We start from the raw sequence: 1,153,433 nt of genomic DNA, 5'->3' as shown, positions 1-1,153,433 counted from the left end.
AAGTGGCTGATGCACTCTCCCATGAAAGTTTCTCAGAATCAACTGGTTAAAATCGTCCTTGAGATGTGGAAAATATTGTTAATCTTTATATACTTGGTAGTATATTTAGAGGTGCATGTGTCTTATTGACTCTGTTTTCCCCTAGAGCTCCAGGAAGAAATCACAGTCAGCGTTTCACCCTATCTGAGATTTCGGGGGGGTGTCATAAATATAAAGGGAAGGGTAAACACCTTTAAATCCCTCCTGGCCAGAGGAAAAAAACCTTTAATCTGTAAAGGGTTAAGAAGAAAGGATAACCTCGCTGGCACCTGACCAAAATGACCAATGAGGAGACAAGATACTTTCAAAGCTGGAGCGGGGGGGAGAAACAAAGGGTCTGTCTGTCTGTGTGATGCTTTTGCCGGGAACAGAAAAGGAATGGAGTCTTAGAACTTATTAAGTAATCTAGCTGGATATGTGTTAGATTCTGTTTTGTTTAAATGGCTGATAAAATAAGCTGTGCTGAATGGAATGTAGATTCCTGTTTTTGTGTCTTTTTGTAACTTAAGGTTTTGCCTAGAGGGATTCTCTATGTTTTGAATCTGATTACCCTGTAAGGTATTTACCATCCTGATTTTACAGAGGTGATTCTTTTACTTTTCCTTCAATTAAAATTCTTCTTTTAAGAACCTGATTGCTCTTTCATTGTTCTTAAGATCCAAGGGTTTGGGTCTGTGTTCACCTATGCAAATTGGTGAAGATTTTTATAAAGCCTTCCCCAGGAAAGTGGGTGTAGGGTTTGGGAGGATTTTGGGGGGAAAGACATTTCCAAGCGGGCTCTTTCCCTGTTATATATTTGTTAGACGCTTGGTGGTGGCAGCAATAAAGTCCAAGGGCAAAAGGTAAAATAGTTTGTACCTTGGGGAAGTTTTAACCTAAGCTGGTAAAAATAAGCTTTGGGGGTTTCATGCAGGTCCCCACATCTGTACCCTCAAGTTCAGAGCGGGGAAGGAACCTTGACAAGCCTATTACTACCACTGCCATTTAAAAGAGCTGTCCTGGTAGATGTCTATACTTTTGGAGCTGAAAGTCCCAGGTTCAATCCTCACTCAATATCCATGCTGCGGACCGTTACATGAGTAATTAGGAAAGAAGTGTTGGAGAAGCATAGGAAGATGAGAGGGAACAGGAGAAGAGAAAAGGATAGATTTAGCTAGGACAAAACCGAGAAGAGCTTTGAAGGTTAAGAGAGTTGCCTAAATTTAACATATAAATATACAGGAAGCAACTGAAGATATTTGAAAAAGAAGGAAAACCTCATCAAAAATAAAATTTTAGCAACAAGATTTGGTACAGACAGGTGTGGGGAAAGGTCAGACACAGAAAAACCAGAAAAGTTGAGGTTGATGGTAATGATGATAAAGATAACTAGAGTATGGACTAGTGTTTTATGCTTAGGAATAAGGAGGAAATGATTAGCCTTGTACATATAATTTTAAAAAGTGGTAATGCTGAAAATACAGCATGTGGTTTATACTAAACTATTTGTTGGTTATTGGAAGAACTTTAGAACATATTCCCACATTTTTCCAGTCTATCAAAGCTGAACCCAAGACAAGAGCTGAGCACATAATTAATTTTTTTACTTTAGTGGCTCACCCAATAAACCAAAAATGGATTGTTTCCAACTGACACAGTCCCCCCCCCCCCCCCGCAGTTTCTCACTCAAATGGATAACCTAAAAAAATTAGTTCTGGATGATGTAATATATCCTTTTGAGAACAAACTGTGTCAATTAAAAAACGGTTCATTTACAAAATGTTGAAACCAGTCTGACTTTTTTGAGAAAAAAAAAGTTTCCTCAATTTTAGTAAGCCCAAAACTATTTGCCAAATTCAAACTGAATATTCAGTATCACACTTTCACAACTATGGGGATCAGGCTTTATCACTGAGTACCCGAAGTGTGCCGGGCACTTTGCAGATACACAAAGAAAAGATGCAGGGCCTCATTCTCCACCCCGCAGATCAGAGGAGTTACATTGACATAAAATCAGTGGAGAAGAGTGCAGAAAAGGAGAGGGGTCTCTGCCTTGAAAACCTTTCAATCTAAGACTATGTCTACACTGCAATGAAAAACCCCATGGCTGACTCATGACAGCTGATTCAGGCATATGGGCTTGGATTAAAGGGCTGTTTAATTTCAGTGTAGCTGTTCGGACTTGGGCTGGAACCGGGGTTCAAGGACCCTGTGAGGTTGGAGGGTCATAAAGCTTGGGCTGCAGCCCTAGCCTGAATGTCTATGCTGCAATTAAACAGCCACGGGTGTCTAACTGTGATGTAGACATACCCTAAGAGACTGATCTAAAGCCCATTGAAGTCAATGATTATTAGATCATGATGTCAGTGACAAATGATTCAACGAATAAGTGATAAAACAAGTGGGTGGTGGTGAGGGAAGAGAAACAGCAAACACAGCAAGAAAATTTTAGCTCAGATCTATGGCAGAGGGCTGGCAGAGAATCACCTGGGACCTAGCAGCTGCTTCCTCATCCCAAAACTCATTTTATGTCAGCTCCCACAGGGTTTAGTGCAACATGGGGGCCAGGATCTGGTCCTACATGGTTATTCAACAAACACGTTTGCCCAGCAGTCCAGCACGATTGATGAACTAATGCTAGCAACAGAGTTATGACAAGTTATGATTAATTTTTGCAACTGGGGAAGAAGTGTTTCCATTCCAAATATTTTCAGGGGGAACAATTTGCAGTTGTTACCCATTTGTGTAACGGAAGAAATGAAGGTACATTCAGAACATACACAGTCATAGTATGCATAGTCTTGCTATGAAATGTAGTACAAAGTTGCAGAAGGGAACTCTGCCATACACATTTAGTAAACTGAAATGCCAAAAGTGAGGCAGAGCTAGGGCCATAGATCATATTCTTTCAAGTTTCCCTCTTGAACTTCAGACATAATGAAAAAACAAATCTTTTAAAGCTTTGCTTGTGTTCCTAACCTAGGATATCTCCACTATGATACTCAGGATGCTGGCTGACTTTAAGGGGCTTTGGGTGAGGCGGGGAATGTTTTTTTTTTTGTTTGCTTGTTTTTTTTTTTTTTTTTGCTTGTGTTGTTGTTGCTTTGTATTTACCACTGTTCTTAAGAAGAAACATTTTTCTGCCTCTCGGAAGTCTGAGAATTGTTAAGACTTGCAGTATAATGTTTGGGTCCCTGACATAAATGTATATGTCTAAGATAATATTTGTGTGCATTTTAACTTCATTCCAAAGTGACTATGTAAAGACACACTCATAAAAGGTACATTTAATTCTTTCTCTCATCACCAAATTTAGAAAATCAATAATTTCTCTTTATTCGTACTTTGTTGGCTGGCTGTCCAACATACTAATGAGAGATGTTTTGTATAAGCTGAAAAGTTTTCTACCTGTACATCCACTCCCATCCCACTTATCACCTCTTTGTTGATTCAGAGCTCCATTCCACACTGCTGTCAGCACATTTGCTCAGCTCTTGATAGAATTTAGCTTGAGTTATAGAGGCTGGATATGTACCCCTTAGATTTATTTTTAAGAAGTCTCATGAAAAGAAAAAGTAGAGGTTGTGTCAAAAGATCCTTCAAGAGCATATTCAGTTGCCCTGACACTTATCACAAATGAGGATATTTGCAATGATGCCACCCCTATAGAGTAAAATTTTTTCTAAACTGTGGAAATGACAGCAATGTGTAATCCTTAAACAGCTGATGTTATGTCACAACTGAAAAAATCATCCAAAACACAGGACTTGGTGGTGATATGGGCCTTCAACTACCCAGACATATGGTGGGAAAATAATACAGCAGGGCACAGATTATCCAACAAATTCTTGGAATACATTGGAAACACTGCATTTTTATTACAGAAAGTGGAGAAAATAACTAGGGAAGATGCTATCCTAGATTTGATTCCGACAAACAGGGAGGGACTAGTTGAAAATTTGAAGGTGGAAGGCAGTTTGGTTGATTATGAAATGATAGAGTTCATCATTCTAAGGATTAGTAGGAGGGAAAACAGCAGAGTAAGGACAAAGGTCTTCAAGAAGACAGACTTTAGAAAACTCAGAAAATTGGTAGGAAAGAGCCTGGGGGAAGCAAATCTAAGGGGGAAGGGGAGAAGTGTTCAGAAAAGTTGGCAGTTTTTTAAAAAGACATTATTAAGGGCACAAGAGCAAACAATCCCAAGGTGTAGGAAAGATAGGAAGCATGGTAAGAGACCAGGCTGGCTTACCCAGAAGATCTTCAACAACCTGAAACTAAAAAGAGAGTAATACAAAAAGTGGAAACTAGGTCAAATTACAAAGGATGAATATAATCAAATAACACAAATATGTAGGGAAAAATTAGAAAGACTGAGGCACAGAACAAGATTAAAATAGCTAGGGACATAAAAAGAAAAAAAAATTACAAATACATGAAGATCCATCATTGTTGACTATCCCTCTATATGAGGATGATGTCTGTCAGGGGGGAAAGTCATTGATGAGACTTAAGATGGCTGAGGAGTCCAATTTGTCCCCTACAGTTTTTTCCACATATGTGACAGGTGGTTGACTGGAGAGAGCACAACTGCTGGCCGGGATGCTGTACCCTTTCCGTCCTCTTCTACAATTTCTCAGCCTCTTGAGCAAGCCAATTCTCTTCAAAATGGGCTGAGGCTTGATGTATGATGTGACACCATTGCACTCTATTGCCAGCCAGCTTTTCCCAATTTGTGGGGTCAATGCCTCACTTCTTAAGATATACTTTCAGAGTGTTCTGGTAGCATTTCCTCTGTCCCTCGCAGGTCCTCTTACCATAACTAAACTGAGAAAAGGAGGACTTACTTCAGAAGATGAGTATCAACCATCCATACACAATGGTCAGTCCAACAAAGTTGATGTTTCAAACTCTCCTCCTCAACACTGGTGATGTTAGCTGCACAGACAACACTGGCATTGGTACGACAATCTTCCCATCTGATACAGTAATCTTCCAAAGGCAGCGCTGTTGGTACCACTCCAGATGTTTCAGATGGTTTTTGGTATGTCAGCCATGTCTCACACCCATAAAGAAGAGAGGGAATAGCTACTCCATTGTAGACCAGCATCTTAGTTTCCATCCTCAGATCTCTGTCAATAAACACAGGACAAAGCAACTTTCTGAAGAATGTGCTGGCACAATGGATCCTATGTTTGATCTCCACATCAAGATTGGCTCTCTGGGAGAGGTGGCTACCATGGTAAAGAAAATGCTGAACATTTTTTCAGGGGTTCATGAAGAACAAGAGGAAGACTGAGGACATGGTAGGCCCATTACCCAATGAGGAGAGAAAGGTGGTAACAGAAAATGCAGCAATGGTTGAAGTGTTAAATGCCTTTTTTGTTTCAGTTTTTACCTTAAAGTTAGCAATGATTAGATGACAACATAGTGAACATCAGCATAAATGGCTTAGGATCACTGCTGCGTTTTCTGTTCTTGTCTTTCTCTCCTCATTCTGGGATGTATCAGCAGTAGTGTTGTAAACAAGACATGAGAAATAATCCTTTCACTTTACTTCATACTGATAAGGCCTCAACTGGAGTATTGTGTCCAGTTCTGTGAGCCGCATTTCAGGAAAGATGTGGACAAATTGGAGAAAGTCCAGAGGAGAGCAACAAAAAATTATTAAAGGTCTAAAAAACATGACTATGAAGAAAGATTGAAAAAAATGGGTTTGTTTAATCTGGGGAAGAGAAGACTAAGGGGGAACAAGATAACAGTTTTCAATTATACAAAAGGTTGTTACAAGGAGAAGGGTGAAAATTTTCTCTCCTTAATTTCTCAGTATAGGACAAGAAGCAATGGGATTAAATTGTAGCAAGGGAAGTTTAGGCTGGACATTACAAAAATCTTCCTAACTGTCAGGGTGGTTAAGCACTGGAACAAATTGCCTATAGAGGTTGTGGAATCTCTGTCACTTGTCTAATTATTATTTAGTCCTACCATGAATGCCATGGACTGGACTCAATGACCTATAGAGTTCCTTCCTGTTCTACACTTCTATGATTCTATGATTTGAGGTTAAAATAGGAAAAGAACAATTAAGAATTACTTAGAAAAGTTAGATGTCTTCAAGTCAGCAGGGCCTGATGAAATACATCCTAGAATAATTAAGTGGCTTAAGATGTCTTTGATCCATTATCAATTATCTTTGAGAAATAATGGAGGATGGGAGAGATTCCAGAGGACTGGAAAAGGACAAATATAGTACTGTGATGGACTACAAATTTTTTATAAATATTTTGTATGAATCCTACATGGGCCTCAGCTTCCCCAATATGCTGCATTGTCCACTGGGGGAACGGGGACAAAGGGCTGTTTACTCTCAGGCAGGCTACCACAGAGGTATGACTGATACCTAGCTGTCTGGGGCCTGGCCCACTGTCACTGGAGAGTCCCTGAAGACAATGTCAAAGCCAAACAGGACATTTTCTACCTAGCAACTAATTACCCTGGGTGGCTCACCGCGCTCCCCAAGTGGGACTGAGCCAGGAACTTGAACAAAGAGGACATAGAGGGACAGAGCAGGAGTCAAGGGGAAACACCACTTGGCTGGTGCTCTGGGTAACCAGAATGACCCATGCTGTAACTTTCTTTTCTCTATGCTAGCCAAGGACTTTCTATGCTGTGTTCCAGTTGACTAATAAACCCTTTTGTTTGGATGACACTCTGAATGTCCCTGAAGATGCTTTTGGAGGTACATTGATCCTTAAGATTGTACAAGTCTCCTTCAGGGGTCTGCCTCAGTGGGACATGCTGAACAAAGTTCACGGTATGAAGCAGAAGTGCTGAAGGATCAGTGGTCCAGCCTAAGAAGGCAATGAAGCCATGGGACTTATCCTGAAGGAAGAGTGAGATCCCTTGGGGGTCTGGTTCACGGAAGGGGTCCACCCAGAGACGGTTCCAAAGCTGGGGTCATAGCATTGATCCTGTGGATCCATGACAAGTACCTATCCATAAGAGGGGAATAAGGATGCCCTTAACATTATAGACCAGTAAGCTTAATTTTGGAACCCAGAAAAATAATGGAGCACATAATCAATGAAATTGTAAGCACCTAGAAGATAAGGGAATAAATAACAATCAACATGGATTTGTCAAGAACAGATCATATTGACTCAACCTAATATCCTTCTTTGACAGGGTAACAAGTCTTGTGGAAGGGCAAAAAGCAGTAGATGTCATATATCTCAACTTTAGTAATATATGTCATAATAGATGTCATATATATCAATTTTTGGTACAGTCTCATATGAACTTCTCATAAACAAACTAGATAAATATAGCCTAGATGAACCTACTATAAGGTGGGTGCAAAACTGGTTGGAAAAGCATACTCAGAGTAGTTATCGATGGTTCATAATCAATCTGGAAAGGTATATCAAGTAGGGTCCTGCAGGGATCTGTCCTGGGTCTGGCTCTATTAATATTGTTATAAATTATTTGGATAATGGCAAGGAGTATACACTTATAAAGTTTGCAGATTATACCGAAGTAGGGAGGGGTTGCAAGTGCTTTGGAGAATTAGATAGGATTCAAAATGATCTTAACAAACTGGAGAAATGGTCTGAAATAAATAGGATGAAATTCAATACAGATAAATGCAAAGTACTCCACTTAGGAAAGAATAATCCATTGGACAAATACAAAATAGGGAATGACTGCATAGGAAGGAGTACTTCAGAAAAAGATCTGGGGGTTATAGTGGATCACAAACTAAGTATGAGTCAATCATGTAATATTGCAAAAAATGCAAACAAGTGTACATCAGTATGGGAAGTATTAGCAGGAGTTTTGTTAGCAAGACAAGAAGTAATTCTTCCTCTCTACTCAGCACTGATAAGGCCTCAGCTGGAGTATTATATCCAGTTCTGGGCACCACATTTTGGGAAAGATGTGGATAAATTGGAGAAAATACACAGAAGAGCATCAAAATGATTAAAAGTCTAAAACCACGACCTATGAGGAAAGACTGAAACAATTGAGTTTGTTTATTCTGGAGAAGAGAAAGAGAAGAGAGGACATAACAGTCTTTGAGTACATAAAAAGTTGTTATAAAGAGGAGGGTGATAAATTGCTCTCCTTAACAACTGAGGAGAGGACAGGAACCAATGAGCTTAAATTGCAGCAAGGGAAATTTAGGTTTGACATTAGGAAAAACTACCTATCAGGGTAGCAAAGCACTGAAAAATTACCTAAAGAGATTGTAGAATCTCTGTCACTGGAGGTTTTTAAGAACAGGTTAGACAAACAACTCCCTGGGATGGTCTGAATAGTATTAAGTCCTGGCTCAGAGCAAGGGACTGGACTTAATACTGGCTCAGAGCAAGGGACTGTCAATTCAGAGCAAGGGACTGGACTAAATCAGTGGTTCAGGGAAAACCCCTGGAGTGCTGGACTGGTTTGTTCACCTGCCACATTTGCATGTTCGGCCGATCATGGCTCCCACTGGCCGCAGTTTGCTGCTCCAGGCCAATGGGGGCTGTGGGAAGGGCGGCCAGCACGTCCCTTGGTGGAGGTCCATCCTGTCCACAGACACTGGCTTATATCCCACTGGCTGCGGTTTGCCGCTCCAGGCCAATAGGGGCGGTGGGAAGTGGTATGGGCCAAGGGAGGTACTGGCTGCCCTTCCTGCAGCCCCCATTGGCCTGGAGCTGCAAACCACGGCCAGTGGGAGTCGCGATCGGCTGAAACTGCGGACATGGCAGGTAAACAAACCAGTCTGGCCCGCCAGGGGCTTTCCCTGAACAAGCGACAGACCAGCTTTGAGAACCCTGGACTAGATGACCTACTGAGGTCCCTTCAAGTCCTACATTTATCTGAGTCTATGATTCAAGTAAATTTGGGCCCTCAGACTTCCTTCCTGGATTGTTCAAATTGGATTTTTCAATAATGTAGTTTTCTTATGAGGTATAAAGTAGATGTGAATCGACAAGACAAGGACATAAAGGATTTCCCCATGCATTTAGTTGTCAATAACTCACTATATTTAAGTAGTCTATCATATCAGTTGCATAGCTAGAATCATTTCTTTGAAAAACTTGGCACAAAAATGTACATAGATAAAGAACTAGTAGTGTTAAAAAGACTTCATATTTTTCTGAATATTAAGAAGCAGCAAAAATTAGTAATATTGTTAGAATGCAAATGGAAGGATATCAATTCCTCATAACTCAAATAAAGGATTTGGTAAAATAATTTTTTTCAGTAGGCTGCAGATGACAGTTTTGGTTCTAAAGACATCTGCTCACATAACAGCACACACAGTGGACTGCATCAAGCTCCACTGCAAGTGTTGGATGGAGTTGGTTTTAATTAAAATTAAATTAAGAAAAAAACCCTAAAAACATGGGGTGATATCCTGACTTCATTGAAATCAGTGGCAAGCTCTTATTGACTTCTGTGGAGCCAGGATTTCATTTCTGGGGTCTGATAATATGTTTGGTCAATCTCCCTTTCAGGTTTCAGAGGGGTAGCCGTGTTAGTCTGTATCAGCAAAAACAACAAGGAGTACTTGTGGCACCTTAGAGACTAACAAATTTATTTGGGCATAAGTTTTTATGGGTTAAAACCCACTTCATCAGATGCATGGAGTAGAAAACACAGAAGGAAGATATATATGTCTCTCAGGTGCCACAAGTACTCCTCATTTTTCCATTTCAGGTGTCTTTCTGGTATTTTTAGAAGTCTTTCATTTCAATAGCAAAAACAAAAATTCCTGAAACCTGATGATGCCAAAGAGCTCACAACAGCACTTTAAAATACCAGAGAGAGAGAGAGAGGAAACCCTTTGAATATTTAAAATTTGTGACAAGACACCACCTTGTCCTCTTTCAAATCCTTCTAAAGACATTCTCATGTGCCTAGAGAATGCTAGCAAGTGCTCAGCAATAGCAAGGCAAGTGGTGAGCTGAGACTACTGTTTATAGGCCTTAATACAGCAGGCCATCTCTATATAGCAAAACGCTTAAGCACATACTTGACTATGTTTCACTGACTTCATTAGTATGTCAGTAGTTAAAGTCAAGCTTGTCCTTAAGTCCATCCTTATTTAGCAAATCAATTAAGCATGTACTTAAATGCCTTGATGGATTGGGTACTTAAGTTTAAGTGTGTGCTTAAGTCTGTCTGTGTTCAGAAAAATAATTGGACATGTATTTAAAGTCAAACGGACTTAAGCTCATGCTTTGCTGAATTGGGGTCATAATGCAGAAAGTGCTCTCATACCACCCCATTTGACTATTTTATCCACCTGTTGAGTTTTATCATAATTCTCAGCTGTGAGCTCTCTGGAGTAGGGAATCTCTCTTTTTATTTTTTAAAAGAAAGCATATGACTATTGGGCCCTGATCCTCATTGGCACCACCAGTAGCTACTATGATGCAAATCCATAATAAAAAATAAGACAACGACTAACAAGGTATTCATTGTTTACAATGTCCCAAATGTGTAAAATTTTGCTGCCTAAATTGAAAGCGTCAATTCAGTTTAGTTTTCTGTTCTCTTAAACTGCTGCTCTATCATCCTGATGTACCTTTTAAGCTTCTGGAGAGTTGAGATTTGTTCTGCAAACTTTCCCTCTGCTGTGATATAAGTGATTGCTGATGCCCAGATTGTAGCCATTACACAAATAAATCACTGTGTATGAGAAACTACATCTGCAACTGGGAAATTGTTTATTGTTTTCCATCTAAAAATGTAGAGAAAGGAAAAAATAAGCAATTTTACTTGTTCACCATTAACTAAAGTCAATTCTTAATTGTCTTCACACCAAAGGTTTTGTTCTCCGCAAAATACAAACTGAATTCAAAACCGGGAACAAGAAAAATCCTCCTGGAAATATTTCTCTGTTTTCTGAATAGGTTACAGAACTTGTGCTTCCAGAATGTCTTGAATTTAGAATCTGTCCTAGAAGTCCAACAAAACCAACTACAGTCTCCCAGTCAAAAATATGCAGATATTGGTTAACAACTTGCTGCCAGCTATCCACTCAGGTAAAGGATGCTCTGAATGAATTATTGATACGTTGCAGATTCAGTTCTATGATTGCAGTCATTTTCAGGATTAAATATTCTCATAATCTAAAAATGAAAGACAAGTGGCAGCTCATAATCTCTCTTCCCACAATCAGAAATTCCACATGGTGGTATTCACTGCTGGAATAGAGCCGAAAGAGACTCCACATGGCCCCTCCGCTGGGCTAAATTCTGGGAGCTGGGGAATGCGGGCAATCAGTATCCCTCAACCCCAGCTGGCCAATGGGTGCTCGATATTCCCATGGGAGGAGCAACCTATTGTTCCTTGACAAGTTCCTATTATTGGAACTGTCTTCCTTTCTCCTCATCAATTTCCCACACTATTGATTCGGGTGAGGGAGGGTACATTTCTCCCTTTTATAAATTAAATGTATTTCCTCTATTATGTTTGTTTCCAGTGCCCTTCTATCTGACAGTTCCCTTCCATTTTAACTGTATCTTTAAAGTATTGAGAGCATTAAAATAGAAGGAATCCCTGGAGCATATGGGCTTGTCTTCACTTTAAATGCTATAGTGGCACACCTGCACTGCCGTAACGCTTCAGCGTAGACACTATCTATGCCAACAGGAGGGATTCTCCTGTCAACATACGTAAACCACCTCCCTGAGAGAATTTTTCCATCTACCAAGCACTTCCTGCAGAGGGACATAGGTCAGCTTAACTACACCAGTCAGGATGGTGGATTTCTCACATAATATGCAAACCTAATTTTCTAGTGTAGACGAGGCCTTGGAGTCACACCTAAAACAGTTTGTGTTAGCTCAAGGCTATTTGCCTGCCTTCTTCAGAGAAAACTATGCCATGCCTATGAAAAAAATACATTTCTTGGTGCTTGTAGCAGCTTGAGCACTCACTGCCATGGTGCCTCCTGCTGATTGTCTGGGTATTAGCTCTTTACCAGCCTCAGAGCACCTCCTGCTGGCCGGTGTCTCTCCTGCCTCAGGCCCCGTGTCTTTCCTGGGCCCCAGTGCCCTTTTCCCTTAGGGTTCTCCTCCACCGCAGTACCCCCACACTCAGTCTCCCCTCCCAGGGGAACCCCAACCCTCTAAGTCCACCTTGCCTTAGTGGCTACTGCCAGTCACCATCTAGCCCCCTTTCTCTGGGGCAGACTGCAGTCTGTAATTGCAACTCATCACTGGCAAGGGGGTTGGACCAGCTGCCTCTGCCTATCCCCAGGCTGCACCTCTGTAGCCCCAGTACTTCCTTGGGCCTTTAACAAGACCTCAGCCTGAGGAGTTGCCAGGCTGGAGCTTCCCCAGCTCCTCTTGCCCTTCCCCAGCACAGTTCCGCTCCCTGGCAGCTAAACCTTTCTCACTGCTCTGCTCCCAGGCAGTTAAGCCCTTCTCAGGGCTGAAGTGAGTCTGTCCTTTGTCTTTTCGCCCTGCAGCTCTTTTATCGGGCCCAGCTGGCCCTGATTGGCTGCCTCCCAGCCTTTTCCTATTGGCTCTCGGCCTCAGCCTTCTTCCAGGGCTGGCTTTTAACCCTTGCTCTCCGGGAGTGGGGCAGCTGCCCCACAACAGTGCTATTTACGAGGGGGAAAACACCACCACAACAACATGGTTAAGGGATAATTTTTCATTAGGTAGTTTAATAATGCCCATCGACTTTAATTGGGATTTGCATGTCTTAACACCTTTCCCTGTGCTCTGAACAACTCCTCCAAGCCTTTTTCTGTGGTAATTCATATTAAAGGCTCTCAGCACAAAGACCTTTATGAAAGTAGGGCTTCATAAAATTAGTTTTGGATTGATCGGTTCATTTCAGCAGGCATAATCCCTGTCTTCTTTTACTCCTTGTCCCATCAATTGGGGCGGGGGATCAATGGCTCTTGTTCTTAGTCTCCGAACGGACTTGTCAAGTGTATCTTTCAAGCTGATTCCAACCCTCTTCATGTCCTTCTTCAGCATCTCAAACCATCTTTTTCTAGGCCTTCTTCCTAGCTCTTTACTCTCTAGCCAGTGTATCCCATATCTCATTGTCTCTCATGACCCAGTCATCCCAGTCGCTACTCCCTCCATTTGTCCATGATGATAATCTCTTCTTGTCTAAAGATAGTATATAGAATGAATATTTGGGGTGGCTTATATCTTAATATTTAGCAACAGAGTGGGAGGAATCTTGAAATCCATTCCTAGTAATGCACTAATAATGGGAAGGATTAGTTGAGGCTGCACCAACATAAAGAATTGAGGATTCTATTTCCAAATCATGTCAGCTAGAAGCGGAATTGTAACACTCACTTCAGCAGTAGTCTTTTAAAAATGTATTAAACACCCAAAAAAGGTTGACAGAAAAGGTCATGAACCAAGCTGTAATTAATCAGAGCCAGGAGCAGCAAAGTATATTGGGTAATAGAAAATATTTCCATAAATCAGGAAAGTGTTCTGTGCAACAAATACAAATATTTAAGCTTTGTCTATATTGTACATTAGTGAGGACTATGGGGTGAGAACGGCAGCATGCTGCATGGCAACTCTCCCATGTGGATACTGCTGGTGCAAACAAAAATGTACTTATTTCTCAAATATATAGTTCTCTTCAAACAGGACTATGCTAATAAAACCAGGTACCTTTTACTTTGTGTTAACAGTGACTACTTGGGGCGCTTACAGTGCAACACTCTGGGGCATGCTGCAATTCACGTTCTGTAGTCCCAGCTGTGAGACAATATGGAGAAGCCCAAAGTCAGAAAGGAGGAAATAGAGAAACAGGCAAGGAAAGACTGTTCATTATTGTCCATGGTCTTCTCTAAAACTAATCTTTGAAAAATGGGATGGCAGCAGGGAGATGTAAGCCAGTGTCTGTGGATTGCCTTGTGGAGATGTAAGCCACTGTCTGTGGACACGATGGACCTCCTCCAAAGTTTGTCAGTGGGCACGCTCTCCTTAACTGACTCAATCAGGTTCATTGGCTCCAATCATACCAGGTGTGATAGCTTGATACACTGTCTTTGGGCCTACCAGCAGCCTCAAAACAGTAAGCAAAAGAAATGGCAGGAAAAATAGTGAATCAAAGGACTTTCAAGCAGTCACTAGTCCCAAGAAGCCCAATAAGGAGATTTTGAAGAGGAACGGGAAAGCCACGGATTAATGCACAGAAGTAAAGGTAGGATTGTTAAGAGCAGGGTTAATTGAGAAAAAATAAATAAAAATCAAGCTCCGTGTGGACCTGTGATAGAAAAGTAAAGGCAAGTTCCTTCTATCTTCATAGTTACTTCTGGGCCTACCTGGCCTCCGCCACTCTGGTGTCTGAATGCCTCACACACACACACACACTAATCAATATATCTTCAGACTCGTCCTCTCTCTCCCCCTCAAAGGTCTCCACATTTTATAGATGAGAATCTGAGACAGATGGCACAAGGGAAGTCTGTGGCAAAGTCAGACTAGAACCCTCTTCTCCAGAATCCCAGTCCAGTGCTTTAATCACAAAACCAGCCTCCCCACCCATTCCCTGCTCCCCGCTGTTTGTAGAAAGATGGAGTTATTGTTTACACAAACAATTGTCCACCTTCAAATCTATATGGCATAAACACTTACCAGAAAGTTATATGTCCCAGCATTATTCCCAAACCCCTCAGTTCAGCTGAAATTAATAATTACAAATATCAAAACACCTTCAATTAACTCTGGCACTTGTCCACCTGTTTTCTCCCAAACATTTTAGCCAGCTGTAAAACTGACTCATTTTATGATCCTAGGACAAATCACTTAATTTTTGTCTACTTCTTTCTTTATTCACCTTAAAAGATATAATATTTACATGAGTGAGGAGAAGTTTCATTTATATTGGGGAAGCATTGTTAGACCCTCAGGTGAAAATGCAAAATGCAGAGGTATAAAAGTCACTTTTTTAAAATAAAAAAATGATTTTATTGAAATCATTTTTTTCATTTAAATTAAGTACAAGTTTATTTTTTAAGAAAATAAGCCTAATTAACCTAAAATTTAAAAATGACAAACTATGTTGAGACCTAAACTTACTATAATCTTCTATAATTATGTAAATTAAACACAAAAATATTAAACATTATATGCCTGCTGCCAACTTTAAAGACAATCAAACCACTAATGTAATGGAATTCACTGGCTAAACACCTGGAACCAGAGTTTATTGAAAACAAGTGCTCAATAAGCTTTTGACAGCAGTAGCCTCTTCCACAGGTGCAGAGAGAATATTTTCTTCATTTCATTCTATTCACCTAGTTCAGTTCAGTGTTTAGTTCATTCAAAGTTGAGTTTAAAAAAAGAACTGATTGGTTGTTCAAAAAAACACAAACAAACAGGAAATCTTGTTTTTTCTCATGTAGTCTAAGAATGAAAAATGGGTGAGATACACTAGTTTTAAAATCTCAAAAGACAGGATGCTCAGAAGTAAATAAATTCAGTTCATTAACTACACATAACACTTCCTTTGTTTAATAAATCAATTAGTTTGATCAGAACATGATTTCCATTTGAAAGTATCTTAAAAGTAGTTTAATTTTTTAAATGCTGTTTTTGTGCATTTTAATTGAATTTAAATTTCTATCCAAATAGCGTTTGACAAAATTCACATGTAGAAATTAATCATCTAGTACATAAGAAATGCATCATTCACTATTTAATATGTAAAATTAATAATCTGAATAAACGTAAGAAGTTATTTTAGTAAATCTTGAATCCTAAATAAATGTATAAAGTGCATCCTCCTGATTAGTTAAAAGAAGAACTAAATTTAGTGTAAAGGCTATATTTAGCAGCAAACCAACATGTTTTAATGGTTACCAACTAATGATAATCCACCTTTTTTTAGAAAAATAACTAAAAATTACAAAAACAAAACATTCTGAAAATCAGTTGTGTAAATCAAGGTTTCCTGCTTGTTGATTTAAATTATGATTAAAATAAATGTTTTCAATCACTTTGATTTAAATTAATCCACCCTAGTGACATGACTGCAAATTATTTGTTTCTTGGTTTGGGGAAAAATGCTTTGAGGTCTGGAGGCATTTAGCTTTGCTCTCTACTTAGAATCATCTGTTCCTTATATTGCATACATATTCTCCTGCACAGAACCAGTTCCACTAAACAGGGATTGGAAGGGCTGTGATGTTTGAGGAAACAGAGGAAAACAAATCTTCATGAATATCCACTTCACTGGCAGATTCATTACTAGATAAATTAACATCCAGCAGTCTTGCTGTGTGGAATAATCAATTTCTTCCTCATTAAATTGTTCAGCATCCACAAACTTAGAGCTTTATAGCTGCTGGAGCTGGATCAGTTAGTCAATGGTGTGCAAGTCGCAAAATGCTTGCTCATTCTTCTATCTACTGTCATGCCCCAATTTATTCTAACACCTAAAGTGTTAAACAGTAAGGAGACAAGGTGCCCCTGCTATCTCCAGCAGAGATAGACTACAGTGGATCTGATACTTAACACTTGCCTGAGCTGACTGTTTTCTGAATCTAACATCAAGCACCTAGTTATCTCAATTAGAATAAAAAAGTGTGCCACAGGAAAATTCATGCACACAATTAATTGTGTGATTACCTTCACCCAGGGAAGAGTTGGCACACAGCCTGCCATTGAAGGAGCATTGTGTTGAACAAGCTATGGCAAAACTGGGAAGCAAGGGGGGGAAAACCCACAGAGTCTCTGATTCAGGAAAGCACTTAAGCACATGCTAAATATCCAGTGTGGATTTAGGCCTGTGCTTAAGTGATGTCCTGAGTAAGGAGGCTTTCCAGAATTGAGGCTAAACAGAGCAAGAAGACCTAATTGACAGCCACCACAGTGTCATCTTTGGCAGAGAGCAAGTACCATGAAGCAACTGGTAAGGAGATGTGCTGCTCATGCATAACTAGATATGGTTAACCTGCAGTCCCAAAAATAATCTTGGTGAGGAACTGTGTATTGACTACTAGGAAAAGAGCCACTTCTTATGACAGGAAATGACACACATGGAACAGACAGTGCAAAACGTCTTTGCTAAGGAAGTAGCTGGTACACGTAGACAGATAACTTTAGAAAGAACAATGGAAGAAGCCTCACACAGGACAGAGGCATGAACCACCACAGGCATGCATATGTGACTGAAGCAGTGCTCCGTGGAGAGTCACAAAGCAAAATGGAAGTGCACAAAGGAAAGAATACACATACAAGGCCACATCATATTTTCTCTGGATGTCTCCTAGGCAGTAGTGGCACATGGCCAGTTGCTAACAAGTGGTGCTATCTGTTTATCAATTTTACTTTCATTATAGTTCTCAGTGTATTATGCCACTCACAAACAGAGAAAGCACAAATCCAGAACACCCCTGAATTTTTGGTGGAGGTTGAATTCAAATTCCTGGTTCCAAATCCATCCCTATGCTTTTGCTGTGGGTCAGCTCCAAAAGCACACAGAGCCTAAACTTAATATGGATGAAAATGTCAGCTCCTCAGTTCACCTCTGCTTTGAAGACAATGACCAAAGGTCTTGTGTCACTGCAAATCTTTTCTATTATATTACACATATATTTGAGTGCCAGGGGGTAGGACTGTAGGAGAACAGCTGGGTGCAGAGAAGGGATTTGAGTGCAGCGAGCCTGAGGGTTGGGCTGGCCTTTGGAAAGGGACAATCTGTGCAGCCTCACAAGCAGGTACAGGTTCAGATGAGGTGGAGGGGCCAGTCATTGCCTGTGCAGGGGCCCAGCTCTCACTGAAGTTTACAAGGTCCAGGAGAAGTCTATGGCACTGGGTGTAAGCAGCAGCAGGGCTGGCCAGGCTGATCATCTCCACTTCACTATCTGCTGGCCATGGCATTCCACAGACAGGCCAAGAGCCATCTGCTCTTTAGCCAGGAGTTCCCGATGCACAACCACACAGCCATCGGTTTCTGCGTTCATATAGGCTCAGTTTGGGTGGGCCTGCATGCTAATTGGATAGCCTGTGGCCCACCCATGGCTATGTCCTTCTTTAAAGATATATGTGCTTGAGTTTAGGCTTTTTGATGGCTTTTTAAAGAGAGACAAGAAATTTTAGATATATTGAGCATCCAAATACCTTTTATATGACATATGTCTCTATATACAATATTAGAACTGTGGATGCGAAAAGGATTACATAAAAAGATAAGCAAAATCTATTTCAACAGCCAAAAGATGGAACTTCCGGTTCAGTGGTCACTGGATTCTACCTCTTGCTCCATAACATTCAAACATTGAAAAGGGAATAATAGGAGACAGACGATTTACAACAAGTAGCGTACCTGCTTGTCACTGTGTTTCAAGACATAGTATGAAAGACATAAAAGAATTCAGATATAAATAGGCAGCAAGATTATTACGCTTGGAAACTGAATGATCTCCTTTCTGCTCTACACATCATTAAGCTCTAACCAATACATACAGATTTTCAATGACTGATGTCTAAATCATCAGCATCCTCTTGGGTTATTAGGTGCATAAATGCTTTGTGTGGTAGATTCAGCTTGCACATCTTACTCCTCTCAAGAGTTCACTCAATGTTTTCAACTTCGTGAGTGGTACCTGTACCTAGGGCAGTAGAAGCACCACAAACACTGATTAGGGGCAGTATGTCTTGGAAGGCAGCATTGATTATAAAGTTTTGAGTTTATATGATTGTTTATATTTATAATGTTAATATTGATTTAACATTTGTGAAATATGTTTTTATTCCAGTCTGACCAATTGATCATGTGTAATATTTTCAAAAGTACCTATGTCCTAGGGAAATTTTTACTCCACATCTTGTTCTTTGTTTGTTCGTATTGTGGTATTAGGAGTATAAAAGTGAATGAGGCAAATTCATGTCTTAAAATCCAAGGATTATTCAACAAAGCACTCACTCCCCAGCCAACTCTGTCACACAAAACACCCCTGTCATAAATATAAAGGGAAGGCTAACCACCTTTAAATCCGTCCTGGCCAGACGAAAAAACCCTTTCACCTGTAAAGGGTTAAGAAGCTAAAGATAACCTCACTGGCACCTGACCAAAATGACCGAGGAGGAGAAAAGATACTTTCAAAGCTGGAGGGGGTAAAAACAAAGGGTTCTCTCTGTCTGTGTGGCTTTTGCCGGGACCAGAGCAGGAATGCAGGTCAGAACTCCTGTAAAAAAATCAGTGAGCAATCTAGTTAGATATGCATTAGATTTTGTTTTGTTTAAATGGCTGATAAAATAAGTTGTGCTGAATGGACTGTATATTCCTGTTTTTGTGTCTTTTTGTAACTTAAGGTTTTGTCTAGAGGGATTTTCTATGTTTTGAATCTGATTACCCTGTAAGGTATTTACCATCCTGATTTTACAGAGGTGATTCTTTTACTTTTCCTTCAATTAAAATTCTTCTTTTAAGAACCTGATTGCTTTTTCATTGTTCTTAAGATCCAAGGGTTTGGGTCTGTGTTCACCTATGCAAATTAGTGAGGATTTTTATCAAGCCTTCCCCAGGAAAGGGGGTGTAGGGTTTGGGAAGATTTTTGGGGGAAAGACGTTTCCAAGCGGGCTCTTTCCTGGTTATATTTTGTTAGATGCTTGGTGGTCGCAGCAATAAAGTCCAAGGGCAAAAGGTAAAATAGTTTGTACCTTGGGGAAGTTTTAACCTAAGATGGTAAAAATAAGCTTAGGGGTTTTTTCATGCAGGTCCCCTCATCTGTACCCTAGAGTTCAGAGTGGGGAAGGAACCTTGACAACCCCTTTTATTTTCCTCTTTCCATTCCACACAGCCTCTCTTACATCTCACACACATATATATTTAAAAGGGTGACTAAGTTTAGAACCGAAATATCTGAGCAGAATTTCTCATTCTGATCATCTGGCAAGACCTGCTGAGGATTCTTTGTTTTCTTTGCAACAACCAATGCCATTATTAACCCAGAAAATGTAGAAAAGCTCAATTTATGCAACAAGGTCATGGTAATACTTTAATTTAGTTGTAAAAGCAGCAGATTAGGACAATTAATTTAAAGTGGGTTTTATGCAAGACAAGGGGGAATGTTGCTAATAGAGTTTGCTGAAGAGACTTTGACAGAACCATATTCTTTTAGAACATAGGGTTCCATCAAACTCATGTTGACTTTGCCAGAATTTTATTTTTGGAAGAAAACTAAGGGAGGAGAAAGTTCCAATATGGCTGAAACATCCAGTTTTACCAGTTTCTAAATGAAATGTTTCAATTTTTCATTTTGAAACAGCTCTTCAGAATATATTTTTTAAATGTGTTCTGTGGTACAACATAGAGTTGAAATCAAAATATTTTGACTTTTTCAAAATAAAATCTTCTGATTGACATGAAATGAAAAATGTTTTAAAATTTTCCTTCATGATCAACTTTAAAATGTTTGGATTTTGTTCTGAGGTGGAACAAAAACAAATTTGGAAATTTTGAAATGCTTCACGAAATGGAATGTCTGTCCTCTAGGCAGCTCTAGTTTCCAATACATTGTAATGGGGAAGGAGAGGATGGGATAAGGGAAACAAAATGATCCAAAAAAGCAAATTGTTGAATACAGATTATCTGAATTAAAATATGAAAATGTCAGAAAATTATGAGAATGTGAGTTACTCTTCTAACATATTTCACAAATGTTAAATCAATATTAACATTATAAATGTTATAATATATCATATTAATATATCATATATAATAGATATATCTCCTGCTGTAGATGTGGTATTTTAGTTCATATTCCAAAACCACTAAGTTAAATAGGTCTTTCCATTGACTTCAGTGTGCTTTAGATTGGGCCAAATATATCAACTTTAAAGCTTTTTCAGTTGATCACTAAGCAAAATTGTTTTATAAAGGTACTAACAGGTGAGTCAAGATGACCTAGCTACCACAGAAGTAGTAGAAGCCAGATACATAGAAGTTCTTAAAAAGATAGATCAGTATTTATTTTGCATGCTTGTACCTTCACTTGCTTTCAGTGCCTTTCCCAAAGATTTCCCCATCTTCAGTCTGCCCCATGTGTGATTGAAGCTTTTTTTCTTTCTTTCTGCAAAATCCAAGGTCTCCATAAGGAAACAGGCCCTCACCTGTGTGCCCCAGTTCCCAGATGCAATACTTCCTGCAGTACATAGTCTTTCAAGCAGGAGAACCTCTTCAGGCTTTTACTTGCATGGCCAACTGGTTTAATCTTCCCAGGCTCATTCAGAAAGTATTTTCTACCCTGGTGCTAGTCTCAGCATTCCCTTAGCAGCACACACTTCTGTATTAAAGCCTCTTCTCCTGCCATCCCTTAAGTGAGCCAGCCAGATCTTTATTATGTAGGGCCCCAGTCCAGCAAGCTTTGCTAAGGATAAGTAGTTAACTGGAGCCAACTAGACCACACCCTATTTCTATTTCCTGAGGTAGTCAATCTTCCTATATCTGCTCTTATTAAGTCTAGGTTCTTTGAGGGCTTGATTTTTTTTTTCCACTGACAGTTCTCTAGGTCAAATCCATTCCTGGGGTAACTTCACGAATTGAATATGGTTACAGGATAAAGCTGCTCTACTGCTGCAGCACTTAGGGCTTCTGAACTATCAATAGCTGGTGCCAGTGATTTAAACTACCAATGAACGTTCCTGGATAGGTCACACATATAATTGAGTTTCCTGTTCCAGCTCTAATTGTTAAAGTGACACATCACACCACGTAAAGAATGATCAGAATTAAAAACAAGCACTATACTTTAAAGGAGTTTTATTGTTTCAGAAAGCCAGTGTGGCATGAACAGCACTAGGTTCTGGAAATAATTGCACTGGTCTGAGTTAATTCTTTTGTGAGCTGCTGCTTCTCAGTCTAACTTGTATTTTTTTAATTTTTTTTTTTTGCCTTGGCTACATTGACCAAGATATTCCAAATTTTGAGCCTGAAGAGACAATCCTAAATTTATAATAAGTATGTAAATATGTGCCCTTATGTTCAAAATAATTGAGTACCCTTCAGCTCCCACTGCAGTCAATGGGAACTCTTGGGTTGTTGCATATTTGAAAATTTCAGTGTGAGCTGTTGGGTGCTCAGCACTTGAAAAATCGTGCCTAAATATCTTTTTAAGAGCCTAACTTTAAACTCCTAGTTTTGAAAATAATCATTTTATTTTAGGATTCCAGTAAAGTACTTTTTGTGTAATTATTTGCTCTGATCAAGATAAAAGTCTCTTCTAAAGGAAAAAGTATCTCTTAGAATATATAAAAGCATCTGTGTGGATAGAGTGATGGGGAAGTCTGTCAGAGTGGAATTGGAGAGCAGGACATTCGCTTTCAGGGAAGAGTTTTGCTCTTCCTGCTGAAAGTTCGTACAGGTATAGCAGCTCTCCAGAGATGGCAGGGACAGGATGAACTGTACCTGTTTGCACTGCCTTAACCGGTCTCTGTTATCTTTTTAGGAAGTGTGATGTTTTACTTAAACAGGTCTAAAATGCACAGATTTTACACAAATTAATATCATGTCTTTAGTGCTAATAGAGTGATTGGGTATTTTCGTTGTGCTTTTAGACATATTTTCCTCAGGAACCCTCAAATTCTAATTCTGAAAACGGATATGGATCTCTGAAAAGAATTCTTTCCTTAGCTAGACTTTAAATTTTGTTTTCATTCTCTGCTTAAAAAAACAATAGTTATACCTTGAGAGAATGGCATTATAAAGCAGCTAATCATGTCTGTGGCAAAAGGAATGCAAATCCTTTATAATTATCTGAAGACTGTCATCTAATTGAACATAAAGATTAAAAAGATTGAGCTACATAAAATATGCCATATACTTTTTATTACTACAGTCATTAGTGTTCCAAGCTTAATGTATGCTCTGTTACCTAGAAATTCATTTCATTTGCATGGTAACTGGGTTTTGGGCAGCAGATCCTCTCCCTTCTCTTCCTACGATACTGTGTGGAGGCACAATAGCAAAATGCCAAATGAAGAGACTTAACTCAAAGTCACCCACTTAAAGAAGAGTTAAAATTCATCACTTCCTGCTACATAAAAATATATATGCAGACAAATCAAGATCACCAAATGGCATGATCCTGACACAATTAATTGCTTTATCTACTCTAAAGTGAGTCCTAATAGGTGACAGGCAATTTTGTTCAGTTATTGTATTGACTTAAATTTGGTCTCCAAAGGTATCCACCAAAGAAAAGCAACATCTCATTTTCACTTGTATTCTAGTGCAGAGAGGATACAGTGATCATAAGTAGTCCACATTTTTTTTCAATAAAAAAACTCTTAAGGAAGTCATCAAATGCGCTCATTAATACATGCTTTGTAAAATACGGACATAAATTAATCTTATATTTTCCCAGAGTCAGCATGCACTTTGTTTCTGCTACAGGGGAAATCAGCTGAAAAAAATGAAAATTTCAAAAGCCTTTTATCTCCTGTACTCTGACTCATTACACAATCTCTTCTGTAGCTTTTAAATCCAATCAATACTTATTCCTATATAAAAAGAAAAGGAGTACTTGTGGCACCTTAAAAACTAACAAATTTATCTGAGCATAAGCTTTTGTGAGCTACAGCTCACTTCATCTCCTATATAGTGTCTCAATTTATGATAGGCACTCCTGATAACATTATTAATGTGAGATACACAAGTAATCTGTGAATTAGCATTTCATAGCTCTGAATATAAATCAATATGAAATCAATCATATAAATGTTATGAAAGGCAGCTTGCCCTGTATATAATTATTTCTATCTTTAATGAATTTGAAGAGAATGTACACTATTAAATAAAACAACACATTTGCTTATGAAAAGGAGTTTATATAACCCTAAAATTATCTCCTCAATTCCAAACAGGCAACTTGTCTAATATTATAAACCAGTCTTCATGATTGCATTGCTTTGCAATAGTACATATAATTGCACTGGTTAGATAGTTTATCAGTATTGGAATTTCCATACTAACCGTTTAAATGTAATGTTTGCTTTCTTATGTCTAAATCTTTTTTCATGATAGAGAGGCATTAAGGACTGCATTTTAGGTCAATTATTGAACTTCTTCGTTGGTTGAAATTACTGGGACTTCAACTCTGTGCCATATATAGTCATCCAAGATACTGCCCTATAGTTCTCTGCCTGTTACATCTTATTACTTAATATTTACCAAAACAGCTACTCATCCAACAGCATGCAACATGAAGAAATGTACAAAGCATGGTTTCACTTTTTTCTCCTTCCGCCCACATTGAACAAACACCAAAACAGTGTACTTATTTTTTCAAGTTTCCTTTTATCAAAGTTTTGATGGCTTTTTTCACTTTTCTTTTGTACTTTGTTGTCTTTCTGCACATTAACACACTAACTGGAAAGGTATCAAATGAAAATGTGTGTTTGGAGGAATAACTTGAAAGTGTCAGATATATCAGTCTCTCCCCTCCTCACAACAGTGGTATCATGCTGTGTGTTAATTCTGGCTGTAATTTTCCTTCTAGTTAATCTAGGTTACAGTAACACGTTTATTTTTTTTTATACATAACAGCAAATGGAAACAAGATTTTGTCTGTTCCCCCAGCCACACTGAAGATCATTTCATATATATTAATCATAAACACATTTTCAAAGCTTAAGATTTTAAAAAATCCTGAATTTCAGGGGATGAGAATAGGAGGGGGATCATGTCTGACTTTTTTATTTTCTTATATATTTTGTAGACTGCTTTGTTCTATATGAAACCAGATCTTAAAAACAGTTTCTTTCTACCACAAGATAAAGACAGTTAAAACTACATCTTTTGCAAACACAACACACACACATCATGACTGGTTTGCCAGTTCACTGAGCATAGTTGTTACCATCTCCATAATTGGCTTGGGAGGGTGTCATACATAGCCTGTATTCTCTTATTTTAAGGGGAAAGAAAAGCTGAGCATGGACAGTCCCACTTTAAAACGGTACATGTGTAGTTCTGATGCCTCTGAAAAGTACTGAGAGGAAGGATAGTGTAGGGGTTAGGGAACTAATTGAGCTCTTGGAAGAACCACATTCAATTCCCCACTCTACCACAGATTTCCTGTGTGAACTTGGGCAAGTCACTTAATCTCTCTAGGACTCAGTGCCTCATCTGTAAAGTGTGGATAATAGAGTGAGGGGTGTTATGAGGCTAAATACATAAAAGACTGTGAGGCACTCAGATTTTATAAGGATTATCTGAAGAGGGAGTAACATCTTTCTCATCCCTGTCTTATTATTTGAAGTGAGGTGCCACCTAGAGTCTTCAGCCCCATCATGCTTATGTATAACCCAATGGATAATCCATTGCTCAAACTACTTACAGTCTCAGCAGAAGACAAGGTTGATTCCAGAGAGCGGCAGGAGACAGGAACAGCAAGATGATTCCAGTGAGAGTGACAACTCAACCAGCAGTCAGAGCATAGCAGATGCCCAACTGCCGTTGAGTGTTTTCTAGATGCGTTTTAAGGATAGATTTAAAGAAAGATAATGTGGTGGCATTGTAGTCTTTATAGAGATCCCTTTCCACCCATAAAGATGGGAGAAAGCATGAAGGAGCTGGCTGGAAAATTTTAAATCTTTAGTGAAGGTTGGTGTCATTAGTGTAGAAGAGATAGGGTTGGATGTCTTGATACTATACAAGAATTTATATGAAACAGGGAGACAGTGCTGGGATGAAAAGAGAGCGTGACACAGTCCAAGCAATGAACCATACTGAACTGCAGCCAGGACAGATACAATATTTGAAGTAAGTTACTCGTCAAAAGTTTTAATTATTTTAAACAATTCTTATTACAAAAAATCAAATCAAGTTAATCCAAAAACAACAAGAAAACAAATGAAAAACACCTCAAACAATATCTTGACTAAATTAGACTCTTGACATTCTTACAACTGTGTGTTTTTTACTTTTTCTCCCCCTTCAGCAGATGGGGTTAAAGAACCTAGCCCGAGTTGTGATATAAAATGCCATTGGTCATTTCAGTTTTCAAACTCCTGGCTAGCTTCTACATCGATTTTTTAATTGGAAAAACAATTTAATTTTCGCAGCCCTGATGGGAAATTCCATCGATGAATTGCCCAGTTCCTAAGTGGTTTGAGTCAGTGTAGTGCCAGTGACATCAAAAGTTGAGACTGGGCTGGATCTTGAGCTGCCAATATTTGTCATCCTAAAACGAAAGACATGATGCACTGTAGTCAGGCTGTAGCCAGCGTCTTCACAGGTGATCTTCCCCTTCCTTGCTCTACCCCCATTCAAGAACTGAACACAGTTCAAGAGGCTTTCACATTCAGCATTACTTTATGTCTGCATAGACCGAGAACTCAAATGGCAATATGAACTATTAACTGTAGTAGACACATGTATAGTGTTTCACTATCTTAATTAACATTACAGTAGTAACTTGTTCAGGGTCAAATCTACTTCATGAGAAATTGATTGGAACTGGGTACAAAACAAAAATCTCTTCACATTCTTTGATACTCTTTAAACTTCTTTTAACAGTCCACAACACAGTAACACAAAGTCACTTAAACTACTGTTCTCCAGGAGGCCAGTATAAACTGTATATACTGTTCTCCAGGAGGCCAGTAGCTGTATAAATCTTACATTCCTAGTCTCCTTATTTTAACAGTAGCGGCAAGGCCTCTGTACGTATGGATGAGCTGTGTTTGTGTTTTCTTGATCAAACCGTTGTTTATTTGACTGCTATCAAGTGTTCTCATAAGACTCTATTGGGTTTCAACTCCTTTTATTTACTGCCATTTCCAGTATAGGTGTATTTCATTGAATTGTAGTAATATAAGCATGGTTGATTGCAAATATCATCCTTCCTTTATAACTTTACCATTAATGTAAAATAAATCAATATGAATGCAACCCTTTTCACCCCTAACAGGATTGCCCTTAAAGTAAGCCCTGTCCTTAAAGTTTACAATATCCTGTCCAAAGCTGTATCAACTTTTTTCATCTTCCCTTTTAAACATAACTATTTCATCAAAATAGTTTCAGTCTAGTTCCCTATTTTTACCCCTAACTACTATATCTGGCAACATCATACAGTATCTTAATATTAGGTATCTATATTTCAATTAATTGTTTCAAAGTAGGGTAGAGAAAATGGAAAAGGGAAGTTTCCTTTCCGCTACGGCACCTAGGTGGTTAACAGGTTTCCTGACTTGCCTGTTCTGCGTTACATTACATACTCTTCTGAAAGGGAAAAGAAACTGAGTTTCTTCAGTGTTTGGAAAAGAATGAAGAAACTGGGCTGTTGGATTTTGAGACTCTACCCTTGCAGGTCTTTCTCTTTTCTGAAAAGTCTTGATACCTGGGCAATTCTTAATAATAATTCATAATTCAGGGCCTTTAGTCACTAGAACTGACAGCCACATGAAACTGAGGTGATCAGGCTGTACTTTCATTGCTATAGTTGGCAGCAGTGTGCATGATTACAGCAACATGCAGCCTATCACCACTGAGTTTCAGAAAACAGGTTCTCCTGAAAGCTCATACCATAAGCATCCATAGTTTGAGAAAACATGCTGAATATGGCTTAATGTTTCAAAAGCTATGTTCAGAAGCCTGTACTTCTTAACAAGACTTAAAAGTGAACAATATAGCGAGTTAAATGAATACAGCTTTCTGAAATCCAGAGAAAAAAGAACTCTGAAAAAAATCCTAAACATTTGTATCTTAAAAAAATAATCTGAATTTAAGTACTATACATCTCTAATTAGAACATTTGCTTCTGGAACAGAATTAAATAGGTCACAATATCCAGATAGCTTACTTTTAGCCTTATTATTGAAGAGATAATATGTGCAAATTGCTCATCACTATCAACTTTAAAATACAAACATGTTCCTCATATATTATGTCATTTTGCTAATTTATATTTAATATATGAAATATAGAATCCTCTGCATATATAGCTGTGGTTAATAATAATTCTGCTGACAATTGCTTATGGCCACATAATACTGTTTGAAACTTTACTAATAACTTTGCTTCTTATTGGAAATTCACTTTTTATATGTGTTTTTATTTATAGTATATCATTTTAAAGCATTAAATTCAAGTAATAAACAAACATTGACAGTAGAATAAGCTATATCTAAAGTCACTGTAAAGAACGATTTCCTAGTTTTAGATTAAATAATGGATGTGTCAGAAAACAGACACCATATTGTGAACCAATAGACAATTTCAATCATTTTAACAATGCAAGCTATAGGACAGGGGATTTAATACAATGGACTGGGACAGTCTACATTGCAACTGAAAGCAAGCCAAAGACCATGTTTACTCGCTAACATAATAAAATATATTAAGAAAAAAAGGCATCCCTATTCTGGAATGAAATACCAGAACAGAATAGTTTTAAAATTATTACTATTGTTTGCTTTCCTGTTCTGAGGCCTCATTAAGTTTTATGGTTCCCTGGCTGCTCTTAGTTTCCTTCAACATGCCGACATTCAAAGTTCTACTCAATATATCAAGGAAATAATTCTGATGCGTGTGTACACATATGTACATGTGCAAAGGAGCTAATCTGTGCATTTTGCACATAGTGACCCCTTACTGGGCCCTATGCACCATTTCAGCTCTGCATTAGTCCTCTTTAGGGGGTTGAGAGCATAATGGCTTCTGCAAACAATGCATGTTGTAGCCGGAACTCCATACCATTCCCAAACAGGCTGGTGTGGAAAGCACTGTAGGATCTATTTCTCTATTCTGGTTCTTATAATGGCATTATAGTATATGAGGCCCTGCCAAGAGATGATTATTGGAATTACAGTAGGCCAGCAGGCTAATTCTCCCACCTTATTTTCTCTGAGAAAATCAGAATTATATTTTAAAAGTAATGAAAGAGAGAGAGAGAGAGAAACTATTTCCTACTACTTACCCGTTTTTCCTCCTTCACCTCTTTAGTCTCTTTTTCCTTCTTTTGTCCTCTTATTTATCTTTTATTGCTTAAGTTGTTCATGCATGAGAGTGCCAAGTCAGAGAAACAGTTTCATGCTTTGCTCTGCAGAGAATGAGATCTATGTTCATTATTATTTTCTCTGGTAATGAATACCACAGATCTAGACTTTGTGCTGCAAAAGCACCGTCTCCCACACTTATGAGCATGACTCTTAATACTGACATGTTCATCATTCCTGAAGAAACTAAAGAACTTCAATTTTAGCTAGTACTTCATGGGAAGCTAATGTAGTGACCAGAAAAATGGGGCAATGCACTCTCAATAACTAGTGTTCCTGAGGATGCTGGCTGCTTCATTTGACAACTTTAGCTTTTTTAATGTAGGAGTGCTCATCCTCATCTGTAATGAAGGGCGGAGGAAAGACCACCATATTCACGATGATAATCGATTTTTTCAGGTTGTGTCTCCTGTGGTGGGTTCCTCCTGGGGTGCCACCTGGAACTGAGGTACAGCTGAGTCCTTTGTCTCACCAATATGGGTTCCCTCTTGCACTGTGTCATTGTGACAAGCTCATAGGTGCTGACTCCATGGGAGCTCCGGGGCTGGAGCACCCACGGGGGGAAATTAGCAGGTGCTTTGCACCCACGAGCAGCCAAGCTGCCCCCTCCTCACCTCCTTCTCCCCCCCCCCCCGAGGAGCGTGCCACGTCCCTGCTCCTCCCCCTCCCTCCCAGTGCTTCCTGCCCCCCCACTGCCTAACAGCTGTTTGGTGGCACTTAGGACTTTCGGGGAGGGAGGAGGAGGAGTGGGGACATGGCGTGCTCAGAAGAAGAGACAGAGAAGAGGCAGGACAGAGGCAGGGACTGGGGGAAGGGGGTGGAATGGGGGCTGGGGTGGGAAAAGACAGCGTGGGGCAGGGACTTTGGGGAAGGGGGTGGAATGGGGGTGGGGCGAGGGAGGTGCAGGGGTGGTAAGAGGTGGGGCGGGGGCAGGACAGGACAGGGCCAGAGGCAGGAGGGCGTTGAGCACCCACCGGGCAGAGGGGAAGTCCGCGCCTATGGACAAGCTGCAAAGCTCTCCAAACTTGCATTCACATGAACCTCCACAGGCAGGGACCACACCCAGCTGTGTTCATGAACCCACAACAGAGAATCTACAGGTAAAATACTCCCAGCTCCCCAGTCTAAGACCCCAGGCCTGTCCCATCCTGCCCTGGTCAAAATCCAAGCAGGATGAATTTATTATCCAATCCACCACTTCTACAAAGGAAAGAGGATGTGCACCAACTCTTGTTCATGAGCTGAGATTTATCCCCTTTGCACTTCAAACAACACACAGTGTTTTAGGTAAAATACAAAATAGATTATTAACGACAGAAAGATAGTTTATGGGTGATTATAAGTGATGGCAAACAGATCAAAATAGATTACCTAGTAAATAAAACTAAGCCAAAGATACTAGAAAGATTGGATATGAATTAGCAGTTCCTCACCCTGGCTGATGATACAAGCAGTCCACCAGGTTTCCATACACAGGCTAGAAATCCCGTTAGCCTGGGAGCAGGACTTCCCCCCCTCCCCAGTTCAGTCTTTTTTCCTCTGGTACTTTCAGGTATGTTGTTGTAGGGAGAGTGAGGTCCAGTCATGATGTCATTCCCCCCTTTTATATCTTCTTCCAAGTTTCTGGAAAGATCTTTTGCTGTGAGCTGGGTCAAACAGTTCCCATTGTGTAGTGCTATCTCTGAGAGGTTTCTATTGTACACAGTTCCTGGGGTACTCCTTGTGCTTGTGTGTATTTCCTCAATAAGCCATTAACATGGTTTGGCCTTTTTATTGTTGTACCTGAAAGGCTGCTTGTGGGTGTTCTCAACCTCACAACACATTTCAGTAGCACATACATAGCCAAACTTCATAACTTCACATACAATGATGGCACATACAATCCAATAAGATATTAATGTCTAGCAGATCAAGACTTTTAGAATGATACCTCACAAGGCATACCTTGTCCAAAATGTATCATAATTATATGACAATGGTGAATGGGGGCGGGGGTGTGCCAGGGTGTCACATATCCCTCCTGTGGCTGACCTAAGTATCTATAAGAGCTTATAATTTACTCATAGCTAAAGGATCCCTCTTTGGCAGGGACTCATGTTTAAATAACTAAGTTTGGTTGCTACTGAAGACCTTGATGCCTGTACACATGCAGCCATGATTCATAGACAACTGCATGGAAGTCCTACCGCCTGCCCTAGAATTCTTCCTCCCAAAGTGCTTAGGCTTAGATATCTTAGGTAGAGTTTAGTTTCTAATCGTATAATACAATTTCAGAATCATTAACATTGTCCATTAACCAAACTTCCTTCAGTTCCATCATGCTGATCTCAGATGCTTGAGAGACTCTTTCCACTCTTGCAAAAATTCAATCATTTTTTCTTACAGAAAATTTGTCTGTTAAGCATCAGTAATCTGTTGGGTTTAATGATCTCCAGGACATGGTGACAAATTGTATTTATATGATTTAATTTTGGTTTTGTTTGTTTATTTAAAAAAAGTTTTAAAGCACTTTCATCATGAATGTATTTCTGGCAGCAATGGTGGCAGTAGCTTATAAATTTCTCATTTGGTATCTTTGCACAATTTAAATGTTTTGGAACAACATCTAGCTGCTACAGTAATAGGTTCTGAATAAATAAATGCAAAAAATACATTAAATTAAACTACTGACAGACTGAAATCCTAAACACATTGATAATGTGCTTTAGCTAGTCTCCTTATAAGAGCTACTATTAAATATATTTATATCCTTTCATTTTCTGTAGGGGTAAAAATGTAAGTGCTAAGCCACACGTGTACATTTTAATAATAGATATAGATGATTCCATAAAAATCATAGTAAAAAATCACTTATTGTAGTGTCAGTCTTTGGGGGGGAAATTCATTGGACAGATCCAAGAAATAAATCCCTTGCATATTTAATTCCATGATTTTTAAATAGATTTATGACTTGTGAGAGCAACTCAATAACTGGAAATTTTGCTGAATGCAGGGATGCCCTGATATAAGACAGGTAAGATGCTGCTAAAGAGGAAGCTTTGATTTTGCATTTAGATTACTTGGTTGTCTCATCAATCTTCCGCCACCATACTGGGAAATCTATAAATGTGGAGAAGAGTCTCAAGCCTTGGCCTTGAGGACCCTTGAAGGATCAGAAGTATGACTCTCCATATTTTTGCTTTCAAGACTTCAATATTATAGAGATAAGTAACCATAAATCAAATTGTACCACTCAAGCACCATAGCTTACACTCCTGAAAATGTTGCCAAGACCACCTCTTTCAGATGGCATCCTATAAAGTGCTTAAGTTTTTCAGTGAGATACCTTGTGCATTGTAGATCTGTCCATACTCTTTGGTCAAAATTAAGCCATTCAGATATCTCAGTCTGCACCTTTTGAAGACACCCCAACAGTGATGGATCATATTTTCATAGATACACATGCTGCACAGAGAGTAGGAAGTGGCCCTCAATACTTTCACAGAGTAGTATGGAATGACCAGATGTCTGTATGAGTTCATCAGCATATAAACACCCAGTATAAAATGGCACATAAAACAAATATCAGTGTCTGAGAAGGTAATTAGGAAAAATAAAAATTTTAAGATGATTAAAAAGTTATTTAATAGCCTTCAATATCGAAAGTGTCAGTTATCTATTTTGTGCTAAGATTCACAAATGCAGTATCTAAGTATTCAGTTTGTCTTAGGGCAAGTTTGACCCTACAAGCATGTAAGCAGGTATGTGAGCTCTACTTACACGAATAGTTCCATTGACTTAAATGGTACTCTTTGCATTCTTAAAGCTAAGCATGTGCATAAGTATTTGCAGAATGAGGGGTTAAATTGTATTTTACAAAATATCTTTGTCACTTCAAAGAAAATTGCGTGTGTGTACCGAATATGGTATCTTGAAAGAAAAAAACAAAACACCTAAGTCACTTAAGAGCACAAGTCCCATTGATTTCAAATTGCAAGCTTTCATGGAGTACAGTATAGCCAAGTTGAAACCTTTCTGCTTTCTTGACATGTGGAAGTTCAATATAATAGAAGGTAATGTTGGGTGCAAATACAACACAGGCAACTTTCTTATCAGTTTTGTGTCTGGGTTTGTGTTGCTGTCATAGTAGGCATTAATGAAGCCCTAGACTTGTGTTTTTCAGCATAGATGAGCATTTTAAGTGTGAAAATGCTTAGTAGAAAAAAATCTTTACGCAGAAATCTCAAATTCTACATTTAGGAAGCTAAAGATATGAGTACAAAAATCCACTTCAGCAATACAAAACAAGACAAGGGAAAGAAAGAACTAGCACTGTGTACATACAATTCTGATTACATTATAAAGAACTGACTTTTCTTTTAAAACCATGTTTTAAATATAAAAACCTGGTGCACTTTATTTTAAATAATAATTTCTATTGACCCTGCTTTTTCCAGCTTATTTTGTCCTTTCTAGTATTTGTAGTAGATGGTAGAAAACTTAATCTGAAACTTCAAACTTTCAGAGACTTGGGAGCAGATGCAAACTTCATGGCTGTGGCCTCTCTCTAATAAATATATGTGTTAGCATTGACTATAAAATACCAAGGAGTTTAAATGACATTTTTGTAGACTTTCCCTCTGCTCCATCAATGATTATTTTCCCTTATTTCCCATTAACCAAAATTTCTCACAAACATCTTCACACTCTCCTCTCTGTTGCTATTCTTTATACGCAAGGTATAATGCCTACAAAAATATAATGCCTACAAAACACTAGACAATTGCTAAGCATTTGTGTCCTGATTTAAAGTTCATTCCGTCAATTGATAGACTTCATTGGGCTCCAGGTCAGACCCTGAGATGTGAACACTGCTTGCTAACACTTATCTCACTACTACTATGTGCTTTCCCCATCTTTATGTGGCACTTACCTATAATTTCATCTCATACTTTGTAAGTTCCTTGAGGCAGAGGCTGTTCTTTTGTTATATATGCATACAGTGCCTATCATAATGTTGCCCTGGTCCCTGACTGGGGGCTTTAAATGCTACCACAATACTAAGGAAAATAATGTATTACTTCTGGACCACAGTTGTGATAAGCTATTTATACCAGCTGTACAATAATAACCCAGGTGGTGAAAAAACAGGGGATACTTACAGTTTATTTTCCAACCAGGTCTCCTTTCATGTATCAAAGTATAGGCTACCAAGTTAAACAACATTATATATAGATATAAATATAGAAATATATAGACTAAGAGGTCAAAATGGTCAAGTGAATCTATTAGTAAGGTTCCGGTAACTGATATTTTCAGGGTTAAAGATGCCACCACCTATGATGCAAAAAGAAAAGGAGTACTTGTGGCACCTTAGAGACTAACCAATTTATTTGAGCATAAGCTTTCGTGAGCTACAGCTCACTTCATCGGATGCATACCGTGGAAACTGCACGAAAGCTCATGCTCAAATAAATTGGTTAGTCTCTAAGGTGCCACAAGTACTCCTTTTCTTTTTGCGAATACAGACTAACATGGCTGTTACTCTGAAACCTGTCATTATGCAAGGCACTGCATTTTGCTGTATGGAGTGGAAATCTATCAACTGCATGAAAAAGCTTGCTTCTGCAGTTTCCACGGTATGCATCCGATGAAGTGAGCTGTAGCTCACGAAAGCTCATGCTGAAATAAATTGGTTAGTCTCTAAGGTGCCACAAGTCCTCCTTTTCTTTTTGCGAATACAGACTAACACGGCTGTTACTCTGAAACCATCTATGATGACGCAACTCAAAGAAAAACTACAAGAAAAATTGTGCTTTTCACAATATTTATTATTTAATATTGTGAAAAGCACAATTTTTCTTGTAGTTTTTCTTTGAGTTGTGTCATTATAGATGGTGGCATCTTTAACCCTGAAAATATCAGTTACAGGAACCTTACTAATAGATTCACTTGACCATTTTGACCTCTCTGTCAATGCCCAAACTCCTCCTGAGGAAATACAAAGTACGTGATTCCAAAGATCAGTTTACACATTTATACCGATGTTCATTTCCAGCTGGACTGATAATGGACTTAACATTTAATTGCAGTTCCTTCCTTTGGATATATTAAAGTCATTGCCTTCAGATTATATCACAGAGAGAATATGTACGAGAGAGTACATGAATAAAATTTGAAAGCAGTACGAACTGTGGATATACTAGCACTAAGACAAAAAAAAATGTAACAAACAGAGAAAAGTAATTGAGGTGGCCATTTCCGCTCTTAATCCCAGACACTTCTATTGATACACAAGGATTTGACAGAGTTGCACTTATTTAATGAGAAGAGTTATCATACTTGATGAGAATTCTGGTTTGTCTGGTTTGTTATCCTTCCTATGGCAATGGCTAGTACTTGTGCTTTAGAGGAAAGCAAACCCTCCCCAATATAGTGTATTTAGCCAATCATATTGCAAAACTTTCTGTGGGCTCTGTGTGTGTATATTCATAAGGGAAAGTCTGGGTAAAAGTCCTTTCCTAATCCCTGAAGGCAATTTGGCTATGCTTTGAGGTATGACATTTGATTTTTCTTGATCTGACAAATCTTGAATCTTTTTTCTGACTGAGACACAGAAAGAAAATTTCAGTCTCACATGTGAGCTACCTGCAATGTTGTAGCCATGTTGGTCCGAGTATATTAGAGAGATCGGGAACAGTGGTTGGGGGTGAGGTAATATCTTTTGTTGGACCAAGAGACACAAGCTTTCAAACTTACACAGACCTCAAGAAGAGCTGTGTGTAAGCTCGAGAGCTTGTCTCTCTCTCACCAACAGAAGTGGTCCAATAAAAGATATTACCTCACGCACCCTGTATCTCTGGTTAGCTACAGTCATTCTCTGACACACTGAGATATAAAACTTCACTTACATTTATTTTGGACATGGGCCTGAACCAAAATAGTGGATCTAAACATTCCACAAAAGCTGGAATCTGGATCCAGCTCTCAATTTTTAAATTAATTTTTATTTCTGAAATAAGTGGAATTAAAAACCTTGATTTAATAAAAACATCAGATTTTGAGAAGTTTGGCTCCTAAACCCATTCTGACTTTGTGGCCCATCTTTAATTTATTTGTTGGCTACACAAAGATATTCCTTGCTGGCTATTTCATTTATTATGGGCTCAATTGTTAAGGGACTAAAGTAGTTATGTAGAGGAGGGAGCCCCTGTTGTGGCCAGTAAAGCCTGGTCTAGTCATGACTTTGAGCCTATTGCAGAAAGAGGCTAGTGGAGAGCAGGGACACTGTGCCCCATGTTAGCTACAGGAATAAGTGGACAGAATTATGGCTGACAAGGAACTAGCTGGGCAAGAGGAAGAAATACACTGTGCATATAAAGGTACTCCTCCTTTCCCCTGTGTGGCAGGGCAGCCTGCCTTCCAGCTTCATTGTTCTGACTCAGACTGCTGAGAGACCTTCCTTTTGCAGATACCACACAGTAGTTTATCTACAGTACTTCACCTCACCCCCTTTTACATACTCATGCAGCCATACTATTTACAGAGTCATTCAGCATAAATAACCCTTCTCTCAAGGGGTGGGGTTGGATGAGGCCTCTCCACAGAGACAGATACCAAGTGCCAATTTGATCTGGTAATCAGAAACTCCTCTCCTTAATTAGGTCTTCCTGGGAGGCCTGACTGGTTAAACAGTGATCAGTGTGGGTTTGGTTGCTGAATCCCAGCACTCTGACACACTGTGGAACAAGAAAAGAGCAGGGTGGGAAGTGTGTGTTTTTAAACTACAATTTATTCCTGATGTGCTTCCAGGGGCAATGTAGATACCAGATGCCCCCTGCACAGGGGTGAGCCTAGCACTGAATACAGAGAATCATAGAACTGGAAAGGATCTCGAGAGATCATCTAGTCCAGCCCCCTGCACTTAAGGCAGGACTAAGTATTATCTAGACCATCCATGACAGCTATTTGTCCAACCTGCTCTTAAAAATCCCCAGTGATGGAGATTCCACAACCTCCCTAGGCAATTTATTCCAGTGCTTAACCACTCTGACAGTTAGGAAGTTTTTCCTAATGCCCAAACTAAACTGCCCTTGCTGCAGCTTAAGTCCATTTTTTCTTGTCCTAGCCTCACAGGTTAAGAGCAACATTTTTTCTCCCTCCTCCTTATAACAACCTTTTATGAATTTGAAAACTGTTACCATGCTCCCTCTCAGTCTTCTCTTCTCCAGACTAAACAAACCCAGTATTTTCAATCTTCCCTCATAGGTCATGTTTTCTAGACCTTTAATCATTTTTTTGCTCTTCTCTGGACTTTCTCCAGTTTGTCCACATCTTTCCTGAAATGTAGCACTCAGAACTGGACACAATACTCCAGTTCAGGCCTAATCAGCGCAGAATAAAGTGGAAGAATTACTTGTTGTGTCTTGCTTACAATATTCCTGCTAATATATTCCAGAATGATGTTTGCTTTTTTTGCAACAGTGTTACACTGTTGATTCATATTTAGCTGGTGATCAACTATAACCCCCAAGATCCCTTTCCGCAGTACTCCTTCCTAGGCAGTCATTTCCCATTTTGTATGTGTGCAACTGATTGTTGCTTCCTAAGTGGAGTACTTTGCATTTGTCCTTATTGAATTTCATCCTATTTACTTCAGACTATTTCTCCAGTTTGTCCAGATCATTTTGAATTTTAATCCTATTCTCCAAATCGCTTGAACCCCTCCCAGTTTGGTATCATCTGCAAACTGTAAGTGTACTCTCTATGCCATTATCTAAATCATTGATGAAGATATTGAACAAAACCAGGCCCAGACCGATCCCTGCAGAACCCCACTCATTATGCGCTTCCAGCATGACTGTGAATCACTGATAGCTGCTCCCCGAGAACGATTTTAAAAATCAGTTATGTGCCCACTGTTTAGTACCTCTATCTAGGTTGTATTTCCCTAATTTGTTTATGAGAAGGTCCTACAAGACAGTATCAAAAGCCTTACTAAAGTCAAGATATACCACATCTACTGCTTTCCCCCATCCACAAGGCTTGTTACCCTGTCAAAGAAAGCTATCAGGTTGGTTGGACACAATCTTCTCTTGACAAATCCATCCTGACTGTTATTTATCACCTTATTATCTTCAAGGTGTTTACAAATTGATTGCTTAATAATTTGCTCCATTATCTTTCTGGGTACAGAACTTAAGCTGACTGATCTGTAATTCCCGAGTTGTCCTTATTTCCCTTTTTATAGATGGGCACTATATTTTCCCTTTTCCAGTCTTCTGGAATGTCTCCCATCTTCCATGACTTTTCAAAGATAATTGCTAATGGCTCAGATATCTCCTCAGTCAGCTCCTTGAACATTCTAGGATGCAGTTAATCAGGCCCTGGTGATTTGAAGACATCTAAACATGTCTGGAAAGGAACTGTGGAATACAGTAGTTGTCCTGACCAACACTTCTGTACTTGGGGCCATAAGATCACCATCACTTAAGTAGAATACCCCAGTGTTGTATACTAAAAACGGATGGCATGATTTGAGCCAGACTAGTGGTAGCAAAAGTGACCTATTGAGTTTTACTATCATAAACAGGAAGAAAAGGTACATGTAAATACTGCAAAGTTTGAGTATTTTAAATAGAAAACATTATCTTTAAAAAAAAAAGCTTTCCTTTGTTAGATAAGTTGATTTACACCTGCATTTTTACTTTGAGTCACTTCAGCTGTCCATTTTCAGGGTTCTGCAGTGAGCTCTGGAAGAATTATACAGAGACAGAAGTAACCAGCTGCATTCCCAGGGGAAAAAAAATCATTTCAAGCAAATTAAAAGGAAGTCCTCTGACAGGTTCATTATAAACCTCTTTGTACTTTGGATTTATTAAACTGTCCTAATTTATACTGTGACAACCATGGAAAAAAGGAGGAAGAAAGACTAGAAGAGTTTTATCGCTGATCTAGAACAAGTGACTGATATTTTTGTAAATGGATATTGATATACATAGTTTGGCCTCTAGCAGTGGAGGTTACATTGGTATCTTGATAAGAATTATTACTAAATTATTTACAATAAAGAAATAAATAAAAAGGACATGTTGCCATTTCCTTACAGTACAGTGACATGTGATCAAAAAACCAATGGGGAAAAGTCAGGGGAAAGAGGGGATGCATATTAGGGACTGAGACCAGATGTAGCATAGTTGCAAAGCAAATATTTCATATGAATATTAAGGGCTAGGATTTGACTACATGCCCATACAAGGAAGTAAGAACTCCCTTGCTCTCCTTACAAATTTACCTGGGCTACCGAACCAAGATATTGCATTCACATGCATAGGGCTAGAACTGGTCAAAATGCAAAATTTCTGTTTTACAGGTAATTCCAATATATTTTTTAAAAATACATTAGTTACAAATTGGAACAAAGTCAACATTTTAAAGTTTCACGTGAAACAAAATTTCCCCCTGAAATGTGTTCCAGGTCAAATGTTTCATTTCAATTTTGACCTTTTCAAAAATATTTCTTTAATTTTATACTATTTTAATTTTAGTATATAAAATATATTAATATAATCACATGATATAATATATAATATACAATACTATAATATAATATAAAATATTAAATGTATACAATAACACACAAAATTAAAATACATTATAAAATAAAATATTTTAAAAAATTACCCGCAAACTTTCAAAAGAAAATCTTTCCAAAGCAAAACAAAAATTAAAAATGTTTTCTTCTGATTAGGTTTTCTTCGTTATGGCCTCATTTAAAAGCTTCATATTGATTTTTTGACATTTCCCTTGAATGTTTTGATATTGATGAACTAGCATTTTCCAGTGGAAATATGTTCCATCAGAAAAATTTTGACCAGCTTTACATAGGTATAATTTGGGGATAATTGACAGCTTAATTCTCCCCTGATGTTAGTGGTTAGGGAAGAGAGTCTTGGCTCCAGTTATCCCCTTTACATACTAGGCAGGATGGATAGACCAGGGAAAAGAAGGAAGCAGGGGGGCAGTACGGTCTCAGAGAGATGCTTCTGAATCATGTCTTCCAGTGTTAATACTGAGATGGTGCACCACAGTTAGACGGTGCCTAGAATCATAATCCAGCCCTAAATATTTATTGGGGGGGGAGGTGACTGAATTCTAAAACTTTACAATGGTTCTTTCCTTTTTTTAAATGCAGAGGGTATAGATTAGTAGATTCACTAAGATCTACTAAGATTCACACATATTTGAGCCTCTCCTTCTCTCTGTCTGTTACTAGGGATGGAGATTATTAAGAAGAAAAATCCTTTAGATTGATAGTTCCTGCCAATAAATATTATAACATGGTGATATCCGTGAGCTAGATGAGGACTGTATGATAAATTGCATTTCGGATGCAAGTCACCTTCACTTTGCCCACTATCCCATCTCCAGCAGGACTTACTCTAGCATTCCAAACCCCTCAAGGAGTTTCACACACCTAACACTCTTTCTGAATATCTTTCCACAAACATATTTCTCTCCTTCATTTCAATTAGATTCATAGAGTTTAAGGTCAAATTAGTCTGTCCTCCTGTATATCGCAGACCATTAAATTTCACCCAGTTATCCCTATATTGAGACTAAAAACTCATATTTGACTAAAACATAACTTGTGTTTGGGCTAAAGCATACATGGATATATTACAAAATCATAAATATGAAACTTGCCATCGCTCTGCACTGGTCTGAGGTGCTGAACCAGTGACAGATTTATGATTTAATATCTTCTGAACAAAAGTAGTTAAAATGAGTGTTTTACTATCACCTTCTTGTGGGGGCCTCTGAATTGGTATGTTACATCAACCTTTATCCTGAAAAAGTCTTTGCTGAGCACGTCAGCTGCATCATAATTCAGGCAACTGCTGTAGCTGTTGGTCGCTAAAGCCCTTGCACTTTGTGGGTCCCAACGTACATGCTACCAGCTGCTTCCAACTGCAACACTCTTACCATGGCCTCCAGACATCCTGCCTCCTTGAGCAAGTACTCAACTAACTCACTAACGGGTCATGGTATTGGGCCAGAACTTTCCCTTTCTCCTATCACCCTTCAATCAGGTGTGAGAAGGGTGACAGATTTACCCTTAGACTTACAATGCTGCCCTCTGCTGTCCTGTGTCTGCTCAACCAATTAATCACAGCATCACTAGAGAGTTGGGAATCTCCCATTTTCAAAAAACAAGGGTCAGGTTTTGCTCTGATGACACAAGAATACAAACAAAGACACAGTTGCTAGGTAGCTTCGGACTCTATCCTGGGAAAGAGACTGTTTTCTCTTTCTAATTCACTCTTGAAATGATGGCAGGAGGAAACATCCACCCCCCAGATGGAAGAAAAGTTATGGGTTAAAAAGAGTGGGCAAGAGAGTTATGAATTAAAGAGAGAGACTGGGCAGAACCAATGAGAGAGAGTTAGGTGTAGATGCCAGAGTTACTCCTGCTGGGCCTGACCTAAACATGGTCCTTCCCCACCAAGTTCTCCCTCACGGTACTTAAACATTTCCCTTCCCTCCCTCCTGCAAGTAAAATTCAAAATGGCTTAAAGGTTTATAAGTTTGGGCTTGTAAGCACCAAACTATTTAAAACATAAGAAATCTTTTAGTAGTATATAGAAGACATGGTTTCTAGTGCTGAGCCTTTTCTTCCACCTCACTGTTAACAAGGGACTTTCCACAGACATCAGCAACGATTCCAGGTCGCATGCCAATGCCATATCCCCATAGTCTGGGTATGTGCTGAAATTTCCAGCTGTTAAATTTCTTGGACAGGGTTATTATCTTTTTGTCACCAAAAAGATGAGCCAAATTTAACTCAGAGCACTAACAAAAGACCCTGGGTCTGTAGAACTCTATTGGAATCTATTGCTGGATATTGGTCCAGAAGAACTCCATCGACTGCAGTGGAATTCTACCTGCCTAATGTCTATTGTTAGTGCTAGACCAGGTCTAAGTAATGTACACAGGCTGCAATATGTGCTTGATAATATCCTCCAGTAAATACAATTTATGAGACTCTGCCATGTATGAGTCTGTAGGAGTCATGAAACATGTTGCTTGCCGGATTCTCGAAAACCAGGTTTTCGAGAATCCGGCAAGCATATAATTATATGCTTATATAATTATATATCTCTCCAGCATATAATTATAACACATCTGCCCTGAAGGAGTGAAATATTTCTAAAAGATACTTTCTGGCTGGCTTATTCATCTCTTTACCATAGCATCCAAGGGTTGTCAACCACTGATGCAAAACAACAAATCTGTCTGGACATTAATGTCTGAGCCTCTGGCAAGGTTATATCCTTTCTTTGCAGGGGCCTCAACAGATCACTCAGTTCAGACACAGCAACAAACATTATTCCTAAATTGTGAACAAACTCTGCTGAGGTCAAAGTGTGAACCCTAACACAGTCAGCTTTGAGAAAATGCGAGCATGGGATTATAGAGACTTTTCTCCAGCACACTTTTTGTGGATCTTTTATAAGAAGAAATCCAGATGAATACTCAGAATCTTGTGAATGATTGTTTCTAAGGCACTTTCAGTATTTCAGTTCTTGCAGAGCTAAGATGGCCAGGTAGCTAATAAAAGTGCTGGGATCTGTATCCGTAGGACATTCTCTTAGTGTTTAGTCCTGTAATATTTGAACTGGAGTATAAGCCTCTGGGCTTGTAATTTAATCTAAATGGGAGAGTAAATGATCCCTTTTAAGAATTTATTATGAACAGATCTATTTTCTGTGGGAAACATAACTTGTCAAGGGGTAATATGGCTCACTCCACTACCACATCCACGTGCTATGTCTCTGAACCACGAGCTCTTATCTTTGACTGCAAAAATATCTGATAAAATGACCTGGATTCAGTACCGTAACCAAGCAGGTGGCTTGCCCCCTCTGAAATAAAATAAATCCAATTGCTCTGTAGCAACTCCTATAATTGTATCACATCTCAGACAATTCAAAAAACCTGCTGGCCTCCCTGCATCTGTGCTGTTATCCAGTTCAATGAAACAGCTCATCAGGAGACACCCTTGCCACAGCCTAATTGTACATTATTTGGAGTGGCTATTGCTTCATTCTACCATTACTGATGGTGTTGCTTTCATCTCATGACTATTTACTAAAACTGAATGGTTAAAAAAAAACTCATACTGATTCCTGGCTGTTGTGTATAAGTACAGTAGTGGGATTGAAAAGTTTGTCAGTTGCACTGTAAGAATATGTCTACAGTGCAGTCACAGGGTGCAATTGCAGTTTGTCTAGTTTTTATCTAGCTAGCTCCAGCATCAATAGCCAGTGAAACCACAGCAGCTGGTGCTTTAGCACAGCCTGGCTGTGAAAAATATTACCCAGGGTTCCAGTCGGACTTGTACAGCCAGCACAGAGGCCCGTGGTGCTGCGGCTTCACTGCTCTGGTACCTCAAGCTAGCTAGAATAAAACTAGCTCAGGGTATCTATATGTGCTGAAGTCCCAACTGTGACTGCAGTGACTAAGATAAATAGATCAGGGTACTTCAATAGCTGCATTATTCCTATGTATTTTCCTATGCTGTTGCTTACAGTAGGAACAGCTAAACTTACTATTTGCAGTATTCAATTTTTCAAATTAATTGCAAACCTGATTTAGTTATCTAAGGCATATGGAAAATTTTCAAGGGGCACCAGTGCGCATGTTATTTGGAAAACCCATGCTCCATTAAGTCGTTTCAGGTCCCCACGCATCACTCAGACACTGCAATTCTGTTAGAGGTCAGTGTTTTTGTTTTGTTCCTGCTGTTCTGCATTGCCCCAGAGTACAGTTAGTTATTTCATGTTCTATTTTAACCTGTTTTGAAAATTCAACGGATGTTTTTTTTCAGCTGCAAGATGGGATGTGGATGGTTTGCTGTCATGCATGTCCCCCTCCACATCCCATGACAGCTGCTCCACATTTTTATTATCTCCAAATGATAAATAGCTCCGTTCACCCACACAGGAGAAATGTCCATAATTTTTCAGGTCGTAAATTTGTCACCCTTCAACATGCGCAACAGGCAGCCAGATTGTTTACTACAATTAGCTAAGGGAACTCTGCAGGTTTTTGGAGGCGCTGGATGATGGTCCAGCAATCTGGGCCAATGCAGCAGGTTTCTGCATCCACATAAAAAGGAACATATATCTTTGACGTATCTTCCAGTAGATGGAAGAATCCATTTTTTCCCCATGGTACCATCTGGCTGTTCATATTTCCAGCCAGTAAAAGTGTTCATGGGTTCAGATTGATGGAACTGCATAACCAAAACAACAAAACTGTTACACTTTGTTCTCTTTAGTCACAGCTAAGTGAACCAATTCACCGAACAGGACTGCCACAACAATCTACAGATAGTAAAAAACATGCATTCTACTTTGCTGGATGTAGCATTTTACTATCTTTTCCTGGACATTTGATGAACAACTTGATTCAGTGATTCTGTCCGAATTCTAGATTTGGATTATTAATTATCCTTAACAAGTATTATTGCGTCACCTAGGAGCCTCAGTCCTGGACCAGGACCCCTTGCGCTAGGTACTGTACCAACAAAAGAAAGAGAGAGTTCCTGCTCCAAAAGGCTTACAATCTAAATATAAGACAAGAGATAAACAGATGGCTATAGACAGGCAGGTAGGGGAGTAGAAGGAGTCAACATAACAAGCCATGGTCTCAGAACACCATCAGCCTAACCATTGTCAAAGTTTTTTTTGTAGGGATCACAGCAAAGGAGACTTAGTTTTGAGGCAGGATTTGAGGGTAGATATTGTGATAGCTTTGCACTTGTTTAAGGGAAGCACCTCCCAAGCAGGAGGGGCAGCATGGGAGAAGTTAGGGCTATTACATTTCTTTCTGAACAGTGGATTACAGGTCATTTATATCGCGCTTGCCACTAAGTTCCTGCAGTTCCTACTGAGATCACTAGGAAAGAAGGTGATCTGTATATTGAAGGATGGGACCGTGAGACAAACACACATGGGTTAAAAGTACATGCAGCTTGTTTGTGCCAGTTCCTTGTCTATTAGGGGCCAAATCCTCAGACACGATTAAATTTAGCCTAGTGCAGAGGGCCTATCCATGCAAACATAGAAGTTGCATACAAACCCTCCTCAGAACCTGAGGAAGGGGATTTGGGATCCAGGACGAGCACCTTCCCCACCCCCTACCTCACACATACACTTCTCTGCTTCTCTTTAGCCCCCCCCCCCCGCTTCCCCCCGCCCAATTCTGTCTCATCCCCAGTTGCCTCCTCCCTCTTCCAGAACCTTTCACCTATTCTATTCCCCATGCTGCCATCCAACATGTCCCCAGATTATTTGTTTCTGCTTCTACCTATGCCTGTCCTCCAGCCTCTGCTCCTCTTACACATGAATGGATGGTAGCGCTGGGAGGAATATTTTGGGAAGTTTCCTCCATGTGGACAAGGGTTGAAATCCTGGCTTCACTGAAGTCAGTGGCAAAGCTTCCATTCATTTCAATAAAGCCAGGATTTTACCCCAAGTTTGCAAGTGCCTTCAGCACATATTGTTTTGATGAAAACTTTCTGAATATGGATTGATGCATTGCTGCCTTCCTGAGGCTGTAGATCCTGTATACTTAACTCTGAAAGGTGTTAATTACACCCATTCGTTTGCTGTTATTATTAGTTACTTTACTGTTGACCATCTTAGGAAACAGGCCCAGCTGACATATTCATATGAGATGTTTAAATATCACAGGAATTAGGGGGATATTTGTGCCTGTAGGTTTGAAGCAGAATTCCCACAATGAGATAAAAGAAAACCTCTTTAAAAAAAAATCATGGTGCAATGTGATTCTAGAGATGAGAATGATTTATCAGGAACATGATGTACAACCTGTGGACACCAGGCTGCTTATCATTTAAACTTTCAGAGGAGCTGGATACTGCCAAGTATAGCCATTAAAAATTGTTTGGGTATGTTTAGGGCCCTACCAAATCCATGGCCATGAAAAACGTGTCACAGACTGCGAAATCTGGTCTTCCTTGTGAAATCTGGTCTTTTGTGTGCTTTTACCCTCTACTAAACCGATTTCACAGGGGAGACCAGCATTTCTCAAACTGGGGGTCTTGACCCAAAAGAGGGTTGCCGGAGGGTTGCAAGGTTATTTTAGGGGGTCACGGTATTGCCAGCCTTACTTCTGTCCTGCCTTCAGAGCTGGAAGGCTGGAGGGAGGTGCCTGTTGGCTGGGCACCCAGCTCTAAAAGCAGCACCCTGACAGCAGCAGCACAGAAGTAAGGGTGGCATGGTATTTTATTGCCACGCTTCCTTCTGCACTGCTGTCTTCAGATCTGGACGGCTGGAGAATGGCAGCTGTTGACTGAGGGTCCACTCTGCAGGCAGCAGCAAAGAAGTAAGGGTGGCAACACCATACTATTCCATGCCATCCTTTCTTCTGTGCTGCTGCTGGCGGTGGCTCTGCCTTCAGAGCTGGGCTCCCAGCCAGCAGCTGCCACTCTCTGGCCGCCCAGCTTTGAAGGTAGCATCGCCATTACCAGCAGTGCAGAAATAAGGGTAGCAGTACCACAATCCCCCTATAATAACCTTTTGATCCCCCCACAATTCCTTTCTGGGTCAGTGCCCCTACAATTACAACACCCTTACATTTCAGATTTAAATAGCTGAAATCATGAACTTTACGATTTAAAAAATCCTATGACCGTGAAATTGATTAAAATGGACCTTGAATTTGGTAGGGCCCTAGGTATGTGTGTGATTTGGTGAGAAAAAAAAAGTGGTAAGAGAGAGACAAGGGCAACAGATAGCATGAAGAGAAGGAAGTGAGGGCCCTTGTCATTTTTATTGCAGTAGTGCCTGCGGACCAGAAATGCAGATTAGGGCCACATTGTACCAGGTGCTGTACAAATACCACTGATGTCTCCCTGCCTCAGTCTAGAATTTAGAGACTATACAATGGATGAATAAACAGATAATCAGGAAGAGAGAGGGGTGAGAGGCAAAGTAACAGACATCTATACAAGTTAGGAGTTACAGTGGTCTCAGTAGGTGCACGGTGGTTGTGGTACTGTAGGCAGAAAAAGTGAGCATGGTTAATGGAATGGGCATGCTAGGAAAACAATCAACATCAGTATTGCCACAACTATGCCCTTCCCCTCCCCAGGCATATTTGGGCAAAAGAGATGGTTGAAGAAGAGCTTGAGAAGGGCCCTGAAAGGAGCTGTGTGAAGAAAAGAAAATATCCAAAAGAGGTACTGAGCTCTGGAAAAGAGCAAGTTGGTAATTTTTGGAAAAGTTTCTTCTTCTTCTTCTTTTTTGGGGGGAGGAGGGGAGGGGCAAAGAGCAAACATGGTAGGATTTTCTGGAACTAAAAATAGATATCAGAAAAGGAGGATCTAAAGTGTGACAAGGGGTGGAAGGAAACACATTGGATGGTCAAAAATACTCTAAAAATTAAAAAGACGGTGTGCATTAAGATTTCCAATTAAAAGTCTTTGAATCTATGCAATTATTTATGTAAGGTTAGGCACGGGTTCCTGGCAAGTTGCCAACACAGACTTCGGTGCTGCAAATTTCTGCGTCATTGCTTTGAATGGGTAGTTTAATTGTGTTGATATCTGCTCACTTCTCTTGATGAATCCAGAAGTAAAAAGCTTAGCACTTCAAGTTATTATTTACAACTATTACTTCTAATTAGCTCATAGAAATGCATGGTCTCTTTCTGTAAAGCATTTTCCTTAGCCGGTTCAGTAACAAGATAATCATTTCGTTTATAAGATTCAGGGTGTAGCCACATATTCACAACAAACTTTAAGCTATAAATTGTGTTAAAAGCTGTAAAGGCTTTGATTTATCAGTTCCTCCTTAGTACCATCATTGATCACTTGGACTATTAAATCACTGAAGTCTCAAGAGGAAATCTCAAGAAAAGATATGCAGCCTCTAGCCTTACCTTTCACCTTTATGAAATGGCTTTTCTTTGAATATTCATACAACTGTTAAATTTGGTGTTTCTTGGTGACAACAAGGTGACATCTGATTTATAATAGATTGTATTTCAGTGAGGTAAACAAAAGTAAATCCTATCGTATCGTTTTGTCTTCATCTATCTCTTCTCTTCTTTAGCAATTCATATGCATGCCATAAAGGGTATGTATTTGCCATTACATGGAATAACCCCAAACAACTATCTGTATTTAATTAAAGTGCTGCATTTCTTTGGACTAATCCTGAATCACAGACGTTTTCCTTAAAGAAGTTTCTGCTGGACGTCTCAGAACAATCCATTGCAATTGATTCACCTTGTTAAAAAAGTAAATGGTCACTAGAATGGGGACAAATAATGGGAAATATTTGTCAGATGCTTTATTTGAAAAAAAAATTGTGACATTTTCTAAATGAAAAATATTCAAATTAATGAACCAGCTTTATTGGAGATCCCTTACCTCATAAAAGTTATAGGTTGTGCTCATAGAGCTGCCTGTTGTTAAGGTTGCCCATCATAAGACTCTTTTTTCAGTTGCTTATAATTGTGTCAAACGTTAGGTGTCTGGGCTGAAGTTCTCCATGCCACATATCTGCCCCAGACCATTTTTAACTTTAGCCAAACCAATTTGGCTATTTCAGAAAACAAAATGAGGGGGAAATATATTTTTCCATGTTAAAAATGTATGGTGACCTTTTCTTTGAAAACATTTGGACAGAGCTCTTAACTCTAGCATTTCCCAACTTTTGACCACTTGACTTTGCAATCTTAATTATGTATTTTTCCCCCACATAATACTTGGTGAGTAATATATGTTTACGTTAAATGCAATTTCTGTAAGATGTTTCAGTTATTAATAAAGGGTAGGTTTTACTATCTGAGTGGCAGGTTGAATTATGGACTGATTTCATAGACAGTTCTTGTTACTCATTCCAAAAGAAGCCTTAAAAAGATTAAAAGGCAAACACTGAGTTGCATTCTCCCTAACCGGAAACCTCTCAGTTAAGAGAGTGTAAATGCCATGAGTTTAAATTTTATTGTTTTTCCTGCAAATGAATTTATCTGGATGGGAAGTCTGTCCAGAGGGACCATTCAGAAACCTACATATATTTGGAGATCTTCCAGAGACATGGAACCATCTTGCAGAGCCCATAAGCTTCCACACTGCTGACCAGGTCTCCCCATGCTTCCAGTCATCCCCGCACAAATTGGTTCCAGCAGGAGCCAAGATTTCAAGCACTCTCCCAAATTTTGTCCACCCCAAGGTCAACCAGCTTTAGCAGGGCAATTCACTTCACAGTAGTTTATGTTGGCTTCCTTCTATCTTCACGGCCTGGCTTGGTGATGGGTGGAGAATTTGTCAGGAGTTGATGGCAGCTCAGTAAAGCTATCACAGGTATGCTTACATCTATCTAGCACACTAGCACCACAGGTTGCAAGAGCCCACCCAGGAACCCCAAGTATGTACTCATGTTGCTAGCTCATGCTGAAGCCTGTGCCACCACACATAAACCAGCAGACCCATTTTCTAGAGAAGGTCAGGGCTCAGAAGCAGTACTCTCACCGTCTGTGCAGCCCCAGACCACAACTGGGAGTGTAAGCTCCTGTCCAGATACAGAAGAAGAGGTAGGTTTAGTGGAGGGGCATCTTTCATCTAACAGAGCCAATAGTATTGATTGTGACAGGTTTCAGAGAAACAGCCATGTTAGTCTGTATTCGCAAAAAGAAAAGGAGTACTTGTGGCACCTTAGAGACTAACCAATTTATTAGAGCATAAGCTTTCGTGAGCATAAGCTTTCGTGAGCCTGGTCCAGTCCACACTAGAGATCCACTTCCTGGACACTACAGTGCTAATAAACAATGGTCACATAAACACCACCCTATACTGGAAACCTACTGACCGCTATTCCTACCTGCATGCCTCCAGCTTTCACCCTGACCACACCACACGATCCATCGTCTACAGCCAAGCTCTGCGATACAACCGCATTTGCTCCAACCCCTCAGACAGAGACAAACACCTACAAGATCTCTGTCAAGCTTTCTTACAACTACAGTACCCACCTGCAGAAGTAAAGAAACAGATTGATAGAGCCAGAAGAGTTCCCAGAAGTTACCTACTACAGGACAGGCCTAACAAAGAAAATAACAGAACGCCACTAGCCGTCACCTTCAGCCCCCAACTAAAACCCCTCCAACACATTATTAAGGATCTACAACCTATCCTAAAGGATGACCCAACACTCTCACAAATCTTGGGAGACAGGCCAGTCCTTGCCTACAGACAGCCCCGCAACCTGAAGCAAATACTCACCAACAACCACATACCACACAACAGAACCACTAACCCAGGAACTTATCCTTGCAACAAAGCCCGTTGCCAATTGTGCCCACATATCTACTCAGGGGACACCATCACAGGGCCTAATAACATCAGCCACACTATCAGAGGCTCGTTCACCTGCACATCCACCAATGTGATATATGCCATCATGTGCCAGCAATGCCCCTCTGCCATATACATTGGTCAAACTGGACAGTCTCTACGTAAAAGAATAAATGGACACAAATCAGATGTCAAGAATTATAACATTCATAAACCAGTCGGAGAACACTTCAATCTCTCTGGTCACGCAATCACAGACATGAAGGTCGCTATCTTAAAACAAAAAAACTTCAAATCCAGACTCCAGCGAGAAACTGCTGAATTGGAATTCATTTGCAAATTGGATACTATTAATTTAGGCTTAAATAGAGACTGGGAGTGGCTAAGTCATTATGCAAGGTAGCCTGTTTCCTCTTGTTTTTTCCTACCCCCTCCCCCAGATGTTCTGGTTTAACTTGGATTTAAACTTGAAGAGTGGTCAGTTTGGATGAGCTATTACCAGCAGGAGAGTGAGTTTGTGTGTGTATGGGGATGGGGGGGATGTGAGAAAACCTGGATTTGTGCAGGAAATAGCCCAACTTGATTGTCATGCACATTGTGTAAAGAGTTGTCACTTTGGATGGGCTATCACCAGCAGGAGAGTGAATTTGTGTGGGGGGGTGGAGGGTGAGAAAACCTGGATTTGTGCTGGAAATGGCCCACCTGATGATCACTTTAGATAAGCTATTACCAGCAGGACAGTGGGGTGGGAGGAGGTATTGTTTCATATTCTCTGTGTATATATAAAGCCTGCTTCAGTTTCCACGATATGCATCTGAGGAAGTGAGCTGTAGCTCACGAAAGCTTATGCTCTAATAAATTGGTTAGTCTCTAAGGTGCCACAAGTACTCCTTTTCTTTTTAGTAATAATTGTGTGTGTGGAGGTGCGGAAGGTACAATTCTATGGCTGAGCCCAAAACCTCCCCTTGCCCTGCTAACAGGAAGGCAGGAAAGGAGACAATTTAAAAGACAGGTCTTACAGGCATGAATATGCACTCTAACCAATGAATCAATGTGATTAAATATGGATGAGGATGAAAATAGATCAGAAATCTGAGGTTTCTATTAACTTCTGTTTATGGACCTGAGCCTGCCAAGTGCAATCCTTTAGCAGGAGTTGAGGACCCTTGGCAGCTCTCAACTAGGCCGGAATTAATTTAAATAAAATGTTTAGCATTATCATTTATGAGCTTGTGTACTAGATAATAAAGGGTCTGAGGGTGACTTTATTTATCCATCTGCCACCTCTCCAAATATATTAAAAATCACAGGAGGAACATATCTATTCTCTGACAAACTGATCTGAGTATTGGTTAAAAGTCTATTTCCTGCCACGGGACAGCAGAGTAACAAATTCAGCCAGCACCTTAGATTAAGTTATAATTTGCAAATGATTAGGAGGAGAAAAATCCTTAGAAAAAGACAATAAATAAAGCTGGGAACTATGCTCACAGTAAAACCCCAAACCATCCAGACTCTGTTTGGAATTCTCCCATAGATTTGATAGTCCAACCATAGGTGATAACGTTCACAAACCTTTCAAGTAAAATGGGGTACAGCAATTCTGGGTCCAGGTGAAACACAGGAACTTAGACTCTCTCCATAATTACTGGTATTTACTGGGCTGAATTCAAAGTGGAACCTGAGATTATGTGACCTGCTGTGCAGAGATGCCACTTCCTCAGGTGTAAGAGCTTGGGAAAACCAGGCAAAAAACATAGCAATAGCTAAAAATATTTACCAGAGAGATGGAAGAATGAATGGCATAGCCTTCTAGCACTCAGATGTAACATGGCCACTGTGGGTGGCAGCTGATTCTCCCCCCAGATTTAAAGGAGCAACTACCAGATTTTCATGGGAGGAAGAACCTAGAGCAGAGAGTTCAGTTGTAACTGAAACAGGAAAAAGTTCTTAGGGAAGTGGTTGCATTCCTGTCTTTCTGAGCACTAGGATTCAGGGTGAAAAACATCAAGCTTCATGAGATTGTCATTGCTGGAATATGTTTGAGAGTTATGATGTGTTTTTTTCTTTGATTAGTTTACTTTTAGACTATTTTATATTCACTTCTTTTCTCACACTCTCTGCCTGATACTTCTGCTCTGAATTCGGACCACTGAGTCTCAGAGCAGCTAATTTGCTATAACTCATGTCAAGCAGCCAGAAAAAAAGGAGTGTAGCAAGAAAAGTAACTCACAAAACTGTACCAGGGAATGCGTAAATGAAAATAAGTCATCCTACTTTTAATTGACATCTAGTTCTGATTCCTTGTTTTGAAAAGTGGGCCCTAAGCCTGCAGTGAGCACTATATGGCAAATACCTGCAGCTGTGCAGATCTCCACTGACTTCAAATAAATACATCTGTGTGCAGTTCACTGCAGTACTGGGAGTTTAGACAGCACTCTCAGTACTAACTTGCGTGTGTAAGTCTAAATACCCACTGATTCATGTGGCTAATACCGTTGCTCAGATCCACAATGGGATTTAGGTACCTAACCCCCCTATTTACATGTTACTGTGATCCACAAACACCATGTTCCGCTGCTGCCAAACCCTACAGGTGCCTAGATTTAGGTGGCATTTAATTTTTGCTGTAAAGGTTCCTTAGGCACCTAAGTTTCCACCTCTGGGAATGTGCCATTGTGCCTCAGCTAGGCACTTATATCACACCTATAACCTAACACAGTCCTCAAACCAGGTGACAATAGGTGTTGGGAAGGAGAAGTTAGCAGCTACCTTTTTAACTTTTAGTCCAGCAGTTAAGAAATTCACAATGCTCTCCTGAGAGGAAGGGATTTGAAGAGGGTTTTCCCACCTTTCAAGCAAGTGCTCTAACCACTGGACTATGAAACAATCTGATGTGGGTTTCTCTCATTTTGTCTTGTTGAAGCCATTCCACTTTGTATAAAATATTAATTGGGCCACAGAAAGAGTGAGAATGACTCTTTACATCAGAGATTGGACCACTCACCTGAGGAGACCCTTGCCCAAGTCTCTTTACCTCAACAGGCCTAAAAAGAAATTAAAGTGGATCTTTCTCATCCCCGATGAGTACCTTAATCACCGGGCTGCAGGTTGTAAAGGAGTGGGTACCTCCACCTTTCTTTCCCTTCCTCTCCCAGCTCCTGGCTGTTTTGTGCAGAATTAGGAAGGTGTCTTAACTACTCTTGCAAGAACAGTTTAGGTGCCTAACTCCAGGAGAGGGTTCTCAGGTATGGATCACAAGCAGCAGTGGATGACTCCCCCTAGCTCTGACTTAGGTGCCTGACCTCAGGAGAAGGGGGCAGCTTAGGATACACCCCTCTCATTGGCATCTTCAACTGGCTATCTTAGATAACTCCCCACCTCGCATGCTGGCTTTTTTGGATACCATTTTCAGGTGCCTGTCCTTTCCCATGCATTGTACAGGGAACCTAGGCACCTAATGCAAGATTTGTGGATTCCAGTGATTTTCAACATACCTAAAATTTAGGCATTGCAAGGCCAATATCCCTTTGTGGATCTGGGTCCACATTAGTGAAATGACCAGGAGTCTAATTCACTCAAGTTTATACCTCACCTCTGAATTTTGTCCATGGTATTAGCGACTGCAATTTCACTTTGATATTTGAGGTTGCTTTGTGCCTGAAGCTCAGCATGAAATTCATGGTGAAGGAGAAACCATGCAGACTGAACCCAAAGAAAATGTTGGCCTGAACACTGATTTCAACCAGCTATATAAAAGATTTACTGAGAGTAAAAGGAAACCTGGGCAAATAAAAGTGACACCAATGAAAACAACATGCCACATAATCCAATAAATACGTGACAGAACATCAGAAAAAAGGCTTACTGTGTGAAATTGAGAACAAACACATGAGCAGAAGGTCAACAAGGAAAGCTACAGTGAAGTGAAAAGCAAAATAAAAAAGAATCACCTGTAAGAAAAATAAGTTTACAAGACTGGCCATTAAATTGTAACAAAGATCAAGTGGAAGGAAAAAAAATCAAAACACAATAAATAAAATGGTACAGGATGCAGCTTTTTTTTTTTTTTACAGCTGACAGTGTAATATATAGATATGTTGTCACCCAGCATTCACCGCAACTGATGCTGTTCTGTGATGTCTATCCATTACTTTGTGCTGTAAGAACCAGTTTCTACTTCCAGTGCACATCTTGAGCAATTGAGTTATGTACCGGGGGAACCCACAGGATCCAGTTGGGGAAGAGATCACAGACCTTCAAGACTGCAGTGACTTCACTGCACCTCCAGGAAGAATGCTCATGGTATCTGAATAGATATGGATCCACTGGCCCCACTCTTTTACTGGCCTTCCCACGATACCCCATGCACTCCAGGAAGTTGAATTGCAGGGATCCTCTAGATCACGCAGGTTCATAGACTCATAGAATATTAGGGTTGGAAGAGACCTCAAGAGGTCATCTAGTCCAACCCCCTGCTCAGAGCAGGACAAACCCCAAGTAAATCATCTCAGCCAGGGCTTTGTCAAGCTGGGCCCTAAAAACCTCTAAGGATAGAGATTCCACCACCTCCCTAGGTAACCCATTGCAGTGCTTCACCATCCTCCTAGTGAAATAGTGTTTCTTAATATCCAACTTAGACCTCCCCCACTGCATCTTGAGACCACTGCTTCTTGTTATGTCATCTGCCGCCACTGAGAACAGCCTAGATCCATCCTCTTTGGAACCCCCTTTCAAGTAGTTGATGAGTGCTATCAAATTCCCCCTCACTCTTCTCTTCTGCAGACTAAACAAGCCCAGTTCCCTCAGCCTCTCCTCATGTGCCCCAGCCTCCTAATAATTGTTGTCCTCTACTGGACTTTGTTCAATTTGTCCACATCCTTTATGTAGTGGGGGGCCCAACACTGGACACAATCCTCCAGATGTAACCTCAGCAGTGCTGAGTAGAGGGGATGATCATTTCCCTCGATCTCCTGGCAATGCTCATATTAATGCAGCCCAAAATGCCATTAGCCTTCTTGGCATCAAGGGCACATTGCTGACTCACTGTTGACCCATGTGGTTGGTGCCACGTAAGGGCTGCAAACCCCTCCATGGAATCATAGTATGTTCACCTCACCTGTCATGCTGTGGTCAAGGAGCACTCTTTTTCCCATTTTAGACAATAATTACTCTTTTCCCTACAATGTAATGATAAAGTGATTCATCTTCTTTCCTTCATTTATATTGCTTTGCCATAAAACTAATCCCCAAGTCTGTCTTTTCCATTTGTTACACACCAAACTCTTTAAGTCTCTCCTTATATATCTTATCCTCCCATCGCTGTGTCATTAATGTTGCCCTTCTTAGTATTCTCCTTCATTTTGGCAATATCCTTCTTGGACTATTGGGATTAAAATAGTGTATAACATTACGGATATGCTCATATCAGGGCTATGGAGAGTGACATTATCACCTCCCTTATTCTAAATGAGATGCCTTTGTACATCCATCCAGGAATAGCTCTGGGTTTGTTTGTTTTTCCTCAACAGACTCATTGAGCAAGCTCATATTTAGCCTCTGATCTATTGTCACTTCAGATCTCCCTTTCACTCACTGCTTTCTAGACCATTTCCCCGCCAGTTTGTATTTACATTGTTTATTTCCTCTTTCCACACTTATGGCTTTACATTTTTTTAGTGTCTACTCACCTCTTATAACATTCTTCCCAATCTAATTCCTTTTCTAGATCACTTTGCATTCTGGACCTGTCCTCCAGTATGTATGCTTCTCTCTAATTCTGTCAATATCAGAAAATTTGATCAATGTAGCACTTAAGCCTTTTCTTGTAGCTTATTAATTCATAAGAACATAAGAAGGGCTGTACAGGGTCAGATCAAAGGCCCATCCAGCCCAATATCCTGTCTACCAACAGTGGCCAATGCCAGGTGCCCCAGAGGGAGTAAACCTAACAGGTAATGATCTAGTGATCTATCTCCTGCCATCCATCTCCACCCTCTGACAAACAGAGGCTAGGGACACCATTCCTTACCCAATTTAATAGTGCAGTTACGTGTATATACCTTTCATCCAGAAGAATGTAAAAAAATGCCTCACTAGCTGTCTGTACAAGGATTATTCCACTGCCACAGAAAGGCAACCCCCGCAGTTGTTGAATGTGAATGTGATGCATCATCTTTCTTGTGCAAGATGGCTAACAGTTTCATGAAAGTGAGTGGAGAATAACTTCTCCATTTGACACTGCAGAGGGAATTTTAGGAAGACAGAAGTAGCTGGCTAAGGGTCAAATACTGTCTGCTTTATGTTGAATAGTACCTTACTCAACCAACTGTTCACTGTGTGTGCTTCTCACCCCTATCAAGCCCCTTTTTGCTATATAAAATGGCCAGTGCTGCATAAAGGGGCTCTAAAAACTCCCAGATCCTGCTGAGGGAGAATTCTCCAAGTGTAGGAACTGAAGAACACAGATACTGGTTGCTTCCAATGGCCATCTCACAATTCCTGGCATAGGGGGAATACTAGGGGTGAAACTGAAAGTGAGAGGGGCATGTCATAGGCTGTGCCATAGTTTGTAGGACTACAGAGATTCTGGGAAGAGCTGCTACCCATAGACAAGGAATGAAGGATGTTGTAACTTATGCATTATGTACATTAGCATTATCTAAACTTTTAGTCCCCGCACCAAGCAGCTCAGAATCCGGTGGTGACAAGTGTATCTGCTTAATGCCACTTTATCTTCCCTCCACTGGGGCTGAGAGTTGTGTTGTCGGTGGGGCTTCTCGCTAATAATGTTCTATTCAACACGAATAAGAGTGGCAGAATCTGGCTCTAAGTTAGCCGCAGGCCAGCACACCAGCACTAAGACATCTATTAGTCTTTGAGTCGAGATGAGGATGGATGTGCATGACTAATAGTCATAAGCCGTTTGCAGCTTTCCATTGTTTGTTAATGTCTTAATATTAACGTATATTTGTACTGCCCAAGGATACTATTCTGTATCTGAAGTAAGTCAGATCTGGCATTCTGGTATTTCAGTATTTGGATGGTGAAAATACAAGGAGACAGTTTCACATTGTTTTGGGCCCCCAAAATTGGTCTCTGTGGCATTACAAAATATGAGCACACATGCACAGACCATATATGGCTTTAGTTGAATTTTCCTGAAAATTGCCACAAATGCAGATGTCTGACTTCAATCCACAGCTATTGCTAGTGCACTTTTCAGTAATATGATTTCTGTATTAATGCCAACATCAAGATCACTATACCGAGCACTGAAGGCAAATACAAAGTTTTAACCTTTTAAGAGCACTTTAAATTCCATATAACAAAGACTTTAGTTGACATGTTAATTACCAAGCTGTATGAAAACTGGGTTATCTTCTGGCCTCTGGCATTTTTTAAGTTCATTAATCTTTTTACCTTATCTTCCTCTTTTGCCTTCCTTTTGCTGAGAATCTCTAAGTATAGTGAGATTATAAAAACTCAGCCAGACAGTGAGATTGTTGTGGTGGTAAATAAGGAGAAGCATTTGTTGAAATGGAACAAGCATTTTGTGTTTCTTGCGTATAATACTAAAAGTAACAGCATCAATGGAAAATTCAGATAACTGACCTTTGTGCAGGTTATTGATAGCTGCCTGTACTGTGAATGAGAGATGACAGAAGCTAATATTCCTTGATACCAATGTCATTTGCAACTACTAGAGTGTTTGGATTATTAAATTTCTTTTTAAATAAAAAAAGTATTTAATTTTCATAGAAAATAGAAAACCTTTATTTAATTTTGACAGATAGGTAAATTAGATAATTTAATGAAATTATTTTCCATGTATTTTTTTCAAGCAATAAAATTCTGTAATAATGATTCACTATAACGCTGCCCTTTGTGCTGTCATTTACACGTGTGCAAAGTGGGTGTAAATTATAATCAGTCAGGCTTAGTAGCATTTTACACCTCCTTTACACTGGTCTGAATGATAAATTAAGGTGAGGGGCAGCATCCAGTCCAAACTGTTCTGTAATACTCTAGAATCCTTTGAATCAGGCTACTCTGGTAAACACCTTTTGTTTACCCCGCTAACAAGAATTGCCCTTTCCCAGAAGAATTGCCAGCAGAATATTAGCAGCAATACTGATCTCTAGAGAGCTGCAGAGATTCCAGCATACTACTGAACAGACCTACAGAGCTCAGAGGAGGCACTGATATGCCTGGCATAGAGATGGAGCCTGCTGTCTGTGCCTTGAAATTAAGAGGGGCAGATGCAAGATAAATGTTTTATGACACGGGATACGTGTGGTAGTTGGCATGGAAGGAGCAAACCAAAGCCTTGTCTACAGTAGGAAAATACTTGCTATTGATAAGGGATGTCAGCAGCAGGTGCAGTAAATGACTGTTCTACAAGGTTTGACCATAAGAGTAGACGCCTGGTCAACGCTATTTCAGAAGCAGTGTTTTACTTTTCATAAAATTTGTATTGATTTTGGCTTTTCAATACAAACATCACAATAGAAAAAGAAAACAAAAGTGGACATTATGAATTTATAATCACCATCAGTAACAAACCTACTTATGCAAAAACCACTCTAACAACTTTAATATTAAACTACAAAATCAAATAAATCAGTACTTTACAATTCATAGGGGCCCAGCACCCGAATGGCAGAGAGGGGAAATATGAAAGCCAAGGGGGCGGGGAAGATGGGCAGGGGGACAGAGGTGGACAAGTAAATCAATACATAGAATAGAATTGTGACCTCTCTGACTCAAAGTTACCCAAGGAAAATGTCACTTTCCACCACAGGGATCAATTTGAATTTCAAGGGAACTGGTCTTCACTGGTAGAAACATTTGACTGAAAGAGCTGTGTTTAAAACAATGGTTAAAAATAGAGCTGCTTGAAAAACCCAACAGGTTTTCTTCAGAAAATGTTGTTTCATCAAAAGCTAAATGTTTTGTGGGAAGCAGGGGCGCTGGAACAATGTGTACAGTGGGGGGGGGGGGGGCTGAGAGCCATTGAACCAAACTGCAAACCTTGTATATGATGGTAACCACTTCAAGCTGGGGAATGCTGCAGCACCCCTAGTAACCCTAGTTCAAGCATTTATGGTGGGAACATATTAATGTTGAAGTAATTTGACAGAACAATTCAAAATGATTAATTTAGACTTTCTCGTTTCATGTTGTTAAGGTAAAAATATTTGTTTTGGTAATGTCAAAACACTATAAAATACTGATGATAGTATAAAATATTAAATATACGTTTTAATGTTTGATATGTATACATTATTGGTAGTATTTTCTATGGTATAATCATGTTTTGATATATAAAAAAAAGAAACTTCTCCAAACAAAAATATTTCAGAATTTCTGTTCCATGAAATATTTTGAAATTTCACTTTTTGTCCCCATTCAGAATGAAAAGACATTTCAAAATGTAAGAGATCACTGTGGAATTGTTTGTTTTGGTTTTTTTGACCCACTCTAGTTAAAACCTGCTAGGTTTAACCACAGGTTTTGAAACAATGCTCAATGTGCTTTACACTTATGGTTTGACTGTGTTCAACAGTGGTTGATCTGCACTTATTGTCAGCAGTGGTAATTTTCCTAAAATAGACAAGATTTGTTATTCAGGAGCTGGCACTGGGAGTCCATGCACTTTTTGTGAGCATTCCAGGTAAGGTATTAGTGATTCAAAGTTATTAGAGGGACAAACAACTGAGAACCATCATTAGACAAAGATGCACAAAAAGCCTAAACAGCACCCAGTGCCATTAAATCACTGAGCAGAATTGCATCCCCATTAAACTGATATGATTAATATTTATTATCACTTAATTCTGGTCTCTGGGAGATTTATCTGTTAAATGGATTCATCCCTTATATGTGTCCTGATTAAATGGAGTGCATCTGTCTGTTTCTCAAGATACTGTTAAGGATCCCATCACCATAATAGATAAGTACCTCCAAAGTATTTAAAAATAGGGCAAACAATAGGAACCTGTCTCTTTCTTCCTTCCAAAGGAATAAGAGAACAAATCTGGCTAGTTTGCAGGGTTTTATTATTTGTTAATTTTTGTTTATGCATGTGATTGGGTGTATGAAGAACTTATTGAGGAAACAGAAATTGATCTAGCAGTTAAAAGTATAAAGTAATGTGTGATAAAATCATATCAGCGAAATCTACAGTCAAACCCAAGCTTCTTTGTTACAAATGTTCATGTCATTTGGAATATTAACAGAAAAGTAATAGTAACTGCAAAGCACTGAGGCATGAAGATAAAGAATTAGCTTAATGAAACAGTTACAATAGGAGGTCAAACATTTCCTTAATTGTGCCCTGCAATCCTAGAGCTGGATTTGACCCATGATCTTTACTTCAAACATTTTTCTTTCTTCTTCATTCATTAGTTAAAGGAAATTAGCCATATAAAGGTTTCTTTGCTCAGTCCCAACATTAGTTATTAGTAGAGTTGTGAGAAATGTTTGCAGTAAACTTAACCTAGGGTACAAGATTCGCTACCTACTGTTCCTAGGCAGAATTACATTTCTAAAGCCATTAACAGTGGTCATCAATAAAGAGACACGTTGGTAAAACTGGCTATTATGATTATCATTTACTGTTTGTGTGGTTCCAAACATGTGCTAAATTGATTTACAGGCAAGTATACAGAACCCAACTCGTAAGTTTCTGTACCTTCTCTAGTCATTTATACCAGTATAAACTGAGCATAAAATGCTTCCATTAGCACAAATGGCTGCACAAGGTGAAGGACAATGGTGAACCAGGTCATCAGTTCCTTCCCCGGGAAATTTAAACTCTAAAGAGACAACATAAAAGTTCAGTCTATACTATGTAATTGTTCTATATATTTTCCACCCGTGCTAATACTGGTTCAGTTCCACCACCATTAGCAACATCAGAAGGCCTTGTGTACACTAGCAGCAACCACCGTTTTAAATACTAATGGTGAAATTCTGGCACCATTGAATTCAATGGCAAAAAACTTCCATTGACTTCTGTGAGGCCAGCATTTCACCCTAAGTGTACTTCAGTTGCTCAAAGCAGGTTTAATCTAATCAACAAAGATTCTCAGTGTTGGTAATACAATACTGGCTGAGCCAGTAGCTGGCAACAACGCATATCTAGCTAGATTACTTACTAAATTCTAAGACTCCTTCCTGTTCTATCCCTGGCAAAAGCATCACACAGACAGACACAGACCCTTTGTTTTTCTCTCTCCTCCCAGCTTTTGAAAGTATCTTGTCTCCTCATTGGTCATTTTGGTCAGGTGCCAGCGAGGTTATCCTAGCTTCTTAACCCTTTACAGGTGAAAGGATTTTTCCTCTGGCCAGGAGGGATTTTAAAGGTGTTTACCCTTCCCTTTATATTTATGAGACAGGCAGAAAGGCTTGCCATGTAAGAGGCTACTCTCCCATTGGAGGTGGTGAGCCTTGGAACAAAGTTTTTTGTATTTTGAAATTTAAAGGCTCCTTCTTAACACATGACCAGGATTCTGGTGCTTCAAGGAAGCTGCCTTAACTGCATGTAGATGCAGACTCTTATAGGAAAGGCTTTTTCAGTTCAGTCAACTCAGTCCAGCTTTAAACACACATTGCTGTGGGGAATGGGGCCCATGAAGAATCAAGCTTAATCACAGAATCATAGAATCTCAGGGTTGGAAGGGACCTCAGGAGGTCATCTAGTCCAACCCCCTGCTCAAAGCAGGACCAATCCCCAATTTTTGCCCCAGATCCCTCAATGGCCCCCTCAAGGATTGAACTCACAACCCTGAGTTTAGCAGGCCAATGCTCAAACCACTGAGCTATCCCTCCCCCCATGAGGAAGAGTCTAAATAACTAAAAATCTTACTGGCTGTGCCAGCTGAAAATGAAATCATAGTCAGCCTCAAAGGATGCTTCCAAATGAGGCTGACAGAATCAGGAGTTACTTTATCAAATTCTCCTGGGCGTGATTATATTGAGCATTAGGAACAAAGGAAACTTGACAGCACCAGAGCCTTGGGATGTTAAGGAAGGTGCTTTTAAAATGAGATTATATTTATATTGTATAAGAAATGCTTGAGGGAAAGTATAGGAGGAACAAAGTAAATGAAAATAGGGGAACAGGAGAAAGCTATGGAAAAACCTGCTCTGATATGAAAGAAATATGCCAACTAGAAATGCCCATATATTAACATGACTTAAAAAGAAAAAAACACTACCTTGTTGAGAACTATTGGTACCTGATATTTATACATTGTAGGACAGAAAGAGAATGAAATGGAGAAAAGGCATATTACTTCACTAGCATAAATCTGATAGTATGAAGAACTAGCGAAACTAGGAGACTCATTAGGAGAAGCCATAAGAGAACAATGAGTTGTACAGTGTGCGGCTTATCAATCAGAATGAAGTATTTAGCTAAAATGAAACAGTGCAAGCAATTCCCATTTTCTAGCAATGATAAAGTATTTTTCTGTTTTCCCTAGGGATGTTGAGCCAATTTACCCCACTGTAGATTGAAACACACACCTTATGGACTCTCAGACCTTTAAGGGCAAAATCATTTTGGCTTTTTTTTTCAATATGTTTTTTCACCTCTTTTTTATAGTTCATATTATTTATACCTATCACATAGCAAATAGAGAATACTGGCTGTTTTATTAGGGAAATAAATCATGGCAGAAAAGTAGTGGCTGCACAGAATAATCAGCTGACTTTATAGCAGTAGTCTAGTTTTATATTGTTAGCTTGAACCAAGTGAAGACAGATTAGTTGAAGTTTCTCTCTATTGTAACCTCTATAGCACAAGAAATAACACTGAATGCTAATATTTAAGACACAGTAGGCTTCCACTTCAGGATACAAAATAAAGATCATTTACTTCTCAGGTTTTCTTTCACCACTTGGACTTCCACATCCTTAGGTTTTAGAAAACCCTGCTTTAATCCTGCAATACATTTGTCTTGGAGTCATAAGCCTGTGGGGAAAAAATATTTTAGTTTCTCTTATTTGAGGTTCAGTATTCTAAATGTTAGTTTTCTTCTCAATGGTAGTAATGAAACTAATATACTTATTGCAGATTGTAAATGAAAAAAAAGCCTTCAGTGCTGAATCCTTTGAATAAGAATGCAGTAATATGCTGTGATTTGCTATATGTTATCAATCTAGCATTAGTCTGTAGACTAGGCCTGGGTGAACCTCTAAGGGCTTGGAGTTTAGGTTCAGTTTAGATAAGCATCCACAGAATTATCCAATGCTCACAATTTCTAGAAGCTGCAAAACAGGACTGGAAATTTCACAGTCAATAGATGCTCTCACATATCTGTCTTGCTTTTTATTCTCAGCCCAAGCCAGAACTTGGAAATGAAAAGGCATGCAAAATGAATTAAAAAATAATATAAACATTTCAGAACCTCAGCAATGGTTCAATATACATTCATTGCTAAAAGTGGGAAAAGGTTTGGATCCGTTAATATTTTATATGGACCAGTTTACTCATCCCTAGAGTGAACCCTTTACATAGTGTGCATATATGTTTGTAGTAACTGAACCCAGGCTAGACTTTGGTGATGGTGGTCAGAGGGGAAAACATTTTGAAGATCTGGTCAGGATTCTGTCCTCCATTGAGGCAGTTGCTCCGCCACTTGCTTCATCAAAATGGTGCAAAGCTAAAAGGACCTTTTCAGTTCTCCCCTAACCTTTAAATTAATTAATCAGGTAGAGTCAGTGGCTAAAAAGACTTCTTTCACATCTAGCTTTTTAGGAAATTGTTTCCCACCGGAAGACAATTTGGCCACAGCAATCTGTGCACTTGTCACCTCCAGTGTTGCCAACTGAATAATGTGCTTTTTGGCCTCTGATCTGGGCAGGCTCATGATGACATACATTTCCAATGTTTATATAATTTTGGGAAAGCAAACTAGATATGGGTGTGTCTTGGTCACCACTCTCCACCCCTTCTGCTCAATACCCTGTCACCTAGTGAAAGTTCCACTAAATTATAAGCCCAAAGACCAAGATTTCTGGCCCACATGGAGTGTAACAACAAACTTTCTCCTATCACTTACACTATAATTGATGTGGACAAGACTGTCCTATTGATTTAAAGGCTCTGGGTTCAAACCCTGCTCAAGTCTCATGTATAAGAGTTAGTATAAGGACACTGAAGTAATTATTAGAATGAATTCATATTGCACCTAACAAAATGGGTGCCCGATCCTGATTGGACCCTCTAGTGAGAGCTATTGCCTTGTAACCAAAATTTCTTTATTCACTACAGATTTGTGAGAGCTAGTGACATTGTAATTGTCACAGGCACATTGTGCTGTGTGTAGAGGGAGTTTAAAAATCAAAAGACAATTACAAAGGTATGATTTAATCTTTTTTTAAAAAAATAAACCTCATGATTTTGGGACCAGCCTCATAATTGTTGGGGATTTGACTCATGATTCTGAACCTGGGGTTGGCAGTACTGTTTACCATATTTGGCACTGAGTATGTATGCAATCCAGAGGCTCCAGAATGTGACTTTCTGACACCTGAATGGCCCACGCTGCCCATGCTGTGCTTCCCAACCACTTCACTGACATTTCAAAGCCTTGAGTCTGATCTCCAAAGCAATCGATGGGTCAAAACAAAGCTCCATCAGCAAATGCTTTCCCTGCCATAACCTGCATAAGAACATAAGAACGACCATACTGGGTCAGACCAAAGGTCTATCTACCCCCGTATCCTGTCTTCCAACAGTGGCCAATGCCATGTGCCAGAGGGAATGAACAGAACAGGTAATCATCAAGTGAACCTTTCCCTGTAGCTCATTCCCAGCTTCTGTCACACAGAGGCTAGGGACACCATCCCTGCCCATCTTGGCTAATAGTCATTCATGGACCTGTCCTCCATTAATTTATCTAATTTTTTAATCCTGTTATAGTTTTGACCTTCACAACCTCCTCTGGCAAAGAGTTCCACACGTTGATTGTGCGTTGTGTAAAAAAAATACTTCCTTTTGTTTGTTTTAAACCTGCTGCCTATTAATTTCATTTGGTGACCCCTAGTTCTTGTGTTATGAGAAGAAGTAAATAACACTTCTTTATTTACCTTCTCCACACCAGTCATGATTTTATAGACCTCTATCATATCCCCCTTAGTCATCTCTTTTACAAGCTAAAAGGTCCCAGTCTTATTAATCTCTCCTCATACAGAAGCCATTCCATACCCCTAATCATTTTTGTTGTCCTTTTCTAAACCTTTTCCAATTCTAATATGTCTGTTTTGAGATGGGGTGACCACATCTGCACACAGTATTCAAGATGTGGACATACCGTGGATTTATATAGAGGTAATATGGTATGTTCTGTCTTTTTACCTTTCTTAATGATGTCCAACATTTTGTTTCCTTTTTTTGACTGCCGCTGCAAATTGAGTGGATATTTTCAGAGAACTATACACAATGACTCCAAGAGCTCTTTTTCACTAAAAACAGCTAATTTAGACCCCATCATTTTATATGTATAGCTGGGATTATGTTTTCCAATATGCATTACTTTGCATTTATCAACATTGAATTTCATCTGCCATTTTGTTTCCCAGTCACCCAGTTTTGAGAGATCCTTTTGTAGCTTTTTGCAATCTGCCTTAAGTATCTGAGTTGTTTTGTATCATCTGCAAATTTTGCCACCTCACTGTTTACCCCTTTTTCCAGATCATTTAAGAACATGTTGAATAGGCCTAGGCCCAGTACAGAACCCTGAGAGACACCACTATTCACCTCTCTCCATTCTGAAAACTGACGATTTTTCCTACCCTTTGTTTGCTATCTTTTAACCAGTTACCAATCCACGAGAGGACCTTCCCTCTTATCCCATGATAGCTTACTTTGCTTAAGAGCCTTTGGTGAGGGACTCTTTCACAGGCTTTCTGAAAATATAAATACACTATATCCACTGGATCCCCCTTGTCCACATATTGACCCCCTCAAAGAGTTCCAGTTGATCGGTGAGGCATGATTTCCCTTTACAAAAACCATGTTGACTCTTCCCCAACAAATTATGTTCATCTGTGTGTCTGACAACTCTGTTCTTTACTATAGTTTCAACCAGTTTGCCTGGTACTATAATGGACTCTGTAATGGACAATTGTGCTTCTCTGGGACTATATGAGAGCCAGGGATAAAGTGCTCTCAGTTGAGGGGATTCAGATGTGGAAGGAGCTTCCTGAGGAGTGGAATAATCCAGTCTGAACGCATTCAGCATATGCTACAAAAAACTCTTCTTTGTATCATGGAAGAACTGCATTGAGCAGGAATTAGTATGATCATGATAAAAAAAAACATGTATAGCACTTAAAAAACTACATTAAAAGTTATTAAAGTTGCATACTCAAGCTTTTCAAATGGAAATGAGAACTGAAAGTAGCCAGAGGGTCACAGAATGGACTGAAAGGACAGGAGTCTAGAGGCATTGACTTTATGCAGGAGTTTAAAAGTGCTTCTTTTCTCCATCATAAGAGAGGTGTGGAATCACCTAGCCACCTTCATCTTTGGAGAATCTATTAGAGCAGCTAATTTATTCTTAGTCTCAAATGAGATGATGTGGGGATCAAGATGTTACAGATGAGCTAAACATGGCCATGTTTTCATGAAAAAGCATGGACTGGCCAATTACAATTCATCTTAGAACCATTAAGGGACAAAACCATAGTATAATGACTGGCAAACAATAAATCGCATAGCATGAATAAATCTTCTGAATGCTTTAAGGAGTTAGATAGATAGATAGATTAGATTAGATTAGATTAGATTAGATTAGATGTTTATTCCAGGGGAATTAATTCAAACGATTTATGAAGTCTCTTTGTACATTGAGGTAATCAGCCTCTCCCACAATCTGTGTAGTTGTCTTGGATCAATACAACTCTCTGGAGAATAGGGTGACTCAATTGCTTTTGAACTCTATTAAGACCACCTTAAATTGGTGTAACGTTATTAATATGAACTGGGACCGTATAGATCATTGTTGCCACCATTGTTATATATTTAGAGCAAATATTATGCAAAGGTTGTCGTGTGAGATGTCTATGAAGAGATTATGATTTGCTGGTTATAATTATGCTAGCTGTATGTGTATAACATTTTTGTATTTGAAGTTATGAATATGGGCTATGTACTTGTATCTCAAATGTATTTGATTCCAAGTAGCCTCAGTGAAGCATTTGGTCAGCTTCTTGAGAAAGGACTATTCTCAGTAAGTGCTCAATCAAGAAACACTTTAACTGACAACAGACTTTGGGAGACACCAATCCACATCTGAGCTTTCCTGGGAACATTCAAACTAACATGTAAACAATGGTGTCAACCTGCAAACTGAGTCATGCATAGACATTTGACTTGCCCATGTGACTCCAGACTCCATTTTGCTGCTGTGATTTTCCATAGTAAGAACAAAGGGGGGTCCTTCCATGGGCAGAGAGGATATAAAAGGCCTTGGAAACCCCTCTATTTTGTCTTCAATCCTGCTTCTGATCACTGGAGGAACCTTGCTACAAACTGAAGCTCTGAACGAAGGGCTGAGTGACCCATCCCAGCTGTGGATTGTGATGGGGAAAGGCCAGATGGCCATAGGAAAGTAATGAGAAACAGGTATGTTAGCCCCAGGCTAAACAAATCCCTGTTACCGTGGTAACCAAATGGCAGTTGATCCAGGTTAATCAAGACACCTGGGGCCAATTAAAATCCTTCCAGAAAGCAGTGGAGACAGCTAGATTGATTGGGACATCTGAAGCCAATCAGGGGCTGGCTGAAACTAGTTAAAAGCCTCCCAGTTAGTCAGGTGCAGGGCGTGTGTCAGGAGCTGTAGGAGGAAGTCACGCTGCTGGAGAAACAGCACAGTACAAACCCTATCAGGTACAAGAAAGGAGGCCCTGAGGTGAGGGTGACATAGATATTGAGGAAGTGGGGGCTGCTGTGGGGAAGTGGCCCAGGGAATCGTACTTGTCTTGTTTCCAAAAAGTCAGCTACCAAGAGCTGCTACTATCAGGGTCCCTGGGCTGAAGCCTAGAGTAGAGGGCGGCCCAGGCTCCCCCCTCCTCTCCCCAACTAATCACTGAGACTGGGAGACAACAGAGACTGTGCGAGGGAGGACAGCTTCTCCTCACCTCCCTTGCTGGCTTATGATGAAAATGGCTCAGTAGGCTGTGACCCTTGCCTCTAGAGAGAGAAGGGCTACATTGAGGGTCAGAGTGAGCCTCTGGGGCCAGTGTAATCCATGAGGAAGTGTGGGACCCACTGAGACAAGGTCAGAGCTTTGTCACAAGATGTACTCCAGAGACTTGATTTGAACCTGCAGTTGATTCCACCACTACTACAAGCCTGAACCAAGAACTTTGCCATTACTGTATGTAATTGATTCCATTTAATCAATTCTAGCTCTCATCTATATATTTTTCCTTTTATGAATAAACCTTTATATTTTAGATTCTAAAGGATTGGCAACAGTGTGATTTGTGGGTAAGACCTGATTTGTATATTGACCTCGGTCTGGGTCTTGTTCCTTTGGGATCGGGAGAACATTTTTTCTTTTACTGGGGTATTCATAACCATTCATCCCCATAACGAGTGTCACTGGTGGTGATACTGGGAAACTGGAGTATCTAAGGGAATTGCTTGTAAGACTTATGGTTAGCCAGTGGGGTAAAACCAAAGTCTTCTCTGTCTGGCTGGTTTAGTGTGCCTTAGAAGTGGAGAAATCCCAGCCTTGGGCTGTAACTCCCTTACTCTCAGCAATTTGTCCTGAATTGATATTCTCAGAAGTGTCCCGCCAAAGGCAGCATTCTTAAAATTGGTCAGAGGACTGTGCTCTGACCCCTCACTGGTATGTGAAACATATAGCTTTTTCAATAGTTCAGGTCTGTACCATTTCAATTTTCTTGTGATACACTTGAGTAATATCACTGAAGTAGACAACACAAGAAATGTCATTCTACTATTTTTCTGTAAATGTAACATGGGTTAAATGCTTTCATATAATCAGACAAATATGATACATCTTATTTCATAATCACCAGGTATCATCCATATAGTGGAAATATCCTGTAATATTGTCCCCAGCAAACCATGGCAATTGTCTCCAACAATGTCCACAAAACATCTTCCACTAAATGGTGAGGCAGGAAACTATACTAGTCCCTTAATTAAAAATACATTCATACTCAACATACATGAACAAGCATATCAGCCTCATCTTTAGTCCTCATATCCACATCACACTGTGTAAATAATAATACTAGTAATCTAATGATTCATTTAATTACTAAGGTGCCTTATCTTAAAGCTCCTTAATGACTAAAAAATATAATTAACAACAATTGTCATCATGGTTAAATAAAAAATATTAGGAGTGTACTGAAACACTCCTCTAGAATAATAACATGGTCTGAAGAGGAAACATGAAAGTAAGGAGAAACATGATCTTACTACTAATCAGAGTTTTAGCATCCTTCACTTTCTTTAGTTTAAGCCCATGTTAAGAAAACAGATTAGGGGAGGAAAGAGTGTTGGCCACATACCCTTTGTGTATAGCCCTATTTACCTACTTATGACAGGTTTCAGAGTAACAGCCGTGTTAGTCTGTATTCACAAAAAGAAAAGGAGTACTTGTGGCACCTTAGAGACTAACCAATTTATTTGAGCATGAGCTTTCGTGAGCTACAGCTCACTTCATCAGATGCATGCCGTGGAAACTGTAGCAGACTTTATATATACACAGAGAATATGAAAAAATACCTCCTCCCACCCCACTGTCCAGCTGGTAATAGCTTATCTAAAGTGATAATCAGGTGGGCCGTTTCCAGCACAAATCCAGGTTTTATCAGGTGGGGGGTGGAGGGTGAGAAAACCTGGATTTGTGCTGGAAATGGCCCACCTGATGATCACTTTAGATAAGCTATTGCCAGCTGGACAGTGGGGTGGGAGGAGGTATTTTTTCATATTCTCTGTGTATATATAAAGTCTGCTACAGTTTCCACGGCATGCATCCGATGAAGTGAGCTGTAGCTCACGAAAGCTCATGCTCAAATAAATTGGTTAGTCTCTAAGGTGCCACAAGTACTCCTTTTCTTTTTACATACTTATGGTATTTAAAGGGGTCTCATCTCCTCCAACCACCTTTAATATATCTATCTTCATCATTCTCTTGTGAGTGAGGATAGGATTATTATCACCCCTTTACAGAGACACTGAGGGTATGGCGAAATTGGAGCTTGGAGGTGTGATTCCCTGTGCAGACAGATGGACTTGTACTAGTTCAGCTGAAGCTATCATGCTAAAAACAGACATTGCAGCACAGCCTAGCCACCTGAATCCCAACCTACCTAATCTCCTGGGTCCATGCTCAGGTAGTTAGCCTGAGTCACTGCCAGTGCCACAACATCCACACTTCTATTTTTAACATGCTAGCTTCACCTGAACTAGTGTGTCTCTCAGCCCATTCTGGGAATTACACCACCCAGCTAAAGTGTTGACATACCACATGTAACTTGTTCAAGAGAACAAAGAAAGTCTGTGGCAGAGCAGGGAATTAAAGCTCCCAAGTTAAGAGCCTAAACACTAGACAATCCTTCATGGTTTTTTTGCACTGGGGATGTTATTCAAAACGACTCTGTGAGATAACAGAAGATGCTGATGGACATGATGTATTTCTTGAGTCAGATTGCCTAGGTTACATCAAAGTTTTTGGCAGCATGCTGAATCTAGATTCAAATACAGACAATCCTTGGAACTCATGGTATCATGGAAGCACTGAGTGCAGCCGAATCAAATCCCCCACGTTGTATGACTCAACTCCTCTGATGTACTGAGCACAGATCCCAATACTTATACAATTCCATTGACACATCCTATGCAAGTCCCCCCAGCAAAACCTGTGGTTAGGCAAGATCTAGTAGTTTCATTACTCATTCTTATAACAGTGTAACACATTTATGCCTGAGTGAGGTGAAAGAGAAAGTTGGAGTCAGATAATAAGGAGCAGTACTTTGACACAAAAGGTCTCTTTTGATGTAAAATATTTTTTCAACAGGGGAAGAGAATAAACATAATGACCCTTAGCATCATCATGTTATCCCAACTGTGCAAAAGACGGTGGGTAGAAAGAACCAGCTATTCCTCCCATCCATTCTACTTAAGCATGTCTACAGAGATTGCTATAGTATCCAGACTCATGGCACTTCTTGACTGAGATTCAAGATGCTGGGATGTAGTCAGAAGAAAGATTGCTTACAAGCCCGCAGAGCACTGTTCTTCTTGGGCAAATACCAGTTCAAGTTGTGGAAGAAGCATATTTATATGTTGATTCTCTCCCCACAGAGGAGCAAGATGAATTCAAAAAGCTGATCTACTCGGGCATGGAAACAACCCCACACAGAGGATTGTGGGAACTGATGTAAATAATCTCCTAGAGAAAGTAGCTGCTTCTGTTGTGACTAGAGAGAGAAAAGTCATCCTTCATTTCCCTATTTTCATCCAAACTACTATTCATCTTCTCCTACTACTAACGGCCATAAAAAGAATAGTCACCAAAAAAAGAAGCCTATTTATACTCTAGGTATAGATTTAGGTTAGTTCAGGGTGAAGTGATGGTTGATCTATTAATAGTCTGGATTAATATCTATGTAAAACAAATTCTTTCAAATCTCAGAAATGTTTGGAGAAGACTGCTGTAGATGGCTCAGGGTATTAATTAATGGGCTGTGAAATTTTATTCTTTCTAGTTCACAGTCCAGTGCAGCCCAGGTCAGAAGTGACTATAAGTCATTCAGTAGCTTATTTTAAATGGATTTTTCAGGCTAGCTCCTAATAGACAATTGGCACCTTTGTGGGACAGTAATGCATGCAAGAGAGCGAGATGTCAGGAACTTAATGAGCATACACTCTTTTTCTTTGCCCCTTAGAAGCAGCCTCTCCAGATCAGGACTGAGGTAAACCAGTGTGCTGGGTGGTGTGGGGTAGCTTACATTGACACTGCTCATTTCTACTTGTCTGCAACGCAGCAGACTACTTCTCTGGCGCTGTCAATTCAGCATATTTCACATGCGAAAACAAAACCAAAAAACCCATTATCACTTAATGAAAAAAGTTGTGTTTTGCAGTGTGGGTGACTGTTTCAGTAGAACTGCTTAATTATACAAATGTTTATGTCCACCACTGGCAAAGAAACCTGCAGTATTTAGAACTCTTTGGGGCCCCAAGATCGGTGAAAAATCAACAACAAATACAGCTACTTAAGAGAATTATACTTTCACCATATCATGCCCTTATGACCTGCTCACCAAACATCTCACATTGGATTTCCAGTAGCTGAAAAATCACCCATTAAAGATAAATTAGAATTTAAATCTACAAACTGTCTAGCATTTATTTTAAATTATTATAAATGTATTTACATAGCTACTGGGAATGACTAAGCAGTGTAAGGAATTGGGAATGTTAAGTAATGTAACAAGCAATCTTCACTGGCTTAATTTAGCTGTGTTAGTAGATATAAATCCTTAATGATTCTTTTTGTGTATTAAGCTTTTTGTATATTAATTTTGTATATTATTTGGCCAAAAATCCCAAGATCCTTGCTGTATTGGCCAACATGTCTAAACTCCAGTGCCTTAACAATACTATATTTTAGACTGAGTTAGTGTGTGACTAATGTCTATAACTTATAGTAGGGCTGTTCTTAATTATCCACTCTGGTAACCTATATTCAGACAGGGACCCCAGTCGACTAACAAAGGATGCCTGTTACTACAGAAGTGTGTTGTAATGAATAAGGCAGTGTGATTGATAAGGGGTACTTATGATCCAGATCAGTGGACCACTGAACAGTTCTGTGACTGATATTTCTTATTGTAGCTGTTTTTGGTGACTTATGAAATAATGGCCTTTTGAAAGATGTTTTTAACTCATTCGGAAGTATGTGTTTCCACAGTGGTTTTCAGTAATAATGGGGTTGAAATTCCTTTAGCTTTCAATCATGTAAACAGAGATACCATGCAAGAACTTCCATAATTAATTAAGTAAATTTTAATAGAACAATTTCTGCTATCACTTGAATTTGACTTAAGAATCTAGCCTTTCCTATCAAATATTTTCCTCCTATCAATCTTATCTTACACATTCTCTCATTCTTTAGGGTTTCAATCTTCCATATTCTAAATTCAGGGAAAATTCTCATTGATTTCAATAAGAGTTTTACTAGCAGATGTCAAAAAATTAAAACATTTGAAAAAAGGTAATTTAAAGATTACAGATTTGTTACAATAGTTGTTTCCAGATTTATTTACTGTATTAAAAGAGATAATTGAAAAAGAAATACATGCAAGCTGCTTTCGTTTCTAAGAAATAAAATAATTTTAATTTTGTTTTTTTCTCTTACAAATGTGTGCAAATTTTCCTTGATCCTTAAAATACCCCTTTTAAGTCTACAAGGCCTCAACACAGTAAAACATTTAAGCACATGCTTAACCTCAAGTATATGAGTAATGCGCCAAGTCTAGCTGACCTTAGTCATTCAAGTAGTCTTACTTTTTGTTCTGCCTGGGTAATTTCTGTTGAACTCAATAGCTCGTGGATGCCAATGTGAGTAGTGTGCACGACTAGAAGTACCAGTTTCCAAATGAAACAGGCTGCTATGAAAAGAAATGGGATTTGTGTTTGTTAGATATCTTTGTTGCAAAATAGCATTATTCTGACAAGCCCACCTGCCCATGTTTTGCTAGAAATTTGAAATGTTTCAATGAAGGGTTGCAGGATCTCCCTTAAAAGCACAGACCTGGATTTTACTGCATCAAAAAATCAAGACAAAACTCCACTTCTGACAGTCCTTTTGTTATAGATAATATGACCTCTGAATTTTTTAAAAAAATTTATTGGTAAAAGAGCTGGCAGGTGTGAGTTTCATGCTGAGCTGCCTTGTAGTCAATGTAGAGCTATGGTTGTAAAACATTATAATTTAGATATGCTCCTCATTATGGACAGTATTATGAATATAGGTATTTGGAGATGTGCCCTGGAGGCAGGGGTATGGAACATTGCATGGCCGGGTACAGTAGTTCACCAGACACACCCTCAAGCTGGTCTTATTGAAGTTTTATTCCTTTCTCATTCACTGGTTTGTTATTTAATGAAGCCCAGAATTATTGCATGATATCAGAAGTGCTGAATGAGAAGGAAAGTGCAGTCATTTTGAAGTTAACTCCTATGTTTTCAACAGAAAGCAGAGACAAAGGGAGGCACCAGAGAGTCAGGTGGAGCACAAGGCACAGAGGGTTTTGCATGTATTTGGTGAGCACAATAGAAGCTTGACTAGCTTAAGAAAGGAGGGAAAGCCTCAAATGGATGTTTTGCAACCTCCATCCAGTCTGCAATTGTCAGGCAATGTTGCAGAGAACTGGGAAAAATGCAGACAGAGATTTGAATTGTATTTAGCAGCCATAGGAGCAGAGGAGAAAAATGATAAAGTGAAAGCCATCAGTCTTTTTGCATGTTGTTGGGGCTGAAGCACTGAGTACTTATAACAATTCAAAGTTTGAAGAAGGTGAAATCATGAAGTTAAGTAAAATACTGACTATTTTATTCATTTGAGGAACACTGCATTCCGAAAAAGAATGACACCTTTGAGAGAGAGAGAGAGAGAGAGAGAGAGAGAGAGAGTTTTTCACATGTATGCAAAAAACTGATGACACCATAGAGCAGTATGTCACAGAATTCATAGAATCATAGAATATCAGGGTTGGAAGGGACCTCAGGAGGTCATTTAGTCCAACCCCTTGCTTAAAGCAGGACCAATCCCCAACTAAATCATCCCAGCCAGGGCTTTGTCAAGCCTGACCTTAAAAACTTCAAAGGAAGGAGATTCCACCACATCCATAGGTAATGCATTCCAGTGCTTCACCACCCTCCTAGTGAAAAAGTTTTTCCTAATATCCAACCTAAACCTCCCCCACTGCAACTTGAGACCATTACTCCTTGTCCTGTCATCTGCTACCACTGAGAATAGTCTAGATCCATCCTCTTTGGAACCCCCTTTCAGGTAGTTGAAAGCAGCTATCAAATCCCCCCTCCTTCTTCTCTTCCGTAGACTAAACATCCCCAGTTCCCTGAGCCTCTCCTCATAAGTCATGTGTTCCAGTCCTCTAATCATTTTGTTGCCCTCCGCTGGATGTTTTCCAATTTTTTCACACCCTTCTTGTAGTGTGGGGCCCAAAACTGGACAGAGTACTCCAGATGAGGCCTCACCAGTGTCGAATAGAGGGGAACGATCACGTCCCTCAATCTGCTGGCAATGCCCCTACTTATACACCCCAAAATGCCATTGGTCTTCTTGGCAACAAGGGCACACTGTTGACTCATATCCAGCTTCTCGTCCACTGTAACCCACAGGTCCTTTTCTGAAGAACTGCTGCCTAGCCATTCGGTCCCTAGTCTGTAGCAGTGCATGGGATTCTTCCGAACTAAGTGCAGGACTCTGCACTTGTCCTTGTTGAACCTCATCAGATTTCTTTTGGCCCACTCTTCTAATTTATCTAGGTCCCTCAGTATCCTATTCCTACCCTCCAGCATATCTACCTCCCCTTCCAGTTTAGTGTCATCTGAAAACTTGCTGAGGGTGCAATCCACACCATCTTCCAGATCATTAATGAAGATACTGAACAAAAACAGCCCCAGGACCGACCCTTGGGGCACTCCACTTGATATCGGCTGCCAACTAGACATGGAGTCATTGATCACTACCTGTTGAGCCCGACAATCTAGCCAACTTTCTATCCACCTTATAGTCCATTCAGCCAGCCCATACTTCTTTAACTTGCTGGCAAGAATACTGTGGGAGACAGTGTCAAAAGCTTTGCTAAAGTCAAGGAACAACACCTCCCTTTCCCCTCATCCACAGAGCCAGTTATCTCGTCACAGAAGGCAATTAGATTAGTCAGGCATGACTTGCCCTTGGTGAATCCATGCTGACTCTTCCTGATCACTTTCCTCTCCTCTAAGTGCTTCAGAATTGATTCCTTGAGGATCTGCTCCATGATTTTTCCAGGGACTGAGGTGAGGCTGACTGGCCTGTAGTTCCCAGGATCCTCCTTCTTCCCTTTTTTAATGATGGGCACTACATTAGCCTTTTTCCAGTCATCCGGGACTTCCCCCGATTGCCATGAGTTTTCAAAGATAATGGCCAATGGCTCTGCAATCACATCCGCCAACTCCTTTAGCACTTTCGGATGCAGCGCATCCGGCCCTATGGATTTGTGCTCATCCAGCTTTTCTAAATAGTCCCGAACCACTTCTTTCTCCACAGAGGGCTGGTCACCTCCTCCCCATGCTGTGCTGCCCAGTGGAGTAGTCTGGGAGCTGACCTTATTCATGAAGACAGAGGCAAAAAAAGTATTGAGTACATTAGCTTTTTCCACATTCTCTGTCACTAGGTTGCCTCCCTCATTCAGTAAGGGGCCCACGCTTTTCTTGACTTTCTTCTTGTTCCCAACATACCTGAAGAAACCCTTCTTGTTACTCTTAACAACCCTCACTAGCTGCAACTCCAGGTGTGATTTAGCCTTCCTGATTTCATTCCTACATGCCCGAACAATATTTATATACTCATCCCTAGTCATTTGTCCAATCTTCCACTTCTTATAAGCTTCTTTTTTGTGTTTAAGATCAGCAAGGATTTCACTGTTAAGCCAAGCTGGTTGCCTACCATATTTACTATTCTTTCTACACATCGGGATGGTTTGTCCCTGTAACCTCAATAAGGATTCTTTAAAATACAGCTCTCCTAGACTCCTTTCCCCCTCATGTTATTCTCCCAGGGGATCCTGCCCATCAGTTCCCTGAGGGAGTCAAAGTCTGCTTTTCTGAAGTCCAGGGTCCGTATTCTGCTGCTCTCCTTTCTTCCTTCTGTCAGGATCCTGAACTCGACCATCTCATGGTCACTGCCTCCCAGATTCCCATCCACTTTTGCTGAAACTCAGTAAAACGTGATTTTGGTGAGCTGACAGAGTCTCTGGTCAGAGATAGTATCATTTGTGGCATTAAAGACAATGTGTTAAGAGAAAGACTTCTCCTTGAAGGAGACTTACCTTTGGAAAAAGCTCTCCAAATATGCAAGGCAGTAGAAACTGTAAAAGCACAAGCCAACGAGCTTAATTCACCAGAAGGAGTTAAGTATGTAAGTAAGTATAAAAGCATGCAGTAAGTATAAAAGAATATAACCAGAACAGGTCAAATCAAAGAGTGGAACCACTTGCTATGAAAATCGCTGCTAGGATGAAGACTGGGTACAGATGGTCATGTGGAAAGGTGTGGATCATAGCATTGCCCCAAACAGTGTGTTGCCTTTGGGAAACTCTGTCATAAATTGGGACAAAATACATCATTTTGCTGATTCAGAAAAGTCAAGTGCATTCAGTTAAAGACAATCTGGTTGAGGATTTTTCCTTAGATATACTGGGATCTAGCAAGCCTGATGAGAGGGAATGGATACAGCCTATGACAGTGAATGGAACAGTTATTCCACTGAAACTTGACACAGGAGCTCAGGTTAATATTCTGTGTGAACAAGATTATGAGAAATAAGACCAAAACTGAGACCAAGGAACAAATATACCAGTGAAGAGGAGATACATTGCTAGCATCAACCATAAAAACACCATGTACAGGGGTGGGCAAACTTTTTGGCCTGAGGGCCACATCTGGGTGGGGAAATTTTATGCAGGGCCATGAATGTAGGGCTGGGGCAAAGGGTTGGGGTGCGGGAGGGAGTGTGGGATGTGGGAGTGAGTGCGGTGTGCAGGAAGGGGTTCAGGGTAGGTGGTTGGAGCAGAGGAGGGATGCGGAGTGTACGAGGGGGATCAGGGAAGGGGTTTGGAGTGCAGGGGGGGTGCACAGTGGTGCAGGGAGGAGTGCAGGTTGCGGGACAGGGTTGAGGGCAGGAGGTTGGGGTGCAAAGTGCGGGAGGGGGCTTAGGGCAGTGGTGCAGGGAGGAGTGCGGGAGAGGGCTCAGGGCAGGGGTTTGGGGTGCAGGAGGGGTGCAAAGTGTGAGAGGGGACTCAGGGCAGTGGTGCAGGGAGGGGTGTAGAGTGTGGGAGGGTCTCAGGGCAGGGGGTTGTGTGCAGGAGAGGTGTGGGGTGAAGCAGGGGGCTCAGGACAGGGGTTTGGGGTGCAGAATGAGTGCAGGGTGTGGCAGGGGGTTGGGGTGCAGGCAGAAGACTCAGGGCACGAAGTTGGGGTGCAGGGTGCAGGAGGGGTTTGGGGTGTGGGCTCCGGCCCAGCGCTGCTTACCTGGAGAGGCTCCAGGGTGGCAGCAGGGCACACCAGTGTCAGGGCCGGCTCCCTGCCTGCCCTGGCCCTGGCCCCACGCCGCTCCAGGAAGCGGCTGACACCATGTCCCTGCGGCCCCGTGGGGCGGGGGGAAGGGGAGAGGCTCCGTGCACTGCTCTTGCCTGTGGGTACCTTCCCAGAAGCTCCTGTTGGCCGTGGTTCCCTGTTCCTGTCCAATGGGAGCTTCAGGGGAGGTACCCACAGGCAAGAGCAGTGCACGGAGCCTCTCCCCTTCCCCCCATCCCCTGGGGCCGCAGGGACATGGTGCCGGCTGCTTCTGGGAGTGGTGCCCGCGGTGCCACGGGGGTGGCAATCCCGCAGGCTAGATCCAAAGCCCTGAAGAGCTGGATCCGGAACACGGGCCGTAATTTGCCCACCCCTGTTGTACAGGCTCCCGTTCATTGAAGTGCCAAAAGAGGTGACACCAACTTTAGGCCTGGGTGCATGTGAAAAATTCAGTCTGGTAAAATGGGTGCTCTCACTACAAGATCATACTGAACCTGGCTAGGAGGCACTCTTTGGGGAATATCATGACCTTTTGCAAAGGTCTATGAACATACTGATGGTGTTGACACCTCAGTGGATAAGATCATCATCTGGGGCTCAATGAAAGAGGAGCATGATCATAGACTTTGGTAAGTTCTGGATGCAACTATAGCTGCAAACCTCAAACTAAATAAGGAGAAATGTCTTTATGGGTTACATAACTGACTTTTCTTGAGGTCATTATTTCAAACAAAGCTGTAAAACCTGATAAGAGGAAGATTTCAGCCAATGAAATGATGTCACATGCCCAGTCAAACAAAGATATCCAGCAGTTCCTGGGAATGGTTAATTATCTTGGAAAATTCATACCTAATCTATCTACCAAAGCAGTAGCTTTGAGAAAACTCCTAGAGAATAAAAATGAATGGTATTGGGGTACAGAATAGGAGGAATCATGGCAAGGTTTTAAACAACTGATACAAGAAACCAGCATTAAATTTCTATGCACTAAGAATGCCTATTAAACTCCCAGCAGATGCTTCACAGTCTGGGTTAGGTGCAGTGATTTTACAGAAGAATGAGGATTGTTGGCAACCAGTGGCATATGTATCCAAATAACTGACTGCGGCAGAAACCAGATACACATAGATCAAGAAGGAGCTTTTAGGAATAGTGTTTTCCTGTGAGAGATTCATCAGTATATTAATGGACAGATTGTGGAGCTTGAAATGTATGACAAGCCCCTGATAGCATTATTTAACAAACAACTAAATGACTGTACCTTAAGGATTCAAAGAATGATGATAAAGCTGCAAAAGTCTGATTTGGTTATGACCTATGCTCCCAGTAAATTCATGTTCACCGCAGATGCACTTTCTAGAGCAGTGGCTCCCACAAAACCAGAGAAGACTTTTGAGACAGAGAAGCAAGTAGATTTCATTGTAAAGTCAATTCCCATAGCTAACAGGAAACTGCAACAAATAAGAGAGGAAACAGAGGATGAATTGTTGGGAATCCTTAAAGAAGTGGTAATTAAAGGGTGGCCTGAAGAAATAAGCAGTTGCTGTCCTAATATAAGCGACTATTGGAACTGCAGACATGAACTTACTGTGATAGACTGAGTGATTTTAAAGGGCAGTAAGGTTGTATTTCCAACGACCCCCCAAAAAGCAATGCTACAGAAGATCCACAAGGATCATTTAGGAATTGAGAAGTGCAAACAAGGAGCAGAAAAGGTGCTGCATTGGCTGTGGATCAATCACAACATTGCTGATGGGGTAGGAACCTGCATTTCATGTGAAATAGAATCCATGACAATAGGCAAAACCACTGAGACCTCATCCAGCTCTACAAAGGCCTTATGAGGAGGTTGACACCGATTTATTTATCTGGCAACCAAAGGATTATTTAATAGTCACAGATTATTATACTCTGTATCCTGAAATTTGCACACACACTGCACAGTACTAGTAGTAAGTCAGTAATAGCTGGCATGAAGGAAATCTTCTCCAGATATGGAATTCCAAATGAAGTCTTTAGAGGCCATTGGCCACAATTTTCCAGTGCAGATTTTAGGCAATAAACCAGAGATTGGGATTTGCATCAGAAAACATCAAATCCAAATTACCGTCAATCAAATGGACTTGTGGAAATGTCTGTATGAAAAAGACTTTTGACAGTGGGAGCGATTTCTACAAAGCTGTACTGGTTTACCAAAGTACACCTTTGGAGAATGGCTTTTCTTCAGCTCAGCTGTTAATGGGAAGAAGGATCAGATCTAATTTACCAAATACTGATAATATGCTGAAATCTCATAACAATGAAACCATATGGAAGATGAAAGAAAACCAGAAGTCTACACAGAAATATTATTTTGACAAAAGGGTCCATGATCTCCCATCTCTTAACTCAGGTGGATAGAGTGTGCCTGAGGAATCATACATCTAATACTTGGGGACAAGGGGGTACCATTAAGAGCTGCATTCAAGGTCTTATGTAGTCCAGACAGACCCGGGGGATGCATTTCAACATAATCAAAGGGATCCATGAGTAATCCCAGAAAGTTCCGAAACACTGACAGTAGATGTGGACTCTGGCATTTCCCATATGACTGATCCTTTATCATCAATGCACAAAGGAGAAACTGTCAAGGAACAAGAGAACAACTCAGACTCTAATGAAGGATTGATGCTGAGAAGATCAGAACAGGAGATTAAATGTCCTGAAAGACGCATAGGGACTTGCTAACCTTCCTGGAGATGGGGTATTAGAGGAAAGTGACTGGTAAATAGAGTGATGTGCTGGTAACCTCTCCTCTCTAGGTAGCTGATATACTGGGTTTATGGAAATGTATTACATGGGTTGAAAATGTAATGCATGTGTTATTAGATAGTTTTTAGCTGTCTATATATATGTATATGAGTTAAGTTGTTTTTCTTTAAAAGGGAAGATATAAAGATATGGTTGCAGAAGAATATAATTTAGAGATGTTCCCTCATTATGGACAGTATTAAGAACATAGGACTTCAGAGATGTGTCCTGGAGGCAGGGGTTGGGAACACTGCATGGCCATGTGCAGCAATTCGCCAGAAACACTCCAGTTTGCTTTATTAAAGTTTTATTCTTTTTTCATTCATTGGATTGTTATTTGATGAACCCCAAAATCATTACAGTTAATATAATGGGAACTACAAAGAGGTCCCTCTTAGACCTGCACAGCTAGACTGATAAGGTGACCAAAGTAAAAACCTATAGCTGTACTTTTAGGGCAGACTCTGCAGTTACTCTAACAAGTTGTTCCAATAGTTAGCCCACAGAATGACGACAGGAATGGGTTCTTCCTGCAGCTCTGACACACTGTTACAGCTCAAATATGCATACAATTGGTAAGACACAATTGCATCTGAACACCAAAAGAAGTGAAGAGAATTAAGTGTCCTAAGAGGGACACCATCAGGATATCAGACTGGTTGGGAATTGGGTGCAACCTGTGCACCTTGTCAGCAGGGCAAAGGAGAGTGTGCACTTGTGGAAGTCACATCACAAACAAGGGGCTGTCTCCTAAACCTTAGGAGACATGTCATTCTGTAGGCATAAATACTGTAGCTCTTACACCTTTTTTACTGATTATGGAATAATGGCCCAGCCAGCGCAGAATTTAATTCATTGAGTCAGCAGAGCTGAGTGGGTTCAGGGAGTGGCATTAAGAAACTTTTCCCAGGGAATGCATCTAAATACCCTGTGCAGGAATGGAAGGAAAATTTGGACAAAAAGAACAGAGTGCGCCTGTAATGGGGCATGCTCTGTCCTCAGATGACCCTCAGTATCTGTCTGTTGAGTGGCAACTGTGTGTGTTTTATTTACACACTCCCCTCACCAACATCATACTCCTGGGGGAATTCTGCACCACTGGACACATGCAACATTCATGCCCCCAGCAGATTTCTTTGCTTCCCCACAGAAATATGATTTCTGACAGGGAAGCAAAGGGAAGCTGGAAGAGCTGTTGTACACAGCTCCCCAGCAGCCTGGGTGCATTTTTTTGGGTGCCTGGAGTAGCCAGCAGAGTGTTAAATTACTGGGGAGGGAGGCTTGGGACACTCCAGCCAGTGGCTCCTAGCATGTGCCAGGCTCAGCTACGAGTCCTGGCTGGGAAGGATGGGACTTCCTCTTCCCCTGCAAGGAGCGTCCAGGGCTGTGTCAGACTCACCCCCAGAAGCCTCTTCACCTGCAGGAAGCACCACACCCCCACCTTACTTCCTCCCCCCCCCCATCGCATCTCAGCCATGAGGGGAAGGGGTCACTGAATGGGAGACTGTTCCCCCATCTGCCCAACCCCTGTGCATCTGGACCCACCTCATACCCAGATTTTCCCAGCAAGTCTCACCCCCTGCACTCAGAATCCCCCTCCCACACTGACTCGTCTGAATCTGAACCCGAACCCACACCACTACCCCTAAAAGCCTGGTCCTTGCACTGTGTCAGGGTCAGGTGTAACTTTACTGCAAAGTCCATGTCCCAGCACAGGGGGAGCAGTGCAGGGTGATCTCCTACTTCTTTGCAGTTAGTGGTCTGTGCTTCCCACTGCCATGATAGAGCCTTCATATTTATTTATTGACAAAAAATTTGAAGAATTTTGCAGAATTTTAAAATATTGTGTGCAGAATTTTAAATTGTTTGGCACAGAATACCCTAAGGAGTAATACCAGCACAACGTCATGCAACAATTGTATATACAGTACTTCTCTACCTTTAACCCTTTCCTGCAGGACCGGAGGGCTCCCTTCCTTGAGATCTCTACACACACTGGGCCCTGTTACTCCATCTTTTCCCTGTTACGCCTTCCTGTGTCATCCTTATAACCCTCAGCAGCTGGACCAATTGGCTCATCCTCCCAGGCTGATCAGCCAATTATGTTCCACATCCTCATTCAGTTTTCTCCAGGGAAGCTGACTGATGCCTAATTGATGAGAATGCTGGTTCACCTGCTAACTTCCAGCACTCTGTCACAGAGACCTATTGAAAGAAAGAGCTGGTTGAGTGCAGAAAGCAGGGCTGGGACTTAGATTGTGAGATCGGTCAAAATATAGCAACCTGATTGGCCATCAACAGTTAAGTGAGGCTGGAGTCATCAATGGAGTGTCACAATGCTGAAGACCTCACGTCCCCAGTATGTTCTGTCAGAATCCATCTATGCCTCATAGTGTCACAGGGAGGCAGGGAGAGGGGCAGCCTCACCAGCGCTGCCAGGGCCTGGATCTGCCTTCTCCCAAAGATCAGGGATGCTAACATCTGGGGTTTTGGTTCACACCCATTTCTGATAGATAATATGGTGATAATGTTACAGCACATGAAAGGAGACCTTCACCCACCTACCAGATCTCCATACCCAGAGGTGTGTCCAATAAGTACTACATACATATTCAGAAACGGATAGTGCATATGGTTGTCCACTCTCTAGCTGTCCTGAACTAAAAGATCCCTATGGTGTTTTAACCTACACCAGTTTCAAAGGAAGGTTGAGCAAAGTGCAGAGGGGAACTTTCAGTGCATGGCAGCAGGCATGGCAGCAGTGCCAACACAGACACAGTGAGCAGCAGGTTAGCATAGGGTAGATTCACATCCTAGCATGCTGCAAAATAAGAGCTCATTTGGCCAAACATCCTGTGTCCGTGTGTGTGTGTAAGTGAGCGAGTGAGTGTGTGTATGTGAGAGAGAAAGAGGGAGAGGAAAAAATGTTTCAAGGTCTTCCTCAGTTCACACAGAACAATGTGTTATTGTCACAGACTGGGGACAAGGTGCCATTTTAAGATCCAAATTTCAAACACCCCAGAGTCTGAGGGCTAGTCTACACTTGAAATGCTACAGTGTAGACACTACATACACTGACGGGAAGGGTTGTTCCATCAGCATAGGTAAATGACCTCCCCAAGAGGCAGTAGTTAGGCTGATGGAAGAATTCTTCTGTCAACCTAGCGCTATCTACACTGTGGGATAGGTCAGCTTAACTACGTCGCTCAGGGTGTGGATTTTTCACTCCCCTCAGAGATGTATCTAAGCCAATTTAATATTCTAGTATAGACCAGGCCTAAGTGTGACTAGATCCAAGGTTTGGGTGTGACTGAGATTTGTATCTCCTTGTCACAATGTTTCTTTCCAATCTGTTTCTTTCCTTTTTTCTTCTCTCTTGTGCAATTTTCCTTCTCTAACCTTTTCACGATGATTCTTTTGTGTCCTTTTCAGAGTTGCCACGTGGCTCAGATAAGGATATTTGAAAATTATTTTATAAATAAAGAAATAATCGTCTAAGTAGTCTTTTCTCACCCTGCTGAGTAAATTTCTGTGTAATTAATTCACCGTCAACTGAAGTCCCTAGAAATAAAATAACTCAACTGATACTCAGCATTGAGCACTGGACTGTCAATCAGGAGACTTAAGCAGTATTCCAGCCTCTGCCACTGATCTGTTGTACCACCTTGGACAATTGACACTTTGCCTCTGTTTCTTCTCCTTTCTTTTTTATGTCCATCTTGACTCTTTAGATTCCAAGCTCTTTGGCACAAGGACACGTATGTGTTTTTACCTTGCCTAACAGAATGGGATCTCAGATGGGATTGGGCTCTCTACACAATCCCTTAATACCAATAATAAATAAAACTAATACTGAGGATGATGTTTGTGGTGGAGAATAGCACCAAATAAAATATTGGACAGACAGAGGTCCAAGAAAATACATCAGATGAATGTCTCAGCTGCAGTTCAGTGGGAAGGTATCAGCTGGGTGTCTCGCTGCGGATGATGGCATCTTTTTATTAATGGTGTTTCATACCACTGAGCCTGGTGATCAAGCTGGGAGAGGGAGAGGCTCTGGCACAATCAGCACAAAGGTACGGTAGAATGTATTAGTTCTAATAATAACATTTCTTTCCACTGGTTCCACAGCCCATAATCCACAATCCATACACAGAGTGAAACAGAGAGATAGAGTGAAATAAAGAAAGAGAAAGAAAAAAGAATGACAGTCAAACACTGCTGACTATCAGAGAAGCCCAATAGAACCCATCAGGCAGTTCAGAGTCTGCCTCTCATCCACAACTCTTTAGAAGAGTCTTTTCTGATTTAGGTCTTATTTGTGAACTTCTTACTCCCCTGCTGAGCATTTATTCACCCAAGGAGAACCACTGACTCCAGCAGTAGTATGAGAAAGAGCTCTCCATGCAAATAACTTCTCCATGGTCTGATCTTTTGTCCATTTGGTGAGGGCCATGTATTGTGCATGTGTTTGCACACATTTGCTGTGCTTTATAAAGACCAGTGTGTACCATCTTAACTCAGGCTGAGTAGTGCCTTGCTCCTCCAAGTGCTATTGAAATAAACGTTGCTACTTGTGGAGTAAAATGCTGCTCAAGGTGAGTAAAAGTGGCACAATCTGGCCCTAAAATACTTTATTTACTGCCCCAAGTACCTTCGGTCTCTAATATTCTCATGAAAATCAACAGATCATTTGTGGACTAAAGTATGAGACATAATGGCCAAACCTAACCCCTATCCTTCGTAATATGCTCCTCCTGCCCATATCTTCCACAGTACAGAAAAAAAAGAAATGAACCTCTGCTTTTCTCCCACAACGTGAATACTTATCTTTCTTTTGGTAAAATAAGAACAATCTATCTCAGGCTTCAGCTCTTCAGCTGGTCACCTGCACAGGGGCCAGGACGGTTGTTATTCTCCCCTAGTTCAGAACTGGCCAAATGATTTAGGGGTTGTTGTTGTTGTTTTTAAGTCTTCCACTGAAACATCAGATAGCCACTACTGGACACAAGGCTAAATGCAACCAATGGTTTGATGCAGTTTGGCAAATTCTATGCCCCTAGATGTTTGTGCCACTCTTGATTTCATGCTCATGGTTAAACTAATCATCCAGTTAGGGGTCACTAAAGACCTTGCAGATTTTTCACCTTCATTGACAGCATCAACCAGGGCTGTCTTCTAGAATCATCTTGACCCATCAACATAACTCTAATTTCCTTTTCCTATTTAATAAATCTTTATATAGTTTATTATAGAATTGGCTACAAGTGTTGTCTTTGGTGTGAGATCTAAGGGGCACCTAACTCAAAGTGAGTGACTGCTCCATTCAGATTGGTAGCAACCTGAATATTGCTGTGATACTTGGTCTAAGGGATCATCTATCACAGAGTTATGCTCATCTGGGTGAAGAGAGAGATTTGAGTACCTAATGGGGCTTCCTTTAACAATTCAGGCTGTTATAGTGCCTGAGGAGTTTACACTTGATGATTAGTTGGTGAAATCTGAGTATAGAATTCACAGCCAATTCGAGGGTTGTGTCCTGCTTCCGAACAATCTGCCCTGAGGTTGGGACTCATGCTCTTGAGACCCTGCAGGAAGCATAACAGCAGGAAATTCAGAGAACTGGGAATTCAATACCAAGACTCTGATAAAGTATGTGGAGATACCCATAACTGGCTCTAAAATTAATGGTGCCCGGAGCTCAAAGATCATTGATCAGGAAATGAGGGTAAAAGGAAAAAGATGTGGGTTTATTGGGAGACCAGCTGATATCTGCTGTGCATGGCAACCTGCTCTGAGTGAGGTGCCTGCCTAAAGTCAATTCAGTTAGTGAGCAGTCATGTTTCATCCCAAATGGAGAGAAGAAACTACATTGTCCTAAGATTGGTAGTCCCAAATCCACTGACATCCATCTCTCATGAATTGGAGTTGAGTGGTATTCCTTTACATAGTTTGTGAGTCCTCTAGCGATGATAGTACCTGTGTTCTATAGTTAGAAACCTGCCAGAGCAGCAGTTTGTATATTACTCCTGGGAGTATTCTGTGGCAAAAAAAAAAATCTGCACACAATAATTTAAAATTCTGCAAATTTTATTTGTCAATAAATAAATGTGGAGGCTCCAGCCTGGCAGGGGGAGCACAGGCCACTGCCTGCACAGAGGGAGATCACCCTGCACCCTCCTCCCACAGACATGAATTCGGAGGTAAAGATGCACCCGACCCTGACACCACGCAAGGACCAGGGCTGTCCCAGAAACACCTTGGGGCCCTGCCTCTCTGTGCCAAGCAAACTAGGTGTAGGCAGGCAGGCTCAGCCCAGCAGGATCCAAGTATGGAGGGGCTTAGTATAGGTAGATCCAAGTGTGGGGTGATAGGGTTCTGTGTGGGGCAATCTGGATGCGGGTGGCTTGGTGGGAGTCTGGGTGAGAGGGAGATCTGGATGAAGAGGAGCTCTTGGGGGCGGGGGTGGGTTCTGGGTACAGACACAATAGGACTCTGCAAGAGGGTCCAGGTGAAGGTGATTAAGACTCAGCGGAGGCGGAGGGGTCCGTGTGTGGAGGGATCAGCAGGGAGGGTCCAGGTGCTGGCCTGATAGGGTGAGGGTGCAGGGGTGGCTTGGTGGGGTTCAGTGGGGTGGGTGTCTGGGTGCAGGGGGCTAGTCAGGGTGGTCAAGATGCAGATGAGCTGGGGCTTGTTGGGGTGGGGATTCAAGTGCGGGGAGTGGTCTAAGTTCAGAGGTGGGATCCAGATGCAAGGAGATGGGGCTCAGCAAGGGGGTCTGGATGAAGGGGGGCTCTGGATGCAGAGGGTGAGGCTTGTCGAGGTGTGGGTTCAGGTTTGGGGGGGGTCAGTGGGGTTGTTCTGGGTGCAGGGGGTGAGGCTTGGTGGGGAAATTTGGGTATAAGGTGGGTCTGGATGTATGGGGGTTGGGTGGATGGGGGAGCGGCTCCTTGTATAGTGACCCCTCTCCCTCGCAGCTGAGGAGCAAAGGGGACAGGAAGCTGGGGGATGGGGTGGGGGGTGCTTCCTGCAGCCAGAGAGGTTTCTGGGGGTGAGTCTGACCCAGCCCTGGCTGCTTCTTCCTCTTCCCCTGCAAGTCCCATCCTTCCCAGACCAGCCAGGACTAGTAGCTGAGCCTGGCACAGGGTAGGAGCCACTGGTCCAGTCGTCCCCAGCCACACCCCCTGCCCTCAGTGATTTACCACTCTGCTGGCTGCTGCAGGTGCCCAAAACAACACACCTGTGCTACTGGGGAGTGGCACGTGACTGCTCTTGCGGATTCCCTTTGCTTCCCTATCAAAAAGTCATTTTTCTGCAGGGAAGCAAAGAAATCTGCAGGGAACATGACTATTGCACCCAAACAGTGGGTGCAGAATTCTCCCAGAAATAGTATATGCAGCCAGGCCTTGCATGTTTATTGTTAGTAACCACAATCATTTGGACTCCACAGTGTCCCTATGGTGCCATCATAGTTTGTTGAGTAAAGATTAAAAAAAACATAAAAGTGTCCAAATATATGAGGACTGTAAGTTCACAATAGTAGATCTAATTTTGCCCAGTGGGGAAGGCTTATTTTCCAATGCAGCACAATTTTAGGAAACTGGCTTTGTCCAACACTTCCCAGCTAAAGCCAGAGGTTGCCCTATTCTCTCTCTCTCTCAGCTGTGTCTGCTTTAATTCACTTTGTGAGAGCCTAAGTCTTGCCATGACTTGATCCTGTACATAAAGGATATGGGGTCTGTATGTTATGATAAAGAACATGCCACCAGTGGCGTTACATCTCTGTAACTGGCTGCCTCAAGAATAGCAGGGCAGTCGCATAGGTAGTGCTGTTGGAGAAGAAAAACCATCCCTCCTTGTAACAGTTCTTATTCAAAGCGTCTGTACTAAAAACTGCAAACACAATGGGTATCCCAGCCTCGGTTATCTATCTAGTCAGTGATACAGACCAACCCCTGGGGCAATACAAAAACATAAAGGGAGACTAAGAAAGCCCCAGCTATTCATTCTTTGTCTGTTAGAATGTTATTTATTTTGTGTGAAAGGACTGCAACCCCCAAATATAGGGAATATAAAAGAGACATACTTTACACAAGGTGTTTGCCAAGCCCAAATGGCCACTTACAGTAAGCAGCCCCCAAAACCAGGATCATGAAATCCCCCTGAAGTTCAAATATGAATGAAAAACTGATAGAGGATAAAACTTTCTCCCAGGGTGGAGTGATTGTATTGGCTTTGGCATCTACTATTCAATGTATTATACTTTCAGGATGTCACACAGTGATGGAGGTATAGCACTGAAAATTACTTTGAGTGACAGAACCTGAGGTAGAGCAGAGGTTAAAAATTCCACTCAGAAAAGATCAGGCTGATGCAAATAGCATAGCAAAGGACCAGTCTGTAGTGACATTAGGTTTCCTACGCCATGGGCTCAGGTAAATGCTGCCACCAGCAAGCTTTGAACTTGACAATTTTACCATGACTCCCCTCATTTTGCTCCCTTATTCTGAGGACCTTGTCCCCAGGAGAATGGTGATCCCTGATAAATATGTTAGGGGCTCTTCAAAGACCACTGGAGGAAAAACTAGTCACCACAGCTCCACTGCAGACATATCTAACAAACGCTTTACTTCATTACTTACAAGTAAATACATGAATGAACTACTTTACTGTTCATCAAGTGATGACCTCTCTCAAGAACAGGAAAGTCTTATTACACTTCCCAGTTTAGTCTTCCTTCACAGAAGCTGCTGGGTCCTACATCCTCTGAACATCACCTTTCCACTACCCTGGACTCCTAAGTCACCGAAGAACTAGTCTCTAGTGTCTTGAGAGTCCAATCCTCACACTTTCAGCTAGGTCCTGCAAAAACTTACTCTAGCCAGCAAGCCTCACCTCTCCCTTCCCCACATCCTTGCCTACCACTTGCATTTGAGTGAACTTTCATGGTGGATCTTAGCAACCAAATGGGCCTTTACCGAGTCCTTAGATGTCCAATTACACTCTTATGTCCAACCATGTGTTTAATTTCCACAACCCCATACATAGAATAACTCACCACATTGCCTAACTTTCTCCACACACACCCAGGCCATGGAACTGGCCTCCCTTATGGTGGGGAGAAAGCTGGGGAGATGTATGTGAGGGGAAAGGATTTTCTAGTATATGCTCCCCAAAACATTGTTTTGTCCCTAATGCTTATAGTGCGTCCAGGGATTGAGATGTGGGTTAGGAGGGAGGCAGATCTGGTTCTCTTTGTGGGCCCTAAAATAAGGGATAAAAGAGGAGAGGGGGAGAGAGAGGTAGAACTCCAAGTATTGTGTAATGAGTTCAGGGGGTACTCGTAATATTCTGTATAACTAATACACTCCCTTCTGTCCTGCACCTCAGCCCACCTCTCTGCTGAAGCTCAGGTCAGAGCTTAGTCTGCTCATGACTTAAAAGGGGGAAAAAAGAAAAATATTACACAAGTGCCACTGCCAAGAGAGATTGGCATACCACTTCTTTAAGAATAATATCATTCTGCAACCTGCATTTGGAATACTTGTGAAAAAAAATTTAAACAATTCTCATGCAGTGTTTTCCCCACATAGTTTTCCCCACTCTCCTGCTGTTGCCTAAATTGGAAGGCACTCATCAGAACTCCCACACATACACCCAGACAGATGACTTCACAATATCTGCAGCATGGCATCAAAAGTGCCTGTGTGTCAGCTGGACTCCTCAGAGCCAGAGAGGAATGGCAGCCCCACAATTCTCCAAGCTCCTCAGAGTCCCCTCACCAAATCAGTGCAAAGCTCTTTCATGGTCAGCAGTAATTCCAGTCCCAAAGTCAATAGTTGACTGTCTCCACAGCTTCCAGGAAGATAGGAATTCTGCAGTGTCACAGATTGTAGGACACAGCTCACATAACATATGCATCTTAGTCCTGCTTTGATCAATTGCCAGGTCCACAAAGCCTTCTCCAACTCCCCCTATTTATAACCTGTACCCCACTGAGCTCCAATAGGCTCAGCTCGCAGATAACAGATGTGCTGAACCAGCTAGACAGCTTGCCCTTAATCAAAACCCTTGACATAACATCAGACAGCTACTGAGCATATCCACAAATTACCACCACCACCACCTCCACTCCCTCCTTTAGATGCCTCTGAGCCCTTCTCATTGAGCATCCTGCCCTGCTCTCTACATGTGTGCGGAGACAGAGAGATATAAACAAAAATCCATGTCTCTTCCCCATTGCTTCTTTCTCATCTTTAGACTAAAGAACTTCAATTGCTGCAGTACAACCATGTGAGTTACAATTGCCTTCAAGAAACAGCCATGACACTCTCACAGAGATGCTAAGCTTCTGAGAAACATCTTCATGTGCCAACCCCACTACCATACAATTGTTAGGCAGACACCAATAACAATAAGCATTTTACATTAGTTATTACAAGGGGAGAGCCACAAATGGAGTTTTCTCCTGATTGTTTGGTTCTGTGGCTGAGCTGCAACATAGTTATTATAATGGATACTTCAGAGGGGTCCTTAATAGATCTGGACAGCTAAATTGGCAAGATGGGTAAGTGACAGGGGGAAAATCCAAACCTATGCATTTAGGGCAGATCCTGCAATCTCTACTTTTGTGAGAAGTCCCAGTGATATCTCACAGAAGAGGTTCAGGAACTCATCCTTCATCCAGTTTTGACATATTGTCATATCTCGAATACAGTTAGGCCTGGTGTACACTACACAGTTAGGCTGATGTAAGGTAGCTTATGTTGACCTAAATATGTCAGTGTACACACTACAGCCTTGTTCCACCAATGTAAATGCCCTACTACACCGACATAGTAACTCCACCTCCACAAGAGATGTAGGATTTATGTTGGTGTAGTTAGGGCAGTGCAGTGTCTGTGTATACACTTCATTACTTACATTGGCTGTTAGCTGTCTTGTCAATTTCATGGCTCCATGCTGGAGAAGCCAGGCCAGCTGGCCCCACCTCCTGGTGGGGCTCCCCACAGAGAGCTGCGTGGAGCTGAGAGCCCTGGCTCTCAGTCCCTTACACTGCCCCTCTTCAGTCAGTGGAAGCACTCCTAGTGAGGATGCACTCCACTGACAGAAGGAGGGTAGTGTGGAAATCAGTAATTGCTGTGGTGGCTGTAAGTCAACCTAACAAAGGTCAGCTTATGTCTGTAGTATAGACATGCCCTTAGATACATGCCTTAACCCCAAAAGTAAGAGGGAAATAAGAATTTATACTGCAGCATTTGATATTCTTAATTGGACTCTGCCAGGGCAGCGGACTCGTCTGTGATTAACATCATAAACACCTTATGAGTAGAGTAGAGAAGACAGTGTGCTCTTGGGAGTTTCATATCATAGACAAAGGACTGTCTCCTCAACATGAGGGGAAAATATCATTGTACAGTGACAGATCCTTTAAATCAAGCAGTATCAATTATCGAACAACAGTCCAGCCAACTATGAGTTAATTTTTTTCTCAGATAGTGGCTCTGGGAAGGATCAGGGAGGGGAAGGAAAAATTCTTTAATCCAAGTAAAGCATCTGAATTCCTGTAAAAAACAGAAGAACTGGGACAAAAGCAGCAGAAAAAGCACAACTGAGAAATGAGCTGATTGGGTGCAGGGAGCAGGGCTGGGACTTGGATTATGAGATCATTCAAAATATGGCAACCTGATTGGCCAGCAGCAGCCCAGAGAAGGTGGAGTCATCAATGGGGTGTCATACAACTGATTTAGCTAAAGATGTTTGTAGATTATTTTATAAATAATGTAATAATGCCCCAAATCGTCATTTCTCAATCTGCTGAGTACAATTCTGTGTAATGAATTTTTTTAACTGAAAACAGCTGTTCCTAGGTGTGTATGGAGTCAGCTGAGGAACAGCAGTGGCCAGTGAATTGGACACTGAACTGTCAATCAGGAGAACAGGGTAATATTCCTGTCTCTGCCACTGATTGGCTATTCCATCTTGGGCAACTGATATTTTGCCTCTGTTTCTTCCCCCTCTTGACTTCCAGTTCTTCAAGGTGGGGACAGTCTATTACTATGTGGTTTTACCATGCTTAGCTCAATGGGATCCCAGGTGAGACTGGATTTCTAGGTGCTCCTTTAATACCAACAATAAATACAACTAATTATTCGGATAGTGACTGGGTGAGGAATAGCTACAAATAGTGCATATGAGAGAGAGAGTTCAAAGAAAATACATCAACTTAACCACTCATCTGCAGCTAAAGACAAGGGAATAGTGCCATCTTTTCTGTAATTGTGTTTCAGTACCCCTGTCCCTGGGTTGAGCTGAAAGAGGATCTGGCACAATCAGCACCAAGAGACAGTTGAATGCTTTAGCTCTGAACTGACATTTCTTTCCACAGATCCCACAGGGCATAAACCATCCACAATCTATACACAGAGTAAAATGGAAAGAGAGAGAGAGAGAGAGGGAGAGAGAGAGAGATTAATAAAGAGGATGAGAAAGAGTGAGTGTGAATGACAGTCAGACACTGCAGACCCTTGGGGGAGCATAGGAGACATTAGGATATAACCCGATATTGACCATAGATGGAAGAAAGACACCAGGCCAGGTAAGACCAGCAGTTCAGCAAATCCTCCTATGGCCCGAGCTGCTTAGCTGTGCCACTCTTGCTCTCATGCTCATAGTTAAATTTTGCACTAGATTTGGGGTCAGGAAGTAATTTTCCTTCAGGTCAGATTGGCCAAGACCTTGGAGGTTTTTTGCCTTCCTCTGCATCACTGAGCAGGGGCTGTCTGCTTGGGTCATCTGGACCTATCTCAGGGGCTTCAGACATTAGGCTCACTTCCTGTTTTCACTGTACTTCCTATTTTCCATCTGTGGCTGACAACACTTCAGTCTCCTGAAGACTACAAATTTTAATATGTAATTCTCTCCTAACTGACTTGCCAGTGTGGAGTTGGTTCAATACAATTTATTTGGAAAGATTATAAAGTGAGTTATGCTTTGTCTACAGTTGGGCTCTGCTTGTGATAAAAACATTTTCAGATCTACAGCCTCTGACTTTACAGTGAGAGCTGAGATCCCATTTATCCTTTCTAGGGCTGTCTGCAAGTGGAGCGGGTAGTGATCATGAGTCCTTCAAAGGGTTTAGACTAGAAACCATTAATGCAATGGACATCAGAGTCTCAGATTTCTATATACTCCCTGGGTAACACACACATAAAGGGAGATTTTAAAATAATGCACACTGAAAAACATAATCCCTGTGTGATGGGACATCTGCCCCCAGTAGCCCATAAAGGGTTAAGAAAACCCTAGGGAGGCTGCGCAACAGGAAGCCAGTTCAGGAGATAGCCAATTGGAGAGTGCTACGAGGAGCAGCCAATCAGGGCTGCACAGGCCTTTTTCAGAAGAGCGGCAGGGCAGAGCAAGTCAGTTACTCCCTGGAGCTTGAGGAGGGAGAAGAACTGCTCACATCTTGGAAAGAGCAGTGCTGGGCAGGTTCAGGGGAGTGAGAGTGAGCTCCCAACTGGGATGCTGGGGCCCTGAGACAAGGGCAGAGAAGGTGCTGGGGGCTGCGGGGAAGTGGCCCAAGGATGTAGACTGCAGGATTGGAAGGGTCAGAGCACATGGCTGCCATCTACAGGGTCCCTGGACTGGGACCTGGAGTAGTGGGTGGGCCTGGGTTTCCCCCCCACCCCCCCCCCCTTGCCACTGAGGAAGTCACTGGACAGTAGACTATGGTTCCCAGGGAAGTGGGGAGGACAAACTGTGACACAGCCAGAGGGCTGAATCCTGAAGAGGATGGTGCGGTCCTTGGGGTGACATGCTTCCTGGAGCAGAACTGACAGTGGTGAGATATCACCAGATGAGGACACACTAGCGAACTAAGCTAATTCCCTGGACACACAGCAGGAGGTGCCACAGTGGTGAGTCGCACCACGTCACACCCAACTATACATATAAAATGATGGGGTCTAAATTAGCTGTTACAACTCAAGAGAGAAATCTTGGAGTCATTGTGGACTCTGAAAACATCCACTCAATATGCAGCAGCAGTCAAAAAATCAAACAGAATGTTGGGCATCCTTAAAAAAGGGATAGATAATAAGACATAAAATATTATATTGCCTCTATATAAATCCATGGTATGCCCACATCTTGAATACTGTGTGTAGATGTGGTCACCCCATCTCAAAAAAGATATATTGCAATTGGAAAAGGTTCAGAAAAGGGCAACACAAATTATTAGGGGTATGGAATGCTCTCTGTATGAGGAGAGACTAATAAGATTGGGATTTTTCACCTTGGAAAAGAGAGAACCAAGGAGGGATATGACTGAGGTCTATAAAATCATGATTGGTTTGGAAAAAGTAAATAAAGAAGTGTTAATTACTCCTTTTCTTAACTAAGGCTACATTTTAGTCACGGGTATTTTTAGTAAAAGTCATGGACAGGTCATGGGCAATACACAAAAAGTCATAGCCTATGACCTGTCCATGACTTTCACTAAAAATGCCTGTGACTAAATCTTACCTTCTGGGAGGGGGGCACTCCTGAAGACTGCTGCTGGGGGGTGGGCAGTGTGGGGTGACACTTCTGCTGGGGAGGGGCAGTGAGGGGCGATGCTTTTGCTGCGGGGGGGGGGGCAGCGCGGGGCCCCATTGCTGCTGGGGGGAGAGAGCCTGTGGTCCTGATGCTGCTGGTTTGGGTGCAGGGTGGCCTGGGGACCCGCCACCACTGCTAGTCCGGGTGGGAGATGGCCTGTGGCCTTGCCGCTGCTAATCTGGGCGGGGATGGCCCAGGGCCACGAGGCCACTGCTGCTGGTCCCACATCGCTGCTCCAGCGCAACTCTGGGACCAGCTGCCTGAGGCTGCCAGAGTAGCGTCTGGTGCGTCTGACCCTAGGGCTTCCCCAACTGCTGGGGTGGTTCTGGGGTCAGACGCACCAGCTCTGCAAAATTCATGGAGTTCACAGAAAGTCACAAAAGCCATGATTTCCATGAATGATTTGCAGCCTTATTCATAAAACAAGAACTAGGGGTCACCAAATGAAATTAATAGGCAGCAGGTTTAAAACAAACATGTAGGTTACAATTGCCTTCAAGAAACAACCAGCAAGAGGCCTGATGCTTTCCTCTCCACGATACCCACTTATGGATGCTAAGTTTCCCAATCATATGCTCCAGAGACAACCCCTTCACTGTACCTGTTTTAGCAGCCACCAATAAAAATCACTGGTTCATATTAGTCATAACATGAGGCTAGTTAGAGTTTTCCCTTCTGCTTTTTTGTTTCTGGTGCAGCACTGCAATGCAGTTGATATAATGAGAACAGCAGAGTGATCTCTGCAAAACCTGCAAAGTTAAATTGGCCAGATGGGTGGGTAGGAGTGGAAGTAGGATGGATGGGTGGGAGTATCCTAGATCCTACAACTCTTACTTTCGCAAGTAGTCCCAGTGGCTAGCTCACAGAAGGAACGTAGGAAAGTGCCCTTTACACAGATCTGACATGCTGTCACAAGCTCAGCAGGAATTGAGTACAGCATAAGCACCTTGTCAGCAGGGCAGAGAAGAGTGTGCACTCATGGGAGTGACTAATAAAAGATGAAAGGCTGTCTCCTACACATGAAGGGAAATGTCATTGTGCAGTCAAAAACCCTTTAACGCTAGCACCTTCCTTATTGATTATTGAATAATGGCCCAGACAGCACTGAATTTAATATATTCTGAGTCAATGGAGCTGGGAGTGTGCAAGGAGTGACATTAAATGGCTGCTATTGCAGGTAAAGGATCTAAATACCCTGTAAAAATACAGAAGAACTGGGACAAAAAGGACAGAGAAAGCCCTATAGAGATGAGAGCTGGATGGGTGCAGGAAGCATGGCTTGGATTTGATTTGTGAGGTCAGACAAAATACAGCAACCTCACTGGCCAGCAACAGTTCAGAAAGAGTGGAGTCATCAATGGGGTGCAACAATGCTGATGACCTCATCTCGCTAGTATGTTTTGTCAGGACCCTTCTCTGCATCAGAGTGACAGAGGGAGGCAGTAAGAGGGGCACCTAACAGCCTGCTTCCCCGGTTCTGCCAGGGCTTTACCAGTCAGGGTCTATCATTATTAGAGATGGTCCCAAAACATTTGGATCTGGATCTCACCCTTCTCCCATACATTAGGGATGCTGGGTTCCAAGGTTTTGGTTCACAATTACTTTTAATAGGTAATAGATTGATAATGTTGTAGCAGATGAAAGGAGACCCTCACCAAACTACATGATCAAGAGGTAAATCCAGCAAATTTCAAATCCAAATTTCAAACATCCCACAATCTGAATGTGACTGCACCCAGGGTTTGTGTGTGCCTGAGATCTGTATCTCCATTTCAATCAGTTTCTTTCCAATCTCTTTGCTCATGTCTTGTGGAGTTTTCCTTCTCTGATTGTTTCATGAAGGACATGAAACAATGTCCCCTTTTTTGTGCTCCTTTTAATCTTGCAAAGTGACTTGGATACAGATTTTTTAAAATTCTTTTGTAAGTAATGTAATAATGGCCCAAACTGTCTTATCTCACTCTGCTGAGGACAATTCTATATAATGAATTCCTTTAATAGAAAGCAGAAGCCCCTACGTGAGAAAAGACTCAACTGAGGGACAGCATTGGCAATCCAGTTCCTAATCCTGCCCAGTCAGAAGACATAGACCATATTCCTGCATCTGCCACTTACCTGCTACTAGACAATACGCACTTTACCTCTGTTTTCTCACCATCCTTTTTCATGTCCTTATTGATCCTTTAGATTCTGAGGTCTTTGAGGCAGTGACTGTCTATTATTATGTGCTTTTTCCATTCCTAGCAAAGTGGGATCCCACTTTGGGGTGTCAGGTGCTGACTCCTAGTACCCAGGCCTACTGGTTGGAGTGGCTGTCAAAGTCAGATGTCAGGTCAGGACTGGGCCAAGGGTGGCACTGGAATCAAGATCTGGGGACAGGGCAGGGTCAGAACTAAGATCCATAGACAAGCCAGAATCAGTACCATAGCTGGAGTCCAGGTGCAAACCAGGGTTCAAAGCTGGGGTCCAGATACAGACCAAAGGTCAAAGCTGGATACTCAGAGTAGGAGCATCCAGGGAGGATCAAGAAGTGGAGACCAGGCTGGAGCGAGTCAGTAACAGGGCTAGAGCAAGGTCAAAGTAGGGCAAGGACAAAGCTGGAACAGGGCTCAGGCAGGACTGGAACACGATCAAGAGCAGACTGGGAGTCTTGAGAGTCTGAGACAGTGCTGTTCCTTTTCATATAGCCCTCCTGGCCCCTGCTTGGCTGCTTCTGAAGCCCCTCTGATTGGTTAATTCCCCTGCAGTCAGTCTAGGCCACTTGGATGTTTTCTCTTCTGCTCCTCTCTGCAACGGGATGTGGCAGGACCTTGAGGTCTCCAAAAGGGGGGCCTCTGGGCCTAGTTTCCCCTGTCACAGAATCCTAGAGACCTAGAGGTAGAAACAATGACTATACTCAGCCCAGACTCAGTTGGCTTAGAAGCACATGGGTCCACTTACAACAGACTGGTAACTGAGCCCCAGGTTGTAACAAGTTGCTCAACAAAAACAGGCCATTTATTTAGATTACTAAATATGGGTTTAGGAGCCTAACTTTCAGCTCCTGTTTCTTAAAATCTTGGCTGAAATGTTTAGTAGCATTTTTAATGTTATTGATTAAAAGTTGTTGGGTGGGGAAAAGGAGACACATGGTCTTCCCTCTGACCCTTCACCCCCACCCCACCCAACCCCACCCCTCCAGAGCATCTTTGGCACTCAGGAGGATTCAGCCTCCAGACCAAGCATAGGTGTAGTAGAGGACACACCCCCTTTGCCCACCAGGGAATTAAGGGATGTGTTCTGTCTTCATGTGATAAATGCTTTTCAGTGGTACCCTTTCAGCAGTTCACGTTCTCACCACTGGGATGTTTATACTTTGGAAATAAGCAGGCAGATAAAATGCAAGCAGTTGGAATGTTAGGTATAGCTAGCTATACTGATCAAAACTCAATGTAATGAAAAGTATGGATATTGAACAGTAAATCCCACTGTAACCAGTATAAATAATAGTCTTCGATTAGGGGATAAATTTTCAAAGCATTTTATAGGATTTGACACATACAATTCTCATTACGGTTAAGAATACTAGATTCCAAAATGCTGTGCAACCCTACACAAATTGATCTGTGTGTTTTGTGATTATATTTGACTCCTTATGTGCAAGGGAATTTTCCCTGTTCACTCAAGAATACTCTAGATAGATCACTTATTTTCCAAGGAGATAGAGAACATTTATGATTTTATTTTATTTGGTAATGTGCTTTTCTGGAACTTTTCTTTTAGTAGACACTAACAGAACTGCACAAGGTATCCAAAAGGTAATTTTTTTTACTGGGGAAAGTGCATTTTTTGTCCTTATTTCTCATTATGGTGGCGAGCACCCTTTTTCAAAATCAGATCAGTAGTTCATTTTCCATGTCTCTCTCCTAGTCTCCCTTGGAGTAGATATTCTTCATCAGTAAGAGGAATCAAAAATATGCATACACAAAGGAGCCCAAATGACATGCACATTTAAAGAAACCTATAAACTGCTGGCATTTCTGAGAGGTTGGTAGGATTCCTCCTTGGCGATTATCCACCTGTCTCATACAGCTCATATTTTTTCTAAATTGTTATGTGTTAGCTCATCTAAGAGTGCCAAGAGACTGTAACAATTAGCCTATTTGCATTAAAAAAAACAGATGCTCTAAGAATTCAGCATTGTCCTGTAGGGGTTGGATTTGGGAAAGTGCATCTGTTACAGTGCAACAGTATTTAGATAACAAAGATTCATTATAACATTGGTGGAAAATATCTATAAAAAGTTTGACAGCAGCTATGCTACTTTCAGTGGGATGAATACAAATTCTCTTAGCAAGACTTGTTTGGATGCTGCACAGAGCAAATACTCTATATGGCAAGGTGTTATCCACAATGACATTACTGACAGTGCTGATCAGCTGGGGTATTTCTAAGAATAAGTCCATTTTAGTTTCCAAGAAAATATCCTCATGTTCAAAATTAACAAAATTTACTGGTTCTGTGGATGAAGGGAAAGCAGTGGATGTATTGTTTCTTGACTTTAGCAAAGCTTTTGACACGGTCTCCCATAGTATTCTTGTCAGCAAGTTAAGGAAGTATGGGCTGGATGAATGCACTATAAGGTGGGTAGAAAGCTGGCTAGATTGTCGGGCTCAACGGGTAGTGATCAATGGCTCCATGTCTAGTTGGCAGCCGGTATCAAGTGGAGTGCCCCAAGGGTCGGTCCTGGGGCCGGTTTTATTCAATATCTTCATAAATGATCTGGAGGATGGTGTGGATTGCACTCTCAGCAAATTTGCGGATGATACTAAACTGGGAGGAGTGGTAGATACGCTGGAGGGGAGGGATAGGATACAGAAGGACCTAGACCAATTGGAAGATTGGGCCAAAAGGAATCTGATGAGGTTCAATAAGGATAAGTGCAGGGTCCTGCACTTAGGACGGAAGAACCCAATGCACAGCTACAGACTAGGGACCGAATGGCTAGGCAGCAGTTCTGCGGAAAAGGACCTAGGGGTGACAGTGGACGAGAAGCTGGATATGAGTCAGCAGTGTGCCCTTGTTGCCAAGAAGGCCAATGGCATTTTGGGATGTATAAGTAGGGGCATAGCGAGCAGATCGAGGGACGTGATCGTTCCCCTCTATTCGACATTGGTGAGGCCTCATCTGGAGTACTGTGTCCAGTTTTGGGCCCCACACTTCAAGAAGGATGTGGATAAATTGGAGAGAGTCCAGCGAAGGGCAACAAAAATGATTAGGGGACTGGAACACATGAGTTATGAGGAGAGGCTGAGGGAGCTGGGATTGTTTAGCCTGCAGAAGAGAAGAATGAGGGGGGATTTGATAGCTGCTTTCAACTACCTGAAAGGGGGTTCCAAAGAGGATGGCTCTAGACTGTTCTCAATGGTAGCAGATGACAGAACAAGGAGTAATGGTCTCAAGTTGCAGTGGGGGAGGTTTAGATTGGATATTAGGAAATACTTTTTCACTAAGAGGGTGGTGAAACACTGGAATGCGTTACCTAGGGAGGTGGTAGAATCTCCTTCCTTAGAGGTTTTTAAGGTCAGGCTTGACAAAGCCCTGGCTGGGATGATTTAACTGGGAATTGGTCCTGCTTTGAGCAGGGGGTTGGACTAGATGACCTTCTGGGGTCCCTTCCAACCCTGATATTCTATGATTCTATGATTCTAAAATGATCAGACTGAATTCCATTAAGGTTCCCACGCAACAGTTCATTTAAGCAACTGCTGGGGCTGAAAATTGTGCTGACATGCCTCTGAACATGTAAGAGATTCATTAAACTGTGTAGGTTCAGCCCTGAGTTGGAAGCTAAGCAGTCAAGAAGGCATTCTGCCCCTGACACACAATCTGCTTCCTGGTGGGCACAAGCATACAGAGATAGCAGATTGCAACATTGCCACAGTCAGACAACTGTGCTGGCTGGCCCATGGAATCGGGGATGGAGGGAAGGCCCCCCTTTCTGCTCACCTGTCACTGTCCCTATTGTGGAGTAGGGAGAGAGTATTCCTTGTGCTCCCTTAGCACAGAGACTGCAATTCTAGATGGCCATTACATAGGCCATGCATTGCCCTATAAAATGCACATATATGGAAAGGGAACAAAATCTTACACAAAAGAAACATGTCAGTACCCGGTTCAGCAGAAGGGGCTTTCAGTGGATGATTAATATTCTCAATGTTAATTTTGTTGAAAAGGATAGAATCAGTGCATCCCCAATTCTCATTTTTAAACTGAAATTTAAGTCCAGTTTTAGCGCCAGATTCAGACAAAGAATTCCTGGTTTGGAAACTCCTATTCATCAGTATGAGGTCTGCTTTGATACATAACAGTAACAATTAAAAGATACCTTCAGCTCACAAGCAACTTTAGCAGGGGTTCATGGGTTTAATTTCACCCCCAGAAATCATGAGACCATCCCTCATTCACCCCCAGATGTGGCTCTTGTCCCACAGAGCTGGGTCTTGCTCTCCACTCCACATATTGTGACTTGGTACATGGGGTCAAAGGGCCACTCATGTTCGGCTCAACCACTCCTCTGTCATGGCAGAGACTCCTTCAGCCTCTTCTCCTCTCCCACCAGGGCCTCCCCTGAGAATTAAAATCTGAGAATTTTAAGACTCTGGAGTGCCTGTCTACCTTCGTAACCATTTAATACTGACCCATGAAAAGTTTCCTGCAAGTCAGCCAATAAGTCACAGGTGTCTAACTGTTCATGAATAAGGGAAAACTCCTATTGTGGACTTTGCTGGTGGGCATAACAATTGTAATGCAGACCCTGCTCCTTGTCTTTTACTACTAGTATATTATTGATGGGCTCAATTGATTTTAAATACAGTCATCTTTCAAGGTAAACAGTAACCAGGCTTATCCACAGACATATGTTGCAGTGCCTGGCTGCCTGGAGTGAATTTCTCTTGCTGTACTTTGTATTCTGTTACATGTTCCCTCAAGTGCATTATTCTTAAAGAAAAAAGGATCAGAGTTGTATTTCAGTACAAAGTATTAGCATATGTAATTTGCTTACTCAGTTTAAAAAAAAGGACTAGTCTTTGGTACAATTCTTCTTTTTGTGATATATTAACGATGCAAAATAAGCCTTAACTGATCATATCATCCACCCCTCTATTTTTAATGTAGAGTGGCACTAGTCATTCCATAGTCAATACTGAAAGTAGCTCTGTTATAAACCTGATTTTTCAACATCCCCATAACTTCACCAGAAAGAAACTGAAATGTATTAAATATTGCAAATCCTAGGGTACCTTTTTCCTGGAATGTGTAATAAAAAAACATTTTATAGGGATCTGAAACTTTGGATATTTATTTCAGGGGAGGGGAGAATCTTCTGCCCCTCATGCTAGCTCTTGCTCAAGAGACAACATGTTTGTTGGGTTCTCTCAGCGTGTTTGGAGAGACGCTCCTTTTAGTACTTTGATAGCTAGAGAGTGCAGAGAGTAATTCAGAACTCAGATACACAAATGTAGCCCTTGTTTATATTACAAAAGCTCTGCCAGTAAAACTCTATCAGTAGAGCCCTCTAATGTAGACATAACTTATGCTGACAGAAGTATTCTTCTGTCAGCATAGCTGCATCTACACAGAAGCTTTTGCCAGCATAGCTGTCAGGTGTGGGGGTGCGTGTGTTTTTTTCCCACCCCCATGATGGACGTAGCTATGTCAGCAAAACTTTGTAGTGTAGACTTGGCCTTTTTAAAAAAATAGTTACTTAAAAGAAAAGCAAGGCAAACTTGTGAAGAGAGACTTGAAAGTTTCCCTCACTACTTACCCGCTCTGTGTTTATTTGCAGAAGGCAAACAACATAGAGTTATTAAAAATAAATTGTTGCATAGGGCAGGGAAAGTGAAAAGAAAAGGAGTACTTGTGGCACCTTAGAGACTAACCAATTTATTTGAGCATGAGCTTTCGTGAGCTACAGCTCACTTCATCGGATGCATACCGTGGAAACTGCAGCAGACATTATATACACACAGAGATCATGAAGTGTTACTCTCTGATGCACCCCAGCACAGCAATCTGCAAAACACACACAAAAGAAACAAGACATGCAGGTAGGTGTCAATCAAAACACAAACTAACCATGAAGCAGTTAGGGCAGCAACAGAGTGAACAAAACGATCACAGAAGGCTTCCAGGAAAACACTACAACGAAACTTTGGCATTTCAACAATTACAGGTGACGATCTTCAAATGATCTGAGGCCATGTCTACACACACGAGCTTACAGTGGCACAGCTGTACAAATGCAGATGCACTGTTGTAAGAATGCTCATGTAGCCGCTCTATGCCTATGGGAGAGACCTCTCCTGTCGACATAGCACTGTGCACCCCTGTGTACTAACACTTATGCTGGCAAAACTCAGGGGGCTGTTTTTTTCACATCCGTGAGCTACAAAAGTCTTGCCAACATAAGTGTTAATGTAGACATGGCCTGAGATTTTTATTTAAGAAAAAAATAAAAAGGTCAGGTACACTTTAAATCTAACAGCATTGATACAAGTAAACCTATTTATTCAAGAATTATTTTTGAAAGACCCTGGTGAAGATGCTCTTCCAAACTCTTAAGTTAATTGCTTTTTGCCTGCTAGGATTCCTCTGCACAGCTGGCCTGGAACTTCCATAGGACTGGGGATGAGGAGAAGACCTGGAATGAAGCCAGGGGCTGTGCCATTGAAGTTCACAGGAGGCGACATTCAGAACTAGATTGCTACAGACATACGCTCTTCTAAAAGGAGAATTCTCCCCACCCCTTTTTTGTTATTTTAGGAACTGGGGCTGGATGTCAGGGACAAGCAGACAGACCTACAGGGACACACAAACACTTTACAGTGGATCCATTTTAATTTTTGATGGTGACTTGATTTTTCTTCACTCTTGGACCAAAAATTTTAAGAGCCATTTACTGTGATATTAATCAGCATTCTCATGTAGCAGGACCACTGTCTGGTCCAGTTTATGTTTTAAAATTTGGAACAATCAATTATAATATCACACTACTTGCTGTTTTATGATGTAATAGGAAGAGAGCCTGAGACATAAGCCCTTGTATCAGAGGCCTGGTACGAGGCAGGACCTGCTATACCCTGTTTGTATCAGGGTATAAAGATGCATCTCAGAGGGAGTACCTTTGTCTAGCCTAGGGAAGAACAGAAAGTCTCTCCATTCACTGAGCTGGTCCATTGTTACGGGCATACATGTATTAGTGGTCCGATAGAGTCTGCGGGATACTAGTACCGTGCTTAGTCGACAATAAACCTGGTTGGGTGCCTTCATCCCTTAACAGAACTTGTGGTCATTGGGCAGTTCACTCAAGGTCTGTCATGCCAGCTGTCTGCACAGGGTTGGGGCAGCACACAGAGGAAACACACACACACAGCCAAACATCTATCAACATCTAACCGTGTATGATATATGAAATCAGTCAGTGGAAAGACAAAAAATATTTTCTCATCCCAGAAAGAAAAGCATCCACTGTCATGTGTTCATGATAGAGTTTGGGATGCTATTTTTCATGGGGTGAGGAAGTCTTTTGTATGTTTCATCTTCATAGTTATCCTTAATTACTAAAAAACTTCAGAGTATAAGTACCTACAAATTAAAATTAGTATACAAAATAACCTTATTAATTCAACTGGAATAGAATTATATAATTATTCAGATAATACTTAGATTTTAAAGATTTCTGTATTGCTTTACATAGAAAAGCTATTAATTTATTCCCTTTATCTCCATTTTACAGGTGGGGAAACTGAGGCATGCGATAGCGAGCCAAAGTGACTTACTCAAGATCACTCTGCAGGTCAGTGGTAGCAGCAGGACTAGCACTAAGTGATCAGATGATATGATTATGAGTGTAGTGCAGGAACCTGAACTGCATAGAACAGAGCCAAGGTCTCTAGTAATGGGAAAAAAACAGGATGGTCTTGGTCAATGGTAAAATTAAAGAACGGGCACAAACAAAATACAATACAAAGTAAAATATTCCCTTACCATTACCCCCTCCTCCACAGAAAACACAAGAGAATGAATCTGAAGCATTTGAAAAGCCAAGGGCCGAGGAAGTCTAATAGAGGGGCAGGTGGTGGTGGTAGCTCGGTAGTTCTCAGTCTGACAGCTCTGTCCAAAATAGGTGGTGATACTGCCTGAGAAAGAGTGTGGCTAGGGCATCTGGGGATTCACTGTTCAATATACCTCTCTCTGCAGTCTTTGGTGGATCCTCAGTCACTTAGAATCATAGAATATCAGGGTTAGAAGGGACCCCACTGCAACTTGAGACCATTACTCCTTGTTCTGTCATCTGCTACCACTGAGAACAGTCTAGAGCCATCCTCTTTGGAACCCCCTTTCAGGTAGTTGAAAGCAGCTATCAAATCCCCCCTCATTCTTCTCTTCCATAGACTAAACATCCCCAGTTCCCTGAGCCTCTCCTCATAAGTCATGTGTTCCAGTCCCCTAATCATTTTTATTGCCCTCTGCTGGACTCTTTCCAATTTTTCCACATCCTTCTTGTACTGGGGCCCAAAACTGGACAGAGTACTCCAGATGAGGCCTCACCAGTGTCGAATAGAGGGGAACGATCATGTCCCTCGATCTGCTGGTAATTCCCCTACTCATACATCCCAAAATGCCATTGGCCTTCTTGGCAACAAGGGCACACTGTTGACTCATATCCAGCTTCTCGTCCACTGTAACCCCTAGGTCCTTTTCTGCAGATCTGCTGCTGAGCCATTCGGTCCCTAGTCTGTAGCGGTGGATTGGATTCTTCCGTCCTAAGTGCAGGACTCTGCACTTGTCCTTGTTGAACCTCATCAGATTTCTTTTGGCCCAATCCTCCAATTTGTCTAGGTCCCTCTGTATCCTATCCCTACCCTCCAGTGTATCTACCTCTCCTTCCACTTTAGTGTCATCTGCAAACTTGCTGAGGGTGCAATCCACACCATCCTCCAGATCATTAATGAAGATATTGAACAAAAACAGCCCCAGGACCGACCCTTGGGGCACTCCACTTGATACCGGCTGCCAACTAGACTTGGAGCCATTGATCACTACCCGTTGAGCCCGACAATCTAGCCAACTTTCTATCCACCTTATAGTCAATTCATCCAGCCCATACTTCTTTAACTTGCTGGCAAGAATACTGTGGGAGACAGTGTCAACAGCTTTGCTAAAGTCAAGGAACAACACGTCCATTGCTTTCCCTTCATCCACAGAGCCAGTTATCTCGTCACAGAAGGCAATTAGATTAGTCAGGCATGACTTGCCCTTGGTGAATCCATGCTGACTGTTCCTGATCACTTTCCTCTCCTCTAAGTGCTTCAGAATTGATTCCTTGAGGATCTGCTCCATGATTTTTTCCAGGGACTGAGGTGAGGCTGACTGGCCTGTAGTTCCCAGGATCCCCCTTCTTCCCTTTTTTAAAGATGGGCACTACATTAGCCTTTTTCCAGTCGTCCGGGACTTCCCCCGATTGCCATGAGTTTTCAAAGATAATGGCCAATGGCTCTGCAATCACATCCGCCAACTCCTTTAGCACTCTCGGATGCAGCGCATCCGGCCCCATGGATTTGTGCTCATCCAGCTTTTCTAAATAGTCCCGAACCACTTCTTTCTCCACAGAGGGCTGGTCACCTCCTCCCCATGCTGTGCTGCCCAGTGGAGTAGTCTGGGAGCTGACCTTGTTCATGAAGACAGAGGCAAAAAAAGCATTGAGTACATTAGCTTTTTCCACATTCTCTGTCACTAGGTTGCCTCCCTCATTCAGTAAGGGGCCCACGCTTTTCTTGACTTTCTTCTTGTTCCCAACATACTTGAAGAAACCCTTCTTGTTACTCTTAACATCCCTCACTAGCTGCAACTCCAGGTGTGATTTAGCCTTCCTGATTTCATTCCTACATGCCCGAGCAATATTTATATACTCATCCCTGGTCATTTGTCGAATCTTCCACTTCTTGTAAGCTTCTTTTTTTTTATTTAAAATTAGCAAGGATTTCACTGTTAAGCCAAGCTAGTCGCCTGCCATATTTACTATTCTTTCTACATATTGGGATGGTTTGTCTCTGTAACCTCAATAAAGATTCTTTGAAATACAGCCAGCTCTCCTGGACTCCTTTCCCCCTCATGTTATTCTCCGAGGGGATATTGCCCATCAGTTCCCTGAAGGAGTCAAAGTCTGCTTTTCTGAAGTCCAGGGTCCGTATTCTGCTGCTTTCCTTTCTTCCTTGTGTCAGGATCCTGAACTCAACCATCTCATGGGCACTGCCTCCCAGGTTCCCATCCACTTTTGCTTCCCCTAATAATTTTTCCCAGTTTGTGAGCAGCAGGTCAAGAAGAGCTCTGCCCCTAGTTGGCTCCTCCAGCACTTGCACCAGGAAATTGTCCCCTACATTTTCCAAAAACTTCCTGGATTGCCTGTGCACCACTGTATTGCTCTCCCAGCAGATATCAGGGTGATTGAAGTCTCCCATGAGAACCAGGGCCTGCGATCTAGTAACTTCTGCGAGTTGCTGGAAGAAAGCCTCGTCCACCTCATCCCCCTGGTCCGGTGGTCTATAGTAGACTCCCACCACGATATCACCCTTGTTGCTCACACTTCTAAACTTAATCCAGAGACTCTCAGGTTTTTCTGCAGTTTCATACTTGAGCTCTGAGCAGTCATACTGCTCTCTTAATACAGTGCAACTCCCCCACCTTTTCTGCCCTGCCTGTCCTTCCTGAACAGCTTATATCCATCCATGACAGTACTCCAGTCATGTGAGTTATCCCACCAAGTCTCTGTTATTCCAGTCACATCATAATTCCTTGACTTTGCCAGGACTTTCAGTTCTCCCTGCTTGTTTCCCAGGCTTCGTGCATTTGTGTATAGGCACTTGAGATAACCCGCTGATCACCCCACTTTCTCAGTATGAGGCAGGAGCCCTCCCCTCTCACGCACTTCTGCTCGTGCTTCCTCCCGGTATCCCACTTCCCCACTTACCTCAGGGCTTTGGTCTCCTTCCCCCAGTGAACCTAGTTTAAAGCCCTCCTCACTAGGTTAGCCAGCCTGCTTGTGAAGATGCTCTTCCCTCTCTTCGTTAGGTGGAGCCCGTCTCTGCCTAGCACTCCTCCTTCGTGGAACACCATCCCATGGTCAAAGAATCCAAAGCCTTCCCTCCGACACCACCTGTGTAGCCATTCGTTGACTTCCACGATTCAACGGTCTCTACCCAGGCTTTTTCCTTCCACGGGGAGGATGGACGAGAACACCACTTGCGCCTCAAACTCCTTTATCCTTCGTCCCAGAGCCACGTAGTCTGCAGTGATCCGCTCAAGGTCATTCTTGGCAGTATCATTGGTGCCCATGTGGAGAAGCAGGAAGGGGTAGCGATCCGAGGGCTTGATGAGTCTTGGCAGTCTCTCCGTCACATCGTGAATCTTAGCTCACGGCAAGCAGCAGACTTCTCAGTTTTCCCGGTCGGGGCGGCAGATAGATGACTCAGTCCCCCTGAGGAGAGAGTCCCCGACCACCACCACCCGCCTCCTTCTCTGGGGAGCGGTGGTCGTGGAGCTCCCAAGCATAGGACAGTGCATCTCATGCCTTCCAATCGGTCAACCAATCTCCGGCAGAAAACCCTTGAGTTCAGAAAATCAACTGGTGCACAAGTTCAGTATGTTTTACACTCTGAAATATTAATATACTATATATATGATTTCTTCTCTTCTTGGAATTTGAAGGGCAATTATACTTTGTGAAAAAGTGGGGAAGAGCCTCTCAGTTTGGTTCTTGTGATTTCACATTGAAAAGAGATTGTGTTGTAGCAAAGTGATAGAGACAGACAAGTTCTGAAACCATATGGACTGTATCACTTTCCCAGCATATATCTATAATAATTAGTAGATTCATCCTTGGCATTTATACTTTCATTTTACATCTTTCAAACCCCTTTACCAACATTGTCTACCTGATTTAGCTGACTGAAGGCCTTGATTGATGTCAGAAAACCTCAAGAGTATCTTTTGCCTCTTCCAGATACTGCAACTTCAGTATCCCCAGTTCCTGCCAGTTTAACTGGTGTTCACCAGGGGAGTTGCACAACGGACTGTAGTTTGCATGCCATCTTCAGTGGGACATTGCAGGGTTCAAGCTACATTTACAGCCCAGTTTTGGCAAATACCTACACTTGCATTACATTCCTAATGAAACACGTTTACTTATTCAACAAAGTAAACTCTGTAGCCCTCAAAATACGAATAGCAGATGTTTCTAAAGGCCCTGGGGGACTGTAAGATGAGTAAGGCAGAGTTAGCACACTCTGGAGAAAGAAGCAGGGCAGGCAGATTCCCTGCCTTAAAACATTATTTTCTAAAAAATATATGGGCCAGTTTCTAATTAAACTGTAATGTTTGTTTCAAGCCAAAGGCACTAAATACCAGACTAGTGAAAGAGGGCAGTTTGCTCATCACTCCTTGTGATAACTGAAACATCTACAGTGACGCTATAGACAAAGTGGATGACTTCTGATCCAGACACCTTACCTTAAATTACTCAGTTACCTTGTTCCCAGAAGTTTTCTTTTACTGCTTTGAATTAGTTTTCTCACAACTCCTGTCTGAACCACCTAGTAAGGAAGACAGCATCATCTAATGGGCCTGATCTTGGGCCCATGGAACTTAAATGCAAAGCTCCTATTCACTTCAATAGTGAAAGATCAAGTAGACTGAAAAATCTAAATTATTGCAAACTTATTGTTCAGAAGAAGTTTACCTGTACAGGACGACTTTGAAAATGTATCTGTTTGGTTGTTACTGCTTTATTTGCAGACCTTCTTTAAAGGACCTTATCACTAATAATTCCTGTACTGAACTCAGATTATCTGCATTAGGATACTTACACTGGTACAAATTATTTCACTTTGTTACCCAATTAAGCTTCAATGGTGTAAGTCCTGCTTTAAGTGGGTGCTGCGTATCTTCGTTAGGAGTTTGAATTTGTATAACTACATTAAGTTTTTAGATGGGTGTGAATTTCCTTAAACGTGGACAGGGCCTAAGAAATAGCAGCAAATCTAAAGGTTATGCTGTGGGAACTTAAACAAGCAGAATGATCGAATGGACGTTTAACTGAATGAGATGCCATCACTACTTGTGTTTCTTGAGGATCAATATTCGTTTCTTCACATTTGTTAAGAGGTGTATTAGGGGACTTAGAACTCCTACTCCAAATGTCAATGCAGCCAGCCAGAGTTCTGGATTAGGAGATATTAATATTGGTATATTAACATAAGACTAAGAATATATCTTTACAAAAAAACCTGCCTGATGGGGGAGGGGGGAGAGAGTCATGGTGCTCCCCCAAGTTCAAATCACAGACCATGCTCTCCATGCAGAGATGACACAAAAATTATACATCACTTACAGTGGATTGTGTAGATTTGTTGACACAATTGTGTCTCTTCTTTCTTGTGTGCTTTGATCAGCAGTGAACTTGTTTACAAATGTTGACATTTAAATTATCAAAATTACTCTTCAGAATAAAACTGGACAAATATTTTTTCACTGAAACTTTTTTCAGCAAAAAATGTAGACTGGGTGACCCCAAAATATTTCATGAATTCATGTGGAATTCATCAAACGTTTCAGTTACTTTACCCCAAAAAACTTTTTTTTAATTATTTTTCCTGAATTGCCAGTGAACTGGAAAAAATACATTTTCCAAGCTCTATTTCAGAGTTAACACTTCACTAAAATGAATGAAAATAGTTTATTCCTCTCCAAGCTATTGTTTCAGGTTACCTCCAGACTATGGTAGATATCAGAGCATCCGTTTACACTGTATTTACATTTTATAAATTGTCTTCACAACAATATAGAGCAAGAAATTTAAGCTAAGTGGAAAAAAAAGTGTTTTTACTTTAAGGTAGTTAACTCAAGATCTCTTGCTGTAAAATCCTCAATGTGGCTACTTGAGCTCAACCGTAGATCCCCCACTTCAGGTTTACTGTAACTAGATACATCGAGGAGGTGAACGCTACCTGTGCCTTATCTCCACTACTAATTTACTTCAAGATAGCTATCTCAATGTCAAAGCACATATTTACACCTTTGTTTACACTGGAGACCAATACTTCTTTATTATTATTATTTTATTATTAGATGAAAGCATGGATTCTACGGAACAGGTTGCCCAACTGCTGTAAGCCAGCACAGTTCAACACCTACCAACAATCTCATGAGTTAGAGAACCTTTAGAGAATGCCAGACTTGCAAGTCTTTGTGACAGATGAGATACATGATCTATCGGTAGCTTTAATGACTCTCATGAGAGCTGAAGGCTTCCCCTAAACCTCACTGTAAATATAACTGAATTAGTTGAGCGAAAAATGTACAGTTTCACCTTGCAGGTCTATGAATGAATAAAGGGAAGATTAATTAATATCGACAACAGCACTGGAAAAGGGAAAACAAATGGCTCTGGCCGAAGTTCATGACTTTTTTCCCCATTAAATTCCCAGTTATAATTGTCCTTGAATACAATTACATTACATTCATAAACTTCTATGTTTCAGTGAGATTCCCTAGCAAAACGTAACAGAGGGAGCCTTTCCTCTGCTAAGTATTGTAATGACTGCACTAAAAGGACAGCACAATGACAGCACTGAAAGAACAGTATCACTTTCAAGGCCCCAGTGTCAACAGGCTCTCATGGAAATATCTCCTCCTTCTAACTGCAAGCCTTAGGAGTGAATAACAAACTATCTTTACTGGAGAGATCTGCCAGGGATAAGAACCTCTGAGCAGGCCTGGAAGGAGAGCATATCACTTATCTGATTTCAGCTCAAGACAATATTAACATTGATTAAAAAAATACATTAAAGTATTGTAAATGGACCTTCCTTTGTTGCCACTTGCTCCTAGAGCTAGTTTAATTCTAATCCTTAAGAATTTGAATGACTTTGTGAGGCTTTTGCCCTGCTGCCTTCTTGTGGTGAAGTCACTCCCTAATCACCACTCTCCTTCAGGGCATGAAGTAATAGGATATCCTCCTCAGGTGCCTTTCCCCTGCTGACAGCTGTTCCAGTCCTGCAGTGGTCTAATTCTTCTTATGACTCAGTGCTCCAGTTGGGTCACATATGCCCTGCTAGGGTAAATTGAGCCATTTATGTCTATAGTCCAGCAACTTCTCGGTGCGTCTTCAGCCCAACTTCAACCTTAATAATCCTTTCCAGCCTTTGTCTCTGAAGCGTCCACGCTACCTTTACCTTCTACCTTTAGAGGAATCCAGGCCCTCCCTCTATGCAGAGTTCCAGCCCAGAGACCCTTTAATAAACAGCTAAAATCTTCCTACCTGGACCACCTCTTTACCTTACCTTGCTCTCCATCTTTCCACCAGCCCCCTCCCAGGCTCATTCCTCCACAGACCCCTGCAAAAAAAAAACCAAAAAAACAAAACACCATAGTCCCAGGGAACAAAGTGCGTGGAAGAGTCCTGCGATGAGCCTACCTGCCCCTAGGAACACCCTGGAATCTAGCAGCCTCTGGTTATCTTCCAGCCACATCCTGGCCTCCCTTCAGGCAGCCCGAGGACAGGCCCTGGCCCCAGACAAGCCTTTTCAAGGGGCTAGCATGAAATGTCCTTTGTTCCTCCCAGCCAGCCACTGCATCCAGCCTGTTTCCCTTTTTAACCCCTCCCTCCAGGTTTAAAATCTCTCTCAAGTGAAGTAGGACAGGGCTGAGTGAGCCCACAGGGTCATTAGCCCTTTCCTGCCTAATGAGGGGTGTGCACACCACATCACACTTCTCCCTTTTTTCTTAGCTTTCTGTTGACATGACACTAGCTAGGAGGCAGCATCAGGATTTCCTCCATGAAACATGTACAGCAGTCTTTCCTTTCCTTCCCCTTTTCTTGTCTGACTCCTCTGAGCTTGAGGACCACGCTGCACTCATTTCTTTGGATGTAAGACTTTTGTGACTGGTCACTTTAAAAAAAAAATCTATGCAGAAGATGTATTTGTCCCCTTGCTGAAAACGTAATCCCTTGACAAAAATTGTTGTTGATTAATTGTCATGATGCTAAAGGCAAAAAACATGCAGGATGTTTGGAAACAACATACTTTTCATTTTTCTCCTCAGACAAGAGAAGGGACAACATCAGTTATTACTTTTGCAGCCTACTCCTCAACACATACTTGACCCTGAAAGGAATAAAATCTTATGACAAAATTACTAATCAGGGACTCCTTAGAGGAAACAGGTGGGGCGAGTCTCTCCTCACTTACACTGGCATAAGTCAGGGATAATGTGATTGAAATTACACTGATGTAACTGAGAGGAGAATTATGCTCACTATCTGTGGCTGGGAGGGGTTATGACTACTCCCTATAAAAACATCAGGAGAGAGAAGAGCTATTTAAACTAAAGATCAATATCAGCACAGGAAGAAATGAGTATAAACTGGGCATGAAAAAAGTAATGCTGAAAATTAAAAGATTTCTAACCAGAAAAGTGAGGTTCTGGAACAGCGTCCTAATAGGAGAACATAGGAACAGCCATACTGTGTCAGACCAATGGTCCATCTAACCCAGTATCCTGTCTTCCAACAGTGGCCATGCCAGGTGCTTCAGAGGGAAAGAACAGAACAGGTAATCAAGTGATCCATCATTTGTCACTCATTCCCAGCTTCTGGGAAACTGAGATACTTCAGAGCATGGTTTTGCATCCCTGCCCATCTTGGCTAATAGCCATTGATGGACCTATCCTCCATGAACTTATCTACTTCTTGTTTGAACCCTATTTTAGTCTTGGCCTTCACAGCATCCTCTGGCAAAGGGTTCCACAGGTTGACTGTGCACTGGGTGAAGAAATACTTCCTTTTGTTTGTTGTGTGGAGCAGGAAACATACATATTTAACATATTTAAGATGCATTTTAATACACTTATGAACACGATGATATGATGGGCTTGCCTGCGATAGCAAGGAACTGGACTCAGTGACCCATGAGGTCCCTTCCAGTCCCGTCCTATGTTCATAAGCTAGAGACTGTAAGTTTAAAAAATGTTGGGCTCACAATTTACAACCAAAAATGGGAAGGTGTCTGACTGGAAGTTATAGAAGGTGATTCTAGTAATGCAGTGCTGGCTGTAAAAGGCTAATTAATTAAGATGAGCTATTATCAGTAGGGTTATTATAATTATTATTTGGTAGGGTTACTACCAAAGCCTTTCCACTGGGATATGGGAAATATAGTGGCACCTCTGCATGGCTGCCAATACAGCCAATGGAATCCCAGCCCTGCCCCTATTCAGGGTTCAAGTGGTACACAGAGCCTTAGACCAGCCATCTGCACTGTGCTGAACTTTACTCCTTATGCAAACTCCCCATTTGCTTCAACAGCAGGCTCTGATTGGGTCCATACTATTAGGCCTAGTGTAATAGTGCCTGATGAGAAGATGTGCTGAACACTCCAAGTTCCCACAGGAGGTAATATCAGTGAATGAACAACCATGGTTCATACACAGATGTAATCACCATACTTCAGAGTACCTCCACACAATATTGTAAACCAAAATATATTTTTGCCTCCCTACCCTTATAGCAGTGAGAAGTGAACTTCTGAAGAATTGGAAAGTTAACTCAGTTCAAATACTGCATTTTCTTCTGCACAACTGAAGAAAGGCTGTTAGAACCACATTGTTTAACAGATCCATCTATAAATCTCACAAGAACAGCATCTCATATAGTTTACAATAACTTCCAAGTTTTCTGTCCTGCCTGTTATGCAGCTAGAAGAGTTCATGACATTCTGGTATTTTTGCTTCTGGTCGTGAAAGAAGCTAAAAGAATATTGGCTTTTTTAAAAATAAAAATGGTTTATTTTTGGTTTAACTTCATAGATTCATAGATATTTAGGTCAGAAGGGACCATTATGATCATCTAGTCTGACCTCCTGCACAATGCAGGCCACAGAATTTCACCCACCACTCCTACAAAAAAACTCACACCTATATCTGTGCTATTGAAGTCCTCAAATCGTAGTTTAAAGACTTCAAGGAGCAGAGAATGTTAGGATATAGATATTCAGGCCTGTCTGCAAAGGCCTGTACTCTAAGAATTTAGGTGTATTCTTATCACTTGGCTAGTGATAGAGGTATAAAAGAGAGAATCAAAATCACTGTCTGCTGGTGTAAGGGCCTTCTCTTACTGTGACAGTCTGAGGCCCTGTTCTTAGGCTAAGGCCTTTGGCTAAGCAGCAGAGGCAGCCATAAGCTGGGAAGCGAACGGTCACATCCTCACATTCCAAACTAGTCACATTGAAATTAGGCTATTGGGCTGTTAGGCACTATCAGGACAGGATTGTATTCCTATCACCTCCAGAGAAAGGGAAGTGCCTAGAAAATGTAAAAGGAAACTTAGTTTGATAGCATCCTGTCTGGCAAGAACTCACTTATCAATAGCTGGGATGTGAAATCCTCACTTCTGTATTGTTTTGTCATTATAGTTCCCACTTTGCTGTTGTTTGTCTGTATAATCTCTGTCTGGTTCTGTGATTGTTCCTGTCTGCTGTATAATTAATTTTGCTGGGTGTAAACTAATTGAGGTGGTGGGATATAATTGGTTACATAATCATGTTACAATATGTTAGGATTGGTTAGTTAAATTTCAGGGAAATGATTGGTTAAGGTATAGCTAAGCAGAACTCAAGTTTTACTATATAATCTGTAGTCAATGAGGAAGTGGGTGGGGGTGGGCATGTGGGTGTGTGAGATGGGAACAGGGAATGGGGGTAAGAAAATTGGAATCATGTTTTGCTAAAGGGGGAAATGGGAACAGGGAATGGGAGTAAGGAAGTTGGAATCATGCTTGGCTAAGGGCAGGAATCGGAACAGGGACATAGGTGTAAGGCTCTGTGGTGTCAGAGCTGGGAAGGAGGATACTAAGGAAGGAAACTGGAATCATGCTTGCTGGAAGTTCACCCCAATAAACATCGAATTGTTTGCACCTTTGGACTTCGGGTATTGTTGCTCTCTGTTCATGTGAGAAGGACCAGGGAAGTAAGTGGGTGAAGGAATAAGCCCCCTAACAGAGAATCCTCCAGCAAGTGGCCTGTGCCCCATGCTACAGAGGAAGGCAAAAAACCTCCAGGGCCTCTTCCAATCTGCCCTGGAGGAAAATTCCTTCCCGACCCCAAACATGGCGATCAGCTCAACCCTGAGCACATGGGCAAGATTCACCAGCCAGATACTACAGAAAATTCTTTCCTGGGTAACTCGGATCTCACCCCATCTAATAGCCCATCACAGGCCATTGGGCCTATTTACCATGAATATTTAATTACCAAAACCATGTTATCCCATCACACCATCTCCTCCATAAACTTATTGAGTTTAATCTTAAAGCCAGATAGATCTTTTGCCCCCACTGCTTCCCTTGGAAGGCTATTCCAAAACTTCACTCCTCTGATGGTTAAAAACCTTTGTCTAATTTCTAGTCTAAATTTCCTAGTGGCCAGTTTATATCCATTTGTTCTTGTGTCCACATTGGTACTGAGCTTAAATAATTCCTCTCTCTCTCCGGTATTTATCCCTCTGATATATTTATAGAGAGCAATCATATCTCCCCTCAACCTTCTTTTAGTTAGGCTAAACAAGACAAGCTCCTTGAGTCTCCTTTCATAAGACAAGTTTTCCATTCCTCGGATCATCCTAGTAGCCCTTCTCTGTACCTGTTCCAGTTTGAATTCATCCTTCTTAAACATGGGAGACCAGAACTGTACACAGTATTCCAGGTGAGGTCTCACAGTGCCTTGTATAATGGTACTAAAACCTCCTTATCCCTACTGGAAATACCTCTCCTGATGCATCCCAAGATCGCATTAGCTTTTTTCACAGCCATATCACATTGGCAGCTCATAGTCATCCTATGATCAACCAATACTCCAAGGTCCTTTTCCTCCTTCATTACTTCTAATTGATGCGTCCCTAGCTTATAATTAAATTCTTGTTATTAATCCCTAAATGCATGACCTCACACTTCTCACTATTAAATTTCATCCTATTACTATTACTCCAGTTTACAAGGTCATCCAGATCCTCCTATATGATATCCCGGTCCTTCTCTAAATTGGCAATACCTCCCAGCTTTGTATCATCCGCAAACTTTATTAGCACACTCCCACTTTTTGTGCCAAGGTCAGTAATAAAAAGATTAAATAAGATTGGTCCCAAAACCGATCCTTGAGGAACTCCACTGGTAACCTCCCTCCAGCCTGACAGTTCACCTTTCAGTAGGACCTGTTGTAGTCTCCCCTTTAACCAATTCCTTATCCACCTTTCAATTTTCCTATTGATCCCCACCTTATCCAATTTAATTAATAATTCCCCATGTGGCACAGTATTAAATGCCTTACTAAAATTTAGGTAAATTAGATCCACTGCGTTTCCTTTTTCTAAAAAATCTGTTACTTTCTCAAAGAAGGAGATCAGGTTGGTTTGGCATGATCTACCTTTTGTAAAACCATGTTGTATTTTGTCCCATTTACCATTGACTTCAATGTCCTTAACTACCTTCTCCTTTAACATTTTTTCCCAGACCTTGCATACTACAGATGTCAAACTAACAGGCCTATAATAACCCGGATCACTTTTTTTCCCTCTCTTAAAAATAGGAACTATGTTAGCAATTCTCCAATCATATGGTACAACCCCTGAGTTTACAGATTCATTAAAAATTCTTGCTAATGGGCTTGCAATTTCTTGTGCCAATTCCTTTAATATTCTTGGATGAAGATTATCTGGGCCCCCCGATTTAGTCCCATTAAGCTGTTTGAGTTTCGCTTCTACCTCAAATATGGTAATGTCTACCTCCATATCCTCATTCCCATTTGTCATGCTACCATTATCCCTAAGATCCTCTTTAGTCTTATTAAAGACAGAGGCAAAGTATTTGTTTAGATATTGGGCCATGCCTAGATTATCCTTGACCTCCACTCTATCCTCAGTGTTTAGCGGTCCCACTTCTTCTTTCTTTGTTTTCTTCTTATTTATATGACTATAGAACCTTTTACTATTGGTTTTAATTCCCTTTGCAAGGTCCAACTCGACATGACTTTTGGCCTTTCTCACTTTATCCCTACATGTTCTGACCTCAATAAGGTAGCTTTCCTTGCTGACCCCTCCCTTCTTCCACTCCCTATATGCTTTCTGCTTTTTCTTAATCACCTCTCTGAGATGCTTGCTCATCCAGCTTGGTCTACAACTACTGCCTATGAATTTTTTCCCCTTTCTTGGGATGCAGGCTTCCGATAGCTTCTGCAGCTTTGATTTAAAATAATCCCAGGCCTCCTCTATCTTTAGATCCATAAATTCTTCAGTCCAATCCACTTCCCTAACTAATTTCCTTAATTTTTGAAAGTCAGCCCTTTTGAAATCAAACCCCTAGCTGCAGATTTATTTTTATTAATCCTTCTGTTCAGTTTGAACTGAATTAGCTCATGATCACTTGAACCAAGATTATCCCCTGCAACCATTTCTTCTCCTCACTACTCACCAAAACAAAATCTAAAATGGCATCCCCTCTAGTCGGTTCAGCAACTACTTGATGAAGGAATCCATCAGCTACTGCATCTAGGAAAATCTGAGCCCTATTATTATTACTAGAACTCGTCATCCAGTCTATATCTGGGAAGTTAAAGTCTCCCATGATCACACAGTTTCCATTAGTATTTACTTTATTAAAAACATTAAAAAGGGCTCTATCCATATCCAAATTAGATCCCGGTGGTCTATAGCACACCCCAAGCACTATCCCAGGGGAGGCTCTAATAGTTTTCTTCCCCAATTTAATTTTTGCCCAGACGGACTCAGTCATATCCATTTTCATCGCTTCTTATTTCTTTACATTCTGTCTCATCATAGATATACAGTGCTACTCCACCACCTTTACCTTTATTTCGGTCTTTCCTAAACAGCACATACCCTTCAATACCTGTAGTCCAGTCATGACTACTATTCCACCATGTTTCTGTTATCCCTATAATATCTGGTTTCACCTCCTGCACCAGTATCTCTAGTTCCTCCATTTTGTTACCTAGGCTCCTCGCATTAGTGTACAAACATCTTAATTTTTGCTGTTTGGCCTCACTCACATTCTGTACCCTATTAGGCAAGGTCATTTTACTAAAAGTATTAGACTTGTATCTACACTGCCCTTCCTCCTAGAGCTGTATCCACTCTTACTTCATTTTCTTTCCTCTCAATGCTAAATTCTGGCGTGGAGATTACCTGGACATCTCCCAACCATCTCCCCCAAATTCCTAGTTTAAAGCTCTCTTAATCAGTTGTGCCAGCCTCCATCCTAGAAGTCTATTTCCTTCCCTGCTCAGATGAAGTCCATCCCGAGAGAACTGTCCTCTGTCCATGAATGCCTCCCAGTGGCCATACATCCCAAAGCCCTCCTTATAGCACCACTGCCTAAGCCATCTGTTGAGAGTCATAATCTTGTCACACCTTTTGTTGCCCTTCTCTAGGAATAGGCAGAATCCCACTAAAGATCACCTGAGCCTCAATTTCCTTAAGCGTCTTCCCCAGCCTAGCATAGTCTCCTTTAATACTTTCCAGCGAGAATCTAGCAGTATCATTTGTTCCCACACGAAGGATAATTAGGGGATTCTTTCCGGCTCCCTTTAGAATCCTTTTCAACCTCAGGTCTACATCCCGTATCTTAGCACCTGGAAGACAGCACACCCTCCTATTCTCTGGATCAGCTCTAGTTACAGACCTACCTATTCTTCTCAGTAAAGAGTCCCCAATCACATAGACCTGCCTTTTCCTAGTGATGGTGCTATTCTCCAGTCTATCCCCTGTTCCTTCTGGCTGCAAGTTCTTTCCATTCCTATTCTCCCTTGTAATCCTCTTTAACCCATCCTGTATCCTCCTGGGGCTCATATTTGGTGTAATCTCAATTAACTCTTCCCCTTTTCCTATAGGACTAGCCGCTCTTCTATTCTTCCTTGCCCTTCCACCTTCAGTGACCACCTACTGAGCCCCTTCTTCATTTTCCAACTCTGCAAACCTATTCTTAAGCTCTATTTCTCCTTCACTGGCCCGTCTTTTCCTCTGCCTGGTTCTTTTAGTCACATGCTTCCACTGACCACTTTCCTCACCCAGTCTCCCCTCAGAATTCCCCAGTCCCGCTTCCATCTGCAAGTCTGAGCTTTTCCCTTCAGAGACCTCATGCCTTTGCCCCATAATCTGCTCAAACCCCTTCCTAAACTCTACCAGACTTTCCACCTGCATCTCCAAACCTCGGATCTTTTCCTCCACCAGCTCTATCAGATGGCATTTCATACAGACAAAACTCTTACCAGGTGCCCCCTCCAGGATCATGTACATACCACAACCAGTCATCTTCATTGTGTCTTCCGCTACATGGGCCACTCCCACTGCTGCCTCTGTATCTGTCATAGCCTTGCCACCTAAATCCTGTTAATCTGGGAAACACAAAGCACACCAAAACACCACCACCCACAGCAAAAAACAAGCACCACAAGACAATCTCCCCTTTCGAACTCCCACTCAAACTCCCCTGTTTACAGCTCTGTTTGCTAGCTCCTGTGCCGCTGCAGCTGTCTGTTGTTCTTGAAGGTTTGGGTCACTTCTTATTTTATCTAGGCTGCTGTGCATATCCCTTTGCTGTAGAAGTTAAAAGTTATGTTAGTTTGATCATAGTTGTGTGTCTGTTTGTTCTAAAGGATGAAGTCAATTTGAATTAATCTTCTCTATTGATGCACTGCATTGCACAGATATTAAAGGACTTATGAAATTTTACTTGACATCTGGCAAAACGTAAATACTATGAAACCTCCCAATATCTATTAAGGAGAGGTGTTACAAGATCTTAAATGGTAAATGAAAGATAAGGAACTTGAATGACTATGGTCAAAAACATTCTATTGAAGTACTTTAAAACATGATATCTTACACTAACTTTCATCTGAAAGTCTCCAAGGCAGAGATTCTCAAAGTTATTTAGGCTCCTAACTTCTATTGATATTAAATGGAGTTAGGGCTCAAATCCTAAAAGGGGCAGAACTCAGGAGTTTTGAGGATCTGGGCCCAAGTTCCTACCTTGTTACAACCTTACATCAAGTTATTCCTACTATTTTTTCAATTCTGGTCCATGACAGTCCAAGAGCATTCAACATGATATTAAAGGGTTTACTTGTTTGGCAGTTGAAGTTGGGCCTGTTGATGGAATATGGGGTGGGAGAGGTGGGAATGGGCAGTAAACATTTGCAACCTTTGTGTAAGCAAATTCTTGAAAATGCATAAGGAACCAATGATCCCAAAGGCTGTGCCCTACTCATGCCAACGTTGATAAGAGGTCTCAGTGGTACTGTCACCACCTCAGAACTCCCAGAAAGGGAATACTGGAGGAGTGAGTTTATTTCTTCCAAAGACATCCCTGACAGTGAATAAGGTAAATTTAATTGAAGATGCTAATATAGTCTCGAATTTAAATCTGGGAAACAGAGTGACTGACAAAGATCACCCTTTAATTAAAGTTTAACATCTGACTGACACATTTGATGGGAATCAATACTGCAACAGAACTGTCTTCCTTGAAGTAATTATCCTACTTTACAGCAATTACGTGGCATTCATAATTATGTCAGTGTCCTGGTATAACTATATGAATTGGTTTCATCTGAATTTCAATGAAGAAGAGGAGGTTTCAAGATTTGACTTTTGTAAGTCATCTGCACAAAATGCAACTAGGTTATCTTAAAAATAATAAACTCACTTTTTCCCTCCCTAAATGTCTGATTATACGTCTATTAGTGACTAACCTGTAGCTAAAGCTTTAAAAGCATCGTGTTACTCAGTAGTAACGGCTCAGTGTTTCATATAAAATACTAATTACAGCATGAAAACTTTTTTTTAAATTTTCACTAATAAATTTACAGTGCACTTGGTATTTGATTCGTACAAGGGTTTAGGATTATAGAAAGACGCCCCTGCCTCCCCTCCTCCCCCAAAAGCAAGAAATTTTAGTTCTACTTTGAAGGACTGGACAGTTGTGGAGCAAATCATTCCATGCTCCCTGTTCATCATGGTTTAGTTGTTAGTTCGTTTTAACCCCCTCTCTGCCCTGATGTTTTCCCATACTGCTCTGAACATTTATTAACACTTGATGCTGAGAAGATATTCTATACGCTATTATTGGAATCATACAGGAAAAATGGACCCAAGCACTAGTGCAAAATAGGGAATTATACAGTAGATTCTACGATCCCTATCAAATTGTTCAAGAACAATTTGTGATTTCCAGAGCAGAATTACACGCTTATACACCTGTACCCATCTTTGGAACATTCCTAGAGAAACTCACAGACAGAAAAAATCATTAAAAGAAAGCAATCAGGTGTACTGCCTGTGACAAACTTCCTCCTCTACCTTTGTGGGTCTTGCGCTTATTGGCTGATTTGCTCGCCTTGGAGATTCACAGCTGCCCTCAGTTTGGCCGTTTTTGTGAACCCACAGTCCAGGTCAACCCCTCCTGTGTCTGACCAGGAGTTGGAAGGTTTGGGGAGAACCCGGGACTGCCCTTTACTCCGGGTTCCAGCCCAGGGCCCTGTGGAATGCAGCTGTCTAGAGTGCCTCCTGGAATAGCTGTGCGACAGCTACAACTCCCTGGGCTACTTCCCCATGGCCTCCTCCCAACACCTTCTGTGTCCTCACCATAGGACCTTCCTCCTGGTGTCTGATAATGCTTGTACTCCTCATTCCTCCAACAGTACGCGTTCTCACTCTCAGCTCCTAGTGCCTCTTGCTCCCAGCTCCTCATACGAATGCCACAAACTGAAGTGAGGTCCTTTTTAAACTCAGGTGCCCTGATTAGCCAGCCTTAATTGATTCTAGCAGCTTCTTGATTGGCTGCAGGTGTTCTAATCAGTCTTTTGTCTTAATTGTTTCCAGAAAGTTCCTGATTGTTCTGGAACCTTCCCTGTTAGCCTGCGATTGCGAGGCCGTTTTCCGGCTCTCAGTACATTCACGTATCCGGGCGGAGTTCCTCTGGGCAACGTCCACCGACTCCCTTGACACCTTCGAGGAGCGGTGGGCGCTGTCCGGGGTTCTCTGCTCGGTGACCCCGTCCGGTTCTCTCCGTCTGACCCTCTGATTGAGGGAAAGAGCGAGAGCCGCCAGTCACAGCCGTTAGTTGCTGTGAATACCATCATTATTGTTTTCTAGGAGGGGTCCTATAATACATGGGTGTACCCCCCCTCCCTCCCAACCACCCACCCCGCAGCCGTGCCCATTTTGTTGGGCACTCTCAGGAGAGGGAGGGTCGGTGACCCTGGGCGCGGCACTAGGTAACTCGAGAGGGTGGAAGACCACGAGTGTCGAGGAAGCCCCCACGCTCTAGGCCACCAGGTAACTCAGGAGGGTGGAAGACCACGAGTGCCGAGGAAGCCCCCCCGCTCTGGGCCCGGGCTAACCTGAACACCTCTCCCTCCTGAAAGCTGTTGTGTTATACCTCTTGATTGCGTTGTTTTGTTACTAAGTTTTTCTTTCTCCTTTTGTATTCTCTGTAATTGTTACAAATAAATTTCCTTTCTGTTTTAAAAAAAAAAAAAAAAAAAAAAAAAAAACCTTCCCTGTTAGGAAACGGAACGTCTTTTGCTTGCTCCTCAGCTATCTGCTTTCTATTCTTTCCTAAAGCCCCCTGGCCCGGATTTTTCTTACTTTTTGCACCTGCCTTAGTCCCCCACCAACCGGGCCAGACGCTTTTTTGATTTTTCTTTTTATTTTTTGTGGTTTTTTTCCATCTACGTCCTTCGCCGGCCATCCCCCCCCCACGCCTGCTTTCGGGCGCAGCTATTTGCCTCAGCTGAGCCCCCGGAGGAGGGGGGGGGAATATTGCCGATTTTGCTGTCCGGAGGGGGGAGTGGAAACCCCCAGACCCAGCCGTTTTGCCAGCAGCTCGGACCTTACAACATTCTTAACATACCGGAGGACTTGGAACACAGCCAACACAGCCGGAGACGGAGATTTCATCAGACAGAAGAAATAATATAAATCATTGTGACGAAGGCCGTAAGATTGAGTAACTTTCTGAATTATACTCTCGTGGGGGGGAGTTTGACTGTGATTACTTGCGTTTGTGGCGGCACAGGGGGTGTGGCGTGGAGACCCCCACCCCCAATCCATCGGTGCCCCTACCCCCCCCATCGTTATTACAACTGTCACGGCCCCCCCGCAGTCTGTCCCTGCTGGCAATCTGCCATCTCCCTTCGGATCCAGCTGTTTGCTTTGAACTTTGCCTTCCGGACCGGACCTAACAACCGACCAACCGAGACTCTTTGGACAAACGTGTGTGGGTCTGCACCCCCCCCCGGATTGCTTATCCCACAACTTGCCCCTTTTACTGGACCCCGATTTTGTTCCCCCCCCTCCTCCCAGCCCCACTCCCTCGGCATTTTTTCCCTTCCCGTCCGCAGCCAGCGGAAGGAGGGGCTATTCCGCCTTCTCCCCTCCCCCCTCCTCCTTCCGGTGTCTCCCTGTCTCTCCCTGCTCACAATGGCGGGGAACGAGAGGGGCGAGACTGCTTTAATAAAATTAGTTGTCCCTTCCCCACCACCACCCCTGCCCAACCCCCAAGGTCCCCCCGCCCCACTACTATTGTTAAGGTACTTACCACCCCCCCTGCTGGGGCACCGGTAGCAGGAGGCACCAGGGTGATTGCTGCTGCTGCCGCACCCACCACCCCCCCAGATTCTAGGAACCCCCCCCCCCGGTTTGCCAGAAGGGCCAGGGCGGGTGGAAAGGAAAGGGCCCCGCTAAAACCACTGAGCCCTCCATGGCAGGGGCTGCCCCCACCGCTGCGGCCTCGTCATCAACCGTGGTGCCCCTCCCAGCGTTTCCCTCCACCAGCTCTGCGATTGTCCCTCCCCCGGCCCCCAGGACATATGCCCGGGCGGCAGCGGGCTCCCCGCTGCCTGCCGCCTCGTCATCTCGCCCCCCCCCCCCCGCCTCCGCCACCATCACCAGCGGCCGAGGCCCTTTCCCCGCCTTGACCAGGAAGCACGGCGTCCGTTGCCTCCTGGTGCCCGCCTCGCCCCACGTGGAGACATACGTGCAGGCGTTGGCGAAGGTGGTAGGACCCACGGCTATTGTGGCGGCCTCCAAGATGTATGGGAAGGTCGTTTTCTTCTTAGCCTCGGAGGATGCCGCCCAGGAGGCGGTGGAGAGGGGCCTGACGGTAGGGGGGGTGTTTGTCCCCCTAGAACCGTTAGAAGACCTGGGCGTTCGCCTCGTCCTTACCTCCGTTCCTCCCTTCTTACCCAATGCTGCCCTGTTACCCGCTCTTTCCACCCTGGGGAAACTTGTTTCTGTCATCAGCCCTCTCCCGTTGGGCTGCAAGGACCCCACCCTCCGTCACATTTTTTCGTTCTGCCGGCAAGTGCAGCTTCTACCACCGGCAGGGGCGCGTGACGGAGAGGCGCTTGAGGGGTCCTTTCTAGTCCCCTACGAGGGAGCCCGCTATCGGGTCTTTTATTCTACCGGAGAGGCCCGGTGCTACCTCTGCCGCTCAGCGGGGCATGTCCGCAGAGACTGCCCTTTGGCTCGGGGGGGAGGGGCACCGGAAACCCCCGAGACCCGGCAGGACATCGGCCCCGTCGCTGCCGACGCCCCTGGCTGCCCAGTACCTGAAACCAACCCTCCTCCTACTCGACCCATCGCTGCTCCCGTCCGGGCCCAAGAGATACCTTCCCTACAATGCCCGGGCGAGCAAGGGGTTTCCACCCTTGCTAGTACCAACCCAATAGAGCCCATGGAGGAGGGTGTGGCAAGGATATTATCGGGTATAAGAGAGGGCCCTCCCCAAGGAGAAGCCCCCGCCCCTCATGTTGCCCCACCGCTACCTCCCCGAACCCCTAAACCATCGCCTCCGCCCCCCGACACGACCCCTGCTAGCCAACCCCCAGATGATGCTATGGAGGGCTGGACCCTAGTCCAGGGGAAGCGAGGCAAGCGGAAGGCTCGAGCTCCGCTGCATCCACCCGACGCGGAAGCCCCCCGGAAGACCAGGAAAGGAGGCACTGCTATCGAGCCTCCCGCCAAGGCCGCGAGCGAGATCCATCCGCCGGTGTCGGGAGGGGAAGACGGACTGGCATTGGAGGGCAGAATCCCCCCTCCATGGGAAACCCTCCCCTCCGAGACTTCTGAGGACACCCCTTCTGCCTGGACGCTACCCGAACCCCCCGCGGACCCCGAGGCGGCCGTTGAGGCGGGCCCTAGAGGAGAGGCCCCCGGGGTGGCAGGAGTTGGCCTCTCCTCCGTGTATGCGGAGATTGAGGCCCTAGATTTGACCCCGGTCACCCAGGGAGGGGATGATTTGCTGCCGGCTGGCCTCGAGCTGGGCAGCCTTACCCCAGCCTCCCTTTCCCCATGCTCCCTCCCCCTTTTTGCCTTCCCGGGTGAGCACCCTGCAGAAGGCGGTCCACCACCTGATGCCGTGACCGCTAAAACCACCATGGAGCCAGCACCTAGCATTATTGGGAGCCCCTCCCCTTCCCCCTTAACCCTTGACTCTGCTCAGGAGGCACTTTCCTTTAGCTGCTCGCCTCCTGCACCCCAGAGCCTTACCCCTGCCCCTGCCCCCACTCCTGCCCCTGCCCAAGGTCCCTCCTCCTGCAATGTTAATGCCGCCCCGGGGTTATTTCCTTTCCGCCTTTTGCAGACTCCCCCAGGGAGCAGTCTTTGCACTTTCTAGTCGCGACCCGTTAGGAGTGGCAATTTTTCCCCTGCCATCCCCCTCCACCCCAAGGCGTGAAATGAATTTAATAACCCCAGCCTGTCAGACGCCCCGTCGGTGGTCCGCACCCTGTCTACCTGCCTTAGCGGACCACGAGGCTGTATTAAGAGGCCCATCAGGGAATACCTCGGGAATTGTAACCCCACCCCCCCATGAGCTGCGGCATGCGCTACGGAAGTTCCTAGAGCACTCCCGTGGTGCCCGCGATAGGGCACAGCTGGCTCTTCGGCTATGGGGGGACTTTGATCAACTCCTCCAGGCCACAAAGGCCCTTATAAAGGAGGGCAGGGGGCAAGGAAACCGCGGTGCTGCGGCCTACAAGCGAGCCCGCAGCTTCCGAAGCGATCTACTCACCCACGGGATGGGTCATGGGTTGCTGTGCAACCCGCCGGGGGCCCTGAACCCCCCCGCCAATACGAGACCCCCACCCCCCCAGCCCTCCGTATGACGCCTCTTATTATTGCGACCCTGAATACCAGGGGCTGTAGGATGGCTCTCCGCAGGTCCCAGGTGCTCTCTTACCTTCGGGAGGGGAGGTACTCTGTAGTTTTCCTGCAGGAGACCCATACAGACCCGGCCGCCGAGGACAGGTGGCGGCTGGAGTGGGGGGACGGGGTATACTTTAGCCACTTTGCGACCTGGCAGGCTGGAGTGGCAACCCTATTCTCCCCCAACCTACGGCCTGAGGTGCTAGGGGTCAATGAGGCCGTGCCGGGCCACGTGCTGCACCTTCGAGTCCGTATGGAGGGGCTCGTGGTTAATCTTGTTAACATCTATGCCCCGCAAATGAGCTCCAGGCGGCCACAATTTTATCAGCAGGTGTCCGACTTTCTCGGCACCCTGGATTCGCATGAGTGCCTGGTCCTGGGAGGGGACTTTAACACCACCCTCGAGGAACGGGACCGCTCAGGGGCCGAACCGAGTCCGGCCGCTGCGAATATTCTCCAAGGGATAGTCGACCATCACTCCCTAGTGGACGTCTGGCGCGACCATCACCCAGATGACACCTCCACGTTCACCTTTGTCCGGGTGGAGGCCCATCGGTTACACCACTCTCGGTTGGACCGTATTTACTTATCCCGTTTCCATCTTTCACAGGCCCACTCCTCCGCCATTCGGCCGGCCCCATTCTCCGATCATCATTTAGTCGCTGTAACGGTTTCCCTCCGTGCAGAGAGACCGGGGCCGGCCTATTGGCACTTTAATAACAGCCTGTTGGAGGACGAGAGCTTCGTGATGTCCTTCCGGGAGTTTTGGCTGGCCTGGCGAGAGCAGTGGCGTGCCTTTCCCTCGGTGCGGCGATGGTGGGATCTCGGGAAGGTGCGCGCCAAGCTCTTCTGCCGTGACTACACTCGGGGCACCAGCCGACGGCGAAATGCGGCGGTAGAGCAGCTGGAACGGGAGGTCTTAGAGATGGAGAGGCGCCTGGCCGCCGATCCCGAGGACCCGTCCCTCTGCGGAGCGTGCCGGGAGAAGCGGGAGGCGCTCCGGGCCCTTGAGGACCACCGGGCCCGAGGTGCCTTCGTTCGATCCCGCATCCGCCTCCTTCGGGAGATGGACCGCGGCTCCCGCTTCTTCTATGCCCTGGAGAAAACGAGGGGGGCCAAGAAACACGTCACCTGCCTTCTTGCGGAAGACGGCACCCCCCTCACGGGTCCGGAGGAGATGTGTGGGAGGGCCCGTGACTTCTACACAAGCCTTTTCTCCCCGGACCCGACCGATCCTGACGCTTGCGAGGTGCTCTGGGAGGAACTCCCCACGGTCAGCGTGGGTGACCGAGACTGACTAGAGCTGCCTCTCACCCTGGCCGAGTTCTCGGAAGCCCTCCGTCGCATGCCCACCAATAAATCTCCGGGCATGGACGGGCTGTCCGTGGAGTTTTACCGCGCGTTCTGGGACATTCTCGGCCCAGACCTAGTTACTGTCTGGGCTGAGTCCTTGCAGGGCGGGGTCCTCCCTCTCTCGTGCAGACGAGCGGTGCTCGCCTTGCTGCCGAAGAGGGGGGACCTCCGCGACTTACGAAACTGGCGTCCCCTCTCACTCCTCAGCACGGATTACAAAATCGTAGCGAAAGCAATTTCGCTGCGGCTAGGGTCCGTGATGGCGGACGTGATTCACCCAGACCAGACCTATACTGTCCCGGGTCGCAGCATTTTTGACAACCTCTTTTTAGTCCGAGACCTTTTGGAACTCGGGCGGAGAGACGGTCTGTCGTTCGCCCTCCTGTCTCTCGATCAGGAGAAGGCGTTCGATAGGGTAGATCATGGGTACCTCCTGAGCACCCTGCGAGCGTTTGGATTCAGACCTCAGTTTGTGAGTTTTCTCCGGGTGCTGTACGCCTCCGCGGAGTGTCTGGTTAGGCTCAACTGGACCCTGACCGAACCGGTCAGCTTCGGGCGAGGGGTGCGGCAGGGCTGTCCCCTCTCAGGCCAGCTGTACGCTCTGGCGATCGAGCCTTTCCTCTGTCTCCTCCGCAGGAGGTTGACGGGGTTGGTGCTGCGGGAGCCGGAGCTGCGGCTGGTCCTGTCGGCGTACGCCGATGACGTCCTCCTCGTGGTCCAGGACCCGGGCGACTTGGCGCGAGTGGAGGCATGCCAAGCCATCTTTTCGGCAGCCTCCTCCGCCCGAGTCAACTGGGTCAAGAGCTCTGGCTTGGCGGTGGGGGGCTGGCGGCAGGTAAGCTCCCTCCCACCCGCGCTTCAGACCATCCGGTGGAGTGCTGGCCCTCTGCTCTATCTCGGCGTTTATCTTTCTGCCACGCACCCTTCTCCGCCGGAGAACTGGCAAAATTTGGAAGGCGGCGTGATTGAGCGGATCAGGAAATGGACGAGGCTACTCCGATGTCTCTCCCTTCGGGGGAGAGCACTGGTGCTTAACCAACTGGTCCTGTCCACGCTCTGGTACCGGCTCAACACCCTAGCCCCGGCCCCGGGTTTCCTGTCCCACCTCCGGAGATTGATTCTGGAGTTCTTTTGGTCAGGATTGCACTGGGCCCCTGTTGGAGTTCTCCACTTGCCCCTGAAGGAAGGAGGGCAGGACCTGAAGTGTCTGTACACTCAGGTCCGCGTTTTCCGCCTCCAGGCCCTGCAGAGGCTCCTTTATAGTGCAGGTAGTTCGACGTGGAGCATATTGGCGCATGCCTTTTTACGCCGCTTCCATGGGCTCCGATATGACCGACAGCTCTTTTATCTTTGTCCGAGAGGTTTTCCGCGAGACCTCTCCGGGCTGCCGGATTTCTACCAGGACCTCCTCCGGGCCTGGAAACTGTTTTCAACGACCAGGTCCGTGGCGGCCATCGTGGGGGCAGATCTCCTCACGGAGCCCCTGCTACACAACCCCCAACTTTGTGTGCAGGCGGCGGAGTCCCGCACGGTGCGCCAGAGGTTGGTCCTGGCGGGAGTTACGAGGGTCGGGGACCTCCTGGACTACGACCGGGGGGACTGGCTGGATCCCCTGACGCTCGCTCGACGCATGGGGCTCTCCAGCCTTCGCACCCCCCGGCGCGTGCTTCAGGAGGTGGAGGCCGCTCTGACCCCCGCCGCTCGGGCTTATGTTAGCCGAGCCTTGTGCGAGGGCGCACCCCGCCCATCCCTTACCCCAGGCCCGCCGGACCTTTCCATCGGGCCCCTACCCTGCCGATCCCAACACACCCCTCATCCTTTCACTGCGAGCCGGCTGCATGAACTGCAACCGGTCGGTTTTCAAGTTGCATCACGGAAATATTTATATACACTCACGCTCCATACCCTTCATGCCCGCACCCTGGTGTCCCGCCCCGATACAAAGTGGCGAGATCTCTTACCACCTTTGGAGGGCGAGCAACCTCGGTGGGCCAGCCTGTACTCCACCTTGGTCCCGAGGCCCGTCGGGGACATCAGTTGGCGGCTCCTTCACGGGGCTGTGAGCACGGGCGTGTTTTTGACACGTTTTACCTCCCTTCCGGAGACTTGCCCTTTTTGCAACGTGAGGGAAACCCTGGCGCACGTCTATTTAGAGTGTGCCAGATTGCAGCCTCTTTTTCGGCTCCTCACAAATATTCTTTTGCGCTTTTGGCTTCATTTCTCCCCCCACCTCTTTATCTATACACTCCCCATCCGTGGCCCCACCAAGTCGCGGGATCTCCTGGTTAGCCTCCTCCTAGCCTTGGCTAAAACAGCCATTTATAAGACCAGAGAGCGGAGGTTGGCTCATGAGGCGTCCTGCGATTGTGAGGCCGTTTTCCGACTCTCAGTACATTCACGTATCCGGGCGGAGTTCCTCTGGGCAGCGTCCACCGACTCCCTTGACACCTTCGAGGAGCGGTGGGCGCTGTCCGGGGTTCTCTGCTCGGTGACCCCGTCCGGTTCCCTCCGTCTGACCCTCTGATTGAGGGAAAGAGCGAGAGCCGCCAGTCACAGCCGTTAGTTGCTGTGAATACCATCATTACTGTCTTCTAGGAGGGGTCCTATAATACATGGGTGTACCCCCCTCCCTCCCAACCACCCACCCCGCAGCCGTGCCCATCTTGTCGGGCACTCTCAGGAGAGGGAGGGTCGGTGACCCTGGGCGCGGCACTAGGTAACTCGAGAGGGTGGAAGACCACGAGTGTCGAGGAAGCCCCCCCGCTCTAGGCCACCAGGTAACTCAGGAGGGTGGAAGACCACGAGTGTCGAGGAAGCCCCCCCGCTCTGGGCCCGGGCTAACCTGAACACCTCTCCCTCCTGAAAGCTGTTGTGTTATACCTTTTGATTGCGTTGTTTTGTTGCTAAGTTTTTCTTTATTCTTTTGTATTCTCTGTAATTGTTACAAATAAATTTCCTTTTCGTTTCAAAAAAAACCTTCCCTGTTAGGAAACGGAACGTCTTTTGCTTGCTCCTCAGCTATCTGCTTTCTATTCTTTCCTAAAGCCCCCTGGCCCGGATTTTTCTTACTTTTTGCACCTGCCTTAGTCCCCCACCGACCGGGCCAGACGCTTTTTTGATTTTTCTTTTTATTTTTTGTGGTTTTTTTCCATCTACGTCCTTCGCCGGCCATCCCCCCCCCACGCCTGCTTTCGGGCGCAGCTATTTGCCTCAGCTGAGCCCCCGGAGGAGGGGGGGGGAATATTGCCGATTTTGCTGTCCGGAGGGGGGAGTGGAAACCCCCAGACCCAGCCGTTTTGCCAGCAGCTCGGACCTTACAACATTCTTAACATACCGGAGGACTTGGAACACAGCCAACACAGCCGGAGACGGAGATTTCATCAGACAGAAGAAATAATATAAATCATTGTGACGAAGGCCGTAAGATTGAGTAACTTTCTGAATTATACTCTCGTGGGGGGGAGTTTGACTGTGATTACTTGCGTTTGTGGCGGCACAGGGGGTGTGGCGTGGAGACCCCCACCCCCGATCCATCGGTGCCCCTACCCCCCCCATCGTTATTACAACTGTCACGGCCCCCCCGCAGTCTGTCCCTGCTGGCAATCTGCCATCTCCCTTCGGATCCAGCTGTTTGCTTTGAACTTTGCCTTCCGGACCGGACCTAACAACCGACCAACCGAGACTCTTTGGACAAACGTGTGTGGGTCTGCACCCCCCCCCGGATTGCTTATCCCACAACTTGCCCCTTTTACTGGACCCCGATTTTGTTCCCCCCCCTCCTCCCAGCCCCACTCCCTCGGCATTTTTTCCCTTCCCGTCCGCAGCCAGCGGAAGGAGGGGCTATTCCGCCTTCTCCCCTCCCCCCTCCTCCTTCCGGTGTCTCCCTGTCTCTCCCTGCTCACAATGGCGGGGAACGAGAGGGGCGAGACTGCTTTAATAAAATTAGTTGTCCCTTCCCCACCACCACCCCTGCCCAACCCCCAAGGTCCCCCCGCCCCACTACTATTGTTAAGGTACTTACCACCCCCCCTGCTGGGGCACCGGTAGCAGGAGGCACCAGGGTGATTGCTGCTGCTGCCGCACCCACCACCCCCCCAGATTCTAGGAACCCCCCCCCCGGTTTGCCAGAAGGGCCAGGGCGGGTGGAAAGGAAAGGGCCCCGCTAAAACCACTGAGCCCTCCATGGCAGGGGCTGCCCCCACCGCTGCGGCCTCGTCATTAACCGTGGTGCCCCTCCCAGCGTTTCCCTCCACCAGCTCTGCGATTGTCCCTCCCCCGGCCCCCAGGACATATGCCCGGGCGGCAGCGGGCTCCCCGCTGCCTGCCGCCTCGTCATCTCGCCCCCCCCCCGCCTCCGCCACCATCACCAGCGGCCGAGGCCCTTTCCCCGCCTTGACCAGGAAGCACGGCGTCCGTTGCCTCCTGGTGCCCGCCTCGCCCCACGTGGAGACATACGTGCAGGCGTTGGCGAAGGTGGTAGGACCCACGGCTATTGTGGCGGCCTCCAAGATGTATGGGAAGGTCGTTTTCTTCTTAGCCTCGGAGGATGCCGCCCAGGAGGCGGTGGAGAGGGGCCTGACGGTAGGGGGGGTGTTTGTCCCCCTAGAACCGTTAGAAGACCTGGGCGTTCGCCTCGTCCTTACCTCCGTTCCTCCCTTCTTACCCAATGCTGCCCTGTTACCCGCTCTTTCCACCCTGGGGAAACTTGTTTCTGTCATCAGCCCTCTCCCGTTGGGCTGCAAGGACCCCACCCTCCGTCACATTTTTTCGTTCTGCCGGCAAGTGCAGCTTCTACCACCGGCAGGGGCGCGTGACGGAGAGGCGCTTGAGGGGTCCTTTCTAGTCCCCTACGAGGGAGCCCGCTATCGGGTCTTTTATTCTACCGGAGAGGCCCGGTGCTACCTCTGCCGCTCAGCGGGGCATGTCCGCAGAGACTGCCCTTTGGCTCGGGGGGGAGGGGCACCGGAAACCCCCGAGACCCGGCAGGACATCGGCCCCGTCGCTGCCGACGCCCCTGGCTGCCCAGTACCTGAAACCAACCCTCCTCCTACTCGACCCATCGCTGCTCCCGTCCGGGCCCAAGAGATACCTTCCCTACAATGCCCGGGCGAGCAAGGGGTTTCCACCCTTGCTAGTACCAACCCAATAGAGCCCATGGAGGAGGGTGTGGCAAGGATATTATCGGGTATAAGAGAGGGCCCTCCCCAAGGAGAAGCCCCCGCCCCTCATGTTGCCCCACCGCTACCTCCCCGAACCCCTAAACCATCGCCTCCGCCCCCCGACACGACCCCTGCTAGCCAACCCCCAGATGATGCTATGGAGGGCTGGACCCTAGTCCAGGGGAAGCGAGGCAAGCGGAAGGCTCGAGCTCCGCTGCATCCACCCGACGCGGAAGCCCCCCGGAAGACCAGGAAAGGAGGCACTGCTATCGAGCCTCCCGCCAAGGCCGCGAGCGAGATCCATCCGCCGGTGTCGGGAGGGGAAGACGGACTGGCATTGGAGGGCAGAATCCCCCCTCCATGGGAAACCCTCCCCTCCGAGACTTCTGAGGACACCCCTTCTGCCTGGACGCTACCCGAACCCCCCGCGGACCCCGAGGCGGCCGTTGAGGCGGGCCCTAGAGGAGAGGCCCCCGGGGTGGCAGGAGTTGGCCTCTCCTCCGTGTATGCGGAGATTGAGGCCCTAGATTTGACCCCGGTCACCCAGGGAGGGGATGATTTGCTGCCGGCTGGCCTCGAGCTGGGCAGCCTTACCCCAGCCTCCCTTTCCCCATGCTCCCTCCCCCTTTTTGCCTTCCCGGGTGAGCACCCTGCAGAAGGCGGTCCACCACCTGATGCCGTGACCGCTAAAACCACCATGGAGCCAGCACCTAGCATTATTGGGAGCCCCTCCCCTTCCCCCTTAACCCTTGACTCTGCTCAGGAGGCACTTTCCTTTAGCTGCTCGCCTCCTGCACCCCAGAGCCTTACCCCTGCCCCTGCCCCCACTCCTGCCCCTGCCCAAGGTCCCTCCTCCTGCAATGTTAATGCCGCCCCGGGGTTATTTCCTTTCCGCCTTTTGCAGACTCCCCCAGGGAGCAGTCTTTGCACTTTCTAGTCGCGACCCGTTAGGAGTGGCAATTTTTCCCCTGCCATCCCCCTCCACCCCAAGGCGTGAAATGAATTTAATAACCCCAGCCTGTCAGACGCCCCGTCGGTGGTCCGCACCCTGTCTACCTGCCTTAGCGGACCACGAGGCTGTATTAAGAGGCCCATCAGGGAATACCTCGGGAATTGTAACCCCACCCCCCCATGAGCTGCGGCATGCGCTACGGAAGTTCCTAGAGCACTCCCGTGGTGCCCGCGATAGGGCACAGCTGGCTCTTCGGCTATGGGGGGACTTTGATCAACTCCTCCAGGCCACAAAGGCCCTTATAAAGGAGGGCAGGGGGCAAGGAAACCGCGGTGCTGCAGCCTACAAGCGAGCCCGCAGCTTCCGAAGCGATCTACTCACCCACGGGATGGGTCATGGGTTGCTGTGCAACCCGCCGGGGGCCCTGAACCCCCCCGCCAATACGAGACCCCCACCCCCCCAGCCCTCCGTATGACGCCTCTTATTATTGCGACCCTGAATACCAGGGGCTGTAGGATGGCTCTCCGCAGGTCCCAGGTGCTCTCTTACCTTCGGGAGGGGAGGTACTCTGTAGTTTTCCTGCAGGAGACCCATACAGACCCGGCCGCCGAGGACAGGTGGCGGCTGGAGTGGGGGGACGGGGTATACTTTAGCCACTTTGCGACCTGGCAGGCTGGAGTGGCAACCCTATTCTCCCCCAACCTACGGCCTGAGGTGCTAGGGGTCAATGAGGCCGTGCCGGGCCACGTGCTGCACCTTCGAGTCCGTATGGAGGGGCTCGTGGTTAATCTTGTTAACATCTATGCCCCGCAAATGAGCTCCAGGCGGCCACAATTTTATCAGCAGGTGTCCGACTTTCTCGGCACCCTGGATTCGCATGAGTGCCTGGTCCTGGGAGGGGACTTTAACACCACCCTCGAGGAACGGGACCGCTCAGGGGCCGAACCGAGTCCGGCCGCTGCGAATATTCTCCAAGGGATAGTCGACCATCACTCCCTAGTGGACGTCTGGCGCGACCATCACCCAGATGACACCTCCACGTTCACCTTTGTCCGGGTGGAGGCCCATCGGTTACACCACTCTCGGTTGGACCGTATTTACTTATCCCGTTTCCATCTTTCACAGGCCCACTCCTCCGCCATTCGGCCGGCCCCATTCTCCGATCATCATTTAGTCGCTGTAACGGTTTCCCTCCGTGCAGAGAGACCGGGGCCGGCCTATTGGCACTTTAATAACAGCCTGTTGGAGGACGAGAGCTTCGTGATGTCCTTCCGGGAGTTTTGGCTGGCCTGGCGAGAGCAGTGGCGTGCCTTTCCCTCGGTGCGGCGATGGTGGGATCTCGGGAAGGTGCGCGCCAAGCTCTTCTGCCGTGACTACACTCGGGGCACCAGCCGACGGCGAAATGCGGCGGTAGAGCAGCTGGAATGGGAGGTCTTAGAGATGGAGAGGCGCCTGGCCGCCGATCCCGAGGACCCGTCCCTCTGCGGAGCGTGCCGGGAGAAGCGGGAGGAGCTCCGGGCCCTTGAGGACCACCGGGCCCGAGGTGCCTTCGTTCGATCCCGCATCCGCCTCCTTCGGGAGATGGACCGCGGCTCCCGCTTCTTCTATGCCCTGGAGAAAACGAGGGGGGCCAAGAAACACGTCACCTGCCTTCTTGCGGAAGACGGCACCCCCCTCACGGGTCCGGAGGAGATGTGTGGGAGGGCCCGTGACTTCTACACAAGCCTTTTCTCCCCGGACCCGACCGATCCTGACGCTTGCGAGGTGCTCTGGGAGGAACTCCCCACGGTCAGCGTGGGTGACCGAGACTGACTAGAGCTGCCTCTCACCCTGGCCGAGTTCTCGGAAGCCCTCCGTCGCATGCCCACCAATAAATCTCCGGGCATGGACGGGCTGACCGTGGAGTTTTACCGCGCGTTCTGGGACATTCTCGGCCCAGACCTAGTCACCGTCTGGGCTGAGTCCTTGCAGAGCGGGGTCCTCCCTCTGTCATGCAGGCGAGCGGTGCTCGCTTTGCTGCCGAAGAAGGGGGACCTCCGCGATCTACGAAACTGGCGTCCCGTCTCACTCCTTAGCACAGATTACAAAATCGTAGCGAAAGCAATCTCGCTGCGGCTAGGGTCCGTGATGGCGGACGTGGTCCACCCAGACCAGACCTATACTGTCCCGGGTCGCAGCATTTTCGACAACCTCTTTCTAGTCCGAGACCTTTTGGAACTCGGGCGGAGAGATGGTCTATCGTTCGCCCTCCTGTCTCTTGATCAGGAGAAGGCGTTCGATAGAGTAGATCATGGGTACCTCCTGAGCACTCTGCAGGCGTTTGGATTTGGACCTCAGTTTGTGAGTTTTCTCCGGGTGCTGTATGCCTCCGCGGAGTGTTTGGTTAGGCTCAACTGGACCCTGACTGAACCAGTCAGCTTCGGGCGAGGAGTGCGGCAGGGGTGCCCCCTCTCGGGCCAGTTGTATGCTCTGGCGATCGAGCCTTTCCTTTGTCTCCTCCGCAGGAGGATGACAGGGTTGGTGCTGCGGGAGCCGGAGCTGCGGCTGGTCCTGTCGACGTACACCGATGACGTACTCCTCGTGGTCCAGGACCCGGGCGACTTGGCGCGAGTGGAGGCATGCCAAGCCATCTATTCGGCAGCCTCCTCCGCCCGAGTCAACTGGGTCAAGAGCTCTGGCTTGGCGGTGGGGGACTGGCGGCAGGTAAGCTCCCTCCCACCCGCACTTCAGACCATCCGGTGGAGTGCGGGTCCACTGCTCTATCTCGGCGTTTATCTTTCTGCCACGCATCCTTCCCCGCCGGAGAACTGGCAAAATTTAGAGGGCGGGGTGATAGAGCGGATCCGGAGATGGACGAGGCTACTCCGATGTCTCTCCCTCCGAGGGAGAGCACTGGTGCTTAACCAACTAGTCCTGTCCACGCTCTGGTACCGGCTCAACACCCTGGCCCCAGCCCCGGGTTTCCTGACCCACCTCCGGAGATTGATTCTAGAGTTCTTCTGGTCAGGAATGCACTGGGCCCCTGTTGGAGTTCTTCATCTACCCCTGAAGGAAGGAGGGCAGGGCCTGAAGTGTCTGTACACTCAGGTCCGCGTTTTCCGCCTCCAGGCCCTGCAGAGGCTCTTTTATAGTGCAAGTAGTTCGGCGTGGAGCATACTGGCGCACGCCTTCCTCCGCCGTTTCCAAGGGCTTCAATATGACCGGCAGCTCTTTTATCTTTCTCCGAGTGGTTTTCCGCGAGACCTCTCCGGGCTGCCGGTCTTCTACCAGGACCTCCTCCGGACCTGGAAATTGTTTCTAACAACCAGGTCTGTGGTGGCCACCGTGGGGGCAGATCTCCTCACGGAGCCCCTGCTACACAACCCCCAGCTCCGTGTGCAGGTGGCGGAGTCCCGCTCGGTGCGCCAGAGGTTGGTCCTGGCGGAAGTTACAAGGGTCGGAGACCTCCTGGACTACGACCAGAGAGACTGGCTGGATCCCCTGACGCTCGCTCGGCGCATGGGGCTCTCTAGCCTCCGTACCCCCCGGCGCGTGCTTCAGGAGGTGAAGGCCGCCTTGACCCCCCGCTGCTCGGGCTTATGTTAGCCGAGCCTTGTGCGAGGGCCACCCCGCCCATCCCTTACCCCAGGCCCGCCGGACCTTTCCATCGGGCCCCCACCCCGTAGATCCCAACAAACCCCTCACCCTTTTACTGCAAGCCGGCTGCACAAATTGCAGCCGGTTAGCTTTCAAATTGCTTCACGGAAATATTTATATACACTTACGCTTCACACCCTTCACGCCCACACCCTGGTGTCCCGCCCCGATACAAAGTGGCGGGATCTCCTGCCACCTCTGGAGGGTGAGCAACCTCGGTGGGCCAGCCCGTATTCCACCCTGGTCCCAAGGCCCGTCGGGGACATCAGTTGGCGGCTCCTTCACGGAGCTGTGAGCACAGGCGTCTTTTTGACACGGTTTACCCCCATTCCGGACACTTGTCCTTTCTGTAATGTGAGGGAAACCCTGGCGCACGTGTATTTAGAGTGTGCCAGATTGCAGCCCCTTTTCCGGCTCCTCACAAATATTCTATTACGCTTCTGGCTTCATTTTTCCCCCCACCTCTTTATCTATACACTTCCCATCCATGGCCCCACAAAGTCGCGGGATCTTCTGGTCAACCTCCTCCTAGCTTTGGCTAAAACAGCCATTTATAAAACCAGAGAGAGGAGGTTGGCCCATGAAACGTCCTGCGATTGTGGTGCCGTTTTCCGATCCTCAGTACACTCACGTATCCGAGCGGAGTTCCTCTGGGCGGCGTCCACCGACTCCCTTGAAGCCTTCGAGGAGCGGTGGGCGCTGTCTGGGGTTCTCTGCTCGGTGACCCCGTCCGGTTCCCTCCGTCTGACCCTTTGATTGAGGGGAAGAGCGAGAGACGCCAGCCCCAGCCATTGCCGCTGTGGATACCATCATTCCTGTCATCTAGGAGGGGTCCTATAATACATGGGTGTCTACCCCCCCCTCCCTAAACCGCCCACCCCGCAGCCGTGCCCATCTTACCGGGCACTCTCAGGAGAGGGAGGATCGGTGACACTGGGCGCGGCACTGGGTAACTCGAGGGGGTGGAAGACCACGAGTGTCGAGGAAGCCCCCCCGCTCTAGGCCACCAGGTAACTCAGGAGGGTGGAAGACCACGAGTGTTGAGGAAGCCCCCCCGCTCTGGGCCCAGGCTAGCCTGAACACTTCTCCCTCCTGAAAGCTGCTGTGTTATACCTTCTGATTGCGTTGTTTTGTTGCATAGTTGTTTTGTTTCCTTTGGTAATTCTGTAAGCGTTACCAATAAATTTTCTTTCTGTTTCAAAAAACAAAAAAAAAAAAAAAAAACCTTCCCTGTTACCTTACTCAGGGGAAAGGGACCTACTTAGCCTGGGGCTAATATATCTGCCTTCTAGCAGCTCTACTGGAGCCATCTGGCCCGACTCTGTCACATGCCCTATAAATATTGGTAATGGTTGGCATAATAGGCACATTTTAAAGTTAAAAATATAAACTGCTTAGTAAAGGTAATAAAAAGTACTAATCATGAAACGATGCTAATTATTTAAAAAACTGAAGGGAAAATTTTTCACTGTAAATTTTGGAAGGTGTGTCAACTATGTGAGGCAAATGTAAAGGAAAAGACTTATTTACAACTTTATTTTAAGTGATAGTACTTACAACAGAATCAAGACATGCTCCCTGTGGGCTGCCTTCTAATCTCATTTATGTTTGTAGAAAAGAAAAGTACCTACATTGAAGCCACTGGACTTACAGAGTTGTAAGCGAGAGCAAAATGAGACCATCTATATTTGCTGCTATATTAAACATGACCAAAAAGATTGTGGTTTGAAACATCAACATTTCAGCAGTTATACAGAATGCTGCCAAGTTGTTTGGCTTCCCTGTGCATTAGTATGGGGGGTTGGGGAAACCATGATTTTTTCATCATGAGTCTAAAATGATTAAGTGCCTGATCCTGCAAGGTAGTAAGTACCCTAAACTTCCATTGAGTTAAGGTTTGAGCTTATAGCAGGTTGAGAACTTTTCATGGAAACACATAGGTTTGGACAAAAAAATCAGCAGGAAGATTTTTCAGATTCAGGACAGAATTTATGGTCAAAATCAGAGAAAGGACCCAGCCCAGAATAGCAAATAGCCTAAACTGAGATTTGAACCTGGGTTTCCCACATCTCAAGTGAGTGCTATGACCACCAAGGTATAGAGTCAGTCCCTCCTGAAAACATCAAAGGAATATTTATTTATTTTTTACAAAGTGAAACAGTACTCACAGGAGCACTTGAGAGGCTGATTTTTTAGCCTGGTGGTAAATCACTAGCTAGGACATAGGAAAGCTAGGTTCAAATACCTACTCTGCCTGATTTACAGCAGGGCTTGAACCTGTGTCTGCAACATCCCCTTGGAGTGCCCTAATGACTAACATATTGGCTAATCTGGGGTCTCTCTTGTTCTTTTTTTTTTTTTTTTTTGTGGGGAAAAAATTGTGTAATGAGAAATGAAAACAAGTATTGAAACTTCATTTTTTTTAAAGCAGAACCCTTGTTTTCTGACCTACCCTATTTGAGCTCCAATATTGTTGGTAAAATGATGAATATGCTTGGGATGCTCTACAAAAAAAGACTTGGTTCTTTAGTAATACAAGTATTCCTCTTCTTTTTGCGGATACAGACTAACATGGCTGCTACTCTGAAACCTATTTAAAGTCTGAGTCCCCTGAATTCACAGTTGTTTCTCACTCTTCAGGAGCTGTATTCAGGATCTCCAACCAATCATATTGAGCTTTTTCGCATTAACCTCCAAAGTTCCAGGCCACAGTGACTCACACAATGAATTCAGTATGGTTCGCATTAGTTCCTGTTAACTTTCTTTCATTGTCAGCTTAAGGGAGCTCCCTTGAACAAAATGAGAGGTCAGCTCCCAGCATGCCTAGTGCAATACCACTCTAGCACATCCAGGTCAGGGATGAGCTGGGGATCAGAACTCTAACACACCTCTCCCCACCCAGTCAAAGGAAAAATGAAATACCACTAGACAACCTGGCCAGATCATTAAAATTTGTTGCTAATATTGCTTTCAGCTTAGGGGCCCAGATTCATTTATTGCTTTCTCTACTGAGGAAATTGAATACAATCTTACTTGCTCCATAAATTTAGATGACTTTGTGAAACCAACTATGAAGAACAATTTTGGGACAGATGAGGACTTAGATAGAGTGGTGAAAAGAATCTGAGTAGGATAATTTAGGTGAATACACCTTTTTGCCCCCCAAACAACTCTGTTAAGTTCAGTCTCAAGACAAAAACAAAACTAATGTTTAAAAAACCATCCTTCCAAAGGTTCTAAAACATTCAGTGAATTTTTTTAGAGCAGTACAGATAGTTTCACAGAAAAGAAATATTCAATCAACAAAAACAAGATCCAGACAGATTTCAACAGCACAAGAATTAAAGATAAGACCTTCCAGAATTGTATCAGTTATCTTTCCCCTTATGATTTGGGGAGCTGGCTTCAGGATATCAAATTCTGGATACAGTTTTCAGTCTTAATTTTAAAAGTGTGAATTTCCTGGGTTCTGATCAACTTCTTTGTCCTTTAAAACCCTTTTCACCTGGAAACTTACAAATATTGGGATAAAGAAATCTCAGTGATGTTAAAATCAAATTTTATTGACATAACTTCATACTTTTCTACCAAACAATCCAATGCTAAATGTTCACACGAGTAACACTAGTCCCATAAATTGTTGCCTTGATTAATATCCTCAGTAACATTATTCTCACATATAGGATTTAATGGGATCAGGCCCAATTGTGGGATCTCAGTTCCTAAGAAATATATAATAAGCAATGGCTCTAAATCTCAAAAAGCTCAGAACAGCTCCTGACTCTTCTTAGCTAATTTAGCTTCAAAAATGCAAATTATTCTGTGCCTATAGTCCCAAAGCCCATTACCACAGAAACATTTATTAACACTCTCCCTAACCTCAATAAATTTACTAGGAGCTAGTCTGTTTTTGTATGCTTGAAGTTAATAATGATTTTAAATTGTCAAATAACAGGCTCAAATGGAATTATTTAATCAAAGATTAATGAACAGAGATTAGTGCAGTACTATACAGATTACAGAAAGAAGATATAATTTATCATTCCCCGTAGACGGTGAAAAGAAGGCAGTTTGGTCCCTTCCTCTGTACCTGGTAGAATGCTGACAGCATTTATTCCTAATCTAAGTTTCCAACCCTATTTCAGTTGTAGGGTGTGAGACAAAAACTCCTTTTTGGAGGGAAAATCCTTTCCCATGATTACATTAACTCCTGTGTTTTTTTTTTTTTTTTTTTTACCTTTTCATTTTACCTAATTACTGATGGAATTTCTTTTATGTTATAGTTAGGTTACATGAACGATAAGCTAAAGGGAATGCTAATCCAGTCATTATTACTAATGGCTGTGACGGCAGTTCTTATGGGGTTAAAAACATTTCAATGGATCTTTAATTCATCCATTAAAGAAAACATCTGCAACAACAAGTATGCCTTATCAATCACTGAAGATAAATTAAATCATAGGCACCCCATATCAATCACCCAGTCTCAGTCTAGCATACGTCTCTAGACAATTTTCATTCGCTTGAGGGGTCTTTTCCCTAGACATCTATATCCTCAGCAACTCCAGGTCTGTGGGAATAATTAGATGCAGCCCAAATCTCAATTACATTAAAAAAAATCCTGAGTACAGGTCACTCACAGATTAAGAGTCATCATTCTGGGCCTTAGAATTAAAAAAAACAAACAAACACTTTTTGCTAATATCAGAGATTCTGGGGCAATAGTTAATATGTAAATAAATTTAATTTACAAGGGAAAAAAAGAGGATTAAAAAGGTTAATATTTACTAACATTATAGATTTCTTAACGAGCCCCAAATAAGGGACAGTACCGAATTGTGACAATTCTGTCCCTGGTTCTCTATTTTCTCCAGGAGGAAAGTAATACTGTGCCAGTCCATTACTGAATCCAGATCATTTCCCTTGCTCTGCTTACTCAGCTGTGCTGGCTAATACATTAGGGCATGGTGGTGGTGATGGAAAAGAGGCTTTGCCTACTCCTCGTTCTGCCTGTGTAGCTGCATGAGAGGGAGAATAACTGCAAGTTCATGATGCTCTTCTTGCTGTTTTGTGATCTCCAAGGCAAGTACCCTGTACAGGGGAGAATAAAGATCATTATGCATATGACAATTTTGCCCTAAATTGTTGAAAGCACCTGTAAGTTTTTGAGCTGTGTGTGTTGCGCTAAGGCGATGCACATAGATTCGCTCCAAAATCAACTATCTTCACATTATTTTCCCAGCACAGAAGAAACATTCAGGTCACTAGGACTCTTATAGAAAAGTATGGGTTTGTTATTCACCCTGATTAAGTCCAGCAAGTTTACTGCCTCTAATATAATTTTTCTGAGTTTTACCGAGTTTGTAGAAATGTCTGTCAGTCAGGAAACAATTGATAAAGTCCTCCCTCTGTTCTTTGATTTGCACTCTTTATCTTACACTTCAATAAAAGCCTCTTATTGCTTCCCCCCGTTCCTCCTGGTATTGAACACAGCGATGTACAGATTTCTATTGACACAAAGGCCTCTTTACAGTGCAAGAGTGCAGTGAAAATCTGCCCCTCACTATGTAATCATGAAAAGAACAGGAGTACTTGTGGCACCTTAGAGACTAACCAATTTATTTGAGCATAAGCTTTCGTGAGCTACAGCTCACTTCATCGGATGCATACTGTGGAAAGTGTAGAAGATCTTTTTATACACACAAAGCATGAAAAAATACCTCCCCCCACCCCACTCTCCTGCTGGTAATAGCTTATCTAAAGTGATCACTCTCCTTACAATGTGTATGATAATCAAGGTGGGCCATTTCCAGCACAAATCCAGGGTTTAACAAGAACGTCTGAGGAAGGGAAGGGAGGTAGGAAAAAACAAGGGGAAATGGGTTACCTTGGGGGAAAGAGGTAGAACATATAGATATAATGTATCTAAAATAACATTCAGGACTTCACATTTAGTTTAAATACTTTAAAATATGTCCCACCTTCTTTTACCATCTTCTTTTAGGGCCTGACCCAAAGCTGATTAGAATCAATGGGAGAGGGGTAAGGAATCTTCCAAAACTCTTAACCAGTTTAAGGATTCTTCGCTCCATTAAACTGATCAAATGATATACTGTCATTTTGGGGAAAGAACAGAGTTCAATTTCCCCTGCATTTTTGGTTGGGTAGCCCAGGGTTAACCTCCTACTTTGACTTACAGAATGGTCTGCCAGTAATGTACATTGCCTCTAGAACAGAGAGGACTGTGTTTTGTTTATCTGACTTAGAAATAAGCCATCCTCTGGCACATACGCGCCTCACTGCATGTGAAGCTGCAGATGTTTTTTTCTAGAGTCAAGGACATAAGGAGCTAAAGAGCTGTCTTATTATTTGGGCCTGAAGATCTAAAAAAGACAAGCTTTACATTAAGAAAGACATTGCAGTTTCATGCTGGATATTGGGCTGGATCTTCAACAGCAACTATCTCAGGTTCATTAAATTATTTGACAAGAGTTAGTTCAACCTGCTCGGCACAATTCCTATTTGAAAACATGCCAGCCTTTCCTTTGCGTATCAGCCAGAACTATTCAAGAAATGTATCATTATTGCTATTTTTGCCTATATACACTAGTACAGTTCCTGAAACACTTGGCTATTTGGGCAATGAACATTCCTGGCAGCACTCTTTCCTAGATGGCTTCTGGGTCTGATCAAAGCCTTGTTTCCCACTCCATCTGATAATCAGAGGTAGATCTGGGGAAAAGAATGCAGCACATTCTAGAGATGCACATGCCATTTCTGAGCACGCTTGCCTCTGATCCACTGACGCAACCTATGTGCATCAGCTGTTGTATGTAGAATGTCTTGGAGTCAGTACTTAGGTGCTACATCTTTGCTGCTCCCCCCGCTTCCCCCAAACGCATCTCTGGTAGTAAAAGATGGAATTTGGACTAGTGTTTTGCTGTAGAATATTTTTATATAGTTGTCATGTAAATATATTTAGAAGTGTTGAATCCTAGTAACAATTTTCTTCTGAAGTTAAGATAGTAATTTTAAAGGTAACTGGTTTTGTTTCTGCTCTATAGGATCAGCCAGCCATCTGAGAATCGCTGAAGAGTATTTATTTCTGCTACTTTCTCTTAAAAGCCACCAGTCATTATCTGCTAGATTAGTAAACACCTATACATTTTCTACATGAATAATGTCTGCCATTTTCCCATCTGGGCAGATTCTATCTCAATTACATAGGAGTAGTTGATATCTAGATCTGCCTCTGCCTTTTCAATACTTGTCAAGAATTCTCTCCCTTAAAAGCAATTGTAAATAATTAATTATTAGTTACATACCATTTGCTAGAGGCACCTGAAGTCTTGTGTCATAAGCCATTTGATTATTGATATACCTGTTTTAATCTGTGTTGCCTCAGAACAGCACTTACAGGACTTTCTGAATCAGCGGTGGGATTGTTTTATTTCATGTAATGACTGCAAACTGTTGACTAAGGATATTACTCTCTCTCTATTGCATCCTTCACCAAACTATCAGAAATAGACTAGGGGTGGACAAACTGTGGCTTGCGAGCAACATGCAGCTCTTTTACCAAGCCCACCATGCCCCCCTTTCTCTGTATACCAGACTGGCGGAGGAGCTCAGGGCTTCTGCCCTTCAGCACGATGGTAGTGCTTGGGGCTTCACCCTCATAGGGCAGCCCTGCACCCTGGCAGGCAGCTCCGCAGGGCTAAAGCCCCAAGCCCCAGCAGGCTTGCCCAGCTCTCGAGGTTACAGACATTATCGTATGTGGCTCAGAGGGTCAGCAAGTCTGGCCACTCCTGCAATAGACTCTTGCCAAATTTGATAATAATCCAATTCTATTCTATTCGAGGCTTCGTAAATTTTCTTTTTTAATGGATCTTTCTGATTTGTGGAAGTGTCTCATTAGTTACATCTGGAATAACTTATCTGCTTGCATAATTGCCAATTTCTGCTGTCAGTGACACAAATGTATGTTGTGCGAGTGTACTGCTAGATAACAAGGAAAATTTACCGATATCTCAAAGGACTTTTTAAAACTTTATACTTAACTGGGTATATTATGGAAAATCTTTGTTCACACCCATGAAGTATAATACCCAAATACAAACAATATTTAGGGAATGCCCAAATGAGTGGCTCCTTGATCCTGGGTCCAGGTCTATACCAGACTTTCCACAGTTTAAGGCAACCTCAGCGCTTTCCACACAACACAGCCCCTGTGCTGGGCTAGCTAACCTCTCATTAATTATTATTATTAAATATTTGCGCTGCATTAGTATGACCCGGTGTGCCTAGGGCAGCCATAACTGGAAATGCCAATGTCAGGGCAGGCTTCAAACAGGAGAGCAGATAATCTGAAGACTGGTGGGTCACACTTAGTTTAAACTCCCAACCAGTCACAAACTGTGCTTTCAATCCCCCACACTGGTTATCAAGAAGCAAAAAAGAAATCACAGAGCCCCCTTTATTGCATTCCAGTTCTCTGGCTCCCAATCAGCACCTAGGTCCAGTACAGTGAGAAGTTATTTAAAAACTCTGTTCACATATACAAAATGTTCTTCTGACCCCAAAGGGTCAGCCATGTTACTAGGTTAGTATAGTTTGGATCTTACCAAAATACCACGTTGCCAACCAATCCTTTAGTGTCTAAAACTAAAGGTGTATTATATAAAAAAGAAAGACCAAGAAGAGAGATTTAAATGGCAAAACATACAAAGACTTCAAAGTCCATCAGGTTCCTAGCAGTACTGGTGAGTTTGCTGGCTTCAACATCCCTCTGGAATACATCCACAGCTTGGATGGGTCATTCAGACCTTTTTTCAGGCCTTCGTTTGTAGAAAGGTTACTCCAGAGGTAAGAAGCACGTGTGAAGACAAGAAGCCAGACTGAAGACAAAATGGAGAAAATGCAGCTGCCTTTTATAGTCTTTTGCCATGCAGCTTGATTTCCTTTGTTTCAAACACAAGCTGCCCAGCACATGGCCTGGTAGCTTTAGAGTTCTGTCCATAGGTATGCCCCTGCATGCCTTGCTGAGTCATAAGGTGTATCCCTTGCCTTCTCTCAATTGTATAGATGATGTCCCTTGATGGGCTATCAATCAGGCTAGGCAGTGCTGATGCCAATCTGTCTGGGAGTGTCACCCAGATGCTCAGCACAAGTTTGGAACTACAGACATACCATGCCTATAACCTACAATACAAAGGTGATACAAACACAAATAAGATCATCATACCTGGCAAATTATAACATTTTTGCAGATACCTTACATGGTATATCTGGCATAACTCATTGCAATTTTACAATATTGGTATTCATAATATCCTAACGTGCCCCCCACCCCCAATTCCATACAGCATCACAATTTGCATCTACAGTTCCCAGTGAGGGAATGCGGATAAGAACTGTACACACACAAAAATAAAAGATAGTTTTGGCCCCTAAGAGCATACAGGGAGGTGAAGGAGAACTGGTAGATACAACAAATTAACAAAATAACAGTGAGAAAATTGTGATGAGCATAGAGTGTTATTAGAAGCAGCAGTCACAACTGCCTATCCATTGTTGAGCGTTTTGCAGGAATCACAACAAACAGGAGTTTTAATGGAGAGATGTCAAGGAGGATAATGTAGTGGACTTGCAGATTTTTGACAAAGCTTGCCTACCCAGTGGCATCGAGATAATGCAAAGGTGCTTATGGGAAAATGTGACTAAAGGACAATAAAGGCTGGCATTGCTGGTAGATCACAGCTGTATATGGGCAGCTTGACAGCATTTGAGAATATACCAATGGAAGAGATAGACTGAAAAAGTGAAGACGTGTAGTTTGCATTTGATGCAGTGGAAAAAGGAGATCCCATGGGGGAATGCTTGCTGGGTACTCCCTCATGCTGGAAAGACCAAACATACCCCTCCCCCTTCATGATGGTATAGATTAAATAAAAAATGTCAGTTAGCAAGCAAAGGATTAGTAAATGCAACATATCATGTTAGCATACGAACAGAAAACTTAACTTTTGGAGTTTCCTGACTTTTTTCAAGCTTCTCATTGCATTCATATTAACTTGTGACTTTAAATTTCCCTGCCATTTCCTAAAAGATTGAAGAGAGAAAACAATGGGGAAAGATTAAATTAAAAAAATAAATAAAAGCAAATCCAGTCCCCAAAGGCCAGCTTATTCCCCTGAATCATGGGAAAATATGTTAATAAAAGAACACTGGTACACACATCTGCACTGTACATGAAGCGTAGACAGACATGTATACTTTGCTATTTTTCTACTCTGCACGATCCAAATGGTATTCGCAACTAGCCATAACTTCATTAATTCAAAGCCAACATTTTTCAAAGCTTGCAAATAAACATAGCTTATACATATGGAAAATATGAGATTGTAAGATCTTTGGGGAAGGGGTTGTATCTGTTCATGTGTCAGCATTTAAGGTCAGAAGGGACCACCATACCATTTTAGTTTGACCTTCTGTACAGGACAACTAACACCTCCCAGCCACTCCACACCAAGCAAACAGCTATAATCAGGCCACAGTATTACAGACCTTGGGAGACTAAAGTATTGTGTGCCACAGGCAGAGAACAGGAGGAACTGAGGTATAACAGTAATTGAGGCTCCAGCAATGGTAGGGAACTGATTAAGTGACATCTAGCCAGGTAATCTCAGCAAGTGACCCAGGCCCCATGCTGCAGAGGAAGGCAAAAAACTCCCCAAGGCCCCTGCCAATCTGTCCTGCAGGAAAATTCCTTCCCAACCCCAAATACAGCACAACCCTTGGCCCATGCCACTTCCTGCAGCCCCCATTGGCCTGGAACGGCATACCGCGGCCAGTGGGATCTCCGTTTGGCCGAACCTGTGGACGCTGCAGGTAAACAAACTGTCCCAGCCTGTCAGCAGATTTCCCTGACGGGCCGCGTGCCAAAGATTGCTGATCCTTGAGCTAGACCCTGAGAATGTGAGCAAGAGTCAGCCAGTGAAACATGTAAGAGAGAAAATTGTTTGTGCCACCTCAGAGTCCTGGCCCACCCCACCAGTGTCCCATCTCCAGCTATGGAAATCCCTGATGCCTCAGAGGATGGGGGGCAGGGGAGGGAGAGATAGTCACAGAAAACACTGGGGAGTGGGGGGAATTCCCTTCCTAGGCCTTGAATACTTTTGTATAGAGCCCAGGATAATCCTTGTAGTGCTTTTGAGTGCTACCCTAATCAAATGAATACGTTAATAATCACTAAAATGTCAGCTAAGTACTAATACTATTATTAACCAGGTTGATTTTTCTCAGGATTACTACTCTGGTATTCAGAAAAGGCTGAATTGTTACATATGCATATTCCAACAGCTTCTCAGCACAGCACAGCTGCTGCGATATCCGGTGACAAAACCAACCTTTAAGGGACATGGAAGACATCAGAAGGTCAATGTTACATGCAGTAAAAAAGCAAAAATAAGACTGTAAAATACAATACAAATAATAAAAAGACGCCATTGCCAAGTGAGAAGAACAGCTATTTCAAAGGACAAAAGTTGCCAGAGGCTTGTTCATACTAGACCAAAAAAAAAAAAATGATAAAAATGGAGAGAATCTGCCCATACATATTGAGGACCAAAGTGTTGACAAATGGAGTCTTATCAACAAAGACTTCAACTTTATAGGACTCTACTTGTGGTAACACTGTAACATAAGTCTCCTTTTGCTGGACAGACTGAGTAGTAAGAGGGACAGTGGCACCACTGACTGGGCAGTGGCATTATGTGGGAGAAATTGATAAATGGGTCATAAAAAATAAGGAAAAGAAAGAATGTGCATTTATTCCTGGAAAGTTACAATGAAATACTTACTGACACACGGGAATGGTTATAATGGATCAAACCAGCAGGATTCTAGCTCCAAAAGCTACTGGATACTTCAGAAGAAGAAGTTGCAGGCAGCTGTCGGATAACTTGCCCACAGGGAGAGGTTCCTCCTAGCCCCTAATACTTAGAAGTAGGCTTATGCGCTGAAAATGCTTGTTGGGTTTTTTGGTTAATATTTACTGTGTTAACTCTAGATAAGTTATTTGTGTAAACAAAAAATCCTTTTCTGAATGCTGTTACACGCTTGGTCTCAGTTATATCTGTGGCCATGAGTTCCACAGGCTGATTGTGCAGCTATATGAAAAAAATACTTGTATGCATTTTTTAATTTGCCACCATTCAATTTCAGTGAATGTCTCTGTGTTCTTGTATTATGAGACAGGGTGACTAAAAGTTCCCAATCTACTTTAAAGCACGTATGGTGCTGAAATCCATGTTATCATACTGTTCTACAGTATCCCGTGCCTTCGTCTGCCTCACCTGCTGTCTGAACACAGATCTATAACTGCCAAAACTACTTCTAACATTTCAAATCCCTAAGAAATTTTCCTAGAGCTTCTATTTTAAAAAAGAGAAAAATCTGCCAAAATGTTACACTCCTTCCCCTCAAATATGAAATGATTTTCCCTAAAATGCACTATGCAGGGTAGGCAATATCCAATCCTAAATCAATTTCACTTTTAGGCATTAGTCCTGTATGAGGAACTGCTAGCACTGACATCTATATCATTGTGGCGTCCTATTGAAGTCAATTAATTCTTCAAGGGCACGGTGGGGCACACTTGAAGATCCTGGTGCAGATTTGGGATCCTAACCTTCAGGGATATAAATTGGCTCCGTCTACCACTTAAGAGCTGGAAATCCTCTCTCTCCAATAGCATTCTGGACTTATTTCTAGCACTGGTCAGTTGAAGGATACAGGATTTTACATTTTGGACTACGATTGACTAAACTGTTGTATTAAAAAGATTGCTTATATTTATTATACTTTTTAGGCAGCCCGTCAATACAAGCAGGGGGATATGACAAATAGCAGCACTATGTCTTTTTAAAATTCTGTAAAATATGTTTGGTTTTTTTTGTAACATATGCAGCATGGACAATAGATATATGGTACAGTTTGAAGTTTGTATGGGCACTCATCTGGAATTAATTGGTCTGTTTATAATCGGTATCATGTTCTTGACTGTTACATAAATGCTAGACACCCTGAACTAGAAAAATCGGATCTAATAATTATTCTGTTCTGATCCAGAACTCAACTTCACAATTTGGGGCTATGATTAAAATTATAATGCTTTTGTTCATCAGGCCTCCTTGTTTTATTCCATCTTAAAGGGACACTAACATGTTTCTATGAGCATTTGGATCATTCGTTTTGAAAAAACTAGCTATAACTGTCACTCAGCAAGAGCTGATCATGACTTATATGAGTACAGATAGGGCAATTCTCCTCCAGAGCCCACTGTATTCATGACTGTGTCACTTATGTATCCCTGAAAAAGAGCTTAATTTCATTTTTCTGTTTTGTTTTTGAAAATCTGTCAAAGGCTTGGCTACATCCCATCTGTCAGAATACATCAAACCTGACACCACAAATAACTTGTGAAGAGTTTCAATTGTAAGAGCTCACTTGGTCCTTAAAGATGTAACATGTGACAAGTAAAGATTAAGCTGCCTCTCAGAATTCGGATGTATAACTTGCACTTAGAATGACATAATCCAACCCTCAGTCAGTGGTTTAAGATAATGCATCAAGACAAGTGATGCTTATTCACATGTTCTGTTTTGAACTGTTAACTCAAATTTGTGTTATTCTTAGATGGCTTTCTATAGGAAAAGAACAGCCCTTGAGTAAGATACTGTACTGTGTTCAACTCACTGGTTTATTCTTCCGTTACACAAACGGTATACAGAACTAATTAACCCATTTTGGCAAAGCTTCCCTGCTTTTCGTCTATTTGAAAGTTTTTATGAAGCTTTTCCCCAAAAATAGCCTTTTCTAACTCTTTTCTTCATGCCTATCAGGTCCAGGGTTAACTGTAATTCTACGCTCTCCATGGTCCCGTCAAGAACACCCTTTTAGGTCTCAGCCCTAAAGACGTGACCTCTCTGTGGGCCAGCACTGGTTTTACTTTCCCTCCAGAACACAGTTTAGGGTCACAATGCTCTTTCAATTCACTGTGAATATTTCAGCGTGTCTAGCTTTAGCCCAGCATCTGTTATTCTATTATCTCCCAGAGGCTATGTCAGCACTTACCAGAGAGCAGCCAGCTCTCACAAAGCACGGTACAGTTATTTTAGAACAAAAGCATTACAGAGAAAGCATATCAACAATAAACAGTCTACAAACATACTAAGCTTACCATGTATCACCCATCTTCCACATGGAGACCTGGGTTTGTTTCCAGTCCTTCATCTCCTTCCAGCAGTATTTTGCTCTCTTGGCTAAGGTGTCACATCAGTTTGTTACACGTGAGTTTGTGGGTCAACCTGGAGTCACTTCGAGCTGACACTGTCTACAGTTTGGAACCTTTGTTGCCCAGATCTCCTGAAACAGATGAAACCACTCAATTCCCCTTTCCTCAAGGGGGTAAAGTTTCAAAGGCTGGATAGCTGAATAACTGGCATTGGGACTTTGTATTAATCACCCCCATTGTTCCAGATTCCATAGGAAACCCACCCAGTGAGCCAGGAACACAAAGATACATATAACTATTATTTGTACAAAGATTTATGAATATTCTGTGGGACCACAGAGTCTGGCACATCTCAGTATAATAGTCTTTGAAGTTTTCCACGCTTTCAAGAGCCCACATCTGTCACACCTGCCCATTAGAAAAGAAAGAATTTAATCCCTTTGCCCCAATGGGTAACAATGGTATATGAGTTGGAAAATTGATTCATTCTTTCATAAAATATATATATAAGAAGTTTCACAGTTTTCCACAATGCCCACTTCTATACTAGCCATGCCCCAGAATTCCCTCTTTATCCATCCCGGCACCTTTTCCTCACACAATTCCCTCAAAACTCAGGTCTTCCACATAACCCACCAGTGATATTGCATAGCATTAAAAGTGCTCACATGCAGCCATTAATGGAAAAATAAATCTCATTCTAGAGGCTTTGTCCTGACTCACCGAAATCAACTGGAGTTTTTATTTTGATTTTAATGGGAGAAAGATCAGAGTTTAGTATAGCCAAAAACTCTAAGTTTCCCAGTGATATTTGTTTTTGTGTGTGTGTGTTGGAGGGGGAGAGCTCTTCTTGGATTATAAGTGTAACTCCCCACCACCCCTTTCCTCCCTGGGTTACTCAGGAGCAGGCAACACTCACCTGTGTGCCTGGGCGCCTGATGTTGTTGACATTAAAGGAGATCCTGAGTATCCCAGTGGTGATGTTGGATAGGTGGGAATCCTCTATCCACACCTCTGCTGCAGTCCTTTGCCCCGAAAGGAATTTGAAATTGGCAGTGCCTCCACGTGGCTGGGCTCTGTACACACTCAATGGTGTACCTTGGGAACCTCCAGGAATAAAGCTATTCTCATAACAAATAATAATAATATAATCTGTGGCATGGGTGTAACTCAAAAATACCAATTATAAATAATATACATCCAATATACTTAAATTAGAGCTAACACACCTTTACTTAACAACTTAAAGAACAGGGTATAACAGACTAAAATATTTCACGATTAATTCAAATCCCCGGGGGGGGGGGAGTTGAATAAAATCAATTAACAAGTATAGGATACAGTGATAAATTAAACTTCTCTAACTGGCATTGACACTGCCACCACTCACCCCACCCCGCAGTGTACACTCCTCTGGATTTCAGAGTCCGAGACACCGGCTTGTGTGGGCGCTCTGGAAGATCTGCAGCTGGAGACAGCACTCTGTTGTTTCTGTGTATCAGGCCCACCAAGGCAACAATCTGCACAACCCCTCGGACGATTGGAGCTGGCCCCACCAGACGTCAGCTACTCTGGGTCCTGGTTTGATGGGAAGATCACTCTGCTCGACTCAGACTCAGTCTCTCTGTGGTGTCCCTTCCCGAGCAAGTACTTTCCCAAACAACAGTGGGGGTTACTCACAGTCCTTCACTGCAGGCCCACCCCAGTCAGCTCTAAGCACAGCAACAGTCTCTGCCCTGGCTCCAGTGAAGCCACCAACAGCCGCTGAGGCTTCCTGCTGGATCAAAGCCCCTGCAGGCTCTCAGCAGCAGCAGCAGCAGCTCCTGGTATGGACAGAGCTCCACAGCAGCACTCTCATTCCTCTTCCCAAAATGGAGTTCACTGCCTGCTCCCCCTGCAGCAGGAAGTCTCTGCCTCTTTCCTCAAGGCCTCGTGGGAGTTGCAGTCTCTAAGGCTAGATTGCGGCACACAGGCTTTTCCCCGGAACACTCCCAATAAAGTTCAGAGGCCCCTCTAGTAAAAGGTGCCTACATAAGGTTTACAAGGCAGGTACCACGCTTTCTTGGTATCTTGTGTCACCTGAGGCATACCATCAGTGCTTAATAGAGTGAGAGTTTAAAGTCAGAAAGGAGCACCAGATCATCTAGGCTGACCTCCTGTATATCACAGGCCACCCAGCACCCATACACTAAACCCAACACCTGGAATCAAAACAAAGTGTTATGGCCCTCAAGAGACTAGCACTAGCTAAAAACAGGTAAATATATCTCATGAAAATTTCCAAGAGAAATTAAACCTTTTCCAACTCATTTGAAGTTATCAGTTAAATGTTTTATTCTTTTTACTTTTAATCACTGTCACTACTACTGCCCCCTATACATTTCCGCAGAGTCCCAATCACTGTAGGATCTAGGAATCAAACAATTAATAGTAGTCATTTTCTTCCTAATCACAAAATTGTAGCCAAACATATCAAAGTTACCTACTACTAGTTCACAGCGTCTTGAAACATAATCTGCACAGTGTGATAATGTACTCTTCGGGCTTGTTGATTTACATCCTGACCTGACTTTTTATGAGAAATAAATATTGCTGTGCAAGACATATAAATGGATTGTGTCACGGTGTTCTCCCAGATGCTGATTGTAGTTGTTTCAAATTAGTGTGAAGAAAGGGAGATGAGTGAGTCCAAATGTTCAGAAAGATTTGGAAAATTATCAGTTCTCATCCTGCACATGCATTGTAACATCATCTACACATAGTACTTTCGCCATACCTATACCATTTTATCTACTGCACTATATTTTACATAATTAAGGGCATATTAATTCTTATATACTGAACTGTTTGTTTTTCTATTCCATGGTTGGTCTGAGATGGAATTAAAATTGTCTGCAAACATTTAGGTGATTTCACTCAGGGAAGTTGGACAATATTTCAATAGTTTTGTTAATTCCTTTTTATGCCAAAAAGAATCATTTTATTTACTTGATAAGCAAGTAGCAAAAGAAGATTACGGGTAATAAAAATGGATATAGGAGCATGTATATTCTATCATTTAAAAAAACATGAATTGTGTAAGGGGACAGTTGCCCCCTTACTAACAGTCAGTGAGGGTGTTTTAGTTGCTAGCTCCCAGTATTAAAAAGGAGGAAGGGTCAATGGGGAATCAGGACCCCGAGACTGACAGCTCCCAGGAACAATGGGGAGAGGCCAATGCTCCAGGTCAGCCTGAATGACAGGGTGAGTAGGCTAATCAGGGAGTCAGGAGGGCAGGGACGTCCCGTCCTCCATGTGAGCTGGATATGCCTGGGTCAGACAGACAGAGTGGGGCCGAGCTAAGGAGAAAGCAGGGGCCCAAGCTGAGCTGGGGAGCAGAGCTGTGCCAGATCCAGAGGGACCAGAAAAGCAGCCCAGAGAGAGCAGACCCTGTGCTGGGAGCAGAGCTGCTGCCCCAAAGCCAGAGGCACAGCCCAGAGAGAGCAGACCTGTCCTGGGAGCAGAGCTGCAGCAACCAGAGCCAGAGGGGCCAGAGAAGCAGCCCAGGGAGCTGGAGGCAGAGCAGCAGCAGCAGTGCAGAGACCGAGTGGTGGAGCTGGGGCTGGAGCACTCTGGAGCTGGGTGCGGTGAGCAGCTGGGGAGAGCGAGAGGGACCCTGGGCAGCAGGCCCAGCACAGAGAGACGCCTCAGCCAAGAGGCTCTGCAGGCCAGGCTTGGATCGTAACCCCGACAGGGCAGGGGTGACACTGGGAAGAAGGGTCCTACCACTTAGAGCCTGAGAGCGTGTGGCCACCACCAGAGCAAGTGTCCAACTCACAGCATCCCTGCAGCACAGCCAGGGCCTGAGAAGAAGGCCTGGGACTTACAAGGAACAGACTGTGAACTGCCCGGACATTCCAGAGACACTGTTTGTGATGTTCCCCGCCACAGAGCGGGTTGATGTGTTTCCTTTAACCTTTCCCATTTTCCTTATTCTTTTTAAAATTAATTGTTGATTAAATAACTTGCATTTGCTTTAACTTGTATGTAATGGTCAGTGGGTCAGAGAAATGCCCAGTGCAGAGAGAGTACCCCGGAGTGGGGACACCCTAGCCCCCGTCCTAGGTGACCACAGCAGGTTTGGGGGTCAAGCCCCCCAGGAATTCTGGGCCCAGCCTTGTTGGGGTTACGAGGACTCTGCCAGACAGGAGAGTGGAAGGGGAGTCCTCAAGGGCAGGGAGGCCACTGGGTAAAGGAAGCGGGAGCGAGGACTCAGATCCTTTCGCTAGCCCACTTCACCGGGGTAGTGCAGAAGCCAGGAAAGTTCCCTACAATAGCGGGACTATTGCCCCACTTACAATTGCATCACAACCCACATCGCCCAGTCACTCACCTCTTAAAATTGACTGAGAGATACGGGATTTAGCAATGGCAGAATACAGATTATCTCTTGAGAGAATTTCATCTTTTTCCAGTTAAATTAAAAAGTCAAACTACAAGGGTCATGAGTGAAAAGAGACTAGCCACATTAGTGCCTAGTAATTACCAGGATGCATTTATTAGACTACTAGCGCTATTCATATTAATTAGGTAATTGGATGAATGTTGCATATACAGCAAGCCCTACAGTTCAAAGGTACTTAATAGAAGCACAAAGGTATGGCATTACTTAATTCTCTACAGCTTCACAATATATCCATTCTAGCTATACTACCCTTTTAGAATACTAAATTTAAAAAATACTAGCAGCGTTGAGGTACAAATGTTATTTCCTGCAGATTGAAAGGGCACAGTTCTTAGTTAATTGGGGGAGATGAACATGGCTCTAAGTAATCTTTTTGCTTCCTCTGATCCTGGAGCCAAATCAGTCACTGATGTAAGTTAGTGCAGAAACAAGTCTGCTATAATTTTTGCCAGGGGTTGGTAGACCACACTGAACTATAGGCCTGCCCCTCCAGCTCCAGAACTATAGGCCTACCCCTCCAGCTCCAGAATTGTATGTTTTGAATGTTTGTCATGGGACAACAGTTTTCGCTGGTGAAAATAGATCTCTTTTCCAAACTCAGGGAAAGTGATAAAGCCATAAAAAACTTATTCTACATTTGGTAAGAACATATTTATTTATTTATGTATTTATTTTACACTGGGGCAACTCTCACTGGCATAAAACCAAAGTAACAGAGTAGAGTCTCAGGCCTACGGTTTCCATTTTAAAAGATTAATTGAGCTATTTGACTTTTCTCCCTTACACCTTTTCTGGGGAAATATTTGTGACACTCTGTACCTCGGGGGGAACACCCAGCACCCCCATGTTGATCCTTGTAAAATGATTGTGTGGTATCCAATCCAATATTTTATAGGCAAGATCAATTTACAAAACCTGGCTAAAACAAGGGTTCAGTTAGGGATGAGGATGAGGTTTGTCGGATAATGTAACAGCCACTACTGATTAACTCAAATTTTCAGAAGTAACCATCTAGTAGGAGGAAGCACATTCTAACCAAACATCCGTCTCTCTCTCTCTCTCTCCCAATAGCACCCTGCATTGTGGCACTTGTAGATATATCCATCTAGCAACAGTTGCTAATTAGGAAAGGGTCTCATCCTCTCATGGCTATTTCTATACACCAGAGCCTTCTGGGAGAGCATATGTTGTTAATAGCTTCCAGTGTGGTATGAGAAGCCTGTAATAGGATACTGTCAGGATGGTTCAAGTAGGAAATTAAGATTTACATCCAAAGCAGCAATCTGACACAGCATGTTGGACAAAATGGCCCGGAAAAGTGTGGTGTGTGTACTTCATCACACTGACAGCAAACAGGTTATTGTCCATCTTACCAGCGGAAAAGTTCAATTGCATCAGCCTAGAAGAAACAGAATTGGACGCTGATCAGTCACTCATTAACTGCCAATGCTGCAATGCCCATTGGGCATTGAGTGAAAGTACAACAGCCACCCCTTGCTGGAGCAACCCCTGGAGTAGCAATTTGAGAACAAAAACATATGGCCTTCAACTTTCTTTACACCACTTCCTGGCCAGAACATTTCATAGAATCATAGTATCATAGAATATCAGGGTTGGAAGGGACCTCAGGAGGTCATCTAGTCCAACTCCCTGCTCAAAAGCAGGACCCATCCCCAATTAAATCATCCCAGCCAGGGCTTTGTCAAGCCTGACCTTAAAAACTCCTAAGGAAGGAGATTCCACCACCTCCCTAGGCAACGCATTCCAGTGTTTCACCACCCTCCTAGTGAAAAAGTTGTTCCTAATTTCCAACCTAAACCTCCCCCACAGCAACTTGAGACCATTACTCCTTGTCCTGTCCTCTTCCACCACTGAGAATAGTCTAGAACCATCTCTCTGGAACCACCTCTCAGGTAGTTGAAAGCAGCTATCAAATCCCCCCTCATTCTTCTCTTCCGCAGACTAAACAATCCCAGTTCCCTCAGCCTCTTCTCATAAGTCATGTGTGCCAGACCCCTAATCATTTTTGTTGCCCTTCGCTGGACTCTTTCCAATTTATCCACATCCTTCTTGTAGTGTGGGGCCCAAAACTGGACACAGTACTCCAGATGAGGCCTCACCTCTCGAATAGAGGGGAACGATCACGTCCCTCGATCTGCTCGCTATGCCCCTACTTGTACATCCCAAAATGCCATTGGCCTTCTTGGCAACAAGGGCACACTGCTGACTCATACCCAGCTTCTCGTCCACTGTCACCCCTAGGTCCTTTTCCGCAGAACTGCTGCCTAGCCATTCGGTCCCTACTCTGTAGCTGTGCATTGGGTTCTTCCGTCCTAAGTGCAGGACCCTGCACTTATCCTCGTTGAACCTCATCAGATTTCTTTTGGCCCAATCCTCCAATTTGTCTAGGTCCCTCTGTATCCTATCCCTGCCCTCCAGCATATCTACCACTCCTCCCAGTTTAGTATCATCCGCAAATTTGCTGAGAGTGCAATCCAAACCATCCTCCAGATCATTTATGAAGATATTGAAGAAAACCGGCCCAGGACCGACCCCTGGGGCACTCCACTTGACACCGGCTGCCAACTAGACATGGAGCCATTGATCACTACCCATTGAGCCCGACAATCTAGCCAACTTTCTACCCACCTTATAGTGCATTCATCCAGCCCATACTTCTTTAACTTGCTGACAAGAATACTGTGGGAGACCGTATAAAAGCTTTGCTAAAGTCAAGATACAATACATCCACTGCTTTCCCTTCATCCACAGAACCATTAATCTCATCATAGAAGGTGATTAGATTAGTCAGGCATGACCTTCCCTTGGTGAATCCATGCTGACTGTTCCTGATCACTTTCCTCTCATGTAAGTGCTTCAGGATTGATTCTTTGAGGACCTGCTCCATGATTTTTCCGGGGACTGAAGTGAGGCTGACTGTCCTGTCGTTCCCAGGATCCTCCTTCTTCCCTTTTTTAAAGATGGGCACTACATTAGCCTTTTTCCAGTCATCCGGGACTTCCCTCGTTCGCCACGAGTCTGCAATCACAGCCGCCAGTTCCTTTAGCACTCTCGGATGCAACTCGTCTGGCCCCATGGACTTGTGCATGTCCAGCTTTTCTAAATAGTCCCTAACCACCTCTTTCTCCACAGGGGGCTGGCCATCTATTCCCCATGTTGTGATGCCCAGCGCAGCAGTCTGGGAGCTGACCTTGTTCGTGAAGACAGAGACAAAAAAAGCATTGAGTACATTAGCTTTTTCCACATCCTCTGTCACTAGGTTGCCTCCCTCATTCATTAAGGGACCCACACTTTCCTTGGCATTCCTTTCACTTTCAGAGAAGGCTCAGATATCAATATTCAGATTTTGCAGCTTCTCAAAGAGGAGGACAGCTTTAGCTATTTCTAACATTCCAGGCACCAATTTTATATCGACTGCCAACACACAGGGTACCAGAATGGCCCTTTAACAAGGTTTCAATAGTAATTTTTGCCTCAGAGGCAAATAAACTCTTGGGTATTTCAGCTAAAAGGTCAGTTGACCAGATTGTTGCACACATCTTGTCTCTCTAATATCCTGAGACCAACATAACTTCAACAACATTGAATATAACAAAAGAGAGAAGCAGGTTTTTTTCTTTTTTAAAATATCTTTGTTTGTTCCTGCTACCAAATGTTAATTAATTATTATAATTAGGTTTGATGCATGCTCTGTATTAAGCAGTAGTACACCACGCTCAACACAGTCTATGCACTATATATAAAGTAGTTTTAAAATGTACACTGTAATAATTGACAAAAGTATATAAGGCCATCTTTGAAGACACACAAACAGAGATAAGGTTTGCCTCAACCTTCACTCTGTTTCCTGACTTTTTGTTGTGTGATTTCTTGGGGTAGAGATCATCTTTTTGATCTAGTGTGCACAGCGCCTAGGACAATGGGATCCTGGTCTATGTCTGAGGTTCCTAGGCACTACAGTAATACAAATAATAATCATATGAATATGTAATATTGCTTCAATGGTAGATTGCTGCACAAAATCCATAATAGCATATGGAAGTGTTCACTATCTGTTAAACTGATGATCCATTTGAGAAGTGGAATTCAACATGCACTTTTAAACATCTCACCTGCACTCAGCTTTTCAGTGCAGCACTACCGGAACTATTTGAAAATGCCCTAGCAGCTTCAGACAACTGCCCTTTCATTATTTAGCTATTGTTTTTGAAAGGAGCCTGACAGCGAAATATTTCCTTCTACTGTGATCCAGTACAGTCATGTTGTGGCTAAATACAGAAAAGAAGAGCGCCCGTATAGGGTTTTACTAAATCAGGGAAAGTTTGTTTATAGCCAAGGCCTTGGACATCTCTTTTGTCCATCTTTTTACTGTACCTTGTCTTTTCTATTTCATTTCATGAGCTGCACTTAGCATTAAGGTATCCTAAACTGCTAGAAGTTTTCTTCCTACTGTTTTCAAAATAATCAAATAGTATCAGCAAACCATTCAGGGATACATGGCTGGGGAGCTGGAGGAAATGACTCATTTTAATTCTTCAGCCCCTGTAAAGCTTTGGCTCTTCAACTCACATTTCATTCGACAAAGACAAATATGTTTCATTCCCAGGAACCTTACAAGTCTCCCCACACATACTGAAGTTTCTGTCAATCACTCTTCATTGTTTGGCCCCTATGAAGCAGTGTGTAAACAATATTTTCATAAATTAAGATTCACTTCAGCTTAATTGCTTCTTGTTCATCTACAGAGAGAATGAAAAAGTGTTATTCCTTTTCTGTTTACTGACTGTGGGCCTGTTTGCTTGAATCCTTTTCACAGCTGTATTTTCCAACATATCCTAAGACATTACCATACGTGTTTATTTGGCATATTTTGAGTGAAAGCAGAAACTTTAAAGCAGTGGCACTTTGAAAAACAAAGATTTAATATGGTTCTTTGTGCAAAATGCAACTTTAAATTAAAAAAAAAATGTTGGCATGAAAGATGTAGGCTTTCAAGAATTATATTCCCCTATCACAAAAAAAGCTATGCTCTCTTTATCACCTAAGCAGGTACAGCATTTCAAGGCACATAGTAAACTTCTAAAGTCCTTGTTTAGGGAAGGGAAGATGGTAATTTCATTAATGCACAGGACTGCTTATAGGGCTGTTAAATAGGGGGGGGGGGTTTAAAGGTGACTTACAGTTATTTTGTGAAAAACAGCATATTCAGGTCACTTTCACATGTGGGTGGGTATTATGTAAAGGTCATAATTGTTCAAAGGGGTGCAAGCTATTCACAAAGACCTTCAAGAATCCCCAAAGTTTGACAAATTTCAACATAAATCAGAACATTCTTACCAAAATATATAATAGATTGTTTGTTACTATCATCCTGTTTTAAAAGAATAGAACATCCAGTCAGGGAGTGGAAAAATGCCATGCAGCTTAGCTGACCATCATCATTATGAATAGCAAATAGAAACTAGTCAAAGCAATCAGTTAGCAATAAACTTCCTGGCTGAAATTGTATTAATTTTGCCAAGTTATTTAGGCCTAATTTTTTGAAAATTCTTACTCAGTTTTAGAGTGGCCAGTTTGAGACATGCAAGGTAAAATCATAGCTCCATTAAAATCGAAGGCAACCTGTGGACTTCAATGTGTCCAGGATTTCTCTTGCATAGTGTGTTATTCAGAGATGTTGAGCACCTAAAGCTCTCACTGAAGTAAATTGTAATTGTGGCTCTCCAGCATTCCTGAAGATTGGGGTTTAGAGAACTCAAATGGGGAAGTTGAGTATCACGGTGTCCTGAAATAGGTCACAGATGTGAGTGCCAATCACAGTTTGGACTGTGAGAAAACTGGGCAGACACACCCAAACTGGAAGTATACGTTATAATTAGATTTCACCAAACCAGTAACAAATGGGTACTCCTGGATCACTACATTAGTTTTTCCCTGGAGCCATAGACAGTTACCCTTGGGCTCGCTAGCCCCTACTTTGCCACCCAGACAGACTGGACTTTATGATGAGAGGTTATTAAAAGCAAAACCACTACATACTAGGTTCTTCCAGCCCCCAATGGCCAGTCACTTTTCCTAGGTCAAGGTATACTTCAGATCTCACCAAAGACAATGCCGAAGCCAATTCCTTTCTTAAATTAAAAAGATTTATTAGCTAAGAAAAAGAAATGAGTTTTGTTGAGAGGTTAAAGCAAGCAAATCCATTATAGGTGAATTAAAGGTTGTAAGTTCATTATGATAGCACAGGTGCAGTAATTTGCTGGTTTCCTATAGTCTCTTAAGGTTGCCCAAATATGAGTTTGGGGACCTCTGGCTTGCATCTGGTGTCCCCCCGACAGCATCCAAATGGATCAGAGATGTAGGATCGTTCCCAGGGCACACTTTTATAGATGAAAACAGACAGGCAAACATTTCTAGCACAGCATGGATCCATAGACTTCCCACTGTTGAACACAATGATCCACTCTTCATTTACAGTTCTAAGGCTGGTCCATCAGCAGGCGATTAGTGTCTTGCTGCAGCCGCACTGCCTCCTGTTGGGCGGCTGCCTGGACACGAGTAGCCTCCTGCTGGGCAGCCGTGGCTTGTATCAGTGCCCGCACTACCTCCTCCATTGTGGTGAAAAACAATAAAAATAGACCCACTTCCCTTTTTTTTTTCCCTTCCTTCCAAACACTCTCCCTCTTCCGCTGTGCTGTGGACACCAGATCCCACTTTCGACACCAGTTGTGACAAAGTTCCTGCTCTACCTTGGTGGGTCTTGCGCTTATTGGCGGATTTGCTCGACTTGGAGCTTCACGGCCGCCCTCAACGTGACCGTTTTTCTGAACCCACAGTCCAGGTCGACTCCTCCTGTGTCTGACCAGGAGTTGGGAGGATTTGGGGGGAACCCGGGACCGCCCTCTACTCCGGGTTCCAGCCCAGGGCCCTGTGGAATGCAGCTGTCTAGAGAGCCTCCTGGAACAGCTGTGTGACAGCTACAACTCCCTGGGCTACTTCCCCATGGCCTCCTCCGAACACCTTCTGTGTCCTCACCACAGGACCTTCCTCCTGGTGTCTGTTAACGCTTGTACACCTCAGTCCTCCAACAGTCCGCGCTCTCACTCTCAGCTTCTAGGGCCTCTTGCTCCCAGTTCCTCACACGCACACCACAAACTGCAGTGAGCTCCTTTTTAAACCCAGGTGCCCTGATTAGCCTGCCTTAATTGATTCTAGCAGCTTCTTGATTGGCTTCAGGTTTTCTAATCACCCTGTCTTAATTAGCTCCAGAAGGTTCCTGTTTGTTCTGGAACGCACCCGCCCGAGCTGAAGAAATTCATGGACAAGAAGCTGTCACTGAAGTTAAATGGTGGCCGACATGTCCAAGGGATATTGCGAGGGTTTGACCCCTTCATGAATCTAGTGATAGACGAGTGTGTGGAGATGGCACAAGGTGGACAACAGAACACTATAGGGATGGTGGTAATACGAGGAAACAGCATCATTATGTTAGAAGCCTTGGAACGAGTATAGATTAACCAGTGAACTCCTGCCTAGCGCTGTGATAAACCTCCCCTTAACTCCAGCTGTCTTGTTAATGAATGAGGAGTCTTCAGGAACTGTACATTCCTCATGTAAACTTATTTTTGTTAAATACATTTTGTAATGGTTAACAAAAAAAAAAAAAAAAAAAAACCTCTCCTGTTGGGAAACGGAACGTCCTTTGCTTGCTCCTCAGCTATCTGCTTTCTATTCTTTCCTAAAGCCCTCTGGCCTCGATTTTTCTTACTTTTTGAACCTGCCTTAGTCCCCCCTCAACCAGGCCAGATGCTTTTTTTGCTTTGTTTTGATTCTTTGTTTTTTTTTCCCGTCTACGTGCTGGTCAGCCCTCAGCTTGCCGCCAGCACCTGGCGCCCCGACGCCTGCTTTCGGGCGCAGCTATTTGTCTCAGCTGAGCCCCCCGGAGGAGAGGGGGGGAGATTGCCAATTTTGCTGTCCGGAGGGGGGAGTGGAAACCCCCAGACCCAGCTGTTTTGCTGGCAGCTCGGACTTTACAACATTCTCAGCATGCCAGAAGCCTTGGAACACAGCCCACACAGCTGGAGAAGAAGATTTCAGAAGACAGGAGAAATAATCCAGGAGAGCTATAAATCATTGTGAAGGGGGCCGTAAAACTGAGTAATTTTCTGAATTATACTCTCGTGGGGGGAGTTTGACTGTGGTTTACTTGCGTTTGTGGCGGCACAGGGGGTGTGGCGTGGAGACCCCCACCCCCGATCCATCGGTGCCCCTAACTCCCCCACCCTTACTACAACTGTTACGGCCCCCCCGCCGTCCGTCCCTGCTGGCAACCTGCCATCTCCCTTCAGATCCATCTGTTCGCTTTGAACTTTGCCTTTCGGGCCGGATATAACAGCCGACCAAACGAGACTCTTTGGACAAACGTGCGTGGGTCTGCACCCCCCCCACCAGATTGCTTATCCCACAGTTTGCCCCTATTACCGGACCCCGATTTTGTTCCCCCCCCCTCCCAGTCCAACCCCTTCGGCTTTCCCCCACCCCCCTGCCTGCAGCACATAGGGAGGAGCGGCTACTCCGCTTCTCCCTTCCTCCTCCTCCTTCCGGTGTCTCCCCGTCTCTCCCTGCTCACAATGGCGGCGAATGAGAGGGGCGAGGCTCCTTTAACAAAATCAGTTGTCCCTCCCCCACCACCACCCCTGCCCGACCCCCAAGGTCCTCCCCCCACCACTATTGTTAAGATACTTGCCACCCCGCCCCGCTGGGCACCGGCAGCAGGAGGCACCAGGGTGATTGCTGCTGCTGCTGCACCCACCGCCCCCCCAGATTCTAGGAAACCCTCCCCGGTTGGCCAGAAGGGCCAGGGCGGGTGGAAAGGAAAGGGCCCCGCTAAAACCACTAAGCCCTCCATGGCAGGGGCTGCCCCCACCGCTGCGGCCTCGTCATCAACCGTGGCGCCCCTCCCAGCGTTTCCCTCCACCAGCTCTGCGATTGTCCCTCCCCTGGCCCCCAGGACGTATGCCCGGGCGGCAGCGGGCTCCCCGCTGCCTGCCGCCTCGTCATCTCGCCCCCCCCGCCTCTGCCACCATCACCAGCGGCCGGGGCCCTTTCCCCGCCTTGACCAGGAAGCACGGTGTCCGTTGCCTCCTGGTGCCCGCCTCGCCCCACGTGGAGACATACATGCAGGCGTTGGCGAAAGTGGTAGGACCCACGGCTATTGTGGCGGCCTCCAAGATGTATGGGAAGGTCGTTTTTTTCTTTGCCTCTGAGGATGCCGCCCAGGAGGCGGTAGAGAGGGGCCTGACGGTGGGGGCGGTGTTTGTCCCCCTAGAACCGTTAGAAGACCTGGGCGTTCGCCTCGTCCTTACCTCCGTTCCTCTCTTCTTACCCAATGCTGCCCTGTTACCTGCTCTTTCCACCCTGTCATCAGCCCTCTCCCGTTGGGCTGCAAGGACCCCACCCTCCGTCACATTTTTTCGTTCCGCCGGCAAGTGCAGCTTCTACCACCGGCAGGGGCGCGTGACGAAGAGGCGCTTGAGGGGTCCTTTCTAGTCCCCTACCAGGGAGCCCGCTATCGTGTCTTTTATTCTACCGGAGAGGCCCGGTGCTACCTCTGCCATTCAGCGGGGTATGTCCGCAGAGACTGCCCTTTGGCCCGGGGGGGAGGGGCACCCGAAACCCCCGAGACCCGGCAGGACATCGGCCCCGTCGCTGCCGACGCCCCTGGCTGCCCAGCACCTGAAACCAGCCCTCCTCCTACTCGACCGATCGCTGCTCCCGTCCGGGCCCAAGAGATACCTTCCCTACAACGCCCGGGCGAGCAAGGGAGTTTCATGGAGGAGGATGTGGCAAGGATATTACCGGGTATAGGAAAGGGCCCGCCCCAAGGAGAAACCCCCACCCCTCATGCTGCCTCACCGCTACCTCCCCGAACCCCTGAACCATCGCCTCCGCCCCCTGACACGATCCCTGTTAGCCAGCCCCCAGATGATGATATGGAGGGCTGGACCCGAGTCCAGGGGAAGCGAGGCAAGCGGAAGGCTCAAGCTCCGCTGCATCCATCCGACGCGGAAGCCCCCCGGAAGACCAGGAAAGGGGGCACTGCTATTGAGCCTCCCACCATGGCCACGAGCGAGATCCATCCGCTGGTGTCGGGAGGGGAAGACGGACTGGCATTGGAGGGCAGAATCCCCCCTCCACGGGAGACCCTCCCCTCCGAGACTTATGAGGACGCCCCTTCTGCCTGGATACCACCCGAACCCCCCGCGGACCCCGAGGCGACCGTTGAGGCGAGCCCTAGAGGAGAGGCCCCCGGGGTGGCAGGACCTGGCCTCTCCCCCGTGTACGCGGAGATTGAGGCCCTAGATTTGACCCCGGTCACTCAGGGAGGGGATGATCTGCTGCCGGCTGGCCTCGAGCTGGTCAATCTTACCTCAGCCTCCCTTTCCCCATGCTCCCTCCCGCTAATTGCCTTCCCGGGTGAGCGCCCTGCAGAAGGTGGTCCACCACCTGATGCCATGGCTGCTAAGACCACCATGGAGCCAGTGCCTAGCATTATTGGGAGCCCCCTCCCTTACCCCTTAACCCTTGACTCTGCTCAGGAGGCACTTTCTTTTAGCTGCTTGCCTCCTGAACCCCAGAGCCTTACCCCTGCCCCTGCCCCCACCCCTGTCCCTGCCCAAGTCCCCTCCTCCTGCAATGCTAATGCTGCCCCTGGGGTAATTTCCTTTCCGCCTTTCGCAGATTCCCCTCAGGGAGCAGTCTTTGCTCTTTCTAGCCACGACACATTAGGAGTGGCAATTTTTCCCCTGCCATCCCCCTCCACCCCAAGGCGTGAAATGAATTTAATAACCCCAGCCTGTCAGACGCCCCGTCGGTGGTCCGCACCCTGTCTACCCGCCTTAGCGGACCACGAGGCTGTATTAAGAGTCCCACCAGGGAACACCTCGGAAATTGTAACCCCACCCCACCCATGAGCTGCGGCATGCACTACGGAAGTTCCTAGAACACACCCGTGGTGCCCACAATAGGGTACAGCTGGCTCTTCAGCTATGGGGGGACTTTGACCAAATCCTCCAGGCCACAAGGGCCCTTATAAAGGAGGGCAGGGGGCAAGGAAAGCGCGGTGCTGCGGCCTACGAGCGAGCCCGCAGCTTCCGACACGATCTACTGATCCACGGGATGGGTCACGGGTTGCTGCGCAACCCACCAGGGGCCATGAACACCCCCGCCAACAAGAAACCCCCACCCCCCCAGCCCTCTGCATGACACCTCTTGTTATTGCGACCCTGAATACCAGGGGCTGTAGGATGGCTCTCCGCAGGTCCCAGGTGCTCTCTTACCTTCGGGAAGGGGGGTACTCTGTAGTTTTCCTGCAGGAGATCCATGCGGACCTGGCCGCCGAGGACAGGTGGCGGCTGGAGTGGGGGGACGGGGTATACTTTAGCCACTTCGCTACTTGGCAAGCTGGAGTGGCGACCCTGTTCTCCCACAACCTACGGTCCGAGGTGCTGGGGTCACTGAGGCCGTGCCGGGCCACCTGCTGCACCTTCAAGTCCGTATGGAGGGGCTCTTGGTCAATCTTGTTAACATCTATGCCCCGCAAATGAGCTCCAGGCGGCCACAATTTTATCAGCGGGTGTCCAACTTTCTCGGCACCCTGGATACGCACGAGTGCCTGGTCCTGGGAGGGGACTTTAACACCACCCTCGAGGAACGGGACCGCTCCGGGGCCGAGCCAAGCCCAGCCGCCGCGAATATTCTCCAAGGGATAGTTGAACATCACTCCCTAGTGGACGTCTGGTGTGACCATCACCCAGATGACACTTCCACGTTCACCTTTGTCCGGGTGGAGGCCCATCGGTCACACCACTCTCAGTTGGACCGTATTTACTTATCCCGTTTCCATCTTTCACAGGCCTACTCCTCCGCCATTCGGCCGGCCCCATTCTCCGATCATCATTCAGTCACCGTAACGGTCTCCCTCCGTGCAGAGAGACCAGGGCCGGCCTATTGGCACTTTAATAACAGCCTGTTGGAGGACGAGAGCTTCGTGATGTCCTTCCGGGAGTTTTGGCTGGCCTGGTGAGAGCAGTGGCGTGCCTTTCCCTCGGTGCAGCTATGGTGGGATCTCGGGAAGGTACGTGCCAAGCTCTTCTGCCGTGACTACACTCGGGGCACCAGCCGACGGCGAAATGCGGCGATAGAGCAGTTGGAACGGGAGGTCTTAGAGATGGAGAGGCGCCTGGCCGCCAACCCCGAGGACCCGTCCCTCTGCGGAGCGTGCCGGGAGAAGTGGGAGGAGCTCCGGGCCCTCGAGGACCATCGGGCCCGAGGTGCCTTCGTTCGGTCCCGCATCCGCCTCCTTCGGGAGATGGACCGCGGCTCCCGCTTCTTCTATGCCCTGGAGAAAACGAGGGGGGCCAAGAAACACGTCACCTGCCTTCTTGTGGAAGACAGCACCCCCCACACGGATCCGGAGGAGATGTGTGGGAGGGCCCGTGACTTCTACACAAGCCTTTTCTCCCCGGATCCAACCAATCCAGGCGCTTGCGGGGTGTTCTGGGAGGAACTCCCCACGGTCAGCGTGGGCGACCGAGACCGACTAGAGCTGTGTCTCACCCTGGCCGAGTGCTCGGAAGCCCTCTGTTGCATGCCCACCAATAAATCTCCAGGCATGGACGGGCTGACCGTGGAGTTTTACCGCGTGTTCTGGGACATTCTCGGCCCAGACCTAGTCACCGTCTGGGCTGAGTCCTTGCAAAGCGGGGTCCTCCCTCTGTCATGCAGGCGAGCGGTGCTCGCTTTGCTGCCGAAGAAGGGGGACCTCCGCGATCTACGAAACTGGCGTCCCGTCTCACTCCTTAGCACGGATTACAAAATCGTAGCGAAAGCAATCTCGCTGCGGCTAGGGTCCGTGATGGCGGACGTGGTCAACCGGCAGCTCTTTTATCTCTGTCAGAGAGGTTTTCCACGAGACCTCTCCGGGCTGCCGATCTTCTACCAGGACCTCCTGAAACTGTTTTCAGCAACCAGGTCCGTGGCGGCCACCGTGGGAGCAGATCTCCTCACGGAGCCCCTGCTACACAACCCCCAGTTCCGTGTGCAGGTGGCGGAGTCCTGCTCAGTGCGCCAGAAGTTGGTCCTGTCAGAAGTCAGTTACCTTCTGTTTGCATTGTTTTGTTGCATAGCTGTTCTGTTTCCTTTGGTAATTTTTGTAAGTGTTACCAATAAACTTCTTTTCTGTTTAAAAAAAAAAACAGAACAAAAAAACAAAAAACAAACCTTCCCTGCTCCCTTACCCAGGGAAAAGGGACCTTCTTCGCTTGCTGCTCAGCTATCTGCTTTCTATTCTCTCCTAAAGCCCCTGGCCTGGATTTTTCTTACTTTTTGACCCTGCTTCAGTTCCCCCGCCCCTGACCGGGCCAGATGCTTTTTCTTCTTTTTTTTTTGCTGTTTTTCTGCTGCCGTTCGAGTGCTGGTCGGCTGCCAGCTTGCTGCCAGCCCCCCCCCCCCCCATGGTTGCCCTCGGATACTGCTACTGCTTTAGCTGAAACCCCGGGGTGGGGGAATGCCGACCCACTCCCCGGAGGAAGGGAGTGGAAGCCCTCAGACCCAGCCATTTGCTGTTTTTGTGGACCCGTAATTAATCAACAGTTTATTTTTTTCTTCTTATCTGCTTGGCATTTCTGGAATGATCCACAAATCCCAGAAGAGAAGACAGCCGACAGAGACATTGCCCAGGGAAGCTACAAATCATCATGGAGGGGGCCGTAAGACTGAGTAACTTTTGAACTGTACTCTCGTGTGGGGGGAGTTTGACTGTGTCTTAACTGCATTTGTAGGGGCACAGGGGTGTGGCACGGAGCTGTCCCCCCCGGTCCATCGGTGCCCCCCCCAACACTACTACAACCATCACAGCCCCCCCGCCGTCCATCCCTGCTGGCAACTTGCCATCTGCCTCTGGATTTAGCTGCTTGCTCTGAATTTCGTCATCCGGACCAGATACAACAGCCGGCCAAATGAGACTCTTTGGACAAACGTGCGTGGGTCCACGTTCCACCCCCCCCCCCCCCCCCGCCCCTGGACTGCCCACCCCACAGTTTGCCCCCACTACCTGACCCGAAGTCCTGTTTCCTCCCCCTGTCCGACCCATTTGGCCCACCCCCCGCCGCCCTCAGCCCAGCAGGAGAAGTGGTTAATCTGCTTCCCCCTCCCCACTCCTCCTTCTGGTGCCTCCCCGTCTCTCCCTGCTCACAATGGTGGGGAATGAGAGGGGTGAGGTTCCTCTAACAACCTCAGCTGCCCCTCTCCCACCTACCCCCCTGCCCAACCTCCAAGCCTCCCCCCGCCTACTGCTGCCAAAACACCTGCCACCGCCCCCGCTGGGTCATCGGCAGCAGGAGGCACTGGGGCGACTACTGCCGCCACTACGCCCACTGCCCCCCCAGATTCTAGGAGAGCCCCCCCAGTTGGCCGGAAAGGCCAGGGTGTGAAGAAGGGAAAGGGGCCCCACTACAATCACCAGGCCCCCCATGGCAGGGGCTGCCCTCACCGCTGTGGCCTCGTCATAGACCATGGCATCTCTCCCTGCTGTTCCCTCCACCAGCTCTCCGAGCGTCCCTCCCCCAACCCCCAGGGCATATGCCCGAGCGGTAGCAGCCCCCCCACCACCTGTCGCCTCGTCATCTCGCCCACGCACTGCCTCTGCTACCATCAGTAGCGGCCGGGGCCCCTTCCCCACCATGACCAGGAAGCACGGCATCCGTTGCCTCCTGGTGCCCGCCTCGCCCCACGTGGAGACATATGTGCAGGCATTGGCGAGGGTGGTAGGACCCATGGCTATTGTCGCGGCCTCCAAAATGTACGGGAAGGTGGTCTTTTTCTTAGCATCGGAGGCTGCCGCCCAGGAGGCGGTGCAGAAGGGCCTGGTGGTGGTGGGGGGTGTTCGTTCCCCTGGAACCGCTAGAGGACCTGGGCATCTGCCTAGTCGTGACCTCCGTCCCTCCTTTTCTACCCAATGCCCCCTGTTACGCGCTCTCCCCACCCTGGGGAAACCTGTTTCTGTCATCAGCCCTCTCCCGTTGGGCTGCAAGGACCCCACTCTCCGTCACGTCCTTTTGTTCTGCCGGCAAGTGCAGCTTCTACCGCCGCCGGCGGCGCGTGACGGAGAGGCGCTCGAGGGGTCCTTCCTAGTCCCCTGCCAGGGAGCCCTCTATCGGGTCTTTTACTCTACAGGAGAGGCCCGGTGCTACCTTTGCCGATCAGCGGGGCATGTCCGAAGAGACTGCCCCTTGGCCAGGTGGGGAGGGGCACCCGAGACCCTGCAGGACATCGGCTCCATCGTTGCCGATGCCCCTGGCTGCCCGGTACCTGAAACCACCTCTCCTCCTGCTCGATCCACCGCTGCTCCTGCCCGGGCCCAAGAGACACCTCCCCTACAACGCCCGGACGAGCAAGGGAGCCCCACCCTTGCTGTTAACAATCTGGCAGAGCCTATGGAGGAGGATGCAGCAAAGATATGACCGGGCATAGGAGAGGGCCTGCCCCACGGAGAACCACCCCCCCGATGCTGCCTCACCGTTACCCCCCCGAGTCCCTGAACCATCGCCTCTGCCCCCCGACACGACCCCTGCTAACCAGCCCCCAGACGATGCTATGGAAGTCTGGACTCTAGTCCAGGGAAAGTGAGGCAAGAGGAAGGCTCGAGCTCCGCTGCACCCATCTGATGCGGAGGCCCCCCGAAGACCAGGAAGGGAGGCACTGACACTGAGCCTTCCACTATGCTCACGAGTGAGATTCTTCTGCCGGTGTTGGGAGGGGAAGATAAAATAGTACTCCCCCTCCATGGGAGACCCTCCCCTCTGAGACCCCAGAGGAAGCCCCTTCTGCCCGAATATCACCCAAACCTCCCGCGAATCCCGAAGCGACCGTCGTAGCGGGCACCAGAGGGGAGACCTCCGGGGTGGCAGAAGATGACCTCTTCTCCATGTATGAGGAGATCGAGGCCCTAGGTTTGACCCCGGTCACCCAGGGAGAGAATGACCTACTGCCGGCTGGCCTCGATCTGGGCAACCTTACCCCAGTCCCCATTTCCCCATGCTCCCTCCCCTTAACCGCCCTCCCGGGCGGGCACCCTACAGAAGGTGGTCCACCACCTGATGCCATGGCTGCCAAATCCACCACAGAGCCTGCGCCTAGCATCACTGGGAGCCCCATCCCCACTCCCTTAACCCTCGAATCTGCTTGGGAGGCACCACCTCTCAGCTGCTTGCCTCCCGAAGCCCAGAGCCTCGCCTCTGACCCCGCCCCCACCCCGTCCCTGCCCAATCCACCTCTTCCTGCAATGCTATTGCCGCCCCTGGGGTTATTGCTTTCACGTTTGTGGGATTCCCCCCAAGGAGCAGCCTTTGCATTTTCCTGCCGCGACCCATTAGGAGCTGCAATTTTCCCTCCGCCATCCCCTTCTACCCTAAGGCTTGAGATGGACCTAATAACTTTAGCCTGTCAGATGCCCCGATGGTGGTCCGCACCCTGCCTGCCCGCCTCAGCAGACCACGAGGCTGCACCAAGAGCCCCACGAGGGAATAACCGGGAAATCGCAACCCCACCCCACCATGAGCTGCGAAAAGCATTGCGGGAGTTTTTAGAAGACAGCCGTGGCTCCCGCAACAGGGTATAGCTGGCTCTACAGGTATGGGGGACTTTGATCAACCTCTCCAGGCCACAAGGGCCCTTTTAAAGGAGGGTGGAGGGAAAGGAAGGCACGGTGCCGCGGCCTACGGGCTTGTCCGCGGCTTCCATGATGATTTACTCACTTACGGGTTGGGTCATGGATTGTTGCGCGACCCGCTGGGGGCCATGAACACTCCCGCCAACACAGAATCCCCACCCCCCCAGCCCTCCACATGATGCCTCTGATTATTGCAACTTTGAGCACCAGAGGATGCAGGATGGCTCTCCGCAGGTCCCAGGTGCTCTCTTACCTTCGGGAAGGGGGTACTCATGTGGTTTTCCTGCAGGAGACCCATATGGATCAGATCGCTGAGGACAGCTGGCGGCTGGAGTGGGGGGATGGGGTCTACTTTAGCCACTTTACGATTCGACAAGCTGGAGTGGCGACCCTGTTCTCCCCCAACCTACGGCCCGAGGTGCTAGGGGTCACTGAGGCCATGCCGAGCCACCTGCAGCATCTCCGAGTCCGTATGGAGGGGCTCGTTGTCAACCTCGTTAACATCTATGCCCTGACAATGAGCCCGAAGCGGCCACAATTCTATCAGCAGGTGTCCAACTTCCTCGGCACCCTAGATTCTCACGAGTGTCTAGTCTTGGGAGGGGACTTTAACTCCACCCTCGAGGAACAGGACCGCTCAGGGGCCGAGCTGAGCCCGGCCACCACGCACATTCTCCGAGGAATAGTCGAACATCACTCCCTAGTGGACGTCTGCTGTGACCATCACCCAGATGACACTTCCACGTTCACCTTTGTCCGGGTGGAGGCCCGTCGGTCACACCACTCTCGGTTGGACCGTATTTATTTATCCTGTTTCCATCTTTCAGAAGCCCACTCCTCCAACATTCGGCCGGCCCCATTTTCTGACCATCATCTAGCCACCATAACAGCCTCCCTCCACGCAGAGAGGCTGGGACCGGCCTATTGGCATTTTAACAACAGCCTGTTGGAGAATGAGGGCTTCGTGATGTCCTTCTGGGAGTTTTGGCTGGCCTGGCCAGAGCAGCGGCGTGCCTTTCCCTCGGCGCAGCGATGGTGGGATCTAGGGAAGGTCCGCGCCAAGCTCTTCTGCCGTGACTACACTCGGGGCACCAGCCGACGGAGAAATGCAGCGATAGAGCAGTTGGAACGGGAGGTCTTAGAGATGGAGAGGCATCTGGCTGCCAGCCCCAAGGACCCGTCCCTCTGCGGAGCGTGCCGGGAGAAGCGGGAGGAGCTCTGGGCCCTTGAGGATCATCAGGCCCGAGGTGCCTTTGTTCGATCCCGCATCCGCCTCCTTCGGGAGATGGATCACGGCTCCTGTTTCTTCTACGCCCCGGAGAAAATGAGGGGGGCCAAGAAACACGTCACCTGCCTTCTAGCAGAAGACGGCGCCCCCCTCACGGATCCGGTAGAAATGTGTGAGAGGGCCCGTGACTTCTACACAAGCCTTTTCTCCCCAGATCCGACCGATTCTGGCGCTTGCAAGGTGCTCTGGGAGGAACTCCCCACGGTCAGCGTGGGCGACCGAGACCGACTAGAGCTGCCTCTCACCCTGGCCGAGTTCTCGGAAGCCTACCGTCGCATGCCCACCAATAAATCTCCGGGCATGGACGGGCTGACCGTGGAGTTTTACCGTGTGTTCTGGGATATCCTTGGCCCAGACCTAGCCACTGTGTGGGCTGAGTCTTTGTAGGGCAGGGTCCTCCCTCTTTCGTGCAGGCGAGCGGTGCTCATCTTGTGCGAAGAAGGGGGACCTCCGCGATTTACGAAACTGGCGTCCTGTCTCACTCTTTAGAACGGGCTACAAAATCGTAGCAAAAGCAATCTCGCTGCGGCTAGGGTCCATGATCCACCCAGACCAGACCTATACTGTCCCGGGTCGCAACATTTTTGACAACCTATTTCTAGTCCGAGATCTTTCGGAACTCAGGCGTAGAGACGGTCTGTCATTCGCCCTCCTGTCTCTTGATCAGGAGAAGGCATTCGATAGAGTGGACCATAGGTACCTCCTGGGCACTCTGCAGGCATTTGGATTCAGACCTCAGTTTGTGAGTTTTCTCCAGGTGCTGTACGCTTCCGCGGAGTGTCTGGTTAGGCTCAACTGGACGCTGACCGAACCGGTCAGCTTCGGGCGAGGAGTACAGCAGGGGTGCCCCCTCTTGGGCCAGCTGTACACTCTGGCAATCGAGCCCTTCCTCTGTCTCCGCCACAGGAGGTTGACAGGGTTGGTGCTGCGGGAGCCAGAGCTGTGGCTGGTCCTGTCGGTGTACGCCGATGACGTGCTCCTAGTGGTCCAGGACCTGGGAGATTTGGCGCGGGTGGAGGCTTGCCAGGCCATCTATTCGGCAGCCTCCTCCGCCCGAGTCAACTGGGTCAAGAGCTCTGGCTTGGCGGTGGGGGACTGGTGGCAGGTGAGCTCCCTCCCACCCGCGCTTCAGACCATCCAGTGGAGCGCGGGTCCACTGCTCTACCTAGGCGTTTACCTTTCTGTCATGCACCCTTCTCCGCCAGAGAACTGGCAAAATTTAGAAGGCGGGGTGATAGAGCGGCTCCGGAAATGGACGAGGCCACTCCGATGTCTCTCCCTCCGAGGGAGAGCACTGGTGCTTAACCAACTAGTCCTGTCCACACTCTGGTACCGACGCAACACCCTGGTCCCGGCCCCGGGTTTCCTGACCAACCTCCGGACATCGATTCTAGAGTTCTTTTGGTCAGGAATGCACGGGGCCCCTGTTGGGATTCTTCATCTACCCCTGAAGGAAGGAGGGCAGGGCCTGAAGTGTCTACACACTCAGGTCCGTGTCTTCCGCCTCCAGGCCCTGCAGAGGCTCCTTTATAGTGCAGGTAGGTTGACTGGCTGGATCCCCTGACGCTCGCTCGGCGCATGGTGCTCTCCAGACCTCATACCCCCCGGTGCATACTTCAGGAGGTGAAGGCCACCTTGACGCCTGCTGCTTGGGCTTATCTCAACCGAGCCCTGCGCGAGGGCGCACCCCGCCCACCCTCTACCCCAGGCCCGCCGGAGTTTCAATTGGGCCCCTACCCCGTAGATCCCAACAAACCCCTCACCCTTTCACTGTGAGCCGGCTGCATGAACTGCAGCCGGTCAGCTTCCAAATCGTGCCATGGAAATATCTATACACACTCACGCTTCACACCCTTCACGCCCACACCCTGGTGTCCTGCCCCAATACAAAGTGGTGGGCCCTCCTTCCACCTTTGGAGGGTGAGCAACCCCGGTGGGCCAGCCTGTATTCTACCTTGGTCCCGAGGCCCGTCGGGGACATTAGTTGGAGGCTCCTTCACAGAGCTGTGAGCACGGGCGTGTTTTTGACATGGTTCACCCCCATCCCGGATACTTGCCCTTTTTGCAACGTGAGGGAAACCCTGGTGCACGTATATTTAGAGTGTGCCAGGCTGCAGCCCCTTTTCCGGCTCCTCACGAATATTTTATTACGCTTTTGGCTACACTTTTCCCCTCACCTTTTTATCTACACACTCCCCATCCGTGGCCCCACAAAATCGCGAGATCTCCTGGTTCACCTCCTCCTAGCCCTAGCTAAAACAGCCATTTATAAAACTAGAGATGGGAGGTTGGCTAATGAAGCCTCCTGCAATTGTAGGGCCATTTTCCGATCCTCAGTACAGTCACGTATCTGGGCGGAGTGCTTCTGGGCGCTGTCCACCGACTCCCTTGATGCCTTTGAGGAGCGGTGGGCGCTGTCCGAGGTTCTCTGCTCGGTGACCCCGTCCGGTTCCCTCCATCTGACCCTTTGATTGAGGGGAAGAGCGAGAGACCCAAGCCCCAGCCATTGCCACTGTGGATACCATCATCACTGTCACCTAGGAGGGGTCCTATCACACGCGGGTGTACGTCTCCCCCACCCCCAAACCGCCCACCCCGCAGCCATGCCCATCTTGTCGGGCACTCTCAGGAGAGGAATAATCGGTGACACTGGGCGTGACACTAGGTAACTCGAGGGGGGTGGAAGACGATGAGTCTCGAGGAAGCCCCCCGCTCTAAGCCACCAGGTAACTCAGGAGGGTGGAAGACCACGAGTGTCGAGGAAGCCCCCCCACTCTGGGCCCAGGCTAGCCTGAACACTTCTCCCTCCTGAAGGCTGCTGTGTTATACCTTGTGTTTGCTTTTGTTTTGTTGCATAGTTTTGCTTTATCCTTTTTGGTGATTTTTTGTAAGTGTTACACAAATAAAATTCTTTTCTGCTTCAAAAAAAAAAAATTACTCTCCTAGAGCCATCTGGCCCGGCCCTGTCACAGAACCTAAGCTCTATTTTCAAACTTGACTTGGGCACTTAGGGCCAGATTGTTAAAGGTATTTAGGTACATAAGGATGGAGGTAGATGTGGCTAATATGCTTTAAAAATCTAAACCTTAGACTCCTAAATGCCTACGTCACATTTGAAAATCGAAGTTAAGATCTTAGGTCAGTTAGTTGCTTTTGAATATTTTACCTACAATCCTAAACATTTGTAAAGTCCTTTGAGATCCAAGCATGGAAGGAGCTATGGAGTGCAATATTATACGTAATTTAATTATTTTACTTCCTATCAATAAGGTAATATTTTAATTTATTTAGGGAGACATTAAGAGGATAGCAACTTATTTTTAAACTTAAATATTTAATAGGAACACTATGTATTTATGATTCTAGTTGAGGATGTTATTAAGTTGTTCCAGTGATAATTGCTGAAATTTTATATAGTTTAAAGGTGATGTTGAACTGAAATAAGTTTCTATAAATAAATACATCTGTTTTCACTACATCCGTTAATTATGATTTATCACTAGATAAAAATGAATGCCATTTACTGATTAAAAATTAGATAAAAAGATAAACATATCTCCTTATAATCCCCATCACTATTTCCTAATCACTTGCTGAGATTGTGGACTTCCTTAGTGAAAGAAAGAGCAGTGGTCATGAAACAGAATGAACATTATTTTAGGAAGACTGATTTTGCTGTTCAGTTGGACAGATTTCCCTCACTTTGAATTGAGCAATTGTGTATACAGCCAGGACACAGGTTAACTTCATATTCACCCTGGGATATCTTTGGGTTTCCCATAGGAACATTTCAATGGAAACTGCATGTGTTTATCTAATAGAAATAATTTCACCTATATGTATTATCACAAGAGCTTATGTACAATATTTTACTGCTGATTTTGAAATTAAATGTGTTTACTGACTAAAAGAACTGTCAGAGTCTGTAATTAGTGAGGCTTTTTTAAAAAAATATTTTATTTTCTGGAGTGAGATCAACATTTCCAACTCTATTGCATAACAATCTATATTTATTTATCAATATCCCTGAATGCCACATCATTGATAGCAGGGTTTGGTAAACGATAAAATTATTAAGCTGACACAAACTAGTAATGATGGAGCCAATTATGGCTTTTATATAGACACCAGTTAAAATGAACGTGAATGTGACCCAGTAGTAACTGGAAAAGTTCTAAGTCTTAATCTCTAGCATAAGGGGAAAAAAATCCACAAACTATTGAAAGTATAGACAATCAGACTGATATCAGGAAAATGCTTTTAGTGTTACCTGGTATTGTGCTGAAACCAAAAGCTCTTGGTAACTTTACTCTTTGCGAAGAAGTGGCAGGAAATAAATCAATGGGGACATGGCTAGTTTGGCCTATAGATAGTTTTTGAACCCAGATAAACAAATGTGCTTTCACTCAAAGCTTCTACTTTAATTTAGTCTCCAGCACTTACACAAGCCCACAACAGGTGAGTACCCCAAATTAATCTCAGATTAATATTTACCCAGGGTTTAGAGGAGGTCTCAAGTGGATTTCTGAAGACGTCCTATGGCCAGCTTTCCATCTGCTGGGGAACATGGCAGGTGTCCAAGTGTTCAAGTGTCCAAGAAACTCAGATTTCTTCCTCTTTTTATATCCAATTTGTTAGTATGACATAGCTTATTCATCAAAATAGATAAACAAACAAACTGCTGAGCAGAAGCTAAGTGAGAAATATTCCAGCCTATAGTGTGTAGTTTTCCATCAGTTAACCAGCTGTATTTCACATAGAAGTAGTTAACTATTGGCAGACTTTGCATCTTGCAAAACCACATGCTATGGCAAAAAGCTCAAGTCAGGGAGGCACAGGGTCATGTTTACGCTTCGCGGTCACTCATATCCCCCGTCACCAGCTAGTCTGTTAGTTGCATTAGGCAGTTTCTGAAGCCTTTTCTCGTTGCTTTCAGCAATGAACATAACAATTGGCATTCCAGCTATGCGCAGTGGTGTACGCATGTTAATGGGCTCTGTGCTATCAAAATTTTCCCCCTCCTACAGTGCCCTCCTTTTAAAAGGGGGCTTCCACATAGCCACAGTCAACTCCACCAAGAGTTATGGTTGCACCAGAGCTGTGATACAATGAAAACTCAAGACTCTCAGCCGAGATTGATCAAATTTTCTTCTTGTTGGCATCCCAAACTCAGCACACCAGATTAACTGTGTGATGACTACAGGGTGGCAAGTTACACATACTCCCCTTCTAAGGATGAGGGCAATGGTGGCAGAAGCCACTGGCTCATCTGTCGGGGGACTTGGAGTTGCCAAATTTTCATGAGGTCCAACATATCATCAGGCTGAAAAAGAAGATCATTATTACTTGGAACACTAAAAATACTACCGTGAGATTCAGGGCCAAATTTAAGATCCCTGTGCCAGTGGGGAACCATCCCAATAATACCTTCCACAACTGGAGTTTTATATCCTGGCAAATTCTTGTAAATACACGTTTACTTTCAGTGGTGTTATGATGTATGGTAACCATGACCTTACGCACCTCTTTTTTGGCAGTGTGCATCTGGCTCTGTAAGTCAGAGTGTACAAGCAACATTTATAAAACAGTTAAATTCATTCCAAGGGATACAGCTTTCACAGCAGAGTACAAAGTATATGTCTCTTTTAACTGATTATAATTTAAGTTCAGGCACTTGAAATTCAAAATTACATCCCCAAATCACTATAACATGACAAAAACATTTATTTTCATGAGGATCATGATCTACTTTATGCATGTAATTAACAAGAAGCACAGGATATCAGCTTCTAAGACAAACACAGTGATCACCTATATATACACAAGCATAGAGTTATTATTTGTTAATGGATTAATAGCAGAGTGGCATTTCCCTTCAGTTGTTTCCCAAACACACATTCTCTACTTGCAGTGCATTTTTGTTGCATTCATGTCCAATTCCAGATTCCTTTAAACAGACGTCACTATCTGTAGCCTTGCCTCCCCCAGATCTTCTTGTCCAGTGTTTGGGGGTGAAAGGGATTGTTTCTACTTAAAAAAAAAATGGCTATTCCCCAGTAAACACAATTGGGCTTTCTACAATTAAATAACAGCCTCTCAGTTCCCACCCAGTGACAATTGTAACCAACTGGGTAGCTTTTAGTTCCCCCCACTAACTAATCCGCTTCTTTATTAGCCCCTTGCGTTTACATGAGGATGGTGTGGTTACGACCAAAGTGGTAGGGATTCCATAGTCACCAGCATAGACCATTTGCAACCCAAATCATGATACATTACCAGTTCTCACTCATTACCAATGTTAATATTTACTTTCGATTTTATTGAAGTGGGGCCATATCTGTCCCCGGGGCCTAAAGAAGTGATTTGTTCTCCTAGGATGTTGGGATCAGTAGTGATGTCAAGGGTATTGTTCACTTTACATTTCACAGTCATTCATGGATAGTCTCCCCATGCAGAAAACACAACAGGTTCCTAATTCACATGACCAAAGGAACAGATCTATAATCCAAAGGCCAGCAAAAGCAGCACATAGGAGTGCATTGCCTCCAAGATCTTCCAGCATCTACATAGTTAATAATCTAAAACACAAAGCAAAACAAACATTTCCTCTCCCTATATAGCAGGAGGTATCACTGAACATTTAAGCTAAATTTATTAACTTTTACTCAGACCCATCCAGGCCTGAGTCCCTCTTCCCCTTTCCTTCTTTCCTGGGAGGGGACTCTTGAGCTTTCAACTGTCCTTTGAGCACCCACTTGGGGTTTGCTCAGCAAATTCATCAGAGCTGATTTGCTTAGGGCCTGCTGGGGCTGAACATGTTCCTATTATTTTTGCTAGCGAGTAAATGTTTTATGGTCTGTTTTCAGGACAAAGGACAATCTCACCAGATATTCCCAATGCTGCAAAGCCCATGTTCTTTTTTTCACAGTGAGTAAATCCCCTCTCCACCTCACTGGAAGGTAAAGAAATATGACACAGGATGGAGCTCTGTTCCATGGTTCTGATTCAGAATAGCTCCCATCCCATTCTCAGTAGTCATCAGTTGCAGAAAAAATGGTTCTTCCACCTGGGATATGCTAAACCGGAACCCTGGAATTTAAGAATCAGCTCTACTCTCTGTTGATCAGGGGAGTGCCGCTCCTGTTCCAGGATTAATCCGAGGTAGTTTTTTTTCTGGGAGCAGAGCAGGACTTTCTTTGGGCTTATCTTAAACGCAGTTTCCTGAATCATTTGTAACAGCCTCTCCAATACCTCCAGATTCTTTTCCCTGTCTGAGTGCAAACCAGGATATCATGCATATAAAAAAAATTACATTGTCTCTTTTGGGCATTCCTGCCCACATCTTGACTCGGGCATTGATCCAGCCTATGGGGACCCTATGAAAACACAACTGCTTCCCTTAAAAGGTAAAAAGCAGATTTGTAATAGCTGTCCCAAATGTAAAGGGATAACAAAGAAAGCATTGGCCAAATCTAAAACTGAAAACCACTGGGCCCCTCCTACAATGGAGGCCATCCCCTCCTAATACCTAGACATCAGCCAGCTCACCCAGTTCAGAGGGGGGAAATACACTACCAACCTCCAAGTTTTGTTATCACCTTTAAGGAATGGCCAGAGAACACCATTATTGGGGCTTATCTGTTCCACCAAAATTCCTTGGCCCAAAAGCCCATCACGTGTTTGTTTCAGACTGGCTTTTGCCTCTTTTATTGCTTCTGGTGTGGGGGATCAGGGTGTAGGACTCAGATTTCTACACCATTTTTAATACGTTCTTATTTTTGGCCCAAACATCACAGTGTTTCTCTGCAATTGCTAGGATTTCTGGGGGCCACATGGGACAATTCAGTTCTTCAGATATCTTAAGAGATGCTCTCCAGTAGCTTGCTGAAATCTCCACTGGCTCCCAGGGCGTGTCAGGGGCCGTTTCCCATAGGATCTGTTAGCAAAATCAACAAACATTCTTAATTCTCTCAAGACATCAATTCCCAGGATCACTTCTCCTCCCAAATCCATTGAACCATACTGCCCTTTTATTTCTCCTCTTCCCTACCCAATACAAAATGTTTCGGCAAAAAGGAACAACTCTCTGTGCCTCATTAAACTCCTGCAAGGTTTTAACTCCAGCCGGAGATTCAAACAGGTTCTTATTCTGGGTACTAATCAAGGAATAGGTGGCACCTGTATATAACAAATTCTATCCAAACACCCCTCCTTCAAACGCCACATAAACTGTGAACCTCCCCCAACCCATCAGTGTCCAAATCAGGAGAACTGGGGGCGACTGGCCTCCTCACGGGGAGGCAACGGGAGGTGCACTTGGGATCTTCCCTTCATGCTCAGCCAGCCTTAATAAAATTTCTGGGATGGAAAAGCCATCTATTTTGTCCTTCAGTTCATACCTTAGGCACGGTCTCCAAATTTCCACCCCACCAGGGATCAGGGGCTCTGCTCGACTTTTGTACCGCCTGTCTCCCTTCTCTTTCCTTTCTCCCCTTTAGCTCTCAAATAAACTACAATCTTTGGGCCCAATCCTTCTTTTGTTAATCTACTGCTTTTTCAAAACTGCTTTCCAGGCAGTAGTTAGGATCAGTAGCAAAGTAAATTTTCCTGTTGCTAGGCAACGATATTTTCAAGGACAGTACAATACTTTTAGTAAAGTAAAGCCAGCTGAAGCTTTAACTCTTAACTTTCAAAACAAAGACGCACAAAGGCAAAAAACAGCAGATGGGGGAAGAGAGGGGAGGAAAAAGAAGAAATGGAAAGGGCAGGCAAAGAAAGTGTGTGTGAAGATTGACTTAAGAGGGAAGGGGAACTTAAGCCAAGAAAAACTATAGACAGCAACAACAAATATAGAAGTAGGGCTCTGTGAGCTAAAGCATCTAGGAACCCGAACCTTTAACCCCTATCTTGGCTCCGAGAGGAGAGTGGGAATTGCCACCACATCCACCGGAGTGAAACCGGGGGTGCCATCTATGCTTGCTAGCCACCACAAGGCTGTGCTCCAGCTTAACATGCCAACCAATTTCCCTGGGGCTCTAACCTTTTCAGAGGAGAAGGGCCTGAACTCTACCCATTCTTCCCCTCGTCGGTTACCCCCTTGGAGACCAATCTTCCCTCACCGTGGCACCTATCGGTGTGGATGTCTGCAGCTCTTCCAGTGTTTCAAGCAAGGGACCATACAGAGATTGCCCAGAAGAGCTCAAAGGAAATGGAAGTTCATAGGGATCATCCTTCTCATCATCATAATAAGAAGCATACAAATGAGGGTCCTCCTCTGACCCATCCCCCCTTCCCAGACTACAACTTCCTCTAATTACAGCCACTATTCCCTTCTGCTCTCCAAACCCTGCCTCTTACATTCCCCATGGTCTGCCTAGGTCTTATCCTTGAGAACCCTTCAGTAAGATTCTAAAAGTTCTTTCACTCTCCACTGTCTGCTATTTCAATCCAGATACTTCCTGCTGCACCCTATTATTCTGTCACTTACAGTCACACCCCTGCTTATGCAGTTCCACTATCTGAGCCCGGAGCATGTCTGACTCAGCCTTCAGGCTGGATATCTTTTTGTTTTTTTCAACATTATCTTTAATTCCTCTATTTCTGTCTTTAACTGATCTTTCTCTTTATCTACTGCCATCGTGACCATCTTCTTACAGAGCTGCAGGAATTTTCCGGGGCCAGTCCAGACTCCTGGTTTCCAGGATCTGTTACTATGTTCCTGTATAAAATCAGTCAAGCTGTTTCCCAACATCATTTTCAACTGTTCTTCCTTACCAAATGTTTCCTTTCCTTTGGACAAAATTTCTCACTTGACCAGGCTGCCAGTCTGAGCTCTAAGTACCAGTAACAGAATGTTATCAATTAATTGACTTGCGAGCTACAACACAAAAGCCATAGGTTGTGACCCTACTTCACTGTCCTCTACTTCCTATTGCAATAGACAACTAGCAGATTGCACCAAGAGACCCCTTCCTCTCCACCATCTCACGGGGGCCTCCAGTACTGTTACTTGGAGTTTTGCTGAAGCCAAAACTCTTGGTAACTTTACTTTTTGCAAGGCACTGGCAGGAAATACGTCAATGGGGACAGAGGCCATCTGACCAATAGCTAGTTGATGCAAGCAGGCAAACAAAAGTGCTTTCACTCAAAGCTTCTACTTTATTTAGTCTCCAGCACTTACACAGGTCTGCAACAGGTTAGTAGAGCACCCAAAATTAATCTCAGATTAATATTTACCCAGAGTCTTGATGAGGTCTCGATTGGATTTCTGTAGATGTCCAGAGGCCAGCTTTCCACCTGCTGGGGAACTTGAGAGGTATCCAAGGTCTTCAAGAGTCCACCAAGCTCAGATTTCTTCCTCTTTTTATACCCAATTTGTTAGTATTACATAGCTTGTTGATCAAAAAACAAAAACAAAAACCAACCCCTCACCCCAAACTGCTGAGCAGAAGCTAAGTTAAGTGTGGAGTTCTCCATCAGTTAACCAGCTGTATTTCACATAGCAATAGTTAACTATTGCCAGACTTTCCATCTTGTAAAACCACGTTTTGTCAAAAAGCTCAAGTCAGGAGGGAACAGGGTTATGTTTATGTTTCATGATCACTCATGTCCCACCTCTCCTCCTGGTCTGTTAGCTGTGCTAAAGCTTCAGAATGGCCTTTCTAGCTACTTTCTGCAATGAGCATAACAACAATTGGCATTCCAGCTATGAGCAGTGGTGTAGGGATGTTACTGAGCTCTGGGCTATCAAAAATTTCCCCCTCCTACATAGAATAGTTTATATAACTTGTTAATTTTTTTAAGGTGTCTGTGACAGGGTGCTGGGCTGGGACTCCTAAACCAGCCCTCTGTCATGCTAACTATAATTAAGGGAACTAAACTGGAGCTGTCTAGAGAAACCTGCACCTGATTGACAAAGGGGAAACAGCAGGGCTAGCCTTACCATGAGGTGAACTGAGGCAGCTGCCTCAGGTGCCAGACTGTGGCAGGGTGCCACTAGGACCCAGAGTGTAGAAAATTGTGTTGGCTGCTGGTACATATGTATTCTCTCTGCTCTAGATGCACAGAGATGGTGGAGTGCTGTGCTGGAGGAAGGAGGGCACAAGAGACATAACAGGCATGCAGGAGAAAAGGTGAGACGGAATAACAGAAAGCAGCAGGAGCTGCAGGGAGAGAGAGGAGGAAGAGCCTCTTATGTACCTCTCTAGCACCCCCAGGAGCCTGGATGATTAACACCAGCTTCTCAGGGAGCTTCCTGTTTCCTGCTGCTTCCCTGAACCCACTTGAGGAGAACAGGCAGTCAACTGTAGTAGTAGGAGCCAGTTAGGCCCTTAAGAAGCTGATATCTTCCCTCACTCTGGCCTTGCTACCAGCCTGCTTATTTGTCCCCTTCAATTGAGTGTTGAGAGCCACTATAGCGGGCACAGAACAGCAGTCATGAGTGAAAGAAGAAAACGCCCCTCTGGGGCAGAATTCAGAAAAAGAAAGAAAGCAAAAGGAAGCTTTTCTATCTAAGCAGGAAGGAGCTCTCCTGAGATACATAGACACAAATGTTCACGGTGAGCCTTCCGGCCCCAGTGAGGACGTGAGTGGTGAGGAGATGCCTGATCTTCCAATTAGTCAGAGTGTAGCTGACCTGGCAACTACTGCAGCATCCATATCTCCATCTCAGATAGATGTAACCATGAACATTCCTGAAGAAAAGTGTTGATCAGAGAAGAGTGTCGTGGAGGCACAAGAAACAGCTGCTGCTGAGTTTAGTTCCTTAAGTCAAGATGATCCAGGACTGTGGACCTACTTGAGCAGTAGCCTGAGGGACTTCTTGTACTGCATGGGCCACAGCAAGTGAAAGACTTCATGTTCCCCAAAGACAATGAAGATAGAAGTTTCCATCCAACACATGACTGGCCTGAAATCCCCAATGGTGACAAAGTGGAGAGGCCATGTACTCAAAAACCCAGAATGCTGCATACTGTTTTTGTTGCAAAAACTCTTTGAGTCTAATGTTCCAGCCACATTGGGTTCTACAGGAACAAAGGACTGGAAAAATCTGGCTAGAAATCTGGCATGCCATGAGAAGGCAGCAGATCACCAGAGAGCATTCCATAGGTGGAAAGAGCTTGAGATGAGACTAAAGTTAAAGGCCACCATAGATGATCAGCATCAAGAGAAGATTGCATCAGAGTCTCTTTACTGGCAAAATGTTCTGAAAAGGCTCATTGCCATTGTGAGAATGCTTGCTACCCAAAACCTAGCACTGCGTGGCACTTCAGATCAGCTGTATGTGCCAAACAATGGAAAGTTCCTTAAAATTGTGGTGTTGATGGCTGAGTTACATGCTCCTGGGGTACAGTATCAAAGAAGAGTCACCACCCAAGAAATGTACACACACCACTCCCTTGTAAAAACAACTCAAAATGAGATCATACAGTTACTGGCAACAAAAGTCAAACAGAAGATTGTGGCAGATCTGAAGTCAGCAAGTTTACTCTGTTATTCTGGACTGCACACCTGACATCAGCCATACAGAGCAAATGACTTCAATGGTGCATTTTGTAACAACAACAGAACCTTGTGAAAATGTCCCTGCAATTGTAACTGTCAGAGAATTTTCTAGAATTTATTGACATTGATGATACTACAGGAGCTGGTATGACAAACGTGCTTCTTAAAAAGCTGGAAGATACGGGAATTGTGATAGCTGACATGAGAGGTCAGTGCTACGATAATGGTGTCAACATGAGAGGAAAGAACAGAGGAGTGCAGACACAGATCCAAGAGTTAAACCCTCAAGCTTTTTTCGTCCCATGCAGTTCTCATTCATTGATCTTGGTGGTCAGTGATGCAGCATCAGCTTGTGGTGAGGATGCTGAATTTTTTAGTGTAATTCAAAGCATCTATGTATTTTTCTCTGCATCAACTCATCGATGGCAAATTTTGAAGCAAAATCTGCGAACATCCTCTCTGACACTGAAACCACTGAGTGCCACATGATGGGAAAGTTGAGTGGAGGCGATAAAGCCCATCAAACACCAAATTGGGAAGATAGATGATGCCATAGTTGCCATGATGGAGGTTAATGCTATGACAGGAACTGTTCATGGGAGAACAGTGGCAGAGGGAAATGGAATCATGAGAAACATACAGAACTTCAAATTTCTGTGTGGCTTAGTGTTGTGGCATGATGTCTTACTGGTCAGATGAGGGATTTCAAAACATTCTGAAGAGTGCACAGAAGTTGACGAAGAAACTTCACACTGATGCTATTTTTCCACCCATTCAAGAATACAGGAGTCACCAAAAAAGAAGACATTTTGATTATGAGGCATGGGATAATCCCATAAGAGACACCGAACAACAATTCAAAATTGAATTCCTTAACCAGGTGCTAGATTGTGCAATAGTCAGTTGAAGAACGTTTCATGCAGCTCAAGGAACACAGCTGTATATTTGGGATGTTTATGATATTCCAAAACTCCTCACTATACCTGAAGAAGACCTACACCAGCAATGCAGGGCAGTAGAGACAGTGTTGACACATGATGACATGTGCAATATTGATGCGAGTGATTTAGGTGATGAACTGAAAGCCTGTTCAAGATACATTTCAGCAGGATCAACTCCAAAGGCTGTTCTGGACTATATGTGCACAAATAAGATGACCACCCTCTTTCCAAATGCTTTTGTTGCTCTGTGCATACTTCTAACACTTTCTGTAACAGTTGTCAGTGGAGAATGCAGCTTCTCCAAGCTGAAGTTCATAAAAACACATCTACGCTCCACAATGACACAGGAGAGGCTGGTTGGCCTTGCAACCATCTCAGTAGAGCATGAGCTGGCCCAGATTGTGGACCTTCAGGAAGCAGTTCAAATCTTTGCAACCAAGAAGGCACAGAAGGCACTTTGATTATTCAAACATATACAAATGCCAGTGTTTACTATGCAGACAAGAAAAGTTAACTTTCAAACACCTGAACAGCAAATGTTAGTGTTACTTAACATTTTTGAACAAGGCATTTTAAGTTGTCAGTTCTCCTTTATTGGGGTAGGTAGCAGAGCAGTACCATAAGAAGAGTAGAACAGGAAGAAGGCAGAATTGAGACCTTTCAAATTTTTGGCCCAAGCAAGGGGACATGGGGGCATCATTTGAGCTCCCCGCCTCAGGTGCCAAAATGTTGTGGGCTGGCCCTGGGAAACAGCTGCCAGCCTAATTAGCCTGGGGCTGCATAGAAGCCTCAGAGGAAGGAAGCCAAAGGGGGCAGACAGAAACGGGGGAAACCAGAGAGTGGAAGGAAAGTGGGAGTGCTTCTCTCCTGGCTGCAGGGGCTGGGAAGTCCTTTAGAGTGAAACCCCCATGCTGTATGTGGTGAGAAGGTGATGGGATTGCACTTATAAATAAACTGCATGGGTGATTGCTGAACCGGAGGGTCTCTGAGTGGTTTTTGCAGCAGAGCAGAGGCAGGACCCTGGGGGGACCCAGCTATGCCCTGTTAGTGTCCTTAAATTGTTCAAATGAATGATTTTTTGTTAAGTACTTAAGACTTGAATATATTTACACTGTGTAAATAATAATGTAACAGCTTTCATTATGTTTATAAATAGCAAAAGGGTAAGCGTTTAGATTTGGTCTGAAGTGCTTTCAGATGTTTGTTACCCAAATTTGAACTATTATCGCACTTTAAGGAATCATCCTCAATTGGTAAATTATGAACTAGAAGGGGTCACCAGCAGGTCATTATGAGCTCATGAGACTGTGTTGATTCCCACCTGACCTGTTAAACTATCATTATATCCAGATAATTGGAACACTGCTTCATATTTTGCACAAGTGGAAAGCCAGTCCCAGGAGAAAATTGTGTGATACATTTGCGTTGTGCAGAATAGAATGTGAAACACCCAAGATGCACTATAGACTATAACTCGCCTTTAGTATCAACTAAAAGAGAAAAGGAGGCAAGGCACAGAGAGAGAAAAAACAAGAAATCTCTGCTTCAGGAGACAACACAAAGAGAGAAAAGAGCAACATTTCTCTTTCTTCATAAAAGGTCTAATTTATTGGAGGAACCAATTAACTACAATGTTCTTTGGATTAGTCTCTAACTTGACAATAAGAAGGAAATGGAAAAAAATGAGTTCCTCCACTTCTCGAAATCCTTTGAAGATCCATGGTCAATGGCACAAATGTTTCTGAGATGTGGGGAAGTGGGCCACAAGATTAAAAATAAAAAAAGTGTCTGAAATGTGGGTCCTAGGAAAAAGTTGTTTAGAACTCCTGTTCTGGACTAATATACTCTAACAAGAGGTTTATATTAAAAATATTTACCTTTCAAGAGTTTTTAAAATTTACTGTCAAGCAAATTGAAACACAATATCCCTACATTTTGTACTGAATTTCATATAATGTGACTGCTTAGAAATTTAATTTCCCAAATCGGGTGCAGTGATAAATACAACTCTCTTTATAATGAAAATATTTAATTTTTATACCACACATATAATAAAACCAAAACCCAATTGAACTTCCACTTCATGCTTTTCTCCCTACATGTTTTTTTTTCATTCTTTGATCATTGTAATGAAGAGAGCTTGTCTCTCTCTGGGGTGGCAGGGACCCCCACCGTCTCATTAAGTTCGGGAGGAGGCCTAGCAGGGAATTAATCCAGCCACAGAAGTCTTCCTCCGCGGCCTTTGTGAGGGCAGAAACAACATACTTAGTCCTCAGCCCAGGCCCTAGGTCAGGGCAGGGCAAGGGTGAGTCAGGTGCTCAGGCCCTCAGGCAGGGGCTGAGCAACAACAGTTTATCAACAGTGAGCCCAGGCCATGGGTGTGAAGGCCTGGGAGAGGGGGAGACTGCTACTCACAAGTTGGGTAGCAGGGATGATGCAGGCTGATGACGAAGACCCGCTGCTATGCCAGTGGGGTTCCTGGCCACAACACACTGACATGGGTTCTGGCAGTGTCGCAGCCAGACTAGGGTCTGCTGCCTGGGGCTACTTCTGGACTCCCCATCTTGAAGTACCTGGGTCAGAGTGGTGTCCTCAGGGGGGGTCCAACACCATGGGTTCCTTGAGATCACTGTTGCAAGGCAGGCTGGGCCACTCTTCCGGGTAGTTGGCCTGGGGCAGGCCTGGCAACTCCTCCAGGTAGCTGGCCTGGGGCAGGCTCAGCAACTCCTCTGGGTAGCTGACCTGGGGCAGGCCTGGCCAGCCCTTGGGTCTGGTCTGCTGCAGGGGCTTCCCAACCAGGAAGTAAGCTGGAGGTGTCTGCTCTCCAAGTAAGCTCTGGGGTCAGGCCTTTATACTTCCTGTGCCATGCCTGACCCTCTGGGGGGTGGGCTCAGAGCTCCCCGGCTCCACCCACTCTGGTGTACAGAGGGGTTCATCTCTCTGGGGTGGCAGGGACCCACACCGCCTCACTACAATCATTTTTGTAAAATCTACTTGCTATGCTGCTATTATTGTATTAACTTATAGGTAATACAAATGTTCATCACTTGGTACAGAATATATCTGATAACTAGTCCATAATACAAACTGACTTCTGGGGGAATTCTGCACCACTGCGCATGCGCAGAATTTATGTCCCCTGCCAATTTCTTTGCTTCTCCACAGAAAATGACTTTCTGATGTGGAAAAAAAGGGAAGCGACAAGAGCAGTCATGTGACCTTCCCCAGCAGTACGTTTTGGGTGTCCACGGCAGCTGGCAGAGAAGTAAATTACTGTAGGATGGGGGAAGGACTGGGGAAGACCCATCTGGTGGCTTCTACTGTGTGCTGGGCTCAATGGCTAGTTCTGGTTGGGCTAGGGAGGATGTGACTTCCTCTTCCCCTGCATGGCATCTGGGGCTGGGTCAGACCCACACCCAGATTTGTCCCCCAGATCCAGGAAGCTCTGCAAACTCTTCCCCCCACCCCCCACTTCCTGCATCCATTGCTCTTCAGCTGCAGGGGGAGGGATCACTGTACTGGGAGCTGCTCCACCAACCATCATACATCCAGGATCCCTCATACCCAGACCCTCCTGCTGAGCCTCACACCCATCACACACAGAGGAGCCCCACTTCCCCTGTACCTGGACCATGCCAGTGAGCCACTCACACCTGGATCTCCACCTCACCAAGCCCCAACCAGCTGCACCTGGATCACTACCCCACTGAGCCCCACTCCCCCAGCATCTGGACTCTGCACTGAGATCCCCACACTCAGACCCCACCCGCTGCCAAGCCCTATCCCCCCACACCTAGACCTCCCTGCTGAGCCCCAACCACCTTCACCTGGATCCCCCTGCAGCATCCCATTACCTTTGCATCCAGAACCCCCTAACAAGTCCCTGTGCATCCAGATACCTCCCACACTCGGATACCCCACTGACCCACCCACACCTAGATAGCTCCACACAGAACCCTCTCAATCCACACCTGGATCCTTCCACACTAAGCCCCTCCACACGTGGATCCTGCTGGTCTGAGTCTGCCTGCCCACACCTGGTGCACCTGACATAGAGGGGCAGGATACTGGGGTGTTTCTGGGGCAGGTCCGGTCCTTGTGCTGTCAGGGTTGGGTGCAGCCTCACCGCTGAGTCTGTGTCCCAGGGGGAGCTGCAGGATGATCTCCCACCTCCGTTCAGCCAGTGGCCTGTGCTCCCCAATGTCATGCTGAAGCCTGCACATTAATCTGACAAATAAAATTTGCAGAATTTTAAAATATTGTGCACAGAATTTTTATTTTTTTGGCACAGAATGCCCTCAGGAGCACAACTATGAATACATGCATTTGACTGTCATTAAAGTCAATGAGTACTTGTGGCACCTTAAAGACTAACCAATTTATCTGAGCATAAGCTTTTGTGAGCTACAGCTCACTTCATCGGATGCATACTGTGGAAAATACATAAGATGTTTTTATACACACAGACCATGAAAAAATGGGTGTTTAATCACTACAGAAGGTTTTCTCTCCCCCCACCCCACTCTCCTGCTGGTAATAGCTTATCTAAAGTGATCACTCTCCTTACAATGTGTATGATAATAAAGGTGGGCCATTTCCAGCACAAATCCAGGTTTTCTCCCACCACCCCACCCTAGTAACTATTTCCCCTTGTTTATTCCTTCCTCCCCCCCCCCACTGTTCCTCAGACGTTCTTGTTAAATCCTGGAGAGTGGAGTGGAGGGAGAGAAAACCATTTGTAGTGATAAACACCCATGTTTTCATGGTCTGCGTGTATAAAAACATCTTCTGTATTTTCCACAGTATACATCCGATGAAGTGAGCTGTAGCTCACGAAAGCTTATGCTCAAATAAATTGGTTAGTCTCTAAGGTGCCACAAGTACTCCTTTTCTTTTTGTGAATACAGACTAACACGGCTGTTACTCTGAAACCTGTCATTAAAGTCAATGGGAGTTGTGCACCTGTGTCCGAGAGGAGAGTTTAGCTCTTTATTTGAGATTGGAATCTGTTCAGTTGTAAGAAGTACTCATCAGAGTCAAGTGAATATGAACAGGCTATACAATGCCCTATATTCATATCTTAAATTACATTGCTATAAAGCAAGGACCTTATCAAATAGGTCCATTCTATGGGCACCTGAAAAGACTAACTCTTTTCTCCTTTGTACTAAAGCTTATGAGAGCTAGCTGACTGGGTAATAGGACAGACCTGTAGTGGTCTGACTAGCTGGGCATGATATTAATCATTTGATTTTTCAAAAAATGTAATCAAAGGCTTAATATCTTGCCAGTCACAAAACATCTGTTTCACTGACTCCTTCTGTAATATGTATTAAATGTCTGGCCTGGCAAAAAGTCAGCCCTAGATAAGAAAGCAAAAAGGTAGACTAAAACCATCTTTGCACCAATACACTGCCAAGTAGTGCACACATGAACATTTCTGATTACCATGCACATTGTAGGGAGAGTGGTCACTTTGGATGAGCTATTACCAGGAGAGTGAGTTTGTGTGTGTATGGGGGTCGGGGGGGTGAGAAAACCTGGATTTGTGCTAGAAATGGCCCACCTTGATTATCATGCACATTGTAGGGAGAGTGGTCACTTTGGATAAGCTATTACCAGCAGGAGAGTGAGTTTGTGTGTGTGGTTTTTGGAGGGGGTGAGGGGGTGAGAGAACCTGGATTTGTGCAGGAAATGGCCCACCTTGATTACCATACACATTGTGAAGAGAGTTGTCACTTTGGATGGGCTATTACCAGCAGGAGAGTGAGTTTGTGGGGGGGCGGGTGGAGGGTGAGAAAACCTGGATTTGTGCTGGAAATGGCCCAACTTGATGATCACTTTAGATAAGCTATTACCAGCAGGACAGTGGGGTGGGAGGAGGTATTGTTTCATGATCTCTGTTTGTATATAATGTCTGCTGCAGTTTCCACGGTATGCATCCGATGAAGTGAGCTGTAGCTCACGAAAGCTCATGCTCAAATAAATTGGTTAGTCTCTAAGGTGCCATAAGTACTCCTTTTCTTTTTGCGATTTCTGTTCATGTGCTTGGTCTTGATTGTGACAATTGTTGCACACTGTTTCAGTGAGGGACATTATATTACGGTTTATATGTTCTGCATTCTATCAGTTTTATCAGCTTATTGTTATGATTCTCAACCATTAGGTGATATGCTCAATTTTAAAATTTAAGTTAGAATAACTTGCTTTGCTTTCTCCATTTGGATGAATCACTGTAGATGTCAGGCCAATAAAACTGTGTTGAAGGAAAGAGGCTAAATTCTGATCTGCATCAGTATACACCAGTGGAAAATTTGGCTGCAAGTCTTTTGGTTATGGATACACCTTATTGATTCGTTATCAGTTTGGATGCCATCTCTCTAGAAACGTAGGAAAGACACTAGGCCATAAGTAATATCTATATTTATGCAAATAGAGTTAGGAATCATCCACTTCACAAGTACATTAAAATAACCTATCATAGAAGTCCAAACCTTAGGGTTACATTTTCTACTATTCTAGACATTGTATATTGATTTTATGTGCATAATGTTAAATAATATATCTCAGCTACAGTCACATTCCATCATGTACTCTGATGGCATATCCTAACTGGACATAATCAGAAGAATTTAATATAAACAATTTCTAAAATTACCACCTTTGCTCTGATCATTTCTCACTTTCATGTAGCTAAAAAACATAGGGCCTGAAGAAACTGCCTGACAAGTGATGCTGAGACCCATCTAATCTCCATCTCAAAAAGTGCTTAGCACCTTGCAGAATCAGTCTCTTTAGATCCTTTTATTCTAAATGGAAACAAGTATCTAAACATAAGTCAGACTTTTTACTGTCTAGATAAAGGACAGACAGGGAAGAGGAGAGTTCAAGTATAAAGGAATAACATATTAAGTCCAGGTGTGTCAGGATCACAAATCCCATTGACTTTCAACAGAACCTGTGCTACTAAATCATATAGGACTTTTGAAAATTCCACCTGTAAGGAATGGTGTCATGTGTGAGGAAATCACTAGGGCATTGTGATCAGAAAAAAGAATGGAGATTACACAGCAAGTGGTCTATATGATGGATTTTGGTGGTGACTTCAAAGGCCAGGATTTTAAAAAGTCTTTGTGCAAAACCAAAAACCTATATACATATATATACAAACACAAACACACAAGAGCATCTATAGGGGAAAAGAACAGGTTATAAGTGCAAAAATAATACAATATGTAGGGAAAACAGAAACACAAGCTAAGAGGAACACACAATTAAATATGAAACAGTCAAGTTAAAGCAATGGGAGAGGGGGTGTCATTCAAGGTAATATAAATCCCAGGTATTTTGTTTGTACAAGTGAAAGTCTAGTAAGATAAAAAAAAATAGACATTTTAAACCAAAGGACTAAAACAGAAGGCAAGAGAAAGAAAGGGTGAGAAAATGCAACCAACATGTACCCTCATGCACTGTTTAGATACATTTAGAAACCAAGACAAGTGTTGGAACTGATAATTTTAGATAAAAGGAAAATTGAAATGAAAACTGTAGCTTTGAGGAAGCAATAGCCCAAAACAGACTTTCTGCACAGAAAGACTAGGAAGACAACATCCCCAACTACTGTAGGTTTCTTAATGCAGGAAACTGCTCCAGCACAGGTATATGAAGATGTGCAAAATGTTAATATTGGATCTGTCTCAGCTTTTTGAAAATATGAATGGTCAGATAGTGGTATTAAGGTATTGGCTTGCCCTGGAAAAGCAAAGGGCCAGATGTTGGTGTGCTATCCCTTTCGGTGGTGGGCTTGCTTAATGTGCTCCTAGGCAGCTCTGCTAGTTACTGTAGAAGGGAAAGTCTCACCTCCACACTCATCTTTTGGGGTAATTTGCATCCCCAAAAGCACTAGCAGGGAGTAGTGCCTACACTTTCTGGAATGCAAGAGTCTTACCTGGAAGAAGAAAGACTTCTCTGTGCATTCAGACTTCTCTGTGCATTCATATTAGGTTCAAGATCACCCTGAGCCAAAATATAAGAGGAAAGATCCTCAGCTGGTACATATTGGTATATATTCATTCAGTGTAGCTACACAAATTTCACCAATGAGAAATTTGGCTTTAGATCTTTTTAGAGCTTTGTGGAACTTGACACTGAATGTGTAAAGGTTCATTAGAACATTTTCAGTTTCAGTTCATGTGGGCTTGCATTTTCTGAGTTTTGCTTTGCGTTTTGTTTTCAGAGTTAAAATCAGCTGATTGATATCATACCCACCCACAAGAATTTGCATATAGTCTTTGCATATAGACACTAATCTGAACTAGGACTGCTTGCAATTTGGTCCAGGCTCACCAAATTATTTCTGAATTTTTTTTGAACAAAAGTTGTGTGTCCCTTCCTGATTTGGGATTTCCATATGAAAGCGTTGCACATCTATAACCTATTCAAATACAAACCTGGAGATGGAAACCCCTTATCTTGAAAACCAAGGTAGACAGTATGATATTTTGCCAAGTGCACCTTTTCTAAATAGGACCTCTAAAAATGTTGTCATCTATCACAAACAACATCTCTTATCCATTGAATATGGCCACTGAGCTTGTCAGTACTGAGGGGTACCATGAAGTGCCATACTTGTCATTTCTATATTGATAATCCTGGTTTCTCCCTTCCAAAACCAAATTCAGAAATTTAATAAATATACAATGTGTTTTATGCAGACAGGAAAATAGTAATAGTTAAATGCCAAATGCTCAGTTGTTTCTCTCTTTTGTACAGAAATATGTCTGGAAAATTTTCTGACACTCTACATAGCACACATCAGCATGGTGTCTGAGGGTATCATAAAATTAGATGTGTTTCCAGGACAGGACAACACTGAGGGGACTTCAAAACATCTTTCCAATACTCCAGCCTTAGCTGCATAAACACAGATCTGGTGTGGCCCAAGATTCAGATAGTTTAAGACGGGAAGGGACCATTAGATCATCTACTCTGACCGGTATATCACAGACCCTCAAATGTCACCCAATTACTCCTGTACTGAGACCATTAACTTGTGCTTACTAAAGCATATCTTCCAGAAAGGCATCCAGTCATGAGCTGAAGATATCAGAAGATGGAGACTCTGCCATTTCCTCTTGTAATTTATTTCAGTATTTAATCACCCTCACTTAAAATGTGCATCTTACTTCCAGTTTGAATTTGTCTGGCTTCAGCTTTCAGTCACTGGTTCTTATTATGCCTTTCTCTGTTTGATAAGAGAGTCATTTAGTACCCTGCATTTTCTCTCTATGAAGGTACATATACAGTTTAACCAAGTCACCTCTGAATATGCCTATGAACCAAATGCACAATTCCCTTGTTACCTATCAGCTCTGTGTTCGTCGGGAACCAGGGCACAGTATCCAGCCTGTCTGACTCACAAAGGACCCCCCCCACACACACACACAGCCTCTGCTTGAACCAAAACCGATCAGAAGAAAGACTTACAAAAAGCAATGAAAAGGCAGTGGGAGACACACCTAAACCCCTGGGACAAGGGTGACAGGATTAAGGAAATTCACCTAGCCTCATTTTCATTGAAGATGGGACAGGGAGGCATCTCCATTAGCATACAGAATCGAGAACAGAGATTCCAAGGCAAGAACGGCACTGACCTCTGGGACCAGAAAAGCAGGGAAGCACTGCATGATGGGGGATCTCTGCTCCAGATGTTAATGAACCCATGCCTGCACACACCGAGCTCAGTAGTTATCAGACCAATTCTAGTAATAAATCCTTTATTGGTACCCAAAATACTAAAGCTTCCTAATTCCATTGTGAGCTCCCTCCAAGGATCACTGCCCACAGCCAGGAATGATCAGTTCCTTTTGTCCAGCCTGAACAAAACAACTTTGGTATACTCCCTTGAGCCATCAGTTTACCCGTAAGCAAATCTAGTGTTCTCCCTTGAACCATTGTTGTTTCCCTACAAAAAACAAACAAACAAACAAAGAAAACCCCTACCCACTCTCAAGTAAGTGTTCTGATGCCTGGATTAAAAATCTGCATCAGTTCCATTGGGACTTCATCTTCTCCTGACTGATTGTGCTGGGGGCTCTGCCTGTCTCCAGCACTCCGAACCCTCAGCTACCACCATCACCTAGGAACCCCGACCGGTTCAAGCTTCACGGAGTGGTGAGAACCCAACTCTCTCTTTTTTTCACCCCCTACTCTAGGTACAGCTTTCTAACCCTGACTTGTGTGATCAGGTATAGTTTTCTAAACCTGACTTTTGTAGTCAAATTAAGCTAGATTTAATATTGTAACTGTTTTGTTTGGCTCTCCTTGTATGGTTATTACCTGGCAATAAATAACTTTTATGGTTAAGTTGGTTGATTCCCTCCCTCCTTCTCTCTCTTTTGCATTTTTGGCTTCCCTATTTGCTCTGCAGCAATGTTCCTCTTACCTAAGCTAAAGATCCCTGCAGCACCCAAAACTCCTGTAGGGTTTGCTCATCAAGTGAGTTACCACCAGAACAGTTGTAACGTGAAAGTGGGGATAGGTACGTGCTGAACCTGTGGCAGAGGAGGGTGGCAGCTTTTAAGTGCTGCTTGACCCAGCCTGCTGAGTCCAGGGACATCTAAGGGGTCAGCTTGGGTGTGCTGATTGACCCAGTCTTCTCAGACATGCTCTGTTAATGTGTGTGTTTGTGTTTTCATCTGATTCTGGGACTGGAGGAACCCAGCCCTGGGGAACCTAGGTCCTGCAGGATAGCTCCATTAGGAAGGCACTTGCAGAAGGGAGAAGTAGAGCTCTGTATGAGAACACAAGTGACACAAGCAGTACATTGATAGAATTACAGAACTCCCCACCCCAGAAGAATAACCCAAATAAATGAGCATACCCCAGGATAATGGGGAAACCTGGTTACACCCTGCATGTTATAAATGGCAATTAAAATGGCATGCAAGAATTATTCTGAGCATAGTAAGCTTTCACTGTAATGTCTTTGAACCACCAATGTTTGGGTTTTTTCCCAAGGCTGATGGGTATTGCAGTTCTTTTGATGTGAAAATTTGAAATCTAACTGAAAGATCCAAATTGAAAGAACCTGGTAGTCACAGCAATTTCTACAGAAGAAATAAATAGGTTTTTTTGGAGCTGATTTCTAAACAGAGGGAAAAGAAAGTTTACCCAGCATGCCCTTTTCATTATTGTCATAAAAAAATGTTTCAGTGTTAACAAACATTCCAGCAGCCTATTACCCCATGAGTTTATTGCAATTTATGTGAAATTTAGCAGTGGCCAAAACAATAAAATTCTTCCATTTAGGGAGACTTAGCCATAAGCTTAACCAACTCAGAAATGACCACAGCTCCAGTTGAACCTAGATGCCCAATTTTACAATTACTTAAGATATTATCAAATGATTAATATGACACTTGTTAAAACATTTAACACATCCTTCAAGCCAATTGTATTGTATCCTTCTGAGATCATATAAAGCGAGAGAGAATGATTATACTTCTTAGTCCCCCTCTACACACACACACACACAATTTTTTTTCCCCAAAGATTTGAAGATTTGGCTCTTTAAATGTGTTCTTTCTTTGTTTTCCCTGATGTGAAAAAAGCAGCAGCCAGTCTGAAGGTCTAGGTTTTGCTCTTTGTAGCCAGAAGATACAATAAGATTCAGGGAAGTTTCAAGTTGTTTTTTATTGCATTAGAACCAATATCCTTACATTAAAATGCAACCATTTCAGTAAGACAAAATGAGACAAAGGAAAATTCAAAAAGCTAAAGTTACTACCTAACAATGTTGAGGTTATAGGCCAAGCAAGGCTGATAATAGCAATACATATGACACAGTTTACCTGCTTTTTCTGAAAGGACTTTTGTGAAATACAAAATGACAGGCTGCTGATTAGGCATGAAGCACCAGGGATCCAGGCAGCACACAAAAGAAAATACGCTGAATTCAGTGTCTTTGTAAAGGACAGTGTTTACTTGAGTCTCTCAGAGGTCAATTGTTAGAGTCAGACCCTATTTATATAAAGGTCTTACAAGAATAGAAAAAAAAGCATGAGAATAAGTGAGAAGTTCAAAAGGGTGTAACTGCTGCCCCATCAGCATCACAGTTCCCTACTGAAGAATCATTCAGGGCTTGCTTGATTACCCTTTACAAAATGCTTACCTTATTTTAGGCACAGAAATGAGATAAAAATTAGCTCCTTTCTCTTTATTAGCTCTCAAACTGCCCTCCGGTCCCGACTAAATCATTAACATAGGTGCAATCTAGCAGATTAGTTTCAGCCCTATGATTACAACTACTATGATTTGGAAAAGCATTTAAGCACATGCTTTATTTTAAGCATGAGAACAACTCTTTGGAAGTAAATAGGACTGCTGATGTACTAATGTTAAGTATGTGCTTAAGGCAGGGGTTGGCAACCTTTCAGAAGTGGTATGCCAAGTCTTCATTTATTCACTTTAGTTTAAGGTTTCACGTGACAGTAATATGTTTTAATGTTTTTTTAGAAGGTCTCTCTCACTGTAAGTCTATATTATATAACTAAGCTATTGTTGTAAAATGAACAAGGTTTTCAAAATGTTTAAGAAGCTTCATTTAAAATTAAATTAAAATGTTGATCGTACGTTGCCGGCCTGCTCGGCCCGCTGCTGGTCTGGGGTTCCATTCACCTAGGCCGGCAGCGGGCTGAGCGGAGCCGGCAGCCAGAACCCCAGACCGGCAGTGGGCTGAGCGGGGCCGGCAGCCAGAACCCCAGACCGGCAGCGGGCTGAGCGGAGCCGGCAGCCAGAACCCCAGACTGGCAGCGGGCTGAGCAGCTCAGCCCGCTGCTACTCAGGGGTTCCATCTGCTGGCTCCTGCCAGCCGGGATCCCAGCTGCCAAACCCGCTCAGCCCGCTGCTGGTCTGGGGTCCCGGCCCTGTCCACATACAGTGGGTACCTACCTTCTCCCTGGTTCTGGTCATTCTCTTCCTCTGTCTCTGCACTGAGCTGAGGGTGGGAGTGCACTGAGCACAGGGCAGCAGGTGAAGGGAGCAGGCTGGGGGTTGGGGTGTAGGGTCTGGCCAGGAGTTGGAATGAGGGAGGGGGCTCAGGGTTGGGGAAGGAGGTTTAGGTGTGGAGTGCTTACCTGGGCAGCTCCCATTTGGTGGGAGGGGTGCAGGTGCTCCCGTTTGGTGCTCAGGGTGGGGCTGGGTATGTGGGGGGTGCCAGAGTCAGGGCTGGGGTCGTGGAGGGTGAAGGAGTCAAGCAGAGGTCTGGGTGTGTGTGAAGGGGGTACAGGGCTCAGGGCAGGGGCCTTGGGGTATGCGGGGCTGCAGAGCTCAGGGCAGAGGGCTGGGTGCGTTTGGGGGGGTCAGGGCAGAGGGCTGGGGGTGTGGGCTGGGGTTGTGGGGTGCTCACGGCAGGGGGCTGGAGGGAAAGGGGATATGCCCCGCTTCCCCAAGGCCCTGCCCACGCTTCTTCTCTGCTTCCGCCGGGAGCAGCGAGCACGCTGACTCCGCTCCTCCCCCACCCCCTCCGTCGGGCCGGCAAGGAGGGGGGGATGAAGAGGAGGAGGAGGGGCAGGAACCCAGCACACTGCGGGAACAGGCAGGGGAGCCGGCAGGACCAAGCTGCCGGGACCCCGGCAGTAAGCAGCGTGCCATTAAAAATGGGCTCGCGTGCCGTCTTTGGTACACATGCCATAGGTTGCCGACCCCTGGCTTAAGGGCTAAGCTGCATAGGGGCCTAGATCACAATATTTCTGATCCCAGGCATTTCTTGCCAATAGAAAGATTGCTGCCCCAGTTATCATTTGATAACTCAGTTAAGAACTTTGCAAAGCATTTACATATCACCGACCAGAACTGTCAGTATCCTATTCCTTAAAAATACACACATAGATATGTGCCCATAAACACCCCTCTACAGCCACTCATTTGCAACTTGTTCAGTATAGCTATCCATTTAAACAGGTCCACTGTTATGCTTAAGAGAAGCAACATATTTCAAACATGATTTGGGCATCCCTTAGGTAGCTGTTTTAAGAATTTCCAATAAAATTGCATTCCTCTTTCAGTTCTGCAACCACTGCTAGGACACAGAAACCCTACAAAAACTATTTGCCAACATCCATGTATCTGTGTAAATAAATAGATCTATAAAACATCAGACACATTTTGTATTACCCACCTCCCTTGTCCTATTGGCCTTGTTTCATGAAAGCATCCCTATTCAGAAAAGAAAGTAAGCACATGAATATAGCCCATTGACTTGGGACTTAAATACATGCTCTTAGAGTGTTCCATCAAACATTCAGGACAACTAATACACAGCAAATTCGCCTGCAAGGTAGTGAGAGTCAAAAATAAGAAATAAAAAGCTGCTGTGGATATCTTGATCATGTCAAGACCAACATGAAATCCCTTTTAAAAAATCAGTCCAATTTACTATTATATTGCTAGCTTTTTAATACTGAGAAAGGGTATCTTTCATCAACTTTATTGTAGTTCAAAGTTACAAAAAAAAAGCAATACATCAGCTGAACATGCAGTTTGTCACAGAGAATATACATAAGATCATACAAGCAAATGACGTAGACTGGAAGTAACTAGGACTATTAGCAGCCTGTTACTATACCATAATTACAGCAGGAAGTCAAGTTAGTATGTGGTGCAATAAATCAATTTGCAAATAACTGGCAGGCCTAAAGGACAGGTGAAGCAATCACTACATAGGGCGTGGCCAGGCATTGTTTTCCTGGAGTAGGGACTGGAGATGTTTGGTGTGTCTTTCCATGGAGAGCCTGACTTTGCTTGTGTAGGTGTTTTAGTCTGGGGCCAGGTTTATGGGCATTAGTCAAAGTAAATTAATAGAATGAGACTAGTTATTAGTTTTTTACTATAGGACTTTGTTCAATACAAATACATAAAAATATCTAAAGGCTGGAGAGGAAGGATGGTTAAGGATCAGCACACAAAGTACAACACTTCAGTTTTTAGCTCTGCTACAGACTTCCTGTCTGACCACAGGCAAATTATTTAGGGCTAGATTGTGGTGCCCCGTATGTGGCTGCTCAGTGGCAGTAAGGGGGGATGGCTCAGTCCTGTTTGTATAGCTTATGTAAAGAAGCAAAGTTTCAGCTGCTGTAGACATAGAAGTGAAGGGGCTGCAACAAAGTTGTTTCCTTCATGAAGAAACTTGCTGATAAGAAGGCAGGGAGTCAGTAAAGCTGTGGTTCTCACACACACAGCTAGCAGAGCTGGCGTGCTGCATTGGGGAAGTATGTTGCCCCCCTTTCCCTCCCTGCGAAAGGGTTGTCATGGATTTCTCCCTCCCAGCACAATCACAAAGTGTGGAAGGCATTGTACTTTTAAGACAGAATGTTTCCCAATGCTACCTCGGATGCAGTGCATCTCCTGTTACAGGGCTATGGCTAAATACCACACTCTAGCCCTTAATCTCTCTGTGCCTCAGTTCTCTATCTATAAAACAGGGAATAATTCCCTGGCTCTCAGGGGTTTGTGAGGATAGATTCATTAATGTGTGTGAGGAGCTCACTATGGACACTATGTCAGTATCTTGATAAAATTCAAAATATTACAAGTTCAGTCATAACCGTGGAAGCTGCATTATACCTTGAAGCTCATTGGACTAAACAGGAAAGCACAACTGAGCAATTCAGCATGAGTCAGGAATGAAATTTACAAGCAGAAGAAAACACTTAGGAGCTATTGGAGCAGCCAGTTAATAGGACAGTCAAATTCCTAACAGGTACCAGAGGGCAGCAAACCAATCAGTGAGTCAGCAACAGGCAGCAGTAGCTATGGCGACAGAAACAGACTAGTTCACCAGGAGGAAAAGAACAAGTATCTTGTCAGTGAGTAGGGCCCAAGGCTGTGAAAATGAGAGGGCCGCAAAAGTGCCACCTTGCTGCCTGCCTGAGTGCGGCTGCCTGGGGTGGGGGGGCAGGGAAGATGGACAGTGGAGTATGGTTCAGGATGGGAAGCAGGGGCTGCATGTGCCTTCCCAAGTGAAGCAATGCCCTCACCTTTCTGTGGAGCTCCTGATTGCTGTCTTCTTCCTGCTAGAGTCTGCACGATCCTTAGGGGAACAAAGAGTTATTGTACTAGCCACACTGCAGTCATTTATTTTGTCTTTTTAAAAGTGCTTCTTTGTTGACTAAATGTGATACATAATCACCATCCACATTACAAAGGAGGTTTATAAAAATCATTTCCCTTTGCTTCTTTCATATCAGTCTTGTGCTGTTGTTCAAGTCTTTGTTTGAGCCTATAGAAAGGCAGAAGTTAAAATGATCCATCGTTCAAGCCGTGTTTTTGTTCTGCTCTGGCCATCTTAATGTTAAACTGTGATAGCAGAATGAATGCTCCATAATAACTGCTCTGAAATAGTCCAGAAACAGTAAGGCAGAGTTTTTAGATAAAATAAATAACATAATACCTGGTGATTTAGAAACTTGAGTTTGCCAAAGTTTTAGCTACATGGAGCAGCATGAGTCCATCCTTGCTAGTTACACAGGGAATCAGCTGCCCTCTTGGTGAACCTGTATTTGATTTAGACTTAAAATGTATGGCGCTTCTGAAAAGAAAAAAAATTAAAAGTGCTGCAGATGTTGCTGAGCTCTCTTGAGAGTAACAGGTCAATGAACTCAGATAGAGTCATGCTGGAGACAATGAAGAAAGTGACAAACATAATCTGAAGAGTGGCATATTCTCTGTCTGGTAATGCTGTCTGCAGTTCACTCAGGATTAAGTAATGTATGATCTGAATGGTGAAAAAAAATCTTCAGCTGAATATTACACCCTTTTCAACTGGATTTGATGAAGGGTTTTGCCAGAAACCCATATCTTAGTTTTTTGATTGATTTAGATTAGTACAGGAATATTTTTATTTTAAAGGCCATGGGTGACCAGTAGAATTGCCAGCATTGCACATATGTTCTTCAATCTACACTGCTTTCTAATTTATTTCTAGTTCTAGAATAAGAAGTTCATTTTAATCTACAAAGCCCTACATGGGTTTTGTTACCAAAGAGATCTTGTTACCAAAAGACTCTCATTGGGTAAGATCAGCTGAGGTGTCTATGAGAGAATCATAGAATCATAGAATATCAGGGTTGGAAGGGACCTCAGGAGGTCATCTAGTCCAACCCCTGCTCAAAGCAGGACCAATCCCCAATTAAATCATCCCAGCCAGGACTTTGTCAAGCCTGACCTTAAAAACTTCTAAGGAAGGAGATTCTATCACCTCCCTAGGTGAAGCATTCCAGTGTTTCACCATCCTCCTAGTGAAAAAGTTTTTCCTAATATCCAACCTAAACCTCCCCCACTGCAACTTGAGACCATTACTCCTTGTCCTGTCATCTTCTACCACTGGGAATAGTTTAGAACCATCCTCTTTGGAACCACCTCTCAGGTAGTTGAAAGCAGCTATCAAATCCCCCCTCATTCTTCTCTTCTGCAGATTAAACAATCCCAGTTCCCTCAGCCTCTCCTCATAAGTCATGTGTTCCAGACCCCTAATAATTTTTGTTGCCCTTCGCTGGACTTGCTCCAATTTTTCCACATCCTTCTTGTAGTGTGGGGCCCAAAACTGGACACAGTACTCCAGATGAGGCCTCACCAATGTTGAATAGAGGGAAACAATCACGTCCCTCGATCTGCTGGCTATGCCCCTACTTATACATCCCAAAATGCCATTGGCCTTCTTGGCAACAAGGGCACACTGTTGACTCATATCCAGCTTCTCGTCCACTGTCACCCCTAGGTCCTTTTCCGCAGAACTGCTGCCTAGCCATTCGGTCCCTACTCTGTAGCAGTGCATTGGATTCTTCCGTCCTAAGTGCAGGACTCTGCACTTATCCTTGTTGAACCTCATCAGATTTCTTTTGGCCCAATCCTCCAATTTGTCTAGGTCCCTCTGTATCCTATCCCTACCTGCCACCGTATCTACCACTCCTCATAGTTTAGTGTCATCCACAAATTTGCTGAGGGTACAATCCACACCATCCTCCAGATCATTTATGAAGATATTGAACAAAACCGGCCCCAGGACTGACCCTTGGGGCACTCCACTTGATACCAGCTGCCATCTAGACATGGAGCCATCGATCACTACCCGTTGAGCCCGACAATCTAGCCAACTTTCTACCCACCTTATAGTGCATTCATCCAGCCCATACTTCTTTAACTTGCTGACAAGAATACTGTGGGAGACCGTGTCAAAAGCTTTGCTAAAGTCAAGAAACAATACATCCACTGCTTTCCCTTCATCCACAGAACCAGTAATCATAGAAGGCGATTAGATTAGTCAGGCATGACCTTCCCTTGGTGAATCCATGCTGACTGTTCCTGATCACTTTCCTCTCGTGTAAGTGCTTCAGGATTGATTCCTTGAGGACCTGCTCCATGATTTTTCCAGGGACTGAGGTGAGGCTGACTGGCCTGTAGTTCCCAGGATCCTCCTTCTTCCCTTTTTTAAAGATGGGCACTACATTAGCCTTTTTCCAGTTGTCCGGGACTTCCCCCGATCGCCATGAGTTTTCAAAGATAATGGCCAATGGCTCTGCAATCACAGCCGCCAACACCTTTAGCACTCTCGAATGCAACGCATCCGGCCCCATGGACTTGTGCACGTCCAGCTTTTCTGTCTTTCCCCTACTTTAACTAGATGTGACTGGAAGTATTTTCAGAGAAGGGTCCACAAAAGTGGAATCTGCTTCCACCATCAGTTTGCCAGAGCTTGATGATTAATGGGTTAGCAAAGGTGGGAGATATCTCACAAAGATCTAGCCTTCCTTCAATCATTCATTATATTCAAAAGCAGTGTTGCATGCTCTTTGTTCATGTTGCCTGGATGGACACAAAACACCCCAGCACACTGTACTCTCAATCTCTCCCTAGGACTTCAAAGGGATGCACGCCCTGACCATAACTGGTAATGGCTGCAGGGCTTCCCCAGTGATTCATGGATTCAGTGGATTGAGTCAGATCTGGGAACTTCATTACACTATGTCTGGTACAACGTCATCAACCATGGTCACTCTGGCTGGTGCAACAGTCCTCAGTAGAATATCCATGTCTGATGATGGAGGTGAGAGGAAAGCTTTAAATAGGGGTTTAGAAGAGTGTTTGGTTTTGGGCATTAGTTCTATTTGTAGTATGTATAAAGTTTGAACAATGGTAACTTTTATCAGTTAAAATAAATAATTAAATTAATTTGACTGTTGATGTTCTAAAGTTTACTTGAGTGTCAGATCCAGTGAAACTATTTTAAAATCAGTGGAGTCAATGGAGTTGCACCTGATTAAACTAGCTTTGGCCCTTAAGAGTGTTTCCAACCAATTCATTATCTAATATAATACTAATTTGCAATTCTGTAGTGTGTATCATTTGAGGAGCTCAAAGCGCTTTATAAATATTAACTAATGAATGATCACAATACCATTCTGAAGTAGATAAAAATATTTTCCAGATGGGAAAGTAGAGCTGGTCAGAACCCAGATTTATTGCTCTACTTTTCTCATTTTTTTTTTCATTCAAATCAGAACAAATGTTTTGAAATTTTCCATGCAGTGAAATTCCGAGGTCTAATTTCAAAAAAATCAAAACTTTTTTTTGGTCTGATAAGTTGAAATGTTCTGTTTTGACTTTATTGACTCAACTTTTATGTTTATAATATAAAATGTTTTGAGTGTTATAAGTTTATATTTTACATTTTTATTATTTAAATCAGTAATTGGTTTTGAAATTGGTATTCTGACTGGTACTTGGTATTTGGATGAGTACATGATATTCTAGAATCTAACTGACAATTGGTGATTTGGTAATTGGTATTTAAATTAGTTTGGTACATGGTTTGCTCAAATGGTATTATAACTTGTGATCTGTAACTGTTATTCCACTTTATAATAAGTACTTGATTTAGTAATTGGTTTGGTAACATAATATAATATAATAAAAAACTGGGCAGCTTGTCAAGTGGCAGTTCAAGAAGTTGTCCATTCAGGGAGCTGTGGAGAGTAGGAGCTGGACTGCCCAGGGAACCTTGCTTCTTTGCCAGCCAGTCCGCCCATTGAGATTCCTTCTAAGCTTTCACTGAAATTGACACATTCCCTCAGAACATTTCGATTTCATAAACTCAGCATTTTTTGATGGAAATCTGGTCAATTGGGAAAAAAAATTGCCTACCTCTTTGGGAAAGTCGGAAACACAGGAATTGCTATAATGGATCCCTCCAATGGTCCATCTGGTTCAGTGTCCTGTTAAGTATCACTTGGGATGATCTGTCTCAGAGAAATTCCCCCATAGTGTTCCAGAACTGGCTTATGCCTTGAAAAATGAGGGGTTAGAGAACCATAGAATTGTACGGATGGAAGGGACGTTGAGACATCAATAAGCTTAGCCCCATGTACTGAGGCTTGATCAAGTAAACCTTGAGCATTCCTGTTCTACCTCTCCTTAAAAACCTGCAATGATAGGGATTCCACAACCGCCTTTGGAAGCCTATTCCAGAGCTCAGCTTCACTTATAGTTAGCAAGTTTTTCCTAATATCTAACCTAAATCTCCCTCACTGCAGATTAAGCCCATTACTTCTTGTCCTACCATTAATGGACATGGAGAACAATTGATCAGTATAAATCACAATTGATTTATAACAGTCTTTATAACATTTTAAGAGTGTTATCAAGTCCCCTCTCCAGGTTTTCTTTTCTCAAGACTAAAACATGCCCAGTTTTTTCAACTTTTCCTCACAGGTTAGGTTTTGTAAACCTTTTATTATTTTTGTTGCTCTCTTCTAGACTCTCTCCAATTTAGGCATATCTTTAGTTAAGTGTGGCACATACTTCCCCTAAGGCCTCACCAGTACCAAGTAAAGTAGAAGAATAACCTCCCATTTGTCATAATCCAGAGGTTTCAGACCTGGATGTTCATGGTTCCTTAGGATTATCATGCTCCAACCCTTCACCCATCAGTTTACTGGCATCAGTAAACCTGGTAAAGCCTTACCAAAATCAAGCTATATCACATCTACTGCTCTCTCCACTACCCACCAACCATTAGGCCAGTAACCCAAGTAAAGAAGAAATTTAAGTTGGTTTGGCTTAATTTATTTTTGACAAATCCATGCTGGCTAGTTCTTATAACTCTATCATCCTCTCGGTGCTTACAAACTGATTGTTTGATAATTTGTTCCAGTATCTTTCCAGGTACTGAAATTAAGATGACTGGCCTTTAATTCCCCAGGCCTTCTTTGTTCCCCTTTTTAAAGATAGGTATTATATTTGCCATTTTCCAGTCCTCTGGGACCTCAACTGTCCTTCATGAGTTCTCAAAGATAATTGCTATAGGCTCTGAGATTGCTTCAGCAAGGTCCTTAGGTATCCTAGGATGAATGTCCTCAGGCCCTGCTGATTTGAATATGTCAAACTTATCTAAATATTCTTTAACCTGTTCTTTCCCTATATTGGCTTCCATTCCTCCCTCCTTGTTGTTAATATTAATTATACTGAATATCTGGTCGCCATTAAAACTTTTTAGTGAAGACCGAACCAAAACAGGCATTAAACACTTCGGCCATCTTGACGTCATCGGTTATTAGCTCTTCTTCCTCGCTAAGAAGTGAATTTACACTTTCCTTCTTTCTCTTGCTTCCAGGGTATGTAAATAACATGTTCTTATTGCTTTTTACGTCCCTGGCAATTTTGTGTCTTAGCCTTTCTGATTTTGTCTCTACATGCTTATACTATTCTTTTATACTCCTCCTTAGCAATTCACCCATCTTTCCATTTTTTGTAGGACTCCTTTTTAATTTTCAGGTCATTAAAGAGCTTCTAATGCAGACATATTGGCCACTTCCTGATGCAAAGGAAAGATAGGAAGAATAGGATCATTTGCAGTTGTGCCCTTAATATTGTGTCCTTGAGAAACTGATAGCTCTCCTGAACTCCTTTTTCCCTGATATTTTCTTCCCATGGGACTTTCTCTACAAGTTTTATTAGTTTGTTAAAGTCCGATTTTTTTAAGTCAATTGTCCTTATTCTGCTGCTCTCACTCCTTCCTTTCCTTAAAATAATGAAATCTATCATTCATTATATTCAAAAGCAGGGTTGCGTGCTCTTTGTTCATGTTATCATTCCATAACAACTTTCAGCCAAATTGCCTTCCACCTTCAGTATCACTACCAATTCCTCCCTGTTGGTCAGAATCAAGTCTCAAATTTCTGTCCCTCCCCCCACCCGGTTACTTCCTCCACTTTCTGAAACAAAAAGTTGACCCCAATACAATCAAATATCTTATTGGTAATTTTGTGTTTTGCTGTGTTATTTTTCCAATAGATGTATGCACAATTAAAGTTCCCGATTACCACCAGGTCTGATGTTTTAGATATTTCTGTTATTTGTTCTAGATATGCCTGATCCCCTCCTTGTCATGATTTGGTGGACTATAGCAGACCCCTTCCATCATGTCTCCTCAATTTTTCCCCCTTTTGTCTTTAGCCAGATAAAGGGTGCAAAGGACACGTCCCTTCTAAAAATCTTTACAAATATTTAGAATTCCAGATATTTTTATTATCCTAGGTCTGATCTTTTTTTTGACTCCTGTTAAATTCTTGGCCTCAATGCCGAGGTTAAATTATTTTCTGTAGGTCAAACAGTAAGTCAGTGGCAGAGCCAAGAAAAAAATGTTAAACTCTTGGCTCTCGGTTCCATCTAGACCACATATCCTCCAAACAGTTGCTGAAATTCTCCTGGATACACATAAAACATCCCCATTTTAAGACCAATCTAATCACATTTGTAGAACTGTAGGGATAATAGTATTCATTGTGGCATTACTTGAGAGTTTAGTCAACTTCAGTGTTTCTGCAAATGAAAGTTAGATAAGGTATAAATTCAACATAAGTTCAAGCCTCTACTATTTCACATATAGCACCTCCCCCTCCAGAATCAATGGTTCAATTACTTCCTTTTTATTTGAACAACTATCCTATGTTAAGACAATTTAACACATGCAGCATGTTATGTCTGATCCCAAATCAAGAATCATAGTTACAGTTCCTCTCTTACTTTTTAGCAATTCCCCTAAAGGTTATCCAAAAAAGAGAGCCTGAATCTCACAAACTATTTTAAATAATCTTTAATAAATAAGAACGTTTCAGGGTTGTTTAAAAAGTGTACCTTTCCATGAATATATTATATCACTCACTTTACTCTCACCTCTTCCTTCTCAAGCACATTTGCTTCAACTACTCATCTGGGTCTAGATTTTAATTACATCAGTGGAGTGTGTTGTCTTATTTCAATGGAGTATCTCCTGAATTACATTGGTGCAAATGAGATCTAAATCTGGGTATATATGGGTACATGCATCTTAATAGCAATGCCTCTAGCAAAAAACATTTTTGAACCCCAGGCTTTTGCGTGCGTTTGTTAGAGCTTTCCCAACTCCTATATAAAACCTACTTTATACCCATTTAAAATAAAGTAACTATGAATAAGAAATAAAAGGAGAAAAGAAGGGACCCTTGTCTGTCTGGGGGCAGATTTTCAAAGGTACAGTGAGGCACATGTCTCCCCTTGAATTTCAATGGCAATTAGGTGCTTAATGGCTCTTTCGACTTTAGAAAAATTCCTACTTGCTAAGTATTGAGGATTTTTTCATATGGTATGTAGAAGCATTTTTGTAAAACCTGTATTTAATTGATCTGTCAAGTTCACTCAAGTCAAAGATGTTGGGCTACTGCTGTGGTGCTGCTCAAGTTTTGTCACGAATATAAAAGTCCCAATTGTGACTGCCGTAAGTGGGTATACTATAGTGGAGAAAAGATAGAGAAACCATGTTTTTCTATCCATCTGCAGGCATAATGCTTTTGTCTGTCCCCTCTGGAACAGGGCTTCTCCTCCTTCTATTTACACTGCTAATGCAGCTCTGGCCACAAAACAGCTCTAACTGTGTGCAAATGCATAAAGAGATATTTTAAAGGGGACACGGATGAGTTATCCTCATTGATCAGCAAGCAGTGGATCTAGACTGCCTAAGCAATATTATACTCATTACTCTGGGGCGCGGCGGGGAGAACAGAACTTGACCTGGGCTTACATTGCTGCTGTGAAAAATTAAGTTAAATCATAGAAAAAATCTTTAACAGGAGTAATGAAACAACAAAATGCATCAAGGGAGGTTGTGGCATGGAATCACTGTCAGTGAAGATCTTCACTATTAAACCAAACCCTCCTTTTATCAAGTATCAGTTGAGGAAAAGTTAAATTAATCTATTCCTGCCATGATGCTGTACCACAAACTTGATGCACTACAGCCCTCTTTTAAGTCAAATGATTATGTGATTCCATTCAGTATGGAAGTGGAAATGTTGATATTCCAGGTTGCCAGAAGCAGACAGTACAACAAACACAAAGGGACAGATTTTCCCCTCTGATATGCATGTACAACTCACATCAAAGAAAATGAAAACTGGACACACATATCTGAGAAGGGAATTTGGAACAAAAGAGAAAGGAGATTCACTAACTCACTGATTTGTTAAAATGGGAGCTGAGCGGAGTGCCCTTCGCTAACTCTGAATCATTTTCTTAGTTCCCCACCACCATGCTCTGTCAGATGCTGAATTACTGATCATCAGGGCATATTATAAAGTCTACACACTTGGCCAGGGCTCTCTGTTAGGTGATGGGTTGTAGGGACTGATGAATTCCAAACAGAAGTGAATGGGAAGTTTGAATAGCATTGGTGCAATATAGTTGCATCAGCCAGTTTTGCTAATAAAGTAAGTTGCAGTATTCCAGGATATCGGGCGACAAAAGCATGGATCTCAGTAGGTAGGCCCTTGTCTGACAGGACAGGCTACAATCACCTGACCAACTGAGTGGGAAAGAAAGCATTCCTCTCCATATTAGCCAATCTGTGTGTCCAGAGATAGTGAGGACTACAGCACAACTTCAAGGCTTTACACCACTTCCTTGCTCTGTGGTGTGATTCTCGGGATTGATGATGGAATTAGAATTGTTCTGTAAGTGCTCACAGCTACAAAAGTCTGTGTTACAACACCCATATTGTCTGAGATGCTAATTCTTTACGGTTAAAAGAAATGTCCAAAATTGCTGTTCTATTAATAAATGAGAGAACATTAGCCCAAATGTTTGTCTTGAGCTTCAGCACAGCTAGCTTCAAATTAGTACAATTAAGGATCATTTTAATACGTTTACATTGAAACATGATGTTTTAGGGTTTAAAAAGGTTCTACAATCTTTAACAAGCCAAAGGGAACTGAAGCAATATTTCAGTCCGGCGCCTGTGGCTCCCAGATCATTGGGAACACCGCTCTTCTACCTTGGTTAATTTAGGGTAGCTGAGTTGCCACCCATTTAGTTCTAAAAAATAGTAACACATCCCAAAGCATCATGCCCCTTTACTCAGGAACAGGGAGTAGGTTAGAGTTAGGTAGAATGGCTAATTTAAGAATTTCTTCTCCATTCCAATCTGTCCTGAAGCAGTTCCTCTGCAGCTAATCAAAGCCTTTTTTAGGAAATCTAGTTTTGGCTCTCCCAACCCTTCTCTTACTTAAAAATCAGGCATCTATCTCCAAATCCAATTATAAGGACCTGATCGTGTCAACGCACATTTTAAATAAGAGTGCTCGCATGTGAAAAGGTAATCTTGTGTGTAAGTGTTTGCAACATGGGGGTAACAAACAACTAAACAGCCTTATTTGTAGAGGGGCTGAGCTGCCTTTAATTCCAATGACTTCAATAGAAGCTGCAAGAGATCGGCACCTACATATGTCTAGGCTGAAGGTCCAGAAATCTGCAGATTTTATGAAAAGGATGCAATATAGAACCTGTCATGTGTTGTGAATATGCATTACATCGTTTGCATAAACACCATGCTACACAGTTGGGGGTGGGGGAGGGAGAGAAGAGAGCACCACGCTGAATATCTGCCACATTACCTCATCCCAGAGGTCATCAGCATTCAGCCTTCCTACACTGGCTCACAGCACCATGACAAGCCATTAGCCACCTAGACCCTTTTCCACTTATAAAACTCAATGGGGTCAAATAGGAAAAAAAGCTACTGAAGCTACAGATTAACTTTGGAGTGGAAGACAGATTCAGGTTTACTGCAGAAGAATGAACATTTGCATGTCCTCCCATCAACTGGCTAAATAACATGAATAAATGGTTAAATAACCCAGTCACCATGGTTTGTATAACACTCCTGCAGGGTGGATATATCCATGGGCAGGTACCTCAGCTCCAAGCACCAGGTTAAACTCCCAGGACCCAAAAACCTCATTCACTCCTAGAAGCTTTCACATTGATACACACATAGAAGTCACCACTCTCCACATTTTTTCAGTCCCACATGTGTGGGCTACCTCCCTTCCTCATTGGCCAATCTCCCTTCCTCCTCCACCTGATCTGTTCCATGAACACATGTGTGAGGGCATCATCTTTTTCTCTCTAGTGTTTCTCTATGTTATCTCTATACAGCTTTCATGGCATCTGTGATATGAGAGAGTCAGGTGGACAGTTGGGAGTCCAGCAGAAGGTGCATGAAATTGGCAGTCTCCTGAGCAAAACTGGTTTGCACCTGTGAAAATCAGGTAACTTATTTAGGTGCGTAAAGGTAGGCATCTAAATCCACTTTTAGGTAACCACGATTGAACATTTTGTCCATATATCTATTTGATGACTTTTAGTTATTTTGGATCACCAGTATTTCAAGGAAAAGATTAAAAAAGAAACAGAGCTCTTGCCCATGTGTGTCTTCAATCTATACAGCTGCTTTCCACTTCTGTGTGTAAGACACAAACGAAATGCAATCATTGTGTAACCCCTTGGCCGGGTGGTGTTGGCAGAAACCAGAGCCAGATTCAATATCTAGGGGGTTCCTCTTACAAATACAAAACAGAACTAGCTCAGTCTCCCACCCTGTAATCTGGGAAAATCAAACACCATCCCACAGGCATCTCTAAGAGGCAATACTTCCCCACTTGCAAGCACTGAGTCTGTGCTTAACAAAAGAAAAACTTTTATTAAAAGGAAAAGGGATCCCAGCATTAATGTGGGAAAACACCACAACCATTATTCAAAAGCATGTAACCATAAGCAAACACCTACTCCACAGTACATTGGGTAGCGTCCTTTGCCATAATTTCCCACCGTGTAGTGTGGAAGTCCAAGGAACGAATGTCCCTTCAACACACCATTCCTTTTTTTCCCCTGCTGCACCCCATTCACAGTTGGTGGTCCTTGGTCAACCGGACCCAGAGTTCAGAGGTGTGTTCATGAGGATTCACTCCCACCCTCTGCTGCTGCCATCTCTGCCGTCGCTTGCTGCTGCCTCTGCTACTTACCGCTGGACTCTGCTGCCATTGGCCACAGCTACTATGGTTTCCTCTGCCATCCCCTGCAGCTCACTGCCACTTCTGTGATGCTGTGTTCTGAGATTCCTCCACTTAACTATGTTCTCAGTGATTTCAGCTCTTAGTGAATTCACCGGGTAGTGGGGAACCTCACTGCTAGTACACTGCACTGTCTTTCACTGCAAGAGTGCCCCAAGTATATTACTTCAGCCACTATTACCTTTATCTACCAAAATTTTAATTTCATCCAAAAAAGAAACCACATTAGTTTGACAGGATCTATTTTCCATAATGCCATGTTGCTTTCCACTAATTAAATTACCATCCTTTATTCATAGAATCCCTTATCAACCTCTCCATTATCTTGCTTGGGATTAATGTCAGGCTGATTGGCCTATAATTACCTGGGTCATCCCATTTAAATTTATTAAAAATTGGCACAACATTAGCTTGCTTCCATTCTTCTGGAACTTCCTCAATAGTGCCAAGACTTATTGGAAAAACAGCATTAATGGTCCAGCAAGCTCCTTATCCAAGCCTTGTAAAACTCTTGGATGCAAGCTATTTGGACCTGTACATTAAAAATGTTTAACTTTGTAGCTTCTGTTTAACTACCTTGTGGTGGGGCAGGACTCATCCCTGTGGCACCTCCTGCTGGTCATCCAGGGAATTAGCATTTCTAGCCTCCAGAGAGCCCTCTGCAGGCCAGTATCCTGCTTGCCGCTGGACCCGAGTCCCTCCCGGACCCCAGTGTCCCTTTCACGCTGGGGTGCTGCCCCCTGCCAGTACCCCCACAGATCTGGGTCTTCTCCCCCCGCCCCAAGGAATCCCCACCTCACCTCAGTCTTTGGTTATTGCCAGTCACCATCTAGTCCCTGCTCCCTGGGGCAGACTGCAGTATAATTGCCACTCATCATCGGCAAGGAGGGTCTGGATCTGCTGCTTCTGCCTACCCTTGGGCTGCCCTCTGCAACCCCAGTACCCTTCTCCTAGGCCTTCCTCAAGGCCTGCAGCCTGGGGGTTTCCCAGGCTGGAGCACCACAGGTCCTCTGGCCTTTCCCCAGCCCACCTTAGGTACCTGGCTCAGCTCCCAGCAGTCAGGCCCCTCCCTTTCAACATCTAGAGAGACTCTGTGTCCTCCTGGCCCACTGCCCTCTTATAAAGGCCAGTTGGGCCCTGACTGGGGCATGGCTGCAGCTGTGGCTGTTTCCCCATTCAGCCGAGGCTTGCTGCTTTCCCTAGCAGCAGCCCTCTCGCAGCCTCAGCCCTCTCCCAGGGCTGATTTCAAGCCCTTCAGGGCAGGAGCACGTGACCACCCTGATACATAACTCCTGAGAGACTAGTGAAAAGGCAAGAGTGTTCTCATCAGCATATGATGAGACTATATCATCTATTTCCCTAGTCCTTCCGAACACAGAACAAAAATATTTATCGGTCACTTCTGCTTTTTCTGCATTATTATTAATAACTCTCCTATTTCCATCTAGTAATGGACCAATACCATTGAGAAGATATTTTTGTTCCTAATATTTTTTTTTAAAAAAACCCTCCTTCTTGTTGTTCTAACTCAGCTGACTATAGAGCACTCCTGGTGTCCCTTTGCTTCCCTTATCAATTTGCTGTGGCCTTCTTCCTTGATTGTGGAATTATGGATTTTTGGGCATCTGGTAAGATGTTCTTAAAAGATTCCCAATTATCACTCACATTTTTCTGATTAAATTCTTCCTCCTCACTCATAATTATTTTCAGCTTTGTGAAACAGGCCCTATTAAAGTACCAAATGTGTGTGTATATGTATATATATATTATTGATCTGGACTTTATTCGGCTTGTCATGATCACTTGCACCTAAGCTACTGTTAATTTTCTGTTCTGTGATCAGTCCTGCTATCTAATACACACTTCCTCTGTGTTGGCTGCAACACTTCTTGAGTCAGGACATTGTCATCTATAATATTGAGAAATTTCAGGATATTTTAGTACAGGGAGCATAACACCTCCAGCATATGTCACTCAAATTGAAGTCCCTCATGATCATATGGCTTATACTCCTGTGCATTATAGATAAATTCATAAGGAGGCAGTCATCCTGTTCCCTAGTGTTATGTGGTAGACTGTGGCAGACATCAGTTAGTAACCCATTTTGTGCTTTATCTGTTAGGACATTGATCCATAAGCATTCAAGTTAATTTTCTTCCAAGTTAGCAGTGACTTGAAAACAGGTAATGCCATTTTTTACATAGAGTGCCATTCCCCCTCCCCTTTGGCCACTAGGTCCTTCCTAAAATAGGTTACAACCATTAGTTTTAACATTGAAATAGTATGAAACATTCTACCAAGTTTTAGTAATTCCAACTAGATCAAATTTATGCTCATAAATTAGCAATTCCAATTCCATGTGTTTGTTACCCAGGCTCCTAGCATTGGTATATAGAATTTCTTTTTCTTAGAGGCCTTTGTTTTTTATTCATTTTGTTCACTACATCTCACTTTTGTTCTGAGTGCTTATATCTTCCCCCCTTTTCACCTTCCCCTTTTGCTAGTATTTTAACCTCCTCCTGTGTAATCTACCCTGCCTTTCCCTGAGGAAATTGGTTCTCCTTCTACTGAGGTGGAGACCATCGAAATTTGATAGCCCCCTCCCTCGCAGAAAGTGAACCAAAGTTCCACAAAATCAAAACCTTCCACCACCTACCTATCCACTGGTGCACTTCCAGCATCTTCTGCCTTCCTTTAGTTGTGGGACAGGAAGAGATTAATTTACTTGCCCAAGGTCACTTTGGAAGCCTGTGGAGGAGCAGGGAATAGGATCTGGGTCTCTGGAATCTAACTACTGGACCATCCTTCTCCTGTAGCCTTGCATTGGCTACACTAATTTTACCTCAGTCAGAGCTAGCATGGATCTATTTCCTCAAGCTGTAAATTACACCCTCAGCTCTAAGTGTACAAATATCCTCAGTCTCATTTATGCTAATGTTTTAGTTATGAAAAACAACCTTAAAATATGTGTGAACATAATTTTACTTCCACTTCAAGGAAGGCCTCTTTATACTGCAAAACCACATAGAACAGCCAATGCATAAAAGAGAGTCAGCCCAATCAAGTTTAATACTACCCTCATTTTAGAAGGCCCAGAGACTATCTGCCATGTGAGATAATCCCCTTATTTAAAACACCTCCAGAATATGAAGCAACCTCATACTTAAGATTAAATATCACAATTTTGAGTTGGCACAGAATCTCAGGTGGGGTCCCACATTACTCATTACAGGTAAAGCTGTTGGTAAATTATGCAAAACATCCCTTATTACACTGTAAGTTCCTGAAGTGATCAAGAACTATGTCCTCCTATATTTGTATTATGCTAAAAGGATTTTGCGTGTCACTCTAATATACATTATAAATAATAGTCAAACACCATCAAGTATTTTTGTTGCTTATGCGACAGTTTAAAGACAGGGCATTTGAGAATATTTTGAAAAATTTAAACTTTTGTTTTAAATAAGCAGTACTAATTTCTGGAATCCTCCACCTATAAGGACAGGTTGCCTCATTTGCACAGATGGTGGCATGAATGAACGCATTAAGTTGGGGAAAGAGAAAAAGATCCTGATCCTGCAAAGAGAATCTCTGGGGCACAAGAGGAGGAGGAGGAGGGGGAGAAAATGAAGACAAGTCAATAGAGAGAGTGTGAAAAGTTATTTGAAGAAGATAAATGTATATATAAAAGAATATGGGAAATCAATGTAGAGACTCGAGAAGTGGAAAAACATGGTCAAAAGAGCAAGAGAGGAAAATTATCTCAAAGTCTACCATTATCTCTTCACTATCTAGGACAAAAATACTGTCTCTGTCGCCTTCTAAGAGCAGAATCTACTAATCCCACACATAACTCCAGACTAACTCAAACCTATTTTTATTTTCTTCATTTATAAACAACCAACTTTACAATATCAAAAAGTTGCTTGGCTCTCAGCACACTATTAGCCTTAGTTTTGTATTGTTCCTGGATTTTAATCGTTCAAGAAATTGGCTAATTGCCAACACTGTACAGAGAAAAATTGTTAGGTGACCCCCCAATAATCTCTAAATCCAGAAATCAATGCCAGATAAAGGGCAACTGTCTAATCAAGCTAACTAGAGGATTTTAAAGCTTTCAGCTACTTTCAAAGGGGCGAGAGGCCAGTAAGTGCACCAAAACACAGAATTACAAGTCTACTGGCATAATGAGATAAAACACTGCCTCCGTCATAAGTAGAAGGAAGTTGTGTTTTGTTTCAGCACACAAATACAATTTAAACAAGTATTACTTTTGTCTGTAGTTGTTGAATGTTTCAGGTATCCTGCAAAATATAGTACAGTAATGAGTGTCACAGTGTCAAAGATAAATATATCAGAACAATTAGTTTTTGTAGGTTGTGTTAGGCAAAGCTGTGCTATTAATTACTTTGTCTGTGGTAGAAATTGACTGATTTTACTTTTTCAGTTAGTGGCATTATGGAAATGGTTATACTTTCCACTATCTATAAGATGAGATGTGATTACTGTCAAAAGTATTGTCCAAGTGGTCAAAAGGGGGATTGGACTTCTGGAGTGTGTTAATTCATTACCGAAACAGAAGTAGAGAGTCAGAATATTCCTTCCTAATCTACTGTTATCTACAATTATGTATATAGCTTCTATTAATATTTCGCTACGGGATGTATGAGCAACCGAAAAGCTTACACAAAAGCAATGCTAGTTTCAGAGCTCCAGCAAAACAGCAGCGCTGTCTTCAAGTTCCTGCAAAACAGGTCCTCCCACCAGCTGTACAAACCCTCCAATATATTAAAGTTCTTTTATAGAAAACTGTTTGATCGGCCAAGCAAAGATTTTTTCAACTAGACACACTTAGTTGCCCTAAAATATTACTATTGACCAAGGTCAGACAATTACTTTGTTCCATAGGCTGGGTATACGAGGATTGGACACAGTTCATCTGAGTGAAGTGAGTATGAAGTACACATTTCAAGATACCAGGCTAGTGTTTTTCTGAACTCTTACCATGGCCTCTGTGTTTGGAGAAAGAAAAGGAGTACTTGTGGCACCTTAGAGACTAACAAATTTAAGGTGCCACAAGTATTCCTTTTCTTTTTGTGGATACAGACTAACACAGCTGCTACTCTGAAACCTGTGTTTGGAGGGAGCTAGCAGCCCTACTGTGGTTGACCAGCCGAGGAAGGATATATCATCTAGGAGCTGAGGGGTTTCCGGCATTCCTTTGGGGGTGGTTAAAATAGGCGTGATTGCATCATATAGAAAAATCCAACCTATTCCATCCTAATCAGAAGCGACATTAGGGAGGGGCAGGCATGGTCACATGACCCTCCCCAGATGCGGGGGAAGGGGGTGGGGAGTTACAGCTGTGCTCAGGTACCTGCCTCGGGCCAGAAGGAGAGCACTCGCCTGCGCTCTGCGGCTGCTTGCCCTGCGCTGGTGAGCTTCTTTCTTGCAGTAACGGGGCAAAATAGGAGGAGGGGAGCAGGGAGGAAGGGGGGGCTGCCGGGGACACTGGGGATGATCGTGCTGCCTCTAGGCAACTCTGAGAGCCATAAACCCCTCTCATCTTTTTGCTGGGAGTATGAATTTTATCTAATGCTGGAAGAGCTGCACAGCATGTTTAGCTGATGGCCTCCTTTCAGGCTATGCCCTTAGCAGCACATTCCAAGGTGGCGCCTCATTTCGTATGTAAAGTCTTTTGATTGAAGAAGTTTGGACGGGTCAGGTGGTGTGTTTGCATTAGCACGCTGGGTTTCTATAGGTCTACAGCGTATGTGCCCTATTCCCAGAGTAGCATGCTGGTGGTCTTGCCACGTAACAAGAGAGCCCCTTCCAGCTCACAATGGAAATACAGAAAACATCATTGGTGGCAATGTTTTCACTGCAAAGAGTTTGCCAACAAAGGATAAGGAAAAAGTGTTGTTAGCTGCTCTCTCTCACCAGGCGCAAAGTACACAAGTGGGGTGCAGCTATCCTGAGTGTCACCTTACTGCACCATCCCTGCAGTGGCCGAGTGCTACATGGATACAAACTTCAATATTATTTCTAGTACAATACAATAATAGGGGCTTATAAGTTACAAGCTCTGAAAATACTGTATACAGAGTGGGTATTAGAAGGTATGCTGTATTGTATACAGCGGTGGGTTGGAAGGTGTGGCATATTGTGCCCAGGGTATTGGAAGGTATGGCATGTTGTTGCATTTTGAAAGCTAGGGGTATAATTAATCTGTTGTAATTCCACTGATTCCAGTGAAATTACACCAGAGGTAAAACTGGCCTAGTTGATTCAATTCTTTTTCTGTACTTTTTCTGTACTGCTGCCAATATCTTATGGCTTACATTGTTCCAGAAATCCTCAGCAAACAAACAGTTAGTTACTGATTGTTCCCTACACTTTAGCATAACTAAAAACAAAAACCTAAAATGAAAAGAGAAATTTAAGGCTTAAGCCATAAAGCAAGCAGGTCAAATGTATAATTGAAGTGACTGAGCAACGCAATAGGTGTCCAAAAGCTGGGTTGCTAACAGGGGCGGCTCTACCAATTTTGCCGCCCCCAATCAGTTGCCACCGAATTGCTGCCGTGCCTGGAAGAGCGGCGGAGCTGCCGCTGAATTGCTGCTGCGGGCCACAGACTGCTGCCCCATTCTGAAGGCTGCCCCAAGCACCTGCTTGGAAAGCTGGTGCCCGGAGCGGTCCTGGTTGGTCAGGAGAACCTGGTGTCTGGTGAAGAGATGCAATAGATCTGCTCTGCTCCCAAAGCCAAACAGAAAGTAGCAGGTCAGTGGTGACAGAGGAGGTAAACCAGGTCTAAGATGACCACACCATTAGCCGTCCCTGGTATTACAGACCTAAGGGACAGGTCTCTGTTAATGCAGCACAGAATGAACTTGAAACAGCCAAAGGAATTTCCCCAGTGGTAGTGATGGTTCTGCTGCCTTCTGCATCTGCCATCTACTGCGCTGGAACCCACTGTGTGGCATAAGGGAAAGCAAAGGCTTCTCGGAGGCAAAGAGGGGACAGAGCCATGTGAGGGAAGGGGAGAAGGAAGAGCTAGGCTCTGGTATACCCAGTTCTCCGCTGGTTTAAGGGCCTTGGGGGATCTTTCCACTTGGGCAGTGGAGAATTAAGCCCAAATCTCTGAACTAGACCAGAGTAATGGATCACTGAAATAAGAGTCTTGGCCTGGTATCCCCCTTGATATAGCTGTTGTTACAGGAAAACAGTCTCTTACATTTTTAGCCCATGGCTGGTCTTTTCAAATAACTAATACAGAAGTAAAGGTGGATCAGCTGTCTCACTGATTTGATGGGGACATAGCAGCTGAAGGGCATAAAATTCTCATTCACTTTAGCGGGGTTCAAAGCCAGCTAGATAACAAATCAGTGACACATTTTTGTGCACTGTCTGAGCAAGACCTTGCTAATTTGCTTCTAAGTCCCCATTCTATTGTCCAATTAGCTGGGCGCTCTCCCCAGACAAACTCTGTCTAGCATTGTACTTCTCTGCCTGCTTGCACGCTATGGGACAGCGTATGTCTCTTGGCAGCCATCTTCCACTGAATTTCTCTAATCCACAAAGTGCAGATAAAACGATTGTATCTCTGGGCAGCTGCAGGAATTTTTCTGGGAAATGTAAACTCATTGGAGGGCTAAGCTGCTGCTATTATTCAGAGCTTTCACCGCAGTGGCAATGCTTTCGTCCATGCTGTTTAATGATCTGCTTACATCTTTGCCACTAGCATCAGGAAAGTTCCTCGACACTGCCTATGAAATTAATATGCATCTAGTGTGCTAATAAAAATCATTTGTTATCTTAGTGCTTGGGAATGTGAATGAGGGATAGGACTTCATTCCTATTATTAAAATAAAGATAGATTATTTTTCTATCAAAACTTCACATGGTTTCGCTGTAATTATAAAGCTGTATGCAGTTGTGTTGGGGTTATATTTATTCACAAGACTGATTCTGGCCCTTTATTCTAAGGTAGCAGTGGGCACACCAAAAAAGCAAATGACAGAATGCATAAGAATTTCTGTGAGCACTCTTTTTTTAAGAATCTCAAATGTCAGGGCCAGCAACATACAAATCTGCCTAAATGCTAGTCACATATTAGGACAACTTTCTTAAGATGTTTAGTGCACCTATGAAACATACAATCACAGTTTTCTCATGTGTAGCTCTCTTTTAGAACAGTCTCCATTTACTGTTACATAGTATCGTAAAACATGACATCAAAAGTAGTAAACCAAAACTCCTTTATCTCATGACTACTGCCTTGAACCCCGTTGCATATCACCATAACCTTTAAGTTGTCCCTGCCTTACTATCCACAGTTACTAGTCGCCTGTGATCCTAATGACATTTATATCACTGACATCAGCATTGATCTCTGTAACACTGACAAACTGACATGAGTTGGGGTCTGGCTGGCATCTGAGGGAATAAAGTCTGCCCGTAAAACTCAAGGAAAGCTGTAATTGTGCCAGTATAACCTGGCAGCAGGGATTAGAGGAGCTTCCCCAATTTGGGGTTCAAAAGTATTGTGTGGGGATCCAAAAGGTTCTGCTGATTTTTTTGTGCTTAAACAAACTGATCTTCGGTATCTTTTGAGGTTCACCCATCATCATTGTGATCAATGAAGGACCAGATCCTGCTGCATTAACTTCACTGAGAACAGGAAAAAATTATATAGATATATATTATAAATGAATATGATACAGTGATTCTAAATGATAGGCCTTACTCTGATGTCTCTCTTCATATGACCATTCTCACATGAATCCAGTGGGACTACACCCATGAGTAAGGGGGGTAGGTCCAAAAGCACAATCTAATATATATATTTCCATAGAGCCTACATCCATTTTCCACTGAAATGCAGGAAATAGAATATATTCTGACTGAAAATCTTATGAAACCTAGTAAACTGGTTGATTTTTAAAGTAGAAGTTAGAGAATATAAATGTAGCTTAAATATCAGAATTAATAGCAGTGCATGTCACCAATACTGCAGCCAGTGTACTGTGCATCATCGAATCTTGACAGCTTTACATATAAAGCCTTTTCCCGCAGTGCCCCATCTGATTTTTTTTCCCCAAGGTGGTATTATTTATTTATGAATCTTATTGGGGGATAGCGACACAGGGTAAGGACTTTTAATTCAAACTTCAAATATGCTGCATGACTACTTAGCTAACACAACACATGGGACTAGTAATCTCCATCAATTAAAGTAAAAATAACTGAAGTTGTGTCTGGAAAGTGTTATAAAAGCTTTTAGAGAAGGCTGATCATTGTTGCGGAAAGTGAGAGGTGCAGGAGGCAATGTTTAAAATAAAGTTTGGACAGAATTTCTGTTGAGCTCTTGAAACTCTTTGATATTTCCTAATTAAACCTTGCCCTCCCTTGAGTTTTTATCTGACATTCTACATGGTTAGGTTCCAAGTAACCTGGAGATAATGTCTATTGACTAAGCCATATCTGAAATAGTAAGTACAGTATTATGTAGCAAACACCAAAATGAATAGCAACATCCAGTGCCCACTTGTCAAGATGTCAATCAGGAAGTAATTCAAGTGCTATGTGTGGAGGGTATATTATGCACTGCTCAGCATTTCTTTTCCAAGGTTACATTTTTTTGCCCTCTCTGCGGTCAATATTTTGTTTTGTACGGTCATTTCTTCTGTTAAATGACTCATTCAAAACGGAGCTATTTGTTCAAGTTCACTGGAATTCCAGAAACTCTTACCCCCTTAAAACCCAAGTAGGCTTTGATGATGGACAGACTAGATCAGATGCATCTTCATGTTTGGTCAACCGTGCTTGTGAGACCAAGCAAGGACCAAGTTTCTTGATACCTCCAACAATACTGACCGACGCTTGAGGTACATGTTCACAATACAGTAGCATCTTTTTGTGCGTGTGATGTCTTCTGTAATGTTCTGTATAATTATATTCTCTATAAGTCAGATTCCACCATCATTGCTCACATTGAGAAATCAAGAATAGTCCCACTGAAAACAATAGGACTACTTGAGGAGCAGGATGATCCTTAGTGTTGAGTAGAGGTGGCAAAATCTGGTCAGATGTAATATATGCAAGACACCGACCTGTTATGTAAATATTGGGTTTGGTAACCAGCTGAATCATTGCCAACTCAGCGCATATGCAAACTATCTAGGAAGAAATTAACAATTACAATTAATAAAATATAACATTATAAATTAATTGAACCAGATTTTCCACAGTTGTTTCACCACTTTTAAACATATATATTATACCATTCAAATCAGTGAAGTTACACTGGTGTTAAAACTATGGCATAGGATTGGACAATCTGATTTACTAACTTTCAAGTGTGAGCTCCAAATATTCCCTTCCATCTTCCAAAGATCCAGCTCAGAAACAACCCATACCTCAGCATTTTACCTATATCCAGAATGAAAAGATCAACAAAGGTTTGATGAAAATCTGAAATGGTTGGGAAATAATGGTTGTTGCAGACTGATAAATTCACTCTCACTCATTTCGGGGAAAATTTTCAGAGTCACAAAGGCCAGTGAGGTGCTCAGCTCCCATTGACAAATCAATGGAAATTGATGTCTAAGTTATATTTTTACCTTTGAAAATCTCCCACTTTCTTCTGTAGAGTATTGTGAGAATCCAAAGGTTATTTGGGGGGAGGGGAACAGCTGCTTCGTTGTCAGGCTTTAAGTCATCTGCATAAAACAGGAGACGTGGCATATTCCCTAAGCAAGAGATACTATATCAGACCAGCTGCCAGTGTGCCAAACAAAGATAATAAGTATGTTAAGAAACAAGCATTACATCCTCAGAGAGAACTCAAAATGGCTGACCACTGAACATAAGTGATCTGATATTATCTAATTTACAGTAATCCAATGTAATGTGCCCAATCACTTCCTTGTCACCAAAGGCACAATCCAACTATCACTGAAGTTCAAAAAAAGTCCTCCCGTTGCCTTCAATGGGAATTGGATTGAGCCCCAAATGAGTGCTGGGTTTTAAAATTACCCCTTCTTTAGGTATCACATACACCACATGGAACCAAAGATACATTTTCTACGAGACCTTCCTGTGGTGCATGTTAGAATTGCAATGTCACATGTACTTAGATACTGATCTGTAGTGCTGCACACATTGACATTTTCAGCAGGTGGTGCTGAATGGAAAAGAAACTACTGCTGACAAAGAGGCAAAAGCTACTGGGCAGACACAGATGTGTGGCAGTCTAATTAAATTTGCAATTGTACTTTTACTATAATTTGTCGTCTAATTGTGTACCCAGACTAAACTGATGCATTTATGAGTGTAATTAATGATGAGTTATTTAAAGGCACTGATTGAAGTGATTGGTTTTTCATTGACTACAAAGCAAATGAAGGAAGAGTAGATTTGATTTTGAATTTTTTTAAAATGTTTCCTTTCTTTTGTATTATTTCCATTTTAATTATTTTTCTGCCATATTAGAAAGTTAAACATTAGTGAATGCAGCTAAAAGGAACAAGATTACAGCAACAAACCAACAAAACAAATTGTAAGAAACAACAGCTGACAAGGAGGAGACGTGTGATATGGGTTGGCTCTTTATCATGCCGACCCCAGTCATGTGACCAAGGCCAGGAAATAAGTTTCATACTAGATTGACCTCTAAGAGCCAAATAAATTCGGTCCCTCATGAAACAAGGGGGGAGGCATTCTTGTGCCTCTCTTATAATAGTAATCCCTGTGTTCTAGAGAACAGATTGCTGAAAAGGGAACAAAGGATTGGTAGCTCCTGATTCCCCTACCTCTTTGCTTCTGCCCAGGGGACAGGGCCGGTGCACTGGAAGGAGCAATTTTTGCCATCCAAAGAAATGTGACAGGTTGCTCATATCCCCTGCCCATTCACGCTTTTCTATCACCCCCAAGACACTATCTCCTTGGTGCTACTTCTGGTACAGGATAGCTCAGCATTGCTCCTTCTTCAGGGCAGTGGGACAAAAGTCATCATTATCCCTTATTGTAGTGTATGCTCGATTTATAGACAGTCACATGAGTTTTAATTTATAGATAGGCTTGGAAGGATTAGATTTTTTTTTTTATCAGCAAACGTTGATTTCACCATACACACACAAACATAGAAACAAATATTTCCATCAATGATAATCTAAATTTACAGATACACAGAGTAAGAAAAATGTTGCTTGAGAACTTATTCAAGTTTTATTTAAGGATATTAACTTTATATATTTTGACACGTGATAATTGTGACAATTTGTGTTATAGTGCTTATTAAGCTTTAACCTTTTGAATCTGAACATCTGTTGTCATTAAATAATTATTGTCTGACACACCCCCCGCCCCGGGGGTGACTCCCTCAGTACTTTCCTGCAACCGTGAACATTTAAATCAATAAAAATTGGGGGGGGAAATGCTTAAACCCCATAATTTTGCCCAACTGTGGTAAATTAAATTGATATAAATAGAAACCAGTGCTTAAAAATAAAAACCAATATCCATTGAAATTATTTTAAAAAATTGAATTCTGTCAAGTCTATTTAAATGGCGTGTTTAGAATAGGAATGTTTAAATGGAGGAGAGGTAGATGTTTCACTCCAGTAGTATTTTTCAATGAAAAATATTCTACATATTTGATGTGGTTTTTGGTGATGACAGGTTTTTAGTGACACCAAATAGATGGTCCATAGGGTATACTATAGATTAGAGCTATGTCTGCTCCCATTAATGCTTGAATCAGGCCACTTCGGAACAGAAAAAAAATCAGTGATTTTTGCTCATGCCATTCACCCTTATCTTTCTCTCACTATCCCATCAGAATGTTGGGATGCATGGCAATTTTCCCATAGGGAGAATGTCACATAGAGGCCCAGTGGTGGTTCATCACTCTGGGTCAGCAACTCTAGTCAGGCCTGACATACTTACTACACCTAGCACAGTGTTGTCATAATCTATATCTAACAGGTGTCATGTAAGGTACCATATACAACATGGTAACACACTGATCCCCAAAACCTTTCTGTGGTTTATATACAGGATGTGTACAAATAGTTATAAATAGGTGTTAGAATTATGTTCTTAAAATGTGTTTGGCAGGAAATGCACAAGCCCAGGCTGCTTTAGACAAAGGAATGTGTATTTGCTTGTCAGACCAGCCTGGTTATCAGGCAAAGACAACGAAGGTACATGTACACATAGGTGCAGGAATTAATGGTGCAGGGCGTGCTGCAGTACCCCCAGGTTTTGCATGGGGTCCTGGCTTCTGGCCCTGGTACCATCTGCCAACCCTGCGCCTGGGTCCCTGCTGCCGGCCCCAAGCTGGGGCTCTTCACCCATCCCCAGCTGTGGCCCCAGCCTTGCCCCCCTAACCCCTGTATGCATCCCCCCCTTCTGGAACCATGGCCCTGCTCCTGGCCCCAGCTTTAGGGGTGTCGAGGGATGCAGATGGGGGAAGAGAGGGGAGCAGCTCCCCCACTCTAAAAAGTGTTCCAGCACTATTGCATGTACATGCAAGGTAAAGAAAGCCATCAGGAGAGCAAGTGGGGAAAGACGTTGATTTAGCAGTCTCCATAGGAGATGGACACAGCACCCCCAGGAAACCTTCCAGCCTCTTGAACCTGGGCATTAAACTTTGGAAGATATAAGCAAGGACAGAAATCAATTTTGGCATCCTTCACCTAAAGAGAAAGGAACCAGGCACTTTGAGATCTGCAAAGGGTCCTGGCCAGGGTCTGGTCAGCCATGCTGGAAAAGAAATAGGTGAGGAAGACTTCTTTGAGCAAGAGAGTCTAATTTATTAAATCAGATGTTTGTCTTAAAAGCATATTTTTACTTTTGTTTGCCTGTAACCCTTTCTATCTTTAGTCCTTAATCACATAATTCTATATCCTTTTGTTAAATAAACTTGTTTTATTTTAGCATAACCCAATTCAGTGCACTGATTGATGGGAAAGGTGTGTTGACCTGAGTTAAGATAACAGTCTGTAGCGTATTGTTTCTTTAAAGGAGCAATGAACTTAACTTCTGTAAGTGTTCAGTAAGGGGGCTCGACACTGGAGGGAGACGTCTCTGGGGAACTTTGGAATTGGGGTTCACCGAGTGTTACCTGCAAGGCACAGTTTGGACTAGCAGTATCCTGAAGAGTTTGTTGGCCAGACAGTCATCTGTTGTGTCAGGGAGTTGTCACACAGTTTAGGAGTAGCAAAACTCACTTGATGAGGCTGAAAGGGGTAATACACAATTCTGGAAACCCCAGCAGATTGTCACAGAGAATATCCCTGTAGCATCAATGAAATGAGAGAGAATCTTAGAGAGTTCTCAAAATCAGCAGCAGAGCAAGCAAACCAACCGAGAAAGTAGACTTCCCTTCAATTTTGTAGTGGTTGCAGCACAGGTGAAAAACAAACAGACAGAGACATAAATATAAATATTTCATACAGAAGTAATCTAACTTCAAAGGCCTCAGTAACTGAATAGGAATGAATATCCCAGTCAGTAAATGCAGTTTCCAAGATTCTTTTTTTTAACCTCTAAATCATTTTTCTGCCTTAACATTTCCTGTGCAGTAGACTATATTTTTTGAAAAGAAAGCCAGTTCCTCTTTTCAGTGCCAGATAATAAACATCCTTGGCTGTATCAAATAAACACAATAGTAAAGAAGATGGGTTGCAGCATTTCAGAACAAGGAGAAAAGCTATAGTGTGTTGGAGTAAGTACTATGGAATTTGTTGTTCAGTGGGGGTTGTTCTTTTCTCCCTTTTAAACTATTGTTATTCAATATTTCCACCACTTGGTTTAAAGTGGTTAATTTTAGCTCACACTAAAACTAGTTTTGGGAGGAGATAAATTGGGGAACTCTTTATAAACCTCCCATTGGGCCAACCTATAGGGTCTGATCGTGCTCCCACTGAAGTCAATAGTAAAATTCCAGCTGATTCTATCAGGGCCTATAAGGACCAAAATAGAACACAGAAGGATCTCTTTATTTTAACCTTATGGGGGAATATTCAATGCAATGGATACAGCTACCAATTTTGCCTGAGCAGGAAAGTACTCTTGCATATTGTCCAGAAACAGATTAGATGCTGATAGTTAAAGTTTTGGCTCAAAACACTAGAGTAGGTATAAAATAACTGAATGGAGTACAGCTGGTTAATTTAATTGTAGCCATATTTGAAAAATGTCACCTTTTTATATGTTTGAAAAGGAAACCAATGTGACTATTCACCTGCTTAAACTTAAGCATGTGCTTAAATACATTGTTGAATTGGAGCCATAATAAACACATATTGTTTCTATAAAATATAAAGAAATACAACACCCTCAACACAACTTTGATCCCCCCAAAATCCAATTCTTTGAATAGTAATCTCAACACAAACACAACAAAGACCCTTGCAAAAGGAGTATATCTATATCTATATATATAGTGACAAAGTTCCTGCTCTACCTTGGTGGGTCTTGCGCTTATTGGCAGATTTGCTCGCCTTGGAGCTTCACAGCAGCCCTCAGCTTGGCCGTTTTTCTGAACCCACAGTCCAGGTCGACTCCTCCTGTATCTGACCAGGAGTTGGGAGGATTTGGGGGGAACTCAGGCCCGCCCGCTACTCCGGGTTCCAGCCCAGGGCCCTGTGGAATGCAGCTGTCTAGAGTGCCTCCTGGAACAGCTGTGCGACAGCTACAACTCCCTGGGCTACTTCCCCATGGCCTCCTCCCACCACCTTCTTTATCCTCACCATAGGACCTTCCTCCTGGTGTCTAATAATGCTTGTACACCTCAGTCCTCCAACAGGCCGCATTCTCACTCTCAGATCCTAGTGCCTCTCGCTCCCAGCTCTTCACACGCACACCACAAACTGAGTGAGCTCCTTTTTAAAACCCAGGTGCCCTGATTAGCCTGCCTTAATTGATTCTAGCAGCTTCTTGATTGGCTGCAGGTGTTCTAATCAGCCTGTCTTAATTGTCTCCAGAAGGTTCCTGATTGTTCCTGGGTGTTTGCCTCGTCCTCACCTCCATTCCTCCCTTTTTACCCAATGCCGCCCTGTTACCTGCTCTCTCCACCCTGGGGAAACTTGTCTCTGTCATCAGCCCTCTCCCGTTGGGCTGCAAGGACCCCACCCTCCGTCACGTCCTTTTGTTCCGCCGGCAAGTGCAGCTTCTACCGCCGGCGGCAGTGCGTGACGGAGAGGTGCTCGAGGGGTCTTTTCTACTCCCCTACCAAGGAGCCCACTATCGGGTCTTTTACTCCACCAGAGAGGCCCGATGCTACCTCTGCCGCTCAGCGGGGCATGTCCACAGACACTGCCCTTTGGTACAGGGTGGAGGGGCACCCAAGACCCCCGAGACCCGGCAGGACATCGGCCCCATCGTTGCCGACACCCCTGGCCGCCCGGAAACTGAAACCAACTCTCCTCCTACTCGATCCACCGCTGCTCCCATCCGGGTCCAAGAAACACCTTCCCTACAACGCCCAGGCGAGCAAGGGAGTCCCACTCTTGCTATTACCAATCCAGTAGAGCCTATGGAGGAGGGTGTGGCAAAGATATTACCGGGTATAGGAGAGGGCCCGCCCCAAGGAGAACCCCCCGCCCCTCATGCTGCCTTACCGTTACCCCCCCCGAACCCCTGAACCATCGCCTCCGCCCCCCGACACGACCCCTGCTAACCAACACCCAGACGACGCTATGGAGGGCTGGACCGTAGTCCAGGGGAAGCGAGGCAAGCGGAAGGCTCGAGTCCCGCTGCACCCATTCTATGCGGAAGCCCCCCCAGAAGACCAGGAAGGGAGGCACTGATATCGAGCCTTCCGCTACGGCCACGAGTGAGATCCATCCGCTGGTGTCGGGAGGGGAAGACAGACTGGCATTGGAGGGCAGAATCCCCCCTCCACGAGATACCCTCCCCTCCGAGACCCCTGAGGAAGCTCCTTCTGCCTGCATACCACCCGAACCCCCCGCGAACCCCGAGGCGACCGTTGAGGCGGGCCCTAGAGGAGAGGCCCCTGGGGTAGCAGGAGTTGGCCTCTCCTCCGTGTATGCGGAGATTGAGGCCCTAGATTTGACCCTGGTCACCCAGGGAGAAGATGATCTACTGCCGGCTGGCCTCGATCTCGGTAGCCTCACCCCAGCCCCCCTTTCCCCATGCTCCCTCCCGCTAATTGCCTTCCCGGGCGAGCGCACCGCAGAAGGTGGTCCACCACCTGATGCCATAGCTGCCAAGACCACCACGGAGCCAGCGCCTAGCATCACTGGGAGCCCCCTCCCTTATCCCTTAACCCTTGACTCTGCTCAGGAGGCACCTTCTTTTAGCTGCTCGCCTCATGAAGGCTCGTCCAGAGCCTTACCTCTACCCCCGCCCCCACCCCTGTCCCTGCCCAATTCCCCTCCTCCTGCAATGCTAATGCCACCCCTGGGGTTATTTCTTTCCCGCCTTTTGCAAATTCCCCCCAGGGAGCAGTCTTTGCACTTTCTAGTCGCGACCCATTAGGAGTTGCAATTTTTTCCCTGCCATCCCCTTCCACCCCAAGGCGTGAAATGGATTTAATAACCCCAGCCTGTCAGACGCCCCGTCGGTGGTCCGCACCCTGTCTACCCGCCTTAGCGGACCACAAGGCTGCATTAAAAGCCCCACCAGGGAATACCCCGGAAATCGTAACCCCACCCCTCCATGAGCTGCGGCATGCACTACGGAAGTTCCTAGAGCACACCCGTGGCGCCCGCAATAGGGTACAGCTGGCTCTTCAGCTCTGGGGGGACTTTGACCAAATCCTCCAGGCCACAAGGGCCCTTATACAGGAGGCCAGGGGGCAAGGAAAGCGTGGTGCTGCGGCCTACGAGCGAGTCCGCGGCTTCCGACACGATCTACTGATCCACGGGATGGGTCACGGGTTGCTGCGCAACCCGCTGGAGGCCACGAACACCCCCACCAACAAGAAACCCCCACCCCCCCAGGCCTCCGCATGACGCCTCTTATTATTACAACCCTGAATACCAGGGGCTGTAGGATGGCTCTCCGCAGGTCCCAGGTGCTCTCTTACCTTCGGGAAGGGGGGTACTCTGTAGTTTTCCTGCAGGAGACCCATACGGACCCAGCTGCCGAGGACAGGTGGCTGCTGGAGTGGGGGGACGGGGTATACTTTAGCCACTTCACGACTTGGCAAGCTGGAGTGGCGACCCTGTTCTCCCCCAACCTACGGCCCGAGGTGCTAGGGGTCACTGAGGCCGTGCCGGGCCACCTGCTGCACCTTCGAGTTCATATGGAGGGGCTCGTGGTCAACCTTGTTAACATCTATGCCTTGCAAACGAGCTCAAAGCGGCCACAATTCTATCAGCGGGTGTCCGACTTTCTCGGCACCCTAGATTTGCACGAGTGCTTGGTCCTGGGAGGGGACTTTAACACCACCCTCGAGGAACAGGACTGCTCAGGGGCCGAGCCGAGCCCGGCCGCCGCGAACATTCTCCGAGGGATAGTTGAACATCACTCCCTAGTGGACGTCTGGCGTGACCATCACCCAGATGACACTTCCACGTTCACTTTTGTCCGGGTGGAGGCCCATCGGTCACACCACTCTCGGTTGGACCGTATTTACTGATCCCGTTTCCATCTTTCACAGGCCCACTCCTCCGCCATTCGGCCGGCCCCATTCTCCGACCATCATTTAGTCACCATAACGGTCTCCCTCCGTGCAGAGAGACCGGGGCCGACCTATTGGCACTTTAACAACAACCTGTTGGAGGACGAGAGCTTTGTGACGTCCTTCCGGGAGTTTTGGCTGGCCTGGCGAGAGCAGTGGTGTGCCTTTCCCTCGGTGCGGTGATGGTGGGATCTCGGGAAGGTGCGCGCCAAGCTCTTCTGCCGTGACTACACTCAGGGCACCAGCCGACGGCGAAATACGACGATAGAGCAGTTGGAACGGGAGGTCTTAGAGATGGAGAGGCGCCTGGCCGCCAGTCCCGAGGACCCGTCCCTCTGCGGAGCGTGCCGGGAGAAGTGGGAGGAGCTCCGGGCCCTCGAGGACCACCAGGCCCGAGGTGCCTTCGTTCGGTCCCGCATCCGCCTCCTTCGGTAGATGGACCGCGGCTCCCACTTCTTCTATGCCCTGGAGAAAACGAGGGGGGCCAAGAAACACATCACCTGTCTTCTTGCGGAAGACGGCACCCCGCTCACGGATCCGGGAGAGATGTGTGGGAGGGCCCGTAACTTCTACACAAGCCTTTTCTCCCCGGATCCGACCGATCCTGGCGCTTGCAGGGTGCTCTGGGAGGAACTCCCCATGGTCAGCGTGAGTCTAGACCGAGACCGACTAGAGCTGCCTCTCACCCTAGCTGAGTTCTCGGAAGCCCTCCATCGCATGCCCACCAATAAATCTCCGGGCATGGACGGGCTGACCGTGGAGTTTTACCGCCCATTCCGGGACATCTTCGGCCCAGATCTCATCACTGTCTGGGCTGAGTCCTTGCAGAGCGAGGTCCTCCCTCTGTCGTGCAGCCGAGCGGTGCTCACCTTGCTGCCGAAGAAGGGGGAGCTCCGCGATTTACGAAACTGGCGTCCCGTCTCACTCCTTAGCACGGATTACAAAATCGTAGCAAAAGCAATCTCGCTGCGGCTAGGGTCCGTGATGGCGGACGTGATCCACCCAGACCAGACCTATACTGTCCCGGGTCGCAGCATTTTTGACAACCTCTTTCTAGTCCGAGACCTTTTGGAACTCGGGCAGAGAGATGGTCGGTCGTTCGCCCTCCTGTCTCTTGATCAGGAGAAGGCGTTCGATAGAGTAGACCATGGGTACCTCCTGAACACTCTGCAGGCATTTGGATTCGGACCTCAGTTTGTGAGTTTTCTCCGGGTACTGTATGCCTCCGCGGGGTGTTTGGTTAGGCTCAACTGGACCCTGACTGAACGGTCAGCTTCGGGCGAGGAGTGCGGCAGGGGTGCCCCCTCTCGGGCCAGTTGTACGCTCTGGCGATCGAGCCTTTCCTCCGTCTCCTCTGCAGGAGGATGACAGGGTTGGTGCTATGGGAGCCAGAGCTGCGCCTGGTCCTGTCGGCGTACGCCGATGACGTACTCCTCGTGGTCCAGGACCCGGGCGACTTGGCGCGAGTGAAGGCATGCCAGGCCATCTATTCGGCAGCCTCCTCCGCCCGAGTCAACTGGGTCAAGAGCTCTGGCTTGGCGGTGGGGGACTGGCGGCAGGTGAGCTCCCTCCCACCTGTGCTTCAGACCATCTGGTGGAGTGCGGGTCCACTGCTCTATCTCGGCGTTTACCTTTCCGCCACGCACCCTTCCCCGCCGGAGAACTGGCAAAATTTAGAGGGTGGGGTGATAGAGAGGATCCGGAAATGGACACGGCTACTCCGATGTCTCTCCCTCCGAGGGAGAGCACTGGTGCTTAACCAACTAGTCCTGTCCACGCTCTGGTACCGGCTCAACACCCTGGCCCCGGCCCCGGGTTTCCTGACCCAGCTCCGGAGATTGATTCTAGAGTTCTTCTGGTCAGGAATGCACTGGGCCCCTGTTGGAGTTCTTCATCTACCCCCTGAAGGAAGGAGGGCAGGGCCTGAAGTGTCTGTACACTCAGGTCCGCGTTTTCCGCCTCCAGGCCCTGCAGAGGCTCTTTTATAGTGCACGTAGTTCGGCGTGGAGCATACTGGCGCACGCCTTCCTGCACCGTTTCCAAGGGCTTCGATACGACCAGCAGCTCTTTTATCTTTCTCCGAGGGGTTTTCCGCGAGACCTCTCCGGGCTGCCGGTCTTCTACCAGGACCTCCTCCGGACCTGGAAACTGTTTCGAACAACCAGGTCCGTGGCGGCCACCGTGGGAGCAGATCTCCTCACGGAGCCCCTGCTACACAACCCCCAGCTCCGTGTGCAGGCGGCGGAGTCCCGCCCGGTGCACCAGAGGTTGGTCCTGGCGGAAGTCACGAGGGTTGGAGACCTCCTGGACTACTACTGGAGAGACTGGCTGGATCCCCTGACGCTCGCTCGGTGCATGGGGCTCTCCAGCCTCCGTACCCCCCGGTGCGTACTTCAGGAGGTGAAGGCCGCCTTGACCCCCGCTGCTCGAGCTTACGTTAGCCGAGCCTTGTGCGAGGGCGCACCCCGCCCATCCCTTGCCCCAGGCCCGCCAGACCTTTCCATCGGGCCCCTACCCCATAGATCCCAACAAACCCCTCACCCTTTCACTGCAAGCCGGCTGCATGAACTGCAGCCGGTCAGTTTTCAAATCGCACCACGGAATTATTTATACACACTTACACTTCACACCCTTCACGCCCACACCCTGGTGTCCCGCCCCGATACAAAGTGGCAGGACCTTCTGCCACCCTTGGAGGGTGAGCAACCTCGGTGGGCCAGCCTGTATTCCACCTTGGTCCCGAGGCCCGTTGGGGTCATCAGTTGGCGGCTCCTTCATGGAGCTGTGAGCACGGGCGTGTTTCTGACACGGTTTACCCCCATCCCGGATACTTGCCCTTTTTGTAATGTGAGGGAAACCCTGGCGCACGTATATTTGGAGTGTGCCAGATTGCAGCCCCTTTTCCGGCTCCTCACAAATATTCTATTGCGCTTTTGGCTTCATTTCTCCCCTCACCTTTTTATCTTTACACTTCCCATCCGTGGCCCCACAAAATCGCGAGACCTCCTGGTTAACCTCCTCCTAGCCTTGGCTAAAACAGCCATTTATAAAACCAGAGAGGGGAGGATGGCCCATGAAGCGTCCTGCGATTGTAGGGCCTTTTACCGATCCTCAGTACATTCACGTATCCGGGCGGAGTTCCTCTGGGCGGCGTCCACCGACTCCCTTGAAGCCTTCGAGGAGCGGTGGGCGCTATCTGGGGTTCTCTGCTCGGTGACCCCGTCCGGTTCCCTCCGTCTGACCCTTTGATTGAGGGGAAGAGCGAGAGACGCCAGCCCCAGCCGTTGCCGCTGTGGATACCATCATTACTGTCATCTAGGAGGGGTCCTATAATACATGGGTGTCTACCTCCCCCCACCCCTAAACCGCCCACCCTGCAGCCATGCCCATCTTGCCGGGTACTCTCAGGAGAGGGAGGATTGGTGACACTGGGCGTGGCACTAGGTAACTCGAGGGGGTGGAAGACCACGAGTGTCGAGGAAGCCCCCCGCTCTAGGCCACCAGGTAACTCAGGAGGGTGGAAGACCACGAGTGTCGAGGAAGCCCCCCCGCTCTGGGCCCAGGCTAACCTGAACACTTCTCCCTCCTGAAAGCTGCTGTGTTATACCTTCTGTTTGCATTGTTTTGTTGCATAGTTTGTTTTGTTTTCATTGGTAATTCTTTGTAAGTTTTACAAATAAACTTCTTTTCTGTTTCAAAAAAAAACAAAAACAAACACTTTCCGTGTTACCTTACCCAGGGAAAAGGGACCTACTTAGCCTGCTCTCCTACTGCTGCCCTCTGGCCTGGGCTTTTCTTTCTTTTTTCCCATGCTTCGGCTTCCCCCTGACCGGGCCAGACGCTCCCCCCACCTTTCTTTTTTGTTGTTGTTGATTTTTTCTTTCTCTGCTGTTGCTAGAGTGCTGGCCGGCTGCTGGCCGGCTGTTTGCCCCCCTGCCCGCCCTTGGACGCTGCTGCTGCTCCAGCTGAAACCGCCCCCCTGAGAGAGGGGGGGCCTGCTGACCCGCTCCCCGGAGGGGGGGAGTGGAAGGACCCAGACGCTTGCTGTTTGTTTGTGGACCCGTCTCAGGCTGAGAAAATTTCTTATCACCTGCTCCGGCATCCCTGGAATGTTGGAGCTGTGAAAAAGAAAGCCCGGACAAGGAAGGGAAACAGCCGTCTAATGGAGGAACACCTCCCGGGGAATCTACAAATCACCATGGAGGGGGCCCAAGACTGAGTAACTTTCGAACTGTGCTCTCGTGTGGAGGGAGGCCTTGACTGTGTCGTGACTGTATTTGCAGGGTCACAGGGGGTGTGGCACGGAGCTGCCCCCTGATCCATCTGTGCCCCCCCACACACACACACTACTATCCTCATCACTGCCCCCTCCATCATCATTGCTGGCTGTTTAACATCTGCCTCTGGACTTAGCTGCTCGCCCTAATTCCACCATGTGGGCTAGAAGCACCAGCCAACCAAACAGGACTCTCTGGACAAGCGTACGGTGGTTCATGTGCCCCCCCCCGAACTGCCCATCCCAAGGTCTGTCCCTTTTTACCTGACCCCAACTCCAGTTAACCAGCTGCCACTGCCTCCGCTGGGTCAATGGAGGAGCACTGGGGTGACCTCTGCCGCTGCTATGCCCACTGCCTCCCCAGACTCCGCCACCAACCATGGTGTCCCTCCCCGCTGCCCCTTCCACCGACTCTGTGGGTGTCCCTCCCTCACCCCCCAGGACGTATGCCCAGGTGGCAGCCTGCCACCTCATCATCTCTCCCACCCACCGCCTCCGCCACCATCAACAGCAGCCGGGGGCCCTTCCCCACCATGACAAGGAAGCATGGTGTCCGATGCCTCCTGGTGCCCGCCTCGCCCCACGTGAAGACCTATGTGCGGGCTTTGGCGAGGGTGGTGGGGCCCTCAGCCATTGTGGTGGCCTCCAAAATGTATGGGAAGGTCGTCTTCTTCTTAGCATTGGAGGCTGCCTCCCAGGAGGCGGTGGAGAGTGGCCTGGGAGTGGGGGGGATGTTTGTGCCCCTAGAGCTGCTGGAGGACCTGGGCGTCCACCTGGTCCTGACCTCTGTCCCTCCTTTTCTCCCCAGTTCTGCCCTGTTACCTGCCCTGTCCACCCTGGGGAAACCTGTTTCTGTCATCAGCCCTCTCCCGTTGGGCTGCAAGGATCCCACCCTCCGTCACATCTTTTCCTTCCACTGGCAAGTGCAGCTTCTACTGCTGTCAGCAGCGCATGATGGAGAGGCGCTGGAGGGGTCCTTCCTAGTCCCCCACCAGGGGGCCCATTACTGGGTGTATTTCTCCACGGGGGAAGCCCGATGCTACCTCTGCCGGGCGTCAGGGCATGTCCGAGGGACTGCCCCTTAGCCCGGCAAGGAGGGGCACCTGGGATCCCCGAGACCCAGCAGGACATCGGCCCCATCATTGCCAATGCCCCTAGCTGCCCGATACCCGAACCCGCCCCCCATCGTCTTCGGACCACCACTTCTCCCACTCAGGCCCAAGGGGCACTTCCCCTACAACACCCGGACGAGAGGGAGAGCCCCGCTCTCGCTGCTGACAATCTGGCAGGGCCTATGAAGGAGGGTGTGGCAGAGATACCACCAGGCATGGGAGAGAGCCTGCCCCAGGGAGAATCCTCCCTCCCTTATGCCGCCCCACCGTCCCCACCAAGCCCCTGAACCATTGCCTTTATCCCCTGATACGACCCCTGCTAACCAGCCCCCAGATGATGCCATGGAGGGCTGGGCCCTAGTCCAGGGGAAGCGAGGCAAGCAGGAGGCTCGAGCTCCATCTCATCTACTCAAGGCAGAGGCCCCCTGGAAGACCAGGAAGGGAGGCACCGATGCCAAACCTTCCGCTTTGCCCACGAGTGCATCCCATCCACCGGTGTCAGCCGGGAAAGACGTGGTAGCACCATAAGGTAGTGTCTCCCCTCCACAGGAGACCCTCCCCTCCGAGACCCTCGAGGAAACCCCTTCTGTCCTGACACTACCCAAAGCCCCCGTGAACCTCGAGGCAACCATCGTGGTGGGTGCCAGCAGGGAGAACCCCGGGGCAACGGAAAGTGTCCTCTCCTCCATGTTTGAGGAGATCGAGGCCCTAGATCTGACCCCGGTCGCCCAGGGGGAGGATGACCTTTTGCCAGCAAACCTCGATTTGGGCGACCTCACTCCACCCGTCTTTTCCCCATGCTCCCTCCCTGTAACTGCTGCTTCTGCTCCCACCTCCGAGGAGCCCCTGGACTCCTCCATTGACCCGGCCGCTGATGGCACCCCGCTGACGACCACCGAGCCTGCTCAGGTGACAGCCGGTGCCACTTGGCCGGAAACGAGCCGCCAGGGGCACCCCCCATTGGTGCGGAGCAGTTGATTTCCTTCCCGGGTGGAGGCCCAACAGAAGATAATCCACCTCCTGATGCTGTGGCCGCTAAATTCACCACAGAGCGCGTGCCCAGTGTCACTGAGAGCTCCCTCCCCACCCCCTTAACCCTTGAGCCTGACTGGGAGGCACCACCATCCAGCTGCTTGCCTCCTGAAACCCAGAACCTCGCCTCTGCCCCTGCCCCTACCCCTATCCAGTCTACCTCCTGCGATGTTATTGCCACCCCCGGGGCTGTCTCCTTCCCTTTTCCAACCGATGACCCGCAGGGAGTGGCCTTTGCGTTCTTCTGCCCTGACCCATTAGCGGCTGCTATTTTCCCTCTGTCGCCCCAGAGCTTGAGGCGGGCCTAGAAGCTCCAGCCCATCAGGCACCCTGTCGGGGGTCTACACCCTGCTTTGTCCATTTTAGTGGACACGGGGCTGCACCAAGGGCCCCGCCAGGGAACAACCGGGAAACCATAACCCCACCCCCCCATAAGCTGCAAAGAGAGCTGCAGAAGTTTTTAGAGGATGTCTGTGGCTCCCACAACAAGGTACAGCTTGCTCTCCGGCAATGGGGGGATTTTTTTCAAATGCTCTGGGCCACAAGGGCCCTCATGGGGGAAGGTAAAGGGATCGGGAAGCAGGATGCCGTGGCCTACTGGCAGGTCCGTGTCTTCTGTGACCAATTACTCACCTACGGGATGGGTCAAGGACTGTTGCGCGGCCCGCTGGGGGATGCGAGCGTCCCTGCCAGTGAGAACCCCCACAACCCTCCCCATGACACCTCTCACCATCGCAACGTTGAACACCCGGGGTTGTAGGATGGCTCTCTGCAGGTCCCAGGTGCTCTCCTTCCTTCGGGAGGGAGGGTACTCTGTGATTTTCCTGCAGGAGACACATACGGATCCGATCGCCGAAGATAGTTGACGGCTGGAGAGGGGGGGCAGGGTCTACTTTAGCCATTCCACGATTCAGCAGGCTGGAGTGGTGACCCTGTTCTCCCCGACCTATGGCCCAAGGTGCTAGGGGTCGCCGAGGCCAAGCAGGGTCACCTGTTGCATCTCTGTGTCCGTATAGAGGGTCTCGTGATTAACCTCGTTAATGTCTATGCCCCGACATCGGGCCCGGAGCGGCTGCAATTCTATCAGCAGGCGTCTGCCTTTCTCGGCACCTTAGATTCTCACGAGTGCCTGGTCCTGGGAGGGGATTTTAACACCACCCTCGAGGAGCGAGACTGCTCGGGGACCGAGCAGTGCCCGGCCGCTGCGGACACCCTCCGGGAGATAGTTGAACATCACTCCCTAGTGGACATTTGGCTTGACCACCACCAGGATGATACTTCCACGTTCACCTTTGTCTGGGTGGAAGCCCATCGGTCGAGCCACTCCCGGTTGGACCGCATTTATCTATCATGCTTCCATCTCTCACAACCCACTCCTCCAGCATTCTGGCCCCATTTTCTGACAATCACCTAGCTACCGTGACAGCCTCTCTCTGTGCGGAGAGGCCGGGGCCGGCCTATTGGCATTTTAAAAACAGCCTGTTGGAGGATGAGGGCTTCATGACATCCTTCCGGGAATTCTGGCTGGCCTGGCGAGGGCAGCGGCATGCCTTTCCCTCGGCGCGGCGATGGTGGGACCTGGGGAAGGTGCGCGCCCAGCTTTTCTGCGCGACTACACCTGGGGCACCAGCCGACGGAAAAATGCGGTGATAGAGCAGTTGGAATGGAAGGTCTTAGAGATGTAGAGGCGTCTGGCCACCAGCCCCGAAAACCTGCTCCTCTGGGGAGCGTGCTGGGAGAAGCGGGAGGAACTCCGGGCCCTTGAGGACCATCGGGCCCGGGGCGCCTTTGTTCGATCCCACATCCGCCTCCTTCGGGAGATGGATCATGGCTCCCGCATCTTCTATGCCCTGGAGAAAATGAGGAGGGCCAAAAAACACGTCACCTGCCTCCTGGCAGAAGACGGCACCCCCCTCACGGAACCAGCGGAGATGTGCGGGAGGGCCCGAGCCTTCTACACAAGTCTTTTCTCCCCGGATCCAACCGACCCTAGCACTTGCAGAGTGCTTTGGGAGGAGCTCCCTATGGTCAGCACGAGCGACTGAGACCGGCTAGAGTTGCCTCTCACTCTGGCTGAGTTCTCGGAATCCCTCTGACATATGCCCACCAATAAGTCTCCAGGCATGGACGGGCTGACCGTGGAGTTCTACCGCGCATTCTGGGACATCCTTGGCCCAGACCTAGCCACTGTGTGGGCCGAGTCTTTGCAGGGCGGGGTCCTCCCTCTTTCGTGCAGGCGAGTGGTGCTTGCCTTGTTGCCGAAGAAGGGGGACCTCCGCGATTTACAAAATTGGCATCCCGTCTCTCTCCTCAGCACGGACTACAAAATTGTAGCAAAAGCAATCTTGCTGCAGCTAGGGTCTGTGCTGGCGGACGTGATCCACCCAGACCAGACCTACACCGTCCCGGACCACAGTATCTTTGATAAACTATTTCTGGTTCGGGACCTTTTGGAACTCGGGCATAGAGACTGTCTGTCGTTCGCCTTCCTGTCCCTAGATCAGGAGAAGGCGTTCGATAGGGTGGACCACGGGTACCTCCTGAGCACTCTGCAGGCGTTTGGCTTTGGACCCCAGTTTGTGGGTTTTCTCCGGGTGCTGTACGCCTCCGCAGAGTGTCTGGTTAAGCTCAACTGGACCCTGACCGAACCAGTCAGCTTCGGGCGAGGAGTACAGCGGGGTACACCCTCTCAGGCCAGCTGTATGCTCTGGTGATCGAGCCCTTCCTCTGTCTCCTCCGCAGGAGGTTGACAGGGTTGGTGCTGCGGGAGCCGGAGCTGCGGCTGGTCCTGTCGGCGTACGCTGATGATGTGCTCCTCTTGATCCAGGACCCTGGCGACTTGGCGCGGGTGGAGGCTTGCCAGGCCATCTATTCGGCAGCCTCCTCCACCCAGGTCAACTGGGTCAAGAGCTCTGGCTTGGCGGTAGGAGACTGGCGGCAGGCGAGCTCCCTCCCACCCGCGCTTCAGACCATCCGGTGGAGTGCGGGTCTGCTGCTCTACCTTGGCTTTTACCTCAGGCGTACCTCCCCTGAAGCATCCCTCTCTGCCGGAGAACTGGGAAAATTTAGAGGGCGGGGTGATAGAGCGGATCCGGAAATGGACGGGACTACTCCGATGTCTCTCCCTCCAAGGGAGAGCGCTGGTGCTTAATCAACTAGTCCTGTCCATGCTCTGGTACCGGCTCAAGACCCTGGTCCTGGCCCCAGGTTTTCTGACCAACCTCCGGACATTGATTCTGGGGTTCTTTGGTCAGGAACACACTGGGCCCCTGTAGGGGTTCTTCATCTACCCTGAGGGAAGGAGGACAGGGCCTGAAGTGTCTACACACTCAGGTCTGTGTCTTCCGCCTCCAGACCCTACAGAGGCTCCTCTAGGGTGCAGGCAGTTCGGCGTGGAGCACACTGGCGCACGCCATCCTGCGCCGCATCCACGGGCTCCAGTATGCCCGGCAGCTCCTTTATCTCCGTCCGGGAGGTCTTCCGCGAGACCTCTCCGGGTTGCCGGTCTTCTACCAGGACCTCCTCCAGACTTGGAAACTGTTTTTAACGACCAGGTCTGTGGTGGCCACCGAGGGGGTAGATCTCCTCGCGGAGCCCCTGCTACACAACCCCCAAGCTCCATGTGCAGGTGGCGGAGTCCCGCTCGGTGCACCAGAGCTTATCCTGGCAGAAGTCACAAGAGTCGGAGACCTCCTGGACTATGACCGGGGAGACTGGCTGGATCCCCTGATGCTCGCTTGGCGCATGGGGCTCTCCAGACCTCATACCCCCCAGCATGTACTTCAGGAGGTGAAGGCCGCTTTGCCGCCCGCTGCTCGAGCTTACCTCGACCGAGTCCTGCTCGAGGGCACACCTCGCCCACCGTCTACCCCAGGCCCGCCGGACTTTTTAATTGGACCCCTGCCCCGCAGATCCAATTGACCCCCCTCCACCCTTTCACTGTGAGCCAGCTGCATGAACTGCAGCCAGTACGCTTCCAAACCGCGCCAAGGAAACATCTATACACGCTCGTGCTCCACACCCTCACCCTAGTGACCCGCCCCAACAAAGTGTCGAGACCTGCAGCCACCTTTGGAGGGAGAGCAGCCCCGGTGGGCCAGCCTATATTCCACCTTGGTTCCGAGGCCCGTCGGGGACATCAGTTGGCGGCTCCTTCACGGAGCTGTGAGCACGGGCACATACTTGGCGCGGTTCACCCCCATCCCAGATACTTGTCCCTTTTGTGGTGTGAAGAAAACCCTGGTGCACGTATATTTGGAGTGCGCCAGGCTGCAGCCCCTGTTCCAGCTCCTCACAAATCTCCTATTATGTTTTTGGTTGCATTTTTCCCCTCACCTTTTTATTTATGCACTCCCCATCCGTGGCCTCACGAAGTTGCGGGATCTCCTAGTTAACCTCCTCCTGGCCCTGGCTAAAATGACCATCTATAAAAGCAGAGAGAGGAGGTTGGCCGATGGAGTTTCCTGTGACTGTGGGGCCATTTTCCGATCCTCGGTCCGTTCACGTATCCGGGCGGAGTTCCTCTAGGCGGCGTCCACCGACTCCCTTGATGCTTCTGAGGAGCGGTGGGCGCTGTCTGAAGTTCTCTGCTCGGTGTCCCCATCCGGGTCCCTTTGTGGGAGAGAGTAAGGGACCCCAGCCCCAGCCATTGCTGCTGCGGACACCACCACCTTAGAGGGGTCCTTTCACATGTGGCTGCACGTGCCCCTCTCCCAGATTGTCCACCCCACAGCCTGCCCCGCTTGTTGGGTGCTTTCAGAGGAGGGAATTGTTGGTGACACTCTGGCGTGGCGCTAGGTAACTCGAGGGGGTGGAAGACCACGAGAGTCAATGAAGCCCCCTCGCTCTGGGCCACCAGGTAACTTGGAAGGGTGGAAGACCACATGAGTCGAGGAAGCCCCCCGCTCTGGGAGCAGGCAGCTTGAACACTTCCCTCCCCTGAAGCTAATGAGAAAACAATTGTGATTGGTTGCTGTGTTACACATTGCATGTGCTGTTGTTTTTACTTTGTAAGTGTGTTATGCAAATAAAAATATCTTTTGCTTTAAAAGAAAAAATTACTCTCCTAGAGCCATCTGGCCCAACCCTGACACAATATATAAATTATTGATCTTACCAGCCTCTAATCTAAGGCGACATACGTACAAAATTTTTACTACAATCAATATTACATTTTTCTTTTAAATTACGTATACATTAGTCTCAAGAAACAGCACTTATAAGTACTTTACCAAAAAATATTCTATTGCCACTTGACAAATGCAAAATACTATCAGTATTTAAATATGTAATAGTATCTCCTTTAAAAATTTAGACACTGAAGTCAAGAGTAATGCCTAAATAACTCACTAATGCACTGGTCAGAGTTAAGATTGATGTGATGCAATATGCATTTCCTTATACTTTATATCTTCATATTTAAATCTATGTGTTTGTTTATTATGTGGGCATTGTAAGATTTATAATGTCTTTACCCATTAATATCTTTGTTTTCAAGTTGTTGAGATTGGTAAAGGATGTGGTAGTTAGGTGTATTGTTGTCACAGAACACCTTTATATTAACTGGATTTTAAACAAAGGAATTTTGGTTCATTTGTTTAAATCTTTCATATAAATAGGCACTGTCTTAAATGGCTAAACCTTTCTGTGGTTTACCCAAGTCATGAAGAAAGTCATAACTTTCTGATGTCAGGATTTCTTAGGTACAAGCTCAGCTGCAATGCTAAAGATTTCCATGAATGTCAGAGGTGGAGATGATTAATGGCTGAGAAATATAATGACTTACTTTTGCATTCTTCTTTAAGCCTGATTGGCTGAATCATTTATATGGCTGCTTCATAATTCCCAGCTTTTAGTAATTTAGTTAAACAGCAGTTCACTTCAGAGCATGTGGAATGGAAATAATATATGGCTCTGGACAGTACAGACCAAGTAAGGGCAAGCAGCTCCTTAGAAAGCAGGTTCATAATTCAATATGCATCAGATGGACATCTGGGTTAATTATCCTGACCCAGTATTACCCACAGATGAACTGCATCTTCTTAAAAAGGGTCAGGTGCTGCATCTGTCACAAAGTGATAGGCAAATTTCAAAGACATAAGAGGTCTCAGGTTCATATATAATAAGGCTGAAAAGGATCTGATGTTTCACCAGGCTTACCGCTGCATCTTTTACACCCATTCTACATCAGCAAGCATGAGACATCCTACCTAATATTATCCACCCACTCATTTATTTGATTTTGATTTGTATAATTTCTGTGCTGTTTGCCATGAGCACAGCAATTCATCAGCCAAATTGTTCCACTATCAATTCCACAGCAGCATTTCTATCGGTCAAAAAAAATCCATTTCTCTTAACCCTTTTTCATAAACCATAGTCTCACTTATAGTGGCTTTTGAATCCTATCTGCAGACTCATTCCATGCCATTATTTTATTTTACCATCAGAAAATACATGTCTAGCTTCTCGATTAATTTTCTGTGTAGCACTGAGATGTGAATTTTGTTAAATTACCTAGTCTAAAAGGCTTTGCAGAGGCAATACCTGCATGTTAGTCAGTGCAGGTTTTTGTCTCAGTACAGCTTCAAAATTGGCTTCCAAATCCAGATCAATTGGGGACAATTTTACCTTCAAATAATGGTGTGGTGCTCACTTGCCTCAAAGGATGTTATACTCCTGCAACTGAGGACAGAACAGGACCTATTAGCCAAGATTTTCAAATATGACTAATGATTTTGGGTGTCTCCCTTATTTCAACTGGAGACACTTGTAAGGGGCCTGATTTTTCATAAAGTGCTGAGTGCCCATCCTCTGAAAATGGGGCCTCTTTAAGATGTCTGAAGTTGGGCACCCTAAGCTTTCGGCAACGAAAATCACTAGTTACTTTTGAAAATTTAGGCCACTATCATGTCAACCAAATTCATCTCTAATTGCTCAGACTCTTACCATATCAAACAAGGGGCTCAGCTTGGCACAATCTTTTCTTCCTAGCCTTCTAGGGCCTGCCATATAATGATTTTCTCTGAACAAATGCATGCAAATGGACCTTCATTATGTTTACAAGCATTTTCCCTATGCAAGAAGTTAGGCTAAAACAGTTCAGATTAATTTTTCAGGACATCCTTTTTCTCTTTAAAAGAATAAACTGTACGTCTTCCTCCACTTCTTGAGCACATTACTTGATTTCTATTTGTTAAATTCTGGGTCCTAAAGGTCTTTCATTGGTGATTACAGGAATCTAAGATGTATGCAGCCTGGTCTTGAATATTTCTATTCATTAGAGTTAACTAACTAATATTTTGTATCATCTTGGAGCACAATCCTGCAAAGTACCAAGCACTCTGGCCCTGTTCCAGCAAAGTCCTTAAGTACACGCTTAACTTTAAACCCATTAATAAGTGCTTTGCTGGATCAAGGACAGAGTGCTCAGAATTTTGCAGGATCAAACCTTTACAGTGATTCTGTTCTAGATTGCAATAATTTTGTTACATAATTGTTCCTTAGATAACTTCTCTTCTGCTTTCTCTTTAAATGTAAAGTGCATATGTGTATGTGATATGTTACAAAACACAAACCTTTTCCCCCCTTGATTTTGGCTCCTAGGGTCCCATCCAATTCCCACTGAAGTAAATGGGAGACTCATCAACTTCAGTAACCTTTGGATCAAGCCTTTAAGACTTGATTCAAACTCCATTAAAGTAAATTAAAAGACTCCTTGACTTCAGTGGGGCACTATATCAGGTCCTAGATTACATTTTCTATCCATTTGACACATAACCACTTTGGTGAGACTAAAGAGAAGTGAGCCATTTGATACGAGTTTGTGGTGGTCTTTGATAGAGAAAATGTGTTCCCTAGAGACAGGACTGAGACTCCATCTTATTTATATAGGCCACTGGGTAGGTATCAAATGTTAATGACTTTTGAATGCTACTGACAAAGCTAGATTTATGTTGGTGTCCTACATTCTCAAGGCTATGAACATTTCCCAGAACAGGCACCTCGTATTATGTCTTAAGGTGTCACCTCCTTGCTGCAATGTATCTCTTCAGTTTTTATCATTTCTAACCACCTATTTCTAGGCCCTCTGTGGTATGTGTTTCAGTAAGAACACATTCTTTTGAAGTTTATGACATATGAAATAATGGCAATTATATAGCAACTTTCATCCTAGTTGCTCTTAACAAATATTGAGGCAAATATTTTTTAAACCTGGAGACCTAAAGGTAGGTTCCTAACTCAATATTTAGGCACCTAATTCTAAATGGCCCCATTTTTAACAGTGCTCATTCCCACAAATCCCATGGAAGACTCTGGCTGCAATCCATTTATTAGTCTACTTGTATTTCATATATATTTAAATACGGATTTAAGATCTTAATTTTAAGCACTCAGTTTTGAACATTTGGGGCCAAATTAATTAAGCATCAGAAAAATGTTATGGAAACCTAAGTAGGTTAAGCCACTTGCTCAAGATCAGACACTGAGTTAATGGCAAGAGTTGGGACTAGAGTAAAGCTGGGAAAGTTTTTTTGGATGACTTTTTTATTTGACAGAAAATGCAGTTTTGGTGAACCCAAAAATATTTGCAAATTTGACATGAATTGTTTGGCCATTCACAGTATGGCCAGAAGAGAAAGAGGATGGTTTCCCTCCCTCCCCCCTAGCCTCCAGACCACTGGCTCGAGTACTCACCGGGAGGTGGGAGATCCAGGTTCATGTCCGCACTCAGAAACAGACCTGACATGGCCTTTTTTTGATTCTCAAAATATTCTGATTTTTTTTTCAGATTTGGTCCAACCTGAATTGAAATATTTGTTCAATATTTGAGAACTGTGACCAACCAGAAAAATCAGTGATTCACCTAGATCTAGAATACAGTCCTGGATTCCTGACTCACCATCTCTTAATCAAACTATTAAATGGACCATTTCTATGTCACTGCCCATGGTTTCATCTTTTATTGTGCTAAGCTCAATAAGTGGATCTGTATTGATGTTACTCCATTGACTTCAAAGGGGTTGTACCAGCTCAGTATTCATGAACTAGTTAGTTCATGACCACAACTTCCAGGTGTCCTCCACTTTTTAATAAAATCTCTGTTGGAATCAGATCTCTGATGGACATTTCCTCTTTGTGTCTTTTTCAAGTTTTGAGTGATTTGAGTGTTTTGAAGGTATCCTTTATCATTTTTAAAATATATGTACCAAGGACTTTTGCTTCAGTACACATTTTCCTTTGTAAATAACTGGAAAGTTGAAGTCACCCAAAAGCACCAAGACACTTAATCTAACCATTGGTCCCTTTTCCCTTAGCAATTATCGATCCTTCTCTTCCCTTGGATTGTTCCTCTAACAAAACTTTGACTATAAAATATCGTTAATTACTCTTTGTTATCATTCATATTATTACTTTCCAGATGACACCCTCTCTCAATTTCATGTATGCTGTCAGCTCACTGAGGCAGAGAATCTCACTTTGTGTTTGTACACCATCTAACATATTGGGGTCCTGACCCTCAGTGGATCTCTGGGATGCTATTGCAATATAAATAAATCATTGTGAAAATATTTTGATTGTAACACAACTGTCCTCTCTTCTGCCCATTCCTGTTGTTCAAGAGTGGAAAGAGGAAGTGTACTGGGAGATGAGGTAGCCTGCACATTTAAATGTGGTCTCTGATTATTCTGATGTGGTAGAGATGTTGGAGTATGAATAAGAACATCAACTCAACTCCCATCAACTACCCCTCAAATCAGTGTCACAGTACAAGAAAAACTAAAGAAGACAGCCACCACAACTATGTACTGTTAATGGTAGCATGTTATAGCAAAGAAAAATAGGAGAAAATAGGTATCTGTACCATTGTCATGTGCAATATCTTTAAAAGAAAAAAATGTCATTCGGGTGGGGGGTTATTTTAAAGAGAAGCAGAGAGAAAGATTGATCTGCTTTAAGAAAAAAGAATCATATAAATTTAATGCCACATGGAAATCAGATGAGCAGAGGGCAGCAGTTCCAGTCTGGACTCAGTACCAGCAATGCGGTAGGGGCTAAGTGAGGAGAAGAATTATGTGGAGTTGGGAAACACACTGACATCATTTGAAAAGAACACACACATCTGCAGGGCCAAGTCTAATATGCTGTAGGAGTCTCAAAATGCTTCAAGAAATAGGATTCTGAGATTGTGCCCACAGTGAGATTGCCAAGGAGGCTAGCATCAACTGTGGGGATATTTTCTGGGATGGAACTGGAGTGAGATCACCAGCTCATGTCACATAAACCACTAATCATGAGATGGTAACAACATTTGGTCACCATTCATATTGTTCAAATTTGAACTGGTGACCCAGAAGTGAAATGCTCACTTTCCATTACCAGGCCTCTTATCCATCTCCATCTCACCTTTAAAGGGGATGGAAGGGATGGAATACAGATCAGCAGACATCCTCTGTTGAATGGCACACTACCTCTGTCCACACAATAGTCAAGGAGGTGGATTGACCGTCAGATGTCACAAGCTACTGTACGTAGAAGAAACCTTTTAAATTATATCAAAGTATGGTGGAAAACATATTGCAAACGAGCAAAACCTTTTCACTTATGGAATATGAGAGTTTTCATTTCCCTAGTCAGAAATAGCCAACTGCAGCCTCTACTTGGCCATCACAGGTACATAAAACCCTGCAAGACAGAGTGACCAGGTTCTTCAGCACATTTGAAGTGGAACATTTGACCTGACCACCTTATAGGTCACCTGGTGTTCTTTCCTTTTAAAAATACCTGGACAAGTGGCTGCTGGAGTTCAAATCCACACAGCTGCCCAGCATCACAGCTGCACCCTGAATGTGCCACTTTGACATAACCATTTAACTGATATAACCATGTGAATGGGATGTAGGAGCTGTATGTCAAAGCTATCCAACACTTTATCTCCACAGGTAATATGATAAATCTGGTGTATGCCTTGAAGAGTAAGCAATCTATTTATTCATGTTCCATGCTTTGTATGCTGCCTCCTTTCTCCTGGCTTTTCACACAAGTTGAGTGAAATGTTTGCAATGAGCTCATGCAGAACTCACCTAGTTTCATGTTCTGTTACAAATGGAGACCTCAGGCCAGATTCATCAGATGCTTTGGTGAATATATCTTCTGAGTGATGCCCCATCCAAATTCCAGTGAACCTGGCCAGATGTATGGTTTGTGTTGACACAAAACCAGGTGAAAACTGGCATGTTCCCAAGAGTATACATATGCCAATTAAGACCTACAACTCAAACCCATAGCTATACATTATGGCGCATGCCACTTTTACATATTTGAACAATCAAAAACATCTTATAATTCTAACCAGAGGAGTTTAAAAATGCCACAAATGACCAAGGGAAATGATTTTACATGTGCACTACAGTTTTGTTTTTCCCCCTGCAGGGTACAATCTTATGCATATGCGTGGGGCCGGGCTGGGGGGGAGGGGGAGTAGCTAGACATTTTCCAAAATGCATATGCAACATTATCGTGCATAAATCCTGCATTTGTGCACACAAATGGGAATTTCTATGTGTACACTCAGTCATTGTAAGCACAAAGATATAGAGTATTCATAAAGGTCAGCATTAAATGTTATCATTTGCTAGAGCAGTTCAAATAAGTAATTAATAATAATGGTCAGCCACTATTTGAAAATTTAGTGTTTTTCTGCTTCAACACCTGTGAGCTTATGATTGTATTTCTATCCTGGAATTTGTTCTAATTATGCATGATAGACCATAGATCCAAATAAATCAGATTTGAACCAATCTATTGCTAGGTTAACTACAATAAATATTTCCCTTGCAGTTGCCGTCAATTGATCAGACCACGCTTGATTTATCATTTACAATGGATCCGATTTTTTAAATTGTTTAGGTTCCTAAAGAGGCAGATAGGCTTCTATTGGGATCTTCAAAAGTACTTGGTACCCATCTGTGATGAAGCGGGACTGTTCTTATTGTTTCCTCTGAATAGTGTGGAGATGCCTCAGTTTCCCCTATGCAGTTCTTAAGTATCTAGGTGGTGGAATAAGGGTGTATGATCATTGCAGAGCCCTAGAGGGCAGGTGTGTGCAGGGGTCTGGACACAGAGAATGGCCGACACCCTGTTTCCTGGCAACTGATGACCTGGGCCCTTCCCCCCTGCAAGAGAGCTAAAGGGTTGGAGAACAAAGGAATCAGGTGACCTCCTGGCCCGGGAAAGGGACAAAGCCCAGAAGAGGAGGGGCTGGAGGCAGTTTCAGTTAGAGGCTGGCTGGAGATGAGGCGTGAAGTGCAGACGTAGTTGTCTGGCTCACTGCCCCCCAAAATGGACCCAGCTGAGGGGTCCTGTTCTCTGCACCTGCAAGCTCTGTGTTAGACCATGTTCCTGTCGTCTAATAAACCTTCTGTTTTACTGGCTGGCTGAGAGTCCCGTCTGACTGCGGAGTTGGGGGGCAGGAGCCAGACAACTACGTCTGCACTTCACGCTTTGTCCCCAGCCAGCCCCAAACTGAAACTGCCTCCAGCCCCTCCTCTTCTGGGCTTTGTCCCTTTCCCGGGCCAGGAGGTCACCTAATTCCTTTGTTCTCCAACCCTTTAGCTCTCACCTTGCAGGGGGGAAGGGCCCAGGCCATCAGTTGCCAGGAAACAGGGTGTCGGCTATTCTCTGTGTACAGACCCTGCACACACCTGCCCTCTAGGGCTCTGCAATGATCATACACCCTTATCCCACCACCTAGATACTTAAGAACTGCATAGGGGAAACTGAGGCACCCCAACCCTATTCAGAGGAAACAGTAAGAACAGTCCCGCTTCGTCACACCATTTTTAAGCATCTAAATACCTTTAAAAATCTGGCCTAATGCGCCTGTTCCAAATCCCATTGAAATCAAAGGAAAGACTCAGACTGACTTCAGCAAGCTCAGATCAGGCCTAATGAGAGTGCATTAATTATTATTATTGACATCCTTTATCAATAATAGTAACTGAGTGTGTGTGTAATTAATAAGTGAATTGAAATATGATTATGAATCAGTGGTTTCAGTTCAAGTCAGAGTCTGGATTTCTGGTTAAAGCACAGGAGTGAGAACGCTACTAATTTCTGGCTCCTCCATCTTCACTGTGTGACCTTGGACACATCACTTAACCTTCATTTCCCAATCTGTAAAATGGGTCCAATAATGCTTTCCTCATGCTTAAGGATATTGTGAAGATTAATTAATTACTGAGTGTAAAGCATGTTAACATCCTTGGATGAAAGCACTCTCTATAAACTACTATTCTTTCACAAAACTAGAGTCTGAAGGAACACAGGAGTCCCAGAGGGCGGGGGTGGGCAACGACCCCCTCGTGGGGTGAGGAGGGAACCCGTTGTTAAGATTTTGGCAGCTCATCACTGAGTTCATCCCTAACTGCATACAAATGATTTATATTCCAACCAGCACAGGGGAAATAGAACCAAGTTGGGGAAACCCTAAAATTAAAATATAATAAGTGGGGTGGGCCTACAAATTGGCTGTGCCGAGAAGGAAGGATACAGAGGATATTAAACTTTAAAGAGGGTCTAAGGTATCCCTAAATGTTTTTTTAAAAAATGATCAGTTTCTCCCTTAAACTTCCTTTCTAGATCCAGGCCTAAAATATCTGTATCTTACAACTGGATGGTACCTTGTCCCCAAAAGCCATTCTTACAATTTTTCTGAAGGCATCTATGAGAATTGTCTAAAGCAAGGCAGCTTGTCACCATAACAGCCAATAATGAATTCATTTGGGAAAGAATGATTGCTGCACATGCATATACACATACATGTGCCTAAGGGTGGCTATGCGTATTCTTGCCTTTATTTTCTTCCACATCAGTAATAAGCAACCATAATAACCCCTGCTGTGATCATGGATCCATGTATGTGCAATTCACTGTTTTAATCACTTTGATCATTTATATATATTTGTGAATGGTTCACAAATGGTTTCACAAATTATTATATTTTGGTCATTGATTCATCTAAGAAGCCCTGGTTCCATTTCAGAACAATGGTGATTTGGGTGAAATTAAAGTTACTATAGCATTGCTGACATACATCGACCTCACTAATACTGTTAGAGCATATCCTATTTTTAAATGTGAAGTGCCTTTAAATGGTTATATTTCATCAGCGCATACAATATATGGGGTTACATGCAAATATCCCACTGTGTTTCAGGAGTGATGAGGAATGCAATAACCCATCACCATGGCAAACGGCATAGTTTATTTGAAAAATACGAATAAAAGATTTGATCCCTTTTGTTTATTCAAAGAAAAATGTAACAATCTCTAATGGTAACACTTGCTAAGGAGGTATTTGTAACCTAATTCAATATAATATTATACTTTTGACATTTCTCTTTTGTTAAAAAAATATATATATATTTGGTGACTTTGGAAAAGTAAGAATATCCTAATACTTGCAATGCTGCTTTTAATGTTCCTCAGAATGCATTGTGCTCTTTTATATGAATGGCAAGTACAAGATCCCGAGTACACTGCAATCCCAAAACAATTACCTTATGCAGCACAATTTGCTATTCTCCTCTAGATTTTTAAAGTTTCCTTCATTATTCTTTCGTATGACAGTGTATAGAGGAGTTTACAGGACACAGTTAACTCCAATGTGGTTGACATTAAAATTTTGTAAAATGAGGTTTTACAAAGCCTAAGACCAACAGAAACATTGCATTTTTTAAAAAGTACCAATAGAAATAGTTGTTACAGCAATGAGTATTATCCTGCGGTATTTGCAATTCAAACATAGCAGCAACTTCAAATCTGAAAGCAAAATGGATTACAATGATTGACATGTTCCAAGCTGAAAGCAAGGCTAAAAATAAACAAAGTACATTAGAGAGTGGAAACTATTTTGGACTTTTAATTGTTTTTTTTTTTCAGTTTAAAACATCCAAGGTGTTAATAGTAGCACCGATAAAGAAACTGATCTGTTGCCAAATCCAACAACAATATGCAGGGTTGGAGTTTGACTCGCTGGAGCCCAGGGCAGAAACTAAGGAGTGGGCCCCAACTATGCTCAAGCTGAAGCTCAAGCCCTGCTGCCCAGGGCTGAAGACTGAGCCACTTGTTGTTGCCGCTCACCCCTACCCTGCAAACTTTCCTCCCCACCCCCTGAAGAGGCATACCCCACACTTTCAAAACCTCTGCTTCAGTGTAATTCTCCCCCCCACCCCCACCGTACTTTTAGAGATTAAATTATTGTAATATTCGCATTACATTTACCCACAGTAACTCTGTAAAGATGATGTAACTTAGCTTCGTGAGGCTCCCTATAGTGTGGGGCTCTGGGCAATTGCCCTGTTTCCTACCCCCTAATACCAGCCATGCCAATGAGTCTATGATAATCTTTCCATTGACTTCAATAGGCAATGGATGAAGCTCTGTGATTTTTAACCTGGCAGGGCACTTTTAGATTCTATTCTTTACCCCTGTATGTGCGCTGTTCATTTTCCCAGATTATAAACCATGCTTACAACATGCTGAGTGCCCTCACCCAGCACCTTGCAAACAAAAAAGACCTGTTTGAATTAATATGATTAATTGGTTGGATGTAAATATCAGACAGCTTTTGCAGAAATAATTAGAAAGCCTTAAGTAACCCCTGTAATATGGCACTTAACTATTATTATAGCCATATAGCTTTATTCTGATTCAGGATCATCCAGCTTTAGTAAAAGTTGAGCACATTCCAGTGCTTAAGCTGGCAGAGCTGCAATAGAATTAATGTTTGGGCTCAGAGTAAATTGTTTAAAAACATGACTAATACAAGAGATCCAAGAAAGTTTTAAGTGACGTCTGTAGAATCAGACTCAACCACAACTAGAAAAGATTTCAACACAATATTTTCACTCTATGTAACCTTTGCTTAAATCAATAGTGTGACAAAATGATCATGGCTTCTTTGACACAGAGAGTTAGCTTTTTCTTTCAGTTTAATCATGTTAACACAGAAAGCATCAAGTATAGTTGTAGTTTGTTCCTGGGACAAGAAAATCAAGGGTAAAATGGAAAGGTAACAAGGGGAAATCTGGCAAACCTATTTGATCTCCACCTTGAGATCCTTCTCTGTGTCTCTGAAGATTTGGTATTCTGCTCTTTGTCATGCAAACAACACAGCACTGTGATGTTTATTTGAGTAAACGACAGTAAGCATAGCATGCAGACTTATAATGATATAAAAGCACATTTGGAGATCATAGTTGCTAGGAGATATGAAACAACGCACAGAAGCATCAGTGAAGCCGAGTCTCAATAACCCCACAGCAGAATTTGCACTTTAAACACCTCAGAATTCCACACATCCTGTGTACAGTATATGTGCAGCATAGCAGCAATGGTACATGGAACATTACAAATGGTCAAACAGGGATTTCTCGTCTTCTGAAAGGTGACCCCCTACTCTCAATGTCAGAATATGAGCATTAGGAAAGTCCATCTGCCTGTGTCACTACGCTTCACTTTTATTTGGCTTTAAACCTTCATGTATCTATGACGCAATTCATACAAAAGTATCCTATCAAATATTACACAACTCAAACGGCAAGTCATTTCTCCTCTTTGGGGGCAGAGGGGAAGGTTTTTGCAGATTAAACTGCCCTAGATTCCATGTCTCAAACCTGTAATATAATAATGAAGCAGGTGTAATATATTAGGAAACATGGGTACTATAGCTTTTGAAAGCTTTTGTCTTTCCTTACCCTAGTTTCCTTACCCTAGCACTCTGTTTCCTTACCCTAGCACTCTGTTGGTGCTATACAAATAATACAGATGGTGTCATAAACTGATAGTCATTTAAATCGGCAAGAAACGCCTCCAGATCATTTATTGCACCACTGAATAAATTATGGCTTCAGTTCAGGAACGCACGTAAGCATGTGCTCCATGGGCACAGCATGTGCTTAACTCCCACTGAAATCACTTTATATTAAGCACATATTTCAATATTGTCCTGAACAGGGATGTCAGCTTGAATAAGATCCTATGAAGACTTCTCTTCTGAGACATCCTGCACTGGGCACAAATTGAGACAGGATGCCGGACTAAATAGACCCAGGGCCGGCTCTAGGCACCAGCAAACCAAGCACGTGCTTGGGCCACACTTTTCAAGGGGCGGCATTCCGTCCCCCTCTCCCCTTTTTTGCTTCGGCGGCACTCGGCCCCCCACTTTCTTTTTTGCTTTGGTGGCACTCCACTTGGGGCGGCAAAAAACCTAGAGCCGGCCCTGAATCGCCCTCACATTGCAACTAAAGTAGACCAATTTTTTTTCAAATCGCATTGAAATTTTGAATTTCAAAATAAAAAAAGATACAGAAAATTTGCTCTTGTAATTTTTTTCCACTTTTCCTCCCAAACAGGTCTTGTTACAACTGCTGTGCTTTTATATACTCCTGTTGTGTTCAAATTCATTTTAGCACATCAACATTTTAAAAAATATATTACTTGTGCTTGGGGATAGGAGGTGATGAGAAAGTGGCTAACAGAAGCTTGTGAGAAGTGCTGCGGCAAATAGCTTAAAGGAGTTTTCAATGTTTGTCTCAAAGTGTCAAGGTGAGTGAGGTAATATCTTTTATCGGGCCAACTTCTGTTGGTGAGAGAGACAAGCTTTCAAACTGACACAGAGCTCTTCATCAGTTCTCTTTCAAAATGCGTGAGCTTCCTGCCCATTTGCCCAGTAGGCCTTGTAAACTTGAAAGCACTCTTCAATAATGTCATGAGGGGCTGGCAAAAAAAATTCAAGAAATCGAAAGTAATGTTAAGTGTGAGCTGATGATTAGGGTCCCATTTGTTTCTGGCCTTTGTTCAGGTGTGTTGTGGGGAAGGAAGGTCCTAAGGAGCCTTCTGATTGCCTTATGTGGCTCATGTAAAGGCCATATACAACGGAGGTCCTTGCTTGGTGGGAAAGTCTAGAAGTGCTTCCGTCTCTACTCACCAGAGGGCATACAGCAGCCCAAAGGCGCAGGGAAGGGTGGGAAGAAGGTGGGATTATGGTTTTTCCACCCCTCCACAACTACCTGCAGAACAGGACTGTTGTAGAGTAGCATAGCAGCAGCCAGTCTTCCCCTGTGCAATAGGGAGCTTGGGACAGGGGTACCAGAATGGGGTGGGAAGCGGTGGTGCAGAAGCAGGGTCTCAGGGGAAGAGGAGGTGCAGGGCCAGGGTCTTGGCAGAAGGGGCAGTGTGTGGGTGGGGGCTTGGGGTAGAGGGGTGGTGCAAGGGCGGTGCAGGGGGCAGCGTGGCATTGGGGGCGGGCCCACATTTCGGGTGTCTATGGCCCCCCACTTTTAGGGCGCTTCCGCCACTCCTATCTTGGGGAGGAATTCCATCTTTTTGAGCTCCACCAGGGTCTATGCAGCTCCACACTGCTCCTAGCTCTGGGCTGTACCTTAAAGGTCATTAATCATGATCATGGTCCTTTTATAGTCTGAGTGTGAGAAAGATGAAGAGCAGAAGAAACTTACTTTAAAAACACTAGCCATCAAAAAACTGTGGGAGGTTGGATTAAGTGTTAAAATGCTGAAAAAGCAAATTCCACAATGATAAACAATTAGAAATTGAATATCTTGATTTACTCAACTTACATGTACCCCAGTAATGGAATTTCTACATTACAATTTTTTTCCACCTCCACTGATTTTAATAGATTTGTGTACCCGCCAGATCTTAAATTAGTCAAAAACTTTGCTGTGCTTGGAGGGAGATACTTCTAAGATCCTTCAGCATTTTGGGCAATAATAATTAATGTAACTATCATTAAAAAAACACAGGAACATTGTCTTAAACTCCTTGCTGTCTCAGTTTCCACATTCAGATAACATCATACCAGCAGGTCTATTTTTCTTTGGGTAACACATGCAAAATAAACATGGCATAGGAGAGTCCTCGCATCACAAATTGACCATTGGAGCCCCAGACACAGAGGAATGTAAGCCTAGTTAGCTTCATTCACTGACCCCCAAGGATGCACAGTGACCCAAACTACTGCATAGGTTAAAATGTACTGTGCGGTTCTTTTTATTGAGAAAGTCTATGTCTCATCTGCTTCACTGCATAGAGAATATTTTATACCATTCCATTTAGATGAACAAGGTCCCTGTGGAAAGGTTAAAAAAAAAGAAACAGAGAATGGAAGCAACAGCTTCTACACCACTCAATAACAGTGCAGGGCTTGTGACTATGGGCTGCATGCATATTTGTGCAGGCAGCCAGTTACCCCCATCTCCATTGGTTTGTTATCGAGGAATAGACTGAGGGAGGGCACAACGAAACTACATACCTGCACTGCAGCCTGATGTTTCAATAAGATTCAATGTGTTACTAATAGGGGCCCACCAAAGGGCAATTTGAGTGGATAATTCCAACGTATCCCTTCTGTAAAGGAATGGATTGCTGGCATTTATCACAGCAGTAACGATCCCCATTGGTTATCTCAGTTTGGGATCCCAAGCCTAGTGCAGAGCTAGAAATGCAATGTCACAACTACCTGCATAAGCTCTCCAGTGAACAATCCTCACCACAGGCACCACCATAGACTTACTGTTTTTCTGGCATGTTTAAATATATTGCAATAAAAATGTCATTGCTTCATTTATTTTAGGTATTGTTATGGATATGGTATCACAGACTTTATTTAGCAATTAAAAAATATACACAAAGGACAATTGTTTCTTTCTTTTTCTGTATTTTTCAAAATTTGATTTTCTTCCAGTTGAAGAACCCAGTTTCAAATATGAAAAGGGCACTTGTTTCTACAGTAACTGTGTACAACTTGCTCAGTTCCAAGTACTGTATTCATTTATTGTTACCGCTGCTGTGGTTCGCTCCAGTTTGGGAACTAAAACACTTCTTGTTCCAGGAATGGTAACTAAGTTGTTCTTTCTGATTCTATTTCTCCATAGAGTTCAGCTAGCTTCTTAAACTCTGGTCCCCAGTCACCAAGGTAATTATAATCCTGGTCAGAGTGTGTAGTGGCTGAATCCAGAGAGCTGATAGATCCGGCTTCTGATCTATGACCCTCATATGCATATGTTTGTATGGAGTCATAGGGAGGCACACTGGGATCGAGATCTGCCTCTGCCAATCTTTGTCTAATAAATTCATGAACATCTATACTGTTCAGACTTGAAGAAGGCTGGTGCCTAGGTGCGTGCTTCACGTCAGGACGCACATCCCTCCGATACTTCAGCTCCTCAGCAGCTGATGGGTTCCGTAGGGCTGAGATGTCAAATGCTTCAGTGTCCTCCTCTCCACCACCCTCGTCATCATACGTGACAATGTTTTCCCGAACATCCTCCTCGGAAATGATCAGGGGCTCCTTTTTGCTGCGTCTTAATGTAATGAAAAGGACCACAATTGCTAAAGAGAAAATTGCAGGTATTAGGTTAGGTTTACAGGCATTACATATGAAATAAGCAACATATCTCTTACATGGGTCACAAATACGAAATCCCAAATAAAAACGGATCAGACACTTGCGGACTGCTATTTGGATTCTTGCATTATGATGTTGGGCTTCAACGGAGTTATGATTAACTCAGCAGTAGGTTTGTATACCCCGTGGCCAATATTTTCAAACCTGGATGCCTAAATTTGGGCATCAAAGAACAGATTTGCAGCTGAAATGGAGCTGGTGTCCAACTGAGCTGTGCCAATTTACATCTGCTGAAAATCCAGCCACTAAAATCCACCAAAGGCAACTAAATAAGGGCATACTGCTTTTCAGAGGTGCAGAACACCTGCAGCTTGCGCTGACTTCACTGGAAATTGTGGCTACTCAGGACTGGTAACATCAGGTCACTTTTGTTAATACCAAGCTTTAGTTACAACCCTACTCCTCACCATGTCCCTCAACAGCTCCACTACTCAACACATACGTTTCAAATTTCCATTTCCCATTATGGACCCTTGTAACGTTCAGATTGCCTGTGTGTTCCTGTGTGTCATAAAACTGAGCACACATAATGTAAAACACTGGAAGAATATGTAATACACATAAACTAGAGGTTTTTGTGAGTACAGCTAAAGTTTACCTCCCATGCACAGCCCATTGGTGGAAGAACAGGCTCTATTGTCAATAAGGCCCCGGTTCTGCAAGTTGTCATATGCAGACAGTCTGCTGTACCCATGTGGAGTCCCACTTAAATCAGTGGGGTTCCCTGTTGGCACAGCAGCCTGCCAGAATATAGCAAGCAGTGCCTATAATGACTAAGAGGGAAATTTCCAATGGCACAAAGGGCAGTTGGGTGTCCAACCCTGATTAATTATCAATGAGATTGGGGTGCCTGATTCCTGCTTTGAAAATCTTCACTTAATATACGAAAGATGAGATTTTTCAACACTGCATAAGGGATCTGGATGCCCAATTCCTAATAAAATTAATAATCAATTAGCTATCAACTTAAAATCTTCAAGGTTTTGTGTTTTCCTTTTGGAAAAAACAATAACAAAATGCTCTTTCATTTCCATGTCCATGTATTTGCACATATTGTGACTGAAATGTTGATAACATAACTCAAGTGCGTTTCTGTACATTTTAAAGTTATACTCTAAAACCCAGGAAATGGCTGAGAAGCTGTGGTGAAAGGAATCAGTAGAAAGAGCACAGGCTTTGAAGATAAATTCATTGATTTAAGGGATGTACGTGGGTCACAGGACAAATCCCATTGTTTCAAACATTCTCTGTTAGAATGCATAAAAACACATGGATAGTACAATGATGTTTACGTACAACATGTTGTATCTCTGCCAAATGAGAATATTAAGTAATGGGTAAATTAAAATTGGTCTGGGAAAATAGAGAAAATGCATATCCACGGACATTTATCTAATGGAATCATTTTGTCATTTAATATGTCCCCTGCCCCTCTTGATTATGTTGTGCACTGATATCAGCTCATCTCACAGAGGTAATTAGAAAGTGGCTTTTGTACAGTATTAATAGTGCTTCTTACAGAGTAATGCAATTCAAAACTCTTTTCCTCATCTCTCTTCTTTATCATTTTTCCAGCTGTTCTAGTGATGATCCTTGAGTCAATGGCTTTCTGAAACCTTTTCAAATTACCTGGGAAGATCTTCAATGCTAATTACTCTGACCTCTGGACATTTTTTTCTACAGGATGCCAGTTTTTCACCAGTATGCTTTACAGGCATTTTTCCTAATAATTTTAGCAAAACCTATCTATAAAACCACAGCTTTATATTTCTAATTACCTCTTTTCACAAGTAATCCCTGATTCAGAAACGCATGATAGTAAAAGCCGCTACTGCCACGTTCTGAAGGCTAATGAAAGGATATCAGTATTTAACCAAGAGAGTGGCTTACCCAGAAGAATGATGACACAGAGCAGAATTGCAATTAAGGCTCCTGTGCTCAAACCGGCTGAGGAAAGGAAAGCTTCGGCATGGCAGGTCCGAACGCGCCCATCTCTCTCACATGCACAGACCCTGATTGTAAGGGTGCTGCTGCTGCTGAGAGAAGGGATTCCACTATCAGAAATCAAAATCGGGAGGTAGTAGACATCTTGAGTAGTTCGACTGAATCTCCTCCGTCTGGTCAGGATACTGGCTGTGTTATCTATAATCACAAAAAGCAGGACACCCTGGCTTAATGAAGAATAATTATGATTTATTGTTTCTGTCATGCCCAAGGGTGTGAGAGACACCTCAACAAACAGACAGTCCCTGCCTCAAAGGGCTTACATTCTACAATTTAAACATGGCAGGACAAAGGTGTGTGACAGAGCAAAACAACAGGGGGGAGTGTGGTGGGATTAGGCAGGGTTACATAAATATCATGTGCCAGCTTTGCCATTTGCCAGTTCACTTCTTGATGACTTAATTTACTTTGATAAAGTTTTTGGGTCTCATTCTCACTTAAGGACACTTTGTACCATCTGGGTAGTGTAAAGGGACCTGAAAGGGGGTGCACATGTAACTTACATCCACTTAAAGTCCCATTTTCCACTACCACAGTTGTGTAAAAGTTCTTTAGCATAAACGAGAATAAGGCCCTTCAATTTAACTGACTGTGTTTCTTATAGGCTTCACAGCAGAAGTGAGTTATCAGGAGAGATCTGAGCGAGGAGAAGAGGGTGGCCAAAAAGCACCAGCTGTGTGACATTCAAGGTGGAGGTGAGAGTTGACAGAGTGAGCTAGGGTAGGGGGCATGGGAAGTTAGAAGGTGACACTCAGCTAAAGGGAGGGAACAGGCAAATGGATTCGAGTCCTAGCAGAACAAAAAAGAGGGGAGAGGAAGTTCATGTTGAATTTCATTACTTAAAAGTTCCTCAGGTCCAGCTGGCATGCTCCGCAGTTAATAATACTAAGGGGTTATTTTAATTTTACATTTATATGATAGTAGCACCCAGAGGCCCTCATTAGGATCAGGACCCCATTGTGCTAGGTCAGGGATTGGCAACCTTTGGCACGCTCCCACCAGCTGCGGTTCGCCACTGCAGGCCAATGGGGGCTGCGGGAAGCGGCGTGGGCCGAGGGATGTACTGGCTGCCGCTTCCCGCAGCCCCTATTGGCCTGCAGCAGTGAACTGTGGCCGGTGGGAGTTGCGATTGGCCAAACCTGTAGATGCTGCAGGTAAACAAAGCAGCCCGGCCTGCCAGCGGATTTCCCTGACCGGCCGCGTGCCAAAGGTTGCCAATCCCAGTGCCAGGGGTTGTGCAAACACATAAGAAGACACTGTTCCTACTCCAAACAGCATGAAATCTTCTAAGAAGTCAAGTGGAAGAGGGAATTGATACATTTTTATATACATATACACATCTACAGAAGTATATTTTAGTTATTATAAACAAGAGTCACTTATCCCCACCAACATGGTACCAAATCCATCCTTAACTGATTGATTTCTTAAAGACATTGTGAGCAGAGATGAATCCTGAGGAGCAATATGAAAGAGGATAGTGGCCATAGAGATCAGTTCAGGGAGTGTTGCGACGTTTTCAAGAGAAACTTGTAAGTGAGCTGATGAGTCTGGTATCACTGGCAGAGCCGAGGAGATGGGTCATCGTGTATGTGAATACGTATGATCATGGAGATGTATCTCTGTAAGAGTGGAGTGATTAAGGGCAGGGAGGAGAAAACAGGGGGATGATTTTGTAATATTACTGGGAGTCAACAGATGATACTGTTACATAGATAGCCTCACAAGCTTTGTTTAACCAACACTACAGGCAGGAAGATCTTGCACACACATGTGTTGGGGCAGTTCTTTTTTGGAAGTGGCTTTCACATCACTATTAAAGTCTGTTCACTGCCTGACTCTTTCTGATTGGAATATTTTTGTTTAGGTGTTGAGCTGCTGAGTACAGGACATACTGAAGCAAACATATATATATGGTCTCAGAAGCTCAGTGGGTGCTGAAGAATGCTAAGAAAGAACAACTGACCAAGATTATGGTGTGCTGAAGTCCATCCAGTTAGGATGAACTGAGGAAAGTATGAATTTTTCCTGAGGAATGGAGGAAATTGAAGCAGGAAAGAGCATACATATTGTTAAGAGTCCTGTTAAAGGGCCTGAACAGCTGGGTTGGCTTAGTGATGCTTCAAGACTCTGCTAACAATGCTTTGGGAAAGGGGCACACCAAGAGAACTAGGTAGATGTCACTGAAAAAGGGATACAGGTGCAGGAATATAGATAGAATGGCACGTTCCAGCCCACATGGCTAGTTGTTTTCCATGGTGGGGAGGGGTCATGAGTATGGCTAGGTTGGGTAGGTATTACTTACTTGGTTTTGATTCAATAAGCCAGCCCTTTCTCTATCAAGCTCTTTGTGCCAACACTTTAAACATTGATCTCATCTGTCTCTCTATCCTAACATTTCACCCATGCCTGCAGCAAGATCTATGTACGTATGTGACCCCCATCACCATGGGACTGGAATACTTGGCAATCATTAATGGATTTCATTCTCAACACCCTGTGAGGTAGATATTATCCCATTTTTACATGTGGGTAACTGAGGCAAAGGGTAGATTAATTGACATACCCAAGATCACACAGGAAGTCTGTGACTGAGCCAGGAACTGAATGTGTTTCCCACATCCCAGTCCAGTGGACTGTTCACTGTGCTTATTGGTGCTTTCTTAGATGACTTAGCTAAATACATTTATCTTTGTCTCCATTTCCACTGGTTGCAATATATAAAACTGCCTCTTAAGTCTCCTTCCGCACTTAAAGGTCAAGGTGCCACTTTTGTGGGTTTTGCTCTGAGGCAGGCTGGCTGCCCAGCAGACTTCCTCCCACTCTTTGGTGGTATGATGCCTGCCTGCTTTGTTGCCCATAAATCCATGATCAGGCCCCATGTATAAAAACACAAATAGATGATTCTTTTGAAGTCATTAACACCCACTGACAGTATGTTCCTACAAAACAGCCTGAGAGTGGGGAAATAATATTTATAATGATACAATCTATCCCCTCTGTTACTGAGGTGCTAGGGTGTTGCACACTTAAAATAAACTGAATGAAAACCCCTCAGCAATAAATAAAACGGTGTCAAATAGTCTGCAAGAAAACCCCAACAGAAGTACTACACAAGAAACACAGCAAATCTGTACAGCTGCTTTTGATTTTGTGACACAGACCTTATTCCAAAATACACCTAAAAGTGTATGCAATACAAAAAGATTTGTTTTAAGACATCTCCAAATAAGCTGATAAAATTTTAGTTTTTACCATGCATTGTCTGGGGAGGTAGCCTTAATGAGACTCTGCAGCTATGACATTTTATTAAAAAAATCAAGATCCCTCCACTAATATTCACTGTTTCACCATTAAAGTACATGCTATTTCCACCTTATTTTGCAGCACCCCTCATTTTGTGTTACAATTGTGTCACTTGATAGAAAAGATCAAATTAAATGTCACTGGGATTCAGATTACATGTATTATATTCAGAGACCTCTTCCCCAAAGCTGGGTGAGTACTGGCCTGCAGATTCTATTCACAGACTGTGCCATGGAAAGAGGTTCATCGAGTTCACAGGTCCACAGGTTTTACAGGCCTCTGCCAATTTAATTTAAAAAGAATTGGAAGATTCGTAAGGCTTATTTGACAAGAGGTTGGAAGAGCTTGTTCTTTGATACATGTATGACATTTTACATTTACTAAAATGTTTTTCACAAACAATTTCAGTTCTTTTATTCTAGCATACGGATGGGGCGATGGGCTATCATGATGCTGAATTGGCTACAAAAGACCATAATATTGACCTTGCCACTCATTAAACAGTGGGGGGCTGTTGTCTGGCTTGTTGGAAAAGAAGTGTGCCCCCTTTAAGGGCTAGAAAGCCAAGAAGTGACTTCTGACTGCAGCAGCAGACCGGGGCAGCATGGAGTCTCTGACCTGTTATCCACAGGTGACCATAAGAGAGGGGAGACTATATAGATTCATGCTGGTGCAGAAAAAGCCTTCTTTTACCTGGACCAGTGGAACAGCACCCATCCTACCACCCATGAAAGTGGTAAAATACCAGGTTTTGTCAGGTTCTGCTGTGGGCATTGCACTAGTTGCTCCTTTCTCGGGGCAAGGGAAAAGGGGCTGGGAAGAAATTTTTCCCTCACCACCAGATTGGCAAAGGCAAAGTGTTTTTGTATTATTTTTTCCTTCCTTACAGCAGGTTCAGGAGGGCTTAGTTGGGCGAACATGAGAGAGGAATTAGACTATGATGTCGCAACTCATTATGTAAAAGTGGTGAGGCTGTCCAGTGCAAGTATGCCTTAGGGAAGGGATACAATGATCAGACAAAATGGATTGGTAAAGGAGGTATGCTTTAAAGGAGCAAAAACAGAGATATGGACTGAATTCCCATTGATTTCAGTTCCCAAAATTGCCACTGACTTCAGTGGGGCCAGGACTTTACACATTGTCATTGTTCATCTAATAACTCTGCCCATATCTGGGATAATTCAAGTTAACTTGTTCTGACCTTAACACCAAGAACAAGATCTTTAGTAATTTTCATACCCAAAAGTACAATGTTATACAATAATGTTTTATTTAATATGGCAAAATTCCCATTGCCTTCAATGAGGCCAGGATTTCACTCCATGTGTTTTTGTAGTGCAAATCTGCAAACCACTCCAAGAGCTAGATTTGCAATATGTGAAGGAGGATCATTGTACAAAAGAGCCAACAAATTTGACATTTTAAGAACATATATCTTCCAGAATGCAATGTCAGGCCTTAAAAATCCAACTGAATTGCATTCTATCAACCAGAATTTTGATGAAACAGCATAACCAAAATGTAGGCAAATACTTTAATTTGCAACATGACTTTTTAAAAAGTGCCATATCCTGACTGGCACTGGGCTCCTGGAATTGCAATGAAGTCAATGGGAGTTGCAGGTACTCGGCACATCTCAGCAATTTTGTAATAGAATGGTCAACAGTAGGGATGGTTTGATTTCAAGTTGTAAGAAAAATGGGGTGAGAAAACAACACCACAAAGTTATCTAGACAATATAATAAAGTAAAAATATCAAGAATATATTTAAGGGCTAAAGCTTGTAGTGCAATTCCATTTTCGTGACAAGTAACACCGTATCCAGCAACTGAGCATCAACAGTTGCATCAGTCATGAGGCTCATCCCAATACAAGTCATCCTCAGATCTTCTACAGCTAATCAAACATGTAGTAGCAAGTGCTATTAAGAATACTGATGATGGCCCTTTACTTCTTTTTGGCGATGTATTATTTTTCTGTTGTGATGGTGTCTACAGGCCCCAACATATAAGCTCAGTTACTCTGTGTAAATTTAGACAGAATAAGAAGTTCCTACAGTATTTGCCCATGTAAATCTGCCTGGGATGACATCCAGAAGAGGCCCAGTCTTTAAATCTGGGCAGGAAAGCATAACCTCCTCCTTTCTTCCCCTGACATAAATCTAACCTAGAGTGAGTGATCCAATGATGCAGCTAAAACAGCAGTGACAAAAATGCAGTCTGTTAAGAAAAAAAGCCAAACACATCAGAGACCTAATACGAGAGCAAAAAGTGAACCATCCTGAGCAGAAAGGGTTTAAAGTCACACAAAAAACACGAGTAGCAACCAAGCAAGGATGAAAGAATTTAACCATGGAAGCTTATTGGCAAAGCTGTGAAGAAAAGAACATTGAAACATGAGGTCTGATATGAAATAAGGCAGCAGATAACTGCAGACAGGGGGAAATCCAAACTGAAAAAGCACAAAGATGTCAAAAGAAAAAAAAATAGGCAAGGTTGCTACAAGATGAAATAAAAAAGTCATGGACGAAGTTGGCAGACGTAACACTAGAGTGAAGAAATCTTGAAAGAACGAAGTTTAACCCCACCACCCCAATGAGAAGCTGACATTTTTATACTGTATAAAATAAATTAGTAAACACCAAAGAGTTGAAAGAATGCAATGCAACAACATTTTTCACAGTTTTGCATTTTTAACTCTTTTTTAAAAAGATAGTAACCATCAAGAGGCATGGGTTTAAACACAAAAGCAGTTAGAACCAAGGTCTCTAATTTAGAAATGCCCTTGATCATGGTCATTTTGGTACTTTATATTCTTTCTAAAAGTACTTACAGCATGGAATAAGTAGACAAAACCCTAGCTGGAATGTGTCTAAGATTGCTAAGATAGTAAGCAAAATTAGAGCCATGTGTACAAAAAATAAATATTTTTTTCTCCCAGTGGAGGTTTACAGATATAAATACAAGCAAAGGAGGTTGTAAGTATGTGTTGTGGTGGTGGAATAGAAGGTCCAGGGGTATCAGTATGTTCATATATTCTAATGTTCATTATTACTATGGGGGAAACCTTGATAAAGGTAATACCTAGCTGTTATATAGTGCTTTTCTATGGTGGATCTCAAAGTGCTTTACAGAGGAGGTCAGTATCTTTACTCCATGTGGGGAAACTGAGCACAGGAAGGTGAAATGACTTGCCCAAACTCACCACTCAGGTCAGTGATAGTAGCAGAGCTGGTGTTCAGAATCTCATTCTAGTGACTAAATATGAATAAAGTGAATAAATGTACAAAAGTTCAGCCAAACATTTGCTCAATGACTTTTCTTCCTATGCTTTTTATATTTACACTGGGTGACTTTTCTGAGGGAGGAAGAGAAGTTGGAGAAGCCACTGAGAGGGAAACTATGGACTGTGCAACTTATAAGTGGAAAAACTTAACATGAAACAAAAAAATCCCACAAATGTAGAAGGCCAAAGACAGTGGGGTACAAAGAAAGATGCTAATGATCCATTTAAGGGTTATGGGGGAAATAACACAGAGAGTTTCTTCTGACAAAGGAAAAGAGACAAGAAGACAGATATACTGGAACAGAAGCAGTAACCTTAGGATGATGAAAACTGTACAGGTTGGTTCACCAGGCCAGAAGTGAACCAGCCTTTGTAAATAGGCTAGATGGTTCATGTTCAATGACCTATCTATACCTGTTCCATAATAAAATATACTTTGTACATTCCAGTAAGGCCCTTGACACCTTTACAAAGCTGCACCCTTCCTTCCTGAAAAGATCTAAAGTCAGAAGGTGGGTCTCAAGGCTTGCAGGGGATAAGAGGATTGGCTGCTAAGGGGCTAACTTAGAGGGGGAGGGAAATTTGTCTAGTTTTGTAGCTGTACAAATAACAGTAGTTCATGATAACTGAACTTGTATACACACGAGCTACGCTTTGGAAATACACGGAAGCTGGAACCCAAGACTCTGCTCAAGTGGGTATGAGGTTCAGTGTGGAATATTCCCCACAGCTCTAAGCAATCTTTCTTTACACTTTGGAATTGTAGACTATGAATCCAGACTATCCTGCACTCAAGGCCATTATCACAATCCTCTTTGTTTCCAAAGTGCTGTTCATCTCTGATTTATATTTTGTTCCCACCCTGAGAAATGCAATGCAGGAATAGGGAAAATATCAAAGAAGCTAAGAACTGGTGCGAGTTCTGGGGAAGGTGAAAGTAGGAGCACTTTGTGGACTACTAATTTATGTATTATACACAAATTGAGAATTCTATTGACACACTACAGGCAAGCACAAGAGAAATGGAAGTCAAAAACAAAATAAAAATCCATTTGTTGCTTTAGGCATATTTTAATTTGTTGCTCTACTCTGCTTATGTCAGCAGCTGAACTTTTAGAAGTTCTCTGAGATATTGTGACTAATTAAAAATAAACAGAATTATCAAAGAGACAATGTTTGCATTGGTAATATTCCTAAAGTGATAGCTGCCAATTTCTTTTTTTAATATATATTTTATATATTACAATATATAAATAATAGTTGCAAATACAACACATATACCAAAATACTAGATTCAATATAATACACCAAGTAAATAAAGAGGGTTAGAATAAAGGAAGTCAAGGGGAAGCAACATATTTATCCTCAGAGTCTACATTAATCATAGACCTCTAAAAAGTCAGCTCAAATTGCTATGTATTTTTTGGACATTTTCTTTCTGCAGAATGCCAGTCATTTGTTAGCTGCAAGGTCAGCCATATCACTGGCCCAGGCATACATATTTGGTGAAGATCAACTTTTCAATTTTATCACGATTAATTTTTTAGTGACCAAAGCTGACATTGGAATCACACCATTTTGTTACCAGGTAATCTGCAGGTATCAGAAATATATCCAAGAATGAAATTTAAGGGAGAGGGCTCCAACTTAGCATCCAATATCAAAGTGATCCTTTGACCTACTGCATACCAGAAATTCTTGACACAGGACACTCCCAAAACATATGCACTAACCTACCAAGAGAGTTACATTTCCTACATCAGTCAGCATTCATGAGGCCCATTATCATTAGCCTTTGTGGAGACCACTGTATATATATAATTTTTTTTTTCGGTGAATAAGCCATAGTCTCAGGTCTACAGTTGCTTTTATTTTTGTTAACATTAGATGCAATTGTATTTCATTGGGTAACAGATAGTTGTGTATCCAAATCTCTCTTGCAAGCAACTCTCCAATTATCAGTCTTTGGCAGAATTTTTTGGGACAGAAAACTGTAAAAGGATACCGCTGGCCAAGTAAATCCAGTAAGTTTCCTCCAAAGTAATAAAAATTCTGGAGTTCCCAGTGCATCCAGTCCAAACACATTCATTAGTAAATGCTTTAATTGGAGATGTTTCCATGCTCAGGGGCAGGGCAAGCCAAATTGTTGCTGAAAATCTACAAATACTTTAACTTTTTCATTGCCTATTAGCTGCGAAACAATCATAATTCCTGTCTCCATCAATCCACCCCAGTCAAGGTTTTGCCACTGATTTTAAAAATAGGATTGCTCTATGGGATTGCTTCTTTATGGAAGAATGCATGGAAGAAGAACTTTCTAGCCAAGTATGACTAAAGCTTGCTTCACAGCTGTTATTGTGGAAACGTTGGAGTCTTCAAATCCATAATAATTCAATTCTACAGTGTCTGAAATAGGGAGAGGATATACCAATTCTCATACAATCATAGAAGACTGAACACTTTTTGCAGCCATAGCTAACAGCCACAAAGATACCTGACTTAACAAAAAGGAGATATCATAATTTTCAAAGTGGAAAAGCCAAACTCTCCCAGAGGGAGGGGGAGCTGTTCAGAATTAGTCTAGGTTTCTTACCTGCATCCTAAAGGAACATTCTGAAAATATTATTGAATTTCTTAAAATAATTTTGAGGAATAGAACTAGGGAGACCCCTCAGAAGATATGAAATTCTGGGAAGGACAGACATTTTCAGTATATTAATTTTACCCAACAAACTGAGGGGTTAAGGAGTTCCATCTCCCCAAATGGTTAGGTACTTGGGCAATTGTTGGCTCTCTCTATATCTTAGGAATGTCCTGAATATTCTGTTTTTGTATAATCAGTATTCCTATACATTTTATGTAAAACGATTGACACTGACAAGTTCTGATTTAAGAAAAGACCTTTGTGAGCATAGTTGTTAATGCCTAAGATTTCTGATTTACTCCAATTAATTTTATATCCTGAGAGGTGTCCAAACTTTTAAACAGTTGGGTTAGAAGGTTAGGAATCGTAACTTTGGGCTTAGATACAAATACAAGAGCATCATCCGCATAGAACATAATGTTGGACTCTGTTATCCCCCACCCTGATATCATAAATATATTGATTTGGTCAGATAGCAATGGCTACAACTTCTAGATCTAAATCAAACAGAAGAGGAGAAAGGGGACAGCCCTGCCTCATTCGTCTGTGTAACAGAAATGGGGCAGAAATAATTCCTTTGGTCACTACCCTGAAAGTCAGGTTAGAGTACAAAAGTTTAATCTAAGCAAATAAATTGCTTACCAAATCCAAATTTTGCTAACACATGAAAAAGATAATCACAGGCTATGTGATTAAAGGCCTTTTTTAGCATCGAAATAAACAAGAGCTAAGGGTTCCTTAGTATCTCCTGAAGCAGCAATAATATCAGTCAGATGACACAAATTATCTGAGCTTTGTCTATTATGAAGGAAGCCTACCTGATTTATGTGTATAATGTGTGAGAGAAGTTCATCCAATTGCATAGCAAGAGCTTTGACTGAAATCTTAGCATCACAATTTATTGAAGAAAGTGGCCTGTGATTTCTACATAGTCCAAGGTCTTTCCCAGGTTTAGAAATATCTGAAATTACAACATCTCTTAGAGTAGGCAGGAGAGTTTGCTCATTCTTGGCCTCATTGAATATGTTCAATAATCTGAGTGTTAAAGTTACATAGAACTTTTTGTAAAATTAAGTTGAGAACCCAGCAACACCAGGAATCTTTGCAACTTTAATTTCTTTTACATCTGGCATTAGTTCCGTTATTTCTAAAGGAGCAGCTAAAAGTTGCTTCTGATAATTAGAGATCTGTGGAAGAGACAATACACTAGAAAAGTCATCTAGGGCATCTTTGCCGATTCTCTTTTCAGCTAAATATAGTTTTGAATAAAACTGCTGAAATTCTTCATTAATATCTGTGTTTTATATAATGTATTGCTCCTATCATGAATAACACCCATCTTATTTCTGTTAGCCTTTTGCTTAAATCTATATGCCAATAGCTTGCTATCTTTCTTGCCAGATTCCCAGCAGTTTTGCTTCAAACAGAAGAAAGCAAACTCAGCCTTTTGGGACAGAAATTTGTTGATTTTGTATTTTAGATGAATGAGAGTTCTGAGTTCCTTTAGGAAGGGGGCAGATGCAGTCTACATCCAAGACCTTAATTTCCTTTGAAAGGGCATCAATTCCATGTTCTCTTCATTTCTTTTTAAAGGAGGCATAAGAGATGATACAGTCTCTGACGAAAGCTTTAAAGGCTTCCCAAAGTGTGTCAGGTGATGAAGCAGTGGGGCATTGGTATTAAAAAAATGTTAACTCCTGCTGGATAGAGTTACCAAATGATGTATCAAACAGAAGAGATGTGTTTAATCTCCACATTTTAGTTGGGGGGTACATAACATGGGGACCTCAAAGACATATATAGATAAGCATGGTCAGATATAGTAATAGTACCAGTGACAGAATTGGTCAAGTTTTGTGAAAGTAGGAAATAGTCCAAACTAAAATGTGTTGAATGAGCTGCAGGAAACAAAACAAAACAAAAAACACCCCAAACCTATAGGCTCTGGCTGTAGGAATACCAGATCTCCACACATTTTGTCATTCTAAGTTAGCTATGTATGTTTTTTATATGGAAATGGAGAAGATTTATCAAGGATTAGATCTAGAATTTTGTTAAAATCAACAGCTATAATAAGGGTATGGTGGCCTTATACTATACTATACTATGGCATTTATACTCATAAAACGTTTATGAAAAAAATTGGGATCATCCAGGTTTGGCCTGTAAAGATTGCAAAAGAGGATTATAAAACTGCCAATTTCCATCTTAAGGACAGTGAATCCACCCTCATTGTCAGACCCTGTGATCAACATATTAACATTCAATTTTTATGTATTAGTACAGCAACACCCCTCACTTTAGAATTAAAGCAACTAGAAACTGAGAGGCCTATCCAATCTCTCTTCAGTTTATAAGCTTCAAGTTCTGTCAGACGCATCTTGTGGAGCATGTCAATGTTCTCTTTTTTCAGTACTGAATTACTTTTTTTCTTTCAGTGGGGTTATTAAATTCTTTTATATTCCAGGAGATGCTTTAAATTATTGGAGCCATCATTGTTAAGATATACTGGATAAAATATAAAGTCGTTTTGTGAATAAATGAGAAATTGCAGATGTTCCTAAGTACCATACAGCTCTTTCATATCTTAGCAACTAAAGCTATATAATCTAGGCAGAGGGTGTCACTTCCCAGTACATATTCCATAGGCATGGGAAGGAAATTCCCAGCATGGAAGAGTGATGAGAGGGAGGCAGAAAGAGGAATTAAATAAGCAAATAAACAAAATATAAAAAGATACGGGAGAGAGAAATACACACAAGTATCATACAATCCAAAAGAAGAATTTGTTTAAACTGTCCAAAAATACACACTTGACAACCAGAGGAGGTGGTTGGATCAGGTGAAATTTTGAGATTCTCACAACCCCTGGGCCCCAAACATTAAAATTATAGTAACTGTCTGCTAGCAACAGAACCTTGACACATTTGTCGATAAGAAAGCACCATCTAATAAAGCTACTACAAAAAATATAATTACTGATCAAATGATTGATTTTACATTGATCCTCTTTTTGAACAAGTTAAGGCAATAGGAAGTAAATTGATGATAACCTTTCAACACTTCAGCCCCAGTGAGAGAGAAATAAAGGAAAAGAAAAGAAACATACATATCAATATCTATGAGCGCACATCAACCTCTTTAGAGGGGCCATATCAGATCTCAGAGAGCCATACATTAATCCCATACAGTCAGATCATTCCATAGATGTCTCTTCTTGTGAGGAAAGAGTGTGCAGAATTTGAGGCAATTTTTCTGCCTCCTAAGAGGAACTGAATGATACTGTCCCCTCATCATTCTTAATATGGAGCATTGCCAAATAAAATATTTCTAGTTTATCTTCCTGGCCAACTGTTTTGCTTGGTTAAAACACTGCCCTCATTGCAACCACATCACAGGAATAATCTCAAAAGAGCTGTATTTTAATTGCTGTTTCTCTCCATACCAGCTCCTTTTTTCCCCCTCTGGATTTCTGCAGTATAACTCCCGTAGTGGTAAACTTCAGGAACTGTACAATCACTAGTCTAGGCTGATTTCCTGGAGCTGGCTAAGAAGCAAGAGCTCATTGTGCCCATTCTATGCCAAAACCAGAAGATCCAACAACTTAGTTAGCAGTTTAAGGACAAATTCAGAGGGTTTACCTTTCTCTAGTCCTTTAGGAAAAAACACAATCCTCATGTTACATCATTGTGAGTGGCTTTCTAGATCAATTAGCTTGGTCTTAACAGTCTTGATGTCATTACAGTTCTTCATAACCTGCAATTTGTTCTCTTTGAAATCATTTTCCACATCAGATATTGTGTGTTGTGCTTCACCCATCTGGATTGAGCTTGTAGCACACTCTGAATCTCAGTCGTGGCGGTCTGTAGGGTCAAAACTGTAAATTTAATTTCACCAGTACCTACGGTTGCCTGCAGTAGTACCACCCAGTTGTGCTGCCTCAGGCTCGGGCATGTTTCTGTTTGTAGAAGTGGGGAGGCAGGTCTCGTCTGTTTTGTTTTGTTTTCCCTGTGTTTTTGGATTCAGAGAGGAAGACGCAGAACTAAAGGGCATCTTGCGGGCTTCCATAGTTGGAAGCAATATTTCTCTGGGTTGGATGGTGAGTTTCAGGGGACGGATATTTGGCGATTCCCCATTGGCTACTTTAGAGCTCAAGAAACCTGCATCCACCTCAGTCACAGTGCCCTCTGGTGTCCAAGCTTTGAATTTCTGAGTTTTAATTTGTTTACGTAGGACTATATTCTTGGGCATTTCCATTTCATTTCTTCACTGATAACACTGGGACAAACATTTATTTCTGGTTAGTTTCAAATTTACTGTCACGGGGCTGGTCTGCCACTCCAGTAGCGATGGCACGATGTGTGGCCACAGTGCAGTTCAGAGTTTGGGCTTAGGGCTCAGGAATTCGTTTCTCAGCTAGCAGGGATTGTGAGTTGCAGATGGGGGCGGGGGGGAGGGGGGGCGGAGTGCACCCACTCAAACAAAGGGATAAAGAGCCTTTGTGTCACTCTTTAGCATCCCCTCTGGTCAGTTCAGGAGCAGAGAGGGATCTAGCTTTTTTTTCATTTAAGAAATGTTTTGGCCAGAGAGAGGAGGAAAATAGCAGAGATCTTCACAGCTCTGAGAAGTGTTTAGCTGGAAGAGTTCCCTCCCCCTCACCATGGAAAAACTCCTGATATCTGATACACTCCTTCTCTAAATTCTCTGCGTGGCTCATAAGTTGCCATCCCTTCTGCTTCCCTTTGCACTTGCAGCAGATTTCCTCTTTATTTATGTTTTTCAGTTGTGTGATAATATCTGAGCAAGACAGTATACATCCTGTTGATGTCCCAAGTGCTCTGGGGTTCAGTCTTACAGTTATCATAATTAGTGCTAATGCTGTTCTCCTTTCCCAGATATCTTAACATTTTCTCCCTTCCTGCTAATTCAGCAAAAATATGTTCTTTAAAGGTCCACATTTCATGAAATATGCAGAAAGTATTTGTAATAGTTCTATAAGTTGTGCTAGCTTTTGGTTTTCCATCCAGCTCTACAGTAAAAAAGTGATTTCTTCCTGTGCTACTCTACTAAAAATAATATTTATTTCTCTTGTGCCCATTTATTAAGTATTACTGCTACCAGAGCAGCAAAAACATATGTGCGTATGTTACATCTTCTAGTAACATCAATGTGTGCTCTTACAGAATTAATTTTGAAAGTTCAGCTGTTTGATATCAGCAACACCAGCATGAGGAGGTGCCTCTGTACCCTTTTCTTTCTTTTGCCTCCTATGTGCTGATCCCAGCCTTGATCCCAGAGTTATGTGACTTTGCAGTCTGCTCAGCATTGGAGGACAAGTGAACACAATCTCTGGAATAATGGTACAGATATAAGCTCAGTAATCAACAGAACAACATTAATTTATTATTGGAAAAGGATGGCCCAGTGGATAGAGCTTTAGCCTGGAACTTGAGAACCCAGTTCTGTTATGATGTTAGGCCCAGAATGTTAAAAGATATTTAGGCATTTCTTTGCTCAGTGTTACAATACCTAACTGACTTAGGACTCTAAATCTTATCTTAAAAAGTTAGTTTGGAAGTTAGGACCCTATGGGTATGTCTACACTGCACACCCCACCCCACCCCATCCCCTGCCCCCCGAGACATTGAGTTTCAGAGCCCAGGTCAATTGACTTGGGCTCAAGGGGCTCGAGTTGCAGGGCTAAAAATAGCAGTGCAGACTTTTAGCCCAAGCCCGAATGTCGATGCTGCAATTTTCAGTCCCACAGCCCAAGCCGCACAAGCCTGAGTCTGATGACCCGGGCAGCCGCAGCTGTGCCAGAAATCTTTGATTGCCATGTAGACTTACATTAAGACTAATTGAAAGTCTATGGGACTTCAGCCCCTAAATCACTAAGGTGTTGCAACACATACATAACTTGGTCTCTCTTTGCCTCAGTTCCCCATTTCTAAAACAGGAATAAATGGTATTTCCCTACCTCACAGGAGTCTGGTGAGGGGTAAATACATTACAAATTGTGAGGTGCTCAGGTATTTATCTGGAGGCAGCTCTTCTCCTGCAGCTGCTGTTAAAATATCTTGTTGAAAAAAAGAAAGCAAACAAGTTGTAGCTATAGAAAAGGCATGTAACTTTTCCCCCACACATAACTCAAAAATGGCTCACTGGAAAATCTTCAAACTTGTTTTCAATATTGATCCTCAATGACAATTAGTGCACGAGACTGTCTTTACCAAGTTGGAGTTGAACATTTTCTTGGGGTTAAGTCCAATTTCAGACTTTCAGAAGTCACCAGTCTCAGTGGGTTAAAGCTTGGGGAATTTACAAATTATATTGGCACAGCTGACTGAATACGTACATTCTGTGACACCAAAAATTACAGAGAATTTACCAGAGCCATTGGGGCAGCCAGTAGGATTTGTAAGTTTTGTGAGAGAAAAAGTTGTATCTCAAAGAGCTTGAAAATCTTAAAAGTTCCCTGAAACCTGAATGAAGTTCCCTCTAGAGGTTACAGTCTCTTCCAAGTGTCTCAAGGGCAGTATAACTTCTGCTTGCAGGTTATAGCATGAACCAAAATAGGGACGAAGCGATCTATCAATCTAATCCTCTCTCTCTCTCTCTGTATGTGTATGTGTGTGTATATATAAACACACACACACACAGGAAGACTCTGTATGTATGTGTGTGACTATGTCCATACCAACCTATATATCTGTACAGAGGTCTTGGGCTTTCACCACAACTTGGAGTAGACAGAGCTGGCTGAAAAAACATTCACAAACATTTTTATTGAAATCTTTTTTTTTTTTTTTCAAAAATGTCAAGCATTCTGCAAACTGGTCAAGAAACCGTGCAAGCTTTTTGCAAAAAAAAAAAATATTGTTGATGTTTTGAAAATTTAAATTTTGTCAGCCAGCTCTGCATTCTGAAGAGGTTCTTCTCCCCTCCTTTGGCTCCCTGACAGTGTGGTCCTGCAGCAAAGACTTCCCTGGGTGTCACTAACTGTGAAAACTCCCGTAAGGGGCCTTCCTCAGCAGGAAAAGACTCGAGGAACAGTTTATGTAGAATGCATTCATGCTGCCGTCTTTTCTACTGCTGTCTTTGGGGAGCAGGGAATGTCCTTCTTGTTACTGACCCCTTTCCCTTCCCAGACACAGATCCCAAAACCCATGAAGGAACTGAGGCACAGAAAAATCAGGGTATCCGACTGAGCACCTTCTGTATGGGATGAGAAAGATCCATATGCAAGGTTCTTTGTATGCTAGAATTCATGAGGAAAGGATAAGGTTTAAAAAAACATAAAAAGAATTAAGCATATTAATCAACTACACATTAGTGGGAAAAAGAAACCATTTGGGTAGGTACAGAATTCATAATAAAGAGCAGATTCACACTGGCAGACTAAACAAGCAGATTTTAAACTGGGTGAATGGGCAACTGTATTGCAAAAAAATGATAGTAACTATGCTAGACTAAGTAATAACTGCCAAGTTCAGACATTATTGATAAATTAAAAAAAAAAACCTACGGAGAATACTTATTTTTTTCTAATAGATTCTATAATGCCCAGTGCTTGCAATATTATGAAGAACAATGTGGGAAGACTAGAGAAGCTCAGAATTCTCCCCCCCCCCCCCACCGAAAAATTTGACTTTTTGGCAAATGTTTATAAACCAAAAATTTTCACCTGAAAACTTTCAGATGAAACCCAAAATTTTTGACTCAGAAATGCCACTGCACAGCTTCATGGGAGTTGTAACTCCTGTGCTCCCCTTCTCATTCAGCCAGGCTCTCAGGCTGGACTATATCTACCATGATGTACCTTTGTCTCCTCTCTTGCTGAGCCTGCGTATGAAGAACAGGAATCCCTATGGTGCATTTTGAGCGATGCACTCTGGTTGGGGACCCTGAAGGCACAGAGTAGAATGTGGGCATGAGGGAACCAAACTACAAGTCCTATGAGGAACCACAGTAGGTCTTCCAAAAACAAAACGAAAAACAAAATCTTTCGTGTGTGTGTGGGAGGGGTATTCAATTTTTTGGACAAGAAGTCAAACTTTCCCTCAGAAAGTAGTATATTTTGCAAAAAACAAAACAAAACAAAGCAACATTTTCTTGAAAACCCAGTTTTCCATCAAAAAACATTTGCAGCAGAAAATTTTCAAATAACCAACTCCCAAATAATTGAAAAGCCATTTTTCATTGGTCTTGCTTTCTAGAATTGCAGGATTAAACCATTAAATAAAAATATATGTGATTTTCTTCAATGTAGCAATATTTTGTTGTTTCTTTGTTGTATTTGTCTGTGCATACTGTATTATTTTGCTGCTGGTGGTATTCTCTGATCCCTCTGGGCCTGATTCTGATACCCTTGTTCAAACTGAATAGTACTTATTTCATGAGGACACTCAATCAACTTCAGTGAATCTACTTGAGAAGTAAAATACTACTCAACATAAGAAGGAGTATCAGCACCCAGCTCCCCTTTTAATATTTTTAAAGGGCCCAGACCATAATCCAAACCCAACTCCACATTTATATTTCAAGAGCTCCTCCTTATCTCTGTGCCAAAATCCTGGCTCCAAACACCCCAGAGTTTTGAAAGGAGCGATTAACATCCAGGGCGGGCTGAAGCACCGCTGCAGAGCTTCAGTTTTAAAATTGGTTTAGTCCCACGGATGTCAAATGGTGTAAAATGGAATTAATGCAGTAGTGTATTGGGCCTTAAATCCAGAGCTGAATCTTGCAGTTTCAGCCTACTTCTAAAAGAAACAAAGCAAAGAGAAGAAATACTTGGGTATATGTTAAAATCCAAAAGGTTCTGCAGTTCCTCTTTCACAAAAATATTGTAGCTCTGCAGTGACATGGCACAGTTCTCATTGAGACACATTTTCATTCTACAGTCTTGAAAAACATTATTGAATTGATTTTTCTCAAGCTTGTTCTCAGCCCAACACTGATTTTTTTTCTTTTTTTCTAACCTAACAATCCCCAAATATTCAGCGATTATAAAGTTATGCAGTTGTAAAATAAAACCAATTTATTAAATTGTTCTGATCTTTTTTTTATGCAACACAGCTTAGAAATGGTTTTGTTTGAAAAGTTCAAAGTTGCCATATGCATGGGATGTGTCTTCAGCCAAGTCTGGAAAAAATGGTTTAGAAATACTAAAGTTTCAAGTGGTTGAAAATTGCACTGTATATGTTTTCCACTGATATTTCAGGGCTAGATCGTGCCTAACAACACAGCTCTGAAGAAGGGGTGCTAGATAAATAGCACAAACCAAGGACGCATTGGTTCATGGACAGCCTTTGGAGGCACAATTTCCCGCTCTAGTTCCCCTGCTCAAGAGTGCTAGTCATTTGTTGTTGTCCTATAACAAAAGCAAATTATGACACTCCATATACCAGCTGTAGTTGGTGGGGTGGAGCCAATGCTCCACTCCATGTGCCCATATTCCACACTCATATGCTCCAGGGGGTATAGTAGGCCAGCAGCAACCTCTTACTTCAGTTCAACTGCACCCAAAGTCTGGATAGCTTGCACATAGAAGTAAGGAAAATTATTACTCTCCCTCACATCCGTATGTGTGAATATGTAGTCCAAGTCACATTATGGCCCTTAAGCCTTAGAACATTGATATTTTGCTGGTGGCCAGACAAGTGTATGGTTTAGAGCATACAATTTGTTCAAAGGCTCCAAAGGTTTAATAATATATCAAGATCCAGAGATCCAAATATATCCATTCAAAAGCATGCAAACATCTGAAGCTCTGTGCATTGAAATGAGTGCAGCTGTGATCCCAAACGTAAAAACATCCAAACACTCAGTGAGTTTATATGAATCTCCCTTCAATGTTCAAAATATAAAGGCACACAAGTACACTCTGCATTCATTTCAGGGGTAGACCTCCCATCCCTGAATACAATGCTCCATCATGATCTGAACAGAATGAAAGCTCCAAGTTGGCAAAGGGCTAGATTGCACCATTTAGTCACCGCCCTGTGGGAGGATAGTGCAGAGTCATATCGTTCCCGGGGCAGTGCCGGAGGCCTTCCTTTGGGATACAGACCTCTAGGACTGAGAGGGAGTTCAGTTTCCTTCAGTCCGTGGTTTCTCTTGTAAGAATGTCAGCCATAGTGACAATTCATAGTGGTGTAGTGGTGGTGGCTTTATAATCATCAACTAGGAACTGCACTGAGACTGCAAACAAAACATTTCTCCAACTCATTTAAATAAAACAACCACCATGAGTGGATAAAAAGACTATAAAGCGTACATGCTGGGTATAAAATAGAACAGAATATAAAAATGGAATAACATTTTCTAAAAGACTATTTTTGAAATATAGTCCTGGTTATTCATAGTTCACAATACAATGTGTACAAATATGGTGTCCTTGGAATCAGCCAGTTGAACATTGATAAATTAGAGTTTCCACCTCCTGATAAGCATTGTGTGGAAACAGAGCACAATTGCTTTGTTCAATGAGACATCCCAGACAAAACAGAGTCCCACTTCTTATAGATTAATGTCTTTGATTTACCTTCATTGTCCCTTAGGGTAAAGTTGGGATTCAAAGAAAGGCCTTCATCAAGAGAATAATGGAATCTTGGCCCATTTGCAGAGTTATCTTTGTCAGTGGCTCTGATAGTCTGAATGACCTGAAATATAAATTAAATAGTAAATGTATTGAAATTTCAACTTGACCCAAATATTACCTGACCTCAGCACAATCTTTAAGCTTAGCTTATTTTAATTTTCTACTTGGCTGCAGCCAAATTCAACCCATGAAACTACTGGCCCATTAGCTTGATTTCTCTCAAATGAAATATTTTAGGACCCATACTATGGAGCAAGCTAAAAGCATCCATACTTCACAATATTTTAATATGAGTCAGGACCTTGCTACAAATATTTTCCTTATCATTAATAGTGCATACTGGGGACTTGCAGAATTACAGTTTTCCATAAACACCTGTTTTCTGAGAGACAAGACAACGATTAGACAAATGTCTCCAATATAAAGCATCCTCTGTGTGTTGTCCCTACTAATGAAATGCAAAAGCAGTTGACGCTTTTTCCACTCTAAAAATGCTTAGGCAAAACAATTGTTAAATCAGAGTGACAGACACTCAACACAAGCATTGTGTTTAAATCCCCTTTTAGGACTCAGTACCAAATTGTAAGAGAGCAGAAGATGAAGAGCAGCAGCCATAACCGGTTTTAGTTTGGCTTACCCCAGAGTAACATTAGATGAAATATATTGAGACAGACACCATGATTAGGAGAGCCAGGTTTGAAAGATAAGATTCCTATAACCCAAATCCCTACTGATTTTTCAAATTGAATGCAACCCAAAACTTTACTAGGCTTTTGCAATGTTTGACTGAATATTTTTCACCTTTCACTTTCATTTTCTTGGTGGGACTGGAAATTCAAGTGCCAAAATAGTGTAAAAGAAAGACTGTTCTTAAGGTATTTCTGGATAAGACTGAATAAACTGCTGCACACAAATGACCAGAAATCCAGGGAGGGAAATACATTTTCTCATGAGATTTCCTGCTCAGTTTTGTAGACTGATAAGTGTCCAAATGTTTATAGACTCATCCACACTGAACTTCTTTTAGGGCTGTTAGGGGTGCTGCTGTATTAAAAGCTGAAGTACACAGGCTTGTCTCAATGTCCACTTACACAGGAGTGGCAAAGCAAAAGAAAGAAATGATATTTTTAAAGCTAATATAATACAACAATTACTGTATAATCAGTAGAGTCTGAGTCTGAAGCAGATAAGAAGGCAAACAATATTTTCTGATAATTATATTTTATTGGGAGTTGGGGGGAAGATTTGATATTTTTAAAAGTAGCCACAATAAATTATTTGCGAGATTGTAAGCAATCAAGGCAATTATTTGCCAGATTGTAAGCAATCAAATTACATCTCAGATCATCTATAATCTTGAAGTCTGCAGCTAAGCAGCCTCATACTACAGCACCCCCTGTTAAAACTTTGGTAAGCAGCTAATTGCTCTACATTACATTTTGAAAAGGTGGTAAACCCCAAGAGGCATATCTGTAATTGAAATGGCCTTGCAAAATGAAAGAAGGATTGACATGCCTTACCTGATCAGCCTAAATTCAGATATTTCATTCTTAATGTTTAGAGATACTTGGGGAGGGAATATTTTCAATTTCAAGTGCGTCAGTTTTTTGGGACTACTGAAATTTCTTTTCACAGTTTTTTTCTTTTTTTCCTTTAATAGCTAGTTAAAATGTAGATCAAAGGCCTGAGAAAATGAAAGTGTGTTTTATTAAGTAATAGTTCCAAAAACTTGGCTGTTTATTAGCAAAAATACTTTATATTGTCATACATTGTACACTTTTCTTTGACAAACTATGTTTTTGCTAATGGATTAATCTTGGGGCTCAATCCTGCTTTACTCATATAAGTAGCTCTATCTGACTACACTCAGTATGGAAGACTGGACCAAATTTTCCTCTCAGATGCATGTGCTTTCCATTGAAATGCATCCCTAAGTAAGTAGCCTTTGGTTGCAATTTGAAGGCCTCATCCTAAAAGAGCAGGTAAGTCATGGAAAGCCAGCATTTCTGCTTAGGCGAGATAAAATCAGTGTTCTCGCTTTTATTTGACATTGAGGACTTCTAGAGATACAGAGGGGTGGAAGATTAAGAACTTTTGAGCCACCACTCCGCTATTAGAAATAAATGATCTTTAACAATACTGAAATGCATGCATTTTTTTTCCAGTTTTTCATGACGGAACATACCGTGGGCACTGTGGTTGATGCAAGGAAAATCTTACTATCCAAATGTGTAAAAATGTACCTCTCTCATTTATCTAACATTTCAGGCCAATGATTTTACAGGATCTTGTTTCAGATACATGCCACAGTTTTTCAATACTCTATCTCAAGGTTTCTGTGCCACAGAAGAATTGGTAGGGTGTCTTTAGTAGCACTTTAAATCTCAAGAAAATACCCTAGCTATATTCTCTGATTTTTGCATGTGAAAATCCATGTTTACTCTACTTTAAGCCATATAACTGAGAAAGTCTATAGTCAATTGAAAACACGCAATGTGGAAACAACACTTTTTTCATGTACAAAGTGTGTACATCGGGGCTGACTGAATTTTTTTGTTCAAATTGTTTTTCAACAGAAGTTTGGGTTTTTGACAAAATTAATTTGCTTCATGAAACATGTCTGCATTCCACAGAAAATATAAAGTTTTCAGTGCCAAAGAGAGGGGAATAATCACTTCCCTCGATCTGCTGGCAATGCTCCTACTAACACAGCCCAATATGCCATTGGCCTTCTTGGCAACAAGGGCACACTGCTGACTCAATTCCAGCTTCTCATCCACTGTAATCCCCAGGTTCTTTTCTGCAGAACTTAGCCAGTAGGTCCCCAGCCTATAGCGGTGCATAGGATTCTTCTTTCCTAAGTTCAGGACTCTGCACTTGTCCTGGTTGAACCTCATCAGATTTCTTTTGGCCCAATTCTCCAATTTATCTAGATCACTTTGGACCCTATCCCCCCCCTCCATCATATCTACCTGTCCCCCCAGCTTAGTGTCATCTGCAAACTTGCTAAGGGTGCAATTCATCCCATCATCCAAATAATTAATAAAGATGTTGAACAAAACCGGCCTCAGGACTGTCCCTTGGGGTACTCCGCTTAATATCGGCTGCCAACTAGATATCGACCCTTTGATCACTACCTATTGAGCCTGACAATCTAGCCAGCTTTCTATCCACCTTATAGTCCATTCATCCAAACCATACTTCTTTAACTTGCTGGCAAGAATATTGTGGGAGACCATATCAAAAGCTTTGCTAAAGTCAAGATATATCACATCCACCACTTTCCCCATATTCACAGAGCCAATTAGCTCATCATAGAAGGCAATCAGGTTGGTCAGGCATGATTTCCCCTTGGTGAATCTATGTTGACTGTTCCTGATCACTTTCCTCTCCTCCAAGTGCTTCAAAATGGATTCCTTGTGGACCTGCTCCATGATTTTGCTGGGGACTGAAGTGAGGCTGACCCTAACCCTAACCCTAGCTATTGAATTTGAAATGCTTCATGAAATTGGGTTGATATTTTGTTGCAGAAGAAAACTGGGCGGGGTGGGGGGAGAAGAGGGAAAGGTGCAACAATGTCAAAATGTCCTATTTCAACATTTGGGAATGAAATATTTTTGCTTCATTTTTTGTATTGTATTATGTTGTAGAATGTTATATAATGTATAATACAAAATAAAAAAAATCCTCAAAATCTACATGAAGCATTGAAAAAAATTCCTTCTTGATGAATTTTGAAATAATTGGTTCCCTTTCCTATTCGTAATTAAGCCAAAATATTTTGGAAAATGGAATTTCTGTCCTCCTCCAGTGAGGTATCTATATATGGATGGAGGGATTTCTCATATATGAGTCTTGTTCTTCCTGCCAGACATTTAATCAGCTTCTCAAACTTTATCACACAGTTCAGATGAAAGTTTTGCTATCATTTATTGGGTCTGGATAATATCCATAATTGGAGTCTGAATAGTTCCAGAATACAAGGACCTTGAACTCTGATCTATATTATATGCTATTTCCCCCTCATTAATAAATTAACATGCTTTGAAATATCTTGTAATTTGTTTAATAAGGATTACACCATAGAAGAGGACTTTATTTTACAAATGTATTGAAACACGTATGAGTAAAAGTCTTTCTGTCTGATGGTCAAATTATGTCCTGGCATAAGCTGGCACAACTCTAATTCACTTCAAGGGGAATTGCACTCTCTTATGATTGATTTGAATTTGGTCCTGTGTCTCAAGCTATATTTATTGTGCATCAGTCAGCAGTTCTTGTGGGATACAGAATGTATCTGCTAAGCAAGGTGAAAGCCAGACTAGGAAAGTCATGAGCAGAATGTTCAAATGGTCTTCTCCTCACAAGTGTTTTGATTGTGAGATCCTTTTGCGGATTCATTGAAATAATTCCTTTCTAACACTAGGTTTTATTGAATTAAAAACAAAATAAATTGTGCTCTTGGGAAGAGAGGGAGAAACAGAAGGAAAGACTGTGGAAATCAGTGTCGCTGTTATTTTCCCCACCTCAAACTTATCCCCAAACCTGTACCTAAAAACGCCCACTAAAAAAATCCCACAGGTTTATGGAATTAAAAACAAAATAAATCCAGTATGTTAAGTCTGCTTTATTCTGCTTAACTGGACACTGGAGGATTATCACTTTGTAAGGAAAACCTTAGGCAGTTTAGGGCTGCTGTGGGGCTACCTGCACTCTCATCCTAGCTGCTGGGGCAGGAGGAATGGCTGGGCCAAAAAGGTACGGCCAGGGGAATCCCTGACTGCTGGTACAGCCTCTTAGGACCCTGGGCAACTAGCATAAAATAAAGCAGCTCTTAGGATGTCATTGTGCCCCCCTCCCCCTTGAATTTTAGAACTCATCTGCAGCTGAGAATCTGCCCTACTATGTGATTGACTTCTTAGGTAAAACTAGTTAGAAATTCTCTGGTGGAACAGTTTTCCATTGGAGAATGCAGGTTTCTCAACATTGAAATATTTTGAGGAGAAGGTTTGATTTCAACAAAGGTCGAACAGAACCCAGCCAGGGCTCTGACGGAATCCTGCCAGCCAGATAGGTTTCCATCAGACACTCACCTGGTTTCCTGCCAGCTCGCCCACCCAACTCTTCTAAAGTCTGCCACTCAGGCTGTAGGGAAGACAGGAGCCTGAAAGTGCTGGCTTCAAGCTCTAAGGTTCTCAGCTTTGCTGAGGCTCTCAGGGCTTCCAGGATCTTGGCTCCCCATCAGCCCACCAGGCATAATTTCATTTCAAAATTACTGATTTCCCTAAATGATTTTTTAAAAATTCTGTTTTGTGGAGAAAATTGATTTTGGGAGAGGTGAGAATTTATTTTGGGGGGAGGTACTGATTTTGTGGGAGGCAAATCTATTCATTCTGCTATGAGAAGAAAGAAGTGATTGTGTGAGGGGGTGAGTACATGGTGCACAGGGGAGAAGAAAACTTGGGATGAGGCCTAGGTGTATTGTCGTGGGGTGTTTTTCTTAGAAAAGCCAGTCACAACTTATTTTCCCTTCCTAGGCATAGACCAGAGATTTTGCTTCATCTGTAGTGTCCTCAAGGGGAAGGGAGTTACACAGAGAGAAAGGATGAGAGACAGAGACGTAGAAATTAGCGATAAGCATGGTAATTGTATGTAAATGTTAATGTGGAAATCATGAAAATTTAATGTAAATTAGTAATCATTCTTTTTGATGGGCCAATGTAGGAAAGTCTGGGATTGATCAACCATCGTGTATTGATGTTAATCTTGATTCTTTAGTTCTTCCCTTAATTTAATTTTTCCTCTGCTATTTCATATGTAGCATCAAGCAGTGGGTCTGAGAGTTTAAATCTGTCTCAAAAGATATCTCTAGGGCAAAGTGCTTCAGTCATTTCTTTAAATTGCTCATTTTGTGCTACATTGAAGGCAGTGTCAGCATAAAAGAAGGTTATAAATTATCAAGTTCAAGTCTTTGCCTTTCAGTTGCTTTTCTGGGATAATCATTCACCAACTGAATATACAAATTATTCTTTTTCATATCCTGAAAGCTGAAGAAAAACAAAGAGTTTCCCGAATTAAATTGATATTGAAAAGCTGCTGAAAGACTGTAAACAAGGGTTTTAATTATTGCGACTTTCAAACAGAAGATAACAACATAGACCAGTGCTACTCCAAGTGGTGGTCCGCGGACCGGTGCCGGACCGCGAGCCATCGGCTGCCGGTCTGAAGGCATATTGGAAAAAAAAAATTGCTGGTCCCCCACATCAGATAGCTTGAGAAGCACTGACATACACAATGCCTCACTTCCAGGATCATTAAAACAGTAGATGTTCTGCTTTTCCACTTCAAAAGACAAAGTATCATTCAGTGGCACATTTGATCTTAAATTTTTATTTAGAATTACCTATTTTCATTACTTCAGTTCACTGAGGGTTGTTTTTTTTTTTTTACTTTTTTCAACTTCAGACATATTTAATCAGTGACTAATGAACAATGTTTATAATCACTAAATATTTATCAACCATTTGCAGTATTGATCAGCAGCTTTCACATGTACTGCAACTAGAATGAGAAACAACCCCTTAATCAATTCAACATTGTGAAGCCTGAAAAACTAATAATCATGTTATCAAGTGCCCTGACTCCTTCCAAGAGTTTCCAGATTCTAGCAAACCACGCAGTTCTAAGAGTTCACAGTGCTATCAAGGACTCTATCAGTTGTTTCCAACTCTATCAGTTGTACAGTTATTTATACATATTTATCTATCTATCTATATATAGATATTCACAAAAAGCTGGGACAGTGTGGGAGGAGTGTTGGACCCAAAACCCATGTGTTTTTCACAGACCTGCAAAGTAACTCATCAGGAAGGCTGCAGTATAGTTGTAGCCTAGTCAGTCCCAGGATTTTAAAGACACAAGATAGGTTAGGTAATATCTTTAATTTAACTAACTTCTGATGGTGAGAGAGACAATATTTTGAGCCACACAGCTCTCTTTTTAGGTCTGGGAAAGGTACTCTGAGCATCACAGCTAAATGCAAGATGGAGCAAATTGATTAACATAAGTAGTTTGCACATATTCTAAGGAACCATTCAAGGTAGATGCTAACTATGTACGCTAAACAATCTGCTCCAACTTGCACTTAACTGTGATGCTCAGAGTACCTTTCCCAGAGTTGAAGAAAAGCTTTCTGTGGCTCAAAAGATTGTCCTTTTCACCAACAGATGTTGGTCCAATAAATGATATTACCTCACCCGCCTTATCGCCTTATCAGGAAGTGATATTTGAAAAGCAAGTTTTAGTCATACATTTATACATTGCTGTTATACATCTGATTTCTTACATAAATTATGTTTTTCGTTAGATGGAACTTTTAAACTGAAGTACTTAATATTTTCAAAAATGAAAATGTATGAAACCCAAGAAATGCTGAGCAATATTTTGCTATTGTAATTATTAGTACAGAACCTCAACTCAGGGCTTGTCTACACTACCGCTTAAGTCGATGTAACTTTTTCGCTCAGAGATTTGAAAAAAAACACACCCTTGAGCGACGTATGTTACATTGACTTAAAGTGCTGTCTACATTGCATTATGTTGTGGGGAGACACTTTCTCACCAACATAGCTTCTGCCTCTCAACATAGCACTTCTTCGCTGATGTAGTGCGGTGGTGAAAACAAGCTCTTAGTGTTTACATTTTAGCCCTCTGCTTTCAGAAACAGGATTCTTCTGGTTATAGTCCTTCCTACCTCTAGGATTCAATCAAGTTTTAATTTCCAAACCAAGCTATTTTACTAAAGAGGGGATAGCCCCTTACAACTGGAATGCCTTCTGTGAACTAGTCCACAAGGCCACTATCCTCTTTTCTTGCAAATCCCTACTCTAATTCCATTTTTGCTGTGACCCTAAAGTACATTTTCCATTGTGTTGACTATTTGTGGAGTTCAAGGAAAATGTTAAGCCCTAAGTCTGTATTAAAATAAAGAAAAATATTTTTCTCTGTTAAATTGTTCTTTTAATAGCTAATTTGATTTTTACTCACAACAGTGTAAAGTGAAGCAATCTTATGGAGTTGCTTGACAATTTATTTGCCCTGTGATTAGCTGAAGTGAATGCCTATTTTTTGTGAAATGTAAAATTGGGTGTTTGAATCTATATGTTTTTTTATAATCAAATAAGAAAATACAATTCCAGCTTTTATGTTTCCTATGTTTCCTAACTCAAAAAGTGTTGCATCCAACATGGGGGAATTCTTTATTAGATCTTGTCTTAACAGGTAAAGAAGAAATGATCACAGAACTAAAAATTAATGGTAACTTAAGTATAAGTGATCATGATTTGATCACATTTATAATGTGCAAGCATAATAAAGTCCAGACCTGCAATCTATACACTTGGTGCTTTAATTGGGCTAGTTTCACAAAGCTATAAATAATTATGAACCAAATCAGCTGGGAGGAAGAATTTAACAAGAAGACTGTGAATGATAATTGACAGTCTTTTAAGAATACTTTACAAGATGCCCCAAAATTGAAGGCAGCTCCATAAAAATGGAAGTTGATAATAATGACAATAAATCAGAAGTAAGGAAGTGTAGAAAATTTATAAGGGAAGGAAAGAGACACGAGGGGAAATCTATGTCCAACAGATTTAAGGACAATAAAAAGGAGTTTAAATATACTAGGAGCAAAAAGAACCTTGACAATGGTATTGGTCTGTTACTAGATGGAAATTGTAGAATTATCCATAGTAATGCAGAGAAGGCAGAAGTATTCAATAAATATTGTGGTTCCATATCTGGGGAACAAACAGATGATATAGTTTCATCAGATGGTGATGATAACACTCTTTCCATTCCACTAGTATTTCAGGAGGATGTTAAACAGAAGCTAATTAAGTTAGACAGTTTGAAATTAGCAGATCCAGATAAATTGCATCCAAGAGTTTTAAAAGAGCTGTCTGAAGAGCTTACTGGACTATTAATGTTGAAGTCTTGAAGCACTGGGGAAGTTCCTGAAGAATGGAAGAAAGCTAATGTGCCAATTTATAAAAAGTGTAAAGGAGGTGACCCAGGTAACTATAGGTCTGTCAGCATGACGACAGTCCCAGGCAAGATAATGTAGCAGCTGATATAGGACTCAAATGATAAAGAATTAAAGGAGTCTAATGTAATTAATGCAAATCAACAAGGATTTATGGAAAACAGACCCTGTCAAACAAATTTATCTTTTTTTATGAGATTACATGCTTGGTTGATAAAGATAATAGTGTTGATGAATATACTTAGACTTCTGGAAGGTGTTTGAGTTGGTACTGAACAACACTTTCATTAAAAAAATTAGAATGACATAAAATTAACATGCCACACATTAAAAGGATTAAAAACTGACTAACTAATAGGTCTCAAAATGTAACTGAAATGCGGAATTGTCATCAAGCAGGTGTGTTTCCAGTAAGGTCCCTCAGGGATCAGATCTTGGTTCTACATTTAACATTTTTATCAGCGACCTGGAATAAAATATAAAAACTTCACTGATAAAGTGGACAGATGACACAAAAATGGGGGAGTGTAAATAATGAAGAAAACAGGTCACTGATTCAGATCAATTGGGATCACTTGGTAGACTGGGCACAAACAAACAGGCGTTTTCATGCAGCTAAATGTAAATGTATTAATCTAGGGAAAAGATACAAAATTGGGATTTTGTGTCAAGCTGGGTGTACTTTAAACTATATATGTGCGGAGTCTAAGAATCTAAGAATTGAGGTTGCTTGATGCAATGAGTTCCTTAATGGGACATCCTATTGGTCATTCTCATCAATTGTGGCTAAGTCAGGATAAATAAAAGCAATAAAATGTCTTTTAAATTATTCTGAACCATCATATCTATCTGAACCATCACACCTTTTATCATAAGTAATGGTTAACTTACAATGTACCCTCATTTTTCCTCTCCTCTTTCTTAATATCTGTCAAACTCATTTGTTGCATCTTGTCTTCAATTACATGGTAAGCTCTTTGAGGAAGGATCCATGACTTCTTATGTGTTTCTTGCACAGTACAGTAACTCAATTCTCACTGGAGCCTTGGTGCACTTCCCCAATACAAATAAATAATAATAAAAAGTGTGCAATATAATTTTCCTAGTTTAAAAATAAAACATTAATAACAAGCACACTTTCATATTAAACTACTGTGTTATAAAGTCCTTCCCAGAGGTACTACTTCTGGATGTTAGATTGTAGTGTAGCAAGGGTCATGGCATCATTCACATCAGGGAACAATAGCTCCGGAGAGAAATATAATCCCAGTACACATCAGCAACAGATGTCAGTGTGGTCAGAAATATCTGATAATTTAATAAATAGCTTGCTCAAAACTGCCCATATACGGAAGTTTCTTTTGAGAGTTTAAATCTTTGTCAATGGGACTAATTTGCTGACTTAAAAACATAGCAAACAAAGAAAACTCAAAATTTCAGAGTTTTCCTTGTCCTGTTATAACGCATTCAATATATACCTTGTCTTTAATTTACATAATTTAAAAATAAAAGCATTGCACTAGATAATATCTAGAAGTCAGAAAAGAAAGTCACTTTATTTAGGAGAATTTCACAAATTTTTGTCACCATTTAGTTTTGTTCAATTCTTCAGTCCCTGAAGTTGTACTTTATTTGAATCATAGAATCATAGACTTTAAGGTCAGAAGGGACCATTATGATCATCTAGTCTGACCTCCTGCACAACGCAGGACATAGAATCTCACCCACCCACTCCTGTAACAAACCTCTAACCTATGTCTGAGCTATTGAAGTCCTCAAATCATGGTTTAAAGATTTGGTGCGGATATTTCTTACATTGCAGATATGAATACTTTTACCCTTTCCTCATGTTTTTGATGTGAAAGCCATTATTGCTCAAAAAATGGACCCATTAAGAAAAATGTGAGAATCCTTGTATTTTGAGTGTTTTCATTTTGTTACAGATAACACTTTTTCTCTAATAGCTGCTCAATATCTGCCTCAGATTGTATTATAATCTGTGGTGAAAGCAATACTTTATTAAACACATAAAACCAGATTTCTCCATTAAGCATAAATTAACACAGATTGAGATAAAATGCGTCCCCAAATGAACAGAAAATGTGAAAAGCAATTACACCCTAACATCCATTTTAAGGCTGTCAAGCAAACTAGTGCATAGCCAGAAGGAAGTGGTAGCGAACAGTGCAAAACACTGAAAGAGAGTGAAAAATATGGAAATATGGTAAAGCCCAGGGCACTGATGGAGCCTACCAGCAATGGACGTAGCAGTAGAGCAGTACTCCGTTATTCAGCCTCAGTTTTAAAAGAAAAAAATGTCAGCCTCCTTTGCATTATGAACATCTGATGTCATTTCACAGGGATACCCATGTAGGGTTCAGCCTGTTTGTAATCCTCACACAAACTGCTCTTTAGGACAACAAAATGTTCAAAGAAGCACTATGGCAGCTTTGTTGTATCTACCATTGTACAGAGCACCATAAAGGAATCTTGCACCGAGTGACAAATGGGGTGGAGGGACATTGAATTTGTTTTGTAGCATTGTTGATGATGATGGTGACGATGATGACGACGACAACTATAAACAAGATCATGGGTTTCCAATATATAGTCATTTAACAGATGTGATTACGATTTTGACTATCTTGACTGAACACGGACATCTGATTTTTAACGTTAACATCACAAAAATATTTTTAAAAAATCCCCAAAACACATTTCCCGCCACCTATCACATTCAAAAGTCTGATCAAATACAAAGTATACAAAATATAAATGGCATTCATATTTTTCGCTTATGAAAATATGATGCTCAAGTATTCATTGAATCAAAATTATTTTGCACGCAACATTAACAGAAATAAATCTGTTCTTTTACCATACATTAGAGGAAAGAGAACCGTGAGATGGATGGGTTACCTGACCAGGCTTTGCATTCTCACAGACAACTACATCATATTCTCTGGCAAGCTCTGGAGGGTTGTCGTTTACATCCAGGATTCGAATATCAACTGGAACATGGCTTAGCAGACCAGGGTTGTCTGTAATACAAACAAAAATGGATTCAGTCATTTGACAGTTTTAATACACACTCTAAAGCCTTAGTCTACACAAAAATTTTTAAAATCATAGTTTGTTGGAGGCTCCAGCTACTACAACAGAACTTTCAGTAAAGATACTTTAATAAAGATCGTATTTGCTGAGTCTCATTAACATTCTGAAAAATGAAAAATGAATAGACAGGCATAGCATGAATACTAAATTGCTATTTTGTCATATCAAGAAAATTACAAGTTACTCAGGAACTGAAGTGGGAGAAAGTTTTCAGAGTTTATTAGATGGTGTCACACTGTATGCTAAGAAATGATCAATTGGCTTCACAATTAACCTGGAAGTGTCACTCCAGTGTTGAACAAAATCTAAAATTAAATATAGTACTTTTTTTTCCTCTGTCCCTCAAAGATTTCAGGGTATGAAAATAAAATACTGAAGTGATAAGAGAAGAAAAAAAAACTGTTTAAATCATTTTCTCAAACTGCGCTCCAGATTCCATGCAAGATATTACACAGCTGCAAATTATATAAATATAATAAAGTCAGCCTTGATGCTGTTTCATTGAAGTCAATGGGACTTTTTCAATTGACTTTAAAGGTGCAGGATCAATCACATAAACAGTAATAAAATAATGAACAATAAAGGCTTAAGTTGTTTAGGTTTAAAAAAAAACAGAGTTTATTCTACGAGATTAGGTCTGTCTCTGATTTCCAAAAAATCAAAACGAAAAGTACAATAAACAGACTTGTTTCAAATAACAGTTTTACATGATGAAATGGGAAAGAAATGCATGTTTTCTTGATCTATACACATATTCTCTCATTTTCATTACCTTACATTGGCTTTTTATATTTCATTGTATACATTTTATGTGAAGAACCTTTTATAATTAGCATTCTTCATTATAATACCCTCAGCTCCTGTAACAACATCTCTTCCAAAAAAAAAATGCAATATGCATAGCTGAACAGAAGAAAAAAAATCTTTCCTAACTGGTTAAAAATGTAGACCCTTTGCTGAAAATTGTGGACTTCATTTTTATGTCCTCCACTGGAACCGAACTAGCAGTAAAAGATATCTGGGTCCAATATTCGAGCACTGCATAGATGTAAATTGCTTGTAACTGCCACGGAAAACTGAGTCTGTGTTTTTTATAATGTGTGTGTGTGTGTTATCTTTGCCTTAATTAGCCCATATCACATACCTCTATCAAAAAGGTTATTGGTGTGATGGCTCAGACTCATTTTAACTTTGCTGACTATTGCTCAGAATTCTTCCATCTTATTGATTAGATGAGAAAGCTTTCTAGTCCAAAAAAATTCTATCTAAGGCTATTTCTAGATTTGAGCAGGGAGGTGCGATTCCTAGCTCGTGTAGACATACCCATGTGTAACGAGGTAGCACTATTTTTAGGGAGCTAGCTCGCAGAACTAGCAGTGGTCCATGCAAATCATACTTCTCAGCTCAAATGTAGAGATAACCTGTATCACCAAATAACTTCCTGGTGAGATAATATATCAGAATATATCAGAATGCTAACATTCTAGTGTATTTCAACAAGCCAGTCTTTTCGAGTTATAGGTGGGCTTTGGGACAAAGGTTCTGGTTGACAGGTCCCCTTAAGAGTCTCCACTCTCTCGCATGCACACACAAATGCATACAAATGTGTTTCAAATTATACTCCACTTGCCCCCTATTCAACAGTTCTTAATGAGCTAACATGAGAAACAGGAGGAAGTTAAAATAATTATAAGAAATCAAGTATGGGGGTAGCCATGTTAATCTGTATCCACAAAAACAACAAGGAGTCCGGTGGCACCTTAAAGACTAACACATTTATTTGGGAATAAGCTTTTGTGGTTTCTGGGTTAGTGTTTCTGTGGTGTGGTGTGTAGTTGCTGGCGAGTATTTGCTTCAGGTTGTGGGGCTGTCTGTAAGCAAGGACTGGCCTGCCTCTCAAGGTCTGTGAGAGTGAGGGATCGTTTTCCAGGATAGGTTGTAGATCGTTGATAATCTGCTGGAGAAGTTTTAGCTGGGGGCTATACGTGATGGCCAGTGGTGTTGTTATTTTCCTTGTTGGGTCTGTCCTGTAGTAGGTGATTTCTAGGTACCCATCTCGCTCTGTCAATCTGTTTCCTCACTTCCCCAGGTGGGTACTGTAGTTTTAAGAATGCTTGATAAAGATCCCATAGGTGTTTGTCTCTGTCTGAGGAATTGGAGCAAATTCAGTTGTATCTTAGGGCGTGGCTGTAGACAATGGATCGTGTGATGTGTCACTCTCACAGACCTTGGGAGGCAGGCCAGTCCTCGCTTACAGACAGCCCCCCAACCTGAAGCAAATGTTCACCAGCAACTACACACCACACCACAGGAACCAATCCCTGTAGCAAATCTCGTTGCCTACTCTGTCCCCATATCTACTCTAGTGACACCATCAGAGGACCCAATCACATCAGCCACACCATCAGTGGCTCATTCACCTGCACGTCTACTAATGTTATATATGCCATCCTGTGCCAGCAATGCCCCTCTGCTATGTACATTGGCCAAACTGGACAGTCCCTATGTACAAGGATAAATGGACACAAATTGGATATCAGGAATGGTAATAAACAAAAGCCAGTAGGAAAACACTTCAATCTTCCTGGACATTCTGTAACAGATTTAAAAGTAGCTACACTTGAACAAAAATACTTCAGAAACAGACTTGAAAGAGAAACTGCAGAACTAAAATTCATTTGCAAATTTAACACCATTAATTTGGGCTTGAATATGGACTGGGAATGGCTGGCTCATTACAAAAGCAGCTTTGCCTCTCCTGGAATTGACACCTCCTTATCAATTATTGGGAGTGGACTACATCCACCCTGATCCAATTGGCCCTGTCAACACTGGTTCTCCACTTGTGAGGTAACTCCCTTCTCTTCATGTGTCAGTATAATAATGCCTGCATCTGTATTTTCACCCCATGCATCTGAAGAAATGTTTTTTTTATCCACGAAAGCTTATGACCAAATAAATTGGTTAGTCTTTAAGATGCCATCGGACTCCTTAATGATAAGAAGTGTCACTCATACGGATGGAAGACCTGATCAGGACAGCATAAGAACATCTACTCCTACCCCAAACTTCCCCTCCCCCCCCAGTATTAGAACGTATATCAAATGAACCTTTTCAGAAGTTAGATACAGGCTGGACACTTCTATTTTCTTGCTTCAACTTTTCTTGTGTGTTTTTATTTTCAGTTCAGCTTTACAAAAAAGACTGGTTACCTACCTGTATTGCAAATGTTGTTCTTCGAGATATCACTGCAAATGTGTATTTCGTTAAGGTGCATGCATACCCAGTGCACCAGAGCTGGAGAGTTTTCTGCAGCAATACCCATTGGACATCACACATGCACATCCTTGTGACACCTGAGACTATATCAGGGTGGCGGCACCCCATCCCTCCCTCAGTTTCTTCACACCAGAACATGGCAAAATAAGACTTGGAGACGGGAGGGGCGGGTTGTGGAATATACGAGGGCAACAACATCTAAAAGAACAACAGTTAAAATACAGATAATCATTTTTTTCTTCAAGTGGTTGCACATGTGTATTCCACTCAGGTGATTCACAAGAAGTACCATTAGGAGGGTGGAGCTCAGAGTCTGCAATATGTAACTGCAATGTGGCTTTCTCAACATTTGCATCAGATCTCAAAGCAGTCATGATGGTGTAATGATGAGTGAAGGTATGCACCAAGGACCAAGTGGCAGCCCTACAAATGTCCAGTATGAGGACATCCTTTTGAAAAGCCACTGAAGTAGTTTGAGCTCTCACTAAATGAGCCAATAGTGTACGTGGAGGACGGGTATCTGTTACTCCCATGAACCATGATAATACAGGAAGCAATCCATTTAGAAATTGTGTGGTAACTGCTTGACCTCTGAGTTTGTCAGCATAAGAAACAAATTGCCAGTGGAATATCTTAAAAGGCTTAGTCCTATCAGGATGAAAGGTGCATGCCCTCTTTACAAGCCAAAATATGTAGATGTTCTTCATCCTTAACGTGAGTGTGATAATTTGGGGGGGGAAGAATGAAATGCAAATGAAAGGCAGATACCACTCGTGGCAAGGCACCTCCTTAGTCTCGGCAGACTTAGCATTTCCCCCTCTGGTGGTGGTGGGCTATTGGGCTCTTGGTGCCTGGGATATAGACCTCTAATGAATTAAGAGTAGCTCAACAATCTTTAAAAGAATGTAAAGTCTCATTAGTGCTGTATGAAAACAAACACAAACCATCAAACATAGTTTGTTGCATATCCAATTGCTATACCCAAAGTTCTGTAATCAGAAAGCTTTTCTCATTGTTATTACAGATGATATTACCATAGAAGCAGCATCAGATGCAGCAAATGCAGATTGGAGTGCCATCTTGGCCACTAAGCGACTTTCTGGCAGGAAAGACTTTACTTCCTCCTGGTAGTTTCTCAGTAAAGCTGGACATTGCATCCCAGTTCACACAGTCACATGTAACTCACAGTGCTTGCTGATTTGCTATATGTATCTGGAGAAAGGAGGGGGAATAATTTTTTCTCCCAAATAAATCAAGTCTCTTGTGCCCTACTTCTTGTGGGTTGATTTAAATCTCCCCAAACATGATTTTTCATTGATAGGGATCACTACTAAAAATTCAGGGCAGAATAGAATAAAAACCCTCAAAGTCTTTCACAGGAACACGATAACATTTGTCTGTGCACTTAGCTATAGGAGCTAAGGATACTGGCATATTCCATAAGGTCTTTGCTGGTATTAGAAGAGTCTCATTGATCGCAAGGGCTATGACAAAGTTTTGGAGGACTCTGATCAGACTGCAAGCGGTCATCTAAATATTCAGTAGGCACTGGGGATCGAAAGTTGATGGGATCACTAGTTGAACTGATTGATCTCTAGTCCCTTGTGAAGAGGCCAATGTAGGTACTGAGACAGGTATGGCAGATGATACCACAAAAAACTCCCAAGATGTTGATGGTACAGCATTGTGAATTGCTGTTGAGAAAGACTTCATAGTCAGTGCCATGGAATATGCTGGGATCAGTAGTCAAGCTGACAATCATTCTGGTACTGAGGCTGTTGATGCCAAAGCAGAGTCCAAGACTGAAAATGAGACCTAAGACTTTCCCACCACTGACACAGCATGTCCTGGTGTCAAAGTGGGTTCCAGAGAAGGCACCCAGCCCTCAATATGCTTCTTAGCTCATACTGATATCAGTACCACTAACAGTCTCTGCACCAGAGTTAAGGAGACAGAGCTGGTACTGCAGGAGATGTCACAAATGCATGGACTTGTGAGTACAGGATGGTCTGGAACAGAGGGCAAAGCAAATTCTTTTGCTGCCTCAGAGACCTGTGGGGTTGTCAGTATGATGTCAGCACTGAAGTAGCATGGACTGGTTCTGGACTCAACAGCCATCTTGTAGATAATGCACTGAGTCAACAGCACAGTACTGATATCCGTCCACCATGGTATTGGACTCAGTTAGCTATCCTAAAGATTGTACCAGAGTTGACAGGATGGTACTGATATCATCCCACTGCAGTACCAGACTCAACATCCTTCCTACCGATGGTACCAGAGTCAATGGCATGGTACTGAACTCAATGGTTGTCCTGCAGATAGTACCAGAGTTGATGACACTCTGCTGCTGCTGTAGTACCAGGAAGATGTATACATGGCCCAGCTCTATCATGGGTACCTGAAGAGCCCAATGATGTTTTGAGTTCTCTTTCAAGGAGGACAAGCTTATGTGTCCACTTTTGGGGAGGCCTTGAAGAAGAAGGTTTCCCCCTCTTCCTCTGTGGAGAAGAGTGCAAGTCCAGGGGTCTGCCAGACAACTTGCAGACTTCATGAGAATGAAAGGTGTGATGTCCCAGGGCTTGAAGCCAGATCAGAGAGTCCCCAAGCAGCTGCCACTTCCTGATTCACCCAATAGGTAGTAAAGTGGGCGGGCTGAGAAGCTACTGAGGCTACAGCGCCAGGCAAGGGACCACCCATGGGAGCACTGACTGGAGGATCACTCGGCTCCACCGATTGGCCCAACTATGCTATTTAAACCAAGAGGAGGAACAGGAAGTTTGTCAGAGCAACCCGGTGGTTTTCTGTTGTGGATGCACTGGATTGTGCTTGTGCCTGCCTCCTGCACTCAACCCTCTTCCTGCCTCCTGCTCTGCTCCTGCCTCCTACTTCTCTCCCACCTTCTCTCCTGTTCCCACCAGGCTCTTGCTCTATGCTTGATCCTTGCCTCTCCTTCTGTCCTTATGCCTTCCCTCCAATCTTCAGTGACCAGTCCTGCTCTGACCCCAGCCCCCAACTTCTGACCCTGACTCCAGCTTGACCCTTGGCTCTAGTATTTGGCATCTGATCTCAACTCTGGCCCTGAGTTTTGATTACGGGTTCTGACTCTGGCTTGGCCCCTGGCTCTAGTAACTGGCAATTGACTCTGGTGCTGATCCTTGGCTTCATTCCCCAACCTGGATGCCTGTTCCACCCACTAGACCTGACTCCTGCTCTGACTACTATGCCAGACTGCATACATACTGGTTCATAACAGCAGGGCACTCATGTGAAGGCCCCAGGGGCTGAGGCAGGCCTTACCTGCTCCATAGGTGGTGTTTGAGGAGCGGGTTTCTGGAAAGCTGCATTCTTTTCTAAAAAGAGTGATAGATACTGCACTTCTCAATGTGCTCCTCACTGAGGGTCAAAAAGGCAGCATGTATGAGGGTGACTATTCAGGATAAAACTTACAAGATGGGAAGTGCTCAAAGCCTAGTGAGCACTTCATGCCACCAGTGCATAGCACTAAAATATTTTAAAAAAACCAAGTAAAACATAAAATAAAAAGCTAAACAACAGTTACCAACTGCTAACTATTTACAGATAAGGTATAAGGCTCAACTGGCTAACTGGAGAAGAAAATAACATGAGGTAAACTATACATCAATTTCTGAGTCAGGCCACAGGTGATGAAAATGAATTGAGCTGGGTCAGGGCAGTGCTGCCTTTATGTAGGCTCAGGAGAGGCCACAAGGATGTGCAGGACATGTCCCACCGCAGCGTGCACTGGCTCTGGCATGCTGGGCGCACACACGCATCTGGTGAAATACATGTGTGCAATCATTCAAAGTAGTAGATATATCAACACCCCAAAAGCCCCTCACACTCTACTGTTATGGAGCGGGAGAAGATCTGACCATCCTCCTTTTGTTCCCACAGAATCCACTGTGTCATCGTAAAATCTCTAGCTACATGTAATATTGACATACCACAAATAATGGAGACTGTGGAAGGAACATCCCCAGGAGCTAAAGACCATCAAAACTTCAGCACCTTCTGCTCCAAGTACAAGGTACAATTCTTTGATTTTGCCTTTTCTAACACAAATAAATAGCAACATGTACATTAAAGAAAAAATAGAAAGATCCACCCTATCAAATCCCAAATCAAAACAAAACAAATTCCTCCAACAAAACAAGACACTCCATTGCACACACGTCTCCCTATAAGGAGAGAATGAGAGAACATGGGTCAGATGTTAGTCATATTGCTCAGTGCATTAGTGGAAGGTACTCAGATATTATAGTCATGAGCATGGTATAAGAACCTATATTGAATAGAATAGATTATATAAATAGATTCGTAACAGCCCACTGTAAACTGGACCATCTCTCCACTACTGAATATTAAAGGCCAGTAGAAGGTGCAACTATGCACATTTTCTGTATCACATTAATGCAAGGATGAGGCATTGAAGTTGTCACCTGCACCAGAGAAGATGACTCTATTGGGAATATTTGAGAATGAAAGAATAGTGGGAAAAGAGGAGATTCAGAACAGAAAGGACACCAACTGGTCACTTCTGAACAGCTGGAAGAAAGGAGCAAGCTGTCTGGTCACTGCTAGAGGGACTTGGAATACCAGTAGGCTTCCCCACAGAAGACAATTCAAAGTAAGGTGGTGGGAAAACCAGACCCTGGTAAAAGAAGATTTTAAGGTATAGGGGAAACTCAAAGTTGGCCCTCCGTGATAGGCACACCATGAAGTTTCCTAGGAGAGTACAAATGAAAGGACAGCACATTTCTTTTTAGTTGGGAAAATACAGTTATAAGCTGCCTTCTGTTTACCTGATCCCCCCTCTTGGTGCAGAGTTGGGACAGTCCAAGAGCATGCATTTCACTGGTGAGAAGTATGGGAGGTGGATTCTGCCAGTAGCTGAGCCTGAGCTGATCTGTGGCTAAGAGGAGCCTGATCCCAACTCCAGCAGGTTCGTGCATACGGACTGAGTGGGATATGAACTGGAAAGAGGCAAAAAACTAACACAAGGAGGCAGACAGACTGAGGGACAGAGGAGAACAAGGAATGATTGTAGGAGGAATGGACTGGGAAGAAAGTGACAATGTACTCGTGGATGAGTAAATAAAGCAGCAAAAATGGATTTGGGGGTAATCCCATCAATTTTGGGGAGAAAGAAATGGAAGATGTCAGGTGAGACACAACTAGAGGGAGCTCGGGGTGACGAAGAAAGATGATGACTCCCATTCAAAGAACAGCATTGCTCCTCTAAAGGTGAGAGAAATACATTGATAGGGGAAGGAAAGAAAAAAAGTGAGTGAGAGCACAACATAGAGCATAGACAGAAACACAGTGTTCCCTGTAAAGGTATAAGAGATTCCATTCCTATGGGATCAGAGGCCAGCAACTGACTGTCTGGCTGATTAGCCACACCCACTGCAGCTGGGGAAAAGAGCTGGAACTTAATTAGCTGATCCTCATAGAAGAAGGCAGTAAGAAATGGAAGGAGGGGTCAGCAATACCCTCCAGAAAGCTGAGGGGCCAGTGGCTTTAAGCCCAATGGACTACTGCTAGAGAAACTGTATTACTAAGGTTCTGAGGTAAGAACCAGGAAAAAATGGGTTGATAAACTAACTGGTGTGAGGGGCAAACTTGGGGAAGGGACTATTCAGCCTGCACAGACTTTGAGGGAAGAGTCTGTGAAGTTTTTTTCATTTGTTTTAAAAGGCTTGAAATAACAGTAATAATTATATATATATATATATATATAACCTACTAACCCTGCTGAAAATTGCTTCCCTGGATTCTGTGAGAGAACATCAGACAGAATTACCCCAGGGAGCAAGTTGGCTCAGCAAGAGCAAAACCTGGTCTGGTAAAATGATGTTGCTATAAACAGGCCCCACTGCTTTACCCTGCCCCTTTGCTGAGTGTTTGCAGAATCCAGAAGCTTGCAGGTAAGTTTCCTGTTTGGAGCAGGAATTGGTGAGGCTGCTTTTAGTGTAGTTTGTTCTTTCACAAAATTTATACAAGCCGTGTTTGCTTGAACAGGAGTGGTAACAAACAGCAAAACAGGCAACTTCCTTCTTGCAGAACCTTCATATCAGAAACTGCTACCCTGTCTCCAGAGCAACAATCTTGCACCTCTGTTACTTTTCAGGGGGTCATCACTCCAGTTCAACTACTTAACAAACTTTGTGCCCCTCGCATTTTTCACCTGGGAAACCCATAATCGAAAGCTGCTCATGGACACCACATAATGTGGAAAGGTGAATCAGGGCCTTTACCCTTCCTTTGTGCAACTGCTCTCTAATGAAACATCTTAAAGGCTTAGACAAAGAAACATTCTTAAATGCACAGGATACCCTTAATAACACTCTGGATTCAGTTATTGCATGACATCTTTGATATCCGGTATAACTAGGACCAGGATTTGGACTGATGAATTCAGTGATAGTTTTCTATGAGAAAAGAGTGAATAAATACTTTTAAAATTTTGGTCTGAATTAATGTTCTAGCAGAATGTTCAGAAATTCAGAAAACCTTGAAGCATTTTGTACACCAACCCACACCACTATGAGTCAAAAAATGTCATGAAGCTTATGACAAATAACGAATACTCAAGTTAGTTCATAAGAACATAAGAATGGTCATTCTAGGTTGCAGACCCATGTTCCATATAGCCCCATATTCTGTCTTCCAACAGTGGTCAATGCCAGATGCTTCAGAGGGAAGAAACAAAACAGAGTTATTTATTGAGCCGTTCATTCCCTGTTGTCTAGTCTCAACTTCTGGCAGTCAGATGATTACGGACATCCAGAGCATGGGTTTGTGTCCTTGACCATCTTGCCTAATAGCTATTGATGAACCTATCCTCCATGAACTTATCTAATTCCTTTTTAAACCCATTTATAGCTTTGGTCTTCACAATATCCCCGCAATAAGCTCCACAAGCTGACTATGTGTTGTGTGAAGAAATATTTCCTTTAATTTGTTTTAAACCTGATTGCTGCCTATTAATTTCACTGGGTGACCCCTGGTTCTTATGTTATGTAAAGAGGTAAATAACACTTCCCTATTGCCTTTGTCTACACAATACATGATTTTATAGACGTCCATCACATCCCCTCTCAGGCTTCCCTTTTACAAGCTGAACAGACCCAGTCTTCTTAATGTTCAATAACCCTGATAATTTTTGTTGCCCTTCTCTGCACCTTTTCTAATTCCAACATATATTTTTGGATGAGGTGACCTGAACTGCACTCAGTATTCAAGGTGTGGGCTTGGACTTACATAGTGCCAATATTATATTTTCTGTCTTATTATCTATTCCTTTCTTAGTGATTCCCAACATTCTGTTAACTTCTTTGACTGTCGCTACACATTGAGCAGATGTTTTCAGAGAACTATCCACGATGACTCCAAGATCTTTTTCTTGAGTGGTAACCGCTAATTTAGACCCCATTATTTTGTACATATAACTTTATATTTTCCAGTGTGCATTACTTTCCATTTATCAGCATTTAATTTCATCTGCCATTTTGTTGCCCCGTAAAGTTTTGTGAGATCCCTTTGTAATTCTTCACAGTCTGCTTTGAACTTAACTATCTTGAGTAATTTTGTATCATTGCCGATCTTTGACACTTCACTTTTTACCCCCCTTTTCAGATCATTTATGAATATGTTGAACAGCACTGGTCCCAATACAGATCCTTGGGAGACCCCATTATTTACCTCTCTGTACTGTGAAAACTTGACAGTTTATTCCTACCATTTATTTCCTCTGTTTCAATCAGTTACGGATCCATGAGAAGACCTCTCCTCTTATCACATGACTGCATACTTTACTTTGGCCTGTCAAAGGCTTTCTGAAAATCCAAGGACAGTATATCCACTAGATCACCCTTGTGAATATGATTGTTGACACCCTCAAAGAATTCTAATCGATTGATGAGGTATGATTTCCTTTTACAAAAGCCATGCTGACTCTTCACCAACATATCATGTTAATCTATCCATCTGATAATTCTGTTCTTTGCTATAGTTTCTACCAATTTACCTGGTACTGAAGTTAGGCTTGCTGGCCTGTAATTGCCAGTATCTGAAGCCTTTTTTTTTTTTTTTTTGTAGATTGATATTACATTAGCTATCCTCCAGTCATCTTGTGCAGAGACTGATTTCAGAAATAGGTTATATACCACAGTTAGTAATTCTGCAATTTCATATGTGAGTTCCTTCAGCACTCTTGGATGAATACCATCTGGTCCTAGTGACTTATTATTGTTTAATTTATCAGTTTGTTCCAAACCCTCCTCTACTGACACCTCAATCTGGAACACTTCCTGAATTTGGCACCTCATAAGGATGGCTCAGGTATGGGAATCATCAAAACAATTAATTATTCCTCTCAAACACTGTACCAACAACTAAGAAAAGTGCCTGTTTTTTACTTAATTTTCCGAAAACAGAGGGAAGGTGAATTCTACTAAGTCCAGCGAAATAACTATTTTAGTATTTCACAGAGTAGGGGGAAGCATTTATGTTACTTTTCTAACACATGTGAACAAGAACAACAATAATTAGTTATATCCTCTTAGAAAATAAAATAAATCTTTAGCAAGAAAAAATTAATACACTGTGGATACTGAACTCTAAACAGTGAAAGAATATATGAGACGTGACTATATGTGGTCATATTCAGATTTTGCGGTCTTGCACATCTATGGTGGTTGCTTAATTATAATCCAGATTAATAGCCTCAAAAACATTCATATGTTTCTTTGATGGGCAGTGTCTTTGATCTTTAAAATTAGGGATGTGAGTTTGAAAGAATCTCACTTGTTTTTGAAGGTAATTACATCAACAACAATTCAGGTCCTATCAGTGCTAATTCACAAGAAGAAAAAAAACCTTTTCCCCTTTTATACACCAGAATCATATCATCCCACCAGGCTGTACATATATAAATTCCTTTATCTTTCTTCAAAGTTAAAGAAGAGTGCTTGGGTGCATCTATCATCTGTTTCCACGGTATGCATCCGATGAAGTGAGCTGTAGCTCACGAAAGCTCATGCTCAAATAAATTGGTTAGTCTCTAAGGTGCCACAAGTACTCCTTTTGTATTTACCTGGGATCATTTCAATATTGCAGCATAAACCATTGCACATTTTATTAATATATCACAGAGTTGCTGCTTTATGTATATAATTTTCCCTTTCCCTTTGAAGCTGGCATGAGGAATGGTGGTGGTGGGGGGAAGAACAAACAAACATCATCAAATATCTTTGTTTTCCAGTATCTCATTTTATCTTAGAGACTTGAGGACTTTTAAAAGTATGTGGCTGCATAATAATGTTTCAAAGACTCTTATTTCCTATCTCACTGTGGGATCAAACTTCCATGTGTGCAGTATCATTTCACATGGTCATATTTTACTCTCTTTTCCTAGAACTTCAGACATCCAGAGCTTAAGAAAGTCTATGTGGATCTGACATTACCCCAGTGGATAGCCTTGCTATTTTCAAGTTATTTAATTTGCTCCTATTCTCTGCATCCTCTGCTCTGCAGGTTAGAATCCTATTTGGAAAAAGATCTAGGAACCATAATTAATAAGTCTTTGTGCACACTGGAATTCAGGCTTGTTCTTGGAGTTTATCCTAATGGTTGCAAATTCTCCTTCCCCTCTCTAATCCATTCTGGTTATAAATTCAGTGAGTTCACTTGATAGCTACATAGGAATATAGGTACTACTATTCTATATGAGGCCAGTGATCTATCTAAACCAGGATTCTATATCCAACAGTGGCCAATACCATCTCCTTCGGAGAAAGGAGTGAGAAATTCTGTAGAGTGCACTAGTATAGTATGTTTGACGAAACTTTCTTTCAAATCTTCAGTACCTAGAGGACAGTTTATGCCCTAAAGCATGATGGTTTCTATCTTTCCAAAATTCATGATTTTTGTTAACATTTACTATTATCACTCTGGATGATATTATTATCCATTTTAATGTCAAATCTTTTCCCCTTCAATGACTTCTTGTGGTAATGAATTCCACAGACTGATTGTGAGCTGTGTTTACCATGTGGCAGGTCTCAGAAATGTTTAGTTCAGTTGCTAGACTTACTGCTGAAACAGATTTCCTGACAAAATCCTTCTTGTTGGAGAGAGAGAGAGAGCATCTGGAACACTGGGCCAGTGAAAGACCTGAGGCCTGAACCATAGTCAGTAAAGTCAGGCCATAAACCAAAGCCAGGCCAAGTATTAAAACAGATACTTACAAGTTCATGGTCCAATACATGAACTTTGCAAGGGTTATTGCTAGTTCGTTGCTAAAACACAGGCATTCCTAAGAAACAACAGATACTGGGTATGTACATGAACACATCTCAGAAGATTAACACAGGTACATCCTGACCTAATCCAGATAAAAGGGTTTGACAGAAGTGATACTTCTGGGAGGAGTGGTAGATACGCTGGAGGGGAGGGATAGGATACAGAAGGACCTAGACAAATTGGAGGATTGGGCCAAAAGAAATCTGATGAGGTTCAATAAGGATAAGTGCAGGGTCCTGCACTTAGGACGGAAGAACCCAATGCACAGCTACAGACTAGGGACCGAATGGCTAGGCAGCAGTTCTGCGGAAAAGGACCTAGGGGTGACAGTGGACAAGAAGCTGGATATGAGTCAGCAGTGTGCCCTTGTTGCCAAGAAGGCCAATGGCATTTTGGGATGTATAAGTAGGGGCATAGCGAGCAGATCGAGGGACGTGATCATTCCCCTCTATTCAACATTGGTGAGGCCTCATCTGGAGTACTGTGTCCAGTTTTGGGCCCCACACTTCAAGAAGGATGTGGATAAATTGGAGAGAGTCCAGCGAAGGGCAACAAAAATGATTAGGGGACTGGAACACATGAGTTATGAGGAGAGGCTGAGGGAGCTGGGATTGTTTAGCCTGCAGAAGAGAAGAATGAGGGGGGATTTGATAGCTGCTTTCAACTACCTGAAAGGGGGTTCCAAAGAGGATGGCTCTAGACTGTTCTCAATGGTAGCAGATGACAGAATGAGGAGTAATGGTCTCAAGTTGCAGTGGGGGAGGTTTAGATTGGATATTAGGAAAAACTTTTTCACTAAGAGGGTGGTGAAACACTGGAATGCGTTACCTAGGGAGGTGGTAGAATCTCCTTCCTTAGAGGTTTTTAAGGTCAGGCTTGACAAAGCCCTGGCTGGGATGATTTAACTGGGAATTGGTCCTGCTTCGAGTAGGGGGTTGGACTAGATGACCTTCTGGGGTCCCTTCCAACCCTGATATTCTATGATTCTATGATGAATGGGGATGTTTTGCTTAAGTCATCTGGAGCAAAGTATAAGGGGAGGTAACAAGCAGATGTTGTGAAACATGTAAGGTGGTATGTAAGTTATTTGACTCAGTCTGTAAATGTTGGGGTACCTCTCCTTAATACTTTGTGTGGTCTAGGGGACAGCAGAGAGTCCCACTGCTGACTGAGCTACTCCTTGTCACTGGGCACTCATGTGTTAGCGTAACCTATAACCAAGGAGCCAGAGCGCTAGACTATGCCTTCAGGGCAATAAACCCATGTCCGTGGTCTTTCTTTATGACTGACATTGAGGCCTGCTGAATTAGTAGGCTGCATTTTCTGCTAGTGCTAATAACAGTGGAGCTCCAAGAAAAGAAGCACTGAGCAGCCATAACAACCTGGCAGCAGTAACAACATTCTTCAGCAACATTCTTAACAACACTTGAAATTTTTCTTGGCTGGGACCTCTGATGCAGCATGCCATTCTCATTCTAATCCTCTAATGCCTCCATGTTATGCTTATTTCCCCCCACAGCTCTCACCCCATGTTACTGGAACAACAGGCTCCAAGGGATATTTTTTAATCTTTCCCATTTGTAGCGTGCGTTGCTTTGATTGTTCAAACTATAAGTTAACTTTAATTGGAATTGACTTCAGAGCTGGATCAAGCCTATTAGAAATGAGTGCTTTAGTACTTCTGCCCCTCTCTGGCCCTCATCTTTCTCTTAAAGTAGGCCAGACTCCAATTTGTTGTTTTCAACATTGCTGCATATTGAGCAATAATCTTAAATGAAGCATCTATCAGTGATTCCTGCAGTAGAACTTTCTTCTTCAAAATGTATCAGTGTGTGTGTATACACATCTACCCTGATATAACGCGGTCCTCGGGAGCCAAAAAATCTTACCATGTTATAGGTGAAATTGCGTTATATTGAACTTGCTTTGGCCTCGAGCATTTCCGTTATTAACACAGTATTTGACACAATAAGTTTTATTCTTGGTGTTGTTTTAGAAAGGGCGCAACTGATGTCGTCCTTCGCATCAAGCCCAGGGTCGGGGCTTGCAGCTGCGCGCCAGGGTCGGGGCTTGCAGCCATGTGTCCCTGTCGGGGTCGGGACTCACAGCCGCGCACTGGGGTCAGGGTATGTAGCCCCACAGCTCCACACAGGGGTCAGGGCTTGCAGCCCGGAGCAGAGGTCGGGGCTCGCAACTTGCAGCCGTGCGTTAGGCTCGGGACTCGCAACCCCCACATAACTAGGTCGTGACCCCTGAGGGTTCGCAACCCCCAGTTTGAGAACCAGTGTTGTAGATGAGACAGAAAACCATTTTTGCTTTACTGCGTTATATCCAAATTTGTGTTATATCGGATCATGTTATATCGGGGTAGAGGTGTATATAATATTATACTGATATATGGTTTGTATCAGTGTTTATTGATACAGAATGTATCTGTGTGTGAATATATATATACACGTCTGAAACAAGATGATATATATATCATATATATATATATGAATAAGACGTTTTGATTTTTTTTCCCTCAAGTATGACTCCTCACATTTATCCAAGTTTAAATTTCACTGCCCAATTTCCAATATGCTTAGATTCTTCAGGAGTCCGTCTAAATCCTCCTTAGTTTTTACCAACTGGGATGGGACATACTGTAATCTGATTTCACCACTTTTCTGCCCATTTCATTCATTACATCATTACAAAGTATTCTGATCAACACTGATCCCAACATCACTATTTTCCTTTCAGAGGAACAACTTTTCACAGAGGCTCTGTTCCCTCTCACTAAATCAGCTTTTAATCTACGACAGCACATTGCCCACTCATTCTGTAGTTATTTATTTCCCTTAATAGTCTCTTGTCAGAGACCTTGTCTCAAACCTTTAGAAAAGCCAAACAAATCATGTCAACTGGCTCTCCTCCATCACTATTCCACTTACTTTTTTCAAAGAATTCGAACAGTTAGTGAGACATGATTTACTCTCACTGAAGCCATGCTGTTTTAATCCTATTAATTTACACTTATCCAAGTATTACGTTACTCTGTCTTTAATATACTTTCTCAGTCAGTTTTCCCAGAACTGAGGTGAGGTTCATCACTCTGCAGTTCCTTCACTTAAGATGTAGTACCAGATTATCAACTTTCTTATTCCCTTGACATATGGGGAGTTCATAGCAAGAGTTATTGCAGACTGTTTTGTACCAACCAATGCTGAAACAGCCAAAACAGCTACTTCAACTATGTTATTTTCCTGGCACATCCCACTTACCCTGACTGTGGCCCTCTTATATCTCATTTCTTATCCATCTTCCCAGTTAATGTGTTAAAGAAACCCATTCCCCTTGCAAGGACTCATGCTTTGTGCTCATTGGGGATGGAATTTTCAAAAGGACTCATCATTATATTCACTCTGCTCCCACTGAGGTAAAACTTCAATGGGAGCAGTTAGGCCAATTCTGAGACCCAGATCCCTTGATTTCAATGGGAGTTAGGTGCCTAAATACCTTAGCGGATCTGGAACTGAGTTCCTCTCAAAATTCCACCCAGAAAGTGCATGTAAGCACCTCCTAGAGGGCTCAGAGACAATATTTTAATCTTAGAGACTAGTTACGGAAGAAGAAGACCCAAGAAAGGTTAATCAAAACCTAGTCTGTCTGCCAATCCCTCCCTTTTAACCAAAAGCTTCAAATCTTTTCAACACTCCAGTTTTAAGAATGAGAAGTACATGGAGGGAAAGCAATGCCCATTTCCCCCCACAACAGTGTACAACACTGCTTCAAGCTTTTCTGAATTTCCCCCCACAACACAGAGCACTGTGGATGTAGAATTCTAAGGAGATTGTCTTTTAAAATAGCATTTCATCACCATACATCTCATTTTCTTTAGTTATAAATATAATCTTTATTACTATCCTGTGCACAACACCACTTTCTTGATAATGTGACATAAATAATGTATAGAAAAGCTTCATTTAACTTTAGTGCTATTGAGATTTATTTCTGCAAAAGAGTTACATTTGGAAAGCCTGGATAGCTACTATTCCTTTTCACTTGCAGCTTCATATGGATGTCCCAATGAGGCTTTTAAATCTTAATTAAAGCTCACTTTTACTATGCACCTGTTTATGATTAGGCCTAAATTATAGTTTAATGCATGTTGCATTGTAATAAGACAATTTGCAAAGAAACTGTAAAGCACACCGAGGTCTCAGTGGTTGTGTTTTTTATGACTAACCACATAAAACTCAAGATTTTACTATTTACTATAGGCATAATAATAAAATCAATTTGTTGTCCTCATACAATTATATATATAGTACTAATACTATAGCATATCCTAGTAGCATCTTCCATAAATTAAACTGCAAAACAGATTCAATTTTAATCTGTAGCTGAAACAGATGAAAACAGAGGGGATGCTCACCAGTGTTGGTGGCTATTGTCATTGGTCCACATTGTGTTGCATCATCTTGTGACAATGATGGGATATAGCAAGAAGAAAAGAAAAAGTGCATCTGAAAATACTTCATGTTCCCAAGCAAAATCATAGCCACTGAAAGATTACATTTGTGGGTTCAGTTGGCACAGTTTGTGTGGACACATGCTTAGTATTCCTATCTCCCTTTGTTTTGATGCCAGCATTTATACTTTACCAGGATGGAGGATCTGTGACGAAAATGAGTTCAGTCACTTTTAGCTATTTTCTTAATTGGAGGAGAATTTTAAAAAGTAAAACATTTTTTTCCCTGTACCAATAACATTTTTACAACTTCTTCAGTTAAATAGGGCTACTGACAAAACTGGCTTTACAGATGCGACGTATCAAGAAAATACTCTTATTTTAAGGTTGCAAGTAGCCTTGTTTCTTCAGAGAAATTTGGTCTGGATTAGGCAGTTATGAGCATTTCACATAGAATGTTTGCTGTAGGAATAGGAACAGAATCCAGATCCAAATCTTATCCACTAAACTACAGTGACCCCCTGACAATTTGCTTCAGCTTTCTGTGTCTTAGTCACAATGAGTAAAAGTTTCAACATTTCCTAACCTGTGTCCCATTTTCCAAAGTCAAAAACAGATTAATAATACCTTAAGGAATATTTGGGGATTTAATTTCTTAGATGAAAACAACAGGGGGCGGGGGGAGGGAACAGAGATTCAATCTATAGGGTCATTAGGTTAATTCTAGTTATAAAAGGGATGGTTGAGTTTCTCAGATTAGGCAATATTCTTAAAAAATGATACTGTTTAGTTATTTGTCAAGAAATATGAAAGCTGATATTCAACCCACACAAAAAGGCTAAATTCCTCCCGGATATGAGAACATTACCTATAATGGAGTTGTGCCCGAGACAAATTGGTACCAATGTGCTTAACAGAGGAAAAGGTTGTAAATATACATAGATGAATAAATATATGTATTTGTATTTTTTTCTGGAATTAGAGAAATAACATGTATACCTCAAATTCTCCTTTACCTCCAAATTGGTGGGAAAAGGCCTGCCTTTGAAGAGAACCTATAGACAATCGGTATAATATTCCTTAAAAACAATTATTAGTTTTGCATTCATAAGATATGGAAGCTTTTCTGTTACACGTCTACTAAATGTATTATTTACCTATCTCAGAAGCAGCAACTGTGATGTTGTACCAAGGTGTTTCCTCTCTGTCAAAGATCTTGGCAGTCTTAATGTTTCCAGTGTTAGCATCAATGATGAAATACCTATCTTCTTCTGTATTATGGTCAATGAAATATCTATGAAGGAATAAAAAAGCATAAATGCACAGATCTACTCCTTGTGGCATATATAATTGCAGAGCTGAAGAAGGCTACAAAGGAATATAATATGGGTTAATTTGTAAGTCTTTAAAAATGGCGCAGATTTTTTAAAAGGTTAGGAGAAGTTCTATATTATCAAAGGATCCAAAATAAAATTACATTTATTTCTTATTTCATCATGCAACTTGATTTATTTATTCAAAACAAAATTTCCACAGGAATTTACAAGACACATTTTGCCAGGAGTTGATTTTTACATAGCAGGAAAAAAAAAGGTTAAATTCTATTATTAATTATTTGCTGTGACTGCAATCTCTCTTGTTTGCTTATTTCCTGTACCAATAGTGTAGCATGTCTCACTGATAATGAATTTTGAAACATGATGACGTAAGATATTTTACAACATTAAGGGTTGCTGGGATCAAAAATAGCTGATTCATGAAACTGCAAGTGACACTGGACTAGAAGCAGAACTAACCAAGCTTAACTGCCTTGGCTTGTTGGCATGTTTCCTAGCAGTGAAAGTGAGAGCCTTGAAGTAGGGAAAGAAAAACAACAACAACAAAACAGAGTGAGGGAACACAAAGAAAGAGATTGGCAAGCAATATTTTTCAATGTATAATTCATTCACGATTACTTTTAATAAATGTATCATTTACAGACTTCAGTCAAGCTTTCTTTCTAACTTCAGGCTTTTTCATAATCTCTGACGAAAAACAAAGGAAGAAGATACTGAATATCTCTTATGTACTGTAAGTGGTTCTTCAGATAGTTTATGACAGTCGTGCTGTAACTGTGATAGTTTGAACATACAGAAGTTATGTAGGTCAAAACAGTAGTTTTGACATACCACATCCAAAATGAAAAATATTTTCATTATGATTTATATATCCCTACAAACATGTATTGTACATTGCAGGATAATAAAATACATAGTCCCTATTCCAAGGAGTTTCTAATTTAAGAGTCTGGCTCCTGCAGACACTGAGTACTGGACACATTGCTTATAACCGAGAGGAGACCCATTATTGACTATTCACAGTAGTATGTACTACACTTAGTTTTGTTTGAACATGAACACTGTACTCTAGGATTAGATATAGTACAATAAGTACAGCTAGAGATGGGAGTAAATGAGATAAGGATTACAATGATAGGAACACATGGATGCTTATGGATAACTATCAAATCACTAGACAAACTATATCTATATTATACTTGATTTTCACAGCTGCATAACAAATGGTGGCTTTAGTTTTCAAAAGAGGAACAGCTTTGTCCACATCAATTACATATGGCGACAAAGCTCTGACCTTGTCTCAGTGGGCACCGCACTTCCTGGTGGATTACGCTAGCCTCAGAGGCTCACTGTGACCCTCCACATAGCCCTTCTTTCTCTAGAGGCAAGAGTCACAGCCTACTGAGCCATTTTCATCATAAGCCAGCAAGGGAGGTGAGGAGAAGCTACCTTCCCTCGCACAGTCTCTGTTGTCTCCCAGTCTCAGTGATTAGTTGGGGAGGGGAGGGGGAGCCCGGGCCCACGCTCTACTCCAGGCTCCAGCCCAGGAACCCTGATAGTAGCAGCTCTTGGTAGCTGGCTTTTTGGAAACAGGACGAGTACGATTCCCTGGGCCACTTCTCCACAGCAGCCCCCACTTCCTCAATATCTACATCACCCTTACCTCAGGCCTCCTTTCTTGTGCCTGATAAGGTTTGTTCAACTCCATTTCTCCAGCAGCATGACTTCCTCCTACAGCTCCCATCACACGCCCTCCACCTGACTAAGTGGGAGGCTTTTAACTAGTTTCAGCCAGCCCCTGATTGGCTTCAGGTGTCCCAATCAACCTAGCAGTCTCCACTTCTTTCTGGAAGGATCTTAATTGGCCCCAGGTGTCTTGCTTAACCTGGAACAACTGCCATTTGGTTACCATGGTAACAGGGATTTGTTTAGCCTGGGGCTAACATACCTGTTTCTCACTACTTTCCTATAGCCATCTGGCCTTGCCCCGTCACAATATGTATATTCTATGGGAGATTAAAGCACTCAGTGTTGAATGAATAATTTCATTTTTATTTTTATGTCACTTATGAAAATAATTTATTTCACTCACTGTTTCAGTTCACTTACTATGATATTAGAAGGACTTGTGGCACCTTAGAGACTAACCAATTTATTAGAGCATAAGCTTTCGTGAGCTACAGCTCACTTCCTCAGATGCATATCGTGGAAACTGCAGCAGGCTTTATATATACACAGAGAATATGAAACAATACCTATTCCCACCCCACTGTCCTGCTGGTAATAGCTTATCTAAAGTGATTTCCAGCACAAATCCAGGTTTTCTCACCCTCCACCCCCCCACACAAATTCACTCTCCTGCTGGTGATAGCCCATCCAAAGTGACAACTCTTTACACAATGTGCATGACAATCAAGCTGGGCTATTTCCTGCATAAATCCAGGTTCTCACATCCCCCCCACCCCCATACACACACAAACTCACTCTCCTGCTGGTAATAGCTCATCCAAACTGACCACTCTTCAAGTTAAAATCCAAGTTAAACCAGAACATCTGGGGGGGGGGGTAGGAAAAAACAAGAGGAAACAGGCTACCTTGCATAATGACTTAGCCACTCCAAGTCTCTATTTAAGCCTAAATTAATAGTATCCAATTTGCAAATGAATTCCAATTCAGCAGTTTCTCGCTGGAGTCTGGATTTGAAGTTTTTTTGTTTTAAGATAGCGACCTTCATGTCTGTGATCGCGTGACCAGAGAGATTGAAGTGTTCTGCATGCCTCCAGCTTTCACCCTGACCACACCACACGATCCATCGTCTACAGCCAAGCTCTGCGATACAACCGCATTTGCTCCAACCCCTCAGACAGAGACAAACACCTACAAGATCTCTGTCAAGCTTTCTTACAACTACAATACCCACCTGCAGAAGTAAAGAAACAGATTGATAGAGCCAGAAGAGTTCCCAGAAGTTACCTACTACAGGACAGGCCTAACAAAGAAAATAACAGAACGCCACTAGCCGTCACCTTCAGCCCCCAACTAAAACCCCTCCAACGCATTATTAAGGATCTACAACCTATCCTAAAGGATGACCCAACACTCTCACAAATCTTGGGAGACAGGTCAGTCCTTGCCTACAGACAGCCCCGCAACCTGAAGCAAATACTCACCAACAACCACATACCACACAACAGAACCACTAACCCAGGAACTTATCCTTGCAACAAAGCCCGTTGCCAACTGTGCCCACATATCTATTCAGGGGACACCATCACAGGGCCTAATAACATCAGCCACACTATCAGAGGCTCGTTCACCTGCACATCCACCAATGTGATATATGCTATCATGTGCCAGCAATGCCCCTCTGCCATGTACATTGGTCAAACTGGACAGTCTCTACGTAAAAGAATAAATGGACACAAATCAGATGTCAAGAATTATAACATTCATAAACCAGTCGGAGAACACTTCAATCTCTCTGGTCACGCGATCACAGACATGAAGGTCGCTATCTTAAAACAAAAAAACTTCAAATCCAGACTCCAGCGAGAAACTGCTGAATTGGAATTCATTTGCAAATTGGATACTATTAATTTAGGCTTAAATAGAGACTTGGAGTGGCTAAGTCATTATGCAAGGTAGCCTGTTTCCTCTTGTTTTTTCCTACCCCCCCCCCAGATGTTCTGGTTTAACTTGGATTTTAACTTGAAGAGTGGTCAGTTTGGATGAGCTATTACAAGCAGGAGAGTGAGTTTGTGTGTGTATGGGGGTGGGGGGGATGTGAGAACCTGGATTTATGCAGGAAATAGCCCAGCTTGATTGTCATGCACATTGTGTAAAGAGTTGTCACTTTGGATGGGCTATCACCAGCAGGAGAGTGAATTTGTGTGGGGGGGTGGAGGGTGAGAAAACCTGGATTTGTGCTGGAAATCACTTTAGATAAGCTATTACCAGCAGGACAGTGGGGTGGGAATAGGTATTGTTTCATATTCTCTGTGTATATATAAAGCCTGCTGCAGTTTCCACGATATGCATCTGAGGAAGTGAGCTGTAGCTCACGAAAGCTTATGCTCTAATAAATTGGTTAGTCTCTAAGGTGCCACAAGTCCTCCTTTTCTTTTTGCGAATACAGACTAACACGGCTGTTACTCTGAAACCTATGATATTAGAGAGAGAGAAAAGTTTTGAATCAACCCACAGTTGTATTTACTTTTTCTCTAGTTTTATTTACATACAGTTAGGGATGTATCTTTAAAAAAAAATATCTATTGGGTGGCTACATATTTTCATGGCAAAGGTAAGAGAAATTTTCTTTGGCATAAATAAATGGACTACTGGACTGTTCTTTCATCTTCCCTAATATCTTATATTGAGAGAGTGCGTTCCTGTCTTCTAAGAGTCCAGAGTCCTCCTTAAAACCACTTCTTGCTTAAAGATTTCCAATACTAATATTTTCATTGAGTTCTCCAAACTCCATGTGTCCCAATTGTCTCTTGTGTATCCTATCTAGAAGCATCTTACAAGTAGTTAGTGTAGCGTGGAGTCCCCCTGATTTCATGTGCAGAAGAAATGATGTGCAGAAGAAATGATGCATGCAGCACTAACTGTTTGCTGGACAGACTCTTAGATGGTAAACTCTTCACTTGTATTTTATAAGTATCTTGTCTCCTGTGTATGGTGAACCATTGTAGGTATGACCTGAAGACCATCCCAGTGCCAGAGAGCCAGTATCTGGTAGTGCGTTTCAGCTAGTCTGACCAGTTCAGTGTATCCCAATTAACTTATGTTATAATCTATGTCTAGTAGGTATTTTGTTACGCAGTGTTTCCCAAACTTGGGAAGCCGCAGACAATGGGCGCTGCGGGAAGCGGTGCAGGCCGAGGGACGTACTGGCCGCTGCTTCCCACAACCCCCATTGGCCAGGCACAGCGAACCGCGGCCAGTGGGAGCCACGATCAGCCAAACCTGCGGACGCAGCAGGTAAACAAACCAGCCTGGCCCACCAGGGGCTTTCCCTGAACAAGCGGCGTCCCAAGTTTGGGAAACACTGGTGTAAGGTATCATTAGAAAACCAATATGACAATAATCATTAATATTTTTGCGTGGTGTATGTATGATAAATTCCCCAAGGGCTGAACAAATGGGAAGGAAATATGGGACTAAAATGTGTTTGAACCAGAGAAGTCTGGGGAATGGGTAAACATGTTTTTTTTCCTAACAAAGGAAAGGTCGATGCCCCCCTCCAAGTGTAATCAGAGATAACTGGCAATCACAGTCAAGTGGCCATTCATTGGCATATCAGAGGCAGCAGGGGCAGATCAGTTTGCATTGCAGAAAGCACCAACAAGGAAGACAGCAGCCTGGAACCTTCTCCATCAGACACTATGGCACCTTTCCCTCACAGCAGGGCCACCGAACTTTGAGAAGGATACTGTAAAAGATCCGGACTCACCTGGCGGTGCCTCCTGCTAGTCTTTGGGAATTAGCTCTTTTCCAGCCTGGAGCACCATCTGGCCTCGTGTCCCTCACAGACCCTGGTGTCCCTTTCTCTGGGGTTTTGCCCCCTGGCAGTACCCCCACACTGCCTCTGAGTCCCCTTCCTGGGGAACCCCCAACCCACTATCCCCACCTTGCCTCAGTCTGGGCTACTGCCAATCATCACCAAGCCCCCGCTCCCTGGGGCAGACTGCAGTGTAAAGGCCACTCATCACAGGCAAGAGGGTTTGGACCTGTTGCCTTCCTCTGCCTCCCAGTACCTCTGTGGGCCTTGGACCAGGCCCTACAGCCTGGGGAGTTGCCAGCCTGGAGTGCCCCGGCTAAGCCTGCTCCTTCCCCAGCATTGCACCACCCTCAGTACCCTGTCAGGCAGGCAGGCCCTGCTCTCTCCCAGCCTGGAGAGAGATTCCTTGGGCCTCTGGCTCACAGCCTTTTTATACAGGCCAGCTGGGGCTGATTTGGGCATGGCCCAGTTGTGGCTGCTTCCCCAATCAGCCATCCCCAGCCACAGCCCTCTCCAGGGCTGCTTTTAACCCCTTCTATTTTAGGAGCAGGGTAGCCACCCCACTACAGATATATTTCAAAAGTTCACTGGACTATAAATGTCAGAGGCAAAGAACCCCAAGTTATCTTTCACCTAACAAACAAAGGAACCAAACACTTTGTATTTGGTGGGAGATCCAAAGGGCCCCAAAAGTACTGAGTACAATCCTGTTTAGCTTAAGCTACTGATTTTTGTCAGTCCCTTGAATGGACACTTTGCTGTACTTATAAAGTACTATGAATGCATACTATTGGTGCTCTAGAAATAAGCTTCCTGCCTCTTAATGACCAGATCCACTGGATTCAGGTTGATGACCAAATAGCTCCACTCATATAGCCTATTTTAGAGCTAGATGACTATACTTCACCTAGGTTTTTCAATTTCTTGGTCCAATCAACAACAACACAACCCAGAACAAACAACCAAACAAAAAACACCTTGCTGCTTATGACATTAATTAATTACATTGTTATTACTCTTAATAATACTAGTAATGAATGTTGGTGCTTCTGTAGAATAGAAAATGGGGATAGCATCATTGAAGTTCTAAAGCTTCATATTGTTTCTTCAAAACTGAATTTTTATCATAGATGAAACTAGATGCAACCTGCACCACCCTTTTGTCAGGAGGGGGTCTGTGCCCCAGAGGGGGATTCGCTGAAGAGAAGGTCAAATGGAATGTGAATCACTGTTTTCCTTGGGTCTTCTGACCCAGTTTCTGGTCACAGGGGATGGTGGCTGCACTGGCCAGCTCTATGTCTTTTAGTTGAGCAGCGGTTGCAGGTGTCCCCAGTTATCTTAAGAAAAGCAAAGTATATTTGCCATGAGGCAGAAAAAAAGAGAAGTTATAAAGAAAATAAGCAGTAAGCAGAATATTACCGTAGACAGATGTGAAAAGCAAAGTGAGTTAAGCTCTGAGCTTAGATACAGAAAATATTGGGCAAGGGAGATTTTCAAAAATACTAAGGATTTTAGAAACACAATCACTATTGATAGTCTTTCACTGAGATTTTTGCTTCTAAATCCCTTAGAAGCTTTTGCAAAATCTCGCTAAATTAACTGAAGATGCCGTATAATACCAAATCTGTCTCTCTGTCAAGCCAAACAAGCTGTCAGTTGGAGTTACTGCATGTCTCTCTCCAGTCATTTTGTTTTATTGAAAAACCTAGCTTTTCATCCTATCCTAACCCCTTTTATTGGCTTACACATTACATTATAGATAGTACAAACCCAGTTTGGTGTCTGTCTCATACCTCTCAACAGCTATGTACAATAAGAAATGTTCTTGTTCAATTGCCCCTTGTCATCTGGCATACATAGCTATCTGACCAAATAATCCTCCATAAATCATTTTTGAGACAGACCTGAGTTCACAACTCCCAATACATCTTTGACTTTACACATCAAAGCATGCTTAGCCAGACAACCCTTAGATAAACTGTTCATCCCCAAACCAAAAATATCACTCAAATAAATAGGTATCTTGGCATACCTATTAATCACACTATCCACAGACATACTATTATATAATTAAATAGCACTACAGTGATACCTATTGGGAGACTTGATTTGGCTTCAAATCGTAGCAGAGCCTCTTTCTTCACAAAAGACTCTCCGATTTAAAGCAAAGGTGAGAGGGAAGATATCTCAAACAGTAGCGCAGAAAAAAGTAAGTTATTCCTTTAAGTTTACTGCCTGTGATCAAAAGTTTGCACAAAGATTTTGATCAATACAAACCTTAAGGATACTGCAGCCTATTGTTTATGTAAGAATCAGTCACATAATACTGAGTGATGTGATGAGTATAACTAGCTTTGACTGGTGTCTTGAGCCTAACCTCAGTGGATGTGTTTTGATTTTAAAAGTGCATCTCAGAGGACTGGTAGATTGCCACCTCCACCCGCAAAATGGAGAAACAGGATCCCAAAAGGCCAAATTTCTACTTCTTAAGAAAATCTCCCACTGTTGTTAACTCTGTTTTGTCTCATGGCAGAAGTACTCCACCACTCTAGTGCGGACAGAAAGGGTATGTGTTTGTGTGGTGGGGGGAAAGCATAAGGAATCTTTGCTTCCTTGGAATTTCAATCTGCACATTCCTTTTAGGGTCATGGGCGAGGGGGTGTGGCCTCATTATCCACTAGAACTTAGCAGATCTGGATAGCCTTGCCTCAGGGGTGAACAATGTAATATACAACACTTCACAAAGGGTTGTAATAGATGTGCTGCCTATGCACTCCTGGGAAAGCTCCACATGGCCAGTTACGACAAGCAGTGCCAAACTGATGCAATCCAACCCAGAAAGATTTAAACCTGTACCCTCCCCCATCAGACCCTAGCAAAAGAAGGCAGCCTAAGGTTGACATCGGATTTCAAAAAAAAAAAAAAAAAAGAGTCCCCAGTCATCCTTACTGGTGGTCACTGGGGCTGAATCTGTATATGAACTCTAAATTGATGCAAGGGGTTTCACAATCTTAAATATAGATAGAAGTAACTGTTTGGCTCTAAAGGAAGGAAACTGGTAATATTGAGGCTTTCAGGCCTCAAGAAGGGTTATTGAATGTGAAGATTCAAGAGAGAGTGGTTAGATCTTATATCCACAGTCCTCCATGTCCACCTGGTTTGAGTCTAAACACATTTAATCAGTGAATGATAGTCATTTCACCTGGGTGACCTCAAAGATTTAAAAGCCATTGTTTACTTTATTGGCAAAATCAGGTTTGAGCAGAGTCTTTCCTGTCATCCTCATGCATTCAAATTACAAGATATTTCTAATGTTCTTCTGGAAAGAAGTTGTGTGCCAGTTGAAGGCAATGGTGCTTAACATCCGCATTGTCCCCAAGAAAATATAAAAGATTATGGATTTTTCTCATCAGGCAAGACTAAAACTCAGGAGACTGTAATCCTATCCAGTTCTAAATTGGTACTGATGAGAGACTGAGGATTGTTCTAGTCACTGTCCTGCCTTAAGTATACAAAAAGGTCTGAGGATAGATAAACTGGCTTAGATATCTAACAGGCTTTACAAGTTGATTAGATTCAATACAATCAAGTCTTGGAATAAATTTCAAGTGACCTGAACATTTCGGAGTATGCTTGGGCACTGTCAGAGAGCTGGGTGCTCCAGCTGCAGCTAGCCACAGCTTGCTGGTCAGAAGACAGAACCTTCATTAAACATTACTAGAGCTCCTCAAATGTGGACAAATACAACTCGGCAGATGCAGCCTTCAGATGCCCCTCCCAAATGTGAAAAACTATGTGGCATTAGCCCACCATGTATAAAAACAGATTACTTTTCATTCTGAGAAAATAGAATGCTGTTTCTATGAGGGGAAAAAACATTTTTCCCACACTCACTTTTATTCACTGACAACTTCTACACATCTTTCCTACCCTTGATCATGTGTACTCTATTATCTTGCTTTTCTAGGAAAAGATTTGCTTCCGCATTTTCTTTCTTCACCTTTGCATGGACAGGAAAGCCTGTAAGGACCTAAGTTAGAAGCCAAAGCAAGATGAAGATCTCTCTTATTTTACTAAAAAGAAAAGGAGTACTTGTGGCACCTGAGAGACTAACAAATTTATTTGAGCATAAGCTTTCGTGAATGCATCCGATGAAGTGAGCTGTAGCTCACGAAAGCTCATGCTCAAATAAATTGGTTAGTCTCTCAGGTGCCACGAGTCCTCCTTTTCTTTTTGCGAATACAGACTAACATGGCTGCTACTCTGAAACCTGTCTTATTTTACTGATTTCACTGAATTCTTCAGAGAATTACTCCTGCTGCAATGGCGCTTTAAATAGGTGTATTGATACTGAGCATCTCACTGTTATATTCAGAATCCCCCTTTTTCAGCGAAATAAATATTTTACTCAGGTTCCAGTGCTGCTAGGTAAGTACCAATATTGAGTTCAGTAAATACCAGACCCAGGCTCCATCCCAAGGAACTTACACACTAAATGTGATTTTAATAACATATTTACTCATTGCTTTTGGACGTATATACACAAAATAGCAGAATAAGTCATATAAGAATAAGTTTATATATTCATATTTGTTTATTACAGATTGGTGAAGCTCAATCCTTCAGATCAAATCATGTCTAGATTTTGGGGACACTCAGATATATTACCTGAGTCTTAATGCTATACGCAAGTTTTACTCCAGTGTAATTATGCTGAAGTTAGTGCAATTCCACCAGCACAGAGTGAAAATTCAGGCCCTTGGAACTCCAACAGAGAAACAAACTGTCAGTTTTGCTGTCAAAACTATGGATAAGGGAAGAAACAATTCTGGTTGCTGAGAAATTTTGACCACCTTGTACTCGAAATCTGTGATGTGATAGCATCTTTTGGACTTATAAACTGCTGTTACGTATGCGTAGCAGAGATAGAGCACACAGCTTGACCTAGCCCAATAATATTTTGGGTATCTACAGGGAAGGAGCAGCAATTGGATGAGAGCTGCTTCTGTTCCAACACTGTCAGTAAAGAGATGTACGCTGCAGCCCTGGGGAAGACCCACAGCAATTCAGACAAAGCAAAAGACTTCTAGTCTTCAGCCAGGCAAAATAGAGTGCTCTTCATATATTTTGATTTACAGACAACCTTGTAGACCTTGGGAAAAATAATATTGAGGGAAAAGAGAGGGCAAAGATGTAACATGAGAGGAAAAGAAGGCCCCTGCCTTCTCTGCTTGTATGGATCTGCACACAAGAACTGGGTGATTTTTTCCGGAAAAAAATGCAGATCCATCGACACCGAACTGTTGTGTGAATGCATGTTGGTTTTGCCAAATTGTTCATGTCAAAAAAACCAGGACACAAAAATGCCAAAATTGTAAAAAATGTTGAAATGAAAAGTTAAAAAAGACAATGTTTTGATTTTTTTAATTCAAAATAACTTTTCATTTGAAAATATGCTTCAATGTTATTTATTTATTTAAAGGAACCACTCAAAATACAACCATTTGTTTTGGGTTGACTGATTTTTTTTCCTTTGACCCAAGACCATTTTTATTTATTTATTCTTCAATTCACATAAATTTTTGAAAATAATTGGTTTTGGGTCAACCCATTATTTTTCCCTCTGATTTTTTTTGGAATTGCCTTAAAACAAAACAAAAATCAGTTATTTGCATAGCTCTACTGTACACTGAAACTCCTGCAGAGATATACAGAGTGGGAAAACTTTACAGTCCATCTGTCAGAGCTTTGGTACCATCCTGCTCACTGTTTCATCCTAGTGCCTTACAAATTTTATGAGTAAACATAAGGAAGAATCTCTACCTTTTTATCGGCCCTTTGCTTTGCACCAAAGTAGGTTCTGCAGCAGCCAACAGGGTGATTCCCATATATTACCCAGATTCATAAAAATACAACAGGGTGATCCCCGTAGCACAGATTCATAAAACAGAGCCAAAGTGATATATTCAATACAGAACACAGACAGAAAACAGTTCATTCTCTATACTACACCATGATTTAAAATATCAGACTGACCCTTTTCCGCATATACATTATATCATCACTTCTGACTGTAGTAAGGACCTTCTGTTGACTTCTCTTCTCATTCATACACTGTGTTCCATATTAGCCAAGTATTTTTGTTGTTGTTGACCTTATTCTCACACAGTGATTACACACAGCTTTCCAGATTACAGTAAGGATCCTTCCACTAACCCTACATCTCCATATTGAGCCTGTGCTCCCACAGTTCACAGACTACATTCCATAATATAATAGCTTCTACTGTTCCAGCATGTACTGGACCTACTTTATGTAGGGCTTTTCACTGTACTCTTTACTTACGGCATTCCAGACTATTATCGGAGCTTTTTATTGCACTGATGATGTAATGTGTTTCAATCTTATATTAGGTGCCTGTCACTCCATTGTTTATGTGTATTGTGCGCCTAACTGGAATAGGAGATGCTATTCTATCATTTATATATTGTGGCCTAATTTATCAATGGAAACCTTCACTCCATTAATATGCTGCATTCCGTATTTAATATGAGTTTTTTTTCTCCATCAGCATAGCATGTACTGTAATATAAAAAGAGTAATAACTGATTCTGAACAGTGTGTTTGCCATAGAACCCACTTGAGCAAGCAGTTCCTGCTCCCTGTTCTGCTTCCTCTTGCAGTGTGGGCATGCAAGAGGGTGTAGGTCAGGATGTTTACCAGGTCACCGAAGCTCATTAGACCTGTCTTCCCAAAGACATGTAAGATAACTGATCCTGTGCAATTTAGCTTTGTCTGTTTGTTTGGTTTTTTTCGAAGGGTGAAGCTAGAATAGTTAGCTTTCATTCTCTTCCCTATTTATCAGCAGTGGGTTTTAGGAAAACCAGCTACTAGGCAGGGAAGAAAAAACTATAAGAACATAATTCTTGCAACATTCATTTCATTTCCAAACCCACACTATAGATCCCTCACATACTCACTGCTAAGATTCTGATACTGAACCAGATCCTACTTTGTGTAAGCAAAGGTTTGGCTATAGGTTCCTCAAATCAAAAATTAAGGAGGGTTCAGAATGTGAGGGGATGCTTTTGTTCCATCTCTAATAAATATACATTTTTGTATTTAGGAATGTAAATATAATCCAGCTCAAGATCATTAAAGTTCTTAAAGGTCACAAAAAGAATGTTAGTAGTACACTGAATTTCAAGAGGATATACTCTTTGTTACAATATGAATCTCAGTGTTCCTTTTAAAATATCAATTTTTTTCCTGGCTCTCTGAAGTATGATACCATATAATTTGATAAATCATCCCTATATTCTACTAGCAATGCAGCAAAGGTTAAAATAGGTTCCTGCATCTGCTCCATTATTTGAAACCCAAATTAATTTCCCTATATAATGTTAATTTTGTAATCCTGTGACTAAGTAATGTATTATTTAATTAGTAGGTTATTTGAAAGCTCCAAACAGAAGGTTAGCAATTTAATCCAGACTAAGTTGACGCAAATCTGAGTTCATTACAGCGCCGATATCACTCAGTGGCTGGAAAGCAGGTTCTTCTACTCTGTAACAGAGTAGGTATCTTAACCACTATCATATATCATCCATTATGAGGTAACACTACGCGACAGTTAGACAAAGCAGAAAGGCAAAAGCAGCCGGGAGACTCTACTACATGCTCTACTAACTTCCCATAAAATGAGCAGTCTGAAGCTTACAGAAAAGCTTTTCCAATTTTGTAGGTTTCCTTAATCTGGTTAATGCTTTCTACTTTTCCTGGAAATAAAGCAGCTGCTTTGTATAAAAGGCAACTGAACCATACGGCCCAATTTACTCCATATCTAAATCTTCCATGTGCTATTCTGTTTTAGCTATAGTGGCAAGAGTCAGGTTGGAGGGGAAGGAAAGAAAGAAGTTTATTTTCTAGTGCATTCAGGAAGATACTCAGACTACTTCAATTTCCTATTGTTAATCAAGCTCTGCACTGACTAATGAAGTTAATTATAGCAAAGTGGAATTCCGAGTGGTTTGGTTCAACATGAAAATGCTGTGAATTTCAAAACACTAATACAGTGAACCTGCCCTAATCAGCCATGGAAGGATCTAACAAAAGTCAGTCACTTAGAAGAGTCAATTTTAAGCAAACAATTATGGAAATTATATAGAAAAGCACGAGATGTTTATATTTGTTGTTATTTGTGTTACAGTGGCACATAGAGAGCAAATCACGATTAGGACCCTTTGTACGAGGGACCATCTGTTCAAACAGCCAGTAGGAGACAATCCTTGCTCTGAACAGCTTACAATCTAATTTAAAGTAGGACAAAACAAATGTGTCTAACAGCTGATTGGAGGAAATCTTAAAATTTGTTTTTTAAAACAGTGAGTTGAATCCTGGAAATAATGTAAAATTCACTACATGAAAAATATTTGTTAACTAATATCGTATTTCTAGAAGGCTTTGTATTCTCAGCATTTACACTAACTACATGGTATGAACCAAACTACCACCATGCTTTGCACTCTTGCCAAGCTTATTGTGAACGGTATGTAACCCTGTGTATGCAGAACCTTTCAGAAGTGATGCAAAATATAAACAGGGTGCTAGGATAATTGGGATAGGAGTCCTTAACTAAATAAAAAGCTATAAATAATTGGTGATTTGGCCCTCCCAAAATAAATAAAAAACAGACAAATCCAAAAATATATAATGAGTGAATGGAGAGAAACAGATGGATGGATAGAGATATAAGATTTCATTTGCTTACTTTTATAATTTGTAAGGCACAGAGCTGAGCACAGTAAAATGTCTAGATAAAGTAAATTGGGTACGTTAAAAAGAAAGAAATAAGGTCATTGATTTTCCCAAGCACAGAAACCACTGACAATTAAAAAAAATATTGCATTTTGAAACTGGTACAGAAGATGATGGTTAATCATCACCAATTTGAAGAAGGAGGTATATAAAGATTGTGATGATATTGTGGATGGAAAAAATAGTAGAATGTCCTCCTCTACGTCAACTACAGTGTCAGTACTAGCAATGTTTAACTGCATGTACAATTTGACACAGCAGCAGCATCTTTCGATTTAGACTTATGTGAAAAATAAGAAATGTTATGTGGGAACAACAGTGATGCAATATGGAGGAAAGGATCTCCCACCTCCTAACAGCAGATAACAATATCTGTATTTGGTCACCTGCTGCTTGGCTTTATTGCTAAGAATTTTTTTAAAAATATTTCTCCTCGGGACAGTTATTTGCTATAATCAGTCTTCTGATCCTTACTCTGTCCACAGTGATCATTCTTGCCACCAGAATAAAGTGTAACTTAATTGGGTAGTAAATAAATTGTATCATTAAACCAGCAGGTAATAAATTAATAATAATATGCTTGAAACCATGTTTGTCTAAAGCTATATCAACCTCAGTAATGGCAGTGTCCCTATAAAATGGAAAGGACATACAACTGGATTAGGAAACACTGTGAAGAAAGTCATTGCTCTTTAATTATACTGTGGACTAGTATCATTCTATAATGGATCTAAGTAACTTAATTGACTGGTAGCTAGCACTGTAGATGGATCAGCTGTGGAACACATACCTTCATCTATGCGGTACACAGGCTGTAGATTTTGTATTTTCTAGTAAATCAATGTCAAGCAAAGTAGTTTTTGTTTGATTGTTTTAAACTAGCGTTCTGTGGGGATGAACATGGAGAAGGTAATCCTATTCTCCTCCTCTCAACAGGCTCACCCCTGAATTTTAAGACTTTAATCAAACAGCTCTTATTAAAGTTAATGGGAGTTTTATGGCTATATTTCAAACATATTGGGTAAGTCAGTAACTTGCCCTCCACACCATGGCAGGGGAATAAGGGAATCCTTTACTTCCCTCCACTGATGGCCTGCATCATGGGTAGTTTCCACAGAACTGCAATTTCCCTCTGTTCAGGTAGGTAAGAAATAAGGAGAGAGATTTGACTCTCCTCCCCAGTGTGACAACAAGCATAGAGGGGAAGGCAATATGCACCAGGCAAAGTGCTCATTTCTGTTCTGCTCATGGGGCAGCACAAGTATGTGTCACCCGTTACTCAGAGCAGTCACAAAGCCACAATTCAGCCCTTTAAATATTAAAGCCCTGTGACAGAAACTAAAAGGTAAGTCAGCACTCTGACCACTTAGGCACCAATCAGACCCCCTGGAGACGGCTGATTGGATAACTAGCTGGAAATCCCCAATCAGGCTGAGAAGGGTGTTGAACCAGAAGCTTATTATTATAAAAGGAGGTACAGGAAGGAAATGAAGGAGTGCACCTGGGCTAGCTGAGCCCTGTATGCTCTGAGATTTTCAGGAAGGGAGGGCTTTTCCTGTGGGAAAGGGCCAAAGGGCCAGAAGCACCATAAATACTTTGCTGTGTGAGACTGCACGGGGGATAGTGGCAGGACTATAAATAAACTCACATGAAGTTGACACCTACTGATAGAGTTTGAGAGGTTTCTGGGGTATCAGGGGATGGGGATGAAGCCTGCACAGTTACAAGCCCCTTAATATGTTGTGTGTGGGCATCAGATGGTTCAATATTGGGATGTACACACTTTCACCTCTTGAATTCTGGCTCAAATACAACCCAAAGCTACCATGACAGAAATTGTTACCAGATGATGGTTGCTCGGGTGACTATATGTGAAATGAGTTTGATGGCTAGTCCAGCTATTAGAAGACAGGTATTTCCATAACAAAAACTACCATCACAATTGACACCCATTTTGGTACTCTCAGAGTGATGGATAAAGAGAGGTTGGACAATGAACTTTCCTCTCACGCCTAACAATGTTTCCTACAGGTCAGGATTGAATCCCTAGTAGGGCAGTAAGGGGGCATTTGCACCGCTGCTGTCCCTGCTAAACCTCTACTATGGATAAAGAGAGGGTTTCAATGTCCAAGGTAGTCAATCCAGCTCCTTCCACAAGCATATCTTTCATATCGGGAAAAAACATTAAAAGAGAGAGAAATGGAAGAAAGAGTGAGGAAATAAAGGGAATAAGATGAATGAGGAAAATGATAAGAAAGAATAGGGCTCAGGCAGGGGTGAGCAAAAATTAGGTTCAGTTATTGAAAGAATTTGAATAATTTATGTTGTCACCTCAGCCACTTGTTTCAAGCTGCTAGTGAAAAAGATGCCAAAGGGCTGGATCCACTACCAGGACTGGTGCCAGCTGTTTCTCCAACTAGTTTCCCACTCTACTCACCAAACCTGCTGCCATTTTCCTTCTCAGCCTTTCACAACTTGCAATGGCTTCTCTCCTACCACCTTCCTCTGACTCTTCTCTAGACAAAATTTTCTTAACTGTTGAAAACTGTTGAGGGGTGGTGGATCTTCATTTGGCTTCCCTGTTCTCAGGCCAGCAAGAAAGCTAATCTCTATGTTGCTCCATGCTATGGGGTCACAGGTTCATCTTCCTTACAGCCATTGTCATTTAGCTGACTTAGAAAGCGACTCATCTCTTAGTCTAGTTAATTTTACTAGTTAACATACTAATGTTATGATTTAGACAATAACATGATAACCCACAGTTTAAATTAATTATCTTAGCATTATCAAATTGTGGATACTGATTGTTGGATACCAAACACTTCTGAGAGTTGGAGTATCAGCACAAAAACAGGTTTCAGAATCATAAAAAATTAGGAGTTTATAACATTCCATGGTAATTGTTCCACTGTATTGAGAGTATCATATTCATACAGTAGGCTTTAACTAAAATTGTGCATGTCCAATTAACTTCAGAAAGACTGATTGCCATTTACTTTCTCATATAATGATGCAAGGGATTTACAATTCATTCATAAAAAGGATTAGGCTACCAAACATGTAGTCATATGGGAATTATTTTTTTCTAAAAGATCTGAATTCCAACCTTAGATATTTGTTTGTTTATCTAGGGAATTATCATACTTTTTATTTGAAAAGAACCACACTTCCTTATATAAAGCAACACAAGAACTACCACTGTATTCCTCAGTATGGCCTAAAACATATAGAGTAACTCTGCTGTAAACCAGGAATGGATCCAAGCCAAAATTTTAGCTATGACCAGCAACCCTCTCCTTCTATGTTGGCTGAATCCAAACACCTTGAAACTTAGAAAACTTCAGATTCAGATTTCCTGTACCTGGGTATATGAGTTTTCAGCCCCAGTGTGGTGATATGGCCTGTAATACGGAGTGTGTGAAATTTGGAGCCAGCTTCATAGTTCAGATCTTGCTGTTTTTCAAACCTAGCTGTGTTATAAACTGTAGTGTTATGGTCAAACCATTAACACAGAATATCACAGAATTTATTAAAAAAAAACCCAGAAACTGTTCCAAGAAATCAATTCCAGTAAGAAGACTATTTGATTTCTTTCTTCACTAAAATGTTATATGTTTGTTTCATTTACAAATGACGTATCTGATCTAGCACATGCTCGCTACTGAGACAAATAGCAACAGGACTAATCATCCTTGTATGTACTTTGCCTGGTAGTAAATGTTTGCAAAGTATGCCTCAAACAATATCAGCAATGCAAGAAAATTCACTAGATGACCCAAATTCTTTTCTACTCTGATATGAATGAAAAATATTAGAATATTATAACTCAGATTATAAATATTTTGTAAAATTACTGCATTCCCATGGTGTGGGAGGAACCTCCTTGACACCTGGCACAAGTGCTTGTCACTGTTAAATTTCCTCCATTTGGGAAAGTGCAGTGACTGCTTTCTCCCTGTGCAAGCATAGCACCTCAAAAGAAGGTAGAGAGAAGCCAGGGTCACGGTCCTAACCAGGGAATGGGCTGGTTACACCAGTTGTGGAGTGGAACAGCAGGCTGTACAATCTTACCAGATGAGTCAGGCAATTAATTGATCTTTGACTATTAGTGGTAAATATGCCCAATGACCTGTGATGGGATGCTAGATAGGATGGGATCTGAGTTACTACAGAGAATGCTTTCCTGGGTGTCTGGCTGGTGAGTCTTGCCCACATGCTCAGGGTTTAGATGATCGCCATATTTGTGGTTGGGAAGGAATTTTTCTCCAGGGCAGATTGGCAGAAGCCCTGGGGCATTTTTGCCTTCCTCTGCAGCGTGGGGCATGGGTCACTTGCTGGAGGATTCTCTGCACCTGAAGTCTTTAAACCACAATCTGAGGACTTCAATAGCTCAGTCATAGGTCAGGGGTTTGTTACAGGAGTGGGTGGGTGAGATTCTGTGGCCTGCGTTGTGCAGGAGGTCAGACTAGATGATCATAATGGTCCCTTCTGACCTTAAAGTCTATGATTCTATGATACTATGAACAGTAAATCATTCCTGCACAATGGACTACTCAGAGAAGGATTGTGTCAACGTGAGCTTCATGCTAACTTCTATTCAGGTTGATGGCAAAATGCCTCAATTTAGCACAAATTAATTGAAAAGCTGATAACTACAGTACGTACACAAAATTGGATGTTGGGAATAAAAAAAATTCATCCATTTTTTCTAATATAGGTTAACAGAAAATACATAATCCGACATATCCCAGATCTCATTTATCCATTAGCAACCAGAGATCAATTCAGTACTACTTGGACTTACTGTACCTTACTAAGCTGTTAGTGCTGTCAGGATCTTGTGCTGCCACTGTACCAACAACAGTCCCAATCTTCGCATTTTCATAAACTTCCATGACATAGGAAGGCATAGAGAATAGTGGAGGTTCATCCACGTCCCCAACAATGATCTTCAACATTGTTACATCTTTAAAGGGTCCCAAATGTGAAAAACGGAAATCAAGGTGTGTATTTGCTACTTCTATATTAAGTGTATAGGATTTCTTTTTTTCATAGTTGAGTGGCTGTTGGAAGAAAAAGATATGACATTATCATATTGTGCTTTTTTTTTAACTTGTTGCAAACAAAATTTCTTTCAGTTTTGTCGGAAAGACAATTGGAGTATGTCTACACTGCATTAAACCACCTGCAGCTGGCCCATGGCAGCTGACTTTGGTTTATGGGGCTATAAAACTGTAGTGTAGAACTTTGGGCTTGGGTTGAACACATGAAAAAAATTCTAAATTTACATTCTGCTTCTTTTTACATCCATTCACGCCTTGAATAATAAGTACACATTAAATTATATTAATGCAATGGTAACTTTGCAGCTGTACATTCAGTCATGACATATAAAATATAAGGTTACATGTGCAATCTTAATTCTGCCTCTAGTGTGTAAATATTATGGCATAGAGCTGCATTTTTCATTGTTACCCTTCTGATTATCTCGAATAACTTCATTGAAATCTCTGGAGCAGAATTTGGTCCTATGTCTTTAATTCTGTGATCACATGGTGTTTCTTAATAATTTTTTCTTTAAACAATTTTAGATATTCATGTTTACCATCTGGTACTACTGTGCAGTATCGGGTGCATGTAAGACAAAAGGGCTACATGCTTGTAATTTTGTGAAACATTCTAGGGAGTTACATGGGGGAAAGAGGGTAATAATAATAATAATAATACAATACAATCCCAGGATCACAGAGATTGGCCTGTGATTCTAGATGCAAAGTGAACACATTCCATGATGCAAGCACATATGCAGTGTACTCATGTACCAATTTAATGCATATATGTGCTCAAGCTGTAGTTTTCAAAGGTTCATAAACTAGTAAACTAAAAAATAATAATGCTTTTAAATAAAGAGGGTACTAGTCATCAGAGGATTAAATCTACACCATACTTCATACGTCAGTCATTTCTAAAAAGAGAAAGAGAGATTCTTTATTTTAAAAGGGAAATGTAAGAGAGAGAGAGTGTGTGTGTATGTGTATTTTTTCCCCATCACTAAACTCCCAAATGGCTGAAGAGATTTTGTTCTAATGTTTGAACCAATTCCATCTTTGAGCAAACAACAAGCAAGGAAAATATAAGATCACATTTTGAATATATAAGAAAATTTTGATCATATGAAAAAAGTAGCTTATAATGGAAATTGTTCTGCAACCTCAAGAAAGTTCTAACTGTTTAACAATGTTATTAAGACATTTTGTGAAATTACATAAACATAAAGCATTTAGCTCTTTTTAAACAATGAACACCACACTTTGTGGTACACACACACACATAAGACCCCGATTCAGCACTGAGCTTCCTGCAAGCAGAAATGATACCCAACACAGAACTCCATTGAAATCACAAAGGGCTGACTGAGTAGAACTCGGTGCAAGAGTGAAGCTTCAAAGTGACAGCTACATACATGCATTTCCTATCAACATCAAGAATCTAAAAAATCACTAATTAAGGCAGGAACTGTGATGAACTAGTTGTGTGAACCATTGGGGCTATATGTTCCAAGTGAAAGGGAATTTGCTGTGAACATCAGGTCTACAGTATGTTTCGGTGATAAGGTATGGCATTTAGGTTTGTCTGGATGTTAAAGTTGCCTAAAGTTGTGGTGATTTCTTCAGTTTTTACTGGGTATGTTGAAACGAAATGAACTTGTGCAATCTTAATGCTAAGGAAATGAGGTCTCTTTGCATGGAAATGTATGTTATTTTAAAAGTCATACAAATTTCTCAGGACCTAGCAAATCTTCCAGCATGCAGATCAGAACCATATACATTATTCAAAACAAATAATCATTGCCTATTGCCACAACATAATTATGTAATTACGTCTCATATGACCTTGTTAGTCAGTGTTTTAATAGCACGTCTATTTTAAAAGAAGTGAACATAAATTGACAATTCATACTGCTAGATGACATGTTTAGACAATGATCAATTATACAAGACAATGCAAAATGCAACTAACATACGTGTATTACTTTGGAAACACAATTTAAGCCATAGTTGTGGAAAGATGAAAGTAAATGGGCCCATAGCAATATTTGGATTCCCAAGTAAATTGTGGAGAGCTATAAATCAAATACATGGTTGCAAGATACACAGTCTAATTAGGAACGTAATTGTTTTTTGCAGTTATCTTAAATGAAGGGTGGCAATTGTACCCAACAGCTTCAACAAAGTTTATCTCTATTTTAACAATATTTGTAGCTACAGCAAAGCAGGAATAATAACTTCATATAAGCAGGGAACAGCTGAGATTTCAAGGGCATCTATGCCTTTATGTCCAAAAGATAGACCTATGCAGTTTTTCCTCTCTTCTTCTTTCTGCTTCCTCCAGCCTATCCAAGAGAATCTGTCATTGAGAAGTGGGAGAGGAAGACCATTCCACTCTGCTATTTTGCGCTTCATGGTGGTGGGAAGACCAATGCCCTTTAATATTTAGCTATTCCGTAGCATATGGGACACATACGGTAGTGATTTACACCCCATACAATCATACTGAAGGCAGTGAGGTGACAGGGAGAAAATCAGTGGAGAATTTGCCACTTAAAATCCTAAGGTGAACCTAGGACACTCACTCATATAACAAAAACGAACAAAATATTCCACAACTACCAATAATTTTTGCTATCATTTGACCTTTTTCTTTTACATTTAATGTAAAATGTGGGAAATTGAAGTGTGTTTGTCATTTGGACTGACAGAACTAGATTTTGTATGGCGGCTGCTTGAAGTTGTGTACTTAAATTGAATTTGGCTTTATGTAATCTAAAAGAAAAAAAAATCCTGTGTCCACGATTACATTTTCACCTGAAACAATGGAGGCCTGGTTAAAATGGGGCTAAACATTTGGTATACAGTATTCACCCTACTATAGATTAGGTAGTATTTGGGCTGTATATACCTTTGTGGTTTTGCTCTTCCAGTTGTTTCAGGTTCATGTTGTATCACTCATACAAGGTTCATGCACTTGGCAACATTCAGGGCACACCTGGAGTGTTGTGTAGGAGCAGTGCACACACGGCTCCTCTCAAGGGCATGAACCTTGGAATCTCGCCCAGATGACATGAACCGTGGGAAGCCTCCCAGGACTGGGCTCAAGGCCCGAGAGCAAGGAATGCGGTAGATAGAAATTGGTAAATAAGAATGTTAAACAAAGCCAGTGTATTCCTTTTATCGGTTGGAGAATGCAATGCGCGGGGGGAGAGAAAGAATAAAGGAGAGGGTGTAAAGCTGACAGGACCAGCCGTTGGCAGACCAGCCTGCTTGCTTGCTTAAAGCTTTGTGCTGTCTTGTATTTGGACCGCAACGTCATCATGTTAATATAAAAACCACTAAATGAATCTCACATGACCATTTCCAAAACTCACTGGTTTACTAAGCAATTTGGGGAAGCATTCACTACCTTAGTGCAGTATGGGTTTCTCAGGACTCAGATTTTGGTGAGGTTCAGCAGTAGTTCCATCAGCAGTAGGAGGACTGTTTTCTGTTCCACTTCAGCACAGGGGCAATGGGAATATGGGCTGGGCTGCCTACTCAGGCTATTCCACAGAGTAACATGTTTTCTAGTTGTTTGAGGGAGTCAGTAAAAATATAGCCAACCCCTTCCCCAAGAGATAGAATGGGTGATTGGAGGGAATATGCCACCCAGGGAAGTAATGGTTTTTGTCACACTTTCACCCTCTTCTCCCCAGAACTGATAAACCATATGAAGTGAAGGGAAATTATAGCTTGCTCATGAGATTTTGATGAAAGCTTGAGGTCTGTTCTGTAGACAGAAGTCAGAAGGGTTGAAGCGTGCACTCACAGGGACCATGAGGGAAGGAGGTTGTGAGGGAATAGAAGGCCCTGGGTCAGACCACAACGAGGTTAGAGAGAATCCTCACAGAAGCTGATGTGGGCATTTCAGTCAGGTTGACCAACCTGGCCTAGAGCCTTGAGTGAATCTCTGAGAAGTTTATTCTTGCATCAAAACTTCAAACCTGCCAAATTTCAGATGATTTTGAAGAGAAATTTTGTGTAGACTTAGTTACTACATTTACTTGTGGCTTTTCTGATGTGCTCATGATACAGTACATTCTTCCTCAGAAAAGCAAGAGGGAAGGGATATTCTTATATGCTTTAGAGAATCTGTTGCAACTTTATTTACTGAACAAAACCGATTGTGATCTTAGCAGAGATAAGCTATTTGAGGTAAAATGTTACAGTGATTAAACGAGGAGAAAGATTTTTAAAGATTATCTGAAATTACCTTCCATTCCCTGAACTGGAATCACAGGAGTACAGAATTAGTTTAGGGGCTCATATTCAAGTTCTTGATAAAAATATAGATCTTAAATGCCTTTCAGGCATCCATTTATAGAATTGACCAAACACTAAACATATTGCCGAAGGACGCTTTTAAAATGTATATATAGCCAGTGGGTATAGTATAATGTCTCAGAGGCAATACAGGGGACATGGGATGCCAGGAATTTTCTGAAGCATTGGATTTCAGCTCATCCAAACCATAGTATTAGCTCAGCAAAATATGCCCTTGTATGTCTGAATGTGCAAGTGACTCACATCACCTATTATTTTGCATGATGATACAAAAACAGGCTGTGTTCACATTGAATGTACCCTAAAACAAAATAGTGTGAAAATGAACATTTCCCAGCTGCTACAGTCTCAGCCATAAATGGAGTTAACTCAGATTTTAACCTGGTTGAAGCATATAGTATCAATGCAATTTCTGCACCTTCGCCTCGTGTTTTTAAAATGTAAATGTATTGCATTTAATGGGCAATAGTCATAGTGAGCTTTTAGAGGTTTGAACCACTCTTATTTTAAACAAAATGTTCCAGATTATGACTTTAGTTACATTTATATAACCATACTGACTTTACTGGGATTGCAGGAACACAAAGAAGGGCAGAATTTATTTCTATGCATCTGCATCAGTTGTCACTCTTACTATACAGAGACACATTTAATATTAAAAGGCAGATGCTACCCACTCACTATAAACAAATGAATCAAAACTTGACATGATTTGGATAGACATATGAGCCATTTTAAAAAAAAACCCACACAATAAAATGAAATGTTAGTTATAAAATCTCATAACTTATATACAAATTAGTTGTGCATACTGTAAAATAAAAAATAATAATGCATAGGCCAATATTGGCGGTGTCAAATAAAGGTATTTTTATCTACTTTTACATGTAGGACTATTGTTAGGTGCTTATACAAGAGAGAGTTTGTTCTAATTTCTTCTTCTTGCCAAGATGGTTGCAGCCTTACTGGCTGGAGCTGAAGGAAGTGTTGTTCCTCCAGTGTGTTCACTGGATGTGATGGTGGAAAAGTCTGTTTGTTTGGAAACTGATGCAGAAGTTACTGTGCGCAGACTGGTAGATCCCATGGTTCTATGAGGTGACGTTATAAGCCTTGTTCCTGTGTTGCCTGAGGGGGTTGTGCACCCAGGCCAAATGTATCTGTAGGGAAGCTGACTTGGGAACTTCACTTGGGGACTGGAAGGATTTGCAATGAAGGGACAGGCAATAGGAGTACGTGTTCAAAAGGAGAAAGAGTTTTCTGTACCTTTCTCTGCTGTTGGGGAGCAGCTGACAAAGGAAGTTGTTGGTATAGATATAGTGGAACTAGTTCTCCTTACTCTGGGAAATGGCTTGCAGGGCGTACTCCATTTCAAACTCTGCCTGGGTGTTCAAGAGGGGCAAGAATACATTGGAGCTTTGCTACAATCAGGCTGTATCAGTAATGTAGGGGTGTAGGGCAGTTTAGCAGTCACACCTATGACTCCCCCTTCCTCTGTGATTGGAGAGGGGACTAGTACTGGGCTCTCCTCTGTTGCAGGGGTCCATTCACTTTAATGGATTTCACTCAGTATTATTAAGAATATGAGCTGACCAGAGGGAAAAGTGCCCTAAAAGAATCATTTTTTAAGACTCTGAAGTAGGGTTTTTTGTTTTTCCTGACCCTGGGGGCCCCAGAAACACAGAGGGAAGCTGCAGTGCTGATAAGGGAGCAGAAAGGCCTGTTGTGAATAAGCAGCCATGGAATAATGACAATAAGGAAGGACCTAACTTGTCTATTTCTGACTCTATGTCTTCTGAGGGGCCACCCAGGAACAAATCCCATGCAGCTGTCATAGCCAATCAGGATCAGGCTTCTGGGCAGGGTGCCTCACAATGGAAGGATTATTTTAGGATGCCTTGGCATAGATTTGTGATACGTCCGAGCTACAGAGAGGACACAGACAAAGGTCACACTAGGGATTTTGTTGTTTTGACTCTTGTTAAAATCTTTAGGTTTCTCGCTTGCACAGCTGAAAACTGTGATCCACCTGCTAGGCAGCAGAGAATTCATTGTCAGCTTTCACTCTGATAACGAACTGGATTTTTTCTGGGAGCGGTTTGGAATTGGGAAAGGAAGTAGGGATTGGGATGATATAGTAGCCGTTTCTTTATTCCAACCTGCCATTAAGCCTGTGACTATTTTCTTCCACAATAAAAACATACATGAAACAGACATTCTGCGCTGGGTTTCATGTTATGCCAAAGTGTTGTAGCCTCCAATTAAAATATAGGGTCAATGTAGAGTTTGGAATAGTGAATTCAAGGCACCTTTGTACTTTTCCAGGTAAATAATACAGTTCAGCATCTTGCCAACATATTTTATTTAGGTTCTGAACAGAGTTACTGTAGGCATCCTTGGAAGCCATGCACTTCTCTTAACTGTAGAATTAAAGAGTGTTTGAGGAAGTACATGCACTTTTGTTCTAATGCATACAAAACTGAGGATGGCAGGGACTTCATTAGATGCTGTGTGTGTGTGTGTGTGTGTGTGTGTGTAAAAAGTGGCATGTTTATAGGCAGTGCCCAGAGACATGGCAAAATAGGGAAAGACTGCATTCCTACCCGTGCAAGGACCTTTCCTCCTTCCTTGAGCTGGGGGGCAGAGGATTCCAAGCAGCCCTGCAATGATTGATGAAAGCCCTATTTTGAGCAGCATGGCCTCCCTACTTTTGAGAGAAGGACTGACTTTGTTCTTTAGCAGTAAAGGATTGGGAAGGGATCAGAGCAAGGGAGTGGGAACCATTGAGAGCCAGGATAATACAGAAGAGGGTACAAGCACTAATAATGTGGAGGAGTCTATTAGAGATGATGACGAAGAAAAAGAGAAAATTGGAAAGGAACATCTGCAGGTGTAACTGGTTGTGCAGGAAGCCAAGTCACCAGGGAGGGACTGGCAGCTTCTGGTATAGAAGACCTGATAGTTGGGCAGCATGTTTTTATGTGCTGAGCTTCAAGAACAGTAGGATTTTTTAAAATAGAGGATCCGAGAAGACTGCTGGGGTTATGGCCTACAGCTGTCTGAACCACATATATGGTTGTCAGCTGTCTAATCGCACAAACCCAATCGCACCCTTGCCCTGTTCCCTGCCCCACCCCTTCTTCAAGGCCCTCTGGCCCCTGACCCCCAGACCCCCACCCCTTCCAGATACCCCCCCCCACGGGTTGTAGGCACCTGGCAGTCACTTCTAGGAGCGGTGTGGGGTCAGAACAGGCAGGGACCTTGCCTTAGCCCTGCTGCACCACCAGACTTTATCGCCTAAAAAATTCCAGTTTGGCTTCAGTAGCCTCCGGGAGATAGAGCCCAATTCCGGACGACTCCCAGAGAAACACATAGTATTTTCACAGATCCAACAGGCAGCATTATAATACAGTTTGTATTAGGCACTCTTCTGGATGAGGGAGAGCAGAGAGATGACCCTGTGGGTGGGTTACAAATGCATTCATTAGGGGAAAGGGACCCAGGGGTTACTGGGCTTGAGCAACTTCAGAAAGAACTCTCAGTTGGGATCAATATCTGGGGACTCAGAAGGCCCCCCCATAGCTGAGAATAATAAACCAGCCAACAAAGAAAAAGTGGCTAAAGGAAAGAGTGTGTGGGCAAATCAGACAGATTAGTAACAGTGACGAGGTGGTCAAGTAGACAGGAATCACAAGTACCAGTAAGTACTTGGACCTTCCTTTGTATAGATGGTATTGCAATTTGGAGTATGCACTCCATTCTGAGTGTGGTCTGGAGGAAGTTGATCTATTAAGTTTTTGGAGGGGCAGGATTTGGATTTCATGGGGATGCAGGAAACAAAAGCAATATTCTAGGTGTCACATTTTGTGAGTGCAGAGAGAGTGGAGGAGGAGACCATCTTTTTGGTCCTCAGTATCTGATACATATGAAGGAGTAGGGGTACTGTTTTATACTTATGGAGCATCAGTATAAAGCATAGAAGAACTGCAGCTGAGAAGATGTTTATTCATTGATTTCTGTTATTTGGGTTGGGGTATTGTTGTGGCACCATCTATAACCCACAGCATCAAAAGCTGAGGAAAGATTTATTTACAGAGGTTGCTCCTTTTTTTTTTTAACAGACATTATGACACTTGTTTTTAATGGGAGATTTTAATTGTTTAGCTGCAGTGACTGACAGTGTGAATCAATTGGCAGGGTTATGAGTTAATGCAACTTACTTAGAAGCAGTGTGGGTTGTTGCTGGATTAAGAAATGTTTTTTGTGTATCCTCATTCAGTGAAAGAGGGGGAATTCACATTTTTGTAGAGGAGAATTTTGTAGAGTAGTTGATTGGACAGGGTATATGCAAAAGCTACTTCAATGACTGGACAATGTGTAGTGCAGCCAGTAGAGTTTTCTGACGACTGCTTGGTCAAGTTGAACTGGGGGAGTATAGAACAGTGATTTTTGGGTCAATGCTATTAGAAACTAAATGGTTATTTACTTAATAGGGCAGTGACAATTAGAAAAGTTGAAGCCATCTTTGTAGAAAGAGAAATAGTTTGGAAGTTTCATGAACCCCAGATGGAGTGCTGGGAATGGACACAGAGGAATCTGGTGAGCTGTCGACATTCTTTTTCAGGACAGCTGCATACATCTCATTAGGCATTATTTAGCATTGCAGAGCTATTTGAGAGATCTTCATAGTTGACTGCAAGGTGGGGAATGCCTAGAAATAAGGATCTCTGGGGAAGTTAAGTAGGAAATGGTTCAGTACTGAAGGAGAAAGCCGGAATCAGCTATATTTGCAAAAAAATTGAGGCCAGAAGGTGCAATAGTCTCCTCTGATATGTTTTCAGGATGTAAAGAAAAGAGACTATTTTGGGTTATGGTGGGGTTACAGGATCCTAACACTGGGCAGGTCTGCAGGGACTCTAATGGCATGTGGAGGATAATTTACAAATATTACAATGAGCTCTTTTAGGGACAAACCATTCCTCATTTCTAGCAGCAGCAGTTTTTGGATAGTATTGCAGGTTTTCCAACACTGGCAGTTCAGGAACAGGACTCACTTGTGAGGCCAATAGAGGAAACGGAAGTTCATGTAGTTGTCTTGTCACTGAAGAAAGGAACTTTTCTGAGGGCGGACTATTACACAGTCAAATTTTATCAAAGGTTTACGAATCCCCTCTCTGCAGTGCTCTCAGTGACACCTTGAATACATGTACATCGGACCTTCCTTTTATGAAGGCCTCTCTTTTTTTCAAAAACAGGATTGGGAAGACATCAGGAACTGGAGACCTAATACCATTTTGAAAACAGGAAACAAAATTTTGGCTTTTCTAGCAAAAAGTTTGGAGAAAAAGCAGGGAAATTATTGCATCCCACTCAGTTTAATGCAGTTCAAGGTCACATGCTGGCAGGCACTTTGTGTAGTTTGCAGGAAGTATTTGAAATTGGTTGACAGGGGAAATGGGAGAGTTATGTTTTGTCCTTGGATCAGACCAAAACTTTTGACAAGAATGAACTTGTATTATATATGGTTGGTCCAGTCTCATAGTGGTATTTCCCTACTGTTTATTAATTGGCTGCAGCTCTTGGATGTTCATGTATTATGCCCTTTAGTAAAAGAGTGGAAGGGAGAGGCTATATTCTGGGATAAGACAAAGTTGTCCCTTGAGTCCATTGTATTATTTTTCTTTGGACACTTTACTGTGGGCAGTGTATAGTAATAGAATTTTAGGGCATAAATACATGGATTAAGGGGAAGAGGAATTTCGCTCTGTCAATGAAAATGTTCATCCACATAAATGATGTCACAGTGCTGGTGGGCAGCACAGAAGATGGGGACTTTTATTTTCTTTACACTTTACATAATTATTCAGCAGCAGCCAGAGCAGCAATTAACATGAAGAAGAGCTTTTGTGGGTGGGGATTTCATGGTACTCTTTTGTTCTTTCAGAGAAGTTGGAGCTTGTGATGAGCCCTCCCGGAGTTACAGATATTTTGGGACTTGTCTTGGGCAGTGATTCAGTTGCTGAGTAGAACTGAGAAAAGCAGGTTAAGGTGATAAGGTGCCAGATTAAGGTGATGAGGTGGAAGGGATGAACACTAATGTTGGCAGAAAGGATGATATTAACTATAAATATTCCTATTAGTCCTTTGCATTTATATAGCGTATGGGTATCCTGCCCCTGGAAAACCGGGTTATTTTTTCAGATGCTCTGGGGCAATAATGTAACCTAATGGAGAGAAGACTGGAGAGTCTACCTTCCAGTTAAAGAAGGGGGTTTGGGTTGTTATGCCCTGAAGCTTTCTTGATGGAATTCTTTGTATTTTTAATTTTCATAGGCTTTGCATGGCTGAGAGTTCAGAATGGTAACTCAATTCCCAGTATTATTCCGATATGTCACAGGGGAAGAAATGGAGTAACTGGTGGAAAAAAAGGGTAATTCCCCCCCCCCCCCCCGTAACAGTCAAGCAGCCTCCCTCTAACCTACGCTTACTTTAAAATGTATTTCCCATTGGCAAATTCAGGCAACAGCATTCCAGCATGGTGGCTCAATTTAGGAGAGCTCTAAACCAGAGCATGCTTATGGAATATTTCTCCGAATGCCATTTAGAAGTATTGAATTGCCCAAAAGATTGTCTCAGTAAGGTCATTATAGAACCTTCAAAATAACAGAGTTCCTGTCACGTACAGGGACATATGGTTGCAGGTATTTCATAGTAAATTCTATTTTAGAAGTAGCCTATGAGGGAAGCACATAGTAGATGAAGAGGATCCTCAGGAAGCCTGCTCTGGGTCAGAGGAGATAGTGGAGCAGTTTTTATTATTCTGTTCCCTTTACATCTGCATTTGGGATTTGTTGGCTTCAAAACTGAGAGTTCCATTGTTGCATGGCCAGACTTACGGAAAATTGACTTTTGGATCTTTTTCAGACACCAGAGGACTCAGCATCTGTTCCAATAAGTAAAAGACAGACATTTTCTCTGAAACTCTGGTAGTTGTTAATACAATGGTTTTATACTACCTCTGCAGAGCCACTGTTCAGCTGTCTGGGGCAAGCACAGAATGGCACACCTGAAACTCTTGTTCATGCTATTTATGCAGTTGTTCAGTCACTGGCAATGTGGATAAAAAAGTATGAGCTTGGTGGAATGGAGGCTGAGATGGGGCCCTATAATACTGGATTGATCTTCTAGTTTTAAGGACAAAAATTCTGGGGTGGGGAGGGTTTGGATTTTGTGTGTGGATTTTTTGTGTGTGTTTGTGTATCTGTGATTTGTTCTTACTTTGACTCTAATTTTGGGTTTTTGGTTATATTTCAATAAACATGAAAAGTGAGATGGGGGGAGTATATTTTCTTTCAAAAAGTTTTGTTTGATTTCACTTCGGGAGCTTCCCTCCCAACATCTCCCCTTCTTCATATCTTCCAGAGATTGTTTTTCATTCTTTCTGCCTTCATTGAAAGTGAGCAAATACATTAGTAAAATATGAATTTTAATGCATTCTTCCATTGCTTGTTTGTGTAGTATAATCCAGGTCTACACAGGTAAACAACAGCTCCACATTAAAAAACAAAACAAAAAAAAACAAAACTAATTGATGCCTGTTAATCCAAACAGAGATTTAAATCTAAAAACAATTTCCTACCATTGGCAATGTTTTGAAAATTAATTAATTAATTATAACAGTGTATGGTTAATTCCTGTTTTCTTCATGTAAAACTAAACAAAAATCCAGTCACATCCTACAAAGGGGTCTTAGTATTTTGTGGGGAATTTACTAGAAACTCAGTTCAGGGGACCTGCTTAATGCAGATATGAGATGAACTCGGTGTCATAAACCCATTTGTGTAGAACTCAGTTAAACATCACCATATATGGCACAAAGCCTTTTGTCTAAGGGCCAACAATTTGACTAGAATCTGGATAACATGGATAATTCATATATGTTATAACCACCTGATAGCTACTTAGTGATTTCAGTCTATTTGCAAAGGTGTAAGTGTGTATGTTATATAAACCACCTCAATAATTGGCACCTTTCCGGTAGTCTCAGCAGGGAGGTCAAGGACTGAAAAGGCATGAAAACTAAACTGAATTTCTCATTGCCATAGATGAACCTTCTAGGTCAGGATTCAAGACATTTGGGGACAACTATACTCTTGCTGTCTGTCTGTACTTAGTTTGTTTAATCCAAAACGTTTCATGAACAATATAGCCACTTGCAAGGGGCGGGACCTTTAAAAAAATCCTACATGGTTTAATCTGATTCAGTCTATTTGGATATTACTGAATACTGAACTCTGGTCATTCTAGAAGCACAGAATATTTAATTAATTGTTGCCTTCAGATTGTTTCCCATCTCCTTCTCCTTCTGCACTTCCAACACAGAATTAAAGCTTTTGATGGAGACGTTATATTAGCATTGGATCAATATGTGCTCTAGTAAGTTTACAAATTAAAACAAACATTTCCATCTTGACCTCTGCTTGTCTTGTGCAGACTTCACTAACATTTTAATTATATTTACAGAAGCACTTCCAAAGCCATTTGCTTACCTTCTTCAGGGAAATAATTCCTTCCCGTGTCTCTTTGTCAGTGGATATGGAAAACACTCCAGAACCATCACCGTTTATGATCGTGTATTTCATGTCTGCATTAGAACCAGCATCTGCGTCATTTGCCTTGATTTTGCCTACTGCTGACCCAACTTGGGCTGATTCAGGAACATACAGCTGATAATGTTCTGGAAAAAAATATTAGGACAATATTTGTAATCAAGCTAGAAACAGAATTTCAGAATGCTCAACACCCATCGTGCCTGCTAATCAGAGAACACAATTACCTCAGAATACTGACCATACTAAACTGCAAACCATATACATTTCTGACCATAAAGAGCACCAGCCAGAATTCTAAGTGACATCCAGTATTTGTACAAGCAGGTTCTGATGGCCACTAAAAGATAAAATACTAGTTCAAGAGATAATTAAGTAATTAGAGCACAATACCTCTTGTTAGCAAACATTTGGGAAAATACACTGTGGTGTGAATCACTGGTTTATATTATCCACACAAAAATATCAACGTATCAACACACTACACATACCTTGACTATGGGACATAATTTCTTCAAAGAGCAGATCACTGTTTTGTAGGCAAGAATGACAGAACCAGTCTCCTTACAGTGGGGTAAAAATCTATGTTCACAGAAAAGTCCCAGTTCTTATACTTTGAAACATGTGTTTCAATATAAGGTTTAGAGGCAACAGCCAGTGTAGCATGAGTATTTTGCAGCCTTAGTAAACATATAACTCTCTATGTTCATTTTCCACCTCATCTGGTGAAGGAAACATTTGTAACTACATTTACAAATGTAAAAAGCTTGGAGTTGTTCTCTTCCTTCCCAACTCTTGCAGTTGCAAGAGTGATTACCACTCAAAACTTTATTGCACTGAACAAAATCTGTTTATATCTGAAGTGAGTATTCATGCACCCCATTGTCTAGACATAACGTAAAAAGGCCTATTATGTAACGTAAATGCCTATAAAAAAGAATGAGACAAGAGAAGCTGCAATTATGATACAATGACACCAATGGCTGTTGATATGGAGCCGGGAGAGTTTAATATTACTGAGTTCATTGAGAAATATGCCCAGTACTGTTATACTAGCAGACCTATATTTAGGCTTGGCAGAATTCAATTTCTTTTATTTGATTTTTTTATAATTTTAAATATTTGATTTTTTATCAGTTTTAATTTTCACAGTATCACATAATTATGGGTTTTAAGCATTTTATTTGATTTTTGTCTATTTAAACTTTCATAGTTTCAGGGAATTATGGGGGGATCAAACAATGGAGAGAGTTAGACAATAATTATTTAATGACAGTAGCTGTTGAGATTTAAATGGTTAAAGTTCCATAAACATTAAATCACAAACTATTAACATCACATATCAAAATATGCAGAGTAAATATGCTTAAATCAAGCTCTAATAAAGTTATCAAACAGCATTTTTCTTATTTTACCCATCCATACATTTCAATTAAAATTGCTGGAAATATTTTTTCATCGGGGGTGTGTGTGTGTGAATGTTCATCGACATTTACGTAGTGCTCATTAACACACATTAGGGCAGTGATTCTCAAACTTTTGTAGTGGTGACCCCTTTCACATAGCAAGCCTCTGAGTGCGACCCCCACCCCTGTAAATTAAAAACACTTTAAAATATATTTAACACCATTATAAATGCATTATAAAGGTGCTGTCATTTTGAATGAAGACATATTAAACTGATTTGTGAAAACATCATTTCATACTTTTTTTCCGCATGGTGTCACTACAGCACAGCTACTGAGGCTACAGACTGCCAACCTTTGCTAATGGCAGCCTGTGGCTTCAGACCTACTGAGAACAAAAGAAGATTGGGCCAAAATTGCCACTGTCTTAATTGGGGACAGCCTGTGGCCTCAGTCTTATTGAGAACAACAGATGGTGCTGTCATTTTGAATCAGGACAACTCTTCATGAGTTTCTCAGAAGCACACTTTTTTTTCCCAGTTTCTGCTTTAAGAGACACTTTCAGTCATGAAGAATAACAGAAAAAAAGCATTAATCCTACCAAAAAGTGTTTTCAAAACTATGCTCTGCACTGGATCTACTTAAAGATACATTTGAAAATTAAATATGAACTTAAATTCATTGCTGAATTGTAACCTGTAATTTTGAAAAAGAAGTTTTAAGACTGTGATGAATTTTAAGAACACCTAGACTATATTACCTGATAATAACTCAGACTTTGATGCTATTGTAAAGTCTGAATTTGTTTCTCACATTCGGTCTTGCATTCTATTTTTACTTGATAAACAAGGGTTTGTTTTCAGTCTGCTGCTAACAAATATACAGTGTTTTCTTCAAATGTGAGACTACTTCAGCTCTTTGCTGTCAACCCCAAAACTAAACTAGGAAGCTTAAAAAAAAATCAGTTTATCTAATTAAAACCCAGCATTGATTTCACCAGTAAGGAAATTAGAACAAAGTAATATTGATTTTATATTCCCTGTGTTACCCAGAGAAATGATGTAAAATTAAGTTCTGAAGTTTTCATGTAATGTATCAAGGACTTGTTCCAAATTTCATCGGAAATCCACATCATAGAGATCTGGGGACTGGATTCTGTAACTTGTTGCATCAGGGCAGAAACCTGCACCCACATGGAGTCCCAGTGATTAAATGGGGGTCTTGTGAGGTCTACAGGACTACAGCTGCATAGTCTCCTTTGCAAGGGCAGGACCCATGTTTGTAACTGTGCTGCTGGGTAACAAAGCACATTTATGACATTGAGCTGTTTAGAGAAAACATTAGTTTTCTGCTCTAGCTAGAATCTTTATCCCTATTTGTCAGTCATGAATGTTTGGTATTTGCTGAAACAAGTTCATTTATTTTCAATGTAGATCCTGGGAAATGTTCTCGTCTACCTTGGACATGTGAGGAATATATGTGAATAATTTGTTGTATGTAGAAAAGCACAAGGATGACTGTATCAAGTGGAACAATCATCTGGCTATTGTCATGGATGTGGGAATACTCACCCTCCCCACCACCCAACCCCCCAAGTAGGTGAATAAAGAAAATAATTTTTCACAAGAAATTATTTGAATTTAAATACAAATCTCTTTGGCCATGTTAGCTACCCTTTTGTGTTTGACTTCCAAGAACTGTCATGTGATCAATTTTTAAAATCACATACTTAAAATACTCTTGAAAACTGAGTGTTAAATTTACCTTCCAGGAGTATTTACAATAAAAACCTGATTATAAGAATTACGCTTATCTAACTGGGGAACAAAGGCAATACCATCAACCTTATGTGACCAAATACAGTTAAAGCAACAAATCTCAGTTTTCAAATAAAGCAAGCAATGCTGTAAATGATATTCAAAACCTATTTAGTTGACTAAGTTCAAATAATCTATACATACAATGAAATTACATTTGCTCACAGGCATTCTGTGAACATAAAAAGAAGGCAAATTCATCAAAAATTATTTCTTGCACATTATTTGCCCAGCTCCAGAGAGAGAAAGAGAGAGCGACAGAGTGAGAGAGAGAATTCTTAGCTGTCTCAAACAAACAGAAAACCCTTAGCTCTTAACTCTTGGATACATTTTATGTTCTTCGTAAGTTATTATGTTATGTATTCCTTTCCATCTCTCAGGGCACATCATATGTTAACAAATGATTCTAGTATATTAAGAATGTAAAACATAGTGAAAAAGGTAAAAAACCATTCAGATCATTGAGGGTTGTCTCTTTTTACACAATATTTCCTTGGGACGGTCTTGATACTAGCTGCTTTTAAAATGACCTAATATCTTTGGTTCAGCAACCTTGCTAGGCAGGTGATTCCAAACAATTCTTATAGGGGGTTAACCACTGCCCCCCCAACCTCCCACCCCCACGTCTCTTATGTTTGGAACAGTAGGTTGCTGCTCTTTGGCTTGACAGATTTGATTCTCATACCAGCATCAGATAATAAAAGACAAACACATGCCTATTTATTTTTTCTCCTGTCATATCTCCTGCTGAGAGAATTAGAGAGAAGCCACATGCTCTGAAAATTTAAAGAAATTGAGCCTGGATAGTTCAACTCTTACCAGGCTTACCTTTAATAAAAGGTGAGAAACATTTGCAATTTTTAAATGTAAAACAATCAAAGTCAAATAGTTTGGGGATTTACTTCATCTGATGTTATCTTGTAAAAAAAGGAGAATAATCAATACATTGTACACTAAGCCATTTAAACAAAGGATGTGTCAGTCACTGGCCAGTCTCTTTTGGACCAGAAGTAGAGACATTATACATATTACTAATTGAAATAATTGTATAATTGAAAACTTTAAGAACAAGAGAGGAAGAAAATAACAGTTGAGCAGGAGAGTTATGCAGTGTGACTATCATACAAACATTGACTTGATTCATGTTTAATGGCAGTAAAGTTCTGCTCAATAGTTGAGATAATTCCTCAAGTGGCACTCTTATGTCAGTCTTAATGCCCTCTACAGTTAAAGTTGCAAAATAGTTTTCATTAGCACCCTATGTCCTTGCATTCAGATCTGCAAAACATTCACTTTGCAGGGGGCTAACATTTTTCATGCTTCATCATAGCTGGACTGTCAGTTTTTCCATAAATCTTAAACACAATCCCATTGACTCTTTCTGAGTTATGAGTGCTTTTAAAAACAATTCTGACCATATTTCCTCCCCATTCAGCCAACTCAAAAAAGGGTGAACTTTGATTCTAACTTGGCATGCAAATTTGTGTGCTAAATTTGAAAAAAAAATTGCTTGGATAATAAAGATACAGGCTATTGAAATATAATCTAAATATATTTATCAGCAACTACTAGGAATTATTGCGTAATAAAGTCCACCTCTTCGTGACATCAAAATGAACCTTTACCTTGAGGCCACTTAATAATGTATTGAGGTAGTCTGGATTAAACTTGAGACCCATATCTGATTGAAAGCGACGGGCTGGAGGAGAAATCAAAGTTTTGCAGAAAACTATTTCCAGCTGTTGCAGTATGGTTTGGCTGGTGACAAATTTCAGCATAGCTGGTACAACAGGGCAGCATGGAGGAAATCTCGATGAGGATCTCATTTTGGAGATTCCTCACATTGAGGCTACATCTACACTACTCACCATTTTTGGCAGCAGATAGTGTCTGTATAGCTACACTCCACAGGGAAAAGCAGGCTGTGTCCACACCACAGTGTTGTAGCTACATGTGTCAGTGAAAGGTTCTGGCAGAGGGGAACAGTGGGGAAAAGCTCCAGCAGCTCCCTGTTGCCAGAGCCTTTCATTGAGGCAAGAAAAGACTAGCAGGGAGGAGGCCACTGGGAAAGGTCAAGCTGATGGAGCCTTTCCTGGAGTCAGCTCTGGCAGCCAGGAGCTGGCAGAGCCTTTCCTTTCTGCCATTTAGCTGCTGGTATCTTGCCCTATGACAAAGTAGTGGTCCAGCAGCAGGGAACTGCTGAAGCCTTTCACTGATGTCTTCCCTCTTCCAGAACTGTTCCTCACAGGGGAGCCTTTTCCTGCAGCAGGGAAAGACTCCAGCAGTGGGGAGGCAGTGAGACACCACATGTTTAAAAATAGCAGTGTAGATAGGAAGCACGTCTTGGGTAAGTAGACAGCACACAAGGTATATGCTTGCATACATACTCATACCTCTCAGGCATATCTTTACTCTACTTATCTAAGCCATGCCTCACTGACTACACTCCTATTTATACTCATGCTGGGGGGGGGGGTGAGGCTTCCAGGTATGTACACTACATGCTGCCAAAAATGGCGTGTAGTGTAGACGTAGCCTGAGATCCCTCAAATTGCCCATTGGTCTCTGCTCCCTAAGGCCCAATGTAACGGCTGAATTTTCACAACAGAAAAGGATAGACGTTTAGTTTAATTTTTAAGTAGCACTAGCTGCTGAGCTAATCTAAATCCGTAGAGGCTCTTATATTTTCCCCTCACTTGCAAGCTTCTCCTTTCCACAAAATTAAGGCTTTTCTGCATGTGTGGGAAGAATATTGATTTTATGTTTATAATTGCCTTTCAGGAAATTATCCTCGCAGCAAAATTTCCAACTACCCAGATCCCAGCTGTTCTTCATCCCAGACTCTAAGAAAGATTATATGAAGAGAATTATTAAATATATTAAATAATCAAACCTTATTGCATGTAAACCAAAATGCTAGAAGACTATTGTCATGCTAAGTTGCAAACTATGCACAAGGACAAGCAATAATTATTGTGGAACAAAAACTCAGCTATGGAACTCACAGATGAAAAAAAAACCAAAAAACAGTGTGTGTCATCTTAAAACTGAAGAGCTGGAGAACATTATTTAGAAAAAAAATCTTTATAAACATAGAGCTGATAGCTTCCTACTGTAGTTAGGATGAAAATCAACCAACTACACAGCCAGTACATGTCCCTATGCACTGATTAAGGCCTTAAAAGAGTTAAGTAGGTCTTAAGTAATGCTTAAGTGACGCATGGGCCATCTGCATAGCAACAGCTTTTACCCTAAGTGAATTATTGCTATTAGATTGCCTTACTGGGAACAGTCACAGAGGAACCCATGAAGGCATCCAATTATTAGAACATCATCTCTATCGAAAAATGTGTTTCTTCAATCACACTTTTAAAATTGGTAATATTTAACTACATTAAGTTATTTTAATACATATGAAAATGTGCATTATATATCATGTAACCCCTTTGGGGTTTAGAGAGCATAGGCCAAGAGGAAATGCTGTTTGGGGAGGGTAAGAGCCTGGAGAGAGGGAGAGCAACAGAGTTTGTGTGTGTCTGGAGCTCCAGACAGAAGGTCTACAACAAGCAAGCCCTCACAGAGTGCAGCAGCTGAGACTCTGCCCGAAGCCAAGAAAGGACAGAGCGGCTGACCAGGGACACCCCAGGACAGGATTCAGTATGAGCACAAATGCAAGAAGCCTGGGAAACAAGCAGGGAGAACTGGAAGTCCTGGCACAATCAAGGAATTATGATGTGATTGGAATAACAGAAACTGGGTGGGATAACTCACATGAATGGAGTACTGTCATGGATGGATATAAACTGTTCAGGAAGGACAGGCAGGGCAGAAAAGGTGGGGGAGTTGCGTTGTATGTAAGAGAGAAGTATGACTGCTCAGAGCTCCAGCATGAAACTGCAGAAAAACCTGAGTGTCTCTGGATTAAGTTTAGAAGTGTGAGCAACAAGGGTGATGCCATGGTGGGAGTCTGCTATAGACCACCAGACCAGGGGGATGAGGTGGACGAGGCTTTCTTCTGGCAACTAACCGAAGTTACTAGATCACAGGCCCTGGTTCTCATGGGAAACTTCAATCACCCCGATATCTGCTGGGAGAGCAATACAGCAGTGCCCAGACAATCCAGGAAGTTTCTGGAAAGTGTAGAGGACAATTTCCTGGTTCAAGTGCCGGAAGAACCAACTAGGGGCAGAGCTCTTCTTGACCTGCTGCTCACAAACAGAGAAGAATTAACAGGGGAAGCAAAAGAGGATGGGAACCTGGGAGGAAGTGACTATGAGATGGTTGAATTCAGGATCCTGACAAGAGGAAAAATGAGAGCAGCAGAATACGGACCCCAGACTTCAAAAAGCAGACTTTGACTCCCTTGGGGAACTGATGGGCAGGATCCCCGGGGAGAATAACATGAGGGGGAAAGGAGTCTAGGAGAGCTGGCTGTACTTTAAAGAATCCTTTCTGAGGCTGCAGGAACAAACCATCCCGATGTGTAGAAAGAATAGTAAATATGGCAGGTGACCAAATATGGCTTAACAGTGAAATCCTTGCTGATCTTAAAAAAAAAAAAGAAGAAGCTTACAAGAAGCGGAAGATTGGACAAATGACCAGGGAGGAGTATAAAAATGTTGCTCCGGCCTGTAGGAGTGAAATCAGGAAGGCCAAATCACAATTGGAGTTGCAGCTAGGAAAGGCTGTTAAGAGTAACAAGAAGGGTTTCTACAGGTATGTTAGCAACAAGAAGGTCAGGGAAAGTGTGGGCCCCTTACTGAATGGGGGAGGCAACCTAGTGACAGAGGATGTGGAAAAAGCTAATGTACTCAATACTTTTTTTGCCTCTGTCTTCATGAACAAGGTCAGCTCCCAGACTACCGCACTGAGCAGCACAGTATGGGGAGGAGATGACCAGCCCTCTGTGAAGAAAGAAGTGGTTCACGACTATTTAGAAAAGCTGGACGAACACAAGTCCATGGGGCCGGATGTGCTGCATCCAAGAGTGCTAAAGGAGTTGGCGGATGTGATTGCAGAGTCATTGGCCATTATCTTTGAAAACTCATGGCGATCGGGGAAGGTCCCAGATGACTGGAAAAAGGCTAATGTAGTGCCCATCTTTAAAAAAGGGAAGGAGGAGGATCCTGGGAACTACAGGCCAGTCAGCCTCACCGCAGTCCCTGGAAAAATCATGGAGAAAATTCTCAAGGAATCAATTCTGAAGCACTTAGAGGAGAGGAAAGTGATCAGGAACAGTCAGCATGGATTCACCAAGGGCAAGTCATGCCTGACTAATCTAATTGCCTTCTGTGACGAGATAACTGGCTCTGTGGATGAGGGGAAAGCAGTGGACATGTTATTCCTTGACTTTAGCAAATCTTTTGATACGGTCTTCCACAGTATTCTTGCCAGCAAGTTAAAGAAGTATGGGCTCGATGAATGGACTATAAGGTGGATAGAAAGTTGGCTAGATTGTTGGGCTCAATGGGTAGTGATCAATGGTTCCATGTCTAGTTCGCAGCCAGTATCAAGCGGAGTGCCCCAAGGATTGGTCCTGGGGCTGGTTTTGTTCAATATCTTCATTAATGATCTGGAGTATGGCGTGGATTGCATCCTCAGCAAGTTTGCGGATGACACTAAACTGGGAGGAGTGGTAGATACACTAGAGGGTAGGGAGAGGATACAGAGGGACCTAGACAAATTGGAGGATTGGGCCAAAAGAAATCTGATGAGGTTCAACAAGGATAAATGCAGAGTCCTGCACTTAGGACAGAAGAATCCCATGCACTGCTACAGACTAGGGACCGAATGGCTAGGCAGCAGTTCTGCAGAAAAGGACCTAGGGGTTACAGTGGACGAGAAGCTGGATATGAGTCAACAGTGTCCCCTTGTTGCCAGGAAGGCTAACAGCATTTTGGGCTGTATAAGTAGGAGCATTGTCAGCAGATCGAGGGACATGATCATTCCCCTCTATTTGGCATTGGTGAGGCCTCAGTTTTGGGCCCCACACTACAAGAAGGATGTGGAAAAATTGGAAAGAGTCCAGCGGAGGGCAACAAAAATGATTAGGGGGCTGGAGCACATGATTTTTGAGGAGAGGCTGAGGGAACTGGGATTTATTTGTCTGCAGAAGAGCAGAATGAGGGGGGATTTGATAGCTGCTTTCAACTACCTGAAAGGGGGTGCCAAAGAGGATGGAGCTAGACTGTTTTCAGTGGTACCAGATGACAGAACAAGAACCAATGGTCTCAAGTTGCAGTGGGGGAAGTTTAGGTTGGATGTTAGGAAAAACTTTTTCACTAGGAGGGTGGTGAAGCTCTGGAATTGGTTACCTAGGGAGGTGGTGGAATCTCCTTCCTTAGAGGTTTTTAAGGTCAGGCTTGTCAAAGCCCTGGCTGGGATGATTTAGTTGGGGATTGGTCCTGCTTTGAGCTGGGGGTTGAACTAGATAACCTCCTGAGGTCTCTTCCAACCCTGATATTCTATGATTCACTGTGCCAAGGAGGAATCTCACAAGAAGGACAACCCAGAGCTGGACCCATTATCGCTGCTGCCCAGAGTGAGTACTGGGGCTTGTGCCTTTGCTTTGGAAATAAGGAGGAAGGCTGTTGTTAAGTGGGGAGGTTGTCACTCTGTGTGGCTTTGCAGAGAGTGGCAGAAGAAGGCACCATACGGGTTTTGGGGGGAAGATTTACTGGTGCTGAAGATTACAAGGACAATCAAGACTCTCCACTAGACTGGAACTTTGCCCAGTGACACCACTAGTTCAGCCTGTGTGTTGTCTGCAAACTTGGCAGCCATTAGAGTTCATACATTGGAGTTACTCATCTCCAAAACCTGCCAGGGAGGTTGGTGTGCATTTCTGTGTCAGTTTAATATCTAGGCACATCCCCAACCCTGACTCTCCCTACCTCCAATAAAAGGAAACAACTCTCCAAAACTTTTGAATGCTGCTTTGTATTTTTGCCTTCTTTGGTCACTGAATTCTCACACATCATGGTAACCTAAGACTTTTTATTTGTTAATTAAGATATCTAAATATTACATTTATTCCACTATATGCTGTAGCCTTCATCTTTCCAATCAAAATGTGAAAGTGTTAAAGATGGTGGTGGCTATCTTGCCAATTTTATGGGATATAAAACTGAATTAACTATCTCAGATTACATTTCAAAGGCTCTTCATTGTGCATATGGGAAGGACAGGACAAGTATTCATTATTACAAAACTTTTAAAGAGCTTCCTAACTACATAACATTAATTGTCAGATAATTGTATCTTTCCTTGGAGCTTTGTGATCTCAATTCTTCCTTATAAATCTTTTCCTTTAAACAGCTTAACATATTTCCCACTGGGTGAACTTATAGTTGCTAGGCCATTATGTTCTACAGTGGCTCTTAATAATGTCTAAGTCCAGATAACCATACTTTTACTGGCCCTGAGCCAATTTGCAATCAAAAGTAGGTTTAGTCATGCAATTTTGGTCTGAAAAGTCTCTTAAATACCTTTTTGGGGCCAGACTCTGAAGTCTTAGAAGACTACAACTCCTGTTTCAGAATTCTAAATGCATATGCTGGGTGTCAATACATTTCCTATTCGTTATTTGATTGTGACCTTGTATGCACTTGCAGTTACATGAAGCTACACAGCACGGTGAAAGACAGGCTGTGCCCACCCTCACTCTGGTGTATATTACATGCAGCAGTGAAAGGCAGGGGGAGGCAGCGGGGGTGGGGAGGGTGGGTGGGAGGGTGGAGAGAGGCTCTGACACTGCGACACTACACTGATAAAAATAAGCACTGCTTGGGTGTGTAGAAAGCTATGAAGGGTACATACATTAAAGGCTCAAGCAGGTAGGACACCCTACTCTACTCACCTAAGCAGTGCCTCATCATCTACACTGACATTTACATCCATGCTAGCTAAGTGTGAAGTATCTGTATTCTACATGATGCCATAAGTGAGGAGTTACACTAAGATATTCCTACTACATGAACATTCGTCATAACTTGTGATGTGCGAGCATTTGGTTTTTGATATTTAGTATCCACACTTCACTTACTTCGGGAAAAGGCAGGATTTACTGTACAACACCAACAATAATAGTAATATCATACTTTGAACTATTGTTTTTAATATCAAAAGTGATTTATAAATCTTGTGTTGGAGCGGGGTGGTGGAGGGGCATGTACATGCTGGATTAAAGTTTATAATTCCTTCCCTGTCATGGGAACAACACGATTAATTTGGTGAATCCATACCATATTATCATGTAATTACATTTCAGAATGGATGGAGCAGAACCCACAGTAGAGTTCTTGTCTTTTCCCTATTATTATTGTTGTTAGTAGTAGTATTATATGTAAAGGGATCATGGTTGGCTTCTGTGCTGGAATTGTATCACATCCTCACACACTATCCCACATGAAAAAGATGAAAAATAAAACCCCTGAAAACATCACTTTTTGTGTCCCCTCTCCACCTGTAACTTGAACAGTGATTGATTTTCATTAATAGGTCACTTCCATCATTAAAAATCAGTGTGGCTTTTCAAATCAAATACATATTGAACTTTTACATACTCTGAGGAAACCTGGGTGGATTGTCGTTGACATCAGTGAGTGTGATATTTACAGTTGTTGACCCTGATAGTCCTCCGACCTGCCCAGCCATATCTTTGGCTTGAATGACAACGGAATAATGCTCTCTGGCTTCCCTGTCCATGTTATGCAAGGCAGTCCTGATGACTCCTATGATGCAAAGAAAAATAAAAGAAACACCAGCGTTAGCACTTCTGAACAGTGGTCAAGGGTAGACATCCACAGAGCCTGTTTTGTCACCCGAGGTGGGACACAGAACTTCTACTATTGCAAAGCCCCTTTACAGCCAAAATAAACTATTTTTTATTTAATTTCTGATTTCTAACCAACAGATTGGAAGTCTCTTGTGTGAAGACAACCAAAGAAAATGGGTTATACAATGTGTTGTGGAGAAATGTTGGTGAGAACTGCATTGTTTTCTAAAAAAAATAATATAATTGTGGCAGCATTTGCTAGACAGACAGCTTGCTTGAGGATATGTAGAAATTAAAAACACCCCATATTACAAGAAAATGTAATATATTAATAAATGATTACTCCAATTCATGTAATGTACAAAGACCTCAAGGCACATTGCCAAAAAAACACAATGTTTTATCTTATATAATAATTGCTTAAGTAGCTGTTTAATTGAAATATTAATGAATATGCATTCATGCCCCACAAGAGAAGTCTCAAATTCCACTATCCAGTAGCCAAACAAATAATAATCTTTTGTTTTTGTGCATAAAGTTTGGAACTATTCTGAAAAGTGACTTCAAAAATGGCACCCTCTTATTCAAAATGCCTTGATCTGATCCCTATATCCATTCACAGCTGTAAACAGTTGACCTTAGTGAGAAAAATGCATTTTTGTTGCTTTTTGACTCCTATCTAGCCCAGCAGAGCCGATAGGGCTGGAGGTGAGTGAGCAAAAGTTTCTACTTAATTTTACACATCATCAGCAGAAATGTTTACTAACTTCCAATATCTTCAAGCACACTGATGACAAAAGGGTTGTGCAGGTATCACCTAAGGCTTGACCAATAGGACCAATATTACTTTTGTCACTGGTGGTATGTTAGATCAAGGGTCTCAGACATGTGGCCCGCAGGGTTCTTCCCTGTGGCCTGCCAAGCTCCCCGCTCCGCTCCCCCCGTTGCCTCCCTAGCGCACCGCATCCCCAGCCTACCTCCAGGCCAGGGGCGGGCAAACTACGGTCCCGGGCTGGATCCGGCCCCTCAGGGCTTTGGATCTGGCCCGCGGATTTGCCAACCTCGTGGTGCTGAGGGCCCCGCACTGCTTCCCTGCGGCCCCGGGAGAAGGGGAGAAGAGAACTCTGTGAACTGTTCTTGCCTGTGGTTACCGCCCCTAAAGCTCCCATTGGCCGGGAACGGGGAAGCACGGCCAATGGGAGCTTTGGGGGAGGTACCCACAGGCAAGAACAGCTCACAGAGTTCTCTGCTCCCCCTCCCCCTGGGGCCACAGGGAAGCAGTGCCTGTGACTTCCCGGAGCGGCATGGGGCCAGGGCAGACAGGCAGGGAGCCCATCCTGGTCCCGGTGCGTGCCCCTGCCACCCCGGAGCCGCTCAAGGTAAGAGGCGCCAGGCTGGAACCCGAACCCCTCCTGCATCCCGCACCCCAACTCCCTGCCCTGAGCCCCCTGCCTGCACCCCAACCCCTTGCCACACCCGCACTCCCTCCTGCACTCCAACCCCCAGCACTGAGCCCCCTGCCACACCCCGCACTCCTCCTGCACCCCAATTCCCTGCCCTGAGCCCCCTGCCTGCACCCCAACCCCTTGCCACACCCGCACTCCCTCCTGCACCCCAACCCCCAGCACTGAGCCCCCTGCCACACCCTGCTCCCCTTCTGCACCCCAATTCCCTGCCCTGAGCCCCCTGCCTGCACCCCAACCTCTTGCCACACCCGCACTCCCTCCTGCATTCCAATCCCCTGCACTGAGCCCCCTGCCACATCCCGCACCCCTCCTGCACCCAACTCCCTGCCCTGAGCCCCCTGCCACACCCCAACCCCCTGCCATACCCCACACTCCCTCCTGCACCCCAACCCCCTGCCCTCAGCCCCCAGCTTCACCCTGCGGGTGGGGGGTGGAGTGGGGGCAGCGGGGGGGGAGTGATGCGGCCCTCGGACCAACGTACGAGTCTTCATGTGGCCCTTCTGGTGATTCGAGTTTGAGACCCCTGTTTTAGATAGAATAACCCAGCTACATTCGCTGAGCCCAGACTGAGTTTACAAGGTTGGCAGTCCGGAAAATCCCCCCACTCCCCTCCACACACTATTATTTGTGAGTGGGGAGAATTTCACACTTAAAGGGAACTGCAGGAGTCACTTTCCAGAGCAGAGTCCCACTTTAAGATTTAGAATTACAAAAAGATTTGTAAGGGCATTTTGAAACAGATTGTTAAATAGAGAAAGAAAACAAAACCTACCACTATCAAAGCTTCCTTAAAAAAGTGTGTGAAAGACTAAACTTGTTAAAATAAAACTGTCCTGACATGGTAACTGTTGCTTCTTTACAAATTTAAATCATTTGATAGCCATGCACAAGAACAGACAGGGATATAACAACAAATGCATTGATGGATGAGGGAACTTGATGGGGCTGCAGTGAAAGGTGGGAAGTCCTAGCAGCGACGGAGGGAGACACTCCCCGTGGGATAATAGTTAGCTCCTCCCCCTGGGAGTCTCTGGCACCCATTGGCCAGCTGCAGGAGAGAGGTGCTGATGAATCAGCATTTCCCAGCTCCCAGGATGTAACTTGGCACAGAGGCCACATGGAGCCTCTTTTGATTTGCCCATTCTTACTAGTGGTTTCAGGCTTGGGTCCTAGATACACTTAAACTGAAAGTAGGGCTGGCTTAGACATAAAAGTATCATTTGCAGTCTACAGCAAGCTTCCAGGTCACAGGTGTTTCAGCCCACTAGGGAATGACTGAAATGTTAATATTATCTTAATTGTGCATGCTCCAGTGAGGTGTGAGGTGGAATATGAGCTATTTTGTGATGTCTGACAGCTCTGCGGTGAGAATCACTCTGCTTCTCTCCCTAATCATTACACTGGCTGGTACACAGCAAAGCATTCTCCTTCTGCTTTCTGAAACCTCCGTCATCTACTTGCTAGTTTCCTAATTCTTTCCAGAAACATACAAATGAGTTCTGAGAACAATGAGCCAGACCCTCCACTGGAGTAAACTGATATAGCACCCCTGAGATTAATGAAGCTATTTATGGCAATTTATATCAAATGAGGATCAGGATCATTACCTATTCCTCTTACATTCCTATACATAACAATAGCACATTGCCCGGTGCAGGAAGTTTGTGGTAGCTTTGCAAGAGGCCTAAGATTAGATCAAACTGGCCGTACTTGAGAAAATACAAATCCCACTTTCAAAGTGAAGGCTGTGTCATTTTCCTTGCCACTAGACTCTATAGACTGGCTCACAGGTAAGCAAAACACACAACATACTTCCAGAACTGGGTTAAACATGGTTATGTAACATTAAAACACATGCAACTTTCCTAGTTTGACACTTCATAACCAACTGTAAACTCAGTTAGGTTTATTAAAAGGTTGGTGAATTTTTTGAGATTCTGTTCTGTACCATTTCAACAGAACCTGGAGCAATGTATGTGTGACATTCCATACCTTGGGGGAGCATCCTGTAACCCCCATATTCCTCATTTCTATATAATTGTGATCTTACATATAAAGCATGCCTGTAAGGTATCAGGGGAATGGTTATGATATGCTGAAAGTCATTTCTCTATCCATATATGTGTATCATTACCGCATATGAAGTTATGAGAATTGTGTGGTATGGTTGTCACTAGAACATGCTGTAAATTGGGGAATAAGCCAGGTATTAGCTCCCCAGAGGCAACAGCAAGGAAAGTAACCAATGCCAGGGTGGGGTATCAATCAATTAATCAACAACCATTGACTAGGGGAATTGCTCAACCTTGCCTGGAGACTCAGCAATGCCCCGAGACATGCCTGGACTTGTGTTTTCAAGGAGTGAGGGTATAAAACAGACACAGAGGCTATATGCTGGCCCTTCTCCTGCCTCCACCTATGCTGCAAGCAACTAAGACTAGACTCCAACAGAGGAGACTGGCTCAGATTTAAGGAATAAATCTGTATATTAAGGACTGCAATATCCAACAGGGTGAGAAAAACTGCTTAATCTAGATGTTGCCCAGTCTAATAGGGTTGAGAGTTTAGACTGCGTGCTTATATTTTATTTCTTTTGGTAACTAACTCCGACTTTTTGCCTGTCACTTAATACCACTAAAAATGTACCTTTTATGCTCAATACATTTATTTAATTGTTTATCTTTACCAGTGAGTTTGTATGAAGTGTGCGGCAAATCTGCTCAGGTTTTGCAAAGGCTGGTGTATGTCCACTTTCCACTGTTGAAGTGCTGAAGCAATTAATAAATTTGCACTGCCCATCTTGAGCAGTACAAGATGGTGTATTCCTGGGGTACAGTGCTGGGTGCTGGGGCCTTTCCCTGTGTGATTCATGAGTGGCTCTGGGATCATTCATGCAATCTAGCTGGGTGTGGGGCTCCACATGCTGTTGTGCTGAGTGATCACAGCACCTAGAAGGGGTACCTTCTTGTCACTAGCAAAGCATTATGAGAGACAGCCCAGGCTGGAGAGAGTTCAGGGGGTACAGCAGCCCCACAGTCCCAGGCTGCACCCCAGGGGTCCCGTCAGAGTATGTTTAAACAAGAAACCATGTAAAAAATTGTGGTTTTAACTCAGTACAGCTTTGAGTTTCTAGGTTCACTATCAGCAGCAACTTAATATTCCGGAATTGCATACACCAGAGCCAAAGGAAGTTTGCCTGACACCTCTCACTCAAATAGAAACATTTCTGTCCACATCATTTGTCTTTATTCACATTTAGTTTTCCCACAGAGATTCTCAGAACATTTCAAGAATAAATATCTAACCCCAATTTATATGTAATTACCAGAACTTGCCAAAGAAATTTGGATGAAACCACATTCAGAAAGAATATGCAGATCTGTCAAAATTGAAATGTGTTGTGAAATCAGATTAATTTTGCCTAATTTCTATTTTGGAAGAAAAAGGGAATGGGGGGGGGGGGGGGGAAATCCTAACAATATTGCAACTTCCCATTTCAACATTTCCAGATTAGAACATTTTGATTTTACATTTGGAAATTACTTCATTCTGTATTTTTTATTTTGCATTATATTATCTATTATAATTAGATTATCTATTATCTATTTTTTAAAGACCAAATCAAAACAAAATGTTTCAATCAACACAAAACAAATTGTTAGGACTGTCGATTAATCACAGTTAACAAATGCAATTAACCCAACAAAATTAATCTGCAGTTTTAATTGCACTGTTCTACAATAGAATACCAACTGAAATTTATTAAATATTTTGGATGTTTTTCTACATTTTCATATATATTGTATTTTGTGTTGAATTGAAATCAAAGTGTAAATATTTTTATTACAAATATTTTTACTGTAAAACTGATAAAAAAAGAAATAGTATTTTTAATTCACCTCATACAAGTACCGTAGTGCAATCTCTTTGTCGTGAAAGTGCAATTTGCAACTGTGGATTTTTTTGTTACATAACTGCACTCAAAAACAAAACAATGTAAAACTTCAGAGCCTACAAATCCATTCAGTCCTATTTCTTGTTCAGTCAATCGCTAAGACAAACAAGTGTGTTTACATTTACAGGAGATAATGCTGCCCTCTTCTTATTTACAATGTCACCAGAAAGTGAGAACAGGCATTTGCATGGCACTTTTGTAGCTGGCACTGCAAGGTATGTATGTGCCAGACATGCTAAACATTCATATGCCCCTTCATGATTTGGCCACCATTCCAGAGGACATGCTTCCATGCTGTTGATACCCATTAAAACAATAATGTGTTAATTAAATTTGTGACTGAACTCCTCAGGGCAGAATTGTATGTCCCTTGCTCTGTTTTACCCACATATATATTTGCCAAATGTTTCACAATGTAGCAGTCTCGGGTGATGACCCAGCACATGTTGTTCATTTTAAGAATACTTTCACTTCAGATTTCACAAAACGCAAAGAAGGTGCCAATGTGAGATTTCTAAAGAGAGCTACAGCATTCAACCCAAGGTTTAAGGAAAGTGCCTTCCAAAATCTGAGAGGGATGAGGTGTGGAGCATATTTTCAGAAGTCTTAAAAGAGCAATACTCCTATGCGGAAATTACAGAACCCTAACCACCAAAAAAGAAAATCAACTTTCTGTTGGTGGCATCTGACTCAGATAAATGAACATGCGGCAGTCCACACTGCGTTGTATTGTTATCGAGCAGAAACCATCACTGGCATTGTTGCATGTCTACTGGAATGGTGGTTGAAGCATGAAGACATATGAATCTTTAGCGCATCTGTCACATAAATATCTTGCAAAGCTGGCTACAACAGTGCCATGGGAACAACGGTTCTCTCTTTCAGATGACATTGTAAACAAGAAGTGGGCAGCATTATCTCCCGCAAATGTAAACAAACTTGTTTGTCTGAGTGATTGGCTGAACAAGAAGTAGGACTGAGTGGAATTGCAGGCTCTAAAATTTTACATTGTTTTACTTTTGAATGCCCTTTTTTGTCCACAGTTCTACGTCTGTAAGTTCAACTTTCATGATAAACAGACTGCACTACAGTACTTGTATTAGGTGAACTGAAAAATACTATTTCTTTTGTTTTTTTTACATTGCAAATACTTGTAATAAAAATAAATATAACGTGAGCACTGTACACTTTGTATTCTTTGTTGTAATTGAAATAAATATATTTGAAAATGTAGCAAACATCCAAAACATTTAAATAAAAAGGTATTCTATAATTGTTTAACAGTACGATTAATCACATGATTAATCAAGATTATTCTTTTAATCACACAGTTAATCATGATTAATTTTTTAATCGCTTGACAGCCCTACAAATAATGATTTTTTTCATTTTTCATTCCATTTTGGAATAAAGACAACATTTTGAAATCTCAAATTCCAACACAAAAAGGGATTTCTCTCCTCCACACAGAGTAAACATAAGAACATAAGAATGGCTATACTGGGTGAGACCAAAGGTCCATCTAGCCCAGTATCCTGTCTCCTGACAGTGGTCAATGCCAGGTGCCTCAGACGGAATGAGCAGAACAGGTAATCATCCAGTGATCCATTCCCTGTTGCCCATTCCCAGCTTGTGCAAACAGAGGCTAGGGACACCTCAGAGTATGGTTTTGCATTCCTGCCCATCCTGGCTAATAGCTATCCTCCATGAATTTATCTAGTAGTTTTTAGAACCCTGTTATAATCTTGACCTTCACATCATCCACAGGTTGACTGTGCGCTGTGTGAAGAAATACTTCCTTAATTTGTTTTAAACCTGCTGCCTATTAATTTCATTTGGTGAGCCCTAGTTTTTGTCTTATGAGGAGTAAATAACACTTCCTTATTTACTTTCTCCACAGCAGTCATGATTTCATAAACCTCTATCATTCCCCCCTTAGCCATCTCTTTTCCAAGCTGAAAAGTCCCAGACTTACTAATCTCTCCTCATGTGGAAGCTGTTCCATACTCCTAATAATTTTTGGTGCCTTTTTCTGTAGTTTTTTCCAATTCCAGTGGATCTTTTTTTTTTTTGAGATGGGGTGACCAGATCTTTATGCAGTATTCAAGATGTGGGTGAACCATGGGTTTATATATAGGAAATATGATATCGTCTGTCTTGTTACCTATGCATTTCCTAATGATTCCCCACTTTCCAAGCTGCTGCACATTCAGTGGATGTTTTCCGAGATCTAGGAGTTATTGTGGATAAATCTCTTTCTTGAGTGGTACCACCTAATTTATACCCCATCATTTTATATATATAGTTGGAATTATATTTTCCAATATGCATTACTTTACATTTATCAACACTGAATTTCATTGAACATTGAATTGAACAGTATAATCAAGTAATTATAACACAAAGAATATTAACCTTTCTCAAGTGTCAAGAAAAAAGTTACATTAACTGTGAGGTGGAGAAAATTTGTACCCTAAATGCATTCAGAAACCAAGAATAATTCTTTAATATCTTAGAACAAAAATATTTAAAATCAAGTATCATGAAAAAAGTTATACTAACTGTGTTGTGGACTTTTGTCCCCAAATTTATTCAGAAATTATGAACAGTTCTTTAATGTGTTAGGCAAAAAAACAAACAAACAAAAAAACAAACAAACAACAACTTTATTTACCTAGCAAATTGAAAGAATTACCAGGGGTCTCAGTTAGCCCTTCTACCTTAGGTCGATTGTATATTTCGAAACAACAAGGAGTCTGTTGACTAACAGATTTAACTAACTTAACTAAAGACTAACAGATTTGTTTGGGCATAAGCTTTCATGGCTAAAACACCACTTCTTCAGATGCATTAAGGTGCCACCAGACTCCTTGTTGTTTTTGTGGATACAGAATAACACGGCTACCCCTTGATACTTGTATATATAGAGCTCTGCACGGATAAAAAATTTGGACCTGCATCCAATCCGCATCCATGATAATTAACTTGTATCCAATCTGCACTCCACCTTTTATATGTATGTGTATGCGCACCTGCACCAGCACCTATCTCACTATTAGATCCCTGCAAGGATAAAAAAAAATTTGGATCCACATCCGCTCCGTGATCTGCAAGGATGGTAAACAATACAACCGAATTGGGCTCTGTGGATGCAGATATCCACAGATATAAAGTGTATATCCAGTGATTTGCAGGCTTTTATGTGTACAATAACCACTGTCACTGCAATGCATTATAAATTAGCATATGCAATGTCCTAAAATAACATATTAGGAGGGCCAATGCGCATGAGTTATCCCAACATATATCCCGTGGGGTATATTATGCCATGGATGTGATGAGGGCTAAATTGGTAAATTTTAATTAACATTAAGGCAGTTCTGAGAATTTCTCCATATACAAACTAAATCCTTCCTAAGTCACAACTTCTCCTTGCTTCTTCCTTACTCCTAGGCGGTACTGCCCATTCTCTACCCCTTCCTGACAATCTCTCACCTGTATTTTCTGGGGAGCAAATAAATAGGCAATTGGTTCTGCTTGCTCCTTAATGCTTGGGCCCAAAGTCTAGGGAAGTCCTTGTAGAGTTTAAAAGGTTGGGTTTTTTTACTCCCTCTTACTTGCTTGCACGGGTATGTCATCATCTATCTATCTATGTAGTGTATATACGTATATCTAGTGCTAAAAGTTTTTTGATCCAATCAAATAAAATATATATTTAAATTTCATAAATATGTATATAGAACATGCATATTAAAATTAGGGTAATATTTTGGCAACAAGTTATATTTTTCTTTCTTGCATAGATGTAACCTGTAGACAACAGCCAAACAAACAAACAAGATTCTTAGAGAGGTGCAAATCTTAGAGAGTGGAGCACACATTGCTGTTGATATGCATATCATCTGAAAAGAATAAACTAAGTTTTTCTTTCCACATTCTTAACGCAAAACGCTTGTAGCTAATGGAAACTAACTAGGAATATTCATTTCCCTTTAGCAGTTACTCTATTTGCCATGTGGAAGTGCAATCTTTGCATGTGAAATATTTTATTTTGTTGCTGGAACATGAAGCTGATCAAGTAGAGCGATTCATACCAGCCCACTTTGACTCCACCTCTGCTGCTTCTGTGCAATTAGTACTTTAGTTTCTTGTGCTGTCAGTCAGATAATCATAAGAGCTAAACTCAAAATATATTTTAAATGTCCACTTTACACATTGATTATGCATGGGATTTTGACTAATTACTAAAGAAAGAAAAAGTGCTTCTGAAAGCATTGGAATATGATAATTTAATTAGTACCATTTTCTCCTGGTGGATGAAAGCTGTATTTCTGCAACTGCTTTGATTTAAGAATGTGAGGATAGGTTTTTAGATTCATTTTCTGATAGCTTATTATTTTAATAGACTGTCATGAGCATATTATTATGAATTTCTAAATTTCTAAATGTGAAAATACAACAACTTTCAAGGAGGTCATCACATCCCTTTTTTGTATTATTTTTGCCTTTTTAGGGTAACTGCTGAAGAAGCACAAGCTCTGAAACTATTCATCACAAAAGACACTTAAAACTAAAGCTAGAAAATGTAGCTTCCTAAAGTTTGGATTCAAGTTTTTTGTTCAGCCTTAATTATAAAGATATGAGTAACATAGACATTGAGATTTTAGTCCCAATTCAGACTGTGAATACTTCCAAAATATAGGTGTTTGGATTCAAGCTTTTCATTCAACTCTCTCTCTAGATAAAACATATCTTGCATTGTGCTCCTTGCTGAGATTACACAAGTCAGCCATGAAACTAGATCTGACAATTACAGCCAAGAAAATGTAATAGAACCGATAATACTCCCTCATGTAGGGGTCAAATTTCTGTTACATTAAAGACTGTAGCGTTAATGGACACTGTCTGTGTGTATAAAAGGAAGAAGTTTCCTCTTTAGAGCGAGTTATTGCAGAAATATTTTACTTATCTTTCACAGACTTCGTAATTAAGTAGGCAATAATAGTAAGTACTAAATTAGAATACATTTTTTAAATTAAATCAAGTTAATTTAGCTAGAATGGTGTTATAAGGAAACTAAGGGGAAAAAATCAGTCATGATTTGTCATTAATAATGAAAGCCTTGTCAAAAAGGCTTCTGAATAGCAACCAGAACTATAAAATCAAAAAACCTCATGCACTAGCCTTCCAAAAGCAATAGTATCTATTGATTGAAGGAAGCCTTCACTGGTAAAGTGGAAAGACCTAACTACAATAATTTCTTCTGGATGCCAAATGCAATCACAATATTTTCAACACTTTCTTAATGCAGAGATAACAAAGTGCATAAAATGCAGTAGATGCTGCCAATGAACGGAAAGGAAAACCTAATCTGTCATGTACAGTGGCTGAAACCTCAAGAACTGCCTGCTACAGAACTACCATAGCAATAGGCCACATTAGCTGGGCAAAAAAACCTGTCATTCTTTCTACTGTCCATAGTTAAAGCAGCAATAATACGGATGCCAGGTTTGTCAGTTGTTCTTCAGTTGGTGTTTACACCCACATTTAAAAAATATTCTTCTTTCCTCTCTGACTCCTGGAGCTGGTTGAATCAGCAGGATCCTATTACCTGCAGATTGTTTTTCTGCTGAGCTGTTGTAGCTGTCCCATTCCTTGCAAATTGCTTTCTGAGTGCTGCTTCCCAATCACTGTGATACTGAGGGCATTTTGCCTGGGTCTCTGGTGTCTGCTGATCGCAGGTTCACAGCACTGCGACTGTGCTCACTTTTGTAAACATTACCCTTTGACTTCTGCTCACTGTCCTGTTCTTGAACTAATTTAGCAACCAAACAAAACATATGCATTCTCCAGTACAAACCAACTTATCTAGTAACATACCAAGTTTTAAGCACACTGCAAAAATCTAAAGCTTTCTGTATAGTTTTTTTTTTTTGCTTGTTTTTTTTTTTTAAAGAAGTGACATTCTGTGCAAAAATACATGAATGGCCCGAACCTAAGCGGGTATACTCTGAAGATAAAGAAGTTATGTTGATAAACTTTCTCAGCATCTGGCCCTAGGTTGGCTCGATTCTATGATCAGGTACAACTATCATGGACTTCAGTGGGATTGTCTGGATGTAAGTGAAGGCAGAAAGCTGGCTCTTTAAATGCTTTTCACGCTGCTTATAAATACTGGGGAGGGATGAATTGGGTCTGATAAAAGAAATGCCATGTTGCAGTGCACTCAGGAGAAGGAGCACAAAGATCCCTGTAGGGATACAATAGACATAAGTGTTTTATTAGTGATAATCTTCAAGTGACACAGATAGTAAATGCTACTTCTAGGTGCAGAAAGATGTAAAACAGTATTTAACACAATACGTATTGCAACACAATAAGAACCAACCTCCATCATGACACGGTCTAGAACTGTGGTTCTTAACCTTGGGTGCACCCACCCCCTGGGGGTGCGAGATGCCCTTTCTGGGGGTACGAGACATGCCAGATTTTTTTAGAAGGTAAATCATTGAAAACACAATTAAGCACAGGCACGTAAGTACAACTACTATGTTTCACAAACCTATGTATTTATTAACATTATACATTTTTAACAATTACTGTCATATACAAACAAAAAATATATCTAGGTTTAAAGAACTGACCTACTTTAACAATTTTTGATAAGGGGTGCAAGAACATATTTTGATTTTGGTAAGAGGTGTGAGAACATATTTTGAGAACCAAAGGGGTGCAGGCTGCAGTAAAGGTTAAGAACCACTGGTTTAAAAGAATGGTCATTGAGCTGGGAGCCAAGACTACAAGCTGTCTCTGACAAGCCAATATTGTTCCACAGTTCTTTAGCTGTTTCTTGGCTTTCAGAAAAGACCTTTTTAATGCTCTATAAATAGAGAGTGTCCAGGGAAAAGTGTGCAGCAACATCACTGGTCATCAGTAGCTTGGCTATTTTTTTCCTGTGAGATGAAAGGATTAATACTCACCTCCTGACACAAAGTTATTAGAGATAGGCTTTTGGACTCAGGCATGTTTAAGGTAAATCTTCTGCATTTATTCGAACACTTAGGAAATCGAAGATGGGGGAGGAAGTAAAAACAGATTTGCATTTAGCCATGCCCCCAGGCCTTTAACAGAGGTACTCAGGCCCTTAAGTGTAATTTTATAAGTTATCCTGATGCATCTGCAATTAACATGTAATCGTCTAAAAGGATTAACATTGTTAGACCTAAAGATCTTAAAAGGTGAATTCCAGGTCTTATTATTCCTAAACACTTTTAATAGCTCTGGAACTGCACAGAGATCAAATATTGCGACCCTCCCCCGATCCCTTCCAAAATAATCCAAGCAACCTTTTCAAAGTGATTTTCTTTCTCTAACTGGGCTCTTCATTGATTTCTCTTCTTTTCAGTGTCAATCAAGCTCCTGTGTCCTTACGGAATTGTTCAGGGGTATGAGATATAAGTACTGGACTATAATCTCTTGAGGATTTAGTGACAGCAAAATGACTTTAGCTCCGACAGATCCCTCTTTGAACTGCTTTTAAACCCCCCTAAATTTCTTCCTCCAGTGTTAAAGATTTAGCTTGGCCTAAATTTATCTGTGGTCAGGACACCCTTCAGACTCGACTGACAGTCAAATATATTACTACTTCTAGCAGTGCCATACAACGTGCTGGCTGTGTGTGTGTGTGGGTGATGACGTGACACTCTTCACAATGGGTGGGTGGTACCAGCAACTCTCTCGGCAGTGGCAGGGTTAAAACCTCTGACAGGGACTGCAAAGTAACTACTGTGGAATGGCTGATATGATGACACTTGTTTGGCTTGCATACCAACATATAGTAACTGCATACCTCCAGCAGCAAGCAGGAGTTAACCAGTTCCAACTTGTGACCCAGAAGGTGTTGTGGGTGAAAATGGTCTCTGGCTAATAATGACTTGGGGCTTTTGTATTCTTCATGTTCCCTTGGGATGACTATCTTACTTCTTAATCAGCTCTGTGTAACTTTACCCTAACTGGTCACAGACCGAAAAGTTGGGAAATCCCTGTGTTTGGGGAATGGCCTTACCTTATAGTCCTGTAATCTAGAATCTGCTGTGACTCCAGTCACACAGCAGAAGATATACCTTGCGAAAAGAACAGACTATTGTCATGTTAGTATTTTGTATTGCATCATTTGAATATGTCCCATTTCTCAGTATTTTGTTTCACTCCTTGCAATCCAGTTTATGGAATGACAGGCCCAGGCAGCCCACTGAGGATGTTTGTTATTCTCCTGGACTTCCTTTCATGAAGGCTCCAGCATAGGAGTTTTAACAATAGCTGAAAAGATCCTTACTGTAATGACCCTTTGTTTGGTGTCTAGCTCTTTACAGACATGGAGGAAGCTAAATACAGAGAAAGAACTAAGGAAGTTCCAACAGAAAGGCCCTTATTGAAGTTTCCTCAAGGCCACAACATATACCACCACACCAGAATCCACTCTTGCTATGCTTGCTAGTGAGAGCCACTTCCGGGTCTCATAAAGCTACAGGTCACTTCACTGACTGAATCATATAATCTCCTTCCTCATCATGCTTCACTGTAAGCCAATATTTTCTCCATCATGGGGAGCTCTCCACAATTGCTGGCCCAGTCCAGACACTCTGCAGATGTTTTGGCTGCAATATCTTGTAGTTTAAGATGCAAAAAGTTTCAACAGTAGATCTCACTGACTTCAATAGTGGTAAGCTCCTAACTCTCTCCAGAAAAGAGATCACTTCAGCACTCTTGGCAGCACTTACTGGCAGCACTTGCTTGGGGTTGAGGTCTGAGTCAGTGGGGTTTCTATCAGGAGAAAAATCTGGTGTGAATAGAAATGGTTGAATATTCAAATCCTAGAATCTGGACAATCAAGTTCTAGGAGCACCACAGACCTTGAAGGCTTCATACCATGGGAAAAGATCTTCCCTGAGTGATGGACAGTCTACTGGGCCTGCAGTGATATAGTGTCCCTGCTGTGTTTAATTCTATTGCTGCCTAGATGTCTGAGGCCCTGGGTGACATATCTATCTCTACTTCAAAATCCTCTCCAAGTTCCTTCATAACAGATTCATAACACCAGGCAGGCAGGCTGAAATAGAGTGAATGACTGATCAGGGGATGGGTTAGAGGGGAGGTTAAAGCTAAGGAAATAATCCATTATAGGCTCCTTCTTCAGATAAATGATTTTTTTTTCCCATAGGTTTGTATAGTTCCATGGCACTTGGTGAAAAGAAACAACTCTATGCAACTTGAGATGAAGGGGGGGGGGCAGTGGTAGCCCTAGATAAGACCCTTAGATAGTGGGAGCAGATTCAAATTCTCCATCGCAAGGAATCTTATCCACAAGACAGAATTCTTGTTGGATGGCAAATGTAAAGGCGTGACAAATTTATGTTACCAATCTGCCTGCGGCTTCAGGTGATCAGGCTGAGGCCGCAGGATTGTTAGGGGAGGAGATGACGGAGCATACCAAGTGACCAAATTTTAAAGCTTTATTAATAAAATAATAAAATAACAGCGGAGAATGCTGGGATTCCATTCCCCAAGTCACTCAAAGGAAGGAAGAAAGCGTTAGTGCCCCAAGCCCTAACCCACTTTCATACTCACTCCTGCACTACCCGAAGCTGGACTTTAGACAGGTACCCGAAGCTGGACTTTAGACAGGCACTTTCGGCTAATCGCAGCTCCCCCGGCCGCGGTTTGCTGTTCCAGGTCAATGGGAGCTATGGGAAGTGGTGGCCAGCACATTCCTCGGCCCACGCCGCTTCCCGCAGCCCCTATTGGCCTGGAATGGCGAACCGTGGCCAGCGGGAGCTGCGATTTGTCGAACCTACAGACGCTGCAGGTAAACAAACCATCTTGGCCTGCCAGCGGATTTCCCTGACGGGCCACATGCCAAAGGTTGCCAATCCCTGCTCTAGGGCCTCAATCAAATTGACAAAAAGCAGGAAAAGTCAGATTAATCTGCTACTTGTCCCATTCAAAATGCCTGCTGCTGTTCCATTTATTACTTCCTTCACAATGGTGGGAGCAAAGGATGGAGTGGCAACCTTAACTTTGCATTTCCTATTTATCATTTTAAGTTGGACTCTTATGTCAATTAAATGTATCTTTTTGTCTTTAATAATTATTTGATTGTGTATGTAAACAATCTGAGATAATTAATGTGGTTGCCTGTGTTGTTACATAACATTGCAGTTTCAACAGACAGCAGGTCACCTTAATGACAGGGCCAAGATAAGAAACTATGCATCAGAATAGAACATTCATATGGGGTCAGACTGGAGAATAGACGTGAAAACTGATAGAAAAAAAGCATTCAGGAGAATACTTCCATTTCATCTTCACCTTCACTCCACTTCAGCTCAGTTTGATTTACTGATCTGTTTACATTACAGTGCTTTGATATATAATTTCAGTCTCTATGTATTGCCAGGGAGACAGCATGCTCTAGCTGCAGATCATTAGGTTCTTTTCCCACTTCTGCCACAGATTCACTATGTGCCCTTGAACATAAACTCAGTACTTGATTTACATATCTCTTAAATGACCTAACGGTTAGCTATTTCATGTAATATGGGGAGATTTAAGTAATGTTTGCAAAGCATTTAGTCCCAAATCCTGAGAATCACTTAAAGCATACATGTAACTTTTGATGACTAGAATAGTCCAACTGAAGTTAATTTGAAGATGTCAGTGGGACTACCTACATATTTAAAGGTGCATATGTGGCAAAGTGCTTTGTTTAATCAGTGTCCTATAGATTCTTGGATGAACAATGCTAAAACCATGGACAATATTATCTTTAACCAATACATCCACAGCATCCATAAGTAATGTTTTCAATCATGTGTGGTTGGCTAGGAGACTCTGTCACATCTTGGTGGACAATAATCTTGCCTCAGGTATTCACACCTTTGTCACTTCTCAGCAGGACTACAGCAATGTGATAAACCTGGAAACTTTCAGCACTTAGGAAACTCCAACTAGTACAGAATGCTGCTGTGTGTCTCCTCAGCAACATAGGCTAGCTTGAGCACATGGAACCTGTCCTCCACTCTTTATACTCACTTCTCACACAATTTCAAATCAAATCCAAGTTCTGAGCTCTTATCTTCAAAGTACTCAATGACCTGGACTCAGAATATGTAAAAGATCACTTAAAACCCTGGGATGAAGACTGTAGTCAAAAACTCTGCTCCTCGAACACAATTGAACTCTCAACAATAAGGGTAAAGGTTGTCTGTGTGAGAGACAGATTTTTCTTGGGGGCTGGTAGGTGACTGTGCAAGGAACTGCCCCAGGATCTAAGGACTATCACAAATCTTACCATCTTCCACTCCAAGTGCAAGACACATTTCTTTGACCTGCCTTCTCTTAACATAAATACATAGTTGTGTGTGTGTGAGAGAGAGACACTCCATTGCACATTCTTTTCCCTCTTGGGAGGGGATGAGAGAACAATACGCAATGGACGTTAGTCACATGGTTTAATGCAAAACTGGGAGATACTCAGATATTATGGTGAGTGTGAGTGCTGTATAAAAATCTATATAAAATAGAATTCTGGGTGGAGAAATGCAAGACCACCTTAAACACTACATTCACTAATTCTGGATGCTTTTTTAGTCATAACAGTACTACTGATCTGCCTTCACTATGGTAAAAGCTATTTCTGCAAATTCCATTGTGTCCCCCCAAGAGATCAAGAAAACAAACATATTACTGCATCGGATGGCTTCCTGGCTGCACTCTTGGCAAATGGTTGATTGAATAGCCAGCTAGTATAAAATGGTAGTTTGCTACAACAAGCAGAAATTCATGACTCCTGCAGATGCTCAGTGCTTGATTTAGGAACCTTCGCTATGTGAACACGTTTATTGTTTTCCAACACACACAACAAAGAATGCTGTATGTTATATATGGAACATGTAACACAATCCCATCAAGAAACTTGTGATGAGTGTGTTTAAAAATGCTATTTTGCTTCTTAGACCCAACACCTCCAATTTATTTATCCATTAGATGACATAATAGGTAACTATTGACTTCTGTTGAGATTCAGTCAGGACTTATTGACCTGAGAGTTAAATATTGATTGCATTGAAGACAAGATAAATCTTTATCTGAAGGTTGCAATAAATCTTAAATTTGTCTGAAAACAGATGTTTGTGTTGTTTCATTGTTACATGTGCTATGGTACCAGGAAAAAAAATAAGACTTAAAAAAGTGTTTTGGCTTATTTAAAAAAAAGTTCTCCAACACGCTATGGTGCATAAAGAAAGCCTTGTCTTCTTTCTCCCTCCTACCCACCATGACTCAACATATAATAAATATTTATAAACAACATTATGGGACAAACTTTTAAAAAAGTTCCTTTTGAATTAACCAGGTGTGTTATAGTGTATGGTATGCTGTCCTTGGTTGAAAATACCATGGGTGAAATCCTGGCCACGCTGAAGTGAATGGGAGATTTATCATTAAAATAGAATTTCATAAGGTGTGCATCTGAATAGTCTGAGTAACGTCGTGGCATTCCAGCTAAGCCTAGGAAATGCTGAGGGAAGAAGGTTATGTTAACACCTGCAAATATTACTCCGAAATGTACTTTTTTTCAGGTTTGGTGTAGTGAATATCCTGTAAAAAGAGGGAATCAGTGGGTAAACCCTGCTATAATAGCGAACCCAGCTCCTACTGAAAGAACATAGTGGAAATGTGCTACTGCATAGTAAGTGTCGTGTAGCATAATGTCTAAGGATGAGTTGGCTAATACAATGCCTGGTGGTCCACCAATAGTAAATAGGAAGATGAAACCAAGAGCTCAAAGTATGGCAGCGTCTCATTTAATTATTCCACAATGTAGGGTGGCTAATCAGCTGAATACTTTTACTCCTGTTGGGATGGCAATAATTATTGTTGCGGATGTAAAATAGGCTTGTGTATCTACGTCTATTCCAACAGTAAATATGTGATGGGCTCATACAATGAAGCCTAAGAAACCAATGGATATTATTGCTCCAACTATCCCTATAAAACCAAATGGTTCTTTTTTATCTGCATAATAGGTAACAACATGGGAGATACTGCCAGGAGAAAGGGAAGGGGCATGATGAACCAGTGGTCTGATTTGGCATGGAAATATCCTATTTCCGTAAGAAAGGCAGCATTTTAAAAACTTTATCTTTGGCATACTATAAATAAAGCTTATTACTGGGAATCATAAATACTATCGTCCATCTTCTATTTGTTTCCTCTTGCTGTCTTTCAGATACATTCTTTTAAGCATTTGATGTCAAAAGCATAAGACTTTGTTTTCTGACTTCTGATTTCAAATAATTTAATTTTATGAGGAAATGCTGAAACGTACTAATTTATAACTTGATTGCGCTCTGCCAATAGGAGTCAGTTTCATGTACTGCACTAATCTACTCATGTACAAAGCATTCATACAGTAGCATGAGAGGAACAGTAACATATATTTTCAAGCTCAGTAAATATTGCTGGTCTAATTCAATTAACAGTGAAATGAATCATCATCTGCTGAAAACTGGGACTTCTTATTTGTTCAAATCTTTCATAAGACTCTCATTTAACAAAGCATTACTATATACTGTTGTGCTTTACATCTTCAGCCAAAACATTGGCTGTATTAACCCTCACAAAACCCCCATGAGATTATTTTATTGGATTGGAACAATGAGATAAAAGAAGTTTAGGGAACTATCAAAAGCCCATTTAAGTCAATGAGAACCAGAGGCGGTTGAAGATCAGAAATTTCAATTCCACAGGCATTCCTGGTATTTCTAAATTTATTTTCATCCCAAATCAGGATGAAACATCAAACTATCAAGATTCCTTTCAGGGAAAAAAAAAACATTCTGAAAAATTTCAATTTGGAAATTGAAACAAATAGTATTAAGATGCTGCACAAAGGAATACAAACAGTAAGACAGGATACTAGTTAATAATACTAAATCCAAATGTTTTGGGGCCTGGTTCTCTGTTGGTGTAAATCAATGTCCCTCTTCCAAAATGAATGGAACGATGCTGATTTACAACAGTTATGTATCTGGCCACAAGGATTAGGAAACATTTCATGATGTTAAATGAATAGAACAGTCATTCATGAGAGAATAATCTGTCACATGAGTAAAAGTTCCACATTCTAAAGCATAAACAGTAAAAGTACAAGAATTACACCAGCTGAGAATCTGGCCCTTAGTTCTTAATTAAAGTTGTTTATATCATTGTCTTTTTGTTTCCCAGACTAAAATATGCCTGGTGTATAAAATATGCATTTATTGACATGTTGCTATGGCACTGGACTGGGACTCAGGAAAACTGGATTCTACTCCCAGCTCAGTCACTCACCCAATGTATGACACTGGACAAGTCAATTCACCTCTCTGTGCCTCTTTTTATTTCCACGTTCTATCCATCTTGTCTATGTAAACTGTAAGGTGCTCTGGGCAGGGTCTGTCTTTTAGTATGCGTCTGTAGAGTGACTAGCAAAATGGGGCAGCACCTCCTGCCTGCTGGCAGCTCTGCCAATTGACTCCTCCCGCACCCTCCCAGGGCCTTCTGCCCCCTGCGATCAGCTGTTCCGTGGCATGCAGGAGGTGCTGGGAGGGAGGGGGAAGAGAGGAGACGGGATACACTCAGGGGAGGGGGTGGAAAGAGATGGGGTGGATCAGGGGCAGGAAGAGGCGGGGGGTTGGGGCCTGGGGATGACCAGGGGTTGAGCACTCCCCCCCTTCCCCCCCGGGGACAATTGGAAGCCGGCACCTGCAGCTATGTGCATGGTTAGGTCTTATGGCCCAGGGACACCGATGGCCAGGTGTGGTACCAAATCTGCTTTTTGACTGTTGCTGGTGCACACTTCTGACTTCAACCTTTTGGATTTCTCTTTCAAGGGTCAATTTTATTTTGATAAACTATGCCCATGGGATGTGCACTATCCTCTTCAGCATTTGAGAAAATGAGTACAATGCTACACTGGGCAGTGATGTTGGAAGCTGGTTTATGGCAAGTCGTGCATTACTTATTCTTTTTGTTCATGGGCAGCACTAATTCAGACAACTGATGGACACCTTTCAGTCCCTTGCTAAAAGACTTGGGGGTATGAAAAAGCAATGGAACCTTACACTACACTGACCTACCTGGGCATTGAGCTAAACACACTGGCAGGTAAATCATGATTCCCTCAATATAAGCTTCAGGAGCTATTGGACTTGATTAGGAGATGTAAAGGGGTTACCTAGTTACACTCTGTGAGCTGCAATCTCTTATTGGGAATCTTAACTTTTCCTGCCAGGTGTTAGCCTCAGGGCAAGCATTCTGTGTTTGGCTTGCAGCAGCCACTGCAGGAATAGCGAGACCTCACCCTTTTATGAGTTACTAGAGAGATGAAGGAAGATTTCGGGATGTGGGAACAGTTTCTGGGCCATTTTAATGCAGCGTCATCATGGACGGAAGAATGGATACTGGAGGCTGAATTAAAGATGAACTCAGATGCTTTGGGAGGTATGGGTTTGGGGGTATTTTACCAATGTGGGGTGTGCCCAGAAATGGCCCTCCACCTGGCTGCAAAAAGGGATAGTGCAGGACATAACATTTCTGGATTTTTCCCCATTTTGGTCACTGTGGTCGTTTGGGAACAGAGTTCGCTAACAAAAGAGTGTGCTTCTGGTGTGACAGTATGGCAGTGGTACACATTATCCATCGCCAGTCCTCCAGATCACACAGGGTTACGAGGTTAGTAAGGATATTTGTACTACGATGTTTATGCTTTAAATCTGCTTCACTTCCAAACACGTGTGCAGGGTTGATACTGGAATAGTCGGTGCATTGTCTCCTTTTCAGACGGACAGATTTTGGGTTTTGGCACCAGGAGCTAGCGAGGAACCCAAACAGACACTGCGAGCACTGCGGAACCTTGGCATATGATGGTTGCCAGTATAGCACAGAGGTCGGTGGCTCTGCAAACAGTGTGAAGCTATGAGAGAAGTTTTTAATGATTTTGTGCTATTCAGGCTCTGGAAGGCCTGTCAATGATATAGCCCATTATAGAGGACCGTGTGCTGCAATACATGCCGTCAACAACCAAATCACTGGTGTCTTCAACCATCTCCACTCACCTATCAGCCCTTACATTTGTCTGTGAGCTGAACAGTTAACTAGACCTTGCAGCAGGTTTTTTAGTTCACCCTAGGGAGGCTACACATCATCCCATCACTGTTAATATGCTTAGGGATCTGCTGCCGATCCTGGAACCCATATATTGCTGTGGACAGGCGCTGGCCTTGTTCAGAGCGGCATTTCTGGAGCTTTTTTGGAGCTTTTACGATCAGTGAGCTAGTACCTAGTTCCTGATAGTGATTCTCTGGAAGGGCTTTGGCACTAAGGAACATACAGTGGAAGGGGCGATCAATTATACTAACCTTGAGGAAGTCAAAGTTAGATCAAGGTTTGGGGATGAATCCATTATTCTACAGGGACTTGGTAATCATAGAATCATAGAATAACAGAGTTGGAAGGGACCTCTGGAGGCCATCTAGTCCAACCCCCTGCCCAGAGCAGGACCAATCCCAACTAAATCATCCCAGCCAGGGCTTTGTCAAGCCTGACCTTAAAAACTTCTAAGGAAGGGGATTCCACCAGCTCCCTAGGTAATGCATTCCAGTGTTTCACCACCCTCCTAGTGAAAAAGTTTTTCCTAATATCCAACCTAAACTTCCCCCACTGCAACTTGAGACCATTACTCCTTGTCCTGTCATCTGCTATCACTGAGAATAATCTAGATCCATCCTCTTTCGATCCACCTTTCAGGTAGTTGAAAGCAGCTATCAAATCCCCCCTCATTCTTCTCTTCTGTAGACTAAACAATCCCAGTTCCCTCAGCCTCTCCTCATAAGCCATTTGTTCCAGTCCCCTAATCATTTTTGTTGCCGTTCGCTGGAATCTCTCCAATTTATCCACATCCTTCTTGTAGTGTGGGGCCCAAAACTGGACACAGTACTCCAGATGAGGCCTCACCAATGTCGAATAGAGGGGAATGATCATGTCCCTCCATCTGCTGGCAATGCCCCTAATTATACACCCCAAAATGCCATTGGCCTTCTTGGCAACAAGGGCACACTGTCGACTCATATCCAGCTTCTCGTCCACTGTCACCCCTAGGTCCTTCTCTGCAGAACTGCTGCCGAGCCATTCGGTCCCTAGTCTGTAGTGGTGCATTGGATTCTTCCATCCTAAGTGAAGGACTCTGCGCTTGTCCTTGTTGAACCTTATCAGATTTCTTTTGGCCCAATCCTCCAATTTGTCTAGGTCCCTCTGTATCCTATCCCTACCCTGCAGCGTATCTACCACTCCTCCCAGTTTAGTGTCATCCGCAAACTTGCTGAGGGTGCAATCCACACCATCCTCCAGATCCTGAATGAAGATATTGAACAAAACCGGCCCCAGGACCGACCCTTGGGGCACTCCGCTAGATACCGGCTGCCAACTAGACATGGAGCCATTGATCGCTACCCGTTGAGCCCAACAATCTAGCCAACTTTCTACCACCTTGTAGTGCATCCATCCAGCCCATACTTCTTTAACTTGCTGACAAGAATACTGTGGGAGACGGTGTCAAAAGCTTTGCTAAAGTCGAGGAATAACACATCCACTGCTTTCCCTTCATCCACAGAACCAGTTATCTCATCATAGAAGGCAATTAGATCAGTCAGGCATGACTTTCCCTTGGTGAATCCATGCTGACTGTTCCTGATCACTTTCCTCTCGTCTAAGTGCTTCAGAATTGATTCCTTGAGGACATGCTCCATGATTTTTCCGGGGACTGCCCCTCTTTATTCACAATGGGGGGGCCCTTCAGAACATTCCAGTTCATTACAGTTTTAAGATGGGAATTGACGAAGTTGGGGCTCCCAGTGCATGAATTTGGTTCCCACTCATTTAGGATCATGGTGGCAATAGCAATGGTCCAGCTTGGTCTGAGATCTAGGGCAATTCAGACAATTGGGCACTGGCATTCTGAAGCATACAGAATGTACATGAGACCACTGGTAGGGAATCAATGTTAATTTTCTGTAGTGTTTTCATTTCAGATGCTGGCAGATAGGCCAGGCAGATTGTGGTGTGGAGATATGGGCACTGTATCATTTACTTGGTGCACAGGTGGGCTTCCAGGTTGTCTGGAGGTTCACAGCTGGGCCTCAGTGGTGATGCAGTCCTGAGCCAGCATGGGAGGAGACCAGGTGATTCCGCTTCTATACCCTCTGGGGGCCCATGAGCGGGCACCAGATATAATTGTGGCTCACCTTGGGGAAAATGCTTTGGGAATGTGTAAAGGGGTAGACTTCAGGATCAGAGCTAAGAAGGACTTGGGGCAGATCCTGGAACTTTGCACAGGAATAAAAAATTGTGTGGTTGGACATGCTGCAATGCAGGGTGTGTTGAGTTGACATGGCTAGGAGGTACGTGAATAGGTGTCATGGGGTGGGGGTGTTGATAATTCTGCATCAGGACATAGCATACATGGCACCGAATTATCAGGGAGGGTGGAGTCCACCTGTCAGACTTGGGAGGGACACGTTTTTGGGCCAATAATAAAGGGGGCATTATGAGATGTCTGTGAAACCGGCAAGGTATGGGAGGGAGGCAGCCACGTTAATAATTGTTGGTGCCTCCTTGTGGCAGATGTCCTGTGTAGGTACTCCATGGGGAAAGGGTATAGTGAGCAGATAAAATGGATTGGTAAAGGATTTAAAGGTGGTATTCTTTAAATGAATGGCAAGGGGGAGGGATAGTCTTATGATTGGAGACAACCCCATTTTTATAGCCCCCCCAACCCTCATTCGAGGGGTGTGCAGGGTAAAGTCCCTAGCAAAGGGTTGGCTGGGAAGCAGGATGGGTAAGGGGGGGCTGATGGAAATCTCACCCTGGTATATATTGAAATGATTATGGAATTACCTGCACTGTACACTTTTATCTGCTGGGTACTCCATTTAAGAATAATGTTGCGGCCTAATTAAACCACATACAGTGTCTCCTATCCTTCTTCCAGCATAGCCGGTTAACTCAGTTGCTCAAATGTCCAAGGAAAGTGAACACAAAAAGGATATACGGTAAGTACTGCTGTAATAGCTATAATTTGCTCTTACATTTGAGCTAATACTTGTGGAAATATTTTTGTTTCAGTTTTCATGTAGTTCTACTTGTTATGTCACAGAGAACAATTTAGTTATTAACAGACTGGCAACCCTGCACAGGCGCTTTTAACAACCAAAACAAACAACAAAACAGAAAACCTTTCAAATATTTTCTAAAACTTTGAGAGAATTCATATCCTGAGTGCTAAAGTCTAAACAGTAAACTTTATACGTATTTTGATATGTATAAAACCTTTGTGTGGTTATCCATTACATTAATATTGCATCACTTAGGGTTTTTCTATGAACTGTGTTGGAGAAGACATTTACAAAAGATTGGAGAACAGATTTTCATTACCATTTCTAAAAGATGTAATTTATCACATGGACGATGACACACACATCCTGAGAATTTTAAGATATTGAATGAAATAGAGAAATATATTTTGCAAAGGACACTGCTATTTCACTATGCTTTGAACATTTTTTTAACTTCTACAGAATATGAGATTTGACATTTCTGAAAGCTGTCCTTGAGCATTACATCTCTTAATTTTGGTCTCAACATTATCAAATAGTACCCTCACAATGTAATCCCTTTTTATGTGCTAGCAGGAGTTCACAGACTATGGTTATAATTTTCAAATCTGGGTACCTAAAGAATAAAGAACTTAGGCACCTAAAGAATAGCCTAATATTCAGAGGTGCTACGCATCCACAGTTCCCACTGAAATCAAATTCTAACGTTAGTCAACCGATGTTTGAAAATGTAACCTTTATATTTTAATTGCTTGAATCTTAAACATATTCATAACAAGACTAGCAGTTTGTTTACAGATTGTGCATTACTATGTGAAATGGGGGAAAGAAGTTTTAAATAGCTAGCTTTCATATGGTCTTATTGGAAAAAAATATATATAGACAATGTTATGACTTGACCATTTTAACAAAATAAAACCATCCAAATCAATGCAAAATATTTCCTACAGAGTATGCATACATAACTAAATTTTACAAAATGATGTGTAACAGTTAGTGTCAACACTGTACAGAAGAATGCATGTAAGCATAATGGAATGGAAAGTAGCTGAACAATATTTTAGGTTGCAACAATATTAAAGCAAAATTTCCATAGTTCTCTAAAATCCACAAGCACACAGACTGGCCTGCACATAGGTATGCTAGGTAAGGACACATGGTATAGTTTGTTTATTAATATGGAGTCATTTGGTTAAGGGATTACCAGAGATGTTACCATCGCCACCCAATAACCCATTTTTAACATTTCATCTTTCTTAGAACAATTTTTTTTGTGCAGAGATAGGGGAAAAAGCAAAAGCAAAAAACAATGGGAAATATCCACGTTCTATTTATATCATTGAGCTGCCCCTGCTGAGATCTACTGGTGAGCACCAAGAACCAGCTCCAAATTTCAATAACTTATTAGACTTTGGTTTTGGTTCCATGGAATGGTATCCCAGGTTGCTACTGTTCATAGATAGGACACCAGCACTGTCTAATGAAACTTGGAGGGAAGAAAAAAAGTAGACTATGCTACAACACATCATTTGGTTTAGGGCAAGTTGCACTGACCTGGAAGACAAACTATCATGAGTTCAAGTAACCTCTTTCGATAACTGTTGGTAATATTTCTGTGCACTTCACAAGCTCTTATAATGATCAAAGCCTCATATCCCTATCTAGAAAAAAGTCACTATGATTGCCTCACATTTTGCAGAAAAGCAAACAGAGTTATTCCTAGCAAAGAATAATTTTTCCCTCTATAAAAAAACGCCTCCCATTCTCCCCTCACTAATAATATTTATAACTGACATCCCTTTTAAAATAGTCTGGGATCTGAAAGTTAAGCTGTGTTTTTTCTAGCTTCTGCCTCTTCTTTAAAATTGTTTTCTTTAGGGGGGGAAATGTGTTCTCTTCAATTGTGCAAAGTGGCAACAAAGCTACATGACATTTTAAATATACACGTATTTCAATGCCCAGCATGAACCAAAAAAGTGCTAAAATTGTTTCAGAACATACCTGAAGAAAGAATGAGACTTTCCACTCATTTTTTACCCTGTTGGAGCTTTTCTTTGAGCACTTCTTAGTATTACAGGGTAACGTGTGTACAATTTGTTTAGAAACCCAACACATTTCAATAAAATCAACTTAAATGTTCTGAAACTTCTATTATAGAAAGGAGATTTTTAGGTTTGCTTCCACATAGAAATGGATAGCTAGTTTATTAAGCATTGCACAGTACGGAACACTCACAGATATAAATGCTTCCATCACATTAGAAAGGCCTGCTTTTCTTGTTGCTCTGTATTTGTGCCAAATAACTATTTCATGGTTACCTGTTTTTCTGCACAGCAGTTTGCAGTAAGATCAAACTCTCACTTCTTCTAGTATACAGAGTGGCTTCTAGATAATGAGCACATGCTTTTATGAGCAACTGGACTATTACATGGAGCACAAAACGTAACATCACAAACGCGGGAGATTTGAGGCTTTATATCCAGGAGAATGAAATTTGACAGAAATATTTCTTAATTTAGAATCTATTTTGTTTGCCTCATCATTCTACTTACTATGTACAGTGATACTTGCTTTAAAGTCTTTCTGATTAATCTACAGGAGTGACTGCTTCAGGGCAAACATACGGTAGCCAGAGATTAACTGATCTGAGAGGGAGAAAATCATTCAGAAGAGGGAGAAGGAATTTTAGGAGTATTATGACTCCTTCTCCCTCATGCTCACACCCAGGGGTGCTGGAACAATATTTATAGTGGGGATGATGACAGCCATTGAATCAAACTGTAAATGGAATCCACTTCAAGCCAGGGGATGCAGTAGCATCCCCAGCACCTATGCACACACCAGTGTTTTCTCTGGATGGTCGGGAAGAAGAGTCAAAGTGGAACACCCCTTTCACAAGTTCTTCATTCTTTTGTCTCTCTCACAACTGAGGTAGGTGATTGTGGAGCCTGCCCTGAGAATAAGTGGGGAGAGGAGAGCAAACACAAGAACTTAGGAGAGAGGGGACATGCATCTCCACTGAATGAACAGTGCTAGTTTAACTTCTGTGTTTTCTTCTCCCTTGGGGAATGATGGGAACACTGAGCCTTGGGGTGGCTCTGGGGGATCAGATTGTTGCTTTGGTGGGTGTGCATGAAAACTCTGGGCATGGGGGAGGCAGTTACATCTTGTGTAAAATTAATATGGCTAATATAATGTTATGGAGGTTAAACTATATGGAAGGAATTTGCATTTCCCAGGATGTGTGCAGTGCATATTGGAGAAGGGGTAAAAGAAATGCAAATAAAACATGGTACTCCAAAAGGAGGCACAATAGGTTGTGCTTTCTTTTTCAGATCTCTGTGTTTTGGAGCAAGAAATGAAAGTGGAAAGTAATCAGAACTCTAGTGGAAGTGGAATGTTTCCCTTTTAAGACACTCTCTAAACTGCTAACAGCTTTGGATCCAAAAGCAAGCTAGTAAGCCTCTGTGTGTAAATGCAAATTACCTAGCTGATGGGCATAAAACAGCTGCAAATAACGAATACATCTGGTCAGCAAACAAGCTACTAGAAGACTCAGATTATGGCCCTCCAGGAAAGGGAGGTGAAAAAACAAGTCAAGCCTGAAAATAAGGGGGACAGGTTAACCTTAAGGGGTGTGGGGGGGGGGGAATGGGAACAGGGAATGGGGTTAAGGAAATTGGAATCATGTTTTGCTAAGGTAGGGAATGGGACAGGGTCACAGGTGCACGGCTCTGTTGTGTCAGAGCTGGGAAGGAGGATACTAAGGAAGGAAACTGGAATCATGCTTGCTGGAAGTTCACCCCAATAAACATCGAATTGTTTGCACCTTTGGACTTCGGGTATTGTTGCTCTCTGTTCATGCGAGAAGGACCAGGGAAGTAAGTGGGTGAAGGAATAAGCCCCCTAACACTTCTCTCTGCTGCTTTTCTCAGAGATCCAGTCAGCAAGCAGCTCAGGCTGAGATAGCCGAAGAGCAAACCTCCTTCCTCCTGCTATGGCTGCCTCCTTCACCTCAGAGAACTGAATTGCTCAATCACTTCTGCCTCTCTCAAGCTTTTTTCAGTGCACATGTAAAAAATTAAAAAGTGGCAGTTTGAATATCATGGTTTTTTTCACAGAAATTGTACATTTTTCTTGACAAATGTTCAGTGTCTCCTTTTCCACTAAACTCCATGGCAACTGAAAAAATCATAATAAAAAATTCATCATCATCACCAAGCTCAGGATTCAGCAAGCCAAATTCTGCCAGTTGCAGCTGGGCAGCTCCAACCTCTTCATATTCTGCCCTCAGGAACACACAGTCAGTGCTCTTGCCCTTCAGTGGGGTTTTCACAGGAATAACAGAAAGAATACTATTTGAATACTGTGAGATATACAAGGGACCTATGGGGCAAGTAAAGCTCAGATTTTTTTTTACTACAATTATTATTTATATAAATTAAAAAAAAATGTATATAAAGATGCCTGAGACTCTAGGAGTTCTAACAAACCATTAATGTTATAGTGTAACCCCAACAACATTAAACCAATCAGTCAGGAACACAGGCAGCCAAGTAATGTGTTCCTTTCTACCCCTTCTTGCAGCTCAATAAATATACTCAGTCCTCTCCAAAAGACCTATCAAATGGAAATCATAATTCTGTTGATTGTGTGCAAGCTAGAAAAGAATCAAATTTCCTCTCCTGGAGCTACGTTGGTTCTGCTGGGCTAACAGAAGTAAACAAATCTACCACTTTTTACCACTATCAGTAAAGCAATGGAGCTATGATTCAAAATAAACACAGGAAGCCGAGCTGCTATGAGAAAAGGTGCCATTTTTACACAGTCATTTTTCCAAGTAGCTTTCGGTCCAGCAGTTTCATAAAGACAATATACATCTATACGTCTGGACTGCATCATTTCTTTCATAACTTTAATGAGTTTAGTGTAAATGATGGCTAATTTGACATTTTATTTTGCACTTTGCTAGCAGTGCTTTTATTTTATCCTTTTTCATGGCAGTGATAACCGAGAGGAGATAACTGCATCACACATGCTGTATTCCCACATACAGCTGTTGAGCAACACTCAGATCGTTTTCCAGATCATTAAGTGCATTCCCCACCTAAAAGACTGAGATGTTAATAATAAAGCAGTGATAATTCAAACAAGTACATGCAGGTGCAAACCTGTCAAAAGGCAAAGCACTAGAAGAAGAACTGGTTTCTAGCCATCACTTGTAATCCTCTTCTTTGAATGCTATGTTTGTGTATTTGGTATGTGTCCCTCCTGTACAGATGGCATATTACGGTCTCACACTAACTGAATATTTGAAAAATCAAAAGAAAAAAAAAACAAATTCTATCTAAATTAAATGACTAACAACGGATCGTGCAGAGTGGGGGGGGGGGAGAGGAGAGGAACATTTTTTCAAAATCAGATGCAGTGAGTGTACCCAAAGAAATATACATGCACATTTTTGCATACAAAAAATGAATATGTGTGTGCTCAACTATTAAGTGTCAACTATTTATTTTTTATGCAGCAGCACAGATTTTCTGAGGGCACAGGATGATTTCATGGGGAGGTATTTGAGGATCTGTCTGTTCCCTGTCCATACCCTCCAGAGTCCCAAATCATAGCAACTCTTTTGGCCAATAAATACTGCTTTGGATACCTGCCAGACAGGGTAAATTGTAAGCAGTAAGAATCCTCAAAGGATGAATTTGGTGCTTCAGCAGCATTCCAAAAGCCCCCGCCCCCCACTTTGGTGGCAAAATATAAACTGCTCTGACTTTCTGAAATGTTTCATAATTTGTGTGTCCAAAAATGATATCCATTCTTCTGTCGAACATAGTACAGCAGATCATGCATTGGGAGCTTTATGCACAAGCTTTACTTAGTCACATCCTAAACAACCATTCTGATGTTTAAACCCTCAAATTACATTGTTTTATTTTGAGTCATTGTAGCTATAACCTCTATTTTAGTCACTATATTATTTTTTTTTCCTTTTTATGAAATCCTGCGCTTTCTGGAAAATACATAATCACAAAGGTTTATAAAAAGACAGAGTAGTGTGTCATTAGGTTATAATACTGAAATCCCTTAGCAGGATATAAACCTGCCTAGTATACCTCATGCTATTTTATTGTTTTGGTCTAAGCCTTACATTTGGAAAATGGAGGCGTCCTAGAACCACAGGTGACAATTTCAGAACAGTCAATTCAGTTCCTCACATTTTGATGGTTGATAGACAAAGTTCTGTCCAATTTGCTTTGCAGTTCAAACTTTATAAACAAAAGGTCTGTCTGCTCTGTGGGGAACAAGATTGTGTGCAACCATTCATAAGGGTAGAAATTCGCTTCAATATCCTTGGACAGAGTGCCCCCTCTCCATCACTCTTCTGCAGCACACTGTGTGCTAACTGAATGGCACCATACATCTTGGAAGTAGCTGCATTTCAATGGCACTGTTTGTAAAGCAGCTCTTTAGGATTCCTTGGAATGAAAAGCAGTGAATACATATAAAAATACTACTCCTTTGAATTTAACTAAGTGGGAATACTGATTTTGTGTGTGTGTGTGTGTGTGTGTGTGTGTGTGTGTGAGAGAGTGAAAGAGAGAGAGTGAACTTCAGCCACAGTTTATGCTGTGGCGTGTCATATTTCATTCTTTCCAGATTCCTAGTAGCCCTGAACTTTTCCCTGTATTATCTTTCACACAGACAAATTTGGACAACTGGCTTCAAAATCTCTGTCTGGGCTATTGAAATATCACCTATTTATTGGGAATACCCAGCACATTATTTCAAAATGATGAAGGAAAATAATTGGAGACTAAGCCAAAAAGGCACAGAAATGTAGTGCTGAGTCAGCATTGTAGAGGTCCCAGAACATTCCTGTTTTAAATAATCCATCTATAACATGAGCCAGTTTACCCTACCTCAGAGAGGTATTGTGAACATAAGAACGGCCATACTGGGTCACACCAAAGGTCCATCTAGCCCAGTATCCTGTCTTCCAACAGTAGCCAATGCCAGGTGCTTCAGAGGGAATGAACAGAACAGGCAATCATCAAGTGATCCATTCCCTGTCGCCCAGTCCCAGCTTCTGGCAAAACTGAGGCTAAGAACACCATCCCTGCCCATCCTGGATAATAGCCATAGATGGACCTACCCTCCATGAATTTATCTAGTTCTTTTTTGAACCCTGTTTAGTTTTGGCCTTCACAACATCCTCTGGCAAGGCTGTTCCACAGGTTGACTGCATTGTGTGAAGAAAAATACTTCCTTTTGTTTGTTTTAAACCTGCTGTCTATTTCATTTGGTGATCTCTAGTTCTTGTGTTATGAGAAGGAGTAAATAACATTTCCTTATTTACTTTCTCCATACCAATCATGATTTTATAGATTTGTATCATAACCACCCTTAGTCAGCTCTTTTCCAAGCTGAAATTTAACTAGTGTTTATAAAAACACTCTTTAGGCCCTTGATTAAAAGAAAATCATCCTGGAATTCCTAAAATGCTTTATTTTATGTAATATGTTCTGCAATAAAAGGCCAGTTGAGAACGGACAGCCTTAACTCTGAGCTTCTTTACATTTTGTGATGAGTGTTGTTATCCTTATCTCTGACTCTAGTCTATTCTGAGAGCTTACTGTGTGGCTGTGATGTATTTACTGTTACATGTTCTCTTGATGCGATGCTGGAATAATAACCAATTACTGTCCAGTCTCTAACTTCCCTTTTGTGTCCATTCCAGATGGACTGAGCCTTGGTCTACACTACGTGTTTAGGTCGAATTTAGCAGCATTAGATCAATTTAACTCTGCACCCGTCCACACGACGAAGCCATTTTTGTTGACTTAAAGGGCTCTTAAAATCGATTTCTGTACTCCTTCCCGATGAGGGGATTAGTGCTAAAATCAACATCGCCGGGTCAATTTTGGGGTAGTGTGGACGCAATTCAATGGTATTGGCCTCCAGGAGCTATCCCAGAGTGCTCCATTGTGACCTCTCTGGACAGCACTTTGAACTCTGATGCTCTAGCCAGGTACACAGGAAAAGTCCCGGGAACTTTTGAATTTCATTTCCTGTTTGGTTAGCATGCCAAACTCAGCAGCACTCAGCTGCACAGGTGACCATGCAGTCCCCCCAGAATCGTAGAGCATAGAAAGTTTCTACGCTCCCCCTATCGTCTCCGTCCCTGAGGTTATCGCAGATTAGAAGGCGAAAAAAAAGCACTTGCAATGACGTTTTCCTAGCTCATGCAATCCTCCCACACTGATAGGACACAGCTTAATACATGGAGGCATTCAGTGGCAGAGGCCAGGAAAGAATTGCTGCGTTTCCTTAACAGCAAAAGTATCATGCCTTGCTAGCGATCCTGCCTGAGCCATATCACTGTGTCACATGCACTCCGCGCTGTGTCAGCCTTGGGCAGGGGCATGACCGCTTTGTGAGCTGGAAGGCCATAGATATAGACATTGCATTACGTAGCTTCTGTAGCTAGAGAAAACATTCGTGTGCATTTGGCAAAGTCTGTGTCAAAAAAAGAGAAGTCCCATTCAAGTTGGGTTTCTGTAGTGAAGGGGTTATCATGTTTGCCTAACACACAGAAGGTCCCCGCTTTGAAAGCGGGCAGAAACAGGTTACTGTTTCTTTCTCTGACTCTCCTCCTGCATTTTTAGTCTTAGAACAGACCTCACTGTGAAATTTTACTTTGAAGTATATCAATTATGAGTTAAATAATAAGGAATCTCTCTCTAAGTTATAGTCCTGGGTCCCTTACCCTTTCAGCTGCTCTGATAAATTAACATTTTTCTTAGGGGAGGGGGAAAATTTTCATGAAGCCTTTTATAGGGACTAAATGCTATCTAGGACTCTGAAATAATCTTAATGTGGCCCATAGAGTGCAATCCTTCATTCTGGATTTGTCATTCCACAAGTTGAACTGCTCCTTACTACTGTCCAGGCTTCAAGAGCCATGGGAGCAAGGGTAGGCTGGGGTAGGTGTGACCGCATGGCGCTGCCGGCTGGGAGAGCAGCCTGAGACAGAAGCCTCCATCTCGCACGATATTCCAGGCAGGACTGAATCTCCATGAGACGAAACATAAAGAAGAGAATGACCTGGAGTCACTCCCATTCGGTGCTCTAAGAGGAGGATAGCCATGTCTGTCCAAGTGCCCCTGATCGACCTCATAAAGGTCTGCCAGGAGCACCCAGGAGACGTACAACGGCTATCAGTCCTACTGCACCGTCTGCTGCGAAGGCAAGGAGCTGCTGCTGTGTAGTAACGCAGTACCGCATCTGCCAGCAGCTCCCAGGAGACGTACGGTGATGGTGAACTGAGTGGCACTGGCGGCCGGGACCCCGGCTGGCAGGAGCCAGTGGACAGAGCCCCAGTCCGGCAGCGGGCCTGCTGCCGGTCTGGGGCTCAGTCCGCTGGCCCCATTCAGCCCGCTGCCTGCCTGCGGTTCTGATCATCCAGGCAGGCAGTGGGCTGAGCGGGGCCGGTGGATGGGATCCTGGAAAAAAAGCGCAAAAAGATGGTCTGCCGTTGCTTTCACGGAGGGAGGGAAGGGGCATTCCTTCCTTGAGGTGAAGGGTTAAGATGGAGTATCATTCTGTTCCTTATATTCCCACTGGGATTTTTTCGTTTTACTAGTCAGGAAGGCTACCTGGTGATTCAGTCTCCACTGTCTCTCTGGGGTGCAGGAGACATGTTAACTCTTTATCTCTTGAGGTCAGGCTCAAGATAATTATCCCTGGTTTAGCTTGATGGCTTTCTTAATGGCTAATATGTAAATCAAAGTAAACCCACGTTCCTTTGTCTAAGACAGACCCATTTCTCACCTTTGCCTTGGCTAGGCTGTCTTGTGTTAAACATGTTCTAGTTACATCACACAGAATGAATTCATAACTTCACACATAAAGTTAACAAATGCATTTTGCAATTATATAAATTATCAGAGTGCCATCAGTTTTCATATATACCTCTGTGACAGAAATATACCCATGTTCATACACTACACACTACTGTAATAATTTTGTACAAGGAATGTCATGTAAGGTATCATTTCAAAACTTACCATTTTCTAGCAAGTATCATCCTGGTAAAATAGGTGTGGCAACATTGTATGTGAAGTTTTAAGATTTGCTTGTATGATGTTATTAATACATGTTCCAAACCCCGGAGCCCTACCCAAACAGAAGTTGGCAAACAGGTCTGTCCTAAACAAAGGAATGTGTGGTCAGCTTAATTTGCATTTAAGCAGTAAACAGAGACATCAAGCAGGATGGAAGACAAAACCAGTTCAAACAGGTGAGAAAAAACTGGGAGGGAACATCCTTCCACATAGACTCTTTGTCTCCTTATGCCCAGCTGGAAATATTTTTTTTTTTTAAGAAGGGGACTGAAACTATATAAATGAGGGACAAACACCCCCAAATGGACCCCTCTCTCTCCCTGCCTATCACATTCACTGCACCTGAAGAGAAAAAGGAGCAAGTGTTAGTCTCTGGAAGAGGAGTCCTAACCTGAGAATTTGGTCAGTAATCCGCTGGAGCATGCTGTGAGAAACTTTGCTTGAATCTGATATAGTTTATTAAGATAGGCATTAGTAAAACATTTTATCTTTGTTTTACTTGTAAACACTTTATGGTTCTTTAATTGTGCCCACTTAAAATCTCTCTTTTTTGAAGTTAATAAACTTGCTTTACTATTTTATCTAACCCAGTGTGTTTAAACTGAAGTATCTGAATAACTATTTGAGATAATAAAATGGCATATTATTCCCTTAAAGGAATAACAGACTTAAAATATTTTCACTATTTAGGAGAGGGCTGGGCAGTACAGGACATAGATTTCTGCGAGGATATTTAAGACTGGGGATGTGATGGGATCACCCTGCAGTATAAACAGGGCAGCTGAGAGCCAGAGTGTAACCCATCTGCAGCTGGCAGGCAAGTTGCGGTTACACACTGACACTCAGGTTGTGGTTGCATGCTTGCAGGCTGTTTGTGTGCAGCTCAGGTGGGAGCTACTTCAGCAAGGCCATTGTAATGCATCCGAGGTGGCAGGGTAGGAGTGACACAGGTGCCATTAGTCTGGATTATACCATGGTATGTCACAACCTCACAAGGCATATTTTGTACACATTATTGCAGTAATGTATAGGGTGCAAATACAGGGGTATCTAGAGTCATAATTTCTTCTCATGGGGAATATCAGGTCATGATGCTGCACTTGGCATATTGTAAAAATTCTGAGTCTATGGATGGCGGTTTTGGGGAATAAATGGTGCAAAGGAGTGGGAGGAGACACAGTGGGGTTGTTCTCTCCCTGCTAGATAGCTTGGCAGTATTACATAGTGGGATCTGCAATTTCTGGAAAAGGGTAGAGTTTGATAACTAAGCAAAGAATTCCACCTTGCAGAGATGCCAGTCTTGCTCTGAGACTTTTAGGGATGTTTATAAACAAAAAAATAGGGAGGAAATAGGGAGGTTCCTGGGACTGGCAGCAAGTGTTGAAGGTGCTAAGCCAAATACAGACAGGGGATCTGGGGTAACACCTTGACCACTTGAGGTGCATTTTACATGCACTCCTGTGTATGGTAGAGAGACTGGGAACTCTCTCTAACCTCTACCTTCTCCCTGGAAAATCTGGTCTCTCTCTCTCTTCCCCCTGGAGACACTAGGACCTCTCTCTCCCCCTGCCCTTCGCCACTTGTTGCACCTCTGGCCCTCTTGCCCCAAACAGGGAGAAGGGGAGGACTGGTCCTAGGAAAGATACCCTCCTATGGTGCCTGGGGCGCTTAATTACCTTGGCAGTCTTGGGCCTGGATCTCTTTTCCAGGATGATCTTCCTCTGTTGCATTCCTTCTCTTCCTCCTCCTCCTGCTTCTCCGGCTTCTCTCCCTTGAGACTGAGCAGTGATGGTCAGATAGGAGGCAAAGCCATGGAAACTGTCAGTGGGGTTTGGGGTGCTGGATTCACCACCCAAGCCACACACTATGTGTTGTATTTTAACTGCCCCATATGCATCCTGCTGGTGTGCTCTAGATACCTAGAGTGCATTGAAACATGGTGCAGCAGGATCCATCTGAAGCAGGTAGAATGCAACGCCCAGCCTGTGGCTTGGGTGATAAACGCAGCAGCACTCCAACCCATTCAAAAACTTATCACGCTTGCCTCCTATCAGGCTCTGACTGTGCAGTCTGTGCGTATGCCACAGGGGCGTTGGAGAAGGTGGCTCCCTGTAGTGCTTTTTGCTGTGTTTGTAAGACCCTAGTGGTGATGAGTGACACACATACTTTATATACATGTGTGTGAATGCACATGTTTCAGCTTACAAAATTTGCAAATTTAAACCCAAATTACTAATTTCATAGTGAAATGTAAGTAATTGGGAGTATTGTGAAAAATTAGGGAGGAGTGGCATCTCTGCACCTTAATATCTTGGTTATGTTCCTTATTAATAACTTATTGTAACCTATGTGAATTTCTGTATTGTTGCTTGGAAAACTAATAATAATTACATTTTCAAAAGTCCATTAATAATAAACTGACATCATTTTGGCATGAAAAATAAACTATCCCTCACTGCAGAATTCCTAGGTGCTGCTTTCCACATGTACTTGTACATTAAAGAACATTTTTGTTTATTCACTTTTTGTCCCTCTCTCCGCTACAGTCCAGAGAGAGATACTTTTCCTCTTAAGCTCCTAATGCACTTACATAACTTCACTAAGTTAACTAAACACAGACACTGGCTGTTGCATTCATCATACTAATTATATACTGAATGGTATGTTTCTCCCATCAAGTGCCTCCCACATATTTGATATAAACCTTTCAAACTGAAAGGAAAAAAAAAAAGAAAACAAGTTCTAGAATTGTGCTGTGTGATTGAGAGAATCACTTATCCTGGTGTCACTAAGCTACAAAATCAATTAATGTGTTCCATCATCTTCAGAAAGTGCTATCTAACATGCACCATGCAAACCATTACACTGGATATTCCAAAAAGCAATTGCTTCCTCCATTTAGGATTAGGATTAAGGTAAATTGACCCTTTCTTTACATGTTATGAGTAAAAGGAAACAGATCACTTTTTTTCTGCTTGCCTTTCAAATAGATTTTGCATGGCTTGCTAGTAGAAGCCAAACAGTAATTGAAATTCTACCTGTGGAATGTACATACAGCTATTTAACTGAGATGTAATTTCTATGTAAAGTAACTTTCCTTGGATGCATTAGGGTACATAATATAATTTAAACACTGGTAGTAACCTTCCTTCTAAGTGGATTAAAAAATAGCCAATGTATTTTTGGTAAACAAAACTGTTCTGATATTTCATTAGCATATTCAACATTTACTTTTGCACTTCCCAAATGCCAGAAATAATCTTAATGCCAATTAGATGTTCAGTTTTAATATTTTAATCAAATGTTGCCAAAATTCACTTGACAATGTGCTCAAGACAGGCAACCCTAGGCTCATGTCCAATAATGAATTACATCTTTTCTTTCTCTCTCTCTCTTTCAATATTTACTATTTCTTAAAGGAAGTAGAGGAATGTTGATCTTGTGGTTAAATTAAATGCCTGCAAAGCAGGACATATGAGTTCCCTTCCTGCCTCTGCAACCAACTTTCATTGTAACTTTGTGTCAGCCACTTTGGCTCATTTCCTCATGTAAAATGAGAATATTATACGAATCTATCTCAACAGGGTTGTTGTGAGGCTTTGTTTCCAGTCCATTTCTGAATGCAAATTAAGGACTTGGTTTTGCACTATAAAGCTCTTTATAATTTAGGTACTGGTAATCTCAGAGACTTCCTCTCTCTTTGTACTTTTACCCAACATTTGAGTTGGCTGAGGCACTTAGGCTAACAATCCTTAGGCTTAAACATCTGATGTTTACAGAAGGGAGTATTCAGGAGAGAGCCTTTGACTGGAATTTGCTTTCCCTCTTCAGTCAACTGAACCAGAGCTTGCTGACATTCCGGAAACACTGCAAAGTCTGTCTATTTAATCAAGCGTCTCCTGATGAAGTGGTTTATAATAGGCAGAACTGAAGGAACAAAAAGGAGTTCTCGGTTGGAAGCTAGGAGGAAGTCATGAGTTCTAGTATCTCTTCTGCTGACTGATGTTAAAGATTTATATTTACTTCACATATTATTGAGTAAGGCCTCTGTCGAGGTTCCTCCCCCACTGTGAACTCTAGGGTACAGATGTGGGGACCTGCATGAAAACCTCCTAAGCTTACTTTTACCAGCTTAGGTTAAAACTTCCCCAAGGTACAAATTAATTTTATCCTTTGTCCTTGGAATATCCACTGCCACCACCAAACTCTAACTGGGTTTACTGGGAAACTTAGTTTGGACATGTCTTTTCCCCCAAAATCCTCCCAACCCTTGCATCCCACTTCCTGGGAAAGGTTTGGTAAAAATCCTCACCAATTTGCATAGGTGACCACAGACCCAAACCCTTGGATCTGAGAACAATGAAAAAGCATTCAGTTTTCTTACAAGAAGACTTTGAATAGAAATAGAAGTAATTAGAAGTAAAGGAATCACCTCTGTAAAATCAGGATGGTAGATACCTTACAGGGTAATTAGATTCAAAACATAGAGAATCCCTCTAGGCAAAACCTTAAGTTACAAAAAAGACACACAGACAGAAATAGTCATTCTATTCAGCACAATTCTTTTCTCAGACATTTAAAGAAATCATAATCTAACACATACCTAGCTAGATTACTTACTAAAAGTTCTAAGACTCCATTGCTGGTCTATCCCCGGCAAAAGCAGCATATAGACAGTCACAGACCCTTTGTTTCTCTTCCTCCTCCCAGCTTTTGAAAGTATCTTGTCTCCTCATTGGTCATTTTGGTCAGGTGCCAGCGAGGTTACCTTTAGCTTCTTAACCCTTTACAGGTGAGAGGATTTTTCCTCTGGCCAGGAGGGATTTTAAAGGGGTTTACCCTTCCCTTTATATTTATGACAGCCTCATGTCCTAAAATTTGGGATACAACAAATATGCTCCCACCATTTAACAAATGGGGTAACTGAGAGATTGTACAAAGTGCCTTCTTCTGGCACAGATGGGAATAGAAGCCATGTCACTAAAATGTCATATTCCAAGTCTCATCCAAGGAGTCCCATAGCCTTTCAAAAGGAAAGGGCCAGGTCCATATACTTGGCTATGTTGTGACCACTACACCACACTTCCCTTCCAAGTCAGTAATAGAACCCAGCAATACTGATTCCCTCCTTCCTACCACTGTCTCGCAAAAAAATATGGAAATAACTGGCAAAGTCATTGGATGTTTTACATCCTCCTCTATAACAACCTAAAACTGTTACCTGTTACTTCTTTAGCTCATGTGAAAAATTGCTCTATATAAATAAAGTTCTTGCTGTGGATATAAAGACCCTGTATTTATACCCATGATGACACCAGTGGGGAGTCAATATGGTTCCACATTATAGGACTTCTGCTTTTTCAATTTTCTTTAAAAAACATGAAGTTACATACAAAAACTATGCTAAAAGGATATTACCAAATCAAGCAGGTTACTCATCATATAAATAATGTAAACATTTGCTTCAGGGTTAAAATCAAGCTACAGCATTGTGGTATACATAAGGACAAGAATATAAAACTGTACGTTTTGGCAATATTCATCTGAGCAATATTCAGTCACCTATCCCTATGGTCTGATGCTGACAGGATACAGCAGCATACCCCAAGTTGATCAGTAATTTTCTAACACCCATCAGCTCCTACTTACACCGTGCAGATCTGGCACCAGGTTCTTCTCCTTAACAAGAGCTGTCCTCTGGACAGTTAGTCTGATAGTCTTCTACTTCCCAGCCCTCCAACTCTACAGATTTCAGTGGGTGACTTTCTGGATGCTTCCACTTTCTTGGAGCCACAAAGTGGAGGTCTGGCCTACCAGCCTCGTACTTAAGGACCAGGGAAATCATTAAGATAGGTCCATTTCTCCTCCTATTCTCCCCATAGGGTGTCCAGTTTGTGACCAGAAAGCCCGGTTGAAAAGGGAACCTGATGGTTTCTGGTCAGATCTACGGATCAGACACACAAAGTCTGGTTACTGAGGGTGGGGTGGTGCCGAGTCATCACCTGCATCAGTCCCTACTCATCTGGGGCCACCTACTACCTGCATTGGGAAGCTGCAGCTCCCAGTCTCAGCTGTGCAGGTGAATCCATCCCGACCCACACAGGGAGTGGGGGAGAGGGAAAAAGCAGTGAGTGACGGAGGGACGGGGGAAGAGGAGGGAATGGGGAGATGGGGCCTTAGAGGGAAGGGGCAGGGCAGGGGCAGGTCCTCAGGGGGAATGGGGTAGGAAAAGGGAGGCTCCAGCACTCCTGCTGGAGTGTCCGGTTTTTAAATATTACAAAGTTGGCAACCCTGTCTCCCCAAAATATAAATCCAGCTACAGCCATCTTCACTGAATGGCCTGTCTGTGCTTTGATTAGTCTAAATTCTAACACACTGTAATTCCATTGGCTTTAATGGAATTAAAACTGGGTCAGATTGGTTCCATTATTTTTAAGAGGGAAGTCACTCCAGCTAAATGTCCATTCCTACATAGAGTTAGTAAACAAAAGTGAAACTATTTTCTGATCATCCAGGACATTTCCAATATAAAAAGACTAATAGGTACATAGAAAGTGGTATAAGTACATGCAGGTGCAAACTTGTCAAAAGGCAAAATACAGGAAAGATAATAACTTTCAGGCCATCATCTGTAATCCTCTTTTAAATGTGTCATCTGTACATTTGGTGTATGGCCTTCCTGTGCAGATGGTATGTGACTGGCCCACAGTTAATGAATACATACAGAGCCAGAGTACAAGGGGGGAAAAAAATCTGGCAGTATTAGATGGCATTAACAAAGAGTCCTAGGGAGAAATCCAAAAGAAATGTAGCTGAGCATCTTTTAGTTTCTTTCAGTGCTGAGCAGTGGACTACTGGGATCCCTCATTTTCTCCCTTCTCCTCCCTCAAAGGCCCCATAACACAGTGACCCTCCTTCTGGCTAAAGATGACAGGCTAGGACTTTGGGTGTCTGCCAGAAAAGGATGTTTGTGAGTGACACAAAGCACTCCCAAGCCCAAGGGGCTGAAAATGGGTTCTCTGCAGAAGTGGGTATTTTTAAAGGTTTTTTTGCTATAGCTGAATGGGGGAAAATGGTGCCATGACTTTTCTTGGACTTTTTTTATATATATTCTGTCAAAAATGATATTCATTATTCTGCAACAGACAGTACAGCAAACAATGCATTTAGATTTATGCACAAACTCTATTCACTCACTTCCAAATCAATTCTTCCTACAAGTAAATCCTCAAATTACATTCCATTTTATTTTGATCCATTATAGCTATCATATAATATTGCAACATATTTTTTTCATTGTGATGGCTTTCTAGGAGAGGCATCCTCACTAAGGTCTGTACAGGCACAGAACTATGTTATGGCAGGTTTTATGCAAAGATTTGTAATAGGATTTAAATTTGTAATTGTGCTCCACTTTATTTGTGAAAGTCCATACGTGTAGAACAGAAGGCATTATTAAACCTCCAGGTGTGGCTCTGAATGAAAGCTACATGTGAATACTTATACATCCAAAATAGATGCCACCCACATAAAATTGCCCAAGAAACTCTTTTTCTAAATGTGGGAGGTAGCATGCTAGTCACATAGCACGTCTCTTGGACAGGCACAGTATAAAGTTCATATGCTCCCATGTTTGTTTATATAGAGCTATTGCTCCTCTTTTTTTTTTCTCTCTCTTCTTCATATTTTCTAGCTGGAATAGGTGGATGTGGGAAGAAACAAAGAGATTTTATCACGAGAGAGAAAATCATTGCATGCTCTCTCTCTCTTTCATATATATGATTTTTCTCCCCCATGATAAAATCTCTCTGTTTCTTCCCACATCCACCTATTCCAGCTAGGAAATATGTGGAAGAAAAAGAACCCAGGAGCAATAGCTCTATATAAACAAAATTGGGGGCACAACACCACTATACCGTGGCTATCTGCTCATCCAAGAGACATGCTAGATACACACACACACACACACAAACACACGTGTTATATATATAAGACAGAAATTGCTGTTCCAAGTTACTCCAGGCTCATTTTTAAGACCCTGCTCAGTGCAAAAATCATGATCAGTAATGAATTCTCACACACACAGATGCTCAAAAAACTGGACAATAAATCTGAGTCAAAATCTTAATGGTCTTTTTTGGTGTGAAGGAGTGGACGGTGCAGATATTAAAATAATATGCCAGTCTCCCCATTTTCTGTGTGTTGATGCTCGTGACAAATACTTAAAGACTCATAGAAGTATGAGATGGAAATGATGTATTAGGTCATCTAGTTCCTTCTCTTTGTCAATGCAGGACTGCTCCCTACTGCAAGTTAACGTCACTGTGTATGAATATATGCTGCAGCATTCATTTGCCTCTCTTCCTGATGGAAGGTTTATTTTATTACACTGAATGTTCAGAGTGCATTTTACTGAGTGAACTGAAAGATACAATTTGCATAAAATATTTCAAAATGCATCTATATTTACATTAATAAAGTAAATTGCTTTTGCTTAGAATACTTCCTTTCAAATATTTATATGGCCATCTTGTAGAACTGAAGTTAAAACTATGGGCTACAGAGAGTTGTAAATTATCTTATCTTCCTCCTCATATCCTGTGTATTACTCTGTGGATGAGCTAAGGTGAAACATTATGAATGGAAGGGCTTGAAAATCTATGCCATCACAGACTTGAGATTTTAGTTAGAGTTTGCAAAGCTGATGTGTAATAAGATCCTTCAAAGAGAAATAAAGATTAATTATTTTCACTAAGGATTTCAGGCAACTTTGGTGACAGGGCTGGAGGAGTTGAATACCATGTATATTTTCCACTGGCACCTCAGAGGTTCACTGAGTTATTCTCAGATCTGAAGCAGCCATTTGCTTGCTCTTCTTTCTAAGAGGCATTGCTATGTATCTAGATTTGCTATTTATCTAGAGTTATGTGAACTGTTTTTTAGCAAATAATATATTTTTAAGGAATTTAGCTCTTTTTTTGTCCTGACATATACTCTGATGTTTGTTATTCTTCTAAATTATTGGCCAGGTGTTTTATGGGAACTTTTCATCTTTTCTGCTGTTCATGTTTTGGATAGTCACTAATTCACAATTCCTATTGGTACTAATAATGTATGTAGGAATGGAGTGAAGTTTAAACAAGCTGATCTAAATTTTAGTAAAAGTTTTGGGTAGGGCTAAGGTTCACACATGCTTCAAGCTGCTCCTCAGAAGTGGCTTCTAGCTGTCTTTCTATCGCTATTAACTTACCTATGAATTTTTACCATGTAGTTGTTTTTCTAAGTTATCTATAACACAGTACTGATGATGTGTTAAAGGAAAATATATTTTTGATTACAAAAACAGGTGTCAACTTTAGCTCTATTAAAAAAATGCTGTGTCTTGGAATATATTTCTATAGATATACTAGATATACTATAATCTCAGAGGCAAATAGTCTTCAGAATATCAGAACAGAAAGTGAATACACATTTTTTAATTATACTAAACACTTATTTTGTGGAGATTTTAATGGTGCACTTATGCATCCATCTGCGCATGAAAGCTAGCAAAATTAAGGATTTTAAACATTTTTCTCCTGTCATTGCTAATGGATATTTTGTTGAACCTTTTAAGATGGTGCTCTCTCAGGGAAAACAAGCATGTGTTGAGTTTCCTAGCAAAGGTATTATTTAATTTGGCTACCTTTAAGGTACACTAAAATTAATAAAATCTGAGGTTAAGGCTTTCTGCAGCTTCTGTTAAAGAGAAAACAAGACTAGAAGTTGTCAATTGCCTAAGCAATACTTATTAACAGTGGTAAAGTGGACATCAGTGTCATTTATTAATTCCTTGAGATCTTGGAGGAATTAATCTTCTCAAAAATAATATATTTTTATTTCCTTTATACATAAGATATTAAAGGCATTGGAGGAAGGGGAGGTTAGATCATGGCTTGAAGGCTTTATCTAGGACAACAAAAAGGAGGAAACAATAGAAGAAATATTTTAAATTTCTCCAGGGAACTACAATCTGATAAATGCTTCTGGATATATTCTTTTAAGACAACTATATCTATTTTCAACTTCAATCGGGCCTCATTCAGTGTTCACCAAATTCAGCAGAAAGATTCCCCTTGTCTTTATGGGGCATTGGATCACTTCATTAATGTTCCATGTAACAGTTACAATTTAGTATTTAAAGATGTAATTGTCTTAATCAGACTTTGTGTTCCTTGACTCCTTACTCTTAACCCAGAAGGGCTATTTAGTGTGTTTCCTGAATCCATTTGTCATAAAATAGAGAGATAAAAATTTTAATAAAACTATATGCATTGAATAAACAGATAATAAGTACAACGTGTATAACTGTTAGCTGTCTGATACGTCTGGATATGTTGATATTACATTTGTCTCATTACTAAACTCAGATCAAATATGAAAAATAAAAACAGAGTTAAGCTTCACAGAAAGGTTCTGTTCTTAATCAGACGTGTGGCCACCATCTTAAAGATGCTCAAGGAGGAAGATTTACAGATTTTAAAGGTATTTATTAAGGAAACCATAGCATGGCAATGTTTGTTAATGAGGTAAATAGTACTACCAGACTGATGATATAAGGGGGGAGTCGAGGAGAGAAAAAAAGATGACAAGATGTGGTAAACAGAAGTGACATACAGTTATGTTTTGGCCTCCACTGGACGAAATTCATCCATGAATAGGACGTAGTATCTTGGAACTGATTTGCTCTAACAATTTCCCGATCCGAACTGATACCAATGCATTGATATGCCAGCAACATTGTCTCACAGAAGTGATGCCAGCTGGTGCTGAAGTAGTTGAGAATAAAAACTCAGCAAAAATTACAATCAACACAGCAGGGTTGTTATACAGGGCTTAAACACAGCAAAGTGGTATGAATTTAGTTAAATGGATTAGCTCAATCTGTACACTTAAATTCAAACCTCTATTCTGTCAATAATCAATTCAAAAAGAGCAAGCAGTTTAGTCTGGAGGAAATTGGTTTGGCCTGAGGTGAAAGCCAGGGTGTGAAAAGATATCAAATAGGATAAAACAAACAAACAAATAAATAAAACTATATTATTCCCCACACCATCATTTCCTGTCTTTACATGAAGTCATCTGTTAAAATCCTGATTTTAAGGACTGTTTTTTTTTCAGAATTCCATTTTCTTAATCCATTTTGTTTTGATACCAAGATACCTACAAAAATAACAAAGTAACAATGCAGATTTTCATGTAGCAAAATCTTCGTATGGAGCCTCTCATTCTACAGTTCAGGAAACTGGTTAATGACAGAAGTTAAGAAATACTGCAAATTGCATGTCAGTTTATGACTGTATTATAAAGAATAAATGTCAGGTTATGATGATTTCAAGTGCTCTGTAGATTTTCATCAGAGTGAAAGATAGCAACCTTGATCATGCTGTTAAAAGACAGAGTGCTTGTGAGAGAGAGTTGTCCATATCCTATGAAGAGATTTTGTTAATATGCACTTGCAAATTAACAGCTCCTTTTGCTCTCTTTCCTTTTCCCTCAAAGGATTTTACAGGCAGCTGAATAAGATTTAAAGCCCCAGATCCTGAGCTGTGTAAATGAACCTCACTGTGACTTCATTGTAGCTACATTGCTTTCACCAGCTAAGGATCTGGCCATTATCAACAACATGGATTCTTTTGCCTCTAAGGAAATATCTTCGATCACACACTGTTTGCTGCATTTGCACCTGCCACATTTATAACTGTTGTTTATTTGTTTTAAAGCCCCTAGAAGCAAGCAGACTCCAAACAGGCAAAGGACTGGGGTTTTTAATTTATCTTACAGCACAACCACAGAAATGACAATAGGCAATTGGAAAGTATTCTGATAGCTGAGGATCTGGTCACTACTACCAACAAGAAAACATCCAAACCATATGACCTCTCACCATGGGCATTGGAAATGAAAGTCTCCATATCCCACTATCAAGCCACCCAGTCATCTAAGCATGTGCACTCTATTTTTGTGTGAGTTCATAAATATTTGATAGCATTCAACCTCCTTGTCACCTGACCCAGTTCCTCCCCTCAACTCTTTCTGTGTCTTTACTGGGCAGTAGTGCCCATCATTTCATTGCATATCTGAAATGTTTCATAAGACACTCATGAAATGCTATGCAAAGGAAAGCAGATTTTCATAATGACTAAGTCAAGCTGTAGAGGAATCCACAATACACAGGTGTAGTTCATGGCTAAAAAAGGGGGAGGAGGGAACCTTATGAATAGGGCCCTATGAAACTCATGATTCATTTTGACCAATTTCATGGTCATAGGATTTAAAAAATCATAAATTTAATGTTTTCAGATATTTAAATCTGAAATTTTATGGTGTTGTAACTGTAGGGGTCCTGACCCAAAGAGGGGAGTAGGGGGAGGGGGGTCACGGAATTGCCACCATTACTTCTGCGCTGCCTTTAAATATGGGCCCTTGGCCAGCAGTCGCCAATCTCCAGCCATCCAGCTCTGAAGGCAATGTAGAAGTAAGGGTGGAAATACTGTGACCTTCCCTACAATAACCTTGTGACCCCCACCCCTGTAACCCCTTTTGAGTCGGAACCCCTAGTTTCAGAAATGCTTGTGTCCCCCGTGAAATCTGGGCTTTTGTGTACTTTTACCCTATACTATACAGATTTCAAGGGGGAGACCAGATTTCACCGTCCGTGACATGTTTTTCACGGCCGTGAATTTGGAGGGACCTACAGTAACTCCTCACTTAAAGTCATCCCGGTTAACATTGTTTTGTTATTAGGTTGCTGATCTATTAAAGAACATACTTGTTTAAAGTAACGCAATGTTCCCTTATAAGGTTGTTTGGCTCGCCTCATTCCGCCCGTCCAGTGCTCCTGGAATGCCGGGCGGGCGGAGCGGGGGAAGACCCTGGACCCCAACCCCACTTCCCGGATGGAACACCAGGCGGTCAGAGCAGTGCAAGCCCCCGTACCCTGACCCCGCTACGCTCCTGTCTCAACCAAACTTCATAATCATCATTGGTGAGAACAGTATTAAATTGTTTGTTTCAAATTATTTAAAACTTATACTATATATGTATCTAATGTGTTTTGTCTGGAAAAAAAATTTCCCCTGGAATCTAACCTCCCGTATTTACATTAATTCTTATGGGGAAATCAGATTCGCTTAATATTGTTTAGCTTAAAGTAGCATTTTTCAGCAACATAACTACAACGTTAAGCAAGGAATTACTGTACTTATGAACTGATATTTTGGCCAAGAGACAGTTTGTACTATAGTGGGTTTTATTCTTACATGTATATGCATAATTATTGTTTGCTCAATTTATTAAGTACAAGTTATATACTCATTAGTACACCATGATTATCTTTATTACACCGAATACCAAATACTGTAAACTGTTAATGACTAGCCACTTATTTTAAAATCATCCCCTATTGTTTCAGATAATTTAAAACACTGCCCTCAAAAGAGTGGCTTTATTCATTTTAAAATGTAAATGTCATCAGTTTAACTAATAAGAAATAACTGTCTCGCCTGCCTGACTATAAAGAAATACGGTGCCTGCCTACCATAAAAATGTTTAAAGGCTTATCAGCTCAGCTCAGTATTTGATAAAGCGAGTAACAACCAGAAGACCTGAGAATAGTTTAACAACAATATGAAAAAAGTTTCTTGGTTTCCTATATGTTCAATTACTTTCTTTCTTTAGCATGTGATATTCTGAGTCTATGCTGTCTCAGAGATAACAAATGAGGAAAGCTTATTTAAATGTATGATATCTGAAAGAAAGCTGTACACATGGTAATCAAAAAGGCTCATTAAAGAACAGGGTTTATAATAGAGACTACAAATCCACAACCACCATACTGTCATGAATGCAACATTATAATTTTATTCATGTAAAAAAATAATGAGAACTATTCAGCTTCTAACACCAATACAAAATTGGAAAAAAAAATGTGGCAAAGGCCAATAAATAGTAACAAACAGCAAAAGCCTGGGGGGAGGAGAAACGGGGTCACTTGTGAGAGACTGGGACAATAAAGAGATTGTGCTAGATTCTGCTCTCAGGTACACCAATGTAAATAGAAAGTAACTTCAGTGAAGCAAATCAAGTTTCCCACTTTTAAGGTATATTTGTTGAGGCTATGTTTTAAGTCATGTTTCAGCCTTAAAAATAATTAAATGAAATGTTTGTGTATTTTTTAACACCACCAACCACTGTTTTAGTTCAAGATCATACTGGTTTTCCCAGTTACACTGGGAGTTGGGACTAGTGACTGCTGATTCAAGATGTGATTGCAACCATCTGGATTTGATCGTAATGTAACAGTTGGATTTATTATATATAAAGTACAAGGCCCCAGGTTGGATTGAGAACTAGAGGGCTGACCCTTGCAAGGTATGGGTCACCTTCAATGTACATTAACATCATTGGACATTAAACACTTCACAGGACTAGATCCTAAATGCCTTCCGTATATTTAGATATATTATTAAATCTGTACACTTTTTTAGAACAAAACATGCATCCCTTTTAAAGAATTTAAGAGATTTTCATAAAATTGTGCAGAGAAAAAAAATGAATGAGATTTCTTTTACCAGAGGTACTGTAATGGGTTTTATTTGCTTACATTGTAACCCCGAGAGCAAATTATTATCACCGTTTTATAAGACCTGTAAGACTGTTGACACAATATTAACGATATAAATAGATCGTAAATAGATCTGTGTACAACTATCCATTTTGATGCTTTTTCACATGTGAAAATAGATTTCCATAAGAATTCATGGCTAATCTCACTCTTGGGTATTTTTCCACCTATTTTTCAGAGGAGCAGTATTAGCTGGAAAATGTAAATACATAAAATTTATTGTGGAAAAATCCTGGTAAACTGAGAAGAGGCTTAACTTTATTAACACAGAATTTTGCAGTAATAGTCTATGAGGCAACAGTTTACTCGATTCATTACCACAGTGCCACAGCCTTCAGTTCTCACAAAACTGGGTGACTGGGCAACAAAATCGCAGATGAAATTCAGTGTTTATAGATGCAAAGTAAAGCACATTGGAAAACATAATCCTCACTGTACATATAAAATAATGGGGTCTAAATTAGCTGTTACCACTCAAGAAAGAGATCTTGGAGTCATTGGGAATACTTCTCTGAAAATATCCCCTCAATGTGCAGCGGCAGTCAACAAAGCTAACAGAATGTTTAGAGTCATTAGGAAAGGGGTTAGATAATAGTACAGAAATTATCATATTGCCTCTATATAAATCCATGGTACTCCCACATCTTGAATACTGCATGCAGATCTGATCGCCCCATCTCAAAAAATATATATTTGAATTGGAAAGGGTACAGAGAAGGGCAACAAAAATGATTAGGGGTATGAAACATTTTCCATATCAGGAGAGATTAATAAGTCTGGGACTGTTCAGCTTGGAAAAGAGGTGACTAAATTGGGATATGATAGATGTCTATAAAATCATGACCTGTGGAACTCTTTCCAGAGGATGTTGTGAAGGCCAAGACTATAACAGGGTTCAAAAAAGAACTAAGTAAATACATGGAGGATAGGTCCATCAATGGCTATTAGCCAGGATGGGCAGGGATGACGTCTCTAGCCTCTGTTTGCCAGAAGCTGGGAATGGGCGACAGGGGATGGATTACTTGATGATTACCTGTTCTGTTCATTCCCTATGAAGCACCTGGCATTGAATACTGGAAGACAGGATACTGGGCTAGATGGATCTTTGGTCTGACCCAGTGTGGTCGTTCCTACGTTCTTAGGGTGCAATCCTCATTACCCAAGTGCTGAAAGTAAACAAGCTTTGTGCATCTTAATCTCTGTGGAGGATGGAAACATACCCCCGACATCCACCAGCACATGCGGAGTTACTTTGCAATGACTGCTACAGTGCTCAGGCCACCATATTCCCCTACAAAGAGATTTTGCTCAACGAACCCCTCCTCCAACCAGCACCCATCCTACTCCTTGAGACACAGCCAATGCAAAACATCTCTCCAGTGAGTGCTATGAGTGTCATTTCTCCCTTCCATTTCATCTACATGGCCTGCACTCAAACAGACGCAAGCAGAACCACACTGAATGGATAGCATTTTGGATCTTCTATGTTTGTGCAATCGGGGAGGATGGGGGTGAGGGGATGAAGGGAAGCTTTCTCCCTCAGCTCCTATTCAGGAAAACTCCTATGGAGTCAACAGAAGCTTTGTCTGAGCAAGGAAGGAGTGAGACCAGGATGTGGCTTTAGGAGCACTCTCACAGAATACTGTGCAGGATTTTTCTGTTCTTTTAGTAATTAAAATTTAATTAAAGATCAACAGAATTCTTGACAATACAAATTATGGCCCCAATCCTGTGAAGGCATAAGTACCTGGCGAACCTGTGACTTGAATCATGGTCCTGCTGAACTCAGTTTGTTACATAACATTGTGTGAATCAACTCGTTAACTCCTCTCTCTCTCTCTCTCTCTTTTTTTTTTTAAGGAGAAAATGAGTTAAACATCTGGGGTCTGATTCTACAAAGAGCTGGCACTTCACTATCCCCACATCCCCCTGGGAGAGGCTCAGTAACTTGCCCTTGGCATGATATGCAAAAACACAACTTTTAACAGGGAATCTTAGTAGATTCTCACAGTGCTGGCCAAAACCAGGTCTCCTTATAGTTTACCTGGAAGAGCTGTGATTTACAGAGCAGGTAGGATCTCAATTCCAGTCTTCTGAAAAATCACATCCACAATAAAATTGTGGATTTTAGAATTTTTACAGTGTTCCAGAATTTGTTGCTTTTTCAGCTCATTTTTCAACTGTAGACAACAGACTTATACCAGGTTACCACTATCCGGCTATGCTGAACTGTTTGAAACAGCACTTGATTCTCTTATTCTGTGTAAGGAGGATGAAAAGGGAATAGAATGCCTTTGCAAAAGGAAGCATAATAGATGAATAGCTAAAGCCCAAATGGAAGAAAGAAACAAAGAAAGAAAGAAGCAAGCACAAGGCCCAAACCTGTTCCCACTGAAGTCAGTGGCAAAACTCCCATGAACTTCAATAGTGCAAGATACAAGTTCCATGTTGTATAAATATTGTATATGAAAACCACAATTCCCATAGCTTTTGACAATGGGCTATTCAGAGAACTTCCATATGGTCACAGAATGTCTGATCCCTGCAGGACTATAAATTTGTGTGTGATGGAATGAAACATCAAAGTACTTAAAATAGCATGTGGTTCAGCTGCTCATGGCACTTCATGCTGATTTCAAAAGCTCTTTGAATTCTCCTGTGTCTGAAACTGACAGAAGGAACGAATATCAGCAAACACATGAGATGATGGGATGAGTGGAAATTGTTTAATATTAAACAGGGAAGGACTAACTTTTTTTTCCCACATCAACAGCTTGGTCTTGTGGTTACATATATGGTCAGATCCTCAACTAGTCTAATTTGGGCTAACTTCATTGATGACTAATTTACACAAGCTGACACTTATTTCCTTCCCTGTAGAATGAATTACAAGTGTTAATGGCAAACGTTCAATCAAAATTATAGGTAATGTATTAAAAAAAATAAAAACAATATTAAAGAAGCATTACTGTTAGCAAAGTAGTCTGAGGGTAAATACAATAGCACAGAAGCAAACAGTGTCAAATTTTGCTCTTAATCACCAGTGTAAACTGGTTTACTTCTGAACAGAATTTAGACCACGGAATGAAAGGAGTTTATTTTTATTAGTTCAGTTCTTTTATTTTTATCTCATTAAAGCTGAGAAATGAAATTAGTCTCAAGAGTGATGAAAATACACTTACTCATATGCAAAAAAACCCCAAACAAAAAATCTTGAAATATTTGAAAACATCACTTTCTTCTAAAAGGATTGTTTTTTTACATTTCAAAGAAAAAAATAGAACAATGTTTTTTTTTCTCTTTTTTCCCTCTTGTTCCTGTAGCTTTAGTGGAGTCACATGCTTTTTATTGATTGATATAAAATATGCAATTAACTTTCACTTAAGATTATGGGAGTGCATTTCCCATCCCATTTAAATACTAGAAATTCCCTAGTTAAGAAAACATCACCCAAACACATTACATGCTACCTAGCTTTACAACCACATGTAACACTATACATATGCATTCTTACACTATGTATTCCTTTCAAAAACCAAATCTATACCAGTCCATAAATCCACACAAAGAAAACTAGTTATGTCTCAGATTCTGTCTAGAGTAATCCAAACCTAAATTTAAACCACTACGAGCAAACTATTTGTTCGCTAGAGGGCATTGAAGGAAAAGTTCAGACTAACAGCATACATTTTTTAAAAAGTTATTTTTAACTGCTAACCTTGAAACCATTGAGCAAATTTTCATGTAAATTTCCAGAAAAAAAAAGTCTCTGTGTCTTGCAAGTATAAATGAAGTGTTTTCACCTTATATCTTCACAAAAGTAATTACCATTAAAACTGTTAATCTCCATAAAACCTTATCTATGGAATAACTAGCAATGCCTTCATACATAACGAGAAAAAAGTCACATTAAATATGTTACAACTTGTTTGCAAATATGGTTTGGGGTTTTTATTTTATTTTATTTTTTGGCTTCTCTAAACCTTTGTATTAAGGAATTTAAGATTAATTTATTCTGGGATCTCAAAGAAGCCCAAAGGCCAGCATCAAGGCTATCTGTGCAGCCCAAAGCAGCTCCTTAGGGGAGGGGTTACCACAGCTTGTCCAGGAACTGAAAACAGAAGAGGGTGATTACTGCAGTGCCAGAGATTTTAAATAGCTCCAGAGAAGTACTGTCCCCGGGGTGGGGAGGGGGTTGCACAAACTGGTTTAGGGCAGTCCCTGAGAAAGAGCAAGGGACAAAAAAGAACTTGGGATATCAAAGCTGAGTGTGAGGATGTGTCTTCCTTTTGACGCAACAAATGGACAGGGCATTGGATCTTCAGGGGACCCCAACCTTTGCTAAACGATTGGAAAGACTTTGGCCTACTGATGAGTATGATGGTGAATCCTGGAATGTATAGGGTGCATTCAAATTTGTATGTATATACGTGTATAAAATGTGTTCTCTGTAATGCTTTGCCTTTGCCAGTACTTTGCTGTGGAAGGTCACTGGTAAAAACACTAACTTGGAGAGAGAGTGTATTAGAGATTGGGGCCGCCTTCTTGCTGGACCCTGGCTTGTTCTTGCTGAGCCAGAGCTCTCCCAGGGTAATTCTTCCTGAAACCTTCTCACTGAGAACAGGGAAGGTAATTTCCAGCAGAGTCAGTTGTTGTGGCTTCTTTTTCTTTCATTTCAAGTTTTCTCGACAAACAAGATAAAATCTTCCCCGAGTCTGTCCCTCACTCCCCATAAATTCCTCAATCCAAAGTTCCTGGCTTCTACCTGAGAGCCTTTTGATAATAGGACTTCCCCCACAGTCTTCCTTCCATCCACCTTTTTGTTTCTGGGAGCAGTTCCTCCCAGCAGGAGCTCCAGCCTCCAACAGGTACTGCAACTCTTCCCTTTAATTGCCTGACTCCTCCTTTTATGATGATCAGAGGGTTAAGCCGCCAGCTTTAGCAGGTGCTGTAGGCGGGGCTAATCAGCCGGCTAACTAGCTGCCAGCCTCTGACCTCAGTCAAATTGTATCCCTTATATCTTCACGGAAAGCAAAGTACAGGTGGTGGCATTTAGGAAGACTGGCTTGCTAGGGGTATCAAAGTCTATGGCAGGGTGCTATGCAACCTTAAAACCCCCAGTCAGGAGGGAAAGACACAAGGGTCTCTGTCCAAGAGTCAATTGCTGAAAGTTTGAAATCTTAAGTTTGTGGGTGCTTTTGAGGAACCACAGAAGGGTTTAAACATGTGCAGTTACCCTGTAACTCTGACTCAGTCTAGTTAAACATGTCCATAATTGTTTTCAGGATTGGGGTCTCATTGAGTAATAAAAACTGAAATAAAAAAACTGAAATAGATTTGACTTTATTTCCTAGTCACCTCTATAGGTTAGGGCTCCAAAAATCATAGAACATGGTTCAGTATCTGCTAACAGTGGGTATTGTTACATATTCTTAATAACTTCTTTCATCCTTCTATTCTTGTTTATAACTGCAAATGTGTCACTTATTTCAGTAAAGTGCTTCCAAACACAATTTGTATAGAGGATGTTATGTTGCACTCTAGTGTACTGCACAGATTGACTGCTATATAAACACAAAAGGTTAAAGAAAATCAGAATATAGGACATTACAATGATATCACTATTTAATGGAAACATTCTTCATCTGTAGTTAGGGCCCTACCAAATTCACGGCCATGAAAAACACATCAGTGACCGTGAAATCTGGTCTTTTGTGTGCTTTTATCCTATACTATTCAGATTTCATCGGGGAGACCAGTGTATCTCAAATTGGGGGTCCTGACCCAAAAGGGAGTTGCAGGGGGGGGTCCCAAGGTTATTTTAGGGAGGGTCACAGTATTGCTACCCTTACTTCTGTGACAGGTTTCAGAGTGGTAGCCCTGATAGTCTGTATCAGCAAAAATAATGAGGAGTCCTTGTGCTACAAGGACTCCTTACTTCTGTGTTGCCTTCAGAGCTGGGCGGCCGGAGAGCGACAGCTGTTGGAGGGGTGCTGAGCTCTGAAGGCTGTGCCTCTTCAGCAACAGCACAGAAGTAAGTGTAGCCACCCTTACTTCTGTGTTGCTGACTTCAGCAATAGGAGGCTGGAGAGTGGCAGCTGCTCACTGAGGGCCCAGCTCTGCAGGCAGCAGCACAGAAGGGTGGCAATACCATACCGTACCATCCTTACTTCTGTGCTGCTGTTGACGGTGGCTCTGCCTTCAGAGCTGGGCTCCCAGCTCCCAGCCGCCGCTCTCCAGCTGCCAAGCTCTGAAGACAGTGCCACGGCCAGCAGCAGTACAGAAGTAAGAGTAGCAGTACTTCAACCCCCCTACAATAACCTTGAGACCCCCCCAACTCCTATTGGGTCCCAACAATTACACCCCCTGAAATTTTAGATTTAAATAGCTGAAATCGTGAAATGTATGATGTTTTAAATCCTATGCCTGTGAAATTGACCAAAATGGACCATAAATTTGATAGGGCTCTATCGATAGTGCAGGTTTTTCTTTAAAGACTAAAGCATTCTGATAAAGCATTAGGGACCTAGTATTGTGGAGGGGGGAGCTATTGTCATAAGGGATTTTCCTATTTGTCTTCATAAGTACAACATTCTCTTTGATATATCAAAAACAAAAAACAAATATTATTACTATTTTTTTCATTAGTGCCCATCTGTAGTTCCAATTCAGATATGTACAAGTAATTGTTTATTTCCATTTAACTGCAAACAAACAACACTTTATTTTACCACAATAGAAATGTTTAAATCAGAAAGAGAAATGTGATAATGTACAATACAGTTCCCCTTTCTATATCACCTGCTCTTCTGGGAATTGGTCCTGCTTTGAGCAGGGGGTTGGACTAGATGACCTTCTGGGGTCCCTTCCAACCCTGATATTCTATGATTCTATGATTCTATGATTCTCTGTTGAGTCTGTTTTGCAAACATGTAATAAGACTGCTTAGACTCACCTCTCAGTGACAAAATGATTTGAGAAAGACTAAACATTATTATAAAGCTAATTATTTACTAATGAATAAATGCCCCTTGCTTTATGAAGTATTGCACTAACCAACTAGTCTCTGTACAGAGTCATTCACGTGTTTATGATTCTTTTTGTCCCTCTAACAATTCAGGCTGACACCAGCAAAAGCTAGCTAAGTGATAGGACAGATTGCTTAGGTTTGGCAGACCCAAATATTGGATCTGTTCCAATATTTAAAAAAACAAAAACAAAAGCAGTCTTGTAGTCCCCCTATACATGTCTTTATTTTACACAGCATAGTTTCATAGAAGTAGTAGCTATCTTAAAAGAATTTTAAGGGTGCAAAATCAGGCATTCCAAACCTCAGACATGCCAGATTTAAGGTTTCCTGTGCAGTCCTAATGCATTATAATTGATAGTCTTGTCAAGCATCACATAAGAAGTCTGGGGAAGAGGCAAGAATAAAGTCCAGCTTTCCCAGGTCCTATTCCAACGCCTAAACACAAACACACCACACTACACTACACTATGCCCTTCCCATAAAGTCATCCTGGAAGCAGAGAAAGGGTCAGATATGGGAGGTAGGGAAGTGCTCTTTGCTCCAACAATTCTGGACTGCAGAACTTCCTATAAGCAGACAGTTACAGCTGTTGTAAGTTAGAGCAACCTCCGGGGCTGTTGTGTTTTATGTCAAGGATTGGACTGACACCTGAAGCAGCCCAGAATTTAAACGATGCAAAGTGACATGAAGCTGCTGGCCTATCTTCCCAGTGCAGGAAGGACCGACAGCAAACCCAAAGTATGGGTCAAGTCCTTTTTCTTAGGACTCTCCAACACAAAATACAGCTATTCCCCTAACCAAAGAAGGCTGCAGGGGCCCAGAGGCCTTCCCTGGGCATATTTTTCTCCTTCCTCCATTGCCTACCACAGGAGCCCAATTACTTCCTGTAACTGTCCTTTCCACTGAGCTCTTTCAGTCTTTTATAGGAATCACCTGACCCCTTTTCCAGCTGGATTTGATAATCCCCTCTCCCAGGCAAAAACACCTGTTCTAAAAAAGTCTGTATCTGAACAGGGCTGGCTGGACCCAGGTCCCCTGACCCCAGGTCCTCTGGCCCATAAAGAGTCAGACCACCTTCTCCCCCCTCACCCCCATGCTGGGTTGTACATTCTGTGATAGGCCTTCTCAGTCACTTTTCTGGACCTTGGGTTCTATTTCTAGCTCTTACACAAGTGATCTTTTGCAACTTCTCAGCTATCTCATCTGTAAATAGGGTGGGCAGAAAGAGGAAAAATAATGTTGAGCTCCAAGGGTAGCATTTTGAGGACTCGCTCAATAATAAGGACTGTGGAGCTCAAAGAATTAACACCAATGAGCATACAAGAAAATATTAGACCTCATGACTGGCACTGAGGATGCCTTCCTAGGTGTCAAACAAGTGACAGCAGCTGCTGTACTACTGTATCGCCCTTGGATCTCTTGCCCTGTGCCACAGTGCATAGAATATTTAGGAAACTCAGGGAGCTGAACCATTCTCAGATATTTGAGTGACAATTTTCTAAAAAGCTCTACAGAACAGGTGCAAATAGCAGGGGGGTTTTCAGAAGTTTTAAGCAACCACCTCTGGGTGGATTTTCATTGGGAAAACAAAATGTACCTCCTCTAATCCCCAGCATTGCCCACCTCCCAAATATAATGTTTCTGCTCTGAACTGTGGAGCCACTACCCCTCTTAAAAGAAACAGCTGGGTGAAAAAAATAGCAAGCAAAACTACTTATTTTTCCCTAAACTCACTTTGGATACCGTGTTTACTGAAACTTAATAAACAGCCTGAGACAGAGAGTAAGTATGGAGAATTTTAGCCCAAATGATTAAAGTCTGGCAAAGTTGCAAGCATCTAAAAACAGGGGCTTAAAATGGAAAGTCTTAGTCAATCTTAACTAGACATGTTAAAACACTTGCTCAGAATACATTTAAATGTTTTATGTGAATCTTTCCTTTAATACTAAAAATGAAGAACAATTTGTATTGTATGCAAATCATTTGCAGACCTATCATAGTGTAACCTACCACATGTCAATTGCAACTTCATATTACAGTGACACTGAAATTACCAGTTACTTTTTATGTCACCTTGTGACAGCTATCATTCAAAACTGTACCAATATTCCCAAGAAATAAAATGGCAAAATAACTAATTACATTCTATCTTGCAAACATTTCCAGAGTTACAACAGGTAATTTATGTACCACATTACTGACCAAACTGACATAATCAGAAAAAGTCCATTATTAACAGAAGATCAACATTAGAGCTTGTCAGGAATTTTCTCTGAATATGAGTTTTCAGTAGAAATGCACTTTCTTCAAAATCAAAACATAATGCAGGAAAATTAAAATACAATATTTCATTTCAGTTGGTTCAATCTGAGTCAAAATATTTCAGTTTCCTAAATTGAACTGAAATTGAACAGACCTCAAATGAAAACTGCATCTACCTAAAGTGTGTGGTGCCTCATGGGAATTGAAGTTTGGGTTCCATATGCCCTCCTTCTCCCCGATAGACAGGGCTGCTTGACCAGACAACATGTCCCACAATGCAATGTGGTCTCCCACTTACTAAGCTGTGTAATACAGCTTGGGAGTCCTCTGATTCTAGATTTATCATGGGATATGTAGTTTCATCATTTCTGAGTTAGAATTTTTCTTTCCATAAAAAATGTGTTATTTCAACTTTTCATCCCAAATCTGTAAACAAACAAATGTTAAAATATCAGAATTTCCCATGGATGGAAATTGTGGATTTTCACTCAGCTCTAATCAATGTTTTAATTAAAAAAAATCTGCAAAGATACTGATATTGGAAAACATAATAATATAAAATATATTTAAAATATTGCACTGTCACCCATTAAAGCTGATTGGAAAATGAATCCCTGTGAAACTTCCAACTTATCATCAAAAACATGAAAACCTCCAAACTGAAAATGTTTTTTTATTTATTTATTGGGGGGTAAAAAACAAACCAAAAAAATGAGGAAGACAGACACTTTCTGCCAAAATTGTATTTTGTTGAAATTTTTTGGTCAAAAATGTTTCAACAAACAGTTTTCAACTAGTTCTGGTAATATTGCGTTTACCTCTCTTGATTCATTAGTGAAAGGAAAGACTTTATGGGTTTAGTCCAAAGGCCACTGAAGTGAATGGAAGGATTCCTGTTGAACTTAATGGACTGTGAATCAGACCTTCTAACACTGTCTTATTACTGTTTACCTGAACCACAGTGTGGACTCTCACCTATATAAGCCAGTGAGAAAGTAGCTTCCCACTGCTACTTGTTAAAGTATATTGTCTGTATTGCCTTACAATCTACCCTAAAACAAAAGCCATTTATCTAACAAAATTACTTTTATTCAAATCCAAAATCCATAATTAACTGAAGATTACTTTGTGGAAAAGCTGGTTGGAAAATCTGAGAATGACTGCAAATATTACATTTATATTTTAACTTCTCTATTGCTCAAACTGAAGATTTTTGTGATACATTAACTTTGATTTTGTTTAAGGCGGTTTGGAAATTGGCAAGAATCAATACCACGCATATGTGGAAATTTTTTTGTTATCCCTCGTTTCACTACCTCTGGTTACAATGACAGAACTAAAATCAGTTTTCAATCCATTTGGGGTCTTATAAATAGTAAATTGGTCCTGGGATTGGATGTGTGTGTCAGCAACTATCTCTGTGAAGAAATTTATGTGAATTGTTTTTAGTTTCAAGCCTTTGAAATTCATCCTCCAGCTGCCTATCAAAAAGAAAGTGTCTTCAAGCTGAAAAAATCCACATTAGTTGTAGTAATGAATCCCAAATTAATGAATTGGAAGAAAAAATATCTATTTCATTTTACTAATGGTCTGACTTAATGCCCATTGAAGGCAATGGGAATCTACTATTGACCACAATGGGCATTAGATCAGCCCGTAAGTCCCGGCTAGTAACAGGCAGTCTGTTGGGGGAAGAAAAAGGGATGGGGGAGAATTACAGCAAAACCAATATAAATCTATATGTTCTGCAATTCTTAAGTATTGTGGTCACCTTGGCCTAGTCTGTGACTTGGACAACACAAATGCACAGGAGTGAGACAAGCCCCACCACTCATCTCCCCCTGGCCCCATATCCAGCTTTCACAGCAGGGGGGTCAAATATGCTTCTGGTATAGGGCAGTGGCAAATTACTATCCATGACCCCAAGCCCAAGGGGAAAGCAGGGAATGAACTGTGCTTCATATGAGTATCTTTGAGGCACAATGCCTGTCACTGCTATTTCTGGACTGGGGCAGTTTATGCACCATTCCTGCTCAAAGATGCACCTAAAAGGAACAGTCTAGCAATAAATGTTTACATTTATTATTACATTTGTTAAGATGTAATTCTCCACCTATTTCTTTCTGTAAACTACTAAATCAATAAACAGACCAACTGGAAATCTGATCAGAGTATCTTTAGGTATAGATATTTACAGATCAATCTTGGAAAACTGCAATGAAAATTCACCATGTCAGGCACAAAATCTACTCACCAATCCTTCCCATGATAATCATGCTACTGAAAAACAAACAAACAACCTTCCTGCCTTCATGATATTTTACTTATCTGTGAAAACAAAACAAAAACAAAGACACAAACAAAATACCCTAAACCTAGCTCAGGACAAGTACGAATAAGAGCATACGATTTTGCAAGAGTGATATAAATGTAGATCAAGGAAACAAAATTTTGTTATAAAGACATGCAAATCTCACTCAGCTGCCTCAGTTATATGCATCATGCTATGCTGCATCCTCCTTCATTGTATATGCTTATTGATATAAGCTAAGGCACAATGCCGTTAGCTACACAATGAAATATAGCAGCAAAATATATTCTCTTAATAGGTCCATACCTTGAGTATGCATTCAGTGTTTTTTTATATAGTCTAATTTAATACACAGATAAATTGTTAAAACAGATTGATTGTTTTAGCAAGTACAAATTTTGCACTGAATTCCATTTACAGTGATTATATGAAATAACTTGTTGCTTCATGTGTGCATGCACCCAACAAAACTACCACTTTTGACACAAACAGTTTGGGACATTCTGATGCAGCACAGCTTACAGGTGTGGTTGTACCAGTGCATTCTGGGACTCCTGAAATACCCACTTTATAGTGCCCAGAACTGCTGTTGGGAACAGGGACTTTTGAATAATTCCTAAATATAAGATACTGCACCTTGAGCTAGAATTTAGACAGCTGGTTGAGCCAAAGCAACAGGAACTCTCGTCATATCTTTTCCATACTGATGAGAACCTGCTCTAAACTGTAGCAGACTGGAGCCAAAGACCAACCATGTGTTGGCTGCACATATTGGATGCAAGGTTTTATACATACATGGCAAGCTGTAGGCACTCTTGTTAATTTTTCCCCTTCTATCTTTAAAACTAAGTAAAAAAGGACCTAGGTATTTATTATAGAGACATCCATTTTGAAGTTGAAGGCTAAATACCAAAGTGATGGGCGTTGTATAGGAATAGGAAACCTGAATAGGAAAGGTTAGGTAGACAGACACCCAATCACACTTGCAACAATCAAATCATTTGTACACAATAATATTGCTGAGGCCAACAATCCATTTCACTGGGATTTTAATGACTTTTCGTAGAAACTAATTTCAAATGCATTAAACCCCAAGAATGCTAAAATGAGTTCAGACAGTGAAAAGACCTTTATCTTGTTACCAATCTTTGCCATTCTATGCTGAGGACATGAAGGTAGGAAAAATCTCATCATAAAAAGGTATTCCCCAGGAAGGTATTCCCCACTGTATCAGCTAAGTTCTTTATTTGATTTTTTTTTCCATTCAAGCAAAGTGAGCCTCTGGCCTAATTTATGTGGTAGTTAGATATAGAGAGAATCATGGTATTTTCTGCCTGAATACTTTTATATACAGCCAATCAATCTACGAGTATTTCTTTTAAGAAAATGTGGTGGAGAGCTAAACACTCATTTCATCTACCAGCATCGTGTGAAACTGCTGTCAGGATGCCTGCATTTTCTTCTGGTGTTGTAAATGTTTTATCTAAGTTTTCTACTTATAAGGAAAAGACATCCTTATAGACAGAAATAAAGTTTGCTTTGCTAGTATCTTAAATTTAGTCTCTTCAAAATACTAAGTGATGGGGCGGATACAAAAATATTGAGGATGTTGTTGACCATATAGAGTTAAATGCAATGGCAACTGAATCCCTGAGAAGTCTAGGCAATTCCAATAATGCAAGCATTGTTGCAAGCAGTATGAAAACTTTCATACTATAGGCCTATTCCTGAAGTCCTTATTCAATCTTTATCAAGGAAGATCTCCCAAAGACTTAAAAGGGAGTTTTGCTCCAAGTGCAGACTAAGAACTGCATATTGGGTTACAAGGCAGAAACTCTAGTGAGTGGTACCATTTTTCTCATTCTGAAATTATGACATTTTCAGTGACAGAGATTGTGACATTGCTTTGAGACATCCTTGGAAGCATTTATGGGCTGGGGATTTCTGAAACTTGTTTGCCTGCGAGATGTTTATGGACCTAAAAGTGTTCTTTGTTAATAAAACTTTATTCTTAGTTTCACTACAAATAAACAATCTCAGTGCTGTGTATTAAGATGGGTGTATAATCCCAGCTGAGTTAAGAAGCTGTTATGTGTACTGGCTTCTTGGAGGAAGAGAATTTGATTTTACCTCTGTGAGTGTCCAGTAAAAGAGACAGGGCACTGCAAGGGAGATGGCTGTTGGGAGACTAAGGACTGGAAGGGTTATTGGGGTCATCCTTCAAGGAGTATCTGGACTGGTGGAAACCAGGGTGAGACCACTATGCTGTCAGAATGCTCCTGGTGTCAGGGCTCTGAGCCAAAGCTGCACAGCACAGAGACACCTAGGGTTACAGGGCAGACGGTAACCGAACCCCTTACTGGTCTTGGTGAACCACTAAAGGGTCTAGTGAACATCATAGGAGAATAGTGAGCTTGAACACCAAAGAATAAGTAATTGAATCACCTGATAGTATATAGTATTGCTGTAATATAAAAGTGTATTGAGGAAAGTCTTATATGAAAGCTTGTAATGTTCTGAATGTGATGGTCATTGGGAGATATGTATTCAGATTATGATTATGAATGTATGCACATACAGATCATAGAAATTGTAACTGTGGTGCAACTACAGCGTCACCTCACAAGTAATCAGACAGGGAGGGGCGTCTCCCAACCTAGTAGTTTACACAAAACCAATTTCAAGTACCCACTCATTGTCCAGCCATGAAGAGATAATGGAGGATCATTCGAGTTAACGAGAAAAAACTGAAACAATTTGAGAATGAAAAGAAAACTGCCGTCTTGGCCTTGATCTACACTACAAACTTATGTGGGTATAACTACATCACTCTGGAAAATCTACCCCCCTGGGTGACATAGTTATACTGACCTAACCCCCTGCATAGACAGCACCATGTCATGGGGAGGGCTTCCCCCGCCAACGTAACTACTGCCTCTCAGGGCAGTGGAGTACCTATGCTGACGGGAGGTGTTTGGCATAGGGAGCGTCTTCATTAAGTTCTACAGTGGTGCAGTGCAGCTGCACTGCTGCAACACTGTAAGCACAGACAACCCCTCGGAAATCTAAGAGACGAGGGAATTTCCCTCACCATGGATCACCGGAGTCTGAGAGAGAGAGAAAGAGAGAGTGCAACTTTTAAAAGCAGGCTTGTTGCTGAGATTTTTTTTATCCAGAAATGGAGGGCCAGCACCTAAGCACAGGGCTGTCTGTGGAATACGGGAATCCCTCTAGGACAGAGAACATGCTGGGAAACTGTCCAGAGGTTATAGGTAACTTGTATTAGAAAAGGGATTTTAGCTAATATAGAAATATAAAGCCTGAGGTTGTGTATATGCTTATTTTCTGGGTAACACATATATGTTTTCCTCCCTTACTATTTCACCTTTGAAATTAAGACTTTTCTATTAAATTAACTTTTTTTGTTTATTTTTACCCAAGACAGGTTTATGTTGTGGAGACTGTGTGGTGTGTGTGTGCCAAAGTGAACCTATAACATGAGGCGTAGCTTTCTTTCTTCAGGGGTGATGAACCAGAGGGGAAAAGTCCAAATGTCTGGTAGTTAAGAGCTCAGGGTGGACAGATCTGGGGAGACTCAGGACTGGAAGGGCTGTTGATGTCAACGCGTAAGGAGTAAGTAGGCTAGTGGCAACTGAGGTGAGACCTTTATGCTTTTAGACTGGCTACTGGTGTCAGGGCACTGAGACATAGCAGTACAGCATTAAGGCACCCAAGGTAACAGGACAGATAGTGACAGAACCCTGAACTAGTCTTGGTGATCCCCGAAACATCCCAGAAGCCAACACCAAATTCTGACACTCTGGGTTGGTAAAGCTCAGAACCATTATGGAGGTAATGTGCTCGGGCTTGAAAGTGGTTTCTCTCCCACCTTCCTGCTCAGATGAAAAAAATGCATTATGGAGGTTCCTGATATCAACTCCTCAGTTAGTGTTGAATTCTAAAGTGAGGTATATATTTCTGTGTTTCCTCTAAAAGTAGGTGGCCAAATGATGTGAAATTTAAATGGTTAGTAGGAAGTATTTCTACTTGTGCTGAGTTGCAATTTGTCCTTCAGAATGCTAGTTTTCATGGCTGTCCAATGTCTCAAGAAATATTGTCTATATGCACATACATTAAGAGACAGGTGGCTCCTGACTAAATCTGGCACAATAGGTAGTTTGTTTAAAATAAAATGTTGAGTCATTTTTAGATGTTATTCACATTATAACTAAAAGTTTGTGTGCTGTGCACTCAAACCTGATTGTTGGGGCCTGGGTGCATGCAAATGCAACTGATGGACACACATATGACCTTCTCCGTCAGGGAAATCTATAGTTTTTGTCAGATTTTTTTTGGCAGATGAATGAGGATCCATGTGCAGCTGCTGAGAGATAAAATGTTCTCCACCAATAGCTGTACTTTTATCACCCTACAGGTTCACTGCCCTTTATACAACCTCAAGCGCTGATTTAACATTAAAAAATTAGGACATTAATACACAAAACACTTCATTGTGAAGTAATTAGGTTTGCTACTCACACAACATACCTGACACAAACCCACAAAAGCAAAGTCATGACAAATTAAGTCACCTAGTGATACATAACCTCTAGTCCTCCCTCCACAAACATACACCTCACCATTAGTACAGCTAACACACATTATAAACCACACTGCTGCCTGGATCTCTGCTCCCTCTGGGGACGCCAGTGTTCCATCATCCTCTTTAACCTCCCTGATACACACAGCCTTTAGCAAAATATCTTCATCCAGTGCAACCAAATACTACAGCTAAGATCCATAACTATTAATGTTGGGGAAATCATTAGGTAATGGGGTAGAGAAAGGCAAAGGGTGGCAAAATTAAGGTTATGGAGAGTGATCTGTGTAGTATGATAGTTGCCATAATGCTAAGGTGTATGCTGTGGATGGAGGAGTAAAAGTTTGTTGTGTACTAGTACACAAAGAGAATTATATATGTTTGTACTAATATTTTAATCTAAACTATTGAATCAGTTTCTAAAGAAAATGTAAGTAATGGATATAGAACAAAAAGACAAACAGTATCCTCCAAATATCCCAGTAATTTTTGAATTGAGGATTAGATGCATTATTGGCCAACATGTTTTCCCCATTCTTTCTATCATAGTAAATTAACAGGAAGTAAGAAAGAGATAATCATTATCAAGAAGAATGACACCTGTTAGTACAACCAAAAATCATGAAGATATTACTTAGCTCCACAGAACTGAAATTTGACCTGCAAAGTGTTTCTAACATGTGGAACAAGTCCTAAGGGGAAGAGTGTTTAAGAGTCTGGTGCATTAATCTTTAGAGTCACTGTGCTGGCTCACATCCCAGATGAGCTAAAAATTACAATGATGTATGTGTGGTTTAAGGGTGAAATCTCTTTCTTTTCCTCTCCTCCCCCTGAAGTTAAACACATTTCTACCATGCATGCAATTTTCTACATGGTGTTTGTATAGAATATTGGCTCACAATGTTTACAAATCTCTTAAATTAAAAAGCTTATACATCTCTTGCCAAAAGCAAGACAGGGAGAAAGATCTGTGAATAGAAGGATAATCCTACTTTACGGATATCACATTTTACAGCTTGATAAAACGGAATTGTTTTTTCTTACACCGATATCATTAGCTACTGTAACATAGCCAGTAGGGTATTTTAAGGGCAAAAAAAATATAGGCCCTAGCATCCTGAATGAAGTGGGGCCAGCACATGTGAAAAGAGATGCAAGCAGCTATCAGACAGGGGCAAGCATGCAAAATAAACACAAAAGCTGGAGTATCATTATGCTGTCCCAGCATGCAGAAGATAGAGCTCAAACCTCCAATAATGCTGTTCACAGGGCAATCTACACATAAGACAAGGGAAACGGGCGGTAAGGGAACAGAACCTGTGCTACAGTATACTCCTCCCTTCTTCCCCACCATGTGTTTAAGAGCAGGGTATAACAAATATACAGGGCAAAGCTGCCCAGGCACTGCGTCAAAAGTATAAGGATATAATAATATATCCACAGATCATCGGTAAAGGGAGGTATATGTCCACAGAAGACTGGGACAATGCCATCTTAGGATAATGGTTCTGCTTATAGAGTCAGGATGTTGGAGTCCCTAGGTGGCATGTCCAAAAGCCTTGAGAAAATAACACTGTGAACTGGTGCTGACTGGCAATTAGCAGATAGGCAGACATCATGAGACATCATCATCATCCACAGCAATTGCCCAGAAGGGCAAAGAGGGTTTTTATTAAAAAAAAATAAAAAAGCCCCAGCATCCAGCTCCATTTCCAAAGGAGAAGAGCAATTGTCTTGGAGTGCTGGGCAGCCTGTTATCCTTTGTCTTGATCCTCTTAACTGTTTTCTGGAATAAACATTATACTGGACATGTTTGGGGTAAAAGCACTGCAGCCTCTTAGGGGGTAACGACTGTCATCCCGTGTCCTGTCTGGGACATGTGTCTGTGTCCAATGCCTTTGTCAATCAAGGTCTGAAGCATGCTAGACTGTGCCACATCATATCTCCTCTTCCTCCTCATGCATTCCAGCTTCTCCGAGAAATCTGTTATCAGGACCTAGGTCACCATTGGTGGTTGTCAACTAAGCATCATTTTTCAGACAGCTTTGGAGAAGGATGCATGACCATTTCACTGGCTTCTTTTGGACAGGTTGCACAGAGTTTTGTACCTCCCCCTGTTCTTTGTACACAAGCTTTGCTGAGCACTTTTGATCTGGAAATTAATGACTAGGTATCTGTCCCCATTTTGGGACTCCTCTCACATTCCCCTTTTTTGGAGCACATCTTGTTCTCCTGTAGTCTTTGCATCATAGTGGACAAATAGCCCTAATCAATGAGGGTTTTAATTGTATGGAAGTCCTGTGAAAGTTTTAGTTGGGCCAAAATAGAGTTCTCAGGAAAACCAGATGCAGAGCAGCAAAAGCTACTTTATTTAATCAAAACTAGGATGTTAAATATTCCTAGCCTGTGTTTTGTAGCACTCAGCAGCATGTCAGTAAATGTATTAAGTGGCATCAACCAACTATTTTTCTTCCACTCTGTTTTTCATCTTCCCACATGTACAACTCATCTCTCTTACCACCTTTCCCTTTCTTTGAGTATCTTTGGGGAACATAATAATGATGTGCAAATGTGCTGAACACAAGAAATGGAAGTACAACGAAGACTGGTGAATACTCGCAGCTTACGATCATAGTAAGAAAGATTCACATTTGTGTCTTAATTATTCCCATGAAATCTAAAGCGAAGGAAATAATAATACTTAAGGTATTATTAGTTGTTATTTAAAAAAGTAGCACTGTTAGAACCAGGGTAAAAAATAATTCTTGAAAGGAGAAACAAAACTAAACAGAAACCTCAAGGATCAGAACAATACATTGAATAATACCTAGCAGAATTAGAAGAAAGTGACTAGACTCTTAAATTTTGTTTTGAGCTTGAATTCCTTGAGATTCTCTTTCTCCAACAGAAAAGTTGGTCCAGTAAAAGACAGTACCTCACCCACCTTGTCTCTCTTGTAATTCTCTTTGACGGTAAACTGAATGTGTTGACATTGGTGTAAACAGGAGGTAAAATATCCATGGGAGCTATTTCCAAGGATACCTCAAAGAAAAAAGAATAAAACCTGCTCATGGAATATAGTTTTTAAATCTCCTGGAGAAAATGTGAAATCATCCACGAAGGAAACAGTAAGTTTTAGCTTAAGTGGAGCTGCATGCTCTGTTAGTAACATATATCACTGATAGAGAAGACTTTGACTGACATGGTCATTCTCTAGTATGACTTCTTTTTGACACCACAGAGCAGACATCAGTCAAATATAATAATACATTTGGATTCTGTAGTGGAGGATATAAGTAAATGGTCTGAGTGATCATTGTAAGCAAGACTTTCAAGACTCTCTATACTTGCTTGTATAATGTAAATAGAATTTATCTTCTGCAAAATTCCATTTTTCATGTAACAATTCTTGCAGAGTTCTTAAGGTTTGAATATTGAGCTACAAAGGTTTAGGGCCCTTTGTCATGTCAAGACTGTAGTACAACATAATAAGCCAGATCAAGAATTTACTCTGAGTCCATTTCAATGGGCAGCACTCAGCCATGCAGACTTAGCAGCTGACCGAGTAGGGAGTTGTAAACGATTCAAAGTTCCCTCCCTGCTCCAATGTGGAAGTAATTTAAGCTACTTATATGGCCCCTATTGCCTTAGTATCTGAGCACCTCACATTTTTTTAACATATTTATCCTCACAACACCCCTGTGAGCAGGAGAGTACTATTATCCCCATTTTACAGATGGGGAACTGAAAAACAGAATGAGGTGACTTGTTCAAGGTCACAGAAGGAAGTTGATGCAGAAGAAAGAATTAGACTCAGATCTTCTAAATCCTGTGCTATTGTCACCCATCCTCCATACCAACAGCCAATGACGAGTCCTACCAAGCAGGCTTGGCTTTGGCTTTGGCTTTAGCTTTAGCTTAGGTCAGAAAGGAATGTACTTTTGCCAAATTTATATAAGACACTGAAACTGAAATGTTTCAGAGTAACAGTCGTGTTAGTCTGTATTCGCAAAAAGAAAGGGAGTACTTGTGGCACCTTAGAGACTAACCAATTTATTTGAGCATGAGCTTTCGTGAGCTACAGCTCACTTCATGCATCCGATGAAGTGAGCTGTAGCTCACGAAAGCTCATGCTCAAATAAATTGGTTAGTCTCTAAGGTGCCACAAGTACTCCTTTTCTTTTTTTGAAACTGAAATGTTCACACAAGAGAATTTCACCATTGTAATTAAATCAATTCCTAAACGGAAACCAAACACGACAGTCTCTATGCAAAAGAATAAATGGATACAAATCAGACATGAATAATTGTAACATTCAAAAACAAGTAGGAGAGCATTTTAATCTCCCTGGACACTCAATAACAGACTTAAAAGTGGCAAAAACACCCTTCAAAAACAGACTTCAAAGAGAAACTGCAGAACAGGAATTAATTTGCAAACTGTACAACGTCAAATTCGGCCTGAATAAAGACTGGGAGTGGATGGGTCACTACAAAAAGTAATTTTCCCTCTGCTGATACTCACACCTTCTTGTCAACTTTTGGAAATGTGTGATGTCCTCCTTGATTTCATTGGCATCGTTAACACTACAAAAGTAATTTTTCTCTCTCTTGATATTCACCCCTTCTTGTCAACTGTTGAGAATAGGCCACTTCCACCTTAAATGAATTGGCATCATTTGCACTGACCTCCCCCGCCCACACACACACACACTTGGTAAGGCAACTCCCATATTTTCATGGGCTGTAATATATATACTGCTTACTGTATTTTTCACTCCAGGCATCTGATGAAGTGCGTTTTAGCCCACAAAAGCTTATGCCCAAATAAGTTTGTTAGTTTCTAAAGTGCCACAAGGACTCCTCATTGTTTTTGCTGATACAGACTGATATGGCTACCTCTCTGAAACCTAAACAGAGATACTTATGTTGGTGCAAATTTAGTCAAGGCTTCAAACTGTAAGCTCTTTGGAGCGTTGGCTGTGTTTTTATGACCTGTGTGTGTACAGAACTGAACACTATGGGGCCCTGATCAGGATCCCTAAGTGATACTGATACTAACAATTAATAATAAATCAAAAACATAGCACTCTGCCCTTCCTGCAGTGTGTTGTGCTCTGTGGCTGAACTCTGAATGGAAACAAAGGGATGCTGTACCCCCTCCCTCAAAAGCCACAATCCTGCCCAATGTGATCAAAAACATCAAACACACAAAGAACAAAGTCACACCACCTAAAAACTACAAAGACTGAAGTACTCACCCCATTTCAGCTCACTTAAAAATTCAGCGCTAATGGTAATGTAGGCACATTAATAGTTGTACTCCTTTTATATAGATATACTCTCTCTAAAAGAGAAAAACAACGTGCCTGTGCCATGAGCGCTGCATTTTTAAGTGAGCTGAAACGGGGTGACCACTTAAGTCTTTGTAGCATATTGCTATATATATATGTGTCTGTATAGCAATACCATGATCATAAATTATTAATGTTAATAGTTTCATCCCATATTACTGTTATGCAGCGTGATTTAACACGTCAAAAATAAAAACAGATACACAAATTGTATAAGTCCTACAGTAGTCAGTTGGCTTATGAGCTAGTATCACGTGCTGTTTGTTCCCCCCTTCCCCCGGTCCCCCTCCAAGTGAATTCTAAATCCATTTTTGCAAAATCATTTTTTAAAGATTTTGTTATCACAAAATCTATGTGCTGTCTGTAAATTATGGGTAAGTACATTGTTCTACACAAAATAGAAGTGACAATATGTTATAAATCACTGAGATAGCCAGTTTGGCACACATGGCACATCCTTATGCTTGGAACTACCTGCACATCCCTTCTTTGTATTGGCATATTTTAATATCATTATTATTGTACTCTCAGTAAAAGAATCAGTCCAGAGATGTTGTAAATTAATGCTTTCTTATGAGGAATGCTTGAAGCCGTTGAAATCTTATTGCATTCTTGAAAAACACAAAATGAGGCCACTTCTCTCATACCTTGTTTATACTAGTTTGCAGAAATATTATCTCACAAATATGTTGCTTTACAATTTAAACTTCTAAAGTAATATGTTCAAAAACAACAATAACTGATCTATGATTACGAATTTTGGTGTATTGTTGCCACCCAGTTCCAACCAGCCAGACATTTAAAAGTACATTTTCTGTGTAATCTGAATATTTAACTTTTCTTTGTGATTTGTTCAGAGACATTGTTTTAAGAATAAATGCATTTCCCTGCATCAATTTCTGTATTTCAAATTAGTGTCAGGAGTCAGATTTTCATAATACAAATTTCAGTATATTTAATGGATATAAGATAAACTGTTTGTGTGAAAAAGATAAATTATATCATTGTACTAGTCTCAGTAAATTCCTAATGAATACTGCACACTGTATATTTTTAATGAAGTTCATCAGGTATGTCTGCATATCGGTTTCATATTTCTTATACCATTGAGTGAATGATTAAAGCTATTTGTAGAGTAATACACTCAAGGAAAGATTCCTAGTAACTTCTATGGGCTTTCGACCGTGCCCTAATACAGCAAGATATCTGTATTGTACAGTCAGTCGATAGAGCTTTACAGCTTATCTATCTTTATTATATAATTTTGATTTAATACACTTATTTTTATATTAACAAAGAAAGTTTTTTGATGTGGAGTTTAATTAGTAGAGATAGTTCCAAATCAAAAGACTGGATTTAAAATTTCCCAAATATTAGGAAAGTTGGGATCTGAAATTTGTAACTCAGCTCTCTATCTGTCATGAACTATTGAACAAGCAATGTACAAATGTCAAAAAGTATTTTAAAAGCATTTCTTGATTCTTCAGAAAGTTCCACCAATACTAGAATTCATATTTTTAAATGCCATTTTGCCCTAATATATTTATCAATTTACTTGTTCTATAACCATTCATATCCACTGATAACTTAATTACCTTATAACCAGTGATGAGCTGCCAAACTCTTAACAACCAGTTCCCTCCTCACCCCATGAGGGGGTCGTGGCCCGCCCGCCTCGTGGCCTACCCATCCACCCCCCTCCCCTGTCCGCCCCTGGATCCGGGCAGGAGGGTCTCGTGGGCCACAGTAGTGGGTGCCCATCCCGCCCCGCCCCGCCCCTAAGAGCCAGAGGGACCTGCCGAGGGGGTGAGGTGGGGAGTCCCAGCGGTGCTTACCTGGGGCAGCTCCTGGGAAGCATCCCACAGGTCCCTCTGGCTCCTAGGGGCAGGGTAGCATAGCTAGGAGGGGAGCTGCACCCACCAAATTTTCCCCGTGGGTGCTCCAGCCCCGGAGCACCCATGGAGTCGGCGCCTAAGGTGTCACTTTTGGCCCATTGTTAAATTTAGAAGCCCTTTTAGAACCGGTTGTCCCTTTCAGGACAACCGGTTCTAAAAGGGCTTCTAAATGTAACAACCGGTTCCAGCGAACCAGTGTGAACCAGCTCCAGCTCACTGCTGCTTATAATAGGGGTGGCCACCTGCAGCTCTGGAGCCACATGCAGTGCTTCAGAAGTTAACATGCGGCTCCTTGTACAGGCACCGACTCCGGGGCTGGAGCTACGGGAGCCAACTTCACTGCTCAACCCCTGGTTCACAGGCACTCCCCCCACACCACTCCACCCCTTCTCGCCTCCTTCCCTGAGCCTGCAGTGCCCTCACTCCTCTCTCTCCCTCCCCCCACAGAGCCTCCTGCACACCACAAACAGCTGATCAGGAGGTGCGGTGAGGGACGGGGGAGGCACTGATCGGTGTGGCTGTCGCCATGAAGCTGTCGCGGGACTGCTGATGTATTACTGTGGCTCTTTGGCAATGTACATTAGAAAATTCTGGCTCCTTCTCAGGCTCAGGTTGGCCATCCCTGCCTTATAATGTCATTAGTTATAATATGAGGGGGGAAGACTATTACCGTAGGTTCCCTATATATCTGTCACATTCAGGTCCCACATCAAGTTGATGCAGGTTAATTCTGCTAACATAACCTAGGATCTAAAAATAAATCTCTTCAGTTTTTGCCTCTTTCATGAGCATCAGTAATAAATATTCTATACTCAGAACATAGATCATTTGCTGAAGATGTGAAGCAAGGCAGGAAAGAGTCCAGTTCAATTTTCCACAGCAGAACTACTAAGAGTAGTAAGTAAATACATAATAATACTTAAAACGTATAGAGCACCTTTTTGTAATCAAAGCATGTTATAAACCTTAAGCTTAGATAGTAGTTGGCCAGGGTTAAGTTTCCACTTGAGGCAGGAGTCTGGCATCCCTCTACCTTGATGAAAACTAAATTATTTGCCTGAAAATTTTGCACATATTGTTTTGCCAGGGAAGGAGACTTGTTTTATTTATGTATTTATTTTTATTTGAGGGTAGCTAAGCAAATGCCTTAAGACATAACAATTAAAAAATGTGAAACCTGTTGCATTTTTGAAAGTTTAACTTGAAAAAAAAACCCACCATTGATCAACATATTTCAGATTTGATTTATTCTCTTCAGTGACTATTGTTTTATTCTCTTCAACTCTGATAACTTTTGAAAGTGTGATGATCTAATTTTTGAGTTATTTGATACCATACTTCTGAGAAGTCCAGAATTGGAGTCCTTGAATTGTAAATTGCACAGAACTGAGTTCAAACTATCTGTAGTTACAAGCTGTGTACTTCTTAAAGTCAGTATTCACAAAAGACAGCTAGCTATAAAAGATTTAAGATGTCTCTAGCCAAAGACTCCAAGAAGCTTTAAGAACTGTTACAGGGACCCTGTGGGTTTGAATAACCATAGCATGGACTCCTGGGGAGTTTATAAGACTTTCTCTCTTTCTCCCCCCTCCAGATTGTATCAAATTCATCTACATTTATTTTTTGTATATCATTATTTTGTATATTAAGTTATAAACTAAGAGAATGGCCAGATAAAATCTTCATTATGATAGAGTAGAAGAAATAAAGACTTCAGGAAAAGTAATCTACTGTAGTTGTAAAGAATAGAAGTGATTGAAAATCTGGAAGTTCAGAATTAAGATTTTACAAAGACTGTCAAACAGTTCATATTCTCCTGTTATATCTCTGACTATCCTGCATCTAGATTACAACACCTTAAAGCCACACACTACATCTTTTTCTTCATTTTCCAGTATCTTAGTTCCCCCCTTGAATCATACCAAACTCTGTATACTGATGTTATCGGAACTACCTGTCAAGTCAAATACCTTTCTCCAATTTTCTCTGCCCACATGAGCCATCTCTATCAATGTCTCACTTTTTACCTTCCTTATAAGGAATAAAACCTATCTTTCTCCCATCTCATATTTCCAATATAGTCAAGAAGTCATAATATTTTCACATCTTATCATCTACATAAAGTCTTGAGACCACTTAAGTTTATAAGGCCAATCCTCATGAAGGCTTCAGAAATTAACATTAAATCTACTCCTATCCACTTTCTGAGTACAAAGACCACTACAACTGTCTTATTCTCTTCCCTGATGTGGGCCTGACTTTCAAACATCCACACATAACCAAATCTGCACTATGAGCCATCCATTGGCTAAGTAATGGCTCCAGTTTACAGAATATCTCATTCTCCAGAATGAATTAGATCCAAAATTGCATTAGAATGACAAAATAAAGTAGAAATATAGATGGCAACAATGGGAACTATAGTTATCACAGCTGTGATCTGATATCATGTGGATGGTGCATAGTGTGGTGTGGTACAAAGATTGAGAAAATTTGCGTAAACTTAACTCTGAATTTCCAATTTTCTTCTTAAGCTTTTTAAAATGCAATTTAGTTTAAAATTATCTTACTCTATAAGGCCTACATTAATACAATTCTGAAAAAATCAACTATCAAACACATCATAATGCTTGGCCAATCAAATACAGATATTCTATCACCTTTAAAACATACTGAATTCTTTCTAAAGGATCTGATACATCTATGCATGTGCACACGCACACACACACACCTGTATCTAGTTGTCTGAATTAAATATTGGAAAGATTTTGTTCTCAACACTCTAAATCAGAAGATGACCCTTCCCTACTGGAAGCTGCATGAGCAACTTGAAGTGTAAAATATTCCAAGCCTCATTAATGTCTTTCTTGGTACCCTGGATCAGTTTTCCTAGATATAAGTTAGCAAACTGTTGTTATTGTTTTATCAAGTTCATCAAGAAATTATGTAGGGTGGAAATTCTCCCTCCCGTTCTGCAATCTTTATGCTGCTTTATACTGTGGCAGCAAAATGGGTTGTGAAAATCCTGTATCCAGCCACCATAGGAACGGAGTAGAGGCCATCTCTCCAAATCCCAGATGAGGGAATGTGTGTGGGGCACCACAACAGTGGATTCTGGGTGGCATTGCTGCCGATAGGCAACATGGTTTAGACTCCTCAAATTGCACCCGGGGCTGTTTCAGCCCCCATAGTTGCCTGAAATCTCAGGGCAAGAAAAAGATGATATAAAAGCACCTTAATCCCCATCCCCTGGCTGGGAGGTTTGTACTACATCTCTTAAGGACACAGCACAAAATATCGTTTTTCGATCTGAGTCTACAGGCTTCTTGTCTTGAGACATGTCAGGGAAAATAAGAACCCATTGTTCCTGATAAAAATGTTTTGTTTTATAATCACCAAGAGCCAGATTCAGATACTCTTACCTCACATAGTAAATTTACTCCTCCAGCAGTTGTGCATAGGGAGATCAACACACACACACACACACACACACTTTCACATGTAACAAGTCTCCTGTGAATATATATGCATATAAAGTATGTCTGCATTTATTTCATGTCATACAATCTCAAAAGCGTTATTTTTTTGTCATAAATAGTAGTTGTGATCTCTTTGCTCCATAGCAAAATTTTGCTGGCTTACAAGGATTTGTTTTTGAAGGGAGGGAAAAGGAAAAACAACAATTATTAAATTAACCCGAAGTGTATACTGTATTAAATTAAACAGCCTTGTTATTAAAGATAAAAAATCACGTTAAACAAAATAAAATGTCTGTCATCGAACAATAGATAGGTTAATGAAGTTCAGGAAATTCAAGCAGTATTAAACACCTCACTTGGTAGACATTTCTTACTCTTTCTAATAAGCTATTTGGATTTCTTATTCTTGTTTTATGCTTTTATGTATCTTAGGGGGCGGGGGGGGGAGCATAAATGATGCACAGAGCTTAAACCTGATCATTTCAGCTCATTCTACTCCTTGAGTCATATAGAACACATTTTCAGTGTAATGACAATATTGCAGTTTTAGAAATACAAACATAATATTTGTTTCTTATGGTATGTGTGTTGAAGCTCACATTCACTAATCCTGCTAAGCCTGTCCTACAGGCAAGACAAAGCATATACAATAATAATTTAATAGGCACAGTTGAGTGGTTTGCTGAGCCTAAACCTGAAAGTACAAAAAAGTGATATTCCACTTTGGCTGAATGGTTCATATCACAACTCCTTGAAGAATAAATTCTATACACAGACATGTCATTTGAATGAAGAGTACAAAATTGCAATTCTCATAGCTCAAAGGGTGTTCAAGTCAATGGTAGAATTTAATAGGAGAAAAACAATTCTTTCATATGTTGGGTTACAATCTACCAGATTGCAATCTATCAGGTGCATCAAACCATAAGAAATATAAAGTGCCCACCTGTTTTAGGGTCAACAGAGAAGTATGGCTGTCCCTGAAGAATACTGTATACCACCCGGGCACTGTTCCCATAGGTAGGGTCATCTGCATCTGTAGCTGTCACCTGTAGAACAGAGGTACCTGTACATCCAGAAAAACAAGGTTTAGTTGATAAAAGTTCTAGATTTCCTGTCAAACAATTATTTTTAAATGCACTTCCAAAATTCCCCCCCCCCCCCGAAATCCCTTCTTTCTAGCTAGTGAAGGGATCAAATTGCAGAGTTGCTTCTCCTTTTCCCATCCTTCCATATTTTTAAGGTGTTATCACCTTAGTATCTAACTGCAAAAAAAAATTATGAGTGTTAAGGTCTGGGGTTTTGTTTCAGCTCATTATGTAAGGATAGCAGCAATTTCAAAATTCATATTCAGATCAAGATTTTGAACCACCAAAGTTATACATGGTTGGATAAGTCCACCATTTACTGCAGATACTAATCTTGAAAGATATATTCATTTTAAATCACATCAGTGGAGCTCCAGAAATCAATGAAAGGTGTACAACAATTGAAGTATAGAAATCAGGAGATTCCAAAGAACAAAAACTTAAACCTAAAACTGCTTTTTACAAGACTACAAATGGAATTTCAGAGACACAATTCCAGAATTAACAGAAACATCTGCGAGCAGCCTTCTTGCTGTACTTAACAGATATTTTTAACAAATTATCAGTTGCAACTACATCATAAAGTGGAATAGGGTTATAAAATGCACTCTAGAGAGATTAAACTGTGTGAATTGCTGTGTAGATAAAGTGAAGCAGAGAAGTTTGTGATGGCTCCAGTTGCAATAAAGAAACTTTGAAATTTACTGTAATTTCCCCAGTAAATACTTGATTATGAATCTTTTTTGTTATCTCATTTGGACACTATTTTCAAGAAATCAGTTAGTGGAAGGAGGATAAAGTTTTGGAGCTTCATTCTTGTCCCACTACTCCATGTAGCCTCACACTTCCTATTTCCACACATAGAGTTGGCCAATATCAATGAGGAGACATATAAGAAATGTAATATTGGAATAGACCATTAGCCCATTTCTAGTGTTATCGTAAAGCTGGCAGTGATATTTGAAGCCTATGGCTCTGATCTGGCAGATACGTATGCACCATGAATTGAACTGTTTGAGGCCAATGGGACTCAGAGTCATAGTCAAGCAAGCATGTGAGGCTTTGCAGGATCAGGACCTGTAAATGCTGAGGAAGCATCCATGCTATAGTGCAATGTTATATCCTGGACATAAAAGTTCCTTTCTACTTCCAAGCTGGTGATTAGCATATGCCTTATAATGTTGAGAATTGTTATCTGATGTAGTTGTTAATTCCACTCACATAAATAACTTGAATACATGGGAAAGAGTGAAATTTGAGAATATCTTGTTTAATTTGAAAAGTTAAATATAGCTCAATCAGCTGATAATGACCTGACCATTTATTTTTATCCAAGTTTTAATAACCTATATAGAAATGTAACAGATACACTGGCATGCAATTATTTTAGGTTCAAGATGACTGAATTATTGTTGAAGTACAATAAGCTGAAAAGAGAAATAAAATGTTGTTTCCTTAAACTGTCATTGAAATCCATATGGCCATTTTTACTGTGATGCCCATGCTTAATGTTCATGTACAGGTTTCAGCAAATCATGACAGATAACTTCAACTAACAGCAAATGCCCCCTCCTCTGTTTCACAACTTGCCTAACTACCTGAAGAATGAACTTCCACCCTCTTCAGCAATAATATAAACATCAACGTGGAAAAGCCATATCTTCTCTGTACTTTAGTTTAGTCTAAAATCTCTGCTGACTACAGACTTTCCGTATTAATTTACTTATACTTTTTATTAATGAATTTATTATTTTACCTTGAAGTATTATTTTATTTTATTTTATTTGGGCCACCGTCAATGCCAGGACACAGGAACAAAGTGATTTTACTCATTACAATGTACATACTAACCAAAACCACCTGCCCATGTAGGCAGCTTCTATAGATATTTAAAATACGGTAAAAACTGCAATCTCTTCCTATCCTCAAAAACAGTAATTACCAGCAGATGCCTTCCCTGTCAAAACATATTAGCCCCATATAAGCACCTTCCCCAAAGCTTGGAAAACATATGAGGTTTGAAGAAGTCTCTACATGTCAATGAATATGGGCTTTTTCAGAAGGCATAGGAGGAGTAAGGTCCAAAGCTGATGTTATTTCATTGTAAACACCTTTCTAACAGTCCCTCTCTCTTTTAAATAGATACATTGGCAAAAGATTCATAGATTGAAGTGCTATCATGATTCTATACCAAGAAGACACCATAGTTTAAAATAATCTGGGCATTTTTATTATTTATTCATAAAGAGCAATAAATATGCATTCATGCTTAATTATTTATTTATGGTTTCATTTTTATTTGATGTTAAAAAGGAACAAAAATGAAAAATAAAGACTTTCTAGAATGCATACTCAGGACATTTTATCAAATCGCACCATTGGAATCCAAGTGTTATGGCTTTGCTGCAGAAATTACTGTTTCCTTGTGCAGAATGAAATTCAAGTTGTATCTTGTTCGCTGTTGCTGTTTTACAATCCTTGCAAATTCATTTGAGAATTCAGCCCAGAGCAGTTCATGCAGGCAGGCAAGTACTCTCAGCCTTCAGAAATCTTCACCTTATTTTCACTTCTTAAAGTTTTCGTTCAACATTGATCCATCTGAGATTTTAACAATGCAGCAAATCACAGCAAGTTATGCATACAGATTTGCATTCTCAGCAGACATTTACTTTTTATTAAACTTCCTCATTAAATGTTAAAGTTTTGTCTGCAGAGACACAGACTGTTATCCTCTTCAGCTTTTCTTCTCTAGATAACTTTACAACATTCTGATTGCAAAAAAAAAAAAAGAAAGAAAAAAAAAAAGACAGACTAATATATGGCTACAGTTCTGATTTCCCAAATCAATTCAGCCTAGTTTTGATAACACAGGAAAAAGTAAAACTTTTGGGGGGGGCGGGGGGGAAGGTGATTCTGAAAGTACATAACCATATTTTACAGTTACAAACAAAGTATCAACTAAGTAGAAGTAATACCCAATATGTAGTTCTAAAAGTGCCAAGGGGAATAGTTTGGAATGGTAATGTACGCTGAATAACCAACTAATCCAAATTTTGGGAAAAAAACACCATTTTTAAAAAAAAATATTTACAATGTCAAAAATGCTTTCACAGCAAAATTTTCAGGTTTCCTTGATATAGACTTATGCTGTAGTTTAGTGAATAAAGGCCTTCAGGGAAATTAGATGTTTATTTTTTTACTTGGTTCCTTTTTGAGAACATAAAAAATGGCCAGAGGGGGTCAGACCAATAGTCCAGCTAGCCCAATGTTTTGTCTTCCAACAGTGGCCAATGCCAAGTGCTTCAGAGGGAATGAGCAGAACAGGTAATCATCAAGTGATCCATCCTCTGTCGCCCATTCCCAGATTCTGGCAAACAGAGGCTAGGGTCACTTCAGAACGTGGTACTGCATTCCTGGCTAATAGCCATAGATAGACCTATCCTCCATTAAGTTACCTAGTTTTTTTTTTAACCCTGTTATAATCTTGGCCTTCAAAACTTCCTCCGGTAAAGAGTTCCACAGGTTGACTGTGCACTGTGTGAAGAATTTTTCCTTTTGTTTGTTTTATACCTGCTGCCTAATAATTTCATTGGGTGACCCCTAGTTTTTGTGTTCTGAGAAGAAGTAAATAACACTTCCTTATTTACTTTCTCCGCACCAGGCATGATTTTATAGATCTCTATCATATCCCCTCTTAGTCATCTCTTTTCCAAGCTGAACAGTCCGAGTCTTATTAATCACTCCTCATATGGAAACCGTTCCATACCCTAATCATTTTTGTTGCCCTTTTGGTTTAGGTGGAGCCCATCCTTCCTGTATAGGTTCCCCCTTTCCCAAAAGGTTCCCCAGTTCCTAATAAACTTAACACTTCTTCCCTACACCATCATCTCATCCACACATTGAGACCCTGCAGTTCTCCCTGTCTGATGATGCATGTGGATCTGGAAGCATTTCAGAGGTTACCATAGAGGTCCTGGACTTCAATCTCTTACCTAGCAGCCTAAATTTGGCTTCCAGGACCTCTCTCCTATCCTATCCTGTCACTGGTACCTACATGTACCACAACAACTGGCTCTTCCCCAGCTCTACACAAAAGTCTATTTAGATGTCTCAAGAGATCAATAACATTCACACAGGGCAGGCAAGTCACCATGTGGTTCTCCTGATCATCGCAAACCCATGCAAATAACTATGTTTCTAATGATCATATCCCCCAAGACTATTACCTGTCTCTTCCTAATAACTGGAGTTCCCTCCCAGAGAGAGGTATCCTTAGTGTGACAGGATACCATGACATAATCTGGAAAGAGGATCCCAACTATGGGATCATTTCACTCTGCTTCAGTTTGATGTTCTCTTTCCCTGAGACTTTCATCCTCCTCAACAGTACAGAGATTGTCAGACTGGGAGAGGGACCATTCTACTGCGTCCCAGAAAGTCTCATCTATGTACCTCTCTGTTTCCCTTAGGTCTTCCAGTTCAGCCACTCTGGTCTCCAAAGCCTGTATGCATTCTCTGGGGGCCGGGAGCTCTTTGCACTGAATGCACACATACGCCACCCGTCCATAAGTCAGGTAATCATACATGCTACACGAGGTTCATTAACATTACTGGTAGCAGTAATGGAGTCCTGATTTACATATAGCCACATAGTTCATTGGAAGAAATTGTTCATTTGTCTGACATTTACAGTAATTTACAGGTAACGATAACTCTGAAGGAAACCACTGGAAGAAGTGGTCCTGTCTCCATCAGAATGGTCCCCTGAGCAATCGTCACATTCTCTTTCTCTCATGCCGAACAAGATAACCAGGAATCAGATAACATGCTGATAGGGCTCAATCCTGTAAGCTGCTGAACACTCTGGCCTGCACCAGTGAAGCACTTAAGCATGTGATTATAGTTACACACAGAGACTCACAGAAATGGAAGGAGGGAAGGGAATTCAATAGGCCAGGTAGTCCATCTTTCCTGCACTGAAGTAATACCAAGTATACTCAGATGGTACCTAACAGATGTTTGTCTAATATGTTCTGAAAAACCTCCAGTGGCAGCAATCCCACGACATCCCTAGGTAACCTATTCCATTACCTAACAATCCTTATACTTGAGAAGGTTTTCCTAATATCTAATGTAATTCTCCCTTGCTGCAGATTACGTCTTGTCCTAGTTGCAGTGGCCACAGAGAGCAATTGATCATCATACACTTTATATAATGCTTACCTTATTTGAAAACTGTTATGTCCCCCTCAGTCTTGTCTCAAGACCAAACATACCGAATAGGTCTGGTTTCCTAAATCTTTTGTCATTTTTTTATTGCTCTCCTCTGAACTCTCTCCATTTTGTCCACATGTTTCCTAAAGTGTGGCACCCAACACTGGGCACAATACTCCAGTTGAGGCCTTACAGCAGTGCCAGGTAGAGCAGCACAATTACCTCCCATGTCTTAAATACAACACTTCTGTGAATAAACCCCAGAACATTAGCCTTTTTCACAACATCATCACATTGTCAGCTCATATTCAATTTATGATCCACTCTAACTCCAGATCCTTTTCTGCCATACTACTGCCTAGCCAGCTATTCGCTATTTTGTATACATTTGATTTTTCCTTACTAAAGTGTAGTACTTTTCAATATTTAATTTAATCTTATTGATTTCAGACCAATTGTCCAATTTATTAAGGTTGCTTGAATACTATTCTTGTCCTCTGAAGTGCTTGCAACTCTTTCCAGCTTGGTGCCATCCACAAATTTCATAAGCATACTGTGCACTCCATTCCCAATCATGAATGAAAATATTGAATAGTACCAGGACCCAAGATAGACCCCTGCAGGACTCCAGTGGATACTTCCCTCCCCACCTCAGTTTGACAGCAAACCAATAATAACTATTCTTGGAGTATTCTTCTTTCAACTAGTTCTTCACCAAACTTATGATAATTTCATCTAGACCACATTTCCCTACTATGCTTATGAGAATGTCATGTAGGACTGTGTCAGAAGCTTTTCTAGTATCAAGACATATTCTGTCTACCACTTCCCCTCTATCTACCAGGCCTTAACCAGTCAAAGAAGGAAATTAGGTTGGTTCAGCATGATTTGTTCTTGACAAATCTAAACTGGCTATTACTTATCACCCTATTTTCCTCTAGATGCTCACAAATTTATTCTTGGTAATGACAATGAGAAAGACTGGGGGATGGGGGGCAGAAGAGAGAGAGAAGAGATTCATAAAGCATTACCACCAAATCCACCCTAATGTAGAATTCAATAACCAAAGAAAGTACATTGAATGGCAAAACAACAAATTCAGATATCACAACAAGCACAAGAATAGCTACTGGTGAAACACCTTTAACAAATACTAAAATAAAGGTAAGAAGTTCAGCTGTTTATAGCATCCCAGCTGAAGGTTAAAATGGCAGACTTGTCATGAAAGTGGATCCAATCCAGATGGGATGAATCTATCCATCAATTGAAGGTGGTGATGGGGAGATAAAGAGACCAAAAAATATCTATAAAAAAGCAATAACAGACTTTTATCAGGTATCACTGGAAAGACTGACAAGAAAACAAATTGTGCACAATATACAATGACTTTTCAAAAAGTGTGACGAGGTGGGAAAAAAATCAATAAATGTTAAAGAAAAGAATGATCAAAAACCTGCAATGAAAGCATCAAGACTGATTACAGTAAATGGTGAGATGTAACACTAACTCTGAATCACAGGGAAGTTTCTTAGAATATATTCTTTAACAATCATCTCAGACACAGCCCATCAACAGGAAAAAATATATGTTTTTCTCCACACAAGCTAGATGTTGATGCTTCACCATAGCATTAGCAGTGTTCTGGGTTAAAATAAAACACACTGATTTATTACCCAAAATGTTGTCCTAAAATAGCCTGGAAGAGTCTGAGTAATCCCTAAAAGCTGATGATCAGGATACATAATTTGTAATGTGGCTGTGAATTAAAGCCAGGAATTCAGACTGATATGAAATGAGGTTTGTTATCTATAGAAGAATCAAACAAGCTCTACCCTAGAGTGACTAGTGAGAGGACAATAAGAAGTGAACTACTACAGATAAGAAGAAGAAATCATTACTTTATGTGCTCTTGACTTTGAGGACAACATTGATCTGTTCTCTACCAACCTTTTCACTATGTAGATAATAAAGTGACTGCTGAAGAGACAGAGAATCATGAGCTTAATTGCAAGTAATACCCTATTCGAGAGTATAGAATTTGAAAAAAGGGAGGAGTAAAACTGGTGAGTTTTCTTCATAGAAAGTTGTCTTATTGGAGACAGAACTGGCAGAAGTAACTGGCGTGTAGTCTGATTACAGATGACTGGAAGGTATTGCAAGGAATGAATATAAGCTAGCAACTATAAGACAAAAAAATAAAAATTAACCCAAAAACATACAAAAATTGCCGTGCTGTTTCTATAGTTGTGATGTGACACTGCAGCAACAAACCAAAGACAACTGGAGAGACTTCACGCAGATCTGCTGTATTTTTCATGACAGCAGCATTCCCTGACATCAATAGTGTACATGAAGAAATAACACTCTCACTGTTGTAATACCATCTGCAGAAAAGGCCTCTAAGGCCATGTCTACACTAAAAAGTTAAGTCAACTTCATCTAAGTCCACATCGAGCTTCTGATTTAAGCAAGTTGATCTTGCATTTCCATACTACGCTCATTGTGTCGGCGGAGTGCATCTTCACTAGCAGCATTTGCATCGATACACAGAGCACTGCACTGTGGGTAGCTATCCCACAGCGCATGTAGCCGAGTGGAATTTTGGATTGGACTTGCAATGCCTTATGGGACTAAAACATTGGCGCAGGTGGTATGGGAACATGGCATTAGCCTCCCATGATGCACTTAACTCTCCCTTCCCTGAAATCAACGGCAAACAAACCAAGCCTTTTTCGAGCCTTTTTTTGTAAGCCTGGGTTACCCACATGGTTGCCATAGCACGATAAGCATAGACCCCACTCAGCTGTACACTGTAGTTGTCAGCATTACAAGCACCTCACACCTTATCCTGCAGTATTTACACAGCCGATACAGGAGCTGCTGCACAGAACAATGTGCTGCCACGCAAGCAGCCCTGCTGGAAGACATAGTGCGGAGCAATTCTCAGTTGCTGGCGACAGTCACGCAACACCTTGACACAGTTGAGCACCATTTCTGGGCCCAGAAAACGAGCACTGACTGGCGGGACCACATTGTTATGCAGTTATGGGATGATGAGCAGTGGCTGCAGAACTATTGAATGTGTAAGACCACTTTCCAGGAACTGTGCGAAGAGCTTTCCCCAACCCTGAAGTGCAGCAATACTAAAATGAGAGTTGCTCTGACAGTGGAGAAATGAGTGCCGATAGCTCTGTGGAAGCTTGCAACACCAGACAGCTATCGGTCAGAAGGGCATCAATTTGGAGTGGGTAAATCTAGCGATCCAAGCTTGCAGGGCCATCAACAGACTTCTGCTAAGAAGGGTAGTGACTCTGGGCAACATGCAGGACATAGGGGATGGTTTTGCCGTGATGGGGTTCCCTAATTGCGGAGGGATGATAGATGGAACACATGTCCCTATCTTGGCACCATACCACCAAAGAGTACGTAAACTGAAAGGGATACTTTTCAGTGGTGTTGCAAGTGCTGGTGGACCACAGAGGCCATTTCACCAACATGAACGTTGGATGGTCAGACAAGATGCATGACGTGCTCATCTTTAGAAACACAGGTCTGTTCAGAAAGCTGCAAGCAGGGACTTCCTTTCTAGACTGCAAAATAATAATTTTTGATGTTGAAATGCCAGCCATGATCCAGCCTACCCCTTACTCCCATGGCTCATGGAGCCATATACAGGCAGCCTAGACAACAGTAAGGACCGGTTCAACCATAGGCTGAGCAAAGACAGAATGGTGATGGGATGTGCCTTTGGACGTTTAAAAGGTTGCTGGCATTGTTTGCATACTAGGTTAAACCTCAGTGAAAGCAATATCTCCATTGCTATTGCTGTCTGCTGTGTGCTCCACAGTATCTGTGAAAGAAAGGGAGGAAAGTTTCTGCAGGGGTGGAAGGTTAAGGCAGATCGCTTGGCAGCCAATTTTGAGCAGCCAAACACCAGGGCAATAAGAAGAGCACATTGAGGGTCTCTATATCTCAGTAAGGTGTAGAAAACAAATTTCAGCAATGAGCCAGAGTAATGTGACACGTATCTGTGTTGTTCCTTCCCAAAATGTCCCCGCGATCTGCATTTTCTCCCCTGTATACTCCACCCCCACCAACCACTTTGTGTTCAATGAATAAAGAGCCCTTTCTCCTCAATCAGTTAAGTTTTATTATGCACATAAACACAAAGAGACAGCAAAGAAAAGTAAGATAACCTGGGGCAAAAGGGCTGATAACACGATGGGAGGAGAAACAAGGAAAGCTTGCTTACAGAAGCACTGCAATAACAATCAAAGGTGTCGAAATGGGCACCTTCTGGTCCTGGTACCCTCCCCTGGTGTTGAGTGCAAGGGATAACAGACTTTCCCAGCCTCCGCCTCACAGGACATTTGTGGGAGGAGGATGTAGAACTGGGTGATGATGGCAGCACGTTCAGCATAGGCTGCAGAGGGACTCCAGCATCCAGGTGACCTTTTTTGAGCCTCAAGCAGACACTTCAACATGTCTGATTGCTCCTTCATAATCCGCAGCATCTCTTCCTGCATGATATGCTCTTGTTCCATGCATGCTCACCTGTACTCCCTGACTATACCCAGGTTCCCGGATAGTGTGATCTCTATGCTCTGAGCTCCATCTTGTCACTCTTGAACTCATTGAACATGTCCTGCCGAGTCTTCTTTTTCCACCTTCTAATCTGGGAAAGTCTGTGTCCCGGTGTGGAGGATGGACACATGGAGACAAGGCTTCAGCTGCAAGGAATGCAAAGTACAAGGGTAGCATTGACAGTTCATACATTGTTTCTGGTGCAAGGTTAATATTTTTAATTAAAAACCCCACCCCTCAATACACTTCACTGCAAGCCACAACATAATAATGAGTTAATAGCCACTGGCTATTGCAAGAGTCAGTTTGCTGCTCCAGCCATGGAGAATAAGGCCACAAGTTATGGGCGAGAGGTCTTGTGCTGCTGCCTTTGTGAAGACATCCTTGGGATCACAAGTTGGAACTTGAGAAAAGCCCCCTTTCCCCAGGAACCTGAATGGTGCTTGAGGACAGGCACTAGGGTAAAGCCCCTGAAATAGTTTGGTTTTTAACAAAAGCAGCACCGAGGGGAAGGAGACAAACAAGAAGCTGCCACCCTCTTTTTTTCAATGCTGCTTGCAATGCACACTGATCCCTTCCAACTGCAACCATTGCACATTTGGGAAAGTGTGGTTGTGTGACCCAGATTTCACCAGAGAGGGGGTGGGTTACTTGTTGAATTGTTTGCGGTATAAGGGCTAGCATTGAAAACTCCCCCCCGTTTCTCCCAAGTGACCCTATGTGATATCACTCTCCTGAGGGTATCATAGATGGCAAGGAAGCAGATGCTGCAATGCTGTGTGCTGCAATGATACCAGCAGAGTTAATAATGGAGTGGCACAGGAAAGTGTCCTACCATGGTGGACAAAACAAGGAAGCCCTTCCCAGAAACCTTCTGCAAAGGATTGCAGAATACCTTCATGAAAGCTTCCTAGAGATCTCCATGGAGGATTCCCAGGCCATCCCTAGGCACATAAATAGTATTTTTCAGAAGGCACTCTCTGCGAAGCTGGAGTGGCCACCGATACCCACTACACCAACTTTTTTGTTCAGATTAAACATTAAAAATAATAGAATGTAACTCTTAGAGTTTGATTGGAAATGTGTACTCACTAGAGTTGCCTTCCCCAGCATCATACTCTGACGCCAACTGATCCTGTGAAGTGATGGGCTCCAGGGTTAAATACTGTTCTTGGCTGTTGGGGAGAACTGATCCTCCATTTGCCTGCCCTTCTCCCACAATCTTGGCATAGATGCCAACATTTCTTCTGCTGGATCGGAGTTCTGCCTGCACAGAGTTTTCTTCCCACACAGCAATAAGATCCACCACCTCCTGTGTACTCCATGCTGGAGTGCGTTTTCAGCCTTGAGTCTCCATTCTCTTCCTCCTCCTCCTCAACAACAATGTCCTCCTTGTTGTTGTTCAAGGGTGCCCGGGGTTCCTGGGAGATATTCACAGAGTGTTTTGGGGTAGTGGTGGGGTGGTCACCGAGAATTGCATGCAGCTTCTCATAAAAGTGGCATGTCTGTGGGGCAGAACAAGAACAACTTTTCGCTTCCCCTGTCTTCTGGTACACTTGCCGAAGCCCCTTTATTTTCACATGGCACTGCTGCATGTCCCTGGTGTAGCCCTTCTCCCCCAATCTTGGCATAGATGCCAACATTTCTTCTGCTGGATCGGAGCTCTGCCTGCACAGACTTTTCTCCCCACACAGCAATAAGATTCACCACCTCCTGTGTACTCCATGCTGGAGTGCATTTTCAGCCTTGAGTCTCTATCATCAGCTATGCCAGCATGCTCTCCATGCTGCTCAAACAGGAAATGAAAATTCAAAAGTTCCAGGGGCTTTAACAGGGGAGCAGCTGTTTCCTGTTTAACTGGCTGATGTGCAGCGGAGTTGAAAGTGCTTTCCAGAGCAGTCACAGTGGAGCATTGTGGGACACCTCCTGGAGGCCAGTTCATTCGAATTATACAACAGAGTAGTAGAGTAGCATGTGTGTTGGTCACACCATTGTAGATAGCACCAAACTGTTAAATCATGTTCCTGAAATATTCAACAGCCAAAGCCAGGATTGTAGCAGTTTGAAAACTTGAGACTGATTCTCCTCTCCCTTTACATTGATGTAAAACAGCCATTACACCACTGATGTAAATGGACTTACACTGGTGTAAGAGAGAGGTGAAGAGAGGTGAACTCTACTCATGCTACAGATAGAGTAATTATACACTATCCCCATGTCGACCCATGGATATTGAATCAAGAGCTCCCCCTCTCGCGGAGGAGTACAGAAGTTGACTTCACAAGCCACTTAGATCAGCAGAAAGGACTCAGTAGTTTAGACCCATACATTATTAGATTGACTTTACATGGCTTATGTCAACCTAAGTTTGTAGTGTAGACCAGGCCTTTGAGACATTACTTCCAGGAATTATATTTCTTCCTGGAGGTGGGGGAGAATTAATATATGTTGGTTGTCGGGCATAGCAGATATGAATTCAAAGCATTAAAATAAAACATGTGGATCTCTACTTATTAGTATCTCTGTGTGGAGAAAAATCTTGCTAGCTCCAGGTCAGAAACAATAGATCAATTAAGTAGTCAGTATCCATGAAGGAGTCATGGATTCAGACAGGAACAAACAACCGTAAGCAAAGTAGTGTTGCACCTTTTGTTTTAAATGATATCTAGTCAGTTAGAAAGCCTCTTATCAGTCACCTGAAGAGCTATCAAAGACTGGCCAGTTAGAGTGGCTGATAAAAAGTGCAGAGCAGCTAGAAAGGATTTATGGTGATATCTGGAGCTGGGAGAAAAGGTAGATAATGTGCTTTAAGCTGAAAGCAAGGTAGTGGAAGGAGAAGGGGCTGAGGGAGAGATTCCAAGTATGGGGGAAAGACTCATGGAATCAAGGCTGGGAGTTGAGATAGAGACAGAGACCCCAGGAAGGGGTCCAAAAGTTAGCAGGAGACTAAAAGAAAGAATCAAGAACACTCGGGGGCAGAAAGACACCAAGGGGAAGACTGACCAAAGGCTTGGACATTCAGAGAGAAGGGTACTTCCAAGGGGTGGGGGTTAGGGAGAGACTTTTAGAAAGGGGAAAGAATTGGGGAGAGAAACAAATGGAGACTTACAGAATATATCAGATAATCTGTGGAAGAGAAACATGGTGAGGGGGGTTAGAGATGCTGAGCAAGATAGAAGTTGGGATTCTATTGCATAGTGAGGGTGAAAGAAAATCTGAGAAGAGAATGAGTGGGGAAGTGGGAGAAGAGAACCAAGGGGATATAACAAGGGGATTGTTCCGTGACCTAAGGAGGAATGAAACAGTAGGGAAGCGAGAAATGGGGATGGAGCTAAAAGCATTAGAAACAGGAGAAAAGAAGGGGATGGAGGGAGAGATTTAGATCCTTCTACATTATGATAGTTACTGTGCTGGGCTGGACAGTTAAAATAATCTGGTCTTGCAGGGTAGATGGGAAAGAACTGTATTTAACCAATGGGGCTAATTCACCTCTCTCTTACACCAGTGTAAGTCCATTTACATCAGTGGTGTAATGGCCGTTTTACATCAATGTAAAGGGAGAGGAGAATCAGTCTCAAGTTTTCAAACTGCTACAGTCCTGGCTTTGGCTGTTGAATATTTCAGGAACATGATTTAACAGTTTGGTGCTATCTACAATGGTGTGACCAACACACATGCTAATATGTTATATGCTGTATTTTACTACATGCACGTGTTGAAGGAAAATGTGAAGGGGCTAGCTATGTGCCTGGACCACTCCCACAGCAAGGTTAGAGTCACAAACAGGATGAACCCAAGAGACCTATATGTCAGCTAGCTCACAGTAATGACGGCTGGTGATGCCCACCCCCCACTCTACATCTTAAATGCCAGTGAGCCAGAGAATGAACAAACAAAGGACTCCCAGCCCAAAGCAAGCTCTCCATACCTAAGCTTTTAAATGTCCTCAAATTACCTCTCATTAAAAATAAAACCTTTTTCTCTCTGTTTTCCTGACTCGTACAAAGCACCCCTGATTATTTTTTTGCTGCATCTGGCCCATTATGATGAGCCATCATCATAATTCAGTGTGACTGAATGATGATAAACCATCAAAATTCAATCATACTAGCCTTTCTCTCCAAACATATAATTCAAATAATCACTTTTTTATGAGAGGCCAGTAATTCAGTTCACTTTGATATTTTTTCCTGTTGGCATTTATAAACTCCACTTCGCAAAAGTTCAGCTAGACACCTGCTGACTTAAGAAAGAAAGAGTCAGTAGAAGTGAACAAATTATATGTTTTATGTAAATCGACTCCAGAGGGTTATTTTTGTCTTGGACTTCCTGCTGTTCTCTTTTAGAACTAGTGTGGGTAACTGTCCCCAGTCACCCGTTAGTGATACAAGGCAGCAGGCTTCAGGAGGAAAACTGCTTACAATAACTGAGCTTTCTAAAACAAAAATATTTTTGGATCTGTCCATCCTGCATGAGAAAAGAAATATATCTAGCACTGTGCCAAAAAAAAAAATCTAAATCAATGATATTATTGAGGAACCAATAAGTAACAGGAACTGCTAGCATGTTGCTGCTGCTTTAAATACAGCACTGATCAAGCAGCAGCAAAATGCATGGACATATAATTAATACCTAAGGTAAAACTGTCATAGGGTAATACAAAGCTGAGCTACACTTTATCTTACATTATAAAAAATAACTGAAGATGAACCTGTGAGGCTGTGGTCTAAAATAAACTGGAGATTTACTTTTCCTTTCATTTATTTTATTCTTTCCATAAATTGCATAGATTATTTACACAGTCAGATGCCTCTGAAAATAAAGTAAACAGTGTAGTTGTACAGAAATGTAAGAATGTAACTTTTTTTCCCAAAGTGCAGTTACCCAGGAGTGCAAAACTATTGAAGTATTTAAGAATAGCACTGCATTTCCTCTTCTGCTGACATGCATAATGTATTGTATGAGTGAACTATGGACAGGCAGATAAAGAAAACTAACATGTGATGTTCAATTTGAAATCTTGCTAGCTTGTTATTACTACAACCTTCCAGCTTTTGTTGACCTTTGTGTATAACTGATGAAAAAGAAAATGCTTTATTATAACTCTGTGAAACAGGAACTGGTAGCTTCACTAATTAAAATTTAGCTGCCTTACAAGAATAACATATCTTCCTTACCCATTTCAGACATCTCTGGCACAGTAACAATGTAAGGTCCATCTGTAAATTTTGGTGCATTGTCATTGATGTCCTGCACTTTGATAATGAACTCAGATTCAGGCTCGAGTGGCTTGTTCGTCCGTCTGTCAATAGCCTGAGCATGCAGCACATAGTGTGTCTTCTGTTCTCGATCTAGGCTTTTGGTTGAATGGATGTCTCCCGTAGTGTCATCAATAATAAATATAGTTCCAGCCCCTTCTCCCGTAAGGATATACTTGACTGATCCATCACCTTTGTCAGAATTGGAGTGTAGCTGAAAAATATACACAAACACACAATATCATGTAAAATCATATTTAATATAACATGTCATATAACACGATGTAATGCATCTGTATGCTGTTAATACTGGTCTAGAAAAAACTCCTCCCTGGCTGCTGTAATGTTCTGTGCACAAGTTTAGCCAACTCATACTTATTCTGCTGTGGGTTACCTCATCATAACTGATCTGCTTGAGTTCCATAGGGATCTCCCTCCAGTCAGTGAGCTTCTTCAACTCTGTCGTGGTACCAGCAAGTACATGAAAACAATATTCCTATCAGTTGCCTTTTTTTAAGGCTCGCATCAAACTGAGTCAGCACTGCTGGAGCAATACCTTGAGCACTGTGTCTGAAACACCTATACTGATGAGCTAAGGCAATATGATTAAGTTTTACTTCACTGATTATGGTTCAGATCCAATCACCCATAAGTCATCTAGTATGGCCCCATGCACAATACCATTTGTAATAACTGGAAGCTGGTGATAGCACCTGAGTGACAGATGCCCCCCCTCCCCCGCCTTGTTTTACCTCTGCCTAAAACATAACTACTTTTCCACTTTCTTCTATTGGAAAGTCACCTAATCTGCTGACCCCTGTATTATCCATTATAAAGTAATGGAGTTTGAATGGTCTATATCTTAACTACTGCTAGCATATCTATTTAAAATATGTAATTATTTCATCCTTTGAATAGGACAAAAAACAACCAAAAAACTCCTTGTGAACTTAAATAAATACCAAATTGTATTAAAAATGAAGGCTAAAAATCTATGTATCCAGGCTTTCCCCTACTAAATTCATAAAAAGGGAGCCTAGAAATCTGTTTGCCACAGAAAAACCATGGAAAAATGCAGAATTTCAGCTTTTACAGGAAAAATCTTTAGTTTTTACATTTAATGTAAAGATAAAAACTGGTAGCTTCACTCACTGCAAGTTATCTGCCTTATGAGAATAACATTTTCCTTACCCATTTCAGACATCTCTGAACTCATACAGCAGAATTCCATTTAGCCATCTTATATTATCAGGCTCAGACAGTCAGCCCTAGGCCACTGGAGCTCAGTTAATATGGAGAGCCAGAGGCTCGGGTAAATGGGGTTCTACTGTATATCAATAAAACACTGTTCAACTAATATCTATACATATTATGGCTAGGGAAAGCAAAGTTCAACATTTCATTTTAATCACAAAAGACATAGATTTTTATGTTTCTTTTAATTCGAGAATTTTGGGGGTTTTAACCATGGAAAACTAGTGGTTATCTACATTAAAAACAAATCTGTGTTCTCTGGCAGGAGGGCATCATTATTTGATGGGTTGAAAGGTTTTTATTAACATCACCTTGATAAGAGGAGAGTGAATTTTGTACAATGCTGACCAAAGTGAGAATACAGTTATCAACATCTGTCCCAATCCTCACATTCTCCTCAAGTGACATTAAATTGGAGAAATAGACTTTATGATTTTAAGTACTGACTCATTCTCATACTCACTGAATTTGCTTGAATAGCACAAATTGTATTCTTCTAGCATGTGTTAGCACTAAATATCTGGCATTATTAACTTTCCTTGAAGAATCTGAGTAAAATATATCGAGAATACCAACAAATGTTATTAATTCAATTAATGCAACACATGGTGTTGCTTTCCAGTTGCCTGTCCAATTTGTGCCTCTCCATTAGTGTACAATTTCCTTTCAAACCTCATTTTAGAAACCATTTTAGGACATAGAGTATAATGTAAAATGAGATAGTTAAGGGAGATTGTAACCTTCTTGTTTATGCTTTGTCAAGTCAGAAGCTGCAGACACTTTCTTATCACCCCTTCTACCTACTTCCTTCTTTGGAAACTCAGTTTTATGTTGGAAAGGCATTTGAGGTTGTGATTTATAAAGGTAAAAGACATATGTAGTCACTTGACGTTTTTCATTGTGGTTCTATCAGCTAGGCATGGTTGATGTTGCACATCATTTATACTGTGTTCTGTATTTAACATTGCTGGGGAAAGTCTAATAAAATTAAAGGCCAGATTCTCAGCTGATATAAATCAGCATAGCTCCATTGTAGCCCGTGTACCTACACAGATTGAAGCTAGTGGATGACCTGGCCTAACAATTAAGATCAAATTAAAAAGTTATAAAATTCCATAACTCTGAACTTATTTTTTAAGTCTGAAAAATAATAAAAAAAAAATGTGTGGGGAGGGAGACAAAGTTGTACTGAGAGAGTGTGTGCGCGCAACCATCTAGTCCTGAAAGGGGATCTTTCTATTTTTACATATCTCATTTTTTATTCCTTTGGGCCACATTCTGCATTCAGATACATGCACATATCTCACAGACTTAAACAGAATTGGTGCTTGTATTATCAAAGGGAGGATCTGTTTATATGTAAGTAATTTATAATGCTCAGAGTGCTCAGTCTTGTAATGCTTATAAACCCAAAACACTCACCAAGCTGGAATTTGCCCTGTGAGAAAACTGGAATATCAGGACCAGGATGTTGGTCCATCTGGTGAAATAGCAAGAATTCTCATGTGCATCATTGCTAATTCCACTTTTATGGATAGATTACTATGTGCCATAATTTTTAGGCCAGTAGAATTTATTTCAGAAAGCACAAGTGGTCTAATTTCTTATTAAACCTGCAGACAAGCTGCATGCGGCAGATCGTTCCAAATCCACCCCTGGTATAAAGCTCTGAAGTCAATGGAGCTGTCCCAGCAATGTGCAGAAGCCTACTCCATGCTATAAGGAGATAACAGGGAAAATTCCCTCCTCATTCTCTTTCTTTAATACTCTGTGTGTGTAGTTGTTGTCCAAGCCCAGAACACTGGTAAGAAATTAACAGACTGAGCAATACAGACTGAATGGGCTCAACCACTTCCTCACTTCAGCTTTGTAAGATTTTTCTGTAAAGACGCCACTACTCAAGGCAGTTCTACTAGTCCACCAGAGAAGGGAACTTTTAAAAATTGTCTGTAGCAGGCTGCTTCTAAGTATGAAATACCTTAGGATATAAAAACTTTCCAAAACCACTGGCATGCTCAGGGAACTGAACAGTATTGGACTGATTTTTATTGTGGGGTGGGGGTGGAGGGGAGGACAGAGGGGAAGGAAGCTTAGCACTAGCTGTCAGAATGAAAATTCAGGTATATTTTCAGTCAGGAGAATCTTGACTCTCACAGGTAAACTATAGGAAGTAAGAAACATGTACCAGCAATGAAATATTCCTCTGCTCACAGGTGTCAACAAATTATATGCTTGTCCTGCTACATCTTATGTGAAAATTACCCTGCAAGCTATTAAAGGAAAATTTGTGCTGGGATAATTAAGGGAAGACAATGAGTTGGATTACATTAGCAAAACCTGAAACCCTTCAGATTTTTAATTGTGTCTTTCACACTTCCATTGTAAAGCAACTGCTGAAAGAAACTGGCAGAAAATGATTTGGGTGCCTCTTTTTCTGCTTTTTGATATGTTTCCTTCAGTCATTCCCCCACTTATGAGGGAGTTGGTCTTTCCCCCCCCCTGCATACTGCTAAATCATCCCCAGTAGAAAAAATGTATCCCTGTGGCTCACAAAGAAAAAATGACTAGAAGATGGTCCAATGGTTAGGACACTAGGCAGGGGCTCTGGAAATCTGGATTTAATTGTCTGTTCTGCCACTGAATTCCTGTGTGACCTTGGGCAAGTCACTTAGGGCTTGTCCTCATGACATGATAAAGTACATTAGAGGGGTGTGATTTATAGAATGTGCTGCACTCTAACTGCCCAACACAGACCTTGCTGGCACACATTAAAAGGCACCTAATTCATATTATTCTTATTCATGCCAGCAGTATTTACATGGAGTTTTACCGTAGACAAGCCCTTACTCTTATTTGCCACAGTTCCCTATTTGTAAAATAGGATGTTAGGGTTCTTGGGATACCTAGGACTGTGAATCACCTTGTTAATCCTAACTCTAGAGAGAGGGAATCTTTCTTGTGGTAGCTGCATGACAGATAGGTCCACCAGCCTTACAGCCACTCGAGCACTCTCCTCTAGGCTATGGCATCCCTGACGTCACCTCACAGGTTAACAATAGGGACACCACTATCCCCGAGTCCCTTTGAATTATTCTCCTGTGATATCCAGCCACTGCTACTGGCTACTCACAGAAATTCCAAATCCTCTGCCCCCAAAGGTACAGTGTACCCCAGTTTACCTGTTTCACCTTATACCACTACTCCCGTGAACCACACGGCACTTGTGAACACTTACAAGAAAACAGAAGTAGGTTTATTTAAGAAAAAATAACTAGAAATGAGAGAAAGTGATGGACGCAACTGGATACAACATGAAATAGCAAAATGCAAACTGGATCTACACTTATCAATAGTTACCTCTCCAATATAATAAAGTAGGTTCTCCCACCCCAAAGTTCAGTCTGTTGCAGAGCTGTCTGGCTTCACAGGAACCACGATTCAAATATTCATGATGCCTCCTCCCCACACTCCACCAGGTGTCTCCTCAGTGAATGGACCCAGAGTGCTTCTCCCACCCGTGTTATACTGAAAACAGATTTTTTTTCTATTCACAGATAGGAAGAAATCCTGTCTCATTGTAAACTTTCTTTTTTACCTTTAACTTTAAGTGGTTTCAGTTGCTTGTTGTTGCCTCTGGTGATTTTCCATACAAAATCTTAGTATTCCACAAGGCTGAACAATTGAGCCTTGCACTGAATCACAGGCCAAACAGGACAGTGTGTCAATTCCCCTTTGACTAAATAGGCCATCACCAAGACACATCATGTCCTCGTGACTAATTACTACTCCAATATAAACACCTTATGACTTGAATATTACCCATATATGCATCTCCGAATAATCATGAATCTTGATAAGTTATGCGGTTTCTGTGGATACCTTTCATGTTACTCTTTATGGATAAATACCCTGTAAATCATGTGTTTGGTGTAGTGAGTTTGTCAGGTCTGAGGTTACTTAACTTTCCTAATAGATAACACAGAAAGATCAGATGCCAAGTTACCAATGCTTGTTTGGAACCCTATTTCCACTCCTTTCAATGACTACTATCCCTTTGAGGTCCCTCTATCAAAAGCAGTATCACTGAATCCAAATCCAGGAAGTCACAAACAAGACAACAAACCATAGACATGAGGAAAGAAGAATAAAGAGTGACCATCTTCTAGGTTAAAGCAGCTTTAGGTTATTAAAGTACATGAGCTCTGAGAGCCTCTGTGGCACATCTGCCCAAGACATAATCATTTATCCCTAAAGTCCCAGGTTTTTTTGTTGTTGTCCCCACCAAGACATTTTCTTCTCCCTATAAACTCCACAGACATGGTTGCTCATAAAAGAGCATTTCTACATGCAGGACACAGAGCCAAGATTTTCAGAATTGATTACATGATTTTGGGTGTCTCAGTTACTGGGTGCACAAATTAAGACACCTTGGATGAGTCTGATTTTCCAGAAAGTGCTGAGCACCCTGTGTTTTGGAAATCAGGTCCCTTCAAAGAGTCTCAAACAGGGCATCCAAAATCAAAGCACTTAAAATCACTAATCACTTTTGGAAATCTTGGCCATTCTGAGTCCGCTTCTGTGTCTCAGAAAACAAGATGTTTAATTATTCATTTGTCTTGTACTGGACATGACAAAAAATAAAGGCAGTCCTTGCCCTATAGAGATTACAGTCTAATAAACAACATTCTAAATGTTAGAGAAATAGAAAAGTGGGATAACGCAGATTTTCCCCCCCTTTCCTCCAAATTGTAAATACACGGAGAGGTTTGAATGGGAGTAGGTTAGTAGATAAACAAACTAGGATTAGGTCATCCACAAATAGATAGGGCAGGCTACATACTGAAATACTAGAAAGTATTTCAATATGTACCTTTCTCTGTAGGTAAGCCATACAAAAATAAAAGATAACATCTTCAATGGTGCCTGCATGACTTAGGAGCCTCAGCTCCATTTTAAAAAATTATCTAGGCACTTAGCAATCAAATCCCCTTTGACTTGAAATGAGACTTGGGCTCCTACATTATGTCGGCATAGCAGGGGAGTTACATCAGCGGGAGGAGCATTTCAGTGTGTACACTATTTTGTCAACAAAACTATATAGTGTAGAAAAGGCCTAAGTCTCTTCTGAAAATGAGATTTAGGCCATGAATCACTTAGGCACTTTTGAAGATTTTATCCAATATTGTTTATTTGGTAAAATTCCTCAACAGGACAAATACAATAAATATTCTGAATCTGTTCACTTCAAGAGGAAGCCAGACAAGTATTGCAGTATGCTTATTTTCCTTCTTTTATCCCTCACTCACCCCATCCCTGTCTTTATTTCTTTAAATGTGTTCCTGTTCTGAGAAACAAGAAAGTGAAAATAATAGCTGAAGAGTAAATCTGAAATATCACCTTTATCAAGTCAGTAGGCTTCATTTCTTGACATATTTAATAACAGTTTGACTTCAAGATGATTTATGATAGCTCTTTCATCTTTAACTGGTCTATTTCTCTAGCGTATGACTGATTTAGCAGAAGAGTGAGCAAGGTGTCCTTGTTTTGTTAAGACAAACATTTTTTTTTCCATTAATGCTATTATATGTCTAATTTTCTTTTATAATCCTCAAGATATCATAAAAAGGATTAAGTTTCTGAAAGGCACAGTGTTAATAGATTTCAGAGTAGCAGCTGTGTTAGTCTGTATCCGCAAAAGGAAAAGGAGTACTTGTGGTACCTTAGAGACTAAAAAAATTATTTGAGCATAAGCTTTCATAAGCTACTGCTCACTTCATCGGATGCATTCAGTGGAAAATACAGTGGGAAGATTATATATACACAGAGAACATGTTAATAGATGTAGTTTAAACTTCTCTTAGCTAATATCAGTTTTCCACAACTAATTTTAAAACCTCTAAATAAATGCCATACTATTTCAGAGACCTGCAATCTGAATTGCTAACTCACTAACTACACCACACAGGGATTTCAGTACAATATTTAAAACCCTCAGATCCGGAACTAGGTTATCACTATCAAGATCTGTGTGGCACCACTGTGTAGCTACTGAAAGTGATAATTGAGGAACAAGCTTTATTTCTCAGCAAGCTGGCTATACCTGCTTATTTGAATGATTTTGTAATTGTCACAGTTTAGGGCAACTGAACCTGTATTTCCCATGGATGGTTCACCATGGGCACCTACTCTTGGCTTTCAGCTCCCTAGCTGTTGTCTCTCTTAGGTGGAGATACGCATCTCTCTCTCCCTTCTGACTCTGTGCTTTTCCAGGCTGGAGAGTTCCCATTCCTTCACTGTGTCTTCCCAGCACAGACAGCTTGCCCTAGAATACCTGCTTCCTTTCCCTTCAGAGAAAGATAACAGTGTAATTGCTACAGATATAAGTTCCGCACAACTCTTCCTAAGCAAACTTTTTTCACTTGTAAGGTACAAAGCACTACAGAGAAAACAGATTAAAAACAATAAAAAACTGACAAGGCGTGCTAATAAGCTTACCAGAAGTCAACCCAATTTTCTGCTATGGATTTGGCAAGTGCAATCTTTTAACCTAGGGGAATCCTTATGGTTACAAGTTCATCAGAGTTTCAGCTCACAACAAGCACTCAGTGTTATGAGGACCCAGTAGGCCTAGTCCTTCCAAACCTCCCCTAAGGATTGGGGTCCTCCATGGACCTGTCCATTTGCTGGAACAGTAAGAAGGCCCTGAGGCACGTTAAACCGCAGGCTTTTATTCAGAAATCCTTTTTTTGACTGTTGCTCCTTGGAGACTCCAGTTGGAACTAGCATATGCATTTCTCCCCAAGGAGGGTGGTTTCAAAGGGTTGATAATGGAGGAAGTACATTAGTATTTCCCCTCTCTACTACAGGAGGATATACAATGCCGCAACTCTACATACTAAATTGCATTTTTAATACAATGTACCCCAAGGTGTTAGATCTAATACAATAAAGTTTAACTTAACTCTATAAAGTTTACCTTAACTCCATATGGTTCATTCGGTATATTGCCAATTGATCACAGTAATAACTAATATGTTATGAAAGTTCTAGTGCTACCTTATGAGGAGAAGGTAAGAATTGCTAGCAAATTTTATTAAAGCAAAATGTAACCATTGGTAGTCCCACTTGTTTGTGATTTTTTTTTTAATATTATACACACACATATACACACCTACCTAGAAAAAATGCTAATTTGCATCATACTAATGAAGGGATCATAATAAATACAGTAGTTATTTTACTATGGGGGTTGATTATTTCAAGCAAAACATGATGTGGGATTTTTTTGAACTTTAATTTTTTGGGGGGAACATATTTGTAGTAATTTAAATATAGTCACCATAGTTAATTAACCACAAAGAAGGAATTGGTTTCAGTGCTATATTTGAATACGACAGGAAGGATGGTCCTGTGGCTAGGGTGCTAGCCTAGGACTTAGAGACCCATACAGTATTTGATTTCTCACTATACCAAAGACAGTGTGTGTGATCTTGGACAAGTCATTTAGTTTGTCTGTGCTTGTGATCCTCAACTGCACAGTGTGGATAACAGCACTTTCCTCATTCACTATACCCCCATGAAGTAGGGATGAGGGCCAGATAACTACCTTAAGTATGCCTGTGCAACTTCAATGTAGCCCCTTGTGTGTCTACATTATAATACACTCTTTAATTACATGCTCAAACAGTATTATTCTCAGAGGAGTCCCGCCTCATTCAATGCACAGAGTAGACAGTGCTCAATTAACATGCAGATATTCAATATTTTGTTTTATATTCATTTTTCAAGATGTCTGCTTGATTACAAGGAAGATAAGAAATATTAATTTCCTCAGAGGCTTTTCTATGGTGCTCATTACTACAGTATCTGAATACTTCAAAAACATTAATTAATTTTCACCAAACACTTGTAAGGTGGGGTAGTTGTATTATCCCCATTTTACAGATAGGGAATAGAAGCATGGAGATTAAGGTAAAAAATGTCCACCAATTTGGAGTGTCCAATTTGATATACCTAGGGCCTGATTTTTCAGAGTACTTGGTATTATATAGGACTTGTATATATTCAAGCACAGTCCCATTAATTTCAGTTGAAACTGTGAGCAACTCAGCATTCTGCAAATCAGACCCCAGGGTCTCAAGTCAGGTATCCGTAAAATGAGGAAAATACAATTAGTGAAAGGTTTGGTTTAAGTGACTTGATTCACATTTCATAGGAACTCTGTGGCAGAGACAGGGATAGAATCCAATTCTCCAGGGCAGCATTAAAGTGCCTTAACCATGAGACCATCCTCACTCTTCCTGAAATCCCCTGCCTCATTCACCATACAACTTCCAACTTCTGCAACATATAAGGAAGGGTTCCTACAGACAACAGCCTCCTTTACCACACAACCCTGATTCATTCCAAGAGCAGGTCCATCCTGTGCATGAAATGAGGCAGGAATCCTGTGGCAAAAAACACAGCGTATAATTATGTAATTAAAGGCTATCATAACACATATGCCAAGGGGGCCAAATTAAGAAAGACAACCTTAATTGTGGCATTTGCTAACTTTTGAGTGATGCATAAAATGGGGATGTGCTCCCCCCAGATTGGCTCACTGGCTCTGTCCTTCTCTTGCTACATCTGCCCCCTGCACACTCAGCCCCTGTCCTTGGCAGCTGGGTGAGGAATGGAAGGGGCAGGACCAGCCACTTCTCATGCCAGCCACTCTGGGTCACGGCTCTGTGCAACAAAGCAGATGTCCGAGAGAGACTGAGAGAACCTTGTTGGGGAGATGGTGGCAGGCTGCCCCCTTCCTGCACCCAGCTGCCAAGGACATGGACAGAGCAAGCCAGAGCCTCCACTCCCCCAACATGTTTCTGGCTTGCTTAGTCCCTATCCCCAACCACTGGGCCTGGCTGGGGGGCAGCCCACCACTGCCTCCCCAATCAGGGTCTCTCAGGCAGCTGCTGCACTGTACAGAGCAGTGACTCGGAACGGCCAGCTTGAGCCATATGAGAAGCAGCTCCCTTACGCTCCCTGCCTGGGCCTGGCGGCTAGGGAGAGCACCCGAATATACCAGGGGGCAGGCACAGCAGGAGGACAGAGTCCCTCTCCTCCCCTCCCCCATCCCCAGGTAACATGAGGTGAGGAGAGTGTGGCAGCCCCGGGCTGGGTGCAGTCACTGAGCAGAGGAGACATGTGGGACTGTCACGTGTCCTCCCCTTTAGATTGTGCCCCCCCTCCCTCTGGTATGGGGAGGCATGAGTCATCTACTCTGACTTTGCAAATTTAATACTATTCTTTGAGCTCTGTTTGCCTGGGTGTAATTTCCCAGGTTTTTTGTTTGTTTGTTTTTAAAAACAGTAATTTCATCACATGATATTATCATTGATATCCACATGGGACACCACCAGCATTGGGACTTTCAGATCCCACACACAGCTCCCCACCAAATGAGCCAGCACAGTCACCGATAGAAGCAGTGCATTGTCATCCTCCATATGCACCAGAAGTAGAGGGTAAGATCCTTTGCCTTTGTGGTTCACAGATACTTGCTGACAGCAGAGAAATAACGAGAATCAGGACTTCTGGATTTTATTCTGGCCTCCAAGGGTGTGTGTGCTCTTGTGGGCAACAGATTCTTCTGCCCACTCCCCGCAAGCTTAAAGCCTGTCTGCCTCTTCCCCTCTCATCCTGCCCCTGTCCCAGTCCTGTCTCTTCCCTTCCTCCTCCCAGTCCCATTCTCCACTCCTCAGGCTTCTCTTCCCAGCCTTAGTGTCCTCACCCAGCCAGTGCTAGTATCCTCCTACATACTTCCCATCCCAGTTGCAGCCCCTCCTGACTCCCAGTCTTCCCCCACCACTCTTAGTCCCCAGTTCCTTGTCCTAGTCTCTTTGCCCAGGCAGTCCCAATTTTCCCCCTGCATCCTAGTTCCTTGTTATATCTGTTTCCCATTCCCCTCACACCTTGTTCCTTTCGCCACACATACTGGTTTCCAGTCACACTGTCATTGCTTAAGCTAGTCCCAGTCTTCCCCTCAAGCCACATCAGATTTTAGTCCCAGTCTCTCTCCGAAGGATCCTAGTCTCACTCTACTCCTCCTAATTCCTCCTCAAGGACCAGTTCTTGCCCACTCCACATTCCAATCAGACAACTTTCTCCATCCCGCTGGCCAGGCATCACTGGTGGGACATTGTGATCACAGGAAAGACAGGCTTACATTCTCAGTTCTGAATCCCAATCCTCAGCAGCCCAGATCAGAAATTGCAGGGAATGTCTATTCAGCCCTACACAGGGATATGCCCAGTATGGAGAATTCAACTGATACATTTTAGCAAGACTCTAGTGAGCAGGTGTGAACTGTTATTTTTCCAAGACTTAAAACTTGGCCAAATTTGGACAATTTTTTCATGGAGAGCAAAAGGTTCATCCCTGGTACTTGAATTACCCCTCCCTTGCCAATTTTCAAGTCCCTGCCCCAAAACACTAGAGCTTTTCAAATTAAAGCTAGATTTTTTAAAAAAAACATGGGGAAATAATATTTTTCCCTCTCTAAGCTCATTCTCACCAACAGTTGGACCATTTTAGCTGGGAGGAAAAAACTTGAGGCAAAAATGGAAAATTTCAGCCCATGTTCGGCAAAATTATAAGCAATTGAAGACAGGGTCTTATAACAGGAAGTATCAGGCAATATTTCATATTAGATATCAGCAGTGCTACCAATACTGCCTTTAGTAGAGTGGTTTTTCACGTTGGGATTGGTGTTTCAGTAACAAAAATAGATGGAGGTTATTAGAGTTGAACAATATTTTGTGGCTGGGTTCCAGTTCAAGTCCCTGATTAGATGTTCCTCTAAAACAAAACAGAAACAAAAGCCTTCCTCAGATAGGCCTGAAGTACTGCTTTGTGTATCAATGAAGATGAAAAGTTTTAACTCATTTTGATTCTCACTACATCCAGTGAATCTCTGTTGGGTACTCAAATAAACAATGACATGCATACAAACAAATGAAATTACATACACACCTAGGCTTGTTTTCTGAGATTTGCTTCAGTAAGCTCACTAAGCACTTGGGGAAAACAAAGAACTGTTCCCCTGACAGTCTCTTTCCCCTAGGAACTGCCTCTTATAAGTTCCTTCATTAGTAATAAAGTGCAGCTGCCTTCAGTAAATCAGGCTCCAGAGGGATGCAGGTGTCTTTTCTCTTACCTTCCCTGTGTTAAGAGAACTGCATTGGAGTCTACACTAATGGTGCTTCCTTCTGCTGGGTAGACTGGGTCAGAGGGTTACAATGATGTGAGGGGCAGCAAAGCATCTGTACCCCAATCACAGCAGGGGGTGGGAATCGAAAATTGTTCCTAATTGAGATTACTACTTTGAATTTGAGTAAGGATTCATGAGAGTTTAGCTATTTTGTGACAACAATATATTTTAACAAATTACATATATTACAAATTTGTATGAATTTGAGATGCAGGAAAAGCTCTCTAATGTTCACTTTATATTTTACAGAACTCCAAAATTACTTTGGGTTTTGTTCCCCTAGAAGCAAACTTTAAAATTTCTTCATTCAAACAGCATGTGTCCTCCTAATCTACGATTTGCCATTGTTAGACAAGGCTCCCAGCCAGCAACCGCTTCCAGCTTTCCTTCTTCAGCATTCCAGAGTTTATTTTTATCCTGAATTTGCAAACAAATGGTATTGCTGTTTCTTCTTTAAACATGCACGCGCGCACACACACACACGAAAAAATGTGTGTCCCCTAACCCATACTCACAGCAGAACTCTATTCATCACAGCACAGCTAACAAGGAGTTAATAAACCAAGGCTGATTTATCCATGCTACTAAATTATATGCAGTCCATTCCACCTTTAAAATAATATTATATTTTCAGATTACCATATGCTAAAATATATTTTATCCCACAAGCCAAGTCCAAAATTCATTTAATATTAATTAACATTAAAATGATAACACAACCTCGTCTTAGAATAAGTAAATTAATAATTAGAATAAAATAGAACATTTCACAATGCCAATTGCTGAGCTTTAGTTGTAATGTATTGAGGCTAATTTCTAGTTTCCTCAGTATCCATCTGGAACAAAGTGACACAGCTAAAGTCCAAGTAGTAACACGGCCGTTCAGTTCCTTAGAGCTTTAGATATTAATGTAAACAGGTTAATCTGGCTAAAACCAGATTAGTTTTGCAACACTAAATTGCATCTGTAGCAATTACATTCCACATACTGTGTTATAACTAATGTGCATGTTGCTGTCCCTATGGAAAGTACAAGCAACTCAAGCTGTGGGATGAAGATCTGTACTGGAAACTGTTTGGGAAGCGAACTGGAACCAATATAAAATGAACAGGAAAAAAAAAACCTCTGAAAGAAGTCTCAAGCAGTGATAGTGTTTGTCGTAAAAGAACAACAGCAAATATATACATCTGTGAATTAGTCAGTTAAATCAATCCATTTGCAAGGAGTTTCTTTATTTCCTCTATTTTTATTCTGATCCTGCCACTATATATTTTGGATCCCCTATTCTCTTCAGACCTGTGAACAAACACATTCCTTCTGCCCAGGAAGAAGGCATGGCTTCCCTTAAAACGGCTGTCATCGCTGCTCCGTTAACCAGACAACATGTGGGTCTACTATGCTACTTCCAGAGGTCAAGCATAGTACTACCATAACATTCTTATCCCCACTGACCCAAGAAGGAAGAGTCCCAAGGTTACTCTACAAGCTGGATCTCCCACGCAGATTGCAGCAATCACATGAACTATTTTTGACAAAGAAAGGGAGTAACTGTAGACAATGAACGCATACATAATGCCCGCTAACTTCAGACATGCATACAGTATTGAGGGCAACTTCTGTCCTTGGGTATGTATATGAGGTTCCTATTCATTTTGTGTTTCTCTAGAAAATAGTCAAAATATAGATATAACGGAAATTACATTATAATAATAATAAATTAATAATATACTAAATGGCAAATCTTTTGCTCTTTCTTTGGTACTCGTGAGAATACTGATCATGATGACTTCTTTTGATACTTATGTAGATATAATATGTAACTTCACAGAAATGCTCCTGTAATGTACCAGTGAGGTTAACAACCACATACAGAATGCTACCAAATGAGGCATATACTGCATAATCGGCATCTGGCTTGATGCCACTAAGATGTGCATTGTCTCCATGCAACTGAGAGCATCCTCAGACTTCCCCAGTGAATCTCTTCCTTTGGCATATACTACAAAATCTGATTTAATGAAATGTACTGCTGTGGGCAATGTCACACCTTTCTACTGAATTCTCAGAGGGAATCATTAGCCCAGGAGATAACTGTGTTATCCATAGTGGTGTTCACAAATTGAGTCGGAGCTACTCAAACACCCATGTCAAAAGGAGGCTGAAAACACAGAATTGCAATTGCCCCCATCTGGTGAATGGGCTTTCTGAGATAGAAGAAAATAATTGGATTGCAATCATCCAAGAAAACACAACAGAAACTGTATTAACTTTAGAGTATAACACAATAGCACACCAACATCTGTTTTTGTGAGACGTATCCATTTAAAGTCCACTCCTTTCCTACTATTTTTGGGGAGCCTGAGTAACGGCGGGAGTGTGCAGATGCATACGTAATGGAGTTTGAAATAACTTCTAGAGCATAAAAGCTGATACAAGCGGTCAATGATACTCTTTACTTTGTTCCACACACAAAAAAAATTGATATTAAAAGGAAGACCACTGTGAGAATGACTCAAGTGAAATACAGCCTGAAAATAAAATAGCAAAGAAAATAGTATTTAATGTAGTCAGCAGAAGAAAACTGAAATGCTCATTTATTAGACCGCTTTAACAAGAGTACCTTTCTTTTAGAAATAAAATGGTTGTAGATTCAGAAGCTACATCTACAGTGCACTATGTGTACAGATCAATATACAAGAAAACAAATCTCTCAGTTATGTTAAAGTTTTTGTGTGAACTCTCTTCATAGTAGTAGGTTTTCATTTCAGTTATGTTTTTATTTGTGTGAGATGATGTGATGAGCATTTAAATGTACTATTCACAAGGACAGGGCCCTTTACAGCAGTTTGGATTTAAACACATGCTTCTTTTGTTCAGATGGATCTTTGTACAGCAGGATGGCCACTCTGGTTGCAGAATCATGTGCCCAAAGAACATCTTAAGTATGTCACCATTAGGCCAATGCATTTTTTTGCTGGTTATATGGCTAAATGCTCAGAGTATATTGAACTATTAACTGAACATAATTTTGTTCTGTTTGGGAATTTGTTTGAAAACAGATTATTTTTAAATGAATCTCTGTGTTATTCAGAATTGTTTGAAAATGATATAATGTGAATATACTGCATTTCAGCCTATAGCCTGCTCACTTCCCGAGCTGCCTGAGCATATGCACTATTGGTTATTCCCGAGGTGTAAGCAGTTACCTTAGTTACAACGTATTGCTTCTTTTTTCTGAGTAGGTGAGGGTAACTTTAAAAAGGAAGAGGAATTATGAGACTTTACAGAGTAAAGGAGATCACAGTTTGTGGAGTTAGGGAAAGTTAATCTGGGAGGATTAGGGAATTTTAGGATATTTTAACTCTTTTACTTTCTGGGCCAAAAGAATGACACCACTGCTAGAAAAAATAGGCCATCATAACATATCTGGGGTCAGATTTAAAATTAATTTTCTATTGTAATATTCAACCAAACCAGTGGTCAAAGCTGTGAAGGGTCTTGTCAGAGTCTTGCCTGGATGATTTGTAATTGTCCCTGTACCAGGACTCTGGCCAGGGGTTTGAAAGGCTAGCTACAATGGTTGTGGTCAATATCCTTGCCCACTTTATTTAACTGTGCTATTGTTAGGGTTCTGGCTTTGAAATTTGGGAATTCAATCTCTCCCTGTGATACTGTACAACAGCACTCCATATCTACTGCATGTATTTAATTTAGTAATCTCCATTTTTTTTTCCGTCACCTACCACCACACACCACACTCGCTGTCATAAACAAATTAGTAATTGCAGTAGTAGTACAGACCCCCACTCATAGTTGGTAAAGCCAACCAGATACCCATAATACCATGATTCTGACCAGGAGTCCAGGCAGCACATCAGTGTCTTTGGATGTATGATGTTCTTAAGCAGAAACCCATCTACAATAACATCCATTTACCATATACTACAGGATTTTTTTTTTAAAATGCACTGGTCTCCAGTATTCTGTGATATATCACCATTTATCACAGTCATTGACACTCAACAACTGTAGTCTGTACATGGGAGATTCAGAATTGCTCAATATTGGTATAACTCTCCTCCTGCTGAAATTACATGTGAGTTTTACCATAGATTTCAATGGGAGAAGAGGTAGACCAATGTTTGAGGACTTTTGAAACTCCTACCTTGTGTGTACATGCACCATCAAACTGATAAGGGTTCATTAAAGAGCTGCAGTAGTCTATGTCAGGATTCTGGGGATCAATTCATTTCCACAGTTCTACTCCTCCATTGTATTAAGAATTGTTCTATTTGCAACTGCTTTACTGGTCATCCACACATACAATGTACAAGAAAATTAGCAGTGGAAGGATATAGGGATCTGCCACAGACACATTTTGACTCTGTGGAGACATTAACAGAGAGTCTTATAATGGACACTACCAGCGTAACTTCTTTGTCACAATGTGTTTCTTTGTCACTAGCAGCAAAGCACAGTGTTATTTTGGAAAGACACAGCAGTCTCTTTTTCTTTCAATTGTTTCAACACATTTCAGCTGCAGACACAAAATTAGTTTTTCACGAACATTAGTACATGTGTAGCTGTACACCACCCCTCCACACACAGCAGTTTCTAATTCCCCAAATGCTCACAAAGTTTTTGTCTATTTGCTCAGGTCTGCTAATGATTATTGGAATATAAGCAGTTTTATTTTGTTTTAACCAGAGCTGGTAATGTCAATTGTTTTTAATGCACCATGGACACTTTATTGAGGCCTCCCGGTCTCAATACTTTATCCACGTGACAATGTGAGTCACCCACTCCTTCCCTGCCCCTGCACATAAGGGTGCAAAGATAAGAGAAATGTACGTGATTTGTTCATTTAGTGATTGTAGTTCAAATGGTAACTAACTAGGAACCATTTTAATTTATGGACTCCATTAATTCAAGATTTTGAATAGGAAAAATATTATGCAGAATGAGTGCAATAAGAGTTGCTTAGTTTGTCCAACTCCCTTTAAGACACTGATGACCGTGAAATAAGGAACAGAGGATCTTTGAGAGGACAGTATCAAATGGCTTCCAGTTCACTAAAACATGAGGTTTGTCTGTTTTCATACGATAAAAGAGACATGCCTTTTACAACCTGATATGAAGAATCTCCAGAGATTATTACTCCAGTTCCATATCAGTAAAACTGTATGAATTTTTTTTTATAAATATAGTAGATAATATAGACATGTTCAAACAGACAGTGAGGGAACTGGACATTTGCTGGTAGCCAAAAAGGTAAAGACAGAAATAAATTTAAAATATATTATGAGAATCTGTCTCCTCCCCCGCTACAGATCCCATAACAATTCAATTTAAAGGGATTTTTCCACTTCAGTCTACTCTGTATTACATATTACTTTTATTTTCACTTTGCTTGTTAAACGTTCTCTGGCTTTTAAAAGTTACTTTAAATTATTTCCAAGTCACAGGATGATAAGATCACAAAATTTAGTGGTGAAGATTTTGACTCTGTAGCCATACACAGAAGATATAGCACTACAGAGGTGTTTTGGTTATGGTTCTGATACTTCACTTTTTTCATGTGGCACACGAGTAGTTTAGATGTATACGAAAATTGCTTCAGTCTGAGGTTTCCATTCAGCATGTCTCCTTTACAATACTGTATATCTTTTGCTCCCTGACATGATCACTTTCCTGCCTCTTCCATCATAGCACCCTCATTGTTTGATATAAATCCAAAGACCTGTGTGGCCTGGGAACAGAGTGTCATATTATCATAGTGAAGAACGGTGATTAGGAATTACTTTAGAAAGTCACCTGTGCCTCCTGCTCAGGTGTTTTCTGATAATGGCAAGGAGGTGAACATCAGCTATGCTATTCATGACACCTCTGCTGGCTATTTCAGAGAAACACCAGTGTTGTTTATAAATGTTCCTCACCAGCCCTCTCAATAAAGGCAAGATGTGGTAATGATAGTAATAAAGGAGTGACACAAATGTGGCTACTGTTGCAACGATAACCATGCTTATGTAAACCTCATTCAAAGGCTGAAAAAAATTGCATACTCAGTGTTTCTTCTGAGATTTCTAATACCAATCTGTTTTAGCTGAATCAGAGAAAAACACAATAGCTCTGGGTGAAGCCAGGAAATTCCCAAGTTTGCAGAAATAATCTCCATTTCCCTGCCCCCTCCAAAAAAAAAATGTTAACCAAGCTTCTTCTGAACCTCAGCAAGAGCCACATTCTGCCACATTAGATGTGGGGTGAAGTGAAGTGGGGAGGGTCTGAGAAGCCTTTTCCCATCCTCCCTTGAGCAACCATGTGAGAGCTAGGCAAAACTGCAGTGTCAGTATTCAGAGGAAGTCAGAGACTGCTCCTGCTCTCCTCCCCTCCTCCCCTGGAGATACATAGCATGCCAAATCAGGTGGGGAAGAAATAAGGACGTTTCTGATGGCTACAACTATGCACTGGCTTTCAGAGGGGTAGTAAGCTGATCCCCCTGAATGCCTCTTGGAGGTATATTGACTCCAAGTCTTCCCTGTTGTGGCAATAATGCAGGACTCTGCCTACAAGACACAATCAAACTTCAGATGTTTAGATTTGGCTCAGCACAAGTGCTGATAATGATAATGACAACATATTATGTTCCGGTAATGCAGAAAATAAATGGTTTCACAACTATTCATGACAACTAAATAGACAAGGGACACAAAGAAACAAAATGATGTTTCTACAAAGGGGTGTCTATTGCATGCTCAGACCCACAACTGCACAAAGCAAATGTCTAACTGTGCTCCTATGTGAAACATTTTACACATAAAAATATCTGCTTCTCTATGCAAATGTGGGTTGTGAGTGCACAATGTGAACAAAAGCACTGGCTATTGGCAGAAATTAGGTATCCATATCTGAAACCATGCCCTAAAATGTATACTTCTAACTTCTGATATGCTGGTACTTCTGAACTATTGCACTGTTCAACAAATCTTCCGCCCATAGTAAAGAACTGAGAATGTGCTATCATGAGCCAGAAAGGTAGATCTTCCACATTCAGCAACAATACTAAAATACTTGAGGGGGGGATTTGTTTTTTTTACAGGGACATATTGGTTCTAAGTTTCTCAGTGAAGCAAGATTTTAAATTCTTCACTGCCCTAATGTGGAGTCCATGGAAAGTCTCAACCAGAAGCTGGTATTTGAACTTCCCCTGGTCTGACTGCAGGTTGACTGTACCCCGGTCATGTGGTAATTTCATTACGGAGATTGACACACACAAAAAAGCAGGTCGAGTCAACCTTCCTTTCTACTTAGTTATCCTCTTGATTAGATTTAAAAGCAGTGTGGTATTCTGGGAGTCTCAGAGAGATCCTTGCCCACCCAGTGGCCTCAATTCCATACACCTAGGTGTATGGAATACACAATATCACATTTTGCTAGTCATATTTTTCATAAATTTTTGGTGTGTACCTTTCTCCTTATGATGATGCTGTCCGAAGATAATCAAAACCAAAATCCAAATGGGACACTCTTTCATCCCCTTTTGCAAGTACCCAAGGAAGTCCATTAAATCCCTAATATACAGAACTGTTGTTTGTGGTCATCAACTCATTTTCAGTTCTATCTTGACCCTTCTTCAGAAACAGAGTTTCCTAATACATGAAACACCAAAAATTAATTACCAACACTTGGAGAACTGCATCTTCCTCTACTTGGTGTGCTTGGCAGTGTCTGCTCAAACATCAGTAGCAAAGTCATCTATGATCAACATTTCAGTGGTTTTACTTCCCAGAGATCCCCTAATCAACGTTCCAGCAGTGTAGGGTTGTATTGCCTCACACTGTATTCTGCCAAAGAATAATATAAATTAAGCACCTTAAGTATTACAAAGCAATGTGGGCTTGGCAAAATGACAGGTACATCAATATCAAATACCTCATTTTTGAAGATTCTGGATATGATGAAAATGAGAATTTTAATACAGTTTGTTTCCAGAGATTATTGCACACAGTACCGGTGTGTACTTAATCTGGACACCTCTCCTATTCATTTAATTAAGACTTTCACAATAGACCTTTAAAAAATTAGAGGAATCTCGTAGGAAGGAATCTTGTAGGAAGTATGTTAATACTGTGCTGATGTGGCGGGGAACAAAGCGTCAAATTTTGATCTCATATCACTGTTATTTTTACCAATATGCGAAACAGCAGAATCAGGCCCTAAAAGTATAAAACCTATGGATGAAGCAGACATATATCTTTTGTTTCTGGGGAAAAGCTTAGGATCTTTAATTGCAGCCATGTAACTCAAAATATCTACTGCATACAGGTAAATTCTCTCAGGTAAATAGGGTATCCTACCTAGACTAACATAACCAGTGATTTAAAAGGTTACAGTGACATTCACTAATGTTCTGAGAACATAGTAGAAAAATAGTTAATAGAGCTGATTGATACAATATGGACTACCAATCAAACAGCCAAGAATATAATGAAATCATAGTTTTTTAAGGGATGTTTTTTTTTCCATTTTGCATTCCTAGGTTTTTCATTTCCTTTTGGAGTTTTAAAACACTTACTTATCAACAAATTTTGCTATGGCTACAGGCAGCACTATTGGCTTTCAGGATTATAACTCCATCCTGAGTGACCCTTTGTCTAAAAGTATATTGTAAAGCACTCCACTAACCCACCCAGTGGTTGGGGTGGAAAGGACTCTATGCTCTTAATCTTGCAAGGTGCCAATTACTCTGGCTCTGACCAGTAAAGCACTCAAGCAGCCATTTATCTTTAAGAACAGACGTAGTTCCACTTAACTGGACCTATTCCCTACTTGATGTGAAATACATGCTTAAGTGTTTTGCTGCACTGGGGCCAGAGTAGTCAGTACCTTGCAGGATGGAGCCCTGTACATAAAAGATATTAGTGTGTATGAATAAGGATTGTCCTCTAGAGATGTTTCTTAACAGAGTTGCCATTTCTCATAATAGCTGGTGTTTTTTTAAACCCCTAACTGCAGAAGTCATGTGACTATATGAATACCTCATTTATTATTGTTAATAATAAATAATAATAAATTATTATTAAATATCATTATATTTATATATTTCAGCAAATGTTATGTTTTTTTTAGACATAACTCTAGTTTTTAACATTTGCGGTGGCCAATTGGTGTTTCCAGTATGAAAATCTGGTTTTCTTCAAATGATTAATTTGTAACTACTCAACTGGGTGCCTTCAATACTAAAGTATCATCTGAAAATGAGAATGACTTTTTTTGTCTGATGCTTCTACTGTATAGCTGCTGTCAGATGTGGAGAAAGAGATACTGGGAAGCTAACCAGAAGCTCTGTATGACAGGAAAAGAAAGCAAGCACCAAATGCAGGAGATAATTCATCTTGTCTGAAAAATGTATAAACAGATTGTTGAATGATAAACTACATATTAATACTCTAAATTGTATCAATGCAAGAAGTTTGCATTTGTTGTGGTTTTATATTGTCGTTGCATTTACCACTGTGTACCCTTTCCACCTCTCCAACTCTTTCATCATCTTTAGTTTTGGCAATAAAAGAACCATAAAATACAAAACCTTCAGAAAAAAAAAAGGAATATAGCAACTGCCACACTGGCATAGACCACTGGTACACGTAGAACATTGTTTTTTTTCTCAGGCATTGCCAGATGTATCAGAGGAGAGTGGAAGAAATGTTGTAATTAAAAAAAACACGTGTAACCATCTTCATATGATATTCTAGGAACATTTTTGTGGATACCTGACATGCCCCAGTTTCTCATTTCATGAATCAAAATCTATCTACCTTTGTTCAAGACAAAAAGTATTGTTTCCAGTGAAGAAAAAATATGAATGAGTTTATATATTATCAGAGCTATTATTTTGCTAAAAGGAATGTTAAAAACGTAAGTCTAGTGGAGAAATAGGCACAAGTCACTGGTTGAGTCAGACACCGGCAATGGTGGCACCAACACAAAAAGTGTTCTTTTATCTTGTGCATGACTATTTCACAGTCCTCAAAAATGTCGCCCTAAAATGTGCCAGGCTTTATCTTATCTTTACTGGTCACTTATGAAATAATCTGTCCAAATGGGAAATTTCTTCCTAACCACTGTCAATTGAAGATTGGCTTATGCCTTGAAACATAAGCATTTAATTTTCTTTTTTTCTTTTTTTAATTTTAAATCCTATATATTTTAATCTGGATGTTCTTAATCACTTTATAAATTTGTGATACCTTTTAGAGTCCTACTAAGCACCTGACCATGATAATACCTTGTGGCAATGAATTCCACATTTAATTATGCACTGTGTAAGAAAAGGATTTCCCTTGAGAAGTTTTAAATTTACTACCTTTCAGTTTCATTGACTGTCCCCTGGTTCTTGTATTATTTAATTTAGGCCTGATTCAAAGTCCACTAAAGTCAGTGTAAAGACTCCCATTGACTTTTGTGGGCTTTAGTTCAGACCCATTATGCCAGGAGATACTGAATAAGGCATAAAGACAGAATATTCTTGAAGTAATTATTTTTATTGTAACTGTTTAGTAAAAAAAAAAAAAGAAGCAAACATTTTGAATAAGGTAAGATTAATATGTATGCATACAGTATAATAAAGCATAAATCTAAAAACATAACTAGATAACATCATAGAAAGGGGACAACTTTAATTTCAGAAGTCAGCAGACTGCCAGTCCCAAAGAGACACTAAAATAAATAGGGGATATTGTCATATAATGCCTTCAGTTAGCTGACCATGAAAGGAGCACAGCTTATTATTATAGGTTTTATTATTTTCAATTATTTTTGCAAGGGAACATTAGCTTTTCTATCAGTGAAGCGTTGGACATTTCTGAGAGCCATTTGTGATAAGATGGGCATGCAGTTTTCCATTTCTCCGAATAGCCCTGTTTAGTTATTGTTAAGGCAAGAGAAAGTAGTTTGGATGCAGGTATAAAAAGGGAAAATTTGTGTACCCTTAAGACCAAGGATCGACAGATGTGCAGGTAGGATGAAAAAGGGAATATCCAGCCCTTTTACCTCCAGGAACATTGGGCTGGAAGGGACCTCCTGGGTCACTGAGTCCAGTCCGCAGCAATCAGAGACAACCCCATCATATACTTCCATTCATAAACTTATCAAACTCTAGGGTTGCCAGGTTTCCATTTTTTGCCCAGAAAGTCTGGTCGAAAGGGGACCTACGCAGTGTCCAGTCAGTTTTGCTGACTTGACACCAAAAGTCCGGTTACCGCAGTAACCATAATTGGCCTCCATTTCCTGGAGGATGGAAGAGCAGCTGCTGCTGAAGGAGCAGGGATCCTCACAGTGCATGGCATTTGAGAAGTGGGGCCAACAGGTGGGCTCACTGCATGGATGACCTGACCCACTTTCTCAACCACCCATGGCCCTGGCTCTCTCCAGTACCCCGCGCCGCACCTGTGTCCCGATTAGGAAGGCAGGCAGGCAGGCTCTGCATCAGCTCCTCCCAACCTGGCTCTGCAGGTATACCCCAGAGGAAGAGGGAGAGAGTGACGGGGAAGAGAGGAGCAAGCATAGAGTCTCCAGAGAGGGAGCTCTGGGGAATGTGGTCCCACACCAGGGCCAGGACTGCTTAAAAAGCAGGGATAATTTGTGGGAGCCCAGAAGGGGCTGAGAGACAGTTTGGTCAGGGTAGTGGGATAGGCCCTGCTGAACTGATTGAAAAGCGAGCCCCAGGATAGGGCTGAAGATCAAAGGACCTTGCAGAGGGCGCTGAAATAGGCCCCCAGTTAGACTTATACCCTGGAAGGGGTTTGCTTTGCTTTTATGAGACAGACTGTGTGACTCAGCCCTCCGGCCGGGCCACCGAAGACCCACCACAGGAATGGTTGTGCAGGCTCTACCACTTGGCCAGAGGTGGCTCGCGAGAGGTGAGTGTGACCCTCTTACAGATGGACTCTGCATTCCCCTGATCATCCTAGTAGCCTTCTCTGCACCTGTTTCAGTTTGAATGCCTCCTTCCTGAATGGTTTCCGAGTAGCAGCCATGTTCGTCCATATCTGCAAAAAGAAAAGGAGGACTTGTGGCACCTTAGAGACTAACCCATTTATTTGAGCGTGAGCTTTCGTGAGCTACACTGAATGCATCCGATGAAGTGAGCTGTAGCTCACGAAAGCTCATGCTCAAATAAATGGGTTAGTCTCTAAGGTGCCACAAGTACTCCTGTTCTTTCCTGAACATGAGTGACCAGAATTGTACACACTATTCCAAATAAGACCTCACCAGTGCCTTGTACAATCGTATTAATACTTCCTTATCTCTGATGGAAATACCTTATGTGCTATCTCTGGGTAGGCTGGTTAGTTATTAGGGGTTGGTGGGGCTAATTCTCCAGCTGTGAGCCACACTGGAGACCGGGGTGGGCAAACTTTTTGGCCCGAGGGCCACATCTGGGTGGGGAAATTGAATGCAGGGCCATGAATGTAAGGCTGGGCAGGGGGTTGGGGTGCGGGAGGGAGTGTGGTGTGCGGGAGGGGCAGGAAGATGGAGTGCGGGTGCAGGAGGGGTTCAGGGTGAGGGCTCCAGCCCAGCGCTGCTTACCTGGAGCGGCTCCGGGGTGGCAGCAGCGCACACCGGTGTCAGGGCAAGCAGGCTCCCTGACTGCCCTGGCCCCGGCCCCATGCTCCAGAAAGCGGCTGGCACCACGTTCCTGTGGCCCGTAGGGGGCGGGGGGACAGAGGGCTCCGCACGCTGCTCTTGCCTGTGGGTACCTCCCCCAAAGCTCCCATTGGCCGCGGTTCCCTGTTCCGGTCCAATGGGAGCTTTCTGGGAGGTACCCACTGGCAGAGCAGCGCACGGAACTCTCTGCCCCCTCTCTCCCCAGGGGCTGCAGGGACCTAGTGCCGGCCACTTCTGGGAATGGCGCGGTACCTGCGGCACCACAGGGGTGGCAATCCCACAGGCTGGATCCAAAGCTGGATCCGGCTCGCGGGCTGTAGTTTGCCCACTCCTGCTGTAGACTCTTGTAGATCTGTTGCCACTGGGAGCTTCCAGAGATGCTCCAGGGCTAACAGGAGTTCCTGCAATACTATACACAGCCTGCAGGCAACTGAGGCACAGGGCACACAGATCTCTGTGGGGCTAATTCAGATTAGTCCCATAGATGTAGGTGTTCTGGCTCCTTGCATATACTCCATGCAGCCACATTCTCTCCCTGCTGCCTTAGGATCTGCTTATCCAGGCACAGGGGGGGTGGGGGGAAAGGGGGACGACTTGATGGAATGAAAATAAGGGGTGTCTAAAGGGGGTTTCTGGGATGAAGCGTTTGGTGACACAGAAGGTGAGTACCTGATCTGGTGGAAGATGTTTTCTGAGCTGTTGAGTTCAGGATAGAGTTCGCCTAAGGTTTGTCAGAGAGGAGCTGTTTTTTTGAAAAAACACAGGAGTTCATCGAATTGGAGTGCTTCTCGAATGAGACATACTCGCCCGTTGAAGACCACTTCTCCCCCTACGCTTCTCCCTTAAAACTCTGTTCTCCTTCCAGCACCCTCTCATCCCTGGACACCTTTGTCATGCTCACCTATAACCCTATATCATCCAGAGAGCTCCATGCCGCCTCACACAATCTTTCTCCTATTCCCACTCTCTTCTCCACTTAGCACTGCTCCCTACATGCTCCCTCACAACCACACACCTCATTATACTGCTCACCACCATCCATATCCCCATCAACCTCTCCTCCACCGTGCCACCACATTCGGTTTCTGGTACATATGAAACATTTGTACATATCAACATTTAAAAGCTATAATAAATGTGGTGGAGAAGTTATAGAACTTTGTTAGGGGGAGGGAGGTTCAGCAGGGTGCTGGGCTTTTTGTGGACATATTAGAGGAATACAGCTGTGTGCGCTCAATATGAAAATCAGGGCTGTAGTGGGAAATAAAGGGCATCTGGGGTCCCTGGGAAGCACAGCAAGGATAAATACTTACCAGGGTGGATAGGGGCCTACCAAATTCACGGTCCATTTTGGTCAATTTCATGGTCATAGGATTTTTAAAATTGTAAATTTCATGATTTCAGCTATTTAAATCTGAATTTCATGGTGTTGTAATTGTAGGGGTCCTGACTCAAAAAGGAGTTGTGTGGTGGTCGCAAGGGTATTGTAGGGGGGATTCCAGCTCTGCTACCCTTACTTCTGTGTTGCTGCTGGTGGTGGTGATGCCTTCAGAGCTGGGAGGTTGGAGAGCAGAGAGCCCATCTCTGCCAGCAGAAGCACAGAAGTAAGAATGACATGGTATGGTATTGTCGGTCTTACTTCTCCCCTGCTGACTGCAGAGCTGGGCCCTCAGTCTGCAGCCACCACCCCCTGGCCACCCAGCTCTGAAGGCACCAGCGGAGAAGTAAGGGTGGCATGGTATGATATTGCAACCCTTATGTCTGTGCTGCTGCTGGTAGGATACTATCTTCAGAGGTGGGGACCTGGCCAACAGCCGCCACTCCCTGGCCACCCAGCTCTGAAAGCAGCGTAGAAGTAAGGTGGCAATACCATGACCCCCCATAAATAACCTTGCAATCCCCCTGCTATGTCAGTTTGGGTCAGGACCCCCAGTTTGAGAAATGCTGGTCTCCCCTATTGAAATCTCTATAGTATATGGTAAAAGCACACAAAAGACCAGATTTCACAGGGGGAGACTAGATTTCAAGGTCCGTGGTGCGTTTTTCATGGCTGTGAATTTAGTAGGGCCCTACTGATAGTGACCCATGTGGCTATCCACACTGATATGTATATTAAATACCCTGGGAAGTTTCCCAAACAAAAAAACCCTTTCATTGGTTTAGAATTAAGGTCACTAGGGTGCAAATTTCCCTAAAGCAATCACTGAAAATGAAGGCAATCCCCAGTGAAACCAGCACTCAACACATACCAAACCCATCTCACATCTCTTACCCAGACACAATCACAAAGTCCACAAGTATGCATGAAACTCAGGTTCAGTCCTAACACAGAACCACTCATAATGGCCACAGCTAATTCCTTGCAATTGCACTCATATGCAACCTTGAACAAGTGGATAAAATTAGGTTTAAACATCAGAATATTTTGAAACACTGAATTTGTAGTTTGCTTTTTTTTAAACACAGAAAACAATAGCAATTTTCAGAATTGTAAGCATATCACTACTCATAAGAGGAGGACTTCATGCATCTAAATAAAAGCTGTGGCTACATCTTTGATAAAAGCATTGGCAAAATACACAGAAAAGACATGTGTGCCTAACACTTCAGTCTGAATGTTGTTTGCTCTTGCTTCTGTTTTTTCTGGAAATACTGGCTTCAATGTAATTTGGTTATTTAAGAGTTGAAAGTCATAATGTCCAATTAAATTCTCAAAATCTTCAAGGACAAATGCAGCCTCTGAGAATTTACTTTCTGATAAAAATCTAGCAAATATTTATTGATAGTTTCATAACCAATTGTGGTTAGCTGTGCTTAAACGGGTGAGAGTAATATTGGCTCTCTACTCATATTCTATTTGTGAGACTGCTAATAATAATGCTGCTGTCTCACCCTTGCCTATAGCTGTTCATGTGACAGGAAGTCTTTACAAGTGCTTCAGATTTTGCATATATCCCACATTATTTTTGGTGAGTTTGCAACACTTTATATCATTTACATTCCTGGTTTTTTTAAACCTGATTCAGTTTCAGTAGAAAACTCCCTCTCTCTCTTTTATGCCAAAGGAAACTCTGAGATATAGAAATAGGAGAACATGGGACGACAGAGGAGAGGTGACATCAGGCAAAGGTGAAGAGGATGTCGTCTAGTGGGAACGCTTTCAACTGTATGACAAATTATAATGGTTAATTAAATGACAATCCCTTATGTAAACCTGGTGTCATATCCCCCCTAACTCCACAAGAGGGCTCCCTTCAATTGTTCTTCTTCGGAGAGAAGAAGAGACTCAGTCCTTCAGGTGAAGGGAGCAATTATTTTCTAGAAAGGGAGACAGGACTAAGAGAGGTGTCCTGCTAGAGTCATTGTTTAAAAGAACACTCCTGTTAGGAGGTGAGGTCACTGGAAATGGCACAGTGCTGAGGCAAATCACCTGTAGACCTCCACAAACTACATTCAAAGCCTCACAATTGTGGGCAGTACCTGGGTCACATCTTGCTATGGTGTCAATGCCATAGCACTTGTGAATGTTATAGTAGTGTTGGGAGCAGGCTGATTTTCAGTGTATGTTTGCCAGAAGCTGGGAATGAGCGACAGGGGATGGATCACTTGATGATTACCTGTTCTGTTCGTTCCCTCTGGGGTACCTGGCACTGGCCGCTGTCAGAAGACAGGATACTGGGCTAGATGGACCTTTGGTCTGACTCAGTAGGGCCATTCTTATGTTCTTATTTTTTGGAGTCCTGTAAACTACAGTGGAGCATTCTGTAAGGGCCCCCCACATAAGACCATCATTTCTGCAGTGGTTCCACCATCTCAGGGAGCTCTACCAAATATTTAACAGACTCTTGAACTTTCAGTATACACTGTACTATCCCTATAAACTGTCATGAACTCTTCTGATGCCAGTAACTATTCACTTATTAATCATGCTACCTAGATGAACAAACATTTCTGCTTAATTAGGTCTGAATATAAGTTTATTTTAGCTCATGATGCTTGTTCTTTTATCACACTATCTCCGTCCAACTTGCTCTTCTTTATCACATCACTTTTGTTATTCAGCATGTGTCTAGAGCTCCTTAGGTGTGCACACGGCCTGATAGAGAAGAAAAGACTTAGTCCCTGTTTCACACATCTAATAATTAGGGGAGGAGAAAGTCATCTAGTGGGAACCCTTTGTCTCTTGCAGTGTTTTATCTGTTTTCTTTACATATTTCTGCAAATAAAATGATGAAATTGCAATTATAATCATCCCAGTGCTAACCTGCACTGACATAGGATATAGACTGGAAATAACGTGTTACAAAGTAAAATAATCCAAAGTATATACATGCCACTCATCTGGCTCTATCCGCCATGTTCTCTGGGATTATACTTTACTGTATTCCTGAAAGTCATTACAGCTGCACTGCTTCAGAGGGACCATTTAATTCCCCACAAGTTTGAGAAGAAAAACAACATTAATATTTGTTATGCCTTTTAAAAAAAACAGTGAGCCAATTGTGCATTTTAATTTAAATACAGTGATTTTACTGGGATCAGAATAACAGCAAGAAAATAATATAACAAACAATGAGCTGAATTAACACAATGAGTTGGTATCCATTTACAAGTTATATCTGACCCCACTTCTTTCTTCTCTTCAGTCTCCAACCAAATCCAGCTGCAACTCCTTCCATTTAACAAATCTCTTTTGTGTGCTACACCACATACAGTGTTCAAGGATCCTCAAAGATACAGTAATCACACAGTCATCACAGTACTCTGTATGCTTGGTGGGGGAATTTCGGGAGGGAAAGAGGGGAAGAGATTGGTTGAAATATATTTTAAAAAAAAACAAATCAGTGAATTTAGAGGTTGTGAAAAAAGCAGGATTGATAGTCCTCTTGTCCCCTATCTTCTGGACAATGAAGTCATCAACTGACATTATTATTCATTCAAGTAATGATTTGTCCACAGAACAGGTACAGTACAGAGTAGAACATGGCAAATTCTCTCACACATTTCATGAATATATCTGAACCATGAACTGGAGGACCACATGAAGTTAGTTCAAGCTCTACTGAGGATACCAAAAAAGTTCCAGCCTACTCAATAATTAGTGAAGCTGCTTCTGGATAGTCCACCATGTTTCACTCAGGAGAATAAAATGAATGACAACAGATTTTTGCTTGCACACATAAGCCTAAAATCTTGAAGAATTATTCACAGTGAGATATGTGTTCCCATTTTCACTGCAGAGTTATCATTTTTGCATATGATGCAATTACTGTTTCTTTATTAGCTGATATAGACGTAGGGAGTCACTACTTTTTGTTTTCAGGATGGGAGTTTGTGAAAGTTCATTATACCATATATTGCTTGTAAAATTTGAACATTTGGAGAAAGCAGTGTTTCATATCCATGGGTTCACTTCATGCATTTCTTGCTTTCGCTATATATCCCTGACATCACTAAGTATGGCATTTCACTGCATTCTTGTGACAAGAGTCTCACTGGCAAACATTCACTGTTCTATAACAGTAGCCCCAAAAAGGCCTGACAAACTCACTACATCTAGCACACCACTTTCATAGTATTTATCCATAAAGAATATCACAGAAGATCGCTAATAAAGAATTATGTCATATAGATCCTCATAAGCATTGTGACGTATGTACAAATGATATGTAAGGAGCTCTGTGTATGTACTGAAAATACATTTTAAAGTCTTTCATCAACCAAACAGAAAAAAAAAGGAAAAAAAAAAGTTTCTTCCAGACAGGAGTGAGGATGTATAGTCACTTGTCTATCAGTTTATATGTATATTAAGCATATAAGACAACACACTGGGAGACCAATTTACATATGAAGTCAACCAGAGGATGACTCAACCTTGCCTAGGGACTCAGCAAAGTTATTACATCATTCAAGTGTAAGATATTTTGAATCAATAATATATTTTCTTTTTCTTTTTGGTAAAGACTAGCTTTTATTAATGCACTTTCTATTCCCTGAAACCTTTTTTGTGTTGGTAGATTAAAGCTAAATAAAATGTGTTGCATAAAAAAATGCCCACCAGACATGCCTGGACTTGTATTCTCCAAGCACATGGGACTGAGGGTATAAAACAGAACACAGCAGGCCCATGCTTTGCCTTTCTCCTGTCCCTGTGCTGCAAGTGACAAAGACACTCAGAAGAAGACTTAAGACTCCAACAGAGGAGACTGGCCCAGATTTCAAGGGTGAAATCTGTATACTATGAACTGCAATATCCAGTGGGGCGAGAAAAAACGCTTAATCTAGATGTTTCCCAGTCTAATAGGGTTGAGAGTTCAGAGTCCATGGTTATTTTATTTTATTTTGGTAACTAACTCTGACTTTTTGCCTAACACTTATAATCACTTAAATTCTATCTTTTGTCGTCAATAAATTTGTTTACTTGTTTATTTTTACCAGTGAGTTTGCAAACCTCAGCAGATTATCAAACACTTCATGCAAAGGCTGGTGTATATCCACTTTCTATTGTGGAAGTATGATGGGATTGCTGAGTCCCCAGGCAAGGTTGAGCAATTCCCCTTATTCCCCTTATGGTTTGGCCTTATGCAGGTGAGTCATTGCATGTAGCTCCCTTGTTGGACAATGGCAAGTGATGGGTTGTTTGACACCCCGCCTGGGAATTGGTAACTTTGCTGTTGCCTCTGGGGAACTAATAGTTGCATGTTTTACCAATTTACAGCATGTTTTACGGACAACCATACAACACAATTCTCATAACTTCATATGCATTAATGATATACATATATGGATAGAAAAATGACTGTCAGCAGATCATACCTTTCCCCTGATACCACAGCCTGCTTTATATGCAAAATCACAATTATATACAGATAAGGAATATGTGGGTTACAAGATGCTACCCGAAGGTATGGTATGTTACACTAGGTTTCCATTTTCTGATTTTATGTATAACCATTTTGTTTCTAATTATCCATACTCACTATCTCTTCAGTCCTAATCTGTGATGATAAATTTATGATTGTTTTCACTATAAATGTATCTCAGTGCTGTGATTTTATAATGGACCTAATCCTGAGCTGAATCAGAGAAGCTAGTTTGTATGTTATCCCTCGGGAGATAGCAAACCTAGTAATTTCTGAGTGTCCAGTGGTTAAAGGCTGGACACTGCAGGGAGCACTCCGAGGACTCAGTGATTGGCATTTGTCTATCACTAGACTGCACAGAGGGCATGAGGCCTGCGGAGGCCTGGAAGACAGTGTCTGTGTTGCTAGAAGCTGTTAGCTTCCATTAGCTGAGCTAGAGCAGGCATAGACAAGACCACTTAACACGAAAGACAGATATTCATGAGGTGCCTTACAACCTTGGGTATCCCTGGGAAGTATCACACTTGCTTTCTCTATATATCCCTGGCATCACCACATATGGCATTTGACTGACTTCTGGTGAGTAAAATAAAGATGCATAATTCCGACACTTGTGGTGATTTTGCAAGATCACTAAGTGTTCTTTCCAAAACTCAGCAAGTGAGTTTTACATATTTACATATTTTAAATGTTTTACATATTTTTAGCCATTTTGTCTCTGAATGTTCTCATTCCTTTTAATCCATGATATTGTTTTTTCTGTGTCAGGAAGGAGGCAGCAAAGGCTGCATTGACTAAGGATAGGTGAACAGATACAGACAAAATAAAAAAAGCAACCTCTACTAACACAGAGACCTCTAAACAAATCATTTCAGATGTTTAAAAAGGATTTTTTCAAGGGAATCTTTCATTTTTATGCCTCTCTCCTGCTCCTGATTTATTCTGGAAGTGGAAATGTTGAGATACTCGCAGAAAAGTTTCTCTTAGTGCATCTGGCCCAACTAGGAGGAGGAACCATCAGATACCTTATGAGAAAGTTTTGTTCAAGCTCACATTTGGTGACCTAAAAGGTCTAGGGAACTGATAAACCACATCTCGAAAAAGAACTGTGGTCTGTCAATTCTCAACAAGAAATCAGCCATGAGAAGTATTTGAATAAGTATTTGAATAAATTTTATTCTCATTACACAAAACCTCAGCAATAACCATTTAGGGTTACACTATCTTCTTTATGTGTCTGTTTATGTGTAAATTAATTTGAAATTATACCAATGCTTTGGTTACAGTATTTATGGCATTCATCCAAATTAAGTATTTTTCCTTTGCTAAAAGGAGTATGTCCTTGTTATAATGTATATGTTACAGGGTTAGACTCTATTTACAATATATGGCTGCCCACCATGCCTTGAGATGTCACAAAAGGCAATTTGCAATGTGGAAGACAAATTATTTTTTGCTGAGGTAAAGCATAACTAGGGAAGAATTATATGTACTGTTCTCCAGGACCAAAAGCGGGATGGGGTCGACTCCTGAAGTATGTCTACACAGTAAAGAAAAAAACTGTGGCTGGCAGTGCCCATCAGCTCAGGCTCATGGGGCTCAGGCTGTGGGTCTGTTTCATTGCTGTGTAGACTTCCAGCCCCTAGAGATATGGACAGATTGGTATTGGTATGTCTGTTACATATGTTGTCTTACCTGCTGTACTATCAATGAATATTATAAGTAAATATAATTTTTTTATGATTTCTGTATGTTAAACTCTCATAATTCTTTTATGTGCTAACCAACATGATTTTATATTGTATCTATTTACAGTAAAAGCTGTGTTATCCAGCACTTTACCAACCGGAAAGCTCTAGAAACTGGCATTTCTGATATCTCCCAATACGAATCTTCAATAGGGTTGCCAGGTGTCTGTTGTTCGACTAGAACACCTAGTCTTAAAAGGACCCTGACAAATCCTGTCAGCACTGCTGACCAGGCCATTAAAAGTCCGATTGGTGCGGGGCCAGCAAGCTCCCTACCTGGCTCCGCGTAGCTCCCCAGAAGCAGCAATATATTCCTGCTGCTCCTAGGCGGAGGAACAGCTACGGGGGCTCTGTGCGCTGCCCCCGCCCCACCCCACCCTGAACTCTGGCTCCACAGCTCCCATTGGCCGGAAACTGCAGCCAATGGGAGATGGTGGGCGGCACCTGCAGGCAGAGGCAGTGCACCACCTTGCCGCGCCTCCACCTAGGAGCAGCAGGGACATGTTGCTCTTGTGGGGAGCCGCATGAGGTGAGCACCTTCCCGAATCTGGCACCCCGAAACCCCTACCTCACCCCAACCCCCTGCCTGAGGCCCCTTCCATACCCAAACTCCCTCCCAGAGCCCGCACCTCCTCCTGTGGCCCACCCCTGAACCCCCTCCATTGGTAAGTATAACTCTTAGTTAACTGGAATTTTTGACTAACCGGGGGTATGGAGGGTGCCAACATGCCGGATAACAAAGCTTTTACTGTATTTAGTGCCTTTTACCTATTGAAACTGAAATGTCCTTTGTCCTACACTTGAACCTAGTTGGTGAAGGGAAAAAGAACTCAAGAATGGAATCTGTATAATCTTTTACCCTGCTCTTTCCCCTAACCTTACTAATATAGCCCAGATATATTATTGAAGGGACACCCCAAAACTAATGAAGTGACCCTACAGAAATATATTATAAACAAGACTGGGTAATTAATAAGGGGATGCTTATAATCCAAGTATGTGCTGTGATTGATATGGGACATTTGTTATTGCACGTGTTTTCTGTGGTTTATGAAATAATGACCCATTGAAATGTTTTTAACTCATTAGGAAGTGCTTATTACAACAGGGGTTCTTAGCTTATCCATCAGGTAAACTAAGATATAAAAGAAATTCCATAAGTAATGAGGTAAATTAAGATATCAAATTGTGGGATATTAATTGTGGGGAAATATTTTTTTCCCTTCAAAAAGAATGCATTTGTCTCACATCCTTTAAAATGAAGGAGTGTGGGGGATTTAAACTGGGAATGAACACTGACAATTTTCCACCAGTTACTGAGGAAAGAAGCAGGGTTTCATTTCTTCACCATTCAGAAAGAATGGATCTACAACTCTGTGGGGTGGGAGGATCCCAGAGCTCAGGCTCTAGCCAAAGCCTGGAAGTCTACATAACAATGAAACAGATCCACAGCCTGAGCAGTGTGAGCCTAAGTCAACTAGTCCAGCTAGCTGTGGGTTTTTCTTTGCTGTGTAGAAATACCCTAAGAGATAACCCCTTCCCCCATTTGGTCCTGAAGAACAGTACATATAAAACAATATATTTTACTTGCAATTTCCCTTCTTCTCACTAAACTAAATAATTTCACTACAATGGGTCCTAAATCAAGAAACTCCCAACTCAATTGCCAAAGAGACACTGCACTTCATTAATCAAGTTGTATTTGTCATACTCTTTGCACAGATTAATAATCTAGTCACCTAGCTTTTAGTGTATCCTTAGATAGGCATTCCTACTGCAGACAGGAGTGGGTGGGTTCTATGAGATCTGTCCCTTTTACACAACATGAAATTGGTTCTTTGAAATTTCAGACAGTTAAATAAACTGGCTTCTTTCACCTGTTTAATTATCCATGTCCTGTTTGTCTCTGCACAGCAGAAGCTTATCAAACAAAAGCCAATTACAAATCCCTCTTTTGGTTGTCAACTGAACATTAATAAAAATATGAAGCATTGCTGCAATGCTCAAGAACCCATTTGAGGTCACCCTAGTAACCACAAAATTCTGCAAAGTTAAAAATGCAATTGTCTGCAGAAGTGTTCCGAAGTTTCTGGAGTTAGTCATTTCATTTTTCTTGAATCTCTCTAACATTTCTGATTTACAAGGGTTTTGTTTTGTTTTACAAGGTAAAAGGCAAGCAAACACAATGCCCACTAACCTGAGGACATGACTATTTCTGTACAATGTTTAGACTGTACTACACAGCCAACAAGTGTAAAATACTTTTTTCATGCTGGTGGGGTGAGAGACATTTACAGAAATACAAATTGTGTTAAACTGAAAATAAATGAGGAAAAGATGTCTAGTTATCTTTCCTATGTTCAGCAATCCCAACACTGGAAACATTTATGGCACTTATGTCTGAAACGAAGCTTTTAAAACCCAATAATTTATTTAGAAATTCAGGATTTGCAATTTGCAGAAGCAGAGTCTTCTTAAAAGAAGGATGGAATTGAAAAAGCTGAGCAAAATCAAAGGGCTTTGAGTGAAGACTGAAGAGGCAACATAGGGCACTCAAACATGTTCACTTTAATTTTATATTTGAACTCAAAGTGATAGACAGTGAAGAGCAGCCACTTTGGTATGTACTTTCAATAAATGCGATTTGGGATGCTACTGTAACCTGTCTTCTGTGTTGTCTATGTACCTTTGCCCCACACAAAAGATTTTTCCATTGGCTGTAATCAACAGGAACAAGTTGCGTTCCCTTTTAAGCACACACTGACGCATTCATGCACTCTGTTACAAGATATAGTTGACATATCTACAGTGTGGGAAGGATTTACAGATCAGGGTGATAACCAATGTTTTAATTACCTCAGGGCAGGTCTACACTAGAAGCGCTACATCGGTGCAGCTGCGCCACTGTAGCGCATCTGGTGAAGATGCTCTATGCTGGCGGGACTGCACTCTCCCATCAGCATAATTACTCTACCTCCATGAGAGGCAGAAGCTATGTCAGTGGGAGAGCATCTCCCACAAACATGGCACCGGTGTGGACAGCACTTAGGTCACTGTAATTTGCGACTCTTGGGTGTGGGGGGAGGTGTCTTTTGCACACCTCTGAGCAATGCAAATTAGATAGACTTAAACAGTAGTGTAGACCCGCCCTCAGTAAGTCTTCAGGCTGTACAACAAATGAACAGCTCTAACAAATCAAAACATAGGGAACACAACTACTACAAGGTATCAGCCAAATAGTTGTCTCTAATTCTCCTCTAATTGCCATAGAGGGGTCCAGATCCTCAGGTGTTACAGATGGGCACAGCTGCAATTGGTGATGTCCAGGTTATGCTCTTACTATGTTCTGGGGGCTACAGATAAAACAATGTTCAGTAACACACAGTAAATATGAAAAACTAATTAAAATTATTAAAAATCATTTACCTACTGACTAGGGGATTGCAATTCTCCAATAACTTAACATTGTGCTCTGCAGGCACCAGGCAGTGGAGATACCGATTTCTATCTGCACATGGGAAAGGAAAAGGAGAAAAAAGAGGACTCTGCTTCTTCCACGGTTACACAGCATGAATACCCATTAATTTAGGGCTTCAATGAAGTGAGGAACACTTCAGAGACAACAACACTGCTGCCATTACAATTAATTCCCTTGTTTTGTGGTCCTGAGTTATGCCTGGAGCTCCTTTTGTCTTGATAATGCTAACAAATCTGCATCTGTCTGCCTTAAACACCATTTGGTTGTGATGCCAGGAACCTAGGGAGATTGATTGTCATTGTGTATACTCAGTAGTACATATTACAGTAGAGTCTGGTTTTGGAAAGACAATTCAAATGGAAAAAAAAAGGCAGTGTTTTTGAAGCTGAACCTTCATTCCTGCTTATTCCGGATGTACAGAGTGATAAAACTAGGAATTAATTTCTGTTGTTTCATTTACCAGAAACTGATTTTAATAATCTTCATATATTCTTCATCAGGACTGGAAAGATAGATTTGGGGCTAAAACACAGAAGATGATGTGACCTTCCAGCTATGTACCTCAGCTTCCATTTCTGTAAAACTGAGATAATATTTCCCCAAATCATAGGGGTGTTGTGATGTTAAATTAATTAATGACTGCAAAGAGCTTTGAGATCTTTAGATAGAATGTGCTATAGTTCAAAATCATTTTGATGCATTGTAATCCCTATTTTTTCCTATTCTGTCTCCCTATTAGCATAAGCAATTTACGTACCCTTGAAACATAAATTATCTCCTGGTTTAATTTGTTACATTATCTCCTTGCTTAATTTGGTTCAGAGTATGTTGAGAGCAAAGTGATTGAAAAAACCTTTGGTTTAGCTTCTCTTAGTGCCTGTGTATAACATTCTGCTCACACACAAAAAACTCTATTTGGCAGAAGCATGGACTGAGCTGACATGAAAATTAAATCATGTTTTAACCTCAAAGGAGTATGCCTGGGGGTGAGACGAAGCGATCTTTTAAAGTTGCTCTTGAAATCACAGGTGCTACGGCATGCAAAGGGATTACAGGTCCCAAATACATTCATGAGTTACTAAAAACCGGGACTGCAATCCCTCAGTGAAATTTCAGCAAGTGAACGGAATCCAGCTGAAGCATTTCAACAGACTTATCTTAAAAAAAATATATATCTCCACTTCCCCAGAGGCATTGCTGCTAGCGGTGGGGGCTGGGGAGGGGAAAAGCAGACAATATATAGCTGAAGAAAAAGGGAATAGCACAAGAAACATGGAATATTTTAAATTAGGATTATCCAAGACAAACCAGGACAATCACTTGGCTTTGAAGAGACTCTAATTTTGTAGGGTATATTTCTTAAATAAAATGTACTATAATTCAGATTGTTTCCAATTTAGTAAATAGTTATTGCCACTGCCTCCTCTGTAATGCGGTGTTAGGGCACTGCATTTGATACGGGCAATTATTAAATAATGATGTATTTGAAATTCTCAGAAGAGGCTCTTTGAAAGTATTTTTGATTGTAAAGGTCAGATAATGCTCTCATCGCTCTGAGGAAAAAATGTTAACCAGGAATTAGAAGGGTGTCAAAACAGCTGGAAAACTTCTGAATTCTCCCTGGGATAACCTTGTGTTCTGAAACTGTAGTATCATGAAATTCCCACTTGTGGCTTTTTTGTATTCTGTTGTTTCCCACAAAAGGCTTTTGGATAGAAGTACATAACTTCTATGACAATTGCTTATGCACAACAAAAAATGTTAGTGTTACAGCAGCTTGGAACATTTTTTCAATGAAATCACAAGGGTCACATCTACACTGTGATAAAAGACCTGTGGCATGGCCATGGCTGACCCGGATCAGCTGACTCGGGTCAGCCATGGCCATGCCACAGGTGAGTGCCATTTCATTAAAACATTCCAAAGGTGTTGGTTTTGTTCTGCATTAGAACAAAGACAATTTTGAAACCTCTCAAACTGTCAAACAAAACAGAATTGCTATGCCACCAGGCTAGCTCTAGAACAGTGTTAAATAGTCTTAGAATCAGATTTTCATTAAGAATGTGTGTTTACAAATTCAAAATTCATTTTGCACAAATATACTGAAAATGAGCTCTCTCTTTTGTTGAACATGCCAACCAGGAAATTAATTCACTAGAATATTCATAAAAGATGAACACAAGAAAGAACATAAATACTTCTGGGATTTTCTTTGCCATAAGTTTCAACTTTAAAAGTGTATTTGTCTATGAACCCATATCAACAGTATGAATGGTGTTGGTGTAACCTCTTGTTGATCTTTCTTAAACTTTGTCTTTTGCCTTTTCATTACAGGGTGTTTTCGTTTGGCTACTGTAGTTTAGGAGCTGTGTGGATAGTGGCTTATACCTCAGTACAAAACTCATACGGCAGAGAATGACTCTCTCTGCTTTCTCTGTTCTGACAGAGAATCATGGGTGGGAATCTGTGGGAGTTGGATCCAGACAGGGGTACACAAAGAGGCAGAAAGGCTACAGGGAAATGTGTGGATCAGGAGGTAGATTGAGAGTGATGCAAGTGAATAGGGGGATCAGGGGAATACTCAAGGGGAAGCAGGGCATAGAAATAACAAAAAAATAAGAATGGCCCTACTGGGTCAGACCAAACGTCCATACTATACTAGCCCAGTATCCTGTCTTCTGATAGTGACCAATGCCAGGTGCCCCAGAGGGAATGAACAGAACATGAAATCATCAAGTGATCCATCTCCTGTCACTTATTCCCAGCTTCTGGCAAACAGAGAGGAAGAATGTCATGTGTAGGACACTTGATGGGAAAGGTAGCAAAATATGGGGACCAAGTGAATTTACTGGTAGGTGGGGGACAGGAGACTGTGGAAGAGCATGAATATTGAATATGAGTGGGGCATCTGCCTATCCTGTTTATTTGAAAGAGGGATAGAGGGGGATAGAATGGAGCTCCCCATGCTCCATGGAACGGGAGACGGTAAAGAGAATCCTTTAAAATAGCGAGAAGGCAGTCTGGAATTTTTGGAGATATATTTAAAGTTGAATATTAAACCTGAGAGTATCACACAAAAACAGGATGAAAGGAAAAAAAAAAATCAGCGACCAAGCAAAAAACAATATGATTTTTTAAAAAAAATCCTATGAATTTTAAGCCAATCACACAATTTTGGGGGTTCTGATTAAATATGTGAATCCCTATGAGACAATAATGCTGCTCATGTGCTTAAAGGTATACATGTGCTTAAGTGTTTTGCTTGATGGAGATCTGTCACAGGATGATCTCTGGGGCAACTGAGGCAAACTAGCAAATCATATTAATGGATATTGACATATTCTGGTTACCCGTTATCTTTGACCTAGAAATATCTGAACAAGTGTCTAATGCAGGAGTGGCCAAACTGTGGCTTGCGAGCCACAGGCAGCTATTTTACCATGAAAGTGTTGCTTGCAAGCCTCCCTTTGCCTCACTATTCTCCACCTACCAGACCGTGGGGGCGAAGTGAGGGGAAGCTCTTGCAGTGCAGTGGTGGGGTAGGAGCTTCTGTCCAATAGGGAGGAGGGTCTCAGGTCTGTGGGACACACCTGCCGGGGCTCGGGGCTTCAGCAGGAGTGGAGCTGAAGCCCTAAGTTCTGGCTCCTGGCAAGTGTGCTCCAGCTCTCAAACTTCTGACGACTGTTGTATGCGGCTCAGAGGGCCAGTGCATTTGGCCTTGATCTAATGTGTGAAAAATAAAAATCAACGGCATAAAGTTATAAAGCTAACTCCTTTAAACAAACTGATACTGGGTTTTTTTTTTCATAAATCCAGTGCGTGTTTCCAAACAATGCTTTTGCAATATTCTACCATATCTAAAATGCTTTATATGTTGTTGGGAAGTTTTAGGGTTTTTTTATTTATTAAATTATAGTGCACCATTCCCACATATCATGGTGCTTTAAATAATATAGGATAAAACAGGAAATACCAAAACAATAATATTAAAAAATGAGAATACACTTGAGATTTCTGCTATTTAAGATGAAGAAAAATCTAGTGAGAACAGTTCAAGAGACATTGATTCCACTGAATCTAATCTCCTAAGTGCCAGGTTCTGTGTGCCATTAAGGCCACTATGTGGTATTCTTGCATGGTGACCTGGTCTAAAGCTGACTTTTCTAGCTTGTGAAGGATTCCCTAAGTCTTCAAGTGGTGAAGTCCACTGTAGCAGCTCCTATGCCACACTACTTCCTAACCCTATGCCCTGGCAATTAACTCTTAGCTACCATAAACAGCTCCATGGGGTTGGCCTGCACAAAAAAGGAATTCTAAGGATGCTCTCATTTCCACCAGGAACACACTGAAAGACAAACGCACCTAGGACCAGGAGAATGCAGAGGTGACTTAAACTCATGCTATCCCTCTGTCCTCTCCTAACTTACACTGCTTGACCACAGTTTAAGCCTGTGGCTGTAACTCTACAGCCACAAATCTAAACTGGATGAAAATACCACCTCCTCCATTCTCTATATAAGGTTAGAAGTTCCCTTCTCTGTGTGCTATTCAGTATTACTGAAAAATATTCAAACTGCAACTGACAAGCTCGCGGTGGGAAATGACATACATGAAAATTAACTGCTCACTAAGAACCTTCCATAGCTCCCACAGCTGCAATAAAATGCTGGTGAGCAAAAAATCTGAAATAGTCATTTCACATTGTTCTGACTGATAATTTCTGTTATAGTCAGAGATTATCCTTAAATGTTTATAGAGGTGTCAGTAAATCTGGGATCTCCCTATTGCTACTTTAAATCAGTAGGGGATAGAGAGAGAGACAGAGACAGAGAGAGAGATCTTCTTAGTTCCCAAAATCTAAAGGTAACTGTAGATCTGTGCCAAGTGTTACAGCCTATTTAACCACACTTCTGCTAACCTATGTGCCAGCTAACATCTTTGCAGGATACAGGCCTGTAGGATTCTTGTGTAACAGCTGAATATAACAGAAGCAACTAAGTATCATAAAGGCAAGCCAGTGAATAGAATGGGGTGAATATAATGGCCAAGCTTGCTGTCTGGGTTACAGATGAGAAATCCAAGGGTTTAACTCAGTATTCTAATTTTTTGCTCCTTCTTTTGGTAGATGTCCATGATCTATGATCAAGCTTGGCCATTATATTCATCCCATTCTATTAATTGGCTTGCCTTTATGATATTTAGTTGCTTCTATTATATTCAGCTACAACACAAGAACCCTACAGGTCTGTATCCTGTAAGATATTAGCTGGCGCATAGGTTAGCATAAGTGTAGTTAAGTAGGCTGTAACCCTTGGCACAGATCAACAGTTACCTTTAGTTTTTGGGAACTAAGAAGAGCTTGCTCAGTGGTAAGAGTTAGAATGTTCCAGTAAGTGCTACCGCAAGGAACATGGAAGTAACTGCCGCAAATCCGCTTAAACAAGGGGTGATGGTATGATCATGCACTGAAAGGGTAGTTACACATAATGTGTTAACCTATAGAATAAGTACACCCTCCGTTTTATATTCTTGAAAAGGCTAAATATGGGCATGGAGGACTGAGCACAAGCAGATGATGCTCAGGGATTATAACAGGACAGTCACCATGTGATCAGGAGCTGTTTTTTTCTGGGCCTCTTCCATTGCTGTCTGCTTCTCTACTTCCTGACCCTTCAACTCAGTCGGGAAGTTGGACTATTGGACACTGTGACATGCCAGAGACAGGGCTGGTCCTTTTGTCTCTTACCACCAGGTCCTCAACTAAGGGCATGAGTATACAATACTAAGAGCTTATGTACAGAATGATAAAGATAACAAGATAGCAATAATACAGGATTGGGGTTATATGGCTTGGATCTTTTCTAGCTTTATCCATTATTTTAATAAAGATATCGAAGGCTTTATTTTGCTCTCAATGCGAGTGTCCTTGTCATCCACCCCGAGACTCCCCACAAGATATTGAGCTCCATAGTGTGAATTCTGTGTAGCCTGATTCTGGGGGAAGAACCTCATCACTGTCAGATCAACTGGCCATTAATCCAACATTATTTACCACAAAAAGGTTCAGGCAACACATCTACAGCTTTATTCCTTATTTTCCGACAACTTTTTACTGTAATTAAAAACAGTGCATGTACCCTTTTTAATGGTGTCACCATTTTAATGGTGTCGCCAGGGCTGGCTTAGACTTGCTGGGGCCCGGGGCCAAAGCCCAAGCCTGAGGGTTTAAGCCCTGGGCAGCAGGGGTCAGGTTACAGGCCCCCAGCCTGGGTCTCAGGCCTTTGGGCTTCGGCTTTGGTACCACCAGCCTGGGGAGATATATCATGTTAAAAGACAATGGCTGCTTTCAAAAGGTTGTGTGATATATTGCAGTTCTAGTATTGCATGTAATGTGTCTGATTTCTTCATGAGTTTTATTTAAATTTATAATCTCCCCTACATGTGTTACTTCCCCCTAAGATTATGTGATATTTACAAGATCTATTTGTTATGTAGTAATAATATTTCCAACCATCTCTCTAGAGTTCCATACAAAGGTGGTTTCCTTCCTTTTATCCTCCTAATGAGACATTCTTTACTTTCAGAAGGCAGGCAACCAGGGCCTTCCTTAACTTGAAGGTGGCTAGTTTAAGGAATGAGTGGCCTTGTGCACTTAAAAAGTCTTGACTTGATCAATGTTTCCACTTAGTGCAGAAAATGTTTTAAAAGTTATTGTGCTTCAGATACTGGTCTATGTGGATATGGGGTGAAAGGGCAAGAAGTAACAACAAGGAGAAAGTCAGAGAAAGCTGAGTCTTGTCCTGACTTTTCAGTATAAAAAGAATCTCAAGGAAAATGAGTTCACCCTGATAAAACTGATTTGAACATTTAATTGAAATGATAGTCTCTCTGCAGCAATTAGACAGTTTACAGTATGAGGCTAACAGACTGGATAAAGCCTTTTGACAAAAACAATATTCTACTGATATAATAGATTGAATGTTGTCATTCTGACATAAAAGGACAAATTCCTCCCTGTGGAATTCCACATTGACTTCAGTGAAGTTATACCAGATATGAATCTGACCCAGAAACACTGAAGTCCACTGTGTTCCAGCTTTTTTGTTTGTTTGTTCTGTCAAATCAAAATGCACTTGTCAGTCTCATCTATATAGCCATTTCTTGTCACTGAACTGCATTATGAGTGACAAGGAGAACATGCTCCAGGAAATGTAAGACATGGCTGAACTCTATGTATCAAATTCAGAAGGGTAAAAGCAGTCTCTTCTACTGGGTTTTAATTTCTCCCCAATAACCTCTGAATGTTTTGAGATTCCAAGTCATAAGGGAGTTCCATTACATTCCATGACTAGTACAATTTGTGTAATGAGTCCCTCTTTCCTTATAGCCAAACAAGCAGAGAGTCGATATATTGAGTACTAACATAAAAAAATGAGGAAGAAAATGTAGCAAGTAGCATGTATTAGGATTATGCAAGAACTAGATGTGGCGTGCAAAAAACTGAATATTTACGACAGATTTTACATCAGTACTGTGATAATGGGAAGACTTTGCTCTTATACTGCAGTCTGATTCAGTCTACCTATCTTTAGTAGATCCTTACTCAGTGAATAACCACACTGAAATCAATGTGACTAAACACAGAATAAGAAACTAGTGCCTGATCCTGTGCCCAATGAGATTAATGTCAAGGCTACAATCACATTCAGAATCAGTGCCTGTTCATCGTGAGTAAGGGTGGCAAGGACAAGCTCCTAAGCAGCCTCAGATACTAGAAAAGCAGATAAAACACAATAAAATTGAAAATTAACCTAAAAATGACCAAAAAGAAGGTTTGTGCTTTTTTTGGTGCTTCTTTATAATGTACAAAAGATGAGAAACTTTTACTATTATTGTTCTTAAAGAATACTTTTCCCTCAACTGAATTTTTACAGTAGAAGTATCAGGAATTTTACGTGTTATCTTTGCTGTTTTGCTGGAGGTCTCCCATGAAGGATCCAGAAAGTTAGCTTGTGAGTTCTCTCAACCCTTAATTGAAGGAGTTGTTGTGGTGAAACTTTAAGAACAAATCTCTCTTCCCACTGTTTTACACACCCACTTCTTGAAACAGTCTGAATAAAAATCACTTCCTCTCTCAATCAATCAGGTTTTCCATCCAGAGTATCTATGGTCTCAAAACCTGCTACTTCTCTAGTCATCCAGAAAAACAAAACAAAGCAGGGTAGACAACACAGGAATGTTTAGTATAAACAACTAGGAGAAATTAAAAATGTAATTACTTTTATCTGTTTTTAAGAACAGACTTTCCTACATTATAAAGGATTTGATTGATTGATTGATTGATTGCAAGTCACATTTAAGTCACAACTTTTGGGAAGTACCCAAGGTCAGTGTAGGAAAGGAAAAAGCTGTTCTTTCATGTGCATCTGGCTATATTACTGTTACCGCCATCATTTTTCACCAGCAATAGATCCTAGAAAAATAATTCTATCTGAATTTATTATTTGTGAAACTAGCAATTTAAAAAGGCATAAAACAAAGCACCTATTTTTCTAGCTGTTGATTATGCCACTTGCACTCATCTTTACAAAGGCATGAAGACAGCTAACAAACCATGTGCAAAATCTTCAGCGAGATTGTGGCATGTACATTTTTCATTTCATTTTCTTTATCAAGTAAGAACATTGTTTCAAATTATTAAAATAAATGTAATATAGTCTACTAATTTATCATATGAAGATACTCAAACTCTAGTTACATTATTTATTACATATGAGCTCGTTAGTAAGGTTCAATAAAATGCATTTTCTACGTGTGATTTAATGAAAACAACTTGTGTTTCCCTCCTTAGCATTTGATTTAAACTCTACATTTTCAATTTCTCTCCTTACTAACATTAAGACAAGAAAGTTGCAATTTTCTTGATATTATCAGGAAAATACTAAATCAATATTGCTGTGTGTTAGAATTAATCTCTTTCAGCATCATGTCACCACATTGTCTTTTTCAGGAAGTATGAATGACAAGTATAATATAGAGGCACAAGGTGAGGTAATATACTTTATTGAACCAACTTCTGGTGGTGAGAGACACAAGCTTTCGATCTACACAGAGCTCTTCTTCAGGTCTGTTTAAGCTTGGACAGAAGTTGCTCCAATGAAAGGTATTTCCTCAACCACCTTGTCTGTCTAATATATTGGGACCAACCTGGTTACAGCACTGCTTACAAGTTTAATATACTGTATCTTCAGTCTTCAGGGAATAAAACTTCCAAGGAATTATCTTGAAAATCCCACATGATAATGGAGATCTCTTTCTCTATATGGCTAATTTGCGGTGCAATATTTTACCAGGGAAGTGGAAATGCTATAATTTTCTTTCAAATCATATCCTCCTTTTGTATTACCTATCACTTGAACTCAGGGCTTTGGACCTGTGCTCCAGCTCTGCTCCAGCTCTAGGCAAAAACCTGCAGCTCCACCGCTTCAGAGCTGCTCCGTGCTCCAGCTCCAGGCTCCGCTCCAAAGCCCTGCTTGAACTCCCTTTAAACTGAGAGTCATATCATTCCATTTGGTATGCTTTGCTATATTGTCATCATAAATAGCGTGTCAAAGTGTTTTACAGTGAACAGTTTAAAAAAAAAAAAAAAGGCTAAAATACTCCCAGACTCATTCCCCCATTGTGGGAAGATTTTTGCAGCTGCTTATGAGGGGTGTACCCTTAAAAACTCACAGAACCTACAGATCACCATCAGAGATATCAGGTTCCAACTTCATGGATCCCATGCCTATGTCGCTATGCAATTTTCCTTAGCAGCATAACTCATTCAAGAGTCAGATTGTTATTGCCATCCCGCCATCACCATGCACCTTACTTGTGTCTCCAAGGTAAGGAATGTTGAGGATGTGAGCTATGATTCTGTTTCCTGTGCTGTGCACTTTTAAACATACCAGGAGTATAACTACCTGTCTGTCAGAGGCAGGGATGTCTGAAGATCTTATGGACTGCAAGATGAGCTCTGATTTTCTGTCAGTCTCATGGAGTTTTCTATTTGTTGTTTTCCTTAGTCTAACATAAAAAGCCAGATAAACTGAAAGTGCATGTTTTTTTTCTTTTATGTGTGGAAAATATACCCAGTGTGAATTATTGTAAGTGAGGAGATGATGCATCAAGCAGTGCCAACTTCTTTGTGGCTCTTCTCTTGGGACTCTCCCATTTTATGAGAGTAGTGCACTGCATAGAAGGATTGTATCCAACTCCTTCCCAGGTCATTCTGCATATGTGAGCCCTGCTTCATCCAGTGCTCAAGACTCAATGGAGAATGTAGACCTTTGCTTTAACATGTAAAGTGCCCACTCAGAGGTAAGGGTCCTCATGAGCCTTTGTCTCATTGAACACTCATGAAGGATGGAGAATTTTGTTGCTATCAAGAAAATAACTCCACATAATGGAATTCCTTTCTTGCGTGTATATATGCTGGACATCTCACAAGCACAGATATTAGGTTAGATATTTCAGAGTAACAGCCATGTTAGTCTGTATTCGCAAAAAGAAAAGGAGTACTTGTGGCACCTTAGAGACTAACCAATTTATTTGAGCATAAGCTTTTGTGAGCTACAGCTCACTTCATCATGAGCTACAGCTCACTTCATCATCACTTCTTATCACAATCCCATTTAGTGAAGGGCTGTATTTTGTCATGTTCCATGTTCCTATAAAAACCTTAAGTGTTATGAATATAGATTAATTTCATACAATTTTCCAGTCTCCTAGCAACATGTTTCCAGGGAATAGAAATATTACACTTTAAGAATGGGTATATAACGTGTTAAAATTCAGGATCAGCGACACAGGAGCCAGCAAACAGAGTTGCAACCAGGGGAGTTTGAGTGGGAGTTCTGTTGGAGAAGGAGAGAGGAGGCAAACCCCTATTCCTCAGGGGCAGTGATTGAGTTTGTGTGTGTGTGTGTGTTTTCAGTTTGGAAAGTCTGGAAGGCAGCAGTGTGCTGAGAGAGAATCAGAAACTTTGATTTCACAGCCCTGATTAGGGGTCCTATAAAGCCAGCCAAGTAGCCAGTCAGCAGCACAAGAGCCAGCAAACAGAACTGAAAACAGGGGAGTTTGAGTGGGTGTTTGTAAGAGGAGTACTCAGAAAGAGCTTTGTTTGTATGAAGTGCTGCCTGATAGAGCTGATGGAAGAAAAGATCCGAAGGTTGGAGGTGCATGTGGAAACTATGGTTGAGTTTCAGAGGGGATTTGGGCATGATGGAGGAAAATGTCAAGACTCGCAGATGTAAGATGGACTGGAGAACAGAGAGGACAGACTGCTGGGTGAGGAAAGAGGGCAGTGGAAGCATGTGACTATGAGAACCAAGGACAGGAAAAGACGAGCTAGTGAAGGAGAAAGAGCTCAGGAAGAGGTTTGCTGAGTTGGAAAATGAAGAAGGGGCACAGTAGTCAGTAACAGAAGGTGGGATGGCAAGGAAGAAGCTAAGAGCTGCTATTCATATAAGAAGAAGGGAAGAGTCAATGGAAAGAGTTTGGAGTTCTGGGAGAATACAGGATGACATGCAGAATATTGCAAGAGAGGACCAAAGACAAGAGGATTTGCAGCCAGAAAGAACAGGAGGAAGTCCAGAGAATCCCACAACACCAGAAAGAGGAAGGTCTACATGATTGGTGACTTCCTACTAAGAAGAACAGACAGGACTGTCACCAGAGCTGATCTGGAGAACAGAATAGTTTGCTGTCTGCTGGGAGCTAAGATATGGAACATGGACCTGAAATGTAAGGCTGAAGAGGATCCTATTGGGAGCACAAAAGAGTCCACTGATTTTCCTTCACATGGGAAAAGATAATACTGATAGATTCTTGCTGGAACGCATCAAGAAAGAGTGTGCCAGGCTAGGGAAGAAACTTAAAGAAATGGAGGCTCAGGTGATCTTAAGTAGGATTCTACCTGTTCCTAGAGGAGGAAAACGAAGGCAACCCAAGATTTTGATGATTCACAGATGGCTCAGACAGTGGTGCTATAAGGAGGACTCTTCTCATGGGATAGACTCCACCCTTGTAGGGAGAGAAATAGACTTCTGGGATAGAGGTTGGCAAAACCGATTAAAAGAGCTTTAAACTAGGAACACAGTGGTGAAGGTTGGGAGGTGCTTATGTAATCTCCATGCCTGATTCTAATATTGACCAGGAAGAAAATCAAAATGAAATACAGCAATTGTGAAAGGAAGAGCAATGGGTAGAAGAATGAAGTTTAAGAGGGAAAGATAGGGTCTATACCAATGAAGCTAACAGTCAGGCAGGCAATACTGGCAGTAGAATGACTATACCTAATCAGATGAGGAATCTGGGGAAAGCCAAACAGAAACAACTAAGTTGTTTGTACACCAGTGCAAGGAGCCTGGGTAACAAACTGGAGGAACTAGAGCTACTGGTGTAGGAAGTGCAACTAGATATTATAGGGTTAACAGAAACACAATGGAACATTAGTCATGACTGGAGTACAGATACTGAAGGGTATGTGCTGTTCGAGAAAGACAAAAATAAAGGAAAAGGTGGTGGATTAGCATTGCATATTAATGATAAGATAGACTTCAAAGAAATTGGAAATGACGGAATGGATAAAACTGTCTGTTTTCGTCAGTCTCTTTGGGGAAGAAAGCTATCAGAAGTTCCCCTGAGATAATGCTTGGGGTATGCTACAGACACCAATATCTGGTTAAGATATGGATAGAGACCTCTAAGTTTCAAATTAAATAAATACTACTGGTAATTGTATGGTTATGAGAAACTTTAACTTCTCAGGTATAGATTGGAAGACAACTGCTACTAATAATAGTACAGCCCAGATTTTCGCTCATGTGATGGCTGACAGATTTCTTCAACAAATAGTTCCTGAATGAACAAGAGGTGACGACATTTTAGATTTGGTTTGGTATTGGTGAATAGTGAGGACATCACAGAAAAATGGGTTTCAGGAGCCAACGTTGGGTCGAATGATCGTGAGCTACTTCACTTTAAACTAAATGGAGGGATAAAGAAAATATATTTGCAACTAAGGTCCTTGATGTCAAAAGGGAAACTTAAAAAAAAATAATGGGATTAGTTAGGGAAGTTGACTGGACTAGAGAACTAAAGGATCTTAATGTGGAAGTGGCTTGAAATTATTTTAAGTCAAAGTTGCAGAAACTATCTGAAGCCTGAATCCCAAGCAGGGGAGGGGGAGGGAATTGTAGGGAGGAGTTGCAGATCACGCTGGATGAGCAAGCATCTCAAACAAGTGATTAAGAGAAAGCGGAAAGCCTATGAGGAATGGAAGGATCAGCAAGGAAAGCTCCCTCTTGGCAGTCAGAAAGTGTAGGGCAGGAAAGTGAGAACAGCCAAAAACTAAGCAGAGTTGGGCCTTGCAAAGGAGATTAAAACCAATAGTAAAATGTACTATAGTCATATAAATAAAAAGAAAACAAGGAAAAAAGATGTGGGACCACTAAACACTGAGGATGGGGTGGAGATTAAAGATAATCTAGACATGGGCCAACACTTAAACAAATACTTTGTCTCAGTTTTTAATAAGGGTAATGAAAACCTTAGGGGTAGTGGCGGGGTGGCTAATGGAAATAAGGATATGGAAGTAGAAATTACCACATACAATGTCGAACACAAAATCAAACAGCTTAATGAGACTAAATCAGGGCACCCAGATATCTCCATCCAAGAATATTAAAGGAACTGGAATATGAAATTTAAAACATAATAGCAAGGATTTTTAATAGGTTATATCCTATGAATGGAGGATTGGTAATATAGTACTTATGTGACAGGGTATACCAGATCTTCTGAGGCCCCCTGCTGGAGGCCTCATGGCCCTGCCACACCCCGCCCCAAAAATGGGAAATTGAGAGGGTCTTCCAAACCTCCTAGAGTGCCTGTGTGGGACACAGCCAATCAGAGCCCAGCCACCTAGTATAAGAAAAGCTGCAGGGCCAGAGGGAGTTCAGTTCCTTGCTAGAGCTGTAGGAATGTGGATGGTTTGTGGCTGGCTGATGGAACTACAGAACCACAGACAGGGCAGTGCAATCAGAAGCTGGGGAGAGTGAGAAGGAGCCATAGTTGGTTGCTGGGACTCCATTCGGACAAGGCCTTGAGGTAAGGGTGAAGATGATGTGGTGCCACAGGGAATTGGCCCAGGGAATTAGAGAAGCCATGCAACATTGTTAAAGTGACACAGCAGATGGCAGCAATCTACAGGGTCCCTGGGCTGGGATCCAGGGTAGTGGGCGGGCCTGGGTTCACTCTCCCATCTCTAGTAGCCACTGGGGGGAAGTAACCTGGACATTGAGGCACCCCAGATAGTGCAAAGTCATTCACTTAGGGAATAAAAACAAGAATTTTTGCTATAAAGTGGAGATTTATCAGTAGGAAGTGACAAAGGAGAAAGACCTGGGAGTATTAGTTAATCACAGGGTGACTATGAGCTGCCAATGTGATGTGGCTGTGAAAAAGGCTAATTAAATCCTAGGATGAATCAGGTGAGGTATTTCCAGTAGAGACAGGGAAGTGTTAGTACCATTATAGAAGGCACTGCTGAGACCTCATCTGGAATGCTGTGTGCAGTTCTGGTCTCCCATGTTTAAGAAAGATTAATTTAGACTTGAACAGGTGCAGAGAAGGACTATTCAGATGATCAGAGGAATGGAAAACCTACCTTAGGAAAGGAGATTCAAAGAGCTTAGCTTCTTTAGCCTAAGCAAAAGAAGGCTGAGGGGAGATATTATTGCTCTCTATAAATACATCACAAGGATAAATACCAGGCAGGGAGAGGAGTTATTTAAGTTAGGCGCCAATATGGACACAAGAACCAATGGATATAACCTCGCCATCAACAAGTTTATGCTTGAAATTAAAGAAAGGTTTCTAACCATCAGAGGAATGAAAAGCCTTCCAAGAGGACTAGTGGGGGCAAACAACCTAACTGCTTTCAAGATTGTGCCTGATGAGTTTATGGAGTGGGTGGTATGATGAGACTCCCTAACAATGGCATGTAGCCAATCTGCAACTGCTAGTAGCAAATATCCCCAACAGCTGGTGATATGACACTAGATGGGGAGGGCTCTGAGTTATTAAAGACAATTCTTTCCCAGGTGCCTGGCTGGTGGGTCTTGCCCACATGCTCAGGATCTAACTGATTGCCATATTTGGGGTTGGGAAAGAATTTTCCCCCAGGTCAGATTGGCAGAGACCCTTGGGGTTTTTTGCCTTTCTCTGCAGTATGGAGCATGGATCAATGGCAGGTTTAAACTAGTGTAAAAGTTGGATTCTCTGTAACTTAAGGTTTTTAAATCATGATCTGAGGACTTCAATAACTCACCAAGTGATTATGGGTCTATTACAGGAGTGGGTGGGTGAAGTTCTGTGGCCCGCAATGTGCAGGAGGTCAGACTAGATGATCACGATGATCCCTTCTGGCCTTAAGGCCTATATGTCTGAGCACATACTGTACAACACACAGTGAGTGACAGAAAATTAATCCATCCTCATAATAAGGATGAGATACCTCACCATTTTGATTAGAGACCTATTCTTGTCTTTAGTGAACATTACAGTGACAATGACTGCAACATTATAACATTATTTTACACCATTACTCTGCTCTTGTGATGTTATTCCTAAACTGAGTATGAAAAATGTGAAAGGGCATGATCTAATACTACTACCAATGAGGCAGAATAGATGACTTGATTAATAATTGACAGCATTGGCAGGTCAGTGACATTGAACAGATGCCTAGAATTACAGAGACACACCCACCCATCCATTCCTTCATAAATCTACGGTCCTGGTATGAAAATCTCTTGTCAAATTAAAGGCACATCAGATGAAACCTAGATTATGTAGAAGAAATTACCGTAAATATTACAGCAGTTTGGAAACCTATTTCTCAAAATGAAGAGACACTAACACAGCAACCATGATTTAAATTCTGTTGATTACTAGTATTATTTTAGTCTCTACAGATTTCCCTTCTTGAATAAAAATAATAATAAATAAAGCTACGTATGATAATATTGGTCAATCTCTACAATAAAATTAGAGCATCAGAACTACAAATGTAAATGTAAAAATGTAAACTACAAATGGTCAAATGTAAAATGGAATACTGATACCTCCCATTGTAAGGAATTTGCTGCAAAGATAAATTCACTAACTTTTGTGAGGCACTAAGATACTAAAATGGTTGGCACCAAAGAGAACCCTATGAAGAAAGAAGGAAAAACAATATCCTTATTCAGTGCAGAATTTGAACTGAGTGCAGCAAACGAGGCGTGGGGCCACACATTGAATGAGGGAGATGAAAAAAAAAATACTGAATAGCTGCCTCATGTCCTGAGCACCATCCATCCTGGGCAATGAGTGAGGTGGGGGTCCTAAGGAAAAACTAACATGGTTTAATGAAAGCCTGTATCACAATGTGTAGAAGAGAACAGTGTTTAGATACGCCTGTAACTTGGAGGCTCTCAGAAGTCAGGAAATGACACTTTGCAGCCTTCATGTTCTTGTAATGACTTTTTAGCATGGATTATCTCATACAGACAACATCACATGCTGGGAGCCAGTTTTTTGGTTGACACCTACACAGGAGCGTAAGGGTGTGGGAAAGCATAGGGACCTTTCCCCTGAATTCACTGCATAAAAGCCAGACATAAATGTAGTCCTTGCACTCTCCTTGGGCTCCTACCACTCTAAAGTTGCATCCTAAATGGATGTGGTAGATATGGTGCCATTATCCCCCCAGATGCACACATGGCCAGCAGTGGAGGGAAGCATATGATATACCCTCTGATAGAGGAAGAGTCCCAATGAAACTCCTTCCAAAATGGTGCTTCTTCACATGGATCTCAAAGTTGGCCTGCAACTTGTTGGACAAATCTTGTCCCTAAAGCATTTCTCAGGGAAGATTTGCAACTTTTTATAGTTGTATGTCATCTTTTTTACTCACCATGATTATTATTTGTAAATAGGGATAGTGGGCAAATAAAATACTTTGTGAATGTCTAACATCATTGACTTCTGAGGTGCTTCCAACTTTACAGGAGACATCAGCTAGGTTGGCATCTGGAACAACAATATATTCCTCTCCTAATGTCCCTGTACCCCTTTACAGAAAAGAAATAAGAACTTACCTTTCCCACATACTGGGGATCCGGTCCCAGGTGTTCTTCTAAAACAAAGAACTGGTTCCATACCCATCCACGCTTGGGACGATGGTGCACTTCTGTTTCACCTTCTATGTGTTTGGTTTGATTTCTGGTCACCTTGATGGAGCCATGATGAGCAGCTCCATAACACCTCTGCACAAAACAGAGACAAACTAGGACTGGGCAGATACAAGATGTGCTCGTAATTCTCATTGTAGGATAACTTTCCAGTTCAAGGTTTCCTTTTCTCTTTTGGTTTTCTTTTCAGACGTAATCCCTTAATAGGTCCCCAAGAGGGAAGGTGAAGCCTGGTTTAGAAAAACAGTCCAAAATGTTTTTTTTAGTATGTCCATGGTTTAACTGCCCATTGGGGAAAGGTCACACTGCATTTACATCATGAAGAACTGAGTGTAGAAATTTCTGGTATTTGTTCCGAGATCTTCACAATAGACTGCCACAGCCAACCATTTTATACCTAATAGAAGGGGAAAAAAATGAAAACCACTTACAAATCACTAGAAACAGTAATTAGAGCTTTTCAACCTCAAAAGGTGATGTACCCACTGCTGTGCTAATTGGTGTTGGAACCTTTGACAGAACCAATCAACATTTATTTTCAATCTTTTGTGGAAGTGTTTTCTGATTGTTTTTGTGAAAGCACCTTAAAAGTTAGTATGGCTCTTTAAAAGTACGTAAAATGTGTGCAATATAAGGACTGGATGATTCAAGGGACTCTGGTAGTACGAGATTAGGCCTTTTACCTACTGGTTCAGAGTGACAGCATCAGCAGTCGTAATCAAAAACCACTGCTACCCGATTGATCGCGTTTAGCAGTTTATGTGAAATGAGTTGTTGGTCTCCATGAATTTTCAACTGGACAGCAGGTCAACATTATGAAAACCACCATCGTGGCTACTGGTAGTTTCGAGAGAGAGGGCAAAAAAAGAATGAGTGTGGAGACTCCAGGTCAAAACTGAGGCAAGTTCACAGAACTGTATGACCAAATCATAAACTGATAGTGCCTGTGTTTTACCTCCTATGTGGCTGCATAGAGGGCTTCAGTCCAAGCTGAGCAGTAATTAAGGTGGGCCCAAGCAATTCCTGAACCCTAAACTCACACCCTTCCTACATGCAAACTGACCCTAAATTTGAATTCAGCTTAATGATTGATTTTAACAGATGTTTATATATCTAAATCTAGGCAACTCCTTCACATTCACTGACTGTTCTTGTCACAGACCTCTTTCATTCCTTGTCTGAGGATAGAGTGCTGCACATATGTATACGCAAGCACATATGTGGCGGTGACAAACAGATAAACAATTACAGAATTTTGTGATAAACTGCATTTCTCATAAACGTTTGACTACTTCACCTGCACTCTGTTCACTGATTTCCTCTCTCTCTCTCTATCAGGACTAGAGCTGGTAAAATATTTCCCTCAGAAACTGAACTTTAGTTGAAACTGAAATGTTTCCCACGAGTGTGTTGATTTTGAAAAAAAAATGATGGAGTTAGGACAGCTCTGATCAGTTTTGAAAATCCCATTTTAAAATTACAATATTATGTACACAGTGTTGTTGTAGCCTTGTTCGTTCCAGGATATTAGAGAGACAAGGCGGGAGAGGTAATGCCTTTTATTGGCTCCACTGCTATTGGTGAGAGACAAGCTTTTCAGCTTACACAAACCTGAAGGAGAGCTATGCGTAAGCTCAAAAGCTTGTCTCTCTCACTAATAGCAGTTGGTCCACTAAAGATATTACCTCCCCCGCTTTGTTTCTCTAACATTGTATATGACTGTTGAGGGTTATCTCGCCAGCATACCAGGAACCCTGACTCCCACTGCCCAGCTTCTTTAGGGGATGCCTTCCCCTAAATCCACTTCCTACTCCTGTTTATCAGGAACCATAGCCGCTCTGTAATGAGTACCTGCACTGGACACTTACCACGTTTGCTACCTATTAATCTGCAGCATCTTGTTACATCTCCCACTAGGTGCCTGGTCTGCTTTAAGGAAGGCATACAAAGCCCACCACCACTTGGACAGTTTAGTGGTGAGGGAAATATTCCTTCTGAGCCCCGAACAGAAAGAAAAAGTTGATTAGCTCAATGCCTACATCAGATCATAATACCTAGTACTACTCTCATCCTATAGCTGGATGCTGCGGGATATGATGAGAGGAAAGGGTTCCATCTGGAGGGCCTGGGATATAAATACATCCCCACTCTCTATCCCCTGGTGCTCATGGTGTCCCCACCTGCTCTGGCCACTTCAATTTCCCCCCTTTGTTCTCCCTCATAACCCAATGCCAGTGGGGCACTTTAAAGGAGCCATGATCCCTTTTCTTCCTGCTGGCTAGATGAAGTCCCATCACATTCAGTTGTGCATTACATATGAAAGGGTCCCTAAAACATCTTGCTTATTTCTCTACATCCACAACCTGTACAGTTGGACTTATGGGGATGTCATCACGGTATGGTGTCATACAAAAGGTTCCCTCAGCATGGCTTGACATGGTCACCATGTATGTGAAATTCAAAAACACTTTATACAAAAGCACATAATCAGGCATTCTATATATTCCAGATAATTTATGAAAATATCTTAACATGTTTTAGGATATTTTTGGGCCCAGTTATCTTACCCCTCCACCTGTAAAACCAGGTCCTTTTGTTACATGTATAGGACTCAAAAGAAAAGAAAAATGTATAATACAATTAAAATGTCTAACAAATGATTTTAAAAAGTTCTTCTGTACAAAAAAAGTCATAACTTCATCGTCTAATATCTCAGCATCTTCCAACCCTAGAACCAAGTGCCTGCCACTAAAACGCTAGAAGTATTCTTTTTCCAATGGTATAAAATTCCTTTTTCTCAATATACAGAATCATAAGGGATTAGACTTGAAATTCTGCTAATTTTATGCATAAAAACTCTTATTGTTCCAGGATTCAATTTTTCCCATCCTAGGACTTGGGCTGGTATTTTTGTTGTGGTGGTGGCAGTGGTGTTTTTTTTTTGTTTAAGGAGCTGAGCAGGGAAACAAATGGAATTTTTTTTTTAAATGATCACTTACTGAAACAGCTCAGGATTTTAGAATGTTAGAATATGTACTGAGGCTGATGGATTAATGTCAAGTGATGTGATCAAACATGCCTAATAGATGTATCACAACCTGTGCAGTTTATCACATAGATATCTCTCTCACTCACACACACACACTATACACAGGCCCAGTGGAGTCAGGCTAAAACAAACTATTTTTATAGTATTACAGTGTCTTCCAGTAAAGAACATCTCTATCTACAAATACTGAATTATATTGATCTTAAATAGATATGGTGATCACTAGCCAACTACCAGGGGGGAAAGCCTCTAGATACTACTTCATGGTTGCAAAGAGTATGAGAAATGTAATAACATAAAAAGTAAATGATCAGATAATGGGAATTAAATAAATTCATGCCGTTTTTCTTTTGTGAAATGTTAAAAACCCTAAAGACACATAAGCTGCTTCCAAACCAGATAAATGCAGATCTTTCATTTAATATGTCACTGTAGAAACCCAATATTATAAGTTATTTAATGCACTTATTTTAACTCTTATCAACTGTATCATTAAGCCATGGTTAGGTGGACTGAGCAGGTGTAAAATGTGGAATGAAATGTGAGAGAAGCTTGGAGAGAATGGAGAGGAGAGAATAAATGGTGGAGTAGAAAGAGTGCAAGAATGAGAACAAACAGGAATGATGAACCAAAGATAGATAGATAGCATGAAAAGAATGAGACAAACATTGAAGAAGATGAACAATGATAGAAAATTTTGTGTGAGATAAAACAAACTGAAAGTGCCTAAAGAAAAGGCATCAAGAGACAGAAAAAGGAAAGGCCAAGTGGGAACGTTGCAATTGTGCAAGATACGGGGTGAAACTCTCTCTCTGAGATGGATTTGCTTTCAGAAGACTTAGAATATTGAAAATGACTGAAGAAAGTACATCAAGGTAGATAAGCACAGGAGAAAGAAAAAGAAAAGAACACGTGGTAACTTGGCAATCATGAAAGATACCGTGGAAAGCTCTGTCTCAATAAGAGATTGATCTCGTAAATTGATAGCATGCATCTGAGAATTATAGATGATTCAAGCAGACAGTAAAAAGTTCTGAAAAATGAAAAAGATCAACTGTATATCTTACACAGATGAAAACACTATTAAACGTATGAAACTATCTATCAGCTAGTGGATCAGACAAATGCACAGTATACATTTGAATCCCAGATTTTGCCTTTGGATCTGTGAATCAGCCTATAGAAATTAATTGGATTTATGATCAACCTATAGGAATCATCCTATAACAAAAGTCAGCACACAGTATTGACAGATGTGAATGCAAAACTGATAGAAATGGGCCCCGTATGTTTTTTTTTTTTATTTTTCAAACAATAACAATGGTTCTTGTTCTGTGTCACATGTAGCTATGTGCAACTCCCACTGAAGTCAGCTGATGACATATTTTGCCCAGGACATGAGAAAAAGCAAACATAAAATGCTTGTAATCATACATGAGTATAGAAAGAACTGTTCAAGTTTAATGACTAGAGGCAGCTATACAGTATGAATAGATGCATGATAGGCTACAATATTCTTGTGTACAGTTTGCATGCAGAGAAATGAATAATGTGAAGTTATTCACCTTGATCTGTAGTCAACTCCTGCTGAGAATAATCAATAAATGCTGCCCAAGTAAAACCAAAAAAGAAAGGGAAAACAAACCACAAACAACGGAAAAGGAAAGAATCTCTAATGTTCTGAGTTGTCACAGCAGTACCCTGTGAAACCTGCTTCTATACAGATTGCATAATACTAGGATTCCCGTTCTAAAAGGGTGAAACACATCACAATAAAAGGAGAAGAAAGCAACATTTGTAAAAGGAAAACACTGCAGATAAAAGGTACAAACACACCATTTTGTTTGCTGAGAAAGTAGTTGCATGATTGCTCCAAATGTGGTATACAAAAGAATATGTACACAGCAGGTGTCAAAAGTCCAAAAAGAAGCAATCTCCCATTTGGTGTGGGTAAGCTCCCTAAATAAGCAAATCCTTCCTTTGGCATCTCAGCAGGGCCACACAGTTTTTGTTGGGTGCCTGGGGCAAAATCTGAAGCTGAGGACCTCCACCCTTCCAAAAAAAATTACCACAGTAGGAAGGGTTGGAGATGAAGCCAAAACGGTATTCACCCTCACTGTAGTGGCTCGGATCCTGTCCTGGAGGCTGGGTCGAGTTCACCACTTCAGTTATTGGGACCTGGCCCAGGGGATCACAGTGTGTCTCAGGTTTGGAGGGGGCCTCTCAAATAGGAATCCTGGGGCAAACTTTTCCCTCCCCTGAGAGGCCCTGAATCTCATATTGGTACTCAGGTGCCAATATAACAAACTGCTGTATTATGCCAATATAGAGACAATTTGATAGCCCAACTGTTGGCTCTGCATGTCCTAGCATTGTGGTAAGGTACCATAATTAAGAAATGGACCTAGAGATTCACAAATCATGCTTCCCTGATGAGATTTTCCAAACTGGCTAGGGAATTTAGCAACACATCTTCTATTTAAATTATTCGGCTAGAGACTCGTCAGATTTTTAAAAATCTCAACCTTTGGTTTTTGTGAAGTACTCTGGAAATATTCACAGCATGTTATAAGGTGGTTTAGATATTTAAGAGTGGTGAATGCATTTATCAGTATCATACTGGGGGAAAAAAACCAAATTATTTCCTTAGAAACATCACGCTCAACCAGGATTTAAGGTCCCAGCCTTCTGAATTTAGGTGTGATGTTTTGACACACTAGCGTGTCTATCTTAAAAACTTAAAAAAAGTTTGTTAGTTTTTGCATCTTCAGTAAGTTACTTCTCAAATTCTTTCTTGGCCTGCCTTATTATACTTTTACACTTAACCTGCCACAGTTTGTGCTCCTTCCTATTTTTCTCAGTAAGATGTGACTTCCAAATTTTAAAGGATGCCTGTCTGCCTCTAATGGCCTCCATTATTCGGCTGTTTAGTTTTAGGGTCATTCTTTTGGTCCTCCTACTGTCTTTTTTTTTATTTGCAGTATACACTTGGTCTGAGCCTCTATTATGATGCTTTTAAGTAGTCTTCATGTTACTTGCAGGCATTTTACACTCGTGACTGCTCTTTTTAACGTCTGTCTAACTAGTGTCCTCATTCTTGCTTAGTTCCCCTTTTTGAAGTTAAATGGTACTGTGGTGGTATGTGTACATATCTGTATATTCATTCCCCTCCACAAGGACGTTAAATTTAATTACATTATGATCCCTATTACCAAGTGGTTCAGCTATAGTTACTCTTGGACCAGATACTGTGCTCCACTTTGCACTAAATCAAGAATTGCCTCTTCCCTTGTGGGTTCCAGGACTAGGTGCTCCAAGTTGTCATTTATGGTGTCTCGAAATTTTATTTCTTCATTACTCCCTGAGGTGACATGTACCCAGTCAATATGAAGATAGGTGAAATCATCCATTATGATTGTGTTTTCTGGCTTTGTAGCTTCTCTAATCTCCCTGAGCATTTCACAATCACTGTCACCATCCTCGTCAAGTAGACAGCAATGTATTTCTACTGCTGAACTCTTATTTTTCAAGCATGGAATTTTTATCCATAGATATTCTATAGTACAGTTTGAGTCATTTAAGAGTTTTACTTTACATGACTCTGTGCTTTCTTTCACAGAGTGCCATTCCTCCCAGCAGCATGACCTACTATGTTGTTATACATTTTCTACCCTGGTATTACAATATCCCACTGACTATCATCATCCCACCGAGTTTGTGCAATGCCTATAATATTAATATCTTCATTTAATGGTAGGGACTCTAGTTCACCATTCTTAGTATTTAGACTTCTACCATTTGTATATAAGCACTTGTACATTTTATTAAAATTCAGTTGCTTGCCTTCATGTGTTATGTTTAAATGGGACTCATTTACATTTGCCTGTTCCTTACTAACTCTTACCTGTACTTTACCAACTTCTTTCCTATAGTCTATATTAGGATATAGAGTTCCATTTTAAGAAATTAATCCCTACGGGATGTGTCATAAATATAAAGGGAAGGGTAACCACCTTTCTGTATACAGAGCTATAAAATCCCTCCTGGCCAAAGGCAAAATCCTTTCACCTGTAAAGAGTTAAGAAGCTAAGATAACCTCACTGGCACCTGACCAAAATGACCAATGAGGAGAAAAGTTACTTTCAAAGCTGGAGCAGGGGGAACAAAGGGTCTGTCTGTCTGTGTGATGCTTTTTGCTGGGAACAGAACAGGAATGGAGTATTAGAACTTCTTAGTAAGTAATCTAGCTAGAAATTCATTAGATTTCCTTTTGTTTAAATGGCTAGTAAATAAGCTGTGCTGAATGGAATGCATATTCCTGTTTTTGTGTCTTTTTTGTAACTTACGGTTTTGCCTAGAGGGATTCTCTATTTTTTGAATTTGATTACCCTGTAAGGTATTTACCATCCTAATTTTACAGAGGTGATTCTTTTACTTTTTCTTTAATTAAAATTCTTCTTTTAAGAACCTGATTGCTTTTTCATTGTTCTTAAGATCCAAGGGTTTGAGTCTGTGTTCACCTATGCAAATTGGTGAGGATTTTTATCAAGCCTTCCCCAGGAAAGGGGGTGTAGGGCTGGGGGGGGGGGATAGTTTGGGGGAAGACGTCTCCAAGTGGGCTCTTTCCCTGTTCTCTGTTTAACACGCTTGGTGATGGCAGCATAGGGTTCAAGGACAAGGCAAAGTTTGTACCTTGAGGAAGTTTTTAACCTAATCTGGTAAGAATAAGCTTAGGGGCTCTTTCATGCAGGTCCCCACATCTGTACCCTCGAGTTCAGAGTGGGGAAGGAACCTTGACAGGATGTCTCTGCACAAACTGTGTACTCCCCTACAACTGTGCACTTTCCTCCAGCCATTAATTTAACAAAAACAATCTACAGCCTTTTTATGTGCTAGCAGTCTGTGTCTATTTTGCTTTAGGTGGAGCCCATCCCTCCTGTATAGGCTATTCCTTCCCCCAAAGTTTCCCCTGTTCCTACATCATCACACCCATGCATTTTGAAAACCTGCCAAACAGGCAGTGGGGCCACTAGATAATAAAGGTTTTAAAGGAGTACTCAAGGAGAAGACCATTGTAGAAAACAAAATTAAGTCTTTGAATTCATCTTCACTGCAGATATGGAGCAGATACTACGAGACCTGGTCTTTTTGGGTGACAAATCTGAAGTACTGTCTTAAATTAATGTGTTTATGTGATGGGCTGTAGAAACCCCACACTGGGCAACCGGGGGTTAAGGAACTAGTCTTGGTCAGCCAATCACACTCTACCTGTAGGAGGAGTTAAAAGGCAAGGGAGCAGTTCATTTGGTGGCAGACCAGGGAAGAGCAAACCTGCAATCTGAAGCTCCAGCAGAGAAGAGCTGAGGAAAAAGCAAAATTTCTCCCCACGACAATTGTGAAAAGGTTCCTGCCTGAGGGAAAAGAGGACCTACTACAGAGAAAGCCTCAGAGGGAAGCAATTCCCCCTCCCTCTCCTGTGGACTCTGAGTTTGTTAATTACCCTTTATTTTGTGTGGACTACCCCAACAGGGGAAAGCCCGGGACTGATCCTTCCCAGGGGAGGAGTCCATAGCGCAGGAGGAGGCAGTTGCTGCCTGAGCAAGAAAGAGAGCAGCCACCACCAGGTGCTGTGTGGTGAGCAGACACCTTGCACACTGCCTTAACCCAGATGGTGACTCTGGGGCAATCACAAAGGGAGGAGTGATAGGAACTGGACCAGGGAGGACAACCTTAAGCATCCCCTGACTGTCAGATCACTGATAGCCATCAAAGGGTCCTGGGTCAAAGCTTGATGGAGTGGGAGTGACCCGGATGCCCTAATAACTCCACTGCAGGTCATGGGCAAAGGTCTGACCACTAGGCAATGCTCCCCTACCACTCCCCCTGACCCTGAAGAGAGGTTTTTTTTTTAACAAAGTGATAAACAGCAATAAGTCACCAGTTGGTATTTACCCAAGAGCTCTGAAGGAACTCAAATATGAAATGCAGAACTACTAACTCTGGTATGTAACCTATCATTTAAGTCAGCCTTTGTACCAGATGAATGGCAGGTAGTTAATGCAATGCTGAGATTTAAAAAGGGCTCCAGAACAGATCTGGGCCAATGAGCCTAACTTCAGTACCAGGCAAATTGGTGGAAACTTATAGCAAAGAACAGAAGGATGATAAGACACCTAGATAAACATAATTTGTTGGAAAGAGTCAACATGGCTTTTGTAAAGGGAAGCCATGTCCCATCGATCTATCACAGTTCTTTGAGGGTGACAGCAACCACGTGGACAAAGATGATCCAGTCAATGTAGTGTAATTGGATTTTCAGAAACCCTTTGATTAGGTCTCTTAAGGTCTTAAGGAAACTAAATGCCATGGGCTAAGACAGAAGGTCATCTGATGGATCAGTGACTAATTAAAAGATAGGTAACAAAGGTTAGAAAGAAATGGTCAGTTAAAGAAAGGCAAAGAGCAGGGTCCCCCAGAGATCTATGCTGGAACCTGTGCTGATCAACATATTTATTAATGATCTGGGAAAGGGGGTAGTCACTGAAGAGGCAAAATTTGCAGATGATACAAAATAAATCAAGATAGTTAAATCTGAAGCAGACTATGAGGAGTTATAGAAGGATCTTTCCAAACTGGATGACTGGGCAACAAAAGGGCAGATTAAATTTGATGTTGATAAGTACAAAGTAATGCATATTGGAACAAATAATCCCAGCTATACAGATACAGTGATGGGTTCTAAATTAGATGTTACCACCCAAGAAAGAGATCTTGGAGTCCCTGGGATCAGTGGTGGGGAACCTGTGGCATGCGGGCCACACACAGCCTGTTGGGGTAATCTGCTGGCAGGCCGTGAGACAGTGTTTACATGGACCGTCCGCAGGCACTGCTGTCTGCAGCTCCCAGTGGCCACGGTTCACCGTTCCTGGGCCAATGGGAGCAGCAGAAGTGGCGGCCAGCACGCCCAATATTGCATATTGACAGTTCTCACTTATGTTGGTCCAAGAATATAATATCAATTCCACATCCTGGTCCAGGCCTCACACCTTTGATGGGCTTAATGCAAGAATTGCCAAGTGAAATCTATGACCTGTGCTATGCAGAAAGTCAGCCTATATGAGCATAATGATCCCTTCTAGCCTTAAAATGTATGAATTTGTCTCTCTATGAGAACATCTTCTCTATTCCACCTAATGTATAAACACTGCTGCATGGTCCAGTTTTGTACGAATACATGAAAAATAAAAATAACAGTCCTTTTTTTGCCTTCTCAAAGTTATGTCCCATTTCCTGTTCTTTCTGGCTAGATTTTACACGAATGTTAAAGGATATTGCTTCCTCCACTACTATTACATTAACTGCTGATTACAGTTACTGTGGCTTCCAAATGATAGCAATCATGAAATTATTGCCACTAATTAATATGTTGTTTTGTGGGGGGGCACATATAGCTGAAAACCTCCTCTGATTAACCAGCTGCTGCATTTGTTGTTTGATGTAGAGGCCTTTGCACTCATGGATATATGGAAAACATTACCTGAGTTCTTGTTTTCATTTGCTTCATAGCTTTGGTTTCAGACCATTCATATCCCACTTCAGTACTACAAGAGCAGGCAGTCCTATTTATTTTCACTACCGCAGAAGCATGGGATTCTTTTTCAAGATATAGTACCTCAGAGTAATAAAGGTAAATAAAATTTGGAGACTGGAGTGAAGGAAAAGGGATGGGAACATTCTTCAAAAAATTAGAGATTACTGGTTCATGCTGCTTAAGCATCTCTGACATTACTGGGTTCTGACTCTCTTATGTTTGCTCTAAGTAAAGGGTTGAAGTACATTTGATTAAAATCCTGACTGAAATCAGGCAGTGTGGAGATTTTATTTATTTATATATGAAAATAAGAGAGAGAGAGACGAAAATAAGAGAATTAACCACATTTCCTGAAGTTCCACAAGGTTTTTGTTCAATTCAAGTGTTTGATAAAGGTCCACTTTTCTCTAGCCATATTCCACTGCCAAAATGCAGTTTTAAAGCCATTCAGAGTCCACACGCTGCATTAGTTTAATAGGCATTAACATACAGTTACCTCACTGGGTAATATGAATCATATTTAAATTAGCTGAGGTCATATTAGAGTGCAAATACTAGCATGAATAAATGGTTTCTGAAATTACTCAGGGGGAAGTTGTCCCACAGGCCATATTTGAAAGACCTTTGTGAGTTGGGAGGAAGAAAGGGAAGAAAGGCTTCAGAATGGAAATGAGGACCCCCCAAAACAAGAAAAAGTATGGACAGCAGTCACAGGGAGGGAGTGGGGAGATGGTGCGTTAGCAGCAATATGGTCTGTGCGATAACCACGAACACATGAAGGGCAGGGATGCACTTGTTCATCTAGCTGGGTTCCTGGACAGGCAGCGAGGAGGGTGAGGACCACCGCACAACAGAAGCTCTTTGTTAGCAGCTAGGTAAATGCTGTGTTATATCTGGACAGGCCAAGACCAAGAGAAGAGACAGTATCACAGTGAAGGACAGAGGCAGTGAAAACTGCAGCAGTGCCAGAGGAAGAAGGCGGCCCATAACTGTAAGCAGTGCTGGATGAGGCATAAATGCTGCCTGTAACAAAGGCATCAGCTCAGTGAGAACATTCACCTGGCTGCTGCTGTGATGGTGAAGGACCAAGACCTTAGGTGCCAACGTAGTGCTCTGTAGAAGTGCAGGTGCTGAAGGAGAAGCATGGGGCTGCTCATGGAACACAAGTAGTCTTGGAGATGGGACAGCATCTGTGGAGGCAGCAGCAGGGTACCATTCAAAGAGAGTCTGACAGTTTAGCCAGGACATTTGACCTGCAAACCATTTCTGTGGTTGCTGCTGCACAAGATCCTGCTGATGCACAGCTGAGCCACGTGGGCTTTACAAGCAGTCAGTCCCAAGCTGGCATGAACAAAGAGCTGTATTCAGGCTCAGTTACAATTTTTATTGACTTTAAAGAGAGAAGAGTTATTGTTCACAGTTCATCATTTCAGCTCCTGATCAGAGTGTGGATCCACCCTGAAAAGTGACTGTAAAATGGCAACCTGGGGTTCCATGGTCTTTTGGCTCTCAGTGATTTCTATAGCAAATGTGCATTATTTACAAGGAAAAAGATTACTTTTCTAACCTTCAGGTCTGAAAGCTCACCCTGTGCTCTCAGAATTAGGGGAAGATCTTTCCTCCCTAGACACACCACCAGGGATAGAGATTCTGCAGGCCAAATACGCCCCTCACTATTTTCTTCAGATTATGAGCAGTATGACAAAGGAGCAGTCCCATTTCCATATGTGGGTTAGCACCTGTGTAACTGTTTGGTTCTATAATTACATGTTGATGCACAAGCTGAGTTGCATCCCTCACCACAGCTGCTAAATTATTGTAACACATGGCTCCAGTGAGCAGCAATTACGACAGTGATTGACTATGTAGATCAATATATTTAATAAATGCACTGAAGAGACACAAGAAATGTGGATTTATATTAAATGGCAGTAGGAGACAAAGGATTTTTCCAACCCTACCTCATTCCCATTCAAGGATCTCACATGGAAGTAATTAGTCAAATATGTGACACAAAGCTAGGAATTCACACCATTTGCAAAAAAAAATAATACTGTGCATGACTACACAATAAGATACAATGGTAAATCATTGATAGTAAAATATGACGACAAAATAGAAGCCAGTGGATTCAATAAATGAACCTTGTTTGGCAGATATGATTTATGAAAGACTATGCATCTGTACATGAGTGGAGGAATACATAAGAACTCCTTTAGCCCTTTCCTGATTAGAGCCCTGATACTCAGGCAACTAATCAAGAGAGACACAACAAGATAGGTGACTCCACTATTTGCAAACTCTACATGCCTACCTGCAATTAATGACAATGGTAATGGTTAATAGAAGCGTGAAAGTGACCCAAGCAAGTTGCAAAGTCTGCTAAATGATCCATAGCTGATTTACAACTTTCTCTCTGTCAAGCACCATACCAGCTATTTCTAAATCTGGAGAATGTATAGAATTAAATAGATCTAGCCAAATATAATCCAATTTCATATACAAGAGAGAACTGGAAAATATTTTAAGTGTTCTAAATTCTCCTGTTCTGTCTTTTTCCAAGCTGCTCCCCAAGAGAATCAAAGCTTCAGTGATTTCTTCAGCCTGTTCATAATGGTTAGGTCATTCAATCAGGGAACAAACAAACAAGCAAAAAGTGATTTTGATGAGCAATTATGCAACTTAAATAGCAAATATTTGCAGCTGTCCATCTCTGTGTAATCCATACACTTTGTTCAGACAAATTATTTGTCAAACAAATGTGAATAATGATACTTCTGTGAAAATCATGACACCTTAACAGATAATTGAAAATAGGCAAACCATAAAAGGGACAGATTTTTAAAGGTATTGAGGTGCCTAGTGATGCAGATAAGCACCGTAGGGAATTTTCAAAAGTGCCTAGGCATCCAAATTACACTGAAACCAATAGAAGTTAGAACTGGAGCTGAAAAGTGACTGAGACAATGTGACATTCAGTATTTCTGTGCCTAACTTTAGGTGCCTTGAAAATCATAGGAACAACACTGCAATCCACAGTGCCTGTGTTAGATACCTAGGGTCTCTATACAATGAATGGGAAGAGATGCAGGCCTGAGAATGCGATCATTAAAAGCCAGAATGCTAAGTGACTCCCCCCCCACACCCAAGATAGCCAATGGGAGATGCTGATGAGAGGGGTGTGTCCTAAGTCTCACCCCTCCCCAGAGATAGGTGAGTAAGTCTGGGCTGGAAGGAGGCACCTATCTTTGCTTGCAATCCAGAACTAGGAACCCCTCTCCGGGAGCCAGGCACCACACACTTTATAAGTTTTATTGCAGTGGCAAAAGCATTGGACTAGGATGTGGGATAACCAAGTTCAATTCCCCACTCCTTGCTTGAGGATAAGAAAGAATTTGAACTGAGGTCTCCCATAACTCTGAGGAGAGGGTTCTAACCACTGAGCTATTCTGATGTGGGGCTCTCTCAATCTCTCTTACTGAAGCTGTTCCACTTTGGATAAATACTTAAAGTCATTGGAGCAGGGGGACTGGACACTGGGTCTCCCTCACATCCCAAGTGGGTGCCCCAACCACCAGGCTATAGACCATCTCTCTCTTTGGTCCAGCAACTCTTTAAACATTTATCCAAAGTGCAACAGCTTCAACAGGAGTGATTGTGCGAGCCCCAGATCAGAATAGGTCAATGGTTAGCACACTCTCCTAAGAGTTATGGGAGACCCCTGTTCAAGTCCTTTCTTCCCCTGAGACAGAGGGGGGAATTGAACCTGGGATTCCCACATCATGGGTGACTGGTCTAAGCATTGAGCCAAAAGTTATAGAGTGGATACTGCCATAATCTCCTTCTCCTCAAAGCATGCCTACTGGCTCAGCCGCCACTGGGAAGACAGGTGTTCACCTGCCTAGCTTCCCCAGCTTCATGGATTGCTCTGGGGCTCAAATGGAAGATAGGCGACTGGACACCTAGAGTGAGGCTGCAGTACGTGTGCTCTGAAGCAGAAACTTAGGGAACTTACACAGTGGAAATTTAGGTTCTGAGTTAGTTCAGCTGCCTACAGGGTTAGTTGGCAGCCAAGCAGGAGCTTTGTGAATCAGAGTGGAGCCTAAAACTGGTGTCTTAGGCTAGGGCCAGTCCTAGACCAAATGGCACCTCGCCAAGACCAGGCCCGTGCTGCTTCCCAGAGCTCCCATTGGCTGGGAACAGTGAACCACGGCCACTGGGAGCTGCGGGCGGCCGTCCAAATGTAAACAAACTATATGGCGGGCTGCAAGAGGATTACACCTGACGGGCTGCAGATTGCCCACCACTGGATCAGAACATTCTAGGAGGTCAGTGAAAAATGAATCCACACGCACAATACCAGAACCATATTACTTCAAACATTCTATTTTCCCTTTTGTCACTAACAACAACAGCAGCACCCCAAGCCTGGCACCCTCCAAAGCCCTGTACCCCAGGCAGTCACCTGGGTCACCTGCCCCTAAACCTGGCTCCGCTTAGGCACCTAAGTCCCTTTGGATCTGGGTTGAGGTGCTCAACTCCCCTTTGTGCTCCACTCTTTGTTACAGTGTATGCACATGGGCAGGAAGAATGATGCTTGTGTAACAGTTTTAGATCTATAAGGCATTGTAAAATCACACATCTGAAAGGGTAAAAAGCCATCATAATCAATAACTACTGAGTCTTTGCAGTAGTTATTGCACACAAATATGCTTGCTGTTTGAAAACATTTCTTTTCTAAATGCCAAGAGGCATGTCTGCCCTATGTAGAAGCATGCCTTAAAAGGTGAATTTTTCAGACAGAACATGGACAAAATGCATTTTAACTGCTTGATTCTATTTGTTTTCCTTGCTTTGCAACTAAATGTAGTATAACCAATTGCCACCGTTGTTTCCTAAACAATCACTATGGTTATTGTTGCTCATTTTTTGACAGCTACCAGAAGTGTGCAAGGTGCATTAGAGGACAGACCAAAAGACAGAACCTTTGTCCCCAAATGCTACCAATCTTGGCAGGGGTAGATGGCTCCTGTGAATGGGGGAGGGAAGAGATAGAAGGTGGGGGTAAGGGGAGATACTGAGATGGAGGGAGGGGCAAAAGCCAGCTTCCTGGCAGTTCCTACCACTGTTCCAATGGCAGTTCCTCTGCATCTGGTGCCTATTGCCCGGAACTCCCCAGCAGACCTTGGCTGGCACCCTGTGTGCTGACACCCCCATGCCCCTCACCCAGATGCTGGAGTCCTGTCCCATTCCCCCATCCCAACAGCTAGCACACATGCTCCCGCCCCTCTCCCAGGTCAGGTGTCTCCATGGGCCCTGCAGTAGCTGGAAGATAGGACTTCTTGTCCCAGACGGGTCCTACCAGTTCCATGGCAGCCAGGCCAAGCTCCTGCACAATCATGGCCACTGCAGCCCCTCCTCTGGGTCCCACTCTCATCTCTGTCCCTCACAACACACACACACACACACACACACGGTGGAAAATAGCCAGGTCCCTCTCTGGCTTCTAAGAGATACTGTGAGGACAAAAAATATTGCGGGGTGGAAACATAGATCCACCCTCCCCCCCCAATTCCCATTGCAGGGGCACAAGCCTCCCACCTACCCCGCTGTCACCCTGGTTCCGCCACCCCTGTCCAATCTAAATGTAAAATATGATTGGCAAGTGAGGGTGGTAGTCAACAGGAAAGTGGTGATGTGAGGAAGGACAAGGGTTAGGGCAACAAAATGTTGCGGTTATGCACTGAAGTAGCCATAGACAGGTAATCATTTTCCTATTCCACAAGATTTTATGAGATTTCATATTGGTTTTGCATCCCGAGTTGGGATTAAAATTCATAGCTTTGACAATTTTCACCAACTGATCATCCAAACTTTTTTTTTTTTTAATCTGGTCAACTGAAATGTTTTGTTTCAACAATTTTGAAATGTTTCATTTTTATTTTGACTTTTTTTTTTAGTATAAATTAACAGAAATTTCAAAACCAAAAGTTATTTTGAGTCCAAAATAATAAACTTTTCATTCTGGACATGTTTCACTGGAATGTTTCAACAATTTGATAAGTTTTTGTTCAAAAATGTTTTGAATCAGGAAATTCAATCGAAACTGACTACTTTTCATGAATAGTTTCAGTTTTGACAAATTGACATCTTCCAACAACAAAAATCTGTGCCTGAAAATTCCCTACCAGCTCTGCATTTAAGGTATATGCATTTATAGATCATTTTAAGTTCTGATTTGATATTCTCATAATCATCATAATTATCATTGCATATAAAGTTGGTAACCATACATGATTCAAATGGCTAAGCAGTCTACAGACATACTCCTCAAAAATCAAAGGTGAAATCCTGGCTCCTGCGCTTAATATGGTCTGACAAAAAGGGAAGGGGCGGTCTATCATAACCTGGGAGCAGAAGCTTTACTAAGACACTGCTTAAAGTGCATGTCTCAGTGACCCAGCTCAGTTTTATTTTTAGTTGTTTAATTATTGATGGATCTGCAACCCCTTATTAACTGCCCCATGTACACTTTAAGCACTGTCTGGCCCCACTGAAATCAATGGCAAAACTCCCTTTGAGTTCAACAGGACCAAGACTTCCTTTCAATTTAGTAGCACGCAGCATGAATTGTAGTATCTTGGTAATAAAAACACATGTTATGCACTGTTTATGTAATTTTCCTATGAACTTTTTTCCCTCCTCAAATGTATTTTCGAGTTATAAATTTCTCAAAGCCAAAGTTCACAATTGAAATGTGAACAGATCTTTAATTACAACAATATATGAGAGGAAATGCTATGAGTGACTAGCAAAATGCCTCATCATTCTGAAAAACTCATTAATTTGTGCTTAAAATATAAACCCCCATGTCTATCTTTAGTTGGCTTCTTAAAGCCTGATCTCTCAGAAACTGTGGCTCAAATGTTGAGGAGAAGTCCAGCTTAATAGCTCAGCTGCTGGCAAAATACCTAACCAGTGAAGACTGAGGTTCAGTTCTCTCTCAGCTGGTTAAAGTCAAGAACAGCAGAAGCAGTGATCTGAACCTTCAGCCTGCACCTGAACCAAATCTTTTCTGATGTTTTAAAAAGATTGCTTAACTCTCTCTTATTTTTCATTTTCATGCACTTCCACCTGCCTGCCAAGACTGGCAATTGAAGTGCTAAAATAGCAATAAATGCTATTCTCACAAGATTTCCAGCTACATGTGGCAGACATAAGAAATTTTGATAGTTCTGAAGTTTCACTAAACCTTATCCAGATGTTTAGAGATTAATCCCTACGGCCCCAAACCTCCAAATCTTGTTTGACCCATCACAAGAGTGTCCTGCAAACAGTACATTAGACTACAGAGGATAAGTTTATCAGTCAAAGTTTGGACAACAGCTTTCAAAAATGCTGTTTAAAGGATTAACAGAGAAGGAACAAGATGTTGATGGCAGAGGTGCTGAGCAACAACTGAGCTTTCAGGTCAGTGGCAAAATCGAAAAATAAAATTACTGTATATAGCAATGACAACGTTTTCCCATGTTTTTCCTAATGAAACGAGAAATTGGAAAACAAATAATTTCTGGGCAAACAAAATGTTTTGTTCAACCTGAAACAAAACATTTTGTTTATTGTATGGGCTTTTTTAGTTAAATCAAGCTAAGTTTCAAAACAACTTTTTTTTTCTTAATGAAAAGTTGAAATGTGACTTTTTTTAGATGAAAAGTTTCAACATAGAACATTTTGATTTTTTTTTTAGAAAGTTCCCCTTCCATTTTTCCCTGAAACTACTTGCCAAATTCAACCTAAATTTGCAGTTTTGGGTAAACTAAAACTGCATTTTCAGCACTTTTTTTTTTATACTGAAATAATTCTGCCCAGCTCTAGTTATAACTACTTGCTTCTTTATCTAAATTAAACAGAAACTGAAAAAACTTACGTGTGTAACATACGTAAAGTATCATGAATTCCACTGATTTTTCTACACACAAACATTCTAGTTGAAAACGACAGGGCAAAATATTTGAGTAGGTGCTCTGCTAAAGACTGCCGACAGCACTTCCAGGCAGTTACTTTGTAGGAAAGAAATTACTCTAAACAATGTACTATTAAGCTCATATGTAATGAATCTGCATGAGATCTCTACCTTCCATTTGAAAGAGTATTGCACTGGAAATCCAATTAATATGTTTCTGAATATCAGTTGAAAAGACCAGGGAGAGTTAGGTTCTGAGTATTTGGAAGTGTGTATAGATATTCCAACGTAGGGGGTGGAGTCATATATGGGGGACAGTTTGAGGTTCATGACAGAATTTCAGCTAATAAAAAGCAGAGACATTTAGCGACTTAGGTGACTTATGGACATGACACAAATCATTTTAATTCATTGTCAGCTGTGTTCTGAGTGCTGGCTGAAAGTGGGAGTAAATTGCTCTTGTCTCAGTGAAAGTTCCACACAGTCAATCTCTGCTAATTTAACATATCCTGAAACTCAGTCTATAAATATCCTGCTGTTTAGCTGCAGGAGGTGTTGAAGAGAAGCAGGGAGAAAACACAGGGGTCCTCTATTAGTCTTCAAACTCTACAGTTTCTGTTACAGAGGCTGTGGACCTAGATTCATTTTTAATTTGAAACAGGATAGGTCCATAGGAACTGTTACAGCTTTTATGAAAGCTGTAGTTAAGGGGTAGGGTTGGTCAATGAAGTGGCTTGTGAACTGAACCCTATGGGGTGTTTCACAAATGCTAGAAGTGAACCAATGCCTACAGGTTAAACTCAAACTTTCAAGGAGAAATTCCTACAACTGGGTGTTGACTACATCCCACCTCAACCTCCTTTTGTGCCTTGTTACCTCGTACATTTTCAGTTGGTTTCTGGGTTTAGAAACTACTACCATAAATCTTATGAACGCCTGGGATCTCAGCATTTCAGTCATGAATAGTAACGCTTGTTAACCCTTATGAGCTAAAGGTTTTCAGAACCTTTTTCTCCAAACTTTGATTCCTTCAAGATTTTAGCAACCATCATCTTGCTGGAGCTAGAATAAATGCTGCTTAATATCTGGAAGTTTTTTAAGTCAGCTTTCAAGGGGTAAGTTGCATTAAGGTTAAATTCTGTTACTCCTGTCCTGTGCTGGGTGCAGGTAAGGAGAGAGAGATATTGGAAACGGTGTTACAAATTCTGTACAGAACCAGAGTCCTCCTTAGCCAGAAGCAAAACTTAGAGTAACCTGAGGGCTGCTCTAAATAACACTGGTTTGAAATGGTGCTTTATAGGCCATTATTCCAGCCAGCCATCTTTCTGCCCTTGATATGTCTCTTACTCTGGGGCCGTGGTGTTTGGGCAGCATAATGCAATTATGTTAGTTCTCCAAAAGATGCCTTCACCCCCTTGTACAACAGGGGAATTGTGTGGGGAATGTTTCTTGTATCACAGAGCAGAATCTCAGTATCTAACTCAGAAAAGTCAGCCTTTAAAGAGGGAATGTTATTCATTTTATTCAACTCTTTCAATATTTTAGCTGTTTAGTGTTAACCCTCTAACATTTTCCATCTATTTCACAAAATGTGAAGAGATGTTAACATCTGTCCCTAGGCTAGGATTCCCTCACTCTGAAAAGTGAAAGTAATCATTTGAGTCCCATGCTGCTGCTATTGTAACATACAGTTCCTATGTCTACATGGAAGACAGGTCACAATGTCCCAGTGAATTTTAGTGGAGAAAAATTTAATTCAGGCTCAAGCTGGGAACCTGAGATTTGGGTCTCAGAGCCCAGGCTCCAGAGAGAGTGTCTACACCAGAGTTAAACAGCCGCATAGACTGAGCCCTGAGAGTCCAGGTCAGCTAACATGGACCAGCCGTGGGTGTTAATTCCAGTGCAGACATATCTAGAGTGCCACAGATAAGTACAAGGAGGAACAGATTGTTACACATAGGACAAATGAGGGTTAGTTTGTGACAGATCATCCTAAGAATGCAGGGGATGGAAAAAGAATCATCCTCTCTCTTCCTGCAGTGATGGTCTTGTGGTTTAGGCAGTTGAATGCTACTGTGGAGACTTGGATTCTATTCCTGTTTTTCTGCCACAGAGTTCCTATTTGACACTGGAGAAACCAAACTTTTCACAGGTAGTCACTAATTGTATATTCCTCCTGATATCTGATTTGTCCGAGTGCTGAGCTCTCACACCTGGGTCTGAAGTCAATGGGAGTTGAACTTTGAACATAAAAAGCTAAATACTCAGCAAAATCAGATTCCAAGTATCTCAAATTGGGCACACAAAATTAGCAGACACTTTTGACCTTATTCTGTCTGTGCATCAGTATTGCATCTGTAAAATGGAGATGATAGCCCCTCACCTCATAGGACTTTTGTGAAAATAAATATGTTTTAAACACTCAGGCACTGTAGACAAATGTCATAGGAAAGCCCAGGAGGAAATTCATAATTCTGTCTTCAGAGCATGGTTTGAACAGTGTGCAATAAATAAGGTGGGGGGCCATATATTGAACAATGAAGATAAAATATTCGATATCTTCTCATTAATTGAGCACTGTCTACTCTGTGCACTGAATGAGGCAGGGATCCCATGGGGGAAAATAGTATGTGACCATGAAATTATCATAATGTATTCTCACAAGGGAGGCAAACTAAGGATGCATAGGCAACCCCAATTCTGGCATTTTCTACTTCCTGAGTGCGTGCATTGCAAATGTAATAATTTTCTTTTAATGTGTATTAGACAGCTAGATGTGTGTTTCAGTGGGGGAAGGAGGGAAGGAGCCAGCTGCCCACCACAAACTAAACAAATAAAATCTTGGGTCTGATATTATTTAGTACTGGAATTGTCCATCCATAATTAGTTCTGCAAACACAAAACATATTTGACTTACCTTCACCATCTTGGCAGGAAAAGAATCCTTGATAATTAGAAAAATACCAGATCTAGTCCAGAAGCCTTCCAGAACAGATTGAGAAAATGAAGGGCTAAATGTCACATTTTTATTTTTTTCTTAGTAACTTTGGAGAAAAATCACATTTCTGTTTTTAGCAGTAACTATTTATATTGTCACTTTCAAGCAGAAACTAATACAAGCATCAAGCATTTGAACTTTTCACCCTTGGGGCAAACTAGACTGGCTGAATGGACTTGCACAGAACACCTTACATTTAAAGACTTTTACTGGGTTGGAGGATTCCCACTATCCGGATAACTAGGTTATCTATTTTAGGACATGAAAAACCTGTGATTTTTCTATTATTAAAAGAAACTAGTGTATCTGCTATGAATACATTGCCTACAGTGACTGGAAATCTCTGGAATCTCCAAGAAAGCATCCTTATGTTTTCCAGCTTATAAATTTGCTCAGTATTACTATTGCAAATAAATGAAACTCAAATTAACTCCACATACAAAAGTTTGATAAAAAAGGGTCTCAAAACATCTTTTAAAAAGGTACAAGATATTATATTTTAACCAAGAAATCTATCTAAAGACTACATTTTAAAAAGTAATAATTGTGGTTATTATATCTGCACCAAAGCCTTCCAACAAGAAATGTACTGTAGCAGGGGGAAAAAAGTCTTTAAATTTTACTAATGAGTAGGGAAATATTTATCCTACTTACGTAGTAAAAGCATATTTGCATTCTTTTCAAAATTGTATATCTGCAGGTAATTTGGGGCCAAATTCTCTGTTGCTATGATTATCCCAGCCCTATTGAAGTCAACTGTATGATAATATTGATCTCACTGCACCAATTTATGCTAGCAGAGAACTGTGTCTTATATCTCATATTGTTGTACCTCTACATTTTTTAAAAAACTGTATGTTTTTGTTTTGTGTGGGTTTTTTGTTTTTTTCAGTCTGTATACTATCACATTGTTACTAAAAATATGTCAAGAGCACAATAATTGCTTCTGAGTGTTTTGGTGTGTGTATATATATATATATATTATGTTAGTTAGATATATACCTATATATATACATGTACAATATATACATAATGCAAAAGTCTTTGGCAAATTCTCTTATACACTTGCAAAACACAAATCCATAGTGTATACAATGCAATTCCATAATGTGTGCAAATCCTAATATTCACAACATATGCATAGCTATTACAAAACTTCCATTACATGTTTGCAACATAAAATAATTTGATGATTTAACTATTCACCTTTCTGACAGATGGGTTTATGATCTGACAAATATAATGTGCTGAGATTATTTTTGTAATTATTCACCTTCCCCAGCCCACCAGCATATCACCAATTCAGAATATACATGCAATGCTAAGTAATATGTGAGGATATATTTACAAACTGATAGTTTCTCTCTATTGTATACTGGTTCAATAGACTCATAAAGTGGATTGATATCCCAGAACAAAAACATTTTCTGTTTCCATATTTTTTTTTCTTTTTAATGTGTTCTCTGAACTCACATGACTTTCAGCAAAATCTCAGTTTTGGGAATGTGCAAACTTTGTGGCACTTGTATCATGGAGCCATGATACCGTGGGATTTATATTGCACATATTTATGAGTAATCAGTGAAACACAGATTGATATATACTAAGAAGTGTTAAGAGCATTTGTAGCATTCATTTTCAAAACTTTTTTCCCCCTCATTCACACCGTATTAGTAGCAGCCTGGCACCAAACCAAGCAGTATAAACTTTCTTTTGAAATGTTCTTTATAAAGTCTGACACAGAATTTGATATGTATGAAGCTTTCAAGTGTCAGCTGAAGGACATTTTAGGAGCCACATATGAGATCACTTCTTGTATGCCTGAGAACATTTATTTTAATATTTGAAAGAAGCTACTAGACACTTTACATGCAGAAGCTAACTTGAGGTATAACCTATATATCTGCTGGATCTTAACCTATTTCCTGTAAGTGAAGAGAGAGAACATTTATCATCATCCTACTCAATGATCAAGAATCATTAAAAAATCCAGGAGTGAACATCCAGAAAAAGTACTGGGGCGAGGGAAGGGAAGGGAAGTGGGGGCCACATACGTGTGGGAAGTAAAGGGAGTAGATTTATACATTAGCTCTCTGCTATCACTTCCTAACTGCACATATTTCAGCAGTCTTTTGTTATTCTTTGCTTCTGGAAACCATTCTGCTTTCTTGGTTGCTCTTTTGAGGACACAGGATGAATACGGAGAGCCTTAAAGACTGAGAAATCTGATAATCTAGGCTGAGTTTGTCCAGCCAGTTTCCTTCCTCAGATCTTCCTTCTTTTCTGCTCACTCCTAGAAATAGCTTGGTACTACCCTTCACTGTTTAGCCCTGCTGCTTTCTTCTCCTTTTAATATTTTCTTCCTTCTGTAGGTGTATAGACTAGGAGACAGTTTGCCAGTTTAATTCCTAGCATGAGGAGATCCTATCTTTGCTTTCTCTTCTCTCTTTGGACCTTCTCACTTGCTGACCACTCTGCTCTCATTGCTTTGGATTTAAGATTGTTAGCCTGCAGATATCTTTGAAATCTGACTCCCATTTTACTTTTAGCCCTGGTCTACACTAGGACTTTAGGTCGAATTTAGCAACGTTAAATCGATTTAAACCTGCACCCGTCCACACAGTGAAGCCCTTTATTTCGACTTAAAGGGCTCTTAAAATCGATTTCCTTACTCCACCCCTGACAAGTGGATTAGCGCTTAAATCGACGTTCCCGGCTCGAATTTGGGGTACTGTGGACACAATTCGATGGTATTGGCCTCCGGGAGCTATCCCAGAGTGCTCCATTCTGACCACTCTGGACAGCACTCTCAACTCAGATGCACTGGCCAGGTAGACAGGAAAAGAACCGCAAACTTTTGAATCTCATTTCCTGTTTGGCCAGCGTGGCAAGCTGCAGGTGACCATGCAGAGCTCATCAGCACAGGTGACCATGATGGAGTCCCAGAATCGCAAAAGTGCTCCAGCATGGACCGAACGGGAGGTACAGGATCTGATCGCTGTTTGGGGAGAGGAATCCGTGCTATCAGAACTCCGTTCCAGTTTTCGAAATGCCAAAACCTTTGTGAAAATCTCCCAGGGCATGAAGGACAGAGGCCATAACAGGGACCTGAAGCAGTGCCGCGTGAAACTGAAGGAGCTGAGGCAAGCCTACCAGAAAACCAGAGAGGCGAACAGCCGCTCTGGGTCAGAGCCCCAAACATGCCGCTTCTATGATGAGCTGCATGCCATTTTAGGGGGTTCAGCCACCACTACCCCAGCTGTGTTGTTTGACTCCTTCAATGGAGATGGAGGCAATACGGAAGCAGGTTTTGGGGACGAAGAAGATGAGGAGGAGGAGGAGGTTGTAGATAGCTCACAGCAAGCAAGCGGAGAAACCGGTTTTCCCGACAGCCAGGAACTGTTTCTCATCCTAGACCTGGAGCCAGTACCCCCTGAACCCACCCAAGGCTGCCTCCTGGACCCAGCAGGCGGAGAAGGGACCTCTGGTGAGTGTACCTTTTAAAATGCTATACATGGTTTAAAAGCAAGCATGTGAAAGGATTACTTTGCCCTGGCATTTGCGGTTCTCCTAGATGTAGTCCTAAAGCCTTTGCAAAAGGTTTCTGGGGAGGGCAGCCTTATTTCGTCCTTCATGGTAGGACACTTTACCACTCCAGGCCAGTAACACGTACTCGGGAATCACTGTAGAACAAAGCATTGCAGTGTATGTTTGCTGGCATTCAACCAAAATCCGTTCTTTATCTCTCTGTGTTATCCTCAGGAGAGTGAGATATAATTCATGGTCACCTGGTTGAAATAGAGTGCTTTTCTTCAGGGACACTCAGAGGTGCCCGTTCCTGCTGGGCTGTTTGCCTGTGGCTGAACAGAAATGTTCCCCGCTGTTAGCCACAGGGAGGGGGGAAGGTTGAGGGGGTAGTCACGCGGTGGGAGGAGGCAAAATGCGACCTTGTAACAAAAGCACATGTGCTATGTATGTAATGTTAACAGCAAGGTTTACCCTGAAAGAGTGTAGCGACTGTTTTATAAAATGTGTCTTTTTAAATACCGCTGTCCCTTTTTTTTTCTCCACCAGCTGCATGTGTTTCAATGATCACAGGATCTTCTCCTTCCCAGAGGCTAGTGAAGCTTAGAAAGAAAAAAAAACGCACTCGCGATGAAATGTTCTCCGAGCTCATGCTGTCCTCCCACACTGACAGAGCACAGACGAATGCGTGGAGGCAAATAATGTCAGAGTGCAGGAAAGCACAAAATGACCGGGAGGAGAGGTGGCGGGCTGAAGAGAGTAAGTGGCGGGCTGAAGAGAGTAAGTGGCGGGCTGAAGACAGGGCTGAAGCTCAAATGTGGCGGCAGCATGATGAGAGGAGGCAGGATTCAATGCTGAGGCTGCTGCAGGACCAAACCAGAATGCTCCAGTGTATGGTTGAGCTGCAGCAAAGGCAGCTGGAGCACAGACTGCCACTGCTGCCCCTCTGTAACCAACCGCCCTCCTCCCCAAGTTCCATAGCCTCCACACCCAGACGCCCAAGAACGCGGTGGGGGGGCCTCCGGCCAACCAGCCACTCCACCACAGAGGATTGCCCAAAAAAAAGAAGGCTGTCATTCAATAAATTTTAAAGTTGTAAACTTTTAAAGTGCTGTGCTTAAAGTGCTGTGTGGCATTTTCCTTCCCTCCTCCACCACCCCTCCTGGGATACCTTGGTAGTCATCTCCCTATTTGTGTGATGAATGAATAACGAATGCATGACTGTGAAGCAGCAATGACTTTATTGCCTCTGCAAGCGGTGATTAAAGGGAGGAGGGGAGGGTGGTTAGCTTACAGGGAAGTAGAGTGAACCAAGGGGCGGGGGGTTTCATCAAGGAGAAACAAACAGAACTTTCACACCGTAGCCTGGCCAGTCATGAAACTGGTTTTCAAAGCTTCTCTGATGAGTACCGCGCCCTCCTGTGCTCTTCTAACCGCCCTGGTGTCTGGCTGCGCGTAACCAGCAGCTAGGCGATTTGCCTCAGCCTCCCACCCCGCCATAAACGTCTCCCCCTTACTCTCACAGATATTGTGGAGCACACAGCAAGCAGTAATAACAGTGGGAATATTGGTTTCGCTGAGGTCTAAGCGAGTCAGTAAACTGCGCCAGCGCGCCTTTAAACGTCCAAATGCACATTCTACCACCATTCTGCACTTGCTCAGCCTGTAGTTGAACAGCTCCTGACTACTGTCCAGGCTGCCTGTGTACGGCTTCATGAGCCATGGCATTAAGGGGTAGGCTGGGTCCCCAAGGATACATATAGGCATTTCAACATCCCCAACAGTTATTTTCTGGTCTGGGAATAAAGTCCCTTCCTGCAGCTTTTGAAACAGACCAGAGTTCCTGAAGATGCGAGCGTCATGCACCTTTCCCGGCCATCCCACGTTGATGTTGGTGAAACGTCCCTTGTGATCCACCAGAGCTTGCAGCACTATCGAAAAGTACCCCTTGCGGTTTATGTACTCGGCGGCTTGGTGCTCCGGTGCCAAGATAGGGATATGGGTTCCGTCTATAGCCCCACCACAGTTAGGGAATCCCATTGCAGCAAAGCCATCCACTATGACCTGCACATTTCCCAGGGTCACTACCCTTGATATCAGCAGATCTTTGATTGCGTGAGCTACTTGCATAACAGCAGCCCCCACAGTAGATTTGCCCACTCCAAATTGATTCCCAACTGACCGGTAGCTGTCTGGCGTTGCAAGCTTCCACAGGGCTATCGCCACTCGCTTCTCAACTGTGAGGGCTGCTCTCATCCTGGTATTCATGCGCTTCAGGGCAGGGGAAAGCAAGTCACAAAGTTCCATGAAAGTGCCCTTACGCATGCGAAAGTTTCGCAGCCACTGGGAATCGTCCCAGACCTGCAACACTATGCGGTCCCACCAGTCTGTGCTTGTTTCTCGAGCCCAGAATCGGCGTTCCACAGCATGAACCTGCCCCATTAGCACCATGATGCATGCATTGTCAGGGCCCATGCTTTCAGAGAAATCTGTGTCCATGTCCTGATCACTCACGGGACCGCGCTGACGTCGCCTCCTCGCCCGGTATCGCATTGCCATGTTCTGGTGCTGCATATACTGCTGGATAATGCGTGTGGTGGTTGATGTGCTCCTAATTGCCAAAATGAGCTCAGCGGCCTCCATGCTTGCCTTGGTATGGCGTCCGCACAGAAAAAAGGCGCGGAACGATTGTCTGCCGTTGCTCTGACGGAGGGAGGGGTGACTGACGACACGGCTTACAGGGTTGGCTTCAGGGAGCTAAAATCAACAAAGGGGGTGGCTTTACATCAAGGAGTATTTCAGGCAGGACTTCACGGAGGGTTCCAATAAGAAATGGTGCACCTAAGTTATCGTTGTTATTGGAACAAGGAGGTTAGCCTGGCCTCTGATTGATACATGGCTAGATTTACCTCGCTGCACCTTCTCTGTAAGTGACTGCAGTGCGATCTAGAAGAATGAGTCCCCTAGACAGGGGAGGGGGGGAAGCAAATCTGGTCTATTTCTTGTTTTGATCCACTCCATCTATCTTTTACATCTTTGGCTGGCAGCAGACGGTGCAGAAGGACTGCATGCCATCCACATCTCATGGCTGCTCGGCAGAAGATGGTACAGTACGACTGCTAGCAGTCCATATCGCCTGCCCGCTCACCATAAGACGGTTCAATAGGACTGACTGCAGGACTAAAGAGAATGACCTGCTCAAGTCACTCCAAATTTAGTCCCTGCGCCCATGTCTGCCCAGGCGCTCCTGATCGACCTCACAGAGGTGACCAGGAGCACCTCAGACATGACGATGATGGCTACCAGTCGTACTGTACCGTCTGCTGCCACAAGGCAAGGGGTTGCTGCTACTGTGTAGCAATGCCGTACCGCGTCTGCCAGCATCCAGGAGACATAGGGTGACGGTTACCTGAGCGGGCTCCATGCTTGCCGTGGTATGGCGTCTGCACAGGTAACTCAGGAAAAAAGGCGCAAAATGATTGTCTGCCCTTGCTTTCACAGGGGGAGGGAGGGTGGGAACGGGGGCCTGACGATATGTACCCAGAACCACCCGCGACAATGTTTTAGCCCCATCAGGCATTGGGATATCAACCCAGAATTCCAATGGGCAGCGGAGACTGCGGGAACTGTGGGATAGCTACCCACAGTGCAATGCTCCGGAAGTCGACGCTTGCCTCGGTACTGTGGAAGCGCTCCGCCGAGTTAATGCACTTAATGCACTTAGAGCATTTTCTGTGGGGACACACACACTCGAATATATAAAACCGATTTCAAAAAAACCGACTTCTATAAATTCGACCTAATTTCGTAGTGTAGACATACCCTTAGTCCCCTTATTGACACATTAGCCCCACCGACACATTTATTTACGGTGATTTGTTATGATGTGCCAAAGAGTTAGAATGATTCGGATGTTTACAAAAAACAAACTTTTCCATTTCCACCCCAGACAAGACCAGGAGCAACATTAAAAGCTGCTATTTTCTCAACCCTGAGCCCTGACTCAGACTTCAGCTTTAAAAGACTTTCTGATATGATTTCCAAATCTGAAGGCTTAATGACCTAAAGACTTGACCCTTTAGAAGAAAGAGTGCCGGCTATACGTTGTAGGTTTCAAATGTTGGGTTTACAATTTACAAGCCCAGAAGGAAAAGTATCTAACTGGGAAGTTACAGTAGATGATCATAGTGCTGCTGTGATCATTTTTGAAGAAAATCAAATCCTCAAATAATTTAGGGCCTGATTCTGCTAGCATCACAGCTGTGTAGTAGTTCCTTATTCCACCATAAATAGTCACCATGGGAGTACAGGTGGTAGAATTGGATCCTGTAAACTCCTTGGATGAAATGATGGCTCCACTGACACCAATGGGAGTTTTGCCATTGATTTCTATGGGGCCAAATTTTAGCCCCTTGACTTTTATGGGACTACTTATGTGAGTACCTGCTCATCAATGTGCATAGATTGCACAATCTGGCCCCTGCTGAACAACAAAATGAGGAAAAAGAATATCAGATTGCAAGGGGTCTCTGAACTTTTACATGATACTGATTCCTGGTGAAAACAGCCAACAAATATTCGACCCAAAAGTCCTACAATCTCATCTTCAACATGATTCAGCTATTCCTCACCCAGTCAGGAAAAATGTGGCTCAGACATCTTTATTTACAGCTTTGTATCCCTGCATTTTAGTGTTTCCTCTCTGATTAAAATATACAGATTATTTTTTACATATGACAGGAGCACCTACCAACCCTAGTCATTGACCAGGACCCCGTTGTGCAAGACACTCCTACAAACAGAGATTTTACCGATGAATAAAATATATTTTTTTTTACAGAACGGGGTATTAATTTTGCTTCACTTTTCCTGGCAAAGCTTAAGACCATTGGTGGCAGTATAGTTACCCCCTATATGAGCTATTATGCTATGCAGTTTATGAAATAAGTGACCACTGGTGCTAATATGAAAACAGCATACCATAATATCAAGCTCATGGCCCCAATCCTTTGCTGCAGCCCCAAGGAGATAAGGGGCAGGGATGGAGTGTAAAGATGCCTGTAAACTGCCTTTGGAACCCTGCTCTGTGGGGTTCTTCATTCCAGGCTAAACCCATTAAGAAAGCCCCTTACAACCTTCAGGAAACTATTTTTTCACTGCCAGGGATACCAGGGGCACTCTTTTTCCCCACTAATACCCCTAGTGCTGGCTTCAGGGATAGAGGCTGGAGTAGGAGCTTCCGCAGCAAATCTGTCTACCTGGGAATTCTCCTGCACTGGAGAAATCCTCCAGAAGCTGGCTAAAATGGCTTTAGAGCAGCTCTGCATCACTGGAGCAGCAGGAAGTTGCCCCCTCGTGGTGAGGATCTGGCCCAACTTGCTTTGGAATCTCTGTATTCTATCATCTACTTTAAGGTCATAATTGTTTAAATGTGAACACTCTTTTCCTCTTTGAATGTTTGAACTGTACACCATTGACATATGTTGAAAACTGTCTTGGGTTCATTTGAAATGTCTTCCAGTTCTTACCCCATAACCATCACTAACAAAGTCCACCACAAGTGGGCAGTTGTCCACACATGCCTGGTAGGATAGGGATGATTGTTCGGCACATGTTTCATTAGGGAACCAATCTTCATTTTATTTGGAGAAAATAGAATAAAATATTATTGTTCCATCAACTGGTATTTTATGGCCCATTGAACAGCCAGAGTAGGAAACATCTTAATAAATAATGGCTTATGTACTATTTAACTGTGAACGTTGTCTATTCATTTCATATATAAGTTCTATAAAGAGCAGTGGTAGCTGCTATGTACACATAACGGCCACTGCTCACATTTGCTCACCAATTATTTTTTGAACGATTAACAAAATAATGACAGCATATTAATAATGGCAACATACTCCCTCTTGGTGTAAATATGCAGAGCACTAGGCAGATGTTTTTATTTTTCCCCTCATTTTTGTTCTGCTTGTGAAGGACACAGGGTTGACAGCCTTGCAGACTAAACTCCTCCATGTGTGACCAGGAAAAGAACAGCATAGCCGGTGGTAGGGCAAGCTTTCCATACCCTGCCTATCCAATCCCACCCGACATTTTGCAGGGCTGACATATCCTGTGAATTAGGGGATTTCAGTCTTCAGCTCCTCTGCTAAAACTGTAAACACGAGTGACAATGAACAACAGCTGTGGGGTTCTTTTGTTTGTTTTTTCAAACATGGACACCTTTATCTTGCTCATTACACATACAGTGTGAAAAAATCACTAGGTGGAAATAATGTTTGGTCCCTATTGGACTAGGCTGGGCTTGTGCCAGTGACATAAAAATGAGACTATTTCCCACTAATAAACCCATGAGCCTCCAGTTTCTCTGGACACTCTTCCAAACAAAGAGCTGCAGATCACACCTTCTTGGTTCATCTTCGCCCCCACTTTATTCAAAACATTATCATCACTTCTCTTGTTCTAATATTTCTATGGATGCTCCTCTCTCATTCAAAACATTGGTGCTGATTTCTGAGGAGATAATGCAGGCGTACCTTCAAGGTGTTCTTTTTTCAGATAAATTTTATGTCAAACATATGATTGGCATCTTTTTATTGACAGTAGGAGATGGGTTGCCAGATTATCCTGCTGGTATATGGATGGTTCCCATATTTATTCAAGCAAATTAGATCTTTTCTACCACCCCATGTCACCTAGTAATTCATCTGTTGTAGCTACTTTCTCTGTCTTCCTTCCTTTCTTCCTTCCCACTACTATATTAAGCTAGTATTAATGATTTATTTAGTTAGTGCTAGCTTGAGCTTTTAGTATAGAGTACATAGGAAGGTATGGGGTGGAGATGCACCATACTCTGGGTGGGGTGGAGAGCACTAGAGGCATTGTGGGTCTCTGAGTTGTGGCAGGAGGGAGGGGAGTCAGTTATTACAGCTACATAGTGGGAATACTATACTCTCTCTCATAGCATGACCAGCCAGAACATGGGCATGGTGGAACCCTTGTTCCACCTCCCCAGCCCCTTTGCTCAGTTGTTCCGAGGGGGAGTAGCTGAGGTAAAGATCCTGTGCTCTCAGGAGTGCAGGAACTCCACATCTGGCTGTCTCTTACATTAGTCACACGGATGGTGGCAGGGGAGACCTTATTCCCTCCTATTAATCTGCACTTCTGTAAAAGGAAAAGGCGCGATCCATCCCCTAATTATTTGAAGTAGAACCATGAGACCTAGAGTACCAGACTACATTTCCAGACAGTTCTACCTGAATAGCTGTCAATTTTTTAACTCTAGTTAGTTCACAAATGGCACCCTTACACTTACTTGTATGTTTTAAGAAGCTGATAATTGCGGCATGAAAAGTCACACATGCAAAATCTCTGCATTATTTTCAGAAAGCAGCTGATGGGCTTAATGCAGCTGCAAATAATTCTAAATGTTCGTACACCATCAGCCCTCGAATTTAGTACATTATGCACCGTTTGCAAATTAAGTCTACCAAGCCCTTTAAGGTTTATTATTATATGTTGTATTCTGCTGCAGAGATATTTTCTCAAGGGGAAAAATAGAAGCCATCTATATTTTACAATAGAAATTAAGCTGGCATTATTCCAAAAACAGTGTAAATTAGCAGCAAGGCACATTGCAAACAAAGCTGACAGTCATTTATAATATAAAACAGAGTGGCATTTTAGTAGCATGTATACAAAATGGACAGATATGGCTTTATTCCTAGCTTCTGAGGGCATAAATTAGTGTGTGCATGCCTGCACTGCTCCCTCTAATTTTAGAGGGATTTTGAATAATTTTGAATATTATCTATTTAAAACTTCTTGGTATCTGAACGAGTTTACCTGAATGCTATTTAACACACTTTTCAGTTTGTAGCACATCAATAATTTACTGTATATTTCTGTACAGCGCTTATGTCCAGGTCCCTGATTACCACCAAATTGATATCTTGACATTTTTCAGAGCACTTCAGTTTAGAAGCCTTTGGATTGTACACGTGTGCGTGTTACAAAGTGATTGAAATGAAAGTAGCACTCCCAGTGCTGAGCAGCAGGTCTAAAAACATTTCAAACCAATAACTCTGAACGTCCTGCTCATCTCCATTCACTTTAAAACCAGAAGCAATATGTGTTGCTGGTTAGATAAGAAAATAACACTTAAAACTGGCACTTACTGCCCAATGGTAGCTGTGTGCTTCCCTTCTCTCACACAATCTGCCAAGCCAATCTTACTGCTTCTGCGATGCTGAAAAAAAAAATAAGACAACAAATCAGACATTAGCGAAAGAGGAGAGATTTTTAATTCTTGCCCGGAGCTGGAGTTACGCATAAATGATATTGGTACATCTGTCTGGAAATACTGTTGACACTTGAGAGTCCTCTTCAGAAAGAAATGCAGATAGGGATGGAAGTTCCCTTTTTTCCCCTTCTGACAGTGGACTCCATTTAACCCCTACCTGCTACAAACTAATGACAATCTGTCAGTGTAAAATCTAGCCACAAATATTTTATGTTATTGTGTAAAGTTCAGGTCTGACCAAGAAAAAATAATCAGATGGGTTTATCAGCATACTGAAGAATAATCAGATCCATCACCCTCACCTTTGGCCATTTTTAAGAGCAATCCTGAACGTTCCAGAGTAGTGAGTTAACTTTTCTTTTTAAATAGCCTCCCTAATTTATTCCCCATGCTATGTCACCTCCAGTTACCAACTGGAAACCCAAGAATCAAAATAGTGCAATATTAAACAGAACAAATTTCCAGCCTGACTGGAAGCAGAAGTCACATGTGGAGGAGACCCTGATTATGAGATGTCCACCTCAAATTTTCCTATGAAAAAGGCTAGGATACATCAGATGACATTCTAATTAGCACTCAAGCTTCAGGGTGCACATCTCACCCAAATGCAAGCCAAATCCAAAACAACAAACGCTTTATAGTTTGCCTATCATACGAAAGTAGAATCCCCATCTCAACCAACTTCATTGTAAGTTAGACCCATCCAGGGCCACATAAAGGCAACACTCACATACCCACTCCCTCAAGACACTTCTGGCATTGCCCCCAAATTATGACCCAGCTCTCTACTTGAATTGGAGTAGAGTGGAAGGGGCAGCAGGATAGGGCTGTGTAATCTCTGACAGAACAGTAGCAGATACCTACTCTGCATGGGAGCTTCAGTGGTGACAGCAACTGTCCCTCTCCCCTGTGGAGGCAGTGATGGCAGCTGTGATATATCTGTTTGGATGGGTAGTCTGGGCCTACTGTATTATTCTCCTGTCACACAGTCCTCAGCCGGAGTGGCATTGACTGAGAACCGCCCGGAACAGTAGGTCTTGGAGTAAACACCCCACTGTCATGCATAGGCCAGCTCTTCTTCTGCTGGTGCAAATAGAAGAAAGCACTGACTTTCTGACATTCATGTGTGACAACTGCTGTGTACTGAAGGGTACAGTAACCACTGGAGCCAGTGAGCCTGACTCCAGTCACGTGACAGGGCTAGTAACCCATACCCATGTCAGCTGACTGGGGTAAACAAATAAAGTTCAGTTGACTCTTACTAGCATTCATGTGTGAGTCACACATTTATTAACCTAGTATGAAGAAGCATTTACAGTTTCTAGTAAGCTCCATTACAAAATATCAGATGGTGTTAATTTAATTAAAAATTTAAAAAGAGATGCAGATAAAACTCTTAATCATTCCTCACTTCTGATACATTATAGATGTCACCACATTGAAGCATACCTTCCTTACAATGTTACACCTACAGTTGTTCCATTTTCAGTTCTCCATGCAGTCTGTAAAGCTTGTCAAAACTTAGGGAAATGATGACAGTTTTGTAACATCACTGTTGCCAACTCTCATGATTTTTTTGCAGTGACGGGATTTTAGCTGTGGCTAGAGCCCAGTCTGAAGATGAAGAGAGAAACTCCAGCCCTCTAGCGAATTTGAGCCTTGAATGCCTGTCCCAGTTGCCTGCCTCCTGGGGTAGAGCAACCAATCACAGCTGCTATGGGAAAAGCAGTTTCCCCTTCCCCCCACCTCATAATCCCAAAGCCATGCTCATGGAAGGAGAGGGGGAGTAGTGAACTAAAGAATTCCTGGAGCTGACACCCCCCGCAAATCTGGAAGGGGGAGAGGTGACCCCATTGCAGCCCCCAACCCAAAAGACTGGAAGAGAGAAGTGAAGAACACCAAGAGGAGCAGAAGTGTGGCTGAGAAAACATGGGGGTGAACTGATGGAAAGAAGGGCTGCGGGGGGCAGAACTGATTTGAAAGTTGGGGCAAAATTAATTTCTGGGCAGTGGATGGGAAGACGTGGGGTAAGAGCACCTGAAGCATGGGCCAAATCTCTCTCTCTCTCTCTCTCTCACACACACACACACACACACTAAGGGAGAGCTCAAAAATCTAAAGACAGACCAAAACCCCCACTATTTTATTCAGATATAACATTATCAATTAATAACAACATTAAAATGTACATGTTTATTAACATTGCACTAATAATATTAATAAATACATATGTTATTATTAATGATATAGTAGTAAATTGCATTTAAGGTCTGACTCATGATTTTTGATCTCCTGAGATTGGCAATGCTGAGTAAAAAGCTAGTGACATTTTCAAATAAGTTCTGATAACCCCACCAACCATAATGAGGAAAGGATTTTAAAGGAACACTATCAATTTCAAAATGTCATTTTATTATTAATATTGTGGTAGCACTAGGAGGCCACCACTGAGATTAGTGCCTCATTATGTTGTTCATACATGTATTAAGAGACAGTAGCTGCCCTCAAAAGTTTCCAATCTTAATAGACAAGACAATAAAAGGGTGGGAGAAAGAGTATTATCTCCATTTCATATGTGGGAAATGAAGACACAGTGATTGAGTGATCTGCCCAAGGTCATAGAGGAAGTCTGTTGTGGAACTCAGCCTAGACCCATGCTTTCCTAAGTTCCATTTCAGTGCTTTAACCAAAAACTTTTTTCTCTAGATCTTTCTTCATTTCTATATGAAAGTCTCTGACCTACTATTTTTACATGTAACCTTACCATACAGAAATTGCAAGTGGTCAAATAAAATGTGGTGCGCTCTATTTTTCAGTCTTATTTTTGCATTAGATATTTATTTGTATTGCAGCAGTACATGGAGGCCTCTATTAGGGATCAGGACACATGTAAAATTAAAAAGATGTTTCTCCTCCAAGGAGTTTATACAATCTAAGTAGCTAGTGTCCAGTCAGTTGCATGTCTGTGTTGATAGTGAAATTCACATTAATTTTACATATCAGCATGGTGACATCACAGTAATGCCAACTTAGGGGAATTCATGTGTACACAGGTCCTATAAGAGCGTGTGATAAGAGCAGAGGAACAGCCAGAAGGGTGTCTATTCACCTCTCTAGGACTCCTAGAAGAGGCTGAAGGATAAAAGCTGGGATGGTGTCTCCCCTTTGTGGTTCCCCATATTGTTTTAGGGCAAATGAAATCCAACGATCACAATCACCACAGCATGAAGCTCTGAAAGGTAAACAATGTGTAGCAAGGTGACACTGGTTTTCTAGTCTCTCCCCAGGCTGTTTGCAGAATTGGAAGAGAACTGAATGGGAAGGCAGAGTCTATGAGTTACCAGCGGGGGTGTAGCAGGACTCTGAGCCTCCCTGCCTGATCTGCCACTGTCACAGATAATAGCAGGGACTGTAAGCCATGTCATGACCCCTCTCCTGCGTGAAAGCATCAAGTGGGGATAACCAAGGTAGCTGTTAGGTGAAGAGAAGCATTGAAGCTCTCTCCCCTGCTAGTGCAACCCAGGTAATCATCAGAAGGAGAGAAAAGAATATTAAACATGTATGAAAAAGTGCAAACTGAAGAAAAATCATGAAGTGGCAGCAAGTTGGGCACAAACTTTAAGATGCTCATTTTAATGACACTTTGAAAACATAGGAGATGTCAAATTGATTGCCTTTGAAGACTATCATAAGAGATCAGATGTGGAGCTGGAGCACCAAGTTTGGCCTCCAGAATAACATATAAAATAGAAAAAAAAAAACCCTTCTGTGTTAAAATGAGATACGTGTAGTTCCCTCTACAGTGCATTGATAATCCTGCAGTCTTATAATTCCAGCAATTCTGCAGAGGATTTCACTGAACAACAAAGAGTGCCTGTTACAACAAAAACAAAACAAAACCTCTCCTGTTCCTGCAGGGCTGAAGGAAATTTTGAAACAGCTGGACAGCACTTTTTCAAGAGAGTCAAAATATAACGGTTATATTTTGACTCTTGAAAAAGTGCTGTCCAGCTGTTTCAAAATTTCCTTCTGTCCTGCACTTTTTCATACATGTTTAATATTCTTTTCTCTCCTTCTGGTGATTACCTGGGTTGCGCTACCACATTCATCTACAGTGGCTTTTAACAGTAAACACATGCAAACTGCTCCTAGAATATTTAATTTGTCCCTTTTGCAGAGAATGTTGAGTAGGGTGAGTCATGGTGGAACCTGCTTGTTGAGAAGAAATAGGCACTCAGAGTCTGGTTTTCTTCTTCCTTGGAACACACAAGACCAATTATACTAACTAACATCATCATCACCGAAAGATGAAAGGAAGAAGGGAAATGAGTATAACTGTAGATGCTTTAAAAAAAACCCCACTGTTCTCTCCTTCTGGGTTTAATATCACAGTTGGAATAAATCTGTTTTGATTAGCACCACGCTAAAGATATCTTTGGGGGAGAAAAGAAAATAAACAGTATACATTTTTAAAAAAAATCCAACAGCCTTACACTGAAAGAAGTTATTAATATTGTCTTTATTACTTTTACTCTTGTTATTGCTTCTTGAAATGGTAGGAGAGATCTAAGAGTTATGGTCTGTTTTCCCATTGATACTATAATGAGCCACTAGGGGAACTAGAAGCAACTTACTGCCACACAAATTATGGCAAGTTTTTGGGGGTTTTTTTAGGTTGTATAATTAAGGGGAGGTAGTGCTATTGGCAACAGGATTAGTCTTTAAATTCCTCACTCCCCGCCTCAGGGAGCTGAGCACTGTAACTCCCCTTCTGTATATTTCTAACCAACTAAAGCTATTATCTTTTTGTTTACCATAAATAGTGCCTGTGACTCACTTTGTTTTGGGGAACCTGCCTCACAATCCCAATATAAATGTATGTGGCTAGCCCCTGTGGGAGAACCACAGTGCATTGCAATGGTGCAAAATCCATCATAAAGAAATCTCCCAACATTTACAACTTGAAACAGTGCAGCTATATCATCTCAAGAAGTGATTTTGTTAGTTCTCAGAAGGTAAACATACTGGGCCTGACCTACATACCCAACTGCTCCAGGAACTAGTATTGATAATGCTATAGAAGTTATAATATCAGTACCTGACATAACTGAATAATTGCTGATGTGGGCACTGTGCTATTGAAGAAGCTGTCTTTTAGGTGTGATTTAAAACAGAAGTCATCTTGACTATTACCCTAGAGACCCAGTTATTATACTTGGGGCATGTAAGAAGCCCACAGCAATTTTTGCAAGAGGAGGCCAATAACCATCCTTATGTGCTCATCTAATTACAATGTGACGTTTTGATTGGATATGATATTGTTACTTCCTGTCCTAAGCTCTTGCATAGTGTTTCTGTGCATTTGTTATCAGCTGCTATGTTACACTCCATAATTCTTTCAGTTTTGGTAGCGGGTAAAATGATTAGACTAGACTGATGGACAAACTATTTATATCATTTAGCAAAATGCATAAACGCTTTGGGATCCATATGGATGAAAGAAGTCCTCAACATTGAAGGCCTGCAACATATGATAACTCCAGTCCTGTACCCACACACTTGTCTTCTACATGTTTTTGTACTGGAAATAACATTTTTGACTAATATTGATTACTTGTAAACTATATTCTCAAGTAAGTTTCAATTGGTAAGCATTTGCTCAGAAAAGTGATCATCAGAAATGATTTCCTTGTGATTTTTTACACTTTAAATATTCCTTCCCTCCCCCTCCCCCGTGGCTACTTGAAAAGCCAAAGCACTGAAAGCCTAATTAATCTTCTTGCTTTGGCACATAGCTGGAATCCAACTGAGTGACTGTAGTCTAAGCATAGAAACAAGAGCAGCACTTTAGGGAATGCATGCACCTAGCAGGGACCTAAAAGCTTCAATTTTTAAGCTCCAACAACAGTATAATGATCTTAGTGATCTTACTATGCTATGAACAAAAAAAAAAAAAAGGGGGGGATGGTCATTTTATGCCCTATAATTTTCAAATGCTACCTACATATGGCATTTGCTTGAAGGCACAGAGCCATATAGCTGAACTTGACAGTTTTTCCTTCACTGCCCTGCACTTTTTCATTGCCATAAATGGGAGATGAATTAGCATACAGCTATTTGTTCTAATGAGAAATTCATTCCTTTCTGAGAATACCAGTAAGAAATAATGTGTGCTTATCATACATAAACTGCATTTTTGGAAGCATAAGCCAAATATTTACTATGCTGCCTTTCCCCCCAATTCTTATTGTCTAACTTATAAAGGGTTTTTTTAAATCTTTTAATTAAACTTAGAGTCTAATTGCTTGGCTCCCCATAATCCCCTTCATCTGTAGCTTCACTGAGGCATCTGTAGCTTCACTGAGGCATCCATGAAGGGAAGCTCAAATTACCAGCTAGAACCAAGCACAGGTATTAGAATATGGCCATTTATAGGGTCCTACCAAATTCACGGCCATGAACAATGTGTCACGGGCTGTGAAAACTGGTCTTTTGTGTGCCTTTACTCTATACTACACAGATTTCCTAGGGGGAGACCAGCATTTCTCAAATTGGTGGTCCTGACCCAAAAGGAAGTTGCAGGGGCAAGTCACAAGGTTATTTTGGGGGGCGGGATTGTGGTATCGCCACCCTTACTTCTGTGCTGCCTTCAGAACTGGACAGCCGGAGAGTGGCGGCTGCTGGCTGGGAGCCCAGCTCTGAATGCAGCGCCCCGCCAGCACACAGCAGCAGCACAGAAGTAAGGGTGGTAATACCATTCCATGCCATCCTTATTTCTGCACTGCTGCCTGCAGAGCTGGGCAGCCAGAGAGTGGCAGCTGCTGACTGAGGGCCCAGCTCTGCAGGCAGCAGCAGAGAAGTAAGGGTGGCAACACCACAGCATGCCCTCCTTACTTCTGCGCTGCTGCTGGTGGGGCTCCAGAGCTGGGCTCCCGGCCAGCAGCCACCGCTCTCCAGCTGCCCAGCTCTGAAGGCAGTTTCTGCCACCATGAGCAGCACAGAAGTAAGGGTAGCAGTACCGCAACCCCATCTCCTACAATAACCTTGCAACCCCCCCCCCCAACTCCTTTTTGTGTCAGGATCCCTACAATTACAACACAGTGAAATTTACTATTTAAAAAATCCTGTGACCATGGAATTGACCAAAATGGACCATGAATTTGATAGGGCCCTAGCCATATATTAGTTTAAATAGGCACATGACTTATTTGTACTTATTATACCGGGTAGATTTGTTTCTTTGTGTGTTGTTTGGTTTGGTTTTGTACCTTACAGAAACAAGCTCGCTGCTTTCTTTTTACATATTTAGCTACAATCCACCCCGGATGTAAACCCACTGAAGACAATGGAGTTACATCAGGGATGAATTTATCCCTGAATGAATTAAAGAAGAAAAGGCTCAGATTTCAAATTCTCCATTTTGTCAAAACAGGTCACCACCACATAGTAGCTCCTTTTAAAAATATTTTCTATCACAAGAAAGCATTTCAAGACATAGTGTTGCATCTATCTGCATTCACCCTGGTAATAACTGCCACTGTGCATTGATAGAGATGGTTCTTCAAAGAACGCCATAATACATTCAAAACCTAAGAATAAGCATTCCCAGCACTTTGCTAGAGGTGATTGAGATAAACATGACATTACTAAGGAAAACATGTGTTATCAAAATGCATGTACACCCACATTTGGAAGTTATTCAACTTTACTAGGGGTCTTCTAAGGCTATTCAATTAGCAAGGTTGATTATTATGTGTAATATAATTGGAGCCATGACACCAGACAGTAATTTTCAATGTAACACATGAGAAAACATTAATAGCAATACAAAGGTAAATAAGTGGATAGCTTGTACTAATCTATTCTTTAAGAGCCATCCAAGATGTATAACGTCATGACTGAATGCTGTGGAAATTCAGCACGTTCAGTAACTTGCTGGTGCTCCTTCAAGAAATACCAAACATCTTTAGAGGTACAAAGTAAGTGAAAGCAATTAATTAGCCTCAGATCTCCAAGTTAGAATGAAACCAACACTTATAAATCTAAATAATCTTCTGTCCTAGAATTTTGTATTTTAAACTAATAACAACAAGTAAATTTATAACAACCACCACCACTTTACATAAGACAGAAAAGAGATATGAGGGAAAGAGGGCCATGGCTGACAAGGACAAGCAGTGTTGATGGGAAAATATAATTAATTGATCTCATTCTGTTGGTATTGCCACAAAGCCTGAAAGAATTGTCCAGATTGGATTAAAAGAAATTGTGGTACTGTTTGATGTGGTGGTGTCGTTCTCCCCCCACCTCAGCCCCCTCCTCTATCAAGGTCGAGGAGAGAGATAGAACAATCTAAAAATTGTGAACTACATTTACATTCATAGGGCACATGTAAAAAAGGTATCAATGTCTTTTGGACATGACCAGCATTATCTTGACAGCAATAATCTCTCTCAATTTAGCGTCTACTATCCTCCATGAAAGATAAAGGGTGAGAAGAGAGCTGAAGAGAAGAAGCAAGTACATGAACTGGTGAGCATATATACTGTACAGATGCCCACTGTGAAGGATGATTCAAGCCAGTTTCCGAAATCCTTTCAGTAGCATTACAAGTAGATTAATTTCCTGTGCTTATTTTGATCTCACAACAGTTTTATATTGGTGTCCTTCCAGTAACTCTGACAGAATTCCTCCTGATTTATGTTGGTGTAACACAAAACACAATCATGTTCCCTATCTTTCTTTTTTGTTTTTGGTAAATTGCCAAACAAGATTTTCACTTTTCGAACTCCAGATCAGCCATTTAAAATCAAATCACCTAGGTCATTTTATATCTAATGGTGATAGAGAACAACGGCAGAAACAAGGTGTTACTTATTAAACTCTTTCAAGCAAGTCTTAATTCAGTCACTTTAAATCAAAAAATTAAAACCCTAGAAAGCAGCAGGCTGTCTAGGCATTTTCAGCTGGAGAGCAGAAGGAACCATGTGGCCACAATCAATCAGTACTGTGGGGCAGATTACCTGACCTGCTGTAGTAGCACCATTCAGGTAGTACTGGGGGAAGAGAAACCACCTGCAGATCCCTTACCAGGCTTCCCATGGCTCCCAGGCTCTCCAGCAGACTGCCAGTTGGACTACAGAGGACCTGGGAGTCTCCAGGCTATGAGGCTCACAGTGCTTGTTCACTGCCTGGCTAGCCAGCGCCCCAGATAGCTGATTCCTGGATTGCCAAGCTGCTTGGTTAGCTGCCTTCCCAAGCAGCATGGGACGGTGGCCAGCCAGGGAACTGGGCAGCCCACCCATCCCCCCACACAAAAAACAAACAGCCAACAAGCTGAAAAATTCCATTTTTGTTCTGTGATGATTTTTTTCTTGAAATCCCTTCCCACAAAAAACAGTTTGTGCTTTTTGACTTTTTGCCCCAGTTTGAGATGGGAAAACATTCAGAAACTTGTTTTGTAGGAAAGGATTTCCATTTTCCAGCCAGTTCTAGGGCAATAACTGGTTATTGGTTCTCATCTTCTCCCATCTGTTTCCCACATCTGCTGAACTGCCCTTGATGCTGGTGATAGTGGGTACCCATCCTTTGCTATGCAGTCCCCTTGGCTCAAGCAAGGCCAGATAATTCCTATCCTGCTCCCCTGAGACTCCAGTGCATCTGGCAGCAAGCTTCCAAGCCCAGACAGACCAACTTGTGCTAACAGGGCTCAAGCTAGCACATTAACAATAGCTGTGCGGACATGGCAGCACGGAAGGGAGCTTGGGGTAAGCATCCACGGTCAGATCCAGAGGGCAGGGTGGGCTGGAGTTTATGTGGCTAGCCCAAGCCACAACCTCAGAGCTATAGCTTTTGTTTGTTTGTTTGTTTTTTCCATGCTAGAGCAAGCCCCACTAACATAAGTCTGTCTACCTGGGCTGGGAGGCTACCCCCTGCTACAGTGTAGATGTAATCCAGTAGCACAGGAGGCTATGGAGTAGTCTCCTTTCTCTGCAATGCAGCAAGCAGCCAGAGAGGGAGTTGAGCTGCTGACCTGCTGCAGCAGAGACAGGAGAGTAGCTGCTCATAGGCTACGCACTAGAGCCTGAGGCAATAGGAGTACAAGTGGTAAGGAGTTCTGAAGGCCACAACATTTCAGCTTAGAAACATGGTTTAGGGAGCACTTTTTCAATTAATAACCTAATCCAAATTTTCTTAACACTGTCCTGCTCAAGAGCCAACATTTAGAGCCTTGTGGACACCCTTATGCTAGAACACATCTTCCCTTGTGATGCAGTAAATATATACAAGGCTTCTATTAGAAATACCCAACATATCAGGATCTCAGTTCTTACCTGGAGTTAAAGTTATGAGTTCATGAGGTCAGACTAGATGATCGCAACGGTCCTTTCTAGCCTTGGAATCTGTGACTCTCCATGGAATGCTAATCGTGACATGATGGCAAGTGAACCAACAATCCATATGCGGAGATAATTTGGTGAAATATTACATCTGAGAAAGCAGTGTTTCTGCAAATGGCAAGGGACATTACGTCAGCTGAGATAAGAAGTAGCTTGGCAGTGCCAAACTGGGGCCCTTACACAGATATGGTGTGATGATGTAATAGCAAAGTCTAGAATGTGATAAACCCAGACTAGATTAGTGCTGGTCATTTAGAAAAGGTGGCTCATTTTGTTCCCACCTGGCATTAGGTTACGCCTGGTGGGGGAATTATGTGTGAGTTGATTGTAAGACCGAGCAGAGTTTGTGAAACTGAAGCTGCCTTCTCTGCATTACATGTCCTAGCCTGTTGTCTAAATTGTTTGTGGTAAGAAGAGTATTATTTACTTCGTCCTCATGTTATGTTTGAGCCTTTATATTGTAATTCAGAAAGAATCTGACAATTTTTCATAGAAAAAGGTTGTTTTTTTTCCCCATTGGAAAAAGGGGGTTTATCAATATTTTAAACAAAAACTTCAAAATAAATATTTCAGGGAAAATCCCTTGACATGTTTTGATATTTTTGAAAAGTTTATGGAATTTTTTTGTAATAATCACTTTTGTTCTTTTTACAATAATAATAAATAATAATGCTAATAATAAACTTTCCCCTCCCAAGAAAAAAAAAAGTGATACAAAAATTTCAAATGGTAAGAAGTTAGAGAAAGTAACACTTCTGTTTTTAAAAGTGTCATTTTCTTGCCCTTTTTATTTTTAACCTTTTTTATGTTTAACCTTCCTCCCCCCTTTGTTAACACTTAAAAGTGAAAGTATTCCTTTTTTTCCTAAGAAAGTAACACTTTCAGCAGTTTTACTGTTTTCCAACTGACAAAACTTGAAAAACAGAAAGTGTGGCATTTTTTTTTTCCACAGCAGGAAAATCTGAAAACTTATTTCCCATAGGAAAATTCACATGAGAAAAAAATCCCATTTTCTGGCCAGCTCCAGAAATAATTATATAATGTTTGTAAAAATAATATTGAAAGTTAAACATATAATTGGCAGTGCTTAGTATTATAGTAAATAAAACAGCAGCATTAGCATAACGGTGACATATTTTCTATTTAAAACAAAACCCAAACAAAAGAGCAAACAAACAACTATTTTTATTGAATCTTCTGCTGTATAAACTTTCTAAATGAATATTGTGTAAGTTAGTGTAAGTGATTGAGCAAATACTTTTTTGTAATACTGTGTGGATTCTTCACTCCAAGAGGGGCTATATATTTATAACTTTCTCCTCAACATATAACTTGGACACCTCCCAAACATTAATTTATTCATCCTCACAACATCCCATGATGTAGGAAAATGTTATAGCCATTTAATATATGGGGAACTGAATCATAGTGACATTAGTGACTTGCTCAGATTGTGGCAGAGCTAGGAACTGAGTGTCAGTCCAGTGATTTTCACAAGACTATCCTGTCCCTACCTGTATGAAACCTTTTTCTGGATTTTACTGTTCAAATATGCGATTGAAAGGGTGCTGTTTAAATTGTTACTGTGTGGCTGTGTGACTAATTTTGGTGGTAACATATAGTAAAAGAAACAATGAAGACCTGATGTATTGTGTTCGGAGGACCCATGATTGCTAGGGAGAGAGTCACAATAGTGCAGATATTTGGAACGACAAAGAATGACATTGAACTGGAAGAACAGAAGGCCTAAGTGCCTGCCATTAGTAGAATACTCTCTACTCTTCCAGATACCAAATCACAGAATCAGAAGTGTAGGACTGGAAAGGATCTCAACAGGTCATCTTATGCAGTCCCCTGCATTCAAGACAGGGCTAAGTAATAATTAGACCATTCTGACAGGTGTTTGTCTAACCTGTTCTTAAAAACCTTCCATGATGGAGATTCCACAACCTTCCTAGGCGATTTGTTCCAGTGCTTAACTACCCTGACAGTTAGGAAGTTTTTCCTTATGTCCAACCTAAACCTCCCTTGTTGCAATTTAAGCCCATTGCTTCTTTTCCTAGCGTCAGAGGTTAACGAGAAGAAATTTTTCACCCTCCTCCTTGTAACAACCTTGTATGTACTTGAAAACTGTTAGCATGTCACCCCTCAGTCTTCTCTTTTCCAGACTAAAGAAACCTTTTTTTTTTTTTCCCAATTGTCCCTCAGAGGTCATGTTTTCCAGACTGTTAATCATGTTGTTGCTCTCCTCTAGACTTTCTCGAATTTGTCCACATCTTTCCTGAAATATGGTGCCCAGAACTGGATATAATACTCCAGCTCAGGCCTTATAGTGCGGAATAAAATGTAAGAAGTATTTTTTGTGTCTTGCTACAACAATCCTGTGAATATATCCCAGAACAGTGCTCCTTTTTCTTTTGCAACAGTGTTACATTGCTGACTCATATTTAGCCTGTGATCCACTATAAGCCCCAGATCCCTTTTTATATTCCTCCTTCCTAGGCAGTCTTTTCCCATTTTGCATACCAGCAACTGATTGTTCCTTCCTAAGTGGAGTACTTTGTATTTGTCCTTATTGACTTTCATCCTGTTTACTTTAGACCATTTCTCCAGTTTGTCTAGATCATTTTGAAGCTATACTCCAAGCACTTGTAACCCCACCCAGCTTGCTATCATCCACAAACTTTATAAGTGTACTCTCTGTGCCATTGTCTAAATCATTTATGAAGATATTGAACAGAACCAGACCCAGAACCGATCCTTGCGGGACCTCACTCAATATACCCCTCCAGCTTGATTGTGAACCACTGATAAATATGCTCTCGGGAATGGTTTTCTAACCACTTATGCACCCATCTTATAATAGCTCTATTTTGGCTATATTTCCATAGTGTGTTTATGCACATAAAGACAGTATCAAAAGCCTTACTAAAGTCAAGTTATACCACATCTACTGCTTCCATCTTATCCACAAGGCTTGTTACCCAGTCAAAGAAAGCTATTAGGTTGGTGTTACATGATTTGTTCTTGAAAAATAAATGCTAACTGTTACTTACCACCTTATTATCTTCTAGGTGTTTGCAAATTGATTGCTTGATTTGCTTCATTATTTTTTCAGGTACTGAAGTTAAGATGGCTGATCTGTAATTCCCTGGGTTGTCCTTATTACTGTTTTTATAGATTGGCAATGTGTTTGCCCTCTTCCAGTGCTCTGGAATCTCCTCCATTTTCCATAAGTTTTTGAAGATAATTGCTAATGGCCCAGTCAGCTCCTTGAGTATTGTTGGATGTATTTCATCAGGCCTGACAACTTGAAGACATCTTAGTAATTTTTAACTTTGTCTTTCCCTATTTTATCCTCAAATCCTTCCTCAGTTTCATTGGCGTTCACTATGTTAGTTTTCGGATCACTACTAACTTTTTTTTGTGAAAACTGAAATAGAAAAGTTTCAGAGTAACAGCCATGTTAGTATGTATTCGCAAAAAGGAAAGAAGTACTTGTGGCACCTTAGAGACTAACCAATTTATTTGAGCATAAGCTTTCGTGAGCTACAGCTCACTTCATCGGATGCATACTATGGAAAATGTAGAAGATCTTTTTATACAAAGCACGAAAAAATACTTCCCCCCTCCCCACTCTCCTGCTGGTAATAGCTTATCTAAAGTGACCACTCTCCTTACAATGTGTATGATAATCAAGGTGGGCCATTTCCAGCACAAATCCAGGGTTTAACAAGAACGTCTTGGGGGGGGGGGGAACAAGGGGAAATAGGTTACCTTGCATAATGACTTAGCCACTCCCTGAAGGATGACCCAACACTCTCACAAATCTTGGGAGACAGGCCACAGAGTGGGTTTGTGTGTGTGTGGGGGGGGGAGAAAACCTGGATGTGTGCTGGAAATGACCCAACTTGATTATCATACACATTGTAAGGAGAGTGATCACTTTAGATAAGCTATTACCAGCAGGAGAGTGAGGTGGGGGGGAGGTATTTTTTCATGCTTTGTGTATATAAAAAGATCTTCTACACTTTCCACAGTATGCATCCGATGAAATGAGCTGTAGCTCTCAAAAGCTTCTGCTCAAATAAATTGGTTAGTCTCTAAGGTGCCACAAGTACTCCTTTTCTTTTTGAAATAGAAAAGGCATTTAGCACTTCTGCCATTTCCACATTTTCTGTTATTGTCTTTAACTCCTCACTGAGTATGGGGCTATTCTGTCCTTGTCTTCCTCTTTCTTCTAATGTATTTATAGAATGTTTTCTTGTTACCCTTTAAGTCTAGCTAATTTAATCTTATTTTGTGCCTTGGCTTTTCTAATTTTATCCCTATGTGTTTGTGGTTGTTATGGGTTTTTTTTTAATATTCATCCTTTGTAATTTGACCTAACTTCCCCTTTTTGTAGGACTCTTTTTTGAGTTTCAGATCATTGGTTATTGCATAGTTAAGCCAGGATGCTCTCTTGCTGTCTTTCATACACAGTGGGATAGTTTGCTCTTGTGACCTTAATAATGTCTTTGAAAAATTACCACCTATCAAACTGGTTTTCTCCTTAGACTTTCTTCCCATGGGATCTTACTACCAATTCCCTAAGTTTGCTAAATGGTGTAGTTTCAATGAATACTTATAACTAGAGTTGACATTAGTTCCAGCATATGGTCTTTCCGAAACCAGAAAAACTAAGAGATAAAATTGAGAATGAAATCTAAATTTCAAACAGTGTCCTTCAGTGAATGTTCCCCAAATGATGAGATGATGAATGAATTAGTGTTAAGACTGTTAGAAGATGATTTGTATGGAATCTTAAAAATAAAAATATGGATAGACAGACTTAAGAGATAAAGAAATGCACACCAGGGAAAAACTAAGAACTAGACTATGTAACTAAAGGGGACTGTTTTTTTTAACAGGTCTATGTCATCTTGTCATGGACTTTTTGGTACCAAACATCTGGGTGCAATGACATCTTGTCCTGTTTTATCTCACCATACTGCTCTTGTAGTATAATGTTTTATTGGTGATGTTTCAGAGTGATGACATATCATCCACAGAAATAAATATATAAGGCCAGATTCACTGAAGCAGGTGCAGAGAGTTTTAAATTAAAATTTACTCCTCCAGCCTATCCCCTTGCATGCTCTGATGTTATCTCACTCAAGCTTGAAGAAAGGCAGCTGGCATTCCTGATGCCTGCACTCCCTTGGGGTTTCTACCATGAGTGGGCAGCTTCAAATCCACCAGGAACTGAACAGCAGCTCCCCCAGCAATAGACATTGATAAGGATATAATGTATCTGTGTATTCCCTAACTATGCCCTGTTTATATCTGTTAGCAAATATTAACCCTTTTAGTTCTTTCTGTATATTTGATTCATTTATATCTTAACTATTCTTTAGAATATTTAACTTCAACAAAGAGTATGTCTGAGTTCTAAGGCCCAGAACATGGGTCCTTGACCAACAAGTAACCCTATTCAGGAATTTTATGCATTATATGCTGTATTTTAACGATCTTGGGTGCCTTCATGTCTATAAAACTTCAGAAACCGTTGGAACCCATCTCCTTAACATATCTATAAGCTTACATATGCATAGACTTGGGAAACTAATAAGGGATGATTATTACAGCAGATGTTTTTTGTTGTTTCAACAGAGAATCAACAGGGAAGAATGATTGTGGGGTAAGAAGGACCCACAGAGATATTAACTTGAAGAATTGTTAGTCCTCTGAGCTGTAAATAATCATGCCTTCACACTTAAATCCGGTAAACTGAGAATGTATAGAAATGATATAACAACATGTGTTTCTTTGACAAAGAAGTCTTCTTTGTGTACAACCTTATATGACAACAATGGTATGGGAACTTACTGGGGGAATGGAAACTGCGTGTCCCTTCAGATACAGTGAAGGAGAGACACAGAGCCAGCTCTTGGTGTGACAACAAAGGGTGTAATGTATCTATTTATTTCCATATTCTGTATAGTGCTGTACTAATCTCTGATTGATAATCTTTGATTAAAGCATTCCAATTGAGCCTGTTTGACAGTCTTGAGTCATTAACTCAGACACACAACAGCCCCTTCCACAGCCAGTGCTCACTCAATTTTGGGGCATCCCTGGCCTACAACCGCTCCATCAGAGGGTGCACATTTTCTACAACTAGAGTCCACCCACTTGTTGAACATGGACTCTTGGCTGATTTTAGTCCATAGCCTTGGATGTACAACTCCTTAGTCCACAAAAATATGTAGATGATATGTCTCTGATAACTGATTTCTTAGAAAAAAGGAAATGCAGTAGATCTAATCCATCTGGATTTGAGTAAGGCATTTGATACAGTTCCACATGGAAAGTTATTAGTTAAATTGGAGATTCTGGGGACTAATATGAGAATTGAAAGGTGGATAAGGATCTGGTTAGAGAGGAGACTACAAGAGGTCTTACTGAAAGGTGAACTATCAGGCTGGAGGGAGATTACTAATGGAGTTCCTCAGGAATCAGTCTTAGGACCTTATTTAACATTTTTATTAATGGACCACAGCACAAATAGTGGGAGTGTGCTAATAACATATGCATATGACCCATAGTTGGGTAGTATTCCCAATACAGAGGAGAACTGGAATATCAAACAAGAAGATCTGCATGACCTTGAAAACTGGAGTAATAGAAATGGGATGAAATGTAATAGTGCAAAGTGTAACTATTTAGGGACTAACAAGTAGATTTTTTGCTGTAAACAAGGGACTTATAAGTTGGAAGAGACAGAGGAGGAAAAAGACCTGTGTGTTTTGGTTGATGACAGGATGACTGCAATGTGATGCAGCCATGAAAAAAGGCTAATGCAATCCTAGAATGTATCAGGCAAGGTATTTCCAGTAGAGATAGGGAAGTGTTAGTACCATCATACAAGGCACTAGTGAGACCTCATCTGAAATGCTGTATGCAGTTCTGGTCTCCCATGTTTAAGAAATTCAAACTGGAACAGTTGCAGAGAAGGGCTACTAGGACAATCAGAGGAATGGAAAACTTATGTTAGGAGAGGAGATTTAAAGATTTAACAAGAAGGCTAAGGAGAGATAAGATTGCTCTTTATAAATACATCAGAGGGATAAATACCAGGGAAGGGAAGTAGTTATTTAAATTAAGTGCCAATGTTGACACAAGAACAAATGGATAAAAACTGGCCATCAACAAATTTAGGCTTGAAATTAGACAAAGATTTCTAACCATCAAAGGAATGAAGTTCTGGAACAGCCTTCCAAGGGAAGCAGTGTGGGCCAAAAACCTGAATGGCTTCAAGACTGAGCTTGATAATTTTATGGAGGGAATGACATGATAAGACTGCCTACAATGGCATGTAGGTGGTCTGTGACTGCTAGTCGCAAATATCCCTAATCACCCATGATGAGACACTAGATGGGGAGGGCTTTGAGTTACCATCATTCTTTCCCAGGTGTTTGGTTGATGGGTATTGCCAAAATGCTCAGGGTCTAACTAATTATCATATATGGGGTCAGGAAAGAGTTTTCCCCTGAGTCAGATTGGCAGAGACCTTGGGGATTCTTTACCTTCTCCTGGAGCATGGGGCACAGGTCACTTGCAGGTTTAAAACTAGTGTAAATGGTGGATTCTCTGTAATGTGAGGTCTTTAAAACATGATTTGAGGACTTCAGTAACTCAGCCAGAGGTTATGGGTCTATTATAGGAGTGGGTGAGTGAGGTTCTGTGACCTGCAATGTGCAGGAGGTCAGACTAGAGGACCACAATGGTCCCTTCTGGCCTTAAAATCTATGAGTCTGAGGAAAAGGTTGTGCTACAAGTGGGACATGGTACTGATGAGGAAAGGACACCATACCATGAACATTATTGGTAATCCAAATGAAGTGGTCAAAGCTGTCTGCTTCCTCTTCTTTAGAATAAAACTTCTTCCCTTTCATACCTGCACTATCACACACAGGATTTTTCCAACAACAATAATGCCACTGAAGGATACAGAGATTGGCAAATTTGCCTAGAAGACTAATGTCTACATTGTGAAGCCTTGTTTTTGTTTCTGATTTTCCTATTAGAAAAGACTCTGATATTCTGTGTTTTGCTATGTTCTTTGGATTATTTACATTGAAACTTACATGATATTCATCAACTATTTAGATGAAGTAAGCAAAAAACAACAACTAGATCTGTATGAAACCGAGTAGTTTTGTTTCTCAGGTGTTTGCGTAAATATTTTCTTTGGTTCTCTCTGCAATGTTTTGCTTTAAGATTTTGGATTCATTTTAACAAAAATTCAAAGTGAGTTTCATTTGAAATTGCTGAGTTTCACTTGACATAGTGTCAAATCCATTTATGTAACTTCATTGTGAAATCATTTATCATCAGTGATACGATCATGGAAGTTAGCATTAGAAAAGACCTATCAATAACTCAATTTTTCTGGCATATATAGAAGGTGTTCTCTAGACTATGCTGTAAACACTTCATAGTTTATTTTCTAAGGTGGTCTGGAGTGATGTGATTTATAATAATACATTTTAAAGTGTTTTTCTTTTCCAGATTCAAATGTCCCTGTAAGGAGACTTCCATTATGTCCCTGCCAGAGCTCACTGACTGGATTTTTTTTTTCACGATATTCATCCTACATTTTTCATTTCTTAATTTTATTAAATCACTCCTGTTTGTACCACATTGTTTCCCCATACTGCATGGCTACCTCACTGAAATATGGTTGTACATGACACTAAGTAGATCAGATAACTTGCAGCGTTTTTCCCCCATGGAGATTTGTTCTTAGTCTCTTGCTTTGAAATCCAGTAAAAATACCCAACTCATCATCAAATCATCAGGTGTCTATAGTAATTATTTTTGAAAGGTCAGATCACAGCTGGAAACCTTTATGGCTAGATTGTGCTTTAAGGCATTGTCCTGAACAAAGGGCAGTGAGTAGACAGCTCTACCCCAGGAGTACATGCCTAGAGGCACTGTACCTTGGAGACACACCTCTGAGACAAAACTGCTGCTTTTTCTGGGTTCCCCTGGAGTGACTTAGCTCTGCTGCTCAATGCATCAGGGATCTGGAAACAAATCTCAATCCAGTTTCCATCTTCACCAACTGCTCCAGGAGAAAGGAACTATGTGAGCACAGAGAGCTCACTCTCTCCTGTAGGTATGGGTAGCCCACACCAGAGGCGGGGTGTGTGTGTGTGTGTGTGTGTGTGTGTGTGTGTGTGTGTGCACACGTGTGCTCTTATTCCCTATGTCTCTCTTACATAGATGTAAAACTGAAGTAACAGTTGAGTCATTTTACCAAGTGAGGGAAAAACAATACGGATAACATAAGATCCTGATTCTGCCCCCCCCCCCCATACTGAATAGTGCCTTACTTTGAAAGCAGTCTTACTAAAATCAATGGGAAATAATGTTCTATACCAGCAAGGAAGACAGTCTTTAGTGGGACATATGGAAACTATTTTAAAATCGAAGGATCAAAAGCAGTCTCCATAAAACATATTTCTAAAGAGTCAAAGAAAGTTGGTAGTTTGGATGTTTCTTGACTTTAGCAAAGCTTTTGACACGGTCTTCCACAGTATTCTTGTCAGCAAGTTAAGGAAGTATGGGCTGGATGAATGCATTATAAGGTGGGTAGAAAGTTGGCTAGATTGTCGGGCTCAACAGGTAGTGATCAATGGCTCCATGTCTAGTTGGCAGCTGGTATCAAGTGGAGTGCCCCAAGGGTCGGTCCTGAGGCCGGTTTTGTTCAATATCTTCATAAATGATCTGGAGGATGGTGTGGATTGCACTCTCAGCAAATTTGCAGATGATACTAAACTGGGAGGAGTGGTAGATACGCTGGAGGGGAGGGATAGGATACAGAAGGACCTAGACAAATTGGAGGATTGGGCCAAAAGAAATCTGATGAAGTTCAATAAGGATAAGTGCAGGGTCCTGCACTTAGGACGGAAGAACCCAATGCACAGCTACAGACAAGGGACCGAATGGCTAGGCAGCAGTTCTGCGGAAAAGGACCTAGGGGTGACAGTGGACGAGAAGCTGGATATGAGTCAGCAGTGTGGCCTTGTTGCCAAGAAGGCCAATGGCATTTTGGGATGTATAAGTAGGGGCATAGCGAGCAGATCGAGGGACGTGATCGTTCCCCTCTATTCGACATTGGTGAGGCCTCATCTGGAGTACTGTGTCTAGTTTTGGGCCCCACACTTCAAGAAGGATGTGGATAAATTGGAGAGAGTCCAGCGAAGGGCAACAAAAATGATTAGGGGTCTGGAACATATGACTTATGAGGAGAGGCTGAGGGAGCTGGGATTGTTTAGCCTGCAGAAGAGAAGAATGAGGGGGGATTTGATAGCTGCTTTCAACTACCTGAAAGGGGGTTCCAAAGAGGATGGCTCTAGACTGTTCTCAATGGTAGCAGATGACAGAACAAGGAGTAATGGTCTCAAGTTGCAGTGGGGGAGGTTTAGATTGGATATTAGGAAAAACTTTTTCACTAAGAGGGTGGTGAAACACTGGAATGCGTTACCTAGGGAGGTGGTAGAATCTCCTTCCTTAGAGGTTTTTAAGGTCAGGCTTGACAAAGCCCTGGCTGGGATGATTTAACTGGGAATTGGTCCTGCTTCGAGCAGAGGGTTGGACTAGATGACCTTCTGGGGTCCCTTCCAACCCTGATATTCTATGATTCTATGGTTTTGATGAGATGAGTGTTTACTCCTTTTCACCTTCTACCCACACTGCTTCAAATATGTAGCTGCAGTAGATAATAACCAAAAAAGTATTTTGCTCTCTGCAAATAAGTTTTTGAGGTGCCAAAATGCCACTTCTGCAAATACCAACTTTTGCAAAAGCACAACAGTCTAATCTTCACACAAGGCACAGTTACCTGGGAACAGAGCTAAGCATAATGGTTTTAAATAGCCCTCTCAGGCTAAAAATCTATTTATTCCCATTAAAGGGATACTTGTTGAAGCATGACAGATGTCTGCTGAATGAGCCATTAAAAGAACAACTATATCTCAAGCAGGGTGGACACGCTAGTGCTTACTGATAGTCTCAGTTTCTTTGCAAAAGGAACAGGAGTACGTGTGGCACCTTAGAGACTAACGAATTTATTTGAGCATAAGTTTTCGTAAGCTACAGCTCACTTCATTGGAGGCAGTTTCTTTGGTGCACCAAGAGGAATTTAAGATTTGTAAATTTAGATGCCAGTGGGGGTGGTGGGACAACTTAGGATGCATAGTACAGCAGCTGCAAAGAACTGGAGGCTAGAGCTCTGGATGATGGAGGTGGAGGTGAGAGAGAGATCACTGACTTAGATTTATTAATTCTATTCAGGTTCTTATACTGCCATCACTGTCTTATCTGAGCATCTTCCAGTAACAGTTTAAACTAACCGCACTCACGTGCCAGTATGACTTAGCAGTAATTATCCTGAATCATAATTTCGGGTATATCACCTGTGCCATGAGGGATGCAGAAAGAAGAACTTTGCATTCCTCTCATAAAAGGTCTTAAACTCTGCTACTTTGATACAGCATATTATTACTTGTTTGTTTTACAGTAGCACCTACAAGCCTGTCATGGATCAGACCCATTACTGATTTAACATGATCGGAAAATCTACCAAGCACAATTTAAAACAAACAAACCAACCAACCACAAAATAAAACAGCTGAGTACTGGTAAGACAAGTGACAATTGGACTTTTGCCGAGCTACTTACTGAACTTGTACAGTCACCATTTTTGTAATGAGTTGGGACAAGATTCTTAGCCCCAAATAAAGACTGCACCACAATTGGAATAGTTCAGATTTCCAACAAAATTCTTGACTCAAAATATTATAAAGTAAGAACAGGTATTTTAGATGCAGAGTGTAGTAGCCAACAACTTGAAAGAATAAATATTGTATTGGGATGCTTAATGCTATAATAGTCCTTTAAAGTATATCATCTCTGTTTAAATTACATTCCCCCCCCCAGACAGTGTGTTCTCAGCAAAAGTCAATTCAGTCCTGTTCTAACTAAGTTTAATGGGCTTCAAAGTAGTTGTTTCTTTTCCAGCATGTCATACTTTTATGTGAAATAAAGCATAGGCTGTCGACTATATATGCTGAAATATGTAATTTGTGGTCTTTTTATGGAGAATTCTATGAAGAATACATCTCTCCATGAGATTTCCAACTGACTGTTAATAGGAAGTAAAATTATAGCTACAGATCTTCTGTCCTGCAGCAAAGTCTTATAATAAATCCCACAGCAGGGTCACCTGCTTCAGTCCATCTTTTGGAATAAAAACCTGCTAACAAAATTGTTTCTGATTATGAGTTTGATGGTTTTGACAGTAAAGCCCTAAAGGGATATTCAGCACCCTATTGATTTAGGAGAGTAAGAATCAACACCATATAAGATAAATACATCCCCCCCCCCAAAAAAACCACATTATAAACAAGTTCATTCGTGTAACCTCTTTTCTAATTGTCATAATTAAAAACTAATCTTATTTGTTCACACAACAGGATACTCAGCCTATTATGAAATTGGTCATTTAGTTCAGAGGAATTTGGGACACATTAAAACAAAGATTTTTGTTTAATTTTAAGGATAGTGTGTGTATGTGCGAGGACTGCACATTCAAACATCTAAGACAGAGAAAACTAGTATAGTCAGCACTGCACCTCATAGTAAGCGTCTGTAGGTATGTGTCTGTTCTGTATATATAGTATTCCTTTTGAAAATCACATTTTCATGACATGTTCAGTAACCACAGAACACTGTGGCTGTATGAGAGCATATTTGTAATGTATATCTATCCTGGGTCACTTAAAATAAAAGGATTTTGAAAAAGATAATATGTGTTTAAAAACCCATTCAGAATTATTACTAAGTCTTTAGTTCCATTAGACATTTAACTGTTGTTCATTTAGTGCAGTCTGAAGTGCTATTAGTGGATTAAAATAAATAGCATGAGCTCAGAGTAACTTGAATGAGAGAATTTGATTTGTAGCATGGCCCAGTGAAAAAACAATGCAAAGGGCCCAATTCTGCTCCCACTGAAGATAATGGCAGATGTTCAATTAACTAAAATAGGAAACAGGATTTCATTTATCAATGCATCAAAAGAAAACAAATTCTCCTTCATAGCAAAGCCCTTCTAATTTGCTGACCACTGGATAAAAACTCCTAAAAGTAAGTCTTACATTCCTTGGTTCCTTCTATTTGCTTTGCAAAGGTTAACAAGTTATGAATAAGTCTCCGATGATTTGATGGTTTCAGTTCAGTACAGATAAATATACAACACTTTTAATGTACACATGAGTCATATTTGAATTCAGCAAAACTCTGAAAGTAAGTCTGGAAAAATCATGAACAGAGAATCTCTCTTGAGCTTTCCAGGACCCCTTCAGATATGTCAGAAATCGTGGCACTGCTTATAGCAATACTTGCAGAATTTCAATGCTTCTGCCTAGTTGCTCAGGTAAGACCAGAAAGCTACACAGCTGTGCAAAAAAAAAAAAGATACTGTAGGTTATAAATTGTATTTCCATATCTATATTACTAAATTGAATTAATTTTTAAGCTAATTTATTTTACCCATTACTTACTGGGAGACTAGAGGGTGGGGAGGGTGGAAAGGTGGTTTTGTTTTTGGATTTCTAATCTAGTCAGTTTCATTCTTGTTTTTAAGTAGGTGCCAGTCAATTTCACTTTCCAATTCTCATACAGTAGCACAATATTCTTAGATTTGAGTTTTACACACTGCAGGGGAGGGTTCATTTGTTAAAGTACTTAGCAGATGTTGTGAAGGGCACAGAATAAATTTATGCTTCAAAAGACTGAAGTGGCATCTAATTTGTTTCTGCAATTCAAGATACTGGTTTTAATTAAAACATTCCATGGGGACACTGATACTGACCTCCTTTATCTAGCACTTTGAGATCTACAGATGAAATACATGACATGAGAGCTAGGTATTATTTCTGGTCTGGGTACTGTATTTTACTTGTTTCTTTTACAATCTCTCTCTCTCTCTCTCTCACACACACACACACACACACACACACCCCTTCCTTCACACACTCTTCAGCTTCTGGTCCCAACATCTGTAATATAGAGGCATACAACTGTTTTAATTATATTTAAACTTTTTGTTTTCATATATCACTAAATGGTTTGTTCATAGATGCATCAATTATTTTATCTGAACCAGGTTGCATATTCCTAGCAGTCATAAATAACTTGGTTATGTTAAAGCTTTTTTATAATTCAATGCACTTTTTAAAATTTTATTTTATTTATACAGTATGCTAAATCCCACTGGCCATTTCTCCATATTTGATTAAAAAGCATACGTTCTACCCAAGAAATAGGAAAGATTACTTTGATTTCAGAATGTAATCTTGACCAGTTCTACACAATATAGAAGGGGGGTCTGCATTACTATACAATGTGGAAAGGATGAAAGGTAACCTCAATAAATAGTGAACAAACAGTATTCTGCATTTTTGTTCATGCATAAGCTTCATTTCCAAATATGCATTAACTCTAACATGTTTTCCCTTTTAAATTTTTTCATCTTTGTTTCATCTTATTCTTTAACTAAAAAGTGACAAACTCACTGTCATGGAAATAAGTTTTACCACTGAATAGGAGAAAGGATTATGGATATTGCTCTGGTTTCCCAGCCTTTCCCATTCTTATAGGAATTCAGTATTGCCAACCCCAAGCTTTGAGATATCATGAGTCTGGCTCCCTAAAATCCTCATTTATTTATTTATTTATTAATTTGCCTTCTGCTTTCTGAGCCTCTAGGGTACACTCAGCTCTCTCTCTCTCTGCAACCATGTGGGCTAGATACCTACTAAAAAAACAAATAAAACAGATTCTCATACCAGCTCCTGGTTCCTGCAGATGTGTTTTTTTAAGAAAGCAGTTATAAAAATAGAGGAGAAACAATAAGTCAGGAGGGAGCAGCTTTAGGGAGGAGATACCCAGGATACAGGGTAACTGATCCTTTCAGAAGTCTTTAAAAAGATGGCCAGCCACAGACTGAATCAGAGTATGGAATAAGGTTTTCAGAGAGAGAAACAGAAGCTTACATCGAGTGCATGAAAAAACATCTTTTCTACTCACCTCTTTCCCCCCATTTGTCTGTTTATTCACCCTCTGGGGCAAACACTCTCTTTGCTATTTGTTTGTATGGTGCCTAGTACAATGAAGGTGTAATCTCTGTATTTATTCCTTAGGCATCAGGGCTATAAAAATAATTGGTCCAGGTGATGCAAAGGGATCCCTCCGATATATGGGGAATCACTGGGTAGCATAAAACCAGTTTAGTCTACCATACACCATGGCCTCTCAGCATTCAGTGGTGGTAGTAGTAGGATGGGGGATAATGGACAAAGCTGGCCCCATGGAGATTGCTGCTGCAAATGTGTAGTGTAGAATAGTACTGAGGCTGTGTTATATGACTATAGGGCTGGGGAGCTGAAACCAGTTCTTTTACAGCTTCCCCACATCTACTCCATAGTCTTTTCACTATGCAAGAAAAAGCCTGAGGCATAGTTTCTATAATTGTACTTCACCTGGTGAAGATGTGTCCCAGAGAGAGAAGGGTAACTAGGAGCTGACCAAGTAAACCTGGATGATTCACAGTCACATATCAGCTGTTATATTTATTTGTGTATGTTTCTCAATGTCCTTGATGCATCAATAAATCATGGGTCCACAAACAATACATCTCACCTGCTGTACTCAGCAGAACACCACATCCATTTACAATGCCCATAACCCATACACTTTCTATTGCATGAACAACTCAGGCAACAGGCATTAAGCTTTCACAAATGAGATTTTCTCACATACACATTACATATGTTTATATTCCTACTAACAGATGTCTCTTGGGTTAAGTATGGAATATAATGGATATCAAGTAAGCAAGCATTTCATATTATCTATAGGCAAACCTCTCATTCTGAGTTTTATTGTTGTTTTTTTGTTATCATTAGTGGTTTAATACTTAGTTAAGGAAATATAAATGAATATTTTAGTGTACCTACATTGAGATGTAGCCTCTCATTTAGAAGCTAGTAATCCCACATTATTTTAAGGAGGTTTATAACATATTAATGTATGCATGGAAAAAAATGTAAAAATACGATTTTTTGTATTCATCCTCTCCTATACTCAGTCACATGCCCATCATTAACGAAAAAGAGCAAAGTTGATCATTTTTCCCTGTGGTTATCCGCACTACACAGTGCAAGGATATTTGATATGTACAATCAGGGTGCTGTCAGTAAAAAGAATCACTTTGTTCCCAGGTCTCACCACTGAGGGTTCAAAATGGCATGATTAGCCATTCATATGCCTAAACCATAAAATTCTCTCTCCTCCTCCCTCATAGGAGTAGCTAATATTTTATTATCAAGACATCTACTCATCCAAATCTGTATAAAATATGCAAAGTGAATAAAGATGCACCAAGAATGTGTGAACATTTAGTAGCACAACTGAATTCTACTGTCCAATCAAACTTAGCCCATGTACTCCTGATTGTAAGGCAGGTGATATCTCCACACATCCTTTTCATCACCCTATAGGGCACTTTCTCCCTTCTGCATTCCTTACATTAAAAATTAGCACATTTGATTTGTCTCATAGTTCTTGTAAGTTCAGACTATTTTTGAAAATATTTAAATAAAATTGATTTCAGAGTAGCAGCCGTGTTAGTCTGTATTCGCAAAAAGAAAAGGAGTACTTGTGGCACCTTAGAGACTAACCAATTTATTTGAGCATGAGCTACAGCTGTAGCTCACGAAAGCTCATGCTCAAATAAATTGGTTAGTCTCTAAGATGCCACAAGTCCTCCTTTTCTTTTTTTTAAATAAAATTGGAATCTTTTAATTAACTGCATCTCGTTTGTGTCTGTTCAGTTATTGTGAAGTATATTCTTTTATGTGTCCACAATAGTAATACATTAAGGTTTGTAAAGCACTAGTTTACTGTTTAGTATTGCTCGATTGAATCAACGTTTAACGCTGGTGAAGTCCCTCAAATTTGGCTACAAATAGAGAGACACCCCCTCCCCCAAATTGGCAATGATTTACATTTAAAAGGCCTTCCTGAGTACAAACAAATACAGCTTTTTGATCACTGTGGAAATATTGTATGACTGTGAAAGAAGTAAAAGGTAAGGGGTCAGAATCTCGGAAACCGACCTTATGGAACTGTGCATATTTCACAGCAGAGGATAAAAGAACTTGGAAGACGGTAGTATCTTGAGGATGGAGGTGGGTGTCTCTCAAACAAACTTGGGGCAAATGTTTCCTCCCCAATATTGCTTTATATATAATAGATTATTTGGCAACTATTTGGCTTTATAAACATTGTCCAAAAGATATTCTGCTGCGTAAGGGTGTGTTTCTATTTAACCCCATAATATAAGAACATAGGAACTGCCACACTGGGTCAGACCAAAGGTCCATCTAGCCCAATATCCTGTCTTCTGACAGTGGCCAATGCCAGGTGCCCCAGAGGGAATGAAACAGAACAAGTAATCACCAAATGATCCTTTCCCTGTCCCTCATTCTCAGCTCCTGGCAAACAGAGGCTAGGGACACCATCCCTGCCCAGCATAGCTAATACCCATTGATGGACCTATCCTCTGTGAATTTATCTAGTTCTTTTAAAAACTGTTATAGATCTAGGGGGCCAGGCTCTGTTGCCTCTACTGGTTCAGAGGCGTTAGGGTGTGGGTCAGACTCGGGTACTTCTCCCTCCTGGGTGGCCTCCTTTTCAGCTGCTCGGGTCCGCCTACCTACGAGAGCGGCCCTCTGACTTTGGGCTAGTATTCAGTATTCCCAAGGCCTTAGCTGCCCTTCTTTCCCTTTTCATTTTTCTATGCTGTCTGGGAGTGGAGAACAAATCTGGGGATATTTCAGAGAAGGTTGGGGGTTGACAGTCTACTGTGGATGCCTCACTACTTTCAGGGCTTCCCCCTTTCTCCAATTTCCCTACCGGGAGTAAGTCTCCAAACCCTGGGAAGTCCCTCCCTATGAGCACGGGGTATGGGAGTTTAGGGACTACCCCTGCTGCAACCTCAGTAGTGTTCCCCTGAATCTCGATTTTTACTGGGATGGTGGGGTAATAACCAACTGTCCCATGGATGTCTGTTATCCCCATACACTTAGCCCCCAGCAGCTGACTACACTTCACGAGCTTCCCTGAGACAAGTGTGATAGCACTCCCCAAATCAACCAGTGCTGTGGTCTCTATCCCATTTAGCTTCACTGGTCTGGTGTACATATTTGGGGTTAGTGAGGTGAATTAGGGAGCATAGGTCTGCCCAGTTCCCCAGGTTACACTGCATAGGCTCCTTGGCATTGGGACACTGTGCAACTGTGTCCCCACTCCCCACAGGCGAAACATCTGTATGGAGCCCTAGGCTTTCCCTGGTCTCTTGGTTTGGGCAGTCTAACATCATGATACTCTTCCCCTCAGAGCTCCGACTCTTTGTGGCTTCTGGTGGGCCTTCAGCCCCTCTCTTTTTCCACCTGGGCTCTCCTGGTGGCCCAGTCACTCGAGCTCTAGGGCTTGGTGCTGCTAGTTTAACCTGGGGTGCTTCTTCCTTAACTGGTTGGGTCAGCTCCCTCGCCATCCTTCACCTTTCTACCAGCACGACAACCTCATCATAGCAGGAGGGTTTGTTCTGGCTTACCCAGGCGTGAAGGTCGGGCAGTAGTCCTCTCATGTACCGGTCAATGACAAGAACCTCTAGTATCTCCTCCGGACTCTGGGATTCAGTTCGTAACCACTTTCGTGCAAGATAGATGAGGTCATATAACTGGGACCGCAGGGTTTTGTTTTCCAGGTACCTCCACCCATAATATTGCTGGGCCCGCACTGCAGACGTTACGCCAGATCTGGCCAGGATCTCTGCTTTCAGCTCGGGGTAGTCTGCCGCAGCCTCTTCAGGCAAATCATAGTAGGCCTTCTGGGTCTCCGCACACAGAAATAGAGCAAGGATGCCAGACCACTGTTATCGGGGCCAAGGCTCCTGCAGGGCTGTCCTCTCAAAGGCCAGGAGGTATGCCTCTACATCATCCTCCCATGTCATTTTCTGCAGCCAATTGCTGGCCCATATGATCTGCGTCCCATCATGGCTGCGGTTCAGCTCTGTAAGAGCCTTCACCTGGTTTACCAGTTCCCGCAACGTAGCCCGGTCTTGAGCAGCCTGGTCCATCAGCAGGTGATTAGTCTCTTGTTGCAGCCACACTGCCTCCTGTTGGGCAGCTGCCTGGACATGAGTAGCCTCCTGCTGGGCAGCCATGGCTTTTATCAGTGCCCACACTACCTCCTCCACTGTGGTGAAAAAAAAGTAAAACCTCTCCCTTTACCTCCATCCCAACACCCTCCTCCTTCCGCCGCAACGTGCGCACCAGATCCCATTGCTGACACCAGTTGTGACAAAGTTCCTCCTCTGCCTTGGTGGGTCTTGCACTTATTGATGGATTTGCTCGCCTTGGAGATTCACGGCCGCCCTCAGTTTGGCCGTTTTCATGAACCCACACTCAAGGTCAACTCCTCATGTGTCTGACCAGGAGTTCGGAGGTTTGGGGGAAACCCGGGCCCGCCCTCTACTCCGGGTTCCAGCCCAGGGCCCTGTGGAATGCAGCTGTCTAGAGTGCCTCCTGGAACAGCTGTGCGACAGCTACAACTTCCTGGGCTACTTCCCCATGGCCTCCTCCCAACACCTTCTTTATTCTCACCATAGGACCTTCCTCCTTGTGTCTGATAATGCTTGTACTCCTCAATCCTCCAACAGTATGCGTTCTCGATCTCAGCTCCTAGCGCCTCTTGCTCCCAGCTCCTTACACATGCACCACAAACTGATGTGAGCTCCTTTTTTAAACACAGGTGCCCTGATTAGCCTGCCTTAATTGATTCTAGCAGCTTCTTGATTGGCTGCAGTTGTTCTAATCAGCCTGTCTGTCTTAATTGTCTCCAGAAGGTTCCTGATTGTTCTGGAACCTTCCCTGTTACCTTACCCAGGGGAAAGGGACCTACTTAACCTGGGGCTAATATATCTGCCTTCTATTACTCTCCTGTAGCCATCCGGCCCAACCCTGTCACAACACTCAAACCACTGGTACATACCTGCAAATTTACCATTATCTTAACATAATGGGCTTTTTGTTTTGCTTTGTAACTGATGATTATTTAACACTTATATAGTGACTTTCACCTGCAGATCTCAAAGCTCTTCCATTCAAATATCTCAGCTATTATTAAACCTCAAAATTACAGCTGTGACATAAGTACTGCATCCATTTTCTAAATGGGGACACAGGTCAACTGTGACATGCCCAATTCCATGAACCAAGTCATTATCAAAGAAAGGATTAATACTTAGGACCCAGTTCCTTCTCATATATAAGATGAAGTCCCAGTGTCAGCAGAGAGAATTATTCTGATTTGGAAGAGGGAGAACTGGTCCCAGGTTTCCTGACTCTCAATCCTGTTCTCTAATCACAAAACCATTCTGCATAGATACACATAGCTATAATAAAATGTAAATACATTGTATTATAGTTGATGAATACACCTTGATCTTAAACAGTGATCTTGGAATACAGAATGAGATCAATGACAGTTTTAGCAGACAGGCTTAATGCATAATGGCCTTATTAAGCAATAAAAAGCTAATATAAAGCATCATAACCACAGAAATAAAGCATTATATAACAGTAACATGAAACAACAACATAAATTCTATCCTCCTAACCTTATAAGACATAATCCTGAACTCTTTACTCAGGCAAAACTCCCACTGACTGGAATTTTATAATACCTTTGTCACTCCAAGGTTATATTTATTTGTTTGTTTAGTAATACATGAGCAGCTGCATTCCTTTCCAAAATAAGCAGTTATATTCCATCCGTTCAGTAACTGTCAGGTAAATAATGGGTAAACAAATGCAAAGCTTGTTTAATAATATGAGAAGGAAGAACTGTTTTTGTTCAGAAGATGTTATTGCTACATAATAATGACAGAGAGGCGAGGAAAAGAAAAGAAAAGAAAAGGAATATGATCACAGGAAAACAAAAGGCTCAATTTCTCTCCCCCATCCCCTCAGTAAATTGGGCAAATACTACATTCAAAGTGGCTACCAAAAACTTGCTGTCTCTGTAGTTTTTCTTAGCTAATCTGAACATCTCCATAAATTTATGACAACTGTGGATCTGATTTTCAATGGATGATTCTAAAATGGATGTTAAACATGTCTTCTGTAGCTAGGGATTCTACCAGCAACCTAATCCCTTAAGGCATTCTCGAAGAACGCACACAAATGTGTAACTTTTCAAAATGAGTATCTGAACTGGATAAATGTCAGGTGTTTAAAGTATCTGTTCTCTATATTCATAATTAGTGGTAAGGCATGAATTGAATTATTGAAGGAGTAAACATGTTCTTATTCTTATTTTTAGTAAGCAAAAATCATCCTACTGAGTTATCTTTTTGGCTGGCACAATGTAATGTGTGACTTGGCATGAGGTGTAGCATCAGCTCAGGCTAACTGAAAGCATTTACTCCCACAATGGTATAGAAATGGAATCATAATTCTCTGTGATGCACAGGAAGATAGAGCATGTCATCACTACCATTCCACAGTATTGCATGCTGAAGATTAGAAAAGGAACATTTCACTCATACAAGTAAGTCTGTTAATTGCACAGCAAATGCTCCTAACAAAGAGAAGAGATCCTACAGTACATATATCAATGTGGCATATTCATTCTGACATGATTTATTTTCTAAAATTATAATAATACATGACATTTTTTCTTCTTTTTATAGGCTATAGTATTGGTTATAGTTCTGGCTATACTACAGAACCTGCTACAGTTCTGACTGGAGAAGAACTATGTTAACATGAAGAGATTACACTTTCCTTTATGGAGACTCATCCACACAGTCCTATAATCAAACAAGCCCTGGCCAAAATCATATGTCCCTTCAAAATTACTCAGATCTTGCTGATAGCCATAGATACAGTTTTAATTCTATATTTGGAGATGCAGCTCCAGCTAGGCCAATGGGGCAACAGGTGAAAGGCAAATTCTGCACCTACCTGAGGCTTGCAGTTTGAGAAGGCAATGCCTTTCCACATCCTCTGCACAAACTACACCCATGCTGTTGGCATAGTATGATTCCTTGATTAATAGAATACAAATATTTATTGTTTGGGTTTTTTTTTTAAACTAAAATTTCTATTTTAAGAGACTCTTACACTCTATTATAAATAATTGACTAATTAAGCTTTGATCCTTATGACATTAAATGGAAGTAGCAATGTATCAACTTCATCCTTTGTGTAAAGTTAAGAAAAGCCATGCTACTTATGGGAACAACTCTTCTAGCATAGAAAGCTCTCAAGTGCTCTAGAACACAGACACTGCTAGATATTAGCTGAAAACTCAGAGAATGCAGTGCTGAGAGATAAGCCTGAAGGACTGAAATGTAGCTGAAATGTGATGGGTAAAAGCAGTCTGTTGTGTCTCCATGAAAGTGAGAGCAACTGTATTATGAAAAAAAGAAGAGCCTAAAGATCTATTCCTCAGTAACAAGTTTCCACTGTCGGTGCTATTTATTTCATGTAGATAATTCAGTTTTTGCCTTTAAAAAAAATCTAATAGGCTAAGAAAGAACTCTGTTGACTGAGGCTGGGCTTTTCAAATGAACCTAAGAGAAGTAGGTACCCAATTCCCATTACATCATCAAAAAATAGCTAGCAATTTCATATTAATGTGATCCTTGTGCTCCCTTTTTCTTTTACCCCATGTTTGTAACCATTTTTCATCCCATTGCATCTAACCTAGGACCCAGTCCTACAAACCCTCACTCATCTGAGTTATCTTTTATCTAACATATTGTTCCTTTCAAGTCAAAGAAAGTACTTGTAAGAGTAAGGACTACTCATGTGACTATTACTAGTCAGAAGCAAGCCTTCAGATTTTAAATTTTTCCAGGCAGGGACATCATCATCTATTTTTTCTCTGCAGATAACAATAGCAGCAGTATTCTGGAAGGAAGGAAAGAAAGAAAGAGCCATCTGTCTTATTTAAAACATCATGGGTCACATTAACATATTTTGTTTGTAACCTGAACCTGAAATGTCAAGTAAGAGCCTACTATTATGAACATCAACACTTCTCTTTTCTACACTGAATTTTCTGGCCTGAAGTAGAAATACTGAAGTTGACGATTCCTACATGTTAAGCCTCAGTACTTGCAGTTCTCTATCTTGAAGAGGACATCCAGCAGTCATGCATTTGTTTTGATTGGTTTCCATGGAAATTAAATGAAGGGTTCATTCGACACTGCTTTTAGTCTGTTCTCACTTTTCCACGCTTAATAAAAAAAATGGTTAGCACAGTCATTCTGCAAGCTATTTTTCTTTCAGATTGTTATAGCAAGTGACTAACAAAAAGAGCACTTTCCCCCCACTCTCTTTAATAATTTTAAATATGTCTCATCTTTCATTGACTCAGACACCATTAAAGGCATCTTCAGGAACATTCCCAAACACATTGGTAAGTTCTGATTATTAATTACTCTCATGTCCCAAGTATGACTAGCAGACAAGACTAATAAGCAGCTGTGTACGAATATTCCAATCATGTTTCTAAGGGCATGTCTACATGTACAGCGGTGCAGCGGCACAGTTGGTGAAGACATTCAGTGCCGATGGGAAAGAGCTCTCCTGTAGGCATAATAAAACCACCTTTGCAAATGGCAGTAGCTATGTTGGTGGGAGACACTCTCCCACAGACATAGCGCTGTGCACATGAGTGTTTATGTGGGCGTAACTTATGTTGCTCAGGGGTAGGGGGGTTTATTCACACCCCTGAGCAATATAAATTATGCTGACATAAGCTGTAGTGTAGACATAGCTTAAGCTAATTCAGAAGTCTCTCTTCATCCCATTCTTACCGCCTCATTGAGGCTTGTAGTTTTCTCCCAAAGCACTGTGCATACTATAAGATGCCCCTATAAATGTTCACTGTTTGCTCCCCATTTGTTGGGACTAGGATAGACTCATCTCCCAACTCAGTCTCTCTTCCCCACAGTTGTTCTGCACATGCGATTACAAACCAATACATAGGAACCAGCAACTGCCTCTAAACGGATGAAGCCATAGATTCTTCTGATATTGACAAAGGAGACCCAAAACGTAGAGGTTTATAATGCTTTCTGAATGATGGAAAACTAGACAACAATAATAACGGCAAAATCAGTTTTTGTTTTCTGAAGTACAGGGAATAGTGTCACTCTATAGCACTGTAAGCATACATAGCACTTTTCACAGGGGCTACACTGATTACATCAGATGAAGTTCCTGCCCAAATTGCCTTTCCTGTAACAACTTGTAATCTAACGCAAACATAAGGGTTACAAGAGAGCAGTTTAAATGGAAGGAGCAGCTTTGTAATTCACAAACTAGATCACCATCATAATCTTTAGATCTTAGGAACTCATTCCTAGGACCTGTGGGCACTTTAACAAAACATTTTAACAACATAATTTACAATAAATAGCTCTACATGCCCAATTAAGCCACAGAGTAAGAACCAAGATTGAGGGAATAGAAGATTTACCAAAATATCCATATTCAATCTCCCTAAATACATGTAAATAAGCATATGAACAGAGTACTACCATAATATAATTTGTGCTTTAACTCACAGTCCAGCATTCAGCCTTGAATAACTGCTCTGTGCACATATCTGGAACATTTCAATGGCAAAAAGCTATGTTAACGCAGAGTTAAAGTTGCTTGGTGGCATATTGTTCCCTTGCAGAAGGTTGAATTGAGCAAAACTCAAAATTAAAAGTCTAGAAAACATGACCTATAAGGGAAGATTGAAAAAAAAATAGGTTTGTTTAGTCTGGAGAAGAGAAGACTCGGAGGGGACATGATAACAGTTTTCAAGTACATAAAAAGTCGTTACAAGGAAGAGGGAGGCAAATTGTTTTCGTTAACCTCTGAGGACAGGATAGGAAGCAATGGGCTTAAATTGTAGTAAGGGCAGTTTAGAGTGAACATTAGGAAAAACTTTGTAACTGTCAGGGTAATTAAGCACCGGAATAAATTACTTAGGAAGGTTGTGGAATCTCTGTCACTGGAGATTGTTAAGAGCAGGTGAGAATCACCTGTCAGGGATGATCTAGATAATATTTTGAGTGCAGGGGACTGGTCTAGATGATTTCTTGAGGTCCCTTCTAGTCCTACAATTCTATGATTATACGAAATTTCTAAAAATCAGGAAATACACAGTTAAAGTTGCCCATGCAACCATAACATTTCCCTTTTTCAGCAATGCCCCAACACACCTCAAAACACCCATACCTTTACTCTGCCAACCCTACAAGTGCTGAAATGCACAAGTTATTCTCCTCCTTTTACAATCTGTTCATTCTTACCCATAGAAATCCATCTAACATGACTTAAGGACAAAAAGGAGGGGGAGGGAGGAAGGTTGCCCAAGCCACCTTGCTTCTATCTTGTTTAAACAATGCTGCAACATTCACATACAGTAACTCCTCACTTAACGTTGTAGTTAAGTTCCTGAAAAAATGCAACTTTAAGCAAAATGATGTTAAGCAAATCCAATTTCTCCATAAAAATTAATGTAAATGGGGGGTGGGGGTTAGGTTCCAGGGAAATTTTTTTCACTAGACAAAAACCTATTATATATATACACACACACACAGTATAAGTTTTAAACAATTTAATACTGTACACAGCAATGATAATTGTGAAGCTTGGTTGAGGTGGTGAAGTTAGAGGTAGTAACCAAGGCTGCTGGAAACTAGAGTGTGACCGGAGTGTTGTTGATAGGCTGCTGGGGTCAGAGCTGCTGGGCCAGTGCTGTAGCTATACACAGTTGCTCAGGGTGTGACCTGCATACTGTTAAGACTATTTGTGAGTGGCCTGGTTAGGAGCTGAAACAACAAAGCATTATGAAACATCCAAGGTTGCAGGGCTGGCAGTGACAAGCCTCCACTGATCTGAACTGCATCCCGGAATCAGACACTCCCCCAAGGAGTTCACAGTATAGCTACTTATAACTATCTGAGCACCTCACAACCCTTACTGTATTTATCCCCACATTTCCTACTTCATACAGTGTGTTGTTATCCCCACAGACTTCCCACGAGGCATGGCTCGAGCCTCCTCCCTGATGCTTGCTTATTGGAGTGGACCTTCCCCCATCCCTGACTCCCTCTCACATGAGTTAGGTCCCGAGTTCTTTATTTTGGTACCTGGTGCCTCTACCCAAGCTGACTCCTCGCTGAGACAGGGACGCAAGGGGTGCTGTCACTGTGGAAAATAACTAATACTCTACTCTGTTCACAAAGAGTATACCCATCACACAAACACAATACATTAATACGGAGCTCACCAATGAAATGGTACCCTCAAAAGAACAATAAAACACAGGGGACCTTATTGAGGATACCAAACAAAGGTTCTAGGGAAGGAAAGGCTCAAGATCAGCCAAAATACTAGAACTCAAGATAAATTCCCTACCTCCCTGCATTTACCACTGCACTCTGACCCCCAATTACCTCCGTAGCATCTTTCCAGGCAAATGGGACACTGGGGAATTGGTCCTGCAATGAGTGCTGTAGCACAGTGAACGTTAACTGGCTTACACCAAAAGAAAGGTGTTCCCTCGGGGTGCGTTTATCAAGTAGGGCAGGGTCCTCTCCTGGCTCCTAGTCTGTAGCCCTGTGGAGGTCTCAGTTGGTCTCAGTGGTCTCAGCAGTAGGTTGGTTCATTGCCTCCCAGATCGCTGGTCTCTACACAACTGGCACTGCTCGATCAGGTACTAAACCCCACAATAATTCAAAGTCTCCCATTCTATGGGGAGTGGGAGTTGAGTAGAGATTCCTCAAGCTGCACTGCTCCTCTCTCAGCTCCAAACTCAAACAGCCCAAGAGTCAAACCAGAACTATTCCCTTTGGTTCTGAGGCAGCCGGTCCCTTCTGACTAAGGGACTGAGCAGTCCTGGCTCCCCATTAGTCCAGCAAACTATCTATATAGAACACTCAATCCAAAGCTTCCTATTGCCTTTAGTAGGCGTTTCCAGTCTTTTCAGTCCCTCCTCTGCAGACTCTAAACAGGCTGGGAAATGGTTTCGGAGGCTCTGGAGACATTGTTGCTGTAGCCCAGAGGGAAGGACCCACAGAGGATCAGTTCAGTGTTCTAGGAGATAGCAACCTCCAAAGGGGGTTACATCCCCATTTTGCAGATATAGAATTAAGGCACAGAATGAGTAAAGGACTTTCCCAAGGTCACACAAAAAGTCAGTAGCAGAACAGAGAACTGAATCTGGATCTCTGAGGTCACAAGCTACCAACCTAACCACTAGAACATCATCTCATCAAGTTAGCTAAAAGGAATGAGTCTGCCCTCTCCAGTATATTGGCCAGCAAAACTGGCCAGGTATGAGGAGGAAAATAAGCAGCATTCTTTCCACACTTACAGTAAATTATTTCCCCCAGTGGATCAAGAGGGGAACAGGTGCTCCTTCTGGAGATAAAGTTCTATTTCACCCCTTAGTCTGGTGTGAACCTAACAAACCAGTCTGACTCCAACTCAATCTAGACAGTCTGGGGATTTTGTCTATAATGTGATTATACCCAGTAACACACAAATTCTGGGAACATAGTATAAATAATATTATGTTTGAGAGGCCTGTTTTATTTAAACTAAAACTTTAGGGGTCAGAGCCTCTGCTGTTGGCAACAGCATAGCTATATTGATGGGAAGGGAATAACACCAATTTATACCAGTTGAGCATCTGGATGTAGAAGCAGATTTCAAGATTATACTACAGGAGAACCTCAGAGTTACAAACACCTTGGGAATGGTGGTTGTTCATAACTCTGAAATGTTCGTAACTCTGAACAAAACATTACAGTTGTTCTTTCAAAAGTTTACAACTGAACATTGACTTAACACAGCTTTGAAACTTTACTATGAAGAAAAAAATGCTGCTTTTAACCATCTTAATTTAAATGAAACAAGCACAGAAACAGTTTCCTTTACCTTACCTTCCTCAAATCTTTCTGTTTAAAAACTTTCCCTTTATTTTTTAGTAGTTTAGGTTTAACACAGTACTGTTCTGTGTTTGCTTTTTTGTGTGTGTATCTGATGCTGCCTGATTGCATAGTTCCGGTCCCAAATGAGGTGTGTGGTTGACTGGTCAGATCAGTCCCCAGCAAAATCATGGAGCAGGTCCTCAAGGAATCCATTTTGAAGCACTTGGAGGAGAGAAAGGTGATCAGGAAGAGTCAACATAGATTCACCAAGGACAAGTCATACCTGACCAACCTGATTGCCTTCTATAATGAGATAACTGGCTCTGTGGATATGGGGAAAGCTGTGGATGTGATATATCTTGACTTTAGCAAAGCTTTTGATACTGTCTCCCACAGTATTCTTGCCAGCAAGTTAAAGAAGTATGGATTGGATGAATGGACTATAAGGTGGATAGAAAGCTGGCTAGTTTGTCAGGCTCAACGAGTAGTAATCAATGGCTCGCTGTTTAGTTGGCAGCTGGTATCAAGCAGAGTGCCCCAGGAGTCGCTCCTGGGACCGGTTTTGTTCAACATCTTTGTTAATGATCTGGATGATGGGATGAATTGCACCCTGAGCAAGTTCGCAGATGACACTAAGCTGAGGGGATAGATAGATAGATATGTTGGAGGGTAGGGATAGGGTCCAGAGTGACCTAGACAAATTGGAGGATTGGGCCAAAAGAAATCTGATGAGGTTCAACAAGGACAAGTGCAGAGTCCTGAACTTAGGAGAGAAGAATCCCATGCACTGCTACAGGCTGGGGACGGACTGGCTAAGCGGCAGTTCTGCAGAAAAGCACCTTGGGATTACTGTGGACGAGAAGCTGGATATGGTTCAGCAGTGTGCCCTTGTTGCCAAGAAGGCCAACGACATATTGGGCTGTATTAGTAGGAGCATTGCCAGCAGATCGAGGGAAATGATTATTCCCCTCTGTGCGGCACTGGTGAGGCCACACCTGGAGTATCGTGTCCAGTTTTGGTCCCTCCACTACAGAAGAGATGTGGACAAATTGGAGAGAGTCCAGTGGAGGGCAACAAAAATGATTAGGGGTCTGGGGCACACGACTTACGAGGAGAGGCTGAGGGAACTGGGGTTATTTAGTTCTGCAGAAGAGAAGAGTGAAGGGGGATTTGATAGCAGCCTTCAACTACCTGAAGGGGGGTTCCAAAGAAGAAGGAGCTAGGCTGTTCTCAGTGGTGGCAGATGACAGAACAAGAAGCAATGATCTCAAGTTGCAGTGGGAAAGATCTAGGTGGGTCTAGGAGGAAACACTATTTCACTAGGAGGGTGGTGAAGCACTGGAATTGGTTACCTAGGGAGGTGGAGAAATCTCCATCCTTAGAGGTTTTTAAAGCCTGGCTTGACAAAGCCCTGGCTTGGGTGATTTACTTGGTGTTGGTGTTACTCCCTACTTTGAGCAAGGGATTGGACTAGATGACCTCCCGAGGTCTCTTCCAACCCTAATATTCTGTGATTCTATTATAACTCTGAAGCTCATCAGTATAGTTATTTATTTCTGAGGAGGGACAGGAGGCTCAGATGAACTCTCCTGTGGGCACAGGACTATTAGAGTTTCTGGGGCCCCTGTATACAAGTCTTTTGCCAAATTTAAAACCAAATGATCACTATTATGGCATTGAGGCTATTAATGTTATATTAAACTTTCCTTTTAAATAACATAAAGCAGTTCTGTGGTTACATTTCAGTCTTAAAATATGTAGAATATAGTTAAGTTAATTCAAAATAGCCTACTTCTTATACAGCTGTTATATTTGTTTCTTTCTGGGAGGGAGTTTGGGTGCAAGAGGGGATTCTGACCTGGGGTAGGGGGTTGGAGTGTAGGAGGGGATGCGAGGTGCAGGCTGCCTGCCTGCCATAGCCCCATGCTGCTCCCAGAAGCGACAGCTGCTGGCACATCTCTGCGCACCCCTGGGGGGAGGGGAACAGTGTGTTTCCGTGCACTGCCTAAACCTGCAAGTGCCACCCTGCAAGTGTCACCAGTTCCTGGTCAATGAGAGCTGTGGGGACGGTGCTGGGGGCAGGGGCAGCGTGCGGAGCCTCCTCCCCCTGCCCGCCAGGGGCCGCAGAGATGTGCCAGCAGCTGGCCACTTCCGGGAGCGGCGTGGGGTCATGGCAAGCAGGAAGCCTGCGTGAGCCCTGCTGTTGCGCTGGACTTTTAGTGGCCTGGAGATCGCTCTAGATACTCCAGGATCCACCTGTCGATCGCAATCGATACGTTGGTGACCACTGAATTGTATAGAATTATGGATTTATTTTTGTGGGGGCCCCCTTAGCCAGAGGCCCTGAGCTGCAGCCCCTAAAGCCCCTCAGTTAATCCAGCCCTGAATATATGCCTAGCAGAGTTATTTGGTTCAGCCTACTAAAGAAAGATTACTGGCATAGGTTATATTCCAGAGCAACATGATTATTCCATTTGTACTGTGGCAAGGACATTACTTACATAAACAAATTGTGTAATAAATAAATAATGACATCAACAACCACAAAATCAGACAAGTGGGCTTTTAAACTTGACTTGTTTAAAAAACAAAAACAAAAAATAGACTTTCACACCTTCTATGTCCAAGTATCCTACTAATGTAGGCTTTGATGAGACTACTCACAGGAGGAAGAGTTTGCAGAATCACATTTGGTTGTAAATAGGGATTCAGTGTGAGTTAACACTAATCACTTCTAGTGAATACGTCTGTTAGTCTATAAGGTGCCACAGGAGACTCTGCTGCTTTTAGAGATCCAGACTAACACGGCTACCCCTCTGATACATGAATTTTAAATGTTCTCTCCTCTATCCTACAGTGAAAAAAAAAAGCACAATGTTGTCTCTGCACATTCAAACTAGGAAGAAAGTGCTACTCCAGCTGCCTAGAGTCAATAGTGTGGCTGCACTGGTCCTGATTTCTTAGTTACGGATGAGTTGAGTTTTGCACTGAAAGCAGAAATATATATTACACACACACAATCTTGTCATATTTGTCTGTTGCATTTTTTGCTCAGTGTATTTTTAGTTTAAATGTCCTTTTCAGTAACATTAAGCAGATGAATATTTCCCTATTTTTACGTTCAGAAGAAAGCATAAAAAGAATGCTAAATTGCCAACCTAGTCTGCCTCCTTATCAGACTCAGAATCATGTTTTATAAGATGCACAGTAAAATATTTAAATTGTGAATAATGTGAACTTCAATTGACACAATTTTAAGTGGTGCTTGGTAGGAACATAAACCTTCATTACAAATGTTCATCAAAATGTACAGCACTGAGGTAGCATCCACCAACAATGCATCATTTCCTTAATAGTGATATTCAGCAAGAGTTTATTGAAGCATAGTTTACCATTCATGTAATATTTATTCCAGTGGGAAACGGGATTGGAATTAGATAAATTGTTACACTGTGACTGTTGTCGAAATGTTAAATGTTGCACAAATAGAATACTAATGAGAGAGCAATGGATTAGAAACACATATACTTCATGTTAGCTGACATAGCTCTCTTGGTGCTCATAAGGAATCACGCTTTAATATCTAATGTTCATTTCCTGTGATTAGTGACCTATCACTTCCTGTCCTGCAATGAAGCAGTATTATACATATCTCAGCGCCATTAGGTACACATTATGTCCCTAAACTGTAAAAGTCATTTCTAGGATCAAATAAACCAGATGTCATTACAGGTTACCTAGCCAGGTGGTACTATATATTGAATTGAATTTAGTTAACCCTTACAGACAAATCCCATGGAATTTAATGGGAATGAAACAAAGAGTGTCTTACTAAAAATTAATGGAGTCCTGTAGAAATTGCTCTAAAAATCAACACAGCCCAGGTGTGGAACCAATATTCACACTGTTGAGCACTTATCAGGACCTTAGGTTTGTATTTCCTTAGGGATTTTACTCGACCTTACTCAACATTCATTTAATAAGAGTATTTTCAGTTTAGATGGGGTTGGGTGATAGCAGAACATTTTCATGTGCTGGCAAAGAGCTTTCATTATAACAAAATCTTAAAGGATGATTTCATTCTTTATGTACAACAATATGGTTTCTTAACAAGCATAAGATAATACAGCCGCATATATAACAGGTGAATAGCTCTATTATCTGAAATGTTTAAAAAAGGATTATTGGGAAAGAACAGATGCATCCTTGAAATGGTTGCATGTGCTGTTCCCAAAACCTAGGCTGAAAAAGTTGATTAGCCCCTGCTAAGCAGTAAATCCATCCTAAGCTTCTGTTCAGAGTGTAAACCAGAGGGTTGAAAATAGCTTTTGCTTTCTACTTTGTTTGGGCATTTAGTCGTAGACAAAATCAAGGCATGTGGAATATAGTAGGTCAAATCTTTTTTTTAAATCGATAGATATAAAATATATTCTGTTTTATCTGTGTTTATTCAAGATACCTCTATTTACAAAGCATGGGTTTTGCTCCCATAGAAGTCTATCAAAACAAAATATGGTGGGTGCTAAGCTGCATGATTCATTGCCCTTTTGAGTATCATGTAACACCAAAGCACTCACATGCATACAGACAATGCCTTTAACAGAGTACCTGCAAAGAAGTTTAAAGGCTTATATAAAACTGCAATCTAGGCGGAACAAAGAAAAATTGGTCCATCAACTAAATAAAGTATTGAAATCTACACTAGTACAGTGGCTGTCTGATAAATACTGTATATGTAGTTCATTACCCTTTATTCTCATTTTACTTTTCTTTTTTTAAACTTCAGTGATAAAGAGAATGCAGATGATCAGTCAAAGGCAGCTTTTCTGCAGCTGCCTGCAGAGATTACCTTATTTTTTATTTAAGTCTTCTGAATAAACAGACTTGACATGTTTGGACAAAGCACAGTACGGATCATTCCACAATGGCTGTTCAAGCAATATTCTCAACTACTAAAAAGTTTCACACCACTTGATTTACCAAGGCCTGAGGATTTTAGACATTTATTCACCAACTCATGCAGTACAGGGGTGAAAAAGTAACTTAGCATAAATGTTCATACTCTTGGGAGTGAGGTTATATGATTTTCCAAAACTCCAATACTGTACATTCAGTTCCCAGCTCTGCCACAGACTTCCTTTGTGACCTTGGACAACTGACTTAGGGTGCCTCACTTTCCCAGCTGAAAACTGGGGATAGTAATACTTCCTTACCTGCCAGGGGTGTTGTAAGGATAACTACAACACAGACTGGGAAGCTCTCTCAGATCTAATGATGATAAACACTATGTAAGAGATAGGTAGTGTTTTTGTAATAAATGCACACAACATACATGGAAAATATAAAGCTACCAAGATTTAAGTAATATAATGGCAAGGGTTCCATTTCCAGTTTATTAGAACACGAAAATATACTTTTATTTATTATAAAAAGGTTAATTGCCACAAAATATAGTTAAAAATTAAAAAAATTGAAGCATTGAACATGACCAGATTCTACCTCCTTTGCTCATGGTGAGTAGTATTTTATTCTGTAAGCAGTCCCATTGGAATCACCATCAATAAATCATACTTTAAAAAAATCTTAATTCATACTGGATAACATTTCTTGGGGCTATTTTGAAATCTTCATTACACAATTAAGGAATAATATTTTAAATCTGAAGTATACCCCCACAAGAACAGTTAAATAATGGAACTAGAATTAGCTAATGATGGGTAGGTTATGCAAGTCAGAGGGAGTTATAGTGAGTGAGGGAGCTTTATATGGTGAAGAATTATATAGAAACATAGGACACGGTATTGGAAAGGACCTCCCGTGTCATCATTCCTATAGGGGTAAAATTTTCAAAAGCATCTCACGGACCTAAGAGCCTACATCCCATTTTCAAAAGCGACATATCTAGGAGCCCAAGCCACACTGAAAGTCACTTTTGAAAAGGGGACATAGGCTACTAATTCAGTGAGATGCTCAGGAAAAGTTTTCCATACATCTGTTGTTAATTTCCAGACTTTCTAATATTTAAGATTTTTAAAAGATGTAAAGTCTTTTTATAAAGTAAAATATTACTGTAAAACGATAATTTGGGGTTGTTAGCTGGGCTCCATGGAAATATAACAACTCTTTTAAAACTAATCTTATCTCCATGCAGGCGGCAGGGTCGGCTCTACATGTTTTGCCACCCCACGCAGTGAAGAAAACTGCTGCCGCAGATGGCAAAAGGGAGAAGCTGCTGCCGATTTGCCACTGTGGCCGGTGGGACAGAGAAGCTGCCGCCGCCAAGACAGAGGAGCTGCTGCTGAATTGCCGCGGAAACACTGCCGCCCCAAGCACCTGCCTGGAGCTGGCCCTGGCTGGCAGATGGACTAGATGACATCTTGAGGTCCCTTTCAGCCCTACTTTACTAAGATTACATGATTTATTACTACACTGCCTCACCTTGTAGGTTACAATAATAAAGGCATTCCACTTTATCTTCTAATATTATGGGAAATGTGTATGTAGGTATGATATAAATATGTATGAATATACTGAAATGATCCTGAGTCAGTATCATTCACAACATAAGATACCTCTTCTTGCTTCAGAATTTCTCTCACTTTCAAAAATCAAACATGAGCAAAAACAAAACACACAAACAAAAAACCCACACTCCACCCAGCTACTAGTATATATTTTTTTACCTCTCCCCAGAAAAAGGTGGTTATTTCAGCTTGATGCTGAGGCTGGATACTTCTGTGCTCAGCTTATGATTTTTAGCCTCTGGTGTACTCAGTCCTTCATCTTCTACACAAAAGCAATTCAATTTTGAACACACCAGGACAAAGAAAAACCTCACAAGTTAACATCCTATTTAAAATGTGAGTCTCTCACACTTGGTCTCCAACAAGCGATTATGAGAAGAGGGCTTTTCACTTCAGTGCTTTGGTGCTGGGAAGTGCTACTCAGTTCTGTATGTCATTGAAATGTCCTGAAGTGAATTCCCATGGGAAAAATTCAACTGTTAATGACAGACTAATTTTATGAGGATATTGGTTGTTTTAAACTACACACGTTTCCATGAAGCACCAACTGTTTTTGGTTTGAGTGTAACAAAACCCACAAACTGAAGTATGAGTAATACCACCAGCATGCTTGGAGCTTTCATTTTAAATCAGGATTTGATAGCAGTGTCTGGAATCCTGATAAGAGAATTCCCCACAACATGGAGAATTCACTAAATTCAGAAATGTACTATACAGTTAAAAGGTACATTCTCATTCCATTCCTGTAATGGAAAATTCTGGAGAACTGTAGTTCAAGAAACTAGTTTTAAATGTCCATCATTTCCTTCAGAGGAGGATTTTGCTGAGCCTTTTAGATAACTGTATCCTTTGCAGCTCTGCTTTGTACATTACACTTTGTACTCCACAATTCATCCAGTCACATTCTCCATAAAACAGACAAAGCTGATTTACCAGCACAGCGAAGAAAAAAACAACCAAAAACAGGCCTACCTTAGAGGACCAAATTCTGCCTTTAGTTACACAAATGTAATTCCAGAGTAACTTCACTGATTTTGATTTACTTCAGACAGACACTAATTTAACAGAACAGCATATGCCCAAGAAGTCTGAATAAGGTATTCAATTCCAGGCACATGGTATTTCTTGACCAGTGTTCTGGGATGATGGCAGGTTTTTTTAATCAATGTATGATTTTTTTAGCTGGTTATATATTTAGAATAAAAACGTAGACAAAATATTAACTGCATTTCTCTTATTGCAAATCTAGTTAACTGCTGACTGTATTACTTTGAAGATATTTAAACATTCTTTCCGTTACCATTCTCACTCTCTCAAGAGCAGCACCAAGAGGCAGACACTTAGAAATACTTCAAAAATCTTCAGCATACAGCTGCGAGCTGTTTCATTCAAAACAAAATGTTAGACTAGTTTCTTTCTCTTTTCTTTGAATTTGTCTAGCTACATGATATTAATCTCAGAGATATTTAGATATGGTACTTACAAAATTTTAACATTGGTGTCTACAGTTTCCTCCAAAAGGGAAATCAACTAATTAGGAAGGTATATAAAGCATACAAGGCCTGTATTAATGTTAACCACCTAATAAAAGTTTACAAATCACAATCCAAAAAAGCAAAGTTCTTCTTCCCCTACACACACGCCCCTACCCCTTGAACATTCTGACAGTGAAAGTAAGATGGAATGCTATAGGAGATTATATAATACAGAACAGAAAGGAAATGTCTACAAGGTGATGCTCTCTCCATCTAGAAATCACCTTTAAAAAAGCCACAGCAAAAGACTAAGAAAGCCTTTAGCCCAAGGAGAGGAGTGAATACAAAGGGTTTTTCAAGCCCAATCAGACCATTACAGAACCAGGTGAGAGCCAAAAAAGACACTGAAAGCACTGGAGAATCCCGATCAATGAGCATCTAAAATGGACTGAAGAGTAGAGTACTGATAAGATTCAGAGCTCAGGAAGTGTCTGAAGTCCATCCAAATATTGTCGTGAAGATCAATCAAAATATTTCTAACTCAAAACTAGAGGTCAAGGCCCAGGCACACATACAGAATGGCATTGGCAAAAAGGAGAAGATTGTTTATTTTAAGTCAGGAAACTGATATTTTTCACTGTGGTAAACTAATCACAGGAAAATGAAATCATGTAGTCGATTTATTCCACTCATCCATTTGCTCAAAAGAAATCTGAAGAAATTGATGGAAAAGTCTGTTCCAGTCTCATTGTGCCAACTTGGATTTTACAAGTATTTCCAGTTTGGTACGTAAAGTGGTAAATGAGGGGCTGAGCGATTGAACGTGCTGATTTACCACCCAACCAACCTACCTTTCTCTTTTGTATAACAAATAAACTCTCAAGCAGTGCAAAAGATCAAATGCTGTACTGAAGATCCATGTTTTTTGCATACACAAATATTTTTAACAGATGAAGACAATAACTTGGATCCAGGGAGTAGGGACATTACCTAATACTCACTAAACAAAGGGATAATTACAGGTCTGCTGTCCCTGCTCTTGTAGAGGTGCTGAGGTGTAAGACTATAAAGGAATCTAATGACTTTTGCTGTAGAGTTGATTTGATCATCAAACTGGATTTTAGGAAATATTTCCCCCCCAGGACTTATTAGTACAGTGGCATTGGTAATTATGGCTTTGCTTAGAGCATGGCATACAGGGGAGAAGGCATCGGTATGGGTATTCTCAGTTTCTGCTTTTATGTTTCTTAACGTAAGTACTTAGTTTAGTGCTAAAAGCCCTAAATGTTGTCTTAATTCTTAACACAGGAAGTCTGTGGCTGAGCCAGAAACTGAACCCATGTCTGCTAGGTTCAATCATTCCTATAAATCACCCTTCCTACCTACAGCCAAATTTTATGCTGTTAACATTAGTGTGTGTGTAAGTGGCATGATTTGAGTACCTCTAAACATGGAAATATCCATCAACCAAACCCATCAAGTAAGTGGTGCCTCTAAACATGGAAATATCCATCAACCAAACCCATCAAGTAAGTGGTGCCTCTAAACATGGAAATATCCATCAACCAAATCCATTACCTAGTGCACCCTACTACTTATGCTACAGGACACTGGATCATATTCTTTGTTATGCACATAATTTCTAGAACAAAACAGAAAACCTGGGCTTGGTAATCCAGAAACAAATTATTGGTGTCTATCAAGAAATCAGATCCATTGGTGGTTGAGGTACCATTTGAAATGATATTTTGGTACTAAAGGCTACTGTAGAACAGCTGCATAGCTAAGATCATATTGCCCGCATCTCTTTGTTCATTAGCCAATATATGCTCAGTACCTTTTATTTTGCATGTACTTACATGAAGGTATAGTATACAATAATCTTTTAAGAGATAATTACATTATCCATTAAATTAATATATTGTTCTCAATTCCAAACACTTGCGTCAGTAGAATAAAATCACCTTTTCATTGTGAGGCGGTCACACATGATCCATGGTAACACATTACCACCAACTCATTTGTTCTTTAATTGCTAGTACAAAGGTTTTAATATCCTTGCAATAAATGGCTTATTGTCTTGCACTTTAGGACAGCAATATAAACACAAGTATTACAATGTTTATATAAACAGCTCCAATATAATTGGTGATTCCTATTTTTTATCATACTAACAGAACAGCAAATAGAAATACATCATAATAAATAAATTCAGAATGGGACTACTATTAATGTTATAAGGAGACTTATAGTACTATATGTTAATGACACCTTCCTTGTATTTCAGTCTTATCCAAACCAGAGTGGTTGTGACTTACCCTAACAGAGAGTAGGGTTTGGAGATATGTGCGTGTGTGTACATTGTGGTAGGATCTAGGGTCCCCAAGGACCAAGACCTATTCTGTTACACACTGTAAAAATTTAGAACAAAGAGACAGCCCAGGCCTCCAAAGAGATTTAATCTAAGGAGGGCTGGCCAGGAAACCAAAGTTGAGTTCTGCAAAAAAATTTCAAGTTTTTGGAAAAAAAGTCCTGAACGAGGATGAAAATCCCCGAACCAAAGAATGGAATTGAAATCCTGTAATATATAATTCTGGAAATACAGAAATGTACTGCCTGCCTGGTGACCTGTAGTGGAGCCAGGGACCAAGAAAATACTGTCAGCCCAACACTGAATAGCAGAATTGAAAGTGATTAGTCTTGTCAACAGAGAGGTCTGTCTATTAGGCTTGCAAACCCTTAAAGGGACCAGTACAGTGGGGCCCCAATCTAACTGAATAAATAAATAATAATACAAAATACAATGGTCTTCAAGGAACACATCAGTAGAGAATGTATGATGTTTATCAATTAAAAACAAATGTGTGTGTGCGGGGAAAAATATAACTGTGTATGATCTCTGTGACTTCCCCAAGAAGCCCGACATGACCCTCACTGCCCTCTCCTTCAGGGGGTTAATGACCCACTTTTGGGGAAGCTCTGCTGTATTGTGAAAGTTCTCAGAGTTCCTGTAATGTTATCTGAATCCAGGTGAAACTGCACTGGGACTTGTTCTTTCATGTCAGAAGTATTTCGCACTTTACAGATAAGGTTTTGAAAGTGTAGCTGTACACAATGGTTAACTGTATCACAGATAAAGACAACATCCAAGGCAACTCCTCACAGTGAGCTGTCACATAATTAGCGCTGTGCTTTTAGTATAATTAGCCTGATAATGCAGCATTTCTGTAGTGCAGAAATGACCTAATTAGTCTGACACTTAAGAGCACAATCTAGAACATCAAGGAACATGTACTGGTATATCTATGCATTCAGCTTATGAATCCTCTCCACATGGATTTCAACAGCCTACCACTGGCAACTGCCTTCTAGATCTCTGGGGAAAAAACTAGGCAGCCCACTCATCAGGTGACTATAAAACTGATTCTCAACTTGGGCAGTAAGGGCAAGTGATATAATATAGAAAGACAGTGTTCAAGTAACATGGGTCAGCCATGAAGAAAGTTAGAAGTGTGCCTGGACATGGCCGCTGGGATTTTTCACAATTAAATGGACCTTTCTTGTAGCATAAACACATATGTATGAAGCAACATTGCCACACGTGCAAGTTCCAAGGAGTTGTTGGCATATCCTAATGCTAAACCTCAATACATATATCAAATGTAAACTGCTGGGAGGTTCTGAAGTTGTGTTAAAATTCCTTGCGAGCTGTATGTTGAACTGGCGGCAGCTCACACATGTAAGCAATTTCTACAAAATATCACTCAGGAACTGTTTTTCATGATTGTTCCATGTCCCTCAGCTTACAACACTATCTGATAGGTCACTGCTTCATTATAAGTTTCAGAGTAATTGTTTTAATGATGTTCTCAGAAAGGAAAATGCTAACAAGAACGAGACAGCATTTTTCCTCACACATGCCACATCACTGACTATCGTGAATGTAATCCAAATAGTCTCCTTGACTCCCTCCTCTGAGTTCAGGTATACAAAATCATGTTTGTATTTAATTGCAGTTTTAGTTTACTATGAAAGTTCTGCTAACCATTTTGTCTCTTGAAAGAAACCAAGGAAGTTCAACAACCGGTTTAGATTTTTCAAAATATCACTTATTAGCATGTCTGTGCAAATACATATAAAAGTCATTATTTGCCAAAATGTCAACATTTTGAGAGAACAGTTATTATCTATGTTTATGTAGAGAGGAATGCTATGCTATCTAAGACATTACGGTATATTAACAATTAGCAAAGGAAGACACTTTAATGGTGACTCTTATACATAAGAGATTGCCACAAAAAGGAGTTACACTGCTGACATTATCAACTTAATGCAAATCAGCATGGATTTTTCTGCAACATGAAAGATTGATGGAGATCAGGCAAAGTGATGTATTTTGTGATGCAGCCATAGTTTCCATATAAAGCATTCCAGAAAGCCACTATTGCTCATCAGGCAAATAGGAGAACAAGAACTTGAGCAAATATGCACACACACGCACCCCAAGAGAATGAAGACACTCCAAAGATTCAAGATCCTATGACAGCAAATTGATAGAGACAATACAAATGTTTTTTATAGATATTAGAGACCAAAAATGTATAACTATATAATAGTTAGAGATGAGCACAGACACATACACAGCCACATTTGGGAAGTCTAGATGCAAAATGGGATCTGAATTATGTGGCTTGGGCCTATCTGTAGATAAAATTACAGTTTTTTCCACTGTGCAATAAAAAGTGTCAAATGCACAACAGCTTAAGGAGTCTTCAACAGGAAAGACGAAAATGACATTCCTTATTACCTTTTAAGCGACAGACTTTTTTAACATAACATTAATACAGAAATATTACAAGAAGAAATATCCCAGTTTAGTGTGCCATGTTTTCCAGTTGATGTACAGCTGCAGTTGTAAGCCATGTAAATATTAAGACATGATAATAGTCTAACTGTTCTGGAAGCCATAGATTGAACCTAGAAAGATGTCTGGTTCAATCCCCAAATCATAAGACATGTCATAATATGGAATGTATGCCAGTCTTTAAAAGTGAAGAGAAGATGTGATTTAAAATGTCATTCTTTGGATGAGCAGTATGAGCTGGATTGTTATGATCTATTATCCAAAATAAACTACATTCAGGAGCTATATGAAGACAGAGAGGTAGAAAACACTTATAACACTGAATAGAGGAGTTACAGTAGTGTACTCAAACATCTGAATGACTTCTTTACATCAGTGTCGATTGCTTTTTCATATTTGAATGTATTTACCTGACAAATAACTCAACAGAATGAGCAAACACTGCATAACATTAGAGAAGAGGAGTGCTGACATATGCTACTGAGTTCCATCTAAGGAGTGTGAAACTAAACAGCTGAGAAAGTTACTATGTGCTACTCTTTGCACAGGCTGAATTGCAATGTGCCCACCCTCCTTAGATCTATCAGAGTAATATTTCCTACCCAGCACACAGTAACAGTAATGAATAAGAATAGAGAATGCACACAGTGAACACAGATCTCGGATGAAATCTGTTCCCATGTCATATTCAACTAGTCAAAAGATGAGTGGCAAATAAAATCTGTCCTATAAAGAGTTGTTGTTTCACTGTGACAGTGACAAATACCTTAATTTGTAAAAAGTAAACATATAATTACTTAAATATTGAATAGATTATGGACATAGAGCTACAAATAGTCCCAGAAATAATGTTACACTTTAGCAGAAAATATTAACAAATATACATGGTTTGATTTTCTAATTCATTCTAGCAGTTTTGCACACACACACACATTTAGTGAGAAATGCCCCTAAATATTGTATCTGTGCACAGCCTTAAACATTTTCAGTCACCATGGTATAATACATAATTGTGGTTTCTAACGTCTAGTTACTAGGAGCAGGCATTGCCAGGGCATGCAAATGAGATTCAGTATGGCCACTGAAAATAAAATTACATGCCATTTTATGCCACTACCATCTGTGGCTAGATTATAGAAACAATACAAAAGTTATGCATTTATGATAGAGTTGCCAATTTTGCATAAGTCATTCAACTGACATTAGTCATTCAGTTAGAATTATCATTCCATAGGAGTATAGAGAGGAAAAACAAAATATTTTCTGTGCATCTCTGGACATAGCTCCACTTGTGCTCTGCTTCCAATTTAACAGTCAATCAACAGTCGTATTCCTTTCAACCTGGGCAAAATTTCATGAAGCAAACCAGAGAGTGAGATGGCAGTTGCCACTATCTGCTCACACAATAAAGAATCCCAGCTTTCTTCTTGCATCAGGAAGTGTTTTGTATAGTGCGAAAAACAGACAACCAACATGTTTGCATCACAAACCAACATAATTAACCTGTTGATACAGGTATAAGGTACTTTGTATCAAAGATTTTATTTTCTGGATGTATGAATAAAGATATTTATCAAAAAGACACTGCTAACTTGCAAGTCGCACTTCTGCATGAAGCTGTTTTACCTATTAATACTACAAATAACAGCTAAACTATCTGGGTTAGGGACTATCTTTTTGTCTAAAGATTGTTTATTATAGTTAGTTTCATTTTTCCCTCTGTATAGGCAATTTCTATGTGGGTCTTTCACAAAGAAACAGGAGAAAGAAAAATGCATTATACATACTCACACACTAATGGAAATTTGATTTTATAGTCAAAAATTGACAGAGGGACTCAAGGGCAGGTGTAGTACCTGAAACTACATTGCGATAATTGTTCTTAATGTAAAATTAAAGACTCAGTTTTTAAAAAATAATAAAAAGAGGACTGGGACTGTTGATTAAATAAGCAATGGCTAACAAACAAAAAACAAATATATAGCCATAGAACAATAAAAAAGTTATTCGAGAACATCCATCCCAAGCAATCAATACCTTTAATTTCCAACATCTAGTGTGATCACATGACAAAAAAAAATGGCCATGTGCAATTAGAAGGATTTAAGTGTATTATGTATTCATTAAATGACAAACAAGCGGAATATAATTGCACATGACCATATTTCTTGTCGTGTATTCTCACTAGATGTTGGACATTAAAGGTATTTATATTGATTAAATAATCCATCCCAATGAATAAACAACACAGTAAGGAAAGCTACCTTATTGAGGTCAGAATATGTAGGGATAAAGTGAGACAGGCTAAAAGTCAAGTAGAGTTGGACCTTGCAAAGGGAATTAAAACCAATAGTAAAAGGTTCTATAGTCATATAAATAGGAAGAAAACAAAGAAAGAAGAAGTGGGACCGCTAAAAACTGAGGATGGAGTGGAGGTCAAGGATAATCTAGGCATGGCCCAATATCTAAACAAATACTTTGCCTCAGTCTTTAATAAGACTAAAGAGGATCTTAGGGATAATGGTAGCATGATAAATGGGAATGAGGATACGGAGGTAGACATCACCATATCTGAGGTAGAAGCGAAACTCAAACAGCTTAATGGGACTAAATCGGGGGGCCCAGATAATCTTCATCCAAGAATATTAAAAGAATTGGCACAAGAAATTGCAAGCCCATTAGCAAGAATTTTTAATGAATCTGTAAACTCAGGGGTTATACCGTATGATTGGAGAATTGCTAACATAGTTCCTATTTTTAAGAAAGGGAAAAAAAGTGATCCAAGTAATTATAGGCCAGTTAGTTTGACATCGGTAGTATGCAAGGTCTTGGAAAAAATTTTGAAGGAGAAGGTAGTTAAGGACATTGAAGTCAATGGTAAATGGGACAAAATACAACATGGTTTTACAAAAGGTAGATCGTGCCAAACCAACCTGATCTCCTTCTTTGAGAGAGTAACAGATTTTTTAGATAAAGGAAACGCAGTGGATCTAATTTACTTAGATTTTAGTAAGGCGTTTGATACTGTGCCACATGGGGAATTATTAGTTAAATTGGATAAGATGGGCATCAATAGGAAAATTGAAAGGTGGATAGGGAATTGGTTAAAGGGGAGACTACAACGGGTCCTACTGAAAGGTGAACTGTCAAGTTGGAGGGAGGTTACCAGTGGAGTTCCTCAAGGATCAGTTTTGGGACCAATCTTATTTAATCTTTTTATTACTGACCTGGGCACAAAAAGTGGGAGTGTGCTAATAAAGTTTGCAGATGATACAAAGCTGGGAGGTATTGCTAATTTAGAGAAGGACAGGGATACCCTACAGGAGGATCTGGATGACCTTGTAAACTGGAGTAATAGGAATAGGATGAAATTTAATAGTGAGAAGTGTAAGGTCATGCATTTAGGGATTAATAACAAGAATTTTAGTTATAAGCTAGGGACGCATCAACTAGAAGTAACGGAGGAGGAAAAGGACCTTGGAGTATTGGTTGATCATAGGATGACTATGAGCTGCCAATGTGATATGGCTGTGAAAAAAGCTAATGTCGTCTTGGGATGCATCAGGAGAGGTATTTCCAGTAGGGATAAGGAGGTGTTAGTACCGTTATATAAGGCACTGGTGAGACCTCACCTGGAATACTGTGTGCAGTTCTGGTCTCCCATGTTTAAGAAGGATGAATTCAAACTGGAACAGGTACAGAGAAGGGCTACTAGGATGATCCGAGGAATGGAAAACTTGTCTTATGAAAGGAGACTCAGGGAGCTTGGCTTGTTTAGCCTAACTAAAAGAAGGTTGAGGGGAGATATGATTGCTCTCTATAAATATATCAGAGGGATAAATACCAGAGAGGGAGAGGAATTATTTAAACTCAGTACCAATGTGGACACAAGAACAAATGGATATAAACTGGCCACTAGGAAATTTAGATTAGAAATTAGACGAAGGTTTCTAACCATCAGAGGAGTGAAGTTTTGGAATAGCCTTCCAAGGGAAGTAGTGGGGGCAAAAGATCTATTTTGCTTTAAGATTAAACTCGATAAGTTTATGGAGGAGATGGTATGATGGGATAACATGGTTTTGGTAATTAAATATTCATGGTAAATAGGCCCAATGGCCTGTGATGGGTTTTTAGATGGGGTAAGATCCAAGTTACCCGGGAAAGAATTTTCTGTAGTATCTGGCTGATGAATCTTGCCCATATGCTCAGGGTTTAGCTGATCGCCATATTTGGGGTCGGGAAGGAATTTTCCTCCAGGGCAGATTGGAAGGCCCTGGAGGTTTTTCACCTTCCTCTGTAGCATGGGGCACGGGTCACTTGCTGGAGGATTCTCTGCTCCTTGAGGTCTTCAAACTACAATTTGAGGACTTCAATAGCACAGATATAGGTGTGAGGTCTTTTTTAGGAGTGGTGGGTGAAATTCTGTGGCCTGCATTGTGCAGGAGGTCAGACTAGATGATCATAATGGTCCCTTCTGACCTAAATATCTATGAATCTATGAAATCCTTCTTTCTCTGCCATCTCAGAGTATTAGCTCTTTAACAAAGGCAGATCAGTAAATTTCCAACATCATTTAATTATGTTGTTAATCACAATAATGCTGCTGATAGCCATTTCTAACTCGGATTATAAACATTCATCTCTCCAAAGTCACATATAATTGTAATCCAAGGCACTATTCAGAACCACCATATCGAAAATATTTGTTGACAAAAGTTTGCAGAACTGTTATAGATACATTATTTAGGAAACAGATTTTCAGAACTGCTCAACACTTTAGGTATTAAAATCTTTTGAAAAAATCTGACGGTAACTGCATACTGCAAGCTACTAGATGCTGAACACTTGAAATTCTGGCTCTTATTTAGGTATCTAAATGGAAGTTGAGCTCTCTTAAAAATGTGGGACCAATTCTGGGTGATGATCACTTGAAAAATATGGCCCTGAACACTTTTGAAAGTATGGTCACATGGGTGCACTATACTGCCGTACTCTGGACTAACCCTCCAACCTTTGTCAGTATACAGTAATCTTTGTTTTAAAAAAAGTACTGACTCTCCAAGCCTGCAAGAAACTTTTGATTTACATTTGATTTTTATTTATAACAGGTTCAACTTATGAAGCCAGCAGATGAGTATTTTATTTTGCAAAGTGATTCTTTTCTTATAGCAAAAAACAAACAAAAACAAAAAACCACCAACAAAAACCCCTGCGCTCACCACCCGAGTACCTACAATAAAATGCCAATTAACTATCAGAGTCCTAATCCAAAAATTGTGTCCCCTTCGAGATCAGGTACAAAAAGGCTGAAATTATAGCTGTACCAGCAAGCTCCTCCAGAGCCCCAAACTGGCCATAACAAAGGAATTGGAGGACAATTCAATTCGTGTAGGCTGCTACCAAAATAATCCATATTATGTTTGTGTTATGTCAGGGTTGCTCTCTTGATTCCTCTTTGTGGTGACAGAGTATATTGAGGGTGGCCATGTTAGGCTCCCTTACTCTTCAAGTTACTGCTGTTTATACAGTATATCACACCCTACAGAATCTCTCAGATGTCCTCTGGATGTCTATTGAGTATTAGATTTTGGGACAATCCAGCACTCATCCTTTTCCTCTCACAGGTGGTAGCAGCGAAAGAATATGAATTGTATCCTTGCTAATGTTATTCAGGACATTTCAGTTTTCCTCAAACATATCCTGAGCACTCCAGCAAATCAAAATTCACCAAACACAAACTCAGCTTGAGGACCAATGCTTGTATATTTACTTGAGAGTTAGAATCTTCCTCCTCCCAAGCACTTTGACTCAGTTTGCTGTCCAGTAGAACTGGGTGAGCAGCATGTAAAGTGCTCAACATGTTTTGATTTTTTTTTTTTTTTTAGTGAAAGATTTTTGTGGAGGGAAAAAGCTAATTAAAAAATCCTGCATTTTATCAGCTGCTTACCCAGTTCTACTGGACACCAAACTGAATCAAAGTGTTTGGGAGGAGGAAGACTATTGGGTCATTCAAGACAGATAAAACAAAGATGCCTTTGAACTATCTATCTCTGTTGCCATGGTGATACCATGGGGACCTCTTTATAGATGCTATAGTACATTGCTTTCATCTTCCTGTATCACAGTCCCATAGACTACAGAGATGCCATAGGGAGAGGCAACAAGGCTGAAAGTCCTGCATTCTATTCCAGACTCAGTCACTGATTTACTGTATGACCACTTAAGTGTCAATCCTGCACAGATTTATGCTCATGCTTCAACATGTGCATATGTCTGTGCACGATCAGGGCCTTAATCTCTATGTGATTCAGCTTCTCCATTGCTGAAATGCTATAAAATACTTACTCATTTCTGTTAAGTGTCTTGAGATTTTTTATTTGGTTTTATACCCATTTTTCTGGAAACGAGAAGTGATGTGGAGGTTAAGCTTTTTGTTCAAAGATTGCAAAACATTACTATCATAAATTAATCTGTGAACAAAAGGGACATACATACCATGTTGTAGCTAGTTTAGGCACAAGCCAATTTAGCCTGGTGATCTCCCCTTGAATTCTACTAGTTTTAGGAAAGTGAATAATTTTTGCTGTGGCAAAACATTAAAATGCTCTCCGAGTCTTTTTTGTTTTCACAATCTCTGGTCAGTGAGTTTCTAGATTTAATACAGCAGTACAAGAATTCCATAAAAGTAATACCTTTTAAAAATAAAATTAAAATCAAATCAGCTTAGAGCCATTGAGTCCTCAAAAGAGAGATTTTTGTTTGAAAATGATTAGGCTACTTTTGCTTTGGACAATAATTGAAAAATGAAAGCAGGGAATGGTTTCTCAGACACTCAAATAGTGAGGTCAGAACCTTTTTCTTTTATAACTGATGTTTTTGTAGCTGTTCAGGCTCATCTGAGCTTCCTTGAGAGAACTGAAACTGACTCTGTATTAGACCTCTGTTTTCAAAAATCTATGGAACGTTCTTAAAGACACAGAGGCCTTCCATCATACATAAGGAAGGGCTCTTTTCTGAAAGTAATAAAAAAATTACTGCTCCAATAAAAATCTGGTGCTATAGGAATAATGCAGAGAGAAGCTTCTCAAGTTAAAATTCAACAGTCTTTTTTCAGGTGGAGGAAATCAACCCTTTATCTGAAGATAAATATTAAATATATACATATATGTACATGAACATACACACACACAATTGTGTATTCACACATCACGTTTATCCTCCAGTGCAAGTAAAGCTTAATGAGTTTACATTTCCCCAGAAGTAGATTTTCTAGTGCCTCATCCAGTTGAGTTTTAAATATTCTTCATGATGGGGCTTCTATAGCTTTCCTTCAGAGACAATTCCTCAATCTAACAGAGCTTCTGGTCTGGAAATTCCATCTGACTTAATCCAGACTCAGTTTCCCCCTTCTTAATTTTATCCCACAAATCCTAGTACACGTTTGTTCCATCTTCAACAGCTCCTTTCTTGCTTTGGCTCGTACTCTCTTCAAATATCTAATTTTACCCCCACCTCCATTCCAAGACACCCTTAGTCATACTTTAACCAAGCTATTCATATTTAGTTCTATTTAATGTTTCCTCATGTCTTCTGAGGATTTTTCCAAATATTTGTGCTGGAAATGGCCTAACTTGATTATCATACACATTGTAAGGAGAGTGATCACTTTAGATAAGCTATTACCAGCAGGAGAGTGGGGTTGGGGGAGGTATTTTTTCATGCTTTGTGTGTATAAAAGGATCTTCTACACTTTCCACAGTATGCATCCGATGAAGTAAGCTATAGCTCACGAAAGCTTATGCTCAAATAAATTGGTTAGTCTCTAAGGTGCCACAAGTACTCCTTTTCTTTTTAAGATTTAGAAGATCAGTTTAGGAAAGAATGAAGAAATTACTGGGGAAGAGGAGAAGGTGAGGATAGCCCAATAGTCAGTTTTACAGATGGTTTTGAAAGAGAAGAGAGACAATGTACCAGTTAGAGAACTAGTGTTCTAAGAGGAAGTAAATCTCAAGATGCAAATCCAAGAATGGACTATAATTGGAGCAATAAGACCAGAGGATTCAGAGAACTATAAGGAAGGAGAAGGGGAAAGGGTAAAATTGAGAGCAACAACATGATTATGTAGAACCATCAGCAGAGGGAAAAGGAAGCTGAATTTCCTTTCTGTTCACTTGTTGCTTTATGGTCTTTAACAATTCTGATGTTTCAGTTAGGGAACATCAGTGATATAATGGAGCATTTTATGTGTAAAAAGGTCTACCAAAAGCAAAAGTGATACTGCAGCTTGTCTGAGCTGCCTCTTACATAAAGCAGCTAAACAGTCCTCCACTGCACTTAGAGAACTATGACAGAAGAGAGAAGCATTACCTTAAAATATAAATAATGGGAATAAATTGGAGGGTGCCTGAAAGGAAATCTCAAATCCATCATGCTAAGTTTTCAAAGGCAAACTTTAAACAAAATGGAGGCAGTTCAAAATATCTATTCATTTTGCTTGTAAGACAGAAATGAATCTCTTATGCCTGTAGGCAGCAGAGAGTAATATGGTTTTTTGGACTGAAAAAGTGCAAACAGAGGATCAGACTGAATAAATGTTAAGATGCCAGGCTCACAAGACCCTTGGGAAACCACTCAAAAACAATATTTCTGAAACATCTCAGGAATAGTGGTTTTTTTATTGTTATTTACACCGCAGAGTGCATGCTGTTAACACCAGAAGGGTGTATGTGTGTGTGTTAAAGAATGGGTGTGGGAGGGGAAAAAGGAATATTTACATTGGAATTCAAAAGAGATCTGAATGGATCCAGGCACCTAACAGCATGGGGCAAAAAATCAGCTAATTCAGAAACTTTCATTGGATACAAGCTAGTGTAACTAAGAATAATAACTTCACACTTATATTTTATCTTTCAGAGCTTGCAAAATTTACTCACCCACAGCAAGTAGGAATCTTTTTCAGTGAGTCTCATCAACATGAGCAAAAACTAAGCACTCTTCAACTATAAAATTCCAGTCCATATGATGAGAAGAAAACCTTGCAATATTGAACAGAGTAACTCAATGTAGGAATGTCTTCCTAAATCTGCAGAGACACTCCAGTGCTGCCATGGTTGGTGCAGGGTCGGAAGCACCTACTGCAGATTGGCGTAGGAGTAGTGGCACTTGTACCTCTACTGAAGTCTGTGTATGATGGGACTGGAGTTGAGCAAACATTTTTGACCAATTATTTTTTCAGTGAAAAATACAGATTCGGCAACCAGGAAACATTTCATGATTTTTTGTTGATTTCACCAAATTGTTTTGGTCAGGAAAAAAACAAGCCTCCCTTCGCCCATGAATGTTTCATTTTGATATTTTCAAAACTAAATGTTTCAATTTTTCCATTCAAAGTGACTTAATTTCAAAATTTCCTTTAATTTTATCTTTAAATGTTAAAAAAACGCTAAAAATTAAAATAAAATGTTTTTTTTCTGGTTGGACAAAACTTTTCATTTGACACTAAAAGACATTTTTTTGACTTTCCAATTTACTAAACATTTCAAAAAATGTTGTTTTCAGTTTAACCTGAAATGTTTTTTTTTTCTAATTTTTCAGAATTTCCGGCAAACTGAATAATCTATTATTCATCCAGCCCCGTGCAGCAGGGCCTATGCGGCACTCCACGATCATCCCAGCTCTGTGTGCCATTCTTGTCACCTCAATAGAAGGCTCTATATGTGAGGAGCCTTGGAGCCATCACCTCCATCTCCCCCCTGCATACCCCTCTATGGGATGTCTACATTCACACCAAGCCCTTGCTAAGACTCAGGTTTGAGCCCAAGCTCTCCTCCACACACAAATCAGTCTGACTCAGGTCAGCAAACACTCAGGACCTGGCCCCTAGAATCCTGCTAGAGCAGTGGATCAGAGCTTGAGTCCATTCCTGCTTTTTCAAAAAAAAAAAAAGACTATTGCTTAGATCACTGACCGGCATTGCAAAGAATGCATACAAAGCTCCCTTTCGCGGAGTATGCTGTATATCTGGATAGGCAGGAGCTAAGTGCCACCTATTGCATCATTTAATGGACTAGCTGTTCAGCTGCAACCAAGTACACTCAGCACAGCTGGAGCAGGCATGTGTGTCTTCAAGCTACTCCCTTTAAGGCTCCTTGATCTTAGGGCTAATCCAGGTGCATCTGCACCTGTGACTCCAAGAGGCCATTGTAGAACAAGAATCTGGGCCAAGGATCTAGTTCCCATGTGTGCAGCTCCCACTAGTGGCATTAAAAGAAGGTAAAATAGTTTGTTTAAAGAGTCATTTGCTTGTCTGAATTTACTAGGAGTGCAACTTTTAAATTAAGAACATCAAGCAGACCTTCAGTTTCTTAGAGGATATCCAACGGTAATACACAGAAAACAATTCCAATTTTTTTTTTGTTATTTTAGATTTAATTCTGCTAAAATTTCTACATTTCCAAATATTCTGCATGATTTGGTTTGCCTGGGCTGATGGTGGTGTGGTTGAGATTCCTGCACAGAAGTAAGCAAAGAATGAGGTGCCGAGTGACCAAAAATTTATATTAAGTGTTGATATGGTGTGCAGGGGATCCAGGTTATATAAATAATGTTACTCAATTTTCCTCTGGCTGCTGTTTAGTTGTCACTGTTTATCCATATTAACACTGTTCGAAGTGTATAAATCTGAAGTTAAAAAAGTTTAAATATGAATGATGTCTCACACTGAGCCCTAAATTACGCTCAATTCACATACACTCTTTTAAATGAGTATACTGAAGAGTTGAAAGCAAGGTTTATTGAATGGGTTTGATTTGTAAAACCATTCACCCTTCATCTGATCCAAAATGCTTCAGCAAAGATTTGGTGTTAGGCACCTTAGGAGGCATTTCTAAAGTTGAGGAAAGTAACCTACTGCTTTTAAAAACAATTGCAAATACTTACAAATGTGTCAGAAAGCTTGTACACATGTCACAGGATGTTTAGTGTCATCGACTTAAATAGGACATAGGCATACAGGCATTCTTGAGTTTTGTTCTGCAGGAGAGTTGCAAAACTCATTAAATATAATAAGCTCCACAGTGAGTAAGGCAAGATCTCATTGTAATTTAATGAGCAATAATTAGCATTCGGATGGCCCTATGAAGTGAAACTCATTGCAGTTCTGAGAATGCGATACACTTTTTTCTTTTTTTTCCCCCTTTTTTTTTTTTTTTTTTTTTTAAGGTGGATGAAAACCTTTCTAGTTTCAGTTTAAAACTAGAAAATGTGGGATTGGGTTTTGACCAAACACACCACAGTTATTTATCAATCCAGGCCAATCTGACTCCAGTTGCAAATCGGTCCATTATTAGATTCTGGAACTTGGTATTCACCTGAACTCACCTTAGTGTAACAAAGCTCAAGTTTATTGGCCATCCAGGCACACGACAAACCCTACACATTCACCCAGGCTTTCTTCTGCTCTGGTTGCTTAAGGGATATTTGTATGGCTGCCAAATTTATGGGTTGACCCTGTAGACAACTGGTTTTCAGAGTCATTTTCAAGGATATCCCCTCTGATTGGCTGTCCTTCCCTACTCCTCCATCTCCTGGGTAAAGAGAGCCAATGAGAGCAACTCCAAACACTGCAGAATTTTCTTATCCCTCAGCACATGAAGCAGGCAGTGCTCCCTCCCACCCTCCAGCCCCTCTTAAAGGACCAGGATTGCCCCAAGGAGCTCAGCCTTCCTCTTCTTCATCTGGGTTGCCATCGCCCAGTTCTGCCCCCTCCCTGGCCTAGCATGATTGAGGAAAGTCAGGGAAATAAAGGAATTCCCTCTTGATCGCCACACACTGGGTGGAGGGGGATGGGGCAGGAAGATGCCCCAACCCAGTGACCTCACCCAAACTCAGGATAGGAATGAGGGAGCAGATCAGATGGGGAAGAAGCAGAAGCCCAGAACAGAGGAGGACATCAGGAGCAGGAGCAGAATCTGAACAGGTGTGGTTGGGAGGTACAATCGGTGCTGGGCTGTGTGGGGAAGAGGGGAATTCACTAATTCATGGGGAGACACCATTTTTGGACCATTATACCCATAATACAGTGTAAATGCTTTTTATGAATTTATTTATTGCAATTTTTTTTCTTAGTTTTCAGAAACCATTTCCTACCCTCATCTTTTCTTTCATTTCCCCGTTGTTTTCCCCCTTTTCCAGTGCTCACCAAAAAGAAAGGGTGAGAGAGAAAATGGGGAAATTAATATTTTTTTAAAAAATAATTTAAAATGCTGGGCTTTTTGAGTGAAACAAAAATAGAAAAATGGCCAAGGTTATTCAATGAAATGGTTGTAAGACGTTTTTTAACTTGGGCAAAACAATGTATTTTCCCCAAATCTCATTCTCTGAAACAGATGAATCCTTTTTTGCAGAATCTTAAAAAACAGCCACAAATAAATAAACAAATAAATGAAGGCAGACACACAACATAGTATTTTTCAAAATGGTTGCAACTTGACAAAGTTATCAGGAACTGAGAACAGAGAGTCTCAAAGGAAAGTGCCAGGCGACTTTAAGTATAACTAATGTATAACATAAGCATGACATCTTTAAAGATTATCTTTGTTCCTGGAGACTCCAGGCTAATCCTGGATGGTTGGCAACCCTAAACATAACAGAGTAGGGATATAAATCTCTATTAAATTGCATAGGACTTTTCCATAATAGAAGGAAAACATCAAGGAAGTTTTAATGGTAACAAAAATACCTGTCAAAGGTCAGTAGTATTAAAAGCATTCCACAGCTGAACGGTATCGGGGTTAGCAGTACTGTATAAAACAGCTTAGTGACAGCTGTGAAAGTAATGCGTCAAGGTGAGGGAGAGAGAGGGAGAATATGGATTTATAATCTGGAAGAATCCCATGGACAAAATCCATTATATGATTATTTCCATTATACATCGAGCTAAGAAAGTTGTCAGTCTGAGATCCTTCTTTTTTTGCCCTTTTTTTAAATGTGTTGGAATACATTTGTTGGGACAAGGAGTAAAATGTGATCGGAATTGCCATGTCTGAATGTTGTATATTACACACATTTGGTTGTCCTCTACCTCCCCACCTCCAAACCTTCTATAAAAGTTTCTTATACAAAGCTGTGTTGGATTCTAAGCCTCAATCCTATTCCCACTGAAGTTCCCGGGGGGGGGGGGGCGGTGACAGATCCAGCCCCCACGTTTTTTTAGTCGCTTTCAAAGAAGGTTTTAGATGTTTTACATTTAAAAAAAAAAACTTTTTAAAATGTAGCTTTTAAAAGGAGCTCATCTCATGTCACTGCAGAAGACATTGCTAACTGAATTGGTTTATTTTACACCTTGTACCATACAAATACAAAAATATGTTCACATCACTTTAAGCTGAATAGGTGAGATAATAACTCTCAGCTGAATATCTCTAAACTGAATACAAGAAATCTTGTTTTAATTAATTACAAATGCATTTATTTAGAGTATGTCCTCTTCATCAGCAAAGTGTGTGAAAATTACATATAACAAATGATGTGTAGCTTTTCTGTGACTTCAGTAATAAGGCCTTTTATTAGCAAGAACAAAATTTGAAACATAAAAGAAGTAATGATTCAGGATTTTAACCCAGCTATAAATTACAGTTTTTTTCTTTATTTTTAAATATTGGCACTTTCCTCAGTCAGATAACATGCTCTGGTGCTGCTCATGTGCCCTAGTTTATTTCACCTTTCCTGAAAGCCAAGATTTTATACTTAGAAGAGTCAGCACTTCCATAGTGCTAATGCCATATATCAATGTTAAAAATACCTTCTTAGAATCAAATGAAATCTCTCTCACTACAGGACAAGCCATAGTAGCCAGCTTTCTTTCAGCAGCATACTCACTCTACACACACACACACACACACACACACACACAAACTGAAAGAACGTCAATCAGTGTGACTGCTACCTAGATATTCCTGTTATATTTAACAAGAAATGTTAAAACAAAACAAAAATAGTTCATCCAAGCATAATCAACTTTTTCATGCTCCTCCGGCAAAATTGGATCCATTGTTATGGATAAAATGTATTTATAAACACACAACCTAGTCTTCTGCACCAGCTGGAATGTCCCCCATTTTAAAAAAGTCACAGGGAATGAGAGAATTAAACCACATGGGTTCACATTCTGCATTCACACGCATGTAGCCACACTGAAAGAGTTACTTGAATGCAGTGAAAGACAGAATTTCACCCAGTAAGGAAAGCTGAACACAGAAGCAAACTTATTTCTACAACTAGAATTAAAATGTCAAAACAGCCCATGCACTCTAAATAGCCACAGGAATTGAGTGGTGAAAAAAATCTTTGCTCATCATTAGTCTGATATTTAATTGTTTTAATTCCCCCCCCCTCAAATTTTCTTCCAGATTCCTGATTCAACCCTGAGGATGTATCCATTATTCCCTGCTTTAACCTTCATTGCCCTATATTGTGACCACAATTCTTTCAGCTTAGGAGATCTGAAAGCAACATTTATTTTTTCAAAGTTAAAAAATCCCCTTCATGGCTACAAGTGCTATTCCATTATCAACCAGTGGGATCGCTATTGTGAAACATAAGATATGCACTGTCACTTCGGGCAAAGAATTTCAATTCATAGTTCTCTCAATCTTTGCAAGGAGGAAAAGACTTGAGTGATACAAGATTCGAATTCAGGTCTCCTGCATTGCATTATATAACATTACCGCTAGGTTAAGTGATCCAGTCATTTATTTAGTTATTTAGATAAAATCATTTAGTGTAATTGTGAAAAAGAAAGTTTCCATCTCTGAAAATAAACATATTGGCCTTATTTAAACATTCTAAGAAAGATCATTATTCAGCTACACGCTGTGAGCAGTACCTTATAAATGTGTTTACTAGTAACAAACACTCTATTCTTAGTGTCATTATTATTGCATTTTTTAAAAGCTGATACTCTCTTTTCCCTCACCCCCCAACATATTTTCAGTTAAAGCATGAGTATATTAATAATCATTCATTGTGAAATGATACACCCGTGAAAAATCACTAGTGACCTGGCAAAATGAAAACATATAACCCTCTAATAGGAACACTGCCTAGAGAAAATCCCCTCTCTCTTTTTCCTATGTTGCAACTGCCTAGTAGAGTAATGGACATAAAGCAGAGACTGAATTTATAAGATCCAGATAATATGGGTGAAATTGTCAGTCAAATGAAGTAGCAAAAGGCATGGAAGAAACTCAAATCCTGTAGTTATAATTAACTGGGCATTGGAAACGCTACAAACTACAGTTAACATCTCCCAACTAGCTCAGTTTTGTTTGAAACTATCACAACAGAAAATCCGCAACCTTTTCTTGTCCCCTGCTTGCCGATTTGCTTTAAAATTTGATAAAAGTAATGATGCTTCTGTTTTCTATCCAAAAATATCTAAGTGCTCTAAAAACATTAATTAATTCACAGATAAAAATGTACTTAACCTGGAGTTAAAGTTGAAGTAAAGACATAAATATGTTTCATCATATCTTTCAAGAATATCTGTGTTTGGAAAAAGCAAATAACTATCAAAAAGCCAGAGATTAGCAGTTAAGGTTGTGCTTCTTAAACAAGACTTTAATTTTCATGCAATAGCAGCAGCAACCTTAACTCTGCCTAATAGAGGCAAAACAACCAAAAATTCTAGTTTATATAATTCCAGCAAAAATGTACATGTCAGTATAACTAATCCAATGCATTATCTTTGGAGGTCTCAATCATTTTTATATCCATTTTCATAACACTAAGCTTGAAGACATGCAAGGGTTGCTACATCGTACATCAATTAACTAATAAATTACAGTATCAACTTGCTTCATGTTACATTTGCAATATTAATTATTATTTTCTTTGCACTTTTTAAAGCTTTAAGTTAACAGAACATTAATTTCCTTGTTAATCTTCTGCTCTACCACCGGTTAGGGTGACCAGGTGTCCAGTTTTTGACCGGAACATCAGGTCGAAAAGGGATCCTGGCAACTCTGGTCAGCACCACCGACTGGGCAGTTGAAAGCCCGCTCATCAGCACTGTGGAGCTAAGCAGGTTAGTGCCTACCTGTCCTAGGGCACTGTGCTGCGCCCTGGAAGTGGCCATCAGGTCCATCTCATAGGTGGGGGTGGGCCATGGGGCTCTGCTGGCTACCTGAGCACCGGCTCCGCACTCCCATTGGCTGGTTCACGGCCAACAGAGGCTGGGAGGGGCGGTGCCTGCGGGCGAGAGCAGCACATGCCACGGAGCCTCTTCCCCGCCCCACCTAGGAGCCAGACCTGCTGGTTGCTTCTGGGGCACAGCACAGAGCCAGGACAGGCAGGCAGCCTGCCTTAGCCCCGCTGTGCTTCTGACCAGGAGCCGCCCAAGGTAAGCCCGCACCCCAACCCTGAACCCCAACCCCCTGCCCCAGGCCTGAGCCCTCCTCCCCAAGCTGGAACCCCCTCCTGCACCCCAAACCCCTCATTCCTGGCCATACCCCAGAGCCTGCACCTCCATTTCGAGCCCTCACCCCCTCCTGCAGCCCAACCCCCTGCCCCAGCCCACTGAAAGTGAGTAAGGGTGAGGGAGAGTGAGCCACTAAGGGAGGGGGAATGTAGTGAGTAGGGGGGGAGCCTCATGAAGGGGTGGGGCTAGGCGTTCAGTTTTGTGCAATTATCAAATTGGCAACCCTACCACCAGCACATCATACTTTTCATTTCCATACTTTGACATTTCCTCTCACTCTGCTTCTCCCCTCTTTCCTTTTCCACTGCTTTCCTGCTCTACTGGCAACATCCCCTCAATCTTCAAGATCTCCTTCCTCTCCCTCTCACATATACACTTGCTGCAGACCTCTCAAGAGACAAAAGTAGTAAGCACATTAGCAGATTCACATGATGAAGATACTGAGGCTAGCAGTCAAGTGGGGTGGGAGGCATTCCCCCTGCAGTCACTGATTAAAGAAATTATTGCAATTAATGTAATTTTAATGGTCTCCAACTCTGTTCCCATGCTAAGATCTTGCAAAAAAAATTAAGAATTATTTTCTAACTGTGGAGTCACTTTTTTGTGAGCGTGTGTCTTAATTTACCATGAGCTTGTCTGATTAACTCCAGGCTTAAGCACACATTGTCCTTTCTCCATTGAAAAGCCTATCTAGCAATTGCTTTATGCACTGAGGCTGAGGCCTGTCTCTGCAAGAAAAAAAGTTTCGACACACTTTTTGGCGGGGGCGGGGGGAATTAAGCTTTGTACTTTCTCAAATAGTCAGTCAGTGCCCTATTTTAAACTTTTTGAAACCAACAATCTATTGAAATATTCCTAATTAGAAGGTTAAACTCTTTTACAATTTAATTGTAATCAACTAATCTTTGGTCATGTTAACTACTCTTCAGTGAGGGGAATACAGGAAACTATGTTTTCTCTTTCTTGCTTTGTCCCAAAGGTGGCAAAAAAATACATTTTTAGTGTTTTGGGGGAATTCTACCAATTTTGGGTCCCATAGTCCTTCATTTGGTAGAAGTGGAGGGTAAAATTGGGTGTATAATGGAAACTCATTTGCAACCTTAACTTTGAAACTGCTTGCACTCCATAATTAAGCATCAGGGAATCCCTATACAATTTACATATTATTCATATTCATTTTATAGATGAAGAAACTAAGGCATAGGAAGATTAAGGACAATAATAAGGATAAATACAAAGTACTACACTTGGGAAGGAACAATCAATTGCACAAATGCAAAATGGGAAAGGACTGCCTTTGAAGAAGTACTGCAGAAAAGGATCTGGGTGTTACAGTGGATCACAAACTAAATGTGAGACAACAATGTCATATTGTTAAAAAAATGCAGAAGTCATTCTAGACTGTATTAGCAAGAGAGTTATAATTCTTCCACTCTAGTCAGCACTTATATGGCCTCAACTAGAGTATCATGTCCCATTCTGTGCACCACATTTTGGGAAAGATGTGGACAAATTGGAGAAAGTCCAGAGGCAAACAACAAATTGATTAAAGACCTAGAAAACATGGTCTTCGAGGAAAGATGGAAAATAATGGGTTTGTTTAGTCTGGAGCAGAGAAGACTGAGGGAAGACATGATGATAATCTTCAAGTACATGAAAGATTGTTATAAAGAAGAGAGTGATAAAATGTCCTTTACCACTCAGGACAGAACAGGTAATTGGATTACATTGCAGCAAGGGAGCTTTAGGTTGGACATTAGTAAAAGCTTCCTAACTGTAAAAGTAGTTAAGCACCGTAACAAATTACCTAAGAAGCTTGTGGACTCTCCATCATTAGAGGCTTATAAGAACAGGTTAGACAAACACCTGTTAGGGAGAGTCTCTCGATAATACTCAATCCTGCCTCAGTGCAGGGGACTTGACTAGATGACCTACTAAGGTCTGTTCCAGTCCTAAATTTCTATCATTCTATGACCATGTGACTTCCCAAGTTCACATAGCAAATCGTTTGCAGAATCTGGAACAGAATCCAAGAGTCCTGATTTAGTGTTATCACTAGACCATACTCCCTTTCCTTTAAGCTCCGACATTGCTGACCCATAACATGTGTGTTCCACTGAAATCTCAAACCAAATTCTAGCTGTTTTTTTTATACATTGGATTATGTAAATTACCATATGCACTACCATTTCCTTTGAATCATTTCTGTATATCACATAGTGGGTGTCCAACACCATGAACAGAATATATTTTATTGATTTGCTTGTTACCTCTTCCCACCACCCCTTTGTTTCTTGTCACTCTCCACCCCCATGTTCAGTACACTTAAGAATGCTGTGCCACAGTGTGTGTGTCGTCATAGCTAATCTAGTGTAGGCCTTCTTGCTGTTAGAGAGAGAGAGAGAGTGAGCGCTTATTGGTACCTCTTCAGTTTGATGTGGTCTGTTCAGAACATTGATCATGCCCACTAAGTTCAATGCCACAACCACATTAACAGAATACTAATTCTTAATCCAAGTAAGATTTTAGGGAACCAGAGCATACCTTTGCATGTCCATTAAACCCTATTCATTGGACTCTGAAGGAGGTTAAATATTACAAACAGCTGAAGTTCAAAACCACCTGTTCGACCAGTCCAATTTTTAAATTAATTTCTTTTTATTTTTGTTTATAAATTCACAATTGTCACTAAAACCAGTAAATAACTTTAAAATCAGGAGAAAAGAATAGGATAGGAAAAATGTCAATGTATATATATTTTTTAAAAATCCTTTTCTAATGCAGACTGTCTCCCAAACTACACTAAGTTAGGCAAATTGACTATATACTGCAGCTGAGTCAGTAATAGTACACACACATTTTTGGCACACACACACACACACACACTTCATTTTGGACTCGACAGTAAACTGCTCAAGACAGAGTCACAGCATAATTCTAGTTCAGGGACTAAAGAATATTGTATGAAATTGCTGAGGAAATTAATATGGGTAGAATGTAATTACCCAAATTGGCATTTTGCCAGAATACCAGCCTCAGCACTCCTACTCTTCTGAAGTCCCAAAGGATCTTTAACATCTGCAAGTGATCAGGAGTTTTATTCTGTCTGTGATCTATAAGGTGGCACCATCTCCAGCAGCACAGTGCCCCCTAACACCATGCTGGTGCACTGGATCAATGTTTGTTACCTATACATATGTTCCTGCTCATGGTTTTTTGATGGCTTTCACAGCAGAAATGAAACAAGAAGTGTGTCATTAGTGCTAGTCAGCAAGATCCCTGGTGATTTTAACCAGTCAGGAAGCATAAAAATATTCTACCAGACACAATGCTTTATATAATTAGATCCACCATGTGGAATGGGAACCATATCTTGACTTGAAATCCTATAACATATTTACTTAATTCATATCCAAGAAAAGTGTGAGTTAATTATTCTAGGTGATATTTTAAGGTGGTAAATACCAACAGGGTAAATTACCTTTGGATATAGTCAGGTTATTTTTTCTAAATGTGTCATTTTCCCTACCAAGATGGACTCTATGCCAAACACACATTAAAATCTTACACTAGTTTAATATCTCCCCTGAAGACATGTGTTTACTACCATAAAGGAGAAGAACAATTACTGCAAAAGGAAAGCTACACTGTGTTTTCAGACAATCGTATTTGATTGACTGCAGCATAGAAAATAAAGCTTTGGAAAGACCGCAGCTATGTTTAGAGTTCTGGATGAAGAAAAAAATCTGTACCTTAAATAAAAAGTCAGTGATGCTATCACCTGAGCTAACTGAAGTCCATGCTCATTTTACCTTTCCTTTTCACCACTTTCCTCTGAGCAAGAGAAAACTGATGGGGCATCACTGCTCTTTTAGTTGGATATATCCCAAGTCCCAATTTAGCCCACAAAGTACTTATAAAAAAAGTATACATACTATACTACAAAGTCTGACTCCAAAACACATTACTATTTTTTACACGTGTGACAAGTAAGTAGCTTCCCCACCCTCTTGCCCTCTGTCAGTGGTGTCACTCATGCAGACAAACAAAGTTGCACATGAACACACTGGTTCAATGCCACCTTGTTTTCAGAATACACGTTAGTGAAGTCATATTGATGAACTCCTTTCTTGCTAAAACCCTCAATTCCAAACCCTGCGGAAGTTCAACTGGCAAAACCATTGAGTGAGCTAAAGTAATGCTGAATCATATATTATTTTTTGTCCATTAGCATAAGTGGTGTAGGGGTGGGAAGGGGAAATGAAGGGAGGTCTCATTTCTGGCTGTGCATTGTTTACAGTGCCCTTTACAAGTACTAAAAGTTTAGGCACTGCTTAAGCTTTAACAAGCAGCTACAGCTAAAACCATGACAAGAGCTCTGTTCTACTGCAATTTCAGTGCTCAGATATCATGTAATGTTACAGGTACTGGAAAGACTGATTAAAAATCACTGTTCAAATATCAAATGTAATGTTCCTGCTATACAATCTTACAGGGTTTGCCTTTTAATATATATTTAGGTACATATATAAATGAGATCTGATCTAAATCATCTGAATGTGATCACCATTAAAATGCATCTGCACATTATTCTCACAAGTTATACAGCAGAAATGTAGGTATTGTTCAGACATTCACAGATAAATGCACACAGAGAACACAGCTATATTTTTATGCTTATATTTTGTAGGTTGCACTGCAATATTCTTGGATAAGCAAACACAATTCTAAAATATCACAAGGGTATGGCTTACACATTAGAGTTAACTTTAAAATAAGCATATTATAGGCTGTGGATCCACTGCTACAGTAATAGTTCACAAAATATTGTTGACACTGGTTAGAAGACTGTGTTAGCAGCACCATAGTCCAGAAATATTAATGTTGCTACATATTAAAGTGTCATTTTATTTAAGCCTTACCTTGGCTGACTTGCCCTAACTGGTGACAAGGAACTTAATTTATAAGAAGCAAATGGGGACTTTTCTCAGTGCTCGCAGCACAGCTGCTCCCAGTCCTCAGAGAGGCACACGACTCCAGCTCTGTGTACCTCCAAACCTCTCAGCTCATATGCTCTGCTTCTGCAGCTCATGAGAGCTTCTCTGATTGGCTGGCATTGCCTGTCTGCCTGATCCTCTCCCTCTCTCTCTCCTTTTTGCCCCCTTGTTTTTCTTTCTTAAGCACTTCAGGGCTGTGCAAATTCTAGAGCACACAGTGTTGGTCCCCCTTTAGCCCTTTCAGCAAAGTCATCTTGCATGAAACAAAGAAAATGTATATCTTAGCTCAGCATCAGCATCACTGCAAAAAAAGCACCCTTTGGTACTAGAGCTCTGGAAAAAATAACAGCTCTGTGGCAGTTAGCCCATAAATTCAGTGCAGGAGAGGGAGGGGAGCAGCAGAAAGAAGGGGCTTGGCTGTCGGATGGATTGGGAGTGCACAGAAGGAGTATACAAGGGAAAGCACGCAGTAAGGCATTGGTTGGTAACCTGGTAATAAATTTTCATATTTCGGTGCAAAGTCGTCACAGCCAGCTAAACATTCAACTGCTGGCTCATTCATCAATGATCCACGCGATCTGATGGTGGCTGAGAGATTCAGTTTGAGTGATGTCCTTTAGTGCCTTCTTCCAGCCTAGCCAGGGCACAGATAGCTCACCCCCCACCAGGTCAGCCCTATGTATTTAAAGAAGAATAGATATTGATTTTCTGCCCTTCATCCCCTCCTTTACATTATTCTACTATAAACTGAAACTCTGTAGTTATTTTGTTGCCTCAGACAGCTGTGTGTCAGGACACACTGGCTTAATGAAAAATTTATTCCAGAATCCATGTCTTCTTTAACACCTTCACTTCAAACAAATCACTCCATACCTATCCACCCCAAGATAAATAGCATTGGCTTAATCCAGGTTTTAGATAACGGAGTAAACAAGTGCCAGATGCTGCTTACCCAACCTGCTGTGGGCAATCCATAAGAAATGTAATTACCATATAAGTGGCAACTCTGGCACACAGACTGTTGGCAGTCAGAGATCCTGTCTTTAGCCTCTGGGTAGCAGCATGAACTGGGATGGGTGGACAGATGAAACTGAACATGCTGAAGTTACACAAGGAGGAATAATAGGAGAGAAAAATATATCTCATAATGAAACAAAAAATGGAGATGCTCGAGACTGGGTAAAGGAGAGATGGCATGAGAAATTCTACAATTTAATGTAATTGGACTAAACGCCGATATCCTGAATTAGATGCAGAGAGCAGAATTGTGTCCAGCGAACAGTTAGACATCCAAGAGGATAAAATCTGGTGCTGGGTCTTCAGCATTTTTCCAACGTAAACACCATTAGCTTCCTTGGGATACACATTTTAAAAGATGTGTGCAACTTGTGGAGGAATGTTGAAGCCAGGGAGTTAGAAGTTTGGATTTGGGAAATCTAAACTCTCAGCAGGAAGTGAAACAGAAACTGTTTCCATCTGCTATGTGTGTGTCCTCTGGCTTGCAAGAGCAACACACATGAATCGATGCTTTAGTGTTCAGTATTTCTGCATGCCCTCTCTCATGCAGCTTCTGTTCTGAACGAACTAGGTTTTGTATATCTCTAGATTCAGATTTTTTGTTTTTAATTCAGCTCTTTTTGTTGTTGCTGTTACCTCAGGAATAACTTTCAAATCTCCCCCATCAGGAAGGGGTAGGAGTGAGTGCATGTGTGTGAAAAAACACAAAGCAAAGCACAACAAAATAAACAAACAAAACTTTTTACTCTTTAATGGGTGATACAGCTTCATTTAAAAAAAATCACACTAAGACATTCTCTAGAGATGCCCTACTTGGTATATTTCACTGCCTCTAGTGAAAAGAGACAATGTTTGCTTGCCTGTCTGCCTCTGAAGCATTTTTTGAGATGCCACCAATATGCAACCCAGGGACAGACAAAAACAAAATTGTAAGTCTTTCCTGGTGGTTTTCATTGGCTAAGACAGTACTAAGCACATCCACTGGACATTCATAATGCAAGTCAACAGGCATTTGCTACTCTACTGTGTAGTAAACTAGGATGACATGCAGAAGGGACTATTGATAATTCCAAAGAGCAGTATACAAATTCCATAAAGGAGTTTACAAGTTGAGGATCTCTGTTTTCTGACATTATACAGACTTCTCTCAGGAAACATCAATGTAAAAAGTTTACAGGGAGCACGACAAGATGCATTGGTATAAAATGATTAGAAATGTTCTGAACATTTTGGAATTATTAGAGGGGCTCATGGGAGTAAAGAGACAATCAGAAAAAAGATAAGCCTCAGTATACTGCCTTTCAGACTCTTCTTCCACTCTGGAGTTTATAAGGAGAATCAAAAGGAGCAAATAGCCCGCCGAAATAAAATCAAGTTATTTGTGTGAGGTGATTAAGGTTCTTTATATCAAAAATGATTGCAGAAAAACATATCTATCACTGGAATTTATTACTGCATTAATTTCTGAGACTGAGAGAATGGGCATTGCTGATGCCAAGTTCCTACTTGTATGACTTTGAGCATGTTAGAAGAATCCTTCTATTGAGTGATACATACATAGCTAAGTGATACATACCTACCTATTAATCTAATCCAGAATTCATGCAGGACCTACTACTGAAATGCGAAAGTTAAAATTACTGTCCTGGATTGTGATAATACTATCAGAGGTATTCCCAGGGAAATGTAGGCATATCACATTCAAGTAATTCTATACATAATTTTATCTCAAGAGTCCAGTAGGCTCCTGTACTTTTCAATTCTCAAAAGGTAGAAACTCCTCCTGTAGACTACATTCAGAAAGTTCCTTTTGTGAACTCATGAGATTGTGACAATCATCACAAAAAAACTTGGTTTTTAGTATTTTCCATCATAAGGGCTTGTTATACAGTACTTCTAAGAGTAATGCTGAAATAAATTCTGAAGTAGAACATGCAGCTCTTCACTACAGCACTAATCCTTTCTGTTACATTAAAAAAGAAAACATGCAGTATTTCACCTCTAGGATATTTTTTCTTTATTGTTTAACACGAGGTGGGAAAACTAAGGCCTGCAAGCCGAATCCAGCCCACAAGACATTTTAAGCCAGCCCACGAGCGCCTGTTGGGGAGCCGGGTCGGGGGCCGCACCACGCAGCTTCGTCCCACTCTGGTGCTCCAGCCGAGGCACCGGCTGGGGGAACCGCACCATGCGGCTCAGCCCTGCTCTGACGCTCCAGCCAGACACCAGGTCGGGGGCCGCATCAAGCAGTTCCTGGAAGCCAAGCCATGGCTCCACACTGAGGGTTGGGGGCTGCTCCACACCTAGGAGCCAGAGAAGGGACATGCCACTGCTTCCGAGAGCCACTTGAGGTAAGCGCAACTCTGAGCCTGCACCCCTGAGCCTCTCCCCATGCCCCAACCCCCTGCCCCAGCCCTGATCCCCCTCCCGCTCTCCAAACCCCTTGATACCCGCATGGAGTACCCTCCTGCACCCCAAACCTCTTATCCCCAGCCCCAGCCCAGAGCCCACACCCGCAGCCGGAACTTGCACCCCTTTCCGCATCCCTGCCCTAGGCCTGATCCCCTTCCAAACCCCTCGGTCCCACCCCAGAGCACGCTCCTACACCCCAAACTCCTCATCCCCAGCCCCACCCCAGAGCCCGCACCCCCAAACAGAGCCCTCATCCCCTCCTGCATCCGAACCCCAATTTTGTGAGCATTAATGGCCTGCCGTACAATTTCTATTCCCTGATGTGGCCCTCGGGCCAAAACGTTTGCCCACCCCCGGTTTAACAGATCTAGGTAACCATTTGCAGAATAGTTCTAATTTACCTGGTCTCTCTCTGCTGTCACTTATTATGCGAAATGTATTGATCATCTTGCAGTTCACTGCTGGAGAATAGATCATTCAGCTAATATTCAAACAGTTACAAAAAGACTGACTCTTTCATTAGTAAATAAGGTAATAACAAATCAGGGTCATTTACAGATTGAAAACTGCCAGCACCTCAGGGATGTACAGAGCCGCTAATCATTGGCAGCATGATGCGGCCAACTCAATGTAACATTTAAAAAAAATAGGTTGTCCTCTGTACAGCAACAGACAAAGAAACTGAACACATTTGTTGCCAAGGATCTCACCACTGCTTCTAGGATTCCGACTGTTCGTATGACATTAGCACCAGAGAAAGGCTCCCACCCCCGGCTTATTTTTAGCAGAAACTTTCCAGTTTTACAAGAAGAGTTAGAAATTATTCCTTCTTTCCAGCAGTCACATGAGACCTTTTGTGTTGTTTTATCAGTCTACTTCCACCCACCCAAAGGAATGAGATTGTCATCTCTGAAAATGAATGAAACTCGCTCTTTAAATAATAGTGTTTTCCATGGTTGTGGGCAGGGCAAAATGTTTGACTGGACTCCACCATAACTTTTGTCCTCTGCTCTAATGCATAAGAACAGCCAGCCACGTCTGTATGTCTGTCTGTCATACAGATGTGTCTCTCCTTTCATTATCTTACTTCTTATGTCTTCAACACTTTTTAAACCCACTCAGCCCCATTTACAAGACCTTGACATACGTAACAACAAAACAATAGATGTCAAAGTAGAGTAGAACATTTCAGTGGGAAATGGGATGGTCACTAATTATTATTACCCTCATCATCTTGTTTGCTACTCACATTTGTTGTATATTGTTTTAATTAAATTCTAAAATCCTCTAGACTGTATTTTCCCATGAGCCTTGATGTTGCCTAGCACAATGAGGCCTGTATCCTGATTAGGACCTCTGGGAACTAACATAATACAAATAATAAAACTCTTTAAAGTCTTTCTACATACTACTATAGTATAGTGTACACATTAATGTACCACCTCCATCAAAGATTACCCCCATTAAAATCAATGGGAGTAAGGGTTGCCAATGTTGGTTAGACATATCCCTAGAGGTTACATCACATGACAATCTTTAATTAAAGATTAACCTTTGACTCCTGGAGACTCCAGGACCTTCCTTTGTTCTTCCATTGACCTCAGTGCAAAAAGGGCCCTAACGTTGCAGGCACTCTTATCACAGCTTTGGAACAGACCATGGATCTCTCCCCTAACTTATATTTCTCCAGGACTTGGAGCATATTTTATTTGTCTAGAAAGTGCATACCATATTTTGGGTTCTGTAGAAATAATAAAAGAATAATTATTTTATGTTTTGAAAGCTTTTGAAACCCATAAAGACTATTGGACAAAAATGGACTGAATACAGCCCTTTAATAGGCATAATCCTTATAATGAAACTATGCATTCATGCCAGTAAGACTGGACATGAAACAATTTTCCACAAGTGTCAGATTAATGAAAAGTTACACAAGAGAAATAGAATCACATTAAAATTAATATGAACATTTGTTGGCTATAGATACTCTTACAGATATCAAAGCAATTGCCTTATAGAACATACACTTCAATTTAGCCACAGTAAATACATACTATGCACAGTAACAGTCTTCTATCTTGTTCTGGAATAATCATCCTATCAAGCGAGAGGATGGTTAATTCTCTATAATCTCATAATCCTCAAACTCCTGACTGAGACTGCCTACAAGGATGCCAGTTAGTGCTAATTGCGACAGTGGATTTAAAAAAAAAAAAGGTTTGGTAACATGTATACATGCCCACTGGGAAATTGATTCAGACAAGCAGTTCATTTTACATAAATCCCCACTGCTTGGTCCCCTTCTTCATCTGGCCCTCCAATTTCTTTTTAAACGTTTCTTTTAAAGCTTGAATGTAAAAAGATACATTGTTAAAGATTTGCAAATTCTGCAACAGCCAACAAAACTCAAGGTGAGGTGAGGTTGCTGGTGCTGCCTTGGCTCCCTATATATCTAATACCACTGGAATATTTTCTAACAAAACAGCAACAGCTTTTGCTAAATAGAATGATAATAATAGTTGCCAATCACAGACAACGAGTGACACAAGGGACCATTTCCCCTTGGTATTCCATAAAACGACAGGCAAAACATGCTGCCTGGGCATGCAGAAAAAGTTGCACATGCCATGAAACTACCTGTTCCATCAAATTATGAACTCAGCAATTCCCTCTTCAGTTGCAAAGAAGTACAGAGAATATGAAATCATCTCAGCTAGAGGGAGGAAAATAGGAGTGCCGTTTCCTTTACTGAGCCCTGGTCCACACTACAAAGTTAGGCTGACCTAAGTACATTGCTCAGGACTGAAACATTTCACTCTGAAATGTAGGTAAGGCAACCTAAGCTCTGGCCTAGACACCACTAGGTTGACAGAAGAATTTTTCTGCCGACCTAGCTCCCACCTCTTAGAGAGGTGCACTTACATCAGTAATGGAAGAACACCTCCCGTCACTGTAGTAAGAAGCTACACTACATCGGTCCTATAGCGTTTCTACGAGTGTAGACCATCCCTGAGTTTCTGCGTCATTGTACATACTGAATGGAAGAAAGTGAGGAAAAAGGAGAAGAAGGACACAACTAGAGACAGTGCTGTGTCTGACTCACATGTCAAGAGCTCTTTCTGCCTAGTCTCTAACTCTTCATATTAGTGAATAGCGTATGCTGCACTTAGTCAGGATACACCTAAGCAGAAAGCCTGCTTAATTGAGATGTCTCCCAGGAAACCAAAATATCCCTAACAATACATAATGGCAATGGCTGCTGTTTATTAGGGATACTTTCAAGTAACTGAGTAGGGCTTACACAAGGAGATGCATCCGATGAAGTGAGCTGTAGCTCACGAAAGCTTATGCTCAAATAAATTGGTTAGTCTCTAAGGTGCCACAAGTACTCCTTTTCTTTTTACAAGGAGATGAAGAATTTTTGTGAATTTACACTTATGCTCTTCTAAACTAACAGAGCCAAAAGAAACAATCTCTGATATACTGACATTAATGTTAACTGACAGACCAACTCTTTCCAGAGAGTGGTGCTGCTAGTTATTTATCTATTCTATTTGCATATAATAAACTATCTGGTTTCAAAATGTTTGTTTTCAAGGTAAGCGTGTAATAGTGGAATTGAATGGCTCATGTGAATGATAATGAGATACAGAATATATCACCTCTCTGTCATCAACTTTAGGTCAGCACTGAGCAAATCTTAACATGTAAAAGCTGCATAGTCACCTATGGGGCAGAAGTTGGTGGTTTCAGACCAGTTTTTACAGGACAAGTGATAACTTCATGTAAATCAATTACAGCTGATATCAACTAGTCATAGTTGTTGGACAAAGGATTGAATGAATGGTTATGGCGATAACTTATCTCACTTATATTGGTGGCCCCTTAATTTCAAGAACATTTCTAATGCTGTATGGGGGAATCTTCACCTTCTCCTGTCTGTTCCTGCAATATCTGTAAATCATAGAATCTTAGAAATGTAGAGCTAGAAGGGACCTCAAGTGGTCATCTGTTCCATCTGCTTTGCTGAGGCAGGACCAAGTATACCTAGACCACTCCTGACAAGTTTTTGTCTAACCTTTTCTTAAGAACCTCCAGTGATGGGGATTTCACACCTTCCATTGAGAACCCATTTCAGTACTTAACTATCCTTATTGCTGGCTTTCCCCCCCTAATATCTAACCTAAATCTCCCTTGATACAGATTAAGCCCATTACTTTTAAAGAGGGTGGTGCTCAAATGTTCTCTTTATGCACTGAATGCAGGAAAAGTTGTGAAATCCCCTTAACATATATGAAGACTTATCAGCCCCTCCACCCAGCTATTGGGTCTTTTTCCTCAACACTTAACATGCCCATTTTTTTAAACCTTTCCTTTTAGGTCAGGTTTTCTAGACCTTTTATCATTTTTGTGGTTCTCCTCTAGACTTTCTCTAATTTGTTCACATCTTTCATAAAGTGTGGCACACAAAACTGGACATAAGACTCCAGCTGAGGCCTCACCAGTGCCAAGCAGAGCAGGACAATTGCCTCCCAAGTCTTACATACAACACTCCGATTAATACACCCCAGAATGATAGTAGCCTTTTTCTCATCACATTGTTGGTTTATATTTAATCTGTGATCCACTATAAATCCCATATTCTTTTCTACAGTACTGCCTAGCCAGTTATTCCCTGTTTTCTATCTGTGCATTTGTTTTTTTCCTTCCTAACTGTAGTGTGTTGCATTGTCTTTAGTGAGTTTCATCTTGGTGATTTCAGACCAATTATCCAATTTTGTTTTTCAATTCTAAATAGACAAGTTTTGTTTCTAGTGTTGTAAACTTCACCCCTTTCGCAAGCACTAAACATTTATTTCAATAATATAACTAACCAATACAAAATAAACCACTTACATTTCTGCATATGTCAGAACCACCAAATTATGGAGAAGCTGACTGCATGTTGGACAACAAAAATTTGAAGATATTTAGTCAAAAGTTGAATGTATATTTTCATCAAGTGACACATTTGATGTAACAATCACGATTTTGAACATGAAGAACTTTCTAAACATTAAGTCTCTTCTAATGCCTGTCTACAGGAATGACACAGCTTTAAGGGATATGATGAATGTCCTATAAGACAATAGACCAGCACAGAGTAACTCTAGTTTACACTCAGCAATACACTAGGTATGGATTGAAAGTGAGAATTCTGAAATGTAGTAAGATAATATTTCTATTGATGCGTGAGTGTTCATTCCATTGAGACTACACTGGTGAAACATGACAACGCAGTGTTAAGGCAAAGAAAAACTTCCAAATGCTATTTTGCCCCCCCTTTTTACAGGATAGAATCTGCTTTGAGACTTGCTAAAGTTCTCTCACTCCAGAGCTATTATTACTCCATTGCTATTATTATTCCAGGCACTACTACCTTCTTAAATCTTAGGAAAACTTTCATAAAACATCAAAAAAATTCCATTGCAAGACACCCTCAAAATATTGCTGAAATGTGTGAAACTCTACAGTATCTGCAAAAAGAAAAGGAGTCCTTGTGGCACCTTAGAGACTAACCAATTTATTTGAGCATAAGCTTTCATGAGCTACAGCTCACTTCATCGGATGCATACTGTGGAAAGTGTAGAAGATCTTTTTATACACACAAAGCATGAAAAGATACCTCCTCCCACCCCACTCTCCTGCTGGTAATAGCTTATCTAAAGTGATCACTCTCCTTACAATGTGTATGATAATCAAGGTGAGCCATTTCCAGCACAAATCCAGGGTTTAACAAGAACGTCGGGGGAGGAGGGGAGGGGGAGGAAAAAACAAGGGGAAATAGGTTACCTTGCATAATGACTTAGCCACTCCGTCTCTATTCAAGCCTAAGTTAATTGTATCCAGTTTGCAAATGAATTCCAATTCAACAGTTTCTCGCTGGAGTCTGGATTTGAAGTTTTTCTGTTGTAATATTGCAACTTTCATGTCTGTAATCGTGTGACCAGAGAGATTGAAGTGTTCTCCGACTGGTTTATGAATATTATAATTCTTGACATCTGATTTGTGTCCATTTATTCTTTTACGTAAAGACTGTCCAGTTTGACCAATGTACATGGCAGAGGGGCATTGCTGGCACATGATGGCATATATCATATTGGTGGATGTGCAGGTGAATGAGCCTCTGATAGTGTGGCTGATGTTATTAGGCCCTGTGATGGTGTCCCCTGAATAGATATGTGGGCACAGTTGGCAACGGGCTTTGTTGCAAGGATAGGTTCCTGGGTTAGTGGTTCTGTTGTTGCTGGTGAGTATTTGCTTCAGGTTGTGGGGCTGTCTGTAGGCAAGGACTGGCCTGTCTCCCAAGATTTGTGAGTGTTGGGTCATCCTTCAGGATAGGTTGTAGATCCTTAATAATGCATTGGAGGGGTTTTAGTTGGGGGCTGAAGGTGACGGCTAGTGGTGTTCTGTTATTTTCTTTGTTAGGCCTGTCCTGTAGTAGGTGACTTCTGGGAACTCTTCTGGCTCTATCAATCTGTTTCTTCACTTCCACAGGTGGGTATTGTAGTTGTAAGAATGCTTGATAGAGATCGTGTAGGTGTTTGTCTCTGTCTGAGGGGTTGGCGCAAATGCGGTTGTATCGCAGAGCTTGGCTACAGACGATGGATCGTGTGGTGTGGTCAGGGTGAAAGCTGGAGGCATATAGGTAGGAATAGCGGTCAGTAGGTTTCCGGTATAGGGTGGTGTTTATGTGACCATGGTTTATTAGCACTGTAGTGTCCAGGAAGTGGATATCTTGTGTGGACTGGACCAGGCTGAGGTTGATGGTGGGATGGAAATTGTTGAAATCATGGTGGAATTCCTCAAAGGCTTCTTTTCCATGGGTACAGATGATGAAGATGTCATCAATATAGCGCAAGTAGAGTATGGGCGTTAGGGGACAAGAGCTGAGGAAGCATTGTTCTAAGTCAGCCATAAAAATGTTGGCATACTGTGGGGCCATGCGGGTACCCATAGCAGTCCCGCTGATCTGAAGGTATACATTGTCCCCAAATGTAAAACAGTTATGGGTAAGGACAAAGTCACAAAGTTCAGCCACCAGGTTAGCCGTGACATTATCGGGGATAGTGTTCTTGACGGCTTGTAGTCCATCTTTGTGTGGAATGTTGGTGTAGAGGGCTTCTACATCCATAGTGGCCAGGATGGTGTTATCAGGAAGATCACCGATGGATTGTAGTTTCCACAGGAAGTCAGTGATGTCTCGAAGGTAGCTGGGAGTGCTGGGAGCGTAGGGCCTGAGGAGGGAGTCTACATAGCCAGACAATCCTGCTGTCAGGGTGCCAATGCCTAAGATGATGGGGCACCCAGGATTTCCAGGTTTATGGATCTTGGGTAGTAGATAGAATATCCCAGGTCGGGATTCCAGGGGTGTGTCTGTGCAGATTTGATCTTGTGCTTTTTCAGGGAGTTTCTTGAGCAAATGCTGTAGTTTCTTTTGGTAACTCTCAGTGGGATCAGAGGGTAATGACTTGTAGAAAGTGGTGTTGGAGAGCTGCCGAGCAGCCTCTTTTTCACATTCCGACCTATTCATGACGACAACAGCACCTCCTTTGTCAGCCTTTTTGATTATGATGTCAGAGTTGTTTCTGAGGCTGTGGATGGCATTGTGTTCCGCATGGCTGAGGTTATGGGGCAAGTGATGCTGCTTTTCCACAATTTCAGCCTGTGCAGGTCGGCAGAAGCACTATGTAGAAGTCCAGTCTGCTGTTTCGACCTTCAGGAGGAGTCCACCTAGAATCCCTCTTTTGTTAGTGTTGGTAGGGAGGTCTCTGTGGATTAGTATGTTGTTCAGAGGTATGTTGGAAATATCCCTTGAGTCGGAGATGTCGAAAATAAGATTCTAGATCACCACAGAACTGTATCATGTTCGTAGGGGTGAAGGGGCAGAAGGAGAGGCCCTGAGATAGGACAACTGCTTCTGCTGGGCTGAGAGTATATTTCCAAAATACCTCTGAACAACATACTAATCCACAGAGACCTCCCTACCAACACTACAAAAAGGATTCTAGGATTCTAACCCCTCAGACAGAGACAAACACCTACAAGATCTCTATCAAGCATTCTTACAACTACAATACCCACCTGCGGAAGTGAAGAAACAGATTGATAGAGCCAGAAGAGTTCCCAGAAGTCACCTACTACAGGACAGGCCTAACAAAGAAAATAACAGAACGCCACTAGCCCTCACCTTCAGCCCCCAACTAAAACCCCTCCAACGCATTATTAAGGATCTACAACCTTTCCTGAAGGATGACCCAACACTCTCACAAATCTTGGGAGACAGGCCAGTCCTTGCCTACAGACAGCCCCGCAACCTGAAGCAAATACTCACAAGCAACTACATACCACACAACAGAACCACTAACCCAGGAACCTATCCTTGCAACGAAGCCCGTTGCCAACTGTGCCCACATATCTATTCAGGGGACACCATCACAGGGCCTAATAACATCAGCCACACTATCAGAGGCTCATTCACCTGCACATCCACCAATGTGATATGTGCCAGTAATGCCCCTCCGCCATGTACATTGGTCAAACTGGACAGTCTCTACGTAAAAGAATAAATGGACACAAATCAGATGTCAAGAATTATAACTTTCATAAACCAGTCGGAGAACACTTCAATCTCTCTGGTCACATGATTACAGACATGAAAGTTGCAATATTACAACAGAAAAACTTCAAATCCAGACTCCAGCGAGAAACTGTTGAATTGCAATTCATTTGCAAATTGGATACAATTAACTAAGGCTTGAATAGAGACTGGGAGTGGCTAAGTCATTATGCAAGGTAACCTATTTCCCCTTGTTTTTTCCTACCCCCCCCCCGACATTCTTGTTAAACCCTGGATTTGTGCTGGAAATGGCCCACCTTGATTATCATACACATTGTAAGGAGAGTGATCACTTTAGATAAGCTATTACCAGCAGGAGAGTGGGGTGGGGGAGGTATTTTTTCATGCTGTGTGTGTATAAAAAGATCTTCTGCACTTTCCACAGTATACATCCGATGAAGTGAGCTGTAGCTCATGAAAGCTTATGCTCAAATAAATTAGTCTCTAAGATGCCACAAGTACTCCTTTTCTTTTTGCGAATACAAACTAACACGGCTGTTACTCTGAAACCTGTCTAAAGTATCTATGCTTTAAAAAAAGAGTTTAAAAAAGAAAACAATTTGTCATGTTTCCCAACCTATACTTATGGACACTGCTAACTTGTAATAGTACTTTGCACTAATATAGTACTAAAACTGGCCTTTGGAAGTGCTAAACTCACTGTTAAGATGTCTAAATTGTTAATTAATCCACTTTGTGGGACAATCACATTTAGCACAAGGGCATGGAGTCTATTATTTTTTGCGCACACTCATTCCATTACCTTTGGGTGAACCAAGTTTTGGGCCAAGGCAGAAAAAAGGCGATAGAACAGTCTTCTGGGAGGAAAGAAAAACTGAGGGGATGGAAGGTATACAAGAAGCACATTCCTGGGGGTCCTCAAAATCTTAACACTTGACTCCTTTGCACTTTCATATGAAGAGCTCAAATGAACAACTGAATCACCAAGAATTTATGGGATTTTCTTGAAGTCACACCATGAATCAGTTACAGAACTGGAAACGGAAGTCAAGAAACTAAGAGTAATTCCTATTTCCTGCTTTTACTGGAAGAAAACATTCCAGTTCTGCCAGACAACAGTATTCACCTAGTTAGGAAGAAAAAAAGTAATTGAAATACGGCTATCTATTGAGATAAAAAATGCTTTCCATAGGTGGGAAAGCATTTTTTAATACTTTGTTTGTTTCTTGTGTTTTTCAGCTTACTTTAGAAATAGTGAGAATTGCAAACAATGTTAGTATGTTTTTGTAGATTTGTAGGCAACAAAAAGTAACCTTATATTGATTGGTGACAAAGAATGAAACAAACAGATGTTTGCTATTTTCCCCAAGCATAAACAGAGCATGGAGGTTCTCTCAATGGTACATTCTTTTATTTTAATTAAATTAAATGTTTAGTAACATTTCTTCTGTTCTATCAAATAATTCAATAAATGAAATGATTAATGGGGAAAATGGCAGCATTTTCTTTAGTGCCCACATCATAAACACATCATAGATTATTTAACATCTTTTCACTGGAGGTAGGAAAACTAAATTAATGTGAAGCCTGATTCATAGTAAAAAGGTTAGCTAGAGTACTGTGCTTTTGTCTTATGTCTACTAAGATCAAAGGCAATTTTTTCACAAAGCAAAATTTGGTAGTGAATATCCTAAACAACGTGAGACAATCTTTTTCCATTGTTATTGGAAGTTATTCTTATATTTTTATTGGGGTAATTACAAAGTCTGGTTGTATTCTGAAGATTGATTATCACAATGACATATTCAGAGATTTTATGGCCAGAAGGTACCATCAGATCATTGAGTCTGATATCCTATATAACACAAGCCATATAATTTCATCCATATTCCCTCCTGTTGAGCCAACAACTTGTGTTTGATTAAAATGTATGTTCCTGAAAGACCTTCTGTCTTCGTTTGAAGATTTCAAGAGATACAGAATCCACCTCCCCATCTGCCAGCCCTGTACACTCAATCTGAAATCTTAAAGTCAAACTAGTCCTTTCCTTCTCATGATCATCTATAATTAAGGTTCTGCAGGCCAAGCTATGTCCTCAGTTACACCAATGCAATCCCATTGCCTTCAATGGAGTTGTACAGGTATAAGTGATTGGCCTTGAACCAGGCTTTTAGTGAAAAATTCTGGTTATAATTGGCAGGGGAGAGTATGCCTCATACTACTCACTGTGTAGCTAGAGACAATAGTCTAACTTTATATTTACCACTAAAAGAACAAGATATGACTGAATACACATGAAAAGCATGTCTATTCTGTAAGTAGGTGCCATTTTTACATAATTTCCTTTCAAAGTAGCAGTAATTGCTGAGCTAAGAGATCTATAGCTTCTAAAACAGTTTAATATTCCATACTAATGAGGAACTAAACAGTTAATCTCTAAACATATTTAAAAATGGATATCTTTAACAGTGAGTTTGGCAAAGTTGAAGCTAATTAAATATTTCCCCCCAGTTCCTTGTAATATAAGGCTATGAGATTAATTGTATATATATCCATCCTTTATTTTTTTCTTTCTTCGAAATGCCTCATTAGAAGTAAAAGTTCATTGCTGCAAATGGAAGTTGAGACTACAGCATGCATGTTTTTCATGCAGTTGACATTTTAGCAATGACAAAGATTATTTTAACATTTCAGAATCTAGGTTGTATTTTATGGACAGAAGATTGAAGTCAATTGTGTCTGGGGTGCTGGAGGAGGCTCTGGGCTGGGGTACAGGCTTTGGGTGGGGGGTCTGGGAGGGAGTTAGGGTGTGGGCTCTGGCCGGATGGCGCTTACCTCAGGCGGCTCCCGGTCAGTGGCGCAGGGTCCCTGCCCTGGCTCTGCACTGCTCCGAGAAGTGGCTGGAATGTCTGGCTCCTAGGCAGAGGCACGGCCAGGTGGCTCTGTGCAGTGCGTGCTGCCCGCACCCACAGGTGTCACCCCCACAGCTCCCTTTGACCATGGTTCCTGGCCAATGGGAGCTGCGGAGCCAGTGCTGGGGGCAGGGAGAGCATGTGAAGATTCCCTGATCACCCCTGCGCCTAGAGGTCAGACATGCTGGCCACTTCTGGGGAGCTGTGTAGAGGCAGGGAGCCTGCCTTAGCCCCGCTGCACCAACAACTGGACTTTTAATGGCCCGGTTAGCAGTGCTGACAAGACACACCACAGTCCCTTTTCATACAGGAGTTCCGGTCGAAAACCAGACGCCAGGCAACCCTAGTTGGAGCCTAAGTATGTCAGTTAAAAATCCCAGGCCTATTATTGCTTCATTTATGACACTTCATACAATAATACACTGCATTGGTATCTGTATTTTTTATTAACCACATTCATTTAGCATTTACAATAATCTATATGCTATTACTGCAAGGCCATTTGTCATGCTGTAGTTTAGGGTTTAGTGATATGTCCTTCATTCACGTTCATTTAGAGGTTAGCAACTTGGTCATAGGGTTGCCAACCAACCCAGATGGCCTGGGAGTCTCCTGGAATTGCTCTCAATCTCCCGGTTGCTATTGAAATCAATCCGGGAGATTTTAATAGGCCAAAAATCTGATCGGTGGCACACCTCCCTGGGCTCCACCTGGCTCCTGGAAGCTGCCAGCATGTCCCTTCGGCCCCTAGGTGCAGGGGCAATCAGGGAGGTGCCACACACTAGCCCTGTCCTGAGCACCAGCTCCGCAGCTCCCATTGGCCAGGAACCATGGCCAATGGGAGCTGCAGAAGCAGTGCCTTCAGGCAGGGTCAGTGTGCAGAGCCCTCTGGCCACCCCTAAGCCTAGGAGCCACAGGGACATGCCGATTGCTTCCGGGAGCCGCCTGAGGTAAGCATCTCCCTGCCGGAGCCCGCATCCCACACTCCTCCCTGCACTGCAACCCCCTTCCCCAGGCTCAGCCTAGAGCTCCCGCCCACACTCCAAACTCTTTGGGCCCACCCTGAAGCCCAGAGCCCACACCCCTCCCACACCCTAACCCCTGCCAGTGAAAGTGAGTGAGGGTGGGGGAGAGCGAGCGATGGAGGGACGGGGGATGGAATGAGAGGGGGCAGGACAGGGTCATGGCCTCAGGGAAGGGACAGGATAGGGGATGGGGAAAAGTTGTTTGGGTCTGTGCGATTAGACAGTTGGCAACCCTACCAGCTCACTGTCAATTTTACATGAAAATAGCCCCCCAAAACCTATTTTTTAAGAAACCATTATTCAAAAAATATTAAGTGAGATCCTCATCTCATCTACGATGCAAAACACTACACTAATCAATTCAGTGTGTAACTGAACAATTTAATTTAGGTGTCCAAATTTGAAAATTGGGCTCAAAATATGTAACTAGGTGACCTTAGGGAGTTATATTGTGGTACATAAGCCATTTATTTTAATTACCATACTTCTTTTTACAGAAAAATCTCTAGGGTTTTGGTTGTACCTCAGGAAACGTAGCAGCTCCTACTTTATACTCAGCAAAAAAAGGAGTAGGGGAAATGGGGTGAGAAGGGTGATCATTTATATACTACATTAGGTCCAAGTTCTCAATTGTGAGTGGGTTGTTATGTGCCAGATATTCAAAATGGTACAGCTGTTGTTGAAATCCCCTTATCACTAAATTAGAAATTGTGCCCCTACTTACAGATTTTTATTTGCTGTAGTGTAGCAAAGTATTATACTATACTGTGTGTCCTTGACAAAACAATATTCAGGCCTTGCTGCTGACACCCTTTATAAGTCATTTGCACCTGAATACAGTAGCCCAAAATACATGAAAAAAAAAAAAAGAAAAGGAAAAGTCTACTGCTCCAGAGCACATTAAACTCTATTATAAAACTGATGACTCAAATATGTCTACTGAGACAAAAGCCTTGTTAATTAACTTTTTGAAATGTACAAAACTTCTTAACACCTGAAAACATCAATAAATAAACTAACTTGCCATTGATTATTTTTAGAGATCGAAAGGCCTCTGCCAAATACCTCAGTACCCATATACATTCAGTGGTTGTCTTTTGATTCTCAAGGAGCCCCAGACCACATCTTCTATGCAGTTCCTGGCTTGACTCAACATTGAACCAAGGGTTTTCATTATTCCTTGCATGTATGTGTTTCATACACTTTTCTGACTTTTTAACTAGTGAAGCAGACACCTGCATCACAAAGCACACATATTCTGTTAGTTCTTTACAGTCAAACAGGCCTCAATCCAAAAAAAACTCGCAAACACATGCATATCTTTATGCACGTTAAAAGATTCCAAAGAGCGAATGTCTAGACATTCCATTGTTTTCAATTGTTATTGAGCAGTAATGAGACTTTTCTTGTTTTGATTACAGAGAAGCTTTAAGACAATTTAATATTTACCACCACAGCACAGGTGTGTTCTCCCGATCCTGTGAACGTGTATGTATGAGCTTATCTTTATTACAGCCTTGTCCACGCTTGCAGCAAGGTGTAGAGTATGTATAGTTACGTGCCACAGCAAAAGGCAGGCTGTGTCCACTCTGCAGTGTGTAGCTACTGGCTCTGGTAGGGGGAAGGCTCCAGCAGTGCAGAGGCAATGGAATACTATATTGGTAAAAATGGCAGCATAGATGGGGGAGGCCCTGCTTTGGTGTGGTGAGGACCATGTAGGGTATAAATATCCTAGGATTGTGCATGTCTCTACCTGCATAAGCTGTACCTCACCATCTACCCTCCTATTTTTACCTGTGCTAGCTGGGCATGAAGCACCTGTACCCTAAACACCACCACAAATGTAAACATACCTTGCCACGAGTAGCAGCATTGATTGCAATGCACTACTCAGAAGAGCAAAGTTAACCCCATTAGTAAATGTTTGCAGGATTGGGCCTTGTTTCATTATTTAAAGCTTTAGTAGTGACTAGAGTTGTGCAAATAATTGATTTTTTGGTTTGATGGCCATTGCAAAAATTGAAAAAAAGTTGTGTTTTGATTTTGTTTGTTTGTTTTAACAAAAATACAAATGAAGACCATTTGGCAGCAAATGGTAAATTCATCTGGGCACTTAGGTGCCATTCATAAAACTGAGGAGGAGTAGCCCCCTCTCCTCTACCTTTAAACCCAATAACCCAGTGGTTAGTGAAGTCACCTGAGATATCTCTGAACCAGATTTGAATTCCCACAAATTTGTTTTGATTTTGGCTAACCGTTTAGTCAAATAATAATAATAAAAAAACAGAAATATCAATATTTCACATGTCCAAAACACAAAATTCCATTTTTTTTGGTGGTGGGGGGGCTAAATTCACAAAGGGAAGTTAGGTTCCATTCACATAACAGAGATAGTGATGGTGCTGCCATCCCCCTTAAGCCCAGCGGTTAGTGCACTCACCTGAGATGTGGATGAGCCAGGCTTGTATCCCTGCTCTGGAGCAGGGACTTGAACTTGGGTCTCCCCCTATCCCATTGGTGAGCATCCTCCAGGTATTGGCTATTCTGGGGTCCGTGTCTCTCTGTCTCTCCTGTTGAAGCTGTTCCTCTTTGTTTCAATATTCATTGGAGAAGTAGAAGGGACTGGAATCATCTCTGTTTTGTGATTGGTGCCTAAGTCCCTTTGTGCTTTTAGACCCACACCATGAACTATTTAATTTTGGACATGTCAAAATTAGTGTTTCAACATTGCTGATTTTTTTTTTTTTACCAGAACAATTAGACAAAATTGACATGAGGTCATTAAATAGTTTGGTCAACCCAAATGTTCATTTTTTCAGTGAAAAAAAGTTTTGGCCAAAAATTTGGTGCAGCTCTACTAGTGACCCACACGTCATAATGTAACCTTTGGGTGGGCTAGAGTTCACTTCATTTCCCATCCCCAGTGCCTTAAATAAAAACAAACAAAAAAAAAAAGAAGAAAAAAAACACACACCTCCCATAGAAAGTAGCTGTAGACCCACAGTTCGGTCTCTAAGGCTTTTCAGCAAGTATTGCACAGGGTCAACCTCACCACATACAGGTCCCAAAAGGAACTAAAGAATTAAATAACTTTATAAAATCTTATGATTAAGAAACAAACTGTAATCTAATTTTTACAGCATGACATGGCTATTTTATAATTCACAGCTATTACCTTCACAGTTATACATAAACATAAATAAAGAAAACAAATTAAAATCTGAACAGTTCAGTCCCCACAGAAATACAGTGGGAAGAATCTGAAAGTTCCCAAAGCTTAGGTTTTGTTCACCTAAGTCTCAGTTAGAGTCTTTGATCACCAAATCTATACAGTCTGCTGTGTCTAAAACAACATCTTCCCTCCACTTGCTTGTAGGAATCTTCAGTTGGAATCCATGCAGACTCTTCCTCTACTGAAATCACTGCTAGACAGTCAGCTAACTGATTAACCAATCACTCAGTTAAGTGTATAGATTTGAAAAAAAAAACCTCTTACAAGAAAATACAAAACTGAGAAGAGAAACATAGAAATGACTCTTTCCCCATTACTACATTTAAAGAAAAGACCGTGAATCAGACTAGTTGAGGCAATTTAACTAGAACAGTTTGGCTAAAATCAAAACATTCAAAACATACAGTTAAAATAGAAGTTATTTTTCCTTCCCAATTTCCCCTTGCTATAATTAGCATTCCCCAGGCTTCCCTGTTAGAGGGTTACATCATCACTAACCTGCTGCAAAATGCTTCAGAGTTAGGGACAACAGCCTGCTTTCTTCTCCTGGGGTCAGCTTCTCCCAACCCACACACGGCACCTGGGCTTCTGCAAAGCAGCTGACCTAACTGCTTGCCCTCATGGTGTCTGACCCCAGCAACAGGGAACCTACTGGAGCAGGGGTGGCCAACCTATGGCTCCAGAGCCACATGCGCTCTTTAGAAGTTAATATGTGGATCCTTGTATAGGCACCGTTTCCAGGGCTGGAGCTACAGGCACCAATTTTCCAATGTGCGGTGGGGTATTCACTGCTCAACCCCTGGCTCTGCCACAGGCCCTACCCCCGCCCCCCCATCCCTTCCCTTCCCTGAGCCTGCCATGCCCTTGCCCCTCCTGCACCCGAGCCTCCTGCATGCCACGAAACAGCTGATCGGGAGGTGCGGGAAGGGAGAGAGGAGAAGGCGCTGATTGGCTTGGCTGCTGGTGGGTGGGAGCCACTGGGAGCCGGGGTTGGGGGGAAGAGAGCTGATGTGGGGGCTGCTGACTTATTACTGTGGCTCTTTGGCAACGTACATCGGTAAATTCTGGCTCCTTCTCAGGCTCAGGTTGGCCACCCCTGTATTGGAGCATATCCAAAACTACCACACCCAGTTCCAGAAGCTTCTAGATTAAGCTTAATCTGCCTAGCAACAATGACCCAGACACAACTCACTCCTACCTCCCCACAATGGTCTCTTCAACAGATATCTCCCAATTAGGCACATGGGTTACAACAACACTTTTAAAAAAAATGGAAAAGGTTATGATCATAAGTGTTATCAAGTTCATTTCTCCAGTGTGGACATCATAGAATATACCAACATTTCTGGATTTATGTAAATCATCTTTCTTTTTTCATGTTTGGGAGGAACATGTGACAAAAATAAGTCTGAATTTTAATATCTTTTACTAAGTAAAATAATGATATACTCTTGCTTTTATTTTTTTAGTTTATTTTGCCAGCACTCTAACATTATTTTATTGCAACAATGGAAATGAACCTGAAGTATATCTACTACACACTTTATAAATTAAGCCTAGGAATGCAGTGTGATATGCACAGTTGCAACCCTGGACCCTTTCAGAATCCCATTGACTTCCCTGGGATTCTGTTCAGACACAGAGTGTTCACCCACACTCATTGCAATCTCAGGACTTAACTCATCTGTTTTAATTTATTTAACATGTACTGTACCAGAATGCTTCATTGTTATAATTAAGTCATTTAGGTGGTTCTTTAAGATTTTCTGATAAATGGAATCAGGATCTTGAGGTCAAATTCTGCTTGTTTACACATTTCAATGACAGCAGAAAATGGTCCATCTATCTGGATTGCTCAAAAGAAGACTGGAATTCCAAATAGATTAAGTTAACACAAAACAAAACATTGCTCTGTTTAATTTTCATCACACAATTTACAAATACAAATATTGTGTTCCTACGATGGATTTCTAGTCTCTCTGTGTGGAAACTTTTCTAGTATCCTGCATGTTCTACCAATAATGAATCAATGGGATTCTGTAGCATCACAGTACTCTACTCACACGCATCTGATTGACAAATCAAAAAATCTGGGACACCCATATGGTGCTGTAAGGTAGATATTCTGGTTTACCAACACAAATGACTTTATTTCGAGAATTCATAGTAGCATCTCCATATCTTTCTGAAAACCTTTACACGGTGCAAAACAGCTCCTCCCTAAAGTCCAATGTACTGGTTACTATCCTTCTCCTGAACTCTGCTCTAGCTATCCCTCTTGGTTTCTTTTATTACATGCATCCCGACCCAATATTTTTAGAATCTTATTACTGCCTTATTTCAAGTCTCTGATATTGTGAGATTGTCTGTGAGATATAAAAGACAATCTGAAGGGGAAAATGCAGCAGTAGCGGATCTCTTCTCCTCTCAGGATCTATGTTGTTTCCTTCAGCTCCAGTCTCATTCTTAAGGTCAATGGAGAGATCCCTTGATAATTTTTCCAGGGAGTAAAATACAAATTAATCTCACTCAATTCCCTGGCTTTCGTATAATGGCTTTTTTTTCCATGAAAACAGTGAAGTCTTATTATAAAGTCTGTTAGTCTGCTACCAGCACTTTCGAGAAGTTCTCTGGGTACTGTAGCCATTAGAATTTCATCTACATTTTGCAGATTTTTTTTTTTTAATCGCTGCTGAGTAAATCTAGCCTCTGAGTTCCCAGGTACTCTTTACATATATATTGTTCTCCCTTTGCCTGTTTCAATATCCTTTTAATGTACTGCATTTTTCATTACTTTCATTCATCTCTGAAGATGAGCACCTGTTTGCATTTTCTACTACTCCGTTCTCAACTCAAACTCAAATTGGTGGCTCTTTTACTATGGCCAGTATTTTGAGACTAATATTTGCTCTAACTGCCTTAAATTCTGATAGTTATTCCTTTAAATCTGATTTCATTGCAGGTTAGCTCTTGTCCATTTAAATCTCTCTGATCAGCGTTTGGGCACCATATTTTCTTGATGTGTGATGATGATGATGATGAAGGCTTTCTGCTGTGTCTGCTATAGTGGCTGTTAGTGGGAACAAATGTCAAATGTGGGCCTTCCTATGAAGCAGCCTTCTAGGTTTCCTTTTCCTTTTCCAGGAGGAGGTGGTAGGCTAAAAGGCCACTAAGAGTAGCTTTTGTTGCATTCCCTCTCAGAGCAATTGCTTGAAACAGTCATCACTTACAAGTGATGTCACTTCCCCAAATATCATCTGTTCATTCAAAGAATTAAAAAGTTTGTAGATGGAAGGAATGCAGCAGATGATCAGAGATGTAACAAGACTTTAACAGAACATTTCATATAGTGCTTCACAATGTTTTTTTTTTTAATAATTCAAAATGTCTTGAGTATGATGCAGTCTCCTTTGGTTAAAGGCACACCCCTACAAGTGCTCTATTCAATCTGTACTTGAGTAGGGCTCCTGGACTCCTCACTGACACAAAGCTTTCCCATAGCCTGTGTAACACTTTTTTTACCCTCTTCAGTTGGCTAGGAGGCTGTCCCATCTGGGTATACAATGCCCTGAGCCAGGTTATACATGCCTCAATCACATTTCTGGCGGGACTACAGCAATGCATGAAGCCATCAGCCCTTATGAAATTCCGTCCAGCACAGAATGCTGTAGCATGTCTCCTCAGCAACACAGGCTATTGCAAGAGCATCAGACTTGTCCTCTGCTCTCTGCATTGTCTTCCCATAAAATATTAAGGTAAGTTCAAAGACACTCAATATCCTGTGCTCAGGATATTTTAAAAGTTGTCTAAAGCAGTGAGATAAAGAACGTGGCCGACAACTCATCAAGCACACTGGAATTTCTATTATACAGCTTAAGTTTATGCATCAGAGCTTTCTTGGAGGCCAGTCTGATACTGTGGAACAAACTCCCACAAGAAATAAGGACCATCACAAACCTCACCATTCAGTTCCAAATACAAGATGAAGTCTTCAATCCTGTTTTCTGTAATAAACATAGATCACAGTGTACATATTAAAAAATGAAAAATAAATAAACCTGCACTTCCCACACAATGAAATAAAGCAGGGCTTCTCAAACTTCATTGCACCGTGACCCCCTTCTGACAACAAAAAATGCTACATGATGCCACGAAGGGGGACTGAAGCCTGAGCCTTCCCGAGCCCCACTGCCCCAGGCAAGGAGGGGGACAGCTCAAACCCCACTGCCCTGGGTGTTGATTAAAGGGAAGGAAGGACAGATTCATAAGGTAAGAGCTACACATGGCTAAGCAAAGAAATATATGGGCATTACGTTAAATGTTGACTTAGGTTGTTTTTTTCTTATATATGATGTTGGGTATATTATAAGAGAGTGAGATCATCTGCGAAGTCCAGGTCTTCAAGGGATGAGAAGGATGTCCACCCTATGCCTCTTGGCATGTCTTCTGTTGTACACTGTGTTACCCAGTCAATGGCAATGCTGAAGAGGATTGCAGACATGACATCACAGACATACTCCTGTTTTCACTTTAAAAATAAACTCACTGTGATCAACACTGCATGTAAAGTTGGAAAAGAAGCTTTTAATTATTAAACAACCTGAGTCAACAGCAAATTGGACTGAAAATCAACTGCAATAAGACAGATATCATAACCCTTAATATTGCCTCACCATCATCAATATGGATAGAGGATTATGTTCACACCCATATAGAAACATTCACAAACTTGGGCGGCACCATCAGCCAGCTGGGTGGAACAAGCCAGGATATTCAGAACAGACTAATAGAACCAGGAACACCTTCAGGAGCTTAAATATAGTCTGGAAATCATCAAAATACTACACCAAAACCAAACACAGGATTTATCAGAGCTGCACACTTCCAACACTACTTTATAGTGCAGAACACTGGGGAATGAAGAAGTATGACATGTCCAAACTGTCTTCATTCATTACAACCTGCATCAGAAAAATTCTCCACATCCTTTGGCCCCAAACAATCTCAAAACAAGACCTATTCACACAGTGAAGCCAAGAAGATATGAGCACCATCATTACCAGGAGACATTGGAGATGGATTGTCCATGTACTTTGGATGGAAACTGATTCCATCACCAGAATAGCAATAAGATGGACACCTGAAGGCAAGCAAAAATAAGGTCATCCAAAAACATGGCAAAGAGCTGTGGATGCTGAGCTGAAAAACCTGGGACACAGCTGGGGAACCATTGAAAGACTTTCCAGAAAGAGACAGAAATGGAGGAGCTTTGTCACTGCCCTAAACACCAGAGGTGTAATAGGTACTAACTAACTAACTGTTAAATGTCAATACAAATATTTGAGAAATGTAAACATTAAGAATAGGGAGGATATGTTTAGGATTGTCGGGCTCTAATTAAGAGTAAAAAGATACTATGGACCAAATACAGTTTTTTACTATTATTTATTATTTGTACTTTTGTAATGCCTAAATGTCCCATTCAGTGCTGGGGTCCCATTGTGCTAGGCCAGTGGTGGGCAACCTGTAACCCGTGGGCTGCACACGGTCCATCAGGATAATCCGCTGGTGGGCCGCCAGATAGTTTATTTACATTTGCACGGCTGCCTGCAGCTCCCAGTGGCCGCAGTTCACCATTCCCAGCCAATGGGAGCCGTGGGAAGTGGCGGCCAGCATATCCCTGTTGCTCACACCTCTTCCCGCAACTCTCATTGCCCAGGAACTGTGAATAGCGGCCACTGGGAGCTGCAGGCAGCCATTCAAATGTAAACAAACTGTATGGTGGCCCGCCAGTGGATTATCCTGGCGGGCCGCGTGTGGCCTGCAGGCTGCCCACCACCATGCTAGGACCTTCACACACAACAAAAAGAGATTCCTGTACCAAAGAGTTTACAGTATAACTAAATAACTTAGATGTCAGCAGAATAACTATAAACCCAACAGAAATGTTTTTCAGGTTGTGGCTTATCTAATCCCCCAATTGAAGACTGGAAACCCTGACTGAGGCTCCAATTCAATAACGTATTTAAGTGCTATTGAGTCCATTCCTTTTCAGCAATACACTTGGCATGCATGCTTAACTTTAAGCATGTGTTTAAATCCCACTGAAGTAAATAGGATTTAAGCATGTACTTAAGTTTGTTGAATTATGGCCTCATTCATTTAATATCAGACTATGTTTTCAACAATACGTTAGTATAGAGGAACAATTTTGAAGTGGCAGAGAGATAGACTGAACATACCTCTGCTTCTAGTGTTCCAAAATGTGGCCTAATAGGATCCATGGTCCCCCTGGTCCATGAAGTATAGCCTCTGTGCATCATTATAATCTTCTACTTTATTAGAAAACTGGATGTTATTACTAATGATCTGCTTATTTCATAGGCATCAGTTATCAACCACTCCACTCTCCTAAGGCAACTCCCACAAAAGCAAGGGAGCACCCCTCCCCTGCCTGATCTCACTCACACCTACTTACAATACACCTCTTCCTCTATGCTCGGTCCTATTCAGTCTGTTCCATCTCCCTCTTCCTTATCCTCTGACTCACTTTCCATCATCAGCACTTACCCACTGATCTCCCTTGAGACAACACCACTTATCTCTCTCTTTCCTCTTCTCTTCAGCACGCACCCTTCTGCCTGCAACAATCAACTATGAACGTATTTCATAATGTATATACTAATGTGTGAGAGAGCAGTGTGGCCTATTCCCAACTGTGCTCCTGGCCTGCGTGACCCTGGGCAAGTCACTTCACCTCCCCGTGGTTCTGCTTCCCACCTGTAAAATGGGGAAAATAATACTGACCTACTTCATAAAGCATTATTGTTGAAAAACATTGTCAAATATAAAGGGAAGGGTAAACACCTTTAAATCCCCCCTGGCCAGAGGAAAAACCTTTTCACCAGTAAAGGGTTAAGAAGCTAGGATAACCTCGCTGGCACCTGATCAAAATGACCAATGAGGAGACAAGATACTTTCAAAGCTGGAAGGGACGGAGAAACAAAGGCTCTCTCTCTCTGTGATGCTTTTGCTGGGAACAGAAAAGGAATGGAGTCTTAGAACTTGGTAAGTAATCTAACTAGATATGCGTTAGATTCTGTTTTGTTTAAATGGCCGATAAAATAAGCTGTGCTGAATGGAATGTATATTCCTATTTTTGTATCTTTTTCTAACTTAACGTTTTGCCTAGAAGGATTCTCTGTTTTGGATCTGATTACCCTGTAAGGTATTTACCATCCTGATTTTACAGAGGTGATTCTTTTACTTTTCCTTCAATTAAAATTCTTCTTTTAAGAACCTGAATGCTTTTTCGTTGTTCTTAAGATCCAAGGGTTTGGGTCTGTGCTCACGGATGCAAACTGGTGAGGATTTTTATCAAGCCTTCCCCAGGAAAGGGGGTGTAGGATTTGGGAGGATTTTGGGGGGAAAGATGTTTCCAAGCGGGCTCTTTCCCTGTTATATAGTTGTTAGGCGCTTAGTGGTGGCAGCAAAAAGTCCAAGGGCAAAAGGTAAAATAGTTTGTACCCTCGTGAAGTTTTAACCTAAGCTGGTAAAAATAAGCTTAGGGGGTTTTCATGCAGGTCCCCACATCTGTACTCTAGAGTTCAGAGTGGGGAAGGAACCTTGGCAAACACTATATAGATATTATTATTATTATTATTATTTATTATTAAGTACTCTAAATGAAGCATACTTAGCCATGTCAAATTAAGCCATGACAGAGTCAGGAACAGGAGTCCTACTGACCCCTAATAACTTGTTATAACCGTAGACATTAATACAATCTATAGGTAATTCTCTATCCTAAAATGGAATCCATACTATGGAAGTGTCATTTCTTTCACATTTTTGAGTGTATGTTCAAATATCTTATTAATTTTAAATATTAAACACAATTATATTGCTACTGTAATATGATAGGACAAGAATGGTACACTATTTAGAGAAATAATTACATATGAGTGAAGGTTAAAAAAGACTGCATACATACAAAATCTCAAAGTAAAACAGTCAAAACTCAAATTTCACCTTGAGCATCAAATCATAAGAAATAATAAATGTTATGTAGTTTTAAAGCAAAGCCAAAATATTGTACAGTTTCTTTTACCTTGCTGAAAAAATGGCATTTTTTAAAATGCAGCAAAAGATAGTCAAAAATATTTTAACAGCCCCTTGTTGAAGCAGCAAAAGTGTGGGAAAAGAGAAAACACAGCAGAAATTCCTGGTGCTAAAAACCTGGCTGCCTTCTAGTGATGCTTCTGCTGTCATTTTAGATAGAAATGCTGCAACTCATGAGTACAGACTGGTAGGTATTAGGGCATAGTGGACAAAATAAATGAATTACAAATTTAGCAAAATGATGCAATAAAAATGCAGCACAATTGCAGACTTATATTTCCCCCCCATTTTAAAGCATACATTCTGGACATGCTAATGTTACTAACATGTCTAAAATTAATTGCTACTTGATTTAAACACTTCACTTCAAATAATTGATAGATAATCCTTGCAAAATTAAAACAGACACAATTTTTCACTCTCAATAGGCCATTCAGATGTCTTTAAAAAGCTTTAAGTTCACAGTTTCAACAGAGGATGTACATGTTATCACAAGAAAGAATGGTTTGCGGTACTAAAAAGACCTAGTGATAAGAACAGATGTGAAATATAAATCCCTAGCAAGAATATTTGTTAATGTAGGGCTCAACTGTGAGTTGCCCTATGCACCTGCACAACAGAGTAAGAGATAGGAGTTTGTTCTTTCTTATTTTCCCAGGAAATCTCCAGTGCTTATGAAGAGGCAGGGATCAGTCTCTTCAGGGCTGCTAGAGCCCTAACTATCTGCCAGTACCATGAGGTACAAACTTGAACCGGCAGAGAGGTAAATTGGCCACACCTCTGCTTCTACCATTCCAAACTGAGGCCTACCAGGGTGTGCAGATAGGTAGCTCCACCCCTCATCCCTTCCACCAAACCGTGCAGCTAAACCAGCAAGGAGGAGAAAGTGATCTGCTTCAAGTATATGGCTGGCACAGATTACTTCCTCCAGGGAGCAATGAGAGAATCAAGAATGGACTGTGACTGTGAGTCACAGTGTGGGTCCTAGTCTGCTCCTTGAGAAGCACAGCAAAAGCCAAAATTCAACCCTTAGAATTAAAATAGCTAGACTGACTAGTCCACAAACACAAACTATAGGAAGAGAAGAAATAAGCAGCTGTAACTTACCCTTTGGTTGACTGAAGTCACTGATGGAGCCAGTGGCAGATTTAGAATTAGTGGGGTCCTGTGTGCAGCTTCATTTTCAGCCCCCCCCCCCCCCCCTCAGGACCCAGTCAAGAAAAAGAACATTCTCTCTTAACTCTTTGTAAATGACAAAGTGAGGTACCTTGATTGGGGCAGGGGGTTGGGATACAGGAGGGGGTGCTGGGCTCTGGGCTGGGCAGGGGTTTGGGAGGGGGTGAGGAATGCAGGCTCTGGGGGGACGATGGCTTGCGGGGTGCGGGCTCTGGGCTGGGGGTTGGGGTGCAGGAGGAGTCAGGGGTGGGACTTACCTTGAGCGGCACAGCTCCCAAAGTGACCAGGACACCCCTCTGGCAGTGGCTCCAAGGCGGGCGGGAGAGGGATGGACCAGCAGGTCTCTGCACATCACTGCCCTCAGGTGCCGCCCCCGCAGCTCCCATTGGCTGCAGTTCCTGGCCAATGGGAGCTGCGGAGTCGGCAGTCGGGGCAGGGGCAATGTGCAGAGATACCCCCTCCCCCAGGAGCTGCAGGGACATGCCGGTCGCTTCCATGAGCGGTGCGGCGTGGAGGAAGGGAGGGAAGCAATGCCAGCAGGGAGCCGCCTTAGCCCTGCTGCTGGCACATCTCTGCACACCCCTTGTGGGGAGGTGGGCAGCAGGTCTCCAGGCACTGCCTGGGGTGGGGGCAGTGCGTGGAGCCGTGTTCCCCCCACCACCAGGGGCATGCAGAGACATGCGAGCAGCTGTTGGCTTCTGTGAGTGGCATGGGGCCACTGGCCATGAAATGCAGGCACCTTGCCTACCTGAGCCCTGCGGCACTGCCGGCAGAGACCCGGAAACAGGTTGTCAGATGAGATTTGTCCTGCATTTTGGGCCCCCGACCCCCGCCATTGGGTGGCCCATGCCACTGCACTGCTTGTTTCATGGTAAATCCGCCTCTGGATGGAGCAGCTGCAGATTAACGAGGGAACGAGTTTTCCTTTGTTTTCCAGCACAGACATAACCTGGCCCATTTTTTTATATTATATATTCATGTATTTCTATTACTAACATAGGGTGGATATGGCTTTTCGCAAATGGGATTGTATCTAGTTTGGTACATGGTGCAATACTGGTGCATGTAAGGAAGGCTTATTGCAGGATTGTAAATTGTGAGAGTGATATAGTTAAGAAAACTTTTGTGATTGGGTGCTTTTCTAGATTTGGTGATAATTTCTGTGTAGAAATCTGTATATGTTTGCTTGTATGTCTGGAATTAAGGTTTAACGCTGGCTCTTCCATTGCCATATGGTACTAACGGGAGCCAAGGCAGGGTGGCAGGAGCCAGGAAGAGTTTGGAGTCTAAGTCAAAGTCTTCAGAGTCTAGGAGCTTGCAGCTGTGCTACTTGCAGCTGTGCTACTTGCAGCTAGGAGCTTGCAGCTGTGCTATTACCCTCTGTTTTATCAAAAAGGGAAGGTCATTCGTGGATCTGAGGAGTTCTGCCAGCTTTCCCTGGCAGGGATCAATCTGGGTATGATGGATAAATGGAATGATTGTTTTTGTATTTCATTTTAAGAGTTGATAGGTGGCCTAGGTCTGAGGAGTTTTGAGAGAGAAGTTTGGGGGTATTGTTGTTATTCAACTAGAGCAGTGGTGGGCAACCTGCAGCCTGTCAGGGCAAGCTGCTGGTGGGCCGCCAGACCGTTTGGTTACATTTGTAACCGTTTGGTTACATTTGCACGGCCACCTGCAGCTCCCAGTGGCCGTGGTTTGCTGTTCCCAGCCAATAGGAACTGTGGGAAGTGACGGCCAGGCCCGTGCCGCTTCCTGCAACTCCCGTGGGCCAGGAATGGCAAACCACAGCCACTGGGAGCTGCAGGTGGCCGTGCAAATGTCTGATGGCCCGCCAGCAGCTTGCCCTGATGGGCTGTGTGTGGCCAGTGGGCCACAGGTTGCCCACCACTGAACTAGAGGACCCAAGAAAAAAAAAGTAGACTCTCAGGGATAAATTTGTAAAATGGATCATATTTAAATAGTTCTTTTGCAAAAGTTAGTAAGTATGTTTCACATAAAATATTCATGGAAAATTCAATTTTGAGCTCCCTGAGGCAGGAATTCTTATCTTATTACTTTATTACTTGTTTGTATACCACCTAGCAGAGTGGAACCTTGATTGAAGCCCATAGGGCATTACTTTAATACAAATAAATAATAATAATAAATAATTGCCTTCTAAACAATCATTGTGCCAAATCTGGAAACTAAATTCAATCATTAAAATATGAAACAGATGGATATTAGCCTTGCTCTAAGTTTGAATCTCAACACTCTCTTAACTGTAAATAGTTTTTGGGACTCACTTTTCCATAATAACATTAAAGGGAACTAGACAGGTAGCAACACCACAATTAAGGATAGCTTGAGATTTGCTTAAAGCAGGACTAATAAACATCTCTTTCCTACTTTAATGAAAGGTTTTCTTTTTGTTCAGTTCCTATGAGCCCATTTTTGTCTTCAGATGTATATACACATACCACATTAATGCCAGTAGAAGCTGAATGCATGTTTCAAGGGAAGAATTAGCCCCTATGTTCCTAATACAAGCACAGTGGGATCAAAAATACCCTTGTAAAGCTGAACCGCTAAAACTGAAATCACACCATAGCTATTTTGAGCAATGTACAAAAAACCCTGTTCTTATAATTTTCCATGTTTTTCCCCCTGACACTTCTTAAGACCACTTCATGTCTTATTTATTTGGAATATTTTCCTTCCCATTGTCTCAGGTTTTTCTCTTCATTCTAAATTCAGGATTTTGTGATGATTTGTTGTGTCTTTTAGGAACAAATCAGGATTACACTAAGTTTTGAAATGGGTTTTAGTGATTTCATTTCGTTGCATAGGGTATGTTCTGTTTTGGGAGATTTGCTAGGACATCATCAGATGGGAGAATGCTGGATCTTTTTAATACTAAATGTTCAGTGGCTTCTAAGATTTCTTTCTGAGCACTCAACTAGTTTTATGAACTGAAATCTTTTTATCTTTCATAACTGTGCTGTATCATAACTTTTCCACCACATGAAATACTCTTGCGCCAAATGACTTTTTTGGGGCCATTTAAAAATATTTTCCCTAATACTAATCTAGTGGCTTAATAATAATTAATAATTAAAAGTATTTATGATTAATGAATGCACGAACAAGTGAAAGAGGACAACCTTAGCTATTTTTCCGCACAGTTATGGAGTGTCACTATACATTACTTAGGGTCAGGCTGTAGCTGATTCTTGTGCAGGTGGGTAAAGGGGAGGGTACAAGGAGCCTTAGCCCCTTGTATTCTACACAGAGGCTGGCTACAACTGCACTCCCTGCATTGCCGTGAGGATCAAACCTCTAAATGATGGAGAGCGGGAGAAGGGAAAAGGTAAGGTCATGGCCCCACCTTCCCTTAACAGACAAACTCTGTTCTTTAGTGATAACTGGCTGCAGGAAGGAATACTTGCTATATGCTTGTAAACAGTGTAAGAAGGGACAGTGCACTGGTTATGACACTAACCTGGGACTCAAGAGTTAGGCTCAATTCCCTACTTCACCTTCCTGTGTTAACATGGGAAAGTCACTTACTCTCTCTGTGTCTCATTCCCCATCTATAAAATGGGATGCTAGGATGCTCACAGGGATGTTGTGAGGATTAATTCCTTTAAAACTGGGAGGTGCTCAAATACTACAGTAATGGGGACCATATAAGTACTTTGGGGAGACAGTGTGTTCTCCTGCTGGCCTGTGCTCTGTCTCTAATGCAAACCTAATGAAAAGAGTGAATGTAAAACTGAAGGCTAGAAAAAGAATGTATCATGTGTTAATAAAAAGGGAAAAAAAGATTTCTGTTACTGTAGCAGTGCCAAACACACAACAGCTAATAAAATACTTCTTGGATGTGTTTTTAATTTTAATTAGATTGTTCTGGGATGATCTAGAAAGTGTTTTATGTCAAAGAGAGCAGTTAATCAATGGAGGAAAGGATTTTCATTTCTGATAATTTGTTACTAACTGATCCTCATAACAACATTGTGGGGTTTTTTTAAGAATTTGAAAACGTTATAATTTGCTCTTCCCTCTTTTATGAAGAATGATTTTTTTCTAATTGCAACCACTTAGTAGATGTACTCTTCTTAAATAGTCAGCAGCAAATGGCAACTAAAGTAAAACATATTTGAAAAATAAAATCAAGTAGAAAGATTGGTCTGCACAGACTCAAATGGTCTGAAAGATGTTAATTTACTAATCCTCATTATTATTTATAACTATAGAATCTGTAAAATCTGCCCAAATTCTGGGTAAATATTTCAGTGATGCAGACCTCAAAAAGAAAACACAAAGGAAATGAAAGCACTAAGGCTCATCTAAAAAGAGCTGGATCAAAATTAAAGAAAACAGTAAAGAACAATCCCAATTATCCAAAGGTCTAGAAGGACGCTCGAAAACTTCAGATAATTGGAAGAGCCAGCTAGCAGGCTTTTAAGTCCCCTGGTCCTGAGCTCAGAGTTCAGACTTACTAGTAGGCTCCTAGTGTCTGCTACATTTCTAAGACACAGAAGGAGCTGCACTTTAGGACTGCAGTGTATATATCTTGATATACTGGTCAAACAGATATAAAGACTTGAGCATATAAATCACTTGAGCATATAGAGATTTATATGCACACATCTGACCAGTCCAACCTTATATACTGAAGTCAAACCACAAAGGGACAGATCTGACTTTTGCATATCAGAGTTTTCAATTAACTGCTATTTGGATAATTGAGGTTTGCCTATGTGACACATGGAAAAGTTCCAAGAAATTCATGCATTCTTTAAACATTCCCATGGACATTCTCCTTATTTACCACAGACATTTATGCCTTTGTAAAGATACTCTGGCTACCCCAATGGTAAGTAAAATTCCCTTCCTCCTATGGTCCTATGACATACTGAATATTAAGAACTTCTAAAGTAAAGCCCAGAAGAAAGATGCTGAAGAACATGCACCAAGATTTTCCACAGAATGTGGGTCTCTGGCAGTAGTAATAGCTCCAATACCAGGGCCCACTGACACTAACTCCTGGAACAAATGAAACTGCCACCCACTTGCTTTGATTTATATTAAGTTTTACTGATGCCATCAACTCTTTCTGGAGACACACTAAATCCCAATCTCAGGCCTTGGCAGGTAAATTAAGGAGGAAATGATTTTTAACTCCTTTGATCTTGATACAGCCCTGCTGTCACAGAGGTGGTGGCTTGCTGCTGCCACAGAAGGAATTCACCCCAGGGACAGCATGCTATGTTTGGCAAGGGCTCAGTTAGTGTATCTCCTGGCTGCTCCATCCAGAACCACACACACTGGGAGTTATGCTGGACAGTTTAGGGACTCTGTGGGGTGAGAGTTGGGAGTGCCTTCCATTGCTGAAATCTTGAGGCTAGGCAGTCTTTCTGCTATGGGCCTTCTAGTCAACAAGAAAATTGAGATCTTCCCAACAGTTTGTATTTAACATTCTTCAGGTCTTTACATATATCACCGGCTTCAGTCTTGCTCCCAAACTAGTTGGTGGAAATATTGGCATTTAAAAAACAGAACAAACATGGTCATATTCTGAAAATAATTTGGGGAGTCTTAAACTGCTTAGTGCCTTCTAATCTTTAAAAAACAAGCATGTTTCAGCTTTAAAAGCAGTATATATATGCACATGCCATTTGTTTTTAAAATAGCCAGAACTATATTTACTTTGTGTACATATCAAATTATTGCTTTTTTACTCTAGATAGATTTATAAATTGACTGAGAATGGGGACCCTGATAATCTGAATAAAAAGCACCAAATCAGAAGAAGGAAACATAGGAAGATGAGAACAGCAGCTGTAAGGCATAGTTCCCTTCCTCCTCACAGCCTGCTTAGGCTTGTCTGCCCTGATTCTGGCAAGGACAGACCTCCACTTGTTAAAAGTGTATTCCCAGAGGAGAGATACTGGAAAGCCACATCTTCCCCTCCAGCCACTGTGGATATCTTCCTAGGAGGCAGTTATGCTCCAAGCAGCAGTAAGATCCATAGACTCCCCACCTCAGTTTGCACTGCGAAGCCCCAGAGGAAGGCATTCAAAGCTGCTTAAATTATGAAGCAGCTCTTGGGGTACAATGGCTCTTGCATTTGGGGGCACAGTAACCTGCTGTGTAGGTTTGGAGAAACATATACTCTGACCCTTCTCAGCACAAGTCTACCTTCAAGTTTATACTCTTCCTACTAAGAGGAAAGCAAAAAGCTGAACCATCTTATCACACAAACATTTTCGTATTCAAAAGGTGAGCTATAGAAATTAACATTTTAGAGCAGGTGAACATTTTTCTTTTCTTTCAGAAGGTATTCCAAGAGACTGCAAGTTATGTTGGATTCTGCAGTACATTTTGAGGTCAAGAATAAGGAAAGGCTCACATTTATCCAGTGACAGCCAAAGGCAGCATTAAAAAAAATGCCAGTCAAACAGAATGACAGCTCCTTTATGATACCCAAAATAACTACCTTGTATAACCACTGCACAACTTTCCTCCCCCCCACCCATGAATGCCACGACTTTGCCTGGCATTTAGCTAGAGGGAATATCTCTCTTTCTTCTCTGGGTTGTGGGAATCCTCGTTTTTTTATTGTTACATAGAGTGATATATACAGAACTTTAAAATGGCATTAAAAATAGAAACTTCCATGCATGTGAAGGTGAAAAGACCTCACTTCTATCACAGCTTGTCAATTATATGGATAGAGCAAAGCGTCACAATTGGGCTTTATTCAATGGGCTACTGGTGAATGAGTATTTTTTACTGGATCAGAATTCAAATCCTACTCTGGTGTATTTTTTATTTTTAATCAAGAGGTAAGGATTCATTTCTTATTTAAATTTAATTCCTCTCAGGGCAGCAGATGATAACTTATATATCCCTTTATATCTCCAGATCAAAATTTAAGTATTTTTCTTCATTTTTACTCATAGCTGCTATCTCTATCTAGGTATAAATATAGCCCTAATCATTTTTTTTAAAACCAGAAAGTCACCTATTCCTATTTTTCCATAAAAAAGCAACAGCTCTCAAAGGGCTCAATCCAACTCCCACTGAAGTCAATGAAAAGGTTCCCTATTCCCCCCCCCCCATCTCAGTAAACTGAAATAGGCATGCATATGCTTCCTTGTGCATAACCGCAGATATTGCTAGCCTCACACTTCACCTTCTTTCCTCTGAGATACAGAAACTTCCATATGTTTACAGTGATCTTTTCCAGCCTAAAAAGGAAGCTTCTGGTAACAGTGATGTGCTTCCAAAATGAATGGGAATATCAGATCTAAAATGAACCATGTCTAACAGTTTACTTAAAGAAACCATGCTTGCTGCATTTTCTTTCCACGCCAGTGCAGACCACCTTTGCCTTTCATCATTTCACTATTACCATCTACCCATACATATTATGTATAATCCTACCTTGATAAGATTACCTCAGCACAGTAGGTCTTAGTACCAGTCCTCTCACGTAACTCAACAGGGTACACATAGCAATAATTACCCGACATTTATTCATCTGACTGTTCTTTTCTTAAGTGCAAGGTACAGCATGTTTTTGTTGTGGAATTGTAAAATAGCAATCATAATAAAAAGAAACACCATTATTTATTGTCCTTATTTATTCTGTAGTTAGGGAGTAGTTCTAAATCCCGTTTATTCCCGTGATGACAGATGGTGGTGTCATAAACACAGATTTATGATTTTACTGCAGGATCAATCAGAAGAAGAAACTGAGTTGTAAGGGAGGAAGTTCTTATCTGAACAGAAGATATTTGAAATAAAAGAGAAAGGAGTACAAATGATAGCCAGCCAGGTAAAATTACTAATTTTTGCAAACAATCTCATTTTTCTACTTTGTCTCAATGTAAAATTCCCTTTTTAATACAATGTAAAATGCATACTTTGAAAGGTACTTAGATGGGAGGCATTCCATGTACTTTGGAGGACAGGATTTGAATTCAAAACAATCTTGACAAATGAAAGAATTGGTAAGAAATCAACAAGATGAATTCAGTAAAGACAAGTGCAAAGTATTATACTTGGAAATGAAAAATCAAGTGTGCAACTACAAAATGGGGGAATAACTGGCTAGGTGGTGCTAAAAACGATCTGGGGGTCTGATGGGGAGCTCACCTTACACCTGCCCTGACAGGGTTAAGGAAATTGAGACAGGGGCTAATTCGTGAAATGGCCACACATTAGGGGTTTAGGCCCAAGAAGCAACCCCCGAGTAGAAAATGGGGCTCAGTTGACCAGGTGGGGGCTGGGCTGGTATAAAGCCAGGAAGATGGTAACAGAAATGGCAACAGTGAAGGAGTCTAGAGCCATCCTCTGTGTATTAGAGAGGGAAGGAGGGAACCCAGGGAAAGGATAGGAACCTGGGATCCTGGTGATGAGAGAAGGGCATACTATGAAGAGAGAAGGGTGGAGAAGAAAACCTCTGGGAGCTGAGAAGGAAGCAGCTGAGGGAGAGAGCAGAAAGGCTGGGGGCTGAACAGACCTTGGCTGCATTTTGTAGGGTCCCTGGACTGGAAAATGGAGTAGTGGGCAGGCTCGGGTTCCCCTATCAGCCACTGACTGAGCAGTGGGATAGTGGGTCCAGAGAGACTCTATACCCTGCAAGGGGAAACAACATGGAGACCTGGCTGGAGGACTGAGTCACAAAGAGGAAGCTGCAGCTCCTGGAGCAAGAAATGGGCCATAAAATGAGAGAGAGGACAATGGGTAGAGAGATAGCAAGAGAAGGTGTCAGCAAGGGGAAATGTTGCTGGAAGAGAGCTAATCCCCAAAACAGCCAGAAGGAGGTACCACTGGCAGTGAGTGAGTTACCCTGTGACAGGGGGTTATAGTGGACCACAAACGGAATATAAATCAACAATGTGATGCAGCTGCAAAAAAGGGTAATATTATGGGGTGTTCTAAAAGGGGGTTATAAGCCAATTATAAAAAGACTTATTTAAGACAGGGGTTCCCAAACTTTTTTCCCTGAAGCCCACCTGTGTAGCTGCAATAGACACTGTGGCCCACTTTTAACACTTCTTGAGGAAAATTATTAATATTATTACATGCATGTAAACTATACCACTATAACTGAACAATGTACATGTTTCCTTTTCATTTTAATGTAACCAATTGTAATGATAGAAATACCTAGGGATATGCACTCAAAGAATACGTCAATATCTTTCAATATTTTTGAAACCAAAAAAGCTTTAGTAAAACTACATTTTAAAAAAAATGTTGAGAGCAAAATGTGGTGTTCAAACAGGGAAAGCACAATTTGTAAAAACGGAATAATAAGCAACACAACAATGTTAACAAAATTGTTAAACACATTGTGTTATTTGATTTTAAAACAAAATAGTTGTCCAACTTTGAACCCTATATTGTATTTTCAATATTTTTAGTGTAAAATCTGAATTTCTGTGCTAAATAAAGACCCAACCCTATTCTCTACGAATTAGAAAAGTATAAAATATTGCAAATAAAAATATCAACTTACAGACCAGCAGTTGTGTTAATGGGATGGATGTGCCTGCTTCTCCTTGCACAGTTTTTCCAGCTTAACCTGATCTCATCTTCTATTTTCAGCTTTCAGCCAGCTCAGGGTGCAAGCAAGGAGTAGCAAGGGGCTGTGTGCAGGTGGGACGGGGGGTAGCAAGGGGTTCAGGAAGAGGACTGTGTCCAAGGGGGTGCTGCTGTGGGGCCCATCCAGGCACTTGGTCCCCATTTGGCACTATGAGGGCAGCTCCACTCTTCTTGGCTATGTACGCACTGGGCTGGGCCCAGTCATGCCATCCTACACTGTCACTGTGACCACTGGCACCCAGTGGTTCGCAGGCACCATGGACTACACCTACCTGAGCCTTTAGGGCACGGCATCCATTATCAGCCCACATGAGGAAACTGACCTGGATGCACAAAATGCCTGGCATCACCACTCCCACCAGCCCCTGAAACTCTGCTCATGATGGTGGGCCACTTGGAACTATGCTGAGGCCCACCTTTGGGCCACTGCCATGGTTTGGGAACCCCAATATAAAACATGAGAGGCAACTGTCCTGCTCTACTTGGCACTGGTGAGGCCTCAGCTGGAGTACTGTGTCCAGTTTTGGGCACCACATTTTAGGAAAGATGTGGACAAATTGAAGAGAATCCAGAGGAGAGCAACAGCACTGACGAAAAGCTTAGAAAACCTGACCTATGAGGAAAGATTAAAAAAATGGGTATGTATAGTCTTGAGCAAAGAAGACTATGTGGGAACCTGATGACAGTCTTCAAATATGTTAATAGCTGTTATAAAGAGGTTGGTGATCAATTGTTCTCCATGACCATTAAAAGGAAAAGAAACAGTGAGCTTAATCTGCAGCAAAGGTGACTTAGGTTAGATATTAGGGAAAGTTTTCTAACTATAAGGGTAATTTAAGATCTGGAATAGCTTCCAAGGGAGACTGTGAAATTCCCATCACTGGAGGTTTTTAAAAAAACAGATTAGACAAACACTTATCAGGGATGGTCTAGGTTTACTTGGTCCCACCACCCGGGGGGGGGGGGGGGGGCGGGGGCTAGGCTAAATGACTTATTGAGGTACCTTCCAGCCCTACATGGCTATGATTCTGTGTAGTGAATTTAACCATATGCATATATCAGTAAGTAAAATTTAATTTTAAATTTAGTATTTAATGTTGACCTTTTAACAATCAGCAATGTACCTGATTTTTGGATGTGATATAGTTGCAAAATTAAAGGCTATATGTGAAAATGTGGCCATTACATTTCCACATATTAAACTGTATAGATTTAAATTTATCAATATCTGAAGGATGAAGTGCTGAGTTGATCCCCACTGGGATTAAACTTTCAACTGGAACTGAGGCATTTAAATCATCCAGACAACTAAGGCATTCCCTCTGAGTATCCTCTTTTCAGCTTTGAACTACTAAGCACATGCTCTACAATTATGAAAGATGGAAAAGCAACAAATTATCTCCTAGACGTAGTGTTGACCACTGCTGTATACATCATAGAATGGTTTAATGTAGATGCTGAAGATTAAGAAGAATGTTATCTGGGATTCCACAATAGAAGAGCTACCAGGGTATTTTTCTGACCTACAAACATTCATTGCCAGCAAAACATAAAATTGAAATGTTGGCCAAAAGAAAAATGTCCTCATCCAGCCAAGAAGAATAGCAATCCACAACGATGACACTGATTTAATGAATGTTTCCCACCCCCCAACGAAACTGTTTATGATACATCTTTGAAATAGACAGGTAAAGAGTTCAAACTTGGGCAATTAAAATGGACACTCCACACACACAGAAGGTGCATGTTTTTTAATTATTATTTGCATGCAGGGGTTGTGACCAATATGGCTGTGTGAATTTTACAATGTTTGATTAAATCAATGTAAATCAGACCAAAAATCGTGAGATGCCAGGATATATGAACAGACTCATTTTTTTCCCTTTCCTCTTTTTTTTTATATTTCACAAACTGCAGAAATGAACTGGGACCCACATTTCATCAAAACATTTAAGCATCTGTGTGTGTCCATCATTAGTTGGTAAAACACTTAAAAGTATATGCTTAAATTGTATTGAAGTAAATGGGACTTACACACATGCCTAAAATTAAAACATGTGCTTAAGTTCTTTTCTGAACAGGAGTGGACTGCTGAATTGGGGCCTCATGTTCACTACCTAAATCCCGCAGTGGCTTAATTTTCAAGTGAATTTCAATGGGAGTTGTGAGAGCTCTGCACATCTGAAAAATAAGCCCATATTCTGCTTTACGATAGACTAGTGTGAACTCCTGACATCAAAATTGTTATAATATACCAACTCTTAGGAACTCAAGTTGAAAAACGTTAGCCTAATGTAATAAAATATAATGTGGCCAATATGTTCACTCCAAACTGATTTCAGAATATCTCTTGATATAATACTGTAATAACACTTTTGATGTACTCTTGATATAATTCTGTAATGATCGGTGTATACAGCACATCCACAATAGGTGGTGGTGTATCATTATCTTATTGTTAAATTGTCTTGTGTTGATATTCTGCTATCTTGATTCAGGAGGAATAGGAGAAGGTTAAATCCTGCCTGCCGGTATGCTGCAGTCATTAATTGCAGTGTCCCAATAAATCCTTTGATTTCTATAAGAGAGTTATTATAAATTCTGCCTTCAGAGCCTTAGCAGAAGCTTCACCCCAGTTATGCATACAGAGTATGAACATGATAGTGTGGTATAATGATTTTACTGGCATGTGTTTAGGGTGGCTACATCATCCAAAACCACAATAGACTTTTGCAGTATATTCCATTTGACTGGCAATAAACAAGGTACACCTCCTTACTCTATCATGCATTCTGTGTCAGTCACTATTTTATGTGTGTTTTCAAAAATATTATTTAGAATTTTCTGTATATCATTACCTGCAAATCAAGGCTTCATGAGTCCAAATGTTCAGGATTCAAGGGAAAGAAAACTAGAACTGATAAACTGAAAACATTTGCTAAAAACATCTATTTTAAAGTCAGACATCTCAGGACCTTCCATGACTAAAAGCTATGTTTTAGTGCTATGATCTCCATGGGAAAATCCATCTCTTTCCAATGGTCTAAATCTTCCATTTCTTGATGAGAGATTAGCCAGCAGAAGTATGGTAGACACAATCAACTGAAAGGCACCTGGGTACAGGGAAATGGGGAATATTCAAAAGGTACAAAGGGGAGCTGGGAAGCTAACTCACCTTTGTAAATGTCCCCCCCCCCCAAGTAACTAGCCAGCTATGCCTCAAATCTCTGAGCACTTTTCCCCCAGAGTGACAGATGCTGGGCTTCCCTTGGATCCATGGAATCAACCTTTCATCTCATCCGGGTCCTAGATTTGTAGATCCACAGTCCTGTTCCCACTATTTAGCATTTTTGTGCCACTTTTTCATTCCAAAGCTATTTAGAAAAACGTCAAATCATAGCAATATCCCTGAAAGACAGACAGGCAAGTATCATCACCACCATTTTAGAGATCCGGAAATGAAATATAGTGGTTAAGTGACTTGCCCAGGGATACAGAATCACCCAGTGTCAGAGCTGGGGTTAGAAATCAAAAGTTCTTGTCTTCCAGTCCCATCTTCTGACCACTTGACTTTGCCACTCATTATTATGAATTTCTTTTATTTTTCATCACTATATTTCACCTGTATATTTTTTTGTTTTGCCATCCATCAGTGTGTTACAAAGTCTATTGTTGCTTATACTGACTGTTTATTCCTTTCAATGTAAGTGAAATTTTAATGTTCTTGAAATTGAGGAACTAGTATCACTGGCTTGGGAAAGGCATTATATAAAGCTCCACATACGGCAATGTCAATGCCTCAGATTGCCTAGAGATTTATAGATAGATACAATGTACAAATCGAAATTGTAAATAAATCCTGATCCGCAATGCCAGGGCTACAGCACTGTAGTATTTCAGACCTGGGTCACTCTTTAACATGAACTGTCAGTCACACCAAACTGAGGAGTATTTTGTAATGTGAAAAATAGGGACCAAGATAACATCACCAAATTTAATTTTACTTGTGATCTGAGATAGCATTTAAACTCAAGGACTCCAGAGGTGAAAGGCTATTGCAATTGTACACTTTAATGACTGCCACCATTCAGATTCATGCAAATGTATTATACATGCAAACATTCATAACTAGATGTTACAGATGTGATAAATTATGGACTTTTATAACCTTGTATTTTACATTGCAATGTCATGTTCAATACCAATATACTGTATTCTATTGCTATAAGATATGACATTGTAATATAAACTACAAGTCTGCAAAATACACTCTGCATTCATACGTACGTTTGCCCTATTTTAAAAATCAATTAACGTTGATTCTTATACAGCACTGTCAACATCCATTACTTTTTGTCTTTTTGTTTAGTGGTGAGTGTGTTTCTGTGTAGGTATACAGCATATACCCCATTATACAGGTTTGTAGGGGCAGGGTCATGGAGAACAGAGTGTGTTTACTTTTTGGCAGCTGCGACTGCTGTCATAATCCAGGGGGGAAAAGTTTAAACTGACAGATTCCTATCCACTGGTAAATTGAAACTGACTTTTAGGCAATTGGCTCAGTAAAATTCCCAGCTGGTTCCCTAAAAAGCCTAGGTTTAAAAAAAAAATCAAATCTTCTCTGGATCTGGATTGTGGATGTGTTCTTGAAAATCTCACACACTTCTGATTTTGTTCTCTCTGTCTATAAACACAATAGACCAGTTACTGCTGCACTCATATTTCCCAACAGAATACATATTTGTCACTCTTCTCTGAAGCTTCTGATTACTGTAGGGTGACTTTTTGTTTCTCTCTCACTAAGGTTGGTATCCCCAAATAAAATGGATAGTTTCTGACTTTTTTCGTTAAAGGAGGTTAGTTTGTTTCTGTGTGTCTGTTAGGAACTGTGAAATGTACAAGGAGGTTAGTATTAAACACATTTTCCTAATAAACAGGTAAAATTATCTAATCAAACTGCACCTTAGATTTTGTGTTCTGCACTTGACACCCATGTCCAATCATCATCAGCGTCAATGGGAGTCCTATATAATGACTGAATGCCAAATGTGAAACAGATCTGCCCTGCAGCATGAAGAAGACAATTCTTCCTGATGAATGACACGCTAGTCTGTCATGAAGAAAAAGCAGAGGAGAGAGAGTTTCTAGTGGGTTATTGCCTAATACTGCTATTGGCAAGATCAGTAACAATAATACATTTCAGTTTATATGTCTCCAAGCCGAAAATGTATGGCAGATTAACATGTGGTTATTTTCTGTGAAGTGACTCTCTAAAAAACATCATACTTAGATCCCTTGTTCATTGTCTCAATGCTTTTCTGGTTTAATTTTTTTTTTCAGTTTACAATATACTCAAGCTGTTTTCTTTCTGGCTTGCACATCATCATCAAGATTTTGAAGGACAAATTTTGCTTTGTATAATCCAATGAGCTAAATTCTGCTTTCTTTGTGTAAATCTGGAGTTACCCTATTGACTACAACTTTGAGTTCTTTCATGGGACTTCACAACTAATGGCAGAATTTAACATTCCAGTTTGAATAAAGCACCCAGAATAACCTCCATATGGAAGGAGAAGCTACAAGAATCAAGTCAGTTGCAGAAGAATTCTTCCATCAGAGGGTGGAGTTTGCTCCACCCTCATCCTGCCCCCCAAAATACCTTATTGTCTACAAAAGAGATTTAGGATTACAACATAGAACCTCATTTTATCAAGGGGTCTGCTGGTGGCAATATATATGGCTTATCCCATGGCTCCATTCAACTCTGGGGAATGTCTTCTGCATGAGACATGCTGCTTGAAGTTTTCCTTACAGGAGTCCCAAATCACAAGGTGACAGCCTAAGTTATTTCATACTCTGTCTGAACCAATGGAATTAGTTTAGGAAGAATCCCTACCCCAACTTCCCAAAAAACCAACAGAGCCCATCCTCTGGAACAACCTACAAAAGGGGTTTTGTGGCTAAAAGACAGAGGGTAAGAAAAAAGAAGAGTCAGAAGACCCTCTTCCACAAACAGTGAGATACCTTTCTCTACAGGTAGATCTCTAAATACTATACCAATTTTGCACGGTCTCTTTTCAGAGCAGAATTATACATGAACAGAAAATTTCTAAAACACAAAAGGTACAATATTAAAATCTACCATGTCCATAAAAATCTACCATGTCCATAAAAATCTGAGGAATTGGATCTTTTCATTCTCCCTCTGTATCCAATAATTATATTCATTCAATGATATATTAAGAGTTTACAAAACTACACATTGAAATAATAATTAGAAAAAATGACCACACCATGAAGTCGGAAATGAATTAGAAGTTGTTCTAGGCCTTTGTTACCTACTTGTGCTCCCCTGTGGAGTCTGGATACAGATTCTGCAGCAAAATTGTTAAGGCCATAGCTGAACATTCCAAAATGGTGTATGTAATTACCTTTTCTCCTCAACTTCCTGTCAGAAGAATCTTTCAGGGAAATGATCCCCTCCATCTGGAAAGCCAACTTATGCATGCAAGTGACTAAGTATCTATACGCATGACAGTAACTTCCAGTTTTGTAACATCTCTCAGGGGATCACCTTTGTGCAGGGAGAGCATCTAGTTGCTCCCAGATTTCCTTGAATCTCCTCAGTATCCCCAGGGAAGAAGAATGCCCAGTCACCTCTTAATTAGATACCTCAAACTTAGAGTTGAAGAAGTTCACTTGAGAGAGATTTAGCTAGGAGGAAAGTTAGGACTAATGTGTAATACAGCTCTCCCTGACTAAAATCTCCTCTGGGTCTATGCCTCTGCTCTGGCCTTCTCAAGTTGGACAGGCAGCCAGTCTGGTGTTGGCCTGGTCAGAGGGTGGGGGACGTCTCCCCTCCTCTCTCTCAGGCAAGAGTGAAGGTCCCATGGAGCAAGGAGACAGTAAAGTCCAGCCATAAAAGGGACCAGACCCACTTTGTAGTCACTGCAGTGGTTCATGTGCCTTCCAACCCCCCTACTGCTACCACTGCTGAAGGAGATCCTCCTTTGTCACTGAAGTAGGAAACAATTGTGTCTGAGAAAGAGAAAGATCTGCTGGTAGGAGGGGCTCTGCTGGTTAATGAAAACAACCACCAATGGGAAAAGCTAGGCATTGCAATGCTAGCAATGATGTAACAGTCAACCCTGGTAGCACCCTTTCAGAAACAAAAATGTAAAGTGAATGTAACGGATAGACAATAAGTTCAATTTAACTATCTTATCTATCAATGCAACAATTATTTCTAGTAGAGGGTAAAATTACTCAGCTAAAATACAAAAGCATCAGCAGAGTGTGACTGAAACTGCAGTACATTAAGGTGGAACATCATTTTTAGAGGGTAGGAAAATCAGTATATTGGCAGGAGGGAAACTGTGAGTGTGGGCGGGAAGAAGGTCACCGCGTGGAGGGACACTGGAGCACAAGTGTTGGCTATCCATGTTTCCTTAGTGGACCCCAATTTAATCAACCCAGAGATCCAAGTGACAATTCAACCCTTCAAGTCCAACTCTTTCAATTTGCCTACAGCCAAGTTGCCCGTCCAGTACAAGGGCTGGTCAGGAACGTGGACTTTTGCAGTCTATGATGATTATCCAATCCCCATGCTGTTGGGGGAATACTTGGCCAATCATGTGAAGCTAGCCAAGAGGGTAGGAATGGTCACCCGCAGCCAGGCTAAGCAAGCCGTCACACCTAGCTCTGATCTGGAAACTTCTACCAGGACCTGGTCAGAGGTGATGGACCAGGACCCCATGCCAACGTCTGCAACAGCAGCAGTGGATCCAGTCCCAGAGACCCAGACAGAGCCAGTCCCAGAACCAGTGGAACAACCAGCACCAGACCCATTGCCAGCATTGAATCCAGTACTTGCAACCCCAACACCAGAGGGCCCCACTGAACCTGAACCAGCAGCAGCCGATAACCCTACACCAGAGGCTCAGCTGGAGCCTAAACCCCAACATAGCGCATCAGCGGAGAGCGGTTCACAGTCAACGGAAACAGCCCCATCCCCTACATTGCTTCCAGAGGGACCAAGCCTAGGTCCACAATCCAATGAGGAACTGATGTCTCCAGCCTCAAGGGAACAGTTCCAGACTGAACAGAAAGCAGATGAAAGCCTCCAGAGAGCTTGGATGGCGGCCCAGAGCAACCCACCGCCTCTCAGCTCTTCTAATCGATCCAGGTTTGTTGTAGAAAAGGGACTTTTATACAAGGAAACTCTTTCTGGTGGACACCAGGAAGACTGGCATCCTCAGACAGTTGGTCGTTCCAACTAAATACCGGGCCAAGCTCTTGAGCTTAGCCCATGATCACCCTAGTGGCCATGCTGGGGTGAACAGGACCAAAGACCATTTGGGGAGGTCATTCCACTGGGAGGGAATGGGCAAGGATGTTTCTACCTATGTCCAGTCTTGTGAGGTATGCCAAAGAGTGGGGAAACCCCAAGACCAGGTCAAAGCCCCTCTCCAGCCACTCCCCATCATTGAAGTTCTGTTTCAGTGAGTAGCTGCGGATATTCTGGGTACTTTTCCAAAGAAGACACTCAGAGGAAAGCAGTTCATACTGACTTGCATGGATTTTGCCACCCAATGGCCAGAAGCAGTACCTCTAAGAAACACCAGGGCTAAAAGTGTGTGCCACGCACTAGCTGACATTTTTGCCAGGGTAGGTTGGCCCTCCGACGTCCTCACAGATGCAGGGACTAATTTCCTGGCAGGAACTATGGAAAACCTCTGGGAAGCTCATGGGGTAAATCACTCGGTTGCCACTCCTTACCACCAACAAACAAATGGCATGGTGGAGAAGTTTAATGGAACTTTGGGGGCCATGATCCATAAATTCGTAAATGAGCACTCCAATGATTGGGACCTAGTGTTGCAGCAGTTGCTCTTTGCCTACAGAGCTGTACCACATCTCAGTTTAGGGTTTTCACCATTTGAACTTGTATATGGCCACGAGGTTAAGGGGCCATTACAGTTGGTGAAGCAGCAATGGGAGAGGTTTACACCTTCTCCAGGAACTAATATTCTGGACTTTATAACCAACCTACAAAACACCCTCCAAACCTCTTTAGCCCTTGCTAAAGAGAACCTATAGGATGCTCAAAAAGAGCAAAAAGCCTGGTATGATAAACATGCCAGAGAGTGTTCGTTCAAAGTAGGGGAGCAGGTCATGGTCTTAAAGGCGCTCCAGGCCCATAAAATGGAAGCGTCATGGGAAGGGCCATTCACGGTCCAGGAGCGCCGGGAGCTGTTAATTATCTCATAGCATTCCCCATCTCAGACCGAAAGCCTAAGGTGTACCATATTAATTCTCTAAAGCCCTTTTATTCCAGAGAATTAAAGGTTTGTCAGTTTACAGCCTAGGGAGGAGATGACGCTGAGTGGCCTGAAGGTGTCCACTATGAAGGGAAAAGTGCTGGTGGCGTGGAAGAGGTGAACCTCTCCATGACACTTGGGCGTATGCAGCAGATCAAGGAGCTGTGCACTAGCTATTCGCTGACGTTCTCAGCCACCCCAAGACTGACTGAATGGGCATACCACTCCATTGACACAGGTAATGCTCACCCAATTAAAGTCCAACCTTACCGGGTGTCTCCTCAAGCTAAAACTGCTATAGAATGGGAGATCCAGGATATGCTACAGATGGGGGTAATCTGCCCCTCTGGCAGTGCATGGGCATCTCCAGTGGTTCTACTTCCAAAACCAAATGGGGAGATATATTTTTGCGTGGACTACCGTAAGATAAATGCTGTAACTCGCCCTGACAACTATCCAATGCCATGCACAGATGAACTTTTAGAGAAACTGGATGGGCCCAGTTCATCTCTACCTTGGACTTAACGAAGGGGTACTGGCAAGTACCACTAGATGAATCCACCAAGGAAAGACCAGCCTTCACCACACATGTTGGGAATTTAAATGTACTCACTTTCGGGCTGCGGAATGCACCCGCCACCTTCCAAAGACTTGTAGATGGTCTCCTAGCGGGATTAGGAGAATATGCAGTTGCCTACCTTGACGATGTGGCCATATTTTTGGATTCCTGGGCAGAACATCTAGAAATTCTACAAAAATGTCTTTGAGCGCATAAGGGAGACAGGACTAATTGTTAAGGCTAAGAAGTGTCAAATAGGCCTAAACAGAGTGACTTACTTTGAACACCAGGTGGACCAAGGAACTATCAACCCCCTACAGGCCAAAGTGGATGCTATCCAAAAGTGGCCTGTCCCAAAGTCAAAGAAACAGGTCCAATCCTTCTTAGGCTTGGCCGGATATTAAAGGTGATTTGTACCGCAATACAGCCAAATCGCCGCCCCACTGACAGACCTAACCAAAAAGAAACAGCCAAATGCCGGTCAGTGGACTGAAGTGTGTCAGAAGGCCTTTAACAAGCTTAAAGCGACACTCATGTCTGACTCTGTACTAAGGGCCCCAGACTTTGACAAACCGTTCCTAGTAACTACAGATGCGTCTGAGCATGGTGTGGGAGCAGTTTTAATGCAGGAAGGACTGGATCATGAATTCCACCCTGTAGTGTTTCTCAGCAAGAAGTTGTCTGAGAGGGAAAGCAACTGGTCAGTCAGCGAAAAAGAATGTTACGCCATTGTCTACGCTCTGGAAAAGCTACGCCCATATGTTTGGGGATGGTGTTTCCACCTGCAAACCGACCATGCTGAGCTACAGTGGCTTCATACCACCATGGGAAATAAACTTATTCAGTGGAGTTTAGCTCTCCAAGATTTTTATTTTGACATCTAACACATCTCAGGAGCTTCTAACAAAGTGGCTGATGCACTCTCCTGTGACAGTTTCCCAGAATCAACTAGTTAAAATTGTCCTTGAGATGTGAAAAATATTGTTAGTCTTTATACACTTGGTAGTATATCTAGAGGTGCATGAGTCTTATTAACTCTGTTTTCTCCTAGAGCTCCAGGAAGAAATCACAGCCAGCATTTCACCCTATCTGTGATTTGGGGGGCGTGTCATAAATATAAAGGGAAGGGTAAACACCTTTAAATCCCTCCTGGCCAGAGGAAAAAAATCCTTTCAGCTGTAAAGGGTTAAGAAGCTAAGATAACCTTGCTGGCACCTGACCAAAATGACCAATGAGGAGACAAGATACTTTCAAAGCTGGAGGAGGGAGGAAACAAAGGGTTCTCTGTCTGTTTTTTTTTTTTTTGCCCCCGGGACCAGAGCAGGAATGCAGGTCAGAACTCCTGTAAAGGGTTAATAAGCAATCTAGTTAGAAATGCATTAGATTCTGTTTTGTTTAAATGGCTGATACAATAAGTTGTGCTGAATGGAATGTATATTCCTGTTTTTGTGTCTTTTGGTAACTTAAGGTTTTGCCTGGAGGGATTCTCTGTGTTTTGAATCTGATTACCCTGTAAGGTATTTACCATCCTGATTTTACAGAGGTGATTCTTTTACTTTTTCTTTAATTAAAATTCTTCTTTTAAGAACCCGATTGCTTTTTTTCCATTGTTCTTAAGATCCAAAGGTTTGGGTCTGTGTTTATCTATGCAAATTGGTGAGGATTTTTATCAAACCTTCCCCAGGAAAGGGGGTGTAGGGCTTGGGGGGAAAGACGTTTCCAAGCGGGTTCTTTGCCGCTTATATTTGTTAGACGCTTGGTGGTGGCAGCAATAAGGTCCAGGGACAAAAGGTAAAACAGTTTGTAACTTGGGGAAGTTTTAACCTAAGCTGGTAAAAATAAGTTTAGGGCGCTTTTCTTGCAAGTCCCCACATCTGTACCCTAGAGTTCAGAGTGGGGAAAGAACCTTGACAGTTTGTTAAAAGGCATTTTAAACATTTTCATATTTTGACATCTAGAGCACAATGAACATGATAAATTGGATTCCATGACAGAAACAGGATGCAGAAAATAAACTGCTACTAGGTATGACACACTTGGCAACTCATTACTCTGTATGCTACTTTTAAATGTCAAAAATATTTGAGCACCTCAGGGCTTAGCTAGTAAAGACATGTTGCAGTCATTGTAAATAAATTGTCCATGGAAATAAACATAAATATAACTTTTGACAAAAATGGTGAAGGCAGCACATACAATACTTTCTCCTAATTTGGAGGTGCGAGGGGGGGCGGGGGAGAGAAGATATTGACAAAAGGAAGGTTGTGCTTGATGTCTGAATCATGGAAATGTAAGGCCAGACATGATTTTGAGATCTATATGTATATCTCCCTCAATCTGTATGTAAAGGAGAGTGGATTAGCCATATGCATATAGTACCCTCTTCCTGGAATCTGTCACAGGTTTCTCCATGGATTCAGAATCCAAGTGGGGTGGATGAGACAGAGGTAGTGGATTGGCCTGTGTTCACGAGGAGATATGGAGGGAAAGAGTGAAAGGAATTCACACCACAGGCAGATTACTAGAGGATGATAAACGTTTAAACTGTATTACACCTTTTCCTCAGATGCTCTTACGTTTTACAAGTTTTTTTAAATGGCTAGATGGAGCCAGGGAGGCCATGATGGTACATCCTGGTGGAAAAGTCCTGTAGAATTTAATGGACACTGAAAACCTTTTTAGAAATCCTTTGAACTATCTTATAAAATTTAATGGAGATCATAGAGGAACTTTTCTAAAGCAGAAATGGCAGTTAACCACCCCACTCACATTGACTTCCAACAGCAGTTAGGTGCCTAATTGCCATTTTTACCTTTAAACATCTGCTTCAAAATACCTACACAGAAAGGATATTAAATGCTAGAGGTTTGCATAGCAATATCTACTGAAGTTCTAAAAAACCCTGTTGGTTTCATTCCTCTTAATTCCTGTCAATTTTCTGTAAGGGTAGCTCCACTGAATCATATTGCCAGGAAGCCAGAAAAGGATGGGTCAAGGGTACCGAAGATAGTAAAAAGTCACAAGATCTTTACAAAGATGGTCTTTGCTTCTATGTATTTCCTGCCCCCAGAAGATTTGAGAATTTCCTGTGGCTTTCCTCTGTCCAAGACCCCTCCCATATATACATATATAACAGGGGTTGCTCAGATCCCCCACATATCAGAGAGGTAGCCATGTTAGTCTGTATCCACTGTGACAAAGTCCCTGCTCTACCTTGGTGGGTCTTGCGCTTATTGGCGGATTTGCTTGCCTTGGAGATTCACAACAGTCCTCAGTTTGGCCGTTTTTCTGAACCCACAGTCCAGGTCGATTCCTCCTGTGTCTGACCAGGAGTTGGGAGGATTTGGGGGGAACCCGGGCCCGCCCTCTACTCCGGGTTCCAGCCCAGGGCCCTGTGGAATGCAGCTGTCTAGAGAGCCTCCTGGAACAGCTGTGCGACAGCCACAACTCCCTGGGCTACTTCCCCATGGCCTCCTCCCAACACCTTCTTTATCCCCACCACAGGACCTTCCTCCTGGTGTCTGATAATGCTTGTACACCTCAGTCCTCCAACAGTCCGCGTTCTCAATCTCAGCTCCTAGTGCCTCTTGCCCCCAGCTCCTCACACGCACACCACAAACTGAAGTGAGCTCCTTTTTAAAACCCGGGTGCCCTGATTAGCCTTCCTTAATTGATTCCAGCAGCTTCTTGATTGGCTGCAGGTGTTCTAATCAGCCTGTCTTAATTGTCTCCACACGATTCCTGATTGTTCTGGAACCTTCCCTGTTACCTTACCCAGGGAAAAGGGACCTACTTAGCCTGGGGCTAATATATCTGCCTTCTATTACTCTCCTATAGCCAAGGATCAATCCTGAAGCACTTACGTAAGAGGAAAGTGATCAGGAACATTCAACATGGATTCACCAAAGGAAGGTCATGCCTGACTAATCTAATCACCTTCTATGATGAGATTCCTGGTTCTGTGGATGAAGGGAAAGCAGTGGATGTATTATTTCTTGACTTTAGCAAAGCTTTTGACACAGTCTCCCACAGTATTCTTGTCAGCAAGTTAAAGAAGTATGGGCTGGATGAATGCACTATAAGGTGGATAGAAAGTTCGCTAGATTGTCGGGCTCAACGGGTAGTGATCAATGGCTCCATGTCTAGTTGGCAGCCGGTGTCAAGTGGAGTGCCCCAGGGGTCAGTCCTTGGGCCGGTTTTGTTCAATATCTTCATGAATGATCTGGAGGATGGTGTGGTTTGCCCTCTCAGCAAATTTGCGGATAACACTAAACTGGGAGGAGTGGTAGATACGCTGGAGGGCAGGGATAGGATACAGAGGGACCTAGACAAACTGGAGGATTGGGCCAAAAGAAATCTGATGAGGTTCAACAAAGACAAGTGCAGAGTCCTGCACTTAGGACGGAAGAACCCAATGCACAGCTACAGACTAGGGACCGAATGGCTAGGCAGCAGTTCTGCGGAAAAGGACCTAGGGGTGACAGTGGACGAGAAGCTGGATATGAGTCAGCAGTGTGCCCTTGTTGCCAAGAAGGCCAATGGCATTTTGGGATGTATAAGTAGGGGCATAGCGAGCAGATTGAGGGACGTGATCGTCCCCCTCTATTTGACATTGGTGAGGCCTCATCTGGAGTACTGTGTCCAGTTTTGGGCCCCACACTACAAGAAGGATGTGGATAAATTGGAGAGAGTCCAGCGAAGGGCAACAAAAATGATTAGGGGTCTGGAACACATGACTTATGAGGAGAGGCTGAGGGAACTGGGATTGTTTAGTCTGCAGAAGAGAAGAATGAGGGGGAATTTGATAGCTGCTTTCAACTACCTGAGAGGTGGTTCCAGAGAGGATGGTTCTAGACTATTCTCAGTGATAGAAGAGGACAGGACAAGGAGTAATGGTCTCAAGTTGCAGTGGGGGAGGTTTAGGTTGGATATTAGGAAAAACTTTTTCACTAGGAGGGTGGTGAAACACTGGAATGTGTTACCTAGGGAAGTAGTAGAATCACCTTCCTTAGAAGTTTTTAAGGTCAGGCTTGACAAAGCCCTGGCTGGGATGATTTAATTGGGGATTAGTCCTGCTTTGAGCAGGGGGGTTGGACTAGATGACCTCCTGAGGTCCTTTCCAACCCTGATATTCTATGATTCTATGATCTGTCCCAACCCTCTCACACCACAAAAACAACGGAGTCCAGTGGCATCTTCAAGACTAACAGATTTATTTAGGCATAAGCTTTTGTGGGTAAAAAACCTACTTTTTCAGATGCATCAAGCTTATGCCCAAGTAAATCTGTTAGTCGTTAAGGTGCCACCAGACTCCTCATTGTTTTTCTGATCTCCACAATCCTTCTCCCAGTGAACCTAATGGCAAACTCCCTATTGACTTCATGGTGTCAGGATTGGGTTCTTAAACCCAGCTGAGGTTCTAAAATGAAGAAATCCTCCATTTCATCTTAAAACATAGCAATAAGGGAAGGGGGTCTACTAGCAGTTAATGACCAGCAAGAGGTTCTGAGGCCCCAAAGTTAAGCTGGTCATTAATTGCCAAGAATCAGTTACTATTGCTATTAATAAGTATGACACTATATGAATGAAAGGGTGACAAAAAGTTTTAATACAAATTGTACATTTCTATCTTACTTAGAAGATTAACTTTCTTTTCAGCATAGCTATAAGGTGTATATTTATTATAATAATTTATTAGAAAGGGAGTAAAACCCACAGCATTTGCATTGTTCCTCATTGTTAAAAATGTTCCTCTCTAGAGAGGCAGAAAACTGTATGAAAATGAAATTACATCTTACATTAAATTTTTTGGGCCAGGCCTGCAGTCACTGATGATAAATCATTACTAACCTCCTTGCATCATAAATTAATGGTAGGTAAATACAGATTTGACTCAGCAATTATTTTATGTTAAGTGCAGAACCATGGCAAGTGCACTGTACTGTATACCCTACTGGAACAAACCTGAGCACACAGACTTTACTCTGTCTTGTAGTGCCAGACCTAGCTAATCAAACAAAGAGAATCCTCCACATAAATGAGGTTTCTTCGATACTGATACTATCTAGTTACATTTTCAGTCTCAGACTAATTCTAAATTCAGATGGGGTATGTACTGTAGAATAGCTATTCAGACTGTTAGTTGAATTTAATTAAATGGAAATACTCTAATGATTAAGGGATTTTTTTAAAATAAACCATAAAGTACAGGCGGTCTACTCATTAATAGGTAACATTATTTGATTATAATATTATATGAATATCAACATTTAAATATACATTCCAGTCCTAAAAAAAGCACAACACAGAGACACTGTTTTGACTGAAGTAATGCTTTGTTCTTCTGTTTGATTTTTCTGCCCATGAGAGTTTTGAAGTTGGGCTAGGATGGGTCTGTATGAAGAAGCATGCAGATCTCTTCCCAATCAGTTTGCCTACTGAGCCACTGATTTATTTTTTAAGGCAGTTACTTTACAACAGTCCTAGTGCAAGCCTAAACTCCCTCCTTTTTCTGAGTACTTTTTAGAGGACATGGGTAAATTGTTTAAGGCAATTTACTGAGAAAGGTTCAAAGCTGCTAATGTTTGTTAGGATCAGTTTCATTCTTCAAAATAATGATTTTGTTAAGAGCACAAAAGTATTTTAATGAGGTTATCAACTTAAACTACAAACATTCCCAGTATGATGCATCATCATGGCAAAAATAGCAAGCTTATTTTACAGTAGCAGATCTAGGTGTCCAAAAACAGATACTAAGATATTACAAGTATTGAAAAAATAATTAAATACTATAAATTTTCAGTACATCTTACATGGGAATGAAATTTTAAGGAGTAGTCAATAGAAATTCAAGGCTGGAGGTGTAAAAAGACATTATTATTACCTAGTGACTAAATGTTTAACCATTGCAGAGCAATGTACAACAGCAAGAGATCTTTATACCATAATTATGCTTTGAAATAAGTGACATACTATGTGTGTTAAAAAGAGGGACCAAAAATATTCAAGTCCAGGTGTCCAAAATTAGTCTCCTAAATAATATGTAGGCACCTAGGTACAAATGGACTGATTTTCAAAAGTGCTGATCTGCACCTTCCAATAGGCACTGTATCAAATTGTAGAATATAATGAGAAAAATCCTTTACAAATACTGTATACTGGGAAAATATGCAAATTTTACAATGATGACTAATGAAATAGATATATTTTCCATCTCTAATTGTAACAATCTACTTCTTAATTACATGTGGGTCATTTCCCCCATTTTTGCTGCCTTTTTCATTTAATTTAGAAAGAACAACCGGAGACATTTCCTGGCATAATCTGTCTAAGTGGTTACTTTAAGGCAGTGGTGGGCAATCTGTGGCCCACATGGAGCCCATCAGGGTAATCTGCTGGCAGGCCATGAGACAGTTTGTTTACATTAACCATCCGCAGACACAGCCGCCCACAACTCCCAGTGGCCATGGTTTGCCCACCATTGTTTTAAGGGTTAATTGCCATTGGGTTATTCCTCTATGGCAAAGTCATGATTCTCTACTTATTGTGGGCTAGTCAGTAGAGCACTGCATAGGAGACCTTGGTTCTCTTCTTGTGCAAGGCACTTTACCTCTCTATGTGAGCTTGTCAGTCTGTAAAATGGGGATAATGATGCTCACCTCCTTTGAGATCTGCTGATGAAAAGCACTATATAAAAGCTAGGTATTATCATTACACTGTGGCACAATTGTGGTGGAAAAATAGAGGATTTTTTTTTTTCTAATATCAGTGTCATTTGGGTAGATGGAGTTAATTCGACACAAGAAGTGTCAAAAAAGAAGTTAACAGGAAGTCTTTAGAGACCCTGCTTTGTAAAGAAATAATCACTCAAGACAGAAACTGTTATCAGCCAAGCAAATGGGAATGTCTCTACTTGACCTTGAGAGAGAGAGAGAAGGAATACAAAAGTAATAATGAGGAATAGCCTTCTTGTAATAACAACTTTGTGTATATTAAACCAAGGGGCTATTTCAACGAAATGCAAGGGGAGTCATTGAAATTGAAGTTTTAAATAACAGAATTCTTTCAATTCATAAGAACACTCTTTTTTATAGTTAGCTAAGGGCACATATTGGTAAACTGGACCAGATCCTGCATGTCTTTCACTCAAACTCCTGTGGATTGTACTAGGAGCTTTGGGTCTGCAAAGAGTGCAGAGTCTCAGCCACTGGTAAAATGTGAGGTAAACGAACTCAAAATACAGTAAAAAGAAAAGGAGTACTTGTGGCACCTTAGAGACTAACCAATTTATTTGAGCATGAGCTTTCGTGAGCTACAGCTCACTTCATCGGATGCATACCGTGGAAAGTGTACCGTGGAAAGTGTACATACACATTGTAAGGAGAGTGATCACTTTAGATAAGCTATTGCTAGCAGGAGAGTGGGGTGGGAGGAGGTATTTTTTCATGCTTTGTGTGTATAAAAGATCTTCTACACTTTCCACAGTATGCATCCGATGAAGTGAGCTGTAGCTCACGAAAGCTTATGCTCAAATAAATTGGTTAGTCTCTAAGGTGCCACAAGTACTCCTTTTCTTTTTGCGAATACAGACTAACACAGCTGTTACTCTGAAACCTGTCAAAATACAGTGTATTTAGATGCACATACAAGGCCTGCTCCTGGTTCCATTGATGCCAATGTTAAAACTCCCAATGACTTTGGGAATGTGGGAGCAAACCCCTAGCAAACAGATTTATATTAGCATCCATCCAAATGTTTTGAGGAAACTGAAGAATGAAGTGGTCAAGCTGCTACCAGAAATCTATAATTTATCATTAAAATTAATTCTTATATCAAGAGATTGAAAGGTAGTGATAGTTGTGCCAGACACGGCAAAATTGCAGAGGACAAAAATGAATTAAATTAGTCAACACTAGAGAGGATTGTGAGAAACTTCAGAAAGACCTAAGCAAACTTGACAATAGCAAATTAAAATTATTAGAACTATTCAGGTTAAAGAGGAGATGAATATGAAACAATAAGGGTATATAAAAGTGGTATGTAGGAGGTCACATGGATATTCTTTTTACCTTTTCTCATGATAAAAGAAAAAGACAGGGATACCCAATGAAATTAAAAGGTAACAAATCTAGAAGCGAAAAGAGGAAATACATATATAGCATGTAACTAAATGACATATTATTGAGGCAACAACATTAGTCATTAATACGAATGACAAAAAATATCATCTGCTTTTACTTTTACTAGGATATACAATTAAAGGGGTGCCAGCCAACATATTTCAGGACATAAACACGCCGATAATTATTTGAGGGTTAGAAAGAAATTTCTCATTCATAATATTATCAATTTGCCCTTCACTCCAACTAACATCTCTCATTGAATAATCTGCTACTGGCCACTACTGGAAACAGGATATTGAATGGGATGCATCAATCTCCTCTGGTTTGGCAAGTTTATGTCCCTTACTGACCAAATCCAAAGATAAAATTTCAGTTCCTGAAAAATCATAAGGCTGAAAGTAGGGCAATGAATATAATTATTAGTGGGTACAGCCATTAAATTGGTTACTCCACTGGACTCAAGCTAACCTTTATTCCATGCTGCCTCTCATTCCATTTCATTCTTTCCTTTACATTCCACCATTCATTCCATGCCCTTCTGGTCTTTCAATTGAAGGATTATTTGTTAAGAAAATGAGGTGTTAGACTGGAGAAATACAAAAGGGAATGGCAGACTGCACATTCCTGGGAAAAGGTAACATCACCATTCGTCACTAGAATGTTCACATATATATTAAGTAACTACTGTGGAGTTGTTTTTGTGAACTTCCTATAGTTCCAAATTTTCACACATGGATGTGTAAAATTAATCACTTATATGTATACCAAAGCACCTAAACAAGTAGCCTGATAGTATCTACTGCTCTAACAGACTTTCAACAGGTTGGTCATCATTTCTGAAAACCAAGCCATTTATTTAGGTGGCAAAGTATGGATGTGTGTGATTAACTCTAGATGTTTCAAAATGTTGGCCTTAACTCCAAATGCTATTTCATTTAATTTCTACAAAAGATTTTTAGGTTTTCCTCTTACTCTACCAGATGAACAAGTAAAAATTCCAATAAGAATGCACAATTTCCTGCTGCCATTCTAAAGTGGTGTCTAAAGTTATGCTCCTAAATCCACGTTTAGGCACTTAAATAGAAGTGGCCTGATTTTCAGAAGTCTGAGCATACAAGAAGTCCACTGGTGTCAACAGCATCTACAGGTGCACAGAACCTCTGAAAATCAAGTTGTGTATTTTTTTGGTTACTCCTTGGTAAACTGAGGGCTTAATACGGCTCTCTCACCACCAAATGCAGAGCTTCTTTTTAGACTGAAGTACATAAATGAAGATCCAAGTCTCCTATGCTTTAGGACACAAACACTTCATCAGAGACCTTTTGTGCAGGAGGGTGAACCTCTCATACTCCAAGCCTTTAGGAGCAAGGTCAGGAAATCCAGTTGCAATGCTTGGCCTTGGGGCAGTACTTTTCTGTTAAGATTCAGAAAAAGGCCTTTCACAGAAAGCTGCCTCTCACTAATTCTGAACTACAAAGCAAAAGAATAATCTATGTGGCATTTTAGCAGAAACATGGACCCCAACCCACACCCACTTTTTCCTCCATCCTTTTCATTTGTGCCTGCTTCTTTCTAGAACAGCAGCAAATCCTGCATACTTATGGTCATTTATAGGACTGTGTTTAAAAAATGCTCACCCAGGAAAAATGGTATTTTAAATTATACAAAAATCTTAGATGTGCTCTCATATCAGATTTTTCACAGGTTTCAGTGAAAATCAAAAGGAGATTTCACAAGTGAAACACTGCCACCTTGTGTAAACTTTTTTCTGCCAAAATAGGAATATTTTTTCCCCTGGTGGACATCTATAATTTCTCTATGTAAACCCCATACAGTGTTTGTAGCGCAAGGCTGTGTTTTCATGGTGGAAACCAAGTCATTTAATCTTTGATCACATTCACGATTTTTTTGGTGAAAATAACAATGTTCCACATGAGAATACGTAAGGTGAAAGTGGTTGTCAAATGCACTATAGAAAGAAGTCAGATTTCATACAGAAATACACACAGACACACACACACTTTGCAGCATCTTCTCTTTATTACTGTTCACATGGTCTCTTTTGCTGAATTTCATGGTGCTGTAAAATCACTTGTGAAACTAGCTAGGGTCATTCAGCTTATTTTGATACATGAGTTTTTTCTTCCTTACCTGAGACATCTTGAATTTATTTTGTAATATGTGACTAACAATAAAACTTCACGGCAATGTTAAGGATCTTTTTTAATATTCAGCTATATAAAGATATTATCTGGTGTTCATCTACATAGATAAAATGAACAAATGGATACATAATTAGGACCATATCTTAGACTTCCAATGAATGTTGTTAGTTATGTACAAAATTGATAATCATAGAATCATAAAACTGGAAGGGACCTCAAGAGGTCATCTAGTCCAGTCCCCTGCACTCAAGGCAGGACTAAGTATTACCTAGACCATCCCTGACAGGTGTGTTTGTCCAACCTACTCTTAAAAATCCCCAATGATGGAGATCTCACAACCTCCCTAGGCAATTTATTCTAGTGTTTAACCACTCTGACAGTTAGGAAGTTTTTCCTAATGTCCAACCTAAACTGCCCTTGCTACAATTTAAGCCCATTGCTTCTTGTCCTATCAACAGTGGTTAAGAACAACAATTTTCTCCCTCCTCCTTGTAACAACCTTTTATGTACTTGAAAACTGTTATGTCCCCTCTCAGTCTTCTCTTCTCCAGACTAAACAAACCCAATTTTTTCAATTTTCCCTCACATATCATGTTTTCTAGACCTTTAATAATTTTTGTTGCTCTTCTCCGAACTTTCTCCAATTGGCCCACATCTTTCCTGAAATGTGGTGCCCAGAACTGGACACAATACTCCAGTTGAGGCCTAATCAGCGCAGAGGAGAGTGGAAGAATTACTTCTCGTGTCTCGTGTCTTGCTTACGATACAATAATAATGTCTCTTCTTCATAAAACTATATTTGTATTTTGCATATAGATTTGTACACTTAGCTTGTAAATGACCCACAGCTGGTTGACAAAAAGATCTATAGCATTGCAAAAATGAGACACAAAGGGAAGGAGGATGGTATTAGAACACCACTTATATATAATGATTGGGGACACTGCTCCTGAACAAGTGAAGGAGAGATGTAAACAATACTTAGCGAGTGTCTTAAATGAGGCAAAACCCATTTGTGGAGATGCCAACATGTGATCTACGCAACAAAGGAAGAGGTGAGCAATGCAGTCTAGGAAATGGAGAGTGGTAAGGCAGTGGGACCTGATTAAGTGAGGGCAGACCTGGTAAAAATCTTGGGCTACAGAGGCATAAAATGGATGAGCAAAGTGATTAAAGCCACATGGCAAGACAAGAGAATTCCTGAATACTGGTGCAAGTCTATCCCGTTCCCAATACATAAGAAGGGAAGCATGCATGAAGAAGAAAATTATCAAGGGATAAAGCTATTGTTGAATGGGATGAAGATACTGGAATGTACCCTGGATGTTAGCATTAGGAAAATGGTGGATCCACTCACTAAACAGGTTTCAGAGTACCAGCCGTGTTAGTCTGTATTCGCAAAAAGAAAAGGAGTACTTGTGGCACCTTAGAGACTAAGCGATTTATTTGAGCATAAGTTTTCGTGAACTACAGCTCACCTCATCGGATGCATACTGTGGAAAGTGTAGAAGATCTTATTATATATACACAAAGCATGAAAAAATACCTCCTCCCACCCCACTCTCCTGCTGGTAATAGCTTATCTAAAGTGATCACTCTCCTTACAATGTGTATGATAATCAAGTTGGGCCATTTCCAGCACAAATCCAGGTTCTCCCCCACACACACACACAAACTCACTCTCCTGGAAATGGCCCACCTTGATCATCATACACAATGTAAGGAGAGTGGTCACTTTGGATAAGCTATTACCAGCAGTAGAATGAGTTTGTGTGGGGTGGGGGGTGAGAAAACCTGGATTTGTGTTGGAAATGGCCCACCTTGATTATCATACACATTGTAAGGAGAGTGATCACTTTAGATAAGCTATTACCAGCAGGAGAGTGGGGTGGGAGGAGGTATTTTTTCATGCTTTGTGTATATATAATAAGATCTTCTAAACTTTCCACAGTATGCATCCGATGAAGTGAGCTGTAGCTCACGAAAGCTTATGCTCAAATAAATTGGTTAGTCTCTAAGGTGCCACAAGTACTCCTTTTCCTTCTACTCACTAAAGAAGAACCGTTTGGCTTTAGAAAAAGGTCTTTAGGAAAGACTTTAGGGGAACACAGATGCCATGTTTTTAATTCATCAGAGGATAGAGAGGTGGCTAGAGCACCAACAGGATGGCTCCTGGGCTTTTATACCCCTAGAAAAAGGCATACGATAAAGTGGAGAGACAGATGCTCACACCAGTGCTGAGGAAATATGGAGTTTCTGAGGATTCAATAACTATGGTGAATGTCACATATTGAACACCTAAAATAGTGGGCCAAGCATATTTTGTAATGACAAATCACTTTGAAATAAAAGTCAGATTGCACGAAGGGTTGGCCTTAAGTCTACTGCTGTTTATATTATTACTGGACTAGGTCAGCAAGAAGATCCCAATGGAAAAAGTGAGAGGCTCCTATATACAGATGACATGGAAATACGGCATTTTCTATAAGAAGACCTGGAGGAAAATGTATACCAGTGGTATGACCAGCTAAGCAGACCTAGGATGAAAATATGCATGATGAAGGCTGAGGTCAGCAGAGTTGCCGCAGGGGAATTGCACATAGAGATTAATGGAGTGAGAATAAACAGACTGACCCATTCAAGTACTTTGGTGATGGAAGACGGCATGCTTGAACACGAGATATAGTCCAGACTGGGAAGTGCTGGAAGAGTGAGGAATAACGTCTCAGGGGCTGTGCATGTTAAACATATGACACAGACTAAAAGCCCAACTGTGTAGAACAATGGTGTGCCCCGGAACTTGTACGATACAGAAGCATGGACGATATAGAGATGGCGGGTTCAACACCTACAGGTGTTTGAGATGAGATGTCTTTTTTCCATAAGAGTGCTTATACAAAGACACAGATTTTGAAATGAAAGTATTAGAATGGAAGTCAATGTCCATGATGTGGCTGACAAAATACAGACAGTGCAACTTCACTGGTTTGGACACATGCAGAGAACAAATGAAGGGGACCTGATGAAGACAGAATGGCAGGAGAGTGTGGTAGAAAAAAGAGGCAAGGAAGCAATGGATGGATGGCTTCAAAGAAGATGGTAAACAGGTGGATGATGGAACATGATTCCCACTTGATGGGGGGGCGGGGAGAGGAGGAACAGAAGAATAATTTTGTAAACTATTGTTGCTTAGACATCAGGGACTAAGTAACAACAACAAATCACTTAAACACTCTGCAAGTAAAATAAACAAACCAATTGTAACAATTTTAATTAACTATCTCAAAATTGTATTTAATGTAAATGTTTAAAAGATAGCAATAGTTTATTGAATAAATACCAGTAAAGATGAAGAATAAATTAAAACCTCTATAAAACACACCGGATGACTGCTTTTGTAATTTTGAAATTAAGTAGTGATGTGTACGACCAATGATTTGGGTTCACACACACACAAACACCAAACACAAACATAGTTGTTTAATCAGCTGTTAATTCAATGCTTTCTGCATCCGGAAGGCTGTTAATTTCTGACTGATTATCTCTGTTTAATTTCCCACGGAGAAGCAGACTGAAGGACATGGCTGTTTACAGCATAATGAACTCAGACAGTTTTAGGCTGCATATTTCATGGCCATTTTTTAAGCAATCTGCTATATTGAATGAGCACCATGTCTCTGAATTTCAATATATATGACAGTGTTTTCCATAGTTTTGCCACAAGGATGCACAAATATTATATGGAAACATTAAGTCCCTGACAAAGCTCTGAATTGTGAAATACAAAATAATACTCATATGGGAATGGTAACAGATTACGGGAAGAAAATATTGAAGTGGTGTCAAAGTTGAAAGTCAGGAGTTCATATGCACTTGGAAGGCAATTATGAAAAGTGATGTTTACAGAAGGTAGTAAAAACTCTCTCTGTCCCAGGCATAAATGCAGAGGTATCTCATTTCATTAACATACTATGTTAAGTGAAGGAAGTATATTTGTAAAGAATACATTAAGTAATGTTAAATCAGTATTTCAGGCACCAAAATGTAAGTTTTGTTATAGTGCAGGGTGAGTAATGTAATCTAGAAAAATGTCCTTCCTATCCACAATCCATGTATTAGGAGGCACACAGACCGTTATAGCTGTTTGCATTGCTGCTTAAATAGATATTTCTAATTCACTAATGTTAATTTTATGGGGGCCAAACTAAGGCAAGTAAATCCTGTTCTCTATCCACATTTGATTTTCTTTTGTCACACATGAAATATCTGAAGATTTTTCAGAAGAGAATCCTTTGTTTCGATGCAGACACTCATAGGAATTTGGCATAGGCAAAGCCCAAAAGTTTCAACTTGATTTGGATAAACACCCCCAAATTCAGATACTTATCTAAAACTTATCTCAACAATCAGGACTGCTTCTTGCTGATGGTAGACCTGTGTTAGGGGGCTTATTCCTTCACCCACTTACTTTTTTGGTCCTTCTTGCATGAACAGAGAGCAACAATACCCGAAGTCCAAAGGTGCAAACAATTTGATGTTTATTGGGGTGAACTTCCAGCAAGCATGATTCCAGTTTCCTTCCTTAGTGTCCCACTTCCCAGCTCTGACACCACAGAGCCTTACCTGTGTCCCTGTTCCCATTTCCCCCCTTAGCAAAACATGATTCCAATTTCCCCACCCCTATTCCCATTTCCCCCCCTTACTTCCCGATTGACTACAGACTATATAGTAAAACTTGAGTTCTGCTTAGCTACACTTTAACCAATCATTTTACTGAAATTTAACTAAGCAATCCTCACATTGTAACATGATTATGTAAGCAATTATATCCCACCACCTTAATTAGTTTACACCCAGCAAAATTATACAGCAGACAAACAATCACAGAACCAGAGATTATACAGACAAACAATAGGGAAATGAGGACTACAATGACAGAACACAGAAATGAGGATTTCACATCCCAGCTATTGATAAGTGAGTTCTTGCCAGACAGGATGCTATCAAACTAAGTTTCCTTTTACATTTCCTAGGCACTTCCCTTTCTCTGGAGGTGATAGGCACTATCAGGACAGGATTGTATTCCTAAAAGCCCAATAGCACCTTCTTTTAGTGTGACTAGTTTGGAATGTGAGGATGTGACCGTTCGCTTCCCAGTTTATGGCTGCCTCTGCTGCTTAGCCAAGGATCTTAGCCTAAGAACAGGGCCTCAGACTGTCACAGTGAGAAAAGGCCTTTACACCAGCAGACACTGATTTTGATTCTCTCTTTTATACCTCTATAACTAGCTAAGTGATAAGAATACACCTAAATTCTTAGAGTATAGGCCTTTACAGACAGGCCTGAATATCTATATCCTAACAACCTGAACTACACTCTGCTCATGGTCCATGTAAAAAGCAAGCCTTGTCCCCAGGGTATTTATTGAGGCGGCACTGGAGTGGGATTCACTGAGATCTGGGTTTAGTTCCAAGTTCTACCACAGGCTTCCTGTGTGACCTTGAGCAAGTAACTTACTCTCTCTGTGCCTCAGTTCCCCCTCTGTAAAATTGGTTTAATAATACTTCCCTACCTCATAGGGGTCTTGTGAGGGTAAGTTAATTATTTTTGTAAAGCCCTCAAATACTATAGAGACAAAAACCATACGAATACATTAAGATAGAAACTCATGGTGTAAAGTCAGGTAAGTATATAAAGCCAAAAATTTTCAAAGGAAGAACCAGTTCTGGGTTTATTTGTTTGATTTTATACTTCCATAGCACAACAGACCAAATAAAAAGGAACTAAAACAAGCCTTTCCATCAAGAAGAATCAGGGCAGGAGCTAAGTAACTCAAGAGAAGCTTAATACCACTAAACTTTATTTAAATCACATTTTCATGCCACAGTTTCTTGTTATTAGGCCTTCAGAGGTCAGACAGCCTTCACAACATTCATCATGAAGTTGTTAAGACACAAAAAGAATCTATTTTTATCCCACCCACTCAAGTTTTTGGATACATAAAACATGTTACTAATATCTGTGTTCTCTCTACCATGCAGCACTTGGGAACCATTTGAAGCTTGTTTATATTCTGTGGTTATTCAATCATTCTAACCAGTTTGCCTCTACTGCACTTCATTTATTTGCTTGACATCTTGGCGTATGCAATTCTGGTAGCCTGTGGACGATACAGTCACTGGACATCTGGCTGCTGACAACCATGAGGATATTTCTCTCATCATACTTGAAACAATATATAATCAGTATCATTTTTCAACAATTCATGATAAAAGCACAAACAATACTTCAGTGTACAGTTTCCTAGCAGTTAGCCAAATGAAAATCTCAATAACAATCTCAATATTTTAAAAAGCAAATAACTGGCAGAGACTATACAAATGCATTCAATACTAAATATTTACAATTAAATACATTATTAAAACTATGCCTGTTTGATTTCCATGCTTCTGTTTGTAGGCAATTACACATTAAGAGGAAGGAATGAGAGGAAGGAATGAGAACACAGGCCTGGGAGCCATAGCTCTTGAGGAAAAGAAAACAAGTACAAAAGAAAAGGGACCTCTAAACACTGAGGATGGGGTGGAGATAAGATACTTTATTCATGGCCCAACACCTAAACAAATACTTTGCTTCTGTTTTCAAGGTTAATGAGGAGCTTAGGGGTAGTGGCAAGGCGGCTAATGGCAATGAGGACTTCTGAGGTGGAAGTCAAACTCGAATATCTTATTGGGACTAAATTGGGGGACCCGGATAATCTCCATCCAAGAATATTAAAGAAACTGGCACATGAAATTGCAAGCCCAATAGCAAGGATTTTTTAATGAATCTGTAAACTTGGGGGTCATACCTATAATTGGAGAATTGCTAATATAGTACCTATTTTAAGAAACAGGGAAAAAGTGATCCAGGAAACTACAGGACTGTTAATTTAACCTCAATTGTGTGCAAGATTTTGGAACAAAATTTGAAAGAGAACGTAGTGAAGGACATAGAGGTAAACAGTAACTGGGATAAAATACAAAATGTTTTTACAAAAGGCAGATCATGCCAGACCAATCTCATCTCTTTCTTCAAGAAGACAACTGATTTTTAGACAAAGGAAATGCAGTAGATCTAATCTACCTGGATTTCAATAAAGCATTTGATACAGTTCCACATGGGAAATTATTAGTTAAATTGGAGAAGATGGGGATGAATATGAGAACTGAAAGGCAGAAAAGGAACTGGTTAAAGGGGAGACTACAATGGGTCATACTCAAAGGTGAGCTGTCAGACTGGAGGGAGGTTACTAGTGGAATCCCACAGGGATCGGTCTTGGGACAAATCTTATTTAACATTTTTATTAGTGATCTTGGCACAAAATGTTCGAGTGTGCTAATAAAATTTGGTGATGGCACAAAATTGGGATGTATTGCCAATAGGAAGGAAGACTGGAACATCATCCAAGAATATCTGGGCAACCTTGAAAACTGGACTAATAGAAATGGGATGAAATTTAATAGGGGAAAGTACAACGTCATGCACTACGGGACTAATAACAATATTTTTTGCTATAAACTGGGGACATATCAGTGACAGAGGAGGAGAAAGACCTGGTTGATCACATGATGACTAGTGTGATGCCAGTGTGATGCAGCAATGAAATACGTTCATGCAGTCCTAGGATGCATCAGACAATATATTTCCAGTAGAGACTAGCAAGTGTTAGTATCATTATACATGATAATGGTGAGACCGCATCTGGAATACTGTATGCAGTTCTGGTCTTCCATGTTTAAGAAAGATGAATTCAAAATGGAACAGGTGCAGATAAGTCTACTAGGATGATACGAGGAATGGGAAACCTACCTTATGAGTGAAGACTCCATGAACTTGGCTTGTTTAGCCTAAACAAAAGAAGGCTGAGGGGAGATATGATTGCGCTTTATAAATACATCAGAAGGATAAGTACCAGGGAGAGGGAGGAGTTATTTAGGTTAAGTGCCAGTATAGACACAAGAACAAATGGATATAAACTGTCCATCAACAAGTTTAGGCTAAAAATGAAATGGAGTTTTCTAACCACAAGAGGAGCGAAGTTCTGGAACAGCCTTCCAAGGGGAGTAGTGGTGCCAAAAATGTAACTGGCTTCAAGACTGTGCTTGATAAATGTATGGAGGGGATGGTATGATGAAACTGTCTACAATGGCATGTAGCCGATCTGCGACTGCTAGTAGCTAATATCCCCAATGGCTAGTGATGGGACACTAGATGGGGAGGGCTCTGAGTTACTACAGAGAACTCTTTTGCAGGTGTCTGGGTGGTGGGTCTTGCCCACATGCTCAAGGTCTAACTGATATTTGGAGTAAGGAAGGAATTTCCCCCCAGGGCAGATTGGCAGAGATCCAGGGCATGATTTGCCTTCCTCTGCGGCATGGGGCACAGGCCACTTACAGCTTTAAGCTAGTGTATATGGTGGATTCTCTGTAACTTGGAGTATTTAAATCATAATTTGAGGACTTCAGTTACAAAGCCAGAGGTTAGGCATCTATTACAGAACTGGGTTCTATGGCTTGAGTTGTACAGAAGATCAGACTAGATGATCATGATGGGCCCTTCTGACCTTAACATCTATGAGTTCTATCCCCAGTGATATTACTAACTCAGTGTGTGACTTGGGACAAAGTGCTTAATTACTCTGTGCCTTAGTGTATTCATCTGTAAAATTGGTATAATTCTTATTTCATGAGTGTTGCAAGCCTATTTTCTTTGTGTTTGTAAAAGACAGCTTATCCTTTGAAAGGGTGCTATAGGATTGAAAAGTATTATTTGACCATAATTTTAAAAATAAGATACATTTAAACTAATGAAATTATTTTATTTAAAAATGGCCCAGTTCAGCTACACTTACTCCACATACCCGACTAAAATTGTAAATTATTCAATTTGAGTTAGCTTGACAGAATCATACCCAAAATGTTTGGATATAGAGACAATGATCTAGGATTGTAAAATAAACATGTTTATTGGAACTTCCAATATCCTGCAATATTTAAGGAACCTTCTTGTAACCTTACGGTGACATAAGTCTCTCTCTCTCTCTCTCACCCAGACAAATGGTATTTTGGAAAGAAAATCTGTTAAATATTTGAATTCAACTAAAACTCTTATGTTACCCTGTAAGCAAACAAACATCCCCAAATAAATACATACACACAAATATCAGAGCTTCAAACTACAATCTTTACAACCTCATAAATAAGGAACTGTGTTCAAATGCTGGCAATTAAAATGTTATATCTTAAACTCCATGGTACATTAGAGTCAATAATAAAAAAAGATGCTAATATGACTGCATTTTAATGCTCCTAATCTGTTTCCAAATTTTATTTTTAAGAAATCTATGACTGCTAATCCTTCCCCTTTGGGTCAGGACCAATGTAGAAAAGATTTGTGAATGGAACTGAATGGATATTCTTGAATACAGATTGACATTGTTGTTTCCAAGTGACTAATTCCTCTTGTATTACCCAATAATCTTATTTTCTTCCATCCTGGGATTTAAGACCCATGTAAATCAGCAAAGATAAATGCCAATTCCCTCCGATTAAGTCCTGTAGTATCAGAGCTAGCACGCTTTTCCACATGACAGTGTTTTGGTTCTGGAAATTTTATATGATCAGTATGATAACCAGCATTTCACTCCTCTCAACTCACTAAGTGTCTTTGTAGTGGGGCAGTTACCCTGCTCCTGAGAGAAAAGGCTAGGCTGATTGGGGAAGCAGCCACAGCTGTGGCCATGCCCCAATCAGGCCACAGCTGGCAGTATAAAAGGGCTGTGAGCCAGGAACTGAGGCAGTCTCTCTCTAGCTCAGAGAGAAGGTTGCCTGGGAGAGAAGGGTACCTGAGGTAGAGTAGTGCTGGGGAAAGGCAAGAGGAGCTGGGGAGCCCCAGCCTGCTAACTCCCCAGGCTGAAGGCCTTGTTAAAGGCCTATCAAAGGTACTGGGGCTGCAGAGATGCAGCCTGGGAATAGGCAAAGGCAGCAGGTCCCTGCAAGAGGCTGGGGCCCAGGTGGTTGTGGTACAAGACACCAAATGGACCCAGACCCTGGGTGTATGTAGCAGGGCAGTTACCTGCTCCTGAGAGAAAAAGCTAGGCTGATTGGGGAAGCAGCCACAGCTGGGGCCACACCCCAATCAGGCCACAGCTGGCCCTATAGAAGGGCTGTGAGCCAGGAACTGAGGCAGTCTTTCTAGTTCTGGAGAGAGAAGGACCTCGCTGCCTGGGAGAGGAGGGTACCTGAGGTAGAGCAGTGCCGGGGAAAGGCCTATCAGAGGTACTGGGGCTGCAGAGATACAGCCTGGGAATAGGCAAAGGCAGCAGGTCCTAACCCTTTGCCAATGATGAGTGGCAATGACAGACTGCAGTTTGCCCTAGTGAGCAGGGGCTAGATGATGATGGCAGTAGCCACTGAGGCAAGGTGGGGATAGAGGGTTGGGGGTTCCCCTGGGAGGGGAGACCCAGAGCGTGGGGGTACTTCTGGGGCAGAGCCCTGAGGTAAAGGTGCACCAGGGTCCAGGAGGGACACGGGGGTCTGAGGCAAGTGAGACATTGGCCAGTAGAGGGTGCTCCGTAGGCTGAAGAGCTAATTCTCAAGACGACCAGCAGGAGGCACATGCTGGTGAGTCTTCTTTTCGCTACAGTCTTAAAAGCAAGTCCTATCCACACAATGAAACACAAGTACCAAGAAACTGGGTAAGGTTCTTTGTCCTGTGTATTTCAGTGGTTATGACTAAATGGTCATAAAGGACATAAAATCTATGAAAAATTGACATGGATGATCAAACACCTGTTTCTTTTTCCATGGAAAATGCTTTCAAAATAAGGATAGGCTGAAGTCATTAAAATATAATCCTTCTGTCAGGTGGAGTCAGCAGCAACAAGAGACAGGTTCAATATCTAAGGGTTTCTCCTAACAATACAACACAAAACTGGCTCAAGCCCGCACCCAGTAATCTGGGAAATTGAAGCCCCACCTCTGGGGGCCGCTTGCAAGTAGAGAGTCGGTGTTTGGCAAAGAAAACTTGAAAAGAAAAGAAAAGAAAGCCAGCACTAATTTGGGAAAATACCATAAGTGTGAATTGCAAGCATAGGGCCAGGAGCAAAACACCCATCCCAGAGTATGTTGGCCAGTTTTCTTCACCTCAGGTTCTCACTTGCAGTGCGAAAGTCAGACAAACAAATATTCCTTTAACATGCCACTCCCCTTTCCCTCCAATGCATCACACACATAGTTGGGGTCCTTGGTCAGCGAAGGCTCAGAGTTCAAAAGTATATTTGTGAGAGTTCACCTGCAGGGAGGGAGAAGGTGTCGAGCAAGGCCTCAGTGGCTTCTGTTGCACCAGTCACTCTGTGTTGCTACTGCCGCCACCCCCCCACTGTCCACTCCACCACTGGCTGCTCGGTTGCCCTCTGTATTGTTCACTCTGCCACTGGACCATCACTCACTGTGTCATTCTGCTGCAACCTCTGATATCTTGAGGTCCCACCACTTGCCATAGCTCTCAGTGAATTCAGCAGTTAGTGGGGGAGCCTTACTACGAGGGCAGGCTAGTCAGTTTCTTTCAGCAGAGACACTGCCCCACACCAGGTCTAAGGTTTAACACTTAGACCTGGTTATCAGTGATTTCAACTTATTAACAAAACAAAAGACTCCCAGTTGAGTCTAATCAACATTGTCATTAAACAGTGGAGAAAGGAAGAGACAACACCACCAGACAAGTATCTGGCCCCGCCCTCTCATATTTCCGCTGGCCTTTGGCACTCCAACCTCCTGCTTATCAAGTGCAGTTCAGTTGAGGGTGACCGTCCTCCATCAGGGCATACCAAGCACAGTTCTGCTGCCCTTTATTCACAGAATGAGGGTAACATTATTACCCCTGTACACAATAACAAAGCGATTTGCAATCCAACACCAACTAAAAGTGATCCTTTGGGCAAAGCAGCCCCATCATGCAGCACACCTAGGCAGAGTAGGTGTGTCTATACAAACAAGGTCAGTTCCTGATGTCTTTTCCCCTCAGCTCATCAAGAGATATCAGGGAGAATTTATTCAGGCCCAGTTTACATCAACAAAGCCATAGGTATATATGACAGACAAGTGTACCAGATAAAGCCAGACATGTTGAATCAAAGAAAGTACTGCAAGTCTTTTGGTTTCTGAAAGGTCTTAATTCTTCTAATGGATAAGAGTTATACAGCTATGAAGAGTTGTAGGGCTTTTCACAGATCCTCAGATTTTTGGGATAGAAAGGACTATTGACCCACTATATAATGCAGGCCATAGAACCTCGCCCAGTAATTTCTACATCAAGCCCATAACCCATTTTAGTTATTTAGACACTCAACACCTGTGAAATGATGTGTAAGGATTTCTTTTGAACACTGACTACATGAAATGGACACCTTCCATCATATACTTGTTGTAAACTGTGAGCAGCCAATAGAAGGCAACAATCGTACATAAACTAGTGAACTACAGACTTCTTTCAGTTACAGCTAGTCTCCAAGAGTCTGGGAAATGCAGAAATACATATTGAATACCTGGCCACTAGTCAGTAATTGATTCACTGAAGAGGCAGTTTCTTACATTTCCAGCCATTGGGGAAGCTGAAAACCTCTTTAAACCAGGTTAGTAACCCATGTTTTGAATTAGCAGGCAACTTGCATTCATCTAATCTTACACAGAATGGAAACAAATGAACAAATCTTTATTCTGAATATGCAAATCTTGATGTTTGCAAAGTAAGATAATACATTAACCCAACCTCACTGTAAACCACAACTCCAATCACAATAAATATTATAGTTAAGGTTGCATCACAGCATTTGATTAAAGGATAATCATTCTAAGTCCACTAAAATTGAGATGCTTTGGTGGATTCCTTTGAAATTTGATGTACATCAGGAGGGGTAGGGTAGGGTAAGGTAGGGTCAGTGACTCAAATTTGGAGTAATTTGAGCCAGGGGTTCTATAGATAGAAGCTCTGAAAAAAGTGCCATTTAAAAAAAATATATAAGATTGTTTGTTTTGCAGAGCTAGAGATCAAACTACTAATATAATGAAGGTCAAAAATAGTTTCAATCTTTTAAGTTTTACATGAGGAAGTGCATGGTACACATTATATATCTGGGGCACCCAAATTAAGAACGGCAGTTAAGAAAATGTATATTTTGGCACTGCATGTGCACCAATACAGAAAAATAGCTGGGGGGGGGGTTCCATTCCTGCATTTTATACCCAGATTTGGTGTGATTGGTTTCATAGAATCATAGAACAACAGAGTTGGAAGGGACCTCTGGAGGCCATCTAGTCCAACCCCCCCTGCCCAGAGCAGGACCAATCCCAACTAAATCATCCCAGCCAGGGCTTTGTCAAGCCTGACCTTAAAAACTTCTAAGGAAGGGGATTTCACCCCCTCCCTAGGTAATGCATTCCAGTGATTCACCACTCTCCTAGTGAAAAAGTTTTTCCTAATATCCAACCTAAATCTCCCCCACTGCAACTTGAGACCATTACTCCTTGTCCTGTCATCTGCTATCACTGAGAATAGTCTAGATCCATCCTCTTTGGATCCACCTTTCAGGTAGTTAAAAGCAGCTATCAAATCCCCCCCTCATTCTTCTCTTCCGTAGACTAAACAATACCAGTTCCCTCAGCCTCTCCTCATAAGTCATGTGTTCCAGACCCCTAATCATTTTTGTTGCCCTTCGCTGGACTCTCTCCAATTTATCCACATCCTTCTTGTAGTGTGGGGCCCAAAACTGGACACAGTACTCCAGATGAGGCCTCACCAGTATCGAATAGAGGGGAATGATCACATCCCTCGATCTGCTGGCAATGCCCCTACTTATACATCCCAAAATGCCATTGGCCTTCTTGGCAACAAGGGCACACTGCTGACTCATATCCAGCTTCTCATATCCAGCTTCTCACCCCTAGGTCCTTCTCTGCAGGACTGCTGCCTAGCCATTCGGTCCCTAGTCTGTAGCGGTGCATTGGAGTCTTCCGTCCTAAATGCAGGACTCTGCACTTGTCCTTGTTGAACCTCATCAGATTTCTTTTGGCCCAATCCTCCAATTTGTCTAGGTCCCTCTGTATCCTATCCCTACCCTGCAGCGTATCTACCACTCCTCCCAGTTTAGTGTCATCCGCAAACTTGCTGAAGGTGCAATCCACACCATCCTCCAGATCATTTATGAAGATATTGAACAAAACCGGCCCCAGGACCGACCCTTGGGGCACTCCGCTAGATACTGGCTGCAAACTAGACATGGAGCCATTGATCGCTACCCGTTGAGCCCGACAATGTAGCCAACTTTCTACCCACCTTGTAGTGCATCCATCCAGCCCATACTACTTTAATTTGCTGACAAGAATACTGTGGGAGACAGTGTCAAAAGCTTTGCTAAAGTCGAGGAATCCACTGCTTTCCCTTCATCCACAGAACCAGTTATCTCATCATAGAAGGCAATTAGATTAGTCAGGCATGACTTTCTCTCGGTGAATCCATGCTGACTGTTCCTGATCACTTTCCTCTCGTCTAAGTGCTTCAGAATTGATTCCTTGAGGACATGCTCCATGATTTTTCCAGGACTGAGGTGAGGCTGACCGGCCTGTAGTTCCCAGGATCCTCCTTCTTCCCTTTTTTAAAGATTGGCACTACATTAGCCTTTTTCCAGTCTTCTGGGACTTCCCCGGATCACCATGAGTTTTCAAAGTTTGAAGGGTCCCCCATAAAAATAAATTCCTTTCGCTGCCTTGTTTTGTTAAACCCAGAGGTACTAGTTACTGGATGAATCAGACACTGTTGAGATTGATGGCTGTGAACTCGCTCTTCTATTAGCTTATCTAAGGATAATTTAATCACAAACCCATACCTAAGAATGACAAAGGGAATTCTGAGTGGAGTGGCTGGAGGTTGTCACAATTTGAGAGTCATGGGTGGCAGTATCATGTTGGGGGGAAGTATTCAAAGTATTTTTGGGGAAAATTAGGTATTTGAATGCTTCCTGGGAGGGGAGGGGAGGGGAGGGGAGGGGAAGGAAGGGACATAAGGGGGCAGAGGAGTGGAGGAATATGGAGAAAGGGGTTTGGGGCTGCAATGAGAGAGGTTGGGGGTTCAGGTGAGGGAGGCATGGCATCCCCATCTCTACCAATGCACGCCGACTCCCTACAACTTCAGTTCTGCCAATGCACCTCAACCCCTCTGCACCCCCCAGCTCTGCCAGTGAACTACAGTTCCCCTGCTCCCCCAGCTATGCCAGTGTACCCCCAAACCTCATGCACTCCACAACACGGCCAGTTTACCTTTGCTGAAAGAGCAGAGTTAAATGTCCATGCAACCTTAACTGTTCATTTCCCTGGTTTTCAGAAGTTTGAGTTCTGCTCAACTCAACATTCTGCAAGGAGATGACATACCGACAAGCAGCTGAAACTCCGCATTAATAGTAACAAATATATTTGAGCATAAGCTTTTGTGAGCTGATTTGATTTGATTTTCATAACTCAGCCTTGATTTTACTTTAAAAGGAATATGCATACATTTAGAACAAATATGATTTGCTGCAAGTCACTCTTACATGTGCTGTTTATATGTCAATCCTTTGGTTACCCCACCACTGCCAGGTGCAGTGTTTTTAGGATGTGGAAAATGTCTAAAATAATTCAAGAAACAGTGCTTGCTATTTGACTATATTTATTTTGTTTTAACACCTTTCAGATCATAAGAAACGCGCATCCTGAAGCCTTAGGCCACTCGTATATAATTTATACCATAAAAGGTACTCTTGGCAAGTTGTATTTATTAAAAAATAAATACCTTTTATTTGAATGTTGCAAATTGTTATTCCTCTTTCCATTTTAGCTACAATAATGTTTTATATGAAAGGTTGACATGAGCTGACGTAACATGATATGACAGCAGAAAAGTAAATGAGGCCATACCTGCTAATAGAGTAGATCATTTCCTTTTGTTAGAATAGCAAATTGTTAGTGGGCTGGATTTTCCTTAAAAAGGAGGTAAATTGAATGGTCTAGAGAAATTTTATACCTGCAATTAATTTATTACCTGAAAATGTCTACTGTGTGAACTACTAGTGAAGGCAATCACTGAATCACATTTTTCGCACTTCTCATCTAAGGTAATATGCAGAGCAAATTACTTGAGAGATTTTTGTTTTAAAATGTTTTGAGGAGAAAATCTTATCTCTCTCAAGTGTTTTCTATAGCACTCTTACCACAGTGTCTAAGCCCTGAGCTGCTGAATTAGTACTGCATGACAATGTGCAGAATTCATCACAGATCTAGACAAGCAGTACCTTTCTGGTGAAATGGGATAGCAGCATTGTATTCCCACTAAATTTCCAGATGGAAATGGATTTGGCTGGGAGAAATCAATAGACTCATCCTAGTTTCAATACCATCCATAAGAGTGAATAGTAACATAACAAAACCCAAAACACTGCTCCCCCTACACATCTTAACTCCTTTATGAAATTTTATACAGTTTGAATCAGATCACAATATTAAAAATCATACAGTGAAGATTTAAACTAAAGATTAAGGATCTGGAAATGACAAATGCCAGTAGTATGTGACCATTAGGAAGCCCTGTTTCCAGAGCTATTAACCATTATGATTATTAGACCAGTGACCAGATTGACAGTAGAGAAGGAGTTTCTCAGATGTGAGATGATCTGACTCTTCTAACTTCTCTGAAGAAAACTAGTCCTCAATTAGTCCATTTTGTATTGTTAAGGAGTGCTACATTCCAAGAGATTCTGATAAATTGCAAAGTTCTCTTGTTTGTATTAGCTAGTTTGTTCCATGGAAATACTTGTCAAAATGATGAAGAATCTGTATGTAAACCTCATTTTCTCTTTTTATCTGTTTTCTTCTAACACAATTATCAGCCCATGTTATGGTACATTATTTGAAATGACATTTTAAGGAGATTTTCATGAGGCCCAGTAGAGCCTAGACATACCAGAGGATAAACATAATTGAGCCTGTATTTCCAATTTCTTCCTTCTATCACTTAGTATCACATGATACAAGTATGATTGCCAATGTGTTATAACCCAGATGTTGTATAGCTTGCAAACTATTTATAAAACAACAAATATGTAGGAGTCCACTGGGTTTGTTTGGAAGATTCTTGCTAAAGAAACAGAACAGGAATTACGCTAATTCTAAATAAGCAAGCATTCAAAACATTTTGGCAAAGTGAACTGAATCCACAAATACACTGTGCCCTGAGCCAGTAATGAGATTGACTTGAAGCCAGTAGCTTCTGTCTCATGCCAGATTATTAAAATAAATCAGTGGAAGAAGCTAACAACCCACTAGCCCATCTTTTCTTTTTTCTTATGAGTAGCCCAGTGACTGCACAATCTGATAATAGAGAAGATATTGGTCTAGTTGCTTTGGACACAGGACTAAACCAGAATCTTCTAAGTTCTAATCCCAGTCTTAGACTACGTCATTTGGCCCTAAACTTTGAAGAATGTCTGACAACTATTATTGGGTGCCCTATTTAAGAAACCTAGGGCATGGTTTTCAAAGGTGCTGGGAATCTACAGCAAGTCTTGAGGTCAGCTGGATATCTGGATCCTTAATACTTTGGATCCTTTGATGTCTCAAGATAGGGAGCAAAAATTAGGGACATTTTATCAAAATGTAGGTCTTAACATCCCAGCCTCAGCTTTCCCATCTCTAAAATAATACTTGCCTACTTTAATGGCTACAGGGTGAACTGTACCTTAGATCCCTTTTGGTCTCTGAGTACCACTTAGGTGACAGGCCTGGCTCCCTGCACCTCAGTTTGGGTGGAACCACACGATCCAACCATGAGCAGACTGGTTCTCTGTGCTGCAGTACCTCCTGATTCTCAACTGTGTTAATGACACAGGCCTAACTCAAGTCTGGTACGGGTAAGCGTTTTCCCATAGGAAGCCCATGGCAGCATAATTTGGCAGTGGCACAGGAACAGGGGCTTCAGAACAAAGCATTATTTATTTATTCCTCAAAAGTACAAAGCATTTATGAAAATAGGTTAACAGAATAAAAGACCTAGACGTATACTTCCTCACCGAAGCTTAACCTATCTAGCCACAGCTCAGGGAGGTCCTGCTTATTCCCATTTCTGAGTTGGAAGAGCCAGCCTGTCCTCTGTCTCTGGGTGCCTGCCTATTTTGGTGTCAGTGTCTGTCTGGTGACAACCCACTCCTCTCTCCTCCTCCTCAAGCATTTGTTTTAGGTTTAGAATTCCCTTTGATCCTAGACTCAGCCTTAGGAAGAGTAAACTATGGATGGAGCCAGACAGGGATATTCCATAATAAACAGCTTTTCCATTGCTTCCTCCAGCATTTTTTATGTCTGTCATTGTTTCATTTCCTGAAGGTTTGCACTTAAGTCTCCTTTGATTTAACTCCTGGCAGACCAGCGGAGTAACATCAAACAGATCACCCAAGGGGCATATGAAATTTATAAAATATACACATGGTTCTCATTCTCCTCACCTGCCTTACGGGGAGGGGGGAATACTTAATAAAAGCATTTTGAAGATTTGCTAAGTAATATTACTCTTTTGGCAGGACCGGCTCTAGCTTTTTTTTCCGCACCAACCACCAAGCCGCCGAAGCAAAAAAAAAAAAAAAAAAAAAGGCTTCTCCTTGAAATGTGCTGCCCCAAGAACAGCCGGAATGCCGCCCCTTCAAATAGGCGACCCCAAGCACGTGCTTCCTTGGCTGGTGCCGAGAGCTGGCCCTGTCTTTTGGACTCCAACCCTGAGGTGGATATTCTGCACCCAAAGGACCAGGGCAGAGTTCTGCACCCATGGAGACTTGTTTCAATCTAGAAATGGGAAAGCCCTTTGGGTAGTGAAAGAAAAGCTGTTGCAGCCCCAAAGTCTTTGTGGAAGTCCGAATGAAATCTGGGGGGTTTAGCCAGGGAGCTAACAAAGAGAATTAGTGACTTATCTACCTTATCAGTACTTAAAGTGATCAACAGCTCCAAAACAGAGCAGTCAACTGGCAAGGGAAAGGACCACCTTCAAAACACCCCTATACTCCAAAAGAAAGGGAAGCAGAGGGGTGTGAGAGGTGTAAAAGATAAGGAGCTAGATTAATGCAAACCAATTTTTAATAGCCTGATACAGTCTAATTATACTTCTACTTACGCTAAATAGCCTTATTAATAAAAAAGAGCAAGATAATCTATCAGTTTTATTAAGATGATAGTCAAGTGGGTACTGTAAATGATGTTGTGAAGTATCACCAGGCATGCCAAAACTTCCATTTCATGGAAGTGCTCAAAATGTATCTACGTATAAAAAAACCCCAAACCAACCAACAACCCCTTGTCACTTTCTGTCATTTTGCATTTTTCAGTTATAATGAGCACTACAAGCATTTTCCATGTTTTTTATTCATGAAGGAGGAGACTTTCAAATGAGAGTTCAGTGGGCCCTTAAGCTCAAGTTCTGTTAAAAAAATACATGGAAAATTACAAAAGGATATCTTTCACCAGACTATAAAAATAATAGAAATTAGCAATAAAAGAGACTTATTAGGTAATTGATATCAATCCCCATGGTAGTGGAATAGGTCCTTATTGCACACTTTCAAGTGTTTTCTGCAGTTTAATTTCAAATGCCCCAAGTATTGGGGCTTCCATTACTTCTCATAGGCCTGGTCTACACTGAGTGTGGGGATCGATCTAAGATACGCAACTTCAGCTACGAGAATAGCGTAGCTGAAGTCGATGTATCTTAGATCGACTTAGAATCACTTACTTTGCGTCCTCGCGGCGTGGGATCGACGGCCACTGCTCCCCCTTCGACTCCGCTTCTGCCTCTTGCAGTGGTGGAGTTCCGGAGTCGACGGCAGAGCAATTGGGGATCGATTTATCGCATCTACACTAGACGAGATAAATCAATCCCCTATAGATCGATCACTACCCGCCGATCCTGTGGGTAGTGTACACGTGGCCATAGAGACAGTACAATAGATCTCACTGTCAGGAAGTTGCTCCCCCACCCCCTTCAGCTTGAATCTCTCTTTTCTTAAGTGTAAGTTACACCAGTGTAAACACTCTCTGTCCTTGGCATTTAGAGCCTCCAAATAGTTGTGCATAGTTACAACATCATGGTCAGTTATCCATTAGTCAGGATATTCATACTGGACCAAATTTACCCTTGGTTTATATCATCATAAACTAGAGTACCAGATTCCTGACAGTGCAAAGTCCATTGGGTGAGGTGCCTTCACACATACTCGCAGCTACCAGAGCTAGCACAGCCCAAAAATGAGTGAGGTTGATTAGAGGAGGAAGGCAAAGCAGGCAAGGTCAACCTGCAGAAGTGCTGATCCATCAAATTCCCCTGCAGCCTCTACCAGCAAGGTTCCTATGAAGAATACAGCAGAAACTTATGTTACCACACGCAGGAAGACCTTCTGATGTACAGCAGTGGTAGAACTATGTCCTGCTCTCCCTGGGGATGAATCCCCACTAAGGCCTGTTCTACACCTAAAACTTAGGTCGCCTGAGGTACATGGCTCAGGGCTGTGAAAAATGTCATGCCCGGTGCAACAGTTTAGTTGCCCTAACCTGCACTGTAGACACATGTAGGTCGAGAGAAGAATTTGTCCATTGAGCTATGGCCTCTCAGATAAGTGGATTTACTACAGTGATGGGGAAAAAAATCTTTTTCACTACAGTGCTACCCATGGCATAGATATAGTGCTGCAGTTGTGCCACTCTCATGCTTCTAATATAGACATATCTTGAGATTCTGTGGCCTAGGCTCATGTCAGTCACTGCAATTTGCTTCTCCCTGAGCTAGAGGGCTGAATCTCGTCCACTTAGTTCTTTTAACCTTTCTTTATAAGTCAACACTTCCAGCCCCTCAATCACTATTGTTGCTCTTCACTCAATTCATTCCAGCCTGTACATTCTTCTTTTATCCAAGTGTCTAGAATTTTATACAGCATTAACAGGTATGGACTCAATAGCTATGTACATGGCAGAGGGGCATTGCTGGCCATGATGGCATATATCACACTGGTAGATGTGCAGGTGAACAAGCCTCTGATCGTGCAGCTGATGTGATTAGGCCCCATGAAGGTGTCCCCTGAATAGGGCCTAATCACCATGTACATTGGTCAAACTGGACAGTCTCTATGTAAAAGAATAAATGGACACAAATCAGACGTCAAGAATTATAACATTCAAAAACCAGTTGGAGAACACTTCAATCTCTTTGATCACTCGATTACAGACCTAAAAGTGGCAATCCTTCAACAAAAAAACTTCAAAAACAGACTCCAAGGAGAGACTGCTGAATTGGAATTAATTTGCCAGTTGGATACAATTAACTTAGGCTTGAATAAAGACGGGGAGTGGATGTGTCATTACACAAAGTAAAAGTATTTCCCCCCTCCCCCCAGTTCCTCAGACTTTGTCAACTACAGGAAATGGCCCATCTTGATTATCACTACAAAAGGTTCCCTCCCTCCCCACCCCCACCCCCGCTCTCCTGCTGGTAATCACTCACCTTACCTGATAACTCTCATTACAGTGTGTATGGTAACACCCATTGTTTCATGTTCTCTGTGTATATAAGTCTCCCCACTGTATTTTCCACTGAATGCATCCGATGAAGTGAGCTGTAGCTCACGGAAGCTTATGCTCAAATAAATTTGTTAGTCTCTAAGGTGCCACAAGTACTCCTTTTCTCTTTCCACTAAATAGGAGTTTTGCCTGGTCAAGGACAGCAAAATGGATCCCCAAATTCTAAGCCGCTCTTGGACCCTTTCTAATATTTCACTGTTCTTGCTCGTGTTTGCTTTCCAAGAACTTCAGCATTATTTGTGAATCTCATTAACACACTGTTTGCTCCCTCTTCCAGGTCAGTAATGAAGATGTTAAGGAAAACCTGTCTGAACCCTGCAGCATCTGCCAGACACTTCCTTTCAAAGTACACAGCTGTTTATCATTATCACGTTTGGGATTCTCACCATTTTTCAAAGCACTGGTAAGCTGAGGTACCACAGGGTTTTGCTAGCCCCTTGTTAACTGACCTTTGACTAATCACAGTTTTTATTTAAAGAAAAAGAAACAAATCTGGAAGTTTCTCTCCCCTTTCCTTGCAGAGTAGCCTTGAAAAACTGTTCCTATTACTTGATCAGTTGGGTTCAAAAGAACTAGAGCTAAGCTCAACTTCTGTAGCGGCTCCAGAGAGACCTAATGATGCCCATACAACACTTTTTATATGAAAAGAACCAATTATGTTTTCCACAGTCTCATTTCCCTGACCCTCCCTGAAATTCTTAGCCCAGTACTGTGTATAGTCTTGTCTGATAATGGTGGGCAGGAAACAGTCATTTCTGGGGAGAGGGAAAAGCATTTTTTCACAGGTCTGCCCAAAATACTAAAGCCAATATAATGTTCAACTATCTCTGATTATGGACCTGAGCTGGCTGCTGCTCTCAGACTGTTGCACAGTGCATCCATTGCTCCCTTCCTGCATCCTACACAAGTGCATATAGGAATATATGGGGGACACCTCATTGTAGTTCCTGCACACTCTTGCCAGTTGCACCAGCAAGGCAGGAAGACCTAGTCTCCCACCAAACCCCTTAACACAAATGAAGAGAAACCCATCCATCTCAGGAACCAAAGGGGATCCATTCCTATCCAGCCCACACACATGGTGATTTGAAACAACCACCCACCACTATTTCCAGACAAGACTGTAGGACACCCATCAGGTATACGGCCATTGATAGGAGCCTCCATGAAACCATGAGGAGGGGAAATTACTGGGAATGGGGGAGGGGATGGTTAGATTTGGGGGGTCATGTCACAAACTGAGAGACACAATCTTTGAGAGAGCATTTGTTAAAATCGTGGCAGCACATTACCATTTCCAGTGGTTCTTTGCACCATAATTTTAAACTCCTTCGTCAATAAATAAAAGCATCCAAGAGGTGGCAAGCTTCACAGTAAGGGCAGGAAGCCCATATAGTCCCTGATTCTCTCAATAATACACAGAAGTTTTTCATATCCCCATCTATATCGAGCTTGACTTGAATATACTTTGTGTAAAGGTTATTACTGAAAAAAATATTATGTAATTGAAATGCTTCTCAGCTTCTTATAGTTTTTGCACTCACGTGAGTAGAAAACAATATAACGTAAAAATTTAACTTTTTAGGGCACTACTCAGCTTCCTCTTCGTGTAAAAGGAGGGTGAACTATTTCATAATCAGTAAAGCTACTACAAGACCTAAAATTCTTATGACGTAAGTGTGAAGGTTGGGACATTTGTCAGCTTTGTGGAAACTTTACAGCTGTTGTGAAATGTCTATGAATTAAGAAGATGCAAGATAAAGTCGCATATCTCATGCAGCTTGTGCAAAGCCTTGACAACTCTTAAAACAAGACCCAGTTCAGAATGAGGAACTATAACATTTTCCACTTGAACATTTCCAATCAACACATCAAATCAACACGTCAATCACCTAAAATGCCACTGCCAGTAATCATATTCTAAAGTGTTAAGTCTGCAACAACTGCCAAATGATATTCTGTAGAGCTTTGCACAGTGAATTTCAATGTAACCACTCAGATGAAAGCTGATGTTAGCTAAACCTGTGATTGTGTAAGGTCCCGAACACTCTACATTTCTGTTAACATCAATTGAAGTCAGAAGTGCTGAGCAACTCATAGGATAGAGTTTTTTCTGACTAAGGGCTCATCCTACAGCCCCTTACTAAATTAATAGAACTTGCATGACAATAGTAAGTCTTTACAGGATTTGGTCCTCATAGTAATATCTCTAAATATTTTTCTTGGAAAACAAAGTACTGTAGGCAGAAGTAGCATAAAGGAACACGCCCCTGCAGACAGTACCTAGAAGAGGTATTTTTTGTCTTAAATTAAAGAGTGTCATGAATTTTTGAGTAGTGTAATGATTTTCACAGTATGATCAGACTGGTTTTATTAACTTGAAATTATTTTCCCTAATAATAAACAAAGAAAGAAAGAATGAAATATAACAACTTTAAAATGGGTTACTGGACTGCCAAAAGAAAGAATATACCATATAATTTCTACAAACCTAAGTAAACACGATTATATGATGAGTCATTTAGTTGTTTTTCAGCCCTTAGCACTGGAACAAAATGCAAACATCGGTGAAACTGTGTGCTGGCAAGGGCATAATAGAATATGGAGCGGGAGGAAGCCCACAGTTACTCAGAATGTAATGGAAAAATCAGATGTGAAATCTGATGCAATTGTACAAGACTATTTAATTATAAATGGCATTGTTTCTATAAGTCTGCAGTAGCATGCTTGACTCACAACGTTACACTAGTACATTGGGAGAAAGGGGGTGAGGGCAGAGTGACACTTCCATAAAAATCCCTATTCTCAGGAGTTTATAACACATCAGAAAATAAGTCTCTGTCTGGAATTACATTTGGTATAAGTAATATGTAGTTAGAAGTAGTTTTGGCTAAAATTCTCTCCTGGTATATGGAATTACTTCATCAGAGAATTCACTCATTGTTTTTATTCTACTGCATATTTTTTACAAATTGTCATTATGTGCCCTGAGCAATCTGTGTGTGTGTGTGTGTGTGTTGTAAGATCACTGAGATACATAATAAGTCAAATTCTATTTCAGTGGGACTAACTCATGTAAGAGTAACAATTCAGCTCAATAAATATATTACTAATACTGATCTTACATACAAGTCTTATAATCAGAATTTATACACAAACACACATATACATATAATCTGTATTGCAGCAGTTACATTTGTGAACATTATATATTTTTGTTTTCCGCTCTTAAAGCTTAAAATAGCTCAAAGAATGTTCTCTAAAATTGAGGGTATATATATATATCACATATATATTTCATTTCTGCAATACAGAAGAATGCAGTAGATATGCTTAGAAAGCACATATATTGGAGGGTTACTTTTAGCTCATAGTATTGGTCAGGCAAGGCACAATCCTGCTATTTATTTAATAAATGGCAAAAGCTCATTGATTCCAATCAACAGGATCAGGTTCTGACTGGTTTAAATAAAATATTATTTAGAGTTTTCAAATGAAGCAGCTGATATATTTGGGAATGAATTGCTTGTTGTCAAATAATTTAGGTCCTAATTCAGCAAGTTACTTAAGCACATGCTTAAAATTAGTCACATGCCTATGCACCTTGGTGAACTGGGGACATATTGTGCATTTTGAAATACAATATGTGTGTGATAAAAAAATATTTTAAAGTCAGGTTAAATAAATATGAATCAACTCACTTTGTTTGATATGCCCCCAATTCAGCAATGTATTTTAGCACACAATTAAATGCTTTACTGAATCAGGGTCATAAAACAAAGTATATTCAGAGTAAAAGGAGACATTATATTCCCTTGGTAAATAATATGGGTGAAATCCTGTCTCTATTGTAGTCAATAGCAAAACTCACCCTATATGTTTTATAACTTCCTAAAAGTGACTAGCAATTTTGGGTGTCTTGATTTGTGAGTCCAAGGCTAACCCCAACCACCTCCTTTACCCGGGACACCTTCAAGTGTCCTGATTTTCAGAAATGCTAAACAGTCACCTTCTCAATCAGGCCTCTTTATGATTTTTAAATTTGGGGACTAAAAGCTGAGATACCCAAAACAACTTGTCATATTTGAAAAGTAGACCTAGAGGCCCATGTTAATGATCCTTATGAACCAAATAAAAGACAACATATTTGAAACTATTGTTCACTCAGCTATATTTTAATTTCATTCATTTGGGTGGACAGAGTTGTTTCAGTAAGGACAGAATATCAAATTAAATTTTAAAATTTCCTGGCTTTTGACAAGTTAAGCAAGACTCTCCACTTTATTTAAATGTGGTTTTGTATTTAATTTACCTTAAGCAGGCACTAAATTTGTATAACCTTTAGAGTTCTGTTAGTGCTCTTGTCCTAATCAGGAATCTTAATGAAATTCTCTCATCTATTAATAAATTAGATGACTTTGCATTTAATTATAGAGAGCACTGATTATTAAATGAAATAGTCTGTAAATGAGCTTTCAAGATAACTTTGGCACTGCTTGGAAACCATAAGTGCCAAAGATGAATAATAAGTGCCCTAAAGTCATGGCCTTACTTCTGTAGAACTGCACCATTAGACTATCTGGGAACAAAGTAATGGAACATTGTTACAATTTGGGAGACTCTAGAAGTCTGGCCAAATTATGTTTTGCTCTGCTCTGAGAGGCTGTAGTCAGTTGAACATCTGGCAGACACAGATCAGGAAGTCAAGGCAGTTAAAATGATAGAGCATGTTATAGTAATTTTATATTGTATATCATCTGAGAGTTAGGGTTCTTGAAAGTTAATGTTTTCTTGTTCCAAAATATACTAAAAAAATGAAAGCCTCGCCACTACACATCAGTCAGAAGGCTTGCCAACAATATATAGGATGACTTTACAATTTATAAATTATGGGGGATATTTTCATGAAGCTCATTCAAGTTTGGATGGTGCTCCTTGCAGGATTGGCAATTTCATGGGAAAAACTAGTTTATGACGGGGTGTTGGTAAATACCTGTTTAAACCCAGTTTAAACCATGAAACTCAGAAAAATAATTGCAGGTTCAGAAAGTATAGAACGAATCATTTCAAACTTTGGATATGTCCATTGAAAGCTGAGGAATAGGCATAGTCTATCCAGTACATCAAAGTTTGTCTTCAGAATGCTGCATGACAAAATGAATCTGTAACTCTGATGGTTCTGATTGCTTAATTCTTTCAGCCTATAATTCTGCATTGTTGTCATTTTCATATAATCAAATGTGTTTTTTTTATTTTTTGCAGCACCCACCTTCTCTCTCCTTTAGGTGGTCAGATACCAGGTTTGGCCAAAACCTGCTGTGGGCATTACACTGGATGCCCCCTTCTTAGGGGGGTTGGGAAGGAATTTTTCCTTTACGAGCAGATTAGCTTGGGTGCAGTTGGGTTTTTTTCCGCCTTCCTCCCAATGGGTTCAGAAAGGGCTTTGTTCACTAAATATATAAGTGTAGGGTGGATGTCCAGTGCAGGTACTCCATAGGAAAAGTATATAGTGATCAAAAAAATGGCTTGGAAAAAGACTTTAAAAGGAGGTGTTTGTTAAAGAATGAACGGGGAGGGGGGTGAGATTTGGGGACTCCTATATGATTGGTATAGCAGGGAGCCCATCTCCATTTTTTAAAGCCCACCTTAATTCTCCTCCGGGGTGGAAGGAAGAATGCTAAGATCCCAGGGATGGACTGGCTGTGGGAACCTGGATGGAAAAAGAGGGAGAACGGGCAGAAGCCCCCTCCCCCCAGGTAAATATGGACTAAATGTGGGGTTACCTGCACTGTACACTTATCTGCTGGGTAGTCCTAGAAATCTAATAATAAAGTTGCAGCCTGATTAAAACCATGTCAGAATGTCTCCTGTCCTTCTTTCAGTATAGCTGGGCAAAGAAATGAATCTACCTAAACATACCATGAGACCTCCATTGAAATCATCCTTCAACCTCCAGCCTCTCCTCCTCTGAACTCCAGCTTACCACAAGGCCTGTGAGAAAAGATGGACTTTGCATTATGCCTGCAAAATTAAGAAATGTGGGCTCTTCCAGCAACGGATCAAAGCAAATTAAAGAGTTGATGACCCCCCTGATCCAAACTACTATGCTTCTGCAGCCTGCCGAATTTGATTTGCTTGAAGAAACCGTAACTAACACATTTGAATTAATGAAGGGCTTCACAGTGGAATGAGATTTTTTTTTCTGAACACTTCATCTATCCAAAATACAGCATATGCCAAAATGTGAGCCCCCCCGCCCAAAAAAAAAAGTGGGTGTGAATGATTAGCCAGTGGATGCAGATGTATAAATGAAGATGGGTAGGCCTTGGCAGAATCTCTGGAGGGCATTTTTGTTTTATTTTCCCAAAGGGGTGGTCAGTTATTGTACATTTGGGAAATGCTGTGGTAAGATAGTTTGTTCCCGTCAAACCTCATTTTGCAACCATAAACTACCATCAACTACTTAGAATATAGGGCTACCTCTTCATTTGCACAAACACATATGCACAGTTAATTTACTCCATTAGTATATGATGCCTACTTGTTTTTTATTTATTTTTATGTCCAAATTTTAAATGATTCTGCATCACACTGAGTTTGGCACATCCTAGCCACAATAATCCTAACATTGTGCATTTAACAATTTCAATTTGTACTATGGGAGATTATCTGCACCCATAGTGCAGCATATATCTTGTTAATAGTGATTCCACCTGTGTACCAATTAGGGTGACGAGGTGTCCAGTTTTCAACCAGAACACCCGGTCGAAAAGGGACTCTCACGGCTCTGGGTCAGCACTGTTGACCGAGCCATTAAACGTCCGGTCAGCAGTGCTGTGGAACCAAGGCAGGCTAGTCCCTGCCTGTCCTGGGGCACCGTGCTATGCCCCAGAAGCGGCCAGCAGGTCTGGCTCCTAGGTGGGGGGGCCCACTAGGCTCTGCGCTCTGTGCTCGCCCTGAATACCAGCTCACCCAATGGGAGCTGGTGGAGGGGAGCAGTGTCTGTGGGAGAGAGAAGCGTGCACCCCAGAGCCTTTTTACTTAACCATCATAAAGTACAGAGCAAAGGTTTGGCATGTTACTTCAGTATCATGTATTGTTGATCAACATTATTAAAAATGTTCTCATATATTTAAGCCTCATCCACAAATATTGATAACTGCAAATGATAAGCAGAGGTTTTACCCATTGGTTTCTGCAGCATTGAACTCTTTATTAAAAAACAAAAATCAAGTTTCTAGCTCTTATGGCCAAAGTTGATATGTAACCTTACACAGGGGAAACCTTATTATTGAATATCTACAGGAAGCCTGAAAGAAGAGAAAGGTCTGAAGTACATGTATTCATTTCAATGGAGTATATTAAATGTGGCTCCTGTCTTAGTGTTACCCCTCCGAACTGCTGCATGGCCGGAAGTTTTGGGAGGCAACAATCTTCTCGCTCATTCTGAACAAAATGTGAGCCTTGGCAGCAGGTAGGATTCTAAGTAATGATCTACAGGATGATCTGTCTAGGGTTGCTCCTATCCACTGTTCCCCCCCCCCCCCCCGCAATATCAACAACTTGTAGGCCAACATATTGCTCATGAAAACATACAATTACAAGAAACTATTTTGTGAACAATCATTGTTTTGCTATAGGTAATTTCTGTTCACTCTCACTCCACCTGAAGCAAGCTACAGAAATAACTCATGAGATTTGTTACTTTCAGCAGATCAATCATTGAGCCTCTAGATTAACATAGAATTAAGGGTTAGCTAAACCTCAAAGATGAACAATGAAAAAAAGGCACTCTGGGATATAAAATTCTGATGGTTACAGCTCTAACAATTGGATGGGTACAGTCACTTGTTTTAATTTAAAGTCTTTGAAATATGCTGTGTGTCTATTCCTGGGTCTTCCCCTGTCAGATCAGGTGCCAGTAAGCTGTTCATTTTGTTCATTATGTCTTCTGTATCATTTTGGATTATAGCTTTCAGGCTTGGATTAAGCCTATTCTTAGTGTTTCTAAATCAAAGCTGTGTATCTGGTTTTCATTCTGTCAGAAGTATCTAAGTAGCAGGATTTGGTAGGACATACTTAATAGCTCCAACAATAAGCCTGACACTAACACCCTTCAACAGAAACAGGTTTAAAATTAACAGAACAGGCGCATGATAATGTACATGTACTACATTAAAACTTAGTTATAATGATCAGAGGAATGCAAAATAGATGTGTCTACTGAGAGACTGTGCAAAATGACATCAGAATGCAGTTTCAGCTCCCCTTAGTTTATGTTAGACCATATCTACAATACTCAATGTACACCATATCAAATTTAAATAGACATTTATTTAAAATAGAATAGCCTTTACAATAAATATATGTATTTAAGTCTCTGTTCTGCCTTGACTTGCAAAACCATGCTCTGAAGTGTCCCTAGCCTCTGTTTGCCAGAAGCTGGGAATGGGTGATGGGAGATGTAACACTTATTCATTCCCTCTGAAGCACCTGGCATTGACTACTGTCGGAAGACAGGATACTGGGCTAGATGGACCATTGGTCTGCCCCTGTATGACTGTTCTTATGGTCACTTTTACCTCATACATCCTGGCTGCAGGGTGTAAATCAGCTCAGATTTTGTCCCTTAACTAATTGTGCACTTGAAATGCAGGGAGATGTCAAATAAGGTAACCTTTACCTTGGCAAAAGGTTCTCCCATGAACACCCACCCTCACCGAAGACAATTCAAGAAGAATCTTTGGATACATCAGAACCAGGCAATACTTCAGAACAAATACATCCATTTGTAATGAAGACATTTATCTCATCAACCACAGTACAGTGTAATTTACTGCAGATAAATATCAAAGAATTCTTCTCACCTGAAGTTACAAATGGCAAGAACATGACAAATCTCCCCTCCACCATTTTCGCTACCAGAAGCAATGAGTTTGAAACAGCTTCCAACTTCTTCCATGTTACAGAAATCCCCTAGGATCTCACTCCAAATCAACATCTGTGCACACACCTTTTTCGACCCAGCATCTATCACATCTGTTCCTCAGATCTGTTCTGCTGCACAGCTTTAAATTCGTTCTGGTCCCTTTCCCCCTACCTCCAACATCAGAAGCACCAGATGTCACAACCAAGTCTAATCTGGCTCCTCACAGCACTCTTAGCTGCAGATATCATTTGCTTGTTAGTATATAGGCTTGTCAGTCAGCCTCAGATAGAATTTTGGGTTTGACCTATCAATATTCTTACACCTTACACTAATATGTGTGAACAAAGAACAAAAACAGAGTGTGTGTTTCTTCTGCCTGGCCAGATGGGTTTGTTAGCATAATGGGAACAGAGAAGAGCAGTTAAAGTGTTACTCCTATCTCAAGGCCAGGTCAAGCAACCAGTTGGGAGGGGCAAAGAGGGATTGGGAGAAGGTATAAAACACTGAAAGGCCAAAGAAGAGCCTGTCCCTGACCATAGCACAACTTCACTCCTCACCCCTCCCATGGGATACCAAAGAGGTCAGACAAAGACCCGAGATTCACGACCCCCCCAAAAAGGAACATGACCATAAGTTTGTAAGGGGTGGCACTGAGGACGTGCATTGCAGGTATATTTGGGCCTGCTAAGAAGGGAGAAATGGGAACATAGGCAAGGTTCTGCGGTGTCAGAACTGGGAAGGGGGACGTGGGTAAATGCTCTGTGGCGTCAGAGCTGAGAACGGAATCCTGGGAAACAGACTCTGCCGGTGTATAGAGTGATGAATATGCTTGCTTGGAACTAACCCCAATAAACATTGCATTGCCTGCACTTCAGACCTCTCGTCTTCTGCTTTCTGTCTTCATGACAAGAACCAGGGGAGAGGGTGAAGGGAAAGACCTCTAACACTGTTCTCGCCCCAATTCATCATGACCACAACCCATTGGTATTTTAGTCCTCTATCCAAAAAACAGAACATCTCAGCATCCCTGTCTCTCTCCTTTCACCAAGCCAACCCCAGCACCCCCCATTCCACCACCAAATATAGCTAAAACAAAATGGTTGATAGAGGGAGAGTTACTCTTTTTTAAACATTTCCTCTTATGTTTTAAGAACAACCCAGATCCTGCAAGTCATGTTTTGAGGATGAAGTCTACAAAGCACAATTTTTCAGCTTTCTAAACCTGTTCTTTTGTGTTTCATATGTGTTCTGTCTTGTACATTAAAATCTAATTTGGACTGATAACTTCCCAGCAAGGTAAAATAATTCAGAAAGCCCTGAAGTTCAAGATATGGATAAGCTCTCTTAAGTCAAATGTGTGTTGACAGTTTGGCGTTCCATCAGTCTCATTCAGCTGCATGGTATGGCAACTCATCTAGACCATATATAATAAAGGCTAGCTAAAGGTCATTTTTGGGATATGAAGTTTTCCACACACGTGTGATACACCACTTCACATACGAAGCCTGTAACCTAGCAACTGTTTTATAAAGATCAAGTTATGCTAGTGGGTCATTCACTTCTTTGCTTCTTCAGGCAATGCTCACTGAAAGCAGCAGGGGCTACTTGTATCTCTCCATTCTGCCCCCACCCCATCCCTGTGTGCCTCCCATCCCCATCTATTTTTCAGGGAGTCCCAGCAACTCCACCCCACCTCTTCACCCATACCAGGAATTGTGTGTACCCCTACAATCCCCCAACTCATGTCCCCTATTTCTTCTTTCAACCATACCATGATCCATCATTTTCCCCCATGCCAGGGAATCTGGGGGCCTCCAATGATACCTCCCTACTAGGGTTCCCCATTCTCCTTTTCCTCCCCAATGCCACAGTTCTTTGTGCTCCCCTCCATTCTCCTCTCCATCACATGCCAGGAGCTGTGTGTGTACGCCATTTATTTTGTGACTGGTCCCATCTTAGCCTACCCATGTCTAGAGGGTCACAAACTCCATTGCTTCTTTAGGCTGAACTCATCATACACACAGGGACTCCTTGCATCCCTCCATCCCCACTCTAAAAGCTCCTGGTGTGCCACCCTCCCATCCTCCTCTATGACAGGGACACATGCAAATATGTAACCTTGTGTAAATCATTGAATTATTTATTTTCTTTCGGATTGGGAGATAAATCACTCAGGATATCAATATTTTGAACTCTGTTGGAATGATGGGCTGAGCTGGGGTGTCATTGTTATGCTAGAAAATGACAATGGCTTTCATCAACCAGTTCTTTGATCTACAGAAAATTACAAACCTGGTTAAAACTAATAGATGTACTAGCCAGATGTAAGGGGTTCTGTGTATCCCCTATTTCTCCTTCTGTTTTTTCCAGGTTTCACCAAAACCAATAAAGATCTGTGCACTGATGTCTAGAACATTTCCTGACTATTTGGAATTAAGCAGGTGCAGAATTCAAATGTTATTGTGTTACAGGCAGACAAACATGCCATTAAGTTGAGAGGAAGGCCTTGCTTTGCTCAGCCAAACAGTGTAAATCTAGGGTAACTCCATTGTAAGAAATAGAGTTACTCCATATTTATATCAGGGTAAAAGAACATAATGTGGCCGTACATTATTATGAGCCCACCATATAATTTAATTTGAAAACAGTTTTTGTTGAATTTCACTGTGTCCTAAAGAGAGGCTCATCACAATATAACAAAGAAGGATCCTAATTATTTTTTCCTTCTGGCATTTTACTTTTTTTCCTCAGCACATTTTGCTGGAATGACTTATACTGTGCTGCTTCATGAAAATCCTATACAAACAATAACAAGAGTAGAAAAATTTGAGATCTACAATAACAAAAGAAAGCAAGATTTTCTTAAGATTACCAGTTTTATAAAACTTTCTGCACCCATGGTCACAACACAAAGTGAGTGAAAAATATGACACATGCACTTCCAAAGGCATTTTTTGAAGACGAAGAAAAAAAGCATTGTGTGAATGAAGTGTTATAAGAGTACATGTTATTTTGAAAGAATATTGAGTATAAAATAAAGGAAAAAAGTGTGCATCTATGTATAATATAAAGGCTGATTTCTTAGGCCTTAAATTTATGTGTTTTAAAAGTGATAATATGCAAGTGACAAGATTTTTTTTGGTGGGGACAAAATAGCTCAGAAAATTGGTAATGGGACTCCATATGTTTGAGACTCTGTTGCATCTTCTGTGATATCCAGAATATACATGCAAATACAATTTGATCCAGTGCAGGTACAAAGACTGGGATCACTAGCTATCCAGAGATGGCCAATTATAATCAAGTTCCATTATATCAAATGACTGATCTTCCTTGATTAGAACAGACATAATACATACTTTACATGCATCTGATGACACCATGACTAAGGCTGCTTAAAGAAAGTTGCTCTGCAGTAAAACCCACTGCAAAGCCAACATATGATGGAGATCTCAGTTGCTCTGTACTGTGGCAATTGCAGCACTGCAACATTGTTTAAGAAATCTTAAAGGCATATTTTAATCAAATACAATTATAATTAGATTTTTTTTCTTTTCTTGTCTATTAAATCAAGCTATTTCATTTAATATGCAGTTCATTATAAATGTAGTCCTCTTACTTCAATGGCACATACATATTTATGGGTGTTAAACTCATAGGCGAAGGCAATCCTACTCGTAATCAAAGATTTTAGTTGCTATTCTAAAAGAGGTTGTGTGAAAGATTGTTTTGATCAATTTGACAAAAAGTGCCAAAAATACTTAAAAACAAAAAGGAAATTGGCCTCACAAATAACTGCAAAACAGGTTTTTACTATGATAGCATTTTTACAGATCTCTCTTGATCTAAGCCAACCTTTAGAATATGCTGTTTTTAAGTATCTTTTGATCAGATATTAGATGTTTTTCTAGATTTACATTTTGGAGATTTCAATATGCAGCTATAACAGTCATATAAATATGGAATATTTGATCATCATTTTCTTCATATAACTAACCCACTACATTAATTTTTGTGGCAGTTGTTCTGAAAGAAGTAAAACACATATGTTTGTAAACAAATTAATCAATTTCAAATTGTGTAAAACTACTCTTCTTTTCTAAATCATATAGATCATATCCAAAACAAGCTGGTAATTTCAAATCGCCTGCCAACACCATTTCTAGACCACCAGTTCAAATTCAGTCCAGCTTAGCAGAGACTAACATTTTGGTATTGACTAGTGGCTGTTCATTCTTTCTATTTGAAATTACTGTCGGTTTCATTGCTCAATAACTGATTCCATATCCCAGAAAGTGACACAATTGAACACTAGTTGCCCATTTCAGTAGAAAAAACCGGAGTACTTGTGGCAACTGTTCTTTTTGCTGATACAGACTAACACAGCTGCTACTCTGAAACCATTTCAGTAGAGATGTTAAGGATTGACTGCACATGGAGGGTTGTTCCCTGCAGGTCAGAGATGAGGAAGTTGGCAGCTGGTATAAAGCAGAGTGCCCCAGGAGTCGGTCCTGGGGCTAGTTTTGTCCAATAACTTCATTAATGATCTGGAGGATGGTGTGGATTGCACCCTCAGCAAGTTTGCAGATGACACTAAACTGGGAGGAGTGGTAGATACGCGGGAGGGTAGGGATAGGATACAGAGGGACCTAGACAAATTGGAGGATTGGGCCAAAAGAAATCTGATGAAGTTCAACAAGGACAAGTGCAGAGTCCTGCACTTAGGACGGAAGAATCCCATGCACTGCTACAGACTAGGGACCGAGTGGCTAGGCATCAGTTCTGTAGAAAAGGACCTAGGGGTTACAGTGGACGAGAAGCTGGATATGAGTCAACAGTGTGACCTTTTTGCCAAGAAGGTTAACAGCATTTTGGGATACATAAGTAGGAGCATGGCCAGCAGATCGAGGGACGTGATCACTCCCCTCTATTCGGCATTGGTGAGGCCTCATCTGGAGTACTGTGTCCAGTTTTGGGTCCCACCCTACAAGAAAGATGTGGAAAAATTGGAAAGAGTCCAGCAGAGGGCAACAAAAATGATTAGTGAGCTGGAGCACATGATTATGAGGAGTGGCTGAGGGAACTGGGATTGTTTAGTCTGCAAAAGAGAAGAATGAGGGGGGATTTGATAGCTGCTTTCAACTACCTGAAAGGGGGTTCCAAAGAGGATGCAGCTAGACTGTTCTCAGTGGTAGCAGATGACAGAACAAGGAGTAATGGTCTCAAGTTGCAGTGGAGGAGGTTTCAGTTGGATATTAGGAAAAAACTTTCACTTGGAGAGTGGTGAAGCACAGGAATGCGTTACCTAGGGAGGTGGTGGAATCTCCTTCCTTAGAGGTTTTTAAGGTCAGGGATGATTTAGCTGGGGATTGGTCCTGCTTTGAGCAGGGGGTTGGACTAGATGACCTCCTGAGGTCCCTTCCAACCCTGATAGTCTATGATTCTATGAATATGAAGGACTGCATAGGAAAGTTTTCACTTCCTCTTCCCATGCTCCTTTGGTCCAAAAGATACACCAGAAGATGGCAGTATTTAAGATAGCCAGTCAGTATAATGCCTTTTCAAAAGTATGAAATTCATACAAACCAAATATTTTATATAACAAAGAAAAGCAATATACTTTATATTTTATATCACAGGGAAAATATACAAATGGAATGTGAATAAATAGTCAGATACAATGGGTATAAGCTCCACTATGAAGAAATATACTTAATAGAAATGGGGAGGGAGAAGGGGATGACAAGTAGTACATTATATAGTTATTTATCTGCAAAGCCCCCAGAAGTATGGCGGACACCATGCAGACAAATAGCGAGGATGCAGTCTCAATATATAGGGGATATAATTGAAGTTGCTGGCACAGCATGTGAGCACGAAGGGAGAAAAGGCTGTCAAACATCTTAGCAGGGTACTGGTGTGGGAAAGGGGAATCTGAAAGGATTACAAATGCATTGCAAAATAGTGACTCAGCACTAGAGCATTAGACTGGTCAGCAGAATAGCAGGCTACACAGTCAGTGACAAGGGATGCAAAGAAAAAAATCCCTAGATGACTGTTAGTGCTTAAGAAGAACTGGAGGACAAACAATGGTTAGGAGTTCACCGAAAAGGATCACATAGACAAAATTGTGACATGAGGCCTTAAACCCAGAAATCTCCACATCCAAGCTGAATTCCATAACAAGATAAACGTGTAACAGTTAAGTTGTGAGCTAAACTACAATATATCACATATCTGGTGGCAATACCCATTTAATAAATCACATGTATAATGCACCTACTTCACTATACATTTCTAAGGCACCTATCACCATGGTAACATTGACTCACTTGCACATGGTCCATTATTCTATATTCCTTGTGTCTATCTGTGATATTCCAAACCTCTGAATATCTTCAAACAGCTTAATATATGATGGTAAAGCATCATAGTGTAAATCCTGTCTTTCTGTTTACAATGTCAATCAAATGCCATGGTCCTGATTTGAGAGACCTCAAGCCAGTGCAAGATGCTCAGTCACCTTCACAACTCCCCCAATCTCCCACCAAAGTAAAAAAAACCACCACTTGAGTCAAAACTAACTACAAAAAATCAGGTGACAGATGCACATGAAAGCATCAGTTGGTACAGAGTCTTCTGGAATCAACATTTGAACGATTTCAGTTCATTAGGATCGAGAATTGTTTCAATGGCTTTAACAAGTTTCACTAGATGGGGTGTGTTTTTGTATCATTGAAAATCTATCACACTATTTCCAGATTTCGGGGAGGGGAGAGTTTATTTTCTTATTTTATGATGGGTTATCTGACTGTGAGAAAGAAAAGGCCCATGGAATTATGTGGAGCCACTCTGAAGGATTAACCTGGAAGGGTATCCTATGATAATTATATCAAATCCCTTTTGAGAAGCCCAGCATGGAATCGCAAGGGGATAGATAGATAAGAAGGACCCCGAAGCAGTTTGCAAAGCTGGTCACCTCTATTATTCTGAGTTCTACACTAGAAAAAGAGACTCCAAGGAATGCTCTTACCTTTGGAAAGATTGTTGGTCAAGGCCAGAGGAGAAGCCAGCAGCAACTACTTACTAATGGGAACCACCATTTTGGAGTCTTCTGAATTAACCTGACGTGCAGCTGATTGATAAGTATTAAACACCATAAGGAGGCAGAAATGTAGCATTGCATTCTCTCATTAAGTTAGACGAAAAAGGCAAATACATATTTTCCCTGTATAAACATTTTTTCTTCTTCTTGCTTTATTCTATCTCCTTATATGTGATGTTCATTTAGTGCAGGTTATGTAATGGTTTTAAAAAACCTAACAAAAAACTGGAAAAGAAACATGGAAAAGCAGAGGGCAAAATAGCTGCAAATATATAAAATCAGCAATTTATGTGTAGCCCTGCTTTATTACATTAAGCAAAAAGATTGTTATTTTTTTAAAATCTTCTAATAGTTGAATAGAACAATATTCTTTATTATGCTCCTAAAAGCAATATAAATTTAATACTCATACTACGAGTTTCAACTATAAGAACACACACTATATACAATCTATAAGACAAATAAGTGTACTTGCATTTAGCACAATGGGAGTCAGGAGGAGCTAATGACGATTGTTTCAATGGATCAGGGGCAGACACTTTCTGAAGCATTGTTCTAGTAAGTCATCAGCAAATGGTTGGTTGGTTGTCAGAAGTTCAGTAATAAAGTCAGTTCCTTTGTTAACAAACCTATAGGAAGTTTGGATATGATAACCAACATCAAAAATTCTGAGAATGTGTGACATCTATTTTAATTGTGAGAATGTGTGACATCTATTTCCATTCTTTGGTTTCTCTCTGGTCACTTATACCACAAAAATAATGCTTTCAAATACTGGTTCCTTGAAGAAGGAAGAAAGAGGTCATTGAAAGAACGGTATCTGTGTTTATAAATTCTAGAATGGTCAATAAGGCTTCAAAGATCCAGATAATGTTAGAAAATAAGATGTTATTTTTATTTATTTGTCTAGATGTATAAAAATGTGTTCAGTTTCTTGCTACATGCATCTTCAAAACATTCTATTATATTAATAAAATTAAAAAAAAAAGACAATTAGCAAAACTGAGCGAATGTGAACTAGGGAATACTATACAGAATCCAGTTTAAAGGACTCAACAAAATTCTCACCTCTAACAGACCACAAAACCTGTCCAACCAATGTCCTCAAGCAAAGGCTTTAGCAACAAGTGAGGCCTATGGGTCAAAAGTCTTGGGCAGGGCTACAAAGACCAGTGTATGAGGCCATGAATCCTGCAGTTGGAAAAGCTCTCTCAAAAATACCCTGCTACCAACCCCCACACCAGCTGATCTTAACTTTTGGGAAAGAACATGAGAAGAGAGATGGTTTTTAAGGTAGCCAGGACAGAAATCAAAACGCTTTCAGAGGTCAAAGCTAACATCTTGAATTGCACAGGGAAAGAAACTGGAAGTACAGCTACCATATGCTTACACCAGTAACAAAACAATAGCAACTTCCTAGCCAAGTGTAGATGGAAGAAATAACACTTGGCACAGCCTGAAAATTGCTATTTGGGAAAACTCGGTGTTTCTGAATAATAGCTGAAAATGTTTGGCTCCTCGACCTATTCAAGAGAAGGTAAAACTGGGGCTGCCAATGGAGGAGGGAAAACAGATGGGTCCCAGTCCCAGATATCTCCAAATAGTAACAGAAAACAGTCAGTCTGTTCTGGATCCCAAACCTCACATTACATTACAATGTCTTTGGGAAGCTGTTTGTCTAGCCATCAGCTGCATGTTTAGGGTGTTTCTCTTGTAACTGTTTAGGACCTTTGTGATGCAATTCCTCAGCTCGAGCCTAACCAATGACAGCAGTAAGAGCAGGACTAAAGCTACTTTTGTTGCTGTAAAATGGAGGTTGCGAGAATGCTGATAACTATATGTATAAGAACCTTTACATTAGGAACAAGTGGATGGATGTAGCTTCACTATAAGCTTTGTAGGTAAAATTTACATAGGCTGAAACAAGTTCACTAAAATTAGAACTACTTCTGTAACCTGCGGTGACAGGGCTAATCACACTAATTTAATCATCAAGGCAGATCCTGGATTTTCTCAGTACAGCCTTCATTGGCCTGTATACCTACTGATTGCCTTCTGTTGTTCACCTGCTGAACTCCTATCAAGCTATATGGAATTTACTTACAAACTATTTTATTTTTGCATGTTGAACTGGTAGAGGCTTCACTTAAAATCACTAAACACAAACATGAACTGTAGAGACAGCTCTAATATCCTGAAGATAACCTTGTGACACAGTCTGATAAGTGTCAATGATTTCTTTCAGAACATTTAAATACCATCCTATTTTAGAATTCCTATTACATCAACCAGGAACATGGAGAATAGTTGTTTATAAATGGGGTAAAGTCACTAGTTATTAGACTTTGTCTGGATATAACTAGCCTCCACAGACAGCTCGCTATTCCTGTTGTATTGTATGTAGATAAAACACAAACTGATTTCTAAACAAAATAATTTCCAGTAGCTTAGAAGTATCAAATGGAAGAAAGAAAGAGACCGAAAGAGAAAGACTGAAAGAGAAAGACCAATACTTCTGGGCTTCCCCTAAAGTGAAGCAACATGTACGTCTTTAGAAGATATGATTAAGAACAAATGTTCAAAAACAGTTACAATTATTTTTAAACACAAGCAGAAAGAGTGAAAAATAGTTTATGTGATTTATAAAACAAACATACCTCAAACACACAGGTATCTTAATTTCACCAAAGAATTAGTATCTCAGCTGTCTTCAGCTTTTTCGTCTTCAGCTCTTGCATTTGTTGCACTGGCCTAGGAAAAATAATCTCAACTTACTTTCAAACAAAGCATAAGGCTATACCAAAGGAAAAAAAATGTTAATAGCATTGCTGTTAATTCCTCAATCCTACTTCATTATCGTAAGGAAATAAATCTCAGAAAAGGATTGCCTTATTAAAAGTGAATTAGAAAACTGAATGTCATCAGTGCAGGGAGGCATTCTCTTAAAATGCAATCTGCAAGACATTGTATAAATAGGGCACTATACAAAAATATTCCTATCAGGCAATCTTTAACAGATTTTCAACAGATGTGTACATAACTTTGATTTCATGAATTCCTAAAATAAAATATGTCTACATTATTTACCATGATCTCTCAAACAAATAAGGCAACAACAACAAAAAAGTCGTCATTTAGATTCTACTCAAGGAACAATATTGTAAAGGTATGTAAGGTGAGCGATTATCAAAATATCATTCATGCAATTTTTCCAGTGTCATCAAAATATTTTATTTACCTTGAAAGACTGAAAAAACTGGTTTTGTTTTGATTGTATTGCTATATATAACCCATGATTAAAAAGAAAGTGTAAACCCTTATGCACATCTTAAACACACATCTATCTCTACCTATAGTTATGTGTGAAGGGTCTGAGCTGGGCAGAAGCAGTGCACAGTAAAAATGCAAACTTGGGACAACTCAGCACAGTGCTGAGTTAATTAATATTATCATATTAATATAACCGTTTCATCTAGCACCACACTATCTATACCTCGCACACATCACTTTCAATCATGTTATTTGAAAATAGGCAGCATTGAACAATTGCTCATTGGAAAAACTCATCAGTATTAAAACAGATTAATAAAAGTTTGACATATTTCTATATAAATACTGTTTTAAATATATGGGGAAAAAACAGGTGTGTACAAGCCAACTACCGCATGTCATTTTTCTTCTCATTAGTATCATTATTTCTCTTCATTGTTTCCAAAATTCTATTCTAATTCTCTACCTGGTGGTCACCCTTTGAATATTTCTATAATTGACATAGCTTTTTGCATTATATAGCCGTAACCGCTGTAATAAAATTATTTTGAAGAAAATATAAAAGTGACGGTGCAGGTACAATATAAGATGAGAAGACTAGATCTGAAAGATATCCATACTTTGTGGAACCTAGTTAACACCTGGAAACAAATGGTGGAGACTTTTAAAGCATTCAAATGAAAAACATGTATTCCCTTTGGCCGTGTTCATGACACTTTCCACAAACATACTATTTTTTTCACTGAATCCTAGTCTCAAATTCAAAAGGGATATGTGTTTTGTGAAAGGGATCATGTTGGAAATGTCTGTGGGAAGAGATACAATTTTGAGGAGTAGAGCAACGAAAGGAGAGCACATTTGATTCTTATTTGTATATCAATATATAAGTATTTCTCAACTTTTTCTCTCACCTTAAAAGTTTATTTTATCAATCTACATTAGGGGATGCCACTCATCACAACACTATCTGAGCACTTACACATGAATTCAATAGCAATAGTAGAGTCCCTAGTTGATTTGCATTATCCCAGAGGAGTGCAGCTGACAGTGGTTCATAAATTGAAATATGCTTTTTAATGTAATTAGGGCTTGATGCATTAATTGCTTTGAAAATTAGACCCAGAGCTTTAAATTGGAATCAGAATCTGACTAAGAGCCAGATGAGGGATTAGAGCATAGAGTGGATGTGCTCATAGCAGTCTAAGCCAGGAAGATGGTGCACAGCTGTATTCTGTACCAGCTAGAGCTTCAAAGTAACAGCTGTGTTAGTCTATCTTCGCAAAAAGAAAAGGAGTACTTGTGGCACGTTAGAGACTAACCAATTTATTTGAGCATGAGCTTTCGTGAGCTACAGCTCACTTCATCGGATGCAAACCGTGGAAACTGCAGTAGACATTATATACACACAGATCATGAAACAATACCCCCTCCCACCCCACTGTCCTGCTGGTAATAGCTTATCTAAAGTGATCATCAAGTTGGGCCATTTCCAGTGCAAAAAGAAAAGGAGTACTTGTGGCACCTTAGAGACTAACCGATTTATTTGAGCATGAGCTTTCGTGGAAATGGCCCAACTTGCTGGTAATAGCTTATCTAAAGTGATCATTAAGTTGGGCCATTTCCACGAAAGCTCATGCTCAAATAAATTGGTTAGTCTCTAAGGTGCCACAAGTACTCCTTTTTTTTCAGCTAGAGCTTGTGTATCTTCACATTTAGCTTCAGATCCAGTGAATTACAGTAATCAAGACTGGAGATGACAAACATATGGATCACTGTGGATAGCTCCTTGTCCAGGAGAAAGGGCCAAAGTGAGGAGTGAAACAGTAACTTGAGACCCATGCCACTGATGAATGGGGACTGCATGTCTTCAATGGAAGGTGGAGACAACATCCTAGCTGGCTCTTGAAAATGATTCCCGTTTCTGACCAGCATAACTTTGGTCTTGCCTGGGTTAAACTTGGACCAGCTACTTTCATGCAGGCATTGATTTCTTGTACACATTCCAACGTTTCAGCAATGACAGTGGCTGCATCCACAGAGAATGAAATATTTACTTGAATGTAATCAGCATACTTCTGGCAACTGAACACGTATGTCTGTCTCTCCCAGTGATCTCATGTAGATATTGAAGAAAAGAAGGGTAGTACAGCTATCTGGGGGACTCTGCAAGCAAGGGTCTTTAGCAATGAGGAAGAACAATGCATCACAACTCTGAGGTTTGCTGTAGAGGAATGACTGGAACCACTGTGATGCTGGACCATTTACTCCTGTTATGTCATGTAGGTGGGTTAGCAGTTCCTTGTGTCAATGGATGCAGAGAGGTCTAGCTCGATGAGTATGGAGATCATGCTTGTGTCCATGGTCCTAAGAAGATTGCTGTGTCCTGATCTGAACCTATTGTGAGGCATCCAATCCCAAATGTTGGCTGATGTCCATGTTGTTGAAGATCAGTGGTTACTACTTTCTCAATTATTTTGCCCAGGCATGGAAGGCTGGAGACAGAACAGTAGTTGGAGAAGTCTTTCAGATAGTTCATTCAATTTTCAATTGTGTTTTGCAGTAGGTGTGCTTCTCTGAAGAAGCCCTGACTATTTTTATTACTAGTACAATAGTTGTTCTTCGCTGGCTTTTACCAGCCAGAATGGGATGGATGCATTTCACAGATTGGGGTGCTAATATTTTCCTTAGGTTGGTATAGTTACTCTTATCGATAATGTATGTTTTAGTTCGCTCTTTAGAAGTTACTATATAGTACATTGTTGCTAAAAAACAATATTTTACAAATGTTGGTATCTGTCTTTATTACTCCTTAACACAGGGAGCAGGGGTATGATGTGAGAAGGGAGCTCTTAAAAGTTCTCGGGTGGAACAAGGGACCACTTTAAAGCTTTGTTTGGAGGCTACTGTATTACACAAACCATTTCATCTCTGGTATCACAAGACTGAATATTTCACCAGATTTACTGATCTCATGGGACTCTTTCAGGCTTGGTAAAATGCCTAAATCTTTGAGACTGCCCAACTATTTGTCTAATCTATTTCAGGTATGTCTAACGTTCCAATCAACTTGGTATTTCTGTGCTAAATAAAATTGTCTGGAATCCTCTCTGCAGTTTTCAGAGCAGCAAGGAGGGATAAACATGTTTATATTTATCATAGATTTAAAAAATAGCTTTATATATATATTCACTGATGTTTGTGTTGTACCTAAAGAAAAATGTATTGAAGAAATATGCCTTAACTCTTGCTCTGGCCAGTGACAAGCATGGACTCTTATTATTTCTTGGACTCGTGTGTATGTGTGTGTGTCTGTTGCTTAGGAATATTCTGCTTCTGCATCTGATAGTTTTGACCTTACTCCCACAAGCTGTATAGTTCTTGTGGTGCATAATTGTCTTTCAGGACCTTGCAGAACTAGATAAAACATAGTCAGGTCTTAATTTAGAAACACTCAGTGGATTAACACTAGTACTTCAGGCCAGGATTTTCAAAGGAGTCTAGGGAAGTCAGCTGCCCACCTCCCACTGAATTTCAGAGGCATTTGGGAACCCAACTCCTTGGGAAATCCCTGAATCAAATTTTGTTCTGAAAAGAATGGCAGTGGAGTTTGTGACACACAAGCATAATGCAGTTCCGTCAGACTATGAGCTGGTGTGTGTGGAATCAACTTCATCCTTTTGTGGCAGTTGGGCTCTTGGGAATGCCTGTTTTTAGAAAATGTTGTGATGGACAGTTGGAAATGAAAATACATTGTTAGTGTATTTTCACTGTTGAATGTCATGGTGTTTCCCAGGATGATAACATTAGATGCGGTGGAAAGAATTGAGTGCAATGAAATTAGCTTAGACCACAGGGGTCCACTCCCCGCAAATGGCTTGCTGGTAGCCTGAGCCATTTTTTTAATTAAAGCTTGGTTTTATTTAAAGCAACATGAGCATATGTTGGTAGTGACTGTGTTTTCACTGTAGATAGCTACCACTGTCATAGGAGACCTATTTAGACTCCATCCCTAAAAGATAAGATGGAGGATGGGAGAGAAAAGCTGGTGTGCGACATCTTGGTGAAAACTACTGCCCCAAGCTTGCAATCAACCCCCAGACGAAACATTGCTAAACTTGACAGCCTGCAGTTTTTCTTGCTTCCCTCAGGAGGTTAATATTTCACTGCTGCACCTAATACACATCTCAGTATGTCTTAAGCTGTATAAAGAAACAAACTTATGCATGACAGCGACACGACTAAAGATTTAAGTCTGAATTTTAGTCCCCTAAAATTTATATTCTAACATGTAATTAACAAATATTACACCATTTTTCTGTAGTGAAATAAATCTATAACTTAGACACTGATTATGTAGGATCTACCTTATGATTTGTGCAGTTACTCAGCAAAAGGAGCTTTAGTTGACCAAACCCCCACAAAAGATGGTGCTTGCATCCTGGATGGCAGCACTGTTGAGTGTGTTAATGAAGATAAATGCACTGCATTTTATTTTTTTCTAAATTAGCGCCATTGACAACAAAGAGAAAAAAATAATGGAACTTGGCATCCTCTCCTCAACTCCTACTAATATGAAAGAGCCAGAACAGGTAGCAAAGGGAGAAGATGTGGTTCTGTGGCACACCCACTGATTCCATATGCACTCAGAGAAGTCCTTCTTGTAGAACTGGAGATAGTTAGTTTTAAATATTATTTAGATGTGGCATTCCATTGAAGTTTTGAGAATAAGCCTGAATACACTAATTTTTACTCTTAAAAAATCATGCTTGAAAAAAACATTTTAAGACTCTGCTTGCACACCAACACAGCAAAGAGGCAAATTACCAGGCTGCAATAATGAAGCACTCTCTTTTTAACAGGATGAATGCTTCTTCCCCTATTGGCCACAGATGGCTTTTAGAAAACAAGGAGCTTGCCATCACCTGTATAACAGGAAGTCCAACATCAGACAGTATGTTGCAGGTTGTGCATTACACCTGAAAGCACGTTAAATGTCATAGAGGGAGGTGTTCCCGTCTTGCTGCTGGGCTTACCTGCACAGACTTGTGTAAGTGTCAGAAGAGTGAGAATATTAACAAAAATCTGCTGAACCTGTCTTTCACAATGCTGATGTGTCCGACAAGAGTTACTTTGAGGAGTCAGATACCATGACTGTCAGACTGGCAAATAAAAGTGTGTTTTACTGAGGGAATAAGCCCTACGGTGCCAACAATATACATGACTCAAAATGAACACTGATTTGAATAATAAAATAAAATGTTGATTTATATCAATAATTATGTCAATTCAGGCCAATCCAGCTAAGATGTCAGTTTTAAATATTTGAGAAATAAATGTCAAATACAAGGGGATTCCCATAAAAAGTTTTATGTTTTACCTTTTTCAGAACTGGGGCTGAGGAAAAATGCTGGTTGTCAAGGGAAAAAGCAATATTTTAGGTATTTACAGAGAAAAATTAATCAGATGTATCAAATTTATAATTTCACATAGTTAGGCCGGCGTATAAACAGTTATTTTGGGGACAAATGGTAACATAGTCCAGCCTACAGGGAAAGGTGAGTATTGCCAGGAAAAACAAATTATGGGAATGAGGTAAATACCTTGACCTATATTTACCACGAAAAGGTAGACATGGTAATTTATTGCACATTATTTGTTAGACTGATGATTGTAGAAAACATTGATGCATAAAACACCCCAGTAGGGCAAGAATTTTTAGTTCTTTAGGACATTTTATTGTCCATAATATTAAAAAAATAAAAATTTTATTCCAAATTGGCTATTTGCAATATTTTTTCTTGTGTATGATTAAGTTCCTCAGTCCATTCAGCCTTACCTTTAATGTACTTTGAGGCACATTTTGATCATTTTAAGCCAATTTGGGCCTTTACGGGGCAAACATTAAGGAAGTTATGGACAAGAACTCTGTTACTATGATGCCAAAACTGATAACTTTGGATGTGTCATGACAGAAAACTGCAGCGTTTCTTGTGGAAAACTTTTAAACTCAAGGTCTCTCAGATTATTGGCTATATAAATTTGCAGAGAAAAAAGTAGCGCTCCTGTTGCTGGAACAAAACATAATTTTAAGCACAATAAGGGCCTTTCCATACAGCCTATTATAAGACCAAGTCAGAATCAGACCCACTAAAAACAAAAGAACAATAAAGCCCAGGCACAATGGACCAAAACAGAACATGCAGAAGACGAAGAATGCTTTAGACAATCACAGCAGCCACAATATCTCAATTTAATTTACTTCAGAGAATGAGAGTGAGACTGAAAATTGGGACAACCACATTTTCTTGTCAAACAACCAATATTCCTTTCTTTGCCACCTATAGACAAGCGCTGTGAATTTCTTTCTTCAGCCTAGATTAAACTCTGCTGATATTTTTCACAGGGATGTACAAAATATACTGACGATAAGGTAGCAAACATTCTTAATCCACTACAATGCTGCATTCAAGAATGGCTTTGGCCCCATAAAAAGCTCCACAGCATATTTTAGATTGCATACTGGTGCCCAACTATTATTTCACAAATGTACCCTTAGTCCTCTGAGATTTCAGAGAGGCAACGGACCAGCCAAGATGTGTTGGCTATTTCCATGTAAATTGACTCTACGTTGAGGATGTGGTCTGTGGCTTGTGAAAAAGTGATCTATGGTTTTACTGCTTAGCAAATGAAGGCTCTGAATACCCAGTGCTGGCAGCAGTCTGACAGTCGTCTGGGACTGTGCCTAATGGCAGAGCATCCAGCCCAGTTTGGGCCTGGGGGCAGATAGAAAGATACCTGGACACAACCGGGCTTGATTTGAGCAACTGGCTTTGAGGAGGAAAGCTTTGTTTCCTAGTATTGTACTTAATTTAATTGCTGAAGTCACAGCAGCTTGAGCCTTTAGTTCCATGGGGAGCTGGCCCTGGCTCAGGCTTGTGGACTGTGAAAGGAACTAATTATAGTGTGCTCTTTCAATTTAAAAATGATAAATAGAAGGAAAAAGAAGAACAAAAAAGATTGAGCTGTACAGGCAGAGCAAAGTGCTAGGGTGTCAGCACTGCCAGGGTCTATATTGGTTATGTCACTTGCTCCATGGTTGAATCCGTTAACCATTATGTGCCTCAGTTTCCCTATCTACGGAATAATAATATTATATTCCCCTAACTTTTAAAAATTAAATTAATACACATTTGTGAAGCATTTTGAGCTCCTAGACTGGACATAACTAGGTAAGTGTGAAGTTGTTAAAGAAAGTTAATAACTAATTTTCTTGTATGCACCTACCACAGTTGTTGACAGAAGCCACAAAATTTAGGGTCCAACCATGCAACCCTTACTGTGAATAGGTTCTAAAGGATCAAAATCTAATTGTATTTTTGGGAGAGAGGGGCAGGTCTATATACATTTCTCTAAAAACCTATGAAATTTAATAGAGAGTAAAATCTTGTGTAGGGTCTATGGGGTTTGGTTTGGGGTATTATTTTTGTTTTGTTTTGTTTTTTACTGTTGTATAGAATTTTATAGCAAGTACAGTATTCACATTAAAAAAAAGGTGATTTTCAACTGTATATTTTGAACTTTACCATAGGCACCATCCTATTGAAAGCATTAGATTAAATAGCCCACTAACATTGGCAAATCACAAATGTGGACCTACCAATATTGTAAAAACGTGAAGAGGAATATTTTCAAAGCAGTGCATGTCAGTTTGCCATGAAACCTCTTTTGAAGATAGTGGGAATCACACAGCTAAATCTCCATGCACTGCTGTGAAAACGTAGTAGTAAGTAAAAAGCAATAAGGTACTCAGACAAACATGCCCAGTATCAAATTTTCAAACAGGTATAGAAATAAGCCTTATTGCTACAGTTTAACCACTGGACTACCTGACCCAATAAACTCCTTTTTTCCATCCTTAACTATGCACTAGCTAGTAACCGTAACAATCCAAAGATCTAAAATGAATAAGGCAAAAGATGGACAATTTTGTAATTTAAAAGTTATTAACATGTATATAGTGTAGTTATAAACACCATGAGAGTTCATGACACTTTACAAACAAATATAGAATCAACAACAGCTGTGATTTTTTTTAGATGAGCATATGGGAATCAAAACATTTTGAGTATCTCTTGGAGAAAAAAAACAAAATGCCATGAATAAGAAGGTAAAGAGGTAGGTCTGTGAATAGTGTCTACATTTCAGTAAAAAAAACCCATAGCTGGCCTTGGCCAGCTGAGTTGGGCTTCTAGGGCTTGGGTTAAGGGGCTGTTTAATTATGGTGTAGACATGCGAGCTCGGGCTTGAGCCTGGGTTCTAGGATCCCAGAGCTCAGGCTGCATCCCAAGCCCGAATGTCTATACTGCAATTAAACAGCCCCTTAGGTCAAGCCCCATGAGCCCAACTCATCTGGCACAGGCTAGTCTCAGGTGTCAAACTGAAGTGTAGACACTAGTGTAGACTAAAAGTGTAGACTAAAAGGGCAGGGGCCTTAGTAGGGAAGGGCAGAGGTGGGGGAGTCATGGTGGCAGTGAAAGCTTTACCTGGACACCAGCTTCAGCTCCAGAAGTTCTCCTTGCTCTTCAGCAGCTCCTCACCAAGCAGGGTCCCTAGATGCCTGCAATGCTGGACAAACTGCATAGCAGCTTGTCTGCTGGGAGAAAGCTCAAACAGGTGCCAGCTGGCTCTTCTGTTGAAAAGCCAGATCAATAGTTCTGTAGCCTGGCTTTTATCTACTGGAACCTAAATGATCACTCCAATACCACAATCTCAAGAGATTAAAAGTTGACTGTCAGACACCATCAAGATAAAGAAAATAATGAGTTGGAGCCCAAAAAACCATAATATTTGGCTACAAAAATATTATATTGTTATTTTTTGGTCTGTGTCTTGATTTTTTAAATCTCCCTGCCTATCCCCAGTTTGTGTGCATGTGACAGATAATGCAACCACATGAAAAGTCTTTGGGGACTATTATATTAACCTTATGAAGTTTATATGTATGTCTGGGGTCTAGGGATTGTATTCTACTCCATTGGGGAGGGTTACCACAGCTCCTTTAAAAATTAAAATCAGTGGGGGTTGATTATTATGGTCCCTGGACTGTCAACAGCTCCAGAGAAGTACCATCCTTTGACATGGTGTATATATACTGGCTGAAGCTGGATTTTTAAGATATGCAGGAGACAAAGAATGAAACTGGGACATAAAAGCCTGAGTTTGAACTGACAGAGGGGTGGTTCTTTGTCATTCAGCAAAGGGGCATGACCTCTTGTTCAAGGGAGCATGCAATCCTGCAGCACGTTTGGAACGATTGAAACCTACCAGGGTCTCCATAGGACTGATGGGCAGAAAGGGCTATTGGTAAAGCATCTTAGATCCTTTACTTGTGTTTCATGTTTTCGCAAAATGCTTTCATTCTTAAATAAAGATACTCTACTTTGGAAGGTCTCTGTGGTCACGTGTAACTGTTGGCATGCACTGGTTCATAGCCCCTTGGAAAGAAAGGAAAGTGCAGGGGCTGGATATAATCACAGTGCAACCTCAGGCAGCTGCAACCTAATCCTCTGGCCTGGAGAGAGAAGGGCCCCTCCCCAATTGGGATGATGGCTAGAGGCCTGAGAGGATATTCCTGGAGCAGAGTGGGATCAAGACACAGTCCACTCTCCCAGACTTTAAGGTGATTTTGGCCCCCACTGCAAGACATTATGAGGTAAGGTGATTTTGGCCATACATCTACCTGTCTCCTGCCCATCAATTAATTTTGCCCCCCTTAGCTCCCACTCCCCATCAGTTCAGCCTCTGAGCATCATCTCTGCTCCTCAGTTCACCCACCCTCTCCTGGGTCCGGGTAGCTGCAGCAGGGTCCTCTTTTCCCCTTCCAGGCTGGGAGGTGGGTGGCTCCAAGGGCTCTTTACCCCCTTCTGACCCTTCCTAGTGTGGGTGCTGCAGGAAGGAGGAGGAGCAGAGCACCATTCTGTACCTACAGCTCACTGGAGTGGAACAAACAGCTGGGCTCGTTAGCACCATTATTCCCCTTTCCCCCCATTAAAAATGGCTTTGGGTTGTTTAGCGGAAGCAGGACAGAATTCCACCTGCAGAAACTCTGATTAGTTGTTCAGCCCTAGGATGTGGGCAAGTAGCCAATCAGAAGGCTCAAATTTGGTAGGCAGCTGGAGCTTCTCTCATCAACACCAGATGGGGATCCAGTCCAAGCCAAACTACTGCCACTGTGACAAAAATCACGAGAGTTGCGAATTCTGTCACCCCAACTTCCCTGAGGGGACAGGAGGGAATTCTTCCTGCGTCCCAGCCCTGCAGGGGCCAGGCTGCAGCCTTTGCGGGACAGGGAGTGCAGTGGCTTCCTGTGGGGGACCCTTTGATCTCTGGGGCTACCTGCAGCTGCAGGTTTTGCAGCCACTCAGAACCAGCACTCTGTCTTTTTGGAGGATAGGAGCTTTGGCAGTGTGATATGGAACTACACAAGTTCGCCTCAGTAAATTGAGCCTGGCGGCTGAAGGAGAGGCGTAGCAGAAAGCCAGCCAGCTGTGCGCCCCATCAGAGTACAGTGTCCATGTACACAGACACAGTATCCAACACACCACTAAATAAAACTGCTACTCCAGCATGGTCAGTGAGTGTTACTCACTGTTACAGCGGAAAGTGAACAGAAGTATGCATTTTGTTTTTCAGGCATTTTCTGGTGCACAGCAATGTACACAATGACTGCTTGTTTCAAACAAAAAGATTTTTCTTTAAGAGGCTTTGGCTTCCAACGAACGCATGTACCACCAGTGCTACATAAAAATCCTGCTCTAGTTCATCCACAAATTGTTAGGTTTCACACAATAATCACTGGGTCAGTTTCTATGGCCTGTGTCATGCCGGAGGTAAGATTAGATGATCAAAATGCTGCCTTCTGGCATTAACGTTCTATGAGATCTATAAAATTCCTGGACACTGAAGTCCTGTGTTTATTTACAGAGCAATTACTAAAGTGCAAGTGTAGTGTAAGCATCCCTATAGCACCCAAACAATATACCTCAAACCTACCCTATGACTGTGATCTTCATTTTATGAGCACGTATTAAATTATTCCTTTCCCATAATTGCAGTTCTTATAAATATGTATCAGATAAATTATTGGGGGGTGAGGGAGAGAAGGAGGGCAGGGTATAAGAGAGATCCCAGTAAAGATCAAAGGCAGGGTAATATCAGAGAGGTGAACCTAACAGTAGACTTTCAATGCACTACAGTGCAAAAAACAAACTAAAATTATCAGGAAATGATTTGTCTCATTTTTCTTACTTTTAAGATACAAACCTTGTGATTACATTACATTCACAAAGGTTTATTGTTTAGGTTTAACTTGCATATGTCTATATTTCATTAAGTTGATTCAAAAGGATGCTCTCTTGGGATCTGGCACTATAAAGCGCTTTGCTTGAGATTTTGAACAGCAGAATACAAATATACATTGTTTACATTAAGGCATAACAACCCTTCCCAAAAATGCAGTCAATTTGTTTCTTGTTTCATAATCTATAAGTACAACGGCACTGCCTCACCTTTGCATATGGGAGAGTCTGGTTCAGAAAAAAGTAGATGGCATTTTATTCAAGAAGCCACACACCTCTCTGTCTCTAGTGAGACAATTATTTTGCAAGAACAGTCTGTGTCAATCAGGAATTAAGGTAAGGTGAATAACGGGCTGCATTTCTCCGCTGAAAGCAGAGGGACAGATCACTCTCCTCTTTCTGACCCTGGCGTGGAGGAGCTCCTCTTCCTTCCTAGCTGGGGACAGGAGGACTTGCCACACTGGAAATCCTGAAGAGGTTTTAAGGGGATTTCTGGAATTGCTAGGGTTTCCCAAAATGGGTGGAAACAGCAGAACCTGACAGGGAAAACAAGGGGCTCCTGTCCTTCCTTCCTGTAATGGAAGATTCTTCCCGGGGCAGACTCTTATCTTTCCAACCCTACCAAAGGGGACGGAAAAACTCCCGCCCTGCATGCTCCGTGTGGGATGACAGATACATAACTCATAGATCTGAAGCTAAATCTTTCCCTTAAAATGCTGTACAATCTTGTAAAATACAGAAAATTATGGCAATCACCAAGGAAGAATCCCCCAGTCCTTTCCCACAGTTTTACACCAATATAGATTTGCCATCCTGGTAAAAATTGGGAAAGAGGAGGAGCCCCATATACATTTGGGATGGGGACTTGGTTGTTTTGTTAAATGTTTTTAATTTATCAAAAACAGCTAATAAAATGCTTCATTTGCCAGTAACTCACTTTTCAGCAAATGGAAATTTTCTATCATGATTTTAATACAAAAATCAATGTAAAGAATTTTGATTGACTAATTGATGTGAAAAAAAAACTAAAATGGGTTGATTTCAAACCCAGTAGAAATGGAAACAACTTCACATTTAAAAAAAAAAATCTTCCAATGTTTCATAATTTTCGACCAGGTCTTACATTCTTACTTAGTTGGATGCAGACCTAGCTATAGGCAGGGACTCCTTTTAGATCAGTGGTACCCTGTGGCCCATCAGGGTAATTCAATGGCAGGCCGTGATACAGTCTGTTTATATTTGCATGGCCATCTGCAACTCCCAGTGGCAATGGTTCACTATTTCCGGGCAATGGGAGCTGCGGCCAGTATATCCCTGTGGCCCGCGCCACTTCCCGCAGCTCCCATTGGCCGGGAAAGGCAAACTACAGCCACTGGCAGCTGCGGGCGGTGGTGTAAACATACAAACTGTATCTTGGCCTGCCAGCAGATTACCCTGACGGGCCGTGTGTGGCCCGTGGGCCACAGGTTGCCCACCACTGTTTTAGATACTGTTCTTTTTTTGTCCCCATGTGAAGGGTTCATGTAGCGTTCATGCACCTGGAAACAGTCAGGGCACACCCTGACTGTTGTGTAGGAGCAATGCACACATTGCTCTGTTCTGTCCAAGGACATGGACCATGAAAAGATGGACCATCTGGGAAGTCAAAATAAGGACATCAGCCGTGGGAAGCTTCCTCGGCCGAAGCTCAAGGCCTGAGAATAAAGATTGTAGTAGATAGAGGCTAGTAAATAGGAATATTAATCAAAATCATATTTCCTTTGTTGATGCCTTTTGCGGTCGGTTGGGGTATGTGATGCTCAGGGGGGAGAGAAATAAAAGGTGGAAAAGCTGACAGGGGCAATCCCATCAGCAGATCAGCCTGCTTGCTTGCCTAAAGCCGTGTCCTGTCTTGTATTGAACTGCCACACCCATGTTTCCTTCTCACCACGTACTAATAAATAATGAAATGCACACCACCACATATTAAAACCTATGTTATCAGCCACAGGTGCACTCCTGAGCTTCCTTAGAATTGTGCTATAAGATAGTTTTTTTCAGACTTTGAATCATCATTGTAACTCTTTTCTGTGACCTTTCCAATTTATCAACATCCTTTTTGAAGTATGGGTACCAGGACTGGACAACACTTTAACAAACAGGACCAGCCTTAAACTTCCAGATAAGCCAGAAAAAAAAAAAAACAATTTCTTTACTCTGCCCAACTTCCCATCAAACAAATTCCCATCTTCCTTTATCTCACTTCTATGCACAAGGGGATTTGGGGGAGAATAGCAGTAAGAGGATTTTTGAAGGATACACCCCAAACCAAGCTATGGGTTTGAGCCAAAGTCCATCTAAGTCATTGGAAGTCATTCCATTGTCTTTAATGGACTTTGAATAAGGATCCAATTCATTTCACCCAAAATGTATGTGCATGCTTAGTATGAGTGGCGGGAAGGGTAGGAGAAGAACTTAGGGTCTCCTTAGCCTCCTGCTTCAGACCCAGAACCCAGTTGTATATTCTTTTCAACTCTATTGATTAGCTTACATTTTGAATGGCTATCATTGTAAGAAACGACTTTCTTTGTAAATGAAAGAAATGATAGTCTTCCCTGGAACCCAACATCTGGCTCAATTAGGGTCTGATCCAAAGTCCATTGTATGGAATGCAAACACTCCTATTGACTCCAGAGGGCTTCATGTCATGCCTTGAATCAGGGGCTTGTGTAAGCTCCTCCAGCTGATCAGATCCACCTTCCATTATCTTACTTCATGGGCTGTGTGGAACTTTATCCATACAGAGCTCCTGCAGCAGAGCATCATGAAGGGTAAGAAAGTGAAGGGACTGTGTCCTACGGGTGGCAATCTCTGGTTCCACAAGAACATGCCGCCTTTGCACACAGGTCTACAATGGCTGTTCCAGTCCATAGTAATCAGAACAGCAAGGTTTTAGAGGAAAAGGGTTATGAATGTAGCCTTAGTAATTAAACATCCTAAGTCTCTCACATATTTAGAAAATAGTTTTCCCTTCAGAATTGAAAATCACACTGTGACACAATCTGAACTTCAACCTCCCAACACCACGTTATGGAATACTTAAATTGCAATGAGACGCTAAACTCTTTGAGCCATACGCTACATATATATATACAGCAACTGGCACAATTGGTACCCAGTCCTGACTGGGGCTTTTGGGTGCTACCAGAATACATATAATAATAATAATTAATAATATCATCTAAAACTAAATCTCATGGCATTTCTCATCATACATCACACAGGGCCAAGTTGCTCATACAAACTCAGGTTTTTTCACCTTATCAAAACCACATGCGTCTATAATATAGTTACATAACCAAGCAATGAAACCCGTTTAAATATGCAAGTGTGCACATATATACACACTATATCATATGCACATTATTCACCAGTTCATGAAACACCATGTTAACAGGCTGGAGTTAAAGTTCCCTGTTGCAGTATGGCTTTCCGTTATGTTACAGGTGCAGTGAAGGGGATAATATTGCTGAATTGAGAGTGAGTGCACTAGCGAGAGTACCGGTGTGTTAGTGTGGATTTGTACTCTGAAATGTTACAGGTTAGCTCCTAATCTGGCATTTATTGAAGGTTATACAGGACTTTCACTGATTCAGTAAAACTTGGATTGGGCTGCTAATGCCTAGAGATTTAATGTACTGAATGTGAATGTTGTCTTCATTTATAATCTTTTCTTTTGTAAAGTGTTTGCTTCATTGGGAGAAAGTATGTTTCAGCAGACTAAACTGTAGGTTAACTTTTTTATGTTGCAATGCACACAGATACAGATAGATATCCATAGAGAGATGGAATGTATTTATAATTTTTAAATAATCCCCACACTATAAAGAAGGAAATGAACAGACAAAAGATGGACTCTGTCAGCAATATTGGCCTTGTTTTTACAGTGCACGTGCAGCAAAGGCAGCCTCAGAAAATTAATAAAGCTTCTATGAATATGTTTGGGGAAACATGATAAATTTATGAAGTGTTGCCTTGACCCTCCCAGACCGGCTAGGCGTGTTGCTGTGACTGACTAAATTCAGAACAGTGTAAAAAATTCAGAACACTGGAATACTGCTGCTAAAGCTTAACATGTTAATTAGAAACAAATATTGCAATACTCCTGTGCCATATTGACTAGGAGCCTGCAGAGAGGATATCAGTGAAAAAGCGACCGCAATTCACCTTTTGTTCAAGTGGCCAACCTGCTGTTTTCAGTGCACATGTCCTTGGCTCAATTCCCAATAAAGTTAGACTTCTTCTACGTTCAAGTAGCATTTAGATTAAAGGAACTGATTTGATATTGCCATCTGAATCGCTAATGTGTTAGCATGGGACGCACAAGTCACTAGGTTAAGAACTGCCAGTCTATTGTTCAGAAACTTCCAAGGTGCTGCACCAGCATTCCAAGGACTTTGAAACATCCTGGGCATGATGTCCCACTGATTTGGTACTTATTTACACCTATGCAACATATAACATCACCATAGCATTTTACACCCCTTTTGCAAAGGTGTAAAAAATTACTCAAGGTGCTCTGTGGTAAGGAATCAAGCTCTCAGTATCCTGGAAGGTTTATTACCAAAACAGGCACAGGGACATAGTTACCAAAATTGTTCTATTATGGGCAGATTATGTGCTATTCCTCTGAGAGGACTACTGCACTCTTTCAGTAAGAGACTGAAATGATACTGCAGTTCTGCTGCTGAGGAGGTCTCTTTTTGTTGGATGCAGGGGGGATGTGAAGGGACACACACAAGAGAATCCATGGAGAATTATGGACACCGGCTATGATGCTGGCAGACCAAGTGACAGCTCATGCCAAAGCCCCAGGCCAAGTCACTTGTGCATTAGTATAGATCAAAGTGATAGTTAAATGTGTAAGTGTATATTTGGGAGTTTAAACTTCATGAAAACTAATGGGTTAGGGATTGTTTTTACTTATCTGTATCTTGTTGTAATGTAATAGCAAACATTTATGTTGTGTATACCCCTGTGACTAAATAACCTACCAAACAAGAAAGAAGCCTTGTGGAATGCAAATGGGGACCTTTAACAGAAAAGTGCTCCTTCAAAGCAAGTGGTCATTGTCCGAGATGATCGGCAGTCGAAGACTCAAAGTGCATTCCTCACCCACCATAATCAAAGGAAAAAGCTCACACTGACCCTGCCAGCTTCTTTTCTGTGAGAAAAAGCTGTAAATATGAATTCAAGGAAAGATCCTTCATCTCTGGACTGTTTCAGCTCTTACAGGAAGTGTACCAGATGCAAAGCAGAGATCCCAGAGACAATCTGGGTACCCTGAAAAGATTTCTGGGAAACTGACAGTTTATTGTATCACTGCCACCATTCAGAATTACAAACTATGACTCACTTGTACATATATTTTACCTGCTTTAACCTTTCAATAACTTGCATTCTTTTTTCTTAGCTAATAAACATTTAGTTATTGTACTATAGAATTTGCTACCAGCGTAGATCTGGAGTACCAATTTAGCTGGGGTAAGTGATTGGTCTCTTGGGAAAGGGAGCAACCTGATGTGGTGTGATTTTTGGTGTAAGTGACCTTTTATCACAAAGTCCAGTTTGTCTGGGTGGCAAGATAGATTGGAGAGCCTAAGGGGACTGTCTGTGTCTCCATGTTAAGACTGATATAGTGATCCACGAGTTCACATTTGTTACTGGCTTGGTGAAATCTAAGCATAGAACATACCACCAGTGGTGTCTGCTCTGTTTTCTGACAGTCTACCCTGGGGTAGGCACTCACAGTTGTGAGCTTCTCCAGACAGCATGACACTGGATACAGCCAAATGACTCATTCCTTTGAGACAGACTACTTTCATTGTAACCTCTTCCCTCTTGTCATCCATGTGAAATTTACTTTGGTAAATAAGTAAGCAAAACAAATTATTTTGAGTGTTTGTGTGGAAGTATGTGTGCGCATGTGTGTGTATGCATACACACATATTCCCACAGAGAGAGCATGTACACTATTTTGACTTCAGTAGGATTTGCTAGGGAACTTGCTAGGCTCTCAGCATTTTTGAAAATCGGGGCACATATTTAAGTGGCTAAATATGGGGTTTGGAACCTAAATTTAGGCATCCATAATTTGAAAATCTTAGCCAATAAGTAGATACAGGAATTTAGCATCTCTCAGGTTTAGGTTATAAAGTTTTTGTGACTTTTTCTGCCCACTGCCCCTATTTGATGTTATCATGTACTCAGCTACCCAGAATACTATCAATCTCTAATAGGTGTCCATTGCTTTAAATCACTGTAGTACAGCACAAGTATACAAGGTTCCTATTAAAAGGTCGGGCCATGCCACAACAAGAAAGAATGCCAAAATCAAGAGGCAAATTCTCAAGTGCATAGAAGTTCCACTCAGCATATATCGGGGTGAGGGTGGGGGTGTCAAGCCACCTTTCTGTGCCCCTTGTCCCTTCTCTTATCCTGGAAGGCAGCTGAGGGTCAGTCAGCCAGTCATGCAAGTTAAAGAAACCTCAGAGTGTCTGGAAGTTCTATTAAGTTTTAATTGCATTCCCCCTTGATTTTGGCCATGCCTGCTCCAGCCCTTGACAACTGTTCAGAAGGGAGCTGGGGTTGGAGGTGAGGAGAAGGGGAATAGCTACACTGCCTCTATGCCTGTTAGGGGTTTTTCTTCAGAAGGGGAATTCTCAGCTGCCCTGGTAGTGTCTCTCTAAGTTCTCTTTTCATTGCAAAGAGGATTTAGCATAGCACAGGAATACTACAGAAAAACAATTTGGGATCTATTAGCATCCTGAACAGAAGTTTTAACACAGTTAAGTGCACTTTTAATAAATGTAATTTTTTAAAATTCTGCCATTTGGATTGTGAAAGATGAACTGCAAAGAGAAAACAAAACTGAAAAATAGTGCACAGTAATGTGTTGAACACTGCCCTTTAACCTTGCGCTGCGGCGGTGGGGGCAGAATACAGTACAGAAACAAGTTTTAATGCATTCTTTTAAAATTATTTCTCCTCTCCATGATGCTGTCTCATTACTAGTTTCTTTATATAGCATACTTCCAAATGCCTCATTCCATGAGATCACAAAGACAGTGTAAATCTTTCGTGAATTAAGAAGAACCAGGAGCTTTTCACAGAAGGGAAATTCAAATTTTGAGAAAAGCAAGTTTAAAACTATATCTGCTTCATACAGCCTGGTTCATGGGAGCACTGGGCTCAATCCTGCAAGTCAATGAGTGTCTTTACCTACCATTAACATTAGTGGGAGTGAGGGTGCTCTGCAACTCCAGGATCAAGCCAAATTAACGACTGAAATGGATTCTTAGCTCAATCATCATTTTTACTTTGCAGTTCAAGTTCACAGAGGTAAATACAAATTGGTTTATGTTTGATTCTAGGTGAAAATACAACAAATGATAGAACTGATATATTACAACACTTGCTGAACCCAACACGCAGGGAATACTGTACTCAGTGGGTACAAGAAGTCCTGTGGCCCCACAAATCCTCCCCCTCCTCGTCCTCCCATATAGCTTACTATCTGATTCAGATCAGGGACTTAAACCCGTGTCTGACATTCCAAGTCAGTGCCCTAACCACTGAGCTATTGGTTATGGGTTAGTACTGAAAAATTATGAAATTTTTTTGAAAGGGTCTTGTTTTCATGCTGGTGTAGAAGGAAGACAATTTTAAAAATCTTGAAAATTTTCACAAAACTGAATTCCAACCATCACATGGGAGATCCATAATCTTTAATGAAATAGCCAATCTTCAATCCTTTTACAATAAAAGTGTTTCAGCAGAACATGACTAAAACTTCAAAAGTTTAGACAAACCATGGGAATGAAATTGAAACTTAAAATAAAGTAGAAAATAAATTGATACATTATGAGTCCTGAAAACAAACCTCCAGCTGGCTTAGCATAAAATACTACATTGCCGGAAAATAAAGCATACAGTTCAAAGGATGTTTCCTCCCTTGTACTACACCATAAAACCCACAGGGAATCTTCAAAGAACTCTTTATAGTTTAGTTTAATTATTTTTTAAAATGTGTGTGTAAGAAACTAAAAAGAAAATCTAACTAATGACAGGGCAGAAAAGATGATTTGCTACTGACTTGGGATGATGTTTAGCTAAATACTGCAGCAGTAGGTGCGGGGTCAATAACTGCATATTTCCCCATGACAATAAAATACAGGCCTGTGACAAAGACTGTTTTGCCCACTGACTGACTACTCACATGTTCTCAGCTAGAACTTATTTATGGTATTTATTCAATAAAATATTAACAGCCACTATTTTACTATCTTTCACAGCATCAGTTGAGAGCATTTCCATGAAAAAGGCTTAGGAGGGGGTCTTTTAAAAAATCATATTGTGCAGCTATTTCTACTAAAGACTAAGATAACATTTTCAAATTTGGTTGCCTGCAGTTGGATACCTAAATTCATGTTTAGTCAGCTGAAATATAACTGACCTAATTTTCTGTGACCTACAAGTCTCACTTATGTAAACAGATGTTTTTGATGCTCAGCACCTTGGAAAATCAGGCCATTTATATTTAGGTGCATAAATATGGCCTTTACTCACCTATTTACACAGCCGAGTTTGACAATTTGGGACAAAGAGTTTTCATTTCAGAAGATGAAGATACACAAGGACTTTACAGAATTTTTGAGGTGACATGCAGCTCTCCATCCATCTCAGAACAGCTGTACCATTTGGTTCTTAGCCTAGAAGGCTAAGATATTAGCTAGTCAGTCGAGCCAATGTATAGAAGGTAAAGACATCTTGCTGTTCAAAGCCAAACGCTGCCCGAAAAACAAAGCCAACTATATACCCTATTCCAAGAAAAATGCATAGCAGGGGAGAGGTGGAGACATGTGATGCAGCAGTCAGCCTGGAAGATTCCATATACTGTATCTCGTATATATTGTGTTTTTTCCTAGTTGATGGTCAGCCAGACAAGAAAGAACCCACTCATCTTTTATTGGGACATTGCATTTAATGTATCTCCCGAGGTCATTTCCCTTTGCCCCATTGCAGAGCAGAATCTGTGACTCAACTCCTGGGGAGGAAGAATTGTTCTGCCCTTTTGTCACTACACCCTTGCTATAACTGATAGTCAGTACTCATTCCAGTCTTAGTTAATTGTTCATAAAGTCTGTGTGCACTGTTCCAGTGAGGTCTATTTTCCATTTAATGAACGTGCATGATTTCCATTAGCAATAACTCCAGTTAATATGTGGAAATTATACATGTTTACTGAGAAGAGAACTGACCAAGCTTGCTTTAGCTGATATCAGCAACTAACCACATAATTTAGCAACATGAGCTACTCTGTATGGTAGTTTAAAGATTTTTTCAAAGGGTTCCTTAATATTCATAACTAAATATTTCAAAGGTAGTGGGACTGTGGTTAAATAACATATTTGGTTTTCCTTTTCAATTAACATTTGATTTGTTATAGGGAAGATGCTGCTTTTTGGTAACTCCTACCTTGTTCCCCCTGTGCTCTCAGCATTTGATAGGAAAAGGAATTATGCTAAGTATCTCAATCACAGCACAGCTTTCTTGCTGTGTTTTTCCTCATTTCCTAGTGAAGAATACGGAAATTAACTTTCTATTTTTTGCAACTGTTTAGCTGTTTTCATTTTTCATAATGGACTGCAAGTAAAAATGTATAAATGTATGAATAAAGGGAGATTGAATAATTTCCATCTACAGTAGAAGAGAATATGCTTTTGAATCAAAGAACTGAAGGGGTTTTAGCAGAGATGAAAAGCCCACCAAACTGCTGGCAATTTCAAATGATTTTAATTTGAAAGAGCATTATAACTAAAAATAAATTTTACACCACACAGAAAATATAGTCAAAAACAGTATTAGTTTTCAGGACCTACAAGTAAAATATTGTATATTAGCAAAAACATGCAGAAGGCAGCCCTGATTTGTTACGGTCTCATGGAAAATAGGAAGGACCAGTCAAACCCTGTCACGGTGGTTCCTAATTGGTTACCCTGACAGTATGCCATTCACAAACTGTATATGATGATGAATAGTGGCAATCTTTGACAGGTGACTTGATATACTTTCGTACGAGATTGCCTTAGTATAAAAATTTATGGATTAAATCATATTAAGGAAATGGAGGCAAGTGACCAACAAGCCATCGGAACTTGGTTTAAGGTTGGGGCAGAGGATAAGATTAGATTTAAACTGAAATGAAGTTCACAGTACTTTAAAAATAAAAGCTGACAAGAACTATGGATGTTATAGCCCCATCTCCATTAGCCTGATCATTAAAGCTAAATGTAGCTAGTATAATAGACAAAATCACTAGTAACCTTGTGTCAAGTTGCAAATATTATAAGGCAACAAAAAAAGGATATGTAACGGAGCAAAACTTAATCTGGATTTGTCTTCAAGAAAATGTAAAGTAGTGTGCTGTGACTTCCAGAAAATCTGTTTACCTAATTGGAACTTGCCATTCTTCTTGCCATTTTTTTAGCTCACTGGGCTTGAAGTGACTTTTCTAAGACAAAGTGTAGAAGAATTGTATTCCTTCATAAACTTAAAAAAAATAGGTTTCAGAGTAACAGCCGTGTTAGTCTGTATTCGCAAAAAGAAAAGGAGGACTTGTGGCACCTTAGAGACTAACCAATTTATTAGAGCATAAGCTTTCGTGAGCTACAGCTCACTTCCTCAGATGCATATCGTGGAAACTGCAGCAGGCTTTATATATACACAGAGAATATGAAACAATACCTATTCCCACCCCACTGTCCTGCTGGTAATAGCTTATCTAAAGTGATTTCCAGCACAAATCCAGGTTTTCTCACCCTCCACCCCCCCCACACAAATCCACTCTCCTGCTGGTGATAGCCCATCCAAAGTGACAACTCTTTACACAATGTGCATGACAATCAAGTTGGGCTATTTCCTGCATAAATCCAGGTTCTCACATCCCCCCCACCCCCATACACACACAAACTCACTCTCCTGCTGGTAATAGCTCATCCAAACTGACCACTCTTCAAGTTAAAATCCAAGTTAAACCAGAACATCTGGGGGGGGGGGGGTAGGAAAAAAACAAGAGGAAACAGGCTACCTTGCATAATGACTTAGCCACTCCAAGTCTCTATTTAAGCCTAAATTAATAGTATCCAATTTGCAAATGAATTCCAATTCAGCAGTTTCTCGCTGGAGTCTGGATTTGAAGATTTTTTGTTTTAAGATAGCGACCTTCATGTCTGTAATCGCGTGACCAGAGAGATTGAAGTGTTCTCCGACTGGTTTATGAATGTTATAATTCTTGACATCTGATTTGTGTCCATTTATTCTTTTACGTAGAGACTGTCCAGTTTGACCAATGTACATGGCAGAGGGGCATTGCTGGCACATGATGGCATATATCACATTGGTGGATGTGCAGGTGAACGAGCCTCTGATAGTGTGGCTGATGTTATTAGGCCCTGTGATGGTGTCCCCTGAATAGATATGTGGGCACAGTTGGCAATGGGCTTTGTTGCAAGGATAAGTTAAAAAAATAGTTCTTCCAAATAAAAATGAATGTTGTCCATTCATATTTTTATACCTTGATTTATAATATCAGTAGGATGCATTCTTTTAGTGGACATCATCTGAACCTAGGAGGAAAGATGGTACTGTGTGCTCTCGTGGACATTTTTTTCAAAAAGTTGATGTTACTTAAAATCAATTTTGAAAACAGTCTGTAGCTTTATGCTTTTTGTATTCTCTGTGAATAAGCCTCTTCTTTTCCCCTTGATTTTCTTCCCTAGTAGGGTGGATAAAGAAAAATTGATTGCCCAAATGAGTTCACTTATAATTTGCAAATGTAGTCAAATTTTTTCATTCAAAAATGCTTGAGAAATTAAGAGCATGTGTGTCACGGTGTGTAAGTTCATATTAGGAAAAATAATTAATATCAGAAACTGACTCAGAACGACAAAAGTGAAACTAAAAAAGTTGACTGAATAAGTGTTCTGACTGGGCTAAAAATAGAAGTCTCAGGTGAAATTAATGTTTAATAAAAATCAGATGCATAATAGAAAGTTAAAAAATAAGGCCAATTTGGAAGGTACATCAGAAACAATGCTTCATTTTGATAGAAGCATCAAAATTATTTCACCTCTCAGGCTCTCACATATTGATGTTTTCAGGTCAATATAACATGAATGTTTTAAGTCACAGACATGACAGTACATGACTTGTGACTTCACCTTTATAGTGTATAAAGTCAGTATAACCTAAACTGACTACCATTGCTGCAATGGTACTTGGTGAGCTGAACTTCATGGCTTTTCCACATGACCTACGTCCTTTTTAGGGAAAGCTGGTCCTTTCCAGTAGAGTAGAGCATTACTGAGGATCAGAGGTGTCTTTCAAGTGGGGAATATTTTTCATGATGAGAGATTGCTCAGCTTTGCTTTAATAGATCGACAATGTTTTGTTTTTTTTTTTGCTTAAAGGCATTAGCACAGTGGGTTATACAGCAACAAATACTAATATTTAACTGACCCATGAATGGGACAAGTGTCACACCTGATGTGGAAACTGAGTTGATAGAAAGAAAAGGAGTACTTGTGGCACCTTAGAGACTCTAAAGTGCCACAAGTACTCCTTTTCTTTTTTGCAAATACAGACTAACGCGGCTGTTACTCTGAAACCTGAGTTGATAGAGTATCAGCATCAAATGCAAGCAGATGAAAAAGTTTTCATAAAGTCAAATAGAATGTGGGGATCGGTTATGTTTGGGTGAAGGATACAGAGCATACTTTGTGAAGCAGCTACTGAATATGGTTACACAGACTCCCATAAAATCCCACAAAGAACCCTATGATCCATGGGACCAGTCTTAGAGTTCTTACGCATGTACAACTTTCACTGAATTAAAAGGGTGTTTTTATCTGGCAGCTAGATAGCACTAGGTCATCTTATTCTAACATGGAAGAAAAGAACATGTAACTGCAGTAGTGGTGTTTGTGCTTAAACAGATCAATCAGCAGCCTAAAAATTTGGAGCCACTTTACTTTCCCAGCAATTCAGGAAGGAGTGCAGCAAGACCTCAGAGCTTTAGTAATGAAGTAGTTAAAACAAATATTGTTCAATTATTTGAGCACTACTCCAAATGAGCTCTCTCTTTTCAAACTGCAAATAACTGTTCTATACATTTTCCTTATTTTCCAGGAGGAAAAAGAACTAAAGCATAAATGTTTATTAAATGGAGACAATCTAATTACCACAATTCATTATTATGAACAAGAATTATAATTAAAAAATAAAGTTTTACTTAACTTCCCCTTCTCTATACTCACACTTATAGAATAGTCATTACTTCTATCTAGCAATCCAACCAATATATGTCCCTCATCTTTGTATTGAGTATCCCCCATGCTTAAAAAATGACAGTCTTCTGTCTGCTTCCCTTGCCACCAACAACACGGCTTATGATATTTTATTTCTAAATGAATGAAACATTATAAACGAGGATGCTGTAACAAAGTTACCATGCTGGCTGGGTCTCTGTGTTTGGCACATGAACACGCAGCCCGTAAAGAGTGTGGCTCCTCCCAAAAAGGGAAAGATCCCTGATCCAAGAAGTAACCCTCAGAGGAAGGTGCTTCCTGCCTAAGGGAGTATGCAAAGTCAGCAGCACCAGCACGGAGAGGGGAGCTGCCTCTTAAGAGTTACCATCTTAAAGTAACAAACACATCTTTTGGTATTACTGAGCTCATGCCAATGCCATGTTTCTGGGGACTCTGGCTGATTGTGCTAACCCAGAAGGAGACCACAAGGTCATGTAATAGTACTACAGTGAGTAAGCCTTGGCAAAGAAGTGGGTTATACATTTAGCTCTGAATGGGGTATGGTTAGTGGCTGTACTTGTTTCTTCTGGTAATGAGTTCCATATCCTTGGTTTGGCTCCTATGAAAGTTCTGGTTACAAGCCCACCGCTGTTGGCAGGGCCACATAAGGGTCTGTGAAAAGCATCTGCTGTCCTCCACAGAAAATGTTGAGTTTTTTCTTGAAAAAGTAAGTATATGTGCCTGCAATTTTTTAATGCAGAGTTAATGATGTATGTCAGTGTTTCACTGCTCATTCATTCAACTAACTGATTGTGCCTGCAAACACTGTGCATCTTAAAAAGAGTCTATTTTTTTTTCAACAGCAAGGGTAGTATGCACCATTACTATCTATGGTAAGAGTTTTCTTATTCATGTTTGCAACATATCATCCTATGAAAGGACAGAACATACTATTACCCTTACTCTGCAATGGTCTTTCTAGAAATATTTTGAAAAATTAAGCATTTATTTTGATATGAAGGGACTTTGGGGAATGAGAAACTGTGCTGCTGGAGTCCTAATAAATGCCTAAACTAGTGAGATCAGACAGGAGATGACACTCGATTCGATCGAGACACACTGGAAACAGAGAGACAGATAGTTTAACTACCCCCTATTCTGGAGGAAAAGGGAGGTGAGAATCACAATAGTTCTGATCTCCATGATGGATAAAGTGCAAGTTTTGGTGAGGGTTGAAAACAAAAATAAGAATCAAGTCTTGTACTAGGTTGCACTCAAACATACCAATGTGCTGTGCCTCCACCTTCTTATTTTCACCATGTCTATCTAATTAAGTATATATTAGCCCATAGAAATACAAATTTCTGGCACTCTGAAGGTTATTATTATAAGCATAAAATCACTGAGCTGGCATCTAATTTTTAATATACAATTATTTACATAATGCTCTAAATTGCTACATTCGCTACGTGTTAATAATTTCCTTCCCCTCCAGGAGATTAAGGCCCTGATACTATAATCAGATATGCTAGTATGTAGGGGAAAATCATATGGAATAAAAAACTCAAATAGCATTGGGTGATGGCTCTGATTATGCAAACACTTATGCACATGTTTAACTTGATCTGAGTAATCCAATTTCTCTATCATGCTTAAAGTTAAGCATGTACATAAGTGTTTGCAAGACCAGAGCCTAAATTAGTGTCGACACGCATATTGCCTGGGACCATGTATAGCACAATTAGATTTATTTTATATGTTCTTAAGAAGCATTCAGCTTTGGCCACTGTGAGCTGTAGGAATCGTGTCTGTGTGAATATGGCAGCTTTTATATTTGTTTGTTTTAATTCTGTCTAGGAAACAGTGGGCAGGACTCTGTTTTGCAGAGACTCTACTGGACAACTTAGTCTTATATTTGACCCTGAATACCTTTGCACAAAGCCCCACTACGTTTGATCCAGAAGCAGAGGATTTGGATCTATGTAGCACTCTTGCTATCCTAAAATTTTGATTCACTCTTATGCTAATGACATATCTATATAAATAATAACTTAGCACATTCTTATATTGCAAATACAAGCTATGGACTTTTGCTTGAACTATGTTATTGATTGATATTTTGTAATCTTAAAAATCTCCAATGATGGAGATTCCACAACCTCCCTAGGCAATTTATTCCAGTGCTTAACCACCTTGACAGTCAGGAAGTTTTTTCCTAATGTCCAACTTAAACTGCCCTTGCTGCAGTTTAAGCCCACTGTTTCTTGTCCTATCCTCAGAGGTAAAGGAGGTTTATTCTCCCTCCTTGTAACAACCTTTTATATACTTGAAAACTGTTATGTCCCCTCTCAGTCTTCTCTTCTTTAGACAAACAAAGCCTATTTTTCAATCTTTCCTCTTAGGTCATGTCTTCTAGACCTTTAAACATTTTTCAGGCTCTTTTCTGGATTTTCTCCAATTTGTCCACAATTTGTCCTGAAACGTAGCACCCAGAACTGGACACACTACTCCAGTTGAGGCCTAATCAGCGTGGAATAGAGCGGAAGAATTACTTCTCACGTCTTGTTTAGAAAACGCTTGCTAATACATCCCAGAATGACGTTTGCTTTTTTATGGAACAGTGTTACACCGTTCACTCATATTTAGCTGGTTACCCACTATGTCTCCTGGATCCTTTTTTGCAGTACTCCTTCAGGCCATTTCTCCAGTTTGTCCAGATCCTTTTGGATTTTAGTCCAGTCCACCTCCCAGATTGGTATAATCCACAAACTTTATAAGTGTACACTCTATTATCTAAATCATTGATGAAGATATTGAACAGAACTGGACCAAGAACTGATCCCTGGCTGCAAGGATCGTGTCACCAGAAGGGCTTTGGCTTCCTTGACCACGGGATGCTGTTCTGGGAAGATGGACTGCTAAGCACATCTTTCATATACTGGTCCACCTATCATATACTGGTCCACTCCACTATGGAGAACTGCAACACCGTCTTCATATACAAGCACATAAATATAGTAGTCAGTCTTGACAACATCACAGAATTACAGGTTGACTACAAATTCATGCAATTGACATGTATGCTGTTCTGGTACAATATCTGAGTGTCCACAGGTAGCAGAATGGGATTTGAGTGCAAGTTAGAAAATCTCACACCTTTAAGAAAACTAGCTACATTTATGAAAGTCATTCTTTGCATTCTTCTGCTCATGTGAATCATGCTGCCTAGGGGAGAAAAGTATAAGCCCTATGTTCTTCTGCCTCCCCTGTGGCTCATGAATTGTCAGATGGGGAATCCCAGAGGTAGACTGGGGGGAAAAACGGCTGTTGGGATGGAATGAGATGCTGGGAGGTGCAGCTTGGGCACAGGAGGTGAGAAGCTGTTCATTACAGTCAGAAGACAGGTAACTGGGGGGAGGAGGGAAGATGGGAGAAAAGATTCCATGAAGTGCAAACAAAGGAATAACAAAAACAATGGAAGTGTGATTTAACTTTTATATTTTCATAGAAAATTTGCAACAACATTATATAAATACACAATAATCATATGCATGTGCATATACATATATTTACATCGTATTGAAATGTGATAACTTCACAGGACCGATGCTTATGGGATTTCATTTTAGCTATCATTGTGAGAATCTCACATACAGTTGGAGGGCTGACACCTATTATGGGCAGGCAGGGGTGAGAGTGGTGTGGGCACACTTGTCAAGGGGTGTGTGAGTGAATAGTGGAAGTTGTGGAGACACAATCAAAGGCTGCCAGACTGAGTGGTTGCTGCTAGTTAGTGCACTTTTACATTTCCAATTTGAGTGCTTTCCAGCTGTCACTGTCACTCCATCTTTGTATAGTCCTGCTTCAGAGATCATAAATGATGCAAACTAGTGTGCGGTTATATGCAATTCTGTAAGTGGCTTTACTAGAGAAGCATAGCAATGTAAGAATACAGAAATGTTTAATATATCTGTCTGAAAATGCCTCCATTTATTCTACATTAATTTTCTAAATTCATAATATTGTGGCGAGATAATAACCTCCTGATAATCTAAAACTGATCTATAATGCAATAACTTTAAATAATTATATTAGCTCAAGTGTTTCTTAAAAGATTTTAACTGTTAATTGCCTCATCTAGTCATTCTTCTTAGCATATTTTCTATGACAGCTTCTACCCAGGGATAATCAGTCATCTTGACCAATGTGGCAGAGACACTTGGCATAGGAATGTCAGACTTTTGGCATCTTGTTTAGATGTTAGTTGAGGAGGGAAGGTCATCTGGGATGAAATAAATAAATGGCTTTGCAGTATCAGGAGAACTACAGTAGATTAAAATATATTGTCTAGACATGGTGATATAACATAAAATGCATTGGTTATATGATACATTCCTACTGCTCTTCTTTATTTCCACATTAGACCATTTAAAACAAAACAGATGCTAAATGGGAACATTCTAGTGGTTTAAAAGACAAGAAAGGGAAGACAAATGGTGCTTAATCATAATGTATGAGGACCAAGGCCAAAATTCTTGAATGTGGTGCCTAAAATTAGGCTCCTAAATCAGCAGGCTGATTTTCAAAGATGCAGAGTGCCAAGTTGCTCTCAATTAATCCAATGGGATTTGTAAGTGCTCAGGACTTTTGAATATCGGGCCTTTTTTTTTATGCCTGAATGCTGACTTGGGAGCAACCCAGTTTAAGACAAAAATTGGACCCCAGCAGCAAAAATATATGACAACTGAACCACAAAAAGGCAATGGTTGGCTAAAAATAAGTTAACATTTTAAATATACACATTAAGAAAGTGATGTGTACTACTCTCTCTGCAGCTAGGGAAATTAATTATAGCAATTATTAATCTGCTGTAGACCAGTGCTTTATTTGGTTAATTGCAGGACAGGTTACATAGAAGCACAAAGTAAATATTTAATTTTCATATAACTTATATTATATATGTGTTCCTTAATTAAGGTGTACAGAACATGAACATTTATAAACATTTACTACATATTAATGTATTTTAAATTATGTGTGTGTGTGTGTTCGTTCAGTTTTGCAGCTTGTCATGTCTTGTTTTAAAACTGCGGTACCCCACATTCTAAACTCATTTTGATAGTGGAGAATAGTCACTATTTATGTGACACAGGAGAATAGCGTATTTAGCCTTTGTTATGCTGTTAGTTGTGCATATTTACAACCACTATGCACTGTGGCCAGTAGGGGACACGATGCAAGGAGGTAAGCATTTGTATAAACAGGAAATAAAGAAATAAAGTCTTGAATTCACCCCAGCCAGGGTGTGCTCGGTTTTTGTAATCTCTACCCTGTGTCAGAACAGGATCAAATAAATACCCAAAACATCACAGACCATCCCTCAGCTGCATGGAGCATATGGGTGTTATTTCCACAATAGACACCCAGACTGAATGGTGTGCAGGCATGTTAGTCATCTCAAAACCAAACAACAAGGTTCAAAACTGTACATCTTACGTAGCTCAATGGTAAAGAGCGACATGAACTCCCGTGCATTGAACACAACCTTGGACATCTTAATAAAGCAAGTCTTTTCAAAATTGGAGCCCAGTCTGGGTACTGACAGATACCACTTGCTGCAGAGTCTGTACTATCAATGACCATGAGCAAACCTTTTGTAAGGTTTTATTTCAATTGACTGCCAACTGGCATATCATCTGCTCCTGAACTCTTCTAGAGGAAATGTCACAAGGAGGAAGGATTTTGAAGGGGTTCCCTTTCAAACAGAGCATATAATTACCTATGGATCAACTCAAAGAACATGATCTGGGTGTCTGCAATTCTCGAAAGACTGGAGAAAGCAGACCCAACAGTTAACGACAAGTGTGAATTCTCAGAAGATAATCAAGTTTTTAGGCCAGACCATTGATGGAACAGGGGTCAGACCAGATACAGAAAAAATGTGAGCAATTTACCCAGATGAAGCAGCTTCACAATGTCAGTGAATTATGTCAGGGCATTGGCATGGTGATACACCTGTGAAAATTCTTATGTTACCTAATACAGAAGTAAAACCTAGTATGAAATTACCTGAGCCCACACAATTCCTGGTACTGGGGAACTAAACAGACAGGCATTCACAGAAATAAAACAAGACCTGAGCACTCCACCACTTTTGACACTATATCAGCCAAATAAACTCACCAGTTTCTGCTGGTGATGCACCATGCAGGGGAGAGGGGGTCTCCAGTCCTCCTCAGGATCAATTTATCTCACTGTGGCAGCCAGTAGTGTACACCTCACAAGCACTATACAGGGGAATGCGGAGCAGTACTATGCATATATAGAAATGGAAGCATTATCTAGTACATGGGCTGTGACCATTTCAAAAACTTTCTAGTGGGCTCAAAATTTAATGTGAAAACTGACTACAAAGAACTTGTCACTCATTTAAGTTAAAAATATAGAAGCATTACTCCCTAAGATATATTTTCAAATGAAACATATGAGTTTTCTGTTCCCGATTGTGCTTGTACCTGCTGAGAGGTTTGTCACAGCTAATACATTCTCAAGGGCCCCAGTACCAAACACCAGAGCAAGTGTGTAAACAGGAGGAGCTGTTCATAGATTTTCTAGATGCAGTAATTAATAATCACCAGTTAAAGAAAAATACCTACAAGAAGTGAAAAAGCAGCAAGAGACAGATGAATTACTGAGTCAAGACATAATTCACTGGAAAGAAGGCTGGACAAAACAGACACATTCAGAAACCTCTATAAAACCATATGGGGGGTTTCTGGGGATCTTACCAAAAATCAAGGTCTACTGTTGAAAGGGTACACACGGGTTATCTTTATATCAACACAACAGGAAATCCTTGACAGACTTCAGGAGGGACACTAAGTCATTACAAAATGTAGGGAGATAGCTAAACAGCCTGTTTGGTGGTCTGGACTGACCAAAAAATGACAGCAGAGAATTGAGAAATGTGATGTTTGTGGCTGCATAAGAACCAACCCAGTGGGACAATTGTTATCGTCTGTTCTACCAAATAGGCAGAAAGTTGGGAATGATCTTTTCTATCTGGATACCACAACCTATTTTTTGATTATTTCTAAAGATTCATTGAAGTTCCCAGGTTTCACAACACCACATCAAGTGTAGTTGTGGAGAGGATAAAACCCATCTTCATCTGCTATGGGATTCCCCAGCAACTCATCTCTAAGAATGGTCCTCAATTTTCCTGAGGCAGATACTTATGGTTTCACTCTTGTCATATGCAGCCCCTAGTTCCCCCACAGGAATTGTGAAGCAGAATGTGCAATAAAGACAATAAAACAACTTTCTTTTAATCATCACATCATCTCTGTACCCTGTTGGCATACTGGTCAACACCTCTAACAAATTGACTCAGCCCTGTAGAACTGTTGATGGGAAAGAATTGAGGTCCACTACTCCAACCATCCCTTGCCAATTAGACCCTTGTTGGCCTCATTTCCCAAGACTAAAGAAGAAGAAGAAAGATCAAAATAAAACCCAACAGAAGTGGTACTTTGACATACATCAGAGTCGAATCCTTGAGAGTACTGAATTCAGGAGATCATGTTTAGGTGAAAGATTCTCAAGAAAAGGTGACCGTGTAGGGATGTGCCAGTGTATGCTACTTTGTAAGCATGCCACCAGGAATCATCTTTCATAGTCAGTGTCATCTTGTGCCATCAGGTGGACCTCCAATATAGCATGTTACCTTGAGACTGACATAAGGCTGAAGGTTCAGGCAATCTACCCTGTCCTTCATAGGGCTGTTTATTCTTGTTTTGTATTCATATTTCATTACTGTTATATGTTGTGCTTTAATGAAAAGCTTAGATACAGGGTTCATCATTCGTTCCATTTCAGAAAGGGTATGTGGTGTGAGCTTTGAATGTTAGAGCAGTCACGAGGGAGCGTTATAGTAAGGATATAAGAGTCTCTAAACAAGCCTTGCATTCACCATGACCATAGTGTCCTGGGTCTCTAATCTGCCCACTGGTAGAGAAAGTTATGATGTTTACTGTACCTAAATTACATAGATATTGCAAAGGTTAGTGCCACAGGATATTACTAACCACTTCATTTATTTGTGCTGCCACTTGAAAGTACCATTCTTCTGCTTCTCTGTAAAACCATGTTACTATATTTTGAGAAGCAGAAGCAATGAAAAAGAACAAAAATCCTCTCTCCTCCATAGTCCGTGACACCAACAAATACTCAGCTGCATTTTTCCAGGAGCTCTATAAGGCCACAATTCAGCAAGGTACTTAAGCAAGTGCTAACTTTAATCACTTTTATAAGCAGGGTCTGAATGAACTCCCCTGACATCTAGTGATGAACTGGGAGAAAAACCTCAGAAGCAGACTTACTCTGCCTAGGTGATCAGCAGACAGACCTGCTTTGTCAAAGTAATTAATTTTAGTGGTTTGGGGCTAAAATTCTCTTTATTATTGAATGTGGGGGTAATAAAATGTTATCCTTCTTGTACAAGTAAAGGGCACCAGAACAGTACTTAACATGCCTTAGCTGTGGGGGACACTAACTTTAACCTCACTGATTAAGCAGGAAGTAATGATCCCAAATCCAAGTAAAGGTCAGAGGGTGAGGGCAGGTATTCCTACCTGGTGGCGTGACCTTTGTTTAAAAAGTCCCAGTTACCATTTGACTCTCTCCCTCTAGCATCTAAAGAGAGCTGATCAGATTCAATTTTGAGTTCTTATTTCTGCTTAGTGATTAATAGAGCTGAAGTCACTGATAAGCTGATGTAAGAAGTCTGAACTTTAGATATGGCATAGAGACAATATTGCAGTGAAAAGACAACACAGAAGAGGAGGCAGCAGAGAGATTCCCCACTACCCAGTGAAATCACAGAAGTGCTGAAATCACTAAGAAATGAGTTAAGTGGTAGAACCCCAGAACACAGCATCACAAGTAGAGGTGGAAGCAGCAGACTGCAGTGACAGTGGTGAACAAAGGTGGAGTAATCACTCAAGCATCCTTCCTGTTAGGGGGGATGTGAACCCATCCAAATCCACACCTGGGACATTGCTTACCTCGGACAACAAACCTTGAGTGGGATAGAGTGGAGGAAAAAGGAGAGAGGCATGAGTCTGTTGAACTTTCACACCGCAAAGTGGGAAACTGAGGCAAAGGACATTGGCCAATATACTGTGGGATATGTGCTTGCTTATTGCTTGCATGCTTTTGAATAATAGTTTCCCCAAATTGATGCTGAGTTCCCTCTCCCTTTTATTAAAAGTTTTCTTTTATTATACCAGACTCAGATTTGCAAGTGGAAAAGTAAAGCCTATTGGAGGTGTCCAGGTAGTGTTTTCCCAGATTACTGAGTGGGGTCTCAAGGCAGTTCTGATTTGTGATGTTAAGAGGACCCCTATATACTGAACGTGGCCATTGTTGCTGCCCACACCATCCAGCAGAAGTCACTGGATCATTCCATTTGAAGTCAATGGTACTATTTAAATTATGAAAGTTATACCTTGTTAAAACTGGGCTGAAAACGGATGCAACACAAAGATAGAAAACATTTTCTTTTTCTTTCAGAACAGCCATTTTGCTACCCCCTGCCCAAGAATAATTTTACAACAGAATGACGACATTTCTTTATATAAATGGTAATATTTTTCAATGTGGGAGAAATTCAAAATTTTACATTATTCACCATAATTGCAATAAAACAATCTGTAGGGTTTAAGAGAGGGGGAAAATGCCTTAATGAAACTTGACTTAACATCTCAGGCAATTCCACTCTCAAGGCAAAAAGTAGCAGCTTCATACAGCTCAGTTTGAAGGCACAGGTCATTCTTGTGGCCCTACTAATAAGAGACATGGGATAGTCCAAGAACCATGGGTGCTGGAACTAGGGGTGCTGTAGCACTCCCTGGCTTGAAGTGGTTTCCAGTATATACACGGTTTACAGTTTGGTTCAATGGCTCTCAGCAACCCCACTATACAAATTGTTCCAGCACCCCTGCCAAGAGCCTGATTCTGCAAGGTTCAGAGCACCTCCTGATTAGTGCTGAGTGTCCTCAGTTCCCAATGAACTCTATGGGAGGTTAGCACCTTGCTTGGACTCATGGGGCCTGATTCAAAGCCCTTTGAAGTCAATGGCCCTGGTCCTTTAGGGTATGTCTACACTACAATGTAAGTCCAGCATTCAAACTCAGACTCAAGCCCAATCCCTTTCCTTCTACACACAAGTCACACTAGCCCAGGGCTTGGACCAAGGGTCCCATGATCTCACAGGGGTGGAGGTCCAAGCCTGAGTCAAGCTGGGACCCAGGGTTTAATCCCTATTGCTTTTCAGTGTAGGTGTAGCTCCACTGAGTTCATGCTCTGTGAGCCCCCCAAAAGTATACCACAATTCCGCAAGCAAACTTTCTTTATCTTTTGGTGGACATTCAAGTTTTCCTGCAGTGGATGTCCAAAAAAAGGGCTAGAGTGGCCACTTTTTGGGAGGGCGCTAGGAAGTCTGGGATATGAGTAGTTGGATCCAGGCCTGCATAATGCAGTGTAACTCCAGGGTTCAACAGTTCCAAACCTGGGGTTACAAATGAGTATAGATGCTCAAGTCCTGCTAACTTGAGTTCTACTATACCTGGTCTTGCAATGAAGATATGCCCTTAGTGTTCAGTCCTGCACCATTCAAATCAATGGAAGTTTTTCCAGTGACTTGAATGGGAACAGAATCAAGCCCTTGGTGAGTATATAGGATAGCTGGCATTATATTCTACCAATGTAGAGAAGTGCCCACATCTCAACATTCCAACATTGCAATTCTAGAGTTAAACAGCGTGGATGTTTAAACAATAGAACCATTAAAGAACAGAAAACAGCATCATGCTGGCCTTACAGGTGCACATTATGTTTCAAAGATCTAAAAAGAAAATATTGCATTGTATCTATTTGGAAATACAATTATGAGTGATGATGGATCATGGTTAAAGATACATCATCAAGTAGTTTCAGCCCACTATGTTCAACACCACAACATCTTAAAATCATAATCTGATGGAAATTTTCCTCTGGATAACATTTTAAACTGAGCAAATCAGGTTTTTGTCATAAAGTGAAAATGAATGGTTTCACATGAGGCAGGGAAAGAAAGAAAATAAAAGTGAATAATATTGTATTTGCCAATCAGGCTACATAAAAATTGTGGATCAAGACACTCAATATTTATTTGGGGAAGAGGTACTAATCTGGTTCTTAACTTTGCACTTTACACAAAAAATGAAACAAAATTTGCAACTAAATAATACAGTAGTTCTCATGTAAATTTGTGACATGGTCAGCATTTGTTACACTAAAACTTCTGTATTAGCATACACACATGCAGCTCAAAAGCTTTTTACAGCATTTTAAAAACAAATTCTTATTTATGTCTTGTACAATTTATAGTCTCTTTCCTTCTAGTAAGATATTTCCTTCATAGCTTTTAGATCCTTAGGATCCAAGGGCATAGATCTCGGCTTGTGTATATTCTATTTCTTGGTTGTCCTATATATGCTAAATCTGTGTTTAAGGTTATGTGGATTTCTGTATTTTAGAAAAAGGATCCAGCCCTGAGTAGATATCCTTCATCCCTGCCTCGCCTGCAGTCTTTCAAATGTATTAAATATTTAGTTAAAGTAATTAGATTCCTTTGACATTTATATGGATTCTACCTATCCCAATAAAGGCACATCAGATGATCCAGGCATATAAGCTTAAGGTTTTCAATGGAAAATAATTATTTTTATTAATAAAAATACAAATGATGTTGGCTTACACTGAACTATCTTATTTCTCTACATAGTAAGCAGATCTATGCTTTGCAACCTGTGGCACAAAGTGCCAAAATCTTATATGAGAAACTCTCAGAACAAATAAACATACTTAATTAAAATAAGTATTATCCTAATCTTCACATTTGCATTTAGTTTCCACACACAGCAGAAATATGTCTGGTTTGCAACAGTACTTTGAAAGTGTATATGAAGTTTAAGTCTTTACCTGGAAGCACGATTTTGACTATAATCTGGCAAGAGCTTTTCTTGCAGTCTGTGATACCATTTGGGCTAGAACTGTGAAAGGGTGCTGCCACTTTTTTTTTTTTAGCTAATCCTTTAACAGACCAGTGCTGCTTCGAATCTCATCAGTAATGGTTGATTTTATGGGTAAAAATACTCATTACTTTTCATTGCTGGTTCCATTGAAATAATCTTCATTATTTTCCTAACTGAAACAATAGTGCTTATCATATTCTCATTAATTTACTGAATCGTCCTACTTTGATGAAATGTGTTAGTTCAGATGAAACTTCTCTTTGGTAGTTTGTCTTTATGATCATTTACAATGATTATTTTATTGATTTTTTTTCAAAGTAGCTTGCTTTCATTTTGAAATATAATTGCAGTACTACAACAAATAGAACATAAAAAAGCAAAGGTAAAGAAAAAGGAGAAATTAATGTAGTAAAAACAGGGTGTGCATAACTGGTATTTCCTATTTGATATTAATATAGCAAAGTACCAAAATGAAAATGGAAGTGCATATGAATTGTTAGTGCCATCCCTTATCTTTTGAAAACATCTTCCTTTTCTCATATATGAATCTAATTCCCTCTTACCTCAAATTGCTCCTCAAAACACACTTCTAGTACAAACCCTTTAAAATCAAACTTACAAGACGCTAACTATGATCTAAAATACTTGATAGAGCCTCTTGCTATGCATGGCCTAAATCCATGATTGATTAATTCCACAGTGGTCTTAAACATTATTTAAGCAGTGTGTGCATTTTGTGCTGGAGTTTTGTACATATCTGAATTTCATCTTATGTGAACAAGAAGCCAGTGAAGTTATTGAATAACAGATGAAGGGAGGATGTGGAATCCCCATCACTGGATTGGCATCCCCATCACTGTAGGTCAAACAAATAAACAAAAACCTGTTCCACTTCCTCTAAAATTAAAACTGGGAAGGAAATTAGTTTGATGGATTAATTTTCTTCTGAATTTTTTGCTTCTCTCTTTGTCATACCTCATTTTGGGATGCAAGACCTCCCACACAACAAGATCTATTGTCATTAGAGTACTAGGTGTCTTTGTGCTTTCCTAATTCCTTGTATTTTAGGGAGATGAGAACTCTGTTGTCATGAATGTATAGGTTCTGTGCTATCCCCCAGCCTTTATATAAATGCAAAGCTTTATCAACAGTGTGAGTTGCACATATAACTCAGATTACCCACTGCTTCATACAATTAATTAATCCTGTCCCTATTTTTTTTAATAATGGAACATCCTGAAAAGGTTCAGATTTCTGATGCTTATCTTCACTATCCAAACATTTGATCTCTGCAAAAATTGAGTTAGCAATCTCATAAGAACAGACTAACCTTTTACTGCAAAAGTTTTTTGTTCAACACAACATTTTCCTTCAGAAAAGTTGACTTCCATGTTTTAGATCAGCCCATTATGACACAGATGACAAGGTACCATTTAAAGCTAGGAAATTTCTGATCTAAACTATTGCATATATTTCAATTATCTTCCTTTATTTTTTATTTATGCATATCATAAACAAATATAATAACCAATCAAAGAACTGGTTCATGTTTCAGTTTGCTTTCTCCAGTAGTTATATTCTCCAGTGTGGGACTGCAAGCTTAAGTACAGATAACGGGTTGTGAAATATACCTAATTAAAAAAAAATGCTAAAACTGGCTATGCTGCCAATGTGTTCTCTTTCTCTGGAAATTATGGGTTCAGTCATGAGCTACCATGTGTACCCATGTTAGGGACTAAAGGAGCAGCAGGATCTTTTTATCACTTTTGGCAACTGCTCAGGTGACCCAAACCAGCCGCTGCTGGAGTGATCTGTGGCCAGCTGCTCTGGCGGTCCCTGGGGCCAGCCGCACCAGCCACTGTTCAGGAGACCTGGGGCCAGTTGGCTACCCAGGATGCCCAGAGGGCATCTGGAGAGTAATCCCCAGGAGCAGCAGCTGAAGGGCAGTCAACCCCCAGTACTGGACCAGGGTCCCCTCCCAGCGGGGCTCTCTCAGAGCAGTAGGGCCCCAGAAGTAGAGATTTAAGTAGGGTATTTTTTTAAAAGTCATTAACAGGTCATGGGTGGGGGTGGATTTTTACTTATTGCCCCTAATCTGTCCATGACTTTGACCAAAAATACCGATGACTAAATCTTAGCCTTATTGTTGAACTATCCAATCTACATATTATGGTGCAGTTCATCGTCTAGCCTGGGAAAATATCTCACTATAGACAAACCACACCAATGGTGTTAACAATTGCTGGAATTAACTGACAGGTTGTCATCAGTGGAAATCAAATTAGATTTGACAATCCGAATTTCAACTGCAAAGTGATCTTTGGTAATTAATATAATTAACAGCAAGAGAACAATGTACTAACACCATTAGCATATTGTTTGCTCAGATGAATCATTTTCACTTTGGTATTTAATTGATGTGACTTTTGCTTTAGTTACACTAAAATTATCACGTCATGTTCCCGAGTAGATAGAGGAAAAAATTATCTAAATTACTGTTTTCATTTTAAGGACAAAAATTTAAGTACCAGTTAAAAAAAAAGTCAGTGCTCAGTATGTGAAGAGGTAAATACAAGTACTGGGCAACCATACCTAAGTCTTCTTTATCAGTATGAAAAAAGTAAGCTTGAGTGTTGCTAGTATCAAGTGACCCATGGCCGAGTTTGCAACCATTCAACTGCAGTTCATAGAGAATATCACCACGAGCCTTCTTTCACCTACAAAGTAGCAAAACTATATGCTCTAAGTCCTCCATTGGCCCGTCAATACAATTCAGCATCTAGTTAAATCTTACTCTTGTTTTTACAACTTTTGTAAATTTGCTCCTACCTATTTCATGTACTTTGTATCTACATGCTCCCATCCTTGCACCACTCCACTTATCTAGCACCAGCCTCCTCTCCATCCTGCCACATTGCCTCACCACTGCTACTATGACAGCTTTATCCTTTTCCTTGCCTGTGATATCTTTTCCTGGTGCTTTCAACAATTAGCTCTGGAAAAGGGCAAGGCAGAAGCCTAAAATCCTGATTCACTCACTCCCCCCCTCGTTGCCTGAGTATCTAATGCATTCCTGTCAACTTCAAATGTCCAACAATCATTAGCTGTCCTCAAAAATAAGGAGAATGGCTTAAAATATGTGATTTTTTTGAAAAATAATACATTTTTATTGTTTTTATTTACCTTCTGGCAATTTATTTCAGCAGCAGTTATGACTCAAGAGATTGGCAACAGGCTATCTAGCTCACTTTTTGAGCCTGGACCACAGCGAAATCATTGAAAGTTGTTACCACCTGATGGCTATGCTGCGGTGTCATCATTAATCAGGTGCTCTTTCTTATCAGAGGTGACTTTATTCCACTGTTGGGTTAATCAATTAATCCAATTAGTCAGTTAATCCAATTCCTAGTGAGAAATGTATCTATATCATCCCTCTATGTTTCCTTTGTTGCCTGACTCCAAAGAGAAGCCAAGAACTGAATGGAGACTAAATTATCTTGAAAAGATACACTACAACCTCATTTATATGAAAACCATTAATATGAAAGAGGATCATGCCTCTAGAAGAGTTTTTGTTGTGTGAAGTTTGGATAGATGGCCAGCCAGGTCAGTAGGACTTCATTGCTCGTGCAATGAATCTGTGACCACATAGCCATCAGTGGAGATAAATCCTGGGACTTTCAATACTACCATAGAGCACACCCCACTAATATTCAAACTAAAGAGGTAACTCCTCTTAGTCAGTAGCAGACTTTCATCCTCAATATAGAACAGCCAGTAGAGAGAGGTTCAATCACATCCAGTTAGGCAATATATTACATACTCGTTCATTAGTCATGGGTCATACTCAGGAGCATGAGGTCTACAAGGAGTTCAAACCCTATGAAAGTTCCATTTTATAATGAACATTTCAACACATTCACATATCTAGTCCCCAGGGAACCTCAGAGATAGAAGCCAGAACCTGATTCTGCACCATAATCAAAAGTTCCTGCTAAATGAGCATAAAAGATCATTGCCATGAGCTGTTAATAAGTAGCAGGTTCTTATCTTCAGCACAGGCCAGTCTTGGGAGGAAGAGAATCACCCACAATTAGCTAAAATGTCTTACCTGAGGCTAAAATGCTTTGAGCAACATACCTTAAGTGAGACACTGTTAACATACTTCATAGTTATACCTCAGCTTTTGCCCTAATCCCTCTGCACTCAATTACTCTTTAGTTGTGCTGCATTTGTTGGCCTTGGGAACCAGCTAGTCCTCCTGGGGAAGGAGCCAGCAAGATCTGATGCCGAAACTCCAGAGATTTATCTGGGCCAGCTCCACTGATTATCTGAGGGTTTCAGCTGTCCCATGAGCCCCTTGGTTTTATTGGAGTTCATCAAGGTTAGGACTGAAGTACAATGGCCAGACCACATGGAAAATCATGCCCTGCTACTATCCATGTTTTACCTGTTAGGTACATAAAAGAATTAAGGTTCCAGGGTTACTTCTCTAGTCATTCTGAAAAGCACAAAAAACAACTAATAAAAATAATATTTACTTCTACACTAGAAATTGATTGGGTTTTTTTCTCTCTTTTTTTTCCTTTGGTCAGAAAGCCTGCCAATCACAGCCAGTAACTGACAGCCTTTGAGATTAACAGCTATCATTTCCTGTGGGGATTTTTCATTGATTTCATAGAATGTGTAACTCTTGCTTTTCATCCACATACCAGGTATAGCACGAAGAGTAACAGTATCTTCAATCTCAGAGATGGTTGCTCAGCACCTGTGAAATTCAGGCTGTGTGCACCAGTATGTGGATTTTTGTGTTAAATTTAGGCATTTAATTTTGACAACATTGGCCTAGTTTTGGATTGATTTTAAAACCTTCAATTATTATCCACCACCAGTCCCTGACCTCCATAACATTACTACTTTAAAATGTCCTCTAATCTTCCAGATTTAACCCTGTGTATCTAGTGCATTGTAGCCTTCCCCTGCATTCCCAGTTGAGGCCACCGTGCTGTTTTAATTTCCTTTCAATATCAGTAGAGAAACAAAGGCATTTAAAGCTGCAGCTGCCTTTTTGTAGTTCTGCATACTAGGGTAAAATCCACTCCATCTGTCTAAAACGTTAACTCATCAGGCTGTATGCAGATAGATACCAAAGATCTGAGCAGGTAAAATCCACCCATCAATGCAGGGTCTATTAATAACTTCTCACCACAGCCCCTCAACACCTGTTGCACTTGGGCTTCTGGATCCACCCAAATGTAGAGCCTGTGGCTTCTTCCATGGCTAATCCTTATCACTGCCTTAGACACTGGCCTATATAGGTTAACAGAGACCCTTTCTGCTCCTCCAGCCACATCCCACAGCTTCTGTGTGGAACTTAAGCGGTGGTGGTGGCGGGGTGTCTTCCACTGGCTCTCTGCACTGACAATGAATTTCTCCCAGTGTTGAAGTACACTGATGCTCTGACACCCCAGTGAATAAAACAAGCAAGGACAGAATTACAAAATATAAAGCTATTTTCCAGAATGTTGTATACAGTGTTGTTGTAGCCATGTTGGCCCCAGGATATTAGAGAGACAAAGTAGGCAAGGTAATATCTTTTATTGGACCAGGTGCCTTGAAGAAGAGCTCCGTGTAAGCTCGAAAGCTTGTCTCACACCAACAGAAACTGGTCCAATAAAAGATAGTACCTTACCCATTTTGTCTCTCGGTTTTCAACAACAGCAGTTAAAAAAAGTTAAGGAACAGATTAGGGGGAAAGACAACAAGAAATACGTCCTCCTCAGGGATGGAGTCCATCTCTTTTTAAAGTTTTGTTTTACTGAAAGCCCTTGCAACTTCACCAATTAAGTTTAGAATCCATGCAATCTGACTGCTCCTTCTAATAACTAAAGAAGAACTACAAAAATTAGCTTGGGTAATGTAGATTAAAAAACCACACACACACAAAACAAACGAACCCATAAGCAAATATTTCTATACTGAATAGATCTGGGTTTTTTTATGGAAGAATAGCAAGATGAAGAACCCCAAAGGAACCGTGTAACGAAATACTAAATTGGCTTTCCTGGAATGCTGTCAGAAGAAGATTTTCATCTCTTCATTTTGCTGATAAAGAAAGGTTAGAAATGACTATTGCTTTATTGCCATGGCTTGGAAAACAAAGCAATTTGAGACTTTGAACTCAGTGATTTTTCTTCCTATCACAAATGATCTATAAGTTTCATTACTCTATGATCTTTGATTCCTCAGGCAAAAGTTCTGCTGTATAAAATAAGCCTGGAAAATGAAACAAACATCGCTACCTGCAGAATTCCAAAGGAAAAAAAAAACTATTTCAGTTTATCTGCTTAACCCTGTTCTGCCTGTAGTAGCTACTTGCCTCTGTCAACATGCCAGTAAGTATTACCTTCAATTGATTTGTACTTAAGAGCAAGCACTTTTCTTTTTTTTTTTTTTAATTTGTCTACACAATGAACAACTTCAAACAATTTGAACACCTGCCATTGTCAGCATGAGTCCTTTTCTTTTTCAGTGGTTACCATGCTGAAGCTTGGTTTAGTTTTAATGTGATCCTCACTTGCCTCCTTAACACCTGTGCCATTGTGACTTCTTGCAGCTGAACAGGGAGAAAAGACCTGTCTTGACTACCTGACTTAATAGATACTAAAGGGGAAAAAAGTCTCCTGTCTTCATATGAAAAGAAATATGGCAAAATAAGACCTCTTTTTAACACATTTTTCTTGGAAACTTTTTGAGGACCTGTTCCCCTAGGTAAAAAGGTAAATAATGAAGGAAGCATATAGTCTCAGATGGATAATCATCCAAATGTTCTAATTAAAGATTTTGAACTCCTAATGCTGTGAAAGAAGAACTATTTATTACCACTGTATTTTAATTCACAAAGGACACATTTCACAAGTCACTGTCATAGCTAGCAAAACAGTTAACTTGATATTAATTTCAAATGTGGATCTTATTGATCTCTGTGGACAAATAAAACAACTTTATAACCAATCTGTGCATGTGGAAGTATAGCAAACCAGCTCAAAAACTGTAGCAGCAGAGGCAAGAGGTGCTTGTTGCTAAACTGGCTGACTTTGTATTGATTTTATAGCCATTGTCAGGAACACTGAGCACATTAGCAGGAGATGCACCTTTCAGCACCATCCGGAGGTAGGATGAAGAGAAATACATACAATGTGTGCACTTAAAAAGTTCCTTCAGATTTATGACATAATAAATGTTTCAGAAATATTCCCGGTACCCATCAGAGCAAGTAATAAATCTTGGAAACTTTTAAGATACTGTATGCTCACTGTACAAATACAATGTGGGTGGGGGAAGAGGATAGATTAGGGAAAGATGAAGGGAAGGAGGTACAATTATGACCACATATATGGCATGATTAGAAATGCTCAGGTCAAAGGAACCATACATTATATATAGTACCATAGTTTGCCAGAGCAAATTACTTTTAACTCTTTTCCAATTAGAGATGGTCAAAAAATGGAAACAAATTTTCACCAAAAAAAAATCAGTAATTGTTCTTCTACAGATTTAGAAAAGGCATTTTTCATTTGCTTGAAAATGAAGACAACTTTTTTAAAAAGTTTTTGGTTTAAAAATTTTAAAAATAAAAAATGTTAAAAGTATTGCCCCCATTTTTCCCATCCTGTTCTTTTTTCCTCCATTGCATTCAATTTTTGCCTACCTTTTTTCTAGTTTGCCACTGAAAATGGAAAGAAAATGAAAAGAAAAGAAAAGAAATCACACTTTCCATTTTTGAATTGTATTTAAAAAATATTGAAAACTGAAAATGTTCTTTTCTGGAAAAAAATCCAATTTTGAAAAAAGACCAATTTTTGACTAAAAAGAGTTCTGTTTGAAAAAAAAAATCAGCTCTATTTGCAGTTACAAAAGACTAAGATTTAACATTTGTAGAGCTAAGTAAAATAAAATAAAATTTAGGATATGTATGTTAGTAAAATCCCAACTTGAAGAGAAATCAGTTAGTAAACAATTTACCCTCAGTGTGAGATTCTGTTCATAGAAGTTAGTGAAGGGTGGGGGAACCTCACTGAACCTGAGATTAAATTTTTTTGGTATAAAACAGAAAAATACAATCTTTAAAAAAAATAAAATAGTATGTACACCAGGAGGTAGTTAATTAAATAATTCCTTGAATATTAAAGCTTTTTCTTAGAATTGCACAACTGGCCTACACTCATCCCTGGGCTCCCAAGGAAGGAAGCGGGCATAGTGTGTGTACACATTTCTCTACCCTGCTATGCTTATACTCTGCATAATTATATATACAAAAACCATAACAGTTTGTACAGAGATTTGGACTCTTAAGATCACCCTACCACTTTATATTTCAATAAGGACAGTATGTGCAATGGATATCTGGAAAAGCAAAATAAAACTCAATCTCCTACAAAGACTTGTGGACATGCTTAACATTGATTTCAGTGGAATACCTCAATGTTAGGGAATCAGAATCAGAATCAAGGCCTTAATTTGTAATTATATTATTTTTATTCATATCATGAGAGCAAATATCCTGCAGACATAAGGGGTAAAATCCCAGCCCCATTGACATCAATTGGAGTTTTGTCATTGACTTCAATAGGGACAGAATTTCGCCCAATGTCTTTGGTTTAAATTTGGAGTAGCTCCTATAAGGTCAATTAAGTTATTTTGGATTCATTCTGGTGTTGCTGAAAGCAACATATGCTTCAGAAACTCTTCTAGGAAGGTAGTATCTCCAGAGCCCAGTAACTAGGGCATTTTAGCACCTGGGGCAAGCAAGCATATTTGCACCCCCTATCATTTTTTCCTTCAATTCTCTGCCCCACTGTTCTGCCCTTGCAGCTTTGTGCTCTGGGCAACTGCCCCCCTCACCCTGCCCTGGTTATGGCCTTGGGTATCCCATTGGATCTTATCATCATAAGTAGTTTTTCTTTTCAGTTATTAATGAAAAATTTCCTCAATCTGCAAGAACTACGATATGACAATGGCAGTGCTTCCAACATCCTAATTTGCAAAAATATGAAATTGTTCTTGCCATCTCTCATAAGCTTCACTTTCCACGCAGGCTTATCATAGCTGTGAATTCATTGTTTCTCTGACTTCTGTACAATGGAAACAGCTGTCAACAGTCACTCTTAGGATGGTGTTTTATTACCAATGTCATAAAATTGTTTTAAAGACTTTCTGGTATATTCCACTGTTCAGATTATAGTTATGAGACTTTGAATGAAGTCCTTAAAGCCCTAGTCATCAAATCAGTCAGTATTCTACCATTGCTAATTATGTTGATCAACAAATCACAACTGAATAGATATATCACATATTTGGTCAAAGTTAACACAATGCACATATGTGAAGTGTATCATATGCTATACTCTCACCTATGTGAAGTGCATTTTTGGCACTCTCAGTTTTGGAAAGCTAGTTTAGAAAGGCATTACATTCTCTCAGAGATCTGAGAAATATTGAGGGCAACGTTTTTAAATTGTGGCCTCTAATATCGCACAAACACTCTTGTGCGCAAAAAACATGATATATAAGCAGTATTTGCACATGCAAATTTTGTAATTCCACTAGGAAATATTCAGATATGCAGAATTGCACAAAGTACATTTGAGACTGGGTTGAGAGCCCTTTTAAAATTTGCATTGGATAGTCACAAAAATAGTCAACTTTGATAGACATCATTAGAAATAAGGTTTTCAGCACCGAAAGCTGGCAAACATTTTATTTTTCACCAGTTCCATGTGGACACACAAATATCTGACATTTTACAAACAAAAAGCTGTATTATTTGGACTTCAGCAAGAGTGTTGATGGAGAAAGAACATTAGAATTTGGCCAAGAGATGCCAATACCATGCTAAAGTTGCCGTGCATGATAATAAACATATATAGTATAGAAGCATGAATTTTATTCATAATTTGTCCAAATTACAATGGAAACCACTCACTTTCCATTCTTTTATGAAGGAATTTGGAGGGTACCCATGTCAGATCAACCCAAAATGATTTAGAGATTGCATGATCTGCTTCAGACTTAGGTTATTATTAATAGCCTCTTAGATTATTCACAATCTTCCAGTGCTTCTGGTGAAAGCATAGTATTAAAAGATTTCCTGACACTACCATGTAAATGTTTACAATTTCGTATTTCTTAACCATAAAGGAAAGGAATTAGCCTCTGAAAGTGTATGAAACTCTACTAGTTCCTTTATGACCACTATAGGCCAAATTCTGTGCTTCAGGGAAAACACATATAGGGCTCTCGTTAACTTCAAAGGAAGCTTCACATGAGCATCCAAAGGCAGAATTTGGCATTAAATTCCAAGCATCCAACCATTAAATGTCTTAAAACTACTATATCTAAATCTGAATTGTATAATCCTTCTAACTGCTTGTAGATTATATTTTAGTGCTTCAGAAAGAAAGAACAAGATAGAGTGAATTCTTCTTGTAAAAGAAGGGGTTTCCTCCATGGCTCCAATCAGTATTCTATTGTAATATGTGATATTAGACTGCCAAAACCATAGCCATCTTCACTTTCTAGCAAGTTTTCTTTTGACCTGGATTCCTGGCATTTGGTTAATTTGTTTCTGTTTCTGTATAAGTTGGGTTTGTCTGTGTCAACAGAATTTTAGGAACCCCTGTACATAAAATACTATAGAGATTAAGAAAATATTCAAATGTGGGAACTACTTAAATCCATAATTAGGACCTAAACCCGAGTGGCTTCATTTGAGAAGTGATGGGACCCAAATCTCCCATTGAGATCAAGAATAAGAAAGGGTCAAAATCTGCCTGTCTCTTACCTAGGTTCACACTGAGGGAGGGCTGCAAGAAGTCTCTCTGAGTGGATTAAGAATGCTCCCTGCGTGGGGTGAGACAGCTCTGCATTGCCCCCAACATAGAACTGGGCCTAACTGCAAGATGTAGCTTTAAGTTTGTATGGAACTGCCTGGATGTATAAGCTGGACAAAAATAGTGCCATATCTGATTTTTTACCAGGTGATCCTTTCCTTAAAATAAATAAAGTCAAGCTTCTTTTCTTCCAGCATTTACTTCTTTTTGAGAAAGAATCTCCTAAATTTGGTAAATTGTTATAAAAAATCCAATCAATGCTATTTAATTTAAATCTCTACAAAAGTTAGAGCAAATATCAGCTTCTATTTTCTCCTTGGCATACAGGTTCGGCAGTGAATGCTTTCACATAATGTCTCGGGTCCAGAATTCTTGCACTTTTAATGTGCCAAAGGTTGATAGTATACTATTAACTTTAAACAGTCTACTTTACAAAAACAAAGTTTCAGGTTAGTGGATCTACAAATACATTTTCCTGTTTTTTTCTCTCTTCTGTGTAACTGTCTTAAAGATCAAAACAAAGAATGGGGGAAAGGTGAAACTGATTATACACAAAGTGCTGTCAAATGCACAAAGGAATTATTTTCTCCTGTATCTATCAATTGTAATAATCATAGGTGATACTTCTAGTGATAGTAGTTACAACATTTTCATGTAGAAATGTGGCTTTTAAGTCGATAGTGTCGCTGTAACTCCTGATCTATATCTCTGCAGCATTTTAAAGGAACTTTATTTGAAGTGAACTTAGGTTCCAGAAGAGGACAGAAAATAAAAAACATGTTTCATATTTACAGTGTGCTCTTGGATCAAAGAAGGAGGCTGCGAGAAATCCAGGCTCAGTTTGCCCCTCAAGCCCATGATAACAGGAAGGAGAGAGAGGCCTTGAGTGTTGGATATTACATACACTATCTTATCCATGTTCATCTGAGTGCTCTCACTTCTTTGAAGCAATGCAACTTCCCCAGACACTCAAACTGAACTTGTAAACAACACTCACAGCTTTTATGAGACTTCATGATGAATGATGCATACTTTGACCCTCAAACCTTAAGCAGGTAGACACAGTTTAGATAACAGTCTCTTGCTTAATGTATGCACAGAATATGCCCAGTGTTTAGACCATGCCACTCTCGATTTGGCATATATTAATGCACACAAAATTTCCATATAAGGGCACCATACAGAGCTATTGTTCTCTTCCAGCTGTCATCTGTGTTTTGTTTGTCTTGATGCTGGAGATCTTTCATTCACACTTCCCACTTTTAAATGCATGAAAAAGTGTGATATTTTTTGTTTATGTATTCAGGGGGCAGCTCCGTAACAAGATACAGTAGTTGATGTTTGTCTTCTGCCCATTTAATATGCACTTTGTAAATCCTTTGCTTAAAAATGGGATGTGTAAGCGCTAGTGTATGCCTGATCATTTAATTTAGTTTTACAAGTTCACTAAATTGCAATTTGAATTGTTAGAATCTCAGAAGTACTGTACTAATAGTATATATAATCATATTCCATTTGGATCTACTGAAGAGCTGTAAAGCCTCATTAAATACAATCTGCCTCCTATTTCCAGGAATTCAGTATCTTGGGGCACCATGTAGTAGAAGACGAGATTAAAACATACGGGGTAAACCAAGTAGTCCATCCATAGTATTCTGTTCTTCATGTGCTGAAGACCATTCTCCTGGAGACTTGTAAGGGTTTCCTTTGCATTTTCCAAATATCTGGCTAAGGAGAATCCCTGAGTGACTCCTTAGGGAATATTGTCAAATTCTGCTTATGTGGGTGGATGATGGGTTTGATACAGGGCTTTGAAGGTGATGAAGTTTTAAATATGTAAAACTGGTTTGTGGAAAGTATGAAGCTCAAGACACCACAGATGAAGTGACAGACTCCTGAGTGAGGAGGATGGGAATCTATATTTTACATCTTATTTATACTCCATTTCCTTTTCATGCATCAGTAGCTTCCATGTAAAATGAAAACAATTTTCCTTGCAAAAGGATAACCAAGATAAGATGAATTTATAAGCTGGATCAGTAGTTGCTGATTTCTGTTGTGTCAAATTGCTTATGTAGATTTTAGTAGTTGCTGCACTCAGTCATGCACAATACAGAAGAACTCATATTTCACATTTTTATTGTGGAAACAGGTGGTTTTTTTGTGTATTTTGTTTTGTAAAGATCCAAAGAAAATGTTACACATTGTTTGATGAGATGTTATGAAAACACTTAAGACATAGGCAAGGGACATATTTTGAAATCTCTATAGTGGGCTTGCATATGCAAGCAGGTAGGAATCATGTCTTGTGATTAAGGCACTGGACTGGGACTCTGGAGATGAGGGCTCAGTTCCTAGTTCTCCCATAGACTTTGTGCTTCAGTTTCCATCTCTAAAATGGGGATAATACTTCCTTTCAGAGTAGCAGCCATGTTAGTCTGTATTCACAAAAAGAAAAGGAGTACTTGTGGCACCTTAGAGACTAACCAATTTATCTGAGCATAAGCTTTCATGAGGGACACCATCACAGGCCCTAATAACATCAACCACACTATCAGAGGCTCGTTCACCTGCACATCCACCAATGTGATATATGCCATCATGTGCCAGCAATGCCCCTCCGCCATGTACATTGGTCAAACTGGACAGTCTCTACGTAAAAGAATAAATGGACACAAATCAGATGTCAAGAATTATAACATTCATAAACCAGTTGGAGAACACTTCAATTTCTCTGGTCACACGATTATAGACATGAAAGTTGCGATATTACAACAGAAAAACCTCAAATCCAGACTCCAGCGAGAAACTGCTGAATTGGAATTCATTTGCAAATTGGATACAATTAACTTAGGCTTGAATAGAGACTGGGAGTGGCTAAGTCATTATGCAAGGTAACCTATTTCCCCTTGTTTTTTCCTCCCCCCTTGCCCCCACTGTTCCTCAGATGTTCTAGTTAAACCCTGGATTTGTGCTGGAAATGGCCCACCTTGATTATCATACACATTGTAAGGAGAGTGATCACTTTAGATAGGCTATTACCAGCAGGAGAGTGGGGTGGGGGGGGAGAGAAAACCTTTTGAAGTGATACCCATTTTTTTATGGTCTGTGTGTATAAAAAATCCTCAATGCATTTTCCACGTTATGCATCCGATGAAGTGAGCTGTAGCTCACGAAAGCTTATGCTCAAATAAATTGGTTAGTCTCTAAGGTGCCACAAGTACTCCTTTTCTTTTCGCGAAAACTTCCTTTGTCTATTTAGACTAAACTTTTTTGTGCAGAGACCGTCTCATGCCATTTCTCTGTACGGCACAATGACCTATCTTGGTTGTAGCCTCTACTGTAATAAATATCAATAAATAATCAATATAAGTACCCCTAGCATCTCTAGGCTCTCTAAGAATGATTTAATTAATGATGGATGAGAATGAAATGGTTCAGAGACTTAATTCCGTTTTCAGATGTATTTTGGAAGCTTATCCAGTAACCATACCTCTTTGGTTTTGAAATCAGGGTGTAAATCAAGAAAATATACTTTTTTGGACAATTTACATTCTGACATGAAACCAAACACATAAGAATCTCTTGGGTTTCGAAATCAAAGTGAAAAAACTAGGCTGATTTGACCTACAGGGACAAGAACCATGACTGACAATCCTATGTGATAACGAATTGCACATAAGAAATTTTCCCCTTCTTTAAAGATTCCAGCCATGTAGGTTTCTCCTTCATAGGTCTTGTGGCTTCAGTGTGAATCAGACCAGAAGTACATAATTCTCTAAGCCTATTCAAATCCTTGTTCTCTCAGTTAAGACCACCAACAACAGTAATTAATATCATTAAGGCAGGGTGGGCTTTTTTAAAGAGATGAACACCTGTCCATTAGGAAACTGAAAGAGCAACAGCTCATTTCACATTCAATCGCAACATCAATCCCTAATATACAAATGCACTATTTAAGGAAAAGCTACAATGTATGACTAGCCATACTGGAAAAGGCCTATGGTTCATATAGTTTGGTATCCTTGCTCTCTGTGGGCTAATGCTGGATACTTCTGAGGAAGTAAAAAAAAAGTCCATAATGCATCTAACAGTGAAATACTATACTAGAGGCTGACATTTCTTTCATATCCTACCTAGTGATTGGTTTATACTTTGAAGGATGAGAACTAATAGTACTTATAATTTTAATGCTACCTAATATACGTGAAGATGCTATTCTTATTCATATAACTATCTAATCTATTTTCAAGCTTGCTCAGCTATTACTACCTGTGGCAATGACTCCACAGGCTAATTACAGGCTGCCTCATGAAGTACTTTTTATCTCTTTGAAATGTGATGTCTTAATTTCATCAAGTGCCTTTGGTTCTTATAATATAAAAAAGTCTAAAGGGGAGCACTCTTTTAGCACCAAAATGATAGTATATTTCTACCATATCACCATAATTGCTGGCCCTAACAGAGGATAGTTGACAGTGACATGAGATACAAATTAGGGGCATGGAACAGCTTCCATTGAGGAGAGATTAATAAGACTGGGACTTTTCAGCTTGGAAAAGAGATGACTAAGGAGGCTATGATAGAGGTCTATAAAATCATGACTGGTGTGATGAAAGTAAATAAGGAACTGTTATTTACTCCTCAATAGAAGAACTAGGAGTCACCAAATGAAATTAATAGGCAGCAGGTTTAAAACAAACCAAAGGAAGTATTTCTTCACACAACTCACAGTCAACATGTGGAACTCTTTGCCAGAAGATGTTGTGAAGGCCAAGACTATAACAGGGTTCAGAAAAGAACAAGATAAATTCATGTAGAATAGGTTCATCAATGGCTATTAGCCAGGACAGGCAGGGATGGTGTCCCTAGCCTCTGTTTGCCAGAAGCTGGGAATGGGCAACAGGCGATTGATCACTTGATGATTACCTGTTCTGTTCATTCCCTCTGGGACACATGGCATTGGCGACTGTTGGAAGACATGATACTGGGCTAGACGGACCTTTGTCGGACCCAGTATGCCCATTCTTATGGTTACTATTAAGCTAAACCAGACTGAAATGACTTGTATCCCATAACTAATCTCTAGTTATCTAACAATGCTGTTTTGGAAAAAGTCATATGCAACAAAGTGGATTTTGTCAAAGGGTTCAATTTGAAATTAACATGTGAGCACTCTCCTATAACTTTGTCTATGCACTCATCTGATAACCAAGAATGAAGAGTCTTTGAGTGTTGGCCACCTATGACTTGAGCTGTTCGGACTTCATAACAGGCATTGCTTTATTATTACTTTTGTAAACACTGATTTTACTTTATTTTACAATAGACCTTGTAAATTGTATAGGATAAGGCATTGTGGCCAAATATTTTTTACACACTCTTTTCTTGGCTTTCCCCTTCAAGCATAAAAAATTAGGAATTTCATGATATGATCATATTTCATGATATGATTGTATAGTTAAGAATGATATAGTAATGTACATTTGCAAGGGGCAGATATATGAACTCAGGTCTCAGGTAGAAAATCTCATCCACATACCCACAGTTCCTTTCAGACTTTCAAATCTGTGTGCTTGGCTGTGTGCTAGGACCCACTCCCTTCCAGAACCTGGAATGGAACCCAAGATTCCTGATTCTCAGCATTCCCAAACTCTAATACAATTGAAAGAGTATCTCAGAGAATGGTCTGAAGAAAAAGAAAGTTAAAACTAGCTTTGAAAGTTATCTGATGCTTCCCTGCCAGAAGAAGAACAAATTAAATAAGTATTGCATATTTATTAAACAGATTGCATATTCAGAAGCTGAGGGTGCCACCTAAGCCAACGCCAAAGGCATGAAGCCATTGAAAAGGTGAACACAACCAACTCTGAATCTAAACAAACCTGGAATAGAAAAGGAGTACTTGTGGCACCTTAGAGACTAACCTGGAATAGGTGCATTTTCCCATAATTTCTTAAAAATAAGAAGGAGATGGTATAAAATATCTGAATTGAGCACATCTCTCTCTCTCTCTCACACACACACCCTTTCTTCTCTGATTAGACAGCAAGCACTCCACAACACATCCCATCCCTGTCTAAATGCAAGCTCTACAAGACAAATAAGAAAAACAGAGAAGACTCAAGAAGAAAACAACCCAAGGAAAATCTCCTAAAAACTTCAATGTGAATTCTTGAGAGAAGCTAAATAAGACACTACCAAGGGATTAGATACAGTCTTGTGATGATTTTATTGGGATAATCACCGCCCTGCATTTTAAGCAAGGGGTGGGGAGGGTTGTCTGATTGGCCGGGAGAAGAGGGCAATGCTTTCTGGCTTGTGGGGAGGAGGGGAGATGTAAAACTGCTGGAAAAGCAGTCAGCATGGTAGATGACTCACCACCTAGGAATGAAGGGTTTAAAAAGGTCAGCCTGGGCCTGGACCCTCCCTTCATCACTCAGAGCAGGCTCGGCGGCAAGCAGAGGCTCCAGTAGATGGCTTGCTGCAGGACCATGTGCAGTCAGATGGTGAGCGGGGATGGGGGGGCAACCCCTTCCCCATTTCAGGACATAAAAAACAGGCAGGAACTGGACACAGTGGAAGGGGAGAGTGGGCACAGGTTCCCTGCTCCCTAGAACCCCCATGTGGAAGCAGTCTGGATAATCAGCAGGGGTTGGGGGAGGAGGGGAACAACCCCTTCCCTCATTGCAGGGCATAAAAGCAGTCAGGGTTTGGGACACAGCGGCAGAGGGGAGCAGGCATTGGTTCCCTGCTCCATAGAACCCTCCACGTGGAATCAGTCCGGACAGTGAGCAGGAACAGCAAGCGGGGAGTAGCCCCTTCCCCATTTCAGGCCATAGAAACAGGGAGCATTTGGGACACGGTGGCAGAGGGGAGGAGGCATTGGTTCCCTGCACCCTAGAAACCCCATGTTTTCAGCTAGGAGACCTGTTTAAAACAAAACAAAACAACAAAAACACAATTCCCTGCCACAACTGGAAGGTAGCAGGGAGAGGGAGGGGGCATAATAGTGCTCAGTCCACTACCACATAAAGCCACACAGTGTCAGGTAGGGGAAGGCAGGAAACCCCCCCCCCCCCCACCACCAATCGCTGCAGGAGGGAGAAAGAGGGCACTGGGACCAACACAATTTTGCTATAGCCCATACAGTGAGGGAGTGTGTGTGGGGGGGGGAAGAAACCTCCCTCGCTCCTGCAGCGAGTACAAAAGGGCTCTGGGCAACTCAATTCAGCCCCAAAAGGCAGTCCAGACAGTTAAGGGGGGGAGGAAACTTTGTCTGTGGCAGGGGACACAAGGTCCTAGGGGATTATCTCAGACCCAAGTGGGGTCCTGATATAGGACCAAAAGAGAAAAAGAGGGGGAGAGATAGAGAGGCAAACAAACAAGCCATTGCCTGTTTCAGTCAAGGAGGGAAAAGGGGCAGGAGCTGGTAAGCAGACTCAGCATGGCTCCGGGGAACACAAAAAGGGGGAAAAAATGGGTTCACAAAAGGGGAGGCTTAATTCTCCTTTTCCTCTGGCACCACTGAAGCAGGGTAGCAACAGGAGAACAGAGTCACAAAGGGAGGTAGAGTCCAGTAGAGGGGGTATAGGAACAAGAAAGAAAAGGGGGAGGGAGTGGGCCCCTCCCAGAGCAGTTGCAGTGTATGTGGATGCTTAGCAGTTTTGCTTAACATGTTGCAGTTTTTCCCTGAAAGGGAGAAGCTCCCCTTTTTGTACATGGAGACAGGCGTCCCCTCATGGCATATGATTACCATGTTGAGATGAGGCTAATGAAGTTGGGGCTGCTGGCCCATGAATTTGGTTCCCACTCATTCAAAATAGAGGGGGCTCCGGCAGCAGTGCAGATAGGTATGGAAGCAGAGGCTATTCAGGCAATCAGGTGCTGGCAGTCTAATGCATACCAAACATATGTAAGACCACAGGTGGAAAATCAACATTAATCGGTTGTGTTCTTATTTTAGATACGGGACAGCTGACTATACACACGAGGGTGTGGATCTGTGGGCACAGTATTGTGTTTTGGGCTCCCAGGTGGGATTCGGTGGAGAAGCATTACTCAGTTGGCACACACAGAGGGGCATATTATGGGATTAACCGATATTGCTGTTGTATGCTGTGCAGGCGCGTCAGCGGCCACCGGATATATTGGTGATACACCTGGGAGAAAATGGTCTGGGAATACTTAAAGGACTGGAGTTAATGCTTCGAACTAGGAGGAACCTGAAGCAGATCCTGGCAATTTGTCCAGGGGTTAACACTGTCAGGTCAAATATCCTTCAGCACAGGGTGTGGCGGGGAGCCATGAATCCTGCCAGGGTGGACAAAACCAGGAGGTATGTGAACAGGGAAGTGGCCAAATTCTTGCTGCCCTTGGGGGGCACAGTAATTTCACATCCTGGTATATTCTATGGAGCACCACAGTTTTTTCGGGAAGATGGGGTGCACTTGTCAGACTCAAGTGCTGCCATATTTTTGGCCGATATAAAAGAGGGCCTTGGGAGATGTCTGGGAACCCGGCTGGGTGTGGGGGGGAGGCAGCCAAGCTAATGGCTGGTGCCTCCTTGTGGCAGATGTTCAGTGCAGGTACTCCGTAAATTAAGGCACAAAAGAACAGATAAATGGCTTGGAAAAGGAATTAAGGAGAGGTGCTGGTAATTGAGAGAGCTGGGAGCAGATGGACTCCTGTGATTGGTACGGGAGGGAGCCAACCCCCCATCATTATAGTCCACCTTAACCACTCCTAAGAGGGGGGATGATCGGTAAGGTCCTGGCAAGGGAATTGCTGGAAGGACCTGGATGAAAATGCAGGGGAGCTGGTGGAAGCCCCCGGCCACCCTCCTGGAATTGGCTGGAATTGGAGGTTCTCGGCAGTGGATCTGCTGGAGGGAGAGAAAAGGAAAGGTGGTGTGGGGGTAGTGGTGGTAACAGCACTCACCACCCCACAACCCTGGTTAATTGTGGGGGTTTCACCTGCACTGCACATTTTATCTGCCAGGTTAGTCCCAGACATCTAATAATATAGTTGCGGCCTGATCAAACCCATATCTAATGTCTCCTGTCATTCTTTCAGCATAGCCAGACAGTGAAATGCTGTTGTAACTTAATACTTTAGGTTTTTTCTTTTCATCACCAAATGGTTAGACCATGTATTCCTAGAGAAGAGACTGGGGCTAAACATTGGTAAACAGGGAAATAGTAGGACTTAACTGGATTTAGGAGTCTTAATATTTATAATTGTTCTGTTTTAAGAAAGCTGATTAAAGCCTTCTTCTAAATAATTCATTTAAATATTTATTTGATTTCATATGATTTAGTTAAGATTGCTTACTTTGCCCAGTTATAAACTGTTTAGGTTATTGACGACTGGACAGGTTTCACTTGCCCTTAACCAAATTATGTTGCCCATGAACAGTGTTAATTATCTAATAAGATACTAAAACTGAATTCACAATAAGTTGAGGAAATATACTTTGGTTTTAATTTACCAAGAGAAAAGGACCCCAGAGGTGGCTCTATTACAATGGTGTGATTTTTGTTACAAGATGTTCACATTGAGGCATGCAGAAAAATTTTCAACAGAAGTAACTAGTTTATCATTTGTGTTTAGTCATGGGTGTAATTTTGTTAATGTTTTCTTTTTTTTCTTTCTTTAATAATAAAATAAGTGTGGTTAATAATTGTGATTATTTTGCTTGGTCTTAACTATGGTACCATTTATGGTAAGTAAATGAACCCCTGTGACTACGTAGTAGGTATCAGACTCCTGAATTGGTAGTAAGAGAAACAATTAGTAAGAACCATTTTTTGTTTCTCTAAACTAAGTATTTTTAAATAAAATTATTGGTGTCCAATAATTAAAATGAACCTTTTCTACCTATCACCTCTCATTAGAAATTTTCCCTCTAGTCTCCAAGCATTAGTTGTCCTCATTGCATTTTCAAGGCTTCCTAACATTTCTCAGATATAAATGCCCCTTAAAACTCCTTCCCAGGTGTTCTTCTTGTCTAATGTACCCTACTCAATCTATTTAGCTTAACAATGAGAAAGTTAATGGGTGAGTTGACTACAGTCTATGAGCAACTACATGGAGAAAAAAATATTTAATAAAAAGCTCTTCAATCTAGCAGACAAAGGTATAATACATTCCAGTGGCAGGAAGTTGAAAGCTAGACAAATTCAGACTGGAAATATGGTATACATTTTTAAGTATGAGGGTAATTAACCATTGGAACAGTTTACCCAGGATCATGGTGGGATTCTCCATTGCTGACAATTTTTGAATCAAGGATGTTTTTTCTAAAAGATATGCTATCGAAATTATTTTGGGGCAGTTCTATGGCTTTTGCTATGTAAGAGGTCAGACTATATCACCACAATGATCCTTTCCCAGCCTTAGGATTTATGAAGTCCCCTTTCCCAAGAGACAACTGCTTATTTTTCTTTTCCCTTCTCACCCACAGATCGTCCTCCACCCTCCCCACTTTTGCTTCTGTTCAACTTTTGATTTTACAGCAACATCCAGGATGGTAAGTGATTGCTGAGGTGCATCTGTACCCCTTGGAACAAAGGGAATTTGCAGATAACAGCGCAGCTGGGTTTGGCTGTCTGACAATATTGTAAGGAATTGTTTCTCTCTGCTTTTTACAATCTCAAGATGCATGAATGCAAGACGGAATGTGCACTTTCTTTGCAACTTTTGTATAATAATAAATAATAATCATCATAATAATAAATAAATAATATGAAAGATGAGTGTAGCTGGAAGCATGGTTTTAAAGACACCTGTCATTATATTGTGATAGATTTCTTAGAAAAGTGTCGCTGTATAAAGACATTAGTATACAAGACATGTACAGCGTAAGTGCGTTACTGAAGCTCTTGGTCTGTCAAATGACTGTTCAAATATAGAAGAATCCAATACTTATTATATTAATGAAACTAATATTTTTCATAGAGGATTTTGTAGCAGTACTTGGATTCATAGTAACAGCTAGTGCTAACATTCTCTTTACATGCAAAAAGGATTTGAAGCAACAAGAATTTCAAGAAGCCCACAGCGCTCAAAACATGTACATGAACCATATTTTGTCCCGATTATGGAATATAATTTCAAATAAAATAATGGTAATTCAGAAGAAATACATACCACCGAATACAATTTTGCTCCAAATTATGCCTTTTCGTTTTGCCTACCACTAAATTATAAAACATACCTTAGTAAAAATATTGTTACCAGTGCAGGAATGTGAAATAATTTTCGTTCAGAGTCTGTGAAAACCTAGTGGAAGGTGGTAGAACAACATTGTGATTGGGAGGACCTTATGTATTTCCAGAATAAAATGAGTCTGCATTTACTACTACTACTACTATCAGTTGTATCATGGTAATGGGAAAAGGCCCCAATCCTGGGTCAGGGTCTCACTGGGCTAGTAGTTTTACAGATTACCATAAAAGGCAGTCCCTGCCCAAAGAGCTTATAGTCTGAATAGACATGAGGGATGAAGGCTAGGTGAAGGAGCTGCCCCTGTTCCTCAGTTAATGCAGGAATGGATATATTTAATTTCTGTTTATATCAGTGCTAAAATGTCCATTTTTGTGAACTCTAACCTGCTCCCATTGATAGTGGTGTCAGTAGGAGAAGGACAGGCCATTTGATTTCATTCTACTGAGCAGGTATTAGTCTAGCCAATTCTCACAAAAGATTTTTGTTGCTTACGATTGGTCGGTCATTCTCTAAATAGCAGAACCATTTTGAAGTAGAAGATGTTTGTAAATCATCTTTCTTCCTTTCCTCCTTAATCAAATATAGGCTAGATTTTTTCCCTTGGCATTGCCAGGTATATTAGAGGGGCTGCAGAGGGACCATGCAATGGCTGGAATCCACAGAAGGAATTCTGTCTCCACAAAAATTCCCTCCAATGACTCTCAGCCTACGCAGATGAGATAGCTGCCATCTTAGCTGACAGACCAAGGACTGAACAGAGATCCTCCAGAGACAAAGCCATAAGGTACTACAGCTTGAGCTAAAGCTCTGTAACTGGGGGCTGTAACAACTCATATCCTTTGTGGAGTGGCATATGGGAGGACTTGTGACCCTCCCTCCTCCATAGGTTACACAGACACTACACTCTGCTTAGAGAAGTTGCTGCATGCTCCCCCGGCAACACCACACCCTATCGGCTTTGCTGTCCAGTACAGTAAGGGATAGATTGATGGCCTCACTCACCTCATTAGCTCTGATAGGGACTTAAGAAGCTGGCCTGTTCACAGGAGGGAGTGGCAGATGGGAGGAAGAAGCTCCTTGTGCCTTCTCCCATTACATAGACATACGGGAGCTGAGCACAGTCTGACCCTTAATATTCATTAGTGATAACACAAGATATATTGTTCAAATTCTAGTTTGTTTTGAGTTTGGGGCAATATTCTATATTAAGAATTTATCGTTTTACGTCTGATTCAAAGTTTTTGCCAAAGTTAGAATCAGATTTTTTTCCCCTCTGTTGCTGGCCAAAGAAAGAGCAGAATAATTGGTTGCAAATTATGTTCCATTTTTTAAAAACTGTTTCAGCTGCAAATTTAAAATCCAAATGTGACAGTCCAACAACAATTGGCAGAAAGCCTAAAACTTTAGACAACTGGATGTGGGAGGGTCTCTCTCTGGGTGATTTATTGGTGATGGGTAGTTGCACTAAAGTAGAATCAAAGTGTAATTTATTAGGGAGTATGTCTACAGTTTTTCACAAGGGCTTTCCTTATCTTTGCAAGGTAATCTTTATAATAAAACTCCAAATCAGGTTTATACCATGAACTAATCACTTATTTTGCTTACAAAAATATAAATTGTAATAAATAAGTAGCTTGGCCCCAGTTCAGCAAGTTATTTAAGCAGCTACCTATCTTTAAATATGTGATTAGTTGTAATAAACCATGGGATTTGGGGTGGGGGGGGAGAATCACACTGCCCAGACTTATGGTTTTTGATGTTTTGGTTTTTGTAAAGTGGCAGCCCAATGAAGTCAATAGAACTACTCAGTGTACACAATCTGGGGATGTGATCCTCCTAGAGTGAGTTGATAGATTTGGTCTAGTGGGCTCACTCTAGCTTTCTGAAAATAGCAGTGTAAACAGTTTTGAAGTTACAGCTCAGGCTGGAGCTCAGGCTCTGAAGTCTAGTAAGGGGGGCGGGGGAAATGTGCTTCTGATCCCTACCACTAGCTTGAGCTGCAACTTCAAAGCACTGTTTACACAACTATTTTTAGAGCATTAACCCAAATGTGTTGACCTGGGATGGGAGGCTTGTCTGCTTGGGTTGTGTGGACATACCCTCAGGTATTTAAAGTTAAGTACATGTATAAGTACCTTGCTGAATCAGAGCCTATATTGACAGACCACAATGGTGGAGGTACTGTTAAAAAAGTTAAGGTCAATGTTTTATTAAATGGCATCAGATTTTGTGTGTTTACATGTCAGAGGGTGACACTGGCCCTTTAACAAGAAAGAGGCCAGTTCACCTGTGACTGGTGAGTTGACAAGATCAGGAAGATCCAGTGGAACTACATCATGGATGAGACTTGAGATAAGTCTATTCCTCAATGACTATTTTGAAAAGTCATAGGGAATTTGGGAAGTCCTGGCCATATCTACGTGCATTAAATGAAATGGTTTGAGAATGTGTCTCATTTTGGGGTATGTCTAATGTATCCCATGGAGATGTTTGGAAACTTAAAGGAGGGGGGTTGGGAGTAGAGGCTTTTCTGTGAGATAAGCAGGACTTGTTTAATTTTGCTTTTGAGAGGGGCAGTTATGTAACAGGGTAGCGGCTCCTTTAATGAAATCAAGTCAAACTCTCCTGTTGTAGTTCAGATGTGCCTTAGTTTGGTGTAATGAGGAGAGCAGGGAAATTTTAACCTTGGTGGGTATGTCCCAGTATATGTCCCTGGGAGATATAACTGATAGCCCAAACACCACATGAAGTTTAGATCAAGAGAAATCAGGGCCCACAGCCCAAAGGGAGAGAGTTCAGAACCACATTCCAAAGAGAAAGGGTCCAGAGTCCCAAGACACAGAGAACTCAAGAGCAGACAGAGCTGAAAGCCAATAGGGAGGGGAGAAGCATCCCAGCTAGACTGGTTGGGATGACGTGTTTTGAGAGATGCCAGAGACATACTTGGCGTGCTGATGGATTGTTGGGAATTGAAAGACTGTATGTAATGCTTGGACTGTGGTGGAGAATTCTTCATGAAGATTGTGGGACTCATAATAAACTAACTCTGCAAAAGGGTGACTTAAATGCTCAGAAAGCTGTACTGGAATTACTGGTACCAATGAAGTGAAAACTGAGGAAGGGGCTCTGGTCAGGCAGCAACATGGTGCTGGAAGGGATGCTGTATGATATAAGGTGGAGATTGTGGACAGGTGATTGACTACTAGAAGAGGGGAACTATGAGTGCCCAAAACAACAAAATCGAGGCAGCGAGTTGCTTGCATAGCCACTGTGAGGACATGAGGGAGTGCCCTGGAGGTGGCTGCCCTATGACACCAATTTAAGAGAGCTTGGCCCTGATTTTTAGAGGTGCTGTGCACCCACAACTTTAACTGAAGTGAATGGAAGATGGTGCTCAACCTCTCTGAAAATCAATCCAAAAGTGTCAGAAGTTAGGCAACTAAAAATTAAGGCACTCAAAATCTGTTTTGCCAAGTTTTCAACAGTGACCTAAGATTTCCCTGTATCTCTTCCGCAAATACTACTTCTAAATTCATTTATTTCACCTATCTTAACCACTACTTTTCTTGACTCCAACAATTTTTTTTAAAGTAAACAAGAATTATTCAAAGCAAAGCAATTTATATGTTTTATTTGTTTATCTATTTAGGTACTTATTGCTATCATGGTAGTAACGGAGGACAAGATTTGCAAAGGTATTTAGACACCTAGTGATGCAGACAGGCACCTAATGGGATTTTTAAAAATACCCAAGCAGGTTAGGCAGCGAACTCCCTTGAAATCATGAAAATCAACAAGAGTTAGGAACCTAACATACTTCGGTATTTTCAATATGTACCGCTCCTTAGATTCTGAAATACCTTTGAAAATCTGATCCTGAAAGCCTAATGATTTGCTCTCCTTGAAAACAATGCTCTCCCAATCAATAACGCTGAATAGAGAGTCCATGAAAAATTTTGAAAGATTTAAGCTTGGAAATAATTCTATTCATATACACCACTATTCATAAATCAATGTACTAGGATCATACCTGGTTTCCTAATGGTTCTTTGCTGACACAATTGCAATTCAAATTATATAAGCTGGCACTTACGAAGATTTATGATAGGCAAGGTCTTTTTTTAATCATTGCTACAAAGATGATATCCAAAAGGGACAAAACAGGCCTAATCCATTCCTGCTGCACTAACCTGAAAGATTTTAAATTTAACTGAATGTGTCAGAGGAAATGTATTAATAAATTCACCTCTTGAGAAGATGAATAAATTGGTAAAACCAAAATTATGCAGACAGGAAGAATGGCATTTCCAAAAGATTACCATTTTTTAAAAAAAATTAGGAGTAGCTCCACTGTGCCAGTATGCTTCAAAGTCTAGTTATTTACTATGAGGCAAAAAATTGAGGCAAGGGTCCCATTTTCAGGGTGCATGGTTGAGAATTATCTTAGTAGGTGGCAGCACAAAGGTTGCAGAAGGGTCCCAGTTCCATACAACAGTATGAAAGGAAGCAGGTCATATTTTGAAAATGCCCAAGAAGATAGAATTGTCAACTCAGCAGACTTATGTTTAAAACTCCTTCATTAACAGAACTGGTGGCAACGTTTTCCTCACCATCTGTTGAGCTTGACAGTAATTTCAGCTTCCAGAATCTGATATTGCTCAGAGAAATGGAAGTATAAATGCACAATTTTATTCCCTTTGAGGCAAATCCAGTCCTTTCCTCCTTTGCTGCAGAGCCCCTTGACAGTGGGCCCACTGGAGTCCCGATACCTGAGCGGTCATAGTGTTACATAGTTTAAAGCCAGAAGGGACCACCAGATCATTTAGTCTGACCTTCTGTATATCACAGGCCACTAACATTACCCAGCCACCTCTATACCAAGTCTAAGAACCAAAATGAGACCAGCCCTCAGTATTAGCATTACAGCCCTCAGAAGACAGAGTATAGGAAAGACTGAGGTGCACCAATGCCTTTGGCCCCTGCAATGGCATGGAACTGGTTAAATGATGAGGAGGAGGATTGATGATGTGTGGCTGGATGAGAGGTATCCATGTAGAGGCTCCCTGCATGGTAATATTCAAGGTATAAGAAAACTTGGAGTTGCACAGATCATTCTGTTCCCTGGATGGGCAGATAATGGCTCTCAGAGGGTATTCCAGGCATTAGTTTTGGGAAGCCTGTGATGTGCCTATACAGCCTGAGAAACAGAATTACTCTTTCCAGTCCCCCATGCATCTTCCCAGTGAATGACCAAACCACAGAACAACCTGGAGCAAGAAAAAGGAGAGCTATCTTGCTTGGACGACAACAGAAGATATACATCCTTAGAATCAAAGCTTGATTTGATGGAAAATAAATAATGTGATCACTTTCTTTGAGAAGATAACTGATTTATAAGACAAAGGAAATGCAATAGATCTAATCTACCTGGATTTCTTAAAGCATTAGATATAGATCCACATAGATTGGAGAAGACCAGGATTAATATGAGAATAGAAAGTTGGTTAAGGAATTAGTTGAAGGGGAGACTATGCGCTTTTTTGCTATAAACTGGGGATTGATCAATATGAAGTACCAGAGAAGGAGAAAGATGTGGGTGTACTGGTCGATCACAGGATGACTATGAGCCTCTAAAGAAATGTAGCTGTGAAAAAGGCTAATGCAATCGTAAGCTGCAACAGGAGAGATATTTCCAGGAGAGATAGAGAAGTGTTATTACTCTCCTACAAAGCACTGATGAGACTTCATGTGTGCAGTCCTGGTCTCCCATGTTTAAGAAAGATGAATTCAGACTGGAACAGGTGCAGAGAAGAGCTACTAGGATGATCCTTGAAATGGGGGGGAGATATGATTGCTCTCTATATGAGTACCAGATAAATACCAGTGAGGGAGAAGAGTTATTTAATTTAAGGTCCAATGTTGGAAAAATGAGAAAATGGCTATAAACTGGCCATGAAGACGTTTATGCTTGAAATTAAAGGAAGGTTTCTAACCACCAGAGGAACAAAGTTCAGGAACAGTCTTCCAAGGGGAATAATGGGGGGGCCCCGAATTTGTTTCAAGACTGAGTTTGACAAATTTATGGAGGGGATGGTATGACAAGGTTGCCTATAATTGCATATGGCTCATCCATAACTGCTATTAGCAAATAGCTCCAGTGTCTAGAGATGGGACATTAAAGGGGGAGGGCTCTGAGTTACTACAGAGAATTCTTTCCCAGGTGTCTGGCTGATGGGTCTCTTCCAGAAGTGCATTAAATGAAAATTATTAACATCTGTCACATGATACAGTCTTCCTCTCATCTCCTCAGGCGAAGACTTGTACATGTAGTGTAGTGTTTTGGTAGGTTTGGTACATGTTGCCATGTGTTCATGTAAGAGAAAGGAAAGCTGAAAAAGTATGCTTTATACTTGGAGCCAGAAGTGGTGAGGATTGTGATGGTCCTTACTCCCTGTGGGAGTTCATTCCACAGTCTCAAACTGACCAAATAAAGTTCTGTCTCCTGCCAAATCAGTTTTACGCCTGTGACAGACTTCACACAATATCCTTAATTTTTTCACCTAATTTAACTGTCACAACTGAACATTTGCGCATTCATTCACCAACTCTTCTAAATGTAACAGAATTGGGGATAACACAATTATTTCTTTGTTCTAGGCACAGGAAAATACTGTTATATCAGAGATGTTGTTAAAAGTTGACTTTGTAATAGTAACCTTGGTTTCACTAGGCAGCTCATGTTGAACAGTGCAGATGTTAACACTCCATGCATAATTTTGGTTTTAATTTAGGTGTATTGAACCACTTGTGAAGAATCCAGAACATGAAATTGTCAAGCTGCCCTACGGGGACCAATTAGCTCCCCTTTTACTCAATCTGATATTTGTGCTTATATTAGTATTTGTAGAGATTTTTATTTGGTAAGTACAGGTTTCTTGCCTTATTCTTTGTGACTTGTATTTTTTCCTGTCTCCATAACCCTGAAGGATTCTGTAACATAAGGGCACCGTAACAGGGTGACACCAGTCCTTTAAGAAGGAGCAGCGCCAAAGTACATTTGCTGCATCAATTTATCCAGAGTAGGCTTTGTAAGATGATGTCCGGGCTTTGAGGGGGAGGAGACAATGAGGAAAACTGGATGAGTCAGAGCTAGGAAGCCACAAAAATCAGAGGGAGGGGAAGCAGTGAGTCTGAAACGTAAATGGGCTTATAGCCCAGGGTGAGCTGAGGAACCGTTTGTTTGTTTTGTTTAAATTTGGCATAAAACTGCCTAAAAGAAACTGTAGGTATAGCAGTAGATCATGTGGGAGCTGCGGAGAAGCCCTGCCCTGTTACAGAAGCTATGATTCTATGAGTACTATAAAAAGAGACAGTACTCTGGTTTGGATATCTGTGTCATGCAAGGAGACAGGTTATTAGAACACAGCTAATATCTGATTGATTTATTTACTTTTGTTTTAGCGTGACATGATTCTTATCATAAGGCATTAAGATAAGCTGTTCTAGTATTTTATTTGGTCTCATGTCCAACCGGTTGAAGTTTATGATGAAAAACAATGTAAAATGAAATAATCAGAAGTAGCATTTTGCTTGGTAACAAAATAAAATGTTTCAGGAGATATTGGTGTTCCTACAGACAAATTGGCTTTATTAGTATGGTTACAAAACCCAATCTTGTTTATTTTGGGAGTATGTATTTGAGGCACTTGTCGAATAATCATTATTCAATAATGATTCAATAAAATGTGGTACACGTGGCGCTGTCTTAGGAGTGACACGTAAAATAAGTATTTTATAGGATGATAGATAATTTGTAGAGAGATGTTTCCATTCTGGAATCCTTTAGAAGTTCCTTGATTGGTGATCAAACTAATGAGTTCAAAGACAACACAATTTAGATGGGAAGATGAAAGTAAATAAAGTATAAGTTGATGGATCAAACTAAAATTCTGCCTTTGGTTTATTTTCTTTGTTCTAGCTATATTTTGGAAACTTTGCTGAACAGCCAAAGGTATCCTCATTTTTCTAAAGTCCATCAGAAATATCTTGTGTTAAAACAATTAGAACTAATACAACTTAGAACTAAACACGAACTAGACAAAATCACCTGGTTTTAGATTTAATTAAAACCCCCAAACATGAACCAGTTCTGCTGAGTTTCCAAATTTCGGCCAAGATTTAGATATGCTGTGGCACAGTATTGAGCAAACGGGAGCCAATTTATGGCTCCTGGTAGAAAAATCATGCAAAATTTAGAATTGATTTTCAATTTCAGTTATAACAAAGAAAATGCACATCAACTGTAATATCGTAACCTCAGTCACAATCTGTGAGAAACTCTCAAAAAATATATTTTGTCCCACAGAAGGAAGAGAAAGGAAAATAAAATGAGACCGCCCTACAGAGGCTGAATCTCCCTCCTCCTATTTTAAAATCTTATTTATCTACTTCAATTTAAATAACTGAAGAATTTCCAAGGTTCTAGGTGCCCTAACACATCATTAACAATACAATTATAGCTGCATTCAAATAGCCAGTTTTTGTTACCAATTCAGCAGGCAACCAGTTCAGCAGGAGTTCAGCCAGCCACCTACAAATGCTCCCTTCTGCTCCTTCATTGATAAGAGAAGCAAACCTCCAGCCTTTTGAAGAAACCCTATGAAACTGAAGTATTTTGCAGTATGCCAGGAAAGTTACCAAATTCTAGTGCAGCAGGCTTAGCTGGTGAGCTAGCTTTGCTGAATTTGGCACAATGTTTTGAAATGTATTATTCCAAATAGTTGAGATTCTATAAGAGTCTCACATGTACTTGGAGAGTCAAAAAGGGGAAGAAAAAGTGAGGACCCCTGGGCTAGAAGAAAGTGAATGACTCATGTTAGCAGGTGGCAGTAATAGACCTGAAATGTGAGATCCCAATACTGAACTATAAATACTAAAGTCTGAAGTATCTGGACATTAGAGGTTGACAAGCCTCATAATAAACCAACAAAAACAAGGACTGAATAAGAATTAATAATCAGAACCAAGACCACACTATTCAAGAGGTTAGGATAAAAGATCTAGATCTAAACCACCTTGGATTTTGTAAATCCAAACCTCAAGCAACAGAGCTTTTGAAAACTAAAATGACACCCATCTACATTGGATATATGCAGCTAATTTTAAAACGTCACATGAAAAGCAAAGTTTTTGAAATGACTTTGGGTCTCTTGAAAACATAGGTTTAATGTAGATGACAAGTGCTATTACTGCTTTGAATCACATCATTTTAGATGACAAATTAGAAGATGTATGCTTTAATTAAAGTAAAATGAAATATGATATTCATTATCACAGGCTCAGGAAGCATTAAAATATGCAAGGAAATAATTTCTATATAATAACTAATGCATTTTTGGTATATAATTGCAAGCCAGTTCATGTTTATGAAACTGTGAATAAACATGGAAATCTCAAACTGAAGCAATGGGAACTACATTAAAGTTCATCAATCTTAACTGACTACATGTAATGTCTAGAAAATATAAGCTCTGTACCAGTTTTAACTCAAGTCCCATTAGAGAACAGTCTCATTGCATATTACCTAATTGGTACCTACTAATATGACAAAAGCTATGATTCTTACACAGATCATTTCAAAAAGCGTGATGAACTTCCCACTTTACTCTTGTAGAAGAACTGAGAGTCTCTCAACAGCATATCTGTCTGGAGCAATCAGTTTGCTAGTCACATGTCTATGTTGCTTCAAAGATTTTTTTTAATATGGCCATGACAATCATCTTCAATAATATCTCTATATATTTTACTTATAAATAAAATATGTATACACACACACACAATATATATATATATATATATATATATATATATATATATATATATATACACACACACAGTGTGTCTGTGTGTCAAAAATGGTTTCTGACTCAGTCAACAGATCAAGCTTGAGAGATTACTTTCATATTTAAATTTAAGGCTTAGACAGCTATTGGCCAATTTTATCATGATAGTGTAGCCACTGACTGATTGCAGTTAACTCTGCTCTCTGTGTAGCCATTTGCACACTTAAAAGGCACGTTTAATCTGCTACTAGTGAGTATCACTCCCATCGACTATGAACAACATCAATTCCATTTATTTTGTGCTTATGGTCTAATACCAATCTCAATCTGTATAAAAAAGTCATTTATCAATGGGATGTCAATGCAAATTCTGCTATGAAGAAAAACAGTATGTAGCCCTTAAAGAGTACTATAGATAATCTTCATTTTAAAGGCATAAGACTATATTTTGCCTTAGTTATATCCCTGCAACATCTTCAACTTCAGGGATAGTGATTGGGTGCAACTGAGGGCAGTATTTGCATCATGCTATAATTAATAAATATTAATAATAAATTATATGATAATTAATAAATTATTGCTCTTTCAAATGCTCTGCACGTCATACTGCAATTGAAAGACATACTTGTTCTCAGTGAAAGACCACCCACCACTGTGGCACTGGATTAAAGCAGAAATCATTGAAGAATATGTTATGACACCAGCAAGCTATGTTCCTTGAGAAGTGCATTCAGTATCCATGAGCAATATCAATAGTAGATCATAATGATGGCTGCCCTGCTTCACATAAAAATTCCTACTATATTCCTTAAATGGCATACTGCTTATTTAAGTAGGTTCTCACTACTGTCTTAGGGTATGTCTACACTGCAATTAAAAACCTGCAGCTGGCGCATGCCAGCTGGCTTGGGCTAAGGGCTTGTTTAACTTCAGCATAGATAATCGGGCTTGCTTTGGAGCTGGGCTCTTGGATCCTGTTTGGTGGGAGCATCCCAGAGCTTAGGCTGCAGCCTGAGCTCAAATTCTATGCTGCAGTTAAAGAACCCCTTAGCCCAAATCAGCTTTAATGGGCCACCTGCGGGTGTCTAATTGCAGTACAGACATACCCTTGGACAACTGTTGATACATAGTGGGTAAAAAACTGAAAAATGAAAATTCACTACCCAAAATAAAACTTCATAACTCTGAAAAAAATCTACTTAAAAACTTACACAAAGATTTTATTTTAATTTACATCAGTATTCTTTAAAGCATCTCAAGATCAGGAGAGAAAGTATTTGTGAAATGGGGAGAAATACTTAAGTTTACAAATGTATATATTTTTATTTTCTGCTCCTATCTCTCATTGCTGGGTTTTCTTGTTTTGTTTTTGTTTTTTGTTTTTTTTGCTTGAGGAAGCTCTGAATTTGATTATGAGTTTTCTACCTCCTTCACTCTGAAATACACAATCCTTCATATATTGTCTGAATGTAGTAGGCTTCGCATTTTATCACTACTTTTTCCCCTCTCCTGGCACCTGCTTTCTATCATCTCTCCACACAATCTCATTGCTGTCAGTTACCAGTGTGAAACAATGCTTAGGCAAGACTGAATCATAATTTTAAACAGAAATTCACAGTAGGAAAAGTTAATGATCACAACCAGGGGCTTCAATTCCATAAAATGAACTAAAGCTCAATGAAGGGTTTGAGTCCATGTGGTGGTGGATGCCCTCAACTCCATTGAAATTAGTGTGGGAGAGGATATTCAGCTCTTCATAGGACTGATTTCTTCAGTAAGTTTGAAGTTTCTTAAACTTTATCTGTTTTTGTTTCCTGAATGTCACTAGAGAGCTGCTCAACAAACGAACAACTCCTGAGGAGCAACATGATATCAGAACCGAATGTTAGCATGAGAAAAAATGGTGCGGTATGTTGAATACAACCTAAGGCCATCTTGTGATCCTCCAAAGAACCAACTGCTAAAGAACCAAGTGTATTATTGGTATGATGATAACTAAGAAACCAACACCTTTTCCCAAATGTTACAGAAGCACAGTACCATATAACACTTCAATGCCAGATAAACCATCCATAATGATACAAAATCAACAGAAGGGGGAAAATAGGAGGTATGCAAAACATCTAAACTATTGTAGAGAAATATTTTCCCTTTCTCTTCTCTCTTCAGAACAAAGTCCTAAGCAAGTAAGTTCTTAGTCATGCACCTGATTTTTAGTTATACAAATAGTCCCATCTAAGCCAATGAATTTATTCGCATGTTTAAGGACTACCTGAGGGCACAATTTTGCTATTTTGGCACACTCTGTGGAAAAATAAGGCCTTGATCTCCTGGGCATGCAGAGGCTGCTTTGGTGGAGTCTAACCTAAGTCTAACCTGTATGTCTTTGCAGCTTCAATGGTCAGTGACTACAAGGTGCCTATCTAGTCCCCATTTCCACCCTGACTCTATAGTGTGCTCTGTGCCCCCAGAGGCGAGGAAATGGAGCAGTCTCTGTGCTCCTCACAGCATAACCCCAATGTAGATTGCACAAAGATTACAGAAAAGCTATGCCCTCTCCAATCTAGTCCTAAACACACAAAAATCTGCTGGATCTAGCACTCTTTAGACTTTTCTTCTACAATACTGTTCAATTTTTTGCAGTACTATTGAATCTACCATTCAAAAGATGCAACATATCTGTTCTATTTTACTAAGGGCTGGTTAAAATGAGGATCAATTAGAGGGAAAGTGCACAATGAAAAAGTAGCATCGCTCTCTTATGTCTCTCTTTTCAAGTCTTCAGCTTTTCATCTGGTTGATGGTGCCACAAGGGAGGCTCAATCAACATTTGAGATAACAAGATAACCAAATGTGGTATTAAGAGTTGTTGAAAGGTGTGATCTCTATTTTTATTTGATACCACCTCATTTTTCCTACTTTTGATTTTTCAGTCTCTAGTTACTTGCCAGGCCCTTCCTCTCCAGCCCCCAGCATCTAATAAATTGGCAACGTAAGTCAGGGATTGATACATTAGTTTTGACTGAGGTCCTAAAAGATTTCTGAAATGAAAAGCCTCTCTGCATTTATTAGCAAAGAAACACAGAAATAATGACAAATAGTAAAACACACATGCTTTTAAATATATGTATATATAATATTTATGTATGTTCTTCCTTTCTAAACATTAATTTTACACTTAATTGTAGTGCTCATATTAGTGGAAACATTTTAATTAGCATTTAGGACCACGGGCCTCTCTCTGCAATGAAGAGTTAGCTTTCCCCTCAGATATAATCTCTCTATTTTTTACCAATTAAAAGGTTTTGTGGGTCTCCCCCCGCGCTATTTTAGAAACACCTACAAAAGATTTCACAGTAACAAAGAACCCTCCCTATGCCATGGCATTTGCAAGGAGTGTGACTCTTTGGAATAGTATTAATATTTATGAAGGAGAACAAATGGTTAAATAAATAATTAAAATAAGAACCTTTTAAGCAACAGAACAAAAGTATTTTTTTCATATTACATTCTGATCTGTCTTAAAGCAAGATCTTCTAAAAAAGGATAACACTGTGACAAGAATTCTGACATTTCTATATTATTATTTTTTAAACAGTAACATGAAGAACAATACAAAAACTACCTGATAATTTTGATGTGAGCCTCTGGTGCAACCCTTTTTAGAATCTCTCTGTGTTCCAAAATGTCTTCTCTTTTGAAATCTTCTAAAAGAAAGAATAGAGCCTTTTGGTTTACACGATTTCCTTCTTATAGGTTTTAAATATTCAAGACATTTGTTTACAAAGAAGGCCTATAGAAGTTGTGATACAGGAGGGCCAGGAAGGAATAGTAAAAAGTTAGAGGGGAAATATATAAGCTCTAGGCTAATTAAGGCGTGGTTTCCTGTAGACTAGGGAGGGTTCCTACAGGTCAATTAGAGCACCTGTTGTCAATTAAGACCCTGTCAGGAACCTAATAAAACCCCTCTGCTTCAGGCAGTTAGGGGAAGAGGAGGAAGAAAAGAGGACTGGAGTTTGGAGATGTGTTCTGAAAAAACAGAGAAATGAAGTAGGAGACTCTCTTCCCCAGCATCTAAGGACTGAAGGTACCCCCCTGAAAGGGAAAAAGCATAAGAATCTGTAGGGGTTGAGAGGGGTTGGGGCTCAGAGTGAGGAGCAAACCCAGACCACTAACCTGCTTCCCTCCTCTACCACTTTCCTGGCCCATTAGTGGGGCCCTAAGAGCATGGGCAAGGGGTGGCATCTTAGCCCCCCACCAAGAAAAGTGCAGGACCCACCATATGGCAGGAACTGGTTACATATAAAGTGGACTTTATTGGGACTCCCATACTGTATACTGCACTGTTAAGTTCACCATATATTTTTTTAAATGGTGCAGTAACAATCTATTTTGTAGATTTAAAAAAAATCTCCATACTTTTCATGCAGTTTAACTAACCAGCCCCATTTATGCTTTGTGGATTGGGGGGAAGCAGTAGACTTGGTATATCTGGACTGTAGTAAATCTTTTGATATTGTCTCACATGATCTTCCCCTAAACAAACAAGGGGAATGCAGCCTAGGTGGAACTACTATAAGGTTGGTGCATAACTTGTTGGAAAACCTTTCCCAGAGGGTAGTTATCAGTGGTTCACAGTCAAGCTGGAAGAGCATAATGAGTGGGATCCCCCAGGGATCAGTTCTGGGTCTGGTTCTGTTCAATATCTTCATCCATTATTTAGATAATGGCAAAGAGAGTATACTTATAAAGTCTGCAGATGCTACCAAGCTGGGAGAGGTTGCAAGTGCTTTGGAGGACAAGATTATAATTCAAAATGATCTGGAGTAAATAGGATGAAATTCAATAAGGACAAATGCAAAGTACTCCCCTTAGAAAGAAACAAATCAGTTGCACACATATGAAATGGGAAATGCCTGACTAGGAAGGAGTAATGTGGAAAGAGATCAGGGGGGTGATAGCTAACCACAAGCTAAATATGAGTCAACAGTGTAACACTGTTGCAAAAAACACATCATTCTGGGATGTATTACCAGGAGTGCTGTAAGCAAGACACAAGAAGTAATTCTTCTGCTCTACTCTGCACTGATTAGGCCTCAACTGGAGTGTTGTGTCCAGTTCTGGGTGCCAAATTTCAGGAAAGACATGGACAAATTGGAGAAAATCCAGAGAAGAGCAACAAAAATGATTAAAGATCTAGAAAACATGACCTATGAGGGAAGATTCAAAAAGTTGGGCTTGTTTAGGCTGGTGAAGAGAAGACTGAGCGGGGATGTGATAAGTTTTCAAGTACATAAAAGATTGTTACAAGGAGGAGGGAGAAAAAAAAATGTTCTTCTTAGCCACTGCTGCTAGGACAAGAAGCGATGGGCTTAAAGGGCAGCAAACGAGGCTTAGGCTGGACATTAGGAAAAACTTCCTAACTGTCAGGGTGGTTAAGCACTGAAATAAATTGCCACCCCTGCTCTGCCGCAGCCCTCCACCACTTCCCCAAAGCCCCCACCCTTGCTCCACCACCACTCCCTAGAGAACTGCAGCAAGGCCAGGCCTGCACTCACTGGCGGTGAAAAGTGCAGCAACCCAGCCCCAGCCGCACCGCTGGTGAGTGCTGGGAGGCAGTTCCTCCCTTCCCCGCAAGCCATCTCTCTTGCCACCCATGGAGGCCTGGGGCCCCACACTCCCCACCCATCGGGGGGCTGTGTAGGGCTCCAGAATAGCAAGGGACGGCCCTGCTCCCCATTCATTGTATAGGAAGCCTACATGCCTCACTGCGGCTTTGTGGTTCACAGTGATTTTTCTAAAAAGAAAAGGAGGACTTGTGGCACCTTAGAGACTAACCAATTTATTAGAGCATAAGCTTTCGTGAGCTACAGCTCACTTCCTCAGATGCATATCGTGGAAACTGCAGCAGGCTTTATATATACACAGAGAATATGAAACAATACCTATTCCCACCCCACTGTCCTGCTGGTAATAGCTTATCTAAAGTGATTTCCAGCACAAATCCAGGTTTTCTCACCCTCCACCCCCCCACACAAATTCACTCTCCTGCTGGTGATAGCCCATCCAAAGTGACAACTCTTTACACAATGTGCATGACAATCAAGCTGGGCTATTTCCTGCATAAATCCAGGTTCTCACATCCCCCCACCCCCATACACACAGAAACTCACTCTCCTGCTGGTAATAGCTCATCCAAACTGACCACTCTTCAAGTTAAAATCCAAGTTAAACCAGAACATCTGGGGGGGGGGGGGGGGTAGGAAAAAACAAGAGGAAACAGGCTACCTTGCATAATGACTTAGCCACTCCAAGTCTCTATTTAAGCCTAAATTAATAGTATCCAATTTGCAAATGAATTCCAATTCAGCAGTTTCTCGCTGGAGTCTGGATTTGAAGTTTTTTTGTTTTAAGATAGCGACCTTCATGTCTGTGATCGCGTGACCAGAGAGATTGAAGTGTTCTCCGACTGGTTTATGAATGTTACAATTCTTGACATCTGATTTGTGTCCATTTATTCTTTTATGTAGAGACTGTCCAGTTTGACCAATGTACATGGCAGAGGGGCATTGCTGGCACATGATGGCATATATCACATTGGTGGATGTGCAGGTGAACGAGCCTCTGATAGTGTGGCTGATGTTATTAGGCCCTGTGATGGTGTCCCCTGAATAGATATGTGGGCACAGTTGGCAACGGGCTTTGTTGCAAGGATAAGTTCCTGGGTTAGTGGTTCTGTTGTGTGGTATGTGGTTGTTGGTGAGTATTTGCTTCAGGTTGCGGGGCTGTCTGTAGGCAAGGACTGGCCTGTCTCCCAAGATTTGTGAGAGTGTTGGGTCATCCTTTAGGATAGGTTGTAGATCCTTAATAATGCGTTGGAGGGGTTTTAGTTGGGGGCTGAAGGTGACGGCTAGTGGCGTTCTGTTATTTTCTTTGTTAGGCCTGTCCTGTAGTAGGTAACTTCTGGGAACTCTTCTGGCTCTATCAATCTGTTTCTTTACTTCTGCAGGTGGGTATTGTAGTTGTAAGAAAGCTTGACAGAGATCTTGTAGGTGTTTTGTTTCATATTCTCTGTGTATATATAAAGCCTGCTGCAGTTTCCACGATATGCATCTGAGGAAGTGAGCTGTAGCTCACGAAAGCTTATGCTCTAATAAATTGGTTAGTCTCTAAGGTGCCACAAGTCCTCCTTTTCTTTTTGCGAATACAGACTAACACGGCTGCTACTCTGAAACCAGTGATTTTTCTAAGTGCCTATAAGTTAGGTGCTGTGATGCTAAGTCTTGCAACATCTAAGACTACACCTACACTGCACACCACTTTCAGGGGCATGTAGGGTAAATGTAGCTACATGCTGCAGTGAAAATCAAGCTGTGTCTATGCTGCAGTGTACAACTACATGTATCAGGGAAAGGCTCCAGCAGCTGGGAGGCAGTGGGACACTATACAGCTAAAAGTAGAAGTGTAGACAGGAAGGCAGCGCTTGGGCAAGTACAGAGCTTATAGGGTATGTTCTGTAGTACACATGCACACCCTTCAGGCCTATCTGCACTTGATATACCTAAGCCATGCCTTCCCATCTACACTGTTATTTATACCTGTGCTACAAGGGCTCCCCAAGTACGTACTCTACACTCTGCCAAAAGAAACATTCAGTGCAGATGTAGTCTGAGTCCCTTCCTGGATCTGAACCTATAAGTCTAACCACACAGGAGTTTGATGGCAGAAAAATTTTAGCTAACAAATTTTAGGAATTACACAATATTATCACCTTCTAATCTCATACTTTGGGTCCTTCTGGGGGCTAGAAGTAAGTATCCCACTAGACAGTTGAGCATCTCTCCTTTCCACTGGTGTAAAGCTCCTGATTTTAGCTATACAGGGTCACAATGTCAGACCTCATGGCTGTCACTGAACATTTCCCATCCTGTGCGACAGAACAAGGTAATTTTTAGGGGAAAATTCTACCTAATTTTGGGGACAGAAGGACATATTTCTTTGGCAGGATTATATGAAGAAAAGGGGACTGGCACCAATCCAAGTTTTAAAATGTTAGAATCTGTTTGGCTAGATGGATTAGTGGGCACAGTACAGTTGAGATTCATAAAGGTAGGATAAATGCAATTTATCACAAGGCTCTGAGATTATCACCTCCCAGTGATAAATATCTGCTGAATTGCATAATCATGTGATAAACTGCAAAGTTGCCTTAGAAGCTTAAAGCAGTAGCAATACAATCTCACCAAACAATGTTCCAGCTACAGCAGAGGATTTAAAGACTCCTCCAAAAGCACCCTTAATTGATGAGCCACTATCAGTAAGGTGACTTAAATTTTGATGCAGAGCCAATTTTGTGAGGTGAGTGGTTTGGGAAAGGAAGGAGCCTTTTCTGTCCTTAAACATAGCTAAGCAGAGTTCACCATGGAGCACAAGAGCCTGCAAGCATGCCAGCTCTACTAACATACATCCTGAGGGAACAATCTCTGTGGTGTAGGATTGTCCTATTTCAAGCCAGATTCAGCTGGTAAGGGTAGGGTTTAGCCATTAGGATTCTGTTGATTTTTTTTGAAAAGATAGGTACTATGAAAGGACAACAGATGCTTTCTGCTGTCTGGAGTATATTACTGAGTTATAAAAATGAAAATGGAAGTTTATTGCCTGGTTCACTTGTGTGCATGCTGCAGTGACAGATTTTTTTTTTAAATTTCTCTGCCTACTGTACAGAAGAGAGTTGACTCTGTGGCCCTTAAAGTCAAACCAAAAAAAAAGTAATGACATTCAATAATGAAATACTATTTTAAAAGGAGAATTCTTGTATAATGCAGACTTTCAAGAGGAAAAGAAATTTCCTAAATACTCTAACTACAAAGTATTCAGAAAGAAATCCTATCAGTTTCAAGCCTTGTCCATGGTATGCAAAAAGAGTACCTGTAAAACAGCCACTAGCACTTACAGTTGTAACTGTCTTAAGCACTAGTGTAGAGAGACTGGGGTGAAATCCTGGTGCCAGCTTAATGGATCCAAGATTTTACCCTAGGTACTTTTACCACAACATGGTACTAAAACCATCTGATATCTGTTTACACAAGCACTTTTGCTGGTTGACACTGTAGCCCAAAAGGTACGTACCTGCATGTTTAAGTTAGGCCCCTGCATCTATTTTTACATACAAAACCAAAAACAGAACACCTTCAACTCCCCTCAAAGTCAGTGCTACTTACATACATTATGTTGGATCATATTAAAGAAGTTCTGTATTAAAATCACAAATGAGTTTGATTCCCCAGAGTTTAAATTCCAGGGTATTACTAATGAAGAGGTCTCTTGGTTTTTGGTACTGTTTCTCTCCCTCTATGTGTGAAACTTGCAAGCTGCTAATTGTGTTAGTACATTCTAAGACAGAGTCTGTTCTCAAAGCAATTCACAGAGAGAGAGACTCAAAGCAATACTCTAACAACAGAAACAGCACCCAGAAACTCCCCGCCCTTTTGTTGTATTAACCATTGTGATTAAAATAGAGATAGAGGATATATGCGGATGGATGCTTGGTGTGGATAATAACTGAATGATCAGGGAGGTGCCAGCCTAAGAATCCAGTGTCCATCGGCTGAAGAAGGTGTCAAGTGGAAATAATCAGAGGATCCCCCCCGGTGGGCAGACTGGAATCCACCCAACAGCCTCAAGAATGGGAGAACCAAAGAACAAGATAACATCTTGGAGCCGTCAGGAATGTGCTATCTGCTGATTGATTCAGCAACAGCATGATGAAGCAATTCCCATAGACTGGCATAGGAAGAAATTCCTATAAAAATAGACTCTAAAAAGTGAGAACTTTGGGGTCTGATTCTGCAAACCAACTTCCAGGAGCATCAGATGAGCATCTGACAAGGCCCTGCTCCCTCCTCATGTCCAGGCCACCTGGCCAGTGACTTGGCATGAGCAACTCTAAGGCTGGTAACTATGATAACAACCTTGCAGAACCTGTGTGTGTGTGTGTGTGTGTTTGTATGAATGAATGAATGTGAGAATAAATATGAGATTGAATGGAATGTTATAGCTATAACTAACTGCTTACTATGATTCTTTCTGTATTCACAATAAATGTGGTGTTTTGCCTTTTTCCCTTTAATAAGATCCTGCTGGTTTTTATTTTATTGGTACAACATCAACTCCCCTCAAAGTCAGTGCTACTTACATACATGCTTAAATGCTTTGGTGAATTGGGGCCTACAGTTATGGACTGCACACTTCAAAAAGAAAGGGTACATATTTCTACTACACTTTTGTCTCTTATTGTACAGTTACTTAATCATTTTTTAACTAAGTAAACCACTCAAAATTTTACTAAGATTAAATGTCTTGACAATTTCAAACTTTAGAACTAGGATGCATTTTAAACTGAAGCACAAAGATGCACACTAATTTATTATTTATCCTATTACATTTTCAGTATTTTAATGTATATTTTGGGCTACAGTCTCATTTATTAAAAAATCCCCATTTTGCTGCTGTGGCAAAGGTCCTTAAAGTAAGTGTAAATTACTGTTCCACTCATTTTGAGGCCCTTTACATTGCCCTTGGACATTAATATAAATGAGATTCAGGCCCTTTAAGTTTATTTAGATGTTTCTTCCCCTGAAATGGATAAAAGTTTGTGCAACAACAAATTAGTTTTGAAAAGCAGTATTTTTAAGCACTGACATTTTCTGTACTTTGCTACTGAAACACATTTCCAAAACCAGTCAAGAGGGAACTATCCCGTAGACTTGGTTATTAATATTTATGGACACATTCTGCTAAGGCCTATCTTACATTAGAGCTACATAATTCTGTGAAAAATCCAGAATTAAATCCACATACACCATTAGCTGGAAGCAACTGGATGATCAACATCAGTCTGACCTGAGCACTAAATAAATAAAAATAACCCCTTGCTATTGAACTGACTGCAAACACTCACAATGGCAAAAGTAAGGATGGCAGTTTGCTCTTGTCAGGTTTCCCTCCCCACTCTGAACTCTAGGGTATAGATGTGGGGATCTGCATGAAAGACCCCCCCTAAGATTATTTCTACCAGCTAAGCGTAAAACTTCCCCAAGGCACAAACTTTTTGCACTTGGAGAGTATGCTGCCACCACCAAGTGATTTAACAAAGAATTAGGGAAGAGACCACTTGGAGTTTGGCTTCCCCCCCAGGCCTTACACCCCCTTTCCTGGGGAGGCTTGAGAATAAACAAGATGAGCACAGACAAGCCTTGGGTTTTTAGGGTCCTAAAAACCCATCAGATTCTTAAACAGAACTTTATTAGAAGAACAAAACAAATAAAAACTCTGCAGGATTGGAATGGAAGATAATCTCACAGGCAGTCAGATTCAAAACATAGAGCTCCCTCTAGGCAAAACCTTAAGTTACAAAAAGACACACAAACAGGAATACACAGTCCCTCCAGCATAGCAAATTTCACAAGCCAAAAACAAAAAACTATAGATTTAGTAAGTAAGCTAGCTAGAAAATGCTTTAGGAGTTGGATTGCTTGCTTTCTTGATCTGTCCCCAGCAGAGGCATTCCACAGACAAAGCCTTTCTTTCTCTCCTGCCCCCCCGCCCCAGATTTGAAAGTGTCTTGTCCCCTTATTGGTCATTTTGGTCAGGTGCGAGCCAGGTTACTTGAGCTTCTTAACCCTTTACCGGTAAGAGGATTTTGCCTCTGGCCAGGAGAAATTTTTATAGCACTGTATACAGAAAGGTGGTTACCGGTCCCTTTATTTTTATGACAGCTCTTCTGACTAGTCAGTATTCAACTTGACTTCAATGGACAGTGGCTTCATGCTTAAATAATCCAGGTTTTATGCAGTTTTGATTTTTTTGATAGTCAAGAAAACTAATCTTTATTTAAATATATATATTTTTGTGTAGTCAAGTAACATTCAGTCAATTATTTATATGTATTTGATTAGTCAATAAACTGACCTGCCATCCAATCTTGTTGCAAGACTGACATTTTCAACATATTCTCGATATATTCTGAAAATATCAAACACTTACTACACACACATTAACCGTACTTTCTCATATAATACTGTAGTGCACCAGACTCAGTTTTACTAAATACACATTTCTTGGTGGACACAAGTCCACAGCATAAAAACTGATATCACAACTGAAATCTTGGTTGGGAATTTCATTACTGGCATGTCTACATTAGGGTAATTTACAAAAGACCCCACCTTAGTGTGATGGAATAAACCCCTGTGTTCAGACCCTACACAGTACTGTAATTTTGTAAAAGGTATGGCTTGTGACATATCATTTGAAAACTCATAACTTGTTGAACAATAATACTATGGTAAGGTGCATGTAGCAACATTATATGTAAAGTTATGAACATAATCTGAAATGACTAAAGTAGATTTCCCAGATAAATCTGGGGAGTGATTAAACCAGTTTCTCAAAGACAAAGGTAAAGCTGATGTCCCAGGCAGGTGTCAACAAAGCTAAAGGGCCATCACCTACCAAGTGGCCGTTCTTCGGTAAGAAACGGGGGCAGGCACAAAGATCTGCATCTTAGCAAGGAAACAGCATGGAGTCTCCTTCCTCCAGCAGACTGCCTGTCTCCTGGTTCTCAGATAAAAATGCTTTTCAAAGAGGAACTAGAACACTATAAAAGGGAAGAGCAAACACCCACCTCTCTTGCCCTGATTATCTAATTCTTTTCACCTGAGAAGAAAAAGGAAAGAGTCAATGGACTCTGGGGGAAGGGTCCTGACAAAGTTTCGTCAGCTGGAAGCATGTGGTAAGAAACTTTGCTTTGAATCTAATATAGTTTGTGAAACTAGGCACTAGAAAGCATTTTTTCTTATTTTCTTGTAAAAAATTGACTTTCATGTCTCATTGCTTGTACTCACTTAAAATCTCTTTTTGTAGTTAATTTGTTTTACTGTTTTATCTAATCCAGTGGAGTTACCCAGACACTTTAATTTAAACACATTGAAATTGGTAAACTAGTATATATTATTCACTTAAAGGAACAGACTTAATATATTTGGATGGTCCAGGAGAGAGCTGGGCAGTACAAGACAAATTTCTGGGAGGAAATCCATGACTGGAATTGTGTTGGGGTCACCCTGCACTATAACCAAGGCTTGTGCACTCCAGAGTGTAAACCAAGTGTGGCTGGCAGGCTTCAGTTAAACAGACATTCAGAGTGTTATTTGCTTGCTGGGAGGCTGTTAGCAAGCAGACCAAGTTGGAGCTAGTATCAGCAAGATATTATAAGTCATCCGAGGTTGCAGGGCAGGCGTTACGTGGCCCCTCACTTGTCTGATTTGTACCCAGGTATGTCACATTTAGCTCATAATGGTTGAGAAGGAGCTGGATTAGACAAAGGTCCAGGAGCCAAACCCATTTTACAACTTCTACACTCTCTGAACTTCCTGTGAGTGTCACTGACAGCATCCCAGTGCTTCTCTTTCTGCATTAGAATTGCCTTTTGTATAAAAATGCTGTGACAGGCACAGAATAGCCAACCTGTGTATTACCCTAACAACCTAACAAAGAGGCATTGAAATGCAATCAAGACAATCTACTTGTATGTGAACTTAAAAGGTGTACTAGACCAGCAATAATCAATCCATTTATTTCTAATAATAGAAATCAAGGGTAGATGTCTGTATTTACCAATATGCTGATAAGGTTAAAAGTGTAACCAAATTAGCTTGTAATTCCCTTTCATGTCTTAATTGCCTTAATTATGTATGTAACTGTGTCCAGTTAACCTTAAGATCAAAGATGTGAGACATTGTAGGAAACTAATATTATCTATGTTGTCTTCAGCTTAACTATCTAAGCTATAATGAAGGACTGGCTAATGGACTTATGTGAATAAATGCAACTAGTTTACCTGTGCATGCATAGGAAATAGAAGATTAGTTTCAAAGCAAAGATCTGCATTGCCTATTCTTTCTTGGGGGAGGCCCTCCTGTGACATTACTGTGAGGAGGCTTGTCAGCTTGCTATGGAGCTCTAAAGGAAAGCCCTGGGCCTGATCTTTTCATCTCAGGTCTGCTTAAACTTTAACGGGGAGATCTAAACCATAAAACTGACATCTCCAGATAGGCAGTTCAGGCATCTATCGGAATATAACCCTTTGAACTGATTCCAGAGAGACTTTTACAAATCAGCAGCCTCACCATCTCTGCCATGAAAGTGACATAAGGACTTTACATATACATATATGTAAATTGACCTTGTAATAACCATACATAACTCTCTTCTTTCTTTTTCCTTTTATTAATAAATCTTACATTTAGCTATTAAGGATTGGCCATAAGTGTGTATTTGGGTAAGATTTGAAATATTCATAGACCTGGGGAGTAATGTGTCTGATCCTTTGGGATTGGAAGAACTTGATATATGGTGAATAGGGTTTTAATAACCTCTCACTTTATTAGTCTTAGCTGTCTAGATGGGAGCCAAGAGCTGGAATGCCTAAAGTAGATTGGTTTTGGCTTCCTGTTAACCAATGTGGTATTACGAAAGCTATTTTGTCACTGGGTTGGTGAATCTAATTATAGAACAAACTATCAGTTTGAGGGTTTGTTTGCCCTATTTCTTGCAGTGGGTCCCAAGTGTGGCATTCTCAGTGTGGCCCCTCTAGGCACCTGGTCACAAATGCATATATTCAAATTCTACAAAGTGAATTTGTAAGAGTCATAGTACAAAATACAGCACCTACCTTCCAAAGATCTTAAATCACTTTGCAAATAGTAATAAGTTACTCTCCACAACAAGGTAGGTATTAACAATACATAGCATCTATAGAACATGATTAAGTGTCACACTGTACCATTTACAAAAGTGAAACTGAACACACAAATGTTGATTTCCTATTCTGAGCTTTAACTAGTGCACCATGCTTTCATTCTAGGCCATCTTACATTTTGCTTGTGCCCAGAAAAGGGAAAATTAATATTGAGCAATTTACAAGGGAGCAATGTCTTTTTAAAAGACATCTGTTCTTACCCATATCCCTGAAACAGTCCTATTCCCTTATCTTTCCATAGCAGAATAAAAGTTTTCTTTTCTCACCAAATTTCTTTTAAGACATGTTTTCAAAAAACAGCAATTTTTCCTTTCATTTTCAATTTAGATATGTAGAAAGGCAGATACTTTAATTGGAGTTCAGAAAACAGTTAAAGCTTGTTAAACAGATTTATTCTGCATGAAGCAATACATATATAAAGAAAACATAGGAATGTTTACCTGTAAACTATTTTTGTATCTGACCGTAACTATAACATTCATTTTCTTTTGTATCACACAAGTGGCAAGCCAAAGTTTATAAAAATGGCATTATTTTTTTTGGTGGTGGGGACTCTATGTTCCAAATTAAGCAACCTCATTGTATTCAGAATAAAAGAGAAAAGGAGTACTTGTGGCACCTTAGAGACTAACCAATTTATTAGAGCATAAGCTTTCGTGAGCTACAGCTCACTTCATCAGATGCATATCGTGGAAACTGCAGCAGACTTTATATATACACAGAATATGAAACAATACCTCCTCCCACTCCACTGTCCTGCTGGTAATAGCTTATCTAAAGTGATCATCAGGTGGGCCATTTCCAGCACAAATCCAGGTTCTCTCACCCTCCACCCCCCCACACAAATTCACTCTCCTGCTGGTGATAGCCCATCCAAAGTGACAACTCTGTCAGGCACATTGTGTAAAATCAAGTTGGGCTATTTCCTGCACAAATCCAGGTTCTCTCACATCCCCCCCACCCCCATACACACACAAACTCACTCTCCTGCTGGTAATAGCTCATCCAAACTGACCACTCCAAGTTTAAATCCAAGTTAAACCAGAACATCTGGGGGGGGGGGTAGGAAAAAACAAGAGGAAACAGGCTACCTTGCATAATGACTTAGCCACTCCCAGTCTCTATTTAAGCCTAAATTAATAGTATCCAATTTGCAAATGAATTCCAATTCAGCAGTTTCTCGCTGGAGTCTGGATTTGAAGTTTTTTTGTTTTAAGATAGCGACCTTCATGTCTGTGATTGCGTGACCAGAGAGATTGAAGTGTTCTCCGACTGGTTTATGAATATTATAATTCTTGACATCTGATTTGTGTCCATTTATTCTTTTATGTAGAGACTGTCCAGTTTGACCAATGTACATGGCAGAGGGGCATTGCTGGCACATGATGGCATATATCACATTGGTGGATGTGCAGGTGAACGAGCCTCTGATAGTGTGGCTGATGTTATAGGCCCTGTGATGGTGTCCCCTGAATAGATATGTGGGCACAATTGGCAACGGGCTTTGTTGCAAGGATAAGTTCCTGGGTTAGTGGTTCTGTTGTGTGGTATGTGATTGTTGGTGAGTATTTGCTTCAGGTTGCGGGGCTGTCTGTAGGCAAGGACTGGCCTGTCTCCCAAGATTTGTGAGTGTTGGGTCATCCTTTAGGATAGGTTGTAGATCCTTAATAATGCGTTGGAGGGGTTTTAGTTGGGGGCTAAAGGTGACAGCTAGTGGCGTTCTGTTATTTTCTTTGTTAGGCCTGTCCTGTAGTAGGTGATTTCTGGGAACTCTTCTGGCTCTATCAATCTGTTTCTTCACTTCTGCAGGTGGGTACTGTAGTTGTAAGAAAGCTTGACAGAGATCTTGTAGGTGTTTGTCTCTGCTATTCCTACCTGCATGCCTCCAGCTTTCACCCTGACCACACCACACGATCCATCGTCTACAGCCAAGCTCTGCGATACAACCGCATTTGCGCCAACCCCTCAGACAAACACCTACAAGATCTCTGTCAAGCTTTCTTACAACTACAATACCCACCTGCGGAAGTAAAGAAACAGATTGATAGAGCCAGAAGAGTTCCCAGAAGTTGTTGGATCATATTAAAGAAGTTCTGTATTAAAATCACAAATGAGTTTGATTCCCCAGAGTTTAAATTCCAGGGTATTACTAATGAAGAGGTCTCTTGGTTTTTGGTACTGTTTCTCTCCCTCTATGTGTGAAACTTGCAAGCTGCTAATTGTGTTAGTACATTCTAAGACAGAGTCTGTTCTCAAAGCAATTCACAGAGAGAGAGACTCAAAGCAATACTCTAACAACAGAAACAGCACCCAGAAACTCCCCGCCCTTTTGTATTAACCATTGTGATTAAAATAGAGATAGAGGATATATGCGGATGGATGATTGGTGTGGATAATAACTGAATGATCAGGGAGGTGCCAGCCTAAGAATCCAGTGTCCATCGGCTGAAGAAGGCGTCAAGTGGAAATAATCAGAGGATCCCCCCCGGTGGGCAGACTGGAATCCACCCAACAGCCTCAAGAATGGGAGAACCAAAGAACAAGATAACATCTTGGAGCCGTCAGGAATGTGCTATCTGCTGATTGATTCAGCAACAGCATGATGAAGCAATTCCCATAGACTGGCATAGGAAGAAATTCCTATAAAAATAGACTCTAAAAAGTGAGAACTTTGGGGGTCTGATTCTGCAAACCAACTTCCAGGAGCATCAGATGAGCATCTGACAAGGCCCTGCTCCCTCCTCATGTCCAGGCCACCTGGCCAGTGACTTGGCATGAGCAACTCTAAGGCTGGTAACTATGATAACAACCTTGCAGAACCTGTGTGTGTGTGTGTGTGTGTGTGTTTGTATGAATGAATGTGAGAATAAATATGAGATTGAATGGAATGTTATAGCTATAACTAACTGCTTACTATGATTCTTTCTGTATTCACAATAAATGTGGTGTTTTGCCTTTTTCCCTTTAATAAGATCCTGCTGGTTTTTATTTTATTGGTACAACATTTTGGTGGAGAATTGCGGAAGGGGGAATATTGGTAAAAAACCTCAGTTATTGTAAATATTGGTGTGCACACCGCCAGCTCTAGTGAGCTAGGCATTTCTATTAGGTTAACCAGACCTGCTGGCCTCCGGGAAGGTAGCAGGGGACCTGCTGGCCTCCGGGAAGGTAGCAGGGGACCTGCTGGCCTCCGGGAAGGTAGCAGGGGACCTGCTGGCCTCCGGGAAGGTAGCAGGGGACCTGCTGGCCTCCGGGAAGGTAGCAGGGGACCTGCTGGCCTCCGGGAAGGTAGCAGGGGACCTGCTGGCCTCCGGGAAGGTAGCAGGGGACCTGCTGGCCTCCGGGAAGGTAGCAGGGGACCTGCTGGCCTCCGGGAAGGTAGCAGGGGACCTGCTGGCCTCCGGGAAGGTAGCAGGGGACCTGCTGGCCTCCGGGAAGGTAGCAGGGGACCTGCTGGCCTCCGGGAAGGTAGCAGGGGACCTGCTGGCCTCCGGGAAGGTAGCAGGGGACCTGCTGGCCTCCGGGAAGGTAGCAGGGGACCTGCTGGCCTCCGGGAAGGTAGCAGGGGACCTGCTGGCCTCCGGGAAGGTAGCAGGGGACCTGCTGGCCTCCGGGAAGGTAGCAGGGGACCTGCTGGCCTCCGGGAAGGTAGCAGGGGACCTGCTGGCCTCCGGGAAGGTAGCAGGGGACCTGCTGGCCTCCGGGAAGGTAGCAGGGGACCTGCTGGCCTCCGGGAAGGTAGCAGGGGACCTGCTGGCCTCCGGGAAGGTAGCAGGGGACCTGCTGGCCTCCGGGAAGGTAGCAGGGGACCTGCTGGCCTCCGGGAAGGTAGCAGGGGACCTGCTGGCCTCCGGGAAGGTAGCAGGGGACCTGCTGGCCTCCGGGAAGGTAGCAGGGGACCTGCTGGCCTCCGGGAAGGTAGCAGGGGACCTGCTGGCCTCCGGGAAGGTAGCAGGGGACCTGCTGGCCTCCGGGAAGGTAGCAGGGGACCTGCTGGCCTCCGGGAAGGTAGCAGGGGACCTGCTGGCCTCCGGGAAGGTAGCAGGGGACCTGCTGGCCTCCGGGAAGGTAGCAGGGGACCTGCTGGCCTCCGGGAAGGTAGCAGGGGACCTGCTGGCCTCCGGGAAGGTAGCAGGGGACCTGCTGGCCTCCGGGAAGGTAGCAGGGGACCTGCTGGCCTCCGGGAAGGTAGCAGGGGACCTGCTGGCCTCCGGGAAGGTAGCAGGGGACCTGCTGGCCTCCGGGAAGGTAGCAGGGGACCTGCTGGCCTCCGGGAAGGTAGCAGGGGACCTGCTGGCCTCCGGGAAGGTAGCAGGGGACCTGCTGGCCTCCGGGAAGGTAGCAGGGGACCTGCTGGCCTCCGGGAAGGTAGCAGGGGACCTGCTGGCCTCCGGGAAGGTAGCAGGGGACCTGCTGGCCTCCGGGAAGGTAGCAGGGGACCTGCTGGCCTCCGGGAAGGTAGCAGGGGACCTGCTGGCCTCCGGGAAGGTAGCAGGGGACCTGCTGGCCTCCGGGAAGGTAGCAGGGGACCTGCTGGCCTCCGGGAAGGTAGCAGGGGACCTGCTGGCCTCCGGGAAGGTAGCAGGGGACCTGCTGGCCTCCGGGAAGGTAGCAGGGGACCTGCTGGCCTCCGGGAAGGTAGCAGGGGACCTGCTGGCCTCCGGGAAGGTAGCAGGGGACCTGCTGGCCTCCGGGAAGGTAGCAGGGGACCTGCTGGCCTCCGGGAAGGTAGCAGGGGACCTGCTGGCCTCCGGGAAGGTAGCAGGGGACCTGCTGGCCTCCGGGAAGGTAGCAGGGGAAAAACGCATAGATTAAGCTATGATTTCAGAATCTAGGCTGTGTCACTTGCTAAGTAATACCAGCAGTGACAAAGAGATTGAAATATCCATGTTAAGATGTTTAAAAGAAAACAGGGTAAGCCAGTACTAGAGGGAGGAATGGAGTCAGAAGGAACTCCAACCTCACCTTTTGTTAAAGAAATTACACCTTTTAAACAAATCCTTCAAAAATTTGGGCACAGTCCTTGGACTAAACAAGGCCTAGCTGATGTCTGCACTATTTCGGACCTAGAGGATAGATTGGCTCAGTATATCCTCATATACAAACCTTCTAGTGCTGCCAAAAGAGATGCAGCAGCAATTTGGTTGTTGTGGGAGGCATGTAAGGATTCTTCCCTCCGCTTGTCTTCATGTAAAGAGGAAAAGGCACAAATGGAAAAGGGAGCAGACAATTGGAAGGTGCTGGCTACAAATATCCAAAGCCAGCTGAAAATAGTGAAAGAGGCACTCCAGGAATACAAAAAGAGTGAAAAAGTTAACTCTGCAGAGGCTGGAGGGAGGCAGGTAAAGGGGGAGAAGGTCCTATGTACGGCACCCCCAGGCATAATTACAAAGAGAAAAGAGAGTAAAAAAAAAAAAAAAGTTAACTCTGCAGAGGCTGGAGGGAATTAAGCAGTTAAACTTTGTATTTCACCCAAACAACTTTTAACCGAAAATGTTAAAAAGGAAAAGTGTTAGAGCATTCTTGGTTTCTTTGCAGCCATTCGAAAGAAAAATGGGCCCTTTTCCAAAGGAATGTCTGTAAATTAGCCAGGCAAAAATAAACTATCTGATTAAAATCATTTGACTGGACAATTTAGTCAAATTTGCTAAAAGAACATAAGAGGGTTCTATTGGAACTTAACTGCCTCAAATGTATAAAGGGAATGTAAGATGTAAAAAACAGAGCAGTGTGGAAGGGATGTTAAGGAAAAGAAAATGTGTATGTATCTGTCTGTGTGTTTTTTTTTTTTTTAAATAATGCCACTAAAAATCCATTTGACTCTTTAATTCAAAGTTGCAAAACTGACAGACCTTTTTGCTAGACACAGGTAATTAGTGTTGTTTGGCTTTGGGATTTGGCATTTAACCCTTAAAAGGTAACTCAATGCTTTACAAAATTTAAAATGTTTTTAAGTTGTGGCTGCAGCAGGGCAGTCAAAATCAGGAGAATATAAAAAAAAATTTTTTTGGATTCTTTTTGTTTGTTTTTTGTTTGTTTGTTTTTGTAACAAAATAGCAGATGAGAGTTGTAGTAAAAAAAAAAATTAAAAAAGACAGTGCCTCTCTGAAGCAACAGCAGGGGTGAGGTGCACAAAACAAAAAGGAGCAATGTTAGAAACACTGAGTAATCAGACTGTCACTTTGATAAAGGTACATGAAAACTCTGTAAGCAAAAAAAGAAATAGTGACACCTTATGTAAAAATGGATCTGGATAATGTTATAGAAGTTAAACTATGGAAGGAATGTGCATTTGCCCCAGAACATGTGCAGGGTATATTGTAGAAGGGGCAAAAGAAATGCAAACATACCATGCTACTTAATTAAAATGCTATTAGGGCTCCAAAGGGAGCCACAATAGGTTGGGTTTTCTTTTTCAGATTCCTGTGTGTTTTGGAAGCAGAAGTTAAAAGTAATCAAAACTCTGGTGAAAGTTGATTGTGTCCCTTTTAAGATAGAGTCTCTGAGCTGCTGATGGCTTTAAATCCAAAAGCAGGAAGTTTCTGTGAAAATGCAAATGACCTAAATGATAAAGGAAGGAAAGAACTAGCAGCACAAAGGAGCTGCAGATAAAGGACATACCTGGTCAGCAAACAAATTGTCTAAATAAAAGGCATGGGATAATAATGATAATAAGTATCCCTGTAACAAAAAATCCTTTAAGGTCGTATGGTAATGATGCTTCTCAGTTATTACCTGTAAATAAAACTTAAAGCTTAACACAGCAGGAAAAACATTATAAACTTGGTCTGCTGTATAAGAAGGAAAACTCAGGGATTTAATGACTAAACAGTGGGATAATTTCCCCATAACCCTTAAAAGATAAAAGCCTTTGAAACCTGGCCTGCCTATAGAACAAAAACAGGAAAATATGGGGGCAATTTCTCTGTTTTGCCTGCAATCAGCAAGGGTATTTGTAAGAGAAATATTTTAAGCAATAATCTGCCACCCCAAAAGGGGTAGAAACATGTTCTTTTTGTCTTTCAGAAAATCAGGAAAAGCTGCCAGCTGAAAAGCAACCCAATACCACGAATCTACTGTCACAATAGAAATTGTGTTCTGTGTTCTATGTTTTGTCTTGTGTTTTGTGTTGTTGCTAGCACTGTTGTGTGTTTAAAAAAAAAAATACTGAAGACCTGCAGGAACTTAAAAATAAATTAAGCTTTCTGTCCCAGCTACAGGACAGCCTGATACAAAAACAAGTACATGCCAATGTAGACTTGGTCCAAATTGGTCTGGGTAACCTAAAAGGCCAATGGAATCTTTAGTAATGGCTTAATACTACCACATGGCTTATCCATAAGAAAAAAAAATATTAGAAATAGGAAACTACACAGCCATAGCTATGGGATGCACTGAAATGCAGATACTTGCACTAGCTACTTTGGAACACAAAATGTTCTGGGTCATATTGGGAAATATTAAGGGTTTGATGCATTTGTTAAAAAAGAAAGAGATCATTGTTTGACACTTATCAATATGAATGGATGCAATATGTTTCCACTATTGTAAACCAGACTTGTTAATGGGAGAAATTGTTGTCAAAATTGCACACCAACAGTCCCTGGAGGCAAAGGTATTGAAGGTTAACCCACTCCCCATATTACACATGGGATGATCCTTTTGGCTACCCTGGACCTTGAGCCAGTGGGCTGGGGAGGGAGGGAAGCTATTGGACACTAGAGGTTGTACCGAATGGACTCCTCAAAAGTGGGTGTGCCTCACCTTGCCTGTTGCCCCAGAACCTTGTAGTAAAGATACATCACTAGGATCATGTATGTGGCAAGAATTGGAATCACAAACTCAAATTGCCTCACAGTACTTTCTCTTGAATAGGCTACATAGAAAGTGACACTGACGATTATAAATCTTAGTGTCAAAAGGGGGATTATGTTGGATCATATTAAAGAAGTTCTGTATTAAAATCACAAATGAGTTTGATTCCCCAGAGTTTAAATTCCAGGGTATTACTAATTAAGAGGTCTCTTGGTTTTTGGTACTGTTTCTCTCCCTCTATGTGTGAAACTTGCAAGCTGCTAACTGTGTTAGTACATTCTAAGACAGAGTCTGTTCTCAAAGCAATTCACAAGAGAGAGAGACTCAAAGCAATACTCTAACAACAGAAACAGCACCCAGAGACTCCCCACCCTTTTGTTGTATTAACCATTGTGATTAAAATTTTTGTTGTATTAACCATTGTGATTAAAATAGAGATAGAGGATGTATGTGGATGGATGCTTGGTGTGGATAATAACTGAATGATCAGGGAGGTGCCAGCCTAAGAATCCAGTGTCCATCGGCTGAAGAAGGTGTCAAGTGGAAATAACCAGAGGACCCCACCCGGAGGGCAGACTGGAATCCACCCAACAGCCTCAAGAATGGGAGAACCAAAGAACAAGATAACATCTTGGAGCCGTCAGGAATGTGCTATCTGCTGATTGATTCAGCAACAGCATGATGAAGCAATTCCCATAGACTGGCATAGGAAGAAATTCCTATAAAAATAGACTCTAAAAAGTGAGAACTTTGGGGGTCTGATTCTGCAAACCAACTTCCAGGAGCATCAGATGAGCATCTGACAAGGCCCTGCTCCCTCCTCATGTCCAGGCCACCTGGCCAGTGACTTGGCATGAGCAACTCTAAGGCTGGTAACTATGATAACAACCTTGCAGAACCTGTGTGTGTGTGTGTGTGTGTGTATGTTTGTATGAATGAATGAATGTGAGAATAAATTTGAGATTGAATGGAATGTTATAACTATAACTAACTGCTTACTATGATCCTTTCTGTATTCACAATAAATGTGGTATTTTGCCTTTTTCCCTTTAATAAGATCCTGCTGGTTTTTATTTTATTGGTACAACAAAGTCACCTACTACAGGACAGGCCTAACAAAGAAAATAACAGAACGCCACTAGCCGTCACCTTCAGCCCCCAACTAAAACCCCTCCAACGCATTAAGGATCTACAACCTATCCTAAAGGATGACCCAACACTCTCACAAATCTTGGGAGACAGGCCAGTCCTTGCCTACAGACAGCCCCGCAACCTGAAGCAAATACTCACCAACAATCACATACACACAACAAAACCACTAACCCAGGAACTTATCCTTGCAACAAAGCCCGTTGCCAATTGTGCCCACCTATCTATTCAGGGGACACCATCACAGGGCCTAATAACATCAGCCACACTATCAGAGGCTCGTTCACCTGCACATCCACCAATGTGATATATGCCATCATGTGCCAGCAATGCCCCTCTGCCATGTACATTGGTCAAACTGGACAGTCTCTACATAAAAGAATAAATGGACACAAATCAGATGTCAAGAATTATAATATTCATAAACCAGTCGGAGAACACTTCAATCTCTCTGGTCACGCAATCACAGACATGAAGGTCGCTATCTTAAAACAAAAAAACTTCAAATCCAGACTCCAGCGAGAAACTGCTGAATTGGAATTCATTTGCAAATTGGATACTATTAATTTAGGCTTAAATAGAGACTTGGAGTGGCTAAGTCATTATGCAAGGTAGCCTGTTTCCTCTTGTTTTTTCCTACCCCCCCCCCCCAGATGTTCTGGTTTAACTTGGATTTAAACTTGAAGAGTGGTCAGTTTGGATGAGCTATTACCAGCAGGAGAGTGAGTTTGTGTGTGTATGGGGGTGGGGGGGATGTGAGAGAACCTGGATTTGTGCAGGAAATAGCCCAACTTGATTTTACACAATGTGCCTGACAGAGTTGTCACTTTGGATGGGCTATCACCAGCAGGAGAGTGAATTTGTGTGGGGGGGTGGAGGGTGAGAGAACCTGGATTTGTGCTGGAAATGGCCCACCTAATCACTTTAGATAAGCTATTACCAGCAGGACAGTGGAGTGGGAGGAGGTATTGTTTCATATTCTGTGTATATATAAAGTCTGCTGCAGTTTCCACGATATGCATCTGATGAAGTGAGCTGTAGCTCACGAAAGCTTATGCTCTAATAAATTGGTTGTCTCTAAGGTGCCACAAGTACTCCTTTTCTTTTTGCGAATACAGACTAACACGGCTGTTACTCTGAAACTTCTCAGAATAAAAGAGAAGGCTTAAGATGAGCTGGAAGTCCTGTCTACTGATGCATGCATATCAATCTGCTAACATCTGAAGGAATGTAAGGAAAACTATATACTTTGGACTTGCATCTCTCCTCAGCAGAAGATAACCCTCTCTCCATCAAAGACAAGGCTATTGCATGAGAGAAATTGTCCTTGACGTTCAATGGACATTGAAACCCTTCCGCATCCTGGAAAGCACTGACTCTGAACAAGATTTAGGGGTCATAGTAGATAATCAATTGAGCATGAACTTATGGTGTGATTCTGGAGCTAGGAGGGTGAATGCAATCTTTGGATAGATTAGCAGGGGAATATCCAGTAGGAATAGGGAGGTAGTATTACCTCTGTAGTGAGTCCATTACCAGAATTATATGTCCTGTTTGTCTATCCACACTGCCTGCCCCCCCCCCCCAAAAAAAAAAACCCTGAAAAATTGGATGGTTGAGACAATAGCTACAGGAATGATTAGAGGTCTGGAAAACGTGTGATAGTGTCAGACATAAGACCAATCTATTTTGCTTATCCAAGGAAAGTTTAAGCAGTGACTTTGCCAGAGTCTACACTTGGAAGAGTTTTCTGATAGTTGACAGCTCTTTAACATGGCAGAAACAGGCATAATAAATCCAGTGATTGGAAACTGAAGCAAGACAAATCAGATTAGAAACAAGGTGCACATTTTTGTCAGTGCAAGTAATTAACCAATAGAACAATTACCTAGGGACTTGGTGGTTTCTGTATCAGCTTTTAGCTGCATTTATTCTTTCTAAAAGATAGCTCAAATAGAATTTATGGGCTTGATCCAGAAATTATTGGATTTAGAGGCCAAAAGAACTTTTCAGGTTAGACTAGACGAGTATATAATTAACCCTTGTGGCCTGAATCTATAGTTAAGTAGCATTTAAAAATATAAGCATTAATTCAAAGTGTTAGGAGTGCTAGTGACAATGTAGGATTCAGGCCTGTATATTCATCTGAGATAGACTTTTGGGTCGTCTTTGCCCATTTGAATATTTTTATATACTTGTATCATTACTAATATGTGTGAACAAAGACACGGTATGTTGCGTCTGCATAGCCAGATAGGTTTGTTAGTATACTGGGAACATATAGTAACAGTTAAATTGTACTGGGGCATGGTGGGGGTATAATGTACAAGCACACACTCATATTGCCTCAACTTCTCTCTCAAGGCAAGGTTAAGCAACCAGTTGGGAGAGGCAAGGGCAATGGGGTGGGGAGGTATAAAACACTAAAGCCAAATAAATGCCTCTCCCTGATCATGGCACAACCTCACCCCTCCCATGGGATACAAAAGAGGTAGGTTGAAGACCCCAGACTCATGACCCCCTAAAATGGAACATGACCATAAATTGTAAGAGATGGGACCAGGGGCATGTATTACAGGTATATGTATGCTTGCTAAGGAGGCAGGTGGATGGGACACTGTTAAACAAGGCTCTGCAGCATGAGAGCTATGGTATGTTTGCTTGAAACTAACCTCAATAAACATTGCATTGTGTCCACTTTGGACTTCTGGTCTTCTGCTTTCTGTCTGCGTGACAAGAACCAGGGGAGGGGGTGAAGGGAAAGCCCTCTAACACAAAGACTTAAGACAGTACCTCAGCATTCCTCCTATTCAAGAGGCTCACAAATAGAGGAAAGAAAATAAAACATGGCTAAAGAGTTTACAAAGGGCTGGACTCAGGATCCAGATGAAACCTCAAAGTAAATTCTCATGTCAGAAAATGGGCCACTAAATTTGAGAATCTACTGGGTAAGGTGAAATTATCCCCAAAGGGCCCCAAAGCCTGGACTCAAAGATGCATCTCCTGAAGGCCAGTCTCCTACTATCTGAGGAGATAATTGTTTTATCTTGAAGATGCTCTGAAGATGTTAAGAAAACATGGAGTAGATAGAGGTAATTATCTTTGCTGCTTCCTTTACTCAAAGGAAAAGCTCAAAAAATCTCTGGAAGATAGGGGTCTGTCTTGTCATCTCTGGGTAGTCCTTAGAATATTTTATTTTTCTACCATATTGATCTGTTTTCCTCCAGGATATTTCAGCTGGAGGAAGTTTGTTCAGTGCCTTGGACATTTGGTTCAAGGACTTCTACAAAGCCCGATCTTTGAAAGTGTGGGGTTGATCAACCAATATGGGGTTGATTCTTATTACAGGCTGTCAGTGCATTCTGACTAGTTATGCATTACTATTGGGGACTTGCCCATAATCAGCATATTAATTTCAATAAGGATCTTTGATCCTATCTAAACAGGAACTTCAAAAACCAAAAACTTACACAATGCACACACTATTCTACTAGCATAAATTTAAGCGTGCCAGGCTCAAGAGATGTTTTAAAAGCAGAGTTTGACTGTTCTACAAGGAATTTGAAAACTTGAATTTCTGTAATTTTCCTATTTTTTTAAATGGTTGAAACCATATTCAACTTTAACACTTAAACACAGACATGATTATGCACTGTAGCAAGGACTGGATCCGATCATCTACTCCCAGTCTGCATATGGTAGTGTCCTACCCATCCAGATCTCCCTTGTTCTATGTGGAGGTGCTTCGAGCCTTCTCTAACAGTCCTCAAGTGGACCCAGCTGGGATCATCTGGGGCCTGCATTGGAAAAGGGGGAGGAGGCTGTGCAGGATGGGACCACACTTTGGTGTTCTCCTTCTCCACACCCCCCATTCACTTGTGCACCTGACTAAGAAACAGGGGCCACATTCCCAAACTGGATTACCTTTTACAACCTAGCCCCTTCTGGAGAGTTCCTGCCATTCATGTTGCCAGAGTGTTAATACCAATGGGGGGAATACAGCCAATCACAATGGTGGGTCTGCAGGAAGTGAGGACCACCTGTTTTGAGGACAGAGCCTTACACATTTATTACATGGCAGCAGGCTCAGCATCCCAGCTAAGATGAAAACTTCCATGAAGAGGTTTCCTCCCAAGAAAGCTCTCTTCCTTGAGTGCAGAAGAGGAAAATCTTGCCCATTATCACTAATACTCATTGTAACCAATTAATGTTTTATTAACCTCCCAATCTTCCTATTTATAGTGTTAGAAATATAAACAACAAGGGACAACTTCAGGCCTGGTGAAACCAAGTGAATTTGTCTGCTGGTAGCCAAATAGGTGTGTTTAGGTTTTTTTTTTAAATTCTTGCCAATATTCTTGTTAGGAAACAACTAGAAAGTAAAGATCCTAAAACAACTTAACATTTGCAAATGAGGTAACAAGCTGACCCTACCATTAAATTAGTATGATCTGTGTTTCTGTGCAGCCGTATTACTTTTCTTTGAGATCTGTCCTTGTAAATTAATAAAAACAATAACTTAAGGAAAGCAGATGACATGGCTCAAGAACATTCTCAGTATGCCTTACAAGTTTTCCCTTTTACAGCTGCTGCTTACATTACATTTTTTGCTTCCACCTCTCCCAGTGCTTGACTCAAATCTGGCATGTAAGATGCCAAATTCTGAATGGCAATGCTCATCTTTTAGGTTAAGTTGCAATGAATTATACAATGTTAATTAAAATGGTTTAATATTAATGAGTAGACATTGCAACCTGTTTACCTTCCTTTCAGAAAATTAAGTAAATAGCAGCATCTGTTAAACAATAATTTCCAGTGTAACGGGGACAAAACATGCAAGATGATTAACGTTGTATATTTGTGGTACAAAAGAGGAATTACTTTATTTAGCAAAACACTACAAGAAGATTTACTTTTTTCCTCCTGAATTAAATCTACAAATGAAGTTAAATTTTGCTCTCACCACTTCATTAATTTTGGTAATTCTGTCCTTTATTGAATTCCTTGAATATTGTTATTTAATTCTGAATGCTCTGTAGAACTTGCTACTTAAACAAAATAACATAACATTAATGAATCTTAAAGGCCTACCATAAACTAGAAATTAAGACTGTTCTGTGCATTAAAGCCTCTCAGAAAGCATTGATAATGTTGAACACAACACAGAGCCATTCCTGACTATGTTAATTTGATAGTTACCACCAAGAAACCTGCTATACGTTATATAATCAGCAAACCAATGTATGAACAGCCCTTTTCTCCTTGCTACAATGTGCTGCTCATTCTCTAGCACCGTGGTCATTTGTGGAACAATTTTGTCGTCATTTGCTAAAGCAGGATAAAGGGAAAATGATAAATAAGAAATACTTTTAATGGACATTATTTAAATTAGATAGAGCAAAGGTATGTTAAAATGCCTGTGACTTAGTATCCTTTCACAATAATACTTAAGGACCCACACAGGGGTAGAAAGACTTTGCCACCTCTTTAATGTTCCCTTTAACAAGGTCAGGGAAATCACAGAAATTGATTGGAAGTCTAAATTTAATTATCTACATAGTTTTCATTAAAAAGGAAAGGAGTACTTGTGGCACCTTAGAGACTAGCAAATTTATTTGAGCATAAGCTTTCGTGAGCTACAGCTCACTTCACGGATGCATTCAGTGGAAAAAGCAGCAGGGAGATTTATATACATGGAGAACATGAAACAATGGGTGTTACCATACACATTGTAAGGAGAGTAATCAGGTAAGGAGAGCTATTACCAGCAGGAGAGCCGCCAGGGAAAAAACCTTGTGTAGTGATGATCAAGGTGGGCCATTTCCAGCAGTTGACAAGAACGTCTGAGGAACAGTTGGGGGGTGGGGGGGGGATAAACCATGAAGAAATAGTTTTACTTTGTATAATGACCCATCCACTCCCAGTCTCTCGTTACAGTGTGTATGGTAACACCCACTGTTTCATGTTCTCTATGTGTATAAATCGCCCCACTGTATTTTCCACTGGATGCATCCGATGAAGTGAGCTGTAGCTCACGAAAGTTTGCTCAAATAAATGTGTTAGTCTCTAAGGTACCACAAGTACTCCTTTTCTTTTTGCGGATACAGACTGACACAGCTGCTACTCTGAAACATAGTATTCATTAGCATTTTGGGGCATTTCAGAACAGAGATTATGCTGTCATCCATAGCAACACACTTTTAGCTAGAGCGTTGTCAGTTACTGAAATACAACTAAGTTGGTCCAACTTCCCACAAGTCATGAATGATGTTGATGTACAAAATATAGCTAAAAATAAAAAAAAACAAACTTTTGTTAAGGAGGCTGATGTCAAAAGAAACAACAATATTAGGCAAACACGATACTAAAAGAAAAAGGCAATTAGAACTTGGAGGATTTATCTCACTCATAAAAAAATATGAACTTTGTAAACTGCAGACAGCCTTTGAATAGAGAACCAATGCTTATGGATGTGATCAGTGTTTGCTCTAGATTTTTAAGTCTGAACTGGAAAATTCTATTAATGTTGTGCACTTGTCAGGCAGAGACACATTAGACAAAAGAAATACCAGCACAACAAATTTAGTAATGCTAGTGAGGAATATCTGCCTACACCACAAAAATGAAGCAAACCTTTACAAACCATCCCCAGGGCAAGGAGAATGTAGGAAAAGGAGTTTATGGATAATTAGGTATTCATAAGTATTCTGCTATACTGCTACAAACTGGTTTAAGATTATGGGTCTAGAGAGTAAAACAGAAGGTCAAAGTATGAAATTTAGTAGAAAATTAAAAAAAAAAAATGGTTAGACCCTGAAGGAAAACATTCTGTGATTACACAGCTTAAAAGATTTTTTTCACAATGCCTTTTTTGTGTTTCATTTATATAAATTCATGCATTAACATTTCCTAGTTTCATTATAAGGAGCCAATATTTATGAATATCCACAAATTATTCTTGTGTGTAACCATGAATACACATTAAACCAAGAATGATAAATGAGATAGTTTAACCATAAATATTTATGGCCTATATGAAATTCATCATGAAACCGTTAATGATCTATTATCCTATCTACATTGACAGTTCTCTTATTATGGGGTTAGTGATGCAATATCCTAAAGAAATCACCACGATTTACCCTGGGTTTTGGTGCTGAACTATGTACACCTTCAGACTTACCGGTCCTTTCCATTCCAAAAAAAGTGATTCCTTTTAAAGGTTAAGGGAGAGGGCAGTCTAACTTTCCAAAACACTTTCCTCAACCCTATATCCTACAGTCCCAGAAACCAAACTAATATAAACCTGCTTCAAGAAGAACAAACAAACAACAACAAATATTCTCCATCTTGATTGGGGGAAAAAATAGTCTTACATAATGCATAACCTTGCTAAGCATTTTAAACCTTTTGTTCAGATTTTGCTGCTCAGGAATCAAATAACAATATGTCAAGTTTATGAAACCAGCATCATACAGGGAAATCCTCTGGTATAACTTTGCACCAAGTTAAATGGAAAAATATGATAAAGATGATCATATATATATATGTGCCTGCACACATACAAACACACCAGTTTGCAGGAGATATGAGCTATTGACTGAGAGACTATAAGAACTTTCACCTGTAGATGAACTCTTATGTTAATGGAGTATTTATAAAGCATGAAGTTGCTTTCTAAGAAGAGCAATGTGTCCTTAGTTATCTATTTGTAACTGTGGTCCTTTCCTACACAGAAGTAATGGCAAGTACTCCTATGTACTCCTTTCTCCTCTGAGATACAACTTTAAACAAATAATGACCTCAGTTAGACCAGTGAAAATATGGAGTAACTCCACTTAAATCAACAGTTACTTCAGTTTAAGATTATAATCTGGGTCCTGTGGTTCAATAACAAAGGCCTTGTCTACAGGGTAAACTAGTGCAGTGTAAGATAGGAGGTGAATTTAAAATGCTCGTTATTCCACACTAACTCCCAGTGTAGACACTCTTACTGTGCGTTAAAAGTGGCTATGTGTGTGCTTTAGCTTAAACCACATGGGGCACTTTTAGCATGCAGTAAGAGTGTGCACATTGGGAGTTAATGTGGAATGTCTAGTGCTCTTTAAATTCAGAGGTTATCTTACATTGCACTAACTTCTCTATGTAGACAAATACTAAGTAACAGGCTTATAAACATATGGTGACAGATACTGCTCTCACTTACATTGGTGCTACCATACTGAAGCCGATAGAGTTGGAAGCATGGAGATAGGGTACAAGATGACCCAGAGTAAAAGAACTATTAGTATGATCCTGCCCTTGTTTGTAAGACAAAACTACTTTTGTTCCTATCCTCAAAAAAGTTTTTCATATTGACTGGTGTTTGAAAGTATATAATAACTACCTTATTACACTGAAAGATCTAGCTGCATAATACTGTATGCAAATTCCAATTATTAAATACATGCTGTGATGTTCAAAAATAGCACTCCAGATATATATACCTTTCTAACTTCAGTAATTTTCTTTTAATTCTCAAGTGTGTATTGAAATTAATATAAAATCTCTGTTCTAAATGGACTCTTGAGAACTTCATTCAAGTGTTATCCAATAGAACTCTGCCATTGCAATTTTTTAATATTTATATTTTTATTTTTTACAAGTAATACATATACTAAAATACCAGATTCATCATCATGTTCAAAATAAGTAAATAAGTTTAGGATAAAGGTAGAGGAGGTGAAGTGACAAATCTATGTTCAAAGTCTACAGTAATCATACCTTTGCTTTGAATTTTTGGGGCATTCCCTTTCTGAAAAATGCTAGTTCTTTAGCTGTGAGGTCTGCCATATCACTAAGTTAGTCATCAGTGTTTGGTGGGGATTGACTTTTCAATTTTTGCAGGATTCATTTTTTAGTGACCAATGCTCCACATTAGAACCATACCATCTAATTACTAGGTAACTTCCAGGTATCAGGAATATATCTAAGAATGAAGATTAAGGGGGAGGGCCCCAATTTAGCATCCAATATCAAATTGGTCTTTTGACCCACATCATACCAGAGATTCTTGAGGCACTCCCAAAACATATGAGCTAATGTAGCACCCAGGGAATTACACTTCCAACAGTAGTCAGCATTTATGCAGCCCCTAACTATTAACCTATGTGGGAACAAGTATATTCAAAGAAGTGTGTCTTTTGGTGAATAAGCTGTGGTCTCAAGTCTATAGTTGCTTTTTTAACATTAACATTTTAAATATTCCGATCCATTGGGTTGGAGATGGTTGAGTATCCAAATCCCTATCCCAAGCAACTCTCCAATTATCAATCTTTGGCACAGTTTTTTGGGCCAGAAGATTTTTAAAGGATACCACTGGCCAAGTAAATCCAGGAAGTTTCCTCCAAAATAATAAAACTTCTCGATATTCTGGAGCTCCCAATGAATCTAATCCAAATAACTCTGTAAGCAAATGCTTTAATTAGAGATATTTCCATGCTCTGGAGCAGGGCCAGCCAAATTGTTGCTGCAGAGCCACAAATGGTTTAAATTTATCATTGTCAATCAGCTTAGATGGTCATAATTCCTTTTCCCATCCAATCAACACCAAGGTTTTTCCACCAGTATTAAGGATAGGATTGCTCCATGGTTCCTTCCATTTCTTTTTAAAGGTGGCATAAGAGAGGATATGACCTCTGATGAAGTGTGGCAGCTGATGAAGCAGTGGGGGCGTTAATTCTATCCAGCAGGAGTTTGATACATCATTTGTTAAAAAAAATCTAACAGCAGAGAAATACTTAATTTCCACATCTTAATTGGGGATGCATACCCTGGTGGCCTATAAGATGTGTATATATAAGAGCATAGTCAGATATAACAATAGAACTGATGCCATAATCAGTGACAGAATGGATCCAGTCTTGTGCCACTAAGAAATAGTCCAATCTTTAATACCTTAAATGAGCTGCAGGAAAAGGGGGAAATAAAAAGCAAACACTAGAATCTCTGGCCATAGGATGACCCACTCTCCACACATCCTGTAAGCCTAAATCAGACATGTATTTATGAAGTACAGAATGTGTTGTTTTTTTTTAAAGAGATAGAGAAGACGTATCAAGGAGTGGTCTACAGTTTTGTTAAAGTCTCCACTATAATAATATGATAGTGACCCAGGTCATTTATACTCCAAAAATTTACGGAAAAAGTTGGGATCATTCTGGTTTGGCTGGTAGAGATTGGCAAAGATGACTATAGAATTCCTAATTTCAGCCTGGAGGACAGTAAATCTGTCCTCATTGTCAGATCTTGTGGTCAAAATATTAACATATAACGTTATATGCAATAGTATAGTAATGCCCCTGACTTTACATTCAAACCAACTAGAAACTGAGAAAACTACCCAATCTCTATTCAGGTTACAAGCTTCAAGAGATGTGTCTCCTGGAGCATGGCAATGTCGAGAGTCTCTTTTTTTTAGGCATTGAGTATATATTTTTCTTTTAATAGGGTTATTAAAACCCCTTATATTCCAGCAGACACATTTAACTACCATTGTTAAAATATTAACCATATAATATACATATAAAGTTGTTTTGTGAATAAATAAAATTGCAAATTTTCCTATATAGCATACAGTTCTTGCATATCTAATCAGCAAAAGTTATGTAATCCAGGAGTAGGATGTTTCCTGGTACCCATTTACAGGAGTGTGAAGGAAATTCCCAGCATGCAAGGCAATGGGAAGATGGCAGAAAGAGGAATGAAATACATTAAGAAAGATCATGGATAAAGAAATACTTTAATACCATACAATCAAAAAAGAAGAATCCATTTAAATAATCCAAAAATACACTTGACAGATGGGATGTGGGGGTGTGGGCTGGATCAGATAAAACTTGAAGATCCTCACAGACCCTGGGGCCCCAAACATAACAAATATACTAATTATCTACTACCAATAGAACCTTGATACATTAGTCCATAAGGAACCACAATCTAATAAAGCAATGATAAAAAATATTATTACGAATCACATGATAGATTTTACACTGATGCTCTTTTTCCAATGAGTTAAGGCAAGAGGAAGTAAATTGATAACCCTTTAGCCCCAGTGAGAGAGGAGAAATAAAAGAAAACCAACTAATGTATCAGAATCAACTATTGCCAATCAACTTGTTTAGAGGTGCCATCTGAGAGCAATATATAAATTCCATACAAGTCAAATTATTCCACACATATCTCCTCTTGAAAGGGAGGAATTTGCAGATTTTTGAGGTATTTTTTGCCTCCTGAGGGAAAATGAATGATACTATCTTTGCAGCATTCTTAATATGCAGCAGTGTCAGGTACTTAAGATATGTCAAAGTCCATCTTGCTGGCCAATTGTTTTTCTCTGTTAAAAGCTGCCCTCCTTTCAAGCACATCACAAGCACAATCCTGAAAGAGCTGTCTTTTAATGGCTGGTTCTCCCCATAACAGATTATTTTTTCGCTTGGATTTCTCCAATATACAATTCTTAACTCTGAGGAGCTTCACAATCATTGCTCTAAGCCAACCTCCTGGAGCTGGTGTAGGGGGCAAGAGCTTGGTGTGCCCATTCTATATCAAAACAAAAATCCTATGAGCAGGTCCAACTACTTAAGTCGCAGTTTAGGGAGAGAAGGTTTACCTTTCTCTATTCCTTCAAGAACACACACAATCCTGATGTTACATTTCCATGAGTGGCTTTCCAGATCTGTTAATTTGGTCTAATCATTTTGATAACATTACAGTTCTTCATGATCTGTAATGTGTTCTCTTTGAAATAATCTTCTGCTTCAGAAATTCCGTGTTCTGCTTCACCCAATCATCTGGACAGAGCTTCTAGTACACACTGAATCTCAATCATGGTAATTTAATTTAATTTCAATGGTATGTGAAGCCACCTATCCTAGTACAGCCATCAGTTATGTTCCACCAGGTTCAGGTGGCATTTTGATTCTAGAGGGGAAGCGAGGGAGATCTCCTGTGGTTGTGTGTGGTTTTTGTTGTTGTTTTTTATTTGTGCTTTCAGATTCGGAGAGGTAGATGCGGAGCTAGAGGGCATCTTCGGGATTTCAGTAGTTGGGAGCAATATTTCTCAGAGTTGGATGGTGTGTTTTAGGGGACAATGTTTGGGGATTGCCCATGGGCTGCTTCAGAGCTCAGTAAATCTGCATCCACCTCAGCTGCAGTGCTGTCTGGTGTTCATCACTCTCATTTGAAAAAATTGTGCAGGATTTTACCTGCCTGCCTCTTGTTAAAGTACCAAGGCAAGTTGAGTGAGCTTTGCCAGACATTTCTTCTTTCTTATGCTCTCCATCATCTCACCTAGCTGATGATGATGTAGTCAAAATCCAGCACTTTATACTACTCCCAACTGTATTACTTTTTCACCAGCAGAAAATTTGGACAGTAGAATTAATTGAGTTTGAAGCATTCCGTTATATCTTGAAGACAACTTCAGTGAATTCAATGAAGTTGAGCCAGTTTTCACTAGGAGAGAATTTGGCCCTATGATGAATCCTTTTTGCAAGTCCAGAAGCCTGAAGGCTTTGCAATGGTTTGGGGGGAAAGCAGTAGTGGTAACATTTTTATGGAAACTCTGGGAGTATCACAGATCCTGGAGATATATTATGTTAAGGAATGGGAGCATATGTTGCACTGCTTGCCAAGGACAGATCAGGATCAATCGTATAGCAATATGAAACAATGTGTTTCTTTGTGAATTTTTTCAAGCTTCATCTAAAAGTTCTATTATACATATTTTAGTTGACGAGAAAAGGGAGACAGTGTCAGGGAGGAATATGAGAGAGCATATGAGGGATATGGGAGAAAATCTAGCACCTGTAATATGGAAAAGGAAAATGCTTCACTAAGTAGCCCAGCAACCAAGCAAAGCACCATGGGATAAGCACGCGGAATTCTGGGTGGGTAATATACAAAAAGTACCTACTTTGTTGACACACACCGATTCATATTGGAGCCAAAAATAGTTGACTAGTGCATGCAGTTGTTGTGGACTAATAGTGTACAAAAGCTCAATGTGAATTGAGCTCCTGCCCCCCATACACAAGACAAAAAATGACTGATTTTACAATTGTAACTCCTGTCCCCACTTCTGTGGCAAGAGCTAATAAGTTCGAGTGGCTGTGTTTTTAGTTTGTGGTGGTTTCAACCTGCTTTGTGCAACTGTCTGTTTAATGGCAACTGGATCTGATGTCATCAGTTAATGTTTTTACTCAATGCCTCCAGTTGTCTTGAGGATATGAACAATATAGGTGTCACTCTGCCTCTGTGAACAATATCAGTTTACAACACTTACTCAGAACTCTGAGTGAATGGAGCAGCCAGCACAAAAACCGGAAGAACTCCTAATGAGAAGCACAAAGGGAAAAAGATGGGAAATGAAATATTTTTGAAGGAAACAGAAACAGTCAATTTACCCATCAACATCTTACATCCCCAAACTGCCATTGTCCTAGGTCTCTGTGGCATCTGTTCGTGACAGTAGTATTCTTGCTAGAATACATTTGTACAACTGATCGTTCTGAGAGCCCTAATTTTCTCCAGGCCCAGTTGGTGTGGCTGAAAGTTGCAGTTAGTATATGAAGGTTTCAGAGTAGCAGCTGTGTTAGTCTGTATCAGCAAAAAGAACAGGAGTACTTGTGGCACCTTAGAGGCTAAGAAATTTATTAGAGAATAAGCTTTTGTTGGCTACAGCCCACTTCATCGGATGCATAGAATGGAGCATATAGTAAGAAGATATATACATACAGATAAGTTGGAAGTTGCCATACAAACTGTGAGAGGCTAATTAGTTAAGATGAGCTATTTTCAGCCGGAGAAAAAAACTTTTGTAGTGATAATCAAGATGGCCAATTTAGACAGTTGACAAGAAGGAGTGAGGATACTTAACTTTAGGGATACAATTAACTTAGGCTTGAATAAAGACTGGGAGTGGATGGGTCATTACATAAAGTAAAACTATTTCCCCATGTTTATTCCCTTCCCCCCCCCGCCCCATTCCTCAGACCTTCTTGTCAACTGCTGGAAATAGCCCACCTCGATTATCACTACCAAAGGTCCCCTCTCCCCTGGCTCTCCTGCTGGTAATAGCTCGCCTTACCTGATCACTCTTGTTATAGTGTGTATGGTAACACCCATTGTTTCATGTTCTCTGTGTATATAAATCTCCCCACTGTATTTTCCACTGAATGCATCTGATGAAGTGAGCTGTAGCTCACAAAAGCTTATGCTCAAATAAATTTGTTAGTCTCTAAGGTGCCACAAGTACTCCTGTTCTTTATTTAGTATATGAAGAACAGCTGTATACCAGAGCAGGAATCTGAACATAATGCTAATAGAAATCTTAGTGTTTCTTATAGACACATAGTCCAGTACATCATGAAGATCCAATGCCAAAGTTTCACAGTGTTTGAGTCTATTATGGAAAACAACAACAACAAAACAGTCCCACCCCCCATAGGCTGCCCTTTTCCAGAAGCTTCTCTGAACTTAACTAGCTAGCTAAATAGATAATAGTCCCTCAAGCATCCCTTGGGTTACTCACAAAAGCAGCCACAGTGTAGATGGGGCTCCACGAGGTGTCTCAGAAATACATTGGTCAGCCAGCCCCAAATAAATAATCCCTATCAACCCCCCCTCCAGGAGTAAAAAATAATGCTCTAATTGTACAAACACTTAGAAAATTAGAACAGCGATACCACCTCTGTGCCACCAGGAGATTTCCCCTGTGCTGGAGGAATTCCCAGTGCAAATGGCCAATGGTGGATCCATGTACCAGACTCCCTAATGATATGTATCAGGGTGTGGAATAATCACAGTTCAGATGTAGTGAAAGACTCTTCTTTGGGGGACTAAACTTAATACACTATTAGAATATATACCCAAGGAAACAACTCTGCATTGGCAAGGAGATGCACTGGATGATCTAAAAAATATTTTTCATCTCTAACTTCTATTAGTCTATTCAGTTAGTTAATTTTTAGATGCTAGGATAATCTTCAATACTTGGACGTTTCATCCTTTAGGCATGTTAAATATTGCAAAAATCCAATATGAAATATTATCAGCCCAAGTACATTATGTAGAACTATAGTTGGATAGCACCTAATATTCCCTATCTACTCTTTACATCCTTATTCTTTGTAATAATTTAGCCTAGTGATTCTGTAGCAATTAAAACATTATATAATGCACCCTTTGTGACTACAGAGTTTAGTAAAAAGTGCACATTATATTTTCATGTTTCTACAGGGATCAAAATGAACGTCCATCTGTTTGTCCATATGTTGATAGCATACTGAGCCCTCGCAGAAAGGAAACTGTGGCACATTTCAATGGCAATCCCAGGTAGATGCATACAATGAATTTGGAAAGATGGTCACTTTTGAGTAGCTGGGGTATGTCCGAACTTTCCAATATGAACTTTACTGACAGTATATTGAGGATTTTAATAACATGTGTCAAGTTAATTTCCAAAATCAAGTAGGTTTAATATGGGTCATTATTACATTTATTCTGTGGGGGAAACTATTAATTGCATTTTAGTTACTAAAAACGACTGTTACTACAAGTCTGTTTCTCAAAACATTGTGTTTTCACAGTTTAGAGCATTAGAACTTCACATCCAGTAAACTCCCCCCTCAAAGTGAACAGATTAGACTCTGGAGAACAAAACAGTGGGGTAGCTTTAAATACCATAGAATTCAAGCTAATAAAGAAGTCTGTTTGTCAGGAACTTAAATATCACCTGTACAGAAGGGTTGCAGAACCAGGGACATGGTACATCTAGCTTTATGTATATATGACTACTGGCTTTCCTGACTGGGAGGAAGAACACCCTCCAATCCCATCTGTTCCAATGAGGAATGGAATGGGGGTAGACCTAGGAGCTATCTTACTCCATCTACAAAACAAGGAAATGAGTTTCCGCCCATGGCTACACTGAGCTCAGGCACAACAGCTCTTTACCTCCATTCCCATCTGATGGATGGTTAAAGACTGGATGTTAAAGACAACATTTAAGCTGAGGCAGATGAGATAAGAGGCAGTGGAAGCAACAAAGTGATGGACAGCTGTGATAGGCTTATGATAATTTGGGAGAGAGTCACTGGGTGAAACCCACCTTACTCATATAACCTTTGAATTACTGGGCTTTGTGTGCAGCCTGGGATTTGTTTATCCTGATACCGCAGGTGTAGTACTTGGAGAAGAATACACCTCTGGCCACAGAATTGTGCTCCAGATCCTCAACTTTCATTTGGAAAACATTGTTTCTAGCCCACATGATTATAAAAACAACTCAGAAAATGGGAACAGAGACTAGACAGCGCTGCCTTTCTGACTTTGCAGAGAACCTGACTCTGAGAGACGTGAGCTGACCTTTTTATCTCAAAGGGGGGTTAGCTCTGAACATGAAGGCGGCGATTTAAATGTCAACATTGTAAATTATTACATCAAAATGGCCTACATGAAATGTATTTTTACTGAATTGTGATACTCCTAGACAGTGGCTTTCTCTTCCTCCACTGTCATGCAATATTTTGTCACTCAGTATTTTGTCAGCTGGCCAAAAGATATTGCATAGGCCAATTTGTACTGGCCAGTCCGATCTTATAAACCTCATCTACAACCTGAATTTCAACAGCACCACCAGCAATAGTGAAATGGGCGAGAGCAAAAAAGCCCATTTTCATTAACCATTTCAATAGTGTTCGACAGGTGTACCTCTGAGTTTGAAATAAATGAGTAAGTGGTTTCTGATCAGCAAGAGGTTTAATAGGCATACCAAGGGCCTGACCCAAAACTTTCTATAATCAAAAGGTATCTTTTCATTGACTTTAATGTGCTTTGAACCAGACACCGAGTTACTTTTTATTATCATGTGTGTAGATCTAGCATAAACAAATACAGACATCCATCTTCACTGGGACTCTAAGTAATGGCATGTCAAGCTACTGGTGTCAATATGTCTCCTATTAATTTCCCATTTGCACCATGACCAACCAACCCTTTTAACTTTTAATCTGCAGAGTGAAGCTGCCCTAACTTCAGAGTCAAAATGTGATTTAACAGGGCCAGTACAATATTTCTTCATTCCCTGCCTTTCATCTCCAGTGACCAAGTTTATGTTCTGACTCAATGAAAACATTGAGTCCATTGTGTACCCCCAATACAGTTGGAGCTCAGCAGTGAAGAGACCATGATTAGACTCAATTAAAAAAAAAAAAAACCTGGCAGATGTGACCCACTGTTTACTAAAGAGCTTCAGACTTGAATTCATTAACATTTTCACTGCTACTATATATAAACATGTATTTCAATAAAGGTCTTGAAGACTTTCATTTGAATCATACCTTCAGTATACATTTTTAGACTGTGTGAGGCATTAAAATATAATGGTCATGAACACAATATAAGTACCCTACATTAGTACATTACTCCTTCTGCTACTCATTCGGCCTTATCTCATTAGGGCAAAAGCTTAAACATAATAATGGACTAATCACCATTATCTCTTCTGAATTATTATTATTGTCATTATTTACAGAATAACTATAATAGGCCTTAAAGTTATTGAAATTCAAATACACAACCTGTTCTCCCTGAAGTCCTTCAACTCAGAAATCACTTTTTATTTGAAATGAACATGGCCTTGGATTGAGTGAAGCAACATTAACTGGACAGGAATGTTCACTGCCTCCATAGAACTTTATAAACTTAAAAAAAAATTACTCAACTAGTATTTTTATTTTATCTAAAGGACAGATTCTGATACCAGTGAAAAGTTAATGAAATTACTCTGGATTTATGCCTAAGTGAAATTAGAAACTGGCCCAGTTCACTATGGAATTATTAATTAACAAAAGATTTGGTGAACATTTAGCTGAGCTGATAGGTTGTATAAAAGTCAAGCCTTTTTTCTGTTTTAACTGTTGTAGCTATTATGCCAGACATTTACACCCTACAAGTGAGGGAAAAGATTATTAATCTTTTCCTCCATTTTATGTTCTGTATTAACTTTTTGCTTGAACTATCAAGTTCCACATTAAAAGTACACAAATGGAACCAATGACTATTTCTGTCTGTGTGTCTTTTTTGTAACTTAAGGTTTTGCCTAGAGGGGTTCTCTATGTTTTGAATCTAATTACCCTGTAAGGTACCTACCATCCTGATTTTACAGGGGTGATTCCTTTACTCCTATTTACTTCTATTTCTATTAAAAGTCTTCTTGTAAGAAAACTGAATGCTTTTTCATTGTTCTCAGATCCAAGGGTTTGGGTCTGTGGTCACCAATGCAAATTGGTGAGGATTTTTCCCAAACCTTTTCCAGGAAGTGGGGTGCAAGGGTTGGGAGGATTTTGGGGGGAAAGACGTGTCCAAACTACGTTTCCCAGTAAACCCAGTTAGAGTTTGGTGGTGGCAGTGGTTATTCCAAGGACAAAAGATAAAATTAATTTGTACCTTGGGGAAGTTTTAACCTAAGCTGGTAAAAGTAAGCTTAGGAGGTTTTCATGCAGGTCCCCACATCTGTACCTTAGAGTTCAGAGTGGGGGAGGAACCTTGACAGATCTGGGTTTGCAGCGGGCTAGTGGATCTGCCTCAAACCAGGCAGGGAACTGAAGTCCTAAGCTGGGAGGGCAGGGAAAGCAGGGGCAGAAGTAGTCTTGGCACATCAGGTGACAATTCCCAAGGGTTTCTGTGATCCAACCCATCACACCAGTGTCCTGATGAAGTTTCATACTGGCGAAATGGCACCTTATAAATAAAATCCTCTTCTAGTTTCAGTTGATTTCAGTATTTACTTCCTATCTAACATGTTGCATTGCAGTTATATTGTATCAATAAAGTACTGCCAACCCCAAGCATTCAATAATTGAGTCGAGCCTCAGAAAGTGATGAAATTGAATTAAAAATGTTGAGATTTAAAAATAAAGTTAAGGAGTACTTGTGGCACCTTAGAGACTAACCAATTTATTGAGCATAAGCTTTCGTGAGCTACAGCTTACTTCATCGGATGCATACTGTGGAAAATACAGAAGATGTTTGTTTTTATACACACAAATCGTGAAAAAAATGGGTGTTTATCACTACAAAAGGTTTTCTCTCCCCGCACCCCACTTTCCTGCTAGTAATAGCTTATGTAAAGTGATCACTCTCCTTACAATGTGTATGATAATCAAGGTGGGCCATTTCCAGCACAAATCCAGGTTTTCTCCCCCCCCCGCCAGGAGAGTGCTGGAAATGGCCCACCTTAATTATCATACACATTGTAAGGAGAGTGATCACTTTACATAAGCTATTACCAGCGGGAGAGTGGAGTGGGGGGAGAGAAAACCTTTTGTAGTGATAAACACCCAATTTTTCACGATTTGTGTGTATAAAAACAAACTTCTTCTTCTGTATTTTCCACAGTATGCATGCAATGAAGTGAGCTGTAGCTCAAGAAAGCTTATGCTCAAATAAATTGGTTAGTCTCTAAGGTGCCACAAGTACTCCTTTTCTTTTTGCGAATACAAACTAACACGGCTGTTACTCTGAAACCTGTCAAAAATAAAGTTGGTTTCTTTCTCTTTGCCTTCCGGTTTCTGAGCCTGCAAGGAACACTCAGGTCATGTTTTTAAGCTCATTTATCAACAAAGAGGAACTAGAATCTTGTTTTGTTTTTAAATTAAAGCTGAGATTTTCACATAATCACATGACACCAGGAGCTGGGGCTTTAAAATAACAAGTATTGAGTGACGTATGATAATATCATGATTGTTTGCACCACAGCCTCTAGATTCTGCATTTTTTTGGTAAACGACATGTTTACCTTACAGTTAGTGACATTTCTGTCTCCTCGTCACATGTTTGTATGCAACACTCCTATTGACTCCGATGGGAAAAAATATTCCTATTGTTTTATATAATACTTTGGGATGTAAGCATGGAAGGAGCTATATAAATGAAGTGTATTATTTCTGAGTCTCACACTGGAAAATTTCAGTTGAATGCTGTAAAAATACAAGTAATCTAAATGGCAGACATTAGCAGGTTTGCTGATGTTCTGCACATCTTGAACTTTATTCTGTAAAGCTCAATATTCATGTCTCTTGCTGATCCTATTCAGAAAAGATATATCTGGCAAGGTTTAGTAGATGTTTATGATGCACTCTGCACTACACAACAAATGGAAAAACATACCTCCATGATCAGGAAGCTTGGGGCAACAGAGGAGACATTTATTTTTCATAGGTAAATGCATGTGGTTTGCATAGATTTTCTTGAATTCCACAGATTGAGATATGAATATTTTAATATTATCCATAGTGAAGACCAATAGAAAAAGAAACCCTCTTGAGGTTGCATACTTGCATATTTGTAAGTGTAAGCTATCCTTTATTTGAACTGGCATATTGTCACCAAACCTGTCACAAGATTTCTCTTTGCCAAAGCAATCATTGCAAGAGAAATGCCAAGTGAAAGACTGCCAAGAGAGGACAAAAGAAGCAATAAAGAATTATTGTCATGTGCCCAAGAATTAATGGATGCCAAAGGAAGAGTCTGTTATATTCTACGGGAAGGGGGATATCACAGAATGACAAAATTTACTGTGTTTGAGCAATCTACTGAAGTATGACTAGGATTATCCAATCATAATAACAAGGACAGATTCACTATTTCTCAACATCCAACAATTTATTTACAGAACTACCTTACCACAGCTGGTTTTAAGTATTCTGATCTGGAGCCTATAAATGTCTGCTGGCATGTTCTTAACAAGAATGAGCAGACAAGAAAAAGAAAAAACCCTTTTCAACCACTCACATGTCACTATCTGCTATTATCATTAAGCTTGTAACAAATTACCCACTGAGCTTGAGAATGCAGAAGGGTTGATTTTTTTTTTTAACAGTTAGGAATATAGTTGAGATTTGTTGTTCCATAAAACTATTTCAGGTTACCGTCTAAAAATATGTTGTTCTATGGGTTTTTAAAAGGTTGAATCAATTGAGGCTGTCAGTGTCTCAAGATGGACAACCAAAACTTGAGGAATCCCAAGTTGGTAGACAATTTTGAAAACTGCTATGTGTGTTTCCCCATTTGCAAAATCAGAATTTATAATCCTCTCTTATCCCATAGGGATAATTTGGGTTAATTTGGATAAATTGATTTAAAGTTGTAAAGTGCTTTGTCAAATTTACTGCCAATTTGTATTTTTATGTCTACAGATTGATTGTAAATAGTTTGCAGGGAATGCTCAGTAATCAACACTTAAAAACTGAGTTGTGTTTCTTCAAGCCAGAAGAGACCATTATGATCATCTAGTATGACGTGAGCCATGGAATTTCACCCAGTAATTTTTGCATCATACCCAATAACTTGGTTAGTTGAGATTAGTCACATAGTATTGTTTCCATTCCCTAAGTGGACAAGCACAAATCTTACAATAAGGAGGACTTGATGAAGCCACTATGGCTCCAAGTCACTCAGAGAGAAGCAGGAGTTAGAGTAAGGCAGTTCACAAGCACAACTAAGGAATTTTATAAAATTTAACTCTGTTTCTTGCCTGGGTTAGACAGTCCTTCTCAAAGCACCATTCCAGAAAGCAACAAGATTTGTTAATAATGTAAACCAGATCAGTCATTTTATTTCTAACTGGGGCTCAGACAATCTCCCCAAAACAATATTTGTTAACTTTGCTTTGTGTTAATTGTGTCACAATGGTTTCCAGATCAGATCTTCTCAGCTCATAAACAGCAATGTACTTTTCTAACTACCAGCTCTGAGGATCCACCTCCAGATACAGAACAGGCTCTGAATTTCAAATCCCTTTGTAGTTCTGTGTTTGGATCTGGGATGCACTCACTATCGTAACAGGGAACTTCCATGAAAGCTGAATCCAAAGTTTTGGTCCAACTCTATTTTTATATATAATGGTAGGTTTAGACAGTAAAGTAAGCAGATATGGTCCATTAAAATGGGGGAAAAGAGTCAAGCAGATCATAATTTAACTTTGAATATAGGTATGATTCTGCATTCTTTTCGCAGGGTACCCAGAACTGGGCCAGTAGAATGCAGTAAGTTACATTACATTGTCTCTATTTGAACGTGAGTGGTAGTTTTGACTCTTACAAAGGGGAGATGGAAATGGAGAGGGAAGTTTATGGGGAACCCGTAAGTCAAAATTGTGACAAAGTTCCTCCTCTGCCTTGGTGGGTCCTGCGCTTATTGGGGGATTTGCTCGCCTCAGAGATTCACAGCAGCCCTCAGTTTGGCCACTTTTGCTAGTGGCTTAAACCTGCCGTCCACTCAGCTAACCTCATCACTGGGAATGGCATGGGAAATGGCCAGCACTCTCATAATTAAAAAAAAATTAGAACATACTTGTTTTTAAACAAATCAACTTTCCTTGCACTTCAGAGAATGCACACATACACAAAATCATGTATCCTGGGAAATATTTTAAAATGTCACAGACACGTTTCATTCTCCTGTAGTGGAAATGCTGCAAATGTTTAATAGGGAAGACTGGAACATAATGCACTGGTGCATAAAGAGATGTAAATCTTGGGTTCAACACCTCCAAACTTCAAAAGTAGTCAGGGAGAGGTGGTATATATATTGTGCTTTCCATTTCTGTATTGTTTCATGAAGAAACTAATATGGTTCAGACACAAAACCACATATTTGTGCTCAGTTTTTATATACCCTTATAATTTATAGTTACATGTATGGAATATGGTTGAATCTACATTCATTATATTAACAAAATTTATTCTGCTGAAAGTATGGCAGCAAAAAAAAATAGACAGTAAGGATTTTACAATGCATAGGATATTCAAAAAAAAGGATGACCAAAATATGATATTTCTTGCTTTTGGATTACATTACATTCGAACAGTAATTACTAAGCAATTAGATGTTAGTACTTTTGGGGGGTTTTCTTTCCCTTCTGCAGAAAGGCAAATGATTTGGGTGAAAGAGTGCAAGCGCACTATTTTTCACTAATTGCATCATATGGCTCAGTCTGATAATATGTTTTGGTGGGTCTAATGTGATGATACATACACCAGCAATTGTAAATTTTCCATTCTAATCACTTGTGTCATGTGTCATGAAACAACTGGCTTTGGTGGTATAGCTTTCACATTAAAATGTGAGAACCTTACTGCACAAATCCATAACAAATGGGTAGTAGCGTGTACCATGAAATATGAAATCGCAGTCCATCTTAAATAAAAGGCATTTACATAAAAAAGAAAAACAATAATTACACGTTATAGAGATAGCAACAAATAGGCTTCCATATTGCTTGATTTCAACTTTTTCCAGTGACCGCACCCTATCTGGAACTCGATGCAGTCCACAGAGACACCTCGTGGATGAACAATATACTACTAATTTATGTATCATTACAGGGTGTGTGTATTTGAAGAGAGTAGCTGATTGGTCCAGGAATGTGGGTGGAGTGGTCAAGCCAAGAGCAGGTAGTCCCATTGATGGAAGAGTGTGGGAGGAAGGCTCTCTCAATAGCAAATCATGCAAAGCCTAAGATGACTGGTAACCAAAAGGTCTGAACACCAAATCCTGCCCCACAGTGTGAACCCTCAACTCAATTTAAGGTGCCAATTTGCACAAGGATTCAGTACTGCTGCAGCCAGATGACACATGTAAGCAGACATTATGACATTCTGGGGTGCAATCCAGACCAGTGAGGGACTGTGTCACCTCTGCCTTGCAACCTGGGGTGCCTCACAATGCTTTGTTGCTGTAGCACCCAACCTGGGATCCTCACAAACAGACAAATAGCATACAGGTTACAGCCTGCGTCTCTGTGTATAGCCACAGCTCTGGTCCAGCAACTCTGACCCTAGCAGCCTGTTTTAGCAGGAAGAGGACCTGAGACATAAGCCCTTGTATCAGAGGCCTGATATGAGGCCTGAGGCCTGGGCAAAAGTAGTGGTCAAAGCTTTGCTGATATAAAGCAAAATCAGGCTGTGAGCTATAGGCAGGCCCTGCTCACAGAATCTGGCAAGAACAGGGCTGATATTTCAAAAACACACATTCCCAAGAGGTGCTAGGCACAGAGCACTCATGCAAACACATTCCAAAAGGGTGGTATTAGAACACCTCAATACCAACACATTTCCTAAAGATAATAGGAATATGCTGACCCATCCTAAAGATAAGTTCAGGATGACAGTGTGATGGATAGAGAAGTACAAGGCGATGGGTGGTAACTGGCTATGTCAGAGGGTGTGAACTAACTATGTCAGAGGGGAAGTATGTAATTTGTTGAACTGATGTATAAAATGGAGTCTGAGAGGGAGTGTTTCTGTGTGGCTGAGGGTACAGTGGAAAGTCCCACCACTGACTTAGCCGGTACATTGTCACAAGCATCCATGTGTTAGTCTACCTGTAACCATTGAGCCAGGGCATGAGCACTGTGCTTCATCAGCAATATACCAAGTCTGTGGATTTATCGGGTAGTTCGCTTGGAGCCTGCTGTATGGGCTATCTGGCCAGAGTCAGTACAGCATGCAGAGAGAACACAAATACAGCCAAACATCTGACCACACTGGTAACCCCCAACCGCTGATCTGGTAAGTAAGCAAGCTGCCCTCTGTAGGAATCATGATCTAACATGGCAGAAAACTGTTAGGGAACTCCTTTAACTGCTCCCTAAAAATCCCCACAGAATTTAATAAGGTATGGATGTGCTGGGTTGCTATCAAAACAGTTCCATCTGAATTTAAAAAAATATAGTGGGGAAGAAACATGGAATGGAATCTGTAAGGCTATGACAGAGACTGTAGCCTTTAAATGAAGAATATTGCAAACTATAATCACGGCTGCTAAATGGTTAAGACAACACACCATTAGATAGATTTTAAGTAAGTAATTAAAGTCAGAAATGGTTATAAGATAAAATACTTTCTAAACTTAACAAACTAGACTTGTGTGACAGGGTCAGGCCAGATGGCTACAGGAGCGTGATAGAAGGTAGATATATTAGCCCCAGATTAAGCAGGTCCCTTTTCCCTTAGTAAGATAATGGGATGTTCCAGAACAATCAGGAAGTTGCTGGAACCAATTAAGGCAGGCTAATTAGGACACCTGGAGCCAATTAAGAAGCTACCAGAATCAGTTAGGAGAGGCAGGCTAATCAATTCACCTGGTTTTAAAAAGGACCTCACTTCAGTTAGTAAAGTGCATGCGAGGAGCTGGGATCAAGAGGGCACAAGGAGCTTAGAGTGAGAAGGCATACTGCTGGAGGACGGAGAAGTACAAGCCTTATCAGACATCAGGAGGAAGGTCCTGTGGTGAGGATAAAGAAGGCGTTGGGAGGAGACCATGGGGAAGTAGCCCAGGGAGTTGTAGCTGTCACAAAGCTGTTACAAGAAACCCTGTAGACAGCTGTGATCCACAGGGTCCTCGGCTGGAACCTGGAGTAGAGGGTGGGCCCGGGTTCCGCCCATCCTCCCAACTCCCTACTGGATACAAGAGAAGTTGACCTGGACTGTGGGATTCCACCAGAGGGAAGGTCCCTGGCCTGTCCCACGACCCACTAGGTGGACCAGTAGAGACTGAGGGAATTGTTCTCCTTCCTTTTCCCCATGCTGGCAAGTGATGAGGTTAGCTGAGTGGACGGCAGGTTTGAGCCACTAGCAAAAGTGGCCAAACTGAGGGCTTCCGTGAATCTCTAAGGTGAGCAAATCCCCCAATAAGCGCAGGACCCACCAAGGCAGAGGAGGAATTTTATCACACTTGGTTTAAAGTTAAATTCTCACCACAGGTTCCCAGTAACATTTGGAGTAGATCCTGACCTGAAACTTGGTCTGCAAAGTCCATAGGCTGTTTCTTTTTGTCTTCTTAGGTGAACAAGAGAGATGGGGGAGAGGGAGAGATGAGCTGGAGTGTTTTTGTCCCTCACTTTATGGTTCAGTCACCCTCTGAAATGCATTTTCCTGAGGGTTGCTGCTAGTTAAAGTTTATTCAAAAAGTAAAGAAGGTGACATGGTGTCTGGTGGTGAAAAGAGGTTGAATGCCATTCCTTCTCACTTCTGTTTGCTGAAATGTAGATTTTCCATGTCTTCCCCCTCTTGCTGTCTAAGGACCCTGTTTACCAATAAGTAAATTGAGGTAAACCCACTTTCCTTTGTTTAGGGTTTAACAACTTTCCCATAGGCAGGGCTGTGTGATTTTGAACATGTGCTAATAACATCATAAATGGGGATTTCATAACTGCACACATAATGTTGCTACATACATTTCACCATGATATTATTGACCAGCAAGGAATTCGTTTTCAGATGATACCTCACAGGAATATTCTTCCCAAAGATTATTACAATAGTGCATAGGCCAGAGGTCCCCAAACTGTGGAGTGTGCATGGATGAATGTCCACGGGGCATGGATGAGGTCTGGGCCAGCCCCCATGTAGGATGGGGAGGGGAGGAAGCGCCACCCAGCTCTGCTTCTAGACCCGTCCCTGGCTGCTGCCCCATGCCCTGGGTCCCCGGCTGTTGGTTTTGGCCCCAGCTGAGGCTCCACTCCCAGCTCTGCCCCCAGCTGTGTCCCCAGCCCTTTCCACGTTTCCACCTCCCAGAGCCACAGTCATGCTCCCAGCCCAGCTCCCAGAGCAGGGGGAGGAGGCATGGACAGGGGCAAAAGGGGGCATGAGGTAAAATGTGTGGGGACAACAGGTGTAGAGTGTGAATATTGGGTGACTTTGGTCAGAGACCTATTTAATCAAATATGTCACAAGTCCTTCACTCAGAATTCTGTTTGGAAACAGTCCAGAATGGTGCTAAGGATGATGCACAGGAGGAAAGCTTTTGTGAATTAAAAATGTCATAAAAACAACGGTACTGATACTGAAATATACTGGGATGTGGTTCATGCAGTCTTGGGGCAATGATTTTCTCTTTATTTATTTACAGTTCCACATTGCACTAATCTATGCTCACACCGTGTGTAAGAATACAAATAAATATTAAACTTCCCTACAATCCCAAACTCATCTCTATCTCCCCTGCCATAGTCACCAAAAGTATAATCTATTCCTTTCTGTTCACAGACCGCTTTTCACACCTCCTAAAAAGCTGCTCGTAGATACATATCATAGCCCATTGTCTGTGCAATTACTGATACAACTTTCCCGTATTCCCACTTTTATGAACAGAATAGGATGATTGGAAACTATTAGTTTGACAGTTTCTCCCCTCTCTCAACTGATTATTTAAGAAGTTTTCATAATATATCTCCATTGTACTTTCTGCCACCTAGGCATTTTATGAAACACAGTTCCTAGAATTCTTTCTTCATAAATAGGACAAGTAATATTTGTAAAGCAGAAAATGCCATAAATCGTAATGTTTCCATTTTGCACAGATGAAATTAGAAAGCAATATGACAATTTAATGAAATTGGAATTAAACTAACATTTAGAAATAGTTTCATATTCTTACTGAGAGTTAAAAAATGACTTTTTGATATGCATAGCAAGCTCAGTCTGCAGTAAAACAAATTATTTTCTCTGTTCTTAAATATTGTTCCTCCAAATTGATTCTTTGGGACAGAAGAAAGCATTTTTGCTGTTGCTCTCAGAGCTTCATCTTTCTTTGCTGTAGATGGTGTAAATGTAATAATTGTCTGGCTATTCAGAAAGAAGGACAGGAGACATTTGATATGGGTTTAATCAGGCTTCAACTTCATTATTAGATGTCTGGGACTACCCGGTAGATAAGTGTACAGTGCAGGTAACCCCATGTTTATTCGTTAATTATCCAGGGGGCTTTTACCAGCTCCCCCTCTTCTTCCATCCAGGTCCCTCCAGAAAATCCATTGCCGGGACCTTACCATCCAACCCCACTGCCCCCAGTAGGAGAGTTAAGGTGGGTTATAAGAATAAGGGGTTGGCTCCCTGCTGTACCAATTATAGGAGTCCCCAACCACTGCCCATTCATTCCTTTAAAGAACAACTCTTTTTAAGTCCTTTTCCAAAGCATTTATCTGGTCACTATATACCTTTCCTATGGGGTACCTGCACTGGACATCCACCCTACACTTAATGAGTCATGACATATGGTCTACTGCCCATCATGCCATGCATGAACAGAGCCCTTTCTGAATCTGCTATGGGAAAAGCGAAAAAAACCCTAACTGCACCCAAGCCAATACGGTGGTAAGGGAAAAATTCTTTCCCTCTAAAACCTGGATGGCTAGCGCAATGCCCACAGCAGGTGTTGACCAAACCTGGTATTTTACCACCTAAAACGGAGGGAGGGTGGGTCCTACTTGAGCCTTGGTCCGTGTAAAAAGGACGGCTTGAGGCGATGAACTGCCCCTTTTAAACCCTGCATTCCCAGGGGATGAATCAGCAATCACATTGACCACTTTTTGCAGCAGTTTTCATCTTACACCCCCACCCCCAGCCATAAATCACCATTCCCTTCACTCGGCCAGCCAGCCAACACCCCCCCCACCCCACTTAAAGGTGCAGGGTGGTCAGTGTCCATGCACATCTTTTAAATGTCAGTAAATAATGCAGAGTAAATTCTAGGTGAGACATCAGTTGGTGCTGATAGCTGTGTAAAATAGCATTTATTTTAATATATATTCATGGTCTAAAATTTGGTAGTGGGCACAGAGATTATCCAAGGCTCAGCTACCTCTAAAATACCTTATTTGCCACAGGTGTAAAACCCTTTCCTCATCTTAAGGGAGGGAATGCATTTTCTGTGTCCAGATGTATTTATTACAAAAACTTGATAAAGTCTTTTATTATAAATCCAAGGCTTAAGGGAGAGATTTCAAATGCTGAAAAATAACTTTTTAATCTTAAAAAAGTATATTTGGCTATTACTATAGTGTGCCCAAGACGAACGGACAAAATTGATTTAGTTCATTTTGACCCACTCGAACACCGTTTATCTATTTATATGGATATTTTCATTGATCTAAAAGCTACTAGAGTCAAGGACAAGTTTTAGATTAAATTAACTAATATACACAGATAAAAGTGTAGGTTTAATTCTATTTCAGTGTTTCACTTTACTTGTATAACACAGTACTTCAAAGACATTATAATAAAAGGGAACAAAAAGAGAAACAGAGAAAAAAACAGGATGCAATATGTGGTAGAGAATGAGCAGAATTCTTTTAAAAAACAGGGAAGCAGAAATTCTAATTAAGCAAACAGAAATGCTCATGAAAAAACCTGATCTCTTAAAAACATTTTATTGAGAAATTTCATGTAATTTATAGATTTTTAAAGCCAGATGGCACCAATATGGTCACACAGTGTGAGCACCTACACAACACAGGTCACAGAATTTCACCAATAATTAATGTATCTTAGTGGTTGAGCTGGAGCATATATTTTTAGGAAGACATCCCATATTAATTTGAAGACTTCAGGTGATGGAGAATTCACCGTATTCCTTGGTAAATTGAACTGATTCCAAATACAGATAGACTTAAGTATAGAGTTGTGGTGTGGTAAGTTTTCAAAACCAGTGTTTCTCAAAATGTGTGGTGCACCCCCATGCAGGGGTGCAAAAGACTTTTGGGGTCTGTGTATGTGTGTGTGGACAGACGTCTTAAATGTCCAATTTTATTTTTAAAAGATTTTTATAACTGTTAAGGATGCAAAGAAACATTAACATCTGACTAGAGTTTAACTGATGCAGCAATGTTTGCTAGAGATTACAATATCTCTAAGAAATATGACTTGCCACATTCATCTCAACTGGGGATAACTCAGATCCCAATTACGATACTTTATATCAACATTGCTAATTATTTCACTGATGATCAAAACTTGGAAGAAAGGAAAAGAAGGATCTTGTTACAGAGATATACACAATCTACTCTAATTCCTTATGTTGCGTAGGTCTTTCGAACCAGATGGTGAGGATGAAGGGTGGATGATTGATTTTATTTTCCTGAAGGGGGTGCTCAATTTCTAGAAGTTAAGGAAATGCTGCCATAAAAACTAATCAGTGGGAGCTAGGCACCTAAATGAATGAGCATTTGGAGAATGTTCATAGAAGTTATTAATGCTGTTAGAATTCCCCTTAAATTGACCTGCATCTCCCTTAAATTAATCTAAGTGACAAATAAATAAAAACATAAAACAAAGATTTTAAAAAATTTGTCTTGGTCTGAAGTTAATATCTATGCTCAGTACCAAAATTTAGACCATGAAATATAGATCAGGGTGTCTTGCTTCCAATGGAAGTTTCAAGACTGATCGTTGAGCAAACAAATTAGCCTTATACTTTCATTTTTAAAAAACTGCCAAAAATGACTGTATCTTTTGTGCTTTTCTGAAAGCTGGGATAGTCTGTCAGAGAATTTTTGCTGCTGTGTAATAATAAAAAAAACAATGGGGTGAGATTCCATTATTTTTCTCCTCTTCTTCTTTTCATCCCAGAGCATCTTTGCAGATAGGGAGTGAGCATTGCCATTTTTGAGCCAGTCCATGGCTTGTTCTTCCATTAAGCCCAGATTAGTCATATGTCTGTGTAAAATGCCATCTATGCCAAAATGCCATCTGCCATCTAGTTGGTGGTCAGCCTCTAGGTAAGACTGACCTTGGCTGTGTTTGAATTATTTCTGTTGGCATCATATCATCTGTTTGTTTTTTGCAATGCCCACACTTTCAATATCTTTTCAGTTGTAGCAAGTCCCCTACGTTGATTTCATATCCTTCTCTCCTTCCAACATCATCATTTGTCTTAATACCATTCCATTTTACACGTGCCATCTTTTAAGGAATGCTCGCTGTTACTGCTTCAAGCCTTCTGATGTCTTTCCTTTAACACAGCTGCTTCCAGATCATACAGTAATATTGTCAGTGCATTGGTTTTATAGTTTCTCACTTTGGCACCAAACAATGTTTTTATTGGTTCATAATGTCATTGATTTCTGTGCTTGTATTTGTAGCTAAAGCAGATCTCTATGACAGAATGTCATATTCACACCCTAAACATTATTGTAATAATCTTTGTACAAAGTATTCTTTGTAAGGTATCATCTGAAAACTCATTATTTGCTGGTCATTATTGTCCTGATAAAATATGCATGCCAACATTGTATGTGACGCTATAAGAGTCTGCTGTATGGTTATTAAAACATGTTCCAAACTGAGGTTGGCAAACAGGTCAGTCTTAAACAAGGGAATGTGCGCTCTGCTTAATTTGCATTTAAGCAGTAAACAAAGTTATCAGATCGGAAGGGAAAAATGGAAGCTCAAACAGGTGAGAAAAAAACATCAAGGAACATCCTTCCATGTAAACTTTTTGTCTCCTAGTACCCAGCTGGAAGTGGTTTTCAAGAGGGAGACTGAACCTATAAAAGGGAGGGACAAACAGTCACATCGATGGGCATTCTCTCAATGCCCATTGATTCACTGCACCTGAAGGGAAAAAGGAAGCAGCCATTGGACTGGGGAAGGAGGCCTGACAAAAGAAGTTTGGTCAGTAAGACTGCTGAAAGCATGTGGTGAGAAAACTTTACATTGAATTTAACATAGTTTGTTAAGTTAGGCGCTAATAAGCATTTTATCTTTATTTTTCTTGTAAACATTTCTGACTTTTATGCCTCATTACTTGTACTCACTTAAAATCTCTCTTTTTGTAGATAATAAACTTGTTTTATTGTTTTATCTAATCCAGTGTGTTTAAACGGAAGTGTCTAGGAAACTCCATTTGTGGTGGCAAGTTGTGTGCATCTTTTTCCTTTTAAAGAAATAACAGACCTGATATAACGTGTATTGTCCAGGAGAGGGCTGGCCAGCACAGGGCATGTGTTTCTGGGGGGGAATTTAAGACTGGAGGTGGTTGGGGTCACCCTCAAAATAACCAAGACTAGTGAGAGCCAGAGTGTAACCCAAAAGTGATTGGCAGGCTGCAGCTACATACAGACACTCAAGGTGTGGCTTGCATGCTGGAAAGCTGTTTGTGAGTGGCCCAGGTGGGAGCTACTTCAGCAAGGCACCCAAAGTTCCAGGGCAGGGATGACACAGATCCTCCTTAGTTTGTATTCTACCCTGATGTAGTCACAATCTCCTTTTAACCTCATCCTTGATGGAACTGTTGGCACTGGTCAAGCTTCCTAGGTACACAAGTCTTTACTTATTCTATGACTTCACTGATACTGAATTTCAACATTTTATCTATTGTCCTTTTCCAAGATACAAACACTTCATTGTTTAGCATTTATTGGAAGTCCAAGTCGATTACACCATTTTTCCAAGGTAACAAAAAATATCATCATAAATGCAAACATGTCTGCCAGTTGTGCAATGTCATCTGCATAAACTCAAGAGTTTAACTCCAGATCACCTTATGTCACACCCTTCAACTTGTTTAGAATTCTTTTCAGTGTTCAATTTAAGAACACGGTCAAAAGAGATGATGATTCCATGCCCTCTTGTCTTACACTAAACTTCAACTTAAACCAGTTGCTTAATCTTTCCCTAGAAATTCAGTTTCTCAAAATGGCCTGCATTTAAAAAGAATTCCATACATATGAAAAAGATTGGTCTATTTTGCATATTATAGCCAAGCAAAAGGAAAATTAACATCTTTGTTTTAGGAAGGTTTTCAATGGTTTCTGTCTTTCATTTGAAAATCTTGTAATACTTCTATCTGAATTGAATTTAGATGCAATCTTAACGTGATTTGAATTCTAGGTGAATGTTTAGTCAGTGGTGCTGAGCACCATGTAAAACTGTGTTGCAACACAGCTGTGCTTGTTGTGCCACTCTGTAAGGTGTGGAGTTTTTTGGTTTTGTCATTAGTTTTGCCTCTTCCTTTAATTAGGCTTCCCATTACTATGACAGTTTGTGTTTTTTGAAGACTAAGCTAAAATGTAAAGGAATTTCTTTTTATTTACATTTAGTGGTATCAAATGACACCCAAGGGGCATTTATTTTAAAAATTTACTTTAACTGGTTTGAAGTTTGGTACATGAATATTTAGGTATTTCCACTTTATGTTTCATTTAACATAACTCACTGGAAAAAAAAAGTAAAAATAAAAAATCATGCTCACCTGATCCCGTGATTGACTCAAACCATCATTTCATACATTATACAATATACTGGGTTCAGCAGAGCTATGCTAATTTACACCAGCTGACCATTGGACAGAATTAAATTTGTTGTACCATTCACTGATTTGGGGGCAGAAAAATACATTAATGGAGTTATTCTGAAACAGGTTCTGAAGGCTCAATAAGATTGAGAACTATGAAATGGCATATAAAGAGCAGCAAAAAAAATATGCCAAGGTTAGTTCTAGTAATTTCAAAAAAATAATGTGTTATCCTAGTACTAGTCACTTGATTGAACAGTTCAATGTTACGCTTCTCTTCTGTTAGTCTGCCTATACTAATCAAAGCAGCAGAGTTCACAAAGCTTTTATTTTTTTACTTTTACAACTTTTTATTTGCATTATGAAGATATAATTACAGAAATAAACTGTTCTTGAAGAGCTGGTTTGTAAAGCCACTACCCTCTATTTATATCACTTCCAAAAATCCATTTGTTCCATGACACCCAAAGAACCCTACGTCATTTTCCTACCTGTTTCATTTAACTTATGAATTAACCGGTCATTTATATGATGGGAAAGGGTTTGATTTTTGGCTGCGAGAGAGGGGGAAAAAAAGACAGATACTGGAAACTGAGAACTTCTGTGCTGGATTGTGAGTCAATTGCATTGTGGAGGAAGAAAGAAGGGAGGGGAAATTAGTATCTAACTCAGAAAACAAACAAACATATACCTTATACAAATGGTAAAAAAATGCAAAATGTCCATGGAAATAGACATTTTTTTCTTTTTTTGCCACATTTTGGCTAGCACTAGTAAATAATATTATACATGCCATCATCATCATTTATTTGTCAGTTGGATCCTTTTTTCCCCAGTGCCACCCTTCGCTGTCATCCAGGTGTTCTTATAGGGCAACTGTAGCAGTGGTGTGGTACTGGCCTATGATGCTTCCCCCTCAACAACCTCAAAAGGCCTATATTATACTTTATTACACACCACTACACATAAAGAGAAACAGTGTTAGCAAATTATTGTTAGATAATCACCTTTAGAGAGTAGGGAGCAAATTCAGCCTGGCTGAGGCAGAAAAAGTCCATCTCACTCAACCAGAATAATTTTGGCTCATTTTGAAATTAGCCTACTGACTGGAGCCAGATTCCTAAACAAAATTAGAATAACTCAGCCCTGCCAGATGATGCTATGTGAAGGCCCTACCACTTGTCATACCAAACCAGAACAATGGTCTATTTAGTTCAATATCCTGACAGGGGCCAGAGCATGATGCTTGTGCAGAAGTACCAAAGACATCTGTGGAATGACCTTCCCTTCTTCTCCCAAAACATGCTGGGTGTCAAATATTAATAATGAAAACTGCTTCCTGAAATGGGAAAGTATTTGTTCAGTGTGGCCACAGTAGGGACTGATGAAACAAGATATTGGTGGGAAAAGAGGAGACAAAGTTTGAAATTAAGAAAAAAAAATAGGATAGAGTCAAATAAAGGGAGACATCACCTTCACCTACATGAGAGAAACAAATGAAGAAAGGAAAGAAGAAGAAAAAAGAAGTATCATTAAAACCAAATCACAGTGGCGGGAGTGAGAAAGAAAAGCTAGTAGTAAGGTGAAGATGCTACTGTCACTCGGTAATCAACAAAAACAGACTGCAATGCTAATTTTCATGATATTGCACAGCTGGAGTGAGTCACACATTTTTGACTTTATTTTAAGGCACTTTTGAAGTCTCACACTCCAATGATGAAGGAATCTGCAATGTATATCCATGAGTCCTTTCCCTTCTTTCTTCCCCTTACCCCATTCTCACTGATTTTAATTTGTCATAGCTTGTCAACTCTGAGTTACTAAGCAGTAAACATAGGTTACCATTGTAGTTCATTATATCACATATAATAATACAGAATATAAAACTGTTTTGAATGACAACTCTTCTTTGCAAAAGAGGATGTCCCACATTCTCCACATAATCAGTTAGACAACTTGAAATTCAAACACCACTCAATAAAGGATTCACTGACTAAACTCTTTGGGCTAGATCTTCAGCTTTTCTGAGTGGTACAGATGCACAGAAGCCACAAAAGTTACACGCATTTACACTAGCTGAGGAAAAGGCCTTTTGAACAGAGTATAATGCACCTTTATTCGGTGCAGCTGTTTCAAAGTGAAAACAATTTTGAGTTACTGTTAAAGTTAAATGATACAGTTAAAGAGACTGATAACATAGTTGAAAAAAGCATAAGGCGAGATAAGTTAAGACAGTATTTCTCAACTAGTGGGTCGACATCTCCAAGAGGGTCATGAAAAGCAATTGGGGAGTTGTGAGGCATTGAAAATTGCATTACAATTCTAAAAGAAGGAAAATAAAGTTTCCAGAGTAAGTTAAGGGCAGCCAAAACGTTCAAACTTTGTGAGGTCAAATGTAGTAATTGTATTACGTAGTCTTATCTTTGATACATTCTTAATTCTTACACTAAATATAAAGGGGTAGATCATACAAATGTTTGACTTTGAATACAGCGTTGCCACCTGGAAAAAGTTGAGAAACACCAAGTTAAAAAATACAATCTAAGGAGAGAATATATGTTGCATCTGATTTTTATGAAATGACCGTTTATGACTGAGAAATACAGGAAGAATGTTTTATGTGTAAGGAATCCATATACCAAGTGATAAACATGAGGTAGACACATTAGATTAGATAGATGTAATGAAATTCAGAGAAGAATCCCACTCACCATCAGTGGTCACATTATATGGAGGAACAAAGAAGAACGAATGTTGGATGTGTGAAGGGAACAAGAAGGGGAATTGAGAAAATCAAGAAACTAGATTATTCAAATATATTCATGTATATAGTGCCCATTCCCATGCTATCTGGATAATGGGCTTCCCCGCATCACCACACAGAAAGCTGATGCAGTTGCATCTATTTTTTGCCAGTACTGATCCATGAGACTGATAGTGGCAAAGTCTATGAAGGGTTTTGAAAACAAAGGAAGGCAGTTGGGGACTGGATCCTGAAATGAATAGTGAGAGGCTAGAATTGTTCAAGGATGGAAGTGTTATTGCACTTGGTGGAATCTGGGATGACAGAACTTGGGGAAGATGATTGGGGCATAAGTACCCCACACCTTGTGTTATAAATATAAAGGGAAGGGTAACAAACTTTATGTATGCAGGTTTCAGAGTAACAGCCGTGTTAGTCTGTATTCGCAAAAAGAAAAGGAGTACTTGTGGCACCTTCGAGACTAACCGATTTATTTGAGCATGAGCTTTCGTGAGCTACAGCTCACTTCATCGGATGCATACCGTGGAAACTGCAGCAGACATTATATACACACAGAGATCATGAAACAATACCTCCTCCCACCCCACTGTCCTGCTGGTAATAGCTTATTTAAAGTGATCATCAAGTTGGGCCATTTCCAGCACAAATCCAGGTTTTCTCACCCTCCGCCCCCCCCCCCCCCCACAAACTCACTCTCCTGCTGGTAATAGCCCATCCAAAGTAACAACTCTCTTCACAATGTGTATGATAATCAAGGTGGGCCATTTCCTGCACAAATCCAGGTTCTCTCAGCCCCTCACCCCCCCACCCACCGCCATACACACACAAACTCACTCTCCTGCTGGTAATAGCTCATCCAAAGTGACCACTCTCCCTACAATGTGCATGGTAATCAAGGTGGGCCATTTCCAGCACAAATCCAGGTTTTCTCACCCCCCCACCCACCGCCATACACACACAAACTCACTCTCCTGCTGGTAATAGCTCATCCAAAGTGACCACTCTCCCTACAATGTGCATGGTAATCAAGGTGGGCCATTTCCAGCACAAATCCAGGCTTTCTCACCCCCCGCCTTTTCCCGGACACACACACACACACACACACAAACTCAGTCTCCTGCTGGCAATAGCTCATCCAAACTGACCACTCTCCAAGTTTAAATCCAAGTTTAAACTTGGAGAGTGAGCTATTGCCAGCAGGAGACTGAGTTTGTGTGTGTGTGTGTGTCCCCAGGAAAAGGGGGGAAGGGGGAAAGCCTGGATTTGTGCTGGAAATGGCCCACCTTGATTACCATGCACATTGTAGGGAGAGTGGTCACTTTGGATGAGCTATTACCAGCAGGAGAGTGAGTTTGTGTGTGTATGGGGGTGGGCGGGGTGAGAAAACCTGGATTTGTGCTGGAAATGGCCCAACTTGATGATCACTTTAAATAAGCTATTACCAGCAGGACAGTGGGGTGGGAGGAGGTATTGTTTCATGATCTCTGTGTGTATATAATGTCTGCTGCAGTTTCCACGGTATGCATCCGATGAAGTGAGCTGTAGCTCACGAAAGCTCATGCTCAAATAAATTCGTTAGTCTCTAAGGTGCCAAAAGTACTCCTTTTCTTTTTATGTATGCAGTAACATCAAATCCCTCCTGGCCAGAGGTACAGAATCACTTACCTGTAAGGGGTTAGTCGGTTCAATTAACCTAGCTGGCACATGACCAGAAGGACCAATGGGGAAGGAAGATACATTCAAATCGGGGGGAGGGGGCGGGGGGAAAGGGTTTGTAAGTGCTTTTTGTTTTGTTCCCTCTTGGGACAAAGAGAGAGACCAAGCCAGTAATCCAGCTCCTACTGTAATGATACATCTAAAATTACAGAAATTGTAAGTAATAGCAAGGAAATGTGTAGTGTTTATCTTTTCTTTTAGCTTGTTAATTTTCCCCATGCTAGGAGGGAGGTTTATTCCTGTTTTTGTAACTGTTTGAAGTTGAGCCTAAAGGTGAATCCTCTGTGCTTTAAATCTTTTTTCTACCCTGTAAAATTACCTTCCATCATGATTTTACAGAGGTGCTTCTTTTACTTTTTTTTTTTATAATAAAGTTCTTCTTTTAAGAACCTGATTGGTTTTTAGTGTCCTAAACCTACTGGGTCTGGTCTATACTTTTATTAAAGACAATTGGTTGGTATATTACTCTCAAACCTCCCCAGGAAAGGGGCTGAAAGGGCTTGGGGGGATATTTTGGGGAAATAGGAACTTCAAAAGGTCCTTTTCCTGAATCTTTGTCTAAATCACTTGGTGGTGGCAGCAATACTGTCCAAGGACAAGGGAAGGAATTTGTGCCTTGGGGAAGTTTTTAACTTAAGCTGGTGGAATATAAGCTTGGGGGTCTTTCATGCGGGTCCCCACATCTGTATCCCAGAGTTCAGAGTGGGGAGGAAACCCTGACACCTTGTGAAGACAGGGAAGATTTAATGGGCTGCACTAGGACTACGGAAGTACAACATCCCTACAGTTCTCTCTCTACATTTGAGATCCTATGGGAGGAGAGGCTCCTAGTCAATACTTGGGCTCCAGGAGTTGGAACATCTAAATACCAGTCCTGTAGCCAGGACTACCATGGAATTAAATGCAGATAGACCATAAATCTCCCTCCCCTGACACACACACACACACACAGAAAAAGATTTGACTGAGGGTGCAAAAACCACAGGTAAATCTTCCTTCCTACCCTAAATCTGCACACAGTTTGATGGAGGGTATCCCTGGCTGTCCTGCATAATCCAGTGGAAAGAATTATCCTACAGGAGCTAGGACAAGAGGATCTTTGAATGGGTGGTGCCTTGATCAGGTAAGCACAGATACGCCTTGCTTGCAGCAGCAGAACTGCCCAGACAGTTGTCTTAGGGGGCTCATGTGAAGATCTGGCCAGGAAAACTAATGCAGAAATGCTGTGTATCTAGCCACAGTCAAATAAGTAATTAACTTTAACAACACCGGCTGCACAGAATTTGTCAAGGCTCCAAAATAAGTTGTTTGAAAGCTTTAAAAAATCCCGTAAAGGAACCTGTCAAGGGATTTTTTTAAAAACAAATAATGATGATTCAGTAGACATATTTTACAGTTCAAAAAATGAGAGAAAAGGCAGGAAATTAAACAGTCTGCTGAATACTTGGGAAAAAGCTTTAAAATATCATAGACCTACTCCAACTGAAACAGTGCACCTAACTCTACTGCCACTTTGTATCCTGAGTGTACTCACTACTCCTAGGGTCACAATGAAGAACAAAAAAAAAAAACAGTAAAGATCATGCCATTGGCTAGGCAGGAGATTCAAACTCCTCTATTATTAAATGCAGAAGTAAAATATCATTGTGATGGGGCACCTGCCTCACATTGAACTCTAAGGTGTAATAGAGCCCTAGGAAGGCTGTGCAGGAGGCAGCCAATTAGAGAAGGGTTAAAGGGAGTAACCAAGCAAGGCCAAGCAGGCCTGTATAAAAAGAGAGCTGCCAGGCAGAGGAGGGCAGTTCACTGCTGGGAACCCAGGGAGGAAAGACTGTGTCTCTGGAGGACTGAGAGAACTGCCAACATCCTGGACAGAGCAGTGCTGCAAGCAGGGACCAGAGGAGCGAGAGACAGCTCCTGACTGGCTGCTGGGGTTTGCAGGCTTAGGCCCTGTGGCAAGGGCAAAGAGGATGCTGGGACCATGAGGAAGTAGCCAGACAATTTGCTGCAGTAGCCACTAAGGGAAGTGCCTGAACAATGGATTGAAGGTCCCCCAGAAGGGGCGAGCACAGTGTGTGGCATGGCTGGAGGGCTGTGTCATTGAAGAGGATGCCAGAGGCCTTGAAAAGGCATGGGTCCTGGAACAAAAGTGACGGCAGTGAGGCACTACCAGGGAAGGGTTCATTGTCAAACAGAGCTAATCCCCAGGACAGCCATCAGGAAGTGGCAAAGTGGTAAGTGAACTCCATTACAATCATGCTTAAACAAATCGATAATATTTCAATGTGAGATTTATTTTTCCCTTTATTGGTATATGTCAGATTAATCCTGAAGTCGGATGTATCATGGATACATATAAAATAAAGTTAGGTTCACTTTAGTTTTGGTAAGCCTTCAAAAGTCTGGCTGCTTTGCTTTGATACCAGCTGCTTGATTTTGTAATATTGAGGCCTGATCCTGCCAACCCTTATTTACACGAGTAATTTTATGCACAAGAGAGGACCAGGTTTGTATCTGGAAATCTCAGGAGAGCACAATCTCTTGTGATATTTCCAGTATTTTTTGCATCTGCTTGAGCAAGAAATACCACGAGATAAGACTTTCTTTAGTCTTTAGTATATCCACTTCCAGGCGCCTAGGTTCCCAGTTACTTCAGTTATCATCGGATCAGGTTCTAGACACAAACACACACACACAAGAAATTAAAAGCCTCATCCAAACATTTTTAACCGGCTGGAGAGTTTGGCTATGGTTCAATTTGAGCTTTGTGAGAAGATCCACTTCTCTTCTTATGTTATTCAAACCACTGCAGCTATCTCTGGATCAGAGATATAAGGGGGCAAAGAAAAACAAATGTGAAAACTAACATAATGAGTTTGCTTAAATCTATGACTCCTAAAGAGCACTTTTCTTGAATATTTTAAAAATGGATATAAAGCGATAGAAAGGTGACACCCCGACACAAGTCTTGTCTTTTGAGTATTCTTAATTCACTGTCAGAAAGAACCTTTAAGAACACCTTCCACTTGTTAACTAACCCACCTCCTCTCCTGAAAATCAATCTTGATATGAAATAGATTGAATATAGAATAACAGTGATGTGTAACAAGTGCAGAATTGCCTTATGCTCCAGGCTCATTCAAGACAATGCACCGCAATAGAACTGTTGTTTGGCTATGCCTAAAAGAGAACAGGAGACACTGGATGTGGTTTAATTAGGCTTCAACTTTATTCTTAAATGTCCGAGAATACCAGCAGAGAAAAGTATACGGTAAAGGTAATTTCCTAATCATTTGAGCATGTACCTGGGGGGCTTCCATCATCCCTCCTCTTTACCCATTCTGGTCCACAGTGAACCCGATGCTGGGACTTCACCATCCACCTTGAAAGAAGGTTAAAGGGGGATACAAAGAAGAGGAGGTGTAGGCTTCCTGCCATACCAGTCATAGGAGCCCCCAAATCGCAGTTTCATCTTTTTTAAAAATACTTCCTTTAAATCCTTTACCAATCCATTTTATCTGATCACTGTATCCCTTCTGTATGGAGCAACTGCACTGGAATCTGCCCCAAGTTTCCATAATTAGTTGCAAAATCATAGACTAATTCCTATTTCGTGTTTGCCCAACTAAGCCCCACCCCCCAAAACCACTTTGGGAAAGGCAAAAAACCCCCGACAAACCGCTTTCACCTTGGTCAATTTAATGGTGAAGGAAAAATTCCTTCCCAGCCTCCCAGAAAGGAGCAACTAACACAATGCCCACAGCAGGTCCTCACAAAACCTGGTATTTCACCACTTCAGTGCATGGAAGGGTGGGTGCTGCTCCACTTGGTCCAGACACAAGAGGGCTTTTCCTGCACCAGCATGAACCTATATAATCCTTTCTCTCTTTCTGTCACCTGGGGTGGTGATGGATCAGCATCCCAGGCTGTCCTGGTTTGCCACTGCAGCTAAAAGTCACTCCCGGGCTCTCTAGCCCTGAAAGGGGTCACACACCTTTTTCAACAAACCAGACAATGACCCTGTCTGCACAATGTGCAGTGAGGTCATTCTGCAAGAGAGATATACCAAGAACATCCTTCCACTTACTCCACTGAATAAACTTTTACTATGCTCAGAACACTTATGTAATTACAACAAATGTCATTAGTTGCACAGAAGAGTAGATTATGGGATTGCAATTTAAAGATATGTTAATTGAAGAATGGAAGTGGTGCCTCTCCTTTAAGCATTGACCCTTTTGTGGAGGTAGTTTGAATATGAGATATGTGTCTTCCCCCTCCCCTCCCAAGAGGGTAATCAAAATGCACAGACTTCTGTTAGAAATGCCTGAAGTCCTGCATTTTCCACTTCTAGTTCTTTTGAAGAATATGTAATTTGTTTTATCTCGGGTGGACTTGGGAGGAGGATAATTTAGAAAGAAAATCTACAAATTTCATTAGAGAAAAAGGCAACAGTTGATCTACATATACAAATATAGATTTAGAGACGGATCTTCTCACTTGCATACAATTATTGATGGAGTTTACATATGCCTATGGTTTACATTAACATCTAACTGAGAAAAACTTTGTATATATATGTTATATATGTATGCACATCTCTAAAAAGCACAGTTCTGCATATACCTACATACAGTCCAGTTATAATAAAACAAATGTGCACTCAGAAAAAGACAATGGAAAACAACATCTGTTCATTCTTCTTCATCTATGTGTCATGTTTTGAGGAAACAAATAATACACAAAGCTGGTAATTACTGAAATCAAATTGAAGGGGGAAACATTTTGATTCACCACCTTATGAACAATTCTTATTTGTATCCTTGACATTTATTAAACTAATAGGGCATCATACTGTGAGAATCTTGCATTCTGCCAGATACTATGATAATAATCAGTGGGAGGCTTTCAAAAGCCATACTTAGCCTTGCACACACTGTTCATTAAAATTATATAATCATTAAAGTTTGTATTTCTCACTAATGGAGGGGAGTAACTTTTATATTCTTCCTGCATCAGTTTTCATATGTTTGCTAAATTAGTCTTGTGGCATTTCAGCATGAATAATTAGTCAAGGTTTGTTGTTAGATCAAAGCAATAAAAGCTACAGGTCCAGAAAATTTACTGTCTTCCAGACAAAGAATTTGGAAACTCAGTGTCATCACCTGAGATTGCCTCTTCATCACATTCAAGGGGATGATTAAATTAACATTAAAAAATGAGAGGAGAATATCCTCCCGTATTTCTTGTTTAGCTAACATCATGCTTACCTTACAGATATACAACATAATTCCTCTTAGAAGAGAAGGATAAATGAATCCTTTATTTAGCATTCTTTAGCCTAAATTTACTATTACTTGTGTGCTGTAAAGAAAAAAGAAAAACTAACTACCAGAGGAACAATGAGTGGGAGAGGATCCACTGAAGGAAACCAAAATGGAATGAAAAGATCTTACTCTTTGTTTATCTATTTCCAAAGTATGCTGTAGTGCAGTGGTTCCCAAACTTGTTCTGCTGCTTGTGCAGGGAAAGCCTCTGGTGGGCCGGGCTGGTTTGTTTACCTGCAGCGTCCGCAGGTTCGGGCGATCGTGGTTCCCAGTGGCCGCGGTTCACTGCTCCGGGCCAATGGGAGCTACTGGAAGCGGCGGCCAGTATGTCCCTTGGCCCGCGCCGCTTCCAGCAGCTCCCATTGGCCCGGGGCAGTGAACCATGGCCACTGGGACCCGCGATCGGCTTAACCTGCGGACGCGGCTGGTAAACAAACCAGCCCGACCCGCCAGGGGCTTTCCCTGCACAAGCAGCGGAACAAGTTTGGGAACCACTGCTGCAGTATATTTTAATTAGATTTTTCTAATTTTGTATTCTAAAATGAAGAGTTCCTGAAAACTAAAAAGAAAAGGAGTACTTGTGGCACCTTAGAGACTAACCAATTTATCTGAGCATGAGCTTTCGTGAGCTACAGCTCACTTCATCGGATGCATGCCGTGGAAACTGCAGCAGACTTTATTTATACACAGAGAATATGAAAAAATACCTCCACCCACCCCACTGTCCTGCTGGTAATAGCTTATCTAAAGTGATCATCAGGTGGGCCATTTCCAGCACAAATCCAGGTTTTCTCACCCTCCACCCCCCCACACAAATTCACTCTCCTGCTGGTGATAGCCCATCCAAAGTGACAATTCTTTACACAATGTGCATGATAATAAAGTTGGGCCATTTCCTGCAGAAATCCAGGTTCTCTCATCCCCTCACCCCCCTCCCAAAAACCACACACACAAACTCTCTATCCTGCTGGTAATAGCTCATCCAAAGTGACCATTCTCCCTACAATGTGCATAATTAAGGTGGGCCATTTCCAGCACAAATCCAGGTTTTCTCACATCCCCCCACCCCCATACACACACAAACTCACTCTCCTGCTGGTTTAACTTGGATTTAAACTTGGAGAGTGGTCAGTTTGGATGAGCTATTACCAGCAGGAGAGTGAGTTTGTGTGTGTATGGGGGTGGGGGGGATGTGAGAAAACCTGGATTTGTGCTGGAAATGGCCCACCTGATGATCACTTTAGATAAGCTATTACCAGCAGGACAGTGGGGTGGGAGGAGGTATTTTTTCATATTCTCTGTGTATAAATAAAGTCTGCTGCAGTTTCCACGGCATGCATCCGATGAAGTGAGCTGTAGCTCACAAAAGCTCATGCTCAAATAAATTGGTTAGTCTCTAAGGTGCCACAAGTACTCCTTTTCTTTTTGCGAATACAGACTAACACGGCTGTTACTCTGAAACCTGAAAACTAAAATTCACTTGCAAATTACTAACAGTGCATTTTCCCCAGGCAATAAAAAATAATACCATATATGGTTAGGCTGTCCACAAAAGTGCCCTTATTACTTTTCTAGGGTCATGCAATCTGATTAACTGTGCAAGAACAAAGCTTGCTACACATTTCAATTTAATTAATCTTTGCATTTGTATGTTTTCTTTCTGGTAAAGTCCCAAGACCAAAGTGGGGTTGGGTTGGTCATCATCAGGCATTACATAAGAAGAGGTCATAATTAAAACATTTATAATGGTTCACCTGACATGTGAACAGCTGAAGACTGATTACAGTCAATAAAATTGAGCCTGAAGTTTGTAGCAGAGGGATTGATTTTGCAGAAGTGAGGCTCTGTTTGTGATGAATAGAAATGTGTAAAAGCAGTTTCATTTTCCTTAATTTTTTATCTGTATGGGTTTACACTTCCAGAGCTTGACTTTGAGTTTCAGGTTTGCTTCAAATGAATACTCAGAAATTTGAATACTCATCATGAGTATCTAATCCCAACCTTTTGGGCCACTCTGTAAAATCAGTCTGGAAATCTCATTAGATTAGGGATTTCTTCTGAGAATTCTGGAACTGCCTTCTTCAAGTTGGAGTAGAAATAGTGAAAGCAGATTTCCTCTTTTGGCTCCAGAAAAAGTGAAGAGTAACAGGGAACCAAAATGAACCAAACCCTTTCATATGAAAAAAAAGTGTTTGCAAGAGGTTTGGGTGAAGAGGGAATTTCTTTTATATGAACTAATTCACCATCTAGAAAAAGAAAAACAATTTATGAGCTGTAGCTCACGAAAGCTCATGCTCAAATAAATTGGTTAGTCTCTAAGGTGCCACAAGTACTCCTTTTCTTTTTGCGAATACAGACTAACACGGCTGTTACTCTGCAATTTACACCCTCTACTGCAGCTCTTTGGGCAAAGCAACATTAAAAAAAATGCAACTCAAATGCTTGGCAAAAGCTGAGGAAAGTGTGTGTGGTTTTTTGTTTTTTTTTTAATGTGTAGTCAGTGTTGCTGGAAGGTTGGCTGGAAGACAGAGAATTGATGGGAGAAATGTTGGCCCCATTGAAATCAATGGGAGTTTTGCCACTGACTTCAGTTAGGCCAGGATTTCACTCAAAATGTTTTTCACTATCGCTGATGATGTGAATACACATCCTGGAATATGTGTTACTTGATGAAGAATCTGTAAGATTTTTAGGTGGGTAACATCCGGTAAAACAATCACACTGGTCACCAGACATGAACTTACAATATATTATTGTTTGTTATAATTATATTGCATGCTATAATCTACAGACTTGAAGGACACCCATGCCATATTCAGTAGAAATACAATTATCTGATCCCAATTATTGGAAAGGTGGGTATCCAAAGCAGGATCATGTGCCCTGATGCCTATTAATCACAGAAAAAAATACCTTAGTTATCCACAGATATTCACTGTCCCACATGACATTCAGATAATTGAAGCTGTACTGTATATCAAGCATTGCATTAAACTAAAGTACAAAGCCATAAATCTATACTTTCTATGTACTTACTGATTTATCTGATGGATGAACCCTAAAGCTTATTAGATCCAACATTGCCATGCATAATTTCACTGAATAGGATCTTTGGCATGGATTGTGCTTAGCCTCGTGAACACTCACAAGGCATGGCAAGAAAGAACCAGGAGTCAACCTCACCACTATATAGGGATCAGGCATAATTTTAATTCATGTGGAAAACTCCTATAGAACTTTATAAGGATGAACCAATAGGTTTCTCTGGAAATTACCCAAACAACCAAGTGAATTTACTATGTTATGTTATGTTAATTATTTAGAGAATGTCTCAGCAGTATAAGTCTATAGTTTGGTTTGAAAATGAAATAAAAAGGTTATAAGTCTCTATTAAATTTTCTAGGATGAACAAAGGCAATAGAAAACTTATTGGAGCAGAGAGGAGCGAGACGAAAACTAGGGAATATCTCCTTCACACCAGTCAGCCGAGGTGAACTGGTAAAAGCAGATCACATGCTACAGCCTGTTGACTGGCATGGCAAATTACATTGCTGTGCACATTTCTTCAGCATTAACTCTTCCTCAGGCTTCTGGTAGTTTCTCCTCATCACTAGCAATAAAGCAGTGGTGTTCAGATTGGTGTGAGATATAATATATCTTTTCATCTATATATGTGTTAAGTATTATTTAGTGTCATTTGTGCTATAGCTCTTTGTGGGTTTGTTTTTCTTAATTTTAAATCCTTTAGCATAACAGTTAAGCAAATACTAACAAAAATGCATAAAACCATTAGATAGTTTATCCCTATTTATAAAAGGGCAAGGGTTTCAAATGGTCAGTTTACCTGTACTCTATTGGGATAAGTGAGGAAAACTAACTTTAATAACATTCTGGGGGGGAAAAAAGGCATTGTAAGTGTTTCTTGTACATATTTGACTACTGATTACTGACAGTTGCAGGATCGGTTCTAATTTAGTTAACGCTACAAATAGCTCATTTGTGATTCAGTCCACATCACATTTAAACTTTCAGAGTGTCTTTAGTTCTAATATAGCTGCTGATAAAGTAGAGATATGCAAAAAATCTCAGACTGTCACATTTGAACTGCAGTCTTTGAGATTTATTTTTTTTCATTTTGCCAGATTCAGAGTTTATATTGTTAGAGTAAATGTACCGGTAGTTATTATTGAGGAGACCATTTGGAAAAAGACCCCATTTAAGTGTTTGTGGAAAAAACAAACCAAAACAAAAAAAACATACTTTTGGCTGAAATTTCTTATGCTTGTTCTCAGCCCAAAGGCAAATATTTTTGGAACGATTGGTAAAATTCTGTTTAGCTGTTTATAAATTATGCAAGAATGGAAAAAATGTGGGTTTTATGCTTTAAGAAAAATCAGATTTTAATTAACATTAGTGTCTCAATATCACTTCATTTTTAAGATATCAGACCTACCAGGGATGCCTTAATGAGGAAAAATGGAACCGATATGTTTAAAGAAAACTGGTTTAGAAGTAATATGGAAGTCATATGTTGTACATGTGCAGTACAAGATTTTTCACTACATTTTTAGCACGTAACTAATAGGCAGAATTCAAACATACACACTCCTTGTTAGTGTTCCTCACATTTACACCATACAGATGTATACATTCTTTGCCTTTATTGCAATGATACATACTGTATTCAAATAAGCTCAGTTGCAATACTCTTTTTATAATCTCTTTAAAAAGTCCCAGCTAAAAAAACAAGTAGACAAAAAGGGACTGTTTTAATGCATCTTTACAGCTGAGGCTTTAAGATGGACATGTCAGGAATTTCTATGGCTTAGACTGTGAACCCCTTTCATGGCATGGGCCTGATCCAAAGCCCATTGACTTCAGTGGGAGCTGGATCAGATCCAAGATTAATGAGTAGTGGACCACTTGTGTGAGCAGCTGCCCACCAATGAGGGTCAAGTGTTCACAATCTGTCCATATATTACAATTCTCAAACCAATTCATGGTGATAAGTGGCCTGACCAATGATCCATGTATCTGTTGTGAGTTCATCACAGAGCTGGGTGAAATTTTAGTATAATTTATAGTCAGTCTCTTTCCCTGGCCCTATTCATTGCAGTTATGAATGATTATGAAGAGTCATTATGAATGACAATGAATTGTGCCAGGGCAAGAGACTGAGAATGACTTTACAGTTTGGTAGTTAGGACACTCACATAGGATGCGAGAGACTCAAGTCCCTGCTCCAATGACCATTTAACTATTTTTACACAGTGGAAAAGCTTCAACAGGAGGAAGGGAGACTTTCCCTATAGCCTAGTGACTAGGGCACTCTCTTGCAAGTTCTCACATCAGGCAGAGGTGGGCACTGACACTGGATTTTCCATATTGCGCGTGAGCGCCCTCGCGAGAGGCTAAAGGTTAAAAGGGAGGTTGCCTCGTTCTCTGCCACTTCCCAGAAAAATCCATTTCAGGTCAAACAAAACATGGATCCAACAAAACCAAATTTTGTCCCCCAGATTTTTCAGAGCTGCCAGCTAATGGAAAAATTCACCCAAATCTGGAGAATTGTCCTTCCATCTTAGTCATCAAATAAGAATGTGAATATATAAAGTGCCATCATTTTTGCCAGTTTTGCATTAAGCAGGGTGTTGAGGAGTTAGTGTACAATGGAATTTAAGACATGCAAGGCAGGACAGAGGTTTAAAACCAAACCAAACCAAAAACAAAAAAACACACCCCAGTAATGGTTGAACAATTTGGCTGAAAAGTATACGTGCAGTTCCATACTTGATTCCCAAACACTACTTAATCAGACCTGCTCACTGCACAGTCACAATATTGCTGCAGATAAATGAGTCTTGTACAATAAAATAATAGGATCGCTAGTTTTCCATTTGGATCCAAACACCTCTAAATCTTTGCAGAGTTTGGGGGCAGGAAAATTCATATTGTAAATCTGAATATGGGTGATATTTTCACAGCTGGTCCTTATCTCTAGAATGGACTGAACCCCAACCCTCAGCTCTGAACACCATCATACTGTGTGTATGTGTGTGAATCCAAAACATGGCTTCAAATTAAAATGTACTGACTGGTCCCAGCTCTAATATAAGGTTATTTATATTTCTTTCTACTTGTTTTTACAGCTTACTATTTTACTCTGCTTTACACAAAATAAAAAGGGATTCTATTTTATTGCTGAGCTTACTTTACTCCTGTCAGTGCATGGGTAAAAATAAAGCCTACCAGTTGTGAGCTAATTTTGGTCCTCTTCAAAATCCCATCCTAGTGGTGTCACATAAAATTATAGTCTCTTCCAGCAGCTGAGTTCTGTGGCCCCTGCAATTTTGATGGGGATCCCCAGTTTATTATAATGCACACTTGGGGGGGGGGGCTGCTTTGACAGAAGTCCTCAGAAAATGTGACTTCTTTCTCAGAAATCTTTATGGCATTTTTCAGAGTAGTTCTTTTGACAGCGGTGGGGGGTGGGGGGAAACCCAGCCGCGCTAGGCTGTTCACTGCGTGGCTCCGATCAAGCTCTCTCTCACCAGAAGTGCCTTCTCCAGGGTCATGGTCTGGGAGAATGCCTTGGGAGTTGGGGGAAGCTATTGGCTCCAGCGTTAAGAATAGTTCCTGGCTAGGGGGGAAAACAGATTCCCCATTTGCCACCTCTGCAGTGTCGTTGTCCTCCTCCTCCTCTTCTTCCTCCAAAAACTCATCCTCCTCACTCCGTGCTACTCCCCCCTTGAAGGTGTCCATGGATAGCGGTGGGGTAGTGGTGGCGTCACCCCCCATAATTGCATGCAGCTCATGGTAGAAGTGGCATGTATGGGGCTGTGACCCAGAGCGCACGTTCACCTCCCTGGCTTTTTGGTAAGCTTGCCTGAGCACCTTGATTTTTGTACAACACTGCTCTGTGTTATTTGAATGCAGGTTTTTTGTTTTTTTTTTACATAATTCCACATCTGTAAGTTCAACTTTCCTGATAAAGAGATTGCACTACAGTACTTATATTAGGTGAATTGAAAAATAGTTTCTTTTGGTTTTTTTTTACAGTGCAAATACTTGTAATCAAAAATAAATATTGTATAAAGTAAGCACTGTACACTTTGTATTCTCCGTTGTAATTGAAATTAATATATTTCCAAGTGTAGAAAACATCCAAAAATATTTAAATAAGTGGTATTATATTGATTAATTGTGTGATTAATCATTATTATTTTTAATTGCTTGACAGCCCTAGTAATTATTAAACTGATATACTCCCTTACAAAATTCTGATCAGAACTCAGTCAGGACTATCCAAAAATGATCATAGTGGGGGAAAAAATGAAGAGTGAGAAATACATCTGATAACACTATCAAATTTATTAATCATAAAATAGATGATCCACAGAAAGTTTTATATTTAAATTGCTCCAAAGTAGAAGAAGACAATCAGGGTGGACATAGAAATATGAACTGATGGCCTGGTCTAAAGCTTCTCCTTGAAGTTCGTCAACGAACTTCAATGGGATCATATACTCACAGTTTATTTTTACTAACAAGGGCCTATGAATACATGCTTCAAAAGGTTACTTATTATGTTCCATTAGATTCCGCTAGGACCAATTTGTACTTCTGAATAGTTTGAGTCATATATTTTAATTTCAGCAAGGCAAACATTTTATGGTTTCAAACACACACAGTCGTCATAGTTTTGAATATTTAACACTTTCTGTTCGGACGGAATCAGGCTGAAATGGAAAGGTGTCCTAAATCAATTGATGATGACATCCAAAAATCTCATTCCACAATTTTATAACACGGATCCTCCCCCTTGCTGAGAGTTTGTAATAAAATAACCCAGTTAACCCCAATCTGATTGTGATTTGAAAAAAAAATATGGAAAAGGAAACTATTAAAAATGAAATAGGGATACAATTAGAAGCTTAGACAATCAAAAAGAAGATGCTAATTGTTGATCCCTGCTCCAGTGAAGGCAGAGAAAGGTAAACCACTCCAAACAAGCCACTTGGCCCTTTACCAACAATCCTCTCTATCCAATATCTGTGTTTCTTCCTTGTACCTTTCCTGAGGAAGGTGGAGTAGTGAACCCAGCTGGATGATGGCAAGTAGCAGGTCTGGAGTACCTGATCTCATATGTACAGAGATTCAAAAAAAATCACACAATCAATAGCCCTCTAACCCCCAAATCTAGCATCACTAAAAATCCTCTCAGCTGGAAAAGAATTGAAATCATACCCACCAATAACATACAGTTTATGATGGTGTGCTACATGCTAGCAGGCAAAACAGTGGAGCAGAAGGGATTTGAGACTGTCACCTGCAGTGGAATCAGCGGTGTTGAACCATTTAAAAAAAAAAAAAAACTGATTGAATTGAAGGGCTTCTTTTTCTTTAAGTATGTATATATATCTATAGCTATATATCTATATAAAGAAAAAACAAACTAATGGAAGTTCATTAAAATACAAATGATTTCTTCAGTCCATAACTTCTGTATGCTTTACTAACTACATTTTCTTCGATGTTTCATAGTTCATTTCAAATTTAAGAAAGCCTAATACATATTATTTCAACAGTTGATCTTTCAGCTCTACTGGAAACGTTACTCAAGGAAGATCAAAAGGTCTCTAAATTGAATTGTTCCCTCATACTTTACTAAATTTTTCATTGTTATGTGTTCATACATAAAGGTTTAATTGTACGTCCAAGGTCACTGCTACAGATGAACTATCTTGCATTTTTTCACTAATTGTTTTATTATTATTTCTATTCAAAGCAGGAGTAAAAGAAATGAAAAGGAAAACCGACAAGGTTGAAAATACAACCCTTTGAACCAAGTTCTACCTTTTGGTTTTCATATGAAAAGATGAATTACCACTTTTTTTTCTATGCCCTTTTTGTTGTTGGATTTGTTCTCCAGAAAAACTGTAGTTCTCCTGCTATGAACACTGTAAAGGATTTTGCTCCTCTGAATACATAGATCTCATTTTAAACTGCAGTCTTAAACACTTAACATTCTGTGCACTTGAGTGCACTTATCATTTGCTTTTTTGCTGCAGCTATAAATAATGTTAGGGGAATGTCAGTGTCTAGATGTTCTAACCACACATATGCAACAGGATCAGCAGGTTTCACAATACATTTGTCAAGACGATGCTTGGAATTTTCATTCAACTTACTTTACTAAAAGTAAACAACTGCTGCAAGTGGTTCTCGCTAGGTAAAGTGCTACTCAATTATTCAAACAGCTTTAAACTGTATTGGTTTTGTTATGCATTATTCTTTTTATTACGATAATGTTGAATGTTAACATGTTTAATATTTTATGATCAAAGATAATTGTATTCACAATTAAGATAATATATAGGAGTAAATGTAAAATGTTAAACATATTACAATTTGCTAATTTATGAAGACTAAGCAAGAGTACAGGTAGTTTACTAAATCTATGACTCATGTATTTTAACTGGATTTAAATAATTCTATTGTACCCCATATAAAACATCCTTTAACATAACGTCTGCTTATTCTTTGACAATAATGTAAAAAAGGCTCCAAAAGAGCTGGGCACTGCTGCTGTTAAATAGAAATATATAAAATGTGAACACATAGAATGTGCCGCTTGTTATTTAGAAAAAATGGTAAACAGATCAAACTGAATCATGTGTAAGATCAGCTCAGCATGAATTTAAGTGGCCTGCAAGGTGGATCAGATTGGGTTTGTAGAGTGAATGCACCGCAAGTATGGGGAGGAAGGATTAGCCAAAAGTCAGAACACAGGATTTGGTGTCAGAACTCAGTTCTATTCCTTGTTCACTACTGACTGGGAGTGTAATCGTAGGCCACACACCTGATCTATCTGCATCATTTTACCCTTCTGCAAAACGGAGATAATACCATCTTCCTCTGGAAAAGCATCTTCCAAGACAGGCAATACATTTTACAAGTTACAATGATTTACTTGAACCCAGATTTTGCCACAGTTACTCACATGTAGCAAAATCTTACTCCAGGAATAGTTTCCACTGAAATAAATTGGTGAGATTATATGATGCACATCTAAGAAGCACAGAACTCACAGCCCAGAAGGAGAGGATGCTAACATAGTTATAATCCAATTTTGTGCTTTCCCAGTTCTTGGCTATTTCAATAGTCAATGTGGCCCACAACATAATTTAGACAGATTGGGGCTGCAAGACCCATCTCTGAAACACATCCTGTGTTGGAGCTTGCTTGGCCGTTTCTCAGTAGACAGGCTGTGGCTGTCTCCGTTCCTATGCTGCAGTAATCTTCACATGGTTTTTAGGGCCTCTTTATCCCACCACTCTGGCCCCTCTACCCAGTATTCAGAGACTGGAAGGAGGATGAGACTTTCACTCAAAGGGCGATAAATGAAGGTAATACTCAGTGTGAGTAAGGAGGATAGAATCGGGCCCTGAAGTGGAAAATGTCATATTTCCAAGATTTTTCTCCCCTTTTCATGAGGCAGAGAACTACATTCAATCCATGTTACCTTATGGCCAAAAATCACGAGGAACTTTTTTTAAAAAAATATGTACCTTTATATTAAAAAACCCTAAAGAAGTTCTGAAATTTGTAAAGATTGAAAAGGAGAAAACTTAAGTCTTAGGACACATTTTTTGTGTATGATAAGCTAATGCTGATATGTCATTAAAAGACCAATACTATTTTCTAAATCAAAGATCTTCAAATAATTATTTGTAAATAATAATTTTCACTGTGGAAAAATAGAACCACCACTTTTGGCAACAATCATTGTAAACAGGAGAGTACTACTGAGAAAGGGCACACAAGTAGAATCTCATGGTTGAAAACAGCACTGGGAAATAAATGTAACTAACCTTTTATTCCAAAGACTAGGTATATTCTTAACATCCTGCCCTCACCACACTTGAGGAAGCGTAAAAATGACTGGCCTATAAAGGTGAAGATTGCACTTTTCGTTTTTTGGAAAAGCAAACTAGGGTGGCCAGGTGGCCAGTTTTTGACAGGAAAGTCCATTCGAAAAGGGGACCTGACAGTAACTGGTCAGATCTACTGACACCAAAAGTCTGGTTAATGCAGGTGGGGAAACACCAGGTCATCACCTCCGCCAGCCCCTACTCAGCTGGGGCTGCCTCCTACCTGCATTGGCTGGCTGCAGCTCCACACCGCAGCTCTGCAGGCGAGTTCCTCCCAACTTGAGCAGAGGGGGAAAGAAATGGGGGAGAGAGGGGAAAAACTGCGAGCAATGGGGGCAGTGGCCTTAGAGGGAAGAGGTAGGACAGGGGAGGTTCTGGCACTCCTGCTGTAGTGTCCGGTTTTTAAATATTACTAAGTTGGCAACCCTAAAGGAAACACTTGCTAAACTATCTGTTGACAACATACATATATGTAATGAATCAAAATAAAAAAAATATAAGGATATAAAATGAAGAACATTTTTCAATAACCCACTTTCAAAATTATTCTTTGGATAGTTGCTCTCTAACCATTACCATTTGCGTACCTTTTAAAAAATAGTATTTATTTATGATGTATTAACAGGTTTTAAAATTCTTGCCACTAAATATCAGAAATAAAGCAATAATGATTTCAACTATAAGTGTTTTGATTATATATATATATTTCCACTTGTGTGACTGTGTCTGTTAGGAAGCCCTGTAAGTATTACAAAAGGCTTATTTGGTAATAAACATCCAGTAATTTGTGATACTTGGTTACAGATTGCATCTCAGTACTCTAATGACTGGACATGTCCACCACAAATGCATAAAATCTTCTCTTTCCTCACAATTTCTCCAACATGGATCCTCATTCAATGTGTAGCTATACATTTAACCTGACAGGTCTGAAGTAGGACTGAAATGTTCTCTGAAAGACATTTGATTTTATTGTGCTACAGATTGAGGCTGCTGGTCCCCTTTTCCAGATCAAACCCCAATTGGTCTGTTTAGGTCCTTTTCTTGGCATCTCACATGTGGACTTTTTTGTTAGAAACATTGTCTACAAAGACTGATATAAATTAATTAATTTTTGTTGTTGTTTTGTTTTCTAACTGACCAGATGCCATTGCTTCCATTGAAGTTAGCTTTCTGTGTCAAACATTCTTTCTAGAAAAATGAGAAACGTAATGCCTAACTTGAAAGTAGTGGTACCATGAGAGAGTGGACCAGTAAATTTTGATCTCCAAATAAATTAGAAAATTTCTTTACTGAATAGCTGGACAACCATATGTATTCCATGGCTCTCCCAATCTTTAAAGTTCTCTTGTTCATGATTTGGGTTAAAATCTGGATTATTTGCAATAGGTACCATTAGTGAGGGAAAATAACTTCTCTCTAGTTCTAGTCCAAACTCATCACAGTAGCCTTTGCTAAAGGATGTGTATACATTTCTAGAGGATGTGTGTGTGTGTGTGTTTTGTTTGTTTGTTTTTTAACCCATGGCCTAGCCATGTTAACATTGCCACAATTTTCTTGTTCATGTTTAAGTACTTTTTATTGGTTACTTGAAGTTCATTGCCTTTCTGAATACGATTGTATAGTGCCTTCTTTAATGCAGTTAACATCTAAAATCTAAAACTTAATTTTTGAATTGTTGAAAGTTAAAGGCTTTATACAATGAATACTTCTACAACTGATATAAAGTGTTGTTGGCTACAGGTTCCCTTTACAACTGACTCATGTACATACAGATTTACAGCATGATTCTCCACTCAGTTGCCCCTGGGGTAGCCATACACAAACTGAGAACAAATCTGTATAAACTGAGTGCAAAAGGCATTTTGATTTAGTAGAGTTTTGCTCTCACTTTGCTCAGGTGTACACAAGTGGCATGGTGGTGGAGAATAAGGGCCTTAACACTGATCTATGTGTTGTAGCTGGAGTAGCAAAAATATAAGACATATAAAAGGATACTGAAAATGTGAATACAATCTTTTAAAATGGGGAGCTGACACCATTACAGTGTCATTCAGAAACAAGCTTGGCTTACACAGCTGATATTTGAGATAACTGGAGGGGCTACTGACTTTGTATGAAAAATCCTTTTAGAAATAATAGACAGTAAGTGATATCAAAATCTTTGGGTCTCTAAGTAACTCTGATCCTATTGCAGAACCACCAGGATGAGTGCCCTAGATAGAATGCTTCTGTAAGCATATGTCTGAACACAAAATAAAGGGAAAGGAGGGCTAATATGTATTTAGGGAGGAGCTAAACACAAAGGGCCAGTGAAATTGTACTGGAAATGAATTTGGGTTGGAGCCTTCCAAACAGAGAAAGTGACCTTTACAAGTCAAGTTGTGCAGGGAAAAACCATCTGGGCTCTGCTAGAAGAAAGACATGCAGAGTATTGTCAGAGGACTGTGGTGAAAAAATCCTTGGCTGCTCTCCTGGTTCTGCAAGCTTGAACTGTGCTGCTTTTGCTACTAAATCTCATTTCTGTTCAGAAACATCTGCAAGAATTATACATTTGTAAATAAAAGTAGGTTAGGATAATTTAATAATCCTGTTTTGGCTGTCCATTCATTCTCTCTCCTAAAAGTAATAATCCACTTCTCAGGTCCCCCTGGGTGCTACATGTGCAGCATCATGACTGTATGTAAAGTGGCTCTATCCCAAGAACATGTTGCAGTGCTTGTTTGTAAAAATTAGGAATTTTATTGAGAAAAGTTGCTGGCAGTACGTAAAACCAAAAGTAGTCAAAAAGATGGTGCAAATGTGTTTTATGAAATCATAATATGTATTGTATGTCAGCCTGAATGAAGATATGGACTTCCTCTATAGAACTATAAAAGTTAGAAAGGGAAAAGGTCTATTCAGCTATCCAAGCTATCTCCTAAAAATATGTTAAAATAGAATATTTCAAAAATATTTTCATGTTATTATAGTTAGGGCTGGGGGGTCCAGGAGATATGTTTTTTTTTTTTAATTGTGAGCCATTCACAAAATAATGGAGAAAATAATGGAGCTTCTATGTGTAGAATGACAAGATGGTATTTCCCAGTTCTGGGGGCTCGGTGTACCCATTGCAAAGCTTTTCATTTAACAATTAAAAGGCAACATGTCAGACACTTCTACACATTTAAAGAGATGGGGAAGAAAAGCACTGAAAAATGGGAAAGACCTTATCTTTAATATCATGATACCTGATTAGGACAAGCAGGAAGTATCAAATTGACTATTCTTTTTCACCCTCTCACACAGTGTGCTGTCATATCAAAGTATATTAGACACACAGCCACTCCAGTTTAAGAAAATACTGCATTTCCCAGAAGGTCAGACATGTATAATGTGACCCTACTGGTTTCTGCAATCTTACATGGATTTGAAGTTCACTTTGGAACATTCCAAAAGTCTGTATTGCTTATCCAGACTTTGTCAGAGCCTCCTGAACTTGCAAGAAACAGAATGAAAGTCTTAAAAGAACAGTCTTTCACAAATGATTTCCAGTGCTACCTGAATCCTGACATGTAAGAGATTCTTACATTGCAAAAGAAGTCTTACCTGCACTATTTCAACATTTCTGCTTCTGCCTTGCTGGACCCATGAAGTTAGGAAATGGATTAAAATAAATAAAAAATAATTTAATTAAAAGTCCTCCAGACTTATTAGGTTTTCAGATATTTTGGGCTGAAATTTGAAAGAAGTTTCAGGTCAGTTCTTATCTGAGCTTACTAACCCCTCTCTATTTATGTAACCTTAATTATAGTTGAATGGCAATGTAAACAAATTAGTTTATTTTGCCAATGGCATTCTTCCACTAAACTACATTTATACAAAAATGTTACAGCTTTAGAATCAAAATGCTATAGCTTTATATACTTTTAAAAGGGCTTGTCTACAGAGGACCAGGATAATTACAGACCAGGCAGCCTAGTTTTGATACCTGGGAACATATGAGAAAAAAAAATATTAAAACAATCACTTTGTAAGCACCTAGAGGATAATAGGTCTAGGTTTACCAGGTCCTGCCTCAGCACAAGGGGGCTGGACTTGATGACGTCTCATGATCCATCTTTCTAGCCTTACATTTCTATGATTCTGAATATTAAGTATACGTATGGCCTCTGTCGTAGTATCTGAGAGCCTCTGTCTCAAGACGACATTGACACTTTAAGAAGGAGCAGAGCAAGTGCACCTGTACCTCATGAGCTGACCAAGATTAGGCTTTAAAAGAGGACACCTGGGCCTGGTGCAGAGAGAGACTGGTGAGTCAGAGCTAGGAAGCTACAGGAAGGAAGACTGCCAGAGTCCCAAGGGAGGGGAAGCAGTGAGAACCTGATATGAACTGTTCTGAAAACAGGGCCTTCAGGGAGAAAGCAGGACTCCCAGAGTCCTTGAGGACTGGGGCAGCCTAAAAGTTAAAGGGAAAAAATCTTGTGGGGTGAGCTGAATAACTGTTTTTGTTTGCTTTGCAATGTTTGAGAAATAAAAATTGCCTAAAAGAGACTGTGGACATGACAGTAGGTCCTTTGCAAGCTGGGGAGAAGCCCTGCTTTGTTACAGACTCATAATCATGTGACTGTATTGATCCATACATCTCCCTTGTGAGGTAAGAAAGTGTTGTTATCCCCATTTTACAGATGGGGAATAATTAATCTAAGTGACATGCCCAGTGTGACACAAGAGCTCTTTAACAGGGCAAGGAATTGAAGCCGGGTCTACCGAGTTCTAGGTTGGCACTGTAACCACAGGACCACCCTTCCTCTCTTCATTAGGAATGTATCTTTCCAACTGGATTAGCATGATTCTTAAGAATCAAGTTTCCCCTGGGAATACTCATGATTATGTATTATTTGCTGCCCACAAATATTCTGGAATAAATGTTTAAATTAATTCCTTTACTGGTTTAAATATTCACCAAACTTGTTTACTTGATTATTAGTAGAAAGTGAGCACAAAAGGGGGCACAAACATAATCAAACCAAATCCTTTTTTAAAAAACCCAGACCTATATTTATGGTTAATTTGTGCAGTATTCACTCAGCTCTAATTCTCTGGCTGCAAAAACCTGGGCGGGGGTGGGGTGGGGGGAATAGTTTTTCTCCTTGGTTTGCACAGCCTTACGTAGGGTTCCATGGTGCGAAAGATTAACAGATTTTTGTCACTGACTATGGTACAAATATATCAAGCTGTCGCACAAAGTAAACAAAAAGTGCAGAGTAAACACAAATTTTGCCTGTGTCAATATATATTCTAATTGGAACATTCCGTAAGGAAAGCAGCAAAAATCAGAAGCATGCATGGTGCAATCTTCATGGAAATACAGTTTAACAGGGACATGGGTTCCTGCTAATCTATTTCCAACAAGTGTTGAAAAACACAGAGAACTTGCCCAGATCCTAGCTTTAGACAGACTTCTCTGTTTCTACAAACAGGAGGAATAGTTGGGGAAAAAAGCAAAGAAAAACTTCTTCTGAAGTGCCCCTCGCCTCCACTGTCGACACACTTTGCTAATTAACATTCACTATGTGTGTGTATGTGTTTCACACCATATCCTCTGCAAACTCTTCAAACAGCTTTTTAATGAATCCTGCAGTCTGCATTGATACACTATTGCTTTCTTTGTATTTCTAGCAAAAGCTAAAAAAAAAAAAAATTATAACAGAGCAAAATGTAAGGTGTGTTAACATAAGATAAGTTATTTTCAGAATTGTCATTTCAATTATTAACAGTCTATGGTTGTGTAGGCTTCAAATAATACTTGTATGAGCAAAGAATGCTTTTTTCCCCAGTATCAGCAATGTTAGTTGTGAATAAATGAGCTGATCTGAGCCACTGTTATAAATGAAAATGGTATTTAGGTTGGGATGTGCACAAGGCTCTGAGATACCCAGCTACCTACATTAGCTGAATTAAGTTTCCCATTAGTCTCAGTAGACATTGTGAGCACTGTGTTGTTTTTATCATTAGAATTAGAAGAGACCTCAGGAGGTCATCTAGTCCAACCCTCTGCTCAAAGCAGGAGCAACACCAACTAAATTATCCCAGCCAGGGCTTTGTTAAGCCAGGCCTTAAAAAACTCTAAGGATGGAGATTTCACCACCTCCCCAGGTAACCCATTCCAGTGCTTCGCCAGCTACCTAGTGAAATAGTTTTTCTTAATATCCAACCTAGCCCTCCTCAACTGCAACTTGAGACCAGTTCTCCTTGTTCCGTCATCTGCCACCACTGGGAACAGCCTAGCTCCATCCTTTTTGGAACCCCCCTCCAGGTAGGGGTTTTGCCCTCAAATCCCCCCTTACTCTTCTCTTCTGAAGACTAAACATGCCCAGTTCCCTCACCCTCTCCTCATAAGTCATGTGCCCCAGCCCCCGATCATTTTTGTTGCCCTCCGCTGGACTCTGTCCAATTTGTCCACAGCCTTTCTGTAGTGGGAGGCCCAAAACTGGACGCAGTACTCCAGGTGTGGCCTCACCAGTGCTGAATAGAGGGGAATAATCACTTCCCTCGATCTGCTGGCAATGCTCCTACTAATGCTTTGTGTTACACTTCTACTTTGTGTTACATTGGGAAGAGAAACAAAAAACAAAGCAATGGAAGGCTTCTGTATTTGTCAGTCTTGTGTCCATTTCTTTATACAATGGTCTACAGAGATGTATGATCTGCAGCATATTTACAGTAATGTTTGCCATTATTTCCTCACATTCATACCAGCAGTAATTTCACAGCAGGTTGTTACTATAAAAGTTTGAGCCCAGCTGTGAAAATGTTTTCTTAAATGTACATATTTTATTCATTCTGCTTTAGATTAAAACGTGCGCTCACACACACACAATCTAAAACTAGTAGAATCTTGTGTTAAAATCTAAATTTAGTAGAACCTCACTAGTTCACTGGTTCCCTTTAGGAGGAGGTGGACATGAGTGGGGACCAGAAAGAGTTCCTACCGTGGGGGGGAGGGGGGTTAATGGGGAGGGAGAGACTGGAATTTGCCCCTTCCTCAAGAAATATCTGAGTTGGCATCACTGCCAGGTAACTGTCCTCCAGGAACATCTTTGCCAAATATATTTTAGAAAACCACTTGATCCAATCTTACATGTTTAGATGCTGCATTGCATTAATAAGTAAATGACAAAAACAACAACAACAACAAACCCACTAAAATTTTGATCCAGACTAGTTTGCCAGAAAGCATAGAATGATATTCTTCTACTTCTAAAAATTACGTTAAGTTATGCATATTTATTCTTTCCTAAACTTTGATCATTAAGTTTTTTTTTTTTTTGCATACCTTGTTTCTTTGAAGAAACTTCTATATACGTACATAAGATACATAATCCGTTTCTGGACATATGCCTTTCAGACACATCACTTCCTTTGCTTTGATATATAACAAAATGTCAAAACCAGTTTCCACTCTCACTTTCCATTATGCTCCAGCTCTGGGGACATTGATTTAATTGAAACCCAACTTACATCGGCTGTTTCTACCCCAATCACAATTAATCAGTGTAGTTTTTATTCATTTTACATGTTAAAGTGTTCAAACTTCTTCACAGGAAAACAGCACTATGCATTTAATTGGCCAGATCTCAGCCCACCGCCAATGAACCTTTGTGTTGCTTATAGGACCTTAAAATTGCCCTGTCATAAATATAAAGGGAAGGGTAAACCCCTTGGAAATCCCTCCTGGCCAGGGGAAAGCTCCTCTCACCTGTAAAGGGTTAAGAAGCTAAAGGTAACCTCGCTGGCACCTGACCAAAATGACCAATGAGGAGACAAGATACTTTCAAAAGCTGGGAGGAGGGAGAGAAACAAAGGGTCTGTGTCTGTCTGTAGTCGTCTTGGCCAGGGACAGAACAGGAATGGAGTCTTAGAACTTTTAGTAAGTCATCTAGCTAGGTATGTGTTAGATTATGATTTCTTTAAATGGCTGAGAAAAGAATTGTGCTGAATAGAATGACTATTTCTGTCTGTGTATCTTTTTTGTAACTTAAGGTTTTGCCTAGAGGGGTTCTCTATGTTTTTGAATCTAATTACCCTGTAAGATATCTACCATCCTGATTTTACAGGGGGGATTTCTTTATTTCTATTTACTTCTATTTTTTATTAAAAGTCCTCTTGTAAAACACTGAATGCTTTTTCATTGTTCTCAGATCCAAGGGTTTGGGTCTGTGGTCACCTATGCAAATTGGTGAGGCTTTTTATCCAACATTTCCCAGGAAAGGGGGGGTGCAAGTGTTGGGAGGATTGTTCATTGTTCTTAAGATCCAAGGGTCTGGGTCTGTAGTCACCTAGGCAAATTGGTGAGGCTTTTTACCAAACCTTGTCCAGGAAGTGGGGTGCAAGGTTTTGGGAAGTATTTTGGGGGGAAGGACGCATCCAAACAGCTCTTCCCCAGTAACCAGTATTAGTTTGGTGGTGGTAGCGGCCAGTCCAAGGATAACGGATGTAATATTTTGTACCTTGGGGAAGTTTTGACCTAAGCTGGTAAAGATAAGCTTAGGAGGTTTTCCATGCAGGTCCCCACATCTGTACCCTAGAGTTCAGAGTGGGGGAGGAACCTTGACATGGTGGCACAGTGGTGGGATTAACCTGAAATCATTTTGAGATCCAGTTGAGATTTTTTGAACTAGAAATACAGATTTTAAAAAGGAATTTTTTTTTCCTGTGGAAAGGAAGTCCAGAAAGCAGGTTTGAAACTGAAAGCAGCTTGGTTTCTCTCTGCTTTGTGGCCAAGCAGAGACAAAAGGGGATTATCTTGTGAATTGCAGGTTTTCTTTGCCTGGAGGCAGGGTACTTAACTCCTGCAGGGAAATTCACAGTCTTCCAACCCAGAGGTTTTTTTTTTCTTTTCTTCCTAAAAGTAAATAGGGGGGGTGTGCTCTACCCATTTGCCTGGAGACAAAAGTGGCAGGGGTTTTTTTTTAGGATTTTGATTTTTTTTTTTGTTTTACAAGGAGCACAGGTTTGAAAAGAATTTTTTTTTCTTTGGGCTGGGTAAGCAGGTTTCCAAGTAGTTGGAGGTTTTTTGCTTTAATTTGGGCCCAGAGCAGAGACAAGGGAATTGTCTTTTTCTGTAGGCTGACAATCACTATCGGAGAATAGGTATTCTATTCCAGCACAGCAAAATTTTACAGCCAAGTTTTGTTTGTTTATTTCTAAACCTCGGGTGTAAAGTTAGTTAAAAACAGAGAGGTTAGAATGGCCAAATCCTCAGCTCGACTACAGCTGGAATTAGCCAAATTTCAGGCTGAGGAAAAACAAAGGGAACATGAAAGACAGATAGAACTCATGCAGCTGAAGAAGGAACAAGCAAGGGAGGCAGAACAACACCAAGAGGCTGCCCACAAGAGGGAAATGGAGGCAAGGAAGCATGTGGAGGAGGAGAAGGAAAAAGAGAGGAAGCATGTGGAGGAGGAGAAGGAAAAAGAGAGGAAGCATGTGGAGGAGATGGAGAGGATAAAGGCCCAGCAGAATATACCAACAAACCCTAGCAATCCTTCTCCAGGTACCACTTCCCATCCCAGAAAGTTCCCCACCTACAAGGCAGGTGATGATACTGAGACCTTCTTAGAAAACTTCGAAAGGGCCTGCCTTGGGTACAACATCTCTACTGACCAATACATGGTAGAGCTGAGGCCGCAGCTCAGTGGACCCTTAGCTGAGGTGGCAGCTGAAATGCCTAAAGAACACATGAACAAGTATGAACTGTTTAAATCCAAGGCGAGAGTCAGAATGGGGATAACACCCGAGCAGTCTCGTCGGAGGTTCAGAGCACTAAGGTGGAAACCAGACATGTCATTTACCCGACATGCCTACCACATTGTAAAACATTGGGATGCCTGGATATCAGAAGCAAGTGTTGAATCTCCAGTAAATTTGCCCTTCCTAATGCAAATGGAACAATTCTTAGAGGGTGTTCCTGAGGAAATAGAAAGATACATCCTAGATGGGAAACCCAAAACTGTAATTGAGGCAGGAGAGATTGGAGCCAGATGGGTGGAGGTGGCAGAGAAGAAGAAAACTGGTCGCAGTTGGAGCGGAGACCAGAAGGGACCACCCCAGACCACACCCTATTACCGGGGGCCACCCAAAGCCCCACCTACCTCCCAAAGAACCCTCCAGACCCCTTATCGTCCCACCACCCCGTTCTCCAGCAACCCTCCTCGCCCCAGTGACCCGTCAGCTGGACGATGTTTTAAGTGTAATGAGCTGGGGCATGTAAAGGCCAACTGCCCAAAGAACCCCAACAGATTACAGTTCATTGCACCGGAATCACACCAGAGGTCCACAGGCCCAGATACCTCCCAGATACCCTTGGAGCGGAGGGAAACTGTGAGTGTGGGCGGGAAGAAGGTCACCGCGTGGAGGGACACCGGAGCACAAGTGTCAGCTATCCATGCTTCCTTAGTGGACCCCAATTTAATCAACCCAGAGATCCAAGTGACGATTCAACCCTTCAAGTCCAACTCTTTCAATTTGCCTACAGCCAAGTTGCCTGTCCAGTGCAAGGGCTGGTCAGGAATGTGGACTTTTGCAGTCTATGATGATTATCCCATCCCCATGCTGTTGGGGGAAGACTTGGCCAATCATGTGAAGCAGGCCAAGAGGGTGGGAATGGTCACCCGCAGCCAGGCTAAACAAGCCGTGAGGCCTAGCTCTGTTCCGGAAAATTCTATCAGGACCCAGTCAGAGGTGATGGACCTGGACCCCAGGCCAATGTCTGCAACAGCAGTAGTGGATTCAGTCCCAGAGACCCAGACGGAACCAGTCCCAGAACCGGAACCAGCCGAACAACCAACACCAGACCCCGTGTCAGCACTGAATCCAGTACTTGCAACCTCAACACCAGAGGGCCCCACCGAACCTGAACTGGCAGCAGCCGATAACCCTACCCAAGGGGCTCAGCCGGAGCCTGAATCCCAACATAGTGCACCAGCGGAGAGCGGTTCACAGTCAACAGAAACAGCTCCATCCCCTATATCGCTTCCAGAGGGACCAAGCCTAGGTCCACAATCCCATGAGGAACTGATGTCTCCAGCATCAAGGGAACAGTTCCAGACTGAACAGGAAGCAGATGAAAGCCTCCAGAGAGCTTGGACGGCGGCATGGAGCAACCCACCGCCTCTCAGCTCTTCTAATCGATCCAGGTTTGTTGTAGAAAGAGGACTTTTATACAAGGAAACTCTTTCTGGTGGACACCAGGAAGACTGGCATCCTCAGAGACAGTTGGTAGTTCCAACTAAATACCGGGCCAAGCTCTTGAGCTTAGCCCATGATCACCCTAGTGGCCATGCTGGGGTGAACAGGACCAAAGACCGTTTGGGGGGATCATTCCACTGGGAGGGAATGGGCAAGGATGTTTCTACCTATGTCCAGTCTTGTGAGGTGTGCCAAAGAGTGGGAAAACCCCAAGACCAGGTCAAAGCCCCTCTCCAGCCACTCCCCATCATTGAAGTTCCATTTCAGCGAGTAGCTGTGGATATTCTGGGTCCTTTTCCGAAAAAGACACCCAGAGGAAAGCAGTACATACTGACTTTCATGGATTTTGCCACCCGATGGCTGGAAGCAGTAGCTCTAAGCAACACTAGGGCTAAAAGTGTGTGTCAGGCACTAGCAGACATTTTTGCCAGGGTAGGTTGGCCCTCCGACATCCTCACAGATGCAGGGACTAATTTCCTGGCAGGAACTATGAAAAACATTTGGGAAGCTCATGGGGTAAATCACTTGGTTGCCACTCCTTACCATCATCAAACAAATGGCATGGTGGAGAAGTTTAATGGAACTTTGGGGGCCATGATACGTAAATTCGTAAATGAGCACTCCAATGATTGGGACCTAGTGTTGCAGCAGTTGCTTTTTGCCTACAGAGCTGTACCACATCCCAGTTTAGGGTTTTCCCCATTTGAACTTGTATATGGCCGTGAGGTTAAGGGGCCATTGCAGTTGGTGAAGCAGCAATGGGAGGGATTTACACCTTCTCCAGGAACTAACATTCTGGACTTTGTAACCAACCTACAAAACACCCTCCGAACCTCTTTAGCCCTTGCTAGAGAAAACTTACAGGATGCTCAAAAAGAGCAAAAAGCCTGGTATGATAAACATGCCAGAGAGCGTTCCTTCAAAGTAGGAGACCAGGTCATGGTCTTAAAGGCGCTCCAGGCCCATAAAATGGAAGCATCGTGGGAAGGGCCATTCGTGGTCCAGGAGCGCCTGGGAGCTGTTAATTATCTCATAGCATTCCCCACCTCCAACCGAAAGCCTAAGGTGTACCATATTAATTCTCTAAAGCCCTTTTATTCCAGAGAATTAAAGGTTTGTCAGTTTACAGCCCAGGGAGGAGACGACGCTGAGTGGCCTGAAGGTGTTTACTACGAAGGGAAATGTGCTGGTGGTGTGGAAGAGGTGAACCTCTCCATGACCCTTGGGCGTATGCAGCGACAGCAGATCCAGGAGCTGTGCACTAGCTACGCGCCAACGTTCTCAGCCACCCCAGGACTGACTGAACGGGCATACCACTCCATTGACACAGGTAATGCTCACCCAATTAGGGTCCAACCTTACCGGGTGTCTCCTCAAGCTAAAACTGCTATAGAACGGGAGATCCAGGATATGTTACAGATGGGTGTAATCCGCCCCTCTGAAAGTGCATGGGCATCTCCAGTGGTTCTAGTTCCCAAACCAGATGGGGAAATACGTTTTTGCGTGGACTACCGTAAGCTAAATGCTGTAACTCACCCAGACAACTATCCCATGCCACGCACAGATGAACTATTAGAGAAACTGGGACGGGCCCAGTTCATCTCTACCTTGGACTTAACCAAGGGGTACTGGCAGGTACCGCTAGATGAATCTGCCAAGGAAAGGTCAGCCTTCATCACACATCTCGGGCTGTATGAATTTAATGTACTCCCTTTCGGGCTGCGAAATGCACCCGCCACTTTCCAAAGACTTGTAGATGGTCTCCTAGCGGGATTAGGAGAATATGCAGTCGCCTACCTTGATGATGTGGCCATATTTTCGGATTCCTGGGCAGACCACCTGGAACATCTACAAAATTCCTTGAGCGCATAAGGGAGGCAGGACTAACTGTTAAGGCTAAGAAGTGTCAAATAGGCCTAAACAGAGTGACTTACCTTGGACACCAGGTGGGTCAAGGAACTATCAGCCCCCTTCAGGCTAAAGTGGATGCTATCCAAAAGTGGCCTGTCCCAAAGTCAAAGAAACAGGTTCAATCCTTCTTAGGCTTGGCCGGTTATTACAGACGATTTGTACCGCACTACAGCCAAATCGCTGCCCCACTGACAGACCTAACCAAAAAGAAACAGCCAAATGCTGTTCAGTGGACCGGAAAGTGTCAGAAGGCCTTTAACAAGCTTAAAGCGACACTCATGTCTGACCCTGTACTAAGGGCCCCAGACTTTGACAAACCGTTCCTAGTAACCACAGATGCATCCGAGCGTGGTGTGGGAGCAGTTTTAATGCAGAAAGGACCTGATCAAGAATTCCACCCTGTAGTGTTTCTCAGCAAAAAACTGTCTGAAAGGGAAAGCAACTGGTCAGTCACTGAAAAAGAATGTTATGCCATTGTCTACGCTCTGGAAAAGCTACGCCCATATGTTTGGGGACGGCGTTTCCACCTGCAAACTGACCATGCTGCACTGAAGTGGCTTCACACCGTCAAGGAAACTAACAAAAAACTTCTTCGGTGGAGTTTAGCTCTCCAAGATTTTGATTTCGACATCCAACACATCTCAGGAGCTTCTAACAAAGTGGCTGATGCACTCTCCCGTGAAAGTTTCCCAGAATCAACTGGTTAAAATCGTCCTTGAGATGTGGAAAATATTGTTAGTCTTTATGTACTTGGTAGTATATTTAGAGATGCATGTGTCTTATTAACTCTGTTTTTCCTAGAGCTCCAGGAAGAAATCCCAGCCAGTGTTTCACCCTAGCTGAGATTTGGGGGGCGTGTCATAAATATAAAGGGAAGGGTAAACCCCTTTGAAATCCCTCCTGGCCAGGGGAAAGCTCCTCTCACCTGTAAAGGGTTAAGAAGCTAAAGGTAACCTCGCTGGCACCTAACCAAAATGACCAATGAGGAGACAAGATACTTTCAAAAGCTGGGAGGAGGGAGAGAAACAAAGGGTCTGTGTCTGTCTGTAGTCGTCTTGGCCAGGGACAGAACAGGAATGGAGTCTTAGAACTTTTAGTAAGTAATCTAGCTAGGTATGTGTTAGATTATGATTTCTTTAAATGGCTGAGAAAAGAATTGTGCTGAATAGAATGACTATTTCTGTCTGTGTGTCTTTTTTGTAACTTAAGGTTTTGCCTAGAGGGGTTCTCTATGTTTTTGAATCTAATTACCCTGTAAGGTATCTACCATCCTGATTTTACAGGGGGGATTTCTTTATTTCTATTTACTTCTATTTTTTATTAAAAGTCCTCTTGTAAAACACTGAATGCTTTTTCATTGTTCTCAGATCCAAGGGTTTGGGTCTGTGGTCACCTATGCAAATTGGTGAGGCTTTTTATCCAACATTTCCCAGGAAAGGGGGGGTGCAAGTGTTGGGAGGATTGTTCATTGTTCTTAAGATCCAAGGGTCTGGGTCTGTAGTCACCTAGGCAAATTGGTGAGGCTTTTTACCAAACCTTGTCCAGGAAGTGGGGTGCAAGGTTTTGGGAAGTATTTTGGGGGGAAGGACACGTCCAAACAGCTCTTCCCCAGTAACCAGTATTAGTTTGGTGGTGGTAGCGGCCAGTCCAAGGATAACGGATGTAATATTTTGTACCTTGGGGAAGTTTTGACCTAAGCTGGTAAAGATAAGCTTAGGAGGTTTTCCATGCAGGTCCCCACATCTGTACCCTAGAGTTCAGAGTGGGGGAGGAACCTTGACATGCCCTAAGTAGGAAGCTGAGAATTCTGTGCTATGGGGGAATCCTGGTCTACAGTAAGGCCAGCAGAGTGGCTCTGTGCCAACCTCTCCTGGCCCTCCAGCATAGGGTTTACCTTTACACTGGTCTGCTCTTCTGTAAGATATGATGGGGTACCAGGAATGGAAGGCACAGAATGCTGGAAGACCAGTCAGAGCAGTAACATTGAAATGGCTGCCACAGAGCCAGTCCTACTAACCTCCGCCCTTCCCAGCTCTGAGAATCAGGGGAAAATGCTGAATGTGCCTGTAAAATGTTCAAACAGCAATTTCAACTGTACAACGAACGCCACAGTTGAAAATAAACTGGAGGATGAGCAGAAGATTGCCCTGCTCTTAACGGTGGCAGGTACAAATGCAACTAGATGTATATAATACATTCTATGTAGATGATGGTGGAGAAAGAGAGGAAAACTTTGGAGAAAAAGAAAATGTTTGAGGATCATTGTGTCTCTGGAAAAAATGTTATTTTTGAGAGACCTATGTTCAGGATGAGAACATGGAATGTAGGGGAAACAGAGGAGTTTGTCACACACACACAAAAGTATCAGTCCCATGAATTTGGAATGTTAACAGACTCTCTCATTAAAACCCAGTTTGTGCCAGGGTGTAACAATAAAATGTCCATGAATGATTACTAAGGAAAAGGGATCTGACACTAGATATGGCAATATGTATATGTCAAGCAGCAGAACATAATGAAACACAGATAAAAATCCTAGGGAAAAGGCAGAGAGCACAACTATGAGTACTACAGCTGAGTTAGCAAGGGAAAAGTTCACAGAAATTAAATTGGCAAGGACAGAAACATGGAAAGCAGGAAACAATGCCAGTAATGTGGCAACCAGCATGAGTAAAGGAAATACCCAGCATTCAGGTGAATGTGTAAAAACTGTAAAAAGCCCAACCATTATGCTAAAATGTGCAAAGAAAGCAGTAAAGTGAATGTATTAACGCAGAAAGGGATTTCCCCCAAGTGAAGAGGAAGAGCTATTCTTAAGCATAATAATGGAGGAGGCTGAAAACTCAGAAGAATAGCTAATTAAAATGTGCACAAATGACACTTATGTGATAGATAAATGATAGACACTGGGGCATAAATAAATGTTACAAGAGAAACTGGAATAAAGAAATATATGGAGCACATAAAAGTGGAAGAATCTAAAGTGTCTGTGAAAGACTATAATGGAAAAACAATTAAAGTGTTGCGAGAGTGTACACTGACATTAAATACAAAGGCAAATGATAAAACAAGTTTGCAGTGCTACACAGAAGCAAGCAACCAGTCTTGGGCTTACACATGTGTTAGGTGCTTGGTCTTGTTAAGAGGATGTATTACCATAGAGCAGGGGTCGGCAACCTTCGGCCCATCAGGGTAATTCGCTGGTGGGACATGAGACATTTTGCTTACATTGACCGTCCGCAGGCACAGCCCCCTGCAGCTCCCAGTGGCCACAGGGATGTGCTGACAGCTGCTTTCTGCAGCTCCCGTTGGCCAGGAACAGCCACTGGGAGCTGCAGGGGTCATGCCTGCGGGCGGTCAACATAAACAAAATGTCTCGTGGCCCACCAGCAGATTACCCTGATGGGCCATGTGCTGAAGGTTGCTGACCCCTGCCATAGAGAGACAGAAAGCTATACAGAACCGGATATGAAAGTATTAATAATATCATATGAAGATGTATTCACAGGAAATGGATTCCTTTCAATAATATACAAGAAATGTTTAAGGGAAGATGGAGAACCTGTGCTACACAAAAAGTTCCACAAGTCTTAAGAAAGAGACTAGAAGAGCTTCAAAACATGACAAACGGTATCATTTGGAGAACAGAAGAACCAAGAGATTGGATTCACTCTTCAGTGACTGTAAAAAAAAGAGAAGAAGGATGATTACAACTGTGTATGGATCCTAAAGGGCTGAAGAAAAATATAAAAAGAACACTTCCACTTGCCCACAAGTGAACTGTTTTCTGAGATGGCATGAACCAAATGCTTCAGCATGAGCCAGATAAGATGCATTGGCAGGATATTGGCAGATCCCCGTAGACAGTCAGAAATTCAAGATCTACACTTTCAACAAACCATTTGACAGATACTGTTTCTAAGACTGCCTTTTGGAATATGTTTGGCTCCAGGAGTATTTCACTGCAAAGTGAACCAGATGCTAAAGGGTCTAGTAGGTATGAAAGTGTAAATTGATGACATAATAATTTGGGGCAGGACTTCCTTTGAATATGAGGAATGACTAAGAAGAGTACTGGAAATTGTGACAGGTAGAAACCTTAAACTGCACAAGGGCAAATATCAATTCCAAACAACAGAAACAACATAGTTGGAAGAGAGATTGACCTCCAAGGGAATCTTGCCTGATGAATCAAAGATTGAAGCAACACTCAACATGCTGAGACTTTAAGATAAATAGGGAATTCTAAAGGCTGTAGGTATGTTGAATTATGTCAGCAATTTCATACATAACCATATATCTCATCTAAGGCACCTCTTCCACAAGCTCATTCAATGGCCTTGGATGCCAAAACATGTAAGGGATTTCAGTGATTTAAGGCACTTTTTGATACCAGCTTCAGTGTGGCAATTTTTTTACCCATTGAAAGACAAACTCTCCACAAATACCTTGAAAGGAGGGCTGGGAGCAGTACTATCACAGTGTTATGGAACTAACTGCCACTTTTATATACAACTAGGGCAATGACAGCCAAAGAGAAGACATATGAACAAACTGAAAAAGAGACTAGCTCTGGTGTAAGGTTGTACAAGATTTCACAAATTTCTCTATGGATGTAGCTTCAAAGCAGAAACTGGTCACAAACCACTGACTCCAATACACAAATAAGGACTTGGAGAAGCACCAGAAGGGATACAGTAACTACTGTTGAAAATACAGAAGTATGATGTGACCTGGAGGTCCAACCTGGATGCCACTTAGTAACGGCAGACTCTCTTTCAAGTGTAACCCTTCTGCCCATCAGAGTTGGCAGCAACAAGGGCCGGGTTCAGTATCTAGGGGTTCCATTCCAATAACACAATGCAAAACCGGCTCGAGCCCCCACCCAGTGACCTGGGACAAATATATACCACCCCCGCTGGGCACCTCTAAGAGGCAATACTTCCCCTCTCACAAGCACAGAGTCTAAGTGTAGCAAAAGCCTTTTAATAAGAGAGAAACAATGTGGCATTATGTTGGGGAAACACCACCAACAGGATTCATAACACAACCATGAGCCAAAACCCTCCCCAAGCAAATTGGGCCGTGTCCTTCCCCTTTGGTTCTTGAGTCCAGCAACCCAAAAGTCACCCAAAGTCCCAAAAGTCCAACAACCCAAAAGTATCTATCCCTGGTCAGTACAGCTCCAGAGTTTGAAAGTTTATCTGCAGTGTTTTACCTCCCAACCTGAGTGGAAATGGGGGGAAGGGGGGTTTAAGGGGCACCTTATGTGGTCTAAAGCTGACTTTCCAACCCCTCTGTGGGACTCCGCTCCACCAGCTGCCCCACAAATTGCTCTGCTCTGCCAACCACTCCGCCAGCCATCCCGCAAACTGCTCCGCAATATATCTTCAGCCCCCCCCCCCCCTACTTAACACAATGCTCAGTGATTTCAGCTCTTAGTAATTTTAGCTCTTTAGTGATTTCAGCTTGTAGTAGGGGAGCCTCAGTGCTGGTACACCATTGGCCCAAAGTGAATTCAGCTTAGCGGTCTAACTCGACTCCTAGTGGAATCAAAACTAGCTCTGATATTCCACTGTGGACAGAGGAGACGGTGTAATTGGCATGTAGGGCCCTCACCAAGAGCCCATACAAGCAGGTATTCGGCCCCGGCCACTCCCTCTCTCTCTCTATCTCTCTCAATTCACTGGGTTTTGGAACCCATGATGCTTGCCTAGCGAGTGCTGCTAAGTTGATGGTGAGTCCCTCCATCATAACAAAAGGCCAAGTACAGTTCAACTGTCCTTGATTCACATAACCAGGATAATAACAGTTTATTCTTCCTGCACGAATAACAGAGAAACTGGGGCTTCTGCAGCAGCCAAAGTGGCCATCGAGGCGGGGTGGGTGTGCCTATGCAAACAAGATCAGCCCCTGAAGTTCTTTTCCATAACCCACCATGACTTGCCACCAGATGTCAGGGTAGAGCTCATCCTGACTCTGCTTACACAAGAAACGTGCTCCATCTGACAATACACGGCCTGATGATGTGGAACAAGCAGTAAACATACATGTGAATATGATAAAAGTGTTACATGCTGTATCTCCAGGCATTTGTAATAAACTGGGGACAGAAACAGCTCAAGATGAAATGTTCCGAACAGTGATACAAGTGATAAGTAAAGGAGAAAACAAAACAAAACAAAAAATACTCCCGACCTGTGTATTCACACTATAAATATAAGGTTTCAGTGATCTCAGGAGTGCTTCTGAAGAGAACACATATTGTGGTTCCCACAGTGATGAAAGAATAATGTTGGAATTAATACACAAAAGCCACCTGGGAATGACAATCAAAAAGGAGAGCTGGAGAAGCTGTATTCTGGCCATAGATGAATAGTGATATCAAAGAAATGGTGAGCAGGTTTGGAACATTTCAGAAGTACAGAGATTCCCAGCAGAAAGAACCAATGTTACCACACGAATAACTTGCAGTTCCACCGGACAAAGCTGGAATTGACATAATCAGTTTTGGAAGACATAATCACCTGGTTATAATGGACTACTTAAACAATTTCCCAAAAGTAGTCACACTGGAGGATTCTGATTGATTCTCTCTGAGACTTCTTTTCCCCACAGTTTCCCAAGAACTCAGTTTGACTCCAGATTTCATTACTACAGTATTTTTATTTGTTATACAACAAAGCTATGCTGAGTTGATCAGATTCAAGCGTATGGGGTGGGTATAGGGGTTGGGATTGGCCTGGTTACTTTGTAGAAGCCAATCCCTGTACAGCATGCTGTCACACATTGTCCATGCACAACTTACTCAGCCTTATTTTGAGATCCAGGCTTATCGTGTTCATTGTAAATGGTTCCCAGCATGCTTCTCCTTATCTTAGCTAGTACAGACATTCTGTTTCCAGCCTGACTATCCATTTAACTCCCTAATCCTGTTTCCCAAGAAATGAGACCGCAAACATGTGTACTTACTCATATAAAACCAAGCCTACAGATGTCATAGCAGTAACAGTTGTCAGAAACATTAAATCTCTATTTGCATTGTCATGGAATTCCAAGAAAAGTAATAATTGACATCAGATCACAGTTCAAGAATAGGAAATTCCTGAACTTTATTAAAATGTGCAACTTTCATCAGGAGACATCTAGATATTGTCAAACCTGTTACTAAGGCACCTGTGATAGTGAGGAAAAGACTGTGAAAGTACAATTAGACAAAATATTACAATAAAGGAGCATGACCATTTCCACAGCTCAATAAACAAAGCCCCAATGAGAATTTGGCAGGATATAGATACTGGCCAGTCAAAGCCACAGGGATCAAAGAATAATAACCTTTCTCATACTTACTGATCATAGATGAAGGCAAAATATTGTTAAGTAATCATAATAATCTGCTCAAGATACTTAACACCTTGGCCAAGACAACTGAAGTTAGACCAGATACACAAGTTGAAAAGTATTCAGACTGACCCTGTTACTGACCAGGACACTGAAGTATTATGAACAAGGATTTACCTGAAGTGGGTTTGCAATACAGCAGTTCAGACAAATAGCTGAAATACCATAAAAGACTGAGCAAGGTATATTAGGGTTGTGTTTCAAGCAACCTGAAGAGTTAATTCCATTGTAGTATTTGTAATAGTTTAATAGTTTAGTTTAACAGTGTTTAAATTCAATAAGTAAATTTTAAAAAAAGGATCCAAAAAAGGGAAGATGTGATACAGAGTAAATTCTCTAGGAAGTGTGGAGAAGCCACACTTCCTGTGTACTCTTCATGCAGTCTTTAGTTTTCTGGGAGACTTCCTACTGGGGCAGAAAGAAAGAAGTGCATGAGAGGGCAGTTGTAGGCTAAAGCTATGTGTGTTTCCTCATTGTTATGAACAGGAACTATGTACAGCAAAGAATTTATCTTGAAACTGGTCTGCTTCTCAGTAAGATATAGAGGCATGATCTAGTATCAGAGTCATTCAGTCAATACCCAAGCACCTGATCGCAGTGTAGGATTGGAAGAACCTTTCAGAACAGTACAGCTCAAATGCTTGAATGAGTGAACCCAGCTAATTCCTCAATCACTGATTTTAAACTAATTACCCTGGTGTTTACTTACCATTTTTTTACAAAATAATTCAATACAAGAGTCTTTTCTTTTCAAATCTTCCAGACTTGCTACTTTCTTCACAGTCCACTCTTGTAGAAAAGTTATTGTTAGGAGCTTATGCACAAGGGAGGAAGAGGACAATGAAGAGAATCTAAATAAATGAAAGTATCAGGGAGTACCCATGTTAGTCTGTATCCACAAAAACAACAAGGAGTCTGGTAGCACCTTAAAGACTAACAGATTTATTTGAGCATAAGCTTTTGTGGGTAAAAACATAAATCTGTTAGTCTTTAAGGTGCCACCGGACTCCTTGTTGTTTTTTGTAAATAAATGGAAGACATTCTTTATACTCTGGTGATGCAGAGACTGCCTAGCACAATGATGTCCTGGTCTTGTCTGGAATGTACACATAGTAAGACACAATCTACGCCCACAAGAGCCTACAATCTAAATGAAGTAGGAGAAAGGAAGTATGAGCCTCATTTTACTGTTAAACTGAGGCAAAGAGACTTGCTCAAGGTCACACAGGGAGCGTGCGGCAGAGCTGCGGACTGTATTCAGATCTCCTGAATCCTACTACAGTGCCTCAGTAACAAGACCATTCTTCCACTCTATGCATTAGTTCTCATCTATTCCACAAGTGATTAATTTTATTTTTCTACTTTAAATGACAGAGTAGTACACAGGCAGTCACAATTACCTGTTATTCAACTGGATAGAGTAAAATTTCAAAAGCTTTGAGACCATGAAATCCCGTTTCATGGTTCCTGAGTTTCTCACTTCATGTGGGTTTATGTGAATTTGTTGTACATTTTAAGTGTTTACTCTGTAGTTTCTTTACATAATATTTAAGGAAATTTTATCAAGGTTTCTTGCAATGAAAAACTATGAACTATAAATTGCCATTTAACTACTGCTAAACATGAAAAAAAAATACATACTTTGAAAATGTACCATGAAGCATGCAGAGAATTCAACTTTATACAAAAGTCCCTACTGCATTTGGTACTGTGGTCACAGTGTTCTAAATAGAATAGTCATGCCTGTGTAACTACCAGCACTCTTATTAACTCTGATTTGGAAATTTTCCACAATCAAACTTTAGCTGAGCCCTAAATGTTAGGGAAAGTGTTATGCAGTACTCACAAAATGAGCCATGAAATACAAAAATACAGTTTTACAAATTGTAGTGGCTCTAGCTAATTTAACATGGATGATCACCTAATGTATTATATGCAGGTCTTTAAGAGGGAAACAGTTTTCCCTTCCCATGAAAATTTTTGAGATTTTGAAAATTTTCCCACATAGAATTGTGACTAATTGTTGAAATCTCAAAAATTTTCATAAACCAAAAACTGGGGTGCGGAGGGGGGGGGGAAGGGAGGGAAGGGAGGTTAAGTTCAGGTCAATCAAAAAAGTTTTGTTTCACTAATTTTGAAATGTTTTGTTTTGAGTTCAATCTTTTTTATTTTTAACTATAACATTAACTCAAAATAAAAAGAAAAGGAGTACTTGTGGCACCTTAGAGACTAACCAATTTATTAGAGCATAAGCTTTAAAGCTTATGCTCTAATAAATTGGTTAGTCTCTAAGGTGCCACAAGTACTCCTTTTCTTTTTGCGAATACAGACTAACACGGCTGTTACTCTGAAACCTGTCAAAATAAAAAGTAATTTTGAAGCCCCAAACCAGAACGACCAACTCTAGTTCACAGTAACAAGGTCAGTTTAAACCTGCCAGGATTAGAGATACTAGCTTTGTCACTAGTAAAGTGTTTGAGCTTCTAACTTGTGGAAAAATATTTGAGCTATCTTCTTCAAATAATTCCACTGATAGTACACATTTTGGTACTTTTAAAAGCAGGAAGAGTTCCTTATTTCTATCTGTCAAACTATAGTACTTCACATCACATATTATTAAAGAAATCTGGGGTTGGGGGGAAAGGCTCTATGGGGACCTAAGGACTGGGGAGGTAATAGTTGTTTTGGGGTCATTTAAGTCAAACAAATGGGCATGAAAAATGTAGTCAGGAAACTATTACCTGAATTTTTGTTGACAGATGCATTTAAAATGAAAATTATGCTTGGAACTGTTACATCCAGAACAACCAGGTTTCTAAGTAACGTTGGAAATCTTGCTCACTAATACATTTGATATAAAGATCTTAAGATACATCATGCTGAAAACAAATTCCATGGCCTACAGCAGAGCTCTTCAGCAGCCCCATCAAGATGACTATGGAGCAGCATATAGGAGTACATCAGTCACAGGAGACACTGTGCATTCTTATGCCTATTTATTATTTATAGCGTGGTAGTACCCACAGGTCACCAATCAGACATCAAGGCTCAGTGCAATAGATGTTGTACAGACATATAATGAAAACGTGCCCCCTGCTTCAGAGTGCAGAATCTAAGCATTCTGTTTTCCCGACCAAAAATGTAAAAAGCCTAAAGCAGGAAAAAGAGGGGAGGGTTTAGAACAGCAAGGAGAAATATCAAAAGTTAAATAAATTAATAAATTGCACAAGCCAATCAAGTTTTTCATGAGAGGTGATTGAATTAAAAAAAAAAAAAGGTAAAATACCTTTTATTTGATGAGTAGCTCACAGCTCAGAAATGCATGTTGGTTAAACAATCTTGAGCATCTCCCATGAAGATATCAAGAGGTGGATGTGGAAGGCTCACAAACTTTCACTGAAACAGAATAATACTGCTTTCAATATGCCTATCAGATAACAATGTGCCTATTGGATCACATTTTGCCAGCATGATACCGAAATGAAAAATAGCAATATACCTAAAATGCTGCACTTGGGACAGATAGATGATGAGATATTTACTTTCAGCAAATATATCAAATTATCGAGTTCCGATAGTAATAGCACATGCTTTTTAAAACAAACAAACAAAAATAAACAGCTGTCCATAACAGCAACTTCAGATCACAACAAATGGATAGTGGGGATGTTTCCAGGCTTGTAAGTAGCTCAGGAATTTTCCTGCCCATACATCACATTCCAGCTTGGAAAATTGGTTAGACAATCAGCTTTTTTAAAAACAAAAATGAAAAACTATTATAGAAAGAATGATTATGATTTGTAAAGAGTTTTATGAGTATTTATAGCAAAAGTGTAGAAAAAACATCCATAACAAAGGAATAGAGCCTATACTCTATCCAGGCAATTTAGATAATATCTCATGCTCCTTCATATTTTCTTAGCTTCACGGATTGTTAGCTCTGTGCCATGCTGTAATATTTTAATTAAAGCTGATCAAAAAATGGAATTTCCATACCCACAGGAAGTTCAGAGATATCAATATTTGGTTTTGTCCCAAATTATAAAAGTCTAAATGAAGCTTTTCAACCTTATCAAAACAAAATATTTCAATAATTTCCCAGGACAATCTAAATATTCCTGTGAAAGGTTTTGACTTCTTTGAACCAGCATTTTCAGGAAACAAACTGTTCCATCAGAAAAATTTTGATCAGCTCTAATTTTAATGATGGCAGCAGCGGTTTGAGAGAAAACATGTTTAGTCATATATTGGGTTTTACCATGCATGACTGATAAACTTTGTACTCTATTGCACATTGCAATATACTACCACATCCCAGGCTAGCTATCAAATGGAAAGGGCTCTGAGGTAATAATTACGACTTATATAGTGTTTCATATTTAAAGAAAAACACTGTTAAATCATCAGAGCACCACTGTGAGTTACTTCTCCCATGTTTAAGAAAGATAAATTTAAATTGTAACAGGTGTAGAAAAGGGCTACTAGGATGATCAGAGGAATTGAAAACCCATCTTATGAGAGGAGACTCAAGGAGCTTGGCTTGTTTATCCTTATCAAAATAAGGCAGAGGGGAGATATGAATGTTCTCTATAAATACATCAGAGGGATCAATACCAGGGAGGGAGAGACGTTAAGTGCTAATGTTGACACAAGAACAAATGTATGTAAACTGGCAATCAGCAAGTTTATGCTTGAAATTAGAGGAATGTTTCTAACCATAAAAGGAGTGAAGTTCTAGAACAGCCTTCCAAGGGGAGCAGTGGGTGCAAAAAAAAAAAAAAACCAAACCCCTAACTGGTTTCAAGACTGAGCTTGGTAAGTTTATGGAGGCGATGGTATGATGAGATTGTCTATAATGTCATGTGGCCAATCTGTGACTGTTGTTAACAAATATCCCCAATGGCCAGAGATGGGACACTAGATGGGCAGGGCTCTGAGTTACTACAGATAATTCTTTCCCGGGTGTCTGGCTAGTGGGTCTTGCTGACATGCTCAGGGTATAACTGGTCACCATATTTGGAGTTGGGAAAGAATTTTCTCCCTGGTCAGATTGACAGAGACCCTGGGGTTTTTTTTCAGCTTCCCGCAGAGCATGGGGCATGGGCCACATGCTAGTTTAAACTAGTGTAAATGGTGGATTCTCTGTAACTTGAAGTCTTTACATCATGATTTGAATAAGTCAGCCAGAGGTTATGGAGTGGCTATTACAGGAGTGGCTGGGTGAGGTTCTGTGGCCTGTTATGTGCAGGAGGTCAGACCAGATGATCATGATGGTCCCTTCTGGCCTAAAAATCTATGAAATAATTATCCTGTTTTACACAGTGAAGGAAACTGAAGCAGATTTATTGTTATAATTATTCTTTAAGTGATATGATCAAGGCCACACAATGGTCTTGATCCTCCACAGCCTTATGCCCTAAGTTATACCTGTAGAAAATGAATACAAAGTTGGTATACAACAAACGGTAGTATTTTAAATCCACTTTACACATGCATAAATTACTACACCAGGAGCAAGACACAGGGAAATCAGATCCAGTTAGTTTGTGACACACTCAGTATTAGGTTCCTAGAGTTCCTACCCACATTCAGTTCAGTGGAGCATAGCCCTGTTCAACAGACTGAAATAATACATCAGCTGACCAGGGATTCTGGGACCTGCATATAAGGGCAAGGCAAGGATTAGAAAATGGTATACTATCAACAACCATCTCTAACACTTCAAAGAGAAATTAAGAAAACAAATTCTTAAGGCCTGGGCATCTGAGGTCTACTAGGCCCTAGATAAGTAAGATTTTACAGTAAGGCCAAGAAAGTTACATGTGGAGGAATAAAGCCCTTTATAAGTTTCAAAAACTATTGTATTATTGCCCGAAATTTTGTATTCAGAAAGAAGGACAAAGAGCCCCAACAGTTAGTTTTGCTTTGCGCTTGAATTTTTTTCACAGTTCTCTATAAAATATTTCTCTTTGTTTGGGTTCCAACTTCTGGAGTGCCAGCTTATGTTTTATATTTGACTTTTTTTAAAGTTGTGGTTTGGTGTAAGTTTTATGTAACTTGTCCTTTATGCACCCTTACTGATTTCTAAGTAAGCTTTAATTAGCCTTTCAGAGTAACAGCCGTGTTAGTCTGTATTTGCAAAAAGAAAAGGAGGACTTGTGGCACCTTAGAGACAAAAGCTCCTGCTCAAATAAATTGGTTAGTCTCTAAGGTGCCACAAGTCCTCCTTTTCTTTTTAATTAGCCTATAAGTATTGCACTATATGCTTAAATATATTCTATTAAGGTCAGTGCTGTTTATGAACACTGGCAGTGCCATACTAACTCTAACCAGTGGATCATCTGTTAGTTCAGTGTCTTGACATCAGTAGGGAGTAGTACTAGCTGGTTGTGGGGCAGTTGGAAGTAACCCCTCCCATGAGGAACATTTCTAACACCTCATTAGCTTCTGCCCAAAAGCATGAGGCTTCATATGCCTTCAAAAACCTGTTATAACTCTGGATATCCTCTTGTTATCCATAAATTCCAAACCGTGTTTGGAACCTGTTAAATTCCTGGCCTTGATAATATCATGCGACAGGAAGTTCTGCAAGCTGATTCCTTTGTTTTGTTATAATTCAAGCAGATTACTTTTGTGTGCTCTGTTAGTAATTTGTTAGCAAATATTAACAACTTTTAGTCCTTTACTTTCTGTACATTTGGTTAATGTATTAACTGTTCTTTAGACTCTTTAGGATATTAACAAAGAGTATATTGAGTTCGAAAGACCCACTGAAATATATTATCTTGTTAGTCCTCTTGACTGTTAATCATGTTTTTACACACAAATCAGGTAAACTGAGAATGTATAGAAATTACATCAAAACATGTTTCTTTTGGCAAAAATTCATTTGTTTGGAAATCCTACATAATGACATTGGTATGGGAACTTAGTTGGGGAATGAAATCTACCACATTCCTCCAGACACAGTGGAGGAGGGACACACAGAAAGCTCTTTATCATCATCATCATCACCGCCACCACCACCACCAAGGTGGTAATGTATCTATTCTTTCTATCGCTGATTGATAATCTGTGAATAACTAATTCCAATTGAGCCTGTTATTTGACAATCTTGAGTCATCATTAACTCAGACATGCAACAGCTCCTTAGTAAATTTCTTGTTTCATGTGCTCCCCTTCTAAGGAAATAAAACGCACATAAAAGTAAAAAAATGAAACAATTGTTAAATTTGCACCACTTTTTCTCCCATTGTTGGAGGAATTACAGGCAATGGAAAATAGGGCTAAAGATCTGCGGTAAGCGCTCGTTCCAGTCTCACAGCTCTTGGGTAATTCACAGGAAATGCCTGCCCCTCCAGTTACCATCCTTCCAAACCAGCACTGACAGCACATCTGATTCAGTGGCCATACAGTTGTTTTGTTTCCCTATCACAGCTCTCCACTTGTTCCACCTCTGCAGGGAAGAAGTCTGTAGATAGAGATTTCATGCTGCTATGATACTTGTGGCAGCAGAAAGCCTGTGTTAAAGGCCATTGCTACAGAAGTGTGCCACTTATGGTAAATTCTGCCAGGCATGGCCCTAATTCATGCTAACCATTCCCCCATAATGCCATATGGATTTAATATACACAAATTTGTTACTATGTATTGTGTGCAGGGGGGCAACATGTTATGTGTTTACTGTTTTGATTTTTGCCACCGTAAACAGGATTAACCTAAATTTGCTGCCCTCAGTGCCATTTAACAGAGAGGAGATTATGGTTCTTTCTGGGCTAGCTCTAACAGAGGTGTAGAACATGCTGTTTCTTAGGGCAGAAAAGTGTTAAGTGGCTGCTTTATGTGAGTGGCTACACAGGAAGGACAGTTAGGGAAACTGGGCTGGAAGGGGATGGCGTTTGTGGTTTGCTTAGGGCAGCAAAAGCCTTAGAGAAGGCCCTGGCTCTTAAAAACAATAGGTGGTGGGTAGGTAGTAGAATGTCAGACTCACCAAAACACACTTCCTCCAACAGTTCAGCTACCTCTATTTTTATAATGAGCTTGTAAAGAGAGAAGCGGAGGAAAAAAGTTGGCACCTTATATACAAGACCTTGTACTGAAAAGACCATGAATTATGTAAGCTGCTATTATTACTGAAAGCTAAAACAATTTAAGATGTAATAAAAGACTGCAGAAAATGTATTTGATGCCAGAGTCATCAGAGTTATCATCAGCTAACCAATCTGAAGGGTAATGTTCTTATTAACTGCCAATAATATTAATCCATTAAAATATTAAACAAACATATTAGACTATTAAGTAACAATTTATGCCTTCAATGATGCTTTTGTATCACCGTTGGTGTATTAAAGCTTTCTAGTGATGCATAAACAGATTCCTAATTAATGAACAAACATAAAAGACCCAGGATTTATGAATACAGTGCAAAAACTGCATAATTCTTTTGATCTTATTCTTTCTCCTTGATCAGCATGTCAGTGTCTATAGATCTGGCTCTGGATGAGTGCTGAGTAAAAATGTGAGAAGTAACATTACTCGGTGCACTGTATATTACACCGGGAGAAGTAAAACACTGCTGTATTTTATCTGTGCATGTTATACTGAAGCTTTGTTAGGCTTTTAAAAATGCAATACTCATTTTTGTCATTCATGAAATATTCATGAAACCAAACCAAACAAACACAGCACCAAAGTCCTGCCCTCTGTTTCATGCACAAGATGCTCCTTTCTGCCATTGCACCAGTGCAGCATGTTCCACCATGCTCAGAGTACACTCCTATTTCCAAACAGGGGACCCCTTGGAATGTAGTCCACACACCCCAAGGAAATTTGATATGTTGATCTGTGGTATTGTCATGCAAACAGATCCACAGGGCAGACATTTGGCATGAAGTATGCACTAAAGGGAAGAACATGCACTAAGGTACCCCCATTCCTTTCAACTACCTGAGAGGTGGTTCCAAAGAGGATGGTTCTAGACTATTCTCAGTGGTGGAAGAGGACAGGACAAGGAGTAATGGTCTCAAGTTGCAGTGGGGGAGGTTTAGGTTGGATATTAGGAAAAACTTTTTCACTAGGAGGGTGGTGAAACACTGGAATGCGTTGCCTAGGGAGGTGGTGGAATCTCCTTCCTTAGAAGTTTTTAAGGTCAGGCTTGAAAAAGCCCTGGCTGGGATGATTTAATTGGGGATGGGTCCTGCTTTTGAGCAGGGGGTTGGACTAGATGACCTCCTGAGGTCCCTTCCAACCCTGATATTCTATGATTCTATGATTTTTCCTCCGCATCTGTCATAAATATAAAGGGAAGGGTAAACCACTTTGAAATCCTTCCTGGCCAGGTGAAAGCTCCTCTCACCTGTAAAGGGTTAAGAAGCTAAAGGTAACCTCGCTGGCACCTGACCAAAATGACCAATGAGGAGACAAGATACTTTCAAAAGCTGGGAGGAGGGAGAGAAACAAAGGGTCTGTGTGTCTGTCTATATGCTGGTCTTTACCGGAGATAGACCAGGAATGGAGTCTTAGAACTTTTAGTAAGTAATCTAGCTAGGTATGTGTTAGATTATGATTTCTTTAAATGGCTGAGAAAAGAATTGTGCTGAATAGAATAACTATTTCTGTCTGTGTATCTTTTTTGTAACTTAAGGTTTTGCCTAGAGGGGTTCTCTATGTTTTTGAATCTAATTACCCTGTAAGATATCTACCATCCTGATTTTACAGGGGGGATTTCTTCATTTCTATTTACTTCTATTTTTATTAAAAGTCTTCTTGTAAGAAACTGAATGCTTTTTCATTGTTCTCAGATCCAAGGGTCTGGGTCTGTAGTCACCTAGGCAAATTGGTGAGGCTTTTTACCAAACCTTGTCCAGGAAGTGGGGTGCAAGTATTTTGGGGGGAAGGACGCGTCCAAACAGCTCTTCCCCAGTAACCAGTATTAGTTTGGTGGTGGTAGCGGCCAGTCCAAGGACAACGGGTGGAATATTTTGTACCTTGGGGAAGTTTTGACCTAAGCTGGTAAAGATAAGCTTAGGAGGTTTTTCATGCAGGTCCCCACATCTGTACCCTAGAGTTCAGAGTGGGGGAGGAACCTTGACAGCATCAGTCTTCCTGAACCACCACAGATACACCACCTGCATGGCAGGAATTCCCCCTCACTCAAGAGGGACTATGAGTAATAACTGGGATAGAGGGCAATTTCCTGCAATAGCCTGGAAAAACTTTATTTAATTAAACTTAATTAAATAAAGTTTAATTTAATACCTTTGGGGTCCATTGTATTAAAAATGCAATTGTTTATGTGTTACTGGGGGATTGCACATAACTTTTCTAGGACATTTACTAATGTAAACCTTGGGGGATATGTCCGGAACTTCAAAGAACTGCTTGGGAAAATATGTGAAATGGGTTTCCTAGGAGGTATTGTGAGTTCATTTGAAGTTACACCCTGGGAGAAAAAGTCATTATCTACTGATGTCCTGCTCCTGAAAACTCCAGGCCAGAGACCCCTGAACAGTATAAAGGATGGACTAAACTTGTCCTGGGTGCACATAACAGGTAGGGCTGTTATGAACTTGTGACCATAGAACAGACTCTTTTGTAGAGTGTGGAGAACTAATCACCTGCCAGAGCTCATGCTGGCATCAGACTGATCTCTGATTAGCTTAATAGCCAGGTCTACACGAGAGAGCTCACAGCAGCACAGCTGTACTGATGCAATTAAACCACCCACAACGAGCAGTTGTAACTATGTCAGCAGCAGAGCAGCTCCTGCCGACATAGCGTGGTCCAAACCGGCGCTTCTGTTGGTGTAACTTATGTCATTTGTGGCAAGTTTTTTTTCACACCCCGAAGCAACTATAAGTTCTACCAACAAAATGGTTAGTGTAGACATAGCCTTAGTAAGTATGTAGATTCTTTTATTGTTTTAATATGTCTTCTCCATAGTCTTAAGGTAAAAACATTACATAAGTTTGCATAGAAAGAGCAGTGTGGTAGCTTAACTCTAGGCAGTTAAACTGTTATTAGTCTCTGAAATGAAAGCAAGAGGAGTGCTTAGGCAGATTCTCTTTTGCTGGAAATGAGAGAGAGCAGGCAAGGCACTATTCTGCCTGGTGATATCCTGGTCAGAAAGGAGAGAGACATGGGTCTCCCCCAGAGAGAGGTGACAGGTAAGGAAGCTGGAGGCCTGAGAGTCTGTGCCCGTGCCAGACCACTGAGAGGAAATACAGACACAGTTGCCATGAACTGTGACACTAACAGCTGGATTTTACTTAGTGTCTGATATTTAAACTTTGAAAAAGCACTTCCAATATTGTGCATGTTAAAAGCTAATATGAAGAGCGGTACACTGGAAGCCATGTGCAGCGCACAACAAGTTGTATCAGTACTGCAAAACCAAGGAACTGTGCTGCATATTCTTGAGTGCCATATCAATTGTCTGTTTACATGTAAACAGACAGAGGACACACTTACTATGTCTCATCCTCTACTAAAAACTGAGTAATTTCAAGTAGCTGTTGTCTTTGAAGTTACAAAGTAACTATACTGTTGTTCTTTTGGGAGTCCCTTCCCTCTCTTCTCAGTTGCCCTCCAGAGATTTATGGGCCACTAGATTTTCTGCATCAGCTTTGCCAATTTCTGTGAAGCACTAGTAGGTGAACTCCCCTCACAAACTTCCCTACATCCACATATGGGAGGACTCCTAGATCATCCCTTCAGGATAATCGTTCCTTTGTTGTTAGGAAAGATGAGATGTACTGGGCTGCTGCACATGCCTTGTGTTAGTGCATTTGTCTGGTAGAGCAACACTGTTTGTGGGGTTTTATTTAGTATGTGTTTTTAATTGTTTCTTTACACCTGTTTCTGCTTTGCCATTAGACTGGCTGTGATGTGGGGAGGAGAAAGGTGATGTGATATCTTTCTATTCAGCTAATGCTGAAAACTATACAACAAATTCCCAATAGGAAAACAGAGACCCATTAATTATAATGAGCATCTGAAATTTCATGCTGGGCAAACTGAGCTTTGCAGCACTCTCTGACAAAAATTTCTGCCCTTGCATATAAGGGGTCTAATTCCCAATAATCCAAATGGTAATCAGGCATCAAAAGGTAAAATTTGTTTTGCCATGTACATAAATCCATTTCTAGCTTGCTCCATGGCTGATAAGATATTTTGTGTGCTTCTCCTTGCAGACTGGCTAAAAACATATTGCAGCTATGTCCCTGGCTTATGTCGTCTTTCACCTCACTTCTCATGTTTGGCTAATACAGGATGTCTCAGGCATTGGTACATATGATTCAGCACCAGTGTGGCTTGTGTGTGTATGTGGATTAGCATTAGCAGACATATCTTTATGCATTGTGACCCCATAGCCTTTATAAAGCCTTGTACTGTCAGTTCTTCTATATGTCCCACTATTCATGAATATTAAATGGCACCTTTCCCATCCCTAACTGGATGACCATTCTGAATGCTTGAACAGCATAGAATCATAGATGATTAGGGTTGGAAGAGACCTGTTTGGATTTATCTCTATCTGCAGCTTGACTGTATCTGTCACAAGAAGGAATTCTGCTTAGTTGATATGTTCAAGTTCCTGATGAAACTTCCCCTTTGTGCATATGCTGAAGATTTCATAATCAAATGTCTCAGCAATCACAGTCCTTTATGGTAATGCTGCCTGTCATAAATATAAAGGGAAGGGTAAACCCCTTTGAAATCTCTCCTGGCCAGGGGAAAGCTCCTCTCACCTGTAAAGGGTTAAGAAGCTAAAGGTAACCTTGCTGGCACCTGACCAAAATGACCAATGAGGAGACAAGATACTTTCAAAAGCTGGGAGGAGAGAGAGAAACAAAGGGTCTGTGTGTCTGTCTATATTCTGTCTTTGTCGGGGATAGACCAGGAATGGAGTCTTAGAATTTTTAGTAAGTAATCTAACTAGGTACATGTTAGATTAGGATTTCTTTAAATGGCTGAGAAAAGAACTGTGCTGAATAGAATAACTATTTCTGTCTGTGTATCTTTTTTGTAACTTAAGGTTTTGCCGAGAGGAGTTCTCTATGTTTTTGAATCTAATTACCCTGTAAGGTATCTACCATCCTGATTTTACAGGGGGGATTTCTTTATTTCTATTTACTTCTATTTTTATTAAAAGTCTTCTTGTAAGAAAACTGAATGCTTTTTCATTGTTCTCAGATCCAAGGGTTTGGGTCTGTGGTCACCTATGCAAATTGGTGAGGCTTTTTATCCAACATTTCCCAGAAAAGGGGGGGGGTGCAAGTGTTGGGAGGATTGTTCATTGTTCTTAAGATCCAAGGGTCTGGGTCTGTAGTCACCTTGGCAAATTGGTGAGGCTTTTTACCAAACCTTGTCCAGGAAGTGGGGTGCAAGGTTTTGGGAAGTATTTTGTGGGAAAGACGTATTAGTTTGGTGGTGGTAGCGGCCAATCCAAGGACAAAGGGTGGAATATTTTGTACCTTGGGGAAGTTTTGACCTAAGCTGGTAAAGATAAGCTTAGGAGGTTTTTCATGCAGGTCCCCACATCTGTACCCTAGAGTTCAGAGTGGGGGAGGAACCTTGACACTGCCCTCGACAAAAAATCTACAATGAACACGAGACACTTTGTACAGCCAACCAATGTTGTTAATTTTCATTAACATTGTTTGAAGAAATTTTGGAGCTGATAACAAATTTATTCCAAAGGTTTTTGTTCTGTATCTATGTACAACGACACCCCAGGAGACCCTGGTCATGCTTGGTGCATGAACCACAAAGGCTAAGCATTCCTTCTCTATTTGAGCACAGTTTTGTTCTGTTGGATATAGTGCCCTGGAGGCAAATATAGGATGACCATTTTGTGAAAACTCTGATCCCAATCGGTATTCACGAGCATCACATTAGGTTACAGGTTCTTTTACAGCACAATATTTTAGGCATGAATGTCTAGTAACTAACTTTTGGACAGACACAGTCTCAAGGCCTGGCAAATTAGGATGTAGTCATTATCCATTGCTGTATTCAGTGCAGCCACTCGGATTGCCATACTTTCTTTGTCCAGACTTTCAGCTACTTCATAGTTTGTCACAGGCTCTGAAGAAGCTCCACTTTTCATAGGTATCCCTGCCTGCACTGCAGCAGGGAATGGAAAGTTGCTCAGAGTCATTGCTGAAGTGACTCAGTGTCTCAGGTCAGACATAATGAAGAATTAAAGCAATTGAAAAAAAACCAAAAAACCTTTTGGTTCTGCCATGATAATAAGAACTGACATAAAGAGCTGCTGCCAGGAAGCCCCAGTGCACAACAAGATTTATTGATCCTATAAAGCGCAGAAACTTTGCTACATATTGTCAAGCAGCATCTACTGGAATCTTATCTAAAACTATTTATTAGGGTTGTCAAACGATTGAAAAAAGTAATCACTATTAATCACGTGATTAATTGTGCCGTTAAACAATAATAGAATAATATTTATGGTGCTTTTATGAGGTGAATTGAAAAATACTATTTCTTTTGTTTATCAAGTGAGTACTGTACACTTTATATTGTGTTGTAATTGAAATAAATGTATTTGAAAATGTAGAAAAACATCCAAAATGTTTAATACATTTCAATTAGTATTCTATTGTTTAACAGTGCAATTAAAACTGTGATTAATTTTTTGAGTTAATTTGTTAATGTGATGAATTGACAGCCCTACTATTTATATATAGGCAAAGCATTTACATAACATTCTGCTTTGGGATAAACTCCTTGAATTCATAAGAGAACAGTTACTGCCATGGTCACCAGAATGTGTTACCATCCTGACGGGAGATTTCTACCCCAAAGGAGAATTTACCTTATGTTATAACTAAAGCTGATCAGGAATTCTCTGTCAAAAGAAAAAGGAAAAAAAAAAAAAAAGACAGAAAACACAGTTTCCACAATATTAAAATTTTCCATGGGGAATTTCAAATTTTGTCATTCTTTTTCAAGTTTTGGTCAGGAAAATCAAAATAAAATATTTTGTACTGGGTGAGGACAACTCAAATTAGAACATTTTATTTTAGTGAATTAACCTGAAATATTTTGCTTTGAATGAGTTAAAATAAATAAAAACATAATCCCTGCATTTTCCTTGCAGATTGGGTAATTGTAGTTCAGGTACCTATTTCTCCTGAAACTAAGCATATTTCTTCTAGGATGTACGCAGAATCATGTGGCTCCCTGACGATCCATGCAGTTTGATCAGGTGGGTCCACACTGCATCTTGATAGAGTTTCCTGAAAGACTAAACCTATCATATGAAACCACGGGGGCCCAAACTACAACTCCCATGAGGCAATAGATATGCAGTATCATGTTTAATGGTTGAAACATTTTATTTAGAACAAAAATGCCCAAATGAAATGTTTGAACATTTCTGAATTGAATTTTTTTTCAGAATCTATATTTCAACTTTTTTCTTCTGGGATGGAAACAAGTGTTGAAGTGTCAATTTCCTGCAGGATAAATATTCCAAATTTTGATCAGCTCTAGTTCTTTCTCACACAATATTTTCCTCAGTTGGCAGTAATATATTCAAGTGACTGCGACTATGTGTGCTGAAGGAAGCATGTGGAAGGCGTTTGAGAGGGTGACTGAGAACTAAATAATATTTAAAATGGCAAAATTCACCTCAGAGACTTAGGGAACTAGCTGAAGCAATCTTGGAATCATTAGCTATTATCTTCAAGAACTCATGGAGGACAGGTGAGGTCCTGAAGGACTGGAAAAGGGCAAACATAGTACTTAACTTTTATTAGGGAAACTAAGAGAACTTGAGGAATTCTAGAACAAGGAACATACCTTTGATACCTGGAAATATACTGAAACAAATTATTAAACAATCAGTTTGTAAGCACTGCAAGGATAATAGGGAGATATATAATAGCCAACATGGCTTTGTCAAGAACAAATAATGCCAAACCAACTTAGTTTCCTTCTTTGATAGAGTTACTGCCCTATTGGATAAGAGGGAAACAGTAGATGGGCTATATCTTGATTTTAGTAAGGCTTGAACACTGTCATTGAACACTGACATTGTCATAAGCAAACTAGAAAAAAAATTGATCTAGATATGAAATTACTATAAAGTGGGTGCATAAGCAGTTCAAAGATTGTACTCAGTAGATATCAATTGCTCACTGCCCAACTGGGAGATGTATCACATGAGGTCCCACTGAGGTCCATCCTGGATCTTGAACTATTCAATATTTTCATTTATGACTTGTTTAATGGAGTGGAGAATAAACTTATAAAATCTGCAGATTACACCAGGTTAGGTGGGGTTGCAAACACTGTGGAGGACAGGATTAGAACCAAAAAGGACCTTTATCGATGGGAGAACTGGTCTAAAATCCACATGATGAAACACAGACAAGCACTAAGTACTACTTTTAGGAAGGAAATACCAAATACAAAATGGGGAATAACTGGCTAGGTTGTAATACTGCTAAGAAAGGATCTGGAGGTTCCACTGGATCACAGACTGAATGAGTCAACAATGTGATGCATCTGAGAAAAAGAGTAATGTTCCAGTATACAGGAGCATTGAATGCAAGACCTAGGAGATAACTGTTCTGCAGCATTCAGCACTAGTAAGCCCTCAACTCTGTTGCCAAAAAGACAATTCACAGACCAATTCAATTGCAAGCAAAAGCCTGCATGCTTCATTTTCACTTGGTCCCTGCCAGAAAACTTATGCATGACCTAACCCTAAATTAAAAAAAAAATCCCTAAAAATATTTTCTCATTGGGATCTTTCTTTGGCTACTGAATAAATTACAACTCTAAATCTAGAAATAGCTTTAGAAAAGGGGAGGTATACCATGCTTCTTTTGAGGGCACATCCCTTAAGATCATTAAGACAGTCTGCTGCCTCAGTGTTTGCCTGAACTCTTCAATGCTACTCAAACAGCCATAGTTAAATAGATGCCATTTTCCATCTGTTGCTGCAGAAATGCCATTTCTCCCTCCTATAGGATTCAGAGTTAACTACAGTGATACACATATTCATGACTGCTGAGATTCTCTGTAACTAAAAAATAAGTGCTGACCTTTTAAAAGCTACATTTATGTCAAAGAACAGCAACAGGATTCTTAAGGCAGATCATCTCAGCACTCTGCTCTCTCCTCCAGACTCCCATTTGCTATGAGATAATAGAATTATCTATTTAATTACACCTCTACATCTTCAGAACAAATCAGGTGTTCCATTTTTGCTCTACACTTTTCCTTTACTACTTTTGGCATTTTCTGATGCTAAGTATTCCTTGCTAATTTTGATAAAAAATGAAATTCTAAAATTATTTTAAAAGGTTTCAAAAATGCCATTTTTCTTGTTTCTGGAATTATATTATACTGTTGCATTAATTTCAGAACATCATATTGGTTTAATTTCTTTCATGTGTTTCTCCATCTAATATAATTCCTTTTGCAGTACATGAAAACTAATTAGGGAATATTAAATTGTATCAAAGCTCAGTGGGAGTTGATGGTACTCATCACTTCTGAAAAATCAGCCCACTTATTTAAAAACCTAAATATGGATCCAGATGCCTATTTTTAGACATCCACATTTGAGAATTATAGCCGTAACTTATATTAAGACACATGTAATGAAATGTATATGTATATAAAATAAAATCTTTCATTCTAAAGGCCAAACAATTACTTTGTATTGTAAATGTACTATACAGCCACCTCTCCATGGTATCTGAGTTTACCACTATTTTTCACTATACTTAGAATAGCAGACAACTGTAGTAATAGATGGGAATTGTTGTTTTTTGTGACTTCCATTGTCGGAATCATTAATCTGAAACTAAAATGTAACAGCAGACCACATTGCACGATCCATTGTCTACAGCCAAGCTCTAAGATACATTTGCATTTGCTCCAGTCCCTCAGACAGAGACAAACAGCTACAAGATCTCTATCAAGCTTTCTTAAAACTGCATTACCCGCCTGCTGAAATGAAGAAACAGATTGACAGAGCCAGAAGAATACCCAGAAGTCACCTACTCCAGGACAGTCCCAACAAAGAAAGTAACAGAACGCTACTAGCCGTCACCTTCAGCCCCCAACTAAAACCTCTCCAGCGCATCATCAAGGATTTACAACCTATCCTGAATGACGATCCCTCACTCTCACAGATCTTGAGAGACACGCCAGTCCTCACTTACAGACAGCCCCCCCACCTGAAGCAAATACTCACCAGCAACCTCAGACCACACAACAAAAGCACTAACCCAGGAACCTATCCTTGCAGCAAAGCCAGTTGCCAACTGTGTCCACATCTCTATTCAGGGGATACCAACATAGGACCTAATCACATCAGCCACATCATAAGAGGCTCATTCACCTGCACATCTACCAATGTGATATATGCCATCATGTGCCAGCAATGCCCTTCTGCCATGTACATTGGCCAAACCGGACAATCTCAACACAAAGAATAAATGGACACAAATGAGACATCAAGAATTATAACATTCAAAAACCAGTCGGAGAATACTTCAACCTCCCTTGTCACTATTCTCCAACAAAAAAAACTTCAAAAAACAGACTCCAACAAGAAACTGCAGAATTGCAATTAATTTGCAAACTGGACACCATTAAATTAGGCTTGAATAAAGACTGGGAGTGGATGGGTCATTACACAAAGTGAAAACTATTTCCCCATGGTAATTTTTCCCTACTGTTACTCACACCTTCTTGTCAACTATTTGAAATGGGCCATCCTGATTATCACTACAAAAGTTTTTTTTTCCTCCTGCTGATAATAGTCCACCTTAATTGATTAGTCTTGTTACAATTGATATGGCAACACCCATTTTTTCATGTCCTCTGTGTATATATATCTCCCTACTGTACATTCCACTGCATGCATCCGATGATGTGGGTTTTAGCCCATGAAAGCTTATGCCCAAATAAATTTGTTAGTCTCTAGGTGCCACAAGTACTCCTTGTCTTTTTAGTAGCTATTCTGTCCCAGTAATGCTAGTCAAGGTTGCTGGAAAGGAAATGAAAAGTAGCATTTCCAACAGTAACCACCAGGGGGAATTTTAATGGATCCAAATTGGAATTAAACTAAGAAACCAGGGAAGTCAACTCTACTCTTGTGAAAAATATCATGGAATCTTGTTACTTCAAGTGTTCATGGCCTCAATTTTATATCTTATGCAACTGTTATCCTCTCCCTCTCCCCCCAAAACAAACAATTCAGCTAATACCATTCATTTTTTCTGCCTTAGCGGGAAAGTCATATACTGTAAAAAAGCACAGATATAAAGAGGAAAAAATAAGCAAAGTGTCTGAAAAACAGTAAAGTCACAATTAAAACAACAATTATACACAAAAAAACACATTTCAAAGAGGTACATGACATTTGTTTTTTCTACTTTCCTAATCCACAAGGTTGATACAGTTGCTCAATGGTGGAGCAAGCAAACAGATTAAACAGTATCTATTGATTGAAACTGGGAATTCAAAATAACACAAGTTGCTCTTCAACTACACCCTACTTCAATGTAAGTGACACAGATTACTCCAGATAAACTTTTGGACACTAGGCAGGTTATAGAAGTAATGTCATTATATGCCATAGGCATGGAAAACTATGTACAAGTTGTGTTTATTAAAAAGGCTTGCAAATGTGCATAGCTTACAGGCCAAATCTCAAAATGCAAGAGTGGGTCTCAACACTGAAAGATAATCAGTTTGCCCACCATTTGAATTCTATAAATATGGAAAGGGGAAAAAATGGTTATTGATACAATTTGTGACCAAATGGACCAATTCCCATCCAATACAGGGAAAAGAAAATTCATCCACCATGTATGAGGGAGACAAATAGGGTGACCAGACAGCAAGTGTGAAAAATCGGGATGGGGTGGGGGGTAATAGGTGCCTATATAAGACAAAGCCCCAAATAGCGGGACTGTCCCTATAAAATTGTGACATCTGGTCACCCTACATATAGCCAATATGTGAGAACTTCAAGATAGTAGGCAATGGCTGCACAAGAAAACAACATTGACTTGGGGGAAACTGAACACATACATACCTGGAAGACAGCTTCCAGCCTGTTGGAACTGCAGTGCTCTGAAAGCAGTAGAAGGAGAAGAGGAGAAAGTGATCTCTCAGGAATTCCAACAGTATTATCTAGAACAGTGGTTTTCAAACTTTGTTCATTTGTGGACCCCTAAAAAAACTTCAAATGGAAGTGCAGACCCCTTTGGAAATCTTAGACATAGTTAGTGGGCCTCCAGATTGAAAACCACTGATCTAGAATATATTTTGTGCAAAGAAGAATGTACAAAAGTGATTCTAAAAGGAGGAAACTGTAAGAAGTCAAAGTGAAGGTGGTGAAAGGGGCTTTGATAAAGCTACATCAAGACATCAAGCAGCTGCAGACTGAAAAAAGTGTTTGAGAAAACTCCGGAAGGTGCAAGAAAGAAACTGTCAGATTTACAAAAGAGACAACTTTAAAATATTAAAATATTGAGGGATTCAAGAGTGCAAATGAAGATCTGATGGCAAAAAAGATCAAACTGATTTCACAGGAACTTTGGATGTACCTTGGCAGTAAAACAGACAAAAGCCAGAACCAGCAAGAAAAATACTTTCTGCCTTCCATTTTTGGTGATTCAGACACCAGAACTGAAAATAAGCAGGGGAAACAGTTGAACAAAACCACGAAGAAAACAGTTGTCAATAAAATGCCTTCAAATAATAGTAATTCAGAGGAAACCCAAACCTCCTTAACAATAAGCAATCTTTTGAAATAACCATAGTAAGAACAAACTGTAACTAGGGCAGAAGGTCTGCAAGACTATAATAATGATGGTGCTTTGCATGAGAACTAGGAACAGAAAACTACAGAAGAATATATTTATTAGATATTGTTGTGTTTGTAAGTGATTGGAGGAATAATGTAACTGTGTCCCACCAACTGTAACCTGAGCATTCCAGCATTGCTCAATTTGGCACACAAAGTGTTCGAGTGTCCAGCAGCCTGCTGGAGCTCTGCTTAAAAAAGATTTAATTCTGTATGAGTGTCCTGAATTAATGGTCAAACACAATACACTAACTAGACAGAAGCTAGACATGGACTTTTTAACCACCTTGTAGTTGGGTACGAATTGAAAATAGAACCTGAACACAAACTGTCATCTGGAGTTTTGGACCAAAATCCACATTTCCAGATCAAGAAGGAGAAAACTGCTGGTAGAGGGAGAAGAAAAGGAAAACAAACCCTTTCTGTGGAAAGGGAGAGCAAACGTTTCACCCTTGGCTACTTTTATTTGCACAGGGAACAGTGCACATCAAAGTGACCAGGAGAAGGCCACAGGAAGATAGGGCAAGCTCCAGCACAGAAGAAAGCACCCAACCTTCAAAACTTCTTAACCCCACCCCTTTCCTTCTAACAGCCAGGAAAGAATCTCTGTCCTGATGCATTGTTTCATTCTCCTGTGAAATTTAGCCTTATTCCTTCTCTTCATGCATTTTTGTTATCTTGTACCTGCCTTCTTTAGCATACTGAATAGATACAGTATCGGGGGAGGGTTAGCTCAGTGGTTTGAGCATTGGCCTGCTAAACCCAGGGTTGTGAGTTCAATCCTTGAGTGGGCCATTTAGGGATCTGGGCCAAAAATTGGGGATTAGTCCTGCTTTGAGCAGGGGGTTGGACTAGATGACCTCCCGAGGTCCTTTCCAACCCTGATATTCTATGATACACAGTCATATTGCTTTGACCTGTTTCACTTTGCAGCAAGTACCACAAATGTAATCCCACAAGCTGATGTAAACACTGGATATCTATTCCACTTAACCTGATGACTAAAAATATCAAGGATCTGCACCCCAACTATTACTGCTTCCTCTGCAACTCTGCTTCAAGTATTGACTGTAATCAGACACAAGACTGAGAGCTAACAATACTGCTCACACAACTCATTCTATCCAGAACCTTGTCGAACCAAAAGCTAACACCATCACAACATGTCTTCCCAAGACAAAAACTTGCAAAGAAAAATGATGCAGAAAGCTTGTAACAGTGTCACCTGGTGATCTGCGCCATACCAGTATAGGGATATAAATTCTCCCTCCATCAATGAGCAGCACTCAAAAGACAATGAAACTCCATTCTTCCCTTCTCCCATCAGGAGTAAAGAGTGAGGAGCACTTCCTCTAGCACTAGAAACAAGCTCAGCAGCTGCATCCCTGGGCCTCAGGACTTGGAAGACCTAAACATATCTGAGCCCTTCATTTCAAGAAATGGCTCTAATTTTAGTCACCAAATTCCCAGAACATTCAATATGAAACTGTTTTTTTCTCTTTTATTGCTATAAGTACTAAAAAAAAAAAAAAAATCACAAAAGAGTTATCATAAAAGGTTTAGAGAATGAATAAAGGAATTAACCCCACAGCATTTTAAGCAAAGCTGGTTACATTTTCCCCCCATCAAAATGCTTTTTAAAAAACGAAAATTGGCTTTTCAACCAAAACAGTGTGTTTAAAATTTTCATGTTGATAGACATTCTCTCTTCCATACAAAAATGAGAACCAGAAAAGTTTCAGATTAAATTGTTGTTTTCTTGAGTAAAATGAATTTTCAGTAAAAAAAAAAATGGGTTTTTTTGGTTAATTTTTGGATAAAATAGTCTCTTTATCTTTCAAAGACCTATTTTTGTTAATTTTCCTTTTTTTAAAGCAGAAAACTCACTTTTTTTATTGAAAACTGTTTCCCAGAACCAGATTGTTTTTGACAAAAACAATGTAGTGGGAAATTAATAAACAAATATTTTTAAATATTTCCCATGGAAAATAATTGTCATTCAACCAGATCTAATGTAAATTTCCCACATGGATACACTTTTTGTGTGTGTCTCATTGTGAATCTTTTTCACATATTACATCCCGAGATATGGCTCTAACCAAGGCAGAAACATGTCACCTACTTCCCCTTTTTCCTTGAAAGAAGAAAAACAGCACCGTCCCATCCTTCCTACCAGGATCAAGCACTATATCACAGCATGGATGAATTACAAGTTCCGTACCAGTCTTTTTTTTAAAAAAAGGGCCCCCCATTTGCAATGCCACTTTCTGTTACTCTGTAGCAAAGCTTCACCGCTTATCCATCACACAGTTCTTAGTCCTCCCTCCCTCCTCCCCATTATCCAACATCTATATGAAGCATTTGGGAAAGCTGGTGAGGCGATACAAGTTGAAATTTCAGAAAAATGCAGATAATACTCAGTGCAATATCTCCTTTACATCCAACGTAAACAGTAGCACATTCAGTTTCCTCAATGCCTTGCTGAAGTCACACCTGGATGAATTGCAGAGGGCATGGACTCCTGAATGGTATTAGATGTCCAGATAGCCATGGCAGCAAAAAACTATCGACACTGAAAAAACACCACCACAGAGAGGCTTGTCAGTGCAGAAGACAGAACTTTTCACAGGATATGGGTCTAGAGTATGGAACTCATTGCCAGAAGATGAGAACAAGCAGTTTCAGAACTGAATGCAAATCTTATTTCTCGGACGTAAAATTTTACATAATAATGTTGTCACGCACACTTTCAAACCCATCCTATAGTAGCATCACATAGTGTACTTTGCATATATCTTCAACAGGGATACAGCATACATATGTCATTATGCCATTTCTGTGTATTTTATTACATGCATTTTGTTGTGTTGTATGCTTTTGTGGTCTACCGTAGACAATTGGACCTTCATGTATTTTCAGTAAATGTTTTCCTCTCCAATATTTATGCATTAATCCAGACACTGACAGTAATAAACCAGATTCATGACTCATTTTCATTAGCAGATCATTTAACAGCATGATGTAGACAATTATACTTAATTTTATATCTAAACATCAATATTTCATCCTATCTAGAAAGCAGCAGCAGTAACACCTGCAGAGCTTGGTCAAGGGCAAATAAGGCTAACTTTGAAAGTAATGAATATTTGTACTACCAACTGCATTTGTTTTTCTATGCACTTTACTGCAGGCTAATTTTCTTGCAGAAATATTTGTAAAGCTTGCTTGCTAAGACCTCTATGTCAGCAAGTACCATTACTGCCTCATTAGCTGTCTTTGATTTTCACGACAAAGTTTTTGCTTGTTTTTTCATGGCCATCTTGTCTATATCAAAATTGTAATATCAGGAGTTTTGAGCAGCCACTGGGTGGATTTTGTAGGTTATGAAATATATGAAAAGTTTCTTCATGAATATGAAGAAAAATTTAAACCTGCTAAACTTCGGAGCTGGCCTCCTTATGCAAAAAACCACGATTAATAAAGCAGTGATTTATAAAAGAGGCGCCCACAAAAAATCTCTTTTTGTCTGTGGTAAACTCTGTAGCAATGGCACATGTGCCACAGTAGGGAGACAATGAAACACTTAGAAATCTATTAGATTTCTTTTCCTCTATAAGCAAAAATATCCATTCCACCTCATATATTGGGGATGAGGAAGATCTCTTGATCTTCTTGATCAGATCTTGATCACAGATCTTGATCTGTGAGGAAGATCTCTTGATCACTCTGTGGCTTGACTGTGGCAATATAAGAGTTTAGGCATGGTGGGACATGGGCTGCCCCCTTCGTCAGATCCTGCACCTCCCAGTCGGTTGGGGCAGGGGGTCAGCAGATTGGCTCTCAGATGTGACATCCCCCACAACTCCCCCGCTGCTCTACAGCATGCCTAAGCTCAACTGGGCTTTTCAAAAGACTTGTGCTCCTGGAAATCTCTAAACTTGTTTTTTTTTTCCCGTTTAAGCAAAAATCCTCTGTTATAACAGTGATTGAGGAGGGAAACAGCAATGCTTGGCAAACAAATGCATGTGGCATATGCTTGCTGGAAAATTTCATACTTTACTCCTGAAAATACACTGAGGGTGAGATCCTGGTTCCATTGAAGTCAGTGGCAAAATTCCTATTCTCTTTAGTGGGGGCAGGATTTCACCCAGAGTGTATAAATAGTATAAATATATTTGATATTCATAAGTTGAAATAGGGAGTAAAGACTGACAAAGGAGTCTACTAGTATTCTCCCTGTCACAGCTAGATAGATATATCCCAGTTCAGTATGGCAAGGAACCCTCTCCTGTTAACTAGACCGTTACATGTCCTGCGTGCAGGATTTGCAAATTAGTACAACTGAGACAGCTCTGGGGGATTACTTAATTCCACTCAGCGATCTATGGGTCCAATTACGTTAACTGACCAGTGTTTACTAACACTACTCTTTTGTGTAATAACTACTCAGGGTAAGTAAGGGATGTGAAGTTTGGCCCCATACGTCGGCCTAAAAACCCACTATCTGGAAATAAAGATATTACACAGACGTTTTTTTTAATTTTCCTGCCCCAGTTACGTGAAGAAATGATGACTGGCCTCAGTCACATGACAGGGAACAATATCTACTAGCTATTGTTATAGGAAGTGAGTGGGCCTCTGCCAGGAAGTCATCCCTCACAAAGAGGGATGTAATCAGAGAAGAACAAGTGTTTTCCTTTACCTCTGAGGAATTTGCCTGCAGAAATCTACACTTTGCATTCTAGCTGTGGGAAGCCCTGTTTCCTTTTCCATTTTTACCATAAACAGAGAGGACATTCTTTACATTTTTAATTCTGTTTTACAGTAAAGCAAACAAAGGTATTTAAACTCCTCCTAGGCACATTAGAAAGTTGTCGTGTACTAATCAGAGAGTAATGTCACACTCCCCAGAGAAACTTATTTTGAAAATATCTGAAACATAGTGTAGTATACTCCAAAGGCAAAAACATTGTTCTTCAAAAGTACTTTTATCAGAACCATGGAGAAGTCATCTTGTTGGATCATATTAAAGAAGTTCTATATTAAAATCACAAATGAGTTTGATTCCCCATAGTTTAAATTCCAGGGTATTACTAATTAAGAGGTCTCTTGGTTTTTGGTACTGTTTCTCTCCCTCTCCCTGTGAAACTTGCAAGCTGCTAATTGTGTTAGTACATCCTAAGACAGAGTCTGTTCTCAAAGCAATACTTTGTAACAACAGAAACAGCACACAGAGACTCCCTGCCCTTTTGTTGTATTTATCTCACTTTGTTAACAACTGTGATTAAAATGGAGATAGAGGATGTATGTGGATGGATGCTTGGTGTGGATAATAACTGAATGATCAGGGAGGTGCCAGCCTAAGAATCCAGTGTCCATCAGCTGAAGAAGGCATCAAGTGGAAACGACCAGAGGACCCCGGAGGGCAGATTGGAATCTACCCATCAGCCTCAAGGATGGGAGAACCGAAGAACAACACAGAGCCATCAGGAATGTGCCATCTGCTGATTGATTCAGCAACAGCATGATGAAGCAATTCCCATAGACTGGCATAGGAATACATTCCTATAAAAATGGACTCCAGAAACTGAGAACTTTGGGGTCTGATTCTGTAAACTAACTTCCAGGAGCATCAGATGTGCATCTGACAAGGCCCTGCTTCTTCCTCGTGTCCAAGCCACCTGGCCAGTGGCTTGGCATGATCAACTCTAAGGCTGGTAACTATGATAACAACCTTGCAGAACCTCTGTGTGTGTGAGTATGTGTATATGAATGAATGTGTGAATAAATATGAAATTGAATGGACTGTTATAGCTATAACTAACTGCTTACTATGATTCTTTCTGTATTCACAATAAATGTGGTATTTTGCCTTTTCCCCTTTAAAAAGATCCTGCTGGTTTTTACTTTATTGGGATAACAATCTCTGGCAGGTATGATTCAGAAGTGACATGAGAGGGCTTACATTCCATTAGCAGAAACAAAATTATCCCACCATCCCTTCCATTTGTTACAAGAATTTTAACAGGGGTCTCCTCTGAATGCTGATTCTTTTTTTTGCCAGGACCTCTTTGTGCTGTTCTGCCAAGAGGCTGGAAATCCAATGGATCTGGTCAGCTGAAAATTATCCCTCTGTAGTGGGGAAGCCTGGATGGCTTAAGAACTACCGCATATATAGGGGACAAAACCAGGGGAAAGGGAATATTGTCAGAATGTCTCTAGGGTCCAGTGATTGCTGGATTACTGGAATGGCCTGTTGGAACCAAAAGGGTAAATTTGAGTAGTATTTCACACTGCTATCCAAGGAGTGATGCATTTGTTCCTGGGCAGCTGCATGCTGCTCTTGGTCATGTATGATCTAGGGCTGATATTAGTCCATTAGTAGCAAAACTCTTATATAAGAAAATGACTTTTCTTCTGTGTTGCTAATATAGAACTCCTACAACCTTTAAACAGACACAAGCACCAAGTGCATGTGATATTAACACATAGCCTACTGCCTACCAGTTCTACAGTGTTTTAAGGGAATGTGAAATTACTTGATTCAGTTTTTACCTTCCATCAGAAAAGTCATGATCAGTATGTCTTGGGAAGTAGAAAATCTGCATATTCATGAATAAGAGATCAGTGATTAATATAAAATTGTCTGCAGAGATCAGACTGTTCCTTTCATTTACAACAATGAAAGAAACATTGCAACATTAAAAAAAGATCGAGTTCAGTGAGGACAACTAAGTGTGCAACAGCCGACAACACCACTAGCTCAAAGGGAAGACAGCAGTGCATAATTTGTACCAGGGTTGAGCCCTGGCACCTCTAAATTTGGGAGTTCATAGCCCCAGAACCTCTGGGATTTCTGCATCAGTTATGAAAGAAATTTTTAAAGAATTGCTTGAGGCTTGGCACCACTTTCATTACAAATTAAGCACTGGAAAACAATTATCAATCTGTGATATATGTAATAAATATATCTATATAGGTACTTCTGCGAACCCCAGTGTTGTATTGTCTGAGGATCTCACAAACATTAATGACTTCAGCCTCATAGCACTCCTGGGAAGTCGGGAGGTATGCGGAACTCACAGTCTGATCCCAAGTGCATTGCAGTAAATGGAAAGACTCCCACTGACTTCAGTGGCCATTGGATCACGCTTTTAGAGCTTAAGGATATATCTACACTCCAGTTGTAGTGGTACCAGTCAAGTGAAGCCACAGCAGCACTGACTTCCGCGCAGGCTAGCTGCTTGAATACATATCCTGGGTGGGCTTGTGTAGCCCATGCTGAAGCTTTTGCGGCTGTAACTTCACGGCTAGCGGTGCCTGAGCTATCTAGATTAAAGTTAGCTCAGATATGCCTATATGTGGTGCAACCACACACTACAATTGCAGCACAGAAATACTTTAGAGTCCTTACCCAGCATCACAAAGGACATATGTGTCCAAGATGAATCCAGAGCTTTTCAGTCCTCATTCAGTATCCATATATAAATATATGTAATTCATCTGTAGCAAATTAAGAAAACTTAAGTCTCTGCAGACTGGTAAGCCTACACACTTCTTACTTTCAGAAGACTGACGATATTTGCTTTGCCTTACCACTACAATAAAGTAAAAGCTTCTCCATTAGTTGAAAGAACAGCAGTTAATCCCTCTCCATCTTTGCCCTCTGAAAGAATATTTGCTGATTGAGCAGCCAATAATTGTTTCCAAGAACAATTTAAAAAGACAACTCAAATAAATTATGTATCATATATCTATGTTTAGAAGCTTGAAAATGATAATGGATTGTATTAAAACAGTGTTATTTCTATTAAAAGTTAAGTCTCAGAAACAGAAATACAGCTGCATTGTTTCATGTGGCTAAATGTACAACATTAGGTTTACAATTTAAAGTGATGGTACTACAAAGAACTAAAAATAATAGACCTGTCACACACACATTAAAAATCAAGGTAAAGCAGGTTGAGAGAATGGCATGTGGAAACCAAAAAGACTGATGAAAAAAAGGTGAAATGGAGAATGGATCATATATGAAAATGTAAAATGCTGATGCTTTGGCAGTACAGATTTGAACCATGACCTACTCATTAAGGGCCTGATCCTGTTCTCTTTAAATCCATGAGCTTTTTCCACTGACTTTAGTCTGAGAGCTGTCAAGTCGAAATGGAGACTTCTAGTTACATGGATTATATAACAGCATTAGCAATACATTGTTCAATATCACAAAAGTTCATGTTTTTTTTCCATTTGTTTATATTTTATCATATAAGTTATGTTCAAAATTCTTCTATTTAAAAGACGGTTTCCTTTAAAAAAAATTCCAAAATATCATATTAAGAATTGCAACACAGCCCTGTAACTTTATGGCTTTTTTACCCTCTTTTGACAAAACAGTATTTGCAAGATTTTTTTGGCACTGGTTTTGATGAAAGCCTGAAGCCTTCTTAATGTCCACATCCCTATATATAATATTGGCTTCCTTAAGAAAATGGAGACTTGTTCCCTTTGAGAACACCAGTCATCATGTTCCTCAAGATACAAAAGGCATACCCAGCTCAGATTAGATACAAGTATGAAACTGCAGAAATACCTGAGAGTCTCTGGATTAAGTTTAGAAGTGTGAGCAACAAGGGTGATGTCGTGGTGGGAGTCTGCTATAGACCACCGGACCAGGGGGATGAGGTGGACGAGGCTTTCTTCCGGCAACTCGCAGAAGCTACTAGATCGCACGCCCTGGTTCTAATGGGCGACTTCAATCATCCTGATATCTGCTGGGAGAGCAATACAGCAGTGCACAGACAATCCAGGAAGTTTTTGGAAACTGTAGGGGACAATTTCCTGGTGCAAGTGCTGGAGGAACCAACTAGGGGTGGAACTCTTCTTGACCTGCTGCTCACAAACCGGGAAGAATTAGTAGGGGAAGCAAAAGTGGATGGGAACCTGGGAGGCAGTGACCATGAGATGGTCGAGTTCAGGATCCTGACACAAGGAAGAAAGGAAAGCAGCAGAATACGGACCCTGGACTTCAGAAAAGCAGACTTTGACTCCCTCCGGGATCTGATGGACAGGATCCCCTGGGAGAATAACATGAGGGGGAAAGGAGTCCAGGAGAGCTGGCTGTATTTTAAAGAATCCTTATTGTGGTTACAGGGACAAACCATCCTGATATGTAGAAAGAATAATAAATATGGCAGGCTTGGCTTAACAGTGAAATCCTTGCTGATCTTAAACACAAAAAAGAGGCTTACAAGTAGTGGAAGATTGGACATATGACCAGGGATGAGTATATAAATATTGTTCGGGCATGTAGGAATGAAATCAGGAAGGCTAAATCACACCTGGAGTTGCAGCTAGCGATGGATGTTAAGAGTAACAAGAAGGGTTTCTTCAGGTATGTTGGCAACAAGAAGAAAGCCAAGGAAAGTGTGGGCCCCTTACTGAATGAGGGAGGCAACCTAGTGACAGAGAATGTGGAAAAAGCTAATGTACTCAATGCTTTTTTTGCCTCTGTCTTCACGAACAAGGTCAGCTCCCAGACTATTGCACTGGGCAGCACAGCATGGGGAGGAAGTGGCCAGCCCTCTGTGAAGAAAGAAGTGGTTCGGTACTATTTAGAAAAAACTGGTGTCAAGGTTCCTCCCCCACTCTGAACTCTAGGGTACAGATGTGGGGACCTGCATGAAAAACCTCCTAAGCTTATCTTTACCAGCTTAGGTCAAAACTTCCCCAAGGTACAAAATATTACACCTTGGACTGGCCGCTACCACCACCAAACTAATACTGGTTACTGGGGAAGAGCTGTTTGGACGCGTCCTTCCCCCCAAAATACTTCCCAAAACCTTGCACCCCACTTCCCGGACAAGGTTTGGTAAAAAGCCTCACCAATTTGCCTAGGTGACTACAGACCCAGACCCTTGGATCTTAAGAATAATGAACAATCCTCCCAACACTTGCACCCCCCCCCTTTCCTGGGAAATGTTGGATAAAAAGCCTCACCAATTTGCATAGGTGACCACAGACCCAAACCCTTAGATCTGAGAACAATGAAAAAGCATTCAGTGTTTTACAAGAAGACTTTTAATAAAAAATAGAAGTAAATAGAAATAAAGAAATCCCCCCTGTAAAATCAGGATGGTAGATATCTTACAGGGTAATTAGATTCAAAAACATAGAGAACCCCTCTAGGCAAAACCTTAAGTTACAAAAAAGATACACAGACAGAAGTAGTTATTCTATTCAGCACAATTCTTTTCTCAGCCATTTAAAGAAATCATAATCTAACCCATACCTAGCTAGATTACTTACTAAAAGTTCTAAGACTCCATTCCTGGTCTATCCCCGGCCAAAACGACTACAGACAGACACAGACCCTTTGTTTCTCTCCCTCCTCCCAGCTTTTGAAAGTATCTTGTCTCCTCATTGGTCATTTTGGTCAGGTGCCAGCGAGGTTACCTTTAGCTTCTTAACCCTTTACAGGTGAGAGGAGCTTTCCCCTGGCCAGGAGGGATTTCAAAGGGGTTTACCCTTCCCTTTATATTTATGACAACTGGACATGCACAAGTCCATGGGGTCAGATGCGTTGCATTCAAGAGTGCTAAAGGAATTGGCGGATGTGATTGCAGAGCCATTGGCCATTATCTTTGAAAACTCATGGTGATCGGGGGAAGTCCTGGAAGACTGGAAAAAGGCTAATGTAGTGCCAATCTTTAAAAAAGGGAAGAAGGAGGATCCTGGGAACTACAGGCCAGTCAGCCTCACCTCAGTCCCTGGAAAAATCATGGAGCAGGTCCTCAAGGAATCAATTCTGAAGCACTTAGACAAGAGGAAAGTGATCAGGAACAGTCAGCATGGATTCACCAAGGGAAAGTCATGCCTGACTAATCTAATTGCCTTCTATGATGAGATAACTGGTTCTGTGGATGAAGGGAAAACAGTGGACGTGTTATTCCTTGACTTTAGCAAAACTTTTGGCACAGTCTCCCACAGTATTCTTGTCAGCAAGTTAAAGAAGTATGGGCTGGATGGATACACTACAAGGTGGGTAGAAAGTTGGCTAGATTGTCGGGCTCAATGGGTAGTGATCAATGGCTCCATGTCTATTTGGCAGCCGGTATCTAGCAGAGTGCCCCAAGGGTCGGTCCTGGGGCCGGTTTTCTTCAATATCTTCATTACTGATCTGGAGGATGGTGTGGATTGCACTCTCAGCAAGTTTGTGGATGACACTAAACTGGGAGGAGTGGTAGATACACTGCAGGGTAGGGATAGGATACAGAGGGACCTAAACAAATTGGAGGATTGGGCCAAAAAAAATCTGATGAGGTTCAACAAGGACAAGTGCAGAGTCCTGCACTTAGGACGGAAGAATCCAATGCATCGCTACAGACTAGGGACCGAATGGCTAGGCAGCAGTCCTGCAGAGAAGGACCTAGAGGTGACAGTGGACGAGAAGCTGGATATGAGTCAACAGTGTGCCCTTGTTGCCAAGAAGGCCAATGGCATTTTGGGGTGTATAAGTAGGGGCATTGCCAGCAGATCGAGGGACGTGATCGTTCCCCTCTATTCGACATTGGTGAGGCCTCATTTGGAGTACTGTGTCCAGTTTTGGGCCCCACACTACAAGAAGCATGTGGAGAAATTGGAGAGAGGCCAGCGAAGGGCAACAAAAATGATTAGGGGTCTGGAACACATGACTTATGAGGAGAGGCTGAGGGAACTGGGATTGTTTAGTCTACAGAAGAGAAGAATGAGGGGGGATTTGATAGCTGCTTTTAACTACCTGAAAGGTGGATCCAAAGAGGATGGATCTAGACTATTCTCAGTGATAGCAGATGACAGGACAAGGAGTAATGGTCTCAAGTTGCAGTGGGGGAGATTTAGGTTGGATATTAGGAAAAACGTTTTCACTAGGAGGGTGGTGAAACACTGGAATGTGTTACCTAGGGAGGTGGTGGAATCCCCTTCCTTAGAAGTTTTTAAGGTCAGGCTTGACAAAGCCCTGGCTGGGATGATTTAGTTGGGGATTGGTCCTGTTCTGGGCAGTGGGTTGGACTAGATGACCTCCAGAGGTCCCTTCCAACTCTGATATTCTATGATTCTATGAACAAAAGAAGTGGTGTTTGGAACTCAATATTAGGGAAACAGAAAACAAAGAGTTAAATATTGTGCACCTGTTATGGGTATTGCAGAAAGTGATTTCAAGTGAACACAGAATTTAGTTACATAGGAAAGACACACCCCTCCCAAAGAAACCCATCATTTCACAGCTCCTGCTTCCCTCTACCACAATGTCTAATGGTTTACCTTTAGATTCAACTATTTTCAAATCCTGTCTCTCTGATGGATTGGCCTAGGGAAAATTCTAAGGGCGGGGTGGGGCGGGGGTGGGGGCTCAAGTTAAAAGCTGGTGAAATCAGAAGGGAATCTAGCCACTTCATTTTTTATGGCACAGGGCAATCTGACCCTATGTTCAGATACTGGGCTTGATCCTGTAAGCAGGGGCACCATTTCAGATTTTGGTGAAAGAAAGAAAATTAAATAAATATTAGACCCACTCATCTCCAACAACAACGTGTTTTGACATCTTGTTGCAAGTCACTTAAGGGACACTGGTTAGGTTTAATATTTTAATGTATATTCTTGCTTTATTACTAACTCTGTGGAGGGATTTCAGAGTAGCAGCCATGTTAGTCCGTGTCTGCAAAAAGAAAAGGAGTACTTGTGGCACCTTAGAGACTAATACATTTATTTGAGCATAAGCTTTTGTGAGCTACCTTTTCTTTCTGTGGAGAGAGAGACCCCATCAGGACTCCTGGGTTCTATCCCAGCTCTGAGAGGACAGCGAGGTCTAGTGGGTTACAGCTGGGAGCAGACATATGTGGGTTCTATATAATAACATCATAATGGCCATACTGTTTAAGACCATTGGGCCATCTAGCCCAGTATCCTGTTTTCCAACAGTGGCCAATGCCAGGTGCTTCAGAGGGCATGAACAGAACAGGTAATCATCAAGTTGCCCTGTTGCCCACTCCCAGCTTCTGGCAAACAGAGGCGAGGGACATGCAGAACATGGTGTTGGATCTCTGCCCACCCTGGCTAATAGCCATTGATGGACCTATCCTCCATGAACTTGTCTAGTCCTTATTGGAACCCTGCTATAGTTCTGGCCTTCACAACATCCCCTGGCAAAGAGTTCCACAGGTTGACTGTGAAGAAATATTTTGTTTGTTTTAAATCTGCTTTAAATCTTAATTTCATTGGGTGACCCCTAGTTCTTGTGTTATGTGAAGGAGTAAATAACATTTGCTTATTCAATTTTTCCATACCATTCATAATTTTATAGACCTCTATCATATCTCACCTTAGTCATCTCTTTTCCAAGCTGAAAAGTCCCAGTCTTTTTAATCTTTCCTCAAATGGAATCTGTTCCATACCCTAGGCACCATCTTCCCCTCTGCCCCTTGGGTGTTCGACCCCCACCCCCGGCCCCACCCCTGCCCGTCCCTGCACCGCCCTTGACCAGCCCCAATTCCACCCCCTTCTCCCAAGTCCCCACCCCTGCCCTGCCTCTTTTCCGCCTCCTCCCCTGAGTGTGCCGCATCCCCACTCTTCCCCTTCCCTCCCGGAAAGTCCTAAGCACCACAAAACAGATGTTAGGCAGCAGGCAGGAAGCACGGGGAGGGGGAGGGGGAGGAGTGGGGACACGGTGCTCGGGGGAGCAGGAGGCTAGGAAGAGGGGGTGGGGGAAGCTTGGCTGCTGGTGGTCCCACTAATTTTTCCCTGTAAGTACTCCAGCCCCGCAGCACCCATAGAGTCAGTGGCTATGTTCCATACCCATAATCATTTCTGTTGCCCTTCTTTGTACCTTTTCCAAATCCAATATATTGAGATGGGGTGACCAAAACTTCACACACTACTCAATATGTTGGCGTACTGTGGATTTATATAGAGGTAATACGGTATTTTTCTCTCATTATCTAACCCTTTTGTAATGATTCCCAACATTCTGTTTGCTTTTTTGATTGCCACGGCATATTGAGCGGATGTGTTCAGAGAACTACCCCCGACTCCAAGATTTCTTTATTGACGGATTCAGCGAATTTAGATCCCATCATTTTATATGCATAGTTGGGATTATATTTTGCCATGTGCATTACTTTGCATTTATCAACATTGAATTTCTTCTACCACTGTGTTACCCAGTCACCCAGTTTTGTGAGATCTCTTTGTAACTCTTCACAATCTGCTTTGGACTTAATTATCTTGAGTAGTTTTGTATCATATGCAAATTGTACCACCTCACTATGTACCCCTTTTTCCAGATCATTTATGAATATGTTGAATAGGACTGATCCCAGTACAGACCCCTGGGGGACACCACTATTTATCTCTCTCCATTCTCACCTTTTATTCCTATCCTTTGTTTCCTATCTTTTAACTGACATGCCTGGCAACACTTTCAGGATCATCTAATGATCCTTAATTTACTTTAATGATAATCCTTTTGTTATCTTAATCACCCTGCCTCTGTTTATAAACAAACTCCCTGCCCCAAAGGCTGTGCTGCTCCCAGCTTCTGAACTCAACACACTCAAGTTGCTGCAGTTAAGAACTCTGTCTGGGGCTCGGGTGAGTAGACCCCCCCTATGAATCTCGGGGAGGAGGGGGTAGAGCCTTCCCCTGCACCCCTCTCCCCCCCGCCCAAATGGCACCCCTGCGTGTAAGGTGCTGAGCATCTCCAACTCTCACTGAAGCCAATGGATGGGAAGACAACAAGAACCTAACAGGATCGGGCTCATAACCCCTACTACTTTTGAGGTATCTCATTCACAAAAACGGTATGTCTTCAATAGAAAGCATGATTTCCCTAATAGTTGGGCCAAAGCACATATACATTTTGATTAAGACATCCTCCAAATTGGAGGCATAGTTATAGAACAATTACTATTTCCATTCTCCCTTTTTACAAAATAATGACTTAATATATTGAATTTCCTATGAGAGAGAGGGAGACCTCTCTCCCCTTTACTGTTCCTTCCCCATGTGGTTAAACAAAATTTAATGGGATTTGAAACAAAGTATATCATTAGCTGCCATGTTTTTCTTCCAGCACTCAAAACACTTTGCATGTTTTCAGATTGACTTTTTTCTTTGCATTGCTAAAGATTTTATTTAGCACCTCTCTGGAAGGAAGGTTCCATTAACATGCAAATGACCAGATCACACTGTGAGCTCCTTTTTGCAAGACAAAGTATCCCTTCCTGTAGTGAGGACACAAGTTCTTTATTAGAGGTGGGGTTCATAGTTCCACTGATTATTCAGGTTGCCTGACATTTCCCGCATTTTAAGACCCAGTTTTTAGTTTCTCATAGCTTTGCCAAAATAATTGTTTGGGCTGAATTTTTCCTTGCTGCCTCAGGGTGAAGATTTCTGGAAAATTTCAGTCCAAACAGTTCAGCCATTCTGAGAACAAGTCAAGGAAAAATAATGTTTTTTCCAATGTCAAAAAATTCCTTAGAGCAAGGATCTTAAATTTTGCAGGTGGTGGCCTTTCTATTGGAGATGTGGCTTTTGCCATACTCTGAAAACCTGCCCAAATTTGTCCAAGTTATAATCCTCTGAAAAAAAATGACAATTCTCTAGTAGAGCTTAACAGCTAAAGTCTCCAAGGAATCTGTTATCACTGAGCATTCTCCATACAGCTCCTAGTGCTGAGCAGACTGTGCATGCACCGTCCTCACACAGTAGAGGAGCTTGCTTCCTCCAGCCCAGCACTCCAGTGGCTCAGAAGGACTTTCCATGTAATGGCTGGTCCTGGCTGGGGTTGGGCCAGTCACTGTAACTGAGAGCAGGCAACCTGTCTCTGCAGAGCGACTCCCCCACCACACACACACCCCAGCTGGCAACCAGGCAGCATGGAGGAGGAAACCAACTCACTCACATGGAGTGAGGGATAGAGTGAGGAGGGTAACCAGTAGGTGGCAGGGCTTAGGAACCAGAGAGGAAACTGGGACTGGTAGGACAAGGAGACTGGGAATTGGAAACTGTGTGACAGGGGAAGAATGTGGTGGGAAGGGAAGACAGATAGGTCAAGGAGCTGAGGTGAGACAGAAGAATTGGTCTGGCTAGGCAAAAACACTGGGAAAGGAATCAGGGGAAGTGAGGATAGTAGAAATGGATGAAAAACCTGAAAAGGGAAACTGGGACCAGGAGTCAGTAGGGATGAAGAATGATAGATAGGGAATCTGAGGAGGAAATTTGGACTGGCTGGGCAAGGACACTGCGAACATGGAGCCAGAAGGCTGGGGGTGACTTGGAATGTCCGGGTAAGCCAACTAGGAGTAGGAGCAGATGGGAGACTGGAACAATGATGGAAAGTCTGGAGGGATGAGACTGGGACTTACCAGGCAAAGAGGCTGGGGTCTGAAGCCTGAGGGGTGTAGATAGGATTATTTAGGCGAGGAAAATGGGACTGGGAGAAGAAGCCAGGAATGGGGAAGGAACTGAACTGGGACAGGTTGGAGGGAAAGGGACAGAAGGGGTTAGTTAGGCTTGCGGGGAAAGAGCAGAAGAGTTTGTACCGACTAGAGCACATGCCCCTCCCGCTTCCCAGGGTAGAGTCCCTCACCCTGTAAATATTGCCTACATTCTTTGTTCTTAAAATGTATACATTTACATTTAGCCATATTGAAAACAAATTGTTTTATTGCATCTCCTGGTAGTATAGAGAGAAATAGGGACCACCAAATTAAAAGGAAAAAAAAGAATAGAGATTAAAATGATTAAGAAACATGGGACATGAAGGTTTACACTCTCACAGTAATACATAATACAGACAATGGCCTGATTTTCAGAGGTGCTGAACACTCAGCTTCCATTGATTTCAGCGGTGACTGCCAGCATTCAGCTCATCTGAAAATGAGGACAAATTGAAACTATGGTATGACATCAGGACTAATGGCACTTGTCCTTCACTCCATGGAATTTCAGAGACCATGTGTTATACATTTTTCACAGAGAAGCATAATAAATAATATCCTCCCTAATAGCTCAAGAACCAGCTGGAAGCAGAGACTGGCATTGTGTGATTGCTTGTCTGCTGGTTGCTTTCTCTGTAAACCTGCAGCTGCTCCAAGAATGTTGAGTCAGCAGCTTACTCAGCAAAGTGAATCTCCCCAGAGATGTTCACCCAGTCTATTCCTTGTGTAGGTTTTATTTAAAACTAATGGAGAGTGCTGACTGGCAGTGAAGTCTGTCAGCAAACACTGTTCCTTTAAGTAAAATATACCCAAGCTTTCACTACAGACGTCGGGATGGAAAACCTCACTGACCTTTCTGGTATGAAACAATTCTGAAGTGTGTTGGTTGCTAATACTGCCAGCTTGTTTTTGATGAGGCCTGCAACCCACTAACAATCCTCATGAAATTGCATTCCTTATATTGCTCTCTGCACCAGTCTCCCAGCATGAGCTCTGAAATAATCACAGATTATTTTAGAATGCAGTCCATCTGTATGCATCAGTGCATATGTCGTAGCAAGTTCCTCCTGCACATTAAACAGCTTTCACAACAGTTTTCTGGAGGAAAATAAAAGTAGTCAAAGAAAATAAAGCAAACACTAGATATTGATATTCACCCACGTGGGACCCAGCCTTTTCCCTTGAGTATCCTGGCTTCAGATCTCGCATATTCTTTGTCAAACAAGGAAATGGGTTTGTGCTCTCAGCAAATTCCTTAGAGAGTGTATATTCATATCATGAAACTACCAGGCACACTGGTGCTATCAACAGTCTCTACTTATAAGAGTCCCGGGATTGGAACAGAAGCAGTTTTGTAGGCCAGGGCTTGTGTATAATTGGAGACGTAAGAAAGTGTATCTCATAAGAGCCTGCCCACTGTAGCTGTCTTTTACCAACACTAACAGTCTCACTTTACAGGTTTCAGAGTAGCAGCCGTGTTAGTCTGTATTCGCAAAAAGAAAAGGAGGACTTGTGGCACCTTAGAGACTAACCAATTTATTAGAGCATAAGCTTTCGTGAGCTACAGCTCACTTCCTCAGATGCATATCGTGGAAACTGCAGCAGGCTTTATATATACACAGAGAATATGAAACAATACCTATTCCCACCCCACTGTCCTGCTGGTAATAGCTTATCTAAAGTGATTTCCAGCACAAATCCAGGTTTTCTCACCCTCCACCCCCCCACACAAATTCACTCTCCTGCTGGTGATAGCCCATCCAAAGTGACAACTCTTTACACAATGTGCATGACAATCAAGCTGGGCTATTTCCTGCATAAATCCAGGTTCTCACATCCCCCCACCCCCATACACACACAAACTCACTCTCCTGCTGGTAATAGCTCATCCAAACTGACCACTCTTCAAGTTAAAATCCAAGTTAAACCAGAACATCTGGGGGGGGGGGGTAGGAAAAAACAAGAGGAAACAGGCTACCTTGCATAATGACTTAGCCACTCCAAGTCTCTATTTAAGCCTAAATTAATAGTATCCAATTTGCAAATGAATTCCAATTCAGCAGTTTCTCGCTGGAGTCTGGATTTGAAGTTTTTTTGTTTTAAGATAGCGACCTTCATGTCTGTGATCGCGTGACCAGAGAGATTGAAGTGTTCTCCGACTGGTTTATGAATGTTACAATTCTTGACATCTGATTTGTGTCCATTTATTCTTTTACGTAGAGACTGTCCAGTTTGACCAATGTACATGGCAGAGGGGCATTGCTGGCACATGATGGCATATATCACATTGGTGGATGTGCAGGTGAACGAGCCTCTGATAGTGTGGCTGATGTTATTAGGCCCTGTGATGGTGTCCCCTGAATAGATATGTGGGCACAGTTGGCAACGGGCTTTGTTGCAAGGATAAGTTCCTGGGTTAGTGGTTCTGTTGTGTGGTATGTGGTTGTTGGTGAGTATTTGCTTCAGGTTGCGGGGCTGTCTGTAGGCAAGGACTGGCCTGTCTCCCAAGATTTGTGAGAGTGTTGGGTCATCCTTTAGGATAGGTTGTAGATCCTTAATAATGCGTTGGAGGGGTTTTAGTTGGGGGCTGAAGGTGACGGCTAGTGGCGTTCTGTTATTTTCTTTGTTAGGCCTGTCCTGTAGTAGGTAACTTCTGGGAACTCTTCTGGCTCTATCAATCTGTTTCTTTACTTCTGCAGGTGGGTATTGTAGTTGTAAGAAAGCTTGACAGAGATCTTGTAGGTGTTTGTCTCTGTCTGAGGGGTTGGAGCAAATGCGGTTGTATCGCAGAGCTTGGCTGTAGACGATGGATCGTGTGGTGTGGTCAGGGTGAAAGCTGGAGGCATGCAGGTAGGAATAGCGGTCAGTAGGTTTCCGGTATAGGGTGGTGTTTATGTGACCATTGTTTATTAGCACTGTAGTGTCCAGGAAGTGGATCTCTTGTGTGGACTGGACCAGGCTGAGGTTGGTGGTGGGATGGAAATTGTTGAAATCATGGTGGAATTCCTCAAGGGCTTCTTTTCCATGGGTCCAGATGATGAAGATGTCATCAATATAGCGCAAGTAGAGTAGGGGCTTTAGGGGACGAGAGCTGAGGAAGCGTTGTTCTAAATCAGCCATAAAAATGTTGGCATACTGTGGGGCCATGCGGGTACCCATAGCAGTGCCGCTGATCTGAAGGTATACATTGTCCCCAAATGTGAAGTAGTTATGGGTAAGGACAAAGTCACAAAGTTCAGCCACCAGGTTAGCCGTGACATTATCGGGGATAGTGTTCTTGACGGCTTGTAGTCCATCTTTGTGTGGAATGTTGGTGTAGAGGGCTTCTACATCCATAGTGGCCAGGATGGTGTTATCAGGAAGATCACCGATGGATTGTAGTTTCCTCAGGAAGTCAGTGGTGTCTCGAAGGTAGCTGGGAGTGCTGGTAGCGTAGGGCCTGAGGAGGGAGTCTACATAGCCAGACAATCCTGCTGTCAGGGTGCCAATGCCTGAGATGATGGGGCGCCCAGGATTTCCAGGTTTATGGATCTTGGGTAGTAGATAGAATATCCCAGGTCGGGGTTCCAGGGGTGTGTCTGTGCGGATTTGATCTTGTGCTTTTTCAGGAAGTTTCTTGAGCAAATGCTGTAGTTGCTTTTGGTAACTCTCAGTGGGATCAGAGGGTAATGGCTTGTAGAAACTCGTGTTGGAGAGCTGCCGAGCAGCCTCTTGTTCATATTCCGACCTATTCATGACGACAACAGCACCTCCTTTGTCAGCCTTTTTGATTATGATGTCAGAGTTGTTTCTGAGGCTGTGGATGGCATTGCGTTCCGCATGGCTGAGGTTATGGGGCAAGTGATGCTGCTTTTCCACAATTTCAGCCCGTGCACGTCGGCGGAAGCACTCTATGTAGAAGTCCAGTCTGCTGTTTCGACCTTCAGGAGGAGTCCACCTAGAATCCCTCTTTCTGTAGTGTTGGTAGGGAGACTTCTGTGGATTAGTATGCTGTTCAGAGGTATTTTGGAAATATTCCTTGAGTCGGAGACGTCGAAAATAGGATTCTAGGTCACCACAGAACTGTATCATGTTCGTGGGGGTGGAGGGGCAGAAGGAGAGGCCCCGAGATAGAACAGCTGCTTCTGCTGGGCTGAGAGTATAGTTGGATAGGTTAACAATATTGCTAGGTGGGTTGAGGGAACCATTGCTGTGGCCCCTTGTAGCATGTAGTAGTTTAGAAAGTTTAGTGTCCTTTATTAAATTCATTTAATTGAAAATAGTCGTTTTGGCAGTTGTAGTGGCATTTATTAGTTTTCATTCCAGAAACTAACATACTTGATAATAAAGACAGCTAGAATAGGGTTATAACTCTCTGATCCTGGCCACAGTTATGGATTCTATTTGCAAAAATTAATCCTCACAATAATCTGTAAAACAATCATTCCTGATTCAACAACTTTTTACCCACATCCAAAAAAGAAGCACTGCTTTGGCCTTTCCATTTGCCCTTGCCAATGGCTCCTTATGTGGGTACGGTAGTCCGGACTGAGCTGACCTATAGATTTAGTTTTAAAAGTCTGTACTGAGATGAGCCTTACAGTTATACATACCTGCAATGAAGCCACCTTGGTATGTGATCTCAGAGGTCATAAGCATATTGACCAACATTTTCAAATTAACTTCAGGGAGATTTGTTGTCATGACAGAGGGGTGGCCAGTCCAAACCTAAGCAGTGCTTCAACCTCCACGTGCCAGCTCACAATGCCACTCACTGAAATTTCTCCCAGTCCCTTTGTGCCAAACCTGATAAAAATAATTAAATGAGATAGGTTTTTTGCTTGTAAATGACCTACCGGGACATTTGGTCAGTCTGGTCATAGGCTATGTAGGATTAAACCTGATCCCTGTTTGGATGGGGAGCCTTTACAAATAACTAGGTGCTGCAGCATGTAGGTGTGGTAATTCAGCATGTGGATCTCTTCCATCTGAGTTGATGCTTGGACCGATGATCAAGCATGTAATTAGAGGAAACTGTGCTGGCAGAGCTGCCATCTCTCAGTGATGCACTAAAGCAGAGTCCCAACCATTTCTGATTAATAAATATCCCCTAGTGTTTTTAAAGGAGTATTTAACTTTGATGTCCTGGCTGAACTATCTTTTGAATTATTACTGTGATGCTGGCAGACCCAGGTGCCGGATCATGCCAAAGTTCCTATAGCTCAGCTAAACACTAACAAACACATAAAGTGGAATAAGTCTGGCTCACCTGTGTGCTAGTAGCATTAACATAGCTATTAGACTTAAAAGTGTGTTTCATGTTTAGACTCTATTGAATGCTTGTGAGTTGCTGCATCCATTAATCTTACTTATAACATCTATATCCCATACTGTAAGGTAATATTTGAGTGGTTGTATTGGAGCCTCTGAGACTGTGTAGATCACCAGACAGGGAGAGACATAAACTAGCATAAAGTGTTGATCTCCAATAGGAGGTATTACGTCCTGGAAGAGTCCATCGACACCAGATGGACTACTGTGGGATGATAAAGAGGACAAAGGCATTGCATTGTTCTGCCCTCCACCCCCTGCAGATCAGGAAGCAAGTGGATTCCTCCCATCAGCTGAGTTTGCAGCTCAGACCACCAAGAAGTGTATCCCTGTGACACTTGGACTCTGTGGGGCAATGTGTCCTAGGCATTCGCAAAAGATCCCCAGCTACTTAGCCTGGGTTAGCCCTAAAGTACATATAGATCTTGCTTACTATGGAAGCTTCTATTACCTTTGGAAATTTAAAAATGTAACTTATTTGTGTATATTATATATATGTATGTTTACCTGCTCTAACCTTGTAAATAACTCCCTTGTTTCTTTTTCTTATTTAATAAGTATTTATATAATTTGTTATTGGATTAGCTACAAACATTATTTTTGGTGTGAGATCTAAGGTGCAATTGATCCAGGGTAATGAACTGGTCCTTTGGGACTGGGAGTAACCTCAATATTGTTGTAATTCTTAGTGTAAGAGACCATCTATCACAAAGGTAAACTCGCATGATTGGCAAGATAGATCAGAGTACCCAAGCAGGCTGTCTGTGACTCCATATTTAGGCTGTTATACTGACTGAGGAACTTACGCTTGATAATGTGTTTATGCCCTGGTTTTTAACAGTCTGTCCAGAGAGTGGTATTCACACTCTTGAGTCACTGCAGGTAGCATTGCAATTACATTCCCTCTACACTTTTAATAGGATGTGAGAGTCTTATTCACTTCCTAAATTGTTGTGTAACGTAACTATACCTTATTAATTAGCAAAACAAATTGTACACTAATGTTATTGCTGTGCACTACTCCATTTCGCTATAGGAAGCGGCTCAAGTAACTCCTGTAATGTGAAGGGTTCTGAAATCCTTTGAGATGAAAGGTGCTATGTAAAGCTTTATCACCACCATCAGATGAATCTGATCCAATATGCTTTAACAGATGCTGTCGAAGAAGAAGCTGTCTTCAGTGCAACTGACATATAAACTTGTCAGCTTTGTAGCTAGAACAGAACTTTGAAAGTTTCAGCCTAAAAGCAATTTTGGTGGTTGGGATGTGGGGGCCAAGGAGATATGAGAGAAACCATACCCCACCTTAAGCATCGTGTTCATTACTCAAATACCTTACTATAGTCTAAGTGAATTAAAAATAAATAGAATAAGCTCCCAACAAATGCAGGTGAACAAGTATTTTTTTAAGGATCCTATTCTTATACCCTTATTCTGGGGTACTATCTGCTTGCTCCATGACAATAATGGGACTACAACAGCAAGCAGGTAATACACCAGAATAAGGTGCTCTTAGATAAAGCAAAGGATATTGGATCTCAGTTGTTAGATCTGTTTCCTGATCTGTTGTTACCACTTTTAAACAATAGCTCACCTGCAAATAAAAAAAAAGAACAGTGATCTTAGGTCCTTGGCTGTAACTAATGATCATAAAATCAATACCAAAGAAGTCTTATAACAGATTGAAAACAATACAAAGAGAACGGAAAGAAAAACAAATAAAATAAAAACAAACAAACACAGACAAGTGTACTTACAGCAACAAAGGAAGAAAAATATATCTTGAAAAAATAATCTTATAGATGTATAAGAATATTCAGTTTAGAGCAGATAGACTACAAGACACTGCAACTTGTAACATTTAGATCCAGCATTAATCTTAAAATGTCTGACAAACTTTGATTTTTCAAATTTAAGTGTGGATCAAAAGTTGTGAGCATGCAGTTACGTACTGTCTCACTTTTTACAGCAGAGTCCGTCAAACAATTTTTTTTTTTATATTTTCCTTGGATTTATTACTTATACCCAAAGATCTTTTAGGAACATTTCTGTAACTAAAATTTGATCAGAACCTATTGCAGCACTATTCCTTTTGCGGCACTGACATCACAATGTCTAGTCTCCTGTGTGACCTGTTACCCCATCGACTGTTGCTGAGGCAACATACAGAAGAAAGATTGTAAATGACTAAGTGAAATACACACGGCACAATTCACCAAATGATGCAAACAGTTTGTGTTTTTCATTTGCTGCTTTCCTCATCTGTTCATTTTCAAACCTATTGCTGTTGCCCTGTTAAGCTGACCTTGCATAAAAATGTCTGTAGCCAAACAATAGCAACAGCAAAGGCATAAACCATAAACTATTAACTTCTGAGGTGTGAATTCTCCTCTCCAGCAGCCCTTTCATTATAGGATGTGATAGGCAAAATAAACTTTGTACCATTTACACTCTACCATGTGTGGGCAATAGCCTTTTCTATTTTATTCCTAACCTTTGGTTTCCTTTTTTCTTTAAATCGCCACTGGAGCCCTGGGGTAGTGGTAGGAGCCAGGAGTCCTGCGCCCTTTAAATCACTGCCGGTGCCCTGGGGTAGTGGTGGCGGCGGCTGGGAGCCCAGCGGCGATTTAAAGGGCCCACCCCATATCAGCGGTCCTGCCGGTACGGCGGCTACTTTCTTACCATTATGCCGTTCTGGACCACACTGGTTTACTTTCACCTCTGGTTGGTGCAGACAGCAGCTACAACTGGTGCAGAGTGCAACTACTCTAAGTTGGCCACACCCACATGCGGAAAAAAAAAATCAGTCAGTACTAACACTAGTTCTGCCACAGTAGCGGAAACCCTTTGTAGAGAAGGCTCCAGGACACCTAGTTAGCTAAATAGAACCTCAAATGTGGGAGCAGCTACTTGCTCTGACTATAAATAGTTCTGGTGACTTCTGATGTTTCTACGACTAAGCTAGTTAAACCTGCTCACGAGCAGGTTTAATTAATTGATACAATTGGAAACATGACAGAAGCTACCAGACAACTACTCCCAGAGCCTTATCTATTCTTAGGTTCCCACGAGGTAAGATTAGTGGTGTAAGATAGAGGGTTTAGGTTCTGCAGAATGTTGGTGCCCCCTTCTACTGAAATAGAGGCCATCCAAACTACACAGCTTCCTCTACCAATAGACGTTGGACCAATCTCCTCAGGGACCGGCTGGGTAGAGTAGTCAGGAGTGGTTTAAACTAATAGTAAAATCAGTGAGTGAAAAGAGGGAATATATGAATACTCAGCACAGAATTGAGATCTTGAGAACAAAATCAATTAAGGAACTAAAGAAGAAGGAGGGAATACATTACTGAATTGCCTATACACCAATGCTAGGAGCCTGCGTAACAAACAACAGGAATTGGAATTGCTCATTTATGAGCATAAATTAGAACTAACTGGTATCACTGAAACCGGGTGGGATGAGTCACACACTTGTAAAGTTAACATCAATGGTTATAACTTATTTAGAAAAGATGGGGTAGACAAAAGGGAAGAAGGGGTGACGCTACATCAGAAATGGCATTACCTGTTTCTGAATCACTGAAAATCATCTTAAATGTTTATGAATCAATATCTGAATAGATAAAGCACAAGATGGGGTACTGCTACAGCTCACCCTATAATTTCAGGGAACAGGAAGACTGCCTCCAGTCCTTACGCACCTGTCTATAGTGTGCAGGGGGGGGGGAAAGTTGCATGAGCATGGAGGCCTTCAATATGGGTGACATGTGCCAATATTAAAACATCCTTGGAATTCCTAAACATTATAGATGACAATTTCCTAGCTGAAAAAAATTGAAGCCAATACAAGGGAATTTTATATTAGATGTTTTCCTAACAAATAAAGAGGCACTGCTTACAGATTTAAAAAAATCATGGTAGCTTAGGTACAAGTGATCATGATTTATAATGTGCAAGCAGAATAAAGTCCAGACCAGTAATATATATATAACTGGTGCTTTAATAGAGACAGTTTCACAAAGCTGACAACAGCTTTAAGTAAAATCAGATGGGAGGAAGAACTTAATCAGAAAAGTGTGAATGATAATTAGGAATAATTTAAGAACACCTTATGAGAAACCCCAAGAGCCACAATTGTGGTTAAAAAAACTGACCTCATTTAGAGGGGAAGTGCAGGAAGATGTAAATTGAAAAATAATACTTTACAAATGGAAGAAAGTAATGAATATAAAACAGAAGTTAAGGATTGATAAAATTGATAAGGAAAGCAAAGGGAAACCAGGAGAAATCTATGGCCAGCAGAGTGTAAGACAATAAGGTGCTTTTGTTTGTTTGTTTGTTTAAATATATCAGGAACAAAAAAACCCTGACAATGTTATTGGTACATTATTAGACAAAAATAATAGAATTATCAATAATAATGCAGAAGGAGCAGAAGAGTTCAATAAATATTTGTTCTGTATGGGGGTGGGAAGGAGAGAAACAGATGGTATAGTCTCATAATATGGTGACAACGCTCTTTCCATTCCACTAGAATCTCAGGAGGATGTTAAACAACAGCTAACAATTTTTAAAATCAGCATGTCCAGATAACTTACATGCCAAGAGTTTTATAAGAACTGGCTGAGGAGCTTGTTGGGCCATTAATGTGGATTTTCAACGAGACTTGGATCACTGGGGAAGTTTCAGAAGATTGGAAGAAAGCTAATGTGCCAATTTTTAAAAAGGGGAAATGGATGGCGGTAATTATACGCCTGTCAGTCTGACATTGATCCCAGGCAAGATAATGGAGTGGCTGATTCAGGACTCGATTAATAGAGAATTAAAGTAAGGTAATGCTATTAATGCAAATAAACATGGGTTTATGGAAAATAGATCCTGACAAACTAACTTGATATAATTTTAGAAGAGATTATAAGTTTGGTTGATAAAGGTAATAATGTTGATATAATATACTTAGAATTCTGTAAGATGTTCCACTTGGTACGTGACACTTTGATTAAAATAACTGGAACTATATAAAATAACATGGCACACATTAAATAGATTAAAAACTGGCTAACTGATAGGTCTCAAAATGTAACGAAATGGGGAACCATGGAGTGGGTGTTTCCAGTGAAGTTCCTCAGTGCTCACCTCTTGGCCCTATGCTATTTTACATTTTTATCAATGACCTAGAACAAAACACACAATCATCACTGATAAAATTGGCAGATGACACAGAAATAGAGGAGTGGTAATAATGAAGAGGACAGATCACTGCTTGAGAGCAGTGTGGATTGCTTGGTAAACTGGATGCAAGCAAAGAAGGGGGGAGGGATAGCTCAGTGGTTTGAGCATTGGTCTGCTAAATGCAGGGTTGTGAGTTCAATCCTTGAAGGGGCCATTTAGGGATCTGGGGCAAAAATTGGGGATTGATCCTGCTTTGAGCAGGGGGTTGGACTAGATGACCTCTTGACGTCCCTTCCAACCCTGATATTCTACGATTCTATGATATGTTTTAATACGGCTGAATGTAAATGCATACATCTGGGAACAAAGAATGTAGGTCATACTTACAGAATAGGGGACTCTATCCTGGGAAGCAGTGTCTCTGAAAAAGATTTGAGGGTTGTGGTGGATAATCAGCTGTACATGAGCTCCCAGTGTGACACTGAGGCCAAAATGAGCTAATGTGATCCTGGAATACATAAACAAAGGAATCTGGAGGACTAGAGAGGTTATTTACCTCTGTATTTGGAAATGTTGTGACTGCTGCTGGAATACTGTGTCCAGTTCTGGTGCCCACAGTTCAAGAAGGATGTTGATAAATTGTAGAGAATTCAGAGAAGAACCGCAAGAATGATTAAAGGATTAGAAAATATGCCTTATAATGGTAGACTCAAGGAGCTCAATCTATTTAACTAACGAAGATAGGACTAAGGGGGACTTGATTACAGTCTATAACTATCTACATGGGAAACAAATATTTAATAATAGGTTTTTCAATCTAGGAGAGAAAGGGATAACATTATCCAATGGTTGGAAGCTGAAGCTGGAGAAATTAAGACTGGAAATAAGGTGTAAATATTTAACAGTGAGAGTAATTAGAACCATTTACAAAAGTCATGGTGGATTCTCCTTCACCGAATTTTTAAATCAAGATTTAATGTTTTTCTAAAAGATATCTCCTGGGAATTATTTTGAGGAAGTTTTAAGGACTAGGTTATACAGGAAATCATCTGGCCTGAACACAGTGGTCTCTTCTGATCTTGGAATGTATGAAAAACCACCACCACCACCGATGGGATTTTTCTAAAATGTCCTAGAGTAGACCTGGCCTTACAAAATATTAACTGACAAATTGTAATAGGAACTATACCAGCTTCCTTTTCATTTCATTAACATGGAGCAAGGTGAAGTAAAAGTCAAAAAACAATCAATTTAATTTCACTTCCAGAAAATGAAGTAACATTTCAAATTGCTAGAAAACACTTGTTTTTAATTGCCTCTATTGATTGCTTCAGTTCTGTTGTTGCATTCTAGATCCCCTCCTGATATTCCACTGCACTGTAAAATGAGACATTATTTGATTCATTCATTCTTAAATTGAAATTGAAACCAAAACTCTAACCATTAAGCCCCTGTGTATACCTCACTGCTCTCCTCTTAGCCCAGCATTATTTAACTTCCTTTCACCATTGTAACTCTAACAAATGTTGTTGCTATTTCCTTTTAACATAACCAGTCAATGAAAAGAACAGGAACACATTCTTTATCTTTCTTTCCCTTTCTTCTTTCCAGAAGGATATTTTATCTTGAAGACTGATGCCTACAGCAAAACAAACTGACATTCAGTAATGATATTCATTTAAAAACGTTATTCCTTGATGCAAAATTGCTTTGAATTTTTTATGATTTCTCTCCTCACTAAACATTGATCTAAGCTCGAAAAAAAACTCCTAATATATTTTCTTACTTCATTTCTAAAAGTGACAGACTCATGGGTCCAAAGATTATTGCCTGGTCAGGGAGTGTCAGAGTTAGATCTGGGCAAAGTTTTGGGGACAATTCTGCACCCCACCCCACCCCAAAAAAAAAAAAAAGATTTAGGTCAACTGGAACATTTGGTGAACTCGTGTAGATTTTGGCAAATGGTTTTGGTTGAAATTTAAAAAAAAATGAAGCATTGAAACAACTCATTCTGACAGTATCAAAATATCAAAACATTAAGCAGATTTCGGCAACATTCCAGAGGTGGGGAATTAGTAATTAGAGTGTTCACCTGGGATGTGGAAAACTCAGGTTCAAATCCCTATGCCAAAGCAGCAACTTGAACACAGGTCTCTTCCTCTTCGGTGGACACCCACCTAGGAGGGGAATACCTGGGTTGAACATCTGCTCCAAAGGAACTGTGGCCAATGGGGGCTGCGGGGGCAGCACCTGCAGGCAGGGGCAGCATGTGGAGACCCTTGGCCATCCCTCCGTTTAGGAGTCGGAGGGATATGCCGCCACTTCCTGGGAGCCACGCGGACTTCCTCCATTCCCAGGAAATGCTGGGGCCACCTGAGGTCAGTAAGCACCACCCAGAGCCTGCACCCCAAACCCCCTCCTGTGCCCCAACCCCCTACCCCAGCTCAGAACCCCTTCCCACACCCAAACTCCCTCCCGGAGCTCACCCCAGACCCCGCCCCAGCCCTGAGTCCCCTCCCACACTCCAAATCCCTGGGCCCCAGCCCAGAGCTCCTTTCTTCACCCCAAACCCCTAATCCCCACCCTCAGCCGGAGCCCTTGCTGGACCCGCACTGAACCCCCTGCCCTCACCTGGAGCCCCCTCCTACATCCCAAACCCCTCATCCCTGGCCCCACCCCAGAGCCCACAGCCCCAGACAGATCCCACACTCCAACCCCCTGCCCCAGGCTAGTAAAAATGAGCAAGTGAGCAAGAGTGAAGGAGAGGGAGCAATGGAGGGATGGGACCTCAGAGAAGGGGCAGGGGAGGGGTAAGGGGCGGAGGAAGGGTATTTGTTTTTCTACAGTTAGAAAGTTTGGCAATGCTACCCTTTGGGTCCAATTCAGTAAAACATGACGATGTTACATTACTTAAGATTTTTTTTCAGAGCTTATGTTGTACAAAAGCTGATGATACATTTTCTAAATTGGGTCTTCACAAAAAATTGAACAGTAAATATACATCAGAGGAATGTGATGAAAGGATGAATAAACCCACATTTAAAAATAAAATAAATACATAAATAAATGTAATTAGAAATAAAATTGAAACAGAACCCCAGATTATAATAGCCCTAACATTTTGGGGAACCAAATACAAATATGGATCCAAATTTTGCAAGTTGGGCCTCTCTCTATTTTTAATAATGCAAAAATTGTTTGTCCTTATAAAATATTGAGCAGGTGACATTTTAAGACTACAGGAATACACTTCGTATCCTTGCTTTGGTAAAATAATTGCAGCTGTATCATACCTGACCAATATTTTGAATTCTTTGATGGCATGGAAGGAAAATGCCATCTCCACATTTGCTATTCCAGAACAGTGAAGTAAAATGTTAAAGTACTTCCAGTATGGCTGAGTAGATTTACTTAGGATTTCAGAATAGCTGAAATGATAATAGAACTAACTTCTTATTTATGAATATACCACTTGCTTACAAAGGAAATAGCAATTGTCAAGCTAGTCAGTGCGAAACTGAGTTTTAAATTTAATCATCCAAATCCAATGTTCCGTAAGTGAATGGCTCTATAATAAATGTATGTTTTGCTAGTAGCAATGAACTTCAAAGCTGATTTATTTTATACATACATCAAAAAACTCAGTAGTTTCATGAAAAAAAAAAAAAAGATGAATTTTCATTCCTGCTTCATGGACAAGGATTAATACAGCACTATATTTTTTTTAAGGAAGACATATCAATTACCAGAACACAAAACTGTACCCATGTACTAAAATGTATCGTAGGTTTTTTTTTTTTTTTTGAAGTGTAAAATAGTTTCCCCTGTGTTCCTGCTGTAGTGCAGGTTCTCTTAAGAACAGTTCTATAATGTGGAAGGACAAGGTTAAATTTCATATTAAATATTAATGCAAGGTTTAGTTCCTGAAAAAATATTTCTTGATTTTCTAACAAATTTATACAGTGCCCCTGAGGTACTGTGGCACATTTAAACTAAAATTAGCACTAATTGCTTTGTGTGCATGCCTGCATATCTAGATTCATATATTCAAACCCTTTCAAACTGCAGTATATTAAGTAGTGTTTGTAAATTAATTGTGTTCCTGATCCAACTCCCACTGAAGTCAGTGCAAATATTCTCATTGATTTCAACGGGCGTTGGACTGGGCCCTGTAATTTTAAAACAGACTTGTAAGAAGAATACAGACTGATAACTTATTATGAATGAAGTCCTATGTCATGCTCTGCAATGTGGTTCAGCCAGTGGTTCTGTAAAGTTCCCTGTCCTATGGATGTCTAATTATTCAGATTCCAAAGACTATTTCTGTTTTCAAACAAAACCAGAAATTTCAAATATACTGTGGTTACAACAACTCCCTTTTTTAATGAACACTGTTGCACTTGTGGTACCTGGAGACACTCAGGCTGGAGACCAGTTAGTATAAAACCCTAGGAGATGCTGGTAAGGTATTCTCTAAGAAAACCCTTTGATTCTGGAACTTACTTCCTCCATGGGTTCTAAATACTCCATATTATTCAACCTTTATAAGGCACTGCAAAGCTTCTCCCCGCACCCACACATTCAACCTGGCCTTTAGAGAAGATGGCAGAAATTTGGTAGCACAAGGAGTGGTGGGAAGGGAAAGGATTTTTGTAGTGTCTATATATTGCCTGGCCGTTTTTGGTTACAGGAAATTGGTAAAATCGATGGAGTCATAAATTACAATAATTGTATTTAAAATGTGACATGGGCACTTAACATCGCATATAAGTGTTTTTGTATTTTTCTGCATAACTCAAAATATATAAGTAAATACATACATTAGAGAGAGAGAGAGAGAGAGGCATACATACACACACGTATACATGTGTTATATGAAATGCACATACTATTCTGCAGCTAGAGATAATAAAATAAGAGAAAGGCACAAGTTAGTGAAAGACTGAAAGAAACCTTAGTCCTTCAGAAAGAGATACACACCAAACATCTGCCTATTCACTTGTTCATACAAACAGATTAAAAACCAAAGCTGTAAATTAATAAAGCTATTTGTCTTACAAGAGCAGAAGGAAGAGAGACTGTATATTATTTCTCTATTTAAATACTTGAGACACTGAAGGTCATGCTATTATATTGCAAGATAATGACTTTTTACATCATACATTACTTAGGCTTAATTCAAACTACACTGAAGTCAGTGGAAGTCTTTCCATGGATTTTAAAGGCCTTTGGATCAGGCCTTATATTATCATTGTCTGCATAAACTAGCATAGAAAAACTATCTGATGTTGAAAGTTAAATATTCATACTCAGAAGCAACTGATGTTTTAATAAATCATGTAGACTGAAAATAGGTAAACAGCAATAGAAGAGAGAGAGAGAGAGTATGTATGATGGCCACTATCATGGACCAAAAATCCAGTCCCGCTGTCTGCTATCCTCTCAACAAACCTTAACATCCCTTTGACAATGGGGATGACTGCGAGGATAGCTGTGTCCTGGAGTCAGCACCTTGGAATGTATTTAGTTCAGTGCAACAGACTAGATCAAACATGTTATATTACAACAGTGTTAATTGCCATTTCTCTGTTTACAAGAACAAGAACAGATCTGTGTGGGTGTAGAGAAAGAGGTGATTTCATTCTGCAGAATCTCATAGCTACCACCTGAGGTTTTTTTGTTTGGTTGGTTGGTTTTTTTTTATGACTCTACCACACATTCACCACTTACCAGGGCTAGATTTCCAATTAGGCACAGTAGGCAACTGCCTAGGGGCACTGGAATTCTAGGGGCAACTTACCTCTCTAAAACTGTGTGCAACACAAAAGTCAGCTGTAGGCGGGGAAGGGGGGGAGAGGCGCTGAAGATGCTCTGCCTAGGTGTGCGTAAGGTCTAAATCCGGCCCAGCTACTTACCTAACTTTCCATTTCCAAATTAATAATCAGTATTTCCCCAAATCTCCAGTGACGTCAATGCTTCAGTAAGGACTGCAAGAATGGGCCCTATATCTTTAATATTAACTATGTATAGCACTGTATATTTCTGCAGCACTTTACAGAAATAAAAAAAAAGACACTGTCCCAGACTGAAAGAGCTTTTAGTATAAATTAGACTAACAAAGGGCCCAGTCCTGCTCCTCCCCTCCATCCATGTCAACTAATTGTTACATAACCTAGAGCTCAGTGAGTACTACCACTGATTTCTGTTAAAGAATAAGTTATTACTCATATTGAGTAAAGGACAAGAAATGGGTCCACGTTACCAGAGCTGGGTGAATAACTCCTAATAAATATTGTTTAAAACAAATCTTTGCTTCTCTGTGCTTGTAAATGATCTGTGGTTGTCTCACATGTTCATTGTCTGAAATTAACGGTCATATAATTTCTGCAAATATTTCTTTTCCTGAAGCTCAGTCATGGACAATTATTGTGAGTGTTTTCTGTGTAAGCTGATTTGTTGGACTATGTTAGTTACACTGGATGTTTCCATCCCCTGAATAGGTAAGTGTAACTCTTAGAGCTAGTCTACCCTGGCAACACTAAAGGGCTGCCACTCTCTAAAGAAACCACCTCCGCGAGGGGTGTAGCTACCCGCACTGGGAGCGCGGCTACCAGCGCTGGGGCACTGTTTACACTGGTGCTTCACAGTGCTGAAACTTGCTGCACTCAGAGGGCTGGTTTTTTTTCCACACCCCCTGAGCGAGGAAGTTGCAGCGCTGTAAATTGCCAGTATAGACAAGCCCTTAGGATAGGTTTACACTGCACACTCCTTATGGTGGCACTGCCCTGTCCCAGCACTGGTATAAATAGCAGTGTAGATGGTGAGGCACTGCTTGGGCAAGTAAAGATACACCTGAATATTCAGGGTCTGTACCCTACTTTATATGCCCAAGCCATTCCTCCCTCATCGACACTGATGCAGGGAAAGACTGACAGACAGTAGGGAGGGCAGTGGGGAAAGCCTCCAGCAGTGGCGAGTTCCTGGAGTCTTCCCCTGCTGAGGTGAAAGGCCAGCTCTGCACAAGCACTTACTTCAGTGTCACTTACGTTGCTCAGGAGCGGGAATAAGCCACCCCCTGAGTGAAGTAAGTTACACCAACCTAAGTGTGAACAGAGCTATGTCAGCAGGAGAGCTTCTCCCATCAATATAGCTACCAGCTCCCATGGAGGTGGAGTTATTATACTGATGGGAGAGCTCTCTTCTGTCAGCACAGAGCATCTTCACCAGATATGCACAGGGGCGCAGCTGCAGAGGTGCAACTCAGCTGATGTAGCGCTTCTAGTGTAAACTAGCCCAAAGACTCTTCCAATGGGGGAAGACTCCCATTACCAGAGCCTGCCTTCCTCTTGCCATAGCTTTTCACTGCTATGTGTAGCTCCATACCACAGTGTCCGTTCAGCTTGCTTTTCCCTGAGGCATGTAGCTACATACCATCACCGGTGGTATGCAGGGTAGGCATGCCTTTAGAATTGGTTTCCCCACATAGATACTCACATTTAAGAATGTGAATCTCACTGGAAACATTCTTTACCATTTACCGGTCTTCACCATTTGCACAAACATTCCTTTTAATAAACAAGGACCCATACAAGAAGTAAGGTATTATTCAGAGTGAGATGGGGAGGCACAATCAAGGCACTTTAAGGGTTTAGTAGTGTTTTGGTGGTGTGGGTTGGTTGGTATTCTAGGTGTTTTATTTATTGTACTGCACCTCAAATACTTCTATCAGCTCCTAAATGAATTAATTTAAAATATGAGAAACAAAAACTGCTCTTTCTTCTCTTGTTTTATCTCCTGCTTTTTGCAGCTTCAGAATACCTTGAAAATAAATTTCACTTTGGATGCAGTCAATAATTTATTAAGCTATATCAGCACTGGGCTGTAAATACTTCATGTCTAAAGAAATGATGACCAAAAAAAAAAGCAAAAGACAGGATAATGTAAATAATAGAGTTTGATGGATAATTTGTAGTGAATAATATATTGAACAAGTTATACTTATAGAATCATAGAATTTAAGGTCAGAAGGGACTCCTGTAACAAACCCCTAACTTACATCTGAACTATTGAAGTCCTCAAATCATGGTTTAAAGACTTCAAGGTGCAGAGAATCCTCCAGCAAGTGACCCGTGCCCCACGCTGTAGAGGAAGGCAAAAAACCCCCAGGGCCTCTGCCAATCTGCCCTGGAGGAAAATTCCTTCCTGACCCCAAATATGGTGATCAGGTAAACCCTGAGTATGTAGGCAAGACTCACCAGCCAGACACCCAAGAAAGAATTCTCTGTAGTAACTCAGATCCCACCTCATCTAACATCCTATCACAGGCCATTGAGCATATCTACCGCTAATAGTTGAAGATCAATTATTTGCCAAAGTTAGGCTATCCCATCGTATCATCCCCTCCATAAATGTATCAAGCTTAGTCTTGAAGCCAGATATGTCTTTTGCCCCCACTGCTTCCCTTGGAAGGCTGTTCCAGAACTTCACTCCTCTGATGGCTAGAAACCTTCTTCTAATTTCAAGTCTAAAACTTCCTGATGGCCAGTTTATATCCATTTGTTCTTGTGTCCACATTGGTACTGAGCTTAAATAATTCTTCTCCTTCCATGGTATTTATCCCTCTGATATATTTATAGAGAGCAGTCATTTCCCCTCTCAGCCTTCTTTTGATTAGGCCAAACAAGCCAAGCTCTTAGAGTCTCCTTTCATAAGACAGGTTTTCCATTCCTCAGATCATCCTGGTAGCCCTTCTCTGTACCTGTTCCAGTTTGAATTCATCCTTCTTAAACATGGGAGACCAGAACTGCACACAATATTCCAGATGAGGTCTCACCAGTGCCTTGTATAACAGTACTAACACCTCCTTATCTCTACTGGAAATAGCTCGCCTGATGCATACCAAGACCACATTAGCTTTTTTCATGGCCATATCACATTGGAGGCTCATAATCATCCTGTGATCAACCAATACTCTGAGGTCCTTCTCCTTCTCTGTTACTTCCAAGTGATGCATCCCCAGTTTATAACAGAAATTCTTGTTATTAATCCCTAAATGCATGACCTTGCACTTTTCACTATTAAATTTCATCCTATTACAGTTTACAAGGTTATCCAGATCTTCCTGTATGATATCCCGGTCCTTCTCTATATTGGCAATATCTCTCAGCTTTGTGTCATCTGCAAACTTTATTAGCACATTCCCACTTTTTGTTCCACGGTCAGTAATAAAAAGATTAAATAATATTGGTCCCAAAACCAATCCCTGAGGAACTCCACTAGTAACCTCCTTCCAGCCTAACAGTTCACCTTTAAGTGTGACCCGCTGTAGTCTCCCCTTTAACCAGTTCCTTATCCACCTTTCAGTTTTCATATTGAGCCCCATCTTATCCAATTTAGCTAATAATTCTCCATGTGGAACCATACCAAATGCCTTACTGAAACTGAGGTAAATTAGATCCACTGTGTTTCCTTTGTCTAAAAAAATCTGTTACTTTCTCAAAGAAGGAGATCAGGTTGGTTTGACATGATCTACCTTTTGTAAAGCAGTGTTGTATTTTGTCCCAATTACCATTGACCTCAATGCCCTTAACTACTTTCTCCTTCAAATTTTTTTCCAAGACCTTGCATACTACAGATGTCAAACTAACAGGCCTACTTCTTTTGCATAAGAATTGTTTGCAAACATATTATAACATTTTCAGATGTATTCACCATGGAGATTATTTGTGGATTTTTCCAATGAGTAGTTCTCAGGTCTGTATGTCAGTCACAAACAGTGAATATTCAAAATTCACCCTAAGCCTGATTCTCCACCCTCCTCCACCCTTCTAACTCAATAACAAAGGAATCTGCATTTCAAAGGGTACATTGTTGGTGGGTAGTTAATGGATTTAGAAAGTTGTTGTCAGTGACTATTTTAGCTAAAAATCTACTTCTTTGGCTAGTAAAGCATGTGAATATTAACGTGAAAGGGAAAACTTTCATAAAAAGTTATGGATATGGTCTAAATCAGAACTGGCTTCCAAATTCAAATGAGTATCCAGGAATATTGTTGTTCACTATTCACCCAGTTCACAGCAGTTTTGCTTTGATCATTTGACAACTTGCAATTCAAAGCTAATTTTTTTACTACAGTTGCTAGTGATTGCCTATTCCACACATATGTACTTTAATACTTATTTTGCAGTGATGTGTTGGAAGTGATATGTTGATTTTGTTGAGTTGTTGCTTTTATCAGTGTTATGAGACCATTTCAAAGAGTTTCCTTTCAAAATATCAGACCTAATGCATTCAGAAAAAATGAATTTGGAAAAGTTAGAGATATGCTGTATGCTAATAAAATTGATCCTTTATTTCCCAAGGCTGTATTCTATCCCAAGGTAGAAGGTTGAAGAATAACAATGGATTCATGTTCTGTAAAATGAGATGATATTTTACTGGTTCTTTCTGCATTTTGTAGCCAACAGGATGTTTATGTCTCACTTCTCAGACAGCTTTGCCATAGTTCTTAATTTCATAATGGCTTATTCCATATAAAATGAATATCTAATTAATGTTCTTGCCTTTCCTCTCTCTTTTGTTAGGAAAATAAACAAAACCATTTTATTCCTTTTGAATTCTACTTCTTCCTCATCACAGTAAATATAGTATATATGTTATTCCCTGTACACGCTTTGCCTTTTAATTATAATTAGTAAGCAGGTAACAGTGCAATACCCAACTAAGCATACAACATTGACTCTCATACCTACAGAGCAAATGCACACAGAATGCAACAGGAATTCTAGCCCGGGGGTGCTACTCATGAAAAATGCAAGATGCATTCTGGTCTAGGGTGCTACTGGTTGATAGACTGTTTCATACTCAAACTTCAAATTGGGCTAGGCTATATAATATCCTACAATTTATAGGGCACCTTAACAAGGGAACATCTCAATCACTTTTATAAAGAAGAATATCAGAATACTCTACATTAAAAAGAGCACTAATTCCTAAACAACACAGCTAGTGTGTTACATTCTGTGGCTTTTGAGATCAACATGTAGATAGCAAGCATTAGCCCTTCACTCCTCATGTGGCTATCAGTTCTATCATGAAAGATGCTAAGTACCCTTTTACTTTGATTGTATTCAACAGGAGTGGAGGGCACTCTGCACCTTTAAGAATTGTATTGTGAAAGGGCAGCAGAACTAGATTATGCCGTTTTCTGTGGATCTTTAAGGTTTAGTGGAGAGTTAGAAGTGTGGACTCACCACTGGCATGCCTCCTTGGGTGTAGTGTAGAAGCTCTGCCTTCTCTAGAGCCCCTGATGATGATCACTTCACTCTCTTAGCTGTCTGTCTGCCTCTTCTCATGACTTGGCCCTCTGGCAGGTCACATTTAGTCCCACCCCTTCCGGGTTAACAGAAGTCCAACAAAAACAAATGTCTGATCCCTCTGTACAGTCTGCCACCCTCAATTCTGGGCCCAGTGGTCATTACACCCTTTTCTCAGGATTTTCAGTAGTCCATATCCCCTTCTGAGGGCTTCATGGAAACTTACCAGTGGCTGGTAGGGGAATCCAAGCCCTCTGACCCTACACAGGGACCCTAGGCTGTGCAGCCAAGGTGTGCGTCATCAGACACCTCGCAACTGGCTCCCTAGGCTAATGGTAGGAAGGAGTCCTTCTTCAAGGCCTTTTCACCAGCCACTTTGTGGGATCTTTGTAACAAGCAACACCTACCAGTGTTTATCCCCACTTCTAAGCCTTGTATCAGGGTTAACCACAGGAGCTTGCTCCAATCCTGTGGATTTCAGATATCTCCTCTTTATAATGCACTGAGGATAAGAACATAACAAAGGCCATACTGGGTCAGACCAAAGGTTCATCTATGCCAGTATCCTGTCTTCCAACAGTGGCCAATGCCAGGTGCTTCAGAAGGAGTGAAGAGAAGAGGTAATCATCAAGATCCAACCCCTGAAATTCATACTCAGCTTCTGGCAAACAGAGGCTAGGGACACCATCTCTGCCCATCCTGGTTAATAGCCATTGATGGCCCTATCCCCTGTGAATTTATCTAGTTCTTTTCTGAACCCTTTTATAGTCTTGAGACTACAGAGTTTATTGCTATGTCCCTGTAGCCCCTCAGACTCCGGTCCAAATGTCCCTTATGCTTTAACATCACTGCCTCTTGGATGTTACTCCCTTAGGCTTTCTTCTGACTTAGGACAACTCACCTCTGGTTCCACGCTTCACGGCCCCCAACCTTCCAGGCTTCTTCCTGGCTCAGGAGCCTCTGATTCTGGATTCAGGTCTCCAAGGCTTCCTTCTGCCTTTAGCCCGCGAGAAGCTACCCAGCTTATCTGGGTCTCCTTCTTGGCCTCTTTCCCACTGCTTTAGGTGCCTCCCCAGCTGGGTTTGATCACTAAATATGCTTAGCTCCCCTAAATATGAAAGCTCCCTACATATGAAAAAATATATTATTTTTTAATTCCCAACCCAAGAAAGCATTAACAAAGAAAAGAGGAGGGAGATGATGAGGAGATGTAGAATGAGAATAAGAATGAGGAGAAACTGAGTTACCTATGGTTAAGCAATTTTGGGTATACACAGAGAACATTCCAAGTTAAGGTAAAAGATATAGCTTCTTGTCAGCAAACAACATTATGGTTCAGAATTCAGTGATTGCATTCTAAACTTCCTTTATGCCACCTGTCGGTCCACCTTTAAATCAGCAATACCAAATGACTAAATATATGTGTCTGAGTAGAGGTCATCCAGGTTTAAGGGATGGATTATCTCATTCAAGTTAATAAAATAGGTCCACATCCAACAAATAAAGACACAGAAAATGAAGCCAGTTGGTTGATTTACCTGGGCATTGTTGCTGGTAAAAATCATTGAACAGACACACCAGGGAGCAGCTGGAATGCTCAGCTCAATTGCTTTGAATAAGAAACCAGACATACGTATCAGAGGGCAATTTCATCCTTTTTAAACACATGTGGGCTTTAACCTTCTTAAATACAATGAAAAAGTCAATTAAGCTTTGTAAGGCTCATTGTAACATGTGGAGTTTATTTAGCAAACAGGAAATCAAGACTATTTTAATTACATGTATATGGCTCTATAAAGAATCGGGGAGGGAATGCCATGGTTTTGAATGTCTCTTGGAACTTGTCCATTATATAGGAAGTCAAGATTTTTAAGAATTACTAGTGATCTGGGGTGCCTCAGAAAATCAGGCCCCTTTAAGATGTTTCAAGTTGAGTACCCAAAAAAATGAAGCAATCAAAATCACTGTGCAGTTCTGAAAATCTTGAACAGGATGTATGATGAGAGAATTAATATACTACAATTTGAAAGAAAAGGATAGACAGAAAGAGCTCCATGTGTTTTTTGCCCATTGAAGAAGGAAATTATATATATGAATGGGGGGAAAAAAGCTAAAGCATCTGATTTAGAGTATTTCATATAGAGTTGCAGATTTTTTGGAAATTCATATATACAAGCAATAACAGCTGGAAGAGAAGAGCTGCACTCAGAAATGAAAAGGACTTTATCACTAGCATATAGTTCAGTTTTAACTGCAGTACTGCCTGCTTGAATACTTTGAATAAATTAAGTACAAAGATCTGAGATGAATAGCCATGACCTTGATTGAAAGAATGGGAAAAAAAAGTGCATAGAAAAGGTACCTCCCAGTAGGCCCCCCTTTCCAGGTCAGAGTAGTGTGAAGCACAATTGGCAATCATGAAAATCTTGCATAAATTTTTGGATCCAATTTATAAAACAAATTGGAATCCAGCCAAAACTTTCCCAGATCTTTATCCTGGTACGACCAGCAAACCCAGACATATTTTTTTAATCTCTCTTCCTACACCAAGAAAAGTCAGGAAAGATTTTGATTTTGAGTGTTTAGCTGTCCATTGACCACCAAAGGCAATTCTAATGTTACAGGACAAATTATAGTTTTGTCCATTATGCCATTTTGAACTAAAGATATTAACGCAGGAAGGACATTCTTGGGCCTGTGGAAACATCCATGACAATGTTCAGGTCTAGGTTTATTAATGAAATAATTATGCTCTCTTCAGGGTCCTTGGCTTTTTCTGAGTTCTGTGCAGTAGCTGCAACATTCCATTGGCCCAGGACTACAACTATTAGTGATAAACAAAGAAGATGCATGGAAGCCCATGAAAGATCATTTCTGCTTTCTTTTAAAGAAAGCAAAAACAAAAAATGGGGGCACAATTTTGATCTTCCATTGACTTAAATGGGAACTGAGCGAGGATAAGGCCAGAATTGAGCCCCTTGGTACTTGCTTTTTCCCTTGCAGAGGTACCATTGAAAATGCAGGCCAATGTAACCAAAGAAATAGCTCTGAAAGGAAGAAGCAGCTTGACTGCATTTCTGCAAAGGTTTCAGAGTAACAGCCATGTTAATCTGTATTCGCAAAAAGAAAAGGAGTACTTGTGGCACCTTAGAGACTAACCAATTTATTTGAGCATAAGCTTTTGTGAGCTACAGCTCACTTCATTAGATGCATACTGTGGAAAGTATAGAAGATCTTTTTATACACACAAAGCTTGAAAAAATGTGTGTTTACCACTACAAAAGGTTTTCTCTCCCCCCACCCCACTCTCCTGCTGGTAACAGCTTATCTAAAGTGATCACTCTCCTTACAATGTGTATGATAATCAAGGTGGGCCATTTCCAGCAAAAATCCAGGGTTTAACAAAAACGTCGGGGGGGGGGGGTAGGAAAAAACAAGGGGAAATAGGTTACCTTGCATAATGACTTAGCCACTCCCAGACTCTATTCAAGCCTAAGTTAATTGTATCCAATTTGCAAATGAATTCCAATTCAGCAGTCTCTCACTGGAGTCTGGTTTTGAAGTTTTTTTTGTTGTAATGTTGCAACTTTCATGTCTGTAATCGCGTGACCAGAGAGATTGAAGTGTTCTCCGACTGGTTTATGAATGTTATAATTCTTGACATCTGATTTGTGTCCATTTATTCTTTTACGTAGAGACTGTCCAGTTTGACCAATGTACATGGCAGAGGGGCATTGCTGGCACATGATGGTAAATATCACATTGGTGGATGTGCAGGTGAACGAGCCTCTGATAGTGTGGCTGATGTTATTAGGCCCTGTGATGGTGTCATGTGATGGCACATATCTATTCAGGGGACACCATGCGCCTCTGCCCTGCCCCAAGAAGCAGTTGTCATTGGTCTCTGTTTCTCTACAGGACTCTCCTACAATCTAATTGCTTAAACACAGTTCTCTCTACTTACCACCATCCCCTGAACTTTACATGTGAGAAACCTCCTATCTTAAAGCTCTTCATCTGGGACCATCTGGCCTCCAGATTGAGCCTTGGCACCAATCCTCCTTTTGTATAACTGCTCTGAAATACAAAAGAACCTGAGAGCTTTAACTGCCAGACAAAGGAGAGTGCTTCAACCTTAAAGAGTGTCAAGATGCTTACACATCAATGACCCAATAAAATGCAAGCCATTAGTACCTTTTGGACTGGAAAGGTCATTTTGGGAGGGGGGCTGCAGGACCAAATGCAATGGCCAACTTAGCTTGTTACAATTTTCAGCCTTCTGTGAGACCTAGAAGTTTGCTATTCAGATAGACAACTGAAACACCACAAGTGCATCTGTCATTGATCTGACTGCAGCAGCTGTTGCAAGGAGACCTCCCATCCTTTGTGCCCATCAGTGACAACATGAGCACATGAAGTGTGCTGCCCGGCATAGTCCTTACATCTCTGCCCTCCAACAAGCAGTGAAGAGGAGGCAAGACCAAGCTGCTGCTGCTGTTGTATTGAGTGGAAGTGCAGCAGCTGCTGCAGCTACCTCTCTCTGCTTCAGTACCTGCCTGACCAGACTCAGCTCAAACTTTAGAGTCAATAGTAGGAGGGTGCTTCAACCCCTGCTCCCCTCTCAAACTTCAAGACTAGTCCTCACTCAATTCCTCCGATAAAATTAGAGCACAGTGCCAGCAGCCAGGGGAGGGCATGCCCACCTACAGAATGAAAGGGAACCTATTCCTGCAACAGACCACCTTGTCAACCACAGGGGAATATGCATCAGTGACTAGTGGGAAATATTTTGGAGGGAAGTCTGTGGTTAAAGGTTTGAGAATAGGAGCAGTAGGAAGCTAGGTCCAATGAGACAAGGCATATTTTTGATAAGGGACTGAGAATTGTGCTGCTGCAAAAAGGGGGATCTACACCCTGGCAGAAAGAACTAAAATGAGAATGAAAGTTCTAATCACCCATCTCCCTAGACTCCTCTAACTCTACATAGTGTCAGGTTTCAGAGTAGCAATCCGATGAAGTGAACTGTAGCTCACGAAAGCTTATGCTCAAATACATTTGTTAGTCTCTAGGGTGCCTGTCATAAATATAAAGGGAAGTGTAAATCCCTTTGAAATCCCTCCTGGCCAGGGGAAAGCTCGTCTCACCTGTAAAGGGTTAAGAAGCTAAAGGTAACCTCGCTGGCACCTGACCAAAATGACCAATGAGGAGACAAGATACTTTCAAAAGCTGGGAGGAGGGAGAGAAACGAAGTTTGTGTGTCTGTCTATATGCTGGTTTCTGCTGGGGATAGACCAGGAATGGAGTCTTAGAACTTTTAGTAAGTAATCTAGCTAGGTATGTGTTAGATTATGATTTCTTCAAATGGCTGAGAAAAGAATTGTGCTGAATAGAATAACTATTTCTGTCTGTGTATCTTTTTTGTAACTTAAGGTTTTGCCTAGAGGGGTTCTCTATGTTTTTGAATCTAATTACCGTGTAAGATATCTACCATCCTGATTTTACAGGGGGGATTTCTTTATTTCTATTTACTTCTATTTTTATTAAAAGTTGTCTTGTAAGAAAACTGAATGCTTTTTCATTGTTCTCAGATCCAAGGGTCTGGGTCTGTAGTCACCTAGGCAAATTGGTGAGGCTTTTTACCAAACCTTGTCCAGGAAGTGGGGTGCAAGGTTTTGGGAAGTATTTTGGGGGGGAAGGACGCATCCAAACAGCTCTTCCCCAGTAACCAGTATTCATTTGGTGGTGGTAGCGGCCAGTCCAAGGACAACGGGTGGAATATTTTGTACCTTGGGGAAGTTTTGACCTAAGCTGGTAAAGATAGCTTAGGAGGTTTTTCATGCAGGTCCCCACATCTGTACCCTAGAGTTCAGAGTGGGGGAGGAACCTTGACAGTGCCACAAGTACTCCTTTTTTTTCTACATAGTCTCTCACTCCAGTACACCCAGCTAGTCACATCAAAAAGCAAGACTTCAAATCAAACATCATCATCATTTATAGACAGCTTTACTGCAGCTTTCTATGGTTAGAGCAAGACTCCAAAGTATATAAGGCATTTGGGGGGGATAAACTCTGTTCCTTGATGTGACGTTCTGTTCTGGAAAATGACTTAAAACAGAATTGTGGTGTCCCATTGTTAATTGCCTCTGTGAGTATGGGGCCATCTCCTCAGGGAACGCATAGGGAAAACATAACAGAAAATAAAACATTTACTAGCTGAAAGAGAGCATACAACAACTAGTGTTGTATTGCAAAATGGCTGCTTAAGGGCTGCTGCTGCTTTGCTCTGCCAAATTTAAAGGGCCAGTGAAAGGCATGCTGGGAAAGAATTTGGTGAGGGTTACATTTTGTCATCTTCCTCATGCATATATAATGCTTCTGCCGAGTGCAAATGGCAGCAGTAAGGGATGGGTTCAATCTGTCTAGGAGAGTCCTATAAAATAAACAAACGTATGGCCTGAGACCCTACCCAGGGCTGTACTCGTATTTCTGGCTCTGAGAAATTAAAATATAATCTTCTTGACCACCTTTCTAGGTGATATTTCCTTGCTCATAAGTACTCAGGAGTCTTTGGGATTATGAAAGTGTCTTATTTGTGAAAAAAATAAAAGAAAAACAAAGAAACACTATAACTAACTATATATACACACAAATGAGCAAACCCCACTCAGAGTGTCAGGAGTATGGTTAGCACCACAATTGCCAGTATTAGTTATTTGATCAGTTGTAGTCCAGAACTCTTAATCTCAAAGCAATCCCCACACCCATGGGTCCAATAAGACTAAGAGGAGTCTGGGTCAATCTCCTCAACCAATCTTTTCTAGACTAGAGAAGTGAAGACAACAAGGTCTTTCTCCCATGTACAGCCCCCTGATCCAGTTCTGTGACATGAGCTTTGTCACCAGTCATCTGGTTGGGCAGCATTCGTGGAATTTAGCTTTCTGCAGTTACCTGTCAGGGTGCTGTGAAGTCAGCTCTGTGCTGCTTCCAATGGTCTGGTCAGGCTCGGCTGTGAAGCCAGATCCTCATCACCACTAGTCTGGTCATGCCTCACTGTAAAGTCAGCTCTGACCTACTGCTGCCATTTCAGCCTGAGCCAGTCCAATCCCACAGAAACACTATGCACAGGCTTCAGAATCTCCATGTGTGGAAGCTGGAGCAAATAATGACCCTTGGACAGTTTTACGTGAATGAATGGTCAGGAATACTTTTTCCCATAGTATTTTACCAACGCTAGCAGCAGCGGTGTGCCATCTATATATGCAATACATGCATTGCATGCCCCTGAATTCACAAAAGAGGTGATCCACCTGGCAGCCCACAGGACAATTCTGTCCAGGCCCAGATTCATGCCGTAGAACAAAATGGCCTCCTCTGCACAGCCTGACCTTACTGGCATTGTACGTGCAGGGTCACATTGCATGGATGACACAATTTTGTGGAACATCAGTAAAAAAGGTTGGACTACTTAAGGCATGCAAATGTGAATTGAATTGTCTATGATAGAACAGAGCTGATAGCGTGAACTCTTCATCAAGATGGAAAGTTTAGCACAAAATTTGTTCACTAAATGCTGTTGTGTGCCTTATTAAAATGTCAGAAGCACTTCACTGTCTCACAACAATCATAAGATTGGCTTGTAAGCCAGTCCATATAACAAAGCTGTTCCAGCTAACCATACAGGCCTAGACAAGATGAAAACTCAAGCCCCAATCCTTCAAGGACTTCTTTGTGGGCAGTCACTTGCACTGATTCCATTTTAAGTCAATGGGGCTCTGGGTAGCCATAAGGACCCTCCACACAGAGCTCCATGCAGGACAAGGGTCTTATATCAATCCAGTATTAAACGATTATGGTAGTCAATTATTCAGCTACAATTCAATCTGAAAAGTAGTAGGAAAGGAGAATTTTATTTCAGGAGGCAAAATACAGTAAAGGTAAATACATAAATAAATGACCCTCTTAACAGAAAAAATCCAACTCATACCCATCTAACTATAACAGCAGCACAAAGTTGCAGAATATAGATGTTAAAGGACTGGTGCTGGGGTGGAACCTAGATAACCTAATATTTATTTTCAGAAATAGCATATCCACCGTTGCCTCAGGTAGGGTGGAAAAAGAACATCTCTGAAAAGAGAATAACATTTGATGGACCAGAAAGAATCAGATAATCCATCTGAAATCCTCAGGCATTCTAACCACAAAAAAATAAGGTCTACTGCATCAATGGCCGCTGAGATACCTACTGGGAACACGATGATCAGAACCCTTATGTGAATTAATAAGCAAAAAAATTACAGAAATGCACTGTGGTCTCCTTGTAACCCAGATGGAAACTTGTTACAGAGTCAGCTCAACCTGAAGCCAAGTAGTCTCCACCTTTTAAAGTAACTAGCTTCAGAATGAACAGTGGTGATAACTAAACAAAGCATCTGTAAGCAGAGACATTTGCTTGAATAAATGAGTGGCAGGAAGCAATATAATAAAAAGATTTATTTATAATCTGGGTTTTTAAAAAGCAAAGGACAGCAATTCACACAAGAGATATAAAGGAGCCAGAGCTGGATGGTCACAGGAGAAGGACTGTTTACCTTAGTAATAACAGAGAGAAGGAAAGTGAGACCCACACTCTAGTGCATATGATTCAACATTTATTCGTTGAGTTTGCCAATCTAATTATTACTCTATGATCTCGATCTTTAAAGGAGCTGTTCCTAACAAAACCAACCCCCTTTCCAAAAAGGAGGCTAAAGTTAAAATTACATTCCATATAAAAAAAATCAGACAGCTAGTTGTTCATTCATTTTCCCCATATATATTCATATTTTTAGGCCCCGATTCAGCAAGGCACTTCAGCACATGACCTTAATGATAGTTAACACATGCTTAAAGCTAGGCATATATGTGACATACCAGGGTACAATGCAGACTATTGAGCAGTTGTTTCACTCTTGGCCTGCAACCTTTGTTGCCTTAAAATGGCCTTACTGAAATAGCTCCCACCTGGGCTGCTCACAAACAGCCTATCAGCATACACGCCACACCCGGGTTATACTCTGGCTCTCAGCAGCCTTGGTTATACTGCAGGGTGACCCGAATACATCCCCAGTTTTAGCTTTCCCCCAGAAATGTGTGTTCTGTACTGAACAGTACAAATTATATTAAATCCATTATTCCTTTAAGAAAATAATATGCACACAACTTGCCACCCCAAATGTAGTCTCCCAGATACTTCAATTTAAACACACTGCATTACATAAAACAAGAAGACAAGTTTATTAACTACAGAGAGATGGATTTTAAGTGAGTGCAAGTAATGATGCATAAAAGTTAGAAATGATTACAAGAAAAATAAAGATAAAACATTACTGGTGCCTAACTTACAAACTATGTTAAATTCAAAGCAACGTTTTCTCACCACATGCTTTCTGCAGTGTTACTGACCAAACTTCTTAGCTCAGGACTCCTTCCCCCAAACATCAATGCTTCCTTCCTTTGTCCCTGCAGCTGCAGTGAATCAATGGACTGGAGGGGCAGAGGGGCTTGAGGTGTTTGTCACTTGTTATCCTTTCAGTCCCTCTCTGAAAAGGCATTTCCACCTGGGTACTAACAGGAGTCTGTGTGGAAAGATGTTCTCTCTGCTGCCTTTTTCTCACCTGTTTGAGTTTCCTTTGTTTCTCTTCCAACTTGATGACTCTGTTTGCTGCTTAAATGCAAATTAAGCAGAGCATGCATTCCTTTGTTTAGGACAGACCTGTTTAACAGCCTCTTTTTTGGCAGGGCTATGGAGTTTGGAACACCTGTTAACATCATACAGGGAATTCTTATAACTTTGTGTTATATCTTATAACTATGTTGTCACACATATTTTATCAGGACGATACTGACCAGCACGTTATGAGTTTTCAAGTGACATCTTACAGTGCCTGGTATAAAAATTATTACGACAGTGTGTAAGGTGTGAACACAGGGGTATGCTGTCACAAGCTGCTTGAGTATCTTGCTGTCTCAGGGACTTCAATTGGTCATACCAGGCCAATAATGAGACAAATTCTGCCCTTATTTACACCCATCCGTTTCCATTCAATTCAATGTTGTTTTACAGATGTACCTGAGGATAGATTTTATCATGATATTTCTTACATCTGTTGTACAATTAGGATGAAAGATGAAACAAAAGTCATTTTTTATTCAGGACACACTGAATGTATGGAGGGTTAGGTCCAAACAAACTCATTAAATTAGCAAGAAGTATACATTAGATTAATTTTACAGTGACATCCATCAGAAGAGCCCAAAGTCTTTTACAAACATGAAGTAATCCTCACAGTACCCTATGAGTTCTTAACCTCAATTTAATGATGAGAGAAGAGAGACATGGACAGAAATTAAGGTCCTAATTTTGAAAAGTGGTCTCTTTTTTGGTGGCTTTAATTTGGAGACTCAAAAATGGAAGCATCTAAGATGAGTGGCCTCACTTGAAAAGTTGACCCTATGTGACTTGCTCAAGGTCACAAGAAAAGTCTGTAACAGAGGTTAGGATTAGAGCTGGGTGCGGAACAGTTTTCCCATCCCACAAATATTTTCAAGATTTTATAATTTTTTTCCCATTCTGCACTGAAATAAAACAGAGATCTTTTGAATTTGTTCATGAAAAAATGAACCCTCCACCCAACCCAGAACTGCCAATAACCCAGGGGTGAGGGCACTCACCTGGGATGTGGAAACCCAGATCCCAGTCCTGAAGCAGAAACTTGAACTTAGATCTCCCACATTGCAGAGGACTGTCCTAACCAGTGGGCTATAGAATAGGTCTGTCTTTCTTATACAATACATATTTATTTATAAAATGTGGAACAGCTCCAACAAGAAATGGGTTCTGGGAGACCTGTGTTCAAATCCCTTCTCTGAGAATGCTTGAGACCTCAGGTGCATGCCCTTATCCACTAGCTAGTCTGTCTCCCACATGTGCAATTACATCCTAGATGTGTGCACCTGATGAAGTGAGCTGTAGCTCATGAAAGCTTATGCTTAGATAAATTTGTTAGTCTCTAAGGTGCTACAAGTACTCTTTTTGCAAATACAACTAACACAGCTGCTACTCTGAAATATATCCTAGACTGAAACCCTTTCTCAGATGACTCTGTTGACAAACAACAATACAGGAAGATTTTTTCAAAAATCAAAAACAAATTTTATTCAGAAAGCTGCTAATATCAAGACTGTGAAAATAAAATAGCATTGTCAAAATTTTGGGGAAACATTAAGAACATCAAAATCGCAAGACCAGAATAACCCAATTGTTCATTTGGGCCTTGATCCAGCAAAAATCAGTGTTTTGCACTGTAAGCATTCCAATTTACTTCAGAGATCTATGTAAGTTTGAAAGTGCATCTCTCTCACCGACAGAAGTTCATCTCGTCATAAATATAAAGGGAAGGGTAACCACCTTTCCATATACAGAGCTATAAAATCTCTCCTGGCCAGAGGCAAAATCCTTTCACCTGTGAAGAGTTAAGAAGCTAAGATAACCTCGTTGTCACCTGACCAAAATGACCAATGAGGAGACAAGATACTTTCAAAGCTGGGGGGGAGGAGAAACAAAGGGTCTGTCTGTCTGTCTGTGTGTGTGATGCTTTTGCTGGGAACAGAACAGGAATGCTCTTCAGAACTTCTGTTAAGTTAGTAAGTAATCTAGCTAGAAATGCATTAGATTTCCTTTTGTTAAATGGCTGGTAAAATAGGCTGTGCAGAATGGAATGTATATTCCAGTTTTTGTGTCTTTTTGTAACTTAAGGTTTTGCCTACAGGGATTCTTTATGTTTTGAATCTGATTACCCTGTAAGGTATTTACCATCCTGATTTTACAGAGGTGATTCTTTTAATTTTCTTTAATTAAAATTCTTCTTTTAAGAACCTGATTGCTTTTTCATTGTTCTTAAGATCCAAGGGTTTGGGTCTGTGCTCACCTATGCAAATTGGTGAGGATTTTTATCAAGCCTTCCCCAGGAAAGGGGATGTAGGGTTTGGAGGGATATTTTGGGGGGAAGACGGCTCCAAGTGGTCTCTTTCTCTGTCCTTTGTTTAACAGGCTTGGTGGTGGCAGCATAGGGTTCAAGGACAAGGCAAAGTTTGTACCTTGAGGAAGCTTTTAACCTAAGCTGGTAAGAATAAGCTTAGGGGGTCTTTTATGCAGGTCCCCACATCTGTACCCTAGAGTTCAGAGTGGAGAAGGAACCTTGACACATCCAATGAAAGATATTACTTTAGCATCTTATCTCTCTGATAACCCGAGACCAACACACCTACACCACAACATACTTAGTGTGGAAAATTGGTAAATCAGTGCAGTTTTGTAGACCCAGTGTGGAAATCTGCTGCAGTCATTGAGAAGCTCAGAAATCAGGGGATATTGACAGGAGAAGGAAGCAGGGCTAGAAAAGTGAGCTCCAAACAGTGAGGTCTGGGGAGTGGTGTCTTTAGGTAGGGTTTATGATTTTAGACTTTGTTGAAAGCTGTTTGGATTATTTTGTGATGAAGGACTCTGAGGTTTTTATGAGCTTTATCTGACATTAAGCCAATCTGAAAAAGGGGTGCTGTGAATCTGTAACTAAAACTATCTGGAGTACTAAGCAGTCTGGAAGAGAGGGCTAATAGAGATAGGATGCCTGAAAAGTGACCCTTAGCCATGAGAAGGCACTCAATTAGTGGCTACACTCGTAAAATAGGGTAAGAAATATATATAGCTCTATTTGGCACAGGATAATAGGATTTTCCATCTTGAGTTGTGTATTTAAAATGAATATGGAACAATTTTTCTGTTTTACCTCCAGCCAATTTAATCACATATCACCTGCATTTAAATGTCTGTGTGTCTCTAGAGATTACAAGTCAAGAAAATTGTGTCAAGAATGAAAATATCCACACTAGTTGATTAGATTTGAATGGGTTGCTAACCTCCATCAAGCATGTCAGAAATGCTTTCCTTTTATCTTTTATGCAAAATGACTAGTAGGTAATTGCATTCTCCTCAGCTAATAGAAAGGTATATATTTTTTTTTAGAACCTGCCAGGATGCTCAGGGCATCACTCTGACAAATTATGTTTGACAGAAATCCAGCATCACTCAGGAATCCACTTTTAAAAGTATCCAGGACCATTGGTAGAGTAGCACAATTTGACTGCCATATTACGAAGTATCCATAGGCTTCAACTATTATGAATATGTTCACAGCTGTAAAAGCAGGATTTTCAAAAGCACTCAGACTTGGCCTAATTTGTATACAAGCAAAAACCTGGCGTTAGTGAATTTTGGCATATAATAAAAGATGTAAAATTGAAAACTCTTTTTCCATTAAAGCCAGTGGTAAATCTCCCATTGACTTCAGGGAGAACAAGGAGAGGCTGACGCCTAGTGCTTTTGAAAATCCTCCCCAAAAACTTGTCAATAGCTTTTTATTTATTGTTTTTAAACACAAAAAAAGTCTGGGGAATGAGCATGAGGCAATGTTAGAAAACAAGGTAAATGAATGGGTACATCTCTCACAACCACAAGCACTGCTGAGAGAAAAGGAGGGAACTGCCATTTGTTCACTAGCAGCCAGATTTGGAGATCCTGAGTACCTTGAGTAGTAGCCCTGGTGATTTCACACCACTCAAGGGGAGTGTGGGTATCACAATCTGTCTGAGGAGTGATGCTGACATTACTATACAGGACAATCAATTCAACAGTTTATCATAACGTAGCCCCTTTTGAAATGTGCTGGTTAAAGCAATCTGAGGTGAACCACTCCACATGCTCATTAATTGTTGTCAGAGTTGTAAAATCAGTCTTTTTCTCCCAACTTTTCCTTATTTGACTTTGCATTACAAACAAACTAAAGCAGAAACCTCAGTTACTACAAAATATTGTTACTTTCAAAAAACTAGCTTGAATTTCTTTATGGTGCTGGGCTATTATTCATCTTTGTGACTTCAGGCTTTGCAATGTTATTTTAAAGATTTTTTTTGTGTGTGTCAGTACCCCCGTGTTTTGAGCTCAGCTTCATTGTATAGCAAGTTTTGTGTATTAAAGCAGGATGCATGGATCAGTGGGCTTGGATCCTGCTGAGAGGATGTCTATGGACCCACAATTTTGATCCTAAGATCCATGGGACTGTGCTCAAAGTCTGGGAGCACAAAGTGCTGTGAGTCCCACCTTTGGGACTGGGAAGCAATGGCTGGGCTGGGGACTCCGAGCACCTCCACGGAGATGCTTTCTGGTAGTCTTCTTGTCCTACAGCTTCTTCCTTCACCTGACTCTGGCACAACACATTCTCAGCTCTCACAGTAGCAGCTAGACTGTGAGAATGAATGTGGTTTACAGGCACACGGAAAAAGAAGAAACTGCATGGGCTCAGCCTCGTGGAATCTGCCATTCATTTTTATTGGCTGGACACGCCATAAGTAGAACCTTTTCCAGATAGCTCATGCTTGGTGTCCCAGTTCAGTTCACACTCAGTTCACTCTTCATGAGGCTGCTTCAGTCAGCAGCTAGCCGGTTTACAGGTGCTTAATCTGGTCATGCCAGTCATCGCAGGGTATTCAGGGACAACTGACTATGCCTACAGCTTCCTGTACTCTACTAATCACAGGGATCCTCAGACAGCTATTTGAGCTAGCAACTCACAGAAACTTCCACCATTCCAAAAGACCAAGTAAGTTAAGGATCTACAGAGGAGTGGAAGAGCAGGAAGGGTTCTCAGAGTTCATGTGCACTGGGAAGATAAATGAGGATGAAGGGCTATCAAACCTTGAAGGGAAAGAGAAAAAGAAATATCAATTTTGATTTCTTTTGTATATTATGTGTCAGATTATGGGAAAAGTGGACACTGAGTTTCCATATACTGTGTGTGGATTTTGGGGAGGAGGGGTAATTTTGATGTGCTTTTTTTTTTGCCTGTAATATTTATATTTTGGGGGTATGTGGTTAACTTCTGCTTGTGTTAGATGGAGGATTATATGGGGGATGGTGGAACACTTATTTGCTGTTGTGAATTCAGTGTTCTCACTGAAATAATAGCGTTCCAGTAGCTCAACTTTTTAGTATATATATTTACTCTATATTTTGTGAATTTTTGTAACTGACTTCAAATTAAACTTGTATTGACAATTTTAATTTAACAAGTACTTAATTTTCAAAGTCCTTTTCAAAGGCTAATTCCCTTTATAATCCCAATAGGGCCATATCCAGGGTGCAATGGTCCACTGAAGTCGATAGAAAGATTTCCATGGACTTTAATGGGCTTTGATTTATACCTGTTCTATTTCACTGGTTTTGAATAGTAAGTGAAAACTCTGGGTTTTTTTGTTTTTTTTTTAAAAAAAAGGCTGGGTAGGAGGGGTTGGAAGGGGCTAATGAACCTTTTTCCTTCTTTTGTTTAGGCAGCTATTCTCAAACATTAGCAACCCGAGGACCCACACTGTGATTTCACATTTTTTGCAGACCCTCAAGCCAGCTTCTAATTTTCCTCAGGGGTTCTCAACCCCCGCTCAGCCCCCACCCCTACCCCCACTCCACCCCTTCCCCCAAGGTCCCACTTCACCTTTCCTGCCCCCGCTCCACCCCTGTCCTTTCTCTTCCCTGCCTCTTTCCGCCCCATCCCCGCTCCTCCCACTCCCTCCCAGAGGCTCCTGCACGCTGCTGAACAACTGTTCCGTGGCTTGCAGGAGACACTGGGAGAGAGGAGGAGGAGTTGATCAGCAGAGCCAGCAGCCCTGGACATGACTTGCAGACCCCCTGGAGCCAGACAAGATTCATGGACCCCCTGGAGTACCCTTGCGGACCCCCAGGGGTCCATGGACCCCAGTATGAGAATTGCTGGTCTATATAGTCAATTTTATGCACTCAGTATCCCTGTTTAAGTATAAAGGCCTCATGCATCTGTAAGTAATCAAGGTTCTTATTGGTAATTTAGAAGAAACCACAAAGTACCGATATTTCACATTTAGTGGAATGGTTGTGAAGTAATGATTAGCATTAATATACTCTCACAGTTCCTCCCCCACTCTGAACTCTAGGGTACAGATGTGGGGACCTGCATGAAAAACCCTCCTAAGCTTATCTTTACCAGCTTAGGTCAGAACTTCCCCAAGGTACAAAATATTCCACCCGTTGTCCTTGGATTGGCCGCTACCACCACCAAACTAATACTGGTTACTGGGGAAGAGCTGTTTGGACACGTCTTTCCCCCCAAAATACTTCCCAAAACCTTGCACCCCACTTCCTGGACAAGGTTTGGTAAAAAGCCTCACCAATTTGCCTAGGTGACTACAGACCCAGACCCTTGGATCTTAAGAACAATGAACAATCCTCCCAACACTTGCAACCCCCCCTTTCCTGGGAAATGTTGGATAAAAAGCCTCACAAATTTGCATAGGTGACCACAGACCCAAACCCTTGGATCTGAGAACAATGAAAAAGCATTCAGTGTTTTACAAGAAGACGACTTTTAATAAAAATAGAAGTAAATAGAAATAAAGAAATCCCCCCTGTAAAATCAGGATGGTAGATATCTTACAGGGTAATTAGATTGAAAAACATAGAGAACCCCTCTAGACAAAACCTTAAGTTACAGAAAAGATACACAGACAGAAATAGTTATTCTATTCAGCACAATTCTTTTCTCAGCCATTTAAAGAAATCATAATCTAACACATACCTAGCTAGATTACTTACTAAAAGTTCTAAGACTCCATTCCTGGTCTATCCCCAGCAGAAACCAGCATATAGACAGACACACAAACTTTGTTTCTCTCCCTCCTCCCAGCTTTTGAAAGTATCTTGTCTCCTCATTAGTCATTTTGGTCAGGTGCCAGCGAGGTTACCTTTAGCTTCTTAATCCTTTACAGGTGAGAGGAGCTTTCCCCTGGCCAGGAGGGATTTCAAAGGGGTTTACCCTTCCCTTTATATTTATGACATACTCTCTCTGTTAAAGTGAGAGCAACAGCTAAGCAATATGGAGGAAAGGCTTTTGGGTGTTCTGGTTTAAGGATTATAGTATGCTCTTTTAAAAAGGCTGCAAAATACTAATTATGGATCTGAAGGTTACTCAAGAGTTAGTATTAAGTTACCTTTCGCACTCTGTATGAACCTCAAGTAGCTAATTACATGTAGAAGTGATTATGCTTATCTTCTTGCTTGTCAGATAGTCTTTCTACCTCACCTGCTACTCACTTGATGGACTTTTGATCAATGTAGCTTAATTCTAATGACATCACCCTCACTCTATATCTTTTACTATCACTTAGTTTTGTTTTACCTGAGAACTTCAAAGCAAAACCTTCTATTTTACTTGCGTGGCTGTAAATAAAGGATCTGAGGATTTATGTTCACACATAAAACATTAAGTATTCTCTAGCCTTAATAAGAAACAAAATACCCTGATCCTTATGCTTAATTTTGAGCATATGAATGGGCACACTGAATTATATGGTTTCAGAGTAACAGCCGTGTTAGTCTGTCTTTGCAAAAAGAAAAGGAGTACTTGTGGCACCTTAGAGACTAACCAATTTATTTGAGCATGAGCTTTCGTGAGCTACAGCTCACTTCATCGGATGCATACCATGGAAACTGCAGTAGACATTATATACACACAGAGACCATGAAACAATACCCCCTCCCACCCCACTGTCCTGCTGGTAATAGCTTATCTAAAGTGATCATCAAGTTGGGCCATTTCCAGCACAAATCCAGGTTTTCTCACCCTCCGCCGCCCCCCCCCCCCCACAAACATACTCACATGCTTGAAATTAAGCATATGTAGAGCTGGGTGAAAAATGATCTTTTTGGTTTATTGGTAACTTTGAAAAGTTACCAAACCTGTTATTGGGTCAGGCCAAAATTGAACACTTCCAAAACTTTTGGAAAATCAAAAAGATTTAAAAAGTTTTTGTTTTTGTTTTTTTTATTGAATGAAACACTTTGGTCTGTCAAACTCAGAATGTTCTCGTTTTATTATGACTATTATTAATGTTTTTAAATTTAAAAAAATGAAATATTAAAATGCAACTTGTTTAAAACCAAGAATTCAAATAGTTTCACTTTAAGAAGTTTGAAAAAATATTTCAATTCTGTGTGTGGAGGGGAGGAATTAAGCAAACAATTTAATTAAATTGACACACAGTCAGTTTAATTGAATCTGTATTTTTCACCAAGAGAAAAGTTTTGCCTGAAAAATATTGCCCAGCTCCATTGTTCCCTCTAATTTTTCCCACCCATGTGCAGAATGAATTTTGTTATGTGCACCAATATGGAGGTGATGTGTCACACATCACCTCCATATTGGTGCACATAACAAAATTCATATGGTGGGGGTAGGGCTGAGGGGTTTGGAGTGTGGGAGGGGGCTCAGGGCTGGGGCAGAGGGTTAGTGGTGCAGGGGTGTGAGGACTCTGGCTGGGGGTGTGCGCCCTGGGGTGAGGATGGGGATGAGAGGCTCAGGGTTGGGTGTGGGGAGGGGAGGGCCCCGGATAGGGATGCACGCTTGGGGGTGAGGGGTTTGGGGTACAGAAAGGTGCTCCTGGACTACAGTGTGGAGAGAGGACTCCCCTCAGCTCTTTCTCCCCACAGCAGCACCAGGGCTTGGGGGTATAGACACCTCTCCCTCGGCCATGGCAGCTCTTGGACTGGGGCTGGGTTCAGGGAGGGGTGCCCCACAATCAGGCCGCGCCAGGCTGCCCAGGTTTGGGTCAGGCCACCCTGGCCATGGCTGGGTCCAAGCAGGGCTGCCGCAGCTAGGTCTGGGTCAGGTGGGCCTCGGCTGGGGCATAGGCGCCCACTCCATGGATGCTCTGGGGCTGGAGCACCCATGGGGAAAAATTGGTGGGTGTGGAGCACCTACTGGCAGCTCACTGACCCGCCCACCCGCCCCAGCTCACCTCCACCTCTGCTGCACCTCCACCTCCTCCCCTGAGTGGGCTGACGTGTCCTGCTTCTTCCCTCACCCTCCACAGCGCTTGCACTGCGAAACAGCTGTTTCGCACAGCAAGTCTGGGAGGGAGGGGGGAGGAGGAACACGGTGCACTTGGGGAAGAGGCAGGGCCAGGGCAGGGATTTGGGGAGGGATCCAATAGGGGCAGGAAGGGGTGGAGTCTGGGTAGGGCCGGGGGCGGGGCTGGGGAGAGTGACCACCTACAGGCACCAACAAAAGTTGGCGCCTGTGGGCTGGGGCTGCAATGCTCCACTCCGGCTGGGTTTGGGTCAGAGGAGGGGCGCCCCGGCATGTCCGAGCTGCAGTATAGCTGGGGCTATAGGGCTGCATAGGCTGTTGCAGGTTGGGAGCTGGGTTAGAGTGGGGGTGGGGAATCCCTCTCCTAGCCATGGCAGGTCTCCAGATGGATTTCCTGTGTGCCTGCGCATTGCTAAATAGGCGGCTACACGGTCGCACTGCTTACAGGAAATTTAGGATGATACCAAGCTGGGAGGGGTTGCAAGTGCTTTAAAGGATAGGGTTAAAATTCAAAATTATCTGGACAAAGTGGAGAAATGGTCTGAAGAAAACAAGATAAAATTCAATGAGGACAAATGCAAAGTACTCCACTTAGAAAGGAACAATCAGTTGCACTCATACAAAATGGGAAATGACTGCCTAAGAAGGACCACTGCAGAGTTTGGATCTGGGGGTCATAGTGGATCACAAGCTAAATATAAGTGAACAGTGTAACATTGTTTAAAAAAAAAAGCAAACATCATTCTGGGATGTATTAGCAAAAGTGTTGTGAGGAAGACACAAGAAGTAATTCTGCCAGTCTACTCTGTGCTGATGATACCTCAGCTGGAGTTTTGTATTTAGTTTTGAGCACCACTTTTCAGGAAAGATATGGACAAATTGGAGAAAGTCCAGAGAAGAGCAACAAAAATGATTGAAAGGTCTAGAAAACATGACCTATGAAGGAAGATTCTGGTTGCTTAGTCTGGAGAAGGGAAGACTTAGATGGGACATTATAAGAGTTTTCAAGTATGTAAAAGGTTGTTACAAGGAGGAGGGAGAAAATTTGTTCTCCTTAACCTCTGAGGAGAGGACAAGAAGCAATGGGCTTAAATTGCAGCAAGGGAGTTTTAGGTTGGACATTGGGAAAAACTTTCTGTCAGGGTGGTTAAACAATGGAATAAATTGCTCAGGCTGATTGTGGAATCTCCATCATTGGAGATTTTTAAGAGCAGGTTAGACAAACACCTGTCAGGAATGATCTAGATAATACTTAGTGCTGCTATGAGTGCTGGGGACTGGACTAGATGACCTCCTGAGGTCCCTTCCAGTCCTACAATTCTATGATTCCATACTGGATAATAGCAGCCAATGAGTTTTCTTCCGATAAGTTAGATAGGTTTTTTTTTTTTTTTTTTGCAGCATTTTGCTGAACCTTGTAGCTGGAAATGCAATTACGATTTTACAGTACAAAAACGATCTAACAAAATCAACTTCCTACAGATCCATGTAATATCAGAAATACACACTTGAAAGACTTTTTTTCAGATGCTGTTGCAATTTATCAGAGTGGGAACAGATGATGAATGCCTTAATGCTGTCTTCCAAATAGGAAAAGGAAGCAGGTGTTGACACTAATATAGGCAATTAGAAGCTCTTCTTGCCATGTGTAACCATCATATGGCAAGACTGGGTCATAGAATGTTTTCTTGAATTTCTTTAATAGTCTTATCTACCAATATTTAAACCATAAGCAGCGCTTCCTGTTTATTTTGCTTTCATTGTGTCCCATGCTGCTCTGACAAAATGATGCAGGTTTAACAACGAGTGCAGTAGAGATAGCATGTGTAAAAGTTCATCTCATCCTTATTTTATGCTACAAAGTTTAACATATGTTCTGCTCCTTTATCAAAAATGGCCTTCCTTCTGCTACCAACTAACAATTGGTTAAGATGCACACCTCCCACAGTTAACTTCAGACTACTGGGCTTTAGACTTCGTTAATCCTCTTTATTACAGCAGGTGCTTATTTAAAAGAATGCCTGTACTAAGATTAACAAATTTATTAGAGCATAAGTTTTCATGAGCTACAGCTCACTACATCGGATGCATACCGTGGAAAGTATAGTGGGGAGACTTTATATACACAGAGAACATGAAACAATGGGTGTTACCATACAGACTGGTTTCAGAGTAGCAGCCGTGTTAGTCTGTATTCGCAAAAAGAAAAGGAGTACTTGTGGCACCTTAGAGACTAACCCATTTATTTGAGCATGAGCTTTCGTGAGCTACAGTTCACTTCATCGGATGCATTCAGTGGAAAATACAGTGAGGAGATTTATATACACACAGAACATGAAACAATGGGTGTTTATCATGCACACTGTAAGGAGAGTGATCACTTAAGATGAGCTAATACCAGCGAGCGGGCAGGGTGGGGGGGAGAAAACCCTTTGTAGTGATAATCAAGGTGGGCCATTTCAAGCAGTCAACAAGAACGTCTGAGGAACGGGGGGGGGGAACAAGGGGAAATAATCCCTCTCCCCCCCCCCCCCCCGCTGGTAATAGCTCATCTTAAGTGATCACTCTCCTTACAGTGAGCATGATAAACACCCATTTTTTCATGTTCTGTGTGTATATAAATCTCCTCACTGAATGCATCCGATGAAGTGAGTTATAGCTCATGAAAACTTATGCTCAAATAAATTGGTTAGTCTCTAAGGTGCCACAAGTACTCCTTTTCTTTTTACTATACAGACTGCAACAAGAGTGATCAGGAAAGGTGAGCTATTACCAGCAGAAGATTGTTTTTTGGGGGGAGGGAGGGGGAACCTTTTGTAGTGATCAAGGTGGGCCATTTCCAGCACTTTACAAGAACAGTAGGAGGGGAAATAAACAAGGGGAAATAGTTTTACTTTGTGTAATGACACATCCACTCCCAGTCTTTATTCAAGCCTAAATTAATTGGAATTAATTTGCAAATAAGGTTGTATACAAATGTAGCTTGAATGCTATGTACAGTCCACAAGAGGAAAATAAGATACTGTAAAATGGTTTCCTTAGATTACAACAATCTGGCACAGCTGGATTAGGATGAAGGATAGTTTCACACTGGGGTTGCCTTGTAGATATACTTGATTTTATCAAAATAATCCGCAGATTGAAGGAATAAAAAAAACAAGAGTCACAAGGGGGGAAATTGCCCTGTTGAGTAATCTTGTAAACTGTCAAGACAAAACATAATATCCATGATAAGCATTTCAGCAATAGGGGTGGGAGGAAGAGAGGGAGAGAGTTTTGGGGGGGCTTACATTTGCTTGTGAATACTTTTCATTCATAAACATAGAACCAAAACCAAACCAGAATAGGGGTTAGATTGCAAATTTGCTATGCCTGGTGTTTTTTGTTTTTGTTTTTAACTCTGACTGCAGATTCCAGTTTCTGGTATCCTTTGCTGTCTTCCTCTTCTTTTACACCATTTAAAGCTAATGGTAAAAACTCTTTCACTTCAATAGGCTGGATCTGCCCCTATATCCAAAGTAAAGTTTATGCTCAGATTCAGAGTTGGAAAAATCTCACATGCTCTTTTTGTGAGATTGGCCTTGACAGTGGCAATGTAGTAAAATCTACAAAAATGTAGTTGATCTTGTGAAATTTCCACCCTACCAAATGGTGAGTCATTCATGAGATCAATTGTTTCCTGAAGGTGTTACTCAATCTTGGACCGAAAACCTGAAAAAAACATGGCTGTTCTTGAAAGATTTTTGGCTGCTTTCAAATTAGAACCTGACATTACACCCTGGTTTTGAGTCAGACCTGGAAGCAAAACAAGAGTGTCTTGTTTGGATCCATTTGGACCGTATATTTGAAATTTGAGCTATTCCCTATTATAGGCCTGCTCCCCACTTTGGGTACTAATTCTTCATTCCAAACTGGCATAATGAATTTTAAAATCTAGTCTGAAACTCTAGGCCATTCTAACTTTCTCTCTCATGAGTATTCAAGTAGTTAGTCAAACTACCTACCCCCACACTCAAACTTCAGCTCTGATTCAAAATATGTATTCTAGTGTTTGCCACTTGCTGAACAGCTGCCTAATTATATGCCTGGTACCATTATTTAGGATGAATTATATGCTGCATCTGATTTCCTTGAGTCTGAAGGTTTCTTTCATTTTGATACACGGAGAGAATGACTCTTAACTGTAGATACTAATAATGCATCAATCTAATAGGCCAGTATGTTCAACAGATGCCTTCTCCAAAGGAAAACAATTGATAAAATTGAAAAAATCCCTTTTGCATATTGCCCCCTAACCTAGATGTGCATGGTCAATGTAGTGATAACAAGATGAAAGTTTAACTTTTGAAGACGGCTGAATTCACATATTTATAGGAAAAGTCTTACCCTGAGTCAGCAGGAATCTCATAAGCACAATAATTAATTAGCAGTGACCTTCTAGCTCCAACGATACCAGGCAGCTGGATCTCCTGAAGAGTGAAGGGATGGGAAAAATTCAGGTGAACCTTAAAGTGACTGGTTTCAGAGTAACAGCAGTGTTAGTCTGTATTCGCAAAAAGAAAAGGGGTTCTTGTGGCACCTTAGAGACTAACCAATTTATTTGAGCATAAGCTTTCGTGAGCTACAGCTCACTTCATTGGATGCAATGAGCTGTAGCTCATGAAAGCTTACGCTCAAATAAATTGGTTAGTCTCTAAGGTGCCACAAGTACTCCTTTTCTTAAAGTGACTTTGCACTATTGATAATTATGCTGATATAGAAGATATTGCTGAGTGAATTTTCTTTGAGCACTCACTGTATGAAAAGAATGAATATTAAGTAGCAATGCTTTTTATATCAACTAATATAGCTATGCTCTGAAACTGATATAAAATCTAAAGTGATCATCAAATCACTTTTTTTTTTTTTTTTTAATTAGACAGGTTTGGTCTTGAGGAGAGAAGATTGAGGGAGGACGTGATAACAGTCTTCAAATATGTTAAGGGCTGTTATAAAGTGGCTGGTGATCTGTAGCGTAACTAGGGAGGGAGCGGGGCAGCGGCCGCTCCCCCACTGAGCACAAGTGGTGCCTTGTCAATGTCTTAGCACCCTTTAAATTTTCCTTTGGTGAGGGAACAGGGGGAGCGATCCAAAAAAAATGGTGCCACTCGCTGCAGCACTTTTACTCACCTCGGCAGCAGGACCTTCAGTGCCACCAAAGACACCCAGAGCAAGTGAGGGCCGGCTGCTGGAGGGCTGCCTGGTGAGTAAAAGCGCTGCAGCGGGTGGTGTGATTTTTTTGGATCGCTCCCCCTGTTCCCTCCACCTGGCTACGCAGCTGCTGGTGATCAATTGTTCTCCATGTCCACTAAAAGTCAGGCCATACTTATCACACCTCTTTCGTTCTCCTCATTGCCTTCTTCCACCCATTTCCCCCCATCAGCCTCAGCCCAGATCGCTACATGTTCTAATACTTTTCCTGCATGTCTGTTCCTTCTAGAACTTCATCTTGCCCCCAGTGTTTCTGGTCCAACCAAGCTCTTACCTCCTTCTTCCTTCCCTGCCCCACCTCTAACAACATATATGCATCATTGATCCCTCTTCTTGACTCCAAGAAACAAGAAGTTGCTGTTCCTAGGTGTTAACCATTTCTAAAATAAGGAACATTCATAGAGTTAAGGTGCATTAAAATGGCTTTCCCCGACAACAATAACAAAAAACCTGCTTGACAACATACACATTAGCCCCTAATCTGTAAGAATCAGTTCAGCTTCACTATGTAACCATAATGTAGTTCTTTTGCTGTAAGCATTAGCATGCAAATGGAAGCTGTAGCCTATCTATTAATCAAACTTTCATATCTGACATGACCTATTACTGTATGCAGTATTGTTGTAGCCATGTTGGTACTAGGATATTAGAGAGACAAGGCAGCTGAGGTAATATCATTTATTGGACCAACCTCTATTGATGAAAGAGACAAGCTTTTGAATACACCCTTGTATTCGCACCCTACACACTACTGTAATGATCTTTGTACAAAGTATGCCTTGCAAAGTATCATCTGAAAACTTATAATTTGCTGGTCAGTATTGTCCTGATAAAATGTGTGTGGAAAAGTTGTATGTAAAGTTATAAGATTCCCTGTATGGTGTTATTAACACATGTTTCTGCCAAACCCTCAGAAATTGGGCTTGTTTTTGACTTAATTGGCTTGTGAGTTGCTTGTTAGCTAGTTTTTGGCTTGTAGCTTGTTGCTTCTTTTTTTTTGATTGGCTCCCAGCAAGTGTGGGCAATGGGCAAGTAGGGGCAAGGGAGGGGGAAGAGTCAGGGGTGCACAGTGGGCCCACCACAGTCCCAGAGTGCATGCCAGGGGAATCTAGTCACATAGAGTGTTGGGATTCTTAGGGATTGACTTGTTTTGACCTTGTTTTGAAATGGGATTAGGTTGACGTTTGGCTTATTGTGAAAGTTGGGGTGCTTATTTATCACGTGAAAGTTGGCAACTGTGGTTCTAAATCCTAGGTGAGAGCTAAGCTTGTAAAGGCACCCAAGGTGGCAGGGCAGGAGTAACACAGGTGCTCATGAATCTGGATTGTACCCTGGTATGTCACAATAAGGTAATATCTTTTATTGGACCAACTTCTGTTGGTGAGAGAGACAAGATTTTAAGTTTACACAAAGCTTTTCTTCAGATCTGGGAAGTATTCTCTGACATATTATTGTGCTTTGGGTCTAAGAGAGGTGTGAGCATAGACAGATGCTGAGGGCTGGTTGTTGCTTTTGTGCATGGTGCTGTGGGGAACATTCGCTTCTCAACTCTATGAGCTAAGATCAAGTGTATGTAGTCTCTTGGCCTACCCAAGGCCGTGATCAAGTGTCTTGATGTTTTTGGTATTTTGGCCTCGAAATGAAAACCTTGTTTGTGTCTCTTGGACCTTGAAGTGAAAAAAATCATCTAAGTTATATCTGTTCTTTCAGTTTTTCTTCTTTGCAAAGAACAGACAGATTTGTGATGGGGTATCATGAAAGCTACTTCATGAGCAGGGAGGAAGAAATAAAACACAGAACACTTCTTATCCTTTACCCTCTTAATATAAATATTTTCTGTGGGAGGGGAAAACCCCCCAGCAAGGATAATTAAACTAGCTGTGTTATAGATATACGTTATTAGAAAGTACATGGAAACACTGATTAATAAAAACTAAGAAAGCTTCAACTCCATTGCCATTCTGCCTATAGCTCTATGATGTATATTACCAGACATATCACCCATCTCTGTACATCTACAAGGGCATTTTTCATGTTGTAATAATGCCTCTTTGTTTCATTAGAGGAAGTAGAAAACAATAAAATAAAAATATTCTCTCAACATTACACAGACAGTTGTTCCTCCCCAGTATCTGCACTGGGATGAGGAGCAGGTGGTATGAAAATTCAGTTATTATGTAGCTGGCACAGAGCATGCACTTTTGCACAATTGTCTGAAATCTCTAAACACTAAAGGAATCAAACTTTAATTTTCCTTTCATCATTTGGCACAGGAAAAAGTTGCCGACTGTCAAAGTATAAAATCCATTGGATTTTATATCTAGCATCTAGATAAAAAAGTCAATGCATGTTTCACAGCTATCACCCTTGATGTTTGCAGAAAAAACTGGAACTAGACTATGTAATATTTGGTTACATGTATGCTTCTGTCTCTATTGGCTTGTAACGTGAACTGATGAGATGAAATATAGATTTACTTTGAAACCATGAAGGAAATTCCCCTTTTCCTCTTTTTAATTGCCAATATATTATGAGATGCACAGGTCTTAAAGAAAAAAAAAAAAAAAAAAGGGGGTAAAGAATAAGGAAGGCCTGGCATGAAGAAACAAGGAACATCATAATCATCCCTAGTGTAATTCCATTCTGCTCATTGGAGTTACACTCGGGATTAGCATTTCTAATGGTAATGGCATTTCTAGTGGCTCAGCATTTCTATTGTCAGTAAAATCAATACATTTTATATAATACATTTAATCGTGTCTCTGCAGGATCATCTGCTGAACAACAGTGGATTCCAACAGTGAGGTTTCTGGGAGTTTGTAGGGTTTTTTCAAATTTGCTGGATTTTGACAGCATCTGACAGGATATCTATGGAACTGCAGAGCTATCTGGCTGAGTGCTTCGTAGAAGTTTACAAAGTACACGATATACCACCTGAGATTTCTAGCTGATACTGCTCTTATATGTTGGGGTAGGAGTTAACATTTGGTGACTCATCAAAAACATATCTACTGAAGCTTAATTATATACTAAATAGTTGTTTTTACCCGATGTCCACTCATTGATTAGGCCCCAATCCTGCAATCAGATTTTAGCAGATGGGCCCTCTGCATCTATGTAGAGCCCATTGAAATGAATACATCTTTGCATGGGCACAGGTCTCCAGCTGTAAAGATCTGATTGCTGGATCAGAGTCCTAGTACATAGTGCACATTTATACTAACACCTTTTGAATACAGTCATTATATGATTAAAGAATTAATGTTGCTAGGACTTCTATAAGACACACACTTTCATTCGTGAGGGCTCTCACCAACTTAAATTTACTTTTAGAACTACAGAGACTTTGTACTATCCAAAGGAAAATTGCTTCCTCACAGTCAGCTGTTCAATTATTTTGGTTTCCACTCTGTGGCACATCATTTGGGGCTAAACTTCTCCCTGCTGTATATCTATTGACTTTCTTTAGGCCTTTTGTCTGTCTTATGTAGACTCAATAGGTTCATAGGAATGATATTAGGGAAAACCCTCAGTATACACAATGTATCTGTTCTGCTCAGAGCAGTTCAGTCAGATGGGTAAGAATTATTAAAGGAGTCTGAAATGGTCATCTCCCTAGCTTATCTCCATACTTCCTCAAACAGTTTCACAACACAGACGCTCTCTAAAATATAAAAAAATTGGCCTTTTTTTAGAAGGCTACGCTATTCAGGAGACGGAATGCCAAAGCTGGATTGTTTGTATTCAAACACACCTGTAGGAAGCATTAAGATTATTGTAGCACAAGCTGACGAACTGATTTCAATGTCCCAGATTAATACCTGGGGTAAGCAGATAAAGCTCCATTGATTCAGACCAGCAGCACAGGAATATATCAAGAAAGGCAAAGGGGGTGTGTGTGGTTTGTGTTGTTGTGTTTGTTTTTTTTTAAGAGCTTTGGCTGTCAGCCTAGGGTGGCTGGGGCTTAAGCAGAAGTTCCATTCATGTCTAGGAGGTAGGGATAAAAGGAACAGCAGGAGCCCGGCCACCCAGGCTTGTTCTCTCCTTCCCCCCCACCCCAATCCCTCACCTGGAGGTGGCAGGGCTCTGGCTGTCAGCCCCAGGGTTGCAATAGCAGCTCAAAAGTAAGGGTGACAAGGGGGCACAAAGTCTGCGGTGGAAAGTGATATTGACAAATATTCACATTGCCACCCTTCTGTGGTGCTGCTAGCATGTAGCTGCCTTTGGAGCTGGGGGCCTGGCCAGCACCCACTGCTCCCCGCTCTGCCTTCAGAGCTGGGGGGTGGTACGCGTACTTGAGGAGGGGGGGAATACATGAAATGAGAGGGGCCCGATCAAATAAGTATAAGAACCACTGATTGAGACCAAGTTGCCACCAATTATAGCAGGACTGATTTTGGTTCAATTTATATATTCTAGGCTATATTGTCTGCTGGTTTTGTGGCATGAAGCCAAGAAACAAGAAAATAGCAAGGTAAGACCAAAATAACCAAGTGAACCCCACCATGTTACAATACACCACAACTGCTATGGTAGCAAAGCCAACATTGCAGTGTTACTCCGGCACTATAAGCAGTGTGCTATGCATGTAATAGTAACGATAAGGAACTATTGCCCAAATGAGAAATTAGTCAGGGAAGGAGTGTAACAATTTGAAAGGATCCCCTTCAAGACAGCATAGTGGCAGAGGAGATAGGGACTGGATGGCAGATCTAATCACTGCAGCAGAACACTGGCTCAGAGCACTCGTACACGTACATGCACAGTCAGTCATGCTGCAGGCTGTGTGGAAGTACAGGATGCCTACACGATGATCTGGAATACAGCAAACTGGAAAATGTCAAGGTGAAGTCTCCCTGAGGTAGGGCATGATTAGGCTCAGCAAAGAAAATGAGACGAGTGGGGGCACATGGAAGGATAAGACTCGGGCATACTGTCCAGTGGCATGTCAGATGAGTGCAGTAACCAAGCAGTGCACTGTAACTAGGAGGCAGTTTGCTGTGGCTGTGTCACTCTCCTAGCAATCAGAGTTGAACTGTAGGTACAATACAGACTGGTGTTTTACTCAGGTATGCTGAGAGGCGGGAGAGGGCAGGTGATGGGCACACAGTGAACTCATAACCCACACAGAGAAAATTCAGATAATCACATAGGTATGTGACGGATCTTGCTGTGTTTCTTATTGGTTTGAAACAGGAACGGGGGCAAGTAGGTGAACATAAGTAACTGGGTTATCAGGGTTGCTATATTAATGATTTGCTGTATAAGCAGGAAACTTATTAGAAGTAGTTAGGCTAAGGCTTTAGTTATAGTAGTATAGGCCCAAAGGAATATAACCCTTGCTCATATGTTTGCACTCTCATTCAAGAGGATAAACAGGAGACCACAAAGGGACAGTACACCACAAGACCAAAACTCCATACTTACAGAATCACTTGGCAAGCAGTAGGTAAGTAGGTAGACCACACTGACACATCGGAATTGTTAGGAAATAATTGAGAAAGGATTGATGCCAACAGTTAATATTAGTGATTAGGGTTAATTATGGACTCCCAGAATGCCATAGATGGAGGGGAGCAAGCACTAACATTGATAATTGGGATATCAGAATAAATATGGGCATACATCTGTAACTTCTGCATAATGTAGTGTATAAGGCCTTATGCCTAGTTCCCTTTCCTCGGGTTCTCTCTGGCTCTGGATTAGCATCAGATGGATCTGTGGCCTTCTGAGGTTTTTCACTTGCTAATTTACATCCCTATTTCTTCTTCATCATCATCATCTTTTATAGTGCAACTATGAAATGTTTATTACCCTGGCCCTACTGGGTATACAGGCTATTTGGTTGGAAACGTTTTTTTATGCCAGTTACAGTTTACAGGTAGTCCAATTATCAGGTTTCTTTGTAAGGTTAGTATTGAATCTGTACTACTCTACCACCAATCACTTCAGTCCCTGAAAGAAAAATGGGGATTCCTAAGGGAATCTCATGTGTAGCCCATTTTGGGAAAGAATCTGTGATTGATTATTCATAATAATCATTATAGACATGACAAATCAATTGTGTCAATACTTGTAAGGGTTACACTTTTTCATTTGTTGTTGACCTTATGGGGATTAAATGATTGCGTAGGTACATCCCTATATAGCTGTCCCAGTTTATCAACCTCATTTATTACGGCTGGAGATCTAAGTTGTGGTGTTGCTTGAAGTAATATGAGACATACTCTGCATATATGACCAGGAGTAGAGTGGGGATGACAATGGTACCCAATTGCATGCAATGCATCCTGTTGCTTTTCTAGTGCCAGTTTCTCTAAATTGTGTCCATTTATGTTCATTTTTGACCATACACCTTGCTAGTTAGTACTGTAGAAAGTGAATGGCGTTCTTCATATTTCATTGTGATCCATGTTTTTTGTTGGTCTTATCTGCAGTGTTTGCAATTTGCACAATTTTTAAATATGGTGAGCAATACATCCCAACACATTTAACAACCCCAGCCTTCTGCAGTATGTGTGGCTCAGAAAACTGCACATACTGCAGATACTTTCAAAATACATGTGCCTGCAGTGAAGTATTAATACAATACTGAATAGATTTTAAAGCCAGAAGGGATGCTGTGCTCACCTGGTTCAATCTTCTACATAACACCCCATAACATTTTATCCAGTAATTTCTGCATCAATTCGCTTTCACTTGCCCCCAAAAATAAATCAATCAATCAAATGTTCCCAGCAGGGAGCTAATTGAAAAATTAGTGTACATGTAGTAATTGATTGCTATTTATGTAAATAAGTTATTCATTATGTCTAAATTGAATATGAACTTGTTAGACAACAAAACTGTAGAGTAAGCCTATTTTTGAAAGCTGTATTAAAATAGAGATTAAATATATTTCCTAGTTGCACAAAATGTGAAAAGCTATAGAAAGCCAGCAGAACCTATGAAATATGCCTCTCCATCTTGCTGGCTGAATGAACAAGAAACCAGCCAGCGTGAAGAACACAAACTACTTTCTTCTCTTTTTTAAACACTGTTTAGGACCAAAATGGTGTGAGGCGCATAGGTGAATGCTATCATATCCTGGGGCCAACGATGTGCGTATGTATAAAATTTTTAATCTCCCTGTGACTCCAGACTGAATTTCTGCAACCCACAGTTACTGCAGTTCTAAGATACAGGGCGCCAATTGTAGGGGGGTGGGGGGCGGCTCCAGCCACCTACTGAGTTTCACACAGGATGTGTGCTCCCAGAAGGAGATCTTAACTGCACAGAATTAGTACGGAATGTGAGTTCTGCAGAGAGGTGCTGCTCCCAGGTTGTGCTCCTGGGGCAGGGAGTCAGTTTTTTGTTTACAAACAGAGGCAGAGTGATTCAGATAAGCAAGGGCTGATAATTAAATTGAGAATCTGGAAATTGTTAGATGAACCCATAAAATAGGAATCCCTCTGCAGGGGGGAGAAGCTGTTGAAGAAATACCACTAAGCCCTCTGAGCGAAGGTTACATTCAGAAAAGAGGGAGATGTGAATGGGGTAGGTGAAAAGAAGGGGCCAGGAAAGGAATAGCAGTGGTATAGGGAAGTTCCCACTCTACCGGCAGTACTTATGTTGCCCCATCATCATAATATCTGAGCGCCTCACATCACAGCCCCTCCATGAGGTAGTGCAGTGCTGTTATCCCCATTGTACAGATGGGGCACTGAGGGACACACAGACTAAAGGCCAGATTTTCAAAGGTATTTAGCACCTAGTGGGATATTTAGGCACCTAGTGGGATTTTCAAAAGCACCTAGAAGGTTAGGTGCTTTGTAAACCCCACTAGATGCCTAGCTGCATCTTTGGGTGCCTAAAAATCTGTGAAACTCTGTCCCTATATCACTGAGCTGAGGTCATACAGGAAGTCCATGTGCAGAGGAAGTAGAACCCAGGTCTCCCACGCAGGGCTAGCTCCCTATCCAGTGGACCAGCCTTTTGCTCTCTGCTGCATGTTGCAAAAAAGAGGACTCAGATGGAAGGAAAACCAAGGCGGTCAGTTCCCTGAGTCTCCAACAGTTGGTCCCAGGAGATTGGGAAGGTTGTCATGGTTGACAGTATGAAAAGCAGCACAGAAGTCAAGAAGGATGAAGAAAGAAAGAAAATTCGAGTCAGATGAGAGAAGAGCACTTAACTGTTAATGGGTGGCAGGTTCTGCCCTGTGCTGGGTTGTACAGCAATGCCTGATGTGCAATTTCAGATTTTAACTGAAAAACATTTTGTTTTCTCATTTTTTTTGTTCTGAGTCTGAGAAAAGGAAGGAATGAGAGAGTGTCCTATGAGTATCAGATGTGATTATACCTCAAATTCTTAGGGTTTCAGCTGTATTCATGGCAATTCCAGAACAAAGATCAGAAACTGCATTGACAGTCGATGATTGTCATGATTTGTACTATTCACTGGGTGCCATCTGTGTGCTCAGCACTGTTCAGCATATGCCAGAAAATGTAATCCCTGAGCCAATGCCTGTAAAATGTGTAACTCTGGATAAGATGGCTCAGATATTTAAGTATGAAGGATATAGTTATTAAGCACATGTTAATATCTATGAGTCTAGGCGCTGACGGAGATAGAAGTTTTATTTGATTAAGGACTAGAAGATTTGATCCTCCAACTTTCTTTCAAGAGGAAGAGCTGCCCAGAGCTCCTGTGCCTGTTTATTTTCCTTTCCTTCTGATATACCTCAGAAGTCTTTCTTTTTTCTCAACTTTAAAATGTGGAATTTTCTTGGCGTTTGGTTTAAAATATTCTCCTGTGAAAGCTGCAACTCAGTTACTCCAGTGTTGTGTTTAAGACCCTTCTGGAAAGAAAATAGCCTTTGCCAACTCTCATGATTTTGTCATGGGACTCATGATAATTATTTTTTTCCTTAAAGCCCCAGTTCCTGCAGTCAAGTGATATATGATGATATCAGCTTTCATTCTTAAAGAAAAATGAACTTTCTGTCCCTTGTGGCTATGGGGAAAGCATCACAATGTGACTCTAGTACTCAAAAAGCTCAAAGGCTCAAAAAGCAGAATGTAAATAAAAAGTACACCAAATCTATTATTTTTACATAATCTCATTATTTTAAACCCAATCATGATTTTTGGTGAGCCTGATTCATGATTTTTCAACATTTGGGGGTGGCCATACTGTAAGTGACTTGACAGTGTCAGTTTCACTGCTGTTTAAAGTCAGTTTCTAGTCTATTATTTGTAGTGGAGTAACTACTACTATCCCTAGAGCCCCAGGCCGGTGCAGTATAAACTCACAAGGTCTTGCCCTAATTAAATGATCTATTCCAGGCTTGAAGAACAGCAAAAAAAAGTGATAGAAAGTAATCTAGATTTTTCTACAATTGTTTCAATTGTTGTAGTCAAGAGTTAGTAACAAAGTAAGAATATACATTACAATTTTAAACCTAACCGGTCCCTTCAGTGAATTGACACATGTCAGAACATGTTAGTATTAGAGCTGCGTGGGTCTAATATTTATTTAATTCTATTTCTTTATGTAGGAATTAGAAATTATTATCTGACAGGAGCACTGTATCTAGACTGAAAAAAACAAAACAGGAGTTTTCAGGTGCCCAAGTAGCCTCTGGAATCACAGTTAAATTGCCTCCCCCACCCCCAGTCAGAAATGGCACCCTTCAGGACCCCCCTGAGATTAGGATTTTGCAAACCTACACAACACTAATTGAAAGTACAGGATACTCTACATAATTGGGAGGGCACTAACCCACTGGGATTTCTACTTGCAAGCTAAACAAATGAGTGGGTGTCAATGATTTCTGTTTAATCAAGACAGAATAAACAAAATTATTCTTAATAGGGATGCAGTCTGAAAAATATTAAGACCTCCAGCCTTCAAGGTATTCCACATATGCAGACTCCTACAGAGCCCCATTCGGCATAAACGAAGTTCCATTAACTTTCCACAAGAAAGTATCAATTTTGATGATGTCTTGTTTTGGGGAAAAATGAAAAAAAAGTGTTCTGGTAAAAATAGATCATTTTGATTTTTCATTTCAAAATGAAGTTGATTCATAAATTAGTTTCTTTTATATTAGAATGAAATTATATAATTCATTCTGATTTTGACTTTTTAAAGAATTACATGTTTTGATTTAATTGAAATGGAACACTTTTTTTTTTGTCCCAAAACTTTTCAAAAATTTAATTGTATGGGAAATATTTTTTTTTGTTTCAAATTGAAACGAAAATGTATTTCAAAATGGAATGGAAATTTCAGGTTTTGACCAGGTCTATAAAACACCCTATAATTTTAGTTACCCACACCTCTCCCTAAAGTTATTACAACTGTACTAGTTAGCATCTGAAATATTCTAATGATGTGCCAAGTGCCAAGCCTGCCAATGATCAAAAGCTTTACAGCTTAAAGACTAGTATGAACTGGGGTGAAAGATGCCAGATACGTTCTGAATTTTAAAGCTATATTAACTTTCTGCCAGATTCAAATTGTGTTTAAAAATCACTGGGTTGGAATTCACTGCCAATTAGAGCTTTTAGTCAGAAAAGAGGGCATTCATTCTTCTTATATGGGAAGGAAAGAGCGTAGCTCCATTTTCACTAAATGTTATGGGCCCTTTTTTGCCACCACAAAATACTTGAGTTCCCTAGTAATAAAACATAGTGATTCAGAGGTCAGACACAACCCTGGTTGTTGACTTTATTAGGATTTGAATTTTTTTGATTTTTTTTTTCAGTTCCACAAAGTGAGAAATACACCTATTAAAAATGAGTGGGGGGGACTGGAATATGGCTGTTAAAACTGCCCCTGGGTTATACCTAGGTATCGTGCTCTCCCTCTACATCATTTCTTGAAAATTAAAACATACTTTTATTTGTGAACATGTAGGTGAGTATGGGAAATACCAGCAAAATGAACCAGTTGGTCACATTCACAAGAATTTGCCTATCCGGTGCTAAATCAGATAATTTTTTGGGGATGGGGTGAATGAGTGTTTATGTCAAGGAAATAGTCATTTTTTTTGTGAAAATCCCTACATGATATATTTTTAACAATCCACAAACCACTTTAAAAATACATTTTAATGCCACACCAGACAGTGGATAGGCAAATAATGGATTCACTAATTTCAAGGCCAGAAGGGGCCACTGTAATCATCTAGTTCGACCTCCTATATCACACTGCCCATAGACCATCCTAAAATAAACCCCACAGCATAGCTTTAAAAAAAAAACAACATCCAATCTTGATTTAAAAATTCAGTGAGGGAAAATCCACCACAACCATTGGTAACTTGTTCCCATAGTTAATTACTCAATTACATATTTATATCTTCTTTCCAATCTGTCTATTTTCAACTTCCAGCTATTGGATCATGTTATATCTTTCTCTACTAGACTGAAAAGCACGTTATTAAATATTTGTTCCCCATGTAGATACTTATAGATTGTATTTAATCACCCCTTAACCTTCTCTTTGCAGAAATAAATAGATTGAGATCCTTGAGTCTGTCACTATAAGGCATGTCTTCTAATTCCTTTAATCATTTTTATGGCTCTTTTCTGAACCCTCTCCAATTTATCAACATCTTTCATGAACTGTGGACACGAGAACTGGATACAGTATCCTACCAGTGGTCGCACCAGTGTCAAACATAGAGGTAAAATAACCTCTCCACTTCACCTTCAGATTTCCCTGTTTATGCATCCCAGGATCACACTGTGAGCTCATGTCCAAGTAATAATCCACCACAACCCCCAAATCTTCTTCAGAGTCACTGCTTCCTAAGATAGAGTCCCCCATCCTGCAAGTATAGCCTACATTCTTTGTTTCTAGATATATATGTGATGGGTTCAGACTCAGAGACCCCCTTGGGACTGTCACCTGACATGCTGAAATTACCGCTGTGCCCATTTTCCCTGTTAGCTTGGGACTCCAGAACCCTGCCTTGTTGAGCCAGACATGCTAGCCTGCTGCAACACAGACCCAGGTCTGGTCCATGCCCCCAAAGCTGCAGACTTTAACCAAAAACTGCTCAGCAGGTACTCTGTCTCCAGCACCCAGACACCCAGCTCCCAATGAGATCCAAACCCCAAATAAATCTGTTTTACTCTGTACAAGCTTATACAGGGTAAACTCATAAATTATCTGCCCTCTATAACACTGATAGAGAAATATGCACAGATGTTTGCTCCTCCAGGTATTAATTACTTACTCTGGGTTCACTAATAAACAAAAGCAAACAAAAAAAAGTGATTTTATTAAGAATAAAAAGTAGGATTTGAGTGGTTTCAAGTAGTAACAGACAGAACAAATCACCAAACAAAATAAAGCAAACAAGTAAGTCTAAGCCTAATACATTAAGAAACTGAATACAAGTAAATCTCCCCCTCAGAGTTGTTCCAATAAGCTTCTTTCACAGACGAGACGCCTTTCTAGTCTGGGCCCAATCCTTTCCCCTGGTACGGTTCTTGTTGGTTCCAGCAGACATCTTAGGTGGAAAACAGATGTGTTCTCATGGCTGGCAGCCCCCTTTATGTTCCACCCCCTTTTATAGCTTTGGCCCAAGGTGGGAATCTTTTGTCTCTCTGGGTCCCCATCCCTCCTTCTAAATGGAAAAGTACTAGATTTAAGATGGATTTCAGCATCATGTGACATGGTCACATGTCCTGTGAGACCTCCTAGCCTCCATTCTTCCCGGGCTGGCTTACACGAACACAAAAAAGCTTGCAAGTAAACAAAGAAATTTATAAGTAATTGTCCTAGTCAAAGGGAGCCATCAAGATTCTAAATCACCATCAATGGCCCACACTTTGCATAATTACAATAGGACCCCAGAGTTATACTTTATATTTCTAGCTTCAGATACAAGAATGATACATACATACAAATAGAAGGAATATATTCAGTAGGCTGTAACCTTTGTTATACCTTACAAGAGACCTTTTGCATAAAGCATATTCCAGTTACATCATATTTACACTCATAAGCATATTTCCATAAAACATTAGAGTGCAACGTCACAGTATATATTTACAAAGCACAACTATGTCACTTGTGATGGACACAGTCAAAAGTGGAATAACGTGACTTACTTGTTAGTCAGGGAGTATTTGGTGTATACACTATATATGTCTATTACAGCTGAGTGAATAATTTGTAATTAATCATTTATTCAATGAATTTAAGTTCTTTCACTCCTGGAAGACTGTTTGTGAGCAGACTGTGATAGCCTCAGATTGATTCCTATTCATAAATCAAATTTATTCAGTGAGTATCTCTTCAAAAAATACACCAGGGGTTAAACAAAAATATTCAAAATGAAAGCTATGTTTATGTTTAGCCAGGTGCACTTCCTGGTCTCTGTTCCATGATTCAGCATGGCACTTACATACAAATGTTCACTTCATTCAGACAACTCTTGTACTTAAAGTGAGGCACGTGTTAACCTATATTACTGAACTGGGGCTGGACTGAGCATGAGGGAGTAACAGAGGGCTGCATTAGGGAAGCTGTGTGGGTGAGTATCTGAGTGTCTATTGTGGGGACAGTTTGACCGTTTGCTTGATTGGTTTTTTGAAAAGTGTGAATTGGGAGTGCTTTGTTCCAAGTGAGCCTTGAGTGGGCCTGACTGTTATAAAAAGCCAGTCAGCTGGGAACCAGCTGAACGGCGAACAGCAGAGAGGCTAACAGAGGGCATTTGCCTGGGAGTTCACGTAGGGAGAGCCCACTGAGGCTTATATCTTGTCGGCTTCTCTGAGTAGTTACTACAACTCCTGAGGAAGCTCGTAGATGGAAGGTAATATGGATGGGGAGCGTTTAGCTCTTGTGACCTGTACTACATGTGTCATGTTTGTCTTTCTTCGGCAGGACAGAAGCGACTTTGTCTGTACAAAGTGCAAGCTGGTCTCCATATTGGAAGAGAAGGTTCAAGGTCTGGAGAAACAAGTATCGACCCTGCGTTGCATAAGAGAAACTGAAGATTTCCTGGATAGATGTCAGGATATGCTTCTACAGGCACAATGTTCTGAAGATTCAGAGCAGGCTGCGCAGTGGGGACAGGAGGACAGTGAAGAAATTTGGCAGCATGTGACCTCCAGAAGAAGAAAGGGAAGCGTCCATGTACCAGCAACGCAGATACAGGTAAGCAACCGTTTTCATGTTCTCTCCACTGGTACTAATGTGGAGAGTGGACTAGATGATAGATGTAAGGGAAGGGAACAGAAGGAGACTCCACTGATTGGAAGGCATGAGATGCACTGTCCTAGGGATGGGGGTTCCATGACCACAGCTCCCAAGATGAGGAGGTAGGTGGTGGTGGTCAGGGACTCTCTCCTCAGGGGGACTGAGTCATCTATCTGCCGCCCCAACCAGGAAAACCGAGAAGTCTGCTGCTTGCCAGGAGCTAGAATTCACAATGTGATGGAGAGACTGCCGAGACTCATCAAGCCCTTGGATCACTACCCCTTCCTACTTCTCCACGTGGGCACCAATGATACAGCCAAGAATGACCTTGAGCGGATCACTGCAGACTATGTGGCTCTGGGAAGAAGGATAAAGGAGTCTGAGGTGTAATTGGTGTGCTCATCCATCCTCTGTGTGGAAGAAAAAGGCCTGGGTAGAGACCGTTGAATAATGGAAGTCAACGAATAGCTACATAGGTGATGTCAGAGAGAAGGCTTTGGATTCTTTGACCATGGGATGGTGTTCCAAGGAAGGAGGCGTGCTAGGCAGAGACAGGCTCCACCTAACGAAGAGAGGGAAGAGCATCTTTGCAAGCAGGCTGGCTAACCTAGTGAGGAGGGCTTTAAACTAGGTTCACGGGGGGAAGGAGACCAAAGCCCTGAGCTAAGTGGGGAAGTGGGATACTGGGAGGAAGCACGAGCAGGAGAGAGCAAAAGGGGAGGGCTCCTGCCTCATACAAAGAAAAGAGGACAAACAGCAAGTTATCTCAAGTGCCTATTCACAAATGCACAAAACCTGGGAAACAAGCAGGGAGAACTGGAAGTCCTGCTACAGTCAAGGAATTATGATGTGATTGGAATAACAGAGACTTGGTGGGATAACTCACATGACTGGAGTATTCTCATGGATGGATATAAACTGTTCAGGAAGGATAGGCAAGACAGAAAAGGTGGGGGAGTTGCACTGTATGTAAGAGCAGTATGACTGCTCAGAGCTCTGGTATGAAACTGCAGAAAAACCTGAGTGTCTCTGGATGAAGTTGAAAAGCATGAACAACAAGCGTGATGTCGTAGTGGGAGTCTGCGATAGACCATCGGACCAGGGGGATGAGGTGGACGAGGCTTTCTTCCAGCAACTAACAGAAGTTACTAGATCGCAGGCCCTGATTCTTATGGGAGACTTCAATAACCCTGATATCTGCTGGGAGAGCAATACAGCGGTGCATGGACAATCCAGGAAGTTTTTGGAAAGTGTAGGGGACAATTTCCTGGTGCAAGTGCTGGAGGAACCAACTAGGGGCAGAGCTCTTCTTGACCTGCTGCTCACAAACCGGGAAAAATTAGTAGGGAAGCAAAAGTGGATGGGAACCTGGGAGGCAGTGACAACGAGATGGTCAAGTTCAGGATCCTGACACAGGGAAGAAAGGAGAGCAGCAGAATACGGACCCTGGACTTCAGAAAAGCAGACTTTGACTCCTTCAGAGAACTGATGGACAGGATCCCCTGGGAGAACAACATGAGGGGGAAAGGAGTCCAGGAAAACTGGCTGTATTTTAAAGAATCCCTATTGAAGTTACAGGGACAAACCATCCTGATGTGTAGAAAGAATAGTAAATATGGCAGGCGACCAGCTTGGCTTAACAGTGAAATCCTTGCTGATCTTAAACACAAAAAAGAAGCTCACAAGAAGTGGAAGATTGGACAAATGACCAGGGAAGAGTATAAAAATATTGCTTGGGCATGCAGGAGTGAAATCAGGAAGGCCAAATCATACCTGGAGTTGCAGCTAGCAAGAGATGTTAAGAGTAACAAGAAGGGTTTCTTCAGGTATGTTAGCAACAAGAAGAAAGTCAAGGAACGTGGGGGCCTCTTACAGAATAAGGGAGGCAACCTAGTGACAGAGGATGTGGAAAAAGCTAATGTACTCAATGCTTTTTCTGCCTCTGTCTTCACGAACAAGGTCAGCTCCCACACTGCTGCACTGGGCAGCACAGCATGGGGAGGAGGTGACCAGGCCTCTGTGGAGAAAGAAGTGGTTCATGACTATTTAGAAGAGCTGGACGAGCACAAGTCCATGGGGCTGGATGCACTGCATCCGAGAGTGCTAAAGGAGTTGGCAGATGTGATTGCAGAGCCATTGGCCATTATCTTTGAAAATTCATGGTGATCGGGGGAGGTCTCAGATGACTGGAAAAAGGCTAATGTAGAGGCCATCTTTTAAAAAGGGAGGGAGGAGGATCCTGGGAACTACAGGCCAGTCAGCGTCACCTCAGTCCCTGGAAAAATCATGGAGCAGGTCCTCAAGGAATCAATTCTGAAGCACTTAGAGGAGAGGAAAGTGATCAGGAACAGTCAGCATGGATTCACCAAGGGCAAGTCATGCCTGACTAATCTAATTGCCTTCTATGACTAGATAACTGGCTCTATGGATGAGAGGAAAGCAGTGGATGTGTTGTTCCTTGACTTTAGCAAAGCTTTTTGCACAGTCTCCCACAGTGTTCCTGCTAGCAAGTTAAAGAAGTATGGGCTGGATGAATGGACTATAAGGTGGACAGAAAGCTGGCTCTATTGTCGGGCTCAATGGGTAGTGAACAATGGCTCCATGTCTAGTTGGCAGCCGGTATAAAGTCGAGTGCCCCAAGGGTCGGTCCTCAGGCTGGTTTTGTTCAATATCTTCATTAATGATCTGGAGGATGGTGTGGATTGCATCCTCAGCAAGTTTTCAGATGACGCTAAATCCGCTGATGATACGCTGGAGGGTAGGGATAGGATACAGAGGGAACTATATAAATTAGAGGATTGGGCCAAAAGAAATCTGATGAGGTTCAACAAGGACAAGTGCAGAGTCCTGCACTTAGGATGGAAGAATCCCATGCACTGCTACAGACTAGCGACCAAATGGCTAGGCAGCAGTTCTTCAGAAAAGGACCAAGGGGTTACAGTGGACAAGAAGCTGGATATGAGTCAACAGTGTGCCATTGTTGCCAAGAAGGCCAATGCCAAGAAGGATGTGGAAAAATTGGAAAACGTCCAGCGGAGGGCAACAAAAATGATTAGGGGACTAGAACAATGACTTATGAGGAGAGGCTGAGGGGACTGGGATTGTTTATTCTGCGGAAGAGAAGAATGAGGGGGGATTTGATAGCTGCTTTCAACTACCTGAAAGGGGGTTCCAAAGAGGATGGATCTAGACTGTTCTCAGTGGTAGCAGATGACAGAACAAGGAGTAATGGTCTCAAGTTGCAGTGGGGGAGGTTTAGGTTGGATATTAGGAAAAACTTTTTCACTAGGAGGGTGGTGAAACACTGGAATGTGTTACCTAGGGAGGTGGTGGAATCCCCTTCCTTAGAAGTTTTTAAGGTCAGGCTTGACAAAGCCCTGGTTGGGATGATTTAGTTGGGGATTGGTCCTGCTTTGAGCAGGGGGTTGGACTAGACGACCTCCTGAGGTCCTTCCAAACCTGATATTCTATGATTCTATGCCAGCACTTCTGGCAAGAATAACTTTGCATATCCTGAAAGACGATCCCTCAGTCTCACAGATCTTGGGAGACAGGCCAGCCCTCGCTTACAGACAGCCCCCAACCTGAAGGAAATACGCATGAACAACCACGCACCACACAACAAAAACACTAACCCAGGAACCTATCTTTGCAACAAAGCCCGTTGCCAACTCTGTCCACATATCTATTCAAGGGACACCATCATAGGATCTAACCACATCAGCCACACCATCAGAGGCTCACTCACCTGCACATCTACCAATGTGATATATGCCATTATGTGCCAGCAATGCCCCTCTGCCATGTACATTGGCCAAACCAGACAGTCTCTACGCAAAAGAATAAATGGACACAAATCAGATGTCAAGTATTATAACATTCAAAAACCAGACGGAGAACGCTTCAACCTCGCTGGTCACTCAATTACAGACCCAAAAGTGGCAATTCTTCAACAGAAAAACTTTAAAAACAGACTCCAACGAAAAACTGCAGAACTGGAATTAATTTGCAAACTGGACACCATTAAATTAGGCTTGAATAAGGACTGGATGTGGATGGGTCATTTACACAAAGTAAAATCTATTTCCCCATGCTAATTTCCCCCTACTGTTACTCACACCTTCTTCTCAACTGTTTGAAATGGGTCACCCTGATTATCACTACAAAAGGTTTTTCTCCTCCTGCTGGTAATAGCCCACCTTAATTGATTAGTCTCGTTAGAGGCGGTATGGCAACATCCATGTTTTTCATATTCTCTGTGTGTATATATCTAATCTAAATCTATATATATCTTCCTATTGTATTTTCCACTGCATGAATCTGATGAAACGGGCTTTAGCCCACGGAAGCTTATGCCCAGATAAATGTGTTAGTCTCTAAGGTGCCCAAGTACTCTTCATTCTTTTGGCTGATACAGACTAACATGGATGCCACTCTGAAACCTGTTTGCATTTAATTAATTTTTAGTTAATTTTTCATGAACACTCATGCTTTCACCTTTGAAATCTGTGCCAGTAAAGGTGAATTACTCAAATATTTGTGGAACAACACTATGGCAGGGATGAAAGCATTGCTGAAACACATTAAAAAATTCTAACTGGTATTAGTGGGAAAGGTTTTCCGTATTTGAATAGTTTTAATTTATATATATGATACATTTGTATATAAATAAGAAATATGCACATGTCTACAGCCATGCGCTGTTTGGCTTTAATTTTTAATGTGATTGTCCAGGTTTCCTCCATTAAACGTCTCTTTTTATTAAATCTATCATTTCAAGACTGTTCAAGGATTTGTAGCATTTTGCGAAAGACTTTGCATAGCCTTGTTTTGCAAGTGTATATTTTATACCTATATTATCTGTTTGAACACACATTTCTATCATTATAATGGGTATGCTTGTAAATGATTCATCTGAATTAGGAAACTGAATCCCTAATAAAGAGTTCAGCTGGAATTATTTCCTGTGTTATAAAATGGTTGTGTTGTAAGATGTTGTAACATTTATTATGAATTAGGAAGGCATTTATGATGAGAGAGATGGGTTTTCATTGTCAGTTTGACATTTGCAAAATTGATTTGTGTTGACATTTACAGTACTTCTGTTGTAGTATGGACCCTTGTTTGACATTAAGCACACTAAATTACATGAGTTATTCTTAAAAGCTTCCCATAGAACATCGTCCTCTATCTTGTAAAATAGCATGAGTACTCTACATGTGCCAGGCATATTCCAGGGAGCAAAATAAGGATGATGATTGGCATAGAAAGCAAGTCCTCCAACAAAAGTTATCTACTGCTAGACTTCCTCCTCTTCTTCACAGTGAGAACAAATGGATTTTCACAGATTTGAAGGGCTTATCGTATAATTTTAATTGTCAAGAAAAGTTGGAGCAAGACCACCACAAATAAAAGCCGTGTGTATGTGTGTGTTTCAGAAAAGTGATGATGAAGTGGCTGACACTCAAAAGGACAATTGGAAGAACTGAAATCTGATCTCAAATTAAGTGTGCGCCTCATTGACTTCAATGGGAGTGACACACATGCATTTGAACACAAGTTTGAGCATTTCTGAGAGTCTTTTAATATTCCTGGCTTGAATTTGAAATGCAGTAGAAGACATAAGTTTAAGGGAAATAGATCAAATTAAAGACAGGGCAAAATTCCCTTCAGACAATTTTTTGCCCAAGTTGTTCACTGTAATTGTCATGACAAACCAAGAAATTCAATCTTCAATATTACTTATGTAAGTAAATTCTCTAGACGTTTTGGCTCCAGTGTTGTGTTACTTGAGCATCATGTATCACAAAATATGGGTCTGTTCTTGAGTGTGGCTGCACTGCACACAGTGCAGAATCCAAGGCAGGGAACAAAGATGGCTTTAGGCTACCATTGGGGAACCCCGACTCTGCAGTCTAAGGTAGAGCAGGCTTCAGGGTTGATCAAGCATACATCTAGAGCCCCAAGGTCCGGCAGCGACAAGGAAGAATGAGTGTTCACAGATTCTGAAAGTGTGCTTGTTTTCCCCCAGTTACATCCTTTCTGCTGCCTCAAGATGAGGCGGGCAGATTGAGTCCCTGCACAACCTTCACAACCCACAACTGAAAAATGCCTATACTTGGGGGGACTTGCAGTTAAGGCACTTCCACTTGATTTCTAGCACTTCAGCAGCAGAAGTGAAGCACAAAAGGGCAGAAAGTCCTCAGCACCTCTGAAAATCAGGCTCTATTACTCTTTATTCTTATGTATCTGTGGATTCATTATATGTCAGTCAACTGCTTTTCTAAATCTTTGATGCTGATATTTTATGGCAGTGAACTCCATAAGTGAATTATGAAGTTTATGGAACTCATTTCCTTTTATTATTCTCCTCTGCAAATTGAACAGTATTGCTTCACATGCTTGTCTTTCCGTGACATTAATCATTTTCTGTTGCCTCTTTCTGTGTATCTTTTCCCACTATATCTTTTATAAAATTGGGTAGTCATATGTGAGCTCAGTATTCAACTCATATGATAGCATTCCACTATTTTCAGAATTATTTTCTATTCCATCCTAACTTTTTTTTTCTTTGATTGCTACCACCGATTTGACCAAATTTTTCGTTGACCTGTCCACAATTGATGTCTGGATCTTTTGTCCAAAGTGGCTACAGCTAAATTAAATTTAGAACCTAGCAATATTTATGGTTAACTCAAATTATTTCTTCCAATATGAACTGCATTCTATTTCTCAAGATCAAATGCCATTTGCCTATGTGCTGACAATTTATCTAGCTTTGTTAGGTCCCTCTGAAGTTCTTCAGTTGTGTCTAGCCTTGAACATATTAAATAATAATGTGTTACTTACATATTTTGTTCATTAGTTCTCATTCCCCTTTTCCAGATAATTAAAGAATATATGAAAAAAAACACTCATCTTTGGGGAAATCTTTGGACACACCACAGTTAAATGTTTACCATGTTTATAACTGCCTTTTTTCTGTTCTGTCGTGTAACCAGAAAAAAACAATAGATTGCCCGTTAGAGGTAGTTTATCTCCCCTATCCAGGTCTATGTCTCCTCACTGCTCCCCACATGCCAGCGAGAGAAAACAGAAAAGATGAAGTCTTCCTACAGAGTGCTCCTTACCCCACTGGGTAATAGTGATTGCCTGATATATTGATATGACTGCAGTTTTACATATAACAATTCTAGGAGTAAAGTACAACTATGGTGGTCCTGGCCATTCATGTAATCATGGGCATTCAGCTGGACATCAGCTGACAGAATTCAAAACTAGCTCATCTGTAATTTTTTAAAGCTCTGTAGTAGAAATTGTTCATGTCATTACAGTGAACAAGAATAGTTACTAGATCACTATTTACCTGCAGTACAATAATAGAAGTACCATACCCTAGGCATCATAGTTGTTTCCTCATTGAGCAACAGGGAAAACAAGTGTAGCACTTTAGACACCACCATGTGGGAACTGGGTCACTGCTAACGCTCACCACCACATGAGATAAAAATTCATATTCAGCTGTGACCAATACAACTAATGGTTATCCATTTATTGTTTGCCTATATGGTACTCGTGTTCCAGCAAATAAGGGAAGTTGAATATTCTTTCCCTCACTGGCTCACTTCTTAGTTAGGACCATTCATAAGGGAGATCCCTTTAATTTTAAACAGAAATAGACTACTTCTGTTTCTGCATTTTTTTTAATTGGGACAATGTATTTGCAAGTGGGGTCATATTTAGAGTACAATATGAACTAAATGAGGAGTTTTGAATGGAATCTGATTATTCCAATCAAACAATAGTGAAGACAGATCTGAATGTTTATGAAGCAAGTAGCTAGTCAAAGTTTGTGGCCCTGGGATGTTCCAGTTAAAAGGAGGAATTGGTGAAGTCTGGTATTTTGTTTATTCAATCTTGTTTATTTACAAAGTCCTGCTTGTTTGAACACAGCAGGCACAAAGAACTAAAGGAGCAGTCTTTTAGTTTACAGCCCCAAGCCTCTTTAGCCAACTCCAAAGTATGCTCTTAGCTCCTTCCAGCATCACACTGTGCTCTCAGGCTACTGCTAGTCTTTCCTGGTTTTCACTTTTGCATTTCTCTCTCTCTCTTTTCTTGTCTGTTCTCAGTTTTGGTGTTTTTCAGTTTTCTCTTCCCTCACACACACACAATTCAATACTGAGCAAAACAATACTGAGCAAAAACTCCTGGGCAAGTTCACCAACTCTTTTTTTCTAGGTGTGGGCTTATCCTTATGGTTATGCTAACTGAAGTATGTGTTCACACCCATCAATCTCAGTGAGGTTTAACCTCAATCCATAACAAGGTTTAACCTTGCTCATAACACTTATTAAAAATGTCCCCATTACAATAAAATCCATGACAATCTATGGAAAAGCAGCTTTGGCATATTAGCTTACACTATCTCATGGTCTTATTGAATTGTTTTTCATTGTTGAAACCAAAGGAAACTGTTACTGAATTTAGGCTAAGAACCCAGTTCTGTAGCTGTATCAATCCACTTGCAGAAACAGGGGACTACATTTTCAAATGTACACAGCACCTTTGGTGCAAGAAGAAAATAAGACCTATTCTGTTAGAAACGGAATTAAAATTAATAAGCACATTACATTTTTCTGTTTGATTTTTATTGGATTTGATGTTAGACCAGATCTTAAAATATTAGTCTGAAAAAAATAAACTAAGTTTGATTTAAGCAATTTTGAAGAACTGATTATTTAAAAAAATATCTATATGCAAATAAGCTATTTCTAAAGGATGGGATATGTCAACTGTTGAGCTGATTCATTTGAATCTGCAATTTAATACAATTATATAGATATCTCAAATCAAGGCCATCTTAATGTGTGTACATAGGAAGAGTGAGTCAACATTTAATTATGACACTTCAGTTTAGGGTTGGGGGAGGCTTATCAAAGCTGCTTTAAGTTGCTATGAAACTTTTTCTGGTTGGCATTTTCTCTTACACTGTGGAATTGTAACCAAAGTTCAGAGAGAACAGAAATTGTGATCTGCAAGGCCATACAATTAAGAGAAGTATCAGACCAGAACAGCTAAGACTTTAGAGGCCTCTCATTAAACACAGTGGATACAGATTTAAAATAATCAAATATTTGTGCCAAAAGCAGTTTAGTCAAAAGTTTTCTTTATGTTTTTGGGTTTAAAAACAAAACAAAACTGCAGTTCCCCATGTTCACTAATGGAGATGTAAAAAAATCAGTAGTACGAGCACTACTTCCAATGTTGTTAAATCATTGTCCTTGAGAAGACTGTCGTTATGGTTCCTCATATGTGTCTCTATCGATCCACGAGAAGGAGCAGCAGTACTACAATTTTCTCATCATGCTCAGAAATCCATAAACATTAAAAATGTTCCAAATTATGCACTATTGGTTTCCGTGCCATTTTCATTTCCAGTGAGTAATGCACATCAAGAGTGAGAGAATAATTTAAAAGTCCACAGGTAATTACTGGGAAGTAAACTGAATGATTAGGCTGTGACTTATAGCACACTGAGAACAATGCTCAGTACATGATTTCCATTGTTATTCGAGACTTGTAGTTGCTTTATCACAAAATCAATAAGATCTTGCAATCTCTTAGAGCTGGGCAAATTTGGGTCCTCTGATGTCATAAAATGTGTACTAGTAATGATATAATTATTCTGTAACAAAACCTTCCATATTCAGTGACAATTTTGCATAGTATTAATGAATGGATAATATCTAAATATTAGGTAAAATAACTTGCAGGATCATAAGTACTTGATTTCCAGAATGTCCGTTGGCTCTGGCTGATTTTGCATTGTGCTCTTTAAATTTGGTTAGAATATGAAATGTTAACACACAGGATCAAAACCTTCCCATCTGAGATTACGTCCAAGAATATGTATTTTAAAGGCTATAGTCATGCCAATTTATGAATAGAGCCCTCATTGACATTAAGATTATGCCTGCCACAACTTGCTTATATTGTGTTCATAGAACCAAACTCCTTTGCTGATTGTCTCAAATTAACACAATGTTCCAGTATGCAAATATTCATGCTGGGAACTATGGATTTGCACATGACATGTTGCCAGTCAACTCACTATGGAAATACATCTTGGCTGACAGCAAGAAGTAAAAGAATTCTTCCTAAAGTCAGGATTACACTATGTTCCTAAAATGGATTCCATATATGCAGTTTTCAGATAGCAGCACACTAACTGGAGCTATATACTTTTGTCCAAAAAACAACCAAACAAAAGCTATGCTCCTTTTAGAGTAGCAGCAGCTGGGATAAAATTCTGATGTCTATTACAAATCCCTAATGAATAGACTGAAGGAGATATAGTATTTGTGATGTGGTATACTAGCCCTTCAGGATTTAGTGCAGAAACAATTCTGGACCAGCAGTGCACCATACAAAGCTGGTCCATAATCATTAACCCTATTACAACCCTGTGTCTACTATAGAGACTAATCCAGGATCAGTAAAATTAAACAAGCTGTCATTGTTTGCCTTCAAATTTGAAACTATGTAATATGCTAACCTGGCCTGAGCCTGGCTAGGGAGCTGAGATACCACCCAGGTAGACCACAAGTAAATTCCCTAGCCTGGATAACTAGAAGGGTGACTCTCCTGGAATTTGGACTAATTGTGTCTCTCTTCTTATAATCACTGCTCTTCAAGATTATAAAGGGTTAGGGGGTCTGGGATTGTAGATAGAGGAGTCTGTGGTAGGCATCACCTTTTGTTGACTTATTATGCTAACAGACTAAAATAAACAGTATCCCTGGAGATAGGGGTAATAATTTGTATTTATTTATTTTTAATCAATCCGAGATTTTGGTGTGTGTTACTAAAGAGAAACCTGGTTTTGGTTAAAACCCATATAACTAAGAACAGAACTTGGCACTGGCAGACATATCTCCAAACACTATAATAAATCCTTATTTGCAGAATGTCCAGTACAATCTTTGCAGATGTTTCTATATTAGAGGTGGCTGGGAAAAAAACAACAACAACAACTTTTTGTGGGAATTAAAAAACAAAACCAAACCAAACCCCCTTTACTGATTTTTTTTCAATTTTGAAAAGCATCAACATCTTTCAACTGTTGAAACACTTCAAAGCAGATGTATAGTGAATTGGAAATGCACTCTACTCCCCCCCAAAATAATTGCAAAGTACATTGTGCCATTAAAAAAAAAAAGTTAAACTTGGAATTTGGAAAATTTTGACCAGATCTGAAATATATATCTGCTTATATCTATGTACCCCCCTCCCCAAAGGCCCACCCTTAAATACTATTGCATATATCTCTGAAAAGGTGTGTATTTTGTTCCCCTCAGTATGTCTATAGAAAAAGTTGCATCCAAACGTGTCTGGAAGCAAATCTGCTTTAAAACCAATCCTTTAAAATATCTTTGCAGTAGCACCACAAAAGCTACAGATTACCCTATTGCACTTGCAGAAATGCTGTCCTGGGTCACTTCTGCTCCCATGTCAGCCCTGCTGGTGCTCTGACTGTAGCCTCAAAAATATATTTTACCATTAGCTCCTTTACTTGATGCATGATTGGTTTAGAGAAATGCATGCAATTAAAATGTGAATTAATACTGACTAGGTATCATACAAAAAGTTTGTATGGTGTGAGTGGGGCCTCTAGCCAGCTATGCGAAGCAAAGACAGAAAAACCTGAGCATAATCATATGACTGGAGGATCATCACATTCCAGTTGTTGTAGATGCTGAATACAAATTAATCAAAGTGGGAGAATGAGCTGCTGGAATACAATTCAATCCTAATTCTTCTTCTAAATGCGTAAGTGAGACCTCACGAGTGCGTAACTCCGCACAGCTTAAATCCAGAGCTAATAAAAGCCAGTGGAAGGGGAAAACTCACTGTCACATCTGGATTTAAGCTGTGCGGCCAAATGGCTATTGTATTCTGCCCCTGCCTTGGTCTCACACAACCCCCCCACTCCCGGTCCCAGCAACAACCCTGAGTGAAATGAACAAGGATGCCAGAAATAGCCCCGAATCCCATGGTTCAGACCGCTGAGTGAACAGCTAAGTTTAAACTGTTCTTATGCAGGCAGCAGGCTACCTAGGGAGGCTTCTCCCTCAGCCAGTCCCCCTGTTCCCTGCTACAAGCTAGAGGGGAGCCCCTGCAGCGTGTGGGGGTTGGGGGAATGCAGAGCCTAGCTGTGTCCGCAGCCTGGCTGGAGGAGGAGGAGGAGGGAGGACAAGGAGAAAAATGTGACAGTGAGTTTTCAGGCTTGTTCCAATAGTAAAGTTTTATTACAGACAGTACTGATAGTAGTAATAGTAGCTTTATTTTCTATAGCTAAGTCATGGAATGGGAGGGATCCATGAAGTATGTAGGAGAGGTGGGTTGCTTGTGTTTGGACTATAGGGGTAAGAAATGTAACTTACTTCCACCCTTGGCCCCGCCCCTTCCGGGGGGGAAAGAATGGGACCCGTACCGGTAAAAGCTGTATTTTACTTTCACCCCTGATATTAGGAAAAAACTTTTTCGCTCTGAGGGTGGTAAGCACTGGAATGGGTTACCTAGGGAGGTGATGGGATCTCCTTCCTTAGAGGTTTTTAAGGTCAGGCTTGACAAAGCCCTGGCTGGGATAATTTAGTTGGGGATTGGTCCTGCTTTGAGCAGGGGGTTGGACTAGATGACCTCCTGAGACCCCTTCCAACTCTGATACTCTATGATTCTGTGAATCAGTGTGTTGGGCCTGATTCTGATGCCACTGAACATGATGGCAAAATGCTCATTGATTTCAATGAGAATAGAAATAAAACCCAGGATCTGCTGCTCTTTGCATCTAATATAGCCATTTATATCAGTGCCTATGAAGGTTTTAAAACCCCAACGTGAATGGTAGTGATTCTGATTTGGAACCATTTATACCTATTTTGTTCACAGGCAAATGACAGCCCAAGCTGTGTTGGAGTTGAGAATTGGAACCACCATATGGTACAGCCACCATCACTGCTGCTAAGCCTGATTAGAAGATAGCCAATATATAATGTGATAAATAAAGGGCGGGGGGTAGCTCCCTTTTATGAACACCCAGCCAGCCACTAGCTCTAAAATCCCTCTTAGTAGCTGCTCTCTAATTGCTTTACCTGTAAAGGGTTAAAAAGTCTCATTGTGATGCATAGGTAAAAGGAAGTGAGTGGGCACATGGCCAAAAGAGCCAGTGGGAAGGCTAGAACTTTTTTAAAATTGAAACAAGACTCCCCTTTTGTCTGTCGTTGTTCTCTGGGGAGAGGCAGACAGGGCTGCAGTTATGCTGTAAGAAGCTTTGGGCCAGGTCTGAAAAATCATCAGTATCATACCTAGAAATTACTCATTTAAAACTCCAGATATGTAAGTAGATCAGGAAATGTCTAGGAAGATGTGATTAGGTTTATTTCTTTTATTGTTTATGGCTTGTGGATTCCTCTGTGCTAACCCCAAGTACTTTTTTTTTGTGCTTGTAACCTTAAACTGGACTTCAAAAAAGCTACTCTTAATACTTAGCAAAAAGAAAAGGAGTACTTGTGGCACCTTAGAGACTAACCAATTTATTTGAGCATGAGCTTTCGTGAACTGCAGCTCACTTCATCGGATGCATACCGTGGAAACTGCAGTAGACATTATATACACACAGAGACCATGAAACAATACCCCCTCCGAACCCACTGTCCTGCTGGTAATAGCTTATCTAAAGTGATCATCAAGTTGGGCCATTTCCAGCACAAATCCAGGTTTTCTCACCCTCCGCCTCCCCACACACAAACTCATTCTCCTGCTGGTAATAGCCCATCCAAAGTGACCACTCTCTTCACAATGTGTATGATAATCAAGGTGGGCCATTTCCTGCACAAATCCAGGTTCTCTCTCCCCCTCACCCCCCTCCGAAAACCACACACACAAACACATTGTGAAGAGAGTAGTCACTTTGGATGGGCTATTACCAGCAGGAGAGAGAGTTTGTGTGTGGGGGGGCGGAGGGTGAGAAAACCTGGATTTGTGCTGGAAATGGCCCAACTTGATGATCACTTTAGATAAGCTATTACCAGCTGGACAGTGGGGTGGGAGGGGGTATTGTTTCATGGTCTCTGTGTGTATATAATGTCTACTGCAGTTTCCACGGTATGCATCCGATGAAGTGAGCTGTAGCTCACAAAAGCTCATGCTCAAATAAATTGGTTAGTCTCTAAGGTGCCACAAGTACTCCTTTTCTTTTTGCAAAGACAGACTAACACGGCTGTTACTCTGAAACCTGTCTTAATACTTAATCCTTGTAGGTTTTTTTAATCTAGCAAACGCCTAAATTCCCAGATGTATTTTCTCTCTCTCTCTTTTTTTTAATTAATAAACTTTACCTTAAGAATTGGATTTTTGTGTCTGAAGAGGTTTGTGCACATGTTTAATTAGCTGGTGGCAACAGCTGAATTCCCCCCTGCCCCTTCTCATCTCTTTCCCGGGGGCGGGGCACGTGAAAGGGCTTGAGGGTACCCCACAGGAAGGAACTCCCAAGAGTGCCTTCCAGGGTTCTGCACTTGGGTGGTGGCAGCATCTACCAATCCAAGGTCAGAGAAAAGCTGTAACCTTGGACGTTTAATACAAGCCTGGAGTGGCAAGTATTAATTTTTAGAATCCTTGCGGGGCCCCCCCTTCTGCACTCAAAGTGCCAGAGAGGGGAATCAACCTTGACATATAGTAAGGGGAAGTGTGGATGTGGTTAGCATCTTTTTGACAGCTGAATCTGAATCGCCCTGCCACAGTGCAGAACAAGAAATGTAAGTAGAATCACTGTTTCTCATGACCAATAACTCATTCTCTTCCTTACGTGCATGGACTTAGTTCAAAAAGCTTTGTTGTGCTTTAAAAAATAAAGGGGAAGAGGTGAGCCTGTTAAATAATAGTTCCAGGATACTCCTGCTGACATATGAGCTGTGGGAACAAATTAAAATGTCTGGCAATGGGCATGCTTTTGGATGCACCAGGTTCTTCTCTGTATTCTTTTTGTTACTTTATGGAAGACTGGGTTTCAGAATATCTTTGAAGAGTATATGAGTGACAGCCAGAGACAGATGTTCCTTTAAAAAAAAATCCACACAACAGGTCCAGTACAGTCTGAACTAGTTTCCCTGCACTACCCTGCCCATTTGTCTTAACCCTGATCTGGCAGAATCACCTTTAGCAGAGAAAGGATAGACAAGTTCAGTTCCCATGCCCATGCTGTCCTTGCCCTCTCTGCTAAGATTGTCTGCTAGGATGCCAATTACTGCCAGTTATCTTGGTGAATTTTGTCATGTGGACTAGAAACCGGACTGAGCCAAGACCTAGCCAACTTTTAATTATATGCACACTATTAAGACTAGTCAGGGAAGTAAGGCTAACAGCTAATTTTCAAGGACAGTGTCTAACACAAAGAAAACAGAAGATTTCTGATGGTTGGCTGGATTTCACATTTTATACTAAAATGTGAAAATCCAGTTTTTGCTTCTTCAGCATCAGAAGTTACAGAGCCTTGATAACCCAAAGCTTTAATGGAACCAAGAAACCAATGGAAACTCAGTCCCTTGATGAGTTTCTTATACCACACGTTTGACATCCATTTTAAATTCTTCAGAAAGGACTAAGATTGGTTCAGGGCTAGAAACTGGCAAAAGTTCAGAGCATGTGTGGAGAGATACATATGTTAGACAAAGATCTTATACCTGAACTAGCTTTCACCCCACCTAGCTAAGGAATCATAATAATTCTTTTCTCGAGCCCCTGTTCCTAATCCTGTATAGTTTTATTTAGAATTTTACATTACCACATATAGCCAAGTATCTGGCACCTTAAGATTTTGGAAAAACTAGTAATAAAATAACAGCTTTTCAGTATAAAGGAAAATAATCCTGCTCCATGACAGAAAACTGCATTCTCTGGTAATAACTAAATGGAAAACTTTTCAAAGACTTGACTAGATAGGTACATCAAGGATCTAATCATCTTACTTGACCTACAACAAAAATCTACACTGCTGATTTGTGGGAATCTGTGACACGAGGGGAAACTCTCAAGTTATCAGATATAATTGTATTCAGAATAGATATATTGGGAATGCAGAGATTTGGTTTAAATGTATCATCCCTCCGCCTTCTCCCCCCGCCAATTTGGGATCTGCAACCTGGATAAACAATGCGTTTGACAAAATATATTATATTCAATTCCAAATAACTGTCTGCAACCAGAAAACCTAGCACACTCTAGCAGATGAGACATGTCTGAAACACACAGCCAGGCACATTATTCCAGCAAGTTCTTACATTATTAGCATTGAAAGAAAAAGAAAAAAAAATCCAAGGACACTAATTCTTACAGCTAGCATAATTTTTCATTCAAAAATACTTTGCAATGGACAATAAATAAACCCTATAAAAACCCATTGTGCCCATTATCTGTTCTAGTATATTTCCTGAGTAGATCAGCTGGCTGAGAACTAACCTTGGCCGGTTGCCACAAACACTCTCTATTTGCCCACTTTGCATACTCACTCAGCAATGCACCACTTTTGTAGTATTTGTTTACAAGACAGGAAGTTATGCAAATAAAGAGACATTAAGAAAGAAAATCACTCAGAAAAGCCTCCTAGATACAAAGGGCAGTAGAATGTTTTCTTATATGAATCTCTGGAGTCAGCATGAACTGGCTAAAAGCTATTAGAATGAGCTCCCCATCAGATCCAAAACCCATTGAAGTCAATGAAAAGAAGCCTATTGACTTTGGAAAAGGCCCCATTCTTGCTTTTAGTTATGGGCAAAATTCCCAGATACATTCCTCTCCTGTTGTCCAGCTGCACCCTGAAATTAATGAGGAACATGCTAATCAAGAATGGGAAAATATAAAATAAAATTTGAACTCATATATCTCTTAAAAAAAAGTCATGTTAACGCTTTAGCTAAGTACAATCATTGCAGAAGAATATATAAGTAGTGTTTTAACTTTATAGATAGGGGAAAATGAGAGACCAGGCCAAATTCTGCCCTTGGTTATAATGGTTTTAATCTACTAACTTCTATGAGATTGCATGGTTTAGATGAGAAGTTAAGATCCTGGCTAGATCTGGGAGCAATTAGTTTTGCCATGTAAGATGAGAATTCAACATTAAAAAAATTTCCTAAATCAGGACAAAATTCAAAATCTTGAAAATTTTCACAAACCAAAATTCCAAATGTTTCTTAGTGTGGATCAATTGAAAGTTTGGTTTTTTTTCAATAATTTAGAAATATTTAGTTGAGATTTCAATCTTTCTCCCTTTAACTGATTTTAGTGTAAATTTAGTAAGTTTTCAAAATTAAAAGTTGTTTTGACTAAAAAAACTGAAACTTTGTGGTTTGACAATGTTGAAATGGGATGTTTAAACAATCTTGAAACTATTTTTGCAAATGCTGGTCTAGTCAGGTGTTTTGTTGAACTAAACATTGTTTACGAACAGCTTTACTTTCAGTAAATCAGCTTTTTTTTTGCTTTTTTTTTTTAAGAGGGGGCAGTTTCATTGAAACGTTTCTCATCACCTCTAGTCCTGGCACATCAGTAGAAGAGCCAGCATTAAAAATTAGGAGTTTGTGTGTCAGTCCCTTGATGAGTTCATTATACCACAAGTTTGGCATCCATTTTAGACCCTTCAGAATGGACTAAGATTGGTTCAGGGCTAGAAATAGGCAAAAGTTCAAAGCACATGTTGAGAGAAATACATGTTGGCTAAAGATCATATGCCTGAACTAGCTTTAAACCCATTAGCTAAAAGGTCATAATAATTCCTTTCCCAAGTCCCTGTTCCTAATCCTGTATAGTTTTATTTAGAACTTTACATTACTACCTATAGCTAAGTATCTGGCTCCCTAAGATTTTGAAAAACTATCAATAATAAAATAACAGCTTTTCAGTATAAAGGGAAAGTACCCTGCTCCATGACAGAAAACTGCATTCTCTGGTAATAACTAAACCAAAAACCTTTCAAACCTTGACCAGATATGTAGGTCTTATATTGTGCCTTGATGCTAATTAAACTGGATACCCCTAGACAGAATGAGTTCTAGGATGGTAGACTTAGCCATGGAGAGGTTAATTCCGGTTTCTTCTGAAGGCCCAAAATAATATATAATTAACTCCTGTATCTTTTTCTAAAAATCCTTGCAGTTTCAGAAAAGATGTTAATTTTCCTGCTGTTCTCTGTACCCTCATGCACTCTCATTCTGTTCTCATGCACTCTCATTCTGTCACACTCTCAAGGTTAAAATAATGGACCAGTTCAGAGATGCTATGTTTGGACTTAATCCCGACAGATTCTCACACCTTCAATTTCCACTATAGTCAATATGCGTTGAAGGCATTTAGCACCACTCAAGATTGGGGCCTTAAACTAGGCCTAGCTTACAGTACAGTAGACCTGCACTAGTGTGCACTTTGGAAAGATGCAAATCCCCAAACTGTTAATAAATAATGGCATTTACCGTGCATCAAACGTGTCACTCCCCACTTGTCAAGAAAACCACAGTAAAGTGTCTATAGAACTGTGCTCTTAGTTTATATTCTACTGCACAGCTCAAGTTTATTTTTCATTGTACATTTGTTATCATACAATATCACAATTATATACTTGTATAAACACCAAAATCTGGAAATGTCTAATGTCTCCCCCATATATTAGTGCATATTTTCAAGGTTCTACTGTACTAAGACTAAAATTTAAACAGAAAAGTTGCCCCATGAGCAGAAAACTGACACTGAGACTACATGAAAAAAAAATAACTTAGACAGGATTTCTCTCTGCTTCCTTTTCTATGGGAAAATACAGTTATTCTAAGTTGTTTACTACTTTCTGTTGAGTTTTTACCATCTGGGGTGCTATAGATTGCTCAAATTTTATCAATCTTGGCTCCCTTGAAAATATGTAGGCACAAAGAACATATTATCATGGGAGCTTACACAAAGCGAACATGTACATCCTACATATTGATAGTGTTGTCAGGCTTTCATGTATTCTATAGTCCTGATCCACTGTGCTTCTGATTATTGGAAGTTTAAGCAAGAAGGCACAGCAATAGCATAGCTATAGTCAGCATACCATTTCTTTCTATTCATTCTTCATTCATCCTGGAATTCAAGTGATTTATAAAAAAAACAAAAATACAGGTCATATCCAATTATATTCATGATTTAGCATCAAACATACCACTGTCTTTTTCTAGAAGGATTTCTAATAGCCGCCTATTTCTTTAGTATCTCTGTACCTGGTACATAAATTATCCTTGACATCTTTTTAAGATTAAATTTATATATAGCTGTAGAGAGTTGATTTATACAGTGATTTAAGTACTCTGATTATTTGAACAGGGGAATTATGACAACTGGAATATATACCAGCAGGGGCAAGTACTGTAGTTTTTTTCAAATACAAGCCCTATTATCAATTTTTAGATACCATGAACTTTTTTTATTGTACAATTTCTGTGTATATTTGGTGTGTATATTTTCAAAGCACCGCCACCTTCTGCTCCTGATACCACCGATGCAGTCCCTATCCTGCTTTATACATGTCTGGCATTCATTTGGACTCTTTGATTCCAACCTGTGTAGGCTTATTAGGGTATTCTGTGAAAGTTTTTCAACTCTTACTTCACCAGTCACAATGGTTTATGCAGATTATTTCATATGTTTTACCATTCTTTGTAGGCCCTTGACAATTTTCCATGTTTGCCCCATTTGTTTGGTGGTTTTGATGTTCAAATCTAAGAGCTTGTTGTATATGACTACTCGATGTAGTATAGAAATTACGGGGCAGATCCTCAGTGATTGAAAGTCAACAAAGCTCCATAGAAGTAAACGGAGCTTCTCTGGTTGATAACAACTGAGGATCATGGCCCTATAAGGCCGCGCAGGTTGTCTAAAACGAAGTCTTGTTGTAGTGCAAGACTTAGAGTTCAGCTAGAGCTTTTTATTATTTATGTGTATCACCACAGCAATTAGGACCCCTCGTCATGAACTAGGACCCCATTGTGCCAGGCACTATACCAACAAAAATAAAATAGTCCCAGCCCCAAAGAGATTATAATCTAAGAACAGACACTGGATTTATTGAATGCAGTGATCCTTGTCTATGCTTTCTAATGTTGCCTTGTTTTTTGGCTTCAGCAATGGCATATTCTGCTTTCCTTCACGCAGGTCTGAGATTTTCACTATTGATCCAGGAAATCTTTTTTTGTGGATGCTGAGCCTAATTTAATGAAATGTGTGTAGTGTGAATACTTTGAACTGATAGTGGTTTTTGATCCTGAGGAGCTTAAAGCACGTAACAGATGTGGGCAAGCATTAATATAATTAACATTTAAAATATTTTTTTGGAATATAAAAAAATTGGTCCCTGCATGTCTCTGGATATTTCATTAGTCTTATTATCAAAGGGAACAATAAAGTTCTCTTCCCTCACATTTCCCTAAAAGTACAGTCAGGCACTGCCTGCATGTGAGGGAAGGGGAGCTTCACAACAGGACCACCACTAAGGACCATTCTCACCATGATTTCAGCAATATCAGCACAGCCCTCATTCTCCCAACGTTAACTGAAAAGTGGGATGCAGGGCTAAGACAATTGCCTTTATACCAAAGGGAACTCAGAGAATATATTTGCAACACAATTAGGCATTGCTTACCAAAGTTCTTGAGGGGCCAGTGCAGAGTGGAAACCAAAACTTTGCCACATCCCTGAGGCCTGGACAATCTGCTGCAATATTCCGTCCCTGACCCAAATATGGTGTTCAGTGTTAACCTGTGCAACCCAACAAAGACCAGTATGGATAAGCAATTCAAATAGTCATCTAAACTGAGCACTCTTCCAATGGGGCCCAAAAGCCTACTTAGACTCAACAAAAGAATTGGGTGCAGAGATTCTGCTACTGTATCAGCAAGTGGGGTAGACATCTATTTTGTGAACAGGGGCTGCCAACAGGAAGTTTCAAGAGGGAGTTCTCCGGTGAAAGAGGAGCAAATACGGGACTCTTGGGGTAAGTGGCTGTCTGTAGTGTGTGTTTGTGTTTCGGGGTTACTTGCTGTGTGCTGCACTTGTGTTTGTCTGTCTGTTTGTTTGTTTGAAGGACCATGTGCTGTGGCTGGCAGTTGGAACCTGTGAACTTCTAAACAAGGTTTGAAATCTAGAAGCCTCTGTTCATTGGCTGAGTCCTAGTCAGGGGGCGGGGCTATCAAGAAAGCTAGGCCTTTATAAAGCAGCGAGCAAGCGACTAGGGGCCGTTAGCAGGGAATTTTGAGAGGGAGTTTGGAAGGGGGAGTGGGAAGGGGGTAAGGTGCCATTCTTTAAAACCTTTAAACTAAACTATAATCAAAACTTCCTGATTTAAATAAAAACCCTATCATCAACCTAGTTAGCTGTAGGAGAGAATGCAGGCAGAAGCCCAGCAGTAGAGTGGGGGCTATCCTGTTTATTGCACTCAGTGTAGCATGTATTACCTCCCCTGTTGGCGGGTGGTGTGTATGTGCATTCGGTGCAAGGAGCTCCTGGTCCTCAGAGACTGTGTATGGGCTTTGGAGGCCAGGGTGGCGGAACTGGAGGAGCTAAGGGAGGCAGAGAGGTATGTTGATGAGGCTCTCCAGGACACTGTAGATTTGTCCCACCTCCGGTCAGATAGACCCTGCGCTGTTACGGAGGATGAAAGGCCCAGGGAAGGAAAGCAGTCAATGGGAGCAGAGGGAAACCTTCCCATAGTTGGGACCCTCCTTCCAGATGATGTTGAGGTATCCTCTCGCACTGAGGTTACCTCCTCAAGGAGGGAACTCCAGTCATTAGGAAAAGGCAGGTGTTAGTAATGGGAGATTTGATCATTAGAAACATAGATAGCTGGGTTTGTGATGACTAGGAGAACCGTATGGTGACTTGCCTGCCTGGTGCGAAGGTTGCAGATCTCTCGAGGTATCTAGATAGTCTTATGTGTAGTGCGGGGAGGAGCCGGTGGTCGTGGTACATGTAGGTACCAATGACATAAGGAAGGGTAGGGGAGATGTCCTGGAGGCCAAATTTAGGCTTCTAGGAAAGAGACTAAAATCCAGAACCTCTATGGTGGCATTCTCAGAAATGCTTCCAGTTCCACATGCAGGGCCAGGTAGGCAGGCAAAACTTCAGAGTCTCAATGTGTAGATGAGACGATGGTGTAGAGAGGAGGGGTTTAGATTTATTAGGAACTGGGGAAACTTTTGGGGTACGGGGCGCCTATACAAAAAGGATGGGCTCCACTTAAACCAAAGTGGATCCAGACTGCTGGCACTTAACATTAAAAGGGTTGCAGAACAGTTTTTGAACTAAGAGATGGGGGAAAGCCGATTGCTGCAGAGGAGTACGTGGATCAGAGAGAGACTTCTCTTAGAGGAGAGAGTCTATTGACAGAGATTCTCTAGGTTTTAGTTAGGAGTAGAGAATGGAAGAGGATAAAGTATGGGCCAGATCAGATGAGAAACACTCACATAAAGAATCTGACACATCAGAAAAGGGCAGACAAACAGTGACAAGATTTTTAAGTGCTTGTACACAAATGCTAGAAGTCTAAATAATAAGATGGGTGAACTAGAGTGTCTCACGTTAAAGGAAGATATTGATATAATAAGCATCACAGAAACTTGGTGGAGTGAGGACAATCAATGGGACACAATCATTCCGGGGTACAAAATATATTGGAAGGACAGAACAGGTCGTGCTGGGGGTGGAGAGTGGCACTATATGTGAAAGAAAATGTGGAATCAAATGAAATAAAAATCTTAAATGAATCCACGTTCCATAGAATCTCTATGGATAGTAATTCCATGCTCTAATAAGAATATAACAGTAGGAATCTATTATCAACCACCTGACCAGGACAGTGATAGTGACGACGAAATGCTAAGGGAGATTAGAGGGGCTATCAAAATAAAGAACTCAATAATAGTGGGGGATTTCAATTATCCCCATATTGACTGGGTACATGTCACCTCAGGACGAAATGCAGAGACAAAATTTCTTGATATTTTAAATGACTGCTTCTTGGAGCAGTTGGTACAGGAACCCACAAGGGGAGAGGCAACTGTCGATATAGTCCTGAGTGGAGCACAGGATCTGGTCCAAGAGGTAATTATAAAAGGACCTCTTGGAAATAGTGACCATAATATAATAACATTTAACATTCCTGTGGTGGGAAGAACACCTGAACTGCCCAACACTGTGGCATTTAATTTCAGAAAGGGGAACTATGCAAAAATGAGGAGGTTAGTTAAACAGAAATTAAAACATACAGTGACTAAAGTGAAATCCCTGCAAGCAGCTGCATGGACACTTTTCAAAGACACCATAATAGAGGCTGAACTTAACTGTATCCCCCAAATTAAAAAACACAGCAAAAGAACTAAAAAAGAGCCACCGTGGCTTAACAACCATGTAAAAGAAGTAGTGGGAGATAAAAAGGCACCTTTTAAAAAGAGAAAGTCAAACCCTAGCGAAGTAAATATAAAGGAGCATAAACACTGCCAAATTAAATGTAAAAATGTAATAAGAAAAGCCAAAAAGGAGTTTGAAGAACAGCTAAGCAAAAACTCAAAAGGTAATAACAACATGTTTTTTAAGTACTTCAGAAGCAGGAAGCCTGCTAAACAACCAGTGAGGCCCCTGGACTATGGAGATACAAAAGGACCACTTAAAGACAATAAAGTCATTGCAGAGAAACTAAATGAACACTTTGCTTCAGTCTTCATGGCTGAGGATGTTAGGGAGATTTCCAAACCTGAGCTGTCTTTTGTAGGTGACAAATCTGAGGATTGAAGGGTCACTAGAGGAGGTCTGGGAATTAACTGAGAAACTTAACAGTAACAAGTCACCGGGACCAGATGGCATTCACCCAAGAGTTCTGAAATTGCGGAACTATTAACTATGGTTTGTAACCTGTCCTTTAAATCAGCTTCTGTACCTAATGATTAGAAAATAGCTAACGTAACACCAATATTTAAAAAGGGCTCTAGAGGTGATCCTGGCAATTACAGACGGGTAAGTCTAACGTCAGTACCAGGCAAATTAGTTGAAACAATAGTAAAGAATTAAAATTGTCAAACATGTAGAATAACATAAATTGTTGCGCAAAAGTCAACGTGGTTTCTGTAAAGGGAAATCATGTCTTATTAATCTATTAGAGTTCTTTGAAGGGGTCAACAACGGACAAGGGGGATCCAGTGGACATAGTCTACTTAGATTTCCAGAAAGCCTTTGACAAGGTCCCTCACCAAAGGCTCTTATGTAAATTAAGTTGTCATGGGATAAGAGGGACGATCCTTTCATGGATTGAGAACTAGTTAAAAGACAGGGAACAAATAGTAGGAATAAATGGTAAATTTTCAGAATGGAGAGGGGTAACTAGTGGTGTTCCCCAAGGGTCAGTCCTAGGACCAATCCTATTCAACTAATTCATAAATGATCTGGAGAAAGGGGTAAACAGTGAGATGGCAAAGTTTGCAGATGATACTAAATTGCTCAGGATAGTTAAGAGCAAAGCAGACTGTGAAGAACTTAAAAAAGATCTCACAAAACTAAGTGACTGGGCAACAAAATGGCAAATGAAATTTAATATGGTTAAATGTCAAGTAATGCACATAGGAAAAAAATAACCCCTACTATACATACAATATGATGGGGGCTAATTTAGATACAACTAATCAGGAAAAAGATCTTGGAGTCATCGTGGATAGTTCTCTGAAGACGTTCATGCAGTGTGCAGCAGCAGTCAAAAAAGCAAACAGGATGTTAGGAATCATCAAAAAAGGGATAGAGAATAAGACGGAGAATATCTTATTGCCCTTATATAAATGCATGGTATGCCCATATCTTGAATATTGCATACAGATATGGTCCCCTCATCCCAAACAAAGATATACTGGCATTAGAAAAAGGTTCAGAAAAGGGCAACTAAAATGATCAGGGGTTTGGAATGGGTCCCATATGAGGAGAGATTAAAGAGGCTAGGAAAAGAGGAGACTAAGGGGGCATATGATAGAGGTATATAAAACCATGAGTGGTGTGAAGAAAGTGAATAAGGAAAAGTTATTTACTTGTTCCAATAATATAAGAACTAGGGGCCACCAAATGAAATTAATGGGCAGCAGGTTTAAAATAAATAAAAGGAAGTTCTTTACACAGCGCACAGTCAACCTGTGGAACTCCTTGCCTGAGGAGGTTGTGAAGGCTAGGACTATAACAGGGTTTAAAAGAGAACTGGATAAATTCATGGAGGTTAAGCCCATTAATGACTATTAGCTTGGATGAGTAAGGAATGGTGTCCCTAGCCTCTGTTGTCAGAGGGTGGAGATGGATGGCAGGAGAGATATCACTTGATCATTACGTTAGGTTCACACTCTCTGGGGCACCGGGTATTGGCCACTGTTGGTAGATAGAATACTGGGCTGCATGGACCTCTGGTCTGACCCAGTATGGCAATTTGTATGTTCTTATGCTAGTGACCTCCACATTATTCACTATTTCCCCACCACTCTAGCCATTCCTGAACCAGGTGTGAAAATCATAGGCTAGCCTAGAGCATTCCAAAATCTGCCTGCACTTCTGGCAGGTAGGCAAAATGGTATTCCCTCTCCTCTCTGGGGGGACCATCGAAGTAGGGCATAGCAACATGTCTGGAAACTGGAGCCTAGTTGTTTAAAAATAGCCCATTCCTTCCAGACCTGTTAGAAGCAGATAGTCTCTCTTTAAATAGCTCCTTATTTTTTCTCCTTGAAATAAAAATGCAACAATCTAACAAATGAATGCTCAGCATTTTTTTTTTACTCTTTCCAACATCACTTTTGTTGATAAATGATAATGTCTTTAAGTGTAACTTGAAGACACTGTAGTCAAGCGTTGCATATAAATGAATGTATTTTGAAATTGAAATAGAATATGTCCCAATGACAGGAGTCTGCTGATGTGTACTATCAAAGTTGCAGGCTATTTCTCTGTCACAGCTGCCTTCTTCAATGAAAATAATAGTCGTGGATCTGTTTTCATAATTTACTGGGTAATTTATTTTCATAAGAAGGGAAATGCTAAAGCTGATGCCTTTTATCACTGCAACCTTATTTGGATTTTGTACAGACTAATAATTTTATGTCAGTATATTGTGGTTTTGTAATTGTTAAATCACCACAGCAAAGAGCCACATTGTCCATATCTTTAAATGGAAAACTTATGAATACACAAATAACATTCCGTGTCAACTATTTTTACAGGTTTCAGAGTAGCAGCCGAGTTAGTCTGTATTCGCGAAAAAAACAGGAGTACTTGTGGCACCTTAGAGACTAACAAATTTATTAGAGCATAATCGTTTGTGGGCTACAGCCCACTTCATTGGATTTTACAGGGTTGAATTCACTAAAACCAGCAGCTGCCCATGCTTGTCTTACACTGCACAAGTCAAAACATGCTAAATGTTCTCTGATATGTCATGTAAAACATCCGCTAATGTAAAACTGAGGTCAGAATTCATGATTCATGTAGTGATTATTTTTACTATGACGTTTCAACTGTAAACTACCTAGGTCAAGCCAGCCTGCAAGAGACTCTTTCTTTGCTTGTTTGAATCTAGAGATAGGAAACACGCTCCTTGAAACCAGAACATATGTTTGCATTCTAGGGGTGCTTATTCCATTATCTTTAATGGCAAAACAGCAGTTCAGAAGAGAACAAATAGATGGTGGGAAAAAATACTCTATAAACTACTCTTCCTATATCAATATGATTGCAAGAACTAGACTATCTAATTGATTACATGACCCCAAGTAAACATCACTACCACTATGCAGCAGTTTATTTTAAGGCTGCCAGTTGCTAGCCGGTGGTCTGTTAACTTAAATTCCTTCATGACTCCCACACATAAAACACATCTTGTGTGGCACTCTAAGTCATGGCTCTTGGGAACTGGCCTCGTCTCATTGGACACCGGTAAGAAGCACGTTGTATGTCTTTTTCATAAAAAACTGAGGGATCTCTGAATACATTTTTGTACATTGGTCTGAGGGTTTGTTTTTGTGGATGTCAGTCATAGTTGCCTCTAGAGTCTCCAATTACTTCCTCTCTAAAAGCCTGAACTTTAAGCAGGGGTTGGGGGGGAGGAGTGGGGAGCGGGCAGCATTGTCCATCTTGCCAGGGGAAATGGAATAGAGCTTTGTGAGTGGGGTGAGAGAGAGCGGCTCAGTGGCTGCTGTAAAAGTAGAGTGGGTTAGCGTGGTGATTTTGACTCATCCCCCAGGGACCACAAGGGCTGAGGAGTTGATAAAGGGCAAACCTGGAAGCCCCTTTTCCTTGGACCAGGCAGAGCAGCACACACCCTCCCCCCCGCCCCTTCAAGGTGGCAAAATACCAGGTTTGGGCAGGACCTGCTGGGGGCATCGCACTAGCTACTCCTTTTTAGGGAGAGCTGGGAAGGAATTTTTCCCTCACCACCAGATTGGCAAAGGTAGAGTGGCGGGTGGGGGAGGGCTTTGTTATGGTGAGTAGGGAAAGGAGTTAGGCTATGATGTAGCTACTCATTATGTAAGCATGGGATGGATGTCCAGTGCAGGTACTCCATAGGGAAGGGATACAGTGACCCAATAAATGGCTTGGGAAAAGACTTAAAAAGTAGATGTTGTTAAAGAAGCAGAATGGGGGGAGGAGAGAAGTTTCAGGGCTCCTATGAAAGGCATGGCAGGGAGCTCATCTTACAGCCCACCTTAACCCCCAGTGGTAAGGTCCCAGCAATGGGTAGGTTAAGGGACCTGAATAGAAAAAGGAAGAGCTAACAAAAGCCCCGAATAGATATTGAAATGGTCGTGGAGTTACCTGAATGGTACACTTATCTACCAGGTAGTCCCAGACATCAAATAGTAAAATTGCAGCAAGATTAAAACCATATCAAGTGTCTCCTGTCCTTCATTTGATAGAAACAGACAATGATTAGCCAGTTCAAATGTGACTACTTAAAGATTAGGCACCTTAATTAGCACGAGGTGCCCCAATGGATATTTAGTTGCCTAAATACAGATTTTAGGCTGTAACTTCTGATTTTAGGATGCAACTTCAGGGTCTCCTTAATGTGATGGTTCGAAGTGAAGAACATTTCCACAGATGTAGGTAATGATGGTGAAATTACCTTAATTCTAGTCTACTGTCTTATATGAGCACTTTTATCTGCTCCCCACATACCCACGCAAACCTGCACCCATACCTACACATAGTATCGGTAACTATCAAATTCACACCTAGTGTAACTCCAGTGACTTACCACAAGCATATATTTAGTACAAGTTCTCTTCTGAACATCTATCCTTCTATCTTACTTCTATTACAATGCCTAGTGAGCTGAGTATTAGCACTTTAAGCATTTGTAGACTCTTTAGCAAACTGGTGACAAGGTATTTTTGTAGTGTTTTTTAATATAGTAGATAACATTTTTTTCCAATTCAGAATAGTTTTTTAAAACACGAAATATGAATGACCTGGCTGGAGGGTCAAGCATGAAGTGGGAGAAATTCTGTCTTGAGAGAGCAAGGCAGAGAGTAACAGAGTGCAATTGCAGGAAGGGGTGTGGGCCTGGCAGAGCCGATCCCCAGATGCAGCTACAAGGAGCCACTCTGGCAGTGAGTAGAGCACTTTGTGACAGATGGCATTAATGCAAGGAAGAAGAGTTGTATGTACTTGTCTGTATTTTAGATACCTTCAAAATACAGGCAAATCACAATGATATTGTTACAGCGACATCTTTCTCATGTGGTCTGGTAGTAGTATTGAAATCTTACTCCTGAAAAAGATGTTGAAAAACCATTGCAGCATATACTGTAAGTAGATGTTGATATGTATGTCCTCACTCTGTTAATCCCCATTGATTTTGGAAGCATACATTTTGTGAAGTTACCTTATTGGACAGTTATTTAACATCTTTAGTAAACAAAAGGAGTTTCTATAAAAACTAATGTAATCCTATTAATTCTCAGAAGCAAATTTCTTCACACTGTCCTACCAATGATCCTCAAGTCTGACCAGGAGAGACCATCTCAGAAATCTTGGCCACTCATTCCTTAGCCTCTTGACTTAGATTACCAAAATAATGGCTAATTAATGACAACAATGCATTTGTGTGACATGAATGCTTCTTCAAAAATCTACTGGAATCAATCTCTGTTTAAAGGAAAAAGAAACTTACAAGATATTCAAATGGTAAAGTTTCTAGTGATGCATCTCAAAACAACTATGAAGCTAATGGGTCTTCTCATAACAGCAGCCACAAAAATAGCAATAATTAAAAATAGATAAATGTTATATACGTGGAATTATGTTCATTCAATTAAGCATATAGTGATATATGCTCTGAGGCTGCAATTTCACAGATGGTCCTGGTGATAACACTAATTACTTAGTTTTTGCATAAGAGTTAGTATCGAGATAGGTTCTTACATATGACATTTCTCTAATTATAACTACATGGAATTAATTTCTGCTTTGTGAGAGGAGATTGCTGTTTCTATGATGTTCAAATAGTTTTGACTGCCAAAACTATCTTTTGACCCTTTTTTGCGTGAAGATTGTCCCCCATGTATAAAAGTTAGGGGTTTTGTAAAGAGCTATGACTGATGGCAGGAAAGGTTGCTTTATACTTTCTGGCTGCTGGAAGTATTTTGTTACAGGCTAGAGTTAACATTGATTGGGTGGTAGGAAATAGGTCTCTTTCTATTTAATGGTCTCTGTTTGTGACTTGGACGTAAAGATTTAGTGTGCAAATTGCTTATAAAAGTTTAATAGCTGTTGGATGAGGAATTAATAATGTGTGTAATAACATGCTGTGTTTGAATTGCATATATAACTTTAATTCTAAATCAATTTCTTTTTTCTGACAGGATTACCTCGCAGGGTTCACTTCAGTCAATATTTTCCGAAAAGGTTTGATGAACCTTGATGTTTACTGAAACAAGAAGCAAATTAGCCTGATTTACTGGAAGGGTTCTAACAGCATAATATGGGCTGTGGACCCTTGCTTGGTCGAAACTCCACCCGGAGCAATAGCCTCTCATCATAAAATGCTTGCAAACCCTACAACCCAGAATTTGGTTAGGCCAGCTGCAGGAGGAGTGGGGATCGGGGGACACTGGAAAGGCACTGACTGAATGCATTCCCCAGGTCTCCTTTGGTGGTGGACCTATTATGGAGTCCTGATTGTGATTTAAAGCTGACCAACCCTGCTACATTAAAGCAGCATCCCTGCCATCTGCATGTTCTCAAGAACTGAATTCCCATCAGATGCAGGTGAACTCAGTTTGTTTCCTACCTCAGATTACATCTACAGGAGTGCACTAAGAACCATGTGTGTGTTTAACTGATTAAAAAAACTCAAATATTTCAATCACAGTAACATTTGACATATATTAAAGGAACAAAACCATGAAAGTACAAAAGTAATGTTCGCTGTAGGACCACACACATAGCAGGCTGCATTTGAGTATAACATTTTAGCTGCCTCAGGACAAGGAGGGGAGTTCTCTCTAGTTGAATGTGCAGTACACATTCCACAAGCTACAGAGACCACAGCAGGGCTGTGACTCCTTTGTTTCTCTTGATCAATATGTAGCTGTAACATTTTGTTGGTTAACTTGAATGATAGAAATGGAATAAAACTTTAAGCTTTAAGGAACCAAGAACCCAGAGAATCTAGATATCATTGCTTCCTTTAAATAAATCCATAATTTTCATATACTTCATTTTTGACAATATATAGTGGAAATGAGCACATTTTTATTCTTGTTACTGCTTATTCACTCCTCTTCTGGTGCTACTGCCTCCTCTTATATGCCACTCTTCCTTTATCCTCTCCAGCTGTTCCTCCTCTTTTTTCCTCCTGCTTATTCCCACCAGCTGTTTCATGTGAATCCCCTATTCATCCTGTATCACAGTTGACAGTCTTCCTTGTACAATCTTTAATTATTGCTTTCTCTTCATGCCTAATAGATACAAATGGTTGTTTGAATTATTTTCACAACAGTTTGGATTTCACCAGTTTTAATTACCTAGTCATATTGGGTTCAAATAATTTACATACCATCATACTGCAGAAGGATGAAGAACTTCATGTCTAAGGGCCACATTCTGCAATTGGAACTATGCAGGCAGACATATGCACTCTCAGAGACGTGCTGATATTAAGAGGGTTCTGAGTGGCAGGCTGGTCTGTGCACAAAGATTCAACTCCCGGATGTGACTCTCACGATTACTGATGGGTGAACTGCTACTGCAATTGAGGTTTAGCTCAGAGAAACATCTCAACAGCTGCTTTTATTTCTTGTCCTTTTTTTGCAGTCTCTGTATTTGGTTTACATTCTACCTCATTCTACACCCTACATTTTAAATTATATTTTGTTCTTCTATACTCCTTTATTCCCCCTCCCAACCTCTCTTAGTGGAAAGCAAAGGCCAAGCTACGTGACAGACCAATGTTGTATTGCAACCCTAGACACCTGGGCAGGTGGAAAGACTATCCCCCCTCCAATTCAAGATGAAGAACACCATTTAGTCAGCATCACTCTGATCTAATGTGTCACCTGGAATTAGGAGATCAATTTGAAGGCTTAAAAGTCAGCCTCATGTTCATCATATAAGAAGTCTTACAGCTCCTGCCCACTGTGTATTTCCTTTCTCCTCATACTCCATGTACAAAATCTCATGTGCCAAACCCATGTAAATCTATCTCACTTAGTAAACTGCCCCCTGGCCTGCACCATTCCGAACACTGCTTGCATACAAAAGAAATAATAATTCGAGTGATTTATTAGCCCAATCTCACACCCCACAAGATGTGATAAGCTGCATCATTTTTTATCTTAACATGCAGAGGGGAGTTATCCATTTGGGAACCACCGACAATGAAATAACATGAATGAGGGACAGAGACTAATAACATTCCACACACTGAAAGAGCGATTGCAGTTATATAGACATCCACATGCAATAGAGTTTGTTCTTCATCTTATTAAAGGCCCCTCTGAATTGTGTTGTAAAAACATTTTGATGCTTAAAAACAAGATTCACTGAACATAAATCAAATGCTTTAATACTTCACATTTATATAGTACCTTTCAGTGGAGGATCTCAAAGTCCTTTGCAAACACTAACTACTCATACCACTGGAAAGTTTTATTATACCCATTTTACTACCTGATGTACACAGAGCCCAGGGTCACACAGTCAACTGATGAGAGATGGTGCAAATTCCCTGTACTCTGGCCTAATCACTCGCGTGTCTTCTCTTTTCTTATTAAATTAACCTCATTTCAAGCAAATTCACAAACCCCTCATATCAGTTTATAAAGATTTTCATTTATTTAATGAGGAGGGACAGGAGAAAAAAAGGAAAAAATATATTAAAAAGATCAATTAATTTTTTGTTAGATATAGTACTTCAGTTAGTAAAGCCTCCCTGGCTATGCAGGAGGAAGGTGGTAATTACCTGATCAGAAGCACATTATTGCTCCTTTAGAAAAGAGTGGAGTGCACCATATTGGCTAATTTAAATGGCATACTGCAGTATATATGTTAGGTGGCTTAAAGATCTGATCACTTTCTTTAGTTACAAGACAATGCCCCTTTGGGACTATTCAGAAACGGTTGTAGTAGCTGAGATCTTCTCCTAACACTTTACTAGATATCCCAATTAAACAGTCTGTTGTGCAACCGTGATGCATTTTGGGAGTTAATGGGAGTTTTGTATGAGTAAACACAAAGTTATGATTTCAGAATTTGGCCCACTGTTGTTAATTCTTTATTATAATTAGGGACAGATTTACAGGTAACACATGCTGTTTGCAAAGAGGACAGGAGTACTTGTGGCACCTTAGAGACTAACAGATTTATTAGAGCATGAGCTTTCATGGGTTACAGCCCACTAATATATCTTCTTACTATATGTTCCAGTGTATGCATCCGATGAAGTGGGCTATAGCCCATGAAAGCTTATACTCTAATAAAATTTGTTAGTCTCTAAGGTGCCACAAGTACTCCTGTTCTTTTTGCGGATACCGACTAACACGGCTGCTACTCTGAAACGTGCTGCATGCATTGCTTTAGCACTATGCTGAATTAATAGTTGCTTTATGTCATAGGAGCAGTGGAAGGCAGCAAGAATGCACTGGTGAACCTGGCTCACTGTGTTTTCATTTTAGATAGTATGACACAGGGCCAGAAATTGTTACACAACTATCAGGCTAATTGACCCAGATTCAATCTTTAGAGACATATTAGTAGCTAATGATTGTGGGTTTTTTGTGCATTTACATATATATATTGTTATATATGGACAATGTAACCAAACAGTCCTGTCTGAATTGACAGAGATCAAAAGGAGATGTTAACATTTAGATGAAATGTAAATGCAATAATATCACTATTTCTCTTTGAAGTTCATAGTAAACTACTGTAAATGGTGGGAGATGGGCAGTTGCCTTATGCTAAACCATGTAGCTAATTACCAGTGATGCTTAGGACATAGGAGGTCTACTTCAAAGACACAATGTTTCACCTATTATTCGCCTGCTGTAAAAAGGCTGCAAGAAAACTACAGAAAGAACTCTAGGGCCCTGATCCTCCATCTCAGATCTGCTTAAGCTTCAACAAGGGAAGTTTGAGTCACAAGACTGAAATCTCCAGTTCCATTCTGGATCACCCCGATATTAGAGATTGGATTATAACCTACGGAAATAATTCTGAAATAACTCTTGGCAACTCTGAAGCTCATCACCTCTACTATGAAACTGACCTAAGAACTTTATTCATATCTATATGTATAATGATCTTTCAAACAATACTCTTTTCTTTTTTTAATAAATCTGAGTTTAGTTAATAAGTATTGGCTGTAAGTATGTATTTGGGTAAGATCTAAGCTAGTAATTGATCTGGTGGGCAATGTGTCCAATTCTTTGGGACTGGTAGAACTTTTTTATATGATGAACAAGATTTTCAGTGATCAACATCATATTTGACTTGGCTATCTGGGTGGTAGCCCAAGGCTGGGTTGCTTTAAGGGAACTGTGTTTTGGCTTCTGGGTAACCAGTAAGGTGTTGCAGAAGTTGTTTTGTTGCTGGCTTGGTGAATCTAAGTGTTAGAATAACCACCAGTTTTGGGGATTGTCTGCCTCATTCTTTGCAGTTTGCCCCAACCGAGCAATCTTAGTGTGGCCTCCCTGGGACCCTGATCACAGATGGTTATACATTCTGCCACTGATATCAAGGTCTAGTATGTCATACTATGAACAGAAAGCATCACTCTTCTTTCCCAAATGTAAATCATATTATATTGCACTTTCTGATATAAAATAATGGCGATTGGTGGGGAGCACATGTCACAATGTGTTGATCTGGCAGATCTGAAAGAAGAGAACTTTTAAAAAACTGTGGCTAAAGAACCCAAGCATTATGGAGGGACTTTAAAAAAAGGGCTCCGATACAGCAAAGTACTTAATCACTTTGTCCATATTCAGCAAAGCACTTAAGTATATGTTTAAACTTTAGGCATGTGCTTAAATCTCATTGAAGTCAATAAGACTTAAGTACATACTTAAGTGCTTTACGGAATTGGGATTTACTTAAACACTGTGATTTGCTAAATCAGGGACTAAATTTATGAAGTCTCACTTGTCAAGAAAAACAAACAAACAGGAACTGTGTATTTAGAAGGTAATTAGGATGATTAATGAAGTAAATCACACACCACATGTTTAAGAAGCACCTAACGTACTGAAGAACTTGCTTCACATCTGTGAAAAAAATACTGCAGCCACCTTACAAATCACCATTGGAACAATAACTCATCAAAATGCTTATCTTCCCTCTCAAAGTGTGCAAATATGCCTTTTTTGGCAATCACTGAAGGCTATAGTCTATCAAGTTCTCACTCAGCTTAATATTTTTAAAGAGGGTAAAATCTCCCTACACACACACAAACACACACACACACACACACACACACACACAGAGAGAGAGAGAGAGGATGCACAAATAGAATAGGCCATCTGGTCTGACAGTGGCCTATAATGTCATCACTTCTTTTTTCCCCAAATCTGTTGTAATAAAAACAATATTTTACATCAACCTCAAATGTTGCTCCACTTGAGGATGTCATAATGCTTCTCCTTCAATCCAGGTGTGAAGGTTCCTTCCCCATTCTGAACTCTAGGGGACAGATGTGGGGACCTTCATGAAAAACCCCCTAAGCTTATTTTCATCAGCTTATGTTAAAACTTCCCCAAGGTACAAACTATTTTATCTTTTGACCCTGGACTTTATTGCTGTCACCACCAAGCATCTAACAAATATATAACAGGGAAAGAGCCTGCTTGGAAACGTCTTTCCCCCCCCAAATCCCACCAAGCCCTACACGCCCTTTCCTGGGGAAGGCTCGATAAATATCCTCACCAATTTGCGTAGGTGAACACAGACCCAAACCCTTGGATCTTAAGAACAATGAAAAAGCAATCAGGTTCTTAAAAGAAGAATTTTAATTAAAGAAAAAATAAAAGAATCACCTCTGTAAAGTCAGGATGGTAAATACCTTACAGGGTAATCAGATTCAAAACATAGAGAATCCCTCTAGGAAAAACCTTAAGTTACAAAAACCGGAATCTACATTCCATTCAGCACAACTTATTTTATCAGCCATTTAAACAAAACAGATTCTAACACATATCTAACTAGATTGCTTATTAACCCTTTACAAGAGTTCTGACCTGCATTCCTGCTCTGGTCCTGGCAAAGGCAACACACAGAGAGAACCCTTTGTTTCTACCTCCTGCCCCCTCCAGCTTTGAAAGTATCTTGTCTCCTCATTGGTCATTTTGGTCAGGTGCCAGTGAGGTTATCTTAGCTTCTTAACCCTTTACAGGTGAAAGGGTTTTTTCCTCTGGCCAGGAGGGATTTAAAGGTGGTTAGCCTTCCCTTTATATTTATGACACCAGGACTCACATATCAAGCTGCATGATAAGACTTTTTAGCCATCTCCTTGAGTTTTTGAAGATTGAGTCTGGAGTTGTCTTTAGCTCTGGCACATTTTTAAAGAGATGACTGGCTGTCCTGCCTGTCACCTTCCAGAACGCCATTTCAGTTTGAAAAAAACCCTAAGATTTTGAAATAATGTTTTTAACATATTTATACCATGTGTCAGTGTATGTATTGTGTGCATGCTATGTATTGCCATGTCACACATACACACAGTAGTCACCATTAAAATTAACATTTACCACAACACTGTATCTGAGATACCAGTTATTTTGTTTTCTAAGTATGGGGTGGGGAGATGAAGATTTATTGTCTCTCAGATACAAGTTGAGGTTTATTGGTGACCGCTGTATATAGACAACATACTGATACACATAAATACAGAGTTCCTACTTATACAGTGCATATAAGCAAACGCAAATCCTTTGCAGACCTTTTTACCATTCAGTGAAATTTTTCAAGCTCTAGAATGAATCATAGAATCATAGAATATCAGGGTTGGAAGGGACCCCTGAAGGTCATCTAGTCCAACCCCCTGCTCGAAGCAGGACCAATTCCCAGTTAAATCATCCCAGCCAGGGCTTTGTCAAGCCTGACCTTAAAAACCTCTAAGGAAGGAGATTCTACCACCTCCCTAGGTAACGCATTCCAGTGTTTCACCACCCTCTTAGTGAAAAAGTTTTTCCTAATATCCAATCTAAACCTCCCCCACTGCAACTTGAGACCATTACTCCTCGTTCTGTCATCTGCTACCATTGAGAACAGTCTAGAGCCATCCTCTTTGGAACCCCCTTTCAGGTAGTTGAAAGCAGCTATCAAATCCCCCCTCATTCTTCTCTTTTGCAGGCTAAACAATCCCAGCTCCCTCAGCCTCTCCTCATAAGTCATGTGTTCTAGACCCCTAATCATTTTTGTTGCCCTTCGCTGGACTCTCTCCAATTTATCCACATCCTTCTTGTAGTGTGGGGCCCAAAACTGGACACAGTACTCCAGATGAGGCCTCACCAATGTCGAATAGAGGGGAATGATCACGTCCCTCAATCTGCTCGCTATGCCCCTAATTATACATCCCAAAATGCCATTGGCCTTCTTGGCAACAAGGGCACACTGCTGACTCATATCCAGCTTCTCGTCCACTGTCACCCCTAGGTCCTTTTCCGCAGAACTGCTGCCTAGCCATTCGGTCCCTAGTCTGTAGCGGTGCATTGGATTCTTCCGTCCTAAGTGCAGGACCCTGCACTTATCCTTATTGAACCTCATCAGATTTCTTTTGGCCCAATCCTCCAATTTGTCTAGGTCCTTCTGTATCCTATCCCTCCCCTCCAGCGTATCTACCACTCCTCCCAGTTTAGTATCATCCGCAAATTTGCTGAGAGTGCAATCCACACTATCCTCCAGATCATTTATGAAGATATTGAACAAAACCGGCCCCAGGACCGACCCTTGGGGCACTCCACTTGATACCGGCCGCCAACTAGACATGGAGCCATTGATCACTACCCGTTGAGCCCGACAATCTAGCCAGCTTTCTACCCACCTTATAGTGCATTCATCCAGCCCATACTTCCTTAACTTGCTGACAAGAATACTGTGGGAGACCGTGTCAAAAGCTTTGCTAAAGTCAAGAAACAATACATCCACTGCTTTCCCTTCATCCACAGAACCAGTAATCTCATCATAAAAGGCGATTAGATTAGTCAGGCATGACCTTCCCTTGGTGAATCCATGCTGGCTGTTCCTGATCACTTTCCTCTCATGCAAGTGCTTCAGGATTGATTCTTTGAGGACCTGCTCCATGATTTTTCCAGGGACTGAGGTGAGGCTGACTGGCCTGTAGTTCCCAGGATCCTCCTTCTTCCCTTTTTTAAAGTTTGGCACTACATTAGCCTTTTTCCAGCCATCCGGGACTTCCCCTGTTCGCCACGAGTTTTCAAAGATAATGGCCAATGGCTCTGCAATCACAGCCGCCAATTCCTTCAGAACTCTCGGATACAACTCGTCCGGCCCCATGGACTTGTGCATGTCCAGCTTTTCTAAATAGTCCCTAACCACCTCTATCTCCACAGAGGGCTGGCCATCTCTTCCCCATTTTGTGATGCCCAGCACAGCAGTCTGGGAGCTGACCTTGTTAGTGAAAACAGAGGCAAAAAAAGCATTGAGTAAATTAGCTTTTTCCACATCCTCTGTCACTAGGTTGCCTCCCTCATTCAGTAAGGGGCCCACACTTAATCCATAATTCACATAATCCATTTCTTCCTAGGCAGAGAGACCTACAACTTCAGAATATTCAGTGCTGTGTCAGACAGTGATGACTTGATACATCCAAGTATGGTCTATAACAAGACAATTCACACTTGGCAGCATTAGTGAAACTTTCCAGAACGGTAGTGCTGAGATTATGGCTGTTGATAGCTTCTAGCCCCATTAGAGAATATTATGAAGTTTAAGTCTACATAACACTAGAATAAGCCTTTCCTGTATTAATTCCATTGTATAATGTTGTGCTTGACCTTTTGTTTCCTTTGTATCATATAATTTTAAAGAGAATGCCTAGTTTTCTTGTTTGCTTTATTAGAACTCTGTATTATTAAAACTCTTTGTAATTGACTCTAGCTTTTATCCTCCATTCTCATTAAAAATATAGATGCCTACATATGCAAAGAACCATGTTTTTCATCTCTTTTAAATACAGTGCTTTAGTAAGCACTTCTAGTAAGTGGAGAAAATCTTTTTATTATGCGGAAATTTGCAATGCACATCAAATGGTATAAGGACCTTGTTTCCTTCTTTTTTAAAAGCTGGAGTTTCAGTACCGTTTTTTGTTTGTTTGTTTTCAAGTCAGTTTAGAGTCCAAGAAGGGTGTTTGATTGCCAGTGCTCAAGTTCTTTATTTATCTAAAAAAACAGGTACAGCATGGGCATAGGAAAATCATGGGTTTAACTACAATGTATACTGGAGCGTGGCAGAGAAAATTTTCTCCACAAAAGGCCATCTCTATGGTCTGAAGCCATAGCATATTGGTCATTGACATCACCAACAAAGTGCCAATTATTGCCTGTTATGACAGCAGCTTAGTAATGTGCACATCTGTCCCTTATGAACTGAATTGCAAACAACATGCACATTTAACATCAACCAATAAACAGCCTCGAGATGGTAACAATCTGTGCTAACCACTGACTTGTTCTTGATTTGAAACAACAGCCAAGAAATGTTGTAATATTTTACTTTCCAATCAAAAGGGTAAAAAGGCAAGTATCTCAACATTGTATGTTCACTTCAATACAACTGTCATGTTCACTTTTGGCCAATATCCAGCAAACAAGCTGGAATAGTATAAATAGCCAAGGAGATAACTCTCTTCTCAAACTGTAAATTTTACAGTTGATATGCAGTTCTTCATTCACACTGTTTTGGGTTCCAATCAGGAAATCTGCTAACCTCTGTGACTGAGTAACTTCCCTATCTTTAGCTCAGGTGGGTCTGGCTTCATTGAGTTGAAAGACGTAGCCTGCACTGTTTGCAGCCTTCTCTCCCTGTCTCTGTCAGCTGTCTCCTTCAAGCCTGTCAGCTTTTTCAGTGATACATCCAAAGCCACCTCTCCGAGCTCACCCCCAGACCTCCTTCCTTGCTGTCAGGGGAACCTTCTCAGGGTCCTCTGATCTTTTAGGATCTCAGCATTGGGAATACAAAAAGCATTAACTTTGGTGTTGCCTGGAAGAAGCATCTCTCCGTAATGGCCCCTACCTGCTTTGATGTCTACCTAAAGCTATCTTATCTCTTAGTCATCATTTCTTTTCCTGCCAAGGCCAAACCCCCTCTTACTTAGTCTTTTGGGTTCAAGTAGGCAGCAATATAAAACTGATTGGGGAAACTGAGTCATACATAAACTAAGAAATAATGCATTTTCCCAGTTTGTCATATCCTACTCTTAACCAACCCCCGTAATGTGCAAGTGTAACAAACATCATCTTCACTGACACTGGGGTTTGAACTGGGGACTTTCAGAGCTAAAAGCTAAGTGTCTACAGTTTGAACAAATGAACCACACTCTGTGGCTGAGATCCGTAACAACTCATTATCAGCGCATCATAATATACACTGACCAGTGAGTTAAACAAGTCTTCTATGATAGGTTTTCAGCCTTCTAGAGGAACCAGCTAGTGACTGATCTATACCTTTGTTTATGAACTCATAGGAAAATGACTCTCTCATTCACTTTTTACCAACAGCATAGATCTTGCAGGCTCCAGTCATCACTGGACTCAACTCCTTACCCCCATCCTTCATTCTTAGTCTAACCACTCATTACATGGATTTTCTGTCTAGCCAAGTATAATTTGGGTTTGCTGAGATGCATTAGTTTCCATGGTAGAAATGGTATAATCAGTGGATTAAGATTTCCGATATGGTCAGGTCAGATAGGATTTGTGTCAAGCTGCTGCTTTGGGTTAGATATCCGCTCCATATTCTTGACTCTCAGAATGACACATTTAGTGCCTGGATGCCATGTTGTTTGACCTACTATAAATACACAGATAGATAGACAGACAGACCTTAAATCATAGTCTGAACACACTTATTGGTCTCATTCTGATTTTCTAAAGTAATCTCTGAACACCCCCACCAGTCCACCATCACATTCTGGGTGACATGTGGCTGTCTCTACCATTTTTGTAATGAGTAGGTTAAACACAATCAACATAATCAAAAATATTTTTCTTTACATTCTTTATCATCTGCACATGTGTCTTGTTGTCAGTAATAAACACACATGATTTAGGAAAGAACTATTGGCCTATTTATTTTGTGAGGTAAATGTCAGCAAATGTGTCTTGACACCTACAGCAAAACAAGGCCTGAGGGGCACCAAGCATCAAATTATATCAGATTAGCCAATATTGCCTCACAGCTCGGATTCATAACAGATACACTGAAGGGTTCAGAACACTTACCCTCCCGTGCAAGCCATAAATGACCACTCTAATCCTGTTTTCCTCCCACAGTTGGCTACTACATTGATCTAATTATCTAAAATAAATAATCTGCATTATGGACCTGGAGGGAAGCCTATTATCTCCTAGGTTAAAGCGGCCTATCTCCCTTAGGTCTTCTATACAGAATTCAGAGTTTAAACAAAGTTTATTTGACTTTCAAGACCTGCTGGGCTAAAGAGATCAAATGCTTAACTGATATGTTTGGTGCTTGAGGTATCCACTTGTTCAAAGAACTGCAATCCTCATTTGATCTTCCCCAGTCTAGCTTCTTTTGCATATCTCCAAGAGAGACACTTCACAACCACTCATCTTGGTCAAACAAGTATTAACCTATTGATCTTTCCTTGGAATCCACTGTGTTTCCTAAGGGATATATTGATTATGTTGATAGAACAGCATAATGTTCAACTTGGGTAACTTGAAGAGGGACAGGGGTATCCTCCTTCAACCATTAAAAAAAAAAAGCAAACAAAAAAACCAAACCTGCCATTAACTATAATCTAGCACATTCCAAAAAAGTGTCCACCAATTGTTTTTAAAGATTATTTTTAGGAGCCCCATCTTTATCTTATCTCTGGTAAGGAAGTGGTACAGTATCCAGACAGAAGGTGAACTTCATCACAGATAGGAAAATTATCCTCGACTTCCCTTCAGTCTGGTGAAGGAATGTTAATGAACAGCCACTTGAGAGCCCCTTCCATCACATCACTGCTCAGAGCCCTTTAACAGACCTTAAAAAAAGAGTCTGAGAAATATAAGGAGCTTCCCTCAGACAATGGGCTGACTGTATTGCCTTCATAGCTCCTGTGACAGTGAGCAGATGTAGTTTACCTCTAATTATAACTTTGGTTTTACAGATCTTTCTTTTTTATAAATACTAAATCTCATCCTGACTATAACTAGATTTTATACTGAACCATTCCATCAGTTTGCAGTCCCATTCTTTGGCCAGTATGAATGGAAATAGCATCTCTAATGAGGCATTGCAGGATTACAGGATAGGCAGTTTGCTCCTTCTGGTTTACCAGCCTGAGGCCCCAGTCACCAAACTTTTATTTTTTCCAACTTCTTGTCTTCCATAGGATTCACAACCCATGCAAGCGATCACTCAGGTGATTTAAATTTTCCAAAATCTATAATTCTTTATTGTCCACTAAAAGTGTATAGAATGGTCGTTTCTTTGCAAATTAAGTGCATACCCAATGTGTTAGGATGGCAGTAACAGTAAAAAGTGATGCATTCTGCAATGAATATAGCTCTGATGAGATACCACCTGAAGATTGTTTGGAGTTGTCTGTGTGTCTTCAAGTCAAAGTCAGGCACATCTGTGATTTTCTGTTGAGCCACTTGTCCAACACTATTTGATGACCGGCTATAGCTGTAAAGTTTATAAATAAATAAACACAAAATCATAGCTAAAGAAAAGTATGCAAACAACACAAATCTGCTCCATAACTAAGTAGAGATGTTTCACAAATCACTGCAAGCAGGGGGAAAAAATGACTACAATAACACTGTTTACACCAGGTGAATGCTATTTCAGCAGCAATAAATTCAGAGAGGAAAAAGTGGTCTTTCAGATTCTGGTAACATCATCACCATAATAGAGAGGATGATGATTGTGGCAGTGGGTGTGGGAACAGTGAGGGAATACTGGGAAGGTGGGCAGTATGACATTGGTGCTGGTATGACTCAGACCATTTTACTCTACATCCCCTACAAGATCGCAGCTGCAGTGTCACAAAAAACATTTAGCTTCCACGGACATTTATTGGAAAGGCAGTAGACTGGGACTCAGGTGATATACTGGCATTGATACAAACTGAATGTGTGACCTTGGCTGTCAAGGTTCCTTCCCCACTCTGAACTGTAGGGTACAGATGTGGGGACCTGCATGAAAACCTCCTAAGCTTACTTTTACCAGCTTAGGTTAAAATTTCCCCAACGTAGTTTTTACCTTTTGCCCTTGGACTTTTGCTGCCACCACCAAACGTCTAACCGGTATTATGTTATTAGGAAAGAGTCCGTTTGGAAATGCCCCCCCCACAGAAAAAAATCCTCCCAAATGTTACCCCCCGCTTTCCTGGGGAAGGTTTGATAAAAATCCTCACCAATTTGCATAGGTGAACACAGACCCAAACCCTTGGATCTTAAGAACAATGACAAAGCAATCAGTTTCTTAAAAGAAGAATTTTGATTAAAGAAAAAGTAGAAAGAATCACCTCTGTAAAATCAGGATGGTAAATACCTTACAGGGTAATCAGATTTAAAACATAGAGAATCCCTCTAGGATAAACCTTAAATTACAAAAAGACACAAAACCAGGAATATCCATTCCATTCAGCACAGCTTATTTTCTCAGCCATTTAAACAAAACAGAATCTAACGCATATCTAGCTAGATTACTTACTAAGTTCTAAGACTCCATTCCTGTTCTGTCCCTGGCAAAAGCAACACACAGACAGAGAGAGAGGCTTTGTTTCTCCCTCCCCCCAGCTTTTGAAAGTGTCTTGTCTCCTCATTGGTCATTTTGCTCAGGTGCCAGCGAGGTTATCCTAGCTTCTTTAGCCTTTACAAGTGAAAGGGTTTTTCCTCTGGCCAGGAGGGATTTTAAAGGTGTTTACCCTTCCCTTTATATTTATGATATTGGCCAAGTCACTTAGGCTGCCATTTTCAAAGAAGACTCTAATAGTTAGGTATCCACTCCTCATTGAATTTCAGTGGAACATGCACTCCTAACTTTCTTAAAGTTCCTTTGTAAACCCCAGCCTCAATTTCCATGTGCCTCAGTTACCTATGTATAAAACTAGGGTAATACCTTCTTTCACCCATCCATCATCTTTCTTATCCTCTTTAGATGTATGCTTTTTGTTCTGAGGACTCTCTTACTAAACGTTTGTACAGTGGCTTGTATGAAGAGGCCCTGATCTCCACTGGTGATACTGTAATTCAGATATTTTTATTTTAATAATACATTCTTTTAAATACATATTTAACTCTCTAGAAATATTTTTTACAAATCTCTCACAGAGTATTACTTTAATACGCATTTACTCATGTGTTCCATATACTAAAGGGGCTATTTTAACATCAGCATACAATGTGTTTAACTCACTTACCTAAAGACACAAAAAACTGGGGAAATGTAACCTTTTAAAATGAATGGTTGGCACAGTAATGAAACAGCTTCTGTTGCCTGTAATAGTTATTCTTTTTGACATCTTTGTTATGCAAAAAAATGGCAAATACTATTCTACCTTGAAACTACAGATTATACAGAACTACAGAATAATTTATGTACTTAATAATTTACAGTATAATAATTTGTAAAAATCAATTATTGATGAAAGAATGCGGTCATAAAAGGAATAATAAATGAGCACAGTCACTACCACATGCAATAATTTCATCTTATTTACAGAATTCATAGTAGACTGTAATCGCTTCCTGAGAAGATAATCACTTTTGGGGCAGAGACTGGCTTTCAATGCATATGTGGACACTGTGTGGCACATTGTGGATGCTACCACAAAATAATAATAATAAATACCAGCTACATAGAGCAGTAGGGTGACCACCCTTATTGAATTGGGATTGAGTGGGACAATCCCAAAATGCAGAGTTCAAGTCCTAGGCCCTGTGGCACCAGGCCACACCTGCCCGAGGGTCAGGGGTGCCACCAGCCTTTTCCCGGTGGGGCTTAGCCCCCCCACCATGAAACCCCACCCCCTGCTTCTCCTCTCCCCCCACCATAAGGCCCAGCCCCCTGGCCAGACCAGATGCTGGAGCTGGGCAGTAGTAAGAACCATCTAGGGAGCCTGGGCTGCTGTCAGGAACACTGAACCCACTACCTGCCCTGGATGGCATGCCCTGGGGGGTGGGACATGGGCTGGGGGCTGCTCTCGGGCACCACGGCCCCCATCCAGGGCAGGTGGAGTGTCTGGGGCTCCCCACAGCATCCCTGCCTTCCTAGGCAGCTCTTACCACTGCCCAGCTCTGGCTTCTGGCCTGGCCAGGGCCTCCAGGGAAAGAAGAGGGACAGAGGCTCCTTCATGTGTCCCGCTTTTGCTTTCTGACAAAGTGGCCACCCTATAGGACAGTAGTACAACAATGGCACTGTTTGAATGGCTCTTCTTCAGACCTTATCAGTTTTTATTTAAAAAAAACCTTATTTTCCTCCTCTGGTTGCTACAAATTTATAAATTAAGGGCTACTTCCAAACTACTCTTACTGGAGTCCAGCAGGCTTGGGGGACAAAATCAGCTTTAATCCTCCTTCATCAATCCCTGGTGTAAAGTAGAGAAGGCTTAGAGATGCTCTGTTTTATGCTGGTTGTCAGCAACCCCAAGGGGCAATACCAGTAGCCCAGAACAACATAAAGTGGTCTGATTATGTCCAGAATCTAGCCTCAAACTGATAAAATTGAACTGTACTAAACATTTGGTGTGAAAATTTAAAAAGTAAAAACTGTCTTAAAGTTTTATCACAAATTCTTCTTAGGTTCCAAGAACAGTTTGCTTATCTTCGTGCACTGTTTACTTGATATTGGACGCTATTACAGGTAAATAAAAGCCCAATTTTGAGAAAGTAGGGAATAATTTGTGGGTTTTGCATCAACATTATGCAAAATCCCATTTTACTTAGTTTTGAAATGCAACCAAAATTAGGTGAGAAACTTATTAGTTTCAAGTGAGATTTGCTTTTTTGCTTTTGAATTTCTCTGAACTCAGTTTCAAAGTGAAACCAGAGCAGTGTGAATCCACATACATCAAAACTGAATTTAAAAAAATGGTATGACTCCCCAGCTCATCTGGCTTTAATTTTATATTTCAAATTATTAAAATCAGTTGCTAATTTAGTAGAGTGACATGTACCTTATTTTCTTGTTGAAAATGTCTCCTGCTTGATGTTGTAATGAAACAGTTTGACACTTTCAACAAGATAAGCATTCTTTAATAATTAGAGTAGCAGCTATTTTTAATGTCTTAGAAAAAATGATTCCAGACTACCACAGCTGCTCCTCTAATTATTACTTCTCATTCCAAATTATAACAATTTTAAAAAAAATGGAATTTCCCATGGAACAGAAATTCTCAGTTTTCACTAGCTCTATGCCTAGATCTTTGGCTGTTTTGTCCATGTAGAGTCAAATTTTGGTTTATAGTAAAAGATAAAATGTACAAAATGAGTTTTTATTTATCTTGCAAACTCTCTTGTCCTTGTTCAGAACTCACCCTGATTTAAGACAACTGTAACTCTAGCCACTACTGCTGATGTTTACCATTGTAAGTGAGAGGAGAATCAGGTCTTTTTCCTCCTTATTCTTTTGAGGTCCTATAAACAGCACTTTTATAACTTACTTACTATATTGTTTCTAACAAAGGTGTAACTGAGAGATCATAGAAGCAAAATACCTCCACAATCAAAATCAGAATTGAATAAGAGTGACTAGTCTTTCTGATCATAGACAGGTTCACTTATTCTCTTTTGGACAAGCAGAAAGCATGGTAGTATGGAATTCATTCTATGGGCTGGAGTCTCACCTTCTGTAAATTGGAGGAGCTCCATAGAATTCAATGGAGCTAGGTCAATTTACATCAGCTGAGAGTCTGGGCCCTAAACAGGGTGACCCAAACACTACAGAAATGCCATTTTTGTTTAAATACATGTGTTCTAGCTCTACTATACATTTCTGCAAGTCTTGTTTCTTTCGAGACTATGTAAAAGAGGTGCATTACATGTGGTTCTGAAGGTGACACAATATAAGTAAAGGCACACACGGTGGACACTTCATCAAAATATGTAATTTCTACCTCTGGGTGACCTGAAACCCCAGTGCACAGGTGAAATATGCATGTTGTCTTGCACATTAGGATAGTACAGGCATGTTCCTTTCTCTGCTAGAGATTGTAGAGGGCTAGGGCCATTCATTCTCCCACCCCCTTTCCCTCAAAGTGGTGAATTGACATCCCTGGGGGATACTAGAACAGAGGAATCCCTGGGCCTCCAGTTGTGCTAGTGTCCTGCACAGGTGATACGACTGAGGAATGGTTTCTTAACATCTCCTTGCCTCTCCTCCCCTTGCATCAATAGTTGGGCCAGGCACAAGCTTATCTCAGAAGGGGAATAAACTGTATTCCTGTTACATGTTTTATAAGCTAGTCTCCTTAATTTCCTTCATTATCTCAGTAATTATGAGGAGTACTTTTAGTGATTTCTATTATTTATGGGCTTTGCTCTGTTAGAAACATAAAAATGCTCTGTTATGGACTAATGTGCTCTGACAGTTCTTGGTCTTTCACCACTTGGATGGTGTTCCTATTAGCCTTCTAACCTGTGTGCATAAAATTACACTTAACACTACATTTTTTAAAAGTCCTCTCTTACAAGCTGAGGGTCCATGGTGGACTACAGAATATGCACTGGGAACTTTAAGTAATTTAGAAAAAACATCAAAAGAGCCAGGATAATCCCAAATCAGTAACAAGAATTGTGACATGGTGATACTAAGAGCTACTTTTCAAAATACTTTGTGTACCCAAGGCCTATTACAGAATTGTTCAGATGATAAAGTGGAGCACCAGTGTTTTCAATAACGCCAATTCAAAATACACAGCATTTGCCATTCTTATTACCCATTTTTTAACAAAGAAATACTATCCAGTTTTCTAAATATTTCAAAAAGGAATTTCTTTCAGAAAAGCAAAAGGCATTTGCTGGAAAACACACATCATTTAGTGCAGGAAAAAACAAATAATATGCCAGATTATGAGACAATAAAATATAAAAATTATTAGTGTGTTACCTCCCCTATAATGCATCTTGCAGTGTGTGTCCCTCTTTCAAGAGTCTGGGCCTACTGCTCTGTAAGTTTGTGGTGGAGCATGAAACTGAATCTGTTTCTCTTAAGAACTAGACTAACACCCTAACCACTGGACCATCCTTCCTCTCCAAATCAAAATCCTGGCCCTGATCAACCCCCAAAACTTGAGGTCATTTGAAATACTACCCCAGATCCAGATCTGAATTTTGCAAATTGCCCCTATTTTTATAATGTACTCACCTAACATCCCAGATCCAAACATCTCCAAACATTGTATTCAAAATCAGGGTCTGAATCTTTCAACTTTAGCACATATGACACTTTGGCAAAGGCACTAGCTGTTTCCTCACACGTTTGGGCATGAAAGTTAAACTGTCGGGATATCAGATTAACGTGCTGCCACCAAGCAATATATATTCTTCATTACTGTACCTCTTTCACTCAGAGAATCCAGTAAGCATGTGATTGGATGCTGCTATTTGAAGCGAGACTGCTATATAGAATCTTTCTTTTGCTTCTGTTCTTTTATGGTTGGAGCCAACACTAGCAGCCATATACTGGAGAAAATCAACTTCTTCATGGCAAAATGAAAGAAATATAGACACGTCTTAGATTTATTCTGTAATTTATCTCCATATAGTGCAAAAAATCAAAAGGGCCCCTGCAATGTGGAGGTGCGTCCATAATACTGATTGTTAAAGTTGTATAGGGAGCATAAATATATGGTTAAACTCAAAGCCCAAACTCAAGAGCCCCTCTGACAGGACTGTACATAGTTTGTGAATTCAAGTATTTCTTTGGGAACAGTCAATTAAATTAATTTTACTTGAAGTGATTTCTTTTTGGATTTAGATCAACAGTTTAAGTTTTAGCATTTAGTTCTATCAGTTGATCAAGTGCAATTTTTATTTTACTTTTTGATAACTCCATGTAGACTACTATATATTTTATAGAACGAGAATGAGCCTACATAAATACCAGTGCCAATCACAATTTTCAGTTCACAAGTTACAAACACTTATCAAGGTAGCAGATGACACAATACAGAGATTTCAGTTTACCATTAAATTACATGTTCGGTAGTTCTTTTTAACTTAGTTGCTTTGGGAGGTTATGTTTGGTTATACAGTAGATTGGGTTAGAGCTACTGTTTTTAAAGTTTGGGATCCTTCAGGCTTGTAATTTTGTTTGTTTAAATTTTTAAGTGAATTTTATTTTTTGGGCTTGTGGAAGATGCTGGATCAACACCTGTGAAGCCAAGAGTCCTCTCTTTGGGCCTGACTCACTGCTTATTTACAAAGGGCAAATTATGTGTAATTCCTTTGGTATCAATGGACTTACACTAGTGCCATGCATCAGGTCATTTATTCACATATATAGCAACTGTGCAAACTCTCACCCATCTGGAACTCACCTCCAAAGGGAAGAGAGTAACACAGCTTATCTGATGGTGAACATGGACAGTTAAGTCCACTAATGGCACAGCATTATTTCAGTTTGTAAGAAAGATTGCAGGATTCTTTTTGTGTTGATGTACTCAGCCATGACACACTAGGGGTTCTGAACAATTATGAATTAAATTGACTTGCATTCTGCATGTTATGATATTTTTATGAATCAGATTGTAAATTCATCTGTCAGTATGAACAACGTGTTTTGTCTGCTCCCAATCTATAATATATACTGCTCATTATTGCACAAGTACCTGCATGACAGTGAATGGGAAGAAGGTGGTGGGTTTTTTTCGGGAGTATCAGGGAATCTGCTGCAGGCAAACAGAACTCATGATAAATCAATACTCTTATCTGCTATGTTTGAGTTTTAATGTATCACCTAACAATTGGGAAACTGGGAAGTTTCCATAGAACAAAATGACTAGAAGTCTCTTTTCTGTTTCTAAAACTTGTATATGGACTAGCAATAACATGCTCAAATGAGCCAGAGCAGGGAAGAATGCTTATTAGGGTAACTTACAAGCAAACATCTGCAGTTAAAGTAACTCAGACATAGTTCACCAAAAATTACTTACATGAATTCTTGTTTAAAAAAGAATGATTCCAAGGCCAGAATTCTGAAACACTCTATGCATTACGATTAGTAAAAATGAAACCCTCTTCAAAAATAATTAATCTTATATTTTCTTATCAAGATGGCAATATTTCCAGGTTTCAGTGGGAATAAAATCTTTAAATTTTTCAGCAGTCAGCTACTAGCCTTCTACTACTCTAGTCAAGAGAGACTTATTTCTTCATTTCCAATAATACAAGTTTCCCCTTGTCATAAAGAGAACACCAAAAGTACACGATTAGATATTTGTGAGCATTACCAAAACAAAGGTTTCAGAGTAACAGCCGTGTTAGTCTGTATTCGCAAAAAGAACAGGAGTACTTGTGGCACCTTAGAGACTAACCAATTTATTTGAGCATAAGCTTTCGTGAGCTATAGCTCACTAAATCGGATGCATAAAGTGGAAAATGCAGTGAGGATGTTTTATACACACAGACCATGAAAAAATGGGTGTTTATCACTTCAAAAGATTTTCTCTCCCCCCACCCCACTCTCCTGCTGGTAATAGCTTATCTAAAGTGATCACTCAATGTGTATGATAATCAAGTTGGGCCATTTCCAGCACAAATCCAGGTTTTCTCCCCCCCTCCCCCCCCTCCCCCCCCCACAAACTCACTCTCCTGTTGGTAATAGCTTATCTAAAGTGATCACTCTCCTTACAATGTGCATGATAATCAAGGTGGGCCATTTCCAGCACAAATCCAGGGTTTAACAAGAATGTCTGAGGAACCGGGGGGGGGGGGGGGGGTGGAGGGGGGAAAACAAGGGGAAATAGGTTACCTTGCATAATGACTTAGCCACTCCCAGTCTCTATTCAAGCCTAAGTTAATTGTATCCAATTTGCAAATGAATTCCAATTCAACAGTCTCTTGCTGGAGTCTGGTTTTGAAGTTTTTTTGTTGTAATATCGCAACTTTCATGTCTATAATCGCGTGACCAGAGAGATTGAAGTGTTCTCCGACTGGTTTATGAATGTTATAATTCTTGACATCTGATTTGTGTCCATTTATTCTTTTACGTAGAGACTGTCCAGTTTGACCAATGTACATGGCAGAGGGGCATTGCTGGCACATGATGGCATATATCACATTGGTGATGGCATATATCACTATTACCAGCAGGAGAGTGGGGTGGGGGAGAGAAAACCTTTTGTAGTGGTAAACACCCATTTTTTCATGCTTTGTGTGTATACAAAGATCTTCTATACTTTCCACAGTATGCATCCGATGAAGTGAGCTGTAGCTCACGAAAGCTTATGCTCAAATAAATTGGTTAGTCTCTAAGGTGCCACAAGTACTCCTTTTCTTTTTACCAAAACAAAGGAGACACAAAATTCTGAAAGACATCTGACAAGGTATATGGAACCACCTTTTCATCTTTCAGGATTGTCCTAAACCAAAATATGTCTGGTCTAGTGTTACAACAGGAGCTGTTTCAGGGATGTTCTCCCCACAATTTTTTTTATCATCATATTAGGAAATCTTTTGCTTTACTGAAGTTAAACAGAGGTATTTGTTTAGAATCCTCGTTACGGCAGCCAACACATATATTTCACCAATGTAGCTTCAGAACTGTGTATCTGCCCCATAGAAACATAACTCTCGAGGTTAAAAGATATGGAAAGGCTTATTCTTAGCTTGTCAACTAAACTGGTTTGAAGAAAGGTGGAGTAAGTGATTAAAAGCCAATCAGTGAGGCCCAGACTCAGCCACTCTAACTCATGTATGGATTTACCTTCACCATCAGCAACCCCGTTCCTCTTTCTTTTTACTCCTTTCATAAGAAAATATCTCAAGCTATCAATAAATCTGTTTAATTTTAATTTAAAAAGGTGTAACTAAAAATCTTTCAGGTATCAAATTGTGTACAAAACTCATTAAAGGGGCCAACATTTTGCTTTCAGTTACACTGGCTGAATAGGTGTCTTTGACAGCAGAATGTGACCAAAGACTCAGATTCCAAAGGCAGAAGGCACCATTTTGATCACCTACTCTGACCTCCTGTATACCACAGGGATGACTTGGTTAAGGTCTACAAGTATCTACATGGGTAACAAATATTTAATAATGGGCTCTTTGGTCTATCAGAGAAAGGTATAACATGGTGCAACAGCTGGAAGCTAAAGCTTGACAAATTCAGACTGGAAATAAGGCTCTTTTTTTTTTTTAATAAACAGTGAGAGTAATTAACCATTGGAACACTTAGTTATCAAGGGTCATGGTGGATTCTTCATACCTGACCATTTTTAAATCAAGATTAGATGTTTTTGTAAAAGATATGCTCTAAGAATTATTTGGGGAAAATTCTAATTTCCTGTGTTCTATAAGGGGTCAGACTAGCTGATCACAATAGTCCTTTCTGGCCTTGGAATCTATGACTCTATGAAAACAATTTTGCATGAGCTTATCCTTGGCTTTGTGCACATGCTTATGGTGTGTCTGCATATACAAGATCTTACATGTACATAAACTATATGCACCTGGATTTGAATGGGGAAAGGGGGGAATTTTGAAGAGAACCCGATTTGGGATAATAAGTTCCATTGATGGTATAGTACTGGTGCTCCTAAGTCATGCAGGGTCAGAATTTTAAAGGTATTTAGGCACCTAAAGAGGGAAAAGATGCCTGGTGGGATTTTAAAAAGCATCTAACTCCATAGGCGGAATGGTCTAATGCCACAGGATTTTGGCATTTTTGAAAATCGCATTAAACATCCTAAAATCTTGAAATTCTTGTCTTTATTCACGTTTGAAAATACCACCTTGGCAACAGAAATATAAATTTGATTTTGAATATTTAAAGATTCAGAACATAGATGTGAATAGGTTACATTGCCACCTGTTTACACATGCACAATTTTTTTTGCAGTACCAGTTTGTAATAGCAGAAATAATGTAATTTTTATTACTTGCCCTAGCAGAGCAAAAGCACTATCATTTCATGTATGGTGTTATTTGACCTTGGGCTTTACTTGTTAGCTTGTCTTGTTGGGGGAGGGGGAGGGCAGGCAGGCACACCTGGAGCTAACAATTCACATTTGATGCTCTGTTTCACTCTATTTGTACAGACCAAGGATTTCACAGATAAAATCCAACAAACTAGTTTCATGGTTTACACAACCCTGAAGCTGTTTCAGCTAAGTTCCAGCAGAGAAACACACAAAAAGCAAAAAATATTTATATTTTCGTATAATACTATATATAGTATTCTATTCTCTGCCATTATTTACTAACATAGTTCATTACTCAGTTGTCTGAAAATGGGTATGAAATCAAATTCATAACTTTAAGAGTTGAAAGTAGAAATAGATGTTTTATGCAATATCTGACTATCCTCCTGTCTCTCACAGGAAAGGGGACCTGAAGAAATGTAGTGTCATTGGATCAACCTATACAGACTTGGAATCTTGTTATTTGTGTTTATTCAGAAATGGTCATGTTTCCAAGTTCATTATATGGGCGGTGTATCATTCCCTTCCCCGGCTCTCTGCATTAGGCTGCCAATCAAGAAGAGAGGAGGTAGGCAATATAAAGAAATAGGCAATCTTCCAAAGAATGAATGGAAAGAGCCAATGTTAAGAGAAATTTTATATGTTCATTGGTTTGAACGACAAATATGAAAGCATAACTTTAGAGCTGCTCTTGCTATTATATCCTGAGACATTAGGATACCTTCCAGTGAAAGGACATCCATGAAGAACATAATATCCGTATTGAATATGAAAGCAAAGGAACTTAATATTGGCCTTTCTGTTCTCCTCAGAATATAAAAACTCAGGAACCTACTACCTATGTCATATATGTACATTTGTAGCAATGAATTACAACACTAAAGACAATGGACAGTCAGAATAAATTATAAATACTTCAGGGTCTATATTCCTCTATGTTTGGACAACACCTAGTACAATTCAGGTGCTATTGCAATAGAAATAATAATACTGAATCTAAACAATTGGTATCTACTGCTAAGAATGTGGGAAAGGTGACTTAGAAGGAATATATTAAGCACTAAAAAATAAAATCTAAAACACTCAGAAAAGTAAGGAAAATAATTGCTAGTTCAACTGAACCATACCAGATGGTTGAGGCCCTAACAATCTATAGTATTAATTTGAAGACTGATTAGTCCCTCCTTCTCATCCATTAACAACCTATTCCTGACCTCTCCCTTGGACCTCTTTGACTGAAGCATACTGATACAGAATTTCTGTAAGAAAGAATTGCCAATGGTGAAGATATACCTATCCCTTGCTGTTCCTTTTCATTTGGTCACTGCATGAAATACTTACAGCATTGTAGTGGTGGTGTCAAACCTCTGGCCAATGTAAGATCCTGATTAGTCAGAACCATGTTCTCATAAACAAATCTACAGGCCTCATCACTGTCCTTTCAAACTCCAATGTGAAGGCCAAATAAATCCCGCAAAGCCTACTGCACCTAATCCTTGGAATTTCAGTTTACAAAAGAGACTAAAAACTATAGTAGTACACGCTGTGGCAACACTAATACATGAAAGAGCATCAGCAGGAGTAAGACATTTTACTCTGCCAGAACACTTTGCTAATGCAATTGAAAAATGTAACTCATTAGTTATCATTAGTTCACAGTGATGAGGTGCTATTCAGGCAAACAATGTGCCTCTATCAATGGACAATATTCTCTTGATGAAAGGGCTACAAATGTCAGGGTAAAACAAGCTCTAATGTAATGGGGAACGAAATAGTCAGCTGTAGCCAGCTTTGAAGGAAACATTTGTTGGTTTCCAAATCAGTTGCTCTCAGTCAGAGAACATTCAGATCACATCTTTTTGGTTGCTGATTACATAGGGATAGGATGAAGAACCTTGCTCAGAGCTGTCAGCACTGGTTGCTTAAAAGCACTTGCATACTAATGAATATGGATGACTCACTAGATAACGCATCTTCCCCTCTAAGTTATGCCTTGGAGTGTGGGGGCATGCTGGAAGACACAGATGAGTACTAATAAACAAATCCCTTATTTAGGCTAAGGAGCATTTTCTTTTCCTTTTAAGGAAACATACTGCTTATGACACTACTCACATCTAAGTCACTGATTTGAATCTTACCCAAATCTGCAGTGATTGGAGGTTTTTAACTAACTGATGGCAGCTTGGTAGCCTACATAAAGTGAGGTAGTAGTTTCAGTTTGGTTTTAAATGGGCAAATATTGACATAAGGAAAGGCACAATCACAAATGAGACCTTTGATGCAGTTTCTGTGTTATGTTTCCTTTCTGTATAATATTCAGCCACTAGACATCTCAGTGCTGTGTCCTGTTCCAGACAGGATGAGGTCCTTGGAAAATCACAAAGAAAAAGCGAGAGAGACAAGGTGGGTAAGATAATATCTTTTATTGGACAAACTCCTGTTGGTGAGAGACAATAAAAGATATTACCACACACACCTTGTGTCTCTAATATATTGGGACTGATATGGCTACAACTACAAAGAACAAACTATAAATCAAGCCACATAGTAACCTGTTTCTTGGTGTCTGCAATTGATAGCAGTTCCATTTCATAAACACTTCCTGTTTAAGAGAGCCTGTTATATTGCACATCAGGATAATTTCAGTAAAATAAGCCAAGACTTAGTGGAAATGTGAAACACTTCAAGATGGCTGACTCAGACAAGCAAAGTGGAGCTGTCATCTAACATCTTACATATAATATTAAATTCACTTAAAAATCATGCTGATGGTGACTAACTGGTAATATATGCACTAGGAAACCTAATTATCAGCTATACATTATTGACAGCTGCATATTACAGCTACTGTTTATGTTGATCCACCTGCAATTTACAGTGTGGGATAGATTTTTAAAGTAGCCTTAAAATAACTTTCCCTTGTCATGAGTACATACACTGACAAAATTGTGCTTGCAGTTATAATTATTTGCAGACACAAATGAAGGTATTTCGATATTTAACTACATGAATTGTGAGCACAATCAGTTTTCAAATGTCTACTAACATGGGAAGACATAATTTCTGGATGCTGAGCCCAATAAACATTTAGGTACCTCAAATTAGACACACCCCAAATTAGCGAAATATAATTATGTCAATTCTATTGTATGTCAATGAAACCTGGGCGCTGAGAAAGGCTGAAGAACATTGGATTGATGTTTTCATTTCTTGTCAACTTTGTCAGCTGCTCTATACCAAGTGGTAAGACAAGATATAAATGAGGATGTTTGAAACCAAACCTAGCCTCCCTATCAGCACTGGTTCGGTTTCGGCAGCTTTCTTGGCAGGGACATATTATTAGACCGGAAAAAAGACCAACAAATTCCAAAGTGGGTTTACCAAGGAATACTGGTACACAACTGGCACATGGGCACCAAAAGCTTTGATGGGAAAACAAAATAGACAATGATAGACAAACACTAAGTACCTTGCCACAGATCAATCTTGGTATTGCTCGATTTACAAGGAGGCCATGTCCCTTTGGGACTTGCCATATTGATGATGATGACAATGGATTCTTGAAAATTTGGGCCTATATATGTATATATCCTTATTTACATTCATAATTACTTGTACATGCTAAAAGGGAGGCCAGGTCTTTAAAATCTTGCTATTTAAATGATCTTGATAAGGGCTGTGAGTGATTTTGTTAGAAAGTTCATAGCACAATAAAATTATGTTTGATCATATGGTGATTACTGATATTTATGTTTCCTTACTTCCTCTTTCTAAAACAGCCATCTTGGAGACTGAGAAAATACTTGACCTAACCCAATTCATTCATTTTCTTATATCTAGTTTCCATATGAAATAAACAGCTTTCATTTTTTTCCAGCAACTTGGGACATTATATTACTAGTTGGCCTAGATGTATTTTGTAGATATCTGCATGTAAAAAGGTGATCTGAATCTGACTCATTTCTTCTTTATTGTCAATCTACATACTTCCAAAGGAATTGTTTTAATAATAATTACAGACAGTAAAAGATGTGTGGCAAATCATACATTCACTGGACAGAGGACGGAGGGAAAAAAAGCCCACCCTCAAGATTAAATTTACTGGGTACATTACATAATTAAATCAGTATATAGGAAGCAAGAGTCCTGAATCTCTTCTAAATCAAGAATCCCATGGAGCAACAAGAGTATGCTCCTGTCCCTCTGGTGGCTGTGCTGCCAATGGCTTTAAAGGGTCATTTAAGCAAAGTTTTAAAAGTATGGGGAAAATTGAATGTAACAGTTGCAGTTACATTCTGAGACAGGAAATCCCATTGATGCTGCATTGTGCATCAAAATACTGGCCCAATGGAAATAAACAAAAGTAAAATGCAATTGCTTTAATACATTTTGAAATGGAACTGAACTGACAAGCTCCAAAAGGGAACGGGGAGAGAGAGAAGCACCGATGCCTTCTAATGGTGTTGTGTGTTATTTCCAGATTTCAACATCAGACCTACCGTATGGAGAAGCCCAATTGCATCTGCATTGTGGCATCAGCTAGATCTTCCTTGAAAAACACTCAGCATTTCTGTGTTACATGTTATGTTTTATGTGAGTCACTTGATTCATGAGCTAAACCTGAACTGAAACCATTGTACAGTTATGACTGTAAAATGAGCATCATCTGAAAATCGGCCTCCAGAGATGAAAGCCCTGCAACGAGGGATGTACTCAGTCCTGACATACACAGCCATGGAGGTGTCTGACTCACTGGAACCAGCGACAGCAAGGATGAGACTGTATTCCAGGAGGATGCTCAGGGAGTGTGCAGAGCCCAGCTTCTTTCTTGGTGCAGAGCACAGCTCCACACAGGCTTCTTTCACAGCAGCGCACAGGGAAAAAGAGCAACCGGGTGGGGAGGATCTGATGCTGTATATGTTCTCAGTCTTCCCCATACTGTGGGGCTGTATTAGGAAAAAGCTGGGCTACTTCAAGCATGCAGCTAAGGCCAGCTAAGGAGGGAAGAGAAAAAGAGGTCTCACCTTGAATTTCGGCACATCTCCCCAATACCCAGCTGCTTGGGCTTGTAGCTGGGCTCAGGGATTTGTTCCATGGTGGCAAAGGGGTAAAACTGCTACATCTATATGGGAGAGATCAAGGGCTATGCTAAAGGTGTTCAGTGCAGCTCAGCAACAGGAGTGTAAAAGTAGTCTTAAGTCACCTGATATCCTGGCCCATCCTGGTCACCTGATGCAATTTAGAGAAATTCTGGAGCTGCTGAAAAATATACCTGGCTACCCATGGTCCAGTGGGCTACTCTGGCAGCCAGGGAGTACAAGGGTACTTCAGCCATGTCCACTTTCCTCCCTGCCAAGCCCTCTTTTCAGTAAGAGGAGCATAAGGAGTCACAAAACAGCTGGAGCATAAAGGATTGCCACCATATATCCTTAAAGATATCTCGCACACAGATACACTGGCAGGGTGCATTAGAAATACACCAAGGTAGATTAGTAAAGAGATTAATATATGACAGTTGGAACATTTATTTTAACAAAATGAAGGTGCAACAGGCAGATGCTCTGAAAATAAATCAGAGAGCCATATACCACTTTTTTATTAAAATCATCTGAAATTACTCACAAAACAAAGTATGAGCAGTGAGTAAAAGTAAGTTTTTTGTGTGTGTACACACACCACACACACACAGAACTATATATATACATTGGGGTACATATTTTAGTTGTAGGAAAGTTTAATCCTGATTTAGACTGTGTGTCTCCCCACAAAAAATCAATACGGTTGGAGAGAGTGTAAATCTGTGCCAATTATGGTTCATTGCCTACAGATTCTATCCACTATTACATCTGTGATTAGTGAGTTAGTTAATGTTGCTTCATCAGTAGATCATGCTGTTTCCACAAAGTCAGAAGGAAGCATCCAATTGCCCCTTGAAGTACATGGGTGCCTGTGTGTTCCTACTTATCAAAGAATTAAGAGTATTTCCTTTGTGTGATTCCATATTTTAATTATTCAATTAGACAGCACAGCTGGGTAACATGGGATGTATCTGCTACCATCTAGAGCAGTGGTTCTCAAAGCCGGTCCGCCGCTTGTTCAGGGAAAGCCCCTGCCGGGCTGGACTGGTTTGTTTACCTGCAGCGTACGCAGGTTTAGCCGATCCCGGCTCCCAGTGGCCGCAGTTCACTGCTCCAGGCCAATGGGGCTGCGGGAAGGGCGGCCAGCACATCCCTTGGCTCGCGTCGCTTCCCGAAGCCCCATTGGCCTGGAGCAGCGAACCACGGCTAGTGGGAGCCGGGATTGGCTGAACCTGCGGACGTGGCAGGTAAACAAACTGGTCTAGCCTGGCAGGGGCTTTCCCTGAACAAGCGGTGGACTGGTTTTGAGAACCACTGACCTAGAGAGCCTAAAACATACATCACACAAAGAACATCTTCCAGCTGAGACAAGCTTAGGAGATATCATCATGAATTGAGTCAAGGAGGACTTTAGTTTGTCCCATCTGGTGAAATCCCTGATAGAGCTGGCCTTTGGACCCTAAAACTTACAGATATATTGTCTAAGGATTAATAAAGTCACTGTTCAAGTATCATATGTTGATCAGGACTAAATCATAACAATAAGCTCCTATAGGCCCTAACATTTTGAGTTCTACTCCCAACTTGCGTTCTTAATCTCTCTCTCTTATTGAACCACAAAAATGGCATATGAGGGACATGAAAGGGGTTCAGGAGTCCCACTGCACTTTCCTCAGCCTCCCAGTTTTCCATGGCTGGCTCTGCAACTCCCCCCACCTCACTTCGGCTCCTCCGCCAGCACTGCCTCTTCACTCAAGCCCTGCTGTTCTCTGGCATGTTGCACCTCCACTGTGCCCTATCACATAGTTGTAGCTCACAGCTATAAACCATTAGGAACAGCTGCAACCATTAATCAGATACATTACTGGCCAGACAACTTCTTATGATCAATTTGCCCACAGGGGCTCTACTTGCTGCTGGGCTTCTCCAAGATGATATGTTCAGAGATATCACACCTGATTCTGATATTTCTTCCACCTTTTTTACACCAGCATCATTCCACTTTCTTCAGTAGAGTTACTCCTTTTTTACATTGCAGGAAGATCAGACCCAGTAACACTGTGCTTTCTTCAACACGGACTATTTATTGAAAACAATAGTTCACAAAATTGCCCTTCCACTAGAAATGTAAATAATTTAGTTTGCATTTAATATTTGATCAGGTGTGTCGTGATTAGCATTTTTCAGGGACATTGTGTTTATGAGATAGTTTCAAATACTGGTTTGTTAATCATTCTTAGCATTCTTTTCTTTTACCATGGGTGACTTGCAATTTCCAGACATTATGTTTGCTTGTCAGCAAATGTTATTACTTATGCAATTTTGAAATTAAGGTTTTCAGGCTTGATTCTACTTCTACTGAATTCAGGGGGAATTTTGCCATTGACTTGCCCAGGATTGGCATTTCATTATGGAACAGTGCTGTGCTTCATTCCCTTTTCTTCTCTTGCAGTTTATAATGAGGGAGGTAAACATCAGCAGCATATATTTATGTGGGAACACAAGATTCAGTCTGTATTTTGTATTTGTTTGTATTCCTTATTTGGCTGTGATACACAGGTACTTTACATATATATTTTTTATGACAGGAAGAGATCTGCTATTCTTAATCCTATATGACTGTTTTGAGCCAGCTGCCAAAAGTTAATACTGAGATTTTTACTTTGTGGAGGAATATATTTTTCAAGTGTGTTTCAAGAAGAGATGGATCTGAAATGGATTGCAGAACAACTCTAACCACTGCATGGGATTTGAAATCTAGACACAAACCTGGATCTGGCTTACACGCTTAAAAACCTCTCAGTTACCCCACCTCCGAACTTTATGGAGAAGGGTGTCTGAAATCCAGATCTGAATTCAGATCTATATTTTATGGTGCTGTTTCATCTCTAATGTGAAGATTTACATTATTCCATTTGAGTCCGTTTTCGGTATCAAACATTACACTGGGTCTCTATATAGGCTAAAAGCTTCCACACTATATTTTACTTTATTATTTATAATTTTGCAAGGAAATTGCAGTCTCAAAGATCTCAGATCAGAAACTTCAGAGAAAATTCTCTCCTACTTTGATAAGGCCTCATTAGATTCCTTCTGTGAGCTTGAACTGGGACTCAAAAATATGTTCACTGACATTTTATCTTGACTTTCTAAGTTCTCCTAAAACACACATTTAATCTACATTTTATTGTATGAGAAAGAATTATTGTGCCTTGCCAATATATATTTATTTTATTTACAGTCTTTCTAGTAGAATTTGTTCTTTGTTAGGAATATTATATGCATTGTTTTACAATATACCTTAATCATATGTCTGATTCCAAATAATCTGTGTGAAGAATTTGAAATTCTGGCATTTGTGATAGAAATCAGGTAAGCAGGAAATCACCAATCTCATCAACCCCATCTCCACTGTTCTATGACCCTCTGAGGTGAACACTCAGACATATCCTTTTCCCTTGGGAAAAGTAGGGAAGGGGACAGAAACTTGTAAAACCCTGACCCAGAAAGTGATCTGGCTCTGGGGCAAGCGGAGGCCACATGGCAAGCCATGAGCAGCAGGGAAGCTGGATGCAGGAGAAGCTACCAGAGAACTATGTGCAGAGCAGACTGCAGCAGGAGCTAGGGAGTTGTGTGTGGACCAGGGTGAGACTGCTGAACATTAGAGCTGGGATCAAGTCTATGCCGAACCTGGGGGGTAAGCAGCAGAGACTGGACCAAGAGCAAGAGATACCACTAAGTGATCCTGGTCTTGACACCTCAAAGCTCCAATTTTATTAGAAGACTGGGCTGTAGATGCCAACCCAGGAATTAGGCTTGAAGAGCCCGAACCCTTGATTGGGCTGCCCCCAGGGGCCAAAATACGAACTACTATTGTCTCACTGAGTTGTAACTGTTGAAACCTCTGTACCTAGGGTATTTGCGACCTTTCCCTTTCTTGCCAGCCATAGTAAAATACTCTTTGCCATAGACATGTATCTGAGTAATTACTGGAACTCACCAGGGCTAACACCTACAGGGCCTAACACTTTCTCAACCACCTTCAGTTCTTGCCTCAATAAACCTGGAATTCTACTAATAGTTTAGAGATTTGACATAGTATGGCACTGAACAGCTATGGTAGTTATATTGGGTATCTTTTAGCCTTCATCTACTGTGAGTTTAAAAGGATACTGGATCTCTTTTTTCTTAATCCATAGGAAATGTATTGTTCAGAATAGATAAAGGATTGTAGTGTTGGTTAATACGTATAAATGGAACATTTTTAGGACATGTAACAGAAACATGTCTAAACTAAATGATCATTATGACATATTGACAATATACTGAAAAAACCTGGTAAAAATAAGATAAACTTCATTGAATTAGGGCTAACACCTTTGGAGTTCATCATGTTACAAATGCAAATGTGTATGTACTATTGTGAGATTGCATGGACCCTCTTTGCAGAAATACAAGATTAAAGCAATCTCTGGAAAGTATGAGGAAGTTCAAAGGTCTTTTTTGGAATAATTCATGCAACGTGGATTTCCTTTGGAAATATCTTGAAGTGAGGGGAATGCAAATTCTCCCCCCCCCCCCCCAAAGCCAACTTTTTGATGATATGTTTTAGGGAGAGAGATCCTTTGAATACTAACTACCTGCTCTGGAAAGTCCATTCAAAGACCCCTGAACTGCAAAACAGGGAACTGAACATGATAGGAGGGTCCTTGTTCTGACCTGAAGCTCTGATGAATTTGTAACTACAAGGATACCCCTGGGGTGGTATATTAAAAGACTGCACTTGCCAGAATCCATGTGAAAGCTGGAATGAACTCTGTTAAGATTATTGGTATTGTTGGATCATATTAAAGAAGTTCTGTATTAAAATCACAAATGAGTTTGATTCCCCAGAGTTTAAATTCCAGGGTATTACTAATTAAGAGGTCTCTTGGTTTTTGGTACTGTTTCTCTCCCTCTATGTGTGAAACTTGCAAGCTGCTAATTGTGTTAGTACATTCTAAGACAGAGTCTGTTCTCAAAGCAATTCACAGAGAGAGAGACTCAAAGCAATACTCTAACAACAGAAACAGCACCCAGAGACTCCCCACCCTTTTGTTGTATTAACAATTGTGATTAAAATAGAGATAGAGGATGTATGTGGATGGATGCTTGGTGTGGATAATAACTGAATGATCAGGGAGGTGCCAGCCTAAGAATCCAGTGTCCATCGGCTGAAGAAGGCGTCAAGTGGAAATAACCAGAGGACCCCCCCGGAGGGCAGACTGGAATCCACCCAACAGCCTCAAGAATGGGAGAACCAAAGAACAAGATAACATCTTGGAGTCGTCAGGAATGTGCTATCTGCTGATTGATTCAGCAACAGCATGATGAAGCAATTCCCATAGACTGGCATAGGAAGAAATTCCTATAAAAATAGACTCTAAAAAGTGAGAACTTTGGGGGTCTGATTCTGCAAACCAACTTCCAGGAGCATCAGATGAGCATCTGACAAGGCCCTGCTCCCTCCTCATGTCCAGGCCACCTGGCCAGTGACTTGGCATGAGCAACTCTAAGGCTGGTAACTATGATAACAACCTTGCAGAACCTGTGTGTGTGTGTGTGTGTATGAATGAATGTGAGAATAAATATGAGATTGAATGGAATGTTATAGCTATAACTAACTGCTTACTATGATTCTTTCTGTAGTCACAATAAATGTGGTATTTTGCCTTTTTCCCTTTAATAAGATCCTGCTGGTTTTTATTTTATTGGTACAACAGTATGCACATAGTTTCTTTTAGTATTTTAATATGTTTTCTCTGTAATGTTTTTTACCTTAAGAATAAATTAGGCTTCCATAGAAAAAAATTGTGTGGTAGCATATCTATAGCAATTAAACTGTTATCCACCTCTGAAGAGAAAGCAAGCTACCTGTCTGTACTGCGAATGACAGAATGAAGGCAGGGAACAGTCCTTTTTTTTTTTTTCTTTTTTTAAAGAGGCAATGCCTTTAACACACCAACTCTTTATTGGCTCTGAGAAGCAATACGACATTGTAAAGCAGCAGGCAGCTCAGCCTGGGGTCCCACAGAGCAGAAACAGGAGGGTCCCACGGGGGTCAGGGCACCCTCTCAGTGTGGCAGACGGTGGGGGACCAGCTTGTAATGGGTACCACAGAAGGGGCAGCGCTGGGGCTCCCCCTTGTGCAGCCAGAACCAGATCATGCAGCTGTTGCCCTCTTCACAGATGCAGCCCAGGATCCTCTTGCTAGAGATGGAGGGGACCAGGTTGGGACCCTCCTTGGTCCCAGCATAGCACTTTGGTTGGAGCATGTTGTAGGGATACCCTGGTTAGAAAGGATAGAGATGCAAGAGAAGCCACAAATGGGGAGCTGAAAGCAAAGAGTGAATGCTCTTACTGAACCACTGAGGGGATATAGAGGTGCCGTTGCCCTGAACAGTGAGAATCATATATTAACATAATTATGAGATTCCTCAGAGAACAAAATACATGGACAGACGTCTCAATTTTTGTTAACGCAGATACACCAATTTACACAAACTGAGAATCTGGACCAGCATCTTTAACCATACGGGAAACATACAGTGTGAGATAAGAAGAAATGCTTTTGAAATGAAAGACATTACTCCTGATTTACTCTTGAGTTTTTGGATTTACATCCCTATTTAGAAATAGACTGTACATATGAGTAGAGAAACCCTGTTAAGGTAAGGACTAGTCAACAGCTTCCACAGAGACTGTCACCATAAAAACTCTCCTGATGTTTGCTAAAGCATATATGCTTCTTGTATTGCTTTACTATAGAGGTGAAAGGAGATTAGATGAAGAAGCATATAACTAGTCATGATTTCCTTGATGCACTCCTTAGTAGATCAAAGACAAAACATGCTTCTGCAGTAATCTGCATAAACAACGGTAAGTGCCTTTTAGAACACAGACTTGTTTTAACATAACTTTATTTATTTTTACTTAACCAAATTTTATAGTGGTAGAATATTATACTCCCTTGGCCCAAAGTTTATAATCAACTTACTTTTATTTTTTCTTCCTAAAACATATTCAATAACAATTTAGTTATGGCATTTGTTGTGCAGTCTTTGATTACCGAGATGCCATATGTTCTCCTACAAAAAATGAGATAATGCATCAAAGGCACGAATGCAATATTGTTTCAGCCTTTGATCATTTAAATAGGCTTAGGAATTAGAAAATAAATGCTTGCATAACTCCAGATACAACTTCATTAACCAAATAAAGATTATTTAATTCAATGCATTAGAAACACCTATAGCAGTGCACAAGGAGAAAATACCATGTAGGACAGTCAAACATGATCAAAACACTTGGAAAATTCATGTTTGTTTTAAAAAAAAGTTAGGAATTATAAAGGGAAACCAGCAGCACTAGCAACCTCAGCTGAACAGAGAATGAAACATAAACTGGTCTGAAATAAATATTTGTTAAAGACAATCTTGACTTTTCTAATTGCCTCATTCTCTAATAGAGTTTATCCTCATTTTAATTTAATGTTTCCATTTTTAAAAATCAAGCAAATCTTCCCCTAGGAGAGACAAAGTAACACTGTATGAAATATAACAATAATGAATAGAGAATTTTCATATACAGAATGTTTATTTAAAAATAAAAGTTAATTCCTCACCCTCGCCTTTATAGAAAAATAAAATATTCTGTACTTTTCTAAGGGTTAATGTTGGAGAAAAAGACAACTAAATTCTATGTCCATGTCATCTTAATTAAAACAGCTAGACCCCCTTAATATATTGTTCATTCATAATGAATTCAATCAAAATATTATTCATTCTTTAAAGGTATCAGACTGTCAAATCAGTCTCAGGGGACTAAATAGACAATACTAAAAGTACCTCAGAGGAAGCATACTTTTTACTTCCACCAGATGGGGATGACGGGTGGTGTAATAGACACCTATATAAGTAAAAGCCCTGAATATCAGGACTGTCCCTATAAAATCGGAATATCTGGTTACTCTAGGTTAGGACCTGCTGTGGGCATTGCGCTAATCACTCCTTTTTAGGGAGGCTGGGAAGAAATATTTCCCTCACCACCATATTGGCTTAGATGGAATGGGTTTTTTTCCCCCCTTCCCCACAGTGGGTATCAGGGAGGACCTATTATAGTGAGGAAGAAAAGGGATTAGGCTATATGTCACAACCCATTTTGTAAGTGTAGGGTGGATGTCCAGTGCAGGTACTCCATAGGGAAGGTATCTAGTGACCAGACAAATGGCCTAGTAAAGGACTTAAAAAGGAGGTGCTGGTTAAAGGAACAGAATGGAGGGGTTAGAGGTTCGGGGCTCCTATGATTGGCATGACAGGGAGCCTACCCCCATTTTAACATCTCAACATCTTCTTGGGGGGTGGGGGTGGGGGGAATGGATGGCAAGATCCAAGCCATGGGTTGGCTGGGGCATCTGGATGGAAAATGAAGGGGGTGGCTAGTGGAAGGCCTGGGTAGCTATTTGAATGAACATGGAGTTGCCTGCACTGTGCAGTTTCATCTGCTGGATATTCCCAATCATCTAATAATAAAATTTCCGCCTGACTAAATCCATATCAAGTGTCTCCTGACCTTCTTTCGGTATAGCCAAACAATTAGAAACATATTTAATTAAAGCAGGGGTCAGCAACCTTCAGCACGCGGCCCATCAGGGTAATCCGCTGGTGGGCCACAAGACATTTTGTTTACGTTGACCGTCCACAGGCACGGCCCCCCCACAGCTCCCATTGGCCAGGAATGGTGGAACCTTAGCCACTGGGAGCTGTGGGGGTCCATGCCTGCAGACGGTCGGCATAGACAAAATGCCTCGTAACCCGCAAGCGTATTACCCTGATGGGCCACATGCCGAAGGTTGCCAACTCCTGAATTAAAGAAACATTTGCCCATAATTATTTCTAAACTAGCCTTCTGATGATATTTTCCATGACTCAGTGTTATAAACTGCTATACTACTCAAAGTCATATGGCAGCAGTCATTTCAAGTATTGTCTGTTTTTTTATTTTATTTGAGAATCCTATGTGTATTAATATGGTTCTGGCAAAATTACTTGTCATGAACAATTTCTCATCATATCCAGGATGTCATCTTAGTGCCTCCCCATCCCGCCCCCCACACATACACAAATGTGTGTGCAAGACATCATGGGCATGAAGTGAAATTGTTCATGACTCAAATAATTTTGCCAGATTTATACTGATATGCATACCTACATACAATAAATAAACTAAAGAACACAATTTTGAAGAAAGAAGAAAACCCTGCTAATGTCTCTTTTTTGCCTAAGAATATTTAAATAAGGGAAAATTTGTTTTGATCATGGCCCAAATTTTTAAATAGCTTGTGAACATTTCTCCCAGTCATTCTAGTGCCACAACAATCCTCAGACCCAGCAAAAATTAGCATGATCCCCAGTCACAGATGAGACAAATCAGGGAAAGGCAGCATTGTGAAGAGTCTACAACCCTTATGCACACCATGGAACAAATATTTCTAGTATTCTTCTCTGTAACAATGCAGAGGGGGGAATCGGGGAAGGAACACTGGTGGTAGAGGACAGGCCTGGAGGTGTGACCGGGGGATCCACAGCTACATGAACCAAATTCTTTGTGTAGGGAGATCACAAGCTCAGCAGTCACTATTTTAGTTCCGAGGCTTCTTGTAGTGCCTCTTGCAGTGCAAACATGGTGACTTTACAGTCTGCTGTTGCAAGAGGGATAAACTTTCCATTCTTTCTCAGTCTCCTGTGCAGTCCCATTTACAAAACTCAACGTCTTTGTGCAGGAGGGTCCAGAATTTGACCCAAGACCTCTATCCATTTTTGTTCTCCAAAATTCCATTTTCTTAACACCACTGGTTAGAACTGACCATTGGTGGAATTGACTGAATACTTCTCCTTCATCTAACTTTAAAATATCTGTTGATTCTTGTATTTATTTATTTTACCAATTCATTTACCTCCTGAAAACTATAACTATTGAGCCTGATTACCCTCTCACTTAAACTGGTGTAAATCAAGCATAACTCCATCAAAGGCAAGGGAGTCACTCTGAAATAAAACTGGTGTAAGAGAGAAGAGAATCAGGACTATTATCTGTAAAACTAGGTCTTATGTTTTCAAGGGACTAATAAGCACTCTAATTTTGTTGCTGTATCTTAGAGTGCTTATTAGTCTCTTGAACACAGAAAAATATCAGCTTACATGACATACATTGAGAGGCACCCTTATCTTGTTCCATGTTACCTTAATTATTGCAACACCAAATGAGACTATTAGTTGGACCTGTCTTTCAAAGGAACATAAAAACTGATAGCAATGGTGGAATTGGTTGTTTCTAAATCTGATAAAATTTCAGCTGAAAACAGAACTTGGCTCCAAAAGATCTTAGAATCATAGAATATCAGGAGGTCCTCTAGTCCAACTCCCTGCTCAATCCCCAACTAAATCATTCCAGTCAGGGCTTTGTCAAGCCTGACCTTAAAAACCTCTAAGGAAGGAGATTCCACCACCTCCCTAGGTAACCCATTCCAGTGCTTCACCACCCTCCAAGTGAAAAAGTTTTTCCTAATATCCAACCTAAACCTCCCACACTGCAACTTGAGACCTTGTTCTGTCATCTGCTACCACTGAGAACAGCCTAGATCTATCCTCTTTGGAACCACCTCTCAGGTAGTTGAAAGCAGCTATCAAATCCCGACTCATTCTTCTCTTCTGCAGACTAAATAATCCCAGTTCCCTCAGCCTCTCCTCATAAATCATGTGCTCCAGCCCCCTAATAATTTTCGTTGCCTTCCTCTGGACTCTTTCCAGTTTTTCTACATCCTTCTTGTAGTGTGGGACCCAAACTGGACACAGTACTCTAGATGAGGCCTTAACAATGCCAAAAAGAGGGGAATGATAAGGCCCTCAATCTGCTGGCGATGCTTCTATTTATACAGCCCAAAATGCTGTTAGCCTTTTTGGCAACAAGGGCACACTGTTGACTCATATCCAGCTTCTTCTCCACTGTCACCCCTAGGTCCTTTTCTGCAGAGCTGCTGCCTAGCCACTCGGTCCCTCATCTGTAGCTTTGCATGGGATTCTTCCATACTAAGTGCAGGACTCTGCACTTGTCCTTGTTGAATCTCATCAGATTTCTTTTGGCTCAATCCTCTAATTTGTCTAGGTCCCTCTGCATCCTATCTTCATTTTCTCTAACTTATTCTCTTTAGCTAGGATATAAGCCTGCTCAGAATTCATTTGTGGAAAGGTAATTGAATTTTTAAATATCTTACTTTGAACTGGGAAGATCTGGTGTATATAATAGATTAAAATCAGACAGAGTTTCAATACAGTTTTGCAGTTTTTTAGACTATTTTCTCTCAAGGCAGCCTACGTGTGAAAAGATTATTCTTCATGTCTTTTTTAACCTGACATGCCAAAAAGTTTACTTGCGCATCACTGAAAGAATTCACCCTGGGCAAAGGGACAGTACAAGGCTTACACATCAATTAATCCCCTCACAACCCTTTATTCAGAGGGCTTAAGTATGACTTGAGTGATGCATAAGCCTTGGGCTAGCCCTATACAAAGGCTGAATTTTATTCCGTATGAATTAGTATGTGTGATTTTACTCCAGAATTTATTTTACGCATGATGAATGTCTTAATATTCTTGTTGACATTCCAAGACTGTCTAATATTCTGGGATATTTTCAAGGACATGACCCATAACCAGTTGCTTAATTTTCGTTCCACTTGATCAGCTTTATATATTGTCTCTTTCTTTTTGGCGGATGTAAAAGATTCTATTTATCCACAGGGCTAAATTCTCCTTTTGATTACACCAGTGCTTTCAACAGGACTGGACTGGTGTAACTGAGAGGAAAATTTGGTTCAGAATCATTAAGGCACCCTGAAAAAAACAGGGCTAGTAGTATTAGTTTGCAGCTTTAAAAATGCACTTATTCTGTAACACAGTCTTAATTCTCAGTTTAATCTAAAAGATGGAAAGTAAAGCTTTAGATCATAAAAGTAGATACAACTTTAACATATAAGTAATCAGGGCATGGTTAATTTAAAGAAATTGCCAAATTATGGTAATTAATTTATATTAGGCAAAAGGTATTTAACATTAAAGAGATAATATGGGAATATGGTTCATGTACCAGAGATTTAAAAATATACATTCTCTTTGGTTGATGTTATATTCAGCAATCAAAATGCTTAAAAAAAATCCCATGCTGACCTAATGGGTTCATTATTTTAATGTAATGTGTCAAAGAAACTTGATTTGAAACTATTAACACTTTTCAATAAAGATGTGCTGAACAACCACAAAACTATTTAGAGTTTCTTACAGATAAATATTGAAACTCTGTATTATATCATTGCAGTCGTATCTGCAGGGTGCGATTCATCTGTTGTAACAGTTGCTATGAGTTTTGAATCCAGCCATTATGAAGTTGTATGTCCTCTATCATGATTTCTTAGCATACTTCACAGAGTGAAATAGTTCCAGGGCGTTGCCTAAATAAGATGATCTTTTGTGCTAATTTCTCTGAATTACCATTTTTTTTTCTATGTTCTTGCTCAGCCCATGTTGACTTGTACACCTAATTTCCATTAAAAATAAGAATCAGGCTCTAACTGGAAAATTTGCATATGTAAATCCTTGTGTAACTAAGAAAGAATATACCTCTAAGCACAGCAGGGTGGTTTATGCAACATATTTGCTATACTGTATATCACAGTATGACACAATTGGCTCAAATTGTGTTTTAATAAGACTTTTGGTGACTGGGTGTCAACTCCTAGTCTGGCATTTCTGGGTTTATTGGATGTGTCTGGTATTTGTTGGGGGAAAACTATTCTATGGTCATTAAAAATGTAATCACAGACTCTTATGTCATAGACCTGTAGACAGCATGTGAGCTTTGATACTAAGTGAATGTTGGATGCAATATCATGGAAATGTGCACACTGTCATACAATGGGATGTCATTTGAGAGCAATTTCATATTAGAGTACGCATTTTTAGTTTCATCACAGTCTGTGGGGGTAAGTTAATACTATTCACGCTCTGCCTCATGATCACTCTAGAAAAATCACTTTTAACATAATTAAATCAAAACTTTGGTTTAGTTCAGTGGTGGGCAACCTGTTGCATGCAGCCCAACAGGGTAATACGCTGGTGGGCCATGAGACAGTTTGTTTACATTGACCCTTCGCAGGCATGGCTGCCTGCAGCTCCCAGTGGCTGCGGTTCACCATTCCCAGACAGTGACAGCTGCAGGAAGTGGCGTGGGCCACAAGGACATGCTGGTCGCTGCTTCCCGCAGCTCCCATTGGCAGGGAAGGCGAACCACAGACACTGGGAGCTGTGAGCAGCCGTGCCTGTGGATGGTCAATGTAAACAAAATGTCTCGCAGCCTGCCAACGGATTACCCTGGTGGGTGGCGTGTGGCCCATGGGCCGCAGGTTGCCCACCACTGGTTTAGTTTGAACACATACTCACAATATTTCCCCTCATCTTAATTAGCACTTTTATTGTAATGTTACGGGGGGGGGGGGGGGGCGGAATGGAAAAAAAAAAGATGTTTTGCTGCAGTGGTTCTTTCTCCTCTCACTCCATTACTTATCTTTAATGGCTTGCCAAAGGAAAAAGAGAATTCTATCATCTTTAAAAAAAAACGAACAAAAGATACAAGAATTTTAAATTACAGGATTTGTGCCTAGCACCAAGTTACTGTAGCATAGATGCACAGCACTGGTAAGCTAGCACAGCTGGCTTCTGGCCTCGCAACCCCTTCTCATGAAACTCCTGACACTCTTTTTCAGGTACTTGATCTTTCTCCTCCCACTCCCCCTTTTCCAGTCTCTTCTCTCCTTTAGCTTCCCTTAGCCTGACCCTGCCCTCAGTCTTACATCCTATCATTGCAATCCCTGTAGGATCTCTTGCTTTCAGTTTCTTCAGATGCAGGATCACAGACCCAAGTCCAAAGAGTCCCAGAGACACCAAATATGGCATCATGGGATGTGTAGTCCTCATATTGTCTACAATTCAACTGGAAGTAGTTATAGTCCTTTGGAGCCAATTCACAGTACATAGAGGCCTTATCAAAACATCCCTGGCAAGGTTTGGAGGGGAGGGGTCTACATGTGCATTATTAATGAAGCAACCTTGCAAAATTCTACTTACCAACTCACTCAGCAAACATATCATTAGTATTTTCATCCATCATGGTATTTTAAATCATGATGGTAAAGGATAGGTTGGAATAACAAGAACCATTCCACTCATTTTGTGGGATAGGTAATGTCAAAAAGTTAATAGACAAGGTGTTCCTGGATGGACAAAGATAACGGAGAAATACTGGGAACAGCAGGAGTAGGGAAAGTGACAGCTTTCAGCTATTCTCTTGCCTCACAGTGCCAGGCCGCCATTTCATCAGCACCTTGTTCTCCTCCAGCCATTTTTAGACCCCCAAGACTATTAATGAAGAGCACCCTCTCTGCCTACTGAAATCCATAGACCTTTGACTGACTTTCTAGTTAACAAATGATAGGTATTATTTGTCACTACATAAATCTTGTTTTATTCTTGAGACACACCAGATTATGGCCCACAAGAAGAAAAAGAACCTTAGCAATTAAAATGGCAAATCAAATGCTGTCTGATTTTCTTCTCATATCATACCAATTTTACATCATTGTAGAGCTTGATTGACTTAATCACGGTTATTTCTGATATACAAGGGTGAAGGTGAAAGGTAAGTAAGGCCCAATGAGCTATACCACCATTGTCAGTCATGTTAATAAAATGACTCTGGCATTATCATGCGTTCAAAAGATGTATAAAAAAAACCCTACCTTTTTAAATTTGAATAGAAACAGCTCAAATGTTTGGAATCTTAAGGACAATAATTTGGTATTTAGTGGTAGCATTTGCCATGTACAATTTTGAGTAGCTCTGCTGCTATCTGGAAAAAGTATGTATTTTTTTACATAAAATATTTTCTTTACCTATAATGATGCAGACATGACATTCTCCATTACAGTTATTCTAGACTAAGCGGAAAATGATCCAAATGGAAGTGATTTAAGACCTTTATGGAATAATTTTAGAATATGTAGTAAACTGTCAAACACACCCAGGGAATATAAAACCACATTTTTTTCAAGAAAGTCTTCGCATTCCAAAGATTCCAGACTAGCAAATACTCTGGAAGTGGTGGATTTTTATGGCTGTTTGACATTCCCTCAAGTTTTGATGTGCTAGGTCATTGGCTCATTTGTAACCTGTCCATCTTCCGGCCAGTCGGCACTTAAAAACCTGCACTGGCACAGCTGTGCTTCTGTAGCACTTTAGTGAAGACACTGCTGATGGGAGAGCTTCTCCTGTCAGTATAATGAATCCACCTCTGTGAAAGGCGGTAGCTTTATCAATGTGAGAAGCCCACTCACATCGCTCGGGGTGTAAAGATTTTACACCCCTGAGCAACACAGCATCCGACGAAGTGAGCTGGAGCTCACGAAAGCTTATGCTCAAATAAATTGGTTAGTCTCTAAGGTGCCACAAGTCCTCCTGTTCTCTTTGAGCTATACTGATGTAAGTCTGAAGTATAGACCTGGCCTTAATAATGTCTCCTAGATCTTTCAATTAAAAACAAAAACAAAAACAAAAAATACTAAGGTCTCAATCCTGCACAGACAGACACACGTGCTTAACTTTACACAATGAATATTCTTATTTAAATCACAGAGCATGAGGTTAAGTAGGATCAGTGCTTAATTTGTAATGAAAGAAGTGCTGGGGCTTAAGCAATTTTTTTACATTCATAACTGATGCAGCAAGTCCTGAGGTGCTGGGGCTATGAACTGCAAAGCCAAGAGGTGCTTGGGCTCAGCCCTGGCACAAATTGAACACTGAGCATGTGCCAAAGTCTTTGAAAGACTGGGGTCTCAGGTCATTTGTCCAAGGTCTGCTATGTTTGAGCCCAGATAGAACCTTGATTTGAATGAACTACATTTTGACTGCAGGGTTTAGGTAGCTGTTAGGATTGTTTCTAGCAAAACCTTTGGATTAGCCTCTGTTACAACTTGTTTAGGAATAGGTCTCTAAGCAGCTAATTGGAATGCCTCAAAAGCAGGAATGGCTTGCAGAGACTGCAAGGGGAGGACTGTAAGGAGAGTCAGAACCTGATCTTCAGATCACTGATCTCTTTCTGTGTTGAGATAAGGTCAACTGACATTAATTGATCATTTCTCCCTAAGAGGCAAAAAAGCCAAGGGACAGTGAAACTTGGCAGCGTTCTTAATGAAAGATTTACCCAGCACCACCAATTTGTAAGAATTATAGGCCAAAAATGCCTTCCCTTACAGCCAGTCATCCTGATTGATCAATGGGCTTGGATGGATGAAACTGCTAGCAGAATTTAGCCCTATCTTTTCTTTTTCATATTACAGTAAAACAGCATGTGAAGGGCATTTCATTCCACCCCTCAAAAATATGCCTTGATTAATTTCTTTTTTCTTCTCAGAGAATTTTATTATTTGGGGTGTTGCAACTTTGAAGAACTCTACCAGTCAAAACTGACAATCCCAGCTCCTTTTCTTTTGCAGTCATAAATTATTACCATGTATACATGATTAATCCAGGAAGAAGACTTGGCATGAGCTGCACAGTTTAATTGGGGGGTAAATCATGTGACTAGTTATAATTTCAGACATATACAACAATAAGCAATAATACTTTCTCCAATTGTTTTGTATGCATAATATAATGCTAAATTAATGCTTGTCTGGCAGTCAACGTATTGCTGTCAGAAAGCTGCAAATCACTCACAGTAAAAACTAGCTGTCAAGCAGTTTAGAAAGCTTATATATTGCTGCTATTTAGAAATAGCCACAAATACAGGCCCCAATCAGCAAAACAATTAAAGCATGGGCTTACTTTTAAGCACATGAGTAATTCCAACTCTCTTCCACACAGCAATTAATCACATGCCTAAGTCCCATTGCATGTGCTTTAGTGCTATGCTAAATTCAGTGCTACAAAGGGCTCTCTGGTTTCCAATATGTTTTCAGATTTTCTTTATTTTCTAGTGGCTTCTGGGCTCATAGGGTCAAAATCAGTGGGATATACGAGCTGACAGATGATGACTTTTAAACTCCAAATAGTAAAGTGACTGTATGAGATGTTTTCATATGATTGAGAGATAATACATGGCACCATTGCAGGGCTTTTGTATAGAGTTAATTATATGTGTCTTTAATTCCTATGAAATAATGTCAGCCTGTTCCTGTAAACACCATAGAGAATGTAAGAAATCAAAATGGTAGCTGTTGCATGCCCTGTTGCAGTAATCTAGAAAATAATGCCTATCGTACCTCCAATCTGGGTTTTATTTGCAGAATTTTAAATGGGTAAGATTCTTGAACTCACCCCACAGTTCATACCTGTACTGGGAGCGCACTGGGGCTTAGTCCCTTTAGTATTTATCAGTGCCTCTCTCCAACCTGTAAACTGACATTGTCACAAATCCAAAGGAGGATTAGTGATGCAAGGAGAAGGTGTATATTCAGAATGACACAAGTTGTTCCCTACATCTTGCCAGATGGTGAGTAATTTGAGTAATTCAGATGGATGGTCAAGTGGCGAGGGCCCTAACCCAAGACATGGGAGACCTAGGTTTTATTTCTTTGTAGGCCACAGATGTCCTCTGTGACCTTGAGCAAGTCACAATCTTTTTTTGTGACTCCTTGACCCAGTTGTAAAATAAGGAAAATTCCTCACAATGATGTTTTGTGGACAAATACATTAATGATCTCTCAGATACTACAGTCGTGGGTACTTCAAAAATACCTAGGTTTCTAACTATAAGGCAACTACCTCCCCCATACTGCAAATTAAATCCTGTTCTAATCTTACAAAAGGTAAATTGAAATAGAGAAACAGAGAGGAGCCTGTAACCTTAATTTCAGATGGGTTCAAAATTCACAACTAGACTCAGATCCAAATGTTGTGATTAGAGCTTATCTTTATAATGAGCTGCAATAGAACTGAAAATCTCAACACTTTGATCATGGGGAACAGCTTGAATCTGGTCCCAATTCTTAATTCGACCGATAGTAGAAGCCAATGTATACAGTGTATACTATGATTAAGTAAGCACAGATGTTCTTTTTAAGCAATGTTAATGAGAAAACAAATTTTAAGGTTTCATGAACAAATGTCCCCATTACATGCTTTGTACTGCTCCCAAAGTGTAACAACTAGACCACAACACCATTGGAATGAAATTAGATATATTGTGAATTATTGAAAGCTCATAATTTTCACAATGGATCAGCACAAATTTATTTAGTGCAGGTGTTTTTTTTATAATTGGGCTGCACTGAGAGAATTCAAAGTCCTTCAAACTCTCGTATAAAAACTAGGGCTGTTGATTAATTGCAGTTAACTCATGTGAGTAACTAAAAAAAAAAATTAATCAAGATTAAAAATCATGATGAATTGCACTGTTAAACAATGGAATACCAACTGAAATATTTTAAATATTTTGGATGTTTTTCCTACATTTTCAAATATTTTGATTAAATGACAACACAGAATACAAAGTGTACAGTGCTCACTTTATATATCTATATTTTTTACAAATATTTGCACTGTAACAATGATAAAAGAAATAGTATTTTTCAGTTCACCTCCCATAAGTACCATAGTTCAACCTCTTTATCTTGAAAGTGCAACTTACAAATGTAGATTTTTTTTGGTTACATCACTGCACTCAAAAACAAAACAATTAGAGTCTACAATTCCACTCAGTCCTACTTCTTGTGAAGCCAATTGCTAAGAGAAACATGCTTGTTTACATTTATGGGATATAATGCTGCCCGCTTCTTATTTACAATATCACCTGAAAGAGAGAACAGATGTTTGCATGGCCCTTTTGTAGCCAGCATTGCAAAGTATTTTCATGCCAGATATGCTAAACATTCATATGCCCCTCTATGCTTTGGTCACCATTCCTGAGAACATGCTTCCATGCGGATGACGCTCGTTAAAAAAATTATGCATTAATTACATTTGTGACTGAAGTTCTTGGTGGAGAATTTCATGTCTTCTGCTCTGTGTTTTACCTGCATTCTGCCATATATTTCATATTACAACAGTTTCAGATGATAACCCAGCATGTTGTTCATTTTAAGACCACTTTTGCTGAAGATTTCACAAAGCACAAAGAAAGTACCAATGTGAGATTTCTAAAGACATCTATAGCATTCCACCCATGATTTAAGAATCTGAAGCGCCTTCCAAAATCTGAAAGGGAAGGGGTGTGGACTATGCTTTCAGAAGTCTTAAAAGAGCAACACTCCGATGTGGAAACTACAGAACCCGAACCACCGAAAAAAGAAAATGAACATTCTACTGGTGACATCTGACTCAGATGATGAAAATGAACATGCATTGGTCTGCACTGCTTTGGATCATTATTGAGCAGAATCCATCATCAGCATGGACATCTGTCCTCTGGAATGGTGGTTGAAGCATGAAAGGACATATGAATCTTAAGCGCATGTGACACAAATATCTTGCAACGCTGGCTACAACAGTGCCATGTGAATGCCTGTTCTCACTTTCAGGTGACATTGTAAACAAGAAGCAGGCAGCATTATCTCCTGCAAATGTAAACAAACTTGTTGGTCTGAGCGATTTACTGAAAAGAAGTAGGACTGAGTGGACTTGTAGGTTCTAAAGTTTTACATTGTTTTATTTTTGAATGCAATTATTTTTTGTACATAACTGTTTTCTATAGTACTTGTATTAAGTGAATTGAAAAATACTATTTCTTTTATTTTTACAGTGCAAATATGTATAATAAAAATATAAAGTGAGCTCTGTACACTTTGTATTCTGTGTTGTAATTGTGTGCTCCTCCTGTAACGGGGGTAGGCGGTTGGGGCTCTGGCGTGTGGGGGGGGCAGGGCCAGGGGGCTAACCTCCCCAAAGCGGGGGTTCACCCACTGCCCATGCCTCTATCATATCCCTCCTTAATCGTCTCTTTTCCAAGCTGAACAGTCCCAGTCTTTTTAATCTCTCCTCATATGAAAGTTGTTCTATATCCCTAATCATTTTTGTTGCCCTTCTCTCTACTTTTTCCAATTCTAATATATCTTTTTTTAGATGGAGCAACCAAAACTGCATGCAGTATTCCAGTGGTGGGTATACCATGGTTTTATAGTATTTTCTGTCATATTATCTATCACTTTCCTAACAGTTGCTAACATTCTGTTAACTTTGACTGCTGCCGCAAATTGAGCTGATATTTTCAGAAAACTATCTATGATGACTCCAAGATGATCTCTTTATTGTGTGGTAAATGAACACTTTGTGTGTATAGTTGGGATTTTGTTTTCCAACATGCATTACTTTACATTTATCAATACTAAATTTTATCAGTCATTTTCTTGGCAAGTGACCCAATTTTGGGAGATCCCTTTGTAACTCTTCACAGTCAGCTTTGGACTTAAATATCTTGAGTAATTTTGTATTTTCTGCAAACTTTGCACCTTACTGTCTATCCTTTTCCAGATCATTTATGAATATGTTGAACAGCACTGGTCCCGGTTCAGATCCATGGGGGACCCTAGTATTTAGCTCTCTCTGTAAAAACTGACTATTTTTTCTGCTCTTTGTTTTCTATCTTTCAATCTGTTATGGATCCATGAGAAGACCTTCCCTTTTATCCCATGACTGCTTACTTTGCTTAAAAGCCTTTGGGGTGGGAACTTGTCAAAGGCTTTCTGAAAGTCAAGGAACAAAATATTCACAAGGGATCACCTTTGTCTGCATGTTTATTGACCCCCTGAAAGAATTCTAATGTATCGGTGAAACATGATTTCACTTTACAAAAGCCATGTTGACTCTTCCCCAACATGTCATGTTCATCTATGTATCTGATCATTCTGCTCTTTACTATAGTTTCAATCAATTTGACTTGGTCCTGAAGTTAGGCTTAGTGGCCTGTAATTGCCAAGATCGCTTCTGGAGCCTTCTTTAAAAAAAAAACTAAAAAAAACCCTGGTGTTATTGTAGCTATTCTCCAGTCATCTGGTACAGAAGCTGACTAAAGCAATAGGCTATATAACATAATTCTGCAATTTCATGTCTGAGTTCCTTCAGAACCGTTGGTGACTGCCATCTGGTCCTAGTGACTTATTACCATTTAATTGATCAATTTTTTCCAAAACCTCGTCTTTTGACAACTCAGTCTAGGACAGTTCCTCATATTTGTCACTTTTAAAGGATGACTCAGTGTAACAAACTCCCTCACATTCTCTGCAGTGAAGACCAATACAAAGAATTCATTTAACTTCTCCCCAATGATGTTATCTTCCCTGAATGTTCATTTGGCACCTCAATCATCCAGTGGCCCCACTGATTGTTTGGCAGTTTTTCTGTTTCTGATATACTTTTAAAAATTGCTGTTGGTTTTTGTGTCTTTTACTAGTTGCTTTTGAAATTCTTTTTTGACCTGTCTAATTATATCTTTACACATCTTGCTGGAGTTTATGCTCCTTACTATTCTCCTCAGTAGGATTTGACTTTCAATTTTTAAAACATGTCTTTTTGCCTGTAACCATCTCTTCTACTCTGTTGTCTAGCCATGATGGCATTGTTCGGGTCCTCTTACTTAAGAAAAGAAAAGAAATTTGGTATACATTTAGTTTGAGTCTCTATTATGGTATTTTTAAATAGTTTTTATGCAGCTTCAAGGCACTTCAGTCTTGTATCTGTTCTTTTTAAATTTCCATTTAACTAGCTTTCTCATTTTTGTGTAGTTCCCCTTTTTGAAGTTAATTGCTGCTATGTTAAGTTTCTTTAGTATTTTCCCATACACACACACACCAGGATGTTACATTTAATGAAATTATGGTCACTATTACTAAGTGGTTCATCTATGTTCACCTCTTGGACCAGATCCTGTGCTCCACTTAGGAGTAAATCAAAAATTGCCTCTCCCCTTATGGGTTCCAGGACTAGCTGCTCCAAGGAGCAGTCATTAATGATGTTTAGAAATTTTCTCTCCATGTCCCTTCTTGAAGTCTCATGTACCCAGTCAATATGGGGATAATTGAAATCCTGCATTACTATTGGGTTTTCTGGTTTTGTAGCCTCTCTAATCTGCTTGACCATTTCACAATAACCATCACCATCCTGGTCAGGTGGTGTGAGGTATATTCCTACTGCTATACTCTTATTATTCAAGCACAGAATTTCTATCCATAGAGATTGTCTGGTATACTTTGATTCATTTAAGACTTTTACTATATTTGACTTTATGATTTCTTTCACATATTGTGTCCCTCCCCTCCCCAGAATAACTTCCTCTGTCATTCCTATATATATTTTTGATACCCTGTTTTTACCCTATTCCATTGATTATCACCATTCCAACAAGTTTCTGTGACACCTCATGTATCTATATCCTCATTTAATACCAGGCGCTCAAGTTAACCCATCTCAGTATTTAGACTTCTAGCATTTGTATATAAGCACTTATCAAATTTGTCAATACTTAGTTGTCTGCTTTCATGTGATGCTGTCATGGGAAACACTGGAGAATTTATTTTAACATACTGGGAACTGTAATACAAAACATTTAGGAAAACAAATAGGCTGCATATATATATGGTCACACAAGTAACAAGTGGCTGATAAAGATCACAGAATGACATTTTGTAAAGTGTTGCTAAAAAAACCTCTATTGTCAGCCTCTTTCCTCATCACTCATGTTCACCTATTTCACAAAACAGACATTTTTTTTATCAAAGGACTTTCATACTATTTTCCTGAGGAGCACCTGACCCTAGTACTGTTTCTGGGCATATCAACTCTCTCTTTTCAATGAGACTGGAGGTGTCCAATCCACATGGTAAGAGTTTTCATTGCAGACATTCCTGCAGCTGGTTCCCTCATTGATTTCCTGCCTTTGTTAAAGCAGCAGCAGAAGTTGTTGGATGTGACATCCTTTTCCAGACAGTTTAAAAAAAATAATGAACTTCTAAAACAAAACTCTGCATTGCACACACCATGTCTCCCCTGTGGAGAGGATGAATGAAGAATATATTTCTGGAAGCTTCTCAGATACCATTGTAAGGAGAGCATTATAAGAACCTGCACATATCAGAACAGGCATTTGATCTCACCTGCACTGATCACCATGGAAGAAGAGATGAGGAAGAGGCCCAAAAAAGGGGAGGAAGCATGCAGATTGCAGACATGACTGTTTCATTCCCAGACTGGTAAATAAACAGCCACAGCACTCTCCATAGGATACCCTCAGGGAAGCCCAACTCTCCTAATTGCTTAATCACAGACAGAAGTCAATTTGGTTGAGGGCACATTCAGTGTGGAACATGTTTCAGGACTGTTGGCGGGGCAAGAATAAGGCCCTCTTCATCAACATCCTGGTACTTAGATTGTTAGCCTTGAGCTACTAGGCCTCATAGGATGACTTACCTAGACAGCCATGACTTCCAAATGAACTGATAAACAAAGCAGTAGTGTCATATGTGAAACAGGTTTCAGAGTAACAGCCGTGTTAGTCTGTATTCGCAAAAAGAAAAGGAGTACTTGTGGCACCTTGGAGACTAACCAATTTATTTGCGCATAAGCTTTCGTGAGCTACAGCTCACTTCATTGGATGCATACTGTGGAAAGTGTAGAAGATGTTTTCATACACACAAAGCATGAAAAAATACCTCCCCCCACCCTATTACCAGCAGGAGAGTGGGGTGGGGGAGGTATTTTTTCATGCTTTGTGTGTATAAAAACATCTTCTACACTTTCCACAGTATGCATCCGATGAAGTGAGCTGCAGCTCACGAAAGCTTATGCTCAAATAAATTGGTTAGTCTCTAAGGTGCCACAAGTACTCCTTTTCTATATGTGAAACAGTGTGCAACGAGAAGCAAATGGAACAAGAAAAGCAACTCTTCTGAAATGGGGAGCTCCTCTGTACTATTGGGCAAGAAAGAATGTGAAATCTTAGAGCTCTGCATGAAGGCTGGCTCAATATAATTCAAACCTACCAGGAATGGGACCATCAAAAAGTATCCTAGGGGACAGTCAGAAGCACTGACTGTCAACCTCTTCACATCAAGTCCAAGCCACTGACCAGAAAGGTTGCACTGCAGTTACTAACTGGATCCCAGGGCCCTGGCAAATGACACATTCATGACCAGGCAGGCAAAGGAGATATTGTTTTCATTACTTCTACAACCTTCCCTCCAATCCCATACTTCAACTAGGACTGCTGAGAGAAAAAAAAATGGCAGTCTGCTTACCCCTCTAGCTCTAGATTGGCTGAGGAGTATGGTTCACAGACCTTCTCCATCCGGTGAATGCAACCTCACTTTTCCAGAAAGGCAGACCTTCTATTTCAAGGACCAATTCTACACCATGGTAGGTCTCATTCCAGGGCCTGGCTCATGAACAGCACCATTGGACCAGAACAGACGCCTCGAAGCAGGTGCTTAGTATCCTTCTCCATTCACAGAAAAGCATCTTCAAAGCTCTTTACGGAATCTGAGATATAGTCACTTCATGGTGCCAATATTTTAAGATTGGAGCACCCCTTTCCACCTCTTTCAGACTTCCTTTAAGATAGATTTGACAAAGAGCTTTCAGTCAGTTATTGTGCAGTGCAAACCATTGTTCTGAGTGCTCTTTTTGGGGGATCAGTCAAGGGCTACCCCGTGTATACCTTCCCCAGAGTGAACAGATTCTTAAAAGACACCACTTGTCTGAGACCTCAGTTTAGTTCTTCTATTCTGCTCTGAGGCCTTAAACTTCTTCTGAATGTCTATGCTCAGACCTCATTGATCCTTTTAATGCCACCCCAGCCCCATACTACTACAGTTGTCTCCTAGGCAACAGTATGCTGTATACTGTTGATGTAGTGTTTAAACACAGACACCAAACTAAAACCCTGTCTCCAAACACTGATGAATTTGGAGAAGTTTGGGTCTTGATCAAGCTATGATACTCTGACCTATGTCTAGTACCAATCTCTTCTTTTGTTTTGGGGTGTTTTTTTCTTCAGTTAAAGGGATTTGGGGGCTGAGATAACCACCCTGCCCGTTAATCATGAGTAAGACTATGATTCTGTCATGGTAGTCACAGATTCTGTTTGTACCACGTCCCCTCCAGGGAATTTTTAGTAAAATTCAGGGACAGGTCACAGGGGCTTCTGTGAATTTTTGTTTATTGCCCACAACCAGTCTGTGACTTTTACAAAAATACACGTGACAGAATTGTAGCCTTAATCATGAGGGAAGGGAAGAAAAACAGAGAAAATTAGACAGATTTGCTATGATCTTTTTAAAAAGTTCCCAAGTCATTCATTACACTTTATGGAATGTTTGCCATTTAAACTTGTGGCATGACTGCTTCAGCATTGTTGTGACACCATATTGCCCCCTATTGATTTTTCCCCTTGGTCTTTCAGATTTAAATGTTTGCCTCCTTAAATGCTTCCTAATCTACCACTATTAAATGACTACATACATTTCAATAACATACAAATGTCCCTTGGAATGAAAGCATTATGGATAGAGAATAAGTATCTTAACCCAAGCAATCTCACTTTTCTGATCATGCAGTATATACACCTGCAGCTTTTTGTTGTCAGAAGATTCCTGATACATCATCAGCAGAGCTGTGTGCTTGCTGGCTCAGGACTAAAATAAAATTGTTCTTTAATTGCAAATACTCATACAAACAAAACTATGCTTATCTGAATGTTATTGGAAGTGATTTTTTAGGGATTTAATTCTCCACTTCATTAAACACATTTTACACTAAAATTAATGGAGTATCATTACGGTAAAACTGATGTATTAGAGAGGAGAAGACTCAGGCTTGGGCCTTAAATCATATTTCATTTAATTTAGAAACTAAATTTAATTGACCAAAAAAAATTATAATAATGGTGCTGGGTAGAAGTGAAAGATCTTTGTTAAAATTAAGTCATTCAGTCAGGGATTAAGAGACAATACCGTGTGAATTAGATGACCAATCACACAATTTAAGCAGTGATTTCTGAATATGTGACAATCAGATTAACATTCACTATGAATAGTTTGAAATCAATAGACTGAAATTTGTTTGCATAAATTCAATGATCATATACAATGAAGTAAAGCATTCCAAATTGATACATGGAATAAATTCAATAACACAATTTCTCTGTGTGAATAATTCAATAACCTCCAGCAAATGACCAAATGATGGTTGTTAGAGGCTTATATGAAATGAGTGAACAAATTTCTATGTCACAATTACCAGAGTCCATGGCTAAGCAGCTATGCTTACAGAGGCCACAGATGGCAAGAATCAGGAAGACTTAATATCAACTGCCTCACCACTAGATGTCACCGTTTAAGTCTGGCTTGAAGCACACTATTCAGGTGTGAGAGAAATGTGAACAGCTTCTTCCTATGCTACACCTGTTCAGTCAATTTGAAGAGAAATAGAAAGCCGTCATTTCAGCACTTTTCATGAGCAGTAAAATTCATTTAAAATAAAATAATAAAGAGATTTCTTGTTTGAACACGTGTTCTTGGAGAAGTTTAAAATCTTGCTTGAAATGTTTTTCATTACAAGAATGATTCATGGTTTAAATAAATAAAAAGCTTACTTCTAATTTATGTGCACACAGTTGTAAGCAGCGCTTCATAAAGCATGTCAGTATAAAAATCAAATCACTTCTGGTGCTATATATCAATGATTCTGCTGGATATGATTTCCAACTCAAGAATGATTAATATTCAAACCTGCATGTCAAAGCTCATGCTTTCAACTGCATTGAGGTATCAATTTGCCTTGTTTTATGCTTCCTATGAAATCACAGTTGTAGGAATCTGACAGAATGTTTCCAAATTCTCTTCCTCATATAATGTACTGGAGTCTATTTGAAGAACAAGAGGATAGAATTGGTGGGTTGTTTAAAGCACTTTGTCCAGAATGGGATTTTTTTTATCTTTTCAATCATTAGCCAAACTCTTTGTTATTGAAATCACCTTTGTAATTTTTTTAACTGTTTGAAAACTTTTTCCTAGAAGTGAATTCGCTCATGCACTTGTTTTGCAAATCAGCTGCTGTCAGCTGACTTGACATTTTAATCACTCTGTGGATCTGTGAAGAATGCTGGCTCAGAAATGGGCATGTTCCCTCTCCGTCCATGCTGCCTCCTTGCTTGTGGCAGTAGATATGCTGACCCTTTGCAAACCTTTGAGTTTGGCTGAGGCTTGAGAAATGATATTCTTTTGTACCACAGGTTCCATAATAATAAATCCAGGTTCTATAATTGTTCAATAATTTAAACTGGAAGAGTCATCCAACAGGAATTTAACAGCATACTTCGTATATTAAATTCTGTATTATAGTGGATAAACAGACAATAGTCATAGGTGCCACAATATCTTCCAGGACATCCCATGAGATTACTGGGTGCAATGCAACTCCTTTAATAGCACTAAAATTAGTTTATTTCATCTTGGCTAAAACATCTCTACAGTTTAACCCATTCACAGCTGATCTCCACTGAAGCTTCAGTACTGAAATCTAATGTGACAACTTCTCTGAAGTGTTGATGTTCTTCTGTCTCAAGCTAAAATACTCAAAAAAGATAGAAGTGCACTCTTGGTGCTTTTAAACTGTGCTTTTAAACCACATTTACCAGTTTTAGTCATTAAGAAAGCACAGCATTTAAACAGTGAGGAGTGAGATATTGTATTCAGTCCCAATACACTCATATAAAAATGAAGTGTAGAGAGGTTGAACTCTGTCTCAGTGTTCAGCTTATTGACAGCTGTACTGTTAGGGGGGTTTCTGCAGTGGTGTTAAATGGAGAGAAGGTTAAATATCTATGGAAATGTTTCCTATGTTATTCTTGTTATAAAGTTCAGAATCCCTCAAGTCTTCATCCTTCATCAGCATGAATCATAATGATTTTAGAAAAAAATTAACAAGATCCAATCCTGATTTATGAGTTTCCAGTGATGGAGAATTCGGCACAACCCTTGGTAAGTTATAACTTAGCTCAGAAGCTAACTCAACATCCTGCCATTCAACTCCTCACCTGTTTAAATTAAATTGAACTCTGACTGAAAGACAGGCAGTTGGCAGTGGAGACAGAGATGAGGGGCTAATTGGGTGAAAATAGTCCAGCAGCTAGGATTATATAAGCAAGCAGGAAGGAAGTGCTAGGAGCCTGAAGGAAAGCAGAAATAGGGAGGATTGGTTGCTACAATTGCAGCCTTCCTCAGAAGTAAGTGAGGAAGTCAGCTACTGATCAATACATATAATAAAACATAGAGGTGGTTCAGAGGATCTGGAGTAGTTGTGGTCTGTGATTAAGGCCTGAAAGGACACTCAAGGGACCAACCTGTGACATTCTCTCCCAATGATTTTATATATTCTTCCAGGTTATTAATAACAAGTATTAAATAGCATAGGGCCACAAACTGATCCCTGTGAGACCCCACTAGAAACACATCCACTTGATGATGATTGTCCACTTAAAATTACATTTTGAGGTCCCTCAATTAACCAGTTTTTAATCCATTTAATGTGTGCCAAGTTGATTTGTCATTGTTTTGATTTCTTTATCAAAATGTTCATAGAATCAGAGGACTGAAAGGAACCTTGAGAGGTCAACTCGTCTCGTCTCCTGCACTAATGGCAGGACTAAGTATTATCTAGACCACGGGTTCCCAAACTTGGTTCACAGCTTGTTCAGGATAAGCTCCTGGCAGGCCGCGAGATGCTTTGTTTACCTGAGCGTTTGCAGGTATGGCAGCTCGCAGCTTCCAGTGGCTGCGTTTTGCTGTTCCAGGCCAATGGGAGCCGCAGGAAGCGGCGCTTGCCTGGCCACCACTTCCCACAGCTCCCGTTGGCTGGGAATGGTGAACCGCGGCCATTGGGAGATATGAGCGGCAGTACCTGGGGATGCCCAGGTAAACAAAGCATCTCATGACCATCCAGGTGCTTACCCTGAACAAGCCATGAACCAAGTTTGGGAACTCCCGATCTAGACCATCCCTGAGAGGTGTTTGTCTAACTTGCTCTTAAAAATCTCCAAAGATGGAGATTCCACAACCTCCCTAGGCAATTTATTCCAGTGCTTAACCACCCTGACAGTTAGGAAGTTTTTCTGAATGTCCAACCTAAACCTCCCTTGCTGCAATTTAAGCCCATTGCTTCTTGTCCTATTCTCGGAGATTAATAAGAGGAATTTTTCTCCCTCCTCCTTGTAACAATCTTTTATGTACTTGAAAACTGTTATCATGTTCCGTTTCAGTCTTCCCTTTTTCAGACTAAACAAACCCAATATTTTCAATCTTCCCTGAAAGCTCATATTTTCTAGACATTTAATCATTTTTGTTGCTCTTCTCTGGACTTTCTCCAATTTGTCCACATCTTTCCTGAAATGTGGCGCCCAGAACTGGACACAATACTCCAGTTGAGGCCTAATCAGAGTGGAGTAGAGTAGAGTGGAAGAATTACTTCTCGTGTCTTGCTTACAATACTCCTGCTAATACAACCTAGAATGATGTTCATATTTTTTGCCACAGTGTTACACTGTTGATTCATATTAGCTTGTGGTCCACTATGACCCGCACATCCCTTTCCACAATACTCCTTCCTAAGCAGTCATTTCCCATTTTGTATGTATTCAACTAATTGTTCCTTCCTAAGTGGAGTACTTTGCATTTGTCCTTACTGAATTTCATCCTATTTACTCCAGTTTGTCCAGATCATTTTGAATCATAATACTATCCTCCAAATCACTTGCAACCCTTCCCAGCTTCGTGTTGTCTGCCAAATTTATTCTCTATGCCATTAACTAAATCATTGATGAAAATATTGAACAGAACTGGAACCAGAACTGATCCCAGCAGAACCCCACTCATTATTTCCTTTTAGCTTGACTATGAACCACTGATAACTACTTTTTGGAAATGATTTTCCAACCAGTTTTGCACCTACCTTATAGTAGCTCCATCTAGGTTGCATTTCCCTAGTTTGTTTATAATAAGGTCATGTGAGACACTATCAAAAGTTTTATTAAAGTCAAGATATACCACATCTACCACTTCCCCATATCCACAAGACTTGTTACCCTGTCAAAGAATGCTATCAGGTTGGTTTGACATGATTTGTTTTTGACAAATCCATGCTGACTGTTGCTTATCACCTTATTATCTTCTAGATGTTTGCAAATTGATTGCTTAATTATTTGCTTCATTATCTTTCCAGGTACAGAAGTTAAGCTGACTGGTCTGTAATTCCCTGGGTTGTCCTTATTTCTCTTTTTATAGATTGGCACTATATTTGCCCATTTCCAGTCATCTGGAATCTCTCCCATCTTCCATGATTTTTCAAAGATAATCATTAGTGGCTCAGATATCTCCTCAGTCAGCTCCTTGAGTATTCTAGGATGCATTTCATCAGGCCCTGGTGGCTTGAAAATATCTCGCTTGTCTAAGTAATTTTTAACTCGTTCTTTCCCTGGTTTAGCCTTTGATCTTACCTTATTTTCACTGGCATTCACTATGTTAGAAGTCCAATAGCCACCAACCTTTTTGGTGAAAACCAAAACAAAGAAACCATTAAGTACCTCTGCCATTTCCATGTTTTCTGTTATTGTTTCCTCCCCCCCTCATTGAGTAATGGGCCTATCTGGTCCTTGGTCTTCCTCTTGCTTCTAATCATTTGTAGAATATTTTCTTGTTACCCCTTATGTCTCTAGCTAGTTTGAGCTCATTTTGTGCCTTGGTCTTTCTAATTTTGTCCCTACATACTTCCGTTATTTGTTTCTATTCATCCTTTGTAATTTGACCTTGTTTCCACTTTTTGTAGAACTCTTTTTTGAGTTTTAGATCATTAAAGATCTCCTGGTTAAGCCAGTGTGGTCTCTTGCTATACTTCCTATATTTCCTACACAGTGGGATAGTTTGCACTTGTGCCCTTATTAATGTCTCTGAAAAACTGCCAACTGTCTTCAATTGTTTTTCCCCTTAGACTTGTTTCCCATGGGATCTTACCTATCAGATCCCTGAGTTTGCTAAAGTCTGCCTTCTTAAAATCCTTGTCTTTATTTTGCTGTTCCTTCTCCTACCATTCCTTAGAATCATGAATTCTACCATTTCACAATCATTTCACCCAAGTTGCCTTCCACTTTCAAATTCTCAACCAGTTCCTCCCTATTTGTCAAAATCAAATCTAGAACAGCCTCTCCTCTGGTAGCTTTCTCCTACTTCTGATATAAAAAAAAATTGTTTTCAATACATTCCAAGAACTTGTTGGAGGATCTGTGCCTTGCTGTGTTATTTTCCCAACAGATGTTTGAGTAGTTGAAGTCTTATGCATATAGTAATGAATCTCAGTAAATGGGGTTTTATATTTATATTGAGGTTGATACTTAACAAATCTGGGAATACAGGAAAGTCCTAGAAGACTGGGGAAAAAGCTAATATTGTACCAATATTTAAAAAGGGTAAATGGGGTGGCTGGAGGGAATTATTATAGACTAGTTAGCTTAACATGCTTACTGGACAAAATCATGGAAAGTCTGAAATAGGGTGCAATCAGTACAGAATTAAAGTATGGTATCATAATTAGTGGTCAATCTTTGGATCAGTTTTGTTCAACACCTTCATTAATGATCTGGGTGACGGGATGAATTGCACCTCAGCAAGTTTGCAGATGACACTAAGCTAGGGGGAGAGGTAGATGTGCTGGAGGGTAGGGATAGGGTCCAGAGTGACCTACACAAATTTGAGGATTTGGCCAAAAGAAATCTGATGAAGTTCAACAAGGACAAGTGCAGAGTCCTGCACTTAGGATAGAAGAATCCCAGGCATCGCTACAGGCTGGGGACCGACTGGCTAAGCATCAGTTCTGCAGAAAAGGACCTGGGGATTACAGTGCATGAGAAGCTGGATATGAGTCAACAGTGTGCCCTTGTTGTCAAGAAGGCTAATAGAATATTGGTCTGCATTAATAGGAGCATTGCCAGCAGATCGAGGGAAGTGATTATTCTCAACTATTTGACACTGGTGAGGCCATATCTGGAATTTTGCATCCAGTTTTGGGACCCCCACTACAGAAAGGATGTGGACAAATTGGAGAGAGGTGATGGTGAAGCACTGGAATGGGTTACCTAGGGAGGTGGTGGAATCTCCATCCTTAGAGGTTTTTAAGGCCTGGCTTGACAAAGCCGTGGCTGGGATGATTTAGCTGGGGTTGGTCCTGCTTTGAGCAGAGGGTTGGACTAGATGACCTCCTGAGGTCTCTTCCAACCCTAATCTTCTATGATTCTATGATTTTAGAAAATAAAGCAGTAGGTCATTATTTTTAGTAGGAATTTCTAACTGCAAAGTAGAACAGGCAGTATAATTAAAATATTTGTTAAATAATTTATCAAAAATCGTGAAAATCGGGGATATATTCACATGTCAATATACGTCAAATACTTGAATCATCAACTCCACTCTACAGTTGGGGAAATATTTTTTTAAATAATATTTATCAAATATCGTATTTGATCATATTATTAGAGCTGCTGAATATTTTTGAGTATTTTAAATTATGTTTTTAACTCAGTTTCATTGAAGAGACTAAAAGTTTATGCTTATGGTAGGAACTCAAAGATTACAGTCAGAGATTAATTAAAACAAAACAAAAATATTATTTTTTGTCTACATTTTCTATGGAAATTTTAATTTTTGGTGTAAATTCAAATACTGAAATTTCTGGGTTTTGGTGTTCAGTTATGATGTTTAATATCACACACGCAAAAAAGTCTGCTCCCAGATCCAATTTTCTATTGAAATATATATGTTTGATGGAATTTTTTTGAATTGCCCTGTGGTAGACAATTTTCTGCAATATCCTTGGGAGACCTCATTTGATTAAATGTAAATATCTTTGGGGATCATTGTATTAAATACATGTTTTTTTGTATTATTGTGGGATGGAACTGTGTATAACCTCTAGAGAAGGTTAATGTGACTGATGTGAGACCTGGGGGTTCAAACTATTATATTGAACAATGTGCCAGACAAGAATCGACTTTTCAAACAAAAAGCGTGAAGTCATTTCCCTGGGGTATATTTAGGGGGGAGTTGAATGCAAATTCCCCATTTCTGGTTATGCAAAAACCCATCCTTTTGAAACTATGTTGTGAAGAGCACACCATTGGCTGCTGAACACCTGTTACATGAGGTCAAGATCAAAGGTCCAACCTACAGTAAAACCTCAGAGTTACAAACTGATCAGTCAACCAGACACCACATCTGGAACCAGAAGTATGCAATCAGGCAGCATCAGAGAAAAAAAAAAAACGTCGGTGGGGGGGAGGGGGGAGGAATACAATACAATACTGTGTTAAATGTAAACTACTAAAAAATAAAGGGAATTTTTTTATAAAAATTGACAAGGATAGGAAACTGTTTCTGGGCTTGTTTCATTTAAATTAAGATGATTAAAAGCAGCATTTTCTTCTACATAGTTAAAGTTAAAAGGCTCTATTAAGTCAATATTCAGTTGCAAACTTTTGAAAGACAAACCATAATGTTTTGTGCAGAGTTACGAACATTTCAGAGTTACAAACAACCTCCATTCCTGAGGTGTTTGTAACTCTGAGGTTCTACTATATCTAAAGAAAAGACTCAACTTTTCATGGTGGTTCAGGTTCTGAATCTGAGACAATGACAAACTAATAACCACGGGGGAAAAAGCAGTTGTGGGTTTTGAAGGACTGACACCCCCCAGAGCTTGAGGTTGGGGTGACCTCTGGGAAGCTTTTTACATAAAAACGGCCATACTGGGTCAGATCATTAGTCCATCTAGCCAAGTATCCTGTCTTCTGACAGTGGCCAATCCTAGGTGTTTCAAAGGGAATGAACAGAACTGGCAATCATTGAGCATACATGTACGTTAGCATGCATGTAGGTTCTTTCATTGTTTTTAAAGTGTTTTTCCCCCTGCTGTTATGATTTCACCTGAAATATAAAGATGTTTGATCATAAAGAACTGTGTAGTAACTTATAACTGGGGGCCATTAGGAATTTCATAACTCTGAAGAGAAAGCAAAGTACAGATGCTGGCCTTTTAGGCAGTCCACATTTCTGGGAATATCACAATGTAGGCAGAGAACTGTGCAGCCTGAAAAAAGGTCCATCCAGAAGGGAGAGAGATGTGGTGCTCTACCCAAAAGAGTTGATGGCTGAGGAGCTGGAAGCCTACAGTGGGTGCCCTGGCTGGACCACTAAGGGAGAATACAGGTGCTATTGCCTGAACTGTGACATGTCCTAATCACAGCTCTGTGCTGCCTGTTGCAGCTTGTCCTCAGGCTAAAATGTTAGCTCATTAGGCCAGGGACTGTGTTCCTTTAACTTTTGTACAGTATCTAAAACAGAGTTGGGCAAACTACAGCCTGTGGGATGGTCCTGCCTGGCTCTTGAGCTCTGTCATAAATATAAAGGGAAGAGTAAACACCTTTAAATCCCTCCTGGCCAGAGGAAAAACCCTTTCACCTGTAAAGGGTAAAGAAGCTAGGATAACCTCACTGGCACCTGACCAAAATGACCAATGAGGAGACAAGATACTTTCAAAGCTGGAGGAGGCGGGGGAAACAAAGGGTTCTCTCTGTCTGTGTGATGCTTTTGCTGGGAACAGAAAAGGAATGGAGTCTTAGAACTTAGTAAGTAATCTAGCTAGATATGCGTTAGATTCTGTTTTGTTTAAATGGCTGATAAAATAAGCTGTGCTGAATGGAATGTAGATTCCTGTTTTTGTGTCTTTTTGTAACTTAAGGTTTTGCCTAGAGGGATTCTCTATGTTTTGAATCTGATTACCCTGTATGGTATTTACCATCCTGATTTTACAGAGGTGATTCTTTTACTTTTTTTCTTCAATTAAAATTCTTCTTTTAAGAACCTGGTTGCTTTTTCATTGTTCTTAAGATCCAAGGGTTTGGGTCTGTGTTCACCTATGCAAATTGGTGAGGATTTTTATCAAACCTTCCCCAGGAAAGGGGGTGTAGGGCTTGGGGTGATTTTGGGGGAAAAGACATTTCCAAGCGGGCTCTTTCCCTGTTATATATTTGTTAGATGCTTGGTGGTGGCAGCAAAAAAGTCCAAAGGCAAAAGGTAAAATAGTTTGTACTCTGGGGAAGTTTTAACCTAAGCTGGTAAAAATAAGCTTAGGGGGTTTTCACGCAGGTCCCCACATCTGTACCCTAGAGTTCAGAGTGGGGAAGGAACCTTGACAAGCTCCCAGCAGGGGAGGCTAGCTCCTGGCCCCTCCTCCACTCTCCCCCTCCCCATCAGCCTCTGCGCTGGGTGGGGGGGCTGTGAGCTCCTGCTGAGCAGCACAGCGGTGGGGCTGGCTCTGGCTGGGCAGTGCGGCTGCCAGTCCTGCTGCTCTGAACAGCATGGTAAGGGGGCGGGGAATGGGGGGGTTGGATAAGGGGCAGGGAGTCCTGGGGGGCAGTCAGGGGACAGAGAGCAGGGGTTGGTTGGATGGGGCAGAAGTTCTGGGGGGAGGGGTGGTCAGGAGACAGGGAACAGGGGGGCTGGATAGGCGTGAGTGTCCCGGGGGTCCTGTCAGGGGCGGGTGGATGGGGTCGGGACTGTCAGAGGTCAGGGAGTGGGGCGGGGCGGGGCAGGTCGGATAGGGGGTGGAGTTCGGGAGGTTGGTTAGGGGCAGGACGTCCCGGGGGAGCTGTCAGGGGACAGGGGGGTCGGATAGGGGGTGTGATCCTGGGGGGGAGGTTAGAGGCAGGGGGTCCCGGGAGGGGGAGGTCAGCGGACAAGGAGCGGAGTGGGGATTGGATGGGTCGGGAGCTCTGACGGGGCAGGAAGTGGGAGAGGGCAGGAGCAAAGCCTTCCCCACCCGGCCCTCCATACCGTTTCGGAACCCCAATGTGGCCCTCAGGCCAAAAAGTTTTCCCATTCCTGATCTAGAACAATGAGGCATTGACCCTACTCTAATACAAATAAGTACTAGTAATAATGTATCCCTGTGCTGTGAAGAAAAACAAGGCCCCATTTTTTCTCCACAAAACTATTTGTAATGAAAATTAACCTATACCAATCTGGTAGGCGAAAGGGAAACACTCCACTGATGGCTTTGACAAATCCTAAACCGGATGTAGTAGACAGAAGGAAAATTTCATGAAGAAACTATTTTTCTACAACACACTGTTTCTTTCCAAATCCAGAATGCACACAATAGAATAACTCAGCTTTTTTGCTTCTCAGTGTGGAGAAGGAACTCTATGAAATGTACCTCTTCTTATAGTGGATACAGTTTATTTTGCAATTTATTGAATTTCATATGGAAAATTATTTATACTTTCTTTCATTTTAAAGTACTCAGAAACTTTGGAGATGGACAACAATATAAGATAGATTTTACACTTGTGATTGTGCTTGATTTGTATGAGGAACTTAGTGGTTTCCTGTGGAAGCTATTGGCTGCTACGATTTTACTGTCTGGCAGTTTCCCTAGTGAATTCTCCCAAGATTTATCTAATAAAAAAATTCTGATCATGGATTGGCTCCAGCACCAAAACTAAGTTCTGAATCCAGAATAGAGTCCAGACTTCCAAAATTTGGAGACTGTTTATACCTACAACTTTCGTTTGGCCCATTACAGAGATATGGGTCTGCTGTAAAATTCAGATCTGGATGTGAATTTCCCAAAAAATTGGGTATATATAGATCAGAGGGTTTTGAAAAATGATAAAACTACATAAACAACAGATTTCTCTTGCAACATCAGAGACATTGATAAACTTCATAAGGATCAAAATACCACCATTTCCACTATCAACCTTTTATTTTTGTTGGTGCACAACTGCAAAATTGCAACTTGGAACAAATTGTAAACTTTCACACATTTGTTGCAAGTGGAGATTAACCACTTTCCAACAGTTATCCCTCCCTTTTCATACTACAGGCAGTTTGGTTTTGCATGTGAAAATATAATTATTTTTATTATGGGGCACTATAAAAATTGAGGACAGATTTACAAAATGACTTTGCCAAATGAGGGTTTGTTAATCTTTTTTTTTAAAAATAAAACATATCTACATCCAGTGAGAAAATATGTTTGCTGTTGAGTCCCCATCTAATGGCAGTCATCACTGAGATACCTGAGTGTATGTCAAAACAGTGAGCAGCTGGTCCTAGCAACAAGTCTCAGAGCCTGGTTCAATAGACTCAGGCTTGCAGGGTTCATGATAAAAATGACTGCATAGACATAGCAGCTTGGGTTGGAGCTCAGGCTCTGAAGTCTAGGAATAGGCTCAGGGTAGGTCTACTCTGCAATAAAAAATCCTGTGGCACTGAGTCTCACAAGTGACTGGGGTTCACAAGGCTAAACATTGAAGTGCAGATATTTGGGTTTGGGTGGAAGCATGGGCTCTCCGACCCTCCTATCTAGTGGGGTTCCAAAGCCTGGGATCTAGCCCAAACCCATATGTCTACACTACAATTTTTAGCCCTGCAGCCTGAATTCCAAGAGCCAAACTCATCTGACCTGGGCCAGCCATGGCCATGCTGCCGGTCTTTTATTGCAGCACAGATGTGCCCTCACAGCCTAGGCTCCAGCACAAGCCACAACTAACAGCTATTTTTAGCACAAGACCCAGTGTGTTGATCTGGACTCTGAGACTCACATGTACCTGAGTGCTGAAACTCACATGTACCTCTCTATTAAGCAACCTACTACTACTGATGGCAGAATTAAGTTGAGATTCCACTGGGAAGAGAATGCTTGCACATTTATTGATAGATGTGGGACTGAGTTCAAGACTTATAGGACTGGTGGATAATTATTCTTTTCATATTGTAACTATGGTTATTATGCATGAAAAGCAAGACCTCTCCCATGACTAATTCTGTGGTAAGTCCCAGCTTTCTGCTGTTCCTGATAATGCACACCTTAATTGATTTTGAACAACAGTTTGAATTCTAATATGTTTGTATTATGCTAAAACATTTACATTTGTATTTACTGTTAAGCATTTAATGTGAGAGCTGTTTTGGTAATTAGTGAATATGTTGCATTTTGTAAGGTGCTAGTTAGAAAATAACGTACTTGCTACGTGTGGCCAAGGCCATGGGTACATTTGTCTGGTATTTGGATACAAAGTTTCTACAATTGGAGGTGCTGGCATTGTGATGCCTTACTGCAGTATTTTTGGTTGGCTCCCCAAAGCATTGCACAATTAGTGCAGAATGAAGGTGCACACGCTGAGAAGCAGGTGTCATCTTGAGCAGAGAAGTTTTCAACAGAAATAGTGTTAGAAATAATACCGAAAGGAAATAAATTAATTAAAGTTGGTGGGTGTTTGGGGCACTAAGATTCAAGTAGGATCTGTCCCTATGGCACATGGCAACCAATGATGAGTATGTGTTCTGTATATTTAAAGCAAGTTTCTAAAAATGGTGTGGCCTTTTATCTTTGCAGTTGTTCTATATGGTTCTCAATTTAAAAAAAAAAGAAACAAGTTAATAAGAGGTTATTTTGAGTTGAGTGGCTGGCAGAAGTGAAATCAAAAGAGCAAAAATGAATTCATATTTAAAAAGAAATCTGACTCAGAAACAGACAGTGAAGGCCCGATCCCTAGGTCTGGCTGATCTTTACTTGGGAGACTTGGCGGGGTGAGCGTGCAATTGTGGGCAAAGGTGATTTTGTATCACCTTTACGCTTACCCTGATTCAGAAATTGACTGGGGGCCTGTTAGGCCCCTGGCACAAAGAAGAACAATCTGTAGGCTAATTGTGGGAGAAGGCTTAGACTTACAAAACTTTACTTACAAACTATACAGGAATGATATATCAGGTTGTAGTTGTGCAGCAGAAGAGTAGCAGTATGCATAAAGTAAATTTTTTGCATGGGGGAGACCATGCTTCAGGATTTGTATGGATAAATATCCCATTAATAAGGATATAAATGCAATACTGCCATTTGCTGCAACCTCCAGATCAGAAATGTAACAGTAAAATCAGAATGCTGAATGATACAGGAAATGAGCAAGTGGAATGACACCCTGGGACATAGGAGAAACAGCATCTAAATACCATGAAAAACTCCTTGGAATAGCTCACTATGGAACTCACAAGATGAGATGGGACCCTACCTTGCCCTCAGTAACAGACAGGATTTAATTCAGGTACCATGTGGCTGAAGCACATACAGCAATAATATAATTAAGTAGGTCACACTTTATATTAAGGGTGCATTTATAATAGCTTGCAAGGGGTCAATAAATGATTTAAAACTGTGATAATCTTATTAAAAACCTATTAATTGCTGTAAGTAGAAATGGTCAAAAATTTTTGGTCTAATAGTTTTTTTTAAAATAAAAAATGCCTTTTTTGGCAAAATGGAAGTTCCCGCAGGAAATGTCTGTTTTAAATTCAATATTTTTTTTGGCTGGGGGGGGGGGGAAGAGAGTGTCAATGACAAACCAAAATCCAAAGAGTTCTAGTTATAAGTACATTAGTAGAAGGTGTTAAAGATGTTTATAAGACATAGTTTATAAGCCATATGTTTGAGCTGCTGGACTGATATAATCACTGATTTATCATGTAATACAATATCTATTAAATACTATTTGTTCTTGGAATTTTGCTATAAAATGTGCTAATTAAGTTCAGCAACCTTGCAGCATGGATTGTACTAAACCGAAAAAAATGTTAAAAAGGGTTTTTTTTTTGTTTAGTTTTAGCTTAGTTTTAAATGAACAAGTTAGACAAACATAATTTGAAGTTAAAAGTTGAGATATTAAAATCCTTAGAGTCAGGATGCAGGCTGATTAGTTATACCATGGCCTAATTTTTTAGAAGTGACTAAAGATATTGTGCGCCTGACCTGTAACAGCTTAAAAGCAGCCTTAATTTCAGTGGGCAGACGATCAGCGCTTTTAAAAAAATCAGACATCTTTAAGACGAATCATGTTTTACATCCAAAAATCACTAGTTAGATTTGAAAATCTTGGTTCTTATGTGTACCCTTACATGCTGCAAACCCCAGAACAAGGATGAGAAAAAATCCCAAACAGGAAGCAAATACTAAGGGACACATGAAGATGATTGAGTGGATAGAAACACAGTTATTCAGGCTAAACAAATGTCTTTTAAAAAATGCCCAAGTGATGCTAATAGAACTCAACATAAACTCTAACAAATCAAAATCAACTTACTGTACTTATACTATACAAGCTGTACCCAACTACAGCTGGGCAGGAAACTGTTTCCCATCCCATGGATATGGTCTTGAAACAAGACCAGGACCAGGACACATTTTTAAAAATATTGAGACACCGAAAACATGATAATTTTTTTCATTCTGGGTCAACCAAAATGTTTCATTTTGATATTTCAAAATGTTTAATTTCAAGTTAAACTTTTTTCTCCCTTTTTTTTTTTAAGTTTTTTTCACTCTAATTAGTTTAAATTTTGAAACAAAAAGTCATTTTAAACTGGAAGATGGGAATTTTTGTTTTTGGAAATGACAACATTAAAAACTAACAATTTAAAAACTTTTTTGTTTGACTTTTTTTCAAGTTAGAAAATGCATCGAAATTTCACAAACAGTTTTGAATTTGACAAATCAGCATTTGCAGACAAAAAATGATATGTTGAAAAATTCCTGATCAGCTGATCTGCTGTATGCACAGTGCACCGAAATATGTAGTTAAAGTAAGTGAAGGAAAAATATGTATCAAATATGTTTCTTGATATTCTTTGGAGCTGAAAATTATTGGTAATAGAGAGTTTCCTTCAACATGTTACATGTAAGCTCATACAGTAGCAGGAGCTCTGAATCTATTGGCATTAAGGACTTTTAAAAAATATCAAGATATTTTATTTCTTTCCCCAAATCACTAGTTCAAAATAATTTGTTATATCAGATATGCATATGGAAAAGAAAAATAGTGGTAATAAAAAAGAAAGCATGGGTGTAGTTACTTTGGAATTATTTTACAAGTTCACCAATGGTGATACAAGGATCTATGTCATATACATGAAATTCTTTCGTATCCATCTTCAGACCTAGTGCAAAACTACTTTTCTTATTTCTACAGTCTGATTAGTTCTATAGTACACTCAAATAATTTGTGTCTAAATGATTAATATAAAAATGGTTATTGCGTTTACATACAGCAAACAGAGGCAATGAAGATAAGAGCTGTCACAATATTATTCAGTCTGGGAGTTTATATTTTAAATCATTCCAGTCTTTCATTTGTCTTTGCAAATGACAGTACACAAAAACAGCGCGTGCATTAGAGTTGGGGACATGTTTCTGATGAACAGTAGAATTGCCAAAATGCATTTTGGAAGCACGAAAACTATATAATAATTTGGTTCAAATTCAGCCAATAATTTTGTCCAAAAACTGTTGAAACAGTTATGACCATTTTGAACTGAAACATTCCATTTCAACCATTTTGAAACATTTCATTTTGACTTTTTGTTTCACAACAGCATTTCAGATACAAATTTGGCGATTTTTTAGAAAGGATGAAAAACACTCAAAGAGAAACACTGGGGAAAAAATCATTTCAGGTTGAACAAAATGTTCTGGTCCACCCAAAACAATATTCTTTTTTTCATTGCCGTGATTTTTTTCATTTCCCCATGGATTTTTTTAGTTTGGCCTTGGATCAAAAACACAAATTATTTGCTCTATTTTAATGTACATAAATCGAAGCTAGGAGGAGGTAGCTTTGAAAAGTTAACTCAAAGCATGATTCTATAATTATAATTTATAGCTATTACATTTTTGCAAACTACGTAATATATATATTTTAAATGCAGTTGACTACATGGTTTACCATATTAGATAACTCAGCTAAATAACTTTATAACATGTAATCGTAATGGCTTAGGGCATTAAAGGACAAGCCTTAATGGAAGATACCAAGCTCAAGCTTAACCTTTAGGTTTTATCAAACTTAGTGGCTGAAGGCATATGTTGCTAATGTAGCATCTTACCCAGAATAATGACAGAAGAATCACTGCGGCATGAAACCACAACCTGCAGGGAGTTAATCATGATCATTAATCACTGTGCCACATTTCCCCCTCTTTGTTCTTTGTGTGGAATAGAGTGTTGACAAAAACAGACTTCATTCTTGTTTACAGAATATAAACGAAGTTCAAATCAACATCACAACTTCTTGTGGGATGGGAGAACAAAATACATTAAAAAATTGGCTCTTTTTGAAAGACTAGCTGATTCAGGGACTGGAGAGATCACATTATGAGGAGCTTTTCACCTCTAGGTTGTTGGTTCATATCTAGTGTTCAGTTGCCAGTGTAAAATGAAATTGGTGATCTGCACCCAGTTCATAGTGGAAAGGTGCCCTTATTGCAAAACACATCTACACAGCTGGAGGCTTGTTGGTATTCTCCTCAGGAAGACCACAAAACCCAAAGATCAATTGCGCACAGAGACTGAACTAGCCTCTCAAGTCTAGAGATGGCTTGTGATCCTTCAAGGGCTGAGAGTCACCTTGTTGCCATCTGTCACCAGCACGAGGGAGTCTGGCCTGTACGTGGCTGAGTGTTGGCTCCCTAACACCACCAGACTTTCTGCTACTCATGGACTCTCCTTTGGGCTACGCTATCCCTGCCTTTGCCTTGCAGGTTGACAATAGATGCACCCAGACCCCGACTCCCTAAAAAATGTTCCCTGTGGTGTCCAGCCCCTGATCTCTGGATACTCACAGAAATCCCACACACTCTGTTTCCAAGGGACCAGTATACCCCAGTTTACAAGTTTTACTTTAGCCCACCACTTCTGTATCACATGCAGTACTTCAGTTCAGTTACAATAAAACATAAGGAAAAGTATTTAAGAAAAAAGAGATTCAAGTACAAACAAGTGTGAGTGAGGGAAACAAATGGTTAGCTACTGAGATTGCATGTGCACCCCACACAAGACCTGACTGGACGAAAAGGACCAATTAACCTTGTGACAGACTGCACCTGAGAAGGGTCAGGGCTGATAAGGCCTAATGGCAGATGGAGCCAAACTGGGATAGGTACACAGAGAGGAAGTTGGTGGTAAGAGATGACTGTGGGGAGAAGCTTTGCAGTCACTCGTTAGAGAGGAAGGTGACTGGCCACAGACAAGGAGGAGTAAACCCTGAGATCCTGCCTTGGGATATAGATTCTGACCAGAAATCAAGTGAGTGAGATAGACATAGGGGGCAGAGGAAGTTCCACTGGTAACCCAGGTGTGGGCCAGTTATAGGAAGGAAAGGTAGGAAGGAGCTCAGCAGAACAGCAACAAGGTCAGAACTTGAGTAGACCACAGTTGCTGGACATAAGGTCCTTGGGCTGGAATCCGGAGTAGTGGGCAGGCCTGGATTCCCCTACCAACCACTGGGGAAGTGGCAAAGACTGGACAATGAAGCAGAAGCCTGTCTGGAACAATTTGTCCAGTAGGACCTTGATACTACCTCAGATGGGGAAAACTATAGTGACCTGGCTGGTCAACCAAGCCATGCAGTGTGAACATCCTGAGTGATGAGGAGAGAGTAGCCTGACTCCACAGAGAGATTGACCACAGATCAAGAAAGTGAAGGAGTGGGTATCAGACTGGTTGTGAGCTAACTGCCAGATGGGCCACAGCAGCAAGTAGTGAATCATATGACAGATACACAGCAAAATAATGAAATGCTAACTAGGGCCTGATCTTATTAATAGTCACCTTTCCTATTTAATAAAGCAGATTCTAACCCCAAAGTTCAGTCCTTTGCAGCACTTGCTAGACCCAATGAGCTAGCACCTAGTCTTTCATGAAGGACCCCCACGCATCAAGTTTGTCAGGTCTGAGACAGGAGTTGCTTGTAATGAACCCTTTTGCCAGTTGGCACTGATGGGCTTCTGTGTCTGCCCCCTCCAGATGAGGGGTGAGACAGCTGTGGGACTGCACGGAGAAGTCTGTACTGCTGCTGCTTCAGCTATGCCTGTTCTGCCATTAAACAGAGGGATTCAAGTTCCATGTCTATCAATCTGGCAACTTTCACAAACATGGAATTAAGTTTTTTTTTTTTTTTTCCTTTTGGGAGATCAAGTTTATCAGCTTCTGCCAATCATTTAGATTTCTGAAACTTAGGACCAATGTAAAAAACCACACCCACACCCAAATTTGTCTTATAAAAGTGAAGCATAATTCTGGATTTTATTAATATAGGTTAAAAATTTCCAAATCAAAAAGGGGTTAGGTATTTTATTTTCATACTAGTTTCTTTTCTTCTGGTCAAAGGAATTTTCCTCCCAAGAAGTGTTATAAAAGACAAAGACAGACTTATGCAGCTGCAGAGGGCCAGAGAAAAGTAGCATATAAGGATTTTGAAAAGGATTAGATAACTTTGTGATGGTTAGTTATGCTTATATACAGAAGGATAATAGAACCACAGGTCTGAGCTGTAAACGGGCCACTTGTGGGGCTCTGGGACAGATTTTTCACCCAGGTCACAGTACTGGATAATTGGCCAATTGTATTTGAAGTAGGATTAATTGGAAATATGTTTGGCTAGACCCCTGCATTTATCTTAGATTAGGGTGAGTTTGGGTTCTAGCTAGACCTTGTGGACATCAGTACAGGCGTACAAAAATCTGAAAGACCACGGCTTGCTAGTTCTATTTACACTCATACTCCATGGCTTCAGAAACTCCAGAAACTCCTCACTTTCCACTTATGTGGTGCTCTGGGAGTCCCCACTGGTCTAGCCCACAACTCCCTTTTGGAAATCAGTGGCTCCCAATCTTTGGGGTTTACTGGGAAATCAGGTCTCCACACTATCATTTGTAGTGGGCCTGCCAGATAGCGGAGCCTTCAGGAAAAGGAGACCATTTGGAAACCCTCTAATATCCCCCCAACTCAAGGCAGCAGATAGGTTAACCATTCCTTTTCCGATGCCATCTAGATGGCAGACTGGAGAGAAAAATAGCAACTCAAAAGTTTTAGAATGTGGCAAGCCTTAGGGGGTCTGATTTTCAGAAGTACTGAGCACTCACAATTCTAATTGTGGTCAATAGTAGCTGCAAGAGTTTAGCGCTTCTGATAATCTAGTACTGTGGCTTGTTAGCCTTCTGCCAGTGGAAAATGTTTGTTTTTCCCTCTGCCCAATGGAGGTCAGGCTGGTCCTGAACCTTTTAGAAGACCCAGTAAGATTGGGAGAGGCACTTGCTCTCTCTCTAGTGGACCCTTCAAAGGAAAAGGATGCAGAATGTGTGTGTGCTATATCACCAGCAGATCTCTGAAATGGGGCACAAACTGCTGAGTCTGTACAACCCACGTCCAAGCAAACCAGCCAAGGGAACCTCCTGAGAATCAAAAGGGAAGCCACACAGCACAGTCGCTCCAGGTATCATTCTGCCCTAGTTATGGGGTGTGGGAGTCGTTAGCTCTCTCAGAAATGTCAAGTACAGGCCACAGCTGGAGACAGAATTTTATTTTTCCCCCTGTTCACGCTAACATTTTTTTGTCTGCTTAATTTTTGTGGCTTGCAGTTTGTCTGTTTTACTAACTTGCTAGAATACCTCTGAATTTTGCCATTATATCTTGTTTGTTTCTTCTGTTCTTTCCATTTCTTGCTCTTCCCTTTACCACTTCCATCTCGTTTTAAATTCTTACCTACTGTTCCTCTCCATGGATTCTTATTGCCTTAACTCTGGGCTATTTCAGCCTTGTTCTGAATCAAGGATTTGTATTGCTTCTCTTCTTTCCTTTCACGATATTTTATCTTGGTTTTAATGATACCCAACCAGAGAGAGAGAAATGATAAGAGAAAAAATAGCTATGACCAAACAAGACACTTCAACATTCTCATCACACTACTGTAATTTTATAAAATGTTAAAACAGAACCACATAAATGGGAAATGTGAATATAAAATAAAAATTAAAAAAGTACATTTAAAGTGAACATTGTTTTGTGGATATGATTCCCAGTGATACCAATCCTATTCCTTTGAACAAGCTGCAAATTCAATAGAAATTAGAAAGCACTTACATTTTAAAGCTCTGATCCCACAAATATTTAAGCACCTGAGCAGTCCCGCTGAACATTATGCAAATGTAAAGTTTTTTTTTCATTTTTGTTTATGGTTAGAGGGCAGAAAGACAGTATGAGTCAGAGATGGCATCACTGCTGACACCAAAATAGCACTCTGGTTGCGACAGGAGGAAGTCTGAAGTGGTGCTTTAACTGCTTGTTTTCCAACAATAAGCATTTCAAACATAATTATAAAGGTCATTTCAATGCCATTGGCACATTGTACATACTTGAGATCAAATGAACTATGATCTACATGAACTACGATAAATATAGGATGTCAAAAGAGAGGACAAAATAAGGACTTAAATACAATGGAATTATTCACTTGCTTAAAGTAAATCAGCTATTTGCAAGACTGCAGCATTATTTCATCTTCTCTTTTGACTTTCTATATTTATTGCATGTTACTTTGATTCTAAACAATGCACTGCATGTCAGAGGTATTGAAATAACATCTTTGTACTTGATTGTTTATGGGATGGTTAATGCAGGTTAGTCACCATCATGGAGCTCCCCTATCAAACCCAGAGTGTCATTCATTTTGGTAATAGCGATACCACCTCTGACTCACAACAACCACTTTCTACCCAGCATACCCCACTGTTTAAACATAAGGAGACAAGAAGAAACTTCCCAGTAAGTTCACAGTTGCATGATGTGAATAATGGCCCCACTAAATTGAACTTGCATCATGGAAATTAGTGTAAGTAAAGCTGCTAATAAGCAAAACACAAGTAGGTTATTTTATTCAAATGCTGGGAGTCTGATTTATTAAAGTAGCCACCTTAGGCTTATCTTAAAATGTGGATGTAAGGGGCTACCAGAGTCTGAAAGAGAAGGCTGACAGAGCATGTCTGTTTGAACCTCCCCTCTCCATCAGCCAGTGAGAAATGCTGCTCCATCACCCTATATTGATATACAGCAATGTCCTTCATGCTGGGCAAGTTTTCAGTACTAGAGAAAAGTATAAGACAGGTATACGACAAACAATATTTCTTTGTCTTTCTGGTAATGCACTGCTAAAGCCATTAATTTAAGGATGGGCCTATGCCAAAACCACAGCTTTGGCAGAAAGACCAAGAGGAAGGAATCCACAATTAAAAGCCTAAACAAAACATAGATGATACATAATTTGGAACTGGTATGCCATAGTGGGGACGATCTCATTGAGTTTCTCTCCCAGATATCTTCCTAAGGTTTTTATTATTTTTATTACTAGTGTATTGCCAACCGTGGTCATCCTTAATCCAAAATCATACTTTGGATTTCTAAGCTTCCTGTGATCCAGCAGTCTTCATCTACAAATCTACCACTGGATGTTGACAAGATACTGTTTGTTCCATAGACCTGAGATTGCTTCCATTGACTGCACATTTTATGTCCAGTAGAAGCACAGTAATGTTGGGACAAAATAGAACAGAAAAAGCCAGCAGATCATGATAGCAGACATTGTTTTATTTTAATAATTCGTAATCAGTGGCTGCTCCCTCTGGAGTTGATAAGATATCAGACAGGAGGAAACCAACCAGCTGCAACAGTTTCTGTCATTACATATTACAAATATGAGATGTATATTCAAAATGCACATAGAAATAAAATGACCTTCCAGGACACAGCAGTTATTTTCTTGAACCTCTTTTTAAAATAATGCAACGGAGGCCTCAAAATCAGGAATGAATAAATAAATACAAGCTTCCTTCGTAAAAGATGCTAAATTAAGAAAAGAACATGTTGTGAGCTGGATTTCAAATGGCTCCAGAGCAATTACACGAGCTCAAGCAAAAAGTTTCTCCTCTCTGCTCCCCTATATGTGCTGCTCACAGAAGCAGTCCCTACAGCTGGAAAAGAGAAGGCTGAAGAAACAGGGAAGGGAATGACAGAGAGAAGGTCTTTGCCTCTGCAGCCTGAAAAGTGAGACTGACACATCAGGGGAGCATCTTACTCCATGCAAGTGATTGGTGTGAGGTTTACATTCTCCCTAATTGTCCTCCACTTTCAAGAATAAAAGCGTGTGTTAATACCACTACTGTGTAATTACTCTGTTTACCCTCTAATAAATCCCCTCTTTTGAGGGACTGAAAGGAAAGCATTAGTGTGTGTGTGTGGATGTAACTGCATAAATGCTTTAGTGAAATTTATTTATTTTTGTACAAACTTAACATGCTGTTAGAGGTATTAAAAACATTGCAAATGTGACTGTATTTATCAGAGGAGATTTGAAATTCCATGGAGCACTGTGTTCTATCTGTCAAATCATCACCCTTTTCAGCACTCATTATTTATAAAAACATTTCAAATTTTAAATTGTAATTTTTTCAACGTATCTCTATTTTCTTCAACAAGAGTAACATTTTGCTGACCTCCTCAACTGACATGATCTTAAATATGGGAAATGTTGGCAGGGAAGGGTTCCTGAGATGTGGAAAATGCATTGTCAAAACAGGTGTGTGAACTTGCTGAATCCGTACAGTACACTCACAGGCAAACTTAATGGAACTAAGCTGTTGTAACCTTGTACCTCTGTAAATGGTTTTATGAGTCGGAAAGGGGCGAGGAATAATGTAGTGAAAGAAAAGAAAAGAAACTTCTGCCCAGTATCTATTCATCTGACCAACTGAGGCTTGGCAACAGCATACAGACCAAGCAAACAAGAAGGGATGAAGTGGTCATGGCACTGCCTGGGTAATAAAGGGGAGTAAGAAAGTCCAAGGAAGAGATGAGGATCAAGGAGACTCTCTACCATGAGTAATGGGGAAGTTTGGATGTTAAGATCAGCAGGGACTACCGTGATCATGCACTCTGACATTCACATTATATGTACTTAACTCAGATAAAATCATCACACAGCTACATTGGACTTTGGAGAAGTTACTGTAATTAGTCTCAGTAACAGAGGCTCACCATTTGGGGTCCATGATGTTTTGGCCCCCTAAGTATTATTCTAATCCCAGCTTTCATTTAAAAGTAGGGTACATTTCTAGCCCCCCTCATTTCAGAGACACATTCAAAATGTAAACTGATTGCAAGTGTGAAAAGTTGTCATAGCAATTTTTCCTAAAAGTAATTGGTGACTCTGTTACCCTGTAACAACCCTCGCACATCAACAGGGTTTTAATCCAAGACCTGGACTAAAACGGACCTCTATCATGGATAAGTAAATCCTTTAGCTGTCAGCAGTAGTGAGCTGTTATCTCTTGTTACTTGTTACTACTTGTTACTAGTGGGATATATGTCACACACTTTACAAACATGCTCTTTCTGCCAAGAGGCAGAAAGCCTTGGCTCTTGGGGCATACAAACACCACAGCCCCAGATTTATTGGGAGAGCCTTGGCATCACTACTACTATTAGTGTAGTAGTGATGTTAATAGTAGTAGTTAATGTTAATAGTAGTAGTGATATTCTCTATTGTCATTTCTTCCTGTCAGCTCAGTGAAGATAGCCCTTGACTCATTCTCTCCAAAGGCTTTCATGTGCAGGGACTTCAGCATTCCCTTTTGCCACCTACCATACATTTGTGAAGACACTAGGGGAGACTGATATTTTGGACTGAAGCATCCTCAGTATATAAGGATGCTCAGCTCTATCACACTCTAATTTTGCAGTCTTTCCATCCCTGAACAAGATAATGTTCCACATGAAAGAGAAACTGACTGTCACAACCTGAATAAAATGTAAATGAGGCTTGTTGGCTATACAATTTATGGGAAGGGGCTGATGCCATTTAGAGAAATGGTTGATGCCACACGCTCTACTGGGAATTTACTCCTGGTGTGCCCAATCGGAGTATGCAACTTGCACACTGCCCTCTCTCTATCGTACCCTCAGATCATCAGAAAAACATCTGGCTCTCAGATTGTAACTGGGGCCATAATGAATTTCAACATCTATGGCTGGCCAGAAGGCTGTTTCCTTTCCTGTCACAAGAACCACCTAGAACTTTACATTCTCCAGGTAAGAGTGTTGCAGTGACTACATAGGGTACTTCTGAAGTCTAACCAAAAGCTATGGCTTATGTACTATTCCTGATTTTCTGGTAATGGATTTCTTGCATACTTGGAGTTATAAATACCAGCGGATATACAACATATTCATACAATATTGCTTCTCATTGCTGCTCTGAGATTCATATCTCAGACGCCATATAGTCTTGACTGAGTTCTTATTCAGGCACAAGCCCCATTGAAATCATCTGGATTTTGACCTTGTAACTGATAAATGATTTCACAATAAGGTCCATAATGAGGATGTTTACATAAAAAAGAATTTACTTCAATTTAAGGATCTGCTTTCACTGTATTGTTGGCTCGAACTATAACTCGAGCTTTGCCCCAACCCAATTCCCATCCACACACCTACAATTCTCTAGGTCAACGTTTCTCAAACTGGGGTTTCTCAAAGCGGGTCACGAGGTTACTCCCGAGGGGCCAAGGGCCCCACTGATTAACTTTTACCCGTCCCTCGCAGCACCCCCTGCATGCCGGTGAACAGGTGTTCCCCAACATGCAGGAGGTGCTGGGAGGGTGGTGGAGGAGCGGGGACGGGGCGGAAAGAGGCAGGGAAGAGGAGAGGCGGGGGTGGGGCCTTGGGGGAAGGGGTGGAGTTGGGGCGGGGCCTAGTGGTGGGGGTGGGGGTGGGGGGGGTCTGCAAAAGATTTTATATCTAAATGAGGGTCCTTGGGTTGCTAAAGTTTTGAACCGCTGCTCTAGGTTGAGTTACGTGGCATTTTGAAATTGAGCAAGCTGGCCCACTGGGGGTGTGATTTTAAGTCTCAGGGCTGCTAGAGCTAGTAACGCAGCACAGATGTATCAACTGAAGTTACAGCTAATCAACTGCTAATCCAATCACTCTATGATGCTAATCAAATCACTGTGTAGCTCTGCGGTTGCTTTGCATAGTGGTCACCCTCATTCTGTTCTCCCTCAAGCTAGACTAATTCAAGTGGAGTTAACCTGAGGCCTGGCTTGCACTCACAAGTTAGGCTGACATAGCGACAGGGCTCAGGGGTGTGAAAAACGGCCCTAGCTCTCAGTATAGACACAGCTTGCATCAACCTAGCTACCATCACTCAGGAAAACTGAGTTCTTGCAGTGATGGAAAACCCTCTTCTGTCACTGTGCGCTGTGTCTATGGTATGGGGGTATGCCAGCATACCTACAGCACTGTAACTGTCCCCGTAGTGTAGACATGGCCTACCTCAAGCTCACTGTAGCAGTGACAACAAGACCTAATTTCATTCTTTCATGAAAGAGTCTCATTAAATGAGCCAGTTTGATACATCTCTGCCACCTTATAGTAATCACAGGAAAAGATTGTTCATCATTAACCACAAGTGGGAGTAAATAGTTGAGACAAACTAAGAAAAAATTAAAATAAAACCTCACGTGGATAAATAACAGTTACTAAATTAACTGTGCCCTGCTGATAATTTTAAAAGAACGGAGTGTACTGAGCTCTGTGGTATTCCATCAGCCTCTAATAATAATCTGCAAGGTGATTTTGAAAATTACAATTTGAGTTCTTGGCTATTGTGTCAACATTTGACAGGGAATGGAAATGCTTTTAAGAATAAGGTCCTTTATCAGTTGGCTCCCAGAAAACTCCCAGGCTATGCACAATTTCTATTCAGTGAATGGTTGTATATAATAGCATCTGTTAATGAAAAATATCACAGACTTGTATGGTATATTTTAACAATCTGCCAAGCACAACACAATGCAATAAAAACCATGTTGTCACTTAAATACCAGATGATCGCAATTTATCTTTAAATTATGGACCCATCGCTATGGCAAGTTCAAGTGAAAGACAGTCTCTGGCTAGCAAACATTTCATTTCACCTCTAAGAAAAGGCCACTGTCATAAGACAGGATACTGGGCTAGATGGTCTCATCTTATTATATTCAATAAAGTCCTGACATTTGTATAAATTCTTGTCTGTGAAAGAATGCAAGTAAATTTATCCTGGACACACACACACACACACACACACGTTATGCTCCCTTCCAACTGCTAGCAAAGTCCTTCTGGAAGAGGAGTCCTAAAAAAGTGTCCACCCGTCTACATACATTTGCATATGAAAAGATATTTGCACTTTGTAGCTATACATACACCCCGAGATATTGTTCATAAATGACAAAGCCATGTGATACACACAACTGATAGCCTCCCAAGTGTAACCCCTGGCTGCTCAGCGTGGCACTCTGCCCAGCTCTTCTAGTGGCTAGGCCAGCCAGCAATCAATGGACCTGTTACAGCCTTGGTTAAAAGAGATGCATCTTTTAAGGCAGTAGAGGCTTATGCATTAAGCTCAAAGAGATCCCAGGTTTGATCCCTGCTGTCAACAAGGGGATATTGCACAAGGAATCCTCTTCCTAGAATTCATTCTCACATGTCCAATCCCTAAGCAGCCTCAACCAGCTGCCATCTTTTAAAAACAGCCTGCTAGAGAAATATTTCCTCCTTCTCCCTTACCTATCCACCACAACTGTGGAATTTTTCCCTTCAACATTCACACTGCTTTGAAATGTAGCAAGGGGCATATTTGGGTGTGAAACAATGACAGGTTTAAGGAGAGTTCTCTCATGATTTATTAAGGCTAGAAACAGGAGCCCTGCTCTTCCTCCCCTCAAATGCACATACACATCTCCACCTTCTTGAACCAAATGGGCAAATCAGCCCTTTCAAGGTTCTCAGAAAACCACCTCCAAAAATATTTTCCACTGCGGAAGAGTCAGGGATCTGTGTCTACTGCATACATCTCCTCCCCATTCCCCACCCCTGCATGGGGAATCCTCTGAGACGTTCAACTATCTTGAGGCTGTATTCATTTTTCAGCAAACCTCCTTCATCATGTGGACCCTCCCCAAAGCATGGAAAGTAGGTTGTTCTCGGGCAGCTGCAGATGGAGCCATGCTGCCAAAGAGCCTTATGGAAGGCAGGAACACCAGAGCCGGTGTGAAGGCACAAGACTATCATGCATGACACAGACCTCTAGGGTATCTCCCAAAATCCATAGGTGCCTGGGGATAAATTCCCTGCCTGAGTGTTCTCCGTTTGTGTAGACTTCAGTAGGGAATGACCCCTGATAGCCACTCCCCTTTAAGGTTCCAACCCTTCCAGATCTCCCGAAGGAGATCTGCAGAGAAGGGAAACTGAGGGAGGATAAGGGTCTCGGAGAGGTGGTTCTGAGGACCATCCCCATTTCCGTGGATCTCCTGAAATTAACAGAAAGGGAGAGCCCTTAAAAATCTTTAAATTGGAGTCCCCTTGTTACCCTAGGAAGTCTGTTCAGACATCACCCCATGAAACTTAGGAGGGACTTCAAAACCTTAATAGGCTCCCTACCCCTGACAAACCAAAATAGGGTCATTATCCTCCGGTGAACCAAACTTAGAGAGAAAATCTTTTATTGGACCAACTTCTGCTGATGAGAGAGACAAGCTTACAAGCTTACACAGAGCTCTTCTGCAGACCTGAAGAAGAGCTCTGTGTAAGCACAAAAGCTTTTTAGACCGATAAAAGATATTGCATCACCCATCTTGTCTCTCTACTATCTTGGGACCAACAAGGCTATAACACTGCATGCAATGAGCCAAAATGGCTATTTGAGGCATCACAATTAAGCTAAGGCTCCTGGTGAGTTGGGGTTTGCCCTCCATGAGCTTAATAAAGGCAGGGGGAAGAACAATGAATTTAAGGCTTGCTGGAGGGGTGGGTGGCGTTCCCCTGCTGCAGATCTCTTTAAGTCCACATAAAGGAGGAAAGCACTCTTCTCTCTCTATAAGAGAGGCTCTTCATGAGCCTTTTTATAGGAAAAATATCTTTTTCCCTATAGAAAAAACTGCATAGCTATACTTTTCACCTCTATCTCATCTAAAAAGAAGGGTAGAGTGGTGCACTTTTTGTAAATGTTTCCCTCTGTCTTCTGTTGAGCTATACAATGTTATCTGCTAATAATATAAACTACATTTTAATAACTCTTGAAACCACACATTAAATCAACTAAATTTGAGTCTTTGGCACTACAGATCTCAATCCACTAAAGCAGATTTGCTCTCTTCCTTTATTTTATTGCTACAAAGTTGAAAAAAATCTAAAAAGAATGTTGGAACAGCATTTAACCCCTATATTAGAGAGTATCATATGTCAGGAGCCTCTTCTCTGATTAAGTTAGTATTTTGTGAAAATTTCTACCCCGACTTCAGATCTAACCTAGCAATTTTGAGACAGATGCTGGGTGGGCTTGGGGTTTTTTTTGTGCATTTTAGAGGAGAGGCAAAATCAGGCTTCTAATGGAGACTCATTTGCAACCAGACCTATGATACAACTATTGTCATTTCATAACTAACTACTAAAAAAATATTTTTTCTGTACTAGATTGACAGCCTGAATAAAAGGACAATGATTTTGGAAATCGGAAGAGTTTCGCAACAAGGAAGTCACAGATGGTTAATGGAGTGCCATGGGAACTCCTGCATCTGGTCCAGCAGCAAAGACTAATGACAGCTTATTCACGGCTTACTTTGGCCATTATCAATGGGATGGCCAGATTAAGCATGGCAAAAGTCCAGGGACTTCCTCCATCTGCCAGTCTGCCCCTTAAACCAGAGATACGATAGCCAAATGCAATAGTCAGAACATTCTAAGTATAAGAAAGTGGATATTAACCTTAGATGAAGCTGAATATCTAAAGTGTTTATATTCTCCTATGCACTAAGATTTTAATATTACCCTTCAGTAAACAAGTGTCATAAGTGTGGATAATACTTCACAAATATTAAAAGACTGAGTCCCTACCTACAGAATAAACAATAGAAAGACCAACCAGAATTTTACCAGCTGCTTCATGGGAAGAGTCAGGAATATAAATTTTCAAATGTAACTTTCAAAAGAGTCTAAAATCAAACATCAAAATGTTAAAAGTATTTCTTTAATTCATGAAATACCATAGCGTCTAGTTCCCCACAGCCTTTCACCATATGCAGTCATTTACAGTTGAAAGTGAATATAAAACACTGCCATTCTGATGTGGTAGCATTCTACAGTGCTGTAAATGGACGGCAAAACCTGCAAGGCACAAAAGAATCAGACTCCAAGTCAGTAAGTATACTGTAATTTATGAAACAATAAGGAAATATATATGGATTTTTTATAATGTATAAATATATAAAGCCAAATTCTGCTCTTGGTTATACTGGTGTAATGTAAATCCAGATTAACTCCACAATAGTCAATGGTGTTACATCAGAGGATATGAGAACAGAATTTGACTCATAAATAGGAAGTTTTACCTTAATTTTTATTGGCAAATGAAATGAAGTATAGGGATCACTGTACAGGTTAGGACTGGCAATTGATACAGCAGTGGATTGAGATGTAGTGGTTAGTCCATGATGAGCGTGATGATATTAATTAGACCAGAATTAGATTTCTCTTAACTATTCTATGTCTTCCCAGCTGTATAAGCAGGAAGAAACAATTTGCAGGTCATATAATACAGCAGAACTGCTTGGCTTTCAGGTTACTTACATTATACTTAGGTTAAAGGTGGTAGTTTTCGTGGTATAGAAATCAACATTAGGCACCTAGATTATGGTAGATTTACAGTAGTTTGGCAATATCCATAGCACTAGCCCCTAGTAAAATTAAGCCTGTCGGGTAATGAAGGAATACCATATCCATCAGAGTAAAAACTATTTGTTGGTGTCATTCAATGCCCAAGTATAATGTATCATGATCTTGTATTTCAGATGAGAAAAGCAGTTTTTATTTCCCCCCAGGGAGTAAAAATTAATTGTGGAGATGGGCACGTTTGCTGGTCTATTAAATGATATTCTCCTACCCAAATATAAAATTTCCCTGCTAGGACTGGTGCCTAAGGGAGTACAGACTGATTCATTACCTGTTGCCCTCAGAGGGTTAATCATTACGACTTTATTGACCACAGCTCTGCTCAGCAAAAGTGCTTATTTGAACCAAGCAATTTACAGTTGCTAAATGCAGGTGAGGGAGCCATCACAGCAACTACTAGTGCGGGCCAGGCATGCTGTTTGTTATCAGAGCACCCAGGCTGTTTCAATTTACTTAGTTTATTTTTAGTGGGTACATTTTATTTTTTAAAGGCCACAGCTCCACCAGTTGTTTGCAGTCTCTCAAGGCTTTAAAGCAGATGGCGCAATCATCCACCTTATGGCTACAGGGACACGAAGTTTCTGTGTACACACACACGCACTTAGCTACAACGCCCATGGAGGTTATGTGCTGGCATGCCTAATCAGCCTTTCAGCATGTATAATAAATACAAAATTGGATGGTCTCTTATGTATTGACTGAGAACATAAGTCATCTGGCATCATCTCTCTTTTGGGTCATTGAGCCCAACTGCAGTTCAGGAAGCCAAAGGCTGGAACAGGAGCATTTTGTGGTCTACAGATACAGCTGTAGAGGCAAAATTCACTTTAAGTAATATTTATATCATCACTAGAGGATTTGACCATTACAAGTATAGCATGTAGGTTTGTATGGGAAGATATTTGTGCCTCAAGCTAATGATCTCCACAGAGGGATTTCAAAAGCAGTTTATCAATAATAGACCTATGGCAATCACCAGGCAGAATTTAGTCATACAACTGTTTCTTACAGTGCATTTGGGGATGGTTGTTTGGACGGAATAGTCAAATTATTCAGTATGCAATTGATAAAGGCTCCCGCATCTTTTCAAACACAATGTAATGAGGAGTTTCTTCAGGGCATGACTCTCTGTGGTCCGCACCAGAATTTTGTCCCTATTTACACAACATGCTTCATTTCCAGTCAAGGAAGAAAATAAACACCATAGCTTCCTTGCCTCATAAGTGCTTTTAAGGGTCAGGTCACTGTCTCGCAAAGCAGAGTTTGCTAGCTACCTTATTTTTAAATGTGTAAAGCAGCACATTCTTCTGAAGGCAAGAGATGGGTTCTTACACTTGTAGAATAATAATTACGCTATTCATAGGGTTGCCAATTTTGGTTAGATGTATTCCCAGAGGTTTCGACACATGACATAGTCTTTAATTCCTGGAGACTCCAGGACAATCCTGGAGAGTTGGCAACCATAACAATGAAAGCAATGTTAAAGCAAGGTTTATGGGACATTTAACAAAAGACACTGTCTCATGCTTAGTATGAATGAAAGGGACACAGTTTTCTCTAGGTATTTAAAAATGTGCCAACTTTTGATTGTTTTTGTATTGACAAGAGCATTACTGGGTTGGTTTAATCTTTTATTATATAAAGTAAATGAGCATGTGTACGTTAAATGTTATAATGGGTTTGTGTGTAGTCAGTAGTTATACAAGATGAGATCATATTGTTCAGTGCATTTCCAGATCAGATTCTTTAATGGTGTTTGTGGCTCTCACTGGTGCAAAGAGAAAGGTAATCAGTCTGAAAAATACAGTGGTGTTATAGACTTGCTTTGTTATAAACTGTTATTTTCATCAGACGTTACAAATATCATAGGGATGTGTTTGTGAGTTTGCCTGCTGCAGGAAGGTAGAATTTAGCAAAGTGAACCTACATATAGATGTCTTCTTCCTGTTTCAAATCTTCTCCTAAAAGGAAAGATTTGTTTAAACTCTTGCAGATCATTCCCTCATTTTGGACAGTAAAAGCAGAATTTGATGAATTCATTCTACAAAGGCACAATAACTTAGCTCCCAAGACTCTTCTCTCTGTGATAAGGTAAAGGGAAGTAAGTAGATAGAAATATGGAAGGCTCAGGTTTTACAATAGACAACATTACTCTGGCTTCATTTTGGAAAAGTAGACTGAGACTTATTTTTGTTGGAGGAGCGGGGAAAAGTGAGCATTCTTTTGCTGACCAATAATTTACCTCAGCTACAGTATTTGAAATGTGAAAGTATAAAATTCTTTGCTGTTTGAGTACTACTATGCACATTTTAAATTAGGTAGGAATTACTTTTAAAAAACAATGTGCAGTAAGTATTTAACATCTGGATGTTTTAAAACAGATTATATATATATTTATTGTAAGAGGATGGCGAGAATCAGAACCTCAAATCCAAAACTTTTGAAGTTTGGGAAACTGCAAATATAAATCTGAACTTCTTGTCATAGGTGCTGCCAGTGGTTCTCAAACTAGGGCCACTGCTTGTTCAGGGAAAGCCCCTGGTGGGCCGGGCCAGTTTGTTTACCTGCCGCGTCCTCAGGTTTGGCAGATCGCAGCTCCCACTGGCTGCAGTTCACTGCTCCAGGCAAATGGGGGCTGCAGGAAGGGCGGCCAGCACATCCCTTGGCCCGCACTGCTTCCTGCAGCCCCCATTGGCCTGGAGCGGCAAACCGTGGCCAGTGGGAGCTGCGATCGACCGAACCTGCTGACGCGGCAGGTAAACAAACCGGCTTGGGCCGCCAGGGGCTTTCCCTGAACAAGCAGCAGCCCTAGTTTGAGAACCACTGTGCTAGTCTGACTTTCAGAATCTCTTCTTCCTTGTTCCAGGTTATACACACTCAGTATTTCCAACTGTCACAACTTTATCACAAATCTTACAATATTGGATGTTTTACTAAATGCCTCAGCTCCTGGAGACAAGGGGTTGCATGATTACACGAGTAACTCATCATCTTTTATTTATATTCTTTTTAAAAATAAAATAAAATAATGGTTCTAGCTATCATAAATGTAAAAAAGAAAAGAAAACTTGGTAATGTGACCCATGTGCATTCTAAAGTTTTAAAGAAACAATTGGAAAATAAAAATCATGGAGTTCTTTTTTAAATAATAGTTTAAGTCATTATCATGAATTTTGAGAGTCTGACTGAATCTGTGAAAGTTTGGAGTTGGCAATACAATATCCTAATCTTCTTTCCAGATGCATCTTAATGCATGTCCAAAATAATCGGGTAAAACCTAACATGAAAGATAAGTACATGCCCTTCAGAAAGTGACTTTATGAAAATTTACATTTATTGTTCGCTTGCATAGGGTGATGGGATAGGATGCACATAGCCCACACATAAAATTAGAAAGAGATGGGGTTATCTGCTCACATATGGAAAAAGGCAGAGGGTCTTTCCCTGCCCCAGAGAAAATGTTCAACCTGTCAGCAAAAAATTAGGACTCCCCAGATGGCCTGCATTAAAGGAGGGTTAAAAGAGAGTGGGGAGTCTGAAAGGATGAAAGAGGAAGTGTTGGTTCTCTTCTCATAGCACAGAAAAACAAAGTCAGGAAATTCCCAGACAAGTCCACATCAGCAAGCAAGGTTTAGCTGTGAAGTTGTGTAGCTTGCTACACTTGGGGCTTGTCTACACTTAAAATGCTACAGTGGCACAGCGGCAGTGATGTAGCTGTGCCATTGTAGTGCTTCAGCATAGTCTCCCATCAGCATAGGGAATCTACCTCCCTAAGGCCCAGTCTACACTAACAAGTGAGGTCTACCCAACTATGTCACTCAGGAGTGTGAAAAATCCACATCCCTGAAAGACATAGTTAAGCCAACCTAAACCCCATGTAGACAGTGCTTGGATGACCGAATAATTCTTCCATCAGCCTAACTACTGCCTCTCAGGGAGGTGGATTAACTGCATGATGCAAGAACCCCTCCCACTGCTGTAGTGTGTGTCTACACTGAAGTGTTATAGTGGTGCGCATCTCCAGGGCTACAGCTGTGCTGCTGTAGCATTTCAAGCATAGACAAGCCAGGCAGAAAGAACATATGACTTATCACAGACCTTGGTATTTCTCTCTCCTTCCACCCTAACCCTAGCAAAAGCAAGCAGTACCCAGTTTGGCATAGGGCTCTTCTTTTGGAACAAACAGGAAAATGTCAATCCTGACTTTCCGTGGGTACATCTCCACTGCAATGTAAGCCAATGCTTGAACCCAGGCTCAAGCATAATCCCCCCTTACATCTACACTGCAACTGCACTAACCCAGGACTTGGACCCAGGCTCCCAAGAACCTGTAGGGCTGAACGGTCTGAGGTAGAGTCATGACAGGACCGAGGGTCTGAGCCCTATTTATTTGCAGTGTAGCCACAGCCCCACTTCACTCAGGTCCTGGGAGTCATCTGGAAGCTTCCCACAATTCTATGGGACAACTTCCTTAGGCCTTTCTATTCCAACAATCTGCAATCCATTATACTGAAAACAGAAGCGCCCCCCCCACACCCGCCAGCAAATGGCAGCAGTTTAGGTCAGTGTTAACCAATTCTCTTCTGATCATTGATCTGCAGTCACACTGTTAGAGAACCACCTGGGTTTGCAAAGGAGAGCAAATACAGACAGACAATCTGACGCCACACAACACCACTTTTGCTTAATATCACTGAGAACTGATGTATCCTGTCAGCCATTGAGGGAGCCCATATTGTTCTAAGAAAACAATAGAAAGACATGGACTCATTTCAAGACTATATTAGTACAAAAATGGATGCAAGAGCTATACTGGCATTCCCTTGTCCCTGCCAATATACACAAACATACAAAATGTCATGAAATCAGATTTATGGTCCAATCCTCTACTCCTTGTTCATGCAAACGTCCTTAGAAAGTAATAGGTAAATTTCCTGAGTAAGCACTGTAGGACCAGGTGCTTCAAATAGAACCACAATTTTCTGTATGTTTTGCCTACACTGATCCCTAGGAACATGGCACATGTTAACATGACTTCCTCTTGTTATATGGAGGAGATTAGGAGTATTTAAAAAACACCAGAGAAAATATTCCCAATGTCTGTTTTTGGAAACAACAATAGCTCATAGTCCCAAATTCACTTCAATCCTAAATCTAGTAGTAATATTTGTCTGACTAGGCCTGCAGTCACAATTCTCTCAGTAGAACTCTATATAATTTGCCAACGACTTTAGAAACAATAAAGTCACCACAATTTGGGTGTATAAACATAGATACTGAGAAGTAATTAGTTTAGTTCCTAGCTATACAAAACTATAACTAAGTAAATATAAAAAAGGCTACAGAAATAACTAAGGCAATTTAAGAACTTAGTTATACAGAAGATAGGGAATTGATTCTCTGCTCTCTCATACCAATTTTATGTCAGAAGAATGCCATTAATTTCAGTAGCATTACTCCTGGTTCATAATGCTGTAAAGTAGGAAGAGACTCAGGTTCTAGTTCTGTGCATTTGGAGAAAAGGATATTTAGGGTTTGACTTCAAAAGGAGCAGGACTCGGGGGCTAAAAATAATGACCTTGTCAAGGTGTATACACAGGTTTGAAGAGTATTTTAGAAAGTTTAGATTATATTGCATTTATGTCAAATACAAGAAGTGTGAGGCCCTAAAAGGAATTTACTTAAAATGGCTTTACATTAGTAGCACCAGCAATTAATATGTAGAGTCATCTACTGAAACCAGTTGAACGAGGATGCCCTGCACATTTTTTAAAGTGTTTTGAAGAAAAAAAAAAGTAAAATAAAGGTGCTAATGCTGCATGAGGTACAATCTTCTTTTGAGTCCCACATGTTCCTGTGAGTTGGAGCAGCAAAGTGATGCCTGGGTAATCATTTAATTGCTGTATTATATCTGTCCTCTGGGATACAAAATACCCACATGACTACCTTAAAATGATACATCTATTCCACTATTAGCACGTCAAAGAACACCACCATATTTTTCCACCACAGATATTGCATGATGCATACCAAAAGGTGAGCCAACAGGTAAATAATGTGTGTGTGTGTGTGTATATATATATATATATAAAAGCAGAAATGAATGACCAGTGATGGTGAATATACAAGCAAAACACAGGATCAAAATATGAGAATAAATTGGTCTTATTGCAATTTGGGGAAAGACTCAGCTTTAAAACCTATAAGTTATTATATACATTTATTTTCATTCGTATACTATCCTTCCCGAGACCAGGGCATCTTATGATTTACTGCTAGAATTCACTGAGTTGGCACATCTCTACATTCACAAACCCACAAGCCTGCAGTTAAATCCAGAAGTTAAAGCATCATCTACAAGGCAAGCAGTGTGAAGTTTGACCTAATTATATTTTATTATCTGAACTCAAGATTTATTAGTAGGGTGCTGAAGATGCACAAATGAACATGTAAAGCAACTCCCACTCCAAAAAAGCTTAAGAAAGAATAATGTCTACTCTGCACATTCCTTTCAGCAGAATGTAAAATACAGACATTGTATGTACCCCTAGCAAAGATATAAATATCAGTGTAGATGATGAGATACCACTTAGGCAAATAGAGCAAAGACATTTCTGAACCCTGTGGGTATGTACCCTAGTATGTAGCCTTCAGGGCTCTCTACTCACCCTTTCTACACTTATATTTTTAACAGTATAGTGTCCCACTGCCTCCTCACTGCTGGAGACTTTCACCAGTATGGGAAAATGCTCCAGCACTGGGGAAAGATTCTTGCATTTGCGGAGGTAACAAGGAACGACTCTGGCAGTAGGGAAGGCTCTGGTGCAGAGGGAGAGGCAATGGTGAAAGTCTCCGGCAGCTCCCTGCTCCCAAGCCCTTCCCTCGTCCCCCCGAGTCTCTCCCTGACACATGTGATGCAACCTGCTTTTCACTGCTTCATGTAGCTGCACAGAACCTACATGCCACCTCAGGAGGTGTGAGGTGTAAACGTAACCTCAAGACACAGATCACACTCCAGTCCTCTGCCCACTAGAAATATAACATATTTATTACAGCATCCTTCTCCATGGTGACTAGACACATTTTCAAAATTAAAAAAATAAAACAAAACATAACTTATGCATAGGTAACGGGAGAAACATGGTTGCTGCCTACAAGAGTTTTAGCAACCATTTTGTCATATTCTCAGTCAAGAGGACACAAAGCTCCCTTTCCATAAAAACAAGACAAACTAAATAAATATCTTGCATCAGGCCCTTTAGCTCACTAGACATAGGTGCTGGTGGATTTCCAAAAGGATTGCATTTCTGAGAAAGGATCCCTAAATTAAGAAGGCCCTGGAAACTGGTTTTAAAGTGTTCAAAGTCTAAAGAACCAACAGCAAGAAGCTTTGGGCTGATGTATTTAAGTACTGCAACAGTGTGGGGTGAAAGTCTGTTTCTCAGATAAGAGGGTGCCTCTGATATTATACAGCATTGATGAAGTACCTCTGACACAGAGTCCAAATCATATGCATGCTGAAGTGATTGTGATGCCCACATGCTTTACGTTTGGCTATATTTTTATTCACTTGGCCTGGATTTTGCTAATCCATTTCTTCTCTTTAGTAAAGTACATGATGCAATAAGCAGAAAATACCTCCTCAAATAGTAGAATAGTCAGTTGATTGGCTGAAACAATGTAATTGCTTAAGCAATTTCCTTTTCAAAGTACCGAAGTCCTAAAGCTCCTCGAGATTATTTCCAGAAGGGAAGACTGTGTATTGCATTTATAAAGAAACTGTCAGAAATATTTGGCAGTGATATGCCTTGGGTGGGGATAGACTTCAGGTACTAAATGGAAAACTTTCCTGGCTGAGGTGTTCAGTAACATCTCATGTGAAAAGAGACACAAGACAGATTTAAACAGTTTGACTTCTATAAACTAGACTGAGAGTAGGTCAAATGTGGGCATCTCTGGAGCATTAGAAAAATCATTATTTGCATTACTGTATGTAATGTTCCCAGCAGTTATCCCCTGGGTGTTATATTTTTAATTGGCAGAACACTGGACTTCAATCCTGGAGTTTACATTTTATGAGAAGAAGAAAACTGGTAGAAAATAATGAGAACCATTTAAGAGAAGTTCATAACCATCAGGTTGTGGGCTTAGTAATTGTTTTTGCTGTCTGCTATGTGGATGTTCAAAATACTCTGAAAGGGCTTGTGGTCTTATTGAGCCTTTTAGAATCTGATTGGAGACATCCAGGTAAAGCCAGGTGAACACGTATTGTGGTAATGAACTCCTTACAAGAATCTAAATAACACAAGAAACCTCTTCCCATCCTCTGACAAGTCTGCAGGGCATTAGAACCATACAGGAAAGAGTTAAGAGGGTCAGGAATGTATGCTTCTGTGCCTCACAAACCCACCATGCCCAGATGACAATCATAACAGGAGGAAGGAGAAAAGGGGAAGGAGAGGGAGAAAGTTACAATGTAGGTTGAGAAGGGCTCGTTTCCCTGCTTGTACACTAACAGGAGGAGATGACTTTATCTGGTTTCCTAGAGGGGGAAGAACTTTGGTTCTGGAAAGTACTTTCATCAACAGTGAGGAAGAACATAGCTTGTGACAGGGCCCCAATTGCTCGTAGAAATAGGGGAGATCATCTCTGCACAAATACTGAGGTGGGTAGTTTGCACCTTGATCCAGGAGCTCCTGGGAACTAACCAGGCCACTTAACTTGCACACAGCTGCCCAAGGCCCCTGTAGGCCTTGTGACAGCCAAATAATAGTTGAAGCACTGGTCTGCCCCAGCAACAACCCCTCCACATCCTCCAAGCTATCCCCTGGCCTTAGCTGCTGTACCATGGCCTCCTGCAGGGGGTAGGGTAGAATCAGTAGAGCTGATGTTGGATCTATCAGTTGGGCTTTCTTTACCGGGGTTATTTACCAGGTGTTTTATAGCTTCTTTGCAGCCACTTTGTATCAGTGTAACAAAGTGGCTTCATGGCAATTGTCAATATAGCCCTAGACATTTTATTGGAATAAGATGTGGAGAAGGAAGAGCAGTTGCCAATTGTGTTGCTGATATTTTGCTAATTACATTATCTACTTTCTTATAGGACTGTGTTTGAAAATTATCAAGAAAAGCTTTCTTGTTCTCTTACATGAGTGCACAGCAGTAATGAGCAACCCTCCAAAAGCTTTGATGTTTTGGAATGACATCCAAAACTTTATCTGAAGCTAATTGAAATTTGTCACATCTCAAAATAGGGTTAGATAGCTGAAGAGAGGTGGCTTTCCTGTGAGGATTTTTACTTTGGTTTCAATTGGGTAGGACATTTCACAACACTAGTCTCCCGTATGGTAATTTAGTATATCCAGATACTGTCCCAGCCAAAACTGGAATGTGAAGGTTATCTGCATATTTTTTTAAAGTTAAACTTGAGAAAAAAAAATGGATCTGAACTTTGGATCATGTTTCAGTGCCTTTGTACATCATGAGAAATCATTAAATAATGGGTCCATCCTTACTCCCAATGAATTTAGTGGCAGTTTTGCCATCAATTTCAATTGTAGAGGGATTGAGTCTATCGTTCTACACTCAGCAGTACATTTATTTATCATCCAATAAAGGCTGGAGCCGATAAGTATTGTCTGGATTTTGGATGACTGGGCAATGCAAAAAAGGAAAACCCATTTCTTTGTCTCAATTTTTGTTGGAAGAGGAAAACAAAAGTCTGTTTACTCCAAGAGGAAAAAGATGAATGCAGCAGTTTATAAACCAGTATATTGCTACTCTCCTCTATACCATACATAATTCCCAGTGGCCACATGTCTAGTCTATCATCTTCACCTTTAAATATTCTGGGCCATGTACAAGTGGGACTGCTGATCACTCTTCAGTATTAAGAACAAATGTACTCCTCAATGGAATCAAGCAAATAGTTAATCATCATGCATTCTTAGTAACTGAAGTGGTCACTACTTCAGATCTGGCCAGGAAGTTAAACTTGCACCAATTTATATCAGGAATCTTCAATAATTGGAAGGTATACAATATACTTGGGCTACTGTCCTTAGCCAACTACTGGAATTCATGAAAAATACTTTAAAAAATAATAACAACAGTATAAATAATTCAAGGAATTGACATGGCTTTGTTGTTGCTATAAACAAGTTAATTTTCTAAGGTACAAATCTGCCAAGGAAGGACAGCCAACTAAAAGAAGTACTTTGCACTATCAGCTGTTCTGCAGGACCTTGCTGATGTACTTTGTGCTCCACAGACCTGCATCATTAATTATTGTACAGAGGAAGATTTGTCTGTGCATTGTTCTACACCTCAGCATATTCAGTGTTTTTGCAAAGCAGTAGCATTTTGTTGCCTCTGTTCTAGAGGTTTGAAATTCAAGTCAATCCACAATTTGTAAAAGCTTATCTCCAGACTGTCCTTCTACACACTTTAATAGTATTTTTCTTCATTATACACAGTAAAGTATTTTTTCCTTCTTCATGTATTACAGCTGGTCATGTTAGTTGGATGGAATAACTGTAAATATTGGGAAAAAAATTTCATTGCAGGATTCAACCATCTGATGACCAACTAAAGTTCATGCACTTTGAGTTACAAGCTTTTTCAATACCTTATATCCACCACAGAGCTTAACTAGGGGGCACATTTTACAACTGAATCTGCACAGGTGGATCCTTGTACCAATATGGAGGCTGATTGAACACACCTAGTTTCGGCATTGGTGCTGCAAGAGTCCATCCACATATCTGACTGCAGGATCGAGGGCTACATACACAACAATACAGAACAGGATGGGGGTATGTATATATTTACATACAAGATGATATGAGGAACAAAAGGTAGAATTAATATAAGCATTGGCTTATTCCTGAGCTTCTCAAGCCAAGGGTTGTAAATAGCTGTCAGTGAGTCCTGATCTGTCCTTTTCATATTGATAAATAGGATGATAAATAGGTTGATCTGAGGTATCTGGGAACAGGGGTCCCAGCTTTAATTATTTTTTAATTTTTAAAAGAAACTGGAAAAAATAACAGCAACAGACCCAGCTTCATATGCATAATATAGTTGATATCTTAAATCAGCTCTATTAAAATGAGTCTAACAGTTTTCATAATATTTAAGTTATTCTTGTAAACTTCTTACTTATAGCAATGATAGTCAGAGACACATGACAATCTTCCCCCGCATTGACTCCAAGAAAGCAGAAAATGGGAAAAAATGTTTCCTGTTCAGCATATCCGGAGTCTTATTTGGAGACATGTCTGAATAATTGTTTTATACATCTTTAAACATTCATCAGTGACAAATCTTTTATACATGCTTAGCAGAGCATCCTAGACTGTTGCAGGTTTCATTAGCTAAAGTTTCAGAGTGACTTCTGTTTATCATAATACCACCTTACATTTACACAGTAGTTTTCATTCAAAAGTAATTCAAAGTGCTTTACATAGTGTGTGTATTTAAAGGATAAATTCACCACCTAGTAAATTAGAGACATCTCTGCAGTGGAACACAGTAGACACTGTGACAAGAGCTTCTATGTGAGATTGTGTGTGTGTGTGCGTTTGAAGAAACCTCATTGATTTTGGATAAGCAGAGCATAATTAAATTATACAGGATTTGTGGAGAAGACAGTGAGCTTGGGGTTAATGCACTACATTCTGACTCAAGAGTTCTGGCTTCATTTCCTGGTTCTGCTACAGACTTCTTGTGTGATCTTGTTCATGTTAATCAATCACTCTGGACCTCAGGTCCCCATCTCAAAAATCATACTTCCTTTCTCTCAGCCTTTGACAGTCTTGCCTCCTTAGACAGTACGATCTCCAAAACAAGGACTCTCTCTTGCTGTATGCATCTATAGCACCTAGTGCACTGAGTTCCCAATCTTGGTTGGAACCACTTGGTTCAACTGTAATAAAATGAATTGCAGCCCCTCCTCTCAGAATGCAGCACATCATCTCACAGAGAAAACTGCAAACAAGCAAGCATGTGATCATTGTGATCTTCAGGAAAATATAAAAGGAAAATGACTATTGTTTCCATTTAAGATGCAGTTCTGGGCAGGGACATCTTTTTGCTATATGTGTGTAAAGTGCCTGATCACTGACTGTGGCCCCTAATTCCTACCAAAACCACAATACTTTAAAGGTTAAGTTAGCTGTATCGTAAAAGATGAGATGATTTTGGCTAATACTCCCATCTTTATTCACATTGAGTAATACCTTACTCTGCGACTACTCCTATTGTCTCGTTCAGCTGGGTAACTTAGGCCAGGTCTACACTAAAAAGTCAGGTGGGACCCAGCGAGGCAGATCAGGGGTCTGAAAAATCCACACCACACCCCTAACCAACATAGTTAAGCCAACCTAACCCCCTATTTAGACAGAGCTAGTTCAACAGAAGAATTCTTCAATTGACCAGGCTACTGCCATTTGGGGAAGTGGATTAACTACAGCTATAGAGGACCCCTGCCATCTCTGTAGTGAACACCTACACTCAAGTGCTACAGTGATGCAGTTGCTATGGTGCAGTGGTTTAAGTGTGGACATAGCCTTATTTGTGTAGGAAGATACAAAAATAGCAGGAATAGGAGAATCCCATCTTTTATAAGTATGCTGAAAGTAACTTTGAGTGACTCATACTCAGAACATCCCAGTTTTACAAGGTAACTTTTGTTTTAAACAGAATTACAAATTTCAAAGCTTCTGTAAACCAACCAGACTTGGCAGGTTACCTTGTCCAGTGAGCAAATATATTCTATTTCAAAGTTAAACAGTTATAAAAATAACTCTTTCAGAAGTAAAATAATGGAAGAAGGAGGGAAATAATTTTCTGCTAGTTTTGGCTCACATTTTTTTTCCAATTTCACATTGTGTCACTGTTTTTAGTATATGCATTCCCTTGAGCCTCTCTTCTCATGTTTTAGCAACAGATCACTTGGCAATAAGAATCATAGAACTGGAAGGGACCATATCACTTGGCAATCATAGAATCATAGAACTGGAAGGGACCTCAAGAGGTCATCTAGTCCAGTCCCCTGCACTCATGGTAGGACTAAGTATTATCTAGAGCAGTGGTTCTCAAACTAGGGCCACCACTTGTTCAGGGAAAGCCCCTGGTGGGTAAGACTGGTTTGTTTACCTGTCGCGTCCACAGGTTTGGCCAATCACGGTTCCCGCGGTTCGCTGCTCCAGACCAATGGGGGCTGCAGGAAGGGTGACCAGCACATCCCTTGGCCCACGCCGCTTCTGCAGCCCCCATTGGCCTGGAGCAGCAAACCGTGGCCAGTGGGAGCCGCGATCGGCCGAACCTGAGGACACAGCAGGCAAACAAACTGGCCCGGCCTACCAGGGGCTTTCCCTGAAAAAGCAGTAGAACCAGTTTGAGAACTACTGATCTAGAGCATCCCTGATAGGTGTCAGTCTAACCTGCTCTTAAAAATCCCTAATGATGGTGATTCCACATCCTCACTGGGCTATTTATTCCGTACTTAACCACCCTGACAGGATTTATTTTCCTAATGTCCAACCTAAACTGCCCTTGCTGCAATATATACCCATTGCTTCTTGTCCTATCCTTAGAGGTTAAGGAGAATATTTTTTCTCTCTCCTCCTTGTACAACCTTTTATATACTTGAAAACTGTTATCATATCCCCTCTCAGTCTTCTCTTTTCCAGACTAAACAAACCCAATGTTTCCAATCTTCCTTCATAGGCCATGTTTTCTAGACCATTAATCATTGTTGTTGCTCTTCTCTGGACTTTCTCCAATTCATCTACATCTTTCCTGAAATGTGGTGCCCAGAACTGGACACAATACTCCAGTTGAGGCCATATCAGTGCAGAGTAGAGTTCAAAGATGGCATTTAAAAGAAAAATACTACTTTAATCATTCATTTTGAGAAAAATCTTCCAGTCAGTATATTTTTTCTCTACCATATTTGCCTAAATCAAGTAGAAAGATTTTGTTTCTAGGTTTTGGCACTGAGATTTATGAATGAGTTTTTCATAACCTTTGGACTGCTCAATTTCAGTCCCCAGAGCCACCTCTGATACTGTGCAACTGTGCTGAGGAAGGTGTTGAGGAGTGACCTCCTGCATGGAGGAACTGTGCAGCAAATCTGTCGCCCAATAGAATGTGTGCAGCTAATGTGAGGGATCCCTCAGTACAGAGAGGAAAACAGTGCTAACCACTGATCGCTCTAAGTATACTTATTGGTATAACCTTCATTGGAAAATATTTTCACTAGTTAAGCTCACTCTGTTACTTTTCATCTAAATGTCAGCTGCCTTGCATTGATGTCAATTTGCTGTGTTAAATAGTGCTATATACAGAAATATATTGCAAATATACTATATATATAGTACTATATACAGAAATAATATTGCAAGTAATACTCAAGGACACTCCTATGGAGTAGTATTGTATTCCACTTGATGGGTGGCTTCTAAAGTCAGCTAATACTCAGCATGACCAAGAGGTTCAGAATCCAGTCAAAAGTGACTTCAGTGAGATTACTCACATGAGTAAGTGTTTTCCGGTTTAGGCTGATAGGGAAAAAGGGAAATGAAGGGTGTAGCATTTGCTCTATGTCTCATTTCAAACAAATAGCATCCACTTTAAAAGTTCACTGATATCTATTTTCTCCTTCCACAAGAATGTTGCATGTCTGAAGAAACTACATATTCCATATTCCAGACAACTTAAAGGTTCTTATCAGGCAGCTCAGTCAAATATGAGTCTTTCGCTAACCATATCAGAGCACTCATCAACTATTTCTTTTCATGACAGCTCCCAGGAAATGTTTCTGGAATGAGCAGATATGTAGCATCTTTTGGACATTTATAGCAACTAATATTAAATGCAGTTGTCTTATTTTTCTTGAAAGTGTTTCCCTACACACACTGGATGGACAGCTGGATGGATAGATGGATGGACACACACAATAAATTTAAAACATTGTTGTATAAATCAGCAGCAGCATCAGGACTAGCCTCTCAATCATCTGCATGCATACAAAAAATCAATAAATATTTTCTGGTTGCTCTATCTGATTAAAATAGTTATATGTTCAGAATAAACTCATTCAAGCAGAATGTATTTAAAAACGGGTAAAGGAACCAATAGCATCTGTCCAACGTGGCCTGCTGTGTGAATAGTATAGGAAGAAAGGGCCCCCTAATGGCTTCAAGTTATCTGTGAAAATAAATAGATTTCAGTTTCCTAAGTTCCTGGTTGAAAGCAGAAGCAAAATGAGTTTCTGAATGGCAAAAAATTAGTAATTTGGGTAAATGGTTGATATTATTGAACCAAAGTGTGAATGGAGTGACCAGTCAAGATTCTCTGTGCTCAAAAAGTCAAAGGAAATGAACAGTTTAGACTACATAAATCCAGCTTGAAATGAACATCTGTTTAAGAGGTAAATTCAATTATTTAAACCTGGGACTGAAAAAAGTGAACCCTTATGGTGTAAAACTTATGCACAGACGCTATCAACACATTTAAATTTAACAATCTCAAAACCTAAAATAACGTGAAGGCTTTGGATTCTCCCCCCCTCGCCCTTTTTAAAGAAATAATCATTCAAGCTGAGTATCGCTAGTAGAAAAATAAAAGTCTTGTAATTTTCTTTAAGAATTTCATGATGAGCATCTAAGTATTAATGTTTTTAGATACTTGTTTGTCGGGGGCTTATTGATATTATACCCCTTTGATGTAAATTAAAACTGATGCTTATTTTGTAGTTTCATGGCGGGGGGGGGGGGGGATCCCATTGAGGGAAACAACCAAGAACAATCAGTGATTCCTCTCTTTCATAAGTGGTACATTTAAAGAGCACAGGTTCAATAAGCAAGCATGTCTGCACAGATAAAAGGGAGAGGTGAAATGTGAAAGCTTTCCCATAGCTCTTAGTCAAAGCTATGCAAAAGAAGTATTTGTAAATGTTACCCTCAGTGCTACATATTTAAAGAGACAGGCATGCATTTTCATAGGCGCCTAAGGGAGTTAGGAATTCGGCTCCTAATGAAATTCAATGGGAGTTGGGTGGAAAATCCCAGCCCCAGCTAATATACTTGCTAGCTCTACCCCCTTCAGTACCTGACACATATACTGTGCTCTGTTAACATTGTCAGTAGATAAAATAGAAAGCATTTCTCTCTCTCTCTCTCTCTTACTTTGGGCTGGATTCTGACATTTACCTTGTACAGTAATGTATTCTGGCCAGCAGTCTTATTTATTCTATTGGGACTGTTCATGTAGTGAGGCCCTATTCAATGCACGTAAATGCGGCAGAATCTGGCCCTAAATGAGTCCGCTGTTAAATGTGAAGAATATCACTGGAGGAAAGGCTAGAATTACCTATATGCATAAATTGTGTTTATCAACTATAGAAAGACACTGGGACTACTTAACTACACTATGTAAAAACAGAAAGCTGAATACAATAGACAGACAGTGCTTTTTTTTTTTTAAGGCTGGTCAGTTTGCATTTTTACTTTTCTAGCAATTTTTTTTCATAAAGTATATTAAAAATGAACCCAGATACCTCGCTCACCCATTCAAGTATGCACTCTACTAATGCCAAATTCAAAAAATTATCTATGACTATATTTCCCTACATACCAGTAACTAGTTTTTAATTAATATTTAAGGTCTACAAAATATGAAGAGTGAACTGAATAATTATGAATAAGGTATTTCATGTTACTTTTAGAGATTTTGTAGTTACCAGGTGAAATAATATTATTTAATACTTTAATGTTGCATATACAACATAGATAAAATATTTTGGGGGAGGAAAAAATGTAATTGCAGCATATCCATTGATGGTTTGCCATCACCAGGGGTAGACTGCAATGTAGGGTTTAAAAGAACAGAAATTTTAGGATCAGTAACCTCCTGTAAAAATTCCTTAACTTGATGACCCATAGGAAAGTTATTCCTGGTTGTGAGAATAACTGCTCAAATGCTTGGATTAATGTAGTGACTACTCCACTTTGCTCAGATAGAAAATTGAAGTGGCTAGAATACAAAACATCCTTTTGGCTGGGATCAAGAAGCAGAAAGCACAAACAAACTAAGATGAAAGGTGATGCAAATCATCACAGTTAAAAAGAATATGATATGAATGCCTTTTGTTTGAAGTCACAGTGCTGTCTTTTCAGCTTTACTCTCCTGTCACCTATAATCCCAAAGTCAATCATCTTCCTGACTGCTGCATAGCCTAAAGCTCAATTATTTCTTTTCTAACCTATCACCTTCCATAGAGGTAATGAAACTGTTTCCCACCAAGTTGAGGGATGTAATGTCTGAAAAGTTTACGGAGAACAAAAGACGCTTTAAGGGAGGGGAGTGTCAATGTCACATCAAAATAGGCAATCAACTCGATAAGACTAGTACATCAGGCACAGAATAACTGAACATCTGAAGATTCATGTTTCAGCTCCTAAACCTTGGTATTTTCTTTTCAAGCAGAACGTTAGCTATAATTACCATATCTCTAATAAGATGGCAGTATAATGCCATATCATTTAAGACAGATCATGTTTGTGCAGCAGTGGTTAGCTTACCGTCAAAAGACAGATTTTGTTTTAAACTACTGACAAGCACTGTGAAATGCTCCCGTGAAATGACTGCCTTACCTGGCTGCACAATATGAATAGCCAAAAATTTACTGCCCTAAATTGCTTAGCATTTGTGGAACAGTTTACATTATAATATTGCACAAGTAGATAGAAAAATGTCATTGCTACCCACTTCATTTTCACTTAGTTTGGGCAAAAGTATAATCAACATTTTTCACAATCCAGAACTCCTTCCTAATTCTCTCTGTGCATGCATAGTATTTGATACCTATCCATCTGAGAATGAGAGAAAACTATATGCAATAAATACATACTGTACATGAACCCAAAGCTCATAGGTATTTTTTAACATGCAAGGTATACAAAAGAATAAGGCATTTTTTTTATTAACTGCTGAGAAAGGAGAAAGAAAATCCTTACCTGGAGGATCAAACTGTGTATATTATCAGTGCTGTGTGGGTTTAGTGGGGAGAGGGTGAATTTTTGTTTTCAATAATGAACCTCTTCTTCAGAGATGCAGATTGTTAAGAGATAAGTAAAATGAACTATTCCAAGGTCCAGTCTATCATCGCTTGCACAGACTTGAGGCTAGCATCCTCTCATGAAGGAAGAAGGTAGCTCAGTAAGTTGTCCACTGAGGGAGCTAGGTATCAGTGTTATCAGGCACCAGCAGTCACATACTGATGCTATAGTACATACTCTCTCCCTCTCTTGCTCTCTCAGCTCTGAGTCTAAGCTCCTTCTGCTGCTGTATAATCAATCTAGCCTGTCTGAATCTAATAGGCCTCTATTTAACCAGCCAATCAATAGAAAGGATTCCAGTGCTGGTCCCCAGGGTCTTTTCCAGAAGTGGTACAAAGTATAAGAGTTTTGGCAGCAGTTTAAACCAAGTATTTTTCAATATTTTATCTCCCTTAGAGAGAGAATGTTTAGGAGACCCCAGCTTCAAAGCTAGTCTTGTCTCTGTGCTTTCTCATGTGAATTATATAAACACACACACACACACACTGTGCTGCTGTAGCATTCTGAAACCTTCCCCTCTCTTTCCCATTTTCAGTGTTTCAGAATAGAAATGCCAGAGATGGATCTGAACAGCAACCCCCTGATCAAAGCACTTGAATATTAGGGTGTTTAAAATCCAGTTCTGAGTTTCGGAACTTGGGACTATCTCTAGTAAATACAGAAAAGTAAGTAAGTATATGCTGACTAGAAGGGAAACATGCCTTGCAGTCTTATATTTATATCCCTCTGATTTTGAACCAGGATCCTTTCTTATGCCCTTCATACTTCCATTTGTTTTACAGCCCCTAACAATACCCTACAGAAGCTTACAAGTAAAACCATTGGGAGGGTCATTGTGCACTGTGCATAACTGAGCATTGTATCACCACAAAATTCTTTAGCCTGAATAGTTCTACCACTGATTTTGGCAAACTTTACAGAAAAATGGGTCTGCAAGCTGGTGGTTCTGGTTCTGCTTCTGACCCAGTTTTCATTCTGAAACAGACTGATGGGTAGCTGCTGCCATGCTTCTAACTCCGCAGAATTGGTCTCATTGACAATAAGGTGATCCCACACCTCGTCATGTTGACAGTACCAGAGAAGCTGCTGTCTTGCTTACAACTACTGACAATTACTGCTCCCAGCAGACATTTAAAAAAAGAAGAGCCTCCTAGTGAGCAAAAACAGACAGGTGACTTCTCAAACCATGTTGCCCTATTCCAGGACTACGAAGCATTTGCTGACCCAGATCTTTCCAGGCTGAGTCACAGTATATGCGCATGCAACTGTGCATACGTGCTCCCACATGAAACTGACTTGCAGTAAAAATTGCTCAACACTATCACTAAGATTCCAAGAAATCACCTATTAAGCCAAAGTTCGTATACGCACCAGCTTCAACTCACCCATTACCACCAAATATAATATCCAGTTTCAGATTCCTCAGCTCCACACTATACTTCTTCTCAACTCCAACATATCAACAACCACAAAGCACACACCATATTCAAATGTGCAACCTGAACTCCAATCCTAGGTGGATGACAATAAATCACCTTTCTGCATGCACAGTGGTGAAATTTAGCATTTTACATGTAAATGAAATATTATATGATCAATATTATGTTTTTTTCATGAGTGAAGAACCTGTTGTGTGATGGGGTGAGAGATATGTGGTTACCATATGGGGCAGAAGACAGCAAACTGAACCATTCTTAGGTCCAGGAGAGAGGAAATTTGGGGTGGGGAGGGGGATTGGAGAGAAGGAGAAACAGACACAGGAAGCACTGTGTGGGGTCTGAAGTCTGGGATGGTAGGGAGTCCACATATCTGTGCTTCAAGGATTCCTCATGGAGTTTTTGCCTGGTGCATTAAAGGAACACTTCCCCACTTCTCCCTGTATACTCCACCCCTCAAGTCTGTTCTGCTTTTGGAATTTTAGTTTACCTTTAAGTGAAAATTTCAACACAACCTTAACTGTGGAGTTACTATAGATGCCATGTATACTGTTTACATACTGAACACATACTCATATGCATCCAGCATAAAAAAATATATCTTTGGCCACCACACAAATACAGCCACTTCTGGGGTGGAACATAGTACTGTTTTAACAGTGCATAGGAAAAAAAAAACAAACCTCCACATCAGAAGAGTTTAGGACAGGAAGCACACATTTTTAGTTGAAAATACAAAGAGAGGATATTTAGCAAGGCAGAATTATGCACAGATGTTTTACACCAGAGCTCAGTATAGTAGCACAGAGCATTGAATCAGTATGCCAGCAAACAGTGTGAATTAGAGCTAGGCAAAAACAGATTCAGAATAAAAAACATCGTTAGCCTTTCATATGTATCTATATTCTGCTTATATTATTCCCTGAGGAGACACAGTAATAAATAGCTCATTAAAAGCCAGGTGGCCTAATTGCTGTGTTTCAAAACTAAGGGTGTGTGTGTGTGTATATATATACACACCCACACACATAAATATATCCACACATCTCTGTAGTAGTGAATTTTCACGTTATAAATACTGTTTCCCATGCACTTTTACCTCCCCCCCCATATCAATATATAAATAGGGCTCACTTTTCCCTGAATTTTCATGTGATGAGTTTGATTGTTGTCTGTGTCACAGTACAGCCCAAAAGCCCCAGAGTCATGGCCCCATTGTTTTCAGTATGGTACAAATGCTTAGGAAGACACAGTCTCTGCCCCAAAAAAGATGGGAGAAACCAAGATTTTGACAAGCTGTTCATTATTTCTTTTCAGGAGAAAATACAAGCTGCATAGGGATATTTAGATCTATATGACAACATATATATATATATATAATAATGATCGGGGGATCCTGGCCTTCTAATACTTCCAATGGGAGAAACCAGCCCTCATATCAAATGACTTTTCCCTGAGCAAAGAAACTGTTACAGAAAGTGTCCTAGGAGGTATGTGAACAATACAAATACACAATCATTCAAATATTCCATTAATTAAAAATATAAAATCTTGTCTTTTCCCCACAACATGGGAAGGTATTAAAGATCAAATTCAGTAGACATATAAGTGGGCACAACTCCATTAAAGTTAAAAGGCAGGGAGATACAGAGGCTCCTTTGCCTTTCCAGTTTGTAACAATAAGGATTAAAATAGGATTGCAATCTATGTGAATATGTCATTGTCTCAGCCATAAAAAAAGAAAAACACAACAGACACTTACTCACTGAAAAAATAAGATACAGCCAGTAGCTTCCAAGTGCAAAGCGCTTCCATTAGGGCTCCAGCTGCTTGTCTCTGCCAGATTTAAAGAGCCAGACCCAGAAAGGCATGCTGGGAAAAAGTGCCTATAAAAGGTCAACACTGCAGCAGAGTTTATGAATCTATGTGGTGTTGTGTGAGTGTTATGTACAGTGTGTTAGAATTCTTCAGTTTAACAGACTGTAGTTATTTTTCCACATAGTTTGATTTTAGAAATGGTTTGGATTTAATTGTGTTTCAGGTTCATTACCAGTGTACTAAAATCTTGGATGTAGTTCTGCCATGGGTACATCTAGAGGGAAAAGGGCTGTAAAAGTAATTGAAGCATTTTCCTACTGTCAATGACAAAAACAGGAACCTAATCCTAGGTCTCCCTAATGCATGCCTTAACCAGTGTGCCATTAGATATTCTGGGAGCGGGTCTCCCTCATTCTCTTGGAGAAACTGTTCTAAACACCAAGCTATAGATTTGTGCTACTGAACCTTCTAATATTTAAATTACTTATAGAAAGTGGAACAGCTCCAACAGAGGAGATTAAGAGTGCCCTACACCCAAGTAGCCAATAGGGGGTGATTAGGGTACTCCCATAGGGGAGACCTGGATTGACATGCCTGCTGCAGAGTAGGGATTTAATCCGGAGTTCTCCCCTGCCAGAACAAAGCCCCCTTACCATTGGGCTATTGGATAAAAGGGGGTGGGGACAGGAAGGAAAGCACCCTTTTCTCCTCCATTTTATGAATGCCCCAAATAAAAAAGTTTATCTTTCAGTCAACAAATGTGTTGTTTTTTGTTTCACCAAGAAAACTATATATATATACACACACTTTTGGGTTGCTCCTGAATGATTTTTTTCCCCAGTTTTTTTTTGTTTGTTTTGGCTAGCAAACCAAAAAATCAATTATTTGCTCCAAGTATAACTCACTGGTCACTGTGGGTGGGATCCACAAAGGGATTTAGCTGTTGAAATGCTCAGCATTATGTTGCCTAACTTTTAGACACCTAGAAAAGTCGTAGGAATAATGCTAAGATTCACAAAGCTGAGTTAGGTGGCCTACATAATGAATGGGGAGAGCTAGGTACCTAAGCATGTGATTCACAAAAGCCAGCATACTAGGCAGGGAGCCACCTAAGGTAGCTAATGGTTGGCATCTCCTAAAGAGGTATGTGCTAAGCTGTGCTGCTCACTTGAAAATAGGCACTTAAATCTGGTCTGTAGGGAGGCACCTAGCCCTATTTAGCAATCCACAAATGGGAACCAGCTGCCTAAGTTATTTTTTGAGGCAATGATTGAGGTACCTGCGCCTCTCTCTATACAAAATGACCACAAGATGAGCAGACCTTATAACCCACTAGTTAGAGCACAGACCTGTGATGTGAGATTCACTCTTTTCCATAGGGAGAGCTAGGATGTGAACCATTATCTCCCACATGGTAGGCATGTTTTTCAACCATTGACCTATGGAATAGTTTGTGGGGGAACGTCCCTTAATCTCTCCTGCTGAAGCTGTTCCAGCGTGGTTAAATAATGAAAGTGATTAGAGCAAGAGGCTTGGAGCCAGGCTTTCGCACCTCCCGGGGACGTGCCCTAACCACTGGATGACAGAATCATTCCATCTGTTGTGAATTTGCTCTAGCTCGCTGGCCCAATGGAATAATTTCAGCAGGAGAGATTGGCATAGCATGACACCAGACTATCCACTAGATCAATGGCTAGAGAGCTTTTCTGAGATGCAGAAAAATCGAGTTCACATTCTTTCTCTCCCCCCATCCCACCGGCAAAGAGAAGAGAGGTGATTGAATCTGCATTTCCCGCATCCTAGGGGAGTGTGCTAGTTGCTAAGCTAACAACTATGAGGTGAACACCCCCCGCCCCCATCACTCTGCAGGTACACTTTGAATGGTACCTGAACAGGCGGGAAGCCTCTGAGCACACCTGCTGTTGAGTTCCCTGCATGCAGCACCTATCTTCTCTCAGTTTGCAAATCACTCTGCACCCCTTCCATCCTGGGGGCATTCTGCTGGGCTGATTTTTGGTAGTGCAGTTGTGTCCTTAGCAGATAAGCATCTCTGATTTCCAGCACCCCAGCAAAAGGAGAGAGCCTTGGGGTCTGTACCTAGGCAGCCAGCCTGAACTTGTGAATCACTCGGAGGCTTAGGAGGAAGATAGGTGCCCAGTTGCCTGGAAAGAAGCAGAAACATAGGTGCTTAGATAACTTCTACTTTGAAAACTTAGGTGCTGACTGAATTTAGGTGCCTACAGGGTTCTAGGAGAGATGTGTGAACGTAGGCACTTAAACCTGAGATTTAGGTGCCTTAGGCTGGGCATAAATATCTTTGTGGATGTAGGCTTGTGTCTCTCTCTGTGCCTGATCCATAGAAGATGTGAGTTCATACAGCTACTACCCTACAAGGCTTTGGTTTATAGCTCAGTAAATGGCAACTCATGCTTTCCGTCTTGGAGGTCCCTAGTTCAATCGTTGTTAATGGCAAAGTCTTATTTATTGTAGACTTTGACTTAGTTTTGCCATAAAATTAGGTCTACCAACCTGATGCCATTGATTACCCATCAATGAAAAGTAATATGTCCTCCTTTCTTGCTATATATATACACACACACACACACATCACATGCTGAAATGCTTTTCTGCAGGATGAACATGATATAAAAATAAATGTTTTAAAAATAGTTATCTATCACTGTTAATGTTTCATATATTATATAAGTTCTCTTAAGAAACCAGTGCTGCTCTCTGCAGGCCAATCATTTTAAAAGGGTTTTACAAGCCTGATTTCAAACTTAATATTATGCAGAAGCAGTAGCCTCTTCTGAATTAAGGTTGCATCAGCTTGCACTATAAAAATCTCTCTTTCATCTGCCCTCTTCTCCTCCATCTTTAGGATGGAAAAGTGATTTGGTTTGAAAATTACCAGATCTACTTTCAAATCTTATACCTGTGCATAATGCCTAGCACAATACGGCCTGATCCTGAATCTGGCCTCCAGGTACTTTGTGTGCTATACAATTCAATTCAATTCAAAGGTTAAGTAATATTAACAAATCGAACAAAACATTATTCTTCACAATCTGAAGAAAGTTCATTAAATGATTTTTGACTACAAGTCCATAACAAAAATTTACCCTGAATTGAAATCTTCAATTAATATTTCTATCTGTTCATCTTGTTCAAAACGCTTAGTCTGCCTTTACAATCTTTCCTTGTGCTATGCTTAAAACTACACACAATTTCATGGACTGGCTCTTAATGAAGCCCCAAATTCCCTCCCATCCCCATCACTTTTTTTTAAGGTAAAGAAAGGATCTCCAACACAATACTGCTTTCAAGAAGAACACGTTCTTTGTGAAAATGCCTAGATTTCTCAAGAAGCGTTGGTTTAATGGATGAGTGAGTGTTTTTAATAAAGATCCTGTTCTTCATGAAAGTAGTTGCTTCTTTGTCAAAGATCTTCCTCTACAACAAAAGGAAATGCTGCTGGGCTGAAAAAAAAAATCTGTTCTGTCCACCATGACAGGTCCTGATAGATAGAGACCATATTGCTGGGGTTATGGACCACCACTGTACTACTCTCCAAAATTGTTCAGAAATAAATTTGACTGATTTTTTCCCCCAAAATCAAGATGAAAATACATTAAAACAACTCAGTCATTTATGGCCAGAATAAAGGCTATCGTGCTGTGAAGAAGAGACATTTAGAAATGTTAGGAAAAGGATAGACAGAAAATACAATATTGCCTCTGGATAAATCCATGCTTCCACCCACATCTTGAATACTGCATGCGGATCTGGTGGCCCCATCTCAAAAAGGATATATTGGAATTGGAAAAGGTACAGAAAAGGGCAACAAAAATATTAGCGGTATGGAACAGCTTCCATATGAGGAGAGATTAAAACTGGGATTTCGAGTTTGGAAAAGAGATGATTAAGGGGGGATATGTTAGATGTCTATAAAATCGTGACTGGTGTGGAGAAAATCAATAAGGAAGTGTTATTTATGCCGTCTCATACCACAAGAACTAGGGGTCACCAAATGAAATTAATAGGCAGCAAGTTTAAAACAAACAAGACAGTATTTCTTTACACAACACATAGTCAACCTGTAGAACTCTTTGCCAGAGAATGTTGTGAAGGCCAAGACTATAACAAGGTTCAAAAAAGAACTAGATAAGGAGACTAGGTTCATCAATGGCTATTAGCCAGGAAGAGCAGGAATGCAAAACCATGTTGTGAAGTGTCCCTAGCCTATGTTTGCCAGAAGCTGGGAATGGGTTGCAGGAGATCGTTCACTTGATGATTACCTTTTCTGTTCATTCCCTCTGATGCACCTGGGACTAGCCACTGTTGGAAGACAGTATACTGGACTAGATTGTCTGACCCAGTATGGCCGTTCATATATTCTTAAGAACATATTTCTTTGTGCTTGATAAGAATTCAGAGTTTGCTTATGATGTGCACATTGTAAGATTTTGTGCTGTCATTAGTTATTTATTTCCTTACTTTTAAGTGGAGAGATTTTATAAACAGTGTGATTGGTAGTGATGTTGCTGCCACTTGGCACTTGGACTGGTTTTAAAAACAATTTTGTTAGTTTTTTTTCTGTTTTGGTTTGTTTTGGGAATTGTTACTGCTAGAATTGGGAAGGAGACTGTATGGTGAAAAATGATAGGACCTCCTTTAATATTTTCCTCTACTTTTTTCTATTTATTTGTATTACCATAATGCCTAATATTTCCAATACTAGAAAATTTGGGACAGAACAGTTTTTATCAGAAAATGCTGAATTTTTGAAATGGAAACTTTCCACAAGATTGTACCCATTTCAATTAAACTTTAATCAGGAAAGGTTTCTCAGGTCCAGGATGGAACTTCTAGTTGAGAGAGAGGTAGACATAACCATGACTATCTCAGAAAAGGAAGTACCCAAGAGGATCAAAACACTCCCATGAGATGGGACCTGCTTTCAGCCTTTTTTTCTGAATGAGACGGAGAAGGAACTTGAACCAGGGAATCTCCCACAGCTAAGGCAAGTGGCCTTAGCACCGCAGTCTATTGGCCACACTGGGGTTGGGGTGGCCATCTCTGGTTTTTCACTGAAAAACTCCAAAAGGTCTTGGTTTCATTCTGATGCAGAGTGGGAACCATTTCCCATCCAGCTGTAGTGCTGACAGCTGATCAGACGTAATATGGGGAAAGTCAAGGTTTTTTTTTCATTTTTCCTCTCAGACTTTCTTCTTTTTCTCCCTTCTCCTTTGTACAACTAACCTCCTTCCTACAATTTCATGTGATATTTGTCTGTCCGTTCCCCTCACACTTAAAGGCAATTGTCATATCCTGCTTGTTCTCCCTCTTCAGATCTTGTATGTCCAACAGTTTTTCACCCGGTGACTAAAATATTTGTCCATGCATTGACAATCTCTTGCCCTACCTAATTCAAAGAACACAGCACCTGCCACTGCAGACTAGAGCAATGTTTCATCTACTCCAGAATTCTGTTTCCTGCACTGGTCAATGCCAGATGCTTCAAAGGATGGTGCAAGAAACCTCATAACAGGCAATTATAGAATAAGCTGTTTGTAGGGGGAATTTCTTCCTAACCTCAGTTAATTAGTGGTTGGTTTATGCAGTGAGTCACAGGGGTTTATATACCATTTCTCCCCGGTGTCTTCACTGCGGTGAGTCGACTGCTGCTGCTCCCCCCATCGACTCTGCTTGCTCCTCTCGCGGTGGTGGAGTACAGGAGTCGATGGAGATCACCCGGGGGTCGATTTATCAGGCCTAGACTTGATGCAATAAATTGACCCCCTCTGGATGGATCGCTGCCTGCCGATCTGGTGGGTAGTATAGACGTACCATTAGTTGCACATTCCCTCATACAACTGATGGACAGATTTTATTTTCCAATTATGTGTAGGGTCTTATGCCTGGGAATGTTAGGCTCAGGACTTTGAATGAGGAATGTAGGTTTCTGATTGAAATTTGGGGGCACTATCAAATAATTAATACATATGAATAATATGGCTATGATGTATATATTTATAGTGTATGTGGGTATATATTTATGTGTATATATGCCACCACCTTATATTGAAGCATAACAATATTTTTTAATATGGTGTTGTAGTTTGGCCCTTTTACTTTGGTTGCACAGATAGCAGTTATTACCTGTATGATTATTGGTAGTAGGCTGAGTGTATTAAAATAGGCATTTTTATAGTGTTTTCCACAGTACTATGTATATGAGAAGTAAAACTGAAATTTGGAGTAGTGACATAACAAATGAGGCCTTTATATATAATTTTGTGTGTGTTTAGTTAGTACACAGTACTGTCCATCCAGGTTATAGGCAATGTTCCCTCTAACTTTTGACAGGCCGTGTGCGCAAAAAATGTCTTCTGTGCAAATTTTTGTGCGCGCGGTGTTTCGCCGTGTGCGCGGGTTTAGGATCTGTGTGTGTGCACACACGCGCACAGCTTATAGAGAACAGTGGTTATAGGTTACCCTTACTGCTGGCTGTTACCCTCAGGTAAGCTTTGCTGGGCAAGAAATAGGAACCATTAGCTTTTTCGTTTTGGCGGTTGCATTGCTCTGTAATACACCAGTAGCTGCTGTAGATGAGTTGTTTTTTATAGATGCTGTCTTTCAAATAACCTACTAAATGGACAGTAACCAATTTATTAAATATTGCTGTGTTAGCATTTAGTATTGGTACCCTGACACTGAACAAGATTGTTTTGAATAACGTGCCTTACTTAGGATGCAGTGTTACTGACTTCAGAGTGTTACTGGTACTACTAGGGAATTTGTTGAGCCAAGTTGTAGTCACTATGTAATGTTTTTTTGTAACTAATTTGATTTGCTTTGTTTGTCTTCATGTTGTTTGCTGCCATTTGCTTGTTGATATTTACCTGTGTGTTGTTTAAACAGTTTAGAAGGTTATGCACATTGTAAATGGTGTACAGCAAAAATACAACAATAAAGTAGCAATACAGAAATAATACATTTGCTTTTACACAGTAGCCAAGTTCAAATTAAATGACAATTTAAGCTGGTCCAGTGTTAGTGGTTTTTAGCTGATTGCCAACTTAATTGTCCATAGGTGGTGGACTAAGGTGTAGTTGACCAGTGTCTTATTTATAAAGCACTTCACTTTTCTTTTCTTGATGCTTGGGGGTTCCTTTGCTGTATACTGATATCTTCTAGTGTTTTTGTGGTGTGATAGTTTTGGTGTGTGAGAAGCAACCTTAAACATCTAGTTAGTTAACATATTTTTTGTTTGTTTTACATTTGTCATTGTTTTAGTAACCCAAATTTAATACACAGATTAACTTAATTTGTTTACAATGTAATGGGGACCAAGTCTTTCATAACAATAATTTAGCAAATGTATAGTATAAATGTATTAATTTTTACTTGAGGTTCATTACTAATATTTTATACTAAATGTAATGCTTAACTGCTAGAATAGATGCTCACAATCTTCTATGAGAAGGTGTATTGCTTTTTCTTGGCTGAGCGCTTTGTTTTAGCAAAAGAGTTAGTAACATAATTTTCACCAAGTTTTTTAGAGTTAATTTTCTTGTGATACTAATTCCACTTTTAACTATTTAGAAGCACAATCTTTAACAACTACTTCCCTTTAAGATAATATAAAAATGTCTAACAATTAAACCAAAATAAATTTTAAATGCAAGTTTATGCAAACACTTTGAGGGTATTAAATTTTTATGACACTTTGTTATGTTTGGGAGCTAATGGTGGAAAACTGCTAAAAAGGTGGAAACCTGTTGAAATTGACATAGCTTTATGCATACATTGTTATTTTTTTAAAATAATTACTATGACATTTCTATAACTATATTTAAAAGTGCAAACAAGTTCATAAAACCCAAATAAGAAATTGACATTTTGTTAATATTATCTTTACCTCAATATTGAGGTTCCCCCTTTTATTTTTATTTTTTATTCAATGAAAAAATATAAGAGTGATTAATAAAAGAGATTTAAAAAAAAACAGGCCTCTAATACAAGGGCTTATGTCTCAGGCTCTCTTCCTACTGTTATAAGCAACTGAAAACAGGATCATGTGAAGGAAAGTGTGAGGCAACCTATCACTGCCAATTCAACCAATAGGACTCACTTCCTACATTAAAATACTTATTTATGTAAGTTTCTTAGAGCTCTCTTTACAAGCTTAATATGAAAAAAGGGATTTTAAATGGCCTTTTGTTAGCCACTTGCCAAATATAGGTGATAACATAATAGATTTCAATACAGTAGAGAATACTTATTCAAAAATAATTTAATACACAGCAACTATCAAATTCAAAGTTAACACAATGTTTCTTAAACACACTGCTTATTTATGCTTGGTTAATACTTAATAGAGATTAAGCTGCATATTTAAAATATGTGTGTGAGTGTTTTCTGAACAGAGTAAACTTGTATTTTAAAGAGTGAGCCCCTTTATGCTTGCTGTGAAACAGGCACCCATTTTCATAGTTAGGATCTAGACAACGCAGAAGAATGATAGTTGTCCAACAACGAAAATTACTTAAGCATTGGACTAAAAAAATTTATAAAGGTTTGCTGAGCTTGTTTGGCATTGGTCTGTGGCCAAAGAAACCTATACATTATAATGAATTTCCATTTCTTATAGCCTCTGAGTCAGAAATACCACAGATGTCAATGGGAACAGTATCAAACTTATGTGGAGGCCTCCATACCTTACTCAGAGACAAAGAAAGAAAATCAACTTAGTCACGTTGTGATGTTTGTGTAAACTTGATGTAAGCTCAAGTCTATTTCTAAGCTGCTTCTCAACATCTTGGAAGCGGTGATGTAGTACTTCCTCAGAAGAGCTCCTTGCTTTTCCCTGGAGGACATTTGTCTTCAAGAGGGACTCTGTGGAGATTTGTCTCAACAGCATTTCTCCAGAGGAGATGTTGGAAGGCTGTGTTGACTAAACATTTTGTTGGCTAAAAAGATCTTTCCAGTGCTGTTTCTTCTCTTCTGCCAGTCGTGATCTTCCTGTTTTAAATGCCTCAAAATGTAGCATGTGTGAGTTTTTGTATTACTTTTATCTTTCATTCATTTCTAGAAAGACTGTATCTCTACCCTCTATTCAGGTAGCATTACATTGAAGTCATAAGATCATCAGTCTGATTTGTCCTTTCACTATTACGTCATCTCTTATCGACTATATTGATATGACTCTGGCATCACCAATAGTCCTCATTTTATCCTAAACCAGTACAAAGGTACCTTCAAGTCCTTTTGTTAGAAAATCGTATTTATCCAGCTTAGACAATGGCAAGAGATGTTGACAATCTTTCTTCAAAAACTTTCAAAATATTTACTTAATAGACATACAATCTGTGCAGACTTTATCAAAGTTCATTATACTTTAATTCTGAACTTCCTAGAAAATGTGTTTATTACTTTATTTAGGAAAGAGCTGTATTTACTTGTTTGGGTTATTTTAAATCTGCGTAACATAGAATCATAGTAACGTAGGGCTGGAAGGGATCTCAAGATGTCATCAAGTCCTGCCCCTCCATTTAGCAGGACCAAGTAAACCTACATCATCCCTAACAGGTGTGTAACCCATTTTTCCCCAGTCAGAGAAGAAGTCCTTCTAGCAATATTTTAGATTATACTAGCGCCTGGGTGGGTAAGCATCCCAGGCTGGCGTTTTAGAGATTTTTTTGTAAACATCATCCTGGGAGTTGGTGTGTGACTGTACATGTCTCATTATAAAATAGAGGGTGTGGCTGGCAGGGCATTCTGTAAGGGCTCTGATACTCTGAAACTTGTTCCTCACCCTCGGTCTTAAAATATCCTGAATGTGGTGACTTTCAGAGCATGCTGAAAAAGACACCCATTTGGAGAAGGCTGAGGGCATGCTTTCTAGATGAAGAAGGAGATACGGTGGCTGTCTGGTCATGTTCCTCTGGAACTGATTTCACTGCTCCTGACGTTTAATTTAGTTGTCTTTATTGTATCATTAATTATATGAAGGCTCCTAGAGCCATGAATTGGAATCTTCACTAATTAAAAAAAAATCTAAACAAACTCAAAGCATAGCCCTTCAGGAACATTGCTACTAGGGAAACCACTGAGGTTGAGTAGACCTTTAAAAGTGATGCAATTGTGACAGCTTCCCCCTTGGCTGACACAAGAGGGGCTGAATTGGGGCTCTCTAGAACTAAAATCTGGAGTTGCTACAGCTTGAGCTTAAGAACCAAGCTGCTACAATAAGGGACTGTAACAACTCATATCCCCTGTGGATTGGCTCAGAAGTAGACTTGTAAAACACACTCAGCAGCAAGTGAATACTTCCTCTGCTTAAAGGAAGCACAACCCAAACCCCTGAGGGCCAGAATGGTTCAAATTCTCAGTAAGCCCTGTCACAAGGCACCTCTGCTGCCACCTACTGTACTGCCTAGCCAGTTTATGTGGTTCACAGTCACAAACACAAATCAGGTGTGTATTATTCTTTCACCAAGGGCTTTATTTATTCTTTCCTTACAAATCAGCACAGGCTTGTAATAAGGAAATACTTCCTTACAACCTTCATACCAGGCTGTCAAGGTTCCTTCCCCACTCTGAACTCTAGGGTACAGATGTGGGGACCTGCATGAAAGATCCCCTAAGCTTATTCTTACCAGCTCAGGTTAAAAACTTCCCCAAGGTACAAACTTTGCCTTGTCCTTGAACCCTATGCTGCCACCACCAAGTGTTTTACACAAAGAACAGGGAAAGAGACCACTTGGAGACATCTTCCCACAAAATACCCCCCCAAGCCCTACACCCTTTTTCCTGGGGAAGGCTTCATAATAATCCTCACCAATTGGTACAGGTAACACAGACCCAAGCCCTTGGATCTTAAGAACAATGAAAAATCAATCAGGTTCTGAAAAGAATAATTTTAATTAGAGAAAAGGTAAAAGAATCACCTCTGTAAAATCAGGATGATAAATACCTTACAGGGTAATCAGATTCAAAACATAGAGAATCCCTCTAGGCAAAACCTTAAGTTACAAAAAGACACAAAAACAGAAATACACATTTCCTCCAGCACAGCTTATTTTACAAGCCATTAAACAAAAGAAAATATAACGCATTTTCTAGCTAGATTACTTACTAACTTTACAGGAATTGTAAGGCTTGCATTCCTGATCTGTTCCAGGCAAAAGCATCACACAGACAAAACCCTTTGTCCGCCCCCCTCCAGATTTGAAAGTATCTGGTCCCCTCATTGGTCATTTTGGGTCAGGTGCCAGTGAGGTTATCTTAGTTTCTTAACCCTTTACAGGTGAAAGCATTTTGCTTCTGGCCAGGAGGGATTTTATAGCAGAAAGGTGGTTACCCTTCCCTTTATATTTATGACACAGGCTCGTCCTCTAAGTTTTCCTTCTGAACTCCTTTGTTTCTTGTTCCTCCCACTTATATCCTTTCAATTACATTGTTAGCTTAGTGATTATCACCTAAATGCTTATAATCCACTCCACCCCATTTATGTGGCCAAACTGAAGCAGGGACCTCTAAAATTAGGAGTGTAAGATGCTAAAGTTGGGAACTGTAACAACTGATGTATTCTGTGGATTGACACAGAGGGGGACCTGTAACTCATTTCTGAGTGTGGGTTATGCTACTACCTACATAAAATTAGAGGTAAGTAGAATTAGGCTGAGAGCTCCCCACTTCCATCAAAGAATTAAAATTAGAGATCAGATTAAGGTATTTTTCTTTGGAATCCACATGGTCTTGTGCATATATTCAGAACTCTCTTGGTTGACACATAGACAATTACAGTCTCAAGAAAAGACCAAATCTGAATTCCCTGAAGCCAACTGGGTATAACCATGACTGTATTACATTTCTCAGAATTTTTTCCAACTGCTTTTACAATTTTAATTCTGTGTCTTCAATCTTCCAGTTCCCCAGTGTCTTGACATTTTTCTAGAATCTACTGGTTCTTCAATTGTGCAGTTCCATAGTGCTCCCTAGCATCAGATGCTGAAAGCTTTATTAACTTCCTTAAGAAAATAAAGGGATGATTGTAGGTGATTCTGTTTGTCTACTAAATCATTCTCTCAAATCCTCTTCCCAGTTCACATTTATTTCACTTTTGGATTGCACAGAAAATGCTGTAGTTCTGTAGTTCTTGAGTTATAGAAACATTTGAACAGACCAATGAAATAAAACTCAAAATGTTTTGTTGAAATAACAAGTGGCTGTACATCATTGCAAACGTTTATGCTTTGTCCAAACCAAAGAGAAACTGTTCTGTAGTGCCATCTAATGATGTTAAGAGGGCACATTAGAAACAAGCTTCAAAAGGTTTCATAGAAACTATTTGTAATAAGATACAGTATCACAGGGCATGAAAATAGCCTTCAAAACAACTTAGTAATTGGGTGATGATTATCTACCAAAGAAATGTTACCTCCTATTAGTTGAATGGCTGCTCTGTCTGTTACTTTGCATACTTGAGAAAATAGGTATGAGATATTTTAAATAGGGCTGTCAATTAATCACAGTCAACTCACGCAATTAATTAAAAAAATTAATCATGATTAATCGCACTGTTAAACAATAGAATAGTAATTGAAATGTATTACATATTTTTCTACATTTTCAAATATATTGATTTCAATTACCACACAGAATACAAAGTATACAGTGCTCACTTTATATATTTTTTTACAAATATTTGCACTGTAAAAATGACAAAATAAATTGTATTTTTTCAATTCACCTCATACAAGTACTGTAGTGCAATCTCTTTATCATGAAAGTGCAACTTACAAATGTAGATTTTTTTTTGTTACATAACTATACTCAAAAAAAAAAAGGAAACTTTAGCGCTTACAAGTCTACTTAGTCCTACTTCTTGTGCAGCTAATCATTTACATTTACGAGAGATAATGCTGTCCGCTTCTTATTTACAATGTCACCTGAAAGAGAGAACAGACGTTTGCATTGCACTTTTTTAGCCAGCACTGCAAGGTATTTTCATGCCAGATATGCTAAACAATCATATGCCCCTTCATGCTTTGACCATCATTCCAGAGGATATGCTTCCATGCTGAAGATGTAAGTTAAAAAAAATTATGCGTTAATTAAATTTGTGACTGAACTCCTTGGGGGAGAATTGTACATCTCCTGCTCTCTGTTTTACCTACATCCTGCCATACATTTCGTATTACAGCAGTCTCGGATGATGACCCAGGATGTTGTTCATTTTAAGAAGATTTTCACTGCAGATTTCACAGAACACAAAGAAGGTACCAATGTGAGATTTCTAAAGATAGCTACAGCACTCGACCCATGATTTAAGAATCTGGAGTGCCTTCCAAAGTCTGCAAGGGAGGGGGTTTGGAGCATGCTTTCAGAAGTCTTAAAAGAGCAACACTCCAATGTGGAAACTACAGAACCTGAACCATGAATAAAGAAAATGAACCTTCTGCTGATGACATTTAAGTCAGATGATGAAAATGAACATGCATTGGTCTGCATTGCTTTGGATTGTTATCGAGTAGAACCCATCATCAGCATGGACATCTGTCCTCTGGAATGGTGGTTGAAGCATGAAGGGACATATGAATCTTTAGCACATGTGACACATAAATATCTTGCAACGCTGGCTACAACAGTGCCATGTGAATGCCTGTTCTAACTTTCAGGTGACATTGTAAGCAAGAAGCAGGCAGCATTATCTCCTGCAAATGTAAACAAACTTGTTTGTCTGAGCGATTGGCTGAATAAGAGGTAGGACTGTGTGGACTTGTAGGTTCTAAAGTTTTACATTGTTTTATTTTTGAATGCAATTATTTTTTGTACATAACTCTATATTTATAATACAAGTACTATAGTGCAATATCTTTATTGTGAAATTTGAACTTAAGTGAGTTGAAAAATGCTATTTCTTTTATTTTTACAGTGCAAATATTTATAATAAAATATAAAGTGAGCTCTGTACACTTTGTATTCTGTATTGTAATTGAAATCAATATATTTGAAAATGTGGAAAAATCCAAAATATTTATATAAATGGTATTCTATTATTGTTTAACAGCGTGATTAATTGTGATTAATTTTTAAATTGTGTGATTAGTCACGATTAATTTTTTAATTGCTTGACAGCCCTAATTTTAAGTTAGTAATTGACTGAGCAACAGCATCCATTTTAATTTTACATAGTCTAATATCTGACAAGAAATTGTGCAAACAATCTTAGAACCTGATCCTGCTTTTCTCTCTCAGGCAAAACTCTCATTGAAACCACAGGTAGTTTTGCCCAGAACAAAGTGGAAAACTGGAACTATAAGGTACATTAGTATGTCAGACTCCCCTCATTGCGCAAGAACATTGCAACTGCATCACTGCAAATATACATAGTAAAGAGACGTCCCTGGGTATTTACAACAATAGAGCAAAAAAATCTAGTAAAGTTAGAGGGAGAAAGAGTTCACGTGTCTACTGGACTCTTCCTTTTCTCAAAGGCCAAAATACATTGATTATCACATAGATTATACTAGGAGGATGGTGGAGTTTTGTTTGTTCATTTGAGGTGGGTTTTTTTTGGTTTTGTTTTATTTTTTTACTTTGGGATTTTTTTCATTTAAAATATCATTCTTCACAGATCAGACTTTACTATAAGTCTTTCCTAGCATTTATCCCCCAAAACAGGTTTGCTCACAGCTCTAGTCTCCTGTGGATATGTCTAATAATCATCCTTGAACTGCCCCTTCCTAGGACTAACAACTGCAGAGGCACACTGTAGACAGCTGTAGCTCAATTCAAAACTCAAAATTATAGAACTGTAGAAGTAAACAGCTGCTGTAGGTAGCATATTCTGCAACAGTTAAAGAAGTCAACATGTAAGGGAGTCTTAAAAACAATTCCAATGTTTGTTTGCATTACCTAAGGAGCAGCACGGTCACATAACCTCCAGTTCCAGGCACCCCAGAGGACAGCAAGTTTGTCATGCCAGCTAATCAGCCCCCAAAGCTAATTTTGCTGAGGATGGACTAGAGTCTTACCTGGTGTAAATCAGCACAACTCTACTAAATTCAGTGACTGACTACATTTGATTTACACTAGCTGAGAAATGCTTCCAGAAAGTGCAAAGTTACAGTAACTATCTTAACCTTTACCTCCCCTGAATCTCAGTTCCTTACCGTTCTATGGCAATGTATTTACTCAGTTGAAAAAGGGAGAACAGCAAAGTGGTTCAGGTTTCAGAGCAAGTGCAACCACGGGAGAGGAAGCCAGGCAGCAGAAGTGCTGCCAGCACAACCACGGTTGCTCCAAAGTGCCTAGTGTCACCAGAACACAACTAGTCCTGTGTGTGCCCCACATATAGTGGAACTGACAAATGATAATGCTGTTGCTTTTTTCCCCTCCAATTCAAGAGGTCTTGTAGTGTTATATTCTGACTATTGGCATCAAATGGATAGTGAAAAATGTCCTGGAAAGAGGTGCGAGGCATTGGAATTTTTTTAAAAAAATACTGTACTAAGGCTGATTGGATGTTCAAAGATCTGGACATTTAAAATCCTGACCTACCAGTTTGTGTGTAGATCACCAGCATTATGATGCGTTGCTTTCTAGTGTAGGCAAATCCCATTGCTTCTCTTGCTGCTAATGGTGGTAATAACAGTGGCGCTGATAACAGCGGGATATCTGATGGAGCACCTCCACAAAACCTCCTCATTGATGCTACTGATTATTTGGATTTGCTTGCCCTTCTTTTCTGTTTCTATCTTCCTTCCCTTCCAGTCCCGTACTTCAAGATGATCACAAGAAGCCTTCTGAACTGAGCATATACAAAAATAGAGCCTTCATAAGAATACTCACCTCAGCATATGTAAGCCTTCTTTTTTGACTTTCTTATAAATAAATGTTCGGTCCTACAAATCAATGCAGAAAATGAATAAAAAGGGTCAATTTAGAATTCAACTAAAATGTAGTAGGAATTGGCATTTTCAGTGTAAGCCAAGCTCTGTGAAGAACAAAGTTATGATGTTGGTACCATCTACTTTATGCCCCATCCTGCAAAGACATATGCATGGTCTTAACTTTATGAATTCTGAGTAAAGGTAAGCCAGTGCATATGTCTTTGCAGGATGGTGGGTTTAGTCTGCATATTTTGCCTATAATTAAAATTATTCCTTTGAATATGAAAAAAAAATCTTCTCCGCCTCTCAGTGTAATAATTATTTTCTACATTGTGATATTTCACTTAGAAAACGACCCGCTTCCTGGCATTCAAAACTCAATTTATTGCTAAACTCTGCCTTTTTAAAAAAAACAACCAGACCATTTCATTCAGTGTGATGTTAATATTCATTTATCTGCAGGGATCAGTGCCCCTTGGATGTTTCGCTTAATGTTTAGAGCAGCCTGGGCATGATTTTTGTAGAAGCTTCAATACTGGCGATGGACTGAGGTGGGGAAGGAATGTCATATGAATATCAAACCCTTTTTACTCAAATGAGTGAAGCTGCTTGGCTTACTTGGCAATGTTACTGTTTTGTGTCTAGGAGCTCTCTGCTTCAGTCCCTCCTGACTCTTTGCAATGATTTATGTGTGTGTTAATATTAAATCACGTCCAGAAGAGACAGCAAGACTGCCTGTGTTGCACAAGTGGTTGATTACTAGAAAGGCAGTGATTAGCATTTTTAGTTACTTAATAGGAGGTACCTGTGGATTGACAGTATCTATTATATATGAGGAAAGATGAAAGGTGCCCTGAGCTGAATCAGGTTACAGTGCCATATTGATAAACAAAACCTTATTAAAGTAGAAACAGATCAGATAATACCTTCCTCCCTTTTGGTTTGGAAAGATAGTGAAAGTCTTCTTATGAAGAGAGGACTACTGAGTTGTGCCTTCCAGAGGTGGCACACTGTAATTAAAATTGACTCTCTGGCTCTAGTGTGCTCACTGGAACTATCTGAATGAGGCCTAATCAACCCCAGATGCAGGTCAGTAGAAGCCTCTGTTCTTCCTGTGAGAGCAGTCATTGCCCTAACTCACCTGAGCTAGAAAAAGAACTTCTGCAGGCTGTATTCATATTCAAACTGCAGCTCATTGAGGGAATAGAAACTCAACATTTTTTCCACGCACAAAGACACACTTTTGATAAAAATTGTCCAGGAAAAGTCTCCCTTTTTTGAAACATTCTAATTAAATACAGGTTCCTGGGTAGAAATTTCACTTCTCTTGTTGACACCCTGACTCTAGATCCATGCAGTGTGTGTTGCCTAAAATTTGCAGATTTGAGATGCAGAAAAGAGGAGATTACAGTAGAAATCATTATAAAGCCAACATTTACCAACTCTTACAACAAGAATTACCCCACTGTTCATGGTAGCAAATGTCCAGTCTTATTTGTTCACATTCCAGTGACATATCTGTGGTCCATCATTTTCATGTGGTTGTGAGCACTGCCAACATTTCCCACATATCCATACCTGAATCACCACAGTGTTCCCCGCTGTTTTCCATAGGGGATATATGTGATAATTGTGAGAACTCTCCCGGCAAATATTGACTTTTAACACCATTGCCTGTACTCACTACCTAACATTTTCTTCATCTATCACGTGTTTACACATGTTTAGGCCATGCACAACTGGTAGCAAGTTGTTCAAGCAGTAGTGTTTTCAGCATTGAATCTTTGGACACACTACTCCTAGAGGAATTTTGAGCCACTGCTCATGTGAAGAATTCATGTGAAATGCAGATTTTTTTTTTCCCCCTGCAGAAAATACATTGAGCCAGAGAGGCCCACAATTACAGCCTTCACTCACCAGGGGCTGCTGTGGCACCAGAAGAGAGGGAGCTGGGTTTGGGCCAGAACACCCAGCTGTGGAGAGGGAGAAGATGCTGACTTCTCACAGACCCTGCCTGTGGGGCCAGTTGAGAAGGCATGGGATATCAAGGGGATGAACAGTATGGCACTTGGGGCTGCTGGGAGTGTCACAGTCTGAGGTTCAGAAGGGCTAGTGGTGGGGGACAGAGTGGGGTAAAGGCACAGGAGGTAGTGGGGTGACAGCATTGAGCTAGGGGCTGAGTGGGGGTGCAGGGCCACAGGGGGTAGAGGCAGGGATTTCCTCCCCTCCCTCCTGAATTTCCCCAACACCCCACCCCCAGTGGTCAACCTCTAGGCTTGGCAGTTGATAGGCCTGGGACCTCTGGGCTTGACATATCAGTTACGAAAGTAACAAACTTTCTTGAGCCCCAGCACCTCTTTCATTACAAATTAAGCACTGGTCACACTCAACTGAACTGTCCTCGCTAAGCAAGGGGGTTGGATGCCAGATCCAGGTGGGGGGAGAGAGGGTGGGGCACAGGTGTGTTGCTTGGTGGTGTGGGCTCTGCCTAAAAGTCACAGGCACTATTTGACCTGCCCCTCTTTCCTGTTTAAAGATTGAGGCTGATTCAACTCCATAAGTAGTCTTTTGGGGTGTTTTTTTAAGTTACCACTACAGCTAAAATCACTGATTATCAAGTCAAAGGGCTTAGACCAGCTGCCTGAGAGAGTTTCTGTGGAAGAGATGGCCCAGCCTGTGCTAGCAAAGTGGTTCCCCCAATGAGAGCTGAAATCAAGTTGGTGGAACCTTGAGAGACTGACTCTCAGAGGTCATAGTTGCAGGTGACAGCAGAAAGTGACAGTGCAGGGCCATTGGGGACAGAGCGGTGGAGTGAATGATGGCACGATAGACAACAGCAGCCACCAGAGCAAGTGGTGAGTGGCTGGAGAAACAAGCAAGATGGGGGTGGGAGGAGAACTCACATGAAAGCACCTTTGTACTCTGGGTCTCCACTGACCAAGGACAACAACGATGAGTGGGGTGCAGTGGAGGGAGAAGCTGGGGAGGGGCACATTGCCGATCTCTGCTGTAAGTGAAGAGGACAAGAAGTGTTTGTTAAGCCAGTTGAAAAAGTACAGAGACTTGATGCTTACAAATCGACAACAGCGACTTCTGGATTCTACTCAACCTCTGTGTAACTTTTACAGATGCCTGTCTCATAAAACTCTGAAAGTTGAGTGCAGTGAGGCACTAACAACAATGGGGTTGCCATGTGATCAGGACAGAATATAAAGAATTTGAACACAGAGTGTAATATCTTATGATGAATGAATGAAGATTTGACTTCAACTTCTTCTTTATCATCACTAGTGGTTCAACCTAATCGTTGTGCTATGTTTCCTGGGATGAAAGAAGTATGAATTCATCGCTTGCTATCCCAGTCACAACAGTCTTAGAGGAGTTCTTTTCCCTCATTGAATAGAATATTGTGTTCTGAAAGAAGTTGCCTTCTTCCTGACCAGGAGCATATCAAGAAGGACAAGAAGTACCGGACACACAAGAAGCCACCCAAAATGAATACACTGCATTCAAGAAGTTCAGTGAAAGAGTTGTTCAAAATTACAACAAGAAACCAAGAAGGATATAAACATAAGGCTTTATAGTAGGCCTGAGTAGCCAACTTTAATTTCTGTGATGATTTTAAAACATGAGTAAAATCTAATAAAAAGATTATGAAACATTTTTCAATTTTTACTGTTGTACCATACAGCCTACTTTCATTCGTATGGTGTCACCACTTGTTGCCGCTCACCCCCCTTGTATATTGGAACACCTCCCCTAATTTCATTTCCTGGGAGAAACACTGGGAAGAGGGGTGGCTAAGTGGGAGTACAGGGACACATGGGGATGAGGGAGGGTTTGCAGGGGCACATGGGGAAGGGGAAGATGTGCCTGACTGGATGGGAGAAGTTAGGAGTCAGTCAGGGTCTGCATGGGGAGGCTTCCCAGCTCCCTAACCTCTCCAGCTCCCTATCAACCCCCCACCCCTCCAAAAACCCTAAAAAAATAAAAAAAACCTATTTCATACTTCTCCCACCCACACCCAACAAGCCTCCAGGTTCATTCTCAGTCTCCTTTCCAGGAATTTCTTCCTTTTCCCTCAGCAACTCCATTACCCTATACTTGTCCAAGCTGTTCAACTGCTTTTCAGGGGTGTGGGAAATGCATTTCCATATTGTTGTTTAAATGAATTAGTACTCAAATTTTTATATTAATATGCCTACTAAGGAATCTATTTGTCAAAAAAAAAAATCTGGAACCTTTTTTATTGTCTGTATTGTTACAGACATATTTGTTGACCTGTATTTTGAAATAAATTACCAAACTAATTGAAACCAGTGTAATTATATTGTTATTCTGACAAATAAAATATGGAGAATTTTAAAATATTGTGCACATATTTTTAATTTTTGTGTTCAGAATGCTCATTCTGCATGTTATTCTTGTGGGAAGTCTCCAAGTTGGATGCAGCTAGGAAGTGGAGATTTTCCATGTCTAAGCCCCAGTCTACACTGGGGGCGAGGGGGATTGATCTAAGTTATGCAACTTCAGTTCTGTGAATAACGTAGCTGAAGTCAACATACTTAGCTCGACTTACTGTGGTGTAATAAATACAAAGAGTGTACTAGGCCAAGAATCAGTACTTGTAACAATGTTGAGCAGTATGTGGTATAGCTGTAGCTGAGTCAGTCCCATGACATTAGAGAGGCTAGGTGGAAGAGGTAATATCTTTTATTTTACCAAGCGGCAAAGAGTCCTGTGGCACCTTATAGACTAACAGATGTATTGGAGCATGAGCTTTCGTGGGTGAACACCCACTTCATCGGATTAACATGGCTACCCCTCTGAAGCTTTATTTAACCAATTTCAGTTGGTGACAGAGCCTATTCTTCAGGAGTGTGTGGCATGAAAGCTTGTCTCTCTCACCAACAGAAGTTGGTCCAATAAGAGAGAAGTTTTTGAGCCACACAGAACTGAAGAAGAATCTCTGTCTCCATCAGACGTTGATCCAATAAAAGAAATTATCTCACCCACCTAGTCTTTGTAATATTGAGCAGGTAATTTATGGTCAAATGTAATGCACCTGAAAGAACCCAGCAAGATTTGCTCTTTTGTGACTTGTGATTAGGTTCTTTGCTACATATTTACACACACATAAAACAGGAAGTATCATCTTAAGAGAAGGGCCTTTTTGTTAGACTCTTTAGCAGTGATTTTTTTAAAGTATTCTTGCGGAATGAATAGCATTGTGGAACTATCATGCGTGTGCTACTTCCTTACATAAAAGGAAAGTGAAAGAAACAGCTTAATATCACTGCGCCAGTTTGTCTCTTTCTCCCACGCAGGAGCCACAAACCTTAATTATTTGGACCTCCCTAAGTGAAAGGGGAATGCTTTCCTCACATTACTATCCCTACTCACTTCCACCTTGTGGATGCCCCTCCATAGGTGCCCAACAGAGAAGGGATTCCATTGAGTTTTGGTGATGGAGACATGTATAGAAGAAATGGACTGTTCAGATTTCATGGCACTGCACTCTACCAGATCTCTGCATAGAAATTAAAATTTACTCTCAATGGTAGTTCTCATATTGATTCCTGGGTTTCACCATCCATACTTTATCCACCTTTATGATTACTTTCCTTAGATATGTTGGCTTGCATTCAGTTTAGATGCATGCCTAAATTAAAACTTCTCCCTCCATGTTGTTCTTCACTAAAAGGAAGCTTTTCACTTCAGGTTCATCCGGATTAAAAATGCTCTTATAACAACCCAGGGAGCTCCTTCAGTAACTCACGTCAGGCCTGACATACTTCTTGCTCTAACTCACTGTGGTCATAATCTGTATCTAAAAGGTGTCATGTAAGGTATCATACATAAGCTGATAGCATGCTGGTCATTTAATATTATTGTCTGAGGTATGTACAGGTGGAGTATACAGAGTTATAGATGTCCAGCACTCATCTGTTCTTAAAATGGGTTTGACAGACAGTGCAAAAGCCCAGCCAGTCCTAGACAAAGAATGTTTCATCTGCTTGACAGTGTCTCCAAGGTAATTGAACAAGACAAGGCCAGAAGCAATGAAAGTTTTTACATATAAGGTAAACTAAACCACCAAACTAGCAAATGTGGGAGATGACCACTTGATCACAATGGGAGATTGAGTTTGTATTTCAAGAAGACTTCTTGACCCTTGAAACAGAGAAAATGGACTTTGAGAAATACAGAAACAGCCATTTTGGCATCCATCACTTGAGGGACGAAAGAAGCGAAAGCTCTTGAAATCTGAGAGAGTTAGATCCTTCAGCCAAGTGGGCTAAAGTCTCTGAGAACTGACTATAAAAGAAGAAACCTGTTTAGACAAAGATTGGAACTTGCTAAATTTAAGTTTTAGTCACTAAAAAGTGTTTGTAAACTTTCAAACCTTTTGCTCTTATTTGAAAACACTGAAACCTATGTTCTTTGTTTAAATTGTTTTGTAATAAAACAAGAATAATGTGCATGTGTATATTGAGATGAAGTGTGAGTCATCAGCTTACCTAACAGGCTGTTGTTTGCTGCCTCCAAAAAGGCAGGACATACCTAATAACTTCTGTGATTTTTTTTTTCTCCTGTGAGAGGGACTGGAAACTGCAGAAAAATGTCTCTGGGAACTCAGGAACTGGGGTTCACTGAAAGGCTAAGTTTGCGTTGGCAGAATCCTGAAAAGTTTGCTGGCAAGGCAGGCAAGCACTTGATACATAGCTTAGAAGCAGCAAAGTTCATTGTTGCTGAGGCAGAGGGGTAATACTGACTCATAGTGCTGGGTGACCTGAGCAAGATGTCACATCCATACTTTTCAGCTAAAGAAAACCTTATTCCCTCAGTCAAAGAGAATAATAGAAATAAGTAGTGTCTAGATATCATAAAGAAGGAGAAAATGTTACCTGTTTCCTGGTGTCTTAGAGAAGCAAAAATCTTCCTCTCTAGAGCTCATATCTTTCCAAGGTTATTGATGACAATGGGAATTATGTCTGAGTGAGGAATAACTAAGGACACTAACAAGTGTGCCCTTGTTGCCAAGAAGGCCAATGGCATTTTGGGATGTATAAGTAGGGGCATAGCGAGCAGATCGAGGGACGTGATCGTTCCCCTCTATTCGACATTGGTGAGGCCTCATCTGGAGTACTGTGTCCAGTTTTGGGCCCCACACTTCAAGAAGGATGTGGATAAATTGGAGAGAGTCCAGCGAAGGGCAACAAAAATGATTAGGGGACTGGAACACATGAGTTATGAGGAGAGGCTGAGGGAGCTGGGATTGTTTAGCCTGCAGAAGAGAAGAATGAGGGGGGATTTGATAGCTGCTTTCAACTACCTGAAAGGGGGTTCCAAAGAGGATGGCTCTAGACTGTTCTCAATGGTAGCAGATGACAGAACGAGGAGTAATGGTCTCAAGTTGCAGTGGGGGAGGTTTAGATTGGATATTAGGAAAAACTTTTTCACTAAGAGGGTGGTGAAACACTGGAATGCGTTACCTAGGGAGGTGGTAGAATCTCCTTCCTTAGAGGTTTTTAAGGTCAGGCTTGACAAAGCCCTGGCTGGGATTATTTAACTGGGAATTGGTCCTGCTTTGAACAGGGGGTTGGACTAGATGACCTTCTGGGGTCCCTTCCAACCCTGATATTCTATGATTCTATGATTCTATATAATCTGTAGTCAATGAGGAAGTGACTGGGTGTGGGTGGGCATGGGCATGTGAGATGGGAACAGGGAATGGGGGTAAGAAAATTGGAATCATGTTTTGCTAAAGGGGGAAATGGGAATGGGAGTAAGGAAGTTGGAGTCATGTTTGGCTAAGGGTAGGAATGGGAACAGGGACACAGGTGTAAGGCTCTGTGGTGTCAGAGCTGGGAAGGAGGATACTAAGGAAGGAAACTGGAATCATGCTTGCTGGAAGTTCACCCCAATAAACATCAAATTGTTTGCACCTTTGGACTTTGGGTATTGTTGCTCTCTGTTCATGTGAGAAGGACCAGGGAAGTAAGTGGGTGAAGGAATAAGCCCTCTAACATTCACTAGGGACCATTACTGTGTACAGCTGTTTCAAACAGCACTATATTAAAGTGTGCTGGGGAACCCTTAATGCACACAGAGTCTACACAGACCAATTAAGGCACAACATGTTAATCTTTAGAAATCACACCCCCAAAATGCATATTATGCCACTGTCTAGAAAAGTCCTTAGATACAAGTAACCATTTCTTGTGTTTAGTGGGTAAACATCAATTTCATTTTTTTTTTGTATGGGGGGTGTTTTATTGGTGTTTATTGGTTAAAACCTAAAATCAGAAGTCCTGCCTATGGCTTTGATTTTTGTCCACTGAACTGTTGTGAGATGGGATTTTTTTTCCACATTAGCTAAAAAAACATGTCAGTCCCTTGCAGAGTGGGGTAGAGCTCTCCAACTCCTACCATCGCAGAAACTTGTGATGCTGATGGGGACTATTCTTTTGAATAGCTCCAAACAGTGTTTACAGATGATGCATCACACCTGCTGTGGCCTCTGGACTATTCAGGAGGTTAGGCTTGTTCTTTGTTTATTTTCCCAGGTTCTTGTATTTTTGCCCTGTATAGCTGTCTGTGTCTGCAACAGGCTAGCAGGACCCACTTCACATACCTGAGTCCCTACTCACCTTCTTTGCCCTGGCAGACTATAGGGAGTTCCTTGTTTCTGTCTAACATTCTATTTGTGCAACATTTGAGCAAAGAATGGAGGAAGCTGTTTTAATATCACTTGAACAAAGTGACTAATTGCCTTCCTTCCTATCATAGTCTGTTCCGATGGCCTTTTCAATCCATTCAGGTGCTTGTACTGCCCTCCCTCACGAGAATAAATGTTGCAATGAGAAGGCTGAAGTGACAGGAGGAAACAGAGACAAGAGGGAGAGGCTATCACATTTAGAAACAGGGGAAAGTACCTGGAAACCATATCAAAGATCATCAAGACTTAGAAAATCGAGTTCAGCTTGTGCTCAGCCCAAGTGGAGAAATGATACTCCCCGGTAACCCACAACCAAAAATGTCTTCAGAGCACAACTGTTGCTCGAAATTGGCTTTGAAAATTTCCCCTTATTTTCTAAGTGTTGAAAAGTGGACAACCCATTCCACTGCAGAGGAATTTTAAAATTTTCCTCTACACAATCTTATTGAGCAATATGTAGAAATCTGTTCACAGTTTACTTGCATTCAGAACATAATTGAATAAATTGAAGTAAATAGTATGCTATGAATAGCTCTCTCTCAGCTGTACAATTAATACAATTCCTAGACTATATTATACAGCGCTAATTAAATGCAAAATAAAAGTCAAATTACTATCGTATAAGCTTTGATGTGCATCTCCAAGTGAATGTAATCCTGTAGCTGAAGGTTTTTTTAGCTTATTGAGAAATAAATGACAGATGTTGAAATGCATAAGATGGGGTAGATTGTTTTGCTTGGTGGCAAGGTCTCCATTCATTTGTGTGGTTGTAGCTGGTGACTTTCCTCCCTTGCTTATTGGGTAATGTTACTGGGTAATGAAAGTCCAAAAGAAAAATCCAATGGCTGAAACACATTGTTTATGCAGGGCTCTTAGGGCTGCCGGCTCTTTTCTTGAGAGTTGGTGCTTCCTTCAGCTCCTCTCTTACTGCAGGAGAGGAGAGAAGCTTCCTCTCACCTTCTGTCAGAAACTCCAGCCTTGACTGAGTACTCAGATCCTCCTTTCCAGGCCCCAAGTACGAAGCCCTTTATGCCTCCTTATCCAAGGCCTCCACACTCTCTGGAATCCTCTTGACACACTCTACTTCTCTTTTCAAAAGTTTCATCTTCCAGCATTCTGGATCCTCTCTGAAAGCTATTTCTTCCTTGGCTTCAAGGAAATTAAAAGATGTGGTGTATAGCTCTTGCTCCTTTAACAGCTTACCACTGGTGGTGGACTACTGGTGGAGTACTGGTGGAGTACTGTTTGTTCATTTCCATGCTCATGTGCATTATCATGCTCTCTCTCTTTTTCAAAAGCATTTTCTCCTCCCAGGTCTCCAATGTGTACACTGGAGATACCCACTGTCACCACCTGTTCCTCTAATAGTTCTGGTCAAGACTTTTTGAACAAATGACTTATTTATCAAAGTCCTTTTTAAAAATCAAACACTTTAATGATTTTTTTAAAAAAATCTCTAATTATGATCAAATTGAAAAATTAGTTTTTTCTGGTTTGGGTTTTTTCTTTTTTCTATTTTTTTTTTTTTTTTAGTTTATCACTTTGCCTTTCTTTGCTGTACCCAAATGTGCACATTTGCTGGACGTGATCCAAAGCTTATTGAAGTCACTGAAAATGTTTCCAACAATTTTAATGAATGTTGGATGAAAGTTTTCATCACACTTTGTTCATCATGTATGCTACTTTTGCTGCTTTGGGTTTTTTTCTTTTTTTGATTTATCACTTTTCCTTTCTTTGCTCTACCCTATTTCCCTTTCATTGTCAAAAGTGAGAGAAAAGGGGAAGGAAAAGTGTAAGAAAAAGAAGAATGGAAAAGGGAATTGAAAAAAAAATGGAAAACATTTTGACAATGTTTACTGAAATTTTAATATATTTTGAATACATGGGTCAAAAATGGCTAAGAAATTGCATAATTGTTCACAAATTATTTTTCCATTTTTTTTACCAGCTCTAGCCTATAGAGATTATTTATTATTTGCTCTTTCCTATTACTCATTGTAGGCTACTGCAATTGTATGGTCCCTCTAGGAACCGCCTCAGAATGCCTTGGTTTTGCTGAAACAGGAGGATAGTACTGTAACTCTGGCCTTTCCTTAAAGGGTCAGTATTCCCTTTTACATGCCTTAGTAACTAAATTTCTTTTGAGTGGAAGAACTATCTGAAATACTTTCACAGTATTTAGCTTTTCACAGTGCTTTCCCCCCTCCTCTATTCTTTTCCTTTCCAAGATTTTTTTTGTTGTATATTAGTCTAATTTGAGAATAATTTTTAGTGTGTTCCTCTTTATCACTTCACCACCTGATGTCATTGCCACAAAAACACATGGAAATAATAATTAATATATGTAATAAATAAATTAAAACTGTAACTAATTTACATGCCACTGGTATATTAATGGGTTTCCTAATTTTCTACTTTCACAGTAAAAGGTTTTACCTTTCTCTTGCATACAAGAACACTTAACCTGAACAAATAAATTGCTTTGAAAAGCACTGTGTACTTGAAATACAGTGATTTAATTAAAAATCAATTGACTACATAAGAACCAATTACTTTATTCTTTTAAATTATATTTAATAAAAATAAAACAATGCCTCTTTGCTTTGAGAGCATGATTCATATTTCAATAACTTTTAATAAGCAGATGTTTTATTTACTGTTGAAAATTGCAGATAAATATAATATAGGGGCTGAGAAGTGGGATATAAGTTTAAGCTATTTAATTGGGACCTGATGCACAGCTCACTGAAGTCATTGAGAATGTTTCCAACAGCTTTAATGAACTTTGGATTAAAGTTTTCATCACACTCTGTTAATAGTTTATGCTACATTTACTGTTTTGTGCTGTAAAAGGTAAAGAAAAGAGGTTGTTGCTTAGGTGAGACTCTGTTGATCAGAATGTTACTGACAAATAAACATGATTTATTGAAGCAGGAGTTTATCTTTTCATGTCAGAGCCTTTGCAAAATAAACAAGTGCCTGAGTCTTTCCATTTTTACATTGCAATTCTCAAACCTTTCTGTAAGTCTTCCCATAGGGAATTATGGATTCACCCCACTAATATCTCTGGGCATGGAAACCACTTGGTTTTCACTGATTTCAAAGTTTAACTGAGGGAAGGCAGAAAAGATGGCTCCTTCTTATGAGAATTATATGTATTGCTTATCTATCTACATGGGCACCTTATACTATACCAGTGGTTCTCAACCCGTGAGCTGCATTTAGCACACAGCTGTGACCAATTGTTTGCTAAAGGCTGCTGCGTCATACAGCAGGGACCAGGTTCCTGGCTGCCACCCACCCGGCCCATCACCCAGGGCTCTGCTTCTGGTCCCATTCTGTGAAGGGGGCTCTGGGCAGGAGGTGCTGGGCATAGGGATTTATGGGTGGAAGGGGTTGTGCTTCTCAACATGCAGCCCAGGTAACACATTGTGGGCTGCATATGTAGCCCATGATGATAAATAGATTGAGAACCACAGTACTATACTGATAAGATACTAATTAATTCCAATAAAAATAATATGCAGGCAAGGCACTAGAGGCAGGATTCACCTGGCGGGTTTAGAATGAGGACTGCCCTGTCTAACTCTTAGGTGTCCTACCACCAAGTGGAATCCACAATGTTGAGTTTAGGCACTCAGCTTCCCTTTACAATATATGGGAGAGTTAGGAGCTTTAGAGCGGGATCCATAGAAGCCAACATGCTGAGTGAAGAGCCACTGAAGTAGCCTCTAGGAAATACCATGGGTGGGAGGTTAAACTCCACTCCCTCAAAGTGGAGGGTATGCCAATCATCTCCAGTCAGGACTCACAGCCGTGAACTTCCTCCTGCTGTTAGGCACCTGAAAAAGGGCGGTCTTGCTTAAAAAAAATAGAGGAGGAGGAGCTGTTGCTTCCTTTCTACCCTATAGCTCAGTGGTTAGAGCACTTACCCTAAAGGTGGTAGGAGACCAAGGTTCAAATCCCTCCTTTGCCTGAGAGGATCAGGTACTTGAATCCAGATTCCCATATGTCATGGGAATGCCCTAATCACTGGATTATCTGGTAAAAGTGGTGGGGACACCACCACCTATGTTTTATCGGGGTGGGGGAAAATCCATTAGATGTGCTGATCATAGATAATGTCTATAAGATTAGGCCCTGATGGAAAAATACCTGCGTGGAATGCCTAGCTTCTAAATCCCATGGGGGCCTCACCGCTGCTCACTGTGGTCAGGACTAAAACACCTATGCACATGCTCAATGGCAGAAATTTGAGGTGACATTACCAGTGGAAACTTTGGTGCCTATTGGGCTAGGGGGCAGTTGAACATGGAGGCTTTGAGAATCTACATTTTGGACTTAGGCATCTAAAGTCATGTTAGGTGCCTAGGTCCCTTCCGTGAGTCTCATCCTATTCTGCCATATGAGCTGCAATGTGGCCTAATCAGTAGCTTCCCTGGATTGGGATACAGGAGACCTCAATTCTGTTCCCGGATCTGGCATGGGCCTGGTGGGCGACATTGTGCACATCACTTTGTCTATCTCTCCTTCAGATTCCCCGTCTGTAAAATGAGGATAATGATACTTGCCTCCTTTGGAAAGTGCTTTAATATCTATGGATGAAACATGCTATATTAGTATTGATGCCAGGGAGGGCTTCATTGTAAGGTTGATTTTTCACATCGTTCCAAACCCCAATTTTAAAGAAATGCAAATGTTGAGACCATTTAAAGGTAAAGTATCCAGAGACAGGATAATTTCTCCAGAATATCTAGAGGAAACTGAGCAAATCAATTTTTGAGATTTACAGCCAGGAAATTGTCTCTAGTATTTTTGCAAGTTTTCTGATGTTTGCCTCCTTCTCTGAACCCCTTGAAATTAGATAATACTACATTTTGGAACAACAGCAGCCGTAATAAAATAATTAAGTCCTATTTAAAAACTGTCCTTCGTTCTCACACAATGAAAAGACTCCTTTCCTTTCCTGGTGATCATTTGACTTTTTCCACTGTGATCATTACATTTCACCTCTCATGACTTGTCCAATATTTTGTGGACAAAAACATAAAGACCTCAGTATCACTCAGAGCAATAAAAGCATAAGTCTTACATACAGTGGGCACTACCTCATGGATTCATCTGATTATATAAGAACCTATGTTTTCATTAAAGCAATGTTTTAAGCATTCACAGCTGTAAAGAATACCTTGAAAAAAATGGCCAGATTGTAATCAGTGCAGTGATGGCTGTAGACAAACTGAAATAACAACCTGAAAGGGGGTGAACCCTCCGTGGATTGTGAACTCTAAGACCTGCTGCTCTGGGGGACCTTGGAAATACCACAGCCAGAGAGACCTCTGCTGTGGTCCCATCTCACCTACCCAGGCAGATTAGCTGCTTATGTTGGTACTACATGTCATGATGTGGGGACCCTTCTTCTAAAAAAAATTCTCTCCTTAAACCTGTTTTTTTCCTCCAACTACCACCCCAATTGTCTCCTCATGTTCTTTTCTAACATCTTGGAATGGGTTGCTTCCATAGGCGGCAGGTGAACACGCTGTTGGGGGAGGCTAGAGGCCCCCTGTCTTCTACTTTCCATTCCCCCTGGAGCCCGGAGTGTGCACACACCCTACTGCTGCCGCCCCCTCCCCTGCACACCCCCAGCACTGGGTGGCGTGGCTGGAGCATGCCCCAGCCCTAGCACTGGGTGGGCGGACAAGCGGCGTGGCTGGAGCACCCTCAGCCCTGGAGTGCTGGGCGGGCAGCAGAAGTCCCAGCGCCAGGAGGTTTGGCGGTATGGAATGGCCCAGCCCAGGGATCCTGTGTACACTGCGGCCCCCAGCCTGCCTACCTCAGCCTCTGGGCCACAAGGGAACAGCAGGCAGGAAAGGGTCTCGGGGGTGGAACATGGGAAGGGCCATGTCAGACTGTTTGGGGAGGCAGAGCCTTTCCCTGCCTATAATAACTGCTGCCCATGGCTGCTTGTCCTCAAATTCTTCCTTCCCTGATCCAGCATTCTATTCACACACCTTCCCAATCTTATTTTCACTTATGTCCTTCTACTGAGGCAACTGTTATGGCATTATTAATTATTTGTTTGTGGCTAAATCTAAAGGTTTTACTTCTGTCCTCAACCTTCTTGAACTATCACCTGAATTTCACATTGTGGATCATGCTCTTCTCTTTTAATTCCTTAGCACATGCTGTGTGGTTTCTCTGATTTTGTACTCCCATAGTTTTCTTCCTAATCACAGCCCTGGAATGTTAAAATTCCAACAACCCCAAAAAAAGGGAGATTTTTTTTAAAAAATAGGAACTAGGTGTTGATTGAATTCATCCTGCAGGGCAGAAAGTCCTTTAAAGGCCTGGAACAATTTTAAGGTGGCATAAAAGTAAATGACTGATACTTTAGAGTACATGAAAGAATAATATTTCTTTCTCATATTTTCTCTTGCAGCAGACGGTGTTCCCAAGTGCTTTGCTCTGCGTCCCCTACGCTTTTCTCTTTATACTTAACTTCTTGGAGAAATTGTTTCTTCATATGACCGACTGTACCATTTGTTCACTTATGATACTCAATTGCAAACCTCATTAAATTCATTTCCTCCATCTTTACAACTTTGTTTCTGCCTGTCTTCTCTTCAGTTTCTCTTGGATAAAAGCTAATTATTGTAAATTAAATACTGGTGAGATACAAAATTTGTTTTCTTACCCTCTAACTCCTCTTTATTCTCTGATGACTTTAACATCAACAATATTCCGATTAGTTGTTTTGTTTTGGGTTTTTTTTACTGCTAAGAACATCAAGTGAAATTGTGTCCCCTTTGAAGTGTATGCCAAGACTTCCATTGACTTCAGTGGGGCAAGATTTCACCTATGCGTTTAATCTATAAGTAGTAACACTATTTTTGTGCCCATATTTCTGAAGTTGCTAAATCATAGATACTGTCTAAACATCTGAAGTCTCTACAAGTTTCTTAATGTTTAATACAGCACATACCAGGTGCATATATTTCTGATCTCATGTCTCCAGTTCTACAATGGTCTTCTGAAATCCACTCAAAACTCATATAGCACATCCAGTTTTTGTTTTACCTAACTATTTACATGTTTCCTTTCTTTCTTCTTTTTGCCGTCCACCTTTCCAAAATATTCACCTGCCTGGGTCAGAGTAAGAGCTGAGTGGACAGCTGTAGGGAGCCACGGACCCACCACCTGCTGCTAAGAGGTGGGGACATGGGTCAGGGGTTACTCTCAGGCCCCCCTTCCCGTCCCTAGGGGTCCCAAGCCCAGTTCCAGCTTCCAGCTTGGCTGGGAGGCAGGGTCTCAGGGGGAAGAGGAGGTGTAGGTCCCCCTAGTCGTAGCCCCTCCCCCCACACTTTTAGGTAGAATCCATCCCCGGCTTCTAGGTCTCTGCAGACCTCACCCTCTCCTGTACGGGCTCATGACATACAAAAACCAACCTCCTCCACCACTGTCCCCCTTGTTCGTATCCAGCACCCATCACTGGACACTCACAGAAATAACCAGGTAAACAGTCTCTGAAGACAGAGAGAGTGTACACACATCTGAACTGGTACAACACAGGATCAGGTCCTTTATAACAACACAGTGGAATCTACTTATAGTGAAAATAAATGGTTGTTTACTAAGATTACAATATAAGAAAGACATCTTTTCAACATGATTTGCCCTACTCAGTTTTACCTTTCTACTTTTTCTTTTTACTGGGAACCACTTGTTTTTTTTTAAATAATAAACAAACTGTGATATGTCATGTGAGTTTCTGAAGCAATTTTGTGAATACTGACATGCTGAGGCCCCTTTAAGAACAAGAATGAAATCTCTGAACTATGTATCTGAATATTATTGATGCAGGCCCATGAGGGAAGAGAGTTCTGTTGGGACTTGCTACATCTTGTTAACGATGGTCTCCTATATTCTTTCTGCAACTAAAAAGAAAAAGAACAAAACCAGGAGATGAAGGAAATTATGAATAACATAATTTGTTAGTCTCTAAGGTGCCACAAGTCCTCCTTTTCTTTTTATGTTACTGTCAGATACTTTCTTAATCTTATTTGAATTTCTGGTCAAATTGTTTGTCGCATCAAAGACAAATATCACATAGTTACTTGAGATATAAGACTTGGTTCTGTTTATATAACCCACTGGTGCGTGTGTATGATGAGTCCCCTTCTTTGCTGACCTACAGAGGATATGGGTTTTTGCAACCCCACCTACAGAGCCTGGACTCTTTAACTCAAACTATAGCAGCTTATGCGTCAAGTTCTGGAGGTCTGTGGGTTTATCCCCAAAGTGGCAGCCATAACATTTACACAAAGGAATAAAAATGCTCTGCAGAAATTATCAGTACTCAAAACCTTATATCAAAAACCCAGTCTACAAAGAAATTAGAAACAGAAACTCAGGAACAGAATTAGAAAGTTATCACTACTGAGTTTCAGGGAAACAAAAGTTCAAATATTCAAACTTCTAAAATATCTTCCTTTAATAAACATTCCTCCACAAAAGGTTGAAAGCATCACAAATGGCCTTTGTGTATATTCTTTGGACAAGCTGTTACTGTTCAATATCTGTTAACAATGTTCATGCTAAATGAAGAACTGTTAAGATAATTTATCTTTGCTAAAAAGAATGCAAAAAGAAATGTGTTTTGCATGCATTTCTGCTGCCCCCCAGCAATTGCATTAAGTTGTATAGTTGCATCTGTTGAAATGATATAACTTAAATACAAAACCCCCATTCATGAAACATTAAGGATGCACATTTTAGTGAAAGGAGAACTAGATTATTTTTGTCTAACATGAATAATTCCCCCACATTGGGCTCAATTCTCTACTGCACTGAATCTTCAGGGGTCACATCTCAGGGGAACTTGTGGGTGATGGGGATGGAGAGGAAGGTGCTCCTTAATCATCTTTCCATTGATTTGATTATATACCACCTGGAGGCCAATACGGCCTCCTCTAAATGATGCTAGCTTCAGCCACAATGCTGGCCAGGATTTAGCAGACAACTGTGCACTCCACCCTGCCCCTGACATGCCTCCTATGTAGAGATGCTACCAGCTTTGCATTAGCTGAGAATTTCCTATGTCAAAGGTCATCTTCAGTAGCAGGGCAAAGTACACCAAATGGAATGAATGGTTAGGCTACTGTAACTAATGTATTTACTGGGGATAATCCTTACCAAAATACTCCCCAGATTTTGGATTGCTTAAATTTCAACATGCTCACCTGTATTTTATCTCTAACATATTTAATGTGCAAAAGTAGTGCATACAAAAAACTGCATTTAAACAACTTTATTAAGGTTGCAAAGCCAAGCACTCAGAAGTTACAAAATGCCAGAATAAAGGTTGCTTCTGCAACATTAATTCACCCCCCTTATGCATGTGAATTATGATACAGTCTTTAATTACATGATCACATACTATGTTTTAAAGCAGGATCCCTAACTCATTCAGAGCACAGGCTGGACCTGTTCTGGGAAATGAATCAAGCTTGTGTAGTAATCCCTTCCTGGACTTCTGGCAGCAATATCCCCTCTCCCTGCCTCTTTTGTCCCTTTGTCCCAAGTTTTTTTTCTTTCTTTTTTCCCCGCAACTGACCCAGATCTCCCTTCATATCCACAGCTTCTTGTGAAATCTGTCTCTCCTCTTCTTGACCCTCTTCATCTCCCACGGTTTCCTCATCCCAGTATCCCTGTCCATTCTCCCTCAGTTCCTTATCTGATCTCAGTGCTTTCCCTCCCCAATCAAATAGCTCCCAGTCACCTCCATTTGCCTCACCAGGTCCAAGTCCCAGTTTTGTCCACTTCTAGCTCCCAGTCTCCTTGCCCAAACAGTCCTAGTCTGCACCATACTCTTGTCCCAATCTACTCATTTTCCACCCATAGTCGGACTTCTGTTTCCTCTGCATTCAAATCAGGTGGCTTCCATCCAGGGGTAGGGGTCATGGAGAGCACAAGAGAGATAAGCTGCCTGCTCTCAGTCACTTTTAAAAGTGCAGACCCGTAATTTCATATTCAGTTAGAAGTATATTTTCCCCCTGGTGAGCATTTGTCTCCCATTAGCAATAATTGGGGCTATGCATGTACGTGGAAGGGAGAATACATCACACAGACCTAATTTTGAGCAACAGGAAGAATCTGGAAATCACTTATTTACTAATCTATTTTTCTTCTTACATTAGTTTTTCCATTAGATGACACTAGCAGTACTGATTTTGTACAGATTGCAAATCATTAACTGCTTATTTTCTTAATTCTTTTTCTGATTTGGATAATGTCTTTCCTTCTCCTGCTCATCTCCTTTCCACTCAAAGTGCTAATTTCCCTTTAAAATCTGTTTCTTCTGCTGAAGACAGCATAGACCTAAACAAATTGAATTATTCTAAACAATGTGCTCACAATGGGACCAAAACTTATTTTCCTAAAATGTCAAGTCACTTAATTTTAGGACAATATCTTTTTTTCCTCTCTGTTTTGACTTCTTTTGTGTTTGTGCGTGCCTTGTAGCAGATCTGAATACTGTACTTATTTATTTCTGCTTTTCCAAAAGCCATCAATAAATTCACCTTGCAATGAAGAGAGGAAATATGTGTAGATGCATTTCTTGTTTAGTTAGCAAAAGATTTCCATTCCATTTAATTTCTTACAAATAAGCTGATCTCTAACACCAGAATAAACTGCAAGCAAGCCTCTTCTTAATGTTTCGTGTTAGTGATGGGGCAAATCCTGACCCCCGATCCTAATGCATCTAAATGATGTACGGGGTGAAAATTGTTCAGAATACCAGTTAGGGCTATCTTCCTTTCCATCACTCTTAATGACTCCACCATCCTTGCTCACCCACACTTTCAACATTGGTGTTAAGTTCAGTTCTTCCCTTTATTCACCTTTCTGTATATGTCTAACAAGATTCATGGAGTTTAAGTCCAAGATGGACCATTAAATCATCGTCTGATTTTCTGTAGGTCGCAGGCCTGTACATTTCTCCATTACCCCAATTTTGAGTCCAATAATGTGTTTGACTAAAGCATACCCTCCAGAAAGGCTTTGATTTTAAGACATCAAAAGATGGAGAATCCTCCATTTCCCTTGGTAGTTTGATCCAATGGCTGATCACCCTCGCTATTAAAAATGTATCCCTTATTTCCAATTTAAATCCAGGTGACTTCAGCTTCCAGCCACTGGTATTATCCTTGGGTATTATCCTGGTTGCTGCTATATTAAAGAGCCCTTTAATACCCCAATGAAGGTACATATGCAGTGTAATCAGCCCACCTCTTCATGTTTCTGATAAACTAATCAGATTTGAGCTCTTTCAGTTTCTCACTGTAAGGTATTTTGCTCAGCCCTTGAAACATTTTGGTGGCTCTTTTCACCACCTTCTCCAATCTTTCAACATCCTTTAAATAGGTGAGACACTGGAACTGTATGCAATATTCCAGTAGCAGTCTCACCAATGCTGTATACAGAGATAAAATTACCACCCCACTAGGGCTGGGCAGGAAATGGTTTCCCTGGCCCAGGAAAAAATTGTGATTATGAAATATTTTCCCATTCTGTGTCAGGATGCAACAGAGGCATTTTGAGATTTCTCATGAAAATGAGAGTGTGATACCAGAACAGCCAGTAGCCCAGAGGTTATGGCACTTATCTGGGATATGGGCATCCCAAGTTCAGGTTCCTACTCAGCCTGATTCATGAGCTGGGGTTTAATCAGTTGTATGTGATAGAGGAGGAAAGAGACCTAGGCATGATTGTTGATCATCTGATGGCTATGAGCCACCAATGTACTGTAGCTGCAAAAAAGGCAAATGTGATCCTAGGCTGTAGTAGGGAAGGCAATTCCAGTAGAGAGAGGGAGAGGGATGACAAAGCCCTGGCTGGGATGATATAGTTGGGGATTGGTCCTGCTTTGAGCAGGGGGTTGGACTAGATGTCCTCCTGAGGTCCCTTCCAACCCTGATATTCTATGATTCTATGAGTCTATTAATGCTATTGTACAAGGCATTGGTAAAATTTCTTCTGGAATGCTGTATACAGTTCCAATCACCAAATTCAAGACAGATGAATTCAAATTAAAGCAAATGTGTAGGTATAGAGCTTGCTAGGTATGAGTAAACTTGAATATAGCTTGATTTGAGTGCAAGGTTAAACTGTAAACAAAGGTGTGACAGGCTGTGTACTGAAGGTGGTGTATGGGGGGTAACTGAGATAAGTGGAAACACCCTGAATTGATAAACTTGAAATGTAGATAAGGTGAGGACATAAGCAGTTGGTCCTTATGCAATCTGCAGAATATTTGTCCTTATATGATCTGTAAAATGTCCAAGACAATTAGATTCAAGAAGTATAGATATTAGTAGCTAGGAAAAATGTATATATACTATGTAGTGGGTCATATAACTTGGGATAGTGGTATCCACCCTATACCTAAACTCCCTGCATCTGAGCCTGGCTAGCATGGGCATCGATCTGTTACATGCCTAGTAAAGATAGCTGAGAGATGAGCTGGAGTCTAACTGAGTTTTTGGATCCCAGAGAAATGGATGACGTGCCTAGGTAAAACCAGTGGAAAAGATCTCAGAGAAAATCCCAAGAAGAGACAGAGTACAGCTACTACAATGATCAGCACAATGGAGAGCCCATCTTACGAGAGGTGACTAAAAGAGCTTGAATTGTTTAGCTTAGCAAAACAAAGGCTGAAAGGGGATATGATTTCTTTCTATAACTATATTGGAATGTAAATACCAGGGAGAGTAAGAGCTGGTTAAGCTAAAGTCCAATGTTGGCCCAAGAACAAATGGGTATAAACTAGCCATGAATAAGTTTAGGCTGAAAATTAGAAGATTTTTTACCACCAGAGGAGTGAAGTTCTGGGATAGCCTCCCAATAGGATTTGGGGGGGCAAATTACCAAATTATTTTTAAGAGCTTGATAAATATGACTGGGATTGTATGAGACTGCTGCCTGTGATGGTGGAGTGCTGGCCAGGGCAGTTCTGGGGGTCCCTTCTTGTTCACGTTTTATGATCCTAAAATCTCATGCTTCAGGATTTCTTCTGGTAACCTATAGGGGTCAGGAAGGCAATTATTTTCCCCCAATGTATTCTGGCATGGTGCTTTTTGTTTTTATTTTTTTCTCCTTCTTCCGAAGCATGAGAGATGGCCACAGCTGGAGATGGGACACTTGATGGGGTAAGCCAGTGCTCTGAGGTGGCACAGAGAATTCTCTTTCTCAGGTGCTTGATTGGGAGGTTTTGCTAACATGTTCAGGGTCTAGTGGATCATGATATTCAGGGTTCACAAGTAATTTCCCCCCAGGTCAAATTGGCAATGATGTTGGGACTTTTGCCTTCCTCTGCAGTGTTGGGCCTGGGTCACTTGCTAGAATCATCTGGATATATCTCCCTAAATCAATTCCCTGTCATTGTAGGGGTCTTGGGCATTGATGCACCTATGTCCCTCCTATTCTCTGCCTGTGGCACACAGTACTTTAGTCTCCTGAGGGTTGTAATAGTTCCGTCTGATTCTGTACGTTGGCTTGGTTTGTGAGTGCTGGGTGGCACTGAAGGCCTGTGATACACAGGAAGCCAGACTCAAGGATATGATGGTCCCTTCTGGCCTTAAACTTGATGACTCCGATTCCTAGATTCTTTTCAGAGTCACTGCTTTCTGGGAGACAGTCCTCCATTCTCTAGGTATGGCCTGCACGACTTGTTCCTAGATGTATGACTTTGCATTTGTTTTTACTGAAACACATTTTTTGGATGGGCCCAGGTCACCAAGAGATCCAGATTGCTCTGTACTACTGCCCTGTCATTATTTACCATTCCTCAAAACTTTTATGTCAGGCACAAATGTTAGCAGCAGTGATTTTATATTTGAAAAGTGTCGGGCCTAGTACTGACATCTTGAGAACCTTACTTGAAGCACCCCTTTCAATGGTGAATTCCATTTGATTACTTTCTTTTTAGTGCTGTTAGCCAGCCATTCTTAATCCACTAAATGTGTGACTTATTGACAGTGTATAGTGATATTTTAAAATCAGAATATCATGTTGTACTAAGTCAAACACCTTACAAAAGTTGAAGTACATCCACACAGCTAGTTTTTGTCAGCCAAATGTGTAAAGTCCTCTAAGAATAAATCGGGTTTCTTTGACAAAACCAATTCTCCATAAAATCACGTTGACTGGTACTAATTATATATCTATGATTTAATTCTTTATTAATTAACTCTTGAATCAGATTTTCCATTATTTTGTCCAAAATTGATATCAGGATAACTCTGCTTTAGTTACCCAGTTCATCCTGTCTGCTCTTTTTGAATATTGGTACAATAGCAGCATTCTCCCAGTCTCCTGGAATTGTCCTGGTATTCTCAGATTTATTACAAATGAACATGAGAAGGCCAGAGATCTCCTCAGCTAGTTCTTCTAGGACTCTGGGGTACAATTATCTGGGCCTACTGTTTTTTTGTTGTTGTTTTTTAAATGGCCATCATATTACAGTTGAGTTATCATATGAATAATAAAACAAAATTTATGTACCAGCTCATTCTGACAAATACCGTCCCTGGCTTATGCTTCATGTCAAAGTGAGAGTGCACTTGTAGTTTATCTCCTGTATAAACTTCTATGAGCTACTCTGCAGCCAACTTTATTGAAGAGAGGCTTGGGCAAAATGCTTTAGACGGTAAGATTCAAACTGTTTTATGTTGGTGGAATTCCATAACCAAAAGCCTTAATCTCAAAAATACAAAGCCCCCGTCTCAGCAAGTTTCAGCCTATGCTGTGTGAGAATGAACAGATCAATCAACAAACGTACATGTAGTCTGAGCCCACGACAGGGAATACACCTCTACCCTGATGTAACGCGACCCGATATAAGACGAATTTGGATATAACACAGTAAAGCAGCACTCTGGGGGGGCGGGGCTGCACGCTCCGGCCGACCAACGTGTCAGCGTGTCTGGCTCTGACACACTGCTCTGAGCGGTGTGTTAAGGGTGCCGGGCCAG

The 1,153,433-nt window shown here is 41.1% G+C and overlaps 1 protein-coding gene, 4 long non-coding RNA genes and 1 pseudogene across 11 annotated transcripts; 2 read left to right on the top strand and 4 right to left on the bottom strand.

Moving 5' to 3' along the window:
• Positions 1-143,495: 143,495 nt before the first annotated feature.
• On the bottom strand, positions 143,496-149,563 carry LOC311516024. Its single transcript, XR_014710294.1, has 2 exons — positions 148,272-149,563; positions 143,496-144,637 (listed from the first exon to the last, which is right to left on the bottom strand). It is a non-coding gene; the product is annotated as an uncharacterized lncRNA (long non-coding RNA).
• A 2-nt stretch (positions 149,564-149,565) lies between these two features.
• Positions 149,566-156,073, bottom strand: LOC311516023. Of its 3 annotated transcripts, none has more exons than XR_014710291.1 (4): positions 155,233-156,073; positions 154,762-154,968; positions 153,789-153,973; positions 149,566-149,647 (listed from the first exon to the last, which is right to left on the bottom strand). It is a non-coding gene; the product is annotated as an uncharacterized lncRNA (long non-coding RNA). The 3 variants fall into 3 exon arrangements; XR_014710292.1 differs by having other exon boundaries at positions 154,762-154,963; XR_014710293.1 differs by having other exon boundaries at positions 153,789-153,970; positions 154,762-154,963.
• Positions 156,074-158,972: 2,899 nt separating this feature from the next.
• On the bottom strand, positions 158,973-181,147 carry LOC311516025. Its single transcript, XR_014710295.1, has 3 exons — positions 180,819-181,147; positions 160,936-161,497; positions 158,973-159,685 (listed from the first exon to the last, which is right to left on the bottom strand). It is a non-coding gene; the product is annotated as an uncharacterized lncRNA (long non-coding RNA).
• On the top strand, positions 165,600-165,932 carry LOC311515337 (small nuclear ribonucleoprotein G pseudogene; annotated as a pseudogene). The gene has a single exon. The product of its transcript is annotated as a small nuclear ribonucleoprotein G pseudogene (transcript).
• Positions 181,148-260,936: 79,789 nt separating the features above from the next.
• Positions 260,937-1,110,709, bottom strand: CDH18 (cadherin 18). Of its 4 annotated transcripts, XM_084618628.1 has the most exons (16): positions 1,110,419-1,110,709; positions 963,511-963,593; positions 884,288-884,397; positions 713,462-713,555; positions 540,828-540,898; positions 507,426-507,915; positions 452,896-453,190; positions 437,779-437,898; positions 360,263-360,430; positions 348,416-348,603; positions 335,302-335,555; positions 315,993-316,129; positions 296,577-296,698; positions 284,555-284,672; positions 264,663-264,914; positions 260,937-262,696 (listed from the first exon to the last, which is right to left on the bottom strand). In XM_084618628.1, exons 6-16 carry the CDS (start codon positions 507,651-507,653, stop codon positions 262,206-262,208), a joined length of 2,373 nt encoding a protein of 790 aa, XP_084474754.1. In that variant the 5' UTR covers positions 507,654-507,915; positions 540,828-540,898; positions 713,462-713,555; positions 884,288-884,397; positions 963,511-963,593; positions 1,110,419-1,110,709; the 3' UTR covers positions 260,937-262,205. The 4 variants fall into 4 exon arrangements, with proteins under 4 accessions (XP_084474754.1, XP_084474755.1, XP_084474756.1 ...); XM_084618629.1 differs by lacking the exons at positions 713,462-713,555; positions 884,288-884,397; positions 963,511-963,593; positions 1,110,419-1,110,709 and adding an exon at positions 613,738-613,837; XM_084618630.1 differs by lacking the exons at positions 713,462-713,555; positions 884,288-884,397; positions 963,511-963,593; positions 1,110,419-1,110,709 and adding an exon at positions 551,287-551,360.
• Positions 361,754-389,168, top strand: LOC311515517. Its single transcript, XR_014710167.1, has 4 exons — positions 361,754-361,853; positions 384,983-385,043; positions 388,442-388,563; positions 389,042-389,168. It is a non-coding gene; the product is annotated as an uncharacterized lncRNA (long non-coding RNA).
• Positions 1,110,710-1,153,433: the final 42,724 nt, after the last annotated feature.

The sequence above is a fragment of the Lepidochelys olivacea genome (genome assembly GCF_965140295.1).
Source record: "Lepidochelys olivacea isolate rLepOli2 genome assembly, chromosome: 2".
Classification (NCBI taxonomy): domain Eukaryota; kingdom Metazoa; phylum Chordata; order Testudines; family Cheloniidae; genus Lepidochelys; species Lepidochelys olivacea.
This window is presented reverse-complemented; position numbering and strand designations above follow the sequence as displayed.

Excerpts from the sequence above, each read along its gene's own strand:
- CDH18 (XM_084618628.1), bottom strand. The coding sequence starts at position 507,653 with ATGAGAATTACGAGCACATCTTGTATCTGCCCAGTCCTAGTTTGTCTC. Across the intron at positions 453,191-507,425 it reads ATCCCCAGTATGTGGGAAAG|CTACACTCCAATTCTGACAA; the intron begins GTAAGTTCTTAT and ends TATATTTTTCAG. Across the intron at positions 360,431-437,778 it reads CTCTGTTGACCCTAAAACAG|GAGTCATCAGGACTGCCTTG; the intron begins GTGGGCACTTTA and ends TTTGCATCATAG.